Genomic DNA, 1,153,433 nt, shown 5'->3' on the forward strand with positions numbered 1-1,153,433 from the left:
GAAGAAGTTGGTTATCAACGAAGAGCTCACGCCACAACAAAAAGAGGAGCTAGAGAAAACGCTAGTACCTTACGATGATATATTTTCGGATCTACCCGGAAAAACGACGCTGGTGGAACACAGCATCGAGACCCACCCAGGAAAACGGGTAAAACAAAAGCCTTACCGAATACCAGCAGCCCGTAGAGAAGCCATAAAAAAAGAAGTAGACGACATGCTGCGGCTAGGTGTCATCCGGCCTTCCAAAAGCGATTGGGCATCGCCCATTGTAATGGTCCCCAAGCCGGATGGGTCAAGACGGTTCTGTATGGACTTTCGGGCCCTGAACGCTATCTCATCTTTTGACGCCTATCCTATTCCAAGGGTGGACGAGCTGATCGAGAAACTGGGGGAAGCGGTGTATATAACCACATTGGACCTAACAAAGGGGTACTGGCAGGTACCCCTCCGAGAGGAGGACAGGAAGAAAACGGCCTTCATAACGGATGAAGGCCTGTTTGAATTTACTGTGCTGCCTTTCGGACTCCATGGGGCTCCAGCAACATTTCAACGCCTGATGAACACCATACTACAGCCCTACCAACAGTTTAGTTCAGCCTACCTGGATGACATAGTCATCTACAGCAAAACTTGGTCCGATCACTTGACTCACCTGCGTACCATCCTCTCAGCGTTACAACGGGCAGGTTTACATATTAACGCAAAGAAGTCCCGAGCCGCATATCACCGAGTGAATTACTTGGGTTTTGTATTGGGGGACGGGACCATCACTCCTCAAATCAACAAAGTGAGGGCTATTGAGGGAACCCCCTTTCCTATTTCCAAAAGAGATTTAAGGGCATTTCTCGGTCTGATAGGGTACTACCGCAGGTTCATCCCCAGATTCGCCGATTTAGCGGCTCCCCTCACTGACCTTCTACGAAAAGGGTCCAGACCCCGGGAATTACAGACACCCAATCCGGAGGCAGTGAGAGCATTCAACGACCTTAAAACAGTCATCACCACCCATCCGGTACTGGTGTCCCCGGATTTCAATAAACCATTTGTCCTGGCCACAGATGCCTCAGACATAGGTATAGGGGCATTATTGTCACAAGTCGACCAGGGGGGGCTGGAACACCCGGTGTTGTTCATCAGTCGTAAATTGTTTCCTAGGGAATCCAAGTACCCCACGATAGAGAGGGAATGCCTAGCCATAAAATGGGCCATCGAGAAATTGCATTACTATCTGAAGGGCAAACCGTTCATTCTTTTCACAGATCACGCCCCTCTTAGATGGATGTATCAGAACCGGAGCCAGAACCCTAGAATTCTCCGATGGTTCCTCTCCCTCCAGCCTTATGCCTTTTCAGTGATGCACCGGAAGGGGAAGGACAATGGGAATGCGGACTATCTGTCCAGGGTCTTTCCTCTCTCCGAACGGGAGAATCCAGGGGGGGAGGTGTGTGACGGGGAAGAGAGTTACGCCCCGACAGCAGGGTACCCGTGGGACTCATCACCTTCTCTTCCCCTACAGCCACCAGCGGACCACAGCGCTTCAGAGTGGTATTCCTTTCCCACACAGGACTGGACTCTGGAACGGGGACCGGGCTCCTTTAACGCGGCCTTCCACTTGGACGAAACCCCGCCCACCGAGGACGTCATCGTAGAGGGGCGGATAAAGGCTGCGGATACCCGGAAGACGACGGACGGCGTTTCCCAGGAGGAAGAAGGAGAGACCGAGCCAAGGAGTACGAGGAGACAGGAGAGAGATCGAGGAAGCGAAGGACGTGACGACAGGAGCACAGAGCCGAGCAGAGAAGACCGCTGCAAGCCAGGAGGCCACCGACCCCTCGAGTCGCCCCGCCACGTTCCCACGGGAGGAGCGTGGCTTGAGCAGGTACGGGGGAAAGTAGCGGGCTGGGTGGGACGGAAGCCGCCGCCGTTACTGTAAAGTGCCCGTTGAATGCAGTCACAACCCCCTCCCCTCACTCGACACCCTGTCCATTGCACTCGCCGGCCGGTAAAAGCGCACTAGAGCACTCGGTGTCCCTCACTCCCGGTCCCTTAATACGAGCTGAGCAGGACGTTGTCCTAATCCTTGGTTTTCCTTGTTGTTTTGTTTACGGTTGCCGTTATCACTGCTGCGAGGCCACCGGATCCATCCAAGGGGTGCGGATCAAGACCAGGGAAAACAGGAGAAGCGTACCCCTACCAGAAGCCTGGAGGCGTCGGGGGGAAAAAACCATCTGACTCTCCGCTGTCTATAGCTAGCAGAAGGACATTGCGCCAAAAGAGAACTTTGTCAAAAATAAAGCCATCTTTACATCGCCCTAACCTGGTTGTCGACTCTGTCCCTATCACCCCGCCACACACATACATGTCAACATTTGTAAGTGGGAAAGAGGAGGGTTTCAATAATAAAAAAGGGGATTTAATTCCCTTCGTTGACTTGCATTGAAATGGGAGTAATTTCATGCTGGAGAAAGATATAATAAAGCCATTTTTGGCTTTAAAAATCGTGAGTCTCCCGTCTGAGTTGAGTGTGTTGGCATGAATGGGAATATTACAAGGGCATGACATTACTTATTGTGACATCTGTAGAATCGTGGGCCCTAGTCCCACATGAGTGAGGAATAATGACACAGACGTTGGATATATAGTTGCTAAACTGGACATTGACACGTGCACTGGCCCCTTTTATTGGCACGGTCACCAGACTGGTGATGCCTGAGATGGATGGGTGTGGGGTGGGTGTTAGGTCAGCCTCTGGGGAGGAGCTTCTGCATGTCTTGTTTGCTAAAGACATTGTGGAGACTTTCAGAAAGTTGACCTTTGCTTATGGTTGGCTTTGTGGTTTGTAACTCACATTTTCTGGCTTTCTATTTGCTGGCTTTATTTGCTTTAGGCTGTTCAGCCCGAGTTTGTCCCTCTGTTGCCCAAACCTTATTTACTGTATTCTTCCACAAACTCGATTTCCCCTTACATTTGTTCTCATCTTGTTACATTTGCTGTGCATTCAAAGACAAAGGTCAAATGTCAGGCTGTGTCTTCCAGGAAAATTGCTATTTATTTTTCTTTATCTGACACATCACATGTTTGTGGTAATCATGTTGACTGGTGGGGGTTTGCTTGAGGAAGCCTCTAAAATTTGTTTTTTTTCGAGCACACAACAAAATTTAGATCTCTGTAAATTAACTGTGCTGGCGGTCAAATCAGTACATTGGGTGATGACCTTTCCACACATTATCGTTTGTGTGCTGTATACTTTTATCAGTAAAACTGTATGTGAGTGCAAATGTAATTGTCATTTCAATTGAAGGTGTGTTGTCTGTAATGGCAGTACGCTACCATACCATGCATGCTCCACATTACCCCACTCCACTCTGCACCACTGCACTCTACTCTGCACCTGTCAGGTTCCTCCGTTCCGATGTCCCCGGGGCTGTGTTGATGCTCTAGGGGGGCCCACCTCTGGATGACCCCAAGTCCGGCGTGAGTGTACACGGACTTTTGGGGTGATCGAGCGGGGGAAGGAAAGGATGGGGACTGCAGGGAGGGAGATCTGAAAAGCAAAGAACACAAGAAAACTATGAGACCCTGTTCTGGGTCTAATGAAACACTTGCGGTATTTTACACATCAATGTTTTCCAACCTAGATTGCCCCATCACCTGTAAAGTAAAGAAGGTACGTCAAAGACATATAGGGGAGAGCTAGAGGCAGTGACCAGTGGTCTCAGGCAACTAATACAAATACAAAAGGGAGATCAGATATATGAATATCACTGTTGCACCATCACTGAGAACATTACATCTTGGCAGAACCTTCTCTTTACATGTACCCACTTGTGAAGCCTTTTTTCTTATTCTAAGCCACCGGAGTTGTCCCCACCCCGTCTGGACGAGGCTCTCTCGTATGTCTGGATATATATAGAAAAGAAACAATAATGATGACTGGCGGTGGGGGGATTGTCTGATCACCCGTCTTACTTTACCAGCAATACTCTCTATTCACAACCGTACTTCTCTCATTCGTTACAGCACTCTTGAGGACGTACGACTTTCTCTGTACACAAGACCATGAACATACAGGCAGCACCTGGCCCCCATAGTATTGTAGTTCCTTCTGTTCTCTCACGTCGAGAGACTGACTTGCTTGTTGCGTGCGGTTAATGCACGATTGTTAGGCAAATGAGGCGTTACTGCTCCTCTGCATGAGACCTGCTGGTCTCTCCAACAGAGGGGCGGTTCAAACAATGCAAAAGTTCCGGGATAGCTTCCCGTTTACGTTCAAGATTACTGAGACCTCGTCTCACTCTTCCGTTCACGGAAGAGCCGAAAGAAGAAGTCGGCACCCAACACGCCTACCTCGGTAGTGATGACTCCGGGGAACGTCGGCGTACTGCTTCCTCCTCCTCCATTCTGGCAGGCTCAGTCCGTCACCGCTACACAGCGCTTCCTGGTCGCTCTGTGGCTATGCAGAATTATCGGCTCCGAAGGAGTCGACCTTTCCCCTTTTACGTTCTCGACGGGCTTAGCACGAGTCACATGCTGCGTCTCTCGCGACGCCCGTCGGGAGTTGTAGTCTGTCGGTAAAACGCACTCGGCTCTCAGTAAGTCCTGGCCGGCTGTGCGCTGTTCTGTGGATCCTGACAGCACCATTCTACAGAAGGCCACACCACTCCACACTGCGTCACTGCACTCTTCTCTGCACCACTCCATTCTACGCCTCTGTACTCTATACCACTCCTCTCTACTCTATGCCAATGCACTATACCCCACACTACTCAACTATGAACCACTGAACTCTTCGCCACTGCATTCTACACCAGTGCACTCCACAGCACTATACTCAAAACCAATGCACTCTATGCCAGTATACTCTGTACCAAATCACTCTATGCCACTATACTCTACGCCACTATATTCTACTCTGCATCACTGAACTCTATGCCACTCTATTCTACTCTACACTGAAGCCCAATCACCGCCTAACTCAGCTGCGTGATTCTCTTGACGGATTTTCGCCCAAATCGGTTGAGGTACTACATTACCAAACAACATATCGATATCGGCAAGGTTCATAACAGTAGCATCCACTAATTGGGACAACTCCTTATAATAACCTGCAGGATTTTTACGGGGGTCGGGCAAGGTTTGCTTTACCTGCAAAACCTACGATCGCTTCCACGGGATGTGTATCCAAACTCTCTGAAAGTGTGGTAGAATAGCAGGATTAGCAGCAGGATCACCTGGCATCCATACTGGGGGAACTTCCCGCATAGGATACTGACCAGGTTGTGCCATCCGCTCCTCAGTTTCGTCCTTAAACAATGCTCGAGGTTGTACTGTAGATCGAAAAGATAACAGACGCTCTAAAGCACGTCGGACATTACCACCCACAATCATACCAGTCGAAAATTGATTCTGAAGCTCAGTGATCCCGGGCGGTACATTATCTACCTCCTCATTATCCCACTCTTCTCTCAAGAATTTACACATTTCCTCGAACACGAATCTTTGTGTGGGCTCATTAAACTGAGAAAATGTCTCAAAAACTATACGCGAAGCGTACTTCGCAGGATGCCTAATCCATTTACGCGCCATTTTCACCAACGACACGTTCCCTACCATCAGGAATTTGACTGCGCCTCTGAGCAACATCAGAAAGATCTGACCCGAGTACCGGTCCAAAAAACGGAGAATAGAGAGTAGCGACAGCATTAAATATACGACTACGAACAGAAGGGGAAGAAGAAGGAGGCACAGGAGCAACGACATCAGGAGTAAACGTAGAAACAGTAGCGGTAGTCGGGATAACAGGAGTAGTAGTAAGATTGGGCTGATGAGATACTGGCAAAGGAGCAGTAGGAAAAAGAGCGGGTAAAGGAGGATGAACAATTTGCGGCACAAGGGGATTCGGAAGAACAGGAGGAACGACAGGCTGACCAGCAGCCGCCAGAACAGCAGGTTGAGGAACAAGAGGAATCACAGGACCCACAGTATCTGGAGCATAGGGAGGTGGTGATTTCAATCGATAAGACAATATGGGATCTTCTACCACTTCATCTCCCGTCTTATCAGGACTAGACGGTAAAACCGGATAACATTTATCCACCGCCATATGATGAAGTCTAGCACAAACTTCCTGCTCCTTCTCGTCTTTGTCTCGCTGATACTGTTCTGCATTTCGCATCACCGTAATAACACCTTCTCTCTTATTTTTCTTAATCTGTTTGATTTCTTTCTGCTTGGCCTCTTTGCGCCATAACCGAAAGGAATCAAACATGGCCGGCCTAGCCTTCTTTTTAAACAATTTAGCTTCAAGATTATCTAATATTGCAGTTTCGAAACTACCATGTGATGGCCAACTAAGAACACCATCATTTTTAGTGTAACAAATCCAATATTCATTATATACAATAGGACCTACGCCGTGGTGACTATAGAGCTCATAAATTGGAGTTCCAACTGGAGGTATCGGACATGAATCCTCCAGTCGGGAATCCGTGCTGCAACATGGAAGGAAACCAAACAAAGTACTACGGCCAGGCATCGGGCACACTAATCGAGTTTACAAACTTCAAGGGCTATCGAGTTATGATGTCCTCGCAAAAAAATGCAAGACCCTCGGTTTTTGGCAATTGCAATCGTCAAATAAAACCCAACAACTAAGAACCAACAACTAAGAACCACAAATGCAATGGAACCATGCAAACAACCAGGGTTAGCGACCCACAAATACTTAACTGAAAGAGCAATGGCGTCACCAGGAAGGCCCGTCTATCGTCTCGCCGTACAAAGGACTACGCCAGGCACCAAAACAGGTCGACAGTCAGGGCATCAGTCCGTCGCAGCCGTCAGGAGGCGGGAATCTTCGCGGGAAAAGTCTTCGGGCCACTTATTTCAACAACTAGATCGATGAAGCGGGGTGCACCTTCCCTCGGAGATTTCACACGAAGTTCCTCACGATCGTCGGGCTTCGGACCGGTACCACTGATGTCGCCCCACGTTGGGCGCCAACTGAAGGACTGGGCTATTCTAAGGCCTAGCGGTGCCAGGGGACAACACCTGAAACCTTCGTGAGTTACCTGTTCCGGCGTACAAAACACAGAGACACGGGACACTTCCTGCGGCGTCAAAGATCAGCGTTTATTTACTGCAGGGATGCAGAAATCACAAGAAGTACACAACGTGTAGGTTCTGAGAGACTGCTTCGAATTGCAAAAGTGGATCGCTCCTTTTATACACATTTTCGTCATTGCACAACATAACAAACAAAGGTTTACAACTCAGTTCCCACAATAAACTTCAAAAGGGTCGCATTCATGTTTCAGAAGCCCGGAACATAATTACAGCAACATTGCCGGTTCCCAACTGTAAAAGCACATTATCCCCACATTACGCACATTCCATTCTGACTGTAAACGAATTAGGAGAAGGGACAGAAACAGATGCAAAGGAAAAACAAGGATGCACAACAGATTGAAAAAGAGTGTGAAGAGCAATATCGGAAACTTGATTGCAGGATCAAAGGACCCGTGCCTAATGCATGCACGATTGAAACAATAGACTGGCACGGCAAGATGAGCCTTGAGCGGGGCCATCTGCCTTTGCCGTGTCATTTCCCTCATCATAAAGACACCTTCAAAGAAACACGTGTCCTTCGCAAAAGCTTGGGAATCCCAGGGTAACAAAGCGGACAACGTCCGTTCGCTGGCTACTTGAGGGCAAGAAACAAAATGGATGCCGCATTTAAAATGGAACCCGAGGGCTCAGATGGACATACCCAGGAATAAGACGAGCCGTACAAAGTAGCGTAGCGAAAACGCGTACACCCACTAAACTCGTCATTTGCGGTTCGTAGATACCAAACTCGTCCATATTCGAACACACCCAAAAAGTGTCATTACGATTCCCACGGAACCTCAACACCACTGTACTCTATGCCATTGCTCTCTACACCACCACCTCTACACCACTCTATTCTGTGCCATTGCCCTCTACACCAATGCACTCCACACCATTCTACTATACATCACTGAGCTCTCTGCCACTTTACTTTATGCTACTCTACGCCACTGAACTCTATGCAACTGAACTTTACACTACTGACCTCAATGTGACTAAACTCTAAGCCTCTGAACTCTATGCTGTTCCACTCTAAGCCACTCTAATCTACTTTGCACCACCACACTCTGACACTCTACTCTATACCACTGCATCCTGCACCACTTTACTCTACTCTGAAACAATCTATGCTGCAACTGCAATCTATGCTGCTCTATTGTACTCTGCGCCACTCCATACCGTGCCACCTTACACCATGCCACTGCACTCTACGCCACTTTATTCAAAACCAATTCACTCAACGACACTGCACTCTATGCCAATCCACTCTGCACCACTGCACTATATATCACTATATTCTATGCCACTGCACTGTACACCACTCTACTCTACATCCATTGCACTCTATGTAACGTTACTCTGCACTACTGCATGCCACTGCACTCTACACCAATGCACTCTACCCCGCTCTACTCTGCAGCACTGCACTCTCTGCCACTGAACTCTATGCGACTCTACTCTGGGACACTACACTGATCCACTTTACTCTGCCACTGCACTCTACTCTTCTGCACTCTGTGCCAATGAACTCTACGGCACTCTAATCTACTGTGCACCACAGCACTCTACGTCTCCCTACTCAAGTCTGACCCACTCTACTCTATGCCAGTGCACTCTTCCCCACTCTACTATGCACCACTGCGCTCTATGCCACTACTGTATACCACTGTATTCTACCCTGCACCACTCCACTCTATGCGACTTCACTCTACTCTGAAACAGTCTACCCTACGCCACTGCACTCCATGCCACTCTGCGTCACTCCACCCTACGCCACTGCAACAAATGCTCACCACTCTACTAGAAGCCACTCTACGCCATTGTGCTCTACGCCACTACTCTATGCCACTGCACTCTACCCTGCACCACTGTACTCTACCGTGCACCACCACACTCTGAGACAATCTACTCTACACCACTGCACTCTATGCCACTGCACTCTGCACTGCACCACTCTACGCTACTGCACTCTATGCTATGCCACTCTACACCACATTACTCAAAACCAATGCATCCTACACCACTGTATGCCAACTACTTTGCACCACTACACTTTATGCTGCTATACTCTACAACATTCTACTCTAAGCCATTGCACTCTGTCACTGCACGCTATGTCACTTTACAGCATTGCAGTCTATGCCACTGCACTCTTCACCACTCTTTTCTACTCTGCACCATTGTCCTCTATGTAACTGCGCTCTGCACCACTATAAACCACTGCACTCTGACGCTGCAGTCTACGATACTGCACACTACGACACTCTACTCTGCATGACTGCATGCTGCACCACTACACCACTCTACGCCAATGCACTGTACACCACTCTACTCTGCATCACCCCCACTCTTAAACCACTGTGCTCTACACTGCATCCATTGCACTCTACCCTGCACCACTCCACTCTATGCCACTTCACTCTGCGTCACTCTACTCTGCAACACTGCTCTATCCACTACTGAACTCTACGCCAATCTACTCTGCATCACTCCACTCTACACCACTATAGTCTATGCCGATCCACTCTAAACCAGTCAACACTACACTCTACAACACTCTACACCACTGCACTCCAAGCCACTTCACTCTACTCTGAAACAATCTACTCTACACCACTGCAGTCTTGGCCACTCTACACCAATCCACTCTACGCCACGCCACACTACACCACTCAATTTAATACTGCTGCACTCTGTGCCACTGCACTCCACACCAATGCTCACTACACCACTTTACTCAAAACCAATAAACTCAGCGCAACTGCACTCTATACTAATCTACTCTGCACCACTATACTCTGACACTACACTCTACGCCACTCTATACCATTGCACTCTGTCACTTTACTCTGCACCACTCTATGCCACTGCACTCTACACCAAAGCACTCTAAGCCACTCTACTCTGCACTACTCTACTGCACTCTATGCCAATGCACTCCACGCCACTCCACTCTGCAACACTGCACTCTACGCCAATGCACTTTACACCACTACTCTATATCACTCCACTCTACCCAGCACAACTCCACTCTACCCTGCGCCACTCTACACCACTTCACTCTGCTCTGAAACAATCTACTCTACTGCACTCTGACACTGCACTCTATGCCACTCTGCACCACTCAACACCACTGCAATCAATGCTTTGCCACTCTACTCTACACCACTCTATTCTATGATACAGCACTCTACTCTATGCTACCCTGCACCACTATACTCTACCCTGCACCACTCCACTCAACTCTGAAACTACCTACTCTACACCACTGCACTCTACGCCACTCTACTCGAATCTACGCCATTGCAATCTATGTTTTGCCACTGTTCTTTAAACCACTGCACTCTATGCCAATGCACTCTACACCACTTTAGTCAAAATCAATGCACCCTACGCCACTGCACCTACACCAACTACTTTGCACCACTGCACTTTACACCACTATACTCTACAACATTCTACTCTATGCCACTGCACTCTATGCCATTGCACGCTATGTCACTGCACTCTACGCTACTCTATTCTACTCTACACTGCTCTTTGCACCACTCTACTCAGCACCACTCTACTCAGCACCACTCTACTCTGCACCACTCTACTCTGCACTACTCTATGACCCTGTACTCTAACACTCTACTCTGCCACTACACTCTATTCCACGACAATCTGTCACAGCACGCTACTCTACACCACTCAACTCTGCCATTCCACTGCACTCTACTCCACTGCACTCTACTCCACTGCACTCTACGCCACTGCACACTATGCCACTGCACTCTACCCTGAACCCTCCACTCTACACTGTGCTACTGTACTCCACTATGTGCCACTCTACTCCACTTTGCACCACTCTACTCTACTCTATTCTGTGCCACTCCACTCTATTCTGTGCCACTCCACTCTATGCCTTTACACTCAACGCCACTGAAATCTACTCTGCACCACTCGACTCTATGCCACTACACTTTACACTACTCTGCTTCACAGCACTCTACACCACTTTACTCAAAACCAATGCACTCTGCGCCACTGCACTCAACCCCAATCTACTATGCACCATTGTACTTTATGCCACTTCACTCGAGGACATTCAACTCCACTCTACGACACTCCACTACACAATATTCCACTCCTCAATACTCCGCTCTATGATGCTCTACTCCATTAAAACTGCTCCACGACACTCCACAACTCTGTAGGCTACTCCATTTCACTCCTCGTCGCTCAACTCTACTGTACGCCACTCCATAACACTCCATTCTACTCCAATTTACGACACTCAACTCTACGCTACTCGCCTTTACCCAGCTAATTTTTAGCAATGCTGAAAAACAACAATTCTGGGGTAAAACATTGCTAAAATATATTGTCAAAACCAATAGCTCATGCGTAGGCGAGACCTGCTGGCTTTGCCAATGCGTGTTCTTAGGAGTTGTGTCCTGCCTGAAGGCTATATACAATGCTCTACAGCAGACATTTCAATTCTTATGGCTTTTTTATGATTATTTAAACATATGACCAGCAGATTACGATAAAGCTAGATAAGGCTAAGCCATGTTGTACGTGATGTAACGTACCAGTCGGCGGGCAAACCCCGTAGTCCTGTTTCTGCTCGCACGCCGCCTGACGTCACTGGCCAATCCGGTGTCGAGGATGGCTGTGACGTCGGGGGGCGGGGAGAGAGGGCAGAAGAGCGCGAGGACGCGAGCCGGCGGTTTTCTCTCCCGCTGCTCCTCGTGGGCCGTAACTTTGCAGATATATCATAATAAAAGTTCTGAAGCACAGAATCCTGTTTCGCCTCCCTCATTGGTTCCACTACAAATGGCGACGAGGGTAAAACAGAACGTTACGGCCCGCGCATGATTTAATTGCTGCATGATGTTCCGAAAGTGCTGATTCCACACGCTGGTCTCGCCTCGCTGATTCAAGTGCTCAAGATTGCTTCCTGCTGGTTTCTGCTGCCTGCCTTTGCCTCCTGCCTCGAGGCCCTGCTGGTGTGCTGCTGGGTGCAACCTGCTGTCCTGTGGTGCTGTCTCGCCCCGACGACTCCGTGTGCTGCGCTGGTGAGCTGCTGTGGAGGGGGCGTCTTCTCTGCTGATATAGTTGCTTCCATCTCCTGAGGCTGCGTTGATTGCTGCGGCGCCTGACCTCTGCCTCCCTGCGATCGGGGTGTCCTCCCGAGCTTGGTGGGGATTGTCCAGGATCTGCGCCGCTGTTCCACGTGCACCCGCTCTCCTGCCATGGCGCAACCCATCAACATATGTGTGCCGCCCCTCTTTCTGGACTCACCTGGTAAGCCATGTATGAAGAGGAAGGGGTGGCTGCGCGCATTTGAGAATTACATCGTCTCTATTGACGGCGAGGGGTATAGCGCTGCACGCAAGAAGTCGCTTCTGTTCGGACTGTTGGGGAAAGCAGGCCAGGAGGTTTTTGACAGCTTGCCCGTCTATGCGGATCCTCCGGGGGCCCTTGTCCCTCTAGACGTGTACCAGGAGGCGGTTAAGCGGCTCGAACTGCAATACTCTGAGGAGGGTAATATCATGGTGGGGCGCCATAAGTTCGCTTTGCGGAGGCAGGAGGAAGGCGAGACTATCGAGGAGTATATTGCCTGTCTACGTGTGTTGGCACAAGACTGTGAATTCGGGGAGATGACTGATACTTACCTCAGGGACCAGGTGGTGTTCTACTGCCATTCCAAAAAGGTGCAGGAACGGTTGCTTTCTTGCAGGAATCCATCGCTGAAGGATGTGGTGGCCATTGCGAAGGCCGTTGAACGTTCCATGGTGTCCACGAAAGAACTTGCGAGCACGAGCCAAGCTTCTAATGTGTTCTTGGTGCAGGACAAACATAGAGGTGCATCCAGAACCCCAGACAGGGGGGCGAGCGAGAAAGGGGGGGGCAGGAAGCCGCTCGCTTGTTTTAGGTGTGGGTCAAGGGATCACCTGGCGGATAGCAGGACATGCCCAGCGCTGTCCAAAAGTTGTTCTAAGTGCAGGAAAGTGGGCCACTTCGCGGCAGTATGCAAAGCCAGGAAACCTGGTGGGAGCATGAAAGTGAGCTCGGTGAGCGACTGCGATGATGATACTGATGCGGACATTGTATTGTCCATTGATGCTGAAGATGGGAGAGTGGAGGGGCCTATTGGCTCCGTTCTGATTGGTGCAGTTGAGCTGCCATTTACGGCCGATTCTGGTTCCCCCATTACCCTGATTTCTGACACCACGTATGAGTTGAAGTGGCAAGGTGTGAAATTGCATGAGACGGATGTGAACCCGAAGGCTTTTGGGGAGAAAGACATAGAGATGATGGGGTACTTCTGGGACTTCCTCACCTTCAGGGGGCGAACAGTGAGAACGAAGATCTATGTGGCTGAGAAAGGGAGGAGCCTAGTGGGGTGGAAGGATCTGGCCAAGCTGGGGGTGATGCTGGTCCCGGGGGCGGATGATCCCATAGTCCTGAGAGATGATTGGGTCGGCTACGTGCAGCCGGATGATTTACATGAGGGCTTAGCTGAGGTCATCGGCAAATTTGAGTCTGTGTTTGAAAACAAAGTAGGGCGTGTGAGGGGATTCGTGCACGCTATACGATTGAAGGAGGATGCCGTGCCGATAAAACACAAGGTCAGATCTGTTCCCCTCTCTGTCAGGGGGGAGCTAAAGGCTGTTCTAGATAGGTTGAAGTCGGAGGGAGTGATAGAGGAAGCAGGCGCATCAGAGTGGGTGTCCGCAATCGTGGTGTCCAAAAAGAAGAGGACTGGGGACATTCGGCTATGTGTGGACCTGCGATCTTTGAACAGAAACATTCTGGTGAACTGCCACCCTCTACCCAACATCCAAGAGATCCTGTCTTCTACATCTGGGTCGCGATTTTTCACCTTGATAGATCTGAAGTCTGCATACCACCAGGTGTGCCTCACGGAGGAGTCCAAGGCACTTACCACCTTTGTTACCCCGTTCGGAGCCTACAGGTACGTCCGCCTTCCGTTCGGCCTCGCCTCAGCTTCCGGTGTCTTCCAAAGGTTGATGGATTTGCTCTTCGGCGACATGAAGGGGGTTGAAGCCTTCCAGGACGACATTCTAGTCCACACGGCGGGTGAAGAGGAGCACCTGGAGCTGCTGGGAGAAGTGCTGGCGGTACTGCGCGACAAAGGGATGACAGTCTCCAAGGACAAGTGCAAGTTCATGGAGGGCAGGATCGACTACTTGGGGCACGTGCTGACCGCGGAGGGCATTGCGCCTAAAGATGATTTGGTGAGGGCCATACGTGATGCCCCGTGTCCCGGAGACAAAGACGCCCTACGATCGTTCCTGGGGCTCAGCGAATACTACTCCAAATTCATGCAGGGATATGCGACCATCGTGGAGCCCCTAAGGAAGCTACTGAGGAAGAACGAAAAGTTCACGTGGGCGCATGCCCAGCAAGCTGCTTTTGAAGCCGTCAAGCAGGCCATCGTGGCTGCCCCCGTGCTACAGCCATACAACAGGGCATTCCAGAATGTGATCACAGTCGACGCAAGCGCCAAGGGTATCGGTGCGGTGTTTTGCCAGTTCCATGGGAAGACGGAGAACACGGTCGCTTTCATTTCCCGGTCACTGAGTGACGCTGAGAAGCATTACAGCACCATTGAGAGGGAGACGCTTGCATGCGTATGGGCCGTGGAGAAACTGAGGAACTATTTGTGGGGCATGGAGTTCGAACTGGTCACGGACCACAAGCCTTTAATCTACATGATGGACGGCGAAGGCCGCGGCAACGGGAAGGCCAGCTCAAGACTTTTGCGGCTGATGTCCAGGCTGCAGGAGTATCATTTCACCATTAGACACATCAAGGGCGGCCTCAATTGCAGGGCGGATTGCCTGTCGCGCTTGCCGGTCAGCGGCGAGGGGGACGGATCCATGGATGACACGGAGTGCGTAGTGGCGCTGGTGGACGCTACGGCCATCTGCGAAGGATCCATTTCGGAGGAGGAATGGATGGCGGCCCAAGAGAAAGACACGACTATGCGTAGGGTGATGGATCACATAATAGCTCGCTGGCCCCCGATCCGGAACTTGAACGGTGCGCTCAGAAGTTTCCAACAGGTTAGCCCCGAACTCTCCATCGAGGGCGGCTTCGTGAAAAGACATGAGCTGTTTGTGCCGCCGGAAGGGTTGAGAGATAAACTAATTCGGTTAGCTCACAAAGGTCACCCGGGCGCTACCGCCACAAGGAACCTACTCAAACAATACTACTGGTGGCCAGGGATGTGCGGCGATGTCAGCAGTTTTATCGACCGATGCGGACCATGCTTGAGGGCCGACAAGCACTGGAAGACGGCGAAAAGTGCGCTGCAGCTGGTGGACGTTCCTGCTGGTCCATGGATCAAAGTCGCCATTGATTTCGCGGGCCCGTTTACCCTGCTGCCTGACGATTGCAGACATCTCATTGTCCTTACGGATTACTTTTCCAAATGGATCCACTACAAGTTCGTCAGGGAGGTTACCACTGAACGAGTGATCAGGGAGCTGAAGAGGGTCTTCGCTAGTGAAGGACAGCCGAAGATTTTGATGTCCGACAACGGCACACAGCTGGTCTCCAGGCAGATGAAAGACTTCCTGTCCAGATTGGGGATCAAGCAGGAGAAAACCCCGCTCTACAGCCCTAAGAGCAATGGGCAGGTCGAGCGCATGAATAGGTTCCTGAAGGAGGGTGTGCAGCAGGCAATAGCCTCCAATTTGGATGTAAAGGCATTTCTGGCGGACAAGGTACACACATTTCACAACACACCCAATGCTGTCACCGTTCTCCGTTCTACCTGATGAGAGGGAGAAGGTGTATGAGCGAGCTTACTCCCAAACTTGATAGGTGGTATGACGTGAGGGAGGAATCTGAAGATGTATCCGATGAGAGGCTGAGGGTCAAAGAAAGGATTGTGGCCAAACAGGAAAGCAACAAGCGGTACGCTGATGTGGTGAATAGAGCCAAAGTCAAAGAGGTAGCGCAGGGGGATTGGGTGTTGGTAAAGAAGCCAACCAAAGTGTTGAAGGGAGAGTCTGTTTTCCAGACCCCTGCACGAGTGCAAGGAGTGACTAAGGGAGCTGTCTGTTTGGAAGGCGGGGGATGGCGGAGCAAGGACGACATTGTCAGGCTCAAGGCAGGTCAAGAGGAGATTATCATGAGAGGCAGCCAGGGGCATGAGAATGAGGTCGATGATAGTATGTACGAGTGGCAGATGCAAGAAGACATTGATGGGACCACTGAGGACGGTACGAGTGCGTGCCATGGCCTAGCGGATGCTGAAAGCCATAGCGACAGCAGTCCCATGTCAGTGAGGAGTGACAATCGCAATGTGATGAGTGCAAGCCAGGGTGGTACGGGCAACCGCAGCGCGGGGGCCAATATGCAAATCACTCCCCGCAGACCTACAAGGCATATCAGGGCACCAAAAAGGTTCGAAGATTTTGTTATGAGATGATTGTTATGTATAGTTCTCTATTTTGTTAAGAAAGGGAGATGTTGTACGTGATGTAACGTACCAGTCGGCGGGCAAACCCCGTAGTCCTGTTTCTGCTCGCACGCCGCCTGACGTCACTGGTCAATCCGGTGTCGAGGATGGCTGTGACGTCGGGGGGCGGGGAGAGAGGGCAGAAGAGCGCGAGGACGCGAGCCAGCGGTTTTCTCTCCCGCTGCTCCTCGTGGGCCGTAACTTTGCAGATATATCATAATAAAAGTTCTGAAGCACAGAATCCTGTTTCGCCTCCCTCATTGGTTCCACTACAAGCCATTTTCACATTCTTTACGCTTTCTGATACCATTTACAGAAAACAAATGCAAAAAGTTTCCAACTTTCAAGGGCTGAAGTGCATTCATGTGAAATCTGCCTGATTTTAAAAAGCAAAACCAATTCCTCGGGTTCTCTGAAAATACCATGCTTTCTTGAGTTTCTGCCTGGTCAAATACACCATTTCAAGATGGCCATCGAATTAAGCCACACCTCTATATATGTACTAGGCAACATTTGCCGCTATTGAAACAGAAGAGGGGTTCACCCTACATTAAAGTGTGTATTCTGGAAGAGCGGAAATGTGCGATTTAGCTTTGAGTACAATTTAATTTGTAAAAGAGACCACACCACCAAACAGACAAACTGGATGTTTTACCACCAACATGTTACCCTTCGAACTAACAACACAGATACATTCAATATTCTAAATACCAAAATGAAAACTAAAATAGCTGCATGCAACTGTATATTTGCTATCGAGTATATACACTTTTGTATTCTAAAATTATCAAAGATAATCTTTTTTGGTTTTTGTTGTTTTAGAAAGTTACTAACTCACATATTTTATTTGTTTAATACAAGCAAGGGGACAAACTTGCTAGGTTACAATGGCCGACGTTTGTGCGTGACCTTTATTGGGCGTTCACGCTGCATTTCGCTTCCACGCTTCCATTGGCAGCTGCTCGAGCCTGACCCCGCCCCTTTGAGGCCATGGCTGCTCACAGTCAGTTGCTGCTGTTGTGCCTGGCGTGCCTGTCTTGGATGTTAGGGAATGACGCTCAGCAAGGTCAGTGATGCTGCATGGTTAGGGTGGTACACTGTCTTTCCTTTTAAGGGACAAATCCCTTTATTATGGAAATAAAGATCACAATGTTTGCTTTATCCTGCTAAGTCGACAACGCACCACCCTCCCAAAGAGTTCGAGTTTGTATGCTTCGCATATCTTTCGTTAAATGTTTCTTGAAAAGTTGGCTTCTCTAATCATTTTTCTACTAATTAAACTGTTGTTTTTTCTCCTAGTTATACTGTCTGTTTTCAATTGTGTGCGTCAGTACTTGGTTCATACTTGTTCGCTCCTCCAGTATTTTGGGCTGGTGCACCTCGACTAGCAACTTTACATATGGATTATTAAGTAATAGTGTATTTTGTTTGCTAGCCTCTGTAGAAATGGAGTGGCATTAATGTATTTTGCGTATTTGTAAACCACGGCATCTGAAGCCTTGTTTTTGCTTCGACGACCTCCTGTACTGCAATCTTTAACGGTTCATATCACTAAGTTTATCTCCGAGGTTCTCGTGACTTTTAATATATCTATTTTGTTCACAATTGTGTTTCCGTGCGTCACGCTAAAATCACATTTCTTCCAAGTCATTAGTAGTGTCATTAGTTGGAGATTTAAAATGTTGTTGATGTGGGTTTGTTTTAAAATTGTACTAACAAGATGTGATGAACATACAGACAAATCAAGATATTCTGTTGAGAAACTGTTAATTTTAATATTAGGCAATATAGGCCTCAATGTAAAAATGCTTTTTGTGTGCAGTTATCTTTTTCCGCAAGTAGTCTTCCCGGTCCTTTCCTCACCATGCACTCAGCACACAATAGCTATTTTGTAACTGATGTTTTGAAGCATGATGTTTCAGTCTGATGTACAACATAATGGCCTGGTTACTTATGGATAATCCTTGTTACCCCAACTCTTCCTCACCGCAGTTATTACTAGTGAGCATTTCTCCTGCCAACAGAACCCCCAAAAGTCAAAAACACCACACGTTCAAGTTTCCCATTTCTCCAAGATTGCAGACTTCCAACCTACTGATATGAAAAGGAAGTCGACAGCTACCACTTCCTGTTCCACCGAACTCCAATCTAAGACTCAAGCAGTTCAGTTAAAAAATAATGTTTATTTAGACCAATTGGTCTTTAAACCACAGCATTTACAATACCATTTAAAAATGTCCACATTGCTAAATTATGTTCTTAAACATTAAGAGTCATAAAATCCTTAAAAAATCATTCTTAACAATTTTAAAACAGTTTTATAACAGATAATTTCATTTACAATTGGAAGGCACTAGCTACTCTTACGCCTCTAATGGTGCGGGGAGCTTATATATACCTTGCATATATTTCCCAATGGCTATTGCTATATCTAAATTTTCCATATCAGCAAGAAGCTCCCATGCTTGTAAGCGCGTCCTTACACCATATTTTAAGAATATCGGACGGAGGAATAATTTACGTAAATTTAAAAATCTTCGACAATCTAATAAAATGTGTAAAATGTTGCATTTCAATCCTATCTTGCACGTACACTTGCCATCAGGTTGCATTAAAACTGATTTTATTGCGCAATTTATTATGGCTGGGTTAATGCCAATTCTTATCCTAAGTACTTCCATTCTTAACCAACGGTTCGGTAGTAAATCGAGATGGGGAAAGCTGATCTCTTTCTCCCAGCTAGAATGCATGAATTTTACAGAATCTTTCCTAATCAAAAACTCGCTATCTGTTACTCTAGAAAATTCTTTACCCTGCATTTTAAGTACACTCTTTATTACATTTATTTGTAGGGTCAGGGGGTCAATTTTCACATTCAAGTGATCACACATGGTCAAGAGTTTCCTTCTTGTGGCCTTAGCCCACTTTAACTCACTGGACTGGATTTCTTTCATACACCATTGGGACACCTTTGTGACCTCCCCAAGACTCAAACGATTCCAAAATCTAAGAAAACTTAATTGCACCTGAATGTTCCATGCAGTTAGGCCTAAATCCATTCTGATTGCCTGAATCATTGCCGAGCTGGGAAGTGACAATAATGATTTCAGACATTTCCCTTCTTCTTTATCCCAGGAGCTTTTACCATCAATACAAATTACTTCTGAGCCATATTGGAATTGCGGAGGAATCATGGCTTTATAGGCCGTCAAAAGTGGCTTATGGGACATATCGCCATAACTATGATTGAATCTTTTCAGCCCACATACTGCTTGATGAGCTTTTATTTTCTGTGCCTCCAGATGTATGCCCCACTTCAAGGAATTCGTAAACCATATTCCAAGGTATTTGTATTCATTTACAATCTCTAGTTTAGTTTGGCCCAAATACCATTTAAACTTCGTATTCCTCTTCCCAAAGCACAACATTTTTGTTTTGTCCATGTTTACAGTAAGTCGTTTTGACGTACAGTATTCGCTGAATATATTCAGTTTTCTTTGAAGTCCTATCTCAGTTTGATCCAGTATTACTAGATCATCGGCATACAACAAACAGGACAAATGCTTTCCATTTACTTTTGGGCTTGCACCTCTGGCAGAGCCCAAGGTAAGAGGCAAGTCTGCTAAGAATATTGCAAAAAGAAGCGGCGCCAAGACACAACCTTGCCTTAATCCATTGTTTATTGCTATCTCAGGAGTCAGGCCATCAGAAGTGTCTTTAATGACCTGAGCCCAGTTTTGGCTATGTAGCTCCTGGATTACCAACAATAGATCCGCAGGGACCTCATAATTTCTCATGGTTTCCCACAAGCACTCCCTATCCAAGCAGTTACATCTGGGCTGAGAAAACACTGACTGTGGCGAGAAAGACTTTGACTCTGAGTTATTAAACCATTACTTATCCTTTGAACTTCATTGCCCCGATTTGGTCTCCTCATCCCAGTCCTCACTGAATGAGGGTGCTCCACCCACCACGGGAAGCACGTACTCAAGACACATTTCTTTTTCAATGGACACATGGAATAAAACCTCCTCACCCTGTCCCTAAAGACTGTGAGTATTAAGTGTACTATAAAGGAAAAAGGTGCAGAATGAATATTCACTGGGAGGGAGGGGCTCAGACTGGGGTGAGGGGGAGCAACTCTGGGTAATGAAGTTACCTGTATGTCATGAACATATAATGCCTGGGGTGGCACCACTTGGCAGGGTAGACTCGCAGATAGTCCAGTTAAAGGAGGTGGAAGTCTTTTATGTCCATGAGATTGCAGATCAGGAGGCCAGCTAGCTAGTCTTTGGTCCAGTCCCTCTCACCCAGGCAGGAGGGCAGCAGGTCAAGACCGCAACGCAAGAATCTAGTAAAGCAGCAGTCCAGCAGAGTGGCAGTCCTTCAGCAGCACAGCAGTCATTCTTCCTGGCAGAGTATCCTCCGGCCGAGAAGCGTACTTCAGTGGTGGTGGCTGAAGTCCAGTACTTCTACCCAGTGGTGCCTTTGAAGTGGGTGAGACTTCAAAGACAGGTCTCTAATGTACACAGAGGCCCTGTCCTGGCTCCATACTCACTACAGGGGGGTATGCAGCCCTTTATATGGGGACAGGGCACAGCCTATTCAGGTATAAGTGAGGCTGGGTCAAGCTTCTCCCGCCCATCCTACCAGGATGGCCCAACAAATCACACCTAAGTTCCCAATGTGTGTGGGTGTTTAAGGGGGAAATGCACAAAGCCCAGCTGTCACCCACCCCAGGCATGTGATCAGAGACAGGCAGCAGGCACCAAATGACTAAGATAAGAAAATGCAGACCTTCAAAAAATGGTATTTTCAGAATTGCGATTTAAAATCAGAGTTCACTATATGTTTGGACTTTAAATTGTGATTTCAGAGACACCAACCTTGAATCAATTATATCTTCCCATTTGGAAATTACTCATAAAATGTAATAAGGTAATCCCAATGTTATCCAAAGGTGTAGGCCTTGCTATTGTGAAAAATGAATTTAAGAGTTGTTCACTTCCAGGATATGTAAAAGTACATGGCTGCCTGTTAGATACATTGCATCCTTCCCTTTGGGTTGGCTAGGACCTACCTTAGGGGGTGACTTGTATGTATAAAAAGGGAAAGTTTGGGCGCGGCATAGGGTTTATTTTGCCAGGTGAATATGGTAGTGTAAACTGCACACCCAGGCTCTGCAATCGCAGGCCTTATCCATATGTAAAAGGCTACTTAAGTGGGTGGCACAAAAAATGCTGCAGGCCCACTAGTAGCAATTCAATATACAGGCGTGGGGCACATGTAGTGCACTTTACTAGGGCTTATAAGTAAATTAAATATTCCAATTGGGGATAACTCAATGTTAATATTGTTTTAAGCATAGAGGACATGCACTTTAGCACTGGTAAAATGCTCAGCATCCTAAGGCCAGCAAAAAGTGGTGCAGGAATACAAAATGTTTGGGGGTGAACCTATAGAAGGAGCCATTGCCAACGCTAGTTACTCAATCAAATACTGCCATCTTTGACATCCCCAGGATCAGGAGGCATGCCAGTGGCCCCTGAGCGACCCGCTCGTGGTGTGTACCAGCATCTCCCAGCCCGCGAAGGGACAACGCAGCCGCAAGCAGTGCACCAATATCTCAGTTCCTTAGGCAACACGACAAGGATAAAATAAAGTTGCTTGTGACCCGCCAATTGTTAAGGTAACGGTGCAGTCGTGAGCGTAGTAACATAACCAGCTGCTTGAGGTGGCAATATTGAACTACGCCTCCTTGCGGTATGTACAAACTAAACAAAGAAAAGTGAGACTGTGAGCAGATGAAGGGGTAAAAAAAGAAAATAGCCCACATTTTTCGGCACACAGAAGACAGCACAGGCTGAAGGAGGCTTTATTTCATGCGTTCGTAGAAAAAGGAAGGGGACTAGGGTAGGTACTTCCTGTGGTGGGTGGGATGCCTCATTCAGTGAGGACTGTGACATGGTGGACCAATGAGGGGGTAATGTAGATTACTGATAAGTTACCATGGCATTACCTTCTCTGCAATTTTACTCGCCCCAGTCATCACTGATGAGCCGATATCAATGCAGATACAGGCGTCTTCACATTAATATTGAAATACTTGAAGCAGACAAGAATTACCAAACACATTTCTTTAATGACAACTAGTGCTACCTGTAGGAAGGTGGATATCTGACTATGGTTACCCCCAACTTTTTGCCTAGTGTCTAGCTGGTTTTTCGACTTAGTTGGCCTGAGATCCTGCCATTCAGGGTCTCAGGCTGTCTGCTCTCTCTGTAAAATGGACTCCATGTACCCTAGGTACATAACCAATTGGTAAGGATCACCTTATTGGACCCTGTACAGTGTACCCTAGGTACCCAGGGCATAGGTGTACCCTAGGCCTCCCAGGGGCTGCAGCATGTATTATGCCACCCCTGGTCTGGCCTTCCAATCAGACACAACTGGCTGATCACTCAGCTGGGGCAAGGTCGTGTAATCACCCCTTGCTTAGATATAGTATGCCTATATCTGCCCTTATATATAGACACATGTGTACCTATCAGTCACTCCTATGGCAGGCCTTAACAATCCTGGAGGCAGAGTGCTTGGTAACATGTGAGATGGTGCTCTAGCATGAGCTGAGCCTGTCTGCAGCTTTCGGAACCATGTCCTTATAGCTGTTCTATGATATAGCCTACCATATACTCTTAAAGTGCCTTATAATCTTAAACGGTTATGGTAACTATGGTTGGGCTGTATCAAAACATGTCGTGTAAGGTGTCTAACACTTTGGAATAATACCCCCATACCATTTCTGGTGATGAGGATATTATTCCCCCCTTCTAGAGGGAAAGACATGTTAAAATCCTACTTTGCTGTGTAACCTCTGACTAAAGCCTCAGCATCACAAAATGGATGATGCTGCCACAGACACAAGTCTGACCTCCTGCTGCTGGGAGTGATCCCAGCCAGGGAGGCCTGGACAATAGGTTTCCTGCTTGGGGAGGTGCTAGCACCTCCCCAGACAGCCTTTAGTGTATTGGGGCAGGGTGGGCTGAAAGGAATGAGACATGCCTGGGGCACACAAGGTGTTCCTTGCATAGTCCAGTTCAAACCGGCGCTGGGGCACTCCAGCCCCAGCTCTGGCGCGAAACTGGACAAAGGGAAGTGGGTGTAACCACCCCCTCCCAGGTCCCACCCATAAGGCGTGACCTAGCAGGTATCCCAGCCCCCCAGATTAGTATAAGAGTGGGAGTTGGGCCTCAAGACTCTAGATTATCCTGAACCTGCAAAACTGAACAGAAACTCTGGACCTTCGACATTCGACGAAAGAAGAAGACTGAAGAATCTCCCTTGTAGCCAAGGAGTGGCTACCCTGTGCAAACAGGCACCATCAAGTGACTACCCTTTGCTTTGTGAAACGTTCGACGAGGAACCGACTGCAGAGCCCGACCAGAGCCTTGATTTCCAGACTTCTCCGACCCTCATCCACATCTGCAGCAGAGCTGAGATCCGTGGAGGCGACGAGCGACGTGGGACCGGCTACCTGGGAAAAGTGGCTAGTAACTTACAGCGCAGCTTCTGAGGTACCCTCGAAGTTGTGCACCGGGGATTGAGAAGCCCCAACCCCAAGCACCATCTGCACCGAAGACCAGCCCCCCACACTCCACGAGTCCTGCGTGGGGCCCTTCAGCATTTTCCTGCTTGCCGCGTCTGTCCGGTTGCTTGCCCGCTGGCTAGTGGCCTTTGTGACGACGCTCCCTGAAATCTTCTGCGCTGGTTTGGCTCCTCCAGACTGGCTCCCGCTTCTCTGCAAAGAAGAAGCACCCCAGACCTTCCTGGTCTGCACCAGAAGCAAGTCCCTTGTTCTTCGTGGGTTCCGCTTGCCAAGGCTTGGTGAGTCCTAGTCCAACTTCGACGCCGCCGACAGCAAGATCCTTCGTGGGACAGCTCGCCTCCTGGTCCTGGTCGTCCTCGACGCTTCCTGGTCCTCCTGGCTGCAGCGACAAGCTTCACCTTCACCTGCAACGCTTCACGACATCGCCTGGTTCCTTCCTGGTTCCACGTGGTCACTGGCTAGTGACCTTGACTCTGTCCCTTCTGCTTGCAGGTTTCTTCTCTTCTTGATCCCAGGCTTGGGATCCACCGGACACTCTCTCCTGACTGCCTGTCAGCATCTTTCTTCAGGCATCCATAGGAGTCGACGACGAAAACGACGCATCTTCACCCCTATGCACCCGCGGCCTGTGGGCTAGGTAACTTGGGTACTCCGGTGCTCATCAGGATAGTGACTATCCTAGTGTCTAGTTTTCAAGTCTCAACTTCCTAGCTACTCCGGAAGTGTCCTAAATCTATCTATTTCTAAACTGTAACATTGCTATTGACTTTTACGCATTACGCGTGAGTGTTTCCACTCTGCACACGAATCCCGTGGGCCTCCCACTTCCTAACTAACGCTAGTGTAGTGTAGCCCCAGCGATTCCCTAGGCCTAGGCCTATTCTATTTCCGTGACAGTGGTTCTTATACCACTTATTTAGTATATGGTTTGCGTGGCCCCTAGGGCCTAACTGTATTACTTACCTGTGTGACTTACTGTATGCATTAATAAGACTGTGTTGTACTTACCTCTAAACTCATAAAGAGTGCTGAGGGTTTGCTTAGAATAAATACACTTTATTTTATATATATATCTGTTGTGGTGTCCTTTCATTTGGTATTCAAGGGATTATATATGGTATCACAGCTGGCTTCACATGCCATTCAGAGTTTAGCCTAAGACTGCTCTTGTCCATGCTACCACTAGGATAGCTGGTCTATAAGGTTGACTTTACAACCAATCACCATAAGGGTATTTGGACTGATATAAGGTGTACACTATAACTAGTGACATCATACATCAGGCCAACTTCTCACACTACCTATTATTCAATACTTGATATATTAATTCACGTAGTCAACATCTGCTAACACTTTTAATGCCGACAAAGCAAAAGATGCTGAGGAAGGGCCTCCCAACTGGAGGCGGTAGTGGTTTATGAAAGTATTCAGAGTGGCCAAGGTGGCTGCATTACAATATCACGTGATAATCTGTCTTGCACCATGGACTGCAATTCTTGCCCTGGGCTCTTGTATGCTAGAACAATCGCTTGCTTAAGCCATCTACTTTGAGTAGAAGTTGAAGGCCTCAGACCATTACCAACTGGACCAAAGTTCACAAATAGGTTAGCTACCTTCCTGAACCCCTCCATTCTCACCAGATAAATAAGAATTATCCTCTTTACGTCCAAGGGATGTTAAAAAAAAGATTCCTTCTTAGTAGAAGCGTTTGATGCAAACACTGGTAAAACCTCTTCTTTGGTGGAATAAAACTGGGAGGGAATCTTGGGCACAAATTTTGAGTCCAGTATCAAAATCAGTTTATCTGGAAATACCATCTGAAACAGCTCTGATTTCAATAATAAGCATAGTTCCTCCCCTCTCCTTGCTGATAAAACAGTCACTAAATAAATTACCTTGAGAGTAAGAAACTTTAGATCTACACTTTCTAAAGGCTCGAACGGAGAATGACGAAGAGCCTGTAATACCAAAAATGAATCCAAGGAGGGAGAAGGACGGTGAAATCTAGTTCTCTCTAGAGGATTTTAGCAGTCTTACCACCAAAGGTTCCACCTCCTCCATCTGACTGTTCTGGAAAGCCCTTACTGCTGCCCACTGAACTCACAAAGTAGATATTACGAGGCCCAAAAGAAAAGCCTGTCACAGTAAATCCCTAAACCTTGTGGGGTTTTTCAAAGTAGTATCACAGCCCTTCACCCATACCACTTGTGGAAAGACTGCCAATGATGTGAGTACACTTTCAGGTCTGATGTACGTCTAGACTGCTGAATCAGCTCTACTATCTCAGAAGAATTCTCTCTTGCTAAAAGGTTCACCCATTCATGAGCCCTACCAGAAGATGAAGGCGTATCAGCATGCCCAATGGAAGCAGGGCACCAAAAATGGACATGGATCCCATGGAATTGATCATTGTGACTATGCAGCTAGTTGTAACATGAGGAGATACCAGGGCCACCTCTCCCAACCTGGGAAGCCATTAACACCAATGCCTTGTCCTCCCTAATCTACTGTAGTACCCTGGATATCATTTGAATTGGGGGAATAGCATAAAAGAGACCTGATTGCCACTTAAATGACATGGCGTCTGTCTACCATGCCTCAGAAGAAGGAATTCTCAAGCAAAAACACAGACGTTTTCCCTTGAGGCACAGAGATCCACTTTTGAACAGCTAAACCTCATCTGCAACTGCAGGATAACTTGCTCCTTGAAGGACAAAACTCTGCTCAATCTATTCTCTGCCCAATTCTCCATCTCCGATTATCTCACCCCCCCCCCCCCAATGTGGAAATCTCTCAGGGTAAAAGACTGAGATGATGATCCACATAACTAATTACCACCCTGTTGTCTGTTCTGATCTGAGTATGGTGGTCTAACAATTGAGGGGCAAAATCTGACAAATCCAGATGGAGTGCCTTTAGTTTCATCTAGTTTGAGGAATTTGTCGACTGCGGAGCTGGCCAGTTTCCTTGAGTTGTCGTATCCTCCAGAGTGACACTACAACCTAGCATGCTGGCGTCTGAAGGAATAAGAAAAAAACTGGCCCATGTTTAAATACTCTTCCTTCTTCCACCAACCCAAATACTCCTGTATCTGAATCCTCACTGGAGCTCTTTTCGAAATCCTTAAAAATCTACTCCCAGTGATCCAACAAATGGTTTACTAACAGGTACACGTGGAGGCGGGCCCACGGGAGAACTACCAGTGTTGATGCCAATAGGCCTTGTAACCTCAAACACTGTCTCACAGAAGGAGCAGAGCTTGCAAACAAAGACACAATCTCTACTTTGTTTGTGAGTTCCCTGTCCTCAGGAAAGAAGACCGCTACCACTTCTGCCATGAAATGAGCGCTGATGTAATGCAAGTCCTGCGCTGGCATGAGGCAGGATTTCGTGAGGTTTAACAAACATCTGTGATCGGCATGATTCTGCATAAATCCTGAACATGAGACTAGGCCTTAGGAAAAGGAGAACAAGAGGTCAATGTGTCATCCAAATAAAGAAAGAATTGGGTTCCTTTACATTAGAAAAACCTCTACCAACGAAGCCAAAAATGTAGTGAATACCCTTGGAGAAGTTGAGAGACCTAATGCGAATACCTGAAATTGATAATGTTGATCCTGCACACACAAGTGTAGGAACATTTGCAAACTGGGGTGGATCAGAACATAGAGATAGGCGTTTAGAAGATCCATCAACACCAAGAAATCTTTGTTTGATGACCTGAGTGATCTCTTGCAGAGTTGTCATCTTGAATTCGGCATGGGGAATCTACCAGTTCAGTCTTGAGATCCCCGATCGGCCTGAATTCACCTGATGACTTCTGTACCAGGAAGAGAATAGTCAACTCTCTTTCTCCTCTGATGCACTGGTACGATCGCTCTCTTTCTCAACAACTTCAGGATCCCCTCTATCGAAGTGTGTTGTTTTCCTGGATCTGCAGGTAACGGGGTCACACAAAAGAAATCTGGAGACTGAGTGGAGGAAGTGGTCTGGAAAGCTTTTTTTCACAATCTAGTACGCATAGGTTTGACATCGGGCTCTTCCAAACCTCCAGAAAATACTAAATTCGACCTCCTACAGGTAAGGACTGTCTGTTTGGATAGCAGAACCTCTGATGGGACTGTACTGAGGTTCCGGGAAGCTGAGACCAGTACTTCTCTAAGGGGGTGGGGGACTCTCTGGCCATGTCCCCTCCCTCCAGGAGCTGAATTGACTATACCTGTGAAACTGAACTAAATGTCATTCTAGCTCCCAAAAACATTTCTCTGGGTGGTCTGGTGTATGCAAGCAGCTATCTGGCTACAGCAGACTTTTCCACCCCCTCCTCAAGTTGTGAACCAAAAACTTGGAACCTGAGAACTGATTCCTTTTCAAAAGGGCCTTCTGTGAGGCATCCGACTTCCAGGATCAAAACCACACTACCGTCTTACGGCTATAGCTGAACCAGCCAGGGATGCCTCTGATTTTAAAGCGCCATAAGAAGTATCGTACAGATTTGCTCTGTGGTCAATCAGACCTGCCACGGACTGGATAGCATAGGACGGGCAAGTAGCTGTTCTCGCGAAGTTGGCAGCTGCATAGATGCTTTTCACAGCTGTGTTGACCCTCTTGTCCACTGGATCAGCTGGGCTTGCCTTCTCTGATATCGCACACTGTGAGGCCAGGCTTGCCATAAGTGTAGCCACCTTTACCATAGAAGGAAATCCATCCTGGACGTTATATATGGGGTACATCCGAGACAGAAATCCTGGAAAGGAGTTCTTATCAATTGCCCTCCACTCTGTTTCCAGGACTTTCCTATCAATGAGTGCAGAGGAAGATTCTTTGTATCTTTCTTCTGATAGTGAAAAAATAAATTGTCATTTTCTTCCATCTGACTAGTTTCAGGGAAGCCCAGATTCTGTCTTACTTGCTGCATGACCTCCTTTAACTCTGGACTTTGTACTGGTCTACCCTTAACCTTCTTTAAAACAATATCCAACCAAGACTTTTTAGGGCTAAGAGAGCTTTCTCCTCCACTGCATTTTCTGGATTGCAGCTGTATCGTCTTCTCTTAGCCCGACACCATTACTGCAGCTAAAGCAGCCCGTGAGAAGACAGGAAAGCTTTGCATCCCTCTTCTTATAGTTTCTAGGAGAAGGGCCATGACGTGAGCACACTCGCGCACCATTCTCCCAGAAACTATAACAAATGCCAACAATTGCCAGCCCACTTTAAGGTGAGATGTTCAGAGCGTGCACCACGCTAGTACTGAGTTATACCAGTTCAACCCCTAAGGACTTCAACTCATCAGATTAGCCCACTGAAGCAATGCTTCAAAGTTTATAACGATTACTGCCGCACCGGTCTCCAGCCTGCGCACAAAGAGGCAGATGAAGTAGTAAGAATGCACCCTGAGATTTACATAGCCCATAAGTATGCATGGTCAGTTCCTGAATCACCATACAAACTTGCTGAATAAGGGCCTTTGATTATACAATGATCCGCTAAAGCCTGATCTTTTTTATAAATGAGCCTCACATATCCTCTAGAGCAGGACCTTAATGCCTTATATTAAGAGTCCTTTCAGCAGGACGTTCACTATTCAAAATTTACAAAAATTGAAATGGAACTCTCCTTACAGTGCTCCCAGAAGATAAACAAGCATTTGCAATGCAATAGGTCTTGCAATTGCGAGGTTTAACCTATTGGGATTGTAAATGACAATGTCATTTATTTATGCTTTTAAAAAACACCTGCAATAATAAAAGGCATTGTCGTTTATGATACCAATAGGTCAAAGTACCTAAAATGCGAGACCTATTGTATTGCAAATTGCAGGATGGTGGGAGCGAATAACATGGATGGCCAGAGTGTTGTAAAAGTAATATGGCAGTGGGGTCAGCGTTCAGCTGGATGGAAAGCAATATAACAGGGGAGTGGGGGAGGAGAAGGTACGAACAACAGAAAGAGGGTGTGGGTCGGGGGAAGTAACGGAGGACACGGTGGAGGGCAGCAGCAAAGAGCTAGAGAGCAATGTAGAGGCAGAGGGGGAGAAGCACGTTTTTAAAACCCAGTGTCACTAAAAGTATTTTGTAAAAAGAGATAACATGGTTTTAGTGTTAACTCTGTGTGGGTTTTAAATGCTGTTGTTTGTTTTACGATTATATAATAAAGACTGTCATAAAATATTACACAAGGGTTGTTTTATAAACTTTTACTACACTCCATGTAGTACATTATGGTCTATATTTTCTGATGGTTAATTATGTAATTTCTCTTTCTGACATACTTTAGCTGGCTGTTTTCAGTGGAAGCCCCGGAGATTCGTTTTTGCGGCCCTTCTCCTGTTTTCCCCCTAGCATATGCAGTTTCCAGCTTGTCCATAGTTGCTTTGCTGCGGTGGCTGTGCTTTTTAAAGTAAATGGTGCTCTTTAATGAGAAGGAGGGGGATTCTCAAGTGTTTTGGTTATTTTCAACAAACCACACAGCAGTTATCCCTAGTTAGGTGCCCCTTTCCTCACTGGTTGTTCTTTCCTCCTCTTCTTCATGATATCGTTTTGCAGATGTGCTCAAAACGAAGCACACGTAGGACACAAGAGAACAGAACAGTGCACCAACGCCTGGGAGTGAAGTGCTGTTGCGTGGCCAATTAATATTGTGCTAAAAAGTAGCCGCTAAGTTGATACCAGACCAAAACGTCACATGCAAGATATGTTAAACCACCTTCGATAGGGTGACATTTCCAAGGACAATATGCCCACACAAATGTGTTTTATTCAAAGGCTGGGATAACATGAAAGCTCCCAGAAGCGATTTCCATGGATCGCTGCGCTAGACCATGTTTCAGTCCAATTAAAGAGAATAGAAACCGGGAGTTCGGCCATTGTGCGTAAAGGTGGTTAAGGCTGTCTGAAAGAAATATATAATCGGTAACTTCTGCGGACAAGGTGCGAAAGGACCCCCCCCCCTTTCATTCCTGTAATATGTTGTTTCACTACTTGAGTACAGCGCAGGTGAACAGAGCGGAAAAAAGTATTTTCGATCAATAGCGAAGATGGTTATTAAGATAATGCATTAATAGCCAACTGACCCGGAAAAAGAGTAATACGTTTTGCATCTAACTTTGAACTTCTCTCGACTGGTGAAACAAGCACTCTCATGGAGCGCGACAACAATAAAAATTTAAATTAGTTAATAAGAGAGTGCAGTGATGCAAGATGTCCATTTTTTCCATTGCAACATGTATTTTGAATGAGCACCAACCTCACAAGACAGCGGGCGCTACAGAATTGTGCTGTTGGTTAAAGCAGGGTCAGGGGGAGGAGGGTGAAGATGGCGGCCGGGCTGAGGGTGGAGCGAAGTGACCGGGATTTTTTGCAGAAGGCTGCGGGTGTCACAGAGCCCTCTTCACGCAAACTATGTAGAGGTCTTTCCTAGTTCCTGAACCACAGCTGTGGAGGTTTAGAAAACTCTGCCGTTCACTGGCTTCTAATGGGAGGCTTGAAGCGTCCAGTCGGTCCATGTTGGTACAGTGCAAAAAAACAATTGTGCGAGCGGCTCTCACCCTGTGCGCAGCATTAAGCTTCATGGGAGCAGCTCTTGCTCTGCAGGGATGGCTTGGAGAAGAGCTGGCAACCAGAGCCACTGCAACCTGGAAGTCCCCACGTCCTTGGTTACACAGGCAGCACTCTGTGTCACAAGTGCAGTGGGGGCATTGTTTGAGCGTACAAAAGTGAAAGCGCGCAAGGCGCCGTGAGCGTGCACATCTGCTGTCTGGGCGCAAGCTGTGTTTGCCAGAGAAGAGACGCCGTGAGCGTGCACGTGCACATCTGCTATCTGGGCGCAAGCAGAGGAGAGACGCCGTGAGCGTGCACATCTGCTGTCTAGGCGCAAGCTGAGTTCGCCAGAGAAGAGACGCTGTGAGCGTGCACATCGGCTGTCTGGGCAAGTGCACTCCTGTCCCCTTTCGGAAGCAAAAACCACAATAGATCTCGCCTAGGCGAGCAGCGCATGTGCTGCGTCTGCGTCGCTAGGCAAGACCTAAAAAAGGAAGTGATGGGCATTGACTTCCTTTTTATATCAATAGGTTAGGAACAGGAAGTCAGCCATCTTGGAGGGAGTGAGAAACTGAAATATGTGTTTTGGTTTTTTTTGGCTTTGGAGGTTCTGTCAACAGGAGACCAGTTCAATAGTAATGCCTGGGGCAGAGGAGATGGGTAAGGAGATAATGTGATTTCATACTGTACTGCCTTTCTTTAATATGATTGGATGGGATCGTGGGATCTTTGCAAATTTACATCATATGTACGGCTTTCTTTGTGTAATTTCGTGTACCAGAGGGCACATTCTTAGGGTTATTGCTCACTCTCCCCTGATCTTTAAAAGGTGCCCCAATGTTGGTCTGAACTCTAATTTATGACTTATTTTTACTTGAGCGGAACTATATTTTCTGCTTTTTTATTATTTTCATTTTATTCTGAGCTTCATGCTATTTCTTAAATGCCTGATTGACTGACTTATAAGCATGTATTTTACTTTTGGTAAAGAATTACACCTTTTAATAAACCTTCATAATTTGATTATAATGCTTGTCAGTCTTTTTAAGTGTTTTACATTCTGAAAATGTTATTTACTGTTGAATTGGTTTGAATGACTAGATCCAATGAGGAGTAAAAGAATCTTTAGTGTATTAACACCGCTTCCGGTTCAACAGAGACACTTTGAATTGACACACTCTGAAAAATAGCGTCGTCTTGGGCATATTTACATTCTTTATGGTTATGCATGTACTCCCGTAATGGAGATGATGCACATTTGATTCTTGTAACTAAAAGCATTTTTTATGGGGCCATCAAAATAAATTCTAATCATGATACTGTTCCAGTATTTACACAGTCAGCTACAGAACGTGCAGACGGTTTTAAATCTAAGATGGCAAATAAAAATATTGTATGCTACTCCAGTAAACCAATAGGAATAATCATCAAATATGCCAATGAACAGTTCTCTTTCCATGCACCAGACACAATGATAGCTTGCTGCTACATACATGGGCTATTAGAAAGCCCAGAACCGTGGATATGGGCATACTTGTGCTACCAGGCCATAGCATTGGCGAAGAAGCACTATATTTAAAAAACATCTCTACTGATAGCCATGGTATTCTATTGTATTGCAGCATTTACATAGTCCTTATTACCTCTATGTGGGACACTAAAGTGCTTGCCTACATGAGTAGCCTGCTATACTGCGTAGAATGTGTGGTTCGAAGGATGGTATTTTTGTTTCAATCCTACGTGGGAAGTGTTTCCAAGGCATGCGTGATGACCACTGAGGTTTGGTTATTGTGTTATGGGATGCAGCATGTAGCAGTGAGTTGAATGATGAAGTGTGAGAGACAGGCTCGCAGTTTTAGAGTTTTCAGTATGCTGGTAGCTTGTACAGCTCTGCAGATCCCCTAAGGGTATTTCATAGGATAGTCTCCTTATCTGGTTACTGTACTTGGTTGACCACTCTGAGTCTTTGTGTACAGTTGTGATCCTGAGCTGGTATGGTTGAAGGGAGAGAGAGCATTGGAGAGATCTGCTGGTATGGACATTTTTATTATCATCCCATATTTGAGTGTGAGATATAAAGAAGCGGTCAGATAGTATAGATATTTAGGACCTCCAATGAATGGACTATTAAAATACTCCATATTGCCAGTAATGTGTGATAGATCTCTTTAGTTATTCAAAGCCTGTTCATGTGGTGGTGATTGTTTTTTGGCTGTACAGTGCTCGTGATGGACAGCCCTTATAGCAGAGGTCTTATGTGAGTTTAAGAGGGATAGCTTACAATTTGCTGAAGACCGCTGCCTATTAAGGGAGTAGTATTGTTGTGGGGCATAACTGTTATATATGGAAGTACATAACTATATAAGGCCACGGCAAACTATCTGTCATCCTTTTTTTGATAACAAAAGCAGTTTGGTGGTTGAGTTATTTGCAATTTGTGGGTTGTAAGGTGAGTATTGCACTTGAGGGTGCAACAGTTTTATGGGCTCTGTTGCTGGGAGGCGGTTGGTACAGTTATCTAGGAAATAGCCATGTTTTCAACTGTCTTTGAAGGTTTATATGCTCCTGGGTGCTTCTAATGCTGGCTGGTAGTGAGTTCCAGAGCTTTGCAGCTTACACTGAGAAAGCTGTGTCTCCTACAGACTTCTTATTCTAAGATGGTAAGTGGTGCAAGCCTCGAACAGTGTTCAGTTTCGTTTGTATTGCTTGAATTTAATTTCTAGATCTAGTGATACTTTTCCTTGGGCGGACTGTGGACAGTACCTTGAATATTGCCCTTCTAGCTATAGGTTGGAAAGTGAAGGGATTGCAGCCCTGGAGTCATGCGTTCTCTTGGGTAAAGGTGGACAAGAAGCCTTGCGACAGGATTTTGGATTAGGTTTCTATCTTGCATATAATGAATGTGGGTTCACCCAGGTATAGGCTGTTGTCTTAGCAAACTACTGCAAAAGAGGAATTCTCTACCTCAAGGATCCAGTGTTGCATAATTAACAATTGGAAAAAACAGGTGGACCAATTCCCTTCATAGGTATAGATAACATCAATGTTTGTTGCATCAAGGGGTACAGAATATCTTTTGCGATGTGGTGTTGGATGTGGCTCAATTTTATTATGTTTACATTTATTGAAATTCTTCACCTATTTATGAATTGAAAAAATAAAAATATTTTGATATGATCTAATAACCCTACTCTGGTATGTCCCTGTCAGTTGGCCAGAAATTCAGATGTTTGTATAATTGTGACGTTATGCACATTATTAAATATAGGTAGAGAATTACTCTTTTGGAGTAGTTTGCTGATTTCCCCTGTCTTTCTCTACCTTTATCCCTTGTTCGGGGGCCCCCTCTTTTTTGTGCGGTTATAGGCTGTTGTCTTAGTCAAGCTTGGAGAATAGGAGTATGTTAATGGCCTTTAGTTTGTTGGTATGGGAATATCTGACGTAGTGTTTTCGGCATTGTGTACAAGGCACTCTTTGTGATGTTAGCATGCAGTATCAAGGATAGGTGTCAAACCATGGTAGCTTCTGGGTTTTTAACTTCTCTAGATGTTGTTGTCAGAGGGGCTACAACCATGGACCATATGGTGATATGGTGGTAGATTTGCCTTACTCCGCATGTCAATCTGCGTGTTTGCGGTATGGAGATTTAGATGGCTAGTCAACATCTATGCATTTTTGGCATTTAATTGTGAATTGTAGAAGTCTTATGAGCTTTCGATTTTAAAAATGATTTGGGTGTCACCTGCAGGTAGTTTTAACAGGTGAGGGTGTATGATTTATTCAGATTTGCTAAGGGGGTTAAGCCGATGTTGAAAAATAGAGGGGATATTAAGTACCCCTCAGGGGCGCCACAGTGTTGTGTGTGTGTGTAAGGTAACACTTTGCATGTGAGATAAGAAGCAATCCATATTAAGGCATTTTTTATGGATTCCAATATTGTGCAGTCTTTGTAGTGGCATGTGGTGGTGGGCAAATAAAAAAAAAAAAGTGGAAAAGTGAAATGCAGCTGATAAATCCAGAAGTAATATGCAGCTACTCCGTTTTTGTCCACTGTGTTTTATAGATCATCCCATTTCGATATGATGGCTGACTCTGCATCTGCCTGATCTGAAATTGGATTATTGGTCGGAGAGTTAGCCATTAAGTTCTGTAAAGTTTGAGAGTTAAGACTGCTTTCTCAAAAAAAATCCCTGATAATGGTCCATTTAGTATGGGCCTGTAATTTGCTGAATCAGATGGGTCAGGGTTTTTCTTTTTGAGGAGAGGACTGATGTAAGATGTTTTTGACCTCGGGTCGCAATCTAGTTTGTGGGACTTGTTGAGTAGGCTTCTGGCCATCACTCCTGTACCGATTCAGCAAAGGATATCTTTAAGGATCTTAGTGGTGCTTGGTCTGATGGTGATCTGATGGTCTGGTTACAATGATAATAACGAGGACATCTTTTTATGACCCGGCTTTGAAGGTAGTGCATTGATGAATAGATATTGGTGTCTTTCTCTTGCAGTTAGTTCATGTGTTGTTGTAGTGTGTCCGAATTATCCTTCAGGTAATCTGCAATCTTTGTAATTATTTAGATCAATTAATTGGAGATTTTGTCCAGAAAACTTGTGATTGTGGTGTTCCTGTGTTAAGGCACTCTAAATTGAAGAATTCTGCAAGAATTTTATGGAGTTCTTTTATGGGGCATTTTGCTTCAGGTATGTGCATGGAGTAGTGGTTGTTTATGTAGTTCTGTTAGCTCTTTTGTAGGCTCTGTTGAAGTACTGTAGCATGGTTTTGTCTGTTTCATCTCCTTATCTTCTCTGTTTGCGTTTATATGTTGAGCTATGTTTACATTCTTTAGATTTTGTCAAGTTCAAGTTGATTTATTTATGATCTTTGAACTCCAAAGAGGTCCACATAAACTGAAAGACCAACAACATATAAACCCATATAAAAAATTTAGTGCAATATAGTTTCTACAATCATAAGCGAAAGCAGACAGTAAAAAATCTCCAAATACAAAACATCAGAATATTCTATACAATAGGAAGTAATTAAAATATCCTTTATATCCTTAATACTGTATAATATCAGGTTAAAACCAAAGTTAATAATTACTTCCTTCATATAATAAGCCTTAATATAATTTAAAAAAACACTTGAAGTTAAAAATCTTATGACAAAACATTTCATTTGGTGGCTCATAAATAGAATCAATTAGTGCAGAGGCCGAAAGAATAGATAATTGTAGACAAATTATTCTCATCCATTTACGCCGACACAATAATAAAGCGGGGAAAATTAAATAGCACATGATCTAACGTTCTGGATGGAGTTATTACACAAATTACAAATCGGGGAAGAACCATACCATTTAGACAGTACATTAATTAAAGGGAGCATACCCTGCCTCAATAACAGCCAAAAGCGGCGCACTCCATGGGGCAGGTTCCAGGAAATATAGGCCTGTACTTTATTTATCACACAGGAGTCAATGGCCAGGTGGATACCCCTCTTTAGAATGCGAGCTTCCCTAACCCTTGTGAAACTTAATTCCCAAGTGGCCTGTTTCAAAGTGGCCCTTAATTGATATGGCGATAGGGTGAAGAGCAGAGACTCATCCAGTTGCAGCAAGTCAACCGCAACCCTAAAATGTTTAAGAATTAATGACGGCTCTTTTAATTTTTCTAATATTTCTTTCTGAATTAAACATCTTGGTGTGCCAGGATCATCCTTTACCAGGCTTACAACCCATCGCACAATCCCCGTAAGACCCTGTACCCAACTACTTCTTAAACCAAATTCTAACCTTAGAGTAGCCACGGGGCAAGCAGAGTTGACTGAGGCTAGGCTCCTTAAAATGTGGCCTTCTGTTGTATTTAAAAAAAAAAAAACATTTCTCTACATCAAGCAATTCAATACCATACAACAGCGAAGCAGGGATTTTTGCACAAAAAACTTCTAATAAAAGTGCAGTGTCTTTTTCCAGTAGATCTATAGAGGGAGCCCAAGCTTTCCCCCTGCGTGGTAGCTTTACAGATGTTATTTTCTATATGGGCTTTGTCACTTAGGTTGCCACACACTATTTTCCCCAAGAAAACGTAAGATTTTACAAGTTCCAATTTTTGGCCACCCACTGACCATACGAAATATCCATTCTGCAACTTTTTTCTTCCGTGCATGTACATGATTTTACTTTTAGATATATTAATCTTTAAATAATGGGCCTCTGTAAATTTGAATAGTGCTTGCAGACGACTATTTAATCCCCTTGGCGTTAGATCCAATATTATTATGTTGTCTGCATAAACTAAATATGTAATCGGTTTTCCCGCCAGTGATGGGTCAATGCCCTCACTTTGAGCCAAATTGTGAGGAAGATCAGAGATATATAGGGAGAAAAGTAGGGGAGCCAGTAAACATCCTTGTTTTAGACCATTTGCAGTAGGGATGGTTTGGGAGAAACCTCTTTCCCCTCCATTAGGACTCTACACCAAGTGTCCGTATGAAGAGCACAAACTAACTCCAAAAGAGTGGTCGGCATACCCAGTTCTGACAGTTTTCTCCACAGCAGAGGACGATCTACTTTATCGAATGCTGTGGAGAAGTTTATAAAGGCTGCATACACCCTTCTTCCTCTAACTTTACCATATTTTTCATTTATTACCTGTAGTGCAGTTAGGTTACCTATTGTTCCAATCCTTAATTTGGGTCAAGAGGCATTTAGCAAAAACTTCACCCATTGCGTCAAGAAGTAAATTTGACGATAGTTGTGTGGGGCATCTCAATCTCCTTTCTTAAATAGAGGGACTATTATACTCCCCTTCCAAGAGGGGGAACCATTTTGTTTGCATAGCAATACTTGAACACCGGATAAAGAATTTTACTCCACAGTATACTATTTTGTTTTAAAACTGTGATTGGTAATTCATCCGGGCCCATCTCTCCAGAGGAGCGCATCCCCCTGATCGCCACTTCTATTTCTTTTTCAGATGGCGACCCATACGATGAGGGGTCTTCCTTTGGTGCAATATACTTAATTGCCATTGCATTATCTGCATATAAATCCTGAATAAAGCTAACCCATTTATGCTTTTCAATGGCCACAGGGAGTGGTCGAGATTTAGCTCCACATCCCTCCCTGATAAGTGACCAAAAGGTTCTTACCTGTCCTTTAAAGGCTGCGTCTCTCAGTTGAATCCAAGTGTTCTCTTCCCTGTCTTTTCTTAACTTAACCTTTACTCGAGCCCTCCTCCTTTTTAATAATAAAATTCTATAATATCTTTCCGAGGGGTAATTCAAGTACTGTTCCCCAACTAGTTTATTTATTTTGAGGTTTAACGGCAGGAAGGGTCTGGGGACTACATTAGTGCTTTTTCTTTGGTTTGCCTTCTTTGCAATTTCTACCACTTGATTCATAAATGTGTTAAAACTAGTAATTTCTGTACCATTCCAACTAGGCAAGTTCTCTAGAGTGACCTCTAAGACACTGTCAAGGCCCAAGATGGCGTTATCACAATGAAATCTTCCTGTTTTCTTAGCAAAACTAACAGATTCACCATTTAATGCCCATGGATAATGCGAAAACTGTCAAGAATTCCTGTCATACAAGGGAAACACGCCCTTATGTAAACAGGAGAGCTGTTACATAACTCAAGGGAAACACGCCCTTATGTAAACAGGAGAGCTGTTACATAACTCAAGGGAAACACGCCCTTATGTAAACAGGAGAGCTGTTACATAACTCAAGGGAAACACGCCCTTATGTAAACAGGAGAGCTGTTACATAACTCAAGGAAAACACGCCCTATAAAGGGAGGAACCGGGAGGTACAAGGCTGTCGGATATTGTGTTTACACCGACGTACCTGCTTCGTGAAGAGCAGTGTTCCGGAGTGGTGCTCCAGTAAGGCAAGAACGGAGGTAGGTCGAGTCGTTACTCCCTGGGCCGTGTCTTGCCCCATCGTCACCTGTGAAGGACCCGGAAGCTCTACCGGTCAACCATTGAGCTTCGCTTTTTGACTCGGCTGAGTCCAAGCGCAGTGGCACTTTTGCTGGTTGGAGTCGTAACTCCCAGCCCGACCAGAGACACAGGGACTGCCAGCTGTAACGCACACCAGGAGGTGTTTGCCGCGTTACAGACTCGGAAGTCCACAGGATCGATCGAGCGGCTGCTCTCGGTTCAGTCTTCTTGCTTGTGATTGGGGTATCGGTGACGCATCACCAGGAGGTGACTCCGCGTCCCGGTGCAGTCTGAGGAAGAGGTTGAGCGGCTGCTCCCTTCAGGTAGAGACCCCGGCTGGGTGTTTCCCTGACTCCTCGATTCTCCCCAACACTCTTCGTGCCCCTCACAGCCTACCGATTGGCATTGTCGGCCATTTCATTTCTGCCCTCTGTTGGCATACGCCGGGATCGGCGTATATGCAGAGGACGGTTAGGACCATCCGTGCTGTGGGCTGGTAACGTACTTAGCCTGGAGGATTCCAGTGACTATAACTTTTGTTTGTTCTTTGTATTTTATTTGCCTTCATTAAAAGAACTAACCCTTCACAAGTGGTTGCGTCCTCATTGTCGTGTCTGTTAAACGATCCTGAGACGTTCAGGGCGTTACAAAATATCCGACCTTAATAACACTAACTGTCTCCCGGTCGATAACAGACATGGCAACACTTGATGATGTGCTGGCTGCTTTAGCGGCCATGCAAGTTGAAGTGGCTGCCTCTAGGCAAGAAACAGCCGATGTAAAAGCCAGACTGGATGCTATCCAATTGGACCCGCTCACGCCCAGCACCTCCCTCACGAACCAGACCCCTGCGGTAGTAGTGGAAATGCCGGTAGCCATCCCCTTGGCAACACCAGAGAGGTACAGTGGGGATCCTAACACAGTGCAGGTATTCCTCACACAAGTGGCGCTACATTTATCGTGCAAACCAAAGGCGTTCCCCACGAGTCAGGCTCGTGTGGCTTTCCTTATATCCTATTTGGCTGGAAACGCGGCACAATGGGCCGTACCTCTGGTGAGCAGGGACGACCCCCTCTTATGTGATTGGGGTGCTTTTCGCGAGGAATTCCTGAAGGTATTCGACAGAAGGGCTGACTCGTACACGGCGGACCGTGAAATGCTTGAGTTGAGACAGGGATCCAACGACCTGGTGCAGTATCTCAACGCGTTCCGAAGGCTGGTTGCGGAAACCAAGTGGCCTGTTGCTAAACAGACGGCGCTCTTCCATCACGGGCTGTGCGATGAGCTCAAGGACGCCGTGGCTCATATTGACCCTCAACCCAAGACATGTGAGGGCCTTATCAACCTGGTATTACGGCTGGAACATAGGCTCAGTGAAAGAAAGGGGGATCATGGGAGAAAAGGAAAATCCCTTCCATCCTATGTGACGGTGGGAAGTCCTGAAACTTCCACCGCATCCAAGGGAGAACCCATGGACATCAGCGCAATACGAGCGAGCCTCACAGCCACGGAGAAAGAGTCACGCCGTAAACAAGGATTGTGCCTATATTGTGGCAAAAAAGGCCACTACGTACGTGAATGCCCTGCCAAACCGAAGATGTCACGTTATCGGGCCAACCGGTCGGTAACAGCCGTGGTGGACATACCGGCGGAAAACTAGAGGACTCCAAGACCAGAGAAGGGGCATCTCGGAGTCACTCATCCATCCCTTCACTTTCCAACTCGGTCACTAAGGGACAACGACACCTGTTTATCACGGTGCACGTGGGAGTGCATGACCAGTGGATACCCGTTGTGGCCATGGTGGATTCAGGGGCCACTGGCATGTTTATGGACCACAACGAGGCATGCAGGCTAGGGCTAGTGCTTCTTCCCAAAGCAGTACCCGAAGACGTCTATGCGGTAGACGGAAGGCGATTGGTGACGGGGCCCATCGGACAGCACACGGGGGTCCTTCCGATGAGATATGGGAGGAACCATTTGGAACAAATCGATTTTAACATCATCCGAGCGCCCCAATATGGCGTCATATTGGGATTGCCGTGGCTACAGAAACACAACCCCTTTGTGGATTGGCCAACACATCGCATCGAAATGACGTCACCGTATTGCATCCTGCATTGTGGAATAAGAACGGAATCCCTTGACGCAGATGAGAGCGGGAGTCAGACGGTGGCTACAGCGGCAGAAAAAGATGTGGCTCTCCCCCAGGCTTATCACAGTTTTGAGGATGTATTTGATGAGGTGAAGGCGGAAGTGCTACCACCACATAGACAGTTTGACTGCCAGATCGACCTGGTGCCAGGGGCCAGCGTTCCCAGCGGCAGGCTGTATGCCCTGACGGAGCCTGAAAACGTGCATCTCCGGGGGTACCTGGATAAACTCCTCAAGCTAGGATTCATCCGCCCGTCCAAGTCTCCGGCCGCCTCGCCACTCTTCTTCATCCCGAAGGCTAATGGGGAGCTGAGAGCCTGTGTGGACTTTAGGGCATTGAATGCGATAACCATAAAAAATCGGTACCCCTTGCCTCTCATCAGTGTACTTCTGGAACAGGTCAAGAAAGCTCGTATCTACACCAAGTTGGATTTGAAAGGGGCATACCATCTGGTGCGCATGAGGGACGGAGACGAGTGGAAGACCGCCTTTAAGACCAGGTTCGGCCTTTTTGAGTACCTCGTCATGCCGTTCGGTCTGTGCAACGCCCCGGCAGCCTTTCAGTACTTTTTGAATGAGGTATTCAGAGAGGAGTTGGATATCTACGTGGTCGTATATATCGACGACATCCTCATCTATTCGTCCAGTGTGGAGGAGCACGTACACCACGTCAAAGCTGTGCTCCAAAAGCTGAGGGAAAACATGCTGTTTTGTAAACTCAGCAAGTGTGACTTCCACGTCACATCCGTGGAATTCCTCGGAGTGATGCTGAGTCCAGAGGGACAGGAGATGGCAGAACGAAAGATCAAGGCGGTGAAAGAATGGCCGGTGCTCCAAAGCGTGAAGGACGTCCAAAGTTTCATTGGCTTCGCTAACTTTTACAGGCGGTTTATAGATGGATTTTCAGGAGTGGTGGCCCCAATCACACAGCTACTGAGGAAGTCCAAGGAGTTTGTCTGGTCCCCTGAAGCGAACAAAGCCTTTGAGGCCCTGAAAAGCGCCTTTGGTAAGGCGCCGGTGTTGGCTCACCCCGATCCGGATCTCCCCTACGTGGTGGAAGCGGACGCGTCAGATGTGGCGCTGGGGGCTATCTTGTCCCAACGCAACCACGACACAGGGGTGCTTCATCCCGTTGCGTACATGTCCCGCAAACTCAACGACGCCGAACGCAACTACCATATTGCGGAGAAGGAGCTTCTCGCAATCAAGGACGCCTTCACCGAATGGAGGCATTGGTTGATGGGGGCAAGACATGTGGTATCGGTGTACACGGACCATCGGAACCTACAGTTCATGACGGCCACTAGACACCTTTCTCCCAGGCAGCTGCGGTGGATGATCTTCTTTGCGGGGTTCAACTTCCGCATCACATATCGGCCGGGGACGGAAAACCGGAAGGCGGACGCCCTGTCCCGTCAATCTGCAGTTAAGGAACCATTGCCTGCAACCGAGCGTTCCATCATTTCCCCGAGGATGGTATTGGGGGTTATCCAACCGGATACTTTCCTGAGGGGAATAAAGAGAGGGATGAGGTCATTCGCATGGCGGAGGTGGCTCCTCAGTCACAGAGAATGGCAGCTGAAGGACGGGATCCCCCTGAAGGGCAGGTGCCTATTGATACCCACGCCTAGGCTAAGGAAACAAGCATTCATCTGGTGCCATGACTCTCCATGCGCAGGTCATTTGGGCTTTGAAAAAACGGTGGCTAGCATGGGACGGCATTTCTGGTGGCCAACCATGAGAGTGGATGTCAGGAGGTGGGGACAGGAGTGTCCTACGTGTGCTACCATGAAGGCCGACCATGGCCGAACCCAAGGGCTCTTACATCCACTTCCGACCCCGGATAGACCATGGGATAGCATATCACTGGACTTCGTGGTGGGCCTACCGGTAGACCAGGGGATGACGGCAATACTGGTGGTGGTGGATTACTTGACGAAAATGGGGCACTTCATCCCCTGCAAGAGAGTCCCTACGGCCGGGGAATTGGCGTCACTACTCCTAAAGAATGTGGTACGACTGCATGGATTACCTGGGGTGATCGTGTCGGACCGGGGGTCGCAGTTTACTGCGCAATTCTGGAAGACTTGGTGCACTGCGCTGCATGTTAAGACCGCCCTGTCCACCAGCTACCACCCTCAAACGGACGGCCAAACCGAGCGCCTGAACCAAACGCTCAAACAGTATCTGCGATGTTTTGTGGACCAGGGCAGGGAAGAATGGGTCGACTTGCTATGGGTTGCAGAGATAGCCTATAACAACGCCACTCACAGCTCCACACAGTCATCTCCGTTCTATAGCAACTATGGCCAACATCCCAGGTTCTTGCCATTTCTACATCCGTTCAGAGAGGACAGGATTCCCGCCACAGCGGACAGGGTGGCACACATAAAAGACACGTTGATGCGCTCAAGGGCTGTCCTAATAGAGGCCAAGAGAAGATACAAGGCTGCGGCAGATAGGAAGAGAAGGCCCGGGCCACTGTACCGCACTGGAGACTACGTCTGGATATCCACAAGAAACATGAGGTTTCGAAAGAACAGTGTGTTCCATCCCAAGTACATGGGCCCCTATCGAATTACCAAGTGTATGGGTCCCGTGAACGTGAAGGTGTGCTTGCCCCAGTCATTGCGGATACACCCTGTCTTTCATGTATCATTGCTCAAACCAGCACCCTCCAAGCCGTCTGGGACACCTAGGCCGGTATGCGTGGAGTCGGAGGTGGAGTATGAAGTGTCGGGCATACGGGCGTCCAAATGGCGCAGGGGGAAGCTGTGGTACCTGGTTGCATGGAAAGGCTATGGCCCGGAGGAGCATTCATGGGAACCGGCTGAAGGGGTTCATGCTCCGCGCTTGGTCTCCTTGTTCCATCGGCGTTTTCCTGCCAGCGCTGGACCCGTGGGGAGCCGCTGAGAGGGAGGATGTACTGTCAAGAATTCCTGTCATACAAGGGAAACACGCCCTTATGTAAACAGGAGAGCTGTTACATAACTCAAGGGAAACACGCCCTTATGTAAACAGGAGAGCTGTTACATAACTCAAGGGAAACACGCCCTTATGTAAACAGGAGAGCTGTTACATAACTCAAGGGAAACACGCCCTTATGTAAACAGGAGAGCTGTTACATAACTCAAGGAAAACACGCCCTATAAAGGGAGGAACCGGGAGGTACAAGGCTGTCGGATATTGTGTTTACACCGACGTACCTGCTTCGTGAAGAGCAGTGTTCCGGAGTGGTGCTCCAGTAAGGCAAGAACGGAGGTAGGTCGAGTCGTTACTCCCTGGGCCGTGTCTTGCCCCATCGTCACCTGTGAAGGACCCGGAAGCTCTACCGGTCAACCATTGAGCTTCGCTTTTTGACTCGGCTGAGTCCAAGCGCAGTGGCACTTTTGCTGGTTGGAGTCGTAACTCCCAGCCCGACCAGAGACACAGGGACTGCCAGCTGTAACGCACACCAGGAGGTGTTTGCCGCGTTACAGACTCGGAAGTCCACAGGATCGATCGAGCGGCTGCTCTCGGTTCAGTCTTCTTGCTTGTGATTGGGGTATCGGTGACGCATCACCAGGAGGTGACTCCGCGTCCCGGTGCAGTCTGAGGAAGAGGTTGAGCGGCTGCTCCCTTCAGGTAGAGACCCCGGCTGGGTGTTTCCCTGACTCCTCGATTCTCCCCAACACTCTTCGTGCCCCTCACAGCCTACCGATTGGCATTGTCGGCCATTTCATTTCTGCCCTCTGTTGGCATACGCCGGGATCGGCGTATATGCAGAGGACGGTTAGGACCATCCGTGCTGTGGGCTGGTAACGTACTTAGCCTGGAGGATTCCAGTGACTATAACTTTTGTTTGTTCTTTGTATTTTATTTGCCTTCATTAAAAGAACTAACCCTTCACAAGTGGTTGCGTCCTCATTGTCGTGTCTGTTAAACGATCCTGAGACGTTCAGGGCGTTACAAAAACAAGTTTAAATTTACAATAAGAGTTAGTACTTTATGGTCACTACAGGAAGAATTGGAGACCTTTAGGTCTTTTAATAAGAAGGAGGAACTTCCCACTACCACATAGTCTAAGATAGATTCTCCACTATAAGTTTTACAAGTAAAGGTTGCCGGTGTATCCGAAGGAAATCTTCATTTACTATAATGCCATCAACCTTCATTAATTCATCAATAAGTATTTTCCCTCTCTTATTAGTTCTAATATTTTGCGGAAAGAGCGCTTGTGGGATCTGCATAGATTCTTCTTTTTCTTTATTATGGAATCTATCCAAGGTAGAGTTAGAGATTTTACAATTCAGATCCCCTACCAGAACTATATGAGGGAGAAGTTCTACATCGGTAACGTTTTTAATGTAGGAAAAAAACGCCTTTAAGAGAACATTTTGAGAGGCATCTGGCGGAATATAGGCATTCACCAACATTAGTGGTGGACTTTTTGCATTATTATCAAGATTACGCAACATTATTGCCAAATAAGTTTACTAGGATCTTTATAGTAATCGTATTTCCATTTTATCTTATTTGACAGTAGGCAGGCCACCCCCTCCCATTGCATGTCCCCACCTGGACGGGGTTGCTTTACAGTCTATAGTGAAATAATCCATACATAGCAGTTGCTCTGTACACCAGGTCTCCTGAAAACAAATCACGTTTGCATCTAACGCACTTAAATATTGTAACTTCTCCCTACTATTCTTTATTCCTGCAGCATTCCAAGATATTATTTTTAGTTCGTTGCTACATGGATGGCTGTTGTAGATGTTTACTGTTAGAAAGGCCCGATAGTACACCAAGTAACCAATTCCATATTGGACTCTCTTCTTTAGAATTCCATTTAAAGGAAAGGGGGGGAGCATTCTTTAAGTTTCACTTGTCTGCCATTTTTAGTAATACAGATTTTTAATTCCTCTGTTTCATACAAGCAATCTCTATCTGAAAGTGAGTGAGTTGACCGGGACCTATTGTCGAGGGCTCTATTTCGGGGTATCTCAAAGTATCGAATGACCGCAATCCCCCTGCTTTGTAGGCCTTCTGACCATTGTAATATAAGATTTACAATAATTTTGGAATTAAACCTTACCCTTGACTTAAAACCAACTTCTGTATTTAAGATGGAGACTAGACTTATATCACTACTTTGGTGCCGATCACGATCCGGCAAAAAATTCCCCCGTGCGACTCGTATCGGGTCTTTTTACCGTACGAATCGTACAAGTGCCGTACGAACTGTGTACGTGTCGTACCCCCGTGTACCTACACCCCAGTACGTTCGAGCCACACCCCCACCCCAGTACGTGTCATAGCCCCGTCTACCTACACCCCAGTACGTTCCAGTCGTACCCCCACCCCAGTACGTGTCATACCCCCCGTGTACCTACACCCCAGTACGTTCCAGTCGTACCCCCACCCCAGTACGTGTCGTACCACCGTCAATGTACACCCCCCCACCCCTGTACGTGTCGTACCACCGTCAATGTACACCCCCCCACCCCTGTACGTGTCGTACCACCGTCTATGTACACCCCAGTACGTTCGAGCCCCACCCCCACCCCAGTACGTCTCATACCCCCCGTGTACCTACACCCCAGTACGTTCCAGTCGTACCCCCACCCCAGTACGTGTCGTACCCCCCGTGTACCTACACCCCAGTACGTTCGAGCCCCACCCCAGTACGTGTCATACCCCCCGTGTACCTACACCCCAGTACGTTCCAGTCGTATCCCCACCCCTGTACGTGTCGTACCACCGTCAATGTACCCCCCCCACCCCTGTACGTGTCGTACCACCGTCAATGTACCCCCCCCACCCCTGTACGTGTCGTACCACCATCTATGTACACCCCAGTACGTTCGAGCCCCACCCCCACCCCAGTACGTGTCATACCCCCGTGTACCTACACCCCAGTACGTTCCAGTCGTACCCCCACCCCAGTACGTGTCGTACCACCGTCAATGTACACCCCCCCCACCCCTGTACGTGTCGTACCACCGTCAATGTACACCCCAGTAGTTCCTGGCGCACCCCCAACACAACCTCCTAAGTACGGAGCGCACCCCATGCCCCAACATCACAACCGCATGTACGAGTCGTACAAAGCCACACACAAGGACATAATCGTACAACCAAATGGCCCATGTACACACCGTACACACGCTCAAAACGCACGTACACAACCAGGACAAAACAAAACAACACAAGAATAAACCATTCGAAAGGCACACAGCCACTAAACATGGCCAACAACCACTAAAATAACACAATCACTGACCTGCAACTGCCAAAAACAAACAGAGGCCCAATACACCACCACTCCTTATAACACACCCACCCAAAATTCAAACACTGCCACACCCGCCCATGGACCAATAAAAAGGGCCCACACACACAAACCATGAGCCTTTGCAACAGACTCACTGCTGCCAGACACCACAGAACCAGACTACAAGCTACACCACACCTTACACTTGCACACCTTCACACGACCACCCTCACAAACACCCTCTCATCACATTCACACACACACACAACCATCCACACCCCCCCCAACATCCACACACCCCCCCACACCCACACCATCCCCACCCACACCCACACCATCCCCACCCACACCCCTCACCATGCCCACTACCAAGAATCCAAAGTTCAGTCACCGAGAGTTGGAGGTCCTTGTTGATCAAATCCTCAGAGTCGAGCCACAGATCTTTGGAACATTGGTCAGAAGCACCAGCCAGGCAGCCAAAACAGCCCTGTGGCAGACCATCGTCGATGCTGTGAATGCCGTTGCGGACACCAGGAGGACCAAGCAGGATTGCCAGAACAGGTGGTACGATCTGCGGAGGAGGGTCAGAGCCAAGAGGCAGGAGGAACACGACCAGGCCAACGCCACCGGAGGAGGGCCCTCCCGCAGAGCCGTACAGTACCATCCCTGGGAGGAGAGGGTGATGGCCATACTGCCGGTGGAGGCAGTTGAAGGAGTAGAAGGACTCCGAGACCCGGGTGAGTACACAAACAACGCACCTCACATGGGGGGAACTGCAACCACAACCAAAATTACTAACAGGCACGCAACCACCACAAGCCATCGCATGACTCAACCACACTCCATGAGCAGGCACATGCCACTGCTGCCACCATGCCCCATGCACCCAGCTGGACAATGTCAAGTCACAGGCCACAGAAGACAACAACACATGACACGGTAACCCGGATGGCGGGAGGCTGGGCACCAAAAATCACATAGTGCGACTCCAAAGCAGACAACAATGCCCTCTGCCCATATGGCCTAGGTCACAGCCAGACAAACAGTGTGTCCCAACACAGGAATGACTTGCCAGCAAATGGCGGACGCCTTGCATCAACACATGGGGGTGAAGGCACTGTTTTGCACATGACAGCAGCTAATGAACAGCCAACATTGTGAAAGAGTGGCAGCACACACCACCACAGCAGCAGCGCACAGACACACATCACACCAAATGGGTGCCTGGAGATCAGAAACAAACTCACATCAACAGGCCAAGGGCCACTCAAAGATCTGCTAACAGTGTGTGCCCAGGAAGCTGGGCCAAGGTGACAGAGGGTGACACACGGAGGGAGGGAGAGGGGGACACAGAGGGAGGGAGAGGGGGACTGAGAGGGAGGGAGACGGACAGAGGGAGGAGGCTGACACACGGAGGGAGGGAGGAGGCTGACACACAGAGGGAGGGAGAGGGGGACAGAGAGGGAGGGAGAGGGGGACAGAGAGGGAGGGAGACACAGGAAGACGGACAGAGGGAGGAGGCTGACACACAGACGGAGGGAGAGGGGGACAGAGAGGGAGGGAGAGGGGGACAGAGAGGGAGGGAGACACAGGAAGACGGACAGAGGGAGGAGGCTGACACACAGAGGGAGGGAGAGGGGGACAGAGAGGGAGGGAGAGGGGGACAGAGAGGGAGGGAGAGGGGGACAGAGAGGGAGGGAGAGGGGGACAGAGAGGGATGGAGACACAGGAAGACGGACAGAGGGAGGAGGCTGACACACAGAGGGAGGGAGAGGGGGACAGAGAGGGAGGGAGAGGGGGACAGAGAGGGAGGGAGAGGGGGACAGAGAGGGAGGGACAGGGGGACAGAGAAGGAGGGAGACACAGGGAGAGCAAATCAGTCCTTTGGTGTGTGGGAATGTCTGCTCGTCAGCAGGTGGACTGCGTGCATGTAGACAAGGGTGGCCAGTGCCAGAACCCCCCCTCTTCATCATGGCAAAACGCAGGGCCATGTCACAACCTGTACACGAGCACAAGGACAGCCACCTGCATCATATAAGTGTGTGGATCCACTCCATGTGCACATGTACAGTGCTACAAGGAAGGCGCAAATGCATGGCTCGCCACACCTGCACACTCCACTGCTGACTGCAGTCACACTTGACGCAGCAAGTAAGACTGTGCCACACATAGTTAAAGGGGCCAAATTGGTGCCCAAGGGACACACCCATGCACAAGTGCACTGTGAGTGGAATGCAAGACAGATCTTAATTCCAAGAGGAAATGTGCCAACTTTGAAACGGATGAAACATGGATGTTGCATGGACCAAAATTAACATTTTCTCTCTCACACACAGGTCAACGTCGTGCTGCACCCCCCAACACTGGGGGGGAACACTCACAGGACCCGGATCTGCAGGAGATCGATCCCACCGGCAGCGACCACTCTCACCACTCTGCGGACGACCCCGACCGACCTGGCCCCTCTGGTGTCCAACCACCTGCAGCACCTGCGTCAGGTACAACCGTGCCAACCACCACCCCCACTCCTGCCACATCCCAGGAGACACCCAGGATCCCTGCCCCAACACCACAATGCAGCCAGGCTCGCCAGGAGGGACACGGTGTCCCGGGCACCCAGGAGGAGGCAGGCGACAACGCCAATGCCACCCCTCAGGGGTCCCGGAGACCCGATGTGCCCACAAGTGCAGGCCAGACGCAAGTGGGCAGGGGTGGTGGGAGTGGAGGACGGCGGAGGCGCGAGCCTGACCAGTTGGCTGGGGATCCGGTATTTTCCCATGTCCGTAACATCCTGGACTCATACCGGCAGGACACCACGGGCATGGCCCAGGTTGTGTCCGTCCTCGAGGGGATCAAGGTCCAGCAGGCCCAGCAACATGCGGAGCTAATAGCCTGTCTACAGGTACACCAACGGAGGATGGAGGACAGACAGGCTGAGCAAGTGACGGCGTTCCAGGGGATTCACGCTACACTCCGTCGGATGGCCGACACCATGGCCGACCCTCCCTGTGCCAGAAGGCGGAGAACATCACCACCCACAGGGAGGGATCAGGAGGAGGAGGAGGAAACATCCGACGGAGCATCCCAGACGTCGTCACGGCCTGCTTGCTGAGGTTCCCCGCAGGAAGCCGGGTCGTCCACGGAAAGGACCGTGAGGGTGGCTGCTACATCACCATCTCCCAGGACACCTGGCCTGGCACCTGGCCCACTGGAGCAACAGCATCACAGCATCAAGAGACATTCTCTGCCACATGGCCCTGCTGGTCACTGGCTGACCAATGTTGACAAAGACTGTGGCATGGACTCTGAGGATTTCCAATGGCAAGGACACCAACTCCCCTACTGAACTTTGGATTCCCTAATCCCGGAAAGCCCCTCACTTTGTCCCCCCCCCCCCCCCCCAATAATAAATCACACTATTAAGAGTAGATGCCTGCTGGTAGCATTATTACCTAACATGTGTCTTGTACAGTCTAAACATGCCTGAGTCATCTGTTCACTTCAACCATCCACACCCTGGGGCCTGAGTCTGGCACAGGACACATGGGTCACAGTTTATTAGGCAAGACAGACATGGAGCACCATACACACCCGTGATGGGCAGAACCAGCTGAGGGGGTGGCCGAACAACCGTGCTGACAGACACATTGAGTACAGCAACAGTCATGCGCAGAGGTCAGGGATCCTGGCCAGTGTCCTGGGGGGCACCCAGGTATGTGTAGACAGGTGGCAGAACCATGTCCTGCAAGCTTGAGTCCGGTGGATGCAGAGAATGGGGTCATGGACAACTGGGGATGGCACATGTCACAATACCCACACAGTCATGGACATCATGCCCAATACACAGTCTCAGCACACACACACACAGCTTGCATCTTGCCACTCGACACATTGACACATAGCCACAATCAGGGAATACCATGCCAGACATGCAGGATGCACCGTGCCAACACACCAGCATTGACTGAGAAGAGGCACCTTGGAGGCATAGGGACACCTTTATTAGTCAAGTTTTTGGGATTGCAGAGGCAACTTGAAGTACACATGAACACATCATGTGGAGTAACATGTGGGTCCAACACTGGCACCCCCCTTCTGCAGCACAAATGCGTGATAGCCATGGAACTGGCTCACAAGTGTCGGCTAACAGCTAAATACCCACAGCTGCACACGGAGAGCCTGACATACACCATAGATCCGCTGATGTGGAAGTCCCACGCCATGTCAAGACAATGTTAACCGTATGTGTCCGAGGGCAGTGTCACACACATTGATGCCATCATCACAATCCACTATCCCATCACTGATGACTGACAACCAGGCAGCCCATCTATTCAGGTGTACCCAGCTGCATGTCGTGTCCCATGGGGATGCCACATGTCTGCAGAGGAACCAAACCCCGACCGGGGCAGTGTGCACACATCGTGAACAACTGCCACACCCAATACACCCCAGATGCATCCCTTACCCCATGGAGACTTCCAAACGTGTCCGTGCCTGTAACGCTGAGTCAGCCCACGATGTCATGTCCATGAGGAATAGCAGTGCCACAACAATGCAACCAGCAAACGGCATGCGCAGGTACCTGGGGAAGAGAGACACACAAGAAGTCAGCCACAAAAAGCACAGCCACTTGCATGTGCATTTACTCGACACATGTATGGATGACAACATGCTAGGTCACAATTATGACTGGGGAAATACTACCATCACTGCCACCATCACTCCAGTGACACACCCACACACACCTCTGACCCACGTGCCATACATGCAGGTGGAGACACACATCACAACGCATGCCACACGGGGACCAATGCGTGCACACTCAGACCCTGGTACTCACCACTAAGCAAAGAAGTCGCGTATGAGCCGAGTCCGGATGTCCTCTTGCGGCTCCACATCCTCCACATCACTAGCCCCATTGCCAAGCCCTTCGTCCTCCACGGGTGGATGGTCCTCGTCATGTTGATTCAGGATGAGTGGCACAGCTCTTTCAACTGCCATGTTGTGCAGCATGCAGCAGACCATGAAGATCTTGCAGACCTTCGCCGGGGCATAAGGGAGTGCACCGCCGGTCTTGTGGAGGCACCGGAATCGGCTCTTCAGCATGCCAAACGTCCTCTCTATCACTCGCCTTGTCCGGCCATGGGCGGTGTTATAGCGGAGCTGGGCCGGCGTGATGGGGTTGCGGAGAGGTGTCAGCAGCCAAGGCATGTTGGGATAGCCAGCGTCCCCTACATGGGAAGCACATGGACATCGTTAGAACTGGTGAAGCGGTCGTGCTGGTCGGCTATACAGAATACAGGACAGACAGACTGTACCCACCAACAACACATGCCCGTTCGTTGCGCAGCTGCATCATCATATCAGGCCTCCCGCTACGCCTCATGATGTAGGCATCGTGTGCTGATCCTGGGAAACGAGCACAGACGTGTGAAATCACCATATTGGACAGACACACCACAAGGGCATTGATGGAGTGGTAGTGCTTCCGATTGCGGTACGCCACCTCCCGTGCTTGTGGTGGTACCAAACCTACATGTGTCCCATCTATGGACCCAATGACATGGGGCATCCCTCCCAGGGCATAGAATCCACGCTTGACCTCAGTCATCTGTTCAGGGGTTGGGAACTTGATGAAGTCATCCAGGTGAATCAACATGGCCTCCAAGAAATCATGCAGCACACCGCTGAACATGCTCTGGGACATGCCACCAACATGAGCTATGGTATTTTGGAAGGTACCCGTGGCAAGAAAATGTAGGGCAGCCATTACCTTCAGCTGGGGTGTCAGTGCCGTAGGATACCTGTGCTGCGGTTGCAGGTGTGGTGCCAGTCTCGCCGTCAGCTCCAGAATCAACGGTTGGGTGAAGCGGTAGAGCCGGATCCTGTCATTCTCCTGCATGGTAGCCAAGTCTGGAATTCTTCGGGCAAGAGGCGGCGCTCTGCAGTAATTTGGAAGTGACAAGGAAGAGTGAGTGCACTACGAGAACAACTCATGTCTACTGAGCACATGTAAATCTGGCAATACACACATGCTACATAGGGAGTCAGGTATGTGCTACATGCCCAGGACACGTATGGATGCAAGGTGACACTCCTTCCAAGACCCAGCTACACACGGTGATTGAGAACCTCCCCATGCCACGCCATGGAAATAGCTGTGTCCCAGTGCAAGTGCACAGCCCGACGCAAGACAGGAGTGACATACACCCACACATCAGCAGAAGTGGGATGCCGATTGCAGAGACTGGTAGCGGAACACTGGAGCCACAGGTCACATGACATTACACTAGTCCAGCCCACACACCTTGCCATGAAGGTGCACATGTCATGACTCACCACACATTCCTTGTGAGGATGCTGACATGGCCTTGTCACGCTACTCCGTGTCCCATGCATACATGTGCACCTCACATCCGATAACACATGTGGCATGGTGTGCGGAACAGTGTGCAATGACAATCTACACACAGCCACATGTTGGTTGCTGCAACGGCTGCAGCTTTTGAGGGTGCTACAACATCAACCTGATGTAAATCCCGGACACATATGACATAGTCACATTGTGCACTGTGGGTAGTGACAAGTCATGTGTCATGACCCCTGTACCGGGCATCAGGGGACACTTCCGTGTGTTGGTGTCCGTGCCATGCCAGTGACGCTCACCCCAAGTGCGCAGTCCCACATGCACACATGTCAAAGGAGTCAAGGGCATGCCTGGCACACATTGCACCCTCACACAGTACACCTGTACACATCTCATCATACATCTGGTGCCTTCTCCACTCAGGAGGCATGTTCCACATCACAGCCTGTGACACCTGTGCCCCACACATATAGTAATGCACAGACGATGCCTTGATGTCCATTCCTGGACAAGTATGTCCATCCATGGACAAGTATGTCCGCCCTATTCCTACCTGTGTGTCGCCTATCACCACAGTGATGTGTAAAAACCGCCGTACTGCTGCTGAGAGGGCCTGTGCATGTTCCCAAATCACTGTGGGAGTGCTTCCGTATGTGTACCCATCGTGATGGCGAGCGTACAGGCATTAGTACGGTCCGTAGCACTACGAGTACGCATACGCGTGCAGACCCATAGTGATAGGGCCGTACACACGCATGTACGCTCACTATCACTATGGGTCTGCACGCGTATGCGTACCCGTAGTGGTACGGACCGTACACTCGCATGTACGCTCACTATCACTACGAGTACGCATACGCGTGCAGACCCATAGTGATAGTGAGCGTAGATGCGTGTGTACGGTCCGTAACACTACGGGTACGCATACGCGTGCAGACCCATAGTGATACTGAGCGTAGATGCGTGTGTACGGTCCGTACCACTACGGGTACGCATACGCGTGCAGACCCATAGTGATAGTGAGCGTAGATGCGTGTGTACGGTCCGTACCACTACGGGTACGCATACGCGTGCAGACCCATAGTGATAGTGAGCGTAGATGCGTGTGTACGGCCCTATCACTATGGGTCTGCACGCGTATGCGTACCCGTAGTGGTACGGACCGTACACTCGCATGTACGCTCACTATCACTATGGGTCTGCACGCGTATGCGTACTCGTAGTGGTACGGACCGTACACACGCATCTACGCTCACTACCACTATGGGTCTGCACGCGTATGCGTACTCGTAGTGGTACGGACCGTACACACGCATCTACGCTCAGTATCACTATGGGTCTGCACGCGTATGCGTACCCGTAGTGTTACGGACCGTACACACGCATGTACGCTCACTATCACTATGGGTCTGCACGCGTATGCGTACTCGTAGTGGTACGGACCGTACACACGCATCTACGCTCACTATCACTATGGGTCTGCACGCGTATGCGTACTCGCAGTGATAGTGAGCGTACATGCGAGTGTACGGCCTGTACCACTACGAGTACGCATACGCGTGCAGACCCATAGTGATAGTGAACGTAGGCATGCATGTACGGGCCGTTGCCATGCATTTGGGGTGCCCTAGGGCCCCGAAACGCACCGTACCTGTGTGTGATGCTCCAAATTACATAGGGGACAAGTATTAAGGCCTACATGCATGCTGGTTGTCATGGAGACCAAGTTCAAATTTCGAAATTGTTCTGGAAGGTGCACAGCAGAAGTCAGTTTGAATTCTTCTACTTTGTTGCAATGTGTTTGTGGGGCTGACATCATGCAGGAGAATGAAACCGATAGAGAACCCACAGACTGCTAGGTTTGAAGGGATTGGTGGAAACATAGGATGCAAATGTGAGTGACCAATCACTCTGTACTCATGTGCATGAGACTGGGCAGAAGGGCACATATAAGGCAGCCAGGTCCCATGAGGGAGCACTTGCCTGCACATCTTTGCATTCGTCGACCCAGCTGCTGCTACTGATTCCCTGGAACCATGTCAAGGGCTGTGGAGAGGACACAGCCATTCACCCTGGAGGAGAACATGGCTCTGCTGGATGTGATCCTCCCACAGTACTCCATGCTGTATGGGCGACCAGGGTATCAGGTGAGTGCATAGGCCACTGCCACAGACTGTCCCTATGTTGTGACTGTGACTTCTGCCATTGCGTCCAGGTGTAACACACATGCCATGTACTGTCGGGGGGGGTGCCTGATGTCTCCCAGCAGTGCCCTGAGACAGGAGCGGTGGGGGCCTATCACTCACAGCAGTGCCCTGAGACAGGAGGGGTGGGGGCCTATCACTCACAGCAGTGCCCTGAGCCAGGAGGGGTGTGTGCAGAGTCCTCCCAGCAGTGCCCTGAGACAGGAGGGGTGGGGGACTATCACTCACAGCCGTGCCCTGAGACAGGAGGGGTGGGGGCCTATCACTCACAGCAGTGCCCTGAGACAGGAGGGGTGGGTGTGATGCACAGTGTGAGCCTTGATCATTGATTGTGACATTGCCATCATTCCACCTGTGTACCCACTGTGGCACGTACTGCGTTTTCCCTCACCAGGGGATGATGTCCCTATGACAAAGGTGCAATGCGTTGGCTGCATGACATGCCTTGTTGTAACCAGCTAATTTGTACCCATATGTCTCTCTGTGACATGTGGCTGGTGTATTGATGTGGTGTCACTTGTTCCTCCTCACAGGTAGGCGCCACTGCCAAGGAGCAGATCTGGCTGACCGCCGTCAGTGCCGTGAGGGGTGTGGATGGTCGGAGGCGGAGCCTGCCCCAGGTGAGGAAACGCTGGCAGGATATCTGGTGCTGGACGCGGAGGATTGCACGGCTCCTGCTGGGGGACTCGCCTGAGAGCCACAAGAACCGCGGCCGCCGCCGTCTGAGCCACCTCCACAGGCGTGTGCTGCCGGTGGTCTTTCCAGACCTGGAGAGGCGCTTACAGGCGATGCAGCAGCCGGAAGGGGGTAGGTACATGTGTGTTTGTTGTGTGTCACCGGCATTTGTAAGGGCACAGTAGCATGAATTCACTGGCAGGGTTTAAAGGTGCTGTGCAGATCCTGTTTGCCCCAGTATAGCGCTGTGCCCCTGCCACCCTTCCCCTCCTTGCAATGTGTTCCCTGGTCTGTGTGTAGTCACTCCTTCACAAGGTAATGTAGGCTGGCGCTTTGTCCACGAGAACAATGACTGTAGCATCATGTGTGGGGGTGGTGTGTAACAGGTTGTGGGACCTTGCCTGTGCACTGTCAAGTTCACTGCATGTGGGTTCCATGTCAGTTGGCACTGATGCTGACTCCAGACATGGGAGTTGGTCTCATGTGTCATGCCTTACAGCGCGCATGTCCTATGTAGTGGCCTGTGACATGATGTGCATGAGTGTGCGATACACATAGTGCAGGGATGGTGACGTGTGTTGCAGTCATTACCATTCAGTAGCATGTAGTTGCGTGCCCACTACTGTCCCCTGGGGCACCTTTTCCTCAGTGGTGTATGTGTCATCATAAACGTGGCCAATCTCAGTGTCTACAGCGTAGGTTGTGCTCTGTGCCATTGTCCCCTGTCACCATGTATATAGACGTGCTATTTTGTACAGGTGTCCACTGTGCAGCCTGACCTGATTGTCCTTCTTCATACTCACAGTTGCCAGTGCCTGTGTGTCTTGTTATACTCATCTGAGGATGGGCACTGGTACCTCATTATTTGTACAGGCGCACCTTGGCTGTTTGGCGTCCAATCTTGCTTTTTGCCTGCCCCTGTGTGTATCACCCAGACTATGAGATGTTGGTGCCACCTGTGTCTCAACAATTTGCCTCGTGTAGGGTCTTGTTGGGGCGGGCAATGCCTGTGTGTTAAATCCTGATTTCCACTTGCTGGGTCTGGGCAGTGTGTGATGTGTCTGGACACACACGCAATGTGCAGTGACCGAGTCATGTTGGGCATGTTTTCAGCATTACCTATGCAGCATGTGTCTCAAGTTCATGGATATGGTCCCTGGTCATCGGTATTTTCGCCAACGCTGTGTGGTGCAGATGCAGTGCTGGATTGTCCCCAGGGCCTGGGTGCTATGTCAGACTCCGTTTCCTGTGTTTAGCTATTGTCTCATGCTCTCCATGGTATTTCAGTGGCATGGTGGCTCAACCAACTGTGTGTTTCATGCCCTACATCGGTACCCTGTTCAGTAGATGTTAGGGATCTTCCTTTTCAGGCCATGCAATGTTACCTATGTAGATTGGACTCATGTGACAGATGTGTACAGGTGTCTGATTAATTTCTGTCTCTCCACCCTGCCCACAGCATCGTCGGGGGACACAGAGGGAGACATGGACACAGACCAGGCGGAGGGACCGAGCACCAGTGCCAGCCGTGACATCGGGTCTGGCACATCGAGTGGGACAGAGGCGGAGGAGAGTGTGGCCGAGGACCTGTCGACTGGCACATCAGACTACGAAGCTGACAGGTCCGAGGAGGATGTCTCCGAGTGGGCGGAGGCTGCACCAGCAGCTGACAGCGGAACAACACCTCGCACCGCCCCCTCAGTTTCCATCAGCCGCCTCCCACTTGCTCGTGTCCCTTCCCAGCGTGCCCGGTCACAGCATGTCTCCTTCCTGCCAGGCACCGCACCCCCTGCCCCTGTCTCCACTGCTGCCGCCAATGCAGAGTCTGTGGACATCCAGCGGCAACTGCAGGTTGGTCAGGCTGCGATCCTTAATGTCCTCCATGCCCACGGCAAAACCCTCACCAACATCGAGGCTTTCTTGGAGGGCATTCATTCATCGCAGGCTGACCAACGCAACTTGCTGAGGTCCATAGACTCCACACTGACTGCAGCAGTGGGTCTCCTGCAGCGCGACCTCCCCCCACCTACACCTGCCCCATCCACACTTCCCACTCCCATGCCTGTCCCACGTACACCCAGACGTCGGCATGCACCCACATCAACGGACACGGGCACCACACCAGCAGGGAAGGTCCACCGCACTCCTCCTGACACGCACACACAGGGTGAGGTAGGCACACCCACTGGGTCGGGGGGCAAACGTGTGACACGCAGCCATAGTGGGAGTCCGCATTCCACCCAGTCCACTCCCTCCAAATCCCCTCCCCTCAGCTCTCCTGGCCACATCTCCCCCAAGGACTCCTTCATGGCCGCTCTGTCCCTGAGCCCCACAGTTACACCACCACGCAAGCGGTCAAGGAGGTCCCCGGTCAGGGTGGTTGAGTCTCCCCCCCCTGTCTCCACCCTCCCCCGGTGGCGCTGCGACCCATCCCTCTGACCCCCCCCCCCCTCCTTGGGGCCTGAGGTCCCTTCGGGTGCAGGGGACTCCCTGGAGGACCTTGCAAAGGTGTGTAGTGCCATCCTGGCCTCCGCCTTTGGCACTGACCCACCCCCTGTGGTGGAGTCCTCCATCCCTGCACCCACAACGCCGCCCCTTTGCCCTGATGTCCCTGCGGTGCCTGTTGCTTCCCCCCCCCTGATGCCCTCACCAGTGTGGAAGACGATGCCATTTGACTGTGCAGGCAAGGTAGGGGACACGCATCCCACTGTGTCCCCCATCCAGCTGAGAATCATTGACTGCCCTATGGGCTTTGTGAAGATTGAACTGCCTGCGATCCACGGACATTGTGCTCATGCTGAATAAAGCTTAATTTTGTTTTCATTATCACACTACTGCTATGCTGGTATTGGTGTTGGTGGGGCTGCTACATGGTTTTGGGTGGTGTGTAAGGGTTTGGGTGTGTGGGATATGTAGTAGTGAACTGCTCATTGGTGGGACCCTGGGATCTGTGTGCCATCACAAGGTGTTGGCTAACTTTCTTTGTTCATGTAAGCAGTTACTGCATGGTGCACTTGTCCCAGGGTGTATTCCTTCCTCTGTGTACCCAGCTTTCTTCCCTGCAGGGTGTTCCCAATGTTTAGCGCAGAGCTGTGTCTACATGAGCTGTGTGTGTGACGGAGCCCTTCTACTTTGGCCATGCATGCAGGGCCATGTCTCCACCTGCAACAATCGTGGCATCCTTGGTGATCACTGTACTTGTGTGTGGAGTCTGTTGACATGAGTTCATGGGGACATGTTCCCTTGTAGCCAGTATGCATGTGGATAATTCTGGCCTCACACACATGTGTTACACCCCTCCTGTCTCAGGGCACTGCTGTTAGTGATAGGCACCCACCCCTCCTGTCTCAGGGCACTGCTGGGAGGACTCCACACCCACCCCTCCTGTCTCAGGGCACTGCTGGGAGGACTCTGCACACACCCCTCCTGTCTCAGGGCACTGCTGGGAGGACTCTGCACACACCCCTCCTGTCTCAGGGCACTGCTGGGAGTGATAGGCACCCACCCCTCCTGTCTCAGGGCACTGCTGGGAGTGATAGGCACCCACCCCTCCTGTCTCAGGGCACTGCTGGGAGGACTCCACACCCACCCCTCCTGTCTCAGGGCACTGCTGGGAGGACTCCACACCCACCCCTCCTGTCTCAGGGCACTGCTGGGAGGACTCCACACCCACCCCTCCTGTCTCAGGGCACTGCTGGGAGGACTCTGCACACACCCCTCCTGTCTCAGGGCACTGCTGAGAGTGATAGGCACCCACCCCTCCTGTCTCAGGGCACTGCTGGGAGGACTCTGCACACACCCCTCCTGTCTCAGGGCACAGCTGGGAGGACTCTGCACACCCACCCCTCCTGTCTCAGGGCACTGCTGGGAGGACTCTGCACACACCCCTCCTGTCTCAGGGCACTGCTGGGAGTGATAGGCACCCACCCCTCCTGTCTCAGGGCACTGCTGGGAGGACTCTGCACACACCCCTCCTGTCTCAGGGCACTGCTGGGAGGACTCTGCACACCCACCCCTCCTGTCTCAGGGCACTGCTGGGAGGACTCCACACCCACCCCTCCTGTCTCAGGGCACTGCTGGGAGGACTCCACACCCACCCCTCCTGTCTCAGGGCACTGCTGGGAGGACTCCACACCCACCCCTCCTGTCTCAGGGCACTGCTGGGAGGACTCCACACCCACCCCTCCTGTCTCAGGGCACTGCTGGGAGGACTCTGCACACACCCCTCCTGTCTCAGGGCACTGCTGGGAGTGATAGGCACCCACCCCTCCTGTCTCAGGGCACAGCTGGGAGGACTCCACACCCACCCCTCCTGTCTCAGGGCACTGCTGGGAGGACTCTGCACACACCCCTCCTGTCTCAGGGCACAGCTGGGAGGACTCTGCACACACCCCTCCTGTCTCAGGGCACAGCTGGGAGGTCTCTGCACACCCACCCCTCCTGTCTCAGGGCACTGCTGGGAGGACTCTGCACACACCCCTCCTGTCTCAGGGCACTGCTGGGAGTGATAGGCACCCACCCCTCCTGTCTCAGGGCACTGCTGGGAGGACTCTGCACACACCCCTCCTGTCTCAGGGCACTGCTGGGAGGACTCCACACCCACCCCTCCTGTCTCAGGGCACTGCTGGGAGGACTCCACACCCACCCCTCCTGTCTCAGGGCACTGCTGGGAGGACTCCACACCCACCCCTCCTGTCTCAGGGCACTGCTGGGAGGACTCCACACCCACCCCTCCTGTCTCAGGGCACTGCTGGGAGGACTCCACACCCACCCCTCCTGTCTCAGGGCACTGCTGGGAGGACTCCACACCCACCCCTCCTGTCTCAGGGCACTGCTGGGAGGACTCTGCACACACCCCTCCTGTCTCAGGGCACTGCTGGGAGTGATAGGCACCCACCCCTCCTGTCTCAGGGCACAGCTGGGAGGACTCCACACCCACCCCTCCTGTCTCAGGGCACTGCTGGGAGGACTCTGCACACACCCCTCCTGTCTCAGGGCACTGCTGGGAGTGATAGGCACCCACCCCTCCTGTCTCAGGGCACTGCTGGGAGGACTCTGCACACACCCCTCCTGTCTCAGGGCACTGCTGGGAGTGATAGGCACCCACCCCTCCTGTCTCAGGGCACTGCTGGGTGGACTCTGCACACACACCTCCGATTTCAGGATATGTACGCTTGGAACATACACGGTGGGGGTACGCTCAATGCATTCGAGGTGAGGGTACGAGTCTACTTACACTGGTGTGGTGGGGGTACGCTCCATGCATACGCGGGTGAGGGTACGGGTCGAACTTACACTGTTGGGCCGGGGGGTACGCTCCTTGCATACGCGGGTGGGGGTACGGGTCGTACTTACACTGTTGGGGTGGGGGTACGCTCCGTACGTCCGCGGGTGGGGGTACGGGTCGTACTTACACTGTTGGGGTGGGGGGTACGCTCCTTGCATACGCGGGTGAGGGTTCGAGTCGTACTTGCACTGTTGGCATGGGGGTACGCTCCATGCATACGCCGTTGGGGGTACGGGTCGTACTTACACTGTTGGGCTGGGGGGTACGCTCCTTGCATACGCGGGTGGGGGTACGGGTCGTACTTACACTGTTGGGGTGGGGGTACGGTCCGTGAGTCCGCGGATGGGGGTAGGAGTCGTACTTACACTGGTGGGGGTGGGGGTACGCTCCGTACGTCCGCGGGTGGGGGTACGGGTCGTACTTACACTGTTGGCATGGGGGGTACGCTCCATGCATACGCGGGTGGGGGTACGAGTCGTACTTACACTGTTGGGGTGGGGGGTACGCTCCATGCATACGCGGGTGGGGGTTCGAGTCGTACTTACACTGTTGGCATGGGGGGTACGCTCCATGCATACGCGGGTGGGGGTACGGGTCGTACTTACACTGTTGGGCTGGGGGGTACGCTCCATGCATACGCGGGTGGGGGTACGGGTCGTACTTTCACTGTTGGGGTGGGGGGTACGCTCCTTGCATACGGGGTGGGGGTAGGGTCCGTACATATCCGTCCCCACGCTATGTGATGTTTGTGCGGCCCGTACCCAGGCCTTTGCCACGTGGGTGCGATCCGTCCCGCCATTGTTGGGGTGACGTGTGTGGGCGTGGTCCGACTCGTACCCACGCTCTTCAGGCGTGGGTACGGGACGTACCTGTCTGGTTGTGTTGCCGGTTCGCGTGGTGACGGACTTCCGTTGTGGCGGTCGCTGGCTTATCAGGACACGCCCCCACCCCCTCGTGGTGACCAGGGCATGGGAGTCAGGTATGTCCAGGCCATGTGTGGTGTGTGACTTATGTGGTTGTTTTGTGGCCTGCCCTGGTCCTGCCCCCCCACCCCACCCCACTTTCCCCCCTCCCTTAGTTATTCTGACCTTCTGCGGCGTCTGCGTCGTAACCTGTAGAGGAGGTGGACTGCTATGAGGGCAGGGATGACTCGTAGGTTCGGGTCCATGTCTGTCCGTCGCGTACTGGTACTCCTTGCTCGCGTCGTCCTGTCGCGTACGGGTCCTCCTTGATCGCGTCGTCCTGTCGCGTACGGGTCCTCCTTGGTGGCGTCGTCCTGTGTGTCCGTCACGTACTGGTCCTCCTTGTTCGCGTCGTCGTCTGTCCGTCGCGTACTGGTGGTCCTTGTTCGCGTCGTCCTGATTTCCCGGCAGTTTTTGGCTGCCGCAAAATATTCACCGTGCGGGGTGACGTCGGTACGAACCGTGATTCCTGGGTCGTGAATGGCTGGCTGCGAGCGTCCCGACGTCAGGTCGGCGCTTTCCCGGATCGCATTGGTAGGTGTTTTTTTGTTCGGTCGGGCTTTTTTACGATTCGTACGGTAATGGTGTACCCGTGCGAATCGTAATTCCTTGTTTGTAAAAATTGACGACCGGGTACGCGTCGGGCGGAGATTGTGCTCCGTCCGACGGTTCGTACCCGGTTTTTGCCGGATCGTGATCGGCACCTAAGTATAAGTTTCAAACTTTCAATCTCCAAGAGACATTTAAGAAGCGTAGTCCTATTTAATATTAAATCTGTATCAAACAGAGAAATAAAATCTAACTGGTGTGTTTCCATTCTTTCCCAGAGGGGTTCGACACCAATGATCCCTGGTTTACCTCTAATTTTTACGGTGTCAGGGAAGGGGACAGCCAGGGGGTTAATTAGTGATGAGGGAAGGTTAACTGGCCTCGACTGCTCCACTTTTATAGGTAATGGAAGCCCCTCTATTACTGTATTCGCACAATCTCCTATGGAGTATGCAGTATTCGAGGGGGATGCCTCATAGACCATCATCGACACTGTTGCTAAATCTTTATTCTGAGGGTTCACAAAATCAATTTCATCTTCCAGCTTCATATCTCGTGATGTATTTTGTAGGACTGGGAGGAAGTCTCCGTACTAACTGAAACCTCGATGTTTTCTTTAAAACAAATTCTTCTTTGCTCCTTTTTTAGAATCTTCGTGTTGATTTCAACCTTTTCCCTCTGTTCTTTCCCTTTTTTCCATTTCTCCCATTTTTTCTAGGTGCGAGACTCCTAAGACATTGTCTTTATCACTACTTAACTGGGTTTTGAAAATAGGGAAGACTTCCTGGTCTATCCTTCTAGATGAGCCCGCTGAGCGTTACACTTTTTGAGCTGAATCAAAGATAACCTGTATGGGTTCAGAGGTCTTCTTTAACATCACAGCTTTAATTATTATCTTATCAAGTTGGGGGTTGCCATCATGAGCAGTACAGGTTGGTTGACTACTAGCACCATCAAGTATATTTTCTGAAACCTCTTCCACCTTTACTTCCACTTCTACTTGTTCAGTATGTACGCTTGAACTAGTCTCCCTCTCCCGATTACTTTTTAACAATACCTTTAATATTTGAGTTACAGTTTCCAACACAGTCGGAACCTCCTACAAATGTTTCAAGTAGCTTTAGGCTAGAGGATAATAAATGTTCTAAGGATACTAATGAATCCAAGACTATTATATCCTTCCTTAGAGTTTGACTGGGTTGGGTATCACTGATATTTAGATCAGGGGTTAAAGAGAGGTGTGATTGCAGAAGAGAGTAATTTGATTTATTAGAGGGGGTACTACTGAATAATTTTAGTCCTATATGAACTGCTATTTCTGGAGTGTTTGCTAGTTCCGTAATCTAGCTAGTATCATGAGAAATATACCTCCTGCAAAGATCTAAATCCAAATTGGGGAGAGTAACATTTTTATTTTGGACATCCTCTGCTAAATAGGGGCCAAGGGGCTCTTCTATGATTACTTGTGGAGTATGTGGTGTTCTGTGTGAGATTACATTTGCCGTTTTAGGAGATGTTAAAGTAGATCCTAAGGATACCAGAGGAACTGGAGAGCTAATCGGGTCCCCAGGGTACCGTACTGGATGCCTCTGGGATTCTAGAGGCTCTCATGCTCCATGCTTTGGTGCAGATTGGGGTGTACAAATTCTCCCTACTTCCACGGATATAGTAAATTCACAGATACACACACATACGCTCATCATACGCTTGGGCCCATTTCACTAACATACACTCAGATTACTCTATCAGCACTGAACCTGTGGAAAGAAAACCTTCTAAACACCCTGCATCTACACTACGGTCGATAAGACCTAATTGACACTGTCTTGAGTCATGATTTAACCAATAATAATCAACAATAATCAAAATAGAGTACTCAATAATTGACAAGAAATAACCACCAACACAGTATTTCAAATAATGGTAATTTATCTAAAATTAGTTCAAAGAAAAATCAATTCAAAAGCAAAATCATTATTCTCATAATTACCTATTCTAGCTAAATGTCATAAACGAGTCAGGACAGGTCTCTCGATAGAAGTCTCTCAAGTCACCGTCCTCACAGCATCGATCCTCACCAACGCAAGTTCGGAAAGAAGTGGCCTCAGAATCCAAAATGCAATGAATGAACCCTCTCTAAACTAACAATATTTATAATAAATTTAACAAAAGAAGGCAACATAAAATGTTTTAGATATCCGCTGAACCGCTGAGCAGAGCGAGCAGGAAAGGATGTAGCATCGCTACATTTGGAAAAATCTCCGCTCAGAAAAAACCACAAAAATAAAAAGACGGAAGACGGAACTAAATCTTGAAAATGTTTATTTTCATGTTCATATTTCCTCGGAACCAGCATGGTGATCACAATGTCATTGTGGCTCCTTTGTCTTCCAAGGACATTTGGATGTCCGCCCAAAGCTGCTGTCCTCACGGAAAACTTTTAACCAGGCGAAGACTGTGGTCAGATGACTCTCGACCATGTTCAGCAAGGCCTTCTCATCAAAATCTCAGCACTCGAATGTAGGCTTTAAACGGCAGCCATTTTTAACTAGGCCAAAACGTACCATCTTAATTAAAAGAGACAAAAACAACGTTACCACAGCATAGTGATTAAACAGTGTTAACCCCACTAATACCCTTATGTGTATGTAATTATCTAGCCTTTGCAACACAAGAAAAGCATTAGTACACGACATTTAAAAACGTTTTTGTGCTTTAAAATAAACAGCACTCAGCAACATTTATTTAATTAAACATGCACATTATTAGTAAGCAACACGAACGCATCCCTACGTATAGTTTCTATTGTTAATTCGTATTGGTTAATCAGAACATTTACACAAAACAAATAATTAATAATTATGAATTAATAATTTTAATTTCTTTCGACAATAGACAAACCAGAGCTTAAAAAACCCAATAGATTTTCAACAGAAAACTCTGCTCCAGCAATCCCCCCTTTGGTGATATTATCACCAAATAAACAACCCAAAAAAAAAATTTGTAAAATTTAATCCCAATTTTTAGGAGAAACTGGAAATGTCTTTTTCTTTTTCACAACACTAGACACCAGACTCCCTTTCATCATCCCTTTTTGTCTCCAAATAAACACTCTCCCTCAATTCTTCTAATTCTATTTCTTGTGGATCTCTTTTTCTTTTATTTCTCCTTTCAATATTTCTTTTAATTAATTTATTTTTCCCTCCCCTGTTTTTACAACACAAACACACCAATCTTAGTATCAATAAAGCAACAATTATACAAGTCAAAGGAAACAATATCTTACCTATAATAGTACTACCTATTTTTGCAATAAAACTCTTAACAGCAACTATTTTATTAGCTATTTTAGTCCAAATACTCTCAGCTTCCAGTGGTACTAATTCTTCATGCAAATCAGTAATATTTTTGATATAGACCTTCAAGTCTTTGCTTTCGTCTGGAATGTAAGTGCAACAATGTTGAACTTTCAGCATTCCACAGACCCCACCCTCCTTGGCTAATAGAATATCAAGGGCAAGTCGATTTTGCATAGACATGGCACGTACGGCAATCAATTCCGTATTCACCAAAACAAACCCTCCAGCGGTATTTGTCGATAAGCGATCCACCACTGTTGACAGTTTCCGAATTCCATATGCATTCAAAGAAATTCCCACTGCTGGAATTAAAGCTCCAAAAATGTCACCCACTATTTCTGACCAAGTTTCTCTCTTAAAACGTGTTAGAATAGAAGATGTAGAACATATTAATTTACTATCTATATGAAAAATCTTTGGAAAGACCAGGCCCACATAACACGTGCCATACCAATGGTCAGGCAACTTGTAATAAGCCTTGTTCCCACAAACATAATACACTCCTGGGAAAACTGGATCCTCTCCTCCTCTAAAACCCCATCCTGTTGCAATGAAGTATGTATCATGACACTCACTAGCCCCAACAAAGTATGTATCATATTGGGATTTCCTTCTTGTAATACACAGCTTACCCTTCTGTGGTGCATCTAAAGCTAAAGTTGGACTAGCTCCATTTCTCAATTCTTTTCCCATCTCAATGTCCCAAATTGTCTCACTCACTTTGAGCATGCATGAAAAGGCAGGGAAATACAATCTCCTTTCCTCCACCATGTTTAGGAAAGCTTTCTCCTCTTCTTTCGAACTGCAAGTTAAATTATTCTTAAAAATGTAATCTAATGTTAATTCTTCTTTTTCAATGAAAATCTCACCAAAAATGTTAGCTTCTTTAGCTGGATTCAGCTTATAATTCATAGGCAATTGCCCAAAAATACTATCTTTGTTAGACATCTCATAATCTATTTTCCCTAGCAAATAAAAAACACTACTTAACACACTACAAGAAATTCCATACGTAGCTGGTAAATGGTGATAAGTAACACCCTCCGAAACGGATGCAGGTAATTGCATACAAACGTAGCAATCCCTAACTTCCATTGTCTTCACATATTCATACAACAATTTTGAAAAAACATTGCTAGAAAAATCATTAATTGACCTATCTTTATGCATGTAAGTATTACTAATTCTAGTCGGAACTACTTTTTGTGAACTTTTCTGTACATTAGTCTCATTCTCAGTATGTATTTCAAATGTACCTATTGTAACTCTAAATGTAACTAATAAAGCTAAAACACCCCATAGTAGCATTAATAATCCAGTACAGCAACAGCACATTCTACACCATCTTTTCAAGAAGGCACATTTACTTTGATTATTCTCTATGTTAGCCATTTTACTACTTTGACCGTGTCTTTTGACTTAACCTCTACTACTCCACTACTGCTATTCTTTATTTCTGGATTACTTCAGACAACTGAATTTCAGACTTTCTCCTTTTCACTTTTCTCCAAGTGATTTCTTCAGTTCACTCAATTTGGATATTCATCACTTTTCACTTCTTCTTCAGCAACATCAAATTGTATCAGATCATCAACAACATCCTGTGCATCCAACTCTTCTCCAATGTCAGTCAGGATAACTTTTAATATTCCAACAGATTTTTCTTCTTCCTCAACCACTTTTCTCAAGATCCCCTCCGGATTGTCTCGTTTCACTGTTTCTTCTTCTTCTCCTCCTCCTTCAGACAGTGCCACATAAGACCATTCCGGTGATCTGTACTTTTGGTTGGGTCTTCTAATTCTCTTTATCTCCTCGGGTTCTCTTGACTCCTTTTGCTCCTTTCTTTTTACTTCATTTTGACTCGACACCTCATTCACTTGTTCAGCTTTCGATGTATTTGCTCTTATCAGTCTGTATCTCAGCCTCTTTACTCTGTTGTTAGGCCAAAAATCTCCTCTTACAACCTTTTTCGGTCTTGTTTCTGTATTATTTCTTTCTCCAATCCAAGTTCTCTTTCTCAGAACTCGACCATCTAATTTTTCATTCTCACTTTCATCCGATTGTTTCAAATGCCTCTTGTTCTTCAGCAGTTTTCTTTCGCTCCACAGTCTTTTTCACCACTTTTTGAGACTTCCCTACTTCTTTCCCTCCTCGAGTCTCCGACACGCAATCTTCTTGCTGTCTACTTGTCCCTTCACCTAGCTTATCAGGAATGTTCCCTACACCTCCTCGGGGGTCTTCCGCAATCTGTCCCTCTCTATATTCTTCTGACCCTACTTCTTCAGGTATAATCTCAAGTGGTTCTTCAATCTCCTCTTCTGATTCAGGAGTAGTCTCTGTGGAATTACTCTTTTCTCTTCTTTTTCCTCCACTGCTTTTTGGAACTTCAGGCTCTCTTACAGAATCTGATCTCCCTTCTGAGACTCTCAATGCTTCTCTTGAAGTCTTTTCTGCTTCTTTTCCTGAACTTTGATTTTTTCTCACTGGTTCTGGGTCTTCATCATCACTGGAATCTGATTCTTCAAAATACTCCTTGCCAGTCCCATCTTTTGGGTTTGGAACTCTCAGAGTATGACTCGCATGTACCCAGTTTTTCACACCAGCACACTTCACTGCAGTTGTCGTAGTCAAAATAACTTGTCTTGGCCTTCCCCACCTTGGAACCAAGCAATTTCTTCTTCTGTGTACTTTAATCCTCACCCAGTCCCCTGGACTCAGATCATGAGCTTGCTTCTTCTCAAGTGTGGTAGCTTCTTCTCCAACCTGGTGAAACACAGAATGAACTGCGTCAGCCAGGCCTTTACAGTAATCCAAAATCATGTCATCAGTTATTGTCATCAACTTATTGACAGGTACAAATGCATGACGCATTGCACGTCCCATCAAAATCTCGTGCGGACTCAACCCAGTAGTTCTATCTGGAGTAGATCTAATAGTCATTAGCACTAGAGGCAAGACATCAGGCCATTTCATTCCAGTGGCTAAACACATCTTACCAATCCTGTTCTTGATTGTGCCATTTATCTGTTCAACCACACCAGAAGCCTCTGGCCTGTATGCACAATGTAGCTTTTGCTGTATGCCCAATGCTTCACAAATCAAACTCATGAGCTCATTATAGAAGTGTCCACCTCTATCAGACTCAATCGTTAATGGAAACCCGTACCTAGGAATCAACTCTCTTAACAGTAACTTTGCCACTGTTATTCCATCATTTCTCCTAGTCGGATAGGCCTTCACCCATCTTGAGAACAAACAGACTACCACTAGAACATACCTCAGTCTGTTCACTTGGGGCATTTCAATGAAATCTACCTGCATTCTCGTGAAAGGACCACCTTCTCTGCCTATCGTTCCCAGACTCACCACTGTCTTTTTCCCAGTGTTAAATTGCTGGCAAATCAAACATCTTTGACAGATGCTCTCTGCAATTGTCCTGAACTTTGCATTGTACCAAGTCTGTTTAAAAGACCTGATCATCGCATCCCTCCCCAAATGTCCCTGGCCATGATACATCCTTGCCATTGTCGACAGCATTGAGTTGGGCATAACTGGTCTGCCATCTCTATAGACCCAAACATGGTCTGTTTCTCTTGGGGCACAACCTGCCTTGATCCAGTCTTTCTTTTCTTCCTTTCCTGCCTCATCCTGTAACTGTTTCACTTCATCCCACGTTTCTAGGACATTAGTAAACATCACAGAACAAAAAGACATTTCCCCTTCTCGTTCCCTATTAATTGAGTGATTGTTCTTAGCGCAATATTGTGCAATGTCGTTGGCAAATCTGTTTCCAACTGTCACAAAATCATCTCCTTGTCCATGAGCAGCACATTTCACAACTGCTAATTCTTTAGGCAGCTGTATCGCCTCAAGCAATTTCCCAATCACTTCCGCATTCTTTATTGGAGTCTCACTCGACGTCAAGAAACCTCTCTGTAGCCAAAGTTGGCCAAAATCATGCACAACTCCAAATCCATACTGACTATCAGTCATCACAGTCACTCTCAGATCTTTCCCAATCTCACAAGCTTTCGTCAATGCCACCAATTCTGCAACTTGTGCAGATTTCACTCCTTTCAATGGTGATGCTTCCATCACTTCTGAAACCTTGCACACTGCATATGCTGCACTCAGCACACCCTCATCATTCCTCAGACATGATCCATCTACAAACAACACATGATCACTCTCAAGTAAGGGAAAATCCCTTATGTCTGGTCTTGGTTTTGTACAGTAATCCAGCACATCCAAACAATTGTGATCATCTTCTGTCTTCACACCCACATTTTCAATATCTGGCAATAATGTCGCTGGATTCACATTCACACATCTCTCCAGAGTCACATTTGATGCTCCCAGAATGACTTTCTCATATTTAGTCAGCCGACTATGTGACATGTACTGAGTTCTGCTTCTTGTCAAAAGAATTGCCACATTATGAGGTACGAATACCCTTACAGGATATCCCATTATGATTCCCTCACTCTGTTCCAGACTTCTGCATGTTGCAGCCACAGATTTCAGACAACCTGGTAAACCCACAGCTACAGGGTCAAGTGTTGATGAGAGGTACGCAATAGGTCTTCTCAGTAATCCATGCTTCTGGATTAACACTGAAAGTGCACATCCATTTCTCTCACTACAGTACAATTTAAACTCTTTCTCATAGTCTGGCATACCCAAAGCAGGGGCTTCACACATTCTGCTCTTCAGCTCCTCAAATGCTGCCATTTGTTCTCCATCTAGTTCCAATAGATCTGTCATCTCACTTTTTGTCAGCTTAATCAGTGGCTTTGCTATCAGCGAGAAATTAATTATCCACTGACGACGACAACCCACCATTCCCAGGAACATTCTCACTTCCCTCTGGGTCTTTGGGGCTTTCATTTCTCTGATAATTCTGATCCTGTCATCAGTCACTTTTCTCAGACCTTTTTCAATATTGTGTCCAAGATAATGCACCTCTTTCTTGCAAAATTGCAATTTAGCTGGAGATACCTTTAACCCTCCATCTGCCAGATGATTCAGTAAAGCTATGGTATCTACTTCACAAGCTTCACGTGTCTTTGATGCCACAAGCAAATCATTAATATACTGCACTAGTACTGAATTTTCAGGCATAATCAAGCTCTCCAATGATTTTTTCAATAACTGATTGAATATCGAAGGACTCTCCGTATACCCCTGTGGGATACGACACCATGCTAAAATACGCTGGCCAAACCTAAATGCAAAAATCGGCTGGCTGTCATGATGCAATGGAATTGAAAAGAAAGCATGACACAAATCAATCACTGTGTACCACTCAGCATCATGTGGAATCTGATACAAAATCACTGACGGATTTGGCACAATAGGACAACATGCCACCACAATTTGATTAACTTTTCTCAAATCCTGTACAATCCTGAACTTCCCATTAGGTTTCTTTAGCCCCATTATCGGTGAGTTACACGGGCTACTCAATAGTTCTCTTAAAACTCCTTGCTGAATCATTTTCTCAATAATAGGAGTTATTCCCTCAATTATTTCTGGTGTCATTTTGTACTGAGGAATGTTAGGATAAGTAATTCCCTCTTTCACTGAAATTTTCACAGGATCTACATTATTCATCAATCCCACATCCTCTCCAGTAAAATCCCAAACTGTCCTTTTCACTGTGTCTCTCAGCTCTTGAGGCAAATCCTCCGGATCAAACACAGCATATGCACCAATTAACTCACTCTTTCTATTTTCTAGAGTCATTCGGTACAAAACATCCTCATCTGGTGTTTCAAAAGCTATTCCATCCGGTGTACAAAAAATTGTACAGTTCATTTTACAAAGCAGATCCCTGCCTAACAAGTTCACTGGACTAGTGTCACAGACAATAAATCTGTGCATGTCTGAAAATTTCCCTATTTGTACTCTTACTGGTTCAGTAAGACGTGTCTTGATTTGTGTATTGGCTACACCAACTACTTGGATTGCTTCATCCGAGAGAGGAAGATTTCTAATATCTGTTGACCTGACAGTTGATCTTGTCGCACCTGTGTCTACTAAAAAAGTAACACCTTCTTCATTTATTTTCCCATCCACAAATGGTCCTGCCTGGTCTATTTCTAGAGTTGCACTAAGTATGCACTCTTCCTCCTCTCTTCGGCACCGTCAATAATCACCTTCAGACTCACTCCCTTCATTCTTTAACAAGTACTGCTGTACCTGGTTAGAACGCCTTTGTTTGTTTACCTGCTCATCATTGTAGAATCCCGAATCCTGATTGTACTTTTGTGATCCTCTATTCTGCGGCAAGGGCGGTTTTGGCTCTTGACTCTGCTGTTTCACAACAGAAGGTTGTTACTGCTGTCGATTTTTCCCTTCGTTCTGCACCTGTTGATTTAAGGGTTTACTCTCATTATTCGCTAATGGTGGATTGGTACATTCAGATCTCCAATGTCCCAGTTGGCCACAGTTGTGACACGGGAACTTCTTTTTGGCTTCCTCAAGATTCCCCTTTCCTTTCCCTGCATATCTGGGCCTATTCCCTGAATTATTTCCTGCATTATTCGCCTGTTCCACCAACTGTGCTTCCTGTCTTTCCGCAACTTTCACTTGTGCCCACATTGCTTTCTCTTTCAGCTTTCTCTGTTTTGCTTCAATTTCATCACTGAAGTATTTTGCATGTCTCAAAATCTCATCTATTTTCTTACTCTGCCAGTCCACTGTATGCTCACGAATTCTCTCACTAATCTCAGGTCTCAGGCCATATACAAATCTGTATACAAAATGACTCAAATCCTTGTCACCCAGGTGTTCATCCCCACTGAATTGTTTAAAAGCCAGTATCAGCCTCTCATAAAAAGCATGAACCGATTCTTTTGCTTCCTGGTGTGTTCGATCTATTTTAACCCAGTCTGTCTCTTTTGGAGGTACTTTATTTTTCAGGTATACGATCACCTGCTCGTACTTTCTCATTACCTCTGGATCTGGTGCTCCTGTTCTCTGATCTCTTGGATATTCCTCAGTAGGCCAACTTACAACTATTTTACACTCAGCCCACAAGTCTGCTGGAACAATTATATCAAACAGACTATTCAGGTCAATCCACAGCACTTTTGACAATTTCACAAACCTGTCTACCTGCCTATACCACTCGACGGGCTTTTCTCTCAGTCGAGGGAAATCATTCGTAAATGATAAAATATCCTGTCTGGTCCATGGAACATGTACATATCCTCCTCCAGGTATTTCTCTCATAGGATAAGCATCCACTGTTTTCTCTTTTTCTCTCACAGGAAATGCTGAATAAGTCCTATCCCCTGATTCTTCTCTTTTCTTGTACCACCTATCCTTCCACTTCTCAACATCACCCCATTTTCGCAATAAAGCGATCAGCTCTTTAATCTGTCCTGTTCTACCAGCACCATTCAGATTTTCAATGTCTTTGTCTGTGAAATCCATCCTGTAAGACTTCTGCAAAGCTTTCACTTTATCAATGTCAACTCCGTGCTCATTCGCTATTGCTCTTAATCTGTCATGTGTATTTTTAGCTCTCCAGGTGATATTTTTACACATAAATAACAGTTCACCCTCATGATGATTTTTCAGAATTTCCGTAGGAACTGTCCCTGCAACAAGCTCTTCTAATTCTACACGTAACCTAGCCACATCAATTGCCTGTGAATCTTTATCCCTCTTTTGAAGAACTTTCATCCATTCATTCAAATCTTCAGCTGTTATTTCAGTAGATTTTCTCACTGGAACCACTTTCTTCTGCAGTTCTAAAATCGGCATCCCTGAACAACTAGCTTCACTAGCATCCAATCTTGAATTAGACTGTATCTCTAATCCTTCACTACATGTCTCATGTCTGGATTGTCTCAAATCATCATTTTCTGTCCTTTTTCCTGAATCTTCTGAGGGACCAGCCAAACTTGTCAATCTATTCCCAACATATGGAATCACCAAACTATTTTCACCCGTCCTCTGCTTATCAAAAACAGGCATAACCGGACCTATGGTTACAGGCACCGTAACAGCTTCTAGATTCTTTGTCAGCTCTCTAATCTTTTCAGTCAACTCCGATGTAGTTCTGGCTAATTCTCTCGTATTCTCGTTACCACTTCTATTCTCTCTTTCTTTTTCCCTAAAAGGATTACCACTTCTTAACTCAGGTGTCACATTTTCTGTCTCAATGATACGCAATGTATCTTTTATCGGAGAAACAACTGGTGTGCTCTCTTCTGGTTCTGGTCTATATGGAGGTGGTCTTTTGTAAATCATGTCATTCAAGACTTCATCCTCATACTCATTAACTCCATATCTTCTCACTTCTGCCTCAGGAACCCTTTCTGTACCCTTCTCTTCAATTGTTCTCATAGGGTATAATCCCTCTGTCATACTAGCATCTCGCCATCTCTTCATTCGATCATGATGAGTTTCACGATCATGTCTCCTTCCAAACATGTATCTGTAATTTCCCCCAGACCTCTGCTTTTCTCGCTCATGTACTTCCTCTTCCCATTCCACTAAAGCCTCAAACTGTGTCGGCCTTGGTCTTGGGTCAAGACACAACATCTTTTCCCGCAAATTTTTCAACACGGCCAGATTAAATGAACCATGTTCTGGAAATGCTAGAACACCATCTTCTTTAGTATACCTAACCCAATTCTCCAACCATATACAGGTATGATACCCATATCTCGCAGCCATGAAGGATGCAGGCGTTTTCGATGGAGGTAACAATTCACCTTCTCTTGTTTTAACATCTTTATCCTTGTCGAACCAATTTTTAATCTTTCTGAACAAAGATTTTTTCTTTTTCTCTTCTTGGTAATACATTTTAACGTTTACCAAACTTTCTAATCCCTTCCGTAATACAACTGAATAGTACGATGTTTTATCCAATAACAGCGCGACTCACACTAACGCACCAATCCTGGAGCGTCTACGTCACTAGAGTACAAGGTGACTCTTTCCAATCCTTGCGCGGCTCACACCAACGCACCAATCTCAGCGCGAGCACTGTTCTGATCTAATATCCAATCAGAGCGCGGTCTGTTTGACGTCAGCAGTCGCTGCAGTCTCTCCTGCTCCTGTCTCCTGTCAGTCGTCTACCCCTCCTTTACAAAACTTCTCAGTAGACTTCGTGTCAGATTCTACAAAATCTATTAGTTACAACATATAAACATCTCCATTGTCTCCATTATTTATAATAAATGTAACAAAAGAAGGCAACATAAAATGTTTTAGATATCCGCTGAACCGCTGAGCAGAGCGAGCAGGAAAAGATGTAGCATCGCTACATTTGGAAAAATCTCCGCTCAGAAAAAACCACAAAAATAAAAAGACGGAAGACGGAACTAAATCTTGAAAATGTTTCTTTTTCATGTTCATATTTCCTCGGAACCAGCACGGTGATCACAATGTCATTGTGGCTCCTTTGTCTTCCAAGGACATTTGGATGTCCGCCCAAAGCTGCTGTCCTCACGGAAAACTTTTAACCAGGCGAAGACTGTGGTCAGATGACTCTCGACCATGTTCAGCAAGGCCTTCTCATCAAAATCTCAGCACTCGAATGTAGGCTTTAAACGGCAGCCATTTTTAACTAGGCCAAAACGTACCATCTTAATTAAAAGAGACAAAAACAACGTTACCACAGCATAGTGATTAAATAGTGTTAACCCCACTAATACCCTTATGTGTATGTAATTATCTAGCCTTTGCAACACAAGAAAAGCATTAGTACACGACATTTAAAAACGTTTTTGTGCTTTAAAATAAACAGCACTCAGCAACATTTATTTAATTAAACATGCACATTATTAGTAAGCAACACGGACGCATCCCCACGTATAGTTTCTATTGTTAATTCGTATTGGTTAATCAGAACATTTACACAAAACAAATAATTAATAATTATGAATTAATAATTTTAATTTCTTTCGACAATAGACAAACCAGAGCTTAAAAAACCCAATAGATTTTCAACAGAAAACTCTGCTCCAGCAGCTTACTATTAGTAGGATGCGATTCTATGACATCAACCATATCTGCGCCAGTCACAGTATTAACACTATTAACAATTTTAACCATTACACCATCATTTCCAATCACATTATCTCCCCCATTCCAAATGGTTGAGGTATTTGACTCAATTTGAAGATTTATTTCCTTTCTCCATTCCCATAGACTAAATAATTGACTTTTTCCTTTTGACAGCATGCCTGAGATATCCTTGTTGCGCAAGAGATTTGATTTAGTTTTTGCACAGGTCTGACCCACAAGTAATCGCCCTGACCCAAGTTTTCTTGCCGTCATTTTATTCATGGCCTGCACATAAAGTGCACTATGTAGGGAACGAGTTTCTCATCTATATATATATATATATATATATATATATATATATATATATATATATATATATATTCACTAAAAAAAACCATAGGTTTCACACATGTTATAGTTAGCTCGTAAAAAACTCGCGCAACCGCAATCCACTGCTGACGTTACATATTACATCACTGTATTCACTAGGATACTGTTAATAAGTCAGTTATACAATTAATTTTACAAAAAAAAACATCCATTTAGACACTTATTTACCCATTTATTCTTCCATTAACCTTTAGATCTACATATATAAAAAATATTTCTTTTTCAGAAAGACACATATTCACTGGATGATGTCATCAGTGATGTCATTTGAGATGTCATCAGTGATGTCACTAACCATGTCATGAGTGATGTAATATGTGACGTCATCAGCAGTGGATTGCAGTCGCGCGAGTTATATTTAGCTGAACTAACTATAACGGGGGAATTTCAATGGTTTTTTACGAGTGAAATGTCCAGCTAACTAGAACATGTGTGAAACCTATGTTTTTTTTAGTGAATTTGCAAGGTTTTTTAAATGCTAATTCCTAACTATAACGTGTGTGAAACCTATGGTTTTTTAAGTGAATTTGCAAGGTTTTTTAAATGCTAATTTATGTATGCATTATATTTTTTAAATATTTATTTTACAATAAACTACCTATGTATATAGTTATAGATTGATTGTATCCTGTAATATGGAATGGCTCGTTTAAAGTTTTTTTTTTTTTTAAGGGTTTTTCACCGTGCGTGCACCCCGTGATTTTTAAAAAAAAAAATGTTTTTTTCACCCTTCGGGGTCCTTCAGGGACCACCTGACAAAGGCTAGGGGGTCAGGAACTCTCTACCCTGCCCCCTTTTCACGTTCTCCACCTTTCTTTTTCACTGCCACACACAAAATGGCGTCCGACACTTCCTGATTTCGACCGATTCGAATGTTGACTGACATCTGACCACCAATCAGAATTACGCTCGCATATAGATATTTATGTACTTTTAACTGCAATTTTCTCAGGAACTACTGAACAGATTGACACCATATATGCAAAAGGCACATGCCTGACCTGAGGACTACCTCTTTGCCAAATTTCAAGTAATTCTGTTCAGCCGTTCGGGCTGTACCTTCGACTAAAGGTCCTATGGGAAAATGCATGGGGAAAACGCATTTTGGGACCCCCCTTTTTTCTCAGCCCCCGCTTGACGAATCACCCCGAGACTTTCAGGGTAGGAGCTAAGCGGAGCGCCCCATTAGTTTTGAAAATTTCTCGAGGATTCGTCAACCGGCGCCAAAGTTATTCAAAATAGAATTTTCAGATTTCCTATGGGAACTCGGTCCTAACTATAACTATTTACTGGCGACCACCAGTAGATTTTATTTTTATATATATATATATCAATCCGCAATCCCAGCTGACGCTGGCGTTAGCCTCCCCCCTCACTCACTTTTGATGGCGGTCCGTAGCGAGGTGGCAATCCTCAATATATAAACCAGACGCTGTTATTCCTGGATACTCGAACAACAAAGCAGCCACGGACAACTTTTGAGCTTTCAAAACCAGTTTTTTATTTGGACAATAGCCAAACGACTGACTCTACGCGTTTCGGGATGGCAATCCCTTGCTCACGAGTAAAGTGTACAAAAAACCAGGAAGTATAAATCAATCACATGGTTTCCAAAAAATCATAGAAAGTGAAAACATACTTTGCGATGATTCCTTCTCACAGTCTGTTTTTTTCAATAAAAACTTTAAATCGTCTTGCTGACAATTTTATCCTGATGCATATTATGTTCAAATGGTTTGATAATTTGCTCATGAAGATTAATTTAACCATTCATTTTTATATCATAACTATTTTAGCGCCCGGGTGGGCGAAAATGAAGTATAAAGTAATGGCCATAATGACAATCTTCAACAGAATATCTTAATGAGCTAATACTCAAATCAACAATTGGCGCAATTCACCATAAATACAAAATAACCTTCGATTAAGGTGTTAAGATTTCTTGTTGACACAGATAACATCTTGCCCCAGTGGGCGTGAGTCAAAATAAAGGCCAAGACCTTCAAAAATACTAAACAACTTATTTACTCAGTGGGCTAAATTAGATACTTTAGTTTCTTTGCTTTTCTTCATGAATAACCATAATTTCTTCACATCTACAATTGAGAGAAAAACAGAAATTTTAGTGCAAAATTCACTAGGACTAACCACAAAATATGAAAGAACCTGACTAAGTACACTTTTGAATAATTATTTAAAACTTTTTTGCTGGGAAATTTGTAAAAAATGCGAAACAGCTGGTCCTCTGTTGGACTCAATGAACTACATGAAACATTCTAATTCTTGCGTACATCTGATGATCATCCTAAGTGTACAGCTAGTTCTTCATCACAATTATGTCCAATAGGTGCGAGAGTTCTGTACTGAATGAGTTTGGATTCAAGGCGTCTTAGTTCCTGAACTCTGTTACCCCCTCTTTCGTTAGTTTTTACAGAATCAAGAACACAAAAACTTAGCAAGTCACTATTTTGATTGTGATGACTTGTGAAGTGACGTGCTATGGGGTACTGTTTATCGCCGTTTTTAATTGCGCGTAAATGTTCAAGGATTCTAATTTTTGCCTTGTGAATTGTACTTCCTATGTATACCTTTTGGCATGGACAAAATAAAGCATACACTACAAAATCGGTATTACATGTGGTATACTTTAAAATTTTGTAAGGTTTGTCAAATGGTGAGAGTATACATTCTTTACAGTTTTTACTGTGTTTACAAGCTTTGCATTTCCTGCATGTGTAAAATCCCTGTATTCCTAAGGTATTTGCACGTGTGGGCTCAATCGCTTTGCACAGTGTATCTTTTAATGATGTTGCTTTCCTGTATGTAATCTGAGGGAAAGTTTCTACACTGTCTGAAATGTCTTTATCAGTGTGCAACACTGGCCAGAATTTGTTCAGGCTTTTGCGCACGTCATGATTTTGATTGTTGAAGGTAGTGATAAATCTGATTTTATCTACTTCATCATTACTGTTCGTTTTGTCTGAGAGTAATAACTCTCTAGATCTTTTGGCCACTTCTACTTGAGCTTTATTGATCACTGAATTAGAATATCCTCTTTCTTTGAATCTATGGATCATCATTGATTCCTCTTTTTTGAAGCTTTCCAACGAGCTACAATTTCGTTTTGCTCTTAATAATTCACTTAGAGGAATACTGTCTAGCAGTGATTTTGGATGACAACTGCGGGCATGGAGAAGGCTGTTGCCCGCAGTTTTTTTTTCTGAATAGACTACTTTTTAGGCCGTCACTCTCGATGGTAAGGGACAGGTCTAAAAACTCAATGTTGGTTCGTGACCACTGACTCGTAAAATGAAGGTTAAAATCGTTAACATTAAGATCTTCAACAAACGTATTGGCCTCACTTTCAGTGCCATTCCACACGCAGAAAATGTCATCAATGTATCTTATCCATTTGACGACTTTGTTCTTAAATGTCTCATGTTCTCTGACTACTCTCTCCTCCCAGTACCCGTGGCTGCTTTGTTGTTCGAGTATCCAGGAATACCAGCGTCTGGTTTATATATATATATATATATATATATATATATATATATATATATATATATGAGAAACTCGTTCCCTACGTAGTGCACTTTTTTTTTATATATATATATATATATTATGTGAACAAGGCCGACGGTACGGCCGAAACGCGTCATGACCAAGAGCAGTGAGAACCGAAAATAAATTTCGTTTTGCCACCTAAGAGGAGTTCGTGTCATTTCCTGATGGAGTGATTGTTGCAATATATATATATATATATATATATATATATATATATATATATATATAATTTTAATGGGTATTTTTAATACACTTATTCTTATATATTTGTCACAGACTTAATTACAATCTCTTAATTTCAGTACAGAACAAAATAGCTCTCACTGCTGTGGAAATTTAGCTTGCAAACTGAACATTATCTGTGCCATCTTGTCTCTTCCCAGCGCGACACACAGGAAAGCGCACGGCAGCCATTTTAGGCACCCTGGTCTCTCCCTGCTCATTGCCGATCGCCAGCGCGTCCCCCTGGCGCTGCAAGCATCCCCCTGCGCGCCGGCCACCCCCGCTCTCATACACGGGCCATAAACCCTCTCCTTCTGCGCGACCCTGCCATGGAACCACATCCCACGCCTGACCGACATCCCATACATGGTCATGCATCCCTTTGATAACCCCCTTCCTCTGCGCCCCATTGTCCGAACCGATCCCAGGCCATCACCTAGCCCTGCGGATGCAGTTTATTACCCCTACTGTAAGGGAAACCCCCCACATCAAAGGGATTACAGTAGATCAAAGCCCCTACCCCCTGAGACCCGGCCGGTCGCACACACCCCCGGGAATTGGCGGAATGTCCAGCTGTGTGATAGCCATCTCCTACTGTGGATGGGGTGGGGACTTCCACTGTAGATATGTGTGGGAACGAGCTCGAAGTGGGGATTCCGAGGATGTTCTTTCATGTTCCAAGACAATCTCAAGAATGTGCCATGTATGATAACTCTGCAATAAAGTCATAAACCTGTGTATAAGAGGCCAGGCCTCAGAGATGCAGTTAAAGCACCTCGTGACGATACCTTGCTGTCTGATCTGATGTGTTCTGCTCCGACGGAATAAAAACTTTGTTTCCTGCCTTCCAGTCTCCGGCGCCTGCCTCTTTCATTGGTAAATTATCGAATGGTATGAGAGGCGATTACCGCCGGGCAATACTTGAAGGGTTATCGACTGAAACTGCCGCTACCATTTAACAATTGGCGTCCCAAGCGTGGGGCCCATCAGCGACACGTGGATCCAGTGGGAGAGGTCCTGACGACAGAGTGAACGACTGCAACGATTGGGAGAGCTCCTGCCCGATAGACCCTCGTCTGGCAGCCGATCATCCGAACTTCACTGGTTCCGAGCAGACCTCTCGAGTGATCTACGGTCCTGACTGGGAACCATCAGTAGTGCCGCGGCAAATACGGAAAGTAGAGGACGATCGGGCGCTGGAGGCGGAAGACGAGAAACTGTCCACGCGGTCCGGGTAAGGTCGTGAAACACGACAAATTGCGAAATAATTGATTGATTATTTGAAATACTAGTATTGTTCATTGATTGTTCTCTTTGAGATATTCGCTGTCTACAAACGGGGAGGAGTAGAAATACTCTCTCTCTCTCTCTCCCTTTGCAGATAGTGAAGGGTAGGTAACGCAGACTTTTGTCCCCGTTGAAACCCGTCGTGCCTATCTTTATCTCCCCATTGATTGATTGATTGTCCGAACACTAGTTGTTCGATATTGGTTCTTTGGAGGTATTCTCTGCTTACAAATAACGATGAATAGAGATATTCTGTCTAGTCTTTGCAAGCAGTGAAAAGATAGGTAGTGCTGACTTTTGTCCCCATTGAAACCCGTCATGCCTATCTTCTCCCCACTGATTGGTAGTTGGTTCTGCCCGGACCGCTTATTAGAGGTGGACCATCCGGCTCCACTGGAAGGCACCCCTAATAAGGACATGTTCACTAAATATGGACTAGTCGCCGTAGCTTATAGCAAGCTATGGCATAAATATACAAGGAAGGACCCCGAGAGTCAGTGGCCACTGATGGGATCCTTCGACGACCATAAGATAGAAATGCTAGAAATAGCTCTGCGTAGCAATAAAACGACGCCTACTATGCTTGACAGTATCTGCATGTGGCGCAAAGAAGCAACGCAACGGAAAAAGAGGGAAGAGGTAAAAGCAGAAAAGGAATTACGAAAGGCAGCTCACCTTGCCGCTAGAAAGTTAGAGGAAGAGATAAAGGAGAGAAGGGAAACTAAACTAAGACAGGAGCCCGAAACATCAGGCCAGTACGCTGTTAGGACCCCCTCTATGCTCTACCCTGAGTTGTCCTCTAAGCAACGGACGAATGATAAATTACTATTAGGTCCCCCGATCATTTACATGCCCCCTCCATACGCACCCTCCCAATCGGTAGTGCAACACCCACAACCCCCAAACACAAGCGAAAGCAGTACAGGGGCCTCGGTCCTCACGGCCTCCGCGCCGGCCGAGCCTCTTGTACTGAACACAACGTCGGCAATAACGTCGAATGACCCTGAGATGAGAAAGAAAGATTCCACCAGAATGAATCGACTAACAAGGGAGGAACGAGCAGGAATCGATAAGATAGTAGGAACACTGGTGGATCGAAAGGAAAGTGAGGAGTATATAACAGACGTGTATAACTCATATGCCGACAGCCGCAGACGACACTTTGTCGTACGACTTTGTTATCAAGCCCTGAATACATATGAGGATAGGTACCACGATAAAGGTCCCGAAGGCTTAGCGGCCCTATATAGGAAGGTAGACATTGGGGAAGAAGGAGAGGGCGATGTGACGAACCTCTTCACTCGTACACTCGAGGTCTATCGGCACCTTAAAGAACACAGACAGGCCACTAAAGCAGAAACCCCCATAGCGACTAAGCCCCAGGAAGGAAGGACTGATACCATGATGCCCATCAAAGAGGCCGCCCCCTACTGGGTCCCCCCACGAGGTCAGGGAACTCATGACGACATCAACCACCAAGATGCGAAGGGAAGGGTTGTATACAATTGGGTCTACCAGCCATGGGACCGACAAGATATTTTGACCTTTAGAAAAACTCTACCCGACTTAAGGAAGAACCGACTGCCTTCTACACCGAACTAGGTACAGCCTTAGGCTCAACAATAATGACTTTAGCAGATATCGACTTGTTCTTCGGATTATGTCTGCCGGCTGATGTGTGGAAGCAAATCCGGAAAGTTGACCACGCTGAGCCGTTCGGATATACCTGGGTACAACTCGATACCATAGATAAACAGAGAGAACCGGGACAGAAACCCCCGAAAGCCATATTGGAGCTCCCAGACAAGATTGTACAGAAATTGAAGACTCTAATCCCAGAAAGAAAGGTAGACTGGTCGATAGTGACGGCTTGTCGCCAGAAACCCCAGGAGGATGTGTCTGAATACTTCTCTCGATTCAAGACTGTGTTTTCCGATTATAGTGGCCAGGACATGACCACTGCAACCGAACATCACCTCTTTGTCCAGAATTATGTGAAGGGTCTGTCACAAGAAGTCTCCCAGAAGCTACAGACCAGCGAGAGTAGTTGGGCAGCCTCCAAACCCGCAGCAATCCTCCAGATGGCCCAATACTACGACAACCAAAAGAATGAGAACGATAGGGCGTCAGAGAGGAAGAAAAAGGAACTGAAGGAGAGGGTAATGATAGCACAGTTGCAAGGGGTGACCATAGGAAGGGAGCCCCCGAAAGGGAATTACCAACCAACCGCCCCTAGAAAGCTACCCCCTAGAGACCATACACCTGCACCCTACAACGGACGGTGAGACTTAGATGGGAACCAATGTGCGTTCTGTAGAGGGTTCGGACACTGGAAATCCCAGTGCCCGGTCCTTCTGGAATTGAACAAAAATAGGGACCCCAGAGACACAGCATATGACCCCAGAAATAGAGGACAGGGATGAGGGTACACGAACGACGCCATCAACGACAGGCCAGGCAGACCAAACACTTTTGATCGCCCCCGACAAAAACCAGTGTCAGCAGTCCGACTACGAAAGCACCCATGACTTCGCATAGGACCGCCAGGGACAAGGGAGGGATCCAGTCGAACTCCGTGTTGACCAGCAAGGTCCTTACGTCACTGCTAAGGTCTTGGGCACCAAGTCTCCATTCCTGGTAGATACTGGGGCAACACGTAGTGCGTTATCTAAACGACTGATTCCTAGGGCACCCTTGTCTGGCTCACATGTAACCTCAATAGGCTTCGATGGAACGCCCTCCACTAACCCCTTATCAGCACCAATCTCCTTTGACTTAGAAGATAACGCCACTGACACGACCTTTCTACTCTCCTCCAACACCCCCGATGCTATTATGGGACTTGATTTGCTAAAACATTTTCGGGCTACCATCAGATGCTCCCCAGACGGAGTTCGAGTCATCCTGCACGATAACCCAGATCCATTCAGACCTTGTCACACACGGCGTATGCTCTCTATAACCGATGCTGACCTGTCCCTACTCGACACGTTACCTTCACATCTATGGGCTAAAACCGACTCAGATGTAGGGCGCATGGTGATCGACCCAGTACACATAACCGTCCGACCGGACGCAGTCCTCCCAAAGCTCCCACAGTATCGGATATCGCCCGAAGGCGAGAAGGCATTGGTGGAAATCATCAAGTCCCTAGTCGATGCAGGAGTGGTAGAAGAAGTAGTCAGTAATGTTTGCAACAGCCCTATCCTACCCATTGTAAAAAAGCAAGGCGAGGGAGATGAGAAAGCATACCGCTTTATCGTTGACTTACGAGAAGTTAACAAAGTAGTCATACCTCAGTACCCCGTGGTCTCAGACATCACCACCATCCTCACCCTGATTCCGTCCACTGCCACCACTTTTACCGTTATTGATCTCAAGAACGCATTCTTTTCCATCCCCATCCACCCAGACAGCCGCTACCTGTTCGGCTTCACCTTAAAAGCCCGTTCGTACAGATTCTGTAGGGCACCCCAAGGCTACACTGAGAGTCCCAGCATTTATAGCCAAGCCCTCAAGAGGCAACTAGATGCAGTCCAACTACCCGATGGAGTGGTGCTAATACAGTACGACATTCTTTTGGCGGCCGACACCACTCCACTTGCCGTCACAGCCACCATTCACCTCCTCCACTTCCTTGCGGAGAACGGTCACAAGGTCTCCAGGAAGAAATTACAATTCTGCCAACCCCAAGTAACATATCTAGGCCACCTACTATCCAAAGACGGGAGAAAACTTACCCCTGACCGAATTCAGACCATCCTAGAAACCCCTGTTCCCAAAACTCAGAAGCAAGTGAGGTCCCTAGTAGGCCTCACCTCCTTTTGTCACCAATGGTTGCCAAACTTCAGTCTTATCGTAAAACCTCTGCTTTCCCTGCTGGCTAAAGATGTCCCCTTCCCCCTCCCCTGGACACCCGAATGCCAATCCTCCTTCAAAGAATTACGAGACGCCCTCTGCTCGGCCCCAGTCCTAGGAACCCCAGACTACACTAAACCTTTCTCCCTCTACACCCACGAAAGGGAGGGATGTGCGTTGTCTGTTCTAACCCAGTCCATAGGCCCTAAACAACGCCCTTGTGCCTACTTCTCTGCCACTCTTGACCCTGTAGCCAGAGCTTTGCCCGCCTGCCTTCGAGCAGTAGCCGCCGCTGCTGTCTCTATCCGGCAAAGTGAGGGGATCGTGCTCTTGAACCCTCTCACAGTATTGGTACCACATGCGGTTGACACCCTCCTGAACCAAACCAAGACCCAACACCTGACTAGCGCACGACTGACTGGTTACGAACTAACTCTGCTTGCACCCCACATCACATTGAAGCGATGCACCACTCTGAATCCAGCAACTCTACTACCTCTCCCTGACGCTGACCCCAATGCGTCCCCTATACATGACTGCGTGACCCTCACCGACGAACAGACCAAGAGTAGGGTTGACCTCCGGGATACTGCCTTCCCGGACCCTGACGGAGAACTGTGGGTGGATGGCTCATGTATCAAGCTCCCCGATGGCACCACCTCAGCTGCCTATGCAGTCACCACAGCCCGAACAGTTGTTGAGACAGCCCGCATCACACAGCGATCCGCACAGGCGGCGGAACTAATTGCTCTCACACGAGCATGCATCCTGGCAGCAGGGACAACCGCAAACATTTACACAGACAGTCAGTACGCCTTCGGGGTAGTTCACCACTTTGGGCTCTTATGGAAAGAGAGGGGATTCTTGACTTCCCACGGCACACCCATCCTGCATGGAGATCTAGTCTCTGCCCTGACCGAAGCAGTCCTCCTCCCCACACGGCTGGCCGTGATCAAATGCCAGGCGCACAAGAAGGTGACAGACATTATAGGACAGGGAAATGCACTAGCTGACATTACTGCCCGAACCACAGCCGAGAATAGGTCCATGACCCGTATGTACGTGACCAGGTCACAAACTGAGAAATGGAAGGATGCTAGGGAAACGATTAGGGATATCCAACTAGCCAGCACACCACACGAATTAACTGAATGGGCCCGGGTGGGATTGAAGGACGATGACGGTTGCTGGCGAACTAAAGACTCGAACAAATGGTTGCTACCCGACTCATACTTGATCCCCATTCTGACCATGGCACACTCCCCCGCACACATAGGGTCTGCCCCCATGATCGAACTCATCTCCAAAGTCTGGCACAACGACAAAATCCCAGACTCAGCCAAACGTCTGGTCCAACAATGCCTGGTATGCCTCCAACACAACCCTGGGAAAGGAACTGCTGTACCCCGGGGAGGGTTTGGGGTTCCCAATCACCCCTTTGAAGTCCTACAAATGGACTATGTCCAGTTAGAAAGGTGCCAAGGTTTTAAGTACGTACTTGTCGTTGTGTGTGCCTTCAGCAAGTGGGTGGAGGCCTACCCAACCCACGACAACACCGCTATGACTACCGCAAAAGTACTACTGAAAGAATTCTTCCCCCGATACGGCCTTTGTCGAATTTTGTGGAGCGATAATGGCCCCCACTTTGTAGCCGAGGTTATCCAACTCATCTTAAAGGGGCTGGGTGTGAAACAGAAATTCCACGCGGTCTTCCATCCCCAATCTGCAGGCTTGGTTGAGCGACATAATGCCACATTGAAGCTCAAGATAGCAAAAATAGTTGCCACCACAGGACTAAAATGGCCAGACGCTCTCCCGCTAGCATTGCTATCAATGCGTTCCACCCCCACTAAACACCACTTAACCCCCTACGAGGTCGTTTTTGGGCGGCCCATGAACCTTTGGACTGCACCAAAACCAACATCCATCCACGACGTCCCGGACGTCCTCATGTCTGACTATTTGTATAACCGAACTAAAACGTTGTCTGTTATCCATCAGCAGGTGCTGCAAGCCATTCCCGATGTTTCCAGGGGCCCCGGGCACGACATCCAACCCGGCGACTTTGTCTTAGTGCGTAACTTCCAGCGCACCAGCGCACCAAGAGTCTGGAGCCCCGGTGGACGGGCCCCCTGCAAGTCCTAATCACCACCCGAACAGCTCTTCGAGTGGAGGGGAAACGCAATTGGCTGCATGCACACCACTGCAAGAAGGTATCACCGACCCTGACGACCACGGACAACATCACCGCCCAAGAAAAACTTCTGGACAGAGACCGACCATCCCTGAACCGCCGCCCGGATACGGAAACACTTGAGCTAGTGAAATATCCCGATCCCACCGTGCCATCCAAGGAAGGGTATAACTTGCGACGAAAGGAGAGAACTTCGGCTAAGCAGACCACAAACTAAGTGGAAAATCTCAGAGCGGTAGCCTAGTCACCTCAAAGGCCACCAGGAGAGAAACTAAACAAAGTCTGTGGTTCTGCCCGCTACCGAGCCCGACATGAAGATGATGGAAGCAACCGGACGTCCGAAGATCCACTACAAAAACCCAAAGACTGACAGAATGCACAGCTCAAAGACTATTACACTTTTCATTACCCTTCTCTTTTGCCTTCTCCTCATGGTCCCCTTCTGGATCATGGAGGAGAGCACACCCGCTCATAAGACATTGCTGACCACCGTTCAACCTACCACCATGAAAGAACACCATCTGATCTCACTTTCACCCCAAGTCCGAAAAGGCGTAAGGAGTTCTGGAATAACTCTTTTGTACAGCTGCTCCACCAACACAATCTTGCCGCCAACGCCACTAATTGCTGGATCTATGGATTGCTACCACATGCTACTGGACACTCTATCCCTTTCATCCCTTCACCTTTTTCTGTCCATGGTTCCTGCCTCGCCTGGCTAATCCTCCTGCAAGAAAGCTACAAGGACAATGCCACTTCCGGCAGAACCATGTCACACTTCTACCATGGGTTCTGGCTGAACAAAACTGGAAGAACTTCTGCCCCCTTCTGTCCTCTGAGATCAAACACTTCCTTTCACATGGACATCCCTGCCAAAGAACGAGTTGAAATGCAAGTGTTCAACAACCCAGCCAGACCCACCTTCTCTTACCTCCGGAAACGGACGGCCGCCACCCTAACAGTGGCCCTATCCGTCATCAACATCACTGGATTTGTGTGCCTCGAAGGCCTGGGGGCGCAGCTGGTGGGCCACAGCTCCTGCCTCATCACCCGAACATTGGACTCAGTTGATCCACCCTCCTTTGTTGCCTCCCCGAACATGTACTTCGACTGTGGTACTAAGGCCTACACCTGGCTTCCGAAAGGTTGGGGAGGCACCTGCTACATCGCCTTTGTCCTCCCTCCGACATATGTGGCTCCAGCAAACCATCACCGACAGAAACGTGCCAAAGACATTGTGCAAGCCGACTCCACCGGAGCACAGTTCATGGACGCAGTAAAAGGTCTCGTTCCACTCTGGGGTCCAATGGCAAACAGCCGTGCCATCCGCCACTTAACCCAGGCAGTCGAAACGGCGATTAACATTACGGCTGGCGCCCTCGCCAACAACACCGCCGAGCTCCAGGCCGTCCGCCTAGTGGCTCTTCAGACCCGCCTCGTTCTAGATGTGGTTCTGGCTGATCGTGGAGGAGCATGCCGCATCATTGGGTCCAGCTGTTGTACCTACGTACCGGATAACTCACCCTCAGTCTACAAAGCAATTGAACACCTCCACAGACTTTCCGCAGAGGTTCATCAGGAGCAAGAAGAATGGTCACTGGGGAGTTGGTTTTGGGACACTATTAGAAGTTGGGGATGGAGGCTGTTCTCATTTATCCTAATACCAATTGTGATACTATGTGGATGCTGCTTGGGGATTCAGTGTCTGCCACCTTTATGCTCGCTTTTTATGAACTGCATCTGCCCTAAGACTTTGAACTTTGAAGCGGAACGAATGAAAGCTCTGTATGAGATGGAAGTTCGTAGTATTATGGGGATAGATCCAAACTAGACAAGCTGGCGAGACATGTTAAAAGGGAGGACTGTGGAAATTTAGCTTGCAAACTGAACATTATCTGCGCCATCTTGTCTCTCCCCAGCGCGACACACAGGAAAGCGCACGGCAGCCATTTTAGGCACCCTGGTCTCTCCCTGCTCATTGCCGATCGCCAGCGCGTCCCCCTGGCGCTGCAAGCATCCCCCTGCGCGCCGGCCACCCCCGCTCTCATACACGGGCCATAAACCCTCTCCTTCTGCGCGACCCTGCCATGGAACCACATCCCACGCCTGACCGACATCCCATACATGGTCATGCATCCCTTTGATAACCCCCTTCCTCTGCGCCCCATTGTCCGAACCGATCCCAGGCCATCACCTAGCCCTGCGGATGCAGTTTATTACCCCTACTGTAAGGGAAACACCCCACATCAAAGGGATTACAGTAGATCAAAGCCCCTACCCCCTGAGACCCGGCCGGTCGCACACACCCCCGGGAATTGGCGGAATGTCCAGCTGTGTGATAGCCATCTCCTACTGTGGATGGGGTGGGGACTTACACTGTAGATATGTGTGGGAACGAGCTCGAAGTGGGGATTCCGAGGATGTTCTTTCATGTTCCAAGACAATCTCAAGAATGTGCCAGGTATGATAACTCTGCAATAAAGTCATAAACCTGTGTATAAGAGGCCAGGCCTCAGAGATGCAGTTAGAGCACCTCGTGACGATACCTTGCTGTCTGATCTGATGTGTTCTGCTCCGACGGAATAAAAACTTTGTTTCCTGCCTTCCAGTCTCCGGCGCCTGCCTCTTTCATTGGTAAATTATCGAATGGTATGAGAGGCGATTACCGCCGGGCAATACTTGAAGGGTTATCGACTGAAACTGCCGCTACCATTTAACACTGCACCAACTGGAGCCAGATAAAATAAAGGGTCCAAAGACAAAGGACGGAGGGACAAAGGGACAAGAGAATAGAGCATCACACCAGAAGTAAATATGAATAACAGATAAAACAGTTTACAGAGTCCAGAATCACCAAAATCACTGGACAGGAGACCAAAGTCAGAGTGCACTGCGATAACCTGCGTGCAAACAAATTTTATTTTGAATGGTAGCTCCAGGGGTCTCCACAAAGACCACAAGAGTCCGTACAGTGCTAACTGCTACTTACCACTGCTGTTACTGCTACTGACTTTATCTGCCTGGTCACAATTAATGCGAAATAAATATAAGGTGCATAAGATGGAAAAGCATCCAGTGACTAGAGCCTTTGCACCAGTGACACAAATACAGCCCAGGCCCGTTCCACCTTTGAAACTTCCAATATTATGCCGCCTGTGGTCTCAGACTCCGTCTCTGTGAGTATGAATGTTAATGTTAATAGTCCACTAGGCTTAGGCGCTCAAGCGGTCTCCGGGGCCCTCATACACAGGAGATGAAGGTATGGTTGAAGGACAAATGGTGAAGGAAAAGAGAGAGTGCTCTCTGCTCTCTTTGCTCTTCAGAGCAGGCCTTCCTCTAGGCTTCTAAGCTAAGCTCTAGGTGCACTTGCAAAGTCTCAGCACAGTCCTTTAAAAAAGCAACCTGTAATGGCATCGCTAGGGGGGTAGAGGCGAGGTAGGGGCAGGAGCAGGGGGCAAATGCCTGAATTGCTCACTACTCCGCTCCTCTTATGCTCCTCTTATGCAACACTCCACTTGCTCTGCTGCCACTCCCCCTCACCTTGCCAACTGCTCACTTGCTCAAGGTGCCAGCTCGGCTCCCGCGTTGGCCTCACGCCTCGGGCAACCAGGCACCCAGGACCGGCAGACCCAGTAACCCAGTAACTGGCGGCAATCTCGGCGGATCGGCTCACAACCTGCGGCGGTTCCTTACGGCTCAGTTTTTCGCGTTTGAGTCCGCATCTGCAGCATGAGCCTCCGCCTCCTCACAGGTACGCTGCGTCTAGTGCGTAGTGCGTCTCCAATTGATTTTGTCATTAACCCATGTGGTGTTTTTTGTTGTCAATTCAGGATGCGGTTTTTCGTTGGTATCTATTTGCCCAGTGTAGTGGAGATTCTCTTGTAGAAAGTGTATGTGTCTGTCGGCCACATGCTTGTTGGGGTTTTTTCAAGGTGGGTGATGAGTTGCTAGATGTCTGTTTTTTTTCTATTGTCTGTATGAGTTGTTGTTGTTGTGTTCGCAGTGTCATTGATAGGTGTGTGAATCTTGAGATTGATGATGATGTAGTCGCTCCAGCTTACAGGGTAGTTGTCTAACTGTGGCTTGTCCTGATGGTGCAAATACGACATCATACATAAGTCCTGGGCAGTGAGTTGTGCCAAAACGATTTATTGCAGTTTGAAGGCTTCAAGGTTGGTTAGCTGTTGTGGTTAGATTCTTCCTTTCATACCATTTGTACAGGTCTCTTAGAATGTATAGGTTTGGGAGGTCCAGATGGGTATTGGCTTTTGTATCAAGTACAGCATCTTTAAAGTGGACATTGCATAGGAAGAAGGAATAGGTAATAGTTGGAGTGGGATGACCTCTTGTCATACATTCACAACCGTACAAGCTGAGATTTTCATGTGGGTTTTTTTTTTTGCTGTGTTTTTTATGGATGACGGCTAGGCCCAGAACTGGCTTTAATGCTGGTGGCGCCTGGTGCCACAATCTTTTTTTTTTTTTTTTTTTTTGGCGCCCCCTCATGACCTCCTTCATGGATTCCCTTGCTACCACCTGCCCCTCATCTCTCCATAGCCCTTCTCTCACATGCATTTAATTTTTTTCATAGCACTACTCACTCACACCCTTGTAAAGTGTCAGATCACTTTACATCGCACACACACTATACAGAGACAATGAATTATACATGTGTAAATCAGTCTATAGGAAATGTTACATAAGACAATGAGGATTACAAGGTGTAGGAATCACATGTCAGCCACACTAGTTGGCAGTATATTTTAACTCTGGATTTAAAATGTACCATAGTGGTTGGGGTTGGCTTTACTAATAAACTCTTTTTTTTTTTTTTACCAACATTAGGAAATGAAAGACTGTGGAAAAAACATAACATTCTAACTTATATCATGCAGTTTTGTATGCATCTCTTTGACAATTCATAGGTCACTGTGCTATATTAGGTATGTAACTTATGAACTACAAGTAACAAAAGGATCTCTCTGAAAAACCCACTGAGCTATCCATATGAAATACAGTTCTGTGAGTTCTGTAGTACACATTCTTTACAGCAGGCATGTTAACCTTCTGCACTTCTTTGAGAAGCCAAAACTGCCTAGACTAAACTCCGATCTCTCTCCGGCAGAGACCTTGTTCACCAGAATTATCTTAACATTTTTATTATCTGAAACCTGCTGGACACACTAGTAACTCTGCAGCAGGTACTTTTAAACCCATAAGTGATTTCTAAGCACAGCGCCCCCGGAGGTCAGCGCCTTGTGCAGCTGTACCAGTCACACCACCTTAAAGCTGGCCCTGGCGAGGCCTCTACCAATTTTGCCAATTTGATTTTTGTCTACAGTGTGAAAATCGGAAGGGATGTCTTCATGGCATGTGGGTGCAGAATGTTTGCTGAGCTAGGTTTCTGTAATGAAGGTGAGGTCCGGTGTTTCTGAGAGTAGGTCTAATATATTAACTCAATTTTTGTCCATGATGTTGTAACATCTCTCTTGTGTGGGGTATTGTTGTGGGAAGGTATGATTAGGGGACCTTGTGGTCCTATGTTCGCACTTTTCCTTGATGTTTATTTCCCTTCTGTCAAGTGACATTGTGGCCTCACAAAGACACGTACGTGTAGTAAAGTTACAAGTTCAGAGACCGTGTTTGTAACTTTACTACACACAAGTACCTTCGTGAATCAGGCCCTGTGTCTGTAGGTTATTTTGCTTGTGGTTATTTAAGTGTTGTATTGGTTGTGTGGTATTGTGGTTGTTTTGGGTTTGGAAAAGTTAGATAGTTGATGGGGAGACATAATAGTAGTACTATTGCAGACCTCGGTAAGTGATTGTTAGCATAGTCCTATCAGGGCATCAAACATCGCCTTTGAAACCACATAAGGTACAAATGCTCTGTGTGTGCAACCACACTGATTTATCTACTAAGTGATATGCAGATGCAGTGCACACTTTAAAAGGAAAATGTCTGTTGGTCGAGAGTTATGGTCAGATGGACATAAAATAAGAACAACAAAAAAAATCGGGCGAGTACGGCCTAAAGTGAAGGAACATGCGCATTTGTTTATAAACAAGTTTTACGAGATTTTTCTTTTTTGCCTTCAAATTCAGACATCCCGTCATATCAACATAGCTTAATCATTGGCACATTGTCTTAGGACACAGCAGTAAAGACACATTGACAAAGGGAAATGTGAGATTAGTGACATCAGTTTGTCACCGGTGAATGACATCAGTTCAATAAAGTGAATGCTCTGAAAATTCTAAGCCATGGCAAATTAGTGGCGGAAGCAAAAGATGCTAAAACCACAGCAAGCCTAGTAGTATCAATGAGCAGAACAAATGAAGGCAAGTCACATTGGGGTGTGGTGGAGGGTTAGAGATGTTATAATTGTTAGTCTATTCGCCACATGTCAGAGGTGCTCACCTAGAACCAGGGTGTGATATAAGTTTCCCACCATGTTGTTGAATACAGTATTGGTATATAAGGGCACAATTGGTCTATCTATGGTGCTCTAGTGTCATCTTTATGGCGGTCCTTAAAGGAGAAAATCAGCTCATCCCTTGAGGAAACAATGGGATGTTTAAGAAGAAGATTCTGAAGGTTCTTCCACTGCTATGGTTAGTGTTCTTCCACTGATATGTAGCCTATTGCTTAGAAGTGTCTCGTATTAGTTGAGCTTCTATGACCGCATCCTGTAGAAAAATGCTCGATGCTTTCTTAAAAGTGGGATAGTGTTATGCAATTATGATGTGACGTGTTATACTTTTATTTGCTCAATATTTGCTACTTTTGATAATGCCACAATGAAACTGCAGTTTTCTCTCCTTTGTTATGCGAACATGGTGATTTTGAGGGTAAGCCAGAAGACTTTCACGTTCCTCTAGAGATCCTCTCGGATTTCTTTGTTATTCCAATAGTTTAATTTAGAGATTTTCCTGAACTTCTTACAGCTAGGGATGGTGCCTGATGCTTATGATATTGCTTTTTAATTGGACTTAGAATAATTCTTATTTCTCAATCAGGATTAGTAGAGCGTGGCTACATCACCCATGAGGGTTTCAAGGAGCTGGGAGAACATGCAGCATGTTTTCCTATTGGTTGAACATCCTTGAGGCTGATTATGTATTTGGCATTTTGGGCCTTGATGGCGTTTACCATTTATTTTGGGAGATTTTGTAATAAAACCCTTTAAACTTTCTCCGATCGAGCACTCCGTTATTGAGTGGTCCCAGATACTTCATTCCTTCTCTGCCAAACTAATGTTGGAACTGTTGATGGGGAGGGCGCCTATTATCGCGGCAACCACCCCCGAGCGGAATTACCAGAGTTATATTTTGTGTGTTTTGAATTTAAGGGTGTCCTGAATTTTGGGGTATGATGTCCGCTCCCACTCCACCCACAGATTTCTCCTAAAGTTTCTTCTTTGTTGTGACTGTCACAAGACTTAACCTACTGTAACTTTCACCTGCCCAGTCCATAAGTGTGTGAGCGGCAATCCACCGGGCTGAAGCTAGTGTGAAATGTTTACAGACCCTACCCCTCCGCCATCCACTGGCATGGGGCCATTCTATGGTGCAAAAGAGCTGTGTCCTCGGAAGGGCGTTTATACCCTCTATGCACTTACCAATGAGTGTATGTAAGGAAATGAAACCGTAAACCTGGTGGTAAAATGTGTTGACATTGCTGATTGGTCACTTGTGTAAACTACACACTTAACAAGTGAAGGCATTAAGGGTTTGTATGTAAATGAAACTTAGAGCTGTCTGTTCCCATGTACTTCTCATTGGATTATTATTTTTACCCAAAAAATGACTGTGAATTGAAGTAAAATAGCGGCTGTTGGACTTGGCCCTTCTGGCAGGTTCACCCCTGAACTTTTTTGCTTTTTACTGATGACTTGGTGTGGTGATTTTTTGGTTTCTGCGCACTTTCCCTGTGTCCCAGGGTAAAGTGCGTGCGTGCTCTGAGTGCATGTGGTGAGATAGGCCTGCCCTTCCATAGGAATGCATGGGGAATGTATGTGTCCCTAGTAGTTCCTGATGCGTGGGGTGTGCAGGCCCGAGTTTGGTATGTGCGGACTCGTGGGAGTGAATGCTGCGCGATGATGTGTGCGGCGTGTATGTACCTAGTGTGGAAGTGCCACTTCTAGAAGTGGGCACTTCTGTGTGCAGTGTGTCTGTCGCGTGATTGGCTGGTCATGTCATGTGACGGGCTAGGGATTCCCCAGAGTCAGGATGAGTCACCCAGTGGTGAATGGGGAGATCAGCAGCTAGATGGGTGGGAGGAGTACACCTGGGTCCTGAATAGGACAGGGTTTTCCACACACAATGCTGGCCCCGCCCCCTGCGGTGCGACTGACGACCCTAGCCCTGCCAATGAATAGAGTGAGGGGCTGAGCACATCAAGGGTGCTCCCCAACCAGCTGCGACTGGTTTTCCCCCTCACCCTGAACCCAGAACAAAGGGGTTTCCTGTATAAAAATGGGGCTGTGTCCCCACAGAAACTGTTCTCTGCCAGGATCTTACCTGAGGGGGGCTGCTGCTGCTGCTGGACCAGAGGACCGCCACTTGGACTACCTCCCTGCCTGGAGGCCCAGTGAGCTGGCTCTGGGCCTAGCCTTGCCCCCCACCCCTGCCCTGCTGCATGCAGGGAAGGACTTTGCTGGACTTTTGTGGCTACTGGCACCCCTAAGCGCCTGGGAGCGCTTTTATCTTGCAAATAGCGCTAGGAGCGCTTTTTATGGTACCCCCAGCGCTTCCAGAGTGCTTTTCCTTTGGCCGTAGCGCTAGGAGCGCTTTATTTGGGGAAGCCGGTGCCCACCCGGCGTTTGGCCCGTCTTTGCGGATTTTAAAGCCTCCTGGCAGGTGCCCACCCTGCCAGGGACATTGCCACTCGTTGGCGGGTGCCCACCCCGCTTATTTGATCATTTACGTTGCGGGTGCCCACCCCGTTTATTTCCCCTACGTCGCGGGTGCCCACCCCGCGACGTGAAACTGTTGCCGCGATCTAAAAATCACCGCTGCAGCCCGGGCCGGGACAGACAGGAAGTCAGGCGTCCCCTGGGGGCGTGCCGCGGGACGGAAGCCTCGTTCTGGAATCAGGAAGCGGACGGGAGCCTACCCCGCGCTCCTGTGATGTGCTGAAGTGCCCGGGTGAAGCCAGGACGTCGTGGGAGGAAGCGGGCGGGAGCCTACCCCGCGCTTCCCCCAGGAGAGAAGGACGAGACTGCCCCGCCGCGAGAGGAGTGCTGCCGGTCCCGTGGAGCCGACGGCGGGAAGCGGAGGCAACGCAGGAGTCCCCCGAGAGCAGCCCAGTAAGTACAAGAGGGCTGGGGGACTCCGCGCATGTGGTGGGAGTGCGGGGGCAGTAATCTCTCGAGTCCCTGAGAGGGACTCCCCCGTTGGAGGCAGTGTAGTTTCGTCTAAGAGCTCAGGGTAGCTCCAACGAACGGGGGCATTTCTCTTTTGAGCCCATGAGGCTCCAACGATCTCGGGGGCATTTTAGTGTTAAGAGCCCCGTGGCTCCAACGTCGGGGGCCATATTTAAATAGAGCCCTGAGAGGCTCTAGGGGGCATTTTGTGTGATTAGAGAGCCCACGTGCCAGGGGCGCATTTCTTTGTTCAAGAGCCTAGTAGGCTCCTACACCGTTAGGGGGCATTCTCCTCGTAGAGCCTCGGTGGCTCCAGTACTATATATTGGTTGGAGAAGGCACAGTGGGGCCCACGCTCCTTTTCCCAGCTGCCCAGCACTTAGTGGGCAGCTGCAACGTTTAGGCTGTACATTGTGCGCCTGGCTTGCGCAGCCTGCGCAGTCGCGCCCTGGCATTCTTGGATATTGGTCATTTCTACACCCCTGAGAGGCCAGTTGGCCTGGGGACAGTTCTGCTGTGTTGCGCCCTCCCCTAGGGCACCTGGTGATTTTCATATATGTACTTTTGCGCCTGCGCAATGTCTTCATGATATTTTCCTTCCTAAACTGTGTTGATGCATTGGAGATTGTTTTACTAGTGGTAATTATGCTACTGTGTTCATGTTTCCCTGCGCGGGATTTTCCTAAGGTGGTTAGGGTTGCGTAGGAGGTACTTACCTGTTACCAGTGGGTACTGGTTGTGCGCTATATCTTCTAATTGTGTGCGACAGTAATTTTAGATCCTATGTCCTGAAAGTATTATTTCTACCAAGTGCTAATTCCTGACAGTGGTCCATGTGGCCCTGTCCCCTGTATATATAATCCCTTGTAAATTCTGCCCGTGCCTGTTAGCACATTGTAAAGTGTGTGTTTTTATCTAATGTGTTGTGTATAATACAAAGGTTATTTTTATAGAATACCTTGTGTGGAGTTTCCTTTGTGGTGGGCCTTGGGTGTTGTTGCTGGGTGCGCGCGGAAACGCTTTACACATCGCCTCAGGGATAAGCCTGTCTGCTCGTGCCAAGCTACCAAGGGGGTGAGCAGGGGTTATCTTTGGCGTGTAACTTCCTTGCCCTGACTAGAGTGGTGGTTTCTGCCTGACTTTGGCGCAAGCCTTAGCCAACCAGAAATCCCATTTCTAACAGCGGCCACATCACATTTAGAACACAATTCGCCGATGTAAGTCAAACAAAAAAAATTGTTTGGTCTACAAAATCAATGACGTTTGTTCTTGTGGTATATTTGGTCTCCCTTTTCAATGTAATGTATAAAGGAGAAATTGCATGGGTTTCGTTAACGAGTACTCAAATAATGATTGATGGCAACCAATTTGATATTGATTGTTAAATACTGCCCTCTGGTGGTTGTTAACAGACTAGACAACTTTCTATCTTGCTTTTCTGCTCATTGTATAGTTTACCTAAGTCACTGCTACACTTATCACATATTTGGTGTTTAGATGTTTTCAGGTATGAACAGAAAGAGTTAATCTGAACCAATAAAAAGACCTGCTTTACGAAAACTATGGCCTAATGGTTTCTTTATTTCCAAATTCAGTGTGGCCTTTGATTCGGTTTGTCCTTATGTTTTCTCGATGTTACTTCCGCTGGATAGTGTTTTCTTTACAAACCTGAATAGTCATAAGCTGTCCGGTGGAATTATGAAGTGTAAAATGCAGTTCATCTGATATTCTTAGCTTGCCCTTTAATTGGCAAAGTGTCATTATATGTAATTTAAATATTTGAGCAGAACTATCAATGCTGATAAAAACGTTTGAGAAGAAGGGTCATCTGTGTAAAGTTACAGTTTAGAATTATTCATTGACCCACTTATTGTGTTGCATAGTGTTGCTGTGCTTTACCTTGTAACCCACAATGAGAGAGACACAGTGCAAGGAAGATATTTAAACTCCCTCCAGGTTCAAGTGAGGCGAAGATGTGATCAGTTCTTCCTCACCAGGTTCAGCAGTCTTCAAACGGTTGTATTGCTGTAATAATAATCACCTTTTTAAAATGTCTATCTGCTCTGAAAACATCATGGCCTTGTTTATATTACATTTTCACCTGCTGCACGTGGACTTTGCATTGTCAATCCGATTTTCATCCTTTTGCCTGGATTTTCAACTTTATATATATTAAATCGTAAACCTCAGGTCCCTTACAATAGACTGAATTCGAGACCTAAAAAGGTGATATTCAAAAGGCGGAAGTAAAAATAAGGGCCACGCCCTTCCGCTGCCCAGATCAGTCAAGTGTCTATAAAACGGGTTATAGGGTCTGAAAAATGGTATTGTTTATTGGCTTTCATTGGAGCACAGGTGAAAATGAGTTTGAGACTGCCCATTGCCGTTATTTAATTCTTTCTGCAAGATTTGTCCGCCCCTATCACAATAACATAAAAAAGCACAAATTCAAGCTGCCATCAAGTTTAGGGTTTAATATTGCTTGGTTATATGCATGGGTTCAGTATTTAAAAACAGATGGTGCATTTTGGCATTCAGAATTCGTGCAATTAAGATTTATTGTTGATAGGAACTTTGATCACATTTATTTTGATGAATTTGTTGTGGCGAGGCTCCTTGTCTCGAGTTAAATATTCGCCATCAGACTCCGTTGTATCTTACCTCTTTAACTGTGTTCCACAACCCTGCTAGCCATCTACGTTTTTTTATGTTGAGCCAAATTGGTGATTCATTGGTCTATGTGAGAAGGAATGAAAGGCAACTCTCTTCAGGTTTGCAGACCAAGACTATGGAACAGTCTTCTCCTGGAACTACATAAGATCCCATATGTGGGGAGGAGCCAAGATGGCGACCGGGACGGCAGCGTAGATTCCCAGCTCCGTGAACCTCCGTATCCCGCACGGATATCCTGCACGAGATCCTCAGTCTGCGCTATGAGATCGTGTTCGTGAATGAGAGTGGCAACCGATCGTGTGACTCCGAGGTTTCTGGCTGCCGTACCGCCGGAGAAATCTGCAGTTGAACTTTGCGGCCCGTGCAGCCCCGGAGCCGGGACCTCGAGTGGACGCCTTGGCCGGGTGGCAGTTTAACAACAGCGGCCTGTGGTGACTGGGTGGAGTCGGTCCACCGGAGCGGTGCTGCCCTCGGCCTGCATTTTGCCGTAGTCGCTCCCACTGCTAAGCGTAGCGGATCGAGGACATGCCCGGGGGTGCAATTCTCAGATTCTTCGGTGCTTGCCCCTGCCTTTGACGGTGAGCTGCCCGGACGCCGCCCCTAGCTCGCCCTGATCCTTGCGGGCTGCTCCCGGATTTTCGCGGGAGCTGGTCCGTGGCGGGGACGCCTGTTGCCCGTGACCACGCAACGGCTGAATTTGTGCCTGCCCCCGGACCCCTGTCTTCAGCGACGTGGACCTCGAGGCGCTTGTCCCTGGGTCCCGGCCCCAATACGAGTCGGGTCTTCCCGGCGGCCATCTTGTTGCGATGCAGCCTACCATCCTGTCCACTGGGTCGCAGCAGGATTGGGAGTGTGTGACTTTTGGGAGTGTGGCGGAGCGATCGCAGAGAGCTGTGCTGGGGTACGGCGACCTCCTAGAGGCCCTTGGTGCCCTTCATTTCTCCTTGGCTCGTGGCGCCGGGGTCTTGGGGAGTAAGCTCGATGGTGTGGCATCAGCGTTGGGACAGTGGCGGCATGCTGGTCCACAGGTACACAGGGGCTTCCCACACTGCACACAGGAGGATAATGTCGCGGCCACCCCTGCGATTAGTGCACAGCCGGACACTCCGGACAGTATGCTACCGTGTGATCGGCTAACTGAGGGTTTGATCTGTTCCGGAGGTATTGGACCTGAGTGGACGGTGGTGGCCTTGTCCCGTGCACGGCCTCCGGCGACCCAGGGACAATTCCAGCAACGTTTGTCTACTTTGGCTGATTCAGCCTTCCTGGACCTTGTGTGCAGTGCAGATCCTGGGGCAGCACTGGGAAAGACGTCCCTCCATGATGCGGACTGTGTTGGTACTCAGAGACTTCCACCCCACCTGTGAGCGTCGCTTCCCGGTTGTTTTTGGACACTCCTTTACCTTGGAACATCGGACATGGTGCTGGGTCGAGGGGTAGGCATGGGCAGAATTGCAAAGAGTGGTCAAGGATGAGGCTGATCCTTCGGGGGTGGTCATCTAGTAGACGGGCGGACTCATGGTTGCGTACTCTCATGGTTATTAGCATAGTTGGTGCATAATGCTCCCCATCCCCCTTTTTTGATATGGTCGATTTGGTGCTGCTTATTGTTTGCTGTGGGGAGACTTCACCGTGCGGGAGGGAGAAGCCGGGGGTATGTTTTGAAGGCCCTCCTCCAGTTTATTATACTTTCTCCACCCCCCGTCTGGTGGGGTTCTTTCTTACTCCTTTTTCTCTGTTTCTTCTATATTTCGGGTCTAGTTCCAGGGCGACAGGCACACTGCTGGGGGGGGGGGCCATACTCATTTGCAGAGGTGCAGGGTGGGGGGTTCGGGGAGGGGACTCTTTAGTCTTTATCTCCTTTTCCATGGCCTCCTTTTTCTTCTCCGCTTCTTCTTGTTTTTTCTTTTCTGGGATCAGCGCGGTACACCTCCTTTGTTGTGAATCGTCGCCTCTTCACGTGTGCCACAGTTTCCGGGGTGTTCTCTGGGCGTTAGGTACGGGGGCCTGCAGGCGCAACTGTTTTTGATATTCTTCCCCATCCGGAATTTCCCGTGTCTGCGCCATTGATCCAATAGATTGCTGCTTATTGCTTACGTCTATTATTCTTGCCCCTTATCGCTGTTGGGAAATTGTTTGGCACCTGATCCTACTGTCTTGTTTCATTATAAAATGAAAAACCCTTTTTCTCCTGGTGTCCTACCTGCGCGGCTCACTGGCCGGACTATATTGGAATGAAGATTCTGCTCTCCGAGGTGCCGCCTGTGTTTACATTTGCTCTTATTGCTCTGATTGCTTAGCGGCCGGCCCCGGGGGGTTGTAGGCCCATACTTGTTAATGATTGAAATGTCAATAAAGGTTTTTCAAAAAAAAAAAAAAAAAAAAAGATCCCATATGTGTAAATATAAGCTGAACCAATTTTATAAAAATTCAAAATGACTTCATCCTGCTGTAACCATAGTTTTGTATTTTTATTTCCTTTCCCATATTGCTAGTCATTTCGTTAATGATTGTTTTCTATTTTCATTCACTCGAAGCCTGACAATTTTTTGTTGGTTTTGTATGGTTAAAGATTGTTCAATTTACTACTACTAAATACACATCCTAAGCTGAGTCATTGTGCAAATAAATAGTGTCTGTCTTTACCACCAGTTTTAGGGTGTGCAACTCCTTTCTACCCAATATCCAAAGTGTGAGGAATCTGGAAGGGAGTTTTTATGTCGAAGCATACCATACTGTGCAGCGGTCTGGTTGCAAAGACATATTGGGGACATGTTGACCATTGGCTTTGTGTTTGTAACTCACATTTGATTGCTTTCTATTTGCTGCCTTTATTTGTTTGAGGCGTCTCACCATGTCGTTGTCCCTCCTGGAGTGTAACGTGTTTACCACCTCACTGACTAGCTCCTTGTTTTCTTCCACGAGTGCTCACTTTCTCGGAACTATTTCTTTCTTTTTCGTGAGGCAACATGAGAATACATGTGTTTTCAACTGTCTCCCTTGCATGCTAGTTCACAGCAGTAAACGTGCCGTATGTCTTTGAAAAGGTTTCCTGCCTCCTTTCTTTCTACTTGACTGATTCTACTAATCTTGGCCACTACCAGTGCATCAATCTCGTATGCTTGAGAGGACAGTTTTTTGCCGACGAGCTTGTTTGTGGTCAGTGCTCTTTACCAATAGCATCACTTAACAATCCTCTTCCTCATTTTCATGCCCATGCCATAAGCGGTGTAAGTAGGGGAATGGGAGGTGATGAAGAACCCCCCAAAAAAGCATGCTGGAGTTCAAAAGTCAAATAAGCAATATAAGCCAGTCCCATTTTAGTTTTGATCTTGTGTCATTTGGTTTGCATTCAAAGACCGAGGTCAAATGTCAGGCTCTGTCTTTTGACAAATTGCTGTTTAGTCATTTAAAAGAGAGATTGGTGTTTCCTTTCTTTCTCTGACTGCAGAGAGTGAAAGGATTTGCGTGTCAATCTCGCTGGGTACAAGGAGTGTGAAAAGGCTGTAGAACTTTCTTTTTTTCTAGCACACAACAAACATGAAATGCCTGTAAATAAACTGTACACATATTTCAGAATATACCAGAATTAGAAAAGCACAAATGAAGCACATTTTGTTTTGTAATTACGAAGTGTGGTGGAAGCAAAGATTTTAATACCACCCGAAGAAATCAATACACTAGGTGATGCCGATTTCCACACACAATCGTTTGTGCGCTGTATGCCTGTGTAAATGTAATGGTAATTTCAATGGAAAATGTGTCTGTAATGGCAGTGCACTAATTTGTGGCAGTGTGCTCCAAAATGTACCACCAGCTACATACTACATCCTTCCCACTCTTCGGCTGTATACATTGTCTACGCTTGATTTTTGTGTGCAACATGGGTTTTCACAATCCCTTTGATTTCAGTGATGTAACATTAATGGCAGCACCCCACTCTGATAATGATTCCAGCACCACTGGCGCCTGGCAATTTCAAAATGTCAATTCCTGCATGAGCCTTTCTGGTACGCATCTTTTTGACTATCCTGTTTCTACACAGGTCTTGAAGGAAGCGGCGTACTGTAATTTAAATAGCATTTGTTCAAATATCTGGCGAGCAATTCTCAGCTTTCACTTCAGTACTGAGTGTTAACTCGCACTTGGTCAAAAAGATTAGTCTTCATCAATGAAGCATATATACTGTGCTGTTTGTCATTCAGATCTTAGCAAAACATTATGATACATTTTAATAGGATCAGCTGAAAACAGCGCAGGGACACATTCAGAGGACCTTTCACAAGTATAATCCGGAGCAATAACAGACGTTTGTGCATAGACATTACAAGCAACTATTAGAAGAACCACCCAATATGCTCCTTTTTTTCAGCAACACTTTTCGAAAAACAGGGGGTGTCTTTGTCAAAGAGTTTTAATAGCACTTGCTACCTTAGCAGAACCTGTTTCTAAGTATTCTTAATTTCCTAATGTTTACAGATGAGAGACCAAAGGAATACGGGGATTGTGAAGCCTTAATATTCTATTTCATTCAAATTCAATAACCAAATGACTTCTTTGCACACTTTACTTGCTAAAGGTAGTGACAGCAACCAGAGGGGGCCTTTTGGTAGAGCGACAGCAACTCGGATACAGCATAGCAGAGTATTCTCAGATCTGTATCCCTTTTAGAGAATAGACACAATTTAGAGAGCAGTATGGAATGAAACCCTCAAATAACTCCATGACTCTCCCTTTCCACGTCATTCACTCCACCTACCTTACATCGACCTGACCCTTCTCTGCTGACACCAATGCAGCCCTTGGCTGCACCACAAATTATACTTTTTGACCCCCAGTAGAATGTTTTCTAGCACCCATAGTATTTAACCAGTGGCAACGCCAGTAGGTCCCAAAGGAGAGGCATACTGACTCTGCCAATGCTTGCTGTCATTGAGATCCCTGTCTAGTTGGACCCTATGAATGACATCTACAATGACATCCATAAATGCCCCAATTCAAGTCGATGAATTTCTGTGCACAATGCTCTTCTCAGGCAGTCTCTCTCAAGCCCAGGTTTGAGAAAGTTGGTGCATTTGCCTTCATAAAATAGGTGCTTGAAGTAGGTCCTTAAACATGAAATTAATTGCTTTTAACTGAGACATCATATTACTGCCTACACTGCCAGTTGTGTTTGTCTCATCAGTATGGATGGTAGCTTTGAGGCTTGAAGACGCAATCTTGGGTTGCATTCAAAATTAAAAGATTTAGCAAGTTTTCTTAATAGCGGCCATAAGGATATTATAACGGGTAATTTAAACCTATAATTCACCAAACTGAAAGATTTTCAATGATGGACGCTTTTAAACTTATCCTGATGGGGTAGGATCCATATTATAACAAGCATTTACAATGCAATAGGTCTCGCAACTGCGAGTTTTGGAGCTATTGGCATTGTAAATAGCAATGCCTTTTAGCATTGTTAATTACAATTCCAAAAGCAACACCTATTGCTTTGCATAGCGCGGTGTCCGTGAAGACGGCTCGGGACACGTAGCTCTTGGCTTCCTTTTCTTAGCCGATGGCAGCTAAAGAGTTAAAAGATTTTAAAATATAGATATAAGGGCAACACATTTTGACATTTTGTCCAAATGGGTGCCAATAGGATCCAGATGTTAGAAGCTGCCCTCCCAATCCCTGGCTGTTCCTAAATAAAGGAAAGTATTTCTGCAATTGAGCTGCGGCCACCGCTGCCAAGAACAACTCCCAGATAGGGTGGCGAGCAGCAGAGCACCATTGGGAGAGTGTTGGGGAACACGGGGGGCGAATTGCAGAGACCCGTCTGGGAGGGGGAGACAGAGAAAACGAGACAGCGGGCAGAAAGAGAGTGGAGATGGGCAGAGAATCCGGGTTGAGGAGGTGCGGGGGGTTAGGAGTGAGGTTGGAAATTACGTGAGAGAGGTGTGAACCCCTGAAGAAGCGGAAAAACAAAAGAAGGGGCTAGGGTTGCAGGGTGTTCTGGGGTTATCCAGGGATGAGGGGTCCCTAGGGCGTAAAGTTGAAACTGCATAACTGTGTGTGTGCAGGAGGGGGTTGAAGAGAGCAGTATGGAGTAAGAGGGGGGGCGTAAGATCTATGGGATAGTGGAGAAGGGAGCATGAGAAACGGAGGAGAGACCCAAGAGGATAAGGGGTGAGAAGCATTGCTGGTGATAAGTTATGAGAAACACCGGCAGGGGGAGGGAAGGGAACTGCAGGGCCCGAGAGTGCAAGAGGGGTCACATCACATGAGTGTGAGAAACAGAGGAAAGCTAGAGACCAGCCTGTGTGTGTGAGAGGGGCGGGGTGTAGTGACTAGGTTACAGAAGCAGAGGGAGGGAAAAACGAGAGAAGAAGAAGCGAGAACATGAAGCAGATTGGAGAGAAACAGGTGACACAATAAGACGGGTGAGAGACTGGAGGGAAAGATGTTTAACTACCTCGTGTGCGAAGCGAAGTAAAATTGCACTTCTCTAGGTTACGTATAAATAAAAAGGGCATTCGCACAACTCCTGCTGTAAAGTGAACCCATTATCCGCTTGACTTGTGCGTCCTGCCCTTGCTCGGCTGATGTGCACGGTTTATATCATGCACCATTCGAGAGGCCAGCCCAGAAGTTAAAGGAAGGGCCCAGCTCCGCAGCGGTTCGGCGATTACACCTGGGCTGGGTGACCTGAAGCATAGCCCCGAGCTCGGTGCTTTGGTGTCCCTGTGCAGCTGGCGCTTCACTAGGAGGGGGTACAAAACATAACATCCAAGGCCGCAGCATTTTTGCAAATAACCCTTCAACCCAGCAACGGGATTTACCCTCTTACATTGGCAGTTTTCCAAATTACATGTTACCATTCCTTAGTGATCCGTGGTGCTAAAAAAAAAATATTTTCCAGTGTGCGACTCGTTAGTAAACTAGGATATCATTTTTCTTGTTTAGCAGAAGTCTAGTGCCTTGGTATATATCGCATGTGACAAAAAACAATGAAATGCAGGAAAAAAATGAAATGGGTGATCACGGCCATTCAAAAGTTGGGATCTGGGGTGCACCCAGGCGCATATGTGAAGTCTTGGCGCCCTGCTGGGCGTACAGTGTGATACCATGCAGTTAGCACCCGCAGCAGCTTAATGACTCTGAATGGTCCCCACGTTTTTGATGCGCCTCCAGGGTGAAGTAAAACCAAAGGGGATGATGGACGGAGTGTTGAACATTGCAAGCACCCCCCCCCCCCCCCGTCAACTGATCTGGGTTTAATCCATCAACATTCTTTAGCTCACTCCGCCACCCCAGTTCAGACATGGCCATATGCGAATCAGTCTGACCCTGTGCCTCATGGGAACAGTCCAGCCCGAATTACCAAGCCATGTCTTCCCTGGACCGGATACAAGCATCCTGGGACCGTTTTCTGGCTAATCAGCCGTCCTCAGCCAGGCTAGCTTGAATCCAGTGGCAAAGTGAGCAAGGGACATACGTCTGGGCATACCCTGCCAACTTAGGGCGAACAAAGCAAAACCAAAGGGGATGATGGACGGAGTGTTGAACATTGCAAGCACTCACCCCCAGGGGGAAGTGGCAATGGTGCCTCAGAGCAGCAGTCATTCACCACACGTGCACCACATTTCTTGCTGAGGTTACCACAGCTGACAGCAAAGCTGTCAGAGACAGGATGGAGCTCACAAGAGCCTGGTCCAGACGCAGCTGTCGGCGGCCGGGTTGATAGATGGATGCCAGACCCCCCCACTGGGAACATTCTCTGTATTATAGCCTGGGGGGCTGCTTCCAAAGCAGCGCTTGCACAACCCAAGCAGACGCAGCCCCGGGCGCCGCTTTACACTACAGTTACGTCAGGGTGCTCGCATTAACGTAATAGTGAAACATGGCACCTCTGTACTTAAGACTGGGACCTCCCAGTCTGCGAGAGCACCTCTCGGTGTCCCACATCAGTTAGCAGGGAAGCGTGGGGTGCGAGGCGCAGCTCTGCTAAACCACCTCATCCTAAACCAAAGCACACATATCGTGGAGGGTACCATCTGAGCTCTGCACATGCAGTTCGGTTCTAGCCTGCTGAAGCACCGCTGCAGCGCCGGACCCTGGCACCAGACAACCCGCTCGGCCAGTGCACCTCTGCCTGGAGCACCGCTGTGGAGCCGGACCCACGCACCCGACAATCCGCTCTGCCTGGAGCACCACTGTGGAGCCGGACCCACGCACCCGACAATCCGCACGGCCAGTGCACCTCTGCCTGGAGCACCGCTGTGGAGCCGGACCTACACACCTGGCAATCCGCTCCGCCAGTGCACCTCTGCCTGGAGCACTGCTGTGGAGCTGGACCCACGCACCCGACAATCCGCTCTGCCTGGAGCACCGCTGTGGAGACGGACCCATGCACCCGATAATCCGTTCCACTGGAATCCATGATAGAAAAATAAACATGTGGCTGCCTTTGGCATAACGTAAAGCCTAATGAGTGCGTGGGGGAAGCCACGCAGTTAAAGCAATGCACGCGTTGGAAAGACGCCCCAAAATGCGGGAGTCCTACCAAAACAAGCCTGTTAACACAGGAAGAGTGTTTTTAGAGCGCCCAATGACAGAGCCGGACTGGCGTGTGCAAGGCAACGTGACAAAGCTTCTGATAAGAAACTTCGTCACAACAGCCGTAATGCAGGCGTGCCAGTCCAGGTGGGCCGGCACAAAAAGCCAAAGGGAGGCAACACAGATAGCTCATTTCCAATGGCAGGCCACTGTTTAGTGTAAACGGTGATGCCAGCCAATGGAAATGAGGGGTGGGGTTTAAAGCCCTTTTCTAAAAGTACTCCTCTGCAATAAATCTCGCTGAGCGAGCTGCACATGTGTGCAGCAACGCTAGGCGAGACCAAAAAACGAATACGACTTTTTAATTGTTTTTGGAATGATTCCACTTTCTATTCCAAGATCTAGCTCTAAACCAATAACTTCCATGATTTCCCATTTTGTTTGGGGTGGTGCCAGACTTCGTGTAAACGGTTCCAAGTTACATTCCTCATAAGAGAAAGGGTGCCTCTGTCTTCCACATTTGGAATTTTATTGGATTGGTAAACTATTTAAATGCTACCCACTCACAGGAATACACTGTTATGGGTTACGATGGAAGGATCCATCCTTAAATATGATTTTGATATAGCAATTTATTATAACAAAAGATTGAAGTTCACAAATTCCAGTAATCCTATTATTCTTTGCAATTAGCATGGTAGAAATCACATAGGCTTACTTTCATTCATCTTTGTCTCTATTACGAAGCTCCACTATGAGATCATGCTGACATTCTGCATAAGGGATCTGAACTCAATTGGCCTCTCTGGATTAAACCTAAAATACATATAATATCGGATGTATTTCTGCCGTTTGTCAAGTAATCTCCCAGTTTACACCAGGAATTTGATTTGCCTTCATCATACTTTAACAGTTCTCTTCAACTTACCTCAGCCCTTGCTTAGTACGACAAAAAGTCCTGACATAACTTCTCACTCTCCTATTGCATGTTATGATCATAGTTGAAACCATTTCAAAGGTACAGTCTCTAGTATATATAACATTATGATTGATTCCTCATTCTCTGCTGAAACTTCCAGGAATTTTAAAACCATGGTGGTACACATGCCTGAATATAGATTTTGAAGAAGAGGAGTAGAATACTATTCTAGACAGCTGTACCAAAGGATTTGAGAACTCTCGCCTTAATTACAACTACTTCAAAATACTACATCATTGGCACTGGTCCCAGCCTAAATTGCACTTAGCTAAACTGAGCCGTGACTGTTTTTGTTGGCGATGTGGGAGTCTAGACTGTGATATTGTACATATTTTGTGGGAAAGTCCCATCGTTTGTACATTTTGGTTTCAGATTGAAAATTATTTGAAAACACATTCCTGTATTACTATCTCTTTCACGCAGTTTGTCACTTTTACATGATATTTCAGAATTATCTACTATGTCTGCTCATGCCTTTAAATGACTTTTCACCGCCCTTAATTTAGCAGAGATTACCATTCTACATTTTTGGTGGTCCACTGTCATTCCGACTTTTCATTCTTGGCTTGAAGATATGTTTGATGTGGCTAACTTTGAGAAAATTATTTATAAATTGAATTATAATTTAGCTAATTTCAACCATGTATGGGGCCCCTTAATTAACTTGCACTGATTTTGATTTGGTTATTTCATTTGAATATTGATACACTAGGGATTTTAGTCTTGAAAGTTTATATTACTTTATTTCTTTTATTTTGTTTGAATACGCATTTTTATCTTTTGTTGTAGTATTCATTTTTTGTCAATGTCTGAAACCGTGATTATGGTATTGAATCTTCTCTTTTGTTCTTTGGTGTCCTTTTTTTCTTTTTTTCTCTTCTTTCTTTTCTCCATCTTATATTTCATTCTCGTTGTTTTTCTTATTCCTATTGCATATTTTGTGTATGACAACATGCCTCTCTGTTTTAGGACTGATATATGGTAGTTATTCAATGTTTTTGTACTTTTGAGGACAAAAATTTTCATAACGAAATGTGAAGTTAAGATTGTCTTTTTTTCACATTTCTTTTCATTGCCAGGTTTTTCACTTTAAGTATTAGAGTATCCCTTTCTAGTGTGTATTTAGAGTTTTAAGTGGCATTTTCACTGCCCTAATACAAATGTTTTCCGTTTGTACATATATAAATGCACTTGTGTAATAAGTTCATTTCAAAACTTTTCTTATAGCCTCTGAAAATGATGATCTCACGGTGCATCTGCCAGGAGGAAAATTTAAAATGGGAACCGACTCCCCTGATAGCAAAGATGGTGAAGGGCCCATCAGGGAAGTGAAAGTCAAGCCATTTTCCATTGACAAATATCCTGTAACCAACAAGGATTTCAGGTTAGTACAGGAATCATAGTATTTTCTGACGTGCACATCACCAACCTTGGTAAAAAAACTTTCTCGCGTTGCAAGACTGATTGAAAAGCCCACACACAAGCCAGGGTGGACTTTGATGCCTGCATGCATACATGGCTGAAATCCTCACAAAGCCACCATACATTTTCCAAGACAGTTTGCCATGCCAATGCATAAACAAAAGACTTTGTTACTTACACAGCTCTAAACTGTGAAAGAAGGCCTTGTCTGATTTTTGAAAAGGTCTTTTATTTTAATCTTTTTTTTCTTGCGCATAGTTGGCAATTTTACATATTCTTAGGAACAGATATTAGTGTATGAAATGTGTGTCCATTTTGTGTAGGCATTGCAAATGTTCTCTGTTTTTTTTAAGCTGCTGCTTAGACTCTTAAGAATCACATCAGAGGCTTATCGTTAAAGTGTGCAGTCACCTTTAGAGTTTTTACTGCATGGCCAAGGATTGAACTTTAAAAGTTCTATAGCTTAACCTCTTCTTCAAAGTTTAATACATAGATTGATGGCAGTAAAGTGCCACTTGAGTTTGAATATTTTCCATTCTCCATCTTAAACCCTGTCAAGCTCAACTCTCAGCTCTCTGCTCTCTTGGGTATAAATGTATTGAAACCATGCTTTGACTCCCCATTTCCTATAAAGATCTCCGTATAAAATGGCCCTTCTCGATTTACAAACCCAGGTGCGGTGAAATGAACATACAGTGTGAGGGTTGGTCAAGCTATTGCGCATCAAGCATTAACCGTGTGTATTAATCTTGCACAAATGTAAGGTGTGTGTTTTTACTAACCTTTTAAATTGTGGGGTTACAAATAAATTAGAACATACAGTTGTTTTTTCTTGTGTGTTGGAACTAACATACATCCCTTGCAGCATCTCCCCTCCCTTTTGAGCTGACCTGAGAGAAATTATTATTGATTATTGGAGCCAAGGATGCAGAATACTCTCTGAGAATATTCTCAGTGCATGAATACAGATGTAGCTAATCTTTGAAGTTAGCCAGCAGAACTAACCAGCATTTCTCTAGCTATCATTTTCTCCAAAGCAGTGGGGCTAGTTTGGCTAGTAGAGAAGAAAATCACACTTTTCCAAATAAAGAGATGACCTCCATACAGAACAGTGGAGGAAGGTAGGACCAATGCGTAACCCAAAACATCAGAGAAGTTGTTGTGCCAACTTTTTTGCTCTGTTACCTGCACTTACATTCTTTGTAGCCCACAGAAACTAAGGGTCTTGTGCGTGCAGAGGCTATTGCAAAGATATATGGTATACGTTTGAGTGTGAACGTGTGCCTGAATGCGTCACCGTCCTCATGAGTGGGGAACCCTTTTCAAAGCAATTGTCAGAGGTGCAGCCTGGGAAGGTGACGCTCGGACAGGCAAGAAGACTGAACAGGTGAGTGAATCATTTGCAAGGCGAGGGTGTGTTTCAGGAGTTCAGAAATAGAAATTATTTTTAAAGAGCTGCAAAACAATTCATAATTGTTAACAAATGATGCCCTGTTTAATATAAATAGGGAGCAATTAAACCTTGCGTTCCAATAAATGAGTGGGATCACAGAGATACCTTTCACCAGAAGCAGGTGATGGGAATCTGAGGGAAGAGCTAGCTGACTTTCATTTACAGCAGATCGGGAAGTGCACATACTTCACGCATTTCACACTTCTAACCTCTTCCCTATTATAAATAGTTCCCAAATGAAATTGAAAATCAAGCTGCTGCTGCTCAGTGCAAATGACGCATATTTCTGTAACTTTTTTTCGCGAGCCCCGTGTTAACAGATGTGGGTGGGTGAGTGAGTCAGGGGTGGAAAAATATTTTGTTCTTTCAGGTTTTCGCTGACTCGTGTTCAGATATAGACCCGTGGGTTTAAGCGCCCTTGCCCGGATTTACTCTTACAATTGAGGTTAGTTTTTCTTACAACCTCTACGATGTATGCATCTGCGCGCCAAATAGAGAACATAGGTACCGAGAATGCCGCGCCTTAGTCCTCCCATGCTCCTCTCAGTGCAGCTGTTTAAGACACACCGGAAGTGGGTAGCCCAGCTACCAACACATGTGACTCGCTGCTGCAGCTGTGCTGTGTAATAAATAGCCCGGAGTGACTCCATACCATCAGGTGATTCCAAGTATAGAAATGTAAACGTTAACAATGATGAGAGCCTATCGTGATTTTGCATCTATGGTGGATTATCGCTTGGTTTTTAAGGTGTGTTTGAAATCTACACAGCACGAATGATGCTCCATGATAGCAGCAGAGCTCGGAGCATCACCTTTACCTAAGCTGGCTTTTAGAAGCCAAGCAGGTTAGTTACATTAGTTCGAACGTCCACGCCCGAAGCACCTTGTATGAATCACAATTTTAAATAAACTCGCTAAAAGCAGTGAAGTATTCTACAGTGACTGTCAAGGCACGCCCTCATGCAACCCATGACTTCCCTCGCCGGATGAAGTGCGCTGATGCCATAGATGTTGGTGTTAGTCAGTAGGTCGCTCTCTTTTGCCCTTTATCATGGCCTCTGCCTCTTCCAGGTCGCCTGCTGCGCAAGCTGCTAGGAATTCGGCGGCCCCATTGAAGCGAACGGCTCGTGACTTAATATTGAGAACGGGAGGGGGGTGGTAAAGTTAACATGGACAACGAAGGGGGACAGGAAGAAAGTTAAATCGGACAGCGGGAGGTGGGAAGAAAGTTAACGCAAGCAAAGGGAGGGGTGTGGGAAGTAAGTGAATATGGAGAATGGGAGGAGGGTGGGAAGGAATTAAACACAGACAACGGGAGGGGGCGGGATTAAAGGCAACCCAAACTACATCCGTGGGTGGGCGGGAACAAAGTCAACACGGATGGTCTCAATGATGGCACAGGGGCGTGTAATTTAATAAAATATCTACTTGTCCATGGGACAGGTAGCTTCATAAATCTAACTTGTCCTGTACAAAATCCTCTTGTCCCTTTGGGCCATGTAGGGCACCGTCAAATAATGGCAGCGTTCATTATAGAAGAGCTCGGATAATAGCCTCTCTGGTTATGTCAGGCTCCTAGTATAGAAGGATTAGAATAGTAGTGATTTCCTTATTTTGCCTCTTTTGTGAAGATCTTCCTATTCATCCTTTCATTCACCCACTGATATCTAGCATTTCACCTTTACATTGGCTTCCATTCATTCTTTCATCAGCCTTTCACCATTCTGTTTGTCAATCCATCCGCCCATCCATATCCAAATCAACCCATCCAGCCCCAAACATATCCATCCATCCATCTCAGCCATCTGTCCATCCTTTCGCTCACCCATTCTTCCGCTTATCCATTAATTTACCCTTTCACTTATCCTTTCGCTCATCCATCAATTTACCCTTTCACTCATCCATCCTTTCGCTTACCGATCCATCCACCCTGCAACCTATCTATCTTTTCACCCTTTCCTTCATCAACACATCCATCGTCCATCCACCATCCCTGTCGCTCATCCATCCTTTCACTCATTCATCCATCTAGCAAGCCACACTTGCACTCATACACTCGCTCATCTATCCACCCTTTCACCCCCACATCCATCCTTTCACTCACTCACCTTACACATTAATTATGAGCCTTTGTCTGCCGAAATGCAGACAGAAGAGGCTCATCAAGAGCCCCTCCCCCGCTGTAGCTGCTAAAGGGAGTGGTTCACGGCGCCCTGTCCTTCCAGCTCCAAATCTATCATTCAAACTCATCCATCCCTCCTTCCTTCCACTCATTCATCCATCCATTCGCACATCCATCCATCCATCCACTTTCACCCCCTCCATCCACCCTTTCACTCATACCCATCCACTGTTTCACTCAACTATCCACCCATCAATCTATCCATCCATCCATCTATCCATGCTCCACCCAGCCACCACCCAGCTACCCATCCACCCACCCACTCCATCAGCTATTCATCCACTCTTTCCCTCATCCATCAATCCACCCTTTCATTCAACCATCCATCCTTTCACTCATCCATCCACTTTCACCCCATCCATTCATTCACCCTTGCACTCATCCATCCATTCTTTCACTCATACATCCTTACATCTATACTTTACTCATTCATTCATCCATCTACCCTTTCATGTCAATTATGAACCTTTGTCTGGACCTGCAGAAATAAGAGGCCCATTATGAACTCCAGAGCTGCTGTAGCTGCTACAGTGGTGTGTTCAGATGCCCCTGGAGCACGCATAACGTGAGACAGAGGCCCAGTGCAAGGAGAGAAATGAGGGTGCCCCTGATTATTGCATGAATTCCCCATGGGGAAACTAATGAGCTCTAATGTAAGCCCTGGATGGGGTAAGATGTGAGAGGCCAAGGGGAGCGGGTCAGGGCAGTCAGAGGGGACAGCAGAGGGGGTGGGGTGGAGTTAGCAAGTACAGGCACTGGGTGAAACATAAGGTGTACAGGAAGAGTAAAGTGCATGGGCTTTACTGTAGGCCTCCAGAGGCTAGGGTGAGAAGGGACCTTGGGTTCGGTTTGAGGATCAAGGGTGAAGCACAACATAAAAGGCAGGGGGTCACAAGGTTAAAGTAAGAGCAGGAGCCAAGAGGCCCTTAAGGCAGCCTCTTACATTCCAATGATGTGTGTGTTCTGGAGCTGACATGCATGTAGTCGCTGATGAATTATGAAAACTAACCCTTGTGGCATGCGAGAAGCTCCATGTTCGTCTTGTGCTTGGAGAAAATGAAACTGGCTGTGATGAAAAGGGTTGAACAGCTGTGTATCAGATTACCTTTGGAAAAGTTAGAAATTAAAACCTCTTGCCCTTGTAAGACATCTAGATGTCTCGGGCGTCGGGAGATAGGAATTCCCCACCCCTGTAGCAGCAGAGCTCGGAACAGGAAAGCTGAGGCAAAATAAAAAGTAGCGTACGGACACTATAAATTACCTATAGATATAGGTAATTTGTAGTATCCATATAGAAGGGCCTGTTGCCAGGGCAGGAACAAAACAACCACTAAGCATAACAAATGTACTCTATTTACCAACGAAAACTATGAAATGTATAAAGGCTGGCCAAGTAACCAATGAAAAGCCGAGGGCGTTTGATGGTTGTGTTCAAACTCTACAGAGGGATTACAGCATGCCTTGCAGAGCAGTGCATGCGCGCTGCTTCTAGGCTCGACCTAAAAAGGGCAATATCGGGTCATGTCCTTAGTTTGAAGTGAATTATGTCAAACAGAGTTTTTTCATGGGTCAAAGAGATTGATGCATTTCCGACATAAGCAAAAGTCTGAAATCACATCTCTAATCTGATATGCTCAAATGTAATGTGAGTTATTGTAATTGGATTTTAATCAGTAAGACACCCTGAGGTGTGTGCACCATTAATTAGAGTGGACCAGTGTCCTATAGACACCTTTTCCATCTTCAGAAGGTCTGAAACTGCTGCTGAACTGATGCCAAAAGCACAGCTAGACATAAGCCTTCAGCCTCCACTTTCCATATTCCAATTTGCTTGCATGTCCATATCTGGGCCAAGAAATTCAGCAGCACTTCTGAGGAGAATGGTGCTGGCTCTGTTATGGGATTTTACAGATCTGGAATGAGAGATATCTGTGACATACCTGCTTTCATCAATGCAATTACTAATGTATGTGTACATATGTATGTGTCTCTTAGTCTTCTGGCCTTAGTGTGATAGAATTACTACAGGAGGTTAGAGTAGAGTCTAGTGTTTTGGGAATTTATTGTTTTGGGATACAACCAGCTATTGAAATTTGTGACCAATACAATGTCTTTATTTGTATTCTTACTACTCGCTAGATGTTAGCTTGTATTTTTATGATATTTGCTTTCATTCTAATTAATCAAATTGTTACAAATATTACCTAAAAGTCAGATTAAACATCAGTAATAAACATTTGTAAACCTTTATTGGTGTGTGTACTAATTTCCAGATTCACTGTATCTGAAGTTCCTCGCAACTTAAACTGTGAGTCTTTGAGAGTTTTTTTAAAATGTCTTGTTCAAATGGAGCTACTCCAATATAAGTGGAAGCAAGACCGGATATCCACCTGTGTTTGATTATTGTTATGGTAGATGTCATATGACCTGCTAATCTCATTGGCTAAGAAATCTGGCCATGGTGTGCCTTTTCCTGTAATAGGTTCACAGGCTCTAGAACGGGTTAGCCATATCCATCAAGTACATACCTCCCCTTCTTCAAGTTAGAAAAGAGTGAAAGACGCATCTCTTTCAAGAACAGCCACCTCTATTCTCAGGATGGAGAAGCCCACGCCATCTTCTTGTAGTTCCCTGTGCAGTGCTCCTCTGTGTTTCGGCTAAGTTAGCACCGTAGAAGTGCTACGTTCAGACACACGCACAAAGTTGCTGGCATAAGGAAAAGCTTTGTGCTTTGTTTGAGCATTACATGTACTGCTTTCACAGGCAGCTCAAGCTCCCAAGACTCACTACTATATATTCTAACACTCATAATTCCAGTACTGCCTCCAGGACCATTTTAAAAAGTCTGTTCAGCACCAAAAAATTGCCTCTTGATCCTCAGTGAAACAGGTGAGCAAGTCTGTCTAATACTCATTGAGCCCAAATTCGTACCGTAACACTGTTTGTAGATTCATTCTCCATTAACCAACAACAAAACAACCATATTGCATATTGTAGTAGTTCACATTTGTGACACCCATTTTCCCCACAGCAGTGAAGTTTTCAGTGAAAAACAGTGGGCTCTTTTTCATATGTATATATATATATATATATATATATATATATATATATATATATTCACTGAAAAAACCGAATTAGCATTTAAAAAACCTTGCAAATTCACTTAAAAAACCATAGGTTTCACACATGTTATAGTTAGCTGGACATTTCACTCGCAAAAAACCATTGAAATTCCCCCGTTATAGTTAGTGCAGGCAACTATAACTCACGCGACCGCAATCCTCTGCTGATGACGTCAGCATCATCATCATTTTAAGTGAATTTGCAAGGTTTTTTAAATTGCAATTTCGTAACTATAACGTGTGTGAAACCTATGGTTTTTTCAGTGAATTTGTACGGTTTTTTAAATGCTAAGTTATGTCTTTATTAAATTTTTTTTTTCAAGTTTTTCACCGTGCGCGCACCGTGAAATGTTTTTTATTTTTTTTATTTTCGCGCACCCTGCGCGCACGTTGCGATTCGCGCACCGAGCACCCACGGTATGCAGTCGCGATTTAAAAAAAAAAAAAAAAAAAATGTTTTTTTCTCCCTTGGGGGTCCTTCTGTGACCCCCTGACCAAGCCTAGGGGGTCAGGAACTGTCCACTCTGCCCCCTTTTCACGTTCTCCACCTTTTTTTTCACCCCCTCAGACTACGAGAGACAAAATGGCGGCCGACACTTCCTGGTTTTGACCGATTCGAATGTTTACCGACATCTACAACCAATCAGAATTGCGCTCCCCAGGTTTCTTTACGCCCTCCAAAACACACCCTTCTTAGTTCCCCAGACCTACTTCCTTGCCATTGAGGCAGAAGTTAGCCCACTAGACACCAGGGATTTTTTATGGGATATATATTAGGGGTGGGGGCTGCCCAAAACGGGCATGCCGATGCCCCCACCTCCCCGGCCACAAAATTAGGCCCCCAATCTGCCCCCCCACCAGGGATGTTTTTTTGCACCCTTTTTTAGGGTGGGGGCTGCCCGAAATGGGCACTCCAATGCCCCCACCCCCCGCCATCATTACAGCCTTTCTGTCCCCGCGGGGGGCAAATCTGAATTAGGGTGGGGGCTGCCCAAAATGGGCATGCCCATGCCCCCACACCCTCCCCATTTTTGGCAACCCCCACCCTGATTAAAATTTGCTCAAAAAAATCCCTGGCGTCTAGTAGGCTTTCTGCTCCCCCAGAGGGGTTGGGGGGGAGGGATTTTTTTTGGGCAAATTTGAATTAGGGTGTGGGCTGCCCAAAACAGGCATGCCCATGCCCCCACCCCCTCCCCCGCAAAAACTGCAGCCTTCCTGCCCCCCTGGGGGCAAAAAGGTGCCATACCTCCTTGGAATCCACCGGGTGTCTAGTTTTCAGAAATGTGTGGGTTTGGTAGTTTTCCCTAGATGGCCTCCAAGCAAGGGGCCAAAAACCCAGGTGACCCACCCCACCCCCCTTGCAAAACCAGGTTGTTTGATGATGGGCAATTTTGATGTCGCCTCAATACGTTTTGGGCCCTTGCCTGTCGCGGGTACTTGGGCCTCCCACACGAGTGAGGCACAGTTTTTATCGGGACACCCAGGTGAACGCTGTGTAGTAGGAAATTTGTGTTAGCCCGGTGATGCCACAACTTTCCTACACAAAAATGTGTGAAAAAAATGCATTTTCCAGCTAAAATTGAGGTTTGCAGGGGATTCTGGGTAAGGAAACGTTGGTGGATCCACGCTAGTCATACTCCCTGGAATCCCCCGGGTGTCTAGTTTTCAGAAATGTGCGTGTTTGGTAGGTTTCCCGAGGTGCCGGCAGAGCTAGGGTTCAAAAACTACAGCTAGGCACTTTGCCAAAAAAGGATCATTTTTCACTGCGAAATTGAGGTGTGTCCAAGTTGCGTTTTGCGCCGTTTTCTGTCGCGGGTACTAGGCCGACCCACACAAGTGAGGTACCATTTTTCTCGCAAGATTTTGGGGGACGCTGGGTGGGTGGAAATTTGTGGATCCACGCGGATTTCAGAACTTGCCACCACAGAAATGTAGGCAAAATGTGGGTTTTTTGACAATTCTTTAGGTTTGCAAGGGATTCTGGGTAACAGAACCTGGAGGGAGGCAGTCAAGTCACCCCATCCTGGATTCCCCTGGGTGTCTAGTTTTCAAAAATGTATAGGTTTGCTAGGTTTCCCTAGGTGCCGGCAGAGCTAGAGTTAAAATACTACAGCTAGGCAGTTTGCAAAAAAAGGGTAATTTTTCATTGTGAAAATGTGGTGTGTTCATGTTGGGTTTTGAGCCATTTCCTGTCGTGGGCACTGCCTACCCACACAAGTGAGGTACCATTTTTATCGGGAGACTTGGGGTAATTCGGATTTGTAAAGCAACTGTTATTACCTATTGACTTTCAATGCATTTCTGCCTTCCAAATGAAAGACATTGTGTAAAAATGAAGTCATTTTGAAAAATGACCGCTAATTCTCAAGCTAGTATGAGTATTCCCAATTTCGAAAATTTGCAAATATCTACTGTTTCTAAGCTCTATAATTTGTTCCCATTTCAGAAATACATAGGTGTCTTTCATACCGATTTTTCTAGGTATACATTTTCCCACAATAATTGCTATATACCCGGTACATAACAATAAGCCATTGCAAATTGCTGCTCAGTTTTTGACTCTGGGTTCGTTAGGTTCTTGGTGAACCTACAAGTCCTATATATCCCCACAACCAGAAAGGTCCAGCGGATGTAACGGTATATTGCTTTCAAAGGGCTGTCATAATTAGAAGAAGTTATAGGTGAAAACGTTGACACAAAAGGCTGTTTTTTTCAAATAAGTTTCACATTTTCAAACATTTAACTGTTAGTTTCTATAAAGAAACCTTGAAGGATCTACACAAATGACCCCTTGCTGAATTCAGAATTTTGTCTACTTTACTAAAATGTATAGCTTTCCAGGATCCATTATTGCTTTCATACCCATTTCTACCATTAACTAGAAGGAGTTTGAAAGCACAAAAAAATAGCAGAAATAGGCTATGTCCCAGAAAAATGCCAAAACTGTGTAAAAAATGTTGGTTTTCTGACAAGTCTGTCATTCCCTAAAAGCTGGGAAAATGGTGGTTTCAGCCCCACAAACCCTTTTTGATACCATTTGCAGGGAAATACCCAGACGCTTTCATTTGCAGCCCTTTTTCCCATTTTTCCCCCAAAAACCAAAATTTTGCTGTATTTTGGCTAATTTCTGGGACCCCTCCAGGGGAATCCACAAACCCTGGGTACCTTTAGAATACCCATCATGTTGGAAGAAAAGGACGCAAATTTGGCGTGGATAATGAGGTCAAAAAGTTACAGGGGCCTAAGCGCGCACTACCCCAAATAGCCACAAAAAGGCTTAGCACACTGGGGGGAAAAGGCCTAGCAGCGAAGGGGTTAATAGCTCAGGAACTCGAATAACCAAATGTAAATGACACTGAATGTTGAAATGCTGTATATGTAATTGATCAAGTATAAATGTTCTTGTAATATACATAGAAGATAACAAAGGATGTATACTATGTGGACTGTATTCGCTATATTGCTACCTGTAAAGAAATAATGACTGTGCCTTTCACTTTTATATAAATAAAGGTTTAAAAAAAAAATTATTGTTAGGGGTGATAAAGTATGTAACTTACTATTGCTGCTTTGGTATTTAGCGACATGGATCTGGGCGGGGTACAGTGCCTATTGTCACACCCTGAGGGAAAAAAAAAGCATATCGGCAACTATAGTTCTTGTTAAATTTGAAATCGCTACCTCCATTTTTTGGCTTGATCGATGTCAAGACCTCCCCCTGGTCCCACTTCATCAAGGTCAGCCGCCCACGAGGATAACCTATTGTGGCCCATCCACGAGATCCCGGAGATACACCAGTATCTGCATCTGCAGGCTAAATAGCTGGCACTGCTGTGAGCAAAGCGTCTCCACTCATGGGCGCTTGGTGACGTAGGAGGCCTGTGCTCATTAGTCAGAATGAACAGGCCTCCTGTGAGTTGATGTCATGCGTGCCATGTAGGTGAAAGCCCATATGGCAAGCTGAAGATGCATTGTAATTCAGCACAACTATGTATGTTTATTCTATAAAATGTGAGTTAATTGGATGGGGAAATATTAATCTGCATAAAATATTTGCAGATTTTTAGATCTTTAATTCTAATTCATCATTTAGGAACATTGATCTGCACGTGGTATTGGCCCTATCAAATGCCATTACTTGTTTTAGAGTAGAAAAATGTGAAGAGAGATTGAGCGATACTATGAAAAAATGGACCTGGGATCTTTGGGGAGCAAAGATCAACACACTGCCTCGAAAGTATCTGTGGCCATATTGCGTCTTGTATTAATCACATGAAGAAAGACCATGAGTTACTTAGCCCATGTTTAAGACATTCAATTGAATATTGTTGTTTAGTCCATCATTTTGTGTGGACAAACGATAAATACATCTTTGTTCTTGTTTTAAAAAGACGGCTCTGGAGATTGGCTTGCTTGTAATCAAGTTGTTCATGACAACCCAGTTTAAATCATTGGTTGTGTGGCCGCATTGTAAGAAATGGTCAGTCATTCTTGTGGTGTTACTTTTGCATCTTATATTGCTGCGATGTTTGCAGATTCTGACCTTGATCTTTCTGCTGGTTATACGTATGTAGCGTAGCTGACATAGGCAAGTGATCATGTATATAACACTGATAGTTGTACAATTGGTGTGTTTTCTTAGGTTCCATGTCCTTCCTCGTTCAGAGTCTTTGAGGTGATCAGGTGACATACACTACAGTTTCTACAAGGTTAGTGTCCTGTCCTGTTTGGCAGTAGTTTAACACTCTATTTGTTGGGTGTTTGGGGTGTTTTATAAGGTGAGTGAATACTAGGTAGTCTTTTAAACTCCTTGCCTTTTTGAAGGAGAACAAAGGTTTCTCCCATTTCAGTTTTTTTGATTGTAGGATGCACCACTGTTTGTTGATTATTTTGGTCACTTGGTTTGAGATCATGCTATAAGGTGGACATAAGTGAGAGGTACAGTCGCATCTGTCCTGGGTGGTTCTTCTAACAGGGCATCTCTGTTTTGATTGCGCGCTTGTTTCATGGATGTTTTTATGATTTTGTCTGGGTAATCTCTATTCTCAGTTTCTTTGAAAGGGCCTATGCCTGGGCCTGGTAATCTTCCACTTGACTGCAATTTCTTCTGAGTCTAAGGAATTGCCAGTACGGTAATTTTTTTCGTGTGCTAGGGTGAAAGCTGTCAGACTTTAATAGAGTGTTTTTAGCTGTTGGCTTGTAGAACGTCCTGTTTATAAGTTTTCCGTTTTCGGCAGTGATTGTATTCTTATCCACACAGTGAATCACAAGTTCTTGTCGCAATTATTGATCCATTCTAGAAATGGGTTCAGGGAGTGTTCTTGCCCATCCCAGATCATTAAAATATCACCTATGTGGCGTTTCCAGAATTTGTTTCTTCCTTTAAATGGATTGTTAGTATTCAGTATTTGTCTTTTCTCAAATTCGAAAACGTATAGACCCGCTACACTGGGGGCGAAGGTACTCCCCATGGAAGTACCATATGTCTGGAAAAGCAAATCATTTTTTAACTCAAAAAGGTTTTCTTTCAGGGCCAACTCTGCACATTCCAGAACACACTGTCTTGGGGTTCTGTAGTCCTGTATTGCTTCATCTAGGGCACTTTTAATTACCCTGAGGGTTTGTCTTGGGGGAGTCTTTCTATATCCAGGCTTACCAAGAGACTGGTCCTTGGATCAAACGTTATTTCTTTTAGCAAGTTTAAGAGATCTTTTGTGACCTGCAAGTTGGTCGAGGTGTTTTGTACCAAAGGTTTTAAAAAGAAATCGCAGAAGAAAGACAAGGGTTCAAGAAGGGAGGCCCTCTACACCCTAGGTGGGAACCCAATGATGATGCATGCCGCCAACTAGGTTGGTGGGTGAGGGTTCTTTAAAAAAAAAAAAAAAAAAAAAAGTTTTTTTCTCACGGATGATTCTTGATGCAGTATTTCTCAAGCTCATCCTGGTTGTTTATTAAGTTCAAATAAATAAACCGAATGCTGGACTCCTCACCTATCTAGAATGCACAGGAAATTCCTGGAACAGGCTGAGTAGCACTTCAGGTTTTGTATAACCCAGGCAAGGGGGACATTTACGTTAATGAACTGTTCCATTAGGTATTTTCAAATGAAGGACCAAGTGGTATTAAAAAAAAAAAAACACGTTTCTAGAATGAGTGCTGATTATTGTGGAAAGGTGAGAGAGCTATGTATCTATTAGAGGCGAAAGTGCTGCACAACAAAGTAAAGTTGGTGACTGAGCTACTGCTCACTCTTACTGAATATTTGTGTCCTCATTCAGACAAAGGTTTGCCTCCCCCCTCTGTTTTCAGCTATAATACCCACGCTCATGGTTTTCTACATCCTCACAGATATCTATTAAGCCATAGCTGCCAATTGGTCCTGTGTCATCTAAAACATCTTTAGCTATTCCTGGCTTTTTAGCCAACCGTACTTCACTTTGGATGCTGGAACATTTATGCCCAAACTTCCAAAACTTAAATTATGTGTTAGAATGCAACAGCCCACTTATAAGTCAGGACTAGCGGAAAGTGTCATTTATGATATTGGGTTACTTGGCAGCTACTTAGAGATGTGGCACAGAAATACCTGCGTGCTGCCATTAGATGAGCCATGCTGATGTTAGCAGATGGTTAAACATCTTGTAGATGGGATGTGCCCTCATCATCCAGAAACCAGGAATTCGATTTTCCCTAAATAGTACACTTTAAAAAAATTGCTCTATCTGTCCACCACATTCCTTTATCAAAAAAAAGTTCAGAATTTTTTTAAATAAAAGGTAATTCTCTGGTGATTGTATTTTTATTGGCTTGTAAAATGTGAAAGTTACTCAGGATAGCCAATTGCCTCAAAGTGCGTGACTACTTTTGTTTTTATGTTACATTTTGTTTTTTATATATTCAAAGTATATGCATCTTTATTTTTTAGGGAGTTTGTTCGGGCAAAAAAATATAAAACGGAAGCCGAGGCATTTGGATGGAGTTTCGTCTTTGAGGATTTTGTATCAGAAGAGCTGAAAAAGAAAGTAACACAGAAACTGGAGGTGAGGGCAGGGATTTTGGTCTAATTGTTAGTCAGATCCATGCGCAGGTGTTGTAATAGAGTTGGGAAGGGATCGCTCCATCCGACTCTACTCTGTAAGAGATCTAAATAGAGGTGAGACCTCTTTTGCTGTTAGAGGACACTCTGAATTACCTTCTCCTTAGTTCTGAGCAATACCTGGCATTGGTCATTTGTATCAAAATGACATGATCATTCTGCAGTCATTCAGTAACCTTGAACAATAAGTTTGTTGCTAATGACCCTCTTGTCTAACTGAAGGAGACAGCAATATAGTGTCAAAACCAATACCCACTTTTGTGACGTCACCTTGCAAGATAAGTAGTGCCTGGGCGTGTCGCCAGATCATACCTCCATCCCCTAACCTCTTCTCCTTTTCTAGCTCTTATGAGGAGACCCAGTTCACTCTTCCTTAGTCACTGAGGGATGCTTAAGCCAGTGTCTCATCACTACCCGACTGCAAGCCTCAACAGCCCAAACTCGCTCACTTTGCAACAGGGAACTCTGACTGGTGCACCCTACCTCATTCATAGCAGTCCATGTGACAATGCCCTCATTCACCCTCTAGAAATCTACGTCACTCACAGCATTAGGTATGAGGTGGCATCACTCACCCTTCAGAATTCTACAACATTCAGAATGGTGGGTGTAAGTTGGCATCAGCCACTCATGGGAACCCCTCTTGATTCACAGCTGGTGGGAGCAAGGGATGCCTCGGTCACCCTCAGGAACTCTACATCATTAACGGTGGCGGTGTGAGAAGGACCTCGGGCCCCTGCAACAACCCTGCCTCCTCCACAGTGGTGGTATGGGTGCCTTGGTCATCTACTGGAAGCATACTTCAGTTGTGGTGGCAGGTGTGAGGAGGGCTCTTGGCACCAGGGCTTGGATCCAACGGTGGATGCATTGAGGCCCTTGGACACACATAGGAACCCTGCCTCATTAACAATTGGTATCGGGGGGCAAGATGGTTCCATGTAATGGTCATTTCAATTGAAAATGTGTTGTCTGTAATAGCAGTGCTCTACCACATCATGCATACTCTACGCTATGCCACTTCACCCTGCACCCCTACACTTTATGCCACTCTTTGCCTTTCCAAGCCACTCTACAACACTCCTCTCTGTGCCACTCCAATCTAACCACTCCAATCCCCTCTACTCCCCTCCACTCAACTCTGACACAACACCCTACTCTCCTCTTTGATACTCTGCGCCACTCTACTCCACTCTGATACTTTACTTCACTCTGCAGTACACCGCTCAACAACACTTTATTCCACTCTGCAACACGCCACACCACTCAACAACAGTGTGCTCCATTCTACGACCCGTCACGACACTTTACTCTGCTCCACTCTATGCCACTACACGCCATTCCCTGTACACCACTCCATGGCACTTTACTCCACTCTGATCTGTGATACTCTACTCCACTACCCTCTACTCTACTCCACGCAATTGTACTCCACTCTACGACACTCCACTCTATGCTCCACCACTCAACTCCACGCCCCTCCACTCAACTCTACAACATTTAACTCCCATCATGACACTCTACTCTACGCCACTACACTCTGACACTCTCTAATGTGTGGCGATCTATGCCACTCTACGACACTGTACTCCACTGTACAAAACTCCCTCTATGCCACTCCCCATCACTTTACTCCTCTCTATGCCACTCCACTCTACTCTATTACACTCTTCTCTACGACATAAGCGCCACTCTACAATATTCCTCTCCACTCTACGCCTCTCCACTCTATGCCTCTCCACTCTATGCCGCTCAACGGTACTCTGCTCCTCTCCATGGCACTCTGCGATACTCCACACTGCGATACTCCACTTCATGCCACTCTCCTTTACCCCACTAACTTTTAGCCATGTTGAACAGCAGCCATACTGGTGCACAACATGGCTAAAAAACATTGGCAAAGCCAGGAGTTCTTGCATAGGCAAGCCCTTTTAGCTTTGCCAATGCTTGTTTTTTTGGTTAACATCTACAGATTATGCAGTAGATGGATAATGTTTCAGATGTGGCAAATCTATAATTATGCAGGAAACACTGCACCTAAAGTTGCATAATACAGTGACAGTGCCTATAAGTATTCATGTTGATATTTGTACAGTACACATTCTGCCACTGGCATGACTGTAGCGCTGTTGGCATCTGGTGGCCTTCCTTATAGTAATGAGGCTTCCACTGCAGTCTGAATTCTGATTCCGCTTGTAATTAATTGTTTAAGGGTTCGGTTCTAGCAGTGTTCTTTCCTAGGCAGCAAAGTATGTTTCGCTAAGCAATGGGTATACAGTATTGCGTCTGTAGGCCTGAGGTGGTAGGGTTTTGACACTTGTTTACTCGTTTTCTAATTCAGTAAATATACTCATGCCTGGCGGATGGAGATGTGGGCGTGGTGTTCTCATCTGCAGCGTTGCCCACCACAGGAGAGACTGCAGGAACAGTTTGTCTTTGGCACACAGTTCCTGCTAGTCCGAGCCCTGCAGCTGTCCTCAAGCAGGGCTTCCATCATAAACATGTCAGGAGTAGCTAAGTATATAGTTGGATGTACATGAGCCCAAATGACTAGGACTTTCCTACCAACTTGGGGGTCTATTAGCCAGCGGTAGACATCCGTCCACGATCGCAAACCGGAAAACCACCGGTCACATTGGCATGGCGGAGAAATTCCACCTGACACTTTTCCGCCGGTAGCAGTCCGCACGCATGCCTGGCGGGCGGAGTTGGACCGCTAAAATGAGGCCGGTGCAGGGCCAGGCTCCAGTGGCATGATTATGATGGCGGCGGTAGCCAGCCTTTCCTCTGCGGTGGAACCGCCATGGAAAGGCATGCGAAGAATGTCTCCAGGGGCCCATTGCGTGTCCCCAATGTGTTGGGGGGGTGTGGGTGCATTGGGGGGGGTATGGGTACCCCCCTACATGTCCCTTTACCAGGTGGCAGGCAGTGTAATGTGCCTGTCACGCAGTGCAGGGATATGCAGAACCTGCTCCTTTTGACATCGCGGCTGTGCTGCTGGCAGCAGCAACCGCCGCAGTGTTAAAGGCCGCGATCGTACTGCAGAGGTCAGATTTCGACTGCGGAGCATACTAATTGGACCGGTGGTTATGCCGCGATCCTGGCGGGCGGTCTTTTCCCGCTAACATGGTGTTCGGGGTGATTTTCTGTCCGCCATCCTAATAGACCCCTAAGCCTGGAAAATCTATATTTTGTTAAGGCAATGGAAGCTCATTGTTTCTGTGCCATGTAAAACAAATAACGCGAAATTTCACTCTCTGCGATTGAGATAGCTTTGACTCCCGGCCCACCCTAACCCAAAATATGCTTTGAGGTCCTAGTCAGGTGACCGGACTTGGAGCCCGTGTCCTCTACAACATCCATACATAGTAACATCTCCTGCACTTTCTCTGAGGATTGACTTGCTTCCCAGGCCTGCTGACCATAGTGAGCCAAGTAACCCTGCTTACTTTGTGGGCTGGACTGTGGGACAAAGCCTGCCAGGCCAGTTTTCCATAGCTTCGTATTGAGTGTTAATCCCCTTTTTTTTAGGTCTCGTGTCTAGCGTTGCAGTGCACAGCATTGCTCGCGCAGCGAGAGACCTCATGTAGGGGGTTTCCAAATTGACCTAGGAATTAAACACGCTCGTGCGTGTGCTATTTCTTTTCTCCTACGCTATTGGCCTTTGCGTGTGTCTTTTTAACAAAGACAGCACGCAATTGGCCAAAGGCGGGCGCATTGCTCTGCCCATGGCCTATTGGTGTCGGTTACCCGCACGGGCACCATGTGATTTCAATTATCGTGCCCAGACACGGGCGCGATAATTGAAACCACATGTCTCGCTGTGGCGTGCGCACGCGCACCACACGTTTGATTTTATTTTAACATTCTGTTGAGTATGTGAAATCTTAAGTGTTAGTTTTGCCAACGGAAATACTGGCGCCTGATTGCTATGTTAAGCAGGGCTGTGCCTTTCACCCGCACTGCATTTTGACTATGAAGACACTAATGGCTGCAGCGGGGTTTCTTGGTAGCACAGATTGATGGACCAGACTTTAATGTTCTAATAACAGACTTCGAATAATATCTGGGGAAAGTGTATTTTCGAGACTCCCTGCCAGAGCCAAGGGCTCCCGTAATACACTGTCCCAAATACTCTTGTTAACATGCCTGTGTTAGTTCACGCGCGTTCCCTGTGTCCGCGTGCTCGGCGCAGGTTGTGTGGGACTGGATCTGTATGGAAGACCAGTTTGAAATATGGTCTGCCGGTTGGCCAAGTATTTGTGTCTCGATCAATGACGAATGGCAGAATTCTCTGCATGAAAGGAATGTGTCCGTGACTCGTCACCTGAAAGTTATCTCCTCCCCAGGTCATCGCCTCTCTTTTGTGTCTTTCACAACTGTATGTGACGCAAGACCCGCTCCAAGAAGTCCGGCAGTCTGTGTGTTAGCGCAGACCCCAATCGGAACTGGGATGCTGGATTCGGAGGTAGAGGCTGGTGCCTTTTTTTTTTTGATGTGGTATTTTTACATATAGCGTTACTTTGGGGCATAACCCCATAAACAAACACTTACTTTGACCTCATTAACTGCGCCCCTCCATTAATCGTCCAACATTACTTCCTTCATTCCTTTAGCCCCGCCCTATCCTTTCTGTCGTTCTTTCCTTCTTCCCTCCTTTATCCCTCGCCCACATCATTGCTTCCTTTCTTACTTCCCCTTTACCCTCTTTAGTTCCCCGATGCCTCTCCACCGCCTTTCCTCCATTTTTCCGTGCTTTCTTCCTCTTACATCTCTTCCACCCTCCCTCTGCCTCCATCCTGCGATACTCACCACCCTTCATTTCTTCCCCACTCTCTTAACAACCTTCCCTTCTTCCTCCCACAATCCTACCCATAACGCCTTAATTACGTTCCTTAATGGCTCACTGTCATTCCACTTTCTTTTCCTCCTTACATTGCTCTCTCCCTTCTTCCTCCAGCCAAACTAACGTCATGTACACATAAAGCAGGTACGTGAGTCAGAGCTGCGAAGCCCCACAGCTCCTCCTGCAGAGCCTCGACACACAGAAGCAGCACGCGCTCAGAAAATGTGGAACTTAGCAACATTTTGAATGTGATGAAAGGGGTCACGAATCTTTTGTTGGAAAACAGCTGTAGGCTTCTCCAAACATTGTAGTGTAACAGGTCAATGTGGTGCAAGTAGGGCGGGTGTTGCATGACACGAGCTCATTAGAATAGACGTTATGCTGAAGAGGACACCGTACTGCCGCGGACCCGCTTACTTCATAGTCCGTTCTTCTCATGCAAATAACGTGTGCAGGGGCTCGAAGGTTTTGTTAGGAGCTAGTTTCCAGCGCTGCTTCTGGATCCCAGTGCCGTTGAGTACCAAGGGTGCCTATGCCTGGATACACCCCACGCCACTTCCTCCCATTGCCCTCCACTTCCTGCCTATTCCTCTCTCTTGCAGTTGTTTCTCATCCGTTTACTCTCCTTGTCGCTGTTTTCCTAGCTTTCTCTTCTACCTTCTGTGTCCCTTTTTTACATTTTGATCTCCGATCCCCAAAAATGTGTGCCGCTCCCCACTACGTGCAAGGACCGGCACAAATTAAGCACTGAGCGGGCGCATCCTTGGTGCGGGCAGTTCCTTCCCTAAAATCCTAGGGAGGGTGGGTGTTGCTTTCGCAGCCTTGTCCTTACCCAGTAAGAAGCGTCTTCAATGACTCCACAGCAGCAGCCCTGATTTTGAACATCCCTGGCAGTAGAACGATGAGTCGCCTCTATAATTCTCACCTTGTTTCCAGGCACTTTAATTAAAGGGGCCTCCCTAATCCGCCATGCCACCCACACCCGGTCTCGGCACATAATGGCCTCCATGTCATATGTCTCAGACACAAAGTGGCACTAAAAGATGAATGGTGCCGCCCTGCATAGCTCTGCACTGCCAATTCGATCGCCTTAGCGAGGAGCGGCCCTGGCACCGGCAGGGCCCTGGAAAGGACCCTTCACAGACAACTGCCCGATTTTTCTTTCGTTTCTTTCATGCATTGAATTTAATTACATTAAACAGCAGTTGAATTAAAAAGACATCCTGTGCATTTGAAGGCCGCAATCACTGGAGGAACCTTTCAACGCAACCACGGCACAAGTTTTCACGTTTTACAAGTTTTGCTTATTTTTTGTTATTATGCAACAATACTGTATCCTGGCGTCGAGATGGAGAGAGTAACTGAAACATTTTGCGAATATTCGACCTGGCGCCCCGTCACCCTGAGGTTAAGCAATTCCATTGGTTGGCATTGGAGTCTCGAGCTTGTTGCTTTCTATTGAGAGTGATTTTTGTGTTGATGGTTATTTTTGTGTAGCTGGTCTGTTGCCAATAGGCCTCGCATTACTAAAAATTAGAGCTATTGGTGTTGCATTATTATTTGCAACGCCAAAAGCTCAAACTTTTACTAATGCGAGACCTATTGCATTGCAAATGCTTGTTTGCTTTAGGATGCAAAATCATTTTATGAAGTTTCATTTCAGATTTTATTTCAGAGATTTTATTATGTAAGTTTATATCCAAGTCAGCAATGTATTCCGGACGTACTTTATGTATGTCTGGTATCATTACTAACCAGTAACAACAAAAACAGACGCCACAGTGACAGTGTGTGTTTTTTTTTTTTCCACTTTTAAATTGACCCTCACAACACCATTTGCTGCTATAATTGGGTACATTTGGAACGTCAAGGAAATATTTTACGTCTGTTTTAATCACTGACTGCTGTATGTTAATAGTGAAGTCAGTACCTTATATATGATTTGGGTGAGCAATTGACAGTTTCAGTCTCGTAGGGAGTTGCTTAATCCGTATCAACAGTTTCAAAATATGCAAATACTTGTGCAACATTGTAAAAACGGTAAGTGATGAATGTTAATATGTTGTAGACTGAAAAATAATATTGCTACATTAGAAAAAATAAAATTATACCACCAGACGGGCCTGAACCCACCTATTCGGGCAATAGTGGACCTGGCCAAATGATCCGATTGTAGTTGATAAACAGAGCCTTCTTACCTGGCTTTTAACTTTTTCTTTCGAAGTCTTCGGAGAAGAGGGGACGTCTTTCTACTGTGACTAGGGCTGGTTTTACTTCCAACCACTGTCTGGAGTTCAGAATGAGCTGCTGTATGTGAAATGCTGATTATATGTTCGAACAGACTGCAAAGAGAAGAGTACTGATTTTGGCATTGATAATTGTATACCAATGCTTTATTTCAAAATGACAATTCATAATTTTTTTTGTTACATCCTAATATTATGTTTTTTATTGTAGTCTGCTCCGTGGTGGCTTCCTATTGAGAAAGCATTTTGGCGTCAGGTGAGCCCCACAATGGATTGAAGAGGTTTGCATGTCTTGTTTACAAAAACTTAAGGAAGTACATCCCAGTACAATGCTGAATGGAAGTAATGGGAGCCATCCTTATGGACCAGCGAATACTCGAAGCGTAAAGAATCTGGGCACATTCATACTGATGCTTCACTTGGCATTATGTTGGATTTTGCAGGTGGTCTCTACCTTTATATCAGTCATGTTTGGATCATTACTCTAAGATACACGACCACTATCTTGATATTTTACACATGGCTTTTTGTATCCAGTAATCAAAGGTTTTTTTTTCTCGTTTTTTTGCATGAATCAAAAACTGATTATGGCCAAAACAAAAATAGAAAAGGAATTTAAAAAACGAACCATCTTTCTGAAAGCCAGTAGTCTGGTGTCTTATTTTTTTTATTATATATACCATATTCACAGTGTCGCACTAACTGATGCGAGCACTGCCCTTTCTCTTACAAATGAAGAAACTGATAGTACTGGGGTTGTTGGTGTTAGTGGTGGGGATGGTGACTGCACTGCAGGTCATGTGATAGTTGTGGTACTGCTTGTTATGGCAGAGATAGAGTTGGTTGTATTGGTGCTTGTGGTAATGGTTGTATAATCTCTAGTGCTGGTGGCACTACTTTATGAAGACCTCAAAAGGTTATTCATTGGCAATATAACTTTCTTATAAACATTACATGTCGGACAGGCACTCAGTATTAACATTAAATGATCAATCATGCAGCACTGGGGAGGCAGAGGAGGAGACGAGGCGACTGTGAACCAGGGTAACAATGTGATCAGAGCCCTGAATCACTGAGCCGAAATCCAGCACTCCCAAGCAGAGCAGGGTAGAGCAGTAGCTGGGATCGCTGTGAGCAGAAGGCAACAAGCACTCACGAGGCAACGCAAAAGTTCACTGGTTGACACAAACTATTTTGCCCGTCACATGGTTCCCATTATGGATGTGTAAGCAAGTAAACGGTAAGAATCGTTCCCCTTAGAGGACCGGCTGTTGACAGACCACTAGACAAGAAAGCAATTTCTCTTACTCACCGGAAAATTGTTAATAATCAAACGGACCCCCTGGTACGACTCCGGGCAGTCTGGCGGGCAGAGGTGGGGGATTTAGATGACACCGACTGGCAGGACGGGATTATATCGCCCAGAGAGGTTGCGGTCTCCTCTAGGCTGCGTCTGATACAGCTTAAAATACTACATAAGACCTACTACACAAGGGTGACAATGCATAAGATAGGTAGAGCCACCGACCCGCGCTGTATGCGCCAATGTGACGATTTAGGCACATTTTATCACACTCTGTAGGAGTGTCCGCAGATTACACTGTACTGGACAGCAGTGATGGATACTATATCAGAAGTCAGCGAGCACCCAGTCCCGCTTGACCCCAAATGGTGCCTATTGAACATATGGGAGCCAACGGACATCAACCACACGGATTGCAATTGGGCAACAAGGGGGATGATGATAGCTAAGCGGAATATAGCTCAGAAATGGGGGGCGGCACAAGCCCTAACCCTGGCAGAGTGGTGCAGGGATATGATCATGGTGGCTGAGAAGGCTACGTATATTCACAGAGGATGACCAAAGAAATGGGGGAAAGTATGGGGCAAATGGAATGCCTATAGAGCCAATATATATGTACCCCTCCTGTTGTAAATCACGACTCGGATGATGAGGTATAAAAATCGAAACTGAGAGAAATTGTATATCACTGTGTACGATGATGATTTGTGAGACATTGTCAAAGTATCCTCTCCTTCATAAGAAATGTAATTGCAGATCTTGTTATATATATATAATAAAACATTTTTTTTTTTAAACGGTAAGAAGGATTAATACCATCACTCACACTATCTAACATACTAAATGGATGTCATGTGGGCTGATTGACATAACCTTTAAATGAATAGTCAGAGGGCCAAATTTATGAGTGTAAATTACTATTGCCAAAAAGAAACCATAGTAAGTAATTATTTTTAATGCGTAATAAAAAAATATTTTTTACTTTCAGCAAACTCCAGAAAAATTATTTTAATTTGATATTTAAATTAAAAAATTCATTCAAATGTAAGTTTATTGTGCTATAGCATTTTTTTCTTTTGTTCTACATGTAAAATAAATATATAAAATTAATTTACAATAATATTGACCATAAACATGTTTTTGCTAGTTTATCATAAAATATAACATCTTTATATATATATATTTTTTTTAATTTTCTCAATACTTTACCTTAGTGCGAACTCCACCCTGACTGTGGAATCTCCCTATGGTAAAGCATACAGAAAAGTAAAAATGTTTACGTAACTGTAAAAAAAAAAAAAAAAAAAAAAATGTATTCTTTGTAAATGTAGAACCGTATTAAAAATACTACAGCACTGTTGACTTAATTTTGAATCATTTTTTATTTCAATATATTAAATTAAATTAAAATAATTTTAAGAAGTTCAAATTAGAATATAAAGTCACACCTAAAGAAAAACACTTTTTAATTCTGCATTAATAATTAAAAGTTAAAATAATTAAATACATTTTAATATAAATTATCCTGGATCCTACTTCCCCTGACTATAGACCTATATCCAACATCCCACTCTCAAAGAAAGTTCTAGAGAAATGCATACAGCAGCAGCTGAGCCAACACATCACCAACTTCCACCTACTAGATGACTTCCAATCCGGTTTCAGACCTGGTCACAGCTCTGAAGCCACCATCCTACACATCGTGGATGATGCCTTACAAGCCCTTGACCAAGGCAAAACATGTCTCCTAATCCTCCTGGACCTATCCTCGGCTTTCGATACTTTTAACCACGAAACACTCCTCGAACGCCTCAAACTCAGGATGCGACTGGACGGCACCATTCTAGAATGGTTCAGGTCCTTCCTCCAGAATCGTTCACAGAGAATCCTAATCAACGTCACCTTATCCGCACCCACTCTGATCACAGTTGGAGTTCCCCAAGGATCAACCCTGTCCCCAACCCTCTTCAACATTTACCTTGAACCGCTCACAGAGGTGCTTCGTACCGCCAATATCGCCTACCACATGTATGCCGACAACACACAGATTTAAATTAAAATCTCTTCTCCCGAGGAAATTTTCTCCCTGAATGAGGCCTTGAAGCTGACTGTACACTGGCTCACCTCTAACCAGCTCAAACTCAACGCTAAAAAAACTGAATTTCTCCTCATCTCACCAAACAAAAACAACCCAGACATTCAAGAATGGCTCAAGGCTATCACAGCGTTAAACTGCACCCCTATCATTGTAGCCTCTGCCAAATCACTTGGAATAACCCTTGACAGCAGCTTGAATATGAGTGGCCAGATCAATTCGATGGCAAAAACCGCCAGATTTCACCTGAGCTACCTAAGAAACTTGAAACCCTTCCTCGACACTCCCGACCTAAAAATGGCAATCCAGGCGCTAGTCATCTCCAGATTAGAATATGGATGCTCCACCCTCACAGGTCTACCCAAGAGCTCGTTAGCCCCACTGAAAGCTTGCCTCAACGCCGCCACCAGACTCTTAACTGGATCAAAGAAATTCGACCACATCTCTCCCCACTTGAAAGCTCTAAAATGGCTTCCTCTCGAGGCCAGGATCCAACTTAAGCTGGCTTGCATCAACCACAAGGCTCTATACTGCAATTCCCCAGCATATCTGGCCCAGAAACTCGTGATATCTGGAGGAGCCAGAAATTCCCGATCTTCCAGAGACCTTTTGCTCCAACCGGCACGGCTGCGAAAAAAAAAAAAAGTACAATCTGTCTTTCTCCGGGGCTGCTCCCAGAATCTGTAACTCTTTCCCGCCCGCCATCAGAAAACTTCCCTCTCTGGCTCGCTTAAAAAAGAGGCCAAAACTTTCCTCATGGGCAAATTCCTCCCCTAACGCTGCATTACTTGCACCTCAGTGTCCCGGTTCCACCCACTATCTCAGCAGTATCCATGGTCTTCTTGGATGATACTCACCCCCACTGAGACTCTTGTTTTAAATGTTTCCTCCTGTCTTTTGTCCCTCAGGTATCCTGGGATTGAAATTGCCTGCCTCTTTGTACAATGTATCTCCCTGGTTTTATCCTAACTGTATCCTCCCCCCACAAAGTCCCTTGTTTACCTCCTATCTATCCTGTAAAGTGCTCTGATACCCTCACGGGTCTGGTTCCCGGTCTATAAAACTCCAAATAAATAAATAAAAATAAAATAAATTAATGACATTCATTTCTAAATTTCAAATTAAATTTTATAATTTATTTTTACGTTTTGTAACATCAAATTATAATTATATGGTGTTTTATTTTAAGTTCCTACCTCCACTATTTTCTATTATTATTATTATGATTATTATTAAATTGAATTTGTAGGGTGCACAGCTACCCCAAGGGGTTTCCCGGCACCGCTCTGATAAGAAAGAACAGATAATGAACGAAAGAAAGGAATTGGCGATTGAAGAACCGAGTCTTCAAACTTTTGCGGAATACACCATACACTGTTTCCTCGCATAGTGGACAGGTAGAGAATTCCACAAGGTTGGTCCTAAATAGGAAAAGGACGACCACGCATGCCAGAGAGTTTGATTTTTGGGGCAATAAACCTGGTCTGCTGGGCAGAGCGCAGAAGGTGCGAGGGTTGATAGCGCTGAACTAGATCCTGCAGATATGTCGGGGTCACTCCAGTTTTAATTTTAAACATATAGCACAGGGCTTTGCATTTGACTCTGTTCTCCACTGTCAGCCAGTGTAGGTCGCGAAGGAAGCCTGATACCCAGGAAGACTTAGGCACATGACACAGCAGTCTTGCAGCCACATTCTGCACCACTTGAAGTCTTTGGATCATTGCTTTATTTGAGGCCAGATAAAGAACATTGCCGTAGTCTAGCCTAGAGGTAACTAGGACGTGGACTACTGTTCTCTGAGCAGGTAGGGGAATCATCCATAACATTTTCTTTAACCATTTTAAAACAGTAAAACAGGTAGAGGACACCTTGATGACTTGTTGTTTCATCGATAGATGTTCGTCCACAATGAAGCCCAAATTGCAAACATGATGTCCCGGCAAGGGTCAGGCACCAATTTCGGAGGGCCAGTGTTGAGGTCCCCAAAGGTCACGTTTTTTCCTTAAGATCATGACTTCAGTCTTGTCCCCACTTAATTTGAGCAGGTTGTTTTGCAACCAGGACGCAACTTTACCCAGACCTGACTCAAGAACAGAGGATTCCAACCCCCTAGTCCAGGAAAGTGAAAAGATGATCTTGGTGTCATCAGCATAGGAAAAAAGGGACAGACCAGCCTCTTCAGCAACAACCGCCAAAGGACGGACGTGCACATTAAATAGCAGTGGGCTAGCACAGAACCCTGTGGAACTCCATTAGGGGACGGATTAGAGTTGGAGTTAGCCGAGACATAGACGACCGGAAAAGCTTGGTCCGTTAAAAAAGAACTGAGCCACTGCAAGGCTGTACCCTCCAGGCCCAAGGACTGCAAGGCTCTCGGTAAGACAGAATGAGACACCGTGTCAAACGTGGCGTTGAGGTCCAGCAGGAAGAGTGCCGCCATTTCACCCTCATCTAACCGGTGCCTTAACATTTCAGTGACATCTAGGAGAGTTGATTAAGTGGAGAAACCGTCTCTAAACCCTGACTGCAAGGGATGAAGAAAATTCTGAGACTCAACAAAGGGGGTCAACTGACCATTAACATGCTTTCCACAATTTTTGAAAAATCTGGAAGCAGCGAGATGGGACAAAAGTTTGACGGCATAGCAGGGTCAGCACCGGCTTTCTTTAGAAGAGGGAGCACCATAGCATGTTTTCATTCCAGCGGAACTGAACCCTTCTGTAAGGAGGCATTTAAAAGTTCCATAATTATCAAAAGTATAGAGGTGTCAAGCTGTTTAAGCACATGGAGTAAGTCACGGGGGAACCAGATTTAATGTTTTCCAAGAGATGTATGAAGGAGCTAGGTTCCAAGAGGGCCAAGTTTCCAATTTGCAGGAGGATAAAGAAGTATTGTTGGGCCCTGTCAACACAGGATCCTGAGTAGCATTAGTAGTAGTCCTGGTCTTAGATGGAGTATTTTCAGAGTTTTTACTTAGGAGCTCATAGGGTATCTTTTCAACTTTTATCCGTGAAGTAGAGAGTGAGTTGATTATTGTTGCATTACCAGTGGTTGACCATGTGTGGTGCAGGACTTCATCTCTGAGCTGGAGTAATTTACTACTGTTTTCGGTCCCTTTTTGGCTGTAATAACTTTAGAAGTGTATTTTGTGCATAACAATAGGCTTACTCTTTTGTGGATGTGTGAGTGCATATCCTGCCCTAAAACCCTCCTTAACCCTCTCTAAACCCCAGACATTTAGTGATAAGCGTGCTCCTTTTCCAGGCTACTCCCCCTGGTTCTTTCCACATTTATTACCTAGTAGTAAACTTTACTTGTAAGAGGCTCTCCCCATAGAAAAGATAGGAGTGGTGAGATTTACATCCGTAGGTTTGTTAATACCATTTTGTAGTAGTATTTTAGTAGGACTGTTGTAGTACTACTAAAAGCACTACAAAATGCAGTTTGTGAATGGGGCCCTTGGTGTAGCACCATAACATTCCCCCTTGGGGCAGTGGGTGATGAAGTGAGTTTGTGCCACATGTGGGGTGAATCGTTTTTTGTTTGTGCTTCTGCATCATTCAGTAGCTTTCCTATGTTTTCCATTGTATCGGGTTGGCTCGTAGTGGCCTGGAGGGGAATTCCGCCATCTTCTCTGTGCAGACTCTGATCGTCCAGGTGCAACTGCTCTCCCCACTTTTGGTGGGTCTCGGTGTGAAACTTCAGATATTGATTCTGCTCCCACGTGTTTTACCATCATCGAATAATTGGAGAATCCGTTGCTGTGCGTGGGAATACCTGGTTATGCCATTCATTTGTATCATTTGTTGTGAATTGAATGAGGGCACCGTGCCATCAAGGACTGAATGCCACAATATTATTTAACACTCATTCCATCAAAAACTGAATTGCTTCTTGTGACATCTCCAACTTTTCACCTTCTAGTACAACAATGCGAACTTCATTGTCTTCACTCTCAACATTTTCTTAATTGCAATAAAATTGAGATTTACTGTAGACACATACCTAATTGAAAGACACATGCAAGTGCAAGTGTGTCTCACTCTACATGTTTTGACTTACTTTGCTGAAAATAAAAGAGTACATGTATCAGATTTCCCTCCCTCCGTCTAGGGTATTCATGCCATTATGTATCCATTCAGTCCTCCTTCCTGAAGGCGATGTTGCATTTGATTTCTTTCTGGATGACGAGAAACGCAACTCTATCCATTATTACTGCATTACATATAAGGTCGTTTTTAGGGTCAGACAACTTCTCTGGCAGCTGCATTGCAGATTGCTGCTAGTTTTAGGATTGCCATGAAATGCATATTCTGCATTTCAACTTTCCACAATTTAACTAGTCTAAAATGAGTGGCAAGACATTTTTTCTAGCTACTCTTCAGAGTTGTAACTTGGGTCTTCCAGAGATTTAATTTTTGTCCACTTGCAAATTACCAAACAGCTATTTATGCAAAAGGCATTCCGTATAATTGCTTTCTTCAATGACATAGGTGGCTAATCTCGGCCCCTTTCGTGTGTTTTTAATTTTCAGGGTACTTTTTAATGTGCGCCACTCACTATTTTGCTCCAACTTTGAATATTTTGTTTGAGAATTTGTTTTTAAAACCTAAAAGATCCATCTGTGTGGTTCAATATTTCTTTTCCATATCAATTTTTCTTTTTAAAATGTAATTTTCCTAAACTTTTATGATAAACATTAAGAGTAGTGACTGATAGTATAAATGCATGAACCATCGCTACATGTGCATAAACATCAACTTAATATCACATTGTTAATGTTATTGTGTTAATGAGTTCTATATACACTTAAAAATTTCTAAATATGTAAACTATTAATCCACTAAACAATACGATTTAGCGAGTTAAGCACTTGCTGCTTATAAGTATGCAACTGTGTGCATTCATGCATGTGTGTGTAATATGATAGTCATAGGCGTGACTAAGGAGACACATGTAGTTCAAGGGTATGAATCCAGGTAGGACCACCTTATCCTTTGATCTTTCGGTCGAACAGAAAATACAGAGCAGATTCTGTTCTGATGACATAGTTGTCAAGTTTGACCTTTTTAAATTGCAACAAACTCCATTTGTGGTGTCATTTTAGACCTTGTTGTGTTCAGAACTGTGCTCAGGGCAGTATTATTTTTATTAAAAGCATATTGACAAGAGCCGCTTAACCGAGCACATGACGCCTCTGGTGCATAAAATATTTATAAGGTGATCGTATTAACCAGGAAGAGCTGGCATAGGTGATACTGAACTGTCAGCACATATGGATGCAATGAATGATACGAGTGCTTAGAAAGATCAACACAGGCTCTGACCAGAGGCTGCAGTGGGAAGCAACCCTAAATATTTTGGAGGTGCTTCATTTTCATCCTCTAATATGTTTTCTTCTAATATGGTACATGTAAAACACTAATACCTCTTTATTAGCTATTATATGCAAGTGCTCTGCTGCCCTAGAGCTAAGATTATGCAACATAACTACTTCTAATGATAAATAACAATAACGGGGATCCATAGTACCTATTCCCCCAGGTCAACAGGTCAGCATAATCAATGGTGGAGGTTTTGAGATGAAAAATCTTGAATCAGACCTAGGTGGTCATAATGATAGCGGCGAATTCGCCACTGGCAGCCTGCTTGTGGCGGATTCACTGCCATCGTGCGGCCATTCTCAGAAGTTCGTCTGCCACTGGTCTCACTCAGGCGATCGTTCCAATTGCATGTCGGGCCCACCCGCATCCACAAAATGGTGGCGGTGCCTAGCAGGCACCGTCCACCAGATTAGGATGCTGCATCCCCGCCAGCCTGTGTATGGCGGTTCAACCACCATTTGTAAACTGGCAGGGATGTACTTTGGGGGCCTGTTGCGGGCCCCCCTTTTTGCAGGGGCATATTAGTTGTGCACTTGGGGGGCACCCATGGTGCCCCCCAACATTTCCCTGCACCATGTGGGGACATTCACAACATGCATTTTTACCATGGCAGCGGGTGCTGCAGCCAGCAGCACCTGCCGCATTGGTGAACATGCTAAATGCGACTGCCACAGTGGCGGTCGCATTGTAATTGCACTTGCAGGACCTGTAGGCGGCCGGTCCCAATCCCCATGACGATGCCGGATGGACTTAAGTCCATCTGTCATCTTAATGACCCCATTATTGTCTGAATGATTTCTAGAATTTCTACGAGACAGTGAGTATAGGTTTGTTGCTGATGAAGAGCTGTATTAACACCATGAGCCAGTGTGCATGCTGTAGGAGGATGTAGAGAAATCTCTAAAGATGTTAAATAAAGTTCATGGTTAGAACTTTCTGCAGTAGAAGTATATTAGAAAACCTTTGTTGAGGCTGCTAGATTAGTCAAGTCAAATTTGCTTTATGTAGAGATACTTATAAACATGTTGGCTGAATCTTAATTGGGCAGGGATCCTGCTGATACTGAGAGAGAAATGGGTAGAAGTGGACATTATGAAGACAGAGGAGGACATGTTGCGATTGAAGTTTCCATCAAGGCTGTGGATGGAAGGCGAGATATAAGAAATCGCAAATCGTTAAGCTGACTTAAATCTTTGAATGTGTCTTTTGCTCTAAGGATTGAAACACACTATTGCTCTTTTGTTTTAGTTATAATGGAAAAATGGATTTGCTCCAAGGTTAGCAACTGGTTACTATAAAAGTGCAAATGAACTACAAAATAAAGCTATACACTCCCTCCAAGAAGTAAGATGATATACTTCTATAATATGGAAGAATGTAATTTCAACTAAAGGAGTGCAGGTGCTCATACAACAAGATGGGGGCGACGTGGGTGCAGTTTATTTCTGTTCATACACCTTGGCAAGAGTTCTGATTTCATTAGGAGCCCACAGTCACTTAAAGCTCAATACAGAAAAGAGATGTTTTCGTTTTGGGCGATTAAAAAAAAAAAAAAAAAAAAAAAAAAACGTGGTCCCAAAATGTAATGTTCTCTATGATCTCTTACTGTTTCGTTAATTGAGAAGGGTGTCCAGGGTCACACTTCCCTGTTCTTTGCATATCCACAGACAGGGCACCAACTGCCTTCATGCACTTAAGCCTAGACTACACCGAGGACAGCTATTTGAACAGTGAGCTCAACTCATGAATAGATTTCAGCATTGCCACATTATGTCTCCAAAGATCAACTGTGGAGAGCACATCTCACCTGGCTGGCAGGCAGAGAAAGCAAGCTGTCGAAATGTAAAATACTTTTTTTTTTAGGTTGTTTTGTTCAAGAAATTGTTTTCAATTAAATGTTTTCATTGAAATGTGTTTTCTTTGGAAACAGTGACATGAAATCACCATTACCATGTGTATTATCCTACTTCACTTTCTAATATTTTGTTCAGAAAAGTAGTTGGATAAAACTTAGTTGCTGCTTGGTATTTATTTTTAGTTCAGAAGGTGGATTTGGGCGGGCGAGAGATAGTGAATATTATCTCTGTTCTGCACCACGGCTTCCATGAGTCTACCTGTCAGGGCTGGAGATAACTGAAGAATTAGCTTTGTCAATCTGAAGTGTTGTGTGTGTGCCCATACTTTCTGCGCATGAGCCTATGGCATTCCTAAATTCTTTTTTTTGTCTCCCTTTTTAAGTTAATAGCACTCTATAGTGCATGCGGTGTCCTCCTGTTAACTATTGTTTTACAAAAAATAACAATAACCCATGGGAATATCTCTTTACTTTCTGGATAAATTGTTAATCCAGCTCATTTGAAGTGTGTTTACAAGACCACTATTGTTGTCTCCCCTTTTAGCCCACAGGCCCTGGATCCAGCATTAAAGAGAAGTTAGAATATCCTGTACTCCAGGTAAGCTGGAACGACGCACGGGCATACTGCGAATGGAAAGGGAAGAGACTGCCTAGCGAAGAAGAGTGGGAATTTGCAGCAAGAGGAGGTCTCAAGGGTACGTCCGTTTTTCACTTTTGAGACTATAGTCTGTAATCGTTTTATGTCGCTTGTTTTTTGTGATTTAAGTGATCATTAGCAGAATTACTGTGCTTTTCAAGGATGATGGTTGTTGGAGGAATTACATTGTAAATTATATAAATTGATGATTAGAACAACTGCTATGTATAGAAATGTATTCATTTTTATTTATATTGCATTTTTATAAAGCATAACTCAACTGGAGCGTTGTCAGCGTTCAACATTGAGATCTATACAGATAGGTCTACAGTCATCTGTAATGGATAACCGCTTACTTACAACCTTATCTAAGAACAAGGAGTAAAATATATGCTAAGAGAAGGTTAAGGCGAACAAAACAAACACAAGGAGATAATGGACGGAGTGCTGAAACGTTTCAAACACTCACCCCCAGTCACAGATCTGCTTTGAATCCATAATCATTCTTTAGCTCACTTTGCCACCCCAGTTCAGACACAGCTATATGCAAATCAGTCTTGACCCTGTGCCTCATGGGAACAGTCCAGCCCGAACTGCCAATCCATGTCTGGAATGGCATGGTGAGCAAAAAAACGATGGATTTGGGCCCAGATCTCTGTACTGGGGTGAATGTATGACATTGTTCTGCATTCTGTCCATCAATTGTTCTTTTTGCAAGAGAAGGTTAAGAGCAGCTTGGTGGTATAATGAATGCCATAAAGACGAAGAGTATCCTAGAGTCATAACAAGTAAACAGAGGTAAAGGTTGAAAGGGAAAATTGCTCTGGAGGAAGGAGAGATGCAAATAATTGAGTATAGGGACGAAATAATGTGTATAGTGGCAAGCGAATGAGAGAGGTATGTATGCCCAAGGGAAAGGAAAGCGCAGAATGTAAGAGTGGGATAGGACACAAGGTGGAAAGCTGGTTTAGAAGGGATAAATGGAAGAAAGGTAGAGTCAGTTAATAGAGAATTGCATTTATATAATGTCTTACTCCTGGCAAGGCACTGAATTGCATTTAAGGTTCATGGTCTATCTGCAGTTATATACCAGTCAGTATTTGTCATGTCTCTCCTAAAGGTTTGCTTCTATCAGGAAAGCAAATGTATATTTCAGGCAGTGTTTTAGTGTTGAATGTTTATATTTAATGAATAAAAACCTGTTCTCTTTAAAAGACGTCCAAGTATTTCACCTCCGACCCCTCCCACCACCCCCTCCAGAAAAAGTCCTTCACATGGGCATTTGGGGTGCTCTTACGGACAAAAGAAAGTACCAACAAAATTCAGGCCTGTCATTAATATTTTAAGCATGTGTTTTTTACCTTGACTATCCCACAGCCCTAAGTGCCTTTTAGACGCAACCGAGTTTTTGAGTGTCAATCTTCAAAGCTAGAGGGCTCCTTGACTGAATGTCACTCAGTTCCTGTGACACAGGCACAGTCTTAATCTGGTAATGCAGAAGGCCCCTTTTTCAATTCTGAATAAGTAGATTTCAAAATGGAGAGTACTTTGATATCCATATGGTTGTGCCACATGCAAAGTAAGGCAATTATACTTCACCCTGATATATATATATATATTTTCTTATTATGGATCATTTACCGGGTCAAACAGCCAACACAGGGAGTTGGAAAATGTATAGCCCCAAAGATAGTGGTCTTTGTTGTGTAGTTAAGCCAGATGTAGCCCTGGGAGGGTCACGGGGAGTCCCTGGCCTCTTCTCAAGCTTGACCAGGAGTACTTGGCATAGGCAGTGTGGCAAAGGTTGCATAGCACCTTTCGATTGGCTTCTAGAGGAAAAAAGTGGGCAGTCATAATAGTAGTAGTGCTCCCACCACAAGAAAGGGTACTCCGGCACACTATGAACGACAGGTGAGACCCAAGCCTCTGAGATGGTGTGCCAGTCAGTTTTTATCACATTGCACTTGGTACTGCACCACATGGCTTCTGTAATCCTGAAAGATGCAATGAATTGAAATGGGTGCCCCGGCCCATGCACCGGAATGGGTGTCCCTACCCCTATTCAATTTAATCATGGAGACAGCTTTTTGTTGCCCGAGTTCTAACTGTTGGGCCTCATTTACTCAAAAAAAAGACTTCCTTCATAAAATAGTATATACTAGTAGATGGTTTTCTCTTTATATTGCTCCGCTTAACCGCTCATCAACCAACCATTGATCTTTACAGACCTTGTTTTGCCCAAAGCTCAGATAATTAACAAAAGCAGCATAAACAATAATTCTGTGTTCTCTTATGTATACCGCATCATGTGATGTAAATAACCTTTCCCTTCTTTGCCAAAGTTGCCGAAAAGCATGTAGAACGATTAGCTGATGAAGTTTATTGAGGCCCAGGACCTATTACATCAGACCCATTCTGACTTCCTCCCGCATTTCAGCACGCAGAGTACACCACTGTTAGCATCCGAATCCCTGAAACAGATGGCAAATGGGGAAAAAACTGATGGATTGATTGTTGGGTCTAAGTGTAGCCTTCAACACTGTATCCCATGGTCTTTTGTTGGAACGGCTATGGAACTGCACTGTCTGGAGATGGCCCAGCTCTGGCTAGCCTCCTTTCTTCAGTACTGCACTTTTCAGGTAGTTCAACAACCATTCTTGTGAGAGGATGTCTCGCTGCAGCAGGTGGTGCCTCAGGTCTCTGCTCTAAGCCCCACGTTCAGTCTTTATATGCGTTCCCTTGCTAATGTCATCGAGCATCGCGACTTTAACATCGTATCATACTCCAATGGCACGCAACTTATTATCACCCACCCTCTCTCAGGTTGAGAGAGCCTCTGCAGCTCTGAACTCGGCTGAGTTCTTGTCTGGCCGATTTAGCTGAGTGGATGGACCAGAGTTGCCTCAAGCTAAATGCCAGAAAAACTGAGGTTTTCTTAGAAGGGAAACCACCATCTAGCTGGTCCTCTGCTTGGTGGCCGAATGTACTTGTGCCAGTGCTGACCCCCAAGCCAAAAGTGAAGAACCTCAGCATCTGGTTTGATGCTGATCTTTCATTTGACAGCCAGATCTGCGGCCTGGTGGGAAAGTGTTTCTGAATTCTGAAAATTCTGAGTAAAATTCTGGGCTTTCTCACTGAGACGGCCAGGAAATCAATAGTCCAGGCACTGGTTATGTCCAGGCTGGGCTACTGTAAGTTGTTAAACCTAGGAACTTCACAGGGTAGACTGGCAAACCTCTAGAGTGGTCACAATGCAGCATAATAACCTGAGGCAGTCATTAATTGGGTTAGCCCTTGCCAAATTACACAGCCTTCCTGCAAGTAAGACGGTGTTTAAAGCGATTAGTCTTTGCCACAAAGCATGATTAGGGAGGAGTTCACCACTCACAGACCTCATATCATGTACAGAAGAGGGAGGACTCTGAAGACTATCCTCAGTCCCACCGTCCCAACTGACAGAGACCGGAATTGCCTCACCCAACACTCACTAAGTTTCCATAAATGTGGATCATGTGGAGTATGTAGATGGGCGTCAGTGTTTGCTAGACCGGATGGACATGAATTTGTGATCAAACACCGCATCAACTGCACTTCAAAATATGTAGTTTACATTATTGAATGCAAGAAACTATAAGTGGGCAGCACCATTAGCATGTTGAAGGAGCGAATCCGCAAACACGCTAGGGCGCTGAAACAATGTAATGATAGATATCCCATGACAATTCATGCTATGGATTGCAAAGCACAGGGACCTCCTAAAACATTGTCGTTCTATGGGATAGAAATAATTCCGCCGAATTCGAGGGGTGGAAATAGGAAGCTGAAATTACGTCGCACGGAGGCAACCTGGATTATGCGTCTCAGAACAGTGGAATGTGGTTTGAACACGAACCACATGATGCAGTATTTTCTAGGGGACTAAGTTTCCAGATGTTACCACTCCACTGATAACATCTGTATTTTTCTCATCCCTATGTTTTAGATATGCCCAGAACATTGGAAGTGTGGTGACATTTTGGGTTTTTGGCCTGAACTCCTTACATTTGCATGGGGACATATGTTTTGTACTCTAACATATGGTTTCTAATGGTGTTTTACCATTGACACTCAACTCAGACGATGAACATATGTTGACTCAAGAATATACGTTGCGTATTTTCATTTTGTAGTGTAGTCTTATCTCTGTTACAAGTTAGATATAAGCAATAACTGTTCACCGAATATACATGTACGTTATCTTAAATTGTATGTGCTAGATAGGCCATGATTCCGGTAATCTATGTTCTTACTCCATCTATCTCTACTCTTTCACTCCTGCATGCTTACCCTGTCTGCTTCATGCCAACCACATGTATTTCGTTTCATACCATCACAATAGTTTCACTTTGGTACATGCACAAGCTAGACCCTCTATGCGCACTTATGTTCTTGAAATATTTCATATTTTACACTTGCTCATCTTCCGTTTCCACTCCCCTGTATTAATTGCGGATTAGATTGCAACCCTCCCGATTTGAACATCCACAAGATGTATCTGTCCTTACTTCACACATTTTCAGTTTTCAGAGTCTGATCTTCTATTCTGTTTCTCTGTGCCTAAATAGTGTTTCCACTGATACTTATTGTACAACTTAGCACCTTACATAAACTTTTATGATGTGTACAGTTTCTGATTTGAACCATTTACTACTCTCTCCACGTATATGTTAAAATATGAGGACACGTCCGCTTGACGGTATTCGGAGGATTGTTTGCGTAGCGGGCTACTTCCGTTGGACATTAAGGGATACTACCGCTTCCGAGTTAACGGTCTAGTGTGCAGAGATTCTCTGCCTCCAAAGAGACTTCCCCGCTGTCTGGGAACTGCTTCCGGGTTGACTGAGTAACCTCGGAATGGCATGGCCACCATACTTGCTGATCAAAGTAAGTGGATTATGAGACTGGGACGTGTGAGGTGGGCACCTCTGTGGCAGAGTTTCTTAATTTTGGGTTCATACATAGACTATTGTTAATTCTGTTTCAGATACCCGTACACGCCATCTGAAGTTTCATTTATTTCCCATTTGAACACCGCGTACAAGAATACTCACCTAATGAGGTGAGATTCTGGGCATGCCCTGTGGACTTTTTTGATATACATACGATGTATACTCAGTTCAGTTCAAAGACCTTTATTCGAATTTCATAAAATCCATAAAAGTACAACAATAAAAACAATTCATTTTCACAGTAAATCAGAATGCAATCCATAAAAGACAACAATAAGAACAGTTCATTTTCACAGTAAATCAAGATACAACTCTCATCAGACAATTTTCAGGGGTTTTCCATCATTTTACGTACACGTACAATCAATCTCAAAGTGCTAGTACGAAAAATTAATTCATCTGTGTCCAGGGAATATAACATTGAGCAGGACTCCCCCAAAGAAAGGGGTCTTAGTTTTCTAAAATAAGGAGTTAAAAACCAGTTAATATATTTTAGATAAAATTTACAAAAGAATAAGAAATGCAAGTCATTCTGTGTACTAATGCCATCGCACGGGCATGGGTTATATTGTGTTGTGTGATGATAACCCAGAGGGTAAGCCAACAAACATTTTACAGAACCTGCCCTTAGGTGAAATAGCAAGGATCTTTCCCAGTTGGACATGGGGAGGGTGAGGTAGGGTGGGAGTGGTTGCCTACACAGATCATTCCCCATGTATATAACAGTGGGTTTAAGTAATTCCCTGCCCATTCTTTCTGAATTAAAAAGTGCATATAGTGCTTGTTTGACCTCAACCTTATCTTTAGGCTCGATTCTGGATGTGTCAGAGAAAAGATCGCCTTTATCCACTGCACGCAATGTTTTTAAAACTTCCGCAAGCCAAGGTATTAATAAGCCGTGGTCACATTTGAGGCAGTCTTTTATGATATCTTGTGTTAGTGTTGCTGAGTTATTCCTCCAGATCCTAATCCAGAATAGAGCTGGTCTAGTTCTAATAAAGTCACAAACATAGGGGAGGTTTAATTCTTTGTGACAGATAAATTCAGAAGAGGAGATTGGGGTGCCCAGTATTTTCCTACAAAAACGGTTTTCTTCACGCTGAATTCCAGGACTTTTCCCCAATCCCCAGACCTCAGCCCCATATGTGGCTACAGGAATGCACTGTAATCTAAAAAAATTTAAAATGGCTCTAGTGGTGCCTATTTTCTTTGGGCGTGAAAGACTCAATATAAAATTGGTGGCTTTCGAGAACTTGCCCATGGCTTGGGCTGAATGCCCACTCCATGAGCCGTTCGCAGCGAAAAACAACCCTAAATATGGGAATGAGGTTACAGATTCTAATTTGTCTGACCTTATATATATATATATATATATATATATATATATATAGATATATATAGTATTGAGCTTCCGTTTCCCAGGCCCGCATGACATGATAAAAGATTTTTTTAAATTTACGCGCAGATCTAAAGCCTCCATATGTTGAACAAAAGTTTCAACAAGTAAACAAAGGGCATTTGGGGTGCGGCCCATTAGGACCGCATCGTCTGTGTATAATAAAACTGGCAGTAAATGCCCCTGAATAATTGGGACGTCTCTGGTCACTTGTTTCAAAGCTTTGGCAAGGCCATTAATGTAGATGATAAACAGCAGGGGTGCTAAAACGCACCCCTGTCTGACCCCCCTGCCTATTTTTATGGCTCCAGATACTTCACCACCTGTTCCAATCCTGACTTGTGCCTTAAGGTCAGTGTGAAGGTAAGCCAGGAAATTTACGAGGGCCTCATCTAGACCATAGTTAAGAAGCATGGCCCACAGTTTAGATCTATTAACTAGGTCAAAAGCGGATGAAAGGTCCATAAATGCAAGATAAATAGGGGACGATCGCGCAACGTTATACTTATCAATTATCAGCTTTAGGTTCAAACATTGCTCCACCGTACCCACCCCGCTCCTGAATCCCATCTGGCACGAGTCCAATAGATCTGTGTCTTCAGTCCACTCTATCCTCCTATCATAAATAACTCGGCCAAGAATTTTTAAGGTGTTATCCAGGAGCAAGATCGGACGGTAGTTAACTGGATCTGACCTGTCACCCTTTTTAAAAATTGGGACTATGGTCCTGGTAGCCCAGGTTTTAGGCATGGGCACTGTTGGCAGACTATTAAAAACATTGAGAAGAATTGGTGCCCATAGGTCCGGACTGTGCTTAATAACCTCTATGGGGAGTCCATCCGGACCTGGGGCCTTATTACCAAGGCTCTCTCTGATGGCTGCCACTACCTCGTGAAGGTCAATCTGTAGGCCACACAGCTGTCCAGGGGCAGAGATAATTGCTTCCTCGGAAGGGGCGGCATATATTTTGGAGAAAGGGGCCTCCCAGGTACTGCTGGTTATATTACAGCTAATTGTGGATAGATGTTTGCCCATGTCTTGCATTTTCCTGACGGCTAACCAGAAGAGGCCGCTGCTCTTCAGATTAGCACTTTCAACCAGCGATTCCCACTGTTCCGTCAGTAATGCAGCCTTTCTTTCAGCTATTTTTAATTTATAGTACTTCCTAGCTGCCTGTACCTCTGCTATACTCCTTGGGTTAGTAGTTAGTGCCTTTCGCAATTCCCTGTTTGCTGTTGAACAGGCGGAATCAAACCACCTTGGCTCGTTCCCTTCCTTTGGCAGTGGGATTAACAAAATATTTTTTATTACTGAACACAGTTGGCCAAAATCCATGATTATTCTGTGGCTATTCCCATCTAAAAATGAACAGGAATTAATTAATTCAAAATGTTCATTTTTCACACTTTCTAATATGGCCCCACTATCAATTCCCCTCCATTTTAGTCGCAGGCCATCACCAGAGGATGTGATGTCTCTTGCTCCATTTAAATTCACATATACAGGACTGGAGCCTAGATGCAAAATAATTGTGAGGGGATTATGGTCACCAAATGATGTCTCTATCACTTTGGATTCTATTACACGATCTACTAAGTAGGGGGACATAAAAATAAAATCAATAGTTGAACGACAGTCCCTCCCTCTGAACGTAGGGACGCAATCCATGCTAGAGGTTTGACCTGTTTCCATAGCATTACTGAGGATATGCTCACTGAATAGGTTTGCTAATTCAAGACCCCTTCGTTCAGCTTGATCTAAGTAATTATTATCCTCGGGCCAACATTTCTTTGTAAGTTTCGCGTTAAAATCCCCCCCCCAATTAAGATCTCTATCTCCTCCTCTGATTCTAAATTTGCTTCCAATTTTTGTAAAGTCTTAGAGAGTGCTATATAGTTCTTATTGGGTGTAGAATAAAAATCATTATTATAAAAATTAATTATGTAAATCCTGGACTTTCGTTTAAACTCAAGGACCTGAATAGTCCTCCCACTGCACGACCAAAAGTAGGCTTCCGTGTGGTCACACTAAAACAATGGTAGCCCTCTATGTGTAAGTTCCCAACAGCCCATGTCTCTTGAAACATAATTATATCTTTACCATCCAATAGCTGGGCCCATTGGGGGTCTGACAGTCTTGGTTCTAGACCGGCAACATTCCAGCTAAGGATTGACAAGTTAGAATGACTAGAAGGACCAGAGAACTTGTTCCCAACACTCAGCTTAGGTTGGGTTAGTAAGGTAATTGTAACCATGTGTGACTGGGGGTAAGACAATGGCGTCATGCGCTACCATTGTCTGGGTTGTATTTATTTGTTTAAGATGTAAATGTTCCCCAGTAACATTAGATACCTCTTCACATTCTCTTTTCCCCAGTCAATCCTGACATTCCAAGTTGGAAAAAGCGTGTTCAAACCGATTATAAGTTGGAATATTATACATATACCTCAACTCATTCTGAGACGTGTTACTGTTTTGATCGGTTCTCGCGTAGAGCCTCTCCCCGGGACGAACTGGGGGGGAATGAGAGAAGGTAAATGTGACATTGGGTATGCTGGGGGTGCGGTCCAATGGCCTAATGGGGGACCATTCCTAAGGTTAAGGTTTTGATCCTGGTGGGGCAATCCAAGGTTATTCCTAATATTGTGATTTGGGTCCAATTGATATGCTTGAGGATTGGTCCCAGGATTAAGATTAAAATCTATTAAGTGCCTATAAAAGTATCCGAGGGGGAGCAAAGTGGTATTAAATTCCCAAGGTGAGGGCAGTGGAGCTTTTGCAAGTGTAGTTTGCGCCCATTGTGGGGACCTAAAGTTTATAATTATGCAATCCCCCTCAAACTTTTTTCTCAGCGGGCCCACCCACCCTACTCTTTGGGTATGAATAATCTCCCCTGCTCCTTCCATTGGGAAATGACAATTTCCAGATAGCCAATGAAGAGTTCTATTTTTAAGAGTTGTGTGATTTTCCTCTTGGTCCTTCCTCAGTTTTGGCACATTAACTAAGACCAGCACATAAGCCCTGCACTCTGGGGGTAAGCTAATACGAGCCGGGATCTGTCTCATATTAGTTGCTGCAGTTGGAACTGACTTAGCTGTCGGGGGACCTCGGGCATCATTATTGGCTTGTCTAATTGATGCCCTATTGCTTCTAGCAGTGGTTTGGTCCACACCTTGGGCATGTATACTCATCTAGTCATATTAACTTGTAGATTTATAGCACCCCCCTTGTTTCCACTTAGGACTACGTCCACTACCTGGACGACTCTTAAGCAGATTTTGTTTTACTCACCAGCCAGGACGGAAGTAAACTGGCAGAGAGGTGCGAGTTTGGTCTCACCTTCTTATTTGTCAGCCCAGACCGCTATATCTGTGGTCTCCCAATTGACATAATTTCTCTTTTTTTTTTTTTTACCCTTGTCCAACTCAGCTCTTCTGATTTGCGTTTGCCAGAAGGTAGTGTACTCCCTTCTCCATCTTTTTAATGCATGACTCACCCAGGATATTGCCCGTAGATCTTATTCCAATATACGCTCATAGCTACTCAGGAAATTTTCTCACAACTACATTTTTGCATGATCTTGTAATTCCTGCATGTTCAGTTTGCACCAGTTCAGATCACATATTGACTTTCACGGAATATTCTCCCTGCCGTTCCTATGCATGTTCACTCGTATGCATGCATACAACCACCAGGCGTGAGTGACGCTTCCCTCACTCCTTCAATTTACGACATGTGGAGGCTATGTTTGGACCCCTACTTACCCTTCGGTGCAGTTTTTTCCCATATTATTTGCAACTGGAAGTGAGTGTTCTTTCTCCTCTTTGCTTTTCTCCCTTTCTATTTACCGGCTTGATGATTTTATTCGTTTACTCATACCAACTATTAGCGTTCATGGGATTGTATGTATAGTTATTAAAGGGCGTCTTGTGAACTTTCTGCTTACCCCACTATGTTTAGTGTGTTAATAATAATAAAAAGATTATGCTTCTATAAAATCTTGGCACGGTTATGTAGGTGCACAGCTTTCACTAAGGGTTCTCACTTTTCGGAGTACTGTATGTGGCGAACATATCATATTGTGGTGTATTATGATTCTGTGATGTAGTATGTCACATTGTACATCTTTTCAGCCTTGAAGTGGCGGGGTACATCCCCAGATGGAACACGTTTTGGCTGGGCAACTGTTCGGATTAAAGAAGACAACACAATTATGACCACACTGTTTTTTTGATGTCATCTGCATGATGCATCTACTCTTGATTCCTGTAAGGATTGTATACTATGTAACCAGTATTAGATTTTTAGCGTGTGCACAGGCCATAATCATATGTTGACCTTAGGGTCTATTTCTTGGAGGGCTTAGGTGTTCTCCCTCACCTGTTAGTACCGCTTCACTTGCATCTGACAAACTTTACGCACACTTGATTGGCACCATTTCCTACCACACTTAAGAACCCTCCTTCCCCCCTCTCTTGCGTCTGCATGATTAGGGAAGGGCCCCCGATATTTACCATCAGCTGGGAAAGTCTTATTTACCTGGTAGAAGTCTCGGATCTGCCAGGGCCTCGCTTATTGTTATTCCCAGGGTGAAAAAAACTCATAAGAGCGGATATTCTTTGGTATTTTGGCCTTTAAAATGTGGAATACCATGTCTTTAGATCTGAGACAGGAAGGGTCAGTTATCCGCAAGAAACTGAAGACCTGGTTCTTTATACAACCATAGGCTGGTACAGCCTGCTATTTAAGGGTCAGTACTGGAGTAAGCATGATTAGCGCTGGGACACTCCGATTGGAGTAACCATGCGCTTTATAAATCATCTTGTCATTATTTAAAAATAATCTTTTTTATTAACTGTTACCCAATTTATGATACTCCATTAACTTTTAGGAGTCTGTAGGCTTAGCAGACATTTGAACTCTCCAACCCTTTTTCGAAATAATGAAGATTTAATCACAATAGTAACTCACCAAACTGCTCCAGAGGGTTGAGAGGTCTGTTTTAATTTAGTGATTAATGTATACTTTGTGTTTTAATTCAGAAAAATGACTTGTACACAGACTCTGAATATAGGTGCTATTTGTTGCACCTGATGAATAATGTTATCCCTCAGTACATTATCTATTGGTGTGATAATTAGCCCCACTTCTGCCGGTTTGACCTGCTATTATTGAATGAAGGGTGATGGATTTAACACACTTGGTAGTTGCAGGTTGTTTTAAATACCACCAAACTCAGAATTTCGATCCCTACACAAGCATCACAACTTACCCATTGTAAACCCCTTCTCTCTTTACAGACAAAATCTATCCCTGGGGAAGCAAGTTTCAAGCGAACCGCGCGAATCTCTGGCAGGTAATGCTCTTTCCTCTTCGCACCAATCTTCCATTTAAGGAGTGGGTATCTCTTTTGAATTTAAATCTGCGAATGTTGATATATTTCTCTGTGTGAAGATGCCTTTCATAAGAATTTCCCACGAACGTGTCAAAACAGGGAAACGTCCTTTACAACGAAGGTTTAAGAACAAAAAGCCATTTCAACACCAGTTATTACAACAAAAGTGTTATGATAAAGAATGGCATAGCTACCCAAGTCACCACAAAAAAATGTATTCCTCACATGAGCAGACTTGAGGAAACATTGTTGCTGTGGGTCTTGGGTCTCAGAAGTGGAGAAGGGGCAGTTTTAGGGCTAAAGGGTGGTGGGGGGGGGGAGGGTTGCCCGGTTGCAGGACTTAGGGGGAGGATGTAGAAAAAATGGAGCCTGCTCCTACTTGTACCCATGATAGGGGCTGCAGGGGCCTTGGTACTCCTCCCCTCCCCCCACAACTCTCTACTTATTTTAAGGAAGTGGGTACCAACAAAAAAAAGTAGCCTGCTGCCGCCAGAACCCACATTGGGTGCTGGCTGAGAAGGGCAGGTGGGGGCCCTGGGTCTCCCCCTATGGACCCTAACTGAAAATAAAAGGTGTGGGTCCCCCTGGAGGACACAAGGGCATCCACGTAATAGGTAAATGTCCGACTTCGGCCAGGGTACTGGCTGGGGAGCCGTTGGGGGCCTTGGGTTTCCCCCAGCAACCACAAAGTTTGAAAAACAGGGTTTTGGTGCCTCGCGTGGGCACTGGGGCACCCACCTAAAAGGTGAATGGTTGGCTCCCGAATGGTTGCTAGCTGGGGAGCCTGCAGGGGTCCAATTGGCTCCTTCCGCCGCCCCAAGCTGTAAATAAAGTGTGGGTTCCAGGATGGGACTGGGACATCCAAAAAATAAAGAATAATGAATGAGTGGCAGGAGCTGCTTATTTATTATTGACTGCACTCGCTAAGGTGTGCCCAATAATGGCCTGGGCTTTTCAGTTTAATTTTCTTACAAGGGGCAGGGGCACCAACAGCCATTTTTATAATCTTATGTTGTCGAGGACTGCAGACACTGCAGTAGCCCCACAGCAACATTAAAAAGAAAAACACAGTTAGCTTCCTGGCCTTTAAATTAATGACCCGGGGAGGTCTTTCCATATGTTTTTTTTTAAAGCCCTCCTAGCATTGAGTTGTATGCTCTTCAGCTGGAGTGTATCGATCCTTTGTGATATGGCTGCACTTTGTGCATGAAACATGTTAAGACTTTCAAAAACATGTTTCATGTTTTTTAAAATAATGGTTTATTGAAAATATTTTGTGGTTGGCATTATTATTAAATATTGCAATATTGCAATATTTGAATTTATTAAATATGCATTTGATTCTAGGTATTGGTGACTTTTTGACAGAGCCAATAGGTTTGATTTATGTATGTTGAAATGCTGATCCCTGATAAAGCCAATAGGCCCGCTACTTTAAGGTTTTTTGATGTTCTGACCCTTTGACAAAGCCAGTAAATTTGCCTTACTCAAAAGGACACCCTTTATATTGTTACATGCTATAGCCAGCCATGTGTGGTGTTGGAGGGGATGTTGGGTGCATGTGGTGCTTAGGCAAATGGCTATGCGCAGCAGTGGGTGGGTGCTAGTGGGGGGTGGGGCACGGCCACGCATTGTACCCACACCACGGCATGGTGATACTCCTCTTACTTCGCGTTAAAAAAATTTACTCAAATGACCTCGCTGCTGATATCAAGTGAGTGTAAGTGTTTACATATAACTTAAATTTCAGAGTTTTCGGTTTGGAAACTGTAGTGCTTTTTAAGTGAATCTCAAAGGTTTTTTTTAGCTTAAGTTACAGTCTTAATAACTTCCTCTTGTGTAACTTAAACCGTTGTTTTTTTCAGTGAATTATACATGTAGATCACTACAGGCTTACTCTTGTTTGTTCAACAGTTATCTATGTGAACTAGTATTGGGCGTCTACACGTTTGTCAGGAACTGCATGCGATGCTCTGTTTACTCACCTATGCAGAACTACCCATGTGCGGCCATGGATCCAGGAGGAAACTCCTCTTCTCTGAATCACTCTCCAGCAAGCTTAAAACAACTGCTCTACCCATCACCAAAATGTCCACTGGGACGCCGCCACTTTAAAACAGCATCTGAGAATAAATAGAGTTCCACATGGTCTTAGGTCACAAATCACACCCATTTATGATGACCTGGATGAGGATTTGTTCATATGCTGGGAAAAAAAGCTAACAAATAGTTCTGTTAATCTCATGAATACTCTGATTGAAAACACACAAAGAAGAGTTTCTAAACTATTAGAGGAACTTTAGGAGGTTGAACAAGAGATTAAGAAACTGAATTTACCGAAAGAAAAACTACGCAATCTTTGATGGTATTATGCAGAAACACCAGCATGATATTAAACAAAGAAAGGCAAGAAAACTAAAATGAAATGAAATTGATTATACAAGTGTGAGGTATTCACATTTGCTACATGTTTTGACCATCTAGTCAAAAGAGGTAACCAGGCTATGAGAAGTAGAGGTTCCTCAGTGGGTAGTGGAAATTACACCCCCTCTGGTAACCTCTTTAGCAGTGTAAATGAGGAAGCAGGCGAGGGGACCTCCATCCAAAATAGAGACAATACTTTTTAAGGGAGGTGACATGTATATGGATGGGAAACAGGGAGTCCAATTCCAGAACCAGGGTCAAAAAAACAAGACTAGAAGGGGAACCAGAGGAACGGGGTCCAACAAGATGAAAGAAGGTGTATGCAGACCAGATCCTGGAAGAAAAGCAAATGGGGGCTAGACATGAGTGGAGGTCAGGATGTGAATGTGATAAATCGGTCTAATTTTGTTTTGACACCTATAACTTATTCGGTACTAAATGAAAAAAGGCATGCATTTTAGTCCTGTACAACATCGTACTGTTGTAGATACCAAGATTGATGTTTATAAATTTGTACTACAAGTTGAAGCTAAAGTGTTTTGTTTGCATCCACCTAAGAATAAACCAGAGCCACAGACGCCATTGTTGAGTGAATTAATAATTCAGAATATTCATAACCCTACTACACTTCTATCACTGACTGATTGGGAGGAAGACCCCCTAATTATGAATAGACTGTTTACTGGCCTTGAACTCCGTACTAACCTTAGTGTAGACAGTGGACTTGGATTTAAATCAAGATGGACAACCCAACTTGCTTGCGGTAATAACATTGATCTCTTTTACAAAGCTATCAATATAGATCTTGATAAAATACGTTCACTGCATCAAAGAGATTGTAAGCATAATCTTATGAACGTTTGGCCCTACAACAGTTTCAGAGTAAGAGGGATCTGATTATTTGAGAAGCTGACGAGGGAAGGAACATGGCCATAATGAATAAATGAGGTATACTCCCAATTGGGAGTCGTGACATGTTACCTCAAACTTGACAATAAGCCGATACTGTCCTTGACTAAGAAAATCAATGTAAAACTTAAGGAATGGCATGGCCTGGGGCTACTTAGTGCCATTACTTATTAACTGAACACCCCAGATATGTGTTTCTACACTCTCCTCAAAGTCCATACAAACTTAGTTTCCATGTGGATGACTGATCGTTGCTGGCCTTGGGGGACCAACAGAATAGACTGTCCAAATACGTGGATGTGTTTCTACGAATCTTTATGAATCTCATCACACGTCCAAGATGCGAAACCTATCCTTAACATCTTAAGTAAGGTTGTGTGGGAGCCTGGAATGACGTTATTGAGTATGGATGTGGTATACCTCTATACCAATATTTCACTTGTTAACGGTGTTATTACATTGAAACATTTCCTTAATACCGGATCAATTGAGGATATGGAACAAACTGAAATGTTACTGACAATGACTCTATTAATTTTGGAAAATAATGTTTTCCTGTTCAACGGTGTCTGGTACAAACAACTTCGCAGCACTGCGATGGGCTTCAGGTTCGAACCATCTTACGCCAGCCTTTTTTGGGTTGGTTTGAGGCGGAGTAGATCTGGGTTCCAAAGGATGCTGAGTGGAGTAACTACATTCACTGGCTGGACTGGGGACACTCATTTGCTAAATGATTTTTTGTGTTTTTGAATTCTAATGCCAGGAATATGTCCATCACTTTTGAGTACAGTCATGATCGTATTGTTGTGGTAGATGTGGAACTATATATACAAGAGACACGCATAAGTAGTAGGATGTATAGGGAAAAGAAGTCATGTAACTCACCACTACATGCCACGAGTTCTTACCCCAAGACACACATCAATACAATTCAATATGGTGAAATGCTCAGAGCTCGCAGCAATTGATGTGGGGACAGAGAATTCTCAAACATTACAAGACGTAGAACACGGATTCCTTAAAAGGGGTTATGATAAAGATTTGGCCAAGTAAGCCAGCAGAAAAGCATACTACCTAAAAGGTACATCTACGTTAGGTAATAAACAGAGGACTTTTACCCTGAGTCAGGGAAACTGTGAGAACTTTGGCACCTGCTAACCTCTGACAAAGTGTTACAAACTTATATAACACCCAATCCTAGTATCACATTCTGCAGATGTTTGACACTTGCCAACCTGATTAATCCCAGCTATCCCACACCTATGATGCAAAGTTCCTGGCTCTCTGAATGTAATAAAGGCTTCTACAAATGTGGCCATTGCAACATGTGCAGATGGGCAATGAATAAAACATTAAGATTTTATTTTGGCAACACTGGCATCCATGTCATTTTGGGACACTATATGTGGTCTATTTAATAATCTGTCAATGTAAGAAATGTTCTGTTGGGAGCATGATTAGGACATTGCCAGATCGCTTTTCTGAGCATGTTAGAGCTCTCACACAGAATGACAATAAATATCCTATTGCTATGCATGCGTTAGCATGTGGTACTCAAAATACTTATCTGAATTTTAAATTTCATGGGATAGACCATATTATGAACAAGGTACATGGTGGTAACGGTGAGCTCAAACTTACACAGCGAGAAGCAACATCGAGACTTAAAACTGTGGAGCAAGGTTTAAACATTGATAATGAACTATAGTACTTTTTAGGCAACTGATGATCTGTGTGTACTCTTAAGTTACTGTTGTGGTATGCAGTGAATCCTTTTTATGTGGGTTTGCTCCCTGTGCCAGCAACACTAAACGTCTGTTTTTTGAACTAGGGCCTACATGAATGACCATTTGAGTCGGACCTTTGAAGGACTCTGTTTCTACATACTACCTTTGGATTGGGTAGACACAGAGGCTACCTTAAACTCTTCAATTTGATTATTTAGTATTTTTGCATTAACCGGTTTTGTTTCTGTATCGATGAATCGGTGATGAGTGGTATTCGGGCACTGATTTACATCTGTCCTATTTTTCCACTAGTAAATCATTGAATACATTGGGCCATAGATTGGAACAAGCATGCACAGAAGTCATTTGTTTTTAAACAATGTCCACCCTATTTTAGGTGGAATATGTGATCTACTTTTCAGACACATTACCTGTATGATATAGCTTGATACTGGAGGGATGTATGTAATGGAACTTATGCTGTCACGCCAACACTTTTCTTGATATTTGTCTTAGTGATTGGCTATGCAAGATTAGTTCACTTTTATAATGGAGTTTCATATATTGATTTGCCTTTGGACATGTTTTAAGATGGACGCTGATTTACTGTTGAGATGTTTACTGATACAGCACAACTATTGCATGTACTATATTGAAAGGAATTTGGTGATTTCTGAGCCACCACCACTATTTAAATCTAATACTAGTATATATATTGACATTTACATTTAACTAGAGTAGCTGATACAATATATGATTCGTTTTTAATTGAATTGAATACTTTATTCAAGGGGTGCATTTTGAACATAACAAGATGGCCGCCAAACTAACTGGCATATTCTTCTGGTTATTTGTTATTGGAAGTCCTACTATATGCAGAAGGAAAACAATATGCCCATCGCAACGGTTTTATATGTTATAATTTAGCACTGTTGACAATCTAGATAATTATTTTGAGTTTAAATACGATAATGAGTGGAAGGGATATTAAAGACATGGAATGTGGTACATTCATAAATGGCTGCCAGTGTTCGTGTGACATCACATGACTTGTTTGATTATATGCGGTATAAATAGGCTTTCCAATATGGCGTGAGTTATCCACGCCAGAATCCATGTTGAAGGAGTATTCTCCGATCCATAATGAAGATCACAGTAAGTGTTAGTTTTTACTAGCAAGTTTAAATTCTTGTCCCCATGATATATTGGCGATAGAGAGACTGTTAATATTTGATTTCTGTAGAGTTGTTACTACCGCCAATTTTATTATACATGGCTCACTGGTTTACTAACACACGCACTATGTTGTTTGTGGCACTATTGTTAGGCTCAGATATTTAAAGTGCCGCAGGTGCATTCTACTGATGCGCTTGTGCCTCAGTGCGATATTTTTACCCGTACAAAGGAAACTATAGCAAGCACTGCATAACTCCCTGTTGCATTGCTGCAATATATATGTATATAATATATATTGATTTTTGCAGGGTTGTCACTACCACCGCTTTTATTATTATTATACTTGGCTCTCTGGATTACCTACACATGCGTTATGATGTTTGTGGCCTGTTAGACCTGTCAGCCCTTTGGGTGGTCCCTCCTCATCATTATTTATTTTGTCCCACTTTTGCCTCAAACCCTGTTATAATTTTTCCTTTTTGGGAACCACCAGACGTTTTAGTATTGATGCAAGGTCAGGGAGCCATTTTCCCTACCCCTGGAACTTCTGTCTGAGGGCCGGAGACACAAAATGGTGGCCACCCATTGTCACCTGTGACATCACCAGAACCTCCTGGAACATTCTAGAACCCTGTGACAGTGGGAGGCAGTTTAGAATGTTGGGAGGCCATCTCAGAGTGGCAGTTGGCAACTGACTGGAGAAGAGAGAGGACAGAGATAGAAGGAGGTCGGAGTAAGGCAGCAGAGGTGGAAACCAGTGCTTGGAGTGGGGTCCAGAAACCCACCCTTGATGCTAGTCTCTACTGACCAAGCCCAACCTAAAGCCCTGTGTGGGACCAAGACCAGAAGAACCATCTTAAGGAACTGAACATTTGGAACAGGCCTTAAAGAAGAAGAACAGCAAGTTCCTGACCTGTTCAGCAGTGTCCTCCTGGAGTCCTGACGTCGAGAAGCCTGGAGACCTGGGGCCGGAGGTAGAGAAGCGGCGCTGACAGAAAGCAGACGTCGTACCCGGAGCCGCCAGAGGTCGAGTGAGGGCGCCGACGGAGGTCGTGGAGAGGCTCCGGAGGTCTAGTAAGGAGTCACCCGAGGTCGAGTGAGGGCGCCGACGGAAGTCGTGGAGAGGTGCCGGAAGTCGTGGAGAGGCGCCGGAGGTCGAGTCGGGAATCACCCGAGGTCGAGTGAGGGCGCCGACGGAGGTCGTGGAAAGGTGCCGGAGGTCGAGTCGGGAGTCACCTGAGGTCGAGGTGAGGCGTCGACGGGGGAGTGAAGTCCGCCCACCGGAGTCGCCGGAAACGGAGGTGAAGCGTGCCGGAGGTCGGGAGTGGAGATCGCACTCCGGAGACACCCAGAAGCGGGGAGACCGAGTCCCTGCGACGCCGGAAGGCGACATCGAGACAAGGCCGTCCAGCGACATCGAGACAAGGCCGCCCAGCGACATCGAGCCAAGGCCGCCCAGCGACATCGAGCCGAGGCCGCCCAGCGACATCGAGCCGAGGCCGCCCAGCGACATCGAGCCGAGGCCGCCCAGCGACATCGAGCCGAGGCCGCCCAGCGACATCGAGCCGAGGCCGCCCAGCGACATCGAGTCGAGGCCGCCCAGCGACGTCGAGGCCGCCCAGCGACATCGAGTCGAGGCCGCCCAGCGACGTCGAGTCGAGACCGCCCAGCGACGTCGAGTCGAGGCCGCCCAGCGACGTCGAGTCGAGGCCGCCCAGCGACGTCGAGTCGAGGCCGCCCAGCGACGTCGAGTCGAGGCCGCCCAGCGACATCGAGTCGAGGCCGCCCAGCGACATCGAGTCGAGGCCGCCCAGCGACATCGATCCGGAGCCGCCTCACGGCGTCGACACGGTGCAGAGCGGAGCCGATCATCTTGAAAAGGACAGTAAGTGGTAGAGGGGGTGTCTGAGGCCCCGCGGAGCCCTAAAAGACCATTCTTGGGGCTAAAGGGGTGTTAGAACCAGCCTGGGAGTGCCAGGGGTGAACTGAGACTGGTACAGTGACCTCCATAAAGGGTTGTGTGGTTTGGAGGGCCAGATCTTTAGGTTACTCTTGTTCTGCCTCAGCTTAGGCCCCAGCCTTGATCAATCTAGGTGGGACACCCCCATGCCATCCAAGTGTCCTTAAGTTGTGTATGGGCAAAGTAAGACCAAGTGACCTCATGAAAATGATTTGAACTGTAACTGTCATTGATTGATTGTTTTACCTTATTTATTGAGGTGCTTTATTTATTGTCATCCACTAATTTATTCCTGCACTATATTTATTGTCTGACTGTATTTATTTGCCATCTGTATTTATTGCACATCTATTTATTCTTTGCGTAATGATGACCTGAACCTATTTATTGAAATTCCAATGTAGTGTTATTTATTTGTCCTGCTCTTTTGAAGGAAAATCCTAGTGTATTGTATTTCTGTTAGGAAACCTGCAACTAAGAGAAAATAAGATAAAGACATATATATTTTCAACTTGACTTGCATTATTTTTACGGTGTAGTGTCGTTTTTGGAACGGATGAACGCATGGTTATTGTGAGGGTGTGACGTACGCTTAACACGGTGCCTGACCCCCAACCGCTCGAGCCAAGCTACCATTGTGCTGGGAACCTGGTGACTGCTAACCCGGTTGCCCAGTTTCCAACATAAAATTGGTGTTCAGTGGTGGGATAGAGCTGTGCTTGCGTCTACTCGACAAGAACTTTGGGTAGTCCATAGGCCTACACCGGGAGTTTTCTCCAAGCGGACTTCCTAATTTTGAGTTTTGTTTTTTCCAAATTTACTTCTGGTGGTGGGAGGAGGTATTACAAAAGGTACCCCCCTGCATAGCTTCTGTAAGCAACTGTCTTCTATCCTGAGTGGGCAAAATGGAGTTTGTGTTGGAGGATGTGGAAACTTACACTGTGGCCCAACTCAGAGAGTTTTGTCAGCGAGAGGGGGTGTTTTGTCCCCAAGGTGCAAAGAAGGGTGAGCTCCAGACCAGCTTAAGGGCTTGGGGGGAGGCACGACGAGAAAGTAAGGTTGAGAAGTAGGATAGGGATGGAGAGCCTGACAGCGAGGGGGCTGGTTTGTACCAACCTGAGGTGGGGAACCTAGTAGCGGGGCCCGGAACACTTTCAAGGAAGGGCAGCAGTGTCTCTAGCAACGGCTTATTAGAAGCAGAATTCACTGACCGGAGGGAGAAAAGACAGCTCACATGGGAATTGGCGAAGCTGGAGAAAGAAAAGGAGGAACGGAGGATGGCTCACGAGTTGAGGCTCAGGGAGATAGATCTCCAGATCCTACGGGTCGGGGCACACCCTGTTCCTAATGGTGGCAGCGAAGAAAGAGAAATCACCAGGGAACCCAAACCCTATTTGCCGAAAGACATAGTAGCTAGCTATAGTGCGGGAGATGATATCGCCAAGTGGCTAGCGGCCTATGAGATCTCATTAAGAGTCCATGGGGTTCCAGAGAAATATTGGGGAGGGGGATTGTATAAATACATGCCTCCAGCTGGCAGGGATACATTATTGGCCCTGGAGCAGGATGAGCAGACCCACTACCCCACCATGAAAGTGGCGCTCGTGAGGAAGTTTGGACTAACACCCGAGAAGTATAGACAGAAGTTCCGGGGTAGCCACAAACTGGGCTCACAGAATTGGGTGGATTTCCTGGACTATGCAAAGAAGGCATTAGAGGGTTGGATACAAGGCAGCGAGGTGAGGGACTACGAGGGGTTGTTTGATTTGATGTTGAAGGAACACCTGCTCGAAATATGTTTCCCTGAACTGCGTCAACACCTGGTGGATAGCAAGCTGACCAATCCACGGAAGCTTGCTGAGGAGGCGGACATTTGGGCTAGTACCCGGGTGTCCACAAGGGGGACTGGAGGGGACTCTCAAAAGACCGGACAGGGCGCCCCCCAGAAGAAAGAGGGAGGGGAAAAGAAAACGGAGTTCTCTAAAGGCCCCCAAAATAGTTTCCAAGGGAAGGGAACGGGATTCACTCCTAGGGCTAACCCACCCAGAAACCCTAATCCTGGCCAGAGTCAGCAGCCAAGGGTTGTCCATTGCTTCGAGTGCGGTGGTGTCGGACACTATAAGAGAGATGTGAAGTGCCCGAAAAGACCACCCCCTCCTATTGGAGGAAAGGCCCCCGGAGTAGCTAGTGTAGTGCTCGGGGGGGAGATGCCTTTAGATAAGGGAAGGGAGTGGGCGGGTGTCACTTTAGTGTCCCTGGGAGAACTGGAGATGGTTCCTAAGATCCAGGTGCCCGCAAATACCGCAAAGTATGGGCAGTGGGTCACCATCAACGGCCAAAGAGGGGAGGCTCTGAGAGACACAGGAGCCAGTATGACTATGGTACGTAGCCAACTGGTGTCTCCAGAGCAGGTGATTCCCGATGCACTCCACCCTGCCGCGATGGCCGACGGCAGAATGGGCCACTATCCGGTGGCCGAGGTTCCATTTGAATGGGAAGGGGTTGCAGGGTCGCTTCGAGTTGCCGTAAGCCCTGCCGTGCCAGTCGATTGTCTGCTGGGGAATGACATGGAGCATAATGCGTGGAAGGAGGTGGAATACCGGACTCATGCTGAGATGCTGGGTACACCTGACTGGGCCTGTGTCAGCACAAGGTCTGCGACTACCCGGAGGGGGAGTTCGTTTAGGCGGGAGCCTGGAACAAAGGCACCGCCGGCTGCCAATCAAGGGAAGAACCGAAGGCAGGAGGAGCCTGCCTTGGCACCCGCGCCCCGTGTGACGGATAGGCCACCGGAGTTTGTGGACCAGGAGTCCGCGGGGGGGGGGATGTTACCGAACTGGAGAACCTACCCATCCCGGCCGAGTGGCATGTGGAGGGAGGGATGGGTAGGGAGGAATTCTGCAAGGGCCAGAGGGAGTGTCCTACCCTTGAGGGACTGAGGCGACCGGCCGAAGCCCAGGCAGCAGGGAACGTTGAGGGGAACTACAATATTTACTGGGAGGATGGCCTCCTCTACAGTGAACCCAAGGCACCCACGGGATCGTCACGGGCCTTGGTTGTCCCTCAACGTTACCGAGCCTTCCTTCTGGAATTGGCTCATGAGATCCCCTTGGCAGGACACCTGGGGCAAGACAAGACCTTTGCCCGGCTTGTCCCACACTTTTATTGGCCTCAAATGAAAGTGTCGTCCGACACCTACTGCCGGACGTGTGTGTCTTGTCAAGCCAGTGGGAAAACAGGGGTGAAGCTGAAAGCTCCCCTGGAACCACTTCCTGTCGTTAGCACCCCCTTTGAAAGGGTGGGCATCGACATTGTGGGTCCGTTCGATCCGCCTACTACAGCTGGTCACAGGTTTATCCTGGTTCTGGTGGATCATGCCACACGGTACCCAGAGGCCATACCTCTGAGGACCATTACGGCACCTGTTGTGGCTAGGGCCCTGATGGGAATCTTTACCCGAGTGGGTTTTCCCAAGGAAGTTGTGTCCGACAGGGGGACCAACTTCATGTCCGCATACATGCGGGCGATGTGGAAGGAGTGTGGAGTGACCTACCGGTTCACCACTCCTTACCACCCCCAGACCAATGGTCTGGTGGAGAGGTTCAATAAAACCTTGAAAGGCATGATCAGAAGTCTGCCTGAAATCCTGCGGAGGAAATGGGACGTCCTCCTACCCTGTCTATTGTTTTCTTACAGGGAAGTGCCACAGAAGGGAGTGGGCTTCAGCCCCTTCGAGCTTTTGTATGGGCACCCTGTGCGTGGACCTCTCGGCCTGGTGAGAGACGGATGGGAAAGAACTCCCAGAAAGCTTCCCCAGGACGTGGTGAGCTACATGCTGGCCTTCCGGAGCCAAATGGCTAAGTTGTGGAAGCAAGCTTCTGACAACTTGGAAGCCAGCCAAGCAGTGATGAAGGCGTGGTACGACCACAATGCTCACCCAGTGGAGTTGGAGCCTGGCCAGAAGGTGTGGGTGATCGAACCAGGAGAGCTTAGCGCCCTCCAGGATCGCTGGTCAGGACCCTTTGAGGTGTTGGAGAAGAAGGGTAAGGCTACCTACTTGGTGGACCTGAAGACCCCTCATCAGCCCCTACGGGTGCTGCATGCCAACCGCCTCAAACCCCACCATGAGAGGCCCGAAGTCATATTGCTGATGGTGACTGACGGAGCAGAGGACGTGGAAAGCGAGCCTCTCCCCGACTTATTTGCGTCTCAAGAGAAGGATGGGTTGGTGGAGGGAGTGATTCTCTCCCCGTCCCTAACTCCTGAACAGCAGGAGGACTGCCGCCAGGTCCTGGGGCAGTACTCTTCGTTGTTCTCCCTTGTTCCGGGTAGGACTCACCTGTGCGTCCATGACGTGGACACAGGAGACAGCCCACCTGTGAAGTCAAAGATCTACCGGATGACAGACAAGGTGAAGGCCAGCATTCACAGTGAAGTCACTAAGATGCTGGAGCTAGGAGTGATTGAACCTTCCAGCAGCCCCTGGTCCAGTCCGGTGGTATTAGTACCAAAAGCTGCACCACCGGGGGCCCAACCGGAACTGAGGTTCTGTGTGGACTACCGGGGACTGAACTCAGTAACCAAGACTGATGCTCATCCGATTCCAAGGGCGGATGAATTGATTGACCGGCTGGGAGCTGCCCAATATCTGAGTACCTTTGACCTTACTTCCAGGTACTGGCAGATCTCTCTGACTGATGGAGCTAAGGAAAGGTCAGCCTTCTCCACGCCCAAGGGCCACTACCAGTTCTGCGTGATGCCCTTTGGGCTCAAGAACGCCCCTGCCACGTTTCAGCGTCTGGTGAACCAGATCCTCACTGGAATGGAGAGTTTCTCTGCTGCTTATCTGGACGACATTGCCGTCTTCAGTAACAGCTGGGAGGATCACTTGCGGCACCTGCAAACTGTTCTCCAGGCCCTGAAGCAAGCTGGTTTAACGATCAAGGCCAGTAAATGCCAGATCGGGCAAGGGTCGGTAGTGTACCTTGGACACTTGGTGGGTAGGGGAGCGGTGCAACCCCTCCAGGCGAAAATAGAGGCTATCATGGCCTGGGAACCCCCCAAGACTCAGACTGAGGTCCGAGCTTTTCTGGGCCTCACCGGATATTACCGCCGCTTCGTGAAGGGGTACGGAACCATTGTGGCCCCTCTCACGGAGCTTACGTCCAAGAAACAACCTCGACGGGTAGTCTGGACGGAGGCTTGTCAGCAGGCCTTTGTGAAACTGAAGCAAGCCATGTGCGAGGCCCCGGTCTTAAGGGCCCCAGACTTTTCCAAGGAGTTCATTGTCCAGACAGATGCATCGGAACATGGCATTGGGGCAGTGTTATCGCAACTCAATGAAGAGGGTCTGGATCAACCCGTGGTCTTCCTATCCCGGAGACTACTTCCCAGGGAACAGAAGTGGAGTGCAATAGAGCGTGAAGCCTTTGCCGTGGTATGGGCTCTGAAGAAGTTGCGGCCATACCTGTTTGGCTCGCACTTCCTAGTTCAGACCGACCACAGACCCCTTCGGTGGCTGATGCAGATGAAGGGGGAGAATCCCAAGTTGCTAAGGTGGTCTATCTCCCTACAGGGAATGGACTTTCAGGTGGAACATCGGCCTGGAGTGGACCACGCCAATGCAGACCGTCTCTCAAGGTATTTCCGCCTTAGTGATGAGAACTCCCAAGGGGTTGGGTAGCTCTCCCCACTTTCAGCTGGGGGGGACGCGTGTTAGACCTATCAGCCCTTTGGGTGGTCCCTCCTCATCATTATTTATTTTGTCCCACTTTTGCCTCAAACCCTGGTATAATTTTTCCTTTTTGGGAACCACCAGACTTTTTAGTGTTGATGCAGGGTCAGGGAGCCATTTTCCCTACCCCTGGAACTTCTGTCTGAGGGCCTGAGACACAAAATGGTGGCCACCCATTGTCACCTGTGACATCACCAGAACCTCCTGGAACATTCTAGAACCCTGTGACAGTGGGAGGCAGTTTAGAATGTTGGGAGGCCATCTCAGAGTGGCAGTTGGCAACTGACTGGAGAAGAGAGAGGACAGAGATAGGAGGTCGGAGTAAGGCAGCAGAGGTGGAAACCAGTGCTTGGAGTGGGGTCCAGAAACCCACCCTTGATGCTAGTCTCTACTGACCAAGCCCAACCTAAAGCCCTGTGTGGGACCAAGACCAGAAGAACCATCTTAAGGAACTGAACATTTGGAACAGGCCTTAAAGAAGAACAGCAAGTTCCTGACCTGTTCAGCAGTGTCCTCCTGGAGTCCTGACGTCGAGAAGCCTGGAGACCTGGGGCCGGAGGTAGAGAAGCGGCGCTGACAGAAAGCAGACGTCGTACCCGGAGCCGCCAGAGGTCGAGTGAGGGCGCCGACGGAGGTCGTGGAGCGGCACCGGAGGTCGAGTAAGAAGTCACCCGAGGTCGAGTGAGGGCGCCGACGGAAGTCGTGGAGAGGCGCCGGAGGTCGAGTCGGGAATCACCCGAGGTCGAGTGAGGGAGCTGACAGAGGTCGTGGAGAGGTGCCGGAGGTCGAGTCGGGAGTCACCTGAGGTCGAGGTGAGGCGTCGACGGGGGAGTGAAGTCCGCCCACCGGAGTCGCCGGAACGGAGGTGAAGCGCGCCGGAGGTCGGGAGTGGAGATCGCACTCCGGAGACACCCAGAAGCGGGGAGACCGAGTCCCTGCGACGCCGGAAGGCGACATCGAGACAAGGCCGTCCAGCGACATCGAGACAAGGCCGTCCAGCGACATCGAGCCGAGGCCGCCCAGCGACATCGAGCCGAGGCCGCCCAGCGACATCGAGCCGAGGCCGCCCAGCGACATCGAGCCGAGGCCGCCCAGCGACATCGATCCGGAGCCGCCTCACGGCATCGACACGGTGCCGAGCGGAGCCGATCATCTTGAAAAGGACAGTAAGTGGTAGAGGGGGCGTCTGAGGCCCCGCGGAGCCCTAAAAGACCATTCTAGGGGCTAAAGGGGTGTTAGAACCAGCCTGGGAGTGCCAGGGGTGAACTGAGACTGGTACAGTGACCTCCATAAAGGGTTGTGTGGTTTGGAGGGCCAGATCTTTAGGTTACTCTTGTTCTGCCTCCGCTTAGGCCCCAGCCTTGATCAATCTAGGTGGGACACCCCCATGCCATCCAAGTGTCCTTAAGTTGTGTATGGGCAAAGTAAGACCAAGTGACCTCATGAAAATGATTTGAACTGCAACTGTCATTGATTGTTTTACCTTATTTATTGAGGTGCTTTATTTATTGTCATCCACTAATTTATTCCTGCACTATATTTATTGTCTGACTGTATTTATTTGCCATCTGTATTTATTGCACATCTATTTATTCTTTGCGTAATGATGACCTGAACCTATTTATTGAAATTCCAATGTAGTATTATTTATTTGTCCTGCTCTTTTGAAGGAAAATCCTAGTGTATTGTATTTCTGTTAGGAAACCTGCAACTAAGAGAAAATAAGATAAAGACATATATATTTTCAACTTGACTTGCATTATTTTTACGGTGTAGTGTCGTTTTTGGAACGGATGAACGCATGGTTATTGTGAGGGTGTGACGTACGCTTAACACGGTGCCTGACCCCCAACCGCTCGAGCCAAGCTACCATTGTGCTGGGAACCTGGTGACTGCTAACCCGGTTGCCCGGTTTCCAACATGGCCCGATTGTTATACTCAGATATTTAAAGTGCTGTCTGTGCATCCTACATTTATACCTGTGCTAAAGGGAAAAAAATAATCTAAAATGAAACCATCATTGGAGATTCGCCCGGTAAATGCATCATACACAATGGCTTTTTGGAACTGCAGACAATACTCTTAACACTAGTTAACATATTGCAGGAATTGTACGCGCCTGCTGACCTGGAGTTCTGTCTGACATTGCTTGATCATACTTCAATGGATACTTCTAATGCTTCAGAGAAGGAATGTAGAGATGCCATTCAAGCTGCAGCGGAAACAATCACTGCATGGAGCCTAGAAAAAGATCTTGATGTCCTGAGATGCGTGTACAGGAGATGGGCTCACCAGGATGGTCAAGAAGCCACTTCTCACACTAGGGATAGAGAAAACACAAGATCTTTGTTGAAGACTGCACACGCTATTGAAGCTATTTAAGCTCAGGTGCGCCCACCTGCTTGAGCTGATGTATATGTTCTCTAGTTGCTTGTTCTATACCAATTGCTCATGTGCAACTGACCTTATAGTGTGTCCTCCTCAGTGACACAATGCCAGATAGTCTAATTCCTTTATGGGTATTTATACCAATTCCTTTATGGGTATTTATACTACAAAATGGGTATCATCACTCTAGTTAAACATACCACAGTAATATTGTTTCCCCTGTGAGCCTGCTTAGTAGCCTTTTTCAGCTATTATGAACATCTCTAGGGAATAGGTTTGGTGTGTTACATGAGAGGCCTTCCCGATTTGCCCCACTCCCTTGGGACCCTCTTGACTCATCCTATGCTCCTCTGATGCTGTGTGACACCTCTATACTCTGAGCAGCAGTCTCACCGACTGACTATAATGTCACTTTCTTGGTCTACTGAACTGTGTGTTGCTTGTATGACCAGCACTGTTCTTCTATTAGCTTCCCCATATGGGTGGCTCATCCCATTCCCTATTCTCTGACACTGATGCGTACTCCAGCTTGTGTTTTAACCAGATGCCCTATGCCCAAAACTAAATGTTGTCCTGTCTCAGTATCCGGAATGGTGGCCCGAAGTTAGCCCCTGAAAAAAACGAGGGCAGTGTACAGACATATCCATGAATAGTTCGCTAGTTTAAACCGAAGTTGTAGGTCTCCTTAGACAGATCACTTAAACAATGTTACACCACGCCCCAGCAACAAGTACATATAATTGTGGCTAGATTGGTGTTGGTTGCGACCTGTTGCTTTCCATGCAGGTGGACAAATGTACTCTGAACCCTTCTTACCCAAACTTCAGACTCTGTTGACAGATTCAGCCTTTGCCATAGGATCTATGAGATGCACTTCGCTCGGCTTTCCTGACTTTAAAGGACCGCACTACACCCTAAACCACCCACTTCTACTCTTTGGAGATGGCCTGCTGTAAACACCTCCTTGCACTGTTTTCTTATTGATCATGAATGCTGTAGTTTATAAGAACCAACCAAGACATTCTATTATTGTGCTCAATTTTAAAGTTTTTTTTTTTCTTTTAGTGTTTTATATAGCGCGAACTAGACCTGAGACATCTGATATCAGAGCGCAGCACATGAGAACCAGTTTTGTTACAGATGGTCACATTCAATATTTTTTTGTTAGGCACGGGGAGATTAAGTGATTTTCGCAGAATCCGAGGATATGGAGTGTTGCCGAGACTCTAATCCAGTTCCCCAGCTTCGAGGTCAACCGCTCTGATTGTAAGGCTACATCCTCTCCCCATGGATGGGTTAATAGCCTGTCTCATTACATGAATCATGATCAAATACTTTCATACCTCTACACTAAATCTCCGCATTCCACATTTAACTAGTAATTTCACCTCTCTCCAGGAGTCCGATGAGAGACTAGTGAGGGAGTTTTAGAAGTAGCTTTATCACATCTCTTACACCTGGCACAGCAAAATCTTTCTCCTCTGAAGGATACTAGAAATGGTGTATCTTTATTGAAAAAAGTCCCTAGTGGTGCAAGTGTTAGACTTTGGCATACTTCAGGCCGCTATATAGTTACCAATATCTTAATTCCCATGAGGAGTGGGGTCAAGTCTGATTTGCATATGGCTGGATCCAAACTTGGGTGGCATGATGGGCAAAAAAACAATGGCTTGGGTTGCAACCCGAGGGTTTGTCAGCGGCTGAGATTAATTCAAGCATTCCATCCATCACCTTGTTGATTTGCATTTGCCGCCCTAAGTGCACCAGGTATGACCAGACGTGGGTCTCGGGCTCATGTGCTACTGTAAACAAGGCTATGCCTGGCTGAAGAGCCCCAACTAAGGTGAAACCGGTCCGGTTGCCTGTTTTCCTGTGCATGGAGGACCTGTCCTGGCAGTTCGGGCTGGGCTGTGCCCAGGAGTAGCGGGGTCAAGACTGATTTCCATAAAGCTGGGTCTGAACTGAGGGGGTAATACTGGGCAAAAAACGATGGATTGGGATGCAGCCTGAGCGATTGCCAGTGGCTGAGATTAATTCAAGCATTCCATCCGTCACCTTGTTGTTTTTGCAATATCCAAATGCACGCCACACCCTCGTAATAGTGTTCTAACCTTTTGACCCCAATTAAACTATTCGAGGAAAAGGTTATAAAGAACAGAGGTCCCTAAGTGCTAAACAAACGAAATCATACTCTGGGTATACAATTAATGCTCAGGAAGAGTAGTACTCAATCAGTAATTTATTCAAACGGAAGATAAAAACAAGTTTGAGGGGTTACAACCCCCATTTTCGGTGGGTATGGCAACAGGGATATTTTAACACGGGCAACACATTTGTGACAAAAGAGATTACATAATATATCGGTGTCACACTTAATATTCCAGCATCACTACTGCAACCAAGGAACCAATTAAATTTAGTCATGGGGGTCAGAGTGTTTTAGTCGATGACGTTTCGATCCACTATCAATATGGGATCACCATCAGGACAATTAATAGTTTGCTTGAACCCATATTACATATAGATCAAAGTTAAAAATCTCAATGTTACCTGGCAAGAGTTGATACTGTAAGGGGACATGTTAAGCGTTCACCTACCAGGGAAGAGATCTGATAATAAACATTTTGCTTTCAGAGCCCAGAATAGGAACCTGTCTCAAGGGACACTGAGTGCAGACAAGTGTGTGTTGCTTGACTTCTTTCATCTCCAAATTATCTCTCATAATTAAGGAAATTTGCGCAGTTGTCTCAGTCCCTGGGAATTGTTAGCCTTGCAAATACTGGGTTATATACGAATATAGAGCTCATTGAGGAGGGATGTCTCTGGTCAGATATAAAATGTGTGCTTTGTTTGACCACCCTACTGAAGAGCTTCTACAATGCGTACATGTAGACTACTTGGAGGATGAATGGCCCTTTTCCAATAACAAAGGACAGAGGAAAGCCCAAATGAAATGGAGGTATTTTGTAGTAGTATTGATACCCTGCTCACCAATGTTTGTCTGGTCCCAGCCTTTCCTGACCATAGCTGGAGATGTGGTTGCCCTAAATGTGACATTGTCCAAATTTTTTGTCTGGCACTTGATTGTATCACTATGGGGAACATATACAGAATATAACTACAAGCATTTGCTACGGAATAGGTCTTGCATTTATGAGAGTTTCAGCTATTGGCATTGTAAATGACTGTCTTTTATTTATGTGCTGTTTTTAAAATGGATAAATAAAAGGCATTGTCATTTACAATGTCAATAGAGGGGGGAGGTGAGAGCGGATTCACAGTGATAACAGACGCCAATGCAGCTATGAGCGTTGCTGGAGTAAGGACATAGTAATTGGTGTATTGATATCTGCCTGTGCTGTGATGTGTAGTATGCTGTGAAAACCAATAAAATCTGTTTAAAAAAAATAGATACTTCATCCAGGAGTTCCCTGAAACTCAGGTCCATTGGCACTGGAGCAGAGTTCACTGAAAATGAATGGCTTGTTAAAAGCTCTAGCTTTTATGCCCTGTTGAAAGATGCTGAATATCGTGTTATCCTAAAACTATTATTTTTTTGTAATGCAGGGAAAGTTCCCACAGCTGGATACAGTCGAAGATGGCTATCATGGAATTTCTCCTGTGACCGCCTTCCCTTCTCAGAACCACTACGGTACATAATATTGTCTCATGTTTTAATCTTTTCTTTTGCATTGTCCTTACATAGTCATGCTTCTTAACACATAGTTAAGGCAGTGTGCTAGCATTCCAGGCGCTGGTGCCAGATCTTTGTGTTGGCAGTACACAGTAGAGCCAGATCTCATTTTTGTCACGTGTGTTAGCCCTGATCTAGAGTTTAGTGGACAGGTTACTCCTGGTGAAGGAGAATCCATACTCCTTATTGCAAGTGCATTATTATATCCTATGGCACTTGTAATAAGGCGGACAGAGTAACCTTTCATCAAAACTAGATCAGGACCTTAGTCGAATTGTTTCAGTGAGCCTGTTGAAGAGAGCAAGTACCAAATTGTATTGAATTGGTAAATTTGAAATCCATGCTTGGCAATAATACGCCCTACCAATATGGAGCAATTTGACAACCCTACATCCGGGCCTCGCAGCTATGGAAATTTTCGCCTATCAAAATGAGGAAAAATGTCATGTTTTGGGCTGTTCTGTATCGGAGCACGAATTGGTCAGTGATTGATGTGATAGTTTTGCATTATCCTGTGCTCTTTAATACTTAATTTTAAGGCCATACTAAAACAGTGTTAAAAAATTAGCATGGTGCGATAGGACAGTGTAAAACTAACTGCGTTTAATGGGGAAACCTATTTTTCACAATTCTCAAAGTTGTCAGCGTTCTCAAAACTCCACACGTAGGTATGAATAAAAATCACATATAGATGTTGGTGCCAAAATCACAATTTGCTGATTGGTTCATTAGAAGTGCATTGCTGCTTTACTAGTCTTGCAGCTTAAAAACTTCAGCTGATGCCCTATAACTAAAAGGTTTTGAACACAATAAACGTATAATTGTCGCACAATATTTATTTTAGATATTTGCAGTCCATCAAACATATGCACGCAATAGCTACATAAGCAGTAAACTTTTGACCAATTTGCTTAAAATATTATAGACTTATTTAGTTTAGAGCCACCGCCACCAATCCTGTTACTTGCTCATCCTCCAACTGTATTACTTCACAAACTCCTTGCGTGGCCATTCTACATTCCTCTTCCTCTGTTCCAAATGCACACAAAGTTGTGGCGCTTAACACAGGCTTTGGATGTTAGAGCCCGTCTGTGCCCAGGTGAGTCCGTCTGCACCTAGATTGTGCCAAGCACCGGGAACCCTGGTTCTCCTACCCCGCGCAGCCACACTGTCGCAGACCTCCGAGCCCTGGATCCCAGACACATTGACAACAACTGCTGCCGCACATCTCCATGCACCACATGAGGACCGTTCTTTTGTCTACACTGCCACCTAACCTGCAACACCGAAGCAATCCGCAACATTAGAGACACCGCAAACACGCCTGCGCCCACCTCGCCTACCAAAACCGCCATGGCCTGTTGCTTAACAAACGCCCTTGCGAGGCAGGGGCCACTGAACTCCGGGGGCCTCCTCCAGCACTGGCAGGCCCCTGGCCAGAGAGCTTTAGACTGGGTCCAGAGCCTGGCCCTCCTCACCCCCTCCCTCAAGTTCCGTTATGGCACTGGCCACGGCACAACTCCAGTGCATTCTACTCCATGCATGATCACTCGGCAAACGCGTCAATGAGGTCTAAGACATGATCTCATCCCAGACATCTTCCTCACAGGGACCTGGCTGAACCGTGTCTCCGTGTCAGACATTGCCATTTCCACCCCAAAGGCTACAAGATAACACACAAGGACCGAACCAACAAACACGGAGGTGGAATTGCCATCATCTAGAAGGACACCATCTGCTGCACAATCTCCTCAGACGACTCTACCCCAATAATGGGGCATCTCAACTTCCAACTCCACACAGAAGGGAAAAAGCACCATCTGAGGTACCCTTGCCTACAGACCATCAGGGCTACACCCCAGCTTTTGCAACGCCATCCCTGACCTCATCGCTCGGTCGCCATCGACTCCGAGCAGTATATCTTCCTAGGGTGAACTTAAATTCCACCCGACGACCCCAGCTACATCAACAAAACAGACCTCCTGGAAAGCATGAGCAACATCGGCCTTAAGCAACTTGTCACTGGACCCTCCCACATCTCAGGACACACCCTAAACCCCATTTTTATGTCAAGCGACAGTCAAGTAAAACCATGTCTCACAGCTCACCTGGCCCAACAACTACAATGCCCACTTCACCATCTCGGAACCCATCATCGCTGGTACCATGCCCCACAGCTCCACGTGCAGAAAATGAAAAAAGATATCAGAAGACCAGTGGATCATTTCTCTCAACTCCCACTTCCCAGACACAGCATTCAACCCAGACCATGCTGCAAACAACTTCTCCTAGTGGATCACTGAAGCAGCCAACACAATCGAACCTGCCAAGCCAGCCAAATCCAAAGGATCTGCCAGAAGGGTCAGCTGGTTCACCACAGAGCTGAAATCCTTTAAATGCAACTGGCGGCAACTAGAAAAGGAAGTGGTGCTCCTGCAAAGAGACAGGAGACCATACCACCTTCAAGATGCACTCAACCAGTACCACTGCTTCCTGAAAGAAACAAGCAAGAACGCCCTAGTAGACTGCACAGATGACAGCTCAAACTACAGCAAGGACCACTTCGCCATAGTGTAGGAGTTCTTAAACCCCGCAGACGCAGAGAACTACATCCCCCCCCTCCCAAGAACTGTGTAACACCCTGGCAGACTTATTCCATGACATCTCAGTCATCTATGAAAACATCCAAGCACAACCCCCTGCTGACTATGGCATTCGCCTGCTCACACCCACTGACACAAACCCCAAATACCTGCTCACCTATTGGGACTCTCTCACAACTCAATCTCCATCATGAGTTCTGTGCACTCTGGAGCACCAACGACCTCTGTCCCCACCACATCTTCAACCTTGGGAGCAAGATGATTGGCGCTGAGCTCAAGGAAGTCCTAAACACTTCCATCACCTTGGCCTCCTTCCCAGAATGCTGGAAACATGCTTAAGTGAAAGTCTTCCTGAAGAAACCATCTGCCAACCCACTAGAACTGAAAACTACTACCCATTTACATGTTTCCCTTTCCAGTGCATTTTCTTGAGAAGGCAATCAACTCACCGAGCACCTGGAACACAATTTCCTGGACCTCTCAATTTGGAATCAAAGCCAACCACAGCACCGAGACAGCCCTGATCGCACCCACTGACAAAATCAGCGCTGTCCTGGACCACGGAAACACAGCAGCCCTTGTCCTCCTGGACCAGTCTGCCGCCTTCAACATCATCTCCCATCAAATCTTGATCAACAGACTACACTATTTCGTAATCCAGGAAGACACCCTCAAATGGATTGCCTTGTACCACACTGGAAGAACCCAGAAAGTTTGTCTCCCACCGCTCACCTCGGAACCCAAGAAGATAGTCTGCGGTGGCCCCCCAGGATCGTCCCTCAGTCCAACCCTCTTCAACACGTACATTACCCACCTCGATGAGACACCATCCGATCGTACGGACTCAGCATCATCTCCTACGCCTACTACACCCAGCTTACCTTCTCTCTGTCAGAAGACCCCTCCACCGCCAAAGCCATCTTCCACAGGTGTATGATGAACGTTGCCGACTGAATAAAGGACAACTGTCTCGAGCTCAACACGGACAAGATGGAAGTCCTCTAATTGATTTTGAACGGACAGTGGCTTGAAAGGAATTCATTCAGCTGGCCTTCATGTATTTAACTTTGGCCTTTGACCGTGTAAACCGTGGCAAACAGTGGAGGGTTATCCTGAATATGGGGGTTGACCGAGACATAGTTTATATTTTGAGGGATCTCCACACCCATACCATGGCATCGGGTAGATATACTTCTGATTCCCATTGTACAGGTAGCTTTAAAACCGGGCATAGGGTCAGGCAGGAATGTATCTTGGCGCCTTTTCTGTTCACCTTATATATAAACTAACTAACACGGGTTCTCATTGATGTAAGTACAGATTGTCCACAAGTAGAAGGTCGGCCCCTGCAAGTCTGGCTTGATGGGGACGATGCCCTACTTATGGCTAAAACTACTAGGTGTTTTCAGGCCCTCATAAATGATTTTGTGGGCTTTATGGAAGTTAGACCTTAGTATTAACATTAAAAAGTCCCATGTAATGATAATCGACCCTACAAACACAAAAACTCAAGATTTTAAGGTAGGTACAGAGACTCTTAAGAGGGTTAACGCCTTCCCATACTTGGGTGTCATGTTCGATGCCGTTCTTTGCTGGAGCACTTTGCTAACTGGGAAGGTATCTGATTTTACTTGGACAGCTTGGAGGTTTGCCTCCAGACTTGGTAGGAAGCTGATTAGCGCCCTGTTACGTGTTTAACGTTCTAAAGGTTTCTCTAAAATATCATACAGGAGTGACATCTGGCTTTATATAAAGCTTGATTCAATCAATCAATAAATCATAGGCATTTATATAGTGCACTACTCACCCGGAGGGTCTCAAGGCGCTGGGGGGGTGGGGGGGGAATGCTACTGCTCGAACAGCCAGGTCTTGAGTTTCCTCCTGAAGGCGAGATGGTCCTGGGTTGTCCGGAGGTGGATGGGGAGGGAGTTCCATGTCTTGGCTGCCAGGTAGGAGAAGGATCTTCCTCCGGCGGTGGCTCTGCGGATGCGTGGAACGGCGGCGAGGGCGAGGCTGGCGGAGCGGAGCTGGCGGATGGGTTTGTGGAAGCTCAGGCGGTTGTTGAGGAACTCGGGGCCCAGGTCGTGGAGTGCCTTGTGGGTGAGGAGTCTGAACGTGATCCTCTTGCTGACGGGGAGCCAGTGAAGGTCTCTCAGGTGTCCGGAGATGTGGCTATGTCGGGGGATGTCCAGGACGAGTCGTGCAGAGGCGTTCTGGATCCGTTGGAGTTTCTTCTGGAGTTTGGCGGTGGTGCCGGCGTAAAGGGCGTTCCCGTAGTCCAGCCGGCTGGTGATGAGGGCCTGGGTGACCGTCTTCCTGGTTTCGGAGGGGATCCACCGGAAGATCTTGCGAAGCATGCGCAGGGTGTTGAAGCATGAAGACGAGACGGCGTTGACTTGTCTGGTCATCGAGAGGGAGGAGTCCAGGATGAAGCCTAGGTTGCGTGCGTGGTCCGTTGGCTTGGGGGTGGCTCCAAGGGCAGGGGGTCACCAGGAGCCGTCCCAGGCGGTGGGTGCTGATCCTAGGATGAGGACCTCCATCTTGTCTGAGGTTCAGTTTCAGGCGGCTGTCCTTCATCCATTCGGCGACGTCTTTCATCCCTTCGTGTAGGCTGGCTCTGGCGGCGGCCGGGTCGTTGGTGAGGGAGAGGATCAGCTGGGTGTCTTGAGGTTATGTTGGCGTGCGATGGCTGCGAGGGGGCTCATGTAGACGTTGAAGAGGGTGGGGCTGAGCGATGACCCCTGTGGAACGCCGCAGATGACTTCGGTGGCCGCTGACCGGAATGGGGGGAGGCGGACTCTCTGGGTTCTTCCGGCGAGGAATGAGATGATCCACTCCAGGGCCTTCTCCTGGATTCCGGTGTTGTTCAGTCGTTGTACCAGGGTGCGGTGGCAGACCGTGTCAAACGCTGCGGAGAGGTCTAGGAGGATGAGGGCCGCTGTTTCCCCGTTGTCCAGTAGGGATCTGATGTCGTCTGTGGCTGCGATGAGGGCGGTCTCGGTGCTGTGGTTGGCTCGGAAGCCGGACTGCGAATGGTCGAGGGATCCGTTGGTCTCGAGGAAGGCGGCTAGATGACTTTGGCAGGAAACGGGAGTAGCGAGATGGGGCGGAAGTTCTTGAGGTCGGAGGGGTCCGCTGTTGGTTTCTTCAGCAGGGCGCTGATCTCGGCGTGTTGCCAGCACTCCGGGAAGGTGGCGGTGTTGAAGGAGGCGTTGATGATGTCGCGGAGGTGGGGCGCGATGATGTGGTCGGCCGTGTTGAAGATGTGGTGTGGGCAGGGGTCCGTAGGGGATGGGATCCGGAGTGGATGGTGTTCATTGTGCGTGTTGTGTCTTCGGTGCTGACCGGGGTCCAGGTGCGGAGGGTGGCGGTGGGGAGTATCTGTTCGGTGGTGGGATTTGTGGTAGGTGGGCCAAAGCTGTTGTGTATGTTGGCGATCTTGTCGTGGAAGAAGGCTGCGAGGGAGTCGCAGAGGTCTTGCGAGGGAGTGATGTCGTTGTTTCCGGCGTCGGGGTTGGAGAGCTCTTTGACGATGCTGAAGAGCTCTTTACTGTTGTGGGGGGTGTTGTCCAATCGTTCCTTGAAGGCTGTCTTCTTCGTGGCGCGGATCAGTTGGTGATGTTTGCGGGTGGCGTGTTTGAGGGTAGTCATGTGGTCTGGCTGGTGCGCCAGGTGTTCTCCAGGGAGCGGCAGTTCTTCTTGGAGGTGATGAGCTCGTCGGTGAACCAGGGGGCTTTCTTGCTGCCACGTCTGCTGGGGGGTTTCTTCAGTGGTGCGAGGGTGTCTGCACAGTTGGTGATCCACTGTGTGAGGTTGTTGGCGGCTTCATTGGGGTCCGTTGAGCTGGTCTTCTCTTCCAGCAAGTACGTCGCCTTCAGCCACTCCAACCCTCTCCAGTGGTGTTCTTGTGGATGATGGCGATGCCTCCTCCTGTCTGGTTGACGCGGTCATTCCTGATCATTTTGTAGCCGTCCGGATGGCGATGGCGACGTCGGGCGCTGAGGAGGCGTTCATCCAGGTTTCCGTCAGGAAGGCGATGTCAGGTGCTGTTGAGTCGAGGAGGTTCCAGAGTTCGACGGCATGCCTGTGGACGGAGCGGGTGTTGAGCAGGATGCACATCAGGAGTTTGTTGCTGGGACTGGGTTTCGCAGGTGCGGTGCTGGTTCGGAGGCCGGTGAAGCGGCAGGTCAGGCAGGTGAAGGGTCCGTGGGTGCGCCTCGCGGTGGCTCGGTAGCAGGCGGTGGTTCGGCCGGCGTTGAGTACGTGGAGGGATGTCGCGTCGTAGATGAGACGGGTGCGCTGGCACCTGCGAGGGCGAGGACCAGGGGGTGTGGCGCTGGGCGCGGTCCAGGCGCGGACAGGCGCAGACGGGCTGTGTGGTGGGAGCGGGGCGGCGATTGGGCAGCAAGGGGGACGTGTCCGCAGGGGGCAGCGGCGGGAAGCGAGTGGCGGCGATCGGGAGGAGGAGGGCGGCTCAGCGGTGGCTGGGTCGTCCAAGGAGGCAGGAGGTGGTGAGAGCAGCAAGGGATGGGAGCGACCTCGCCTGGGGACAGGCTCAATGGTCGTGATCAGCACACTCCCGCGGTCCCCTTAAGTAAGGAGCCGGGAGGGAGGGTCAGCTGGGTGGCGGGAGCGGGGCGACGAATGGGCAGCAAGGGGGGTGTGTCCGCAGGGGGCAGCGGCGGGAAGCGAGTGGCAGCGATCGGGAGGAGGAGGGCGGCTCAGCGGTGGCTGGGTCGTCCAAGGAGGCAGGAGGCAGGAGGTGGTGAGAGCAGCAAGGGATGGGAGCGACCTCGCCTGGGGACAGGCTCAATGGTCGCGATCAGCACACTCCCGCCGTCCCCTTAAGTAAGGAGCCTGGAGGGAGGGTCAGCTGGGTGGCGGGAGCGGGGCGGCGAATGGGGCAGCAAGGGGGGGCGTGACCGCAGGGGGCAGCGGCGGGAAGCGAGTGGCGGCGATCGGGAGGAGGAGGGCGGCTCAGCGGTGGCTGGGTTGTCCAAGGAGGCAGGAGGTGGTGAGAGCAGCAAGGGATGGGAGCAACCTCGCCTGGGGACAGGCCCAATGGACAGGCTGATTCCCTTCAGGTGGTTGAAAATACATTTTTGAGACACTTACTTTGTGTCCCCCAGAGTACCCCCTCCTACATCATTCACGAAGAACTAGGTGCACATTATCTTACTGATATACCTTTCCACCCCCTTCTATGTTGGGTTGACATTTGGACTAAGGTTGCACATTTAAATAGAGTGGTTTTGAGGATTGTTCATCCCTTGATTTTGCGCTACGAATGCCTCAGTTTAAGTATAGCAAGGCTTTGTTTCAGAACTTTGGAAGGGGGGTGCCTCTTTACATGTCTGGGTAAGATTGTAAAGGCTGACCTTGGTTGGATTAGTGAAAACCTTTTAAGACCAAGGTTTCTGGAGAGGGACTCTGTGCCCCTTCAGAAGGTGCCGAGGCGAGGTTATCTGTTGTTGAAATCTACATTATCCATAGGACCTTTTCTCACAGTTCATCTTTTAGCATGCTTGTTTCCTGTGGATCAGATTTAGATTAAACCTGTTGTTCCGGTTACTAGCATCTCCCAGAGGATGACAAGAGGTACCCTCTATAGTACCCTGCAGTTGCGACCAGATATCTCCGCAGGACACTATTCATTTTACCTTGTAAATTCTTTGAGATTCTGAGAAGGGTCTATCTAGTCTCCCTCTCAAAGGCGCATCATTTTAAGCATGCGCGACCTGCTTTCTTGTTTTTACAAATGCTTTCTGTTGTTATTGTTTTTTATGTTGCTAGTTTCTTAAAAGCTGCTCTGAGATCAAAGAACTCAATGAGGGACTGACTGTAGTCTTGCACAACTGTATGACATATTGATTACTTTTGTATTTCAAATGATATCAACAGTTTGCTTGGTTTTACCATTGTGTGTATTTGCTGTCTGTTATGTTCATCTTCAATAAAGGTGTGTTCTGTGTAAATGTCCATCACATTTCGATATACGACAACCTGAAACATGATCAACCTTTTCACAATAGACGACCGCTCCTATCTGTAATGATGCTGCATAGAATACTAACAGACACACCTTTGCATATGTTTTTCTGATGACATTCGAGTTGGCATATTCTAAAGTGAAATTGTATATCACAGGTCTCTTTGACATGCTGGGCAATGCCTGGGAGTGGACTGCCTCACCATACGTATCCCCGGTACGTGACCGAAAGCAAAATATGTACGTACTCCGGGGAGCATCTTGGATTGACACAGTGGATGGATCTGCCAATCATAAGGCGCGAGTAACAACGAGGTGAGTGACTGGCAAAGTTACAATGTTAACTGATCGGCGCACACCCCTACATTTCTCTACGAGATTTATTTAGTGACGGCGAGAGTACTGGATAAAAATGTATCTAATCTGCGACTATTTCCTAGAAATGTCATTTACATTTAACATTTATATAGGCAGAAACAACCAGATCCTTCAAGAAAAGGCACTTTTGTCCAGGTTTGTTTTTTTAAATTAGTGATGCAGGGATAATATATTTGTCACCTTTTTATTTAAGGTGTCACCTAGAGACAGTGGTAGCTGTTGGCTATCCTTTTATATCCAACAAACAATACATAAATAAATAACAGTAAGATTGTAAAGAGGGGCTTTGGGTCAGCCACTTTTAGCCATTGCTTAGTTTAAATATCATTCACATTTTAAGTCAGCCTACTTTAGCGCACATCCCCGACATGTTCTTAGCAAGTCCACAATGTCTTTTGCAACCAGACAGCTCGTGCCGTTTGTAGGCTCGACCTAACCATGATTGCCTCTCTTCACATGCCCCCTCTCCTGCTCTTTTGCCAAGCATTGTGAATTCTTCTTGGCAAAGTTAACATTGGTAGCTGATAATTACATCATCTGACCCTTAGAGACAAAACAGCACTTTTCTCGGAAATGCGTCATGCTACAGAGCACATGCAGTGCTTATTCCGCTGCTGCTGTCGGTACAGCTGCTGCATTGCAGACCCACTAGCTGCACTAAGCTCCACTAAACCTAGCATTGCTCTCCCTAGCCTTTGAAGGATGCAAAGACATAGCAAGCTTATAACACCATGCATGAAATCTTGTAATCTCTTGTGTAAAATGTCACAAGTTTATTGATTACATGGGTTGGGTTAGCTTAGGATGTTAGCATGAAGTTCACGGAACATGTGACACCCACCCTGAGCAAGCAAGAGCTGGCATCACACCAATAACTCTGAAATTCCTTATAGCTCATTAACTCAGAGTGGGCACCCTTGTGGGCACCCTTTTAACCACCGCCACCGCCACCACCCCAACCTTGCATGCATCGTCAAAGCACAGCAATAAGTTATGCAACATTCCTTAAGAATTTAGCAGAAGAAACAAATATACTTTATATATTCATTTCACAATGAAACCGATAGCGGTTGAAATTAAATGTATAGGCATTTGAGGAAGGTGAACAGAATGAATGATGCTCTTGCCAAGATATATTTTTCCTTGCAGTGAATTATGTTGTGTCAATGGTACGTCATAATTTATGCCGTGGATGTGTGTCCAACCTGTGGACAAATTGTTGTTCCTTATCCAGCAGTTGTTTTTGATCGTAGTTGAGCATCCTGTCACTAGTAATTTGTCTATAACTACTCATTTTAAATCTTGGTCCAAATGGCAAAACATTATGGATGTAACTGAATTGACATTTTTGCTAGGATAATCCAACCAATGTATTTATTGTATTGTAAAAATGCCAGTCAAAGTGGGCTTACCCTTCCTGTGTTTTTCTTCTCTTTCTCTCTCCTGCACCAATATAATGACCTCACAATCTAATGAGGGTGGGTGATATATGGTGAAAGGATTCTCACAGATGGTTTTCCACCAAGAGGGCTTATCCTTTGGCCCAATCACATACTGTTTGAGAATTTGCCAGTTTGTGCTCATAATTGAGACGTTGTATGAGGTCAAGTATCATTATGTATTATTAGGACACCATTGAGATACAATTTTGTTCCCAAACTTTTTTTCAATTTTCTTTATTTCCCTTACATACCTACTGGGGTATTGGCCCTACTGTCTTTAAAACAACACCAGAACCGGGATTCTCAATCCCTTGGTAAAGTTATGTACAAACAGCAAGTCACAGTGGTTACAAAACTTGCTGTTTGCACTGCAGTATGACGCGGACAGGGGGCATTGCGTCTAGATACCTTTGACATGTCATGCGACACCTCTGAGAGCACACCTCTGGGCGGTCTGACATGATACATGCTAGCATTTGAAAGGAACCGACCTGCTCCTCTGGCCACTGTTGCTGGAGGACGGAGGCTTGTAGGTTGCTATATGACTTGTTTTTTTTACGGAGTTTTATATAGCGTGAACTTGACCTGAAGGTATCGTGTATCAGAGCGCTTTACATAGCACCATTGGGTTACATGAGGACACATTCATTTTTGTTAGGCATGGAGAGATTAAGTGATTTGCCCAGAATCACAGGATGTTCAGCGTCATTGCCGAGACTCAAACTCGGTTCCCCAGGTTCGAGGTCGACCACCCTAGCCCTTAGGCCAATTCCTCTCCCCAACATTTACCCTTGACGAAGTAAGTCGATGGGAAATGCAGGCCGCTATTCATATTTAAATGCATATTTTCCTGAAGGTGCTAACTTTGAATGGACGATCATTTTCAGTCTCCACATTGTGAGAAAGTGGCTCTGTATATACTGTTCCCTAATAGGTACAGGGTGTACAGAGTCCACAGTCCCCCAGAGGCTGATAGAGGTCAAAGTCAGGTATGACCTTACTCTCAAAAGTGGTAGCTTGGTCGAGCAGTAAGGCAGTACCAGAGGACAGTGTAAAGCATTTATTGTACACACTCAGTCAGCAAATGGTTTCACACACTCAATAACTGAACTCTAGGCCAATGGTTTATATATATAAAATATATGCTTGTTTTATTTTTAGAACCACAAAGGGGGTCAAAATATACTTTCTCAGAATGAGAGGTTGCATATAAATACTTTTGTCTTAAGCAATAAATTTGTGTAAACAGTCACAGTTGGTTGCAATAAACAATCCTATTTCCTAAACATAACAATGCATTGAGCTTAATGGTAAATTCAGGTTATTTGTAATAAATTACTTTTCAGATTACTTTTGGAATTCCAGGTCTGGCTCCTAGAACCAGCCTTGGGTCAGTATTCAGAATCAAGTGAGGAAAGTCGACTTAATAACTGTAATGATTTTTAAATAATATTTAGCTATTTCAAAAGTTAGCACTTAGAAAATATTTCAAAGAAAACATTCAATGGATCTCTATGGCAAGAAATACAAATTGCAGCTAGAGTACTTTATCGTTACTTTAGTAATCCAGGACTGGGTACCTAGACCCAGGACTGGGGTCCTTATTAAAAACAGGTAAGTAATTTCGTTTGCAGAAATGGTACGATTTTAAAAGAATATTTCAAATTTGCAAAAATAGACACTTAGAAGAAATTTCACAGAAAAGCAGACAATGGTTTCCTATGGGAGAAAAATGAGTTAGAGGTAAGTATAGTTGTGAACACTTTTCAGGGTCAGGGCTGGGCACCAAGATCCAGCACTGGGAGCTCACCTAGGAGCAGGTGAGTAAATTCGTTTTTGTCACTTGGCTGATTTTTGGTGAATTTTTGTAGTTTTGAAACGTTCACACTTAGAAGATTTTTGAAGAAAAAGCCAGTCAATGTTACCCTATGAGGAAAATGAAGTTAGCGGTTTAAGGGTAAGTACTCGACTGGCAGAGTTGAAATTCCGGGCATGGACTCAGGGGTCCCCCAGTGTCAGGTAGGTACAGTTGGTTCACCCTCAGCGGTTTCAGGACGGCCGGGTGCAGAGAGAGTTAGGCCCAATGTTATCCTATGAGGGATAGGGGGCCTTGGTTGGTGGCTGCTGTCTGGCATGCCACGCGGCTGTGGGAGCTGGGCTCCTGGTCACTTACTCAGGGCAAGTGGGGAAGTAGGTTAGTGTAGAGAGGGCACTGCCAGGGCCACTCGGGCGGCTGGGTGCAGGGTGCTTTTGAGCCTTCGGGCGCTCAATGGAAATCAATGGGAATGTTCCGGTTTGGAAAAAGGCTGCAGGCTCGGGGACGAGGATGTTTCAGGTGCCACCACCACTTCGAGAGGTAAGTTGGGTAGTTGTAGGTTAGGTGGGTACCCCGGGATTGGGCACAGGGGGCCGCAGGGCGCCGGGGTGCCTTTTGACGTCGGGAATCTTACCCTCTGGTTGATCGCGGCTGGGGTGGCACTTGGTTCTGAGGCTGCAGGCTTCCTCCGGGATGTCGAGGGGGGTCCTTGGGTGCCGGACTCGGGGTCACAGTCGCCGTGAGTCCCATGAGTAGAGCCTCTACTCATGGGAGTCCCAGGGGCTTAGAGCCAACAGGTAGCCAGGTCCTCCGGGGTTGGTGAGGTTGCTGGCCACGAGAGATGCCGCGCTGGTGCAGGTTCGAGAGTCGACAGGCCGGTAGGGCTGGGGCCAAAGCAGTTGGTGTCTTCTTCTCTTTTTAGCAGCTGCAGGGCAGGTCCTTGTTCTTCTTGCTCTTCTTGTAGTTTTCTATCTGGAATCTGTCGAAGGAAGGTTCAGGGTGCCCCTAAATACTAGATTTAGGGGCGTTACAGGTAGGTGAAGGCCAGGGACCAATGGGTCCTTGTCCTGGGGTGGGTACACCCCCTATCCTGCCTCTCTCCTGTGGGAGGGGGGCAGTAGCCTAATCCTGATAGGGTAGGGCCCCCCATCCTCAAGATGGCGATAGCCCGGAGATGTGCTTCACCTCGCCTCCCCCACCTGAGGGGTGGGGTGGGCAGGCTGGCACATTCCCTGTCCTTGTATGGGGTTTCCGGCCAAGCTTCCCTCCAGAGTGGGGGGTTGCAGAGGCCTGGGGAATCTCCAAGAGGCGGCATGCCTTTGAAGCTTCCCTTGGCTCATCCTGGGGGAGGAGATTTATCACCTCACCCAGGACGTGCATTGTTGCAGGCCCGGGAGAGCAGGGGCTCTCCCACCCAGGGGTCCAGCAACGTGTCTGCTGTGTGGCAGCCTGGGCAGCCTCAGAGCAGACGTGGATTGCAGGTTAGCTGTAAGGGGGCATCTCTAAGATGCCCTCTGGGGTGCTTAGTACATTAAATCCCACACTGGCATCAGTGCTGGTTTAATGTGCTGAGAAGTTTGAGACCAAACTTCCCAGTCTTCAGTGTTGCCATTATGGTGCTGTGGAGCTCGTGTTTGACGAGCTCTCAGCACCGTGTACTTGTAAATGGCAGCACTGTACTTACAGTGCCCAGGAATGGACCTGGGTACTGTAGGGGCACAGGGCTCCTGCTCCTGTGCCCACACCATAGGCATAAGGCACCCAGCCAGAGGGGTGGCTGACATATGCCTTGGCAGTGTAGGTGATGGGCATGGCACCCAGAGATGTGTGCCATGTCGACTCTTTGTTTTGTCCTGTGCCCAGACACTCAGCCTGCAAAGGCAGTGTGTGTGTGTAAGGGTACAGGGCCTCTAAGGGTGGCACAATGAGTGCTGCAGCCCTTAGAGGCCTTCCCTGGTCACAAGGCCCTGGGTACCTAGGGTACCATTTACTAGGGGCTGACATGTGGCCAGGGTTTGTCAATTTGGAGTTTGTATTTTAGGGAAGGAACACAGGCCCTGGGTACCTGATTGGCAGGAGCCCAGGGCACAACAAGGAAAAGTGCATCAGCTATTAGGCAAAAAAAAGGGGGGGGTTACTGCAACAGAAACCCACTTTCTCACACACATTTATTTTATCTGGTGTCCGATTACAAGGAGATTTCTCCTTCTGACGCGCACGAGGCATTTTTTCCCTATTTCTAGGGTGAGTCGGGCTTGTGTTGTCTGTTAACATTGGATTGCATTGTTAATATGCCAATTGCAGTTTAAAACTGGAGTGCAGTGTTGTCTCACACCGTTTGCAGTACAACACATTGGTGATTTATCACATGATTGGGGTTTTTGATCATGAATACCCATTCCATAAGGATTACATTAATTGTGTTTGTTGTGCTACCTTTCTACGTTATTTCTTTATCAGGAAATACCTATGATTTACTTCTCAAACAAGCACGTGTGTGTTTTTATGAATGTTATGTCTTTACATTTCCCCCTATAAGTTCACACCAATCTGATACAGACTTCTAGCCGCAGATTCCTTACCTTAGAATTATCCGCAGGCTGGATCTGAATGTTTTTTCATGTGCAGTAACCTGCGAGCCGGTAGGCGTTAACGGTCGGCTCCACAAAGTGTCATATGCGCCAGAAGTGACATTTGCGGTGCCTCTACAGGCGCCACCCCAGCAAGCTGACGTCAGTTCTTTTCTCTCCATGCCAGTCAGCGCAGATCCAGATAAAGCTACGCCCAGTCATTTTTTGACTGACCTTTTTCAAAGTTTTTTTAGGTCGCGCCTGACCCAGCGCATGCGCTGGTCTGGCGAGACTTATTGAGAGGGCTCCAAAAAGTGCTACCAGGCCAGCCTAGAGCCACAGTGCATGTGCGCGGGCGCCGCGCTTTACCGCGATCACTTTCGCGGCCGCATGGCCGCTTTGCATAGCCAATAGGTCTCGCTTTTGGGACCTTATAAGTATTTAGTTATACAACTGTTGCATGGCTAAACACTTATAAGGTCCCAAAGGCGAGACCTATTGGCTATGCCAATGCTTGTTTAGATTGATCTCCTTATGTGTCAGGAATGTCCAGAGGAAGGCTGGATTCAAGTCCTGCAGCCCTGACAAATGTCTGTGACGGACCCGCCCCTTGTTTGTCTTTGGTGCCTTGAGCTTGACCATGATGCGAAGACCTGCATCGATTGTCACGCCATACACCCCAAGGCCTTCAGGAAACGATCCCTCAAGCTCCTTGCCACTCTACTTGCAACAATATCAATCCCGGTCGAGAGGAAGTTCCCGGGATCGGTTTCTGAGTCATCGACCTTTGTCACAATTGTCCCACTCTGGTAAGTCCACAAGAAGAAGAGTAAGAAGTTGAGGAGGTCTTCGACTTCATCCCATCTGTCAGTCATCCAGTGAGGCAAGGGAGAATTGTCACTCTAGGCCTGGCTCTGCGGTTGAGCATGTGTATGGGCCGTCTCTGCGATTCCCCAAGTTTCCAGGAGCCGTAGCGACCCCCACCAAGCTCTGAGAGTTTTGAGGCCTTGCACCTCATTTGTGGGTGACCCATACCTGCTGGGGCACCTTTGGGCCCGCTGGTTCGGGAGGAGCCTCTGATGGTTTTCACCAGTAAGTCCGCACCCAGCGCCATTCCGGGTCCTTAGATTCACGGATGGATCCGGATGGACAAAAACAAAAATTGAATCATTAGGAACACAAAAACGAAACAGTGTGATGGGAAAACAGTTGTTTTTTTATATATGAATTACATCATTTATCTGTTACCCATGCTTTAAGAAAGGGCTGTCAACAACAAGTGAAAATACAAGGTGAATAGTGTACATATTTTAACCATATTGTACATATGCGCACTCAATTGTATCACTGAGCACTATGTCACTTGATCACTGTTCACCTGTGTAGGAGAGTAGGGTCTGCTTTCTATGTTCACCCCCACTTTTTGCTTTTGCTTTACTGGTTTTCGACTTAGATGTGGCTGTGGGCCTGCCAATCAGACCCACAGCCCTGCTGTTCTCTCTCTAAATTAATACTATGTACTTTAGGTGCATAACCCATTTGGATAGGATCACCTTATTGGCCCCTGTACAGTGTACCCTAGGTACCCAGGGCATAGGTGTACCCTAGGCCTACCAGGGGCTGCAGCATGTATTATGCCACCCCTGGCCTGGCCTTCCATTTTGACACAACTGGCTGATCACTCAGCTGGGGCAAGGTCGTGTACTCACCCCTTGCTTAGGTGTAGTATTCCTATACCTAACTTACATATAGACACATGTGTACCTATCAGTCACTCCTATGGCAGGCCTTGACAATCCTGGAGGCAGAGTGCTTGGTAACATGTGAGATGGTGCTCTAGCATGAGCTGAGCCTGTCTGCAGCTTTCGGAACCTTGTCCTTATAGCTGTTCTATGATATAGCCTACCATATACTCTTAAAGTGCCTTATAATCTTAGACGGTTATGGTAACTATGGTTTGGCTTTATCAAAACATGTCGTGTAAGGTGTCTAACACTAGGGAATAATACCCCCATGCCATTTCTGGACATGAGAATATTATTCCCCCCTTCTAGAGGGAGAGACATGTTAAAATCATACTTCAACTGTTAGCCTCTGACCAAAGCCTCAGCATCACAAAATGGATGCTGCTGCCACGACACAAGTCTGACCTCCTGCAGCTGGGAGTGATCCCAGCCAGGGAGGCCTGGACAATAGGTTTCCTGCTTGGGGAGGTGCTAGCACCTCTCCAGACAGCCTTTAGTGTATTGGGGCAGGGTGGGCTGAAAGGAATGAGACATGCCTGGGGCACACAAGGTGTTCCTTGCATAGTCCAGTTCAAACCGGCGCTGGGGCACTCCAGCCCCAGCTCTGGCGCGAAACTGGACAAAGGGAAGTGGGTGTAACCACCCCCTCCCAGGTCCCACCCATAAGGCGTGACCTAGCAGGTATCCCAGCCCCCCAGATTAGTATAAGAGTGGGAGTTGGGCCTCAAGACTTTAGATTATCCTGAACCTGCAAAACTGAACAGAAACTCTGGACCTTCGACATTCGACGAAAGAAGAAGACTGAAGAATCTCCCTTGTAGCCAAGGAGTGGCTACCCTGTGCAAACAGGCACCATCAAGAGACTACCCTTTGCTTTGCGACCGTTCTACGAGGAACCGACTGCAGAGCCCGACCAGAGCCTTGACTTCCAGACTTCTCCGCCCTCATCCACATCTGCAGCAGAGCTGAGATCCGTGGAGGCGACGAGCGATGTGGGACCGGCTACCTGGGAAAAGTGGCTAGTAACTTACAGCGCAGCTTCTGAGGTACCCTCGAAGTTGTGCACCGGGGATTGAGAAGCCCCAAGCACCATCTGCACCGAAGACCAGCCCCCCACACTCCACGAGTCCTGCGTGGGGCCCTTCAGCATTTTCCTGCTTGCCGCGTCTGTCCGGTTGCTTGCCGGCTGGCTAGTGGCCTTTGTGACAACGCTCCCTGAAATCTTCTGCGCTGGTTTGGCTCCTCCAGACTGGCTCCCGCTTCTCTGCAAAGAAGAAGCACCCCAGACCTTCCTGGTCTGCACCAGAAGCAAGTCCTTTGTTCTTCGTGGGTTCCGCTTACCAAGGCTTGGTGAGTCCTAGTCCAACTTCGACGCCGCCGACAGCAAGAGCCTTCGTGGGGCAGCTCGCCTCCTGGTCCTGGTCGTCCTCGACGCTTCCTGGTCCTCCTGGCTGCAGCGACAAGCTTCACCTTCACCTGCAACTCTTCACGACATCGCCTGGTTCCTTCCTGGTTCCACGTGGTCACTGGCTAGTGACCTTGACTCTGTCCCTTCTGCTTGCAGGTTTCTTCTCTTCTAGATCCCAGCCTTGGGATCCACCGGACACTCTCCCCTGACTGCCTGTCAGCATCTTTCTTCAGGCATCCATAGGAGTCGACGACGAAAACGACGCATCTTCACCCCTATGCACCCGCAGCCTGTGGGCTAGGTAACTTGGGTACTCCGGTGCTCATCAGGATAGTGACTATCCTAGTGTCTAGTTTTCAAGTCTCAACTTCCTAGCTACTCCGGAAGTGTCCTAAATCTACCGTTTTCTAAACTGTAATATTGCTATTGACTTTTACGCATTACGCGTGAGTGTTTCCACTCTGCACACGAATCCCGTGGGCCTCCCACTTCCTAACTAACGCTAGTGTAGTGTAGCCCCAGCGATTCCCTAGGCCTATTCTATTTCCGTGACAGTGGTTCTTATACCACTTATTTAGTATATGGTTTGCGTGGCCCCTAAGGCCTAACTGTATTACTTACCTGTGTGACTTACTGTATGCATTAATAAGACTGTGTTGTACTTACCTCTAATCTCATAAAGAGTGCTGAGGGTTTGCTTAGAATAAATACACTTTATTTTATATATATATATCTGTTGTGGTGTCCTTTCATTTGGTATTCAAGGGATTATATATGGTATCACAGCTGGCTTCACATGCCATTCAGAGTTTAGCCTAAGACTGCTCTTGTCCATGCTACCACTAGGATAGCTGGTCTATAAGGTTGACTTTACAACCAATCACCATAAGGGTATTTGGACTGATATAAGGTGTACACTATAACTAGTGACATCATACATCAGGCCAACTTCTCACAACCTTGTATTTTCCCTTGTTGTTGACAGCCATTTCTTAAAGTATGGGTGACAGATAAATGATGTAATTTATATAAAAAAACAACTGTTTTCCCATCACACTGTTTCGTTTTTGTGTTCCTTATGATTCAATTTTTTTTGTCCTTACGCTTGAAGTTTGCATATAAGAAATGGTGTAATAGATTCTCTGTGAAAAGAAATGAAGCATACGTACCCGACAGAACCATTTCATTTTCTTTAAAAAGGAAAGAGGCCTTCATCCTATACTAGACCTGTGCCCTCTTAATTTCCTCCTAAAAAAGAAGAAATAATAAATGCTCACCCTTGCTCAAGTTATGTCTTTCCTCGACCCAGGAGACTGGTTGGTAGTGTTGGACTTGGGTGGTAGTTCCAGCTCATCTATGGAGATCAGGAATACCAGTCTTCTGCTATCACGACGACTGGCTGTTGAAGACAGACCTGTCCCAGGCAGTCGTTTCCCACCTCCAAACTATGGCAGACCTCTTGCACTCACTGGGTTTTCACTATAAACGTGAGAAAGTCACACCTGACTCTTTCATCTAAGCTGTTCTGGACACGGTGCGTGTTCAGGCTTATCCTCCCAAATGGCTAGGCCCGGATATTCAGGTTGCGATACTGATGTTTCGACCTCAATCCTGGGTTTTGGTGAACCTGACTCTGAGGCTGCTGGGCTGCATGGCCTCGGCATCCTGCGTGTGACACATGGGCTCTGCAGTGGACCTGAAGTTCCAGTGGACTCAGCATCAGAGGAATCTCTCTGACATGGTCCAGATCTCAGACTGAACTGCAAAAGATCTGCAGTGGTGGTAAACAAACTGGTATTGGGTCAGCGATAGACCCCTCTCTGTTCCCCAACCATATCTAACAGTAGTGACAGATGCGTCACTCCTTGGATGGGGCGGCCATCTGGGTGAGGTGGAGATCAGAGAGTCTCTGGTGGAACCGTACTCCATATCAACCTGCTGGAGCTCCAAGCGATCCATCTGGCATTGAAAGTCTTTCTACCCTCCATCAAGGGAAGGCTAGTGCAGTTGTTCATGAACAAAAACACCCCCATGTGGTATTGAAATAAACAGGGTGGGTTGGTATCATGGAGCCTTTTTCAAGGGGCCTTGCGCCTCTAGAAATGGCTTTGAATGACACTGCATATGCCTGGTCCTCCAGAGCAAACAAACTCAATCTAAGTGGCCTAGCAGATCATGAATGGCATGTCCGATTGGAGGTGGTGCGAGGTCTCTTTCAGCAGTGCGGAGAGCATTGGTTAGATTTGTTCTCCACAATCAAGAACGTAAATAGTCAGCAGTTTTGCATGCTGGTGTTTCTAATGAGGCTCTCGCTCAGACGCTATTCGCCGCGAGTTGAGCTCAGGCCTGCTGTATGCCTTTCCTCCCATACCACTCCTGCCCAGAGTTCTCAAGAAGATCAGGAACAACCAGGCCCAAGTCATCCTTGTGGCTCTGCACTGGGCTCAGAGAGTTTGATATCCCGAGCTGTTGTGCATGGCCATCAGTCCTCTGCTCAGGCTGCCCCTTTGGGAGGAGCTTCTGTCACAGCAGCAGGGAAGGGTGCTTCGCCCCAACGCTCCGTCTTCATGCGTGGACATTGAGCTGTGACAGTGACCTTCCGCCAAGGCAAGTCAAGAGGTTGACACGTATACATTTGCCACTGTAAATGCATCTTTTGCAGGACCAATGGAAATGCTCCGAAGTTTAGTAAAATACAGTTCGAGGCATGTGGGCTGCTGAATTCATATCTGTGCATAGATCGCCGCCTAGTGTTGGGTCCGGATGATTGCACATTGTTGTCCTGGAAGAGTCTTCGAAGTATCACGAGATAGGTGGCTCCTCCCCTGGACTACAGTGCGCCTGGGCATCCTCTCCATCCTTAGATTGTTTTTTTCCGCCATTGGGTTCGGATGTGCTTATCTTAGCTCAAGTTAGGAAACTTTAGTTTAAGGCCAAAAGGCCTTTAGATCTCGTCGGTACTGTTCCCGTTCGGTATCGACCAGTTTATTTTGTGTTTTAGCACCTTCTTCACGCTTTTCGGATCCGCTTTGGTCCGAACATCGAACTTCGATCGACGATGGAATCGAGGACTCCCTTCAAGAGATGTCCTTTATGCCACGCGAAATACCCACACATCGACGTCCATCCGGTATGCAACAAATGTCTATCACCGGATCACGATGAGTCGAAATGTATGGCCTGCATCCGGTTCCACTCGAAGAAGACTGTCCGGAATTGATGGGCAGCGACATTGGAGGCACGGCAATCGGTGCCGAGCTCACCGCGACGGGTCCCGGCGCCGAGCCAAAGAAGAAGGCCCTCGGTCCCCACAAGGCGCCTCGGCCTATGGCACCGAAGATTACGGCCCAACCCACCAAGGTCCAGGTGGTCGACCCGTCTGCGTCGACATCGAAGACGGCGGCGCCTGCCAAATAATCGACTCCAACGAGCGTCGATATCTCCCTTCGGATCGACGACCCAAAGACTGGAAATAAGTCGGATGCCGCTTCGACGCCTACCTCCAAGGTGCCGATCAGTTCCAAGGCGCCATCTGCGTTCACCTTGCAACAGGTCTCCGCATCGTTGCAACGCATCAGAGACCGGGCAACCCTCCACTCTACGTCGGGTCCCGAAACGCACAAGGCCGCAAAATCACACTCGGCGCCGGCGCACATCACATTTGGATTGCCGCCACCCACGGCACCGAAAATGTTCGAAATTCGGACACGTGTCCGCCAAACGCAGTCACTATCCACTGGACAAACCGATATCGAGCCATAACAGGCACACTTTATCGACGCCGACACTGGTAGGTTGATGCTCCGCAAGCGGAAAATCACGCCAGAGAAGGGCTTGGACTCATACAAAATTCCTCTGAAACACAAATTGCCGGCAGGTTCCGCACCAGTGCTTCATGAACACTTTCAACCCTTCCTTCAGGATCCGCCGTCCTTTTCTCCTACGCATTCAGAGGCAGACGCAGGAGAGGACTATATAGGGGATGATACCACCTACCCTGGGGATATCGATCCTGATGATCACTTGCAAGACCCAGATCAGGCATGGGATGACCCCACCGACCAGGGTAACGCACCAGATACTCCTGACATGCAGCTTTACAATATAAAGACATCTCCCACAGAGGACACTGCTGCCTTTAATGCCCTCATGGAACGGGCTGCTGCCAATCATGGAGTGGAACTCCATTCTGACACTGTTGAAGAAGATTTCTTAGTGGACACTTTCGCCTCCTCTGAGAAAACAGTCAAAACTCTGCCAATGTTGAAGGGAGTTCTAAAACCTGCAAAAGACATTTTTAAAGAAACAACCAGGGCACGGGTGCTGAACCCCAGAATCGAAAAGAAATACAAGCCTGCACCCGGAGACCCTGTGTACATTAGGGGTCAGTTACCTTTAGACTCCATGGTTGTTGCTAATGCTCGCAAACGAGCCCATTCACAAACAACGGGTGATGCTCCTCCCCCCGACAAGGAGTCCAAAGTGCTGGAGACATCAGGCAAAAGGATAGCAGCGCAAGTGGCAAACATCTGGCGCATTGCCAACACACAGGCACTCCTGGCCCGTTATGATAGGTCCCACTACGACACACTAGAATCACTGCTACAACATTTGCCAGATGAATACAAAGAGGCAGCGGAGCTCCTTATCAGAGAGGGACAACTCCTTACAAATGCGTCCATCAAATGCGCACTGGATGCAGCCGACACTGCAGCAAGGGCGATCAACACAAGCGTCATGTTGAGGAGGCACGCATGGTTGAGAATCTCAGGCTTCAAGCCTGAGATTCAGAACAAGATCTTAAATCAACCGGTCAACCCAGACTATTTATTTGGCCCTGAGGTTGACACTACCCTCGAAAAAATTAAGAAAGACACAAACTGCAAAATCAATGGGGGCTCTGCAGTCGCAGCAGTTTCGTAGTGGCTGCTTTCGTCGCCCCGGGAATAGAGGAGCAGCTAGAGGTCAGGGGTCCCAGCAGCAGTACAATAAAGGGGGCATGCAAGTAACTATGATAAAACCACTAGAGGTGGATATCGTGGATCCAGCACCAAAGGCAGAGGACGTGGGTACGGCAACACCAGGTCCTCCCCCAAAAACAAACAGTGACGCCTTCTCCCTGCCCCCCGACCCCATAACACCTGTCGGGGGGAGACTCCAACAGTTCCTGTCAGTCTGGAAAACCATCACCACAGACAGGTGGGTCAGGGACATTATCCAGTACGGTTACTGTCTAGAATTAACGTCCACCCCACCCAACATACCGCCAAAGCACCGTCCTATGTCCGTAGAGCACTTGGCATTATTGCAGCAGGAAGTACTAAGTATGCTGCAAAAAGGTGCAATAGAAGTCGTGCCCGTCAACCAACAGGGGACAGGGGTGTACTCTCTGTACTTCTTAATCCCAAAAAAGGACGGTTCTCTCAGACCTATACTAGACCTGAGACCCCTCAACCACTACATTCTATCAGAGCATTTCCATATGCTCACCCTACAGCAGGTTCTACCGCTACTCAGTCAGGGAGACTTCCTAGCCACACTGGACTTGAAAGATGTGTATTTCCACATACCCATACACCCATCGCACAGAAAATATCTCAGGTTCACTATTCAGGGGCATCACTATCAGTTCAAAGTTCTCCCCTTCGGAGTAACGACGGCACCCAGGGTCTTTACCAAGTGCCTAGCGACAGTGGCTGCACATCTACGGAGACAGCACATTCACGTCTTCCCTTACCTGGACGACTGGCTTGTTCAGGCAAAGTCAGCCCAGCAATGTGCCAGCCACATGTTCCTCACCATTCACCTTCTTCACAGTCTGGGATTCTCACTAAATTACCCAAAATCACATCTTCAACCCGCACACGTACGACAGTACCTGGGCGCGACCATAAACACTCTGACAGCCACAGCTCAGCCAAATTTAGTGAGGATCAACAGCATGCAACTGCTGATCACAAAGTTCAAACCTCAACACTCCCTTCCAGCGCGAGTGTTCATGCAGTTGATAGGCATGATGGCCTCCTGCATTTTCATAGTCCCGCACGAGAGTCTACATATGCGCCCGCTTCAGGAGTGCTTAGCACGTCAATGGAATCAGGCTCACGGACAATTTAAAAGACCTAGTGTTGGTGAGCGGTCGGGCATACAACTCTCTGCATTGGTGGAATCCACAAAACCTTTGCAAGGGCCGACCGTTCCAAGAGCCTGTTCCGCAAATAATACTGACGGCGGACGCCTCTCTCCAGGGATGGGGAGCTCATGTACTCAATTACACAGTGCAGGGACTATGGACGACACAGCAAAAGAAGATGCACATCAACATTCTGGAACTGATGGCAATCTTCCTAGCCATGAAAGCATTCAAAGTACACTTATGCAACAAAGTCGTGTTGATCCGGACGGACAACATGACTGCCATGTACTACATACAGAAGCAGGGAGGAACACACTCTCCACAGTTGTCTCATCTGGCTCAGAGCATGTGGAAGTGGGCCATTCAGAGGAACATATTCCTCATGGCGGAACACCTCCCGGGCAAGGACAACCAGATGGCGGATCTGCTCAGCAGACACAGCCACCAGATGCACGAGTGGGAGCTACATCCGTCAGTACTCCAGCCGTACTTCCAACAGTGGGGTCATCCAGAGGTAGACCTATTCGCCACAAACGAAAACGCAAAATGCCAAAGCTTTGCCGCCAGGTTCCCGCATCCGCAGTCACAGGGCAATGCGATATGGATGAACTGGTCCGGCAGATTTGCGTACGCTTTTCCCCCAGCGCCATTAATACCGCTAGTGGCACGCAAACTGCGACAACACTTACTGACACTCATCCTAGTCGCTCCAACATGGGCACGCCAACCATGGTACACCACCTTTCTAGAACTTTCCGTCGTGCCGCATCAAAGGCTGCGGATCACACCCGCACTTTTGACGCAGAACCATGGCGAAATTCAGCACCCAGATCCGCAACAGCTGAACCTGGCAATCTGGCTCCTGAAGTCTTAGAGTTTGGCTACCTAAACCTGCCACCTGAATGTATGGATATCATCAAGGAGGCCAGAAGACCCACAACCAGAGCTTGCTATGCGGCTAAATGGAAAAGGTTTGTCATTTACTGCAACAACAATGACATTAACCCGCTGGACGCATCCATTCAAAACATCATCTGTTACCTCTTACACTTATACCAATGCAATCTGGCATACAACTCCATACGTATACATTTAACCGCGATAGCAGCCTATCTTCAAAACAGGCAGCACCTCTCTTTATTCAGAGTGCCTGCCATCAAAGCCTTCTTAGAGGGACTCAAATGAGTAATTCCCCCAAGACACCCACCGGCACCAGTGTGGAACCTCAATGTGGTCCTCACCAGATTAATGGGTCCACCTTTTGAACCTCTCCATTCATGTGAGATTCAATTCCTCACCTGGAAAGTAGCTTTCTTAGTGGCAATCACTTCGTTAAGAAGAATTAGTGAACTCCAGGCACTAACCATTCAAGAGCCATTCATACAGGTTCACGCAAACAGAGTTGTACTACGTACCAACCCCAAATTCATGCCTAAAGTGATATCGCAGTTCCACATGAATCCGACTATTGAACTGCCTGTTTTCTTTCCAAGTCCACAAAATGTCGCAGAGAGAATGCTCCATACACTAGATGTAAAGAGGGCCCTCATGTACTATATAGACAGAACACAGGATTTTAGGAAAACAAAACAACTGTTCGTTGCCTTTTCTCCACAACACAAGGGCAACGCCATTTCCAAAGCAGGGATAGCCAGATGGATCGTTAAATGTATTCAAATTTGCTATCAAAAAGCTAAACGCACATTAACGATTCCCCCACGAGCCCACTCAACACGAAAGTTAGGGGCGTCCATGGCTTTCCTAGGAAACCTTCCTTTACAGGAAATATGCAGAGCAGCCACATGGTCCACTATACATACATTTACCAAACACTACTGTGTAGATGTACACTCAAAACAGCAGGCAGCTGTAGGACAGGCTGTTCTCAAAACTCTTTTTCAGACTGCTGCAGCTGGCACGGGCAGCCGCCCTAATGGAGGGACTGCTATATAATCTATGCACAGATATGAATTCAGCAGCCCACATGCCTCGAACTGAATATGCTACTTACCAGTATGCATCTGTTCTTGGCATGTAGGGCTGCTGACATTCATATCGCCCACCCTCCTTCCCGGCGCCTGTAGCGGCTGCAGCACTCAGAATTACTGTATAGCATAGTCATCACTTACTGTATCTACTCCATCACTGCCACAATGGCGAAAAACAATCTAAGGATGGAGAGGATGCCCATGCGCACTGTAGTCCAGGGGAGGAGCCACCTATCTCATGATACTTCGAAGACTCTTCCAGGACAACAATGTGCAATCATCCGGACCCAACACTAGGCGGCGATCTATGCACAGATATGAATGTCAGCAGCCCTACATGCCAAGAACAGATGCATACTGGTAAGTAGCATATTCATTGCGCACATTCTTGAGATGGGCATAATTGCATACAACCTTAAAGCCATGCTTACAACACCAGCATGAGACAAACCACCTCTTTGTGAGATATCCCTACATTTTGCATTATTGAACAATCTTCAATGCCTCAAAAGCTTTAGTGAAGTGAAGTTCTGGCAGTAAACATGCACATCTTATAGATTTTTTCTATACCACTCTATTACACTGTATTGCAACAATTTAACATAGGACAATGTGTGTAGATATCCACTGGTGGTTAATGTGCTGTCAACAGCTGCTTTTGCCTTTCTCAGATGTTTTAGATCAAGCTTTGGATTTAAGGCACCACCTGATTCCAAACATATCTCTGAAACGCATATCAGGTGCACTCAACCTTTTAGTTGTTTAACATGGAGTACTTCATCCACCTCAAACTGTAGTGATTTGTAAACGGTGCACCATATAACTTTTAGAGTGAGGTTACACTTGTCTCCGGGGCCTATGCTATTTCCATGCTATTGACCCTCAAGCGTACACAGTAACTGTATGCTGAATTTGACTGTGGTGTTATCGCTGACGTCATCAGTTAGTGTGTGTGTGTGTGTGTGTGTGTGTGTGTGTTTATAGTCACTGAAAAAAACCAAAGGTTTCAGGGGCGTTATAGTTAGCTGGACATTTCCCTCGTACAAAACCCTAGAAATTCCCCTGTTATAGTTAGTTCAGCTAACTATAACTCGCGCCCCCGCAATGCACTGCTGATGACGTCACATATTACATCACTCTTGACATGGTCAGTGACATCACTGATGACATCATCCAGTAGGTATGTGTTTCTGTACAGTTTTAATATGTTTAATATATATAGGGAAAGGTCTGTTGAAGAATGAGTGGGTGGACAAGTGTGTGAATGGATGATTTTGTAGGTGCGTAACTGACTCTTTAAGTGAGTCATTAAATGTATCTTACTGCAGACTAGTGACTAAACTGTGCGAATGTCTGTATGTGTCTGTGTGTAGGTGTATAAGTGGCTGCATGGTTTTGTGAATAGCTATATGAGTGTCTATATGGTTTATTGATTGGTTGTCTGAGTATCTGTATGGGTGCCTGAGTGTTTGTGTGGGTAGGGTGTGTGTGACTATGCATAGATGTGTGAGTGGGTGATTCTATGGGTGCATGGTTTTAAGAGTGCATCTGTGATGGACTGTATGGTTGGGTGAGTGTATGTATGGGTGTGTTAGGGATTGAATGTATATCTCAGTGGTACATGTGTGACTAACTACATAAGTGAAAGGCAGTATATATGTGTGTAAGAGTATATAAGTGGGTATATGTGAGTGTGTGTGATTGTAAGAGTGGCTGTATGGATGAGTGTGTGCTTGTATCAATGATTCTGTTAGAGCGTAAGAATGTGGTACTATTTTTATGAGTAAGTGAACTTGAGTGTGTTTAACTGCATAGGTGAGTAAATTGGACTGTTTAATTACATGCACGACTGACTAGGTGTGTCAGTACCTCAATAGATTATTGGCGGTGTGGGAGTGTCTATCTAGGTGTATAAATGCATATGATAGACTTCTACGGAGTGACTGTAAGTATGAGTGACTGTACAGGTGAGTGAGTGGAGGTGTATGTAGACCTAAGAGTTAATGAGTGGGTATGTAGTTATTGGTATTGGAGTATCTATGATTTTCAAAATGGCCGTCTGAAATTTTGAGTCGGTGCATCAAAGGTTATATTAGGGTGTGAGAAGATGCACTCATTTATCACATGGATGATGTCATCAGTGATGTCACTGACCATGTCATGAGTGATGTAATATGTGACGTCATCAGCAGTGCATTGCGGGGGCGCAAGTTATAATTAGCTGAAATAACTATAACGGGGGAATTTCTAGGGTTTTGTATGAGGGAAATGTCCAGCTAACTATAACGCCCCTGAAACCTTTGGTTTTTTCAGTGAATTTCTAAGGTTTTTTAAATGCCAATTCCTAACTATAACGCCCCTGAAACCTATGGTTTTTTCAGTGAATTTCAAAGGTTTTTTAAATGCTAATTCCTATCTATAACTTATCTCTGAAGATATCATGAAAAGCATTCTTTTTTAAAAGTAGGGTGCACATTAGTTTTGTGGAAAAGCATCTTTGTGATTGGTTAAGAAAAAGCAGTTTCAACGTGGAGTACATATCAAAGGATAAAATTTGCTCAGATCAACCACACCAGCTACTTGCATTTGAAAGGCACTGTTCGAACTTAAAACAATCGTCAACTTTTAACCTGCACGTGTCGTTAAATATTCAAGAAAATGTTACAAAAAAATATCGTTAAGTTTTAAAAAATTGATGAACTTTTAACCTGCATGTGTTGTAGAATGTTCTAGAAAGTGTTGATAGAATACGCTGCACTTCGGACTTCTATGTGTTGTTCAATATTTAAAAAACGGTTCATATGGAAAATTAAAAAGAAACCAATAGAGAAGTTTTGAAGCCTAAAAAAATCAAGGAACTATTCTAATTTATTCTTTACATGTATTTATGTGTGCAGCAACAACATTATAGACACAACAGCACTAGGAAGAGGAAGAAGCAGGGAGTGGGGGGAGGGGGGGGGGGAGACGGGCAGAATGGCACTGTGAGAAGTTGGCCTGATGTATGATGTCACTAGTTATAGTGTACACCTTATATCAGTCCAAATACCCTTATGGTGATTGGTTGTAAAGTCAACCTTATAGACCAGCTATCCTAGTGGTAGCATGGACAAGAGCAGTCTTAGGCTAAACTCTGAATGGCATGTGAAGCCAGCTGTGATACCATATATAATCCCTTGAATACCAAATGAAAGGACACCACAACAGATATATATATAAAATAAAGTGTATTTATTCTAAGCAAACCCTCAGCACTCTTTATGAGATTAGAGGTAAGTACAACACAGTCTTATTTATGCATACATTAAGTCACACAGGTAAGTAATACAGTTAGGCCCTAGGGGCCACGCAAACCATATACTAAGTAAGTGGTATAAGAACCACTGTCACGGAAATAGAAAAGGCCTAGGGAATCGCTGGGGCTACACTACACTAGCGTTAGTTAGGAAGTGGGAGGCCCACGGGATTCGTGTGCAGAGTGGAAACACTCGCGCGTAATGCGTAAAAGTCAATAGCAATAGTACAGTTTAGAAAACGGTAGATTTAGGACACTTCCGGAGTAGCTAGGAAGTTGAGACTTGAAAACTAGACACTAGGATAGTCACTATCCTGATGAGCACCGGAGTACCCAAGTTACCTAGCCCACAGGCTGCGGGTGCATAGGGGTGAAGATGCGTCGTTTTCGTCGTCGACTCCTATGGATGCCTGAAGAAAGATGCTGACAGGCAGTCAGTGAAGAGTGTCCGGTGGATCCCAAGGCTGGGATCAAGAAGAAAGGAAACCTGCAAGCAGAAGGGACAGAGTCAAGGTCACTAGCCAGTGACCACGTGGAACCAGGAAGGAACCAGGCGATGTCGTGAAGATTTGCAGGTGAAGGTGAAGCTTGTCGCTGCAGCCAGGAGGACCAGGAAGCGTCGAGGACGACCAGGACCAGGAGGCGAGCTGTCCCACGAAGGCTCTTGCTGTCGGCGGCGTCGAAGTTGGACTAGGACTCACCAAGCCTTGGCAAGCGGAACCCACGAAGAACGAAGGACTTGCTTCTGGTGCAGACCAGGAAGGTCTGGGGTGCTTCTTCTTTGCAGAGAAGCGGGAGCCAGTCTGGAGGAGCCAAACCAGCGCAGAAGATTTCAGGGTGCGTCGTCACAGAGGCCACTAGCCAGCGGGCAAGCAACCGGACAGACGCGGCAAGCAGGAAAATGCTGAAGGGCCCCACGCAGGACTCGTGGAGTGTGGGGGGCTGATCTTCGGTGCAGATGGTGCTTGGGGTTGGGGCTTCTCAATCCCCGGTGCACAACTTCGAGGGTACCTCAGAAGCTGCGCTGTAAGTTACTAGCCACTTTTTCCAGGTAGCCGGTCCCATGTCGCTCGTCGCCTCCACGGATCTCAGCTCTGCTGCAGATGTGGATGAGGGTCGGAGAAGTCTGGAAGTCAAGGCTCTGGTCGGGCTCTGCAGTCGGTTCCTCGTAGAACGGTCGCAAAGCAAAGGGTAGTCTCTTGATGGTGCCTGTTTGCACAGGGTAGCCACTCCTTGGCTACAAGGGAGAATCTTCAGTCTTCTTCTTTCGTCGAATGTCGAAGGTCCAGAGTTTCTGTTCAGTTTTGCAGGTTCAGGATAATCTAAAGTCTTGAGGCCCAACTCCCACTCTTATACTAATCTGGGGGGCTGGGATACCTGCTAGGTCACGCCTTATGGGTGGGACCTGGGAGGGGGTGGTTACACCCACTTCCCTTTGTCCAGTTTCGCGCCAGAGCTGGGGCTGGAGTGCCCCAGCGCCGGTTTGAACTGGACTATGCAAGGAACACCTTGTGTGCCCCAGGCATGTCTCATTACTTTCAGCCCACCCTGCCCCAATACACTAAAGGCTGTCTGGGGAGGTGCTAGCACCTCCCCAAGCAGGAAACCTATTGTCCAGGCCTCCCTGGCTGGGATCACTCCCAGCTGCAGGAGGTCAGACTTGTGTCGTGGCAGCAGCATCGATTTTGTGATGCTGAGGCTTTGGTCAGAGTCTGACAGTTGAAGTATGATTTTAACATGTCTTTCCCTCTAGAAGGGGGGAATAATATTCTCATGTCCAGAAATGGCATGGGGGTATTATTCCACAGTGTTGGACACCTTACACGACATGTTTCGATAAAGCCAAACCATAGTTACCATAACCGTCTAAGATTATAAGGCACTTTAAGAGTATATGGTAGGCTATATCATAGAACAGCTATAAGGACATGGTTCCGAAAGCTGCAGACAGGCTCAGCTCATGCTAGAGCACCATCTCACATGTTACCAAGCACTCTGCCTCCAGGATTGTTAAGGCCTGCCATAGGAGTGACTGATAGGTACACATGTGTCTATATGTAAGTTAGGTATAGGAATACTACACCTAAGCAAGGGGTGATTACACGACCTTGCCCCAGCTGAGTGATCAGCCAGTTGTGTCAAAATGGAAGGCCAGGCCAGGGGTGGCATAATACATGCTGCAGCCCCTGGTAGGCCTAGGGTACACCTATGCCCTGGGTACCTAGGGTACACTGTACAGGGGCCAATAAGGTGATCCTATCCAAATGGGTTATGCACCTAAAGTACATAGTATTAATTTAGAGAGAGAACAGCAGGGCTGTGGGTCTGATTAGCAGGCCCACAGCCACATCTAAGTCGAAAACCAGTAAAGCAAAAGCAAAAAGTGGGGGTGAACATAGAAAGCAGACCCTACTCTCCTACACAACCCCCCCCCCCAAACTTAGGGACATTAAACTAACCTTGACCAGTTGAGTCTTCATGTTCTAAGTGGAAATATCTGGAGAGTCCATCTGCATTGGCATGGTCAGTCCCAGGTCTATGTTCCACTGTGAAGTCCATCCCCTGTAGGGAAATGGACCACCTAAGAAGTTTGGGATTTTCACCCTTCATCTGATTTAGCCACAAGAGGGGCTTATGGTCGGTCTGAATCTTGAAGTGAGTGCCAAACAAGTATGGCCTCAGCTTCTTCAGGGCCCAAACCACAGCAAAGGCCTCCCTCTCAATAGCTGACCAACGTTTCTCTCTAGGGGTCAGCCTTCTACTTATAAAAGCAATGGGCTGGTCTTGACCATCTACATTCAGTTGTGAAAGAACAGCTCCCACACCTAACTCAGAAGCATCTGTCTGGACAATGAACTCTTTGGAGTAGTCTGGACTTTTCAGAATAGGTGCACTGCACATGGCCTGCTTCAGGTCATCAAATGCTTTTTGACAGCTTACTGTCCACTGAACTTTCTTTGGCATCTTCTTGGAGGTCAAGTCATTAAGTGGTGTCACTATGTTATGTTATGTTATGTTATGTTACATACATTTGTAATGCGCACTGCTGCCCCAGCTAAGGGGCGTCCAGGCGCATGGCAGGTAAAAATGCAACACCACAGGAAACACAACAGAAAGGAGGAAAGTGAATTTATTAAAACAAAAAGGTTTTTAAGGCTTTACGAAAGACTAAAAGATCATCTAGCAGTCGCAACTCTACAGGAAGGGAGTTCCAGAGCTCGGCTGCTCTGACCCGGAAAGAACGGCCACCGACCCGACACAGCCTGTATCGGGGAATCACAGTGAGTGCATGACCCATGGATCTCAGGGGCCGAGTAGGCACATACCAAGACAAAAGGTCCGCAAGAATAGGGGGACCTACCCCCCTCAGAATCTTGAACGCCATACACAGCACTTTAAACTGAATTCTGGCCCTGATAGGCAGCCAGTGCAGTGATCTCAATGTGCTGGAGGCAGAACAGGTACGGGGTAGGCCAACAATGGCACTCGCCGCAGCGTTCTGGACACGTTGGAGGCGGGTAACCTCAGCCACATTGGACCCTACCAGAAGAGAGCTGGCATAGTCCAGGCGAGATAACACTGTAGCCTGGACTATCAGCTGCCTGGTGCGATGGTCAAAGAACTTCAAAACAGGGCGAAGCGACCGTAAGATACCAAAGCAACAGGCCGCGATTTTCTTCGTGTGGCCAACGTAGCTGAGGGAGGGATCCATCCATACTCCTAAGTTCTTTAATTCCGTGACCGGAAGGGGGGCCGGCCCCAGCTCCATAGGCCACCACCTGTCCCCCCATAGCTCCGATCTCTTGCCTACGATCATGATCTCTGTTTTCTTGGCGTTGAGCTGGAGACAGTTGTTCTTCATCCAGCTCGCCACCGCCCTAAGTCCACTCTGAAACCTGGGGGCATCCCGGTCCGCATCCCCGCTGATCGTAACCGCTAGCTGAGTGTCGTCAGCATATGAGACCATAGTCATGCCCCATTGCTTGACGACCTCAGCCAGCGGTCTCACGTAGAGATTAAACAACGTGGGGCTCAGCGAGGATCCTTGCGGCACCCCCTGTTTCAAAGGATGGAATTGGGACTGGAACGGTGGGACGGCAACGCTAAAGAAACGATCGTCTAGAAAAGACCGGAACCACTGGAGGGCAGGTCCACCCAGCCCAATCTCCTCCAGGCGATGCAACAGGATAGGATGCGAAACAGTATCAAACGCGGCGCTCAAGTCCAATAAGACGAGCGCTGCTGTCTGTCCCGCATCCATCACCGTGCGAAGGTGTTCAGCCATGGAGAGGAGGGCGGTCTCCGTGCTGTGTCCAGCACGGAACCCATTCTGGGTGGGATCCAAGATGTTAGCATGGATAAGGTGAACAGAAAGAACTTTGTTGACATGGGCCTCCAACACTTTGGTCGGCCACGGAAGTAAGGAGATGGGCCGGTAGTTTTCAGGTTTATCTGGATCCAGGAACGGCTTCTTCAAAATGGGAGAAACCACTGCCCGCTTCCAGCTAGCGGGTACCGTGCTTGATTCCAACGAGATGTTAATCAAGGAGTGAACCACGGCCCGTCCCACAAACGACTGCTCTCTAAAAAGAGTCGCTGTAAGCGGATCAGCGGGGGACCCTGATTTGACCTGCAGAGCCAGGAGGTCAAACCCCTCTGATGTCAGCGGGGGCAGCACGTGCAAGGTGGAAACACCATAGATGTTGATCGGGGGCTCAACCGGAGGCCCTGTACAAGGGAACGTCTGATAGATGTTTTGGACCTTTTCCCAAAAAAACCGAGCGAGAGCCTCACAGTGAGTGGTGGAACCAGTCGTCGTGATACAGGCACGCTTTGCCAAAAGATCCTTCATCACTTTAAAGATGGTTTTAGAGGGGTTGGAGCTGTTGCCGAATTCAGTAGCGTAGTAAGCTGCCCGAGCTTGGCAAACAGCCCGATGGTATACTTTGACGGAGGCGAGATAAATAGCTTTCTTCCCGCTATCGTACGCCTTCCGCCAAGCCCTCTCTGCTCGCCTACAACTACCCTTAAGAGTACGTAAGGCGCCATCGTACCACGGACTGGAGTCCCTGGAGCTGACTTTACAAGCGGTAATTGGGATAAGGGCGTCAAGCGCCTTGGAGATCCAGGAGCAGAACTTCTCGTAACCCGAGTCAACCAGCATCGGAGGTTCTAAAGGCTCCTCGGCGAGGACACGATGTAAGTCCTCCAGCCGTAATTTACTCCATTGCCGCCTTGTAACCAGCTTTGCCGGGGGAACAGTAATCATTCCCGGCAAAGGGGTACAGATGGTAACCAAAGAGTGGTCCGTCCAGCCAAGAGGTGTGACGGCGGAGACAGCAGCGTCTGCCAAATTGGTGAAAAAAGGATCTAAGGTATGGCCGCCTGTATGGGTAGGCTGACGAACCATTTGCACCAGTTGAAGGGCCTCCAGGTCAGCAAGAATACCGCTAACCGAGGGGGAGGTAAGGTTCTCAAAATGTAAGTTGAGGTCTCCCAAAATCGAGAAATTGGAACAGCCTACCACCAAGGAACTAACCACGTCGGGGAAGGCCGCTCTAAACGCCACATCACTCCCAGGGGGGCGATAAACCACCATCCCCGAGAGTGTGAAATGTGGGGTGACCGAGATCTTAAACACCGCACTTTCACATCCCGCAATGGTCAAACCAGACCAACTACCAGTGAGGCCAGGTCGCATGGCCAACGCAATACCCCCTCCCCTAGTAGATCGGTTAAGGGTAAAAACCGAAAAATCAGAGGGAAATGCCAAGTTGATAATGGCCACATCGTCCTCCTTCAACCACGTCTCGGTGATGGCTACGATGTCCGGGGCCTCTTCCTGTATCAGGTCAAACACGGCCTGATAATGCAGCACCAGAGACCTGGCATTCAGGCTGAAGATGCGAAGGGAATGCTCGGCGCGGTTCCTACTGAGGGCAACCGTAGGATTTTCGTGTGAGCTCAGGGTAGGGGGATCCAAAGACCACCTTCCACACGCACAGTGAAAGGGGCCCACTAGTGGGTGTATAGGGGGAAGGGTACAACTCACAATTGAACGACCTATACCCCGCAGAGTGTCGCCAGAGTACACCAGCATGGTAACGAGAGCCGAGACCAACTCTCAAGCACCCCAGGTGCCCGCTGCGCCCTGCGCGTCCTTAGCGCGGACGGGCGCAGACGGGCAGGACTCAGGCACGACTCCGGCTAAGCGACGGCGTCCCACTGCGCGTACCCGCTGCGCGGGAGAGGACGACTTTAAATAGGCGTTCCTTGGAGCCGAGCGAGCGTCAATACGCTCCAAGATGGCGCCCGCAAACAAACAACAAAGCCCAAAGCAAGATGGCGCCTAAAGCTGCAACCCAGGACCACCCACGGAACCCGGACCCGCCAAGTGACGGTGCTTTAGTCAATTTTACGTGCGGTAAGAGGGAGGGGGGGATCTATACCCAGGTCCTGCTAAAAGCAGGGGAACAGTAAAAGCCAAAATGACAAAAAGAACAAAACTGGAGTTTAAAATGCAGAGCGAGCAGAGCGCTCGTACCAGCGCGCTAAGGGTAGAAGCAGTACCTGACCAGAGTCCAAATACCGAGTCCGCCTTAAATAGGCGTTCCTTGGAGCCGAGCGAGCGTCAATACGCTCCAAGATGGCGCCCGCAAACAAACAACAAAGCCCAAAGCAAGATGGCGCCTAAAGCTGCAACCCAGGACCACCCACGGAACCCGGACCCGCCAAGTGACGGTGCTTTAGTCAATTTTACGTGCGGTAAGAGGGAGGGGGGGATCTATACCCAGGTCCTGCTAAAAGCAGGGGAACAGTAAAAGCCAAAATGACAAAAAGAACAAAACTGGAGTTTAAAATGCAGAGCGAGCAGAGCGCTCGTACCAGCGCGCTAAGGGTAGAAGCAGTACCTGACCAGAGTCCAAATACCGAGTCCGCCTTAAATAGGCGTTCCTTGGAGCCGAGCGAGCGTCAATACGCTCCAAGATGGCGCCCGCAAACAAACAACAAAGCCCAAAGCAAGATGGCGCCTAAAGCTGCAACCCAGGACCACCCACGGAACCCGGACCCGCCAAGTGACGGTGCTTTAGTCAATTTTACGTGCGGTAAGAGGGAGGGGGGGATCTATACCCAGGTCCTGCTAAAAGCAGGGGAACAGTAAAAGCCAAAATGACAAAAAGAACAAAACTGGAGTTTAAAATGCAGAGCGAGCAGAGCGCTCGTACCAGCGCGCTAAGGGTAGAAGCAGTACCTGACCCATGGACCCATAGTTCTTAACAAACTTTCTGTAGTACCCAGTCAGGCCCAAGAAAGCTCTGACCTGAGTCTGGGTAGTTGGAGGAGCCCAGTCCTTTATGGTCTGGATCTTGCTCTCCAGTGGTTGAACCTGACCCCCACCAACTAGGTGGCCCAGGTATACAACCTTGCTCTGCCCTATCTGGCACTTAGTGGCCTTGATAGTGAGGCCTGCCTTTTGCAGGGCCTCAAACATTCCTCAGGTGGACCAGGTGATCCTCCCAGGTGGAGCTAAAGACAGCAATATCATCAAGATAAGCTGCACAATAATCATCCAACCCAGTAAGGACTTGATTCACCAACCTTTGGAAAGTGGCAGGTGCATTCTTCAAACCAAAGGGCATTACCACAAATTGATAATGTCCTCCTGGGGTCGAGAAAGCAGTTTTGGCCTTTGCACTCTCAGCTAGTCTGATTTGCCAGTAGCCTGCTGTTAGGTCAAATGTGCTCAAAAACTTAGCAGCTGCCAGTCTGTCAATGAGCTCATCTGCCCTAGGTATTGGGTGGGCATCTGTCCTAGTGACAGCATTGAGACCTCTGTAATCCACGCAAAACCTCATCTCTCTCTTACCATCTTGGGTGTGAGGTTTTGGCACAAGGACTACAGGACTAGCCCAAGGGCTCTCTGAAGGTTCAATGACTCCCAGCTCCAACATCTTTTGTACCTCAACTTTTATGCAGTCCCTGACATGGTCAGGTTGCCTGTAGATTTTACTCTTCACAGGCAGACTGTCACCAGTGTCCACCTCATGGGTGCACCAGTTTGTCTGACTTGGGGTCAGAGAGAACATATGTCTGTAGGATTGCAGAACCTGTCTGCAGTCCTGTTGCTGATGGACAGTGAGGCTGTCAGAAAAGACCACACCATCAACTGAGCCATCATCAGGGTTCTGAGTCAACAGGTCTGGGAGAGGGTCACTCTCTTCCTCCTGCCCCTCATCTGTAGCCATGAGTAGCCCCATGTCTGCCCTGTCAACATATGCCTTCAATCTGTTGACATGAAGCACCCTGTGGGGGCTTCTGGGAGTCCCAAGGTCCACCAAGTAGGTGACTTCTCCCTTTTTCTCAACAATAGTGTGGGGTCCAGACCATTTGTCTTGGAGTGCTGCTGGGGCCACTGGCTCCAACACCCACACTTTCTGTCCTGGCTGGTAAACAGTCAGTACAGCCTTTTGGTCATGCCAAGCTTTTTGGAGTTCTTGGCTTGCCTCAAGGTTTTTAGAAGCCTTCTTCATATACTCTGCCATCCTGGAGCGGAGACCAAGTACATAATCCACTATGTCTAGTTTGGGTTGTCTGAGAGGTCTCTCCCATCCTTCCTTCACCAAACACAGGGGTCCTCTTACAGGATGCCCAAACAAAAGCTCAAAAGGGCTGTAGCCAACCCCCTTTTGTGGGACCTCTCTGTAAGCAAACAGAAGGCAGGGTAAAAGGATGTCCATCTTCGCCTAAGCTTGTCTGGTAATCCTTTTATCATTCCCTTTAGGGTCTTGTTGAATCTCTCAACAAGTCCATTGCACTGTGGGTGATAGGGTGTGGTGAACTTATAGTTAACACCACACTCCTTCCACATTGCAGTCAAGTATCCTGACATAAAGTTGGTACCTCTGTCAGAAATGACCTCCTTTGGAAAGCCCACTCTGGAGAATACTCCAAGCAGGGCCCTTGCCACAACAGGAGCTGTTGTGGTTCTCAGGGGAATTGCTTCTGGGTACCTGGTGGCATGGTCCACTATCACCAGTATGAATCTGTGCCCAGATGCTGTTTGTGGGTCCATTGGTCCTACAATATCTATGCCCACTCTTTCAAAGGGGACCCCCACCACAGGTAGTGGTATGAGGGGGGGCCTTTGTGGTGCCACCTGATTTGCCACTGGCTTGGCAGGTGACACAGGAGCGACAAAACTCCTTTGTATCTTCTGACATATGGGGCCAGTGAAAGTGAGGGACAAGCCTGTCCCAAGTCTTGTTCTGGCCTAAATGTCCTGCAAGGGGAATATCATGGGCCAAGGTTAGAAGGAAGCCTCTGAACTTCAGTGGTATGACCAACCTCCTGGATGCACCAGGCTTGGGGTCTCTAGCCTCTGAATACAGTAGCCCTTCATCCCAATACACTCTATGGGTACCTTGAGCATTCCCTGCAGCCTCAGCAGCAGCCAGCTGTCTGAGGGGTTCAAGAGAGGGGCAGTCTAATTGAGCCTGCCTCAGATCTGCCCTTGAAGGTCCCCCTGTCCCAAGAAACTCAACCTGATCAGGTTCAAGTTCTTCTAGGACAGTTCCTTCAGGGCTCTCAGAATCATCCTCCTGGGAGGGCTGATCCACCACCTGAGGCAGGGGGGGAAGGCACAGCCTTAACCCTACTGCTCTTTCTCTTGGGTTGTGACTGGTCCATAGTTTCAGGATCCAGCACTTGTTCAGTGTTGCACTTTTTGGCCTGTGACCTGGTCACAGCAAGGACATGTGCATCTATCCCCAGCATTTCTGCATGGGTCCTATACTCCACTTCAGACCAATCTGAAGTTTCAAGATCATTGCCCAGTAAACACTCTACAGGAAGGTCTGAACTAACAACAACTTTCTTGAGGCCAGTTACCCCTCCCCAGGAGAAGTTAACAATAGCCACACTATGGGAGGTAGTGGCATTGCTAGCGTTGGTCACTAGGTAATTCTCACCTAGTATGATCTGTCCAGGGTCCACAAAAGCAGGTGTCACCATTGTGACACTAGCTCCAGTGTCCCTGTAGGCCTGAGCCATTCTTTGGTTGATAAAAGGTGTCTGTCTGTACTTGCCCAGGTTACTGGGGCCTACAGTAGAGGACAAAGCTAAGTCCCCATCACAGATCAGAACAGCCTGAGTAGGTACTCTGACTAGGCCAGAATCCTCCTCAGTTCCCAGGGTTAACCCTACTACACCCTTTTGCTGGGAACCACCACTTACAGCTGAACTAGGGGGTACAGTTGCCTTAGGGGCAATGGTGGCTGGGGGCTTATCCTTTTTGGTGCACTCACTAAACCAATGTGAGTTGGACTTACAATAGTTGCACCATGGTTTCTTTTGGCCATCTTTCTTTTTATCCTTTTTGGAACCACCCTCCCCCTGAGCCTTTTGGGGGCCTGGTGAAGACTTCTGGTCTTTTTGTTTCTGCTCATTACCCTTCTGGTCTGCCTTTTTCTGATCACCGCCCTGGTTCTGGTTTTTCTGCTTAACTCTAGTCCTGACCCATCTATCTGCCTTCTTTCCCAATTCTTGGGGAGAAGTCAGATCAGAATCAATCAGGTGTTGATGCAATAGCTGGTTTTGACAGTTGTTAAGTATTTGCTCTCTCATGATCAAATTATACAATCCTGTATAGTCCTTAACCTTACTTCCCATTAGCCAGCCTTCCAGAGCCTTAGTGGCACAATCTACAAAGTCAGTCCAGTCCTGAGTCTGTCTCTTCTGGGTATCCCTGAACAACAACCTGTATTGTTCAGTGGTTAGGCCAAACCCATCAATCAGAGCACTCTTCAGGACAGTGTAATTATCTGCATCCTCATCACTAACTGTGAGGAGCTTGTCTCTTCCTTTCTCAGAGAAGGAGAGCCACAAGATAGCTGCCCACTGACTTTGGGGTACCTGCTGTACTTTGCAAGCTCTCTCCAAAGCAGTTATCCATTTGTGGATGTCATCCCCACACTTGTAGGGAGGGACAATCTTGCTCAGGTTTCTATTATCATAGTGCCTGTCTCTATCTCTAGGAATGTTGCTGCCACCAATGGGTTCTAACCCACTTAACTTTTGTTCTCTAGCCAGAGCAAGCTTCTCTTTGGCAAGGGCAAGTTCTTCCCTCTGAATCCTCAGATTAGCCTCCCTCATTCTGGCTGCATGCTCCTTTCTCTCAGGTGAAGTCATTCCCCTGTGAGAGGAAGCATTAGAGATGTTAGAGACATGGGAGTGGATGGATTCCCTTGAAGGGGATCTGTCCCTCCTGCTTCTCTGTGTAAGCCTACTTGTGGGTCTGTATGGGGGGACCCCATGCAAACTCCCATGTAAACTTAGGTTAGCCTGGCTAAGTCTTCCTACTTGGCCCTGGCTGTCTACCTCTTCATCTGAAGTCTCCTCTGACTCCTCTGTGGTGGGTAGACCCTCCTCTGTGCCTAGGGCACCTGCCTGAGATGCCTTAAGAATGTCATACTCCTCTAGGAGTTTTCTTAACTGAAGGAGGGTAGGGTTTGCACCCTGTTTTATTCCTCTGGAGGTACACAAGTGTCTCATCTCCTGGAATGTTAAGGTATCATATCTAGAGGGGGTCTTTTGCAGACCTGATCCTCCTGAGAGATCATCCACTTGATCTCCTCTCAGAGACATGATCTAGTGAGGGTGTGGTGTGTGCACCTACCTACACTAGTTGTATCTACTAAACCTCTCTAGTAGTTGTAGTCAGGGTGTGTTACTCCCTTCAACCTACAACTACAAAGTCCAGTAGGACTTAAGTATAATAATCTATGTTATATGTACCTAGACAATATCTGTGTGATCTTTCAATTCAGTATCTCAAGATTACAATGGTATTACAACAGCAAGCTCAGATCCCAACCGCTGCTCACCAATGTGAGAAGTTGGCCTGATGTATGATGTCACTAGTTATAGTGTACACCTTATATCAGTCCAAATACCCTTATCGTGATTGGTTGTAAAGTCAACCTTATAGACCAGCTATCCTAGTGGTAGCACGGACAAGAGCAGTCTTAGGCTAAACTCTGAATGGCATGTGAAGCCAGCTGTGATACCATATATAATCCCTTGAATACCAAATGAAAGGACACCACAACAGATATATATATAAAATAAAGTGTATTTATTCTAAGCAAACCCTCAGCACTCTTTATGAGATTAGAGGTAAGTACAACACAGTCTTATTTATGCATACATTAAGTCACACAGGTAAGTAATACAGTTAGGCCCTAGGGGCCACGCAAACCATATACTAAGTAAGTGGTATAAGAACCACTGTCACGGAAATAGAAAAGGCCTAGGCCTAGGGAATCGCTGGGGCTACACTACACTAGCGTTAGTTAGGAAGTGGGAGGCCCACGGGATTCGTGTGCAGAGTGGAAACACTCACGCGTAATGCGTAGAAGTCAATAGCAATAGTACAGTTTAGAAAACGGTAGATTTAGGACACTTCCGGAGTAGCTAGGAAGTTGAGACTTGAAAACTAGACACTAGGATAGTCACTATCCTGATGAGCACCGGAGTACCCAAGTTACCTAGCCCACAGGCTGCGGGTGCATAGGGGTGAAGATGCGTCGTTTTCGTCGTCGACTCCTATGGATGCCTGAAGAAAGATGCTGACAGGCAGTCAGTGAAGAGTGTCCGGTGGATCCCAAGGCTGGGATCAAGAAGAAAGGAAACCTGCAAGCAGAAGGGACAGAGTCAAGGTCACTAGCCAGTGACCACGTGGAACCAGGAAGGAACCAGGCGATGTCGTGAAGATTTGCAGGTGAAGGTGAAGCTTGTCGCTGCAGCCAGGAGGACCAGGAAGCGTCGAGGACGACCAGGACCAGGAGGCGAGCTGTCCCACGAAGGCTCTTGCTGTCGGCGGCGTGGAAGTTGGACTAGGACTCACCAAGCCTTGGCAAGCGGAACCCACGAAGAACGAAGGACTTGCTTCTGGTGCAGACCAGGAAGGTCTGGGGTGCTTCTTCTTTGCAGAGAAGCGGGAGCCAGTCTGGAGGAGCCAAACCAGCGCAGAAGATTTCAGGGTGCGTCGTCACAGAGGCCACTAGCCAGCGGGCAAGCAACCGGACAGACGCGGCAAGCAGGAAAATGCTGAAGGGCCCCACGCAGGACTCGTGGAGTGTGGGGGGCTGATCTTCGGTGCAGATGGTGCTTGGGGTTGGGGCTTCTCAATCCCCGGTGCACAACTTCGAGGGTACCTCAGAAGCTGCGCTGTAAGTTACTAGCCACTTTTTCCAGGTAGCCGGTCCCACGTCGCTCGTCGCCTCCACGGATCTCAGCTCTGCTGCAGATGTGGATGAGGGTCGGAGAAGTCTGGAAGTCAAGGCTCTGGTCGGGCTCTGCAGTCGGTTCCTCGTAGAACGGTCGCAAAGCAAAGGGTAGTCTCTTGATGGTGCCTGTTTGCACAGGGTAGCCACTCCTTGGCTACAAGGGAGATTCTTCAGTCTTCTTCTTTCGTCGAATGTCGAAGGTCCAGAGTTTCTGTTCAGTTTTGCAGGTTCAGGATAATCTAAAGTCTTGAGGCCCAACTCCAACTCTTATACTAATCTGGGGGGCTGGGATACCTGCTAGGTCACGCCTTATGGGTGGGACCTGGGAGGGGGTGGTTACACCCACTTCCCTTTGTCCAGTTTCGCGCCAGAGCTGGGGCTGGAGTGCCCCAGCGCCGGTTTGAACTGGACTATGCAAGGAACACCTTGTGTGCCCCAGGCATGTCTCATTCCTTTCAGCCCACCCTGCCCCAATACACTAAAGGCTGTCTGGGGAGGTGCTAGCACCTCCCCAAGCAGGAAACCTATTGTCCAGGCCTCCCTGGCTGGGATCACTCCCAGCTGCAGGAGGTCAGACTTGTGTCGTGGCAGCAGCATCCATTTTGTAATGCTGAGGCTTTGGTCAGAGGCTGACAGTTGAAGTATGATTTTAACATGTCTTTCCCTCTAGAAGGGGGGAATAATATTCTCATGTCCAGAAATGGCATGGGGGTATTATTCCACAGTGTTGGACACCTTACACGACATGTTTCGATAAAGCCAAACCATAGTTACCATAACCGTCTAAGATTATAAGGCACTTTAAGAGTATATGGTAGGCTATATCATAGAACAGCTATAAGGACATGGTTCCGAAAGCTGCAGACAGGCTCAGCTCATGCTAGAGCACCATCTCACATGTTACCAAGCACTCTGCCTCCAGGATTGTTAAGGCCTGCCATAGGAGTGACTGATAGGTACACATGTGTCTATATGTAAGTTAGGTATAGGAATACTACACCTAAGCAAGGGGTGATTACACGACCTTGCCCCAGCTGAGTGATCAGCCAGTTGTGTCAAAATGGAAGGCCAGGCCAGGGGTGGCATAATACATGCTGCAGCCCCTGGTAGGCCTAGGGTACACCTATGCCCTGGGTACCTAGGGTACACTGTACAGGGGCCAATAAGGTGATCCTATCCAAATGGGTTATGCACCTAAAGTACATAGTATTAATTTAGAGAGAGAACAGCAGGGCTGTGGGTCTGATTAGCAGGCCCACAGCCACATCTAAGTCGAAAACCAGTAAAGCAAAAGCAAAAAGTGGGGGTGAACATAGAAAGCAGACCCTACTCTCCTACAGGCACTCATGCACAATTAAGTACAACACACATATAGACTAACAATGGCCAAAATGAAACACACCAACAAGCAGCACAAGTCACACAACCCGCCAACATTACACCACTGAACGAGCATAGAAGTGAAAACCACGCTGCATTCATACAGGATGTGTACAAAGGCCAGTCGTTGGTGTTGTGGGATGTCTGCGACCGTGGTCATCATGGATGAGATGCCCAGCATGTGGCACATGGTAGAGTTCACTATGTGTTATGTTGCCAAACGGCTGCACCTCCCTCCCACGAGCCCCCACACTTTTGTACGGTGCGCTGTGTCATCTCGTGCACTCGTACAGCACACCATTGTAATGCCTATTTGCGCATGTCCTGCTACATTCCAACTACAACATCACAGTGCCGTTTGGAGGTGGTGCATGCCAGTTTACCACATCAACTGCTGCGGCTCTTGTAGCAGGCCACAACAGAACACAGAGACACACTTACCGTACTTCCTGTACACGGACATGTCCGAGACACCCCGTTATCCAGTATTAGGGGTGTCTTTCATAGATTCACATGCCTGAATCTTTCCCCGTCGTCGAGACGGGAGCCTCCAGTACATAAAAAAGTAATGTCCTATAGACATACATAGAGAAAAATAGGCCTAAGGGCCTCCCCTTAGCCGCCTATCTTAGTCCTTATGTAAAAAGGACCAAACTCTTAGAGTCAGCCAATCAGCTATCACCTCCCTCTAGAACCTTCCTGGCAGGAGCCTCAGTCCCTCAGATTTTCTACCGCACGTTGTGCTAGGGAGTCTCCAGCCTGAGTTCTCCTCAGGATCTCTTTCAAGCCAGATTATTCACGTTTTTTGGTGACTTTCTTCTTCAGGATTTCAACGCTGACTACTTCAGGCCTCTTATTGCTGCAGTGAGTGTTTATTTCATCTACAACTCCTGGCATGTCTGAATCCCAGAAGAAAGCCCTTTTCAGGGCTTGTTCTTCATGTGGGAAGAAGAGGCTGCATGTGGACGACAAGCATGAACTATGCTTGTATTGCCTTTATCCGGACCACGTCCCTAAGGACTGTAAAATATGTAGGTCTTTTCCACATAAGACCTTGAGAGACAGGGAGGGCCGCCTGCTTATCTGGCTGGACAGGCTCAAGGACAAAGACAGTGTGGTGTCCTCAGAGGCGAGCTTTTCCGGAACCTCTGAAGTCTCCCTGAAGAGGCCGAGAGTGACATCTCCTGGCCCCTCAGACGCTCCTCCTAAGAAGACACACAAGACGTCTTCTGAGGCAAGATCTTCGAAATCTTCAGTGTCTGACAAGGTCTCTCTCACTTTCAAGAAGCCTACTCTGTCGGCCACAAAAATTGCGACACCATCCTCTGCGCAAAAAAGGCCATCAGGACAGGTCTCCACAGCAACGACGACCGTGTCCACATCCACAGCGGCGTCGGTCCGCTCGTCGACGACGACGACCCCTTCATCATCGTCTGCAGGGACCCCTATCTCGTCTATTATACTCTTAAAACCGTCGTCTAAATCATCGTCGACGACGAAGATAGTCCCGTCGAGGACCTCGTCGATGAGGAGTCCTCCGTCGACGGAAGAGTCGACGACGAGGATATCAATGACGAGCGCGTCGACGACGAAGGCATCGTCGACGAAGATGTCGACGAAGATGTCGACGACCAAGGCATCGTCGACGACCAAGGCATCGTCGACGAAAGCGTCGACGACGAAAGCGTCGACGACGACTGAATCGTCTACGACGACTGAATCGTCTACGACCGCATCGTCGCCGAAGACTTCGTCGACGAGGAAATTATCGTCGATGGGGACGCCGTTGGTGACAGCCATACCGTCGACGACGGAGCCATCGACGGGAATGTCGTCGTCGTCCGTGGGACGGAAAACCACGGAGGTTTCTGTGCAAGGATCTGCTGGCAAACTTTCCAGACCACAGATTACCCCGGAAACAACATCTCCAAGCAAGGTCCAAACCAATTTACCTCTGGAGATTCTGCAGAGCGAAGAGTCCGAGGAGGAGCTCTTTCAGCAAGCTACTTCCCCTTCCGAGCTGTTTGTCAAATGCCAAAGCACGGACGAGGAGCAGGAAGATTCAAGCGCGCAGGAGCGCCCCGTCCAGGAACAGGTCCGCACGGAGGTCACTCCAATGGTCTGCCTCCCTCTGGCAATAGTTAAGGACCTCAAGTTCCTTATCAGGGATTACAAACAACGTTTCCCAGAACCACCAAGGCTGGATACAGGGGTCCCAGTGCCAACTACAAACCCCCCAACGACAGCCCCAAGGCAATCACGGCCGGTTACGCAGGTCTGCCACGAGCCGCCACCTCAGGTGATAGTCATCGGATGAGGAGGCTGAGGAGATGGAAGAGGGAGAGGTCCAGGGAGACCAATCGGACCAGGATGAGGAGGAGGAGTATGTAGCATCTTCACCACCTTCCCCGCAACCGCGCCAGGCGGATTCACCACCTGTGGATATTGGTGGTTTTCATAAGCTCGTTGAACGGGCTGCAACGCGGTTCCATATGGTCATGGAGTCGGCGGAGACGGAATGCTTCCTCCATGACTTTAAAGAGCAGACGAAGACGACCAAATCAATCCCTATCATCGACTTCCTCTGGGACCAGGGAAAGAAGTTGATGCTGACGCCAGCCTCAGTTCCTGCGGTTGTTCCGCGCCTGGATAAGAAGTATAAGGCACCGTCCACGGCACCAGCTTGCCTGACTGGCCACGAGAAGCCGGATTCTGTCGTGACTCAAGCAGCCCAGAAAAATTCTCGAAATCCCTCCTCGCCTCTGTCAGCACCACCGGACAAGGAGGGCAGAAAATTAGACACAATAGGCAAAAGGTTTTCGACCACTTCGGCAATGACCATCAAGGTGGCCAATTCCATAGCCCTTTTAGGGCGTTATAACCGCCAACTTTGGGAGGATATTGCCCCATATTTAGCAGAACTTCCGAGTGCGGTTCATGATGAGGTGAAGGCACTACTTTCCGAAGGCCAGACTTCTGCGGCCGAGATTATCGACTGCGCCATAGATGTAGCCATGACAGGCTTTCGTCAACTGGCTGGGGCTGCAGTCCTGCGCCGCCAAGGATGGCTCAAGGCGACATCGTTCAGGCAGGAAGTGCAGACGAAGGTGCTAGATATGCCCTTCGACGGACAGCATCTATTTGGAGATAAAATTGACGAGGCGCTACAAGCCATTAAAAAGGACACGGACACGGCTAGAGCGCTTGGAACCCTGCAGGCAAGGAACCAGTCCTTTCGGGGCAACAAATCTAGAGGTCAGTCCTCCTACAGAGGATCCTTCCAGAATAAGTCCTCATATTCTTTCCAGAATAAGACCCAGTACCAGCAAAAGCATCAACAGGGTCGACAGTCATCTTACGGAAGATCTAATTTCAGGGGTAAGAACCAGAAGAGGGGCACCGGCGGACGCCAGTGACCGCTTACTCCAGCCAGTCCAGCTACCATCTTCTTCTTCACAAATTGGAGGAAAATTGACCCATTTCCTAAAAAATTGGCGCATCATCACCTCAGATCGTTGGATGCTCCAACTCCTCAGATTCGGCCATTCCCTAGAATTTACCGCCATCCCGCCTGCAACCCCTCCCCGCAGGTTTCCACACAGACATCTGCGGCTGCTGCTCCGGGAAATATCGGAGATGTTACGCAAGGGAGCAATCGAGCGAGTTCCATCAGCTCAGAGGGAGAAAGGATTCTACTCCCGTTTCTTTCTGATACAAAAGAAAGAAAAGAAGTGGAGGCCCATCTTGGACCTCAGAGCACTCAACTCTTTCCTGAAGAGTCAGTCGTTCAGGATGGTGACGCTCCAAGAAATCCTAGGCATTCTGGAGGAAGGAGATTTCATGACATCCTTGAATCTTCAGGATGCTTACTATCACATCCCGATTCTCAGGGGGCACAGAAAGTTTCTACGTTTCGAAGTGGCAGGACAGCACTACCAGTTCAAGGTCCTTCCGTTCGGCCTCAAATCCGCTCCGCGTATTTTCACCAAGTGCCTTTCTCCTGTGGCAGCTTTCCTACGTCAAATGGGTCACCAAGTTTTCCCCTACCCAGACGACTGGCTGGTCAAGGCGCCCACGGCCGTAGGCGCAACCAAATCCTCCAACGCTTGTACCAATCTTTTCCAACATCTAGGACTGACACTCAATCTTCAGAAATCACATATGTCCCCAACGAGAAGCATCACCTTCCTCGGGGCTACCTTGAATACGGAATGCGCGAGAGCATTTCCTTCAGACGAAAGAAAACACAGGATCATATCGCTGGCCAAGACGGTGGCATCAAGGAAATCCCTGAGGGTTCGCACCTTCAAGTCACTCCTGGGAATGATGTCTTCTTGTATACTACTCATCCCTCACTGCAGGCTGCGGATGCGTCCACTGCAGGAGGCTCTCTCAAACCAGTGGACTCAGAGTACAGGTTCGTTCTTGGACATTATAAGCATAACACCGCAAATATCCAAGAGTCTCGAGTGGTGGAAGGATTCCAGAAACCTCTCGAGAGGACTACCGTTCCTGCTTCCAGCAGCGCCACTGGTGATCACCACAGATGCATCTCTAGCGGGCTGGGGAGCTGTCCTTCAGGACCTCAGAGTAAGTGGCAAATGGTCGGATGGGGAGCAACGCCTCCATATCAATCTGCTGGAGTTGAGGTCTGTGTATCTAGCGCTGCAGGCCTTTTTACCACGCATCCAGAACTCCCAGGTGCTCGTCAGAACGGACAACACCACGACGATGCATTATCTGAACAAGCAGGGAGGAACGCGTTCGCTCACTCTATCGCGCGAATCGCAGAAGATCTGGAACTGGCTTGTTCTCCATGGGATCACCCTCAGGGCGGACTACGTCCCGGGAAAGGACAACACCATTGCGGATGCCCTAAGCAGGCAGAAATCCCTCTCCCACGAATGGGAGCTCAACGAGAGTGCACTAACACACGTATTCTCGGAGTGGGGGGTTCCAGGAATCGACCTGTTCGCCACCAGGGAGAACGCCAAATGCCCAAGCTACGCAAGCTGGCATCCCCAACCGGAGTCGCTCGGAAATGCCTTTTCCATAGGCTGGTTCAGCGTATTTGCGTACGCTTTTCCACCGTTCCCGATGATTCCCAGGGTCCTCAGGAAGATGAAGGCGGAGCCCTGTACCCTAATTCTGATCGCCCCGTACTGGCCGAGGCAGCACTGGTTCTCGGACCTTCATCGCCTCTCCATCAGGACACCGATTCGTCTAACACAGCACCCGAACCTGCTGACAATGTCCAACGGGCAGGTGCAATTCCCGAACCTCCAATCGCTCAGGTTATCGGCCTGGCTCCTGAGCACAGAGAGTTCTGCCATTTGAACATCCCGCAGGAATGCAGGGACGTGCTAGCAACAAAACCTACTCTCTCAAATGGAAACGCTTCTGCGTTTGGTGCTCGGAGAAGGGCCTGAGACCACTTCATATCACGCCCGAACAGATATTGCCATATCTCCTGCTCTTGGCACAGTCCGGATTAGCGCATGCATCCATAAAGGTGCATCTGGCGGCAATTTCACGTTTTACCAGGACTTTCAAAGGCCCGTCTCTCTGGTCCAGTAGACTTGTTAAACAGTTCCTTAAGGGTCTTTTTAGGTCCTTTCCAAGACCTCGACGGGTCCCACCGACATGGCACCTCAACTTGGTCCTTAACCAACTCATGAAGCACCCCTTTGAGCCCATTCACCGAGCTTCCATCAAGTACATCTCATGGAAAACGGCTCTATTACTCGCTCTAACATCTGCCAGGAGAGTCAGCGAGTTGCAAGCTCTCTCCATTCAGGAGCCCTTCATGCAGTTCAAACAGGACAGGGTGGTGCTGAGGACAAATCCCAAGTTCATACCGAAAGTGCCTTCAGACTTTCACCTCAACGAGCCGGTGGTCCTACGCTCCTTCTTTGCAAACCCTACCACGGCAGCAGAAAGGACGCTCCATTCTCTGGATCTCAAACGGTGTCTTAAGTTTTATATAGACAAGACAAAAACCTTCAGAAAGTCTTCGCAGTTATTTGTGGCCTACAGCAGACCAAGGCTGGGTATGCCTCTAACAAAACAGAGCATTTCAAGGTGGATCTCTTCTGCAATAGCGTTCTGCCATGAAGGGGCCGGACGGCCGTTGCGAGACAGGGTGGAAGCACACTCCACCAGAGCGATGTCCACATCAGCAGCGCTGTTCGCTGGAGTGCCGATTTTGGACATCTGTAGAGCGGCGACGTGGAAGTCACCGCATACCTTCTCCAGACACTACTGCCTGGATGCCGAACTTACGAAGGATGCGGCAGTGGGCCAGGCGGTGCTCCGCCATCTGTTCCAGTGAGGTGAGCCTTCCAACAACCCGCCTTCCAGGTATGCACATTCTTTACTGTTTTACTGTTTGTTGTATGCCAATGTTTCAAACTGTTATGGTAATATGTGTATTATCTAAAATAACTATATGGCATGTTACATCAGAAATGTGCATAATGTATTGCTAACTACTCTGCTTCAGGCATGTGAATCTATGAAAGACACCCCTAATACTGGATAAGAAACGCGTTACTTACCTGTAACAGCAGTTATCCAGTATTGGTGTCTTTCATAGATTCAAATGCAACCCTCCCGCCTCCCCTGGAAGGACTCACGTCTCTCTCTAACTGTATTACGCCTACCTAGCTTGGTGCGTACGAAAATCTGAGGGACTGAGGCTCCTGCTAGGAAGGTTCTAGAGGGAGGTGATAGCTGATTGGCTGACTCTAAGAGTTTGGTCCTTTTTACATAAGGACTAAGATAGGCGGCTAAGGGGAGGCCCTTAGGCCTATTTTTCTCTATGTATGTCTATAGGACATTACTTTTTTATGTACCGGAGGCTCCCGTCTCGACGACGGGGAAAGATTCAGGCATGTGAATCTATGAAAGACACCAATACTGGATAACTGCTGTTACAGGTAAGTAACGCGTTTCTTCCCCTTGCCGGATAGGCTCACCCCTGCACTGTCCTGTGAACCCCAGATCAGCACACGCCAGTTGTGCATGCAGGAGGATGCGTGCGTAGCTACACATCCAGGCTCACTGCCAACGCTGAGGTGACAGCACACTGTGATGTTGCAGGGCTCGTGCCTATCATGCTAAGACAATGGCCACAGGGACACACTTACTAAGATGTGGGTTTGGGGGGCATTGGCGGTCCTGGAGTTGTTGAGATGAGTCTTCTGTCCCTCATGGGTATCCCTGTATCATGCTCATTGACTCTATGGTACCTGTGGGTGTTCTGGTGTGGCTCTTGACTGTGTTCCCTTTCATGGTGCAGGTAGTTGTCCTGCTTAACACCAGCAGAAAGCAGGTGTAAAATCCCTGGTGCTAACGTGTCTTCTCGCCAGACTTTGTTTAGCATTACAATTGGTGAGAAAGTTGTGATGGGATTTTTGTCGTGTGCAGAACAATATACGAACTGAGCAGTGTATCTCATCAAGATCCAGCACCTGACGCACTGTTCCCAATCAATATAAATACAATGAGATTTCTTAATAGATTTTGTGTGTACACTGTAACTGCAGCCAATACCTCAGTGCAATTCAATACAGGATTTTAGTATTTAGAATAAATCGGAAAGGTGCACCTCGTGTCTTTTTGCACGGGAACGGCTACTCTCCATTTCATTATCAGCACTTTAACGGAAGTAAAGTTGAGATAAATCTAACACACTATTCAGAAGTTAGTGCAAACTGCAGATATCACTAGTATTCCAGCAATAAGTCCCCCAAAATGTAACACCATGGTGGACTCCATCAAATAACAGTAATAAGAACAAGAAAGAGTCACACAGCAGTTAAGAGAACAACCAAAAACGTTATTAATTTTTTTTCCAAACTTTATTTTTTATAATAATAAATATATAAACTAAAAACTATTTTCAAACTTTATTTTTTTATTAACATATATATGAACAATAAACTAATAAACAAAATGTAACAACAATAACAAAAAACAACAAGGCGGAACACTACTGTGGGGACAATGGATGTCGACGACAGACCTGGAAAATAAGAAAGATTGTTAAAAAAAAAACATGGTATTATCAAAATACCACAAGAAACAAATCCCAGATATATAAAATGCATACAGCTAACAAAATTTTATAAGTTTAACTTACAAAAACTGTATATGTTGCCGCTTTAAAATATTTACTGAATCTGAAGAAAATGTTTTGCAGAAGGTACCACACAAACAACATTTTTCTTCAGTGGTGAGGACATTTTTTACTTTTTCCAAGGAGCAAACAAAGACCAATGCCACCTTCGTCACTCGCAAGATTTGCCAAAGAGTTCTGTTACGAGGAGATCCTAACAAAAAATACTCGTGCGGCACAGCAAGTATGATGAAACACCTAAGGACCCTTCATCCAAACAATCTTGCACGAGAAGAGTGCAAACAGATGAGTAACACTCCTGTTCTGTATCTGTAAAAAAGAATCACAAATAAATGTATATTAATAACTTTCAAATTTATACTATTCCATTACTGTACAAACACATTTTATATAAAAACTGACTATGAAACTATACCCCTGAACCGCAAGTGTGACGATCATTAAAACACTACATGCATAGTGCAAACTACTTTGAAGCAGTTCATGCCCTAAAGCCTACCTCACTAAAACACTACATGCTAACTGACTAAATGATTACAGTAGTATAAGGAGACACACTTGGTGACTCACAGGGTGTTTGCTAGAAGAGTATGAATACTAACTAGGGAATAGAAGGTGTGAAACACAACTGTTTAGGTGATTAGAGGACTGCATCCATACTGCATAGGCATTTAAAGCAGTCCATGTGCGAAGGCCTGGCTCACTGCATGACTACTTGGGTACTGACTGAATGATTATCGTACAGCAAGGAGAGTGCCTAGGTGAATTTATAAGTGCTAGGCTTTTCGCACTGAGAATAGATTAGTACTTGGTACTGAATGGGTCACTAGAGGAGTGCAAAGGCAGTGACAAGTGCTGGACTGTATGGATACTGACTAGGAAATTGAAAGTGTGAAAGACAAGTGTCTAGGTGGTTAGAAGACTGCATGCATAGTGGATATGGGTTTGACGTAGTCCATGTGCTAAGAACTGGCTCAGTGCATGAATACTTAGGCAGTGACTGAATCATTAGAGTACTGGAAAGAGAGTGTCTAGGTGAATTTATAAGTGTTTGAGTTTTGGCACAGTCAATGGATTAGTACATGCTGTTGAATGGGTCTCTAGAGGACTGCTAAGGAAGTGACAGGATGTTTCCTGGAAGTGTATGGATACTGACTAGGGAATTGAAGGTGTAAAAGATAAGTGTATAGTATGTCAGAACACTTTTATTTGAAGCAATCTGTTTGGTACTTAGAAACTGACTAAATAATCAGACTACTTCTAGGACAGTGCTTAGGTAAAACTTTTACATTTTCAGTTCTGCCACAGTGAACAGAATAGTACATGGTACTGCACCTTAGTGTCAAATCCTGACTCATTTTATCAATGCATAAGCAAAGACTAGCTTCTAATGCTACTAAAACTTGACAACATGAGAGGTTTTAAATTAGTTATCTGTCAGCAAATACACAATGTTACCAAATGCTTCTCTCATAGTGGTTCTCAAATGCAGACAGACTCACAGTGTAATTCTAGACAACAACCACTATACCTAGGAGTTTAACAAAAATCATTAACTAGTGTGGAAATGGTAAGTGAACTGCACACAATCTTCATATTTCATGACTGCACTTTTGTGTCAATGCCTGACTCATTTAATCAACACATAAGCAAAGACTGGCTTCTAATGCTACTAAAGCTTGACAATCTGACTGGTTTTAAGTTTAAAACGTTTTTTATTAAGACAAAACAAACCATGGGGGAGGGGGATAGGAGGGCAGGATACATGGAATACAGTCAAAGAAAAAGGGTGCAACTCCAGAGGGTTGGCAATAGGTAGCGCGGTGGGTCAGGGGGAAAAAACACAGTAAATGAAGGCTAGAAATACAAGCTGTGGAATCCCCGCACGCGTATCCGACACCCCAAATCTAAACAATAAAAAACCCCCCCATCAACACCTCAATAGAACACAATCCCCCCCCTCCCATCCCCCATCCTCCCAGTAACGAAACAACAACACTCCCCCCCCCCCCCCCCGTCCTATGGTCCCGCATCAGAGTAATCCTAACCAGGAAGCCCCGCACCCCCCCCCCTCCCCGGGGGGTCCCCGTTTCACATGTAAGCTAGTCCGCCAAGGTCACCGGCGGCGTCAGCCTGAGCAGCCTAAGACACTTCGGGCAGGTGAGCTCCCGGAATTCAGTGGACAGCAGCGCTAGAAAGGGTTGCCACAGCTCTTCAAATTGGTCTATCTCCCCCGCAACCGTAAGCGACAGCTTCTCCATCCCCAGCACATGCCAGAGCCTATGCAACCAACCGGTGATGGAGGGGACGGTGGTTGTGCGCCAGTGGATTAGAATGTTCTGAACCGCAGACCCCAGCGCGATTGCGATCTGCCTACCCCTACGGGACTTCAGTGGGTACATTAGGTCATTGGGGAGGCCCAACAGGACATACGCCGGGAGTCGCGGTAGCTCTATCCCAAAGTGCTTATCCACCTCGTCCAAGACTTCCTTCCAGTAGGCGGTCAGCACTGGGCAATCCCAAAGAATGTGTGTAAGGGTACCTTCCTGCCCGCAGCTCCGCCAGCACCCCCTGTCAGTGTGTTTATGCATTTCATACAGTCTCTCCGGGGTGTAGTACCAGTATGTGGATACCTTAGTAAAGGTCTCCGTAAGGCCCGTGTGGTATGCAGAGTGCCGCGCCCGATACGCAATTTTGTCCCATTCCTTGTGGCTGAGTGTCCTACCCAATTCCCTGTGCCAACGCTCCCTCCCCGGGTTGTAATAGTGAAACGGCGGGGGTTGTAGGTATTTGTACAGATCGGTGATCAGTTTAGCGTCGGAGGTCCGAGTAGCCAACCACCTCTCATACGGTGTAATTGGACGGGCGGCGGTGGCACGCACCTGGGGCTGGAGGGCCCAATGCCGAACTTGCATGTAGCGCAATCTGTCCAGCTCCGTCAGGCCGAACTCCTGGCGGAGTTGCTGAAAAGGAACCACTCCTTCCGGGCCATAGATCTGGAAGAGTGCCCTGCAGCCCGCCCGCACCCAGTGCGAGAAAACCCCCGGCTCCATCCCTGGGGAGAAGTCCGGGTTGCCCGCAATGGGCGTGAGCGGCGAAGGGAAGGTGGTAAGGCCCCGGGCCTCACAGACCGCGTCCCACACCCGCAGGGGGACCCGCGTAACAAAGGAAGCGTAAAGATTAGGGGGGCGATGCGCGCGGCGCAGGAATGGAACCTCTTGTAAGGTGCGGCCCGCCACTGCCTGGTCTTGGAAGAGCCAATGTTTGTCGGACTCCCACCTGCTCCACTCCACCAGATAGCGGAGCTGTGCCGCCTGAAAGTACTTACGGAGGTCCGGAATGCCGAGACCCCCCGCTTCCGGAGCAAGCGTGGAGAGGACCCTCTTCATGCGTGGCCTGCGGCCCTGCCAGACAAAGCGGGAGATGTCAGCCTGCATTTGTCGTATCCAGCCCGCCGGGGGTTGGAGCGGAAGGGCCCGGAAAAGATATAGTATCTGGGGCAACACCGTCATCTTGACCGCCGCGATTCGCCCCAGCCAGGACAGCAGGCCTTTGTTCCAGCGGCCAAGCTCGTCCTTGATCTTCCTGCTGAGGGAGGCATAATTGGCCGTAACCATCCCCGATAATGTAGGCGCCAGCAGAATCCCCAGATACGGCACCGTGGACGAGGACCACTGCATGGGGAAGAGCCGCTGAAGATCCCTCCTGGTTTCCGCAGCCAGGGACACGTCTAATGCCATCGACTTGCTCATATTCATTTTGAAGCCGGACACCCCCGCAAAGGCGTCCAGCTCTCGGAGGCAAGCAGGCAGCGACCTCCTAGGGTCGTCCAAAGTCAGCAGGACATCATCCGCGTAGAGACTGACGGTGTGGACGTACTGGCCCATCCGGACCCCGACGGCATCCGGATTATTACGAATCCTCTGAGCAAACGGCTCCATGTAGAGGGCAAACAAGAGCGGCGAAAGAGGGCAGCCCTGCCGCGTGCCGCGCTCGATGGCAAAGCCACCGGAGCTACACCCGTTGACCCGCACCGACGCTGAAGGATGCTTATAGCAGTTAAAGACCATGGTGCGGAACTTATCGCCGATTCCCAGTTTCTTGAGGACCAGCTCAAGATACGGCCAGTGAACTCTGTCGAAGGCCTTCTCCGCATCCACGGACAGCAACATCCGCTCCCCCGAGATCCTTGAGGCCTTCTCCAGAACATGCGTCACCCTCTTGGTGTTGTCAACCGTCTGTCTGCCTGGCACAAAACCAGCCTGGTCCGCCTCCACCAGGTCGGGGAGGTGTGGACTCAGCCTGGACGCGAGAATCCCCGTGTACAGCTTGAGGTCGACATTTAAAAGCGAGATGGGTCGGTACGAGCCGCAGAGGGCCCGGTCCTTCCCAGGTTTCGGGATTACCGCGACCGTCGCCCTCAGGAGGTCCGGAGGGATGGCTCCGGGTTCGGAGAAAGAGTTAAATAGCCGAGTAAGGACAGGGGCCACGGCCGTGCAAAAAGTCTTGTAAAATAGCGACGTGTACCCGTCCGGGCCCGGGGCCTTGCCATGTTTCAGCCGCGCGATAGCTGAAATCACTTCCTCAACATGGATGTCCCGCTCCAGGTGGTCAGCCTGAGCCGGATTCAGTACCGGGAGGGTCACCGACTCCAAATAGCCGTCGGCATCCCGTGGCGAGGAGGGCTCCTCAGCATACAGCGCCTCGTAGAAGCCGCGGAAAGACTCCGCTACCTCCGCGTCCCCGGAGACAACCCCCCCGTCCGCGCCCACCAATTCTTTCACAACGCTGCGCTGTTGCGCGACCCGGAGCCGGTGTGCTAGGAGCTTGCCACATCTGTCCCCCCCAGTGTAGTAGGCATGTTTCAAGCGTAGGGCGGCATACTCCGCCCTGTCAAGATCCAGAGCCGACAGGAGCTTCCTCGCTGCCTTCAACTGCCTCCACACCCTTGGCGCCCCCGTACGGCGGTGGACCTGCTCAAGCTCCCGGACTTGAGCTGTCAGCTCATCCCTCTTCAGTTGCCGCTCCCTATTCTCAGCTGCAGAGATAGAGATGAATTCCCCCCGGAGGACGGCCTTCAATGCCGCCCACTGTGTCGCCTGCGAGGTGTCAGTGTTGCTATTGTGGGTGAGATAGTCCTGTATGACCTCCCCGATGCGTTGCACCACCGACTTTTTGTGTAGAAGTGTATCCCGGAGGCGCCACACCCCCCGAGAGGGGGAGGCCACTGGAAAACGCCGGTGACTGGGGAGTGGTCAGACAGGGTCAGGACCCCGATGTCCGCCGCCGTGGCAGCGGCACGCATCGGTCCACTCACCAGGAGGTAGTCCAGCCGTGAGTAGGTTCGGTGCGCGTGCGAGAAGTAAGAGTAGTCCCTGTCCGTGGGGTGCATGGAGCGCCAGAGGTCGTGCAGATCCATTTCCGCAATCCGGGCCCTCCCAGCCTGGGACAGTTCCCCCGTCTGCGGGAAGCGCTGCGCCGATCTGTCCATCGCAGAGTCAAAGACAATGTTGAGGTCTCCCCCCAAGATAATGTGGCGGTCGGGGGAAGCAGTGACATCCACCAGCGCGGAATCTAGGAAGCGCTCTTGGTGATCGTTTGGGCTATAAACGGACCCGACCGTAAATGCTATGCCTCCCAGGCGCATGCGATACGCAAGGAGCCTCCCCTGCTGTTCAGCACACTTATGCAACACCTCCCCCCGAAAGGAGCTCGCTAGGAGAATGGCTACCCCCGCCGTCTTGTTCGCTGCCGAGGAAAAGAACTGAGTAGGGAACTTAGCAGAGCGCATCCTATGGCAATCTCGGGGCAATAAGTGTGTCTCCTGCAAAAGGCAAATGTCCGCCTGCGTCCCCTCCAGCAGCGACAGGATCGCTCTGCGCTTCACCGGGTTGTTCAGACCCTGAACATTAAGGGTCACTACCTTTAGGCCCGGCATTCCTCGCGGGGGTCGGGAGCGCCATGCAATGGGCAGGGAATCAGCGGGTGGGGCGCGCGGGGCCACAGCGCAGGACAAGCCAAAACAAAGCGGGCATAGACAACATCGGACGGGACCTTCCCAACCCCAAAACAACCCCCTCCCCCACCCAAAACCCAACCCTGGCAACTAGCCACCCACAAACTCAAACACCCCATAGTCTCAGTCAAGCCCCAAAACGGGCAAGTCCGTAGAAAAGAGCAAAGTGGACGTCCAGCCACTCACCCCCAACCGTTCCCCCCCAACCCCCCCGCCCCGTACCAAGCTTGTCAAGAAGCTAAAGACATCTCCCCCCGGAGTGTGTGTTAGGCCGTCAAGGCCACGCTAGAGGAGCCGGTCGAGTCCCCGGCCGCCACCCTCAGGGCGTCGGCCATGTCCGCTCTGATGGTAGGGGAGTCCGGGCGCCCCACACTGGTCGCTGAGCGCCGCCTCGTTGACCTCCGCCGGTTCCGTCTCTCCGAGGACCTCCACGACGGCGTAGCTCCCTCCTCCTCCGCCGCCGTGAGCCCCAGGACACCACAAATGTCTTGCAAGGAGCGTAGCTGGTGTAGCACTCCATTCCACCGAAAAATCAGGCGGAAGGGGTGACCCCAAGAGTACGGCGTCTCATGCTCGCGCAAAAAGTCAGTGGCAATCCTAAAGGACCTGCGTTTCTGCAGAGTGATGGCGGAGAGGTCCTGGTAAAGCGCCACCGGCCGATCCCGGAAAGTCAGGGGCTGTTTCCTGCGGGCTTCAGCCATGATGCGTTCCTTTAGTGGAAAGTCGGGCAGGAAGGCCAGAATGTCCGGTGGAGGTGCCGATGACTGGCGCTGCCGGCCAAACCTGTGCGCCCTGTCAATGCTGATGGGAAAGTCCGCAGCTTCCCCCAGGATCTCTCGGAACAGGGCCCGCAAGTAGCTCCCCAGATCGGACCCCTCGTCCGCAGTCGGCACGCCACGCACTCGGATGTTGTTCCTCCGAGATCTGTTCTCAAGGTCCTCGGAGTGGGCCTGGAGCTCCACACACTGTTCCCGGAGGCGAAGAACGTCCTGCTGGAGGTGGACTATCTCCTCCGCTCGCTGTTGGCCCTCCGTCTCCGCCGCTTCCACACGCTCGCCAAGGCCCTCCACCTCCCTGCGTACTTCTCGGACCTCGCTGGCCACTTCCTGCTTCAGTGTCTGGAAGTCCTCCCTGAGGGAGCTGAACAGTTCCTCCATAAAGGCCCTCGTGACGGGTGGCTCCCCTCCAGTCACATCCGCCGGAGCCCGGGAGGGCCCCGGCGAGGGCTGCGTCCTGTCCCGCAAGTGCTGGGCCCTGCCAAGCATGTCCGGCAGGGTACGGTCCCCTTTCTTCGGGCCTCCTCTTCCAGACATCGCTAGCTCCGCAGTCGGGCACCGATCCAGGCACTCCAGGGATGCTCAGCCGCCGGCTAGCACCCGACCTGGGTATCCCCCACGAGTGAGGTCGCTGCGTCACAGGTGACAAAATGGCGGCCCAGTCCGGTCACCGTCAGCCGCAAGAGCTTGTGTGAGACAACCAAGGGGGCCGCAGCAGAGGGGTCTCATCAGCACATCCCTCCGGTAATCAGCCCAGCAGCAGCGGGGGTCGCTTGCATCCAGCAGCCAGGACTCCGGCGAAGGCTGCCACCACTGCTCCTTCGGGGACAAAATGGCGGCCGGGCGGAGCAGGCCAAAACGACCAGGCCCGACGACACCACCGGGCCCCCCGAGGCACCCCACAGTAAATAAGTTCCACCACCGGCCCCCGTCTGTCACGCACAGGGGCCTAGATGGTCCAACCCCATCAGGGAGTCCGCTGTACCTCGGCTAGGGGTTAGGGCCTCCGCAGCGCGGGGCGTCGCCGTCACCAGTCTGAGTGCCGGGGCATCCGTCCCAAGCCTTCCACACCGTCGGGTCCCTTCCCGCAAGGCTCCTTCACTCACCGTCGAACGGCGGGCCAGATCCCCTCCAGATCGCAACTTTCAGCACCAGGCCCAGCCGAGGCGCCCGGACAGCTCTCCAATGCGCTCCGCCCCTCGGGCTCGCCGTCTTCGGTCCTCGGTCTCGATCGAACTTTTGGGGGGGTTCCCCCGAGGCGATCCGAACCAAAACAGCACCAATGTGCACCCCTGATGCTCCGCCACGCTCCTCTCCCGCGCTGAGCCTCAGCGGGGGGAGAAAAGCATAAGAAAAGGGCTCTAGCTTGGCCGGGCCGGAGGAGCTACGGGAGGAAGCGTCCGCTCACCCCGCCATCTTGGCCACGCCCCCATCTGACTGGTTTTAAAACACTTATCTGTCAGCAAATACACAATATTACCAAATGCTTCTCTCACAATCCTTACCCAAATGCACAAAGACTCAGTGTGATTTTAGACAAGCAACACTATCCTAGGAGTTTACCAAAACTCATTCACTAGTCTGGAAGAGTTAATTGTACTGCACACAATCTACATATTTAAGTACAGCACATCAGTGTCAAAGCATGACTCATTTAATCAACATATAAGCAAAGACTGGATTCTAATGCTACTAAAGCTTCTCAACATGACATATTTTAAAACAGTTATCTGTCAGCAAATACATGTTACCAAATGATTCTCTCACAGTGATCCCAAATACACACTAACTCACAGTATGATTCTAGACAAGCACCACTATCCCTATGAGCTTACCAAAACTCATTCACTACAGTGCAAGTGGTAAGGGAACTGCACACAATCTACATATTTCACAACTGCAATTTACTGTCAATGCCTGACTCATATAATGAAAGCATAAGCCATAACTGTCTTCTAATGCTACTAAAACTTGACAACATGACAAGTTTTAAAACAATTTTCAGTCAGCAAATACACAATGTTACCAAACGCTTCTTTCACAGTGGTTCCCAAATGCACAAAGACTCAGTGTGATTCTAGACAAGCACCAGAATCCCTATGAGTTTACCAAAACTCATTCACAACACTGGAAGTGATAAGGGAACTGCACACAATCTACATATTTCACGACTGCTCTTTAGTGTCAATGCCTGACTCATTTAATCAACACATAAGCAAAGACTGGCTTCTAATGCTACTAAAACTTGACAACCTGACTGGTTTTAAAACACTTATCTGTCAGCAAATACACAATATTACCAAATGCTTCTCTCACAGTGGTTCCCAAATGCACACAGACTCACTGTGTGATTCTAGACAAACAACACTATCCCTTGCACTATATGAAAACACATTTCTTCATCTAGAAGTAGTACTACATTTTCGTATAGAAACATAACATAACCCATTTCACAAATTCATAAACAATGACTGGTTTCTAATTCTACCAAAATATAAAAACTGCACAGTTATCTCTCTACAAACACATGAAAAACACAAATGCCAATCACAGAATGTTTTCTACATGCACACACATTGTAGAGAAAAAAAGTACTCCCTAAACTTTAGCAGGAAAAATACATTAGTCTGATTAAAATCAAAATAGTCCACATAAATCCCCTCACAATTAAATAACTCATCTTTTAAATTCTTTTGTAGATTAAGGAGTATATCAATCACTCACCATATTTTATTTTACATAATCTCTGCACTGTGCACCTCTCAGCAAAAGCAAAGAATGGAAAAGTTTCCCTTTCATTTTCCACACATATACATGTAAACATCAAATCACAATCCTTCGCACATAAACTCAAAAGCAAACACATTTCTATTGGCTAAACATTTCAACCCTTTCCAACTAAAATACATTTCAACCCTTCCCCCAATCTGCTTTCTGCCTGTTACCATAGAAACAGGTCATGGAACACTGCACTGAGCTCACAGGTCACAAGTTCAGCACACAATGTTCCTACACAAGACAGGAAGTGTGCTTGACTTTTCAACATATCAGCTTATCATATATAATGTTCCTTACAATCTGTTTTTGTTAACCAATAACAATCATACCTTTAAAAAACAAAAATATACACCCTACCTTTCAGTGTAGAAAGTTGTTATACAACCAATGATTTCTTGACGTTTTTCAAAAAACGTTGCCGTGGATCCGCGCACCCACCGCGAGAGAATCCGTGCATCCAACGCGATAGGATGCGCGCACCGTGCGCGCATTTCGCCGCTTTTTTTTTTTTTAAAAAGGGGGGGCCCCAGGGGGTCCTTCTGGGACCTCCTAAGCACCTCTAGAGGGTCAGAGTATCTCCACTCTGCCCCCTTTATATGTTTTACGCACTTATTCCCCTTGCTTCTTCAGCCTCGCTTCTACCGAGGCATAAAATGGCTGCCAACAGTTCCTGGTTTCGAATGTAGAGAGACGCTCGACAGCCAATTAGCATTCAGCGTGCGATCGGGAGGGTGCGCGCTCGGTTCGGGGAGGGTTCGCGTACGGTGCGGGTAGGGTCCGCGGATCCTCGGCGGCCATAGATATCACTAACTTTTTTTACCCTAATTTTCTCAGGAACTACTGAACAGATTCACACCAAATATGCAAAAGGCATGAGTCCGAACTGAGGACTACCTCTTTGCCAAATTTGGTGTCATTCCGTTCAGCGGTTCGGGCTGTAGCTGGGACAACAGATCCTATGGGAAATTGCATGGGTAAAACGCGTTTTGGGACCCCCCTTTTTTCTCGGCCCCCGCTTGACGAATCACCACGAAACTTTCAGGGCAGAAGCGGAGCCAAAAGTTTGGAGAATTTCGCGAAGATTAGTCAATCGGCGCCAAAGAAATTCCCAATAGAATATTGCGGATTTCCTATGGAAAATAGGTCCTAACTATCTACTGGCGACCACCAGTAGATAATATATATAATAAGTTTACGCATGCAGGCACCACGCAGAGAAAAACGTACTCTTCAGTAAGCTGTATTCTGCTGTTCAAGATATCGTGTTTATTTCATAAATAAACAGTGCAATGCGGTCATAATGCGTTTCGGCCAACGCAGTGGCCTTGATCACATGAGCGCCTGACGGGTTAGTGAAAACATTTATGTATGGTCACAGAGTACCATGTGATTCGCTGTCAGTATCTGTGATAGACATAGAGAAAATACTTTCAACACATGAATGTTATGTTATGTTACAGTCACTTCTATAGCGCACAGATGCCCCAGCCAAGGGGCGTCCCAGCGCTTAAAAAAGATCCCAGCACCACAACACTGTATACAGCCAGGGGGACGCAGTCGAAAAGCTAAGCTGCGAGAGGAAACAGATGCGTTTTAATTGCCCTCCTAAACTTAAAAAGTTCATCAATTTCGCGAATGTTAGGCGGGAGTGCGTTCCAAAGTTTAGCAGCTAGAACCCGGAAAGACCAGCCTCCAGCTCTAGAAAGCCTAAACCGTGGGACCACTACAAGGTTTTGACCTGAAGATCTTAAGGAGCGCACAGGCACATAAGGTACCAAAAGGTTAGCAAGAATCTGGGGTGAAGCCCACTTGAGAATCTTGAAGGAAAGACACAGAGTCTTAAAAGAAATCCTCTGTGCTATAGGCAGCCAGTGCAGAGAACGGATGGTACTTTCCGCAGAACAGAACCTCGGTAAACCTATGAGGGCTCTGGCTGCGGCGTTCTGAATACGTTGCATCCGGGCAATTTCAGCCTGATTGGCCCCCAACAGGAGCGAGCTGGCATAATCAAGCCGAGATAAAATGGAAGCCTGTATAACCAGCTGTCTAGTCGGAGCATCAAAAAACCGCAAGATAGGCTTCAACCCACGTAAAATGCCGAAGCAGGTAGCCGCCACTTTTTTTGTGTGAGTACTAAAACGTAAGGCTGGATCCAGCCACATCCCCAAGTTTTTTACCTCTGAAACTGGAATAGGGGTAACACCCAGTTCAGGAGGCCACCACATGTCACCCCAAAGATCCGTTTGCTTACTGACAATCATAACCTCCGTTTTTTTAGCATTTAACTGGAGACAGTTGGCATTCATCCAGTTGGCTACCTCCAACAGACCATCCGGAATCTGGGGGCATCCAGGTCGGCATCTCCATTCAGTACAACCGCCAGCTGCGTGTCGTCAGCATAGGAGACCATAGTTATACCCCATTGTTTGACGACAGCAGCTAGCGGTCTCACATAGAGATTAAATAGTGTGGGACTCAACGCCGAACCCTGAGGAACACCTAGATCCAACGGGTAGGACTTGGACTCGGCGGGATCGAAACCTTAAACGACCGCTCAGTAAGGAAAGAACGGAACCAATCGAGGGCAATGGCCGTAACACCCGCCTCCCCTAGCCGTTGAAGAAGGATCCCATGCGAAACCGTATCAAACGCGGAACTAAGATCAAGTAGTATCAGTGCCGCAGTCTGACCAGAGTCGAGAACGGAGCGGAGGTGTTCCGTCATTGAGAGCAAGGCTGTCTCAGTGCTGTGACCAGCACGGAAACCATTCTGGGAAGAATCCAGAATGCTGGCCTTGGCAAGATGTTCAGTCAACACCCCGTTCACATGGGACTCAACTACTTTTGCGACCCAGGGGAGGAGCTAAATTGGACGATAGCTCTCGAGTTTTAAAGGATCCAGCGTAGACTTTTTCAAGATAGGTGTTACAACGGCTTGTTTCCATTTAGTTGGAACAACACCTGAAACGAGAGAAAGATTTATAAGGTGACACACTGGAGGAAGACAAATAGCAGCAGAATCTCTGAACTGAGCTGGCTTCATAGGATCCATTGGAGAACCAGATTTTATCCTACAGACCAGTTTCAGAAGAGTCTCCATCGACAGACTAGGGAATGAAGCTAAAGACTCACCAACAGCCGATATTGGACCAGAAGGTTCGGCTGCTAACCCTGTTGTAGGAAAGGCACGATAGATAACCTGAACCTTTTCAAGAAAGAAAGAGGCCAAATCTTCACAATGAGCCACTGAACAAATTTCCGCCGCAGTGGCTCTTTTAGCCGTCAGGTCTTTTAGGACCTTAAAAATTAATTTGGACGGATTAAGGCTGGATCTGAATTCCTGTGCGTAAAAAGCCGCACGTGCTCTACACACAGCTCTGTGATAAATTTTAACTTTAGCCAAGTACAGAGATTTCTTCCTAGTCTCGTAAGATTTTCGCCATTCTCTTTCTGCCTGTTTACAGGCTTTTTTTTTAGCAATACCAAAGGGCTGTCGTACCATGGACTAGGTACTCTAGGGCAACATTTCGTCGACACTACAGGAATCAGGACATCCAAGGCCCGAGAAACCCAGTCACAAAAAAAGTCGTACCCGGTCTTAACATTAGAGAAGGAACCTAAAGGATTAACCTCCAGCAAATGGTGAAAGTCCTCCAATTTAAGTTTCTTCCAGTGGCGTTTGGACAGCGCTCTATCCAGGGGTTTAAAAGGGTGTCCGTTAATCAAGCAGGAAGATTTAACTAAAAAGTGGTCAGACCACGCAACTGGACATGGTATAGCCACCTTGATCCCTGTCAGATTAGTAAATACAGGATCAAGAATGTGACCCCCCCCCCCCCACATGAGTGGAGGAAGTCACCAGTTGAGTGAGCTGAAGAGCCTCTAAATCGGCCAAAATGCCACTAATGGCCGGGGTATAATGGCAGTCAAAATGGAGATTAAGATCTCCAAGAATGTTAAAGTTAGCACATCCCAATGCCATAGTACTGACACAGTCCGGGAGAGCCTTTCTAAACGCAATGTCACAAACGGGAGGCCGGTAAATTAAAAGGCCAGAAAAAGAGAACTGATGACGAATAGAGATTCGAAAAAACGCGCTCACATCCTGGAAGAGTGACTACCCTCCATTCACAGGGGTATCGGGACTTTACAGCCATCGCAATGCCACCACCCCTAGAAGGCCGATTGTGCGTAAAAATAGAATAATCTGGGGGAAGTGCAAGATTCACAACTGCCGTGTCCACTTCCTGAAGGCAGGTTTCCGTCATGAAAAGCACTTCCGGTGTCTCATCCCTTAGGATCTCATAGATTTCAAGGTGATGTCTCACAAGGGACCTGACGTTATGATTCCAAAAGGAAACATTTTGTACGACCGAAGGTCGGTTACGAGAAGACTTAACAGGCAGAGGCTCCATCAGGGCTGAAATTGAAGAGGAGGCCTCAAGTGACCACATCCCGCAAGCACAATATACTTGCCACAGAGAGGGCTAACTGGCTCACAAGCACAGAAAGGGACCAACTGTCCAATGTTCAATAAATCATTCCTCGTGTACCTGCGTACCGGAACCATCACGAGTAACGAAGGATTCCCACCCGCGAACAGAGTAGCCCTGAGCCTCGCGCCTCCTTAGCGCTGACGGGCGCAGACGGGCAGGACTCTGGCTTGACTCAGGCGCGACACGGCGCGCCCGCTGCGCGCTTGAGGGACTGGATGAAATAGACTGCCCGCGCGTCTCCAGCACCACTAGACCGCACAATGTGAACTACTAGCGACTTTGCTCTATAATGTCAGCAGGTAAATACAGTGCCAGCTCAAATGCTAAAACCTGGTAAGTTTTTAAATTTTTATGAATACAAGCACTGTGTTGATATTTGTCCAATTGAAATTTAAATGGAACAAATAATTACAAATCTGAAATTTGGGTATAATCAATATCTCCCAAATTGACTTATGGTCTGAAATACACAAATGCACAGACAAATAGTTACAATACTTGTAAAAATTACTACAGAATTTAAAAAACATATGTTAAAAAGATCTGCGAACACCTGGAATAAATAAAATGTAACACCATAATACCAGTACAGATATTTCTTGCGTTTGAGCAGCAAATGTGTGATATCTAAAAATCAAATGCAATTCAATTATACTACACCAATGTAAAACATTACTGTAAGTGTCATTAAAAGAATGCATATAACTGACAGCGTAAAAGTGAAAAGTGCTACGTGCAAAATGGTGCAAATATACTATATATATATATATATATATATATATATATATATATACCTACGGCCCGGTGGACACTTGACTGGAGGGGCGTGGGGGGGGCTGGTTCATAAGCGGGGACCCAAGGAAACACTGGGACTGAACTTATCAGGACTTTTAATCACCGCGTCTTAACCTGCACAGCTCCAGCCTACACAGGCGTTATTCAGTCAGGAGGCCCCATGCAACACCTTCCCAGGAATGAAGTATTCTGGGAGTTGCAGCCTGTCATCGTACTGCTTCTTGGTGTGCGGACACATGACCAGGGGTAGGCAGCACTACCACCAATGGCTGAGTGCAGGACATTTGAAAGGCGTGGCTGCAAAGAGATCCGAAGAGCAGCGGCATCTGATGAAGGCAAGATAACGCCGAAATGCATTATGCCACAACGCTGTCCATTAAAAGTGTTTTTTCAAGGTTTCCCCGTGTGGCCTCTACTTCTACATCCTGGAGGGGTTCTGTGTGATATATATTCACTGAAAAAACCAAAGGTTTCAGGGGCGTTATAGTTAGGAATTGTCATTTAAAAAAACCTTAGAAATTCACTAAAAAAAACATAGGTTTCAGGGGTGTTATAGTTAGCTGGACATTTCCCTCGTACAAAACGCTAGAAATTCCCCTGTTATAGTTAGTTCAGCTAACTATAACTCACGCCCCCGCAATGCACTGCTGATGACGTCACATATTACATCACTCAAGACATGGTCAGTGACATCACTGATGACATCTCAAATGTCATCACTGATGACATCATCCAGTGAATGTGTGTTTTTCTGAAAAGTTTAAATGTTTTATATATTTATAGTGAAAGGCCTATGGAAGAATGAGTGGGTGTATAAGTGTGTGAATGGGTGATTTTCTAGGTGCGTAACTGACTATAAGTGAGTCATTAAATGTATCTTACTGCAGACTAGTGACTAAACTGTGCGAATGTCTGTATGTGTCTGTGTGTTGGTGTATAAGTGGCTGCATGGTTTTGTGAATAGCTATATGAGTGTCTATATGGGTTATTGATTGGTTGTCTGAGTATCTCTATGGGTGCCTGAGTGTTTGTGTGGGTAGGGTGTGTGTGACTCTGTGCATAGATGTGTGAGTGGGTGATTCAGTGGGTGCATGGTTTTAAGAGTGCATGTGTGATGGACTGTATGGTTGGGTGACTATATGTAAGGATGTGTTAGTGATTGAATGTATATCTCAGTTGTACATGTGTCAGTAACTACATATGTAAAACACAGTGTATATGTGTGTAAGAGTATATAACTATTTATATGTGAGCGTGTGTGATTTTGGGAGTGGCTGTATGGATGAGTGTGTGCTTGTATCAGTAATTGTATAAGAGCGTCAGAATTTGTTAGTATTTTTATGAGTAAGTGAACTTGAGTGTATTTAACTGTATAGGTGAGTAAATTGGACTGTAATTAATTATTTGCATGACTGACTAGGTGTGTCAATACCTCAATGGATGATTGGCGGTGTGTGAGTGTCTATATAGGTGTATAAATGCATATGATTGTCCTGTACTGAGTGACTGTAAGTATGAGTGACTGTACAGGTGAGTGAGTGGAGATGTATGTAGACCCAAGAGTCAATGAGTGGGTATCTAGTTATTGGTATTGGAGTATCTATGGTTTTCAAAATGAGCGTCTGAAATTTTGAGTCGGTGTATCAAAGGTTATATTAGGGTGTGAGAAGATGCACTAATTTATCACATGGATGAGGTCATCAGTGATGTCATTTGAGATGTCATCAGTGATGTCATCAGTGATGTCACTGACCATGTCATGAGTGATGTAATATGTGACGTCCTCAGCAGTGCATTGCGGGGACGCGAGTTATAGTTAGCTGAACTAACTATAACAAGGGAATTTCTAGGGTTTTGTGCGGGGAAAAAGTCCAGCTAACTAGAACGCCCTTGAAACCTTTGGTTTTTTCAGTGAATTTCAAAGGTTTTTTAAATGCTAATTCCTATCTACAACTTATCTCTACAGATATTATGTTTAATGATTTTCATTGGATTTCTATATTTTTCAAATTCAGTATCAATTTCATTAATTTTCTTTTTTTTTAATTCTTTATCACAATTTTTTTAATTTATTTTTTAATTCTTTTAAAAATTAAAAAATATGATTTGTTTTTATTGGGTTTTTCAAATATATTTTTTTATATTTTTAAAAATATTTTTTTAACTATATGTTCAAAACTTTATTTTATATATTTTTTTTGCAATGTTTTTGGATCCGCGCACCCTATGCGCATCGTTCTCGATCCCTACACGTTAGCATCCGCGCATGGTATGCGTTGGGTATGTGTTTAGTGGCCGATCGCAATGCGACGGGTACGCGACTCCCAGCCTATACGAGACACGTTCGATGTACGTAACGCGCCGTTTATGCGCTTCCGCGATGCGTCATCTGCGTCTATGACGCGGTAGGTGTGCGGATCCCGCGAAATATTTAACATTTAAAAAAACATATATATGTATTTCATGTGAATATTAATTGAAGACAAACTCTAAACTAGTCTTAAAACTAATATATTTCTACATCTAATGCTATAATTGTTTTTAATTCAATTTCGCGGATGCGCGCTGGTGCGTGCTGCCTATGCGCAGGGTGCGCGGAGCCCATGTGACCTGCAAAAACATTGATTTGATTGGTTCATTACACTTCCTCTTCTAACTATTGAAAGACCTCGCCCAATTTAATCATTCTTCTTTGACCTTCTTTGGGGGAGCATCTCTTTGCAGAGAAGATGATTTTTTTAGACTAAGATTACACTTAGCTCTAACTTTTTTCTTCAGGGCAGCAGGCATCACCTGCATCTCCTCATACATCTGAGGATGAATTTTTGGAGGAGGCACCACGCAAAGAACGTTTTTCTTCAGTGGTGTGGAATTTTTTTTACTTTTCCCGAGGGGCAGAATAAGACCAATGCCACCTTGGTCACATGCAAGATTTGCAAAAGAGTGCTGTCGCGAGGGGATCCCAACAAGAAATACTCGTGCGGCACGGCTAGTATGATAAAGCACCTAAGGACCCTTCATCCAAACAATCTTGCACGAGAAGAATGCCGACGGATGAGAGACACTCCTGCGCCTTCCACCTCATCGCAGCCGAGCACTTCAAGAGTGCATCCATCAGCCCAAAATTTGGACATCCGTCCTCAATTTCAATATTTAAAAGTGCTCTGCACTAAGTGCAATGCGACTTTGTGTTACGGTAAGCAGTCGATCGATCTGCTGCCGGCAAGAAAGTCACATTTGCTAGGTTTTTCTTTTTTTATTGTTCCCTGAAGTTCATTGTTTGGTTCCTCCTGTTTTGTGTTTTGTTTTTTTTGCAGAAAAACCCAAAAAATTGTTCAGAAAACCCCCCAAAAATATAAAAGAAAGAAGAAGAAAAAAATGTTCTTGTAAGAACTAACTTTCCTGGTTTAAAAAAAGAGCTACATTTCTTTTAGTGTGTGAAAGTTTAGATGAATGTATGTGTAGTACGTAATTGACTGAATGAATGCATTAGTAGCGTATGGTGAATGTATAAGTGCAGAACTATGAGGAAGTGCTGCAGCATCACACAGTAACCTCTTTAACTACAGTGTGCTGTAGTACTTCCGAAGCACAGGGATGCAACATATGTACATAAATATGTTGCAAATCTATGCTTCTCTCTGCACGGCTGCTTAAACTGCAGCCATGTGGTGACACAGGCACCCTTGCACCATAGTGCAAGGATATCCGTGTCATGAGCTGTTTGTTTTTGTGCAGGAAGACACACCTTCCTGCATAAAAACAATCAGTAAAGGCATTTTTCTCCTTCAATGTATGCTGAGCATTGTAGCATGCACTGAAGATATAAAAATGTGGAGAAATTAAAACAATTCTCCTTGTTGTGCTTTCCTACACCAATTTTAGAATGGTGCAGCATTCACACACATCGAGATTTATGATTTCTGACAAATCTAGACATGTCTTGTTCTATGAGTATTCAGTGCAATCATGCACAACAACACTTATAGAACACCCTTTCAACGCAAACTGGTGTGCATAATGAGGATGTATTTACATGGAGTATAAAAAGTGCCTTTTCCTCTCTGTAAATATGAAAGTGTCTTGCGCAATAACTATGTTACAAAAAGTGACATATTTCCAGTTTTAAAATTCCTTGCGAATGATAGAAGGTAAGCACAGAGTTTTGTCTGCAAAGATGTTCAAAGAAGAATGATTGCAATGATTGCGGTCCTTCAATAGCTACAATGGGAGATATTATGAACCCCTCAAATCTCTTTTTTTTGCAGGTCACATGATTTCTGATTATGGTCAGATTTCAAAACTACATAGGTATAAACAGTGTTTTTAGAAATGTGTTTCAACTTTGTAGCTTCTTGCAGACCTCCTCATTCTGCATATTGAGACTTAGTTAAACTTACCTTCACAGTAATAGCAATAAAAAATAGTATACATTTTTTTCAGATTTTCATTGCAATCCAAATTCATATAAATTGCTTATTTTTAAATTTGGATCTGTGAAAGAAAAGGGGAAAAAAATTATAACATGTAATAATAAATTTTTTACAACACAGCATAATTTCCACAAAGTAAATTGTTTGCCTTATTTGCTGGTCTCAGAATATATTGAATTTCACTAAAAATAGTGATTTCAATTGTACTCATCACTTAACAGCGGGCAAAAAAAAAAACAATCGGAAAGATTGTTAAAAAAAAACAACATGCAATTCTCAGCAAAATACCACGAGATACAAATCACAGATCTATAAAATGCTTACGGCTAACAAAATAGTTTAACTTACAAAAACTGTAAATGTTGTCGCTTTAAAATATTCACCGAACCTAAGGATGAATTTTTGGAGGAGGCACCACGCCCACAACGTTTTTCTTCAGTGGGTGTGGAAATGTTTTACTTTTCCCGAGGGGCAAACAAAGATCAATGCCACCTTGGTCACGTGCAAGATTTGCAAAAGAGTTCTGTTGCGAGGGGATCCTAACAAGAAATACTCGTACGGCAAGTATGATGACCCTTCATCCAAACAATCTTGCACGAGAAGAGTGCAAACTGATGAGAAACACTCCTGTTCTGTATCTGTAAAAAAGAATCACAAATAAATGTATATTAATAACTTTCAAATTTATACTATTCCATTACTGTACAAACACATTTTATATACAAACTGACTAACAAACTATAGCCCTGAACCACAAGTGTGACAATGGTTAAAACACTACATGCATAGTGCATACTACTTTGAAGCAGTTCATGCCCTAAAGCCTACCTCACTAAAAGACTACATGCTAACTGACTGAATGATTACAGTACTATAAGGAGACACACTGGGTGAGTAACAGGGTGTTTGCTAGAAGTGTATGAATACTGACTGGGGAATTGAAGGTGTGAAAGACAACTGTGTAGGTGGTTAGAGGCCTGCATGCATAGTGAATAGGCATTTGAAGCAGTCTATGTGCTAAGGCCTGGCTCACTGCATGTGTACCTGGGAACTGACGGAATGATTAGAGTACAGCAAAGAGAGTGCCTGGGTGAATTTATAAGTGGTTGGCTTTTGACACAGTGAATGGATTAGTACTTGGTACTGAATGGAGTGCAAAGGGAGTGACAGGATGTTTGCTGGACTGTATGGATACTGACTAGGGAATTGAAGATGTGAAAGACAAGTGTATAGTATGTTAGAAGACTGCATGCATACTGCATAGACATTTGAAGCAGTCTATGTGGTAATGTATGGTTCACAGCATGAGTACTTGGAAACTGACTAAATCATCAGACTACTGCTAGGACAGTGCCTGGGTAAAACTTTTAAATTTTCAGTTCTGGCACAGTGAAGAGAATAGTACATGGTACTGCACTTTAGTGTCAAACCCTGACTCATTTTATCAATGCATAAGCAAAGAATAGCTTCTAAAGCTACTAAAACTTGACAACATGACCGGTTTTAAAACAGTTATCTGTCAGCAAATACACTATGTTACCAAATGCTTCTATCACAATCCTTACCCAAATGTACACAGACTCACAGTGTGATTTTAGACAAGCAACACTATCCTAGGAGTTTACCAAAACTCATTCACTAGTCTAGAAGAGATAAGGGTACTGCACACAATCTACATATTTAAGTACGGCACATTAGTGTCAAAGCATGACTCATTTAATCAACGCATAAGCAAAGACTGGCTTCTAATGCTACTAAAACTTGACAACATGACAGGTTTTAAAAAAGTTATCTGTCAGAAAATACACGATGTTACCAAATGCTTCTCTCACAGTGGTTTCCAAATGCACACATACTCACTGTGTGATTCTAGACATACAACACCGTCCCTTGCACTATACCAAAACACATTTCTTCATCTAGAAGGAGTTCTACATTTTAGTATAGAAACATAAATCATTTCACAAATTCATAAACAATGACTGGTTTCTAATTCTACCAAAATATAAAAACAGCACAGTTATCTGTCTGCAAACACATGAAAAACATAAATGCTTATCACAGAATGGTTTCTACATGCACACACACTGTCAATAAGATTGTAGAGAAAAAAGTACTCCCTACACTTTAGCAGGACAAATACATTAGTATGATTTAAAATCAAAATAGTCTACATACATCCCCACACAATTAAATAACTCACCTTTCAAGTTGTTTTGTAGATTAAGAAGTATATCAGTCACACACCAGATTTTCTTTTACAGAATCTCTGCACTGTGCACCTCTCAGGAAAAACAAAGAATGGAAAAGTTTCTCTTTCATTTTCCAAACATATACATGTAAACATCAAATCACAATCCTTCACACAAATTCAAAAGACACATTTCTGTTGGTTAAACATTTCAACCCTTTCCAAATTAAATACATTTCAACCCTTCCCCCAATCTGCCTCTGCCCGTTACCATAGAAACAGGTCATGGAACACTGCACTGAGCACACAGGTCACAAGTTCATCACACAATGTTGCTAAACAAGACAGCAAGTGTGCTTGACTTTTCAACATATCAGCTTATCATATATAATGTTCCTTACAATCCGTTTTTGTTAACCAATAAGAATCATGCCTTTAAAAAACAGAAATATACACCCTACCTTTCAGTGTAGAAAGTTGTCATACAACCAATGATTTCTTGTCTTTTTTCCCCCAAAAATTTCCGCACACCAATGCAAGAGGATCCGTGCACCAAACGCGATAGGATGCGCGCACCGTGCGCGCATTTCGTCGTTTAAAAAAAAAAGGGGGGGGCCCCAGGGGGTCCTTCTGGGACCCCCTAATCACCTTTAGATGGTCAGAGTATTTCCACTCTGCCCCCTTTATATGTTTTACACACTTATTCCCCTTGCTTCTTCAACCTCGCTTCTACCGAGGCAGAAAATGGCCGCCAACAGTTCCTGGTTTCGAATGTAGACAGACACTCGAAAGCCAATTAGCATTCAGCACCCGATCGGGAGGGTGCGCTTACGGTGCGGGTAGGGTCCGCGGATCCTCCCCGGCCTAATTTTCTCAAGAACTACTTAACAGATTCACACCATTTATGCAAAACGCACGAGTCTGAACTGAGGACTACCTCTTTGCCAAATTTGGTGTCATTCCGTTCAGCGGTTCGGGCTGTAGCTGCGACAACAGATCCTATGGGGAATTGCATGGGGAAAAAGCGTTTTGGGACCCCCCTTTTTTCTCGGCCTCCGCTTGACTGATCACCGCGAAACTTTCAGGGTAGGAGTGGAGCTGGCCAAAAGTTTAGAAAATTTTGCGAGGATTCATCAACCGGTGCCAGACTTATTGGGAATAGAATGTTGCAGATTTCCTATGGAAAATAGGTCCTAACTATAACTATCTACTGGCGACCGCCAGTAGATAATATATATATATATATATATATATATATATATATATATATATATTCACTGAAAAAACCATAGGTTTCACACATGTTATAGTTAGCTGGACATTTTACTGATAAAAAACCAATGAAATTCCCCCGTTATAGTTAGTGCAGGCAACTATAACTCACGCGACCGCAATCCTCTGCTGATGCTAATACTGTATTTAGACACTTATTTGCCCATGTCTTCTTCCATTAAATTTTAGCTATACATATATTACAAATATATTTTTTTCATAAAGACACATATGTCATCAGCAGAGGATTGCGGTCGCGTGAGTTATAGTTGCCTGCACTAACTATAACGGGGGAATTTCATTGTTTTTTTATCAGTAAAATGTCCAGCTAACTGTAACATGTGTGAAACCTATGGTTTTTTCAGTGAATTTGCAAGGTTTTTTAAATGCTAATTCCTAACTATAACGTGTGTGAAACCCATGGTTTTTTCAGTGAATTTGTACGGTTTTTTAAATGCTAAGTTACTTTACGCCATTCGTGGCGTGCGCGCCCACTTAACGCAGTTCGTTCCGTGCGCGCACGGTGAGCACGCGGTGCGCGGCGCCCACTTTACGCAGTTAGTGCCGTGCACGCACGGTGGGCACGCGGTGCGCTACGCGCACCGCGTGCCCACGTTACGCTGGATGGGCCATGTACGCACGATGCGCTTCGCGCACCGTGCGCACATGGCGGACATATTATGCGCTTCGTTGTGCAAGGTAATGTTTGATTTTTACATTCATATGATTCAGGCATGCACAAATAGTGCCCTTCGGGCACTATTTGCACACGGAGTGTGGATAGTGTCGATAATTTTTGTTTTTTAATTTTTTTTTACCGTACGCGTACGGTAAGCGTAATCGGCAATTTTTCGAAAAAGATTAAAATTGAATTTTTTACCTTGGGGGTTCTTAGGGGACACCTTCATCATGGCTAGGTGGTTGGGAGCAGTCTAAAAAGCCCCTTTACATGTTTTTTGCCTTTGTTTTTCCTCCTCCCCCTCAGAGTGCGAGATAGAAAATGGCGGCCGCCGCTTCCTGGTTTCGACCGATTCGAATGTTTACTAAGATGTAACAGCCAATCAGAATCGCGCTCGCGCACGTCACCGTACGCGTACGGTAAGCTTACCGTAAGCGCACGGTAAGCGCACCGTAAGCTGCCACAGATATATATATATAGTGATTTAATGGCTATTTCCTCAGGATCTACTGAACAGATTTACACCAAACCTACAAAAGGCACTTCCTTGACCTGTAGACTACCTCTCTGCCAAATTTCAAGTAACTCTGTTCAGCCGTTCGGTCTGTAGCTGTGTCTAAAGGTCCTATGGAAAAATGCATGGGAAAAACGCGTTTTGGGACCCCCCTTTTTTCTCAGCCCCCGCTTGACGAATCCCCCGAGACTTTCAGGGTAGGAGCGGAGCATAGCGCCCCACCTATTTTGAAAATTTCGCGAGGATTCGTCGACCGACGCCAAAGTTATTCCAAATAGAATGTTGCGGATTTCCTATGGAAACGTGGTCCTAACTATAACTATCTACTGGCGACCGCCAGTAGATAATATATATATATATATATATATATATATATTCACTGAAAAAAACATAGGTTGCAGGGGCGTCCTAGTTAGTTGGACATTTCACTCGTACAAAACCATAGAAATTCGCCCGTTATAGTTAGTTCAGCTAACTATAACTTGCGCGCCTGCAATGCACTGCTGATGACGTCACATATTACATCACTCATGACATGGTCAGTGACATCACTGATGACATCATCGAGTGACTGTGTCTTTCTGTAAAGTTTAAATATGTTTAATATATATAGGGAAAGGCATATTGAAGAATGAGTGGGTGTATAAGTGTCTGAATTGGCGATTCAGTAGGTGCATGACTGACTCTATAAGTGAGTGATTAAACTTCTTTTACTGAATGCATGGGTTAGTGAGTAAACTGTGGGAATGTCTGTATCCGTCTGTCTGTTGGTGTGTAAGCAGTTGCATGGGTTTGCGAATAGCTACAGGAGTGTCTATATGGGTTATTGATTGGTTGTCTGAGTATCTGTATGGGTGCCGGAGTGTTTGTGTGGGTGGGGTGTGTGTGACTCTGTACATGTGAGTGGGTGATTCACTGGGTGCATGGTTTCAAGAGTGAATCTGTGATGGACTGTATAGGTGGGTGAGTGTGTATGGGTGTGTTAGTGAGTGAATGTATATCTCAATTGTATATGTGTGAGTAACTACACATGTGAGAGGCAGTATATATGTGTGTTGGAGGATATAAATGGCTATAAGTGAGTCTGTGCTTTTATCAGTGATTGTATAAGAGCGTAAGTATGTGCTAGTATTTGTATGAGTAAGTGAGCTGGTGTGTGCATAGGTTAGTAAATGGCACTGTGATTAATTATTTGCATGACTGAATAGGTGTCTGAGTACCTCTATGGATGAGTGGCGGTGTGTGAGTTTCTATATAGGTGTATGAGTGCATTTCATAGTCCTGCACTGAGTGACCATAAGTATGAGTGACTGTACGGGTGAGTGAGTGGATGTGTGTGTAAACCTAAGAATCAGTGAGTGGGTATGTAGTTATTGCTGTTGGAGTGTCTATGGTTTTGAGAATGGCAGTCTGTAATTTAGAGTGAGTGTATCAAAGGTTATATTAGGGTGTGAGAAGATGCATCAAATTATCACATGGATGATGTCATCAGTGATGTCATCAGTGATGTAATTTGAGATGTCATCAGTGATGTCACTGACCATGTCATGAGTGATGTAATATGTGACGTCAACAGCAGTGCATTGCGGGCGCGCGAGTTATAGTTAGCTGAACTAACCATAACAGGCGAATTTCTATGGTTTTGCACGAGTGAAATGTCCAACTAACTATAACGCCCCTAAAACCTATGGTTTTTTCAGTGAATTTCTAAGGTTTTTTAAATGCTAATTCCTAAGTATAACATGTCTGAAACCTATGGTTTTTTTCAGGGAATTTCAAAGGTTTTTTAAATGCGAATTCCTAAATTTAACATGTCTGAAACCCCTTTTTTTTTGTTGGTGACTTTCGAAGATTTCTCAAATGACAAGATCTTAAATGTAATATTAGCTCTATTTATTTTTTTGATATTCATTTTCAAAATTTTGAAAATTTATTTTTACTTTTTTAAAAAAAATTATATTAAATATGTTTATGAATTTTTTGCAAAAGAAATGTATTTTATTTTCTTTTTTCAAATTTATTATTTTTTGGAATCGCGCACCCAATGCGTACCTTCCTCGATCACTGCGCAGAACCTAGCCACCATTTTTAGGACTGTTGCGTAGGATCGGCGTCGGATATGCGATGGGTATGTATTTCCATGCACGATTACTATGCGACCGGTACACAACTCCATCCGCATACGCGAGATATACGTATTACTTAACGTGATGCTCCCGTGCTTCCGCGTGACATCATATACGTGTTCGACGTGGTGGGTACGCGAAATCCGCAAAATTTCTTAATGTTTTAAATTATATATATATATGTATTTAACACACATATTAGGGCAAGACATTATCTAAGCTAATCATAAAAATGATATACTTTTGGTTTTAATAAACTTGTATTACTTTTTAATGCGATTTCGCGAAGGACACCTTTGCAGAATTGATGTCACTTTTCTCCCAAACTGCCTTAGTCTATTCTAACATATACCAAAGGCAGGAATGGGGAACTGGTCCAATCAATTTTGTCCACAGATTGAGAAAGCTAGGAAACATGTCAATAAATCTGTTTCTGCTTATCTCAGAGATTATAGAATGGGGTCCATTTACAACAACAATCTGCGTTTTAATATGCAAGGCATCTATAGGAGAGATGGTGTACATTTTACTGATGAGGGTAACAGTCTTCCTCAACAACTTTAGACTCTGTATAGGTACTTACTTATAAGTACCAAAATCTCTCAATGAACACAACGGCTCTTTTTAGAGCAACTCAAGATCGAAACACATAAGCTTGATGTTTATCTCAAAAATATTTCTTTTTTTTTTTTGCTTGGAGTCGCGCACCCGACGCGTGTGGAATCCTGAACCCAACGCGTACACACCAGGGGCTGCAAGCGGAATCGTGCACCCAACGCATGCACACCAGGGGGCCGCGCTGAGCGCCGCGCTGGATGCGTGACTCCTAATTTTACCGTAAAAAAAAAAATAGCACCTATTACTAATTTCTATTCTCCCCGGGACCCCATCCGCCGGGGCCTATATACAACGTTGGAGGCCGCGGGGGGAGCCCCAATGCCGGCATTGCTTTTCCACACGGGGAGCTGTTAACATGCAGCTCCCTGTGTGGAAAAGCAATATGGTTTGCATTTTGAAAGAGACAGCAGGTTTCCTGCTCTCTCTTTCAAAATCCAAACCAAGTTTGGTTTGACTGGGCGGGAGCCTCGGCTCACGCCCTGCCATAGCAAACAGCAGTGTCCTGGGGGTGGGCACCCTGAGACACTGCAGGAGCCGGCCCTGGGGGTGGCGGTCCCCAGGGCCATCGACGGCTCCAGGAGGCGGGCCTCGCGGCCTCCCTCCCACAATATTGAAAGCCCCAGGGGGTGATGGTCCCCGGGGCTTAGGGGGGGCCTTTGAGCTATTTTGTAGCCCCGGGGGGTGGCGTCCCCGGGGCCCCTCCGGGCCCCCCATCAAATTTTACAGTTTTTGCCTCCCCCCCCCCCCTTTCCGGGGCTAATTATTAAAGAAGCGCGGGAGACCGCGCTTGTTTTTTATTTTTCCGGCAGGATCCGCGCACCCAGCGCGCATTTTGCTGTTTTTTTCCCCAAAGCAAATCTAGGGGCTCGGGGTATTTCTACCCTGCCCCCTTTATATGTTTTGCACACTTCATCCACTGATTTCTTAAGCCTTGCTTCTACCGAGGCACAAAATGGCTGCCAACACTTCCTGGTTTGGAGTGTTTACAGTCAGGTAACAGCCAATTAGCATGCAACTCGTGATCGGGAAGGTGCGCGCTGGGTGCGCGGATCCTCAGAGGCCATAGATATATATGTGATTTTGATTTTCTCAGCAACTACTGAACGGATTTACACCATTTAACCAAAAGGCACGAGTGTCAACCAAGATCTACCTTTCTGCCAAATTTGGTATAATTCCGTTCAGCGGTTTAGGCTGTAGCTGCGACTAACGGTCCCTATGGAAAATTGCATGGGGAAAACACGTTTTGGGACCCCCCTCTTTTTTCCACGGCCCCCGCTTGACGAATCACCTCTAGACTTTCAGGATAGGAGTGGACCGGAGCGGGCCACGAGTTTTGAAAATTTCACAAAGATTTGTCAACCGTCGCCAAAGTTATTCTAAATAGAATGTTGCGGATTTCCTATGGATAATAGGTCCTAACTATAACTATCTACTGGCGACCGCCAGTAGGTAACATGTATATATGTGTAAATATAATATATATATATAATATTCATTCACTGGAAAAAACAAAGGTTACAGTATATTGTTAATCTAAGATTTCACTCATACAAAACCAGTGAAATTCGGCAGTTCTAGTTACCTGAGCTGATGATATCTTGCGCCCACGCAATGCACTGCTTATGACCTCACATACTACATGACTTATGACCTGGTTAGTGACATCACTGATGACATCTCAAATGACATCACTGTTGACATCACTGTTGACATCACTGTTGACATCACTGTTGACATCACTGTTGACATCACTGTTGACACCATTCAGTGGCTTTGATTGTTAAACATGTATACTAAGGTAGTAAAAAAGTTAAAGTAGTATACTAGGTGAACTACTAATGAGTGACACTACTTTTAATATATCATGTGAGTGACTGTATGTATCATGGGTGTGTGAGTGACTGTATGGGTGTATAATTGGGTGTGTGAGTGGCTGTATGGGTGGGTACATTTTGGTGTAAGTAAGTTGGTGGGAAAGTGGGTGTGTAGTGACTGTATGGTTGAGTGTGTGTCTGAATGGTTTTATGAGCGAGTGAATGGCTGTATGAGTGATTGAATGGCTGAGTGGGTGTATTATTTAGTGAGTTTGTGTGTGAGTGGCTGTATTGGAGAGTGGGTGTCTGTAAATAGCTGTATGGGGATGTGAGAGTGTTAGCATGGGTGTGTAAATGGGTATGTAAGTGGTTGTGTGTGTGTGTGGGCATGTATGGGTGAGTGTGTCTGTGTTGTGAGGCTGATTGGTTGAGTGAGTGGGTGGGTGAGGTGTGTGAGTGACTTTGTGGGTAAATACGTGGGTGTGTGAGTAGCTATATGGGTGAGTGTGTGGTTATGTGAATGGTTGTATGAGTGGCTGTACAAATGAGTTAGTAGATTTGTGAGTGGCTCTATGGAGGAGTGAGAACTGGTATAGGTCTGTGAATGGGTATGTCAGCTGTTGTGCGGGTCTGTGGGCATACAAGTGGTTGTATGAGATGGTGAGTTGGTGTGTGAGTGGTTCTGTGGATGATGTCATCAGTGATGTGATTAGTGATGTCACTGACCATGTCATGAGTGATGTAGTATGTGAGGTTTTTTCAGTGAATTTCTAAGGTTTTTAAAATTCTTTTTGCAAACTATAAGGGCCCTGTAACCGTAGTTTTTTTTTTTAGTGAATTTCTATATTTTTGTTTTTAACTAGTAGTAGTGTTGGACAATGGGGCCTCCGACCAGCTCTCAGGAATCCTGCGGTGTGGGAGTTACTGGAGGTAACATGAGATCTTGTTAGCCACCAAAGGACCCTCAGCAGCCAAAGGGACTTCATCACCCAACCAGCAGTGTGCCGAGTGGCACGTTTGCAGAGTGGTGTAGAAAGGGGGCGTGTTCTCCGAACACCTCAACAGTTCCACTGTGTGGGACTTACTGGAGGTAGCAGGAGGTCTTGTTGGCCCCCAAGGACCTTCAGCAGACAAAGGGACTTCATCACCTAACCAGCAGCGCACCAGGAGGCACAATTGCTGAGCTGTACAGAAAGGGGGTGGTCATCCAGCGTCATGCTGGTAGCTTTTTCTTCTCTTTTTTAAATTATTATAAGGGAAGGGGGCAGTGTGGGCGCCCTTCCCTGGGCCAATTTTGTCCCTCTCTCTTCCCTGGGCCGATTTTGGCCCTAAGGACCCCATCCCCTGGCGCCCAGCTTTTGCTTTTTTTTTTATATAGATTTTGTTTTTATATAAGGCAAGGGGGGCTGCTTGGCCCCCATTCCCTGGGCCAGTTTTGGCCCTGGGGACCCAAACCCCTCAGGGCCTGGCCTTGTTTTTTTTTTTTTGTTTTTTTTTTAAATATGGGAGGGGGTCCGCGCAGTCCCCTCCTGGGCATATTTTGGCCCCGGGTGTCCCATACCTCGGGGCCTGGCCGCAATGCTGGGTAGCCTGCTCCCACCCAGGTCACCCAGTTATTCATGTTGGAGACTGCGGGGGTAGCCTGAAGGCCTCCGCATCCCCTGCCGACTTCCCACGTCCCCTGCTGACTTCCCGCGTCCCTTCCTAACTTCCCGTGTCCTGTTGGAGCGGGCATTGCTTTTGGACATAGGGAGCTGCTGATAATGCAGCTCCCTTGGTCCAAAAGCAATTCTGCTCTGCTTCGAGAAAGCAAGAGCGTTTTACATGTTTTTGCTTATTCGAAGCACAGAAAGGTTTGCTATGGCTTGGCGTGAGTAGTCATAGGAAACAGCAACGTCCCAGGGGTAGGCACCCTGAAACATTGCAGAAGCCGGAGCCTTGAATAAGCGTGTAAAATGGCTCCAGTAAAGGGAGGGGATTTTCTCATGGCCCCCCTCCATTTCAGGATACAGCCCAGGGGAGGTGGTGGTTGCGAAGGCTGCGCTGCCCCCCCACTATGATTTTTAAGATTTGCCCTGGGGAGTTGGTGGTCCCCAGGGCTGCAGGGGGGGTGCATGCCCCCCGCATTTGTCATGTTTTACCCTGGGAAGGTGGCGGTCCCAGGGCTGTGGGGGGCCTCATGGCCCCCTGCATACATTTCTGAAAATGCCCCGGGAAGGGGCAGTAGGGATCCTGGGAGGCTGGTCCCATGAGGGGACATCTGGTAAAGAACAGAACAACAACGGCGGACACTGTTAACTGCACCTTTCTGTCAAAACTTGGTGCACATCACTTCCAGTATCATCCGTTGTCTGATACCGCTGCCAAGCAGAAGCAAATATGAAATAATAATGTGGAATGATGCTCCGAAATATTGAACAGTCCACAATTTTATATCTTTGTAAAAAAATGTTTTCCCTTATTCACTTACGATATGTTTCATAAGATCAAACAAGACAATTGGGGAATATCTCAGTAAATTTACTCCAAGATCAGACTTGTATGATACTGCTAGTCCAGGAGTCTCCAAACTTTTCATTCATGAGCTACCTCTGATGAAGTAAAAAACATCCTGAAAAATTAAAACCACCCTAGTCTACTGCTTAATATATGGATTAGATAGGGTACATAAAAGGTGAGAGGCATGAAAGAAGTGAGGCAAGAGGTAGGAAGGACAGAAGAAATTGAAAGTGGGGAGAAAGGATGCAAAGAAGTAGAGAGAAAGGAATGGTGGAAGGAAATAACTAAAATGGGAGACAAGGAGAAGGGGAACCGAAAGAAGAGCTGAAGCAGTAAGGAAAAAGAAAGAGGATGCACGTAGAAAAAATAAATGGAAGACAATGACTGAAAAGAAAGAGCAAAGGAAATTAACAACAAAGAAGAAAGAAATGAAGTACACGAGGAGAAAGAAAGGAAAGAAGGAATAAAGCAGAGTTGAAAGGGGAAAGAGTGAAAATAAGAGAACAAATTGAAAGAAGGTGAGTCAAAGGTAAGGAAAGAAATAAACCGAATGAAAGGTGTGGACAGAAAGGATACTCCAAAATGGGAGGAGGGGGTCACTTTTCCTGAAGAAGAAAGGGAAAGGGGGAGCGGTCTAGGGTGTAGATAGAAGAGTCAGCGAGAATCTTACTTGATGTCCTCTCACATCCCAAGGTATGTCATGCTTCATCATAGGGCTGTCGCTCCTCGTCGTGCCGGCGCTGCAATGCCCTACGGGTCCCCTGATGGGTCGCTTTAGTGGAGATCTTTTAAACTTCTCGCAGTATGATGTGTGTGAGGCAGTGCTCATAAAGAAGTGAGTGAATAGAAAATAGACAAGAGGAAATCGATGCTGTGTCAATTTAATAGGTGGATTCCTCTGTAGATTTGAACATAAGTGGAAATATTGTTATATTTATTGGGTCATCATACCGCCTCTAACACCGAAGGATCTGACTCAGGCTCCGATAACCCTGACAATAGTTTGGGCCGTAGGATTAACAGGGTTATGGATGGCAACCATACCAACCACCACTGTTCCTTGCTCCTCCTTTCTATTATGGCCCCCCACATTACCAACCGCAACCATGTACCTACTGGGAGTCAGCCCCTCAACTGGATCAATCAGGATCATCGGTTCCTTTTTTAGGACGAGGAAAAGGGACACAAAGGGGAAGAATGAAGAGAGGACCACAGGTACAATGGTCACACCCGCTGGAGGCAACGAGGATGAACACGAGGAGTATGGGCCTACCGAACAACCCGACAACCAGCAACCATCCAGTTTAGTTGTCCACTTGTCAGGAACTACCCTGTCAACAACACAACTGACTGTTTTGGAAAAAGGATTAGACTTTGTACCCACATCGAATTTTGACAAGTTTCTACTCAGCTGCGAGCTGAATGAGTTTATACGAAAGATCAAGCTGCAAATATTCTTTGAAAACAAAACTACAATGGAAAACCAAAGAGGGGATACTGGTTTCCATCAGAAATCAACCTTCACAACCCCATCAGTTACCCTACCGGTAGAACTCCTTGCTTTTGAGAAGGCAGTTCTGAAGGAAGTAAGCGATATGGATCCTAGAACTATAAAAACATTCCACAACACCACTAGGAAGGAACAAGAAGCGATCAGAGAATTGGCCAACAACACGACTATCACAATAAAACCGGCAGATAAGGGCGGCAGAATCGTCCTACAAACCACAGAGGCATACCAAAAGGAATGCCTTAAACTCCTCATAGATGAAAGGAACTACAAGCGGATCAAGGAAGACCCTACAGAACGCTTACGAATTGGAATAACTAGCATGGTGGAAGAAGCGTTAGCACATGACTGGATTACCAAGAATGAAGGAGAATTCATAGTGAATACCCACCCAGTCATACCCTTTTTTTACACACTCCCAAAAATCCATAAATCACTGGAAATCCCCCCAGGACGCCTAATCGTTTCTGGGATCGGATCGAATGTGGAGCCACTTTCAAAATTTGCAGACGCTTTCTTGCCCCCCCTGATACAAAAAAACAGCACCTACTTGAAGGACACAAAGGGAGTACTCTGCTTCCTTCAAGACCTACAGTTCAACATGCAATGTCCTTATTGGTTTAGATGTGGAGAGCCTGTACACAAGCTTACCCCACAAAGAAACCCTAGATATCACAGAAGAGGTCCTCTATGGAGCGGAATGGACCTACCATTCACCAAAACACCTAGTCCTTGAATGCTGCAAGTGGGCTTTGACGGAAAATTACTTTTGATTTGAGGAACTTCTGTTCCAACAAAAGCACAGGTCCAGCATGGGCAGCACCTTTGCTCCAAGTGTGGCGGGACTATATGTTCACCACCTGGAAGAACACAAAATCTTGTCCGATAACAACCCACACCACCAAAAAATTCTTGAATGGAAAAGGTTCATCGATGATGTCCTCCTAATTTGGAATGTCAATGAATCAGAATCCAATGACTTCATTGAGTGGCTAAATCGACAGGACCCGTACCTGAAATTGACTCACACCATGAGCAGATCATAACGGGTTTTCTTAGACCTAAACATCTACGCTGCAGAAGGGGCACTCAAGACAACAACTGTTTTCTTCTATATGACAGTTTTCACCCGAGACACCTCAAAGAGAACAGTTCCTCGGGCTCAGGAGGAACTGTTCAGAAATGAGGGACTACAAAGCTCAGGCTAAGGACCTATCCCAAAAACTCCAAAAGAGAAAATATCCAATGACCATAATCAACAAAGCCAAGAAAAGAGCAGCAAACAATCAGATACGCACTCCTTGAAACATATGAGAAGGAAGACAAAGAGAAAAACAAGAGACCCATATGTATCACAACCTTTAACATCGCATCAGACACGGTTACCAAGATAGTCAATAAACATTGGCGTATCCTCAACAGTGGCAAATTGAATATCTCAAAACGTATGTTCTCACAAAGGAGAGGGAAAAACCTCAGGGACATCCTGGTACACACCCGTCCAAAACCTCCACTCATAAATGACAACAACCAACGGGTGATTAGTACACTAACAACAGGCCATCAACCATGTGGTAATTGTAGTGTGTGTCACTTAACTACTACCACTAAAAAGGTGACCTTCAACACAGGAATAACGTGGTAATTACGAAAATTCACCACCTGCAACACCGCAGGGGTAGTATACATGATCACGTGCTTTTGCGATCTACATTATGTGGGCATGACCACCAGGAAGGTCAGCACAAGGATATGTGAGCATCGTAGCAACATCAGATGCCACAGAGCCAGTACCAGAATGATAGTACATTTCAGCGATATGAAACACACTCCAAACGACATGCGTTGGGTAGTGTTAGCTCACATAAAACACTGCGATAACCTTGAACAGAGGTTATTAGAAAAGGAGCAAAGATGGGTGTATAAATTGCACACAGACACGGCAGGCCTGAATGACAATATTCCGTGGGGACAGTTCACTAAATGAACCACATTACCCATATACCACACATTCAGCCCCCAACTGTATTATCACCCTGAACAAATGCTTTTAAGAACCATGATAATACATCTATAACACCCTAGATACTGCATCCTTTTCGTTCGTTTTGTTCCACCTCTATCTTTTTCAGACCCATAATCAGAAACTCATGCTACCAGCAAGGGCCAACTGGTCTCATATCCAACATGACCGTTGGGACACAAACACTGAGTGAACACTCGTCTAAACTTAGTATCACTGTGCCCTTTATGAACTTTTCTCCGACAAGTGGACCCCCACGTGGGCCCTTCTGTTTAATTTCTAGATATATATTTTTAATATATCAGCTTTGGCATCACCCTTTTGTACCCAATATAGCCCCACAATGAGCCTCACACAGAGACCAATATTTGGGTTTTGTCGGTCTAACAACCTTTTTTATTTTATTATATGATTATCTTTTTTCTGATTTTTCATTCCAGTATTACGGGCTGACCATAGCATTATCCTCTGTCCTAGACAGCCAGACGTTACTAGGAGGGTACTTATGATTAATGGTTTCACCCCTCCAAGATGGCCCCTTTGTTCGCTAAGAGAAATGGCCAATTTCCAACACACTCGGCCCGGCCATACTTTGGTTTCATGACTGATTATATGTTGCCTCATTTAACTTCCCACGTTATCAATTTGATTTCTTGATAATCTTGACAACCGCACTAGTACCTGCCTCAGTTATACTGCGGGGGCAAGACCGAGGAACACTTTCATATCCTCCCAAGATGGCCTGTGTGTATTGCCAACAGTAGCGGCCATCTTGGTTCTGCTTTGACTTCCACGGTCTAGTCAATCTTGGTACACCAGCATGACTGGGTTTTTTCATTCCTATTTAAACTGCACCAGGAGACAGTCGCGCTAAGATACGGTCCACCAGGGTGCCAGTAGATGTTATTAGACGGAGGTGTGATTTGACGAAGTAAGTTTCTTTTCCTCAACAGGTTCTTCCGGACATTTCAAAGCACTATTTTTCTGTTTCTTTGAGCATCTGCCATCCATGTTATGGGCAGACACCGCTATATGCTTTGCTGGTAGTTCTCTTATTTTCTTCTTTGCTCACAGTTAACAACAATGCTCTGTATCTCTTTAGTGTATGACTAAAAGCCTCTCTACCCCGGCAGACCATGAGGCATAGTATTGCCATAGCATAAGAATGTTCCAGGAATGTTGGGAACATTACGTGTTTATATGATGTATGTCATGTGGTGTCTAGTTTTTTCACTAGTGTTTTTAAAGTTATATTTCTGCATCTAACTATGCTTTCTCACAAAGGAGCCGTCTGATGTGTTTTATTATACCATATTAGATTAAAGCACAGATTAATTATCTCTAAGGGCACCAACTATAGAGGAGTACATTGATCGGATTACCTCATTGGGTATGGACCTGCCCACCAGAGAGGTGGGCAGGCATTATGTGCTAACTTTTCATTCTGTTTTATTCCCTGAACAGATACTACGAGTCAAAGACTAAACCGTATGTATTTTGAATCGGGTGTTCACACATTAGGTGTGCATCCGCACTTTAATATAGGTTTTCACAAGGAGTGGCACGCATGGTGCTGGTCCCCTTGTGGTCCTGAAGCAGAGGTTTAGGGGATACCTCGAAACATGTCGACCGAATATTAGGGACTGTATACACATAATTGTTATATTTTTTCCCTACTATTTAACCCCCTTCTTATCCATACCAACTAGGAGCGAGAATAACATATTAGCTCACTAGCTAGGTATTTTTAACATCACTTTCACCACTCCGAACACTGCACTACACATTTCTTCACAAAAAAGTGCTCCTACCTAGTTCCGCATGTCGCAGCACGCCCCAGGCAGCAGCTGTGTAGGATGGCCCCAATGATGAAGCATGTCACATAGGGCAACCCTGGGTGAGTGAGGGGACTCAAGAAAATAATTTTATTTTCTTTGGACAGGGATCTTGTTTTTTTGCACATTCAGTGGAATCCCCATTCCCTTGGTTAGGTTATTTGGATCTGACATTTACAGATTTTTTTTTCGTGAACTACATGTACATTGGCGGGTGAACTAACCAGAATCTCCATCTCTTACCTCTCCCCCCCCCCCCTCCCCATTTTTTAAGATTGTACCGCCCTTATTGGTTACGGACAGAGATCCTTGCTGCCTCTTCAGGAGTAGAAAAAAGAGTAATATGTGAATGGAAGTGTGTAGGGGCCTCCCGGGGGTGCTACCTATTGGATCCTATCTTGGGTAATCCAACCTAGAACGATAAAGTGAAATAAAAAGGGGAGGCAGGAGAGCAAGGAGAAAATGCACAACAATGCTATAGTGTTTCTGGCGTAGATGTTCCTTAGCAACCAGAAGGTTCCACAGGTGGACCACCATGTCTGCCTGGTGCTGAACGGCCCACCAGACGTTACAGGTAAGTATGGCAAATATATCAAAATTGCCCATTATTGAGATGTAATATACTAGAATTCGCACCACATCAAATCAACACAGTTAAGGTAACAGGCCAACTTTGTGAACAACATGATAAAGTCATAATAATGCGGAGAGAAGATCTTTTTGGTGCACCACAGTAGCATAGACTCCCATTGAATTGATTGTGTGTTGCATACCACAATATACAAACAGAGAAAACAAGGTAGAGTGCCACCATCTCCACATGCCCTGTAAATGATGGTAAACTTGGGTGCTCATCAGCTTACTAACAAAATGATCGAGTGATGCATGGACGCCTACTCTTACCTCATCTGTATAGGGGAAATGCCCCCTGGGTAATGGCGAAAGGGGTACAGGACCGTCACAGACTGGGACAGGAGGTTAAGATCAAATCTGTCCCAGCGTGTCTGGGTTCAGTAGCACATAGGTGTTCGCGCAAAGTGATTACTGAACCCGAACAGTGACCCCTCCCCCCCCCCTGTTCGAGTATACTTTGTGTTGGAGCACGGGCACTGGGCCTTTTTTCGTTCCCAGTCCCCCCTTACATCCACCCACCCCTCTTCTGTTAAGAGGACAGAAAGGAGACCAGTACAGGAAAGTAGTAGTGAAGGCAAGTAAAGAAATGCAAGCAAGAGAGAGACACAAAAGGGGAAAGTGAAAAAGCAAGAACGGAACAAAGAAGATGATGAAAACAAACCAGGAAAGATGAGAGGAAGAAAGAGAAAAAAAGCTAGAAAGCATTAGATAGGAGATAAAGAAAGAAGGAAATAGCCCGCTAGAGAGAGGGAAAGAGAAAAAGGATAAAAAAAGAAAGGAATTTAAGTTTAGAAGCTCAAATAAAGGTAGTACAGAGAACAAGAAACCAATGATACAAATTATTTCATTATAAGAGAAAAAACATATCAAATGAGGGGTTTATGTACAGAAGAAAAGAAAGCTAGTTTACATTTTTAAGGGCATAAGGGAGAGGAAAGAAAGGGGGAAGGAAGGTATACATTCTAAAACTAATAAATTAAGAAATTGCATCTTATATCGGAATAAGAAAGATTAAAAACTAATCAAGCTAATATATATAGAAATTAAAAAAAAACAGTAAGAGGCGAAAATAACCGTTCAAGGAGGTTTGAAATTTTCAGCATTTAAACGAGCGTTATCAGTTAATACTAAATGATCTAAATAAGTGGTAAGGGGTAACCAAAAGAGATCTCTATTAAGCAAAGGTTTACAAGAGGAGGCAAAAGCAATATCAAGTCGATGCATATGACAGAGGCTATTCCACCAGTGTTGAATGGAGAGTTTTGTTAGTGTTTTCCAATTTAGAGTGATGTGTTGGAAAGCCAAAGCGAGCAGGAGGTAAAAAAGACCCTTTTTATCAGGGAGAAGGTTTATGGAATCAGAGAGACTTCCAGGGAAAAGTAGGGGGATAGAATAGGGGATAGAAATATTAAATAGTCGAGAAACATAGGACCAAACTTTCTCCCAAAAAGAGGAGAGTGAAGGGCAGAGGAAAAGAAGGTGAAGACCGGTATTAGGGGAACCCCAGGTCCAACAGTTTGTAGTAGTAGAGTGAGAGAATTTAGCAATAGAGGTGGGAGTGAGATAAAGCCTATGGTATAGAAAGAACATAGATTGAGTAAGAGAAGTGGAACGAGAGATTTTTAGGGAACGGGACCAAAGTTTGTCCCAAAAGGAAATGGACCATTCACATCCCAGGTCAGATTCCCATGCGAGTTCCAACTTGGTTTTCATACGCTCTGGATTAGGAGCTGAGAAATATTGATAAATAAGAGATGCTTTAGGAACTAAGAGAAGAAGTTTAAGAAGAGAATGAGAGGCAGGGGGAAGAGATGAGAATGGGAGAGAATAGAAAATATCAAGAATGACAGTCATTAGAACAGTAAATTTCTGTAGGAAGGAGCGGGGACATTGAACAGCGGTCAGAAACTGGGGAAATAAACACGGAGTTAGACCATCAAAAAGGTCTTTGACCCAGGTTATACCTCTTGATCTCCAAGAGTTCCAAACAATAGTTCTACCATTGATAGTAATGCGGGAGTTATGCCAAATAGGGGAATCTAAAAAGGATTCTTTAGAGATAGGATTGGGATGTAGCAAAGGTTTCAGTAGAGAACAAGTGTGTTTAAAAAAAGGGAGAAAAGTAAGAGGCGTTTTGGCAGAAAAGGCCAGGACTTCCTTTAAAGAGAACGGTAATGATAAGGCTCGCTCAATGGAGAGCCACAAGGGAGTGAAAGGGGAGAAGTCAGAAAGGAGCCATTTGGAGGCTTGTCGAAGACAAAGATTTATGATATAAGCGAAAATTAGGGAAATTTACACCACCATTATATTTGGTCCTACGAAGAGAAGAAAAAGATATCCTTGATTTTTTATTTTGCCAAAGAAATGTAGATAGACTGGAATCGATTTGTTTAAAATAGCAGGCAGGAATGTGAACAGGGAGCATGGAAAGAGTATAAATCAAAATAGGATTAATCATCATCTTGATTGAATCCAACTGACCCCACCATGAAAAAAAGAGGATTCCAAGAGGAAAGTAATTTGTCAATCCGAGACAGGATCGCAGACATATTTAATTTAATGGAAGAAGCGATAGAATTGGAGAACCATATACCTAGATATTTGATTTTAGAACTATTCAATGCAAACCCAGTGGAAGAAAAGGAATGAGGAAGACCAAATTTAGTGAGGAGGAGAATTTCTGTTTTGTCAGAATTAATTCTATAACCAGAAACAAGGGAAAAAGAAGCAAATTCTTGTAATAAGGGAGGAATGGATTTGTCAGGATCGGAAATAGAGTAGGATGTCATCTGCGTAATCAGAGAGTTTTAAATGTTGCTCACCGTATGAAAAACCAGAGATGGAAGCATTGTTGCGGATTGAGGAAAGAAAAGGTTCAAGAGCAAGAACAAAAAGAAGAGGGGATAGAGGACATCCCTGACGGACCCCACGCTGGAGGTGAAAATAAGACGAGATACGACTGTTAACTAATACTGAAGCTCTGGGGGCTGAGTATAACAAAGATATAAGAGAAATAAATTTGGGACCAAAGCCATGCCATTTCAAGGATGCAAATAAAAACATGCACTGGCATAGCCAATAGGTCTCGCCTTTGGGAACTTATAAGTGTTTAGCCATGCAACAGTTGCATAACTAAATACTTATAAGGTCCCAAAAGCGAGACCTATTGGCTATGCCAAGCGGCCGTGAAAGTAAATCGCGGTAAAGCGCGGCGCGCGTGCCCGCGCACATGCACTGTAGCTCTAGGCTGGTCTGGTAGCACTTTTTGGAGCCCTCTCAATAAGTCTCGCCAGACCAGCGCATGCGCTGGGTCAGGCAAGACCTAATGACCAATCCACTCTATCAAATGCTTTTTCAGCGTCAACAGATATGGCCGCTAAAGATGTGGAGAGAGAGGGGACTTTGTTTAAAACATTAAGAAAAAGACAAGAATTATCAGAGGTCAACCTGCTTTTGACAAAACCATATTGCTCTTTACCAACTAAATGAGGTAAAAGAGGATCTAAACATAAAGCAAGTGTCTTGGCAAAAAATTTGTAATCAACATTAACCAGAGAAGTCGGTCTATAATTTTTGCAAAACATAGGATCTCGTCCTTTATGAATCAGGCAAATTGTGGCTTCTTGAAAAGTACCTTCTGTTTTTTCCAGAGAGAAAAAAGGAATGAAAAAGGTTTAACAGCTTAGGAAGGAGTAAGTTAGAAAAATGTAGGTAACATTCAACTGAAAAGCCATCAGGGCCAGGTGTTTCCCTTTCTTTAGAACAGACAAAGCAGAGGAGAGTTCATTAAGGGTGAGGTCAACCTCAAGACCAGAAAGATTAAGATGAGACTTGGATAAGGATGGTAATTTATCAAGATCAGATTGAATGAGAGAACTAGAGGGAGGGGACTCCGGGGTGTACAAATCTTCATAGAACAGTTTAAATTCATTAAGGATGTCCCTTATGAAGAAGAGTGCCATCCGCAGAATAAACAGTCAATTAATGTACGATCTTTACGGGATTTAAGGTAATTTGCTAGAAGTTTTCCAACTTTATTACGACCACCATAATAGCGAGCGCTACTACAGAGAAGTATGGAAGACGCATTGTCAGTCGAAGTTTTGTTGAATGCCAATTTAGCGCGAATCAGGGCTGGAAGAACTGCGTTATCCGATGAGGAATAAAATTTATGCTCTAAAGCTTTGATGTGGGCCAGGGTAGCTTTATGTTGCTGGAGAAAATGTTTCTTCTTTCTTGAGACAAAGTCTATAATGAAATCTCCTGCAGTAGCTTTAAAGGAGTCCCAAATTATGTAAGGGGTGGAAGTAGAAACGTTATTAATGTCAAAAAATTTATTAGCAAAGGTGGTGAAAGAAGAGGAGAAAAGAGGGACGTGGTGGAAGTAGATCAAGGTCAGTTATGATTGGGGAATGGTCAGAAATAACGATAGGTTCAATAGAAGAGGATAATACGTTTTGAGATAAAGATTGAGAAAGAAAGATATAGTCTAAACGAGAGAGAGAATTGTGAGGGGGAGAGAAGAAAGAGAAGTCAAGGGAATCTGGGTGAGTGAGCCTCCAAGAGTCAACAAGCTGTGTTTGGGAGATGGTATCCAAAAATTGTTTGAGATCTATGGGGTGTAAAGCGTGTTTGTGATTGGCGATCAAGAAAGGGGTCAACAACTTGGTTACAGTCACCTCTTAAAATGAAATTTTTATCTCTAAATTGAATACATTTTTGTGAGATCATAGGCCAAAAGGAGCAATCAGGATGAGTGGGACCATAAACATTAAAAAGAGATATTATTAATTAACAGCTTAGCTAACAGCCATCTACCTTCTGTATCATTTTCTTGCGATATAATTTTACAATTTAGTTTCTTATGACATAGAATTATTACACCATTTTTCTTATTAGAAGTGGGAGAGACTAAAACTGATCCTACCCAGCTTCTCTTCAATTTCAAAGCCTCGGTTTCTGTTAGATGGGTCTCTTGCAGAAAAACCAGGTCAGGGTTATAAGAGGCAAGATGTGATAGAATTCTCTGTCTCTTAATAGGGTTAATGAAACCTTTCACATTCCGAGAAATAACTCTGAATGTAAAACCATCAAGAATACATAAACTAAAACAATAAAAACAAAACGTACAATATTAACCCCTTGTGTGCCACGCCCTTTCCCCGCCCTGTGCCGGCCGTTGCATTAGCGGGCGGGGTTTATGACGAGCTGGACTCGTCATGGGCACAACGCAACCGCGGCCCATGACGAGTCCAGCTCGTCATGGGCACAGAAGGGGTTAACAGAGATGCAATAAATACTGTAAACAAACTTACAATCCAAATACAAGTACAACATTAGAGAAAAGGAGGGAAAGGGAAGGAAAAAGTAAGACGGGAAAGAAGGACCAAAAAAGGAGAGGATTGAAAAATGAGACAATAAGAGAAGACAGTACATGACAACCTTTAATGCAATAAAGGAATGTAGATTGAGAAAAATAGAGTGGATGACGACTGTGATACGTACCTTTTAGGGGAAGACAAAAGAAGACGTGCGGGGAGTGGTGACACAAGGAAGATGGCATAACTAACCTGGGAGGTAGAGTCACAGCAGGGAACATATTCGATAAACAAAAAGAAAGGAATTTAAATGTAGTGATTTTCTCAGTTAGGCCTGTTTGCATGAAGTCATTGAATCAGCAGTTGTTCAGAGTAGTTTTTAGAGAGGTGTATAAACCGTGTGTGCAACAGCATGTATTTTTACAGGTCTCTTATTACACAGCATCTGCACACTTGTTTATTTAACGCAACAGTGGGCTGAATGCTCCTCATGCACCGCCAGCCTGGCCTCACAGACCTCGACTGACAGTGTTTTTAAGGGCAGCATAGGCAGGTAGGCTGTTCTAGACATTGCAAAGAACCCCAAAACTGCATCGTGTGTCCTGCATCGTGTGCCTTTGATGAAATAAACAGTAGAGTTCATGATTCTAACATTAGCATAAGATCGAACAAATGTAGTATTTGTGTCGTAATAACTAGGGGAAACTTCTTTTCCCCAAGAAGAACATTGCTGCCTGGCTCAGGTTTGCAAAACAGTATGTAAATGAACCACCAGACTTCTGTAACAGAGTCATCGGGACAGATGAGACAAAGTGGAGTTGTTTGACTGTAATGCAAAACAATGTTTGAAAACCAGACCCTCCATATCTTAATAAGAACTTCACACTGTCAAGCAACATGAGCACAGAAGCATGGAGGCGAAGGAGTGACTGGAGTTTTTCATTTGCAGCTGCACGTCTTGGTTGCCTCAGTCATTGAAGGCACCATGAATTCTGTGGACTATTTGTCCAACAGCTAAAGATAAACTGAAAGTCAATTAAGCAACCGTCATCATTAAGTGTTCAAGAAATATGCGGGTTCAGTAGTAAGCAGGCCCCAGGACAACAGTGGGGAAAGATTCAACTGACAGTTGGAGCCAAGAAACCTCGGTATGTTGACACATATCCTGAGCAGGAACATGTAATTTTGCAAACAATTCATTACTTCAAAGATTAAATCCATGCACTTTATGCAAAATAAAAGGTGCACGTATTCTCTTGTTGACGATTGTGAATAAACAAATATTGTGGAAAGAATTGTGGGGAATTTAGCTTCTGGACAAAAGAATAGTGAGTATAAGAGCCAGCAGGCTCTCCATCTCAGTTGAAGGTAGTAAATAAGCATAACATTTTTGTTTTTCTCAGCCAACTAAATAAATGGCATACTATGTACACAGTGTGTTGAAGACATGGTTGTTATTTTTTGTGATGCTTATACTTGCATGTATGGGAAGGAGCACCAATCCAAGATGTCTGTTTCTTTAATCAGACAATACCATGCAGGTCTTTGTCCCTGCAACCATGGATGGGGTCTTTGTCCCTGCAACCATGGATGGGGATGAGGAAATAAAATAGATTTTTCAGCAGTAAGAGCGGTGAGGTTTTGTTTTGGTGTGCAGTTGCATCTTGCAAGAACTAATATGCTAAGGAGATGGAAGAATTCTAGAAAGTCGGCACCCACATTAAAAGCAACACAAGTAAAGTAAGAAACAAATACGTACTTCAGCTATGTAAATACACTAAAGCAGTGGGTCTTAACTTTTTGGCTTCAGTGGGGTTTGGGTCCACCCCAAACTTCATCATTATTGGAATCCGGTGACACCCACTGAATCTTTATTGGAATTCTGGGAACCACACCAAGTCAGTAGGACTTGAATTACAGAACAAGCATTCATCAAATAGAAATACAAATTATGAAATATTTTGTCTAATTCACAAGTATATAAACAAACTAATAATTAATAGGAATGTCGGAGCATTTCAAATTTCAATTGAGGCCACTCATTGTCCATGCCATATACTGTTTGAGACACTTGCACTATTCCCACAAATCAATCTGGGGATCCTACCTTAATTTTTTGTCTCCGATTTCAAATTCCTTCAATTCACTGAACATTTTTCAATTGTATATGGGCTTCTTTATTTATATATACTTTATTAGTCTGTTAATATTTAATTTTCTAAGCAGTTGTGGACCATCTGAGTAGGATTCGCGGACCCCCAGGGGTCCCCGGACCACATGTTAAAAATCACTGCACAATATTATTCAGCAAGTCTAATTTGTGAATGAAAACATTTGTTGGGTATTTTTATGTAGCCAATTTTTTTTTTCTGATTTCAAATAATTTTCTCAGATTTTTTCATAAGAAAAAACACAGCATTACTACATATTTCGTAGTGTGTACAAAAATGAAACATTTAGCGCAATCCACAGCTGGAAAAAACATTAAGCTTATCAATAGGAAAAACAAGAAAAATTATCTCCATCAACATACCAGAGACGTAAAACAAAGTGCCAGCTGATAACAAATATTGTACACTAATAGGTAAACATCGAATAAACCTCAAAATAAAGAAGAGAAGGAAGAAAAAACCAAATACTAAGAAAGAAGTTACTAGTACTAAAAAAAGAAAAAAAGAAGTTAATGTGGATCAGAGCAATAATAGAATCTGCACATACTTCAGGTATTTATAATATCTAAATACATGTTATTAAAGAAAAAAGTCCTGTAAACCAAAATTTACTAGGTTACTACATCCAGGAGTCCAATCAGAATATTATGCATCTTCGGAAATTGATTATGGTTAGGAGAATATGTAAAAAGAGTCTCATACAGAAAAATAGCGACTATATGTTCATGGTGGTTAATGCGTGGAAAAATAAATATCTAGAGTATCCCACATGTATCTGGTAGACGGTTTCCAGGGAGAGTTTTGAAGAGCAATATTATCTGCGCCCCAGAGGTGAATAGTCCAATTCATCCATCCTTTGTATGCAATTCTTTGCAAAAAAATATTTTCTGAATAATAAGACCTGGCAAGTGTTGGATTTACACACTTTAGATGAAAGTAAGCGTTTGTTTTCTCTTGAAATGTTTTGCTTTTAGATCGGGAAGCCTGTCTTTCACCAAGTTTTCTGTGTTCACCAAGGAAACCCTCCCTATGATATGGAATAAACACACCTATCAGCATGCCTGTGAGACAGAAACTCTCCTTTCAGCTGATCTCAGATAGGATTTACACAGTGTCAAAGCAATTGTCGAAGAGGGCTTACTCATAGAACTAGTGTGTAAAGGGACAGGGCATGCCTAAAGTCTACTCTGTTTTTTTTTCTTTAGTGGATCTGCCTAAAGTTTTAATAGTGCCATTAACTTCTACCCTTTATTGATGCTTATCAATCATTGAGCTGGACATTGTTCCTGAAAGTAGGTCCTTAACAAATTGATTCACTATGACCTCCTACAACATGTTTTTGATCTGATTTCAACTTATGATATGTAACTCCTTATGGGACAAAATATGAGGTTGGGAGTTGTGACTAGATTGAATTTCCTGTTTAGTCTTCTATGTTTTTAAAAAAATCATTTTTTGTGTATTTTTGTGTGTTCTAAAATACCCAAAATAAGGGAGGGGTGTTGTTTGTTTAGACATTTTGTTGAATATTCTGTATGTGTGCATCTTAATACACACGAGGGGCTTGTGTGTATGATACTGTAGTAAGGTTTTGGCCCTATCCATAACCTGTTTTAGCAAAACTGGGATTGAGTGGACAAGACAAATAATCGCCCCCTTTCCATAATTCTATAGTACCCCGTGTGTTTTAAAGGCACTGTTCTAGTATACTGTATAGCCATGTGCAGTCCCCCAACTGGGCACTTCACTAATGTTTGTCGCATGTGTCTACAAATGATGGTTGTACTGCAGTCTTTCTGATTCTCACAGAAAGGCAGAGGGCCTTTCTGATGTACGTCTTTGCTTTCCTTGAGAAGGTGGTTGGACTTGCGATTTCATTAGTATTTTTCTTTTTGTTCCAGAATGGGAAACACACCGGATTCAGCATCTGATAACTTGAGTTTTCGTTGTGCTGTCAGTACCAGCAAGCCGAAGGGTGGATCAAAAACTGATCTATGAGAGAAACTTGTGATCAACTTTTTTGATTAACTACATTAGCTATCTTGCTCATGTTTGTTTCTCCTGTGGAGATAAACAATTGAATGGAAAGTATTTTATTTAGTTACTATTGTCTTAAATTTAGTAAAGTCAATGGGGAACTTTGCTTGTTTATCTATGTGCCATGGTTAGCAATTGTTAAGAAAGGTGCGTGGAATTTTTCAGTGCCACACATTCATTATTCTTCAATGTCTGCTTTACCTTACACTAATCTTTAATTTAACGTTTTATAAAAATTTCCCATTTTGCCTTTCCTATCTCATATTTGACTTTTTAAAACTAAGAAGCATGCAACATTTATTGACAGACCAAATAACTGATCCAATCATAAATATTCATAAAAATATATGGATTGAATGTGCGGATAACATGTCATAAAAACAAACCGTTGTTACAGAAATTAAATATTTTCCATTCCGATTATTGTTTTACTCAATGCATAATTTCCCTATTAAAAAGTATTTGTATCGATCCTGTTTTCACGGGTCTTATTACAAACTCTTTAGTAAGCATGTTTAGTTTGGTTTAGTTAGATTGCACTTCACTTTGGAATTGTCTTTAAACCCCAACACAAAGAAGCAACGTCACAGCAGTGGAGGAGCGCAGTGAAAAGTAGCATTTTTTGTTGGTGAAAAATAAGATGATGATCACCTTAGGCCACATCCTCTCTCCTAAATTGGAACTAACGGCTATAGCGGCCGACTTCAAAGCTGGGAAACCGGGTTCAGGTTTCGGCAGGGACACGCAACATCCTGTGATTCTGGGCAAATCACTTAATCTCCCCGTGCCTACCAACATGAATGTGTCCTTGTGTAATGCAATTGGTGCTCATGTAAAGCGCTCTACTTAGTGCAATATAAAACTGCAAAACGCAATACAAAAAAAACATGTTTTCAGACCGGGACACCAGCCTGTCTCATTCAGATGCAGTTTCCTGTTGCAAAATTAGAACCAATTTTTCCAGATAGAGAACAGATTAAGTAAGAGAAAAAATAAAAACACGAACGATACAGAAAGGTAAAAAAGTAAGAATGGGCAGCGTTTCTGTTCAGTGTGGCAGAATCACCAGGCTCTGCAGAACCGAGGCCCGGAGTATCTTAGCAAGATGTCCCTGACATTGGCAGATGAGAACTGTTGCCCTCTCACAATCTGTTCACCAGTCAAGCAATCTAACATAAAAGGCTAGGGCAGGAATAGCCGCATTCACCCGCAGGCACACTCGTGTCCAACGCAGGTTGAAAGAGAAGTAGGGTTTGGTGAATAACTCCGATGTTGGACTAAGTGAGTAGAGAGGAGGAGGAGAAAACTTCAGTGTGTGTGTCAGTGACATAAGTTGGGACGGACGTCAACTGATGAGGTGATGTCGGTTTGCTGATACGGCCATGTAAGGGTGTTTGGGGCTTACTTCTACCTTTTAAGGCCGATTGTGCTCTGTGATTTCCTCCACTTCTACAAGTGAGTCCAGTAATGGTAGATGTCATGCCATCAGGGCAGATAAATGGTGGGAGCAGCCTGAATTACGCTTCACCTATATATTGGCTGCAGAACACGAAGTCTAAAGATCTAATAGCTCTGGCCATCGAACGCCAAAATATGCAAAGGGAGAGGCCGGCAATGGGGATCAGGCAGGTGACACTGGGTATAATCTGGGCACTTACGATGTATTTCCAATAGTGGTTGGCAGACTTGGATTTCACACATGGAGCATTGTGCAAATGTGTCCACCGTCTATGGAACCAGTTGTGCTGGGCATAGCATGCAGTGTTACATTTGTGTGCGTCTATTCTTCCCACATGTAAGGCATTGAAGTGTGTGTCAAGTCTGCTTTGTGGGAACAATAAACAGTCATAGTGTGCAGGGCTTCGGTGAGGTGTGATATACGTTTACCATTCATTGAATATTGAAGAGTAACCACCTCTACTTTCACGGCTACAGGCTGTACACCTGTTCTTGGGCAACACCAAATATGTTGATCCTCAACTTGAGAATCCTGTTGTGCTTCCGCACTGTAGTGGTGTGTGCCCTGACATTCATCAACACAAGTTTGGGTTTGTCTTCTGCTCAGTGATCAATGTGTAAACATGGCCTCTACTGCTGGTCATTACACTTATTTAAGAGCAACACACATTTCAGTGTCAACATTTTAAGGAAGTATTTTTTCTTCAATGGAAAACGCAGGTGATCAAGCAGTTACTGCAGACACCACATGTCTTTGCTGCCTTAAACTGGCGATAACCCGGTGAAATGGTAAATCTGCATTTACACAAGAACCTTCTGCTACTAAGAGTATACATCTCTGGAAGTAATGTACCATTAACGGTCATTATTCCCAACCTGAGCTCGTTCCTGAAAGATGAAGCCTCAGGGTAAATTCTTTCCACCTGAACGCTTCCGGGGTGCAGATGGACATTTCCAAGGCGTGAGGCATCCATGCCATTCTCTGCACGTCAGGGTATGTGTCTGCACATGTATAGTTCAGAGGTGAGTGTGTGGGGGTGGGTTGTTGTTAACTGGGCACAGGCAAGTATATCCATGGGAGTAATGTGTCCGGGCTGTGTCACCAGGAACACCCACAAAACCAAACCTCCAGAGGCCGATTCACAAAGATCTGTTGTTGAGTAGATGTCACTTACCCTTTTTGTTAAAAAACATCTAAAATATTTGTTGCTAGTTTTTTCAAACTGGATGACAGAGTCCAATATCAGGTACCTCTCCCAGTGGGCTACTAAGTGTGCAGCTGGTCTCTGATTTGTTAAAAAAAGCTTCTAATTATGTTACAAATCCTCAGGCACGAATCCTGACTTTTGACGGATTTAACATTATATGCTCAGGACAGGTCAAGAGAACCACCACAGAGAATCCATCTTATAATGATGGCTGGATCACAAAGGCTCTTTAGAATCAGTTAAAGCAACAGTAGCTATTCCATCTTCCTAACGTCTCGGCAAACGTATGGGAGCAACCTCGGCTGTCCTAAACAACCCTCTGTCAGCATGCAGCAGTCTGTATTGTCCCGCCAGGTATCTAAGCAAAGTAACAGCTGGCTGCCCAATAATCTGGCTGGCTGGAATATATGATGTTACTTAGCAGACCATTACTTCGCAAGTTTTTACTACGATGTTTTTACATCGTAAATACCATTACTACGCAAGATTTAACTGCGCATGCGTTTAGTTTGCAAATACATTTAAAAGTACTAAATATGCATTTACTTCGCAGTATATTACTAAGTATACAACTTCTACGCATTTTTTACTTTTACTCTTACCCTCATACACTACATTACACTACCCAAACACCACTACACTACCCTAAAAGACTGCCCTACACTACACAAACACCACAACCTTAAAACCAAATACACTACTCTACATAAACACAACCCTACAACCTAAAAGACAAGCCCCTGCATGACCACTACCCTAAACCCAAATACACTACTATACACTACATAAATACAACCCTAAAACCTAAAAGACAACCCCCTGCACGACCCCGAAAACTACACTGCCCCACTTACCCCTCTCTCCTCATGGTCCCTCGCTTCACCGTGCTTCCTCTCTTCTCCTGCTTCAGGCGTCGTCAGAGCTGCACGTTGTTTGGAAACGGAAGCGCCTCCTTTTCCAAACAACGAAGTGAATAGTCAGCAAATTGATTGACTTTGCTAAGTAACGGTATGTGCGCAGTAGAAGCATGCGAACTTAAACCAGGCGAAGTAAAAGATTCTGCTAAGTAAAAAAAAATGCGTAGTAATGGTAAGTCGTAGTAGTGGTCCCGAAGTAATGGTAGATTACTGCCTGGCTGCCATCAAAACCTATTTCGGTGGAGGACGACATCCAAGATGCCTAACAACATCAAATGGATGTCAATGTCATTAGTATTGTAAGAATGTCAGGCAGAAAAACTGTGACTTCAATCATACACAAACATTTTGAGCATGGGGCAGCACCATGTAATACGAATAAGAGGTCCTTCTGGCCCACATCCTCTTAAGAACCAGGTTTTCCAAAAGGACTTATGTTAGGGTCATGTTGCAGATGAAAAGTATTATTTGTATCTTTATTTATCTTAATTCTGACCAGATTACCACCTTCTTGAGTTACCAAAGCTCCTCCACACATGCTTCATCCTGCAATAATCTCATGTCAGATTCCCACTAATCCCTGACTTTCTTCAAAGGGTCAAGGGTATTATTATTGGTGTTAAATCATAGATATAGTTTTACTGGAAAGTGATTAGAGTATACCCTAATCTCCAAAGGGCGCTTATCCTGGATGCCCTGATGTTTAGGTACTTGTTTCCACAGGTGTGTTTTAGCTTTAAATATCTAAATATTTGGGAGTCCTCAAGGGACTTGCATTTCAGCGATAATTGTTAAGTTCTGCTACCTGTGTGTAAATGTGAACAGGAAAGTAAATCTAGATAAAGAATGCGTGGTAGAGACTGCGTATACCTGACTGGGCACAGAAATGTTTTCCAGAGGATTTATGTGTGTTCTTGAGCAAAGGTGTGTATATTCTGGTGTTGACTTTCAGGGAGAGGCTGTGTGTGTATCTGGGAAAGTATATTCAGAGGAAGAATATGACGGAGGAGTGTGTGTAGATGTATTCATAGGAGGAATATGATGGAGAGTTTGAAGCATGTATGATATTGCATATGGAGTACATCCAGAGGAAGGATGATTGACAAAGATCATGTCTTTGTAAATGGTGATGGATACCGGTGTCCAGAAGGAATTCAAATGTTACACATGTGTAGGTAGTCATTGGCAGGTGTATTTGGAGGAGGAAAAGGAAAGAAAAAATAATAACAAGTATACTTTAAAGTTTCCGTCACCCACTCAAAATATCTTGGTCGCACACTGTCGGACTACAGCCTACTCCTGTTGACACACTAGCCGACTGAGGAGCGCTCTATAATTCCTACTTGAATGCTGCATCCAGCAGCTCTAGCATATGCTTCCTTCTGGGTCTCCTTAGAGCAGCAAGTAACCCAATACTTTGCCATGAACCCCAGGACGGCATCATGTCAGCAAATGAAGTGGGAAGCCTTTAAAGTGGCGTTTAGGGGACATTGCTGTGGTCAATTGGTGTGCATAATCAAGGACAATAGAGGGAAATCTCGAGTCTGGAAGATGCTCTTCATGAGCAGGATAATGTGCAGTGCCTTGACCCTTTAGCCCTCCCACGGTTTTTAGAGGCCTGGGAACAGAACAATGTGGTACTGGAGCAACTCAGGCGCCAATATTATAAGGCTATGTTAACCATCAAGTATTGATTCGAAGGCTGAAGGAAATGGGTGTCCGTGAAGGGGCGCCCAGTCACCCTCCCCTGTGGAGTTCCCCAGGGGGTTGCACTGTCCCCAACACTCTTTAACATTTACGTGACACCTCTGGTTGAGTTAACGAGAAGACAAGGTTTTTCGTTAGTGTCATATGCCGATGACTCCCAACCGGTCATCTCAATCTCTTACAATGTTGACACTATTGCAGGGAAGTTCCACAGCTGTCTAAAACACATCATGGACTGGATGCACCAGAACCATCTCAAACTTAACACTGGGAAAACTGAAGTGATGGGTCTGGTGCACCACTCTGGAACCAGGGTTGGTGGCTGGCAGAGGCAGGAAATTGTCCTGTACCCGCAGGAAAGGTCAGGAACTTGGGAATTTTAATGGACGGTCAGCTGAGCTTTCAAGGCCAAATTAACCAGCTTACATCAGCATGTCTCTTTCAGGTGAAAGTACTCCGTCAAATCTTCCCTTTTATTCCTCCTGAATTGCGGACATCAGTACTCATTGCCTTGATCCGTTCTAGGATCGACTATTGTAATGCCCTCCTCATTGACATTAATAAGCGGCAACTTTCAAAACTGCAATGTATCCAAAATGCGGCACCCAGAATGCTGTTAAACATTCCCAAGTTCCATATCTGGCCGCATTAAAACCCTCCACTGGTTGCAGGTGCAACAGCGAATTGAGTTTAAAGCTCTGTGCCTGGTACATAAAACCCAGTTTGGGGGTGGAGCGGTGGATCTACAGAAACTGTTTCTACAGTACACTCCTCAGCGTAACCTTAGATCGGCCAGCAAGTCCAGATTCACAGAGCCAGATGGGGGAGAAGGGGTAGGAGCCTGCCATACCGAGCGTTTAAACTAAGGACTCTGCTACCGAACGATATTAGACTCCAACCATCCAGACCTCATTTCAGGACGTTACTGAAGAAGTAAGGTCCCTCACCTGTGCTAAACCTGTGTCCTCCCTCAGCACCAAGACGCCTCAGCATTCTTGCGCTTTATAAGCTTACTTCTTACTTACTTACTTTGTTAATGGGGTGCATGAGGAGGAGGGGAAATCAGGAAGGCTACTGGCCTGGCTGGTATGGCATAAAGCAAAGGGGCCCCTATCACCCGCATGCTAACCTCTGCTGGGGATGCCTTCTTTTCACCACTGGACATCAGTGGGGCCTTTCGAGACTATTATGTTTCCCTCTATCAACCTCTTGAGGCCGGCCTGCTTATGACTTGTGGCCAATTTTTGGACCGCTAGGCTTTTTAGTCTCTCTGCTCAAGTGCTGTCGTGCTGGGTGGCAAGTTCTCCGCTTAGGAAATTAGAAGTGCTTTTAAGGTCAGGGTGATGGGTAAACCCCCAGACCCCAATGGACTCCCCTTGGAGTGCCTCGTGGACTTTGCAGGACTGTTGCTGCCAAAATTGGAGGAGATTTATGCGGAAGCGTATGAGGCGGGCTGCTTACGGCCACAACCGGGAAGGCTTTGGTGGTGCCCTTGCCCCAGATAGGGTCCCCAAACATGACAGTCTCTGCCTTCTGACCCCTTTCTATGCTGAAGACTGATTTTAAAATACTTAGTAAAAAGCTCGCTGTCCGGTTGTTGCCTCATATGCAGGGCATGATCGACACAGATCAAAATGGGTTCATACCAACACGCTATACATCCCTCAATCTAAGTTGACTTTATAGCGTCCTATATAACCAGGATCTGGCTGCCAATTTGCTTGCCATGATAATGTCGGACCATGAGAAGTCCTTCAACATGGTGGGACGTTTTAGAGCTCACCATGCAGCAAATTGGTTGGTTGCTAAATGTGTACGCCTTCTGTACACCCACCCAATGGCACGGGTCTGGATGGGATGAACGAAATCTGAGCCTTATGAAGTGTTTCGAGGTACATGTCAGGCCTGCCTGCTGTCACCCCTGCTGTTTGCCATTACCATCGAGACACTGGAAGAGTGGTTCTGATGCGAGGGTGCTTGGTGTAGCATCACAGTGGAGGACACAGAGCATGTTATCTTCCTCTATGCAGACGATTTGCTCATGTACCTACAGAACGATGAACAGGATATTCCCCAGGTGCTGCCGCTGCTCGAATACTTCATCCTGTATTCGGGCCATTGAGTGAACAGAGGCAAACCCTGCATATTTCCAGTAGTTGAGGGAGCCTCAAGCCCCACCTCCAGCCCACCAGATATACTTTGGGCACCATGTACGTTTAAGTATCTGGGCATACAGTTCTTTCAAACCTTTCAGATTTGTGCGAGGGTAACCTGGAGAGGACATTCGGATCACTAAATTCTTGTCTCTCCTTTTGGCGGAAACCCAAGCTTCCCATCATGGCCTGCATGTCGCTCTCTAAAAAGATTATGCTTTCACGGGTCCTCTATTTCTTTGTGAACCTCTTTGTCAGGGTGCCGTGCCTTGGTTTAAGTGGCTGGAAACTTCGAGGGCTCATCTGGGACGGCGGCCGCCAGAGGGATTCCCTTGACAACCTCCGTAACCCCCGCCTTGAGGGTGGACTGAGGGTGCTAAATTTTTAATTCGGTTTCTGGCGGCACAACTCCAGTGGGTGGCCAGGTGGCTACATGGGGTCAGACAGAGATTGGCCGGATCAGCTCTGAGCCCAACCAGGGGATGTTGTTGGCCAAACTGCTTAGTCCTGCTTTGGAGATTCCTCAGCCGAGCATTGTATTTCTGTCGGCGATGCTTGAAACAGTCAGCGGGGACAACACCTTATGCCCTATAGCTTCCATTGGTGGGGTTACCCTAAAGTGATTCCCTAACTTTCTTCACAGCTAGGAAGCTGAGCCATTAGACAGAAACTGGGATAGTGACTATGAGCGACTGCTTCCATGTCAGCCACCTAATCCCACTTGGGGAACTATCAGAGCAGACCGGCTTGCCCCTGGGACAGTTTCTCACACATGAAGCTAGCACACACATTCCGGGACCTTTTAGTGTGGGTGAGATTGAACCTCAACCTCATGGTGTTGTTCAATTCCTGTTGACAATGGGCTCAGGCAGTCACTTAGTTCTACAGGGTGTTAAACAGCCTGGCTAGGGTACCATTTGATTCCATGCGGGCACGCTGGACAGCGAATCTAGGGTGGGACCTAACTGATACAAATGGGGGAGGACTCTGGCATACCCCTTGAAAGACTCCCGCCTCAAGTACATCCAGTATAATTACACACATAGGACATACTTGACACCACACCGAATCAGGAACATTTATGGCGGTGCTGCTAGGGAATGCCCCCTCTGTGCGGCGCCATACTCTGACTTTGGGCATATGACATGGGGCTACTCGGGGCTCACCGGATTCTGGGATGAGGTCATTCTCGAGCTTAATGGGACACTAAATAGTTGCTCACAAGCACCCTTGACATCCACCTCCTGGGCACCTTCCCTAGGCCGGTACCCAAGAAGGTAGGGAACAGGTTCCTTGACTTAGCACGGGTCCTGCACAGGAGACGCATTGCCATGGCCTGGAAATCAGCGGTGGAGCTTAAAGTGGAAACCTGGGTTACTCTATGGGCCTGTGTCAAAAGAAGAGCATCGAGGTTAAGGAAGCACATGGAGTGTGCCGTAGACCCATCGCCCCCCTGTGGTCGGAGGTGGTAGATGAATGCGAGTCACCCGCAACTGCATACGACCAGTATGATAACGACCCGGAGGAGCGGGGAGTGACAACTTGACGGGGGATGAGCCAACTGGAGCATTCCTTGGGATTAGCCTCTAGTGAGTTGCTGGTTTGTGCTGCCTGCCCCCCCCCCTCCCCACCGGCACATCTCCCCCACCCCCTTACTCCAAAACTGTTTTCCTACAGATGTGACATTCCCCCATGACAATAGTTTGCACATGAACATGGTTTTGTTAATTAGTTCACTTTATCTTTTCTGCTCCTCCCACCCCCACCCCATTAGTAGTACATGGGCACTACAGTCACATCCCTGGCCTCCACAAAGGAGAGCCTGCTTGTGCTACCACAGCTAGGGAACCCCACGATCCCTCACTAACATAATTTCCCGCTCTCAACATTGCTCTGTGATGCCACCTGATCTGGGTCATCCCCCCACCCCCCACTCTGTCTGAAGTCCGCACAAACTAGAGAACATTGTAAGGGGGCACAAGTGAGGCGAGGCCACTGAGAGAACCTTACTTTAATGTTATTTTTAGATTAAGTTAAGAGTTAAAATGTATACGTATTGCTCAGAACAGTGTTCATAACTCTGTTTTTCTACATACGTTATGTCTGTTTCCTTGACAATGAATGTTACAGTGTTTTTCTTTTGCTTGTTACAAAATGCCATTAAAACATATGTTAAAAAAAAAGTATACTTTAAAGACAGGCACCCTGCCAAATTCTGTATGTAATTGGGGATGGGAGATAGTTTGGGGGGTTCATTGGGAGAATGGGTCACAGGAAGGGTGGTGTAAGGTGAGTGTTGAGCATGTCAAGTGATAGTGTAGGCTTTGGGTGGGAGGTGGGCTGTGTTGCATCATGGTGGATGATGGAGCACTCTTCTCAAGCAGTTGGTTACCTGAGATGTTATGAATTGGGTATTGCTTAAAAATAGCATCTTTAGGTGCAGCTTGACCAGTGACCAGAATGCCACTCTGTAAATGACCCACGCATCTCTAAACTGAAACTAACGACAAACCACCGATATATTGAAGAATCCTAATGTCCCAACTATCTTAGAAGACTATGCGACTGTCGGGGACCCAACCCCGGCCACAGGAGCAGTACAACTTGTCTCTCTTGGTCTGTGACATCACAGAATGAATGGTCAGTCTAAGAGCCAGGAGGCCAGCGTGCTGCACAACAGCCTTGTCTTACACAAGCAGGTCGTCTGGAGAGATTGATGGACAACAGAGAACGTGACTGCCCTCTTGACCCCTCCTACAGTTGGATACCACCACCATTCAGTATCAGATGACTGAGGACGGTAAAGAGACCTATTAAGTGGCACAGTGGCTAACAATGCTTAGTATTTAATACTGCTTCACAGACCCTCTACATGGAAATATTGCCCACCAATATAAGTTTCTAGGCATGAAGTGATAGTCGGAGACATCATAAGATATAAAGGATGTTGGAGGGTAGCAGCACTGATTATTATGTATTATATATTAGTATTACGTCCACAATGTTCCTGTGATACCAACAACTGATCACATCCCGACCATGGGGCATTTTTATGGGAAGTGTGGTGCAGAGCAGCAAGTATTGCACCATATGTATCCTATATGGTGCATTCATGGCCTTTCCCCCTGCGCTGGTGCTGTTTTGGCAGCCTAGCGCCAATAGAGGCACCCTTGCCCAGTGGTGCAAGGGTGCCTGTGTTGAAGGTAGGATTGTTTTGTGCGGGAAGGGGCTCCTTTCTGCACAAAAACAATCTATAGAGACGTTTTCCTCTTTCTAGGTGTGCTGCAGATTGCCAAAGGCAATCCAAGAGCAACTCACCAAACATCTGGATCACAACAACCTCCTGAATCCCTCTCAATCCGGATTCCAAGCCAACTACGGTACTGAGACAGCCCTGATCGCAGCCACTGACCACATCAGGGCCCTCCTGGATCATGGCGAAACAGCAGCCCTCATCCTCCTGGACCTGTCAGCCTCCTTCGGCACTGTCTCCCATCACATCATGATCCACAGACTCCACCACATCGGAATCCAAGGTGAAGCCCTCAAATGAATCTCCTCATACCTCGCCAGAAGAACCCAGAGAATCCATCTCCCACCATTCACCTAGGAACCGGAGAAGATCTGCGATGACTCCCAAGGATCGTCCCTCAGCCACACCCTATTCAACACATACATGACCCCCCTGGTCAAAATTCTCAGATCGCACAGACTCAACATCATCTCCTGTACAGATGACACCCAGCTCATCCTCTCGCTGGCAGAAGAGCCCTTCACCGCCAGAGCCAACTTCTACAGATGTATGCTGGACGGCACTGACTGGATGAAGAACAACTGTCTCAAACTCAACACGGACAAGACAGAAGTCCTCATCTTCAGGCACAACACCTCTCCCTGGAGCGACGCTTGCAAGATCTTTAGGTGGCTCCCAGTCAACATCAAAAGGACCGTCAAGCAGGCCTTCGTCACCAGCAGACTATACTACGGTGACACACTTTTACTTAGGAATCACCGCAAGCTTACTGAAGAGACGACAGACAATACAAAACTCAACTGCAAGACACATCCTCGACCTACCCAGACAGACCGACATCACCGCGCACCTCAAGAAGCTACACTGGCTCTCAATACAGAAGAGATGCAAGTTCAAGATGTTGACCGACCCATACAAAGCCCTGCAAAATGAAGGACCAGCATACATCAACCAAGGATTGACCTTCAACCAACTGACCAGACATCTATGATCCACCTCCCTCTTCTTCGCTGACACCCCCCGGATCTGCAGAGGCAACAGCGGAGAACGCTCCTTCTCACACCTGGCGGCCAAAGCGTGGAACGACCTTTCCATGCCCGTAGGACCGCCTCATCACTCTGAGAATTCAATAAAGAACTCTGGACCTGGCTGTTCGAATGAACAGGTCGTCCCGAAGCAGTTAGTAACTCCAGCACCCTGAGACCCTAATGGGTGATTTGTTGTGCTTTTCGAAATCCCTGATTGATTTATTGATGCCCGGATGATATTACAAACAGTTAAGCAGCGCAAAGATCTCTTTCATCGCAATGCTTAGGCAATTTCAAATTCTGCGGACTATTCATCGAATATCAACTTACTACGAAAGAAGTTTCTGATGCTCAGACCACGACTGCAAAAGAGTGATATAAAATTCAGATTACTGAATCCAACAAAGATGATGAACACTGTTGATGGAAAAACTCTAGAATCTTTTCTCCCAATGGCCTGGAAAACTTTCTAGACCACATCTCCATACATACATTACCACCAATTTGAAAAGGTTAGCTTAGACTTACTTCGAGAACTAGGAAACATTAGAGGGACAGTACCAGAAACACACTCAATCCCTAAGAGTGATGGAGACGCCCTGACAATGAAGGCATGGATATTGCTAGACGAAATGAACAGAGAATGGGACAAATCCACTGCAACACTTGTTGACTCCTCGAAGCTAACATCATTTGCTATAGTATATATTGATGAGACATTGACCGTAATGTTCTTAAAATAGGTTTGTGGTTTCTTATCCTTATCACAATTGCCAAGTAAATGTGATATTGCATTCGTGTTGGAAATGTTGCTGACAAAATGTAATATGTTAGAGATTAAGAAATCCCCAGTTATTTACCCCTTTTATCGTGTTCGTGGTTCAGGCATCAGCTTCTAGTTGTAGATGACAGTAAGTTGTAAAGTAGCACATTACGCATTGGCCAAGACACACTATTTGAGTATGATAGATTTGACCATATTCGTAGACTACCTGTGGCGGTCAAAGACCGACCTCACATATAATCCAGCTCAGACATGTTGCATATTTGCACGACCTGTGATTGAGATGGTCTCCTGCACACACTTTGGGGGATATTCTCAAGAACGTGCGATAACCATCTCAAATTTAGCTTAACGCAACTTTGCATATCGCAGTCTATTGCGGGAAAACAACGCCGTGTTAACAGAGTATTCTCTACCTTGCGGCACCATGCGATAGTCACACGATAACACGTCAAATGACCGCGTTAAAATCAGCGCGACGACGTAAAAAATAAAGTTGCGATGAGGCCAACTGCGATACAACAATCAGCGACAGGCCTGCAATTCCCACGCCTCATGCGGGAAAATGCACCATAAAAGCAACAACAACAAAAAAAGGGAGAAAAAAAGAAACTGCGTAGCACCATGGATGCTCCCGGACAGAGTGCAGAGGCCAACGCGAACCCCACAGACCATCACCAAGGAACCTCGTGGTCGGGGAAGGCAAAAGAGAAAAGGAAGAGGCAGACCGGGTGCAATCCACAGGAAAAACAGATCCGCGTCACGGAGGGGACAGAACACCACCATCCACCGAACGTCAATATGACAAACGTGAATGCAGTCAGAGTGTCGAGGAGGTCCATGGAGGAGGACAAGAGGCGCTGGCATGATGTGAAAACCAAGCACAAACCCGCTGCCAACAGGAAGGCAGCAACGGCGACAGGAGGTGGGAGTCCTGCACCACAGGAGGAGCTGGAGGAAATGGACGCCACAGTCATCAGCGTGGAGACTGCGCAAGGAGTTGGGAGTCCGGACACAGCTCGATAGGACCTGACACAACATCAACCGGGTGAGTAACTACTAGGGCCTGGGGGGACGGGGGTAGATGGGTACAATGTCACACATGCAAGACGATGTGTAGGACACTGCACAACCACAATGACCCTGGATCATGTCCCGGATCCCCGTGGCACACTGCAGCACACACACATAGAAATACCAGCACATCCGACGACAATGTGGTACAAAGTGCAACACCGACACTGCAGAACAGAGGACACAACTGTGTCCGCTCATGCGTAGAAACAGGCCAATCACATCCAACTTAGCAGGAAACTGCGAGATGGAAATGTACGTGTACAACCTCACATCTGTCATGTAATCCAAATGTCCACTGTCCCGCATCAAATATTCAGCCTATCTGGATAAGGTAAGGGGTGCCGTTTATCACACAGGAAAAGAGGGTGGATACACAGAGAAGATACATCTTCCTGCGTGGAACGTTAGATGGAGTGCCGGTAATCCTTGGGAACATTTACGCCCCAAATCACGATCAACATAAATACTTTACAGCCTTTTACTCGATTCTGGCAGGATAGAATACTTATCCATGGATAATAGGGGGTGATTGTAATGCGGTTATGGATGTCAATCTGGACAGATCGCACCCCCCCTTCAGAGACACAGGAGCCAGTAAACAAACAGAAGCATTACGCAACCGGGTGGAGGGCTGGTCCCTTAGTGATACATGGAGCCTTAGGAACCCACAACATAAGGAATACTCCTTCTCCCCGGTACATCATCTACATACCAGGATAGACAGGATTTTGTGTTCCAACTCCATAGCAGATCAAGTAACTGACACTACCCACCTAGCGAAGAATTTATCTGACCACAATCCACTGCTGGGGCAGAATACCCACCCCGGTTCCTACATGGAGGTTATGGCCCCAATTGCTAGAAGACACTGTATTTCACAGCACGCTCTCCACAAGACTTCAAAATTATTTTACAGAAAACCGGAACACTGCCTCCACAGTATTAATCGAATGGGATGCGGTGAAGGCGGTTATACGGGGAATGGCAATTAGTGCCACAGTAGGTGCCAGGCAAGAGACACATAGGAACCTGAAGGACATTGAGAATACCATGTCAAAGTTAGAACAGGAAGCAGTGCACGACCCCACGAAGCAGGTCCCACTGCAGGAAGCATGTATTCAACATGCAGAACTGCTTGAAACTCTTAGATTGATAGACTATAGGACATATACTCAAATGCGACATTCGGACGCATATAAAACGGGAACCCTTTTGGCAAAACTAATAAGGAATGACCCTCTCATCACAGTTATTAGCTCTATCAATCTCCCGGGGGGGGGGCACTGCAGACAAGCAATATGACCTTAATGAAGCCTTTAGTATGTATTACGAAAGATTATACAGTGCACCGCTCTGCTTGGAGGGATCCAATATTGATAACTTCCTCACGGACCTACTATACCCACAGATCCCGGGAGGTATGCAGGAGGCCCTGGCGGGACCCATTACTAGGGCGGAGATCAAGGCAGCAATAGGTGGACTCGCGCTTAATAAGTCACCGGGCCCGGATGGGTTGCCGGTAGAATTCTTTGCTACATTTTCAGAAATACTAATACCACAACTGGAGGAGTTAAAAAATAAGTCACTTGAACTAGGACATCTCCCTTGTACCTGTGCTCAAGCACTGGTAATATTGTTGCCCAAGCCAGGTAGGGATTCATCAGATATGTCGGGTTACTGCCCTCTGTCACTTCTATGCACTGAATATAAAATCCTAAGTAAAGTGTTAGCAAATAGAATTCAACCGTATCTCAATAAGCTGATCCATATAGATCAATGTGGATTTATACCAGCTAGGGGCACGTCACTAAATATACGTAGATTACATCAGAATATATCCACAGATCTTACGCAACACCAACGCGCCGGTTGTATATCATTAGACATGAGACAGATATTTGACACACTGTCATGGGAATACATGTATAAAGCTATAGCACACTTTGTTTTACCCCCTTGAATATGTCCAGTGGGTAAGGCTATTTTATGCAGCTCCAACAGCAAGTCAGATCCGGGAAATACATTTCCAGAGAATATTACATTCACAGGGGCACACGACAACGATGTCTTCTGTCCCCAATACTATTTGTCTTGGCACTAGAGCCATTGGCCCTCTGTCTGAGGATGGAGGCTACTCATTGCGGAATATCCGTAGGTGCATCGATGCACCTGGTGTCTGCATATGCAGACGATCTGATTGTATACAGGATGGACATACTGGAGGGACAGGGTCCAATCCCCTGTATTTTCGCTGATTTTGAAAGAGTATCTGGCTTATCCATTAACCAATCCAAATCTAACACTTTTTTTTCTTTCATGACCAAACACACCCGGACAGTATTGCTTTTGGGAGACTCCCAATACCAACAGCCCCACATACCTTTAAATATCTAGGCTTTAACGTCTACCGTTCACAGGCGGATCTGTTAGAGGGTAATCTAAATAAGGCTGTCCGAGGTATACGATCTCAGGTAGCTTTCTGGATCACACTTCCCATATCGGCTAAAGGCCGGGTGGCTTTATCTAAAATGGTGGTACTTCCTCGTCTCTTATATTACTTTACAAACCTGCCATTGCTGGTACCGGCCCCTATTTTTAACACGCTAGATACCATACTGATAGACCTCATCTGGGGTGCGAGCCGTCTCAAAATAAGTCTTAAGAAACTACAAAACGGGACAGGAAGGGGAGGTTTGAGAGCACCTGACTTTAGAGCCTGCTACTATTCATGCCAGCTGCAGTGGTTATCCTACTGGACGGCAGGACGTAACCTGCAGGAGATCGGATACACGACCAGGCACATAGAACAGGGAGTACTCCACGCTCTACTCTTACCACATAACAACCCCCCCCCCCTCCGTACTGCCACCTCTACTACATACCGCACTGCAGAGTTGGAAGAAAGCCCTGAAATACACCTCTAGCGGTGGACTTTACGCTGATAACATCCCACTAGTGGGAATACCACTGGCGAGTGGCAGGCTGACGACACAGGCACTTGGGCCCTGGTTGGAGGCGGGGGTGGAGACTATTAAGGCGCTTTTTGGTGATGGGTCACTTATGGACAATGATACCTTTACACATGACATGGGAGCACCTAACACACTATATGTGACGCAAGTGGCTGTGCTGCACTACGTTAAGAGGCAGTGGTCCCCACAGCGAGAGGAACCCCAAGTGAAGGAGTTTGTTAAAGTTCTTTATTATATGGGACAAGGTAGCCATCTCATTAAATGGTTCTACATTAGTATTCGAGGTCATGCCGGAATCCCTCTAGACACTACTCGGGCGCAATGGACCGAGAACATGGGACGGGAATTAACAGACAGGGAATGGTTGGACATATTGGAATACCCGCGGAAGATACCGCGCAATGCTAAGTTTAAGTTCATACAATGTATGCCTGTACATAGAGCTTATCTGACCCTGCATAGGCTACAGAGAATGTACCCTGCCACTGCCCATCAATGCCCCCGATGTAAACTGCCAGAGGCAGATCTACTTCATATGTTATGGGCGTGCCCACGCCTACGTGGGTTTTGGGAGAGAGTTAAGAAATTGATTGAAGACACTACTCACCTCTCCATGGAAGACTGTTTGTTTACTCCTGAGGCGGAAGCCGGGAGATTGCTTGTTTTAAATATTGGAGTCACTTGCTACTGTGTGTGTTTTTTAACTCACTGCCTATCTCCCTGAGCACCCCCACGCAGTGGACCCTAGCGCTGACGTAGGGAAAATTGCCTAATTGACGACACCTGCTCGAGCACTCAGGCCACGCCCACCTCGCTGACCACGCCTCCCGCATCCAGTACATAAGGCGCGCTGATTACGAACGCGCCCAGAAGACTGTTTGTTTACTCCTGAGGCGGAAGCCGGGAGATTGCTTGTTTTAAATATTGGAGTCACTTGCTACTGTGTGTGTTTTTAACTCACTGCCTATCTCCCTGAGCACCCCCACGCAGCGGACCCTAGCGCTGACGTAGGGAAAATTGCCTAATTGACGACACCTGGTCGAGCACTCAGGCCACGCCCACCTCGCTGACCACGCCCCCCCTCTCTACCAAAATGTGTCTATTCAGGAAGCGCAGCGGACGAGCGCAGCGGGAGCGCCGTCTGCACGCTGAAGGCGCGCCTAAGGCAAGCCCGTCTGCGCCCGTCCGCGCCAGACCGCGCCCAGAGCCCGGACCCCTGGTTCGCCCTCCCCAGGCCACCACTTACTCCAGGGACACCTTGCTGGAACTCCGAATTCCCCCAACCCCCTCCTGCAGCAACTCGATCTCGCTCGCTGAAGGGAACTCTTGCTGTCGTTCATGCTCGTACAGTTTCCATCTAGAGCCAACGTTGAAACCCATCACCCTCAATATGGCCCTGCTTAACTGCAGATCCCTCCCAAAGCATCAAACGGAAATTAATCTGCTCCTGAAAGACTCCGACATCGAAATCCTATTCCTAACGGAAACATGGCTCGCAGCAGGATCAGAGCCAGATATCGTTCAGTCACTCCCACCGGATTACCTGATTAAATTCCACAACAGACCTGTAGGCATCGGCGGAGGAATCGCTGTTATTTACAGAGACTACTTCGCATGTCAATTCAGAGATAGTCCCATACTGGACTGCGAAAACATCCTCTTCTCAGTGAGTCGCCCACCATCGCTCACACTCTCGGGACTATTAGTTTATCGTCCCCCTGGACCAATCCGCCACTTTTGCGAGTCACTCATTGACTCTGTCTCCTCCCTGGCCTGTACTACGCCGAATTTTACGATACTGGGAGATTTAAATCTCCATCTCGACGACCCCTCCAACAAACCGGCGATGGACCTCAAAGCCGACCTAGGTTCACTCAGCCTCGAATTACTCAATAACCTCCCTACTCACATCAAAGGTCACCTGTTGGATCCCGTGTTCTCCAACCTCCCCCGTCTCACAGCTAGGCCCCCTATCCCCACTCCATGGTCAGACCACTTCTTGGTCCCATTCGAGCTACTGCTATCCACCGAACCTCTGGGTAAACCCCCTCCCCAACCCCCGGATCGCCCGTGGAAAAAACTGGACAACAGCGCCTGGGCTCAGGCTCTATCCTCCACCTCCCCCCTCCTGGACGAAGACCCGTCCTTAGCAGAAACTCAGCTCCAGGATTGGATCCATCAATCCCTAGATACCATTCTGCCACCCAAACCAATGCCTAGCAGGAACAAATCGACCAACTCTCCCTGGTACACCCAGGAACTCTGTTCCCTAAAAAAGAGCTGCAAAAAATTAGAACGCGCCTGGAGGAAAAATTGGTCCACAGCCTCCAAAATCGAATACAGAAGCGCTATCAAGCTCTACAAAGCCGCAATTAAATCCACCCAGGCCACCTTCTTTGAAGGAAAGATTGCGGCAGCAGCTAACTCAGCGAAGGAAACATACCGCATAGTTCGGCTCCTCACCAAAATCCAGGACCCTCCCCCCCTCCTGACCCTGAAGGTGTGAGATGCAATCAAATGGCCAACTTCTTCTCCACAAAAATTGAGAAAATACTCACCTCACTCCCCGCACCCTCTGCTTCTCTCCATCCTATTGCATCCCCCCTTCTGCCGGAGGCTCCCTGCCTGCGAGCCTTTGATCAGATCTCCACGGAAGCTTTTTTAGAAACCCTGAAAGCTGTAAAAAGTGGCTCACCAGCAGACCCTGCTCCCATCAGTAAGATGAAACTGGTCGCCCCCACCATTGCCCAACCCTTCACCTATCTAATAAACGCCTCCTTCAGGAGTGGCACCGTGCCAGCCAACTGGAAAAAGGCTACGGTCAAAGCCCTCCTAAAGAAACCCCACCTGGACCCTCTAGACCCCTCCAACTTCAGGCCGATTTCACTCCTCCCAGGGATTAGTAAAGTGGCTGAACGAATAGCTAACAAACAGCTATCCTCCTTTTTGGAGTCCAATCACTTACTACGCGACTCCCAGACTGGCTTTAGACCGGGCCAAGGCACCGACACCGCCTTGCTCGCAGTTGTCGAAGAGGCGAGAGCCATCATAGACGCAGGAGGATCAGTGGCAGTGATCCTCCTCGATCTAAGTGCCGCCTTCGACACGGTGGACCATTCCATCTTGGTCCACCGGCTGAGCCAACTGGGAATCACTGACTCGGCCCTCGCATGGATTAAATCCTTCCTCGAGGGAAGATCATTCCAGGTTTCAGACGGCTTCTCCACGTCCAAACCCCTACCTATGCAGTGTGGGGTCCCTCAGGGCTCCTCCCTTAGCCCCACACTTTTTAATGTCTATATGGCCCCCCTCGAAGACATCATCACTCCCTTCGGTGTCAAGTCAGTGATGTACGCTGACGACACCCAGTTGGTTGTGTCCATTAACCACTCCGACTCTAGCTTACGAAACCTGGCCAGTTGTCTAGAAGGGATCTCACAATGGATGTCAAACTCTAGACTCAAGCTCAACGGCGACAAATCCGAAATCCTCCTACTGGGCAATCAACACAAATTACCCGTAAACCTTTCCTGGCCAGCCTGCATGGGCACCTACCCTACTCCCAAAACAGAAGTCAAAAGTCTAGGCATCTGGCTTGACCAGAACCTTAACTTCAAAACCCAGGCTAGGAAAACATCAGGGACCTGCTTCGGCCTAATCCGTATGGCCCGTAAGATCCTCCACCTGATCCCTTTCCATTCCAGGAAACTACTGATGCAGGGACTGGTCAACTTAAGACTTGATTATGGTAACATCCTATACTTGGGAGCCCCTGCATCAGTCACTCAAAAACTCCAGGTGGCCCAAAACGCCGCAGCTAGAGTCCTCACGGGAACTAAAGCACGGAATTCGGCGAAACCTGCCCTCAAGAGCCTACATTGGCTCCCAGTAAAAGAGCGCATTACGTTCAAAACGCTCTGCATAGCACACAAAATTCTGCAAGATAAAGGCCCCCCAATACTCAGATCCTTGATGAAACCTCACAAAGCTAGCCGTCATCTAAGATCTGATTCACTTGTACTGGCATCCATCCCGAGAATAAAAAAGGCAAGATCGGGCGGCCGCAGGTTCGCCTATAACGCGCCTAAACTATGGAACTCCCTCCCATTACCCATGAGGAGTGAGCAGAATTTACTAGCATTCCGAAAAAAATTAAAAACCTGGCTCTTCCCCTAAACATTTTCCTGCACCGACCCCACTGGGAATAAACTAAGTCCTCTTAGCGCTGGGATGCCCAAGGGTAGCTATGCGCTCTATAAATCCACATCCAAATCCATCCAAATCCAAATGGAGGGAGTAGCACTGGAGTGTTTATTGGGTATCCGGAGACGTTAGAAGACACACAAGGTTCAGCTACGCTTCTTGGACTTGGCGCTCATAGTTGCGAAAAGGGTCATTACCATACGCTGGAAGTCAGCCAGAGCTCCTACATTACACATGTGGCATAGCGAACTGATCAGGTGGGTCGGAGCTGAAAGCGCTGCACTGCATAGGGAGGAGGCACGCGGCCTAAGGAAAAATACAATCTCCCTAGATTGGGACACGATGGTAGAAACCTGTAAAAACACCGTGCCCGATTATGCCTCTGGTGTTCCACATACTCAATAGTAGATGGAAAACTGAGTTTAAGTGTAGCTAAGCACTAATGGTTCTGGACAAAGCAGTATGACAACTGATTCTAATCGAAGAAGCTTGTTTGGAGAGGGACAAATGTTTAGGATATTGTAACACACAGCCAGAGAGCCTGGGAGGTGGGATCCAGAGGGAGTTAATGAGTATCAGTTAAATAATGACATTTAGGACGGTTTGCATTCTGACATACAGAAGGTATACTGTATATGATTTTTTTTCTTGTACGCTTATTTGCGCTTTGCAGGTTATCGAGGCTTATAATGCTCATTGTATGGAAGCATTCTATATAGAAGATGTGTAATCTCATTAGATTATGTATGACATATGTTTATTGTTTGATAACAAGGAAAAGGAACAAAAAAAACAAAGTTTGTTTAAAAAAAAAAAAGTTTGTCGATGAAATGTATTTTTTAACATGTCTACTTTTATGGCATTGAATGGCCGAATAAAGTATCTTTGAACTGATCTAATTTGAATGGTGCCGCAGGTGCAAGGCCACAGGGGCCAAACTCACTGTACAACGATGATTGCTATATTTTAGTACAAGCAGTCACAAGTGCAGTTCCCTTGCAGGCCCTAGGGTCATGGTTTGAATGGTGCAGCAGGTGCAGTGGCACATGGTGGCACATGGTCCAAACGAGCTAGGAAACCCACTGAACACTGAATATTGCTCTTTTTTACTACTAAACAAGTGGTCTATGCAAGATTTTTTGGCTGTCAAATGTTTTTTGAGATATGCGGCTCAGCCGCGCAAGTTGATGTGCAACATGACTGTGAGACCGGCCTCACGGCGTTGCCCTCTCCATCATCCAGCCAACCTGCAACCACCCTCAAGACACGACATCTCCGACTCCGGCCGCCCCAGCCACCCCTGATCCACGGGCCGGCCAGAGGCCTGACAGACTCAACACCCCACCACGCATGCCCAACCGAGGGAGCGGGAACCCTCGAGCCAGACCCAGAGGCGCCAGCCCAGTCACACCTCGGGTCGCCTTCCCCGGGAGGACTCAATCAACCACCAGGCCCCTGGGGAGCAGGCGCCTCCCCTACCGAGCGTCTGGGGTCCCTCCCAGACCCACCTGAAAAGACCAAAGAAGTGAGCGGCAGGAAATCCCGCCGAACCCCCTCCGTCACCCCAGTCCCCCCTCTGCGAGCACTCCGGACTTCAAAGAACCAGCGGAGTATAACAAGGGGTGCCGGAGAAACAAGGACAGAGAAGACCTGGAACCATCTGAGCCTGCTGACGCTGTCGCGGCTCCTGAACGCTGAAGTCACCTGGGCCTGCTGAGTGACTCGCGGCCTCTTGCTATTGAACCATCTGAGCCCTGCTGACGAGGTCGCGGCTCCCGAACACTGAACCACCTAGGCCTGCTGAGTGACTCGCGGCCCCCAGCTATTGAACCATCTGAGCCCTGCTGACGGAATCGCGGCTCCCGAACTCCGACCACCTGTGCCTGCTGAGAGACTCGCGGCGCTCCCCTTGAGGACGACTCGGTAAGAGATCGCCCAGAGATATGACACCCTTCAGCTCGAGGATTGTGAGCTTCCGCAGGGTATTTCGCAGAGACACTATCTTGAAAGACTGTCCCGCTACCCCCATTCCCCACGACTGATTTGTGGTACGTTGTGCCACTGCTGTACTACTTGCCTTTTGGATCATAAAGATCCCTTGAAATCATCGATAAAAGAACCTATCGTCCTACAAAGAATACGTGTGGTGTCACTCTGTTCGTAGTGCATCTCAGGGTGTGCGCGCCTGGTTCGGCTTACTTGGGAGAGGTGGGTCAAAGGGGTGGGCAAGACGTGTGTCGAACCCCCCTCCGGCGAACGCCTTTCCAACATTTGGTGGCAGACGACGGGATCCGAGCCGACACCGAAAGAGAGCGTGCAGTGAACGACTGACGCACTACCAAACAGAGATGGAAGGAGAAACCTCCCTGGGTGCCGCAGGTACCGAAGTAAGCTCACCGTTCCGAGAGGATCAATTGGACTATTACACGCATAGAGAATTAAAACAGTTTTGCAAAGACCTTGGCATCGCTACCACCGGACTAAGCACAAAGGAAGACTTCCAGAAAGTACTGAAAGCCTGGGTCGAGACGGGGGCGCCCCCGACCCAAACGGAAGGGGATTCTACCCATGAACCACCAAGCATCCCGGCAAGAAACAACGGGCCAGAGGGGAACCTGTCCCCCGAGGAACTAGCGGACCGAGAGAGAAGCCGAAACCACGAACTTGAACTGGCAAAACTAAAAATCGAGGGAGAGATAAAACTGTCAGAGAAGAAGTTAGCCGTCGAGCAGTTACGGCTACAAGGGGAACTCGAAGAGAAGAGACTCCAAAGGGAGCACGACGAAAAGAAACTCCAGCTAGAACATGAACGCGGCCTGAAGGAGATTGAGTGGCGGGCTAGAAACGAAAAGTCACAGCCACCCGGGAATCCACCGTCCGCTCCCACCGGGGAAACCAAAGTTCACATCCCCAAGGATGTGGTAAAGGAGTATTATAAGAACGATGATATCCAGCAGTGTTTTAAGGCCTACGAAGTCGCCATGACCTCTCACCGAGTCCCGCAAAAGGATTGGGGGGCTGGCTTATGGGGCCGATTCTTAAGCGAAGGAAGAGACACTCTGCTAGATCTGCCCTCCACGGTCATGAACTGCTACAGCCACATGAAGGAAGCCCTCGTGGGCCGGTACGGACTCACCCCCGAAATGTACCGACAACGGTTCCGAGATTGCAAGAAGATACCGGGCACCACGTGGGTAGAATACGTGAACTTTTACAGCCGAGCCTTGGACGGGTGGATCAAGGGCAGCAAGGTCTCCACCTTCGAAGAACTGTTCGATCTGATTGCCTGGGAACATTTAGCGGCCAATTGCTTTATAGAACTGCGCCAGCATCTCCTGGACAGTAAACTCACCGACCCTCGGAAGCTGGCCGCTGAGGTTGATCGTTGGGTGAACACCCGGGCCACCCGGGGCCCCGTGGGGGACTACGGCCGCCACAGTCAGGGTCCCCCCCGCCAGAGGGGCGGAGGGAACCACGGCCGACCCAGAGACTTCCCCGGGGGGTCCTCAACCAGCCCCCCCCAGCAGCCCACCAGCGGCGGGTTCGGCACAGTCCCCAGCAAGCACCGGAGCCCCAGGACGACCAGGTCCACGAGCTAGGATCACCTGCTTCCGCTGCCAGCAGCCCGGACACTACGCCAATGACCCACAGTGTCCCCAGTATCAGCGAACCACAACGACCAACCCCACGGCCCGGCAGATGGCCTCCGTGGCTCTGGGGGAAGAGATGGAAGACTCCGAGGAGTGGGAACCGGCGGCCATGGCCCTGGTCTCCCTTGGTGATCGAGAAATGGTCCCCGGGACACCCTTGCCCGCCAACACAGAAAAATACCGACAGCGGGTGACCATCAACGGCCACCGAGTCGAGGGCCTTCGCGACACCGGGGCGAGTGTCACCGCGGTCCACCGCAGCCTAATTTCAGAAGACCAGATCCTAACCGGGGCCCTCTGTCCGGTCGTATCCTCCGACAATTCTGAGAGCCTCTGCCAGATGGCGCTGGTGCACTTCGAGTGGGAAGGGGTCTCCGGAGAACTGAAGGTAGCGGTCCGGACATCGCAGCCCGTAGACTGCCTCCTGGGCAACGACCTGGAGAGTTCCCCGTGGGGGCAAGTAGAACGAAGAGCCCACCTGGAGATGATGGGCCTACCAGAATGGGTCTGCGCCACCACGCGCTCCATGACCGCCCGAGTGCCTCCCTCCACGGGCGGTGAAGCCCTCTTACCGAACACTATCCCCGAGAGCCGGGACCCCCTCCCAGAAGCAGACAACCCTCCTTCCGAGGGAGAAGGAGACACTAACCCAGGGGAAGGATCGGAACCTTCCGCCCCAGAGGCCCCGACGGAACTCGAAGAACTGCCCGAGTTGGCCCAGTGGCGCTGCGAAGGGGGGCCCTCCCGCGAAGAGTTCTGCCAGGAACAGACCACCTGCCCCTCCCTCGAGGGACTTAGACAACAAGCCGAAGCCCAGGCCGCCGGTGACCGAACCGGAACCCATTGGGTCTATTGGGACAATGGCCTCCTATACAGCGAGCAAAAGTCCGCCGAGCTAGGCGCAGCACGAGTACTGGTGGTACCCCTGCGGTTCCGGAGCCTCCTCCTGGGCCTGGCCCACGATGTACCCTTGGCAGGACACTTAGGCCAAGACAAGACATACCAGCGATTGGTGACCCACTTCTATTGGCCCAAGATGCGAGCGAATGTAGAAGCACACTGCAAGTCCTGCCTCCCGTGCCAGGGCAGTGGGAAGAGTGGCGGAAAACGCAAAGCTCCCTTACAACCGTTCCCCGTTGTGAGTACCCCATTCGAGCGGGTCGGCATCGACATCGTGGGACCCCTGGATCCGAAGACCGCCCAGGGCCACAGATTCATCCTTGTCCTGGTGGACCATGCCACCCGCTACCCCGAGGCCATCCCCCTCCGCACCGTGACGGCTCCCGTGGTGGGCCGGGCTCTCATGGGGATCTTCTCCCGTGTCGGATTCCCCCGCGAGGTTGTGAGTGATCGCGGCACTAACTTTATATCCCGCTACATGAAGTCCCTGTGGCAGCAGTGCGGAGTCACGTATAAGTTCACGACCCCCTACCACCCCCAGGGCAACGGCCTAGTGGAACGCTTCAACCGAACCCTGAAGGGAATGATCCTGGGCCTCGAAGAGCCCCTGCGCCGGAAATGGGACGTCCTCCTCCCTTGCCTCCTGTTCGCATACCGAGAAGTCCCCCAAAAGTCTCTGGGGTTCAGCCCCTTCGAACTGCTGTACGGACATCCCGTCCGAGGGCCCCTGAGCCTGGTCAAAGAGGGCTGGGAGACGAGCCCCCGGGGGACACCCCCTGATGTGTTCCGCTACATCCTGGCGCTCCGCAACCAGACGAGGAAGTTTAGAGAACTTGCAGAGGCTAACCTCGAGGCCAGCCAAGAAGAAATGAAGCGCTGGTATGACCAGAACGCAACCCTGGTCGAGTTCCAGCCGGGCCAGCAGGTTTGGGTCATGGCTCCGGTGAAACCCTGCGCCCTACAAGACAAATGGACTGGTCCCTTCAAGGTGGTCGAGCGGAAGAGCCAGGTCACGTATCTGGTCGACGTGCAGTCCCCACGGAACCCCCTCCGGGTCCTCCACGTGAACCGTCTCAAGCCCCACTTTGTAAGGACGGAATTAAGTTTGCTACTGGCCACCGATGATGGGGCGGAAGAAAACACCGAACCCCTGCCCGATCTCCTGTGCACGAAAGACCTGGACGGTTCCGTGGAGGGAGTGAAACTGTCGACCACCCTCACTCCCCAGCAGGCCGACGACTGCCGCCAGCTGCTCAGACAATTCGCAGACCTCTTCTCTCTCATTCCAAGGGTTACCGACTGGTGTGTCCATGACGTGGACACCGGCGACAGCCCGCCTGTGAGACACCGAGCCTACCGGGTGCCTGACCGGGTCCGCACCTGCATCAAGACCGAGGTACAGAAGATGCTCACCCTGGGAGTAATCGAACCCTCCGACAGCCCCTGGGCCAGCCCGGTGGTTCTGGTCCCGAAGGCGGCTTCCCCGGGGGTCGCCCCCGAACTAAGATTCTGTGTGGACTATCGGGGGCTCAATGCGGTCACCCGCGCAGACGCTCACCCTATTCCCCGAGCCGACGAGCTCATCGACCGCCTGGGGGCCGCCCGGTTCCTCAGCACTTTCGACCTGACCTGCGGATACTGGCAGATTGCTCTCACGGAAGGAGCGAAAGAGCACTCTGCCTTCTCTAAGCCAGATGGCCACTACCGCTTCAGGGTCATGCCGTTCGGGATGAGAAACGCCCCAGCCACGTTCCAGCGGTTGGTGAACAAGGTCCTGGCCGGACTCGAGGAGTTCAGCGCAGCGTACCTTGACGACATCGCTGTATTCAGCTCTCAATGGCACGAGCATCTCCAGCACCTCCGACAAGTACTAATGGCCCTGCGCCAAGCCGGACTAACCGTGAAGGCCAGCAAATGCCAGCTCGGGCAAGGCTCCGTGGTCTACCTGGGGCATCAGGTGGGCAGCGGCCAGGTCGCCCCTCTCCAGCTGAAGATCGACGCCATCAAGTCCTGGGAGCCCCCCACCACGCAGACAGAGGTTCGGGCCTTCCTGGGCCTTACGGGGTACTACCGGAGGTTCATTAAAAATTATGGTAGTATCGCAGGGCCCCTCACAGAGTGGACCTCCAAAAAGCTTCCGCAGAAGGTGCAGTGGACCACCCCGTGCCAGCAGGCGTTCGACGCCTTGAAAACCGCCATGTGCACCGCTCCCGTACTCAAGGCCCCCGACTACTCCCAAGAGTTTGTGGTCCAGACCGACGCATCCGAACACGGCATCGGGGCCGTGCTCTCGCAGTTCGACGACAAGGGCATTGATCAGCCCATAGCCTTCATCAGCCGAAGGCTACTGCCGAGAGAGCAGCATTGGAGTACTATAGAGCGAGAGACCTTTGCCGTAGTCTGGGCCCTCAAGAAACTGCGGCCCTACTTGTTCGGAACCCATTTTCGAGTACAGACGGACCACCGGCCCTTGCAGTGGCTAATGCGGATGAGGGGGGAGAACCCCAAGCTACTACGATGGTCCATCTCTCTCCAAGGGATGGATTTCACTGTCGAACATCGCCCCGGGACGGATCATGCCAACGCCGACGGCCTGTCCCGGTTCTTCCGCTTCGGCGAGGAGAACCCCCCAGTGGACGGGTAGTTCTCCACGCCTTTCAGCTGGGGGGGGACGCGTGTGAGACCGGCCTCACGGCGTTGCCCTCTCCATCATCCAGCCAACCTGCAACCACCCTCAAGACACGACATCTCCGACTCCGGCCGCCCCAGCCACCCCCGATCCACGGGCCGGCCAGAGGCCTGACAGACTCAACACCCCACCACGCATGCCCAACCGAGGGAGCGGGAACCCTCGAGCCAGACCCAGAGGCGCCAGCCCAGTCACACCTCGGGTCGCCTTCCCCGGGAGGACTCAATCGGCCACCAGGCCCCTGGGGAGCAGGCGCCTCCCCTACCGAGCGTCTGGGGTCCCTCCCAGACCCACCTGAAAAGACCAAAGAAGTGAGCGGCAGGAAATCCCGCCAAACCCCCTCCGTCACCCCAGTCCCCCCTCTGCGAGCACTCCGGACTTCAAAGAACCAGCGGAGTATAACAAGGGGTGCCGGAGAAACAAGGACAGAGAAGACCTGGAACCATCTGAGCCTGCTGACGCTGTCGCGGCTCCTGAACGCTGAAGTCACCTGGGCCTGCTGAGTGACTCGCGGCCTCTTGCTATTGAACCATCTGAGCCCTGCTGACGAGGTCGCGGCTCCCGAACACTGAACCACCTAGGCCTGCTGAGTGACTCGCGGCCCCCCAGCTATTGAACCATCTGAGCCCTGCTGACGAGGTCGCGGCTCCCGAACACTGAACCACCTAGGCCTGCTGAGTGACTCGCGGCCCCCAGCTATTGAACCATCTGAGCCCTGCTGACGGAATCGCGGCTCCCGAACTCCGACCACCTGTGCCTGCTGAGAGACTCGCGGCGCTCCCCTTGAGGACGACTCGGTAAGAGATCGCCCAGAGATACGACACCCTCCAGCTCGAGGATTGTGAGCTTCCGCAGGGTATTTCGCAGAGACACTATCTTGAAAGACTGTCCCGCTACCCCCATTCCCCACGACTGATTTGTGGTACGTTGTGCCACTGCTGTACTACTTGCCTTTTGGATCATAAAGATCCCTTGAAATCATCGATAAAAGAACCTATCGTCCTACAAAGAATACGTGTGGTGTCACTCTGTTCGTAGTGCATCTCAGGGTGTGCGCGCCTGGTTCGGCTTACTTGGGAGAGGTGGGTCAAAGGGGTGGGCAAGACGTGTGTCGAACCCCCCTCCGGCGAACGCCTTTCCAACAATGACAAAGTCAAGAAACAAGAGTCCTATGATGCGCCCAAAGCTGACCGCGTTATAGCGCTTTACTTTCTTTTCAGAATCCTACATAAAAGGTCATAAGCATTAAGTGCGAGCAGGAATGGCCTGTAGTGTGGAAAAAAGGCACAATGTTAACCGTCTGCGAACTGAGCACCATGCAACATGACAGCGTAGTTATGCAACTGAAGAACAGGGAGCCAGAAGCGGGTCAACTAGTTGAACCCGTCAAACACTACAATCAACATTGAAATATTTCTCTTTCACAGACACTTTTGAAAAGGACCATCATCAAACCTCCAACTTAGTACACAACTGGAAAAATTTAAAAACGTTTGACATACCAGTTCCTCAATCAAGTACTCAACATTTAAACAGCACAGAAAGTCAGACAATTAATTTTGGTCCTGCAGTTGTGTAAATTTGATAAATGAGACCGGGCTAACAATACTAATATCTACCAGGAAAGAGCATTTAAGTAGGAAAAAGCCATACTTGTTGCTGTCAATAAAAGGTGCTGCCTCTTGGAAAAATCCTGTATGTAGACAGCATAGTATAAAAGAACCACAAATCAAAACATCTGGTTACGCCGATTTCCAATGACCACACAACCCGGAAAAAAGCCACGATTCAATGATTAAAATGACACAGTCGAACATTTTCGTTTGACGGAACAAGCAGAGCAAGTTATAAACATCAAGCTCTGTCTTTAAAATCAGTATATCTTTTGTTGTACAAGTCAGTTCGTAACCTCATCTGAAACCCTGGGGAGAGGATGAGGCGTAAGGGCCAGAGCTGCCGACTTGGGAACTGTGGAACCAGGTCAGAGTCTCTGCGTCGGTTCCGCATCTTGTGATTCTGTGCAAATCACTGAATCTCCCTGTGCATATAAAAAAAAAAAATGTGTTCTTGTGAAATGTATGTGGTGCTCGTAAAGCGCGCCAAAATGTGTGCGTCGAGTTTGTGCTATATAAACAAAAAAGCATAAAATCTCAGTAAAACCGCACAATTCCATTCAAGTGACTGTCCAGGCATATCTGTGGAGTTGAGGTCACCCGACAGGGCATTTCTCGCCTCCTGCAGTGATCCGGAGTAGACACAGGGCAGCCGTGAGTCAGACTAGTATACGCCAATGCAGCACGGCATAAACCGCCTATGCATAGGCGGTTTATGCCGTGCTGCATTGACATATAAAAGTTAAAATGTATTTAGCCAGAAACTGGATTCAACACAAAATGCAAAACAGAAGCAAACATTTCACAGGATAGGATCTTGAATTTTGGCAAGCTATGTCCCTTCTTGTCATTGTCACACAGCCCGAGACCACAAGAAGCGTTCTGTGTAGTCAATGCTATACATTGTACTGACCGGAGCAGCGCCTTCTGCTGCCGAGCTGAAAGCAGCTCTTCTGGGCGCTTCGGGCGGGGGCTGAGCGGGGAGGGGACGAGGCTTTCGGTTTAAGATTGCCAGTCTGCAGCGGGGGAACCTTGAAGGTCAAATGTGAACGCTTCTCGGATGTAAACCACCAAGACACATCTAACGCGTGCTATCGGTCGTGATGAATGAATGAATGAATGAAAGAGCTACAGCCATATGCCAACCAGGGAAGGATGCAAGAAAAATATCAATACTTTTAAAGACTGTACTCACAACATAATGTGCTAGTTACATCAATACGTTTTAGGTAACTTCTTAAGGCCATATTTTGTGTCGTAATAACGTCTAGACACTACAAAAGGCAATTGTTATATTGCTGCCTTTACTCGGAATGGAACTGGAACGTTGCAGGGCCTGTTGATTCCAACAACGAATTATTTGGAGATCTTTAAATAAGGACAAAAACATACGGACATAATTATATCGCCGGACGCTTGCATTTAAACCCAATATATGCCAAAAATACATTACAATGCTGCCAATAATGTTGTAACTGAGTTTAGCTCAGTGTGCGACTCCTTCCCACCTGGGCAGCAAGCGTCTGTAAAGATCGTCATCTTTCTGCAGTGGTGCATGAGTTGTCTGAGAGCAGCAGTTTCCTTTCTGAAATGGTGGCATGCCAGCCCTCTCAATAGAAGCATACTACAATGAAAGCTTTTGGCTTTGCCAGTGCTGCATTCCTAAGGCTGCTGTGATTTGCCATACCTAACTTTCGAGACTCTGTTATCCCAGTGCCTCGGGAATTAATGCAACTATTAAGGGTGTGCCTGACCCCGCCTCTTGGAAGCCCTCAGTGTCTCGCTGTTTTGCAAATCGATAGCTAATCAAACAAACTAGAGCGTAAAATTAATGATGCAAAAGATTGGTGTTTTCACTGGATCAGCATCGGCTCACACGATTAACGATGCGGCAACCATTCTCTTCCGCCCCCGGTGCGCACACACAGACCCTACTCTTCAAACCGAGTTCGGTGGGACAACATCCTGTGATTCTGCATAAGTCACTAAGCGGCAGATTTACAAGGAACTGATGCATCCGTTTCCTTGCGCCAGTGCCAAATGTCCTTGCGCCAGTGCCAAATGTCCTTGCGCCACCATCGATGCGCTGTATTTACAATACAGTGCATAAAGAAAGAGGCCCCCTACAATTGGGAAGTGGTTCCTTAACGTAGGGAAAATTACAAATATTGTAAAAAATTAAGGCAACCAATGTAATTGCAAGCAATACAATAAAGTGATTAAAGTGCTGTCAAAATGAACCAAAAACAACCAGAGAATTTATAAAAATACAAAAATTAGCTGTTTATTGAATTTATAAACAAAACAGATCCAATGAAGACATTCATTCATCATCTTGCATATCCATCATGTGCACTGTCAAACATACTAACATCAATAAAAAACATGACAAGATTAATATTAACAATTGTAATTAAAATATCACAGGAGATTTAAAAATAGGAGAAACAATCACAGTGGCACAATTGAGTTGACTAGATGGTTCTACGCGCGTTTCGGCACAGCAAGATGCCTTCGTCAGGAAAAAACAAGGCCATGGGAAATAATCTGGACAAAGGAAATGGTTGTCATGTGAGAAAAATCTGTTGTTCAAATTTGGCAGCATTGGTAATTACATCATGTGCATTGAACATAAGTGCAATTAGTACTTTGTGTGTGTTTACAAAGTGGACCTTTATACGCGCTAAGTTTCAGAAGGGTTCAAAGTTTGTATGAAGAGAGCAATTGTAAAAAGATAAAATTTATCGCCGATGTATGGACATCTCGAAGCATGAAGAAACTATCCGAGAGATGTATTACAGATATGTTAACCTGACGGTTGAATAGCTAACTGATAACTGATTGGCTAACTAATAAACTAATGAAAATAAAATGTAATAAAAATTAAATGTAGAAGTTAAGTTCCATAAAGGCTGAGTCATATCGTATTCAGAGTTTTAACTGGATTTACTACCAGCAGATGGATAGCCGGCGAATAAATAGATTAAGATAGATATGTTATTGTGAGGTCTTGACAAGGGACAGTGCGAAATGTGTTGTGTAGAGGTCTTAACCAGGGACAGTGAGAGGTCTTAACAGGGGACAGAGAGGGATATTTTGTGATGAGGTCTTAACAAGGGACAGTGAGAGGTCTTAGCAGGAGACAGTGAGATCAGTATAACTGTACAGAGTGAGGAAATTCGATTTTCGATCTCGCTTGTATTTAGCCACCATTTTGTGTCCCACCGCCATTTTGTGTTGCCCTCACTCAGGCAGCACAATGAACAAAGTTTTTCTGCTGATCTCACTGCGACGTGTCAAAATAACCTCCTGCCTCTGTTTACAAGACTGATGTCAGGGACTGCCTGAGTCCACTAATCCCCGTCTGGTCCGACTGATCCCTGTTTCAACTATCTGTTGGTTTGCACCATTCTTTCCTGACTTTATCTTATCTTCGGGCCTTCGCTATTCTCTACTTGTATTCTCTCATTTCACAACTGTCCTCCAAAGCATACAAATGTGTCCTGCCACCTGCAAGTTGAGTTGTAGACACTACCACTGATTAACTTGTGGGGAGGGGTGACAAAAACAGTTGTAAGAGGTTTATTTGGGTTACTTGATATCTTGTTTTCAAACTCTTCTCATTGGTTATATCTTGTTTTCAAACTCTTCCCATTGGCCAAACATATATGCATTGGGTGTGTTCTTGGTGAATCTATGTGCTATAAAAGATTGTGCGCCATGGAGTAAAGTGGCAGTCTCCTAAGAACATACCGGGTGTACTTCTGGGACAACTGTACTTCGCTGCAGCTAATAAACCTGATCTTCTACGCTCAACAGAGTGTCCTGTGTCTCTGTTCAACAAAGCAGGTGAACTCAGGACATTAAGGCGTACCCTGCGCCGCCAGGCCCATAAGGCCCTGGTTCTTCAATTGGTGCCCTCTGTGAGGCGGCTTCAGAGGTAGCGTTTTTGCCTGAAGGTCGTGAGGAACCCCGCAAGAAAATTGTGGAGGAATCGCGAACCACGTCAAGCGACCCCTGCATGTCTAAGTGGTCCGAAGGTCTTTTTCAGCGCGGTTTCTCCTTCCTGGCGGCTGCTGACGACTGCTGCCCTGACTGCCGCCTTGCTTTGGGCCTTTTTGGTGATGTATGGTATCGCGAGACGGGCCTCTGTTGGCGTAAGAAGACTCTTAGTTAAGTATTGGTGGGTAGCTCCCACTATTTTGTTTGATTTGGGTCTTTGATTCGGCTGTTGCAAAAGCAGAAGCCGAGGGGTGAGTTCATTTGTGCTGTGTTATTTGATTTAACCCCTTGATGTTTGTGAACAGTCCAGTGAAATAACGATGCCTGGTCTGAGTAAGTTTAGAAAGTTTTGTTGTTTTGGTTGTGAAAGGGATTCCCAGCTGGAGGACTCTTGTCCAATTCCTCCGGTTGGAACTCCCACTTATGAGCTTTATTCTAAACATGGTGTTGGCCCCATTGCCTTTAATGAGGCATGGCTCCGATACACGAAGAACGATGGTGTTCTGCAGTGGCCACAGAATGGTAGCTTTGAGCCTAACATATTAGATCATTTGGAAGCAATTTTGTTTAAAAGAAAAGCCCGGCCGGCAATGTTTGACTCTTTCCGCCTTTGGCGCAAGGAAGCCAAACAGAGAGAAATTAAACAGGCAAATCGAGATAAGAAAACACAAAGTAGGACGATTATACAGGCTGCCCAGCAGTTTAAAGATAATGAGATTAATCATGAAATGGGAATTTCTTGATGTTTTCAGTCTGTTAAGCAAAATGTCAGTTAATTAATATTAAGTAGAAATTAAATAAAACTCCAGAAATGAACCATGTGATATGCTAAATAGCTATATGTTGCTATATAATTTATAGAGTAAGCAACTATGCACATGTACAAACTGTTAAATGCTTAAAAAAATAAAATTAAAATTCACATTCACTAGGAATACAATGGCCTCAAAAACGAAATTGTGTGTTTTGTAGAAAAATAAACTTATAGTATTTTTTTACTTACATACATTGTATTAGATATTAACAGGCACACACTTCAGCTGAAGTAAATTTTTGCTGAACTCAAACGCAACATGCATTGATATGTCTTAGTTTGAAAAAGACTGCCACCATGCTCATGTTACAACACTGAGAGACAAGCTTTTATTGTCGCTAAGCAAGCAGCTCTAATAGACAGGAATGTTTACCCAGCCAGGACTTCGCCCTCAGTTGAACACGGGTGAAACTTTGCATTTCAAAATGTTGTTTTAAAAAAAAAGGTTCCAAAACTAAGGTTCATTATTTTGTATTACAGGAAGACATTTCAATTAAGGGTTTCCTCTCTTTAAGCATTTTTATAAGTTGTGTTGTACTGCATAATGAGGACATTTGTATATGGAATTTCACTTGGCGCAGGCTTTAAAAAACTCATTTTTCTAAAGGATTTGCAAGAGATATGTCTAATATCCAATATCTGCAATCTGTAAAGAACATTCTGAGGATGATTAATATGTAGCACAATTATAGGATATTTATTTTGAAGTGCCCCAAATATCAAAGTCGAAATTGGGTTAACAGCATTCTTGCCCTTTACAATAGCTTTAAAATGCCTTAGGCTTCAGTAAATGCATATATTTAGGTATAATACAAATTTGCAGGTTGTTCCCATTTGGGGTTGCTTTTAATGTCTCAGTGAGCCAATGTGCCCAGTGCAGAGGTTTGGGTTTAATATCAAGATTGAAGGTTATAACTCTAGCTAGACCTACTGAGACGTTCATCCTTTTAAGGTTGATGAACTAAGTACCGTTGCATAGGGTAGTAACAAACATTTTTTCTAAAGCTAGTATGTTATGTTATTATGTTATGTGAGTTATTCACAGTAAATATTTTAATAATTTAAGAATAGAAATAAATTGTAGCCCCTAAAAGAAGTAATATATATAACATGTGTTTTTAAAAAGGGTTAATTATTGCAGGTTAGGAAGAGTTAGGAAGGTTTTTTTTTGACAAGCTTCAGGGTGAGGAGAGAGACAGGGCTGAGGAGCACAGAGCGCGAGGCAGATTTTGACCTTGAGGTCAGTAAGGTGGGAGTTAGAAGTGAGTGTAAACAGATGGAGAAACCATTGCTTGGAAAAGCTTCTCTGACAAGAAGACATTAATGCTTGCACACTATAGGAACCTTGAAAAGTGGTGGGGGCCAGGAGTGCTCGCAGTGGCTGGTTCCGCGCTGAGGTGCTATTTTGAGCTTTTCTGATAAGATAGGACAGCCGAGAATTGTTACGGAGCCCTGTCTGTTCCCATATTGTTCAAGACAAAATAAAAAAAAAAGGGGTGCTGAGAAGAAAATGATACATTGGTATTCCTGCTTTTGAAAAATAATGTCCACGTAGTTGCCTTCATTTAACAAATGTGGCATTAGCCTCAGACAAAAAGTAAGATGAAGCTCTTTCTTAGAATTTTGCGGGCTACATGCCTAGGTAAAAACGATCAGCAAATTTTTCACAGGAGGAATTGTGGCGCAAGGGAACACAGAGTGTCTGTGAAAATGTTTTCCTTTTAGACAGTTAAAATTAAGGTGGCTTAACATGCTTACATGTTTTAGTCATTGCAAGTTGACAAGATGGTTACAGTTAAGTACCACTAGGTTTGTATTTTTTTATTTTTTGTGTTTTGTTAATGTGTGTTATGTTTTGTCTCCTGATTAAAAGTTATAGTTGATATCTTTGTGTGTTATGTGAAGTGTTTTTCTTTTGTGTGTTGTGTATTTTTTTTTTTTTTTTGCTTCTGCCCACAGATCATTCATGGATTGTTCTGGGTGGTTCGAGGGCTGACAAGACTACAGTTGGACACGTGAGTTGGTTTGACGAAGATGTCAGTTGTGAAGGAATAATGGTGAAAGGAGCGCCCTGAATGGCTATAGGCAGGAAATCAGGGTGAGAGAAGACTAGAAATGACTGAGAATGTTACAGTAGGTGAAGAGGAGTAGTGAAAAAGCAGGGGTTAACAGCCAACGAAACAGCGATGGTCCATATCATGAGGTGGTGGAACGAGTGTTCCATATGTCCCTGTGGGACCTAATCAATGTGCAAATTGCAAAAAGGAGGGTACTGTCAGCTGTGTGTTGAAACAGATGTGTTTTTGCATAACTTCTTTGGAAAGAAATGTTTGTGTTTATTTTTGTGCATTTTGTCTTTCTCTGAATTGTTCCTGCTGATCCTGTGTGTCAGAAGCGACACAGTCAGTTGTTTTGACAGCCGGTCACCACTTTGGTTACCTGCTGTCAAAAGAAAAGAGTAAGGAAATGGAATATTATTTTTGAGCCTGACAAATTAAGCAGGCCAGAATATTAGTTGTTGAGTTGCAGGTTCATTGTGCATAAAGTGCATGACATAGTGTTGTGCGTCACCGTTCATTTACATATGATATTGAAATTTGTCTATGCTTTCTGTGCTTGGTATACAGCAAGTATACCTGATTGCTTGGCATGTGTGTTTTTATTTTATGCACGTTTTTTCGTTTTTGCGTTGTGTTTACGCTTTTGCTTTTAATACTGTTACAAGCTCCCCTGTGTTGTGAGGGGATGGTCATGACGATGCCCATCGCTACGCAACAGTTGGTTGGACTTGTTCTGGTTACTAAATTTCACAGATATGATATTTCATGCTGTGAATATGACAGACAACACTTCACCAGTGCAATACGGAAGCGGGGATGACCCGGCGTACGGCATGGACAGGTGGCTGCTACCGGGAGGAGACTTTACAAGAGCGCTATACTCTAGACCGGCAAGGTTCGCACTCACTGGGCCAACCAAACACGTGGTGCATTTATGGCACGTGGTTAATCGTGACCTGGGGTGGGCTAACAAATTTACAATGATGACTCCCCTCTGGGACTCCGAGCGATTGGGAACTCTAGGACGTACGAAAGGGTTTGATAAATGGGATCTCATAGGTATCTCACATATAAGGGACCTTTGGGGGCGGAATGGAGTGGAGACGTTCAATACACTACAGCGGACATAAGAGATGGCTGACTCAGAATACTTTCAATACGCACAGGTTAAACATTCCCTACAGGCCAACGTCCCGGCTGGGACGTCGCTGCCTGAGTCATCCCCTCTCGAGGATAGACTCCTTGACGGGCACTTACCAGAGAAATGTATATCCCTAACATACAAAAAACTCATTCACCATACTCCGGATCCTCTCACGACACTTAGGGAGAAATGGGGGAGGGATGGCCTGGAAATAGATGATGAGGAGTGGCAGGAGGCGCTGTCCTCGCCAAAAGAGGTCGCCAAAAATTTTACACAGGGCATACCTCTCGGGGCGACAACTAATGCTCATGGGTAGAAGTGAGGATGGGCTCTGCAAAAGAAATTGCGGGATGGAAGGCACCTTCTTACACATTCTCTGGGAGTGTTCGCTAATTCAGGATTTTTGGCGGAAGGTTCTAGGGTGTATGAGTACGGTCTGGGGGGTGACCTTACGGCCTGAAGCTAAGAGATGACTTTTGAACATCTGGGAGCCAACAGACTTAAATGTGAAGGGGCGGCTCTGGGTTACACTAGGGCAGATGATCGCCAAACGCAACATAGCACGATTATGGGGGGTTGCGGCACCGCCAACAGTGAGGGGATGGAGGGAAGACATGGATTGGTGTATGATGAGAGAAAAAACAGTGTACGTTGCCCGGGGATGCCCCAGGAAATGGATGACAATCTGGACTAAATGGAATGTATACCGGGGAGGTATATGTGAACCTCCTATTATACCCTCCCTTGACGAACACTTGATGAACTGAAACCAATTGCATGTACTGTTGATGTAACTCTTTTAGCGAAATGAAACTCACTAACGCCTGGGCAGATTCTGTTCCCTGTAAATGTGCAAACCGAATATTTGTATCGCATGACCTTTCTTTATTTTTTATGTTTAATAAACAGAATTGATAAAAAAAAAAACACTTCACCAGTGCATGTCTATTTGGCTATAATGGTATTGAAAAACAAAATAAACAAAGATATACAGGATTAAAAGTGTGTCACCTGCCGTTAGTCATGTTACTGCTCCTTCCTTTAAGGGACGAGCAGCCTAGATTGATGTTCCCTGATTAGACCCTAAGGATGAACTATAAATCTGTGGCTCTTGCTAAAGGTGACCTAACTTTCCTTATGATATTGCACTTCTACATGTAGTCATAAGAGACACCAAGAGTTTCTTGTTTGCTGTCCTGAGTAGCAGGATTGTGATTTTAAGTGGGAATAGTGCCCCCTCCGGACAGGTGACTAGGGAAAGGAAAAATTGTAGATCAGACACCAGAGACCTGAGAATTATTAGACTAGGGTGACAGGTATTCTCAGTGATCATGAGGAGATATTGTTTAGCCTGTGTATTGCATGGTGCACTTGCTGCACAATTATTAAAGGGAGGTATCTGCATGCCCCTGATAATTTGTATCATGCGTTTCCCCTTTTGAGGTGTTCTAGATAAGGAATGTAGGAACACACAGATGTAGTAATTTAAGAGATGTTTATCCCATTAGAAAATCATGAAATGAATATTTGTAAATCCATAAGGGACTGTCCTATCTGTAAAACTGGTGCCACTATGAACCACGTCCAGTTTTACTAATGATACCAGAATATTTAATTGATTGGTTATTGAATTTGCCTTTTGGATTCCCCTCCTTTATATCTGTCCTACCTCATGAGCACTTTCTTTTTTCACACTCCCCTTGGAGCAACCTCTTTCTCTATTAGGAGCATTTAATATGGTGATCTGTTCTAAAAGTTGCTTAGTTTTCTCTGGTCTGTATCATACCCTGTTCTCCTCAGGTTTTGAGCTGATCATGCATCTAAACTGACACATTTTCACTCTGACTCCTGCAGTCCCGCATTTTGGTGGGTCAGCACTGATTACAGCTCAGGCTACTGCTGCCATACCTTTTTGATGGTGCACTGTTCACACACATGTGACTGATAAAGGAGAGACTGCAACATGGTCAATCTCCTTGTGGCTTAATTATATTGAGATTGGATACAGACTGTCATGTAGCAGATCCTATAGGCTGGCACACTGTGTGTTTGAGTGTTGGTATGAATTACTGTGATACGTTTGGCTGGCTGTCACTCTTAGGGTCTTGAAATGATCCGTGCTGCCTTCTTTAATAGGCACCTACTCTGAAATTGATTCTGGGCTTAACTTCACCTCAGAGAGCTACTTTGAAGGTACTGGCGAGCTACCAGTGGCTCCTGAGCTACTCGTTGGAGACCCCTGGACTAGAAGTACTGCCTTTGCATCTTATGAGAGTGACAGTGCATTCTAAACCAGAGTTGTCCCATGGCTTCTGGCCACTCCCTTGAAGATTGCAGGCCACCTGCCTGCAGTCCTATTGTTAAATACAATGAACTGTTTTTATACTAAACTGAAGGAAACTAACAACTGTGTCACATTTCCTACGTCACTAGATTCTGCGGGAATTAAGTCATAATAACCTGCAGAACATTGATTTAAGCCTAATTTAATGATCCTCCTTCACCCGTTCCTGATTTGGCAGAATGGCAGGAGGAAAATAAAGGAAAGTCATAGAATAGCCCTCCTGTATGATCTGCAAGACCCACTTGTCCGATTTATAGACCTCCAGTGGGGGAGAGGATGATGGATTCTCCCGCCAACTAGAGTGGTGTGTGGTCTTGCAGAGTCAGACTAGGAGTGCTTGGAGGCTCCGGTTGCCGAGGGCAGGGTGACTGACAACTTCTGGCTTCCAATCCCAGGTCAGAATGAACCGCGTCTATGTCCCCACACTGCTTGGGAAGCCTGCGCAGGACGGTGGCTGGGATAGGGCTGACGCAGCTGAAAACCTCTTTCGTTGCAACGAAAGGGGTGAAAGGTAGACTAGCCATGAGGAGTAAAAGAGCGACTCAAAGACCTGGCCGTAGCGCAAGAGTCCTTGAAAGAGCTGAATCTGCCTTTTCCCCAAAAAGACGGGTTCCATCAAAAGGCATGCCCCTTAAATTTGCCTGGACATCGCCCGAGAAGCCAGTTGTCCTAAGCCATGCGTGGCGCCTTAAAGTCACTGTCGTGGAAATCGATCTGCCCAGCAAATCCGTCCGTTTGGTGAATTTTGCTGCATCTCTCCCGTCCTTAACTGCCTGAAAGAGCACAGCCCGGGCCTCCTCTGGGACGTCTTGCAGCACTTGCGCAACCGTCTCCCAAAGGAAGTGGAAGAAATGACCCAATAAGCGTGCTGTATTCACTGACCGCAATGCCAGGCTGGAGGAAGAAAACATCTTACCAAAAGAATCCAGCCTCTTGGATTCCCTATTCGGAGGGGCGAAAAGGACCGCGCCCTGGGATGTGGAGGCCTGCACTACCAAACGTTCGGGTGGGATGTTGCCTGCGGAACGTCGGGTCGGCAGGAGCTGGGCGATGGCGGCGTGCAATTGTCCTATTTACAGGAGCCTCTGTGCTAGGCTTGGACCACGTGCCTAGAAGGACTTCAGTTAGTGCTTCATTAAAGGGCAAAAGGGGTTGGGAGGTGGAAGCCCCAGTCAGGAGATTAGTCCTGACCTGCACAGAAGGCATCTCTAGTCGGAGGACCTCGGCTGCCCTTTTTACCAAAGTGGGACGGGTATGCCCAGACGTGGGTCCTGTGCTCTCTGTGCCACTGGAGTCAAGCTAGCCTGAATAATGAGGGGTCAAACCGGTCCCAGGATGCTTGTTTACAGTCCAGGGATGACCTGGCCTGGCAGTTCAGGCTGGTCTATTCCCAAGGGGAGTAGGGTAAAGACTAATTTGCATATGGCTCGGATTAAAGTGGAATGGCATGGGGAGCAAAAAACGATGGATTTAGGCTGAAATCTCTATATTGGGTGAATGTTTGACATTGTTAAACATTCTGTCCATCATTTTTTCTTTTGGCAGGCTTACTGATTGCATTTCATTTACAGGCCCTGAGCACATATAGTGTACTTTACTAGGGACTTATAAGTAAATTAAATATACCAATTGGGTATAAGGCAATGTTGCCATGTTTTAAGCAGATAGCTCAAGCACTTTAGCACTGGTTAGCAGTGGTAAAGTGTGCATAGTCCTACGGCCAGCAAAAACAGAAGGTCTGAAGGCACAAAGTTAGAGAGTACCACACCAAGGATGCCAGGTCTAACAGCTACTTTGTGTAACTTTGCATCAAGGGAGCGTTATATTGGTGGGGTATGGACGCTCCTATGCAACCACCCATGGGTTTTGACGCAAATCCTTATCTATAAAGAATTGTAGACTGGGATTTGCACCAAAATACTGCACCTCTTTTTGTCCTTTTGCATGTGTGCTACACCATTCAGCACACATACAAATAGGAATATGCTTAAAGCATAGTTTTAGTACAGGAAGGGACCCATTCTATGGTGCAAGGGTAGATACGCGCGCATGACAGCCAAAGGGACACCAGCACAGGGGGGAGAGAGTAGAACAGTGCCACATCTTAGTACCCGTGGCGCTGTTCTGCCTTTCACTCAATGCAGCCCAGAAACATTACTTGCTGTGCTGCATTGTGTGATGTTTCGTAAATCTGGCCCTTAGTGTCTGGTGTTTTCCGTACTACGCTTCCTGGATTCTAGTCTGGCGATGCTGCAGTAGATCTTGTCAAATCGCCTGGACATTATGAGGTTGGTTACCACACATGGTTTCTGTGCTTTTGTAGATTGCCTCAAATGCTGGAGATGTGGAAGGTGATGTTGGCAACCAGAAGGAGATAGTGATGCTGTTGGTTGGCACTACCTTGATAAGTTTCTAAAGATATTTGATGAGTCAGGCTGCTGCATGATGCACACTAATCAGAGCTACTAAATGGGAATCCCCTGCTTATCCAAAACCTTCCCTGGGAGAGGCCCTATGGTAACCATTTTGAAACCTGAAAAGGACCCTAGGCAATGCGATTCCTTTAGGCCACTCTCCATGATGAACATTGTATAATCCTGGCGCTTCTGATTGCCTTGCGGCTCCTTCCCCTCTTACCGCTGATGGTCTGACTGGACCAGTCAGGCTCTGTGCCGGGTAGGTCAACGGCACATAACCTGCGTACGTTCTTTGCCTCTTCTACATGATTGATCCTAACCTAAGGGCTGCTGCTGCGTGTCTAGATGACACTACGGCATTCTACTCACTCGAATGGCCCTATCTTTTCCATCTCCTAGAGATTCTCGGGTTTGGTAATAGATGTATATATCTGATCCGTTTGCTTTAAGAATCACTGACAGATTATCGACTACAAGAATATCGACGTCAAAAATATCGGAGGCGAAATATCGAGATCCAGAATATCGACATCCTATCTACATTATGGGAAGTACAAAAATATCGGAAAAAAATATCGTTGTTAAAAATATAATTTATTATTTAACTTTTAAAAATAATGTAAAGTAAGTAATACATATAATTAAAATAAACAGTTTAAAATGCTTAAAATTTAGAAATAATATATATATATATAATGGAAAATAAACTAAACATATACATATAATATATATACTTACTAATAATTTATATTGATAATTGTTTTCATAACTTATATTTTTTAAAATATGTATATTATAAATACATATTCGTTCCCACAGAGTTCTCATTTTTGCTTGAATGCGCACTCCACTGCAGGCATAATTTCCCAAACCGGCAAATGATGTTCAGAGCAATTTATTTTCCTTACACGTTTCGAGGCTGCAAGCCTCTTGTTCACAGGTTTTCCATCATCTGCGCAAAACCAACTGTCAGTACCACGTGTCCTATTTAAATTAAGCCCCCAATTGAGCATCTCTGGGACATGTAGTTCCTAACAGCGAAAATATTTCCCCTCTAGTGGGGTCTGCGCAGACTTCATTTTCAATTGAACCCTCCTGTGGGCCTCCAAATCCCCATTGCACGGTAAATGTACATTCTTCTACAGTGCCACAAAAGGTTAATGGAACAGTCCCAACCTTCGGACTCTTTCTTATTTACGAGCGGTGCGTCCTTCTCCGACAGAGGAAGCCGGAATTAGGTGTTCCCACAGAGTTCTCCTTTTTGCTTGAATGCGCACTCCACTGCAGGCATAATTTCCCTTGCAGAAGAATGTACATTTACCGTGCAATGGGGGATTTGAAGGCCCACTGGAGGGTTCAATTGAAAATGAAGTCTGCGCAGACCCCACTAGAGCGGAAATATTTTCGCTGTTAGGAACTACATGTCCCAGAGATGCTCAATTGGGGGCTTAATTTAAATAGGACACGTGGTACTGACAGTTGGTTTTGCGCAGATGGAAAACCTGTGAACAAGAGGCTTGCATCCTCGAAACGCGCAAGGGAAATAAATTACTCTGAACATCATTTGCCGGTTTGGGAAATTATGCCTGCAGTGGAGTGCGCATTCAAGCAAATAGGAGAACCCTGTGGGAAATTATAAATACATATATACACATTGAACAATAATATAAATAAAAATTAATTAAATATATAAGAAATAAAAAAAATTGTTTTACTCTTTTTAATATTAATTATATACTACATTAACAAAAAAAGTATAAAAAATATTAGATAGCAGAGGTAACAAAATTAAGATTCCAACTGAAAACAGTGCAACACTAAGGAAAATGTAGGATAGCGGAAGGATAAAAAGTACTATTCCCACCTCAGTGAGTGCAACATTAGGGAAAGTGTTGATTAGCGTAGGGGTAAAAATGACTATTCCCACTACAGTGAGTGCAACAGTAGGGAAAGTGTTGGATAACGTAGGGGTAACATTTACTATTCACACTCCAGAGAGTGCAACAGTAGGGAAAGTGTTGGATAGCTTGGGGTAAATATTACTATTCCCACCCCAGTGAGTGCAACAGTAGGGAAAGTGTTGGATAGCGTAGGGGGTTAAAATTACTATTCCCACTCCAGTGAGTACAACAGTAGGGAAAGTGTTGGAATTACTAGTCCCACTCCAGGGAGTGGAACAGTAGGGAAAGTGTTGGATAGCGTAGGGGTTAAAATTACTATTCCCACCCCAGTGAGTGCAACATTAGGGAAAGTGTTGGATAGCGTAGGTGTTAAAATTACTATTCCCACTCCAGTGAGTGCAACAGTAAAGAAAGTGTTGGATAGCGTAGGGTAAAAATTACTATTCCCACCCAGTGAGTGCAACAGTAGAGAAAGTGTTGGATAGTGTAAGGGTAAAATATTACTATTCCCACTCCAGGGAGTGCAACAGTAGGGAATGTGTTGGATAGCGTAGAGGTTAAATTAACATACTTATTAATTAAATACTTTTTGTAAAATAAGTAACATATTAAAATTAATTAACTAAGAAATTAATAATAAATACCAATAAAATTAAATTAATAATTACATAAATAAAATTAAATTACTTCCCACCCTATTCCCCCATAAACATACAACCCGCTACACATAAAAGAGAACACAGTTAATTTAATTTGCTACTAATTTATTAATAATTAATTACCAATTAATACATTAACAATTAAAACAAATAAAAATATTAATAAGCTAAAAGTCATTTGATTATCAATTAATCTATTAATAGAAATTAATTAACAATAATTAACAATAAATTAATTAATAATAAACACATTTTTTCTAACTAATAATGATAAATTATTCAATTAATAAAAATTAACTACCAATTAATCATTAACAATACATTATCAATAAAAATACAAAATATTTATTAATTTATAATTAAATTACTTTCCACCTTATTCCCATATAAACCCAAAACCTGCTACACATACAAATTAACATAATTCATTTAATCAATTATTAAAAATGAATTACCATTAACAAATTAATTAACAATAAATAAAATAAAATATTTATAATTAATATAATGATAAATTATTCAATTAATAAAAATTAACTACCAATTGATAACTAATTAACAATAATTTATCAATAACAATAAATTAAAAAATATTTATTAATTCATAATTATTAAATTACTTCCCACCCTGTTCCCCTATAAACCCACAACCCGCTCTGATACTAAAACGCAAAATGTACTTAACATTTTTTACTCATTTCTAAATATTTAATACATATATTTAGAAATAATTAAAATACATTACTAAAAAATTTAAACATACATATAAAATACACTCTAAAATACATAACACTAATATAAATATTGATATTAACAACGAAATTTTTGCTTACAATATTACTTACTTCGATATTACTATCTTCGATATAAAAAGAAAACGATTTTCCTTACCTTAAGGTCAATATTCTGGTAAACTATATTCTTGAAATCAATATTCTGTCCCTACGATATTGTAAACTCGATATAATTATAGGACGATAGTAACATTTTTATATTTTGACTGCTCACCTTGCTTTACACCCTGCCAGTCTCACACCTGCGGATAAATGGAACAATTTGGGCTCCTTTTTCAATAGCTCGTGGCACAAGTCAGGGGTGCCCATTATCACCTATTTTATTTACCATTGCGGTGGACCTACTCGCGGCAACACCATTTGCTCCAAGGTCTTGTGTTCTGTCCCAGGCAGATATTTGTCTCTATGCACATGGATGACATTAGTCTATAGAAACATGTCAGCTAATATAGATCCTCTTCTCTGGGAGTTCATTTGCTTTGGCAGCATGACGGGTATTACGATCAACTGGGCAAAATCAGTCTTATTTTCGCTTATGGCGGCCACACAGAACTTCACCTCCAACTTCCTATTGGCGTAGGCCCGTGAACAGGTCCGATATTTGAGCGTTTGGCTCAGCTGGGATCTAGTGAAACTGTGGTGGGAGAACTACGGCAGACTGGTGACATGGCTCGAACACCGGGTGGTAGCCTGGTCAAAACTACCACTGTTCCTCACTGGGAGATTGGCCATAGTGAAAATGGTCATACTCCCCAAATTTTAATACTTATTTCAATCTACCACTCCCTCTGCCGGCATGCTTTTGACGGACACTCTGCTCCCACCTTCTCTCATTGGCATGAGCCGGCAAACAGGCATGTGAGGCATGGAAGGTACTGGCACTCCCCTTTGAGCGGAGTGGGTTATGCAACGTATATTCCTAACGCATCTAGTCAAGCAACAGGGGATACTATTCCAGGTAGCATTGTCTATTTTTGTTGATGGTTTTTCTACTATTAATCAGGAGAAAGACATACAGGTGCAGCTTTAGTTAGAGCAGCAGAGTTGATAGCGGCTCTTAAGCAAGGAATAGGAAAAGTCATCATAATATATTCATATTTGGCTTATTTGACTACAATTGTATATACCAGCATTATGAGATGGAGCATGAGAGACTTCCTTATTTCAGACGGAAGCCTCGTTATACATAGTAATCCTTTAGAGTTTTTAATAGAGGCACTTGCGTTACCACAGACAGTGGCAGTTGTGAAATGTGCGGCACATACAAATGAACCGGATTGTGTGTCGCAAGGAAAAGCAGTAGCAGATTGGGCAGCTAAAGATACAGCTAGGCACACACCCCCACCTGTACCATCAGGTACACAACATGTCCCTGTTTTGGTGTCCTAGACTGCCTCACTGTCCGAGTTAGATTCTGACACACCCACAGATAATATCACACCTCATTATGCTGAAACAGTGGGTTTACATCTTAGAGAGTTACAGGAATCTGCTCCATTGCATTAGTAACAGTTATGGGAGACTAGAGGGTACTTCCAGTCAGGTGATGACTTCGTTCATAGACAAATATATACAGGTAAACCAGTGATGCCTCAGGCTTTACATATGATAGCTCTTGGTCAATTACATTTACCAACCCACATTTCGAGAGATCATTTTTCTAAGTAAGTACAGCAAGATTGGTTTATTTCCAACTCACATGATATGCTTACCATGTTCCTACATAATTGTACTGTTTGTCAACAATTATCTCTCAATCCCACATTGAAGGTGATCAACTCTATCATTCCTCGACCACAAGGTCCTTTTAAAGCTCTCCATATTGACTGTGTGAACAAGTTAGGTGCACAACTATCGATATCTCGTAGTTTGCTCTTTTTCTCTATGGATTGAAGGAGGACCGTGCGTCCACTGTGATGCTAAGCCAACTAATACTTTTCTGATTAGTGAGGTGTTTCCCCGCTTGGGAATTCCAGAAGGGATCAGATCTGACAACGGCACACACTTTGTTGATGCAATTTTCAAACATCTTACGACAATGTTAGGGATAAAACTTAAAATATCTCCTGTTCAACTTCCCCAAAGCAATGGCATCGGGGAAAACCTAAATGGCCTGCTGAAGAATAAGACCAGCAAGCTATGAGCCACATTGCATAAAAAGTGGTTGTATTGCTTACCATTGCCACTCTTCTCCCTTAGGAACACCCTCAGGTTCTGATCATCACCTGATACCCCATCAGACAGTGACAGCGAGACCTATGAATACGCAAATACCTTCACCTAGGAGTAATATACAGGGAGAAAATACAGCTGAAATCTTGTAAGATGACAGTGCGTGTTTATCTCTCTGAATTAACCAAAGTTGCAAAGTTAATTTCCAAAGAGGTAACCTAGGCAGAGGAGAAAGGCGCCTCCATTGAGGTTCACCTCTCAGTTGTGCACATAGGCGATACAATTTTTGTCAGAGATTTTGTCCGGAAATGGAGAGAGACAAGGTTTGACGGGCCTTTCATGGTGATGATGGCCACCCCCACTGCCCTCAAGGTAGATGGCAGGTAGCCTTTGATTCGTCTATCGGACGTTCGAATAAGCCCATCACGTAAAAAAATCACTAGCAATATAAATGGAACAAGAAGGCGGGAAAAAGATTTTGATCATAAAAATACCCCCCTCCACCTTTGCCTAGGGCAAATTTTTTGAACCAGCGAACCGAAAGGTATGTATTCTTGTTCTCTTTTTCATCTCAATACTATCACATCTACTATTGTTCTTTTGTATTAATGTAGATTTTAGCTCTAACATAATACACCTGTGAAGAGAACTTCCTACTCATGCTAATGTGTCCCATAATATCCATATCAGCACATGTGTTCAGAAAGTACCAGTGGTTCATGTTTTGTTTGCTCTTTAATTCCTCATGCTATAGATAGGCTACACTCAACTAAATAAGTACCCCCAAGCACAGCTCCATATCTTTTGCATCTTTACCTGTGTAGGACTAAGGCCCAAATGCAGCCAACACGTTAGGGTAGTTCAGTTTTTAGTGCCACAAAATATTACTTTTAGCAGAAGTTTTATATATCCTTACAGATAGACAGGACATTAAGGATGAGATAGCATGAATGAAGAAAACAGATTGTCCCCAACACTGTAGAATGGATAAAAATAGTCTTAGGTTTAGGGATTTTAGCAGTTGCATGCACGTCCGCTGAGTGTGATAGTTATTTAGTAAATTCTTTATCACCATATTGTGTTTGTAGGCCAGGATTTAGAGTTACTGGATCAGTTTAAGCCCATGATCAGTGGCATTCTGATACTGAATTTCCTGTAGGGTCATGTCTTTATAGATTGGCACCGATATTAGTCAGGATGTAGTAAAAAGAAAAGAAAAAAAAGCAGGCACGCATAGGAGTTGATAATGTTGCGCTTAACACTTGAATAGATAGTATAGTAAGTCCTTAGACAGTCATGAGATTAACCCTTTCCATGCGCGCGGAATTTCCGCGTAGTGCGTGCGTTTCCATTAGTGGGCGGGGATTCGGACGGCCGGGAGCCGTCGTGCGCACACGCACACCGTGACGCGTGACGGCTCCCGGCTGTCACGAGCATGGAAGAGGTTAACGCCAGTTTCTTTAAGTTCCAGAGCACATAGCACCATTAATGTAAGGCAGGAATATCAACTGCAGTGCCATAATGGATAACGCCGGCATGCAAGGGGGGCACTTAAAGCCTCATGGCCTATTACTGGCACAATACTCCTAGATCCCGAGGCAAATCAGCTGCACCTCACTTGGTCGTCAGTATTCTCCCGGCCACGGACCAGGCTCAGGGCTGACACTTTGTCTCTTGGATCGTCAGCCGCTTAGCCACACCTGTGATCTACAGACCTGAGCTATTTGGCAGTGAGCGCTGGAGTGCTCATTCCAGCCTCCTGGTCCGATGGACCCTCTGAGGGTCCCCACAGCCCCTCACAGCTGTGCTTCTAGTACCTGGACTCCTGTGGATCCATACCACACTCTCTCCTGTGGCGTCCTCACACGGCTCACTCAGCTTCTCCCAGATTCACTCGGAAACCGTAAGGAAGGTCGAAAGGAGAGGGGGCACACACTTTAACACTGGTTAGCAGCAGCAAAAGACAGAGTCCCAAGGCCAACACAAACAAGATCAGCAAGAAAGGGAAAAGTAAGGCAAATGTTGGGGGGGAGGGGCAGACCGTTCTAATACCTATACCCTACCCAGTTATGAATACCATGGAAATATTAGCTTTGGTGAGATCATGAATGTATTTGGGGGAGACTTTTTTTCATTCAACGTTGCTTATATTACCACTACAATGTCTGCATAGATCTTAAAGTTTTATTACATTTTACTTGATTTTTCTAATTTGGTTTGGGATTTTTAGTGTTTTGCATTTTGGCTTTATTCCTGTTTTGGTACTGCACAACTACTTCACACATTGCCTTAACTTACGCCTGTTGGCTCGGTGCCATAGCAAACAGAGGGTACAGCTAAAGGTTAATTTAGTGACTTTGAGGGTCGTCCCTCACAAAGATTGTGATTGTTCCTTCAGGTGGGTAGTCCTCCACCCATACTAAATAATCCAATTTCATACAACCGGGCTATGCTATCCAAAGATTCATGGACTCCCTCCTTTTCTGATCTCTCACAGAGCATGTTAATTTATCTGAATGACATACTGGTGTTCTTCAAAGATCCTTTTGAACACATCAGCCATGTAAAAGAAGTTATTACTTGCCTTCGACAGCAGAACCTACTAGCCATACCAGAGAAATGTTTTTTAATTAAACATCTATAGAATATCTTGGTTATGTCCTGTCTGCCAAGGAAATGCTATGGACTATCGAAAGTTCAAGGCTATTTTGAGTTGCCAGTCCCTACCACTGTAAAGGAAGTTCAAAGTTTCCTTGTGTTAGCCACCTATTACAGGAAGCTCATTCATAATGAATCTTTTATGGTTACTTTTTGTGTTACATAACACGATCTAATAAAGAAGCATCAAACGTTTTCCTAGAACTAACATACTAACATGGCATGTCTTTGTTTAAAAGGAAGGTTTGTGAACACCCTATTTTACAGCAACCTGACTCCACAAGACCTTTCATTATAAATGTCTAATTTCCTACATTCTCAGTAATCAAAATGAGGATGTAGATTGATTTTTTTCTCTGCAGTATCCAGAAAGAAATTTCACTGAAAGATAAAATACTCTCTTCTAAGGCCTTCATCGCAGCATTGACTTCTTTGTTAGATCAAATTTGGAAAAAAAGTTAAACAATATCAATTCAATCAATGTGTTCATTTGTCAAGACTGAAAACATCAAATGGTTTAATTTTCTATGAAGGAAAATTGTTTATACCCCTTAAGAACCTTTTATAAATCATCATTAAGATGTCTCATGATAATCTTGTGATAATCCAGCAGCTAGTCATAAAGAAAGTTATTAAAGATCTCGTAAGAAGGACGTTTTGACAGCCCACCTTGCATAAAGATGTCACAGAGTATGCTACATTATGTAATACCTGTGCACAGCATAAAAGCCACACTCAGGAAAGGTCCAGACTACTTCTAAATCTCTTGGAAATATTATCTACTGATTTTATTGTTTATCTTCTTCCGTCTGAAGATTGCACAACCATCATATACAGAGTTTGCTAATTTTTCAGACCTACTCAAAATTCATTTTGCAACAAAAAGAGCTAGAATTTTTCTCCAGGGTATTTTTCAACTTCATGGACTATCAGTCAGAATAGTTTCTGATCGAGGGAACAATACATTTCAAAATTGTGCAACAAGTTACAAAACAAGAAAGTATTGACTTCTAGGTTCCACCCTCAAACAAATGCAGAAACTTAACATTAGTGGAGTATATCTAATGCTATCCCACTACAGCTCAAGATAACTAGACATCGTTACTCCCTACTGCAGAGATTGACTGTAGTAATTCTGTACATTAACCTACAGCTCTTTCACCATTTTCTTTGTTGCCCTTACTCAATTTCACCCTCTAAATGTTCCAGAAATTCCTGAAACTACTGACACAGTTCCTGCTGTTCAGGAAGTCCTTGAAAAGTTAAGTTAAACCAGAAAAATCCTAGTATACAATCTACAATTGATTTTCCCTTCCTACACATAAATAATCATTTAATAATGACACTTTGCTACTTCTATGTGTGCTTCATTACTTGTGAGTGTTCAACTCTCCCTCAAAATAGGAAGTTCAAAAGAATTCTGCCTGAACTGCCCTGCCGACGCTTGATGGGCGCATTAATGGCTGTCCTACTGAGCATTCTTCTTGTTACCTTTTGCTGCCTACCTTGAGGCAGAATGGTCCTGCGCCCATTGGACTTTTGCGGAGCTTGAGTCCTCATCATTGTTTGTATTCTGCCCCATTGATGCTCCACTCTTATTGTGTCTCAGAGGATATACAGGTGGAGGTTAGGGGAAAGATGGAAAAGATACCCCAGGTGCATTTATTACGTCTCAAAGAGTCTCTCGGGCTGTGTGCAGAGCAAATTCATATTTTCTTTGTTTATGGTTGAACATGTTTGGTATGAGAGGGTGAACGTGCCTTCATACACTTTTGTTTCAGTCTTGCCGGCATGTGGAAGGATGGCTTAATCAAATTAATATTGGCAGGTAAGGCTGCTTAGTGGTTGTGCGTCCTTGAGTTTTGGGAAACATTGTGTATGTTGCAAATACCTTCTCGACTAGCCTGGGGAGCTTCATGCAGGGCTTCGACAGTGGTGGTGGAGTAGACTCGTCATAGATATAAGTGCATGTACTACTTTTTTGGTGTTACAAGGATGGGCAAGCACCCGAACAAGGAATTATGTACATAATTCCTCTTTATCAGATCCTTCACCCCCCCCCTCCCAGGAAAAGCCTTGATAGTGAGGGGGAGGAAGAGAAGATCAGAAGATTTATTTTGGAGACAATCTGTGACTTGAAAAAGGCGAAAATTTGGTGAAGGGGAGCTAAGCAGAATTCACAGACATTTTGTCACATACTCATGAAAAGAAGGATTATTCATCATCTGAGGAGCTAAGAAGCAAAAGGGGAAGTATATTAATAGAGAAATGTTGCCTGAAATGTTAGCTCATGTGAAAGACACTATGGATTTTCAGGAGACTGAACAACCAGAATCCTCTCTGGGTTCAGGCTTAAGGCAATGTCAGTAATAGCCTAAACTGGATTTATTTGTCCATCGGCTAGTCATGATGGTCATCAAAAGAGAGTGGAGAGACCGAATCAACTAATTCTTCTAAGAATTATGGGAAAACTGTACCATTTGGCTGATATGGGTGAAAACCTTCCTGCTGCTATCCTTATTTAGTCATAGGTTGCCAGTCTAGTGGGTAGAACATCCTTAGCAGAAGAAACAATTATAAAGGATCAATGTGACAAGAAGATAGGCTCTGCTGTTACAAAGTATATTTGGGGGGAGGAAGGTGGGGAGCACTTGCCGCTCAGAGCCGGGATACACGAGGCTTTTGTGACAGTGCCTAATTTCTGATTTTAAGCAGCAATTGAAAGCTATAGAAGAGGGCACGGAGTGCTCTGCTCTAATAGAGGGGAAGGAGGGTCAAATTGAGTATATGTCTGATATACCTTTAGATATGGGCAGGTCTGTGGCTAACAGGAAGTTCTTTTACAGCAGCAAGGCGTAACTTAGTTCACAGATTCTGGGGAAGGATTAATGACATTAAGGATGCTGTTTGAGGCAACTCATTTGTTTGGTCAAGAGCAGGTGAGTAAAATGCACAGGCCTTTTAAGGGATAGAAAGATTTTTTCTTCCTATAAACAAAGTCAATATTCTCCAATATGACCTCAAATAATTTGGCGTTTTGCTATGCCAGCCTTGCAGAAGACAGAAGTCATGACAGGCTCACAAGTACAAGCCAAAAGACTTTGGAGATAAGCAACACAAAAAAACAAAGTCACCAAGGCAGCCGCAGGACTTCTGACTGCGCCAGCATTGCCGAGGATGACCAGAACTGGGGAGAATTCGGGGCCTTGCTAAGACTTGCCAAAATAGAATTGAAATGCATGAATTCCACAAATTATGGAAAAGGGTTCGCAGATCAATTTTGTGAGTCCTCCTTCAGATTTCAGAGTAAGACCAACAACATTGCCACGCAGCAAGGACAATAACAGTGTGTTGTCCCTGGCAACAGAGCCAATGTTGGGGAGGAAAGCTATTTCAGTAGTGCTGAAGGAGAAGGAAGACAAGGGCTTCTACTGAATAGTGAGTGGTCTTAGTTCCAAAGATCTTGGGTGGAATCGGAATAGTCTTGGACTTGAAAGCTCTCAACAAATATGTAAAGACAATTCCATTCGAAGTGCAAACCCTGAAAAAGATAATTCCTCCTATTTCCAAGGGAAATATAGGATTGACCCTGTATTTTAATTTACAGGATGTATACTTTCATGTCCCAATAATGACCGATTATCAAATATATCTATGATTTTGCATCCATTGCAGCAAAAGCTGGTATTTTTCATAGTGTTACCTTTCAGTATGCAGTCAGGTGTTCGCAAAGCCAGTAAACAGAGCAGAGACTGTTCACAACTGGACAACCAGACTGTGTCAGCAAGAGACTAGTTTAAAGCTCAGGGTCAAGAGGCAGCATGTTTTTTCGAAAGTGCCATTAGCAATATTTTACCAGAGTCCTACATGTGTCCTATTTGATCACTGGGAACCAAAGTCTCAAAATCTCAAGAAGATGATTAAGGTGGAAGTCTCTTCATTGGTGGATTTGGCCAACAACCTTGAGCAAAGGAGTGCAGTTGCATGCAGATCCTCCAAGGATCTTCACCACAGATGGGTTGGAGGGCTACACTGCATCATAGGCCAATTCAAGTGAAATGGTCATTAGTGTAGAGTTGCTATTTCTTCCACTGTAGGGAAACAACAGCAGTATGGACGTGACAAACCACTTCCGGATGAAGCCTCCACTCGTGGTCGACAGAGAACTGCCGACTGAGACTGTCCACACGTATGTTCAGCACCCCGGCCAGATGATTCGCCATCAAGCAAATCCGATGATCCTGAGCCCAGGACCAGAGCCGTAACGCTTCCCTGCAGAGACGATACGACCCTACTCCTCCCTGCTTGTTGACATACCACATCGCGGTAGTGTTGTCCGTGAGGACTTGAACCGACTGACCACGAAGGGAAGGGAGAAAGGCCTTGAGCGCCAAACGTACAGCCCGCAATTCCAGAAGATTGATATGAGGCAATCTTTCCTCTGGAGACCAAAGACCCTGGATCTCCAGATCCCCCAGATGAGCACCCCACCCTAGGGTGGAGGCATCCGTTATTACTGTGGCCACCGATGGAGGAAGATGAAAGGGCTTTCCTTGAGACAGGTTGCCCTCCACGTTCCACCAAGACGGATCCGCTGCAGCTTCTCTGGAGATCCTGATCGACTCCCTGAGAAAAAGGAGAGTCCAAAATTAGGTCTTTAGATAATTTTCGGGTCAAAATAAAGTTATAACAGCTTAGGGAAAGTAATGGTAGATTGCGTAAGGCTGAAGACAGAAGGTATGGCAAAGAAGGTTAAGGAAAGTAGACCCACACTAAAAACAAAAATTAAAAGCATTTAAATGTTTCAGAAACGCACTTTAGGTCACGTAATGCACTTTAGGCAACACTGCATAATCTATGATTTCTGTATAGGTATCATGAAGTTACAAGCTCGTACAATGCACACAACACGTTTGAGCAAAACTATCTTGATTGTAAAGCACTAGTCACTTAATTCTCTTAAACATATAGGACAGAAGAACAAGTTACTTACCTTCGGTAACGCTTTTTCTGGTGGATACAGTATCTGCCTGTGGATTCCTAACCTTGTGAATATCCCCTGCGCCAGCATTCCACTGAACTTTTTTCCCCAGCTCTCTACGCCGACGTGGACGTCATAATACCTCGGCTTCGCTCGCGACTCCGTATGACGTCACCGGAGCCATAAGAGAGCCACGTCGGCGTGATGACGTCAGTTCCACCCATTTTTTCCGTGCCTCCGAGGCGAACAGGTGGACCGACAACAGATTCAAAGTATACACAGTATACAACATTCAAACAAATATACATAGTACATATATAAAAAGGAAAGCTAAGGAACAAAAGCATTTCCTAAAAGTGTACCACATAAAACATGTCAAACAAGGCATCCTTTAAGGTATACAAAGGTGGACAACGGGGAGGCAGGTGGGCCAGTGAGGAATCCACCAGAAAAAGCATTACTGAAGGTAAGTAACTTGTTCTTCTGATGGATACATCTGCCAGTGGATTCCTCACCTTGTGAATAGATTCCCACAGCAGTCCCACTCCCGGAGGATGGTGTCCACCTTCCCATACCAAAAAGTCTTGCAAGACAGAGCGCGCGAAGTGGCCCTCCCTCCTCATCTCAGAGTCTAAGCAATAATGCTTTGCGAAAGTATGGAGGGAGGCCCAAGTCGCGGCTTTACAAATGTCTGCCACAGGAACACCCCTGGCCAAAGCAGAAGTAGAAGATTTAGCTCTAGTTGAATGAGCTCTAATACCCTCCGGTGGGACCTTACCAGCCAGGGCGTAGCAGATATTGATGGCCAGGATGATCCATCTGGACAGAGTGCGCTTGTGCACAGCTTTGCCTTTAGATTGTCCAACATAGCCCACGAAGAGCTGATCATCCAAACAATAGTCCTTCGTTCTGTCCAAGTAAAAGCTCACAGCTCTTTTTGGGTCCAGTCGGTGAAGCCTTTCTTCCTCCTTGGAAGGATGACAATAAAACACAGGGAGAGTAATCGATTGCCCCAGATGAAAGGGAGTAACTTCCTTGGGTAGGAAAGCAGCCCTGGTCCTAAGAACCATCCCTTCAGCATGTAAGGTTAAAAACTGGGGTTTTGAACTAAGAGCTTGAAGCTCACTCACCCTCCTTGCTGAGATTATGGCTACAAGAAAGACCGTCTTAAAGGACAACAGCCTCAAAGGACAGCTATGAAGGGGCTCAAAAGGGGACCCCATCAAAAAAGTTAAGACAAGGTTAAGGTCCCACTGTGGCATAACAAAAGGAGTATGTGGAAACCTATATGTAAGGCCTTTGATAAATCTTAGTACAATAGGAGATTTAAATAAAGACGGCTGATCTGGAAGACATAGAAAAGCCGATAAAGCAGATAGATAGCCCTTGACCATGGCCACAGCACAGCCCTGCTGAGCCAAGAAAAGAACAAACTGAAGCACATTAGAAAGATGGGCTTTTAAAGGGTCTATGGATCTCTCTCCACACCATTTAACAAACTTAGACCACCAATATGAGTAAATGGACTTGGTGGAGTGTCGCCTGGCCGATAAAATAACATCCACCACATCAGGCGGGAGAGAGAAGGAACTCTCCAAGCATGAAGGTGCAGGCTCTGGAGGTGGGGGTGAAGAACCTGCCCCTCCGATTGCGAGAGGAGGTCTGCCCTAAGAGGGAGACGGAACGGAGGGTGCGATGAGAGGTGAAGTAGATGTGCGTACCACACTCTTCTTGGCCAATCCGGGGCGACCAAAATAACTTGGGCCCGGTCTTGGCGAATCTTCCTTAGAACCCGAGGAATCAAGGGTATGGGAGGAAACGCGTAAAGGAGTTGTAAGCTCCAACTCAACTGAAACGCGTCCCCCAACGCCCCTGCATCGGAAACTGGAGACTGCAGAATGACGGGCAATGCGCGTTCTCGCGGGTGGAAAATAGGTATATCCGAGGAGACCCCCACATCCGAAAGACGTGACGAACCGCCTCCGGATGAAGCCTCCACTCGTGGTCGACGGAGAACTGCCGACTGAGACTGTCCACACGTATGTTCAGCACCCCGGCCAGATGATTCGCCATCAAGCAAATCCGATGATCCTGAGCCCAGGACCAGAGCCGTAACGCTTCCCTGCAGAGACGATACGACCCTACTCCTCCCTGCTTGTTGACATACCACATCGCGGTAGTGTTGTCCGTCAGGACTTGAACCGACTGACCGCAAAGGGAAGGGAGAAAGGGCTTGAGCGCCAAACGTACAGCCCGCAATTCCAGAAGATTGATATGAGACAATCTTTCCTCTGGAGACCAAAGACCCTTGATCTCCAGATCCCCCAGATGAGCACCCCACCCTAGGGTGGAGGCATCCGTTATTACTGTGGCCACCGATGGAGGAAGGTGAAAGGGCTTTCCTTGAGACAGGTTGCCCTCCACGTTCCACCAAGACAGATCCGCTGCAGCTTCTCTGGAGATCCTGATCGACTCCCTGAGATCTCCGTTGTGCTGATACCACTGCCTGGGGAGGTACCACTGGAGTGCCCTCATGTGCCAGCGTGCATGGTTGACCAACAGAATACAGGACGCGAACAGACCGAGCAGGCGAAGGACCTTCAGAACTGGAATAACTGCTCCATTGTGGAATAAAGGGACCATCTCCTGAATGTCGAGAATTCTTTGAGGAGGAGGAAATGCTCGACACACAGTAGTGTCCAGTACCGCCCCTATGCACATGTTGCGCTGAGAGGGCACCAGGTGAGATTTGGGCACATTCATCAAAAAACCCAAGTCGAATAACAGTTGAGATGTTACCTGCAGATGATGTTGCACCATCTCTGGGGACTCTGCTTTCAGAAGCCAGTCGTCCAGGTAGGGGAAGACCAGAATACCCGACCTCCTTAGATGAGCAGCCACCACTGCCATCACCTTTGTAAAGACTCGAGGTGCGGTAGTAAGACCAAACCGGAGAACCGCAAACTGGTAGTGTTGCGACCCAACCGTAAAACGGAGATACTTCCCAAGATTGGGATGTGGAAATATGCATCCTGCAAGTCGATCGACACCATCCAGTCTCCTTGCTGCAACGCTTGAAAAACCTGTGCAAGGGTCAGCATCTTGAATTTCTCCTGTTTCAGGTAAAAATTCAAGACTCTGCGGTCCAGGATTGGACGCAATCTGCCGTCCTTCTTGGGAATCAGGAAATACCGGGAGTAGCACCCCTGACCCCTTTCCTGCTCTAGAACCACCTCTATCGCACCTTTTTGTAGCAATGCAAGAACGTCCTTCTGCAGAAGAAGCAGATGGTCCTCTGAGCAAAAACCTTGGCAAGGAGGGTAAGGGGGAAGAAACTCCCGAAAGGGAAGGGTGTACCCAATCTCCACGAGGTTTAAAACCCAAAGGTCCGTCGTGACGGATTTCCAACCTCGCAAAAAGTGGGACACCCGACCCCCCACAGGTCTCACATGATCTAGGATGGGGAATCTAGGGCTGTTTCCCTGAAGCTTCATTGGGAGCAGAGGAGACAGAAGATGAAGATGGGTTGCGGCCAGAATCTCTCCGGCCCCTTTGCCTTCCTCTATAGGACCTATAGAGAGTATTCTGCTGCTGCTGTTGTTGCTGTTGTTGAGGTTGACGGAAGGTACGAAATGAAGACCTCCCAAATCCACGATATTTTCTGAAGCCAAGTCCCTTAGCAGGAGTCTGTAAACCCAAAGACTTCGCAGTAACCCTGCTATCTTTAAACCTCTGCAAGGCGGAATCGGCCTTCTCCCCAAACAGTTTTTCTCCATCAAAAGGCAAGTCAACTAACGTGGCCTGAACATCCGCAGAGAAGCCAGAAGTACGAAGCCAAGCTTGCCTCCTAGTGGCTATCGAAGACACCATAATTCTAGCCACAGAATCAGCCGTGTGGATAACCTGCCTCGTGGCAGCTTGGGTGTCCGTAACAACCTCCATAAAAGAGGCTTTCTCTTCTTCCGGCAGCTCAGGGGCTAATAGCTTCATCGAGTCCATCAGTGCATGAACATAGCGCCCCAATAAACAAGTGGCATTGGTTGATTTAAGAGCCATGCTTCCAGACGAAAAGACCTTCTAGGTGGTTTGATCGGTCTTCTTAGAATCCCTATCCGCAGGTGTTTGAGGGAAGGCGCCTGACGATTGCTTCGAGCATGAAGCTTGCACCACCAGGCTCTCTGGTGAGGGGTGAAAAGAAAGGAGGCTTGGATCCCCCGGAGCCACACTGTATCTCCTTGCCACTTGATACTGCAGGCGAAGAAAGAGGCTTGCGCCAAATGTCCATCACTGGCTCTAAAATAGCCTCATTAAAAGGCAACAAGGGCTCTACAATTGACGAAGGTGAATGAAGGACTTCGGTCAACAGGTTCGGTCTATATTCAGCAGAAGGCAACTCTAAGTCCAGCAACTCTGCAGCCTTTTTGATGACCGTATGATAAGGGGCCAACTCCTGTGGCGGTGAAGACCTAGCAGAAGAATGCTCCCATTCCGGAGTAGTATCGAGACCACTAGTATCCTGAATGCCTTCAAACTCATCAGAAGATCCACTGACCTCACCTTCCTCCACTTCTTCCCTATAACGCTCCTCCTCCGAAATCCTCTGGGCCTCTCTTCGAGAACGGATCGGGGGAACCGGCATCAGCGGCGCCGTACGCGGAGTCGGCGGAACCAAACGTGGAGTCGGCGGCGCCGGGGGAGTAGGCGGTGCCGGGCGCGGAGCAGATGGAGTCGGGAACGGAGTCGAGGGAGGCTCCGAAGAAGGCAAACGACCCAGACGAAGCCGGGATGGATCTCCAGACGGCGCCGGGAACTGCCATGAAGGAGCCATCAGCAAGAAGGGCATAAAGGGAGCCTGAGCATAATGCTGCGGCACTCCCAAAGTGTATGCCATTGGACCCACGGGACCAGATGATGCGCCGGATGGGAAGGCAGCCCTTTGAAAAACCCCATACATCGCATTGAGGAAATGCATTGGATCCACACCCAGAGTCGGGAAATGCGGGTATGGGTTCGAACCTGAATCCGGTCGAGGAGTTTCAGGAACCAGAGCCGAAGTGTCCTCTACTGGTGCCGCAGGTTCAGCTGGCATTGGAGAAGGCTCTTCCTCCTGACCCGGATTGGCGTCGGAAGCTGGAGTCTCCACTGGCGCCGGAGTCAGCTTCGGTGAAGGAGACCTCTCTGGTGACATACGAGAAGGAGATGGAGAAATAACTTTCTTGCTTCGACGCAGAGGCGACGGCGACCTCGAAGCCTTACTCCTCGACGATCGGCGGCAAGAGCTATGTTTCCTCTTCTTATGATATTTCTTTGACTTCGAAGAGTGTGAAGTCGACGACTCCGGCCTCGACTTCTCCTTTTTCCTACCTCTTCTTTCCTTCTTTGCCTTGGCCATGAAGAGTTTCGCCTCCCTCTCCTTCAGGGCCTTGGGGTTCATTTTTCTGCAGCAGGAGCAGTCATCCACATCATGGTCCGAAGAAAGGCACCACAAACTATCATCGTGGGGGTCAGTAATGGACATGTGGCCCCCACAGTCCCTACAAGGTTTAAAACCTGATTTTCTCGTCGAAGACATAGCTTATCCAGAAACAGTAACCCACTACAAGACAACAAAGTAGCAGGAGAGTGCTGGAAAACCGTTACGCGTCGACGGCGCGGAAAAAAGGGAACTGACGTCATCACGCCGACGCGGCTCTCTTATGGCTCCGGTGACGTCATACGGAGTCGCGAGCGGAGCCGAGGTATTATGACGTCCACGTCAGAGTAGAGAGCTGGGGAAAAAAGTTCAGTGGAATGCTGGCGCGGGGGATATTCACAGGGTGAGGAATCCACTGGCAGATGTATCCATCAGAATGACAGGTTATGAAGCTTTGAAAGTAATATCTTTACACATCAATGGACTTAATAGGTGTAAAACTCAGGCAGTTGAAAGCTGGTTAAGGGGTTACACCCCAGACATTATACTTTTGCAGGAAACCCATTTTAAGAACATGAACAGCCCGAGTAAAATTTTCCAACAGTGGGCCGGGTTCCAATGTTTATCCAACGCTAGCTGTGCACTAAAGGGGAAAAGGGGGTAGGGATATACATAGGTAAGCATATACCATTTCAGAACATGGCCATGCAGACAGACTACAGGGGAAGATGGGCATTTATTAATGGGAGACTGAATGAATCAAACCTAACCATAGCAACAATGTATGCACCAATATCAGATAACCCTCTTCCCCTGCTAAACCTAAAGCAGGCCTTAACTAACACTCCAGGCCAAGTCATTTTGGGTGGCGATTTCAATTTTCTCCAAGACTCCTCCATAGCTCAGAGAGAAAATAACCCACAAATGGCCATAGCTTTAGCCAACTGTAAAAGGGAATTAGATTGGATCAATCCATGGTGTATTCACCACCCTAAGAAACAGGAAGTTTTATGCCGCTCTGCAAAATATAATACTCCTTCCAGAATAGATTATTTTCTAGTTTTACATGGGTTGAAATTGATCAGTCATGAATATAACCAGAACGCTTTTTCAGATCACGCATTGGTTAAAATGGAAGTGGCAGCAATCGGGGTTGAAAGAGCTCATAGACAATTTTTTTTAATAAAGTCTACTTGGAGAATGTAGAATGGTGTGCAGGGGTCTCTGACAGATCAAAAACATCTTTATGCTTCCCCCCGGCAGCGGGACGATGAGGCGCCGGCCACCAAGGCCTTTATGTTGGAGCTCTTCTCTGCCATCAAAGAGGACATCTCTGAGCTCCGCTCCCAGCTCACCTCGGATCTCAGAGAGGTGAGAAGAGAGGTAGATGGCATCGGCGTGCGGGTGGACACGCTGGAGGAGCATGATCTGGGTCTAGCGGGCGACGTGCATCAGCTCCAACAGGATGTGCTTAGACTGACGGAGCAGAACCTGGATCTCCAGGCCCATGCGGAGGACCTAGAAAACCGGTCTCGCCGGAACAACATCCGCATTCGCGCGGTGCCCTGGGATGGAGAGGCGGGAGACCTGCGTGGCTATGTGGAAGCTCTCTTTCTGCAGATCCTTGGCGAAGACGATCTCCACGAGGTTAGGATGGATAGGGTCCATAGAGTGGGTCTGCCGAGAGGTACGGGGGCTCCTCCTCCGGACATCCTGGTCTGCGTACAGGATTTTCAGCTTAAGGAGCGTATACTTTGGAAGGCGAGGGGTATCACCGATTTGCTATTCAGAGATCATCCCCAACTTTTCCAGGATCTGGCGGCGTCAACGCTCCAGAAGAAGCGCGCCTTTAAGCCAGTGACGACATTCCTGCGTGACCATATTGTGGTGTACTCCTGGGGCCATCCCTTTCGCAAAGAACCACAGTTACACCCAGGGTCTGGCCCGGGGAGGGAACTAGAGACGTTAGGGCACTAGAGAACGGTCAGCCTCCAACCAAAGCTATGAACCACAGAAAGGACCGTTCCTAGTTGTGTCTAAGAGATGCCCAATTTAGTGGGGGCAAATCACAAAAATTGACGGACTGGCATCACACACCACCAGGTGTCATGCTTCATCATCTGCCAGTCCTCGCCCTCTAAAAACCGCGTTTGATAGAGGGCGGGCATGCACCTGGAGACAGGGATGCACTTCTAAACTAAGTGGGGGCCCAAACAAAAAAAGGAGTGAGTGAATTTAAAAACCATCATAGTATACCTGAACAATTTTTATTCTATGGGGTTACTATGTGGGATTAAAATATATAAGTGCGATGAGTGGGGACCTTATCATCCCGTCGCCGCTGTGAATCAGTGATTGTTAATAGGGGGTCAACATGTTTCTGCCTGTATTGTCCACTTGGGTACGTGGCATTCGTCAGGACCTTGGATATTGGGCTCCAATCTTACCACTGGGGGCGTAATCCTATACCCAGCTGCCACCTGTTCAGAAAAACATGTAAGAGAGAGGGGGTGAGACAAACATATAATACTCAAAATGGTTGTCATTCGGTAGACCTTGATGTGTCACAGTCACGCTCCATACTTACTGCTCTCTCCTAAAGTGAAAAAGGTGAAAAATGTATATGAGTGTCAGGCATCTGTGTTCACTCTGACATTCATGTGAATAAAATGGAAGTCTTACCCTATTGGAAAAACCTATTTGCCCCATGGGAGGGGTAAGGGGGAAATCCTTGTGGCCACTTCCTGGTGGGAGACGGTAAAGGATGAAGACAAAAGGGTTAAAAACCAGGCTGGTATATCAAAGATACTTAGTTAATTAGCAGAAAAAATCGTCAGGGCGTGCTTGATCTACTATAGTTTCAACCTGTTGGAAGAAGACATCAGAACACCGACTTACAGTTCAAGGTGTACTCCCCGCTAGAAAACCTCGCGCTGCATGCGTCCAGCCTCCTCCCCGGTGACATTAAGTGTAGTGCGCAGCAAGCTTTTATACTATTGGGTGTTGGAATCGTGGCATGCGAAATGGGTTTCAGGTGAGCGTGGCGCACAGTGATGATGCCGCATTTCCTGTGTCCTGAGCGAAGCATGCAGAAGAGACTGCACGTTGCCTGTTTGTTGCCTGACCCTCGTGGGGGTGTGTCAGCACATGGCGCTGCTCCATGACACGCCGCTTCCTGTGTCCCGTCATTACTTCAGATTATTGCCTGGGGTGGGGCGGGTACACCACGTACACCAATTTGAGGAGGACCATATCTTTAAGAAAACCAACCCCTACCTTGATCAAATCAAAATGTGGAAGAGGTACATCGACGACGTTCTGATCGTCTGGAGGGGTACCAATGAAGAAGCACAATCATTCGTGGAATGGGTAAACAGCATTGATTCACATTTGAGATTCACGCATACCATCGACAAAGAAAGATGGTATGGAGCTATTGGTTCTATTGTTTCTTTCTCTTTGGGGTTTGTTTGTTCTCTTATCCTTTGCATTTTGTCCTTCTTTGGGTCCTTGTTGGGGTGGTTTTGGGAGAGGGAAGGGGGGCGTGAGGGGGTTTGGGGGGGCGGGGTGGGGAGGGGTCGGTGGTGGTAGCCAGATGTTGCCTGGGGGTGTTGTGTGTGAGTCGCGACTTGCGGGGGGATTGAGGGGGGGGGGCTGGGGAGGGTGGATGTGGGCTGTCTAGCGGCGCGGGGGGGGGGGGGATTCGTGCCCTGCTCGGAGGGGGCTTCAGTTCTGGGCGAGGTGGAGGGATGAGGGGCTGCTCTTGGGTGGCGAGACGACTGATGTACTTTGTATGGGGGGGCCTGGAGGAGCTGGGGGACGTGCTGTGTGAATAATGCCTGTTACCCTAGGAACTTGGAATGTGCAGGGGCTGAATTCTCCCCAGAAACGCCAAAAGGTCTGGAAGTAAATCCTGGATCACCACCTTGATGTGGTTGGCCTTCAGGAGACCCACCTGGCCCGGAAGGTTGAGTCCCGATTGAAACATAAGTAATTCCCCCTTATTTACAGGTCCTCGGCGGCTTCCAAGCATAGGGGAGTGGCCCTATTGATCCGCTCAACGCTTCACTTTCAGCCTCTGGGGGTCCGGGGCGACAGGGAGGGTAGGTGGCTTATTGTCAAGGGTGTGCTACTCGGTAAGACTTGCTCGTTCCTTGTGTTATATGCCCCCAATGTGGGGCAAAATAGGTTCCTCCTGGAGCTGCTGCGCGCCGTGGAGGACTTTGTGGAGGGGGCACTCTTCGTGATGTGAGATTTCAATTTGGTATGGGATAAGGACTTCGACAGCTCTCACCAGCAGAGAGCAGAGGCCGGTTTCTTCTCCGACGAGACGCGCCGGAGGTTTGACGAACTGGGCTTGTTAGATGGATGGCGCTCTCTGCACCCCCTCTCTCGGGACTACACTTTCTTCTCTCATGTGCACCACTCTTATTCCCGCTTAGATCATATTTTGTATAGTCAATCCCTCCGGGGGTCCCTGAGAGAGGCCAAAATCTTTCCTCTTTCTGTCTCTGACCATAGCCTATTCGCGCTGGGCCTTCAGTGGGCACCAGAGGGGAATGCCCCGCGCAAGTGGTACTTTCCGGCTTCCCTGGTGAGGGACGAGTCCTCATGCAAGGAGCTCCGTAAGGCGATTCGGGAATTCTTCGAGTTCAACCCTGTGCAGGACACCTCGGTTTTCACTACCTGGGACGCCTTCAAGGCGTCTGTGAGGGGTAGCTGCTTGGCCCTTAACGCGGCTCTCAATAGATTGAGGAGGACGGAGCGGGAGGCGTTGGAGAAGGAACTCTCTGCGCTGGAGCAAGCCCATTAGGCCAATCCTTCCAGACAAACGTTGAGGCCGCTGACTGCACTTAGGGGCAAACTCCGGGCTCACTACTACAACAACAGGGCGGAGTTCACTCTCCTGAAGCTCCGCCATCTCTCCAACTCTCAGGGGAACAAGGTGGGGAGGCACTTGGCCCGCCAACTTCGCCATAAACGGGAGAGGGATTACATAGGGGGCGTTCGCGATGCAACTGGCTCGTTGCGGCACTGTGATGCTGCCAAGGCTGAGATCTTCGGGGAGTATTATGCGACGTTGTACTCGGGAGATACCCTGGACTCCGTTGCCCAAAAGGACTATCTGAGCGCGCTCCCGCTCCCTCGTGTTTCTAGCGAATGGAATGAACTGCTCTCTGCCCCCATCTCTAGGGAGGAGGTGCTAGGTGCCATCAGGTCCCTGAAACCCCATAAGGCGCCTGGGGTTCACGGCCCTCTTCTACCAATCCTTTGCCGCTGACATTAGTGGCTTCTTGGTTCAACTGTTCAATGCTACGGCCGACTCGGGGGCTTCCTCGGTCTAAATGGCGGAAGCGGTCATCTCGGTCATCCCCAAGCCTGGTAAGGACCCCTCTGCGTGCTCGTCGTATAGGCCGATAGCCCTGCTTAACATCGACGCCAAACTCTTCCATTCTTGCGACTCGTTTGCAGGACCTGATGCTGGCTCTTATCCACCCTGATCAATCGGGTTTTATCAAGGGGCGTCAAACCCATGATAACACTAGGAGGGTGGTCCACCTCATCGAGAAGGCCAACCGCTTTAACATCCCGGGGGTATTGATCGGTCTAGACGCCGAGAAGGCATTTGATCGGGTGGACTGGCAGTTTCTATTCCGAACCTTGGAAGCATTTGGATTCTCGGACAGATTCTTGACCATGCTCAAGGCCAATTATAGCGACCCCCGTTCTAGAGTCAAGGTCAACGGATATTTATCATCTTTCTTTTCGCACTCGCGGGGCACGCGGCTATTTGCTATTTGCTTTGATTATTGAACCCCTGGAGTTGGCGATACGAGAGCACCCGGACATACGAGGATTGCCCTAAACGGGCGAACAACACAAGATCTCCCTGTTTGCGGACGACGTCTTGCTCTCTCTTGCAGACCCTGCGCACTCCCTCCCCCATGTGCAGACGGCTCTGGCGTGTTTCGAGGCGATAGCAGGTTTCAAGGTGAACTACGACAAGTCTTTCTTAACCTCACGCTTTCAGTGGCAGAGGTGGACCGCCTCCGACCGCTTTCGCCCCTGCCATGGACCCATTCCTCATTACTGTATCTGGGGGTCCGCTTGACCCCCACGGTGGGGAAACTGTATTCGGCCAATTTCCCCCCTCTACTGGCTACAATGCAGGCTGATTTGCATCGCTGGAAGCCGTTATTTATCTCCTGGTTTTGTAGAATCCATGCGATTAAAATGACGCTCCTCCCGAAGCTTTTATATTTATTCCAGGCTCACCCTATTGTCTTGGACAGTGATTTCTTTCGTCGCATAAAGACTCTTATGCTCCGTTTCGTTTGGCAAGGGGGACGGGCTAGATTTTCCTTTGCCGCTCTCCGGCGCCCTCGGGGGGGAGGGTGGAGTGGGCCTTCCGGACCTACACCTCTATTACAAGGCAGCGCAACTGAGGATATTGGTGGAATGGACCAAACCCCTCTCGGAGAAACACTGGCTGCACATGGATAGAAGTGTGGCGGGGCGAACGATATGGGACTTGGTGTGGAAGCCCAAGGGGGATAGGCCCAAGAATGCGCACATCAGCACGCCTACCGGTACCACCCTTAAGGTCTGGGATTCGGTGTCTGGAGATGAGCGGTGGACTACGTTTCCGTCGCCCTTTACTCCCATACACTTCAACCCGGCCTTCCCGCCTGCACTGCGAGAGGGGCCTTTTGATGCCTGGAGAGAGGGGGGCTGCCTCGCTCTCACGCATCTGTTGCATGGCTATGCCCCGCTAACGTTTGCCAATTGTGGGCGGGATTACGGGGTCCCCCAGTCGGAACAGTTCCGCCACACTCAAATGCTGCACTGGGCATTGTCCTCGTCAGTTCGAGAAGCGGCGACTAGGCCGTTCACCCCCTTTGAGGCCTTTCTTTCCCGCACCTCGACCATGCGCGGTGCCATTTCCTTTATTTACAGCCACCTCTTAGCCACTGCTATCTCCCCGAGACCGCGCTACATGGGCCTATGGGAGGACATCCTTGGTCGCGCCATCACAGGTGAAGAGTGGTCCCATTTGTGGAGGGACATGGCCAAGCATAATCACTCAGTGGAACTGCGGGAGGCGCATCTCAAGACCATGATGGACTGGTACCTCTCCCCCGCCAAGTTACACCGCATCTTCCCTAACTCTTCGGACAGGTGTTGGAGGGGCTGTGGTCTACTGGGGGATTTTCGCCATATCTGGTGGGACTGCCCGATCATCCGCCCCTACTGGTAAGAGATCTTGTCCCACATTAAGGAGATCCTGGGGTACCCGATCGTGGACTCCTTGGCTCACGTGTTGTTGGGCCTTCGGGATCCACTCCTCGAACATCAAACGCGAGCGGACAAAAAGATTCTCTGGCTTTGTGTGGGGGCGGCCAAGATAACCCTGGTGGCGGCCTGGAAGAAAAGGGAGGCCCCGGCGATCTCCTTGTGGCATGCGAGATTGTGGAAGTTGTTGAGCATGGAGCGGATGGCGGACATTTTTCTGGGGAACTTTAAGAATTTCATTTTCCGTTGGGGACCCTTGGTTCGCTTTCTTTCCACGGGATTACCGGCAGCGGTGTGTCCACCCTCGGTTCGAGCCCTCCATCTGTTTCAGGTGTGAGTGTTAGCAGAGGATTGTAGTAAGTATGACTGAGAGCTACCACCACTGGGGGGGGAGGGTGGGGTGGTTGGGGGTAGTTGGGGGGTAGGGGGGTTGCCTTTTCGGTTTTTGGTTCATTGTGGCACCCATGGACGGCGAAGGGGGGAGCCTGATTGCGCTAGGTTTGGAGTGACCGGCCCCAGTAGCTCGAACTCTGCTGAGCCTTAACGATGTACGCGTTACAACAAACAATTGATGGACGGAATGCTGACAATGCAGACATTCTCCCCCAGTCAAGAGATCTGGGTTAAATCCATCGTTCTTTTGCCCACTACACCACCCCAGTTTAGACATGGCTATATGCAAATCAGTCTTGACCCTGTGCCTCATGGGAACAGTCCAGCCCGAACTGCCAAGCCATGTCTTCCCTGGACCGGAATCAAGCATCCCAGGACCGGTTTCTGGCTATCAGCCGTCATCAGCCAGGATAGCTTGCCTCCAGTGGCGTAGTGAGCACGGGTCCCACGTCTGGGAATACCCATCCCACTTAGGGCGAAAAGCGTTACAACAAACAATTGATGGACGGAATGCTGACAATGCAGACATTCTCCCCCAGTCAAGAGATCTGGGTTAAATCCATCGTTCTTTTGCCCACTACACCACCCCAGTTTAGACATGGCCATATGCAAATTAGTCTTGACCCTGTGCCTCATGGGAACAGTCCAGCCCGAACTGCCAAGCCATGTCTTCCCTGGACCGGAATCAAGCATCCTAGGACCGGTTTCTGGCTATCAGCCGTCATCAGCCAGGATAGCTTGACTCCAGTGGCGTAGTGAGCACGGGTCCCACGTCTGGGAATACCCATCCCACTTAGGGCGAAAAGCGTTACAACAAACAATTGATGGGCGGAATGCTGACAATGCAGACATTCTCCCCCAGTCAAGAGATCTGGGTTAAATCCATCGTTCTTTTGCCCACTACACCACCCCAGTTTAGACATGGCCATATGCAAATCAGTCTTGACCCTGTGCCTCATGGGAACAGTCCAGCCCGAACTGTCAAGCCATGTCTTCCCTGGACCGGAATCAAGCATCCTAGGACCGGTTTCTGGCTATCAGCCGTCATCAGCCAGGATAGCTTGACTCCAGTGGCGTAGTGAGCACGGGTCCCACGTCTGGGAATACCCATCCCACTTAGGGCGAAAAGCGTTACAACAAACAATTGATGGACGGAATGCTGACAATGCAGACATTCTCCCCCAGTCAAGAGATCTGGGTTAAATCCATCGTTCTTTTGCCCACTACACCACCCCAGTTTAGACATGGCCATATGCAAATCAGTCTTGACCCTGTGCCTCATGGGAACAGTCCAGCCCGAACTGCCAAGCCATGTCTTCCCTGGACCGGAATCAAGCATCCTAGGACCGGTTTCTGGCTATCAGCCGTCATCAGCCAGGATAGCTTGACTCCAGTGGCGTAGTGAGCACGGGTCCCACGTCTGGGAATACCCATCCCACTTAGGGCGAAAAGCGTTACAACAAACAATTGATGGGCGGAATGCTGACAATGCAGACATTCTCCCCCAGTCAAGAGATCTGGGTTAAATCCATCGTTCTTTTGCCCACTACACCACCCCAGTTTAGACATGGCCATATGCAAATCAGTCTTGACCCTGTGCCTCATGGGAACAGTCCAGCCCGAACTGCCAAGCCATGTCTTCCCTGGACCGGAATCAAGCATCCTAGGACCGGTTTCTGGCTATCAGCCGTCATCAGCCAGGATAGCTTGACTCCAGTGGCGTAGTGAGCACGGGTCCCACGTCTGGGAATACCCATCCCACTTAGGGCGAAAAGCGTTACAACAAACAATTGATGGACGGAATGCTGACAATGCAGACATTCTCCCCCAGTCAAGAGATCTGGGTTAAGACTGATTTGCACATGGCTGGGTTCAAACTGGAACGGCATGGTGAGCAAGAAAACGATGGATTTAGGCCCAGATCTCTGTACTGGGGTGAATGTATGACATTGTTCTGCATTCTGTCCATCAATTGTTGTTTTTGCATTTGTCACCCCGAGTGGAAAGGGTATGCCCAGACGTGGGTCCCTTGCTCTCCATGCCACTGGAAATCAAGCAAGCCTGGCTGAAGACAGCTGAAATGCCAGAAACCGGTCCTAGGATGCTTGTTTCCAGTCCAGGGAGGTCCTGGCTTGGCAGTTCGGGCTGGACTGTTCCCATGAGGCACAGGGTCAAGACTGATTTGCACATGGCTGGGTTCAAACTGGAACGGCATGGTGAGCAAAAAAACGATGGATTTAGGCCCAGATCTCTGTACTGGGGTGAATGTATGACATTGTTCTGCATTCTGTCCATCAATTGTTGTTTTTGCATTTGTCACCCCGAGTGGAAAGGGTATGCCCAGACGTGGGTCCCTTGCTCTCCATGCCACTGGAAATCAAGCAAGCCTGGCTGAAGACAGCTGAAATGCCAGAAACCGGTCCTAGGATGCTTGTTTCCAGTCCAGGGAGGACCTGGCTTGGCAGTTCGGGCTGGACTGTTCCCATGAGGCACAGGGTCAAGACTGATTTGCACATGGCTGGGTTCAAACTGGAACGGCATGGTGAGCAAAAAAAGATGGATTTAGGCCCAGATCTCTGTACTGGGGTGAATGTATGACATTGTTCTGCATTCTGTCCATCAATTGTTGTTTTTGCATTTGTCACCCCGAGTGGAAAGGGTATGCCCAGACGTGGGTCCCTTGCTCTCCATGCCACTGGAAATCAAGCAAGCCTGGCTGAAGACAGCTGAAATGCCAGAAACCGGTCCTAGGATGCTTGTTTCCAGTCCAGGGAGGACCTGGCTTGGCAGTTCGGGCTGGACTGTTCCCATGAGGCACAGGGTCAAGACTGATTTGCACATGGCTGGGTTCAAACTGGAACGGCATGGTGAGCAAAAAAACGATGGATTTAGGCCCAGATCTCTGTACTGGGGTGAATGTATGACATTGTTCTGCATTCTGTCCATCAATTGTTGTTTTTGCATTTGTCACCCAGAGTGGAAAGGGTATGCCCAGACGTGGGTCCCTTGCTCTCCATGCCACTGGAAATCAAGCAAGCCTGGCTGAAGACAGCTGAAATGCCAGAAACCGGTCCTAGGATGCTTGTTTCCAGTCCAGGGAGGACCTGGCTTGGCAGTTCGGGCTGGACTGTTCCCATGAGGCACAGGGTCAAGACTGATTTGCACATGGCTGGGTTCAAACTGGAACGGCATGGTGAGCAAAAAAACGATGGATTTAGGCCCAGATCTCTGTACTGGGGTGAATGTATGACATTGTTCTGCATTCTGTCCATCAATTGTTGTTTTTGCATTTGTCACCCCGAGTGGAAAGGGTATGCCCAGACGTGGGTCCCTTGCTCTCCATGCCACTGGAAATCAAGCAAGCCTGGCTGAAGACAGCTGAAATGCCAGAAACCGGTCCTAGGATGCTCGTTTCCAGTCCAGGGAGGACCTGGCTTGGCAGTTCGGGCTGGACTGTTCCCATGAGGCACAGGGTCAAGACTGATTTGCACATGGCTGGGTTCAAACTGGAACGGCATGGTGAGCAAAAAAACGATGGATTTAGGCCCAGATCTCTGTACTGGGGTGAATGTATGACATTGTTCTGCATTCTGTCCATCAATTGTTGTTTTTGCATTTGTCACCCCGAGTGGAAAGGGTATGCCCAGACGTGGGTCCCTTGCTCTCCATGCCACTGGAAATCAAGCAAGCCTGGCTGAAGACAGCTGAAATGCCAGAAACCGGTCCTAGGATGCTTGTTTCCAGTCCAGGGAGGACCTGCCTTGGCAGTTCGGGCTGGACTGTTCCAATGAGGCACAGGGTCAAGACTGATTTGCACATGGCTGGGTTCAAACTGGAACGGCATGGTGAGCAAAAAAACGATGGATTTAGGCCCAGATCTCTGTACTGGGGTGAATGTATGACATTGTTCTGCATTCTGTCCATCAATTGTTGTTTTTGCATGAGCCTTAACGATGAGCGGGAGCTGGGCTCCTCTACTAGCTTTGTATTTATGGCCTGGATTTGGACCCTCTGTATTTGTGTGGCTTGTTGATTGGTAGGGCCGGAGGACTGAACACACTTTTATTATTTGAACTTTATTTCGACATAAAGACATGTCATAAAAGTAATACATAACATCAGTAAAAAAGAGGAAAAAAGAACAGTTTGACAAAACACAGTATAAAAGCCTACAGAATCAACAGTGAAAAATTCTTTTTTTTTTTTTTCTTTTTTTTAAAAACATAAAATAATAACCAAGTTTTAAAAGCCAATACAATCAGAAACACATTACTGTATCAACTGTTTCTTTGCGGTTCTTATCCTCCAAGCCCAGCCCAGAAATTTAGCCATACAGCAGGCAAAGAAAGGACGGGCATCTGAGCGCAATATGCGTAAAGCTTCCAAATATGATCTTGTGCCCAGACTCCTACATAAAGGCTTCAACCATCTCAACCTAGGCACAACATAAGCTTGGCACTCAAACAACAAATGAGCTATGGACTCAACCCTTGAGTCACAAAAGGGGCAATAAGGTATAGTTTGGAATGGAGGTTTCCAGGTAGAAGTTAAAAGTCCTAAGGGAAGAACACCCACCCTAAATTTAAAGTATAATGCTCTGTCACCCGGGTTATGGATTGAGTCTAGGTAAGGTTCTCTAAAAGGGAGCTCCTTAACTAGCAGAAACTGGGCAACAGATTTGCAATGATTAGGATTACACAACCTCTCATTATCCACCCAAAGCCAATAAGCCTTCTTTAGCATTTGTTTTGAAGGTGCTGTTCTATTGACCCAAGCATCTCCTAAACCCAACTCATAGAGAAGTCGCTTAACCTCCCTGAGCCAGGTTACTTTGTACCAGCCAGATAAGGATAAGATTTCACTTAGGGCATCTGCATAGCTACTCAATTCAGGGACATTGCATATCCTGGCCCATAATAAAAGGGGACGTAGCCTAGCTTGCTCGCAAATTGGGCGTGTGCCTGCATCTAGCAAGAGGGGAATTGTAGGGGTACTATGGGGTAACTTCATAAGATCTTTATTTAGAAATTGTTTTCGAGGTGGGTCAAGATGTCAACTCTCTGTGTGCCCCACAATTCCGCACCATACAATGCTGCACTCACCACCCTTGCCCTATAAATGTCTAGTAGTGCCCCAATAGGTTTTAAAAATGAGGCACGTTGTTCTTTGAGCAGGGCCCCTGTGACCCTCTTATGGGTCAGAAACACCTTTTGGTGGTGCGCCTTCCAACTCATATTAACACACAGTCGAATGCCTAGGTAGTCAAATTCATTGACTCTTTCAAGAGGAACAGAGTCTAAGGTAGGAGGAACAACAGTTTTCCTGGGGGGGTTAAGAACAAGGAATTTGGTCTTGCTTATGTTTATGGACAGGCCCTTGATGTCACAAAAGGCCTTAAAGCTAGAAAGCAACTTTTGGATACCTGCTGGTGATTTTGAGATTAGGAGGGCTCCCCACAGACGGACGCTCCCCTCCACCGCTCTGCTGACCTACCTGCCTCCGCTGCCTGACGCCTGACAGCCGCCGCCGCATTTTTTTAATTATTTAATTTTTTCACCTCACTTACCCGACGCCGCTGCCTGCCTCCTGCTCCCAGGTAACGCCTGCTGCCTCCTGGCCGCTCCCCAAGCCGCTGCCTGTACTCCTCTCGCTAGCTGACCCCCGCTGCTCACCTGGTCACTCCTGGTGTCCGCCGCTTCCCGCCGTTTTCCCGCCGCCGCTGCCCCAGGCGCACCCTCCCAGTCCCGCCTCCACCTACAGTCCCGCCCTCCCTCCCTGCCCATTGGCCACCCCGCTCCCGCCTCCCGCTGACCCTCCCTCCCGGCTCCTTATTTAAGGGGACCCTGCGGGCTGGTCAGTGCGACCCCTGTGCCCCCCACAGACGGACGCTCCCCTCCACCGCTCTGCTGACCAACCTGCCTCCGCTGCCTGACGCCTGATTGCCGCATCCTTCACCTACCTGCCTCCGCTGCCTGACGCCTGACTGCCGCCGCCGCATTTTTTAAAATTATTTAATTTTTTCTCCTCACTTACCTGACGCCGCTGCCTGCCTCCTGCTCCCAGGTAACGCCTGCTGCCTCCTGGCCGCTCCCCACGCCGCTGCCTGTACTCCTCTCGCTAGCTGACCCCCGCTGCTCACCTGGTCACTCCTGGTGTCCGCCGCTTCCTGCCGTTTTCCCGCCGCCGCTGCCCCAGGCGGACCCTCCCAGTCCCGCCTCCACCTACAGTCCCGCCCCCCCTCCCTGCCCATTGGCCACCCCGCTCCCGCCTCCCGCTGACCCTCCCTCCCGGCTCCTTATTTAAGGGGACCCTGCGGGCTGGTCAGTGCGACCCCTGTGCCCCCCACAGACGGACGCTCCCCTCCACCGCTCTGCTGACCTACCTGCCTCCGCTGCCTGACGCCTGATTGCCGCATCCTTCACCTACCTGCCTCCGCTGCCTGACGCCTGACTGCCGCCTCCGCATTTTTTAAAATTATTTAATTTTTTCTCCTCACTTACCTGACGCCGCTGCCTGCCTCCTGCTCCCAGGTAACGCCTGCTGCCTCCTGGCCGCTCCCCACGCCGCTGCCTGTACTCCTCTCGCTAGCTGACCCCCGCTGCTCACCTGGTCACTCCTGGTGTCCGCCGCTTCCTGCCGTTTTCCCGCCGCCGCTGCCCCAGGCGCACCCTCCCAGTCCCGCGTCCACCTACAGTCCCGCCCCCCCTCCCTGCCCATTGGCCACCCCGCTCCCGCCTCCCGCTGACCCTCCCTCCCGGCTCCTTATTTATGACGCCCCTTCAGCGACCGCGCAGCGGACGCGCGCAGCGGGAGCGCCGACTGAGCGCCGAAGGTGCGCCAAAGGTAAGCCCGTCTGCGCCCGTCCGCGCCTGGACCGCGCCCAACGCCAGACCCCCTGGTCCCCGCGCCCGCCAGCCCCCCCGCAGGATCTACGACTTCGCTACGCTCATCGCACTCAAAACCGCCCGAGCCCCCGGATGCTACCGAGCGTCCCCGCGACGCACCCACGGACCCTTCGCCTGCCGATTCTGCAACTTCTCTTGCCTCCAAACAAGCACCACGCCCACCAAGACGGACAACAGCAACCACCTCAAGTGCATCCTGCTCAACACCCGCTCCGTCCGCAGACACGCAGTGGAACTCTGGAACCTCCTCGACACCGCATCTCCAGACGTCGCCTTCCTCACGGAAACCTGGATGAACGACTCTTCAGCCCCCGACATCGCCATAGCCATCCCGGACGGCTACAAGATCATCAGGAAGGATCGCGTCAACCAGACCGGAGGAGGCATCGCCATCGTACACAAGAGCACCATTCGCATCTCGACTGACTCCATCGACGTATTCAACGCCGCCGAATGCCTGCACTTCCAGATCCACACCGACCCCAAGACTACCCTCAGAGGCACCCTCATCTACAGACCCCCGGGACTACGCGCACAGTTCTGCGAAGACATCGCCGACTTCATCAGTCCTCACGCCCGCCCCTCCGCCGACTACATCCTCCTCGGGGACCTCAACTTCCACCTGGAGAACAACAATGACCGCAACACCACCGCCCTGCTGGATAACATCGCCAACCTCGGACTTCAGCAACTGGTCAACACCCCCATCCACTTCGCCGGCCACACGCTCGACCCACTCTTCTCGTCCAGCAAGCACGTCACCTTCAGCCACTCCACCGGACTTCACTGGACCGACCACAGCTGCGTCCATTTCAGCTTCAGAAAGAACACGGTCCACCATCACCCGAAGCAGGCTCCCCACAGAAACTGGAGCAAGATCACCGCCGACCAGCTCGCCACCTCCCTCAGCCAGAGCCCACCTGTCAGGACCACGGACCCTAACACAGCTGCCCTCGACCTCACGCAGTGGCTGACCTCCTGTGCCGACGACCTCGCCCCACTGAAGAACCCCCTCACCAGGCCCAGAAGCAAGAAGGCCCCCTGGTTCACCGACGAACTTAAGGACTCCAAGAAGGCCTGCCGCACCCTCGAGAAGGCCTGGCTCCTCAACAAGACCGCCGACAACAGAACAGCACTCAAACTCGCCACTCGCAGACATCACCAGCTCATCCGCACCACCAAGAAGAAATCTCTGCGGGAACGACTGGACAAGAACGCCCATGACAGCAAGGAGCTCTTCAACATCGTCAAGGAGTTCTCCAACCCCAGCACCGGCAACAACGACATCACTCCCTCACAGGACCTCTGCGACTCCCTCGCCTCGTACTTCCACCGCAAGATCGCCGACATCCACAACAGCTTTGACATTTCACCCCCGCACCCATCGGTCTTACCTTCACACCCCGCCGCCACCCTCCAGACATGGACCGAGGTGACCCCCGAAGACACGTCACGCATGATGAACACCATCCACTCCGGATCTCCGACCGACCCGTGCCCCCATCATGTCTTCAACAAGGCAGCCTCTACCATCGCACCCCACCTCCGAGACATCATCAACACCTCCTTCAACACAGCAACCTTCCCGGAGAGCTGGAAGCACGCCGAACTCAGCGCTCTGATGAAGAAACCAACAGCGGACCCGACCGACCTCAAGAACTTCCGCCCCATCTCACTCCTTCCTTTCCCCGCCAAAGTCATCGAGAAGGTCGTCAACAAGCAACTGGCAGCCTTCCTCGAGACGAACGGATCCCTCGACCCATCACAGTCCGGATTCAGAGCCAACCACAGCACCGAGACCGCCCTCATCGCAGCCACCGACGACATCCGAGCCCTGCTCGACAACGGCGAAACAGCGGCACTCATCCTCCTAGACCTCTCCGCAGCATTTGACACTGTCTGCCACCGCACACTAGTCCAACGCCTCAACGACACCGGCATCCAAGGGAAGGCTCTGGAATGGATCATCTCATACCTCTCCGGCAGAACACAGAGTACGCCTCCCTCCGTTCCGCTCCGAGGCCACCGAAGTCATCTGCGGCGTCCCGCAAGGATCGTCGCTCAGCCCCACTCTCTTCAACATCTACATGAAACCCCTCGCTGCCATCGCACGCCAACACAACCTCAACATCATTTCCTACGCCGATGACACCCAGCTAATTCTCTCCCTCTCCAGAGACCCCGACACCGCCAAAGCCAGCCTGCACGAAGGGATGACGGACGTCGCTGAATGGATGAACATCAGCCGCCTGAAACTGAACACGGACAAGACAGAAGTCCTCATCCTGGGACCATCACCCTCCGCATGGGACGACTCCTGGTGGCCCCCGGCACTAGGCACCGCACCTGAACCGACGGACCACGCACGCAACTTGGGCGTCATACTGGACTCCTCCCTATCGATGACCAGACAAGTCAACGCCGTCTCCTCCGCTTGCTTCCACAACCTCCGCATGCTCCGAAAGATCTTCCGATGGATCCCGACCGAGATCAGGAAGACGGTCACCCACGCTCTCGTCACCAGCAGACTAGACTACGGAAACACCCTCTACGCCGGTACTACAGCCAAGCTTCAGAAAAGACTTCAGCGTATCCAGAACGCCTCCGCCCGACTCATCCTGGACGTCCCCCGACGCAGCCACATCTCGTGCCACCTGAGAGACCTGCACTGGCTCCCTGTCAACAAGAGGATCACGTTCAGACTCCTCACCCACGCACACAAGTCCCTCCACGACCTAGGCCCAGGGTACCTCAACAGCCGCCTCACCTTCTACACGCCCACCCGCCGGCTACGTTCCGCTAACCTCGCCCTCGCCGTCGTCCCTCGCATCCAGAGAGCCACCGCTGGAGGAAGGTCATTCTCCTACCTGGCAGCTAAGACTTGGAACTCCCTACCCGTCCACCTGCGGATGACCCAGGACCACCTGGCCTTCAGGAAACAGCTCAAGACCTGGCTGTTCGAGCAGTAGCAGACCCCCTTCCCCAAGCGCCTTGAGACCCTTACGGGTGAGTAGTGCGCGATATAAGTTCCATTAATGATTGATTGATCCGCAAATAGGAGCGTAGGAACTTTCCTACCAGCCAAGGATGGTGCATCTGACGGATGTTGAAGCAGATGCTCCACCACTCCGTTAACGTAAAGAGAAAACAGAGTGGGGGCAAGCACACACCCCTGGCGGACGCCCCTATCTACGGGAATGCGAGATGTTTTTTCCCCCTGGGTACCTCATCTAATCTGAGCAAAGTTGCTTTCATGAAACTTTATGAGCAAGGCCAACAAATAAGAAGGTATACCCAACCTATCGAGGACATTCCACAATTGGACTCGTGGGACCAGGTCGAAGGCAGTTCGCAAGTCTATAAAGATTAAATACAAACTGCCCCCACCCAACACAACCACTTTCCAATATATCATTAAAAGGCGAAACGTCTGCTCGATGGTACCCATCCCTGTCCTAAATCCTGCCTGGAAATCTGACAAAACCCGGTTTTCTTCGACCCACTGCAAGATCCTGCCTAATACCACTTTGCCCGCGACCTTTTGTGTTGAGTCGAGCAGGCTAATAGGGCGATAGTTAGCTGGGTCGTCCCGACATCCTTTTTTAAAAATAGGGACGACCTCAGCGCCCCTCCATGAGTCAGGGAGAGAACCTCCCAGCAAAGCCTCATTCAAGAGTGAGGCAATTAATCTACTCCACAGTGATGAATGTTTCTTCAGCAGGTCGCCCGGAATTCCATCAGGTCCAGCAACCTTATTAGATACAATACAACTGATTGCCCTTTCAACTTCCTCCGTGCTGAAGGGGCAGTCATTAGTGGAAATCTCGGCTGGAAAACTGGATTAAGATGGGATGCCCCACATTGGACGGAGTACAGTTTAGAAAAGTGGGCAAACCAGACATCACCAGGGATATTACAAGTAAACTGAAGATCAAGAGGTTTGTCCCTAGCTCTCAACAGATCCCAGAACCCCTTGGAGTCTTTCCTGGTGCTTGCCTCCACTAGATCCCACCAAAAACTGTATTCATGGGCCTCCTTAGCCTCTGCTACAACTTTTTTATAGAATTTCCTCGCCAATCTAATATTGCCTGAATCCTTGCTTTTCACTGCGGAAATAAGTTCCCCCTTAGCAACCCGACATTTAGAGGAATACCACTTATTTCTTGCCCTAGGAGCACCTTTCGCAGAAACCCTCGCGCTGGTTTGGGGTATAATAAACAAACCGCTTAATACCGCAATGGTTTCTGTGAATATTGGTAAAACAATTTGGCTGGTAGCACGCAGGGCATCAAGGCGCAGCCCCGCCGCTAACATAATAGTCCCTGCCTGAGCCATCCTTTCCTCGTCCGCTGCTACTTTAGCCCACTTTAGGCGCCTGCCACAGGACGAAGGTACAAGTTCATGAGAGGTTTTCCACTTGTGGGGAAACTTGATTGAGTTCCCAACCTGCCAGGGCGGAGTCAAGGTTAAGGAGAGAGGATTGTGGTCGCTATCACAAGACGCTATGACCTCCATATCATAATGGAATGACCACAAATTGTAATTCAACATAACAGTCTATTCTGGAGGTATGTCCCATCCTGTTATAGGTATGCGCACCCATAGGATCCGATTTAGATCGTCCGTTGGTTGATCTTAGGTCGTGTTCCATACAGAGTGCATTGATGTCTACCGCACTCTGGGACCATTTAGGGATCGGGTCTAGGGTCAGGGTGGGAATACCTCTCCTTGTGTCCTCATCCCAAGTGTCCAAAATATCCTCCCTAGCCAAAGGTTCAAAACAGCAATTGAAGTCGCCTGCGAGAAGAACGTAAGAATCAATACTGCAGGCGGCTAGATCACTGTTTAATCCTGTAGAGGATAGAGTTGATGACCCGCCCCTGGCCCCCCTTAAATAGAGATTAAAAACTTCTAGCTTCCTTCCCCCTGGGCATAATATGGTTATCCTCTGAAGATCAGGAGAATGAGTGGACTTTTGACTTACACTTAAACCTAGTGCGATATTGACCCATATAAGAAGGCCACCAGACGGGCGACCTTTACATCCATGTTGTTGGAAAGCTGGGACGAAGTAGGTCGTAAAGCCCACTCTATGCCTGGGTTCAAAGCACCAAGTTTCCTGCAAAAGACAGATGTTATAAGAGGCCAAAAAGGCATTCCATTCAGGAATTTCAAAATTGCGGGCGAGCCCTGCCACATTCCAACTTATAATCTTTAGCAAGGGGTTGTCTGGGGTAATCTGCCTTGGAGGGTTATCTAGTGTAGCTAAATTGGACACAGGTCCTGCCACCCCCGCAGCAATTCTATTTAACCTAAGCAGTGGCTCAGTCTGGTGGTGGTAGGGAGCCATTACTGCATCAGTCAACTTCCTATTTGTTGAAACATTCTGAATTGGAGGCGAGGGAATCATACGAGGTAGATACAGTCGTTCCGTTACGACTTGGGATTCAAAAATACATGACGTATTCAAACCCGCCTCTGTAGATGAAACGAAATGCATTCCCTCTAGGCCTAGAGAACTAACAACAGAAGGTTCAATCAACACAGGAAAAGATTCTGTGAGCCCTATAACCTGTGGTAAAGGAACTTGGAGAGCAGATTGGCATACAAGTCAATCTACCTCCTCAAGACCAGCAAACCTATTCGAGGTTGGGAAGCCATTCCAGTTTAAGGGGGAATCTTGGAATTTTTTGGGTTGACTCCTCCAATTATGATGGTGTACTAGAGACCAGTCCTCTTCCCGTGTAAATCTAGGGCGCGGTGGATAAAAAAAGGACAATGGTCTAGGTATAACAAGAGAACCTTCGCCAATAGGCCAGGAACAGATGTGGTGTGCCGTATGAGGGTCCTCAAAGGTCACCACTATACAGTCCCCGGGACTAGATTTCCTTGTGGGACCCACCCAGGGGATTCTACGTACCATCAAGACTCTACTTCTCCGGCCATTGGGAATTGGTCTATTCACATTGAGCCAATGCATTATTTTATTCTTCAGAGACCAGTGGTTCTCATATTGGCCATTTCCCATCTGGGGGACGCCCGTCAACACAACCACATAATCATTGGCGTCTGGAGGGAGATCAATGTAGCCCCCTCTAAAGTTATTCTTAACAGGAGGGCTCTGAGTTGGATAGTGCGCCACTTCACTGGGAGGGGGTCTATACGGTACGCCTGCATTGGGTTTAACCCCTTCAGTGCCCGCCCCTTTCCCCGCCCAGTGCCGGCCGTTGCATTAGCGGGCGGGGTCTATGACGAGCTGGACTCGTCATGGGCACAGCGCCACCGCGGCCCATGACGAGTCCAGCTCGTCATGGGCACTGAAGGGGTTAACTAATGGTTGAGGGGTGGGGCGCTTGGGAACCTTAAGTTTAGGGGCGGTGGTAATAAGATCCACACCCACAGTCCCCAATGTAGGAACAGATCGTGTAAAAGCTGATACTGGAGGGGGGGATTGCGGGACTTGAGGAATTTGGACATGAGGTGATGGCTCAGCTACAGGAAAGCCCTGATTTTCTAGACTTCTCAGGCCGAGAGTGGCCAGAGCAATAATGCTCTTTTCCATCTCAAGCAAATTATTCTCAATGCGTGAGAGTCTAAGATCAAGGGGGAAAAGAAGTTTAAGAGTTTCCCAAACTAAACCTATAAATTCCCCTTCATTCCTTTCCACACTCTCTGCGTGTAAGCCCTCATCCTCTGCCATAGTGGCGGAAAAGGCAGTGGAGAAAGCAGGAACTGTCCCCTCTTTAACTCCCTCACATTGTGGTTGTTCCCTAGAAACACACCCTCCTGTGGGATTAGAAACCGGAACACTAGACAATTTCAGCTGTTGTGCAACCGCAATTTTAGCCTTCTTACGACAGTAAGCAGACCGGAAGGTGCATTTTCTTTTAGTTTGGTTATCTTTGCTAATGGAGCACCTAGGTGAAAAAATTGCAGGGATGGGAGAATTAAAACTAGCATCCTGCTTGAGAAAAATGGTAGGTAGATTCACTGTACTATCCTGAGTCGATGGCTCTAAAGTAGAGGGGAGTGAAGGAAGAGTCGGGGTATGGTGGACATCAACCTGCGTGGCTACACAATGGGGGAGAGCTGGACGCGCCGGGGTAACCGCGGTAGCTATATGGCCCAGGGAGGATTTTTTTGACATGTTGATTACCTGGGACAGTCTCCTAGCAGATGCCAATTCCAGGGAGACACGAGTCTGAAGTTTGGAAATTTCATGGTCTATAGCTGTGTTGGTACGGGTGATAAAATCGTCCATAGGACCATTAATTGGGAGACCGCCCTTGGCGGCCTTACTCCGTGTTAACCTGGTGCACATAGCTTAACAACAACAACAACAAGGACAACCCCCTGACTTAACAGTGGGGATAAAATAATAAAATGGTTTAACAATTTAGGCTCAAACACAGAAATATTGGACAAAAAACAAAAGAAGGTGGCCCCGACCAGACCTCGCAGACCTCGAACGGCCCGCTCTTTGCCCGGTCTTAGCCCCGCACTGAGACCCGCGTGCATCCCGCTTGCGCGCGGGGGCAGGGGCACGTAGTATAGGCAGGAGGTCGGAAGGGGAGGAGCCGGGAAGAGGAACCGGCTGTGTGCGCCGCCAAGCAGCCTGGTCCTCGCAGTCCCGGTGGGTGTCTGTCCCCGTTGGTATCACCCTCCACGAAACACAGCGTCCTCAGCAGAGCCCACAATGTCCACGCTGGTTGTCACAGGAGCACAGGTCGGGTAAGTTCAAATGCAAGCCTACGAGCGGCACCCTTTACTCTCTATGGCCTCCCCTCATATTTTGCGTACCGCCTGCGAGGGAAGTTGTGCGGGACTGGCGCAGTTTTTTTTTTCTTCTGTTTGATTATCAATAAAAACACACCTATGACAAAAAAACATCTTTTTGATTAATACGGACACCGCTCGCATAGAGATTATCTGGGAGGCCCTTAAGGTCACACTTCGGGGTTATATCACAACCAAAGAGATTTAGCAACAATGGGAGAAAATCCTATAAAGGCATGATTTGGAATCTGGGTTGGAGCAAGCTAGCAGAGCATATCAACAAATTAGAAATACAGCCACCTAGCAAGCGTTCAATCAAGCTAAATTAGATCTGGAAGAATACTACTATACACGGGACAACATTGCCAACACCGCCTATCTCCATAGGGTGTACGAGGAAAGTGAATATACAGGAAGACTACTGGTGTAGCAGGCCAGAGATCGACAGGTTAAAAACAGGATTTCATCCCTGGTAGACACCAAATTAAAGGAGCATATAGCAGACTTCTCAGAAATTGGAAAGGCCTTTTTAAAACATTACGAAAAAATATATGAATCACATCAGCAGAGTGTGGCTGATTGTCTTAGGGCATTTTTAGACAAACTCCCTATACCCTCTCTACCAAATGAACAAATTCAAATGATGATATCCGATTGTTCCCTTGAGGAAATGGAGAGAGCAGTAAATTCATTATCCAATGGTAAATCGGCAGGCGAAGACGGCTTATCAGCAGAATTATATAAGAAATTTGCCCCTATATTAAATTCACAAATATTAAAGATTGCCAATCACATCTTGGAAGGTGGAGAGCCTCCGCCATCTTTTTGTACAGTTGTGGTAGTTAGTTTTTTAAAGAAAGATAAGAATAAGAAAAACATACATTCTTACAGGCCTAGAAGCCTACAAAATCTTTACCAAACTTTTAGCAAACAAAAGTTGAACAAGATCATAGGATCAATTATCCATCCAGATCAATGTGGGTTTCTGACAGGCAGACCGCTTTTTACAAATTTAGCTCTGGACTATATGGCCCAAAATAAAATAACGGCTTGGGTGTTACTTTTAGATGCCTCTTTTTAATTCTCAAGAAATATGGGTTTCCGAAAATGTTTATACAAATAATAACTCTTTTATACAATGATGCTTTGGCACAAATAATTATCAATTCCAGAAACGTTGGTTCCTGCAGAGTAAATAGAGGCACCCGTCAGGGGTGCCCCCTCTCCTATACTCTTTGCCCTGTTTAAGAAACACAGGCAATAGCCATCAGGCAAAAAGCATTAATATCAGCACCACTGTATGGTATGTCTAATATAAAACTATACGCCGACAATATTGTTCTTTTTCTTAAACCTGGGTTTCAAGAATTAGGCGGGTATAAAATTAGCAACGCTAAGATCAAAATTTTACTCTGCAGCTGTTCGCAGGACACCCTAATCCCTGATTTTCAGCTTTTAATTAATACAAGACCAAAGCGCTATTTATAAAAATGTGAATGATCTATATGCTTTAAACTATGTGCTATTAATACAAAAGATTAAGCGATTATTCACAAAATGGAACCAATTACCCATCTCAATAATTGGGCGTGTAGGCCTAATTAGCATAACAATTTTACCCCTCTGTAACTTTTTATTTTCAGCAATTCCTTATGCATTACAAATGTCATTTTTTGAAGAAATAGAAGGGCTATTTCCCTTTTTTTAATAAGGGCTAACTAGCTCTGAGATTAGCACTAGTCACTTTATTTAATTTCCAATTTAAGGGAATATTATCACGCAAACTTTGCACATAATAAACATAGATTTCTAAGCAATCCTGGCCTACTGTGAACAAACAATTTTTTATGATAAATTCTTTAAAAGAATATAAAATCTTGGATTTAATGAGGCTAGTAAAAAATCCTAAAAAAGTACGCTACAAGTTTCTGCAGTGGTGCTTAAAATAAAAAAGCACAAATGTTTAAGTATTATGATATACCTTTGATAAACGGCTCAATGCGCTTGGTAGTTCTATATGTGGGGGAACAGTGATTGTTCAAATCTAATATTCTAATGAAATGGGAAACAAATGGATATTTTATGGTGGCAGCTTTCGTCAATAGCGACGCCAGGAAAAACTGAAATGAGATTGAAAGTGGACTAAGCTTCTTTAAAGACACACTTAAATGGTTTTTCCTTTAAATTAGAAACTTTCTGAAAATATAGATCCCATTTCACTCTCTGCAAAGGTGGACCTCACTAAGGCCCTGTTGGACTAAACCACAAGTAGATCTATCAGAGGCTGGTTATTAAATCTTAAAGAACAAAATGACAATAGAGTGTATGAAAAGGCTTGCGATAAACGGCAAACTAAAGAGGGCCTTCAGATTTCATTGTCAGTTTGGAATAGAATTAATAAATGTAATACAATTTCATTAAGACAAGACAAATGCTTTCGCTGTTTAGGTGGGGTAGCTGGACTCACACTGTGTGGGAATGTCCAAGGATTAAACAATTTTGGGTTGAGATTGGGAAATGCTGTAAATACAATTTAGGGGTGGGGGTAGCTATTGACATAAAGTTTGCAACCTACGGAATATAACTAGCAATTTTCAGGAGGAATGCTTATTTATTTCGACCTTAGTTGCCAGATCATCAATACTTCAGAATTGGCGCAGTGAGAATTTACCCATATTCCACTACTGGCAGACTAAAATGCGTAGAGTCGGGATTTGGAAAAAAGATACGCCTTAAGGTCAACTCGTATGCTAAGTTTAAAGCTCTATGGAAATTCATGTAAAGTATGCCGGGATATAAGGGAGGCTAAGTGCAACAAGGTTATCTCTGAAAACTGTAGGCCGCCTGGGGAAATGTGCAATATTTGTTTTTGAATTGTTAACTGGTAATATTCTTTTATTAATGTATATATAGGATGTATATCCTTTTGTTTGTCTGTGTCCTTTACGTGGTTTCATTTAAAGTTAATCTCGAAATGAATACCCAATATATTAGGCACACTGTAAATGTGTTTATTTCTAAATGAATTCTCCTAAATAAAAAAAACATAAGAAAAATAAAAATATATCATCATCAGAGCAGACACTCGAGGAGGTACAAAAACCAGGGCTCTGAATGTGATTGCAATGCAGATTCTTCGGTATGCAGAATGACATCTTTTGTCTCAGGAGTTGTTTACATAAGAGGGAAGGACAATACGACAGCTCAAGCAGAATGTTGCCATTCTCCCAGAAGTTGACAATCCAAAACAGCATTTCAAAGGGTTTGCATAATGTTTGCAAAGCCTTTCCTGGATCTGTTCGGTTCCCCTCACAATGCCACACTACCTAGGATCTCCATCATGCGTGTAGTAGAAGGAACATGAAGAGTGGATGGTCTTTGGCTTCCTTGACCAAACAAGCTTCTCTATTCATTCCCACCAGTCCGGTTAATTCTGAGGATATTGTCCAGGTTTCAAATGGAGGCCAAAAATGATCATGGCTGTTCTATTGTGGCGCAGGCTAGCATGCTTGCTGATTAAGAAGTCTGTAGCAATAAAGGATTTTCCTCTAGCTTCTGAAACGCCAGCCGTCATCTTAAAACAGAGGTTGCGTCTCTTGGTCTGGAGGTTGAGAGGGAGGGCTTATATAACAAGAGAATACTCAGGCATTTGGCTATTGCTATTGAGGAGTTTAGGAAACCTTAAATCCTTGCAAAAGTAATTGGGACACTTTCAAATTTCCAAAAGTGATGCGCTGATTGCAACATTTCATGATTTGAGTGTAATTTATCTGATGCCTGCAGACTGTTGGATGGGTTTGAGTTGAAGTTATCTATCTCTATTTTTAGGTCTGAGTAAACAGCCATTAGAGCACTTAGTAGGCCCTGGGTGAATCTGAGGGATGAAGAACATTTGGTGTCATGACTCTCGAAACACGTTTTATTGTCCAGACCAATTTCTAGACGGTCATATCCACGATGTGACTTACCTCTAGTTTTTTTTTTTGGTCATCTATGCGATTGTTGAGGTATTGGTAGACAAGATCATCTTATCATAAGAAAATTTCGAATATTAGAAAAACTCTTGTTGTTCCGGTTTTCCGTCTGAGTAGAGACCGCCCTTCGGTGCTATGATGAGATCATGTCTTAAGAACCTCCAAACTCTTTGAAGTGATCAATCCTGGAGCCAACGTGATGATCCCCCCCAAATTTGTTGTATCGCGTAGGGTGTAATCATTGGACATCCCTCCCTACCCTACCTCATGTTCTTATCCCATAATTCCCAATATCTGGTCCTATTATTCTTCCCTCTGGACTTATCCAGATTCCTAAACTTCTCTACAGAAAAAAAACGTTCAGCTACACTAGGAGGGGTTGCAAGTATCCACTTTATGCATTCTCATGTCTGGCCAATAAAATTAACATAAATAATAACTTTTTTTATTTTATTTAATACAGGTGGGGAACCATTACTTTCAAAGATACCAAAAAGAATAATAAATGTGCTTACCTTAATGTTCACTTCTAAGACTTTATCAATAATCTTACCCACTTCTTCCCAGAATGTGTCAAGTTGCGAACACTGATGGAACGTATGAATGTCGTTCGCTTTTGGTTCCCCGCATTTTGGGCAGTTTTTCACCACCTGTTTATTCATTTTGGTTAGTTTTTCTGGTGACCAATAAGACCTGTGTAAAGTAAAAAGATGATTTCTTCTAAGAGGTGCAGAAACTATAATGTGCCATAAAAGAGTGCAGGATACTTGCCATTGATGTTGCAATTCTTGTGCTGTGAAGGTTTTTTTTCCATACATCAGGAATTGTGAATTTGTCATCTCCAGTCTGTATCAAATGCCAGTACCACTTTGATATTTCCTTTCTTATTGGACCCCCTTGTATTTCATTCTCCAATTCCTTGGTATTTTCTGAGATTTTCTCTTGGTCCTTTGCCCAAATCGCCAACTGATAGTATTTAAACCTGGATAATTTCCCATTTGTTCCTTCTAGCAATGAGTCCCAACTTTGCAAGGCTCCCGATTTAAAAAGTTGTCCCCATTTATTATTCTTGCCTCCTTCAAAGGATCTGCTAAAGAGTCTTTTAGACAATCAGGGTTCCAGGTGACTTCCAAATAGGTGCTAGTCGACTATAGTATGGGATCTTCCATGCTCTTCTTAATTCGTACCATAATTTATAAGCTGTGCCTAGTACAATTAATTTGATTTTCTTGAAGCATTTTAGATGTCCATATTTATATAGACAGTGATCTTCGTCTGTGACAGCTTTCCAATAGGAGGAATAGAAGGGGGGAGCTCTAAAAAGAATTCTTATGTTTTTGAATTGAAAAGCTCTATAATAGGAGAGAAAATCTGGACTCGCTATGCCACCTTGAGTCTTCCTCCTGCATAGCTTTTTCTTTTTAATCCACAGAGTTTAAAATTCCAGTGGTATGGCGTTGAATAAGAAAGTAAACTTAGGCAGGATGGACATTTTTATGATGTTGGATCTCCCCAGATTAGAAAGAGATAAACAGCTCCAGGATCCTTTTCCTAATATCCTTTGCCTTTAGATCCAAATTTACTCGAGCAATCTCATCAGTGTTCTTCAGGATCTCTATCCCCAAATATTTGATTCTATTCTTTGTTCCCACTGTTACTGATTTTAAATTCCATTATTTCAGTTTTCTGATGATTTACTTGGTAGCCGGAGATCTTTCCAAAATCAGTTAACAGCTTTGTAATAATGGTGAGGGACTTGTTTAGGTCGCTTGTATACACCATTAGATCGTCGGCGTATAAAGCCACTTTCTTGACCCATCCTTTAAATTTAAAGGGAATAACTTCTTGAGCTCTCCTTATTATATTGGCTAAAGGTTCTATGTATAAGCTAAATAAGTGAGGAGAAAGGGGACAACCCTGTCTCGTCGCTCTCTTGATTTGAATCTCTTTCGATAAGATGCCATTTATGTGTATTTTTGTCACGGGAGCTGCGTATATATTCGTTATTGCTCTTAAAAAACTGTTCTCCTAGGCCATACTGTGATATTACTCTCTGCAAAAACAATCAATTCATTTGAGCAAAAGCTTTTGCAGCGTCAAATGTAAGGACTGCGAGTGGAATATTCTTTTGAGTGGCAATATCAATAGCCTGCGATTAGCTGGTGGGTGAAGTCAAGCAATTGTCTCCCCTTAATAAAGCCTTTCTGACCGGTATGTATGAGTTTATCTGTTATATTCCCCAATCTTGTGGCCAAAATCTCCTTGTAGATTTTATAGTCGTTGTTTAAAAGGGCTATGGGTCTATACGACTCACATTTTAAAGGGTCTTTTCCTGGTTTCAGAATCAGGCTAATGGTGGCATCATTCCACAATTTTGGGAGTGTTTGGCCTTCCAAGAAAATGGAGTTAAAAAGGTCCACTAATCTGGGAGCCAATGTTTCTTTTAAAACCGTGTATAGCTGATTTGGGAGGGCGTCTGTGCCCGCTGCTTTCCCTTTCTTCAATCTTTTTAATGCACTCAACACTTCCTCAATAGTTATTCCTGCGTTTAGCAAGTCACATGACTCAACCTCCAACCTTGGAATCGCTGATTTCCTAAGATAAGAGTCAACTATACAGTTAGGGGGTACTAAATCTTCCTCATATAAGGATTGGAAGAAATCTGTGAAAGCTTACTCTATCCCTATCTTATCCTCTATCTTCCCACACGCAGAGCTCCCTTGTATTGCCATAATTTTGTTTCTGTTAGAGTAAGTCTTGATTTTCCATGTACGGAGTTTCCCACTACCATCCCCATATTCATAATAAGACAGACTACTGGCTTCCCACCTTCTTCTTATTCTTGCCTCCAGATAATTAGACAAATCACACTTCTTTTTGGCGATTTCTTCTTTTGCTCTTTCTTGTTCTGCATTAGAAGCCATTACTTCATAAATCTTATATTGTTCCGAGATGTCTAACTCCATTTGACTTATTGTCTGTCTGATCTCCTTATTTCTTGTTGCTGCTAGGCCAATCAGAGAGCCTCTAGTAACCGCTTTATAAGCGTTCCACACTACTTGGGTAGATATTTCTCCATTGGAGTTAATTTGAAAGTATTCTTCCGTTATAGTTTTCAGATTATCGATAACCTGTTCATCCAAAAGAAGTGTACAGTCTAAAGTTCATCTTACTTCGCAATGAAGGTGGCCCTGACATTTCTATATAGACTAGGGAGTGGTCGGATAAATGTGCGGGACATGTTCTACTTTTATTATCTTTTTACTTAGCATTTTATCTATCAAGAAGAAATCAATTCTTGATGTGTGACCGTATTTGTGTAAATCTATTATTTTGGTTACCTTTACTTTTTCAAATATCAACCAAACCCAAGTCTTCTTTAAATCTATTCAACCGTTCCCTAATCTTAGGAAGGTTTAAAGCTCTTCCTGGGGGGGGGGGGGGGGGGGGGGGGGTCTATCCTTTTTGGGGTATAATAGCAAGTTCAAATCTCCTCCCTGGAAAATTGGGATGGGTACATTGATTAGTTGGGCATATAAAGATTGAAGCGGAGCTGGGTCATCTGTATTTGGGCCGTACTATCCAACAACAAAATAAAGGTTACCCTCTAATTTTAATTTAGCCACTGCCCATCTACCCTTTGGATCTACATACTCCTCTACAATCAACTATTTTTGATGTTTTTTTTTTTTAAACTATTATTGTCACTCCCTTGCTACAACAAGTCTGATTTGTGCAAACGTAACTTTCCATCATTTTTGGTGTTTTATCATTTCAACCCACTCAGATTTGAAAAGGTGCGTTTCCTGTAAAATTGTAACATCACTTTTTATTATTTTTAGATATTCAAGTATTTTTTGACATCTTCTCTTCACTCTAAGCCCATTTAAATTCCATTTATTTCATTTTTGCCCGGAGGTTCAATCCTCTTGTCTGGTTCTTTCTCCCTCGCCCTTTTTTATGATTACAGCGGTCTTGTGAATTTTGTCGGGATCTTGGCTGACCTTATATCTTGCATATTAGACAATTATTTTTGGGGGATTTTTTCCCCAATACTCCCCACCAACATTGGACAATACTAATTGCCCTATTTTGAGCTCCATTATCGTGAGGCTCTATTTTACACTATAAGTGGCCCTTATTTTTGTGTTTTAATTCGTTCTAGTAGATTATCTACTTCTTTTAGTTCCCTGATGTTGTGTGTTTGCTTATTCCACATGATCCTTAATGAGGCTGGGAATTTCATTTGAACTGTTGCTCCTGGTAACCTCAATTCTTGCATATAGTTCCCCGGCACCCACTGTCTGTCTTGTGTGGTTCTAAATCTGTCAGATCGGATTTTAAAGTTGTAGTCACCTTTGGAATAGGTGCCTACTCTTAAAGCATTATTCAGAAATTTTTCTTTCAAGGTATAAGTTTTGAAATTTACAAGTATTCTTCGAGCGTTTTTCCTCAGTTTGTTTAATCTAAAAGGGTTTCTATGCACACTTTGAATGACTTCATCCAGGGTTTTCGCTTCTATTTCTGGGAAAGATTCTTTCAGTAAATTTACTACAATTTGTTTTATATTCTGTCCTTCTAAATCTTCCGGGGTATTTAATATTCATACTAGGCCATCAACCAAACCCCAAGGTTATTTGTGTAAGGTATTGGGCAGATGGGACAGGAGCCTGTTGTTTAGATTTAGGGATGGGAGCGTGGTAAATTTACTTTGTTTCCCCCTAGGTTATTCCCACAACTTAAAAGATTTATACTGTCCATGTAACCAAGGTGGCAAGCAAAATTTGATGCATTTTACATTATTCTGTGGCTTCTATAAAAAATATACTAAATATTTTCTCATCTCTTATTTTAAAACCAATGCATTGACAGATTTTAAAGAGGCCTTTAGAACTTTGCGGACACTAAGCAATGACGATGTAATTTATAGAGTCAGTCATTTTCTCCGAACTGCTGCTGTCCGCTCCAGTGCCTCAATGAACACGATTTGAATTATGTCTATTATTTTAGATTTTTGTACAACGGCTTGTATATTATCGTATGTTGCATTTCTGCATTTTAGGCGTACGACAATATGTGTTGAACACATATCTTAACTTTTTAAATTATTCATTGGGATGTTCTTTTATGGATTTTAAAGATGTATTTATTGAGCTTCTGATGTGAACAAACTGAACCTGGACAGCTAGTCTTAGATGTATCCTTTGCACATCCACACTTTGACTTTGCACTTTGTACAAGAATATATGTAATAATTTTTATGTACTTTTATGGATGTCTTTTATATATCCGAATAAAGATCATTTGATTTGATTTGAATATTCATAGGTTATTTCTTCTTGAATTGTTCTCCAAAATTTAAATTTTTTCTCTAAGCTCTTTTTCGCTTATTCTTAACTTGTCGATTTCTCCCTGACAGGTTTTCACCTCTTCCTTGGTTTGTTCCACCATATTCTCCATCGCGAACACTCGGTCCATTAAGGCACTAACCTTAGACTCCAAAGCCTCACAAGTTGCCTGGATTTTTCCATGATTTTTTTCCTGATTTAGCAAAACTCTGCTTCATTTCTTTCATTAGTGACCCCAACAAGTCCTCCGTGCCACCCTGCAAGGGTGACTCTGTACCTCTTCCCTGGTCACTTGCAGACGTAGTTTGATGATAATTATCTTCTATCTCCAGACTTCCCTGAGCATCTAGAATCCCTTCTTCACAATCTCTCGACATTAGGACTTGAAAATGATTTTGAATCTCCACTTTTTTATCTTTAGGAGGAGATATCGCCTTTTGCATTTCTTGCACCTCTCCATTATCTTTTCCTTCCTTACAGGTTGAGTTTTTAGTTGACAATTTTTCTTGCACTTTGAAGAAGGAGCGGCGGGAGGGCGTTACTTTTAGGTTAGCTCCTTTTCTTGTTTGTTCAATTTTTGCAGCTTTAGTTGATACTACGATTCTGCCCTTTATTTTCTGTGCCTTCTGTTTCTTGTTATTTTTTATTATATCTATGCTTGAGGTATTTACTCGTTCTTCCCCCAAGGGGGTTTGACCTGACTTCTCTACAGGGTGCAATACAAGGTGTCTGTTCCTTAGGGCATAACTTATACCTTGAATTCAGCTCTTGGTAGTGTCTTTATCAGCGATACTTTTTAAATCTATTGCAGTGTTTTTTATGGAGTCTAAAGTTAATGCTGCAGACCGTGCTAGGTCTTCTTGCGGCGAATTGTTTACAATATTCAAAACAGACAATTCCCCTCTCTTTCCCCCTCCTTACCGAATTCATGCACGCCGATTTTTCCAACTCCTCTTTCTCTTTTCTTTCCGTTTCTCCACGACTCTGAGGTATTCAAGATATTACGATATGATTAGCGCAGTATATCTAATGATAGTTTATCTCGTTATGGTGAATTAAACGGCTCGAGATCCCCGATTATGTTTAGTACGACAAAAAGGGCCGAGAAACCGAACCGCCTCCATCTTGGATTACGGCTCTCTCTCTCACTTGGGAGTCACGTGGTCTTTCCGCACACCCTCTGCTTTCCCCTTTCCTTGCATTTAATTAGGAGACAGGCTGAGTTGCTGAGAAGCAAGGTCACATCTGCTAAAAGGGAGTATCAGGCAAATTCCTCTAGGCCTGGGACGAAAAGGGAGTTACCCTCTCAACCTTCTCTGTAAAGAAAGTAACCCTTTGTGTGTGCAACTGAAACTAGAAATGGGCATGAGCTCATTAGGGGCGCCAGGACTAACTGGTACTTTTCCACATATATGGTTTTGTATGCTGTACTGATAATGTATAAAAGTGTGTTACTGCCAAGGAGCCAGCAGTCTTCCTCGGCGCACCTGATGGGTGAGGATCGACGAGGCTCCTCTATATAGAGTTCTGTGATGGCTAATAAACGTTTGAACCTTCCACGTTGCCAACTGCTCCTTCTTACCTAACATTGCGGGCCAATGGTAAGTGTGGCCCTTGGAATAATTATTTTGGACACAACAGTTGGCGACCACGAAGGGACCCCGTGAAAGGGTCTCCCCCCCGTATTCGGGTGGTGGGGTTGGGGGCGTCCTGACCGGTTGGCGGGATAGGAGCCTGAGGATTTCTCCCACCCTGCACGACTTTTCGGTACGTCCCATGCTGCTAGTTACCCTTCACAAGGGTCCTACGGGCTTAACCCAGAAACTGGATCGATTTGGTTGGGAGGAGTTGGCAGCGGAGAACGAACATTCGTATCTGGGTGCACCCGGTGAGTATTGATTTGATTTTGACGCACGCGTTGTAAACGGTGCATTATTGGTTAAGGCACGCGTTGAAGACGGTGTGCTATTTGATTGATTTGAGAGCATTCGTTGAGAACGATGCGTTTTTGATTTTGAACACGGATTGCATTTGTTTGAAGCTCGCGCTGGACAGCGGTGCATTGATTTGAGGACACGCACCGGAGGGTGGTGTCTTGCTTGATCGAGGTTAGCATTACCGTGGTTTGACTCGAAGTACGTACAGGTTGCATTTGATTTGAGTAAAAACGGCGCGCCGAAGGATTACAAACGGATTGCACGTGGAAGGACCCGCGACCTAGACTGGGTAGCCACAGGGCATACTCCTGACGGGGCAAGTCCTCGTTGGGGGCTGGTCTTAGTGGTGAGCCAGGAGGGTGGCCGGAATCCCGCGTGTAGTTTGGTGTTTGGACTGTGAACCAGAGTCGACGGGCTTGGTTCTCTGATACTGATTGTACGTTGTGTATGATTCGTGTTGATTGTTGTTCGTGTATACATGTCTGAAAACTAACCAAAATGTCCTGTTTTAGTAAATTGAATTGTTTTGGCTGCTGCTGTCGAACAAGTGACTCTAGACTAGCGGAGAGCCAACCCGCCCCGCCGGAGGGCAGTCCTAGCCATTTTATGTACGTCAAACATGGGATCTCTCCGTTTTGCACTCTGTGGCATAAGTATACCAAGGGCAATGAGGAGTTACGCTGGCCCAAAACAGGCTCATTTGATGAAAAGAAAATTGCGTTCCTACAGGAACAGCTGTTTTCTAGGCGAAGTAGGCAGGCCATGTTTGACGCCCTCGTTGCATGGCAGAAGGAGGCCAAACAACGGCGAATAAGGGAAGAGAAAGTGGCCAGAGCCAAGGCAGGACAGAATGTTACTCAGAAAGCTATGGCCTATGACCGAGACAGTAGAAAAGGGATTGGATTGCATGAATCGTGAATTTCGACTGAAGGTGGATAAGAGCTATGTGACCCGCCCGAATGCAGAAGATGAGATAGAGGATTTACTGGACACCAGACCACCCCCTTATGTGCCACAGAGGATATATCCGGAGTTATCAGGGGCCTCGGCCCCGGCTCCAGATATGTCCCAGGGGGCCTCGGCTTCGGCTCCCCCGGCCACCACTACCCCTCCCTCCCTGCCGAACCTCTCCCGGTTACCGACATCTGTGTCTGAAGTTATGGCCATACTGCCTAATTTATTGACGGCAGCTGCAGCCGGGACCCCTCAGCTGTCGCTGGGGTCAATGCCTTCCCCTTCTGTTCTGCCCTCCTCCTCCGCCAGTACCACGCCGGTAACAGCTGCAACTACTCCGCTCACTGAGGGTAGGAAGTTGTTCACTCGTTCGGCCTTGGGAACGGAAGAAAGGGAAACTATAGCTACACAAGCATCCCAGTGGATGCGACATCCCATTTATACGCTTGCTGATATTTGGAGTACTATGAGAGACTATGAACCGGTAATGCAACAGCATGCTCTGGAGCATATGGCCAACCGTCTTATTTCTGTGTGGGAACAGGTACATCAGGAAGGGAAGGCTCCGGCTATACTATATGATATTCTTGATCAGGTCCATAAATCTCAGTTGACACCGGAAGAGGTGTATGGGAAAGTACAGACTTTGGTCTCTTATAGAGCTCGTTTGCAGTCTACCACTCCCGCCGGATCCTCCCAGTTCCCTATGCGGGAAGTGCACCCTATCTTTCATCCAGAAGTTGCCGCAGTAGTAGATGCCCACGGCGTCGTTACCCGTCCCGGGGTAGACGCCCGGTTCCAGGAACAATGGTTCTATACCCCCTGGAAGCGGAGTGAGGTACTATCCCTAACAAGCCAGTTGCCAGATCCTAGAAAGAACCCCACCGCATATTACAAGGAACTGACCGAGGCCGCCTCGTCAGCGGTAATGACGTTGGCAGATATTGAATTATTCTTTGCTTTATTAGTACCGGTGGACATTTGGCGCCAGGTACATGACCAGGACCATGTTACGGAATTTGGTGGGACATGGGATCAACTGAGAAACTGGGATAGAGATCGTAAACCAGGGAACAAGCCCCGACCTGAGATACTGGCCTTGCCTGAGAGAATAATAACTTATATGCATTCGCTGAATCCACCCAGGAAAGTAGATTGGGACAAGCTGACGGCCTGTAAGCAAAAGAAGGACGAGAGTGTCTCTGATTTTTTCACGAGGTTTGAGGGAGTGTTCATTGACTTCAGCGGACAGGACTTGGCAACGGAAGGGGGTGTACGTTTATTTGTTAATAGATTTGTGCCAAATTTGCTACCCGAGGTATCGGCTCGGTTACAGGCAGCCGAGAGTACCTGGACGACCACCACGCCCTCCACGATACTGAGCATGGCTCAGTATTATGAGCATCGGGAAAATGAGAGCAAGGATAAGACAGAAAGAAAGTCGAAAGAATTGAAAACGCGAGTGTTACTACAGCAAGTAGAGAGAGGTAGAGGAAGAGGACGAGGGTTGCAGAATTTCGCTCCAAGAGGGGCGGGACCGACGCAAACAGCTGGGCGAACAGATTTGGGCATAAATCAATGTGCTTTCTGTAAAGAGGAGGGGCATTGGAGAGCGCAGTGTCCGTTACTATATGAACAGAATACGGCTTCAAGGGGTTGCGGACGGGGAAGGATGAGTGGGCACCGTGGTGGATACACGAGGCAAGAACAGGCAGCCCGAGGTGAGAACAGTCAGAATTATTTCGACCAAAACCAGGGTAAACAGTACTACAATAATGGACGTGTAACGGACGAAGACGCCGGGTGTACTCCAGTATAGGACAGCCAAGGGCAGAGCAAGGGGCATGTGTCAATCCCGATAGATCAAGCTGGACCTTATGTCCATGCACGATTGTTGGATGCATCAGGTAAGTTTTTGGTTGACACAGGGGCTATGAACAGTTCTGTTTCACGTGCCCTGGTCCCGGGGGCCGCTCTGTCTGGCCAGACTAATGTGTCCGTGGGGTTCTCTGGAACTCCGGTGGTGAGCCCCATTTCAAAACCACTTTCCCTTACTCTGGGACCGGTTACGATAGAATCGCCTTTCCTCCTCACCTCCCAGTGTGGGGAAAATCTCCTGGGTATGGATATATTGAAAAGATTGCATGCCCACATCTATTGCTCCCCCGATGGAGTTTATCTGACCATTCGGAATACCTCTATCCCCTCCGTTCAATGTTTTTCGAAAACAGACTCACTACCTCCTGAGCTTGCACAACTCCCGAAGGATCTTTGGGCCCTGGGGGACACTGACGTAGGATTCCTACAAATTCCCCCGGTGTCCATCACCCTGAAACAGAATGCCAAATTGCCGAGGATCCCACAGTATAAAATAGCCCCCGCAGGGGAACGCGCTTTACTGGCCATTATTTCTGACTTGATTAGAACAGGGGTGGTGGAGGAAACGGCCTCTAATGTTTGTAACAGTCCCATTCTTCCGATTCTTAAACGAGCCCCCGTACCTAAATCTCCTGATTATGCTGATACCTACCGATTTGTGATTGATTTACGAGAAATTAACAAGATTGTGGTACCCCAATATCCGGTGGTACCAGACATTAATTCCATTTTGACCATGATTCCTCCCACTGCCACATTTTTCTCGGTGATTGATTTGAAGAATGCCTTCTTTAGCATTCCCATACATCCGGATAGCAGACATTTGTTCGGTTTCTCATTGGGGGGCCGCAGCTTTAGATTCTGTCGCGCCCCCCAGGGGTATACCGAAAGCCCTAGTATCTACAGCCAAGCCCTAAAAAGAGTATTGGATTCCTTACAATTGCCGCCAGGTAATGTCCTATTGCAGTATGTTGACGACCTCCTTGTGGCCTCTGATACAGAACAGGGTTGCCGCGATGCTACGGTTACCCTGCTACGGCACTTGGCCATTCATGGTAACAAGGTGTCGCTCTCTAAATTTCAATATTGTCGACCGGAGGTGACCTATCTCGGTCATCTCCTGTCGAAGGAGGGAAGACGGTTGACTTCTGAGCGCATCGCAACCATAACTAACATGCCTGTTCCTCGCACGCAACGTGATGTCCGCGCTTTGCTTGGTATAACCTCCTACTGTCGCCAATGGATTGCTAACTATTCTCTCTTGACTAAACCTTTCTTGTATCTAACTACGAAGGATGTGCATGAACCCTTACCTTGGACTGATGAATGCCAGACTGCTTTTTCTGCTCTGAAAACTGCTCTTTGCTCGGCTCCTGTGCTTGGCACCCCTGACTACCGGAAGCCTTTTGTGCTCTATGTGCATGAGGTGGACGGTTGCTCTCTTTCAGTATTGACACAGGACTTTGGTGGTAAGCAAAGGCCTTGTGCATATTTCTCGGCGGTTTTGGATAATGTCGCCAGAGCACTTCCCAGTTGTCTGAGGGCTGCAGCGGCAGTGGCCATAGCAATCAGACAATCGGAAGGGCTAGTCCTGAATACGGATCTGACAGTGATGGTGCCTCATGCTGTGGACGTATTATTAAACAGGACACAGACGCAGCACTTAACTAGTGCGCGTCTTACAGGGTACGAATTGACCCTGTTTGCACCTCATATAACGATCAAACGATGTGTTAACTTGAACCCTGCCACACTGTTGCCCCTCCCTTCAGGGGATGGTGGACAAGACATACATGATTGTATTTTTCGAACTGAAGAAGAAACAAAGGGCCGGATAGATCTAACTGACACCCCACTTTCTGATGCCCAAGGAGAATTGTATGTTGATGGGTCCTGCTTTAGACTACCGGATGGTACGACAGCTGCGGCTTATGCGATCACTACCCTGCAAACGGTAGTCGAGGCAGCCAAGATACCATACCGGTCGGCCCAGGCGGCCGAATTGGTTGCATTATTCAGGGCCTGCGAGTTGGGGAAAGGCTTGAAGCTAAATGTCTACACCGATAGCCAATATGCGTTCGGTGTAGCACATAGCTTCGGGAGGTTATGGGCGGAAAGAGGATTCTTGACATCTCATGGCGAAAAGATAAAGAATGGGCCATTAGTTGACCGATTGCTGGCTGCATTAACGTTGCCTAAAACCCTGGCCATAGTGAAATGTAGCGCACACAAGGTTGTAGTGGATGATGTGGGGAGGGGAAATTCCTTTGCGGATAGGATCGCCAAGGAAACAGCCCAGTCTGACACCACTTCCATGTTTGTAGTGACAAAAATGATAGAGGCAGGGGTTTTTAACAACACCATAGACAGTGTGAAAGAGCTACAAACGGAGGTGACCCCGGAAGAACTGACATACTGGCAAGAACAGGTGGGGAGGCTTGATGAGAATGGATGTTGGACTGATTTGTCGGAGAGGTGTAGATGGTTACTGCCAAACGCATTTGTAAATGCAGTAGTAGCTATGGCACACGGACCTTCACATGTAGGGGTCCAGGGCATCTGTGCCACATTGGATCCTGTCTGGTACAATGTTAATATTCATAAGACAGCTAGGAACCTGGTTCAGCATTGCATGATCTGTCTCCAGCATAATCCTGGGGTTAGCATTCCCGTCTTGGCGGGTAGTTTTGCGCCGCCCATCCTGCCTTTTGAAGTACTCCAAATGGATTACATACAGCTAGAACGAGTTAACAATTTGAAATACGTGCTGGTGGTGATCTGTACTTTTAGTAAATGGGTGGAGGCGTATCCCACAAAGGAAAATACTGCCCTGGCAACCGCGAAAGCTCTGGTAAAGGAGTTTTTCCCTCGATATGGGTTGCCACGGGTGATTTGGAGTGACAACGGGACACATTTTAATGCTGACTTAGTTAGGCATGTATGCAAGGGTCTGTCCATTCAGCAGAAGTTCCACGCAGCCCGACATCCTCAATCAGCGGGCCTAGTTGAGAAATATAATGGGATTCTGAAATTGAAACTGGCTAAACTTCAGGACACGACAGGATTAAAATGGCCTGATCTCCTGCCCCTGGCCCTGTTGTCCGTAAGAACTACTCCCCATTCCCGGAGCGGTATCTCCCCTTATGAGGTAATCTTTGGCAGACCTGCCAACGTGTGGGGAGTACCTCGGCCCAAATCCTTCAGGGACATAGACCATCCTATGCTGACTGATTATTTGTATGCTTTGACTAAAGATCTCCATTCCATTCATCAACAGATATCTGCTGTACTGCAGCCCCTGCCGGAGGGACCCGGACACAGCGTGGAACCTGGACAGTGGGTCTTGGTTCGGAACTATCAACGAAAATCGAGCTTGGATCCGCGCTGGTCCCGACCGTACCAGGTGCTTCTGGCAACGCGAACGGCGGTGAAAGTTGAGGGTAAGCAGCGCTGGATCCATATCTCCCATCTTAAGCGAGTTCCTCTCCCATTGCCAAGGGAGCAGCTTGACCAGGAGGAAGGCCTGCCAAACCAGGGCGAGCCCAGCACTAGGAAACGACTTTCCCTGGACACCCGCAGAGAAGTTGACGGGCGAGGGGAGAGTGCTGTGAGCCGGCAAGACCCTTTTTGCGACCACGCAATTGCTCCGAGTGAGGCGCCTGGTCAAGAGCCCAGCTCCCCGCCTGATCCCATTGTGCCTGCTTTGTTTGTGAATCCTGACACCCCTGGTCGGGATCGATATCACCTGCGGCCCCGGAAATAGGGAATCCTAGGTCTAGCCTTGGCCAGTGAAGTTGGAAGCCTCGGCAAAGACCTGAGGATTGGTAAAACACTGGACTGAACTCGTTGAGAGCATGGAACTTTCAGTAAAGCTCTGTTCAGAACGAAGGTAGAGACATTGATTGGACTGGTGGGGGCCCAGGTGGAGTTTCCTTTCAACAAGGGTTGCGTCAAGTGCGACTCCAACGCGAGAAGTTTTTTCTGTTTTTTCTTTTTCTGAACAATAGGAGTCTGCCTGTGAGGCTCTATACGGACACAGGAAAGAAGCACCCTCCGGCAGGTCGGACTGCTCGTAGCCCTCTTCCCGAGATTATATTGGACTTTTAGTGAGAAAATGTACCCTTTTGCTCGTTTTGTCCCTGAAGAAGGGCGGCCCATAGTACCCCGTACCATTCCCCCGCATTTGCCAATGTTCTCCTCATGGAGTTTGCGTGTTAAAATTGTTTTCATTTCTATATTGATTGTATCCTTTGTGCTATGCTTAGGTCTGTTTATATATCTGGAGTTTCGCCATCCTGTGCACACCTTGATAGTGTCTACCCCTGCTCCCAAGGAACATCATTTCCAGACTTTTGCCCCCCATAAGGAGAGACACCGACAGACATATGTACATAATGCTTTCATTGAGATGCTACACCAGACTCATAGTTCCACAAATGTTACTGATTGTTGGGTCTGTGGTCTTCTCCCGTCAGTGATGCATAAGCAAGATTTGTTCATATCAATGCCCTTGTCTTATTTAGGTAGTTGCGAAGCCTGGTTCAAAATGTTATCCATGCTATATGAACACTACGCTATAGATGAACGTCGATTCTCAGAGAAGGATTACGCCTTGATCTTAGCCTATATAGAGACACACCAAGGTTTTACTCCTAATGCTGAGGGGACGGATGGTACCCTTGATCCTACCGCCTGTATGAACGTATACACTGATCATGAGAATGATACCTGGTTGAGGGATGAAGTGTTGGATTTCATGACCTTTAATTTTACTGAGTACTTCAAGTATTTCCAGGAGCGAAATGTCTCAGATGAGAAAATAATTCCGGTCCCGGTATTGAATACGTCCTCCTCCTTCTGTGTGCAGGGTACCGGACATCTATCCGTAGGTTATAGTAGATGTAATTACACTTATAAACTACAGACTTTCAGTAGTCCCCCAACACTCACCCCTCCCAATGTTTATTTTGTGTGCGGTGAAAATGCATACACTTGGCTACCCAGGGGATGGGCGGGCCGATGTTACTTATCTTTTCTTTACCCACCGGTCTACATAGCTCCTTCCGATTATCACAAATCTCATTCCTTAAATCGGCGGAGCCTAAAAGCTGAAGCCGCCAGTAATGATGCCACTGACCAGACTGACACTCCAGCCCAACACTTCGTTGATATCATAAAAGGGGCGTTGCCCATATGGGGACCCATCCTCAACAGTAAAGAAGTTAGGAGGCTATCTAGAGTAGTGGAAGGGGTGGTCAATACTACTGCAGGAATATTAACTAATATTACAGTGGAGCTCCAGGCGACCCGGCTTGTGACCCTCCAAAATCGTATGTTATCCTAGCTGATCGCGGAGGAGCTTGTAGAGTCATCGGCAGCTCCTGTTGTGTATATATACCTGACTCCGCCCCTTCTGTCCATTTAGCCATTCAGAAACTACATCGGCTAGCTTCAGAAATTCACACCGAGACTGGTACTTGGTCCTTGTCTGGGTGGTTTTGGGATTTGGTGACAACATGGGGATGGAAGTTATTTATGATTCTTTTAGGAATAGTGGGGTTCATTTTCACCTGCTGTCTTTGTCTACAGTGCGGGCCTGCTTGCTGTGCATACTGTGCCGCTCAGGTTCGCCGATCCATCCCTAGGCCCGAGCCCATCCAAACTAGAATAGATACCTAGCGGGCTCAGAAGGAGACGCACGACTTAATGCAGATTGATGAGGGTATTTTCGAAGACTAACCCCGTTATTAGCTATGCTGCGCTAAAAGGGCCGTTCTGAGGTATTCAAGATATTACGATATGATTAGCGCAGTATATCTAATGATAGTTTATCTCGTTATGGTGAATTAAACGGCTCGAGATCCCCGATTAGGTTTAGTACGACAAAAAGGGCCGAGAAACCGGACCGCCTCCATCTTGGATTACGGCTCTCTCTCTCACTTGGGAGTCACGTGGTCTTTCCGCACACCCTCTGCTTTCCCCTTTTCTTGCATTTAATTAGGAGACAGGCTGAGTTGCTGAGAAGCAAGGTCACATCTGCTAAAAGGGAGTATCAGGCAAATTCCTCTAGGCCTGGGACGAAAAGGGAGTTACCCTCTCGACCTTCTCTGTAAAGATAGTAACCCTTTGTGTGTGCAACTGAAACTAGAAATGGGCATGAGCTCATTAGGGGAGCCAGGACTAACTGGTACTTTTCCACATATATGGTTTTGTATGCTGTACTGATCATGTATAAAAGTGTGTTACTGCCAAGGAGCCAGCAGTCTTCCTCGGCGCACCTGATGGGTGAGGATCGACGAGGCTCCTCTATATAGAGAGTTCTGTGATGGCTAATAAACGTTTGAACCTTCCACGTTGCCAACTGCTCCTTCTTACCTAACATTGCGGGCCAATGGTAAGTGTGGCCCTTGGAATAATTATTTTGGACACAACAACTCCCCGACCTCAAAACTCGCACACAGCAATTGCTGGGTGGACCTCTGAAGATCACTCTCTCAGAAACTCTCCGATGCGTTTGCAGCCCAGCCACGGCTTCCACTCACACGCTTCCTTTACTCCTACACACCTTCAGCAGGCAGGGACACAGCTCCCCGCAGACTTCCGCCTCCACTCTGGCACTGTGTTGGAATAGAAGCCGTTTCTGCGGCGCTGGCATTTCTCTCAGAGGGAATTCAGAGGCTCACAATTCGCACACAGGTATAGAGGGATCAATGCCCCCAAATGTTTCCGTCAGTGTTTAAGCCCTTAATCTGACACAATACGACAGAATCCTGACCTCTGAGGGCCGCTACGATCGCATTAGCACGCCTCACTAGACGGAGCTCCCAACCGGACCTCCTACCTGGCCGCCATGTTTTCCTACTTGCCTCTAGTGTTGAGGCAATTTGTAAAATATCCCCTTCAGCCTTTATCAGAGATAGATATTAAATGGGTCTTAAAGGCAATAACTTCAGCAAGAAGGATTTGTAAGACTGTATCCTTTTTGGCTCAAAAGCAATTTTTAATATACTAATTGTTAAAATCCGGGTTCTCTGGTTGGCACAGGTAGGTACTTGTGACAAGCAGGGAACCTTTCCTCTAGTCAGGGTAAGGGGTTAAACTACTAAAACAACCCCTTGCTCACCCTCTAGGTAGCTAGGCGCGAACAGACAAGGCTTATCTCAGAGCGTTATAGGTTAAGCATTTGTGAACACATACAGCAACCAAGTGACAACACTACAAATTGACACCACACAGGTATTTATATTAAAAATAAGGATTCTTTATATAGGATTATCACAAGACCATTAAACGATTAAAAATACACAATACGGTTGCTTAGTTGGTAGAAGATTGCTTAGTTTCTCTTAAATTCTTAAATGCGACACTTTAAGTCAATGTACCTTAGATGCGACACGCAGTGCAATGAAAGTGTTGCAGCGATGCAGATGCGTTGAAGTTCTTGGTGCAAAAGAAATAAAGACGGGATCTTCCAGATGTATTACGCTTCTCCGATGTTGCGAGAAGGCTCGACTCGATGCGTCAGCTACAGCGGCGTCACCTTTGACGAGATGCGACGACAGCAGCCTTGGCAGCGGCACTCTTCTCCGACGTTGCGAGACGCTTCCGCTCGATGCGATGCTGCAGCGGCGACACCCCTTCTGCGAGATGCGATGACAGTGGCTCCGACGGCGGCACGCTTCTCCGTGGATGCGAGGCGCTTTTCTGGATGCTGTGCAATGCGACAACTACGATGGCTGCGATGGCGACACGCTTCCTCCTCGATGCGAGACTCTTCTCTCGATGCGGTGCAATGCAACAGCTATGATGGCTGCGATGGCGACACGCTTCTTCGGCGTTGCGAGACACTTCAGGATGATGCGAGACGCTTCCGCTCGATGCGATGCTGCAGCGGTGACACCCTCTGCGAGATGCGACGACAGCGGCTCCGACGGCGGCACGCTTCTCTTCCTTGCGTTGCGCTTCCAGCTCCTTGCGACACGCAGTCCCTCAGAAGGCCCAACAACAGCAGCAGGCACTTCCAAAAGACTCTGAGGAGCTGGGGGTGAAGTCCACTGGTCCTGGGACTTCGTTCAGGGGGCAAGCTCAGTTCAAGCCCTTGGAGATCTTTTTAAAGCACAAGTTGAAGCAAAGTCTTTAGTAGTCTTTCTCCTCTCCTTCAGCAGCAAGGAAACCACTGCAGGCCAATCCCCCAGGTCAGGGACAGTACTACTCCTACAGCTTTCCCAGTTCCTTCTCCTCTGGCAGAGGTTCTTCTTGTTTCAGCAGGATCTAATTTCTTGGGAGCAGGGTCCCAATACTTATACCCCTAATTCCTTTGTTCCTCTGGGGTTGAGGTGCCTTTGCCCAGTCCAAACCAGTTCTTGAGCACTCTGTTGACATGACTCTGCCTTTCTATTCAGGGTGCAGGGCAGAGACATCAGCCGCTCCACAGGGGATGGAGCCAGCATTGTGGTAGCAGAGCACAACCCTATTCAGAGCCCAGGTGTACTCCTCCCACCCATCTGGCTGCCAATCTTCCTATTCACCACCAGGCTACCTAGCCCTGCCCCTCTGGGTTTCCCCAGCCCTGTCACTCACACAACCAGACAGGCAGATACACATCATAGCAGAGGTGGGCTGAAATGGTCAGGCAAGCTAATACCAACTTTCTAAAAGTGGTATTTGCAAACACAGAATATTAAAATAAACTTTACTAAAAGATGTATTTTATTATTCTGAGTTCAGGCATACTAAACTCAAATTTCTACCATGTTCCCTGGGTCTGTTAGGATCCTAGAATATAACAATTCTAGCAGCCCATTCTGGCCTATGGAGATCAGGTAGCCTTACAATAGTGAAAAACGAAAATGGTTGTAATTCACTATTAGGACATGCCACACACATCAGGGCTTGTCCTACCTTATGCTTACAATGCACCCTGCCCTTGGGCCTACCATAGGGGTGACTAATATGAAGTTAAGGGAAGGGTTGGGGACTGGCAAGTGTGTGCACTTGCCCAGTCAGCATGACAGTACCAGACTGCATGCAGGTTCTGCAATGGCAGACCTTAGATACATTTTACCAGGCCGCTTCTGTGGGTGGCACAACCAGTGCTGCAAGCCCACCAGCAGCATTTGTATTTACAAGCCCTGGCACTCCTGGTGCACTTTACTGGGGTCTGACAGTAAACCAAATAACCCAATCATGGAAATCCAACCAACATATACATTTTAAATAGGGAGCACTTGCACTGTGGCACTGGTTGGCAGTGGCACAGTGCTCTGAGCAGCTAACACCAGCAAAACACATGAGGCACAGAGACAAAAAGTGGAAGGGAGACTCACGCCAAGGTGCCAGGTCTAACACGTGGGGAGAACTACCATACCCCAGGGAGTTCCTCATCACTAAGGCGGAAAAATCTGGACAGACCGTCAGCATTGGCGTGATCTGTACCAGGGCGATGTTCCACCGTGAAATCCATACCCTGTAGGGAAATGGACCACCTCAACAGCTTTGGATTCTCACCCCTCATATGCATCAACCATCTGAGGGGCCTGTGGTCTGTCTGAAACAGGAAGTGAGACCCAAACAGGTATGGTCTTAGCTTCTTCAGTGCCCAGACCACAGCAAATGCCTCACGCTCAATAGCACTCCATCTCTGTTCCCGTGGTAGTAACCTCCTGCTAATAAAGGCTACAGGTTGATCTAGGCCCTCCTCATTAATCAGCGCCATCAACACTTCCCAGAGGTGGTGCAGGTGTTCCTCCCACGTGGAGCTGAACACTGCGATGTCATCCAGGTAGGCTGCACTGAACGAATCCAGCCCAGCCAACACCTGGTTAACCAACCTCTGGAAGGTGGCATGGGCATTCTTCATCCCAAAGGGCATAACCCGGAACTGGTAGTGCCCATCAGGGGTGGAAAAAGCTGACCTCTCTTTGGCCCCATCGGTCAAGGCGATCTGTCAGTACCCAGACGTTAAATCTAACGTGCCGAGGTAGTTGGCAGCCCCTAGCGGATCTATGAGCTCATCAGCTCTGGGGATGGGGTGTGCGTCAGTCCTGGTGACTGAATTGAGTCCTCTGTAGTCCACACAGAACCGGAGTTCGGGTGTGGCACCCGGCGCTGCAGCCTTTGGGACCAAGACCACTGGGCTGGCCCAAGGACTGCTGGAAGACTCAATTACCCCGAGTGCAAACATCTTGGAGACCTCCTCCTTGATGCAGGCCCTCACCCTCTCAGTCACCCTGTAGGCCTTGTGCCTCACAGGTGTACTATCCCCAGTGTTCACATCATGGACACACCAATCAGTGACACTGGGGACCAGGGAAAACAGGTCAGAAAATTGTCCCAGCAGCTGGCAACAATCATTCTGTTGCTCAGGGGTCAGGGCGGAAGAGAGGATGACACCATCCACTGACCCATCTTGCTCCTTGACTGACAGGAGGTCAGGAAGAGGCTCGGTCTCCTCCTCCATCCCAGCATCTGTCGCTAAGAGCATGCCCACTTGGGACCTCTCCAAGTGGGGCTTGAGGCGGTGGACATGAAGGACCCTTAAGGGGTTCCTTGGAGACCGCAAGTCCACCAAGTAGGTAACCGGACTCTTGCGCTCCACCACCTCAAAGGGACCGGTCCCCTTATCCTGGAGCGCACAGGGCTCCACAGGGACCAAGACCCATACCTTCTGTCCAGGCTGAAGCTCTACCAGAATGGCATTCCGGTCGTACCACCGCTTCATCTCCTTCTGGCTGGCTTCCAGGTTTGCCTCAGCAAGTTCCCTGAAACGCCTAGTCTGGTTTCTGAAGGCCAGCATGTAGCTATATACATTCTGGGGAGGTTTCCTGGGAGATTGCTTCCAGTCTTCCTTGACCAGACTTAGAGGTCCTCTCACTGGGTGTCCGTACAGAAGCTCAAAGGGACTGATCCCTAGAGACTTCTGTGGCACCTCTCTGTAAGCAAAGAGAAGGCATGGTAAGAGGACGTCCCACTTACGCCTCATGGGTCCTTCCAGGCCCATTATCATGCCTTTGAGTGTTCGGTTGAATCCCTCAACCAACCCGTTTCCTTGGGGGTGGTAAGGTGTGGTGAACTTATAGGTTACACCACACTCTTGCCAAAGGGATTTCATATATTTAGATATGAAATTGGTACCTCAGTCAGACCCTACCTCTAGAGGGAACCCCACTCGGGAGAAAATTCCCATCAGCGCACGTCCCACCACGGGGGCCGTCACTGTCCTCAGAGGGATGGCTTCCGGGTACCGGGTGGCATGGTCCACCAGGACCAGGATGAACCTATTGCCCATCGCTGTCCTGGGGTCCAGTGGCCCTACAATGTCAATCCCCACTCGCTGGAATGGGGTACCGACCACAGGGAATGGTTGGAGTGGAGCCTTCTGCTTCCTTCCACTCTTCCCACTTGCCTGGCAAGTTTGGCATGTTCTGCAGTGAGTATCTGAACTACTGCGCATTTGGGGCCAAAAGAAGTGGGTGACAAGCCTTTCAAAGGTCTTGTCCTGCCCCAAATGTCCTGCTAAGGGTACATTGTGAGCCAGCCCCAGTAGGAAGGCTCTGAAGCGCTGGGGTACCACCAGCACACGGGCTGACCCAGGCTCAGCAACCTTAGGCTCAGAATACAGGAGGTCGTTCTCCCAGTAAATGAAGTGTGTTCCGGACTGATCACCGTTGGCCTGGTCTGCAGCCTGCTGCCGCATACCCACAAGAGAAGGGCATTCTTTCTGCTCCATGCAGAATTCTTCCCTGGAGGGTCCTCCTTCTTGCTGCCAATGGGTCAGCTCAGGCAGGTCCCCCAGTTCAGCTATCTGTTCCCCTGTAGGTTCCAGGGCATTCCCCCCCAAGGTCTGCTCCCTCCTGGACCGTGGGAACTTCAGGGGCCGGTTTCCCGCGCCCCCTGCTCCTTCTCTTTAAGGCCGGTCCCTGGGCCTCCCTCTCAGGCTCCAGGACCTCTTGAGCACCTCTACTGGCTGCCATGGACCGTGTGGTGACACACGCCCAATCCGGCATACCCAACATCTCCAGGTGAGCACTCCGCTCCACCTTAGCCCACGGTGAGCTCTCCAAGTCATTCCCTAACAGACAGTCTACAGGCATGGCGGGCCTCACAGCTACCTGAAGAGTACCCGAGACCCCCCCCCCCCCCCCCCCCACTGAAAGGGAACCTGAGCCACTGGGCAGTGACTCTGTGTTGTCGGCGGCAACAACCGGATAGAATGCTCCTGGGACAACCTGCTCCTGAGACACCAGGTGGCGCTTGACAGCCGTCACACTGGCTCCTGTGTCTCTGAGAGCTTCAACCCTATGGCCATTTATGGTCACACACTGCCTGTATTTTTTAGTAATCTCAGGCAGCTGGGTTTGGGGGACCACTTCACAGTCTCCTAATGAGACCAGGGACATCTCTGTGGGACCCCACCCACCTTGGACACCCATCTCCTCCCCCAGGGCTACACTAGTCACCTGCCGGGAGGGAGCACCAGTGGGTGCTGGTTTACCAAACAATGGACACTTTACATCAGAGGAAAAATGCCCCATGTTTCCACACTTGTAACATTTGATGGGCCCCTTCTGAACAGGTGTACCTGTCGGGGCCCCGGTCGGTTTCTGTGGTGGGGAGGCTGAGAACCTTTACCTTGGTTCCCTTGGGGATTACTTTGGGGCCTCTTCTGGAACTCCCTCTGTTTACCCTTGTCCCCCCCACTCTTCTGCTGGGGACCCTGCCCACTTTTGGTGGAATCTCCCACTTGACCCTTGTGGACCCTGGTACTGACTCAGCGGTCCGCCTCCTCAGCAAGCTTCCTAGGGTTAGTCAGCCTACTATCAATCAGGTGCTGGCGTAGCTCAGGAAAACAATTACTAGACAAGTCTACCCATGCCTTTAATTCAAAAAGCCATTGAAAATCATTAACTTTGCTACCCTTCACCCAACCATCCAGTGCTCTGCAAAAAAAAGTCACATACTCAACATACGTACTGTTTGGAATCTTGGTGCAACCCCTGAACCTTTGCCTATACAACTCAGGGGTCAACCCATATCTAGACATCAAAGCAGCCTTCATATGGGGATAGGAATTATAATCATCTGAAGGCAAATACAGCAGTGTATCCCGCCCCTCACTAAGGAACCGTCCCCACAACCCCACTCCCCAATCTTTCTCAGGGACCCGGTGGGAAGACATGGCCCCCTCAGCGACCGCGCAGCGGACGCGCGCAGCGGGAGCGCCGACTGAGCGCCGAAGGTGCGCCAAAGGTAAGCCCGTCTGCGCCCGTCCGCGCCTGGACCGCGCCCAGCGCCAGACCCCCTGGTCCCCGCGCCCGCCAGCCCCCCCGCAGGACCTACGACTTCGCTACGCTCATCGCACTCAAAACCGCCCGAGCCCCCGGTTGCTACCGAGCGTCCCCGCGACGCACCCATGGACCCTTCGCCTGCCGATCCTGCAACTTCTCTTGCCTCCAAACAAGCACCACGCCCACCAAGACGGACAACAGCAACCACCTCAAGTGCATCCTGCTCAACACCCGCTCCGTCCACAGACACGCCGTGGAACTCTGGAACCTCCTCGACACTGCATCTCCAGACGTCGCCTTCCTCACGGAAACCTGGATGAACGACTCTTCAGCCCCCGACATCGCCATTGCCATCCCGGATGGCTACAAGATCATCAGGAAGGATCGCGTCAACCAGACCGGAGGAGGCATCGCCATCGTACACAAGAGCACCATTCGCATCTCGACTGACTCCATCGACGTATTCAACGCCGCCGAATACCTGCACTTCCAGATCCACACCGACCCCAAGACTACCCTCAGAGGCACCCTCATCTACAGACCCCCGGGACCACGCGCACAGTTCTGCGAAGACATCGCCGACTTCATCAGCCCTCACGCCCTCCCCTCCGCCGACTACATCCTCCTCGGGGACCTCAACTTCCACCTGGAGAGCAACAATGACCGCAACACCACCGCCCTGCTGGATAACCTCGCCAACCTCGGACTTCAGCAACTGGTCAACACCCCCACCCACTTCGCCGGCCACACGCTCGACCCACTCTTCTCGTCCAGCAAGCACGTCACCTTCAGCCACTCCACCGGACTTCTCTGGACCGACCACAGCTGCGTCCATTTCAGCTTCAGAAAGAACACGGTCCACCATCACCCGAAGCAGGCTCCCCACAGAAACTGGAGCAAGATCACCGCCGACCAGCTCGCCACCTCCCTCAGCCAGAGCCCACCTGTCAGGACCACGGACCCTAACACAGCTGCCCTCGACCTCACGCAGTGGCTGACCTCCTGTGCTGACGACCTCGCGCCACTGAAGAACCCCCTCACCAGGCCCAGAAGCAAGAAGGCCCCCTGGTTCACCGACGAACTTAAGGACTCCAAGAAGGCCTGCCGCACCCTCGAGAAGGCCTGGCTCCTCAACAAGACCGCCGACAACAGAACAGCACTGAAACTCGCCACTCGCAGACATCACCAGCTCATCCGCACCACCAAGAAGAAATCTCTGCGGGAACGACTGGACAAGAACGCCCATGACAGCAAGGAGCTCTTCAACATCGTCAAGGAGTTCTCCAACCCCAGCACCGGCAACAACGACATCACTCCCTCACAGGACCTCTGCGACTCCCTCGCCTCGTACTTCCACCACAAGATCGCCAACATCCACAACAGCTTCGACATTTCACCCCCGCACCCATCGGTCGTACCTTCGCACCCCGCCGCCACCCTCCAGACATGGACCGAGGTGACCCCCCGAAGACACGTCACGCATGATGAACACCATCCACTCCGGATCTCCGACCGACCCGTGCCCCCATCATGTTTTCAACAAGGCAGCCTCTACCATCGCACCCCACCTCCGAGACATCATCAACACCTCCTTCAAGACAGCAACTTTCCCGGAGAGCTGGAAGCACGCCGAACTCAGCGCTCTGCTGAAGAAACCAACAGCGGACCCGACCGACCTCAAGAACTTCCGCCCCATCTCGCTCCTTCCTTTCCCCGCCAAAGTCATCGAGAAGGTCGTCAACAAGCAACTGGCAGCCTTCCTCGAAACGAACGGATCCCTCGACCCATCACAGTCCGGATTCAGAGCCAACCACAGCACCGAGACCGCCCTCATCGCAGCCACCGATGACATCCGAGCCCTGCTCGACAACGGCAAAACAGCGGCACTCATCCTCCTAGACCTCTCCGCAGCATTTGACACTGTCTGCCACCGCACACTAGTCCAACGCCTCAACGACACCGGCATCCAAGGGAAGGCTCTGGAATGGATCATCTCATACCTCTCCGGCAGAACACAGAGAGTACGCCTCCCTCCGTTCCGCTCCGAGGCCACCGAAGTCATCTGCGGCGTCCCGCAAGGATCGTCGCTCAGCCCCACTCTCTTCAACATCTACATGAAACCCCTCGCTGCCATCGCACGCCAACACAACCTCAACATCATTTCCTACGCCGATGACACCCAGCTAATTCTCTCCCTCACCAGAGACCCCGACACCGCCAAAGCCAGCCTGCACGAAGGGATGACAGACGTCGCTGAATGGATGAACATCAGCCGCCTGAAACTGAACACGGACAAGACAGAAGTCCTCATCCTGGGACCATCACCCTCCGCATGGGACGACTCCTGGTGGCCCCCGGCACTAGGCACCGCACCTGAACCGACGGACCACGCACGCAACTTGGGCGTCATACTGGACTCCTCCCTATCGATGACCAGACAAGTCAACGCCGTCTCCTCCGCTTGCTTCCACAACCTCCGCATGCTCCGAAAGATCTTCCGATGGATCCCGACCGAGATCAGGAAGACGGTCACCCACGCTCTCGTCACCAGCAGACTAGACTACGGAAACACCCTCTACGCCGGTACTACGGCCAAGCTTCAGAAAAGACTTCAGCGTATTCAGAACGCCTCCGCCCGACTCATCCTGGACGTCCCCCGACGCAGCCACATCTCGTGCCACCTGAGAGACCTGCACTGGCTCCCGGTCAACAAGAGGATCACGTTCAGACTCCTCACCCACGCACACAAGTCCCTCCACGACCTAGGCCCAGGGTACCTCAACAGCCGCCTCACCTTCTACACGCCCACCCGCCGGCTACGTTCCGCTAACCTCGCCCTCGCCGTCGTCCCTCGCATCCAGAGAGCCACCGCTGGAGGAAGGTCATTCTCCTACCTGGCAGCTAAGACTTGGAACTCCCTACCCGTCCACCTGCGGATGACCCAGGACCACCTGGCCTTCAGGAAACAGCTCAAGACCTGGCTGTTCGAGCAGTAGCAGACCCCCTTCCCCAAGCGCCTTGAGACCCTTACGGGTGAGTAGTGCGCGATATAAGTTCCATGATTGATTGATTGATTGATAGGCCTTAAACCACTGCCCTATGTCATCATTTTTGAAAAATTCTTTTACTACATCTTTGGGTATGTTTACTCTTGATTCCGCCTGCACTGACGGCGTGCTGCCACCAGAGGGAGCCTTTTCTAGACTCTGGGCTTTCAGCTCCAACTCCCTCAAAACCTTTTCATGTTCATATTGTAGCTTCTTTTCTTCTAGGGCCAACTTTCTACTTTGCATTTCAAATTCTAACTGCCCACTTAACTTGAGCTTGGTCAGCTCCAATTCATGCATCCTACACTCTTTTCTATCTGCCAGCTCCTCTGGAGATAGACTGTGGTTAGAAACACTGCTACCAGCAGGGGAAGGGGTTCTCCTTCCACCTGGACCTTCTGGCCCATCTAACTGTTCCTCTGCATTATCATCATCAATGGCATTCCTTGCTTCTAAATACAAAACTAACTGTGAGTCTATAGGGCTAGGTGGACTTCATACAGCTACACCATCATGACTAAACCAAAAATGTGTTCCCACCAAAATATCTCTCTGGATATATGCATGCATTTAAGATCTATGAATGCATCAAAGGTTCCCATCACCCACATAAAGTGGCTTGCCTCATCATTTGGGAAACCAGGGACTTATCTGGAAACCGGATGCCACCAAGTTGTCGTGAGGCAGGGTTCAGAGTACGTCCCGGATGCTCCTATGGCAATGTTGTTCCAATGAGAAGACCACTCTAGGGATTTGTGTGGGGTGATGTGTGCAGTGCAATTGAGTGAGTGTGGTGTACTAAAATTGGGAACAAGGCACAAAAAGTGTTAATTGAAGTGCTGCCTTGGTACCAAATTAAAACAGTGCTTTTAGCAGTTTTAACAAATAACTGTGGTGGAAGTGGTCGACATGTTTCAGCCTTGGGTAGATGTACCCTAGCTTGCGTCAGGACCATATAAGCTACTGCATCTTCAATGTGAAACAAGGTAAATCATACGACCTGCACCTGGAATAGGTGTGGAAGAAATTACCTGTAAAGGTGGAAACAGACATGATAAGAATAGTATATCAGAGGTGAAGCCTAATGGATGATAGAACACACAACACATCAAATTAATGTTCAATTGTGCCAAATACGTATTAGTAGGACAACCCTTTCAAAAAGATCAAGGTACAACAAGTTTAACACTTACCCGAGTAAATCTGGGTATTCGCCTCGCCTCACCTGGCAACTGCTCAGGAAACAGGAGGCCCCGCTCTAAAACAATGAATAAGAGGCATGGTCCATAAGCCGGGGCAAAGCCCTATCTGAGCAGTATATTACTGATGGTAATCTTGTAATTAATAGAGATCATGGCGTTGTAAAATCGTGTGTAGACAAAGAGGAATGATACTGTCTGCACTCGTCTCTAATCTTATATACGGTTTCGTCTATCGAGAACAGGCATGTATATGAGATAACAGAGGGAACCAATAGTATCCGATATCTGGATAGCGGGTGGAGCTAGCTCAAAGCCCCTATAGTGTGGCTACAGCGGCATAACAGATAAAAAAAGTCAATGTACGAGCCATGTGGCGTGCAGACCAGCCCCTGCAGACAGCCCCTGTAGTATCACTTCAGCGGCATGACGAGTAGAAGAAATCATCTGTACGAGTCATGCGTAGCGTGCAGATAATAGTATGTGTGCACTGGTCTTACCTCTCCGTCGGTACCTCGGGCAACTGCTGAGCCAGAGGGGAGGTAAGCGGTCCTAATGCCTTCAGTCTTTTATATAAACCAATACAAAGATGCCGGAATAGCGTCCAAAGAGGACGCCCAAAGATGACGCGGTTGCACGTGATCCGGGCATCATGGGGGTTGTAGTTTGGGCGCCGGGCGATACCGTTAGCCAAGTCAGTAGTAGTTCATCCCAGGAATACAATAATGTGTTAGTACGATGTCATGTCTTATTGTGGAACCAAAGGTCCATTATTGTGATGATTAAAAGTAATCAGAATGAGCCAAATGTAGTGCGCTTTCAATATTTTAAATGATCGTGAAAAGATGCGCGCATAGGTTACAGGAAGTAATGAGACGTTCTCCCAAAAGTGGTGGGGCTAGTGGTCATCAAGAGATGGCATATCAATGCTGTTACAAGACTGATGGAACAACTCAGGTTGTGTGGGGAGAAACTCACGAGGAATCACACTAGCACTCTATACTGCTGGTAGAAGTCTAGTGGAGCAACTCAAGTTGTATGAGGAAACTCAAGAGAAATCACATTAGCACTCTATATTGCAGGTCATCACAGCGATGTCCAAGGTATTTGGTCATTTAAACCCTGGACATCGCTCTTTAGTTTAAACACCCATTTCTGCTCTTTGAGGAAAAGAAATTTCTTAATATCACTGATGTGAGATGGAATAAAAGGCTGTTCCAAAATAATCCATCTCAGATCCTCAGGTTTGTGATTAAGAGCAAGGAAGTGACTAGTCAATCTGGTAGCTTGTTTATTGCGTCTTATGGTGCTCTTGTGTTCACTGATACGGGTTCTGATCTTACGTGTCGTCATACCAATGTATCGAAGTGAACAAGGGCATGTTATCTGGCAAATCACTCTGTCAGAATTACAATTTGTATGTTTGCGTAGAATCCAAGGTTTGGCCAACCCTAGATCGATCGATTTTGCTTGTTATGTCTGAGGACATACAGAGCAGGAGCCACAGGGATAGTGGCCCTGTACTGGTGGAAGGTCCCACAATGTTGACACTCCCAAGGATGGCTTACTTTTGGGTCTTGTATGAACAAGATTATCACGCAAACTGGACCCTCGTTTGAAAGAGAACAGAGGGGGTGGAATTTTGTCATTTCCAACATTTAAGATATGCCAGTGTTTTCGTACCGACTTTTGGACACTGTTGGAAAATGTGCTAAAAGTGGTAACTACCGTCATTCTGGTCAACGGTTCCTTAGGAACTGGAGGTTCAAGTAAGGCATCCCTGTTATTATTGGACACCCGTTTGTAAGATTTTTTCACCAGATGAGATGGATATTGTCTGGCTTTAAGTTGTTTAGAGAGTTGGTCAGCATGAGACAGAAAACTATCCTTCGTGGAACAATTCCTGCGAACTCTTAGGAACTGTCCTACAGGCAGATTCTGTCGGAGTGATTTGGGATGATAACTGTGAAAACTCAGGAGGGAATTCTTCGTCTGAGGTTTTTTATACAATTCACTGCCCAAAGTGCCTAGTGCAGGGTAGATCGTGATGTCCAGAAAGGGAAGTCTGTGCTTATCATATGTGACAGTGAAATTCAGAAATTCATTCTGAGAGTTCAGCCATGAATGGAAGTCCAAAAGGGTAGCGACAGTGCCGTGCCAGATTACCAAGATATCATCTATGTACCTTTTCCAACAGGCAATTTGCCCGCGGAAAGGGTTCTGGTCAGTGAGCACTGTGTCTTGTTCGAAACAGTGAACATAGAGATTGGCCAGACTGGGAGCAAAAATGCTCCCCATTGACGTACCAGAGACTTGGAGAAAGATGGTTTCTTCAAACCTGAAGAAGTTCTCCATCATCGCCAGTCTGGCACATTCCATGATGAAGTGTGTTGGTGTTATGGTATCACAATCTCTAATGTCCAGAAGGCCCCTGATGGCTTCGAGGGTCTTCTCTTGAGGAATGCAGGTGTAAAGGGATTCAACATCGAAACTGACCAGTAGGTCAGTCTCCAAGTTGAAGGCAATTTGTGGCAATAGTCTTAAGACATCCTTGGTGTCTTGTAGGAAGGTAGGCATTTCCCTGACAATGGGTCTGAGAAAGAAGTCGACGAAAGTGGATAGAGGTTCCAAAAGTGATCCTATCCCGGAAATGATGGGACGTCCCGGTGGTGGTCTGATAGTTTTATGTATTTTCAGCAATACATAGAAATAGGGCATGACAGGAAATTTGGTGATGAGAAATTCGGATTCTTGTGAGGTAATCCAGCCTGATTCCCTTGCTTCACTCACCAAATCGTGGATCTCAATAGAAAGTCTAGTAGTAGGATCTTCTGTGAGAACCCGATATGATTTGCTGTCATTAAGTTGTCTGAGGCACTCGTTGCGGTAAGCAACGGTGTCAAGAATGACTATGGCCCCACCTTTATCGGCGGGCTTGATAGTAATACTCACGTCATTCTGGAGTGTTAGTAAAGCCTGTTTTCCAGTGTAGGACAAATTTTGGTAAACTCGGTCCTTCCTAGAATCAAGTGCAGTGATATTGTGTATAACTGCTTGCTCAAACACTTTCACCTGGTCCGGTGTGAGATGGGCAGGAGGATTGAAGTTGGAAGGAGGTTTTAAACCCGTGTTGGGAAGATCCTCAAGTGCTGGTATGTTTTCGTTCAATGTGTCTTTGTTCTTAAAGAAAAAATGTAAACGTATTTTCCTAAAGAACTTCTCAATCTCTTGTCTTAATAGGAAGGGATCACCCACATTGGTGGGAACAAAACCCAGACCCCTGTTAAGGACTTTGAGTTCGGTTGTAGTGAGTGTCCTATGACTGAGGTTGACAACTAAATCGTCGTGTCCGAACTCTGTCCTGCTTGTGGTGTGTTCCTCCTGTTGCGGGCATTCTGTTGGGGTTGATCTGGTTGCCAGTGTACATGTTGCTGTGTCTCTCCTCTCTTTCTGCCTCTGTTTCGTCCTCGGCCCTGTCCTAAAAAAGGTTGGCCGAAGAATGGTGGTTGACATTGGAAGGGAGGCATAGGATGTGCAAAAGGCATTGGCTGATAACCCCATGGAGAAGGTGGCCACCAAGGATTTGGCTGTTCATACTGACTTTGTGTGCCTCGCCTACGATTCGGACGAAAGTCATGTTGGATGGTATTGATGTGTTAGACCCTTCAGAATCTGTTGAGTGGGTGTCTGAACCTGATGAAGAGTAGTTCGACCCGTATTTTCTTCCTTTCTTGTTGAATTCTGGAGGAACATAATTTTCATTGGTGTAAGGGTAAACTTTCTCAAAAGAAAAGCGAGCTAAATCTTTTTTAAATTTATCAATTTTGTTTAGCAAAATTGTATCTTTATGGTCTTTATTAGATTTATTGGTTTCCTCTAGATTTCTTTTGTATAAGGCACTTGTGATTGATGCCTTAATTTGACCTTCTAATGTCTGTATTTCGATCAATATAGTATCGGCAGCTTTCTTTGCGGTGCTAATAATTAGGATTAACCAATCGCGAGTGCATCGCCACGCGATAAGTGACCAGTCCTTTAGAAAGGTTTTATCAGTGAGGAACAACCGGGGGGCATTCGTTACTATTAAGCCCATTGGTGCACAGTTGTTCCTCAAATATTCCGTCATTATAGCACCGTGTATGAAAGTGCGAGAGTGTACTTTTTTCAAATTAAGTAAAGACTGCCAGTCGTCTTGTGTATTGCTGGCAACTGTCGGTAGACTATTCAAGATACTTGGATGGGTACTCAGAATGGACTGAAGTAGCTCCTCATCGAAGGACAAGCCCGTGAGTTCTGCCATGATTCAAGGACAAAGTGTGTCTCAAAAAGAGCGGTATGGAGGGTCTGAAGAAGTGTGGAAATCAGAACCCTTGAGGGAAGAAAAAGACCCGCAGCCGAAAGACTGCTCAAGCAACAATATAAAGAATCTCAAAAAGAGTGGAGGGTCTACGGGATACAAGTTTAAAGACTCAAACAGACAAAATCCCAATCCAAAATCTAAATACAAAACTAACTGTGAGTCTATAGGGCTAGGTGGACTTCATACAGCTACACCATCATGACTAAACCAAAAATGTGTTCCCACCAAAATATCTCTCTGGATATGTGCATGCATTTAAGATCTATGAATGCATCAAAGGTTCCCATCACCCACATAAAGTGGCTTGCCTCATCATTTGGGAAACCAGGGACTTATCTGGAAACCGGATGCCACCAAGTTGTCGTGAGGCAGGGTTCAGAGTACGTCCCGGATGCTCCTATGGCAATGTTGTTCCAATGAGAAGACCACTCTAGGGATTTGTGTGGGGTGATGTGTGCAGTGCAATTGAGTGAGTGTGGTGTACTAAAATTGGGAACAAGGCACAAAAAGTGTTTATTGAAGTGCTGCCTTGAGTGGTCTTCTCATTGGAACAACATTGCCATAGGAGCATCCGGGATATTGTGGTGTGATACCCTGCTCCTATCCGTGGCCGTGGGAAGAGTATTCCCGGGTCGAGTGGCGCGAGGGTAGGTTGATAGCCCATTCCGGCAACAACCTTCAAGACACCAGAATCTTGGTGTCCCGGTGGCGCCACGGCCACGGATAGGAGCAGGGCATCACACCACAATAGGTTCCCTTAGGCATATGGCGAGATCGTTTTCCATATAACAGGTGGCAGGTAACAGTTGTACTTACCACGTTGTGTAGATTATTGACAGTTCAATAGGTCCTGAGGAATTGCCACGGATCAATAGGACCACCGGTCAAGAAACATGTCGACCACCACAGAAGAGCTTAGCCAAGCTGAATCATAATATCAGCCAGCTGCCACTCTGTTTTCATTTTTAATCAGGTGGAGAGCCATCCTTAATAAAATTATATTTCTGGACTCTCCAACTTGTTTTAACCCACACACCTGCACTCACATCTACACCACTAGGTTTCTCTCACACACACTACATCATACGGCCAGGAACTAAAGATCTCCGCCAAAGAGCCCCTTTTTAGGGTGCCCGTCGGGCATTGCAGCGCCGGCCCGACGAGGAGCAGGTCCATATGATGAAGCATGACACCTAGCTTGCTGGGTGTGTGAGGACCCTAGTTCCGAATAGAGGAATTCCTCTTTCTTACGGTCTCTTCTCTGCACCCACACTCCCCCGTCTCGATTAGGAACTGCATACTCTTTCTTTTCAATATGACAATAAATGCAACCAGTGGGATGCACTGTCTGGTAAGCTTGAGCTAACCAACACGTTTAAACAAGCATTGGCAGCGCGGCAGTAAAAGTAACGCTGGGCAGCCATAAAAGCGAAAGTCATCACGATCGCTCTGAAAGCGAAAGTGATCGCGATGACTCGCAAAAGCACGAGTTTTCAAAGTGCTGCTGAAGGCTAGCGGTTCGCGCGTGAACGCAAGCGCTAGGCCAGCCAGCAGCACTTTGAAAACTCACCTCCAAAATGTCTCTCCGAGCCAGCGCATGCGCTGGGCTCAGCGAGACCTAAAAAACCTAACCTACTCACACACCATACCTCCACTGCGCCCAGGGTGCGGTTGGGTGCATGCGGGAAAGTTGGCTGTAGGGCCTGGCCTGCCGGCGAGCATGACGGTCGAAGGCCTTGTATTAACGTACGGTAATTATAGACAACATTCCGCTAAAAAAAAATAGACATTCAATAAAAATAACAAAGGATACAGGGACGTTATAGTTAGGTTCATGTTTTACCCACACAAAACCATAGAAATTTGGCAGTTATAGCTTAGTGGACTAATGCATCCACTGTAAGGACCTGTGTTCGACCTCATGGTCACAGGTGTAATTCCCGGCGTGTCCACTCAGCCTTTCATCCTTCTGGGGTCGATAAAATGAGTAACATTGAGTTGGGTAACAATAAACATCTGTTATTCTGCGCCAAGATGCCCTTGGGTGAACGTGCGCTTTACAAATACACGTTAAGTTAAATGTGCACCTATATGTACATAGCAGCAACAACGAGTTGATTTTTTTTTTCCTGTCAAATTTTCATAGCAGCGAGAGGCTCCCACGAGTCAAGCAGGAGCTTGTGCGTCAGCTGGCTGCGATTTTAAAAATAAAGACTACGCCCCCCCCCTTGCCAAAATGTAAAAAAAAGAAAAAGGAAGGTGGGGGATTCTTAAGGGTGCTTCTTTCGCACACAACTGTGGGAGTAAAGCAAAATATTATTTTTAAGGCAGTGTGCGGTAGGTCAGACCCCGCAGCCAACCTCATGCCATGCATGATTGAGGCTGTGTGCAGCGGACAGGGAATTGGCTGCCTGTGAGGGTTGGCCTAGGCCTGCGGTCAACCCCACGGTTTTGCGCAGCGGGGGATGGTTTATCACAGGAGTTGGATGAAGGCTAGGCGCTGTGGCTAACCCCACATGGCGCATGGTCAAATGCTGTGGGTGTCAGGTGGCTTGGCAGCCCATGACGGCTGAAGGCAGGCCTGTGGCCAACCCCATGCTTCGCACAGCCACAGGGTGAAGGCCGTGCGAAGCATGGCGTTGGCTTTACGTATCATAATAAACTATTACTTTACAACAAAAGAAACTAGAAATTCACTGAAAAAAACAATAGTTAAAGTAACATTAAAGTTTAGAATTGTAATAATATCTTACTTTACATTTTTTTTAAAACCTTAGAAATTCACTGAAAAAGCAAAGGTTAAAGGTGCATTCTAGTCAGGTGAAAATGTCAGTTAAAGCACATAATAATAAACTAAAAAAAATAAAACCCACTTAAGTACACTAATTACAGTTATCTCAAGTAATACCATGCACTGCTAATTACTTCTCATATTACATCCCTCATGACATGTTTTATAACATCACTGATGACAAAACTGTTCATAGCAGGGCCTTGAGTTATAGTTTCTTTACTGCATGAGTTACAGTTACTTGAGATAATTATAACTGGTGTATTTCAGTGTTTTTTTCAGTTTCAAATTGTATGCTTTAACTGACATTTTCACCTTTATTTTTTCAGTGAATATATATACACATATACACACATACATAATACATGTTATATATTGCATACTTTTAATCATGTGGACTGTGTTTTAGCATAATACAAATCATTGCCACAGCACCTGCTGCAGAACTGATAGCTAGTCCCCCCCCCACTCCCTTTAGAGAGAGGCCTTGCAGCCACAATCCTGTGTTGCTAGGCTCAGGGGAGGAAAACCCTCCTTTAGCATAATTTGGATACTGTTTGGGGCATTGGGCCACATCTCTTGCTACTTTATTATTATTTTACACCCTTCAGAAAGGCTTCTTTCCCTCCATGGCCCAGTGCTGTGAGGTGAGTGGAGGAGGCTCCCTCCCTTCGACCATGCAGAACTGGACCATGACTAGGAAGCCAGGGTAGGATGGGCCTTGCAACTGTGCATCAAGGCTGCAAGCCCGATGGAAGAGTGGCTACTGCTGCAGCAATGGCGCCATGGTCCGTGATGCAAGCAAAGTAAATTGCCCCTAGTCAAACAGCTGGACAGTAAAACAGTAATAATTTGGGTGGAATGGGTCCGGAATTTCGCTCAGGCCTTGTGCCACTGCACTATTGATAGCTACACCGCTGAGAGGAACCCCATCTAATGGGCCTCACAGCCAAGGACCAGTGCTGTGAAGCCCATGGGAGTGCACCGCCTCTGTGCCGAACATAGCTGCAAGGCCCATAGAATAGGGGCAAGTAGAATAGTAATGGTACTATGGGCCCTAGTACTAAGTAATAGTGCACCTCAACCTTTCCTCAGGCCGCACAGTAAAATCCAGCTATAATTTGGGTGCATTGGTTGCACTACTGATAGCAATGCCCCTTACGTGAGCCCATGCACATGGCCATGTTACAGCGCTGCGAGGTGGATGGGAGCCTTCTTCCCAGGGCCTTTCATCCATTGTCTAGCACTGTGAGGTCCAAGGAAGTGGGACCCCTTTGCCTGGAGTTCACCATCATGAACCAGAGCTAACAGTTTTTTTGGCGGCGTGGGGGGCGCGGGAGTTGGGAGGGAAACACTTCGTAAGTCTCCTGGTCAGGCCCCTCCTTCCAACCTATCTTTTGCACTGCAAGACCATTTTCCCTAGCCCAAAAAGATGGTCTAGAGCTGCGAGGCCCTAGGGAGTGAGGTCCCACTACCTTAGGAGTTGCAGCCAAGGTCTAGCACTGGAATGCCCAAGGGAGGAGAGCCTCCTTCCTTAGGCATCACAGATAATACCTAGAGCTGGAGGAGTGGGGGAGGGAAAGCCACCTATGCTAGGCCTTGCAGTTATGACGCAGTGCTGTGAGGCCCGGGGAGAGAGAGAGAGACATTGAAAAGATACTGCTAATATTTGCTTATCATTATTGCTATTGGTGGAGATACATTTTCTGACCTACCTTGTGCAGGTGACTGAATATTAAGACAGGTAAATTTGAGGTAGTCAATCACTTGAGCTCTTTCAACATGTATCACTATTATACATGAGCTGGTCAAATTTCATCCTAGAGGATGAATCTTCGTCCATTACTGAGGTTTGCAATAGTTTCCAGTAGGGCTGTCACAAAGTCTATGTTGTGATCTTGACCTGGCGATGGTACAGGGTCTGCAATGTAGAATCTACGATGAGCAAGTGAGAGAGAACTCTATATAGCACCATAAGCTAATGCTCACTGTGTGAAAAGACACACAGATACCTACATAAAAGTAGTGGAATCACAGAGAAGCAGTAAGTACTACTTTTTCTACAAGGGACTGGCAGAGGATGTTGGGTTGGTGGGCAAGGAAGTATTTCTGTAGGGAAACGACAAGCCAGAATACATGCTTACAGCAAAACCATCACCTCAGAATTGAAAATGAAGAGGGTGTGCATGTAGAAAAGGAACATAAAGAGATGGAAAAGCCACAAAGGAATAAAAAGACGACAGCAAGAACACTGTCGACTATGTCTTATGCAGAAGCATTCCATTCTCTTACTGTATACAATGCGGCAATTCATCAGACTGTTTTACTTTCCTTTTTGTGTTGTGAAGAGTTGTGAAATCAGCACATCACATGACAAAAACAGGCCTGAAAGAAGGCTTGTTAACTTTTCAATGGTGAGCACAAAATGTAAATCTCAAAGCCATTACCTAGTCGTCGTCATCCTCGCCACAGTAATCTGATAATGAGCTTTAGCCTCCCACAGAAACTCCAAAAGTTAAAGTCAGCATACCAGCCTCCCATCCCTCCCATATGGTGACTCCGTCATTCACCACTGATATAAAAGGAACGGCCCCCTCACCCAACATCCTTTAACCAAAGCACAAGAAAGATGAAGCCCCACACAAAAACAGGGCCGGAAGGGATGGGGAACTATACTGTGGTGAGGAAGACTAGTACTCAGAGTAATGAAGAATACCGGTAAGTAACCGGGGCATTATTTTCGTTCTTAATACTGTTCACCAAAATCGGTTCCACGACGCACTGATACTTCTAAACATAAATAAACGTCAACCCAGGTGTTCCTTTCTTTTTTTTAATGAAATACCAGAGCGCTTGGTAATTAGCAGCCCAGGTTAACAGTTTGTAGTAACAGTTTGTAGTGACTCCCTGATCTTTGGTAGAAAGAGAACATCTAAGCCGCGCTCCATTTTCTGTAGGTGAGATGGTGTCAGGGTTTGCAGAAAATCATCCATGGCATCAGTAGTGCGCCAAGCTCACTGCCGCTAGGACAGCTGCTGAGTCTGAGAAAAATAACCAGAGAACTGAATAACGCAATGAAGTTAAAAAACAGAACTCCTGTTTGTACAAGTATCTGCCTTTTGGCGAGTGGGCCGTTGGCTATCAACTAACACAAGCCAACAAGCAGGAACACACCTGGCAGTGCCGGATTGTTAACCATTCCTCAGTCCAAAACCACAGGCTGCCAAAGAGGTGCCCTCCTGTTCTGGTGCAACACAGCCGCCAAGTCCTACCAGGATCCTAAACCATGCAGCAAGAATCCTACACCACAAAACAAACATGTCTCTAATGCTACAGTATAATAAAAAGGTCTAAAAATACTGATTAGGTATTTTACAAGTTCAAAACCATTTAGTTTATAATAAATAACGAGCAAAAAAAACTGACGTTTTACTTCGGACCTCAAACTAGGCAGATAATAGTTACGGCCTCCCTGAAAATGTTTTACTCGTTTCTCTGAGTAGTTAATGGAACAAAGTCATGGGCACAGCGTGAGCAGCACTACCAGCGAGGAGTTGCAGTCTGAATGTCTGCTCTGCAGTAGGCATCTTTCTACAGGCACTGGTGACAGAGCAACGTGTTGCAGGATCTTATACAGACTACCAGCAGAACATCTTCAGGACAGTTTGGGCACCATGAAAAAGAAACCCCTTTTGGCTACGGGGGCAGGAGCCAATCTGCTTCTAACTACTTGAGCTGCAACACAGGAGTCGCATGTCTGTCGGCTAAAGATCTGCATCAGTTCCAATGGCCTTCCAGTCAATAGAATGAATACTGGTTCTCCACTGCGCGGGTCCGGTTGCGCGACCCCTCGCTCTCGTGGTAGTCCTCTGTGGTTATGGCTGGGGGTTCCAGCAGGTGCTCAGAACTGCTGCTGCGCACGCTCAGGCTCCCATCGACTCTATGATAGAGTGGCTGTACGGCAGGTGCACTCGCCTCAGAAGGGGATGCAGGTATTGCACTACCTGGGGCAAAACTGGCAAAGTAGTGTTGCGAAGGGAGGTCAGTCCGGCAGCTAGGCAGTGGAGGAGCAGCCATCTGCAAAGGACCCTCATCTGTAAGATAACAAGAAAAAGAATATTTGTGAGCACAAAGTTAGGTACAATAATGAATCCATATAGATGTTGCATGCTTAACTAAGAAATGTGTCTGCATTTTCTTCTCCTCAAGCATATGATACTGAGCAGTTTACTATTTTATCAATAGTAATCAACTAGTATTTGCCTACCTCTATAAATATTGGAAGTCAAACACATTTTGTTCCCAGGTGAAAATATCAAAGGTATAATCCAGAATAATTAGAGAATTGTTCCTTGGCATTCACCAGAAAGGTTATTTCAGCCTCATTACTACCCTATCATCTTGTCAACTACATCACTTCAACTGCCATTATTGAGACATACCAGCACTGCATCATCATTTAAGGTAAATTTAATTCAGATTTAGGGTAAGACTAAAGTTAATTATCTTTACACTTAACTTGCTTCATTTAGGGCACTATCCCATTATTTATTTTGATTTAAATTAAGGTTACAGTTATGGTTAGTATTGTGGTTAGAAAGGGGTGTCTTATTTTTCTAACATTTTCATTTAGCTTTACTGTTAGGTTCGTATTATTTTAACTTAAGTTTACATAATTTGCTTTTATTTTGAGTAACAGGATTAGAATAACATTATATATTTTATTTACGTTCATTTAGTTATATTTTCTTTTTATTCATTTGAAATTAGTTGAGGGATAGCATGCATTCAAATTGCTTTTATTTTATTTATGGTCACAGCTACCAATAAGTGTACTTTTTAAATTTAAATAACAATTTAGGATTAGAGTTTATTATTGTTCGGGTAAGATTAGCTTTTAAATGAAATTTTGTTTAGTGTTAGGATGAAGGTTATAGTTAAGATGTGGGCTGGATGGTGGATAAAGAGGTGAAAGGGCAAAGCTGTGGGTTGACATAGTGGGCATTACCAATTTAAGGATATGAGGTAGTAGTGTAAGTTAACGCAACTGTGTAAAGTAATGAAATGGGGATGTAATGGTTGTCGCTGTAATGCCTTACAACCAATGCAAGCAAAGAGTTCTAATTAGAAATTTGGGAAAGACTACTTACAAAATGCAGGACATAACATATCCCTTACTGTGCAAAGGTAACAATGCCCGAGAATGAGCCCCTTTCAACTTGGGCACACTCGTCATAATTCACAAAACTAGGTACAATGCTGCACACCTTGGAATGATTTTACTGTGGTAATAGGCGTATCACATGCCTTAAAATGTAATAATATAACAAGGGTAACTTTCAGTCACAAATTAGTTTATTAACAAATTTACAGCAAAATCATAAAAAACATCATCATACCATATAATTGACAAGACAAGTATGTATCAAAGCCTTTTCAGAAACAGATTTTAAAGGGGAGTATACAATATATCAAAAGCTTTTGAGAAATATATTTTAACAAGGAGAGTACATTTGATCTGTCATAAATAAATATCTTGACAATTTTTTGAACAATCATTTAAATTGGAAATAACAGACCAAATCATATCATGTCGAGAAACATGTGATATCGTATCATGTATCTTAGACTTGCAATTTTCTCTGTAAAGGCAGAGTTTATCCAAGAGTAAACCAACTGTTTCAATTCTGCCCAATCTCTCTTTTAACACATTTGGTCAAACACATTGGCACGTGAAAAAGGGAGTCTGACTTCATCGTCTCTACAGGATAGGTAGTCCTCAACTAGATTCCAGATAAGGTTAGGGCCATCAGAGACTATATTAGCCTCACCATTTCTACGAGAGTCTTTCTGGCCCTAAAAAACTCTAATTGATGGGATTCTTTCCATATCATCAGCAAGGATGATTAGTCTTCCATCATCTCAAATCTGAAGCCAAGAAATCACTCTTTGGACTGCTTTTTGCTAACATTGTAAAGCACAACCATCACAACTTTGTCTCAATGCATCGGTATAACAAGACTTTTCCCAGACACATTAAAACATTTTAAAATCCTCCTAGCCTTAAAAAGCCCACTCTTGATCAGGGACTATTATCTCAATAATGGGGCAGTACAAGGTATTTCTTGGTTGGAGAATGCTATGGGAATATGTCTAGCAACTCAAATGAACTCCATCACTGCCAGGCAACAGTTTCCGACAGACTACCAATCTCGCTCTGCCGATAATGGAACCACTCTGAAAATCCTGGACAATATCCATCATGTATGGTACGGTGGAAACTCCATCTACTCATTCTTCTGGATCTGTGGGTGACAAACAACATGGTTGAATATATTATTCTTATCCAGACATTAAAATACCATATGGACTTTTATGGTAGGACCCTGAACTTGTGCACCATGAGAAAGTGCAGAAGTGGTTTACTTGGCCCTAGTGGAATTGGCCCTGGTTCCTTCAGGTGGAGCTTTCCCTTGGCTCAGGTGTAGCTGGTCTTAATGCAGATGTGGATCCACTGAGATAGAAGACCTCTTCTGGATAGCTTTACTCTTTTGGGAGGCCAAGGTAGCCAACAAAGAGCTGGTCATCCAACCGGAATCCCTTGGTACGTCCCAGGTAGTAGTTAACCACTCGCCGAGGATCTAACCAATGCAACCATTCCTCGTCTTTCTTAGGCTGAGGTGGACTGAGATAGTCAGAAGAGTGATGGATTGAGCAAAATGGAAAGGAGTGACCGTAGGGTGGAAAGCAGCTGTTTCACAGCTCCAACTTATCTGGAAAGATGGTAGTGAAAAGAGGTCTACAGCTAGAGGCCTACAACTCACAGATCTTTCTAGCATAAGTGATAGCAACCAAAAACACAGTTTTGAGAGTCAACTTCCGAAGAGTGCAACTGTGAAGGAACTCAAACAGAGTCCCCACCAGAAAGGTAAGAACCTGATTTAAGTCCCATTGAGTACCAGAATGAGAGTTGGAGGAAAAAGATTTGTCGGGCCCTTGATAAAACCCATGACAAAAGGGGACTTAAACAAGGATGACTGATGTAGCAGACAGTGGAACACAGACAAATTGGCTAAATAACCCTTCACAGTGCCATTGGCACATCCCATTAGACCAAGAGAAAGTGCAAATTGCAGGACATTAATTTTGCCTGCAAGGGATGATTACCACTGTCTGCATTCTATGCAACAAAATGTTCCCATCTGCCAGAGTAAGCAGACTTAGTAGAGGGGCGACACATGAGGTCTACCACCTCCGGTGGCAGCTGAAAGGAACTCCGTTGTCGCCGCTCAATCTCCAAGCATATAGATGAAGGTCTGAGAGATTGGGTTGCAGAACCAATTCCCCTAACTGGGAGAGAAGGTCCGGTCTGAGGAAGGCGAAGTGGGCGATATGTGGAGAAACGCAGAAAGTCGCGAACCAAACCCTTCTCACCTAATCTGGGGCAATGAGAAGGACTTCGGAAGTCTTGGCAAATATTCCTGAGAACTTGAGGAATCAAGGGTTTGAGGAGAGACGCGTAATGCAGCTGAAAGTTCCACCTCAACTGAAACGCATCCTCCAAGGCTCCCCTCAACAGACACTAGAGGGCACAGAGCTGCTGGAACTGACCATTTTCAGAGGACGCAAGAAGACACCACTTGTGATCTGCAAGGTAACTCTGGCTCAGGCTGTTGGATCTGACATTTGGAGACCCCAATAGGAAATTGGCGGTGAACCAGATCTCTTCAAGATGTGCCCGAAACCACAGTCTCAAATCTTCCAGGCAAAGAGGATTTGATCCTACTGCCTCCTGCTTGTTCATGTACTACATCGCAGTTGTGTGATCAGTCAAGATCTGGATGGACCTAGCCATGATGGAGGGAAAGAAGGCCTTAAGCACCATACAAATCCCCTGCAGTTCTACAAGGTTGTTGTGACCAGAGGCCCCTCATCTTCAGATCCTCCATATGAGCTCGCCAACCTAGGGTGGAGGCATCCCTTACTACCGTAGTCCCGGCCAGAGGGGGGAGTAACAGCCTTTCCACGAGTCATATTCACCTTGTTTCCCCACCAAGACACTTATGCCACAGCTCTGGGGGATATCACGATGGAGCCAGATAGGTCTCTCCTGTAATGGAGCTGCTACTTAGGGAGGTACCAAAAGAAATTTGGGCTTGTTAATCGAAAAGCCCAAATCAAACAGCAGAGATGCTGTTGGCTACAAATGGCATCACACCATGTCCGGTGAGCTGGCTTTGAAGAGCCAGTCATCCAGGTACGGGAAGATGGGGATACCTGACCGTCTGAGATGAACCACTATCACTGCCATCACCTTTGTGAAGACTGGAGGTGCAGATGTCAAACCAAAGAGTAGTATTGCACATTTGTAGTGTCGAGAACCCATCACAAATCGCAAGTACTTCTGATGAGATTGCAGGTTAAGGATATAGACATACACACCCTGCAGATCCATGAACATCTAGTCCCTGAGCTTTAACCTCAGCAGAACTTGAGCTAGGGTAGCAACTTAAGCTTTTCCTTTATGTGGAAGAAGTTTATGCTCCTGCAATCCTGATTAGGACGCAGACCACAATCCTTCTTGGGTAGCAGGATTTTCCATCTCTGACACTAACTCCACCTCCTGATGTACAATGACAAAATGGTCAGGAGGCGGAGAGGAAGGTGGAGGGGGGAGTGTGAGGGGGGCCTGAAGGAAGGGACGGGTGTAGCCCTTTTCTACGATTTGAAGAAGCCACCGGTCTGAAGTAATGGCTTTCCAAGCCAGAAGAAACCAAGACACCTGCCCTCACACAGGCTCTGTGGGTTTGGGGAAGCTAACTAGGCCGGCTTTCCTTGTGGTGCAGGGGAAGAAGAAGAGGATTGCAAGGTGGATCCAAAGCCGTTACCTCTACCATGGCTGACTCGACGATGCAGCGAGCGCAAGGTAAGTGGTTTTATTTTATTTTTTAATCTTACCTACCCCGTCGTCTGTCGACTTCTCCCACCCCACCTTGCCCCACTGCTTTTACCTGTGCTCGCCGCCACTGATTCCAGCACCTCTGCGGCCTTTAACATTACCTTGTGCAAAGACAGAACTTGAAATCCAACCAGGTCCTAATCTAGATCACCACCAAGGAAATATTTCACAGGATCAGAATCTGTACCAAATATTTCATGACAGTGTGCTTTGTAAGCCTCCTCTGCAAGCAACCTCTGGGCCTCTCTGCGGGAGTGAATCTGAGGTTTGACATCAGGCTTCGGCACTGGCAGTGTCGTGTCTGGAGCTGGAGGAGGCATCAGTAAAAAAAATATATATATATTTTTTCCTTTTTGGAAAACATGTCCCCTCTGGACCACTGGCAGCCCACCTGAGGCTACTGCCTGGTTCCTAAAGGGGCCTCTTCACCTCTATGAATCATTTACCACCTCCTTTGAGGAGTTGGTAACTTTTTATGGAGTCAGCTGCCAGTAGATTCCCAAGGGGAATCAGTTACCACTTCCTATGAGGAGTCAGCAACTTTTCAATGGTTTGAAATTAGAATTGTGGTCTCAAATCATTGAAACATACTAAACTGAATCGCAATTTGTAAGGAACGCCTTTCCAAACTGCCATACGGTATGGCCCACAAAACTCATTTTACGAGTCGATATTTGTACATCTGGCCCATAATTCTCAATAGTTTTGATTCCATTTTTTAGACCTGCCATCATCAGGTTACACTTTGCTTCTCAGCCTATCAAAAATTAAAATTTAACTAATTAAATAGATGCTTTCAAAATAGGACACATGAAACGTCATTCAGGAGATGAGCTAAGAGGATACCCTTGACACCGCACTACTTTGGTACGGGCCAGGTAATAATAACCAATAAATATGAGCCTTGGTTCTGTATTAACTGAATAAAAAGAGAAAGACTCTCCCCATAAAAAGAGAAAAAGTATTTGTTCTGTGCTTATTGAGCAACAGCAGTAGCATAACCAAGCGTATGCCTTCTTGTTGGACTGCAACATGTATAGACAAGCTTAGCATATACAATGTTGCAATTTGAGCATCTTTCTGTCATTCCGGATTCTTCATCTGAAAGGCTGGGCAAATGTCAATCAATCAGGGCTTTATAAAACGCACTACTCACCCTTGAGGGTCACAAGGCCCTTGAACTTCACCAGTTCCTTAAATTCCGAAAGTTAAAAGTCAAAAGTAGGAAATGGCCTTCTCAAGATGTTGGCCGGTGGTCTGGTAAAATAATTTGGGCTCAAACTGTTGTGTATGGCAGGGCTCTCCTGGTAATGCATATGTTACATACAAGCCAGGCCTGCTGGCATGCCCACAAAGCACACTAGCTCCTTAAGAGTGTGCTTTGAAAGACTTAGACCTACAAAGCTAACTAAATATTTGAACGGTAATGGTAACAAATGTGTGCCCAGTCATTTTATTCACAACTGTATTTTGATATTAGTCTCATTAACAAACCAAAGGAAAATGGACATTTTTCGCTGTCTGAAATCTGTAGAGCAATGTAGTGATTACAGCCGAGGCCAAAATAGACTTGGAGAAATGGTTATATTAACTTGCTTCCTCTGTACGTCTCCAAAAGGGACAGTGGTCTCAAACAGCAACAAAAGTTCACACTCCAGTGCCTCGCCCTTCTCCACAGGGAAACAAAGGCATAAAAGAAAGTTAGAATTAGGAAGGAGTAGCACACATGGGCTGACTGCTGAGGGGAACTTGATTAGCGATCGATTTCCAACTGGACTAAGCGGCAGCATAAGGTATGCAGGGAAAATGATGTGGCGAGGCAACAGAACGCTAGATATCTATATTAGATGTAGAAAGATTATGCAGATTCAGTATGTTTTAGACTAATAAAGTAGGCATGTTTGGTGCATTTTTAGGGTTTGCCCTAACTTTAGCTGACTGATGACATTTTGTAATAATTATATATTTTCGGATACATATTTTTTTTTTTTTGCAGAGTTTTATATAGCGCGAACTTGACCCGAATCCAATCACGTATCAGAGCACTTTACATAGCACCAGTTACGTTACATGAGGGGACACATTCATTTTTTGTTAGGCACAGGGAGATTAAGTGATGTGCCCAGAATCACAGAATGTTCAGAGTCATTGCAGAGACTCGAACCCAGTTCCCCAGGTCCGAGGTCGAGCGCCCTAGCCGTTAGGCCAACTCCTCTCCCCACATATGATTTGTAGAGGAATTATGCATAATAAATAACTAACCATTGTAAAATGCCAAATATTAAGTGTTATCTGTTTCTTGGAACCAGAGTGAAGCTTCACCTACATTAACCCTTGCAGATGAGATATCTCTGGAGTTTGCCCACCTTGACACCTGCCGGTTCTCCTTTTCACCAAAAAATGGTATGATAATTTTTTGTGGTGGTTGTGGTGGGGGAGTGGGGATCAGTGTGACTTCTTGACTAGAGCAACTTCTGTCATCAATGTCAATGTTCTGTCTAGATCGGCCAACTGATATCATGCAGAATTAGGAATGTGGTCATACAAACCGCCTCATCCACAGAAAGAAGGATGCCACTTATATGTTTGTTTCACAGTACGTTTTCTACCTAAATAGTTCTAAGTTCAAATGCTGAGCAAATACAATAATCAACTGGCTGGAGAGAGAGAGTGTGAGGGGAAGGCAGGTGTTTGTACATTATATATATGGAACATATGTCAGGAGTTTCTTTGAAATATGGTTTCATCATCATAATGACAGCTCCAAAACCACAGAGCTTTCCCATTGCCAGGGCCACTAGGATTATGCAGTAATGGAGTTCTAAATTATGTGTCAGGATTATCTAAGAGCAAGGAAAGTAAAGTATGAGGCATTAGGCATGGGAGCTAAATACAACATTCTCAGTCCGAACACTAATGTAAAACTGTTAGGGGCCATGTTGTATTGATATCTCAAACTGACAATAAGGCGTTTCCAACTTTCAGCTGCCAAGTGTTCTTTGCCTCAGCTGTGAGTGTGAATTTAAGAAAACAAATGCAATATTTACTGGCACGTGGTACAAGTGTTGGTACTTTTATAGGCCATCTGATTTCAGTTTTTCTGGCTACCATAACCTCTACCTCATCTGCTCATTAAAATTGCAAAACGTGTAGATGTAACTAATTCTAGAACCTATTGTAATTGGGTATATATTTGCGTACTGCTTTTTCTCTGGCCTTTCTTCTAGGTGGATACCTGGAGAACACACGCGCCATTTTTCTGTGATTACAGGCTTTTAATAAATGCATTCCGGACTCAGATCAAAGCAGAATTCCAAAGTTTTGCTTCACAACCTTGGAGTATAGACTGAGAGTCGCAGAGACTTGTCTAGGAGTGACAGCTGGGGTTGGACTAGAATAGACCTTCACTGTACAACTTAAGATGCTCCAAAAATAAAAGATGCGCTTTCTTGAGGACTTTGGTGGAGGGCAGCCTGGAGCTCTGCTTGTCAACAAGTTCAGAACATTTTCCACAATTCCAACTGTGAATGAGAGTTAATTTTTATATTGATTGAGTATAATTTTTATTAACTCAAAATATCTGGGCGTGAACACGTCTGAGAGGGTATAAAACAATGGGAAAGGTATAGTAGGAAATGGGGGAGGAGTCCTGGTTAAATAGGAGATATGATGCGAGTGGAACCCAAGGAAAGAGGAAGTATCCGGGGAGGAACATAGGATATGTTCAGATAACCAGTATATGCCCTTTCGAATGAATGCGGGCACTGCTGGAAGCTCGTTCAGCCACCTTGAGAGCTCTACAAACACACTGCTACAATACATCAATATAAGAGATTCACTCGGCGGCTCTGACTGACGTCACGTTGCGGTAGTGCCCAATGGCTACAACCGAGACATCAGCCAAGTCAGGTTGATGTGATACATTTTGACTTTAGGCGTCGTGGGGACATCAAACCAGCTGGAACCGGGCTGCACGTTCTCCCGCACAAGTTCGGATACAATCATAGTGTACTTGTTGCACTTCCTCTCTCTCACCTCTAACTTTTCCCTCACTTTTAGTGTTGCTTTCTTTTACTCTCCCCTTATCCACCTTCCATATTGTCACATTTACTCTCATTCCCCTAACGACTCTGAGTAGACCTCTTGTCACCAAGGAAGGTCAGCCTGCACCGGTGCTGCCCGCTGAGGGCAGGGACCTTGAGCGGGGACTGAGAAAACAAACAGATGTGAGTGGGCACAAGAACAGGACGAAGAGGAGAAGAGATAGGGATGTCACAGACGAGATGGGAATGTCAGCTGAAAGCTTCAATGTGTGAGGAGGCTGATCACACTGTGGTGGGCTATCTTTCTTACCACCTGCATCAGCGGCATCTTCATCTTTTCCAAGGGGGTACTGAAATACTCTTTGTACATCGGCCTCTCCCCCCTAGTCTGGCTGGTCTGTGGGGTCCTCACCATGTTGGGTATGTCTATTTTTGACCCCATGGGTGCAAAATGTATTTCCAGGCCTAGGCTTTCAATGAAGACATCGGGGCTTCCTGGGAGCTGTAGTCTTGTTTTTAGATCGTTGAACCAATTTTGCGTTAAGTAATACTGGCAAGTCTCATCACGAGTACCCTGAAACAGTGAAAAGTACTGGCACTTTTCAGCCCGATTCCAGTTCAATGGAGAGTAGTCTTATCTCTGCATGGGGGGAAAAAAGTGTCACTTAAAAGGACTGGCACTTCTCAGTCTGGGTCCAGTACTATAAATGGATAGTATAGGTATCTGACTGAATCTACTATGATCTGGCAATAGCACCACTGAAGAGAATGAAAACCGCAATTTCTAGAAACCATTATGTTGGTAAATGATCACTGTTTACTGGACTGGGACAAGCATTTTACAACAGCTTATGGAAACTTCATTACCAACAGAACTCATCTGCCCGCTCAAAGGGTTTGAAGGTGGGGTTGGCCAAGTAAGAAACTTTAATAAAGTTGCTGGCATGAGTTCTGTGGAGGACCATGACTGAGGCAGTTCACTTTAAGGGCAAAAGAATATTTCATAAAGCTTAGATAACTTTCAGATTATTAAGTAGAGTTGGTGTCAATCGTCTGTGCAGCAGGAGTACAGAGAGAAGTCTCCGGTTAGTGCCCTTACATTTCTGGTGCTTTGCAGCAGTTTTAAGATCTTCTTCATTTTCTCGTTACACATATGGGTGTAATTTCTGATATTTAGATGATTTTCTCGTCTTTATTGGTTGATTTTCCTTGCGGGAAAGTGTCACTCATAGTTGTTAAAATGTCACTCATGATTACACTGAAATTATGAAAATGTCACACATAGCAACAGATGCAAATGTATAGCTTCTGCCATTCCTGCAGGGCATAAGCTGTCATTAGTTGCCAGACTCCTCAATGCCTCTTTCCTACAGCACTTTCTATCCTGCCCTCTGGGGTATAAATTGTTATCCGTTGGCAGGCAACTTAAACCCTTTTTCGTCATGTGACTGATGGTAAAACATTCCAGTGGGAAGTGGAAAATCCAGTGTCACTAGATCTACTAAAGGGGACCCTAGTCCATTTTATGTACACACATCAAGGCAAAAGAAAGTGCATGTATTTAAGGAATTAGGATACGTGCAATGAGGCACATAGGAATAAGCACTTTGCAGGAGAAGGTAATGTACAGTAAACGAATCTTAACAAATAGAGGGAATCTAAAAGCAAGGTTTCACCAGAGCAATGGAAGGTTTTCTTACATTGGTACAAAAAAGCCACTAAAAGACATAAAAAAAATCCAAGGTTAGGGGATCTTACTCCTAAAGTTGGTTCACCAAGAAAAACTAAAACACATGATCAACAAATAGATCATAAACCTCAAAAACATTTACAAAGCAATCCTTTAAAGATTAAAGTGGTTACTTGCCTAACCAACACTTGTATACACTTGGGTTTATGGCTTGACAACTCATCACCAATTATAATGATGTTCCAACACCAAGTGTGGGGAGAAAATATGCATTTATTATCTTGCCAAGCCATTTAAGCACCAGCTCCTACACCTCCTCCTCTCTGCTAAATATCTCAACTCCAGCATTCTATGTAAGAACGCTGGAATGTTGAGTGAGGACCAACATCCGACAAACAATAGAACATTAGTGCAACACAACACAGTTTAAAGCATTAAATCACTTTTTGAAATGGTTCAGAACACTTCTAATCTAGTCTTGTTCAGTAAGGAGTAACTGCTACAGTTGCACTTCAAACGAATGCATTTTTATGATCAAATCCTCATAATTAAAAATGGAATAATCCTCTCAGGTTTCCCTAACAATCAAAAGCATTAGGTATTTGTACTGTGTGCACAACAGTCATTGTGGATAAGCTATGGTAAACCATATCCCAGCTGAAGTCCATCATCTACTTTGTTGACCAAATACCAGCCCACTGGGTCACAACACAAACGGACAGCAATTGTCCCATGTAAGCTCAACACCATCAATGTCATATATGAAAGGAAACCTCGCAGCAGGTCATTCCTCAAAATGTGTTGACTGAACCCTAGAGCTTATAGCAATTTTTGACTGTTCTACTATGCCAAGACAACCAAGCGTTGCATCTTTATACCATCCCATGAGCTTTGCAACTTTTAACAAACTTGAAAAACAATATCAATCTGCCTTTTGACCAGACTGTATCAGGGGAACTCTTGGCATTGTTCCACATACTAACCACTTTCTACACACAATCACAATATACTAATTAATGAACACCAACCTGGGGATTTGCAGGGTAGGCAAAGTCCAAGATTTGATCACATCATTCATGGAACAAACAGAACTAAATTCAATCAACCTCACAAAGACCTCCACTGTGACAAAGCCGTTCCTCAAGGGCTCCATGATGACTCTGATTCTCTTAAGTGATTACGTGGGACATCTGGTGCCTTACTCTTTTGAACTTGCTTTTTTGAACCTGGGTATTACAGACCAATAATGTCAACTGTACTTTACTAGTCTTGAAGAAGGTAGATGCCGCCTACCAAAGACAATGCTCGATTGCTCTTCCGGATTGAATGCCCTAAACACATCTCCAATCTCAAGCCAGAACAATCAGCATTTCTTTCATTAATAGCGGATCTTTCTGATGCCCCAGTCTAAAACTGGCTATTTTACCTCTTGGCTAAATGACTCTCCACCTTTGTTTTATCCAAATGCGTTATCACTGGGTTTCATATTGGACTCCAAACTGCATCTTGATTTCTATACATGCACACTGTAAAAAGAGCACAATTCCAGCATTCCCTGCTAAAAAAACCTATCACTGCTTATTACTTGTGCAAACCTGTACAAGAACCTCATATAAGGTATCCACTGATATGACCACATCACGTCAAATAGGTTTAAAATTACAGATAGTGGTGGAGGCATGGCGGGACAGTGTTTGTATAATCTGCTAAGTAAACAGTAAGTTAAATTAGAAGTCGTCGTACCAGGCAGAGAGCTTTGAGCCACAACGTAACAGCGAAGGGTAATGTCAGAAGCACCACCAGACTCCAGAGGGATAGGGTGGGTGTGAAAGTGCCTAAGCATGTCGAAGATGGTCTGGAACCATAGGTGCTGCACATGGCACTGGCCGTTGTCATTCAGAGACAATCGCAGGTGCTGTAACAAAAGATGTGAAAAGCACAATTAATGAAAATAAATAATAAAAACAAAACAAAATGAAGACTTGGGAGAACAGCATGAAAGAGGAAGGAGAGAGTGCAGGTATATGTAGAGATTACTCTTGACTTCAGTGTATGCATTATGGCATTAATAACGGAATACACTAGGCTTGAGATATTAAGAGATGGATGTGAAGGGAAGTCGAACAACAGCACATTTACATTGATACAAAATATTGCAAACACTTGCCCCAGCTAAAATCATCAACTTCTGTCACCCAACTGCCTACATGATAGTTAGGATTTTTTGCTACTTATGAAAGGAGGCAGATTGAAAGAGTAACAAGAAGTGAACATTTATGTAAGCTTGTGGCAACATACAGATCTATCTAACACAAAAACTCCTCTTTTCTTGAAGTAACTTTACGGCTTGCTTTAACTTATTCCACTGCTTTATATATCTGCCTCTACCACATGACAGTAGATGTTTATGTACATTAAAATATTGCTATTTGCTGTATGATCAGAGAGTGATCCTGGGCAGGCTGAGGAAAACTTCCAAAACCCACATGGTGAGAGAGGAGCTTGTTCGAACACCAAGAGTCACAACAATGGGCGGTGACTTTTTTTTATTTGTATTTTTTAGTTGAGAGTGTATTTTTCAGTGCTACTCATATTGGCCTCTTGGGACCATGCCGCATGAAAAGGTTTCTTTGGATTTTTATCTATTATATATTAAAGGTATGCAGAGTCATTAGTTAGCAGTGGTCCCCACTACCTTAAAAAAATGTAGACAAAAGAAAGGTGAGGTGATATGTCTACAGAACTAAGGGTCAGCAGAATGGCACCAAGTGCCCAGGAATCAAAAAAGTTAGCTAGAGATACTGCAACCTGCATTAAAGTAGTAAAGTGTGGTTTGATTTTTCCTTACAAAGTTCCAACACGGCCAAAGGTGAAGAGTTCTTGATGAAGATGAGCAAAGGTTCTCGTATCCCAGGTCAGATGGGAGCTGCAGTGTCCAGCAGAGTTGACTAACGCCCCTGTCACCAATAGAGTACATTTCTAGTTCGTGTTAAGCATGTGTAAGGCTACTCATTGGCTGGACTTAAAATAGATACACATTTTGGTTGCTGGTGATAACTGTGCAATGGTAAAGGTCAAAATTAGGCCAAGACATTGTCACCAACCTAAAAGTAGTAAAGGGCAGTTTGATGTTTCATGTAGGGCTCAAAAAGCAGTCTTGAATGAACAATGTGGACAAAGGATCCTTTCTCCAAGGGCAGACTAAGCCCCAGTGTTAATCAATCTCAATCAGCCCACTTTGATGGCTGCAACAGAAAATCTGAGAGGCTGAATCAAACATTGTTTAGAATAGAAAATGACACCTATTTGGCTTCTATTCTAAGGATCGAAAGCATCTTGTTACAGCTGAGATCAAGAGTTGATAGCGAGTGTGAGGCCAGCAAGAGAACATTGCAATAAAGGTAAGCTATAAAGAAATTTGTACAAGCTATTTTCAGCAAGGCTCAAAGGTCAGAGAAGACCTCCGCAAGGATCAAAAGGTAGAGAAGAACTGGGCTGAAATTGAAAAAACATGAGGCCTGCCAAAATCATACCATGCTGTTTTCTTCACTGTATCTCCTTTCACCACTTAGTTCATTTTTTTATACTGATATTTTAGAAAGGCAGGAGGGAGATTCCTCATGTAAACTAGAAAGAGCAATTATCTCTTGGATCTAAGGGGGCCGATTCATTATAGTTCTATTATGGCAGCAACCAACTAAGTGGTTCGTGTGTCACCCTCACATGTGCGAAGTATTGGTCTGTTTAGGGTTTGAGCGATAAGCCGACTAGGGCTCACTGAAGGTCTCATTGGCCTTTAGGGGACTGCAGAAGGTTTCAGGAGCATGAGAGGTGAACCATTGCTGAAATGTATGGCTTCCTTTGGCCTAACCTGAACACATGAAATATGGGCCTTTGAAGTCTGTAGTTCCTGCTCAGGTTGTCAACCTCGATTGCTCTTTCACTTCCTAACTCACTTAAGGAGGCGTATTTGTACATCATTAGCCACTATCTCTGCCTTTAAAAAACTGCATGGCTTCTGGTTATGTTACCAACGTCCATTCAATCTGGCATCCTTATACTTACAGCGAGAGTGTTGTTTCTTCTAATAAGCTTGTATTCTATAATAAACCTATTAAACCACCCTATGAACAGGACAATGGCAAACAATTGTTAAACTGCACCATTTGCTACCAATTAAGAAAAACATTCTTTTTGGAAGCACGCTTTAAGTCCCTGTAGGTTGAGATCAATTCAAATAGCCCAGTGCATTTTGGAATGCACTATCTGCCACCTATTGTTCCGGGTATTCCACATCCCACTTCATCTACTCGGCCAATATTTATTAAAATGTAGGTATCATTATTGATTCTGCTAAAAATCCTTGAAGGAGAACTCTTGAACCCCACTAAAGGATATTAAATTGAGACCAATGTTATTGGCCAAATGTGCTTTTAAAATGCACCAATGGCCACATACTGTCCAGAGAAATACTCCCCACATTATGCAGAACACAACAATAGTGAAGGGAGCACCCAACAATACGTTTTGACATAGGTTCTGAAGATGCCGCTCCCTCCACTGCTTAAAATGTGAGACCCCCACCACTGAAGTTTGAAATTTTTTGGGCCCCTCCCACTACGCAATATACTTATAGTGGTAAATACGTTCCATCAAGGCAACAAACTGAATTGTCTCTAAGAACTTCAATAATCGGTCCTTTCATTACCCGACCTAATGTTACTTACTTGCTTTATCACTCTTGGAAAAATGAAAGGCTTTTTCAGCCCGGGCGAGGTAAAAGAATTAGGCTGTTACTTAGCACCAACGTAGTCTGGGAGCAGCGGGATGCTGTGTGGTGTGCGTGTACACAAAACACAGGGTAATAACAGACCAATCAGTAATCCATAGGGTGATATGTGCAAGGCAGAGATCTTGTCAAATCGGTAAGAGGAAGTTTTTTCTAATCTGGTGCAGATTTAACACAATTGTTTGCCATTGTTCTGTTCATAGTGCATTTGTCCGCACTAAGAAGTTTATGTTCGAATACAAGCTTGTTCGAAGGAACAACCCTCCTGCTATTAATGAGTAAGATGCCTCATGTCCAGGCACTGTAACTTACAAAATCTTGAAACTGTATTAAGCGGTGCTGCATGCTAATCGTGACTGCGAGTTCCCTTCATGTAGTCATTGCTTTTGATACACTGGTCTAGTGCCAGAGCCTGAAATGCAACTCTGCTTTGGAAGGTTTCTGGTGCTAACAGCGCATGAAGCACAGAAATTAAGAGCAAAGGGTCATTATTGAATGTGCCTCTTACCAGAAAAATTAGAGTTAACCAGGGTACTGACTGGTAAACCCTTGCTTTATGCCATTTCCTAAGGCTGGCACGGTCCTTGCTACAGATCATTTTGGGGTTCACCAATATAGTGGCAAGAGCAGAAATTAAACCAAGTTCAAAAGTCCAGTGGTTCACACTCTTTATCCTTCTACTAGACTTTGAGCAGTGAGTGAGGGGCAGTTGAGGAACTCAAGGGGGCTGACTGGGTCAACCGTGTATAGCCATTCGTGGTGAAAGAGTGTGGGATTTCACTTAATCTTTGCTGTCACTGACTTTAAATGACTAAACAACAAAGTACCCAACTATGCATCTCTATTATTATTAGCAGGGGATACTGAATAGTAAGTAATGCTTTTGGGAACTATTTAGCAACAGTGCATTGAGAAACATGTTAAATCTCATATCTAATCAGAATAATTGAGATAAAGAAATAGGACTTCTTGGAGAATGTTCAGTAGAAACTTAACAATGTATTAGTAGCACAATGGTAAAATGGCTTTTAATAGTACTGATGTGTACTGAATCAGAACAACTGAGTAAACAGTTTTGGATTGAGCACTGCTCCTCCTACTAACATAACCCTACAGACAAAAAATACCTAACCTTGATGCGCTCTGTCCTCCTATGATCTCAGGTCTTCCTTCAAAACTCCATCTTCAGCAGTGGGCACACAGTGAAATGTTACTATCAGGAGGAGGCTCATGTGAGGTCAGCCTTCAGATATTGCCAAGCAGCTGAGTAGATTCCTACTGTAATGGGACTCTCTCCGATCTACCTTTGCATCACTTTTCAAAGTTGATTTCAAAGCGGTTATCTCAATCTTTTCGTTGTCACCCCAAAAATCTCCTTCCTCTTCTCATTCCCACTGCCACCCATTGTTTCTCCTTTTCTTCACTGCCTACCTGTTGGAAGATGACTAAGAATGGTTACCTATAAAGCAAAGTTGTCTCTCTGGTGATATAGCAATGACTTGGGCAATACCGGTTTCATTCACAACTCTTCTTTCTCATTATCTCTGCCCTGCCCATGTTTTCTCTCTCGTACTGCCTCTGTGCTTTGAGATTATGTTATGAAGGCTTAAAAAGCTATACACATAAACAACATGATATCTCAAGACAAATAGAGACAAGAACTGAAGTCTGTTTGCATTAAATGTGTAAGTTAAGTTTCTTTGAACCACTAATATGTCTATGTCTCTCTCTCTCTCTCTCTCCCTCTTCGTTTTCCTCGGAGCATCTCTCTTACCATCTTTAAATTTCTCTGAGTCTTGGTCACTTTGTCTGAGGCTCTATTTCTAGGCTTCTTTCAGTCTCTAGGTTTCTCTCTCTGTCATTCTCTATTTCTGTGCCTCTTTCTTCAGATTGCTCTTTTAAGTACTCCAAGTGAGCCTGTGCAGAGCGAAAGTGTGGAAAACAAGAGTCACTGAGGAGACTTTGTACATGAATGTGGAATCTCTGCTGCCCTTCTCTTTATTATCTTCCACCAAACAGTCCTGAAGTATCTGCCACAAAGTGCATCATCCATTTGTCCTACACTAACAGGACCTTCCTCATCCCCTTAGCTTTCTGAGTCCCTCCTCAGTTTGTCATCTTCAAACCAATTAGGACTTCACGGATCTCATTAATCATCCCGCTTAATGACTGACCTACTCATTCTTCCCTCTTCTGATCTATCACAGACCTTAACCTCCTCCCTCTTCAGTTAGCCTTTCTCATCCTTTTGCTCTCCGCAACTTTTATCCTTACACATTTTCCCATCTTCCACCACCGTCTCTTCTACTAGTCTATCTTCTGACTTTCCGCCACCCTTATTCTCGCCCTAAATCATGTTGATCTCTTCATCAATCCCCCATCTGCCTTCTTCCCCAATAGTCCATCACACTGTGCTGCCAGGTCTGCTAGAGGGGGGATCTCTTGGGTCAGTTGCAAGTGCTATTTACAATGAACACATCACCGAAAGTCAGAAACTTGACCTAACAACTGGAGGTAATGCGCGCTGCTAGATGGTCACCATGTTCCTTGCCAGAAGTCCATTTGTACCTGCGTGCCATTATGGCTGAAGAGACTCATGGGCCACAGAGTTTGTCAGTGGCCTGGCTGCCTCCTTGGCAATGCTGCTCCAAACACATACAATTTAGAATGGTTTTAAAGTGGCAATGGGAACACATTTCAATGCTGTGGTCTTCAAGCCTTTTTATGCTGAGCCATGCTGAGCCACACTGGAGTTGAAAATGATTTGGTCCCCCAACCCATGAAGTAACTTGCTAAAATGTTTAATGGTGAATACTGAATTCTGCAGGTGTTTCACATTGGAAATTTAGAGTACTTATTTGGAATAAAATCAAGGACAGCAGAACAAACATTAAAATATCTGGTATATAACTCTTCTCCATCCTCCCAAACATGATATGTTACTTCAAACACAGCACTGTAACCTAGCAATGTACACATATACAAACCTGGCCCAGCAGGGATAGCAAATATGTTTATTTTTCGACCGCACAAAACAGGTACATCATTGTTAGAAATGGGGGTCTCTAACTGGCAGAGGTAGGTACATTTGTCCAAGTAGGGACCCTTCTTCCTAGTCAGGGCAAGGGAGTTACACTCATAAAATAACCCCTGCTCACCCACTTGATAACTTGGCACGATCAGTCAGGCTTATTTCAGAAGCAGTGTGTAAAGCATTTGCACAAAACCATCAGTAATACAGTGAGAACACTACAAAAGGACGCCACACAAGTTAAAAATAATATCCAATATTTTATATATCCAAAACAAGATGAAAACGTTAAGAATCCAACATACAGTACTTAAAAATATATACTTTGCAAGATATCCTTAAAATCGCAGAAATATCTCAAAAAACAAAGTTCGTACGAGTTGGTTGATGAAAACAACAGAATCTAACAGTTCCAGCCGACCGCATCGGTACGGGTCAGCGAACGCGAGGACAGACTCTAACAGTACCTTTCTCGTTGTGGGTGGCACATTAGTGTGAGCCGGTCATGGCAAATGTCACAGTTGCGTTGCAAAATGGAAGCGGTGCAGGGTGCGGTGCCCTCACGAAGGGCTGCAGGCAGCGCCTCGGTGACTATCGTTCAGACGGCATCAGTGAGACAAAGGCTTACGGTGCAGTGAAAGGCGGTGCTCGAAGCGGAGCTGGCAGGTTGCGGTGCAAGTGACAGAGCCGGTTAGCGGAAGCTGGAGTCGGTCGGCCCAGACTGTTGTGTGGGACAAGGTGATGCGTCGTGAAACGTACGAGTGGTGCCTCCAGCCACGATGCGGTCACGGGTGCTTAAGTTAGCAGCAGCAACAGTGTCGGTGAGACCAGGATGGCGAGGCGGTGCAGAGTGCAGTGCTCAACGGTACCCACGGTGGCCGTCGGGGAGACCAGGGTTGTGGTGTGAGATGTGGATGGTGTCTTCTGCGGTGACGTCAGGACACAGAGCCTTTGATGGAGTCGGTTGTATTTCCCTTTTCCGTGGCAAATGAAGAAATAAGTTACTTACCTGTAACTGCAGTTATCCAGTATTGGTATCTTTCATAGATTCACATGCCTGAATCATTCCCCGTCGTCGAAGTGGGAGTCCCACGGTACATATAATAAAGCAGTAAATAATAATTTCCATAGGCTATCATGGAGGTAACCATGTATTCAATAGCTTATCAACCTTCTTTTTAAAAAAAGGAGCAAACTTAGACTATAACCAATCAGCACCCTCTAGAACAGAGGTCTTCAAACTGCGGGTCGCGCCCGCCAATCGGGGGTGTGGAAACATCTCAGGGGGGGCGCGCGCTTCACAGAAAGATTTCCCCACATTCATTCCGACGTGTGAAGCATGTTTACTGCCGTTTATTCTCTTGAATCATGGCCATCGCAAACAGGACTCTCTATTGGAGGCAGCAGTCAGAGCAAATAACTATGTGGAGGCTTCAACTTTGACATTCCTTTAATCCGAGACACAGCAGCATAGGAAATGGCAGCGAATTTCACTTGCATACAAAATGAAACATAAAACATAAAACATGCTGCTTTGCAGTGAGAGCGGTGCTTCTTCCCTGGCCTTAGCTTTTCTTGCTGGTGCCTTTTGGCGTCCTAGCTGCTGCCTTTTACATTGGTTCACTGCACAGCTGTCTAGACATTTGAAGCTACTCGTATGTCAAGTTTAAACATTTTCCTGCAGTATAATTTCCCTATTCCCCCATATTCTGTTTTTTTACCACTGCCAATCTTAAATTGAGTTTTGCCTCACAGCACAGTACTTGTACAACAGGTGTACACACTATCAGACAAGCGAATATTCTTTCACACATAAATACACACACACACGTAGGGCATGCAACCGTTCCATGGACTGTACACGTACTTGAAACAGGGAAAGGTTCACTAAACTTGGGTGGGTTTAAACACCACCAAAAGGGAAAGGAATATTAGTGACTCGGAAAGTAATATCCAGAAACTTTACCACGTGCTGGCTTTCAGATTGCAGACACCGAGTCACTCCAATTCTCCTAATTCTGGGTCGCACCAAACGGTACAATTCTGGAGTCACTTCTGTCAACCTTCTGATGGTCCAGGTGATGCTGTCTTTTCTGGGATTCTTTCTAAAAGGCAGAGGAACACCCCGAAAGCCAGACAAAAAGGAACCATTAGATAAAAATATACTGAAAAAAAAATAGAGTGCTTTGAGGTCTTACACAAGGCATAACTGCGCCGTGCAAATGCTGATGACCTAGCAGCCTTGCACTTTGTTGTCCAGTGGTCTCAGTTGAGAGATCTCTGTGAGTCCTGGCATTTTCGCTAACAGCACTTTGGCCACTGCAAATCTGCTGTGATGCAGGCACTTTCAGAGCTTGGGGCAAAATTACATTTGACCATTTGCCACAGTATTTTCCATAATACGGCATTTTCAGGCCATTTGTTGCAGTTTTGCACCCATTCCTGTTCATTTGTGATAGTGCTGTCAAGAAGCCTCCTGCACAGCCTTAACATGGTTTCAGCCCATTGAACCCCAATACTTGATGTGTATTCCTATCCCTGCTCTAGTCAAGGAGGTCATTTTTGTTGCCTGCACCAGGGCCCAAGGTATCTATACTGCTTTCATATGATAATACAAAATAAACATATATGGCAGTGAGAATTTCAATTGATTGAGATGTATTTTCAGAGCAAAGACCTTGCCCTGAGAATGATGTGGTTGTCAGGTCTGCCATCATTCTGCTTGTTCGCTAGATAAGGCTGCATGGTTTTATATGTGGTCCTGAAAGTTGGGGGTGCATGCACTGACCTTCTGGTGGTTGTCCCCAAAAGAAAGTTTCCCATCAGAGGGCGTTGAATGAGTTCAGTGGTTGTGGGCCAGATTTTCAACTCATAAACCTTAACTTTACAAAACCCTGCTAACATTGTTTTGCTGTTGTGAAAATTGTGTGTCAGCTAACACCTCGGGGATAAAAAGGTTGTAAAAGATGCTAAATCCCAACTTCTAGAAATTTTTGTGATGGGGGGCCCGGCTCCTAAAAAATATTGCCGGGGGGGCTGGACCTAAAAATGTTTGAAGACCTCTGCTCTAGAACCTTCCCAAGAGAGGCTGAATCCCTCAGATTTTCCATCACAAGTGTGGTTAGTAGTACTATAATGCTAGAGGAGCCTCTCCGTGGAGGAGGGTGGGTTGCATGTGAATCGATGAAAGATACCAATACTGGATAACTGCAGTTACAGGTAAGGAACTTATGTCTTATCCAGTATTGGGGTATCTTTCATAGATTCACATGCCTGAATCAGATTAGTATGTGTATATATATATATATATATATATATATATATATATATATATATATATATTGTTATGCTGAGAAAAATGGTCGAATAAACACCTTGCCTGAAGAGTCTTGTGGTCCGTCTCTCCTTCGCCGCTCGGAGGTTGTGGGAGTTCTAACATATCATTATATATATATATATATATATATATATATATATATATATATATATATATATATATATATATATATATATATATATATATATATATATATATATATATATATATATATATATATATATATATATATATATATATATATATATATATATATATATATATATATATATATATATATATATATATATATATATATATATATATATATTCTGCTCCAAAGGTTGTCCACCTGGTGAGTAGCACTCGATCAGCAGCTTTATTTATGATAGGCAGGGACGAGGATCCGCTTGTAGAAGCCGCTCCGTAATGGAATAGCCTGACGCGTTTCGAAGCTCCATATGCTTCTCTTCAGAGGCTTGAACGGAGACGGTGTGTGCAAACGCTGAACCCACTTCGCCATTCTCATATTGCACACCCACCAATGGGAAGCTCGAATGAGACTACGCATTGTGGGAAATGTGGTCCGGATAGCAGACAAATCTTGTCCTGTATGGATCCTGCAAGTGGACTCCTCCTCAATCCTGTTTGCCGCTGCTGGCCCACATTGCCGACATGATCGTTACCATGTCGGGTGCCCCCATAACATTACAGGGTGGTGCACACTCCGCGGCAGGACGGACGCGTATTACATTCTGCTCCAAAGGTTGTCCACCTGGTGAGTAGCACTCGATCAGCAGCTTTATTTATGATAGACAGGGATGAGGATCCGCTTGTAGAAGCCGCTCCGTAATGGAATTGCCTGACGAGTCTCGAAGCTCCATATGCTTCTCTTCAGAGGCTTGAACGGAGATGGTGTGTGCAAACGCTGAACCCACTTCGCCCTTTTCATATTGCACACCCACCAATGGGAAGCTCGAATGAGACTGCATTGTGGGAAATGTGGTCCGGATAGCACACAAATCTTGTCCTGTATGGACCCTGCAAGTGGACTTCTGTTAGAGGAAGGCATGAAACAACTCAACGATGTACAACGGTATAAGAAATCATTTAAGGAATGTTACAAAAGAAACAGCGTACGAAGGGAAGCTTAATGAGTGGAATACCAGGCAATTTTAGAACTTGAGGAATTCCAATTTTTGAAATGTAAATCTCCCAAAATACCGGCACTTTACCTATTACCGAAATTACACAAAGATGCCATGAATCCACCAGGGAGACCATTGTCTATTCCAGGGGAAGCATGTTGGAAAACACGTCTAAGTACGTGGATCATTTCATCCAACCCCTTGTACATGCTCTCCCTTCGTACATAAGGAACACAAGTGATTTTTTGAGATGCATCAATGATTTGGCATGGAAAGAGGGGTACCTTCTCTTAAGTCTAGACGTTAATAGTTTTTATACTTGTATACCCCACCAGTTGGGGATAGATGCGTGTAGGCATTTTTTGAAGAGATCCGTATCCTACATGCTCCACACTAAAATGATCATAGAAATTAATATGATTTGTCTCACAAGCAATTTCTTTTTATTCAATGGTACCATCTTTAGACAGACCAATGGGACGACAATGGGTACCTACGTCGCCCCCAGCTTTGCAGGTCTTTACCTCAACTGGTGGGAGGAGCAGGTAGTCAATAACATTGGTCTTTTTAAATCCCATGCAGTCCTCTGGGTAAGCTACATCAATGATATTTTTTGCGTTTGAAATGGCACTCGGGAGGAAGCTCTTGAGTTTGTTACCATTCTCAACAATAAAACCTTGAACCTCTCTTAGCAGCCACACCAGCAATTAGACCATTGAGTTTCGTGATCTTAAACTCACCGTCCAAAATAATAAACTTACTAGCCATCTGTTCAGAAAACCAACAGCGGGCAACAGTCTACTGCAAGCTGAGAGTTGTCACCTTCACTCCTTGATTGAAAGCATTCCGTATGGCGAACTTATGCGAGCCAGGCGGAATTGTAGCACAAGTGAAGGATTTAACAATGAGGTTCAACGAATGTCACAAAGATTCAGGGAACGAGGCTATAACAAGAAAACTATCCAGAGAGCAGTTGATAAGGTTATGAACCTAAATAGGAACGATCTACTGTGCCCCAAAGTCAAAAAAACTTCTGAACAGAAAATTGGGTTTATTAGCAGGTATAATAATCAAGCCTTGAACCTTAAGAAAAGTCTAAAAAAACATTCAAATGTGTTAAAAATGGATCCTGATCTAGCATCAGCAATTGGCGAGAATCCAGGCATCACTTTTAGAAAGGCTCGTTCTCTACAAGATTCTACAAGATTCTCTATGTCACTCCTTGATACAGACTAACAAACCAAAGAGTACCATAAAAGGTTTTTATACATTCAGTCAGTGCAAGGCGTGCAAGTTTAGTAGCAGTGGTCAGTCAAACGGTCTACTGAAAAACAACCATTTTTGATTGAAAAACACCTGACTTGTAATTCCGAATATTATTTATGCCCTGGTATGTTCGTGTAAATTGGCCTATATTGGCAGCACTATTCACAGAGCTAAAAAGCGCATCTTGGAGCACATGTGGGCCATTCGGAATTATTACCCGGTGGCACGTCAGTTTAAGGCTCATCACTCGCAGAATTGCAATTTACTTAAGTTTGTTGTACTTGATGCCTTACCAACACTTGAGCGAGGGGGTGATCGGATACTTGAACTGAGGAGACTTGAGCCCAAAATTATTATTAAATATAATACCCTGCATCCGAATGGATTGAATATGGATGAGGAGATGGCAGTACATTTGGGGTGAAGCAGTCTTTAACGCATAACCTCTTTTCTCCTGTATAGGCTAATGCCTTTTTAATATAGTGTGTTGTAAATATTTTGATTTTAACTAATGCTTTGTTTTTTGTTTGTTACAGACGAATATGTTTGGAGAAGAAGAAGAGCGGTTATATCTTTAGTTTGTGGCTACGTTTTGGAGACATTGACGATGTTGCCCGTATACATTGAGACACTTTCCTGGTATGCCCACTTGGGCTTTATTGTTTACAACCTTGAAATTGCTGTCTCTTTAAAGGTGTTAGAATGGTGGTTTTTACCCCTTCTTGAACTAGTTCTAGGAAAAGATCACATGGGCAGAATTGATGATTGAAATATAGCATTTGGTTAAGTAATAGTGTTTTACTACACATTTTTCATCTGTCCTGAATTTGCCTTGCCCACTGGGGAAATTGAAAACTTTATTGACAAGCGTTAGAAGCACACAACTGCGTATCGCAATGATGCAATAGTAAATAATGGTTATCTTGTATCATGAAGATGCCAATTCACGATAGTGAACGAAACATTAACTGCATGCAATTGTGGGTACAACACCAGGTTGTGAACACGCTAGAAATGTCTATAAAAATCACTGTAATGTCCTTACTTTGATTATTTTTTAAACGGACTTTAGATCAAATTGTAAATACACAATTTTACAAATGCCAAAACTGTGCAATGTTTAAACGCATACTTTCTGCTTTTTTTTAAATTATATTCATAAAACAATGCAAAGTATTTTCTTTATGTCTGTTGTAACGCACTCTGTCCCTTTAAATATGGTAGGAAGTCAGCATTTGCCTAACCCGTGATCAACGAGTGCGTGAACTCCGAAACGTGTTGGGTTTTACTTTGGTTGCCGTGTGTGGATTAAATATATGCTTTCTGAAATAGTGTTGGCTCTGTACTTATCTTCATGCATTACTGCGTACTGAAGTACTGAATTACTGCGTACTGAAGACTGCTGCAGTTGTGTTGGGGGATATATATATATATATATATATATATATATATAAAAAAGCACTTCTAGTGGCTGGTGGGTAGTTGTATAAACGTCTTGCAATGTATAGATCATCAGTTTGTCTTGTAACAGTGCTGGTGCTGAGACAATTCATATAGCAAAGGCAATGGTCTTTTTATAAATATTTTCCTTAACATGTCATTGAAACATAAGACTTGTAAACACTATAAAACATACATGAACATTCTTTTTATTAAATATAAATCCTCTAATTAAAGAGGCTTACCTTATTGGAACATGTTTTGCAGCACTGCCTGTCCTACGGCTACGTCATCACGCTGCATTTATTCCAGGCTGTAATGCTGCGTAAACGTGTGAGTTGTTCTCCACGTTGCAGCTCTGCAGATCTTCTCTAGCAGCACTCCCGCAAACATGGCAGCTGATTAGGAGACTGCCAGAGTGGAGTGTGCTTTCACTGTTCTTGACAATGACTTGCCAGCTTTGTCATGACAAAATTGGATTGTTTGCTATCCATCTGGCGATAGTAGCTTTAGAAAACGCACCGCCCAGACCGCCTTGCCCATAGGCTACGAATAGTTGGTCTGACTTGCGTACAGCTTTAGTCCTTTGTAAGTAGAACTTAAGACATCTTTTGACGTCTAAAGAGTGAAGTGTTCTCTCTGCAGGAGTAGAAGGGTTCGTGAAGAAAGCTCTTAACATGAGTGGTTCATTCAAGTAGAATTGAGAGGGAACCTTAGGTATGAATTTAGGATTCGTCCTGAGAATGACCATTTCGTCCGTGAAGCGGAGGAAAGGATGCACTATGGTAAAGGCTCTAATTTAACAACCCTTCTCGCTGATGTGAGGGCTAAAAGGAGAGTCAGCTTCCAGATTAAGTATTTTATATCTGCCTTATGGATGGGCTCGAAGGGTTGTTTTAGGAATCGTGATAGAACTACATTTAAATGCCATTCCGAAGGTGGAGCTCGGATAGGTGGGAAAGTTCAAAACAGACCTTTCATAAATTGCTTTATGATTCTTGACGAGCATAAGGATGGGTATTTGGATGAGCGTCTACATCTAGATATAGCAGCGAGGTGAACTTTTACTGAAGAGTACGCCAATCCAGATTTAGCTAATGATAGCAAATAAGGTAATACTTCTTCTGAGGCAGAAAGAAAAGGATGTATTTCATTACGCCAGCACCATGGACAAAATCGCTTCCATTTCAGTCTATAAGACTTGTTGGTGCTGTCAGCTTGGGACTTAGCAATGATATCTTTGCATTCTTGTGAAATGATTAGATCCTTAAATTCGAAGTATTCAGGAGCCACGCATGCAGCTGCAGGGTTGCTGGCTCCGGATGACATATCTGACCCTGGTTCCTGGTCAACAGTGTTGGTAACAGGCGGATGTGCTGAGCTTCTGAGAAGAGAAGAAGCTCCGTGTACCAATGCTGACTGGGCCACCTGGAGGCTATTAGGAGAAGGCAACAGTGTTCCAATTTCAACTTCGTGAGGACTCTGGGTATTAGAGGTATGGGGGAAAAGCGTATGCATAGATCCCTGATCAGCACATCTAAAGAGCATTCCCACAAGAGTTTGGGAGAGGGGAATCTGCTTGCGAAGAATCGGCATATGGAGTTGATTTGGGTCGCAAACAGATCTAGCGCTGGTTTCCCCCAGATTGCAAATATCCTGTCTAATTGGGTCTGTTCCAGTTCCCATTCGTGGCAGCTGTCTTTTGTTTTTGTTCTGCTTAAGGAGTCTGCTAAGGTATTCCGGAGCCCAGGCACATGCTCTGCCGTTAGAGATATCTTGTGAAGGGTTAACCATTTCCAAAGCTGCTGGGCTTCTTGTGAGAGAGAGCGGGATTTGGTTCCTCCTTGCTTGTTGATGTAAAACATGCTTGTGGTGTTGTTCATGCGAATCAACACCAATGAGCCCTGAATCAGAGGCAGGGCCTGAAGGGAGACAAAAATGGCTTTCAATTCTAACCTGTTTATATTAGGAGTGGGCGGAATTTGCGAAAGCGACTTTTGCAAATTATCGCAAAAATGTTAAAAATCTCCGCAAACAAGCGGAAATATCGCGAAGATGCGGAAGTTTTTTTCTCGTCCGTTCGCGATATTTTCTGCATGGTTGCGGGTCGCTAACTTACCCCTGCGGTTGCTCGCGGGCGCGGCCATCTTGTTTTCAGTTGTCTCGCGGTGCATGATCGCGAGAAGAAAGACGTGATCGCGCGACGCATGACGTCACTGTGGACGCGAACTGTCGCGAGACAGCGCAAATGGCTAAAACAATACAACATCTCATGGAGAACGCGACCAGATCGGGAAAACTTGTCGGCGAACGCGGGGATTCAGGTAAGGCGATCGCACGCGCGTGAGAATGTATTATTTTACAGCGCGAGCAAGAACCAAATTATCGCAAAGCTGCGGAATGCGGAAATTGACATTTCCGCGCTCTCCGCGGAACTGCCAAATTATCGCAAATTCCGCGAACGGAACGGAAATTTTGCCCAGGCCTAGTTTATATGCATTTGAGGTTGGGTCGAGGATCATTTTCATTGAATCTGCAGACCCCCCCCCCCCCCCCCAACCTTCCATAGAAGCATCTGTTGTGACTATGTATCTGTTGTGACTATGTATTGTGGAATCACTGGTAGAAAGGAGAGGCCCTGAGACAGATGAAATTCTAGCGTCCACCATTCGAATGCCTCTTTCATGCGTGCGGTGATCGATACCACATTGTCGAATGACCCCGTGGTTTGAACCCATTGACATTGAAGCTCTTCTATATTTTTTTCGGGATATGTTGAGCGCCAATGCTTGTAGCCGTTGTTGCCTTTCCTGGGAGAGGAAGGCTTTGTTCTGAATGGTGTACAAGTTGGCCCCAGGAAAGTCATTGTCTGACTTGGGGAGATTGATGATTTTTGATGGATGATTGAGAGTCCTAATTTGAGGAACAGTTGTAAACAATAGTCTGTGTCAGCCTTTACTAGATGAGCTGAGGGGGCTTTCAGCAGCCAATCGTCTAAGTATGGGAATACTTGATGACCCTTGATCCGTAAGGCTGCTGCCACAGGAGCTAGAAATTTAGTAAAGGTTCGTGGAGCCAATTTGAGGCCAAAGGGAAGGACTCGGAATTGATAGTGGGTACCAGCTACTGTGAAACAGAGGAATTTTCTGTGCTTTGGGTGTATAGGGACATGAAAATACGCATCCTCGAGATCCAACGAGGTCATAAAGTCTCCGTTCTTGAGGTGTCGCAGGATCTCGGAGAGCGTGACCATCCTGAAAGTTTTACTTTTGAGGTATTTGTTTAGATTCCTTAGGTCTAATATAGTTCTCCACTCTCCTGTCTTTTTGCGAATGAGAAAGAAACAGGAGTAAAATCCTTTCCCACTCTGAAGAAATGGGACTCTATCGCTCCTTTCTGGAGCATAATCTTTGCTTCCTTCTTGATTGACTGAAGACGAGGGGGGTGCGATCCTCTAGGTGGAGTGTTTGGAGGCATTCGGGTAAATTCCAAAGTGTGGCCATAAGGTATGAGATCTAGTACCCACTTGTCTGATGTTATATTGCGCCACTGATGGATGTGGCTGGAAATCTTTGCACAGGCTGGGAAGGGGGGGAGGAGTAGCTGGTACCCTGTTGGAATCACTGTTTGCGACAGGAGTCACGGGTTTGCGAAGCTCGTTTTTGCCTGGAGCCTTATCTGGAGAAACCAGCCATTGCTGGTAGGATTGTTGTTGATATCCTTGGCAATATTGTGGCTGATAGGGTTGGTAAGTCTGGGCACGTTGGTAGTTCCCTCTGTATCCAGAGAAACCACGGCCTGAACTCCCTGAAAGGACACTTTACGGTATTGAAGTGTACCTAGCGCCTTGGCAGTGTCCGTATCTTTCTTTGTTGTAAGCGCCTCATCTATGTGGCTGCCGAATAGGCTATCGCCGTCAAATGCCATGTCAAGAATCTTTGACTGCACTTCCGGGCGAAAGGATGTTGCCCTTAGCCAACCATGGCATCTTAGAAATGCTGCGCCAGCTAGCTGGCGAAAACTTGTAGTGGCTATGTCCATTGCACAGTCAATGATCATGGCCGCTGGGCGTTCCCCCTCTGCAAGGATTTTATTAAATACTTCTTTATTATCCTCTGGAAGAAGATCTCTCATTGTCCCCATATCGGACCACATTTAGCGGTCGTAGCGGCCCAGTATGGCCAAAGCATTAAAAGCTGTGATAGATATTGCCGCCATTAAAGAAAATCTTTTTCCAATGGAGTCCAACCGGAGGCCCTCTTTGTCTGGTGGGGAGTAGAAGGTTTTTTTTTATCTCCGTTGTGCTGCTTGTGAGATCACAGAGTCTGGTTTGGGGTGACCTGTAAGAAATGCAGGGGAATCCTCCGGCGCCCTGTATTTCTTGTCCAGTCTTGGTATCACTGGAACCACAGAGGCTGGTGTTTTTTCATCACCTTAACACCCTCTTGCCAAATACAGTCAATTATATGTATTGACCTGACTGTCTTTCTTGACAGTTCTTTAAAATCATAAAAAAGCTATCTGATTGCTTTTTAACCCTAGGAAAGTGGAATCTGGCTGCGGCTCTGTCCATTATATCATGGAAACCTCCATTGTCTTCAGGAGGTGAGTCTGAAGGGCGACGAGGAGGGGGGGGGTGACGGCGTTGGTACTATATAGTCATCCCATTCATCAGCAGGCGGAGGAGGTTAATGAATCTCTCCTTCCTCAGGCTCTTCTTCAGAGGTGGTAGGATAGTCTCTGGGAGGCAGAGGAATAATGAAACGTGGCGTCAGTCCGGGCTTGGACGAAGGAGGTGGTGATGGTGTCGGAGGAGCCACCGGTGGAGGCACTGCAACGCGGTCCTCTCAAGGAGGAAACCTCCTTTTGTAATCCACTAACATTCTCTGTAAATCTCCTAAAAGGACTGGAGACAGTTGAGCAGGTTGTTACCACGGTCGCTGATAGTATCTGAATTGATGATATTGTGTGGGAGGGACTGGATATTGTTGACAATATTGTTCTTTATCGTAATAGACTTCATCCTCTTCCTGACATTTCACATTTATTTTAGAAGGGCTATGAGCTGTCCCAAAAGGACCATCATCATCCTAATCATTCTCAGTGTCCTCTACATCCAATAGATGACTTTGAGGCAGTGGACTTTGGTGTCCGAAATTGATGCTGTGTAGGCTGCAAAAACGTAGTCGACGGGCCCGTAGATGAAACTGGGATCATCGTCGACGATTCTGTCGATGATGATAACGTCGAGGCCGTCGACGGTGGAATTATCGCCGAGGACGGTGGTATGGTCTTAGACGGAGGAGTCGCCGTCGACGATGCAGCTGTCGACGATGATGAAGGGGCCATCGACGATGGTGTCAGTCTATGCTGGAATTTTTGTCGACGACTGAAACTTCGTCGACAGTGGTGTCTTCGTCGGCAGTCCCGTCAACGATGGAATTTTCAGCGACGGTGGTGTCCTCGTCGACAGTGTCTTCAATGATGAAAACTTTGTCTACGGTGGTGTTTTCATCGGCGGAGTCGTCGTCGATAGAGGTAATGAAACTTTTAATACTCGCCGTTGAAGTAGTCAGCTCCGTGGACGGTCTCGACAACGATAGTGTTGTCGTCGTCGGTGATGACGAAGTAGTAGGCGTCGATGGTGAACTTGACGATGAGGACTTATGACTTATTTGTTGGCTGGAATGACTGGAAGATTCCGGTTTTTCCTTAGATGTCCTTGCAGAATGAGGGGAACTTATCTTCAAGGAGACCTTAGGCTGTTTCTCCTTCGATAGAGGTTTTTTTTTTTAATCAGATGAGAGAGTTTTGAATGTTTCCTGCTCTCTTCAGGCTGGCCCTCAGGCGACCTGGGCCTCTTAGAAGTCTTAGAGGATGTGTCGCTCTCATCTGATGAAGCTCCCTGCTTCCTCTTCAGCCACAACAAAAGTCTACTCTCTCTGTCCTTAAGGGTTTTTGTGGAAAAAATGCAGCAAATCTTACACTGTTTTGCCTCATGGTTGGGATAGAGGCAATAGATGCAATCCTTGTGGGCATCATCCACGTGCACGCTCTTTACATCAACTCGCTATAGCCATAGCGGTATGGTTAATCCCTGGTAAATTCTGGAAACAGTGACAATGCACTGTGTAGGTCTGGATGATATTCTGTGCGCGAAGAATCACAGCATCTGTATTCCCAAGCTGCGCGAGTCAGCTTCAAGGACGGTACAATGACCTTTGTATCGTCCTTATCAGGGATTAACCATACTGCTATGGCTATAGCGAGTTGATGTAAAGAGCCGGACGGCCAAACCGTACCCCTGACTGCCAGCCTTTCCTCACACCGAGTCCTCTTGTGAGTAATACCCTTTCACTTCTCACTTGTGTCATCACTAGTTCACAAGGCTGCGCATTAAGCAATCCAGATGTCCCTGCATCACTAGTCCTGAGGAGACCCCGTACTGATAGAGGGTCGAAACGCCGTCGACAAGCTGAAAGAGCGAACCATTGCCCAGCGCGTATTATTATATATTACAGTTGCTGTTTACAAAGAAATTATACAAGAATGGTCGAGTTTTAAGATTTATGGAAACCTTGCTTATAAATATACACCCTGTCACTTACGATTAGGTTCCATTTTTCACTTTGGGACACAGTGCACAAATATCTGTTCTATTGTACATTTAAACAATGTATATAATAAGTCTGTTGTGTTTATAAAACAAGTCATAATTGTACAAATGTGTTGGTGGTTCCTTGCCCTCTGACATTATTCTACCCTCTTTTTATTGCGATTGTGCAAATTAGATTGCTTGAATCATTTTTTATGGGTCCACAGGAACCGTTGTTTCCCCTTATATAACCATTACCCTGGTTCTGTTGGTGAGTAGGGTTCCCCTGTCCTTTCTCTTGGGACGAGGTGCTAAACCTCCTCCCCCAGGATGGGCAGGGTTCACGAAGGGGAAGCTTCAAAGGCTTGCCGCTTTTGTGAGCTTCCCCAGGCCACTTGTCGCTTTCAGCAACTGGTCCCCACTGGTTCTGACCCCCACTTTGGGTGGGAGAACCGGCGGGAAAAACAAGTGAGGAAGAGAGGTGTGCCCACCTCTGCCAACTCCACCCCTCAGGTTGAGGGAGGCGAGGTGAAGCACAAAACTCAGTCCCCACCATCTTGCAGATGGGGGGACTCAGCCAACAAGGGACAGGCTCATGCCCCCCTCCCACTGGAGGGTGGCATAATAGGGGGTGTACCCACCCCAGGGAAGGGACCCATTTGTCACTACCTTTTACCTACCTATAATGCCCCTAAATCTAATATTTAGGGTCTCCCCTGAACCTTGCTTCCTCAGACAAGAAGAAACTACAAGATGAAGGACTAAACAGCCATGCAGAAGCTAACAAGAGGAAGACGCCCACTGACTTGGCCCCAGCCCTACCGGCCTGTTTCCCCCCTCGAACCTGCTCCTGCGAATCCCGGTTTGTCCTGCAGCCGGCAACCTCGAAAACCCCGGAGGACCTGCCTGCCTTCAATCACAAAGACTTGTCTCCCGTGATCACCGGATTTGTTCATCTGCAACCTCTGGCTCCAGCCGGACACCGCAATCCACCCCACTCTGCACCCACCGTCCACGGCCCGAGCTCGAGTGGGCCAACACCACAAGAAGGTCACCCCAGCGATCCTGACTCGAGATCCGGCGACCCCTGACCTGCCTCAAGCCTCCAGGCGACGCCTGCAGCCTAAATCTTGAAGGTCCCCCCGCAACCAGGAGCTGGTAAGAAGATCCGACCCCAAAAGGTACCCCTGCACCCGACACCCCACGGCCTTAGGTGGCCAAACCTACGGTGCCTAACCAACCCCTAACTTCCCAACTTACCTCTCGAAGTGGTTGCCGCACCCAGAAGACCTTCGTCCCTAAGCCTGCAGTGCCTTTGCAAACCGGAGGTTCCCCATTGCAAACAAGACGCCCGATGTCGAAACAGCACCCCGCACCGGGCCACCCTAGTGCTGCTGAGAGTGCACCTTTGGTGCTACTTTGTTTCCCCATTTGCCCTGAGCGAAAGTCCAGGAGCTTTGCTCCCACAACCAAGTGGCCTGCTCGCCAGCAGCCACCAACCGGAGGCCCCCTATGCCCCATTGAATAACATGGAGCATCAGCACTCCGTACCCAGCCGCCCTAGTGCCGCGGAGGTTGTTACTAGACTGCATCCTCGAACCTGGGGGACCCATGAGTCTACCCCTAGAACCTCAACTCCCACTACCAAATACTTACCTCAAAACCGATAACACTATTTTCCTCCCTAGGATAACATTGACTGTTTTTCTTTAAAAAGTTTTAAGTGTGGAGTGTGAAAACCTAAAGAAATTCTTTAAAATCTTACTATTTATACAAAACTGTTTTACTTACCGGTTTTCGGGAAATGTCCCAGAGTAGTATCCAGGTATACTACTCGGAGTAAGAAAAGTAATCTAAAAAGTAACTTCTCGTATTTTACTAAAAAGCCCATTCAAATCTACATACTGTATTTACAAAGAATTGCATTTCTCTGCTACCATTGTGTACGTCAAAACGAAGTGCTTATCCAATTTCAATTAAAATTGTTTACAAACTGCATTACTACTGTAAAGTATTTATTGCTTACCTGTGCCAGGCTTGTTTGTTTCTAGAAAATAAAAATAACAAATAATATTTTTGATACAAAAACAATTGGTCTGAAGTTCAGTCTTTGAGTGTGTGAATTAATTTGCTGAGCGTGTACAACAAATGCTTAACACTGTCCTCTGATACTGCCTTACTGCTCAACCACAAATAGAGAGTGAGGTGCTATCTAACTTTACCTCTGCCTACCTTTGGGGTTCCACTGGATTCTGTGCACACTATACCTCACTTTGGAATAGTATATACAGAGCCAGCTTCCTACAGCTACTTACCTTTAGGGTGTCTACACCCTCTATATAACCACTTCTTGTGGTTAGTGGGCATAACCATGACCTTAGCAGGCTAATTCTGTCCAAAACAAGCTGGAGGAATTTGAAAAGGTGGTGTTCACATCAGCTAGTCTACCTTAGGCGTGGTGCTGGCACACCGCCAAATCTTACTAATGTTTCCACCTGTCTTGCCGCCAAAAAGTGGGGTCAGGACAGGGGGTTGGCATCATCTCCACAATCTTGAGAGGCCTTGGTCGCATAACAAAGCTGGCGAGGCCTTTGAAGCTTCCCGCCATGGTATGCAGTTCCTGCTTGGAGGAGGTTTAAAACATCTTCGCCCACAGCAGGCTTTGTTCCTGACCTCTGAGAGCAAAGGATTTCACCCCAGGGGGTCAGAAATTTGTATATGGTGGTTAGCTGGTTGAGACCAGTCAGTCAACACACTAGTGGTGGGTATGTTTTAAGGGGGCATCTCTAAGGTGCCCTCTGGGTGAATCTTTTAATAATTCCAACACTAGCATCAGTGTAGGTTTAATAAGACGAGATGTTTGGTATCGAGCTTCTGGTGGTACAGTGAAGCCTCATGTAGCTGGGGAACTCTTAATCAAGAGTGTCTAGCCCATGTACTCATCATGGCTTCCCTGTGCACTGGTGATGTCTACGAATTGACTTTGATATCACAGGGACACATCCACACACGCAGATATGCCCACACATGGGGTATAGTGTACCCAGCCTTATGACTTTAAGGCCTGCTGCAGGGGTGTCTTACCTATACCACATGCACTCTGTTGTAGGCAAGGCACAAATGTGTGTGCCATGTCGAGACTACTATTCTCTACACCAAGACATGCAGACTGCAGTGGCAGTTCGCATGAGCTTGGTGAGGGGTCTCTTAGAGTGTCACAATTCATGCTGCAGCCCTTAGGGACCCTTCTTAGGGCCAATGCCCTAGGTACCAGCAGTACCATTTACTAGAGACTTACATGGAGCTTAAAGTTGTGCTAAAAGTGGAACAAATGGTACAGTTTAGGGAGAGAACACTGGTGCTGGAGACCTGGTCAGCAGGAACCCAGCACACTTTTAAAGTTGCATCAAAAACCAGGCAAAAAGTAAATAGTAACCGTGTCAAAAAGGGCACTTTCCTATAGTCAGCCTCTGCTGGCCCTTACAGGACACAAATGACTCTTACCTAACCTCTTCCTGATCTTCCTAATCTCTTTTCAATTCCTTTTTCCCACGGGTGCCTTGTTTTTCTGTTTATCTTCCTCTTCTTTGCTTTCGCTTAAATTTTCACCAAGCTCTTCTTTCTTTTATGCACATATTTATTACTTGAGTTTACTTATGATAGCACTTCCAAAAATAAAAGTGCAATTGGTACATTAACAGTTAATGCTAAAGAACAAGTTACTGACCTTCGGTAACACCTTTTCTGGTAGAGACTATCAGATTTCTCACCTTATGATTTTTACCAGGCACTAAACTGGATCAGGACGCTTTCAAAGCAATTCTTCTGAACATGGGCAGGTGGGATCATGTGATTGTGTTGGATCCATCCCACCACAGATGTGACATCAGGGACCTTTAATCTGCACCACCTCCGTGCACTGAAGTCAGTTTCTTTCATGTCCGTGCCGCCAGATATGGAGCCAATGAAAATCCGAATAGCAGTGTGCATACCTGAGACTTGGGACCTTATTAACGAACAGGATGTTATAGTACTAGATTTATAAAGTGCGTAGCTGCCCCAGCAACTGAACGGCCCAGCGCTGAATCCAGAAATAACATTGCAAAGTGGAGAAAGCGAGAGGCAACCACTAGACCGGGAAGAGTCAGGTTTTTATGGCCCTTCTGAAAGCCGCATGATTCTGGATACTCCTAATGGTCACAGGTAGGGAGTTCCAGAGGGCTGATGCCAGCGCCCTGAAAGAACGTCCCCCCGTACTTCTCTGAACTCGAGGGACGCATGCTAAATGCAAATCCGCGGAATGCAGTGTGCGGTGTATAAGGAAAGAGAAGATCTGATAAAATAGGGGGCGCTGGGTGGATGAAGTTTTGTGGGCAATGCATAGGGTCTCAAAATTAATTCTCTTGTCCACCAGTAGCCAGTGTAATTTGGGGATGAGTTTCAATACTGAGCAAGATTTAGGGAGTGCAAAGAGTGCGCGCTGCCGCATTTTGTACCCTCTGCATAGGCTGTATCCCAGATTTATTTGCGCCTAGATACAAGGAATTGAAATAGTCTAATTTGGACAGGATCGTAGCTTGCATTATGATCTGGCGTATTTGTGGGTTGAAAAACCCTAACAAAGGCTTAAGTTGCATATAAGCCCAAAGCAAACCCCTGCCACCGCTTTTGTTTGGGCTACGAAGGACAAGGCGCAGTCAACCCATACGCCCGGGGAAGTGTTCTTTTAGTTTTGGCCCTCTCAGGCAGAGGTATAGCAGGTACATCTATGTTTTTCATGCATATGGTATAATATGAGTACATCAAGACAAGAAAAGTGTATACACCATGTATGGGATTTTCGAAGTGGCGGATGTAATGCCCCGAGTTCATTTCATTCTTTTTCTTACTGTGTGTGCAGTGGACTCACCTACAAAATACTGCATCTATGGTATTCAGCTGGTCTGTTTGATATTTGCATTGAAATGTCCCAAAAAAAAAAAATAATACGTCCAGGTTTTTTACCGCTTCCTTAGGTGAGGGCGCGGACTCCAGCACTTCTGGCCACCCCTGGTCTGTCCATAATAGCGTGTCTTTTCTCAACCACAAAATTTCTGATTTGCTGGCATCAATCTGTAGAAAATTGGCTGACCTCCATTCTGCTACAGCCAGCATATCATCCTGCAATTTGATTAGATTATTGTTAGATGTGTTGAAGAAGGAGATAACCAGCTGAGTGTCATCAGCATAAGATACTAATGACAGTCCTCTGCTTTTCCCCACCACCACAAGGGGTTGTATGTAGATAATAAAAAGCGTGGGACTCAGCGTCGATCCCTGTGCAACTCCATGATGGACCGTGTATTCCCGAAAGCAGTAAGTGGGTGTAATAACCTGAAATGATCTGCCATCCAAAAATTATGTGATCCAGGCAAGTACAATGCCACCAACACCTATCTCCTGCAGGCATCGCAATAGGCTCTCATTAGATACCGTCTCAAGCACGGAGGTCGAGAAGGATTAAGGCTACGGAATTTCCTTCATCTAAAGAGCTCCGTAGATGTTCTGTGACCACCAACAAGGCGGACTCGGTGCTACAGTGTGATCTAAAACCATTCTGTGAGGAGTCCAATAACTCGTTAAACTCTACAAAGTTCGTCAGGGTGGAATTAACATATGATTCAGTGGCTTTAGCCAGGAACGGGAGTCGAGAGATGGGATGATAATTTTCTGGTTTGGATACGTCCAGAGAAGGTTTCTTTAGCAGTGAAGCGACTTTGGCATGCTTCCATGCGGCAGGTACTGTCGCCGTAGCCAGTGATAGGTTAATCAGTTCACCACAGACCGGTAAGAGACGTTTTTTTAAATTTACAAAGTTGGTCCGGTTTCATAGGGTCAACTGGGGAACCAAATTTAATTTTATAGCAGAGGGTATCTCCCGCTGTCTGGGATTATAAAGGGAAGGCGAACAATGAGGGAGCCAAGGGGCTCATCCCTTCCTTACCGTTCACGTTGCCCCTTCTCCCTTCCTTACCATTCGCATTACTACTCGTTGTTGAAAAGTTTTTATAAATATTTTCTACCTTGTTAATGAAATAAATAGCCAGCTCAACACACTGGGTGTTTGAAGTAATGGAAGGTTCAGCTCCAGCTCCAGAGCTAGGCTTCTTCAAGTCATTAAGAAGGGAGAAGATGGTCTTTGAGGGGTTACTGCTATCTATGATCTAAGAAGCAAAATAATCAGCCCTGGACTTCCGTATTCGCTTATGATCAGCTTTAATGGCTGAGCTGTATCTTTGAATCTGGATCATATGAGTGTCTTTAAGAACATTCAAACTGCTTGCAGTGTTTTCTCGCAAGGGTCAGGGACTAATTAAACCAAGGGTTGGTCTGAGCTTTTTTCCTGTAGGTAAGCTTAGCAGGGATACAGCTAACAAGGGCATGTATAAGCCAGGCTTGAAAGAGATCATTCGCTGCCTCTATGTTGGGGGGTAGCTGGGGCTTTTGTGCTAGCAAAAGGTCTCTTAAGTGCTCCACATCTAGTTTCTGCCAGGGGCGTTTCATAGTAGGATGAGGGCGGAACTGCTGCGGCTGGTCTTGCCAGCGTAATGACATAGAAATAAGGAATTGGTCCAACCAGGCTATAGGGAGAGGGGGGAGGACCTTCAATGAGGGTAAGTTAGAAAATACCGGGTCTAACAAATGCCCTGCTAGATGCGTGGAACTAGGAACGCATTGCAACAGCTGGCATGCTGCCAGATCCATTAAAAAGTTGGTGATCTCCTTATTGTGACAGTCTTCCAAATAAAGGTCAAGGTCCCCCAGGCTGTTAAAATTGGCGGATTTACTAGCCAATAGGACGACCAGGTTAACCAACGCTTCCCTAAAAGCTTAAGATGGACCCGGAGAGCGGTAGATTAACAAGCCGGAGATTGTGAGGTTACCACTTAGGTGATTTTAAAAAGGGCATTTTCCCAATCCGGAGTATTCTCTCTAGTGAAACTGCAGAGGTAAGATTCCTTAAAAATTACTGCAATACCCCCCTGTGTTACTGACTAACTGCTTCATTGCGTAGCCTTGGGGCAGAGCCAGTAATGGCTCGGCTACGGAGTCCAGGGTCAGCCAGGTTTCTGTTAAAAACAGAACTTCCGGGGACTCTTCATGCAACAGGTCAAAGATTTCAGCATGATGCTTGACCATGGACCGACAGTTTAAGCTCAGAAGTTTAAACTTTGAGATGTGACGGGGTGGTGCAGAGGTCAGACCACCCACCCTCAACTTGAATCCACATTGTTTGTAATGAGGAAAACCCGCCAATGGGACCCAAGTGTGTTTGATACATGGGTTAGACTGGGCCTTGATTGAAAAGAGCTCCTTACGAGAATAAGTTATCCTATGACTATTGAAACTAACAGAGTGCCTGGCGACGTCCAGGCACCGACGGGCACAGACGGGCTTGCCTTTAGCGTGCCTTCGGCTGTAGCGTGCATCAAGTAGCCGGGGGCACAACTTACTCCTCCCAGGCTAGCGTCTGATTGGCCAAGACCAACCAATCAGCGCTGTACAACGACCGTAGGCGGAAGAGTGACGCTTCAAGGAGAATTAAAGTGCGAGAGGAAGTTTTAAAAACAAATTAAACGTTTTTGGCAAGATTAAAAAGTTGTGGCAAAATTTCACATCAACTGCAGCCCTCCCGGACCTAAACAACCTCCCAATGACAATGCGCGCTGTTAAAACTGGTAGCGGCGCGTATGCGCTGCGACATGCATAGAGTAGCCACTGGGGGGCACAACTCGCTCCAACCAGACTAGCATCTAATTGGCGCGCTGTTAAAACTGGTAACAGTAAGGGTCTGTTTCTCAGATTGGTCAGGTTAGTGGGTCGGCGAGGAAACTGCGATGAGTCCTCACTACAAAAGGCTGAAGATAAGTAACTTGTTCTTCTTATAGGGACTTCTAATCACAGATTCCTCACCTTATGAATAGATATCAGAGCATTACCTAGCTTGGTGGTGGTGACTCAGACCAGGAAGTCCTGCAGGATAGACTGCGTAAAGTGCCCATCTTGCCAGACGTGGCAGTCCAGGAAGTAATGTTTTGTGAACGTGTGCAGGGACACCCAATGTAAAAACGAAGTGCTACTTTAGAGTCTAGACGGTGGAACCATTTTTCTCCTTGGAGAGACAAGGTGGTGCATAGAAAGTTGGCAAGGTGATGGATCGCCATATGTAGAATGGTGTAAGTACTTTGGGTAAGAATGTTGGTTTTGTCTAACGGGCCAACCTGTCTGGGAAGAAAGAAGTGCATAGCTGCAGTACAGACAATGCCTGGAGTTCGCGCACTTGCCTAGCTGATGTAATGGTAATGAGGAATGCAGTTTTGATGGTCAGTAGGTGGAGGGAACAGCCATGCATGGGAGTGTACATCAGGTAAGTGAAAAAATGCATCATAATGGGTGACTTGGAGAGATGGCTGATCTGGCAACCGTAAGAAGACAAAGGGTAAAAGGAAACCCTTAACAGTTGCCACAGCAAGGCCTTGCTGTGTTAAAGACAGACAAAACAGAAGATAAACAAACAACTGTGCACTCAAGGGTTGGATGTTACACGATGGACACCAAACAAAAAACTTCTCCCAATGTCCTGCGTAAACTGGTTTAGCAGATGGACATCTGGCAGCCAAGATAATACCAACCACCTCCGGAGGAAGGTCAAAGACCGTCCACTGTCACAGTTCAATCTCCACTCACAGAAGTGTTGGTTGTGCAGGCTTAGGTGCAGGACCCAACCCTGCTGTTGCGACTGGTGCTCCTCCCCAAAGGGCAGCCGGTTCAGAGGGAAAAAACTCAAGCTCAGAAGTTCTCGGTACTACACTCTCCTCGCTCAGTCTGGTGCTAATAGGAAGACCTGGGCCCGTTCATTCTTTCTTGATCTCCTTCAGTGCTCTGGGCAGGAGAAGTTGGCGTTGAGAGGCATATAGGAGTCTCGAGTCGTAATGTACATGAGCAGTGTCTTCAAGAGAGAACCACCTTAGAAACTCTAAAAGGCCCAGAAGCCTCCGAGCTACTCTCACTGAGACCCAGGTTAAGGGTGGAAACATTGGGATCATAGGTCTAATGTTCTGGACGTAGAGGCGGAGGAAAGCACCGTATCTGGGATGAAGGGAGCCATTTTGAAAGAGTCAGGTATGACTTCCAGCGGTGTAGCTAGGGGGAGGGGCGGGTGGTCCACCCTAGGTAGCACTATTTTGGGGGTGGCGGCCGCGCGGCACTGTTGGCCCGTTGGGGCGGCCTTTATAATTTATTTGGGGACACTCACTGACACTACTGTCAGTCATTACAGTCGTGCAGTGTCCCCTAATAAATTATAAGGCCTCCGCAACGGGCCACCAGTGCCGCGCGCGCGGCCCCGTTTGAAGTGCCAGCGCACCTGACCTGCTTGTAACTGCTGCCTGCAGTGCACGCACCACTGGTGTGGTGCGCGACCAAGTTCAGAGGGGAAAGACTCCAATGAGATCGGAGCTCAGGGATCCAGCCGACGAGCCCTCTCCTTCGTAGGCGTACATGTGTGCAGCAGTGCAGGCAATCAAACGGAGGCGCGCAAGGGTCTGTATTGTAGTACGTACAGGCTTTGAAATTCTGTTATATTTGCCTCCGCGGTGTACCGCGTTTGTGGTTGCTTGTGGGTCCGTCCCAGGGCCGTGAATCTTGTAGCACGCAAGCGCTACCAATGACGGCCCTGGGCATCATTTTGGCCAGCCCTCGTGCTGAGAACGTAGCAGTGACTCGTCACGCGCTTTACCACTACGTGCTCTCGTGTGGAGTCGATTCTGGAAAGTGCTGGGTGATTTGCTGGTTGCTGCAGCAGTAGTGAACCAACCCCTACCATAGAGACCCTGGCTGCCATCACTGTGGAGTACTGCTGGAGGCTGAGGGAGGTAAGAGCTAAACGATTTTCAGAGGGGATCTTTAGTGAGTGGCAGAGTGGCAGCATAGCTGCCAAGGATTCAGATTGTTATGTGTGACATTTTCACAACTTCAGTGTAATTATGAGTGACATTTCAACGACTATGAGTGATACTTTCTCGCAAGCAAAATCAAGCACTGAAGACAGGGGAAGCATACAAATATCAGAAATGACACCCATTTGAGAAACAAGAAACTCGAAGATGTTCTTAAAACTGCAGAGCATCACAGCGACAGTGTGGACTCCGGGGCCTCTCTGTCCCACGTGGGACCCTGCCCAAACAGTATTTGAGGCCCCACGGGCCAACAACATTCTTTTGTCAGCCTCCTAGTAGTGTTGCAGGGCAGACTGGCAGAAAAACAATCAAATTGATTCCTGGCTTTGCCTACTGGGCCCTGGATCCTCCTAGTGCCAATCAATCAAATCAGGTGCTGCAGAGCATCACTTTGTGGACTCCAGACCACTCTCTGTCCCAAGTGGGACGCAGCCCAGGATGTGAGACCTCAACAGCAGGGATCTCGGTCTTCACAGCTACAGTGCCTAATTAAAATTACAAGTTAGTCAACACAGTCAGCTGACTAGTCGGGACAATGAGCAATGGGCAAGCCTCAGGCTAAGCCATACAGTCATGTCACATAGCTCACAGCCGGCAGCCAGGGCGATGTAGTGCTCTCAAACAAATTATTAACATGAAGTGGTTACGGTCGGTGTGCCACCTTCTGGCTCCAGCCTCTCAGCTCAGCTGCCTAAGTATTAAGTTTTAAGAGTCTAGCTGTCAGCACACAGAGTCAGTACTACCAGCTGACTGACTCAACAGCAGCACAACCGGGCTGCATTGATTGGGCAAGCCTCAGGCTAAGGCACGACAGCGCAGCAAGTGCTGTAATATTTCAAAAAGTAAGTCTTCGCGTGGCTCGTCCCTGAACTACACAGCATGTGACCTGAGTCCAGACAGAATGAGACTCTTGCTGTCTCACTGTGTGACACTGCAGAGAACATCAGTGTATCACAGAAGGGCAGGAGCTGATGCACGGCAAACACGGTGCCCGGGCTTGATTCTAAAGATTCAGGCTCACCACACAGCAGCAGCTGCACACAGTCAGTGCTGTGACTGCTGCTCCAGGCTCCAGCAGCCGCCGTAGTCCTTGGGTTGGCTCCCATCTGTGCGAGAAAAATCATGTGCATTTAAAAAATATACCCGAGGCGGTGCAAGCAGCGTTGCCATTTGCCGCAGTTCCACTCGACTGCCTACACAGCCACCCCTGCTTGCGCCACAGGTGGCAGCAGAACGTAGTGTTATGTACTGCCTTAGTCGGCCGGGTCGTGAGGTCAGGCTGCGATAGTGGCGCCGCAATGGGCGGGAATGCACTACAGCTTTTAAAAATGAATACATTGTAGTAGCCTTACTGCTATGCCCTGTGCTACTGGTAGTGCGCGCCAGGGCTGGCAAGTGACATCTACGGGAGCAGCCCCAGCGCAGGCCAGCCACACAGGCACTCACGCAAGGTAGCAGCCTGGAGTGGCCAGTAGTGTACTGGAATAGCGCCTTGTGTGACAGAAGAGAGAGTGGCATCAAATGCGTGACAATGCATTTCAGTGCGGTGATGCAGAGCGCCACACTGAAATGCGTTAGTCCAACGCCTGATGCGTGATACTTGGCAGGACTGTGGCAGACAGTTCACAAGACCTATAAAAAGAAGTGGGGGAACTAACAAAGTTAAGCAGTCAGCAAATTACATCATGACACGTGCCATCCATAGCTGCCAAGGTTTGATTGCTATGTGTGACATGTTCATAATTTCAGTGTGGTTACGAGTGACATTTCAACCACTATGAGTGACACTTTCTTGCGAGCAAAAATCAAGCAATGAAGATGAGGAAACATAAATATCAGAAATTAGACCCATTTGAGCAACGAGAAACTCTCAGAAGATCTGACACTGCTGCAAACGCCTGCTGCAGCGGACTATAATTAAAATGACAGCTATGGACATCTAGAAAGCAGGTCACATAGCTTCACTAACAATTAACACCAAAAAGAGCAAGGACCTGCGGTTAGGCTGCAGAACCACTGGAGAAGAGCTGTGCAATAAGAGTGACTGACAATACAAGAAAACAGTTTAGTAGAGAACACAGATCTTTACTGAACCCCACCAATGTAGAAGGGGTATTGCTGGGTGCACATGAGGCATTCAGAGTTGTAGTGGCATGAGCATCAAGCCTGCCCTGATGTCCTGGCATAAATATTTCTAGTGTCACACAGCGAGTGACAAGTTACACACCAAGTAGTGCTACTTCTAGTGCTACTCATCCCTATGTAGGGCGTCGGAGAACTTTACATTACACACATATTATGCAGCAACAGTGTTTTGTGCAAGTGTGTTAATGCATCTCACATGAGTGTTGCAAACAATCATGTCACTGGCCTCCTCCAGGCGACAAACTATCTAATCTGCTGCGTGCAGTCTATTTTATACTGTGTGTAATACAATATTTAAATTAATTGCATACATACTCTGCTTTGTGTCACAGGCTTTGCCCTCATAGCACCATAAATACAAGTCACTATTCTGTGTGCCAACAAGGATTTCAAATCAGTGACCCTCCGGCTTAGACATCTGAAGTGATCAAATCAACCAACTGAGTTTTCTGGCAGCACAAAACATTCTCCGTTGAGCTAAGACTAGGAAGCCTTTTAGCCATTTGAAGGTCCTTATTTACATTTCTTTACAGTCTCCTCTCAACAATTCATTGTCTTTCTTTGACCGTCACCTCTTACCTATTGTTCCATTTTCCTTTTCACATAATCCCAAGCCTCTTTTGACTCTGGTTTTATCTTACATTCACCACCCTTTCCCTCACATCTATCTTTTTGAGTATCCTTTCACCCTAAAATCTTCCCCTTTGCACCAGTTTCCCATTACGGTGTGTCCTATACAACACTCTTTCATTCTCTCAGAGAATTTCACTCAGTTACAGCTCAGATGCTCGTCTACCTATCTTCTTCAGTCACCTTCATGCTTCCCAGTGCTCTCCTCCATTCACCATTAAGTCCAACTCTTAATCTCTTCTTGCCTATACCTCAAATGCATCTTTCCGAGTTTAATTTTCTCATTTCTATTTCTTCCAATTTCCTCATGCTATTTAACTTTTATCCTCTTTCTTTCACTTCCATCTCCTTTGGTTTTACCTCTTGAGTGCAACTAGAACTTGCATCCTATCACATTCCTGTTTCCCTCTCGCTTCCACCTTTTATTTTGTTACATTAGTTGTTTTCTAGACGCCCTCTCGTCCCGAATACCCCTTCACTCGTCAGATACTTACAGTTCATGCACTTACATAAAGGGACCTAACAAAGTCAAAAGCATGCCTCTCAACTACCTGTGAAGAGATAACCAGCAGTGTGCTTTTGTTTCCCTCCGTTGTATTTACATTTAAGTGTGAGGTTCCAGGCCACTCGATTAAAAGGAGGCCTAATGGCCCCTTAACTTGGCCTTTATCTTTGGTCCAGCTGGAGATGAATATAAAAAAGCCCCACCGTTGCTGCCTGCAAGTTGCTGCTGGGAATGAAAAGCAGTCAATGTGCAGGTGCTGCTGAACGTGTCTAGGAGTCTGAAAATGACACCTGGACAAGTTCAGCATATTTCTGTGGGGCCAACTTCTTGGCAGGGTGGACGGTGTTCACCCTGTGAAAATAGTGGGTGGCCGCTGTGCACCCCAGAATTGTGCCCTGGTTGGTGTCTTTCAGTGGCTGCATGGTTGTTTCAGTCTGAGTCCTGGCGATTCACAAATAGAAACTTACCTAGACTTTTACTGGCACATCTACTAATGTAACAGACAGGATAAAACCCTAAGTAGTAACCGAATGGCTATCTGTACATCATCCTGAGTAGTAGTTAATGCAAAATTAATTCACACAACCTTTTGGACTATGGAGTGTATTTTTATCCAAGGCGAGGGGTTAGTCGACCAGTGGCTCTGACAATTTCTTTTTGTCATAGAAGGCAAGGTGTATGAAAGAATGACAAGGTCCCAGCTATTTATTTTTTACTTCATATATTGTGACTCTCATGTAGAGATTTTCATTGAGACAAGTCTTTTCTAACCAGTGGCCGAAGTGGGGGGAAAATGTAAGGGAAACGTGGGCAGAGAATGAGAGGGTGGGAATTACCAGAGGTTTGGGTAAGTGGGTGGAGTTAGAGGTGTGGCCAGAAAGAGCAAACCATCACAATTTTTAGTATTTGTTTGGCATTTCACTGGCCAGTTAAAGCTTATTACGTTATTTAATTCAACCAATAGATACACGTTTATTTATGGTTTAATAGGAGTTATTGACTTTAAAATACATTCACAAAGTGGGCTACGTTTCCAAACACCATGAATGATTTCCGTGGCCCTCTGCTGTGGGGGCCCAGCAGGAGCTAAATTATATTTATGCCCGCAAGCACTGCACTTCTCACAAAATGTACCTCGCCGGCGAGTCGCCGCGCTCTGACAGCTGGGACGTGATTTGACGACCCCCCCCCTCCGTATGGTAATCAATGTACAGGATGTGTCAGATAACAAGACAGTGAGGGTTAAAAGGTGTAGGAGTCGCATGCCCTTCTTAGCTCACTATTTTATTGCAATTTAAACAGAGCAGACTACAAGCTAACATTTTAAAATGGATGTATTCATCAGTTATTCTTTTTATTATGAATATCTTTCTTTTTCTTATTCTTTCAAGCTTAGTTAAGATGAAGCTAATAAAAGAAAAAGGTGCAACCTTTAGACAAAAGAAAAAGGCTAGAGAGGAAGAATTCAAAACGTATGAAGGTGCACTACTGAAATGCCTCAGTCGCGAAACAGAAACTACTAGTACTACTACTGTTACTGAAGCAATTTCCGATTCTGAATTCAAACCATCATAAAAGTCAAGTGATCCTTCAACTTCAACAAGTGATAAGGGGTGTAACGGACAACAAATTCCAGCTGTTGACTAAAAGATGTTGGTCTTTGGCCAAGTAAGATTAAAGATGACACGCGTATCTTACTGGTAGGACAAGGGGCGTCTGTGGTTCAACATCTAGATTCTGGTTTTGGTAAAGTGATTCGTGAGGGTGCTTCACTCAAAGGACGAACCAAAAAACTTACACACAAGTGTTTTTTTTTCACACTCTGCCAAATAATGAAAAAATGTTGGGGTCGTGGTTGGTGTACTCTCCTTCCAAGAAAGCTCTTTACGGCTTTTGTTGCAGACTATTTGCAGACAGAAGTCATTCAAATTTTGATTCTGCAGATAGATTCAACACGTGGTGGAAACTCAATCCTAAAATTTTCGATCATGAATCTAGTGTGGCCCATATTCGATGTTTCACACAATGGAAGGAGTTGGAAATTAGAATCCGACGTGGAGCAACAATTGATAAAAAGGCACAAGAACAAGTTGAAAACGAAGTAAAGAAGTGGAGGGAGATACTTTCGAGATTGATGGATATCAGATTCCTAGCTAAACAAAATTTGGCTTTACGGGGTCAGCGAGAAGGAATTCATTGCAAGACTGATGATGAACCTGAATCAACAGGAAATAGAGGACATTTTCTAGAATTAGTTTATTTGTTGGCGAAATACGATCCAGTGATACGTGACCATACTGTAAGAATTAAGCAGCGAAAAAAAGTATGCTAAATCCTATATGTCGCCTACTATTCAGAATGAGTTTATCGAATTTTTGGGACAAAAAGTTAGAAGCCAAGTTATCGAGTGAGTGAAAGAAGAAAAGTATTTTTCAATGATATTCAACAGCACCCCTGATATTTCTCATAAGGATCAGACGAGCCAAGTTTTTCGCTACCTTATGATCAATGGAAATAAAGTGATGGCTGTGGAATCATTTGTCGATTTCATTGAAACAAAAGGTAAAACCGCTGAGAATATTTCAGCTATGATTTTGCAGAATTTAGAAAGCAACAGAATTAATATTCAAAACTGTAGAGGACAAGCATATGACAATGCTGCTGTGATGGCTGGTCAACATACTAGCTTTCAGTTCAGTTCAAAGACTTTTTTCGGTTATAAAACATTGAAAACCATAAAAGTACATAAGACACATTTTAGGCACAATTTACACAATGTAAAAACAGGTGAGGTATGTATAGGTTATTAAAACTCATAGACTCAATACCTTTAAAACATTATCGATTTCCTTGAATAAAAGACGTTTCTAAGAAATACAGAGACATATGCTACCGTGAATATGTCTTCAAGTTTCCGAATTGCCAAAAAGGCAGGGCGGCATTGTCTAAAATTCATATACTTTAAGATTGGCTTGATCCACCTTTCCCTGGGTACTGAATAATATTTACTAAAGAATACTGGCGTTCAAAAACGCATCAGGGAAATTAATGGAAAGCAGAATTTGTCGCATGTACAAATCACTCGCTGAATTTGGCTGGTTTACATGCAGCTTCTGTTGCTGTGAATTCTGTTACCTTTTTGGGAACTGTGGAGCATTTGTTCGTGTTTTGTTCTTCCTCGACCCATCGCTGGGATATTCTGACTTCAGTCACTGGTTAAAGTGTCAAGCGTGTAATAAAAACTCAGTGGAGTGCATGGGGAGATGTTGTGAGTGTTGTAAAAAAGAATTACTCAAAAATCTTAAGTGCTGTAGAAAGTTTAACTGGTGAAGAAGAAAACAGAGTTACCAGGTCAGATGCTGGTGTGCTGCTTGTTGCTTTACAATCTTTCCTTCTTGGCCTGTGGGAATCAGTCCTTGTAGAAATTAATGACACTCGGGTCTTCCTCCAAACCAAAGGATTGGGTATACAACAATGTGACAAAACTCAATACTTTAAAAGCATTTATAACTGAAAATAGGTGTGAATTAGTTAACAATTCAGTAGCTTGCGCCAAAGAAATTTGTGATGATCTTGGGATAGTCTTGGATCGTCTGTGTAGAAAGAAGAAACTAATGGCAGATGCTGAATTGTCATACGAAACTAAGTTGAGGAGAGAAATGTTTTCTTCACTGGACAGAGTGATCTAAGAAATCACCACAAGATTTCAACAACTTCATGTTCTTGCTGAAAAATATGCCTTCCTTACTCCATCAAATGTTTTGAATGATAAATACGAATGTCAACTAAATCATTATCATGATGACATTAATAAGGAAGAGTTCCTCGTTGAGAGAAAAAGACTTCAGAGTTTTATTTCTGTTGCTGCTACGCAACACGAAACAGAGACATGGAAGGACAGTCCCCTTGAACTTTTGCAGTTTATTCTAAAATACAGTCTTGAGAACTCAGTTCCAAATATTGTAATACTACTGCGAATTTTCCTCACAATTGCTGTAAGTGTTGCTGGTTGTGAGAGGAGTTTTTCTAAATTGAAATTGATTAAGAATTACCTAAGGTCTACAATGAGGGCCTTACGTTTAAGAAATCTTGCCATACTGTCTATAGAACGGCAACTGAGTGATGAAGTAGACTTAGACGATGTCATCGATGATTTTGCTAATAGAAAAGCAAGAAAAACAACATTTTAGAATGTTGGATTTAAGTTTTACTTGAAAAATAAACATAGTGTTTATTTACTTTCCTATACATCATCTTTTTTAATTTTTGGTGTGCATTAAGAGGGGCGGCAAACTAAAACAATAGTTTTTTATTATTACAAGACCTAACAATGTCATCAACCTTAGTGTTTTTTTCAGTAAATTTACTATAATGAATTCATGTCCGTCTCCCTCCCCCCCCCTTAACCTTCTTGTGCAGGGGGCCCTCTCACCATGTTTGGGGTACAGATTCTGAGGTGGGCATGCGGGACCCCAGGCTTCTCATCTGGTGGAGCTGGCTGACCCCTTTGTGCTGCGTTTAGTTCTAAGGGCACACAGTGAGTCATTCCCTGTGACTAATTAATTTGCTGTTTTTGAAAGATAAAGAATTACAGGCTTAGACACTGTTAAGTTGGTTTGGGGTCCCCAGAGCACATCACGTTTGTGCACGTACCCACTGCTTTAATGGGGGGACCATGATGTTTGGTCATTTAATGTCAGCTGTGGTTGATGGATTCCTGAACATTGTCATGTATGTGCCTGTTTGCATTGTGCTGAGGGGATTACCAGGTAATCGTTCACTCAGCTCCCTGATGGATGTCACATGCGGTTTTTCTGAATCCCCAGATGGATCATGCAGTCTGTGTGTTCTCTTTTGTACTGCCAGTCACCGGTGTATTCAACTGTGTAGCCTTGGACCGTGTCATGTATGTGCATGTAACTTGCATGATCGAGGTAACTATTAACGGTGATAATACGTGCCTCTCGGACCTCTTTCAAGTGCTCGCCGTCCTTTTTCCCCAGCACCCCAGCACCTCCCAGGGGCAGCAATCTGAGGGATAGCCCGGGCAACACAAGCTCTAGCTACGCCTCTGGTGACTTCAGCACATTCATAGAAATATGGAAAGTTGTCAACAGGCCAGCCATCGTCTGGAGGTGTACTACTTTGTGAGGCAAGCCCGCCTTCAGTAGTCAGTCATTGAGGTATGGAAAGACAGGTATTCCCGACCTCTGGAGATAGGCTGCAAACGCTCACATCACTTTTGTGAACATCCGAGCTGCACTGGTAAGGCCAAAGGGGAACACAGAGAATTGAAAGTAATCTTGGCCTACCTGAAACCACAGGTGATGTCTGTGGGATTGCAGAACGGGGATGTGAAAATAGGCCTCATGCAAATCCAATGCCACCATTCAATCTCCTGGATCAAGGGCAGACAGAACTTGGGGCGGAGTTAGGTTTTTGAACTTATCCTTCTGGAGGAAAAAGTTCAGAGGGCAAAGATCTGGATTGAATGAAGGCCTCTGTCCTTGTTCAGCACCAGAAAATAACAGAAATATTAGCCTTTCCAGATCTCTGATGTCGGAACCCTCTATAATGCTCCCTTTGGCAAGATAAACCTAAATATCTCCACAGAGTATGGACAGTGGTCCTGGGAGGTGGTATTGTGCTGGTGGCTGGCATGTCTGGGGATAGGTCAGGGAGTAACCGTGTTCACTATCCGGAGCACCCATTGGTCGGATGCGAGGCTCCCCCGCCTGGGTAAGGTAAAAGTAAACTGGTCTTCTCACTGGGCGAGAACGTGATTGTAGAGGGGTACATTTAAGTCTGTTTTGTAGCAGCTGCTGGGGATCTGTGGTTTAGGTAGATTGTTGCCCCTTGTGGCGTGGACGCTGGTGACCTGACCCCTGTCCTTGGGGGGTAGGGCGAGTCTGCCAAACCAGCAGGACTAGACCTAGAGAGTGAGCAGTGGCTTTGCTCTTTGAATGTTGCTATGGCTGAGTTGCCTTTACTCCAAACAGCCTAGAACCAAAGGGCATATCCATCAAGGATTGTTGGACATCTGACAAAGCCCGTGGAACAAATCCATGCGTGGTGCTGAACAACATGCGGATACTGACTGCCCCAGCCTGATCGAATGAGAGTAATTCACTGCATCCTGACCACACCCTTGATAAGGCCCTGTAGGGATGGAGAATGTCATCTGGCACAACTAACAAGATAACCGCCACTCTGTCCCAACCGCATGCGAGTACCTGCCCAAGAGGCAAGATGAACTGACAGAGGTTTTATTCCGCAAGTCTTGCCATTAGATCTGTTTGGTGAATGTCTCTATTACCTCTACGTCCCTCGTCCTCGACCCAGTAATTACACATGAGGTGTATTCACTGACAGGAAACGCCTGCTAGCTCCACCCACCCTCCTGCCAGTGGCTATAATACAATAGCCAGCAAAAAGCACTTCCTGTTTTGTTTCCAGTCAGTGACAGGGGGACACGGAGGTAACTGCCGGGCTCTTACCCCTATTGTGTGGTCTCCTGGCTTCTCCTTATGCTGGGCTCTGGGAGTGCCTTGGGACCATCGTGGGAGCGGCTGGAGTCGGGACGCGGTTGGAGGCCTCCGTAAGTTGATCTGCTGCCAGGTACCTGGCTTGCTGGGCTTGGTTGGGTCCCAGTCGCCTTCCTTTTAATTCTCTTGTAGCCATTATCCAAGTCTCTGCAACATCGGCATTATGCCTGCGGCCTCTTTTGGGATGTCTTGCCTACTGAGGAAGGTTCCCGCCAGCACACCTCCCTCGGTTTATTATCTTGGGGTTGGGGGAACTGTGAGTCTTCATGTTTTCGCGAGGGCCGTCTGGCTTTGGTTACTCTCAGCCCTGATCAGCTTGGCAGATTGTTATTGCTTCTTGTGCGGCCTCCCAGTGGGTGAGGAGGCTGCGTTGCCAGTTTCTGTCTGGGCCTGCCTCTGTATATGGGGCAGCTCGAGCCCCTCCCCGTATTGTGTGGCCTACAGCTGCCTACTGAGTCGGCACTTCCATGCGGGCTTGGGCTGGAGCATGATGTCCAGTAACCACGCCATTGGATTCATTTCAGGCCCTGCGGAGTTTGACAGAGAGTTTTGGGTCTTCCTTGTCAGTACGTGCACTGGAGCTGGTTGAATGAGTTTTTTTCTGCATTCTGGTAGGAATGTATTTAGGTGCTTTGCATTAGAGGATGTTCTGTCATTTTGGCTGTGGATCCGTATGGGGAACCATAGTCCGAAGCGCAGACATTGCTCTCCTCTTTCTTCACCCACCTCCTCCGGGGGCAGTGGGGATTCGGCCCCTCCTTTGAAGAAATGTAAAGGGGGTGATTAAGACAGGCTGAAAGGTTAATTTTGGAGACTATTTGCTGCGCAGCCCACTAAAAAGCTGGCTGGTGCTCGCTCTGGTGGGGGCATGACCTCTACTCAGACATTTCAAGCTTGGATTCTTCTGATGGGTCTTCCTTGGGTTCTGTAGACGTTAAGGGGAAGTATACCAATAAGGATATGTTGCCGGACATGCTTTCCCATGAAAGTGACAATATTGGTTTCCCTGAGGAGGTCGCCAGCATATCCAGGGACATAGTTTTGCCCCAGTTTCGGAAGCAGTCTACTAAGGCCTTGCCCATTAATTCTTTCGTGATGGACGTTCTTTTGAAGGAGTGGAAGGATTCCGACCGCATAATGATGCCTTGCTGCATGTCTAAGCTGTACCCCTTTATGGACATGGAGGATACTATTCCTGAGTTGGTTCATGTGGACTATCGTGTCCAGTCTGGTGGGGCATCCGTCTGTGGCTTAGGATAATGTCCTGAAGGATGGTGCGGATAAAAAGATTGACTCATCTTTGAAGAAGGCTTATGCGTGGTCCCATCACGCCATCCGTTCTGGGTTGTATGGTGCATATGTGGCGCAGTCGTTATTGTCAGACTTCAAAACTTGGGTCACTACTATGCAGGACGGTGGGCGATGTCCTGAGTTGTTGGAGTGCATGGAACGTCAGGCTGAGCTCCTCTAGGACATTGCGTTTGACTCTGTTCGTGCTTCTGCTCTATCCTGTGGTGCGTCCATTGCTGCCAGACGTAATTTGCTGCAGAAGGGTTGGAACACAGATGCTGCTCAACGGTCCATAGCTTTGAGATTACCGTTTACTGGTCTTTGCCTTTTTGGTAAAGACTTTGAGAAGTTGCACCGGTTGTTCGAGGAACAGAAGCATTCCTTTTCTTTTCAACATCAGCAGTGGCATAAGGAGGCATTTTTTTCCTCGTCTAAGTCCTTTCGACAGCCTGCTTGATAGCAGAGGAATTCCTTCAGAAACCAGAAGGTCCCAGGGAAACCTTTCCAGGGAAAATTTCAGAAGAAGCCTCCTCCCGATGCGAGACCTGGGAATCAGTGTTGCGGACTAGACCATCATTTCCAGGTGTCATGGTGTCTCACGACAACAGACCAGTGGGTTCTGGATGTCCTAGACATGGGTTACCAGATCGAGTTCCTGTATCCCCGCCAAACCCCTGCGTCTGGCAGGGAGCAGACTCCGATTCCGAAAGAGGTGTCGCGGCGGCGGGCCCTGTTGGACGGTGTTCAGCTATCTCGGAAAAAGGCGATTGTCCCAGTTCCTCTTTTGGAGTGGGGTCAGGGCAATTATTCGATCATCTTTCAAGTGCGTTAGTTCACGGGGAGCTTCCGGATTATGATCAACCTCCGTCCCTTAAACAGGTTTGGCCAGAAGACACCCTTCAAGATGAAGACCTTGCAGCGTGTGATCCCGTTGATTCAGGCCAGCTGGGTGATGTTTACCTTGGATCTTCAGGAAGCGTATCTGCATGTGCCTGTGGCATTGGGATTACAGAGGTTTTTGAGGTTCTGCATGCAGGTTCAACACTGGTAGTTCTGTGTTCTCCCTTTCGGCCTGCATTCCTCGCTCAGAGTCCTTTCCAAGGTGGTGGCTCTCCTTGTGGCTCACTTTCACCTCCTGGGGGGATCTGCGTTTTCCTACCCGGACAAAAACGAGATAAAATGATGCAGAAAACCATAGTGAAACATGCAATTAACTCAATTAACCACTCAGCTATTAATTCAAATGAATCAGATTGAAATAATCAAATGACAAGAAGTGTGCTCCATCTCTCCTCGACAAGGGACAGGTGAGGAGGGAAATCCCAACAGATGAAAATTATCATGAGCGAACACAGTAGTACACCCCCCCGAGGACACGGGAGGGGACTCATCGGAGGGCAGTCCACAGACATCGCGCAAGAATAGGGCTTTGACAGAGGACTTTAGGCACCCAGGCAACTCTTTTTTTACCAGAGTTAAAAGTAGGGATTAGACCCCTTGAGGAGACAGATAGGTCAGATTCCTTGGTACGGAGAATGGCAGAACCAATTGAAGATGCATCTCTGACTCTCCTATATCAAACGATAATGACTCAGAGAGGAAACGCGAGTGGAGAGCCAGAGGACACAAAATGTCTGTCGCAAATTACAAAATTCAGACTGACGTATTGCCAAAACATGCACAGAGTTCACCACAATGATTACTGAAGCAGAAGGACGCATCTCATGTCTTGAGGATGAACTGGCAGCACAAAAAACGGTGTCAGAGACCCTGCGTGCAGGGAAGGACGACATGCTCTGGAAGCTCACCGATTTGGAGAACAGAGCCCGGTTAAATAATTTGAGAGTCTTGCAAATTCCAGAGGGCCTAGAAGGACAGGAGCCACGTAATTTTATAATTGAACTGTTTACCGAGGCGTTCCCCTTTTCTATTCGGGCTCGGTCTGGTCAAACAGCAGCAGTGTCTAAACCGAGGGCCATATTGATTTCGTTCAACAGCTTTTTGGCACAAGAAGCTGTATTTGATTTGGCCCGACCTGATAGAAAAAGAGCTGGGAAGAGGGTCGAGTTCTTTGTCAGACCAGATTACTGCCATCAGACGGTAGAAAAACGCTGGCAACTTCGCCAACTTATTGTACCATTTCAAGCTAAGGGGGCCCAAGCTTTTCTACTGCAACCAGCCAAACTGAAAATTGTGTATAAAGAAAAAATACTAGGGTTTTTATATCTGAGATTTTAGCGAAAGAATTTCTGCAAACTCTCAAAGTAGGATAAGCAGTGAGTTTGGTCAAAGAGGGCATTGGGTTTTATATAGCAATCGTGTCATCTGTTAGAGTCTCTTCGGAGTTTGTGTATAGGCTCTTCATAACTCTCTGTTTATGATGTATTATATCCCCATTAGTATCACTATGTTATATATGTGCAGGGGGCAAGAGAATAAGTAGGGAACGTTGCCTGTTTTTGTGTTTACTTTTAGATCTCTCTCCCTGCTTCCTTTTTTTTCTTTTTTTCGGGTTAATTGGAGTAATTGTAGACTGGCTATTATATGTGGAGTATTTCACGGGTGTGGGAGGCACTTTTGGGTGGTGGGAGCATGTCATCGCTAGGACTAGTAGTCCTTATGCCTCGAGGTAGGGGCTGGGTGGGGGGTGTTCATGGTGGGAAGGGCAGTAGTGCAGGTAAGGGGGATGCTGGTTGGGAAAAAAGAAAAATGATCCATAGCAGCAAAGAAAGGGGTGGAGGTTCGAGAATACTTTTGTATGGTCCTGAAGCAATACTAATGTGGAATATGTGGCGAAATTAGGCCTTCGAATATGTACACTGAATGTGTGTCGGCTAAACAATCATAATAAAAGGCAGAGGGTGGCTAGAGAGTTACGAGTGATCCAGCCTGATGTAGTGTGCCTTCAGGAGACGCATATTCCGTGGACGAAACGCAACACCCTGTCAGAATTAGGCTATACTGTATTGGTAACTTCAAGTCAGTCAAATATGATGAGGGATGGCAATCTTAGCAAGACCATTTATTCAAACAACTCGATGTATACTGGCTGATATGTTTGGACGGTGGGCCATTGTGGAATGTAGGGTAGGGGAGTAACATTTACTCTTTGTACAGTATACGGTTCCAATTTTCGATGAAGCCCAGATACTGGAATATCTTAATGGGGAGCTTGCTACATGGCCCGCTCTGCTTTTATTGTGTGGGGATTTTAATATAAATTTGAGGTATGAAGATTTTAAAAACTGTGGGCGGAATTACAAAGGCAGAAAACCCAGGGTATGCAAGGCCTTATGTCAACTGCTAACTGACCACGGGGTATTGGATGCCTGGAGTAATTTACATAGGCAAGATCCAGGGTATATGTTTTAGTCATACCCGCACAATTGACTTGTTCGTCTTGACTACTGGTTTTTATCCTCATTTGTTACTTAATGGACTTAAAGTTTGTTTGTACCCAAGGGTGAGATCGGATCATGCACCAGTAGTGGTAGAAATTCCGGCACTTGGGCATTTGCTGGATGGTATTTTTATTGAGCATATGAAGGTCTGGATAAAGGAGATTTTTCAGATTAATCGGCACTCTGCGTCCTGGGGGATTATTTGGGATACATTCAAAGGTGGGTTTAGAGGGGAAACACAGAGTTACGGGTTTTATAAACAAAAATTAGCTAAGCAGGCATTTCAGGTATTATATAATGAGCTCAAGACTGCTGAAGAGGAATTGGCTAATGGGCTAACTGCAGGACATAATACTGCAGCATTACAGAATAATTTAGCTAGGTGTAAAGCCAAAATAAACTTAGAATGGAGCAAAGAAATAGCTATAAAATATCAAACTTATAAAAAAAGAGTGTCATGAATACGGGGAGGCCACGGGACGATGTTTAGCCCAGAAATTACGTATAAAGGAGGCTGAACAAAGAATAACTGGGATTAAAAACGCGGCCGGTGTCATGATGTTCGACCCCCAGGAAATTCTCAAAGTTTTCTTTGATTTTTATACAGAATTGTATACAGGACAGAACACTGGGTGCTCTTTGATGGATTTAGGACTTCCAGCCTCATTGTGGGGCCAACTGGATCAGGCGGATGTCGAGATGCTTGATGAGCCTATTACACTGGGGGAATTAGAACAGGCTATAAGTTCTTTTGTAGTAGGGAAAGCTGCAGAACCGGATAAATTGCCGCTGGAAATGTATAAGACCTTCTTTCAAGATATTAAATCTGATATGCTTAAGGTGTTTCAAACGGCACAAAAAGGGGAGATACCACGATCCTGGGCTGAGGCCAGTATCTGTATTTTTAAGAAAAAAGGGAAGCCGTTTGAGGTACCCGGATCTTACCGTTCAATCTCCCTTCTCAACTCCGATGGTAAAATTTATGCAAAAATCTTGGCCACACGGCTGGCAAAAGTTATGACACCAATAGTATCCTTAAAACAACATGGTTTTAAACCTGGAAGAGGACGGTAGATCATGTGATTAGAGTAGTGACTCTACTCACGGACGCGGACTCACGCAGGCAGCTTAGTCCATTTTGAGAAAGCTTCGTTTGGGGGCACATTGTCTTTTAACTTTTTTAAATGTTTGGATGTTTTTAAATAATTTTATTTTGCTGCTTTGCACATCACCAGCTCAATCTTTGTACTTACCCTAATTGCGAGTTATTCTCATTTCCGCCTTGCACCTGGTTCCACCGTGGTCTGTACCGTTTGTTGTGGAGGGTGTTGGCGGCTCCATTGCTCCTTTGCTGGCTGGTGAGGGGCGGAGACAGGTAGGTTAGTGCTCTAGTGCGCGAAACCTATAAAAACAGCATGTCCTGCCTGCCGCGCAGCAGGCACACCACCGGCGTGCCAAAGGCAAGCCCGTCTACGCCAGGCGTCAGGGATGCTGGTTCTTCTCCTCCTGGTTTAAAGGATGGGATAAGGTATTCAAGAGAGGAACTTTTGGAATTGTGCAAGGTTAAGTCTCATTGTAAACATACTTTAAACCCAGAAACCCTTGCTAGAAAAGGGTCTTCCTCTTGTACGTCGTGTGACTTTGGAATCATAGGGGGAGGGAAGAAGAGTTCTGCCATTACCAAAGACATAGTTACTCCCTCGGGCACTGAGAAGCTAGTTCAGGGTTTCCTTATTAACGCTAGATCCCTGATTAAAAACAATGTGGCTATTAAATACTTTGTTCTACTACAAACACCGGACTGGGTGTTCGTAACTGAAACTTGGGCCAATGATTTCCCTGGTCCTTTACCTGTCGCTCTGAACCACTCACCTCACCGCCCGACCAATACCAGGCATTATACTCCATAAATACGCTCCCAACAGAAAGTTTTTCCGGTGTTCTGTTACCGGCAATCGGGCACTAGGGCATCCTTCAGTCAGGAATTTTATAATCTTCTGGAGCCCTACCTAGAGAGAACAAACTTTACACTTCTTGATTACTTTAATTTTCACCTAGATAATAACTTAAGTCACAATACACAAACCCTTTTGGAATGTATGAACTACTGTGGCTTCTCACAACTGGTCAAATCCCCCACACATACAGCGGGCCACACTCTAGACGGGATCTTTTCTAATGATCATCGTATTAGGGTTGGAGAGCCCTTTCCGCTAGCTTGGTCAGACCACTCTGCCATTCCCTTCAAATTAAGGGTATCGGATTTTTGGAATACTCAACCTGAAAATAGGAAAGTGGCTGATAAACGGAATCTTAACCTGATTAGCAATGAGGCCTCCACCAATCTTCTCACAGATTTCCAGCTTCCAGAACATCCATGTGCTAACTTAGCTGCAGATGAGCTATCTAAAAAGTTATTAGCAGTTATGGACACCTTAGCACCCATAAAAGGTCACTATTCAGCAAGAAAAAGGCCTTCCGCACCTTGGTTCTCTGACAGACTTTGTAAGTTGAGACAGGAGTGTAGAAGGAAGTAAAGACTATGGAGCAGTGATCTAGCACCTTCGGGCAGAGAACTGCATAAACAATGCTTGAAAGCATACAAAGCAGCTATTATGGAGGAAAAGGGAAGGTACTACTTAAAAATCTCAGAGTCGCTTAAATCCTCCAAAGAGCTCTTTAACATTGTTAATTCCCTTGTCTCTCCCACGGTTACTGACCCGGTGGAGCCTTCACAGGAGCTCTGATAGACTCTCTACCTTCTTTTGTACTAAGATATCTGACATTTACGTCCAGTTGGAAGCCTTAAATCTGAATAAAGCCCTAGATGTCCAGCCTGTAACTTATCTAATGGAAAGATCCAGCAAGATGGCAACCCCCAGTTTTCCAATTATGTCACCTGAAACTATAGATCACTTATTAGAAGGAGTTAAGTCGGGATCGCCTATGGATCCCTGTCCCTTGAAGGTCCTTAAGAGTGCTAAATCTGCGATTATTCAGCATCTTACCACTGTCCTTAATCTAGCCATCTCGAAGGGACAATATCCCCTGGCTTGGAAGGCGACAGTGGTTAGGCCACTTGTAAAAAAAAGCCCTCACTGCACCCGATGGAACTTACAAATTTTCATCCCATTTCCCTTTTGTCGACCCCAGCGAAGATTTTAGAATCTCACCTGAACTCCCTCTTGAGTGCCTATTTGAGGGACCACCAAATTCTGGATGGTTCTCAACATAGGTTCAGAAGCTGTCACAGCACAGAAACTGCTCTTACTGCAGTTTTTTACAACATTCGGACACAGGTGGATGCAGGTCACACCACCTTGCTAATTTTACTTGATCTCACCGCAGCGTTTGATACCCTATCTCCACTGAGACTTGTGGAGCGTCTCAGGGAGATGGGTGTTGGGGGCTCAGCTTTGGGGCTTCTCGTCTCTTTTCTTAGCGAGCGGACCCAAACAGTAAAATTGGGACATTTTTATTCGGATCCTGCCCCCCTTGTATGCGGGAGTGTCCCAGGGCTCTTCCTTGAGCCCTACGTTGTGTAATATCTATGTGGCCCGGCTTGCAAGGGTGGTAACATCTTTTGGTCTGGATGTGTTGTCGTATGCGGATGACACGCAAATAATAGTGTCTATCACGCACAATATCAGGGACTCCGCTCGCAACTTTAAAAATTGCATGCAAGCAGTCTCTTCATGGATGGTGCAAAACTATCTGAAACTAAATGGCGAGAAGACGGAGGTTCTGATTTTTGGGGACAAGTTGGGCATTTGGTCAGGGGAGTGGTAGCCCGACTCCTTGGGCACTTGCCCAATTCCCGTCTTCCATGGGAAAAACGTAGGAGTTTTGGTCGACAACTCCCTTTTTTTTTTTAATCTGCAGGTCTCCAGGACAGTGGCTACCTGCTTTGGGCTAATTAGGCTCATAAGGAAAATCTCACAGTTCCTTTCATTTGATGCACGCAAACAAGTTATTGTTGAGCTAATACTGTCCAGATTGGATTGCTGTAATGCCCTTAATTTGGGCAGTAACAAAGGACAGCTGCGTCCCCTGCAACTAGCGCAGAAAGCCGCTGCAAGGCTGGTGATGGAGTTGCCTAAACACCACTCAGTCTCGCCTTCTCTTCTTTCTCTGCACTGGCTCCCCATGGACCGCAGAATTATGTTTAAAACCCTCTGCCTTACTCACTATGCCTACTATGGCCTGGGTCCGGAGGGCATTAAAGCTTTATTTCAACTCTATGCTCCCACTAGGAATCTCAGGTCAGCAAGTAAACATCTTATCGTTCCCAGGTTCAAAAGGATGAGATGGGGCGGGAGAGCCTTTTCAATTGCTGCAGCTAAATTGTGGAATTCCCTCTCTGACGAAATTGCGGGACAACGATCACACACACTCTTTCGAAAATTTTTAAAGACCTGGTTGTTCCCTTAGATGTTGGTCTGAGTGGGTCTTCTCCTGCCTGCACATTGCTCTGCTGTTAGCGCCTTGATGCCCTTGGGCTAAGTTAGCGCTCTATAAATGTTATATTCATTCATTCTCTTTGATATTTCACAGGTAGAAGCTAGAGATTTAGGGCTGATTTTGCTTGATGCTGAAAAACTATTTGACCGTGTCTCTTGGAATTTTTTATGGGGGGGAATTACAAATGGGGTTTGGGCAGGGGTATATTCAAGCTTTACATGCCCTATACCATCTCCCCACGTGAAAATATGCTCAATGGGTTGTTTTTCAGATACTATCTCGATTTTTAGAGGCATACGACTAGGATGTCCCTGTTCACCCCTTTTAATTGTGTTGTACATTAACCCCTTTATTATTATGTTAGAACGGAGTAAAAAGATTTTGCCTTTTATTGTATGACAAGAGCAGTTTTGTGTAATGGCATACGCCAATGACATCGCGATCGTTACCTCCAACCCTTGCCTTGCAGTACCCGAAATAGAATTTTTAGCGCAGAAATTCGGTGCGGCATCTGGATATAAATTAAATGCAGCCAAAACCCAAATTGTATGTACGAGTCAAGTAATGGATAGTGATTCTAGGGTGGTTAGGGAAATGACATATGTAGGTATTAAGATACGTACTTCTGTAAAAGAGATTGCAGAGGTCAATTAGGGTGATATTTTTTGGGGGAGTAAAACAGTCACTCGAAAGGTGGGAGAATCTGGATTTATCATTAGTTGGTAGAGCCAATGTATTGAAGATGAATGTTTTGCCCCAGGTTATGTATTTTTTTAGGGCAGTGCCTTTGGAAGTACCAGGCAAACAAATCCAGTACTTACAGTCACTCTGTGCTATATACATGTGGGCCCCTGGGAAACCTCGAAGAGCTGCGTGATATATGACCCTCTCTCGAGAAAGAGGAGGGTGATCTGTACCTGATTTTGCTTTTTATTATTACGCCTGTATTTTGGTTAATGCACGTATTTTGCTGACTGGGGAAGAGGTTAGTAATCCGGCTGAAGTCCCCTCAATCTACCAGATGATTTTGGGCCCTGAGGTGAAGCATTTTTTGTTCAAAAGATTGGATAGCAGCTATTTTAAACGAACCTGTTTTAAGGTGTTAAATGCAGTGTTCAAAGTCTGGAATATAGTTCGGAGAAGCTTTAAGATTCCTGCACTTTCTGCTTATACGCCTACTGATGCCACTGGACTTCTACTTCCGATCTTCTGCGATCAAGTGGCTGCAACTTGGAGAGAGAAGGGCATTATCTGACTTGGCGATATGTATCAGGTTGATGGGAGTTTATATTCATTTTTAGAGATGGCGGAGAAATATCATTTACCCCTAACCCAATTTTTTTACGTTTTTGCAAGTAAGGGATTTTTTGGGAAAACACCCAATTTGTACTATAACTTTTAAAATTGTAGAAAGCATTAGACGACAGGGAAATATCGGGCTAATATATAAAATACTCTTAGAGGGAAGAACAGATGATTTGGAAAAGTATAATAATAAATGGAGAACCTGGCTGAGAAACCCTGAAATCTCACTGGAGAAATCTATCGATCTGTCTGGGAGGATTTTTATGGCAGCTAATTTAAAAAGTCAACATTATAAAATGGTATTTAATTTGTATCACACCCCCGTCAAGATAATGAAGTGGGGGGCCAGAATGAAGGAAAATGCTTTCGCTGTGGAGCGGATAGCGCAGATATTCTACACGTGTTTTATGCCTGTACTGCTCTAAATTCTCTGATTGGATCTATAGAGAGGTTTCTGTCAGAAATTATGGAGGCTCCCGTAAAAATCTCTCAATCTATGAAGCTGTTAGGAATTGGGGATGAACTTCGCCAGGGGAAACTACTGTATAAATATTGTTATTTAATTATTATGGCTATGGCCGTGGCACGGATATCAATAGCATCCTTTTGGCTACAGCATTTTGAAACGTGGCGCACCAAGTTGTTTAATGTTTTTAATATGGAATAGTCTATATGCTGTTAAAGGATATAGAAAAAGTTAATTGGGCCTACAGGTTTGGGGGGCCATGAGAGATTTTATGGCAGGATAATGAGATTTGGCTAAATGTAACTTATGTTTTTAGCCATTTTGATGTAATGGTATATCATGCAGGACCATGGTTTTTCTTTTTCTCCGTTATGATTTGTCATAATTAATGATGGATGTCTTTATGTATTTCGTTGCTATGGATCTCAATTAAAAATTTTTTTTAAAAACAGATGAAAATTGTCAGATGGTACATAGACAAGGTGACATACACAGTCAAAGCATGAAAGTTTCAGATCTCAGAGAAAGCAACAACATAGGAGCTATACCACATAGGCAATAGCAGATGGTAAGTACTATGCAATCAGCATACGTTTCTCACTGTGTGTGAGAACTGGGATATAGATGCTAACCATGTAAAAGGCCGAGTTGTCATGGCATTCCCGAAGCACCTGGCAGACCACGGTACAAACTCCAACAAAATTCATGTAGACTTTTTTTTTCATTTTGACAAGTATATAGTATTGTGTTCTACGTAGCGCTTGCTACAGCAGATTTTGCAAAAAACAAAAACGTGATGGGTGGAATACTCAAACTATATCAGCCACTCGTAATTACTCGGGATCATATTCCAGTCCTTTGTTTTTTCCCTGCTCACTATGCCCCTCCTCAGACAGGAACAAGAAATATGAAAATCAACCTTGGTCCTTCTCAGATTGGAATAGTCCAGCACAAACTGCCAGACCAAGAACCCTATGAATGGGGAACCACAGAAGTACAGGTCTAGGCGTACCAGTCCCTCTTTGGGCGTTGCACTGAAGAAAACAAAAAAGTGATGGGCGGAATGTTTTAATTTATCTCAGCTACTGATAATTGCTTGGAGAGGCATTCCAGTTTATTGGTTTTTTTTGTCCACCATTCGACCTCAGATAGGAACCAATGAAATGCAAATCAGCTTTCGTCCTTCTCCAATACAGCATCACTGTAAATGCCAGGTGTGCTGTACTGAACTTAGTGACATCCATTTTATTGATCTCAGAAAGATGAAAGGTTGTGACACCCCTACTGGAAGTCAACATTTCTGCAGGGTGTGCTTAGATTTCTGCATATGGCACAACCATGATACTTATTACTAATGATATCCAGTTGCCTATAATGTGCATTAAACACAATGGAGCATTTCTTCTTCCTTGCTGTCAAAATGCAACATCTCCTCTCTGTGCTTTATGTTAAAATAGCCATCTACAATATCAATAGCTTAACAGCACCAACAAAACAGAGGACAAATACTATTAAAATGTAGGTTATACTTTAATATTGTGGGCTACATTTTTAGACTTTTTTGGAACTCAAAATTCTCCTGGCACAGCAGTGTCTTAACTACCATGTGATGGGTGCTTACCCTATCTCTCTGGCTGGAGTGAAAGTGTTGCTGGGTAAACCTGCTGTTATTCGCTTTGACCTCTGCCACGGTAGATAGCAGAGTCACAGCTCTTAGCACGAAACTGGCATGTTATGTAATAATAACATGGCTTTGTAGTTGCTGAGACAGGCAGTCAGTTGTTGTAAAAAGCAATAAAGGACACACAGAGGATTGCTAGGGCCGGTCTGTCCTTGCAGGAATAGGTTTGCTGTGGCTGAAGTTCAGGTCAGCCAGCTCAGCCGAGCCTAGGCAACCTGATGGTGGAGGCGACAGGGTGGTGGGGAGGTGGAGCGAGAGAAATGGGGAGGGAGGGCCTAAAGGGCTCTCAGCCAATGGTCGCTGTGCGCCTAGGAGCCAGTGGAATTGTGCAAAAAGACTACGAGAGAAAACACTGTAGTCGCGTGCATTCTACCAGAGGAAGAGCGCCAGAATAAAACATCACTCACCTTTGCCTTCCCTTGAAAGTTAAAAGTCAGCACGTATTCTCCAGGCCGCGTCTCGCTCTGTCGGACGACGAACAGGCCGTGACTGCGCGTGCCGCCGGACAGCACCAGCTGCGCTGCTTTTATACGAGACAGCGTCCCGTGGAACCATGGGAAGTCCGAGAGGTTGAGCTCTGTCCCCGCTTCACTCTCTTCGCCTGGAGATTACAAACCAAGGAAACACGGGATTGTCATTGGAAAGAAGCTGTGCAGAACATGTGCCAAAGCAGGCCGATATCCTGCCGATCATAGTCCGATGACATTCAAATCTGAATAACACTAATGTCATCAAAACAAAGTGATTTATAGCGCAGTTGATGAATAATCAACTTGTATTAAAAACATTATTTGATTGGTTAATTAAAATCAACCAACATACAATCCTAGCAGCAAAGGGGTGAGGAAAAAATACAGAAACTTACAGCAATTCTTAAAATAATTGGAAAAGTAATTATTCATTGTTAAAACGAGTAAAAAATGGGAAAGGTTTCTGATACCCCAGGGTGTGGAAGGTTGGCATGTGGATTTAGAACATTACAATCTACATACTCAGAATTATATAAGTAATGTTTTCCATTTACAGCACGTGTTGTAGATCCCATGCGGCGTGACAAGCGGAAAGCAGCTCCATTTCCCTCTAAAGGAGAGGTGTGCTGAAAGAAGCACTACAGGTCTTTGTAGGAGGCTGGCTTAGTATATGGGGCACACTTATTTACGCGATGAACCTTGCACTTAATCCAGATAACCTATATATTGATTTTAGTGGTCCTAGACAACCATAGAAAGCTTTTTAAGTGGTGGTTGTGGAGAGCAGCCTTCAGGCTTATCCAGAAGGGGTGTTAAGCAGCTTGTTTTACCAGATTCAATCATGCAGTGTAGGTTAAAAGAAAAAGAACCACACGTGTATATGTAAAAATATGTCTATTTATTACACAACACTCACTAACACATTGGTATATCTCCTACCCAGAGATATAAACGCAAATACATAATACTACTTCAATTGTAAACAGGTAAGTGAGCACAAAATACCGTGGTCTAAAGGGGGAGACCAAACCATAAACTAAAAAAGCCCATTGCACTGTAGATAGTATGCTGTGGTAAACTTGTAGTTTACATCACACTCTATCCACATTGCACTTGCATAACTAGACATGAAGTTTGTACCTATGTTTGACAAGACCTCCTTAGGAAACCCCACTCTGGAAAAGACTACCAGAAGGGCCCTAGCCACCACTGGAGCTGTAGTGGTCCTGAGGAGAATAGCTTCTGGATACCTAGTGGCATGGTCCACCACCACTAGTATGTAACTATGTCCAGATGCTGTAGGAGAGTTTAAGGTACCAACTAGGTCTATCCATATTCTCTCAAAGGGAATCCCAACTACCTGAAATTGAATTAAGGGGGCCTTTGTAGTGCCACCCGACTTACCACTGGCTTGGCAAGTGACACTGGAGTGACAAAACTATGTGGTATCTTCAGACATGTGGGACCAGTGAAAGTGAGGGGCAAGCCTGTCCCAAGTCTTGCTTTGCCCAAGATGTTCTGCAAGGGGAACGTCATGTGCATGGGATGAAAGAAAACCTGAATTTCTGAGGTATAACCAGACTTGGGGTCTACACTCGGAAAATAGGAGCCCATCTTCCCAATATATCCTATGGGACCACTGACATTCCCTGGCTCCTCAGCAGCACCTTGCTGTCTGAGCTGTTCAAGAGAGGGGCAGGATTTCTGCTCCAGACTCAAGTCTGCCCTGGAAGGGCCCTCTGCCCCCAATAATTCAGCCGTGTTAGGCCCAACTTACTCTGGGACAATTTCTTCACAGGGGCTAAGGTCATCTCCCTCAGGAGACTTATCCTCAATGGGAGTCTCAGAGGAGGACTATTCCTTACCCTTCCCGCTCCTTCTCTTAGGAGCTAGCTGGTCCATTCTTCCAGGATCCAGACCTCCCTCAGTGCCCAACAGCTTGGTCTGAGCCCTAGCAAAAGCAAATGCACTGGCAGAGATTCCCATCATCTAAGCACATGTCCAGAACTCCACTTCAGACCAGGCTGAAGTTTCTAAATCATTGCCCACCAGACAGTCCACAGGTAGGTCTGGGGAAAGCACAACTCTTTCAGGGCCAGTTACCCCTCCCCAGCTGAAATTTATAATTGCCAAGGAATCATCAGTCCTAACATTGCTTGCATTGGTCACTTGGTAAAGTTGACCAAGTACGATCTGATCAGGAGACACAAGTTTCTCAGTCACCATAATGGCACTGGCCCCTGTGTCCCTGTATGTCACAGCTTCCTGACCATTAATCAGAGGCTGTTGCCGCCTGTATTTGCCCAAGTTAGTGGGACTTACAAGTAAAGTGGCAAGTTCCATGCCACTGTCACAGACATCCTGAGTGGGTGTTCTGACTAGGCCAGAACCCACTTCAGAGCACAAGGTTAATCCTACTAATCCCTTGGGGGTATTACTACTATTTGTATTGGTGGTAGGGGCGCTATTTGCCTTAGGGGAAGTAGTCAGGGTTTCGTTGGTATTAGCTTTAAAGCAATTGGCTCCCTTGCTCTACAGCCTTTCTCCTTAAACAGGTAACACCAAGGTCTCTTGCTAGAGGAAGAGGAGGTTTCGGACCCACCCCCAGAGGAAGATTTTGTGGACCTCGTGAAGACTCCTTTTTGTCTTTACCTTTCTGCCCACCCTTCTCTTGGGCCTTAAAAGAATCCTGCTTCTTCTGGTCATCACCCCCACCAATGTTTTTCTGCTTGAGCCTGGTACAGACCGTTTGGTCTGCCTGCTTTCCCAATTCATGTGGAGAGGTCAGAGTCCACCAGGTTCTTGTGCAGCTGCTGATTTGGACAATTATTAAGGATATGTTCCCTCCTCAATAAATTGTACAATCCCTCATAGTCATTCACTTTACTTCCATTAAGGCAGCCTTCCAGAGCCCTAACAATGTCTACAAAATCAATCAAGCCTTGGGTGTGTGCCTTCTGTGCTTCTCTAAACGTAATCTTGTATTGTTCAGTGGTTAAACCAAACCCATTTATGAGGGCACTCAAGACTGTAGTTGTCAGCATCTTCCTCCTTGACAGTAAAATGTTTGTCTCTACCTTTGCTAGCAAAGGAGAGCCACAGGATAGCTGACCACTGCCCTTGAGGGACCTTCGGTCCTTTACAGTCCCTCTTCCATGCAGTGATCCATTAATGGATATCATCCCTCCTAACTATTTAAGGTTTGAGTATGCGGTATTCCCTTTCTAAGGAGTCCTCCCTCTTGCACGAGATGGAGGTCCCTACAGAAGTGTTAAGGGCATTGGAATGGACAGGGGAGGACCTAGACCTCCCCTGGACTCTTTTTACCCTCCCAGGGGGAATAAAGCGGACCTACCTCTAGGGACTTCCTCTGTACCATCTGTACTATTGCCTGTGGGATCAGACTCCTCCTGGTCATGCTCAAAATTGTGGTCACTGGGGTGAGCCATCCCTGATCCCGCTTCTTGAGCCCCATCCATATCAAAGTCAACCTGCCCTTCTGACCCTTCAGGTTGCAGAATGTCAAACTGCAGGAGCATCTCTAGGAGTTGCTCTTTGTTAGGATTACTACATGTCTTTAGCCTTCTGGATGCAGCTAAGATACTGAGTTTCTGAAACTTCATTCAGACCACTGTACCTAGAGGGCTTGGCCCCAACTGGCCTCACCAACCAAAGACATAGTAACTAGGTGTGGTGTTGCACCTACCTACCCTAGTGAAAACTAAACTTCCAAAGATTGGAGAAAGGGTTGTGCTATACCCTTGACTGTCAAGACAAAAGTTCAGTAGAGCTTACTACTAACAATAAATACTTTATATGTGCCTATGCTAGAGATGGTTTTCATCTAACCATACCTAGATTAGCTTGTAAAATAGTGCAGGCTTAAATCCCAACCACTGCACAACAATGTAGGAGGCTGGCTTAGTATATGGTGCACACCTATTTAAGTGTTGCACTTTGCACTTAATCCAGACAATCATTATGGTGAATTTAATGGTCTAAGACAACCATGGAAAGATTTCCAAGTGGTAGCTGTGGACAGCAGACTTCAGGCTTATTCAGAAGGAGTGTTAAGCAGCTTAGTTTTACCAGATCTAATCATGCTGTATAGGTTAAAAGAAAAAGAACCACACAGTGTATATATAAAAAGGTGTCTATTTATTACACAACACTCACTAACACGTTGGTATATCTCCTACCCAGAGACAAACACAAATACACAATAATACTTCAATTGTAAGTAAGCACAAAATACAGTGGTCTCCAGGGGAAGATAAAAGCATACACTAAAAAAGTGGAATGCGAACTGCGACCGAAGTCGGGACTTTTACCAGGAGACTCAGGAGCTGGGGACACAAGGAACCCCCCAAGGTAAGTACCCAAGAACCCCATGGAGGGTGTGTGCTGAGTGGAAACACAGCCAGCCTTGTGTCCAATAGAAGTCAACGGGAAAGTCGCAGTTGCAGTTTTGGAGACGGACCATTCCCAATGGACTCGGAAGTAACCAGGTGGAAGACAGATGGTTGTAGAGTCACCCCACCCATGGATACCCCAGGAACCAGGGAAGCCGGGTGCACAGGTGCGAAGTGGCGTTAGAGACCACCATAGTCCACAATGAAGGACTTCAAAAAAGATGCTTCTGGAGAAGACTGAGCAAGAGTCTGGTGGAATCCAAGGGTGGATTCTTGAAGTGAAGAGCAGAGGGGACAGAATCTATGCCACTGGGAGGGGACCAGGAGGCATGGAAGAGCAATGCCCTCCGATGTCGTATGGTTCAGGAGAGTGGATGGTGACCTTGTAGCTGCAGCTGTGGGGACCAGGCGACGCGGAGGAAGACCAGGAGCCGTGCACGAGCTGTCCCACGTCGGAAGCCGAGAATCAGGGGGTCGATGTCTGGCCGGAGCACCAACAAGCCTTGGCAGCTGCAACAAGCATGGAAAGCAAAGAAGGATAACGCTGGGACCAGCAAGGTCAAAGGGACTCACCACAAGTAGGAGAATCAGAGCTGGCCCCGAGCAAGCAGGGGAGCCCTCTGGAGCAGGAAAAGACCCTCAAGAGGACCCACAGGCCGAAAGCACAGGAGTTGCAAGAGGACCATGAGCAACTCATCACAGATGAAGGCCCACGGTGCAGAGGATGTGGTGAGGACGCTGATCTTGGCAGTAAGAATTGCTGGAGCTTCTTGAAGCCCGAAGATCTCAGGAGTGCAGAGCCAACAAGCCTTGGCAATGGCAAGTTGGCGCAGTGCATGGAGGTTCAGTCCCAGCGGGACCGACAAGGGATACCAGCCTCAAAATTGCAGAGAGGACCCACCAGTCCGTGAGGGAGTTGCAGATCCACCACCTGTGTTGCTAAACCTTTTGAAGTTAATGGGATGTCAGGCTTGAGTCTTGACCCACAACGATTTTGAGGACCCACCCACAGGTAAGCCTTAAAATATCCTATAGAGGGGGTTAGTATGACTCAGGGGTCCCTCCCAGAAGAGAGGCTGTACAGAGGAGAGGATACTTCCACGTCCCTTGTCCAGTTTCACGCCAGAGCGGGAGCCAAGGGCTCCCTAAACTGGCTCAAACCAGAGTATGCAAGGAGAGCACCAAACGTGCCCTTCAATGCAGTCTGGTGACACTGGCAAGTGACCCCAGCCCAATACACTAAGTCCTGTCTGGGACAGGAAGCCTATTGTTCTACCTTCCCCTGCTTAAGCTCAACTCAGCAGCAAGAGGGCAGAAACGTGTCAGTGGTTAGCAGCAGCACTAGCTGGGAATACTGAGGGCTTCCCGGAGGAGTCACAGTGTATGAAATCATACCTCCAACAGCGATAAAGGTGTTGGGGTATGATTCCAACATGTTTGATACCACACATACCCAGGTTTGGCACAGGCACTACATAGTTAGCCATCCGTAATGATGGATGGCCACTTTATGTATCAAAATGGCTGGCTGCACTTACAAATGCTGGAGAATCGACTCCGGGGTTTGTAGGGGTGTCCTGCTCATGCAGAGGCACCCTCACACTTATAACCCAGCCCCCTGCCTTCAGAAGTGAAAGGCCTGCCTTAGGGATGACTACTTTTATGTATTGTGACCTCAGATATAGGAAAACTTATATCTGTTGTAAGTGGTGCTAGCACCAACTTACACAGGCTGCAATGGCAGGCCTGTAGCCACAGTTTGAATGGTTTCTCATGGATGGCACAATACATGCTGCAGCCCATGGGAGACCCCCGGAGTACCTATGCTCTGGGTACCTCAGTGCAATATACTAGGGACTTGTAATGGTACACCAGTAGCCAATTGTGGAGGTACAGAAGACATTACCATAGTCAATTATGTGAGGAAGCACAGGGGCTGGGGTCTAAATTGGAAGGATCTCAGTCAGAATAGTCCCAAAAAACATACTGACAACAGAAAAAAGTGGGGGTAACCTGTGCATCTATCACAGCTCATATTTCCACATAGTAATATGATATCTATTAAATGTGTGGGCTGACGTTCATGTGGCTGCCCAGCAAATGATAGCGGACTGAATGTTACATATGATCGCCTGTGTAACTTGTTATTTGCGAGTCGAATCCACGTGAGGCGTATGTAGATGCATGTTTTGTGCATATTGTATCTGTATACATCTAAAATCCATCTAGCAATGCCTGCTTTGAAATGATGCAGTGATGCGGTAGTGAGAAAGTGACAAACCGTGGATGTGCAAGAAATACAACCCTGTCCTTATGCTCTTGTAAATAAGATTCGTCCACCCACAAGCTTTGTAACTCACTAACTCACCTAATGAAGTAACTGCTGCCATGAGGCACAGGGTCATGGCTGGGTTCAAACTGGAATGGCATGGTGAGCAAAAAACCGATGGATTTAGGCCCAGATCTCAGTACTGGGGTGAATGTATGACATTGTTCTGCATTCTGTCCATCAATTGTTATTTTTTCATATGTCACCCTGAGTGGGATGTGGGTCCCGTGCTCTTCATGCCACTGGAGTCAAGCTATCCTGGCTGATGAGGGGTGAAACCCAGAAACCGGTCTAGGATGCTTGGTTTCCAGTCCAGGGAGGACCTGGCCAGGCAGTTCGGGCTGGACTGTTCCCATGGGGCACAGGCTCAAGGCTGATTTGCATATGGCTGAGTTCAGACTGGAATGGCATGGTAAGCAAAAAAACGATGGATTTAGGCCCAGATCTCTGTACTGGGTTGAATGTATGACATTGTTCTGCATATCAATTGTTCTTTTTAGATATATGGCCATGTTAAGTAACTGTACTGCTGAGTCTGGCAAAACTGGCATGTTTATTTCTGGTGAGGTGTAGTTGATTGAGATTATTGTCTTTGGCCTCCAATTTGTTTGCATGATGATGACTTTTTGTATAACGTCTGTCGTCGTTGCAACCACTCCACTAACTTTGAGGCAGTGGCTATTTTAATTACTGTGTAACAGACATGAACCATGTGAAGATAACTCTGACTTTATATGATTGCAATTTTCATAAATTCCTGCCGCATTTTTCGCTTCTATATGTAAGACGGGGTGCAAGAAGTACACATTTTTGCAAAATACCCCCTGAATCACAAGACAGTACGGGTAACCCCAATTTCAGAACTGTACAAATAACCTTTATTAATTGATAGGTGTAACAGTATATTACCTTTGTTGTCTTCTATTCCTGGTTTTTGCTACTTATTCTTGTTGTTTTTTTTTTTATTCAACAATTAGTTTCTTTGGGAAAACCATAAGTCATCTACACAAATTAGTGCTTGCTAAATTTGGAATTTTGTACACTTTTTAGAACTGTAGATCTAGGTTCACTAATGGATTTCACACCGGTTTCCACCAAAAACTGCAAGTAGGAAGAAACCACAAAAAACATAGGGAAAAGTGGAAAAACTGCCATAAAATGTTTTTAACAACTCTGTTCCTTCCTAAAAGCCGCTAAAATGGTAATCTTAGCTCAGCAAACCTTTTGTAGATGCCAAAAAATACACTTTCTTGCACAACACTTTTCCCTATGTCTAAAGCAAATTGCTATATTTTGGCTGTTTCTTGGTTTCTTACAATGTAGCTTCAGAATCCCAAATTCTGGGAGAAAAGACGATCATTTGGCCCAAATAGCTTATATAAAAAAAAAATTTAAAAAAAAGCTATGAAGGCTTAAGCGCAAAGTATCCCACACATCAAAAAAAGGTTTTGGCATTGGGGCGGGAAAAGCCTCATCAACTAAGAGGTCATGTTAAGACTGTGCGATCTGTGGCTCACTACTGAACATGCCAGTGGTTCATTTGTTTGTTTGTACACCTCTAAACAGGACTTGGATTTGTATGATACATGATGTTGCTAGCTTTAACGTTTGCTCAATTTTTTAAGTACAACTGGATCTTACAAGAGAAATCTGAGTAAGGTGAGGCCCACGCACAGGGCAGACCTCAGACTCCCTTTGCAACTCCTGCCCTCCAGTACTTTTACGAAATAATTTATTAAGAAGAAGGAAGTCTATTCAAACGTTTTAAGGCATTTGTAAGGAAGTCTGCAGTTTTACGTATTAGGACCCCCAGATCCCCAATGCCGACCAGTCTGCTCATCTTTTGTTTATTGGACTGAGCTGCCTGCTCTGTAATTAATTAGCCCTACATTACTATCTCTGCCAGGAAGGAATACGAAAACAGAGCACTTCCTTGAATTCATGTCTGCTAAATTAGATTTCTGTTCTGACCTGGCCAAATAAAACAAGTGTACATGCACTTGAACTCTGGTCCAGTAGGAATAGCATTACATGATCCTTGGTTTACACAAACTTCCCCAAAATCTTGGCACTCACCAAATAAATAACGGTTCTGAAATGTCTTCAAGATGTAAGATGTTACCATACAGGCGAGACACGGTGAGCTCTGTTGAGTGTAGCATCTGCGCACCACTGTGGGGGAAGCTTGAAGTGGGCCAGCTGAAGAGGTCTATCCCTGCATTTTGGGGATTGGCAATTTGTCTTGCTATGACGTGGCATTTGAGTAGAAAGGCCAGGGGTCCGTGCATGGGCACTTCAGTAGTCATTAGGTGGTACCATTGTGCATAATCACCCTTAATGTAACCTCGAACATAACACTGGCAATGAGGTTGGAGGCTGTAACACCCGGGCACTAGCCACATGTCGGACCTATTTGCTGCCCGCCTGCACCCCAAAGACAAATGTCTGACCGGTGGCTGAAAAGCCTCAGCACATGCGCAGCAGCTGCATTTCCACAATGAGGCACACCCAGAAGCAACATGCCACATAGAGGACAACCCTACCGACATGGTAAACCCTGTATTGTGGGCTTATATTTGTTGGAATATGGAATGTAATCCAGAGCACGAATTGGTGGATGTGGGAGCCGGCCTCATGGCGTGGTCCCGTTTCCCCGCGCTAAGCCGCACGAGGTCCCATGCACCTCGGGGCTCTTCCATTTTGGACTATACGTCACTCCACGTGACCACCTGCGTAACCCCGCTTCACCCGGCCTCTGTCCCAGCGAGGCCCGACATCGAGGCGCCAACCCCTGGCCCGGGGGATACCACGTGAACCCTTCCCACTCCCGGCGGAGGGCAGTATCGATGGGACCCCCAACCGTCCTTCCACACCTAGGTGCCATCGCTCCACAGGTCTCTGGGGCCTGGCGCCTCTCCTGCTGGGCGTCTGGCCGCTCCCTACCCGGCTTCTCCGCCCCTCCGGGCGCAAGGGTCCGGACATCAAAGGGCTCCAGTCCTATATCTGGGGCGACCCAACAACAGGACAGTAGTTGTATCCTGGAGTCAAGAGCCCTGCTGATCGGATCGCGGCTGACCCTACGGAGGAAGACTCTGCCTGAAACTACCTGTTGAGCCCTGCTGACGACGTCGCGGCTCCATCGTACTTACAAGACCTTTATGAACCTTTGGGGCCCTGCTGACGCCGTCGCGGCCCGACCTTGTGAACTTGCCATCAGAGCCCAGCTGACCTCGTCGCGGCTCGACCGAAGCGGACCTACCACCGGAGCCCTGCTGACTGTGTCGCGGCTCGACCCAAGCGGAACTACCACCCGAGCCCTGCTGACGCCGTCGCGGCTCTCCTCGACCAAGCCGCTCTGAGACAGCATCCAAGGTCTGTCACAGAGCCCCCTTCCCCGTACCTGGTTGGTACTGAGACTGTCCCGCTACCCTATTCCCTTCGAGACATTGAGACTTTTACGGGATCCCTCGATCCCACTGTAAATATTGAACGTACTACTTTTTGATAAAGAACCAAGTCAAGCAACCGATATTGAGTCCTGTGTGGTGGTGTTACTGGGCCTAGTACGATCATAGGAGAAGGACCCCCCTGCAGGGGCTTCTCAGCGGCGCTCGGCTATACTTGTGCGGTAGGAAGGTGCCCCGGAATAGTCTCCCCGACTCCCCGGTGGTCCTCCCTCCAACAGTGGATGGGTCAATCCAAATGTCTCCGGATCACAACAAGAGGATCTTATTACATTCATTGGGACCTCCAGTATTAAAGGTGTACAATCAAATGTCAAAGGCACCTGAAACTGGGGAAGCTACTGTTTTGAACTCAATACTAGATCTCAGTAACTATTTTTCATCAAAGGTTTGTATTGGAATTACTAGGTTTAAATCTTTCCACAAGAAGAAATGTAAACATGTACTAGTGGATGAGTATGTGGCGGAACTAAAAAAATTGCCCATGGATTGCAAATCTAGAAATCTACATGATGATTTGAACAGAGATCAAGTGGCCATGCATGCTAGTAATCCGGTTATTCCAGAACACCTTGGGTCAACGGATATTCTTCCTCAGAGGATGTTTTTGCCATGGTGAGTAAGGCAGAATGTTTGGGGAGATGTGCTGTAGCCATTAAACAGGATGTAAAGGACACCGAAGTGGTGGGTGAAGTTTAAATTAGTGTTAATAAAAAAAATGAATACTAAGTTTTACAAAGAGAAACAAAAAGTTGACTGAACAGTCTAGGTGTTACTGCTGTGATAGTAAGGATTATTTAGCATTTAGTAAAGGTTGTCCTGCAGCTAAACAAAAATGCAGTAGTTGTGGGATTTTACGGCATTTCGCACAAGTTTGCAGGAAAAACAATGGATGTGAGAAGTGTGAATGATGACACAGTGGATGATGGTGATAATGATTTGGAGTACAATCCAAATAAAAACAATTTTGTGATATATGTTCATCATAACCTTCTTTTGAACAATAATTACTTTATGTTGAAGAATAAGCCGGAATGCTGGATGACCATCAGTGGTGTGAAGACATTTGCAGACTCTGGTTCACACATTAATGTAGAAATGAGGCAGCCATCCTTTGTGAAGAAAGTGGGAAATACATTGATAGAATCTGATATACAACCTGAAGGTTATTGTACTGAGAGAACTACTATGTTGGGTTTTAGGTGGTTTACATCTAAATTCAAAAACAGGCATGCTAAGGAAAATTATACCAACCAGTGTTGGGGAAGTTTAATCAAAATGAGTTACATATTGTTCTAGATCCCAATAGCATTGAGCAGGTGTTAGTTGTCTGACAAAGGGACAGCTGTTGGTAACAGAATGTTAAAACAATTCCTAACTGTGTTTAGCGACATGTTAGGCAAGATCAAGGGTTTTGAGCACACAATAATGCTTAAAGACTATGCTATTCCCAAAGCACACAAAGTCCATAATATTCCTAACATGTTTAGAGATGAGGTATTATAGGAACCTGACAAATTGGTGGCATGACGCAGCATTAGGAATATCAGGCTGTGTTTTTATTTACCCCACTTAAACAAAAACATAATTGACAGATTGCCTCTGCTGAAGATAAAAGATATGGGCATTTGTCTCAATGTTGCAGACAAAGTACAGAAAATACAAAATATATTCAACGTTCCCAGTAAAAGCAAAGCATTTCATAAAAGACTAAATCAGACTAAACAGCATTAAGAGTCAATATAATTACTAGATGGACCATGTGCAAAAGACATGAACAGAGAGAACACCTGTCAGTCCCTTGTGATATGCGCCAATGTTTACTGAGATTCTATAGATAATTGATAGATGTACCTCAGGGTAACTAAGACAAGGGCAGTTAAGAAAAATGTGTTGGATTACAAAGAGTGGGATTCTTTGAGAGTGACCGATTAGACTAAAAACATGTCTGGCTGTAGAGATTGCTGTCAGTTTTCTCTAGTCGGACAGTTGCAAGGCCCAGAAACATCTGAAATCTAGTCAGAAGCTGTACATCTGTTCCATGCCCGTTAGCTGCGTTAGTGTATACTGTAGTGTATACTGACAAAATTGTGCTAATTTAAAAAAATGCCATGGGCTTATAGCGCCTTGTCGACTCATTTGTTGAGATCATGGATAACTTTAACAATCACTAATGTTAAGAAATGACAGGTTATGGAGCCTAAAAATACAAAGCCTAGGACCTTTATTATTAAGGGTCAGCACTTAAGCAAAGTAAGGTCCTTTTCATATCTTCGCCTCTTGTTTGATGCCTTTTTGAATTAGTCCTAGTCATGAATCAAAAGCTCTTATTATTTTGTAGGGCTGTACATGATGAGTTTTCGTGAAGTGCTTAGGCTAGAAAGCCATAGATGCGTCAATTAAAATATATATTGCTAAGTGCATATCGCTTGACAACTAAGGATGTAACATTTGAGAATGGGTCTCTGTACAGTCACTCCAGAGAGAAGAGAATTAATTAACGAGAAGATTGGTATCCCTAGCCAAGTAGTGTTGCTTCTGAAGTGGACCACGTCGAACGGAGTATGAGCTATGTATAAGATTTGATACAGTTGCGCCCCTTGTTGTGGCTCAAGGCTTAGACTAAACCACATACATCACTGAATCATCTCTTCTTGGGGGATTGTCTTGAGCTCGCTAATGCACATTCAATACCCTGGCTGAAATTCACAATTTGAATTTTGGGGCTTGTGATCAGCCCAAATTATTTAACCAACAAAGTGTGATCACCAAGGCTGATGTGACTTGGACCAAGAAAGCCTTCCTTCAGAGGAAACATATGGAGAGAGAAGTTGGGGATGTTTAAACAGAAAGCCCAACATTCCATTATGATTCAAACCACACTGTCAATTGAACCGTATCTATGTTTTTTCAGTCTAATTTTCATAGATATCTCCTCACTAGTTTCAGGATGAACCTTCTTCACCATTTATTGATAATTCCATCGGCATAGACTAAAGACTCAGACATTTGCCCATGTCGTTGCGATAATGTTTCCACACAGAACGCTTTGCACTTATTTTGTCAACGTACAGCCCCTTAAGGAACCCTTTTATTTGTCCTATTTTGAAGCTGATAACATTTTAATCGGGTAAGGCCAGCACTTTTGTATTTACAGCTCTTACTGGATAAGAAAGTTTGTCATTCAGTTACCTCTTTTCTTTGGGAGACATAAATAGTGTTTGTTTTTATTACCGATGTTATGGACGTTTATGAATTTGTTGATATTTCATGGTTTTATTTTATCGATAAGTGTCTTATATTGATGATCTACTTATATGGTTTTGAAGTAAAAATTTAATGAAGTTGACTTGACATTTAAGTCTTTGAGGAAGATCAAGATGAGCATGATTCTAGATTAATGAAGGTTTTAAGGATTCTAAAGGAGAATGGTCCTTGCAGCAAGGTAGGAGAAGGATCTTCTTCCAGCAGTGGTCCTGCGGAGCCGTGTGATGGTGGCCAGGACCTGATGGGCAGAGCGTTGATGGCTGGTGGGGCTGTAAGGCCGAAGCGGTGGTTGAGGTATGTGGGTCCGGTGTAGTGGAGGGCTTTGTAGGCATGCTCGAGGAGCCTCCAGATGATCCTTTTGTTGAGGGGGAGCCAGTAGAGGTCTCAGGTGTTCGGGGATGTGGCTGCGGCGAGGGATGTTCAGAATGAGTCTGGTGGAGGCGTTTTGGATGTTCTGCAGCTTCTTTTGGATTTTTTTTGTGGTGCCGGAGTACAGTGGGTTGCCATAGTCGAATCTGCTGCTGATGTGTGTGGGTGACTGTTTTCTTTGTCTCGTTGGTAATCCACTTTAAGATCTTTCGGAGCAGGCGGAGCGTGTGGAAGCAGGACGACAAAATGGCGTTGATCTGGTGGTTTATTGAGAGCAAGGAGTCCAGGATGATGCTGAGGTTTTGTGCGTGGTCCATGGGGGTGGGAGGTTCCGAGCGTTGCAAGCCATCAGGAGTCGTCCCATGTGGAAGGGTTGGGGCCCAAGATAAGGACTTCGGTCTTGTCTGAGTTGAGCTTGAGGAAGCAGTCCATCATCCAGGTAGCTACTGGCTTCACTCATACATTTAAAAAAATAAAAATTAAATATCAGATCAGCTGTGGGGAAGGACTGTGAGATAAAGTGCAGTAATTCTTCTTGAGTTGATATATTAAAATTAACCATCAAATGAAAAATAAAAATCTAAGTAATATCACTTACAGCTTGACAAAGATGCAATACATGGAATACATTTTGTGTACCCAAATTGCATAGGTTGCACGTCCCAGACTTCAGTGAATCAACTCTCTAACTAGCTTTACAAAGGGAAGATTACCACTCCGAGTAAGCAGAACTACTCCCTTCACTTTATGGGACATTTGATTAAAAGGTAAGGTTGTGACTACCCAAAACTATTCTTCGTAATATAATCTCCATACCATCTCAAATTGACGCAATGTCTTTATGTCACGAGTAAGACTTAATTTGACACTTTAGACTTTGAGAAAATGACCTAACTGACCAGTGAACCAGCTTTGTATATTTAAAAAAAGCCTTGCTACAATTAAAAATTTCCAGAGCAAATTCAAAATTTCTATAAAATGTCATTACCTTTGCCAGTCCCATGTGAAAATAAGAGGGGAGCGAAGCACTCAATGAGACATCTGGCGCCTGTAATAGTTTGCAACCCCATCGGATTACATTTGTAAGGGCACACACAAAAGGTTTCGGTAGAATAAACGCTAATCTGAGAACTTGAACAGGGATCACTGCACTCAAACTAAAAACATTTATGTAAAAATGTAACTTCATATAAATCTGGAAACGACCAGCAGGATATCGGAATGTATTCTAGTGCATACATAAGAGTTACGGAAATTTTTAATTTATAAATATTTAGCAAGTGGTTACAATGTCTTCTCCCCATGAAACTAGCAATTTTGCAGGGCCTGACAGAGTGGGCCAAGACTTTTTTCCCTAAGTCGGTACAATTAAATATGTAGGAGACCTATTTTTCCCTGACCCACATACCAGTTAAATATTCTCCTTTTAGAACCCCAAAAGGCCACCACCTTTGTTTTCGCAACTTTTATTTTCAAACAATGTTTGCCTGCATAAATCTTAAATTTCCGAAGATTTCTTCACAAGCAGAGTTGGGTCAAATAACACAAGATAATGCTTGTGCATACATAAGAGTATGTAACAGAAAAGTCCCCAATCTAGGAGGAAAATTATTAATATGTCAACATTGTTGGAGGAAATCAGACATATAAATTTAAAATAGCAACGGGCTACAAGCGCCCCTGCTCTAGTCTATTGCAAGTAGTGATCATAGGAGACAGGCCTTTGGTACCGCCTGGCAACGCTTTACACTATGTTGATGAATCAAAGGCAATGATTAAATCGGTGCATGTCAGATGGTAACCCCAAAGACGACAATTTATGCCATAATGTTGGTCTATCCATTGGACTAAATGCCGTTGAGCAGTCAATGGATTTGGTATATACCGCCTGGTGTTTTTTTCTTACATATACGTCAAGCACAGAATGAAGACTGCTATGTTGTCCTTCACCAAGTGATTGGTTCTGAAGCCTGACTGTACCAACAGGATTATGCTCGCCTCCTCCACCCATGTTTCAAGATGTGCCAGTACTCCTGAAGCAAATATCTTCCTTACTGGATCTAAAATGGCAATTTGCCTATAATTCCAGTGTATAGTTTTGCAGCACTTTTTATGTAGCAGCTTATGCTACCGTACAATGATTTTGGAATCTGGCCTGAGGAATACCAATAGTCATATAATAGCTTCAAGATTTCTGACCATACTTCTGGGTTCTGTTTAAAGACAACAAACGGAATCACATCAGGATCGATGATAGTATTTGAGTTCAGGAAAGTACTCAAAACATGGCTTTTCAGATACTAGTTTTCCTATCACAGTTTTGGACACAGTTTTGGAGACCGTGAGCGCCTAGACACCTTCGGGTATTAGTGCGCATAATACATTTTTGTAACATAACATAACATATAAACAGAGGCAAGTGTGCCGGGTTGAGGAAGGAGAGATACCACTTGCTTCATCGACTTAAAGCGGGTATTGGCTAGACTTGTAATCATGATAGGGTGGAAGGCGGCGTTATTCCGGGGGGTCTCACATTGGCAAGCCGCACTGATCAAGTGGGCAGAGGCAGAATCTGGGGCACTGTGGCAAAATAAATCCGCTTTCTATGCAGATATTCCACAGTGGCACTTCAGGCTGACAGTGTCAATGACACCTGACCACCAAAATTGCAGGGGAGGTCCCGGTTATGGTGAATATTGGGCCAGGGTACAGGGCAAAGTTATTTCCCACACGCTAGTCTAACACATCACTCATGAGTGTGGTGCACTTACCCAGGACATCAAAGCACATTCCACATTTCGATTTGCAATAGCCTGCATCAGGGACGAAGACCAGGAGTTTACATCGTTGGTCTTTTTATTTTCTGCTGCTGTTCTTAAAATTATTGTACCATCCTAAGTCTATCCTTTGAAGCAAAACGTAAATACGCTGTATGTAATGTCAATCTTGCATAGCATTGTGTATTCCATGCAAGGTAATACTATAAAACTCAAAAAAGATCGTTTAAAAAAAAAAATCAGGACCTATGGCAGTAGATCAAATCAAACAGCATTTGTAAAGTGTACACTGTCATCCCTAGGGGTTTCTAGGTGTTGTGTCTTTCTCGAAGAACCAGGTCTTGAGTCTCTTTCTGAAATCTGCCACCAAGGAGGCTGTCCGGAGCTGGAGGGGAAGGTTGTTCCAGGACTTGGCGGCAATGTAGGAGAAAGAGCGGTCACCGCTGCAGCAGATGTGGGGTGGGGGTGTACAAGGGCGAGAGAGGAGGAGCACAGGTGTCTAGCGGGTTGATGGAAGTTAAGTCGATGGCTTATGTAGGCAGGTCCTAGGTAATGAAGGGCTCTGTAGGCGTGTGTTAGGATCTTAAACAGGCATCTCTTCTGGATGGGAAGCCAGTGGAGGTTCCTCAGGTGGTGTGGTGGGGAGGGGGAGAGAGAAGTGGGTTTGTTTGGGGAGATCCAGAATGAGTCTGGCTGCGGCATTATGTATGGTCTGGAGTCTTCTGAGGAGCTGGGTGGGGATGCCAGCATTGAGGGTGTTGCTGTAGTTAAGGCGGCTGTTGAGGAGGGCCTGAATGACAGGATTTATGATGTTGGCTGGAATCCATCTGAAATTTCTGCAGACCATACGAAGTGAGAGGAAGAAGGAGGCAACTGCGTTGACTTGTCTTTTCAAGATCAGTTGGCTGTCTAGGATGCTGCCTAGGTTGTGTGCATGGTCAGTCAGTGTGGGGCCAATGCGGAGGTGGTCTTCCCGAATAGCAGTACTTCAGCTTTGTCAGAGTTGATTTGGAGGCAGTTATCTTTCATCCATTTGGCTACGTTGGTCATGGCGTTGCAGAAGTTGGTTTTGGCATTGGTCGGGTCCTCGGTGCGCAAGAGAAACAGTTGACCTTGCTTTACTTATATAGCTGACTACTTGCTCATGGCTGTGACAAATAACCTCTGGAAGATGGAGGAGCAGATAGTTATCAATGTTGGCCTGGCAGAAAACCACAACGGAGGTAGCTATGCTTCTCTCCATGAGTAAAGTCAACCCCTCACAGTACCACCAGAATAGCTCTATGACCCCTTTCTAAGATGAAGGTGATGTGGAAGCAATCCATTTTGGAGGGAGTGGCTGTGATCGTGTGAGAAGGCTGTGACGAGGAGCCCCAGGGCTCTGAGGCAAGTCATCTCTGCCTGGCTGGCAGCCTAAGAGAGCTAGCAAAAATGTGCCATGGAGCTAGACAAATTAGTACTGGAGTAAGAGCTATGCACAGCAAAGAAGATTCCTCTGCAAGGGTGTCCATGTGAGTTGAGGTGGATACGCACACCATGGGGCCATAAACTGAATGCAACCAGGGATGAACAAACAAGATGGAAGTTGCCCTCCTGTAATGAGGCAGGACGACATCGCTGAGGGTAAAACTGGCTATCTCCAGCAAAAGGTAGCCCCTGAGAGAGCCTCCTCCTATACAATCTGTGGGCTCCGCTGAATATCCCGTCCCTATCTTTCCTAGCCAGTCTGAAGTTTTGCTCCCTCTTTTGTGCTTACTCCCTCCTGAACTCTGCTTCGGTGCCCCTTTGATACTGCAAGAGAGGTGAGATAGTTGCCTAAGCAGCCAGGGGGAAAACTAATGTAGAGAAAAGAAGGAAAGAGACAAATTTCCCGTCTGGGCTCATGCATGTTCTGGCCACCTCGCTCATAAGCAGTTGATGCCTGGATAATTTATCTATACAGATTTATTTCTGCCATTTCTGTCCTTGAGGTAGTAGTGTGATGGAGCAAGATCTAACCACTTGCTCCCCAGCCATAAAATAGGCTGGTCAAATACTTGTTTTCATGCACTAATAATCTACCACAATCACAGTAACCAGCTATTTCCAGCTAGTCCAATTAGGACAACAATAGTAAACCTACTATATGTGATGTGTTGGCTGTAGTTCACAACTCTGTGTTCTAGAGTCACACTGAAATGTCACATAAAAGGGCACACTGAAATGTCAGATAAACACAGTTGCAGTTAATCTGACCCTCCTGTGGGTGTACTTCTCCAGGATCTCAAAAATGCCAATGCGTGTTAAGCAAACAACTACTCTAAACTCCATTTAGTTTAAAACCCTTATACACACGGTTACTAAACTGCAATCTATATTCCTCTGAATGGATTTAAGGCTTGAGGACACTCCTGGTGCAATAATGTATGCACAACTGGGGTACATGAGAGGGCTGAAGGACAGAGTGTGGAGCTACTGTACCCAATTGTCAGTGCTCTAAATTCTCAATCAAGAGAGCACACTGGGTGTCTTGGATGGAGTTGCAATCATTGCATTATCAGTGCATATTATTTAAAGCCTACAGAAACCAACTCTGGACAGAACTGGAAAAGAAAAACATCATCTTACCTTTAACTAGGTTTTGCAAGGTTGAAGCTAATCTGGACTCACTGTATTCACATGCATTTTTACGCCATGTAGTGGTTGGGTCAGTTAATTGTCCCTATACTTTATTTTTTTCCTTTGTGTGTCAACCAAAGGAGGAGTCATGCGGACCCCAACATGACAACAAAATTTTCCTATTGTGGCAACATGCTGTATAGGCCTGCTTGTCTTGAGGCTTTACATTTTGATTCACCTCAATCCCCTTAACTGACTTGCAAGTGAATCTAGAGGAGCTTCAAGCTGGAAAACTATTGATACACAGAAGATTATTTTTCCATTTGCATTGTGAATCTCTTCTGGATTCGCATACTGTGCATTGATTATGCAGCAGTATTAGCCAATTGTTTAAGATGGTGTCTCAGAACCTTCTGGCCTAACTGTGTTCCCTGATTTGCATTTGTGTATGTTGCAAATAGGTCTATTTGTGTTTTTTTTATCCATGCATAGAAAATTCCGTTTCCCAGCCCTTGGTCTAGCTCCAATTCGTGAGATTCATTCTTCTCTGCTTCGCCTGTGCCCCTACGTTTTGCTGTCCTGGAAGACGCATTGCTGTGAAGCAGCTATCCAATTGGATTCCCCATCTTCCTTGGCTAGTTTGGATAGACTATGCGATTTTCTCCCCTCATGTCTGTTCAGGTGAAATACTGTTGTGTTGTCTGTTTAAATCTGAACTAACCTGCCTGTGCAATGCTTTCAACGCCAGGAATACTGCCTTTAGTTTGCATTTATGTATTTGGCTGGCTCCTATGGAGGCCACAATCCCACGACTATGCGGTCCCCATGTCTGACAACGATGAATTTGTTGCATCAGTGTATAACTCTTGACTGAAAAGGCTTTAGCCTTGGTCGAGTTTAGTTCTGTCCCTAAGAGCTCTGTCTTCGCCAGATGGGGTAAGAATTTTTACATGTTCACTAACAACCCCAACATGTCCATCCTTTTCATCACCTGATCCATACTGTTTCAGCATCGTTTGACCAATCTTGCCTTTACTAACTGTCTAGGTATGAGTACACATGTATCCCCATGATGATAAATGTTGTGCAGGAATATGTTTTCTCCAATTCTATACAATAATCAAACTCCATGATTTTTTGGACCCATTTGTTGGAGCAGATCTATCATTCCTGGAAAAAGCCTCCTGTTATGCCCCCCACCCAGTGATATGTATGGGGTGGGTCTGAGTAAATCATTTATTAGAGGAGCCGGAGGCCCTTGCAGGCTCGAACTCCTCGCCTGTTTAGGCCAGAAAGGAATGTCTTCCCTTGCCCATCTTGGTCCAAGTATGTACTTGCTCTGTAACTTTCTGAAACTTAAGCAGCCTGGTTCTGCTGCTCTTGTAAGCCAGGTCATCCCATTGGTCTATGGAACAGCTGGTATGACCCTTTCGAAGGAACATCTAAGCTTGCAGTGCCCCCACTGCATCCCATTGTAATTACCCTTTTTTATGTGATGTAAGAGTTCATTCACTGTTGGTTCAAGATTCTCCCCAGTAAAGGGCGCGTTAATATGTGTTGCTTGGATTTTGTGTTTGAGGGCAGCTAACCAGGGTTAAACTTGACTTCTGAGTGTGGTGTCTGTGCATAGCTGCCTGCTAACCGTGTCAGCCCCATGCTGCTGCTCTTTCCACTTTTTGGCCTAGCCTCCAACCTCATGCTTCCCCTGTCTGGCAGTGGTCGAGTGGAAGCATGAGTTAGCCGATTTCTAGCGATGGATACTAACAAGGAGTTCACTACTGCATTCATTTTAATTATGTATATAGGATTCTGCCTTGACTTCTATTTTGGCTCCACTGTTGGTGGAAATGCCTGAAAAAGTTGGCTGTCTAAAGGCTTCTTTTCCCCAGTTTATAATACTAGGGAGAATGGGAAGAAACTGGTTTCTCTTCTGCCATGGAAGAGGAGTTTCAAATAAAAGATATGCTTCATAGAATATCTACAGTTGCTCCTCCTGTGGGTCTTGGGCTGCTGATGGATCTTCTAGGTATATGGGCATGTCTTTACCAGTCCTCTTTTCAGTTGCCTTAAAAGGTATTGTATAGACTTTTAAACTATTGTCACACTTGTTCTTTTGCAGCAATACTGTCATTTTTCCAAATCAAATGACGTAAAAAAAGGGTAATGAGGAAGCTGCAGTTAGATGAAGTATACACTATTACCGAAGAAAAATAACTTTATCTACTGATAGATACCTCTAACTGTAGATTGCTCACCTTATTGATAGATACCGTAGGAGTATCTCCTAAAGGTGGGAGGTCTGGAGTGTGGATTCCAAGTGGGCGAAATGACCATCCCACCAGACGTGACTTGAAATGACGCATAGTAAGATGGTTGTGCAGGGCCTTAGCACCTCTAGATTAGAGTATGTTAATGTCCTTTATTTGGGCATACCGGAGGGATTATTGAGCAGACTGCAGGTCCTGCAGAATTCTGCGGCCATAGCAGTTATGAAGCTGGGAGTCAGAGAACGGATTTCGCCCCACTTGAAGAAATTACACCGGCTCCCGGTTCGCTGTAGGATTCTTTTCAAAGCACTAACCCTTGCTTTCAAAGCTTTGCACGGGTTGGGGGATCATTACCTGCGTAAAAGAGTTCTCTACTATACACCGTGTAGATCTCTTAGATCAGCCCAACAATATTTGATCTCAGTGCCAAGGTTTTGCAGAGCACGCTGTGGAGGACGGTCTTTCCAGGTACAAGTGGCTCGTGCCTGGAATACTCTGCCGCTCCCCCTAAAACAGACTACCTCCCTTTTGGAGTTTAGAAAACAATTAAAAACTTGGATATTCCAACAGCTAATTTAATCCGCTCCCCCACTCTTTGAATAGTTTTGGGTGCATAGCTTTCACCTCGGTTTTATTGTGATAGCGCCGGGACACTCTGTTGAGTAGCTGTGCGCTCTATAAATCCCTGTTTAACATAACATTACAGTAGTGTTTTCTACATACATGCACCTACACCCACATCACAGCCCGTCAGATGTCTAGAACTGGCCTCCCTCGCACCAAAGCCATTGTAGCAACTTTGGCCCTTTTGGAATAAGCCTCTTGGCCCTCAGATGGCTGTCTCTTGTCTTGGCCAGTTCATACTAGATTTTAATACAGAGGACTACCCACATTGACAGGGTCCTCTTTTATACAGCCTTCCCTTTCCTTTCCCTTGAGAAACCAACAGAGCTGATTATCAATGTAATGGCCTTGTGTGCGCTCGATGTAAAAGTTCAGTGCCCTGTTAGGGTCAAGTCTATAGAGCCTCTTCTCCTCTTTCAAAGGGTGATGTGGGGACAAATGATGGCAGAGTAATCTTTCTTGGTGTGGCGAGAGGCTGGCTGGCACCATGCTGAAGAGGACAGAGACCCTCCCACTCTTGGGCCCCATGCCAAGGTTGGTTGGGTACCACCAGTGAATCCTTCCCCTTCCAATGCTCCATAGGATCACTGGATGGTTTTGTATATAGTGTTAATACGATTTATGCTTTTCTATTTTGATCACTTTGAGAAGCAAGACTTTTAGGTCCTGAAGAAAGCTACGAACCATCTGGGCTATAGGCTAAAACAGGTCGACCTTTGTAACACACAAGCGGGTTTAATTATTCCCGCAGTGCCATGCTGTTTTTAATCCTGGCACAGGCTTGCCCGAATAAAGTTTTTTTGCAAAACTTGTAGTTTGTTTAATCACTTTTCTTTACTTGCTCTGTTGCCCTCACTACCCCTAGCTCCACAAATTGGGTATTCAGAATATACCTCTCCTAGCAAAAAAAAATCTGTGAACTTCTCCCTCTCAGTGAGGGGGTTGTAGCCCATTTCATGCCTAGGCATCATGATCCGAGGAGGTTCCCCAAAAATGAAGCATGCCACCTACGATGAGTGAGGGAAACTGCCCTATAAACGTTTCCGGCGAGGCTAAACAGACCCAAGGGTTCCTTTCTGTGTTTTAATATAAGCAGCAGGGGAGCAAATTGCAGGTCTTTAAATCTCTGCTAGCCCTCCGTTATAATAATAAGAGTAATCAATTTCCCAACATCGAAGGGAGTCATAACCTTCAGTAGGAAGGTCACTTTGGTCCTCAGTACCAGTTTCTGCATAAAGAAGGAGGTGCAAGGCACTTGCACTAAAAGAGAGTAGTAAAGAACATCTAAACAGCAGCACGAAGGGCGTGCACATGAGGAATGTCATGACCAAGCACAAGACCTGTTGAGGCAAAACAAACAACCATGAGGGGAAACTCGTACATCAAACCTTTTTAGAAAATGCCACACAACTGGTGACAAACACAGTTGGTAATGTAAACACAGAATGGGCAAAAGGACCAATCAATTCCCTTTTAAAGTGCCCATGGCAAGGCCTTTCTGAAAAAATGAGAGTTACCTAACTCTGGTAATCCTCTCTAGTAGATACTCTAACCGCAGATTCCCCACCTTGTGAACACTCCTAGGAGTCAGACTGAATCTGGAGATTTTTGTCAGATTCCCTCTTATGCCAATAGATGGCATCATGGAGCAGTACATCGAGCCGGCCCCGCCCCGGAAACAACGTTGGGCCACAATATAACTGCCTCCTCTGCAAGGCAATTTCTAACTGATTTCCATGAATGCTGTCTGACATGGAGCCATCATTAATCAGATTGTGACAGCGTGTAAATCTATAACTGCAATCTTTTCAGTATGGACCAAAGGAGTTTGTTCCACAGAAATGGGTCGGAGGGCGGATCTGAGCGGAATCTTCGGTTAGACAGTCTACCAGCAGAAAGAGCCATAACAAAGGTCAGTAACTTAGATTTATACTTCTAACTGCAGATTCCTTACCTTTTGAATGACTCCGAAACAGTAGCCCCCCCCCCCCCCCCCCCCCCCCCCCCCAGAAGGTGGGTCTGCGGTATAGCTTACATCAGAAAATCCTTTAGGACTGAACTGGCAAAGTGCCCCTCTTTCCAGATCTGGCTATCCAGGCAAGAATTTCTCATGAACTTGTGAACTGACGCCCACATCGCAGCCTGACAAAATCAGCCACTCCATGTTGCAGCTTTCACTCTTAAAATGAGCCCACAGAATTTCCAAAGACTTTATTAGCTAGGCTGTATCAGAATTTTATACGAAGGAAAATTCATCTGGAGATGATTTCTTTACACACTGTTTTTCCCTTCTTTGTCCCAATGAACCCCACAAAGAGCGGATCATCCACCAGATGGTCCTTGATACAATGAATGTAAAAGCTCAGAGCTCTCTTTGGGTCCAGGCAATTGAATTGTTGAGGTGGGGTGAAGAACACCAGCAGAGTGATAGACTGCCAAATGTAGAACGGCATTACAACTTTTAGGAGGAACGCTGCCTTAGTCCTTAGCATTTTCTTGTCTGGAAAAAATGTAGTATACATTGGCTGAACAGAAAGTGCTTGCAGTTCACTCATGTGATGAGATCCCATGATCGCTATGAAGAAAAGTGTATTAAAAGTGAGCAACCTCAGAGGGCAGCTGTGCATTGGCTCAAACAGGGTGTACATCAGGAATGGGAGAACAAAATTGAGGTCCCACTGAGGCATCAATGGTTTCTGGTAGCAACATGTGGATCCGCCTTTTTACAAAAAGGTTTCATACCTGGTTATTTAAAGACAGATGGCTGATCAGACAAACATACAAAAGCTGATAAGACCGACAGATGACCATTAACTTTTACCACAGCAAGGCCTTGCTGGACTAGTGATATGAATAAAAAAAAAGTGCATCAGAAAACTGGGAATGCAAGTTTGGATATGCTGAGAAGAACACCAAAACCTCTAACAGAGTCCTGTATCAATGGTCTTAGTAGAAAGACGCCTGGTGTTATACTGCCAAAATGACATTCATTACTTTGAGAGGAAGATCAAATGCCACCATCTGTCGCAACTGAATGTCCAAACTTGGAGGTGAAAGTTGTTCAGACTTGCGTGTAGGAACCTGCACTGGTGTTGCGACACTTGAAGACCCAGCCGGATTCAGAGGACAGATGATGCTGAAAGTCAGAAGTTCTGGGTATTACACGATCCTGGCCCAGTCTGGAGTCACTGAGATGACTAGGGCTCGGGCGTTCCTGATCTGTTTCAGAACTTGGGGCAGCAGTGGTATCAGTGGAAAGGTGTACAATAGTACCAAGCTCCAATCTAACCAAAAGCATCTGAGCGGGAACGGTCTTGGGAACTACAACAGCAAAAAGTTTGGCCACTGAGCATTCTTGACAGTGTTGAAAAAACTCAAGATCCTTTCTCCCGATTGATGGAAGATGCCATGTGCCACCACTGAGTGTAGCTGTCATTCGTGATCCACTCTGCAACGCCAGATACGTTTGTCTGCCCTGGCATTCAAAGATTCTGGCAGGTGTTGCACAACCAGGGAGATGACCTGCTCACTCCGCCAGTTAGGGGCAGAGAGCCACTTGTCAGAGTGCCCACAACTCCACCTCGGCGGTGGAGTTGTCCATTAGAACCTACACCCAATCCCCCTTGATGGATAGGAGGAATTCCTTACAGCCAAGCTGATCGCCTGCAACTCCAACAGACTAATGCAGATGTGGCTTTCCGCCGTAGTGCTCTGATCTCCACTTCTCCCAGATGCCCTCCCCAAACCTGCAATAATGGATCCGTCATGACAGTGAGTTCCGAGTGGGGTTGGAAGAGGGGTCTGCCACTGGTTCAAATGCAATCCAGTTGACACCACTGCAGGTCTTTCACACTCTCCTCCGATATCTGGGTGAAATCTGAGTGATTTCTTGGTGCCGAGTCCACGGAGAGTTCAGATCCCACTGGAGAGCATGTATGTACCTCCTTGCGTGGTCCATTATCAGGGTGCAGGAGGTGAAGAGGTCAATAAACCCCAGAGCCACTCTCATTGAGGTCCAGGCCAAAGGTTGAAGCATAGGGATCATAGCCCAAATGTCCAAATTGTTGAGGCAGAGGGAAGGCTCAGAACAGCACAGTGTTCAGGACGGCTCCAAATAAAGGGAGCCTCTGCAAAGGACTCCCCCGTGTAACTTAGGTACACTGGTCGAGAATCTCCACGATGTCAATAGGTGCCCGTAGTCTAGGTATGGGAAGACTGATCCCCAACCTCTGAAGATGGGAAGCTACCACCATCACCATCATCACTTTCGTGAACACCTGAGGAGCACTGATGAGGTGGAAGGGAAACACTGAGAACTGAAGCTACTTGTGGCCTACTAGAAACCTCAGGTAGTGCCTGTTGGACTGCAGGACAGGGAGGTGGAAATAGGCACACACGCTAATACCTCATTAACAGCCTTTGAGAAATGGCTTTTATTAAAGGATCAAGACGATTATCTGATCTCTGAACTTCATTCCCTCCTTGCTTCGCCCCACCTAAGATCGCTGGCCAGATTCGCTAGGAAATGGAGATAGGGAGATCCATTACACATCAGGAATGGGAAGACATTCTATAGAGCACACCATCTAGCTCACAATACTGCGAGCATCGAGACAGTAGTTACGATTGTGTGATACTGGTGCTGGATGCCTGCTAGAATACAGTAATGGGTGCCAGAGCATAGTAAAGAGTGCTGGAGGGGGAACGGCGACACGGTTACTCTGGTGTACCTGCTATGGGACTGCCCCAAATTAACTTGATTATGTGGAAAGAACCTTGATGATACGGACTGTCTTCAAGACGCAAATTACCCACTTTCCGGCATATGTGCTTTTGGGGTAGCCTAACTCAATAACATATCCTCTAAAATTCATAAGGGACAAACATATGGCTTTAGCAATAGGAACAGCATACGAGACAATCCTCTCTCTCTGGGGTTCCAATAAGATACCAGATTATACAGCATGATTTCATCTAATATGGCACCTCTTAGTCATAGAGCGACTGACGCTAATGGTGGAACACAAGTTGGATGGCTATCAGGAACTGTGGGCTACCGTATTACAATTATTATCACTAGAATTTTAAAAACTGACTTGACCCAAGTACCTAAAACTGCTGCAGCTGTCTTCTCCACCGGCAGGGGGTGGGGTGACTGAGCCGGGAATAGGTCAGACTGCTAATGATATATGTCAACGGGCAAGAATCACACCCATAGTTAGCACTGCAATGGGCATCACACTGGACGTACTATCACAAGTTGGGGAGAAGTTACATTTGAAGGGGGCAGAGCTGTTTGGTTTGTTGTTGAATGGTGATCTCCAGGTTGTAGGCAACATGGCTGTAAGTTTTTCCTTATGTGATCAAACCAATAAAACAGAAGTGATTCATAAAATAGGACAAAGTCTTCCGTTCTTCTCAGCACTAGGAAGCAACGGAAGCAACAGCCAGATACAACCGCCAATGCCTGCACCCCATCTATAGCTGCCGTGTCCAAGAGAGCCTGGACTTCCTTCCAGAGAATGGACAAGCAGTCCTCCGGAAGCTGGTGTGGTGTAGTATGTTTGAAAGAGTGGACAGGAAGGGGACAGCATAACCATCCTATACAATTTGAAACACCCATCTGTCCAATATAATGGTTTGCAACATGTGGAGGTAATAATCTATCTGGCCTCTAACTGTGTGACCACGTGTAGCAAAGGACAAACTAAAGGGGTTCTACAGCAGCGGGGGCGGGGCAGGGGAATGGGTAGTGTGCCTGTAGGCTTGGACGCTGTCGGCGGAATCCCCAATCTCTACAATGAAAGGCTTGGGACGTATGTTGTTGGTGAGATGGGCCTGGCATTTGTGGGGCCTTGCACTGGCCATGCTGGATGTCTCTTCCAAAGCCTTGAAAGAGGTAATATTGCTGGGGACAGGCAGTGTGAGGTCTTGAAAGTTTGTGGTTGCCCTGTTTTCTTTGAAGCGCTCTAGCGCAGTCTATGCCTAGTCTCTGATGAAATGGTAGCCATCTAGTGCTTAATTTGTGAAAACATAAGTGCTGGGCCCAACTCATTATTAGCTCTGCCGAGTTGACATTTGATTCAGCTGCAAGTTCCACCATACACTATCTGCCTCTTTATCTTACTTTTGCAGGATCTTTTCCTTCCTGGTTTTTCCATTTGTCACATTTTCCCATCCTTTACCCCTTTACCGCCTTTCTCTCCCTTTCTTCACCAAACCCCAAAAACAAGTGCTGGTGACCACCACCTACAGCCACCAGCTCAAATTAAGCACTGGAAATGGATGCCCTGGTGTGCTGGCCTTGACTTTGGCTCATCATTACCAGAGCTAGGCTGACATTAGTTATAGAAATGAAGCGCGGTTTTAAAACCTGTTTAGGTAATGCTTTTGGTTATAGCTGTTAAGAGCCACTACTGTGGAATCAATGCGTTTTTTCAGTGTTGACATAACCACCATAAGAATTTCAGAAGCAAAAACAAGGCGCAGCTTCTAGAAGCAAAGGGCAATAAACTTGGTGAAAAGAGCTTACAAATGGACAATGTATTAATGGGGCAGATAGAGTAGCATTCCTTTGTTCTTTTGCCTCAATGAGGCAGAATTTCATCTAATTGTTCTACGTTGTACTCCGGAAGTTGCCGCAGCAGCCCACCTCAGACACTAGTAGGGATGTTGCTGGAATCTATTTACTTAGCTGAAGCCTACCATGTCCTACCAAGGGAAGGGGCGAGATCTCCTGTAACTTAGAAGGAGCAGGAACAGAGGAAAGGACCAAGCCAAGCTGTGCACCATCCATGTTCTGTTACCGTACCTAAGCATCTCTCATTTTTTAACACCAGGACAAAGCATCCTGGGACTTGCAGTTTCACTTTTCCTATTTTACCTATGGGCCTACAAGACCGTGTAATTAATGATGAGTGAAAACTGTTTCTGGCTGAAAGTCACCTTCATACCATCATCTTTGTAAAGTGACAATAATATAAGAGGAACATGGTAGAAGTGAATGTTGCTGCATGTGTCTGGAGGGAAGGAGACACATAAATCGGAAAAGAGATGGTGTTGCAAGCGCTTAAAAGAATGCTGCGGGAATTTAAAGAGGCATTGCTGCAGATTCCTGCAAAGGAGTAAAATAATGTGAATTTGCACGCGTCAGGAGATTTGGAGTGAGCTCTGCAAATCTCAGAGATGATGGCAGTAATGTTACTAAATAAAAGAAACTAGGAGCCTGTAGCCAAGAAAAAAAAAACAGGATTAGGTTAATCAGATGGCTCCATGTCACCGGGACACTACCTTTCCATTCCAGGGCTTTCCGTTTACATATCAGTGGAATCTGGGAGTCGTAGTCTTGGTTTGTTGATTTTTATTAAGCCAATTGGATAGACACACCTGATAGGAATGACATGCAGTAAGCTAAGTCTAGGAATGCAAAAGTGGAGTCCTGGTAACATGAAGCAATCTGGACAGCCCAAACAGGATCCTAGAGTGAGGGAGGAGCTCAACATGTATATATATATCCGACCTTTGTACTCCTGCATGAGCCTTACTGAAATTTCAGTTCTTTTGTTGAAGTCTGGACAGAGGGAGCCTGTAGGTTCTGGAACAGATCAAGTGCTGCAGGAATTTGGAGACAATGAAGTAGTGGTACAGAACTTGCACAAGAATGCTGCTTTTCATAGACTCGACCCTGCATTTAACATCATGCCACAGTTACAAGGTATGTATTGAGTAGACATAAAAGGAGGGTGTGCTGACAGTTCTATTATTCACAACTTTACTTAAATTGTTGAGTCATAATATTTGGATATGTAATGTGTCCAAAATCCATTCAGGGCCAATTAAACAAGTGAAATGAAACTACTCAGTCAATTTCCAGCATACTTTAATCTTATTTTGAATTTATGGCCATTTTCAACCCGAGCAAAAGGTGATGACATTGCAGCCGTAGGAACACATCCAGTAAGCACCATGCACGGCTGAACGAGGCAAGGTAGGGGGGAGGCAGAAATCAAGTCACTCACTGGCACGTACCCCACTGAATTCCACCCAAATGGTCCCGTCCAGAAGAAGCACCCTGCAACAGAGGATCAAGTTTGTTCTAGGCCCGCGCTTTCCAAGTCTGCCTCACCACAGCTCAGCCATGAGCCAGCCCCCAGCTATAAATATCCAATGGGAGGCTCAGGCAGAGCACAGATGTAGTGACAGATGGGCGAGAATAATAGCAGCTCGAAAGATGATTTGGGAAGAATACATCTCCCCAGCAAAATGCATTTATCTTCTGAAAAATGATCTGCACCTGCGCAGCCCGCATAAAAGAAATCTATAGTACTGGCACTGTCAAATAAGTGCCGGTGCTGAGCATCGAAACCAAAAGCACAAATTAAGCCCTGGTGCTCTCAAATGGCATGTTGATTAGTAATACCTGGACATCGCTGAGAAGCTCGCAGAGCATATTCATGCGTGGTGCTGACGCACTACACAGGTACCAACCACCCTACCTAGACAGTTGATAGAGTCCAGGCCTGATTTTATCACATACAGTGCTGCGTCCTGGCCATCCTAAATTATCTGCTGGAGGTTGACGCAAATATCCAGGATGGTGAGTAAAATATTGCTTACTATGTCCCACAATGCGTACAAGTATGGCCCCTGTAGGCAACACGAATTTACGGACCTGAAGGGAAGGCTGGTAGAGGAGAACATTCCCTTCCCGAACACTTCCATGCATTTTGATTGTCATACAGAGTGGTCAAAAATGCATTTGGGTTAAGTATACTCATGGAGGCTTGAACTACTAGTCTCTCTGCCCTTGGGTGCTGAAGGAGGATAGTCGGGTTGCCCTGAGCTGGGCTGCGTCATCTAGCTATCTGTCTGTTAACAGAAAGGATAGATCCAGGATTCGTCCAGGTGCTCACAAGGGTGTCTACAATTGTCTCATTAAATAGTAGAAGAGGTTCTGAAGAAGTCGGCAAAACATCTGTAAGAACCTTTATTTTAATCTCTAAGAGGGTAGCTGGAGATCTTTTGCTGCCCTTCTTAAGACCGTTGCGAATGAGGCAGATTCCACCATGAAGGCCAGTGTCAGGAAAATAGCAAGGCCACTGGCCTCCTGGAGCTCCAGAAGAAGATTGTCATAGACTCTGGGTCTGAAAATCTGTGTGGTGGGGGGGCATGGTCAGAGTTCGAATGAGAATGTGGAAGAGATTGAGGGTTGGCACGACTTCGATCAAGGTCACTGTGGATTTGTTTCCAATTCCAAAAGGACTATGGGCTCTTTCATATGGAACCTGTTTTCACCGTTGTAGGACTACTCAGAGCAGGCGCCGGCCCCGAAGTCGAGGCAGACCCAGGAATGGGGTAGTGAGGCACAGTCAGTGGTGTATCTGCTGGCGGCGTACAAGAGGGCTCTGGAAGTGTACTGAAAATGTGCAATATTGCCTCCTTGAAGACTTGTATGTGCTGAGGTGTTGTGAAGGCCCCAAAAACTCCGGCTGGATCAGGACTAGCGAAGGAATTGGTACTGTGGTGGGTAACTGGGACTGAGATTTAGGTGTACTCTGATTTCTCCCGATGAGGGTGGTGGGAAGAAGGGTAGCCATGTTTTGCCTTCTTGCGTTTTCTTTTCTTGGATTCACCTGTAGATTTTGAGTGGGATGCCCTTTTTCGGAAAAACATGTGACCAAGAATGTGTCCATGTCTCATACAAGGACTGGGCCTTCCAAGTCTTCCTGTGGTGCTCTGTGACGTTGAGTTTGGCCTTGTGGTCCCAAATGCACTTCAGAATCATCCGAGCGCATTCAACACACAACTTTGGATCATGCGAGGAGCCCAGACACCAGACACAGACCATGTGAGGGTCCATCGCTGATATATATGTGTGGTAATCCTTGCGGGGTTTAAAACTCCAGCAAGAGAGGAAGAATTTGAGGATTATTGCCCCTGCTGGTTTCAATAGTTTCTACTAAAAGACTGGGTTGACTGTTGCATAAAGAGGGTGGAAGGTCTGGCTTTGCCTGTAAGCTAACCTGTTGAATGCCTTTAAATGTCTATATTGGTGGGGAAAATGGTTTAGCTGGTGTCAATAGTTCCAGAAAAAATGATGTGGCATGGCTGTCATTGAATTGTTCTAGTGCTGAATCGGCTTTTGCAAATAGGCCACTATCTATCGAATGGTATATCGATTTGGGGTGCGCATGTCTCCAAATAACCTCACCTCCTCCATATGTGCCTTCGGAGCACATAAATGGTAGCAATAGCTCTGCTGATGTAGTCTGAAGAGCTCGTGCCAGCCCAGAAGACATACTTGGTTACATCCTAACCATCATGTATAGTTTGGACTAAAGAAGCCCAGAGGTCCTCCAGGTAAGAGGTCGCTGACCATATCCCATAAAGCATGGGTGTACTTACCCAACAAACAAACTGCTTTGATTGGTCTAGACTAGCTGAATAACAAAAAAATTCTCCAAGAAAACATCAAGCTCTTTCGAATTCCCTAGCCAGATGATTGGTCGGAAAAGAATTAGGTTTGGCTTTACTTGTTGAAGCTCAAACAATCAGGCTGTCAGGTGTAAGATGCTTGGTCATGAAGTCTGGGTCACCGGGAGATCGTTTATGACACCTACCCACAAGAGCTATAAGCAAGACTTGGACCAAGTGGCCAGAAGGGCATCAATAAGGGCTTCATTGAATACCAATAATGACTTATTTGAAGCTAGCCCTAGTTGAAGAATCAACTAGTTGAAGAATCGCATTTAACACATTGGTTTTAGTATCAATATTGAGCAACTGTAATACTTGTGTTTCAGCTGCCCTCTGTACCACCACAGCAAATAAAGGACTTTCCTCCATTCGCAGCCCAACTGTAGTGTCAAACTCTGTTTCAGGAAACGTGTCTAGCCCAGTGGCATTCTTCAAGTCTAGCATCATGTTTATAATGAGAGGGCAGCAATCTGTCCCCTTTCTCTTCATCAGAATTTAATTGGTGGGAAGAAGTTGAGTCTCTATTGGTCTTTTTGTGCTTGTGCCAAGACTTTGACTTTAACTTAGCAGACTTCAAGTGGGAAATGGACTTTTGACAGGAGTGCCCCTGTGACTGAGATCCTAACCAGGCCTACAACCTAGAATGGGAGCAGATCCTTTGCTTCGGTCATGACCTCGTCTTACGTTCAACAACAGAGTTTAGCGACCAGGTCCCCAATCATTGGAGGGTGTATGAGGGCACATTTGTTGAACAACTGAGTCGTAGCCAGAGGCCATGCACCATAGTCAGACCTCATTTAAGTCCATAACCAACATCTGCTTTCTGCAGTTCTGGTATGGCTTGAATCCTGTCATTTTTGGTAAGGACCTCATTCATTAGTAAACTGCAAAGGTTTTTGGGGAGCCATTGGAAAGCTGACAAGATGGGAGCAGACCTCTGGATCCACTTGAAAGGATGAGGGAAGAAAGGAACTGATGTCAGCGCGTAGGGCAGGTGCTCATATCGGGCTCCCCTATGTTACTTCAGTAGTAGTACGGAGTCAGTGTGAAGCCAGCTGCACTGAAACATTGCCGAAAGAATTCTTAGAAACCAGTCTGGTGTTCGGGGCTATTCTAAAGATGGGAAGTTCCTGGACCCAATCACTACAGGGCCTAAAAATGCACACCATGTGAATCCAGACAAAATGCAAAATTCCTTTATCAATGACCTGAGAACACCTCGATCTGGGGGAGGTGGGTGATTCAAAAGAAATGTGGTTCAGGCTGAACTGCTTAGCTACTGCGAATGACTTGTAAATCTATTGCAGCTGACTGAGGGGTGAGAGGAAAAAAAATCTCATTCTATTCACATATGCACAGTTCCTTTTCAAGACCCTTTATCTATTGACCCCACCCCACAGATTCACAACCCCAGTTTTAGAGATAAAGAAATCCTAACCCAGAGTGTTTCTCATCATCCTCCACTCCGGACGCTTCGTAAATTAGATTAACTGTAAGCTAGATACCTGGGAAGTCAAGGACAACAACATGACGCATCTAGCACTTTACACTGATCATTATTTTGAGATAAAAGTGGGCTCTGTGGAGTCAGCTTTGTACCACTTACAAACCCATCACTCTGGTGATTATTGATACCAAAATACTGGGCAAAAGTCTGGCCAATCGATTGTATGGGGTAATGGGTAAATGGAACTATCTGGACCACTCTGGTTTTATGCACACCGCTCAGAATATATGAACCACAGAAGCCTCTACTGCAGACACAATTAAATTGAATGCAATTCTATTAAATGAAGCGGAGAATGCATTAGACTTAGTTGAATGCCCATTTTTGTTCCCAGTCTTTCAAAGTAATGGATGTTGTACCAGTCGCTAAAAACTAAATGGAGGGTTAAGGTAATGGTAATATGGTGTTAGATTACCGCAGTTTCATTTAGGAAGGTGATCAGACAGGAATACCTTCTTTTCCCTCTACTCTTTGCCCTCATTGTAGAACCTCAGTCGGCTTGGATAAGACTTTCTTTCTTTATTCCTTTATTTCAGTTCAATAGAGCAAGTACAATGTAAAACATTTAGAAAGGATATATAATAAAACGTACAAATTCATTAAAAAAAATCCTTAGGTAGTACAAAATCATGTGGGAAATTACAGGCCGACAATACGCATCTCATCATCTTATAAAATTCATACTAAAAAGATTAAAATTTTGTGTAAGATATTAAAACAAGCATTTGCAATGCAACAGGTCTCACATTTGCGAGAGTTTAAGCTATTGGCATTGTAAATGATAATGCCTTTTATTTATGTTTTAAAAACCAACACGTAAATAAAAGGCATTGTCATTTACAATGCCAAGAACTCAAACTGTTGCAAATGCGAGACCTATTGCATTGCAAATGCTTGTTTACTATGACCCCCGTCCCCTCTCCATTTCCAGACCTTCTCCGCTCACGCATTTCTCGACTTCTCTCCCTTTCCAGTCGTCCTACCTCTCTTCCTCGATCACTCTCCCTTCTTTTCTTTTTATCACTTTCCATGCTACACTCACCTCTCACTCTTTTTCCCGGCCCTCTCTCTCCCCCACAGTACTCCTCCCTTTCCCGGCTCCAGCGTGCAGTGAACTAGTGAGGAGCCCTGGCATGTGAACACTTGTGACAGTACAGACATTGATCACATGTGACCTCTGAAGCTTTCTGAAGATCTTGGTAAATGGACATAACACAAACTCCTCTCTCAATATAAGCACCGGCTGTAGAAAGCAGGCTGTACAAAAGGTTTTAAGTGCAGGCACACAAGAAACAAATAGTGGTGTTTAGTGGAGGGAGTGAGTGCTTTAGAAGTCGTATCCGGTGGATGAAGTGCCCTATCAACATCCGTGGTACCACTGACTGCGAGTATTTATCACCTCAGATCTGGTTTGACGCAGTTCAGCAACAGTTCACTCTCAGTCAGGGTGCGCGATAAAATGTGCATTGTTGTGGAATTCGGGAAGATCACAGTTTTGGTGACAATGCGGGTCTTTGCAAACCTCCAGTCGCCACAGGAGAAGACTCCCTTAAGGAGCGTCATTAGGCCCATTATCTGCGCGGTGTAATTTGGGTGTTGACAGAGTATCTGCGGCGCAAGCGTGCAGGTAGTTACCAGGGTGGCGGATTGTAAACAAGGAAACGTTTAGCCGTGCAACGCTGCATCTTGAGCTGTTTTGAATCAACATTGCCTTTAGGGGACACGCACAAACAAAACAAAAGCCCATTAATTTTTAGAGGCAGCATTTGAGTGGCACTCGACGGAGTGAGATTTGACGTGGGTTAATTGCTGCGCATCTCCCCTAATAAGAAATCTTCATGTCCCTTTGCCGCTGTCAGGCTGATGACCTATTGGCGATACTGGGTGAATCGGGACTGCCGTTTGGGCTCACAGGAAGTTTTGTTAGGGTGAGTCGCAGCGGCTGAGCACGTGTGAAAGCTGGTTGGCAACTCAAGAATGTTTTTTTTTTCTCTCTTTTTTGTTTTGTTTCATTACCTGCGACTGTTTTCAAATAAGAAAATACACTTCTTGCAGGAGAAATAAAACTTCTTTTTCGAAATAAAATTCACACAGATAGATGCCTGGTTCTAGTATATTTTTGTCTTATGTGAAAGGGAGAGCACAGGGAAGTATGTGTTTTTCTTTTGTCACGTATCTGTTTGCATACAGACAGAGGTGATTGAGCGTCTCATTCTATCTGTGGCCCAAGGCGCATTTTAAACAAGCTGTCGGCATTGTGAGAAAAATATAGTGCATCCTGGCTACTGAAGGAGACCGTGTAACGATGCAAGTGAAAGATCCAGTCCAGGTGGGCCGTCCCAAAAGAAGACAGGGCGGTAACAAGGAGGGACTAAGAAGCCTCCTTTTCAATCGTGAGCCAGCGTTTAGCATGGAGGATGACGCCAGCAAATCAAAAAGATGGGCAAGGCTTTAAGTCCCCTTCTGAAAGCGTACTGATGACAATAAGCTTCGCAGAGCAAGGAGCGCATGCACGCTCTAGCGCTAGGTCTGCGAGACCTAAAAAGCTTACCAAAGCTACAAATGTTTGCAAATAAGACCAATTCAATCCCTGTTAAAAAATGTGGGTAAGAGATCAATAAAAAGGATTCGAAACCAATCATAAACATTTAAGACAGGATATTAAGTGTGCAAATATATGCTTACTGTTTTAAGTGGGCTTTTGACCTAATGTGCCATATTGCCGACAGGTATCTCGCAATTGAATATGCCACACAGTCTCTAGTACTGGTTTTACATACTGTAAGGGCTGTGTGACGGTCCCTAAAACCAAGGAGTTTACAAAGAGGAATAATCAAGCATAATTGCTGATTAGCATTGGCCTTACAGAAAAACAAGGGATCTATATTTTCAGGTACTCAACAACCCTTCGGACACAGATTCGATGAGTCTCCCTTTTTCGACCAGTAAGATGCCCAATCTAAATTTTACATAACATGCACGTGCAGCAGGGTTACTGACCCTATTCAGGTATTGCTCATATCAGGTACATATTTAAACATCAAGAAGGAGTATACCAGGGAACCAGGGGATGCCGCAGAAAGATTGACTCCTAAAACAAAATTTGAAAAAGGATGTTTTTAGCTTATCCCGAGCAACTTGGGATAATGCAGAAGGCTGCAGCCAAAAATCTTCCAGATCCAACTTGAATAGCCAAATTTTTTTATATAGACAAGCCACGGAACCATCCCGACATGGTGGTCACCTAATACTACTCTAATACATTCCCTGCAAGGACCTAAATCCTCATTGGTCCATAGCCTTATCCAATATTGGATGGGTCTCAACATTGCAATGTCAGAAATTGATCTTAGGTTTAGGTCAAGTCTACTTGGCAGCATGGGCGCACTGATGGGGAGTCTCAAAATACTCTTAATAAAGGCATTTTCAGCTTTTTCAAGGGTGTTGAGGTTACAGTGCCCTTACAAATCTGCCCCGTACATAGTTCCCCACAAGCGTTAATCTTGTATATCTGCAAGGGGGAATGAGATAGCAAACGTGGGTAATCTATTGGTGAATCTTATGATAGACCCTGTTCTTTGTTTTAGAGTCATAACACTTTTCTGAACCTGGGCTACCGTCTATGAGACTCTTCCAATCTTGTGCCCAAATAGTCAAACTCGTGTACCCTATCCAATGCCTCCCACCGAAGACTATCTTACTCCTGGATGATTTCCCCCTGGCGCCGAACACCATGTACTTAGTTTGCTTACTGTTAATTTCCAGGCCATGCTCTAGACAAAAAGTGTTTTATTTATCTAAGAGAATAGATAGACCGCGAGGAGTCTTTGATAATAAAGTATTATCTGCAAAAAGAAGTCACAATATTTTGTTATCCTTTACCTTTGGGGAGTAATTTCCACAATTTAAAAGATAGGGGATACAACCATTTATGTCCAAAAGATGAGTGTAGGGACCAAAATACTCTTGTCTTACTCCTCTCCTGATTGGCATGTCTTCAGTCAATTTCACCTAACCCTTGCAAAGGTTTCTGTATATAAAGCCTGTATTAGGGACAATAGTCCCTGCGGAACCCCGATCTTATGCAAAGCCATCCAAAGTTTTGCCCTTAGGACAAGATCAAATGCAGCTCGCAAATCCACAAAGGCAACATACAGCAACCCCCTATCAATGTCTACTATCTACCACTTGCTAGACAGGAGTCTCACAATCTGATTAATAGTACTAATATTGGATCTTAAACCCGGCTGTAAGTGGGATAACACTTTATTTTTTTTTTTTTATTTTTTTTTTTCAAAAACCTTTATTGTTCCATCGAAGAGTACACCGCTATTCAGCCAACAACCCGGAGGCAGGCAGCTAGTATACGAGGCGGAACTCCGCCCAAGCATTTGAGATCGTACTTTCAAACGGCAATACAGCATCTTACAATGGAACAAACAAAACAGAACTAATAAAGAGCCCGAGTCGAAGGAAAGCAAACAGTAAATGATCGATATGACATAATCATCTTCACGCTGCGCCCACAGCCCGCCCAGACAGAGCAAGCGACAGACAACCCCTCTCAGAGAACGAACCCCATATCCCAGATCACTTATGCCAGGCGGATCACCACTTACAGCACCCCACAGTCAAACTCCAACCTCTCCACGTCATTTAAGCCACGATCAGCCCGCTTGGTCATCTTCCAACGCTGTCGTACTAGCCAACCAGTCTACCAGTGGCTGCCAGATATCTACAGGCCGCGAGCGCTGCGGCAGCTGGTCCCAGTATGAGGTCAGCTGCTCCCTACAGTACACCGCCGATCTTATCCAGGCCTTCACGCTTGGCGGCATTGTCTTCTTCCAGTGTAGCGCTACCTGACGCTTAGCAAGTAATAATAAAATGGCCACAAGCCTACGTGAGGTCTTGGGCACATTTCTAACGAATCCCAATAGGGCCACAAGTGGGTCTGGCCCCAGCACCATCCCCACGATCTGCCCCACGGCATTGAAGACTGCTATCCAGAAGTCGCGTATGGGGCCACACACCCAGACAAGGTGATAGAACGCGGCATCCTGCGCACCGCATCTCCAACAGCACGCATCAGACCGCAGACCCATCCTACACAATTGAATGGGCGTCCGGTAGGTCCGGTGCAGATAGTTGAAGTGTACCAACCGCAGCCTATAATTAGGGGATAGGTTTTCAAGTTGGGAGCAACAGTACTCCCACTGCTTCTCGGTAATAGATATACCCGCTTCGAGTTCCCACGCGGATCTGGAGTCAGTGTGCGCAACCGGAGCCGTGCTTTGAGTAGCTCTATAGATCCGTGTGATCAGTTTGCGCGCGGAGGAGTTCGAGAGTACGTCCTCCAAGGCCGCAATCGTCGGCGGAGCCTCTGGAAACATAGGGTACCTGCCCTTGCAGGCGGACCGCAGTTGATAGTAGAGAAGGAGCTCCGAGGCCGTCGGTTCCGGCGCTGCCGCCATATCCCGCACTGTGAGGAAGGTATCGTCCGGGTACAAGTCTCCCGCCACCTTCAGTCCGCAGGCCCGCGCCCGCCGCGCCACTGCCGCGTCCGTCAATGGCCCCAATAGTGGATTATCCGCGAGGGGCATACTCGGCGCATATAAGTCATCTACGCCTGCACGTTTGGCAATGCTTGACCAGGCCCAGCGTACCATCTCAACAGTGTCAATGTCGTCCCTGGAGCGTCTGTATCTCTGATATGCCGCTGCACGAAGGGGGCAGGGGGCCGCAACATCCATCTCGATGGCCACGTGCGGCTGGTAAGGGATCGGGTGCTGCCAGTAGTGCAGATATTGGGCCTGAGCACTGTACGCATATAGTTCCATGTCCGGGGCCGCGAGTCCCCCCTGACGGAAGGGAAGTGTGAGGAGGTTCCAGGCCACTCTGGGCTGCTTACCCGCCCAGACCAGTTCAATCAAGGCGGAGCGGAGCCGGCGAAAGAACGACTTAGTGAGTGGCACGGGGATGTTTACGAATAAGTATAGAAACTTAGGAACGGCCACCATTTTAGCAATTGCTATGCGGCCCATCAGAGATAGTGGCAGCGCTTTCCAGCGCTTCACTTTGCACTCCAGCCATTCCACGGCCACCCCAAAATTGGCCAGCCATATGTCCTGTATCGATCGGCTAAACCGTATGCCCAGGTATTTAATCTCATCAGTGACCCAGTCGATCGGGAATTCCGTGTGGCATTGACTCGTACCGTCCGTCAGCGGGAACATCGCCGACTTTGACCAGTTGATATCGATACCCGTGAGGCCGCTGTACCTCGTCACCTCACGCATCAGTGGGTCGAAGTTTTCCGATGGATTCATCAAATATATGGTTATGTCGTCGGCGTACATAGAGACCAGCAGGCCACGCGACGTGAAGCCGATACTGCGATGAGTGTGGTGTTGGCGCAAACGAGCCGCCAGCGGCTCCGTCGCAATAGCGAACAGCAGTGGCGACAAGGGGCAGCCCTGCCGAGTGCCTCTTGTTATGGGGATCGGGGAAGACGTCTGACCATTAACCCGTACCCTAGCCGTCGGGTGATTATAGATTATTCCAATACGCCTGGCAAAGGAGGGGCTGAAACCCATGCGAGTGAATAACGCCCGTAGGAATTTCCACTCTAGTGAGTCGAACGCCTTAGTGGCGTCAAGCAATGCGGCCGCGGCTTGTACCTTGGGATCCAAATAATGCAGGAGCCCAAACAGCACTCTAAGATTGTGGGAAGTGGACCGCCCCATCACAAAGCCCGACTGATCGGACAACGCTATCTGAGGCAGCATAAGTTTCAGGCGGTCAGCGAGTAGTTTCGCGTAGATTTTGGCGTCAAGATTAATTAGCGAGAGTGGGCGATATGAGTCCGGGGTAACAGGATTCTTGTCAGGTTTAAGCAGCGTAATGATGAGGGCCTCTCGCATCGAGGCAGGGAGGATGCCAACCTCCATCGCTTCCTCAAAAACATTATGCAAGCGAGGGACCAGTAGGTCTGCGTATTCCTTGTAGAAGGCTGCCGTCAGCCCGTCTGGGCCTGGTGCCTTGCTGAGCGGCATAGCGGCTATAACCGCTCGAATGTCCTCCTGCGTGAAGGGGAGGTCCATATATTGTCGGGCACTATTACTGAACCACGCAAGAGCTATGGTGTCCAGGTAATCACTAATAATGGTGTCGTCAGGGGACACCTTAGAGGTGTACAAGTCCTTATAGTAGTCTGTCATCACCGCCAGTATAGCCGGAGGATCTCGAATTACTGCACCCCCCGACTCCTGTATCTCAAGAATATGCTCCGACCCGCGTGGCGGGCGCAGCAGATTTGCTAGTGTTCGGCCAGCTCTATCACCCTCTCCGTAACGCCTGGCCTGAGAATCTTTGGACAAGAACCTGACCTCCCTCTCAGCCTCCTCTTGATACTCGGTCAGTTTCGTCCTGAAGTCTGCACTCGCACCACCAGACGGGGTTGCCACCATCGCAGCTTCAAGCCGAGCCAGTTCAGACTCCAACCTGCCGAGAGTAGCTCTAATGGAGCGTAGAACCCCAGTTTTTAGCGCCATGCAGTGGCCTCTTGTCACAGCTTTACAGGCCTCCCAGAGCACGCCAGGTGAATCTACTGAGCCCTCGTTTAGTGCGAAGTATTCCTCCAGTTGTTCCCGCAAAGAGTGCTGGAAGACCTGGTCGCGCAGAGCCCGGGACGGGAATCTCCAACTAAACGGCTGAATGTACTGCGGCGGGGTGGATATCGTTAAGCAAACCGGGGCATGATCAGAAAGTGACCGCGACAAGTGAGTCACCTCTAACACCGATGAGTGCAGATCTCTGGACAGCAGCCAGAAATCCAATCTGGACCAGGCCGCACGATGAGCTGTGATACACGTACCGGCGCGGGTCTCAGGGTGCAGTGTCCTCCAGGAGTCCACCAGCCCTGCCTCTTGCATAATATGGCCAAGCGCCTCCGACGCCCTAGGGTGATGTTCCCGAGTGGTGCCCTGCCTATCTGCAGTATCTGACAGTACCACATTATAGTCTCCTCCCCACAGTATCGCAGCAGGTCCACAGTTCCGCACCTTATGCCACAATCCCTCGTAGAAATCTGGATTATCGTCATTCGGGCCATAAACATTCACCAGAATCACTCTCGCGCCGCACAGCGAACCTACCAACAGAACAAACCTGCCCCCCACGTCCCTGATTTCCTCATGCGTCCTCCAGTGAAGCCCTTTTCTGATAAGTATCGCCACCCCTCTAGAGTAGTTAGAGTAGTGAGCGTGAACTACCTCACCCCATCGGTTGTGTCTGAGCAGCTGCGCAGCATTGTCCGTCAGGTGCGTCTCCTGCAGAAGGCAAATGTCCGCACCCTTCCTAATCAGAAAGGCCTGTATCAGTCTCACTTTCCGCCTATCATTCATGCCCCGTACATTCCAGGTAATACACTTTATGCTATTCACCGCACCATACGTGTTAACAGAGTTCGGGCAAGCCTCAAGCATACACCTACCCCCCAGTCACCCGGCCAAGTCACACCAACTCTCGAAGCACGCATTTCCAATCCAGCGGGTCCCAATATATGAGGGCGGCAATGCCACAGCAATCCGCACGCCCGCCAACAGGGCAGGGAACCTCCACCAGGCACCAAGCAGGGAAATAGAACTCGAGCAGGCCACGGACCCGTTCCTCGTTGCATCGATTCCTGCAGCCCGTCCCTGTCAGACAACACATATCCCACCCGGCCAGCTGGGCAGCCTGCCCGGTAAATGCCAGTACACCTCTTGCTAGGTGACTGTCGACATGACAGCGCGCTGCGCACAACGTGTGATTCAATAGCAGTTTTCGCCACCTCCGACCCGGCTCTGAAACTTAAATAAAACACAACAAAAACCCCCAGCCCCAGCCAAACCCCTAACCCTCCCGCTCCAACCCCCCAATCAGGTTGTGCAATGAACTCCCTGGACCCCCTCCCAACTACAACAACTGAAACTACAGTCTCTAAATGTGAACAGTGAATGGGAATCATCCCTTGAGGTACGCAGGTTGGCCACCTACAGGCCCTGTACTTGTGACAGGGCGATCGAGCGCGAGACTAGTGTACCAGCTCAAGGACCATCCCCCCCCAATCCCGCAGCCCTGCTCAGCTCCCTCATAGCATCTGAAATTGGAACTCCAGGGAATTAAACATTCTCAATATGGCCCAGCACAGCGTAGCCAGGCGACACCCAGCGATTTAACAAGAAGCAAACAGGAGTAGTCATTCAACGTCACTTAGCCTGTCCCGCTGGTCCGGGTCAACTGCCGGTGTCTGAGCCTTTTGGTCCTTTAACAGTTGTTTGGCATATTTCATAGCCGCCTTAGCGTCAACAAAAAAGGATGGCTTACCGGGACCTTGGACCCGGAGTTTAGCAGGGTAGATGAGGGAGTATTTGGTGCCCGCCTGTTGAAAAAGTTTCTTCGCCGGCAAAAATTCCCTTCGAGCGGCTTGAACCTGCATCGTATAGTCCGGGTATAGTGCAATGTGGTTGCCCCTGTATTGCAAGTCCGATATGTCCCTTGCCATTCGTAAGATCACGTCCCGGTCCCTATAATTCAAGATTCGTGCAATAATAGGCCGGGGCGGTGCACCGGGTTTAGGCCTGGGCCCCAGTGATCTGTGAGCCCTCTCGACCAGGAACATCGGAGACAATCCCGACCCAAACAGATCCTTACACATTTGTTCGACAAAGAGCTCCATGCTGGTTATGTCCGTCGTTTCCGCCACACCCGTGATGCGGACGTTGTTGCGCCGCGAGCGCGCCTCCAAATCCTCATTTTTCTGCTGAATGAGTGTTAGAATCTTCTCCATGCCCCGAAGTTGGCCGGCAAGGCCGGTCTGATTTTCCTCCGTGTCGGCCACACGTGTTTCGAGCGATTCCACTCTCCCCTCTTGTTTGTCCATGCGGGACGTGATACCGTCCATGCGGGCAGCCAGCGCATCCATTTTGCCATCGATGCCATGTAAGCTTGTTTTCAGTTCCTGAAACATGGCCTTAATGTCCGCCTCCTGAGCACCCCTCTGGTCCGCTCGAGTAGATTCGGCCTCACGGAGGTCTGGGTCTGGGTCCGGCGGCTTCTGCTTGGACTTGTCGAAAGTGATTTTCGGCTGCCGCGTGTCCGGTTTGCCCATGGCCACTCACCAGCCGCCACCCGGCGCCGCGAGTATGCCCTGGCGGCCGCGACCAGTCGCCGCCAGTCGCCGACCCTCAGCGTCTCACCGAGGGCAGCAGGTCGGTTAGTCCCAGTAGGTAGGCTGAATGGCTGGGCCTCCAATAGCGGGGCGCGCACCCTAAGCAGAGCAGGCGGGGAGAGTCACAGCGCAGGCCGCCGGAGCAGGACAACCCTAGTACAGCCGTGCACTTTCCACATAACAGGTCAACGCTCCAACCTCACCACAGTATTGTCGGGGCATGTACGGCAGCCGGCCTCGTCTCTCCGATCGTCTCCCTGGAACCTTCGACCATGGGACTTCTGCTTCAGGCAAAATGGCCGCCACTGCGATCAGCCGCCCGGGCCCGTCGCCGTGCGCCGTCGTGCAATCCAGGGGCGGACGTTCGGCGGTCTTCCACACCAGCCGCCGCCTCCTCAGCTTCACTCCGACAGCCGTAGGGGGTGAGACCTTCGCCGGGGTGCGCTTTTCTTTGGGCGAGCGAACAGCCTCTGCCTCACCCCTCGGATAGGTTTCGGGCACTCCACACGCAAGGCCCCGGCTCTAGCGAATGGTGTAGGCCGCCACGACTCCGCGCCGCCCGCGGGCCGCTCTCCGTCCACAATCCGCCGACGGGGTCAGAAAAGCCAGAGCACAGGGCGGACACCCAGGACTACCGTCTCGGGCGGGGAGGACCGAGCTCGCACCCCAGTTCAGCTAATAATTGAAGGATTTCTGTGCTCGATCGGCGGAGCTGCGGTTTCAGGCAGCCATTCCGCTCGGCAGCCAAGCCACGCCCCCTCAAGTGGGATAACACTTTAGCTTGGGAAATCCAGTCCCTTAGTCTTGATACAATTTGCATACTCTAAACTTTCTGAATATTGTCAATCAGGCTTATGGGTCTATAATTTCCCAGCATTAGACAAGCAATTTATATAGGGTCCCCAGTTCTGAGGTTCATTCTAGAATAAGTCTGCAAGAATTCTATCCCAGCAAGGGGCTTCGTCTAAATTTTGGGCCTGAATTGCATTTTTTTTTTTTGCGTAAATGACTAGAACTCATCTCCACCAGAATCTATAATGCACGGTGGCAAGGTCTCTGGTATCCCATCTCCTTGACTTGCCTCCTCGTAGAGTGTCGAGAAATGGTACGGCCATCACGTGAGACCAACTGCTAAAAACGCTTGTTATCTTTGAGCCTGACCGCCTTTAATAAGTCATCCCAAATGCCTGCCTCCCACTCAGCTTTGCTGTTTTTAATGACCCAAGTATAGTCTCTTCTAGTCTCGGTACTGAGTGTTCCTTGGTTACTTTTTAGTGCATTTACCTGGGCCTATTTGGCGATTTTACATTATTCATTAAACCAATCATTCTCTCTTGGTCTCTGGGGTTCCCTTCCACTTTTGCAATCTTTTACGAATAAATTGCCAATTTTCTAAAATAAATTGGCATAATCTGAATAGGAGATAAAACACATCCCACAAAAATTTGCAATTCGTCGGATACGAACGTATACGTTTCAGTTATGGCCTCTTTGGATCTGGAAAGAGCCTCCCATTTCACCTTACGTTTGTTATAACTAATCACCACAGAACTATGTAATTCAGGTGAGATTGGGTTCTCCCTATTCCTTATCTGCGACTTGTCCCAGACTAATGTGACAGGAAAGTGATCGTTATCATGGCGATCAAGAACTGTCATATCTTTTATTTCATGCCATGCCCGAACATCTAGGAGGATGAAATCAATGTGGCTTTTATATTCTACCCTCATGAATGTTGGCTTAGAGTCAAGGTCTGATGGAAAACGACCATTACATGGCCTCAGATCAAAGGAGATCATTATATCAATAATCTGGAGGGCAGCAGAACTCATTTTTGGTGGTTTCCTATGGACGCAAAGACCAGGTATCCCTTCCGATTCATCTTCTTCCTTAACTAATTCCCAAAAAATTGTTATATGCTTCAAAAGATGCATTAAAATCTCCAGCAATAATCATATAATGGCGAGGGCCAAAGTCCTCCAAAAATGCATTCAAAGTTCTGAGACACTGGGAAGGTTTAGAAAAAGAGATCGACCTATAATAAATATTAATCAACAGATACAGAATCTCCAACTTGGGTATCAAGCTAAGAATTAAAAGGTCACAAGAGTCATTCCTTCTTTCCTTAATGTTGCACTCAAGCGATATTTTGGACGATAATAAAAGCCCCCCAGATGGCCTACATGCTACTGCGGGCACTGCTTCAATGCTATGTGTTAAAAAACCCTGCCTATGTACTTTAGTGAGAGCCCACGACTCCTGGAAAATGCATAAGTAGAATTTATCAATAAACAATCCCCACTCACTGCAGTCAATTTCAGACCGTATCCCAGAAATATTCCAGGAGATAAGATGGAGAGTGGAGGCAGGGTTTACCAGGTCCTGTGGGGACCTCTGAACAATCAACATTGGATGCAGGGAGTTAGTTGTTGGTTCAAGATGTATGGTGGACCCCATGATAACTGGAGCTAGAATGACCTCCTCCTACTAAGGACCCGAGTAAAGGATCTCTCCAGGTAGTCAATCAACTTGGTCCAAAACATCAAATCGATTAAACACAGGAACACTATAAGGCCTAGCCGACCAATGCCGGCCATTAGTGGAAACACTTGGGCAAGTTTGGTCATGTAACAATGGAAGGGTATGAGGAGCCCAACCTAGCCCAGGTGTTGGTTTACATAAATATCCCAAGGGAAGAGGATCAATACTAGTTTGGCCCACTTGTCTGTGCGCCGTATCAGATAACAATTTTTTGACCAAGGCTGGATCTTTAAAATTCATGCTAATACAGTCCCCCAGGCGGTCCTTCCAACTCTTCCCATTTCACGGCACTCTACGAGTCAAAAGTATACTATGGACCAATAATTAAGGGAAATTCTTATTCTTACAGAGCAAGTTCAGACACTTATTAGACTAATTATCTCATAATTCTTAGCCTAATTATCTTATGATTCTTTTTGTCCTACACCCAGTCCAGACTGTCAAAACTACCACATAAGTTTAAGCTGCAGGGGGTAAATTAATAACAGGAAGATTCTTTGTCTCTTGCGGGGGTGCGTCAGCCTGCCTTGCACCCGGTGGTGGCCCCCGTTGGCAGATTTGTGTTAGTCGATGGCTCATCTCTGAGTGATCTCCTGATTTCATTATAGGAGTGCTACTGGATGGCCTTGGGACAATGGCAGTTATTTTCGCATTATCAATGCTCATAGTCTCTTTCTCAGTTTCTACAGTTAATGAAGTTGGTACAAAATCTCCCCTGATATTAGATTAAAGAGAGGGTGTCAATGAATTGGTGGGGTCGTTAAGGGACTGTTCAATCGCTGACAATCGTGCAAGAATGGGTGAAAGTTCCTTTTTAAAAATCCCTTCTAGCTTACCAACTAGATCTTCCACCAAATCAACCACCCAACTTGACTTTGTGCCACGATCTACACCATTTGCGGTACAGTGAAGGTTAGCAGATGCGAGGGTGGAGAATGATGAATTAGCAAGCGTACTATTCTGCGGCTGTTTATTTTGGGCAGATCTCCTCTGTCTTTTGGCAACTTCCCTGGGCTCCTCGTGTAGGATCTTAGGGGGTAATAACTGTTGTGAGTTATCAATGGATTGGTCATCATCCAACACATAAGGCTCAACCTCTGGAGTGCTTCCTGCTGGGGCGGTTACACAAGGGTCAGGCAGTGATTGTACAACATCCCTAGGGCCCATGGAGAGTCTTCTCTCGGTTAGCTCAATTTCAGAGGCTACAACTCCAATCGCCCTTTGAAGCATCAGATCCATGTGGGTTGTTCTGTTGGGTGGGCCTGCTGCTGGATACCCCCCCCCCCCCCAGTGCATTTGCGCTTATGCATGAGGTCTTCTTTATGGGGCCGTCTGAGATGACACAGACCATTGCACAAGAGAGGGTAAAAATAAAGCAAAGCGAGCAATGTGTGCTGGTTTTGTATTATTTAAAAAACAAAAGACCACGCAGCAGTACAGCACGGCTACACAGCCGCAGCAGCAACAGCAGTAGCAATCAACCACTTACCTCCTCTCCTTAACTTTATGAGCTGCCGCCACCACCACCACAGGAATTGCGAGATATAACTGGATGCTTCAGTGGCAGATACCACTTATAACTAGACACTTAAAGCTTGATTAACTGATAGCTGCTTAGATTGATTAGTCAAACCCAATGGCAGCATTCATAGTTCAGGAAAGAGGTACAAGTATCCACAATCCATCAATCCAGAGCTAGTGAAATCCAGTTCTCTTGCATATATTGCAGTGGTACAGGTAACTCAGAGGTCACAAAAATGGCTTGTGCACATAGGGAAAATAGCAGATGGTCACAGCATTACTTCTGGCAGTGTGCCTGCTAGGCAAACACCCCCTGCCGCCATGCCGTACACCTGTACCCGCCCGTCTCCACGAGCGGTCCAGGCTCAGTGACGGTACAGAGGCGAAGGCAGAAGCAGGGCAAAGGAAAATTAAAAGCAGCGGCGTCGGAGTCAGTAGCTATAGCTACTGCGCTGAAAGCGTCCTCCACTTAGCTACAGCTATGACCTGAAATGGTACACGGCAGGATAGACCCCCTTTGCAGCACATACAGCATCAGCCAGTAAACACGTCTGTCTCCGACTCCCTCTGTCCCCTTCTGGTGTGAGGCAAGTGGGCGTGTGGGTGGGCATCATCAGGGGAGGAAGTAATCAGTACAACATCATGCATGGATTAGACAAGGTTGTTTATAACTAGGAATACGATGACACTAAATAGGTTGTTCTAATTTTCTATCATGGATGATCTGCTTCGCTACCTTGCGTATCAGAAACCCTCTACCTGTAGGGTTCTTTGTAATTTTAGGTGTACAGCCTCTATTTGAGCATTTTAAATAAATTGGACAAATCTGATCCAATTCCTTCTCACAAATTGGCATCCACATCAAGGGTTTGATTGCCCATTTCAGATCACCAGACGGAGGTTAAAAAGCCTGGCAATCTACACATCTATTGAGAGGGGGGCTCCCATGAGGGCAATTTTGTTGGGTACTGGGGAAGTTTAAAAATCATGAGACAAATCTGGTCAATCGTTCCTTTCCCCCTACTTCGACAGGCAGAACTTGTACCATTATGTTCATTCCTGAGTAGAAGTCAAGAGGCCGGGGGATATCCTCAACAGAGGGAATATCCTAAGATTACTTCCGTCAATTAGTAGCCTAGTGGATACAAGATATCACAACCTGGAAAAAATTGAATTTAAGGAATTCAAACAACTCTCAGACTATGACGTAACAAAAACAACCTAGGGGGTGTGGCTTGGGCGCACATGGAGTGAGACGTCTTCCATCGAGTCTCCGCTCCAGCGCTTCCCGTTTTCGCCCTTTACTCGGCCTCTGCTGTCGTCCTCCAGCGCTGGTGACCCCTATGATCTTTGGGGCACTCTGCTGCGACTGCTCGCAGCTTTGAACACAACCCGGGGCCTCGCTGTCAGCCGTCCTCAACCTCCGGAGGTCCGGCCAACACTCGCCGCCATTTTCCCCGTTTGCTGTGGGGGAGCCTTGCACGGCGGCGGCCGCCCTCTCCCGGGGCAAAGAAGTGCGGAACTTACTCCCTGGGGGACGCCGGAGACGCTGTGACGCCTGGGCATCGCCTGTAAGTCCGCTGGGGTCCACCTCTGCTGCTGATTGCTACCGAGTGCGGAGGGGGACCGGAGAGCATTCTGAGGCCTGTGGATCCTGTGGGCTGCTCTTGTCGCCAGACCCGATGCGCGGAGCGACTGCTGCTGGGCCGTGTGGAGGCCGGAGGTACTGGGGCGGGGGTCGTGCTGCTGCAGGCGCGAGTGCCACGAGAGACCCCTGGGCTGCCCCCGGGCCCTGCCGCCATTTTGCTTCCCTGTGTGGCCCTTGCACCCCTGACCATGCTGTTGGCGCTCCTGCTTATTGCCCAGCCATGCGGATCGGCCTCCTGGAGCCCCTCCTGTGATGCTCCTCACACTCTCTGGCTGCCCTGACGTCTCGGGTGCCCGGGGACCCGCTGCGAACCTGCGTAGCTGCCTGTAACTGCTGGGGACCCCTGGGACCTCATGAGGGACTGCCTCGGACCCAGCGCTGTTGTGCATCCATCCTCCCAGCTCGCAGGTGCTTCTTGCTTGGCCCGCTGTAGGGGTTGGCCCTGGACTGGTGTTCCTTGGCGGTTGGCCCTTTGCACCGCTGTTGCTCCTGCCTGGACTTCCTGGACTCAAACCTGCATGCTTGGGAGCTGTGGGCCCCGGCTATTGCCCGGCACAGTGGAGCCTGAATTATTTGCATCCCCTCTGACCCGATGGCCCTTACGCGGGGCATTGCCCACGCACTCTTCGCTCCTTTAGTGGGTGCCCCCCTAAGGCTGACTCCGCACCGCCCCTGCATATCGCAGCCATGCCTCCCAAGCATAGAGGGGCTAAGGAACCTGACACTGCGGCCTCCCGGGAAAACCCGGTGGCCTCCCTATGGTCCAAATTGCTCCCCAGCACGCAAGATGACCCTGCCTCTTCCCTGCCGCCGTCTGGGGTGTCGGCCTCTGGAGTGCCTATCACTCAGGCATATATGTCGGCGTTCCTACAAGAGTTTAAGACTGAGATTGGCTCCCTTCGCCAGGACTTCAAGACTGGGCTGCTGGACATACGCAGGGAGGTGTCTGACCTCGGGGATCGGGTGGACGGCCTCAAGCGCACGATGGACACTCGGACAGAAGACATTGATGGCCTATGGAAAAAGGTAGTTGAGCTTGAGGACCAGAATATCGCCCTTCAGCTAAAGCAGGAAGACCTGGAGAACCGCAGTAGGCGGAACAACCTCCGCATCAGAGGTGCGCCATTGGGAACGGAAGGGTCGGATATCCTCTCGTACACTTCAGATCTTCTTCATGCCATCCGAGAGAGAGAGGGCACCTCTCTGCCTATGCTCGACAGGACCTTCCGGTTGCCTGCCCCTCGCAATCGCCCTCACTTGGTACCAAACATCATCACGCAGGTCCATTTCTACACAGACCCCCATCCTTCTCAAAGTGCAGGGAGTGCAAACGTTCACGTACAATGGCCTCTCAGTCCAGATCTTTCAGGACCTCGCACCCTCTACTCTCCGGCACAGGAAGAGCTTCAAACCCGTGACCGGTAAGCTGAGAGATCTCGGAATCAAATACCAATAGGGCCACCCCTTCGCCTTACTGTTTTCTTGGGAGGGCAGATGTCGGAATATCCGCTCCTTGCAGGAGGTGCAGCACCTTCTTCATCAGCCTCTGGACTCTGACGGCGACGACCCTCCACCCCCCCGGTACTCGTCCTGGGGGCTCCCTTCATCCGGAGTGGTCCACTGTTCCACCTCGTTCTCGTCGCCTATCCAGGGAACTTGACTCAACAAAGGCTAAACAGGAGGCCATTAACCAGGTGCGGTCCCTGAGCGCTTCTCCTTCCCTTACAAATGAATCCTCTCTGACGCTGGGATGTTCTTGGCTTTGCCTTTGACCTGGGCCTTTCGAGCGGGGCCCCTTCGCTGGGACTCAGAGACTGATCCTCAGTTTGCCTTCCTCTCAGACCTGCACGGGATGCTGCAGACGGAGGCTCTGTGCCTCATGTGTATTGAGTCAAGTTCCCTGGATATTCCGACATCTGCCCTCCCAAGAAAACAGTAAGGTGAAGGGGTGGCCCCATTGGTATTTGATTCCGAGATCTCTCAGCTTACCGTCACAGGTTTGAAGCTCTTCCTGTGCCGGAGAGTAGAGGGTGTCAGACGGAGGCTCTGTGCCTCATGTGTGTCCAACACCCCCCCTTGTTGGAGTCCCAACAGGGAGTGACTTCTCTAGGATGATCTGCCTTCGGGATTCCGGGTTGCCCTGTCTAGACTCTGCAGTATTGAGGCCAGTTGGCCTGTTTGTTCTCGGTCTTTTTTTTTCTCGTTTTTTTCCCTTTCTTCTCTTTCCTCTGTGTTGTAATTTGCTTGTATTTCTGTGTTCTGAGCTATGTCAGTGGTTGTCCTGGTGACAGAATGTGAGTCTGATGGTTCCATGACAGACTGGCATTCTGCCTGAGGAGACACTGGAGTGCGGACCTGTTGGCAAGTCCTGTCGGTGGTTGAAGTTAATAAAGACTTCCTGTGGACTACAACTTCCTTTGGATTTATTACTGGCGACGAGTTGCTTGATTGGGGACAAGCTGCAACCACCGATTCCCCTGCGAACCTACGCTGGATTGATTAATATTTGGTCTAACCTTGGATTTAACGAATTTAACGAATATTCATTGGCTACTCTTTGGACTTACTGACCTACTCAACTACGATGTAATTTCAGCGAAATTTGGATTATAAATGGATTTTTCTTCGGTCTCGGAAAGTGTTAAGTAAACGTTGCTGTCTTCAAACGTTGCTTACTTTCAAACGTCTCACGAGGCCATCTCTGCGCGCTGCTGACTCCATGGCAACCCCTCTTCGCACGCGTCTCGTCCTTCGTTCTCTGACTCTGTTCTGAGTTCTAACGCTGTGACATTGACGCTCACGTTACGTCGGGTGAAGCGTCATCAAGCGTGGCGGCCATCTTAGATTGGGCTGTTTTTCACATCTCGCGTCAGTGAGCGTAACGGCCATTTTGGATTGGGTAATTCTTCGTAACCTGCGTTTTTTTTTAAACCACTTCACATTTTGGCCTTGTAATTGCGAGGAAACTTTGAGGTGAGACAGTTATCTGGATTTTTGTTATTTTTCTGGTTATTTCATTTAAGTTGGACATTAATTGAAATATGGCCACTTCCACCAGCATGTCCCAACCCCCAGCATTTTTATCTGAAAAGGGTGAACCCCTTCTTCCTTGGAAGAGGTGGCGGAACCTATTTGATTCCTATTTAGTGGCAATTGGGGGTGAAAAGTTCTCTGCTGTACGGAAACAAGCTATATTATTACACAATTTAGGTGTTGAAGGCAGGAACACCTACGACAGCATGGATCCTCTAACTATTGGTAGTGGAGATGGTGAACCATCAGATGTCTATGAAATGTCCATGACAATGTTGGAGACATATTTTGGACCGCGTATAAATGTAGTTTTGGAACGTCATAGATTTTTCACAAGGATTCAGGGTCCTACAGAACGAGTTGGAACTTATATTGCTTCCTTAAAGACATTAGCACGCACCTGTGACTTTGGTGAGTTGTCAGACTCCTTGGTAAGAGATCAACTTGTGCGGTGCACAAATAGTTCAAGGGTACAAGGGAAGTTACTGTCAAAAAATCCCTCTCTGACTGAGGCAATCGCAATAGTGGAAGGTGTTGAAAACACTTCCTCCTGGGTGAAAGAAATTAGAAAAGACAAAGAGGATGGTAACCTAGCTCATAATGACAGTACGAAGAGAGGTCAAGGAAGTGTCCACTCCATGGCAGAGTGTGACGATGAGACTGATTTCCCTGAGGGGATCGCTAAAGTGTCGTTGGGATCGAGGAATAAAAACACTATGAAGAACACGCAGTCACATGTTGCTAGTGGTAAAGACAAAGACATCCAACAAAAAAATGAGCGTGATCCTCGACAACAGCGTGTTTGTGATAGGGAGAAGAATAGCAATGACATTAGGAGGGTACGCTGTTATAGATGTGGAAGTTTTTCACATTCCTCTAGTTTTCCTAACTGTTATGCCAGAGACTCAATATGTTTAAACTGTGGTATCAAGGGGCATTATGCCCGGGTTTGCAAATCATCTAAGAAGAGTCATAATGTAGAAAGTCCTTCTGATATGATTCGTACATTAGTTATATCCAACATTTCAGAAGTAGGAGACAATGTGGATTCGGGTAGGGTCACCATGCCTTTTTGTGACATTTCTGTTGATGACAACAACTTCACGGTCATGGCTGATTCTGGCTCGCCTTTCACACTTATTGGGAACAAAATTTGGGATGAGGTGGTTGGGTTGGATAGCGTGATGTTACAACCTCCGGATATTGCTCCTTTTAGTTATGGTGGTTCCCGTGTGGACATTGTTGGATATGTAACTGCTAAAATTGGATTTAAACAGAGGGTAATAACGGGGAAAGTTTATGTTGCTGTGAGGGGAGACAATCTGCTGGGGTGGAGGCATCAACGTGATTTGGGTATAATTTTAAATCCCAATGCCAGTGACCCGAGAGATCAAGTAATGTTGATGGATGAATTGTGTGAGAGGTTGAGTGGGAGAATTTCAAAGATTGATGATGTGGTGAGTAATGAGAAATATGTCAAAGACTTCCCGGAAGTGTTTTCGGATAATCTTGGTTGTTTGAATGGTTTTGAGCATCGAATTATTTTGAAGAGTTCAGCTAAGCCTTGTGTACATAAGGTACGTAGGGTGCCAAATTTAATGATGGAACCATTGAAGATGGAACTTAAAAGATTGCTGGATTTGAAGGTGATTGAGGAGATTGAGGCGTCAGAGTGGCTGGCCCCAGTGGTTTTGGCACCCAAGGATGGGGGAACAGCGGTGAGAATGTGTGTGGACTTGCGCGGATTAAATGAGTGGATCTGGGTAGATCGACAACCCCTTCCTAACATTTCTGAATGCATCAGTTTGTTAAAGGGGGCCAAGGTTTTTAGCGTGTTGGACTTGTCCTCCGCGTATCATCAAGTTAAACTTCACAAAAGTTCCAGGCATCTAACATCTTTTGTTACTCCTTTGGGGGCTTACCAGTTCTTGAGGATGCCTTTTGGGCTGGCTTCAGCCGCAGCTTGTTTCCAAAGAATTATGAAGATGGTACTTGGAGATCTTTCTAATGTCTTGTTTTTCCAAGACGATATTTTAGCTTATGGGAAGTGTGAGAATGAGCATGAAAGGGTTTTGAGGTCTGTGTTGTGCAAGTTGAAGGAAAGAGGGCTCACTCTTAAAAGAGACAAGTGTCGTATAGGGTTGAAATCTGTGACATATTTGGGACACGTTATTTCTGGAGAGGGTATACAACCCAAACTCAAGTTGGCAGAGAGTATTGTGTTGGCCCCTGCCCCGCAGGATAAGGAGCAGGTAAGGTCTTTTCTGGGCATGGCGGAGTTTTACTCCAAATTTGTGAGAGGGTTTGCCAGTGTGGTTGAACCAATTCGAGTTTTACTGAAGAAAGGGGTACATTTTGTCTGGACACCTGAGTGTGAAAGAGCTTTTGAGTTAGTTAAATCAGAAATTGGAAGGATGCCCACTTTGGGTCATTTTGATGCGAAATTAAGAACCATTCTTACAACAGATGCGAGTCTCAAGGGTCTGGGAGCAGTACTTTCGCAGGTGGAGGATGGTGTAGAGAAGGTTGTGGCTTTTGCCTCCAGGGCTCTCAGAGATGCGGAGGTTAACTATTCTTGTATTGAGAGGGAGGCGTTGAGTGTGTTTTGGGCCATACATCATTTTAAGTTTTATTTATGGGGAATTCCTTTTGAAGTAAAATCTGACCATCGCCCTCTGGTTCAAATTTTCTCGTGTCATCACAGTGACCATTTGACTCCTAGGCTTAAGAGATGGAGTGAAGGTTTGCAGGAATTTAATTTTCGTGTGCACTACATGTCTGGCTTGAGTAACAAGTCAGCTGATTGTTTGTCTAGGTTGCCAGCGAGCGGTGAAGAATTTGATGATGTGTCTGAGAATGTGAATTGGGTGATGGAAGATCCGCTCTCAGAGGAAGAGTGGTTGGCTGGTGCCGTTGAAGATGAGGCATTTGTTTCCCTGAAAGAGTTTGTAGCTAAAGGCTGGCCAAGTTACAAAGATCTTAATTCTGTCGTGGAACCATTTTGGAGTGTAAGGGATGATTTATCTTTTTGTGGAGGCAAATTGATGAGGGGTGATAGATTGGTTCCGCCTGGTGTCCTCAGGGATAAGGTGGTTAATCTGGCCCATGAGGGACATCTTGGGAGAAGTCTCACGAAAGCACGTGTTAGGGAAAGGTACTGGTGGCCAGGAATGGATCGAATGGTGGAATCTGTTGTTAAAGATTGTCATTTATGTGCTATCAATGACAAGTCTCATGTGGCCAATCAGGTTCCCCTTTCACCTGTGGATGTACCAGATGCAGTGTGGACTAAGTTGGGGTTGGACATCATGGGTCCGTTGGAATTAATGCCGTCTCATGAGAGGTTTGTTGTACTTTTGGTAGATTACACATCAAAATGGGTGATTACCAAGTGTATGGCCACGGTCAATTCCAAGTCAATAATTGAGTTTCTTAAGGATGTTTTTATTTCTGAAGGGGTGCCCAGGTTTCTGGTTACAGACAATGGTGTGCAGTTCGTCTCCCAAGAGATGCAAGTTTTTCTTGAAGGTCTTGGGATAGTTCATCAGAAGACTGCATTATATTCTCCACAGGCCAATGGTCTCACGGAGAGGATGAACAGGGTTGTCAAGAGTTGTGTTCAAAGGGCGCTTGATTCCAAGGCTTCTTTGAGTGATGTGTTGAGGGAAACCTGGTGGGCTCATCGAACGGTTCCCAATGCGATTTCTCAGAAATCTCCTTTTGAAGCTTTAAGGGGGAGGTTGGCAGTTTCTAAGTTGAATCCGGTTTGGCTGCCTAAATGGGTGAGCAAGGGTGTATGTGAGGAGGAGAGGAAAACTAGGATTTCTGAGTATCAGGAACGATATAAGGTGCGTTATGATGACAAGAAGTCCGTGAAGAAGAGGGTGTGGAATGTTGGTGACAAAGTTTGGGTGAAGGGGGTGAAACGTTGTCACAAAGGGGTATCTAATCTATCTGGTCCTTTTGTCATCATTACAATTTAAAAAAATGTCGTGACCTTGGACAATGGTTGCACTTGGAGTATGTCTAGATTGGTTAAGTCTGATGGCTCGGTTCCGGGTGCAGCCAGTGTTCATGGTTGTGTTTCAGTAGAGGGAAATGAGGGTTCTGGGAGGTTGCATAGACGAGGGCACATGCCTTCAAAGTTTAAAGATTATGTTTTGTATTAGTGCTATTTTTCTTGTGTTTCTTGAATTTTAGTTGTTTGTGTAAATGCTAGGTATATTGCTTTTCTTTCTTTGTTCATGCATCCTGTTTTCTGGGGGCTTGTTTTCTTTTGGTTGTTGGTAAAGGGGATGTGTTGTAATTTGCTTGTATTGCTGTGTTCTGAGCTATGTCAGTGGTTGTCCTGGTGACAGAATGTGAGTCTGATGGTTCCATGACAGACTGGCATTCTGCCTGAGGAGACACTGGAGTGCGGACCTGTTGGCAAGTCCTGTCGGTGGTTGAAGTTAATAAAGACTTCCTGTGGACTACAACTTCCTTTGGATTTATTACTCTGTCTCTTTCAGATGCCTCGGACTTGCTCTTTGGTTGGCATCATCAGGATTGGTTGGTGGGGGGCGCTGGTTGACTTTTGAGCCGGAACAGTTGGGTCCTTATTCCTTTGCTCGTTCTGTGGGTGCTACCCCTGCTCCTCTTTCACCCTGTCACCTATGCGTGTTTGGCGGGGCGGTTGGCCTTTTTGAGAGGGGGTTCCATCTTTCATCATTTTTCACGCATCCTCCTAGCTGGCTCTCAGAGCTGCCTTTTTCTGTCTGCTAAGGGTCCTGTCACGCGCCCAAGTCTCCCCCTAGTTGGCTCCCAATGCTGCCTCTTCCTGCTTGATGCTGTCTCTCCTGCGCGCTGTGCCCTCTCTCCTACACGATGACCCATACTGTCACTTTCCTTTCCGTTAACGTCAAAGGCCTCAACTCGCCTTCCAAGCGCCGCCAGGTTTGGCGCTATTTATCCCAACACGACCCTGATGTGATTTTTCTTCAGGAGACCCACCTGCTTTCCTCCGACACCCACCTCATGTCTCATCGCAAATATCCTATCCAATATTGGGCAAGTTCTCAAACCAAGACTGGAGGGGTGGCGCTTCTCCCTAAATCTGGCTAGCGTGCGACCTCCTCCCAATGCATTGCTGATGACGAGGAGAGATTTTTAAAGCTTGATATGGTTTGGGGCCGCAGCTCCTGCACTTTCGTTAATATCTATGCCCCCAATAAGAAGCAGGACGCCTACCTACGACAGCAGCTGGGGACGTTATTGCGTGCGGTTTCAACTCCTATTGTTCTGGGAGGCGACTTTAACTTAGTTTGGGACACTGAATGGGATCGTACGGCTCAGGCGCATCAGGTTTTGGGGGCGATGTCGGCGCACCTGAAAAATGCCATTACGGACCACGATTTGGTCGATGCCTGGATACATCTACACCCGGACTCCAGAGATTATTCCTTCTATTCCCACGTCCACCGCTCCTATTCGCGGATTGATCACTTTTTTCTTTCGCTTCCCCTGGTGCGGGATCACTGCACGGCTGTCATCTCAGACATCTCTATCTCTGACCATGCGCATGTCCTGATTACGCGCCAACTCCCTGCACTTCGACACGATACCCTACCGCCTTGGCGTATGCCTCTTCAAGCCCTCCTCGACCCGGTTGATGTGGCGGATATCCGTAAAGAGATTGAATTTTTCTTTGCGACTAATACCCTCGACGATACGCCTGAGGATGTTTGATGGGATGCCTTTAAGGCTACTATTCGTGGGGTCATCACCTTCTATATCTATTGCACGGTCCCGCGAGGCACGTTTGGTTGAGGATACACTCTCTCACGATATTAAAAATCTGGAACGAGTGGACCATGCCTCTCCGTCTCTTGCTAATAAAAAACGTCGTCTAACTGCTCTGCGTGGCCAACTCCGCCTTCAACACACTAACAAGGCTGAACGACTGCTTATCAACCTTAAACAGAAGTTTTACGTCGGAGGTGACAAGGTTTGGGCGTGCCTGGCCCGTCGTTTAAGAGCCCAGACTGCTCGTGCTCACATTCACAGGCCCTGATGGCTCTTCGGCTACCTCGGAGAGAGACAAGGGCAACACCCTCATGGCCTTCTATAAGGAGCTTTACACTCAGGCTCCTTGCTCCTCGGAAGTGGTTGAGAAGTTTCTGAATGCCTGCCCCTGGGACCCGATTGACCCTTATTTTAAGGGGTTACTCGACGAACCTATCTCCCAGGATGAGCTTGCTAAGGCCTTGAAGCAACTCCAGACAGGTAAAACGCCAGGGCCTGACGGCCTTCCGCTTTTTTTATTGAGTTTTCTACTCCATCTTTTTAATGGTTTTACGGATACCAAAGGCCTTACACCTACGATGAATGAAGCTGAGATTGTCCTGGTCCCTAAGACTGGGAAAGACCCGACTCTGGCGGCTTACTTCCGCCCCATAGCTCTGTTAAATACGGATGCAAAAACTTTTACGAAAATCCTAGCAAACAGACTGGAACTCCACCTCCCGGGACTTCTTGACCCCGATCAGGTGGCCTTTATTCGACACCGTCAGGGAGCCGTTAAAACATCCGGCGCATTGCCCACCTAGTGGAAAAAGCGCGCATTAGAGCTATTCCCGCCTGCTTAGTCTCCCTCGATACCGAGAAGGCGTTTGATCGTGTGGACAGGGGCTTCTTGCGGGCGGTTCTTCTGGAGATTGGCAAGGGACTGGGCTTTATATCCAAATTGGCATGGGACTGGGCTTTATATCCAAACTGATGGGTCCCTATGTTAATCCCACCACCCGTATACTCTTTAATGGCTCTACCACTGCCCCTATATCTATTCTCCGGGGCACGCGACAGGGGTGCCCGCTCTCGCGCCTTCTTTTTGCGCTTGTGGTCGAACACTTGGCCATCGCCATCCGTTGCCACCGTGATATCCAGGGCATCCGTATGGGAGGTGCTGCACACAAGGCCTCCCTCTTTGCTGATGACCTGTTGCTATCCTTGTCCTCTCCGTCGCCCTCCTTGCCTGCGGTGGCTAACCTCTTAGCCTCCTTTGAAGCGGCTCGGGCCACCGTATTAACCTAGAGAAATCTCACGCCCTCAATCTTACGCTTCCAGCGCTGGAAGTCCAGCGCCTCCGAATCCTTCTCCCTGTGCAGTGGACTGGAAGGGAGAAGGCCCAAGTATCGTATGGACTCTGAGTCCATACGATACTTGGGCTTAGACTTAACCCCTACACTTTCGTCCTGGACCTCCTCGATTGGTCTCGCTTTCGCAACTCAGTTCTCGACTGGATGCAACGGTGGGAGGGGCTTCCCTTGGCCTGGTTGGGCCGCCTTCATGCAGTTAAGATGTCCCCTCTCCCTAAAATTCTCTGTTTGTTTCAGTCACTCCCCACCTCCATCCCGCGCGTGGATATCCAGGCCTTGCAGCTTGAATTTACCAAATTCATCTGGTGGAAAATCGTGCCCCCGCTTCTCACAAGATACTCCTGCTTCCCAGATCGCGGGGGGACTGGCCTGTCCCAATCTGATGGAATATTATTGGGCCTGCCACCTCCACTTTATTTCTGAATGGATTGTCCCTAAAAGTGAAAAACACTTGTTTCATATGGACCGGGCGGTGGCTTGTAGACCACTCTGAGATCTTGCTTGGCTCCCACGTTCCGCACGCCCACGCAGTGTTTATTTGGCGACACCGACTAGAACGGTCCTGGAGGTGTGGGTCCTGGAGGTGTGGGATGGATTGGCGCTCTATCGTGGTCCCACGACTTTCCCCTCTCCGAATACGCCGTTTACACGCAATCCAGCCTTTCCCCCTGCAATCCAGCCTTTCCCCCTGCGCTCCAGCCTCACTCTTTCGAAGCCTGGACTATAGAGGGTCGCCGAGTCCTCCAGGATTTCTTTCAAGGCTCTACTCTTCTCTCGTTCGACCTGTGTAAACAGTTTCTTCGCCTGTCAGACAAGGAGCGTCTATAGTACTACCAAGTACGTCATTGGCTCTCCACCCTCGAGTACTCCCGGGAAGTGACCCGGCGTCTTACCCCCTTTGAAGTCCTGGTTCGTCAATTTGACGGATCTAAAGGCCTCATCTTTAAGACCTACTCGGTTCTTCAGCATTCTGGGCATTTACCGAGACATGGCTACCAGACTTGCTGGGCCGCTGATTTATCCACTGACGTCTCCCCTGAAGACTGGGATCGCTTATGGAAGGCAATTCCTAAGACATATCATAGTATACCGCAGCATGAATCTGCCTATAAATTGATGCCAGTGGTACTATACTACTATTGCAATTCGTAAAGTGGGTTTGATTCCAAGGTCTGTTAGATCCTATGTCAATCGTCGTGGTATGAGTGGTTTGTGGACAAACGGAGCACCCCCCACATGGGTCCAGTGACTGCAGGTAAATCCCATAGTGTACCCACAGACCTAGTCAAAGGAACCATGGGACGTGTATGAATCAATCTGTCTTTTACATTCCCTGCTCTTTTGAAAGCAAAAAGCAGCGGTGCGATTCTATCATTACAGCTATTTAAAATCCGCCAGTGTTTCTTAATGCTTTTCTTGATGTTATTGGATAGGGTGCGGAATGTATTAAACGTCAACCGGTCAAGAGGTGGCTTAGTTGATGGTGGTTGCAGCAAGGCTTCACGGTTGTTGTTCGAAGCTCTCTTGAGTGACCGTTTGACCAATTTACGTGGGTAATGTCTATCTAACAACTGCTCAGTTAGAAGACTTGTGTGTCTTTTGAACCCCTTAATAGTGGATAGTGGAGCAGTTCCTGGGGACCCGATGGAACTGACCGTAGGACAAATTATCCCTCAGAGCTTTAGGGTGCTGGCTGTCATATCGCAATAGCGAATTTCGTGCCATAGGTTTCTGGTACAGTTCACTCTCGAGACCCTGCGGTGTTACAAAAATAGAGAGATCCAAAAATGCCAAGCAAGTCTTGTCCATCTCTACTGTGAACTTAAGGTAATCATTCCGTGGGCCTCCTTCGTCTGAAACAGGTCCCAGGGTAGGTGAGGTGCAATCCCAGATCACGTTGGGTAAGCAATTCGTATATGCTTTTATGTAATGAACAGGCACATTTAATTGTTGGCCTGTTTTGGAGACAGCACAGGTGATTTTTGATGTTGGAATTTTGTGTGACAATTGTCCTATTTCTCTAGGTGACGTTTGCACCCTGTGATCAAGAGGATTAGTAACTACTGAGGTTGTATTAATTCCAACCTTGATTACTTATCACATTTCTTATATTTGTTTTGTCATGCTTCACTATTGGTAGTGTGATCACTGTTTGCAGTAGCATGCTTTAGATAGACACAGGTCCTGAAGAAAGCCGTGGGTAGTATACCTGTATGGCTGAAACATGTTGACCTACGTATAGCAGTCACTAAGAAGTACTGCTATAATTTCTTTACACTATTTTAATCAAGGTGTGCGGAGTGAATGCAATACCTAGGATTTTTCTCTCTACACAACCTTTTTTAGTTTTCACTGATTTTTTTGCACTGCACTGTATAGGATTATTCATCCTGGATACAAGTACCTCTTGTTCTACTTGTGAGGTCAATATCTACCAGTCTAAATGAGCGACAGAGCTTCTAACCAGTGAGGTAGTCTCTAGTCATTAGATAGATGACCAAATGATATGAATGATCAAGAGAGCCAGTTTGATGCAAATCCATGCTCCATCCTATGAGTAAGATTGATGGAAATCCATGCTCTGCTCTAGGACTGGTTATTATTGATCCTTTGCACATTCTACAATACATCAGTCAGCAAGTTAATTGATTACACCTTTGTAACCCTACCCTTGTTCAGCAAAATCAGAGATTTTCAGATAGGTACACTGGATCAAAGTGATCACCTACCACAAGAAATCACTATGAACATATTTGGCTCAATACCAACCCAGCCAGTGGAGGACTCCAACTCTATTCAACCAGTCAACTGTGAAGAATAAAATGCAACTCGCCAACCAGAAAAACTGTTGGTCCTGGCAAAGTCACTCTTGGACGAACCAGAGGGTGCAGGTACTAACGTACGAACATGCTGGGAACTTTTTACTAAAAAGTTAGGAGCAAATGCATCCAGCAAGCAGAGGTCCTCGTTCACCATTAAGAGAAACTCTTCAAGAACAGATCTCCCTTCAACTGTTAAAAACAGGCCATTCAACCTCCTTCCCATCTTGTAAAACTCCCATTTAAGGGAGCTCAAGAAAGCAAAAAATTTAAAACTACGGAGGCTCTGGCGAACAGGCCCAGACCCTATTATCCAGGAGGAGCTAATGAAACTAAAAATAAACAAGAAAAAGATAATCTGGAAAGCAAAAAGGGAAGCGGAGGACAAGGTTGTGGGCTAAGCTATTATACGACTCCAAGTCCAAGAATAGCGCAAGATTATGGCACATGATAAACAGCTTACAGAGCCGAAGTGCGCAGAGAGTTAATTCACATCTAACGGAAGAAGCCTGGGCAGCTCACCTTGGGCACCACTTCAATACAGAATCTGAAGGAATCATGATTGGGAAGTCTAGTCCTAATTATATATCCTGGGATAAATCGCCTGACCAAACCAAACCACTAACAACCGCTTCATTCTCACTTACTGTCAAACAGATTAAAAACAGGATAGCAAAAGGCAGGCTAGAGAATGCGCCGGGCCCTAACGGGACTCCAGAGATCCTGTTTAAACACGACCCGGATTATTGGTCGAAAAAGCTACTACCACTATTTGAACAGATCTTGAGAGTAGAAACAATACCAGCTTCTTGGAGGGGCCCATTATATCTCCAATATACAAGAGAGGCATTAAGAATGAAGCAAAAAGAGATAGGATGATAGCAGTAATAGAGAACAATTCTAAATATTATGATGGCCTTCTCTTGGACGAAATCACAGATTGGGCAACTGAAAAATCAGTTATTCCCCATAACCAGACGGGTTTCTGCAAGGGTATGGAACTACTACGAACATACTCACCCTCTCCCTCTTAATAGACGCTGCAAAAGCCGCAAACCTACTACTTTATATGTGCTTAATCGACAATATAGACAGGAGAAAGCTATGTGCTAAACTCAATAAAAGAAATATTCCTCCTGTTATCTTGAACCAGTTGATCCTTTTACATAATGACACTTAGGTGCAAGTGAATCTTGGAGCCGGAGACTGTCTGTCCAGAAAAATACCAACTACAAAGGGGCTAAAACAAGGATGCGTGCTGGCCCCGATTTTGTTCAACCTTTTTATGGTACACTTCTATATAAAGTTGGACAATTGCAACTCACACGCCCCAAGGATGGGTGGACTTCTCTTTTCCAACTTACTCTACGCTGATGACCTTGTACTGATCAGCCCATCCCTGATTGGACTTCAACATCTATTAGACACCATACAAAGTTTCTCTGCAAATAACGATCTAAGCATCAACTTAGACAAGTCTAAAGTGATGCGATTAAACCAAAAAAAACAACAAATCTAATTTCTAACTAATAGAAGTAGTCGAGGAATACAAGTACTTGGGGGTCATAATAGACAATAAAGATATTTTTTGCGGCACAAAAAGAGGCCATCAGGAGAAGAGGAAACATAATAGCTGCAGCATTAAAAAACAAACATCAAACATAAAACTGCTGGCCCGAGCCTCATGCCACTGCTCCAAGGGCTCCAAGAAAAACCCATCCCAACCATCACTTATGCGAGTGAGTGTTTGAGGGGAAGAGACGCAGTCACTTTGGATAGTACAGTTTCAAGAGCAGTAAGAATGATATTAAAGCTACCTAAATATATTTCGCCAGCCCAAAGCAGATTGGAATTCGGCCTGCAGATGCAAGAGATTGCCAGCAAAGGTGCCTACGTCCAATGCTGGCATAAAATCAAAAGTGCTGAGGCCGGCTCGTTGACCACACACTTATGGAAGGAAATACAGTCAAAAAAAGAAAGTGCGGCCATGACCTACTTGCTAGCCTTGAAAGATCGCTTGGGCCTAGGGTAACTTCGGGAGGCCTCGAGGACACACAACAGCTTCAAAGACCTTGTTAATAAGACAGTAAAAAGAGTTTCCCTGGTGGAAGATAAGGCAGCGCTTAAAGAGACCATGGATGGTACGTCCTGCAGAGTTACATCAAGCCCTTCCCCAAAACTTATCTATATGCAGGATTCACAAAGATAATAAAGGAAAAATATCTTCACTATCGATTGTGCATTCTTCCAACCCTGCTGCACTTTTCACCCTGGAAACGAATACAGGCATCTACTACCTGCCGCCTATGTGGGAAAGCAAAATACAATGTGCTCCACTCATTGTGCATCTATGCAAAGCTGCAATTTGAACGTCGATTGCTACTAGAACCCATCTTTAAGATCAAGGGGATAAGATATTGCAGGCAGTAAAAGCGTGCTTTGAAGGTGGTGAAGTTCAGTTGATCTTTTTTGTACGATTCATGGACATAGTGGGGAAAAAACTTCAATAACCAGCAGCTAAAGGGTTAACTACTTTTTGCACTGCAACTAGAAGGTTCCCTGCAGGGATGCTGATTGGATAACAACTAAGCGGAACGTTCCACTCAGTCTTATCCAGCTGCATAACCCTTTTTATTTCCTCCATCCCATAGCCGAAACACGGCCTTACTCAGCATCTGGACCCATGAGCCTGTCATTTTCATTCTTATGCTCTGGATCATTACTATGAGCATTACAAAAACTCATCTGGATCTCGAGCTAGAAACTAATAGTACTGCGGACACCAGCTAACATCGCTTCTGCTGTCTACAGAACGACATGTTGCTGGTTCTCTCTTCATCGGACTGTCGACTACTCACTTTTATACTACTACATCTTGGGACCTTCTAATCTTTTTTTATATAAAATTAAGAAATTTCTTTTAACATAAAACTCTTTAACAATTATTTTTTATATAGGGCGTGAATCCAGTACAGTTCTTTTGTATAATAAGTTAAATTGCAATTTCTGGTTTTAATTCTGGGGAAGTTGAGACATTACTTTTATCCCTTCATTGCAATGGTTTTAAGTAATCACACAAATAAAGTTATCTATCTATCTATCTTGACAGGCAGTGTTGCACAAGATAAATGCTCTTCCCAGATTTCCTACAGAACTTTCTATTTAGGATCACTGAGGAATTTGTAAAATAAAAAAATATTGGAGTTGTCATTACTTTTCTATGGAATAGAGGTAATCACAGAACTTTTCTGTTGACACTGTACAGGGGCACTTACGATAGGGGCATCGCCCTTCTACAAATGAGTAAGCATTATTGGGTGCCTTTCTCATCAGACCTCTGTGGCACACAAAGGAATGTTAGCACAATTTTTTGTGCAACGATTTGATTAAATAGTTCTGAGAAGCAATTTATGGTCCCTGAAAATAAAGATAACATGGTCCAGATTAATAAAAGGTAGACAAGCTATGAGCATATGGACCCTGTCAGTGTGGTAAGGCGCAGACCTGGCCTGCATTACAATTAACAAATGCAGAAGAGTTTGTCAGATCACTGAAACACTTCTACATTACATGACAGCACCGGGCAACACAAAAATGTTTAAAGGCTGCTTGCACTCCCAATGAAAGGTTGTTAATCCTACACCAGGTATCATGGATTGGGAATAGGAGGGATCCAGATTCACACATTGCGATGTCCTGAGACTTCACAGGGGTGTGCAAGTCTTGGACAGTGACAAACGCATATGTGCTTACAACAGACGGGAGGGTGCCTTAGGGTGAAACATGCTCTGGACAATGACATAGATTGACCTATGTAAATACCACGGCTTGCAATATGCTACTTCACAAGTGTGTACTCCTGGTACCTGTTAGATGAGAAGTGACAGGTGACTCCAGGGTCTGTAAAAAGTTCTCCAGTGGGACGTGGGTGAGGTGTTCTATTAACGAAGATTCTCTGCTCCTGGGCTGTGGCACTGGAACGGATGGAAGTGGTGGGGGAGGGGAGGTCACCATGGCAGCAGTGGGGGGTTGCACTTCAGGGGTCATGGATGAGACATACTGCTCCGGAGAACGGTGGGAGCCTGCTAAAGAAAGAACACATTACAGCCATACTCTCTACAGTGACATTACACTGCATTGCATTACAAAAGAGTCACCTTGTACATTTCTTGAATCAAACCTTAGTAGCATCACAATGTATCCATATCAGATGCCTTCTACCAGACAGGAATACAGGAACTGCACTACATTTTAGGAAATTATAAAGGGCACATATAAGAGATGTATGTGCTTCAGTCTGAAGGGATAAACAAGCCAAATATTCAAAAGAGAAAGGGGAAAAAATGTAGAAACTAAAACCAAAAAGGACCAACTCACTGTAAGGACTCTACAACCGTCACTGCCCTCTTGGACAGTCCGAAACTGTACAATGGAAACCTTTTCTGTCAGTTGCAGGGTAAGTGAGTCATTAGGAAGGTTCTGCATCTAAATCATGCGCCCTGGGGGTAATCAGTCATTTAAAAATCAAGGCATAGAGGGTAGCCTGCAAGCTCAAGGTTATGCCTCCGGGGTCTCAATAGGTTGGTTAAATATAAAATGTTGTTACAAGTTTGCATATGTCCTGTACACCACACTGGACATCCTAGCAGAAAGATCTTGGGATGCTAGTGGACCACCTGAATGTTGGCAGTAGCTCACAGTCTGATGGAGATCTGAAAGCCTGCAGATTAAACGCCCATACCTTTTGACAGATGATTACCAAGGTCCTGCTATTACTGAATTTACGGTTTCGGTCTTCTAATTAAGAAACAAAGCCTTCAACAGCATTAATATCAGGATACACAATAATGGGCTAGAGAGCTAGATCCATTTCAGAGCTAGATTATAATAAGCCATGGGTGCCTAAATAAACTCTATTTAGATATACGGTACATATGGCCGGCCTGAAAACTGCCATGAATCTGGCCCTCCTGGACTTGTTAAACACTCTTGATAAACTGTAGACACATTGCTAGACAATGAAAAAGGACTCTGAGGAATGGGTGGTTATGTAACTGATGCGGTGTGTATAATTGGACAAGAGGCTTAGTGGTGATAGAGGGATCCCCTGTGCGCGAGAGGAAAAGTTAAAAGTACTAGCTATGAGTGCAAGAGAGGCAGACCTCAAATTTGCACAAGTTGAAAGCTGTTTCACTAGGTTACACTGTGTAAACGGTGGCTTCAAGCCAGGGTCCTTCTGCCATTGTCTTTGGAGAGATCCTGGGCACTGCATGACAACCACAAGAACATACCCAACTACATGACCGTTTAAATGGTGGACAGGTTGATGCTCCAAAAAAGATACATTTGGTGAACTCCACTTAACCATATAGTTCCAGTTCAATATGCATCAGTGATCTATGGATATATGGTACGTCAGTGCGGTTGCAGAGATTGAAAACATATGCTGTGGAATGTACTAAACCCATCATCCCAAAAAAAAAAAAAAAAAATAGATCGTCTTCAGTACTGATCTTTCTGGTGCAAAGATTCCTCACTTTTTGAATATCCCATGTGCTAAATTGGATCCGGAACACATAGCTCATCCAAAGCCATAGAGGGTGTTGGCTCCACACCGGCATAATTAGCAATACCATCATGAAGTCACTGGACCCATAAAAGCGTCCACCACAGATCCCAGACATCAGTTTCCTATCAATATTTTCCATAACAAAGAGATAGTGTAGTGAAGACTGCTATATACATACGTACAATGCTAAGTTAGCACAACCGCGTTGGATGTTAGAAAGCCATCTTGCCGCTTTTGCACACAACACTGTAGTTACATGTTATTAATTGAGAAATGCTTGCTCGCCTTTGCTTCACATGAGAACTGTCTGTTGTTCACATCCCTAACAGTGAGCAGCGACCTTGGTCTGAACATTGTGGAAAGAAACAGTCTGGGTCGCTAGACAGTGCATGTTGTTGGGTTCAGGTTGATCGGCCCACTATTTAGCCATAACACGCACGCAGCTGCAAATACCTGAAAGTCGTACAGCCCCCACTGGCAAGAAAATTATATACTCAGCTGAGACATGGCTCTCTCCCAATTGGGGCGCTTACATCTAGATGGGAAAAATTGATGGAGGGCAATTGTCCAGCTTGCAAAATTTGTAATGAAGATATTGTGCATATTTTGTTTTTTTGTCCAGCATATAATGCCATTCGAAAATGTTGGCTTATTCCTTTGTGCAAAAATTTGGGCCTCAGACAATGTGCACAAGCCTGCAGAGTCCTAACCTATGACACTGATCCTCACATTGTTTATGCAGTTTCTCGCTTTTTATATGGTATGTGGAGGAGAAGGATGAGTTTTATCAATTTATAGTAATGGCTTTTCGAGCTTTTATCTCTTTCCCTTACCAAATATTCATGATAACTCATTGTTTAATAATTCTTAAAAAAAAAAAAAAAGAAAACTATCTCCGTATTTAGGATCTTATTCTTGTACCTGTATATATTTTATTGTATTTTTATGGTCTTGTTACCGAAATAAAGTTATCAAACGAAACCTGAAAGTCGAGTGCTTTTAATATTGCAGGCAGCATGTTTTAGATTCATTCGGAAGAAGAGCTTTCCCAGGAGCAGAGTCTAGCTGATCCTGTGATGTGATTTCACTAAGCTGATCTTTACGGTATGGGGTTCCCCATTCAAGCCTAGAGACCTTTTATTAGTCTAATAATAATATTAGTTTACTAGCGAAAGGAAGGTGGCTGACATCCACTGTCATTTTATTATGATTACTCCTTTCATTTTCTATGGTATTGTAACTATTCGGATGGTTTTGATCTTAATCATTTGTCTGCTTATGTTAGCCAAAGTACTGCATCTTAGGACACGAGGTTTATAAAATAAACTCTTTAAACTTTACCGTGTCTCTGTTTATTCTGTTGTGGACTGATATGAGAATAATTACGAACAGGTATTTCTGATTCCCACCATTCCTGAGAATACCCTAAGTCGCTTATTCTGGGTTGTCTATACATTGGGACCGCCGAGATAAAACTCGGATAACGAATGGGACACTGATGCTGGTCGGATAAGGGGTTCTGGGTTCTGAGGTGAGTTTTTGGTACACCAAAAATTCACTGAGGTCCTGGTTTCCTGTGCATAGTTCTGTGCATAAGCAGAATCCCTGCAACATGGCGCACCTAACGTTTGGTCGATTGATTTGAAACGCCTTAGTAGTGCTTATATTAGTCCACAACACCCTCACTCTGGTTTCCGGTGAACGGGAGTGACGGGTTTAGCCTACCTGTGTTTCGACTAATGGGTTCTTTCAAGCTTGATCATTAAAAAGGTTATTTTTACTGAACCCCAGTGCTACTGTTGATATCGTTGATACTCTTTAGTGTGTCCTTATGGCGATTGATATAGCCGCACATAGTCGTGCACCTCTACACCGTCATTTGACGACGTAGGGGGTGCCGGATGATGGGATGGCTGTTATTTTTGTGGTGAGCGCTGATGCGTCATACCCTTATGAGTTGTTGTACTCATGGGTGACTTTTCCGGCGGTGGATGCAGACGATGATACGTTTCATTCCTATACTCCCACGCACCTACCTGCGATCTATACGCCGTATAGGACACAAGAAATTCCTATTTCTGCCTAGCAGCATACCATTTGGTTTAATGGTGCTCTTCCCCATGCAGTTGCACCAGCTAGAATGGGCCCGTTGTCTATGGCAGGGGCCACATGGCCGGTGCTACACACAGCCCTGATTACAGTTCATAGGGCTTTAGTGCAGTACGTGTCACGCAACGTGCAGGTGGGGGGCACCTGCTGTTGCGGGACAACCAACAGACCACCACGCGGTGGTTATTAGTCCTGTTATGGTTAATTCGGTTATGGGCAAGCGTCCCCAAAGAAAGGATGATTTACCTTAATGGCTTGCTGAGAAATTTGACCAACTGGAGGCGGTTTTTCCGCATACCTCTCCTGTGGAGAAACACAGGATTCTCACCATTAGTTTGCCGAAAGACTTGGTCCCAGATATTGCCGATTGCGCAAACTGGGGCAAGGTCTTTGCCACGACCTACTCGAAGTGCTTCGGCACTCCGTCTATGTCTGTACTACCCTCCGTCATTAAACGTGTTCAAGAGAATCACGGAGCGGAGGCTGCTGTTGAATTGGGAATGAGGCTTGTCGGAGTGTTCGATGTGGTGGCTTCCATGGTAATGGGCAACCTCAAAGGCGATGCCATGCAGTTCCAAGTAGCTAATAAGCTGGACCGCGTGGATGAACTCGACAGACCTAAGGAGTTCGCTAAAATAATTGCGCAAGCCTATAGGACCATAGGCCGTAGAGCCTTAGGTGTTAAACCAACTGTGATAATTCCTGATATAGTACAGCAAACTAAGGTGAGCTCGTCTACTAAAGACAAACACCCAAATTTTCCTAAACAAAATTGGCGAGCAAAGAAACAGGGGAAGCAGCAACAGAAACAGGGGTCTCGTCCTGCCTCACCCGTACAGTCGTCTAGCGAACGCACATATGATCTGCGCGATCGATCTAGTATTAAGTCACCCGATAGATTTCAGGTTTCTGAACAACGCTCTCCTCGTTCTTCACAGGCAACATCGGCTTCACAATCCGGTGGCGGAGACCGTGGGAAAGGAAGGGGTGCCCAAAGTCGTGAGCAACCCCATCAGACTGACAGCAAAGGCAAGCAGGACGAGTCTGCACGTCAACGACCCCCGTTTCAGAAGAAGAAAGTTGCTGCGCTAACAGCGAGGTACGCCACAGATGGTGCGGACGCAGCTTCAGAACCTGACATGGGCGCGAACGCTGCTCGACAGCGCGGCGGAAGTTACAGTAGTGCGACAAGCACTGCGTCCATATCTGGTGGCGACAGCAACTGATACGTTCATAACTGTAGAAACTGCTGACACTAGAGTGGCTCCCCCTGACAGACTGTATACTATAGTCCTTTTAATTGAAGGTGACATACAACGCACGATTCAAGGGATTTTTTGGGATAATTTGACCTCTTCCTATGATATTCTATTGGCAGCGGCTGATTGGCCCCCGGCTTTCATTTTAGATGCTCCTAGAGGGGAGGAGATGATCCTCCCGTCCTTTGCGCACACAGTGCCAAAGGACCAAGCTAAGAAGTTCGCCGAGGAGTGGGCTCTGGTGCTTGCACCTGCTTTGTATCGTAATCAGGTAGGCTGGGATAAATAGTCTCCCAGCCATGAGATTCCGTTGCGGTCCACGCCCCAGCCACAACCCCAATATCCCATGCGTCGCGAAGCAAGACTTCACGTCGCAGCTGACCTTGAACAATTGGAATATCAAGGTGTAATTGAAACATGTGTGTCACCAATGAATAATCCTTTATTCACTGTGACGAAGCCTGATGGGTCGTACCGCCTGGTTTTGGATTACCGGTATTTAAACTCTCATTGCCGGACATGCGCAGTATAAAAAAAACCCCACAGTTCGGCTCTCGTCGATAGTCTTGTGAGAAAACGGTTTAAAACCACACTTGACATTTCCAATGGCTTTTACAGCTATAACCTGTCCTCTCTTAGTAGCGAGTGGATGGCATTTACCTCGGGTGGCAAACAAAAACATTTCAAAAGATTACCGATGGGCTATAAAAACAGCCCTGGTGTCTTCGCCGCTTGTGTAGTCTCTCTATTGGAGAGCATAGACCCTGATGCGTACTCATATGTGGATGATATTTATCTCACAGATGACGAGTTGTGGCCGCATCTGTGTCACGTTGACCGCATTATTGTTTTGTTTGCGGACTTTGGTTACAAATTCAACTTTGCGAAGTCTCACATTGCGGAATATACAGTGTTGTTTTTGGGATACGAACTCAACAATTAAGGTCGAGGATTGGCTCCGCACTTCCTAGAGAAATGCGCGTGCCTACGTGCTCCTACGACACTGAAGAAATTACAATCTCTGCTGGGCTTTCTGAATTTCGGTCAAACGTACATTCCTGATTATGCCCAGCGTATCAAGTCGCTTCATGCCTTGGTACAACCTACTTTTTCCAAATCATGTTGGCTGCCGGAGCATTCAGCTATATTGCAATCGTTGCAAGCTGACCTTCTTGCTTCAAAATACTTACTGACGCGTGATAACCACACTAACCTGGTCATAAGAATTGTGCCGGGCGCAGTGGGTTTCACATACTTAACGTTCAATGAGGGTGACACCGTCCCCATTGCCTACAAATCACACCTGTACACTTCGGCTGAACTGCGATTTTCCGCTGTTGAGAAAGTTCTGACGGCAGTGCAGATGGCGATTCTGAAAGAACGAGCGCTAATGCAAGGTAAACGCATGTTGGTGGTAACACCATATCCTGCCCTTGAGGTGGTGACGAAAGCAAGTGTACCTAAGTCTAAGGCTTTGCATCCACGGTGGATACAATGGGCCACTTCTTTGACATCGCCCGATGTCACATATCTTTGACGCGGCTCTACAGACACAGGAGTCCTGACAGTATGAATTAGTTCATCCAGCTCCTCTGTCCTTGCGCCCGCTCGAGGATTACCATTGTGTCATTTACACTGACGGTTCTGCGCAACCGTCTACTGGATCGAAGCATGCCTACTCAGCGGCCTGCGCAATTGTGGTCGGTACTTTCGTGAATGGTGAATTCCAATCCGATGTCGTGCATACGCAGTCAGAGGGTGATTGTACCGCACAGTTGGCGGAGCTTCGTGCTCTGGTGCTTGCACTGGAGTTTACTGATCCTCGAGTCACTACTCTTATAGTGAGTGACTCGTTTTATTGTGTACAATCTTACAACGACAATCTACATTTTTGGTCTCAAAATGACTGTCGCGATTCCAAAGGTAGCACAATTAAGCATGAAACGCTTTGGGTTCGAGTGGCAGAACTTAAAGAACATCTGCCTCTCGTGAATGTTATTCACACTCTTGGTCACCAACGAGTCGGTGTCCATGCTGTCGGCAACAGCCTAGCTGACGAGGCAGCAAAAACAGCAGTGGGGACATACTTAGTGGCAGCAGTTACAAGATCACAAAGTAAGATCGATGATGACATCTTGGCAGCTATTGCTGCTACAGAGAAGGGAACAAAATATCCAAGAGGTTTCCCTTCTCGGTACCATTATCGCTTAAGTCCTGATAACGTCCCATTAGTGAGGATTAACGACGTTGGTGACAGATTGATTCCCATCGCAGACTGCAGACCATCTTTGATATTAGCGGCTCATGAGGGCATGGCGTCTGCTCATGCCGGCGTTGCAGCTACTGTATCTCTGTTACAACAACGTTACTGGTGGTGCGGTTTATATAAACAAGCTCGCGCTTATGTTCTTAATTGTGACATTTGCCAGCAGATAAAACCTTCGACTGCGGCGCGCCCACCACAAACTCCGTTGTACAAATCTAATAAACCACTGGGTTGTGTTTATTTAGATCATTGCGGTCCATTTACCTCTGATACTGCGTACAAATACATCTTGGTTGCAGTGGATTCGTGCACACGTTTTCTGTGGGTGTGGCCACAAAGGAGTGCTGATGCCCGTACTGTCATCAAGGATTTGCATGTCTTTCTTGGAAGTTTTTCATGTGGTACCTTTCATTCTGATCAGGGCCCTGCGTTCGCCTCTAAGGCGTACAAAGAAGCCATGAGAAATTTGGGGGTCCAAGTCAAATTTTCGTCTCCATACCGACCTGAGGGTAATAGTGTGGTGGAGCGAATGAACCGTGACTTAAAGCAATCTTTGACAGCCAGGGTTTTAGGTACTGGCCGGAACTGGCTAGCCCACTTGTATGACGTGCAACGTGCACTTAATAATCTCCCTAGAAGGTCTCTGGGTGGGCGGACCCCATACATGATGGTCTTTGGCATACGAATGTTTGTCCCGGACCTTGATGGTCTAGACATGGCGGCGTCGGCCGCACCCTTTGACGTAGATGATCACTGTGCTGTATTGCAGAATCTTCAAGAAGCCAGAGACAGTCTAGCGAAGGAACACGTACCCTCCACATCTGATGCTGCGCTTCAGATTCCGGTAGTCGGCTGGCTACCTCGAGTTGGTGATCTGGTCCGTGAGAAGGTGGAGAACAAGAAGGAGTTTGGCCCCTCTTATCGTGCACCAGTTCCGGTGCTTGGAGTACAGGGTACACGTACAGTAATTTTACCTCCACTTCCTGGTCGCAAGGATAACCGGTACATCTCTATTGACAATGTCAAGCTACAGCGAGTGGACGATTCTTCTTAGTATGACACCAGCGGTTTCTTGCCCTTCGATGCTGAGAAATTCTGTTGTGGCCCCAGCTTCTAACACCTTGCCTGATGTTGCCGTCGAGATGCATACGGTTACTGGTCCTTTATTGCCACCGGCACCTGGTGGTCTACCGGAAGATATTGAGTATGCTTATCCTGCGGATGTCCCGTTGCCTGTTTTACAATCCACCACAGTTACCCAGTCGCGTTACTCCTTTGACACTAATTCAATGACTTCCATTGCCCCATCGAAAGTTTCGATTTTTGTTGCCTGGTTCAAAAGGCATTTTTTAATTCCCCCTTGGACTTACATTTGGCTGGTGCTCATATGTATTTTTTTGTTTAATGTCCATTGGCTTTGTGGTAGTGTTTTTTAGACTTATAAATGGATACTACCTGAAAGAAAGATCTACAATTAGACCAATTGATGGAACTTTGGCCCCCCACTCCTCATCACATATTATGAAAAGGGACCAGACTTTTGTGAACATTACTGCCTGGCCTGTACTGGATGGGATCGCTTGGGATGCTGTTAAATTTCAAATTCATGGTCCCACTGAAGTAATCAACGTGCCAAATGTATTTCGTGTTTCTATGGGTGATGTAGTTAAGCAAAACATCCACTCAGACGATTGGGATGTACAAGCAATAGAAGCACTGTTTTCTGATTTGAAATATTATGCTGCATTTGATGCTGAGGATTTGTATTTAGATACTGCTAATTATGATGAGCAATTCTGCTATCAACATTATGGCACGTATTTCCTAAACAAAGCAAATACGTTTAGAAATTTTGTAAATTATAAACAATGGGATCACTGTCCAGCCCCTAGGCTGGGCAGCTCCACCACGTTAGTGGACAAATTCACATATTTTTCTGATTTCAGTGTCTCGAATCCGGCCTCCTTTTATTTTAAGGTTGCGGCTGAGTCTGCTTCTAAAGTTAGACTGACACACACCAAATTGTTGTATTCCAAGTCCTTTATGGACGAGTTGGCAATCGGAGGCTATGATCTGTGGAAAGCTACTATCAATCTTAAATCGGTTTGTGGTTCTAAACCGTGGCAGGTACAGGGAACAGAAGCTTTGCGTCGTGCCTGCCTCATCCCGAACCACCTATTTTTGAATTCGTCAATTTTTCAGACCACCTGTTTTGGATTGGCTACTACTAAAAAAATGTAATTCTCCCTCCACTCCGGGTCTGGGTGCTTATCCTAATTGGGATAATCATACGGATCTGTCCCATGCTATGTTGCAGTCATACTTTTCAAACACATCCTTCAATATTTCTGAATTGAATCCGGAAGGGTGGTTAGTATGGCAAACGAGCTCAGATTCCGGTCAACATCGGATTCTGGATTTGGCACCGGGGTATACACAAGTTCGTGTCGACCCCCGTTTTGAATCTTCTCACACAGTAACTACCTACTCGGTAGGGAAGTTATGCCAATCTTTGCTGCAACATTCCACCTTATCATCTGTTAAACTTCATTTATCACAATTGAACGACAAAATAGATTTGAATGATTTTGTTAAGGGTCCTGCAGTTGGCAGGTCCAAAAGATGGTTCTATGCTGTTTACAACGAAGTTTGGAAGCTATCACAGATTTAAGCTGCATCCAGATTACGAGCTATTGAGCAAGCCAATATGGAGAAGGTATTGGCTGTAATAAATAATAGCATTAACACCCTGTCTTCCAGAATCTATACTTTAGATAATATTGTTTCATCTGTGGTAGACATTGTGCAGGATGATTTGTCTGTTTTGTATCATGGTCAAAATCAATTGCGTTCCATTATGCAGTTTGCATGGACATTGCAAACGTTAAAGGCTGGGAAAGTCCCTTGGGACTACATGAATACTTCATCTTTGTTCCTTCCTTTTAATTTAACTGCGAAACAACAGTTCATGTCCATGAAAGATGCAACATACTCATTGCTGCACATTGAAAAGTTAGAACCTTTACCTTTCTCTGTTGACGAATTAAACTCCGCTGTGTGGCTTATCCACGGGTTGATCACATTACCATTCCCCCTGTTGAAGTTCAGTTCGTGCATGAAACATTATGCCCTTGGCAGATATGAAAAACTGGGTACTGCCTTCCTGCACGAAGTTTGGTCACTCCCATTCACGTACAGATGCGTGAGGGACGGAAAAGAGGTTTACTTAAAAGGTGAAGAGTGCACTTACACTCCGGATCACTCCGTGGTGTGTTGGCACATTCAATTGCATGGTGCATGTAATGTGCACGCTCCTAATTTAGCTTGCGTCCTGAAAGGGATCCCGGGGGCCAGTTATAACACCGTCTTTTACGCTGCTTGCTAACGGTAGTTATTTGCTATTAAATAATAAAGCTTGCTGTGGGAGGTTAGTGGGAATTCCCTACATAGTGACTGTATCACAGAGAGTAGTCTGCTGTAATAACGTCCTTTTCCCACCCCCGCATGGACGGCTCGATGTATCCATCTGGCCTTCCATTGCAACCTTGAAAGCAGAGTTCAACAAGATGAGCAGAATAAGGGCTCTATTGTCTCAAAAAGAAGTCGCGTTGACTTCATCCCGGGAAACATTTGTCCTTCACGTAGCAAACACGCGCACAGAGGTGCAAGCGCTTTTGAATATTGATCTCCCACTTCATTTTGGGGCCCTGATTCAGACTATCTTTAATGCCTCGTCAACAAGTGGCCTGGCGTATTTTTTTTTTAAATTGTGGGCTCCGGCCTCGTGACCTCCTTTCAAACTATTTTTGGTGTGATCCCGGCATTTTTTCATTCTATTTTTTCCAGCGTCTTCGGAGGTCTCCCTTTGATTCTCGCCCTCATAGCTGGGGTGCTTTTGTTGATCTGCGTACTACGCTATGGATGTACAACTTGCGTCACTCGACAGCATGTCCCGGCTGCTCCATCTTCGTAACCGGATGCTTGAATACTATGGCACTTTACCACTGGCAACTTTAAGCATAGCCTATGGATTGTCCTTCCGGTTTCCCTACTTTACTTGTGTGCAGCCTGTCTTTCATTGCCTAGATTGTCTGTTCCAATGGGCTCTGGATTTGTGCTCGTCGAACTCGGTGTCTCCTGCCCCGGATTATGATCGGCTAATGAGCCCCTTAGTGGCTTATGAGTTGGACTGTTCTGGCATCAGGATTATGGCCTGTGGAGCAGCACATGGAGTCCTAGGGAATTGGGACTTCGGAACGGCTGCAGCTGAATTATTAGCGAGAAGTTATCTTGAAGAATACACCAGTTGTCCTCTGATGGTACTAGAGGCTCCGGTTGTCGAGGAACATGTGTGTTCCTTCCCCTTGCTGAACTGGATGGCAGATAATTTTGCGGAACGTTCCAATGATTTCCTCTTGGAAGCTGTTGCAACTTATTGTGCTTATAACTTGATGGATTAACTTGGAGGTGACCCAGAATTCCTGTGGAATGACTTTGTATTTTTTTCTCCCCCTCCATTTAGTTGAACATCTATCGATGAAATTTTTTTCCGCTTTAAATGGTTTTTGTTTCTCTCCTTTTTTTCTTCGAACTTTTCACTTACCTTATATGGACTCACAATTTATGCCCTTGGTTCCGTTATATCAAACTTGAACTCTGCGTTCTTGAAAGTGCGCCCCTACGGGTTAGTGGTCCGATCAAGGGGGGGTGTAGTGAAGACTGCTATATATATACGTACAATGCTAAGTTAGCACAACTGCGTTAGATGTTAGAAAGCCATCTTGCCGCTTTTGCACACAACACTGTAGTTACATGTTATTAATTGAGAAATGCTTGCTCGCCTTTGCTTCACATGAGAACTGTCTGTTGTTCACATCCCTAACAGTGAGCAGCGACCTTGGTCTGAACATTGTGTAAAGAAACAGTCTGGGTCGCTAGACGGTGCATGTTGTTGGGTTCAGGTTGACCGGCCCACTATTTAGCCATAACACGCACGCAGCTGCAAATACCTGAAAGTCGAGTGCTTTTAATATTGCAGGCAGCATGTTTTAGATTCATTCGGAAGAAGAGCTTTCCCAGGAGTAGAGTCTAGCTGATCCTGTGATGCGATTCCACTAAGCTGATCTTTACGGTATGGGGTTCCCCATTCAAGCCTAGAGACCTTTTATTAGTCTAATAATATTAATATTAGTTTACTAGCGAAAGGAAGGTGGCTGACATCCACTGTCATTTTATTATGATTACTCCTTTCATTTTCTAAGGTATTGCAACTATGCTGATGGTTTTGAACTTATTCATTTGTCTGCTTATGTTAGCCAAAGTACTGCATCTTCGGACACAAGGTTTATAAAATAAACTCTTTAAACTTTACTGTGTCTCTGTCTATTCTGTTGTGGACTGATATGAGAATAATTACGAACAGGTATTTCTGATTCCCACCATTCCTGAGAATACCCTAAGTCGCTTGTTCTGGGTTGTCTATACATTGGGACCGCCGAGATAAAACTCGGATAACGAATGGGACACTGATGCTGGTCAGATAAGGGGTTCTGAGGTGAGTTTTTGGTACACCCCAATTCACTGAGGTCCTGGTTTCCTGTGCATAGTTCTGTGCATAAGCAGAATCCCTGCAACAATAGGAGGATGAGAATAACAAATCCTGTAGAAGTGTAATGCATCGAAATGATATGGAACTTTGTTAACATGGTCCATAATAGTCCTGTAAGTCAGGGTGAAGGGTGGAAGTGGAGAGGAATTTACAGGTAGACAGAGTATCCACAAGAAAGATCTTTACCAAAGGCAAGTAACATTTTCTTCTGAAGGATATCTGCAGATTCCTCACCCTTGAAAGAGATTACTGAGCAGTACTCCCCCCCCCCCCCCCCCCCCCCCATGGAGGAGGTACTTGAATCGATAGACTAGGAAGTCCTGAAGGACAGAACTGGCAAAATAGCCATTCTGTTGCACTTCCATACGCAAGCAGTAATTCTCAGTAGAAAGGCCCATGTTGCTGCTCTGAAGATTTCAACCACAGGAACTCCACTTGCTAATACCTGGGCAGAAGACTTGGCCATGGTGGAATGGGTTCTTGTGTCCTCTTGTATTGAGATTAGTTATGCCCTAGCATATAAAGAACCACCTTTAGCAAGACCACTGACTCTTTGTTAGTGAAATTGCTCTCCCACCCTCGCAGCTCCACCATTGAGTGATGCCTTCCCCCAGCCTCTGCACTCTCCAGTGTGAGTGTTCACCTTCTTCTCTAAATCTAGATTTCTGCTTTCTCTGCTTTCTGCACTTTCCTGTGCTCTGCTTGTCTTCTGTTATTCCCCTTTTTTCCCCACTCTCCTCCTTTCCGTTTTTCCCCGCCGCTGCTGCCCCCTCGGCCCCTCCCCCACAGCACGAACAGCATGACAAATCCAACTTCCCTCCCCGAACCCTGCCTTGATGGATCTTGGACAGCGCCAACACCATAGCCCCCCTCAAGAAAAACAACAATACCCGCGCCAAGAAAGCCAGATGGTTTCCCACCGAACTCCGAGAGTCCAGACGCACTTGCCGCCACCTCGAAAAGGCCTGGAGGAACACCAAATCCACAGAATCCCCCAACAACTTCAGAGCCGCCACCAACGCCCACCACCAACTCATCAGAGAGACGAGGAAAAAAACGATTGAAGACAATCTCCACCCACGCGCACAACAGCAAGGAACTCTTCAACATCAACGAGTTCACCCAACCCACCAGCGAATCTACGGATATCCCTCCATCACAAGACCTCTGCGACAAACTCAGCACCTTTTTCCACCACAAAATCAAGAGCATCTACGACAACTTCGACGAAGACAACCAACACACTGAACCCTCACCAAACCACCCCGACACCCTACACCTACCACCTGCAGAGTCCCCCAGGGCTCCTCCCTCAGCCAGATGCTCTTCAACGTCTACATGGCTCCGCTCGCCCCCCTCAACATTGTATCGTACGCAGACGACACCCAACTCATTCTCTCCCTATCCAACGAACCCAACACCGCCAGACACAACTTTCGAGAAGGCATGGAAGCCATCGCCAAATGGATGAAAAACACCTGGTGTCCCCCCGCCCTCGGAAACCCGCCAACCCCCGCGGACCACGCACGCAACCCAGGAATCATCCTGGACTCAGAGCTCAAAATGGACCGCCAGATCAACTCCGTCTCGTCTTCCTGCTTCCACACCCTCCACCTCCTTCGTAAGACCTTCAAATGGATCCCCCTCGAACACAAAAAGACCGTCACTCATGCCCTGGTCACCAGCAGACTCGACTACGGCAACGCACTACGCCAAAATAAACCAAAACCTCACCCGCAAGCTACAGAACATCCAGAACGCCACCGCAAGACTGATCCTCAACCTGCCACACCTCCCAGCACCTGCGCACACTCCACTGGCTCCCCGTCAATGCGAGAATCCCCTTCAAGAAACTCACCTACACACACAAGGCCTTCCACAGCACCGGACCAGCACACGTGAACAGCCCAATGGACCCTACGATCAGCCCAGCTCTCCTACGCCCTGGTCCCCCGCACCAGAAAGACCAGACCAGATCAGGAGGCCGCTCCTTCTCCTTCCTTGCGGCCAAAGCCTGGAACGCCCCTCCGCTCCAACTCAGACAACATCGCTCCTCATCTTCGCAAGAAACCTCAAAACCTGGTTCTTCGCAGACCCCCCCTCCTTAATGGATTGAATCCTGAACTCCACCCCCCCCCCACCCCCAGCGTCTTGAGACCCTCACGGGTGAGTAGTCACGCTTACCAAACCTCTGATTGATTGACCTAAGATGATCTACCTCAATAAGGTTTATTTTTAAAAGCTGGTCCAATCCTGTTGACTGCATACCTAGGAAGAGCTGGTCGTCAATCTAGAAATCCTTGGAGTGATAAATGTAAAAACTAAACACCGTATTTGAATCCAGTTTGTGTAGGCTCTTCTCCTCATTGGTGGGATGTGGAGGAGGTAAAAGGACAGGAGGATAACGGACTGACTCAGATGGAAGTAGATCTTGATTAAGGACCGAATTTTGGTTGAACAAATAAACGGTGTGCATATGCGGAGTGCTTCCACCTCACGAATGAGTCTTGAGGAAGTAATGTTAACTAGAAACAGTTTTGAATGTTAAAAGCCTCAAATGGCAAATCTGAAGTGATTCAAATGGAGAACACCATCACAAAATGTCAAACCCAGATTAAGGTCCTACTGCGGCATGACAGAGCGTAGGGGGTGGACAAATTAGTCAAGCCCTTCCAAAAAAGTAAGAGAATGAGGGATTTAAACAAGAATGGTTTCCCCAGAAAACAGAGGAAAGCCGACAAGGCTGATAGGTATACCTTGACAGTCAATACAGGATAGCTGTGCTAGCAAGATTGCAAACTTCACCTTCTGGAGTACATCGCCTTGGTGAAAGCCTGGCAGGCAGATCGAAAACCCTACCCTGGCAATTGGAACAAACTAATATGTCCCCACTCAATCTAAAGACATGAAGGTGGAGGTTCTGGGAGTTGGGAAGCCCTGGGAGGAAGATGAAGCGGGGAACAGAGAGAAGTGCAGGGGGTCTACAGTCTGCTTACCACACTCTTCTTGACCAGTCCAGGATAATGAGGATGGATTGTGCCCAGTTTTAGCAAACCTTATTCGGAACCCCAAGAATCAAGGATATGAGAGGAATCAAGTAGTGAAGAGGAAAATTCCACTTCAATCGAAACAGGTTCCAAGGGCTCCATGCAACAAATATTGGAGGGCACAAAACTGCATATTGCAGGTCCTTCTGAGGGTTACCCCACTAGCAAAAACCAGATAGTTTAGTATCTGACAAACTTCAAGCTGGTGGGCCCAACACCAGAGGTGCAACACTTCCTGACAGAGAAGTGGAGACCCTAATCCTCACTCCTTCGTGACATACCACATCAAAGCCATACTGTCAGTCAAGATCTGAATTGTAGGACAAAGAAGGGAAAGGAAATACACCCTGAGAACCAACTGATTCACCATCAGTTTGAACAAACTGATGTGCAAAGTTTGCTTGTTGAAGAACATTTTTCTAGTTGTCCATTTATGGGAATACCGGGATTTTCGCCCACCCGAGATGAGCAGCTACTACTACCAATGCGGCAACTCAAGGTGCTGATATCAAGCCAAAGGGTAGAATTGTGATGTGGTAGTGAGTAGACCCTACCACATAACGCAAGATGACTGCTGGAGTAATAAGTGGAAATAAGCGTCCATTAAGACGACGGACACCATCAGTTCTCCTCTTTCCAGCACCAAAAGGCGCTAAGCCAGAAATAGCATTTTGAACTTCTGCTTGCAGAGGAAGAGTTTCAAGATTCTCAAGTCTAGTATTAGACGAAGACCATCTTCATTTTTGTGAACCAAGAAGAACCGCTGGTAAAACTCCAGCCCAATTTCCTGCTTTGGAACAAACTCCACTGCTCCCATCTGCAGTAGGGATGCCACCTCCTGCTGGACATATTTTTCTCTTCAACAGGAACAGGTAGGAGGGATCTGTGAGGGTCCTGCTGGAAGGGTAGGGCATACCCCCTTTCAAAATCTGAAGTGAATACTGGTACAAATGTATGGCGTTCCAGGACGACACCCAGCATCAAACCTTCCTCAAGTGCGCCAACAAGGGTGAACTAGAGCTGCTTCCCTGTTGGGGAAGGGAAGGAGGCGGCCTGTTGGATGGTGCACGTTCAGTCTTTTCCCCTGCCCCTATACTGCCTATGCAGCATGTTCTGGTGTTGCTACTGTGATTGCGGGTGCAGGCAGAAATGTATCTGATTATCTTTCACCTGTGTGATGCAGCCAGAGTTCATTTCATCATGTTATGTGTAGTGTGAAGAAAAGTTAACGACACTTCTAACAAGTGAGACAGTTGCTCTTCCCACGGGGCACCCATTACCAGTGAGTTCGCCGTTTATCACGCAGCTCTGGCTCAGCATGCCCCGTGGGTGGCCAGGGGTGCTATAATTGTGACTAATGCAGGTTAGTGCGTAATGCGGGCACCTGCACAAAAATGCGTTTGTCTTATCCTTGAAGCGTGGCACTTGGCAGGGCTGCTAATAACAGGTCAGAGACCACTAGAGGGCATGAAGCCCATAAACCTGCAGATTTCGCACTTGGAAAATCACTACAGGAAAACTGGATCTAATATTATATGGATAGCAAGTGTGACCCTAGTCTGTCTTTGGGGGAATACACTGGGGAAAAGAAAACTCTGGAAACCAAGGGTATTACGGATGGGCCGCATCATAGGTTCTAAAAATACACTTGATATTTTCTAGGCATCAATCCACCTCCAAGGAAGAAGACTGCATGGGCAACTGGGTAACCTCTACTACCTCATACCATCAAGAAACCATGCATCAGTGCACCATTAAATGAACTAACAGCATTGTCCATAAAGTAGATCAGATCACTCTTGCAACTCAGCTCCATCCTAAAAGAGTTATTGCAACATAAACTATCCAATTTTCAAATGATATTAAGACAATGTTTTATTACACAGTTTAAATTATTACCATGAGTCAGTTTTGAAACAGTCACAGGCCACCTGGCCACCCAGTCATGCATTTGAAGGGCCAACATAATGCTCACCCTGACTTAAAACGAGGTGCATAAAATGAAAATGCACTTTTGTGAAGTAATATCATTAGGTGCCTCTTCTCCCCCAGTTATCAAACATGGATGAGGTGCAACAGGTACCTTAAGGACCTTATTTGACACCCTATAGGGAATTGTATCAGATAAACTCCAATAGGTATGCAGCCCTGGATTCCTCAGAAGGACCCCTGTGCAAGACTGGGAAAGACGATGTGTGTTCAAGTGTATGTGATCTGTATTTTAGAGCAAAATGAGGTGGATTTGTCATCAGTAGGCCAAGTTTGCATGAGTAACTTGAAAGATACTGTGTGAGAGGCCTTGTGAGCTGTTTAAGATTAGGAAACAGGCGTTCATCAAGTGTGATACCCCAGGACAATCTTATGGTTACCTCGAGATCTCCTCAGTATTGGAAGTGTGAACACCTAACACAAGATTCTAGAAGCAGGAAGTCTAGAAGCCATGAGCATGGGCCGGCTATCTATCTATGCCAGCATCATGAACGCATCTATCTGATAGGAAGTCAAATAGGAATATAGAAAAAAAGCCAAGTACCAATCATGCCCTTTGGATCTGGTGGAAAACCTCATTCTAGGCAGGACTATTTTCTCAGACTTGATGCAGCATACAGCCACACTGAGAACTAGCCCTCGAATAAGGCCATGCAGGCACCTAAAGCAAACCCATAATGCAAGGCAACACGGACTCTGCATGCTTTGAGCAAGGCACATGGTCCCCAAATGTAGAAATCTTGTGTAAGGCTATATGGGAGCATAGGGCTTAGGCCTGGTGATACCCCGTACAAGGCTGGCCAGCTTTTGGATGCATACAATAAAGTAAGGCTACATTACTAATCAGAGATAAGCCCACTCAGGAGCTAAGGGCATCTCGGCATGGGCCGAGGTGCCCCTTACTTACCCCTCTGATGTTGGCCTAGAGTGAGAAAATGTGCAGGATGACCACCTAACTCCATGTTATCACAGCTACAAGCATTGCTTCCAGTCCCAGGCTTTTACCCTACAAAGTATTACTACCAAAATGTGTTAGCACCCAGAAGGCATTAGGTAGTCACATGAAAAGCCAGAATTGTAAATGGTCTGTGATGACATGGAGTAAAGTGGTCACCCTAAATGTGTACGCACCTAGAACAAGAGCTTGGAATACTATTGTGTTGGCACCTGGGGCACAGAAGTGTATTAAGACCACAGGGCTCCTTGGGTATAAGCCAACTCTGGTGCAGTGCCACCTGGAGCACAAGTCTCTATTAAAGTAGTGTGTGGTACCTCAAATCACTGTGGTGCAAGGTTATTTAAGGACTTTGGTGCAAGTTCAGTCTAAGGCAGCTTAGATAGCAAACTGGCACAAGGCTTTGTTAGCTCTTCAAGTGTTAGCTCAAAATTAAGTGTTGACCTCGGATTTAAATCTTGTGCAATCATTCGTAGGTGCATCTGTCTTAAGGAAAACCTATGGAGGAATCGCAAGGCTTAGCTCGAAGTAAGGCTGACTGTCATATCTAGGATAGATCTGTGTCAGGTCTTAAAGGTACCACAGGTGAAAGCTTGCTCCAAGGCTGCGAAGGAACTTAACAAAAGAAGCCCATTAGGATGCAATAAAAGCACCAGGGGGAAAATAATCCCCCTACATCATTAAAACAATAAAAAGGACTGTATTCACTTCACCCATGCTCTCTTGCAATGAACTAACAAGCCCTGGGACCTGAGGGGGATAGAGGCAACCTTAAGGATGGCTAAGCACAGAGAAAACAAAAATCCAGAGTCAACTAGAGTCAAGAAGGGCCCTTTGTGTGGGCTCATAATTTGTGTAGTATTCACACAACTACAACTTGAAAAGAACTTTAGATGCATGAGAAATACCATGGACCAAAGAACTAAGCCCAGCACGAAATCTCAGGAATAAGAAAAGGACAGTAAAGATATTCGGGTGGGTGAAAAGAATTCATTAACCAAAGAAAAAAAATGATCTAAGCAAGGTAAGCAGTAGGCATTTGATGGCCAGTGGGTGGGCCAAAGCATGGCCGTGCCAGGCTTGAAAAGCTTGATCAGTTTTATACTGGGCAACAATGGTACCAGTAGCTCACTACTTGAATTGGTCCCGATTTGCTGCCTTTTTTCAGGGGGGGCTTTACTCTACTACCACCATCCCTCCATATTTCCCCTTTGACCACATAAGGCCCAGGTGCCACTTCTGCTTTTCTTGTCCTATAGTTTGAGGTGATATGGGTTGAAGAACGCCCCAGTGCATTCCTGAGCACCTTGCTGTGTGCTGAAAGAATGCCTCTTTCCAACAGATGTGCTTGGATGTCACACAATGTGAAACTGTTGATGGGAATCATGCCTATGGCCTCTGTAGGTTTCTACATTCCTAACAAAGTTTCTACTGTTCCTGCCTTTGATCCCTGCTTAAGCATACACCACACAGTCCATTAGCTGGAGAAAGAGCCATCTCAACGAAGATGCTGCTACTCCGTCTTACCCTTTTCCTCTAGAAATGAGTGTTACTAGGTTAATGATTTGTCACACCACTAGTGACCACACGTTCCTCAAGCTAATACAAACAAATATCTTAACCACATTTTAATTGAAAAAGCATTGTGTTATTGTGCGTAAAATGGATCTAAACACTAACAGCTGAATGATTACCCACTATCAGCCAATAATTATTGAATGCATCTTCTGTCATTCAATGACCTCATTTTACATCCAAGATGTTTTTCCTTTTGTTTCAGGTCCGGGATGGGGGAGAAGAGGCGGGACGGAGCAATGGTCTTTCAAAGGTATTTAGAGATGGGGGATAATGGTATTGGCAATGCACCACTGTTTTTGAGTTACAATGCTAGTACCCACATTTCCAATGACAATTCATCAGGGGGAGAAGAAATGCACGTAATAGCCGCAAAAAAAGGGACATATAGTCTTACCGTCATTCAAAAATTCACAGCTACACGATGGCATAGCGCCTAGCAGACAGGGTCCTCGGTCACAAGAGGAGAGTTCGATGTCATCCCCACTGTCTCTGCAATTGAAAGGAGCAGAAATGTAAAGAGGTTTAAGCATAGGTTACCACAGAGTTTATAGGAGACCATGGCTGTCTGCTCAGTATTAATTTGTGGGTTAAGTGTATCTGCAACACGAGCACGTTGGGTAACAGGGTGGGTCTTCTGTGAAACAGTAGAATTGGAGAGTTCCCTGCCATACTTTAAAGGAGCCCCATAGCCTTACATAGTCACTAGTTGTCTCTTTCTTTCAAAAACGATTGCCTCTGCCACCATTATTTGATCTTGTGATACCTCTATCTGAATGCATAAAAAAGAAAAAGGCTATTAAAGGCTTAAAGCATAATGGAAAAGAAAAAAAGTACTGATAAATGCTGAGGATATATTGTTTTTAATCGCTGCCAAGCCAAGGTGTATCCCAGAAGTACTCAAAGTAAATCGAAAAAAACAAAATTCTCCACTTATTTTCAAATAGATATAACTCAATAAAGAATCAATATCATGAAACCGACATCTTCAAAACATATTTTATTACTTAATACATACTTATTTTTTATTATACATGAACTTAGTTTTTATTTGTCTCGGGCTCCCTATCATATTACACCAAACTAGAAACCATACTCGTACAAAGCAATCAAACACATTCATTCTAGAAAAGATAAATTAGTTTCAAACAATTGTACTCAAAAAGATTATGCTGACGCGCTTTTCGGTGAAGAGAAACTCAGAATTTGTTACGCCACCTTCATCAGGGCGCTGAACATAGTATATGGGTGGTGGCAAAGGCCATCCAAGCGAGAAAAACAGAACATTCGGGTAGCCCGTTTCCAATTTGGATAATGTTATGTTGATAAAAAGGAGTATTAGTAGCAGGTTGCGGAGTATATTGCAGATTCGAATCAATAATACCCATTCAAAGTTGGAACTTTCATTGACAGTCGTCCAGATAGAGGGAATGGGTTTGGGAAATCAGGTAGTTCACAATGTCTATATCGCCAGTGGCAGAGGCAGGTATGGGTGTAAATCTTTCTCCATAGCTAAATAGAATGGAGGTCCTGATGTGATGGGCGAAGAGTCCCGTTTCGATTTCACGAATGGCGGTACCGCCACTACTTTCTAAATAATATTTGTTTTGAAAAGTGAAACGACGTATAGGATAAACATTGATCTTGGGTAAACATGCAAGCATCACTTTTTAGTTCTCGTTCAAAATGAGAGACTGTCTGTTCAAGTGTGACTGGATTTAGGCACCTTTCCCTTCGCTCTCACACTGTTAGCACAATAATGCACACTGGTGTAAAACTAATGATGCTCATTTGCTAAGATCTAGACTAGTGATATAACCCTGTATATTACAACATATGGTGTTATGTTGTGCTTGTTTGTTATGTCATTATGACTGTGAAAATGTATTATACTAAATGATGATTTAAAGTTTGGAAGACTCAACATTTAATTTAAAACACTCTTAAGGTCGCAATTACCTAAGCACTGGGAGAAGACAATTAAAGGAAATATCCTACTTGGTCCTGCGAGTTCCTTCCCAAATTCACTTCAAGTAACATTACCCTTTTCCAACCTTCCTTCACACAAATAACTTGCACTGCCCTCTAACTCCCCTCTATCTGACCCTTTACTTTGCAATTGTCCTCTAGACTGCTTCTCGGGTTTGCTTCCTCCCTATTTTGCTTGTCCCACCTGCTTCATCCTTGCACCACCTACCATCTCCCATAGGTACTCCCCTGTAATGAATCCATTAACTGCTTTCCCCTATCAGATGACTACTTTTTTTTACTACCATCGGTACCACTTTCAATTTTGCCTCTTCCTTAACTCACCTTCTTAGCCTCTTGGGCTAGGAAGAATACTCTTACTACTCCCTTTCTCTTCTTTCTTCCCCTGCTTCAAATCTTCCCATCGACAACCCAGACCTCTCTGCATACATCATCTCAACTGCCTCCCTTCGAGCACCTCAGGACCCCACCAGCCCATCTCTAGTCAAATTCAACAGACCCCCTACCATTCCTCTTAAAAGATCTAACAAATGCAGGCAGCTGCAACAGTTCATCTATAATCGTTAACACCTTCCCCTACCACTGACCATCTTCTCTTTCTCCTCCCTGTACACTCCACCCAACACCCTATGAACTCCACACTTTCTAACGTCCACAGTTTATTCTCAGACTCAAAGCTGGACCATTGTTTATTACCAAAACCTGGTTAGGAGAGGACATATTCCTAGTCCTCCAACGTAGCAATACTAATTCTGCATGAAGCATTACTCCCTGGTTAAGGAATTCAGATGCCAAAACAGCCCAATGAAGAGGAGTTGAAGACTAGCAGATATCTTCAAAAACATCAAGCATACCTAAAGTTTTTGAGATCTCATCACAAACCGAATCTGAATCATTCTCAGTCAATTGTTCACCCTCAACTGCTTTCTACTGCTCATTACTGCGGACTTACATTTTTCTAATGAACAATAGAACATTAGCAGATGTCTTGCTAGAAGTCATCTTTGAGCAGCGTAAACCAGAACAACCACTACAACCCGCTGACGTGATCAGGTTCAATCAAGATTTCTTGTGCATAATCTCAACTTCCTCCAGATCATCTATGGTGCTACATAAAAAGCTCATTACACCCTGGATGTAATCCCCACCTAGACTTATCACAGTACAATGACACCTTCCTATTATCTGACGAGACCACTAACACATCTCCTACCTTATCAATCTCTTCACAAGAACATCCTCTACATTAAGGCCATTTACGGACTGTAGAACAATCTCAATCTTTCGACACGCAAATCAGATCCGTCAGTGATCTCGCCTCTTGTACAAATAACAGAATTTTAACAGCTCCACAACGGTCTTTTCAAAATCTTTAACAGCCTAATTCTCTTTAATAGGTCCAAATCTTTCATCAAAGACCACTTCAACCTCTTCCTTATAAAAATCAGAAATCAATACATTCCAAAAATTATTGAAGAACTTTTAGAACCAACATGACCAAACTCATTTCAGATAGTTCAACAGGATGTACAAATCACCCATCAAGGGGAAACTAAATACCATAAATCCAACCAGATCCCCAGAGCCAAAAGCACCACTTAAAGCAACCATAATATACTCACAGAATTCCACACATCAGAGTGCATCATTACCAAGACCCCCCTGGTCAAGATTGATTTGCATAAGTTTGGGTCTAAACTGGGGTGGCATGGTTAGCAAAAGAACAATGGATTTAACCGAGGTCTATTGACAGTGGGTGAATGTTGATTTGCTCTGCATTCTGTCCACCACCTATGTGTCTTTTGCTTTCTCACTCCAAGTGCGCTGGGTATGCCGAGACGTGGGTCCCGGGCTCACTGTGCCACTGGATTCCAGCTAGCCTGGCTGATGAGGGGTGATGCCTTGAAACTGGTCCCAGGATGCTGGTTTCCGGTCCAGGGAGGACTTGGCTTGGCAGTTCGGCCTGGATTGTTCCCATGAGGCACAGGGTCAAGACTGATTTGCATATGGCTGGGCCTAAACTAGGGTGGCATGGTGAGCAAAAGAACGATGGATTTAACCTGGTTCTGTTGACTGGGCCTGAATGTTTGATTTGCTCTGTATTCTGGCCATTATCTGTGTGCCTTTTACTTTTACAAAGTTGCCATTTTCCTGTCAGACATGTATTGCCTGTAGCTTGTACCTGGGTCATATGACTAGGTATAGCTCACAGATGAGCTTTGTGCATTCATCCTGTACAGCCACATACAATATGGAGCTTAGGTGTGCCTGGATGGGCCATCACTGGCAGAATGGGAGGGAAGAGCTCGGCATAGCCCCACTTACAAATGAATAGGATGTGTCATGCCTCCAACAAAAGGCTGCATACCAACTGTAGTTAGTCTGGACAGGGGAGGCAGGGTGTCTAGGGACATCAAAGAGAAACCTCTAGAAGCTTCTACCCCACTTTAAAGGCGCCACTTGGTATAAATACTGGACGTCAGACACCACCACTTCACTACACTTCGGGACCTGTGGATACTCTACCAGGAAGAACTGCTGTGCTGTTGAAGAACTGCCAATTTGCTGGACTGCCGCCCTACTTTACTACTGCCTTGCTGGATTGCTCCACTGCTGTGCTGACCTGCTGACCACTGGGAGAATTACTGGACCTTCATCTCTTGAACCCAGAACCCCAGAGTGACTCTAGGGACTAGCTGGCTGGCCTCTTGACTTGAGCCTTAGGGACAGAAGGCTCAAACTACCTTGCTCCTGCACCTGTACTCTGAGTCTACACAGCAAAGTGATGCCACCCCAGTCCTGGACCTTTGCAAGTGGGCGAATGGTGCTCTGCCAGCCTTTGTGGATCCAGCGGAATCGACGAATCTCCTCTACTGTGCGGCGCAACCCCAGGCAGAACTGATGCATCGTCGCTGCTGTGTGGATTAGAACTGCTGCAAAGTCCTGCGTTGCAACCTCGGCATAGGCCCTCGCATTTGTCGTCGAGGGCAGCCTCGACGATCCCGGACTCTGCATCGCAGCTCCTTGGAACCAACTAATCGCCACAACTGCGAGTCGCATCCTCGACTCTGGGCTTCGCATCGCAAGACCTCATTGACAGGATCTTTGAAGACGACGCAGCAGGATCTTGCACTGCAACCTCGCCAAATCTTGGAAACAATGCATAGTTTTGGTTGCGCAACGCATCTTTGACACAGATCCTCACAGCACTTCGCAAACCAGGGTTTAAGATACTTTGTTTAGCGAGCCTAACAAGGTCCCTGTGGCCAGCCCACACTTCATTGCAGTCGTCCTGAACTTAGGACTTTGTCCAAGTCTAGGGTGGCCAGATATCCACAAGTTGGTGCTTTAAACCTTTTGATGCTATTTGCACTAAAACCTTAAAACGAAATATCTCTGGTCTTGCTATTCAAATTTGTCTTTTTGTTCTAATTTTATTCATAAAAACGTACTCTATTTTTTCTAATTCTGTTGCAGGCTCCTTTTGTGGTGTGTTTTCACTATGTTACTGTTCGAAGTGTTACGCAAATACTTTACACATTGCCTCAGAGTGCAGTCAGACTGCTCCCTGTCAAGCTACTAGAGAGTTAAGCACATTAATTTAGGGTTTGCTTGCGACTTCATCCCGAGCAGAATTCTGGTAGCTACTCGAGAAGGGTTTCACCCCCTCAACAAGCAACCGCATTTCAGCAATGGGATTTGGACTCATGTTTAAGCAGAGCCTTAAAGTAATTTTGTGTTGGACTACCACCCTACATAAATAATCGAAGACCTTCTCAAGTTTTTTAATTCTCCATGACTGGCTATTTTTCCCCCTCATATCTACTCTTCTTGCTTGCTACCCGACTGTTTGCAGTGTTGAGTTCAAGCTGGCTAACTTGAAAAGTTATACTGTGCATGAGCTCACCCAGTTTTGTCATAAAAGAGCGCTCCTCACCAAGAAGGGTACAAAGACGTTGGTGCTGCAGAAGGCTCTGAAGTACTGGTGGGAGGTACACCAGTCACTGAAACTAAAGAAGACCAACAGGATGATGAGGAATAGCAGAATCACGTTCTGAACATCAGCCTTGAAATCCAGCCTCCCGTGGAGGGGTGGGGGGTGGGGGGTGGGGGGGGGGGGGGGGGGGAGGACCTATCCCCAGCAATGGCACTCCCTGTTAGAGCAGGAAGCAGTGTTTCATCTCATTGTCTGTCCCAAAAGCAGCTGACACGCAAGAAGGCAGAGAGAAAAAGAGTTTCAACTACAGTTGGCCAACATCAGGATGGAGAAGCAACTTGCTTTGGAGGACTTGGCTCATGAAAGGAGTCTTAAAGATCTGGAACGGAGGGCAAAACAAGCAGATTGCAGCAATGGTGTTAACATTACCTCAGTGTCAGAGTATGATAGGAAGGTCCGGATCCCCAAAGACCTAGCACCCATGTATGTGATGGGGGAGGACATTAATAGATGGTTTCCAGCTTATGAGGTGACCAGGAACCAGGATAGTACACAAGACCCCAGAGAAGCACTGGGGGCTTGTCGGTGGAAGCATATGCCACCAGTAGAGAGGGACACTTTTCTGATCCTAGAAATAAAGGACCAAACCAGGTACACCCCCATGAGAGCCATCCCTTTAGATACATTTGGGCTGACACCTGAAAAGGTGTGCCAGAGGTTCAGGGACTACCACAAACACCCCAATCAGTTTTGACTCCCCGATTTCCTTGACTATTCTAATAAGACACTGAAGGGCATGGCAAGGGGCAGCAAGATCAATGACTGTGATTGGCTGTACAACTTGAGTCTCAGGGAACACATGCTCTATATTTGTATTACAGAGCTGTGCCAGCACCCTGTGGACAGCAAGCTGACTAAACCCAGGAAGCTTGCTGAGGTGGCAGACCTCTGGATCAGCACCAGCGTTTCCAAAAAGGCATCTGGGGGGGGGGGGGTGAGAGGGGGGGAAGAGGTGGGCTGGGATCAGAAGAGGGGAGAAAAACTCAAAAGTAAGGAGTTCTCAAAGGGCCCCCAAAATAATTCAGAAGAAATAATTCCCAAGGGAGCAATAGTTAACAGTCCTAGTCTGAACCCAAGAAAAAGATTCTTTGACAGCCAGGGAGATTTGTCCGCCAGTGTCCTGACTGTTACAAATATGGGAAAGGAGGGGAAAGGGGAGTCCACCTACATGGTGGATCTTAAGACCCCTAGAAACCCCGTTAGGGTGCTCCATGTGACCTGCCTCAACCAGGAGAAGTTTAAAGTAAGCATGCTTCTGGTGACAGTTGAAGGAGTGGAAGAGGAGGACAAGCCTCTCCCTGAACTTCTGTCTGCACAAGAGCACGAAGTCAGTGGATGGCATCAACCTCTTGCCTACTCTGACCCCAGAACAGCAAAGTGACGGTCACTAGCTGCTGGGACAGTTTTCCTCTCTGTTCTCCCTCACCCCTGGACTCACACACCAGTGTGTCCATGACATTGGCACTGGAGAGTCCACCTGCTAAAAATATGATTTATAGGTTCTCAGACAAGATGTCGGACAGAATCAAGGAGGAGGTCTCCAAGATGCTGGTGTTGGGGGTGATTGAGCCATCCAACACCCCATGGTCCAGCCCTGTGGAGCTGGTACCCACGGCGGGCCCACGGGCACCACTCCAGTACCCAGGTTCTGTATTGCTGGAAGCAACGCCTTTACCATCTCCAGGATGTGTTTCAGGCCCTGCAGTAGAGGGGCCTGACTAGCAAGGCCATTAAGTGCCAGATAGGGCAGGGTTCTGTGGTGTATCTGAGTCACATGGTAGGCGGAGGTAAGGTGCCGCCTCTTCAGGCCAAGACTAAGACTATCCTGGCCTGGCAATCCCCTAAAAAACAGACTGAAGTGATGGCCTTCCTGGGCCTCACAGGATACTTTTAGACATTTTGTTAAGGGATATGGCACCATTGTTTTTCCTTTAACTGAACTGACTTCAAAGAAGCAGCCCAGAAAGGTGAACAGACAGAGGGCCGCCAGAAAGCCTTTAATACCCTCAAGGAGGCCATATGTTCAGCATTCATACTCAAGGCTCCTGACTTCTCTAAGGAGTTCATAGTGCAGACAGACACTTCAGAGCATTGCAAAGGGGATGTCTAGACCAACCGGTAGCCTTCATTAGCAGGAGGTTACTTCTACGGGAACAGAGGTGAAGTGCGATTGAAATGGAGGCCTTAGCTGTGGTCTGGGCACTGAAGAAGCTGAGGCCATACCTTTTTGGGACTTACTTCCAGGTTCAGACAGACCAGAGGCACCTCAGGTGGCTCATGCAAATGACAGGTGAAACTCCCAAACTGTTCATGTGGTCCATCGCCCTATATGGAATAGACTTTAAGGTGGAACTCCATCCTGGATCAGACTACACCAATGCTGGTGAGCTATGCAGGTTCTTCCAAGGGGTTGGGTAGTTCTTTGCAATGCAGCTCGGTGGGTGGTGTCACGTTAGACTTGCCAGCCTGAAGGTGGTCTTCTCCCAAACCTTTTGCCTTCCTCCTCCATTTTTGCTAATCTCATTTTTGCTGGTCTTTGGACTCTGCACACTTTACCACTGCTAACCAGTTCTAAAGTGCATGTGCTCACTCCTTAAAACATAGTAACATTGGCTTGTACCCAATTGGCATATTTAATTTACTACAAAGTCCCTAGTAAAGTGGCACTACATGTGCTCACGGCCTGTAAATTAAATGCTACTAGTCAGTCTGCAGGACTGATTATGCCACCCACTTAAGTAGCCCTATAAGCATGCTTTAGGCCTGCCTGTGCGTGCAGCTTAAACTGTCATTTCAACCTAGTAAAATAACGTTTTGCCAGGCTAAATCTTCCTTTTTAATACATATGAGTCATTCCTAGGGTAGGCCCTAGACAGCCCAGAAGACAGGGTGCGGTGTATTTAAAAGGTTGGACATGTACTTTTAAGTTTTACATGTCCTGGTAGGGGAAACCTCATGAATTCATTTTGCACTACTGCAAGGTCAACCTCTTCCACAGACTAACATTGGAGTTAGCCTATTACATTTAATAAGATATAATTTCCCAATTGGAGCAGATAACCAGTTCATGTTTGGTGTCTTTGGAATTTTAATGAAAAATCCGAACTTATGGTAAAGTTGGGTTTTAAATTACAATTTTGAATATTACACTTTTAGAAAGTTGGCATTTTCGTACCCAAGCCATTTAGTGCCTGTATCTGGGTCACATGACTGGGTGTAGTTGACAGATGAGCTTTGAGTATTCATCAGAGACAGTCACACACAATAGTGAGCTGAGGTGTGACTGGATGGGCCTTCACTGGCAGGATGGGAGGGGAGAGCTGGGTACAGCCCCACTTACACTTGAATACGCTGTGTCCTGTCTCCACACAAAGGGTTGTATACTCCCTGTAGGTAGTTTGGTGCCAGGCCTGGGGAGGCAGGATACCTGGGGACTTCAAAGGGAAGCCTCTACAACGTTTTTTCCACACTTCAAAGGCACAACTGGGTATAAATACTGGACCTCAGACACCACCACTTCAGACTACTGCCTTGCTGTGCCTCTTGACTGAGGGAGAAGTACTGGACCTGCAGCTCTTGAACTGAGAACCCCAGGGTGACTCCACGGGATATCTGGCTGGCCTCCTGACTTGAGCCTCAGAGGTATAAGTCTCAATAAACCTTGCGCCATCACCTAGACTATGTAATCTGTAATTCTATCCTGCCAAGTGGTGCCACCCCAGTCTTAGACCCTTGGAAGCCGGCCTAAGGGAATAATTACTTACCTTCGGTAACAATATAGCTGGTAGAAACACAGTCTAGCAGCAGATTCCTTAACTTAGAATATCCCCAGGCATCAGACTGGATCCGGAAAATCCTTTTTCCCAGCAATAACTCTGCACGCCGGGAGACGCCGCCGCTCGGCTTCGTCCTGAAGTTGCCCACGGAAGTGACGTCAATGGAGCCATATAAGCCGCCCACGGCGTGCCGACGTCAGTTTTCTACAGGAAACATTTCCGCGCCATAGCGCGGAGCCATGACAAAAAACTACGATAGCATAGGAACAGTGTGTGTTAAAAAGGAGTAAATTATGTATAACAAGGTACAAAATTATTTGAGAAAGCCCCCAGTACCAGAAAGTAGTGGAGTGAGCTCACAGAGCCTGCGCTGTAAGCAATGGCTGAACAAAGCACCAAGCTGTGCCCCTGTGTGGGAGGGCTACGGCCGGTGCACAATCGACAGGACAAGGCAGACAGAGCTCGTTACCATAGGAGGGAGGTCACAAGAATCACAATATGAAAGGAACATGCTGCCAGACAAGTGATTAGAAGTGAACGATTACTTAAAAGTTCACTACCCAGACCTAACGGTGATTGAAGGACTGGAACACCAAGAAAATTCCAATCTAACCGATTACCATTGAAAGAAGCACAGGCATGGGCGGTGTGAGGGAATTAAAAGCAGAAGAACCCCACGCATGAACACCGGAGAAGCAACATGAGTAGGCAGTGGAAAGCGGAGACTTTAACCAGCCAAAAAACAGTGATGGAATGGAGAGCCAAAGGGCTCGAAATCCAAGCAAGACCCCCAGCTATAAAGTAAGGTACGATAACACGCTACCAACTAAACAGGGGAGTCCGAAGGGCCCCAGGCAGAGCAATATACCCTAACCCAGAGTGAAGAGATAAGCACACCTCTAGAAGACCAAGGCCACCCGGAAGAGGGGGCCAGGCGGAAAGACACCATATGAAAAGGTCTTCGCAGAGTGGGGAGGATGGGCGGGCGTTAAAGAATCTGCGTCTAGACTGTGTCTCTACCAGATAAATCGTTACCGAAGGTAAGTAACTCTTCCATCTGAGAGAGACCTCTAGCAGCAGATTCCTTAACTTAGAATAGATACCAAAGCCATACCCTATAGGAGGAGGGTCCGAGAAACAACCACCAAGTTCCAGGAGAACAGATTCGTCAATGGCTGACGAAACACGGTGGGAACCGCAATGCCAGGGCAGCTGATATTAGACCCAGGAAACTCCGTAATGAACATGGACAAGGGACGGCAAAAGCACCACAAGTTGGCGAGGGATGGTGTGAGACCTCTCGGTTTAGACACAGACGAAGGAATGAGGAACTAGAAAGGTCAGTGCCAACGCAATAGAAAATGCTGCAACCCTGGTGAAAGAAGGAGCCCAGCGCAGGTTCTTCTGATCCATGAGGAACAAAGGCCCAAAAGGACCCAAAAACATGGTAACGGTAGAGCATACCGCCTGAACATACACCACATGGGGTGCCAAAAAATGAAAGCAGGGGACAGTCCGAAGAGTGACCGGGGAAGGACAGGAGCCGCAAGAGAAGGCTTGTGTGCGTAATACAAAACACATACCAATGTGTACCCCGTAGGACATGTAACAGAAGAATTCCTGTGGAGCAAGCTCAGGTTTGTAGACATACAGCCAAATGTACCAAAAGGTGACGCTGCGAGTGGATAACTAGCAGGGCCAGGAACACATAGGGGACTGTACCCGAAAGGCGAGAGTGAGCAAGAAGGCCCAATACGACGGCAAAAATAATCTAGAATGAGAGCACCCTTGTGGCGTGTATAACGTACGATATATACACTAAGAGACATTAATTCTGCCACTTAAACGGGAACTGAAGAAACCCTAAAGAGGAGATAAGGCACAGACAGAAGCCCGTCTCCCAAAAGCACACTCCGCTATAGACCGACCGCATTCACCAAGTAAGAGATATTCCTTGAGAATTAAGAAATATGCAGAGGACCGGAACAAATGAACCGGACCCAAGAACCGGAAACCTTGCCAGGGAAGTTCTTAGGCACTAGAAAGACCTAGAGCATAACATGCAAGTATTCACAGAATACAGAAGATACTGTTCCGGCACTGGCCAGAGGAACCTGCCCCCCAGGGGCGCATGTCCACCCGTAAACAAGCAAGATGAGCACAGCGAGGCGTAAGACCACGCCCGGAATGAACAGGTGTATTAAAAACCATGAAGTAACCCTCAGGGAACGGACGTCCCTATGAAGGCGGGGATGTGTCACGGACTCACCGTAGACAACCAACACTTCACCCCTGGAGATAAACAAAGCCCATGGATCTTACCAGAGGTGATATTGTACAGTAGTAGGAAGAGTCAACTTGCGGGAAAATTCCTAGGCAACGAAGAGTAGCAATATAATTGCCAACAAATACCCCACATAGGGTAAGGCACCTCCCTACAAAATAAGGGTCCCTCTTGAGACATGCTCGTAGGCAGAGGCTCAAATGAAAGGCAACACAGTCATACTGCTGTAACAGAAGAAGGAAAGAACACGGCTGAACAGCCACGCAACTGAGAACCTCAGTAAGCCACAAAGGGCAACACAATAGAACGTGTCGGCACCGTCTCGTATTTGAAAACTCTCCAGGAGGATTAAAACCTGGGACGACAATCAGACAGGAGTCGTTGGACCGCCGAGTCAGCATGGGCATCAAAAAGAGTGATCCTATCAAATGGTAGATCCCTAAGCCCCTCATGAACATGCTGTGGGAAAACGCCATCGCGCAACTATGCGTGGCGGCGCAAGACAACCGACCTGGCCATAGCACGACCCACCGAGTCCGTGGTGACCATGGCAGATCGAATTGAAAAATGCGCCACATCATGGCCATCACTGATGGTGCGAACCAGATCGGCATGCGAACTGTCCGGCAAGGAGGGAAGGAGCTGCTCGACAGTGTCCCAAATGGCAAACGTAGCCTGAGCAAACACACACAAAGTGTTCAGAGACCGGAGCGCCAAACTGGCGGATGCAAACACATCACGGCCCCATGACTCCAACCACCGATACTCGCGCGTGGGAGGGTGCAACGGAACAGTAGTGATAGAGAGGGCATAAGTCCTTCAGCCCCAGGACGAAGGATCAAACAGGTGGGGTCAGTGGGAGTAGGCTGATGGCGATGTGCTACAGTACGATCCACGGGGTCCTCCGAAGAGGGTCTAGCCCACGTTCCGAGAAGGATGTCAAATAATGACTCCGCAAACAGCAAAAATGTCTCTATGTTCCCCACGCACTGGTGGAGAAGGTCCTGCAAAGGCTCAGAAGGCCTAGAGACAGAGGGCGGCTGCATGTGTAAAATGGCTACAGCCCTGCAAACAGCCCTGAGAAACGTCCCACTAGCCTCCGTGGTCCCACAAGGTGGGACCAGCAAGTTATCAGTAGGGGACGGACGCAAGTTAATACGGCCGCTCAAGAGAAACTCAGCAAAAAGAGTAGGCCAATGCCCCTTCTGCGTGCGCTTTGGAGAGTGTGGAAATGACTCAGGGGGCGGTGAATCCACAGAGTACATCTTCCACCAATAAAACCGGAGATGGTACGGCGTTGAACGGTGTCGAGGTGACGTCAAGCTGGCGTTGTCGACCTCCGAAAAGGCCTAGACTCCCTGAGTCTAGCTGGCGTTTATGACTTCTGAAAAGACCTTGACTGCCGGAGTCTAGTTGGCATTGGCGACCTCCGAAAAGGCCTTGGCTGCCGGAGTCCAGCCAGAGACCTCCGAAAAGGCCTCGGCTGCTGGAGTCGAGCCGGCGTCGGCAACCTCCGAAAAGGCCACGGCTGCTAGAGTCAAGCTGACAACCTCGGCTTCTGGAGTCGAGCCGGCGTCCTCTGAACAGGCTTTGGCCGTCTGAGACGAGCTGGCGTCGGTGACCTCCAAAAAGGTGTTGACCGCTCGGAGTCGGACCGGCACGACTCTACATCACCTGAGGTGAAACCTGCGGGGAGAGAGTGCGCCGAAGTGGTGATGTGCACCGCGCCGCTGCCACCTCCAGCGAGGTCGCAGGGAGCCCCGGAAGGCTGTGCGCACGCGCTATGGAAGGGCAAGACACTGTGGGATGCCCCGCAGGGGCGTGTCCAGATGTTGCGGCGACTGTGGAGTCAGAGTCACAGCGCTCGGTTGGAGCCGAGGGCGAACCCACCGGCGGGGTCTCAACCTGAGACCCTACCCCACCTGTGGGGCCAGAAGGCGTGCCAGGGAGGGGGGTAATTCCAGAAAGGATTGCAGAGCCCTGCAGTAGTCCTCCATCTGAGGTCGAGTCGCCCCGGCACCCGGAAATTGAGGATATGCGAGGTCCGACCGCTGGGGGCCAGATTGTGGCAAAGACCGTGAGCTACAGGCCCCAACATGATGTCGGCATGAAGCCAGCGACTTCCGTTTGTGCTTACCAGAGGTAGGTGAAGGATGATGGTCCCGGGGCCTGCCCCTAACCGGAGCGTCCTCGTTCGAGCGCCGGCGCAGTGTTGAGGATTCCGCTGGAGAAGGAGACCGGTGTCGTGAAGGGGCAGTTCGGGACATCCGCGCAGATAGCAGCTTCATGTGGCGTTCCCGCAGGGCTTTGGGCCGCAGCTGTTTGCAACCGTCGCACTCCACGGAGTTGTGGTGCTCGCCCAAGCACCACATACAGATTTCGTGTGGGTCCGTCGCCGACATCTGGCGGGAGCAGGACTGGCACGGTTTGAAGCCCGCAGGCATCAAACACACTGTTCCATGATGCAAAAAGGGCATTGAGAAGGCTTGAAAATACAAAAACAGGTTGGAGGTATTACTCTCCCGGATCCGCGTTAGGACGCGGAAAAGAAGAAAACTGACGTCAGCACTCCGTGGGAGGCTTATATGGCTCCACTGACGTCACTTCCGTGGGCGCCGTCAGGACGGAGCCGAAGGGCGCCGCCTCCCGGCGTGCAGAGGTATTGCTGAGAAAAAAGATTTTCCGGATCCAGTCTGACGCCTGGGGATATTCTAAGTTAAGGAATCTGCGGCTAGATGTCTCTATCAGATGTTCTGTGTCAGCTTCTGTGGATCCAGCGGATTCGACACATCTCCTCTGCTGAGCGGCACAATCCCAGGCAGAACCGACGCACCACTGCTGCTGCGTGAATTGCTACAGCCGGAAAGTCCTGCATCTCATTGCAGCTGGTCGCCGCATCGAAACGCAGATGCGCAATGCATCCTCAGTGCAGGCCCTCGCATCCCTCACAGACGACAGCCTCAATGAAGATGCCAGACTCCATATTGAAGCCTCACAGCTCCTCGGAACTGGTGCAGTGTGCTGACTGCACAACGCATCCTTGACTACAAACTTCACATTGCATGCCCTCGTCGACAGGATCTTCGAAGACGTAGCAGGACCTCACACCTCAGCCTCAATGCATCTTGGAACCCATGCATCGCTTCAGCTAGGTGACGCTTTTTCTACGCAGATTCTTGCAACGCTCAGAAAACCAGGATTTAAGGTACTCTGTTCATCAGGCCTGACTTGGTCCCTGTAGGTAACCCGCGCTCCATTGCAACCAGCCTGAATTTGTGACTTCGTCATGGTCCAGCCTGACCAGATATTCACAGTTGCTGCTTTACGCCCTTGGGCTCTATTTTCACTAAAACCTTTCAAATTGAATAGATCAGGATCCACTAATAGGATTTTTGTCATTTTGGTCAGGTTTCATTAAAAATTGCTATTTTTTAGTTCTGCTGCGGGCTCCTTTTGTGATGCGTTTTGATTGTGTTACTGTTTGAACTGTTGCACAAATACTTTACACATTGCCTCACAGTTAAGAGTGACAGTCTGTGCCAACCTACCCGAGGATTGAGCACAGATCGGTTTACTTGTGACTTCACCCTGAGGAGAATTGTGGTTGCTGCTTAAGCAGCGTTTCACCCCCCTCTCAACTAGTAACCCCATTTCTTACAGGCAGCAACAAAGGATCTCCTCTTCTAGCTGTCATCTTGGGCAAGTCTATGTACGTTGCCACAGCTGTGGTTCAGGGACTTCATTTCTGTTTCCGCAGTTAGGCGTCAGGTGTTTTCTTTGGCCTGCCTCTCTTCTGTTTGCCTTGCAGGGTGAAGTGGAGGGCTGTTCTTGTGATAAGGGCTTGTTCCCTTCTGATGTGTCCTATTCATCACCAGCTTTTTCTCATAACTGTGTCCAATCTATATCATGCATTCAAATGGTGAGCAGCTCCTGGTTGAAAACAATGTGAGTCCAGAAATGCATAAGATTCTTCTCAGGTTACTGGTGTGGAATGCTGACAGTTTGGTGATGCCGCTTTTCATCATCTGCCAGCATTTTGATCCATACAAGAGTGTCAACAGAATGCAGCTATGGTAATGCTTTAGCTTGATGCTGTACTGAGATGTCCTCCACACATTGTTAGCCTTAAGGCATTCCTGGCCTTGATCATTCTGCTTTTGATGTCATTACCTGCCCTTCCATCATGTCAAATAGTACCGATTAGGTGGTGAACTCTTCAGTCATGGTTAGGTCTTCGCCATCCATCTTGATTGTTTGGTTTAAGGTTTGGAATGTTAAGTGACATGACTTCTGATTTCTCTTTGCAGTCCTAGTCCTCTGTTTATGAAGGCAGTGGACCAAGACCCGCCTCTCGGTGAGGTGTGTAGTCTTTCTTCTTCCCAACCTAACATCTCCTCTCAGGACATCTAGCCCTTACATCTAATTAAAGTGCAGAGAGGGTAGGAGTGTCTTCATGTGATGTATTCATGTTTGGGCCTTTTAGGGACTGGAATGAGTCTAGGGCAAGAACCCATGCCCTTTGTAGTTGTCTCCTAACCTACATAACCTCCACCTGTCCACCTTTCATTCCACCAAAGTGTCCACCGCTTCCTTTACAGGACTCCTATGTATTTCGCTATTGTCAGTTCTGCGATAGCAACCACTAGTGTGGGTCGTGCCTCAATTACTACTGGGTGGCCTTCACAGACTCACTACTGCCATGTCTGTGTTACTTGGACTACCACACCTATTACCTCTTGGTGGATCGCTACAAGAAGACCCAGATAGATGGCACTGCTGTAGTCCCAGTGAGAAAGGACACAAGACCCTACTATGGAAGCATGAATTGAGGAATTCAGAAAAGGAAGAATCTTTCATAACTGTGTAAGTCCCAGAAAACTCACAGTTAAACACTTCTGCATCTATGCCATGAAAGAGATCCTGGTCAAATCAGACACCTAGATTTTTTGGTTTTAAGAACTGGAAAACGTATAAGTTCAAGAGCCTTATCCATGATGAAAAAGTCGGTCTTGTTTTTCACTGAGTTTAAAGTAGTGGTTTATCAACTAGCCCTGAATGGCACTTAAACAGTCACTCAGCTTGCAAACAAAGTTCAAAGACTGTTGATCGAATCAGAGCAATAGCTGGGCACGGAGGACAATAGACAAAATTTGAAAGTTGTAGGGAAACAATAGTTGCTCAAAGGAGGGACACAAAGGTTAAACAAAATGGGGAGAGGGCAGAACGCCACAGCCTGAGTTTGATTTGACAAGAAGGGAGTAAGATAGCCCAGAGACGTGTCTATCAGTCCCATGGAGCTGAGACAGCCAATCAGTTTATCATGATTAACTATATCAAACATCGCAGAAAGACAAACAACTGCCAAGCTTGCAAACGTTCATCACAATAGCTTGCAAATCACAGTGGAAAAGGGCTTTCAGTTCTTAAGATTAAATAAGTCAATACGAACTTTGAATATCAAAGGGTTAATGACACTTTGTTTGGACAAACGGAGACAGAGTCCAATGCTAAATAAATATACGTTGATCAACCCACAAATGGGCCCATAAATGACAGGCGCAAGGGGTTAAAAAAAATGGCATTGGCTTCTGGGATCCAAATTACATTATATTTATTACTTGGGCTACTGTTGCAGAGTTGGCAATTATATATTTGGTGTCCTCACAGTCAGGACTGTTCTAGAGCAATGGCTGCTGCAGCATAGAGTCTTGAACACTTTTACAGATCTCCATGATTTTACTTGAAATGTAAGCAGAGAATCAATGGGGGGGGTCGGGGGGACTTCTGAAATGGATCATTGCCCTCTATTATTCACAATATCTTTTAACTCCATTCCTACCCAGCACCCTTTTAAACAATCCTTAGTTACTCTCAGGATAAGGAAGATCAACTGGAGAAGAGATGCCATTGGAATTAATGAAGAGATATCACTGGAACAGATTCTATTCTCAATACAATAGGGCAGATAGAAGCAAGCCTGCCTTGCATAAGTAGATTTGGCACTGCCACAACAGATGATGCTATCCAGTAGATACCTTTAAATGGATGCTGCGCCAAAAGAAGTCTGCAAGCAATGCTATCAGATATAAACATATTACAATAGACTCAATCAGTGATGGGCAATTTCCCAGCGACCTCAGCTCTTTAAAGAGCAGAAAATCTTTTATGCTATTTTTTCACTTCCAGAATTTGAAAAAGAGGCTAGAAAAATGTTCGACACACAAAAAAAATTTATTTATAAATACAGAATGCCAGAAGGACCGCTGCAGTCAAAGAACACAATTTTTTGCTAAATGAAACACAAAAACCCAACGTTTTATGGTTAGCTTACGCGGCAAAATTAGGAGGCACGTTTATAGAGGGACGTCTCCAGCTATGGCTGCCTGACGCTGCATGTTTTTCAGTGTCTGCGCTGTGAAGGGAAGACTAACTCCTGCGTGACATTACATTCTTTTAATGCCACAGGACAGTACAATATTCCCCGGTCCTACTATGACATGAAAGCAACCAGTTCCAGTTTGACTCACTGCAGACTAAACACTGTTCATCATTCATTCAATCTTACCCAGGGTCTATGCAGTCCTGTATGTCTGCTACCCAGGAATGCTTCTGAAGAGAGTCAATAGTTTCCAGAATATACTCCGCACTGTTTTCTACCTGTGAAAAGACAATTATCACATTTTTGAAGGAATTAATTAATTGTGCGAATAAGCACATACATAACTAGCAAATGTTTTCACAGTTCTGGAAGGGGTAATCATCTGGATAACAAGTAGCTCAGGCAACAAATGCACTTTACAAATATTACATTGTATTCTTTGCATGGTGAGCAAGTAGGATCTTGAACATCACTTTCTGCACACTCTGGAGTTTGCAACTCTTTACAAAAGTAAATATTATATTTCTTTGTATAAGTTGCTAAAATACCTGTGGGTTCAATGTATCACTGCTTGGATGCATTCATGTCTTTTAGGACTTTATAAGTGACCTAGAATTGTATTGGAGGAACCCTGGGCTATCAGAGGCCTTGGAGTACCTGTCAGGATAAGCTATGTGATAGTCTATTACTTCTATGCCAAGTTTGAAGGCTAGAAATTGTGATTTCTCTGACTGAGTTGACCCCATCTGCAATACCTGAATAAACAAACACATTGGTGCAGTACACAAAGAGAAAGAGCTACAATAACTCATCGAGTTAATAAAATCAATATCAAGAAGAACAGTTTAGAAGCAAAAATAGAAAGGAGTGTTGTCGTAAATGAATAGAGTAACAAAACGTTTGCAGAAAACTATATTTAAGTACCACCTGAAGAACTCTTGCCTATAAATGCGATTGAAAGTGTGTCTGGAAACCAATTCTCATATTAGTACCAGAAGTCTGACTGGCTGACTGCCTAACAGAAAGTAGTGTATGAGTGAATGGCCAAATCTTTGGACCAGAAGAGGAAATTCAGGTCAGGCATGTTGTGAGTACCAGGAGTGCCCGACTGAATATATGAATACATTTGATAACGTCCACTAATCACCCCCTCCGGGGTATCTCGCGCATAGACAGTACAAAATGTTAAAACTGAATCTAAAAGAGAACAACCGTATTTAGTGCTTTCCAAAAGTGTATTATGATCAGGACAGCTTCTGGCATAAAATGACAATTTGTTAAAAAAAGGTAGGGGCCAGATACGAAAAAGATCTTCCACTACATCTGGATAATCGAATACGGGTCACAGACAGTGATTCAGTTCCATGCAGGGTGATTTCGTTTGAGCCTCTGACAGAGATACTCTGGACTCTTGCCAAGACGGGCTTTATAGGTCAAGAAGCACATTTTGAATATTATCTTATCCGTTACTGGCAGCCGGGAAAAGATTTTAGAAGGGGAGCAGAAGCTGTTCTCGGTGGCGGATTACAAATCATGACCTGCAGTTTCGACCAGAGATACTCGTTAGCGGAAGCCAGTAGTGTGTTGCCGTAGCCCAGCCGGCTCACGACAATAGCCTGTACGAAGGTCTTCCTAGCAGATAAGGGAGGAGATGGAAACGCTTTCTTTAGTAGGCGTACCATGTAGAAGCAAGTTTCCGTTGTAGATAGGACTTGGACTTTCCTTTCAAGTTCCTGATCAATTTTGATTCCTAGGTTTTGTTATTGCCTTGCTAGGGATGGGGACCATGCCCCCATGGTCGTTTTCAGAGAGATATTCGAAAGATGCATATTCAAGTAAAAAATGTTTAGTTCCTGCATTGTACTGAAGCAAACTCCCTATCCTACGTATGAATTGTGTCTCCACTTTTCTTCAGGAGAGGATATGAAGTTATCCAAAAGAAGGAAATGTGCTTTCTTTACAGAAAATAAGAACTTGGATCTTGAAAATTAAGCCCCTGTTATGTTTATCGTTCCTTTTTCCTTCTTAAATACGGTGCAGCATTCAATGCGTTTTTCATTCTCAAAGCAGAACCCGCACTGCAGAGGGTGGATGAAGCAAGAAGTGTTTGTGCTCATGTCTGTTTGACAATTTCAACCATGGAGGAGGCACTGAAGGTGTGAGAATTGAGTAGTGAATTAGTTTAAAATATTTTTCGTAAAGATGTACTTCGTTCATACGAGGGGAGAGGATGCAAGTTCAAATTCACCCCCAAAAGCCAAACTATCCAATATAACTCAGTCTCGGCTCCCATATTATTTCACATTTACAGAGAGCTGCCGGGTGTTGTGGTGCCTGGTATCTACCACACTCTACACTGATCACGATCTGTCGATTTACTCAGGAAAGTTTCCTTTAGAACTGATGAAAATCAGTTTTCCATTACAAAAAGAATGATTAAACTAGGTTTGGTTCACCAAGCATAACCAGGCCTCATTACTGAAAATACATGTTTAAATGGTGTGGGCATACGTTTCTTTTCATGTGCTTTTCAAAAAAATCAGCAAACGTTTGCTGCAGCCACAGTGTCTCTGTATGTACAAAAGTATCATTTTAGCTTCCTTAGCTGAGGGAATGTATTTGGACACAGTTTGAAGGTTAAAGAGCTAAACACCCGTTGCTATGTTCGTTGTTATGATTGTGCGGACCAGTCTCCTGTGTCTGTCCAATTAAAATAATTAGCAGGAAAGTGGCAACAGTCTGATTCGTTTGCTGTGCAAACGACATTTCAACACGACCTCGATACCTGCTAACATGCCTTGAAACGGTGCACTCTGTCAAAAACATTAGAACGAACTGCAAACATCATGACGGCATTGTTGCTTTATACGTATTAGACATTTTGCTTTACAGTATTGTACGTTTTAAAAATGCAGTTTTATTATATTAGAGTGGGTTTGCTCACATTATTCCATCCTGCTAGCTCTGTTCTCTTTTATATGGGAGGTCTAGTCAAAAGTGCTCGTTTAGTATTTGGGATTTGCCATCCTCAAGGAGTTATTCCGATGATGATGATTAGCTTTTGCTTTTTTGTAATCCTAACTTTGATATTTGAATAAATGTGCAAAGTTTCAGACCTGGTGTAACCTAGTTGGCATATTTATCTTTAGTGCATAGGGCAATATAACTACAGTGTTTGGTGGCGTTATTCAATGGTCTATGCTAAAGTAATTAGGTATCTGAGTACTGGATTCTGCAGTTCCCATGAACTGGCCATCCTTAATGTGAACTAGGTTGGAGCGTCACTAGTACTACCTCAAAGCCACTGAGTGTATGAGATCACTTCACTTCACTTCTTGAAGGCAAATTCTTTCAATAATTATTTTCTACTATTCACGTTGTGCTTCCATTCCTATAAGCAACAGGCTTTCCTTACTTATATCACCTAGTCTCTTTCTATTAGTTGTGCCAAGAGTGAGATCCTAGGATTCACACCGATTTCAAGTTGGCTTTTTAATAATATTATATATTATATATTGGTGGTCACCACTCTGTAGTTCTACTTAGGACCAGGTTGGTTTCCATTGCAAATTGATTTCTGCTAACAAGTGTAGCGCGGTTTGACGAATCTTCACAAATGGGCCAGAGACTGGGGGCCGCCACATATTAAAAAATTAAAAACTGGAGAGGAGGCATGCGTTGGGCACAACCCCTGAAGTGTCAAGTGACCGTTTGGGCTCCAACTCCCCGCGGGCCACTTCATTACCAAAGGGGTCCCAGGACCTCACTCCTGGGCCCCCGAAGAACATTGATGTAAGAGTTATTGCTGCCCACACATTGAGCTGTGCCCTCCTGATACACTCCCTACCTGATGGAGGGAGCAGAGAGAAGAGAATGAGCCGGGTCCCGTACCAGCACGGAGTAAGCTGGCAGGCGGGGAGCCAGCTTGTTAGTACAGAAGCAGGCCTCCTGCGATGCCAAAAAGATGGATTAGGGTGCCCTGGGAGGGACAATGGCACCAAATATAGAAAATAAAAGGTAAGAGGTGCGGCAGCATAGTGGTAGTCACCTGAGTCACTGTATACACACCAGGAAAGCTTACGATAATTTTTTTTAACAACCCATACTGGAGCTATTGGCTCTTTAGTTGGTGTGCAGGGGCCCCTTTTGGTTGGTCCTATGGCAGCATCTTGTGGCCTGAAGGGTGTAAAAAAAAAAAGACTCCAACATAATTATGATTGTTTTGAATAAAAATGCATTATTTTAAATTATTGTAACAAATATTATTGAGCATCGCTGTGTGTATTAATAAAAAAATACACTGTATTATGGTAATTGATAAATTATTATGCTGACTTTATGACAAAGCCAATAAGGCTGGGTTTTTTTATGGTGATATGCGGACTCATCTCTTTATAAAGCCAATAGGCCTGCCTTCTATATTTTAGTGTTCGGACCCCGTGACAAAGCCAGTTGGTCTGCCCTAGTTACAAAAACAACAACAAGTTCACGTTTAAAAATAATCGCAGAAATTTAGTGAAAAAAAAAAAAAAAGGCTACACTGACATTACAGTTAGATATGGCAATAATATCTTACTTTACATTAAAAAAACAATCAAAAATCCACGTAATTGGTGAAAATCCTAGTTAAAATAGGACATTTTATACTCCTAAAAATCACTGAAAAGCACCTAGTAACAGTTAACTGAAGTAACTATAACTCATTCAGTGACACTCACCACTGAGTAGTTCTAGTAAGGTCAGCCTATTTTTTTGGTTACCCAAATTAAGTTCTCTCTACTTTGTCAAAATGTTGGCAAGAGGGGACTTTGGGCATAACCGCAAATGTGTCATAAATCCAGGTGGTTCCGAAGTTACTTACCTTTGGTAACAATGCTTCTGGTTGATAACATATCCTTTGCAGAATATCCTCTAGGCTCCAGACTGGGTCTGAAAAACTTTCCTCTCAGTAACAGCTCTCCAGCACCACCAGCTAGACCAACAACTTCAATTATGGCTCGGACCACGCAGGAAAGAATGTCCCTTCCCTAAATAGGGCAACACCTTGTATGCTGGTATCAGTTCCTGATATTATGCCCAACCAAGAAGTTCAGAGAGGACGCAAATGGAGCTCAAAGACAGCAGAGACTAAAACAGCAGAATAACACAATCTTAGAACCTTAATATCAACTACACTATTTCAAAAGGGGAGGTAAGAGCGAGCTTATACAGTATCCAACAGAAATATTGTCACAGAAGGAAGTAACTTTATTCTTTTGATGTAGAACTCTTTCCACAGGTTTCTCAGCTCATGAATGAATCTGAGCACTAAAGAAGTAGGGAGTAGTACCAACTAGCCAAAGAAATCCTGTAACACAGCCCTTCTGAAGTATCGATCACTCTGCGTGTTAGCTGCTCGATAGTAATATTTAGAAAGGTATGTGAAGAAGACTACTTATTGAAGCCCAACAAATATCATTGATTAGGATCAATCAATCAGTGTCTCAAGGCGCTGGGGGGGGAGGAAGGGAGGGCGGCTGATCTGTCTGCGCTATGGAGTTTAGTTGAAGAGCCAGGTCTTGAGGTCCTTCCTGAATTGGGTCAGCAACCGGGATTGTCGGAGGTGGGTCAGCAGGGTGTTCAAGGTCTTGGCAGCGAGGTAGGAGAAGGCTCTCTCTCTGGTTCATGTCTTGTGGATCTGAGGGATGGTGGCCAGGCCCAGCTGGGCAGAGAAGGAGGTGACTGGTAGGGACGCAGAATGAGAGGCAGTGGTTCAGGTATGCAGGTATGCTGGTTCTGCGTCGTAGAGGGCTTTGTAGGTGTGCGCGAAGAGCTTGAAGGTCACCCTTTTGTTGACTGGGAGCCAGTGGTGTTCTCCGAGGTGTTCGGAGATGTGGCTGCAACGAGGGATGTCGAGGACCAATCTGGCTGCAGCATTTTGAACGTTCTGAAGTTTTTTTGAGGAGTTTCTGGGTGCCGCCGGTGTAGAGTGCGTTGCCGTTGTCGAGTCTGCTGCTGATGAGTGTGAGGGTGACTGTTTCTCTGGATTCGGTGGGGATCCATCTGAATGTCTTTTGAAGCAGGTGGGGCGTGTGGAAGGACGTTGATCAGATGATTTATTGTAAGCAAGGAGTCCAGTATGTTGCAGAGGTTTTGTGCATGGTCTGTGGGGGTGGGAAGGGTTCCCAGTGTGGATGACCTCAATAAGTAGTTCCAAGTTGAGGGTGAGGGTCCTAGGATGAGGACTTCGGTCTTGTCCGAATTCAGTTTGAGGCAGCTGCTCTTCATCCAGGCGGCGACGGCCTTCATTCCTCTGTGGAAGTTGTTTCTGGCAATTGTTGGTTCATTGGTGAGATAGAGGATCAGCTGGGTATTGTTGGCGTAAAAGACTATGTTGAGTCCGTAGTTCCTGAAGATGGTAGCGAGGAGGGCCATGTAGACGCTGAAGAGTGTGAGGCTCAGGGAGGAACCCTGGGGGACTCCGCAGGTGATCTCTGTGGGTTTAGACAGGAATGGAGGTAGTCTGACTCACTGTGTTCGTCCAGTGAGGAAGGAGTGGATCCAGTCCAGGGCATGGTCACAGATGCCGGTGTCATGAAGTCTCTTGATGAGGGTGAGGTGGGAGGTGGTGTCAAAAGGCGGCTGAGAGGTCCTGGAGGATGAGGGCTGCGGTTTTGCCTCAGTCGAGGAGGGAGCGGGTGCGTCGGTGAGGAGTGCAGGCTCGGTGCTGTGGTTGCCCCTGAAGCCAGATTGAGAGATGTACAGGACGTGGTTTGCTCCAATGAACTCGAAGAGTTAGGCGTTGATGGCCTTCTTGATAATCGTGGCTGGGAAGGGGAGCAGAGAGATGGGTCTGATTTTTTTTTTAGGTCGGTCGGGTCGGCGGATGGTGGTTTCGGGTTTGTTGGGAGGGTCTTGGGTGTCGAAGCGGTCTAATAAGCCTGAGCTTGTGGTGGAAGAAGTCGCGGAGTTTGTCACAGTGGTCTTGGGAGGGTGGTATGTCCATGGTCTTACTGTTGGGCCTGGCGAAAACCTGGAAGATGGCAGAGTTCTTTACTGTTGAGTGTGTTGCGTTTATTCTATCCTGGAGGGCCATTTTCTTACTAGTTTTGAGGAGGAGGAGGTGTGTGGTGATCGCAGCTATGAAGGCTGTGTGAGTTTCCAGGGTTTTGTTGTTTCTCCAGATCTTCTCTAGTTGTCTGCAGGTGTGTCTGGACTCATGGAGGGCGGTCGTGAACCAGATGGCTTTCCAGAAGTATTGCTTGCCGGGTGTCTTCTGGAGAGGTGCCAGCGTGTCGGCGCAGTTGGCAGATCCATCGTGGAGATTGCTTGACGGTATTGGCGTCTGCGTTATGGGTGGTGAGGGAGGTGGTTAGCTATCACTCAGTGACCTTGTTCCAGCTTAGTGCGGATGGGGCGGTGGGTTTGGGGAAGGCAAAGTGTGTGCAATGGTGGCCGAACAAAAGGAGTTCGGTGGTGTGGCTGTAGGTGACTTTTTCACCAGCAGAGAAGACTGGGTCGACCGTGTGTCCTGCTGCGTGGGTTGGAGCAGTGACTAGCTGCTTGAGTCCTACTACGTTGGCAAATTTCACAAGAAGGGATGCGGTGTTCTGGTCATTGGGGTTGTCCAGGTGGAAGTTGAGGTCGCCGAGTAGGATGTAATCAGTGGATGGGAGAGCCTGGGGGTGGGGTGATGAATTCGATGATAGCTTCGGTAAAGGGTGGTCGGGTGCCAGGTTGACTGTAGATGAGGGTGCCACGGAGGGCGATTTTGGGGTTGGTCTGGATCCGGAAGCGAAGGTGTTGCATGGTAGTTGTTGGGTTGCCCGAGTGGGTGGGCCGGCGGAGGGTGTTTTTGTGAATGATGGCGATGCCTCCTACTGGCCGGTTGGCGTGGTCTTTGAGGGTGATCTTGCAACCTTAGAGGTTGACAGTGGCGATGTCTGGGCCGGAGCTGGGGTTCAGCTAGGATTCTGTGAGGACGGCGATGTTGAGAGAGATGGAGTATAGAAGGTCCCAGAGTTCAGTGGCTGTTTGTGGAGAGAGCGCATGTTGAGAAGGATGCAGCTGAGCCGGTTGGGTCCGCTATTGGTTGATCGGGTAGCGGGGGGTTGCTGGAGTCCGGTGGTGGGTCAGGGTGTAGCTGCAGTTGCGGCAGAAGCATCCTAGGGTGTCCTTTGGGTGAATCGAGGTGGCAGGCGACGTGGTGTCCGGCACTAAGGGCGAGGAGGGTGCTGGCGTCGTATCATTGGAAGGTACGAGAACCATGGTCCGTGGTGCTTGGCGCAGTCCAGGCTCCGACAGGAACAGACCTTTGGCATGCATTCGGTGCGCCCGCTGCGCAGCCGTGCAGCGGCTGCCATTAAGTAGTGTGTGGTGGGCTGGACAGCTGGGAGGTGGAATGCAAAAAAATGCCCCCATGGCCCTCGAAGAGTATGTATGAATGTCAGCTTTAAGATCTTTATAGGCCAGGGGCCCCCCCACGCCCCTTTATTCTTCGGATCCTTAACTTCAGGGACAGAGATGCCATTCTGCGGGAGGCTCGGGTGAGTGGCAAACTGGCTTATGACAACCACACCATTATGATTTTCCCAGACTACACCCGGGAGGTCCAGGAGCAGCGCCGTTCATACACGGAGGTGAAGCAGCAGCTGCGCTCCCTGGGCCTTCAGTACCAGCTCCAGTTCCCGGCCCGCCTCCGCCTTGTCTTTCAAGGTAAGACGCTGTTCTTCGATACCCCCAGGGCGGCCTGGACATGGCTTACCGAGGAGCGGCCTCTGCGGCAGCCGGGCGGAGGGCCGTCCGTTGCAGGGCCCGGGTGCCCCGTTGTGGCTGGGTCCCAGCGGCCGCGGCGCGGGAAGCGCACACGCTCCCGGCAGCGGCGAGGTGCCGCGGTCATCAAGGCCCGGTCTGTGAGCGCTTCTGGCAGACCAGTGAGAGACTCCTCCGCCTCTTCTGAAGCCTCCTCCCGGGCGGCCGGGGGATCCCGGCGCCGAGCATCGCCTGGGCCAACCGGGTCTCCGACCCCCCTCAACACGCACATTGACTCATCAGACCTTTCTCGCAGTCCCGCTATATGACTTTCTCTTTGTCTCTTGCAGTCGCGGGGAAGGTAACAGCCTTGCCCGAGGGCGGGGGTGGGGGGCTCCACAATCTTGCGCTCCCCAGTGCCAGCCCAGGTCAGCACATTGTAATCCGTACTTCAGGAGGGGTCCACTACGCTCTTTATACCCGAGCACCTGAGCTTGGGGTCTTGTGACTGTTGGTTCAGTTCGGGCGACAGATGCTTCTGGTTTTGAAGTGTAGGGTGGGGGGTGGGGGGTTGGGGTTCGGGGTTTGTTTGGGGTCTCTCTTTACGAGACTGTTTTGTTTGGGTTTGGGTTGTTATTTACTGAGCCTTTCACACAGCGCTGCGCGGCGCGCGGCGTCGTGTCCCTTCATTCAGCTCCACCTGTGCGCTCTACTGCCGCTCACCTTTCGCCACCGTCCGCTCGCTTCCCCCAGTGGGAGTTCCGTGGTCCCTCCGGGGCCTGCGCGCTCCGTGCCCCCTCCGCTGACACCCGGGTCCAAGGGTGTCCCCCCGGCGCTCCCCGCCTGCCCCCTTCCCGGCGCGCTCCATTCCCACTGCTACAATGGCTGATTTAGCCCCCAAAGCCCAGGTGCGCATCCTGTCCTGGAATGTGAATGGCCTGCTGGACCGGCTTAAGCGCACTGCCGTCCTCAAATACGCCCAGCGCGCGGGTGCGTACGTGCTCCTGCTTCAGGAAACCCACCTCATCGGTGAGAACTGTCCCTTTCTGGCGCGCTTCGGATATGATCGGGTGTGGCACTCCGGGTTCTCGCGCGGGTCGCGGGGGGGGCTGCGGTCCTCCTGCGCCGTTCCTTCCCTTTTGTGTTGGCCCGAGTGGTCCATGACTCCCAGGGGAGGGGGGTTGCGGTTAGCGGCACGCTTGAGGGCCGGCCGCTCAGCCTCTTGTCACTTTATGTGCCGCCCACGGGGCTGTCTTCGGCCTTATCTCTGACCGCGTCCTGGCTAGCGACTTTTCCGCCTGGCACGGTTGTTCTCGGAGGAGACTTTAACGCCGTCTCGGCCCCGCACCTCGACTCTTCGGGTCCGGTCTCGGACTCCCGCGCGGCGCGGGCGAAGCAGCTGGCTGGGTGGGCGGAGGCACAGGGCCTCTGTGACGTGTGGCGGCTCTGGCACCCACACATGCGACAGTATACCCACACCTCGGCCGCCCACCACACTCAGGCACGCATTGACGCGATCTTTGCCCCCCCGGCCGACTGTCTGGGTATCCAGGACGTCCGTATCCTTCCCCGGGGGATATCCGACCATTCTCCGCTTTTGCTGGGTTTGGGCCCCCCGCCTCACGGAGCTCGCCAAATGTGGCGCTTTAATGCATAGTTCCTGCAGGACAAGACGCTCCGTAGGGAAGTGGGGTCCGCGCTGGCACTCTATTTTGGCGACAACGACGGATCGGTCTCCTCGGCGGGCACCCTCTGGGAGGCATATAAGGCCACGGTTAGGGGGGTTGCTAAGGCACAGGTGGTGAAACATCGCCTGGCGCAGCTGCAGCGGCTCACGGCCTGCGAGGCTCAGGCGCTGCGCCTGGAGCAATCCGTCTCCGACTCTGGCGACCCGGCCGAGACCCGGCAGCTGCGGCTCCTACGTGAGGAGATTCGTCAGCGGTCGCTTGACCCGGCTAAGCTTCTTTGGCAATCCTCGGTGGCGCGGGTATACGGCTGGGGCGACAAAAATGGGGCGCTCCTGCACCGGCTGGCCACTTACCCCAGGGCATCGCGCATCATCCCGGCGGTGACCGGCTCGGGTGGCACGCTTCAGTCCTCGTCTGTGGCTATAGCGGACGCTTTCGCTCAGTACTACTCACAACTCTACCGGGCACGGGCATCGGATCTGTCTTTGGCTTCATTGCTCGCCGCTGGTGATTTAAGCCTTCCCCGGCTGAGGCCGAGTGATTGGGAGAGTCTGGAGGCTCCCATCTCTCCTGAGGAGATCGGAGATGCGAAAGGGCGCACGTCCGCCGGGAAGACCCCAGGTCCGGACGGGTTCCCACAGGAGTTTTATGCCACCTACAAGGAGCACTTGGTTCCACGGCTGGGTGCCCTGTACGCGGAGGCGGTTGAGAGAGGCTCCTTCCCCCAGGAGGCCGACATTGCCACGATTGTGGTCCTGCCTAAATCCACTCCGCCGCCCAGTGACAGGTCGGCCTACCGGCTGATCTCTCTGATCAATACCGATATCAAACTGTATGCCGCGGTCCTGGCCCAGCGGCTCCGGCCCTTCCTGTCGTGTCTGGTGCACCCGGATCAGTGCGGCTTCATGCCGGATCGGGGCACTCGCCACTGCCTCCGCCGCCTCCATGTGGCTCTGGCACACCGCCACCGCCTATCTCCTTACCTCACTCTCCTGCTTGCCGACTTCGAGAAAGCCTTCGATTCGGTGGGGTGGCCCTACCTGTTCGACGTCTTGGCTCACGTGGGTTTCGGTCCCAAGTTTGTTGGGATGGTGCGGGTTCTGTACGCGCGCCCTCGCGCTAGTGTTGGTTAACGGGGCGCTGTCAAGAGCGTTCCGGATCGGCCGGGGCACACGGCTGGGGTGCCCGCTCTCACCCCTCCTTTTTGCGCTCGCAATGGAGCCCCTTGCTGCCCTAATCAGAGCGGACCCTCTCATTCGGGGATGGGAGTGGCCGGGCCTCGAGGCGGACAGGATCGCCCTTTATGCGGACGACGTTCTGCTGTACCTTGGTGACCCAGCGCGCTCGGGTCCTCGGGCTCTCCACATCTTGGGCCGCTTTGCCCGCGCCTCTGGCCTCCGCCTCAACTCGCACAAGTCGGTCCTCGTGCCTCTTCACCCCTCCCGAGAATGCTTTGATTGGCAGACCACGATTCCCCTCCGCCGACTGTCTTTCAAATACCTGGGCATCTGGGTCTCCCTCCTCCCGGAATTGAGCTGGGCACTCAACGTGGCCCCTTTAGTCAAGAAAGCCAAAGCGGACCTCACTCCGTGGCACTCGCTCCCGCTGAACCCGCTGGGGAGAGTGGCGCTCTACAAAATGATGATCCTCCCTCGGTTTCTGTATGTATTGCAGAACACTCCGGTGTCCTTTCCGAGGTCGTGGTTTCGCGAGTTGGACGGGATGGCCACCAGGTTCCTCTGGGGTGGTTGGCCTTGCCGATCTGCCGCCTCCCCACCTTTGACGGGGGGCTTGGTATGACCAACCTCTACCTTTATTACCTGGCCACCCGGCTTCTGGTCATTCATGACTGGTTTGGGGGGGGGGGGGGATGGTCCGATCCGGCCTACAGGGTGGAACTGGAGGCCCTGGGTCTCTCCAGTGTTCAGGACCGCATGTACGGTGCCCCTATTCCCACCTCCTGCCACGACATCACCAGGGCGGTTTTCCTGGCTTGGCGGGCAGCGCTCCGCCACACCGGGTGGACCGGGAAGTTGACGCGCGCCACCCCTCTCTGGCATGGGACATGGTTGCGGGAGGTTGCGGGGCTGGAGGGTTTTGAGCCGTGGACTTGCTCGGCATCTCCCAGCTGGAGGATGTATGGTGAGGGGGACGCATGTGCTCATACTCAGAACTGCAGGCGCGCTTTTCTCTTCACTCATCCCAATTCTATAGGTACCTTCAATTGCGACACGCCATACGGGCACACACCCCGCTGCCGGATCATAGGCCCCCCGGAGGCTCAGGTTCTGATGGGTAACCTAGGAAGGGGAGGCATATCCAGAATATATCGTTCCCTTGTTAACAATACCCCTGTGCCCCAGGAGGGTCTGAAGGAGCGATGGGAGGAATGGGTGGGTCCCTTGGACGAGATCGACTGGCGGGACGCCCTTATGGCTCCCAGGCTGGTGACGGCCTCCGCCAAGCTGAGGCTCATTCAAATCTATTATCTGCATACGGCCTACCTTACACCAGCGCGCATGCGCCGTGCGGGTCTTTCCACCGACGCAGCCTGCCCTCGTTGTAGCTTTGACCCGGCCGACTTCATCCATATGGTATGGTCATGCCCGGAACTGGAGGGGTACTGGCGTGGCATTGAAACTGACTTGACGGAGGTCCTGGGGTGGGAGGTACCGCACGACCCCAAACACATCCTATTGGGTGTCACTGATGGCCTGGACGGCACCCGCGCTGAAAAAGTGTTTCTTATGACAGCGTTAATGGTGGCAAAAAGGGACATTGCGGCAGCCTGGAAACGGCCGCAGCCGCCCAGTCTGACCAGGTGGAGCGCAGGAGTAGACTGGTGTGCGGCGCAGGAGCGGACTCTTTACCAAGCTCGGGGCTGCCACAAAAAGTATCGTAGGGTGTGGGGGAAATAGTTAGGAAATGTAATGTGATTTGGTGGGGCGGGGTGGGGGCATGATTCCCAGATGGGACTAATGTATATTGTTGGTCCGAAAGGCTCACTGTTTTTGTTGCACAAGAAAACAATAAAAACTTGTTTATCAAAAAAAGATCTTTATAGGCCAAGGCATAGCAGATCCTAATACACAGGTAACTCATCAGTATGCCTGGCACTGCTGTGCCTTTCTTCACCCCAGCAAATCTTATGACGAATTAGGCATCCACCGTCCCTTACTAACCTCATACAGTCATTATAGAATACTGCTAGCCAAGGGTCTAGCCTCTGTAGCTAATCTTATTCCCTGGAAGGAGGAAGAAGGAAGGAGGAAGAAGGGGGAATAAAAATGAATGGGTGGAAGATGGACTGATGATTAAAACGGACATAACTTTCTATAAGAGGAATGGACAAGTACATAGAACCCCCTTATCTTTGAGGAAGTCAGTAAATGCAGCCAGACTGGTAGGGCCTGCAAATCGCAGACACTGCAGCCAAAATAGCCACCAATAGAAAAACAGTTTAGAAGAATCAAAGACAAATAACAGTGTATTGGTTTAAGCAGTGATGCCATAAGAAATGTCAGAACTATGATTAAGTTCACTGTAAAATACAAAGGGGTCTGGGCATAAAATGATTCAACCAACCATTCTACAACAGGACTTTCAGGTGGTGCTTTCAAGAAAGGTGTCACTGGAGGCGATCTGAATAAAGACTTAAGAATGCAGAGAGAGCAGTCAAATAATTCATGGTAGAGACTACCAAGCTTTGCTGAGCAAGGGAAAGCACAAATTGCAGAACATCAGAAATAAGAGCTTAGAAGGGATTGCACCTATAAAAATAAAAATATAACCAAGCGACCCACTTAGATCACATTGCTATCTGGCTTCTGGGCAGCTAAGATGACAGCCACTACCCCTGGCAGCAGGCAAAAGCTCTTTCATTGAGATAGCTCAATCTCCACACATTTAGACAAATTGCCTAGGGTGGAGGATCCAACCATTCTATTGTGACAGCAGATGCATTCTGTGTGGAACGGGAATATGGGGCCAAATGCGGAGTTTCAACAGATCAGTATACCAATTCTTCCTTGCTCAATGCGTGGCAACGAGAATCAGTTTTGCTCAATCCTCTCGTACTTCCAGCATGACCCTCGAAAGTAGGGGAACTCATACAAAAGGCCCTGCCTTAAGCTGAGCCAGAAGATGCGTTGAGCAGCAGAGGCAATGCGCTGCTTCTGCGATGCGACGAGACTGCGATGTGAGGTCCTGATGCGCTGACGCCAAGAATTCTGTCGACGGGGCTTGCGATGCGAATGCCAGTGTCTAGGATGCGAGGAACAGTGGCAATGATGTCTTTGTACAGATGATCGGTGAAGCTGCGACGCGGAGATTCGTTGTCATGGCTACTGTTGACAGTAGATGCAAGGAGCTTGCGCCAGGAAAAGTGGAAGAAGTGGTGGTTACGAAGGCGATGCGTCAGTCCCAAAATGCGGGAGGCAAAAGGGGGTGTGAGTCTTTTGCGAATGGTCCAATCCATGCAACAGCAGTAATGCGTTGGTTCTGCTCAAAGGTGCGCCACTTAGCCGAGGAGAGGCGTCAGTTCTGCTGGGGTTGCTTCGCTCAGCAGAGGGTGCATCGGTTCTTCTGGAAAAACACCTTAGGCCCACTTTCAAGGGTCCAGGACTGGGATGGCGAGCAGCAGTCCCTTCAGCAGCACAGCAGTCCTTCCTTGCAGTCTTCACAGGTCCAGAAGTGTACTGAAGTGGTGGTGTCAGAGGTCCAGTACTTATACCCAGTTGGACCTTTGAAGTGGGAGAGACTTCAAAGACAGACCTTTGAAGTGCACAGAGGTCCTTCCCTACCTGACCTGGCTCCAGACTCACTGCAGGGGGTTATGCAGCCCTTTGTATGTGATAACAGGACACAGCCTATTCAGGTGTAAGTGAGGCTTGGTCCAAATCTTTGCTCCCATCCTGCAAGGACAGCCCATCAAGACACACCTAAGCTCCCATTGTACGAGGCTCTGTAGGAGGAATACACAAAACCTAACTGTCACCCACCCCAGACATGTGATCAGAGGCAGGCAGCAGGCAGCAAATAGCTAAAGTAAGACAATGCCAACTTTCTAAAAGTGGCATTTTCAGAAAGGTAATTTTAAATCCAATGTCACCATAAGTTAGATTTTTAAAGTAGGATTCCAGAGACCCCAAACTCGATCCTGTAAATCACGCTTATAAAACATAAGGTAATCCGAATTTTAGCCTATGGGAGGTATAGGCCCTGCAGTAGTGAACGACTTCAGGAGTTTCAGTGCCAGGACATATAAAACAAAGTGCATGTGCAGCATTTTAAATACAGTGCACACTGCCGTCTGGGTTGTCCAGGGCCTACCTTAGGGGTGACTCATGTATAAAAAGGGAAGGTATTGGCCTGGCAAACGGTTTATTTTGCCAGATCAACATGGCAGTGTAAACTGCTCGCACAATTTCTACAGTGGGAGGCCTGGGACATGGTTAATGGGCTACTTAAGTGGGGGCACAATCAGTGCTGCAGGTAGCATTCACTTACAGGCCCTGGGCACAGGGCGTACTACTTTACTAAGGGCTTCTAAGTAAATTAAATATGCCATTCAGGAAGAACCAATGTTACAATGATAAGGGGACAGAGTATAAGCACTTTAGCACGATTAGAAGTGGTAAAGTGCATAGAATACGAATACCAGCAAAAACTATGTCAGAAAAGTGGGGGAGGTAGGCAAAGGTTGAGGGGAAAACAACCCGAACGCTGTCAAGTCTAACACATGTGCCCCCAGTTAAAAGTGGGGAGAGCTACCCAATCCCCAGTGAGTTTTCTTCACTAAGGCGGAAAAACCTCAAGAGACCATCAGCATTGGCGTGCTTGACCCTGGACAGATCTCCAACATAAAGACCATTTCCTACAGGGAGATGGACCACCTCAACAGTTAGAGAATTTCACCCCTCATCTGCTTTAGCCATCTGAGGGGTCTGTGGTCCATCTGAAACAGGAAGTGTGTCCCAAACAGGTATGGTCACAACTTATTCAATGCCCAGACCACAGCAATAGCTTCTCTTGATCGCACACCATCTCTGTTACAGAGGAGGTAGCCTTCTACTAATGAAGGATACCGGTTGGTCTAGGACCACTTCATTCAATTGTGCAAAGACTGCCTCTATGCCATACTCTGAAGCGCTAATCTACACTATGACTTGTTTGGAGAAATCAGGTGGCTTGAGTCCTGTTGCTGTACAAATAGCCTCCTTGAGGGTATCAAAGGCTTTCTGGCAATCCTCTATCCAGATCACCAATCCAGGTTGCTTCTTGGTAGTCAGCTCTGTTAAGGGGGCAACAATGGTGCCATACACCTCAACAAATCTTATGCAGTATCCTGTGAGGCCTAGGAAGGCTCTCACATTAAGTTTTAGGTGGTTGCCAGGCCATGATAGCCTCAATCATGGCCTGGTGGGCAGCACCTAGCTCCCACTTACACAAGGTGACCCAGGTACACCACAGATACCTGCCCTATCTGGCACCTCCTGGCCTTGATGGTCAGGGCTGCCCGCTGCAGGGCCTAAAGCACCTCATGGAGGTGTTGCAGGTGTTCCTCCCAGCTGGTACTATAGACAGCCATGTCATCTATGTAGGTGGCACAAAAGGCCTCCTTACCAGCCAGGACCCTGTTAACCAACCTCTGAAAGGTGGCGGGGACATGCTTCAAGCTAAAGGGCATCACACAAAATTGGAGGTGGTCCTCTAAGGTTGAGAAAGCTAACCTCTTTGGCACACTCAGTCAGAGCGATCTGTCAGTACCTTGATGTCAAATCAAACGTACTGAGGAATTAGGTCACACCCATCCTGTCGATGAGCTCATCAGCTTGGAGGATGGGGTGTGCATCAGTCCTGGTGGTGGAATTGAGAACCCGGTAGTCCAGGCCTGGGACAGTGTTAAAGGGCTACTTAAGTGGGTGGCAAATCAATGCTGCAGTCCCACTAGTTAATTTACAGGCCGTTGGTATAGGGAGTACCACTTTACTAGGGAACTTAGGCAAATTAAATATGCCAATTGGGGATGAATCAATGTTACCATGTGTAAGAGTACAAACACTTTAGCACGGATTAGCAGAGGTAAAGTGCACAGAGACCTAATACCAGCAAAAACGAGGTCAGAAAAGTAGAGGAGGAAGGCAAAATGTTGGAGGGAAGATCACCCTATAGCTAGGTACCAAAAAGAAGTAGGAGGATATCAACCCAATAAGTGAAGAATCTTCAGATTTGGACCCTGAAACAATGGAAACATACCCTGAATATCAAAGATCCACTGAGGATTTGGAAAAGCTCTCATGCATGTTGTGTTCAGGATCACTCCAATGAAAGGTGAGACCTTAGCTGTTTGTTGAATAAATTGCTAGATCACATCCCCAAGGGAGTGGGTGCAATGGTTTTCTTACCTCACAGCATTCAGCGTTTTTTCCCCCTACAGGCCCACAAGCTCTTCACATTGCCTGTGACGTGGACATCTTCAAGGAATTGGGGCAAGATCTCTTCTTTCCTTTTATGGTGAGTTTATTTGGGAACTGGAGGTGGACTACGAGAATACCTGCTCCTCAGTAACATCTGCTGAATAGAGGACCATGTGAAATGCAGGGAGTATTACAGGAATTATTACCATTTACTAAGGACTTATCCTATTTTAGAACCATAGAGAAGTAATTCTAGTTTACCATGGACATCATCAGAACGGTCACTATAGAAGGTGGTTTGAAATTTAGTAGCTTGTGTTGCACTACTCACAGTTCCACCTTCGTCACCTTCTATGCCCTTTTGCACCTGAGTCTCATGTTTCTATTCTATTCACAAGTCTTTGTTTGACATCGGTCTGGTTATTTTTGGAATTCATTGTTATTTGGTTTGTTTTTGTTTAGGTGTATATTTTGTCATATGTTTGCAATATTCTACTGTTTGAAAGTTCAGCTTTTTATTCTTTTTCATGACTTTTCCCACTTTTAGGGTGCCCCCTTACTATGAACATCTTAATCCTCTTTCTACAGGGTGTGTGTTTTTTTGGTGTCCTATCCGGTGTCTCCTATCTGTTCATCCAGAAATACTGGAGAACTGCAGTTTGGTGTCTTGACAGGGTCTCCCCGTTACCCTTCCGCTATAAGGAAGGAAAATACCTGAATGCTGAAATGCTGCTGCTATCCCGCAGGTCCATCACCATCAAAAAAGTGTTGTAGCACAGTTCCAGAGTCTAAAGCGGCTGGGAAGGTTAATGCTCCCAGGGAAGTCGTCCACAGCAAAAGCTGCAAATTGACATTACTTTTGGTGGAACTAGTAAACGTGGAGGCTAGTACTACTAAGAGCACTGTAGCACAACTCTTTTTGAAGCACTCCGAGGAGGAGTGACCGTTTAATCAAAAAAGCCTTTTGCTATTGAGGAGCATGGCCTTTAAGGCAGACTGGACACACCCAGAAGAGCTGGGTGAACAAATCCATGCTTGCCTATAGTGGGTAACCGTTGTAGCCATAAAACCGCCAATTTAGTCAGCAGAGTCTAGAGCACATTTAAGAACTCGCTTAGAAGGCTCCAGACCTTCACTCGCTAGTTCAGAAAATGGTTTCTTCACATGAGCTAATCATAATCAGTTTGCCATTGACCAGAAGGTGCAAACGTACCTTCGGAGGAGTCACATGGTGCCCACATTATGTAAAGCCAGGTAAAGACTTTGTGGTCAATTGATTCAAGCCATTTGGACTCACTATCCGTAATGCAGTGGGGAAAGCACTAGAGTTAAGATTTGCAGAAGATGCTTGTACCACCAAGATCTCTTGAGAGTGATGCGGATATCAGAATTTGAGATGAGACTGCACAGGTCTATCATTCCGATGTTCCTGTAAGCTGCAAGGCTGGAAAAGGATTTCTCCCAGCCAGCCAGCACTGTATCCTCTATTGCCTTACTAAATGGCAGAAAAGGGCTTTCCCCCAGTGAAGATGGCTGTTGGATTTGCATAAGGGTGTTGGATTTTTGGTTCAGAGACAGCAATGGCAACTTAAGCACCTCTTGAACTTTGCACACATCATACATAAATGAAACTTCAACAGAAGGAGGGACCAAAGGATAGGTAATATCACTTCTGGAACAGTATCAAGGAAACAAGCATGATAATGGTCCAAGTTGTGTCCAGCACCTGTGTGGCACAAAGGGAGGAGATTGTCAGACTCTGAATTATCTACCTCCATGTCTCTAAAATCCAGGTTAGGCAAAACCATGGTGTTTGAAACCAAGACAAAGAGGTCTTCCTTCTGTGCGAACCTCTAGGCTTAGCGCAGAGGGTCAACAAGAGTCAGTGCCCGGAAGGAAGCTTTTACATCTTCCTTAGTTACTGAATAATTTCTGAAGATTTTAAAGGCTGAGGTGGCTCTTGAAAACAGCTGAGAGCACTCCTGGGATGTCAACAGAGTCAGTGGCAAGAACTATCGGACCAGTGCTCTGAGGCTCCAATGGATTTCCCACCGAGGTTGGAGCCTTTTGAGGGCACTAAGTCCGGTGGCGGGTTTGGAGCGACTGGAATCGCTGAGGTTGCAGGACCTGGTCCACCTTTGGGAGCTAGCCCAGAGGGATGAGTGGGAGTCCTGGAGATATGCAATGTGGTCTGTCAAAAGCCTTGACCTGTTTTTTCTAAGTAGGCAGATGCAGCAAGAAACTCTGGTTTAAGTTTCTTAATAACCGGGAATGGAGTGGAAGAGGACAAAGAAGAGACGGACACTGGCAAAAGGCACCTCCAGGAATGTGAGCAGGAGCAAGACCATTTTCTTAAGTAAGAAGAGGACTTTTTCCTCTGGGGTTTCTTATGCTTTTTGCATTGGGGCATCACTCGAGGGATCACTACAGTTCAAGGAGCTTTCCTGATAGAGTGGAGTGAGGGACTGTTTACAGGTGTTCCCACTCACCAGAGCCAGAAACTGTTTGGGGTTCTGCTCCATGATAGCCTTTGGGTCCACAGAAGTGCAAGAGTCTTAAGTCAAATAATCATGATCAGGACCCAGATATCACACCTGTACATCGTAGAAATCTGACAGACATCTTCCTTTGACACCGACAGCAGGTTTGAACCTCAAGGCCTTAGGAAGTGACATGACTTAATCTGATGTAGAATGAATATATGAGGAATTCAGAAAACTGACAGGAAACTGGTCACATGGTGAATGTATAGGCTGATGTTACATCCTGGGCAGACAGAGCCACAAATGGAATCGCATGGCACTACCTTTCAGCGCTAGAGAGGTTTTATACTGAAGGAAGTTTTCCTGGTCTAGGCACGCACATGTTGGTTATTTTTCCTAGCTGTGTTGAAGAGTTGTGCAACAAATATACTGTACTGTACAGTCTCACTTTGTGACCTTTATTTATTTAATCCATTTCTTCCTGTTGATAGTGGATCGTTGTCTCTACGTCTTTTGTTATGGTGAAACATGACTTCCCTCCAGGATAGGCTTATAAAAGGATTCTATATCAGTGGAATACAACTTTTCCAGTCTTGTTTTTTGGGTCTGTTTGACCAACTAGTTAAAATGAAATGAAATAAAAGTACACACCACAGCTTTGTTATTTGAAATTCAGGAGTGGAAGCAAGGATCCCAGGTGATATTAGATTATCTTGTTAATCTACTTCTGGCCCTAAAAGACCGGACATTTTGCCAATCGTGTTTGCCACTATTTAATTCCAAGGGAGTAAAGGAGAGTGTGAAATGCCCAGTTGTTGTTTAAGTCTGAACTCAAATCTCTGCATTCTATGAAAATTCCTCTTTCCTCGAGGTGCTGATAGATGCTTCATTTCGCACATTACAGCGAATGACAAAACTGGTGATTCTCATCGGTCACATCCTCTGCAGACCTCAACACTGGTGAAAGTAGGTGTGCACACTTTCGTAAAAGAGCTGGGAAACAAGCTACCCAGCGTGATATGCATAGAAAAGCGGGTAGAATGGAGAATGGCAGGAAATGCTGCACAAGGATCCAAGAGTATTAGCATGGATGAGATTTTATTGTGTTGAAATTGGCTACACATCACAGTACTTTTTCACTGGAGTGGAGAGTTCAAACTCCAGAGTTAAAAGGATTAACCAGGCAGTGAGTGTTGGTTTCAGCAAGATGGCTAAATGGAGCTGTTCCAAGATTTTAAACAAGAATGGACATGGAGGTACTACGATTGCAAATTTGAAGTAGTCAGTAGTAACTAACGTTGAGAGACTGATTAAAGAGGAATGCCTTGCAGAAATGACATGTCATGAAAGGGCAAAGGATGTGATGGTTTGAGGGCTGAAAGGGTCAGGGGGTGCACAAGAGGGGTTCTCCTTTTTAATTATGGGGATGAACGCAGCTGGTGATTTTAGTAAAAAGGTAGCTAGTCTGGATGCAGAGTTGAGCAAAGGTGGTAAGCCCTATGCGGTAGCATGAGCAGTTAACAGGTTTTATAGATTATTCTAATTTTTGGGATCTCCAAGTAAAATTAAGTGGGGAAAGTCTAACGAGGAGATGGGAAATAAAGAGGCAAAGTGTAGTGAGAAGATTGTAGACTGTGTAAATGAGTGTTTTCCGCCTCGGAGTGTAGTGGGGTGATCAGTGTTAAGAGTTAAGGTGACTTTGGGATGCTTAGTGGAGTGGTAAACTGATGCATAGTTATTTAGTATGTATCAATGTGTTTGGTGAATTCAGATTTATGCCATTTGAAAATAAGCACATTATTGTTTTTTTCATAGAGTGAATTGTAGGAAAGATCGAAGGGTGAGGAGAGAGGATACTGGATAAAACGTTTGTGTGGAATACTATGAGTTGAGGGTTGTTCTCTGCCTCATTTCAATGACTGAAGGAAATTGAGCGAAGTAGGAGTTCAAGGTTGTTGTGGAGGTGCTCATGGAATGAAGGCAGAACTTTAGAGGGGATTTTGTTTTAGTGATCGGATGTTTTTTAGTGGACCCATGTAAAGGGGTGTTGAGGGCTGTTGTATGTAGATTAGAATTGTCTGAGTAATATGTTAATGCTTAGTGTTGAATGAGAGAGAGAGGGTTAAGGATAAGAATGAAATCATATGGTTTGCCCTTGATGTAAGTAGAAAGTGATGTGTGGTTCAGAAATGAGTGGGTGGAAAGAAACTGCGCAAAAGATTCAGCTTGATTGTCGAGATCCAGTTTAAAGGTGCGAAGCCTGGTGAGAGGGGTATTTGGTCATATGGCTTCTATTAACGTGGGATTCAAACATTAACAGAGCTCCTGACATTATGGACCTTGCTCTGCCCTGGAGACCCAGGACCTCACTACCAAAGGCTGCCATAATAGCCCTGCTTCATCACCCATAGGAACCGATCTCTGAATGCTCTAAAAAGTGGGACCTAGCACTGCAGTGACTGGGTTGCTCTAAATCTGTGTATATTTCGGTCTCTGAATGTGCCCGTGCCTTTAGATACATATATCAGTTATGAGCAAAGCTGTTTGCATAGAAATGGACTAAAGTAAAATTTCACACAATATGGAACAAAAGACATTTTTTAACATTCATGATCAATATACTTATAGGAACAGACCACAATGCACATTAACAATGGAATAAATGGCTATACCTCTTTTGTAATGTCGTCAGTTATCTTTCTCATTAGGACACACTGTTTTGGACAAAGTATCATCAGTGATTTATACAATGCTATTGCAACCTTCTCTTTTCGACTCTGGTTGGACTCTGTATGGACCACTACAATACCAGAGTCTTCACAGTGTTAAACTCTGAGCCACCCTAAGACAGCTTCCAGACCTCGCACCTATGTGATGCCCTGCAGTAGCTTCTTGCCAATATTCTCCTTTCTCTGCAGGTGAATGAATTCTTAGCTGATGGAATCTTACCTTCAATACAAACGTGTTGTCCTTATCTGGCATTTCTAGAGGCATTGTGGTCCTGACCTCGATGATTGCAGAGAGCGGGATGCTTACCTTGGGCTTTGAAGACTGAAATAAAGAGTCACATTTTAGAAATTGTATTTTGTCTTGTAAATACAAACTACAGTAAGTCAAACAGGTTATGAAGATAGCTGTCACTAAATGCTGTAGGAAATAGGTATACAACTCTAAAGTGGATTGGTCATGCTGCTTAAGATGTCTAATAAAAACTGGTGCAGCCACACTGCACCAGTTGATTTTTCTCAATTTGGTAGGGCTTTTGACGTTTACTAATAACTCTATAATGTTCATTATTAAAAGAAATTCATATCAAGTCTTTTTTACTGACAAAGAAGTACAGAAAAAGAAACCAATAGTAGAACTCTTGAGTAAGACTAGTTTGTTACAGAGCAGGCCCGTGTTGCGACTTGACTTCACTATCATAGGCAATCTGAACTAGCCTAAAGTTCCTTAATGTATTTGTCTTTCTTCTTTAAGAAACAGAAAAAAGAAACAACTAGTAACAGATCCCATTGCATATATAGTATGTGTGCAGATGTGTATAGTGTAATGGGCGACTTATTATCATTGTTGAGTAGGGGGGAGGTGCACAGTGCATCATGATGCGCCTTCCCACCCTCTGCAAAGGTAAACTGCACATTATATTTTGCCCATCTGTATATGGCATTTTTCAGTTTTGTTTGTTTTAGGAAAAGATATTTAACCAAAAACAGGATGCTAGGGTTTTCATTTGCAGAGTAAGAACAAAATCACATTGAACAGGCCTTCTAACCAAATTGTGAGGCATCAAACAGTGTTGATATCAGGCTATCTCTACCAAGGTTACAAATTGGAATTTGGCATTTGCACTGTACTAATAGATTTGTAAATGTGAGTTTATTAGTACAGTTGTTCAAAATAAAACGTTATTTGGTCATATTTATTTACACTGTTATGGTGTAAATATAGGTATACAAGCCTGACTATGTGAAGCTTACACAAAAGTGGAGTCACTACAATAACACAATTAATAATCTAGTCCTTAAATATGAGAAATAGGAGTCACCAACAAACTCACTCGCACAGACTAATCACACTCGAGACGTCCTGCAAAGGTCCCACGCTGTTTTATGTCTCCCAAATATACCATAGTGCTGATCACACATCATTACATTATCAAGGTATTCAGATATGAAACAAGTCAGATCAGGAAAGCTGTATATGACCGTGTAGAATACACATACATACATACATACATACATATGGGCCCTCCCTGAACCACAGGTAAAGCTTGAGGGCAGGTAGAACAGGAATGTGGAAGGATGCTCCCTGCCCGTCCAACGCTACCATCCAGTCTTCCGGGTCCAAGGCAGAAAGGAATTGAGGGAGCATGAGCACTTCCAATTTCTCCTTTTTCAGGAAGAAATTGAGAGGGCGTAGGTCTAGGATAGGACGAAGGCCTTCAACCTTTCTGAGCAGAGGAAATAACAACCAAGACCTACTTCTGGCATCGTCACTCTCTCTGTGGCTCTCTCGGCTAAGAGAGCAGCTACTTCCTGGCGGAGCATGGAGAGATGGTCCTCCGTCACCCTGTCGCAAGAGGGTGGCATGGGTGGAGGAGAAGTCACAAAGGGGAAGGAGTAGCCCCTTTGAACAATTTGAAAAATCCAACGGTCGGACGTTATTGATCTCCAGTGGGTAGCAGGTGAGGGCGCATACCGCCTCCCACTGGGTGCCCATGATGGTAGGAGGGCAAACTAAAGGGGTTTGGAGACTGTGGTTGCAGGGGGTGGAGGGAGGTGAACTGGGTTGACCTCTGGATGCCCAAAACATGAGGTTTGTGGGTACTGCGTCCTCGGTCAAGCAGAGGCTGAGAAGCTTGCGCACTGTGGTGGCTGGGTAGGTAAAGACGCACCTGGAAGCCCATTCCATGGCTATGAAAGCATCGAAAGGCGGACTGGGGCTGGCAATGGGCCCGGAAAAGCCTACGGACTAGGCCGTAGCTCTGCTATCCTTGAAGCGCTCCAGCATGGAATCTGCCTCGTCTCCGAAGAGACGTGTGCCATCAAAAAGCATGTCCATAAGCGATGCCTTGACATCCCTAGAAAATCCAGTCGTGGTGGCGTGAGCCCATTGACTAAGAAACTATTCTGCCTATTGAGTCGGTCATGGCCAGCGCACATCGGATTGTGTACTTGGCTGCATCACTCCCATCTGTCATAGCTTGGGAGAGTATAGCCTAGGCAACCTGCGCAACCGGATCACACAGTGCATGGAAGTAACAACCCAACAGGCATGCGGTGTTCATGGACCACAGTGCTAGGTTGGTGAAAGAAAATATTTATTTCTAAAGATATCCAGCCTCTTGGATTCACTAAGCTATGGAGTAGTAGAGAATGCGCCAGGATTTACACAGGAGGTAGAAGCTTGGACCACCAACCACTCCGGGTAAGGGAGTTGTGTGAGGAAACGGAGGTCCAGTAGGGTGGGGCAGTGGATAAACATCTTGTTCACAGGAGTCCCTGTGCAGGGTTTGGACCAAGTCCAGAGCAGGACATCCCTGAGTGCTACATTAAATAGGGTAAGTAGTTCTGAGGGGGTTACTCCCGGCTGAAGCACCTCTGTCAAGGCATTACTGAATGAAGGTAGGCTAAGGACCAAGACCTCGGCCACCCTTCTCACCTCCATAGCTAAAGAGGCTCCATCCTCCATACACACGTTAGGAGAAGAGACCATACCAGTATCTGCAGAGGTGTCCAGTCTGCTAGCATCCACCAATACCTCACACCAGTCCATGTTAGAGTCTACCGGCTGGTATTCTTCAGGGGGCAGCGACCCCTCCCAATCCTCCACTAGTCACAGCCCATAGAAATACGGCTCGGGCTCTGGCCTAGAATGCATGGCTCCAGTCGGCGCTGGAGCTGGAATTTGACAACGTGCCTCGGACTCCATGTTGGAGTCAGGGATGGGGATTGGCACAGCCAGGGGGCGCTGGGAACATCAACATTGGGACCAGTGCGGGGCAAAGTCGAGGTGGTATGACTGGTGCCAGTTCGGATCCATCCGTGGATCCAAGGGGCTCGAGTCAAGCCGGGGATGGAACAACCAGTGTAAAACCAGTGGAGGCCACTCCCAAACCCGTGGGGCCCAAATGACCGCCAGTGGAAACGGGTCACCTAAATAGGAGGTGCGTGACCTCATAGAACTCCAGATGTTGGGCGGGGGTCGCTCTGGCTTCCAGAAACTCAGGGAGGAACGGAGCCGGCCCAGGATCAACCGCGGAGCAAGGCCTTAAATTTCGATGCTCCTTCGTCTTGCCGGATGACTTCCCTTGACGGCACGAAGTCGAAGACCCCTTCAACTTCTTACTTTTCTCTCCCTTGTGGGAGAGGTCTTCGAATGCAATGAGTATCTTGGGTTCCACGACCGATCCCAGGGCCTTCTGCTAGACCGGGATTGAGACCGTTGCGGCGTTGCACGTCAAGCGGCAAGGAGCTTGAGGGCCTTGGGGTGAATGACGTGGCAGTCAATGCATGTGTTCATGTTGTAGTTGTGCTTGTGGCACCAGAGGCAAACAAGGTGCGGATCCGTCACCGATATCTATAGGTGGCAGGCGCCACATGACTTGAAGCCGGCCTTCCTCTGACATCCTGCCACACCAGGAGAAGATCTAAAAAAAAAAACCAGACAAAAAGTAAAAAAATATCCGTAAAAAAAATGACTGTGGGATAGTTCTCTTCGGATCTGCGCTGCCTGGTGCAAAAGAACCGACAACAGTGTGCAGGAGTGGCGCCTACATAGGAACCGCGCAGAGGTACTGCTCACAAAATAATTCGGAATGCAGTCTGACGCTTGGGGATAATTCTAAGGTAAGGAATCTGCGACCAGAAATCTCTCTCCGATATCTCTTGCAAGCGAGAGCGCATGCACTGACACAGATGAGACCCAAAAATGGAGATGAATAAACCCAAGGATAAGAAATGCATTTGCCAATGCTAAAGGTGTGGCAGCAGTAGTCATGTGGAAATGTTTAAGGGATGCCAGACAGTTGATAAGATTTGCAATAGATGCAAGAAAAGGGGCCATTTTGGAAGAGATTGTAAAGGGGATCAGTTGGAAAAGATGAATCTACTAGATGAAAAGAAGAATGGCAAATTGAATCCTCAAATGGTACTTAGTGTGGGAGAATGAAGATTATCAGACAATTTGCCTTCTACTATAATCAGAGTGGATGATAAGTAGAATAGTAGGATGGTGGACTCATGTGCTCCGTATTCAATATGTGGCAACAATAGGGGTTCTGGCTCCAACGCAGTAAGGCTGCGCCAATACAAGAGTCAACAAAAAAATGCCAGTACTGCACTTCAATTCAATAGTTTCTGCTAATTGAGTAACAATCCTCAATTCGGAAAGACCAATCTTTTAGTACGGTTTCTTATGAACATTTCTTTTTATTTTGGATTTAAAGATTTTTTCTATTTTTTGTTGGACCTTCTTTAAACAAAAATTATTTCACAACAAATAGAGACTTGAAAGGTATATACAAAAACATCCAATATATACAAAGACATCAAAAAATGTCACAACTCACATATAATGTATATCACTTTGCATGAAAATAAAAAGAAATGTTCATAAGAAACCGTACTAAAAGATTGGTCTTTCCGAATTGAGGATTGTTACTCAATTAGCAGAAACTATTGAATTGAAGTGCAGTACTGGCATTTTTTTGTTGACTCCCGTATTCAATATGAGCACATGAACTACTGAAGAGACTTAGCCAGAAAAGAAATTGGTTACTATGAATCTTAGCCCTGGAGTTTATACTGGGCATAGAATCAAAATTCTGGGATATGTGAGGGTATACGCTTAGATGTCAAAGGTAAGCAAGCCCGAGGGAAATTACTTATTGCTGAAAAATGTGATTCTTTTTTAGGCTGGCCTCATGAAGAGCACCTACAGATAAGATTAGATCTGAGGGCAGTTCCAAATGTGTATTCACTGTTTGAAAATGAGGCAGAACAGAAAACGGATACATATTTAATTTGTTTGAAGAAGTGTTTTATTAAAGTGTCTGATACTAATCTCTGTTGAATAAATGATTCAAATACAGAATCATACTGAAAGATTATGCCATTCCAATAAAGCAGAGGGCCAGGAATGTTCCCATCAGCTTCAGAAATAAATTGAAAGACATTTTGAAAGGATTTGTGTAATGAAGAAGTCATAGTACCGACATAATCTTTTCCAAGAGGATCTCCAGTAGTGATATTGCTTAAAACTAAAAGATAGCTCTGTCTTTGCATCAATCTGCACAGCTTAAATGAGGCTATATGGGTTGATCAGCATCCATTGCCTAATATCCATGAACTTGTTTCCACTTTGGCTGGTGCTGCTGTATTCTCAAAGTCAGATTTTGCAAGAGTGTATGTAGGAAATTGGACTATTTGGAGCGGGTGAATAATTACCTCAACTAACAATCATAACCCTTGTCAGGGTGAACCCTGCAAGTCCATAAATTATCCTGAGTTTAACATCCTGATAGCTATGGCACACAGCAGACAGGCCTTACTTACGGCAATGTGTAAAACATTTCTGCAGTACCAAAACAGTAATACAGTTGAAATGCAACATAATAAAAAATAAATAAAAAAAAGAATTTGAAAAACGGAGTAAAATGTAATAAACAAAATGACATAAATCCATAACGGGTAACCAGAGATATAAACTTTTAAAGTTTTAAGTAGGAAAAGAAGCATAAAGTATACAAAAAGCTAATGGATGGAATGCTTGATTTAATCTCAGCCACTGGTAATTACCCAGGGCCTCCCTGTAATCCATCGTTTTGCACATCATACCACATCAGTTTGGATACAGCTATACACAAATCATTCTCGACATGCTCCAATAGGAACAGTCCATCCCGAACTGACCGGACAGTTCCTCCTTAAACCGAAACACAAGCAACCCAAGACAGGCTTTCAGTCAATCAGCATTGGAATAGCGCACCACTGTCACTCCTAGGGGCATCAAGGCGCTGAGAGTGCCAGGTCTCCATCGAAAAGCCAGGTCTTTAGTTTCTTTCTGAAGTCCGCCTGGGAGGGTGATGTTTGAAGGTGGAGTGGCAGGTCGTTCTAGGTCTTGCCAGTGATGTAGGATAAGGAGTGCCACCCGCTGCTGCTGCGACGGATGCGGGGTGTGCTCGCGAGGGTGAGAGAGGAGGAGCACTAGTGTCTTGTGGGCAGATGGAAGTTGAGTCGATAGTTGATGCAGGACAGTCCTTGATCAAGTAGAGCTTTGTAGGTGGAGCCAGTGGAGGTTTCAGAGGTGAGGGGGGGGATGTGGGTCAGTTTGGAGAGGTCCAGGATGAGTCTGGCAGCAGTGTTCTGTATGGTCTGGAGTCTTCTGAGGATATGATAGGAAATTCCGGCATAGAGCGATGCCGTAGTTGAGCAAGCCTGTGTGACAGTCTTTCTGGTGTTGATTGGGATCTATCTGAAGATTCTGTGGAGAAAGCGGAGGGTGTGGAAGCAGGAGGAAGCAACTTTCATTTCATGGTCAGTTGGCTGTCGAAGATGATGCCAAGGTTGCGTGAGTGGTCTGTTGGTGCGTGGTCTGTTAGTCAGTTCTGCTGGCCAACAGCTGTGGTCCCAAATGGAGGTATTCTTCCTAAAGATCAGTACATCCGTCTTGGCGGGGTTGAGTTTGAGGCAGTTGTCTCATCCATTTAGCTATTTTGGGGATGACATTGCAGAAATTGGCTTTGGCGGGGTCCTTGGCCTTGCCCTTTTTAGGGCTCATTAGTCGGGTACAGTTTGCTTTCAGTGACACAATGGGTACTGGACACGTCATAGCCCCATCTCTGCCAATTCAGGTCAGCCTATTGTTTGCTCCTGGGAGTTATTTCACACCTGTTTACACCTATTTAAGTGCAGATTACTGGCTGGCAGAAGTGAGAAGACATTTTTTATGGGCAGAAGCGGCCATTCCAGAGGTGTGGTGGAGCTGAGTAATGCATACGAATGTAAGTTAGAGGCCAAAGTGGCTATAAAGCAAAGGTTTGATGCAAGGAGAAAGAAGGGGTTAAAGGACGGTTTCTGGGTTGGTCAATAAATATGTCTGAGACATCAAGTTGATCACTGCAAGGGTACCGGCAATTGGTCTCTACTTGTCCAAGTGGTGCAGGCGTTTTAGAGGACAGCTAAGGTTAAGGTTGGGAAAATGTGTAATCTTGGCAAGGTTGCTCCCTCCTTCATGGGGAGGGGGACATAAGTTATGTCTGCATGGAGGATGATGATGAAGGAAATGATTGTTTGGATGTGGATGAAAATAGGATTGTTGTTGGTAGTACTGATCGTGTGTACTGATGGTGTGGTTTCAAGAAGCTACTCAGAATGTGAGCGCTCGTATTGTTCAAGGTAATTCTCAGATGGGAGGAAATGGTTCCATGGGTGTTGCTCAGATCATAGATGCATACATTGCTATGGTGGTGAAGGAGGAAGTACTTAAGTTTGCTATAATAAGGCGGCGTCTGCCGCTCTCGCCGCTCGGCCGAGCGGCTTTGTTCAAAATGATGTCCCTGCCGCGATTCCTCTACGCCCTCCAGAATACTATGGACTTGGTCCCGGCACGCTATTTCCGTGAGGTGGAGGGCCTCCAGCGGCGCCTGTTCTGGGACGGGAGGCCGTGCATTGCTCTGGCTAAATTGACGCTCCCGTGGTACGATGGGGGGGTCGCCCTCCCGGACATTAAACGGTATTACTGGGCCTCCCAACTAGCTGCAATTAATCATGGCCTTTATGGGCCCGCCTTGAACCCGGCATTTGAGATGGATAAAATGCTCCTACCCGGTGGCGATTACAATTGCGCGCTCTACTCTGGCGCGCCCGACTCCCGTTTGACGGGACCGACGCGTGTTATGGTGCGTGTCTGGCACGCGGCTAATGCAGCTATGGGGTGGAAGAACCGTTTGACCCGGGCGTCACCGCTGTATGCGTCTGAGAGGTTGGGCTCCCTATGGACGTCGAAGGGCTTCGAGAAGTGGGACACGATCGGAATCAGCACGGTGGGAGATCTCTGGACGAGGGGGGGATTCAAAACTTTTGAGACGCTGCAGGCGGAGTTTCAGCTGCAGGGCAGTGAGTACTTTCGGTACCTACAAGTCCGCCATGCGCTGGGCTCCGTCTTCCCGGACGTCGCATCCATTCCGGAGTCTTCCCCCCTGGAGGACAGAGTGCTGGACGGCCATGTACCGGACAGCACGATCTCCCTCATATATAAAAAACTGATCAACGATAGATCGTGCCTGCTGACTAGTCTCCGCGAGGCCTGGGTTGCCGACGGGCTGGAGCTGGACGGCGAGGATTGGATTTCCGCGGTGGCCTCCCCGAAAGAGGTGGCCATCCCGGCTCGCCTTCGTTTCGTCCAGCTCAAGATCCTTCACCGGGTTTACGTGACGGGGCCAAGGCTTCTGCGTATGGGTTTTGCTGGTGACGGACTGTGTAAGCGTGGCTGTGGTGCGCTGGCGACTTTCATGCATATACTGTGGGAGTGCCCGAAGGTGGAGCGATTCTGGCGTGGTGTGCATGAGGTCCTGCGTGTGGTTACGCGTGTCGCGCTGCTGCCTGAAGCGAGGAGATGCTTGCTGAATGTATGGGAACCGAATGACTATTCGGTCCCGCAGACGCGGTGGGTGACTCTGGGATACATGATAGCTAAGCGTGACATTGCTCAATTGTGGGGATCCCAGAGGCCCCCTGCGGTATCGGCCTGGAAAGAGCATATGGATTGGTGTATGTTTCGTGAAAAGGTGGTGTATGTGGCGAGGGGTAAGCCTGGGGCGTGGGTGAAACTCTGGGGCCCCTGGAACGCCTACCGCGGGGGTATTTGTGAGCCACCACTGCTACCGGCTGCCTCACCTGTTCCGTCTCCCTAGACGGCCCCCCTCCCTCGGCCGCGGGCGCGCGGTCCCCCCAGTCCCTGACCTACTCCCATTCCCCTCCTCAGAGTTCTGCTGCTGGTTTGGATCCCCCACTTATGGAGCACGTGCTGTCACTTTGGATCGCGGGTTGCCTTGCGGGTGTGGTTTTTTGGTGTTGTTTTGTTTCAAGAAAAGGGAACCGTACTATGGGCTTGGAGCTGTGTGGCCTGCACCATTGATTACTCCTGTTTCACTGCTCTGCACTGCCGAGAGACTTTTACTGTATGTATGCAATATGCTTTTGTCATTCTAGCGGCCGGCCGGGTGGTTGTAGGCCCATACCTGTAACTTTTACAACCTGCAATAAACGGTTTCAAAAAAAAAAAAAAAAAAAAAAAAAAAAAGTTTGCTATAATAGAACTCGCATGAAATCCATATCAGAGGGCGCAGTTCATTCTTAGTTTTATGGAGAAAGAAGTCAGTTTTGTTACACAGAGAATATGTGGTAACAAGCTAGTACGCTTGAAAAGCAGGATTTGGAGTGTGGGGAGGAAGGATTTGATAAGGTGGTGGTTGGAGCTGGGCAGTGTTATGAATGGTTGACATTTCCCTCTCTTACCTGTAACTTGTGTTCAGTCGAAACTAATCCTGAATGTTCACTATTCCTGAGTTGTGGAGTGACTTTTCATCACAGCCCACAGAGGATACCAACTATTCTAATACCCATTAACCTATTTTGATCATAAATAAAATACATACACAACCTGAAGAAGGGTGGCTGTTTCCCACACCTGCAAATCCAGTCTTGTAGTCAAGGTTGTTTGCCTGAAGAACAAGTTACCTTCGGTAACGCTTTTTCTGGTGGATACAGTATCTGCCTGTGGATTCCTCACCTTTTGAATACCCCCTGCGCCAGCATTCAGCAGAAATTCTTCCCTAGCTCTCCCAAGTCGACGAGGACGTCATAATAGCACGGCTCCGCTCGCGACTCCGTATGACGTCATCGGAGCCATAAGAAGACCTAGTCGGTCTACTGACGTCAGTTTCACCCATTTTTTTCCGTGCCACCGAGGCAAACGGGCGAACCGGCACATTTTCACATGTATACACAGTATACTAAATATATCTACACATATGCATAACCAATATCTACACATATGCGTAACCAATAAAAGCATAGAAAAAGAGCAACATGCCAAGCATTTCCCATGATTAAAACATAAGCATGAAAAAGACATATTAAAACATTCATGTCTAACAGTTAAGGCATTTTTTTTTTTTTTGGTAGACAGTTGGTCAACGGGGAGACGGGTGGGACAGTGAGGAATCCACAGGCAGATACTGTATCCACCAGAAAAAGCATTACCGAAGGTAAGTAACTTGTTCTTCTGATGGATACTTCTGCCTGTGGATTCCTCACCTTTTGAATAGAATCCCAAAGCCGTACCTCTCCTGGAGGAGGGTGTCCACCTGACTAGACCAAAAAATCTTGCAAAACAGAACAAGCAAAATGGCTATCCCTCCTAACCTCCGAATCGAAGCAGTAATGCTTCGCAAAAGTATGGAGGGAGGCCCAAGTTGCTGCTTTACAAATATCACCAGGAACACTGCAAAGCAGAAGAAGATGACTTAGCTCTGGTAGAATGAGCTCTGATACCTTCAGGAGGGTCCTTCTTGGCCAAGGCGCAGCAAATCTTGATGCACAAGATGATCCACCTGGAGAGAGTCCTCTTGTGCACAGCCTTGCCTTTCATTCGCCCAACGTAGCCCACAAAGGGCAGATCGTCCAGTCTCAGATCTCTTGTTCCGTCCAAATAAAAGCGGACAGCTCTCTTAGGGTCCAAACGATGAAGTCTCTCCTCCTCCTTGGAAGGGTGAGGAGCAGGATAGAAGGACAGTAAGGTAACGGACTGTCCCAAATGGGAAGGTGTAACCACCTTAGGAAGGAAAGCAGCCCTGGTCCTTAGAACCAACTTATCTGCGTGAATGGAGAAGAATGGAGGTTTAGAACTAAGATCCTGAAGCTCACTTCCCTCCTAGCTGAGGTAATGGCAATCAAGAAAAAAAATCTTAAAAGAGAGAAGCCTCAACGGGCAACTATGAAGAGGCTTAAAAGGAGAACCCATTAAAAAGGTAAGAACAAGATTTAAATCCCACTGAGGCATAATGAAAGGAGTGGGAGGACACCTATTAGTAAGTCCCTTAATGAGCCTCCTAACAATGGAGGACTTAAATAAAGACGGCTGGTCCGGCAAACATAGAAAAACCGACAAAGCCGACAAATAGCCCTCAACAGTGGCCACAGCACAACCCTGCTGGGCCAAGAAAAACGAAAACTGAAGAACATCTGACAAGTGGGCCTTCAAAGGATCAATGGACCTCTCTCCACACCATTGAACAAATCTAGACCATCTGGAGGAGTAAATAGACTTAGTGGAGTGTCGCCTGGACGATAAAATAACATCCACCACATCCGGCGGGAGAGAGAAGGAACTTCGATTGCCCCGTTCAATCTACAGGCATGAAGGTGCAGGCTCTGGAGGTGGGGGTGTAGGGCCTGCCACTGCGACTGCGAGAGGAGGTCTGACCTGAGAGGGAGACGGAGCGGAGGGTGCGATGAGATGTGAAGAAGATCTGTGTACCATACCCTTCTTGTCTTGGCAACCTTCCTCGGAACCAGAGGAATCAAGGGTATGGGAGGAAACATGTAAAGGAGTTGCGAGCTCCAATCCAATTGAAACGCGTCCCCCAGTGCTCCCTGCATCGGATACTGGAGACTGTAGAACAATGGGCAGTGGGCGTTCGAGAGTGGCAAATAGGTCCAATCGAGGAAACCCCACAGGAAACCCCCACATCTCGAAGATGCGATGGACCACCTCTGGATGAAGCTGCCACTCGTGATCGGCCGAGTAACGCCGACTGAGATGGTCTGCCCGCTTATTCAGTACACCGGCTAGATGATTTGCAAACACACAAATCTGATGGCCTGAGCCCAGGACCAGAGTCGCAGAGCCTCTTGACAGGCGATACAACCCTACCCCTCCCTGTTTGTTGATGTACCACATCGCGGTAGTGTGGTCTGTCAGGACCTGAACTGACTGACCGCGAAGGGAAGGAAAGCTTTCAGTGGTAAACGTATCACCCGCAATTCCAGAAGGTTGATGTGAAGCAACCTTTCCTCTGGAGACCTTTGACCTCCAGATCCCCCAGCTGAGCGCCACACCCTAGAGTGGAGGCATCCGTGATCACTGTGGCCACCGGTGGAGAAGGCTAAAAAGGCTTTCCCTGAGACAGGTTGCCCTGCACACCCCACCAAGTCAGCTCCGCTGCAGCGTCTCGGGAGATTCTGATCTTCTCCCTGAGATCTCCAATGTGTTGATACCACTGGCTGCGGAGGCACCACTGGAGTGCCCTCATGTGCCAGCATGAATGATGACCAACAGAATGCAGGAAGCGAACAGACGAAGAACCTTCAGGACCGGAACAACCGACCCATCATGAAATAAAGGAATCATCTCCTGTATGTCGAGAATCCTCTGCGGAGGCGTGAATGCCTGACACACAGTAGCGTCCAGTATAGCCCCTATAAACGGGCTGCGCTGAGTAGGCACCAGGTGAGATTTGGGTACATTTATCGAGAAACCCAAGTTGAACAACAGTTGTGTTGTCGCTTGCAAGTGGCGTAACACCAACTCCGGAGACTCCGCTTTCAACAGCCAGTCGTCCAGATAGGGGAAGACAGGAACCCCTGACCTTCTGAGATGTGCCGCTACCACCGCCATGACCTGTGTAAAGACCCAAGGTGCGGAAGTCAGACCAAACGGAAGGTCTGCAAACTGGTAGTGTTGCGATCCCACCGTGAACCGAAGATACTTCCGATGCGACTTCAGGATGGGAAGATGAAAATACTCATCCTGCAGAACGATGGACGCCATCCAGTCTCCCTGTTGCAGCGCAAGAAGAACCTGAGTCAAGGTCAACATTTTGAACTTTTCATGCCGGAGGTAAAGATTCAAAATCCTGAGGTCCAAGATCGCCCTCAATCGACCGTCCTTTTTAGGGATCAGGAAATACCGGGAGTAGCACCCCTGACCCCTTTCCTGCTCTGGAACCACCTCTATCGCACCTTTCTGTAACAAGGTAAGAACCTCCTGCTGCAAAAGCAACAAGTGGTCCTCTGAACATCATCCCTGGCGAGGAGAGTAAGGAGGAGGAAACTCTAAACAAGGGAGGGTGTACCCATTCTCTACAAGATTTAAAACCCAACGGTCTGAAGTAATCGATTTCCAATCTTGTAGAAAGTGGGACACCCAAACCCCTACAGGACCAACGTGTTCTAAGATGGGGGATCTCGAACTTCTTTCCTGAGGCACCAACGGTGGGGGAAGGAGAGGAGGAAGACTGTTGCCTAGCGGCTCCTCTAAGACGGCCCCTATTTTTTCCCCTTTACGATTTGTACAAAGGATTCTGCTGCTGGCTCTGTTGAGGTTGCTGGCGGCCACGAAAGGAAGAAGCCCTTCCAAATCTACGATACCGCTTGTAGCCGTATCCTCTAGACTGCGTTTGAAGGCTCAGAGATCTTGCAGTCGCTCTGCTATCCTTAAAGCGTAAGGCAGAGTCCGCTTTAGTGCCAAACAGTCTCGAACCATCAAAGGGCAAATCCAACAGGGTTGCCTGAACATCAGGAGAAAATCTAGATGACCTCAGCCAAGCTTGTCTTCTTGTTGCTACAGAAGACCCCATTACACGAGCCACCGAGTCAGCCGTTTTCAAACCCGACTGTACGACTTGACGGGCCGCAGCCCGAGCATCAGAAAGAGCCTCCAGGAAATTATTCTGATCATCCGCAGGCTGCTTTGGAACTAGCTGTTTGACAGAGTCCATAAGAGCATGGCTATATCTCCCAAGTAAACAGGTAGCATTAGTGGATTTTAATGCCATACTCGCAGAAGAAAATACTTTCTTTGCCGCCTGCTCCATTTTTTTAGAATCCCTATCCCCCGGAATGGTAGGGAAGGAACCAGAAGATTGTTTTAAGCAAGAAGCCTGGACCATCAAGCTTTCAGGTGATGGATGTGATTAAAGAAAAGCAGGATCCCCAGGAGCTGGTCTGTACCTTCTCGCAATAGACCTAGAAACTGCTGGAGCAGTCAACGGTTTTTGCCAGACTTCTAAAATAGGTTCTGTCAAGGCCTCATTAAATGGGAGAAGAGGCTCAGAAACTGCAGAAGATTAAAACCTCAGTTAGAATCTTAGATTTTATCTCAGCCGAAGGTAACTGCAGATCAAGTAACTCAGCTGCTTTCCTTATTACAACATAAGGAGCAACATCCTGCGATACCCCAGTCTTTGGAGAGGAGAGTTCATACTCAGGGGAAGTATCCAATCCACTGGCCTCCTGTAAACCTTCAAACACGTCCATGACTCAACAATTTCTCCTTCCTCCTGTTCCTGTCTATATTCCTCCTCTTCAAGCAGCCTCTGCGCATCCCTTCTAGAGTGCTGCCTCAGAATCGGCATCAGCGGCGCCAGACGTGGCGCCGGCGCCAATGGAGGACCCTCAGTTTCAAACCTTGGCGTAGATCGAATCCGAGGCAGCGCCGACTCGACAGCCGAAGGAGTCCGAGGAACCGGAGTGGAAGACATCGGCGCCGCAGAATGCCAAGCCGGAGTCGTCGGCAAGAATGGCACAAGGGCCCCATGGCATACTGAAGAGGTACACCCAAATTAAAGGCCAATGGATCCACGGGGCCCGAGGGCGCACCAGTTGGATTGGAGGCCCTAGCAAACATGCCAAACATCGCATTTAAAAAATGGATGGGTCTGTTCCAGGACCAGGAAAAGGAGGATATGGATCCGTGCCTTCCTGAGCAGGTATCACCTGAGGCTGATCTGAAACTTGCGGAGCCGGTGAAGACTGCGCCCGCGCAGGTGAATCCACACGAACTGGAGACGACTCCCTGGGCGTCGGAGACTTACTGGGAGCCGGAGAACCTTTAGGTGTCGAAGAGCCCCTTGACGCTGGTGACATCGGAGCCAGTGATTGAATCAGCGTCGCCCGTGGAGAAGGAGTAGAAGATGGAGACACAAAGTCTTTCCTTCGAAGCCGCTTAGATGAAGAAGGTGACCTCGAAGACTTGTTCTTCGACGAACGGCACCGAGAACTATGCTTCTTCTTCGACTTCTTGTGCTTTCTTGATGTGTGAGAAGACGACGACTTTCAACCCCTCTTCTCCTTTTTGGCTTTGGCCATAAAGAGTTCAGCCTCACGTTCTTTAAGAGCCTTCGGATTCATCTTCCTGCAGCTTCGACACCCTTCGACGTTGTGATCATAAGATAAGCACCAAAGGCAATCATCATGGGGATCAGTGATCGACATGTGACCGCCACACTCCTGCAGGGCTTTAATCCGGATTTCTTAGAAGTAGCCATCTGAAATCTTCAAGGAAACTAAGAAAATAGAGAGTCCCTAGAAAAACCGTTACACGTCGACGGCGCGGAAAAAAGGGAACTGACGTCAGCACGCCGACGAGGTCTTCTTATGGCTCTGCTGACGTCATACGAAGTCGCGAGAGGAGCCGTGCTATTATGATGTCCTCATCGACGTGGGAGAGCTAGGAAAGAATTTCCGCGGAATGCTGGCGCAGGGGGTATTCAAAAGGTGACGAATCCACAGGCAGAAGTATCCATCAGAATATCATATACAGAAATAACGTCCAAAAGAAATATGGGCCTAAATATTGTTTACAAAAATATTGTCAGAGTGTAGATTTTCGTTACTCAATACTAACGGACAATATTTTAGTAGGCGATATTTAGGGCACAATATTTATATCAGACAATAATCAAACAAGGGTATTCCAGTACTGCACAGTCGACGGAATGCGTGTAGACCCGACATCACCTACTTGCTTTTAAACCCACTATCTTTGTCAGATAACGGACACAATATGCACACTCCAAACCATGGCAGCCCTCAAGTGTCATCTGAACATAAACAAGTAGCTCACTGTCCTGATAATGGATGGGCTTTGAGGCATGGTACGATAAAGACACAGTAAATGCAGCTGGATTATGGGTTGTCTTTCATAATAGCAAACGTGGTATGATCAAGGACACCGTGCACAAGGCTTGGTATGGTAATTCACATCTCTCAGTATGTTGCCTGCTCTCTGCCTATTCCCTTTCCCTACATGCTAACCAGGAATAACTTGGGCTACACAAAAGGTCTGGGAATAGATACAAAGACAACACACACAAAAATAATCCTACAATACTCCAAATATAAATGAAAACAGACAATACAATCATCTATCCCAATGCAATTATTAACAAGCATTGGAAATGCAATAGGTCTCGCATTTGTTGGAGCTGGAGCTATTGGTATTGTAAATGGCAATGTTTTGTACTTTGAAAAAGGTCTTGTGTTTGTTGGAGCTATTCACATTGTAAATGGCAATGTTTTTTATTTATCCTTAGGGTTCTATATAGCACGAACTTAACAGCCTCTGTTGTGAATTTCGATTCATCAAAGTTTTGTGAGCCCTGAAATTTGCACAAGTAAAGTGCTAACAGTATAAATATGGGCACTGTTTAATAAACGAAGCCACTGCAATACAAGAGCAAAGATGACCGAGTGACTGCTTCTGGGTTTACGGAGTTGCTTGCACTCACTGCCCGTTAAAGCTAGCTAGCCCGCTACTATGAGTTTATCAAACTTAATGCTATGTTTTCTTATGTTATGTTATGTTATGCTATGCTATGTTTTGTGTATGCTATGCTATGTTTTGTGTATGCTATGCTATGCTTTGTTTTGTTATGCTATGCTTTGTTTTGTTATGCTATGCTATGTTTTGTTATGCTAGGTTTTGTTTTGTTATGCTATGTTTTGTTGTGTTTTGCTATGCTATGTTTTGTTAGGCTATGCTATGCTATGTTTTGTTATGCTATGCTATGCTATGCTTTGTTATGCTATGTTATGCTATGTTTTGTTTAGCTATGCTGTTTTGTTATGCTATGCTATGTTTTGTTGTGTTTTGTTATGCTATGTTTTGTTATGCTATGCGTCGTTATGCTATGTTTTGTTATGCTATGCTATGTTTGGTTTTGTTTAGTTATGCTATGTTTTGTTTAGTTATGCTATGCTACGTTTTGTTGTGTTTTGTTATGCTATGCTTTGTTACGCTATGTTTTGTTTTGTTATTTTTTGTTATGCTATGCTAGGTTGTGTTTTGTTATGCTATGCTATGTTTTGTGATGCTATGCTATGTTTTGTTGTGTTTTGTTATGCTATGCTTTGTTTTGTTATACTATGTTTTGTTTTGCTATGCTATGTTTTGTTGTGTTTTGTTATGCTATGCTTTGTTATGCTATGCTGTGATTTGTTGTGTTGTGTTAAGCTATGCTATGTTGTGTTTTGCTATGCTATGTTTTGTTATGCTATGTTTTGTTATGCTATGCTTTGTTTTGTTATACTATGTTTTGTTTTGCTATGCTATGTTTTGTTGTGTTTTGTTATGCTATGCTTTGTTATGCTATGCTGTGATTTGTTGTGTTGTGTTAAGCTATGCTATGTTGTGTTTTGCTATGCTATGTTTTGTTATGCTATGTTTTGTTATGCGATGCTTTTTTATGCTATGTTTTAATATGCTATGCTATTCCATGTTTTTATGCTATGCTATGTTTTGTTTAGTTATGCTATGCTGTTTTGTTGTTTTTTGTTATGCTATGGTTTGTTTTGTTATGCTATGTTTTGTTTTGCTATGCTATGTTTTGTTATGCTATGCTATGTTTTGTTATGCTGTGCTGTGATTTGTTGTGTTGTCTTATGCTATGCTAAGTTTTGTTGTGTTTTGCTATGCTATGTTTTGTTATGCTATACTATGCTTTTTTATGCTATTCTATGTTTTGTTATGCTATGCTTTGTTATGCTATGCTTTGTTATGCTATGCTATGTTTTGTTTTGATATTTTTTGTTATGCTATGCTATTTTTGTTGTGTTTTTTATGCTATACTATTTTTTGTTATGCTATGCTATGCTATGTTTTGTTGTGTTTTGCTATGCTAGGCTTTGTTTTGTTATGCTATGCTATGTTTTGTGATTCTATGCTATGTTTTGTTGTGTTTTGTTATACTATGCTTTGTTTTGTTATACTATGCTTTGTTATGCTATGCTTTGTTATGCTATGTTTTGATATGCTATTCTATGTTTTTTTATGCTATGCTGTGTTTTATTTAGTTATGCTATGCTATGTTTTGTTGTGTTTTGTTGTTTTTTGTTATGCTATGCTTTGTTGTGCTGTGCTATGTTTTGTTATGCCATTTTCTGTTATGCTATGCTGTTTTGTTGTGTTTTGTTATGCTATGCTATTTTGTGTTTAGTTATGCTACGTTTTGTTTTATGTTATGCTATGTTTTTTTATGCTATATTGTTATGCTATGCTATGTTGTGTTTTGTTATGCTATGCTATGTTTTGTTATGCTATTCTGTTTTGTTGTGTTATGCTATGCTTTGTTTTGTTATGCTATTTTTTGGTATGCTATGCTATGTTTTGTGATGCTATACTAGGTTTTGTTATGCTATGTTTTGTTTTGCTATGCTATGCTTTGTTATGCTATGCGTTATGTTGTTTTGTTATGCTATGTTTTATGCTATGCTATGTTTTGTTTAGTTATGCTGTTTTGTTGTAGTTTGTTATGCTATGTTGTGTTTTGTTTTGCTATGCTATGCTTTGTTATGCTATGCTATGTTTTGTTTTGCCATTTTTTGTTATGCAATGCTGTTTTGTTCTGTTATGCTATGCTATTTTGTGTTTAGTTATGCTACGTTTTGTTATGTTATGCTATGTTTTGTTATGCTATATTTTGTTATGCTATGCTATGTTGTGTTTTGTTTTTGTTATGCTATGTTTTGTTATGCTATGCTATGTTTTGTTATGCTATGCTATGCTTGGTTATGCTACGCTACGTTTTGTGTTTTGTTATGCAAAGCTTTGCTTTGCCATGTTTTGTTATGCTATGTGTTGTTTTGCTATGCTATGCTTTGTTATGTTATGTTTTGTTATGCTATGTTTCATGCTATGCTATGTTTTGTTTAGTTATGCTATGCTATGTTTTGTTGTAGTTTGTTATGCTATGTTTTGTTATGCTATGTTATGTTTTGTTTTGTTTTGCTATGCTATGCTTTGTTATGCTATGCTTTGCCATTTTTTGTAATACAATGCTGTTTTGTTCTGTTATGCTATGCTATTTTGTGTTTAGTTATGCTACGTTTTGTTATGTTATATTTTGTTATGCTATGCTATGTTGTGTTTTGTTATGCTATGCTATGTTTTATGCTATGCTGTTTTGTTGTGTTTTGTTATGCTATGCTTTGTTTTGTTATGCTATGTTTTGTTATGCTATGTTTTGTGATGCTATGCTATGTTTTGTTATGCTACGCTACGTTTTGTGTTTTGTTATGCAATGCTTTGCTTTGCTATGTTTTGTTATGCTATGTGTTGTTGAGTTTTGTTATGCTATGCTATTTTTTCTTATGCTATGCTATGTTTTGTTATGCTATGCTATGTTTTGTTATGCTATGCTATGCTTTGTTTTGTTATGCTATGCTTTGTTATGCTATGTTTTGTTGTGTTTTTTTATGCTATACTGTTTTGTTATGCTATGCTATGTTTTGTTGTGTTTTGCTATGCTAGGCTTTGTTTTGTTATGCTATGCTATGTTTTCTATTCTATGCGGAATTTGTTAAGCGCACGGACACCCAGGGGTTTCATGGCGCTGAAGAAAACAGAAGAGAGATGGATAGTGAAGGGTCAGAAGGTATGGTGTTCTAACCGTACGCTTGTTTGAATAGCCAGGTCTTCAATGCTCGCCTGAATTCTGTCAGCTTGGAGCAGCTCCGGATAGACAAGGGCAGAGAGTTCCAGGTTTTTGGGGCGAGGTATGCGAAACTGGATCCGCCGAGTCGTTTCTTTTTAAATGTCGGCACCGTGAGAAGGGATAGATGGGCATACCGAAGCTCGCGAGTCGGGACGTGTTTGTTGATGAGTTGGTTAATGAACCTAGGGCTTTTTCCGTGAAAAGCCTTGAGAATTAAGCAGCCTGTCTTAAAGGTGATCCGATGGGTGATGGGGAGCCAGTGGAGGGAGGCTAGCAAAGGTTTGGCTGACTTCCTGCGATTGCTCTTGAAAATTAATCTGGCTGCTTGATTTTGCACAATCTGCAGGCGTCTAGAGATGGTGAGGGGGAGGCCGAGGTAAATAGAATTAGAGAAATCTAATCGCGAGAGGACTAGTGCGAGTACTGCCTGAGTGAGAGCAGAGTGGGATAGCAAATGAGCAATTTTTTTAATCTTTCTTAGTTGGAAGAAGCAAGAGGAGATCACTGTTCCGACCTGGGTCTTCAGAGAGAGATCGGCGCTAAGAGTGACCCCGAGGCTTTTCGCTGACTGGGAGGGGGATGGGGGTGTGCCCATTGAGGGTGGCCAGAAGTGGGGCCCCCAGCTGAGTGCACTGTCGCTAGGGAGTACTAACTCAGTCTTTCCTGGGTTTAGTTTAAGGTGGTTCCGATCCATCCAGCTCTGGATATGCAGCATGGTCTTTTGGAATTCCTCGATGGAGTCCGGGGAGTTGAGGGGGAATACCAACTGCACATCGTCAGCATAGTTAAAAATAATTACTTTTCTGTTTTTCAGGGAGTGCAGAAGGGGTTTGATATAAAGATTAAAGAGTAGGGGAGACAATGAGGAGCCCTGTGGAACACCGCAAGTGGTTGGGAGGGTGGGAGCTGTGAAGTTCTCCAGCTTTACTGCCTGAGACCTATCTGTCAGAAAGGACTTAATCCAAGAGAGAGCCGCGCCACTGAGGCCGGCTTGTTCGACACGGTGTAATAGTATAGTATGGTCCACCGTGTCGAACGCGGCTGATAAATCGAGTAGTACGAGGGCCTGATGAATACCATTGTCGGCGTTGGTCCTTAGGGTGTTCTGCACGGCGAGGATCACCGCCTCGGTGGAGTGTGCCTGGCGGAATCCCGCTTGGTTGGGTTCGAGATAGTCTGACGTTTCGATAAAGTTGGATAAGTAGCTGGTTACATAGGCTTCCAGTAGTTTTGCACAGTAAGGGAGAAGGGAGATGGGGCGATAGTTAGAGAGGTTGGAGGGATCGGCACCTGGTTTTTTGATAAGAGGAACCAGGGTGGCATTTTTGAAGGAATCGGGTACTATTCCTTGTGAAAGGGAGGTGTTCAGGATAGGGAGTATGCTCTGAGGGAGTATGGTATAGACCTCTTTCAAAATATGCGGGGGGCAGGGGTCGTTGGGTGAGCCTGATTTTACTCGGTTCATTAGTTCCAATAGTTTAGGTGGGTCAATGGGGGGGATGTCTTGCAGGATGTTGGGGTTTCTACAGATGTCCGACTCGTCAGCAGCAGGGTGGTTGGTTTGAATGCTGTTTTTTATGTTGTCGATCTTCTCCTTAAAGAAGTCGTTAAGTTGGTTACACAGCATTTGAGATGCAGGTTTGGAGGGGGCGGTTCTGGCGTCATTGCAAAGATCGTTAATCACTCTGAAGATTTCCCGTGATTTGTTTTTGGCGTTGGAAATTTTATCTGAAAAGAAAGTGGCTTTAGCAGATAAGATGGAGTCCTTGTAATTTTTGCGGGTTATCTTATAGAGTGCTCTGTTTGTGGCGTGGTAGCTATGTCTCCACTTCCTTTCGAGTTGGCGGAGTTCTAGTTTCTGCTCTTTCAATTCAGCGGAGAACCATTTGTGGGCGTCCATGCGACGGGCGCGAGAGAACTTGGTAAGGGGAGCATGTTCATTACATGCAGAGAGGAGCCACTCAGAGTGCGCTTTATCCGTCAGATTGATGTCTGGTCCCTGGGTGGAGATGGAGTTGGTCAGGGTGGAGATGTTATGTTTTGTGATGCTATGCTATGTTTTGTTATGCTATACTATGTTATGTTATGCTATACTATGTTATGTTTTGTTATGCTATGTTATCGTTTGTTATGTTATGTTAGGCGAGGCTATGTTTATTTATGTTATGTTCTGTTTTGTTAAATTATGGTATGCTATGCAATGGTTGTGTTTTGCTATGCTAGGCTTTGTTTTGTTATGCTATGTTTTGTGATGCTATGCTATGTTTTGTTATGTTTTGTTATGCTATGCTTTGTTTTGTTATGCTATACTATGTTATGTTATGCTATACTATGTTATGTTTTGTTATGCTATGTTATGATTTGTTATGTTATGTTAGGCGAGGCTATGTTTTGTTATGTTATGTTATGTTATGTTATGTTAAGTTATGGTATGCAACGCTAGGCTATGTTCTATTATGTTATGTAATGGTATGTTATGTTAGGCTATGTTCTATTAGGTTATGCTGTTATTTTATGTTAGGCTAGGCTATGTTTTGTTATGTTATGCTATGTTATGGTGTATTAAACTACTGTGGATTTTATAACATCCAAAAGCTGATGAATGGAGCGGGCTTGCACGTCTTTGGGCTTGTGCGCGCTCCCCTCCCTCCCCCACCACAGTACTTTGCATTTTGCCCTGTGTCTGTGTTTAGTTATGCTACGTTTTGTTGTGTTTTGTTATGTAATGCTATGTTTTGTTATGCTATATTTTGTTATGCTATGCTATGTTTTATGCTATGCTGTTTTGTTTTGTTATGCTTAGTTTTGTTATGCTATGTTTTGTTATGCTATGTTTTGTTATGCTATGCTATGTTTTGTTATGCTATGCTACGTTTTGTTATGCTATGCTACGTTTTGTTATGCTATGCTACGTTTTGTTGTGTTTTGGTATGCAATGTTTTGCTATGCTATATATTGTTTTGTTATGCTATGCTGTTTTGTTGTGTTTTGTTATGCTATGCTATTTTGTGTTTAGTTATGCTACGTTTTGTTTTGTTATGTTATGCTATGTTTTGTTATGCTATATTTTGTTATGCTATGCTATGTTGTGTTGTGTTATGCTATGCTATATTTTGTTATGCTATGCTGTTTTGTTGTGTTTTGTTATGCTATGCTTTGTTTTGTTATGCTATTTTTTGTGATGCTATGCTATGTTTTGTTGTGTTTTGTTATGCTATGTTTTGTTTTGCTATGCTATGCGTTGTTATGTTTTGTTTTGTTATGCTATGCTATGTTTTGTTTAGTTATGCTATGCTGTTTTGTTGTATTTTGTTATGCTATGTTTTGTTATGCCATGTTATGTTTTGTTTTGGTATGCTATGTTATGCCATTTTTTGTTATGCAATGCTGTTTTGTTATGCTATGCTATTTTGTGTTTAGTTATGCTACGTTTTGTTGTGTTTTGATATGTTATGCTGTTTTGTTATGCTATATTTTGTTATGCTATGCTGTTTTATTGTGTTTTGTTATGCTATGCTTTGCTTTGTTTTGCTACGTTTTGTTATGTTATGCTATGTTTTGTTATGCTATATTTTGTTATGCTATGCTGTGTTTTGTTATGCTATGTTTTGTTATGCTATGCTGCTTTGTTGTGTTTTGTTATGCTATGCTATGTTTTGTTGTGTTTTGTTATGCTATGTTTTGTTTTGCTATGCTATGCTATGTTTTGTTATGCTATGCGTTATGTTATGTTTTGTTATGCTATGTTTTATGCTATGCTATGTTTTGTTTAGTTATGCTATGCTATGCTTTGTTGTATTTTGTTATGCTATGTTTTGTTATGCTATGTTATGTTTTGTTTTGGTATGCTATGCTATGTTATGCCATTTTTTGTTATGCAATGCTGTTTTGTTATGCTATGCTATTTTGTGTTTAGTTATGCTACGTTTTGTTGTGTTTTGTTATGTTATGCTATGTTTTGTTATGCTATATTTTGTTATGCTATGCTAAATTTATGCTATGCTGTTTTGTTGTGTTTTGTTATGCTATGCTTTGTTTTGTTATGCTATGTTTTGTTAGGCTATGTTTTGTTATGCTATGTTTTGTGATGCTATGCTATGTTTTGTTGTGTTTTGTTATGCTATGTTTTGTTTTGCTATGCTATGCTATGTTTTGTTATGCTATGTTTTGTTATGCTATGCTATGTTTTGTTATGCTATGTTTTGTTATGCTATGCTATGCTTTGTTTTGTTATGCTTTGTTATGCTGTGCTATGTTTTGTTTTGATACTTTTGTTATGTTATGCTATTTTTTGTTGTGTTTTTTATGTTATACTGTTTTGTTATGCTATGCTATGTTTTGTTGTGTTTTGCTATGCTTTGTTTTGTTATGCTATGCTATGTTTTGTGATGCTATGCTATGTTTTATGTTTTGTCATGCTATACTATGTTATGCTATACTATGTTATGTTATGCTATACTGTGTTATGTTATGTTTTGTTATGCTATGTTATGATTTGTTATGTTATGTTATGTTAGGCGAGGCTATGTTTTTTATGTTATGTTTTGTTAAGTTATGGTATGCTATGCAATGGTTGTGTTTTGCTATGCTAGGCTTTGTTTTGTTATGCTATGCTATGTTTTGTTATGTTTTGTTATGCTATACTATGTTATGTTATGCTATACTATGTTATGTTATGCTATACTATTTCATGTTTCGTTATGCTATGTTATGATTTGTTATGCTATGTTATGTTAGGCGAGGCTATGTTTTTTTATGTTATGTTTTGTTGAGTTATGGTATGCTATGCAATGGTTGTGTATTGCTATGGTAGGCTTTGTTTTGTTATGCTATGCTATGTTTTGTGATGCTATGCTATGTTTTGTGATGCTATGCTATGTTTTGTTATGCTATGCTTTGTTTTGTTATGCTATACTATGTTATGTTATGCTATACTATGGTATGTTTTGTTATGCTGTGTTATGATTTGTTATGTTATGTTATGTTAGGGGAGGCTTTGTTTTGTTATGTTATGTTTTGTTAAGTTATGGTATGCTATGCAATGGTATGCAACGCTAGGCTATGTATTATAATGTTATGTAATGGTATGTTTTGTTATGTTAGGCTATGTTCTGTTATGTTATGCTGTTATTTTATGTTAGGCTAGGCTATGTTTTGTTATGTTATGCTATGTTATGGTGTATTAAACTACTGTGGATTTTAGAACATCCAAAAGCTGATGTATGGAGCGGGCTTGCACGTCTTTGGGCTTGTGCGCGCTCCCCTCCCTCCCCCACCACAGTACCTTGCATTTTGCCCTGTGTCTGTGTATAGTTATGCTACGCTTTGTTGTGTTTTGTTATGTTATGCTATGTTTTGTTATGCTATATTTTGTTATGCTATGCTATGTTGTTTTATGCTATGCTGTTTTGTTGTGTTTTGTTATGCTATGCTTTGTTTTGTTATGCTATGTTTTGTTATGCTATGTTTTGTGATGCTATGCTATGTTTTGTTTTGCTATGTTTTGTTTTGCTATGCTATGCTATGTTTTGTTATGCTATGTTTTGTTATGCTATGCTACGTTTTGTTTTGGTATGCAATGCTGTGCTTTGTTTTGCTATGTTTTGTTATGCTATGTGTTGTTGAGTTTTGTAATGCTGTGCTATTTTTTCTTATGCTATGCTATGTTTTGTTATGCTATGCTATGTTTTGTTATGCTATGCTTGGTTTTGTTACGCTATGCTTGGTTTTGTTACGCTATGTTTTGATATTTTTTGTTATGCTATGCTATTTTTTGTTGTGTTTTTTATGCTATACTATTTTTTGTTATGCTATGCTTTGTTGTGTTTTGCTATGCTAGGCTTTGTTTTGTTATGCTATGCTATGTTTTGTGATGCTATGCTATGTTTTGTTATGTTTTGTTATGCTATGCTATGTTATGTTATGCTATCAGTGGAAGCAAAGCGTGAAGGCGATACACTGAGGACAAATGTGTGTGTGGCAAAGGAGCAGAGAGTGATGTAAAGTTAACTAAGGACAACATAGGAGGAAGGGAGAGATGGAGAAACATGATGCAAGCGTCGATGTATAGTCATGAGAAAGGAAACATGAAAATCTGCTGCGCGCTGACAAACACACGTGCTGAAGACAAAGTTGAATGGAAGCACAAGTGATTATCCTTACCGTTTGTCTGATCGTGCCTTTACATTTATTTACATGCGTTAGAGGACACGCGCTGTAGATGATATGAAATGAAAGTACAAGCGATAATCCTTCACGCTTGGCTGCATGCTGTTAGTTGAAGATGGGTAAGACTTCCCTTGAAATCACAAGCGCGTATGAATCAAGGCTCAGCAAAATAAAAGGAAATCAAAGGCGGTAAAAGGCTTGAAAAGTTTGTAGCGGCGAAAGTGAAAGTAATCGAGCAGAGCATCAAAGGGCTGGGTGAGAAGGGAGGGGGGAATGCAAGGGTCAAAGCGGCTAAAGTGAAAGAAAGCTATAGAGAAGGGAGGGGGGAGTGGAAAGTTTGTAGCGGCGAAAGTGAAAGTAATCGAGCAGAGCATCAAAGGGCTGGGTGAGAAGGGAGGGGGGAATGCAAGGGTCAAAGCGGCTAAAGTGAAAGAAAGCTATAGAGAAGGGAGGGGGGAGTGAGAGCAGCTGTGCACGTGCATGTGATCGTGCACTCAAGGTTTAGGCCAGCCAAAACTGTGGGTAGCACTTTGAACATCCCACATACAAAATGTCTCTTCGAGCCTTTGGCTCGCGAGACCTAAAAAGCCAGGTTGACAGAAAATATCTGCAAAGGTCTGCAATCTGAAAGAAAGGTGAATTTAAACGTGTATGAAATTAGGATATACATGTTTTTAATCTGTGAAGCCATTCATAATCTGGGACTGTACACAAAAACAAACAATCATGGGCAATGCCAATAGGTTAGGCTTTTCAGATATTTTGTATGGTAATGAGAAGCACTACAAGTAAATAGAATGAGAATGGATATCTATTTGTGTGGAAGCAATGAACTGTAGAATTATATTGGTGTAGGTTAAAAGGTCAAGTGCCAGTTGCACTGACAAGCCAGACTTAAACATCCACAGTTTTTTTTGTTTTTTGTTAAGCGCAAATTCGAACCGAAGGTATCAGAACGTTTTACAAGAGCACCTCTGCCCATCTCTACTCCTGCCTGAGAATACCATAATAAATTATCTAGCTACCCAAGACACTTTAATAGTATTACAATGTCATGTGTGTGCCGCTGAAAGTTCAAACTCAGACAGTTGTATAAATAAACAAAATGATCACAGCTGTGTGGGGGGCAAGCATTTCTTTTAAGGAAGCACACAACTTCTACTCAATAAAAACATGTACTCCTGGCTCCCAATATGTGGGTGGAGCCAAAGCTCATCTATAGTGATGATTACATAATTATCTGGGGACAGCTGCATGGTCAAGCCAGACCATAATGAAGAAATGTGGTATCTTGACATTGGGTTTAAAAACAGAATGTTCCATAGCGAAGGAGTGACCAAGCATCCAACATTGCAGACACTATTCAGAGTACAGCGTTTAATATGATAAAGCAGCCGCAATCTGACAATAATATTCCCATTACCCAGAGGGGAACAAAAACACATCCGAGGTAGGATGGTGGAGAATGTATTTCATGTAATTATTTTTGAGGATACGTAATGTGAAGAGCGGCAAAACTGCCAAATGGAGCAGCGGCTAGCTTCACACTTTAAAGCAAGATTAAAATGGCAGACCCAGATAGATCAGTGGAGTACAAAGGAGTTACAGAGCTAAAGAGATGTGATGAGTGCTTCACCAATAGAGAAAAGCTTTGCAGAGACTTCGACAAAGAGGTGTGAGAGACATGGGCAAAGCAGTGTTAATGCTGCACAATAAGGGGGGGGTGCATAAAAAGGAATCCTATGGCATTTGCTGTGTAAAACAAGACAGAAACCTCCATGCTCGATCGGTCATTTGTTAAGTGCGACTACTCACCCGTAAGGGTCTCAAGGCGCTGGAGGGGGTGGGGTGGTAACATGCTCCAGTCCATCAAGAGGGGGAGGGGGGGGTCTGTCAAAGAGCAAGGTTTTGAGGTTTCTTGCGAAGATGGGAAGTAATGTTGTCTGTCTGAAGTGGAGCGGAAGGGCGTTCCAGGCTCGGGCCGTGAGGAAGGAGAAGGAGCGGCCTCCCGACCTGGTCTTTCTGGTGCCGGGAACCACGGGGTAGGAGAGCTGGCCTGATTAAGGGGTCCTCTGAGGTGCATGGAATTTGAGTCGGCTGTTTAGGTATGCTGGTCCGGTGTCGTGGAGGGCCTTGTGGGTGAGCATCTTGAAGGTGACTCTTGCTTCGATGGGGAGCCAGTGGAGTGTACGCAGGTGCTTGGAGATGTGGCAGTGTCTTGGCAGGTTGAGGACAAGTCTTGCGGTAGCGTTCTGGATGTTCTGTAGCTTGTGGGTGAGGTTTTTGTTTATTCCGGCATAGAGTGCGTTGCCATAGGCGAGTCTGCTGGTGACCAGGGCGTGAGTGACGGTCTTTCTGTGTTCGAGGGGGATCCATTTGAAGGTTAGCTACCAAACGTTAACATTTCACTATTCAGAGCCAACTACAGAAGGGTCTTCATTAGCCGCAGGAAGATCAAGGTTTACAGATGAGCGAGAACAAAGTAGAAGAAGCACTGCCTAGTCTGAGGAGACCACTGCATCAAAGACAAGCAGCTTCAGATGATGTTGAGCTAACCTACTCCACTAACAGGCCACTGAATCAGAAGATAAATGATAGAGGGGTATACATCACCTTTCACCAGACTGCTGAGAATAACCCACTGACGACACACACAGTGATGCAGTGCTAAGCTGTGGATTGAACTACTGCTGGGGGTACATGTTCACATGAACTCCTTCAAGGAACAAATAAAAATCTTCTTGAGGCAACCGGAGCTACAGGTGCATTTTTAATTTCGGAGACCCCCAAAGGCAAATGGCTGAGCACATGACCCTGAGGAGAGAGACCATGAGAGCAAAGCTTGGATTCAAGCCCCTCTCTCCAACCCCCTTAAGACACTATCCCTTGAAGAGCACAGACTGTTTGAAACCACTGAATATCATGTAATTGGTTGTTTAAGTGGAGCCCCAACACTCAGGGCCCCAGATGATGCTTTAGGGAGGCAAGCCACTTTGGCCACAGAGCCAATATTTCACATCTATTCCACTGCTCCATGAAAGTTGCCTAGGCCCTCAAGTACCTCCTCACTTTCTTTAGGACCATCTAGATCCCCATTCGGTTTCATTATATTCTTCTATCCCTAAATCTACCTGCCACTGCTCACTGCCATTTCACATTGTGAAACTGCACTGTAGGGTGGATCCAGGAGCATAAAACACCCTTTAGCAGTGCAAGGGAGGGAGGACCAGCTTCCAAACAGAAGGGCCCCTCCTCAGCTTGTTCATGCCATCACATACTTTGAGCTGGTGAAATGCTATCGGATGCCAGAAGAGAAATAAAAAAAGTTTGTTACGGTCTCTTTCAGACAGTTTGGGTGAATGGCTCTCTCAAGTGTAGATTATCCCCTTCATATTGCAGCAAGAGGGAAACTGAGAGCACTCCGGAACAAACTGAAGAGCAGAGGCGTAACAAACAACCCAGCAGTCGAACGAAGGAGATGCACTACTACCATTATTGTAGTTAGTGCAGCGGCATGGAAGTTGATGAGGTCTAGAAGGACCACTGCAAACACATTCTACCTGCAATTTAATACTCAAACATGTAAGATGAAAAGGCCCATTTTCCTTGCTTGCATTAGGGGCAATGGTACCCTTAGTAACCCATTGGGGAAGTGGGGAGTAACCCCAAAACCTTACTAACCCTTAACGCCATTCTTCCCTGAACTGTAAAACCCTCACTACCCCTTAATTCTACTTTACACTACCCCATAATGCTACCCTTCAATGAACCCTAAGAACTCCTTATTACATCTTAACATAACTTGTCTTTGAACAAGAAAACTGTTACTACCCTCTAAAGTTTACCCTCCCCTGAAACCTAAAAACTCTTTACTGCCCTTTAATGCTGTACTTCTCTAAACCCTAATAAGCCTTACTACCCCCTAATCCTACCCTTCTCTAAAACCTACAAATGCTTTACTACCCCTTAATGCTCACTCACTGCTAAAGAGAGGTGAAGCCTAAGGATAAAATACTGAGATGGGGGGAGAAGGAACAGGAATACTGATTACCCCAGGACCTTCTTTATTTTCTAATCAACTTTGCTCTACTGTGAGTCCACGTCAATTATTATTGGATAAAATAGAAAAAGCTAAGAAAAAACATGTAAGAACTGAGCTACATGCACGCATGTTGACTGAATAATTGAAGGCGGGCATTATTCCCCAGGGGTTGGTCGTCAGGAACGTCCCTGGTATTTTTCGTGACGATCCCAAATTTAAAGGCGGATTCAGCGGCATTTCCACAACTTGCTCGCGCCATTGGATGGTGCTTGGTGTGGAGACGGCACTTGATCACGCCAAAACCGAACTAAAAGAAATTGAGGAATTGGAAAAAGAACTACTGGGTGTTGAAAATATAGAGGAAACTAAAACACTTTTAGATAAGATCAATAAATCAATAGAGGATTTTAATTCCTTTGAAATTAAGAAAAAGGTCGACAAAGTAACCAAAGATATCAAAAGCTTTTCCAAAGAAAGGGCGTATCCTTATCTAAGAGAGGATTATTATAATACATCTGAGATACAGAACAGACAGAACACCTGGGGGAGATTCAGACGTAATCAACCTATTACTTTTTCTGAGTCCTCTGGTGGCTCAAGTGACTCTGACGTACAATCTGGCCCGAGTCGTACAGACAGCCGCCTTGGTCAGCCTTTTTTAGATCGAGGAGGCAAGAGAAGGGGCAGAGGGAGTATATGGCATCAATATGCGGGGGAACGGCAAACCCGGAACAAATATTACCAGTGGGGACCCCAACCGTATTAGATCAAACGAAAAGAGGTACGGAAAGTATTCCCATCTTTAACCTGTCCCAGCACCTCTTATCCTCTTCTGAAGTTTCTCTTCTAAGTAAAGGACTATCTTTTGTGATAACTGAGCGCACAAAGTTTTTCAATCTTAAGACAGAGTTATACCAGTTTTTTCGCAAAATACGACTGAAAGTATTCTTTATGGATAAAGACAACCACATACCAGATTCTGTCACAGGGCTCAGACCACCTTCAACTTTTTATCCAAGTAATGGCATGATGCCACCAGAAGTACTAACTTTTGAGAAGGTAATTCTGGCAGGGATAGATGGCTTGAAAGAGAAGAGACAATTTATCCCACACAATATTAGCTTTGATGAACGCAAAGCTTTGTTGTCACTTAAAAGTGACAATTTAATTGTACTGAAACCCGCGGATAAAGGGGGTGGGATTGTTGTTCAGAACAGAGTAGACTACGATATTGAAATCAAGAAACAAATAAGTGAAGAAAAACATTACAAGAAATTGGTGAACAATCCACTATTTGGAATTAAAGAGGAGATACTGAGGGTAACAAGAGAGGGCCTAGAAGAAGGCTTTCTAAGTAAGAAAGAATTTTATTATCTGAATATTGAGTGTCCAAGAACTCCTGTCCTGTACACTCTCCCTAAAATACATAAGGATATCACTAACCCTCCGGGTCGTCCTATATTGTCAGGATGTGGTTCAATTCTTGAGCCCATCGGTCAGTATATAGACTTCTTTATCAAAGACTATGTCCCTCTACAAGAAACTTATGTTAGAGATTCTATGCATATGATCAATCTCTTGGAGGATAATCCATATGATGTTACAGTGAACAAGTTAGCGACTTTAGATATCACCTCGCTATACACTAATATACCCCAACAAGAGTGTATACAAGTAATCCAGGACCTATTAGAGACAAGACCCAAACCCAATCAGGTCCCCACTTCTTTCATCATTACACTTTTAAGGATTGCATTAACACAACTATTTTGTGTCAGACGGTGAATACTACAGACAGTGCTCCGGTACCAGTATGAGGGCAATTTTTGCTCCAAATTTGGCGAACATTTTTATGGACCACCTGGAACATAAATTTGTCCTCAATGATACCAATATATACCATTCCAAGATCACCAGTTGGAAAAGGTATATAGACGATATTTTTTTGATTTGGTCTGATACTATTCCGGAGTCCAGGGTTAAAGCTCTAAGGACCCCCGGGGCCCCGTGGCGGGATTGTTGACATACCAGGCGGGATCGGTGGCTGTCTGGCAGACGTGACTCCGACCGAAAATGTGTCTCGCCTGCCGGGCGCTGGGATTGTAACTGTCGGGCTCCGTGGTCGTCCATCGTCTGGGTGCACCTGTGCTCTCTGTGGTTTGGCTTCTGAACGTCTTTCTCACTTCATCCCTCAATATTTATGGCAAGGACTGTAAGTGAATGTCGGCTATTTTAGAAGCAGGAGCTCTAGGCTTTCCCGCCGAATCTTTACTGCTTTTGAAGGGGGCGCGAGTCTGGCTTTCTCCCCGACGCCGTGAGGGCAACGGCAGCTACCGGCTGGGCTACGAACGCAGGGACACTTACCTGCTAACAGACCTCCAGGACCGCCGTGAGGGCAACGGCTCGGCTAAAAACTACACCTCCCAGGTCCCCCGGAGCGGCGCAGCAGGTGACGTCAGTGGCAGGCGTCACCTGCCTACATCTTCGCTGCACACCTCCCGCAGCGCGGGACGCAGTTGAAGGGGGCGCGAGTCTGGCTTTCTCCCCGACGCCGTGAGGGCAACGGCAGCTACCGGCTGGGCTACGAATGCAGGGACACTTACCTGCTAACAGACCTCCAGGTCCGCCGTGAGGGCAACGGCTCGGCTAAAAACTACACCTCCCAGGTTCCCCGGAGCGGCGCAGCAGGTGACGTCAGTGGCAGGCGTCACCTGCCTACATCTTCGCTGCACGCCTCCCGCGGGACGCAGTTGAAGGGGGCGCGAGTCTGGCTTTCTCCCCGACGCCGTGAGGGCAACGGCAGCTACCGGCTGGGCTACGAACGCAGGGACACTTACCTGCTAACAGACCTCCAGGTCCGCCGTGAGGGCAACGGCTCGGCTAAAAACGACACCTCCCAGGTCCCCCGGAGCGGCGCAGCAGGTGACGTCAGTGGCAGGCGTCACCTGCCTACATCTTCGCTGCACGCCTCCCGCAGCGCGGGACGCAGTTGAAGGGGGCGCAAGTCTGGCTTTCTCCCCGACGCCGTGAGGGCAACGGCAGCTACCGGCTGGGCTACGAACGCAGGGACACTTACCTGCTAACAGACCTCCAGGTCCGCCGTGAGGGCAACGGCTCGGCTAAAAACTACAACTCCCAGGTCCCCCGGAGCGGCGCAGCAGGTGACGTCAGTGGCAGGCGTCACCTGCCTACATCTTCGCTGCACGCCTCCCACAGCGCGGGACGCGCGCGGGCAGCACCCGGGCGAAGCCCGGGCCAAGGGCGGGCCCGTCCTTGCCCGTCATCGCCAGGAAGAGGCAGGGCTGGGCCGCCCCCCCTGACATTGACTACGTGATTGGGAAGAATAATTACCGAAGCCTGTTCATCTCACTGTGAGTAAGCTGCGAACTGTAAGTACTGTGGTGGCAGAACAGACCCAGCTGTGAGTACCGCAGATTGGAGACTTAATACTGCTTACCTGGGTCAACGTGGTTGCAGTGTGATCCAGTGGCAAGGTGGCTGGACTGATAACACGGACGCATTTAGCCCCTGAGGCCTTAACTGTTTTTCGTGCACTGTGGGAGTGCCCTGGAAGGGTCACAGATACGAAGTAAAGGAGTCGGTGACTATTAGGGGTGTAGAAGGCCTCTATGGGCGGTGCAGGCAATCGGTAGGGAATACTGCTGAGTAAGCGGTGGGTGTACAAGCTGATTGCCTGGTTGTCTAAGCATAAGACAGCGGCAGCATGGCAGGTACAGCAAGAACCCGCTCAACTAAATTAAAATTGAGGCAACCCACTCAGCTAAAACCGCCTCCCACGGAAGAGGGTTTATTGCCAACACAGATTCATCCGACGGCAATTGACCGAATGTTGCAAAAAGCCATAGGGGCGGTTTCTAGCGAAATTGAACGCACGGAGAGACGATTATCCCTCACACCACTACTAGATACATCGACACCCACCCAAGTGATAGTTAGCGATAAATTGGATTCTCCCCCTCTCCTAACCTTAGAGATGAGTGTTTTGGATCTCCCATGTGCCCAGCAGAATTCGGAGAGGGACAGGGGGGTCCACACCATGGGCATACCACCAGAGGCAAGCAGGAAACGCAAAGCCGGCCCAACGAAAGGCAGGCCGAAAAAATTAAAAAGCTGTAATGCCCCGCTTACAACGAAAACCAAAATAGGGACAGGGAGGGAAGATGAGCCTAAACAATACTCAATCCCACCACTTTGGCTGTCTCAAATAGTGGCAGATCTTCAATCTCAATTGGAAACCTTTATAGTTAACCAGATCAAACCACTTGCCAGTAGATTGGACAAGATAATTAATTAAATAAAAAGTAGGGAGAGGGTACATAAGTCAGCTTCAGACACAGTCCCTACCCCTAGCGCAAGTGGCCTCAATTGTGCGTCTGCGAATGAGGGACAATTCAGTAACTTAGAGGTGAACCAAGCACAAGTTACGCAGACTCTAGCACGCGAGATCCATATAATGCTGCAGACCAAGCTTACAAACTCAAAGGGGAAGGTTCAGCAAAAGGAAGTGCCAGGGCAAGCTTCAAACGTGACATTAAGGAACTATCCAAACCCCCTAAGTACAGCTCAAACGAATCATGTCACTCAACAATCAACGAGTGTACCCAGGCCAGCTGTTACAGTTTCCCTTCCAACGCTAAATTTACCGCCAGAGGCATGTCCACTAGTTGTTATTCTGGCAGGGGCTCCAGAACTTAAAGATGATCAGAAGGAGTCCCATCAGGAATTAAAAAACAAGGTTATTCACTGGTTGGGCTGTCATAAACCCTTGCCACATGGGAAAGACGGAGATATTCTTCTAGTGAGAAGGGTGAATTGGCTCGGAAACAGGCATAAAGATATCCCAGGAAACTGCATAATCATTAATTTCAGGGACAGCAGTGTAGTTAAACACATTCTCAGAGAGGATACAGTGGTACACAGTAGGATTATAAAACCGTTACCCTTGGACTACTTCTATCCCCGCCAAAATGCCCCACATACGGGAAGACACCATGAGGGCGGTCAATGGGAGCTAACCCGTATAAACCCTCACGAAATACAGGGATGCCAGGGAGAAAGGCTGAGGCTGCGGGAAGCCGACCTGGCTAGGTGGGAAAATAGGTTCACCCCCCTCATGTCCCTAGAGGATAATGATTGACTAACCCATTCCGCGTGGACAATGTTACACCAATGCAAGGACGTGAAGGTCAATAATCCGGGAGATAAGGCAGACGAACTGACCATTGCACAGGTTGCCCCCTTAGTAGGTAAATGCCAAACGAACAACTTAGATCAGCTAGTATTGCCTCCAGAAACAAGAGAGGCTGAGCCAGCTGATCAGTTAATTGATCCCAGTGGCGACATGTCACACACCAATAGAGTGGAAAGGGAGTTAGATGAAGGCGGGATACCTCAGGGTCTGGAGGGTATAAGAGAGGAGTTAAGGGCGACAGGAGGTTCAGATAGGATACAAGCCACTTTCCAAAAAATGGACCAGGCAAGGAAGCCAGAGGGTGGTTTAAACGTCATCTCCTGGAACACGGCTGGCCTGGCAAGCAAGTTCCATAATCAGGAGTGGAGAGAATACATCACCAAATTTGAGGTAATAGGCCTCCAGGAAACCTGGGTAACTGAAAATAGCCCCTTTCACATACAGGGCTTTAAATGTTTTTTTATCCCAGCCCTAAAACCAAGATTTGGCAGAGCCATGGGGGGTTTATCCATATACGTGGACGTAAGGGTAAAAGGCAAGTGGATAAATATACCAAGCCCATCTCGTAATGTACAGGCCGTAAGGTTTGAGGGGCAGGGACTTGGCCTGATATTATTCAACATATATAATCCGGGTGAAGTCAATGAGGAAGATGATATTGTGGGAACATTAGATGCCTTATTGAGTAAGGACCACTCACATGTAAATGGAGCAATGTATCCACACTACATAATTATGGGTGATTTAAATACCCACTTATGCTCCTTCTTGCTTCCAACAAGCTCAGACTGGTCGCGCTGTCCTTCGGATAAGGGGCCTCATTTTGCCCATACAACAGTAGGCAGAGAACTGAGTAAACTCCTGATTAGTCATAACATGGAACATACTATGGACATGATGGCTATGGAAAGTGACGGCTCTCTTCCCCCGACCTTTAAAGGTAGAGGGTGCTCGTCAATCATCGACTATTTTCTGGTCTCTAGATGCCTTAAGCGCCTGATTATAGTGGTTGGAATAGAGTGGAATCCATTCAGTGATCACAACCCTTTAATAATGAAATTGCAGTATCAGGCATCAGTCAGGATAGGCATAGTGGACGGGGTCTTTGAGAGGGCGACAGACCAAGGAAGGCGGCTCAGGTGGGCCAAGATTGAGGGTGTAGCATTCTATAGAGACCTGATCGAGCAAGGGAAACAATCAATTGAAGAATGCCTTGATTTAGCAACTGAGGGACCTCAACTATTGAGCGCATTTGGGAAGATCACCAGCTTGGTTGATAAGCTTTTGACAACACGATCTGTAAAAAGAATCCCAAATCAACCTAAATGGTTCGATAGTGATTGCTCTCGGGCCCTCAGAGAGCTAAAAAGCGGTTTAAAACAGAAGCCCAGGAACATAGATAGGGTTACCCAGTGTAGAGCAAAATACAAGGCTGTAACCAAAAGAAGGAAATTAGTTCTACAGGGGGAAGTGTGGGCTGACCTAAGGGAAGCGGCTGAAAGTAGGGATGTCTCAAAATTTTGGAGTATAATTAATAAACCCTGCTTTCACGATAGCCATACACCAGAAATCAGTGCAAATATCCTCCCGGAGCAGTGGGTCGCACACTTTAAGAGTTTGTACAATCACGAGAAGACGATCACTGTCATCGAGGAAGATGTCACCTCGCAGAATCAGATGGTCGAGTTCACTCTAGCTGAAATTGCCACAGGAATCGAGGGCCTATCAAAAAATAAGGCACCAGGCCCCGATGGGGTCCCCCCTGACCTGTTTATTAGCAACGTGGAGTTGTGGGCCCCTTTAATGACTAGGGTAATAAATGTAGCAATCCTGTTTGGCCTGCCGCGATCATGGTCAACTGCCACCATTATCACTATTTTTAAGAAGGGTAATAGGGATAACCCCCAGTGCTACCGGCCCATTTCTCTGATCGACGTCTCTGCTAAGATCCTGGGAAGGGTAATCCTTAACAGACTAATTGAATGGACAGAGGACAATAATATCGTCTCGGACATCAAATACGGATTTAGATCTGGGAGGTCAACTAGTGATCAATGTCTTAATTTATACATGCTAGTCGCCAAGTACACCATAACAAGTAACGAATCCATTTATTTAGGATTCATGGACTTGGCGGCTGCCTTTGATCATGTAAATAGGGAGAAATTGTGGCTAATGATGACCCAACTTGGTATTGACCAGGGACTGATTACCATTCTCAGGGAGTTACATAGAGATACTACAGCCAGGGTACGCTACAATAATGAAGGGGGCCTCACTGAAGCTTTTGTGTGCTCTAGTGGGGTAAGACAAGGGTGCATCCTTGCGCCCTTTTTATTTTCCCTTTACATTAACAACTTAGAGCAGACCCTGATTGCTTTAAATACTGATTGCCCGAGAATTGGTACGCGTCAAATCCCAGTTTTACTATATGCTGACGACGCCGTATTGTTAGCCCGTACCCCGAAAAGCTTACAGACTCTAATTGATGGCTTTGTGAAGTTCATGGGAACCCTAGATCTCTCTGTAAACTTGGGTAAATCATTTGTGATGATGGCAGGGAAAAAATCACGGCCCACGTTTACACATCGAATCGGGTCTCACACATTGGAAAGAGTGCAACTCTTCTCCTACCTAGGGATATTGTTTGATGAGAGATTAAAATTCACATCCCTGGTAGAAGAGAGATGCGGGAAATGAATATCCTCAAATGGTGCAGTGATCAGTTATGGGCGTAGACTAGGTAGATGGTCCCCAGAACAAGTATTGCATTTGTATAATTCCATCTGCTGTTCTAAAGTTCTGTATGGAGCTGAAGTCTGGGGTTTTGTAAATATAACACAACTACAGCGGGAGGAAAATAAAATACTCCGGTCCATACTAAAAATCCCGCAGAGTACCCCAGCCATCATCGCTCATAGAGAGCTAGGGAGGCCATACATTGAAGACACGGTTAAGCTCAGACCGATCCTGGCGTGGCTCAATATTTGGTTAAACACAGAAGCCAAGTTAAGTAGACTAATACTGAGCGCTTGTCTAGGAAGAGAGAAATGTATGAAGATACCCTGGTTTAAATATGTTATGGCTACCTTAGAGAAGTTGGGTCACATAGAATTTTTTACCAACCCATCAGTAATTAGAGCCCAGGATAAACCAATGGTAAAAAGCTTGTTCATGGCCCAAAGAAATACAACTAGAATGTTGGAAGAAGGGACTAAAAGGTCAGTGAACTTGCAGTCACATCAAGACCACTGTGGGAATGGAACCCTATCTCTGTTTAATGCATAATGCACAGGATAGATTTTTAATATCTCGTTTTAGGCTCAATCTTTTACCTTATTTATTGGCGGACCCACAAGGTTACATTGTACCGATTGAGCAGAAGGGTGCCTGCGGCTGCGACAATCGGTCTCCGCAGGACACCCTTCATTTTGTATTCTTTTGTTCTTATTATTCCATACCCAGGCGAAGTTTTTTAATTGATATCCTGAAAAGGGCTAATTTGACTCCGGCAAACTCAGCATTATTGTTTCTACAAAGGGCAGCTGACCCACTGACTTTGTGCTGTATTCTAAATTTCATCAAAGTAGCACTGAGACTAAGATCAACCAAAGGTCAGGTTTAAACTGCGTCCGTCAAGAAGTTGTGTACCTGTTAGGTGATACGACTGTTTTTACTCGGTTTTATTCTCATCAAATGTTCTTACTTGATCGATTTAATTGCTTTTTAAAAAAGATTCTGTATTGTGTACATGTGCTTTTATGGTGTTTTTAACATCCGAATAAAGAACTATTGATTGATTGATTGAGTTCAACAATTTTGTTTTATATTTAGACACTGTTCAACCACATTTAAAGTTCACATGCACCATACATGAATCCAGTATTGTCTTTTTAGATTTGAACATATTACATGAAGGTGGAAAACTGTACACTGCATTACACAGAAAATCCACAGAACGTAATACTTTACTTGCTTACAATAGTCACCACTCACGTGCATTAAGAGATGGCCTACCCCATGGACAATTCTTGCGATTACGTCGAAATTGCACTAAAAAAGAAGATTACATGAGAGGCAAATATTCTGAGAGAAAAATTGCTATTGAGGGGGTATCCAAAGAAGTTGGTAAAGAATTCTTTGAAAAGAGCTTGGTTTTGTCCAAGAGAAACATTACTTACTCCAAAAGCCAAATCCTCAGTTAACAAGCTTATTTGTGTCACTACATTTGGTATACACACCAATGCAATTCGCAAGCTAATCACAAAAAAATGGCATATTATCAAAAGTATTGACTCGGAATTGGATGCCCCTATGTTTGCCTTTAAAAGAGGCAAGAACATTAAGGATCAGCTAGTAAGATCATCAATGGAAAATCCAGTACAAACGACGAGGTCACTGGAATCAGTCTGGGGTTTACCCGACTTGAATGGGCATTATAAATGCGGTAACTGTGTGGCTTGCGAATTCACGGTCAATACAAAAAAATTTGAACACGGCAAAGTAGAACAGCAATTAAATTTCTTTTCAAACTGTAATACAAAAAATGTAGTTTATTGTATATTTTGTCCATGTGGACTACCCTACATTGGCCAAACACAACAGACTGTGAAAGCGCGGGTAGGACAGCATCGAAGCAGGATCAGGAATTCGGTCCTTAATGCACCGCTAGTCAATCACTTCATAGAGAAAGGTCATACAGCAAGTGACATTCGCTGGCAAGTGATAGATAAAGTGGTAGCCTCAAGCAGAGGCGGTGATATATCACAGACACTTCAAAGACTGGAATGTCGCTGGATAGAACGGACTAATTCTATCAGACAAGGATTAAATTTGGCTGAAGAATGGCGAGGTTTTATTACAACTTTAACCTAACGTTTTCCTCGTTTTTTGTTCTAGGCTTTTGCAGCTGATCATATAGCTTTCGGTATTAGCACATGATTTGCTAGAATGACCATTAATATTGGGCAAAGAAACAATGGAACAAGCATTTTTGGCTGTAAATGGAAAAATGTACATACATATCAATCAGGATTTTAAATAATACGTTTTTTTCTGTGATGAACTGATATAATGTCCGGAAAGAACTAATGATAGATCTGCTGTACTTAGATTAATATGTAATCATGTAGAATATGCAATGGTCTATTATACAGACAACAGTTGATGTTTTGCTACAGGTTGTATCAAAAAGATCCTGGTATTTGCAGGCAATAACAAGAATCATTCTGTGTAGAATGTTATTTATGTACTATTAGATCTTGTAGAGAATATATAATGTATTTGTGGTTATTCTTCACGAATTTAACACTATTGACAAGGATTTCCTTGTTTAAAATGCAATTGTTGAACCGCTTTCTTATTTGGTCTGTAGCGAACATTGTTGCTCTGTTTTTTCTATATTTGAGTGTGGGTCTCTCTTCTTTTTATTCTTATTTTTACTATTTCTTTGTTTGTCTCCGTAGACCAGGCTATAAAGATTTTGTACCATTGTTTGAAGTGTATTGATAAAGTTCGAATTCAATCGTTCGCGCTCACTCTAGCTGTTTACTGATTCGTCAAGCTCTATCTCATGTCGCTAACGTATACGCGGCATTCCCATTGGTTGTCTCACATCCAATTACCTTTAAATATAGTCTATTCCCCACCAATCGCTGTGATTGTACCATGCAGATTGGAGATTGTTCCCCTGCTGAAGCGTAACGCAGTGAATTTATACACTTACAACAGTCAGAGATAGGTAAGGGTGGATTTTCTAATATTCCCAATATGTGTTTTTAGATGGAAATTATTTTTTGAGACTTTTGCCTTTTAATTTTGAAACAGCTCATTCAAACCCACGAAATTAAATGACAGCTACCATGCAGTCCGTATCGTGAGGCTTCGTTTTTGTCCCGTAAACGAATTGATCACTACGCCGAGTCTGTTGACTAGAACCAGACTAAAATTATTTATCGGCTTCCAGTTGAGTCGTCCCTCATAGGGGTAAGTCACAAAGGTACACACGGATAATATTGTGTACTCTTTCACTCTATGTCCAGTATTAACAATGTCTTTATGTCTACAGCACCCAGCCTGGGCGCCTCGTGAGTTATTTTTTTCACATTGAGCACGGTGACACCATATATTTATATTACTCGAAACGCTTGCCGATCAGGTAGATAGTCTAAACATCATTGCTCCAATACCTTTTTTCAATAAAATAGAGCACTTTATTCTGACAGTAGTATTTTTATTTAACTTTTAGGTGTTCCCACATTAGATTGTCCTGAAGAGACCCTTTATTTCAGACAGGATCGAAACGCCGTTGACGAGACAGGCGAATCAAAAAATATTTCTGACACTTAAAATGATCAAGTGTTATTTATTATTTTATCTTTTCTTTTGATCGCCTTTGTAATGACAGATTGAAACCGTTGTATGTTGTATTTTTTTTATTTTTTTCCTTGTTTTGGTTCATTCACTGGTTTCATTGGGACACTCTTTACAATTGTGTATTAAGATTGTTTTTTGTTTGTGTTATTAAGATTGTTATTAGTTTGTGTATTATGAGATTGTTTTTGTATTTTTTAATGTGCTCTTTCATTGTAAATGCATAAAAAATGTTTTTCTACCTAATGTCCGATGTGTGAGGCTAACTTCTCTTTCTGACGTAATATTTAACCCCTTCGTCTAGTGTGATTTTTTGATGTAAATCATATTGATTATCAACCCACGTGAGCCATTGTTTCCTTTCATAAATTATCACCCAGGCTCCATGTGAGTAGGGTTTCCTTGTTTCCAGGTTAGAATACCCCAGGAATTGGGCATTTCTAAGTGGACCCTCAGTGTTCCACTTATGTTCACTGTTATTTCGATTGCCACCTTCCTCCCCACAGTAATCAATGCCCCCAGAAATGCCTTAGTGGAACAGACCAGTGCGAAGTAGCTTACCTCTTTAAAGAGTTAGTAGAACATTTGTGGGGCATCAATAGAAGCACTTTCAGGAATCGAATGGATTCAGTCTGTTTATGTACAGTAAAATTGTGCTGCATTCCCAATTGGGGGAAATGAATACTGCACTACTAATGGAGCAATTAACAGATAGAAGAGAAGATTTCGTAATAGCGTTACTACAAGCAGTAATCATTAAACCACCGCAAATTTAGAAATAAATATTAACCCCTTCGGTGCTCATGACGGAACGGTTCCGTCATGAGCCACGGTTGAGCTGTGCTCATGACGGAACCGTTCCGTCATGACCACGCCCGCGCAAGATTCCGTCAGCACAGCGGCGGAATCTGCGCAGCATGGAAGGGGTTAAAGCATTGTTTGTTTGTTTTCCTACAACTATCGGTGTAAAATTAGCACCAATTTTTTGCTTATGTTCAGATACTAATAGACATTCTTGCAGAATTGCTGCCTAAATGGAAAAAAATGTTAAACATACTGAAACATACTTTTCACACACCACCAGGCTCTTTACAGCATCCAGCATACTCTAAATGACAATAAAAGTAGCAGTTCTGCAAATAATCAAATACACCAAATATTACTGCATGGCTATTCAAACTTTTTTGTAATAATGGCTAATAAGAGAAACTTCCCTTTTTAAGTATAGCTAGAGAGCACAGCTGCATGGATGACATTTTTAACAATTCCTTAAACTATGTACAGACTGGGCTTTGGCTAGGCTCCACCTAGAGACGTATTACCTTTTTACATCATGTAATCAGTTCCATGAAGTGCTTCCATTAGAATGCATGACAGGCTGTTCTAAATCTGAAACAAACTCATCTAAGCTGTTTGTCACATTCATGTTTTTCTCCAATATGCATTGAACACAGAAAGCAATATATTTGCTACTTTTATCCCAGCATAGGCAAAGCCACTAAGGCAGGCATGTGATGCACAACATTTGTGCATACAATGCATGCAAACAATTTATGAAAGCCTGTATTTACATTTGTTGGAACAATAAAGCCAGACCTATTTGCTTTGCCATTGCTTGTTAATCCCTGGACACTGGTAACAGCCTGTGGCACAGTAAGCGTGTGTTAGTCATTTTAGGGACACCTAATAACAACCTCTGGTATTGTAATATTGAACTGCACATTCCAAGGACATCTCGCATTGGCATGACTTGGTTTTCATGTCTTAGAATATGAAAGTCACACCTATAGGTTTGGCCAATGCATGTTGTATCAAGTCTTGCAGAATGAAGAATGTACAAAAAGCCGTTGTCCCAAGAATGAATGTGGGAAGGGTCAGTGGAAGTGTATTCACCTATAGGGCTTTCTGACTTATTATAGTGTCTCCCATATGTTACAGTTGAAAAGGCAATACTATATATTTTTAGTGAATGTCACCGTGCATGAAACCTATGCAAACAATAGTGAAAAAAGTTAATCAAGGGACGTAACAGTGTAACTTCATATTTGGCATTAAGTGAAAGAGGCAAGAAATATGGTAGTATTCCCAGGTCACAAGTCAGAGCAGAGGTCATTTAGACCCAACAAATTAAGAACAGGTATATGCATGGCACAAGGCAGCCCTTTAATTTTCTCTACATAACAGTGGAAGTAACATCCCTACTGCCTTTCTCACAGTGAGACCAGCTCTATTGCTCCTAAAATAGGAGACACTCTACCCTACATGCTCTAGTGATGCAGACTATGGCAAAGGTGTCTAGATAGAGGCGGTAACAAGGACACACAGAGGACTCATGCATCAACGAGATTTGGGTCAAGTACATTAACCACACTGACGTGGATTGGATACCCACTGTGAGCAGAGCAGAAAAATCCACACTGCTTAGCCTATACTGAAGCTAAGTAGAGGAGTTTGAGCTTTACCCTAAAGGAATATTCGATTTTGACACACTGAAATGCCTTTGCCAGCTGGAAAGAACACTGATCTGGCAGATATGGCTTGGATGACTCTCAATGATTTGAACTCCTATCTTGTACAATTAGAGGATCTCATGAGTAAAAGAAATGGACACATTCTTCCAATCAAAAACTCCACCCCTTGGTGTATGTGACTGGAAGCACTGGTGTTCATAATCTTAAAGCAATACATGAGCAGCCTCCTTTTTTTAGGTTGAGCCTGCGCTAGCCCATAACCGCAAGCTTGCAAGACTTTTGTTCAATAACGGATTTGGAAACCACCCATTGCTTACCATTTGTTGGCTTCAATGTCACTCTTTTCTTCCTTCTAATTGGCCAGCGCATGTAAATAGTCACTTTCGTTCCTTTCTTTGGAGCATGGACAAAGCACAGATTGATTCAATTTAATTAGCGCCTGTCCGCTGCTCTCGATGTGATTGAGGTACTATGTCTTTCACTGGCCCGATTTTTAGTCATCCACAAAAATGGGAGAGATGCTCTGTTCAGAAAGTGACAGGGTCTCAAAGTGAATTCACGAATAGTAACAAGCTCCCTTTCTTTGAAACACAGTCACTGACTCATATCATTAAATAAAACTGCCTAAGAAAATCTTTCACCAATTGGATCATTCAAGACTTTTTTTTTTTTTTAAATGATCCCTGGATTTTGCAAAAATGTCAGATGTATTATACAATTGTCCTTATTACAACTTATAACAGTGTATACACAATAAAAGATTCCACTTGAAGGAAAGGAAGAACTTTAGTCCTTTTATATATTAAAAAATCCCGAGTGGATGGCTAAACATTTTAAAAAATAAAACATTTTATTTCAGTCTAAATCAATTTTTCCTAAACATTAAACTATGGGACAATCACTTTGAACCAGTGTTACATTTTCTTAGGCAGTTCGAATGTTTCAAAGAAAGGGGGCTATTAGTGAATCCTATTTTTAGTCATGCCATTGGTTTTATATGGGCTGTTTTGAAATTTTTAATCAGTAGTGATGATTGAAAGCTGATGGGTTTTGATACTCTTTTAAAATTGTTTTCTATGCAAACACACTTCTAGGTTTTTTTTTTGTTTGTTTTTTAACTACCAAGCCTCACTGTGGACGATGTTTCATCTAGTTTAGGAAGCACGCTGTATCATTTAGCTTTTCTTTGTATGCTCTTGGGTTGCGGTCATATTCAGTATTCAAACCAGCAGGTAGACATGGCTTTGCTTCGAGTGCTCAGCCTGCATGGGTACAGAGAGAAGTAATGCACATTCGGGAGCAGGTGGGGGATGCCTCGCAAGGGGTTGCCGAGCCGAGTTGATCGATGTCCATGCCCCATTGCTTGTATCTGACAATTATTGTATGGTAACATACGCAGCGATATTTGACTAATTCTAATAGGGAGATTTGATAAAAGACGAGGGGATTACATTTCTGTTAACTTACATTCAAATTGGGTGAGTTTTCAGAAAGCCCATTCTAAAATACCACCAAACTCTTCTACCTAAATCCGGAAGTGCTGACATACAACTGCAAGTAGCCTTACAGTTGATGCTGCACCACATTTCATCCAGGAAAGATGGGTTTGTTAATTTGACTTGGCAAAATGATCTATGAAAATGCAGGGTTACGATTTGAACGGAGTAGACTGTTGGAGGAGGTATACACTGCATTGTGTGCAATGTAACTTCATACGTTGTATAGAAAGCTCTCAGGTTTAGGTCCATTCATAAGTAGCCCACCCATTCCAGGTTCATGATTTGCATTCTAGAATTTTGATTTCGAAATGTGATACTTATGCATGGGCCTGGAAAACTTGGGAGCTTTCTGTATATTTCTTGAATTAGATGTCTATTTGTTTGCTTTAACTTCACAGAGGTTCCCCAGAATGACAAATAAGTTTGCACAATTAACCTGCAAAATGTTAAATACCGTAAGCAAGTTTAAATACTTTTATGGGGCTTCAGCGCACACTTTCCTATAAATACAGAAAAGTCTGATTTGCAGTAGGGCTTTTCAACTTCATACACTAGATATATGAAGGTTAAAACAAAGCAAGCCAAACATTTAATGTAAAAACTTTCCAACTGCCATCTTTTGATTTACTTCTTTCTTAGGGTAAATCCTCTGTGTGACGTAAAAAAATTATTGCAATCAAAGGAGACGAAATATGTAAGGGACTCAAGATGTTGTCAGAGAAACGTTGACAATGTTCATATCTGCCTTTTATTTTGTCATATTAAAATACCTTCCAGTCAAATGGTCCCATTTCCTTTCTTACCCATCTAGCCAGTTCCCGCTTTTCGGTGAAAACTACTTTGTAGGCTGGTATATGTGAGCTTATCCTAAAATGCTAAATAAGAAACTAAAAGTAAACAATGTGTTGTTGACTAAAATATGAAGACCGGCTGAAGATGTTTCTAGGGGCCACTAAGCAGCTCTGACTCATTTACCATTTCGAACATTGCTTCTTTGTTCAACTAACCCTTTTACAAGCTGTTAGGAGTTGTCACACTCAGAGTTAACAGTATGAACCTTTTCCAGAATTTAAGTGATAGGGTTCTTTGGAGGTTTCGTTTTCGCATCTACTCCGATGGGCATGACTGACATGAGTTACTGATTGCCCATGACAAAGTGGTAAACCTCTAGTATTTTCTCTCAATAAAATCACTGTGCTGTGTGTGTTTCAGCATGTTTGTCTTTTCTATCGAGGAGCACGTTATAAGTTTTTCTTGGTCACAGCCTGCCACTCCCTTCCTGTCATCAATTTAGGAGCCATCCAACTTGAAAACCTCTGATCTTAGATGTGCATAGTCCTCAACTGATTGAGGCTTAGTGCCCCTCTACTGTATTCCACACCACCAAATGCCACTCCACACAATGCCACTCCACTCAATGCCAATCCACGCCACACAATGACACTCCAAACCATTCCATACCACTTCACTTAAATAAAGCTGATAGATCTCAAATAGACTAGATCTATTAGCATTGCCAATGCTTTCTTTGCCTACGTTCAAGATAAACTTAAGATTCCCCCTAAGCATAGTCAGGAAACAGGGAGGTGTGTTTGTGGAAAGTGTGTGACAAGCGCTGCCCATAGCTCACAAAGATGACATTAACATTAGCCTGATATAAGGAGAGGCCCCTAGACTGATTCTTTTTTTTCCTGTAGGACTCCAAACAATTTTGCCACCTTGTTCATATGGGAAGACAAACGTTTTTGTTTTAAGGAAGTTACTATCAGAACAACACACCTATCTCTCGAGTACTAAGAGACAAAGATGGGTCTGTGATTAGGTGTTAGTTATTTTATATGCAGAGATTTGGAGACTAATGGCTCAATCGGAATGTGTGACTTCATTCAGATAGTTGGGCTTGCTTGAAAATTTGGGGAGACTTTGGAGTAGGAGCTTAGGCTGCCACCAGTACAAAGGTGACCACATTCTCCAGCAGGAGCGCCAAAACCTCTAGAAGGAGAAGCTTCAGGACAGGCTGGGTGGAGATCCTTCTCATCCCCAGTATTAGTCTTAGCATTGATGTCTGTATCAGTCAGTACCATGGACAAGACATGGGAATCAGATCGGCTGGAGACTTTTCTGCCCACTAATTCAATGTATCCATCAACATGGGATACACAAAACCTCATAACTTGTGCTTGGTCAACTTCTGGTTTGTCATTATCTGTCATCTATTTTTTGAAGCATAGGATTTTGAAAATAATTTTTCTGTAGTGGTGCACTGGAATCATTTGCTAGTAGTAAGGAGTGTGATAGAGTGACAGCAAGAGTGCATTTTTTAACCTAAACTGTGTGCACCAGATTAGTCTTCACATTGCTAGTAAACCCACATAAAGTCAGACAAACACCATAAGTGATGAGGACCACAGGAACTCTGAGGATCGGTCATCATAGTGCATTTAGGTACTTCTGAGCGTTTCCGAAAAAACGAATATTTGCAGATAAATTTACTTCTGTCTATTGTATACCTTCCCAGTTTTAGGCGTATGTGTAGTCACAATAGTAAACACTACTTCATTATCGTCAAGGGCCAGGCCCGGGTGTGTATGAACGAGTTTAGGGTGGGTTAGACTGTTTGCAAGTCTCTCTCCCAAGTTAATGAATGGGTGATGCACCAGCATTCTGAGAATAAACACCACTATCACTGGAAATTGGAGTTAGTTTTGGAATTTGAGGTTGAGGCAATAGGTATCCTACTTCAGGTCAGGTTACTCCAAGTTATACTTTAAAAAAAATAAAAAAATTGACATTTTCAAGAAAAGGTCGTTTTACAACACAACAGGCAAGCATAATACCGAATATGTACAGGAGTTTAAATAGTCACAGTCTATACAGTACATAATACATCTGTAGTAATTCACGCCCCACCTGCTCACCTCCAATGAAAAAATACATATTCATCATACATCCAAATAGTTGTAAGAATCAGCAGAAAAAACCCAACAAATCAAAATCACATTGCACAATATCACATAGAGGGTCTAAGACATCTCTGACTCAGTCTATTACAGGGGTGTGGAATTTAATAAAATATCTACTTGTCCATGGGGCAGGTTGATTCATAAATATACTTGTCCTGTGACAAACTCCACTTGTCCCTTTGGTGCCATGTAGTGCAGCAACAAATTATGGCAGCAATCTCATTATATAAGAGCTCTGATATAGCCTCTCTGATTATGCCAGGACTCATACCATAGTAGCGTTTGAATACTTGCAATCCCCTTATGTTGCCATGTTTCCACAGATCTACATACAGGGGCTGAAGGTAGTGGTAAGAAATAGTTGCAGGGTTAGAATGCTGTAAACCTACTAACTTGCATGTTTTAAGGGTTTTCAACAACTCTTCTCTAATCTTTTCCCATACTGAGAAATGTTGGAAATTTACCCCTAACAATTTCAGACATAAACCTCCTTCCAGAGTTGGGAAAAAGTGGTTGGAGGGAAAGTGAACTAGCAAACACATGAGTAAATCTACACATGCAAATTTGTTCATGCTAAAATGCAGTTCACAGATATTTTCTAAGAGTACTATTTCTTGTCCTACTTCTGTAAATTCTTGGGAATACACGAACATCGTATAGCTGCACTTAATGCAAAGATATATACCATGGGTGCACTTTTGAGACTTCCTTTAATAATTGGGCCCCTAATTTGGTCCGACATTGCCCATGACCTTTTGCACTTATTAAAATTGTATCTCTCTCGCTGTATTGGCTGGCTTCACTGTGAGTGACAGCATTCGGCTCTTTCACAAGGAGCATATCGGCACACAAAGTAGTTTTGTTCAGTGCCAGTAACCACTGTGTCAGTGTGCACTCTTGAGACCAAAAACTAATAGAGGATTGCTGTCTCCATGACCACCAGTAGAAGACATAGGCTGGCGCATAGTTTTCCATTGACGCTCTTCCACAAATTGCTAGCAATGGTCAAAACTCATGAGGAAAGCCATAGTTAAATGCTCAAAGTCCCTGCATAAATCAACAATGGACCTGCTTTTGTACAATTTAAATTTAACAAAACCAAAGTGATAGAATAGACAAAAAATGGAATAAAACATAGTTGGTATTGGATAGGTGGCATTTATTGAGTAAATATATTTAATTGCTCAATAGTCATTTTTAGGACTTTGTCAAATTATTTCCGATAATGAAATATAGGCATACGAAGAGTTGAAGAAAAGCAATAGAGATGGTCGCTGAAGTGCACACTAAGTGTTGTAAATAATTAAGGGTCTAACTAAAAGTTTGGCAGATGGGTATCAATGCACTTAAAATAAGGTGGACCGGATATCCATCACATTTGTGAAGGTGTAGCCATCTGCCAAATTCGAAATCGGGCCTTTAGTTATGAAAAGCGATTCTAGTTTTAAAGTACTACAGAAGATGTAAAATTAGTTTCCTCTTGCTACTGATCGCGGTCATATTCTCACTGATCGAATAAAGTCTGTCACCTAGAAACATTTGGTGATAATGAAGTGAATGTCACTGTTATGATTGTTTGTTTTACCAGGATGTGAAACAAAGGTAAGGGTTTCCAAGTGGCTGATGGACTTAGTATAAAGCTGAAAATGGCGGAACCTATGACTCTTTCTTGAAGGCCTCTTCTCAAGGCTAATTTCTGTGGGGGAGCTGTGCACAATCTGATCAATGAGGAGAACAGGCCATCTAAAAGGATCTTGGGTTCACCAGCACAAAGACCGGTTTTGAAAGAATCAATCACTCTTAAGTAATATGAATTTGAAAGTAGTCCCCAAACTCCTGAGGCTGGTTGGCATTGAACAAATTGAGCCTAAAGGAAACCCTCCTAGACCTGCTCATTAGACACTGTTCATGTGTGGGTATTTAGCAACTAAAATTATGTTTTGTACTTTTACACACATTATGCTGTGATGGTTAATTGTAGTGTGGCCGACACTGAATCCTCTTTGATATTTGTAGTTATTGAAAATTAGGAATCCCTCTGAATCCAAGTGCTTACGTAATTATAATAGGCATTGTTGTATGTAGATAAAGTGATATATGTAGACCAGCGAGTATTAATCTACAGATCCACTACAGTACCTGGAAGTAAATGAACTGTGCCTTATATGTAAATATTTGAAGTGACCATAGCACTGCTTTGAGTATTTGCAACAAGCCTAATGACTTTAAGTATAACTGGGAGTAGGGGGGGTGTGGTCTTCCGCACAGCCGAAGGGCCGCTCTGTGAGTGAGCTCCGCCGGCAGGGAACTAATCCTTAGAAAATCCTTACATATGGAGAGTTGTTGAGGCGGTTATTATTGCCTACGGGTGGCGGAACACTTGTGGACCCCGGTGCTGTTGTTCCTGTGCCCTGCGGCTATACTGGGGCTGAGCTGCGTGGAGGTTTGTGGAGCCGCCAACTGCCCGTGACAATCCGGACCTTTGGTCGAGCTGCGGGCGGGCAGCCTGAAAATCGAGCCCACGGCCGCTAGTGGGCTGTAGGCGGCGGTCTTGGGTAGAAGACGAGATTCCCCTGCCTACAGCGTCCCTGAGATTCGAGGTATGTGCGCTGCCTGAGGGTGACCGAGGAACTGCGGAGCGTTTGGCTGCGACCGTCATTACTTGTTGCTGCCCGAAACTGCGTGTGAGGAGGAGTGGACCGACCTATCCCGATCCCTGTGCCGCCATTTTGGGACCGCGCTGCGCTGAGACCGTAATCTGCAGCAGAGTGGAAGGTCGGAAGCTTGGTTGCGCAACTAGGTTCAGTGCTGAGAGGAATTGCGGCTTCAGCGTGGATGTCTGACTTGGCGAGGACCGCTCGAGGATGCAAAGCGCTATAAGCTGAGAGTCTTCCATTTCTAGATCAGGCTGGCTATAACCGTCGAGGACCACCTAGAGGGAGGAATTGTTGTTCAGCAGAGGCCGTGTTGTGTGCCATTGAAGGGACCCGAGTAGGAGACCAGTGAGTGTGTGTGGCCCTGCGCGATTTGACTGGCGCTGAATGCTGCGGAGATCCTCGGGCTGTGGCTGGTGGTGGGTGGTCGCCCAGCTGCCCTTGTAGAAGGCTACAATTGTTGGCATGCAACATCCTGTCTGCGCCCCTGGGGACCCTTGGTGGATTGTGCCCATCTATCACCCATATAGCCGGCTATGACGTGTTAACTCTGTGGCACTAATAGTTGTGGTGTGGTTCTCTGGAGGCAAGCAACATCTGAGGTGAGACCCTATAACGGACCCCTGTGGAAGTACGGAATACCTGCGTAACTACTGGTAGGCCGGAACGGATTGAAGTGTGGCACAAAGCGCTGGGTGACTTAAGAGGCATTTAGGGGAGAGAAGAGTACAGGCAGTTGGAGTTGAGTGACGGGACGTGTTGAGTGCAGGTTGAACTTCCTCATGATCTGCACCCCTTTATTGCCTATGAAAACATGGGTAAACAAGACGCTAAGCAACCAAAACTTACTTTTGAGAACAAACGTGCCACGCGTCATACTGAATCAGAACCGGATGCCCAGGCGGACGGCCAACATGACATGCACTCGGAGGATCAGGGTGAAGACCTGCGTACCCTAAGGTTGGAGATGCGCTCCAGCCTGCGAAACATAGACTCGAAGCTGGATACCCTGATTACACAACTGGACTCGGTCAAGACCCAGGTAAATGTACACGAGACCCGTCTTGATGCCCTAGAAAACCGCCACACCGAATTTCACGAGTTCCAGGTGGAAACTAAGGAACAGCTACTACATATGGAGAAACTACTAGGAATTATCCGGGCTAAGAACGATGATTTGGAGGCGAGGTCGCGTAGAAATAACCTACGTATTACTGGTATCCCGGAAACTACTGCCATATCCAAAATGGAGACTTTCGTAGCAGATGTACATCACAAACTTTTTGATCCCCTGTTTTCGTGGTGGAGAGAGCACACAGATCCTTGAGGCCGAAACCTCCAGTTGGGGCAACGCCTCGACCCATCCTGGCGAAGCTATTGAATTATCAAGATAGGGATCTTATCTTACGAGAAGGGTCAGATATCACAAAGGCAACACCATCTCGTTCTACCCGAACTTCACCCCTGCTGTACAGGTGGCACATCGAGAATTTCTCCCCTGCCAAACGTATCCTCCTGCTGGCACAGATCCCTTATTCCCTGCTATACCCAGCCAAGCTAAAGGTCTCGTATGATGGCACAGCCCACTTCTTCATGCCTGCTTTGATGCTATGGGTTCCGGGTTACACGGTGTGTCTGTCCGATTTAGTATTACTGATATAGACCTGTAACACTCTCCGCAGTACTCCCGGCCACCCTGTGCGAACAAGGAGGTTTGCCGGTGCCGCAGCGCCCACATGGGAAGGTTCCCTGTACCACTCTCTGGCTTTTTGAGTCTTAGTTTGTTAAGAATGGGTATTCTACAACCTGATTGGGGGGTTGGAGTGGGAGGTGGGTGGAGGGTTGGGAATGTTTTATTGTTCGTTGCCAGTATGATTGCATCTTGTGTATCAGAATGCATAGTCTGTAATTGGAAGCTGTCGCGCCTCCACTGCTCCCGCCACGTAAGTCAGGGTACTGCACACGAAATCACGCTACAGCACTAAATTTTCTTACGTGGAACATCAGAGGGTGGAACGACAGCAGGAAATCTAGACTCGTACATGCTTACTTATCCAGACATAATATAGACGTGTATTTATTGCAAGAGACACACTTAAATGTAACACCATCACAGAAGCTACGACATAACAGGTGGGGGAATGTTTACTCTTCTATTTACTCTAACTTCGCCCGCGGAGTGCCTGTGCTGGTCAGAAAGGGAGTGGACTGGCGGGAGGGTGAGGTACATGGAGATCCCGAAGGGAGATGTATCCTCTTACATGGTGTGCTGGGGGGGGGTTCCCCTGGTTATTGTAGCGGTATATGGCCCAAATGGAAACCCCCCCCCCCCCCCAACTTCTTTCAGGATATCTGGACTAAGATCAGAGCGACAGGTTGCAGTACAATACTGTGGGGAGGGAATTTTAATGCTATCCTAGATGATGACATGGATAGGAAGGGTGCGGCTCGCAACCTACACCCAGCTGCCAACGCCGCCTTAAATGCCATAATCTCGTATGGGGAATTACTAGACCTATGGCGAAGGAGACACCCCTTAGTTAGAGAAGGCACATGTATTTCCGATCATCAAAGTGCTTGGTCCCGCTTGGACGTCTGGTTATTTTCCCGCGATTTCGCTACTTGGACCTCTGACATTTTGTATCTGCAGCGCTCCTTGTCGGACCACGCCCCATGCTTATTGAAACTGTTGCTCCCGCTCCCGCTCCCCCGTGCTTTCTCCTGGTGCCTCCCACTGCATGCCCTGCTTTCCTTCAAGGAGGAAATACGGATGGATATCACTAATTATTTCACTCTCAATATGGGCTCGGTAGCTACTCGGTAGCTACTGAGGCCTCACTCTGGGAGGCATTCAAGGGAGTTATCAGGGGGTCAGTGTATTGCCCGGCAGGCCGGAGCGTTAAAGGCTATCCGCGACACGATTGCCTCACTGGAAACTCAGATAAAGGACCTTGAGGATCAATTTTATTCCACAAACGAGCCCCAAACCGTGGCGCTCCTGAAATCCAAATTGTAAGTTCTTGGGGAAATACGCAGAGGTGCGGCGGTATGGGAGGGTGGTAGACCAGGCCGCACATTAGCTGGTATGATCCGACCGTCTCGGTCAACTGCATTCATTCAAGAAATACAAACCTCACAAGGTGCAATTATCAGGGGTCAGGTAGAAATTCTAGATGCGTTCTCCACGTTCTATTCTCACTTGTACACTACTTCCCAGGAGACATGTCCCGAGGGACTGCAAACTTTCCTTAATTCACTGGCACTGCTCTGGTTCAATCAGACCCATAGAGAGTATATGGATCTCCCGTTCGCTGTGGAAGATATAGCCAAGGTTATAAATAGTTTACCGCTAGATAAGGCCCCTGGGCCTGATGGCCTGACCACGTCCTTTTATAAAACCTATGTGGAGGAGCTAGCACCTCAGCTGTTGGCAATATATGAGGAGGCTCTGGAGGATGGAGTGCTACCTCATTCCATGAGGGAAGCGGCGATCATTACTCTTTTAAAACCTGGGAAGCTGGAATCGGCGTTAGATTCATACCAGCCATTATCGATGACAAATGTGGACGTTAAAATCCTAGCTAAGCTGATTGTAAACAGATTGCAGCCCCTGATTCCCATTATTGAACTCCCCGACCAGTCTGGATTCATTCCCGGGAGGTCGACCTCTCACAATGTGCAGACTATATTCTCGGTGCTGCATTATTTACTCCCAGACGTACGAGCTGCGGCTGTATTCTTAGACGCCACCAAGGCGTTCGATACGCTCAAATGGCAGTATCTATTTGCAATTTTAGGCCGCATGGGGTTTAGCCCGCTCTTCATTAACCGCATTAGGTTGCTGTACACCTTACCCAACGCTTGAATTAGGGTGAATGACTTACTATCAGACCCCTTTTTTATTTCTAGTGGCACCAAGCAGGTGTGCCCCTTTGCTCTTTGCGATTGCGATGGAGCCCTTGGCAACATCACACAGCCTGAGGCATAGGGTTCAGCTCCCGGAGCCTACTCATTTCCCTCTATGCAGACGATGTGACTCCTTACATTGTCAATCCAGAGGAGAACTTGGACCCCATTTTGAGGGAATTTATTCGGTTCGGAGGTTTGGTTGGCATCTTCATCAACTGGTCCAAGTTGGTGATATTTCCACTGACAGATGGTACGCCCCCGGTGACATCCGAGTTCCCTCTGAGATGGGAGGCAGAGGCGGTTAAATACTTGGGGGTATGGATAAGTCGGGATACACAGGAGGTGTGGAATCTAAATTACGGGCGGGCTGTCACGTGGTTAGAAGAGCAGGTTAAAATATGGTCTGGGTTACCACTGTCTCTGGCCGGGAAGATAGCATTGGCTAAAATGGTCGTCTTACCGAAGTTTTTATACCTATTTGTTAACATGCCGTTCCCACTCTCACAGCACTTTTTTTAACACCCTGAAGTCGCAGATGATCTCCCTGGTGTGGACGGGTGGACAGGCTAGAACATCCTGGGATTTGTTGACACTCCCATTGAAGCAGGGTGGTCTGGGCGCCCCAGACATGCATCTTTATGCGTTATGTGCCCAGGCTCAATTCTTGCACTACTGGGTGCATCCGACCCCTTCCAACCTCATGTAGCAGTCGAGACTGCCACCATGGCTCCTGTCCCGCTAACGGTGGCGATTTACCAAAAGTCGCGTCGCCCTCGTGGAGATATAGACACCTCTGGGACACTACGTTGGGCATGGAATGAGTTTCGCAAGAGAGCAGATATCCCGGTGTTATATGCCCCCTCCATTGCCCTAGCACAGAATCCAATCCTGCCTTGCATCCAGGATGGTGTCCGTAAAACACTGGAACAAAAGGTGAATCTGCAAAATTTCGCCGACCTGTATCCGGGAGATACGTTCAGGCCCCACCCAGAGGCAGATGAGGGGAAAGCGATGCCATTTGCTGAGCTATTCCTATATCATAAGTTGCGTACGGCTTGCCGCGCCCTCTGGGAGGGTTTCCCGATGGCCCCTCCGCCTTTGCCCGCACTAGAGAACTTGTTGAGATCCCCATCTCCTCGTAAACTCATTACACGACTACACACACATGCAAAACACTGCCCTGTTGGTGACACCTAAATCCCTGCAGAACTGGAACAGCGAACTCCCTCTTCCGTTGACTGAAGCCCTGTGGGATTTCTGCTGTGGGCAGATTACAGAGCTCTCCCCTAATTACAAGCTTTGATTAATTCACTTTAAATATTTGCATAGATTTTATAGAACACCTGTGAGTCTATAACGCATGGAAATCAGGGAAGATGACAGCTGCTGGCGCTATAGATACACTCCCACCTCGTTTTTGCATGTAGTATGGGGCTGCCCCAAAATTGCTGAATTCTGGTCCCTAATTTTCACCTCAATCAAATTCTTGGCACGTCAGTTGTCCCGTCCCCCACCTAAAGGCCCATTAGGCTGTATTAAGGACACACCGCCCAAGCTGCGTAAATTACATGCACTCCTCTTATTTTTCGCCAAACGGCAGGTTGCAGTCCACTGGGGCAGGAGAAGGGTGCCCTCCATTAAGGGGTGGATTACTGATGTTACATATGGTCACACACAGCTAAGCACATGCTGGGAGCTTATGTCCCCTACTTCTAGGCCTCGCAACATCTGGGAACCATTCCTGACCTGGGCTCAGAGACCACAAGAAGCTACTGGAGGGGCATGTGCGAGCGAAACTCAGACTGAGACATTGAGATGATGGAATATGGATTTCCATCTGTTTTTGAGTCTGTTCACCCTCCGAAACTTCAAGATAATGTGGATTTAATAGCAGGGATGTGGAATTCCTATAGCCCAACGCCCAAGACATATTGTTTGGGGTCAAGGGCAACAAGTATTCAAGTGTATTTCGTCCTTGGGACAAGTAGGCCCAACCCCCTGCAGCACAAACCCATTAGCTGTCAGTATGCAGTACCACATTGTGGATCAGGGAAGGGCACTGTCTGTAGTTAGGTAATATTTTTATCCGTATGTTAATGCTGTTCAAAATTGTATTCATGGTTCATTAATTGAAAGACGTTATTATTAGGGTGAGCGCTCTAAGTAAATGTTGTAAGCTCTGACTGCACTGCTGACAGTGGTTCCAGTATAAAAATGTGTACGCACATTTTCAAAGTTTAGCAATATGAGGCTATGTATAATACTCCCAGAATGCTCTCTGATTTGATACAAATATTTGCAGAAGCTTAAAAGCAAGATTGAGGATTCTTTGCTTTCATAATAAAATGTTAAAAAAAAATGTAAAGCAGGAAGAACAAATTGCTACACTGTAAAATTCCAGGTACCATTTCTTTGCAGCATCATTTAGTAACATTTGTGAATGCATGCTAATATTTCCCAAAAAAATTCATAATGGTAAATCAGTGTAACAAGTTTCAATAAGATTATGGAAACAAAAACAAACAAGCATTGGCAAAGCCAATAGGTCTGAAATTGGTGGTCAGCTTTTTAGTTTAATCAATGTGTGAACTGTTATGGCATGGTTTTGTAAAACCTTATTGGTGTGGGAGCTGCTGGGCCCTCATCAATATAACAAATATTGGCAAAAGAAAAAATCGTTCTCACAGTATTAGTACAGTATTAGTTCGAGAGGTTCCATGACTGGTCATGTGACTTTATCCAATATGTTTTAAATTAGTATTTCAAGAATGCTACCTTCCTGGAACATGTTTGGTGCTGCCCTTTGCTATTGTGGGGTAGGGTTGCATGGGCTATAATTGCACAAAGTTTTATCTTTAAACAGATTTGGATATTCGGACAGTGCCCACCGCAAATTAATTTAACATTTTGTTTATTACGTAGTTAACTCAAAGTTTAATGTTTATTTCTATGGATCCAGGTTTCATTGGTTTTTACCCAACAAACAGTATTCAAAACACCAACTCATTTCAAACCTGAATTCCTTTCAGTCCTGAATCATAGTCAGAAACACTACTCAGAAGAGTCCACAAGAGGGAACGAACTGGGAGAGCAGACATACAAAGCGATGAATAAAGCCAAGCAACATTCCATGTCTTGACAAATCAACTTCTGCTGCCTCTTCTTCCAGTAAGGTTCCACACCCAGGTCCAGTCAATGAAAGCTTGCACTCTCCCTTTCACCCCCAAAAGAACCACACCACATAGAGTAGACTGAACCTTTTTGTAGTTAAAATTTCAAACCTCCTTTGTTCACAAGCGATCTAAGAAAGCTCTGGCTACTTATGCCTACAAAAAATGCTTACCCCTGAGAAATTTCCTATTTTAACCAGACAAATGGTGCAACTGCACTTGCCAACCAGGAAACCATTCAGTTCGTTCCTAGGTCCATTCTCCAAAATATCTTTCCATGTCACAGGCTTTGTAGTCCTCTTGCTCCAATATTCCCAGTTTCTACAAACTCTATGTACTACACAGCTGCAGAGATGGGTGATGGAGCAGAGATCTATCAGAAGCCTGTCAGTGTTGTGCCTTTTGGGGTCTTGCTTATTCCACACACAAACAACTCTCCCATCTCAAACACACACCACCAATTCTGTTGCTGTAGGAGCTTATAAGTTCCTACATCTCCAAGCTGTTGTGCTTGGTCTATAGGTCCTTGCATGGAAAGGGTCCGGCTTATTTGACCAACAACCTTGAACGGTATCAGCCTGTACCTCATCTTAGATCCAGTAACCGCAACCTGCTCTGCAGCCGAAGAACTAGGAAGGTTAAAATGGGGGAGAGGGACAGGGGGTGGGGGGGTGGGGGGGGGGAGGGGTTGTGCCTTTTCCTATCTGGCTCCTAAACTCTGGAACGACCTCCCCGACCAAATCCGGGACTGCCCCAATCAGAGACAATTTAAAAAAAATGCTTAAGACCTGGCTCTTTTAAGTCGCACTTTACATGATGCCTTTGTTCTCAGGCGCCGAGAGATCCCCTTGGGGATGATTTGTGCGTGATACAAATGATTTAAAGTAAAGTGACTGTACGCCTGGAATAAAGAAAGTGTTAATCTTATTTTATTTTTTTTAGCAATTTTCCAACTTTAAATAGTTACTGGAAATGCTTTAGCTGAGCTGCAGCCTACAGTTGAGTTCATCTACAAAGAAACCATGATCGCTTTTAAGGTAAGTGCAACAAACACATTTGGAGGATGCCAAGAACAATTTGTGCCTCATCCCAGGGTGCATAGCAAACGTCAATTTGGTCATGTGTCACAGATACCTCATCTCAGTGGAAAGGTGTAATGTGACAGCCCTGGGATCGTTTCACCCATTACTCTTCAGCTCTCAGCAAAACACATAATTTTGCGTATCTCTGGTGTTCTCCTTTGCTGGTGTAACTGTTTAACCTTATAGAACGCCTTTATTTTAACCCTCCAAATAATTAAATTTTTAGAATTCAAAAAAGTGTCCCTTGTAATTCAAAAGGTTAATGATCCAACACTGCTAAACCAATGCTCCATCTCAAATCAGGAGACGCATGTGGTCAGTAACTAAATGAAATTCGTGTATGTAAATACAAAGAAAATTACATTAGAAGTGGGTGTACATAAATGAATATGTCCTGTGGTTGCAAACCAAAGTTTTGAACCTACAGCGACTGTTTCCGATTAATAACTGGATAAACTTCTGATACCTACACCGGACATTAATTACTTACTGCGACCGAAGGTGAAAGTGCAGCAAGCAATAAAGCAAAGCATAATAAAAATATCCAATGTGGAGATGCTGCGGTAGTCAGACACAGAGGAATATAAAAGCAACGACACATTACTGCTTGGAACTCAGCAACAAACTCACTGAAGAGTGCAAATAAAGTATGAAAGAAAATCAAGAACAAACCAAAACATTTCGACCTATACGATACGTCTGCAAATCAGGGTGCAAAGGCGTTCTATCACCTCTTGACTGAACTCAACACAGCAAACATAGTTTTATATTAATACATCTACATTTTCTTAAAATCACAGTTACTGGACCAGCTTTGCACCTAACAACTAAATAATGTACCTCTCCTACGATCTCTAAATCAGAGCAGGTTACATGAAACACTATTTGGGACTGATTTGAATTCATATGTCCCATCAAGAGCAGGAAGCTCCTATACACTCTAAATAAGACCCCACTGTTGTTTCCATGCCTATAAAAAAAAATCTGGCTCCAGTTGTAGCCAATTCACTTTTTTCTGTTAATCTCCCCTCCAGCTTCGTACCAGCCTCCATTAAAGAAGTTCACTGAACCCATTGTTGAAGAATCCTGGCTTGGTCCCTACCCCTCCAAATAAATACTTTCCCATAACACTACTACCCGAAGTATTCATTGTACATAAGCAACATGTTCCGATCAAACTTCGTGACTAGCTCAAAAATAATATAGATAAGGGCCAACTAGCCTTCAGACCTAGAGGAGGAACTGAGATGGCCCGGATAACCGTAACAGACTACTTGCATAGGGTAGCTGATATTGGAAGTCAACACCTCGATATTATGAATTGATCATGCAAACATGTAAATGATTTCTAGGACTATTTAATGGAGCACAGCTGTACAGCACCAACATTCAAGTAGATCCACTCCAAACTGTAACCATGCTTCCCTGAAGTCTCTAGGATTATATCAGCCAAGACATGCAAGTGCTCCAGCAATGACATGGAAAGATTTGTGTGGATTTTTAAAACATTTTATTCTTTCAAGTTTACTTGGAGTTGCTTTGCCTAGAACCAGCCTGTTAATTTCTTGATTCTGCTAAAAAGCCTTTAGAGAAGAGTCCATATTAAAGGACCAATTTTCTTGGTTTTTTTGACTGACCTGAAGTGACAACTTCGAAGGAGAGGCATTAGAAATGGATATGGAATAGGTCTGGAAAAGACACAATTGATGGACGGAATGCAGAACAAATCAAAACATTCACCCCCAGTCAAGAGATCTGGGTTAAATCCATCATTCTTTTGGTCACCATGCCACCCCAGTTTAGACCTGGCCATATGCAAATCAGTCTTGACCCTGTGCCTCATGGGAACAGTCCAGCCCGAACTGCCAAGCCAGTTTATCTGTAATCTTTGTGTGCAATTTTTTTTAATTTAACTTTCATATCCCATTTACCTTTTAGTAATTTAGAAAATATTTGTTTCAGAGTAATACTACGAATTATGGGAGAGGTGTTGTAGTAATACTTGAGTAGAATGTAAGCATGTGATTTCATACATTGAGAGAGAGTTGTGCTGCCTTGAAACGACCCAGAGTGCGTTGGTAGTGCCCCTCCCAAAGTCTAAGGGCGCCAACGCTCCAGTAACAAAGTACCGACCACTTTCAATGTTCAACCTTGATTTCAAGGTTTAGTAAAATACTGGCGTTCAGATTGCTCCCGCATATGCATACCATCATTCATGCAGATCAGACCGGCTTTATCTCCTCCCGCAACACTTCATATATTCTGCGCAGGCTGTATTACGTTTTGTTCCATGAAGAGGCGAGATCCATGTCCTTGGCGGCTGTGCTGTCAGTCGATTTGGAGAAGGCATTTGCTACGGTTGGCTGAGAGTACCTATTTGAGACCATGCTGTGACTGGGCCTTGGGGAGGGGTGGGTGAAGTGGGTCCAACTGTTGTACGCCTCGCCAACCACGCGAATTCGGACCGGGAAATCAGTATCCTCTCAGTATCACATCCAACGGGGAACCCGGCAGGTATGCCCCCTTTCACCCCTATTGTTTGCGCTGGTGATCGAACCACTTGCGGAGATGATGCGGCAGGGTGGAACGAGATAGGGTCTTAGATTGGATGGGCGAACACATATGATTTCACTGTATGCTGATGATCTGTTGGTATACCTGGAGACAGCAGTGTCGGGTACCTCAACTGCGCTTACACTTCTGGAGCGATTTGAGGCGTTGTCGGGCTTGAAGGTTAACAAGAAAAATACCAACGCGTTTCCTTTGGTAGGCCCATTGCCGCGGTCAGCATGTCTCCCACCTGACATCAACTGGGCCCCCCATACAGTCAAATATTTTGGGATACATGTTTTTCACGCCCTGGAGGATCTGAGGAGTGGGAACTTGGATAGGGCACTGCGATCTCTCCAGACATGTGTGCACTTTTGGCGCACCTTGCAGCTACCTATCATGCCGAGAGTCTCTTTGCTAAAGATGGTTATGCTGCTTGAGATTGCTGTACTTTTTTGTAAATCTGACAACCCTGATGCCCCGAGCATGGTTCGGTCTTTTGAATGCCCTGGTGAGACCTGATCTGGGGGGATGACAGACGTCCGGTTTCCCTGCAGATGTTACAACGTCCGATGGAGCTAGGAGGCCTGAGGGTGCCAGATTTCGAACTGTCCATGTTGGCTGCCCAGCTGCAGTGGCTGGCGCAGTGGATGGAAGGTGTGAATGCTGAGGGCACCTGGCTAATGGAACCCGATGGTGAGCCTGCTTTACTGCTGGCTAAGTTATTGCAATCATTGTTACATGCAAGTCAGTGCTGCAGCTTAAAGCCCTATGCACCTGGAAACGCTGCGTGCGTAGGCTGTGTGGAGCCCCATGGTATTCCCCCAAACTACCTTTGGTTGGGCTTCCGCATGGTGAGCCGCTGGCGGTGTTTGCGGCGGAACAGCTGGCAGTATGGACAGAGGCAGTAGACTCAGTGGTTGATTGTTATCAAGGTGGCTCCCTAGTCCCGTTTACGGATTTGATGAATGCCTATGGCCTGGCTCCCAGCCAATTTTTGCAGTATGAAGCCTTGGTTCGCACCTTTGGGCAATTATGGGGGGGGGGGGGGGGATGAGCCTGCGAACCATCCGGTACTACATGCGCTGAATACTTTGGGCACAGCGGGACACCAAGTGAAATGGCATCATGAAGCACTGGTTGCCGCAGCTATCGGCCCTATGACGGATCTCCGGGATAAGTGGGAAAGAGCAATAGGCAGGGAATTTACGGAGAGCGAATGGGGTAGAGTACTGAGATCTCACAAGGGGATTTTGAGAAACACCAGACTTAAATATACACAATTCAACTATATACATATGGTGTACATGACACCCCATAGATTAAATGTTATGTATTGCGGTGAGTTGCGGAAATGTCCAAGGTGTGCTTGTGTGGATGCCGGTTTCATACACATGACGTGGAGTTGCGGCGTGGTATGTGCATACTGGGAAGGAATTCTGGCCCGGATAAAAGATGCATCGGGGAGGGATCTGGCGCTGTCTGTTGAGGTCTGTCTGTTGGGGCTCTTCCCACGTCCCCCTAAACGGAAAGTGGGGAGTCGATTTACAGACCTGGCTTTGGGCTTAGCGAAGAAGCGGATTGCGCTGGAGTGGAAGTCCGCTATGGGACCGCAGGTGACTACTTGGAACAGTGAGGTTATTAGTTAGGTGGGAGCGGAGGCTAGAGCCTTGAGTCCGGAGACGGCTCTGGGAGAGTGGACTGGCGACAATAAGGTTGAGATGCCCTGGGCGGTGGGTGTGGGCCCAGGGCCCCGCAGAATGCCGACTCTTCTCCTTCTCTCTCTCTCCCCTTCCCTCCCCTTCCCCCCTCTAGGTACCACATACGTGGCATGGCGTACATTGCATAACTATTGAGAACCTCGACGGCACCCTCTACAGCAGATGCACCCTTGTTCCCCCCCTTGGCATGCAGTGTGTTCCTTTCTTTATTTTTTCTTTTGCCTTTATTTTCCGTTTTTGGCTTTTTTTAGGTTTATTTCTTTTGTTATTGGATTGTATGTTCAAGTTCAATGGATCAAGTGTATTATAGTGGAGGACATGGCCTGAACCCGTGTAGGGAGCCAGCTTTGGCCACCGAGACAGGGCGAGGAAATAGCGTTAGAAAGGGGTCATAGTGGTCACTTGTTGGGGAGGCGAGTTAGTGTGCATGCCTGGATGAGCAATTACTGAGATCGAACATAAGATGGATGACGATACGTCCCACCCCGTGATTGTACTTGTAACGCATGTTAAACCTGTCTAGTATGATAAATGAGAACTACGTCGAAATTTTGTTGCTGCAAATAGTGTGTAATGCAACTGTGTAAAACCATAAATGTTAATAAAAATTTTTTTGTTTTTTTAAAAGAGAGCTGTGCTGCCTCGTAATGCCAAGTTCCATTGCTGACATTTGAAAAGTATCTCACCTACTCGTTATCGGTGATCTTAATGCTCGACCTATAAAAAAATAAAAAGGTTGCCTCTTAAGTGCTATTTCGTCACTGCAATTGAATAGCTGCTGAGTTTCAATAATAGAAAAACTTTCTCTAAGGCATACCTGCAGCTCTAGACGCTCATGGCCAGTTAATTAGCTGTGTGCCATGGGGCAGGGCGTCTGTGCAGTATCACCTCCTTCACACAACACACCCTGTGCCCCATGGGTAGATATGTGATCAAGCACCTCGGTTTAAGCTCTTCTGGCGACTTGGTGAAGGGTACCACCTGGCAGGGGACTGCTAAGGGTGCAGGGCAGCAGAGGCTACGAAGCCCTATGAGAGATTAAAGCTATTTTCCATGGCCCTGGTACATATTCTTTATCAGTGTGACACAGTCGGAACTGGTTGATGATAAAATATATAATCTTTTTGATAAATAGAGGTTCCCACCACACTTGTGTTTCACTTAAAGGAAATGTATCACATTCACTCAATTTAATAGTATTCAACTGACCTAGAAATGATGAGATATATGTTAGCGCTGTCACCATCCAAAATTATAGGTCAAATCTCAGCAGTTAGTATGTAAATTGCTGAGACTTTACATGCCACATGAAATGTCACAGGAGATTTAGTGGGTAACTGAAATAGCTACAGTCCCAGAGCAAAAACTTCCTCTGTGCATAAGACTAAGTTAGCGAGAGAAAAAGGTTTCTGCCACATCAGCCCGACTATTCCCTCTACGGTCAAGACCTTCTAAGGGCATCCTCTCAACAAATACTTTTCCCCAGTAGTCATAAAATAGTTAGTCCTCACTCAGAAGCAACTACATTAAAACCGACCAGAAATAAAATTGAAAGCTTCGGTTGCGTTTGCAGATAGGCCTTTAGCAAACATTTCTAGAATCCATGTACTTATGTACAATGGATGACTGGCTAAATACTTATTTTAAAATATTTAACTGTTCGCCAATACTTAAAAAGGCTGCACAGTGGATACATGGATGCTTCCCATCTAGAAATGCTCAGATATTATATCTGAAATGGACATAAGGCCGAACTGATCACCCGATTTATGACGCCAAAACGAAGGGCTGTTCATGGGCAGTGGTAGAATCCCAGAACTTTCTCTCGCCACCCTGCCCAACTGTTGCCCTCATGCTTCTGCTCACCCACATCAACTGGAGGCCACTGGTGACCTCCCAATCTCCTCATCCTTAATCCACCTCCTGATCTCTGATGAACATCGCAGAGTTCTGCGCCGCTCTCCCACACTCCCATTAAACCTATGCCAAGGACTGGTGGACCAAACGCTGTGGCCTCTTTGTTCTCCTGTGGCCAGCCACCATCTTTCTTTCCTCATCTCCTGGCCTCTTTCTTCTCTTCTCTAGTCTAATGAATGTAACTTCAATGCATGCCTCTTGGACAGAAGGGTTATATATAGACTACCCTGTTATAGCTTTAAATTTGTAATAACTCATAAAACTCCATTAAAAGGGAAACCGCCCTCAAAGTAAACAAACACTTACAAACACAAGCACAACCACAACCTTGAATGCCACTCAAAGAAAAGAAAGTGAGAGAGAGAATGAGTAATTTGTATTTCTTTCTGAAGGGTCCAACACAATGTAACCTGGTTATACAAGGTAGAAGCAACGAATATTGGTCTAAGATTATTCTGCTTGAGTTCTGCTCATTTAGGAGTGTCACTAAAATATTGTTTCTTCTTCCTTTTGCTTCCTTCACTTTTGTGTGCTTGGATTAAAGGTGCAAAGTTTAAAAGCATGGTTTATGTCTGATCTAATTATTTTATGCACTGTAGAGTATCCTGGGATATTAAAATCATATTTGATCTTTTGGCAGCGTTTAATTCTTTCACCGACTGGCAAAATGTCGGGCTCATAACAATATTGGCCAATATGTACTATCACGTTTACTCACAGACACAGAATGGGTAAAACCCTTTGAAACATCAATCTTTTTTGGTACAAGTTGGTATTGATAGCAGGTCATCTAAAAAACAATCCAGGTTTCAAACATTCAATGCAAAATGTAGTGCCAGATACCTGTGAAAAGAGTGCTGTCACCATGCACATTGCAAAGTGGTGAGAACATGAGAGAAAACGTTTCACATACCAACAAATTTCACAGCAGCAAGGCATCCCATTTTTACGTGTGATACATTCAGCTATTCCTGGCTTTTTATCTAATTGCACTTTACTGTAGGGCTTTTTGAGCCCAACGTGACAATGTTAACAAGTTGCGTCCCAGAATGCAATCTGATGTCTGTTAAAAGGTCAGGGCTGACTTACAGTGAGTCATTTAACATTGGGACACCTGGCAGCTATGAATGTCCATATAACAACAGTACCACCTTAATGCAATCAGGAAAAGAGTGCGGAAAAGTAGCAGCAAACATGCTGAGAACATCAAGATTCGGAGGCCTTAGAATGCAAGACTACAAATTGATGGGTGTAATTGTAAATTTTAAACATTTCGCAAGGTACTGTGCTGTTGGTAGGCCTGGGCTAAATTTCTGTTCAGCGCGCGGAAATTGCGATAATTTGACATTTTCGCGTTCCGCGGAGAGCGCGAAAATGTCAAAATTTCCACATTCCGCAGCTTAGCGATAATTTGGTTCTTGCTCGCGCTGTCAAATAATACATTCTCGCGCGCGATCGCCTTACCTGAATCCCCCACGTTCGCCGACAAGTTTTCCCGATCCGGTCGCGTTCTCCTCAAGAAGTTGGATTGTTGGTAGCCATTTGTGCTGTCTCGCGACAGTTCGCGCCCGCAGTAATGTCATTGGTCGCGCGATCACGTCTTTCTTCTCGCGATCATGCACCGCGAGAAGAGTGAAAACAAGATGGCCGCGCCCGCAAGCAACCGCATGGGTAAGTTGGCGAGCCGCGACCATGCAGAAAATACCGCGAACGGGAGGGAAAAAAACTTCTGCATCTTCGCGATATTTCCGCGTGTTTGCGGAGATTTGTAACATTTTCGCGATAATTTGCGAAAGTCACTTTCGCATATTCCGCCCACCCCTAGCTGTTGGCAGGATTGACCACCGCTACAGTGTCATACTATACAGTAAGGAGTAGGTGAATGACCCCCAACTTTGTTTAAGAATCTGTTTAATAAAACATTTAAATAGTTGTCTAATCCATGCATAGTTCTGTAAAACAGAGTCCAGACAGAGTGAGTGTGAGAGGTAATAAGATGCGAGAGAGGGTAATGAGATGTGAGTGAGTGCGATACTCAGACTTTCTATCCTTAAAACAGTCTAACATACGTCCATTGGACACACTGCCAGTGGGAAGACCTGACTTGCCTAACATTACTTATTTAAATTTATTATGTGCTTTATTATAATTGCTGCAAAAAACACAGCATGTTTTGTAAACACTGGCAAAAACAGTTTTTGTTGATTTGAGGGATTATGTAGCTGAATATAAAGTGATAAGCACTGATTTTAAAATGTTTGCAAAATACTGAGAAAAAACACAATGATATCCATAACAGTAAATCGTGAAAACGGGACAACCTAGTTATTTAGTCTGTGTTGGTTAATTTGTTGCTATTCTGTACTTAGTTCCAAACACCTACACCCAAGGGATTTGTAGAACTGACTCTATTCACCCATGCTGGCGCTTTTTTCTTGCCATGTTCTCTGCTGTGTACAATACAGCTTGATGTTGGCCTCACCAGACACCACATGAATATCAATAAATGTTGTAGACCATATTATAGAAAAGAATAGAAAAGAAGAGCAGAAGGTAAATCTGCCACATAACGATGCGCTTTGTGTGTAGCAATCATGGCTGAGGTTAATCGCAGATAAAATAGGAAACTGATATAGCTGCACTTCTGAAACTACAGTAGTCAAGGGCTGCAGTAAAATTGTAAGTGAGTATTGGAAAGACATCATGCGGAGGTCTGCAGAGCGGCATGATAAGAGTAAAGCAGGGCAAAGAACCATTACAGCACTATTAAGGAGATACTGATAACCTGCAGTGACGAGAGACATTCAGGGTAAGGAGGCATTAGAGCACACTGAAGGGAAACTGGTGAACTTTCGTGACCCGCCACATCATCGATCTCTATAAGAAGTAAAATCACTGCATTTTCCAGCATCCATCTATATATAGGAAGTGACATAACTGGATTATCAACAAAAAGCATCTTTAAAAAGAAGTCAGGCAAGCAGACTTCACTCACTATTATCCACCTCCAACGAAGTGACCACACAGCACTTCCCAGCACACATCTGTACTGGAACTGACATCACTTTTTTCTTTTCCCTAGGACAGTTAACTACTCTGTGTGTCCTGCCCAGGTACACTAGCACAGGACATACACATACAAGGACATTGCCTTTTGGAGTCTGATAGGGCTAAGAAGTGCCTTTGGCTAAAACCCCTGTTACACTGAAACCTACAAGTAAGACATATGTGTAAGAAGCTGGATTGTTGTTTGGGGAAGGTGACTACCCACGTCAAGGAATAATTACAACCCATGTCAGGGTAAACCCTCAAAACCATTAAATTAATCTGTTCTCAACCCCCTGATAGCTAGGACACAGAGGAGATATGCTTAACTTAGGGCAATGTGTAAAGTGTTTATGCAGTACCCAAACAGTAATAAAGTCAAAATCTAAAACAACAAAAATATCCCAAATGAAATAAAATAAAAAATATAGAGTAAAATGTAATAAAACTGAGGCTGACCGATATGGAGCGCAGGTCAGATACATCAACCAGGTTTGTCTTGGTCAAAGAATTTACATTATGACTAAGGGTCTGATTTAGATCTTGGTGGACGGGTTACTCAGTCACAACGGTGACAAATATCCCGTTCTCTGAAATATAAATCCCATTACATTATATGGGATTTATATTTCGGGCAGAAGGGATATCTGTCACCGTTGCGACAGAGTAAGCTGTCCGCCAAGAACTAAATCAGGCCCTTAATCTTCTAAGCCCCACTCCACCACAGCAGTACACTTATAAAGCCCCCTAGGACCGCAAGAGAGGCACTTAAGAGACTTAGAAGGTGTCAGGTAGAGGCTAACAGCAGGGTCCAGTCCAGGTCCGTTTGCACTTTGTCTGCTTGTAGACACAGGAGGTCAGTCAATTGACCCTTGGAATCCACTTCTTTGCCCTGGGTACAAGAGCGATAGCAGGTCCAGTCTCCAAGGCTCTTATCAGGCCTCGCACAGCAAGTTCAGTCCTCTTATGTTCTTCCACAGGTCCAGGAGTGTTCTGAAGTGGGTGCCTGGAGAGGTCACATTTATATCTAGCACAAGCTAGTGGGTGGGAAGGACTCCTGGGCAAGCTCTAACCAATTAGGTAGAAATTGCCAAGACCAACCCTACCCACTCTGGGTATTTTCAAGATGGGGGGTCTTCAATCACACTAAATTTGGGCTCTGAGGGCTGGGGGGGGGGCGAGTGTGGGGAGCGTACTATGCCAATCTGATCCTAGTGTCCTCCTACATCAAACACTAAAAATCAGTTTGAAGTAGGCACTGTACCCACAACAAACCCAAAGAAAGAATTCTGGTAGGAAAAAAGCAGGGTCCTTCAAGACCAGACAGAGGAGCCACAAGAATGGTCATGGCATCCAGTTCTCCCCTTTCAAAATGTGCCCTGGGTGTTAAATTGGGCACAACAGACCTCTCGAGCAGCATTTGACATAATAGTGTCAAGAAGGGTGCCCACTTTGGATGTCAGAGGAGTCATATCTGCCCATTCTTTGTCACCCTATTGTTTGCTCCTGGGTGGCATTGTACACCTCTTACACATGTATTCAAGGCTGAGCTTCGGCTGACGGGTGGAAGAAGATTATGCCGATTAGCCTTCTCACAGTTCATACAGGTAAAGGGTAACTTTCTAAAAGTTACTTTTACTTAATATTTCTTAAAACTTCTGAACCATTGACTTGGATTTTTCATTAAAATTATTATTTCACACTGTTTAATTCTTTTTCTAGCTAGTCCCATTCCAGAGATACAGTATTATTCTCTATAGGACAGATAGGCGGCCACAGTGAAAATAGTTCTTAGGGCTTTCTTACCATAGGGACATGTTAACATTCATATTCTACATGTCCCACTTTTAAATACTATGCACCCTGCCTTATGGGCTACAAGGCCTAAATATTAGTGACTTACTAGCATTTAAAAAGAGGCTTTTACCTGTCAAACGTTTTAGCAGGTCATGCTGCAGGTTCACACTGTGACAGTCAGGCTACACACAGGCCGGACACTGTATTTGCACTGCCACCATAGTGAATGGCAAAACAGGGGCATTTAACTTTCAGAAGCTGAGTGCACTTACTTTTTAAAAAAATTATTTTATAACAATACACCAAAGAACAGACAGTTACAAAGCGGTTGAGTTATCGCTGTCAGTGTCATGACACAGAGTGCAATACAAGTGTCTTACGCCCCATGATCTGCAGGTAAGTTTGAGTTACTAGCGTAGCCACAGCGCTCCTTTGCACATCATGAGCATTAACCCAGGTTTTGGTCACCTCTCAATATCCTCAGCTGAGGTAGCAGATTGCACTGGTTGGCAAAGCATCCCCCTGCTCTCGTGCCACTTTCCCCAGATCCTCGTCCAGTAGTGTGGGCATCCCCTGCTCTCGTAAACTGCTCTCTTCTCTTGCATACACCAATCCATGTCCTTTGCCCAGTCCTCAACGGCTGGGATGGATTTGACCCCCCATTTGCGTGCTACATTTCGCTTAGCTATCATAAAGCCCGGTATGGCCCATAGTTTCTCCACCATTGTTAGGTCAGTTGTACCCCAAACATTCAGTAGGCACTTTTGCTGTGATGCCTGGAGTTCCTTGCCACACCGTTGTTGCATTTGTGCGGCAATCTTATTCCAGTAGTCCTGTATTACGTGGCAGACCCACCATAAGTGCAGAAAGGTGCCGTCTTGGTTGCATTTTTTAGGGCAGAGTGTGAAGTTGCGCCTCTTCATTTGGACTAGTGTAGCACATGTATTTTATGCCCTGTGAAGTAGTTTCAATTGAATCAGTCTAAATCGAGACCGGAGCGCCTCCAGCCAATCTTCGTCATCCAGCCTACCCACGTCATCTTCCCATTTGGACCTCAATTTTGTCAGCGTATCCTGGGAATTGTTTAATATCTTTCGGTAAGTTAGCAAAATTGCTTTCTCTTAAGATAGTCAAGGATTCTGTCCTCCAGAGGGGAGGAGGCCGAAAGCTCTGCGCCCCTTGGGATAGTGTGGTGCAATGCATGACTGACCTGGAGGTATCGGAAGGTTTCTGTGAGTGCTAAATCATAGTCTTTTTGAAGGTCAGCGAAGGGTCTAACCCTCCCCTTCGACCAAAGGTCACCTACCCTGAAAAGGCCGTTGGTGTCCCACTTATCAAAACCAGGGCAGTTCCCCAGTAGACCCAAGTCTTCCGAGTCCCATAATGCTGTAGTTAAGGTCATCTTATCTTTCCAGCCCAACGCCCTTGATGCGGTGTGCCATAGCTGGATCGTGGATGCTGTTGGGGGTAGGATGGCATAACCCGTTTACCACCATAAAGGGCTCTGAGATATCCCCCTGAGCTCATATTGTGTCTGTCCTTGTTCTAGGCTGGGTCGCTGTGGGGAACGTGCATCTATCTATTGACTACAATAGGTTGTGATGCCCAGTAATAGATCTTCAGTGCCAGAAGTGCAATCCCTCCATCGTACCAGCTCTGTCAGCTTGTGAAGTGTGATCCTCGGTGTGCATCCATCCCAGAGAAGTGTTCTCATTTCAGACTCCACCAGTTTAAAATATCCTTGGGTCACTACATGCGGCGTATTTTGTAGGACATAGACAATGCGGGGAAGCACCATTATTTTATAGAGGGCTGCCCCACCCAACAGCGACAGGGGAAGTGACCTCCAGTGGCACACGTCTTCCCGAAGGCGACGAAGCGGGGGGGACCAGGTTACGGTTGTGAAAAACTCCCTGGTCTCCGGTGACAAAATTCCTAAATCTTCGAAGCCCTCGGTCACCACTGGGGCCGAACATTCCCTAGGAAGCCTCGGAATCGCACCACACAGGATGTATATGAGTGACTTATCCCAGTTGATAGTGTAGCCCGAATATTTCTGATATGGGGTGAATATGTGTAACACTATGTAGGGATGAGTAGGGTTTGGCCAAGTAAAGGAGAATATCATCGGCATAGAGGGAGATTCTATCCTCCCAGTCTCCTGTCCATCTAAGACCTCTGATGAGAGGATCTCCCTGTATCCACACAGCCAGGGGTTCCAGCACCAGTGCAAATAACAGTGGGGACAGGGAGCACCTCTGCCTCGTGCCTCTGTAAAGTTGGAATATGGACGACGTACCTCCATTTACTGTCACCTACGCCAGGGGTTCAGAATAGAGAAGTTTGATCCAAGCTACAAAACGGTCTCCAAAGCCCATCCGTAGAGCACGGCCAATAAGAAGGGCAATTCTATCATGTTGAATGCTTTTCTGGTGTCTTGTGATATCACCACTGCCTTTTCCCTAAGGGTGCCCGCCCTCCCCAAGACACCTTGTAATCGCCTATGGTTGAGCGCCGTGTTCCTATCCGGCATGAATCCTGATTGGTCAGGGTGGACCAGTTTCTGCATTATAGGAGCAAGCCTGGTATCCAGGATTTTGGAGGACCTTAGCCTCTGGGTTGAGAAGCAAGAAGGGTCTGTACAATGCAGTCCTCCGGAGGTTTACCCGTCTTATGAATAACAACTATATTGGCCAGCCTCGGAGTCTCAGGCAATTTCCCCACCTGAACACTTTCTTTAAACATTTTCAATAGGTACAGCGTGGTCAAGGAGGCCATCGCCTTGTAGAGCTCGATCGTCAGGCCACCAGGACCCATCGTTTTCCCTGACTTCAGTGCATGGATCGCTTTCACCACCTCAGCATCTGATAGCTCCATTTCTAGATTATCTCTATCCTACTCAACAAGGGAAAGAATATTTAGGGTATCCAAAAGCTCCTTCACCTCCCCGTGGGTAGTCCGAGCAGAGGACATATAGAGCTGCAAAAGTATCAGCAAGTCCCTGCCTATCTCTAATTTGCACTCCCTCTACAGATGCAACCCCGAAAACCTACCTTGAGGCCTGCTCCCGCCTATCTAGCCACACAGTAGCTTACATGCTCTATCTCACACTTCATATAATCGATATGAGGCAGCACGGAAGAGTGCTTAAGCTTGATCTTCGGCTAGGTCTATGTATTCCTTCCGTTTAAGCTGCAGCTTGTGTAGATTTCCGGGGTATCTGCAATTAGCATATCTGACTCCATCTGTGCAAGCTCTTCTTCTATTTCCAGAAGCTGTCTTGCCTTTTCCTTCTTGTGTGCGGAGAACAGGGAGACACCCTGTCCCCTAATAACAGCTTTGAAAGCTTCCCACAGGGTTTGATGGGAATCAACCAAGCCCACATTTTAAAATAGTTAGCCGTTGCTTTCAATAAATCTTCTTTGATGTCTGGGATCTTGCGGTACCATGGGTTAAATGACATGGGATCTACTAGTTGCGGGCGCACCTCCGTAGGCTACTGTGATTGGGGAATGATCGGAGATACCCCTTGGAAGGAGGAGGATCTCCTTAAAATGCGGCAACTGATCTGCCAGCCCGAACACGTAGTCTATTTGAGACATGCGCCCATGCACTTCCGAGTGGGAAGTGTACTGCTGAGTAGATGGATTATATGTTTGCCATACATCTATAAAGGCCAATTGCTGAAAGGAACTCTGCCAGTGCTTTACCTGCACTGTCGCGGTGTCTGGCTGGCCAGATATCCACCTCCCCAAAGAGGGCTGCGTTACAGTCTCCCCCAAACAGCACATCACCCATCGGTAGCTTCACGAGGTGGGCACCTAGGTCAGCCAGTGGAGTGCAATCGCAGAGGGACATAAAGTGAGACAACATGCAACAACCTACCCTCCCAACATCCCGACAATGTTTCAAAACAACCTAATGAGCGGTGTGTCACTTTCTGCACTGTAAACGGTAAAGACTTGCGTTGCCAATGTATGAACCTAGAAGGTGATACATCCAGTCACTTGCGATACGGACTTACTGGGGTCCATGATTACGGACGTTCTGTCACTGTAGTGAGGTGCCTATCACAGCTCTTCAGGATAGCCATGTGTCACTACAAATACGGCTCCTCATTGAATTGTTTGTCACTAACTTTTATAACACAGGCGTGTAATAGTACGTCAGGAGTCATCTAATAATCTGGATTTTGGTCACCACTAATTTGAAATCCTACTTATTCAGGGACAAGATGTTAATTCCATCTTGGAGGTCTCTATGACAATATTTTAAGCGTTTGGGTTCAGGTTACACAAGACTTCCGCGACGTAATTTCAAACCCTCAAAAACTACTATTATCAGCGATTTGGTTCAGGTTAAGCAAGACTTACCCTATGTAATTTGGTACCCTTAATATCTTCTTCAAGGCCTGAGGCATCAAGATGGCGGTCACACTCTAAGAGTGCTCCGGGCCCCCTCCGTCATCCGCCTTGCATCAGCCAGTTGGCAGCTGCCATTGGATCCCTCCACCTGCCCGCAGAGGTTCCCTGCCTCACCAGCACTGCTTCGTTCCCTTTTGCAGGCGGATCGGAGCCTCCGCTGCCTCGGGGTGATCCCCTTCCTCCAGTGGCCTCAAGACCTCAAAATGGCGGCCTCCTTGGCATTCCGTCTCTGGGTCTGATGCCTCTGCCCTCACGGTCAGTTGCCCGAGTCTCCCAGTTGCGGGGTGGTGGCCCTGCCCGGCCGAGGTCCGCCTGCTTTCCCCCACCGCCCGGGACTTACCCTGAGGCTGCACCTCGGTGCCGGAGTCCGCCCTTGACACACTGGTGCCTGAAGCCACGGTGGGGGACTCGCCTCCCGTGCAGACGGAGCTGGAGGGAGATGGGAGGTGAGCACGACCCGGCCGCGCCGGTGCCCTCATCCTGACTCCTGCGTCTGCCTGCAGTCTCCGGAGGGGCTCGGCCTGGGCCTTCCTGGAGAACACCTGCCTGGTGAGTGGGGACTTGCTGAGTTTGTCTGCCGCTGTCAGGCTGCTGCGCGGGGGTAGGGGCCCCCCTCCAACCCTTGCAAACGTAGTCTCCTCAGCCCCGCGACCAGCTGATCCACCCCCTGGGGCTGAAGGATGGGAACTCATCCTGGCCTGCCAGAAGCTACATCCCGACCCCCCAATGCTGCAGCCCGCCAGACCAGGAGGGGAGGCACTGAATTTGGGCCCTTGGGATGGCTCTCGGATCACTGAAGGGCCCCTCTCCCAGGTAACTCCCTGACGCAACCCCGCCGTTGTGCGGCCACTTGGTCTGGCCTGGTCCGGGCCCTCCTGGGTCCACGACAGTGCTGCGGCCTCATCTCTACCTCCCAGAGTGGCTGACCTTTGGGGGAGCTGGGAGCTCCCTCGTGGCCTCCGCAAACAGACCATCGGTGAGTGGGGTCAAGGATTGGGGATCGGCTACTGTGTCGGGTGGCGGTGCGGAGGGGCGATGTTGGTGCTCCTGCACCCCCCCCTCCCTCCCTCATTGACTCACCTCCCCCTTCCTCACGCCACGCATCTCATCTGGGGGTGTCTTCTTGAGATTGTCAGCCTGGGAGTTCGAAGTGGGCCTGTCTGGCTGCCCCTGCCCTGTGCCGGACCCAGTCGGCGGCGAGATTCCCCGCGGCACTAAGCCCTTCCTTGACCTCCTCTATTGGCCCGAACTACCTCCACAGATGTGGGATTGATCCCGGCCGTCACTGTTGGGCGGCGCGTGCCCGGTCATCGGCCTCCCCTTATCACCATCTACCCACTTGGACCCGATACCTTCCTGTGGCCTGGTTCTTGGGGCCCGCTGTCCTTGGCGATGCGGACTTGGGGTGGTGAGCTAGGGTCTCGGCTGACAACGCTGTGGAGTGACAGGCCAACTTCCTGGGCCCCTTTCTCACCAGCCTATTGCCATCCACATTGAGACGGGGAGGTGGCGCCATTCTTTTATCGACCGTCGCATCGGACGGGGACGGGACGGGTGTCTCCGGATTTGTGCCGTTTGACCCCTGCTGCTTGAGGGGACCGGAGAGGATTGGCCTTAATGCTCGGGCCCGAGTATTGACGGTCTGGGTGTTGGCCTCTTCCCTCTCTGGGATTGTTGACTGCCTCCCCCACCCGATCAGCGGTGAGGGCTTCCATCCTTGGTAAAGATGGGCAGGGACCGTGCTCCGAAGACAACTGCCCCACAGACCCAAACCAAAATGGACCAATACACCACCAATGACCGGGACCCCGGAGAGGGGGCGTCAAATACCCCTGCTCCCACTGGGCCTCACCACTATCCTGCAGGCAATTGGAGCATCGCAAGCCTCGGTGGAAAATAAGATTGGCGAGGTGAGGGTGGACATGGCCCTTATTTGTCAGGTCCTACATAATGCCATGGCCCGGATTTCGGAGGCGGAATCGCGCATTTCCACGGCCAAGGATGACATAGGCCCGGCTCCAGACTCAGACCTCGGAACATCACCGCCGGGCCGAAGACGCCGAAAACAGGTCAAGAAGGAATAACCTACGCCTTATAGGATTTCCCGAGGGGGTTGAACATGGTCGAGCGGACATATTCATGGAGACCGGAGTGAGATCCTGGATGCCCAAGGAGTCCTTCTCACCATCACCGGTCAAGCGCGCCCATCGCTTCCTGGCTCCCCGGCCTCCGCCTGGGGCTCCACCCCGGCTCATCATCATGAGGGTCCTCAACTTCCGAGACAGGGACGCTATCCTTAAGGTGGTGAGGACACAGGGTCTGGTGACTTATCCAAACAGCACGATTATGCTTTTCCCGGACGATACCAAAGAGGTTCAGGCCCAACAACGAACTTATGATGACGTCAAACAGAAGCTCCGTGGTCTCGGTCTTCGGTATGGTCTCCTCTTTCCGGCCAGACCCAGAGTCGTTTTTCAAGACAATACCTTTTTCTTTGATCGCCCCCAAGCGGCCTGGACTTGGCTCACAGAGAAGCACCCTCTTCTGACTCGTCCCGCCTCTCCCCCTGCTGGCTGGGAGCCTACGCAACCTCAGGCAACCCTTCCCATGCTGCAGCGACGCCGTACTCGGTCACGCAGGAAGGGTGATCGACGTGGCAGGGCCTCACAATCACAGGAAGCAGTGTCCCAATTGCTCATTACCTCGGTCTTACCTCGGATATCTGGGACTCTCAGCCCGATTGATCTGAGCCGGGTCCCGGACCCCTCCGAGACATTGCGCCCTGCCATATCTGACTCTGACTTGTCTAAGAGCCCTGCACTTCGAGGATCCTAGTAGGACGACGGGGTCTGACTCCCTGAGGCCTAGCGGATTAGGGTCCACAAACTACTTAATTTTTCTTGCAGCTGTTAACATTAACACATCCGTCTATATGGAGGGGTCCATCTCCGCCATGACCATGCTCTGCTAATCGTTTTAGCTTAGCGCTCAGACTGGTTTGGTTGAATTCCTTTTTGGGACGACAGATGCTTCCATTTCAGAAGTGTAGGGTGGGGGGTGTTAGGGGGCAGGGGTGGGGTGGGAGGACCGTTGTCTCCTGACTGTTTGTTGTTCTTGGCCTCGTTCGGGCCAATGTTTTTCGTTCTTCAAGTCAGCTCACTGCGCATGCACGCCACCACCAAGGACATGAGACCTATCATAATACACAAGCTCTATCCCTGCACCCAGGCTATGAGATGCTACCTTCCTTGGGACCGGGGTCTTCTCGCACTGGTCCACACGCACCACTCAGTCATACGATGTCGACTCTTCTAAGACCTCTCCACATTTTGTCATGGAACGTCAATGGCCTTTTAGACCGTATAAAACGAACCACAGTTCTTCGTAGTGCCCAACGCCAAGCGCCCGATATTCTCTTTCTACAAGAAACGCTCCTTCTGGGAACTCACTGCACCTTCCTTGCCCGATATGGGTTTGATAGGGTCTGGCACTCTGGTTTTACACTGGGCTCCCGGGGAGTAGCCATACTGATTTGCAAAGGTCTCCCCTTCACTTTGATACAAGTAGAGATGGACACTCAGGGGCGATATGTGGCCCTAACCGGTAGGATTGAGGTTCATCTTCTTAACCTCCTGTGTGCATACATCCCCCCTGCCACAATGCCCTCTGATGCCTCACACTACTGATCTCGACTTTCCCTCAGGGTCTGACGGTCATTGGGGGCGACTTCAATGCGGTTATGCAGCCTCTTCGCGACACAACAGGTGCTCCCTCTGCGTTCCGCCTTGCCTCTGCTAAGCGCCTCTGACTGGTCCTCTGCCTGAGGTCTCTGAGACGCCTGGAGGGTATGGAACCCCCGCGGAGAACAGTACACTCATACTTCGGCGGTCCACCATACCCACTCTCGTATGGACTTGCTCCTGTTGCCGGCCACCGATTGTCACTTGGTGTCTGGGGTTACTATCCTTCCCCGGGGTATCTCCGATCATACCCCTGTCTCCCTCCATCTCAGGCATCCTCCCGATGGAGTCTGCATGATTTAGTGGATGAACGCTTGGTTCCTGCAAGAAGCGGATTTCGTCAAGACCCTCGGGCAAAACTGAAGCAATACTTTCTGGTCAACAAGGGATCGGTTGCCTCTCCGGGTACTCTGTGGGAGGCTGGCAAGGCTACTATACGGGGCGTGGCTAGAGGCTTGGCCTACGCAAAGCGCACGACCCAGACCGGCCACCTACTGCAGCTCGAGGCCCAAGCAGCACAGCTGGAATCAGCCCAGGCTTCGGCCGACAGCGCTGGCTCCACCAGTCAGCTCGCGCTGCTCCATGAGGAGATCTGTCAGATCTCTCTAGAGTCAGCTAAGATGCTATGGCGTTCCTCGATGGCGCGTGTGTACGGCTGGGGCGACAAAAACAGCAAGTTACTCCACAATCTCATCTCGTATCCCAAAGCCAATCGCATAATCCCAGAGGTCTGTGATGCGGCCGGCGCTCATCATTTCACCTCACATGCCATTGCCCAAGCCTTTGCAGGTTATTATGCCCAACTATGCGGCCCGGCCTCCCGAGCCCTCCCAAGCCGCACTGCTGGCGGAGGCCGCGACTCTGCTGCCCAGTCTTCCCCAGGCAGTCTCGGAGACTCTGGATCTCCCACTTATCCCGGAGGAGATATACGGAGCCATTTCACTCTTGCACTCCGGTAAGACGGCAGGGTCGGATGGATACCCTCAAGAATACTACGCGACCTATCGTGACTTGTCGGTTCCGCACCTGGTAGATCTGTTCCAGCATGTGGTGGACACGGGGTCCTTCTCCCCCACCCCTCCACCCCAAGACCCCTCTCCTGCACGGACTATCGCCCCATTTCCCTCATCAACACCGAGGTGAGAATCTTTGCCACTGCCTTAGCTCAACGCCTCCACCCCCCCTCTTGCATAACTTGGTACATTCAGACCAATGTGGCTTCATGACTGCCTGTGGTACCCGGCATTGCATACACCGTCTTCACCTCACCCTCGCACATCGCCATCAGCTCACTCCGTACTTGGCCTTGCTTTTCATTGATTTTGAAAAAGCATTCGACACAGTTGACTGGAGCCATCTGGAAGATGTACTGGAGGCGATGGGATTTGGCCTCCCATTCAGGCGTTTCATCCGAGTTCTGTACTCTAGTCCTAAAGCTCGGGTCCTAATTAATGGCGTGCTCTCGGAGGCATTTCCCATCCAGAGGGGCACCCGCCAAGGCTGTCCCCTCACGCCGCTTTTATTTGCGCTAGCAATGGAGCCCTTGGCCTCTCTCGTGCGCACTGATCCCCGCATCCAGGGGTGGGCCTGGAACCCCTATCAGGTCGACAAGGTCGCCCTTTACGCTGACGACGTCCTCCTTGTCCTGGTGGATCCAGAGGACGCTTGCCCACGGTGCTTGGAAGTCCTCCTCGCCTTTGAGCGCGTCTCTGGCCTGCGGCTCAACCCGGCAAAATCCACTCTGGTTCCTCTCCACCCATCGCGTGCCTGTTTCGATAGGCAAACCACCATTCCCCTGCGTAGGCAATCCTTTAAATACTTGGGAGCCTGGGTCACCTTACTCCCAGAACTTGAATGGGCCCTCAACCTTACGCTCCTGGTTACCAAGGCCAAAGCAGACCTCAAGCAATGGCAGTCCCTCCCTTAATCCCCTTGGCAGAAGGGCACTTTTTAAAATGATGGTTCTACCCCGCTTTCTATAGATACTTCAAAATACAACCTTTCACCTCCCGGGGAGTTGGTTCCGCGAAATTGATGGTCTCCTCACCTGGTTCTTATGGAGAGGCGGAAGGTCGCATTTGTCCCTGGCTCACTGTCGGATACCTCCTTATGATGGTGGCATGGGTGTGACCAATCTTCACCTCTACTACCTGGCCACGAGGCTTATCGTGGTTCACGACTAGTTCGCCGGCGACTGGTCCGATCCGGCGTACCAGGTTGAGCTCCGGTCTATGGATTTTCCACAGCTCCAAGCCTACTTGTATGGGGCCCCCATACCACAAGTCCTTCTCCCCATCACTAGGAAAGTCCTACTGGCATAGCGCACTGCCCTGCGCCTGTCATGATCCGGCTGGATATCTGCACGAGTGGCGATCCCGCCAGAAACCTGGAAGAACTACAAGTCCCAGGCACCCCGGCAGTCCACGAGTCACGTTGTGGGTGTGCCCCGAGAGTATAAATACACGTCCTCTCCTTCACGTCCTGGCCGATTATTCCCGGACGTATCCTGAAGAGCTACGACAGGAAGAGTTCACGGCGAACCCGTACTGTCACCCGTCTACAGAGATACGACCTCTCGACCCCTGTTGAATCTCCGCCTTTCCCGGCGACCGCCAACGTCCCTCGGAACCGGCCGGGGAAAGGTTTCCTGTTCCAGGCTCCCGTCCCCCCTGAGAGACCGGAGTGGAGGCACCTCCCTACGGTGCCCTTCGTCACCAGTGGAGTACCGGAACAGGTACTTCCGCCTTGGCTCTCCGCGCCTCTCGGCTCCTCCGAGAGAAGAGGCGTAGCGCCAAGAGACCACCACGCCCAAGGATTTCCGGCGAAGCAGCCAAAGAGGTAATTCTTGTTCGCCGACCTGCCCAAGGATTTCCGGGCATTCACGGTCGGTAGGTGTTGCGCTCCTCGGCTCAAGGATTCGGAGCTTGGCAGTAGTAGCGCCTTCACCTACCTTCACATCTCACCGCGCCAATTGGGCGTCGTTCAGTGAGCTGGAAGAAAGGCTCTTGGGAACTACCAGAGGCCTCTTGGTCCAGCTCACCTCACTCACCGAGCACTCATTCCCCCCTGGGGTTTGTCCCTGCTAAGCGGAACTTACCGGACTCCAGTATTGGAGATACTTAGCCTAAGCAAACGCCCAGTCACTTCACCGCCCCGCACCTCAGTAGGTGGGAGGAGACAGCAGGTAAGCGACTCACACTTAGGGGGAAACACGGTAGGGGGAGTTCGAGTCAGTCGACTATCACTCATTGTGTGTTTGTTTCCTTTTAGGTTTCCGTCCCCACCGTTCCTGTCTCACTTCCCTCACTCACCTGCCTCCTCCGTCCGCGTGTGTAACACGTCCTCCGGACGAGGGGCAGATGGGAGGTGGAACCCATATAGCATCAGCGTCATTCCGAGGAGAGGAAACCCGCGGGTACGCGACAGAATAATCGGCCCACGAAAATATCTCCTCCCGATCACGCTGATCATGGCTACGTTAGAAGAAGTGTTAGCCTCGCTAGCCCTGATGCAGGCGGACTTAGCCGCTTCCCGGTCGGAAACGGCCACCTTGCATACACGTATGGATAGATTCCAACGAAACCCCTTCGATGCCGGGGCCCAGTTTCCCTCACAGTCCCCTCAGGTAGTAGTAGAAATGCCCGTCCAGGTCCCGTTGGCCCCCCCTGAAAGGTTTCATGGAGACGTACATAAGGTCCAGGTGTTCATGACTCAAGTAATGCTACACTTCCACTGTAAACCGAAGCGGTTTCTTACCAATCAGGCCCGGGTGGCCTTCTTAATTTCTTACCTGACAGGAGACGCGGCTCAATGGGCCGTTCCCATCGTCCGCAGGGACGAAGCCCTCCTATATGATTGGGACGCTTTCCGCAACGCATTCGAAGACACCTTCTATCGCAGAGCCGACACCTTTGCGGCGGATCGCGACCTGCTAACCCTCCGGCAAAAACCAAATGACTTTCTGGGCTATAGGAACAGCTTTCGTCGGTTGGTGGCAGAAACCGACTGGCCGGAAACCAAGCAGTCGGCTATCTTTTATCAAGGGCTCACCGATGAGCTGAAAGATGTCATTGCCCAGATCGACCCACAACCCCAGACCTGTGTTGCGATGATGGAACTGGCCTCCAGGTTGGAGCATCGTCTCCGTGAACGAAAAGGGGATCACAGAGGAAGAGAGAAGACGCCCGGCTCCTATGACAACACCCGATCTCCTGACCACACGAGTTCCAAATCGGAACCCATGGAAATAGGGACCGTGAGGGCCTCGTTGACCCTAAGTGAACGCGACCATCGCCGCAAACAGGGACTCTGTCTGTACTGCGGCAAGAAAGGGCACTTCCTCCGTGAATGCCCAGTTAGGCCCAAAACGAACAGACCGCGGTCCGGACAAACCGCCCTCGAAGAAAAGGTACCGGGAAACGACAGAGCTTGACGGACCAAGGAGGGAAGCCTTCAAGCCCACACTTCATCCCTTCAATGGAATCCACCCTAGGCCAAGAGCCGGATCACTTCTTCATCTCGCTAACTGCTGTCATCAACCAACGGAACAGATCCATACGAGCTATGATCGACTCCGGAGCCACGGGGTGTTTTATGGATAAAGATGAAGCAGACCGGCTCGGAATCCCGCTTACACGCAAGGAGCCACCGGAGCTAGTATACGCGGTGGATGGAAAAGAACTGGAGTCGGGGCCCATAAGGTATGAGACTCCGTCACTTTGGGTATCCATAGGAAACGACCATGGAGAGTGGCTGCAGTTCAACATCATTCAAGCCCCGCGATGCCGACTCATCCTAGGGTTACCCTGGTTACGGAAACACGAACCAACCCTAGAATGGTCCACCAATACCATATCGTTCAACTCTGCTTTCTGTAACCACCACTGTATCCAAACGGCCCACCCACAACTCGCGGGTCCGTCTCTGGCACAACACATCGCCACCGCCGCAGAGAAGGATGTTACGCTTCCCACCTGGTACACGTCCTATCAAGATGTGTTCAGCGTCCAAAAGGCCGAAGAACTACCCCCTCACCGAGAGTACGACTGCCGCATTGACCTGGTACCTGGTGCGGTGATCCCGTGTGGACGCATCTACGCCCTCACCGGGCCGGAGACCACCCACCTGCGAGAGTATCTGGACACGTACTTGAAGTTGGGGTACATACGTCCCTCACGGTCCCCAGCCGCGTCGCCCCTCTTCTTCGTACCGAAGACTAGTGGCGAACTGCGCTGTTGTATTGACTACCGCGCCCTCAACGCCTTGACGATAAAAAACAGGTACCCGTTGCCCTTGATCCCGGTCTTGTTGGAACAAGTGCGAGAGGCCCGTTTGTATACCAAGTTGGACCTCCGAGGGGCGTACCACCTGGTCAGAATGAAGGAGGGCGACGAGTGGAAGACCGCATTTAGAACCCGGTTTGGGCTTTATGAATACTTGGTGATGCCCTTTGGTCTTTGTAACGCCCCGGCGGCCTTCCAGTTCTTCCTCAATGAGGTTCTACGAGACTTTCTGGATAGGTACGTCGTGGTTTACATCGACGACATCCTGATCTTCTCCAACAACCAAGAAGACCATGTCGTCCATGTGAGGCGAGTGTTACAAGCCTTGCGGAACCACAGACTGTACTGCAAACTCACAAAATGTGAGTTCCATGTGACCACCGTGGAGTTCCTCGGAGTCCATCTAACTCCCACCGGACAGGTGATGTCCACCCGAAAGGTCCAGGCAGTACAACAGTGGCCACCCCCTCGAACCATCAAGGAGATCCAGAGCTTTCTTGGCTTTGCGAACTTTTACCGCCGGTTCATACACCACTTTTCCCAGATGGTGTCACCGCTCACCAGGTTGACACGAAAGAACGTACCGTTCATCTGGACGAACGAAGCCCAAAGGTCCTTCGACCAACTTAAAGATGCCTTCATGTCCGCTCCCATCCTGCGACACGCCAACCCCGACCTTCCCTTCTCAGTGGAAACAGACGCCTCCGACATTGCCGTAGGGGCGGTTCTTTCTCAACGACATCCAGAGACAGGCATTCTTCACCCAGTGGCCTACATGTCCCGGAAGCTGAGCACCGCCGAACAAAACTACGCGGTTTCCGAAAAAGAACTCCTCGCCATACGGGAAGCGTTCCTAGAATGGCGACACTGGCTACTGGGGGCGCAACACCAAGTCACCGTCTTCACCGACCACAGAAATCTCCAGTTTCTGCGATCAGCGAGACACCTTACTCCACGGCAGAGACGATGGATGCTCTTTTTTGCCGAATATCATTTCCTCGTGACCTACCTCCCCGGCTCGCAAAACCTGAAGGCGGACGCCTTGTCACGTCAAGAAGTGCATCGGCTCCCGGCGGTGGAACCCAAGCAAGCGATCCTGTCTCCCGGACAAGTCATAGGACTAACGGTAACTGAGTCCTTCCTACACGACGTCAAACGAGGGATCTCCACGTTTACCTGGGTAGCCTGGATGAAGAGGCACCAGGACTGGCGCCTACAAGGCGGTATCCCCATGCGAGGCACACAGGTTCTGGTCCCCTCTCTCAAGTTGCGACAGCTCGTTTTTCGTTGGTGTCACGAGCTTCCTAGCGCCGGGCACATGGGAGGAACAAAGACCCTCGAGAAAGTTCTTCGACACTTCTGGTGGCCCTCGGTCAGGCCGGACATTTTGCGCTGGGTCAGCCATTGCACCGTGTGCTCCCAGATGAAGGCCGATCATCGCAAACAGCAGGGTCTCTTGCGTCCGCTACCAACCCCCCGTAACCCCTGGGAGAGGATTTCGGTGGATTTCATCGTGGGTTTACCTAAAGACCAGAACTGTACCGCCATCGTGGTAGTGGTCAACTACCTGACCAAGATGGGTCACTTCCTGGCCTGTGAAACAACTCCCAACCGCTGGAGCCCTTGCAAAACTTCTGTTGACCAATGTCGTCCGGCTGCACGGCCTGCCGCTTGGTATCGTGTCGGACAGGGGATCTCAGTTTACGGCACGGTTTTGGAAGGTATGGTGTGCCGAACTGGGAATCCAATCCTCCTTATCCACCAGCTTCCATCCCCAAACCGATGGACAGACCGAGAGGCTCAACCAGACACTTAAACAGTATCTCCGGTGTTATGTGGACCAGGCATCCAACGCTTGGGTAGACTGGTTGTGGGTCGCGGAGGTGGCTTATAACGATTCCATGCATACCTCTACACAACACACCCCGTTTTTTCTTTCTGCGGGGTTCCATCCTAGGTTCACACCCTTCGTGCTCCCACACACCAATCTCAGCGTCCCTGACGTACAAGACAGGCTATCCACTATACGTGCAACTCTCACCCAGGCCCGCAAAACACTTCTGGTAGCCAAAGCCAGATACAAACACCAGGCAGATAAACATCGTAGAGCCAACCCAGTGTACCACAAGGGAGAGAGAGTATGGCTGTCCACGAAACACATCCGCTTCAGACGCCCTAGCGTCTTTAACCCTAAATTCATAGGACCTTACCCTGTTGTCAGGCACGTGAACCCCGTGGCCGTCCAACTAAAGCTCCCGGCGCGTTTGCGCATCCACCCGGTGTTCCACGTCTCCTTGCTCAAACCCTCCCTTGGCCCCAGCCGGAGGCGCCCGGCCCCTGTGTGGGTCCGCCATGAGCGGGAGTACGTGGTTCAACGGGTGTTGGACTCCAAGAAGGTGCGAGGGAAACTCTGGTATCTCCTGGCCTGGAAGGGGTATGGGCCGGAAGAAAATTCCTGGGAGCCCGCGACGGCGCTCCACGCCGACCGTCTGGTGGCGGCCTTCCATCGCCGGTGTCCGGACAAACCTGGCCCACCACTCGTCGCACCCCTTGAGGGGTGAGAGGGGATGTGCTGTCACGATCCGGCTGGATATCTGCACGAGTGGCGATCCCGCCAGAAACCTGGAAGAACTACAAGTCCCAGGCACCCCGGCAGTCCACGAGTCACGTTGTGGGTGTGCCCCGAGAGTATAAATACACGTCCTCTCCTTCACGTCCTGGCCGATTATTCCCGGACGTATCCTGAAGAGCTACGACAGGAAGAGTTCACGGCGAACCCGTACTGTCACCCGTCTACAGAGATACGACCTCTCGACCCCTGTTGAATCTCCGCCTTTCCCGGCGACCGCCAACGTCCCTCGGAACCGGCCGGGGAAAGGTTTCCTGTTCCAGGCTCCCGTCCCCCCTGAGAGACCGGAGTGGAGGCACCTCCCTACGGTGCCCTTCGTCACCAGTGGAGTACCGGAACGGGTACTTCCGCCTTGGCTCTCCGCGCCTCTCGGCTCCTCCGAGAGAAGAGGCGTAGCGCCAAGAGACCACCACGCCCAAGGATTTCCGGCGAAGCAGCCAAAGAGGTAATTCTTGTTCGCCGACCTGCCCAAGGATTTCCGGGCATTCACGGTCGGTAGGTGTTGCGCTCCTCGGCTCAAGGATTCGGAGCTTGGCAGTAGTAGCGCCTTCACCTACCTTCACATCTCACCGCGCCAATTGGGCGTCGTTCAGTGAGCTGGAAGAAAGGCTCTTGGGAACTACCAGAGGCCTCTTGGTCCAGCTCACCTCACTCACCGAGCACTCATTCCCCCCTGGGGTTTGTCCCCGCTAAGCGGAACTTACCGGACTCCAGTATTGGAGATACTTAGCCTAAGCAAACGCCCAGTCACTTCACCGCCCCGCACCTCAGTAGGTGGGAGGAGACAGCAGGTAAGCGACTCACACTTAGGGGGAAACACGGAAGGGGGAGTTCGAGTCAGTCGACTATCACTCATTGTGTGTTTGTTTCCTTTTAGGTTTCCGTCCCCACCGTTCCTGTCTCACTTCCCTCACTCACCTGCCTCCTCCGTCCGCGTGTGTAACACGTCCTCCGGACGAGGGGCAGATGGGAGGTGGAACCCATATAGCATCAGCGTCATTCCGAGGAGAGGAAACCCGCGGGTACGCGACAGCGCCACACTAAATGGGATGGGAAGCTCACCCGACATACACCCCTGTGGCATGGTACTTGGCTGCGTGAAACTACAGCTTTCCGGGACTTTCGTCAATGGGACCGCATTGGGCTCTCGCTTCTCGGGGATGTCTGGGTTGGGGACCACATCAGGGCCTTCGCAGATTTGCAGCAGCGGTATTCCCTCCACGCCTCCCAGTTTTACAAATATCTGCAGCTTCGGCATGCCCTCCATGCACATATTACGTCTCCCACCTCCCTCCCTGAATTCAGTCCCCTCGAGGCACCGGTGATGATGGGGAACCTAGGTAAGGGAGGGGTGTCGCGGATCTACCGTTCACGAGTAAACAATGGCCCCGCGACCCTAGAATCACTGCGTGCCCGCTGGGAGGATTGGCTTGGCCCATTGGAGGACGCGGACTGGCGGGACGCCCTCATGGCTCCCAAGACCTTGACGACCTCCTCCAAATTGCGTCTAATTCAACTCTACTATTTACATATGGCATATTTAACCCCTGCGAGTTTGTATAGAGCCCAACGGAGGCCCTACCAGACCTGCACACGATTCAATCAAGCTCCAGCAGACTTTTACCAGATGGTCTGGCAATGCTCTGTCATTGCATCATTCTAGGTGGGTGTGTAACTGGAACTTACACAGACCTTGGGGTGGGTTGTTCCCCACAACCCATTACATCTAATTTTGGGTGTGTTTGATGGCCTGGATGGCTCTCAGGCGGACAAGAGTGCTTCAATATAACGTTTCGCCACTGCAGTCCCAGCCCCCTACTGTACGGAGGTGGAGACGGGGGGTGGATTGGTGCGGGACCCAAGTGGAACCCCTTTTCGAGGCCCAGGGTTGCCCTGAACTATTCGAAAAGATTTGTGGCAAATGGTTCAATCTATTGTCTTGATTGGTGTGTGTGTTCATATGTACTGTGATAACCTTGCACGGACATTTATTCTGAAGCCTGATAAACAGGTCTCGGTCATCATCTTTATTGTGGTCATTCATCGAGATAATGTGCCTGATTTTGCTGTCAATGTAATTTTGTGGTTTCCTTTAAATATCAATAAATTTGATTATCAAAAAAAATATATCTACTTCAAATCTGAATTCACCTCTCTACTACGAGAAATGATTAGCGATATACCATCATTTCATAGCATAACTATTTTTCCAGAGCCTTGAGAAGTCACAGATGTGGCGAAACACGTGTTGGCTGTTCCCGTGTTACAAAGACTGGATCACGTCATTACAATTTAAGAAATCTATCTTTGTTATCATTTGTCCGAATTCTCAGTGTTTTCAGTCCTGATAAATATTGTTAAAGAATGCTTCTAGCTAAATTTTGTAAGGAATAAATCTATGAAAATTTAGATAAGGAAATCTTTGGTGTTTTCCTGTGTTATAGCAGACTTAAAACCTTGTCATTTTTGACTAAATGTCATATTAAATAATTTATACATTAGGAGTGCCGGGGTATATCTGGTCATATACATCCAGTCATCCGTATGCTGCTCCTGCTGTAACTTGCAGCTCCCTCAGGTTAACACTGGTAATACTCCCACTGAGAATTATTCTTTTTTCTCTTCTCCCCCAGACAAATCCTTTCTGGGCTATCTTATTAATGCAAGATCCCTTATTAAAAATAAAGAGGAATTTTATGACTTTGTATCACTTCGCATGCCTGATTGGGTTTTTATTTCAGAGACCTGGGCCAGGATAGGTCTTACAGCGATCTGATAGGGTAGGGAGAATGGGTGGGGGATTGGGCATTCTGTTCAACGACTCCTACTCCTGCCACACTGAGTCACTTCCGACTCCCTCTGATCCCTATCACACGTTATACTTTTCATTGAAAATACTCCAGACTAAGTTTTGTTGGAATCATGACCTACCGTCCTCTTGGGCCAAGATCCTCGTTTAGTCAGGATTTTACCAATCGCATAGAACCATATCAGGCGAAACCTAACCTGACACTTTTGAATGATTTTAACTTTCATCTGGATAGGGCTCTATGCAAAGAAACTTAAACTTTTCTATTCCCCATGGATGGTTGTGGTTTCCCTTAATTGGTAAAAAGTCCTACCCATAAGGTGGGGCACATATTAGATAGTATTTTCTCAAATGATTCCTGGATCGCGGTAAAGAAACCCATCCAGCTTTCCTGGTCAGATCATTACGCTATCCCTTTCTCACTTTAGATCCCTCTATCACATATAGTTCTTAACATTAGGAACAGAAAGAAGAAAAAGAGGAACTTTAGGCTTATCAGTAAGGAAGCTCTCTTCAACACGCTTAATAATCATCAATGGATCAATCACTCTGATGTCAATTTGGCCTCTACAGAGTTTTCCAATTGGCTACTAACAGCTATTGATTTCTTAGCCCCCTTAAGGAGCACTATATAGGCAGAAAAAAACTCACTGCCCCTATTTCATCAGGGCAGTACCCCATCACCTGGAAGACTGCGGTGGTTAAACCTCTATTAAAAAATGCCTCCCTGGATCCTTCTGAATTAAAACATTATCAGCCCATCTTCTTGTCACCAGTCCCCGCAAAAATCCTGGAGAAAAATCTCAATCTCTATTTTAGCTCCTATTTGGATGAACACCATTTGCTTGATGGCTCTCAGCATGGTTTTAGAAATGGCCACAGCAATGAGACTGCATTAACCTCGGCAAGGAACAACATTTGAACTCCGGTTGATGCTGGGCACACCACTTTGCTGATCCTCTTAGATATAACTGTGGCCTTTGATACCATCTCCCTTCTGAGATTGGTTGGCTGGCTTAAGGAAATTGGGATTACGGGCTATACGCTGAAGCTTCTTGCCTCATTTCTTACTGAGCAGTAATAAATAGTAACAAGCATTTGCAATGCAATAGGTCTCGCATTATCAAATGTTTGAGCTATTGCCGTTGCTAACGAGGTTTTTTTATTTTTGTTAAAAACAAATCCCAGCAGTAGCATAAAGAGATCCCTTTACAACTCCACTGGGACACATAGCAAAAGCCTGTGGTACTGCACCCTTTTCTTGCTTCACAGATTTGATTACTTATGCTACTACTAGGATATTTTTTAACAACAAAAAAAACAAAATCATTTGCAACGGCAATAGCCGAAACTTTCAGTAATGCGAGACCTATTGCACTGCAAATGCTCGTTTCTTCTGACTCTGGGGTTTGTTTCGAGAGTCATTCAGTTTACTTTATGAGCCAGGCAGCTCTGCTCATAAAACAAAATTAACTGTCTATGGTAACAAAGCTCAAAATCCAACCAGCACAATATCCTTGGTGCAACAACATCAACTGTTGCATGGTTAAACACTTATAAGGTCCCAAAGGCAAGACCTATTGGCTATGCCAGTGCTTGTCCTTAAAGAAAACTGGTTGCGTTTAAAAAGGAAAAATGAAAAGCTTTGTTTTCATTTTTTAAGAGCAGGCAATAGTCCTTGGGGCCACTGTCTACCCTGAAAAAACGGTTTCGTTACCATTCCCAAAGGGGAAGAGGTCCCCTGGGGACTCCTTCCCATTTGCAAATGGGTTACCACCCAGTTGAAGTAGGTGGCAAAATGTGAATGTTTTGATACCAGATTTCAGTCGCACAACATTCTTACATACTGCTGCGAATCGGTATTAGGAAGATACGCCCTAAAAACACCCCTTCCTAATACCAAATCTGTATGTATTTGCAATTCCAAATTGCGATTCGGTAACATGTTACTAAATCGCAAATTGGAATTCATACATACCAAAATGCATTTTACCGTTCGCAAACAGCATGATTCTGCTAATCAGGATTTTTTGCGACTGGTAAAATGCAAGATATATGTGGACCTTAATCACCCCGTGTCTAAAAAAAACGTGACCTTGTACAAGGAATTTGGTGCTCATGTGAAGCACTCAACACCTTTGGGTCAAGTCTGCGGGATATAAAACAAAAAAAAAAAGTATATGCAAGATAAGGTCACGCCTGTGATGTGCAGAGGTAAGCATTCTTTTTCGAGAGGACTGGTTAGCTCTCTATCTTAAATATTCACTTTGCTGTGCCTCAACACTTGCAGATTTTGTACCTGCTGTATAACAACCAAGGGCCCCTCTAGTGTGAGGATTTCAAATACCACCTCCACCCAGTCCTCTAATTCTCCTTGGGGGCTTGCTGACCTTCGCTTTAATCTCGACACCCCCTTGCTCCTCCCAAAACCCCGTCTCTGGCAGGTTCCCTCAAGACTCCCGTCTGTCACTTGATTCCTGGTCTCCCTCATATCACTTGAGTCTCCAGTACTCAGAGGAGCATCTCCAGCAAAGTCAAAAGAACCATTAAGGAAAAGGGACTCAAGAAGGGCAGAGAACACCTGCTTGCTCCTTAACACTCTCCCCCACCTGGCATCACCTGAGCAGCCATGCGACCGGAAGCCTCGTTGCCCAGGAGTGGGCAGTGTGGAGCTCTGCCTCGGGGTGGGGATTACTGTCGTGGCCGGATACAGAACTGTGCTGCCAGCACACTACTGGAACCACACGCAACGGACGAGTGTGACATCACACATTCTACGATTTTGTCATAGAAGATCAGTGGCCGTTCTGAAGTTCTCATTGGCCAGAAGAACTGTGCTCACCGCAAGAAGCACCCCTTGGAATGTTCCAGTTCCTTGTTGTTGTTGTAAAACACACGCCTCCTTAACTTCCAGTGAGAGCCCCGGGAAGAGACGAGACCCCACGTAACACTGACAAACATTTTAAATACAATGCATATCCAATACACTTCGTCAGGGCCTCCACGCTCGCTACCTGTTCCTCTTCTGAGTTATTATTATTAGATAACTTTTTTCGATATATAAAAATACCATAAAAGCAACAAATTTTTCCAAAACAGGTTACATGTACAAGCATAAAAAAGTTAATAATCCATCAGTTTAAAAACCATGTAGTACAGTTTCAGTCTAAAGATTAAAAGATTACATTGCACCTATCCCACATCCAACCAATTCATCTACAGTCATGGGGACCATTCTTAAAAATGATAGATAATTATGACAGGGAATCTACAGGTTACCGCTGCCCCTTGTATTCCTTAATCTGAAAGCAGCCTGTAAAAATGATACAAAAAAGTGTAAAAGCATCTAGGGCAAATTTTAAAAATAACAGTGCCACCCGTGACTGTTTGAATCTGGCTTTCTTTAAAATTCCCTTCAGGAAGAGTCTCCTGGGATAAGAGAAGAAAGGGCATAATAGGATGAAATGGAGGGTGTCCTGAGGAGATCTATGATCGCAGCCACAGGGCCCCTTCATCTCTATAGAAGGTGTGGACCCTGCCGGGTCCGCTAAAACGTAATGCAAGAGATTCAACCTTAACCGGGTCAGTAAAAATCTATCATGTGCACGGTTTATGCAAGACAGGTATGGTTCAATGCCTCTGGCAGACCTAACTACTAGGTGTGCCCTCACCGATGGCTTAACTAGCTCTGTGTCTTCCCGGAGCATTGATCCTTATTTAAAGAACCGGTCCTTAACCAGAGCCTTATCTTTCATACCCGTTTTAGAGGAGTTGGCAAATAAGTCTACAAAACCAATTTTCTACAAAGTCTCCTTCACGTATGTGAGCCAGGGAATTTTTAGCCCATGATCGAGGGAAAGGCAGTCTTCTATAGCCTGCCTACTGAAAGCCGCCTGCTCGTTTGCCCAGCTCTTTATCCAACAGACTAAGGGTTTGACTGCCATACTGTCCCTGATATATCGGACACCCAGTTCTTCATGAACAATGTGGGCTGGAGTGCTCTGAGGTACTTTTAGCAGGCGCCAAAGAGATATATTCTCTTCAGTTTGTAACTGTATGGCCTGGATATAACCCCACACCTCAATTCCATTCAGCACTTTGGCACAGCACATAGCATTATATAATCTCAGTATCTGCTCAGGGGACCAACGTCCTAACCTGTGCGCAAAACTCATTATGGACCCTGTACAACTGGTCATAGACCGACGCTTTTCTTCTATCAAGTGTTTAACATGTAATTGATGATCAATTAAAATCTCCAGATATGAAAAGGACTGTACCTTTCCTAGGTGATGCGATCCAATTGTGTACTTATAGGATTTACCCGTTTTTTCCCTACTTCCATTACATATGACTTTGCCAGGTTGGGCGATAAATCCAGATTCTCCATAATGACACGAACCAGTCAATTAAAAGCTGCAAGCCTTTGGGCGTGCGAGCTAAAAGTACCGCATCATCTGCATAAAGCAGAACAGGGATCCCCTGAGTACCTATCCTAGGGGTATCCACCTATAACAAGCTTAATTCGAGGGCCAGACCATTTATATATAGTGTGAACAAAAAGGGAGCTAATCTGCAACCCTGTCTGACCCCACTAGAGCACAGAAAGGGTTCTGTTTTCCCCTCCTGATTGTATCTGACCGCTGCTTTGGTGTGCAAATGCAGGGATTTTAAAATGTTAATGAGCCCTGGGTCCACACCAAGCTCACCCATAATAGCCCACAGTTTCCCTCGATTAACTCTATCAAAGGCCGCAGTCAGGTCCATGAATGCCAAATACATTGTTCCTTGATTGACTATTGTATATTTGGACGAAATAAGGTACAGATTAAGGCATTGGTCGGTGGTATATTTTCCAGGTCTAAAACCAAATTGGAGGTCGGGTATAACCCGATGCTCCTCTGCCCAGTCAATCAACCGGTTTAAAACCACCCGTCCTAACACCTTCGCTGACACATCAATAAGGAAACTTGGGTGGTAACACTGCGGACTATCCCTAATACCTTTTTTAAAAATAGGGACAATCGTGGCAGTGGTCCAAGATACTGGCATTACCGTGCCCACTGCGGCGTTTATGACCCTAGTCAGGATTGGCACCCAAAGATCCACTTTACTGATGAAAAGATCGGGTGGAATCCCATCCGGGCGCGGGGCCTTATTCCTGGTTAGGACTCCAATTCCAATTTTTACCTCTCCCAATGAAAATCTTAATGGGGGTGTGACCTGTTCCCAGTGATCCTCCAGCAACTGGTTCGTGCTTGGGGTATAGTTATAGAGCCTTTGAAAGTGCTCGTGCCATTGCTCTGGCAGGATATTGTTCGTCAATCCCGGTTTGTCAGCCTCTTGAAAAGATGGATTATTTATAATTCTCCAAAAGGTGGTAGAATCCCTTAGTGCCACTGCCTCTGATAGATCTTCGCAGACTTGTGTCTGTAGTTGGCTTTTGCGCCCTTTGACCACCAACTTATAGTTTTTCCGGCACAGGGTCACCCGCTCCCTATCTCTAGGGGACATATTTAAGGCGTTTTTCAATTCTCTTAGGGCACGTGAGCATTGATGGTCAAACCATCTTGGGGTGTCCAAATTTGCCTTATGGACTGGGATTCTCAGCAGGCTATCAATTATTTGGGCAACATCTTTGAAAGCGTCTACTAATTCTACCCCTTCCATTTCAGGGTCTAAACACCTTTGGATAGCATGTTTGCCCTCCTTTAAAAGTGATTTATAAAATGCCTCTCCATCCACTTGTGTCCAATGCAACCTCCTACCTTGATCAGTAGCCCTGGCCAAACCACCCCCTTTCCCCCCCTTTCCAAGGGATATCTGTTCCTGGCATACGTTGGCAAGTGATAAGGCAAGAGGGTTATGGTCACTAAATGCGCTACAATCGATACTAAACAGAGTCACACAATTTTTAAGTAACGCAGAGACAAAAAAAAGTAATCAATAAATGAGGCACAGCCTCTACCTTTGAATGTGGGGTGAACCATTTTGCCCTGCTTAGTAGTAACCAGATCCATTGTGTGTGTTAATGCATGTATATTTAAAAGGCCACTGAGTTCCTTTCCTTCCTTTGTGTGTTTCAGATGTGGACCATCCTGTAGAGTACACGTTGTCCAATCCCCAAGAAATACTCTCAGATTTGGGCACAAGTGACAATTAAAATCGCCTGCTAAAACCAGCCGAAGAGCCATCTGCCCTTAAACTTGTGACTGATTAATTCTTGTATCCAATTTGTGCAGACTTGCAGAGCCCTGTCCATTTGAGTTAACATTATAAAAATGTATAAAAAGTAACCTGTAACATTTATTTAAAAATGTCAACCCCTGCACAACTTCGAGTCCCAAGCCAGATCTAACCATCTTCCCTGCAATGTGAGATCTACGTAAATAACCAGCCCTCCCCTCGCCCTACCTGACGAGGCCTTATGCGCTGGGCAAAAGAAGGTTTTATATCCTTCTAAAAAAAGTTTTAACTGGTTCCCAGGTTTCTTGTAAGCAGATTATCTGACACTCCTGTATATAGAGTAGCCATTGCTGGTCCTTAAATTTAGAAGACCGGCCTGCTATATTCCAGGAGACTATTTTTATATCTTTTCCCAATTAGCCTATCTCTGCTGACAGTTGCCTGGAGGTTTTGAGACCTGTGGGTTGGCTTCCTTATGCCCCTAACCTCGTGGTCGTTTACCATCTGAGGTTCACAGGTGTCTTGGTCTTCAGCTGTCCCCAGGCTGAGCTCTCCGCCCCTCCATCTTTGGTCAGTATTGAGCACCCAGCTGTTAAAAGCGGCGTCTGCTTCCCCCACCCGATTTAGTCAATCGATGTCATCCAGATCTCCAAGTGGTGCAAAGGTGTTACTTATCGGCACTAGATTAGCCTGCCAAAGATCACCCTCCTGTCGGCCCACATATCCGTGAGGCATATTAGGATTGACCGAATGTCTGTAGAAAAAAACCAGGGGAAGTATTTTAATATTTGAGTCCGCAATGGCTAAATAAGGTCCTCTACTCTGGGCAAGGGTCTTGCACACAAGTTTGGGGAACCTAAGTGTCACGATCACACAATCCCCTGGGAACACTTTCCTTGTACCGCCGACCCAGAATACTCTCCTTGCCATCAAGATGTGTCTATGGTCTCTAATACTGAACTCCACGTTTCCACACATCCAATGCGCCACCTTATTGATCAGTTGTGTCGTGGGTTCCTCCTTTTGATTAGTATAAGCTGGGACGCCGGTTAGAATAACTGTATACAGGCTTGAGGCAGGGGGAAGGTCTAGAACAGATAAACCAGGAGTACTCTGTGCCAATTGTGAGACCATCTTTTTTACTTGCTGCGGCACATTATCTCCCCTTCCTGATCTGAAGGTGTCCACTAACTGAATTGGAGGATTACCTGGGGTCACGGTCCTAGAGTCCCTTGACCCCCCATTCACAGAACTTGGGTTTGGTCTTGATGTTTCAAGACACACACGTTGGTTACTATTGGCCCCCCCACATTCCACTAGTACCTGATCATTGACCCCCTTTACCCTCTGCACCATCTCATTAATAAGAGATGGGGCTTGCGCATTAATGACTTCTGCTCCCCCCCAGCAACACATGAACATCCGCATGTCCCTGTATTGGTTACTGCATGATCAGAGTTCTGGAGAAGCTACAGTCTTTTTTCTATTGCCTCTAGTTTACATAAAAGGGGTCCCATAAGAGTAGCCATTATAGTCTCCAATTGTGTCCAAAGCTCGGGATCATCCCTAGCCTCCACTGCCGAGCAATTTTCACCATCTGGAACACAGATCCCGGCCAGTCCATTATTAGGTTCTGGTGTCCGCTTATCGAAAAACCTATTGGTTTGATGTTTAGATCTGGGCTTAGGCTTCTGTTTTTTTTAGGCTCCCCCCCTCGTGCGCTTTGCAGGCGGCTCATCGGAGCTTGCTATCAGAGATTTCGATAGGCTTATCACACCATGCCTAGTGGCCTTTTTTGATCAGGTGATGTCCTCATCACTGACAGATTTAATTTCCATATGGACCCTGAGCGGGCTCGCTATTTCTTCAATCAGTATGGGCGAATGGTCAGAGTTCCCGTCCCCTAGGCGCTTCTGAGCCGGGTTGACAATGTGAATCTGTGCAAATGTAGTCAATTCCGATCCCACTGATGGTAAAACTGCATTCCTGTTAGTGCCCAGGGCCGAGATGACGGTACATAGATTAGCCACAGACTGCGGCACGCCTGTAGGGGACTCGGTCATGACTATGCCTCCCATTGAAGACCGTTTATGGGCTGAAAGGGTGTCAAACGAGAGTCTTTTCTCTGTCAACTGGATCTGGTGGGTCACGAGCGACTCTGCTCTTGTCAAAAAAGCGTCCAGGGTCCCTGCAAACCCCCCCCACCACTGGTGGACCTGTAGCCTCACGTTTGCTCATTGTGTTAGATAGGCAATGACGGGTAAACCCCCACCCCAATACAGTTCGGTACCTTGTTTAGTTGCTGAAGTCCAGCGTGGAGCGTGAGATGTCAAGAGGGTGGCCCAGCCCAGCCTCTTCCTGGCGCAGACGGGCGCAGACGGGCGCGCACTTGGCCTGGGCGCGGCCGTGCGTATCCCACGCTGCATGAAGTGGGCGGGGCTTATATCACGCCTCCAGGCGTGTGTGCAGCGTCACAGCGGTTCCAGGGTTGCTGGAAGATGAAGTTCCACCAGCATGGGCCGTTCCCCTCACGGCACGTGTCACCCAGCGTGGGCCGTTCCCCCCACAGCGTGTGTCAGCGGACAGAGCAGCAGGTAAAATCCGTTCCCCTCACGGCAGCGTTTCTGGCAAAGCCTGGTCTCAGCGCGTCCTCTTCTGAGTTGAAGTGCTTGGGGTACGTGGTCTAGTTTAAGAGAGCAGGAGAGGGAGGGGAAAAACGATAGAGAATCTTTTGAAGTGCGGGTAGCACGCTACTATGTTTTTTTTATGCCACGACTGGGCGGGCGCTCAGTCAGATGTACACGGACTGTAATTTAGAGAGAGACTGAGCGTGTGTGCATGTGCGTGTGTGTCAGCTCCAGGATGTTTCTGCAGGAAGCTACTGCCAGCCCTTTCCTCTGAGAAAGGAAAGTGGGGAAGCTGCCAAAGTATGGATGTTCTCAAGTGTGCGGTTACGCTGGAGCATCTCTTCCCAAGGCTTCCAAATGGCGCTGTGCCAGCCGACATGACGTTTTCCAGCAAAGTTTCTCTTTTTTCAAAGCATTGTTAAACGAGATGCGGGAGCTGCAGGTGTGCGCGCGCGGTTGCGAGCAGCAGCATATGTTTCCAATTATCGCGCCTGTGTCTGGGCACGATAATTGGAAACATATGCTGCTGCTGCACGTAACAGACACCAATAGGCCATGGGCGGAGCAATGCGCCCGCCTTTGGCCAATTGCGTGCTGTCTTTGTAAAAAAGACGCACGCAAAGACCAATAGCGTGGCACAACAGGAAAAGCACACGCACAAGCATGTGCGATTCCTAGGTCAGTTTCCAAACCCCCTACAAGAGGTCTCTCGCTACGCGAGCAGTGCTACGCACTGCAACGCTAAGGGTGAGACCTAAAAATGGATCCATTTTACTCAGACGCCAATCATATGTTCTGCGGGGTCCCTCAGGGCCTCTTCATTGAGTCAGACTGTTTACCATCTACGTTGCCCCTCTAGCCAAGGTCATCAGATCCTTTTGGCTGGAGGCGCTGTCCTATGTTGGTAACACACAAATTGTGGTGTCTATTACCAACAGCATAGAGGCGTCCGCAACAAACTTTAAAAATTGCATTTAGGCTGTGGCCTCCTGGATGGTAGATAACTAAGTTAGACTCAATGCTGATAAAACAGAGGTCTTGCTCTTTGGGAGCCAATAATCTATATGGTCTCACGCCTGGTGGCCTGAAATGCTCTGTTCATGTCCCTGCCCAAGTCCCATAGCATAATTGACAGCTTCCTTTCTTTTGGCCCCTAGATCAATTGAACAGTTCCCACCTGTTTTGGAATCATTAGGGTCTTCAGGAAGATTTCTCAATTTTCCTTCCTTTTCCTCCCGAAAGCAGGACGTTGGCGTCCTGGTGTTGTCCAGACTGGATCACTGTAATGCCCTATATTTGGGCATCAATAAGGGATCCATCCACAAACTGCAGCTTGTGCAGAACGCAGCGGCCAGGATAGTGATGGGTCTTCCTAAATTCCACCCAGCATCCATTTGAGAGCTGCACTGGCTTACTCTAGGCAGGAGAATCTTATTAAAAGCTGTTTGTCTCGCTCATAAAGCGTTATATAACCTAGGCTCCGAAGGCATTAAAAGGCTTTTTCAAAGTTTTGTTCCTACCAAGCAGTTAAGATCTGCCTGTAAAAATTGGCTGGTAGTTCCTAGGTTTAGGAGAGTCAGATGGGGGGAGCTTTCTCTGCTGCTGCTGCTAAGCTCTGGAATACTCTACCTCTGTCAATCTCTGGACAAGAGTCTCACTCCATCTTCCGAAAGGCCTGGAAGACCTGGTTCTTTACCACCTAATTGCTGTGAGCCTTTTTTTTTTTTTTTTTTTTTTTGCTTATAAGGACCAACTCTATCTACAAGTGTCCGGTACATCGATGGGGGCTACATTTGCCCCCAGCTTGGCTTGTATTTATGTGGGCCAATTAGAGTCCAATTATATATTCCACTGCACTAATCCCTTCCAGAGGAACATTGCCATCTGGAAGAGGTACATCGATGATGTCCTGTGTATATGGATTGGTTCCACTGTAGACCTGGATAGGTTTCTCCAGTGGTTGAATGGCCTCGATGAATGTCTAAGATTCACCTGGACCATTAGTAACACCACAGCCACATACCTGGATCTTGACATCACTGCAGTGAACCAGAAGTTGGTCACTAACGTCCATCAAAAACCCACCGACAAGAACTCCCTCCTTCACTACAAATCCTTCCACCCTAGGGCTCTGAGGGACAACCTGCCGGTCGGTCAATTCTTGCGTTACCGCAGGAATTGTTCTAACACCGAGGACTTTGTACAACAAGCAGAAACACTATCATGCAAACTGGAGGCCCGAGCTTATCCTATCAGGGTTATTAAGCAGGCCAAGAAAAGAGCCCTCAATACCCCACGAGCGGCCCTTTTGGAGAGAACACCGAAAACATCAGGAGAATGCATCCCGGTAGTAACCACATTTGGCCCTTTATCAACCCAGATCAGACAAGTAATCAGGAAACATTGGTCTTTACTCCACACTCCGACCATGACTATGCCCCAACCCAGGTTTGCCTTTAAGCGGTCCACTAGTCTACGTGATCGCTTGGTGCATTCACGACCCAAATGTGAGGTCAAAACCACAGGCATTCCACCGGGACATTACCAGTGTGGAGATTGTAATGTCTGCGAACTGACGAGTCAGACTAAGAGCGTCACATTGGCGAATGGCAAGTGCTGGCACTTAAATGCGTTCAGTAACTGTAACACCAACAACGTAATATACAGACTGACATGCCCTTGCGGCCTTCACTACATTGGACTAACCACGCGGAAAGTGAAGGTCCGTATACAAGAGCACTTGAGTACAATCCGAATGGGCAAATTAACTACAAAGCTGGTCCAGCATTTCATGACGGCTAGACATGGCCCCCGTGAATTACGATGGGTGGTACTGGAACGGGTTTGGGGCGATAGCCATAATATGAACACCAGGCTAACAACGAAAGAAGCGCGCTGGATCTATCAGGAGGGAGCAGACAGACAGGGCCTGAATGATTATATAGAATGGAATCAGGTTACAACTTGACATCCTATTCTCAGGGTCTAAATAACAAACAGTGATAGGTGGGAGAAGGCCTTCTGTGTTCTCTGTATGTGGTAATGTGAATACACCTCACAGGATCATCTATTACGTGTCATGCCACGGGATACACAATAGATGAGTTAGCAAGGCGAATATATTAGAGTCATGAATTTATTGATGCAAGAGGGCCGTCAGTATTGGGAATATTATGCCTTAAACGTATCCCAATACAAATATACCAGACCGAGGATACACAAGATGGCCCCCACTGCCTTCATTGCGCGTTTGCGCATGCCTGTGACATCACATATACGTCCTCCAATAGGGAAGTCTGGCCCGGTTTACACAATATGGCCGCGGTAGGTTTCCGATCAGGTCCGTGCCTGTATACAATCAAGATGCGGAGTATTTAAACAGGGAGGGCACACAGGACCCGGGATGGAGGCCGATTTGAACCCTCAACGCGACACTGACGAGGTGAGACCCCGAGCGAGCAATAGGCGGTGCACCGACATACTAAGAAAGGCTCAGATAAGACACATTAAGCCCTTGGGAGATGCAATACACTAGACGAACGGTCCACATATTCGGAAAGGGAGGAGGGTTAATAGCACAGTTTACCCGGAGCATACTTCTCGTATACACCAGGATACAACAGTTAGGTGCACACCGAGTGTTGAGCGGGGTCAGTTTTATGAGTGCAATGGAGAAATGCAGTGATATGTAGTCAGCAGGGGACTAGTCACATACGAGGTCAGGCACTAGGCAAGTAATAACAAATGCAAGGGAGCAAGAAGGGGTACTGACAGAACCCTGTTCAGCCGGTTATTACAACAAAGATGTGAGTCCACATAAATGTATGCTTTGCGTTATATCAACATGTGTTGTGCTAACTTTTCCGCTTTCCTACGCATTTTAGATACATGAATCCGCAGGTCGCGGTTAAGCAATTCAGAAGTATCTGAGATAGCGCAGACCTCTGAAATCCGGGGGGTGAGGTATGCTGTAAGTGAGCAACCCTTACGGTAAATATGCCTGTTAAAAGTTAAGCAGGCACTACGCCCATTGCCTGTTTGAGTGTATGTCTACCCTACTGGTGAACATTCGTGGTGTTTTGCTGAATCTGTATGTGTCTATTTTAGGTTTCCCCTAGGTGCTGACAGATCATACACTGGCCAGCATAAACAAAGCTAAGAGGCTAGTCGACCCTAGCCCTGAAGAAGTTGCCGCCAATCCATACAGGCAACGAAACATGTTGGTTTTTTAAGGGGACAGCCACACAGCCTGAATAAAAAGTTTCATTTAGCTAGTGTGGGCTGCCCAGTTTTAATTGGGAATATTTGGGTCCTGATCGGACTCATTCTCCCTAGTCTTAGGGTCGACACCCACTGTTTTCTTTGCACATACACACAGTTTAGATTATTAGTTTACCCCACAGTAGGTACTAGAGACAACGCTATACCTGTTGTGTCACTTTTGTGTTTTCACCGGGGACGGCAGTAACCGATGATGAGAAAGTGAGGTAACGGACGAGTACCTGTCCGCTTACACCTCGTGGGGGTTACGTCCATGAGGTATTGCCGCCCTCATTTTCTCTACACTATTCCTTTGTGGCGTCGAAACAGACATCAATTTTTGATGGTATGGTGGAATGTGAAATTGCTCTTCTCTTTTCTTTTCCGCCCTTACTCCTTTCTCTGCACACAGGGTAGAGGGGACGGGGCCACATAGGTTTCCAGGGGAATCTTTTGTTAAATTCACTTAGTTCACAGGTATTTGCATAGCTCGAGACCATAGAACTCTGCAGTACATGATTCCCAGCAATAACGGCTAAAAGGTAACGGATTGTACAAATAGCCCACATGTAGAGTATAAAATACTAATTAGTCTCCGTGCTTAAAAATTTAGAAATTTAGTTTGGTGTACGAGGCAGGTCCTTTGTTGTGTATAAGCCTTCTATGTACCTCAACTTCTGGCTCTACCTGCAGTGCCTTGACGCCTTTGGGCAAAGTTCACGCTTTATAAGACTAATATTCATTCATTCACTTCTGAATTACTTCAACATTTTTGTGGGAACTTTGAACATATACCGTCCAAGTAAAAACATGCACATTAACAAGCCAACTAAAAACATGCACATGTAAACCATAACCTTCAGCTCTGGTGCTCTAAGCACACTTGCTTCGACACAGGGCCAGACTCTCAAATCTGCGTTAAAAATTAAAGGGTGAACTGTGACGTTTGTTGTGCCACTTTTTCACATATGGTGTACTTGTGTGTCCTACAAAGTGTGTTAAGCATCTCAATATAATACTGTACACTATTGATAACTATACCTTGACAGGGATATATGAAGTGTGTGACCGTTGGTTTGTGCATCTATACGAAAGCCGAAAATAAAAATATTTATAGAAAAAAAAGGCATCTCTGGAGTAGTTTGCTCACCCCCGTTCACCATTGTCAATGCCTTCCTCACTAAAGACATCTTCCCAGAAGCTTTCAAGACAGGTCACATCCTCCCCGTGATAAAGAAACTTGCAGTTCGGCAATATGTTCTTGTCAATTACTAGCCCATCATTCAACTACCATTCATCCTCAAGATTATTGAATAGGCAATCTACGCTGCGCTCCAGGGTCACATCCTACCAGGTCCTGCATGGCTACCAATCTACAGATCACACTGCAGCATGGGGGTGGGGGCTGTATTACACACTGTAGATGATGCCATTCTGACCAGAATGAAGAAGATCCCTGCCTCCTGATATTGCTGGATCTCTCCTCTTCTACACTGTTTTGTAACACACCCTCATCCACACCCTGAATACAGGCTTCGCTGACAATGTCCTTCACTGGTTCTCCTCCTCCTTTCCAAACACCAGTGTGTTCACCTGGACAACTTCAAGTTCCAAATGATGGCTGTGAATGGTGGGTTTCACATTATCAAACTGAACGTGCAGCCCTCTGTGGTTCTATGCACAGATAACAGAATCAAAATTAATTACTACGCTAACAAAGCAACTCTAAGTGAATGTCTCCTTCGCTCCAGATATGGAAGTCCAGCAACTACCTGCAGGTCAACCCTACCAAGACAGAATTCCTTTTATTTGCCAACAACAACAAGCAAAAGAAATTGTACAAACTTGTCTCAAAGACATGAACTTTGATGGTTTCAGACCCCAACTTTCTCAGTATGCCAATTCACTTAGATTCACTCTGGATCCAACCTTCACCCTCAAGGAACAGATCGTTTGATCAAATACAAAGATTGACTAGTAGCAGCTCTCTTCTAAAGAAAGCAAAGCGCTTTCTTTCAGCCAGGGACTTTGGAACTGCTGTTAAAGGCCTTGTACTCTTGCATCTCTATGATGGTAATCCCCCACTCCAGAGGCTCAGACTTCATACTGGCCTCCACCTAATGGGCATCCTAGATACTGCAGCAGATCTCATTCAGGGCCTGAAGAAATATTATCATATCACTCCCATCCGGATGGAACTCCATTGGCTTTCCTTGTCAGCAGACACCATCGTCAAAACCAGCTGCATCATCTACAAACACATCACACCAGCATCCCTGTTTATCTTGCAGATAAGCTGGACATCTCGGGAGGCTTGGGGCATAACCACAGAAAAGACAACATCAGACTGGAGACTAAGATGTGTAAAAAAGAAAAACACTAAGCAAGCATTTTGCATATACATACAACATCCTTGTATCCATCAGCACCACCAATCTGCTGTTCCAATTTATGAAAGCGTAGATGATGCCCCTCTTTGAAGAATACAACCTCAAAATGAACACTACACTTCTGCTCCCAGAATCCTCCAACCTCTCCTATTACTTGTTGAATGTATGCTTGCCTGTGACACTGTATAGCACTCCACTGCCTTTTGGCTGATATATATACATATACACACACACACACACACACACACACACACACACACACAGTCAGGACAAGGAGCCATTACAACACACTGAAAGGATACCTATGACCTGAAGTGGCCAGAGGCAGTCAGAACAGGTAACGGTTACACTATACTCCACTCAGGAAGCTTTCAGACATGCATTTACCATATCCTGGCAGTGAGTTGAACGATTGCCTCTCAGATATATTGTCATCTGTAGATTCTAAATTAGATGGAAGTTAGACTCAACATTCCACCCTTACAAGGTCGGCAAGGTGAGCACCATTAAATTGGGCAATATTAACACCAGTTATTTACAGTGCTCAGAAAAGGTAAATGTGTGGTATGGTGCACATATAAAACCAAGTCAGTATCACTATAATTATTTGCAATCAGGAAAAGACACTAGCCTAGGCAATCAGTCGAGGTAAAGAGTGTGCAGGTGTTGGAAAACGTTCCTGGGGCGATGCAGTGTATATTTATTATCTTAGCAGCATTAACCCTGAAAAGTGAATTATGATTTGTAATAATATACACACGTTAATAGTGCCTAGACTTTAAAGTGACTTCATTACAGTCTGACTGAAATTAACAGTCTTTCTTGGAGGCCTTCAGACACAGTTTGTATGGAATGGGACGAGTCTGTAATGCGCCTCATTACAGGCAGTTTGAGGTTCAGCTCTAAGTGTACATAAGTGCCACCAGGACCAAATGTGTTGTGTATGTATGTGTGGGAAGGGTAAACCACCATCTGTTGAGAAAATCAACTAACCTTGATTAATGTTCTTCGTGTTTCCTAGATCACTAAAGAGCATGAAGAGACTTCTGTTGGGGACACTCGCACTCCATGAGGCCCTGCTGTTCCTAATTTCTGCTCCACCTGCACAGTGCACTGCAATGCTGAAAACGCACTACATCATCATTAACTCTACAAAACAACTACTGCAACTTCATCACTACAAGACCGACTCTACAGATCGAACACAGGAACACCAACAGTGCAATATCAACACTACAGCACAAACACTACTAAATCTACAGCATCTTCACAGCAATACCTAAAATGTAACATGACAATAACACTTCACAACTGCATTACAAAACAAGGAAGGAAATGTACCGTATCGTAGACAAAAATGATTACTTGAATACCTCTGACTAAAATGCTCTGTGTGTCGAAAGATTATGTACGCTGTTATGGTGCTAGATTACGTACGTTAATGTGTACCTTTGGAGAAAGATTCCCTGTAAAAATATGTTGTATGGAGCCTTATTGAACATGATTCCTGTGAACTTTACAGCTCATGTATTCCCACTGCTTGCAACACTACACGAACACCACCGCTCTACAAAACTACAACACTAACTACAGCAGCATCACTCCACAGCAACTCCACCACCTGCAACTATAAAGCTACTTCACTAACAATACTGCAACAAAGCCAACACTAGTACTGCAACATCACAGCTACAAAACAATACAATAATGCAATCATAGCACAGTAATGCTGCCACACATCAACACTGCAATTACAGCATTACGATCACTTCAACTGAACACTAATGCAACAACAAAATGCTACAAAAATAAAAGGACAAGTACAACACTGCAACCGCATGAATAAAACAGTGATAGAGCTCATGATGGTAACCATTCATTCTTTCCCAACAGACACGATCATATAAATAATTTATTTTTAAAAAATAACACAGAAGCTTGTTTTTTTGGAATACATTACAGCAAAGTTCACCCATAATGTACTCAAGGGCCACCAAATATGTGATCCACTTAGAACTCAGATCCACTGCACTGCCTTGCCCACCTTCAGGAAATGTACGCCAAACGCAAGCCTTTGTTATCTCAATGCAAGTCAAGTGCCTCAAACATACGATTACCAGATGACTCCATGTTACAAATTTAATGTATTCCGGGATTTGTAGTACTCCCGGGATTTGCAGTCCTCGTTCACATCAAATGAATTAATAAACTTGAAATGAAAGCGATTTATAAAAGCAATGCCCGGAACTGCAGTATTGTGTCCCCGTTGACATGCAGTAGTCTGGTAACTTTAAACAGTGGAATCCGTTGTATCACGAAAACCGTTCAACACGATAAGATTACAAGTTAGCTCGTAATGATGCAGTAAATCAGGCAAGTAGGTCACACGTTCTGCTCTGAAATAGATTTTTAAAAGGTGGCCATTTAAAAGTGTTTTTTTGCTTATGAAGGAAGCGTTGCTACCAAAAACGCTGCACGCAATCACTGGCACGTAGTGATTGTAAGGGGTATATAGATCAACTGCAAATGTAACTGGGGCATAAAAGAACAAAAGAGTACATTTTACATGTAAATTTGGTTGCATACGTTTGCCATTTTGTATTCTATATATTGAAATTTCAGGTACAGGTATACAAAGTGAACTTCATACTATCACACAATGTTGTAGTCCGTGCCAAACTCAATTAGAAACCAGATCTCCAGATTCCAAGGTCAGCATCTTAGCCACCATCTCCAATTATAGAACATTATCGGAAACCAACAACATTACAGTGGAAGAAGCAGGGTTTCTCCAACAAATTAGTGATGTAGCCAATTAACATTACCAGCTAAAACAGATGTCTCAAGAGAAGATTACCTAATTTTCCAAACCTATAAACAGAACCCAAGCAAGCACAACAAAATGACCGTTGTGTGCAAAGATGGGGACAATCATTCGCTAAACTCCTTCAGGTCACAGCAATTTGATTCGAATCTCCAAAGTATGTGGGACGTCACGTTCAAATTTCATTACAAGACCAGAGGCTAAATTATGCAATAACTTTTATTGCTGCCCAGACATGCAGCCCTTTAAAGTGTAACAAATACATTATGAGTAAAAACATTCCAAACAGCATAACAAAGCGCCATGGTAACCAACTATCTTCCTCTTTTATTCGTTTATTCGCTGCTCCTGGACAGTTAAGTACAACTTCTTCCTATTTCCTATACTTTGATGTCTTTTGAAGTAATTTGTATGAACTAACCTCGTTTTTTTCCAGTTTCATTGGGAAGGTAGGTAAGCATATCGACGTAGACTACACGACACCGAGCTCTTTCGAGGATGGAGTCAAACCTATGCCTCCTCGGTAATGCAAATGCAAGCCTTACATCCGAAAAGCGAAGAGCCATTCTAATGCGGATGAACCCAAGTTAGGGGACGTGGCCAATAAAGACATGGAAGGAGACCCGAATGGGCTACTCTTCGGCGAGACCTTTATTAAAACAATTTCACCAGGGCCCCTTCACTACAAGGCCTTAAAGAGACTAAAATCTTCAGGCCTGAAGAAAGGTCTTTGGTACTCAGACAACGTTCCCCTGTCTCAGGAGGCTCGAGAGGACCTCCTATGGTGGCGGAACAACCTAAATAGTTGGAATGGGAAAGCAATATTCGGAAATACTTCCGATCACATTCTGGAATCCGATGCATGCAATTTATGGCTGGGGTGCCAGATTAGGAAAGATAGAAACAGGGGGAAATGGTCCCAAGAGGAACTCACTTTACATATAAATTGTTTAGAGATGTTGGCGAGCTTGAACGCCCTAATAAGTTTCAAGTCAACTCTGAAAAACAGTGTAGTTCTAATCAAACTGGACAACTTTACGGCCATCTCCTACATCAACCGCTTGGGAGGAGCAAGGTCAAGGATTCTTGCAGATCTGGTCAAGAAGATTTGGTATTTCTGCTGAAGTCGGAAAATAATTCTGAGAGCAGAATTCATTCTGGGTCATCTAAACACAAGGGCAGATTGAAACTCAAGGTTCCTAAGAGACTTGAGTGATTGGAAACTGAATCCTCTAGTCTTCCAGAGAATTCAAGACCTATGGGGCCCCTTCGAGATAGATCGTTTTGCCAGCAGACGGACCTTCCAGATAGATCAGTATTTCAGTTGGAGACCAGAACCCCTAGCCTCTGCAGTGGACGCTCTTCTCCAACCATGGAACATTCTGAGTTGCTATGCCTTCCCTCCCTTCGCACTAATCCAGAGAGTTCTCTTGAAAATTCGAATGGAGCGTTGCTGCATTGTTCTAATTACTCCCTTTTGGAATTCTCAAATATGGTTTCCAGGTGTGATGGAATTGGCGATAGAAGGACCACGCCTTATCCCAGGGAGTTTAGACCTCCTTCAGGACCTAGAAGGAGAGGTACACCCTCTTCTTTTAGAAGAGAACGTGAACATTCTTGCCTGGAAAATTTCAGGGGTTCAAGAAGATACTCGGGCCTTTCAGGAGAGGCTAAAAGCCTACTGGATGAATCATGGGCTCCGGGAACAAGGAGAAGATACACCGGTGCATGGAAAAAATGGTGTAGTTGGTGCCTGGAACGGGATATGGATCCTGTGGATGCACCTGTAGTAGAAGTAGCAAACTACTTAGCGGACCTTTTTAATTCAGGGCTATGTTATAGAACAGTGAATTGTTACAGATCAGCAATTTCTGCAGGGCATTCCTTGTTAAATGACTTTTTGATTGGTACCGATCCCTTAATACGTAGAGTAATGAAGGGAATAAGAATTAAACGTCCCCCTAAACTGTTATGTCTTCGTTCTTAGTGCCTTCGCTCACTCAGGATTCTGTATGATGTAAGTTTAGAGTTTCATGTTGGAATGTACTAGGTCATGATCGAATGTATCTTTTGTATGTGGGGTCAGTTACTTGCTGTGTTTGGAGCCGTTTGTATGCTGGTTCAGCTCTTCGACTTCAATAAAGGATCTTTCACCTTTTTAACGTTCCTGCATCCTTCATTACATAAACCCAAATATGATTCTTAATGGAACGTAAACCTTATCTTCAACCTTTTTTCGTCATTGCCAGATAACTGTTTCCTTTCGAGGAAACAATTATCCATTAAACTAGCTACACTACTTTGTCTAATATCTTTTAGAAGAGTGTCTGATGTTAAAGAGTTAGGAGATATGTAACAGGGTTTATTCCCCGGATGGAATGTTATTCCAAATATGGAAAAGGACCAAGATCATGTCTGAGAACATTTTCTACCCTTATTTTTTAGATTGTCCCAAACTAAGTGTGGTAAGTTGTATGAAAGTGTATGAACAGAAAATGACTGTTGTTAGACCTAGCAATGAAAGCCAACTACTGATTTCATTTGTTAAACCCTATAAGGCAGTCTCTTCTGCTACAATTTCGAGATGGGTCAGAACAGAGATGTTGGAAGCAGGGATAGATTTATCCAAGCTCGGCGCACACTCTTCCCGTGGCGCTATGACCAGTAAAGTTTTCTGGGGTGGAGGATCCCTTTCAGATATTCTTAAAGCAGCAGATTAGTCAAATGCTTCCACTTTTATTAAATTTTACCTTAAACCTGTAAAACATTTAAGCAGAAAAGCATTGAAAAGCTTTAAACTTGCATAATGTAGCCTCCGGTCTTGTAATGAAATGACGATTCTCCAATTATCATATAGAGAGAATCTTGATTTCATTAAAGGCAATGGAAGCGGACATTATCCCTCCCAGCACTCCCTGGTGGATGGTTTGTTAAAACATTGTTTATTATTTCCATTATACTTTTTTAATGCCATATTGTCTTTAATCTATTTGTCATACATGGAAACATGTATTACTAGCATTCCCTTCTCTCTTTCAGATTCTGCTTCCTTGTAAAAGTTTCTTATTGCAGTTTACTATGGAAGAAGTTGAACCTACAGTTACTTTACCTTTCGCAGCTCTAAGAGGAAGATAAATGGTTACCATGGCGCTTTGTTATTCTGTTTTTACTTATGATGTATTTGTTACACTGTAAGTGGCTGCATGTCTGGGCAGCAATAAAAGTTATTGCATAATGTCAGCCTCCGTTCTCTTTAATGAAATCAAGATTCTCTCTGTATGATAATTGGAGAATTGTCATTTTTTTTATATTAATACAAATATGTTTCCCTTTTTGTGTACTGTAATAAAAATGGAACAAAAAGGGTTATTTTCTTGTTTTTTTTACAGTGGCTAATGGCAGCAATCTAGTTCAACTTGGTGGTTTTGTAGGCCTCCTTTTTGGTGTTGCTTTTCGAATTGGTTCAATGAGAACAATTAAATAGATCAGCGAATTCCCTCTGCAGTGTGGCGTTCTTTTTAGGATTAAGTCAAGTTAACAGAAAAGAAATGAAACAACTGACAAAACTTGATTGCCATCAGTAAATTAGAAAAGAATAGATGACAGATACAGAACCACAGAAAATGTGTCGCTATTAGATTATTTACAGCATAAAACTGAACATGCCTGGATACATTATCCAGCCATGAGAAAAAGCACTAATGTGATTTAAGGAAAATGAAGTTCAAATTTGGCCTGCTTCCAACCAAATTAGTGGGAAAGGCTTGGCTAAAGATTCTTCAGGGATCAGAGCTTTTGTAATTGTAATATGTTGTGGTTACTAAGGGCTCTGAATATTTGCTTCTTACTGGTTCTATATTCATTGATATCAAAAAGGTGGATAGCATGGTTTGGTTTCCAAAAAAGAGGAAAATACTAGAACGACAGCTTTGTTTTTTGAGTTAACACAAGGTGCAGGATGGCGTTGGCTTGTTTTGTCAAAGAAGTTTGCAAAACAGAAAAAAAAAAAAGAGTACTATAAGTTATCCGGGCTGAGAAGCCTGGAAACAAGCTTGAATGTGGATTAAGCTGCTACCTACTATTCTTCACCATTACATATAATTGATATTGGTTCAGATTTGTGTATATAGGATTCTTTATTACAATTCTGCATTTTAAACATTTCAGTAAAAAGTGCCCCTACCTTTGGGGGGACGTAGAACTCCAGCAGGAAGCGCTCTCCCTCCATGCGCCCGGCTTTGCGCAGCAGAAGGCGGCACTTCTGCCACTGTGAGCTGCCCACGCAGTTGGTGTCATCCGCCACCATGTAGCGCACCGTGCCTTCCCGCTGGATATCCAGCAGCTCCACCTTTGCGGACTGGGATTTTGTGAGTCGCAGCTTCCGAGACCACTTCTCGCGAGGCTCCGCGTGCTCCTTGGTGCCAGCTGGCAAGTGTTCTCTGTCAGCGCGCCGAGCCTGGGCCGGCTCGAGGCTCGGCTCCGGGGAGGACCTTCGATGCCACATCTCCTTCATGCCGTCCACCACGCACAGGCTCATGTTCCGCAGGGAGAAGCCCTTCTTGAACTTGGACTTGGAGGCGTCGTGGACGGAGACGTCCTCGGAGCTGCGCGAGTGGCCGTAGGAGGAGACCCGCTGCACGCGCGCCTGCGTCTGGCTGCAGTACCGCTGGGAGCCGACCGCCTGCTCCATGCTGTCCAAGGACTCGCTGGAGGTCTCCTCGCGCCTCTGCACGATGTCCCTCCCGAACGGCACCTGGCAGTTTTGGAGGCCAACGAAAGGGACGATGTTGTACTTGGTGGGGGAGTCCGACACATAGACCCGGCACACCTCGAAGCTGAAGAAATCTAGGAAGTTGGCAGCAAAGTGGTGGGAGAAGGAGGTCTCGGCCCCGGGGGTGTCGTAGTGCGGGTTCTCCTTCAAGAACTGGCAGAACTTTTGAGCGAAGTCAACGGCGGCAGACTGGGCGTGAAGCTCACAGAACTCCTTCCAGTCAGGGAGCTGGGAGGAAGTCTCCTGACTGTCCGCATCACCATTCATGACTGGGCCATTTCAACAGCAGCAAACTGCAAGGCAAGCAGAAACAGCAAGAAAAACATCAGAAAAAGGAACTGCCACGGCTGCACAGGATGCCCTTCAGTGACCTTCCAAGCTACACACCTGTATTCTCCTTTTATCTCTCCCGCAAGCTGCCCTATAATAATCACCTACAATTCCATTCCCTTGGTACAATTTTTAGCAGATCCTCACACTGCACTTCCATCTTCTCAAACTATACTAAAATCTTCTCTCACTGCACTTCACGCTCCCTTGCACAATTAACTTTTATCAAGCAGGCACGTTGTCAGATTGCTTATGTGTGACATTTGCATGGTTTTAGTGAACTTAAGAATTACATTCTGCTGAATAATGTATGACACAGTAAGTGACACGTTCTCACCAGTACACAGGGCTCGAGTTGGGGTACCACGCGGGTGAACGGCATCCCCCCCCACTTATTTTACCGGGAGCTCGATAACTGGAGCAAATGCAGCCACACATTCACTCTTTGGCCTCTCTGGGGCGAGATCGGAGCTCATTCAGAACTCTGCTCACGCGCTGGCTTCTCTGATGCAATCGCATCTAATGGGTGAGCGAGGGGAGGCAATGAGTCTGATGGTGCAAGCCACCTTCGTGACGTTACTTTGTTAAGTCAGCGTCGCCCCACTTCTTTTTTTAGGACTCGTACCCTGCCAGTACAACTAAACAATGAAGTTCATATACAAAGCTGAATATCACAAATTACTACCTTTTGTGCAATGGGATGAACTAGTCTTAACTACATGGTTTAACACCCATCAGAAGTAGTCGAAGCCAGTGCATCCTAAGTCCAATGACAGCACCAGAAACAGCTAGCCCGACCTAGAGAGTTCCAAGACTGCACACTTCCAGGAGGTCTACCCATGCTCAGTGCATTCTGACACTACATCCATCAGAGCCAGTCTGAGTCTACAATTGTTTTGTACTGGATATTCACGTTCACCAGAACAAATGTGGCCCTGCCAACTCCATTCTAGCCCCATTAATCCCAACTGTACCAGCCTGTTCCTGTCTAGTTACATTTCCAAACTGAACAAGCCAGCCCTGTGCAGTGTTCAAACACCATAAATATTCATACAACATAGCCAGTTCAAGCCATTGTAACTGCATGTACATCCACCGGAACTAGCCAAAAGGGTTGCTAACTGGCTGTGTTTGTATTGGCCTGACCAGTATATTAATTTTCCATCATAACATTTTAAAATCACATAAAACTTTTTTTTCCCCTCATATCAGTGCATATTTAAAACTACAAACATAAGAGTAAATCACTTTAACAAGTGTTCAGAGCTGCTTTAATGGGCAGTGGCTGATAAAATAAAGTGAGCAAAGGAAGAAAAGCCGTGTTAAAAATGAATACGGAGTATTTTGTATTTAGTCTGGTTTATCATGTGTGGGCCTTCGCAGAATTGTAAAACATGATTCACTGGGAAAAGTGGCAACACTACTGGCCTATCCCGCTCCATCTTGATCCGTTCACAGCACAACTTACCAGTGACAAGTGCTGCCCCACTAACTTACTCCCAGCGTGAGAGCCAGTGCTTCATCAGGCGGGGCAGACTGAGGACTAGCAGGCAGTACTCCAGTGTCGGCTCTGCTGTTATGGCGGAGGAGTGTCACCCCCCACTGAAAGTCAGCAGAGGCCAGGACAAATAAAATGATAATAAAACGTTTTTAATATTTTATTTTGCGTCCTGCCAGCCAAGCAGAGAAAGAGGCAGGGACAGCCACACTGACGCTGCAACACCAGGGAGGAGGGGACAGTGGTGAGCACTGCTAAATGCACATGATTGTTTGGCCGGCCCTAGGGGGCCGACCAAACCGCCATGCGCACTTAGCCTTTCTCCACCTAAATGTGTTGTACAACTGGGTGGAAAAAACACAGGCCTCCACTCTATGTGTGATCGCCGAGCCGAGGCGCTCAGGCCAATCCCAGCGCTGCTCACATGCTGGGAAAAGCATTCCCAGCATGTGAGCAGAGCTGGGATTGGGAGCCTGCACAGTGTGCACCAGGTTCCTGACATGGGCGCAAGGACTGGGAGGAAGGTGGCGGCCGTCGGAGCAGGTAAGTTCAGTTTTATTTATGTTTTGTGTTGCCCCGGCCTCACCACTTCACAGTATCAGTGGCCGCTCCTGCAGTGCTCTGTAGTGATGGATACTGCAGAGTGTATTACCTGCTTTTCTTCAAGTAGTGCGATCCATTGCTGCTGCAGATTCTGAGCCCTCAGGCTGGCGCACTTTTAAAAGTTTAAGTTTGTACAGTAAGCCTGAACTTTTTTTGTTGTAAAATTCTTTAAGATTTGTAGTACATAAAAATACATGAAGTATTCATTGAAAAGCATGGTTTCAAATCTTCCAAAATTATACATCAATAATCATAAATTCAACTCAAACAATATCAGGTACAGAGTCCGACCTAACATCTACAATAAATATCACAGCAACTGAGAGTTCGACCAACCATTTAGTTTCACAGTTCTCTATGCACTGCAATAAAGTTCTCTATCTGAGCAATATTATTCACCGTATTACAATGTATACAACAGATGGTCATGTCCTACCCATGTCAAATCACAGCCGTCGCGCCGTCAGTCACAGAGCAAGCTTCAAACAGGCTTAATTAATACTATTCATATACGGCATGCATTCCCCTCCCCGTTAGTAGGATCAGTAAGGGAGGGTCCTCCTCCGCATATCACTCGCTCTTAGTTATGTTGCCTGAAATGTATAAGTCGGTATCTAAATGAGAACTTCAGTCCTCATCCAGGGGGTGCGTCTGCAAATAGGTTGTCAGTGGTTGCCATATATCCTGTGGCCGCAAGGTTAGGGGCAGTAGAGTGGCGTATATTTTGTTTGTAGTGTCGCAGTATATACCAGGTCTCTGGCCCAGGCCTTTACTGTTGGGACTTGCGTTCTACCCCAGTGTAAGGAAACCGGTTTCGCTATCAATAGGGCTATGGCGGCAAATCGCCGTACACCCTTCTTTAGGGGCTGTGCATACCCCAGCAACGCCATCAATGGCGTCGGGTGTTTCGTGTGTTCTATCATTACGGATAAATGTCGAAAAATCTCCCCCAATATGCCAGAACATGTCCACAACTCTAAGCCAAGTGGGAAAAATCACCACGGTCGGCAGCACATATAGCACACACATGCGGGGTATTGGGATCAAATTTAGTTAATAGGTATGGTGTAATATATTCACTGTGCTAGTACTTAAAGTGTAGCAATTTATGGCAGTGTTTGTTTGATACATACGTGTTTGCTCGCAGCAGTATAACCACATTTTGTCTGTTAACGGCAGTCCGAGATCTTGTTCCCAGGCTGAGCGCTCCTTTGCACCGACTGCAGGCCTGAAGATTCAGGGATTAATGATATAGCTTCGACACAAGATTTGTCCCGTCCGGTGAAGTTATAATTAATGTAACTAGTAGGGTAAAGTCTGGGGGTTCAGTCGTCACGTCTGGGAGCGCCCCCGTCAAAGAACATCGAACTCTGAGCAGGAGAAATCTGTCTATGTAGGATGCATCACTGCAGAGGGGTAGTTCTCCAGCGGTGCGTAATCATGAGTCACCCAAAAAATCTCCCACAGTGTGTAACCCATGCCTACTAAGAGTCTGTTTAGTAAGGGTCTCCATTGTAGAGGGTATCCAGGGATTATCGACTAGGGGTATAAAACCTCTGTAAGTAGATATCGTCGCAATTTAGACTATGCCCAGCAGGCAGAGGATAGTGTCTGGATTTCAGTGGGGCTGCGAGGTAGACCCTGCGGTAGTATAGTTGATCGCAGATTAGGATATTTCTGATATCCACTGGTTTTAAAAATTGGAGGCGGGCATCCAGATACCAATAGTACGTGAAGTGTACCTGTGCAATGAGGTTATATAGGTAAAAAATCAGGGACGCCAAAACCCCCTCACTCGTATGGCATAACTAGGGTATCCCAGGCTATGCGTGGCTGTTTTGAAGCCCATATGAGCTGGAGCAGCAAGGACCGTAATGTACCGAAATATTTCATGGTGAGTGCAATGGGAATCTTTAAGAGGAGATAGAAAAAACGCGGGAGTACCACCATTTTCATAACAGCGATTCTGTCCGTCATAGAGAGGGGAAGTTTGATCCACCGTTCGATTTGAGTTATAAGTTTATCAATCGCCGGACCGTGGTTGAGGCGAATCACCTCCGGTACACAGCAATGTAAGAAAATACCAAGATATTTCGGACGATCTGTACACCACCTAAGTGGGAATTCAACATCAACTTGGATAGTGCCTGGGGTCAATGCAAAAACCTCTGATTTAGTCCAGTTGATTGTTAGTCCCGAGTATGCTCCGAATCGGACCACCTCCTGTAATAATGGGGAGAAGTGAGTGCCTGGTTCACAGACAAAGAACATTACATCGTCTGCGTAGAATGAGGCTACAATAGGGCCTGTATGAAACTGCAATCCGCAATGGAGATGTCTCTCCTGTATGTGCATTAGCCAGAGGGTCTATGGCTGTAAGAAATATTAGGGGCAACAGCGAACATGTCTGCCTGATGCCACGCGTCAGGCTAAATTTAATTTCAGGCGGGGCGGCGTACAGGAGCTGAATTAGATTAATAAACCCGACCGGGCCCCCAGCTTCTGCAGCACAGCGTAAAGAAAGAGCCACTCTAAGGAGTCAAATGCTTTTTCAGCATCAAGTAGAACCGCCGCGGCTGGTAGAGTGGGTTCCAGCTGGTTAATAACAGCAAATATAGCATGTAGGTTTACTGTTGTAGAGCGGCCAGGGACAAACCCCGCCTGAAAGGGGCATATGATTTTATCTACTAATAGTGGAAGGCGGGTAGCTAGGATTTTGGCTAAGATCTTGTAATCCTGGTTGAGAAGCGATAGTGGTATGTAGGATGTACAGCTTTGAGGAGTTTGAGCAGGAGCGGGACTATAGCCTCCCGCATAGTATGGGCGAGAACTCCCTTCTGTAAGGCCTCATCATACACCTCCAGCAGCCGAGGAGCCAGTATCTGCCGATAGGCTTTATAAAATTCACCCGGCAGTTGGCAAGGGCATAGATTGCTTGTTTGATTTCGTCCTCATCTATTGGTGAGGCCAGAAAGTTGCAAAGGCCTTAGATAGCCATGGTGTGGATAGACAAATTCAAATAATCTATAAGGGCTTGTCCATCAGGGGGCGTACATGTCGTGTACAAGTGCGAATAATAAGACAGAAAAGCCGACGTAATATCACTGCCTCGTGATAATATGACATCATTGTCCGCCTCTAGGTGTGTGATATATGTTGAATGGTACTGAAGGAGAAGTAATCTAGCAAGTGTTCTACCAGGTCTCTCCTTCAACGTATGCCCCAGCCCTCGCGTGTTTGCCCAGATATTTGACCTCACTGTCCGCTAGCTCAGCGAACTGTCAATAATGCCGCTCGATCATGTAATGTCAAGGGGGAAGCGGTCTCCTACGTAGCCACATCAACGTCCTTAAGCTTTTTCTCTAGTGGCTCAAAATCCCCTTGTATAGAATGCAGCACTCCTGAATGTTTGAATATGGACATCCCTCTTATATAGGCCTTAAAGGCATCCCATAGTGTGGATTGCAAATCTACTGTGCCTTCATTTAACTGAAAACACTCCTTAACAGCTTCCCCACTTTGGTACGGAAAACCGGGTCAAGAACGGCTTCAGTGGGGAACCTCCATTGATTATGTGGTCTTGATAGCGTGGACAACTCTACCGAAACACGTGTCGGCTGCCGCTCCATCGCTCTACAGGAAGTTTAACGTATTACACCTTCCATCTTTGTAATACTGTGTCATTGCAACTTATGTGCTTTGAACCAAATGTACTAAGAATATTGCTGAGTTTATGTACCTCATATACATTAAACAGAACTACAATCTGCTTACTGCTTTTTGTCTGAATTGAATAATATAGGATAAAATAACTTATGAATAAATCACTGAACAGGTCAGAGCGCCGAGGTTATCTCTATATGTTGTATGTACACTGGGTTTAGCTAAACCACAGTAAGTAGACACCCGAGGTAGTGGGGTGTTTTGTCTTTATCTCGAGGGGCACCAATACTAAATATCAGTTTCCAACTTACATAAAGAATGATGTGCTACCATTGAAACCACCACTGCCGTTTGTTGATTTTTGTAAAGCGCGTAGAGGTCTTACATAGAACCGCTTTGCAGCGCCTCGGGCAGAAATAGTGAGAATAGTAAAGAGCGGAGGACATGAAAGGTGATTATGTCCCCTAGCGGGGATAGAAGGGTAAGTTAAACAGGGTCGAACTGGAAAAAAAATAGGCCTGGGTAGCAAAATATAACAAGCACTTACAATGCAATGGTCTCGGCATTTTTAAAGTTAGAGCTATTGGCATTGCTCATAACTCCCACCACAAATCTTCAACACAACACTTAACCAGCACTCTTAACCCCCTTTATTCTCCCGATGTAGGCAGCAGTGGAACGAAAGCACCAGCTGGCAGAGTTAGAGGTACATTGCTGAGATACAAAAAAACAAGCATTCAGTGCACTTTGAGCCAGGCGGAAACAAAGCACCAGTGCCTCAGGAGGAGCAGAGTTCCTCTAGGCCCTGCTTGGTGAGCTGTTTTTCGTGGATGGAGAGGCTGGCTGAGCTTGGGGCAGTATGTTTGTGCACTGTCCTCTACAAATACGGTCAGACTGAATAGCACCCTCCAAAGTAATTAGTGAAACAAGTCACCTTTTAGCACCTCGAACCACAAACGGTATCTTGGCACTTACTGTAGGTGGTATTATGAAACTGAAAGCCACCATTTTATAGACCCCGGTGGGTGAAAGGGATCGTCTCTACAGTCCTTCAGACCTACAAATGACAGCTACAATGTGGGAGCTGAACCAGAAATCTAATGACGCGAAGAGACCGATGGCACATTACAATGACGAAGTTCCACAGGGATCTTTATTATGCGCTTGTGCACTAAGCTGGGGAGAAGTTACGCCATCCTTACAGCGAGCCTGCCACCCTCTCAGCAGGGGTGTACACATTCTGCTCCTTCCGACCCCAGGCGAAGCTCACACACGCAGTGACCCAAAGAGCTCCTGGCTAAAGCACGAATGTGCTGGTTATCATTGCCAATGCACTTCAGTCATTACCGTCAGCACCTGCACTGCCCCTTCCATCACGACCCCGCAGCAGAGACCTGTCCGAGGGCACCCTCGACCGCCCATTAGCTAATAGTCGACCCTCCACACCCACCCCCACCTCTGGGACCGTCGCTGGCCTCCACCCGTCTGCACAATGCGCTGCAGGAGGGGTATGCATAACCTGGATGGGTGACAGCGATTGGGAATGCCCTGAAAAATAATGGTTACCTGTTGTCCTTCATACGGCCCTGGGTCCTAGTACCTCCCTCAGGGCTTGTGGCTCGTGCTGGGTGAGTCGGGCTTCCCTCCTCTGTTCTCGGCTGGCAGCAGCAACTCAAGCACGCACCCCGAGCCGCTGCCAATGCTGCTGGAGGAGCCCGGGAGGAGGCGCGGCTTCTCCCCCTCCCATGGAGTCCCGATGGCTGAGCCTGGCCGGGAGGAGGAGGGTCGGCGCGGACTGCTTTGCTAGACTCTCCCCCTTGTCCTCCAATTCGCACTATAATGCGGGCTTTGATTGGTCGCAGTGCCGAAGCTGCCAGCGAACCAGGAACTGGCAGCATCACCCCCACGCGCCCACCGGCGTTAGCATCATCAGAGGAGCGGCGTGAGGGGAGGGGGAGCGGAAGCAGAGTCAGAGTGCCGCGAGGCGCGGTGCAGCGCGCGGGCGCCTGTGTCACGAGTTTATTCCGTCACGGCCCCGCTGTACGAAGTGGCGGTTTGCCCCCGCGCTAGTCCCTAAACCTTGATCCTGTGCTGCTCATCTCACTGCTCATTTCGCAAGCAATTAAGTGCATAGAAGCAAATAAATATCAGAAATTGCACTCTTTTAAGCAAAGTGAACCGCTAATATATCTCGAAAATGCTGCAAAACCCTAGAAATGGACGGTTATCAGTTAATGACATTAAATCCGTGCACTCCATGCTGCAGCCTATCCAGGGCTTTAAGGTGGATAAAAAAACAAGCACACCACTGCCTAAGCACACCACTGCCTTTCTCCGAGGCGAAGCAGAAATGCCTCGGAGAAAGGCAGCGGCCATTTCGGATTCGGGGCCGTGTTCTCCTCTTGCCATTGGCTGGAGGAGATAATTAGACTTCTTGAAAAACCCACGCCCCCCGATCCGAAAAGGACGGGGCCTAATCGGAATGACGGACCTCTTCTCCAATGGCTGGCCAGCATTCAAGAGGCCAGCCAATGGAGAACAGGGGAGAAGAGGGGCGGGTTCAAGCCCCTCTTCTCCAAGTCATTATCTCTCGCAAGCGAGACTGCGCAAGCGCAGCCTTCGCTAGCCGAGACCTAAAAAGGCCCCCATTAGTGAATTAGAAAAGCCAAAAAAAAGGGGTGTGTTGTTGTTGCACATCGGGGCAGTTTTGATTTTTTAAAGACACGATTTATTTGCGAGGTAAGATTGCATGGATATGACCGTGCTGAATGCAATGGTTGTTTTAATATCAGGGAAATTAGCAGTAAAAATAGACACAGCAGATGCACAAACACCCCAAAAAGCCCCAAACACACTGACCTATCAGAGCAGCCCTTCAGACACTGCCCTAACTGCCAACCCGACCCTGAAGGTAGGTCCAGCTTTTTAAAAAAAAAAAAATTTATTCAGCAGTTACTGGAATTTACCCGTTTCTATTATCTAAGTGGCCACCACGCATAGGATATATCTATAGATAGACAGCGTGAGTAGTTATCTGGATTTCTGGCACTACAGATAATAATCTGGCCAATGGATCTCATATTCACCAGTTAGATGGCAAAGGTGAATTTAAAATTAAGCGTGAGGGAGAGGACAACGTTATATAAGGATCTGAGAGGAGAGAAAGGAAACCGGCGGAAGGAGAGTAAAATACAAACAATGGGGGAGAGATGGTGAATGTAGAGAGGGGGCAAAGAGATTGAGCAAGCGATCGAGGGAAATAGAAGAAGAACAGCGAGAGAGGGTGAGCGCCCGCAAGAGAAAAGCAATTAACGAATAAGCAAAGTGTGAGCCATCTTCAAAGGAGCGGCTTCCAGGCTCAGTCCATCTACAGCGTTTACCTTACGGGAGCGAGCAGCAGCAGGCGTGATAATTGCAAACAGATGGCGTCGCTGCTCGCTCCCGTAAGGTAAACGTCGTACATGCACGAGTGCCCATTCGAAACAGTGCAGAACATTTACGAGTTCCCACAAAAGTACGGAGAGATTCCAAAAGGTCACTACAAAGCAGCGCTTGCGCGCTGCGTAGGCGAGACCTAAAAAGTAGCTCCAAAAGAGCTTGCAGAGAAAGAACACAAGTTCTTGGGCCGTGCTCCAGGGAAGGGACATGTCCACAAATAGGAACTGAAGCCAGCACAAGCTGACCAAAGAGAAGCAAGGACATGAAATTAATGATGAAGCCAACCAATTAAATGAATTGAAAATGAAGTGAAATTAAATGAAATACCAGCATTTGTAAAGCGCACAGCTACCTCCGGAGAGGTGTTCCGGCGCTGGGGGCTGTCAGGAAGATTAAGCGAGCTACTGCCCAGAGTAATATGGTGCTGGGTTAACCTGCTGCCGGCACCAGGTATCGAACCGTGAACCCCGTGGTCCAGAGTCAGGCACCCTGGCTGCTGCGCCACACCTCTTCCACAATGGTAAGCAGTGGGACAGCTCTAAGCCCACTGTAAGCTAACAAAAGTCTCCCAAGTGCATGCACTGTCTCAGCCGAGACCTAAAAAGAGTTGATTTGGATTGGAAAAAACTGTTCTGTCCATGTTGCATTTTGGCCCTATACCAGAACCACATGATTATTAAAGCAACACGATTCGTCAAGGCCTGGTCTGAGTTGGATCCAAATTATACCTCAAAATGGACCGACTCTGTGCTCCGTCGTACCACAAGGCTTCTTAAGGCATGGACTTTGAAGCCCTCTTGATACGGGAGTGCATGTAATGCTAAACAAAGTGACAGCTTCATGGATAATAACAGACTTTGGTCTTCATATGTCGGAATGTATGGTCACAGTCAAGAACAGAAAGAAAGGGTGTCTCAATAAAAAAAAGATTACACCAAGTACTACCATGATGTTAGCCAAAGATCAGCCGAGGTCTCTCTGATGAACTGCTCCCACAAAACCACAGTTTCGCCAGGTTCTATAGCACCACAATGTACTCAATCCTAAACAATAAAGATCCTTTGCAGCGAAGGCACGGTATTATACAAACGTACAAGGCACAGAAAAAGAATGCATCAGCTAAGCAACAAAATACAACAGTGAGCACCAAATAAACTCGGTCACACATGCAACCAATAACTCAAAAATACTTTCACCCAACTCGCACATGTCGATGTATAAATTAAAACATACTCGCACGCCCCACTGGTCCACTTTCAAAACATATCTAGCGGTCTACTTTACGAGACCAGTGTTTGGTCTACATGCACTGTACCCACACAAAAACTGCATGCCAGGTCAGAAACATCCAGGCATGAGGACCACTCCCCTACAACCACAAATCCACAATCAAAATCACCAAAGATAAGGAAGCTTATGGGATCATTGGGTCCTGGAAGAAATTCAATGGCATAAAGCCCTCACTCACCATTTGTAAATCTACTAATACTAACTATTAACAATAGTTTAAAGAATGAGAACAGTAACCCCTAATTGGTTGTTTATTTATTGTAGCAGGATTCCTCAAAAACAGCACCCAAAATAAGTACTATTGAGATGAACAGTTAAAGGGGAGAGGGTGTGAAAGGGGGTTTGGAGATCATGAGGATATCATGAGATTTGTGTTGCAGGCCTCCAAGCACTACATACATCACCAGGAATCGATCCGGAGCTCCCTGCACCAAACAAAAGTTAAGCCCCTTTCATACTAGTAACGTCCTTTACAAAGGCAGAGAGTCTGGCGTGTAGACGTCCATGCATTAATTTTCAGAGTCAAGACATCTGACTGCCAGCTATTCAGTCCACATCCAATCCCCACTCTCTTCTCTAGTGCCAGACCTCGGTCTGTCAACAGCGGAGCGGTAGCAAGGGCGGAAGCTGACTCTGCCACGGAAGCCAGAGGTCCGGGACCCTTCGGAAGACAGGGCAGGTCACTCGAGAAGGAGTCAAGCCTTGCAGCCTGGAACTCTCACGCATGGTACGCGAGCCAAAGTGGGACAACGCATCTAGTACACAAAAAATTAGCTAAAATCCCATACGCCATTTACGCTTAAAGACCCTTCTCCCCACCCCCACCATTTGACCCTCAATCCCCACCCCCACTGCCGTAACTGAAAATAAAGTGCACACAAACATGCAGGGGCACCATAGTTCCGGTAACCCCTACAGAAGCCTAGTTTACACGTATGTGGGACAGGGCAGTGGCGCTTCACAGACCGCTTCTCTGCCCGAGTCATCGCATGGCAGCACCTTTCTCTTTCCACAAAGAATTAATGGCTGTGGCACAATTCTGTTCTTCACAGCATTTCTCCGGACAGTGCCACTCAGGTGCTTGCCCCCAGTCTGACTGGTGCCAAATAGCACTGACTGGTGGGTTCAAGCCTCCATTGTTTGCACCCCTTCCTGTTCCCGTGCTTGCCTTCTTGTGGCAGTTCGCTTTTCTTTTGACTCGACGCCACTGTAACATTTAACAAAGTGACTGTTTAAGAGCTGAAGGCAGCCTTCATGTGTCTGAGCGTAGGTTTATTGCCAATAATAGGATTACGCTGTCAGTCAGTCAACAACCAGGAGCTAAGAAAGACCAGGCAGAGCTCAGCCTTGTGATGGTGTCGGACGGATTGGCAACGGTACCCACAGAACCATGACGTCACAGGGCGGCGTCACAACGTGCTAGGTTAGTGCTGCATTAAGTAAGTTGTGCTGCGTAGGAGGCCTCAACATTGGAACTGACACAGTACTGCAGGTCAGGCTTTAGAACTGGACAGAATGACGCAGATGAGGCGCCTGCCCAAAGCAGGGCATACCACATGCGCCCCCTCCTGGTGCCGGCCATTACATATCTGAAATGAGGATCTAAGAGATGTGCCTATTACAAGGGTAGGCACATGACACTGAAAGGAAGAAAATGAATCAGGGAAAGGCAGGTAAGTAATCGGACCACGGCTCCAGACTAGTGGTGTGCAGGATTAATCCCAAGAAAATAAAAACAAATGATTTCCATTTTCATCTTTATGTGAGTATTCATGAGTAACTTCCTATCAGTAGAAGAATTTTTAGTCCTTTTTTCCTGCACAATGTTTACACAGAAATGAAAGGCGGGGCGTTAGGATATTTAGTCCTTTTTTCCTGCACAATGTTTACACAGAAATGCGGGGCGTTAGTGTCCGGTAAATGATTATTGCTTGTAATAAATACGGTTGTCTAGTTTTATAAACCCGTAATAAATCTTCCAGATTAATAATGAAAATGATGGATCTTTGTGGTTAAATGCGCTGCTGCTTGGAAAACACAAGCGCGTGCCTCGCGCTGCAAGTAAAAAACACACAAGTTTGACGATGAGAGGAGGCAGCAGGGGGAGGGGGGAGGGGAGAGAGGAGGGGGCCTGTGCCTGTTTCCCTTGCAGGAGCGAGCAGGAAGAACAAGTTACTTACCTTCGGTAACGATGTATCTGTAAGAAACATTAGTTAGTTAGATTCCTCATCTTAGAATATCCCCAGGCGTCAGACTGGATCCGGAAGATTTTTCGTCAGCAATACCCCTTGCGCGTCGCTAGGCGTCGTCTGCGGCTCCGCGTCCGTCGTCGGCGTCGTGCGCCGGAATGACGGAGTACTTAGACGCCACCCTCACGCGCTGACGTCAGTTCTTGTACATAGCCTTCCGCGCCAGAAACGCAGAGCCATGCAAGATACTGACACTAGTGCCAAAAAATTCTAGGGCCCTGAAAGGGATAGCCTTAACCCTAGATGTCAGTTCGCAGAACGGGGAGGATGGGTGGGTCGGTGAGGAATCTAACTAACTAATGTTTCTTACAGATACATCGTTACCGAAGGTAAGTAACTTGATCATCTGAAAGAAACACGTTAGTTAGATTCCTCACCTTAGAATAGATACCCAAGCAATACCATCCCCGGTGGTGGGTCTGCGAACCAAGATCACACCAGAAAGTCCTGGAGGACAGAACGGCCAAAGAAGCCATCCCTCCGGACTTGGCTGTCAAGGTAATAATGCCTGGCAAACTAGTGTAGCGAAGCCCATGTTGCCGCCTGTCCCAAAGCAGTAGTAGCCGCCGTGGCCCGAGTAGAATGGGCACGCAGCCCAACAGGAGGATCCTTTTTTGCCAAGGAATAACAAATTTTGATGCACAAATCGACCCACCGAGAGATGGTCCGTTTGTGCACAGCTTTCCCCTCCTTAGCACCCACGTATCCAACGAAAAGTTGGTCGTCCACCCGGAACTGCTTTGTGCGGTCCAGATAAAAGGAGAGCACACGTTTTGGGTGCAGACGGTGGAGCCTCTCTTCCTCTTTGGAAGGATGCAGAGGCGGAAAGAAGGTGGGCAAGGTGACAGACTGCCCAAGATGAAAGGGGGTCACCACTTTCGGAAGAAAGGAGGGTACGAGGCCGAAGGACAACCTTGTCCGGATGAACAGAGAGAAAAGGAGGCTTTGATGATAAAGCCTGGAGCTCACTCACCTGTCTAGCCGAGGTGATGGCTACCAGAAAAGCAGTCTTAAGCGTCAGCAGACGAAGAGGACAATTATGAAGAGGCTCAAAGGGAGCGCACATTAGAAATGTGAGAACAAGATTCAAGTCCCACTGAGGCATTACAAAAGGGACAGGAGGGAACGTGTGAGTAATGCCTTTTAGAAAGCGTGTAACTACAGGGGACTTGAAAAGAGAAGGCTGATCAGGAAGCCGCAAGAAGGCAGAGATGGCAGCAAGATAACCTTTCAAGGTGCCCAGGGCAGAGCCCTGCCGGGCCAAAGAAAGAAGAAAGAGGAGGACCTCAGAAAGAGGGGCGGAGAGGGGATCCACAGCCTTTGCTGTGCACCATGCCACAAATTTGTTCCACCGGCAGGCGTATACCGTCTTTGTGGAGGGACGCCTGGCTGCCAGAATGATATCACAGACTTCAGGAGGCAAGTCAAATGGCATCAACTGCCGCCGCTCAATCTCCACGCATGGAGGTGGAGGCTGGACAGGTTCGGGTGTAGGACCGTCCCCTGCTGCTGCGACAGAAGATCCTCCCGTAGGGGCAGACGTATCGGAGGATCGGTCAACATACTGAGTAGCTCGGGATACCAGTACCTTCGTGCCCAATCCGGGGCCACCAAGATGACTTGGGCCCGGTCGTGCCTGATCTTCTTCAGCACTCTGGGCAGAAGTGGTATAGGCGGAAAGGCGAACAACAGACCGCAACTCCACTCGTGACGAAAAGCGTCGCCGAGCGAATGCCGCCTTGGAAATTTCAACGCGCAGAACTGTTGACATTGCGCGTTCTCTTCGGTGGCGAATAGATCTAACCAAGGCTCTTCCCACTGCTGAAAGAGACCTTGCGCCACTTCGGAGTTCAGACGCCATTCGTGATCCATCATGCACCAGCGGCTGAGTTCGTCTGCTCTGGCGTTCAGAGAGCCCGCCAGATGTTGAACCACTAGGGTGACGCCCTGGTGTTCTAGCCACGTCCAGAGGCGCAGAGCCTCCTGACAAAGGGTCCACGACCCCACCCCACCCCGCCCTGTTTGTTGCAATACCACATGGCGGTGGTGTTGTCCGTGAACACCTGCACGACACTTCCCCTGACAGAGGGAAGGAAGGCTTTCAGTGCAAGTCGGATCGCTCTCAACTCTAACAGGTTGACGTGGAGGAGAGACTCCACCGGAGACCAGAGGCCTCTGATCTCCGCCTCTCCCATATGGCCACCCCATCCCAGGAGGGACGCATCCGTCACTACGACATGCTCCGGTTGGGGAAGGGAGAGGCTCTTGCCCGTGACCCAATCGCGGTCCGTGGGCCACCACCGCAACTGCTGTGCAGTGCCCTCCGAGATCAAGACATGGTCGGACAGGTTGCCGTGATGCAGGGCCCACTGAAACTTCAGGTCCCACTGCAGAGCCCGCATGCGCCGCCTGGCATGATGCACTAGTAGGATGCAGGAGGCCATCAGCCCCAGAAGCCGCAACACTAGCCTGACCGAAACCCAGGATAGAGGCCGAACGATGGGAATCAGGGCCTGAATATCCTGGACCCGCTGTTCCGGCGGATAGACCCGGAACTGCGCCGAATCGAGAACCGCTCCGATGAAGAGGAGCTTCTGAGAGGGACTCAGGTGTGACTTCGGCACGTTGATGGAAAACCCCAGCAAATGCAGGAGATCCGCCGTAGTCTGGAGGTGGGAGACGACTGCCTGGGGCGAGCCCGCCTTCAACAACCAGTCGTCGAGATAGGGGAAGACTGGAACCCCTGATCTGCGCAGATGAGCTGCGACCACCGCCATCACTTTCGTGAACACCCGAGGGGCACTGGTAAGGCCGAAGGGGAGCACGGTAAACTGAAAGTGCTCTTGACCCACCGTGAACCGCAGGTAACGCCGGTGGGCCGGCAGGACGGGGATGTGGAAATATGCGTCCTGCAAGTCCAACGCTACCATCCAGTCTCCGGGGTCTAGGGCAGCTAGAACCTGAGCCAAAGTTAACATCTTGAACCTTTCCTTCCGGAGGAAGGCATTGACGTTCCGGAGGTCCAAGATAGGGCGTAGGCCCCCTTTGCCCTTCTTGGGAACCAGAAAGTAGTGGGAATAACAACCACGACCTACTTCTGGGCTCGGAACGCGCTCGACGGCCCCCTTGGCCTAGAGGGCCGAAACTTCCTCGTGGAGAAGATTCAAATGATCCCCCGAGATACGGTGGTGCTGCAGTGGCATGGCTGGAGGGGTCGTCTCGAAGGGGAGGGAGTAGCCCCTTCGGACGATTTGCAGCACCCACCTGTCCGATGTGATGGACCGCCAGTGGAGCAGGTGATGGCGAACTCTGCCGCCCACTGGCGTGGAATGGGCCTGAAAGCTCGGACTAGGAAGGCTTTGAGGCGGATGCTGCCGGGGTGGATGTGGGCTGACCGCATCGTCCTCCAGAACCGCCTCGGCGGAAACCACGTCCGCGACCGCACGCAGGTTGGTTCTGCAGCTGGTGGCTAGGCGGACGTGAGGCGGCACCCCTTCCTTGGCCACGAAAGGGGCGAAAGGCGGAAGTTTGCGACCGCGGGGCCGAGAGGCCCAAGGACTTGGCCGTAGCCCGGGAGTCCTTAAAGCGATTCAGCGCACTGTGCGCTTTCTCACCAAAAAGGCGAGTGCCATCAAAGGGCATGTCCATGAGAGTGCTCTGGACATCTCCCGAAAAGGACGTGGACTGCAACCAGGCGTGACGTCTAAGCGCCACCGTGGTAGAAATCGCCCTACCCAGCGAGTCCGTAGTGTCAAGCCCACATCTGATAGCATGTCGCGCTGCATCCCTCCCATCGGCCAGAGCCTGGGTAAGTCGTGTCTGGACCTCCTCCGGACACAGGGGCAGCACGTCCTCCACCGTATCCCACAGAGAGTGGGAATAACGGTCCAAAAGACAGGCGGTGTTCAAGGACCGCAGGCCCAAACTAAGGGAGGAGAACAGCTTTTTGCCAAACTGTTCCAGTCTCTTGAAATCCCGGTCCTGCGGAGCGGTCGGGAAGGAGGATTGGGAGGTAGAAGCCTGGATAACCAGGCTCTCGGGGGTAGGGTGTTGGGACAGAAAACTGGGGTCGCCCGGAGCAGGGCGGTGGCGCCTGGCGACGTTCCTGTCCACAGGAGGAACTGTGGAGGGCTTGGACCAGGTGCCCTGCAGAACGTCAATGAGGGCCTCATTGAATTGCAGCAGAGGCTCAGTGGAGCTTGCTGCAGACAAGCACCTCAGTGAGGACGTTAGTTCTCACAGCCACGGCAGGTAGCTCGAGCCCAAGGGCTGCGGCCGCCTTGCGCAGCACCACAGAGAAAGCAGCACCCTCCTCCGAAGCCACAGTCGGAGGAGAGATGAATCCAGTGTCTGGTGAGGTATCCAGACCACTGGCCTCCCCCAGTTCATCTGCCCAGTCCTGTGACAGCTGAGCCTGAACGGCCATAGGATCCTCGGACCCCTCCCATTCGCCCCCGTCATCCGATTCCTGGTAAACAGGAGGAAGGATCGGAGCCGGACGATAGACATAATGTGTCTCTAGCGACGCCGTACGCGGCGTCCATCGACGCCGTAACGGCGCCAGGTCCAGAGCGGGACTGAACTGGGGCACGACGCCGAGCGGAGCCGGCGTCTGAGGTGGAACCGGTGTCGACGCCGGCGGAGGAGGCATGACGAGGTCGACCGGCGTCGGCGGGGACGAGTCCCTCGGGCACTTGCGGCGTCGAGGCCGGAGCCGGCGACGGCGCCGGGGCCGGAGCCGCCGGCATGCAAGGTTGCCCAGTCGGGACCGCGGGGCCCGAAGGCGCGCCAGCGGGCGTCGACGGCGGAGCCAGGTTCCTCATGGCCGAGAGGAAGGCACTGACTTCCGCCGGCGTCGCGTCAGTCCCAGGGACCGGCGGGTATGGGGACTTGCGCGGCGCCTGCGGCTCCGCTGGAGCAGCGGGGGTGGATCCACCCTGACCCTCGGCCGATTCGCGCGACCGGCGAGGGGAGTCCGAAGAGCGGTGTCGCCTCTTGGACTTCTTGGAGTGCTTCGACTTACCCGAAGACTTGGAGCCAGACTATCGATGATGACGTCGGCTGCGGCTCCGCGACCGATCCTTGGACCTCCTCCTGGACTGGGATCGAGAGGGGCGCGGAGCCGAGTGGCGAAGCTCGAGAAGCTTACGGGACCGCTCCCGTCTAGCCTTCGAGGTCAGGGCCTTGCAGTCCGAACACGACTCCGCGTCGTGGTCGAGGCCCAAACAGTAAAGGCACCGGCGGTGATGATCCGTAACCGACATCAAGCGGTTGCAGTCAGCAGAGGCTTTAAAACCAGGCATCCTACCGGCACCGGAGTCGAGACAAGATCAAAAAGGATCGAAAAAAGTTAGTCAAAAAGTGACTAAAGGGGTAGCTCTCCCGGATCTGCGCTTACTGGCGCGGAAAAAAGAAGAACTGACGTCAGCGCGCGAGGGCGGCGTCTAAGTACTCCGACGACGTCATTCCGGCGCACGACGCCGACGACGGACGCGGAGCCGCAGACGACGCCTAGCGACGCGCAAGGGGTATTTCTGACGAAAAATCTTCCGGATCCAGTCTGACACCTGGGGCTATTTTTCAAGAATTATTTTAATTATTTTTTAGTTTCTTTCAGTAAACCTTGAGGGGTCTACACAAATTAATTGTTGAATTCAGAATGTTGTCTACTTTTTTCACCCATTTCCACCACAAACTACAAGTGAGTTGAAGCCTCAAAAATGAAGAACAATTGACTACCTCTTACAAAATGTAAAAACTGTGGTGGCAAAATTGTATTTTTTTTAAGATGGTGACCCTACCACAGCAAACTATCTTTTCAAGCAATCTTTAGAGAGAAAAAAAAACATAGTTTATTGCACAGCATTGTTTTCACAGAAAACCAAACATTTGCTATATGATGCCTACTTTCAGGGATCTCTCCAAAGGAATCCATAAATCCTGGGTAATTTTAGAATCTCCAAAGTCCGTGGAAAAAAATATATATACCTTATGTGGAAAAAATGAAAGCTTAATCGCAAAGTGCACAGAATATCAAAAAAACAGGGCTCTGCATTTTAGGGGGACAGAGCTTAGTAGCCAAGTGGTTAAAGCTCTAGGATGCCCTTTGAGCTATCAATGCGGGCTATAAAATAAAATCAACAAATTAAAATATAATTTACAACTAGAATGCTACAGTTTCTTCCTGTTCTTGGTCAACTTAGCAAAATATAAGATAGACTGCTTGACGGGATAATAACTCCGCTGTAAATGAAGTTGTACAGTACCCATCATGTAAAATATACTCCCGTCACCAGATTAAATTGCCAAATTAGAAATGATTACATCACTTATCTGACGTGGTGGTGCAATCTGAGAAATAATGTTTGCCCCGCAACAAAACAGAACCTACTATGTAAACTAGCTCTCTTGCGTCACAAGCGAACACTTTTTGCTTAACGTACAAAGCTAAAAAGGAAGGCTCGTGCACCTAAACTGCTTGGCCACCCCTTTATTTTATATTTTTGCATAATTGCATTTAAAAAACTGTTAAAAGGACTATCCCACCTCATTCCACCTTTGAAAGGGTTGAATGCCGTGAATATGAACTAAGGTGCCTGGCAAATAAGGGTGTACTGCAAGCATTGGTGCTACCAGACATACGCATATTGTAGAGTAATACGCAGGGACTATCACCTCTCCGCATCAGGAGGGGGTGCTGCTCCACTAGAGATTTGAGAAGGTAAAATATTGCTCTTCTTCCTTCAACCTTACTAGGTTGTTCACGTCAAACAAATAATGGCTACAGTTTTTCTTGTCCTATGGAGCAGCGGTCAACTTACCTGACCTTTTACTCATCTGCCCTGTTTTCTGGCTTTTCTCCATCTCCAGTTTGGGCTCCCTCTCTTTTGTCCTCCAGAATGTGACTTTAGTCTAATTGTTCTTCACTGAAAACTTTTTTGCTATATTATTGCGCCCTCTCCACGTCCCTCATATCTATCCCCCCTGACCGCTCTCCTTTGTCCTGTCCTCACTGACGATTACTCTTTGGCCTCTCTGGTCTCCAGTGAGCCTGCTGGCCTCTTTCTGGCCAGTTCTTTCCAGTTAGTCTCCTCCTCAGCATCCCACCTATCCCTCCTTTAACAGGTCATCTAGCATAAGTTACAGGCCTGAACCTTCATTCTCGCCTGGTCGCAGAGGCTGGTTACACTGCCTGCTGGTTCATAGGCCTTTTGTAAAGCTACACTTTCAATCGTCGTAAGTCTGCTTTTTCCTTTTCAGGGAGTAGTTTGGTGGTGCTGAGACTGTCCCCTAGCTGCCACGTCTGGGCCATTACTCGTATATCACAGCGGTCCAAGTCTATGTTACCACCTCTACGGCCTCATTTGTGTACAGGTAGAGTAGGGTATCTGGATATGGTGATTGGGAGTCCCCGGATAGCTATCCCTGCCCTCTCCCTTACACACTCTGCAGGTACCAGAGTACAACATCCTCTACCACTAGCCTACAAAAACTACAGCGGCCCAACACAGAAGATTGCGTCATAGACCCCAAACACAGTGTAAAGGGGAGGACTACATGCTAAAGAGGAAGGCCTTTTTCACATTCCCCATCGATCGATCTGTATGGACTTTTATGGGAAACAGCTGTCAAAAAGCTCTCTTCCGTTCACTGCTTTTAACTCTATTGATTTCCACGGGAGACAGCTGGTGCAAGGCGCATGTCCACTGACTAGGGCTGCAGGGTCGATTTTAATTGAACAACATGGCAATACACGTCCAGACATTTGCTAATCACTGAAAGCATTCAAGCCAAGAGAGGCCACAGTCCGGACATTTAGTGAGTGTGTGACAGCATCTGCCCGCCCTTGGCCACCAGGGAGGTAGGGGGCGTGCTGGTGACCCCTGGCTCCCAATATCTTGGTGCAGGAGCGCGCGAATAAAATCCCTCTTCGGGCAGTTCACACACACTAATTGTATGTGCTCTTAGCTTTCGCTTTAAAGGGTCTAACATGTTTTTGATTCCCTATTACTCCACTACTTTAGATTATAGCACGTTATTTGTCCCACACTATAGTTCCATGGCTTTTTCTTGAGATCAATCAATCAGTAGATTTGTAGAGCGCTTCTTATCACCCCTGCTTTTCAGATGAAAGTGATTTAAACTGGACACTGGTGAGTACCGAAGCGTCTTCCTTGTGACCCCTCGTGCCTCGGCCGAGCTGATGCTGTAACGCATTCACTAAAGGTCCAATGTAAACAGATGCCTTGATGGACAGTGTTGTAATGTATAACCCTGCTCAGTAGCAGGGTGCGGGGAAGGGCCGAGCCGTGCTATTTGGGGCCCCTTTATTTATATATGCGCGCTCACGTCAGTCGACGTGAGCGCAAGTCACGCATTGCTCGTCGCGCTCTAGCCAGAGGCTAGAGCGCTAACTGTAACATCCCTCTATAACTTGGTCCTTGACAACAGTTCAAACATTATTTAGCGGCGTCACTTACTTGGCACGCAAAGTCTCTCAACCGGCTGCTGGGCCTGGGGTTCTCTCTGAGCGCATACCTCGAGGTCCCCCGAGAGGCCGGGGTTTGGGTTGTGGGTGTTGCCCTTTGCCCTGGTTCACCAACCGGGCGCCCGGCATCACTCGGGTCTACCCTGGGGGAGGGGGTGGGCATGCTGGCTGGGAGGGCCCCGGGGTCGTGTTCTTCTTCGACCTCAGTTGTTCCATGGTGGTCAGCGGGGCTCCTCACCACCTTCAACCACGATATGTTTCGGGTGACCAGTTCTCCTCCTCGTCGTGCTGTCACCATGGTTCCTCGCCGGTCGAGCACTCTCCAGTGGCCCTTTTCGTACCTTGTCTTGAATTTTGCCCCGGGTCGTTCTCTAAGAATTACTAGATCTCCTGCTTGGATCTCTGTGGGCGCAGCTCTTCGCGCCTTGCTGACTATGATTTCGCTCTTGGCGCCTCTGGAACACCCTCTCCTCGTCGAAGGGCGGGGCTGTCCATCCTGGGGCGACTGGTAGCCCATATCTGCGAGTTCCATTGAACATCAAGGCCCATGGTGCTTGACAGGTTGAGCAGTGAGGGGTGCTGCGATACTCCCCCAGAAAATCGCTGTAATTCTCGCTCAGGGTCTAATTGTTCGGACACAGCGATGCGCAGTGCTTTATGGAGGGTGCGCATGAGCCGCTCTACCTCTCCATTGGCTTGTGGCCACTGAGGGGTGATGCGCCGATGGCGGATACCGTGTGATTTTAAAAATTCTTCGAATTCGTGTCCTTGGAACGGGGGCCCATTGTCACTCCGCAGTTCCTCTGGGCACCCGAACATTCCAAACACCTTTTCCAGTGCTGGGCCTACGTGTGTGAAGGCAGTGGATGGCAATGTTTTGGCTATCGGGTACTTCGAGTAGATGTCGATAATCACTAACGTGACTCGCCCGTCGGGCAAGCTCCCGAAATCCACACTGATTTTCTTCCACGGGCATCGGCCATGCTCCTCAGTTAGGATGGGAGCTGGTGGCTGGGCTCGGCTGGTTATCTGGCATGGCTGGCAGCTGCGAACTGCGTTCTCTACGTACTCGTCCATGCTCGGAAACCAGACTTTCTCCCTCATTCGAGCTTTCATCTTTTCAGTTCCTTGATGTCCTTTGTGTGCCAGCTGCGTTACTCTTGTCCTGAGGGCGGCCGGAACAACAATTCTGGAGCCTCGTAGGATGATTCCCCCTCTGGTCACACTCAGCTCATGTCGTACCCTCCACATGTGTTGGAGATCATTTCTATCTTCGCTGGTCCATGAGTTGGCTGTTTGTAGGAATTGCTGCCAGGTTCCTTCTAGGATTGTGTCTTTGATCTTGACCATTACTGGGTCTTGTCCGGCTGCCTCCAAGATTTCGTCTAGCGTCAATGCATGGGGACACGCCAGGGCGGCCACCATGTCCAGATGACCTTCGGCCTCTTCTTCTTCGTCCATTGGCGTCTGCTTGCTACCGGTCTCGGGGTGCCGGGATAGGAAGTCCGCTGGGTTTCTGGATCCTGGCCTGTATATCACGCTTAGGTGGTACTGTTGAAGGTTGATGGCCCATCGCTCTATCCGTGGGGGCGGGTGGAGCGCTGTCACCCGGAGGAGTGGTACTAGCGGTTGATGGTCTGTCACTACTGTGACGGCAGCTCCATCGGATCGCCAGGGCTTCACGCTCGATCTGTGAGTAGCGTTTCTCCGTGTCTGTTAGGGCCTTACTGGTGTACGCTAGCGCTGCCCACTGTCCTGGTCCTTGTTCTTGCGTCAGGACCGCCCCTAGCCCTACAGGGCTGGCGTCCACTAGTATCTCGGTTTTCTTACTCGGGTCGAAGTAGACCAGTGTGGTCTGGTCCAAAAGAGCTTCCTTGACCGCTTGAAATGCAGTCTCTTCTGTGACTGTCCACTGCCACATCACGTCTGTCTTGGTGAGGTGCCCGAGAGGTTCAGCGAGGGTAGCCAAATTCGGAATAATTCGTCCACAGGAAGTGGCCATTCCCAGAAGATTGCGGACCTCCGCCACCGATGTTGGGGCTGCGGCTGCTTGGATGGCGTGTGATTTCTGGGTGTCCACTTGGATGCCTTCCTTGGTGAAGACGTAGCCGAAGAACTCGATTGTTTGCTGTTTGCTGAAATAGCTGGCACTTCTCTCGGTGTAGGGTGACACCATGTTCCTGCAGACTTGACAGTGTGGCCCGGACGTGTCTGTAGTGTTCCTCCACCGTCTTGGAATATATTAGGATATCGTCGCTCACGTTTAAAACGCCAGGCAGGCCGAGCAGGATATATTTGATGGTGTTTTGGAAAATCTCTGCTGCTGATGAGATTCCGAAATTCACCCGTTTGTATCGTCTCAGCCCCAGATGCGTACTGAAAGTGGTGATGTACCGGCTCTCTTTTGCTAAGGTGAGCTGGTGGTATCCAGCGTTTAAGTCCAATTTTGAGAACCATCGGGCTCCGTTTAAATCAGATACGATATCATCCATGGTCGGTGTGATATGCCTCTCCCGCTTGATGGCCTTGTTTGGGAGGCGCATATCGATACACAGCCGGATCTTCCCGGGCTGGCGGGGTTTCTCGGCGATCACCATTGGCGATACCCATGGTGTGGGTCCTGTAACCCTTTCAATTACTCCCTGTTCCTCTAGTCTCTGGAGTTCTTCCTCTACTAGCGGGCGTAGGTGGAACGGTATCCGCCTGTGTCGGAGGGCTGTTGGTGTTACTGAGGGAGTCGATGTGGAGGCGTATCGGCGGCCTTTTTATCTTCCCCAGCCCTGAGAATAGGCTTTGGAATGTCTCCAGCAGGTCTTCGACTTGTTTGTCCTGGACTTTCCGGAGGAACGCGATCAGTCCTAGATCCTCCGCAGCGTGTCCGCTGAGTAGTGTGTCTACTTCTTGGTCAATGACATGGAGGTCAATGACAATTTCCAACTTTTCTGACCGCACTGCTACCGTCATCTTGCCTTTGTGGTAGTGGCGTGTCGCTCCCGTAAGCGTAGATTTTGGCCTTGGATTGTCGGAGTTCAGGTCTTGGTCTGAGATGGTTGTATTGCTGTATCCCCATCACCGTTACGGAGGCACCCGTGTCAATCACTGCGTTTACTTCTGACCCAGCTATGAGTATGTCACATCGTGGCTGCGGTCGACTGGTGCTCTTTAGGGCTTTGGTGAATGATATGAGGTACGTTTCCCCCTCACCATCAGAAGAGTCACCAACTTCCTCAGCGGTCTGTCCTGTCTATTCCCGCTGTTCTGCGTCTTCCTCCGGCAGACCGACGCAAAATGGTTTTCAGTGCTACAGTTTGTGCATGTCTTTCCTCTCGCCGGGCATGCGTTGCTTGGGTGATTTTCATACCCGCAGTAGCCACACTGCTTGGCGTGGGCTGGGGGTCGCCGGTCACGGGGTCTCTGTGGTCTTTCCTTTGCTCGCACCGTCTTCTCCGTCTTCACCTCAGCGCACTTGTCCGTCCCTTTCACCAGGGCCTGGTCCATTTCTTCTGCTCTCGCCGCTGATAGGTCATGTGTCCTGGCTAGGACTAGGATGTCATATCGGGATGTTAGGTTGACGGAGTATTAACACTCGTAGTGTCTTGCTCCGGATTCCCAGTATTAGCTGTGCCCTGATTTCTTCCTTGGCCCTGTCCCCTACGAGGTGGGTGTCTGCGAGGGCTCTTAGCCTCGTGTGGAAAGCATCCACCGACTCACCTTCGCGCTGCTTGGCGGAGTTTAAATTGTTCGTAGTCTGGATTGACCTGGGGGTCGAAGTGTGCATTCAGGGCCGCCACCGCCGCAGAGTAGTCATCCGGGTTCCCCGTGTTCGGCAGGTGTTTGAATAGGAGATACACTTCTTCCCCAGCGTAGTGTAGGAGGAGGGACCTTTTCACCGCACCATCCGTCTACCTGGATCCGATAAAGTAATTTTCCAGTCTGCCTAGCCAGGTCTGCCATCGCGGCGCGGCAGTCGTGGGGTCAGCGGCTTCACTGAATGGGGGTAGCACCCCTGACGGGGGTGATGAGGCAGCACCCTCTGTTCCGTGTCGCTCATAGTGGCGCGGAAACCACGTGCCTGCTGCGTCAGCAGAAATAGTCTGTTTCTCACTGGTCCTCAGTGTCTTTTCAGGCTGCTCCGCCCTGACCCACCGCCGGATGACTCACCCTTCAGGGTCTGCTGCACGGTGGCGTGTGCCTCCTTGTCCCTCCAGCCGGTGGACGTGCCGATCAGCTACTTCCTTGCACGAAAATCGGTGCAGGGGCCCACCCTCGTCACCGGTGTTGTAATGTATAACCCTGCTCAGCAGCAGGGTGCGGAGGAGGGCCGAGCCGTGCTATTCGGGGCCCCGTGCGCACAGCACGTAAATAACACACAGACCCGGTACTGCCGTTGGGCGCGAACTACCCCAGTTCGCCCGCCCCTTTATTTATAAATGCGCGCTCACGTCAGTCGGCGTGAGCGCAAGTCGCGCATTGCTGGTCGCGCTCTAGCCAGAGGCTAGAGCGCTAACTGTAACAGACAGCATGCCAAACGGATGTTGTACAGCACTCATCGACTACAAGTCCTGGCACACGCTATGTCAAATAATGTACAGTATGTTAAAAGTGCCGGCACCTCTAATGTTTTTCATGGTGAGTACCGGAACTTCTCCAGGACTGAGGAGAGTCCCAAAACTCACTGGGGCATGTCTGGTTTTCGGTGAAATGGTCATTCCAGAATGGACAGCATCCCTACTACAGTGCACACTTTCATGATCATTTTCCGCGAGGAGCTACTGCATTAAACGTGGCTCACGTGCGTGTTCCTAGACGTTGCAGGAAGGAAGGGAATCTCTTCAAGGGAGCGGTTTCCAATGGCGAACCCTTCCTTCTTTGCCACTGCGGCTTTGAGCACCCAAGCCTCCACAAACGAAGAGGACCACATATATCTAGCTAAGCCCAGCGAGAGAGACAGAAGAGGATCGTCTTTGTACCCTACAGTACCGCAGCCACATAGAGGACCCAGCTAAGAAGGCCATCGTAAGGCAGCCAGCAGCGGGGTCTGCCTCCATTGCCAGCAGCGGGGTCTGCCTCCATTGCCAGCAGCGGGGTCTGCCTCCATTGCCAGCAGCGGGGTCTGCCTCCATTGCCAGCAGCGGGGTCTGCCTCCATTGCCAGCAGCGGGGTCTGCTTCCATTGAGCGCCAGACAGGAACGAGACACAAATACCGGACCTTTGTTAATATTTGAAGATTCTGCAAAGGCCTGCTCATGATGTTCAAAAATAGGACTCTATATAAACTCGCCCTTATTCAGTTTTAAAATGGCTGTTCGGCCTTTTTCCCCGTATTTATCGGTGAAGGATAGCCTACACAGTTCGATCACAACTTTTAACCAGCATTAAAAATGCAACAGGTCTCGCCTTTTATTAAGTTAAAGCCATTTGCTTTGCTATACAATACCATTAGCAAAGCAAATGGCTTAAACTTAATTAAAGGCGAAACCTATTGAATAGGCTTAAAGCTTTCCTGTAGCGGAACACTGCACGCCCAGAGACCAACCACGGTCTCATCATTCTTTCTGCCATTCATCCATCCATCCATCCATCCACCCTTTCACTCCATCCATCCACCATTTCACTTCATTCAACCATCCTTGCAGTCCATCCATCCTCCCTTTCACTCATTCATTCATCTATCCATCCTTTCACTCAGCCATCCAATCATCCTTCCAGCTAACCATTCATCCTTCCAGCTAACCATTCATCCATCCAGCTAACCAATCATCCATCCAGCTAATCACTCATCCATCCAGCTAATCACTCATCCATCCATATACACAGCCAAGGGAAGAAGGTTTAACTCCTACGTATGCAGGACACTTCAAGGACATCTGCAGTCGACACCAAGTAATGCACCTCAAGGATGTTACAAGAAATCTCACTTTCCAACACAGCATAAAAAAACACAGGTCAGAAACTCTTTAAAAAACTGGAAAGGATCTTTCTACTTTGAATAAGGCTCATGAATATATCTGCAAAAGGGGCTGATGTTTCATATATTTCTTTGTGAGGTGTTCAATGTTTTTGTTTGTGCTTCTATTGCTGACACCATTGTGCGTTTCAAATCTGTTTTTTTCTTGATTGTCTCACTGTAATTCAGCCAAAACAGACTAGAACTGCGATACGTGCTGTCAAATGTAAATGGGAGACTGAAAGGGTCGGTGCTGCTGATGAACACTTGGCTACCAAGTAAACTTTAGTTTTTAAGCTAGTTTTGCATAACATAGCAGCTGCAAATTCTACAATGAAAAAGTTGTCCTAGGGCTGAGTAGAGTGATGGCAACAAGTAGAAAAGCCTGTCTGTCCACATGTACCGCTGAAGATCTCACACGGTACAATAGCTACCAACCATTTGACTTCACAGCTCTGTCCAGCTGCAATTTACTCTGCGCATGAAACAGGGGCACAAACTTACCACCACACTACCCACTCCCGAAGGAAAAAAACAGTCACCATCATAGGCAAACATTAAAAATGAAATTGCACACAAAATACGAGATGAAAACATTGAATACAAACAGGCCTGTATTGGTGGATCCTGGTGACCAATATTAATAAAAAGGATGAGGATGTAGTAAATGTCGCAAGAATATAACATTTCAAACGAACATTGCTTCGGTGAACTGTGAGAAAGATTAAACCTGAAAGTATGAAAGCATCCACAGAAAACGGTTCGGTCTCGTGAGGTGTGTCCCTGGAAGAGCTGCAGTGGTAACCTGACTCACTGGTTGACTGACGGGTGTGTGCTGCTGCACAGCTTTGAAAACACTGAACCTTCAAGGAGAATATACAACCCTCAGCAAAGATGGCTGAACCGACCAGTTCACTACATGAAAGCACACAGGCAGTCGGGGTATCCACCTTAAAACATATGGGTGAAAAGCGACAACCTCACATGGGAAAGTAGCCTCATTGAAGCCTTTGGTACCAGGGCCGAAGCTTGGCAGAGTCCCTAGGAAATGAGGAAGTTGCTCGGTTACAAACCAGGCCTGTGTAAGCCTCGTGCTACCCAGACTTCCCCCTACCAACTGCAGCAACCAAGCATCTTTGCACACACTTAATCATCACTAGTATCACGGACTGCAAGGTGGGGGGGTATACTAATACTGCCAAGCAGAGACTTGGGGAATGTGAAGTCCTTGTCGATCTTGGGGAAACAGGTGACCCTAGTAACACAGCCAGGCATGTTTTGGGGAAAGCGAGGGGTAACAACTGACTACATCAACATTACTACAAAAAAAAAAAAAAAAAAATCACAATTGATAAAACAATTTGTCTGCGCTCAACAGTTCACATAACCTAGATTGAAGGTAAAACACATCCTGCCACACAACACTGTTAAGCCTAACTCAATTAACACAACCTTGTTAGAAACCCGAGAAGAACGCAAATTTACTTTTAAAAAAATACTTAAGACAGGTCTGCAACACAGCTCTATACACAAGTACCAACTACCATTTTTGGACAATAAATAGCAAATGATTCCTTCAATAAACACACCGTTACACGGCTTCCAACAACCAGCGGATTTCTAACTCATGCATTCTGCCCCCCCCCACATATTTATAACATGTTTTTGCTTTGACTACGGTGTAATGAGGTGCACACAAAACTCTATAAATAAATAATACATTTGCCCTAAATATATCTGTCTTAGTATAGTTGCACACAGTGTCCTGAATCAGCTTCATTGTGACTTAAGATGACAATGTATTGCTAAACACAAGTTACACACACATATGAAACAACTGTACAGTATTGGACCACATGAGAAAACACACAAGTCTGTATTGTTCTAACTCCATCCTATGCAATGTTTGAGGCCTACTTTGGCCTGCCCTCTGTGCCTATAAGTAGATGATGGTTATGAGCGGTGTTTCCAGTGCGGTGTTTTGCTGGTGTTGGCCTTCAGAGGTGTGTATGGTTTCGCAGTGTAATGTGAACTGCTCATCCGGATCTGTGTTCGCCTATCTCTATCGTCCACAGTGAGGGAGGAGCCGCCAGGAGGAGGAGGAGGGAGGAGGCCTGGTCCGCTGAGCAAGGAGGAAAAAAAAAAAAAAAACTTCTCTCCTCCTCCTCTTTTGCAGCCAATCAAGGATGATGAGATACGGGGAGGTAAAAGATTGCAGTTGTATGTGATGAAAGGGTATAAAGCCTCGTCAGGGGCAATCGCCACCTGCATCCTTCCTGCTCACCGCGTGTGGTGAGAAAACTGGACTAGGTAATAAAAAAGTTTTCTGGAAGCTGATGCACAATGGTCTTAAAATTAATGTATGTTTTTAGATTAAAAATGTGGAGGTTTGGGAATATGGAGGAAAAAAAGTTGATAGGGGAGTAGAATCTTGCACACCCACCTTTTCAGGAAACAACCTTCACCTCACCAGGGCCCTACACCCCCCAAACCGCTCCCCAATGCGCCTCTTCCCCTCGAAACTTAATCCATTACAGGGAAGTACGCACAGGCCCGGCGGCTCCCCATCACACTGCCCGCGCCCCCTCCCCAGCACTTCGCTGCCCGCGGCCGCCTCCTCCTCCCTCTCCTCACCTGTTGCTTCTTGTTATCCACTGGATGCCACCGGAAACGCTGCAAAACCGGGCCCTCTGCAGCAGCGATACCGCCGCTGAGAGCAAACTCCAAGAACGAGAAAAGTTTCAGCAGCCGAGCCCTCCCTCCCCGGAGCACCGCGTAGAGGAAAGAGAAAACTGCTGCGGGAGCAGCGAACTCTTCCCGGGCCGCCTTTTAGCAACCATGAAGGTCGCAGTCTCCTAAGAGACGAGTCCGGGCTGGCCCTGCCGCATCCACACCACCAAGGTGCACAGGAGGAGCGGGGGCCAGAAACTTCGGCACAGCCCCCATCCCCAAAAGCAACCACACCCCGTGCAAAGAGGAGCCGCCCGCTGCTTAATTAAAAGGGGGGGGGCAGAAGTTAATGAAACAGCCCCCTCCCGGACACCAAAACGCACGATGCAGAAACTGATGAAAAGTGGACCGGAGAAGGGAGGGGTGCTCCTGCTCCATGGTCCAGCTCGGCCCACCTTCCCCCTTCCCCTGCCCAGGGCTCGGATGCTGCTGGCAGCAGCCTCTCTCCTCCTTCCTGGACTTGTGACGGTGCCTTCAGCCCTTGTGCTCCTTTCTACGCTCCAACATTTGTGACGCACGAGGGAGGGCAGAAAACCACCACGGCTTCCGAAACTAAACTTTTCATTATCGTCCTAGTTCAACTTTTCGTGGCTTGCAAAAGTTTACAACCACACCACGAAAAAAAGCAAGAAACAAGAAGAAGCGTGTAAAAGTTAACGTCTTCAACACACCATCACCACCTCCCTCCCCACCTCTTCTCACAGAAGTGCAAATGAGGCACCGTCAAGGATGCCGAAGAAAACACGTTCTAAAGGGAAAAGATGGACAGGGGACACACTATGTGCTTTTTTTAAAACTGTCATGCCGTGTAAGCCTGCTGCAACAGATTCACTAAAGACCCATCTCCCAAAAGTATATTATTAAAGTACGCGATTACACTGAAATTGCCTTTTGACATACATGTTAATGGAAGACGACGGGATAGATGTGTCGACACAGAAACGCTCCCTCTTTCTAAGGAGTGTCATTCTGCGTACTGTAGAAGTTTGCAAAAAAAAAATTAATCAAGCGCGAAAGTGAAAAAAGGAACGCGCTTCAGCCGATCTCTTGCCTTTATGGGGCCATGTGTTTTGAAACACATGGCCCCATAAAGATTAGAAAGCTTGTACTTCAGCCGGAAAGCGGACAAGCCTGTCCAAGTGGGCCGGCCGAAAAGTGGAAAAGTCTATCTCACGCAGTGCTCTTTCCCAATGGCTGGCCACCGTTTAGCATAAACGTGACGCTGACCAATGGGAAAGAGGGGCGGGGCTTGAAGCCCTTTACAGAATTCCCTCTAAATCATTAAAACTCGCCAGCAAGACAGCACATGTGCGCAGCCCACGCAGGCGAGACCTAAAAAGCTTTCTTTATTTTCTGTTTTAAGTAAGTCATGGTAAAACGGTAAAATACCGACTTTAAGTGATTTTCAGGTTTGTACTGGCTATGCACTGGCCATGCCAGTGAAAAGCCAGCCAGATGGAACCCTTTATTTACACAGCCTTAAACTTTCCAGTGCGCAAAGGATTCCTCCAAAGCTGGTGTGCCTAGGGCTTTGAGGGGCTTGAAATGGGTGCAATAAGGAGCCCTATATTCATATCCACTGGAGGTGGCTGCCACTCTAAAGGAGGACCAGCTCAGATTGGAGGCGAGAAGTGGGGGATAAAGAGAAAATGGGTAAAATAAGCGACATAGGGAAGGGAACAAAAAGATTTATAGAAGGTCAGAACATAATAAGCAGAGTAGTGAGATGAGAGAATGGTGTGCATCCTCCTGGTGTGATGACATCAGGAGAATTTGGACTTGATAAAGAAAGTGTGAGAGTCTAATTGTGCCTGCCTGTGGGTCACAAAGGTGTTCAGACAACATGCACATCCACTCCTTGGCCTCTCAGCGGAGTGTGCAGAGCAGTAGTTCCATATGTGGCAGTATTAACTATGATTCTGTAGGTAAGTGTGAAGGAGGTATGCAGCAGATTAAATAGTCAAGAGGAAAAGAAAATGTTGCGTTTACAAGTGAGAAGAGAGAGTGAACATGGACATGTTTGTGCAAGTGAGAGGGCAGGGTGAAGAGTAGGTGAAGCAATACTGTCATTAAAATGGAGCGAATGTGAGAGTTAAAAGACTGCCACTAAAGTGGATATAATGCGAGGGATGAAGGATATTAGAGAGGAGAAAAATGGTGCAAGTGTCCCACAATAACATGGCGTACAGTGGAGAATGGGATTAATCGGCAAACACCAAAAAACCACGTTATCCAGATCTTACAATGTCTTATTCACAAACTCATATTTTGAGACTTGAAACATTTTGAATTAATGTAGATCTCATTAAATGTTCGCCACTAGCTCCGTCTCCTAGCCACACCCACTTGCCCCGCCCCCATACATACCAGCAGCCTCATTTGCTGAGTACCTGCACTTTTTTTCTCCCAATTAAGGCACTGATAATGTAAATAAATAAAATAAAGGATGCCGGATAAGAGTGCAGAAGATCTATTCACATCTGACAAATGTTTACAGGCAGTGAATTCACGGGCTGGGCGTTTGGTCGGTTTTATTTATTTCCAGCGAGCACGTCTGTGTTGTGTAAATCAGCACAGGGTTGGTTTGCGCGTACTATCTGCATACATTTCGGCAGCTTGGCGATTCACAAAAGCCCACAGGGTGGGGTAATGACCTGTTCGGATTTACACCTCAAATTACAGAACTCCGTGAATGCACTGCTGTCCTAAACTGCTTTTCTGACACATTTCTTTCCGTAATTTCAGAATTGTATAACAAAGTGGTGGTAGTGGTTCTGGAGAGCATTAATGACACGTGCCTATTTATGTTGTGAGACTGTGGTGGCCTGGGGTTTGTTGGTGTAATTTCCCGGCCATTTACTACCCAGAAAGGTTGCGGCGCCCACCCCCGCCTCCCCCCTGGAAGCTTAGAAACCCGGGCCTAGTCGGCTCTACAGCTGCGGCCGACGCCGGTTCTTTCAGCACCTGCCCCGCAGTGCCTACAGGTGCCCATAGACCCAGAGGCGCAACTAGAGCCAAATTTCGAGGGGGCTAAAAGAACATTTCGGAGGGGTGGTGGGGGTAATTTTTCCAGCAATAGGCAGAGTGGAGATGCAGGGGCTCAAAGAAGGGGTGAAAAAACAACAAAGCCCTATTAACCTCTTCAGCGCTGCGCGGATTCCCGCGCGGTGCTGAAAGTTCTGAGCGCGGGCGGGGCCATGACGGAACGGTTCCGTCATAAGCACAGCCCAACCGACGTGCATGATGGAACCGTTCCGTCATCGGCGTCGAAGAGGCTAACAAGCCAGTTGTATTTTATTGTAATTGCATTTAGATCGTGCTTACTACCCCGGACGAGGCGTCAAAGCGCTTTTCGGCGAGTAGCACGCTACTCTGGGACCCATTAAGGATTAGTGTTGAGTTAGTGTAGTGAAATATGAAAGTAATTAAAGTGGTGGATAGGTTAGTCAGTTATTTGGATTCGTAAGGATAGCGGAAGGATAGAAGAGGAAAAAAGGTTTGTATTTAGATAGCGCTTGTTACCCCGGATGGGGTGTTGAAGCGTCTTTTTTTTTTTTTTTTTTTTAGAGAAGGTTAGCAGAGGGATAGAAGGGGGAGAAAGGTTTGCATTCATGTAGCGCTTGTTACCCCTGAAGGGGTGTTGAAGCGCTCTTCTGGCGAGTAGCACGCTACTCCGGAACCCATAAAGGATTAGTGTTGAAAATTAGTATAGTGAAATATGAAGTAATTTGAGGGGTTGATGGGTTATTCAGTTATTTGGATTGAGAAGGGTAGCGGCAGGATAGAAGCGGGAAAGAGGTTTGTATTTATATAGTGCTTGCTACCCCTGAAGGGGTTTGAAGTGCTTTGTTTGGTGAGTAGCACGCTACTCTAGAACCCATAAGGATTAGTGCTGAATTAGTATAGTGAAATATGAAAGTAATTTGAGTGGTTGATATGTTAGTCATTTATTTGGATTGAGAAGAGTTAGGGAGGGGTGGAAAAGGGAAAAGGTTTGCATTTATATAGCCCTTGTAACCCTGATGGGTTGTTGAAGCCCTTTAATGGCGAGCAGCATGCTACTCTGGGACCCATAAAGGATTAGTGGTGAATTAGTATAATGGAATATAAAATTTGAGAAGTGAAACATGTTAGTCTGTTATTTTGATTGAAAAGGATAGTGGAGGGATAGGAGAGTGAAAGATGTTTTTTAAAAATTTTTTGGGGGAGGTCGAAGCAGTAGGAGGAGGCTTTTGGATGAGTAAAAAGGGGTTGTGGAGGGGAAGAGTCAGAGGGAAGAATTTAACCCCTTCAGTGCCCATGACGAGCTGGACTCGTCATGGGCCGCGGTGGCGCTGTGCCCATGACGAGTCCAGCTCGTCATAGACCCCGCCCGCTAATGCAACGGCCGGCACTGGGCGGGGAAAGGGGCGGGCACTGAAGGGGTTAAAAGGTTTGTTTTGGGGATCAGTATAGTAAAAGAGGTGTCTGATCATGCAAGGAGGAGTAGAGTAGAGTAAGGGAGAGTCTAGAAAGGGTTATTTTGGGGATAATAGTAGTCGTATGGAGTTTAGGATAAATTAGAGTGGGTGTAGAGGATATATTGATAGATGTGTAAGGGATGGGTGAGAAATAGGGTAGTGGATTGAAAAGAGTAGTAGAAAGAGGTTTGAGATGAGTCAGAAAGTTGGGTTAGAAGATATATTGAAAGAAGTATAGGGTGAGAAATAGGGTAGTGCACTGGATATGCTGAATCAGAAGAAAGTGATAAATATATAGATCCATAAGTATGGATCTGCTGTAAATTTCTGTTTGCGTATGGTGCTTATGCAGGGAAGAGCCAATTCTTGAGTAGTTTTCTGAAGATAAGGTGGCTGTCCGTGGATCTTCTGTTTGGGGGTAAAGAGTACCATGGTTTAGCTGCTTGAACAGAGAAGGATGTGCCACCCATGGTTTTTTTCTTGTATCTTGGGATTTTGAGGCGAGGTGCCATTTTAGAGTAGAGGTTCCTTTGTTGAATGTGTTTGGTGATTTATTCCCAATGAAGAGAAGTCCCATTCCATGTATTGCTTTGTGGGTGATACAAAGCAGCTTGAACGTGGATCTTCTGGCAATCAGTAACAAATGCGGGGCTGTCAAGGCAGGTTAGATGTGGTCTCGCGGTTTGATATGCAAGAGTAGTCTGGCAGCTGAGTTCTAAATCCATTGTAGTCTTTTCGTGGTCATTAAAGGTGATCCGTAGTAGAGGCTAACAGTGTATCCAAGTTTTGACAGAACAAGGGAGATGGTAGCTTGGACCTTGTGTGGAAATCCCTAATGAGGGAAAATTAGTTGCAGTGGTTTTATAGTAACAAAGCTTGATCTTGCTAGTTTGTTCACTTGGGCATGCATCGATAGCTCGGAGTCCATGGTCATTCCGGGGTTTCTTACTTCCTTCGATACTTTATGTGGTGATCCCAGTTCATCAGGCCAGGCGGCAAGCGGATCATAATGTTTTCAATCGCCACACGTGAGTATTTCCGTTTTGGAAGCATTCAATTTGAGGTGGCACCAAGTCATCCACTGATCCACGGCTGTGAGACAACTGAAAATTGGGGAGTTTCCAATGTCTTTGGGGCATTCCAGTTGATGGAGTATTTGTGTGTGATCTGCATAGTTATAGCACGTGAGGGGAAATTGATTGATCAGTACCGGTAATGACTTAATGTAGATGTTGAAAAGCATGGGCGAGATGATAGAGCCTTGAGGGACCCCTGCTTTTGTGGATTATGGTTTGGATGAGAAAGGTGAGGTATGGATGACGTTACTTCTGTTTCAAAGGTAGGACACGATCCAGTCTAGAGCAGTCCCCTCTATGCCGGCTTCATAGTGTCTTTGTTTCAGTGTCATGGTCAACCGTGTCAAAGGCAGCCGAGAGGTCCAAGAGGAGAAGCGCAGCAACCCCGTTGCGGTCTACGGTGTTCTTCAGATCATCCCAGACGGCAAGGAGGGTAGATTCTGTGCCTCTTCCCGGACGGAAACCGGTTTAGAAGTCTGAAAGTATTTCATTCTCTTCAATGAATTGTGACATCTGGCCAAACACTGCTCTATCAGTTTGCCCAGGAAAGGTCCATTTGTAATGGGTCTGTAGTTGTCAGGGTTCAGCGGGTCCAAGTTTCTTTTCTTGAAACATACGATCTTTTAAGAAAAATACAAGCCACACCAGTGCTGAGCCTTCCAGACTCAGGGACAACAATCTGTCCGCCAGGATGGAGTGAATAACTATCAAAATCTGCGCTAGGATCTAATAGATTAAGCGCAGCTGTTACAATCTCATCAAGGCGTTGCCTCAGCTGCTCACTTACGCCCAGAAGGGTGGACTCTGTACTGTGTTCTAACCCTAAAGCCCAATTGGAAGGGGTGCAAATATTTTTGAGCCTCCACAAATAATGTGAGCTGTACATTAACGTGTTTCTCCAAAATGTTGGAGACTATGGGTAACCAGGTAATAGGGCAAACATTTGGCAGATATGGTTGGATCCAAGTTAGCATTTTTTTTTTACATTGCGTTTTTCCCCCTCAAAGGAACATAACCACACGTAGGGAGCAATGGAGAAGATCCATTATCATTAACAACAAACTGGTGTCCAGTAACTCAAGCTTGCAAGGAGGTAAAGGATCCATTGGGGATCCTGATTTGATCAACTGTAATATTGTCTAAAAGATAGCAATTTCTAAAGGAGGCCATGTCCCTATTCTAGTAGTGGTTGCAGGATTAACCAGAATATCATCATCAGCTAGTATAGGGTTACACATATCAGCATCTACAGCTTCTGCCATATGTTCTCCAATTGTGCAATCCCTTGCCAGTTGGTCAAAGATATTATTCATTTTGAGGGTGAAGAAGTGAGATAGATCCTCACATTGAGTCTGAGAGAGGGGAAGTGTAAGGGGTAAGTTACTAGAAAAGTTCCTGTACCACCCTAAAAGCATTGTACAACAATTTTGGGTACTTAAGATCTTATCAGAGTAAAACTCTGCACAAGATGAATTGCAGAGTGTATGATATTTTTTTTGTTGCAACTTTGTAATTAGTTTTAGCCTCCTCCATATAAGTCTTTCACCATAGTCTTTTAAAGACTTAACACTGGTTTGTCTCCTGTCTGAGCTGGTCATTGAACCAAGGAGCTGGCAGGTGACACCGGCCAAAGCATTAATCGGCGGCTGGTTTAGTTTTCTCCACGGTCTCCATAAGCCTTTTGTCAGCCAGGTCAGCCGCTCGTTTTAAAATAGGTTGAGTGCTATTAAGATTCTCACAAGGGCTAAAATTTTCAATTTTGACCAGTTCCTGGATCTAGAAAAGAGTATGGGTTGTGTTGTTAAAGGACTGTTTAGGATACTAACCTTAAATGGTACAGCAAAATGGTCAGGACACAATAATGGGAGGGGAGGATCTGTAACCAACTCCGTTATGTTGGAAACAATGGATCTAAAAGATGGCGCTGTATGAGTAGGCGCAGAGTTATGCAGCTAAAACCTGAGGACACGTAAATCCTCTATAAAGGAAGTAATCTGGCTGCACTTGGAGTCTTCCAGGTGTAGGTTAATATCACCAAGTAGCGAAAAGTTGGTTAATTTTAATGAGGGGAGCTATTAAGTCTGGAAAAGAGGTGCACCAGTTTCCAGTAGACCCACGGGGCGCTAGATCAAGACCCCTGATTGTGTTTTGGGATCTTGCATAAATTTACACTAAGATTTCACAGGCAGGAGCAAAGAAATCTTCAACTTTGCATTGAAAATCGTTTTTATAAGTGATGCACGTAGATTGAAGTGCCTGTAGCCTGTCTGCAGTGAATAGCTAAAAAAGAAGAATACAGTGAAGGATATATTATTGTGCCCCAGAAAGAGCCAAGGCCTTCGCTCAGAGACAGACAGACAGACAGACAGACAGACACACACACACACACACACACACACACACACACAATGGTTCACTTATGATGGTTCCAATACCTTCGGGTCGAGTTTGTGCTATATAAATCTACAAGAGTAGAGACAGTCGCAGCCTGTTCTGCAGAAGTCTCTTTCACCCTCCTAACTAACCTGGTAGTTCAACAGCTCGCCCACATCCATGGTTCTGTCCGAAAAAGATTGAGGCTCGGAATATTTCTTTACCCAGTTAAGTGAAGCAGAAGCGTCGGGAATTCAGTTTAAAATGGTCTTTTAAAGACCTGTGAAGAACTCTGGTGCGGCTGTGTGTATGCCTGGGAAGCGGTCTCAGCTCGGGCTGCCACACAAAGAGGGGCGGGGGGGGGGGGGGGGGGGGGGGGGGGGGAGGGGTTTCAGGACACAAGTCCTAAACAAGCATTGGCATAGCCAATAGGTCTCGCCTTTGGGACCTTATAAGTGTTTAACCATGCAACAGTTGCATAACTAAACACTTATAAGGTCGCAAAAGCGAGACCTATTGGCTATGCCAAGCGGCCGTGCGGCCGCAAAACTGAAAGTGATCGTGATCAAACATCAAAGCGGCCGTGTGGCCGCTAAAGTGAAAGTAATCGCGGTAAAAGTGGCGCCCGCACCCATGCACTGTAGCTCTAGGCTGGCCTGGTAGCACTTTTTGGAGCCCTATCAATAAGTCTCGCCAGACCAGCGCATGCGCTGGGTCAGGCGAGACCTAAAAAAGAAGTGGGGGGGACGCAGACTTCACAACAGGAAGTGACGTCACGGAAGGTGGCTTGCACCATCAGACTCATTGCCTCCCCTCGCTCACCCCTTAGATGTGATTGCATCAGAGAAGCCAGTGTGTGAGCAGCGTCCTGATTGGCCTCTCTGGGGCGAGATCGAGGCTCAAAGTGTGAATGTGTGGCTCCATTTGCTCCAGTTATGAGCTCCCAGTAAAATAAGTGGGGGGACGCCGTCCACCCGAATGAGTACCCCGACTCGAGCCCTGGGGGAGGGGGTCTGAAGCCCTTTGAGCCCAATTGGCGTTGCCCCTTGATTTCTGCAGTTCCTTTTGTTCTGGGGCCCTTGATACTCGCTAAACCCTTAAACGGTATCAGTTTCTGTGGTACGATACCAGGGAAACACATCCTTGGAACACATACCAATTTTCAAATGACAGACAAGCATGTCGTGTCTGCAGGGCTCCTGTGTGTCTGGGTATGCCCAGACGTGGGTTCCGTGCTCGCTGTGCCACTGAATTAAACCTAGCCTGGCTGATGAAGGGTGATGCCCCGAAACCAGTCCCAGGATGCTTGTTTCGGGTCCTGGGAGGACAAGGCCTGGCAGTTCGGACTGGACTGTCCCTATGGGAGCAGGGTCAAGACTAATTTGCAAATGGCTGGGTCCAAACTAAAATGGCGCGGCAAGCAAAATAACAATGGATTAGTCCCAGATCTGTCACTGGGGTGAATGTTTCAGCATTCCGTCCATCTTTTTGTGCTGCATCCCCTTTGTGTCTTGTCAGCCCTGTAGTTCACAGACAGTGCAGAAAGCCAAAAAGGCTGATTATCATGGCAGATGTGGAAGCATTGGCTTCATAATGCATCATTGCGCAGGTGATTGAGCAGTGGTGCTTTAAGGATGGCATGGCCCTAAGTTAAGCATGTAAGATGGTTACTCTTGCCCTTAAGTGGGATAGAAAAGTCAGCCATAATTGGGGTGCAGTGGGCCCCTTACACTACTGGGTCCCAGTGCCACTACACCCAGTTCTTAGTTTGTAAAAGAATAATTGTAGGGCACAAAGTGTTGCTCAGAAGTCTGCGGCCAGCCCTACTGACCGTCAGCTTGCCAAATATCAAGGCTGCGTAGTCCTGATTCCACCTCATGCCTCTTTAATTCTATGTCAGGGTGAGAGGCGAGGATTATGCCTTTTTCTTTCTCGCTTTAATGCAACTTCAAACCACAGTAGCCATTAAAACACAACTACATTTTCCATAAACACCAGGGAAAGCAACAGCAAACATTTTTTGAGTCCTTTTTCACTGTCCTTGGCCAGGCTCCCATAACATCCTCTGACTCTTCCTGTTCCTCCTCTTTCTTCGCTGCTCGGCAGCCAGTTAAGTGGACCTTTTGCTTTCTCCCTTAGATTTGTCAGGTGATTGAGTTTTTAGCTGAGAGGGAAGAGCTGTGAGATTGTGCAAGGAGGCGCGGCAGTTCTCTTAACAGATTCCCTGTTAGTCGCGGGACCGCATCTGCGCTCCTTACGCGACGAGATTGTCCAACACGACCCCAGTGCGGTCTGCCGCCCGATAGAGGGCGCTGAGGGGCTACAGTGACATTCTGGCCCGCGGCGTGCGCGCTTCGCATCTGGGAATTTCAAGCATGCTCCGCACAGCCAGATACTGCTCGTGCCTCCCCGGCTGCCCGGTAATCGCCCAGCAAAGAACTGGGTCTCCCGCATTGCTGAAGCAGACGCCTGCTGGGGCAGATAGTGGTGCGGTGCACTGTTACATCGACGCCCTGAGGGGCCAGTATTGTCTGGGCCAGAGTGCCCTAAGTGGGGACAACCCTTCCTGGGCAGCGAGACCCTAAGGATAGTGAGGGAGTTTGGGGTGTCCCAAGGCTTGCGCCTACATAATTGTGTGCCGTCTGGGCCACTCATATTTGTCTGAGGTACTCCCTCAGCTCATAATGCTCACGCCCAGCGTTAGCTGCTCCTCTTTTTGACCTTGGCTTCCCTTATTCAAGTTAGGAGCTACCCTCCTTCCCGTACTATGGAGCATGAGACATACAAGCAGGAGGCCTCCATGGCCTACCTCCAATGGGATGACAACTTTTAGGCCATTGACACCTCCATATACAGAGCAGTAAACAACCTGATGGCCCACTATGGAGCAGAGACTGTCGGAGAAAAAAGCGCAGGATTGTGCAAAGATTGTACAGTTTGATTCTTGTTCTGTCCCTGCCCCCACCCCGATAAGGTCCCTCAGCAGGACACCGGTGAAGGTTCACCACCCCCCAAGAAGTAGTGTGAGGAGGGGAAAGACAAGGACACATTTGTGAGTCTTAAGCAGGCTTTCCTGGCCAAGACTTCACCTCCGGAACCCCTCAGAGCCATGCCACTCCAGAGTCAAATACCCCCACCCCCCAGATTCACTTCAGCCCCAGGATGGGGACTCCTCGGAAGAGTCCGGGGAGGAAGCGGGTTCCTCTAGATCTTGGCGGCCAACGTGCTATCAGGAGGCCCCCCAGGAGGGCATTTCAGATACGCTGAACCCAGATGACATTGTCCATCTGCGGTCAGCTGAGAGGGCACCAGTTGAAAAAGTAGCCAAGTATATGGCAGCCCGTCTCAGGAAGCCACTAAAGAATGAAGCCCGCAGCTGGCTGAGGGTAGAATGTCCACAGTCCAGCTTAGAAGGGAAGTTTGCAATCACACCGGATCCGGATATAGATGCGAAGATGGCCACCTTCCTGACAAAGATAATCAAGGACCCTAAGAAGGGAATTGACAGGGCCTGGCAGGCTTGCCAGGATAAGCTCCTGAATGCTATTGGCCCGATGACCAAGATTTTGGACATGGCCGAGGAAGCCCAGGTGTCCGGTTCCCTTATTGCCCCTTACATACTCTCTGGTTGGGCGCAGCGCGCCATCTGTTTTATGGGGAATGCGAACTGCGCCATATCAGCGGAGCGTCACAGCTCCTAGATGATCAAGGTGGACCCCAAATTGGGGGACCTGGCCACTTCGGAGGCAGGAACGGTTGCGCAAGGGGGATTATTTGGAGACCCATTTGTTAAAGAATTGGGAAAGTTTGTGGTGACGTTTACGTCACTTGACAAATCGCGGACAAATATTAAGAGGGTCTTCAACCCCCAGGTTTTCCAAGGGGTCGGTCGTGGCAGGGGCTGCTCGACTGGCCGCTTCTCTTCATCCCCCCCATGCAAGGGGGAAAAGGCTCCGGGCGCAGGCAGTATCAGGATAAACCACGATTCAACAACTTTTACCCAACAAGAGGGCAGCACTTCAAAGGCCGTGGCAACAACAGCAATTCGAACAGTGAGCGTTAATCCCTCAGCGCAGCTGAAGGTGGGGGAGTGGTTGGCTTTGTTCCTCCCGGTTTGGGCGGCCATTACATCAGACGCATGGGTCATGCAGACAGTCCAGAGATTCCAAATAGAGTTATGGTTCCCTCCATCAATACTCCTGCCCCATTTCCTTTTACGCCCCGACGTAACTATAATAGATGAAGAGGTGTCTGCTCTGCTTCAGAAGGGGGCAGACTGACGAACCGTGGTACAACCAGAGGGTTTTCTCAGCAACCTCTTCTCGGTCGACAAGGCCGATGGGGGACGGAGGCCGGTGATCAACCTCAGGCACTTCAACGAGTGGCTGGTATATCGCCACTAAAGATGGAGGGTATCCATTTTCTCAGGGACGTGATGCTTCCATCCGATTGGATGGTGCGGCTGGACCTGAAGGATGCGTACCGCCATTCCCTCCAATTTCTTTGACGCGGTTATGCCTACAAGTTTCTAACTCTGCCTATCGGCCTCTCGTCAGCCCCTTGGTGCTTCACCCAGGTCCTCAAACTAGCGGTGGAGTTCTTGCGGCCCCAGGAGAATCGGCTTATCTATTTGGACGATATGCTCATCCTAGCGCAGTGCCCCTCGAGGCTGAGGGCACATCTTCAGGAGGCAGTAGACCTGTTGCAAGGCTTAGGGTTCGTGATAAGCGAGCAGAAGTCTCTCCTTACCCTGATGCAAAAGGCGGTCTTTCTGGTTTTCTTCATAGACCCCGCCTCTTCATCCTTGAGTCTTCCCTCTCAGAAGGTCGCGTAGATACATCACGAGATTCGCCAGACTTAGCCAAACAGCGTACTTCACGGAGGCAGATTGCGCCCCTGGTGGGTCTACTCTCCTCCTCGATACAAGCGATCTTTACCGGCCCGCTGCGCTAGCGGGCCTTTCCACACCCGAAAGCGCACCATTAAGGAGGGGCCTCAAGTACTCGCAAATGGTTCCGTTGATGGAGGAGGTAAGAGAGGAGCTGGAGTGGTGGCAAGCTCACATGGAGGCCTTGAACGGGAGAGCTATTTTTGATTCCGATCCCGACTTGGTGATAGAGACAGACGTCAGCAGATCAGGCTGGGGCGCCCGGTGTAGGGATTATTCCACCGGTGGAAAATAGTCTCCTCAAGAGCAGCACCTTCACATAAATTGCCTGGAGCTCTTGACAGGTTTGTTTGTGGTCCGATTCTAGACCAAGGATTGGATGCAGTTCTCCGTGCTGTTAAAGATGGACCACGTCTCAGCAATGAGTTATGTCAATCATCTGGAGGGTACTAAATCCCGCACCCTGGCGAACATGGCCAAGGATTTCTGGAATTTTTGCCTCGACAACCAAGTGTCAGTAATGGCCTCCCCGGCTGGGACAATCAGGTGGCGGACTGGCACTCTCTTCACCTGTGAGATGCCAGCATCTGGAAGCTGGACCCTCAAATTTTCTGACAGGTGGGGTCCTTTTTTGATCGACCTGTTTGCGTGCCGCCTTGAGCACCAGCTGCCACGGTTCTTCAATTGGAGGCTGGTCCCGCTGGTAGAGGCGACGGACGCTTTTCTCCAGGACTGGAGCCGAGAGAGGGGTTACGCCTTTCCCCAAAATTCGCAATGATCAACCGGGAAGCGGCCGTGGTTCGCAGGCAGAGGGTGATTGTGGTGTTGATAACGCCGCTTTGGAGGTCGCAAGTGTGGTTTATGGTTCTACTGGAACTTTCCTGGGCTTCTCCAATCCGACTCCCTCACTTTCCACTTTGCATTTTGATGTATCCGGACATCGAGCCTCACCATTTGGTGGAGGAAGGCTTGTTACACCTCATGGCGTGGCGAATTACAGACAGAGGTGGAGACTCCCTTGTCTTTCAGGCCACGCTGAGTTCCTGTGTTCCAGAGCCTGGCTGACAGCACGTTGAAGCATTATCGATCCTCATGAACAAGATGGGTATTCTGGTGTTTGCGAAGGGAAGTGGATCCTGTGGGATCCAATACAATTCATGTCCACAATTTCCTTGCAAGTCTAGCAGAAGAGGGATTGGCGTACCAGTCAATCGTGGCAACCAAACCAGTTCCTGTCTTGGAAAAATTTCAGCAAAACTGGCAATGCTACTGTGCCTCATCTCAAGCAGAAGGGTTTCAGACGTGTGTGCCTTGGATATCATGGCTAGTTTTCTCCTGATGGAGTAACTTTTACGTTAAGTAGGCGTACCAAGTTTAATACCCGCTCGATCTCATATCCAGCCTTCGCTGTTTCCCCTAAGCTCTGTGTGGTGAAATGACTTGGGGGCCTACGAAGAGATAACGGAGGAAGTGCGCCCGTCAGGCGAACGACAACTCCTGACTGAACTCAGAAAGCCGTTCAAGGCCGTCTCTTCACCCACGATAGCCCACTGGGTTAGGTTGGTAATGCAAGAGGCGGGTATCGACACAAAGGCCTTCAGGGCGCATTCAGCATGGGGAGCAATGGCGTCAAAAGCATTTACTTTGGGTGCACGATTGGAAGACCTCATGAGGGCAGCTGACTGGTCTTCGGACTCACATTTAAGAGGCTTTATTTTAAACCGGTGCTGAATGTAGCGCAAGTGGTGGTAAGTAATCTATGAAGGAGCATACTCCTCGCCTCCGGTCCGGACATAAAATGAAAATTTGCCTAGATCTAGTGAAAGCAAGTTTCAATTCTATTAAGGACACGGAGGTGAGGATTATCCCACCCAGCAACCAGGAGGGATGCAGACCTGCCCGTAAGGGAGTAAGTAGTCTGTTTTTCTTTAATTACATGTACTATGAAATTGTTTGCGATGTTTAATTATTTCAAGGTATCTGAACTGATTGTTGGTAATGCTGTATGACAAGCTGGGTATTTTCTTTCCAATTACTGACGCACGATGTCTTTGAGGGAAACGATGGGTCAAAACAGGACACATGATGGAAAAAAGATGGCATGATTTGCGCAAAGAAAGAGGAGGAACAGGAAGGATCAGTGGATTTTATGGGAGCATAGCCAAGGACATTGAGAAAGGACTCAAACATTTTTTGCTGTAGCTTTCTCTGGTGTTTATGGGAAATGTAGTTGTGTTTTAATGGTTGCTGTATTTTTAAATTACATTAAAGCGAAGAAGGAAAAAAGCATAATCCTCGCCTCTGGGTCATTAATAGAATTGAAACTTACCTTCACTAGGGCCAGGCAAATTTTCATTCACTACCAAACACTCCCTGCCCTTTTATCTCACCCTGCTTTCTCCAGCTGTCACTGCGTTTTCCGTTTTCTACTTCCTCCTTCTTTACCTCTGGTGCGTTTTCACTCTTGCTGAAGGCCAAAGTCTAATGAAGAAAACTAAGGGCAGGTCCCTAAAAATGAGTGCCAGTGGGCTCCACCTTCAACCACTGGCTCAAATTAAGCACTGATTACACCTGCTGCACAAACGATAGCTAGGATATGTGTTAGCCAAACTAGCGTGAATCAGAGAACAAATCTATCACTAATAAAATGCAAATATTACACCCGAAACAATACTTAGAAGCCAAGAATGTATCGGTTGGGGTGGCTGTAGCTAATGTCCAGCCAGCAGGAAAGACAGAAGCAGAATTGATCAAGGGCCGCAAGCTCAACACAGGAGTAACTTTCCAGGGCGGGATGGCCATACAAAATGTTTGTCAATCCCTAAAAGCGCACAGGTTTGAGAGGGTTCACAACATAACTCTAAGCGACCGAACAAATTCCCCTCCTATTACTCCTCTCACTTCCCCTTTGTGGTGAGAGAGCATGCCAACAATCAGCAGAACAGGCGGAATGTAGATCAATCATATCTGGGAGCACAAAAATCTGCCGAGCTAGGGGAATTTCCACAGCATACATAAACAAGCATTTGCAATGCAATAGGTCTCGCATTTACACAAGTTTGAGCTATTCGCATTGTAAATGACAATGCCTTTTATTTACGTTTTGGTTTTTAAAACATAAATAAAAGGCATCGTCATTTCTAATGCCAATAGCTCAAACTCGCGTAACTGCGAGACCTATTGCATTGCAAATGCTTGTTTATTGGGCGATTCTTGGCTTGTGGTAATAAGGCAGTCCTCAACAACATATAGCCAGTGCTCATGTCCCAGTCTTCTGGGTTGTGGCAGGTGAGGGAACTAGGAGTTGAACCATGTTAACTGCAACTAATCGAGCTCTAATGTTAAATGCTGCATGGAGATGAAGTATCCTGTTGCAACTCAGGTGGAAAGGCGATTGTTCTTAGAACAGATGAGCTCTGGTTGCCACACACAGCTTCCTCATTTATCCTAACACGTTTTTATTGTTTTTTGTGTATTAAAGGTAAACATTTTTTTTCTGTGTTGCAGCTTGAGTGTTTTCTGCCAACATTCCAAACCTTCTGCCAAAACCAGAATACACTGATTATATTTTTTCTAAGATTGCATTTTTTATGTAGCATGCTTTTTCCTATTGAGCTTTAGCCTATAGTTCTCCCACGCAGGATGTAAAATAGTTCTTCTATCATCTCTTAAGGTTTCATGCAGGCCATGACAGGCATATTGGATTCAGGTCTTGGATAATCTTAGTTACTCACAAGAGTCTTTCCTAGAGAAAGGTCTAGTGAACAGACAGCCTAGGCCATGCTGCTGACGTGATAGGATATTGGTAGGGTTGGTCCCATAACATCCTTAAGAGTCTCTCTCTATACTGATATCTTCAAACCGGAGCAGTCCCCTGGTTTCCAACTCTTCCTCTGCAACTCTGGGCTGTTCAGTTAAATGGAACAATTAGGATCAGTGAGTAGGAAGGCCGCAGGTCATTCCCTGGAGCCTTCCCGAGCAGAGGTTTGGGAACACATGAACAAGACCTCAAATAAATGGACACCCAGGCAGACGAGGGTAATATGACAAATGGCGGACTACATAACCCTGTTTCAACACTGGCAATAGAAACACAAGGAGGGGGGGGGCGCTTCAATTCCCAGAAATAAAGCTGCATACTTTGAATTATGCCTTCGGCTGTCTATCCTAAATTCGTAGCATAAGATATCTTTCTGGGTATAGGCACTATCCTGATACTCATTTACATTATCTTGTATTCTAATGATCAGGATCTCCGACAGCCTGTCCAGTGTGTCATTTGTTGGGGAATGGTTGGATAGAAGTCCAAATTACATGCCAGGATGTAGTCGGGTGCAGCCCTGTTGGGAAGGATCCTCAGTGGTCCAGAGTATTGGAACCACAGTCGGGACCTCTCAAACCAGATCATGATGAAAATATTTATACCCAACCTCTGCATTGCACAGCCAAAGTGAGAGTTCCTTTGAGAATAAAAGAGAAACTCATACCAGGTCTCCGCGACAGTGCCCTTTAACATAGCACACATCCCTCGTCTCTGCATACTTGCACACTGGCAGTACGTTTTAAGACCCTCTAGAAAAAAGCATTGGCATAGCCAATAGGTCTCGCTTTTGGGACCTTCTAAGTATTTAGTTATGCAGCACAATATTCTTGGTGCAACAACAACTGTTGCATGGCTAAACACTTATAAGGTCCCAAAGGCGAGACCTACTGGCTATGCCAATGCTTATTCATATTTGCAATATATAGGGAATGGCGTCAAACCATAATGTTGCAACATTCCAGTGCCTGCTGCACACGGATTCCACGACTAGTACTATTACGAAGAAAACCTTTCCGACGATTATCGAAAGAGGGGCTTTGAGGCAAATCAGTTATGCAGCAAAAGAATGCAAACCCAGGATGGATCCTTATGCACAAACTGGACCGTCTTGGTTTAGTGGTCATCGCTCATGGGTGAGCCGCTGCGTAAGCGATGAACGAACTGTAGGCATGTATAGAGGGTTCACGGTCGTGCTTTACGTTTCTGCCTTTCTGCCCTCGTCTTTTCTGTATTGTAAAGTGGAGCAATCCTCGCCTCTTCTATCCCGTTAAACAAGTAACAACACACTGGACACGCGGGGCTTTAAGTGGGCCGGGTCGCTCCGGGTCTCAGACCCGGTAGTATTTTAAAATGGACTTTGAAACGAGTCTCTTTCGGGCCCTGTATTCATGTCCTGCACTCTTCATGCAAAACCACTGTTCGCTTTTTGAACAATGGAGGTCACAAACGTGCGAGTCTTTGGTTTTCCAAGATGCTGTGGTACATTTCTTTTCAGGCGACACAGTACTCTTGCTGGTGCATAATTCGAACGGAGTGCCACCCAGGTGTTAACAACAGGGTGCATGCGAGTTCTGGCTGAAGGCAGTGCCAGTTTCTCTCAGGGTCTGTCAAAAAGGTGCTCAGAATGCGTGCTCATCCAATCCAGGGCATCTTAAGAAAGCACACAGAGCAATGATCACATATGCCAGTCGCAGTTGTGAGTCTATGCAAATGTGTGGGTACAGTTGCACGCTATAGGAATGTAAATATATATAGTTAAACTACGTCTTTAATGATAAAGCTCTGCCCGTTTCAAGGACCCCCACTTATTTTTATCGCACTTAAACCACTGGTGACCCGGATTACCCCCGTTTGCACTGGTACCATGTGTCTGAGATGAAGCGGGGCTCTTTAAGGAAGACGGGGCAGGAGAGGTGTGGACTCAGGGGCAGGAGGGGTGTGGACTCGGGGGCAGGAGGGGCGCGTGGACTCTTCAACGGGTCTGTCTACTGCTCAGGAGGTTTAGTGCCGTCGACATATAAGTCAGAAAAACGCCCAACACAAAAGCACGTTGTATTTATATTCTCTACGGTCGCTGCCACACACGCACATACACGCACTTTATAAGGTCACCAGTTTACCTTTGTTTACTCTCTGCCCTCGTCTCCCGGTTCTGTTTCTAGTCAGATTGCCACTTCCCTACCCACGGTTTGTGCCTTGGCTTGTGGCACTCACTGCCCTTCCTTGGGACGCTCCGGGAATAGATACGTGTACTCCCGACCCCCTTCCCCCGCAGAGCTCCCCCACCACACACAGCCAGCACCCGCCAGCAGAGCTCCCGAACTGTCCTGTCTTGGGTAGGCACCCTTCTGCATCACTGAGGAACTCTTGAAAAGCACAACTATAAGTACCACAATGCAAAGCAAAACTAGACCCCAGTGTTGCCCTCCCTGCCCCCCAGCCCCTTTTAAAAATACCCTACCTCTGCCCTAAACCCTAAAAATAGACCTCAGCACAACCTCCACCACCACCACCCCGCCCCCCAGCCATTAAAACAATTATCCAGCCCCTGCCCCGAGCACTGAAACCGGACCCACCCCACGGAAATTAACCCCCCCCCCAAAAAAAAAACTGTCTAAAGCCCTAAACCCATGCCCCCACCCGCCCTAGGCCCAATCCCCCTTACCTGTACAGGAAGACAAGGCAGCTCTTCTGAGGCGAGGCATGGCACAGGTCGTCAAGAGGAGGAGGAAGGATCTCTCTGTTTTCTCTAACAATGCCGATAGCCTTGACCACGCCAGTGCTTTTACCATCGTTACCAGCATATGCCCTTGTCACTAGTGCAACGTATATGCGTTTACCATTCATACCTTTATAACATTAATTTGTTGTAAAGGCATGCACGGTAAAGACATATGCGTTGTAAAAAAATGTAGGGTCATGGCTATGCGTGTTAACAACACCTTTCACGATCTCTCCTTATTGTGATTCAGAATATCATACCAAAAGCCTTTTGGGAATCAGAAATACTTTTCGGACTTGCAAATTCACTAACCCAGAGGTTTTAGGTAAGCTTCACAACTGCAAACTACCACTGCACGAGGCCTCAGGCCTTTAGTTCTACCATTACACAGTCTAAGAGAAGACGTGGGGTTGCCTGAGGTCTGACCTGGGGATCCCACCTTTGCCAACATCCGCCTCCCGGTGGAACTGAAGCGAGCTTCCACTGACCTTTACCGAGAAAGAAATATTAGAGGAAAGCCTTGGGCCGAGATAAAAATTCCGTCTTTGAAGGGAAGCACTGATTACAGGCGTCGTGTGAAGAATGCTGAGTGAAGTTTGTGTGTCCCCCTCGTGAAGGCGGTGTGAACGGTCGGTGGCACCCCTGCTATCTGCTGCAGAGAGGCTAGCGGGACATCACTCAGGAGCACTCTTATTACCTCCAACAAATTTCAGAATCAGGGAGTGAGGCCAGAACGATTGCCTCATCCCAAAGCAATCATCCCTGAACAAGACGCTACACAAGACTCGTGATTAATGGTTTATGCAAATGCATGCAATGCCATGGTATAAACAAGCGCATCCCGAAAACGAAAGAGGATCGCGCCGGAGCTTGTCTTTATGGGGCCACATGTTTGAAACACATGGCCCCATAAAGATAAGAATCCTTTTACGACGCAAGGAAGGCAGACAAGCCCGTCCAAATAGGACGGCTCAAATAGCCAAAACGAAAACGTCACGAACAGCTCTTTTCCAATGGCTGGCCACCGTTTAGCATAAATGGTGACGCCAGCCAATGGAAAAGAGGGGCGAGGCTTAATGCCCTTAACAGAAAATACCCAAAATCATTACATCTCGCCAGCGAGACTGCGCATGTGCGCAGCCCACGCCAAGCGTGACCTAAAAAGTTTTCCGATTGTTGACTACGTGCTTTACTTGTGGTGGTGTATGCAGGTCTAGAGCTCCGGCACTCGTTTTTTGGGACCATGCCTTCTTTTGTTTATTTTTTATTATCAGACATTGGGCAAGATACAGAACGTCAGAAACGGGATAAAGAGAAAGAAAGGGAAGGATGGGAAAACGGTGACATAGAGAGAAAGGAGGGATGAAAAATGACCTGTCGGAGTGAGATAAAGCAGCAGGCAGCGCATGGCGGAGGAAGAAAGAAGCATGAGGTGGAATCAAAAAAGGTGGCATTGGTATTCAGCAACTCTGGCATGCACCAGCCCCGGCGAGCTTCTAAGAAAAACACTTAGCACCCTTGCACTCATCTGTGTTTTTTAACACTTTAAACAGTGTAGGCGTGCTGTACTCTGTCGGGCACTGGAAAAAGGAAACAAGTGGATCTGGAACCTTGTGTGCAGTAGCAGCAACAAGCATGTGAGTAGAGCTGCCACATGGTCCTTTTGGAACACCATTTCTCAGGGGCTCAGTCAAGCTGTGCCTTGGTTAAAAGTTTCACCAATAAACACGTGACATTAAACTGCTTGTTAGCAACACAACAAGATGGACGCAGTGCTGTAACGTTTCAAACACTCCCCCCACTCACAGATCTGGGCTAAATCCATTGTTCTTTTGCTCACTCTACCACCCCAGTTTGGACCCAGCCATATGCAAATCAGTCTTGAACCTGTGCCTCATGGGAACAGTCCAGCCCGAACTGCCAAGCCGGGTCCTCCCTGGACCAGAAACAAGCATCCTGGGACCGGTTTCGAGGTATCATCCCTCATCAGCCAGGCTAGCTAGAATCCAGTGGCACGGTGAGTAAAGGACCCTTTTTTGAAACTCCCTTTTCACAAGGTCCTGCAGTGGGTGTAAGCTCATAATCAGTTCTGAAATCGCAACTAGAAAGTACTCAAAGCAGTAATACACTTTTAGGAAATCAAACTGCAATTTTATGGCTCCATTCTTTGTTTAAGGAAACACAAAGTGGTGATTGATACAAAGTTGATATTTATTTCCAAGATATACGCCTTCATTTTCTACAAGCAGGCCATCCATATCAATAACCATTCTACTCCCATTGATGAGGGGGCGTACATGCCAACCCTAGCGATTTAGGTAGTAGTTCAGCTACTGCTTTTCAAGCAGCTCTACCACCTAATTTTTTCACAGCCTGATCCTACAGATTTTCAGCTATATGCACTTGTATAGTTCAACCAGTGTGTGCGTACCCGTGATCAAGGAGAGTGTTTCCCCGAAACGCGTTGGGTGCTGTGCTGCCAATAAACACCTGTGTTCACCAGCCACCAGTGTGAACAGGTTTTTCTTTGAACTGAAGGATCTAGTGGTTTGAAGAAGACAGACAGCTAGCTAGACCCCGCCCACCACCCTGCAAAAAATATTCAGTATTGCCCAAGGCCAGACCGATTAGCTTTGCAAATGCTTTTTACACAGACATGAGTGAGACTGGAAGATACCCACCATAACATATTCAGAGGAGTATTGTAATAGAAGCGCATTCAAACAGTATATGTATGTATGCTTTTTGTAGCATCAAATGCCAGGTGTACGGGGGAATTACAAGTCTGAAGTGCACAAAGAGGTCTATCCTAAGGGATTACTTTTTTTTTTTTTAAATGCCCTAGAAGCTAGGTTACATCATTGCAAATCTGCGATAATGATTCATAAACAAAGATTTAGATTAAGATTTCTGGAACGGAGGCAAATGAAACTGAGCTAGCTCCGAGATAAAGCATCCCCAATGCACACATTCTGCAGCGAACCAGGCTTTAAAGCTGCTTTAATCAAGGAGCATGCGAGTGCAGAAAGGCAGGGAAACCCTGATCGGAAAGAGAGCGCTGCATTACCGACGTTTTTGAAGTGTCCAGCACCAACTTGTCCCTTTTGGGGATAAATGCAATATTCTATTTTTAAGTTTCGCCTAGCGTCGCAGCACATGAGCTGCTCGCTCTGCGAGATCTATTGTCGTCGGTTTGCTTTTGGAAGTGGGGTGGAAGCTCCACCTCTGCTTTTCATTGGCGTGCGTCAAACTTTATGTTAAACGTGCGCTTTTGATTTGCATTGAGGCTTTTTGGTCCCCTCCCTGTCTCCTTTCCGGCTCACCCACCCGGACTGGAAATTTTGCTCATGCATGGCATCAGTCAGTGCAGGCACGAGCAGTGTCTCTCTCTCTCATTGAACTTGGGGCCCTCTTAGTTTTTGCGCTCCATCTCCGGTTTCGCTAGTCTCCGCTCCTCCTCACGCACCAAAGTTTCTTGCCCACAAATTTCTTTTATTGCGCCTATATCAAAAACTGGAAAGTGCTTCGAGTCTACTATACTGACTCCGACAATTAGATGTTTTATGTCACTGAATAAAGGCAGGATATTTCAACATTAAACTGGCTTCTGAATAGTCTGCCCTCCTTTTCACCTGCTGTTTTGCCGTCTATGTCTTTAACCGTCAGTGGTTATGTCACTGACACCCCGCATGAGCAGAACGCTGCCCTATTCTTCCTGTTTTACGAGAGGAAGCAGAGTCCGAGGATACGGCAAAGCAACGGGATACAGGAGAAAGGTGTCAGTCGGTGAGTGGAGATAGGTGAGTGGCAAAACGGAGGGCATAGAAATGGAGAGTAGGCATGGCTAGCTATGCACCTATCCACCCTATTTAGTTAGCATATTCTCTTTTTTGTAAAAATTAATGATACTGCTGTTTCCACTTTTTTTTTTTTATTACAAATCTGCATATCCGGTTTAACGAAGGGCTTGAACAGACAAATTCAGGTCTAGCTTTTCCTTCTGCATAGCCTCCCTCAGTCTGAAGCTTGATGGGCAATGACTTTTTAAAGTTTGTGCTCAGCGCATCACTTTAGTGCACAGAAATTCTGGGCAGGGATCGGATTTTACGTATGATCCCCAAAATTACTAAAATAATGAGCAATTCAAACGGTCTCGTATTTGCGAGAGTTTAAGCTATTGGCATTGTAAATGGCAGTGCCTTTTATTTGTCTGTTTTCAAAACACAAATAAAAGGCATTTTAATTTACAATGCCTATAGCTCAGACTCTTATAAATGCGAGACCTATTGCATTGCAATGCTTGTTGGTCTTTAAATGGGGAAGGACTGCTCTGCAAAAGTTAGTGGACGGGGCCGTTCATAAAAGATTCACGCAGATCAATATGAAAGTCTGACATTTGCGCTTAGTGCTCTGAAAAACGCCGATTTCAGACAAGCAAGTAAAGAAGTAATTTTCGTAAATCCTGAAGTATTACCGGGAGTGAAATATTGTACCGATGACGGCATTAACCTTACCGGATGGCAGGGCCAACACGTCAACATCAGTGTCACATCCAGTCTCCTCCTGCCAGGTTTCTCTGGTATGGACTGGCATACGTATGGCATGTGCGACTGTGGAAAGAACATTCAGGGTGTTGAGGAAGGTGGCACAACCGGCAGCTTATCTGCTCCATGTACAGCTTCCCTCTGATTTCTCACTCACAGAGGCCCCCCCGCCCCCTAATTATTACACTGGTTAGGGGGGTCACTTGGATGCCCAATCAGTATCTTTGTTATAAGGCGTCCTCAGAATAGCATTATTAGCCAACCAGGGACTCTTGGTCTCGGTTTACAGTGCTGCTGTATGCCAAAAAAGGTCGGGTCCAACTGCAATGGGGAAAACAGCTGCCTGCTGGGGAGAGAATGCTGCCTCTTTAGAGGAGCATTCAGAAGCACCATCTCCAGGGCCTGCAGCTTGCTGTGAGCCAAGGAGTCTTGGTCTGTGTGCAATGCTGGTGTATGCCAAAGCAACTCACGTCCAATGGAGTAGAGCCTCTTGATAGCAAACATTCGCCAGCTGGGGAGAACGCCGCTTCGCTGGGGGAGCATTCAGAAGCACCCTGTCCAGGGCCTGTAGACTGCTGTGAGCCAAGGAGTCTTGGTCTGTGTGCAATGCTGGTGTATGCCAAAGCAAGTCACGTCCAATGGAGTGGAGCCTCTTGATAGCAAACATTCGCCTGCTGGGGAGAACGCCGCTTCGCTAGGGGAGCATTCAGAAGCACCCTGTCCAGGGCCTGTAGCCTGCTGTGAGCCAAGGAGTCTTGGTCTGTGTGCAATGCTGGTGTATGCCAAAGCAGGTCACGTCCAATGGAGTGGAGCCTCTTGATAGCAAACATTCGCCTGCTGGGGAGAACGCCGCTTCGCTAGGAAAGCATCCAGAAGCACCCTGTCCAGGGCCTGTAGACTGCTGTGAGCCAAGGAGTCTTGGTCTGTGTGCAATGCTGGTGTACGCCAAAGCAAGTCACGTCCAATGGAGTGGAGCCTCTTGATAGCAAACATTCGCCTGCTGGGGAGAACGCCGCTTCGCTAGGGGAGCATCCAGAAGCACCCTGTCCAGGGCCTGTAGCCTGCTGTGAGCCAAGGAGTCTTGGTCTGTGTGCAATGCTGGTGTATGCCAAAGCAGGTCACGTCCAATGGAGTGGAGCCTCTTGATAGCAAACATTCGCCAGCTGGGGAGAATGCCGCTTCGCTAGGGGAGCATTCAGAAGCACCCTGTCCAGGGCCTGTAGACTGCTGTGAGCCAAGGAGTCTTGGTCTGTGTGCAATGCTGGTGTATGCCAAAGCAAGTCACGTCCAATGGAGTGGAGCCTCTTGATAGCAAACATTCGCCAGCTGGGGAGAACGCCGCTTCGCTAGGGGAGCATTCAGAAGCACCCTGTCCAGGGCCTGTAGCCTGCTGTGAGCCAAGGAGTCTTGGTCTGTGTGCAATGCTGGTGTATGTCAAAGCAGGTCACGTCCAATGGAGTGGAGCCTCTTGATAGCAAACATTCGCCAGCTGGGGAGAACGCCGCTTCGCTAGGGGAGCATTCAGAAGCACCCTGTCCAGGGCCTGTAGCCTGCTGTGAGCCAAGGAGTCTTGGTCTGTGTGCAATGCTGGTGTATGCCAAAGCAAGTCACGTCCAATGGAGTGGAGCCTCTTGATAGCAAACATTCGCCTGCTGGGGAGAACGCCGCTTCGCTAGGGGAGCATTCAGAAGCACCCTGTCCAGGGCCTGGAGCCCGATATGAGCTGCTGCGGAAAGCACAAAGCCTGCAGCGTAGGAGGCAGTGCCACTTTGGCAAGAAGGTAGAGTACTGACAGCAAATAACCGACTACAACTGGCAAGAGGACAGCTGGAGGAACCGGAAGCGAGGCAGGGGCAATGCTTCAGCTTGCTGGTGGCTAGAGGAGAACTGCTAAAGAGCTTTCACCAGAGTGAACTAGGTGCACCTCACAGATGGTGCTTGTTTGTTGTTACTTCTGTGGGGACCCATGAACAAGAGTGTTGTTCAATGCTGTTATGTCTTCTAATGCCACTAATGGACAACGAGAAGATGATAGCTGGAAAGCTATTAGCCTCTATGGCAGATGGATCTGTGTAACTGCAAAGCTGGACCAGAACTGATCTACTTAACATTACTTTACTCAGTTTGCTCAGGCAAGTGGCTGAATGTGTACATTAGCTGGCTCGATGGCTCAGTGAGCTGAGCGTAGAGCCGCTGAAAACATTCTAGTTTTCTCGAGGTTATGAGTTTAAATCCTGACAGGCAGAGTTGTCATTCCATCCTTCTGAGGTCATTCTATCCATTGTTAATAACTGGGTAAAAGTAACACGATACTTACAGGGGGTATAAGCGGCAGAAATGTAGAGCGAAGCTCTACATTAAAAAAACATCATCACGATTATCATGGAATATTATCCCAAATGAAGCTTCCTTCAAGGTGGTCTGTCGTCATTATTCTAGCTTTCCGTACTGCATTTGTGTAATGCTTTCTTCAGTGACCGTGCCAGGGCTCGCTCATATTTTCAGGTAGAATCTTTATTCCTTAAAATAACTTTATTACACGAGTTCACTTATATATTTAGTACCATAGAAGTATGCAATTTTACAACAGGTAAAACAATCAAGTAACAGGTATACAAGTAGAACATAAGAAGTTTCTCAATAGTTTTAAAGTTTTGACCAAGAATGCTGAACAGATTAATGATTCCAAAGTAAACTGACCAGGCCTACAGAAGGTGGTGGATAAGAAGAGATGGTACAGCGCAGCCAACAAAAGGTCCGCAAAGAGGCAACAAAGATAGCAGAATGAACTCCACACCAGATACAACATTGAACACTCACTCACAAAAGGTTAAGCTATTCTTCCTGGACTTTAATATTCTCCTTGTTTTTATGCGCAAATCCAAGCCTCATGTAATATGAACTCAAAACACTTACAGTAACTAAAGCTCTATTTGAAAACTAGAGGCACACTTCCTGAAAAAAAATAGTTTTCGCTCTCATAAAATAGCCGTTCAAATCAGTTTCATGCGAGCGAATTGAATGCCAGGACGTGTGATCAGTGATTACACCAAACTGCCTGTTTGAATACATTCACTGAAAAAGAAACGGGGATTAAAGGATCAGAGATACAATAAAAGGCTGAGAAGTGTTAGTTAGGTGCAGTTCCACACCACTGAGTAATGCTCACAACTGAGCTGTCAAAATTGTAATCCTTGAGATGCATTTAATTCAAGAAAAATCTATCCTTTTCTAACACATGCTAAAACGGAGCCAATGTTCCAGTGAAAACCACTGCGAGCACAGGAAGTGCGTCAAGCTGCTGCTGCAACAGCAGATGTGCACCCGCAGGACATGTGCTTGAAGCAGCGTCACTGAAAGAGGTCGGGGCGCTTCTCCAGCCGGCTCTGTCCAAGCACCCCCCGTGTTCGGCGTCACAGCGGACCACCTCAGGCTGCTGCGGTGCTGTGTACACATATCCTCCCTGGTAACTAGCGCGGGCAATGCCAACAGTTCTGGCTGATCACGAACTAAACTTGCCTCTTCTGTCACTGGTGAATTTAGACACTCGATGACTCATGATACATGCACGTCTCCGTAGACTTCTGCTTCCATCTATCCACCCACCTATTAACAAGAAAACAAGCACTGTCCATGCCAATCGGTCTGGTTTTAAAGGAATGTTTTATGGTAATGTGAAGCTTTACAAAGAGATAGCATGAGAAGGAATATGTATTCGTGTGGAAGCAAAAAACTGTAGAATAATATTGGTATAGGTCAAAAGGTAAGGTGGCTATTGCATTGTCAAGCCAGACCTAAAAATCCAACTAGTTTAATGACTGATCTCCTTCCATCTGTGATGCTACCAGAGGAAAACACACTATCACAATATATTATTTAGTTATGCAAGACACATTATTAGCATCAACATGTCATATGTACCCCATAAACTTCAAGCTCAGGCAGATGGATAAATAAACAAAATGATCACAGCTGTGTGAAGGGCAAGCAATTTGTTTTTGGAAGCGCACATCTTCTGCCCAATCAAAACATGTACAACATGTGGGACGACCTTAAACCCCGCTACTGGCGATTCTTACATTACTGTCCGGCAACAGCTGTGCTGTCAAGCCAGACCATAAAAAGTACAAACTTATTGAGAAAACGCAGATAAATTAATAGAATATAAGCAGAAAACAGGAATTATGATACAGCCTAAACATGGTGAACATACACTTGTAATAAAGCAAGCAGAAGATAAAACATAGCAGGTAGTGGCCATTGTGGAATGGTACTGTGAATACTGCATCATTTTAAAGTTCCAACATGGTTGCCACACTTAAAAGCAACTGGTCTGTCATCTTGGACCAGTAAAACAACCATACGTTATGCAAAATACAATCCCAAAATGGCCCCTCCATAAATTTCACTGGGGAACCATCTTCAAACGATACAGCACACAATGCATCATGATTGTACCAATCGTAGATGTCAGACATCTTACCTAGAATGGTAACACTATCATACAATACCATTCAAGATGGGTGCTTGGTTTTGAAGCAGTCGATGCATCATACTACATCGTACCACAGGTTACACTGTATTCTAATTGGATTAACATAGTGCTTCTATCCATGGTGACAGACTGAAGCGCTTTACGGTGAGTGCCATGTTACTACAAATCAAGGTCAGAGGTTAATCCAGTGGTTATTGATTACTCTTGGTAATTGGAATCAGTTTTGTGCTCCCGAGGAAATAATTCCATGCATTTGCTACAGCTTCTCAGTGGTCGATTAGATTGATGGGGGTAGGGGTGATTATTACTGAGGACAATGTGATTATTACTGAGGACAATGTGAGTTCTTGCAAATGGTTGAGGGGATAAACTAAGGTAGATGAGGTTAGGAACTATTAGGTTGCATAGATGACGTTTCAAAGAAGGGGAGGTTGTGGTCTATGAAATGAGATGTAGGCAATTTGCAAGAAAAACAACAAAGAAGATTCAGGTAGACCAACATGCTCCTTAGAATAGGTTATACTCAGAGAGTAGGCATGCAAGTGATGGATGTAAGGAAGGGGCCAACCGAAAGCAAAAAACCCCAAAACAAGAAGTAACAATTTATAGTTTGAAGCTAAGGTCAGATTTTCAAGCAGGGTTTTAGCATATAGTCAGAGGAGACTTTTTGAGATTGCAAGCAATCTGAGAATGTAAAACTGTAGAAAATCAAAGAAAACAACATTATTTACATATAAAACACTGCCATATTAAGTATTTTGATGAGCACTAGAATGAGGCGAACAGTGCGTCTGACGCTAAAATTGATTTCTTTGGAGAATGTCTCATGCATGGTATGCCAGCACGTGCCCCTGCCACGAGTGTGGATATAACACTAATCTAGTGCACAGTCCTATGGGTGTCCCTGAGCCCATGACAATGCAAAGTCCAGAGCCTGCCCTTTAACCAGGAAGGGCACGGAGCTTACCAGGAGAGTAACAGAGCTAACCTCAGGAACTAACTGAATGAAAACGAGAGACTGAGGAAGCAGACAATTATCGGGTTCACTTGAACTGAAGTGAATTGGTGAAAGCAAACCGAACTGTTGTGCACAAATAAATACTGGAGTCATTTTTAGTGAACTGCACCTGTGCCTACTCAATACCTAGACTCATTGTAAACATAGCAGGTAGCAGATTCTAGGAAACGTCTGTTGTGGGCGGAGGGTACTGAAGGAGTGTAGCGTCTCCATAAAGATTGCAAACATGATTAAAACCCTGTAACTGACAAGCCCTAATTGGGCTGTGTAATATTTTGTTTTGCTGTGTGTTTAAAGTACTTTCTTTTAACAGAAAAATAAGCACTGGGCTGGACAATGCAATATTTGTCTGTTGGTTGACAGCCGAATTCTGAGCTCTTTGCCCCCACACAACCTCCCTGAAAAAGTTATTGACTGCTCGTTCAAGTAACCCGAGAAAGGGTGTACTTGGCCCAGTTTCCAAAGTCCCAGTGGGACCGACCTCAGGACACGTGGCAAACAACTTCAACCACCACGGCTGGGGTTCAACAGACCCCATCTCCTCTATGACACTCCCCCCAACTCCCCGAATGGGGTCTAACAAGCCAGGCGCTCGCTGGTGTGTGTGAGGTGCTCATACCACACCGCGCCTATTGCTAAATAAATAAATAAAAGATCAGCACTCAAAAACATGGCCATCATTATATGCCCAACTCACAATACTGAGGGAGTGTCATAAAGCAAAGATGGACTCCACCCAAATGAACGTGTTAGTCAGCTTCTGCAAGCATCTAGCTGTAGGTAACAGCTAAGCAAGAAACTCCCCTTTTCCAATGCATGCCAAGACAGTCACAACACACACGGTCTTCCTCACATGGGAGCCAAGATCACAACTCAGAAAAAAAAGCTAGGACCAAATAGCTCTCAGCAAGAACATTTGTAAATGAAGCAGGAAGTAAGAATGTGAGTCTGTCTAAATGCATGCTGGCACAAACACCTATTTTGAAACTGCCTGAATAAAACGCACATAGAAATTAGTAATTGAGTGCGACAGAAATGAATCAATGGATTAAAAAAAATAGCGAGTGTGTATAAATATGCCAAATTCCCCTAACTACAGCGTTACTTTAAACTTTGTTTTTTTCAAAATGTATATATATTTTATTCAAATGTGCAATAGTATATATGCATAGTATTTCTTCTATTTCTTCTTGTTGAATATGGAGCACTATCACTTATAAAATGGCGATCGGATATGCCAGCGTTGTCATGTGATCATGGCCGGTAATGGCCGAAACGCATAATGGAGACAGAAGTGGCGAGGATTTGGATATATTCCACACGATTTTTACTCCATCCGTAAAATTTCGACTTGAGCCCAAATCCATTAAGCGTGAAAATGTATTCAAACATGATAGCAAGCACAACGCCCGACGCGTTTCGTTGCAGCCACACCTTGGTCACGGGTCCCGTGACCAAATTGTGTGGAGTATTGAGAGGTTCGCGACCTCACTCGAGCCAGCCGCCACTAAGTGGCAGAGAGGCCCGCGACTTCAATTGTTGATATATATACTTTACAATAAACTTTGTGTTTTTCAGTGTGCGTGTATATACATATATACACACACACACACACACACACACACACACACACACACACACACACACTGAAAAAAACAAAGTTTAAAGTAACGTTGTAGTAGGTGAATTGATCAGCGACAACATGAAGGTTGTGAACAAAAAAAAAAAAAAACACAGAAATTCACCAGTTAATAGTTAGCAGCGCCAACTATAATTTGCTCCCACGCCATGCACTGCTTATGACGTCACAACTCATGACATGTTCTATGACACGGATGGCATCTCAAATGACACCATTGATGACATTGCTGATGACATCACTGATGACGTCATGAGTGTGTATGTTTTATGGTTTACATAGTGGTGGACAACTACCATATTACTTTTCTACCTTATTTTGTACAACCTGTGTCCAGCTAATAAGTAGAAGTGTTTACAAAACAAAAGTGCTCCCAATGCACCATAGGTGTACAGAGGTATCGAACAGGTTATACATATTTGTTCTGAAGAGTAACGGAGTGTGACGGTGACTGTTGACAGGTGTTCATTGTGTTGCACACACGTTTTTTGGTCCTGAACAAAAGGTTTCCAGCAGGGCAAAGATTTTACATACAATATAATAAGTATTGTACGTAGCCTTGAGTTATTAGGCAGAATCCTCTCAGCATGACAATTTCTACTTAACATAGGATAGTACCTGCAGCACAGTCTTCTATGTACATATGCTTGTTTTGCTTCAGAAGATAGGCTATCTGTAAAGTTTTCACCACAGTATGAAGGCTGTAGGTAGTATGATTGCCATCCGAAAGGTCAATGATGTCATTTGAGATGGCATCAGTGAGGTTATAACTGATGTCATAGAGTATGTCATGAGTGCTGTCATATGTGAGGTAGTATAGCAGGGCGCAAGTTATAGTTAGCGATAATGTATTCACTGACAAATTCACCTAACTATAACGTTAATTTAACCTTTGGCTTTTTCAGTCAATTTCGAAAGTTTTTTTTAAATTAAAAAAAAAAAAAAAAAAAAAAAAAAAAACTCTTTTTATCACACTTAACTATAACATCACTTTAACCTTTGCTTTTTAAGTGGATTTCTAGAGTTGTTTTTTTTTTTTTTAAAGTAAAGTAATATTTAATTACGATACATAAATCCAACCCCGATGTGGGGCTGGCTACAGGGCCTGCCCTAGGGCAAGGTCCAGCGGCCAACCCCCACATGCAAACCCCATGCTGCCCACCGGCTGCACAAGGCCTTTAGCCATGCGCAGTGGGCAACTGGCCGCAGGACCTAGGGACCCTATTGCCTAGGGTCATTTTTTTTTAAAGGGGTGGGGGGGCCCCCATGGCCCTCCTCCCCGAGCTTCATTAGGCCCTTGGGATCCCATCCTCTAGTGCCATTGTTTTAGATTAACGGGGAGGGGCGCGGGGTGTGTGGTCACACCCCTCCAGACCCTTGTTAGGCCCTGGGGACCCTATACCCAGGGCCGCTCTTAAATAAAGGGGAGGGGGACGTGCACAAGACCCCCCCCTTCCCCAGACCAATTTCGGCCCAGGGACCCCATTCCCTGGCATGATTATTAGGGGGAGGTGGATGCCCCCTCCCCTCCCGGGGACAGATCAAAAGTCTACTCCCAGCGGGCAGGAGCATTTTTGAAGCGCTCACCCACTGAGAGCGGACTTTGTGTGTGCTGCCGCTTGGCGGGTGTTTTGAAAATGATCCTGCCAAGAGAGAGTAAACAGGTTTCCCTGCCTGGGCCGCTGCAGGCAGGGAAACTGCTATGTTCTGGGGGTGGGCTCTGTGGAACCTAGCATCTGAGCTATCCCTGAGGGGTAAAGGTGCCCGGAGCCATTAATGGCTCGGGGGGGGGGGGTGGCATGTGGCCAACCTCCCTTAAAGTAATCGACCCCATGGGGAGGGCTCCCCAGGGCCCTCTCCCCATTTTGACTATTTTCGGCCCCTGGGGTGGGTTTCCTGGGGGTTTTTGTGGCTCAAAGAGGGGGGCCACGCAGCCCTCTCCCCATACAAAGTATATTTGGCCCAGGTGGTGGGCTCCCCAGGGAATATCGAGGATCAGTGAGGAGGCCGTATGTCCCCCTCCCCATACAGAATATGTTCCGTCCCAGGGGTAACTGAATGCTCGGGAAGGGTGGCCGCGCATCGCCCCTCCACATATATAATATGTTTAGCACTGGGGTTGGACTTCCCGGGGCCTCTGAAGGCTCAGGTATGGGGGCTGTGCGTCCCCCCTCCTCAAATAATGATTTCAGCCCTGGGGGGTGGGCTCCCTGGTGCCTCTGGAGCTTGGGGAGGGGACCACACGTCCCCCCCCTTATCAATACAGCGGGATCACCGGGCTTATAGTTTATAAATGCGGCACGTTCATCTCTTATTTTTTATTTTTCACCCGATCCGGCGAGATTCTTGCAGGATCACAGCATTTTGTGCCTCCCCCTCTTTTTTTGCCCTATGGGGGCAGTCTGGTTCCCCCATGTGGAGCCTAGGGGGTCAGGGTATTCCTACCCAGTATATCCTAATTTTTGTATAACTCCACGACAGGGCACTAAGTCCCAGAGTCCTGTAATGGCTGCCAGCAACCTTTTTCTCATGTTGCTGGCAGTCAGAGGGCTCACTCTCGCGGGAGTCTGAATCCTGCCATAGCAAGATAGGTTAGGAGGAAATCAAATTCCCTGGGCAATCAAAATGCTCTATTTTTAACCTGGTGCTATTATTTTTTACCCTAATTTTTTCAAAAACTAGTGAACAGATTTCATTACGATGTCGGGCGGAAAACCTCCGTCTGATAGTCGGAATCTTCCCGACCGCGTCGCAGCTCTTCTGACTGACTGATGTACACAGTCGCAACGTAAACCGGCCGGTCATTCCAAATCGGTTCCGACCGACTCGAAATATTCCTGTCGGTCGGAACCGCACCGTAATCCCCTATGGATGCCGTTCCCTCCTTCGGGATTACTATCTCAGTTTCCAACAGCCTTTCCGACACGGAAAGTCTGTCAGAAAGTGACTTTTGGGGCCGTGGGGGTAATAAGGTACCATGGTTTTACACAGACACACACACACCCCATTTCCCCATAGGAGCCTGTGTTACAGCCGGTCCTCGGCCGCAAGTCGGTTGGTCCCAAACCTGAGACTGTGTCGGGTGGAGGCTTTAGTAAGGAGGCCCTAAATTACATAAAGCACAATCTCCGGACCAAGAACTATCTTCCTGCGAATTTCGTGTAATTTTGTTCAGTAGTTTTTGCTGTAACCGGTCTTAACCTCTTGAGTGCCCATGACGAGATGGTCTCGTCATGGGCCGCGGTTGCGCTGTGCCCATGACGAGACTATCTCGTCATGAACCCCGCCCGCTAATGAAAGGGCCGGCACAGGGCGGGGAAAGGGCGGGGCACTCAAGGGGTTAAAGAAGGATATGGAAAATTCATGGTGAGGTTTTGCGTTCTGGGACTCCCATTTTGTCCTCCCCCGATTGACGGATCACCCCAAAACTTTCCAGGGAGAAGCGGAGGTGAACTTTTTAGGGAACGTTTTTTGAAGATTCTTCAAACGGGGCCAAAGTTATTAGCAAACCAAAAAACGCTCTTTCTATGGAAAAGTAGACCCAACTATAACTACCTAGTGGCGACCACCACTAGGTAATTCATATCTTGTAATAAAGCTGCCCTTCTGAGTCTTAGTCTCTCTCACTCAGCCAGCGTTAACTCCCCCAAAGCATGCAGTAAAAAATACAAGACCAAACGAGACTCAGAGCTAAGAGATACCGATTCTTTATTCAAGACGTGTTCTGAGAATTATTTTTTTTATCATATACCATTAGACAAAGGAAATGCCTTTTGGGCCGAACATTCCCTGCCTCCGACCACCATCTTGCTTGTTTTCCAATACTTGAACTTGTTTGACAATATTACATGACAGCAAACAAAGAACTCCAAACATTATTTCAATTTGTGTGTCCATACAGCCTACATTTTGGAGTAGGATTCCCAATATACCTAATATATTACTGAAAGTCAAACACAATTATATTGCACATTAAACTATTCACAAATGCGAGGGTAGCGGAATGGAAATCCGACTTGGATTGGTGTAGACAAGCGGAATACACAATATATTTGAGTAGGGGCTGCCCACAGAAATGGAAGGTCTGGGGAAATTGGCAGGCATGTAGCACACAAGGGCGTAGCTGTTCCTAAAGAAGTGATTTAATAAAGGAGGCCTTCCGGGTAAGCAGGCGAAGCGGTAGGTGACTATACCTAACATCGCATAGAGAAATATTTCATGCCGCAGTCTTGACAGGGGCGTCTGCTCCCACCTAAGGGGCACAGTCCTTACAATAGGAGGGTTGGATTTTTTCAGGAAAATCACCGCAAAAGGTTTATCCCATACTTTTCCTATCATTTTCACTATTACAAGTGTACAGGTCGGTAATCATTTGATACCTGCACCATGATTCTCGCATCCCTTAGTAAGGGTAGGGATAGATGGTCTCTTTTAATAAACCACGCCCTGGTCCTGATGAAACGCCGTGGATCCTTAGTGGACCATTAGGGCGTGAAACATGTTGACCCACACCACTTGCACTTACCACTAAATTGTATTTCCTCATTGTTGGGAATTTAGATATTGCTTTTAACCTTACCAGGGGGACCCAGGAATAAAACTCACCCTCAGGGTACCTCCGTGGTATTTTAACCCACTGACTCACTTGTTCCACACACATACACTCACCATTACAGCATTCTACTAAAAGATCTTCGCCAAATAGAGCTCTCACAGGGCCCATGGCATATTGCAGCGCTGACCCCACGAGGAGCAAAACGCCCAGTGATGAAGCATGACACCTTGACAGGTGTGTGAGGGCACAACTTCCTAATAATGAAGATACTCCCCTCAGAATCAACTCTCGTCCTTTATTATGTCACTTCTTTAGGCACAGCTACCCCCTTGTGTAGGATAGCTTGCTCTTGGGAGCAAGGGTAGTGGACCTACATTTGCTAACCTTCCCTCTCTATATAGTGGTTTTTGTTTGAAATTGGAAGGCCTACAGGGGGCTTTAGGAAGGAATATGGTAATCGAGATGAAAATGTTACCTCACAGACTTTACGATGCAATTAATCCAAATGTAATGTTTGTTTCAACCGGATAACATGGCCTATGCATCAGTACCCAACGTCTTATTGAATGTACTATAGGCTGAGCATGTGGTAATGAATGGAGATAAAAAAAATAATTCACAAAGGTCTTCATTTCGAAAGATTGAGAGAGTCATTAATCAAATAATTGCTTAAATTGAATATCATACCACTCTAGTCCAAGTGGACAATCTATCAATATGAATGGCGTATACTCCAGTGTCACCAAATCCTACACGTAAACATCTCCATGCTACTAATCTTATGATATATTTTCAAAACGCTGTAGTTCGCATAGCACCCCGGCTTCTGTTAATTTGGTTAATTTATTCCTTATATGAAACTAGTTGTAGAAAAAGCCAAAAACACAGTCTTAAGCAAAACTACAATTTAATTGATAAATGGCTTATAAAGTAAAAAATTGACAGCTATCTCAGAGGAAAGACAGTCATTGAGAATAATTATAGAATACAGTAATGAGGCATGATTATTCGAACAGAACAAAGCAAAACCAAAGGGGATCCATTTGGTTTTGCTTTGTTCGCCCTAAGTTGGCAGGGAATGCCCAGACGTGGGTCCCTTGCTCACTTTGCCACTGGAGTCAAGATAGCCTGGCTGATGAGGGTTATGAACCCGAAACCGAATGATGAAGGATTAAACCCAGATCAGTTGACTGGGGGTGAGTGCTTGCGATGTTCAACACTCCGTCCATTATCCCCTTTGGTTTTGCATGATTATTCAGACCCGGACCCGGACCCACCACCACCACCGGACCCACCACCACCACCACCGGACCCACCACCGGACCCACCACCACCACCACCACCACCACCGGACCCACCACCGGACCCACCACCACCAGACCCACCACCGGACCCACCACTGGACCCACCACCACCAGACCCACCACCGGACCCACCACCGGACCCACCACCACCAGACCCACCACCGGACCCACCACCACCAGACCCACCACCACCACCACCAGACCCACCACCACCACCACCAGACCCACCACCACCAGACCAACCACCACCACCACCAGACTCACCACCACCACCAGACCCACCACCACCACCAGACCCCCCACCACCACCAGAACCCCCACCACCACCAGAACCCCCACCACCACCAGACCCACCACTAGACCCACCACCAGACCCCCCACCACCACCAGACCCCCCACCACCACCACCAGACCCACCACCACCACCACCAGACCCACCACCACCACCACCAGACCCACCACCACCACCACCAGACCCACCACCACCACCACCAGACCCACCACCACCACCAGACCCACCACCACCACCACCACCAGACCCACCACCACCACCAGACCCCCCACCACCACCAGACCCCCCACCACCACCAGACCCACCACCACCACCAGACCCACCACTAGACCCACCACCAGACCCCCCACCACCACCAGACCCACCACCACCACCAGACCCACCACCAGACCCACCACCACCAGACCCACCACCACCAGACCCACCACCACCACCAGACCCACCACCACCACCAGACCCACCACCACCACCCCTTTGAACTACTTAGATATGTGGATTTTCCCCACCCCAGCCACAAGATCTATCGAGGCCCAATTTCGGTCATGTTGGCTTTTGGTACCCATGGTTTGTGGCTTTTCCGCTTTTGTTCTAAAAATGCCATTAACAAAACGTTTACTTAGCTTAGGTCACCATCTTCCCAGGTTTCAGGAACAACCACAGTTGTTTTAATTAAAATTAAAAAAAACACGTACTGCCCTTTTTACATTTTTCTATGTGGTAGTCCATTTTTCCTATTTTCGGTGGTTTCAATCTACTTGCAGTTTGTGGTGCAAATAGATGTAATATCCCATGAGTGAACCCGGCAAGGTATGCAGTTTTGAAAACTAGACAAAACTCTAAACTCAGCAAGTGGTCATTTGTGTAGACCGCTCATGGGTTACCCAAAGAAATTAATTGTTGAAATAAAATATTATGAAACAAAAATAGGAAAAAATGTAAGTGGCTGAAACATTTTCATCTGCATATTTTTTTCTAAAGGCGGATTTATAAAAGTAATATACCATCACATCCATCAGATCCTTCTGGTTGAAGGGATCTATAGTATTTGTTGGTTGACAACCAGAACCAACAATTGAGCTGAATCTTATAATGATTCTTTTTAATTGTGAACGGACAGCTTCAGTTCTTATGGCAAAGTCTAAAGAATGAAAGATGGGTATGAAGGAAACCTTTGCATGTTGTAAATGTGCCTAAGATACTGAATTTAGGAATAGCGATTTGAGCAACTCTGAATTTGGGGTGCTACACACTATTATGTGATTCAGAGGTTATTTTGTAAAACTTGTTTTTTGTTGCCCACTGGAAATACAATTGATAACATTCAGCTATTCTGTATTCTCACACTTCTCTCCACTTATGTGGCTGTTGCTCGATCCTGTAACACGAAAGGCCCTGAAAACGCAATGTTGAGGGTCTGCTCCTGGCTGCCATGCAGCAAAACCTGCGAAATCCAGGCGTTTATGAAACCTAGGAACCCAGGGGAGTTTAGAGTGGTGTGACATGCATGGATTCAAATAGGGTTTCTTACCCAGAATGCCCTGCAAACCTCAAACTTTGGCTAAAATCGTTTTCCTCACATTTCTTTGAGGAAAAGCTCCAGAATCTAGTGGCAGTCACAGAATCATACTACCCAATATTCCTGTATTTCTCCCACTAAAAATGTTACCCCACCAGTGTGGCTGGGTCTAGCACCCAGAGCTGCAAAGGGCAAAAACACATCATTTTTTGGCAAGTGTTCACCTGCTACAAAGGGAAACCTACTAAATCTAGTCATTTCTAAAACTACACACTCAGGGGTGTCCAGGATGGAGTGACCTGCATGGATCCCACCAAGTTTCCTTACCCACAATGCCGTGCAAATCTCATCTTTGGCTCCAATCTCTTTTTTGTCACATTTCCGTGATGGAATGTTGGGGAAGCGGCGCTAATCAGCAGAATTCCTATCAATCGGCGTTCCCACACTTCTCCCAATAAAAACAGTACAACACTTGTGACAGGAAAGGATGAAAATTGTGACCATATTAAGTCAATGTGGTCTTCATATGCTCCTGTTGTGAGCGATATGCCGAGCAAAGATGGGGTACCGTTTTTAGGTCTCGCTGAGCCAGAGCATGCGCTGCTCTGCAGACCTTTAATAAGCAGGTTTTCAAAGTGCTACCAGAGAGGCTTTTGCTGGCCTCAAGCTTGCTGGCACGTGCGCGTGAACGTGCACAGGCCATCTGGCTTTTGTAATGGCTCATTAAGCCTTACAATGCTCCTCCACCCCCTCTGTCTCTCTGCTCTCACTACCCCCTCACTTCACCCCCTCCCTTCTCCCCCTCCTTCATTTTCAGGCACCCTTACAGCGCGCGATATTACTTTCACTTTCACGGCCTCAGCTCTACAGGTCAGAGCCGTAAAAAGGAAATTCCAGTGCACCGCTTAAGTTTCATGAGTTCATAAGAATAACACGCTGACGCCCAAATCTATAGTTTGCTCTTCTTCAGGTGGAAGAAAAGCTTTTTCCCCTCGATACACACTTGTTCTGTGGTCTGCTGGTAAAGAACAACAAATTGAGAGATCTGCCTTGGGGCATTCAATTTCGACGTCTGGTCAGGGTTACCAAACGCCACAGAAATACAAATACAAGTCCAGCTAAAAGAACAAGTGAGCGTTTTCCTGGTATTTCCATGTGTGAAAAAAACAGACGTACTCGCCACCTACACACGTTATCGAGTAACAAACATTCTCCCAGGCGAGTTTCGCATTATTAAGAGATTGAGCCATGAATTAGAGTTTCCCCTTCAATTAAAATAAGAGGTTAGAGGTCCCTGGTGTGCCCTTGCTAAGCGCCCGCAGTCCATGTTGCTAGACATTTACAGCCTGGATTACAAACACCTAGAGTTGTAAACACTGCTTTCTCTGACTGCTCAGATTATCCAGTGCAACCGTTCAAAGAGTCTCAACAAGCATTAGCAAAGCATTTTCTGGTCCAGCTTTTTGGCTTGTTTAGGACTTGTGCCCTGGGTGGTAGTATGTTTTCAGGGAGGGACCGGGACTCCACAGGGCCAGAGGGGTGGTGAGCTCGCTAGTATCTTGCCATCTGTTAGTGCAAGAGTGTCTTCTCTCTCACTCCTGGTTCTGTCCCCCTCCGGCCCCCCTGCCCCGTGGATCTCTCCTTCCAAGCGTGTGCCTCTGTCTTGTCTATCCGGTGTCAGCCAAGTGTGCTCTACTGCCTGCGCTTTAACTATTAAGTATAAGCAAAGCTTGCACTACGCTTGCATTTTTAATGTTAAGTGTAAGCAAACTTACTACATCTCCTCATCAGAGTACCCCACACCGACCATAATTGTAGACACTTAGGGGCAATGTACTCTATCCGACCCACTCCATTATTATCTGCAAAAATTTCCTCCCGCGCCGCCTGGTTCCCCCACCTTTCCCTTGTAATTAAACCCTTTGCTGCCCCTCCTTAAGCCACCGAAACGAGGGCCCCCATGCCCCTCCACTCTCACCACTCCCACTCACACCTCCCCCCCCCGCATCCCCTATTGCTTCACCCCCAGGCCAATTACTCTTTATGAGTACTCTCAGACATTAATAATCAGCCCAGGATCACAGCATGTTGGGCCACGCCTAGATCAACAAGCATTTTTTATTTTATTTTGCAGAGGTGGGTTTCGGCGTGTCTGTTAACCTCCATGAATGAAATTAAGGAGTACAGGGAATAGTGAGTGAGTTCCAAGCAGATCACAGGGAAGGATTTTTTTTAGGAAAGGGTGGCGCAGAGGGGGTTCTGGACTACCAAAATTGTATGCTTACGATGCCCAGTGTCTGTCCCAGCGCATGTTGTCACCTCCTGCAAATGGTGATTCATTAAAAGGAATTAGCAAGGGACTGCCCTTTTTATGTGAGAGCAGATTCCCCCTGACCCCAGCAGTCTACTGAGAGCCCCCCTCACTCTTCCCTTAAAAACACAGCTACACCGTGAATGGCAAAATAAATGTGACCTCAGCGGCGAATCCTTGCTTAAGCCAATTAAGCAATTACCAGTTTTGCAAGAACTAAGTTACAAGGGTCTAAGAATGGTGCCTTGAAGAGGACCTCAAGTGGTGCTCTATAAATCTGAGTAATAAGTGACCACAAGCTCTTGCGGTGCTTTTCCAAGAAAGAGCCACAATTTCTAAATGTTTTGTCAGAATCACTTTAAAATTAAGTGTTATGCCCATGTTCACGATTTCTTGTCAGTATTTGTGTATTGCTGTTAAGGGTTTTTGTGTGAAACAAACTGAACTAAGGCTCGGGGAGTTCTAAAATTCGTCTCTGCAGTATACACAATTAAAACATAGGAAATACAAACTATGCAGTTTTGGGCTTCCAGAGAAAACAAACTATAAAGAAAGCGTGTCAAAACAATGGCTTTACATCTCTAGCGCTTGGGGCTGAACAAATCACCTCGATGCGCTATAAGCAAACATACTCAGGTCGGTCCTTGTGTTTCTCGGGCTTGGTGTGGACAGTGACCCCTCCCATCTTTAAGTGTGGCGACAACAGACTGAGCACATACAATGCACACACTTCTCATCTGGGCATACTATGGAAACCTCCCCATGCCTACAAAAATATAAACCGTGCAGGGGACCTAAGTAGCTTGTGTGAACACCCCTTTGCTATGCTATGCTATCCCCCCCACACACACACACCTCATCTCTAATTCTGACAACGTCCCGTGTAGTTACAATAAACTCTCGCAGCGCTCTGGGCTCCATGCTGCAAGAAGCTGCCAGCGCATTTGGCCCATTTAATAGCTTCGCGGCACTTTGAAAACAAGTATTGGCATTTCTATTTCTATTTAGGGAGTTTTGTAAAGCGCTTGGTGACGCACAGCGGCGTGTCCCCGCGCTAAGGAGCGGCTGCTAACTGGAACCTACAGATGTGGATACTTTACTGTTCGAATAGTGCAGTTTTGAGCTTGGCTCTAAAGATTAGTTCAGATGGTTCAAGACGCAGTATTAAGGGTAATGTGTTCCATCTGACGGCTGCAAGGTACCTAAAGGATCTTCCGCCCATCCGTGCTCTAGATACCTTGGGGACAACAAGGCGTCCTGAGCCAGAAGATCTGAGGGAGCGGGACGGTTCATAAGGCGTCAGCACTCCTTTCAAAGGGAGAGGAGACCTCCCGTTGATGATCCGATGGCACATGCAGAGTGCTTTGAAATCAACCCTACTTCTGATCGGGAGCCAGTGCAAGGACCGAAGGGCCACCGAAGATGCGGCTCTTCTGGGTAGTCTAAGTACTAGCCTAGCATCGGCATTCTGTAGGACCTGTAAACGGCTCAAATTCTTTTTCAGAGTCCCTAGATAGAGGAGGTTGCCATAATCCATCTTTGAGGTGACTAATGCATGCACAAGGGTTTGACGGGCCTTTACCGGTAAAAACTTCAGTGCCTTCCTGAGACTTTTGAGGGTCCCAAAGCATGATCCGACCACCCGGTTGATCTGAGGGCCGAAGGTTAGGTCAGAGTCGAACCAAATGCCCAAGTTCTTTGCTTTCAGGCACGGGCTAGGTGTTGGACCTAGGCATGGAGGCCACCATGCCGACGTCCACGCCGAACGGTCTCCCCCTACGACAAGCACCTCGGTCTTATTTCCGTTAAGCTTAAGGCAATTAGCGGACATCCAGGCAGCTAGATCTTGCATACATGCTCTGAAGGTGTCCGCCGAAAGATCGGGTGCGCGACAGGGAGATCACCAGCTGCGTGTCGTCGGCATAGGATACCATTCGGAGGCCGTAGCTCTCTACCAAGGAGGCAATCGGGGCTACATAAAGGTTAAAAAGTGTTGGGCTCAGGGACGAGCCCTGCGGCACCCCCTGGTCCAGAGCGATTCGCTCAGAGTAATAGTCACCCTGCCTCACTTGGAAGCCTCGGCCTACAAGAAATGAATAAATCCATTTCAACGCTGCCCCTCTCACCCCACCTTTGCTCAGACACTGTAGCAAGCATAGCCAATAGGTCTTGTATTTGGGACCTTATAAGTGTTTACCCATGCAACAGGTGAGGTCGTTGAACCAAGGATATTGTGCTGGATAACTGAACACTTATAAGGTCCGAAAGGCGAGACCTATTGGCTATGCCAATGCTTGTTATTGGCAGAAGTGTGGAAATTCATGATGCATAATAAAAAAGACTAGCAGGGTCCATGCATGCCATATCACCTTGCATTGTGTCTGGTTCTCTAGCTTTCAGAAATGCCCATGGTTTGTAGGTTTCCCCTGCTGCCGGCTGAGGATACCCCAAATAGCATGGCATTCACCATGGCAAGTCAGAGGAAATTGGAATTTAGCCTGGTGTTTAGTGGGCTTTCTGCCACAGTCCACCCCCTTGGCAGTACCTCTCCCACAAAGATCGGTGCTCGGAGGTGGGGTGGGTGGGTGGGGGGGGTGGGGGGGGGAAGGGGGAAGGGGGGAAGAGAAGGAGTTATGCCCCGAGAACAAATCAAAGTGAAAGGAGGCAGCAGCTAATGACGCGGTTTGCTTTTCACTTTTTAGGTCTCGTGCCTAGCGGTACACTGCGCAACAGTGCTCGCGAAGCGCAAGACATTTTGTAAGTGAAAAACGGGGAATCTGAGCTGAGCTAGGAATCGCACATGCTCGTGCGTGTGCGTTTCCTTTTCAGCTTCCCCCATTGGCCTTTGTGTGAGTCTTATTCTAAAAGACTGCACGCAATTGGCCCGAGGCGGGCGCATTGTTCCTCCCATGGCCTATTGGTGTCTATTACGCGCTTGGTGCGCATAATAGACACCAATAGGCCATGGCTCGCAGTGGCGCGCGCGCGCACCACACGCGAGCTTCTGTTTTTTTCTTTGGATCCATTTCACGGGAAAGCAACCCGCAGGAGCCGGCTCCCGAGGCAGCCTTCAGCAAGGTGCATCTATCCGTAGCACCCAAACCGCCATCTCCAGGCACTCGCGCATGGCCATGCCCGACCAGCATAGCCCACCCCCAATGCACCCTATTCTGCTCATCCCGAGCGCCCGCAGGCACCGCGGCCGACACCGCACTGCCCCCGATCCCCCTAGCCTCAGATGGACAAAAGGCCGAGGACACGAAAACTGGGCCTCAAACCGCAAACCAAGGGGCTCAATCGGCACCCTGCACAAAGGGCTCAAGCAGCCCCCCCGCTCAACGGTCACCTCCAACCTGTTGCACAAAGACAGCACAAACACATCCAGCACTTTGTTACAAAGGGCTCACACCTTGCACAAAGAGCACATCCGGCACTTTTAATAAAGGACTCAGTCAGCACTTTTGAGCAAATTGTTGCATGCAAAGTCCGTGCGAGGGCACACCGATCACCTCTACACAACGTGTCCACTCAGCACCCTGCACAAAGTTTGCACCCATGGCGGTGCACCGAGGCCACAGCCACACTTTACGAGTGAAGCATGCTTGTAGTTTGCTGAAGGAGGCCTCCTGCACAGTTTGTAGTGCGGAGTCTGACACTTTCCCCACACCCGCTGACTAGCATTTGCCCAAGCCCTGAGCTGCATCCCACGCGTGCCAGCTCCCCACTTTACACTCGCTGCCCTAACCACTTGAAGGCTTCCCCCACCTGCGCCAACAACCCCCGGGCCTCCCCACCTTTGTTACCGCAATTACCCCCTCCTCAGACCGCCCCCCCCTCCCCAATGTGTCCGTAGCCCCCGTAGTAATCGCCATCAACCAACCGGCCTAAAAGGATGAAGGCACCCAGACTGCGTAACTTATGCCCACGTCCCCACCTGCCAGTCCTCCTCCGAAGACATCAAACAATTTGCCCAAGACCACCTGCCCGTTGCCTCCCCCTGGGATACCAATCTTACCCCACTACTGCCTTCTTTAATAACGCATGTGCTCCCAATCCCCCTTTATAACCAGCACCCTCCGAACTCCTGTCTCTACATTAGAGCATTCATGTGTGTACTCAGACGGGGTTAAAGCTACTGGTGTAAAACTGGCTTTCACAGCGAGCTACCAGTTTGTATGCGATATAGTATCGCTTTGTGTACCATGTGTGCCTTTTCTCCTCAATGCCTATCTGATTTGTTATGATAAACTTTTTGTTGCATTTAACAGGGAGGGGTAGAATCAAAAGGGAATCTGATCATCTGTCATTCATTGCTTATGCGTTGCATGTGTCCGATTTTCGCGAGCCGTGTTTTTTTCTATTTTGCTTACTAGGCGCTGAACTGTCACTCGGAGGGGATGAGAGTGTTCTACTGCTCACTATACATTTTGGGGCTGAGGTAGGAGTATTGTGTAGGATGGGGTTGATGTCTGTGCATACTGTGTGTACTACATGGTCGCACATTGTGTGCAGGGTCTAGACCTGTATTTTAATGGCATAGACCGCATGTCTGCAATTCCACACCTATAAGCGTAAGAGACGCCAGACATGTAAAAGGGTTTTGCACTCGTCTTGCATTGTATGGGGTAGAGCGGAGCTTATGGGATCCTGTTATTATGCTTGCCCTTGCAGTGATGTGTAGTGGAGAGCAGTATCCTTCCATACAGAGAGTATGAGGTCGCAGAGCTGGAATTTCTTTATCTGAGTGGCCTGCAACCGCTTTAAAAAGAACGAGTTATGTTTAATGATAATATTGTGATAGTGACCAATCAGACAATATTACTTAGTGGCCACATTACACATCATTGTCAGCAGTGAACACCTCCTGTCCACCGGGCAGTGTTACTTGCAGTAATGTAAAAAATCATTTGGAATGCCTTTACATGGGTAGTACGGAGTTTAACATGAGGTTAGTACATTGTGACTATAGCTGCAAGGCTTCTGACATTAGGTTAATAAAACTAGTAATACGTGTCCCACAATTCTACCGGATTTATCAGTCAAATATTAATTTTGGAAAATTAAACATTTTTCTCCAAGATACAAACATATTAGTCTCAATTACATAATTTTTTATTTTGGTGTCCAATATATTCATTCAGCCAACCAAAGTTTCAAACTTAGGCTGAACTGCACACAGGAGTTACTTGCAGGTAGCGGGAGAGCTACCAGCAGTCATGAGCTACAGTTTGGAGAAGCCTGCTCTACACTGTACGCAGCAAGTTGCTTACAAGCAGTGTATGATGTGTTTTTGGTTTCTTTTATTTTTACATTTTTGCAACAAAACAAAAAATCAAACTAAATGCCACAAGGAGGTGACCATCAACCCATCCATCTTTGTATGCTTCCTCCCAGAGGACAAGTTCCGGTAGTGGCAGCTGCCTACCCAAATCTCATCCCCTCCCGGCCATATATGATCCAGCCACTGACAAGAGGGTGTTGCCTCCACAGATGTCAGGGAACAGGGTCTGCAGTACGGATTCCATCTCTCGCCAGGGAGCTATTCGGTCATCCTCCACTGTCCTATGTCAATCCTGAGTGTTGCCGCCACCTTCACCATATTCGGTCCAAGTTTTGGGGGCAGCCTCTTGCTGCGTAAACCACTCTCCAGGCCTCCATGCAGTGAGTCATTCTCGTTTTCCATATTTCCTGGGTAGGAACCGCAGTCCACAAGTCTTGGCGGCAACTTCACTGCGCGCCCCCCACTTTCGACTTTTCTCCGTAATGAGGGAGGGGCGGGGCTCTGTCAGTTACTCCTCTGCTTCCACCGGTGCCCATTCACAGCCGGCGTTTATCGTTCGTCAACCACCCGCCTTTGTGCTGTCTGGGAACTTTGCTGCCGACGGGGTGTCTCCTTATCAGTTGGGAGTCTAACCTGAATTACTGCAGTTATGGGAGTTTAGGTCATAGCGGTTCAGGTACTTTTATATAGGTTTACGTGTTGCCAGTGTTCGTTATTTCCCCACCCACTCACCACTTCTCCATGCTGCCGACACCCTTCTCCCCACCCTCACCATCATCCGCGCTTATTTACCAGATAGGGTAGGTAGCTTTCCTGGGCCATCGTTTTCCAGTCTTTACAACACCTATCTCCGTGACAAGGAGACAAATGCAAGTCCCTTCAGTGAGCTCTTCTGTACTCCGCCTGTAAATGTGCTGTACTTTTGAACCATACTTTCCTTGTATGGCTGGCTCCTCTGTGGTGCCGCTTGCTCATTTTGTGTGGTTGACGCTTTATAAGGCTTTTTCTTCTTCAATGTAAGGAATGACCCTTTGACATCCACCACACTATAGAGGCACTGTGGTAGATGTCAACCGTTCGTCCACCACATTTAAGAGATTCAAGATAAAAATATCAAAAACCATATGAATTCTTCTACACTGCTTGTTGTCATTTCACGATGACCAAACCTCAAGGCACTCTTCAAATGTCCCCATGCTTCTAAAAGCACGCCTAGGTCAGAGAATCTATATTTGAAGGCTGTATTTCAACGTTATAAGCCACATATCATTATCATTGGCAGTTGTTTTTGTAAAGGGTTAATTTATTTTACGTACTTTTTTGCACACTAGATTATATTTGGAAAAAAAAAGCAGAGAAATGTTTTAGTACACTTACATATTTATTAACATCATACTTCAAGTAAGTGTTTGTTTATGAAACCAGGGGTGTTAGTTTCAGGGGGTAGTATTCTTTTCAATATGAAGTCTTAATTCCATAAACAGTCTCTGCCAAATGCAGCTGCTGCTGAATACAATGCACATCATCATTGCAATGGGATCACCCCGTAGGAGGCAGAATAGTATACCCAATAGTCAATGATAACAATGTGAGAGCCATTGCTAGCCTCTAAACACCCTATATTTCTAGAAAAGTCACCACAAAAGATCTGCAAGAAATTCAACGCGAGCTGTTAGAACAAAAAACAAGCATAGGCAAAGCCAATGTGTTTCTCCTATGCAAAATCTAGTGGCTTTGTCAATTTGTTTTACAGGTTGCACAGCCGCACAAGCTGCCATGAAACATGGCAAAAAAAATGCACGATGACGAGGCCAGCATCGACCGTGTCATAGCACTTTTTGTTATTTTAAGCCATGTCGCACAGCAGAGTGTGCTGCTGTGCAACATGTAATAATAAAACATTTTTTTTTTAAAAAAGCGCCTTGAAGCAACACGAGGGAGGAGGGTGGGAATCATAATGGAGAGCGGTAGGGGGGATGTGTGTAATAGTGGGGTTGGGTTAGAAACAACGGGGAGCGGGAGAAGGGGGGCTTAGAAACAACAGAAAGCGAGAGGGAGGGTAAAACACAACAGGAGAGGACTGGGGTGAAAGAGAGGGGCTGCAGACAAATGCACTCTAAAAGTGCATGTGGAAATCAACAAAAAATACAAGTATTTGCAATGCAATAGGTCTCGCATTTACGCGAGTTTAAGCTATTGGCATTGTAAATGACAATGCTTTCTATTTATGTTTCAGAAACAAAAACATAAATAAAAGGCATTGTCATTTACAATGCCAATAGCTCAAACTTGCGTAAATGCTAGACCTGTTGCATTGCAAATGCTTGTTTTTTGGTAGGCATGGAGAGATTAAGGGATTTGCCCAGACTCACTGGATTTTGAGCCCATACCTAGACTCGAGCCTGGTTCCACAGCTCCAAATGCGGCAACTCTGGCCGTTAGGCCACATCCTGTCCCCCACTGGTAAGAGTGGGGCTAGCATTCCTAGCACCCTGTGTGTAAAGATGCATATGGAAGGCCTGGATTACAAAAAAAAAAAATTGTGAAGGAAAGTCAAGAAAAGGTATGGAGTTCAAGTTATATGTTATGATTAAGAAATGGGTAAGAAGATACATGGGCATAAGAGCTGTCTGATACGGAAGTTTATAGTGATCTTTAACATTACTAAGAGGAGCCAGAATGTTTATAGTCTGTGCCTAATGTAGTTGCCCTTCTTTCTTTCAGAGTCTTAATTTTATGCCTACATTGCAGCTGCATTGTGCGATCTCCCTTTTTAAAAAGTCTTGTAAAATGTCCTGTATGGTTTCTCTACGCAGGCTATGATGAGACCTTGACACGTCTTGCTGCTATCCTTGCCAAGCACTTTGCCGACCCTTGAATCGTTGGCACTGGAAAGTTCATTGCCCATCAGTATGGGAGTCGCGAAATAGTCTGCGCACATAGGGGCACAGTGGATTTATATGTAAAGGCAGGAACATTACTACCTCAGCTGAGAGATGCTTGGTGTTTTGTGTTCTGCCTGGAGGTGGGATAACTGGGCTCTTCGGTAGCATTATAGTTTGCTGCCGAGGGCTCTGAGGCCCTTAAAGGCCCAGAGTTACTGACTTGAGCTGCAGGCAAGCGCCTCCATCTAGGGCACTTTTAAGACTGGCATAGCTGAGACAAAGGGTAATATTACAGGCAATGGGGTAGAATGCGGCAATGTAACAGGAAGGCAAATATTGAAATGATTAAGGAGGCCAATACCAGTCATTATTGACCCTCTACCGCTGTACCTTCTGTGCGGCACCCAACATTCCAATGTGGAAATGTAGGTCTGTGCCTGGCAAAGCAGGCTTGTACATCGCTTTATGGAACGTTGGATAGGAGCACTAGGAACTGTAGACGTCAGTATGTTACTTTAGGGTTTGCTTGAAATTTCCAGTGCCAAATAGAGCCAGATTTGTGAATTAATTAAAAACTGATATACAATCTAGTTGCTTTGCATATTCCCATGAATATTAATCGACTGAAAAAATAAAGTTCACTTCATAAATAGATACTTTCGATTATGTAACTTCTACTTCTTAATGATAGACTGCAGAGATTAATTTGTTTGAATAAAAAATACATCTGCTTAGCTGCTAAGAATGAAATAGCTGACATGAGCTTTCATCCCTTTTCTAATACTTTTATTGTTTTCTTTTTAAACTTTATGTATCGTTTTATACAACAAATACATTCAATGAATCCAGAACTAAAATATAAAACAATAATGCATGTGTGGCACCACAAAAAATTTCGGGGGCGGCTGAATCTTTTAAGCCATAGACAAAGTGGAACTGCAGGGGCTCTTAGAAGGGGTGAAACAACGGCGAGGCCTCATTAACATACACATGGTCTTTGAAAGACCTGTGAAATGCTTGGGCGCGGCTGTGTCTGTGCCCGGGACGCTGTCTCATCCCGGACTGCCACACACGACGGGGGCGGGGGGGGGGGGGCTGAAGCCCTTTGAGTCCAATGGGTGTTGCGCGCCTGTCTGTAACTGAGATTTACGAACACTTCAAAGTGGTTCTCGCTAGGGTCTTAGGCAAGCACACGGGTGAAATAAATTTGACACCACTGCCCTGGTTCCTCCTTCTGGGCTCGGGACAGCGGATAACCTGAAAACGTAATGTTGGCTCTGATGAGAAGGCAGCCCACTAACCCAGGCTTGGGACCCCACCACCCCTCCCCCTAAACTGCATGAGCTGTACACAAACCGGGAGTTTCTTTTAATGTTGTAAGCAGACTGGTGTGCATCCAAGCTCCTTCCCACATCCAACTTTAAGGATTAAGTCATTTATACACATGTAGCGGTCTGATTTAATGCATGATACCTACGCCAAAGTGACACTAAATATTTTCTGTGATTTTTCATATTTTTGGGAGAGATAGACGGCGCTTGAAAGGTGCCGAGCGCTGCGATCTGCCAGACCTATTTTTTGGAGCATGGATAAAGAGTGCTAAAGTGATAATCAGCTCCATTTACATTCTGCCATATAAAATAACCACCTCAGTTCTCGTTCTGCGCTGCTCCGAGTCCGAGCCCAAAACACGCGACAGGGAACAGTTCATCAATTTCCAAACCTATATTCGTGTACACAAAACCAAAACAAGTGGGGTTGTTTGTGGCCTGGTATTATTGGGAGATTCGAGAAATTAGCAGGAGGAGCGGGTCTGCTCTTGCTGCAGCGGGTGATATTTATTGCTTTGCGGCACTCTGTGTGGGTGTGCAGGATTACAGCGCTGATTGCGTTCATCTAAAATAATAGTGCTGAATGTCCATAGCGAATGTTCCACCTTGGAAACAAGAAGGTAAAGGAAAGAAAACAAACAGAAAGAAAGAGGTTAGGCGGGAAGAAATAGGAGAGGGGAATTTAACAAAAGAGGACGGGGTTGAGAGAGATGGAAAGAAAGGGCCTGCGGCGAAAGAAAGAAAGCGAAGAAACGAAAGCGAAAATTTGAGGCAAATAAAAACAAGAAGGGCTGGGCGAGAAGGGAGGGGGGAATGCCAGCAACAGAGGAGCCTGATCAAAGCTGAAGAAAAGGGAGGGGGAGAAGGGAGGAGGGAGTGCGAGCAGCAGCTGTGTTAAACAAGCCGAGGTGCCAAGAAGGGCTGGGCGAGAAGGGAGGGGGGAATGCCAGCAACAGAGGAGCCTGATCAAAGCTGACGAAAAGGGAAGGGGAGAAGGGAGGAGGGAGTGTGAGCAGCAGCTGTGCACGTGCACGCCAACGTGCACTCAAGGTTTAGGCCAGCCAAAACTGTGGGTAGCACTTTGAAAATCCCGCATACAAAATGTCTCTTCGAGCCTTTGGCTCGCGAGACCTAAAAAGGAGTACATGCAGCCAGTGGATAGACACTGTCCACAGGAAGCACGACTCGGTCCATTAACCACTGCATAGGCTAAGATTACGAAGTTCATAATAATGCCGGAGGTCAAGAGAAGGAGCTGACCAATAGGAAGCAAGGTAACAAGTGTAACGTCGGAGCACACCAATGGTGAGTAAAGGTAAGAAATGGGTGGTTCCAAGTGCCTTTAAAGATTTTATTTTTCATTACAAGAGATTTTGTAAGCACAGTGCTAGCGCTGTGCAGGTGATACCCAAACAAGCATTGGCAAAGCTAATAAGTCTCACCTATGCAAGTGCTAATGGCTTTGGTACTGTTCAGCATGGCTAAAAGTTAGTGGCATAGAGGAGAGTGGAATGGCGTAGAGTGGAATGATGTACAGTGTTGTAGAGTGGAGTGTCATGGAGTGACGTACAGTCAAAGGTTGTGGAGTGGCAGAGTGGAGTGTAGGTTTGAGGGACAGAATGGAATGGTGTAGATTGGAGTAGAATGTCGCTTAATGGAGTGGCATAGATCAATCAATCAATCAGGGGATTTGTAAAGCGCGCTACATACCCGTGAGGGTCTCAAGGCGCTGAGGGGGGGGGGGGGGCGCGCCGCTACTGCTCGAAGAGCCAGGTCTTTAGGCGTTTTCTGAAGGCGAGTAGGTCTTCAGTCTGACGTAGGTGGGTAGGTAGGGTGTTCCATGTCTTGGCGGCGAGGTAGGAGAAGGATCTGTCGCCGGAGGTGGTTCGTTGGATGCGGGGGGCGGTGGCGAGTGCGAGGCTGGCAGAGCGGAGCTGGCGGGTGGGGGTGTGGAAGCTGAGTCTGTTGTTCAGGTAGGCTGGTTCGGCGTTGTGGAGTGCTTTGTGTGCGTGGGTGAGGAGTTTGAAGGTGATCCTCTTTTCGACGGGGAGCCAGTGTAGGTCTTGCAGGTGGGGGGTGATGTGGCAGTGGCGGGGTACGTTGACGATCAGTCAGGCGGAGGCATTTTGGATGCGCTGGAGTCGTCCTAGGTGTTTGGCTGGGATTCCGGCGTAGAGTGCGTTGCCGTAGTCTAATCTGCTGCTGACGAGGGCTTGTGTTACCGTTCTTCTTGTTTCGGCTGGGATCCATTTGTTGATTCTGCGAAGTGTGCGGAGGGTGTTGTAGCAGGAGGAGGAGACGGCGTTTACCTGTTTGGACATGGAGAGGGTGGAGTCGAGGATGAATCCTAGGATGCGTACGTGGTCGGTCGGTGTCGATGCTGTCCCCAGAGTGGTCGGCCACCAGGAGGAATCCCAGGCTGAGGGGGTGGGTCCGAGGAGGAGGACCTCCGTCTTGTCAGAGTTCAGTTTCAGGCGGCTGCTCCTCACCCTGTCGGCGATGGCCTTCATTCCGTCGTGGATGTTGGATTTGGTGGTGCGTGGGTCCTTGGTGAGGGAGAGGATGAGTTGAGTGTCGTCGGCGTAGGAGATGATGTTGAGGTTGTGGTGGCGGGCCACTTGTGCGAGGGGGGCCATGTAGATGTTGAATAGCGTCGGGCTGAGGGAGTAGCCCTGGGGGACGCCGCAGATGATGTCGGTGGCTTCGGATCGGTACGGCGGGAGGCGGATGCTCTGGGATCTGCCGGAGAGCAAGGATATGGTCCAGTCGAGGGCCTTCTCTTGGATACCGGCTTCATGGAGGCGAGTCTTTAGTGTGCGGTGGCAGACCGTGTCGAAGACGGCCGATAGGTCCAGGAGGATGAGGGCTGATGTTTCGCCGTTGTCTAATTGGCGCTTGATGTAGTCTGTGGCGGCGATGAGGGCTGTCTCGGTGCTATGGTTTCGTCTGAATCCGGATTGGGCCGGGTCCAGGAGGTTGTTGTCTTCCAGGTGGCGGGTCAGTTGCATGTTGACGATTTTCTCGATGACCTTCGCCGGGAATGGGAGCAGGGAGATGGCCCAGAAGTTCTTGAGGTCCTTGGTGTCTGCCTTGGGCTTCTTGAGGAGGGCGTTGATTTCGACGTGCTTCCAGCTGTCCGTAAAGGTCTCAGTTTCGAAGGAGATGTTGATGACCTTCCGTAGTTGGGGTGCGATAGCTGCGCCTGCCTTGTTGAATATGTGGTGTGGGCACGGGTCTGTCGGCGATCCTGAGTGGATGGAGTTCATGACCTTGCGCGTCTCGTTGTTGCAGACGTTGGACCAGGAGGTCCGGTGGTTGGCGCTGATGGTGTTCGCAGGAGGGGTGGGGTCTGGTGCGGTCGGGTCGGTCGTGGTGTCGAAGCTGTCGTGGATGTCAGCGATCTTGCGGTGGAAGAAGTTGGCGAGGGAGTCGCACAGTTCCTGTGAGGGAGGGATGTCGTTGGGGTTGGAGAGTTCTTTTACGATGCGGAAGAGTTCTTTGCTGTCATGTGCGTTGGTATCCAGGCGGTCTTTGAAGGAGGATCTCTTGGCTAATCTGATGAGGTGGTGGTGTCTGCGGGTGGCGTCCTTGTGGGCTGCGTGGTTTTCCGGTGTGCGGGCGTGGAGCCATATCTTCTCCAATTTCCGGCATGTGCGCTTGGAGGCTAGGAGCTCGTCGGAGAACCAGGAGGCTCTCTTGCTGGTGTGGTTGTTGGAGGGTTTCTTCAGTGGGGCGAGGGTGTTGGCACAGTCGTCGATCCACTGTCTGAGGTTGCGGGCTGCGGCGTCTGGGTTGGTGGGTTCGGTGGGTGGGTTCAGGGAGAGGGTGGTGGTCAGCTGGTCTTCGGTGATTTTGCTCCAGCAGCGGCGGGGTAGCTGTTGGGTGCGGTGGTGCGTAGTAGGTTTCCTGCAGGTGAAGTGAATGCAGCGGTGGTCTGTCCAGTGGGGTTCGGTGGTGTGGTTGAATGAGACGTGGGTACTTGTGGAGAAGACGGAGTCTAGCGTGTGGCCGGTGGCGTGGGTGGGTGCGGTGACGAGTTGTCTGAGGCCGAGGTTGGCGAGGTTGTCGATCAGTGTGGCGGAGTTGGCGTTGTTGTTGTTCGAGGTGGAAGTTCAGATCCCAGAGGAGGATGTAGTCCGTGGAGGCGAGAGCGTGGGTGCTGGCGAGGTCGGCGCGGCGTCTCTGAACTGGGCCCGGGGTCCGGGGGGCCTGTAGACGAGCGTTCCCCAGAGGGTGGTGTTATGGATCTGGAAGTGCAGGTGTTCGGCGGTGAGGAGGTTGTCGTCTGCGTGGGTGGTGACCTCGATGGTGGATCTGTGGACGATGGCTAGTCCTCCTCCGGTGCCTTTGGCGCGGTCCCTGTGGGTGATCTTGTAACCGTCTGGGATGGCGATGTCTGGAGCCGAGGAGTCGTTCCACCACGTCTCGGTCAGGAAGGCTATGTCCGGGGTGGTGGTGTCGAGTAGGTCCCAGAGTTAGATGGCGTGTTTTCGAGCGGAGCGGGTGTTGAGGAGTATGCAGCGGAGGTGGTTGGGTCTGGTCCTTGAAGGTTTGGTGGTTCTGTTGTAGGTGGAGCTGCAGTTGCGGCAGGAGAAGGGTCCGTGGGTGCGTTTGGGGGCTGCCTGGATGCAGTGTTGGTCTCGGCCGGAGTTGAGAGCGTGGAGGGAGTCGGCGTCGTAGCTGAGTCTAGGGCCGGCGCGGTGGGGTGTGCGGGGTCCAGGGGTTCTGGCGCTGGGCACGGACGGGCACAGATGGGCTTGCCTCTGGCGCGCCAGCGGCGCAGCCACGCAGCGGCCTGCATTAAGAAGGGTGGAAGGAAGGAGGAGCAGCTGGGAGGCGGGTGGCGAATGGGAGAGGATGGGGCGGGGCCGCAGGGAAGGCAGCGGCGGGAAAGGAGAGCAGGGGGCGGGCGGGTGGAGAAGGGCACTGAAAAAAAACAACAGCACCGAAACAACAGAGAGTGAGAGGAAAAACAGGCAGGCTAAAGGCAGAAAGGCTTATGAAAAATAAAACGAGCAGAGGCTAAAGGCAGAATACAATTAAGGGCAGCAGACAAGCAGGAGGAGGGAAATCGGGAGAGAGAAAGACGGATATAGGAAGAGGTCAGACTTGACACTTACCGCCCACCACTGGGCCACCAGGGATGAGGCGCAGGTGGGAGCCTGCGGGTGGAGGAGGGCCTCGAACTTACAGCAACAGCAGCAGCGGCGAGGGCAGCAGGCAGAGCACCAGCAGGGAACGCTGGCGCGGTGGGGGAGCGGACCTGGCCTGAGAACAGGTCAAGGTTCGCAATAGATTGCTATAGAATGGGGTGGAAAAGAGTGGCATGGAATGGAGTGTTGGAGATTGTAGCAGTGTAGTAGTGTATCGTGGATTGGAGTGGAGTAAAGAGGCATCGAGTGGAGTACGTTTGAGGACATGAAGTGGAAAAGCGTAGAGTGGAGTAGTGTTGTGCTGTGTCGAAGAGTAGAGTGGAGTGGAGAAGTGTGTTAAGAAGTGGGGTCCACAAAAGTAGTTTAATCCAATAGGTTTATTCGTAAAAAGACACCAACAGAGCAACCACCATCAGTCCTTCTCCCTGGCCAACCGTAACGAGAATACCAGTTACCAGGACGAAGAACTGACAGATGGAACGTGCATTTCCAAAGGTAAACAGAGTGAACATTTCTCGTGCAATGCGCGAGGTACAGAATAACACATTACCATTTAAAGAAACACAACACATCTTCCTCCTTAATCAAAAAATAAAAAATAAGATACAATGCAAGTAAAAATAATTAAAGTATACAAAAATACAAATAATTGCTCAATATCAATTTGATTGATCATCGCATATAAAATCATCCAACCATTTCGGTTTATTACGTGTGCGAGCAAAACGTTTACTGACAACATCAGTACAGTCCTCAGTGGTAACTGCTTTAGAATATTCATCAGCATCACCAATAGAATTCTTAGTAGTGAAAGCTGTCGCACTATTGCTTTCATCAGCAATTATAGATAGATCATTCAAAACTTCTATTGCCTTGTCAAGTTTATCATGTGTACATGTAGTGTCTGCTGAAACACCATCCTCTGATATCGTGCCATGGGCCCCTGGATTAACACTAGTATCAACCATGTTGTCTGCCGCAAAAGAAGTTTTAACAGCAGAGGAGACATCAGTGTCATCAACAGGGCACTCTACAGCAACTTGATCATCAAGAGTGGTATCCCCCAAAACACAGGGATAAGAAATATTAGTACTGCTAGATTCATTGTCAATCAGATCATCATCAATAAAAAAATAGAGACGCTCTTCTTGACAAGGCTGGATACTCAGTACTTTTGTACAATTGAATTTCACTTTTAAGAATGCAATACGCCTTAAATTCCATACCTTCCCAACATGCAATTGCACAGCATTGCAAATTTTTTTTAACAACTTTCATTGGTTCAGAAAATTGGCTCTCCTTTCTTTACTTTCCAAGGTTTCTTGACTTTAACCCATGTACCTACTTTAATATCGCAAGTTTTTACGTTATGTCTGAGATCAAAGACCTCCTTGCTATAAGTGCTTGTTCTCAATTCTAGACCTCATGACTTCCATAGATACACAAGGTTTGAAAGCATCAAACATCCATTCTGGATTACATTTGGTTCGAACAGTCCTTCCTCTCATAACCTCAAAAGGAGACACCCCTAAAACATCATGGGGAGAGGTACGATACATCCAAATGGTTTTGAACAATTGTAATTCCCAGTCATCATTGTTACTGACTGCAGATTATATAGCATTTTTTAATACCCTGTTAAAACGTTCAATCATTCCATTTCCACTTGGATTGTACAACGATGTAGTGCAATGTCTAATTCCTACTTTATCAAAATAGCTTTTAGCTATTTTTGAAGTAAATTGAACACCATTGTCACTAATCAAAAGAGCAGGAAGTCCTTCACCTACAAAGACACAGTCCAGGAAATTTATAACCACTTCAGAGTTAACCCTGTCAACAATTTTCAAAACCGGCCATCTTGAAAATAGATCAATTACGGTCAACACATACTTGTTTTGAAAACCAATAGGTCCCATTATATCCACGGAAACAGTATGCCAAGGTGCTTTTGGAATTATGGGATCAGCCATAGGTGGTCTAAGAGTGACCAGAGTTTTATCAGAATTTGCACACCATACACAATTTCTGATGATCCTCTCAATAGCCAAATCCATGCCTGGCCCCCAATACCATTGCTTAATCCTTTGTTTAGTTCTGACAATACCACCATGTCCTTCATGACACATTTTAATGATATCATCTCTGATCAATGAAGGAGGAATGACTGTCTCCTCGCTTAATGTTCTCATTTGACATTAAAAGTTCATCACGAACCTCCCAGAACTGTTTAAATTCCTCTGACAATCTATTCTTGGATGGCCACCCATTCGTAATAAATTCAGATAATTTTCCTAATACACTGTCCTTTTCATAAAGCCTTCTCCATTCACATTTATCGATGTTAGGTAAACCCTGATCATGGACTAATGCTACTTGAATATTTTCCCATTCATGGTCTCAGCTGTCCAACATGTTCGTGGGCATTCTTGACAAAAAATCTGCCACTACATTTTCCTTACCAGGGACATAAATGATTTTATAAATATAGTCTTGTAATCTCAAGGACATCCTAGCAATTCTAGGAGAAGCGTTGAATAATCCTTCAGTGGTCAAGAGTTTTACCAAGGGTTTGTGGTCTGTGCGAAGGATGCACGATTTACCCCACACAAATGCTCTAAAATGTTCCAGGGACCAAATGCACGCTAAAGTCTCTTTTTCAATTACTGAAAACTTTTCCTCAGTAGGTGAAAGAGCACGGGAAGCATAAGCAATAATGAATTCCTTACCCTCTGAATTAACTTGGGAAAGGACACCCCCCAAACCTTTATTGCTTGCGTCCACAGTAATAAAGTTTTTTTAGATCTGGATCAAAAGTACTTAAAGTTGGAGCATCAGAAATTGATCTCTTGATTCCTTCAAACTCTTTGTCACAATCAATAGACCAATTAAACTTATTCTTGTTTTTTAGTAATTGGGGTATGTTAAAAATCTTACTTGAGAAATTATGTACAAATTTGGAGTAAAATTCCACTAATCCAACAAATGAACATACTTCATCCTTGTTTTTTGGGTGTGGGGCGTTCATTATAGAATCTACCAAAGACGGCTTAGTGGAAATACCCTCACCACTAATTACATGTCCTAGGTAAGTGATGGATTTTACAGCAAATTTACACTTAGTGTGTTCAACAGTTAATCCCTTGTGTTGCAGTGTATTTAATACCTCTGAGCATAGAATCATGTTCCTGCCTGTCTTTTCCAAAGACTAGAATATCATCTTGAAAACACCGTACTCTTGATTTTCCCAAAAAGTTGGTGCATCAATCTTTGAAAAATTGCCGCAGCTGAGGCAAGCCCAAAAGGCAAATGTTTATACTGGAAACATCCTAAAGGGGCAATGAAAGCAGTTAGTGGTTTACTGTCATTAGTGAGGGGAATCTGATGATTTGCGGCAGACAGATCTATTGTGGAAAACCGGATGTATGACGTTACAACGCGAGTCAGTACAACGCGTGCTGTTACATCGCGGTTGTTACAACGACTGCGATGTTACCACGCTATGCCATTACAACGCAAGTCTTTACATCGACTTGCGCTAGATGGCGTGCTAACATTAGAAAAGTGTAATTTACTATTCCAACTCCAGTCCACTTAACAGTAGGGAAGGTGTTGGGATAGTAAACTACACTATTTGTAATGTTAGCACGCCATCTAGCGCAAGTCGATGTAAAGACTTGCGTTGTAAAAGCATGCGTTGTAAGTCCACTTGCGTTGTAAAATTTTCGTTGTGAAGGTTGTTTACCTGGAAAACCAGTTAGCATCCTTAATTAGAGTAAGCATCTCAGAGATTTTTGGCAGAGGAAACTTGTCAACCACTATATTATTGTTCAGATGTCTCAAATCAATACAAAGTCTCAATTTTCCATTACTGCGTCGTGCAACGACAATCGGAGAAATCCATTGCGAGGATTCAATAGGTTCAATAATGTCTGCTTTGACTAATTTTTCAAGATCTAGATCCACTTCTTTCCTTAATAAAATGGGTGTGCTCCTTACTTTATGAATCTTTGGACAAGCATCAGGTTTTAAAACAATTCTATGCTCAAAATCACTAATTTTGCCTATTTCCTTGTTGAACACCTTTGGGAATGAACTTAAAATATCTTTACACAAATCTGTGTTATCATCTAGTGACATTACAGGATCATCACTATTAGGGTTGAGTATAATTCCTAAGTTCCCTTGATCTTTCCAATCAAGTACTGAAGGACCCTTTCTAGAAACATATAATTTCCCAAATGCTTCTCTTCCTTTGAATCTAAATTAAAGGGAACGGTAACCAACCATATCAATCTTTTCACCAGAAAAACCTTCAGGTTGGATATCAGGTGGAAGTAATTCCTTCCCTAATTCGTCTACAAATTTGTTTTGCCAAACTTCCTCATTTACAATGGTATATGGAGAACCCGCATCAGCATATACTTGCACATTTACACCACCAAATGAAATTAAACATAACGGTTTCTTTTTGTTATCTGAATTCTTATCAATAATATTTAGTAGAAATAATTCTCTGCCCTCATAACCACCATTGGACTCCGCGCTTGTGATTATGTGAGAAGACAGTCTTTTGACTAATTGTTCATCATCATCAGAAATATTTACATTATCGTCAACACATTTCACTTTTTGAAATTTTTTCCTGTGGCAAACTTTGGCAAAAGGTCCCATAATGTTGCAATTGGAACATCTATGCTTCAATGCGGGACAAAACTCATACTTTGACTATTTTAAGTTGAATTTCTTATTTTTATCAAAAGACTTTCTCTGATTCTACTGACAGTAACTTCAGTTTTATCATCCAGTTTGGTCTCCTTTTTTAAAGCTTTGGCACTTCTGCTGGATAGTTCAGCCTTTCTTACTAAAGCTAAAATGTCCTTTAATTCTGCATCCCCATTAATCCATAAACGTTCTTGGATTGAAGGATCCTTGGTGTGCATGACCACTTGATCTCTTATGAATTGGTCTTGTAAGTGATCAAATTTGCAGTCATCCGCAATAACTCTAAGGGCAGAAACGTAGTCATCGATGGACTCGTTAGACTCTTGTTTTCTATGAAAAAATTTGTATCTAGTAATACCAATACAGACTTTGGGAGCGAAATGACTGTCAAAATCTTTGAGAATGGTTAGAAATTCATTGTTATCTCCACTCACTGCTCCCTTTTGCATACTGTCATATGCTTTTATTCCACCTGGACCCACAGAATGTAGAAAATAGATTTCTTCCTGTCAGCTGACATCTTGTTATCCTCATCAATAGTTTTAATGAAATTCAGAAAATACTTTTTCCAATCTAACCATTTCATACATGGTTCAATTCCAGCAGGCCATAAAGGTTGAGGAGGCTGAATGGTGTAAGTTTGTGAAGCCATGTTGAAATTACTCTGTTATAAATAATATTAAATAAGAAGGAAAATAAAAAGTACAATACCTAGTACCAGTCGCTTTGTAGAATGAGTTTGCCCAGCGTGTGAAAGAAAAGCTGTTGTTGCATAAAGTATGGTTGTTAACGAGGAAACGTTAAAACGCGCTGCTGTACAAATTTCTTTTAAGGACACCAATGGAACAAGAAGGTGCCCCTAACTCGTGCATGCCAAAATGATTGCACTGACTCGCACAGCGTATGGGAAAATCCCCGATAAGCATGAAGATGCCCCTCACTCGTGCGTGCAAAAATGATTGCAGCGTGTGGGCGGGTCTCCGTTAAGAAGCTCAAGTTTTTTGAAGTGAAACAGGCTCCCTTTAGGACCTCAGCGGAGTAAGTGCAGGCAACCCTGGAGGCTCCGCCCACCCGGCGTGGAGAATGCGTCTGAAACGATGAAGCCGATCAATCCACACCCCACGAAACGAGGATCGGCAATGAATTAGGGCGAAGGAGGAAGAGGAAGGCTCCGCTGCGCTCCACAAAGATTTGGATCTGCGATGTAAATTCAAGTAAGTTACATCAGGTCCGCCAGTTACTTCTACTATTTGCTGCAGCCTTTCGAAAATGAAGAAATTGTGGGTTCTTGAAGTCGGTGTCTTTCAAGCTCGTAGCCAAATTTGTTAAGAAGTGGGGTCCACAAAAGTAGTTTAATCCAATAGGTTTATTCGTAAAAAGACACCGACAGAGCAACCACCATCAGTCCTTCTCCCTGGCCAACCGTAACGAGAATAACGGTTACCAGGACGAAGAACGGACAGATGGAACGTGCATTTCCAAAGGTAAACAGAGTGAACATTTCTCGTGCAATGCGCGAGGTACAGAATAACACATTACCATTTAAAGAAACACAACAGAGTGGTATAGAGCGAGTTGTGTATAGTGGAATGCCATAGTTAGCTGCGTGGGGTAAAGTGTTATACAGTGGAGTGCGACAGAGCGGCGTAGAGTGGAGTGTTGTGGTGTAGAGTGGCATGGAGTGAGTGGTGTGGCGTAGAGTGGAGTGGCATAGAGTGGAGTGGAAAAAAGTGTCACAGAGCGGTGCAAGGCGAGTTGCATACAGTTGAGTAACGTGTAGTGGTGTAGAGGGGTACAGAATGGAGGAGAGTGCCAAAGAATGGAGTGGCATAGAGTGTTGTGGAGTGGCATAATGTGGAGTGGTGTAGAGTGCAAGGGTGTAGAGTGAAGTGGCGTAGAGTGGAATTAAGTGGCGTGGAGCAGTGTAGAGTGGAGTACATTGTCGAAGAAAGGAGTGGCGCAGAATGGAGTGATGTGTCAGACTAGAGCAGTGTAGAGTGGTAGAGTAGAGAGACAGAGTAGTGTAGAGGAGAGTGGCATAGAGTGTTGTGAAGGGAGAGGAGTTGTGTAGCGTGTCGTGAAGAGAGTAGTGTGTCTTGGAGATAGCAGAGTGTCGTAGAGTGCAGTAAAGTAGAGCAGTGTAGAACGAGTTGCATACAGTTGAGTGGACTGTAGTGCCATAGAGTGGAGTGGCACAGAATGGAGTGGCATAGGGTATCATGGAATGGCGTAGAGTACAGTGGATTAGAGTGGGGTAGATTGGAGTGTTGTAGAGTAGAGTGCATGGACTGGCATACAGTGGAGTAGAGTAGAGTTTCGTAGAGTGGAGGAGCGTAGAATAGAGGAGTAGAGGAGTGAGGAGCAGAGGAGAGTAGAGCGGAGGGGCATAGAGCGTAGAAACATGTTACACTATGGTTTGATTTGCCTGAATTAATGATAAAGTTCATTGACTAACACAAATATTTAAAAGGCAGACAGTGGTAGGAATTTGGGATCTGCTCTTTAATTTGAATTGAACGTATTCCAGTGCTGAGTAGGTTAGTAAGGCACGTGCACTGGTGCGACCTTTCAGGTGCATTGGCAGGGCTGAAAGTCAGGAATGTTCTCACGTTCCCGTCATCCGGGAAAACTGCAATGCGAGGACAGACGGAAGAGAGCAGCTGCTTCCACTGTACTGGGAGGAGGACTCACAACAGACATCGAAACCATAAGACATGCAATCCTGAAAAGACAGCCAAGAGAGAGATTCCCAGCAAGCACAATCAGAGAGGAGTCTTTCTATTAGGAGGATTTTTAGGATGTGGTTTTCTGTAGCGTGTCACTGCAACACCCAGGAGAGAAGTTCAATACTTCTAGCAAACTATATATGGAAGGCCCCAAGGTAGAATATTCATTTCTCAATTACCTCCTCGGGCACTACAGGAACTAACGGGTTTCACTTCTACTGACAGAGGCTTAGTCTGGTAAGACCTGGACTGTTTTATGTAATGGACAGTGTGTAATACTTGCCTAGCTGTAATGATGAATGTGTCCACTCTGTCGTCGAGGAATGGTAGTATGTCATAAAGGCAGCAAGGACTGGCATGATTCAGATGACAGAGAGGTTTGGAGAGAAACAAAGGGAAGATCTGTAGCTGTGGCTAGAAGTGGATGGAGCTCTAGTAAGTTTACACTTTGTTTTTTCTACATCATTGCTGTCTAAGGCTCCAGCCGCGGGCCCATGAAGCACTGATTATCTCCTGAAACTCAGCTGAAGCATTATTATTATTAACAGAAACCCTTATATGTTGTGCTTGACAGTTGATGGGGGGAGGTGGGGAGTAAGGGTTCGGGGGAAGGAGCCTTCACTTATCTGCACCTAAACTGTGGAATTCTCTTCTTGCTCATATTCAGTGACCACTTCTCAGACACACCTTCCTTCAAAAAAACTCAATGACAACTCTAGTCTTAAGCTGTGTAATAAACTCTACTTCTGGCAAGCGCAAATAATAATATAGCACAAACAAAGCAAACACCCAGAACTGAGAGTGTAGAATGGGCTCATGATTTCAAAAGCTATTTTCTTCCATTGATCACTGGAACTTCTGTGATGTGTAAGTTGTGGGTTGTTGAGACTTGTCACTCCAGGCACATGTAATACAATTCCTAACTATACCGTCCACATCCTTGTCCAACCTAAGTCACCAAACTTCTGCTCTTATTTTTCTTTTCCATGGACATTGTGCCCATACAACCTCTGTGATCCATGCCCACTATTATGTTCCTCACGCCCACTATAGTCACCTTACTCCTCAGGACATGAACCTGCCTAAACAGCTCTGCCTGTATGTGGTCATACAACTTGCTGGTTTGATGGAGATCCCGCAGGTTAACAGACATTCTCAAGCTCCCTCCCTCTTGGTTGCCAACGCCACTAGGGCTAACCTTTCAGAAGCCTCAAAAGGCTCACAAATCCGTCTCGTGCACAGTCTGGCCAACTCACAGCCCAATTTGGTACTCAAGGACAATGGCACAGGTCTCACATTATGTACTTTGGCGTTTGCGCCCTGGCACAAACTTATATGTTTGAAATCTTAGAGAAGGCCCCACTCTTTTTTAAATACTTCAGGGTCTTTCCCCTTCCAACAATTAAAGGTTTTTGTACTCTTATCACATTTCATACTCAATGCCTCATCAGGATTATTAGGATCTTGCTGCTGTGGCAATCTCAGTAATCATCCTCCATCTTTTGCCACATACTGTTGACTGAATGCTGCAATCCTTAAATTCAACGATGGCATCATATCATCCTGCCAACTCTATTTGTTTCCATCATAGGCCACTAACTTAACATCTGAAGGCACAAGTGTTTCATTCTTACAAACCTTCACAATAACCTACCCTATCAAAATATAGCATGCCCCTGAATTCACCATGGCGGACAGCCTTTCCACCAGTCCTCGCTTCACAAAAAAGAGGCATCATGCAGACCTACAAAATAAAATCATCCTCCTGATCTTCCTCCTCGATATCTTTCCTGTCCCAAACACAAAGTTTATGCTTCTTCCAACAACCCATCCCCTTGCACAGACAAACGTTGTACCCAGTTTGTTTACACCTCCTACATATTTGGTTCACCGCACGTCAACTCTTACCCTCAGCTACATTACTCTTGATTCTACAAAGAACACATATGTAATCATTTTCCAGCTCATTCTTGTTTCGGTTACCCTTGCTTCTGAGCTCTCCTGCGAGTTCACAGATTCTTCTTTACTTAATCCTTCTACTGCACCTCCAACTGTCACATTAGACTCAAGTTGTTGGATGTCATGTGATGGAGCAGGTAAAACAAAAGTTTGTATACCTCCTCTAACTTGCATGAAACTAATTACGTAATCATTCTAAATTTAACTTGCAATAACCGGTTTGCAGTGAAAGTTTAGTAATCAACTTTTGCACCTTGATAAACACGAGATACACGTGGGAGTAAAATGCTAATTGCATGGTAGTATAATTAATTAATTCATTATGGAACGCAAACTAACCTTAGATTGTGGTGAAATAGAAAATTGCATGATTTATGTTGCTTTGTGATGGTTTGTGCTTTCAAAAACTATCAAATGGTGAGTATTATCGCTTTAAATGTTGCTATAGCTAGGGAAATACTAATATACATTGGGATTAGTGTGGGTTTAAACATTAGAATCTCCATTTCTATATTTTAATTACTGTTATGTCTGTTTTTGTTTAAGATGGCATTCGGGCCTACTAGGCCGCAGTACCCAAGTTGGAGTTCTGTGGAGCAGACGCCACCATGTGAGCGCGATGATTTCTGCGCAGAATCAGATGGTCCTGGAGATCTCCAAATGACCTGAATCTATGACACCGTGTTCCCTGTCAAGGATAGGGACTCGTTTGCCTGCCCACTGACGACGGTGTGGGAACAGCGGAAAGGACAATACAGAACCTGTGGAAAGATGACTTCCTTTCCTCAAACTGTTACATTCGCTGCTCTCGCCTGGGAGCTAAATGAACTTTATTGAATTCGTGCTTTCCTATGCCAAGTCTTCATGAAGAGCCAGTTTTGCCCTGGGAAACTTTTAGAACCTTACAGATAACCCCCGAACTGTCCAATCAGAACATTTTCTCTACCCCTAAAACATTGCATGTTAATATGAAGTAAGAGGGAAAAAGGGTATATAAAGCCCTCATCCGCCAAAGGGGTGTGGTCATCGGGTTGATCTTTCAAGACGTTGGGTCTGCATTGAGCTGGTGGCGATTAATGGTTTGCCTTGAGTTTCTTTGGCTTTTGGGAGAGAAGTTTGCTGTGCATCCTATATTTCGTCTGACGGTTTGACCTTTTGCTGTGGGTCAGACAGCTTATCCTGGGAATTGTACCAGAGAATGTGGATAACTCCTTGTTTAATCAGAAAGTCGTCGACACTTGCTAATTGGTAATTAATTAACTGTGTTTTCTAAATTTATGCTTATTTGCCAAATGTCTGATTTATCTTTTAAATAAAACAGAATTTATATTATGAACTGTAGTGCAGAAATACTAACGTAGAAAAATTATTATTAGATAAACAAAGTTGAAATAATAAGAAATGAGTTTTTGGCTCTTTAATTAATTACTGAAAATACAAAATGTTTCCTAGGCTTTAATTGTGTTTTAGCTGGTTCTAATTCACCATCAACCAGTCCAACTAATTGGTCCATCGACCAAGTGGTGGAGTGCCTGGATGTTAAGGTCAGGATTCTGTAGGTGTATATATATATATATATATATATATATATATATATATATATATATATATATATATATATATATATATATATATATAAAATGTATATAATGTAAAGAAAATTAATCCTGATAGGTAATAAGGTACCCACATGTCCAGCGCTTTTCTCCTGTGTTCGGATTCAATTGAGATTTATTGAATGACTAGTGCGTGTTGGGTTTTATGGGCCCCACCAATAAATGAGTGTATGGATGAGTTGTTGTGATTACGAATCTGTGACATAGGTAGAATATGTAAATTTTGCCCCTTGCGCTGCATCAGATTTCTTGGTAGCAGATTGATGGTTTTATTGTATTGGTTTGGTGATTATTGATTTATGGTTAACACTTTATGTTGAGTATTGTTTATGTTAAATGTAGTCGGAAATTTGAAGCTTCCGGGAAGTAGGGAGTGGATTTATGTGGGAAGAGAAGTCACATGGAATTAACAGTGTCTGGTTTCAAGAATTGTGATAACACGGAATTGTGTTATGTTAGGGAAATCTCTGTGTGAATGAGTGTGAGTGGCATGGTAATAGGTTCTCTTGTGAAACTCTGGCCTTAATTCTCAGGAGCATTGTAGTCTCCACATGTGTTTTATCCCCAGAGAAACAGTTTGCCTTTTGCTTGATAGAAGGATAAGGTAGAGGGAAGTTCTACATTATCGGCGTAATGGAAAGTTCTGTGGTAGGGTAGATGTAAGCGCTGCCTACTTGAAAGACAGACTTCTTGTGTAAATGAACAAAGCTATCTCTTTGGTTTAGCGAAACAGGCATTTGAGATGTTTTATGTTGTTACTAACAGATTTTGAATAAAGAAAAGTTTGCGGATAAAATTTTGTAAAGGAGGGGTCAGCAAGAGCAGGAGTAGCGAGAAAGGCTGATGTCAGGAAGACCGCGCTGGGATTGGTCAGCTGTAGAAAGACGAAGCTTTCCCTGATTGGTGCATTAGTGTGAGATGAGCTGGGAGTGGAGAGTGACGTAGAAGCCCAGGATTGGTGCGTTCGTGTGAGTCACGCTGGGATTGGACAGAATACGGAGAAGCCGTGAAGGAAGTGATTTGCAAAGCTTAGTTTATTAAGAACTTTTGAAAATCAAAAACGATGTACATCGATCCACCTGAGAAAGAGAAAAAATCATGGTTTGGAAAAATCAAAGACCTATTTAAAAAGGATAAGCCGATTGTAACTAGGGAAGGACAGATACTTCCTCCACCGAAAACGCCTGCATCTTTTATGGTAGCAAAATATGGTTATCATACATGTATTTGGTTAGAGAATTGGGCAAAGTATACCAAAGATGATGGAGTGCTAGCACTTCCGGATAATGGTTCATTTAGTTTGGCAGTATTACGAAATTTAAGAGATAGGATGATGAGGTTAGAACCGAAACCCAGACCTACCCAATTCGAGGCTTTGACTGAATGGGAAGAAGAGATGTATGAAAGAGAAAGGCATCGGAGTGGGAGAAGGTATAATTATATGTTTGGTAGACATGGTCAATAAAGTCATGATGACAGGATGAGAAGATGGTGAAATGCAAGCATGACTGATGATATGAAACGCTGGAGAGATGAGTGGCAGAAAATGAACAGAAAAGAGAAATAACACAGGGCCAGAAGGTTACAGATATGGAGTGAGTGAATCAGAGGATGAAGTGCTGGAGGAAATGTTTTATAAAAACCCACCTCCATATCAACAGGATTCTGCGTTGGTGACGCTGAGTGCACCGGCAAAGGAGACTGTAATGAATAAAAAATGTTAGCAAATGCCACCTAATTTGGGGAAAAAATAATCCATTTAAAGATTTTGAAATGTCACAGACCGTAAGAACTGAAAACGAAAAATCCGCAGAGTTAGCTAGAACCATGATTTTTGCAAAAGTCTTCAAAGACTGAGAGTGCCCTTTGTAAGCCACTCGTGGTTTTAGATACTATAAGAGTATCGTCGGCAAACATCAATATTGGAGTGGATACTCCAGCCAGCTTGGGAGCGTCGGTGTTGACTCGGAGCATACAGTCGACTACTCCATTGATGTACAGGGAAAAGAGCGTGGGTGCCATGGCGCAACCTTGGCGCACACCTCGTTCAACCAGAAACTCGGGGGTTGTATCCCCAGGGCCTCCCCACTGTATTTTTGCAAAATTAGGCTCGTGGAGCCGCCTAATCAGGGTCAACAATTCCAGGGAAAGCCCAAGTTTTTCAAGTACCCTCCAAAGTTGCTCCCGAGGGACAAGGTCAAAGGCAGCTCTTAGGTCCACAAAAACGACGTAGAGACTGCCTTTGCCTAATGTGACTACCTTCCAGAGCAATTGTACAAAGCGGAACACCTGGTCCACAGTGCTGGTAAATTTTCGAAAACCAGCTTGGAAACTGGAGAGTATCAGTTTGTCTTCGATCCAAGCCAATAGCTCATTCAGTACCATCCTCCCAATGACCTTTTGAATTGTGTCGATTAGGCTGATGGGCCTATAGTTTCCTGGGAGGGTTTTATCTCCCTTTTTGAAGATAGGGATAATGATAGCCGCACCCCCCCCCCCCCACCAAGATTTAGGCACAGGGGCACCTTCAGCCACAGCATTAGCCACTAGGGCAATGTACTTGCTCCAGGAAGGCTTGTTGTTAAGGAAGAGGTCGGATGGGACCCCGTCCAGACCGGGTGCCCGCCCAACAGATACACAAGCCAAAGCTACTAAAACATCCTTAGGGGTAAAGGGACCACGCGAGTAAAAAACATATGGTGTCTGCCCCAAAGATTTGTAAAGAGGGATGCATGCGTATTGGGGTTTAAAGTACCCCTGCCACTCCTTTTGGGAGACATGGTTTGAAGGATTTTCGGGCAAGCCACCTCTGTTCCACTTGATCACGTTCCAGAACGTTCTAGTGTCCCGGGCATGACAAGCCTCCTTCAGGTCAAGCCAATATAATTCGTCCCATCTTTTTTTTGCTTGGGCGAGGCACTTCTTGTAGAAGTGTCTGGCTTGTTGTATGCATGTCTTATTCCCAGTAGAGAGGGCTTGTGTCAAATTTCCTCTGGCTCGTCTACACTCCCCGTTGTACCACCTCATACGCTTACAAGGAGGCTTGCTACCCTTATTTATTGGTTTAAAAAAAAAAAAAAACACGTAGTCCTTCGAAGAAGGACTCATGTAAACTAGTTACTTGGACATTATTTTCTTTGACCCCCAGGACAACCTCCAATCTCGCGGTGGTTTTGGAAAGCTCGATATCAATGCTAGCGATAATCGTAGCCTTGGTCATTACCTGCGACCACTTAATTCTCCGCATATCGTTAGTAGGGACGCAGCCAGTGGTAGCCAATATTGTTACCTCGCTCGCACAACCCCATCTGCGATCCCCCCACCAGCAATGGGTAACGCAGATGGGGTTGTGGTCGCTCTCTATTCTTGGCTCAACCACCATATCGGAAATTTGCTGCCACAACCTCAAGCAGCAAAGAGCATAGTCAATCCTGCTTGTTGAGCGGCCATTATCAAAGGTAGGTGCACCCATCTTATCCCCTGAGGTCCTGCCATTCAGGGCCCTTAAGCCTTTCTCATAGCAAAGTGCATTTACCTGCACTGCTGCCATAGACCACCTCTTGATAGGAGGAAGCGAAAGGGCTGGTATTCCCCATAGACGATCTTCTTCGGGGTCAAGGCCCCATTCTATTTCTGAGTCTAGGAGGGGTTCAAATGTAACATTAAAGTCACCTACGACAATCAGATCCCTGTTGCTAGATTTAGTTTCGATGAGACTAGTCAAAGTATCCAGTTCCCGTGACTTTTTCCCTTTTGTCCCACGAAGATATAAATTATAGATATCCAATGTACCCGTGTGACCATAAGATAGCCTCACCAGTTGGATATCCGGGGAACCCGTGTCAATCATCACAGCTCTTTTAAATAAGTCCTGTCGGGCCCAGATGGTTAAACCGCCCATGGGACGACCTTTCGGGCCTTGGATTGCTGGAACGTGGAAGTTCAGGTAACCCAGTAAAAACTGGGCCTCGCAGGTCCACGTTTCCTGTAGAAGGCAAACATCATATTGGTTAACAAAACTAACCCAATCAGGGGAATCTAATTTGGACATAATGCCAGCTAGGTTCCAAGACAAGAAAGTGCCTGATCTATTACTAGACAATGTATTATAGTGCGCAGCAGGCTGACTTAGTGCACTTGCCCTCATACCCGTCCTATGTTGTCTCGGCAATATGACCCTAGAGGTGGCAGGCACCCCTGAAGAGGCCAAGGAGGCAACGTCATGACCACCAGCAAAACCGCTTTCTGTTGCCCTCACTAGCTTGGGGGGTGTAATACTTAATTTGCTATCAGATTGTCAATTCCGGAAGCCTGAGTTGTAAAAATAGTTTAAATTATGTGCCTCTATCCTTTATCTAGACCCGAAAGGTAAGTATTCAGAGATAAACCTTGGAAGTCGTGTATCTTCGAAATTGACAATGATGCAATCACCCTGGATGTTTTTAGATCGTGAACCTACCCATTGCACTCTTCTAACAAATAAAATCCGCCCATTCAGGTGATTAGGGATAGGCCTGTTCATGTTTAACCAATGACTCACTTTATTTTTTAATTCCTGGAAGGATTCAGTTTTACCAGCAGGTAATTCAGGAACTCCGGTTAAAATTACGACGTAGGGAAGGGATTCAGGGGGTAAATGAATTTGGGTTAGGGGTAAACTGAGTGGGTTACCTGGAGGATCCAAATCAAGAGCTACTCTCACATCCGCAGTTTCCTTGGTGTTTGTGCCCGTGGGTGCGTTGGTAGACCTTCCCTCCCTCCCAGATGGTTGGTGAGTATGAGTGATAGCCCCTCCCTCCCGCCCTGGTAACTGGTGGTTATTTAGCCCTGGTATAGATGGATCAGAGCCTGAGCCTGAGTTGGTTAGTATGGGGAATTTGTCAATTAGGGATGGTGCAGAGGTCGTAGAGCTTCCATCATGCGAACAGTTAGTTTTGCTAATATTCTTAGTGGACAGTTTGACGACATTCTTTAATGAACAAAAATTGTCCAAAATTGTTTGTTCCAGCTTGTCAACTTTTTCTGTGACTATATTAATCCTTTCTAATAATGGTAAGATTAGGGAACGGACAGACTGTTCTAGCTGGGAAATCAAGTCACTGCTACTTAACGAGGGGGGAGGGCGTGTACTAGCGTCATCCATAGATAGGCAAAGCGAAGAACTTGGACTGTCGGTGATTGCCGTGTTTTTAGATATTTTGGATATTTTCGCCTGCCTAGCACCATCCACAGCCCCACCCCTTTTCCTTTTCTGGTTGACGGACCTTGAAGCTTTTGCCCCGGCCCTTGTCTGGGGGCGTGTGACTTTGGGTTTGGCTATGGCCGCTGATTCCACTACTGGTGTAACATCGGTCAAGACTGGGCTCTCTGACAGCCTCTCAAGAGAGGATGACGCATTACACAGCATGTCAGTATCAACAAGGGAACATGTAACCCCCCGTAAATGATCTCTAGATTTTGGGGATTTAGCAAAAGCTAATGGGCCCAGTGAGGAGCGTCTTATAAGTGTGGGGTCTGTAGAGAGTCGTCTTTCGGTGATGGCTATTTCATGTTCCAGAACCGAAACGGCTCTGGTGATGAATTGGTCCATAGTGCCAGACACTGAAGTGGGGACCGTGGCACGCTTCCCCTTCCCAGCCATGTGTCGCAATACAGATAAAATCCCAATAAGCAATAAAAGTGAATGTACAACCCGGTTGTCTGTGTTTAAGACTCAACTCCACTAGCAACTTACTGCGGGCACTCGCAGGAAGAGGGGGTGCCAAGCCAGGCCTTGGTCGGCCCCGGACGGCCACAGACGGCCCGCCCTTAGCCTGGCGCCCACCCGCGCGCGTCCCGCGACGCGGAGGGAGCCTCGGTCTTTTGTGCGCCTCCGGGCGCGTCAGGGACCGCAAAGGAGTCTGGGGGCTGTAGTCTCCCCCATCTCAGCCGCGAGATGTAGAAGCGGCAGCGGGGAAGACACACAGCCAGAAGGAGCCCTGGAGCGGCAACAGCAACGCTGGATAGCAGGGCAGCAAAAGAGTCCCCCAAGCCAGGTAGGCAAAGTTCAAATTTGCAATACAGAAAGTGAGGGTGAGGGAATTGCGGAAGAACCCCGAGGAGGTGTAGGGACACAACACACAGGTAGAAAAAGGGACAGATAGTCAGCAGGAAGATTGCGTGGAAGAAACACGAGGAGGGATATATACAGACAGTGAACCATAAATCTGGAGGATAAAATCCAAAGAAAGTGAAATCCAGACAGATACAGAATCTGAAGAAAGTGAAGAAAGCAAAGGTGGAAGAACTTTGAGGAAAAGAGCTTGGAAAACAGAGCGAGGAGGGAAAGGATCTAAATTGAAAAGGCCTTTGAAAGAAGATATTTGGCCCAACAAAATTAAGAGATTGAGATATCGACTAACCAGAAGAAAATCTGATAATGCTGAACAAGTGAATGAAGTGTCTAGTCAAGAAAAACAAAAGGACACTGATCAAAAACACTTGCAAAGAGGATAAAGAAACCAAACCAGAAGTACAAGTCACCAGAATAGACATATGTGGCCCTTCCTGATACACAAGAGGAAGCCGATAGCCAAGAAAGTCTAAGAGTGACTGTGCAGAAAGTGGACCAAGGAGAAGAAGATTCGGAAATCCTTAGAGTTATCTTGTCTGACACCAGAGAAGAAACGGAAATTCTGAACAAAGACTGTGGGCCCGATTAACAGAACTAACTTAAGACAAAATCCTAAACTGACTACCATTTTCGTATTTACAGAAGGCACTTACTCATTTTGGTATTCACAGAAGACACTTACTCACTTCGGTATTCACAGAAGTTAGTAGTCCTAACTTTAGGACTCCTAAATGCCTTCTGTGAATACCGAAAGTCTTAAAATTAGGATTTTTCTCAGTTTAGGAGTCCTAAAGTTAGGACTCCTAACTTTACTACTACTAAACTGAGAAACATCCTAATTTTAAGGCTTTCGGTATTCACAGAAGGCATTTAGGAGTCCTAAAGTTAGGGCTCCTAACTTCTGTGAATACCGAAATGAGTGAGTGCCTTCTGTGAATACCAAAATGAGTAAGTGCCTTCTGTGAATACCAAAATGGTAGTAAGTTTAGGATTTTGTCTTAAGTTAGTTCTGTGAATCGGTCCCTGTGAACCTAAAGACAAAGACGATTCATACATGGATTGAGTGGCAAAGAAAATCAAAAGGAATTAAAACCCGGACAAGACACGTGACCAGAAAAGAACCAAGTAGGCAACCAAAGTCTTGGGTTTAGACAAAGGTAAATTGTTGAAGAAAGAGGCTAAGTCAAAAGACACTGATCATTACCGAAATGGCAAACAATGAAAATAGAAATCCAACATGTGGATTTCTCAGAAGATGGTGTAAAATGTGTTTGTTGTACAGGATTACTATTGCTTGTCTGGATCATATTAGCAATAACAATTTCATTTAGAGTAACATTTGAAAATATAGATGAACATACAGTAAACTGAACTAATAATGAAAAGGCTGATGAAAGTCATGTTACAAAACTGGTAGATAGAACAGAACTTCACAAAGATAAGTCCATAAACGATTTTTCTAATAATGTTTTTTCAAAATTATTGTATGAATATGTGAAAACAATGGAGGTTAGAGACTGTTATGTCGGAATGCAGTTACCTGCATCTGTATCAGAAGGTGTAACTGATCATCACCTTCCTTTGACATCTGGGATAACTTGTAGTGTCTTAGCTAGTTTGTTTTATAAAACAGGAAAATTAGAATACTATTACACTGATGTAGATAATATTTTCTCACAGATTCCTGTAGTTCCTGAACTAAACAAAGTGATTCCTGGTAGAATACTAGGCACATTTTTCCTGGAAACAAGAGAATTAACTTTAGAAGAAGTGTTTAAGAATAACCTTACTTGTAGTTTAAGAAAAGAAGAGAAAACTCTCCTGAACATGGTAGAGGAGAAGAGAGTTAATGTGGATAACTCCCTGTTTAATCAGAAAGTCGTCGACGCTTGCTAATTGGTAATAATTTAACTGCGTTTTCTAAATTCATGCCCATTTACCAAATGTCCGATTTCTCTTTTAAATAAAACTGAATTTATATTATGAACTGTAGTGCATAAATGCTAACGTAGAAAAATTATTATTAGATAAACAAAGTTGAAATAATAAGAAATTAGTTTGTGGTTCTTTAATTAATTACTGAAAATACAAAATGTTTCCTAGGCTTTGTGTTTTAGCTGGTTCTAATTCACCATCAACCATTCCAACTAATTGGTCCATCGACCAAGTGGTGGAGTGCCTTGATGTCAAGGTCAGGATTCTGTAGGTGTATATGTATAAAATGTATATAATGTAAAGAAAATAAATCCTGATAGGTAATAAGGTACCCACATGTCCAGCGCTTTTCTCCTGTGTACTGATTCGTTTGAGATTTATTGAATGACGAGTGCGTGTTGGTGTTATGGGCCCCACCAATAAATGAGTGTATGGATGAGTTGTTGTGATTACTAATCTGTGACATAGGGAGAATATGTAAATTTTGCCCCTTGCGCTGCATCCCATGCAACATATTAGATTTGTGTGGCCAATTCTATGGTCTTGTCGAATGGAAGCTCCCTTGCTAATAACAGCTTCTCCTGTTTTTTTTTACTGGCAATCATCTGCACAATCTGATCTCATTACATCTCATTGTAGATGGACATATAGTCAAGGCCACTTGAACTATGCAGGACGAAGCACAAAATTATGTGCCAGGTTGACTACATTATGCAGCAAGCGTAGGCAAATTATGCTGCATAAGGCTCCACATTTTGTGATAGTATGGCCTCATTATTTTGTCAGTTTTACATGTTAGCGCTATGCTGTCAAATATTTCACCTCATTAGTATCAGTCTGACACCTAAGTACAGCAATAAGCAACAGAGAGGTGACTAGGCAAAGGGCCTCAACTGCGCAACATTAGTCGTTCAGTTTTGAGTAACTTTTAATCCGTTTAAGCGGAAAACATTTTTTTTTTTTTTTTAATTTGCAGATTACGCAGGAGATAATGGATTATGTAGCAAGTCCATAATTATGTGGAGAACGCCAAGATTGCAAAATTGCATAGTTCCAGTGGCCCTGCCTATCGTTACACTTTGCAAGTAAACACCTCAATGCAGCCAAAAAGTTATCCACACATTCCCCTGTTAACTGCCACTTGGCCAGAAAGTGGGGTCTTTCCACAGCCTCATTTTTATGGTCTGGTGTGATAGCACAGCTGTCGCCAGAAAATTAAGCGAGATTCACCAGCAGAGGAGCTTTGGCTCATTCCATATGTTCAGAGCCAGGAGTAGGTTTTGATCAGGCAGAATGTGTGCGTTTCTACAAAAAAACAGCTGTGATCATTGTGTTTATTGATCAAGCTTCCATAGCTTGATCTTTCAGATAATTGATGGATGGAGACTGCATTGAAGCCAGCGCAAACCACAGAAAAAACTCTTGGCCATCATGGAAGAGTTCAGTAGCCACCGAAAAGGACATGACACCCACTCAAGAACTGTGCGACAACCTTGCCAACTTCAGCCTCAACAACATCTTGGCCATCTATGAAAACTTAGAATGACACCCCCCCCCCCCCCCACCGCCGACAGCATCAACCAGCACACACCCATGAACACCAACCCCGAAAAACTGCTCACCCCTCCTCACCATGCAAGACACTATCTCCATCATGAACTTGGTGCACTCGTGAACCCTGCCCCCACCATGTCTTCGACCTTGGAAGCAAGACAATCGGCGATGAGCTCAGGAATGTCCTGAACACCTCCATCATCGCGGTCTCCTTCCCTGAGGACTGGAAACAGGCTGAAGTGGAGGCCTCTCCTGAAAAAAACATCAGCTGACCCAGCTGAACCAGAGAACTACAGGTCCACATCTCTGATCGCTTTTTCGAGGACTTTTGCTGGATAGGGGAGCAACCAGCAACTCACTCAATACCACAACCTTCTGGACCCCGCCTAATCCGGATTTTATGCTAACCAAAGCACTGAGACAACCCTGATCGCAAGCACCAATGACAGAGTCCTCCTGGACAGTGGGAAAATGTCAATCCTCACCCTCCTGTACCTGTCCACCGCGGTAGACACCGTGTCTCATCACATCAGACTCCACCATATCGGGATCCAAGGAAACGCCCTCAAGTGTATTGCTTCGTACCTCACTGGCAGAACCCAAAGGATCAGTCTCCCGCCAATCACCTCAGGAAGTCCTCAGCCACACCTTTAACACCTACATGACCCCCCCCCACCCCCCGGCTGTCCGATTCCATGGACTCAACCTCATCTCCTACGCCAACAACACCCAGCTCATCCCCTCAATATACACATATCCCTCCACCACCAAAGCCAACTTCCACAGAAGCATGATGAACGTCACGGACTGGATGAACAACAACTGTCTCAAACTCAACAAGGACAAGCCAGAAGTCCTCATCTTTAGAAACAAAACCTCACCATAGAACAATGCATGGTGGTCCATGTAACCGGGCCCACTCTCGCCCCAACAGACCACGCATGCAACCTAGGCATCATCCTGTATAACAAGCTATCCATGAAGAAACAAGTCAACAGTCTAATCCGCCTGCTTCCACACCTTTTGCATGCTTCGCAAGATCTACCGGTGGCTCCAGGTAAGCAACAGAAGAACCGTCACCCAGGCCCTATCACAAACAGACTGGACTACGGAAACACACTAAGTAGGAATTACTGCGTGCCTCCTGAAGAGACCCCAAACAATACAAAACTGAGCGTCAAGACTCCTACTAAACCACCCCAGAAGGAATCCCATCAGAGCTTATCTCAAGAAACTACACTGGCTCCCAATTCAGAAGAGATGCCAGTTCTAGGGGATGACCCACACTTACAAGGCCTTGCACAACGAAGGACCAGCATACATCAACAAACTCCTGACCTTCCACCAACCGAGCAGACATCAATACACTTCCCTCTCCCTAGCAGACACCCCACGGATCCACCGAGCTAACAATGGAGGATGCTTTTTCTTGCACCTGGCAGCCAAGGCTTGGGACAACCTCTCCCTGCACCATCGCACCAGCAATTCAGGAAAGATCTAAAGACATGGATGTTTGAACGATCAAACCTCCACGCAGCAGCCAACATCTCCAGCGTCTCGAGATCCTCACAGGTGATTTGCCCCACTTTATAAATGCTTGACTGATTGATTGGTATTCTCTAGCAGAGTCATAGATTGGAGGAGGGGCGTCATTAACCTACATGCTTGTTTTCATAAGATATTTGTTATCTAATTTCTTTATGGCCATTTCATGCTCATCTAATTCCTCTTCATCCTCACCTACAACAGGAGGCAGATTATATTTCAAGATCTCTCTTCTTTCAGCACCAATAAAATTCTTAATTAAAGCCAGTTTCCTTTTCTCTGGAATTATGTCTCCTTCTATGGCCTCTAAATAGTCCTCAAAGCCTTACTTTAATTTCACCCATTCCTGTATCGACTGTTGAGTTGTTTGCAGAAAAACAAAACGGGCATGCCACACCTATGGCATTCTTGGAGTTAAATCTTGCTGATCTCCGATCTTAATAAACGATGAGAAACGCAAGTTAACAAACGTTAACACCATTTTTTTGTAGGGAAGCTCTAATAGCACAAGTACAGAAGACACGCGGAGCGCAGAGTGGGGATAACTCTGAATACTACGCGAGTGGAGCAGAGTTTATCACCCAGGCCCATTTATGACAGCGCTGTAACGCGCTGATCCTTTGCTGGCTTGCCGCTACCTATGGTTTATCCTCGGATGCGTTGCTCATAACGTGACAAGTAGTGTCATCTCGATTCCTCAAAGAGCACACACAGATGTCTTCAAAGTCAGCACGGTCGCTGAATGCATTAGTTGAAGGCGGAGTGCAGAGTGCAAGCAGTCAGAGGGGGCACAGTATTCTGTAACTTTTGACAAGTCTGCTGGTTGAAATCACCAACCAAAGTCCAACTGAAAGTCTTCCACATTTCGACTAATGTCTCCTTAACACACATATCTCGGTAACTGCACAGCCGCCTTATGTTCCCCCTCCCAGACATGGTCCTCCCGGTCCTCAGTTGTGAAGGCTTAGCTGCCTTAGATTCTTGATCATCAAAGAAATGGTCCCTAGGAAGCACAGTGACATTCCAAATAACTGAACCCACACTGACTCATTACAGGAAGCCGGCCTAAAGACTGATCTAAATCACACAAAAAATACACAAATAAGCATTCAAACAAATAAATACATAAATGATGAAATATTTTTATTTCATTTACAAATATAAAAAAAATCTAAACTTTATTGAAAATGGGAAAGTTTAAGTATTTCTCATCGTCCATACTATATTCTGTTTGATGCTCTTACATTGCACAGACAATTCAGATGCTAATAACTTGTTTGCCTCCAATTTCAAAATTCTTCACATTTACAGAATGCTTAAACTTTTTCATTTTGCCGCTTTATTTATACATACTTTATTAATCTGTTAATAATATTTAATTTTCTAAGCAGTCGTGGACCCCCATGAGTAGGCTTTGTAGACCTCCCAGGGGTCCAAGGACCAGAGATTTAGAAACAAGGCCCAAGGAAGCAAAATCTTTTATCAAAGAGGTCCAGCATGCAACTGACCAGGACCTTGCTTGCTATCTCCCCACATTCTAAAATGTTATTTACGTAAGCAGGTCAGGATCCATCAACAAGTATGATAGAACAAAATGTTCAGATTCAGATTGGAGTGTGGGTTAAAGATAGATAGGGGGAAGGTGAGAAGTACATGAGGTGCTTGTAAGCTTAAATGTGGAATTAACTACGAGTTAGCCGGAGATTCCTCGCCCCCAGGGAGATCTCCCGTAATTGATTCCTCACGTTCACTTAGGAGGGATGTTCTGAAGGTGGGGTTTAGGGGGTCTGTTTTAACTCAACCTAATTGGGGGGTTGGTATGGGCGTGGGAGGGGGGAGAATAGGGTTGGAGTTACAGTGCAGCAATGTTTGTCTCCTTTGTATGGAGTTATATGTAATCACTCGGGCAAGCCGCGTCACTATCGTTGCAACATCCGAATGGAATACGGGCTGGTTGAGCCCTGGCTCAGACCTAGCTCCATTACCACTGTGCTACATTGTATTGCCATAAAGTTCCAGGCCGCATTCAGTTTATGTCTCGTTAATACAGGATGTCGAAGCTAAATTTTCCGATGTGGAATATCAGAGGTCTGAATGACCACAGGAGAGCCAAGCTTATTCATGCTTACTTGATTAGGCAAAAGATTGAAAGCTGCTTTCTGCAGGAAACTCACCTACCCAACGCTTCCAATGCCAAGTTGCGACATAATTACTGGGGGGAGGTGCACTCCACTGGATACTCTAGCTACGCACGTGGGGTGGCCATACTTGTCCGCAAGGGGTTGGTATGGAAAACTACTCATACACACATTGATGTAGAGGGGAGATTCATTATCCTAAAAGGCACTATATATGGAACTGAAGTTGTACTGGCTGCAACATATGGCCCTAACTCGGATGACCCGGTGTTCTTCCATGTGATTTGGGCACACATTGTAAGTTTGGGATGTGACAAGGCCATATGGGGTGGGGATTTCAATGCCCTTTTTTTAACTGGATAGGAAAGGGTCGTAACGTAGTCTTCATCCCCGTACTGGAGATGCTCTGAATGCACTCATTTAAGCTAATGATTTGGTGGCTATATGGAGGCTCCGCCAACCTGATAGTGCAATTGGTACCTGTATCACTTCACATCATAACGCCTGGTCTAGACTGGACTTCTGGGTAGTTTCTTGAGACATAGTCAAATGGGCCTCGGTTGTATCCATTATGCCCAGGACCCTAGCTGATCATGCTCCATGTCTATTGCTGTTGCAGATCCCTACTCCAGCCAGACGTCCCTTCACATGGAGGCTCCCCACCATGGCCCCACTAGATCAAGCTTTCCGCAAGGAAATTCGTGAAGATATAAATGATTATTTTTCCGAAAATAAGGGCTAAGTGCATTCAGCAGTTACGCTATGGGAGGCTTTTAAGGTGGTCATAAAGGGCTGCAATATAGCTAGGCAATCAGGGGTACTGAAGTCGATTAGACAACAGCTCCAGACTCTCGAGGCACAAATCAAAGAAATTTTACGAGTCGGTGAGGGAACACACCTTGCAGCGCTTAGGGATGCACTCTGAATATGGGGAATAAGCCAATCGGGAGATAACGTTCATGGGGAAATACAGCTCTGCTAGGAGATATGGAGAGGGAGACAGGCCTGGAAAAACGCTGTCAAACATGCTTCAACCCTGAGACACTCCAATATAATAGCTGAGCTAGGGATGACAATGGAGACCCCATCAGAGAATCGCAACAAATATTAGATTATATGTCGGACTTCTACGCTAATCTATACACCTCCACCATTCCTAATGAGCAGAACGATTTGTACTCATATCTAGAATCAATTACTGGTTAGACAGAGCGCATGGAGATTATCTTGATGAGCCTTACACAGTAGAGGATATTGTATGGGTGATTCACAGCCTCCCTTATGACAAGGCCCCAGGCCTAGTCTTCTACCTAACTCCTTCTACAAAACTTACAGCGACTTATTGGCCCCACTATTATTAGCAGTCTATCAGGAATCATTAGAAAGGGGATGCCTCCCGCCCTCGATGAGGGAGGCCGCAATACTGACACTATTGAAACCTGATAAAGACCCCACAAGTCGGGATTCTCATCGCCCACTGTGAGAACTTTTCTTTGCCCTGCTCCACTATTTAGATCCCAAGACCCCTGCGGCAGCGGTGCTGCTGGATGCAACAAAACCATTTGATTCTCTTGAGTGGTCCTATCTTTTTAACATACTGGCCCGGATGGGTCTAAGCCTTACATTTATAGCCCAAATTAGACTCCTCTACTCTAGCCCCACAGCGAGGGTGAAAGTGAACGGCATTCTGTCAGGGAGCTTCCCCATTACTAGAGGCACTAGACAGGGATGTCCCCTATCCCCGCTACTCTTCGCCGTAGCAATGGAACCCTTGGCTGCTTGTATCCGACAGCATCATGCTAACAGAGGGGTGGGTTTCTCTAACAGGGGCCTTACGATCTCACTTTACACTGATGACATCACGCTTTACACAAAGAATCCAAAAGATAACATTTCTCCCATGTTACGCGAAATGACCAGGATTGGTGGGCTGTCCGGAATCCAGATAAACTGGTCAAAATCCACGGTCTTTCCTTTGACAGAAAGTGTAACCCCCTTCTCATTGGATTATCCTCTTAAATGGGGGGAGGGTCCGGTAAAATACTTGGGTGTCTTGTTGAGTCGGGACACACAGGAACTGTGGGCGTGCTGTGTGTTGGTAGGAGGGGAAAATTGATACATGGTCATGTCTGCCAATCTCTAACTGGATGCATTGCCATAGCCAAGATGGTTGTGCTGCCCAAGTTCCTATATGTTTGTAAAACTTCCTATGATCCTCACTCACACTTTTCTACAAAAGCTCAGGTCCCTGATGATACAACTGGTGTGGCCTGGGAAGCAGGCGCGCATAGCCTGGGAACTTCTTACCTCTGAATCAGGGAGGATTGGGCGCACCAGACATCCCTATGTATGCATACTGTGCGCAGGCTCATTTTTTACATCATTCAGTCTTTCCTACCCCATTTCAGCCACATATAGCTATTGAATTGGACAGAACTGCGCCTATTCCATTAAATGTAGCAGTTCTTCTCCAAATTCAAAAGGCCTAGAAATGAAATCGATACTACAGAAAAAGCTTAGATGGGCTTGGAATGGGTTGTGCACTAGGGCTAGACACGGTATATTATTGGCACCCTCTATCTCTTTGCGGTACTGGCGCTGGCGGACAGGGAGGAGGTGGTCTGGTCTGAAAGTCTGGGATGGGGGACCTTTGCTGACATATACCCAGAGGATAAGTTTATCCCTCCTTCGGTGGTGCAGGAGGCTGATAGGTCGTACTTCTCTGACCTGCTCTTATATTATACGATCTGGGCCAACTGCCGTAAACTACACAGCTCCTTCCCTGCCCCTCCGCCAACTCTGCCAACACTAGAGCAGGTGCTGGCTAAGTCTTCCCAGCCTAAGCTCATAACGAGATTATACAATGCCACGCAAGTCCCTTTCCCCAATCACCAAACATAAATCGGTTTAGGGATGGAACGAGGAATTACCTTTGCCTTTGTCGGAGAAACAATGGAAATTCTGCTGTGGCCAGCTAGAGATGCTTTCCCTAAACTACAAGCTCCGTTTAATAAATTTTAAATTTCTGCACAGGTATTATAGAATGCCACCTCAGCTTTTCCACATGGGCCTGCACGAAGATGCCAATTGCTGGAGATGCAATTCCCCCCAAGCGCCTTTCCTACAGCTAGCATGGCACTGTCCCAGGATAGCTCAATTTTGGGGTGGGTTTTTTACAGCAGTGAATGTGATATTGGGCACTAGATTGAAACCATCACCCCTCATGGGCATACTTGCTTACACGAAAGATGTTCCTGCAGAGTCTAGACGTTTATTGGCGAGGTTACTTTTACTGGCGAAGAGAAGGGTGGCTGTGGTCTGGGGGAGAGCGGGGAAACTGAAAGTTAAATCTTGGGTTGCTGCTGTTACACACTGCCAGGAGCAACTAGAAATATTTGGGAGCTGAAGCCAGCAACTCCCAGACCTCGTGATATCGGGGGTCCCTTCCAGGAATGGGCTCGGGCTCCATCAAATGTCAACGAAACTGAACCCTAGGGGAAGTCCATGTATTTTAACGTTGTCGACTTGAGCCGAAGACAGCTAGGCCAAAATTGTGGTTGTTGGGCTTGTGACCTTGGGAAGTTAGAATATTGAGCTTTCTATAAATGTACTCCTATTTTGTCACCTGATTGGCAGGAAATGTGTTGCTAGATTTGTCATCTGGCTTGTGATTACTGTTTTTTTCTTTTAGAGCTGCACTGGTTTGCCCCCTAAATTAGTGTTACCTTTCGTAATTTTCTTTGTTTCTTCTCCAGTTCTTTTCTTTTTCCCTTTTGCTGTTTCTCTTCAACTAAGCAACTCCAGAAATACTGCCTTGTCACATGCGTGATTTTATAGGGAGTTTGCGATTGTAACATGTATGTATCAATACACACTGTACTGTTGTCTCTTGTTCTTCACTAAAATTGTTAAAATAAAAAGAAAATGTGGTGTTATCTACAACATTGCCGTTTAAGGTTTCTTGGCTTTCACAAACAATTCTGGTTTCTTTTGCCGATGTAATTCTATTTTTTCACAGTCTTGATAAATTGGCACCAATCCAATTTTCGCTGATAGCACTCATAGTTCAGAAACCAAAATTGTTACTGCTAGAAAATTAAGCTAAATCTTTGCTCTCGCTCATTACCTGTATGTGATTCTGACCCTTTTTACTGGACATGAACAACGGGAGGTGTGATACACTTAAATCAAAGCCCCATTTCCAGCTTGCTGAGCTTTTCTGGAACCATAGTGGATGTAGCCCTGAAGAATATCTGCATGTAAAAAGAGGCTCCGACAGTCACCCAGGGCAGAGGGAAAGTATTTGCCTTCAATGAGCTTTTAGTGACACACGGCTCTACTAATCGTTGATGAAATCATGCGATCCTGTTCGTCCTGATGCTAGCAGAGTCATGCCCATCCAAGAAGAGGCTATGCAAATGAAAGTTGGCAGAGGTCATCTACCCTGGTAATAGTAGATGGGTTTATGTCTCAGAAGATGTACTGGTAAAAAGTCTCAGACATGGCTTCGGGTACAGTACTCTGAGAAGGGGTTTGCCCATCTCGGATGCCAGATTGTTTATGCTTCCCTTGTCAAGGGGTTTTCCTCCAAGAAGAGGCAAAGCCGGTTGCTAATGGCAGAGAGACTGCCAATATTAGCCCATAGTCTAGGATCAGTCTGAAAAGAGGAATTCACCATAGTAGATGGCAAAGTCTCTCCAATGTGGTCTTCTTACAGTGCTCGCCAGCGAAAAAGACTCTGCCAATCACGGATGGAAGTCTTAGACAAGATCTTCATCTGACAAAAGCTCTACTGCCCATTGATGTAAAACATCTTGCTAAATTTGTAGTACAGCTACATGCATTCCTGTGCTCAGGTGCTCCGAACAAAACCAGGTATGTCCCCAGATGTAAAGAAGTGGGAAAAGACAAAGGAGCTAGCTTAGTTGAGCTCCAGATACTGATTGGCGGCATCTATGCCACGAATTAGTTAGGCGCAGTTCTGCGCAGTACACTCCGGAGTACTCTCTCACGACCCCGATGCACCGACGGTGCTGGGGGCATAGGGGTGACTACAAATGTGTTGCAGATCCAATAGCACCTCCCCTCCAGTGCACACCCCTGTTGTGAGATTGGCACAAAGTAGCCGAACCTGAAAGAAAAGCTGGGCGCTCCAAGACCTAAGGCGAGATCGAAATCTAGGAAGCAGGGAGTACTCTTTTTACTCCCCTGTGCACGACTTACACACACGATTAGATACTGTACTGTGCTCAGTAAGACTCACAGTGCAGATTGGGGAAGCAAAGTACCTGGGGAGTACATAGTCTGATCATAATCCTTTATGGGTGGAGCTGGACTGGGCCACATAGCGCCCATAACTACCTAGCGGCCTTACCCTAGCGACCTTTATGAAGCCACCTTTAGGGACTTCCCTGGATAATGTGATTGCAGACCACTTTGCCACCAAGGCGAGTACGGCCTCCCACACAGACTTGGAATGGGACACGTTTAAAACGCTGGAGACAGATGGCCTTCCTGACAAATTTAACCAGACCTATGCTACCCATTTGGGCCCACAACTGGCCGAAATGTATTCTAATGCACTAGACTGCGGACACATCACAGATCCGACCAGGGAGGATCTCGTAGTCTCCAGCCCAAACCGTCAAGTGATGCCCTGAACGCGACAGCCAATTGTCCCTTGTTAATGCTTAATCTGGGTTATGAGATCTGTAGCAAAGTCCTGACGAAGAGGCTCCAGCCTCACCTTGCAGCATTCGTGCAGGAGGACCAAAACAGGTTAATTCTTAAGGTAACACCTCACAACATCCGACGTCTATATTCTTGATGAAATGGATAAGGAACAGTTCCCAAAGGCTTTGGTAATCATCGAAGATATATGGTAAGCCTTTGACTCATTTCAGTGGAACTACCTTCAGGCAGTCATTACCCAGATGGCCATAGGGGAGGGATGGAATATATGGGTAATGCTACTTTATGCAGACGCGCGAACATGTGTATGCAAGGGCAGGTGCATCTCGGACCCATTTGGGGTCCACCGAGGTACGCGTCATGCAGGACAAGTTGATTTAGTCAGGACACACATGTATCCACAATACTCGCCACACTGCAGGGTCTCATCTACTGATGTGTACGAGACTCAGTTTGTATTTAGGGGAAAGCGCCAGCGTCCAGGTGCAGCAGTATTTCCAGCATTTGTCAGTTAGTGTGGGATCTGTCTCCAGCCTTCAACCGCCCCGGAAGTAGTCACAGCGCTCCGTCCCGCATCATGCTGTGTCTGGTAATCAGGGAGGGAAAGGCGTGCATGCAAGGCAGTCAGGCCCGGGGGTTCTCGCGGGAACGTATGGTGTAGCATTTTGTAGGCAGTTTGCAGGTGCTACTACAATAAAGCATTAAGGGGTACGCCCCCCAGGCCAGGTCCGCACCACCTGCTACTCAATGAAGGTACCATCAGAATATGGGTCCCCCATTTTTTTGAGGCCTTGATCGAGCCATCTGCCCGCGAGCTCGGCCCTCTATCTAGGTTGAGGGGTAGCACTGGATTGCGCTTCACCTGTAGTTTAGCCTAATAGAGACAGTCCACCCGTGTTCGTCGTCGCAGCCATTCCCAGACCCACACAGCACAGCAAATTGTCACTACTGCACCTCTGGCACGTCTCGGCAGTGTGTATATAACGGTACTCAGGGGGGAGGGAGGGGGCACGGAGAAGCATTGTCGCTTCCACCGTTGTATGTAGCAGGAACGGTGTGAGATCAACCAGTGGTGCGCTGTTTAGTTCAAAGTCAGGGGTGTAGAGGCTTCCTGCTCAAACGGGAACATCAGCATCTCCCAACCAATCTGTACTGTTTACCGACCCAAATCATTCAGGTCATGTGACCGACTACAGCCAAATAAGGCTCTAGTGAGGGGGGTTGGGAGGTTGGCAAAGAGGTAGAGGAGATTAGAAAGGACCACCATCTTGGCAATGTCTATCCTTCTCGCCAGTGACGGAGGCAGGCCAGTCCACATGGGGACTCTCCTCCAGCTTCTCAACCAAGGTACCATAGTTCTCCCCCCACAGCTGGTCCAAGTTAGTGCTAACCCAAATGACCAGCTATTGGATGGATGCTCCAGCTCACTCAAGGGAACTCCGTCGGAAAGCAAACAGTCGTTCCTGCCAGTCAATAGGAAGATGACAGCTTTGAAAAGATATACATTGTTTTAATGCCTAAAGTGGCCCAGAGTGAAAACGCACCGCCTACCTAGAATTAAAATGAAAACTAGTAAACCAACACTTACCGCCTTAAGATTCTGTGAGATGCGCACACTGGTGCCCCATATATCCCGCCAGCAATCTTTAGGCTAGTAATGTAGAACCCAGAAATAAAGCATTTCTTTTTGTAGCTACAATTGTGTCCATCAACTGGAGGAAGTCTCAATGCCTCAGACCCAGAGGAATAACACAATTGCTTGACTCAATACAAATAGTTGTTTTAGAGCTCTGCAGTTTATCAGGTCTTTGCATGAGGAAAACATCCAACCAAGGCTTTTACTTTGAATTCTACAAATTTTCTTTATTCCAATATGAATTCAGGACTTAAACTGCCAGAATAAAATGTAAATATTGGATTGGACGCACTACCAGGCTTGGGAAAACGCAAGCGCCATGATTTTTTAATAATATAGACTCAGATTTTGACAACGATTGGAGAGCATTTGTGTGACTTGGAAGACCATATATTGCATGCGAGTTTTACCAACTACTGTGAATCAGCAAGGACAAGAAGGACCCCCTATCCTGGGACAGACGAGGAAGCACCCTATTTTCAGGCTGCAAATCTCCTCCTCCAAGCAGTGCAGATTTAGGCTTGGTGTCCAAATCTAATTACCCCACCCTTCCCTGAAGCCCGCAGCTTGTGCTACTCCACACAATCTTCTGTCGTTTTAGTATACGGCTAGGCGTCTTCTCCGTGCTTCTGTAGATGTTGTTAAAACATGGTAAAATATCACTCAGCAAAACCCTTTCTTTGTCTTTAGTATTTCCCTGTTGCACACAATCACACAGCTTTGTGAATTGATCATTGTTGCAAGCGTCAATTGTATACTGCAGAGGAACGTGTCATATCCTTGCACAGCTCAGGTAGTCAGCCATCCTTTAAAGGTCGACTCATTCACTGGCATCAAATCAAGCAGCATTAACTCTTGGTGTAGTGCTTTGAAATGGAAAGCCAGCTTTAGCAAGCTACATTCCAAATATTTGTCCATATAACTCTTAAATATGGAATGCGGATGACAGCTTAAGTGTACTGCCTTTTTATTCTAACTCCCCTCAGCGAGTTGCGGGTAAGGAAAACAAAGGTGGTGGGTGGAAAGGCTGAATTGATCTCAGTTACTGGTAATTACTTAGGCCACATTCCAGTCCATTGTTTTTTCACCCTATGCCACTCTAGATGGAGACCGGTCATACATAACTGACAGGCTAGTTCTGCTCTGAAGGGGAAGCAAGCAACCCCAGGCTGGTTTTGGTCTATTGCTTTTTATATTGCAGCACAACCATCCTCCCCTTGGGCATTACAACACGGCAGCAATCTCTACGGAACAGCTGCACTTCCCAAACCGCATAACTATTTGCCCATGATTGGATCTAATTTTAAAACATTGCATTGCCACTTTAGAGCCAGATCTATATGTGGCTACATAATCCTTCTCTGGGTGGACGGAGTCTAAAATTTGTACTCCCATTCAGTGGGAATCATATCACTATATAATCCTGAAATACAGATTTAAAAACATTAAAAACCTACCTTTTCAACTGGCAGTTAAACAATTGTCCCTGATCCTCTCGAATAGTTAGTTACTGGATCTTTAGAGCCTTTTACTAATCTAGGATCTCTTTGCTTGAAGCTTACCTCACCCACCCTCCTGTTTCTACCTCTGCATCTTTTTCTTTGAGCGTTTACCTGACTGATCTAGTCTCCTTATTGCAACATTCTGCAAACTGACTTTTTTAGTTGCCTACCATCACCATTTACAAAACCACCTGTCTAAGCTACAACCCGACTACACCTATTGTCTGCCTACTCCCTTTTGCTGCTCATTTATTATTGGTTCCCCTACTAATTTCCCCAGGTCTTAATTTGCCTAGCTCGTCCCACCTTCGATCTTTTAAATCTCTTGCTCATCATGGTTTATTGTAGCTTTTCAGAAGTTTCTAGTTCCATATAATATTGAAGATGGATATGCCCAGACATGGGTCCCTTGCTCACTGTGCCACTGGATTCAAGCTAGGCTGGCTGATGAAGGATAATACCCAGAAACCGCCCCCATGATGCTGGTTTCCGTTCCAGGGAGGATCTGGCTTGGCAGTTCGGTCTGGACTGTTCCCATGAGGCTCAGGGTCAAGACTGATTTGCATATGGCTGGGTCTAAACTGGGGTGGCATGGTGAGCAAAAGAACGATGGATTTAAACCAGATCTCTTGACTGGGGGGTGAATGTATGATTTATTCAGCATTCCGTCCATCATTTGTTTGCGTAGCATCAAGTTGATGAGGACTCCGTAAAATCCCTTCCCCAATTGTTTCCAGAATGCCTCATTTTCAGTTTGAGTTTGACATCCCAATTGCCCTCTAATTGTTGCTGTGATTGGATCTATTCAACTTGCTGATGGTCGTCCTTTCCCACTTCTCAAAGTCTTTCAGGGTATTAGATTTTCACATTATGTGTCCAAGGTATGACAGCTTGGAGCTAGCCATCTACTCGGGTTTCATTTAATCAAAGATAATTTTGCTTGTTTTTCTGGCTTTGCCTGGTAGTTTACGAAGTCTCCTCCAACATGACAGTTCAAAGGCACCACAGTCTCTTGTATAGGTCCGACCTTTATCCTAGTAGATACATCAGTGCGGTTAAAAATCTTTTCGAAGTCTTTTATCGCAGCTCTGACCAGTGCTAATTAATCTGCACCGAGTCTGGTATGCTAGGACATTGCACTTATGCAAACACATTCAGAGCACAACACACACCACACAACAGGAAAAGTAACACACAGCTCCAACAGGTGTCACAAAACTATGTATGCATGCGTATCGTATACTCAAGCTGCCTTCTTGCTTTACAGTGAGGCGGTTTGAGGCAGCATATAATCTGCATAAACTGTGAATGGCATATGTGACGTCACACGTCACACGTCACATTAGGTTAATAAAAATTACGGTACGAGGTTCAGCGGTGGTCAATTGTCTGCTTTTCCAATCATAAGACCGCATTAACAGGGGCGGAGCGCGTGAATGCTTGTGAATGTGCTCAGCAGCATGCCACGGGATGAAACCTCCCTGCCACGGTGCCGGACTGGCATATTAGCGAAGGCCCGGCCTGCAGGAGACGGACGCCTCTCCCAGCCCCGCTGCTGCTGTCGGAAGCAGCTGGTGACCTTTACCGCGCGGCGCCGACGGAAGAGGCCACGGACAGAGCGCGCGCAGGCACTTCCAGTCATTAAGTGAGCACGAGCCCTGGCCCGCACAGGAAGCAATACTGCTGGACAACGGCGCTGGCAGGGACCCAGCCCCGGGAGAGCTTTGTGAAGCACACAGCTTGCAGAAGGCTATTTACGGAGCGCAATGATATACAAGCCTCAAGGACGAGGCCAGGTGGAGGAAACCCCCTCCTGGCCGACTAACATCAGCTCCCCATCTGCACCATTAATAAGCTTTATAAATGTAAAGTTCCCATACCAACTTTCTGGTGCTCCCCTTGACCGTCTACATCTTCAACCACCACCTCGGTAAAGTTCACATCTCAGACATCTGCGTCGACGTCGACGTCCACGTCCCTAAACACTTTAATTATCTGTACGCTCTCCACTAACAGCGCATTAATCGGACAGGCAGGAGGCCACATCTCACATTCAGCTTCCCATCCTTCCAAAGGGGGTAAATTAAATACCATAAAGAGATCTAGAGTATCACCGACCTGCAAGCCACAGTGTGTGCGGGTACCATGGAGAGCACGAATTCTCTGGTAAAATAATCACTGACTAGGTAACAGTGCCCTTTGGGTAGATCACCGCCCACCGAACTTGGAACATGATCTGGTTAAAAACATGCAACTTTGGTGGGTGAGGGTCAACGCATCCTGAAAAGATATCCCTGGTGGCCCGCCTGGCCTACTGGCAGAATCTTGCTTTGAGGGACCATTTTATGCACGCAATGTCACAATAAGTCTAAGGTATACATCAGAAAACAGTCTGTAGAGGATCAATCTGCTTCCTCTGGCACCAGGAGATAAATATGGACCAAGGCCTGAGTAAATACATTTTGTGGAAGTGAGGCAAGCAGCCAGAATTACACCCAACACCTCTGACAGCAAATCAAAACCTCTATGGTGGGTCTGCTCAATCTTCATGCATGAGAGTGTAGATTGTGAACGTTTGGGTTTCCTGCTCTGTTCTGTTCTGTTGATGGGACAGCATATCAGGAAGCCACAGCAGCTGTAAGATGCCAAGATTCAGCAGTTCTAAGTACCAGATCCTTCAGGCCCAATCCAGGAACTCCAGAATCGTCTGGACTGTCATGCCTGATTTTTTTTCAGGACCTGCGTGATGAGCAGCATGAATGCTAATGCATATAGGAGGTCGGAATCCCATGAAATGTGTAACATGTCCCCTGGAGATGCTTGAGAGAACTAAAGGAGACACTAGAAGACCAAGCCGTCTCAGAACCATCAATGTCGAGACAGAAGCCCTTATCTAAACATTAGGACAATGATGAGAAAGTCCTGAACTCTAGATACAGTTGCCATGCAGGCGTTCCCACTGCATCAGAGTGGCCCTGATAAAGGGAAGACTTTGATAAGGGCAAAGGCAGCCAATGGGCTTGATGATATAAAATTCCAGAGTACACAGTAATAACACTGTTGACTGTAAGGAATCAGAGATTAGCTTTAGCGAGCCCACCTTCAACAGCCAGCAGCAGAGATACCAGAATAAGTGGATCCTACAACCTGTGAATCACCGGCATGGCTGTAGCACAGAGCTACAGACCATGAAGAAACATCCACAGTCACAACCCACAGATGAGCTGGAGACTTCTTTTGTAGATAAAAGATTCCTTTAATAAATAAAAGGACCCACAACCACACCGACCACCAGAAGGCTCAAGGAAAGGCAGGCAACTGACATTCGCCTGAGCTTCCAGAACCCCCGCAAAGCCCACTAAAGCTACAGTTCCAAATAGGAATGTATCACATGTAAAGACAATATACATTGTCAAAACCAAATATAGCTATTAACGATTACTGTAAATAATATCATGATGTAAATACTACATCACCCAACTTTCCTTACAAAACAAAAGAAAGTTTAAAACATAAAGCAAATGCACAGTTTGAAAGGAAATAAGATCATACCCAAACTAAGTGAGCATAGATAACAAACAATGCCTAGTATCAAATTAAGAATGCATTACAGATTTATATTCCACAAATATTTATACAAACAAATCAGTAAGAAATGGATGCAGTCACGTTCCTGCAAATAGAAGGCAAATTAAAACAAGACATAATCACACAGCTTGGGAGGTCATTTGATTGTACGTAAGATTCGTGTGAACACAGGTTCCAGCAAACTCTCAGCAGAGCTAGAACACGGACCACCATTTTCAACCCCGGTCATTGTACTAGCAGTTTACCTACCATTAACATTACCACTGTTTGTTGAGGCATCGTTTGAAGAAATATTCTCACTGATCTCTAAGGAAGGCAAGTTGGAAGTCTGAGCACTGCAGGACCAAGTATCATTAGTGTCAACGGCAGACAACTCAGAATTCCTAATATCCTTATTAGGAACATCAGACGACAACATAGAACTTCCAGTGTCCTTATTAGAATACATACACTTGAAAACATCTGCTTGTGAATTAGATATAGGAACAATATTGTCTCTATTCCACCACCCAGTCCCTTCCAGCAAGACAGAAGCTTTACTAGACTTAATTACTTTCCCAGATAACGAAAACTTGAACTCTACGTTGTAAACTCTGAATGGTTTTCTAATCAAAACCCAATCATTCACATCAACAATGACATCCTTGACACACTTCCTGTTGTCCTAACAACAGAGCTTGTTGTTTATCTAATACTTTACTCCTCATACAAGTCATTACTTTTAGATGCTTTTCCCCGGTCCATCACAATTTCTGACATCCATTCCGGTGTTCATTTAGGTCTGGGATTCCTACCACATAGTAGTTTCAAAGGAGTTATTCCCTTCGTAGAATTTTGGGTCGAAAGGTACGCCCAAATTGTATCTTGAAGAAATTGAGAAACATAAATGCTAGCTGTTAAGGCGGTTTGAATACCTTCTTTCAAAATACGATTAGCCCTCTCAACCAAACTACTGGATGAATGGCTATATAAGGCCACTGCGTTTCATGTGTGTTTTCATAAAATCAGTCATGAGACTTGACACAAAAGGCACCCATTGTCTGTTACACTAGTACTCGGGGAACCCCATACTCAGAATAGTTTCTACCGAAAAAAAAAATAACTGTGTTCGAAATGGCAACTTCTACAAAAGAGTAATAAATACATTTAAAAAAAAGAATCTACAGCTACTATAAAGGTACCTTTTGTCCCTAGGCAATACGTTGAATGGTCCCAAAAAATCCACAGCTAGTTTCTCCCAAGCTGTCTCTGGAAGAGGAACAGGAAACAAAGGTTTTGTGAGTCTTCCAATGTTTGTCAGAAACAATACACTGACAGCATTTATCAATGAAGTTAGCTACTCGTTTGTCTATATCAGGCCACCAATTTGTTAGCCTCAATTTCTTGCACGTCGCAGAAACACCCATATGTCCTTCGTAGGCAATACCAATAATTCTGGGGCCGATTAGGATGTCGGTCGGAAGCTTTCCGAACCGACATCCTTGGTCTAAACTCCGACCGCCTTTTTACAAAGAAGGCAGTGAGAGTTTAAACCAGCCGGTCATTTCGGTTGGATTCCAATGGGCTAAAGGAGCTAGTCAACCAGACAGAGGCTGCTCATAATCCCTTTAGGACGGCGCTTACGCCATTGATATTATAATGTCGGTTTCAGGCAGATGATTTAATCATATTAAAGCCCACTGGATAAATATCCAGTCCAGATATGGAATATTGCTGGTTAGAAGACATTATTGAATTTACAATCTCAATAAATACATTTAGAGCAATAGTCCATATTGTTTTTACAGAAGATGTGGTTGTGGGGCAGCCCTCCTTGGCTGGGTATGTGCTTAGCTATAAACCAAATATCAATTAGGTGGCCACTTGATTTTGGTGTCAGCACATTTTCTGAAGGATGTTGTAATGTTAGTAGCAACATGTATCTGGTTTGATTCTCATATAAAAATCCCAATTGCGATTTCTGCTTGAGCGTTTATTATAACCCTCAATGAACCATCTTTTAAAAATGAAATGAAGTTTGATTGTGTCTTTATATTTATGATGTTGCTTCAGGCGATTTTAATTAAAAATGTCACTTTGTAATTTGGATGAAGTAAAGAAAGATCAGCAGCTAATGTATGAAATAGCAAACTGAGCGACAGATGAAGGGAATTACTCTGATAGAACCAAACAGGTGTTTGTGAGAAGTTGGCCTGGTATATGCTGTCCACTAGTTAAAGTGGGCACCCTGTACCAGTCCAAACAACCCTTATTGATGATTAGGTTAAAGACAACCTTTATTGAAAGCTATCCTAGTGGTAGCTAGGGAGAGCAGCCTTCAGGCTAAGTCTTGAAGGAATGTAAAGCAGCTTGTTTTACCAGTTTAGAACCTCCCAAATGAAAGAAGAACCACACAAGGAATATATAAAATATATGTATTTATTACTAAACACTCTCTACTAACCTCTTTGTTCTCTAATCTCATAAAGCACACAATATTAAAATCACTAGAACGACAGTAAATAGCACAATACTCAGTGGGCTCCAGGGGGTAGACCAAACCCTATACTAAGAAAGTGGTAGAACAATCACAACTTGACTAGACACAGTGCCTAGAGCACGTAGAATCGCTGGGACCCCAAGGAACCACCCAAGGTAGTGACACAGGAGACCCACAGAGGACGCGTGCAGTGTGTGAACACAGGAGCGAGCTCCGTACAATAATATGGGAAAGTCGCGGTTGGAATTTTAAAGATTAAGGACACTTAGGAGAGGACTTTAAGCAAACCCACTTAAACATAGAAGGTTCTAAGGCCAGCACCCTTGAGAGTACTGAGATACCTGCGTTACCTATCCCAGAGGAACCGGGTGCATAGGGGTCAAGTGAGGTCAGAAACCTTCGTTGTTTTCAATGAGATGATGCGGAAAAGTGCTGCTGCCGTGAAGATGAAAAGTGTACGGTGTGATCCAAGCCTGGATCCGAGGTGAGATGAACCTGAAAGCAGAGGGGATAGAGTCTGGGTCACTTCACAGTGACCAGGGGCATGATAGACTAATACCCACCGATGTCGGGTGTTTCAGGTGAGAAGAGGTGAAGCTGGACTCTATAGCCACGGGGACCAAGAGACGTCGACTACGACCAAAGTCCGGAGGTGAGCTGTCCCACGAAGGACGTCAAGTGCTGGGGGTCAGTGTCCGGATTGAACACCAACAAGCCTTGGCACATGCAACCCACGCGGGCAGAGGAAAGATGCTTCTGTGAGGACCAGCAAGGTCCTGGGGACTCTTCAAGCTATGGAGAGTCAGGGCACGTCTGGAGAAACCAGGAAAGCCCATGGAAAGTCAAAGTTACCTTCACAGGGACCCACAGGCCAACGGACCAGGGATCGCGAAGGGACCTCAAGCTGAATCACGAAATACCAGCCCAAGGAACACTTATGGAGTGTAGGCTGGAAATCTTCGGTGGAATTACTGCTCGGGGTCAGGACTACAAGTAGCCCAAAGCACAGCCTCAGGGATCACGAAAAGCATATGCTGCTGCAAAAGTACACGGTGCATAGAGGTTCGGGTTGCACAGTCCCCTAGAGGGATACGGGCCTCAGAATTGCTGAGAGCACAGATCAACCTCAGAGACCTCGGGAACCCACCTAGTGTGTTGCAGAAATCTTCAGAGTTCTCAGGAGCTTGGGAGATGCAAACCGGCCAGATGCGTTTAGGTGCCTGCCTTGCAGGGGAGTAACTCCTTTACTCCAAGGGAGATTCTTCAGTCATCCAGCGTCGTGCAGATCGAAGTACTTGGTATCTGTAGCAGAGTTTAGTCCAGGTAAAATCTAAAGTCCTTTAGTCAGGGGTTCCTACTTTATACCCAAGGAAGGGGTGGGACAAACTCTGGGGACCCACCTATGGGAGGGTCAGGACAGAGGGGCGGCTACACCCATGTCCTTTGTCCAGTTTCGCGCCAGAGCAGGAGCAAATGGCTCCTGCAACCGGTTTGAGCTGGACTATGCACAGGAACACCAAATTTGCCCCCAGTGCATACATCAAAGCACTCTGAGTGCACCCACCCCCAGCCCCAATACACTAAAGCCTGTCTGGGAGGTGGTCACACCTCCCTGTGACAGGAAGCCTATTGTCAAGCCTTCCCCTGCTCGAGCTTGGCTCAGCAACAGGAGGGCAGACTTGTGTCTGTGGCTGGCAGCATCCATTTTATGATTCCCAGGTCGAGAAGGCTGGTACCGGGTAGCCCGGTATGTCACAGTTGTCCCTCTAGGAGGGTGGAATCATACCTCCCCCGTCAGTTACTGGCGGGGAGGTATGATTCCAAGGTGTTTGACACCAAACACGACATGTTTCTATGCAGCCGTTTTAAAGTTAGCATTTACCGCGAGGTTATAATGCACTTAAGGATATATGGTTGGCTGCATCACAAACAAACCCGGAAAATAGGTTCCGAAGGCTGCAGAGGGGCTCTGCTCATGCAGATGCACCCTCTAACATAAAACCCAGCACCCTGCCTTCAGGATTGATAAGGCCTTAGGGGTGACTGATAGGCTTATATGTGCAGTGATATAGAATAGATATAGTGAACCTATATCTAAGTAAGGGGTGCATGCACCACCTTAACCAGGCTGCTGTAGCAGAACTGTGGTGTCATTTTGAATGGTCTCTCAGGGTGGCACAATACATGCTGCAGCCCCTAGGAGGCCTCTGGGGTACCTATGCCCTGGGTACATAGTATACCATATCCTAGGGACTTATAAGTGTACCCCAGTATCCAAACTTGAGTGTACCTAAAGTACATGCAATCAATTTAGAGGAGAAAGCAGCTGGACTGGGCCCTGGATAGCAGGACCCCAGTCAATCTAAGTCGAAAACAGTGAAACATGATAAAAAAAAATGGGGGGTAAATATAATAATAATAATCCACATTTGTAAAGTGCAAACAATCACCCGTAAGGGTCTCTAGGCGTTGGGGGCCGTCGGGAAGATTAAGCAAGCTATTGCCAAGAGTCACATGGTGCTGGGCTAATCTGCCGCCGGTGCCGGGGATCGAACCGTGATCCCCAGATTCCGGAGTCAGTCACCCTGGCCGCGGCGTCACACCTCTTCACTACAAGAAGCAGCTCCTACTCTCCTACAGTGTTGTTAATCTTAATTCAGAACAATCTAATTAATATTAATTGCTGCTTTATGTGCGACAGTCCAGCTGCACCTATGTTTGGACATAGCAAACAAGTAACCACAATCGTTCACTCATTTGTCCCATTGGATGAGTTCAATTTAATTGAAGATTTCAGCGTGGTTGACCTAAGAGCCAGCGATCATTTTGATATGGTGACAACCTTAATGAGAAAATATTTAAAAAGAGCAAAAGGCAGCACTGCAATTAAACTTGGTTTATAGTCAAGAAATATGTTACAATCTCTGAAAATAATCTTCAAGAATTGTTTAAGATTAACATTGGAAAGCTGCGGATACGCACTTTTGGTTTGTGATGCAGAATGGAATGACCCGCCTATAAACAAAGTTTTGCATTGTTTGAAAGCTGATTTTAATCCTCAGACCACCTCTAATATAACTAAAACTAAGGGGCATATCAACAACAACCGGCGATAATTATCTCTAAGCGCACTTAGCGCTAGGATAATTATCGCCGGATAGCGTGAATTTTTATCTCTGAGATAGCGTGCTATTAGCAACACTTATCTCAAAAGCGATAAAAATCCTCACGCTAACAGGCTAACGTGAGATTATCGCTGGAAACCCAGCGATAGTCTCACGTTACCTTGTTGATAGGGACAGGCAAACTTAGCCATGATATCCTCCTTCCATAGGATATCATGGCTAAGTCCGAAAAATACCAGACGTAAAAAAGAGCGTTAACCGCGGTTAGCGCTGCTTTTTTTGTCTCTAACAGGGTTAGCGACATTCTTGATAATAGGAGAAATGTCGCTTAGCGACATTTCTCCTATTATTTTACTCTGGAACGCCCCCTTTGCATCTCATTAGAGATGCAAGGGGAAGCGTAGAGTAAAAGGGTGCTAACATGCGAATTTGCATGTTAGCACCCTGTTGTTGATAGGGCGCTAGTTTTATCTCTCCTTTTTTGGCTTTTAAAGCCAAAAAAGCAGAGATAAAGCCCTTGTTGATATGCCCCTAAGTTTCCATTGGGGTGGTGCCATCAAGAGTGTTCTACTCTGTGAAAGAAACTAAACAGGGTACAGCGTATACTGTATAAAGACCGAAGTGAACCCTATGAGTGCAATCCGAGTATTCTTAAAAAACAATATCAGAAACGAATGTTCTATGAATATAACTGGTCAATAATGCTAGAAGTAAAAGTGCAAGGACATTCAAAACTATTATGGCATCTGGTAAATATTGAGTTAAAGCTTGGACGCGCCGGTATCTGAAGAACATAGGATCAGATCTATATAAAATGTATCCTATGCAATCCAAAAATGAATTTAATGTTGAACCTTCTGCAGATTCAAATTTAATGTTGCTGCAGGAAGTAGGTATGATAGCCGAGGAAATTAGCAACATGAAATCTTGACTATCAAGTGGACAGAACAGTCTTCCAGCTACACTGCTTAAGGCTGAACCCTTGTGGTGGGCTGGACATACTAAGTCCTTTGGTCAAAAGGGTTACATCCAGTGGGGTGATCACTCAACTTGTCACTTTCTGCTTGGTTTGAGGTTTTTTCACTTGGCGTTTCTTGAGAAACTATCTCACCACTCACCTGATTGCGATTATTTGGTCACACTGTTATGGCTATAAAAATACATTTCAATTTGGTTGAATTGAATGACACAATGAAATAGTGGTTGTTTTCCATCTGTTGTGTGTAGCGTCTAACAGGATGGTTTCTGTCCTAACTGAATTGTTAGGATTTTAATTGGCCCTGTATGGGATCTCCCTGCCCTACTATATTGTGCCTTTTCAAAAATGAGTTCCATGTGAGTGCTTGTTCCAAGTTCAGCACTTCTTGGTAACACAAATATCCCAAGTAGCACCAACAACAAATCACAAGCACTGGGAAAGCAAACACAGGTTTAGACCAGGTAAGACTATTTAAGATGTATGTTTTTTGTTGCAATGGTTGTGCGTGGTGCTCTGTGATACAGTCCCCCCCAGTATGTGAGGTAGCGATGGTTTTGTGTGGCAGTGGTGCCCTGTGGTTGCGCATATGTGGCTTAAAACGATGAGGTTTGTGCAAGTGTATTTGAGTTCATACAAACAGGCACATTTTACACCGCCCTCTCGCAGACTCTCTCACTGCATCCCTTTCTCGGAAGTTGAAGGCTGCCTAATGCTGTGATAAATGAAATGAAGAGGATGCCCTCAGCCATGCACACCCGCTCTGCCTTTAACATGGTTGTATCTAGTCTGACATCCATCAGCTTTCATCATTGTTCCCTAGTGGGCGCAGCTCCGCTTCGGTGTGGTGATCTTCCCTTCTAACCTTTCTGCGATGCATTCAGCGTCCTCAGGATCTGCTTCTATGCTCTCAATGCATCAGAGTGGAAATGGGTGGTCAGCTGCTAGGCGCTCCTGCGGAGGCCAGGAAATCAAGCAAGGGCAAATACAACTCACATTTTGGTGCATCATGCTAAAGCGAATAATCCATAATGGATCCTATCAGAAGGAGAGAAAATGTGGCAACTGTGGGACCTCTGTGTGAAACGGATTAACAACCCTGATCATTTAGTGGGATTGTGTGGTCCTTACACTGCGCTTAATATGGCCTTCAGCTGCAACATGAGACTCAACCGTCACAAACCACGTGTTCTTTCTCCTGGAGGGTTAATATTTCCTGCTACCCTTTAATAAGTAAACATACATTGCTATTCACACACAGCTTCCGGAGAAAAATGATGCATCACTGATGTTGCTTAATACCGAGATGTAACGCTCACTATCTAGTCGTCATGATCAAGACTGGTTGTCTACACTATGAAAAGAACAAACACATTAAAACAACTCCTAATTTAATGAATACACAACAGTCTCCTAAGGTGGTGTCATTACTTAACAAGTGCTCTTTTGGTTCAGGGAAGACTGGCGCTCCGTGCACCGGATTAAAGGAAAAACAAAACTTTCAATCGTAAAAGCAAAGCTCGACTTAATAAAAATTACGCAAAAGCTGCAGCTCCGGCCGTTACCGCCCCAGTACCTCTGAAGCGCCTCCACCGAGGTGCAGAGAGGTCCATTTCTCGCCCCATGGTTTCACCAGTTCTCCATTTCCTCCAGTGGACTCGGGCTGCGCTGCGCTGCGATGTGATGTTAGGTCGTATCCTCTTAGGACTTTCCTCGCCCTTTTACCTCCATCTCTCCTAAAGTATCCGCGGTGCCAGCTGCGATACACCTGCGGGCGCAGGAGAAGATCGAGGGGCCAGCAGCAGCCCCTCTGCCTTCAAACATCTCCAGCCCACCAGGGAAATGACCGATGGAAGAACTGGGCAGTCCGCGCTGCCCACAGCAAGTCATTAACATTTTAAACAAGCCTTTCCACGTGACAGGCATTTCCGTACTTACACTCCGGGGTGGCATCGGTTTACAGATGGGCTTACAGCTGGGCTGACGAGGTCTACTGCCGAGGAGATCAGGATTACTTTAAAAGAGCATTTCTTGGCCTAGACTGACATTTTCCTGCTTGTGTTCCTGGGTGGCATTGGTGTAGGAGGGGGACTGACTGGCTTACAGCGCTGTGGTAACCACACTAAGTAGTACTTTAGCTCTTCCTGGATCACAGTCGGTGGATCTCACATTTGGAACTCAATCGAGTCTCTGGTGTTTGTGGCCAACTTGGCAGGGAGTCTAGCTTGGTAAAATACACTCGTATTGCATTGTAACATGTATACAGTGGCACCACTTTACTCCCCCATGTGTATGGGTAGTGTGCTACACCATGTAGAGCGTAATGGAAGAGTCATCTTTGTTTTGATCTAATGTGGGGAGTGTTCCCATGCAGTGCGTGATGGCCACCAAGGTGCGTTTATCATGTTATGGGAAGCAACCCTTAGTAGCATGATCGATGTGAGTGAAAGGTGTTTTCAGTAAGCTGACAGCAGAACAGCTCTGCAAGTCCTTTCATGATACTTCTTATAATTATCAATCGGGTTTACAGTTAAAACCGATTTTAACCGATAAAACAGCACCAAAATTACTATTTGCTTTTCAGTAGAAACCAGAAAATACTGGATTTTGTTGCATTTTTACTGCTTTGGTGGCCTCCGGTATCAAAGCAGTAGAAGTGCAGGCTCTACCGCTAAGCACCTTTCTGTGATGGATTCTCCCAATATGACTGTTTGGGCTGTGGTAAGCCAATGAATATACCCTTTTGACCATTTGCAAGGTCCCTCAATTCCCTGTACCTACTTGCACACCCACAATTGGAGTATGGCGTGCCAAATATGGATTCAGCTCACTGAACCTTGCTCTATAGGCGAGTAGGTTCACAGCTGAACTAAGAGTATGGTTTCAGTCTAGGGGAAGAGGCACTACAGGACGCCATTATCCTTTACGGAGGGTTGGATGGAGCTTTGCTTTCTGAAAGCTCAAGTATCAAGATTGTGGCAACAATATTCACTGCACATACAATGCCTCTAGAATGAATGCCCTCCCATAAAGCACTCTAACACTTTTTTTATTTAATTTGTAAAGGACTACCTCAAAGGCATCTGGTGTATAAGTGAAAACTATTACACCAAGGGCTTATGGAATGTTCATCAATATTCAAGAACTTGGGGAGGATTTAAAACATATGGAAATAGAAACATTTGTAAAGACTTGCAGAATCTTAGGAGAGAGGGTTCGGCATGAATCACAGGAGGAAGGTTATTCTAAGCAAGTGCCGGTTTTACTGAAACAGATTCCAAGAGTGCATTCATTGACTCTTGCAAACCTACAAGTTGGTGTATAAATTGCAGATAGTGCAGCTTATAAACAGGGCTGTTGATGTCGGTTCATGTTTCTAAGTATATGCTGCAGACTGCGCAATTTCAGCAAACATAGGTACATGGACCAGTTCCAAGCCGACATACTGAAGTAGAACATGTTCATAATATGGCCCCAGGATACCATAGCTCAATTTTCATTCCTTCTGTTACTGTGTCAAAATGAAATGTGGACCAATGGTGCTGACGCCACCCCACCCCCACCTCCCCCAATTGGGGAGCATTAGTCGACTGGTATGGGCCCCAAGTGATGGCCTATAGCGGAGATTAATTCAAGCATTTCACTCATCACCTGTTGTTGGTGATCACTGAAAAAAGCATGTTAGCCAGTCCTGACCTTAGAGAATTTGAGCACATTTGCCAGATCAGAACAGGGCAAGTGCAGAAATCTGGCAAGCCTGTATCTTTTAAAAATAATGTAGATGTATAGTTAGGATGTTATGTAGGGAAGAACAAAAGACCTGAAAAAACGTATTTTCTACACAGGAAGCAGTGAAGGGTGTTAAGATGGACAGCAACATGGTCATATTCATGGATATCCACTAGAAGCCTTGCTGCAACGTTCTGAATTAGCTGCAATCTGTGCATTAAGTAAGCCGGAAGGCCTACATACAGTAGTCTAGCCTACTTATGATCACAGATTGTATCAGTTGACTCACTGGTTTGTGGTATGAAAGGAAGGATTTTCTTTAGCACCTTCATGGGGAAAAAAACCAGATTGCCATAAGTTTCTTGATGTGGGGTCATCTTTGGATCGAATCGTAAACCCAGATTGCAGGCAAATGGTCACTGGGATAAAACCGGTGCATAGCGATGGAGACCAGCAGGAGGCAATTCATGAAATCCAAGACCGTAAGTTTGTCTGAATTAAGTTGGAGGGAGTTAGTATTAATCGAACTAACCACCTCTACCAGACAACATTTAAAGGTCTCCTGCAGAGAATTGAGGTTGCCATCCATGTGCAAAATGATCTGAGCATATAAGAGCTCTTATAATAGCCTCTCTGAGTATTCCAGGGCTCATACTATAGTAAGGTCTGAATACTAGCAATTCCCTCATTTTGCTGTCTTTCCACTGATCTGCATACTGGGACTGGGGGTAATGGTAAGCAATAGTTCCAGGATTGGAATGCCCTTTTGAGTCGATGCTAAACTACTAACTTGTTTTAGGGGTTTTGACCAGTTCTGCTCTAATCTTTTCCCATACTTAGAAAGGTTTGAAGTGTACTCCTTGACAAGGGCAGAGGTAAAGCTTCTTCCAAATTTGTAAAAAATGTGGTTAGAGGGAAAGTAAACTTGTAAATGCTCAAAAGATTTTCGCTTGAGCCAATCTGCACATGCACATTTGCAGCCCGTGCTTAACTGGAGTTCACAAATATTTTCTAGGAGTACAATGTCTTGGCCTACTTCTGTAAATTCTTGTGAAAGCCTTAAATCTGCACTAATCCAAGGGCATGTACCAAGGATGCACTTTTGTGACCTTCGTGAACAGTATTAAATTAGGTCTGGCAATAACCAAGATCTTTTGTTTTTATTAAAATTGTATCTCTTGCTATCGGCTGGCTGTACTGTGAAAGCATTCTGCTCTTTGAAATGGAGCAGATCGGTACACAAAGGTTTGTTCAGGACCGGGAAGTACTGTGGCAATGTGCGCTTTTTACGACCAAAAAATATTTTTGCCAATGTCTGTAATAATGGCAAGGGCCTGGCAGCTCCCACAACAATAAAGTTTCATTAAAACGATTCCAAAACAAGACAAGCATTGACAAAAGCAAAAAGTTGACCACGAATGCCAGACCTATTGGCTTTGTCAATGTTTGCGGATTCCACACCCCAGCTGCTATTTACACAATAAAAAGTGTGGGGCAGGGGGCGGAGCATCCCAAGATCCTAAAAATAAGAGCAAAAGGGCATTAATTGAACAACCTGTGTTTCGGAGATTAAATAAATGATTCATCATTTTGGAAGGGTAGTGTGTGACACAGTGTCAAACACTGCTGACAAATCAACAAGGATGACAGCCAAAGAGCCCTCTGGTTCTAGTATCATAAGCATGTCACTGGCAGAAGCAGAAGCCATGAGCCCTGCCTCTATGCTTAAGGAGAGTCTAAAACCTGATTGGAATCCATTAAAGGGCATTCTTTTCTATATAGCGGGACAGCTGGGAGTGGACACTGCAGTCCAGAATCTTGGTAACATAAGGGACGAGGGAGATAGGACGATAGTCTGCTCAAATACTAGGATCCAAAGAAGCTTTCTTCAAAAGTAGTGTTACAAGGCCCTTTTAAAAAAATGATCGGACTATGCCATTGTCTAGTAGCATATTGCAGACGACTGATGGTGGGGGATAACCGATGTAACAATGAGTTTGTAGAATTTAGCTTGTCAAGGATCCAGAGTTAACAGTCTTCACTTAAGCCGAGGTGATATCCTGTGTCAAATGAGCGATGTTAGACCAGGATAATAAAGGTTTAGTGGCTGGTTCCAGGGAGGCATCTACTGAGGAGATGAGGCTGAATGACGATAGTAGACTAGAACTCTTATTGTGAAAAAAGTTGTTGGATCTAACCATAAATTCGGAGTGGAAAATTTGAAAGCAGACTAGTCACCACTTGCTAAGGATTTGTAGACCGAAGAAAAGTTATTTTGGTGAGTTATTAACCGCCAGAATTTTATTTTGAAAATATTTTGACTGAATGGTCTAAACAGTGCTTTAGAAGCCTTCATTTCAGTTCTGTAGGCCTGTGTCATGGTTCATTAGGAGGCTCCCCTTCCCCTATCACTTGTGTGTCTGGGTGCGCCTGAACCATTGCTCATGCGGAAGAGACTCTCCTCACTTCCGGGTTGCTGGCAGTTAGCGGTTCAGCTTCCTTGCAGAAACCACCGCAACGTCACTAAGCGCTTCCGGGGGAATCCGCATAACATCAGCGGTTTCCCCCGGCTCGGCGCTTCGTATTGATGCCCGTGCCTGGACAGACGCCTTCTTCGCCTGCAGGTCGCTTTCAGGTATTCGGGGCCACGCAGGAGCGCTGCCCATTCATCCTTGTGTTCTGCGTTTGCCTTCATCTTTGCCACGCCACGCTGGAGTGCTTGTGTTAGCCTTTGACTTTGCCACACCGCTCTGGAGCGCTTATTTTGTGTTTACCCATAGCTTAGCCACATCGCGCTGGAGAGCTCATTTTGTGTTAACCTTGAACCTTACCCACACCGCGCTGGAGCGCTTGCTGTTGGGTTTCCTTGCATCGCGCTGGAGCGCTTGTTTTTGGGTTCTCATTTGATTGCGCAGGAGCGCTGGTTACTTTGTTGTACATTGAGCAGGAGCGCTAGTTACTGTGGTGTAAGCTGAACAGGAGCGCTATTTCCCTTATTCTAAAGATGGCTTCAGAACTTATGATGTCCAGATACGAGGTAACCGCCAATTTCCGCATGAGTGTATGTTAGTGACTGGAAGAGGGTTTGTCTGTGCTGATCGTGATAGGTATTCCCTTGTCTCCCGGTTTGGCTGGTGTCCACTGTTATTCCGAACAGAGGGACGTCCTCTACTGGTCTTCCAGACATAGTCCTACCATCTTTAGCTACCTTCCCCACTCCCATCTTTATCCTAGTTTGTTGTCAAATCTAGATCGGGGTAAGGTGGGCACGGGGCGATAGCTCATGTCGTCTCGGCAAGATCTCTCTGCAAGAAACAGGTAAACTTGTGGGGTACAGGACAGCCTGTTTCTCCATGTAGGTTTAGGTGAGCCTCCAAGCTCTTTCACATTTTTTGCACTTTCTTTTGGTCAGGTGAGTACCATGGGGCAGAAGTTGCCAGATGTCTGAAACTAGAATTTTTACGTAGAACCTCATCCAGAGCCCTAGTAATCCAATTGTTAGTGATTTATAGAGAAATTGATATTACTCTCCAAGTGTACATCCGACTGCCTAGTTTCTAAGCACTAATTGAATTTATCAACGTCTAATTTTGACTACGCCCTGTAGGCATGTTTTTTTTTTTTCTTAAATAAAATTTGTTAGTGGTTTTTATGAGCAACAAGGCGAAAAGTGCACCACGGACATATAAAAAACATTTCAGTGGTCACTTGACAGACAAGCCCTGTATTGCTCCTCACCACTTCCCAACAACTTATGCGGATCATCAACCCATCCATTTGCCCCATATGCGTCCTTGTTTGGCTGGACAGCCTCTTGCCTCATGCAGATTTTTCTTGAATGGCACACCAGACCACTCCTTTAAGCCACTTTGTAACAGAGAGAGATGCGGAGTCCTTCCATGCTGCTGCAATGTCTCTTTTGGCTATCAAGATGGCAGTCCCTAGGAACAACTTATCAGTACAGGAGCCATCCATTCCCTCCGTCACCCCCAGGAGAAGGGCAAGAGGACTATGAGGGACCACCCAGCTTAGTAGATCACTCAGTTCAGCCACTATCGACACCCAGAATTTGGAGAGGATGGCGCAGGACCAGACCATGTGATAGAAATCGACTGGTTCCGCTTCACAATGCGGACGTTTTAGAGCCGGGGGGAATCCTGCCTTGTGTAGCCGCACCGGGGTAAGATATGCACAGTGGAGATAATAGATTTGGATGAGGCATATCCTGGCCAATATGGTTAGTTCCCTAGGGGCCATCAATGCATCCCTTCAGTCCTCCTCCTCTAAAGGGCCTATCCTTTATCCCAGCAGGTCCTAAGGGAGTCTATTGTGGACAGGGTATTGTTTATCAAGGATCTGTAGATTTGGGATACTCGCCCCTTCCCCAGGTTCCCCATGAAGAGCTTAGCCTCCAGCTGATTACATTCTGGGATTGCCGTGTGGTGGGGAATGTCGAGTCGTGTGTGCTGCAATTGGAGGTATATGAAAAATTGAGTAGAGTGTAGGGAGTATGTTTGCTGCAATTCCCAGAAGGAGGACAAGTGCTCTCCCCATCACACGTTCCCCAAGCGTGTGATGCCTATCCGGTCTCATTTCTGAAAGCCTGCTAATGTCCCAACTTCTTGCAGCCAAGTACCGTGCCAGAGGGGAGTTTGTAGTGTTGTTTTAGCATCCCATTGAGTGTGTCGCAGCGTGGAGCGCTATTCAAGGAGGGCCGTTTGGGTAACTGCTGGTAAAGTGTGAGGAATTGGAGCCCCATAGAGCATCGCCTGGCCCTGGGGTAACCCAAGGCTCTCCAGTTCCAGTTGGTAAGCCGGATCCTACCATCCGCCGTTGAACCAGTCATCGATCACCAAGAGATGGGAGGCCAAATTGTACAGGAAGGGGTTCGTCATCCCCATTCCCCCCCTCGCATGGGGTCCATTGGCAGGGAGTAAGGGCCAGCCACAATCTCGAGCCAACCCAGAGGAAAGTCGTGATCACCCCATCCAGTTCATGGAACCAACAGAGAGGAAGGTGGAGCAGGAGCTTCTGGAGTACATATAAGAGACAGGGCAAAACCATCATTTTGAACAGGGTAATCCTACCGAGGGGGTTGAGTGGAAGCGATTGACACCAACGAAGGTCTCCTTTTGTACGTTTGAGCATTGGGTTGACACTGAGGGACCAGGTCAGCTCCGGAAGAAGCGCTACGCAGATACAGAGATATCAGAACTAAAGCCTTCGTAGGGGGGATAGTGATTTGCCAGTCCACACATTCTCTTGAAGCATGAAGGGGCACCAAAGTGGATTTAACCTGGTTAAGGCGTAAGCCCGACACTCTCTCAAAGGAGTGGATGATTTGGAGGCAATTCGGTCCTGATTGGGTCAGGTCAGCCAGAAAGAGCAGGAGATCGTCTGCATATAGGGTAATCCGGTCTTCGTGGGAGCCCTGCCAGCGCCACCCCTGTATCCGGTCATCGGTCTGAATGAGACAAGCCAAAAGCTCTATTGCAAGAGCAAATAGGAGAGGGGAGAATGGGCACCCATGTTGGGTTCCCCTCCTGATAGGGAGTGCTTCCGATAGTGCCCCTTTATGAGAACCTTGGCTGATGGGTTAGAGTAAAGGACTTCCATTTTTCTGAAGCCCGCCTTCTCTAGCACACTCCCCAAATAGTGCAAGTCGACCGTGTAGAAGGCCTTTTCAAAGTCGAGTAGCAGTAGAGCTAAGTATGGAGAGAGGAGGTTACAATGCGCAAGGGGCACGTGGAGGCACCTCAAACAGTGCCTTGTACTACGGTGCGGCATGAAGCCACATTGGTGAGGGTGTATGAGAATGTGGAGCACCTGCTTCAGACGGATGGCGAGAATCAGTGCGTAAATTCTGATCTCAGTATTAATCAGTGAGATTGGGTGGTAGTTAGAATAAGAGGCTGGCGGAGGGTCCCCTTTGGGTATGACCACAACAGTGCCTGTGTGTGTCAGGAGGAAAGGTGCCTCCTTCTAGAACCTACTCAAACAGGGTGTGGAGTTGTGCGGTCAAGATTTCCCGAAATACCACATAGTATTCCGCAGGGAAACCATCCGGACCAGGAGTCTTGCGGGTAGCAAGTGATGAGATCGCTTCACCAATTTCCTCAGTCATAATGGGTTCATCCATGGCCTTAACTTCCCTCTTTGGGAGCTGCAGAAGGGGGATACCCTGCAGGAAAAGGGAGCTGGCAAATGGCGTATGTAAGGGATCTCTTGAGTAAAGCGCCGTATAAGAGTTTGCGAAGGTCTGCACGATTTCCATTTTTGTCTCCCGAACCATAAACCCGGACCACTGAGGACCTCAAAATCAGTTTAGCAGACTCAAGAGAGATGTTTTTGATCTCTTCATGTATTAGTTGGAGCTGCCGGTGTTCCGCCAAGGCCACAGCCATTTGCAGGTGGAGGGCCCTGACCTGCAGCTGAGAGAGATGGCGATCTTGGTCCTGCCATCTGCGTTTGAGGAACTCTTTCGTGTACCCATGGATCGTGGCTTTGCCCGCCTCCCATAGCGTATTATGAAGTTGCCCTGTGCCCTCATTGGCGTGGACGTAGTTTTTCAGTTCTCGCTCGATTCCCTGGTTATATTCTTGGTCCTAAAGGAACCAGGCATTTAGTCTCCATATATGCCGTAGAGCTCAGTGGAGCCCACTACCAGTAGGAGGAGTGGGGAGTGGTCTGACAGTCCTCGCGCTAGGATTTGGACCCCAGTAACTGTCCTACAGTCCGGAGCAAGCATGAAGATTAGGTCAATGAGAGAGTGGGTGTGATGTGCGTATATGTGTGTATATCGTAGTGTTCTAGAGTGCAAGGTATGCCAGACGTCGCAGACGCCCAATTTGGAAGCCTATTTTTCGAGACTTTTGGCACCTGGTCTTCTGTGGGAGGATGGTGTACCAGTGGCATTTTTGGCAGGTACTGGGACAGCGTTAAAGTCTCCCCCAATAACTGTCAGACCCTGGGGGAGGGAGGATATTACCTCCACCGCAGCTTGGAGAGTGGACTCTAGGTTTGCCGGGCATGGGGGGTGTATAAAGACATCAGGTTGATAATGGTGTCCCCAAGGGTACCTGTGAGGGTGGCAAATCGGCCCTGAGGATCACGAATTGTGTGGGCTGGTATGAAAGGGAGGGAACGCCGCAAAAGGATCGCCGTTCCTCGAGTCCCTCTACAGAACCCCAAGTGCCACACCATGTCGAATCCCTGACGCGCTAAAAGGGGGCATTGATTTCCCATCAAGTGAGTCTCTTGCAATAGCAGGACATCTGGGCTGATCCTCCGTGCATATTTTAAAATCGCGGTCTGTTTGATCTAAGTAGATGTCCGCCTGATAAGTGGGTGCTTGGACATTTTGGTTTAACTCAAATATTGCGAAAATATTCATCAGATCAGGTAGGTTTGCCTGTTCAGTTGGGGATGGGTGGATTATTGCCGTGGACTGATACACTACTGGGAGATAGATATAACCTTTAGGGGTTCTGTCCTACATGAGTGTAAGAGGGTAAAGCAGTCTGTTTAAACTACTGCTGCCCGACCACGGACTGTTCTGGTATTAGTATTTGTGACGGCCAGGAGGGTTAGATATGAATTGAGGTTACTGTATAATACCCATGACAAACAGGGGTCAGCCTTTCATAACATACCTGGACATAGAAGGTTAAGTGCTGGTTGGGCTGTTGAAATGAAGATGCGATTCTGGGTCCTATCCCAAATTATGGGATGTTGATATTATCTTGGAAATTACCCATGTTTTCACTTCTCTTCTGAAGTGTAAATGCTCCTGAATAATTCAGTTTTGGCTGGCAGCGAGTTCCAAAGCTTGGTAGTTTGTACTGAGAAAGTGGTGCCTCCCATGCATTTTACCTTATTTGATTTCATTGGTAGAGGCTCATGTTCCTGGGCCACATGGTGCCAGGAGCGCCACATCCCATGTGCGCTGCTTCCAGATTTCTGTGTATGTGTGGCACGGTGGACGTGAAGCTCAGCGTGACCCTCACTAACATCGGGACAGGAGGCTCACCCAAGGTGCTTGTGGGCTAGTGGCTGCATAGGGGGAATGGTGTGGTCAGTGATGGGCTCCAGCAAATGTCCCTTCTGCAGGTTTCCTTGGCATTCTGTGGTGGCAGGTGCCATCGTGGAAACCTCGAATATCTCCTAATCCAAGATGGCAGCCCGTCAATGTTGCTTAACCCTGTATTCCCAAAGTATCATGGCGACAGTAAGTTCCTGGGTCTCTCCCTCCCGGGTCTTGTAAGGGTATTTAAGGGTGGGTGATTGGAGGAATGTAGAGTGCCGTGCTCCTAATTAGTTTCCATAATCCAAGGAGGAAATGATGGGCATTGAGGTGTGCATATAGGGATATAAACTCTGTGCTGCAAGTCTGTACTATTTTTGGATATAAATCCTGTCTTATGAGGCTATGTAGACTCATTTAGAGTAAGATGTTATAATACAGATCACAAGCATTAGGTGCTAAGCCCTGCTTGGAACATGGTTAAATGCAAATTTCCACTCTGTACCTCTAGTTTCAGCCCCCACTTTACCTATAACAGTCCTGCATAGTCTTGATTTAACAATACTTGCACCGCTGGATGGATTTTAGATCCCGGTTACCATTCAAGCACATCACTAATGCTTTAAACGTATTGACCAAAGAACTGAACAATTGCCAGTACTGATGCCTATTCACACACAACATGTACCTCAGACCTCTTTCAGTCTAAATGAATCCAAAACCCTACCTTTATTTAAACTATTTCTCACATTTATATACCAAAAAATCTACAATTCTTCAAACCCTTATACATCACACCACAAAAACCCTCTAGTTATTATGGTTAGCATTCTTCACATCCATTCCCCCAACTTCATACCATTCCTAACATACTCATTCCCTGTTGTCACTCGGTCACCACATCATCCAGCATTCACACTACAAACAAAACGACAATATTTTCTCTTAGATTCGTTCAAAAACAAGCCGTAGAAAGAACATTACATCATATGTACAATGAATCGAAACAATTTCAATTGGTTCACAATTCTTATGGCCAAAACAGAAGGTCTACACTTTTCAAACCCCCTCAGTTCTCGGGGTTCTCATCAGGACCTAACGGCTCAACCTTAGTCTAGATAAGCCGATCTAGCAAATTCAAACTGCCATATTGATGCTTGTTGGAAAATTCTACATCCAAATCGTGTCACCAGCAAATTCTTCTTGGGAATCGAGCGATCGTGTCGACTCCACTCGTCCCTGTTTTGTTGACAATTAGGTGGCAGCGCCTCTTAACTGCAGGGACGAGTCCTCAATTACTCCGTGAGCCGCTTCATTTACACCGGCCGTGGGTTGCGATGCGTGTGTTGGCTGAACCGGCAGTCGATCAGCCAACACACGCATCGCAACCCGACACGATTGCACGATTCCCAAGAAGAATTTGCTGGTGACACGATTTGAATGTAGAAGAATTTTCCAACAAGCTTCAATATGGCTTGAATTTGAGAAGATACCGATGAGGAGGCAGGGTCCTCTCGTCCCTGGCGTCCAACGCCTACCACCTCTTCGGCAGCACCGGAGGAAGATGCTTATATGCTCAACCCTGATGATATCATGCATCCCCGGTCTTCGGCTTGGGTTCCGGGTGATAAGGTCGCCCACTTTGTAGCGAATCGCCTCCGCAAGCCTTTCGAGAAGGAGGCGCGGAGTTGTTTAAGGGCGGAGTGCCCGAGACCCTCCCTGGCCGATAAGATTGCTTTCACGCCAGAGTTAGATCTTAAAATGGCCACTTTTATGGCGAAATATGTGAAGGACCCTAGGAAGGGTATAGATAGGTCCTGGCGGTCCTGTCAGGACAAGCTCCTTGACGCTATCGGTCCAATGACGAAAATCTTGGACATGGCGGAGGAGGCTAAAGTGTCAGGTTCAGCCATTTCCCCAGAAGTCCTGTCAAACTGGGCCCAGCGGTCCATCATTTTTATGGGCAACGCGAATTGCGCTCTTTCAACGAGCGTCGCTGCTTGTGGTTGATCAAACTAGATCCCAAACTTGGGGACCTAGCTTCTTTTGTGGCAGGGGCAGTGGCCCAAGGGGGCATGTTTGGTGAACCATTTATTAAAGAACTAGGGAAGTTTGTCTCTACGTTTACTTGGCTGGACAAGGCCCAGTCCAGTATTAAGAGGGTTTTTACCCAACGGGTTTTCTACGGGGCCAGTCGAGGCAGGGGCCGCTCGTCCGGCCGCGGATTCCAACAAAATTCCTCAAAGGGACAAGGCTCTGGTCGCAGACAATATAATTCAACCGCAAACTACACAAACTTCTATCCAACGCGAGGACAACGTTTCAGAGACCGTGGAGGTTTCAAGTCCAACTCTGGCGGCGGAAGTTCCAACGGTAAGTGTCCTGCCCGCAGAACAGATCCGCATAGGGGGGCGGCGAGCGTTCTTTTAAAGCGCTTGGGCAGCGTTAACCTCCGATGCATGGGTTCTTCAAACCGTTCAGGGTTTTCATGTAGATTTTTTCGGCAACCCTCTATAAGAGACGCGGCCTTGGCCGCTAACTTTCAGCCCCCATTGACGAGGAGGTCTCCGAGTTGCTCCGCAAAGGAGCCATTTGTCGCTCAACTTTGCATCCTCACGGTTTTCTCAGCAATATTTTTCTGGTGGACAAAGCAGAAGGGGGTCGTCGGCCGGTTATCAACCTCAAGGAATTCAACGCTTGGTTAGTGTACCGCCATTTCAAGATGGAAGGTATCCATCTGCTGCGCGATGTCCTTCTGCCATCCGATTGGATGGCACGCTTGGACTTGAAAGATGCCTACCTGGTGATTCACATCCACCCGCCCCACCAGCGGTTCCTACAGTTTTGTTGGAAGGGTCTTGTGTATGAGTTCATCGCCCTTCTATTCGGACTTTCCTCGGCTCCGTGGTGTTTCACCAAGGTGCTGCACCCCGCAGTAGAGTTCCTTCGGGCACGAGGCATTCGCCCGATCGTCTATTTAGACCTTCTTCTTATGGCAAAAATGTCCCCAAACCCTGTTGCGGCAGCTTCAACAGACTGTGTCCCATTTGCAGGATCTGGGTTTTATCATCAACGAGGCCAAGTCGATCCTCAAGCCTTCCCAGTCGGTGACTTTTCTTGGGTTTGTGGTGGACTCCGTTCAAGCGACTCCGAGTCTTCCGTCGCGGAAGATGGTGAAAATTCGCCACGAATTACGCCGGACTGTTTCCAGGCCCGTCACCTCTTTGAGACACTTGGCCAGACTTGTGGGCCTTCTGTCGTCCTCGATCCCAGCGATCATTCCAGGGCCCTTGCATTATCGGGCACTTCAGCGCCTTAAGGCGTATCATCTCAGGAGAGGTCGGTCGTACGATCATGTGGTTCCTCTTTCAGCAGAGGCCAGGGAAGAGATTGCATGGTGGTTATCCCATATGGAGGTGTGGAACGGTCACGCAATTTTCGGCTCAGTTCCGGATTTGGTCATCGAATCAGACGCCAGCTGGTCAGCCTGGGGCGCTCTGTGCGGAGATTTTTCCACCGGAGGGGTTTGGTCTCTAGACGAACAGGATCTTCATATCAATTTTTTGGAACTACTAGCGGATTCCTTCGCGGTGCGATGTTGGACCAAAGACAGAGTGCAGTCTTGCGTCCAATTGAAAATGGACAACATCTCCGCAGTTCGGTAGGTCAATCGGTTGGGAGGTCCCCGTTCCCGGGCGTTGGTGAATTTAGCGAAAGACTTTTGGGGTTTCTGACTGGTTCACCATATCTCGGTGACGGCAGAGTACCTTCCGGGCCAGAACAATCAGGTCCGGACTGGCACTCGAGACATCTCTACGATTCCAGCCTTTGGAAGCTGGACCCTCTGATCTTCCTGTGGTTGAACAGTTTTTGGGGACCTTTTGCGGCGGATCTCTTTGCCTCTTGCCTCGACAACCAGGTTCTGAGGTTCTTCAGTTGGAGGCCAGATACGATGGCTCTGGCCACGGATACCTTCCTTCAAGACTGGAGCGCAGAACGGGGCTATGCGTTCCCACCATTTGCAATGAGAACGAGGGCGGCGGCTCAGATCCGCCGGCAGAGTGCGTAGGTAAGCCTGGTAACACCCTTTTGGAGGTCTCAAGTTTGGTTTCCGGTTCTTCTGGAACTTTCCTGGGATTCTCCAATCCTACTCCCCCTGTATCCACAGCTTCTTCTGAACCCGGACAGAGATCCTCACCATCTAGTCACACAGGGGACGCTCCGACTCATGGTGTGGCGGCTTTCAGGCGACGGTGGTCGTTGCCGGGCCTTTCGGGACAGGCTGAGGCCCTACTCTCAAAGGCTTGGGCAGATAGCACCACGAAGCGTTACCGGTCCGCGAGGGCAAGATGGGTTCGTTGGTGTCTTCGACGGAGCCTGGATCACGTGGTCGCAGGAGTTGTTCCCATCTTGAATTTCTTAGCCGACTTAGCGTCGGATGGTTTAGTGTATTGATCCATTAACGCGATCAGATCCGCGATTTCGGCCAGTCACGGTCCGTGGGGCGGGGCCCCAATTGGGGAGCACCCATTGGTTTGCAGACTTCTGTGGGGTATAAGATTGTCGTTGCCCCCGGAACCTCGCTATTCTGTCCTGTGGGACGTCAACACTGTATTGAACCTGTTTCTTTCCTGGCAACCCAATAGATATCGGTCTTTAAAGGAATTATCTTTCAAGCTCGCTATGCTTTTGTGCTTGGTCTCCTGCAGGAGAGTTTCAGATGTTCACGCTTTGGACATCTCGGCGCAGACCTTTTCCCCCGGATGGGGTCGTTTTTACGGTAGGTCGCCGTACTAAATCTCATACCAGATGAGTTTCGTACCCGGCTTTTCGGGACACTCCGAAATAATGTGTGGTGGATGGTCTGAAAGCGTACGAGGACTTAACGCAGGCACTCCGCCCCCGGGTGAGCAGCAACTCTTGAAAGCTCTCAAGAAACCACACAAAGCGGTCTCTTCTCCCACCATAACTAGGTGGGTGCGCTGGGTGATGCGGGAGGCTGGTATTGACACTAAACAGTTTGGTGCCCACTCAGCAAGAGGCGCTATGGCCTCAAAAGCTTTCGTGCTGGGGGCGCGTCTGGAGGATTTAATGCGTGCAGCTGACTGGACTTCGGACTCTACTTTCAAGAGGTTTTATTTTAAACTGGTACTGGATGTGGCACGGTTAATGGTAAGTAAGCTTTAAACTAGCATAATCCGAAGCCTCCGGTCCGGACATAGAATCAGAATGTGCCTAGCATTGTGACGGTAAGTTCCAATTCTATTAAGGACACTGAGGCGAGGATTATCCCTCCCGGGGCCCAATGGTGCGAACCCACCCGTATGATAGTAATCAGTTTTTTTCCTTCCTGGTGGTGATGTGAAGTGTTTTTTACTTGCCTGTAATAAAGTTCTGGTATTATGTTCGCTTGTGTATCGCATTTTTTTTTTACGGTAGTGACAAGAACTTACATCGGTTTTGGTTCTTTTCAGGAAATGATGGATCTAAACAGGACCAGTGATGGAGTGGCGTGACTTGCGAGAAGAAAGAGGCAGGGAGGAGACAGACATAGGACTTTGTATTGTTGATAATGGTATTGTTGATAATGGAAAGAGATGGACTACATAACTGGATGCCTCCCTGGTTGTAGGAGTTTAGTTTTTTGTATTGTATTGTTCATTGATTTCTCTGAGATCTCTCTGGCTGCTGTGAGTTTTGTAATAATAAAGCGAAGAGAGATATAAGCATAATCCTCGCCGCCGAGACCTTAATAGAATTGGAACTTACCGTCACGATGCTAGGTATATTCCAATTCTCAAGGAACTGACAATATTTAAAATGTTTGAAGCTCTGCTGAGTGGTGAAGCATGCCACAACGGAGTGCAGGGTCTTGATCAAGCACACATCAAGATAATGTACCCCAGACGGCCTTCTATAAAATGCAGGGGCCTTTGAATTCCAACCTCACGTCGAGAATGAAACTTTATTAGAGGGCTTTTAATACCAGCTTCACATGGACAAGCATTCTTAGGTTCAAGCACATGTGGGGTTTACCGACTTTGAAACCTTCACGCCCTGTGAATGAGTAGTTTGGGAGCCACATGTATGGTAAGTCAAAGTAGTCTAAGGATGCCACTTTAACTAGTAGTTGGTTAGGACTCCGAGGACTTTTCAAAGAAGAGAAAGTTAAAGACTGACTAATACCTGCTAGGTTTCTTACTTCAGATGCAAACGATGGTGGCGATTTTGAAATCTTGTATCACCCAATACCAAAGTCTCAGCTCTACTCAAACAGAGGGAGTTCCTTTTTACGTAATGGAAATGTGGGACGTGGGTCAGCAGCCTCTTGGCAGTCAGCAGTGACTGAGCTCGGTCTGCATTAACAAGAGCCATTTTTACCCCCGATATCCAGTGGTGAAACACTACCATTGACCCAAAACTGATTATCAAGAACACCCTTCAGCACTTGACCTTCATAGTAGCAGAGTCAAGCAGTCCAAGGTGCACTCGGGAGGTGGTGTTGAGTTATAACTTCTAAGCAGAATAAACCACAAATACAGAACAATAACCAAATTCCCAGCCAGTGCTTGTTCTTTTTAAAAAAAAGATACCATGTCACCCAGAACGCACTATTATATAAAAGGTTTCAAGAGCGACACATTACTAAAGGCTAACCTTGACAACAGAGTTTATTGTGGGAGTGGTATTCACCAACATTGTGGGGGACAACTCTGCCGGGTACGCTTGTACCCCAACACAGTCTCTTGGACTCCCTTTGTCAAGCAAGGGCGCTCATGAAATTGTTCAGGTACGATTGGAATCATGTACCATTTGTCACTTATCAAGAAGGTCGAGTTTCACACTATTTTCCCCCCCCCCCCCCCACCCACCCCCCCAAATGCAGATTCCCTGGTAGTTCCCAGTACCTTCAATGTTGTCCATAAATCAAATGTGAGCCATGCCTGAGCTTCATGTTGTGTTCTGTATTGCTTGCGAGGTGTAGGTTGCACAGCCCCCCGGTGAATATAGAGCAATGGTCCTTCCCTCAGTCAGACCGGGTGGTTCGCTCTAAGATCTGGTTTACGATGCAGAACTAAGGTGAGACACTGCAGTATCAGCCCAGGAAAGGGGGGCACGATTAATAGGTCATGGTTCTAGTGTTTTGATAGCTCTGGAGATTTAGATGTTCTTCCTCAGCTCCAGACACAAACCTACCCCCCAAACGGCTAAGTGCCCACCACAAACAAGCCCTTGCGCTGTTGCCGATGATCACATTGTCACAGTAAGTTGGGGCCACCTGTATCAAAAATCCATTTTACATTCCTTAAATATTGAAGTTTAGGTAATAGCTATTTAAGGAATGCAAAATTGTACTTGAGAAAATAGTGATTATCCAATAGCAATTCCTAAAATGTTGCAATCATGTAAATCGCTATTAGGTAATACTACTCCATTTGTTCTTATGGGCCTAAAGGCCCATACGTGCAAATGGTTTTGCATTACCTAATTTGCTAAGACCCCCTGAAGAATCCCCACCAAAAATGCACATGTAAAGCGTACACATGCCCCTAGGGCATGTGTGCACTACATGGCACTTTGAAAAATGCCTTTTTGTGCATTTTTCAAAATTTACGCATGGTTACCATCGACTTGGAGTCAATGGTAATAGAATTTCCTAAATGCACAGTTTGTATTTAGAAAATGCTTGGCACATGTGCTAAGGGAATCACAAATTAGGATTCCCTATTTGTAGTCCCATTTTAGGTAAACGCAATTTTTGCGATTACCTAAAATTTCTACTACAAAGCCTTTCATACAACTTGAAAGGCTATTTTGCATTCGAAACGGACTAAATTAAAGATTCGCACCATTTGTGAATTCAAAATTGTTTGAAAGATGTGGCCCTTGATTTCTTAGTGATGTCGACTGAAGACAGCGCTCCTACCCATTCTAGGGCATCACAGACTCGTTGCACTCAGGTGCTTCCTTGTAGCACCTGGTGTCTTTGCGATACTGAGCTGATAGGGAATGTGCACAGCAGTATGTTTCTGGACACTCTTCAATTGGGGGTATAGAGGCACCTCAGGGACTCACAGATTTTACTTACATGGACTGGCACAAATCTTGCCCTGGCACTCAGTTGACCTCTCTGGCTTGTACCACCTCGGCTCCTTCAGTCTTACCTTCCTAGAGCAGCACCTCCTTCGTGCAAAGATACCACCCCTCTCTCTCTCAAGCAGTTAGCCAGCTCTCCTTCTCCTCTTCTCTTCTCTCCTGGAAATTCAAAGGGGAGTTGTGGTCCCTAGCCTGGCATGGGAAGGTGTTGATGGATACCCCAACCCTGGATCTCAAAGAATTTATTGATTCCAGTGGTGTGGTGACCTTGAATGCAGAAGATAAATACTGGCACACTATCCGGAAAGTTCTGCCCCAATCTCATGCTCTAATTGAATATAGACTTTCTGTATTCCATCAGTTCAGTTCTGTGTTGGGTTCCCAGCAGTTCTGGAAAAGTCCACCAATTCACATTGGCTTTCCTTCTGCTCATTCATCTTGGGAATCACTTGGATTATATTCTTAGAAAACAGAAGCCAGAGTGGTCATGGCCACATGCAATACACACACACACCGCATTTCATACACCCTTGCAGATAGGTCCACACATGCAACATTACTGTCACACATGGGTGAGCATAGGAACGGACTGTAGGGCACCTGCACACGATTTAAGAACACGAGAGAGAGACGAATAGTCCTCTCTCCCTAACGGGCAACATGTAAAAAGGACTGCCCAGCAAACAATCACTTCACTACTACCACTGCCAGTCCTAAATTTGAGGCGGGCAGGGTGGCTTAGTGGACTAATGCGCCCAATGCAGGGGCCTGTGTTCGACCTTATGGTCACAGGTTCAAATCCCGGTGGGTGCACTCAGCCTTTCATCCTTTGGAGATCGATAAAATTAGTATCGTTGGGTAATAAGCTTCTGTTATTAAGTGCCAAGATATCCTTCTGGGTGGACGTGTGCTTTACAAATACATGTTAAGTTATATAGCCCAATGCAGAGGACAGTAGCCACTCTCTTTGAGATAAAGAGGACAGACCATGTGTGCCTTCCTTTTATTTAGAGTCCAGCTCTCGGGCCAATGCCATATCATATGCGGTAAAACTTCAATACACACACTATCATGTATGTGATGAGGTGGGGATCGAAAACTCTACAGATTGCTGTGTGTCTTGAGGCAGAGACAAATGCTCTATAGAGTCCAACATGGTCTAGCCATGCAGTGATGAATGCCTAAATTAGTCAGCTGTTTTCTAGTTGTAAATGGATTTGGGTATTGTTTGTGTGCTTTTACAGGAAATTACCTAATTACAGGTGCCCTACTTTGTGATCAAATATGCAATAAACACCCTTATACATGTAATAATGTTCTGCTTTTATTAGATACTCACACCATTAGGAATTCTGGAAAGATTCCAGACTTAAAATGGAATATTAGTAAAACCAAGTATAATCTATAAAAAAGAAAAGCCTCAAAGGGTCATAGATAAAGATTGAATAAAACAGTATGGAGGGTCAATTAAATACCTTGGCCTTTAAAATGTACAGGACAGGATCAGAGGCCGCTTCTCCGTAATGATGGTGGAGGAGCGTTGTCGCACTGTCCAGAGCCAGCAGAGGATAAATAAAATTATAATAGCTTTGTGTTATCATTTTATTTATCACTGTCCCGAGCCGTGCAAGAAGTATAGGGTGGGGCTGGGCATGGCAGAGAGGAGGTGGAGTAGTGTGCTCTTATAAGTGCACGTCTGTTTGGCCGGCTGTCTTAGGCCGGCCAAACACACATGCAAACTTTTGTTCCTTCAACCCAGCTGTGTTCCACAGCTGGGTTGGAGAAATAATACAAACTCCTGGGCACTTTCTGAGTGCCAAACTAGGTCGCTCAGAACAATCCTAGCGCTGCTCTCATAGCATGAGTAGCGTCTGAATTGGGTGAGGAGCCTGTGCTTTGAAGCACATCCACTTCCGAGGATCAATGAGGCAGTAGGCAGCATCAGCACTAGCGGAGCGGCAGGTACGTTATTCAATATTTGTATTTTATTACCCAACTCCTCTCCATTTCCCCCACCCCGCCCTACCCCTTTAAACAGGCGGTGGCCACCACTGTCCAGTTTGCATGCATTAATTTAAACTAAGTATCATCTAGAATCAAATACGATTGTGACAGATGGGCAGGAGTTTTAGGCATATGAGAAAGTCAAGGTTCTAAAGGAGTGTTTATTGCTCAGGATTTGGTAAATGTTCTCCTCCTGCTTGCCTTATCAGGTTTACATTGTGTGCATAGAACGTATTATGTGATTTCTCCGAGGTAGTCGGGAAAAGGCCTATGTATTCCTTTCACCCAGTAAGCTTTGGACTACAAACTATTTTAGTTAGAGCTCAAATGGGACTAGTTCAGTTAATTCAAATTATTAATCTGGGTGGTTTGTAAGGTGCTGCATGCTACCATTTAGTAGTCTCAGCAAGACTTGGGGACAGGGTACATGAATGAAGAGAAACATTGTAGTCCTATTGATGGAAGACACAGGTTCTTAGCCCTTCACTGGGAGAGGAACAGCTGCAAAAAACATACGCTCGCGATGATGAAGTAGTGATGTTAAAGCCTTGTGAAAGCCAACAAAGGACTAGCTGCTAGAGTAGAAAATTACGGTTCTTAAGTATTTAGCATATTGAGATTACATTGGATGTACTCAAAAAAAGAAATTTTTTACTACGCACTGTACATACTTCTAGAAGGTGTGTTCAATATTTATCTGCAAGTGGATTTTTTGACAGCCTTACCAAAGAGAAAACAGGATCCAAGTTTGATTATCAACTCATTCGGCCATACTTTGCCTGGAAACTAGAACGTTGGAAGGTGTGCAATTTATTGCGGTGAGCCATATCGAAACACATCTTCAGCCTGCTCTTGCAATAAGTGACATATTGGTACCTCATTTCACAATATCTGAAGTCAGAAGTTCCAGGAGGTAAGATGAGATCTGACAAAAGAAATCCAGCAATGAGAACAAGCTGTAGAAACCACCACTTGCAAGCCCGTCTTCATGTCAAAGTGCTGTACCCGTGAAATTATGAATGGAGGTAGCACTCACGAGTGACACCAGACACACCCTCAGTGCTGTTGCATATCATGATTTGATATGGTGCCACAAGAAACATTTGCACATCCCTGATGGCGTTTATTTGTAAACCCTTCTAGTGTCCCAAAGTGGAGGTCAGTTTTTTGAGATATCAGAATATCTAAATGAACCATATTATAACAAAATCTACACCGGATGAGAGAAGGGATTGGTGATTTATCAGAAATGTAAATATCTTAAGTGAACATGTTAAAGGCTCATTTTTAAATCAGTATGGGAAGGTAGGGGAGGTGTAAGACTAGAAAAATATTTTTTACCAACAGGGCAATGAGTGCATGGAACGGATTTCCAGCTGAACTAGTCGAGTAAAATACAGACAATTTATTTTAAGCTGAGACAGACGCATGGTTATCTATAGTACTAGAAAAACAACGGTAAGTACATTTTTACAAACCATGGCAAAAGCAGGTCGGTAAACTAACAGAATGGACTTGAGTTTGTTTCCATGTTTTCTTCCAGGCTGTAGTATTTTTATTTTTTAAATTTCAACATGTTTTATTACATTTTTTTTTAAACAGGAACACATTAGTAGTTCTGTAACAGGGTTTGCATCGCTACATCGAATTGCTTTTTCCCTATATAATTCTGTGCATTCCCTACCTTCCCCAGAAAGAAAGGAAAATAGAAAGGAGCTTGAGAGCCAAGGGGTGAAAGAAGAGGTAGCGACAGCAGGAAGAGCAATAGATTCCAGGTGCTGTTTAGCACCAAGCATGAGGCAGCATACCAGCTTTGTGACTGAATCACAGTTGTAAAAATACTGGGAGCAGGCAAAAGGATTATGGGCCATAGTATCAATGCGAGATAGGGCACTGAAGGACCGTGCATACAATAGATTTGAAAGCAGGCACATGTACAATTCAATCTGCAATGTCACAGGCACAGTAAGTGCAAGAACCTTATCTGAAATACTACTGCGAGCAGACTGTATGAATACAGACTTAAGAATCCTAGTATGAAGGTGGAACAAACCTAATTGCAGCGTCCTGGCGAAATGCATAAACAAGCATTTGCAATGCAATAGGTCTCGCATTTGTTAAAGTTAGAGCTGTTGGCGTTGAAAATAATGTTTTTTACTTTGATTTTATAATTTGCAGTAGAGTTATTATATTTGCATAGCACTACTGCCAAGGGTATAAAAAAGCAAAAGTAAAAAACATTGTTAATTTCAACACCAGGAGCACTAACTTTAACAAATGCGAGACCTATTGCATTGAAAATGCAATCAGTCTCGCATTTGTTGGAGTTATTGGTATTTTATAAATGCCAATGTTTTTTTACCTAGCCATGTACCAGGTTGCAGTACTAAATGTGGCCAAAAAAGGTCCCATTGGACCTCTGTTGGTCACATAGTACTGCACCCTGAAAGGTTTGAGTTATTGGCATTCTAAATATAAATTTTTTACCTAGCCATGTTGCAGGGTGCAGGACCATATGTGGCCAAAGGAGGTCCCATGGGACCTCTTCTGGTCACATATGGTGCTGCACCCGGAAGAAGATATGGTAAATCCACCCTACCCATAATGCATTGCATGCAAGACAGTACCACAGTACATTCAAATAGTTATATCCATATATACAATTAGTAGCTTTGAAATGTGACAAAAGGATTATAATATTAATTCCGGATTAGGTTGTACTCTGTGTGGAGTTGAAGGAAAATTTACAGAAGGTTTTCATATAAATGAGAGATGTGCTAGTGAGTAAAGTAACCACTGCCAGCCCTGCTTAGGATCAAGCATGTGTCAAGCATGTGTGGCAAGTCCTTTAAGAAAATAGTACTCTGAGGCTGTAATTAAAACCTAGCGAGTAACAAGACAAGTAACAGGGGGTGTCCTCATGGGTGGTTACAAGAGAAGACAAGGCGATATTAAGGAGGGACTACTAAGCCCATTGACTAATAAAAAGCCACCATTTACAAAAGGACAGGAGCCAATTAAAAAGATGGGTGGAAAGTGGGCGGAGCTTTATGCCCATATCCTGAATACACTCACACCCAGTCAACAGATCTGGGATTGATCCATCACCGTTCTTTAGCCCACTCTGCCACCCCAGTTCAGACATGGCCATATGCAAATCAGTCTGACCCTGTGCCTCATGGGAACAGTCCAGCCCGAACTGCCAAGCCATGCCTTCCCTGGACCGGAAACAAGCTTCCTAGGACCGGTTTCTGGCATTTCAGCCGTCTTCAGCCAGGCTTGCTTGAATCCAGTGGCAAAGTGAGCAAGGGACTCACGTCTGACGATACCCTGCCAACTTATGGCGAACAAAGCGGTACAAAAAGGCCTTACCAAATACTCTCCTTCCCAATCTTCCCCACCAGATTCTTCAAGACTGAAAGAGTGTTATGATGCAAGGCTTGGAATAGCATCTCCACTGAAGCACTAGATAATTCATGGTTGGGCTGCAGGTTATGTCACTGTGACACCCCAGGAGCTAGTCCAATGTTCTACTTTGTGAGACCGCGAATGCACCTTGCAATTCTTCCTAGTTTCAAGTCTTAATAACACCTCAGCCCCTCTCCAGTCAGCTCCCACTGCAGAGGGTAACTCACCAGCTCCAAGGGCATTTTCAGTTGTAGCCAAACGTCTTTGTAGAAAGACAAAAAACATTGGGTAAAAAAAATGTATTTGCTTGGTTTAAGCCAATGGTGTCCTTAAAGTGAAAAGGTCTGATATTCAAAGTTCAAACTGAGAAACAACCCCAAATGATCATCCGAAAGCTGTATCTCAATGTGCACCCTGAAAGAACTGCACAGAATCCCACGGTGTGCACCTGCATCAAACCCAGGTTAAAAAGGAATCAAAGAAACACATATGGTCGGATAAGTGTCCCAAGTCTCCTTGTAAAGGGAACTGTTAAAACTGGTTGCTACTGGTGGGCAACTGATGAATCAGGCGACTCGTCCAGACTCTTACTGTGTGGGTCACACTGCCCGGCAACATGTACCTGAAAAAGAATGCATCTTGATGCGTGGTCAGAAAGCAGCATTGTCCTTCATAGAGGTAGGCTTATGGAAATGGTCGATAAAGATTATCACTGCAGACGCCAGTGTCACATCTGAGCTCGTCTGGCCAAGGCCATCTACATTGCCCAGTCTGCATCAGTACTTTAAATATTTATGAGTCCGCGTCCAGCAGTACAGTACATCTAATTCAAGGAACTGATGATGACAGAGCTACCGGCAAAGGCAGGTGGTGACTCTGTGCCCAGCCAGAGGCACCCTTGTAGCCCCATTAGAAGCAGCTGGACAGACTTTGTAACTCTGGAAACTGTTGAGTGGCGTCTAGGCAAACTAAAAAGGTATGTTTTACTGCCCTTGGTTACACAATGTGAATTCATTTTTTTTTTTTTGTTTAGAAATATTCTTGGTGTATCTTCCATTCTCGCTTTTTCTAATTGCATAAAACTCATGCTCAAAAATGCAGTGGTTGAGATAGTTGCACAGTATACATATATGACAGAGAGCAGACGTGAACTTGAACACAGAAGTAGCACTCCTAAAGCACAGAGTTTGGACATAATACAAATACCTCGTTTGATGACAAGTGGAATATCGGGACGTTTCACGGAGAGCATGACCCAATTGCAGGTATCGGGAGTGTTCGGTGTAGGAAGATGGCTCTGTATATACTATACCACAATGAGGTATAGTGTGCACAGAGTCTGGGAGTCCCTAGAGGTATAGCAGAGGCTAAATTAGGTAAGTACTAACAGCTCTCTTTGTGGTAGTATGGGCGAGCAGTTAGGCTTATCCAGAGGGTGTGTTAAGCATTTATTGTATTTACTCAGTCAAAGATACACACACTCAGAAAGAATCCCAACCAATTAGGTAAGTATAAAACAGGAATGCTTATGTTTTATTTTAGAACCAAGCAGGACTTGGCACAGGTAAGTAAATTATACTTTCAAATGCAAGACTGTCCCAAGGAAATGCAGTTGTACTTCAAATTGCAATTGTTACAGGTTTGTATCACTTTTAAAATGCAGTTTGTATTATACAGTAAGTACTTTCAGATTGCTTTTTAGTTACTTTAGGATTACTTGGATCACTGGGGTTGGTATGCCTAGCTACCGCACCTTAGGATAGCTAATGCAAGGTAAGTACGACTTTTTATACTTTGCAATAGAATTCTCTTTTCTACATACAACACTTTCAACACAGACATTTTTAGGCCCAAAATCGCTCAACATAGGTTCTTAAGGGAAAAAGTATTAGTGGTTTCGCAGGTAAGTATACGACTTACGAGGGTGAGTTTTGGGCGTTAGGACCAAGGTTCCCCAAGTCTAGATGGGCACCGAAGTTGCACCACCAGTGCCATTGGGACGGCCAGGTGCAGAATGGAGTTTGACCGGGCCCAAAGTTAGCCTTCGGTTAGGGGACTGCTGATGAACAGTCCACTCGGAAGTGGGAGCAAAGCTCCTGGCGTTAAGGTCAGCACTGCAGGGGCCAACAACCAGCACAGGAGCAGCACCACCAGTGGCACTCTGGCGACCGGGTGCAAAACGAACGTTGGGGACCCTGTGCTGTCCAATGGAGACATTCGGTTTAGAAAAGATGCTGCAGGCTCGGGCAGGGAGGCTTCCTAAAGGTGATCACTGGCTGGAGAGGTAAGTTGGGATCTGGGAGGGATGGGCGTCAGGTGCAGGGGTGTCTTCTGGCGTCAGGTATTCTTACCAGCTCCAGTCGTGGCCGGAAGGACCCTTTGGGTTGAGGCTGGAGGCGTCGTCTGGAGGCTTGAGGAAGGTCGGGGATCACCACATACCAGGTCAGGATCACTGGGGAGACTTCCTTGGGGTGTTGGGTCACTCTAACTCGGGCCATGGACGTCGGGTGTAGAATCGCGGAGTCGCCAGTATGCGGATTCTGGAGGAGAGTCTTTGCTTGAGCAAATCCAGTGCTCAAGGGAGACAAAGTCTGTAGGAAGGTACCAGGGCAGGTCCTCCAAGCTCTAGGGGTTGCTGGCTGCTGGGGTTCTTGCTGAAGGCAGATCGAAGACTGGACTGGCTGGTAAGGCTGGGGCCAAGGCAGTTGGTGTCTTCTCCTTCCTGGGTCAGTAAGGCTCTTCGGTCCTTCTTTCTTCCTCGAATCTGAGGAGGCAAGGTTCAGGGTCACCCTTAAATACTAAATCATGGGGCGTTAAAAGGGTGTGCAGGTCGGGACCAATGGGTCCCTTCCTTGGGGTGGTTACATCCCATATTATGCCACCCTCCAGTGGGAGGGGGAATGAGCTTCTTCCTAATTGGACGAGTCCCCTAATTTTCAAGATGGAAGGGACGAAGATGTGTGCTTCAACTCGCCTCTCCCACCTGAGAGGTGGGGTTTGCAAAGGTGGACACACTTTTCTTCCTAGCTTGGATTTCCCACCGATGGTGGGGGCAGAACCGGTGAGAGCCAGTTGCTGGGGGCAGCAAAAGGCAGGGACAGCGTCAAAAAGGCAGCAATCCTTTGAAGCTTCTCCTTCCGTGGACCCAGCCCATTCTGGGGGAGGAGGCACGACACCTCTGCCCAGGATGGACTTTGTTTCTGGACCCAGATAGCGGAGGCTCTCTACCCAGGGGTCCAGAAACCTGTCTGGTGGTGGCAAATGGCAGGTAGCCATTCAGGAACCACACCAGGGCTGGTAGATTTTCAGGGGGCATCTCTAAGATGCCCTCTGAGTGCATTTTACATTAATTCCAACACTGGCATCAATGTGGGTTTAATGTGCCGAGATGTTTGCTACTAAGCTTCCCAGTTTTTACTAAAGCCATTATGGAGCTGTGGAGTCTGTAATGACCGACTCTCAGACCATATACTCTTTTTGGCTTTACTACACTTACAATGTCTAAGAATGGGCTTAGACACTGTAGGGGTACATGGCTCATGCCAATGTACCATCACCTTTAGCTAGTGCACCCTGCTTGAGGGGTGGCTTACCTAGGCCTTAGGCAGTGGGTAGCAAGCATGGCACATAGAGCTGTGTGGCATGTCGACTCTTCACTATTCTCTGCACCAAAACAAGAAGCCTTAAATGGCAGTGTGGGGATGTTAAGGTAAGGGTGCTGTAGACCTTAAAGGCCTTCCCTGGTCACAGTGCCCTTGGTACCCATGGTACCTTTTACAAGGGACTTACCTGTGGCCAGAGATGTGCCAATTGTGGGTACAAAGGTACAGTTTTGGGAAAGAACACAGGCGCTGGGAACCTAATTGGCAGGGACCCAGGGCACATCAAGTCAGGTTGCATAAGAAAAAGTGGGCGGTAACCATTTAACAAGCATTGAAAATGCAATAGGTCTTGCCTTTGATTAAGTTAGTCGTTTGCTTTGCTAATGGTATAGTATAGCAAAGCAAATGGCTTTAACTTAATGAAAGGCGAGACCGATTGAATTTTTAATGCTCGTTACATTTTCCTGGCTGCAGGCCTCCCCACATTCTCATGAGCAAAGTCGGCTTGCTTGAATCACTTGCTGTGAGAAATTTGGAGCAGCTCCGTATACCTCACCAGTTCCACATTTCAGCAGCTACTACGGCTTGGGAACCTTGGCTGAGACATTACCTGTACGCATTATACAAGGCCCGATACCTTCAAAAGACAGCAAGATGATGCCTTCATAGAAAAGGCTCCAGAGGTGCATCAGAGCCATGGAGAATAGTAGCTTCAGGGTGGGAAGCTTTCTATGGATCCTAATCATGTTAATTTTCACTTTCCACATTTCAGCATGGTTAAATTCTTTATTTGCTATAAAATGTAGTTGTGTAAAATTGTGATACTTTTTGCAGCCTCTAAGTGCTTCATTTATTTGACTGTGCCTGTCCATTATCTTCAGGGAGCAGGTTTACCCTTACCTGCGGCAAGAAGGAGCAAGTGTGCCTGACCGAGGCCCTTAACTTCTCTTCTAGGCAGCTTCACTCAGCCTGATTCAGTGCGGAGGCCTAGACTTGACCAACCATCTTGACATTGGTTCTGCTTCTGCTCTGTCAACTCTGGATCGGTCTTTCGTCTGCAATCTCTGCCCTCAGAGTTCCTTCGTTATGGTCAAGCTGAACACACCACCAGCTTTATAGGAAGAAGTGAGTTAGAGCCGAGCCTTCAAAGGCCAGAGCACGAGACCTGGTTTGCTTGTGGCTTGTCCTTTAGTTGGACCCCAGAGACGAGCCACAGACGAGCCAGAGATGCGCCCTTAGTCCGAGCCAGGCTCGAGCCTGCATTGGCTCACCCACTCCAATACCTCCAATCCAACCACATACATTCTATCCAGTAGAGCACGTTTTCACAAGCAACCAAAAACAATCAATAGTGACTTCTGTGCACTCTGTGACTCCATCTGGGTCTTCCACATAAAAAGTTGCTATTGAGTGGCACTTGCTATGCCCGGCGCCAACGGAAGCATGCAAAAATGTACACTACAAAAATCAAAATTAGGAAAAAGGCTAAAAAAATAACATACAGAGCTATCAACCTACTGAAATTATGATTTGCACTTAATTCCACACTACCAAGCTCTTTAACGTCACAAATATTCAAGTTATAGAGTTAGAATACTCTGGGAAATTCCTTACTCACAGAAACGTATATATGTAGAACTTTTCTTACGGTCTTTGCTTTTACAAGTTACATTCTCATAGTCATCTTTTTTGCATGGTTTTATTTTTAAAATGTATACTTCTTTATTTTTCCTATTCTTTCTTTTTGACATCGTTATTTTTTCCGGCTTTCTTATTTCCAGTCTTTAGTTTTGTTTGCTTTATTTTGCAATCTTTATATTATCCAAATTCGTAGTCTTTCTCGCCTCAGTCCCTAATTTTGAGGCGGAGTCGCCTCACAATTAAAGACAGGGACGGGGAGGAAGGAAACAGGAGGGGTAATTACAAACCATAAAGGTGTACCCGACAAGATATACTGAAATGCATGTAGTAAATAAATCACGCTCATAAACGTAAAAAAAAAGAAACCGCGAAGATATGAAACGTGGGGATGTGACGTAGGTATATTTGCATTTGGAATCATCAGCCGTAGAGCCCAGGGGAGCGATTATGGAGGAACAAAGCAGACACGTAGTGCGGCCCAACAAGCGCATCGGTTTAGTTTTGGGCCGTGCGTCTTGGGAAACATGCCCCCACCAACTTGCTTGCGTCGGTTGAGCAACGAAACCGATTACCGGAAGGCCCGTCGGGACCAGGCCCGACGGACCCAGCCATGGCGGAGCTCGTACATCAAGGGCGGCGTCAATTCCACGGTAATCGCATGGCGTGGCTCCTGAGGAGATGATGGATCGTCTGGGCCTGCGCGATGTTTATATTCATGGGCAGACATATTTAACGGTGATGCATGACTCTGCAGCGAACCGCTTCATCGAGAGGAGACATTTACACTGAGAGGGATTCCATGCTGCGGGACGTGAACGGCTCTTTACAGGGCGGGCTCAGACTGCAATTTGCACGGTATTTGGATGGGCCTTACAAACAAAAAAAAGTGGTTACCGACTTAAACAAGCGTGACCCAGGCGGCCCGCGCTCACAATGACAAAGAAAGAGTGCGTCCCAGCGAATGAAGGAGACCGTGTAACGCCGCAAGTGAGAGATCCAATCCCGGTGGGCGGGGCCAAAAGTGGACAGGGCGGTAACAAGGAGGGAATAATAAGCCTCCTTTTCAATCCTAAGCCAGCGTTTAGCATGGAGGATGAGGCCAGCGAATTAAAAAGATGGACGGGGCTTCAAGTCTGCCTCCAAAAGCTTCGGAATCCGTATTGATTCCAAGAAGCCCTCGCATGGCGAGAACAGCGCATGCGCGCTGCTAACGCCAGCCGAGACCTAAAAAGGGGCACTTTCCTACATCTGGTGTCTGCCATCCCATAGTCTTGGCACAGGAGCTCAAAAGTCACCTTCGCCTGCCCTTCCCAAACATTGTCCAAATGTTTTCTGCCAATCAGTACCCATTTAAAGAAACCGCTAGGGGCCCCAACTTCCCGCAAGAGGGTACCTTCCATTCTCAACAACAGAGTTGCATATATTTCTTAATAATTATCTATTTTAATCACAAAGTTGCATCTCTTTCATCTGAAGTAATTTTGTAAAGCGTAAGTTCACCACGCAAGGCATTTTGCCATCGATACTCAAATCAATGGAATGAGTAAATCACAGCAACAGCAGCAGTTTGCAAGGTTGCCTTTGCGGCTTAGTCAGTGTGAGAAGTTGGCCTGGTATATGCTGGTCACTAGTTAAAGTGGCCACCTTGCACCAGTATAATTTGACTCTTATGGTAGATAGGTTTAAGACAACCTTTTAAAGAAAGCTGTTGTAGCTGTGGAGAGCAGCCTTCAGGCTAAGTCTTTAGAGGAATGTAAAGCAGCTTGTTTTACCTTATATAATCTCTTGAATCACTAAATGAAAGGACACCACACAGGTATATATATATATATAAAATATATATGTATTTATTTCTAACACACTCTACTAATCTCTTTATGAGATTAGAAGTCAAGGACATATGGAAAAATCAACTGCTCACAACAAGTTAAGCACAAATATGGCTGGGGCCCTAGGGGCGTACCAGACCATATACTAAAAAAGTGGTTTAAGAATATCGACTTCAGAAGGGACAAGGCCTAGGGCCTTCAGAAGCGCTGGGGCCTCACTAATCCACCCAAGGCAGGTAAGTAAAGGACCCACGGGAGAAGCAGTGTGAGAACACAGCCGCGGATCCCAATAGACTTCAATGAAGCAAGTCGCGGTTGGAATTTTAAAGTTTTAGGATACTTCGGGAGAGTCTACAAGCAAGTCACTTACAGGGTAAGTAGTTCTAGAGCCAACACCCACAGGAGCACCGTAGTGCTGGAGTTACCTCACCCAGGGAAGCCGGGTGCATAGGTGTCTTTTGGTGTCGGGTTGCGGCGTCGTTTTCAATGGGAGCCAAAGAGGACTTGCTGCTTGTGAAGACAGGAGAAGTGTCCGGTGGAATCTAAAGCTGGATTCAGAAGAAAGAAGATCTGAAAGCAGAAGGGACAGTGTTCAAAGTCACTTGGCAGTGACCCGGGGCAAGGAAGATGGATACCCACAGTCGTCGGGTGATTTCAGGTGACCACAGGTGTCTTGACTCTTCAGCCACGAGGTCCAGGAGGCGTCGACGACGACCAGGTGCTGGATTCGGCGTGTCCCACGAAGTCTGTACCTTACTGAAGTGTCGGCAACCGGATTGGAGCCAACAAACCTTGGCATCAGCAAGTCTCATGGAAAGTGTAAAAAGTCAAAGGGTGCAGACCAGCAAGGTCTGAGTGACTCACCCAGGGAGGGGGTGACTGATAGGTTTATATGTGTATGTTAGGTGAGATATAGGGAACCTATACCTCAGTGAGGAGTGCTAACACTACCTCACCCAGGCTGCAGTAGCAGGCCTGTGGTGTCAGATTTAGTCTGCTTCCCAGGGGTGGCATAATACATGCTTCAGCCCCTGGTTGGCCTGTGAAGTACCTATGCCCTAGGCACCTAAGGTACCATATACTAGGGGCTCATAAGGTACCACAGTATCCAATCACTAGTGCATCTAATATGCACTCCAAGATGTTTAGAGAGAACAGAGAGGCTGGGGCCCCGATTAGCAGGGTCCCCGATTAGCAGGGTCCCAGCCGGACTATAGCCAGAAACCAGTGTAAACATCAGAAAAAAAGAGGGGGCAACATAAGTGCAGATCCTACTCTTCTACAGTCAGCCACGGAATTTCCTGCAACATGTATTCCCACACATTGATGACTCAGGGACACGAGTCTGTGGCAAGGATTCTTTCAGCTTAGCCACCTGTCCACAAAGCGCTTTGTACTTTATTGCAAACCTTGCAATCTCTGAATCCACTCTGGCTCCAGTAGTGTAAACACTCATTGTAAGACTGGACACAATAATTCAAATTGCACACTATAAGTTTGGGGAATTCAGGATCAGTATTAGAGCTTTAGGTTCTGCCAGCTGTGCTGTGCAGTCACCAAGTGACAGCGTGTAGGTTTTCTCAGGGTGGAATTCTCCATCCCGCATGCAACCCTTCACAGCAGCACACGCAACTGAGTATTGGTGCTTTGTCCCTAATGCAGGCTGTGCTGAATTATAAGTATAGATGATGTAATCATACTGATTAAGAGGCATGACTCTATTAGGTAGAGGGTATTCACTTTCACATTGCAGGTAAGCTTGTGTTTGTATTGTAGAGTCAAAACTGTAGTCTACACCTGTTGCAGTGAGAGTTGGCCCACTGTATCCATCGTGGATTTAAAGTCTTAGCGTTAGGAATGCTGGCCTTAGTGACAGCCTCTATGGTCGGTACTTTCCCCTCATCTAATGCTCCTTCTCTCACCACAGCAGTCTGTACCACCGTCAAAATCTTTTCTATTGGTCGAAAACGCATCTCAGCACTGGTGTAGAAGTGCGATTTATATGCAATTGGTACAGTGTCTCCTTCGTTGAATGTTAGATTGGTATATCATGATGCGCCAGCAATGATACGGTTCACCAGGTTTGTGGTATTGACACGTGTGTGTAGGTATTTTGAAGCTAGCATATCAGCTTATACTGAACAAAAACATGTGTGGTCAGTTGACTAATGTATGCTTGCAAAGTCTAGACGAATCAAGTCGTAGAATGGTCTAACCCATTCTGCATAATCTGGAATGTATGTTCTGCCAACATTTAGGAATACCAATATGGACTTTGTTTGGTGGTTAAAAAAAAATCACACACTTCTCAAAGAAGTGTTACAAGGCCCTTACCTTAGTTTCACAGATCGTATCCTAGAAACAGGACATTGAGGTGGGCAATTTTTGAAAGCTAAATTTGTAGCCCATGTGAGCAAATCCCAAAACTATACAATCTACTCTTGTCAAGTGTGTAGAAAGGTCATCATCAGTCAAATAAATGTCATCGCCATAGGACAATGTCTGGTCCAAGTTGTTGTAGAAGTTCTGTAAACCAGGCTGAAAACAACCAAGGGTTGTTCTTATACCCTCGGGATAAACAGAACTGTTTTTGAGAACAGAGAGCACTGAAACTTGTCAAATGCCTGCATTTAGGCACTATATTTTGGCAGAAAAATCCATTCGATATATCTAGTGGTTTTTTTTAACCAATATATTGTTAATTTGGCCTGTGCTGCGAGTATTTTGTACTGCGAATATTAATCTAATACTAGACAATATGAATGATCTGGCTTAATTATTGGAAAAATAAGGATTATTCATAAGAGGTGTAGCTTTCTATTTCACCTTAGTATTCAAGTTGTGTGCGAATCTCTAACTTGTTTTTTAACAACGGTTTTAATGGAGTATTGTCTTTGAGGTTGTGGGGTCGACCTCACTAGTATTACATTAGGAAAAAAGTCATCCCACCCACATGGTTGCAGTATAACACAGGAGATTGAGTGTCTGCCCACTCCTTGGGTTTTTATAAATGTTTAACTGATTCTGGGACTGGGTCAGAAAAAGCATTTCTCCGTTCACGAATTCAGGTATCAACATCCTGATACCTTTCAGGCATTTAAACATTCATTAGTACACTGATTATAGCACTTTTAATTGGCCTCCTGTTGATGAGATCCACCCATGACTTAGTTTTTTCTATTTATCCCACTCCTGAGAAGAATCGGATGCCTGTTTTGAGTTATCCTTTTCCAAATTTCTCTTAATTTGCGTTTTGCAGGTCTGGCTCCCAAATTATCTCTGCCTATAGATGCATAGGATTCTTGGATAATTTTAGGTAGCTCTCGCTCTTGTTCTCGCAGAGTTAAGGTAGTGAGTCGCTGGTGTACCACCAATGCTGCTGCTTTCCCTTTAATGTTACTCAACATAATGGCAGATACTGCTGCAAAATTGCTCATAAGTTTCATCGCCAGATCCAGGGCAAGGACTGACACAAACTCATTTTGCATCCGTTTAAGCACCGCTGGCAAAACAGCTAATGAGGGTGTACCAGTAGTCCTGGTATATACTGCATTGAAGACTGTGTCCCAAGTGACGCAGTCCTTCACAGGGGGTGCCAACCCCATGGGTAAGCATATTGTAGGAATTCTGTGTTTCTCCTGGGGTCTCGTATGGGGAAACACTGCTTCAAGTGGACTTCTGTTGTGGTGGGAATTTTTCCCAAAACAGCATTGATAATCTGTGGACTAATGCCTGGTGTAGTCAACTGTGGTTGTATAGCTTGAGCAGCTCTGACCGGATTTAAGGTCATGGTTCGCATAACGAACTGTGTCAGACTTCCATATATTCTGATTAGGCCAAAATATTGTATGCGGAATTGTTCAGCTGTCATATTAGCCATGTTTGGTGGTATTGTGTAAAAGGCTCAGACTTGCCATGTTGCTCCCTCATTACAAAGGGTACCTAGTCTAACTTCTATAGAGCGTGATAGGGCACCGTCAAACCAATCTTAATGTTCTTGGTGCGTTAATGACAATTGTAAACCTTCGTAAGCTGTATAGCTATTTGGAACGTCCCTTGTAGTGTGAGTGCAAGTGTAAAACAACCTCATGTGGTTGCTTGCTGTTGGGAATGTAGCCCATGAATAGAATACCTCTGTCCTAAATGTTTTGTGTGCCTCAACCACAAAGGTAATGTCCCCACCCGCAAGATCACGTAGTAGCAGCTTTTGAGTAACTACATGCCTAGTTCTCTGGTATATTTAATGTCGCTGGTTCAGCCATAAGAATGTGTTTTAGGGGGCGCGGCTGAGCCAGCGCACAAGATGACTGTGCAGTGTTGAAGCTCCAGGGACCTAGCCTGCAAATTTGTTGCTGCCAGCATCATCCTACCCTCTCAATGCTCCCTGCAGGCATGATCCCACATTTGTAGGTACGGGCTCTGGATCGCCCGGTCTGATGCCGTGCGCTCCCCTGGACCGGCTGCATTTTGCACCGCTGACTGCCATGGCCTGATGCAACTCGGAGACCCGCAGAGATATGGGTCTGCAGGTGACCTGAGGGCGGGCCTGCTGAGAGTGCTTACTGAGTTGGGAGTCCCTGATCCGGATGTAGGCTGGTGTGGCCTGTGGCCTCTATTGCCTTCCGGTGCGCCTGGCGGCATTGTGATGGATGCGGTCTGTGACCTGTGTCTCTTCAGCCGCGTGGACTCCATACTGCGGCTGGGGCAGTTCCAGCTCTCTGGGTGCTTCACACCATGGCCTGGCTGGGGTAGGCCCAGGCCGCCGTAGGGGGCTCGGCCTGGCGCTGGAGGCCTTACCCCTTGTGTCCGAGCTGGAGCTTCATTCCTGGCACCCTGGAAGTCCCTGTTGCTGCCGGGCCATATATGCCTAACTCCACGACGCTAAAATACATCTCCCTAGTATAGGATGACTGACATTCAATTGGTGTGCCAGGAGGGCTCTACTTCTGCACTGCAAACCTCAAGCATTGTATCTCGTACCGGAGACCTACTTCACCCAGCTTTTGTCATTCTACACCTATTGAGCCTGTCAAGCCAGACACCTTCACAATGACAAATCCATCCACCACAGAACCCAGTGACCTCGCCACCCAGAACACCAGTACATAACCAATGACATATATATAGGCTATCCTGTTTAAGGTTTAAACCTATAATTGATAAAACCCAACCGAAAGGGAAATAGCCCTCACCAGAGTAAACATATAAACACTGATAAAACACCTGCGCAACCACAAATGAAATGCCATTCAAATAAAGGAAAATGAAAGTGAAAGTCATTTTTATTTCTTCCTGAAGGGACCAATACAATGTAACCTTGTTATACAAGGAAGCAGCAAGAAAGACTGTGCTAACATTCTTCTTCTTGAGTTTTGTTGCTTAGGGATGTGACTAAAATATTGTTTCTTCTTCCTTTTTTCAATTTTTTGGTCTTTGGTCTAAAGATTCAGGGTTTAGCAGCTTGTATTAGATCTTGTTTGATTAGTTTATATACTGTAGACAATCAGGAAATAAAATCATATTTGATATTTAGGCTGCATTGGATTCTTTGACGGACAGGTAAAATGACTGGTTTCATAGGAATCCTTCCCAATATGTACCATCACATTTACCAACAGAGAATGGGTAAAACCCTTTGATACATCAGCCACTTTTCTATTGAGTCAGTATTGATAGTAGGTGAATTGCCAAACAACCCAGGCTTTAAACATTCAATGCAAGGTGTAGTGACAAGTAAATATATGTTTAAAGAGTGCTGTCACCAAGCATCTGGGATAGTGGTGAAAACATGACACCAGACTTTTGGAAAACATGGAAAGCAGTGTCACTTGGAATGCTGCTGCAAAATGTTCTCACCAAGTTCAACAAAGATTGGAATGATATTGTTTGTATTTTCAGTGATTCAGCTACGTATATGAAAAAGTGGAGTGAAGATGACCTGTCAAAATCTATACATGAGCTGAAGTGCTTCCCTGTAAGAGATCCTTGCCACTTGCTAGATGGTATGCTGAAAGCATCTTTACAATCTTCATAGTTAATGAGAATGCTATTGACCTATTTAGTCCATTCTGGTGCACTGATTTGTTATGCATGGGAACTAAAACGCAAATATGTTTCATTTTGTGCTATGTGTGGCATTACAGAAAGTCATCACAACTGTGTCCATGTAGCTGGTGGTTTTCAGTCCTAGAGTCAGTGGATGCTATATTATCCATGTGGTAACGGTTTACAGAATTCTTGCTGAGATGATGCCAAAGGTAAGAAATTCGAGGATCTTCGGTCGCATAGTGATGCGAAAAAAAGTACACTGCACTTTTAGATTTTTGCAGGAAAACAGGACTGCTGTAGTGGACATAATAAAAAAAAAATCTAGAATCTTAAAATACCCGTGTCTACCAAGTGTTCAGCATAATTGGTGCAGATGTGAAACATCTCCTTGAGAGTAGGATGGGTGACACTTTTAGTGACTTTGCCACTACAACATGTTCCATGTCAGAGTGCTTGCCACTTGGTAAGCAAAGAAATGTTGAGAAGCAGTTCAGGAAATGTTATTTTACAATGTAAGTGAAATGTCTTGCAATGATGCATAGAAATGTTCGTTCACCAACTATTACATTTAAAGTGCCAATGTTGAGGGGGCTTTTTAACAGATAAAAGTTTACATGGGAAGGAAAGAGCGAGCGCACATGACCAAAGACTCACTGAAGAAGTATTGTATGGTGTACTCCAATAAATTTGACTTTGAAATGTATTTGGACCTAATACACTGTACATACACCGTCTAAATACCATGCACTATCAGTGCAGAAAGCAAGCAATAATAAAAGCAAAACGTTCCATAAACACCGGAAAAACACGGTTTTTGTTTTAAATGGCGCAGAAATGTGAAACCACTGATAACCACTGTTTTTGTAAGGTATTGAAATTGCTAGAAAAAACTAAAAAAATAATATTTTTAAAAAAACACACACACCAGAATTTACCAAAAATAGAAACTGAAAACTGGAAAGCCCACATTTATAATTCTACACCATATTCCACTATGGATGAAAAGTACACATTATAACAGGGTCATTTTCTTTGTGCTTTTAATCAGCCTTGTTCCATACGTTTCATTAGAGAAATCAAGAGAGCTCTTCAGAGGGCTGTTTGAGGAAGCTGGCTCCTGAGTATGTTATAAGGCTATTAGGAGAGGGTCAAGATTCAATCCAAAGCAGTTACATCATCGCTTTGTGATTGACAGTGTCAGGGTACTACTACATGCAAGAAGGCATGTAGCCTGATGTGGGCCACAAGCAGTTACCATCTGACGGTGTCAGTTGTGTAGTTGCAGATGTTGCATATAGAGTCTGGTACCAGGCGATGAAAGCGAATGGCACGTAAAATTAGTAGCTGTTCCTGTAGTGATTAATAGACAAGGTATCCGATGTATCTAATGGGTGGGTCATATAGAGATCCACTATCAGAACTAATAGAGGAGTGTTTTCCTTAGGATCCTAGTAGCGAGGGGCCTCTTCCATGAGGGTGCACCATCATGAAGTATTTAGTCACACAGACAGTTAGTCAGCAATATCGTGATATGTGGCGATTTGAGAAGGTTGCTGCTTCCTTTAACTATGTTGCAGAGTACAAGTGGCGGAAATTGACCTGGTAGATTAATCAACAGCACCCACCGTTCAAGCGCTTGTCAGAGGGCTGCCATGTTGACCATGCTCATGAGGCTAGCGAAGCGCAAGAGGATTAAAGATGATGCAGCAAGAATGGGTGCGGAGATTCCGGCTAAAAAGATTAGGGTTAAGGCTGGGTTCCATTCCGTGATGTGCAACAGCACCCACCGTCCGAGCGCCTGGCAGGGAGTCGCCATCTTGACTACACTCATGAAGCTTGCTAAACATGAGTACTATAGCTGACACGGCTTGTATGGCTGCGGAGATTCAGCACCGTATGGTTGTGGGGTATGTTGTGTATGCTGGGATCGCGGAGTTACCGCGATGTGCTGCAGTGCACATATTGGCCTGCTTAGGAAAGGTCAATACTGGCTCCAGTGGATACAGGTGATAGTGGGGGTATGCCATATTGTCTTCCTTTCCCAGGAGTCTCGGTCAGGCCCACTCTCTGCGTTTGGGCAGCCAATGTCGAGGAGAGGGGTGCTATCTTGCGCCACTGGTTACTCACCTTGTCATTAGCATTGCATAGGTAGGAGATGTCAAAGTTGAGATCGGTCCTTGCCGCAGTGGAGCAACAGGGCTAAGGGGCCTGATCTCATGCCACACCCCCCAGATAAATCAGTACCTTTATTTGAATGGAATTCGTCAGTTCAGTCAGCTCCAATATCAGTTACAATGCCAAAGCAGTATCGCATACCAATCAATTGTAAGGAAAAGAGATCATACCCTCAAAGTCTTCTGCTCTACACTCATGAGAGACAGTGTTTCCAAACACAGACCTCTGCTGAAAGAGTGAACTTTCAGTACTGCTCAAATTTGAGTCAGCATTAAACATTTTCCCATAGAATACATTTGCCCCACATATTCAACAAGCATGAATAGGAGAGAAGTGCTGTAAAGAAGACAAAATACCTAGAATTTATTACGACAGCCATTTCTTATCTGGACCCTCTGAGCACTTCCATTTTATTAAAGTCTAGATTAACGGACGTAGAACACAAATGAAGCATATTCTCTGCCTCTCATTTGAGGTAAAAGGTTTTCATCACTTCATATGTTTTTTCTGAGGAAAGCAAAGTCACACCCTCAGTCAAACTAGGAGTTCCCTACCATTAGCAATTGTCAGGACAAAAGTCAGGACCGCAAAAAAGATAATGGTCCTAAAACATATACCCCTTTATGGATACAACCATGATGAACTATACATGGATATCAGTTCAGTGAAGTGCTACAGAGTAGCAAGGTTGCATTATGCACCCGTTGACTTCAATTACATCATAAAGCTCACCAACAGTGTTCCATTTTCTCATGGGGTGGGGGGCGGAAGGAAAAGGAATTTTAAATATGCAAAGTAAACTGTGTTCTTGAATAACCTTGGCTTACGAGTAGCATAGGCAATACCAGGGGAAAGAAGAACAAGCCAAGGGTAGCACCTGCAAACCCTCGTCGTCCCTTATGTAATTTTTGTTGGCATTTCACTTTTTTAGATTGAGGAATGGACATTTTTTCGTAGAATGAATATAGCTACACACTAAGAATTTGTGTGCATATCTGGAAAATGAAGGCTAAAAGCACCCACAGAAAGTTTTCTGCTAAAACGCTCCAAAACCTGCAATCCCAGTACGTATCAAGTACTTTGAACACGCTATCCTATTACTTATTAATGCATTTCCGTAGGCAATCACTACAAGTCCGATGGACTACGATTTACAGTGCATTACATATTGCACTGGGTGAGCTTGACTGACGGCTCACAAGGGCACTCTTACAAACGAGTTAACACAATATACTTGACAAGCACATCTTCAACGCTTCAGATTCCCTAGTCCGATTCTGGCTGTCCACTTTGTGGTTTTCAAACTTGGATACATATACATAGTTAGGATGGCTTGGTACTCCCTTATACTTAAATAACTTCCTTCCGTATACATAAATATTATGCATAGTGTGACTGTTACGCCCAAACAGCAGTTTACTCAAGCAAAATGGCCAAGCAGCCCTGCAGCACCCTGCGGTGGTAACAACGGATCCTTGAAAAGGTCTACAAGGTAGAGGATAAAAGGTCTGCCACCATTCATCAAGTCAATGGAAAGGTGTATGGGACTGAATATTTATGTAATGTGTTCAAACTATACTCTGTGCTATTGCAGACACACTGGGATGTTAATGTGGTGTCCTGTGCTGGTTGAGAAAGCAAAAGACACACAATTGAAAGACGGAATGCAGAACAAATCAAACCATTCACTCCCAGTCAAGAGATCCGAGTTAAATCCATCATTCTCTTGATCACCATGCCACCCAAGTTTAGACCTGGCCATATGCAAATCAGTCTTGACCCTGTGCCTCATGGGAACAGTCTAGCCCGAACTGCCAAGCCAGGTCCTCCCTGGACCGGAAACAAGCATCCTCATCAGCCAGGATAGCTTGATTCCAGCGGCACTGTGAGCCCGGGACACACATCTGGGCATACCCGCCGCATCTTTGTGACTGGGGGTGAATGTTTGCATTGTCCAGCATTCCGTCCATCAACTGTTTCTTTTGCATATGTCGCCCTAAGTGGGAAGGGTATGCCCAGACGTTTGTCCCCATGCTCATACACCAATGGATTCAAGCTAGCCTGGCTGATGAAGAGTGATGCCCAGAAACCGGTCCCATGTTGCTTGTTTCCGGTCTGGGGAGGACCTGGCTTGGCGGTTCGGGCTGAACTGTTCCCACAAGGAACCGGGTCAAGACTGTTTTGCATATGGCTGGTTCCAAACTGTGGTGGTGAGGTGAGCAAAAGAATGATGGATTAAACCCAGATCTTTGTGACTGGGGGTGAATGTTTGCATTGTCCAACATTCAGTCCATCAACTGTTTCTTTTGCATCTGTGCTAGGTTGAAGCCTCTGGATACACCACGCACATCTTAAAATGATGAAGTTATGGGAGCTCGAATGAGCTTTTCAGAAACTGATGGTCAATCTGTAAAATGTTAGTTATCTTCTATGCTGCTTAATTATAATGCAAATATAAAGCATTTCAGACCACTCTGGCATGAGATTTTCGGCCACATACAGTTTTCCAGCTCATATCATACTGACTGCTCGGTAGCTTCTGACAAACTACAATATTGAATTATAAATACCAGAATGTACAGCAGTGTGAAAAAAAACAACAGCCCAGTTATACCTCTGCTTTGCAGGTTTAATTTAAACAAACTTATGTGAATAAACAGCAACTGGAGTCCACTTTCATGTCCCACAGTGGTACTAACAGCATTTGCAAAATAGTGCAACTCCAGAATTCTATGACATTGACCAATGTCACTACTCTAGCAACACATACGCAACAAAATTTGATGAGGGGACAGGGCGTGAAGCTCACTAAAGTGGTCTTGAAGTTGGAAGTGTCCTGCAGAAAAGTAACACTACGTTTCCGATTCATATTGCATTTCATTTTGTAGTATGTAAAGTATAACTACAGAAATACTATTTACTTACTACAAATTGCAATTCATAAAGCTACGAGTGTAAATCTGCACCTTCACTTCTCCTATCTTTTCTATGGGGAGACTCTCATGTAAGTAACATAGTAATAAATGTGCAAGGGACCACAGAGGTGGCTAAGAAAAAGAGGCATACTTACTACAAAATGTGGGGGAGAGGGTCAGGAAGCGTTCTAGTGGGGTTTAGGGAGGGATGGGAACTCACCCACAAACAAATTAAGCACAGTCCTATTCACAAATTGCATATTTAAATTTACTACAGCCAATAAGGCTTAAAACAGTCGTAAATGTACTCCCGCTCAGATTTGCAGTATATCCAGCACCACACATGCTCAAAGACTGGTACTGCAATACCCTACCATCGAAAATAATGGTTGTAGGGAATATAAATATAATCCCAAAGAAAAGACTGTTAAACTAGGTAAAATTATTTGAAGTAATTAAAAATATATATCATTGTAAAGTTAAAATGTTTTAAAAATAAAACATGCATTATCGCATCTTAAAATACTTTAATATGTTTGTTAAAAAAATTATGCACCATTAATCTTTATTAAACAATAGTTAAAGTACTTTAAATTAATTCTAAACATCACTTGTAATAATTTTAATATGTATTGTTAAAAAACAATAGGATCGGTTTACCTTAGGTGGGAATTTTATTTTCAATTTAAACTTTAGAAAATAATTCTAATGTAATATATTCAAGCACTCCATATGATAAAGTAAAGGGAAATTTTCAAGAGTTTATTGAACTTTAAAAAGTGGTAACAATATGTGTGTCAAACATTAACACAAATTAACTTTTTAAATTTTATATATAGAACAAAATAAAATGCTGCAGCACTATTAACTTAAATTTGACATATTTAATTGATTTACATTATCTTTAATTAACTTTTTTTTTAAATATTAAATAAATCGGACATACAGTAAATTGTTTATATTTCTTGATTATTAAAGTGATGTATAGAATTAATTCTTTTTTTAATCAAAGTCATATTTATTTTCAAAGTAATAAAGGCTACGTTGATCATAAAATATTTGTTTAAATATATTTACACACACATATATATATATATATATATATATATATATACACACACACACACACACATATATATATATATATATATATATACACACAATCAAAATAAGTTAATTTAATTTAACATTTGGCTTCAGTAACTGCTTTTTAGGTCTCAGCTAGCGAAGGCTGCGCTTGCGCAGTCTCGGCTAGCGAAGGCTGCGCTTGCGCAGTCTCACTCGCGAGATTTAATGTTTTAGAAGTGGGGCTTTAACCTGCCCCTCTTCTTCCCTCTTCTCCATTGGCTGGCCTCTTAAATGCTGGTCAGCCATTGGAGAAGGGCTTTGTCTCTCTCCAAAGAAGCCCCGTCTTTTTCGGATTCGGGGGCGTGTTTTTACTTTCTTTCTCTCCTCTGGAATGTAAACATTCCAGCCAATGGCAAGAGGAGAGAAAGAAAAACACGCCCCCGAATCTGAAAATGCCACTGCCTTTATCCGAGGAATTTCTGCTTGACCTCGGAGAAAGGCGGCGGTGTTCAGATGTTTCCTCTACTTCTCTACTGCTGTGGAACAGGCCTTGTTACTACTGGTGTAGCGTTACCTTCACTGGATCGACCCCGCCGATGTGCCGCTGGGGCTGCATGTATTGCGGAGGTGAGCTCGATAGTCCGGCTTCGTCTGCCAGCCAGCAGTCTCAATCTGTGCTGATGAGTGCAATCCCTACTCTTGGCAAGAGCCACTCTGTGGCGGGGCTATGCTGGGGCGGGAGCAGATATGCCTTCCCTGCCTTCTGGCACATGTCAGGGAGTGATCCCACCTCGTCGCAATGTCCGATCCAGCCGTAGGCACCCGCAAGACCCCCAAAACTTTATTCAGCACCACATGCAAACGTGGTCCTTCCTCGAGTGGTTATCCCACCTTTATTTCTTACCTCTGGCTGTGCCCAGCGGTCAGCCATGTGTGCATCACGCAGCGGGTGTGTAGGAGCCGGATGGCTCACCTACAGTGGCTAAGTGCAGCCACCGCTCTCCACTCGCACTGATTTAAGCCAGGACTTGACCACACTCAACAGAGGACATGTACAGCTGCTTTTGCTGCCTCTCAGCGAGGACAGCAAGGCACGTGCATGTCTTGGCTGCTTCAGACATTTGACTTTGTATGTGTAGAAAGTCCATTTTAACATGTGGAATTCTTGGGCCTACAGATGAGTGCAGATTTGAACGTGAAGGTGTTTCCTCTCCATACAACTAGTACTTTATTGTAAAAAGATCAAACCGTGCTCCACATGCATAAGCAAATACATACACAGATGCGGGACGTTACCCACTGTCCTATTGCATCTGTTGGAATGGGTAGGCACTCACTTGCACTAACTTCAAATATTTCAATAAAGGGGGGATCTCTAATGCCCGTTTCAAGACTTTGTTACACCAATATTGCGACTTACTTTATCTTACAATAATCTGGCACAACATAGAAATTTTACACATTAGTGCACTGTCAGACTGGCAATGTTACACATAACCAAGCAGAACCCTTGACAGCCATGCAGCACTACCTCAGTGCAAGTGCATTGAGTAAATATTAGCACCTACTTCTTTCTAAGCTTCAAATAGCTCCAATTATGGTAATTTCTGATATGTACCATTACAGATATTTTTTCCAAGGTATTAATAACAATGATTTCACATATAGTGTCGCACATAAAGTATGGATCGCCACACAAACAACGGTAATGTCACACATAACCTGCGAGTATGTGCTGCTCTCATTGCATGTGAATTGTCGTTGATGCAGTGGTGTGTGCAGCGCAAGTCGTCTTTGATGTGTTGGGTACTTGTGCGTGCCATCAGCGTTCTGCGCTGATAAGTGTGCTTTCTGTTGTTCTTGTTGGTGTCGGCTGCGAGTTTCCGCGCGAGTCTGTGCATCTCATTGGCCCTTTTAATGTTTGGCGCCCAAGCCATGTTGTTAGGTTTCGAATGGGAGGGGGAAGATTGGGTGGGAGCTCCCCCGTTGGGGGAACCTTGTGACTGGGTCTGTGTGAGGGCCTGAGTGAGGGAATGGGGGAGGGGCTCGGAAGGGGGAGGGGATGGAAGAGGGCGGGGAAAAGGAGGGAACTGAAGAGTTCTCATTGCCGTAGCGGAGGAACAGAGAAGAGAGCTTTTCGCATCACGCCTCTCGCCACCTAACGGAACACCGGGAACCCAGAACCCTTGCAGCTACCACCTGTACCACCGTCGCCATGGGAGTCGAGGGCTGCACCAAGTGCATTAAATACATGCTGTTTGTCTTCAATTTCATCTTCTGGGTTAGTTTTGTTTATTTTTCTATTTTAGGACGGTGCTTACGGCGTGTGCTTCAGCTGCTAGAACACGTTTATCCCTGTACATTTCTCACACAGTGCAGTCTACGCTCCGTGTGGGGCCCGCGGGCCGCACCCTGATAACCGAAAGCGTTCCTTCAATGTGTTGGCTAAATCTGGAACGCTTAAAGAACACCAAGTGCCCTCCCTCCCCCACCTCAACTTTATTTACTGTAGGGGGCGTTCACTCGTGGTGTGCGCTTGATCACAGAAGAGGGGTGCTGTTCTGTGACAGCCTCACTCCGTCTTTTAAAAGGGGCAGTGCATACTCGCGCCGGTCTGGACGATTAAATCGGGGGTACCGTGGAACCCCAGAACCAATTCTGGCAGCCATGGGGGTGGGGTGAGAATGTCGGTAATTGGCTCCGCAACCTTCATGCAAAGATTGGAACCAGCTGTTGAACCATTAGGCCCTTCTCCGGACCCCAGCACAACCATCACCGTTTTCTGCTGTTAAGAAAATGGCCACAGAGGATCCTGTGGCGTTCCGTCCTCTGCGGGTCTTAACGGGGATTACTAGCCAGCCCCAGTGACCGGGAAATTACGTGATTCTAGTAAACATTCCCCTGAAAAGCGCCCATCGCCTTTTAATAATTTGTTAAAACCTAAACCGCTGCGAGCCTCTCGGAAAAGATTTCCTCTTGGAGTCCCAGGGACCACCCGCATGGCGGTGGCATTAACTCGCAGCCACGGATTCCCTAGTTCCCCCCCCCCCTTCCACTCACGCATACAAGGTTAAACGCACACGCATACAGTGGCACAGAGACAGAGTGGGTCACACACAACAGCACGGTCAGTAACACACACATACAGGCACAGGGAGTGAGATTGACACCATGCAGGCACACACAGTGCAACACACTCCCTCGCAAACAGCGTGACTCACAAGAGCAGTGGTGCATACCCACACACTGGTACATGCATAAAGTAGCACACAGTCTACGATGCAGTGGCACACAGACTATGAAGCGCACACACTTGGACAGACACATAGGCTTGCACACGCCTGATTCAGATTTGGGCGTAGCAGTCTCTGCGTTTTGTAGTCTGAGAAGCATTTGACACACACAACCACCCGCCTTTAGCTCATATACACACAGAAGGCGCCAGCGCGGGGCTCCCTCTATATCTGCCTTGATGCAATCGCATTTGAGAGTGATTAAGCTATTAACATTGTAAATAACAATGCCGTTTCTTTAAATGTTTTAAAAACAAACAAAAATGTCATGAGCAATGGCAATAGCTCTAACTTTAACAATGCAGAGACCATTGCATTGTAAATGCTGGTTATAAATTTGCCTCAACACCCGGTTTCAGATGGTGGAAAACTTAAAGTCTTATTCCTAATTAGATCCAAAAGTACTAAAGTTATTCAAAAGTTTAAGAGCAAACTTACGTGTGTAACTTACTCACAAGTGCAAGTTACATTTGAGAGTAGACCCAATATTTTTATAAACACATTCTGTGGTTTCTCTCAGCCCTATCTATTTATGTTGTTTTGCTTTCTACAGATCTACAGCTATCCAGTCTTGTCTGAGTAGCTACCTCACCGACTGCCGTTTTTTTCTCTGCACACTGGATTCAGAATGAGGAAACCAAAAAAAGAAAACAGAGTAGCGTAAACTAATCACATAACATAGAACTGCAACAAATATCACCATACTAATTTTTCATTTGTCATAAATTTCCTTATGTACATCACTCGAGAAGGTTGCAAAAGTCCCAACAACCAATGTGGTGGTGATGACAAAAAGGAAGGGTGAGGACAAGCACAGAAACAAAACAAGTGTATTTGTAAAGCGTGTGTTCACACTTGGCAGTGTAACAACAAGTGTTCATTGTTACCCAGCTCAATGGTACTCATGTTAGCGACTTCAGGAGGATGACAAGTTGAGTGGAACTCACTGAGATTTGAATCTGCGGCCATGGGGTTAAATGAAGGTTTCTAAAACGGATGCATTAATTCACCGAGCCAGCAGGCGCAGCATTCAGGTAATGGTATTAGTAACCTTGCAAATGTGACATGTTGGCTCTGTATCGGACGTGGGTGGAGAGCACGTCATATTGCAAAACAGGCATAAATCGGCGCTACCTTAACTCATAACAATTAAACGTTTTTTAGAGGTATAAAAGGAGACAACAAAAATTACACTGAGCTATGAAGATCTGCACAGACCCTCTGCACCTCCATAGAAATTGATTAGAGCCAATATACTTTTTAGGTCTAGCTTGACAGTACAGCTGATCCCAGACCTCACGCGAGAAACAGAAATCACATGGCTTGATATATTCAAAGAATCATCTTGTAGTGGGAGTGACTCTTAAAGTGAGCTAGGATTGGTGCATTTCCAGCACCTCAGTCAATCCTACTGCTCTTCACAGAATTAGTAAGTGCTGATTGGCTGTTGAGTCCACATATACACTATTTGGACCATCCTCCGCCAGCTGGTAGCACCTAGTAGTTTAGGGCAGGCTGGGCATGGCTGGCGAAATACCTACGGTAAATAACTGATAGACAAGACAGTAAACTTGAGTAGGACAGTGACAGTCTGTGTGGCCCATGGACCTGGACAGCAAGGAGCAGTGCAGGCCCCAGCACTGACGACCACCAAAAGCAAGGGCTCATCTCTTGGATGTCACCCACTGACAGCTTCCAATCCACCAAATAACTCAGGCTGTAGAGCCTGCATAGTGGTGATGGGGAAATTGGTCAGGGGTACAGCTATGACCGACACACTGACACACACAGACTCTAAAGTGAGCGTTGTCTCAGTTCAGGGGTGAGTGGTATATAAGGGCAAGGTGATCCCTATACCTGTGCGACTGCAGGCTGAGCAGTGTGTTAATGTAGGGTCAGAAGTGTGCCTGTGTGAGTGCAAGGTGAGAGATGTACCTGCGGGAATGCAAGGCAATTGGTCCGTCAAGCCAGGGTGAGCAGCGAAGGGTGCGAGACTGCAGGTGAATAGTGTGAGTGCAGGGTGAGTGGTGCAACTGTAAGGATGCAAAGCAACCACTGTATGTGGATGCATGGTGAGCAGGGAGTGGGTCCAGGGCATGAGCTGGTGAAAATTGTGATGCATATTGAGCGGTATGCCTGTGTGCATGCAGGGCAAGCGGTGCAGGTGCAAGGTGAGTCGTCAGCGAGTAGTGTAACTTCTGGCTGAGTGGTGTGTGAGTGCTGGGAGAACAGAATGTGTATTCAGAGTATCGGTGTGCCCTAAGTGTAGGGTGAGAAGTGTGTGTGTGTGTGTGGGGGGGGGGGGGGGGGGGATTGTGGAGTCAGAGGCATACCTGTGTGACTGCAGGATGAGTGGTGCATGAGTCGATAGTGAGCCATCTGTCTGTCTAACTACAGGATCAGCAGTGTGCGCACATGAGCGCAGAGTGAGCAGTGTGCTCGCATGAGTGCACAGCGAGTGATATGTCCAAGTGAATGCAGAACATGCCTTTGTGCAAGTGTGCAGCACACTGGAGGCAGCAGTAGTGGCATTACAAAGTGGCTGCTAGAGTTCTTAAGAGAAATATAGTATTCCTCTTCGACATGGAAAATTTAGCATCAGGCTGCATTTCATATTAAGGGCAACGAACATGGATGACAGTTGGAGAATACAACTTTTTGAAACAACATCTGATATTAGTATTCAGCTCGAATCTAGGGGGATCTAACACAATGATTACCTTTGAGCTGGGTAACGATAAACTTCAGTTATATGTCAACAGCGTCTCCATACATATTGTTGGGAATTTGCACTCTGTACATAGTATTTGCTACGTTAACTTTAAAACAGATCTACAGATGAAGCTAAAGATGCTTCACACATATACCTTTGGTCTATAAAATTCTACACTTTATATTAAACGTATATTACAAACCATGCAATAAAAGATCAAAAACACGTGCACCTATTGTATACCATTTATTCCACTCTTCATGTGATATATTATACATCTGGAACCACACACATACATTACGTAAATTAAATTCTCAAGTCTTTGAGCCCGATTATGATGTTGGCCGTGCACCATGTGCCATGCACCACATGGTACATGGCACACAATGCACGGATGTGCACAAAGTGGTCATTTATACTGCGGCTTGTTCTGCATCCCTTTACCTGGACATGCAGCACAAGCCGCGGTATAAATGAGCACTTTCCGACAGCCACCACGGGGGTCATATCGTAATTGGGCGGTCGGACCACCAACTGCTTACCAGGCTCCTGACCGCCGCAACAGAAGAAGGCAGTCCTGCCGCCAGATATCAGGCCCTTAGTTTTCAAATTTCATGCGCTCTGCTATTCAAAACGTGCCCGTTTCACAGAGCCAATCTCTCACATTCAGTTTTTGTGTACTTATACATTTGCGAAATACCCCTTTCTTTTCTCCCGGCAGTGCCCTCTTCTGAGGCAGAACTCGCAAAACTCTGAACTTCTAATCAGTTCAACCATTAAACATCATTCATCTTTTATACCTTTCCGTGGCGTTTTCTGTTATGTTAATTATGTTGCAAATGTCCTGTCTCTAATCATTCACTTAGCAGTAACCCATTAATATTTGTGTAACTTTAAAAAAAAAAATTAACTATTAAAATGGCGTGTAAAAATTATTCTGACGAGCATGACAATATTACCTGGAAAGCACTCAAGACTAGGGCCTGTGGCCCAGGTCAGAAGCGATAATAATCAAATTCGATAAAAAAAGTGCACACCGAGGTGATTGGAACTTATTGGGTGCAATAACTATAGCCTATTCTAATTTTTGGGGGAATAACTTGCAGAATTTAGTGGTTATTGCACGACAATCGACACGTCCCGGTAAATACATGTTGCCCTGTTAAATTCCAGCAGGTTTGACATTCTGAATTGCAACTAGTGCGGTAACTTTATTGCACCAGGGAATTTTAAGGTGCAATAAAAATGGCACCATTTATGACTGAAATACCTGTGCAAACAGTTGTTTGCCCGCATCATAATTTAAAGGGTAATCCAACCCTTAGTCGAGAAGTTAAATCATATTATAAATCGACAGAGCATGAAGATGGTGAAAACGGAACTGAAATTCAAGAATTTAGAAAATATGTAACTGAAAAAGATTCGGCACAATTGTAAGACAACAGAAAACAAAAATAATTATGAAATTAATCAATACAATACAGACAGTTAGATAGGTCATTATACCTCCATTCAAACGAAATTATTGTGACGAAGATGCCAGTAAGATTTTAGCATACAATATTGAGAAAAAAAAAAAAAAGAATGTAAAGGTCGAATAACTAGCGAATAGGAAAAGAAGGCTAGTAAACAACTGAAATTGCAACATGCGCAAGGAGCATATACTTGAAATGAACAAGTATTGGCAAAGTCAATAGGTCTTATCTATGCAAGAACTATTGGCTCTTCAATTGTGTTTTAGCCAGGTTATACTTCAGCGTGGCTACTGTGTAGTGGCGTACAGGAGAGTAGCATGGAGTGTTGTAGGATGGAATGGGGGAAGTGGAGTTGAGAGGAGTAGCAGAGAGTGTTGTGTATTGGAGTGGCATAGTGTGGAGTCAGGTAGAGTAGCATATATGGGGGTAACATAGAGCAGAGTGCACTGGCAGAGTGTTGTAGAATGTAGTGGCATAGACAGCAGTGGCATTAAATTCAGTGGCGTACAAATACAGCATCGTAGAACACAGTGGCGTAAATTAGAGCGGTGCATAGTAGAGTGCAGTGGTGCAGAGTAGTGGCGTAGAGTGGTGCAGAAAGGAGTGGCATAGAGGTAGATGCAGAAGGCAATGGAACAGTAGAATTGAGTGGCATAGAGTGCAGTGACGTAAAGTGCAGGGTAGGTGGCATACAGTGCTGTGGTGCAGAGTCAAGTATAGTGCCATAGAGTGGCGCAGAGTGGCAGAGAGTGCAGTGGCAGAGGGTTGCGTAGAGAGCACAGACGTAGAGTACAGTGATGCAGAGTAGAGTGCAGTGGTGTAGAGTTCTTTGATAAGAGTGCAGTGGTTAAGAGTAGAGTGGCATAGAGTGGAGTAGCGTAGAGTGCGGTAGAGTTTCAGTTGCTTAGAGCAAAGTGAAGTGGCATAGAGTGGAGTGAAGCAAGGTAGAGTGCACTTGCGTAGAGTGTAATGATAGAGTTAAGTGGTGTAGAGTTAAGTGGCATAGCGCAGAGTATATTAGAGTGGTGTACAGTGGATTGGCATAGAGGGCAGGAGCATAGAGTTGAGTGTTACAGAGTAAAGTGCATTGGCGTAGAGAGTATTGTCCTAACGTACAGTGTTGCAGAGTCACGTAGAATACAGTGGCGTAGAGTGGAATTGTGCAGAGTAGACAGGTATGCCCTAGACTGGAGTGATATAGAGCACAGTGGAGAAGAGTGCAGTGGTTTAGAGTGGTGAAGAGTGCATTGGCAGAGTAGAGTTGTACAGGGTAGAGTAGAGGCGCAGAGTGCAGTGGCGCAGAAATGTGTAAAGTGGAGTGGCTCAGAGTAGAGTATTGATGGTGTGGTAGCACACTCATTACAGACAACACATGCTCAATTGAAATAACCGTTACATTTGCACAGACATACAGTTTTGCTAATAAAAGAATACTGTGCACAGACGAAAATGCGAGGAAATGGCATAACCTAGTGTAATGATTTGCTTTGATAATATTAAAGCATTTGTTTCGAACACACCAGCAAAAACAAAAAATGTGCTTCATTTGTATAACTTATTCTGATAGATTATGAAATACTTAGTTTGTTTAAATGTTACTGTGTGCTAGGAAAAAACGTTTTCCTACCCCCCAATGTTCAGCAAGATTCTGACATAAATCCTCTCACTTTAAAGTCAGAGGAAGAAAAGTAAAAAAGTGACCTCGCAAGACAGCGTCTGACAGTTGACCTCGGTTTTTGAATGCACAGCAAATGTGACTAGTTAAGAACAAGATTTACAGGCTTCTTTACAGAAAGCAAGTTTGTGGAAGAATATAGTAAACCCGATTTAGGCAACGGGAGTTAAGAATTGAGCCTGGGTAGTTTAAAGCAAATAAAAGGCCAGCAAATAAAAAGTCAGAAAATGTGAGTTACAAACCACAAAGCCAATAGTAATCAACGGTTGTAATGCATTCCAAGGTCAACTTTCTGAAAGTCCCCGGGACGCATTCAGCAAACCAGACAGTGTCTGGGAGGCTGTGCCATAACAAAAATTTTAAAAAGCATTTGCAATGCAATAGGTCTCGCATTTGCGAGAGTTTAAGCTATTAGCATTGCAAATGACAATGCCTATTATCTATGTAAATAAAAGGCAATGACATTTACAATGCCAATAGCTCAAACTTGCGTAAATGCGAGACCTATTGCATTGCAAATGCTTGTTTCCTGACGCTACCCGACTGCTCCTCACACAACAAGCACACAGACTTCTGAGCACAACTTGAAGTGGTGAGGCCCCAAAGAGATCACACGCGACCCCAGCTGTGCTGTCAGGCAGTGAAATCGCCTATGCAAACAACGGGTAATAGAAAAATTGAATTTTGATGACACTGCCACTGAAGGCCTCTTTTTAGACGAGTGTGACTCTGTTCCCTGAATGAACTCAGCTGCCTGCTTGCGAAAGCCTGTAACCTTTCCGTAGTGCCAATAATTGGTTGGTATCTGGATTGAACCAAAGCTTGGTGAGAGTAAGATGGTCAGCATCTCTATTATACGGTAAAATAGAGAGAGTGGCAGTGTTTGCAGTTGCAGATCAGCAGTTTATTAAGGCATGTTTTAATTCTGGGGGTTCTGGCAGATTGGGCAGCTTTTCGGTCATGTTGATGTCTTCAAGATTGCTGTGACTGATTGTTCATAGGCTGATATTGTGAAGTCGGATCCTTCATTTTGCCTGAATGCACTTCACGTAGAGAAACGGGTTTCATTCAGAAGGTGCCATGGTAATTGTATTGTGCCCTTACTTCCCTTGGACTCAGGGTCATGAAGGCAGCAGAAAGAATGTAAAGTAAGCAGAGCTTTCAGAACCAGCTTAATTCTCTTTGTTTTCCACTCCTTGCCCTCTCCCTATTATCTCAGCAACTAGAAAGGGTCTGTAAACCTAAGAGTAGGGATAAAAGGCTAGCACTGTGATGTAATTATGGGTCAAAGGGTGCATGATGTCACTTCCACTACTCCGGCATTTTGAGTATTCCATGGTTAATCCACATGCAAGTTAAACTTTTACCGAGCTGTTCAGAGGAAAAACACACACACACCTAAGAGCTGCAGAGTGCGTGCTGTCGAAGAGGAAAACGAGGGAATCGATAACATGGTGGCTTGTCAACGTCAGCTGGCTTTGTGATCAGAGACTATCCATCCAGCGACTGACGCTTCGCATCTCGTAACTTTCTGATGCTTTGTCAACATATGCATGTCTAATTAAGTTTAAGTTTCGCATAAATATCACGGATGGCGTTTCGGCAATTGGTTTCGGATTCTAAATGTAAGAGAGTAACCTATTTGTAAGATTCTTCCATTTGAGCAGAGCATGCTGGACCGGAAGAGCGCGTAAATCACGGGTATCACATTAAATGAAAGTAGTGACAGTGTTTTTTGGAACACATATTCGAAGGATTAATTGAACATGAAAAGTGATATTTAACCTGGGAAGTAATTATGGGAAAAGCAGTGTGCCTCGTGTGTAGATAGGGAGACTGTACATAGCCACCAGGCCATTCCTGATGGAAAAGGGTAGATTGTTAGTAAACTAAACTAGCTCCTTGTCGTGCAACGTAGGAAAAAGTATATAGCACTGCCCAAATATAACAAATAATGGGGATATAAAATGCCACTGCAGCGCAGGCGAGACCTAAAAAGCAATGCGGGGAAATGAAAGGGAAACCTTTGGGTGCACCATCTGCCAGCGCCACTTAGAGATCTTCCGCGGGTTCTCCTAATTCGTCAGGCTTTGGCAGCCAGAGCCTAATCCCTTCCCATCATTAGAGTCAGGGACCAGAGGAGCCGCTCGCAGAAGTCACGGGTTGCCCCCGCTGCTCTTTAAACCTATAAAGGCAGCGGATGGAGACTTATGAAGTCGCGAACGCCTTTTGACACCCACCATGCGACGATTAGCCAGCCGTGGCTCGCATGACTCCGCGGCTGGCCTCAGAGGCGTCCACTGGACCAGCCCACGAACACTTGCCAAGTGCCGCTCCGCTCTGAAACAGCATGCATTATTCAGCTGCCTTAAGACTGCCGCTGCCCGCGTCCCAAGCAGTGGGACATCAGCAGGGCAGCATTTTAGTGGCCGCCCGTCGGAGCCTTCCCCCTTGCTGCCTCGCGCGCGAGGCCTACGCCCACTAGGGTTATGACCCCCCTATCGTGTGGAGCTGGAGGCGGGCCATTGGGGGCGGGGGGCGCGGCTTGCCCCCCTACTTAGGAGGCCCTCTCGCCCAGTTCCTCCTCTGTCTCCTGCGCGCCGCTCCAGCCTGGACACGCGTTTTCTTCGGTACGCTGATCGCCCCCCCCCCCCCCCCAGCGTCGTCGTGCCTTCCGGGATATCATCTACGCCGGTGAGTCTTGCTAACCTCTCCCACCCCTGTCCCTGGGCATGACCAGGTGGACGGGGCCCTGTGGCCCGGATGGCCATGGGTGTGGGGGGCGCAAGCAGTGGCCCGTGTCCCTGTGGGGCAATGCGGGTGTTGCTGGGGTGGGTTAGGTGTCACGGCGCGATTGCGGGGTGGCAGGGCGAGTGGAGGGCCAGTATGGTACCGGGCGTATGCAGAAGGTTGCGAGTTGTAGCGGCCAGGCCCGGACACGTGGCCCCGGTGTCGTCGTGCGTGTCACACCACCCGGCAACGGTGAGTGTGCTTCCTCCCTCCGCCCCCGGCCCTGCCCCTTGTCATGAGCGGGACAATATGGCGGGAAAGCAAGATTGTATCGCGGCGCGTTTTCGAACGCTCCCAGGTCGCAGGGTGGCCAAGAAGGAGGGATGGGCTCGCAGGAACGGCTTTATAATTACGGCAGCGCTACCAGACTGGCCCTAGATTAGCGTGGGGTGTGAGCGGCAAGGGCCGTATTCGTGGCGCCGCGGCACCGTGCGGCTTCCGGCCTCAGCAATGTGCCCAACTTACCACCCGCGGGGCTGTAGCTCGTTGGTAGAGCGCTTGCCTTAGGCCTCGGGTTCGTCCCCCGGTATTCCTGCTTCGTGCATAGTGCTGCCGACCTCCGAGCGGGGGACCAGGGAGAGAGAGAGAGGTATCGTTTGAGCAGAGTTTAGGCGTCCGTGTGCGACGCGGTTGGCGCCCAGACGTGGCCGAGTCGATGGCCCCGCAACATAGGCGAAATTTCATTATCTAAGAGCATTACCAAAATTCCAGCAGGGTTGGTTCTGGTAGCGTGGACCACTAAGGACAGTTGACTGGGCGCATGTAGTAGCAGGGTTCGAGACCTACCTTCCCAATTTTAAACGTAGTGCGCACCCGGTATACTAACTTGCGAGTTAAGCGAATGTGGGGAGCGGGCGGCTCACTGGCGGAGGCGTGGCAGAATTGTAGGGCCAAACGACGCGGTGGGGAGGTAGGAGGAGAGTAAACGGATCTCGCAGGGCCTCGGTTTCGAGAACGGGACAGGTAACGCGTTCATCCAACTAACAGCACCTGATTGCAGTAGTGCATTATTTCGCCAAAATCGGGTCTTGGCCCCGGGTTCGGCTCTCGCGTCCCCAGTCCTATGCTTCCGGCTTGAAGGTTCGGAGCCACTTAGGCGCAGCGGGCAGAGTGGCTAACGCCAGAGCGCGGGGCTCACGGTTCGATCCCCGGTGCCGGGTCCGCTCAGAAGCATGTGACTCTGGGCAATAGCTCACTTAATCTCCCCGATGGCCCCCAGCGCTTTTGAAACCTATGGGGCAATATTTTGATGTGGACCCGTTCATCTGACACGCGTTGGTATGGACCCAGTCGGCTACTGGGGGCCCCTTGTGGCTCGTGTGGCTCGTAGGGTGCGTAAGTAAAAGCACCAAATCATTTCGCTCATTTGGTAGGCGTGGGGAGGGTGCGTAAACTTCCCAGATTCAAACACCCCATCCTCGGAGCAGGGGAAGCGATAGGTCAGCAAACACTAAAGTGCACGCCTTCAGCATGCGCGGGAACCCGTAGTGCCCGGATGCTGTAGCGGGCCGCCGACGCCCCTGGACACAGCATGTGCGCGTCATAGGTATCTCCACCGACCCCCGCAGCTTTCAAGTTTTCGCCCGTAGAATCCTGAAAGGCAGGGCGGACATAGCCTACATCAGGTAGGAGACATTGCGGGGGAGGGAGGGGCTGCGGGGCCAGGTCTAGGTACTACGATCCGGTCGGCACCCCCCCCTCCCCCAACACTAGCAGTCGCGCCCCCCCGCCCGGCAGCGCCCCGACTGGGGGGGGGCGAGACGCGCGCGAGTAAGGACTGCTGCCTCGCGCTGGCCTGGATGTCGTGCACGGGGGGGGTTCGCTCCATCCAGAGGTCGGTATGGAGCGCCCGGCGCGCACAGCGGGGGAGGGGGTAGCGGCATAACGCATCCCGGCATTTGCAGTGGGGGACGCCAAAAAAAAAAAAAAAAAAAAATCATGGCGTGGTAGCACACTGTCATTAACAAAAGGCGCATTTTCCCGTTACATTGGCACTTAATCTGCACAGCTATACAGGTTTAATGATAAAACTATATAGTGCACCAACAAGGTGTGTACATTGGGTTTCAGTGAATAGTTTGTTCTTGAGGCTCTCATAGGACATGGGTTCGAGTCCCGTGAACGCTGTCGAAGTGTCATAGAGCGGCAATCTTCAACCCCCTTATTGTGTTGTCTGGTCCAAGGCGCTAGGCCTGGGTTCACTCCTCCCTGTCGGAATTGTTTCCTAGTAGGGGGCTGGTCATCTAGTGTCTCATGCGGTGCAGTCCGGTAAGGCAAGCCAACATGTTGGCACTGCAGGTTACAGACTCAGGTGACCCCAGGGGCGGGTTAAGCACATGTAGGACTGTCCCCGCCCTGGAGGTTGCCGCCGGACCTGACGCGGTGGGCGGGTTAGGTACGGATGTTTTTTGGCCAGGTACCCTGCGAGGGGATTTCTAGCGATGCACAGGGCAAGCCGGCGCACTGGGTGCCTGCAAGGGGGTTAGGGTTAACTACTTCATCACTTTCCCAGGGCTGGAGGCCTATTCACTGTAACTGCCAAGCTGCTGTGTGTACGCTAGATGCTTGCCATTGTACTAATCACCGTTCCTTTTCCCAATTGCAGATCGGTGAGGGAGCGCCCGCGAGTATAGGGCTAGGACCGGAGGCGAAGGCGCTAAGGGACGCACATAGCTGTACTGTCGGAGCATCGCCATGGAGAATATCGGGACACCGGGTCCACTGTTCTCCCAAGAAACGTCGGTCGAGGAGACGCAGTCGAGCGCACCACAGGAAGGGGTTTGGGCGGACTTTATGGCGTTCGCCCGAGAGAAGGGCACGGCGTGGGCCCAAGGTTTTCTGGAGGGCCGCAGGGTGGAGGATTCGGGCGTTGTCGTAACTCCCCCCCCCTCCGAGGGCGCCCCTGGCCTATCCGGGTCTGAGCCCTGGAGGTCCACCCGGGTGCGCAAGCCCACATCAAAAGACATGCCGGAGGCCCAGCCGGCCAGGAAACGGCAGGCGACCGCAACACGCTCCGGCCTCCCGGCGGTCGCAACAACACCGGTACACGATTCTGCCACAGGACTAACTGACTTGGCCCAGATGGGTAAAGCCATGGACCAGATGCTTGGCCTCATGTCTGTTTTTCAGAGCCGCCTCGATGCGCTGGCCGCACCACCACAGGTGCCCCCAGCCCCGGCCCCCGCACCTGCCCAGGCGCCCGTCCTACAAGTCTGGGCTGGGCAGAGCACAACCGTTGAACGACGCAATGGTGAGCTGGGGGGAGCGTTGGGGTTGTCAACACCAGGGGAGGCTGGCCCTTCCACAAGCATGGCGGCAAGCACCCCCCCGGCGGGGCTAGGTCCCCGGCGGCGGTAGAGCGGTCCCGTAGGAGGCTTAATAGGTCCATGCAGAAATTCATGGAGCGCAGGGGCATGGGCTTCATCAGACATGCTTTGATCCAAGAGAAGGTTGAAGGGTATTATGAGGCTGACGGGGTGCACCTGTCCAGGGTAGGGATGGACATGTTCCTGCTTGACGTACAAGAGGCGTTGGCTAGCAAGGGACATCAGTAACGCTCGTTAGGAGAGGGGGGCTCTGGCAGCGACGGTAGCCTCCCCAGAGCTGTGGCGGAGTTACAGGGCGATCTGGATGCAGACTGGTACAGTAAGGGTACCTCTGCGACAGGCGGTACAGTAAGGGTACCCCTGTCCGGCACAGTAAGGGTGCCCGAGCCAAGGTCCAGGAGCCGAAGGGGGTTCTGGGAAGACCGCGACGGCGCCCCGTTAGTCCTTCGGGCGGTTGGGGGGCCTGACCAACCGGGGGTGTGCCACAACACGCTCCGCCCCTGTCGGAAGGGGCGGGAGTAGGAGGCAGATCACGTGACCCAGTGGATGATCTGTAAATAATTATGTGCCACACTGCCGGGCATCGACCCACCGTGTGTGCTGGCTCACCAGGCGGGCGGAGCAGCAAGGGGCTGCCTGCCCTGGATCGCCCGTAAGATAACCCAATTTTATTATCATACTGTGTTGTATGAAATAAACCTGCAGCAGTTCTTCACCCACAAATAAAGTGTCAGTGTAATCTTTGGGTGATGTCTGTGTATGCGTGTTGACTGAAGCGGATGACGGTGTGGTCACTATGCATATGCATCTTTCGGTATCGGTGCGGCGCATACGTTTTTTTCTTTGTTATTCTAGGCTTCAAAACGCTAACACTAGGGGGCACCAGAGACCTGGGCTGCAGCAGGGAAATACACCAGTAACCGGTTGCTGCAGAAGTGAACTCATAACTTATGCGAGGGAAAGGCACTCAGAAAAAAACAGCGTGAGGTAGTAACGACGGGTTCAGTGGTAACAAGGACACAAGGAGAAAGAGTATCCACAAGAGTATGTGCTTTTAATCTTATTCGTTCATGGTTTTAAATCACACGCTTTTAACTAGACTGTTTTTAAAGCAGCGTGGAAACACTCTGTTATCACCACGAGTTAGCGCGTTTTAAAGGAACTGTCTTATTTTTATATACGTGTTGAATTCTCTCACTGTTGTTCACCTGCCTTAGCGCTGCTGCTCCGCCCGCCCCAGTCCATCACGGCGTGTGCCGATTGTGTGGAGGGCGCGGCCGGGCAGGCAGACGCATTTCCTGGGAGGGAGGAGGGGAGGAGTTAACCTGACCCCTCTATTTAAATTCATGTGCAGGCGACCACGCAGCGGATGCGCGCAGCGGATGCGCGCAGCGGACGCGCCGCTGGCGCGCCAAAGGCAAGCCTGTCTGCGCCGGTCCGGGCCCAGGGGCCAGGTCCCCTGACCCCAAAACTCCCAGGGATAAGATTATATACACCAGAAGGGAGTTACTCATTATCTAAACCACTGAATTCTACATATAAACATAGGCTAAGTGTAGACACAAACACATTGAAGTGCTGGCACTGCCAAACCAATTTCAGGTCAGAAACCCAGATCAGTAAGAACCAAATGTTGCGTTTGGCTCTGCTCAATTGCAGATCGTTAGCCAAACACAAATATGAAATTAAGGATCTGCTTGATGAACAAATACTAGACGCCCTATTCCTGACAGAAACATGGCTTAATGAGAGTTCCACCCCAGATGTTTTGGATGCCATTAATGAGGATTACAGGATGATGAGGCAGGACCGTCTGGGGCGAACTGGAGGAGGTATAGCCATAATCCATAAAGTCACTATGACATGTGACGTCAAACAAGTTGATATAGATGATTGTGAAGCTTTCTCATAGACTCTATCAACCATAGAGGGCACCACATTAGCCGGATTTCTAATATACAGACCGCCGGGCCCAGCTACTAAATTTATATCAAGTTTGGTGGACACAATAGTGCAACCAGCCCTTAGACACAACTTTATGGTGCTTGGTGACTTAAATATTCATTTTGATAATAAGCAGGACGATGAAATAAATCTCCTATGTAAAGACCTACTGACATTAAATCTAGCCCAAGGGGTCAGAACACATACACATCAAAAGGGGCACATATTAGACCCAATCTTCACTAACTGTGAAGATGTAACGGTTGGACTTCCATGTCCTATTCCGTGGTCAGACCACTACCTAGTTCCTTTCTCCATACCCTTACACAGGAAAATACCGAAACAGCCTAATCAGAAAATAACTACAAGGAACTGGAACAAATTTAATTCCACCTCCTTTTCTCAGGCATCAATACACAGGTAACCCAGATTGGACAATGACACGAATCGTGCAAATGACCAACTAGACTCATGGATCTCCGAGACACTTAATGAAATAGCACCATGGAGCACAAGGATCCCTAAAAGGATGGGTGCTACCGCACCATGGTTTAATAAAGAATTGGCTGTAGCCAAAAAGAAATGTAAAAAGCTGGAACGAATATGGAGGAAGAATTACTGCAATAAGGCTAGAGAAGAGTATAAATACGAACTTAAACAATATAACTCACAAATCACGAAAACCAGAGGTACATACTATACAGAGACAATTAATGGAGCCAAGAATGCTCCTAAAGAATTATTCACAATATTGCAGTCGCTGAAAACACAGAAGGAGCTGGATGAGGATCCTACCTCCAGGGAGAACTGCAACAAAATTGCAGAGTTCTTTGCCACTAAGGTCAAGAACATCTATGACACTTTCCCTATAGAGGCCAGATTAGGTACCAGCACTATTGACTCTGATAAGGAATTCTACGCAGGAGGAACGTTTGACGAATTAACCATACACAGTCTAGCTGTACTCAATGATATAGCTAGAGGAATAAAATCCGGCCCCCCCCTTGATGCTGCTAGACCGGATATAATTATGGAAGGAGCCAACCCTATCATGCCACGTATCTTAGACATTATCTCTCGCTCCTTCCAAGAAGGTCTGGTCCCCGCTAAATGGAAACAGGCTATTGTTAAACCTCTGAAAAAGAATCCCCGTATTAAACATACTGTACTTGAAAACCTACGCCCAATCTCTCTACTGCCTTTTGTAGCAAAGATTGCGGAGAAAATAACTAATAAACAATTAACTGATCATATAAATAAATACGATCTATTACATCCTTCACAATCAGGTTTCAGAAGTGCTCACTCAACTGAGTCAGCATTACTCTACGCCACGGAAACCTTGAGGAAAAATGCCGATGAAGGGGATACTGCTGCACTGAGCCTTCTTGATCTCAGTGCAGCTTTCGACACTGTATCCCATCAGCTGCTCCTACAAAGACTGGAAGCATGCGGTATCAGGAATAAGGCTTTGCGCTGCTTGAAGTCTTTCCTCTCTGATCGTAGTTTTAGAGTGGCTCAGGAACCTTACCTATCAAAGAGCATGTCTCTTGAGCAGGGAGTCCCGCAGGGTTCTATACTAAGCCCTACCCTCTTTAACCTATATGTAAGTCCTTTGGCTGAGCAAGTGGAACAACACAATGTGTCAATTGTCTCATATGCTGACGACACACAGCTAATTGTCCTACTGTCACAAAGGGAGGAACAAGCAGCCACTCGCTTCTGCAATTGCCTATCAGAGGTTGCGAACTGGATGTCAAACCACTGCCTCAAACTAAACGGGATCAAAACGGAGGTAATGGTTGTGGGTAAATCACCAACCATTTGGTCATCCGCTTGGTGACCAGTCTCCTTAGGCCAACTACCCAACCCTAAAACTGAAGTAAAAAATTTAGGAATTCATTTTGACTCCGATTTGAGCTTCATCAACCAGATACATAGGGTTGAGGGCAGATGCTATGGAGCTATTAAAGTCTTGAGGAAAATTCTTAATCTCCTGCCTTCTAGTGCCAGAAAAACCATTGTCCATGCGACAATAACCTCACAACTGGACTATGGCAATGTTCTATATCTTGGAACCACGAAGGGGGGACTAGCCAAACTACAGAGGGTACAGAATGATGCTGCTCGACTAGTACTTGGCCTACCCAGAAGAGCAAACTCAGAGAATGCCCTGAAAAAACTTCACTGGCTGCCAGTAGGAAAGAGGGTCATATTTAAGGCTTTGTGCTATGGACATCGCATCCTCACAAAATCCGGCCCTAAATATCTTCACTCCCTCCTGATGGAATACAAACCTGATCGAACTTTGCAATCCTCGGATAAGGCCTAGGTTAAAATACCCAGGATATACAAAGCCAGACTGGGAGCCCGCTCCTTCAGGTATCAAGCCGCAAAGACCTGGAATACTCTACCAATAACCCTAAGAACGGAGACTTCCAAAATACATTTCCGCAAACAACTAAAAACATGGCTTTACGGCAAAACTGAACTATTATAGATTCATAACTAGCGCTTTTCCCTCTTGCAACTCTCTCTCTCTCCTGTGTCATAGCGCGGGGACACACCGTTTGTGGTGTAACCAAGCGCTTTATAATTGTATTAAACTAAACTAAACCCTGAGAATGGTACCACAAAACACAAGAACTTCTAGAAATGTTCCCCTTTTGTGACACGCGTGCTGCAGAAGGCAAATAAGAGCACAAATGCAGGTTTTTGTATGGGAAATGTTGCAGATGCTTGAGTGGGTGACTGCATGCTCCCAAGGTCGGAGGCTGGTTCATCTGCACATCCCGTTGCTTTGGTCATCGCTTTTTAGGGACTGTGGTGGTCAGAGGGACCCTAAAATTGCGGATGCTTAGAGGCATAGCCGAAGCACGTGAGCATGAATAAAACGAGCCAGCACACGGTTTCCTGGTCTGCGTTGGGGTTTTAATGAAGACAGGAGTTGCCCACCGCCCCCGTCGCTGCATGTCACCGCACTCCATTAGTGCATGCCAGGGGACCCTCTCTGTTCCTCGCCGTTCCACTGCACTATGTAAATGGGGGCATTTCAAGGAAACGCTGGCATGATGAGGCAGCTGACATGTGTTTGCCCACCCTCTCTCATCCTCAAGCAGGAGGCAGAGCCGCCAAGGCCGAGAGCGCTCGGTGCGGGGGATGACGCAGAAGCAGCAGCTCCCCCAAAACGAGTTTCAGGACAAAGATGGCAGCCACCTAGACCCGGACCAGGAGGACTGGCCGTCGGGAGGCAGTATGCAGGGTATTCTGCCTGATGCGTCAAGGCCAAAACACCAGGCTGAACAGGGCGCCTGCGGGCCCTCCACTCAAAGCCTTGTGCGTTCTCTGCCGCTGAGGGGAAAGCAGATGAAAGTGCGGACCACGCGTCTTCGTCAGGAGGGAGGCATGTTGTCACGGGCTATGGGGGCCTGCTGTCTGACCATGCCCGGTTCCAAATCCCTCTCGGTGCTCGTTGGATGGGTTTAACCACTCTGCATCCGCAGCCACCTGTACCCGTCCCCGCCTAAGGTGGGGGTCGGGCGCCAGTAGACCCTGAAAAGCACGAGCAAGTCTAAGCAAAATATCCAGTCAGGGTGGGCGGGGCCTAATGGAGACAAAGCGGACACCAACGAATGCCGAGAATGCTTGCTGAAAAGCCCAAGCAAGTCTAGCAAAATATGCAGTCAGGGTGGGCGGGGGCTAATGGAGACAGGGCAGACACCAACCCCGCTTCCAGAGAAGCTGGGCACAAAAGCAACGACAATAGATCTCGCCAAGGCGAAGCAGCACATGCGAAACCTAATGAATGGACTGGAAACACCCAAGAAAACAAAAGAAACAAAACTGAACAAATGGACAGGGAAAAACAGCAAGGCGAGTCATAAGCGAAGGAGCTACTAACCAACTGCATTAAAAACCACAGATGGCATGCTACCAAATAAAGTACACGCTTTCAGATTTGGAAAGGAGTCACTGATTGATAAAGCCAAATTTATGATGGTTCCTCATTGGCGGGATAACAAATGCAGCGTTGCAGGACATTATACAGGGAACACCCAGACAAAATAAAAAAGTATTACGTTAGTCATTCTGGTTCCAGACGCCAAAAGGTGCTCAATAATTTAATTAGCAGCAGCAGAACAGTATGCAAAGGCCGTGATTTGGGAAGCCTATTTAGAAAAGGCTTGGATCACAGAAAATAGACTAACATCAGAAAAATAAAATATGGAGGAGAAAAACATGAATGTCGCCTCTCTTTGCTACTTTTTAAATTGTTCTCAATGGATTGGCAAAACATCAAAGGCAATCCATATTTCATAGAAATACAAAAGGTCAACGCACATAAGATTCTTTTTGCGGATAATGTGTATATAAGATTCAGAAACTATGTAGAGCAGGCATACATTTTGTGGCTATTCAGTCTACAAAAATTAAAGGGTCAATATCAAATAACAATTTTACACAACTTCACAAAAGGTGCAAACCTCCAAATGAAAATCTGATTTACATAGATGAGTATATAAAATAACGATACTTTACATTTTAGAGAAAACTATTAAAAATACTATATCTGGATTTTACACCAGTGCAAGAATACATACATAAACTATGTTCCAATCGGAATTATGTGGGAAATGTTATTTAAAACGTTTTTATTCAGTGTATATAATAAGTCTCTTAGGTTAAGCAAAAAGGTGTCTATATAATTTGAACATATAATAACATTTGCCTGGACATAAATTAAAGTACAAAGAGGTAACAGAGGACAAATCTTTCTTAAATGTTAAGAGCACTAAAACCATAAAGACCAGATCATTCAATGAGTAAGTGTGGCTAACACCAGGAAAACCACAGTGTCTTAAATGCTAAAACAAGATTTGCTTTCCTCCTGCATGCTGGTGATCTGTGGTAAACCACCTATTTGTGAAACGTTTGAAATGATAATAAAGTATACCAAGTGAAAAGGGGCAAAAACTCATTCAACCATCTAAAATAGTACCGTCTTCCAGACAATTATCGAACTTCATTTAAGGCTAATCCAAGTTACACGCATCAATGCTCCATATATAAAATCATTACGGGCGATTAAGCTGAATGGGGTTTGGGAAATAAGTTCTACTTTCTACAGCTAGCCAAACTGTAACTAATAAATTCCCTGCGGGCCTAGATTTAGAACCTAACACAGAAACTAGTGATTAGAGATTGCGTAATTTAATCCAAGTATATTATAACAAACAGAAATATGCGAGACAAATATGTCTAATCAGTTCGCAGCATGGTTGCCGCTCAGTTCGCTGCAATTACATGCTAACAATAACACCTTGACCTAACAGGCAACAAACACTGTCCAGCAGAACCCCAAACTCGTCATTTCTAACAGCGCCCTTAAGATCGCCCCAACAACCCCCAAATGGCATGTCTATTGTCCCGTGCACACTAACTTCTAGCATAGCCTATTACACATTTCAAGGATTCCCAGCAACCACACTGCAACCACACTGCCCACACACTTCCGTCTAACTCTGTGACCACATTGCCAGCTACTCTCAAAACACCAACATTTCGTGCCCACCCTCCCTGAGCATTCGCAGTACCCACATTTCTCGAATCCTCGTATCTTCTAAGTCCGGAAGCTTGTGCATCTGTTATTCTGGCTGTACGGAAACCTGAGTAACACACACACACTTCCATAATTTCCTTCTCAAACGCTATCCATAAATCCTACACCCACGCTCCCAGCATTTCCATGAGGCTACACTTACTTTCCACAACAGTGCCCCCACTTTTAGAAATATTTATGCTCACTCTTCCAGCCTGTTCTGCAACCATGTCCATGTATCCTTTGTGGCCATACATCCGCTTTCTAATTACTTCGAACAGAACCAACACAACCAGCATCTTTTGCACCCAGGCCAAGCAGTGCTCACCCCAAGCATTCCAAGCCCCACACTCCAGCCCGGCCCGCCCAGCCCCCGCGCTCCACCAACTGCCCTGTTCCCACAAGATCATCTACCTCAAAAGCCCAAAGCGCTTAGGGCCACGCTTCCATCTGTCAGTTTGCTCACAATTCCTGCAGACCCCGCGTTCACATTTACAGCATCATGCAAGTCCGTTATGTACCGATTCTCACTGAATCCTACAAACCATTTTCTTGGAATCCACACTATTCGCAATCCGTGCACCATTCCAGCATGCCTACATCACCATTTTGTGCATCCACTATAATCACACTTTCCAAAGCATCTGTAACCACACCTCATCCACCCTCTATTGATAGTTGCCCCATCTCTCCACACCCATACTTTATGCGTCCTACAGTTTTCTCTTTACCCACACTACTTCACACACTTAAAAATACCTTACTGACCCTATTATAGTTAGACCCTGAACCTGCTTTTAAATGAATGCAGGCATATTCGGAGCAGTCAGATTTTATACAATTGCACTGATTGTATTCCTTCTGTTGAAGTTGCAGTAACGTATAACATTCAACAGCCCTGCACGACTCATTAAATTGCAATGAACATACACTTATAAAAATTAGGCCCTAGTTCCAACAGCGCCCTTTTCGCTTCTCGATGATATTCAGCGGTCTTGATATAAAGCGCCCCTCCCCCAAGTCTAGACAACATGCACTCTCGGTCACTACATTGGCACATCACTAATCTCTTCACGATCCTTTCGCTCTATTCTATACAAAGCATCCTTCCCTAAGTCTGCACATCGTTAAAAATGACCACCTGTCCGCTACTCACGCGGATCGTCCAAGAATTCAGTCTGTTCAGGGTCCGTTATTCATCTTTTGTACGGATGACATTTGTCCGTAATTTCAGTACTTCCGGTTCGCACGGGAGCCAATCCCACGGCTGAACATATTATGGGGGTCGCCTGGTAGAGGGAGGGACTTCTGATGTGTAAGGTTACCCAGGATTGCAGTATTGGGGGCAACTCAGCCAATCCTAGCGCACTACATAGAATTACGAGTTGTTCATTCGCTGTGGAGTCCGCACGTGCCTCTTCAGTGTGTAAACACTGTCCCATCTGTCATCAGGTAGCTGGCGGCCGCCTTGTGGCTTGGAACATTCAGTCAGTCAGACTGTGGGTGGCGAATGACCTGCGGTAAGTCGTTCAGGAACTAGCCAGTGAACTTGGATTGGCCGGGATAGTCTGTATCGGTCTGGGCATTCCCTGCTGATGCCGCTGATTACGAATATCAGGGAAAGTTGAGGCTAAGAGGATGGTGCGGAAATTTGTAGAGTGGCTAACTCGGGATCCAGGACACGCCTTAGTGGCTGCTTCAGTGTTGAACCCATTGATGACAGTCAGCCAGACCAGGTCTGTGACCTGACGCAGTCGAAATCGGCAGCACTGCCGGGTATTTAACATCCAATGAAACTGAGTTTTCCATTTATTACGGGAGAGCCGAGCTAAGTGCCTGCCCTCTGACCTGGCTCTTAAATACCGTACACGAGCCGAGCTCAGAAAATAGTTCTCATGTAAATAATACAAAAAAACATGTATAAATCTGAAAGTATTTCTTTAACATGCAGAGGATTTCTACCTTAGTACACCAGGTTATATCCCAGCATTTAGTACAAGTAATTATTTTTTGATATGAACTTAGAGACCCCTCCCCCACAACAATGCCATTATTGAACGAAGAGGCCACTCAAATGCCATGTGCGCGCGACTTGCGGTTTACTGGAAAAACATTATAGTCTATTAAGTCAAATACGAGAGGTTTTGTACAGTTCACCCGGAACTCTGATATTTTAAGGTGCTCTAATATGTGATATCGAAGATAAAAAGAGGCTCGGTGTAGCAACTTAATCAAACGGTGAAATTAAAATTTGATTCCAGGTGTTCTTGTTTAAAATTATGCATTTGACCCAGTAGATGGTTCTCTCTTTCTTTAGTGAAGCCCCAAATCACGACTTTCACTTGGCTTGGCTTTCAAGCCAGGAGCGTCAGAGAAAAACATTAGTGGGTAATTGACATTCTGCATTAATTCTCAAAGTTATTTGGGTCCATGTTAAGAAAAAAGACATTTATGTATATTTTCATCTAATTCAAGCTCTCAAAATGGCAAACCATGTTGAGATATACCTTAACCATTCAGAAATGGGACACCCAAAATCAGTCAAAAGCTCACGCTGCCCACCATCTGCCACCAAGGCAAGTGTAGTAACTACTCCAAAGCGTTGGGTGCAATAAATTGGTTTATTGAAGTTACAACGAAGTAAAATACAAGGGTGCTGGCCACAACTCTTCCTGTTACATCTGTCCCTCCTACATTCTACATTCCACCATAAATACCCATTCCATATATCGTCATGACACTCTAACCTTCTAAAGTTTTATTAACTTAAAGCAACACTATACTACAGCAAGCTTGAAGAAGCCTTTATAAAGCCATTCTTTTTGAACTTCGATTACATTTTGTTTTATGCCATGATTGGTGTAATGCCCAAATTAATCTCAGCAAATTGTAATTACTTGGGGCTGCATACCAGTCCATTGCTATTTTACCCCCACCCTGTGCCACCTTAAAAGACTAACCAGATGCAAATTTACCTTGGTCCTGTCACAGTAAGGAGAGTCCAGCGCTAACTGCCTCATTAAGCCCCCTCCAGATGGAAATATAAGTAGCGCTAAACTGTTTTTTTTCCTTTTAGACCTCTTCAGTGCAATGCAGTGCAAGTCAAATGGAAGAGTGAACAGGGACCCACATCTGAGCACACCCAGCGCACTTTACAGCATATCACTTAGAAAAGCAAAAGGTGGTGGTTAGAATTCTTGAATTAACCTCAGCTACTGGTAATTACTTATGGCCACAACTCAGTCCATCGCCTTTTGGCTGCTATTCCACTGTAGACAGCGATCATCATAAGCAATCAGCCTTGATCCTGAACCAATGCGATTAGTCCAGCCTGAATTGCTAAGCAGGGTTCCCTCCAAACTGGAAGATAAGATAAGCCCCCATAGACTGGTTATGGAGTTTTGGCTTCACTAGTGATTTGACCAATACAACAAGGGGAACCCCTGCGAAGAAGGTGTAGGTAGAGACTCAGGGGAAAGATACAGAATTAGTTATGAAGGAAAAGTACCTGTTTATTCCAAAAATGTACAGTGTATCATTTAATAAATATGCTGACACTTAAACTAAGCCTAAACATGAAAATTCAAACGCTTTCAATGCATAGCCAAAGGTCAATTCATAAATGTTTTTATTTTTCTCAATAGTCAATTTTTAGAAAAATATATTCAATACATAGGCTTATTCATAATTTTGTGGGAGAAACATCAAATAACAAAGACCCAAAAATTCAAGGGGTCCCAGACGAAACCAGCTGCACACAAACTCATACCGGTATCATAACACACCAAAAAAACAAACTTCATACATACATAAATAACAAAGTCATAGTGACCAAAAATAGGAGGCCCAACCAGCCACGGTAATCAGTATATAAATGAGGTCATGAGAGACATTCAGTACAGTGCTGGATAATACATGTTCAAATTTAAGGAATTGGGGCTTGGGTGGACCTCATGGAAGCGCCGACGAGCGTTTTGGTGAACGCACCGAAATGTGGGTGCCACCTTCCTCTGGGCGAACAGAGAGATATTTTAAGTATTTTGCTGGGACCTAACAAAAAAAGATAACAAATCAAATCACAATCTAAATATAAATCGATAACAGCATCACATGGTTTGTCTAAATAAGTGTGTCATGAGAAGGTCATTAGTTATAAGTGTCAGAGTCAAACATAATAAAGGTAATATATCAAAAATAATTTTTTAGTTAAAATACGAAAACACTAGAACATCCTGTTTAACTACTAAAATAAAACCAAAAACGAAAAATAGTAAAGACTGGAGAGACAGATCTAAACATATGACCTTAACAATAGATAGGTTCCTCTCACAAAGTGAGATGGAATGCGGGAAAGGAAAAAAGGAAAAAAGGGGGGAAAGAAGGAGAAAGGGAGGAAGAAAGGGGGAAAAAGAAAAGAGGGAGGGAAGGAGGGGAAGAGGGGGGGGGTGTGGAGAAAAAGAAAAGGGAGAAAGGAAACATGCGCAGCGCCTAGTGGATCTTCTAAAGTCGCTAGGTAAGTATGTGATAAAAATGTGTTCCTGCTCACCTGTGACGGCTATATGTATAACAATCGAGTCAAAAAATGACGAAAACGGCGGGATCGTTTCGGTCTCGAACTGAAGGTTGGAGTATTAGTTAACTAGAATCTTCTGAGTAAAACAAAAATCCCAGGTCTAAAAATAACAATTCAAAGATTAAGGTTAGAGGCGTGACACCATGGTATCAACGCTGACAGGGTTAATGCAAACGGTGGAAGGAAAGGCGCTTGAGAAATAAAGGATCACTATCACCAAGGGAAGGGCTAACTGATAAATACAAACAGGAGAAAATAGGAGTCATAACCCAAGGGAATTTAAGAAAACACACGTGATATTAAAGCTTGTTTCATATCATATGGCGCTAACAGAGCGCTATAGCTAAGGCAATATAGGGGCACACGAGGGCTCTATGGCAAACGGCTCATTTCATAGAATGCAGCACTTAAGAAATGATAAGGGGGAAAAAAAAGGAAGAAGAAAAAGAAAAACGAATGGGGAAACTTCACCTGTTGCGGATGTTGGAGGCTCGAGGTCTTGATAGGAATTTTCAGGTATGGAGTATCGAAAACAAAAGATGATTAGAGTCCTAGATGGCCAAAAAATAACTAATGAGAAAAGGAACCCGGTGAAGGCAATTCAGTAAGACATGCTAGATTAACAAAATGTAAACGAAAAACTAACCGAGTCTGTAGGGGCGAGATTCAATATAACATTGAGAAAAGCGACACATCGTCGGGAGGTCCGCTGAGATACTCCACGTCGCGGTAGTTGGCCAAGCTGAAAAACATTTAAAAAGGAACGAAATAATAAGAAATATGAATACTATTAACTAAGAAGCACAAGATAAGGTGTGCTGAGTGCTATAGTAGGACTCAACACTATCTAAGCAAAGTACCTGATAAAAAGCGAGCCGAACGAAACGAAAACGCCGTCAACAAAAGGATCTCCAAAAGAGGAGAAATGTCCTCGGGCGGATAGGTGAAAATATTCGTAGCCGGAAGGTCCGAAGAACACACTGACGTGTTCCAGAGCCGTTTAAATAAGCCAGTGACCGATCAGGTCACGGAGCGGAGAGGCGTGTTTAGGCTTAAAGGGCCAGCGAGTCGAATCTGTCCGTAGCTACTAAAAGGAAAGAGTTCTGAAGGTCTCATTGTCATAGTAATGGCAAAAACATATCCAATCAAGAATATTACCATCGGGAAGGCCAGATCTAATGTAAATGCAGTGTGCTAAAAAGCAAGGCTGCAACTTTGTATCCATTTGTAAAAACACGAAGGAGAACCCAATCCGATGCAAAAAAACAACGTTATAGAAAGGAAGTCCGCAGTGGACATTAGGTCTGCAGGGGGCATTCAGCATATCGACTATTTGAGATCTTCAAGTGCCAAGTCTTACTAGACAACGAGAAGAGAAGGTAACAAAAGTAATCGTCATATTGCTTAAAATATGAGGGGGGAAAGAGACATACAGCAAATAACGGGCAACCAGAGGAAAGGTTCCAGCGCTCAGATCGTAACAGGTAATCAAGAAGAACTAGAAAAATGGCAAACTTACAAATATGGAGGTAAGATTTAAAGGAGTTCATAGCTATCAGGGCCGCGAAGACTCAAAAAGCTGGGAGTACAAGGCTGATCAAGTCACAAAGGACTTATAAATACAGGAATTAGAGAATGGCGTTTTCCCATGGAAGGGATTCATTAAGTCCCTTGTCTTTGGATCTAAGAACAAAAATCCAGTATACCTCACGCTTTTTGCGTATGTTGTTACTATCGGATCCTCTTTGTTGGCGAATCTTCTCTAAGATCGTCCAACGAAGGTCAGCTTCCGAATGTCCCATTTCAATCCAATGATCTACTAAGGGGGCTCCATGTTTAGAGCGTCTGATATTTGACTTATGCTCACCTATTCGTATCCTTACTTCTCTGGCGGTTTCGCCTACATAAGGAAGGAGACAGGGGCACTGGATGGCATAGATACAGTTGGATGTCCTGCAGTTGGTCATGTCTTTCATGTTGATGTTATAATCATTGATGCGAATATTGTTACTGACTATGGCATTGGCGCATGCGTGGCACGTGCCACACTTGTGATTGTCAGTAATGGGGGCAGTTCCTTCAATTGACTTTTGCATCCATCCTTTGTGTTCAGATTGTCTAGCTCTGACTATCCAGTTTCTCAGATTTTTATTTCTGCGGAATGCAAACATAGGTTTGGGAATGTGTGCAGTTTCCGACTCTAGATTCAAAAGATGCCATTGTGAGTTAACAATCTGCCTGATTTTGTTATTCATCACAGAATGTTTAGTGACACAGACTAGCTTATCTAGCTGATTGTGTGTTTTTGGTAGAAGCATAGAGTCGCGATTGTAGAAACGGGCTCTCTTGAGAGCATACCTTACCATTCTGCGGGGGTATCCTCTTTGTATGAATTTTTCCTTCATGGTTTCTGCATGAAGGAGAAAATCATTGATAGTCGTGCAATTTCTGCGCAAGCGAAGAAATTGGCTGAAAGGTATTCCATCCTTCTGACTCCTCGGGTGGAAACTATCAAAGTGGAGGAGTGTGTTTCTGGCTGTGGGTTTGGTGTAGAGGGAAAAACAAAGTTTGGATTCCTGGTGTTCGACCCACACATCAAGGAATTCCAGTTTGATAGTGCTCATGTGAGCAGTGAATCTAAGATTAACGTCAGCTGCATTGATCCATTCGATGTATTCATCGAGGGATACTTGGTCACCGGTCCAAATGAAAAAGATATCGTCTATGTACCGTGACCAAAGACGTATATTCTCAAAAAATGGGGCAATTTCGTTATAGATGTTACATTGCTTAAAATGCCCCATGTAAAGGCAGGCAACACTCGGGGCACAGGCTGCCCCCATGCTAACTCCTTGTACTTGTTGGTAATGGTTACCGTCGTATTCAAATACATTTTCTTCCAAAACTATTTCCAAACACCGTACTAGAAACCTGCCATTGAGTAGGGTTTGATCTCTTTCAATAATGTTGGTTACAACCCTGCAGGCTTCTGTTTGGGGAATATTTGAATACAGAGATTCAACATCTAACGTCACTAGAATTTCCTGTTGAGGGTTGTATTGCAGACCTTCTAACTTAGAGATGAAGTGTCCTGTATCCTTCACATAAGAGTGTAAGGATTCCACCATGGGTTGTAAAAATGTATCGATATATTTCGATAATGGTTCCGTAGCGGAGCCGATGGTGGAGACAATGGGTCTCAAAGGAGGATTGGCCTGGTCTTTGTGTGTTTTAGGAATCCCATAAATTATGGGGATACGAGTGTGCGTGGGGGTAAGAAATTGTGCTTCTTGGATGCAAATTTCCTCTCTATCCATTGCTTGTTCTACCTCGGACAGGATCCTACGTTTAACTCTAGGTTCTGGATTGGACATGATTTTACGATAGTGCCTAGGGGATCCAAGAAGATCCAACATTTTCTCTTTGTAATTTTTGCTGTCAAAGATAACAATGCACCTCCCCTTGTCGCAGGGTTTGACTGTAAGATCCTTGTTGGTTCTGAGGGATTTGAAGGCAACATTTTCGTCTTTAGAGATATTATATGAAGGAAAAGGGACAAATTTCGTCGCTTTCTGTACCTTATTCAGGACAGCTTTTTCAAAAAGGCTCACCTCGCTACCAACCATATCAAGTCCTGGGGTAAAGGTAGAAGGTGGTTTAAAGCCTGATTGATTATTAGTATCTGTATTGGGATTCCTAATTGCAAAGTATTTTCTCAACCTGACTTTGCGGAAAAAGGTATGTAAGTCCCTAAACAGTTCGAATTTATTCATTCCAACAGATGGTGCAAAGGATAAACCCTTAGAAAGCAGGGACACAGTGGAACAGTCCATAGATTGAGATGATAGATTGAAGACACTAGTGATTTGACCGATGTCTTGTCATAACCTTTAAACTAACAGCATCTTACTTAGCCAAAAAGGGATGAGTGGAATGGTTGAAATAATCTGCTCCACTAGTAATTACTAAGGGCTGCGTTCCAGTCCTTAATCTTTTTGCAATTTATGCCCCTGGACTGGAAAGCTATACCACACGACTGCCAGTGGCAGAGAATAATTCAAAGTTCCTTCTATCACTTTCATGCCATATTAAATGAATGCATATGCACATAGCACTTGAGATTGCAGCTTTGACTGCCAAATAGCCTCATTCACAAATAAATGTCCATTCACTTCTGGCATTTTCACTGTTACAGAGAAAATCGAAGTACTACAGCACCAATAACGTTCACTATTCCATCTGGTGAAATGTAATTGTTTTTCCTTAATTTTCTGTTTGCACACTTCTGTGGATAAACAGTGACCTACAGGAGAAAAAGAGGTAAAAATATTAGTATAGCGAGAGGGGTGCAGTACAGGGGGAAAGGAGATAAAGGTTGAGATGAGCTAAAGTAGGTGCTCTAGGCAGAGACGTAAGGCAAAGGAAGTAATATGACGTAGACAGAAAGTTACAGAGCGGTACAAACAAATAAATCAAGAAAAAAATGTGGAGAGATAGGTATGGCTTTAGAGTGAGTTAGGAAGAGCTAGATCGAGGTAGGAAGAAGGTTAGGGTACGTGAAGGCTGGAAAGGGAAATGAGGTGTTGAGATGAGGTTGATACAGTGATAGTGAGAGAGTGGTGATATAGAGATATGTATAATGATAGAGACGTAAGGGTGAATTGGCACTGAAAATGATCTAGAGAAATTAGAGAAAGGTAATGATAGACAAAAAGAGGTTGACTTAGTGAAAGAGGTAGCAAGAAGGGACTGAGGTAGTAAGAGGGGCAGGGTAAAGAGAACATATGTAGAAAGTGAGGGAGAGGTGAGGAGGCGAGGTAGTGAATGAATGAGGAGGTAAACTTAGAGGTTAGGAAGTGTGAATGAGATGAAGAAGTGAGAGAAGTGGGATAGACAGAGAAGTAGGGTAGAGAAAAAAATGAGATAGAGAGTGGTGATGTAAAAGAATGAGAGCTGCGCTATAGTAAGATGGAGAGATAGATGAGGTAAAGAGAGATAGAGGATAAATACTGGGAGGTCAGTTGTAAACAGTGAGGTGGAGAGAAGGGTGAGGTAAAGCAAGTTGAAATAGAAATTGGGGTTGAGCCATAGAGATGTAGAGGCCAGCCAAGAAACTAGTAGAGACAAACAATAGTTCTTGAGGGACTGGTTAAAAGAGGTGGGGTATAGAGAGGCGAGGCTGCTGTGGGATAGGTACGTTTTGATATAGAGCTAGACTAAATAGAAGTAATGCAGCAGTTATTGAGACAGAAAGATAGGTGTGGCAGAGACGGAGAGGCATAGAAAAGGTGAGGTGAAGTAAGGAGAGGCATGAGACAGAAAATAAGGTATTGCGGAGGCAGAGAGGTAAAGGGTGGTAGAAAGGAGATAGAGAAGGAAAGTAGAGTAAGGGTAGGAAAGTATTGATTGATAAAGGTAGAGATGAGCTACAAGACAGATGAAGTAGAGAGAGGTGAGGTAGAAAAAGAGGGAGAAGTAAAGAGACTGTATGTTAGAAGGAGGTAAGCTAAAGGCTGGTAGACAGAAATATATAAAGAGGCAAAGATTGGCAAGAAAGGTGCGGAGAGAGGTGATAGAGCGAGGGATTAGTGAGGTAGAGAAAAACATGGTAGAGAGTTGTGAGGTGAGGCTATGAAAGAGAGAGGTAACAGTAGGCAGAGAGAACCTGAGACTTAAAACAAAATAGAGAGTCTTCTGATTGTCTCAGTCACTTTAGCAGGGAGGCCACAGGCACCTGCCCACACTAACCGAGCCTTAAAATGGTTCTGACTACACACCTGTGAGCTTAGATGTTGCTGGTGTTGATAAGACGTTTGCCTGCACTGGTAAATGTTTCCTATTATTCACCCATCTTATCTTTGCAGTTTCTATAATATGATTTTTTCTTTGCATGAAAGAAAATAATTACAGTCGTTTTCTGCCATATTTATTTTCTCGCTAATACGCTTAACCTTAACATTGCTCAACAGTTACAATAAAAGCATTTTAAGCGCTTATTTGTCAAAAATATATCTCCAGTATGAGAAAATTCAATTTTAATCTCTGCCTTGGGGCAAAAGGACGGAATTAATTTTGTTGTGTTCCATGCCTGGGAGCAAAGTTCAACAGATTGTTGGAGGAGTCTTACCTAGTCACTGGAGCAGTTTTCTCAAGGTACAGTGCCATTTTAAGGATATTTGGGGCTCTGGGCAAGGCATATTTTGAGACCCTTTGTTTGAAAGAATTTCGAATTTATAACTGATTTTCTGCCAATCTAAGCCCGTGTGATGCCAAACAAAATGTAGTTATACATCAAACTTTCAGAAACGTACACATAAAAACAGCTAAAACTGACAGCTCATACTGCCAAGTGTCTGCCACCCAATAGTACCAAAATATAGCATCCACAAGTATTGACAAAGACATTTCTTATTGCACATCGATCTAGATTTTTTAAATATTTTAATAACAACAATTTACTTGGAATTCATTTTCTAACCAGCCTGTTAATGCTCCTTCTCGGCCTTATCTCCCCTCTTCACTTTCTGTGTGTACAATTTTATTGCTAGTAAATGACCATCTAACTATAATGAGTAAGACCAACGGCAAGGACGGGGTACGCAAGAAGGAAAGATAGTTAAAGAGTAGATAAAAAGCTGAAGAACATGAACAATTAGTTAGAGAGATAGGTGAGGTAAAGACTGATGTAAAATAGAGCTTGGTTCTCTACAGAATAAAGAAGTTGGTAGAGAAAGAGATAGGTAAAGCTTTACAGTGAGGTAAACAAGCTTGAGCTCTAGAGACGGAGAAGGGGAGAGGAGTGGGGTACACAGATTTAGAGAAACGTAGAGAGAGAAATAGACAAGTGAGATAGAAGACAAGTTGTGAAGTACTGAGAGACAGGAAACTGAAACATTCTTTTTTTTAGGTCTCGCCTGGCGAACGCAGCGCGAAGCGCTGTCGCCAGCGAGATCTATTGTTGCTGACTTGCCTCGGAAGTGGGACAGGAGATGGGCACGTGCAGGCTTTTGGCGGATTTGAGTTGGAGTACGCGCTTACAGCCACGCGGCGTGCACATCTCCTGTCCCCCTTCCCTCGCAAGCCAGCATGCAGTTTCACTTTCGTCCACACCAGCCTCCTATAATTTTTTTTAAAAATGCGCTCGCGCGCTCCAAGCGCGGCGCATCGCGCTTTAAATGTACAACATGCAATTTATCTGAAAGCTTCCATGTCAATTGCAAGCATAACAAAGCCGTGGCTGGTAACACGCTATCCTTTAAACTGCAATTGATTTAATTACAAGTGAGAGAATGACGCACGAAGGGAAAAAAAACACGTGCAAATACTGAAACGCAGCATACTCACTTTATAGTGCACCATACCACCCCCTGAGCTGCCAGACGCCACCTCGGCTACTACCGCTTTCGCCACCGTGCTCGTATGTTCAGTGTTTGTTGCCACTCATCGCCTCAGCTACCGCTTTGCCAGCGTTCGCGCATGCGTAAGCCACTGCCTCACTCACACCTGCGGCTCTAAAGAGAAGGCGGAGGAGTAAATTGACAAACTAGACCACATACTACTAAATAGCCAAACAGGTGTGACGGCCATATTGGATGTAGCTTTACTTGTTTAAGTTTCCAGCTGGAATTTTTTCTGCGCACAAGCCATGAATTCCTCGGCTCCGCGGCGTTTGAAGCTTTGTGCTGAATTAGTAATGTTTTTTTTATAGCTTTTTCAAGAACAAAAATGTGTAGTGTGTAGTGTCGACATTTATCTCTGTGAATTGTCATATGTACAATTACACAAGATGCATACGGGATGCGAGGTCCAGGTTGTGTGTTTGCTCTGGCAGGTATCGGGGATTTATAAATAGAGGGTGGTGAAATTACACAACACGCTGCCTTTTTGCAAACTGAAGAGGCCTTCGAATACTTTAAAATATTCGCCCACTGAGTCAGCCTTTCTCCTCTAAATGTGAAAGTCTCGGGGTTCACTGCAGCCAGTCGAAACTCCACCATTTTAAAATAAATCACACATGGAGATTGGAAACCGTTTTTTTGTCAGCTCAACACACACATACGCACGGACACGCACACAATGGTGCAAACACACGCGCACAGACACATACAGAGAAACACACTTGCACGCATATAGACACACACACATGCACACAATAGCATGCACACTCACATAAACGCAGGCACGTGCGAGCACACACACACAAACATACATGTTTTGCAAAAACACTCCCACAGAAAATGATAAACACCCACAGGCACCCATTCACACGGAAACAGTAACAAACACACACACGCACGCACCCACAGATTCACACAAACACTTCAACAAACATATGTCCCTTCAACATTTTCTAACAAAGACTGACTGAGACACACTGACCTTCCCAGAAGAAATGCACGTGAAAACGGATAGGCACGCACAAGGACACAACACACAGAGACACACTGCCAGGCACATAGGCTCAAGCGCACACACACACACGCACACATGCCCAGCTGCCTCACTCCCGACTCCAGGAACAACTTATCCCTGGCTGTCATGTTTCCGACCCATCCTCTTGTTACTAGGAAGTGCATTTCTATCTACAACACATCCTGAAAGGTCCCTGTGACATGATGCAGCAGGCGTCACTGTTAGCATGTGTGGGTGGGTGTCAATGTCCTACCACTCATGCCTCCAGGGTCACCAGGTCATGTGTATGTTACCCACTTGTGAGCCACTGCTCTTATGTAATTAATGCCCAGCTCTGCTGGTACAAGGCTTCTAGACAATATACACAACCAAACACAAGGCACACACCACACCCCGGCCAGCTCTAGGCCAAACCGTGACATTGTGAACACACAGCTCTAACCCTCTCATTTCAAAGTGCTGCAGAACAGCACCACATATCTCTTTGTAGCGCCAAATGAACGTCCTCCGTTTAGTGAGCTGTTTGATCTGACGTGATTTATATATTTATATGTGTTTGTATTATTACACAGCTGCCCTCTCACCTTGCACCACACTTACAGTGCACGCTCACCTGTCACAGAGAAGAACGTGAAAGACCCTATTAATGAAAGACTGGAAGATAATAGGATGAGCTGGGGGTGAGGGGGGTCTGCAGTTACCTGCTCCCAAAGGAGAGCATAAAAGCCTCCCCCCACTAACAATACAAACCAGGACGCCGCTGGCATAACGGACCTTGGGGGGCCTCCCTGCAAGGCACCTGGGGGGGCTCCGGGCTCAACCAGTAGCCCTGCAGCCAGAGTGCTGTGCTGAGGGGGCCCCCCTGGAGCTTGGGGCCCCCCCGCACCGCGGGGGCTGCGGGGGCCTGTGTTACGCCCCTGCAGGACGCCCCACCACACCCAATCTCGCAGAGTCTGGGTAGAAAGGGTCGCAGCCACTCGTTTAAAGGGGACATCACTTTAGCCCCCCTCGTCCTCAGAGCCATGTTTCTTCTGAGCTTTGAGTCCTTGAAAGTAGGAGAGACTGCAGTCTTCACTTGGATAACAAGTAGTTGCAATGCAATAGGTCTCGCATTTACGCGAGTTTGAGCTATTGACGTTGCAAATAACAATGCCTTTCATTTTTGTTTTCGTTTTTAAAACATAAATAAAACCCATTGTCATTTACAATGCCAAAAGCTTAAACTTGCGTAAATGCGAGACCTATTGCATTGCAAATGCTTGTTTAATTATTTGCCATCAACTGCATGAGAGAGTGAGTGTTATGTTGGGGCAGGACAGGCATGCCGATTAATCTTCTGTGATGCACGTGCCCAGCTATTAAATGTTAAAAAAAGGCGTCTGTTTTTGATAGACACCATTATTGGAACGCATTCCTGCAGTCACAATCTTTTTACGAGAGTCCCTGGGCAATTGCCCACTTTGAACTTACCTTAAAACTGTAGGGCTTAGTGTCTTGTACGACCCACAGATGCCCTGACCTTGAGGTCTACAGGGTAAACAATGGAAAATTACCACACCTCCTGGACTATGCATTACCCCCTTTTTTTTAATTAGCTTTGTATATCACTGACCAACCACGCAAGCTGCCGTCCCTTGAACTCAGCAGTGAAGTGTTATGTTTTAGTACATTTTAATGTTGCTAAGCGTCATGTAGTGTTCCAGGTTGACTGATTGCTTCCACTTCCATATTCTGGCTTGGAGATCCTGGAAGCTGTGGAGCACGCAGTTGACTGGGAGAGGAGTGGCTGGCTGGGTTCAGTTCCTACAATCTTAAGGAGTTGGCCTAACGGCTAGGGCGGTCGACCTCGAATCTGGGGAGCAATGACGCTGAACATCCTGTGATTCTGGGCAAATCATTTAATCTCCCCGTGCCTAAAAAAAATGAATGTGTGTCCTAATGTAACGTAACTGGTGCTATGTAAAGCGCTCTGATAAGCGTTTCAGGTCAAGTTCGCGCAATATAAAACTCTGCAAAAAAAATAAAAAATTAAGAATTAAACTTTAAATTCTGAGTCTCATCTTTTAGGATTGGCGACGAGGATGGGATCGGAGAATTTAAGCCACTAGAAATGGTGTGACCCTGTCGCAAAAAGGAGTGGCGATAACGGGCATCCCTGTCTGGTGCCACGTTGCAATATGAAGGCCCTCGAAACCAACCTTCCCATTCGTATTCTAGCATGAGGGACTGAGTAGAGTAACTGCACCCATTAATGAAATTTTACCCCACATCCCCATTATTCGCAGGACCTCCCAGATATATGCCCAACCAACCGAATCAAACGCATGCTCTATATCTAATGATGCCAGGGTACAATCTTCCTGATCCAACGAGGGAGAGTGCCACACATGGGCGAGCGTCCGTAGATTATGAGTAGTACTACATTTAGGTATAAAGCCCGCTTGGTTTAGAATGAATTAGGTGGTGCATATGCGGTTGAAGCCAGGCCACCAGGATCTCACTCAGAATTTTCATATCTATATTCAAAAGGGAAATTGGTCTAAACGAACCCGGCAACTGGTATCCCTGTCTGTCTTGAGTATCATGACTACCAGCGCTTCTCTCATAGAAGGTGGCAGTGTCTGCCTCTGAAGCGCTTAATTATATACTCCCAAAAGGCGGTCCGCCAGAACGGGTGCAAACCTTTTATAGAACCCGGACAGAAGACCATCACTTCTGCGACTTTTGGATTGCTTTAAAGCTTGTATGGCCCCTACTATTTCTTCTTTGGATATTGGGCCATCCAACAGCGGGCTCGCCTCAATTTCCAATCGAGGTAAGTCCAGGACGGCCATGAACCCAGTCATCCTCTCCAGCTCTAGAGAAAGACGCCCCGCATACACCCCAGGTAAATGATCGCCAAGATGTCCAGGATTTTCCATTGGCTATATACTGTATGCCCCTCACTAGACTGCATCTTCACTATGGGGGAAACCGGCTTCTCGCTCTTAATCAACTTGGCAATCAAGCCCGGATCTGTCCCCCTCCACATGTAAACGCTGTCGGTATGCAGTGTAATGAAACTTTTCACGCCTGTATAATGCTGCCAACAGCTGCTCCCGTGCCGTCCGCCACTCATTCAGAAGATGAGGAGCCATTGGGAGCGACGCCTCTGGCTCTGCTAGTTTCTCTTGCTGGACCTTAATGTCCTTTTCGAGCTGCTGGCGGACACCATAGGTTGTATTAATGCAAATCCCCCGGATCACCACCTTCATAGCTTCACACTTCACTGCTCTAGAGGACCCTGAACCCCAATTTGTTTCAAAATATCTAGGGCCATATGTAGGAAGCCAAATACCGGTCGGTAACGGCCGATTTTCGGTAAATATCCCGTTACCGACCGGTATTTAGGCTTTTGCTATGTAGGGGGCATATTTCAGGATTCGGTAATTTACCGAATCGGTAAAATTACCGATTCGGTAAATACCGAATCCTGCAATTATATGTAGGTGGAGTGTCTCGTCGGTGTGTGGATTCGTTATTTACCACCAACTAAAAGTTGATGGTAAATGACGAATACCTGTAAAAAAGCATTATTGTGCTATTTGAAATGTGCAATGTGGCAGACATACATGCCCTTAGGGCATGTATGTGCGCCACATGTGCACACATGCACGAATCAGGGGTGCAACAGGGTGTCAATGTGACACCCTGCCACCCATGATAATGCCTCCCCTATTACCGATTCTGTATTTACCGAATCGGTAATGGCAACTGGCTTCCCATTCATTCCTATGGGCCTCCAGGCCCATAGGAATGAATGGGAAGCCAGTTGCCATTACCGATTCGGTAAATACCGATTCTTAAATACCGATATTTACCGAATCGGTAATAATTTACCTACATTACATTTACCGATTCATAAATACCGAATCGGTAAAATTCGGTATTTAAGAATCGGTAAATGTAATTTACCTACATATGGCCCCTAGAGAGCTCTTCTCCCACCGCCGCAGCAAAGGGTAGGTCAGTGAGCGCCTCAGTCTGGAGCCTCCATGTCGGGACCGCAGATCTGGTCCTCTCAGTGCCTAAGGATAACATCATGGGGGAATGATCCAAGATGTGTCTCGGAAGGTATTTGTCCCACCTTAGAGACCAGAGCCACAGATACAAAGAATTGGTCTAGCCTGCTAAATGTATTTGTTCCGGGGGTATGACAAGAGAAGACCCTACTGTCTGAATGTCTCATCCCCCACATGTCCATTAGTCTCAACCCCCTCATGGCGTCCGCCAGAGCCTCGGTCATGCCCGGGTTAGTGTTTGCCCCTGAGAGTGTCCCAGTCCAGTGTCCCATCCAACACACAGTTGACATCCCCTAGCATAATTACGTCCCCCCTCCAGGTATGGAGTCGCTGCAGCACCACCTCAGGAAAAAAGCCTGAAGTATCTGAATTAGGAGCATATACATTAATAAAGCTTATCTCCTAGCCGTCAAGCCTGCCCTACAATATCACATACCATCCCTCTGGGTCAATCACATGGTGCAAGTGCTGGAAAGGGCTCCCCGGTGCCACCCAAATTAGAACCCCCAGGCAAATCCCTAATATGAAGTGGCGTACAGCTATCCTCCCCATCTACGTCATATATAAGGTAGTGTATCACCCCAAATATGTGTCTCCTGGACGCCAGCTACAGAGATTCTGTATAGTCTTAGGTAGGCATACACCCTTCTCCGCTTTTCAAGCATTGCCATACCACGTACATTCCAGTTAAGCCATTTCATCATGGGGGGAGCCATGGTAGATCGTGGCCGGCATTGCCCTTGGGTTCCCACCCTTCCACCTCGCATCAAGATTGGGCACACAGCAATAGATAACAACCCAGACATGGATCCCTTAAACCCACCCTAAACCATTGAATACCAATCCACTGCAACGTGGACCACTGTTGTATTATATTTATTCCTAAATCCGACAATACGCAGTAACCAAGACCCGCTAAAGAAGTGCATTGCAGTTGGCCAGGCACTCAACAGGGTGCGAGGGCAAAGCATCTAGCTCCCCGAACAGGCACCAGCCTCTACTTAGGGGCGTGGTGATCTCTGGTCGCAGGGTATACAGAAATGACTATTTCCCACAAAAGAGAAAAGAAAAACAAACATTTAAAGTGGGTCCCCTTTTCCACTTATCTGATTGTTCTGGACAGGGAACCTGCATCTCTTCCACAGAGCGTGAGCTCAGGACACATTAGTATCTGGCACAATGTCCTGCCACCTGCAAAGTGTCATCTGCACACACCCTGACCCTCCCAGAACCGCCAGTGTCCTTTTGCAGTTTCCCTCCAGACAGTCGCCGTTGTCTCGCAGCAGGATTCGTTGAGTCTGTTACTTTCCTCGGGTTAAGTTTTGAGTTCCTCCGGTCCCCATGTTCCCCTCTAGTGTCCATCCATTCAGAGGCCTCCACCGCCGAGAAGAACAACAGAGCCTAAACCTTATGTTCAGAGGGCGTGGCCAAGATGGCGCAGTGAACGGACGACTTCCCCGCGGGCTCCCGGATCCCTAAGCCCCTAGGCCGGGTTTATCTGCAGAATCTCCCCCTGTTCTGCGGGGAAATTGGCGAAGGAAGCGGCGAAGTGCAGGCGGGTGTTGTTGGGGAGCCTGGAATCCCAGGGTAGCACCGACGGCGCCCAGAAGTTCAAAAGCGAGACGGAGCGGGAGGAGGCGGAGCAGCGGGCCGGGCCCAGCAGAGGCGGCTCCGGATTGACAGCTACGCGAGTGCCCGAGCACAGAGGTGCGGCCTACCGCTCCGCAACAGCGCGGCCTGAGGCGGGCTGTGGAGAACTACGGAGGGACCTGCGGGGTGCGAAACATTCCGGAGACGATCGGAAGGGACATCAAGCCCAGGGGCATGCATTGCTCCCCTGCGCATGGCCGGAGACGACGCAGATAAGGGAGGCGACAGGGTCCACGAATGACGCCCGGGTGGCTGCCGAGACGAGCTGAAACACCGGCAGTGGAGCGGCGCCAGGCGCAGTACTCAGTGGGAGGTGCACGGGGAATGCAGTGACGGTCAGCACCTCTGGTAAGCACGGAGACTCCCCCGGCGGGCAGAAGGCGTGGCGGATGCCTGACGGTGCAGCGGTCCTGGGTGCATCTCCAGACATTCTGGAGCGGGGCAACTGAGGACGGGAGGAAGCAACAACGGAGGCGGCGGGGCTCTGGCTCACGGCCTGGGGGTAGGACGACCCACGGGCAGAAGGAGCAGTGGTGGCGGGACCCGCTGGGGGTCCACGCGAGCGCGGCCGGGTCTCTGGGGCCTGCGGCACGACCCTGGAGAGGGGCTATTGAGGAGGGCGGCCTAGCGGATAACGGAGGAAGCGGGGGTGAGGGACCCCCCCCCCGATGGCTGTCTCCCTGACAGACGGGCGCCGGAGAGAGAGCAGTGGCGTGGATGGGGGCCCGAGGCTCATGACAAAGAGGGGCCTGGAGCACGTGGAGAGCACTGAGGCCTAGACCTGCCCCGGTGACTGAGCCCGGACGCCGGCGGGTGAAGATACAGTGGCACCGCCCATGGGGGGGCCCAGAGCCGGCCGCGGACAGGCCTGAGCAGAGTGTAGGACCTTTGCTGCAGCGGCGGGCGAGCGGACGCTGGTCCGGGAGGCCGGGGCCTGGCGAGAATCCTGTTGTATGGCGCACGGAGCCGCTGGGGAACGGAGGAGGGAGCCGCAGAGAGACGCGAACGTGGAGGCTGCCTGAGGGGACTGGAGGCGGCAGAAGTGGACAGAGGATCTTGCAGGGTGCTGGTGGTGCTGACGGCTCGGGCGGCCTTACGTCCCCATAGAAATGGCAGGCAACAAAGGAGGAAAGAAGGGGGAACGCACTCTCCCCGAGCTCCTGGGCAGGCACCAACAGAAAGTGGATAGGGGGCAGCCGTCGCCCTGCTCCCCCGGGGGTTCGCAGGAAGCTGGCGGAGGGGAGCCTCCGGTCACCAGGTCCTTTATGGAGTGCCTCTTTGGTTCCCTCAGGGAAGATTTCCAAACCTTGAAAAAAGAGGTGGCTAGTGAAGTGCGGGAGATGCGGCGGGAGGTGGGAGGCCTGGGAGAGCGTGTGGCTACAGTGGAAGATGCCGGCCAGCGGAGAGATGAAGAGTTCGAACAATTGCAGCAGGAGGTGCTGCGCCTCCGGGACCAGCAGATAGACCTCCAGGCGCATGCTGAGGACCTCGAAAATAGATCTCGGCGAAATAACGTTCGAGTTCGGGGAATTCCGTCCAAAGAAGAGGGGACAGATGCGGCGAGCTATCTACGGGACCTGTTTCGGGAGATCTTGGGAGAACCGGAGGACTTCCCCATCCGGATCGACAGAGCGCACAGAGTGGGGCCGCAGCGAAGGGCGTCGGATATTCTGGCCTTTCTCCCAGACTTTCCACTCAAAGAACACATCCTAGCAGAAGTGCGGAGGCGGCAGCCCTTGACCTTCCGAGGACACCCGGTTGCCCTTTATCAGGACTTATCTGCCATCACGCTTCAGAAACGTAAAGCATTCAAAATCGCTACTGACTTTCTGAGAGAACATGGAACGCCCTACGCCTGGGGTCACCCTTTTCGACTTATATTTCGGTGGAATGGCGCCATGCACCAACTACGCTCCCTGCAGGAAACATGCGGGGTCCTGGGCATCACAGCGACGGAGGACGACGCACCCACGCAGCGACGAGGGCGTTCTGGGAGGGATGGCTGGCAGCGGGTGTCCAGGAGACGGCCCCACGAGAGCTCCATGAGGCTGGACTCCCCCACCATCAGGGCCAGCATGGAAGACGCGGTGCTGGAAGTGGCCGGGAACACCGGCTCCGGCGACGTGGCACTGACAGCGTAAGAACACTCCGGGGGAAGATCACCACAGCCAACTTTATATTGCAGGTTTGGGGGCTTGGGAGGGGTGGGGGTTGGCGGGGTGGGGATGGTGGCTGGAAGTCCACTTGAGTACTCTACCGAAGACTTGTTCCCTTGGGGACTTGCCTTGGACTATGATGAACCAGGGTTTGGGGCTGGGGAGGGGAGGGCTGGAGAGGGGGGACCCAGAGTTGTTGGCACGTTGCCGGTGGGTGGGGTGGCGGGTAGTTCGGGGATTCTTTCAGGGGTGTTGGGGGGGAAGGGGAAGTGAGGGAGGCCTAGGGGTGGGGTGGGAGAGCGGGGGGGTACCAGGGAGGGAGGAGGAGTCGTCGAGTGCATGCTCGGGATTCCGGCCGCGGTCACATCCGTCCTTCCACATGATGCCCACAACCCTTAAAATTGTGACGCTTAATGTCAGGGGCCTCAACAACCCGGTTAAGCGGCGCGCTGTACTGTCCCTGTTAGAAAGCACCCAGGCGGATATCTGTCTCCTTCAAGAGACGCACCTTTTACCCCGGGACTGCCTTAGATTACTCTCACACACATTCCCGACACAATTCTTCTCGTCTAGCAACACTAAAACAGCGGGGGTGGCGATCCTGGTGGCCCGGCACTTTCGTGGGGAGGTCCTCCGCAAACAGGCGGAACGGAAGGGCAGGCTTTTGGTCTACAGGTTCAGAGTTGCGGGTCTCTCCTTCACGGTGGGGTCCCTTTACAGCCCGAACGACGGGCAGGAACGCTTTCTTTGCTCGGCGTTGGGGGAGGTCACGGCTACACAGGACAGGCACATTATTATTGGAGGCGATTTCAATATGGTCTTTGACTCAGCTCTCCATAGATCCGCACATCGCTCACCGCAGACCGGGGAGTTCTTGGCGGGGTGCAGGGCACAGCTGGTAGATATGGACGTACATGACCTCTGGCGACGCCTGCACACTACTGACAGGGACTATTCTTATTACTCCCACGCACACAAAACTTTACGCGCGGCTGGACCACTTTTTGGTCTCAGGGCCGGTGTGCACCCTGGCCACGGCGGCGGAGATAGGGGTGGTTTCACTGTCGGATCACGCCCCAGTCACGGCTGCGCTTTGCTTGCCGCCGATTTCTTGCCCTCCTCGGGTCTGGCGTCTTCGGGACACCTTACTACACAGCCGGGAAGTGGTCACACATGTCACGAATGCGGTACAGGAATACCTGTCCCACAACGAGGACTCAGAAACATCCTGGGCGACCCAATGGGCTGCTTTGAAAGCTGTGCTCCGGGGGGGAATTTATCGCTATTTTCTTCAGCGGACAATAAAGAAAGACGGCATAAGCGAGAGGAACTCACGCAGAGGGTCCGTGAATTGGAGCAAATGCACTGCAGGACAGGGGCTCCCCGGATCTGGCGGCAGCTCAAGGATGCGAGAAAGCTCCTGGCTTTGGACATGGATCGCGCGGAATATGCAATGTTGCGCCTAAGACATGCCTATTACACGGGGGGGACAGGTGCGGCCGACTGCTGGCGAGTAAGCTACGGGTGGCGCGACGGAAACAGATTCCGGATCTCCGCAAGTACTTTCAAGCGGCGCAGTTGCGCTATCTCGTGGAATGGAGCAGGTGGGAGTCCGACAAGCACTGGCTCTTCCAAGACCAGGCGGTAGCGGGTAGGCCTCTACAGGAGGTGCCGTTCCTACGCAGGACCCACCGCCCCGCAAATCTATACGCCTCCTTTATCACCAGAGTGCCTCTGCGGGTCTGGGACGCCACAAACGCTGCGCACGGCCTGACGACATTTCCTTCGCCGCTGACGCCCCTGGTGGATAATCCTGACTTCACCCCAGGACTAGAAGGGGGTGCATTTGATCACTGGCGCACGGCGAGGTGTAGGGCTTTGTGCCATATGTACGATTCGGAAGGGGTCATTCCCCTCACGTGCTTCGGACAAGAATATACACTCCTGGAGACTGAGAGGTTGCGTTACATGGAAGTTCGCCACTGGGCAATGCACCCTCAGGTGCGAGAGACGGCTGATAGAAGCCAGCGTTCATAAGGGAGAAGTCTTCTATCGCGCAAGTCTGACGCTAAGCTCATAAGTGACCTTTATCAGTTTCTCCAAACGCCCTCTTCGCACTTCTATAATCCAGGGAGGGAGCTCTGGGAGAGGGAATTGGGTAGGTCCCTGAGCCATACAGAATGGGAACAGGTAGCCTACAGAGCCACTCGGCATATCACACGGGCCTCACCGAAACCTTCACTAAGGTCTCTACATATTGGTACTACACCCCGAAACGAGTACACAACATGGACCATAGTAAAGAGGCCACCTGTTGGAGGGGATGCGAGCGGGTTGGTACACTGACGCATGTCTTATGGGACTGTCCCCTCCTCGACACCTACTGGAAAGAGGTGATAGACAATGTAGATTCCAATTTTGATACGGAACTCCCGCGCCTCCCAGCCTACATCTAATTAGGACTCCCGAACAGACTGATGTATCCATTAAAATCCCGCAGGGGTAGGCAGATAGCCATCTCGCTGGGGTCGGCCATACAGAATATTCTGGTACACTGGCGTTCCCCTACACTCCCCACGGTCACGGGCTGGCTCCACAGATTGTGGCATGTGCTAGGGATGGAGAAAATGTCGTTGACAGTAGCAGGGGACGCGGAGCAGTTCCTCGACATATGGCAGCCATTCCAGTCCTTACTCGTCACAGAATTCAGAGAACTGACCTGCCCGAGATATCTTCGACTCTTGCGGCTCACCACACCGGAGGCCTTGGCCTCTTAAATGAGCTTGAGACGGGGATACATGGGAGAGGACAACGGGGACCAGTGGGGTTGATCGGAGGTACGCACTGGACGAGGGGAGGGTTAGGGGAAGGGTGGGGTCGGGAGTTGGGGTTCTGGGAGGGGGTTTCTGGGGAAGGAATCTGTTTTTTCTTTCTGAGTATCAAGGCTTGCAGATCGAATAGACGGTTTATAGTTGCGGAGCCTCCCGCCCAGCACGGAACTTTGGCCGCCCAGTAGTGGCACACTTCGCTGGCTTGTACCCTATGGGTTTGCTTTTACATGGTATATTTGAAGAATGTGTTGAACCTAGTGGATGGCTTTCCAGCATCAACCTCCAGTAGACAGGGGGTTTTCCCGTCCTTTCCAGTTTGAGACGCGGCCGGCCCCGAGGGGTTGTAGGCGGCATGCTGTGTTTAAGGATGATCTGTCCGCAATGATCTCGATGGGGCGTTTGACATGCTGGAAATACATGTGCAGTAACCCGCCTGTCAGGCCGAGCATCCGGTAGTCACTGACTGCCCTGATTCGGATAAAACTACAATTCCCATGAGGCGCAGCGCGCGACGCGTCTAAACGTGACGCGTATGCTGTGCGCCGAATCCCTTATCTGTGAGCCGGAAGAGCAAACAGACGCTGGTTATTTTTCCTCGGCGTCCAGTCCAGGTGAACCGTTGACACGCTCCGACCCGATGACCAGCTTCAGCGCTTCTCGATGCGGGACGTGAGTAGCAGACGCAGAGCAGCCCTTGTTCCAACCCGGCACCTTCCTTGTTCGCTCCTCTGTTGGAGAGACTCCTTGGCGGAGCCTCGTGCAGAGGAGCGCTAAAGCCTCTTGTGGTGCTGTTTGTCGGCACCTTCCTTGTTCGCTCCTCTGTTGGAGAGACTCCTTGGCGGAGCCTCGTGCAGAGGAGCGCTAAAGCCTCTTGTGGTGCTGTTTGTCGGCACCTTCCTTGTTTGCTCCTCTGTTGGAGAGACTCCTTGGCGGAGCCTCGTGCAGAGGAGCGCTAAAGCCTCTTGTGGTGCTGTTTGTCGGCACCTTCCTTGTTCGCTCCTCTGTTGGAGAGACTCCTTGGCGGAGCCTCGTGCAGAGGAGCGCTAAAGCCTCTTGTGGTGCTGTTTGTTGGCATCTTCCTTGTTCGCTCCTCTGTTGGAGAGACTCCTTGGCGGAGCCTCGTGCAGAGGAGCGCTAAAGCCTCTTGTGGTGCTGTTTGTAGGCACCTTCCTTGTTCGTTCCTCTGGTGGAGAGACTCCTTGGCGGAGCCTCGTGCAGAGGAGCGCTAAAGCCTCTGGGGGTGCTGGTTGAAGGCATCTCGATACCGTGGCAGTGTTCCCCACGACAGATACACCGGCAAGGCCATACTACCGGCACCTCAGTACTACGAAACCGTAAGACTCCTTGACGGGAGACATTGTTTCAATACTTCACGCCAAGTTTTTTACGCTTTGTTTGTAGTATTTGGCATAATCGGACTCACCACTGTGACCGGTAACAGTGCACACTGTTTAGTTTATTCTCCTTTAGTTCTTCTCAGAAGAGGGTCCCAGCGAGGGGGTCGAAGAGCTCTGAGTAACCCTACCAGTTACAGTTCCTTAGAATTTTGGGCGGTACCAGCATCCCCCCTTGTTTCCTCTCTCCTGATAAACCTGCGTTGTTTTCTCGTTTCAGATCTCCTTCCCTGCTGTCCCTACCCTTCCTTCCCTCGCTCGACCACCTCACCAGTCTGTGTTATTCAATATCCTGGACTTGGGGAGGTCGAGAGGTGGACCCCATTCAGCATCAGTACAACTCCGAGGAGCACCGGAAGACGGAGCCTGACACCGCCGGCCCGCAGGGTTGTAGGCGATAGGTGCTGATGCCGTTGATGATACTCTGTTAATAATAAAAAAGATTTAAACATAAACCTTATGTTCAATCCGGAGTTTGGCCGGGAAAACCAGGCTGTACTTCATCCCGGCATCCCTCATTCACCTTTTTGCCATCAAGAAGGTGCGCCGCAGTCCTGCACCCCCTGAGTATAATCCGGGAAGATTACAATAGGGTGGCCCTCGAATTGCATGGCATCTTTAGTGCGAGTAGCCTGCAGGCTCAAGTCCCGGTCACGATAGTTAAAGAACTGGGCTATGATGGCCCTTGGCTGAGCCCCAGGCCGTGGCAGCGGGACCAGTGCCCTGTGGGCTCGTTCCACGTTGAAGTACTTGGATGTTCTTCTGGGTGCGAGTACCTTCGTGATCGATTCTCCAAAAACAACTCCACCAAGGGTCCCTCCGCCCGCTCCGGGAATCCCACAAACCGCAGGTTATTTCTCCTCGAGCGCCCTTCCTTGTCTTCGGCTCGTTCATCAAGCTTAATAGTCTTCCTTTGTAGCTCCATGACCGTTTCCCTGAGTGACTTAGCTTCCGTCTGAAATGTTTCCACATGCTGTCAGGTCGTGGTGACTCTTTCGGAGACTTTGCCCAGGTCATATTGGAGAAGATTGACATTAATCGCCACTGCATCAATCCTGGTCACCATGTCATCCTAGTATTCTGAATAGTAGCCAGGATATCATTTATTGAAAGGTCCCGCTGGCCTCCCACCAGTGCCCCCTGCGCAGCATCGTCCTCTCATAATTCCTGTTGGTTTGGTCCTTGGGGTTGGGCCTGTGCATAGTTACTGGTTTTGTTGGACTGGACCCAGTTAGTTTTTTCCTTAACCATAGTGGCTCGTTTCTCCTAGAGGACCCCAGGGCCCAATCGGCAGGAATAGCACCCTGAGTCTCTATCGGTTCCATCCTCTTTCAATTATCTTCCCACGTGTGAAATTATCCCCTTAAGCCCCTCAACTCCCGCGTATCCTGCCCCCCTTGACAGGGTCTCTTAATTAGAAAAGGAGCTCCAGCAGGGTCAGCCAGAGCAGGTACCCTACGGCTTCAGTGTCATCCCGCTCCTCATTCCGGGTGGCCTAAGATCAGCAACTGTTTCTGAACAGGGCAGGGGGATCAGAGAGCACCAGTGAGCCTCCGATCACAGGTGGAGTTCCCCCCTGTTGAGACACACGTTGTTAATGTCCAGGCTCAGCCCTCCTCGCACCGGCACTTAGACTGGTAAACTTTTCAAGTCCTGGACGGTGGACCTCGCATCCCCGCCGCCCTGTGCACAGGTAGGCCAAGTACCAATCAGGCGAGTCCGGCCTCAGATCTCCCACAGGCCTCCAAAAGCTCGCGGTCCGCCTCGAAGCGATGATCAAAATCACAGGCAGGCCCCCATCTACGCCCGCGCCTCTGTCACAGATTTCTGGCTTCATGCGGTGGGGGGCCCTCTCCAGTAGCGACTCACCTCCCTTTGTCGTAGGCGGGCCCCGTCACCTCAAGCGCTGCAACCAGGTCCGCCCAATACCCCCCACGGCTCCACAGAGCTGCACTGTCACCAACGTTGAATATGGGTCAGCCGTCGTCCCAGGACATACGCTCCCACGCCGGCAGCAAGCACAATCGCCACACAGTTCCGCAACACCCCAGTCACAGATGAAGACCCCAGCCGCAGACATTCCGCCCTCGATCTCGGCCGCGAAGCCACCCGTGGCAACTCAAAATGGCTGCTCCGTCCCTCCTTCGTCAGGCCCTCGATTTCCGCTCCGCCACTTCACTGGTACCGAATTAGCATATTCTGTGCCAGGTGGTGTCTCCTGGCCGGGCCGATGTTTGTGGGGTCCGTGCTAGTGTCGCACCGCAGGATTATGCCGGATTCCTCTACGTTCCAGCGGGAGCACCGCAAAGACACGTCTTATGCGGCTATCTTGCCGGCCAAGCCCCCAGGGGTAAGACAGCTATGAAGAGAAGAGCCCGTTTGGACTTTTGATGGCCGGGGATGGATAAGCAGGTAGAAAGATGTGTACGTGATTGCATTCCCTGCGTTTGTAGCGATAAGTCACACAAGGTCCAAGAAACGACAATAAGTCCTATATCCCTACCCAATCGTCCATTCGAAAGGTTATCAATGAACATTTGTGGCCCTTTTGATGGTTTGGGAGCAATTGAGAAATATGCTATTGTAATGATGGATTATTTCTCAAAGTGGCCCAAGGTGGGGTTAGCGAAGGAGGTAAACACAAAAAATGTGATAGCATTTTGTGAGGACATTTTTCGTCGCGAGGGGTGTCCTGCGGAGTTGTTGACTGACAATGGACCGCAGTTTGTATCAGAAGAGTTCAGTAATTTTCTTTAAAAATGAGGAATCACACATTGCAAGTCTCCTGTGTACTATCCTGGGGTAATGGTATGATCGAGCGTTTCAACATGGTGTTGGGGGAGAGTATTCAGTTAGCTATAAACAGCAACCTTTGTTGGAAGAATCAAGTGAAAGAAATGTTATGGAATTATCGTGTCACGGCGCATTCAGCAACGGGAGTGACACCGTTTTGTCTGTTAAAGGGAAGGGTGCCTTGTACTGTGGCACTGCCCGCCTGAATGGCCAGATCTAGTTTATATCGGGTGGATTATAGAGAATTGCGAAAGAAGGTCGATGATTGTCAAGCCAGGTACAGACAAAGACACAATGAAAGGATAAGAAAAGGGAAGAGAGAATATGGCAAAGGAATGTTGGCTAGAGTGCACACTTATTATCCCAATAGAAAAGGGTGCTCAAAGTTATCATCACCTAAAGAGATAGTTGAAGTGAGAGGGAATACTATCAAGTTGGCTGATGGTAAATGGTGGAATACTATGAGAGTTGCTATGTGCAATGAGGTGGAAGGAAGAGAAGGAGTGGAGATGACGGTGAAAAGATGATGGGGTAAAAAAAGAACCTAGCGTGCGATACAAAACCCGGCCCAATATTTTGAGTCCTATGTTTGAATATTCATATAATTATTTCATAAATTTAGAAATGTAACATAGGACTGGGCTATAATATATTTAAGTCTTTTGCCTGTAATTAGGTTATTCTGCATTTAGTCATATATTTAAAAAAAAGTTAGTAATGTATTAGATTGCATCTTTTCCAATTAAGGAAGGGAGATGTGTTATGTTTTAGTACATGTTAACCGATTGCTTCCAAAATCTGGAAGCTGTGAAGCAGGCAGTTGACTGGGAGAGGAGTGGCTGACTTAGGGCAGGTCCTACAATCCTAATAAAGAATTCAACTTTACATTCTGAGTCGCATCTTTCAAGAGGAGCAACCCCTGAAAATATAGTCAGGGGTTAACACAGAGAGTGTGCATCGATATCATAAGTCGAAGAAAGAGATCTCACAACTTTATTGTTTGCCTCACTTTAATGGCAGTGGATCATTTGTCCAGTGGCAACTGCAGTACAAACTTTGCTATATTTAAACGGAAATGTAGCATATATGGCATACATTATTCACAACTCATTCATGTCTAGACACCTATTTGTCTGTTACTAAAAAGCAGGATTGAATATTTAATATACCAATTGTCTACATTAAAAAAATTCACGCATTTAAGAGTATTCAATCATTCATGCAATGCAGTAAAACAGGCATTAAGGGATGTGTAGAAATAAGAGTGGACTTTTCCATCCAGGGATCTCAGAAGTTAGTGATTGTGTTCTGTTTTTATTAGTGCTCTGAGCTGCCTCCTTCCTGCCTTCTGTGAGCGCTATGGAAAACAACTAACAAATAACTTCTTAAAAATGTACCTACTGTAAATCCACATGCATTTTCCCTCACGTATTAATAGAGTTGAGCTTGGATGTAACAACAAGCATTGGCATAGCCAATAGGTCTCGCCTTTGGGACCTTATAAGTGTTTAGTTATCCAGCAGAATATCCTTGGTGCAACAACATCGTGTTGCATGGCTAAACACTTATAAGGTCCCAAAGGCGAGACCTATTGGCTATGCCAATGCTTGTTTTCTTAATGTTAATGGTGAGTCGAGTAAACAGCAGCCCAGTGCTGCTGTTGCCAAGGGGGCTGCCGCATGCATAGGTCTTGAGTGCGTGGGTGGTGGTTGGGAGAAAGGACATCGACTAAAAGGGTTAGTGAGAGGATAAACCTTCAAGTACAATGGGGTTCCTAAGAAAGAAGTGGAGTCAATTCAGTGCAATAAAACTCTATTCGGATGCATTCTAGCATCCATAAAAGTATACACAATAAAGCAACACAAAAGCACCGTAACATATATAAAGAGAATGCACATGATATTAAACACAACAGGGAGTGCGTTACGTGCATGACATTCACCCAAGGCATGTCAACAGCCAGTCTGCCACGGGCGGCATGATGGGGTGCGAAAAAACATCTAAAATATGTAAAATAAAAAAAGCTGAGTATTCCGGGTAGATATGCATACTCAGTTAGTACATATAGATAGATATGTGTACTGTTTGCACTTTTTCTAATGTAGAGTTGTATGTTTTGAATCCGATACTCAAAGGCATATTAGAGTATGTACAAGAGGGCTCCTGCAGCACTCCCTTCCACACTCATTCATTTTGTAAGTGTTAATATGTTAGCATAAGAGACTACACACAACACTGAGAACCTGCTTGGTGGACATGCACTGGCAATTTGCCCAAAAGGCCTGTGTTGTGGAAAACATCCAATGGGCTTGAAGGTCAAACTATCAAATACAGAAATATCGTCTCACATAAATAAAGTGTCCTAAACATTGTTTACAAAAATATCAGCCAATTGGCTCTGTATTTTTCTAATAATAGCTCCAAAGTGGTGACATGTTTGCGAATAACTAAATATTTATGACAGACAGTAGTATTCTGGCAATGGTATTCTGGTACCAGACCTCTTTGGATTGTGTGTCAGAACAGTGTACACAGAAATATTGTGTGACATAACTAATAAAAATAACGTCCCATTGGGTATACATTTTCAATGAATAACGCCAAAGGCCGATATGATTGAAAACGATTTGATATTTGTGCAAGACAGTAGTCTGAAGCTAGTATTGTACCAGACCTTAAAGGCTGATACTTTTATGCGACAAGTAGATCACACACAGATGCATAAGACACTGTCCACTAGATAATTTAATTAATCAAATCTTTACATATAAAGAGGGGCTGAAGGCATGCAGGGCAGGGTTGGTGAGCACGAGAGCGGCTGTACCCCTACCCTTGCACATTACACCAAAGTCCCTTATCAGTGGAGGGCAGATGTGAGGCCTGCTTATCTGACAAATGCTGTGACACAGATCTCAGACTTCAAGGAAACCGGGCTCACTCTCTGAAAAAGGGCTTCACATGTAAAAGCGGGCAATATCTTTGAAATGTATAAATACTCCCCAAGGCTTCCTTGCATTTTACAAAAACATACCAGAGATGCTACTAAATCTTCTTTTAGCCCACAGTGCCCATTAAAATACACTTTAGAGTGGAAGTGTCACGGTTATGTTCTCTTATGCACTAATGTGTTTTTTGCAGGTGTGTTTAAAATTGCTCCAATTTACAGATCTGGTTAACTTGCATAAGATAAAAAAAATACTTTCGCTGGGGCACACAAGCCAATTACCCACAGTGACATCAAGAGCTGACTCGCCATGTGCAATTATAGAGATTTTATTGATTTATTTATTATTTTATTTATGCGGGTTTACATCGCGCATTCATTACCCAAACATGTTAGAGAACTTCACACAATTTTTTTTTATTACATAAGGCATATACCATTACTCAAGATGCTGGGACATTTATAATAGACAAAGAACATTAAAGTAAGGTATAAATCACATAAGCCATAAATAAAGGATGTGGACTAATGCCAGGTACTGAAAGGCGTCCAATGAAGTTGAGGTAGGGAGTTAAGCCTGAATGCTCTCATCAGTGCAGAAATCAAACCAACGAAGTGTAGAATTTAGAAGGGAGATTAACCTAAATGACTTCCAAAAAGTAGAAGAACTCTCATATCAGATTTAAAAATGTCCTGCATAGGCTTGAAGGTAAGGAGTTTCCTATTCCTGAAAAGGATTGCGCTGTAAATTGTTCCTTTTTAAAGGCCAGGGGTTCTATCAGCAGGGCTTCAGCATTCCTGTGATGGTCTGACATCATCAGATAACTTAAGCTTGACAGCTGGGTAATGTGTACTTGATGTGTGTAGGGCCTTTTGAGCAATGCTTGCCATTTTTTATATAACCCAGCTTCAATGGAAAGCCAGTGAAGTGTTACCAGAAGTGAAAGTCAATTTGTAATAATTACATGTTGGTTCTTTACAAAAATCGCAAAACAACCAAATATATATATTGTCAAAGTTACTCCGTGACCCGGAAGTGGCTTTCTTTTTATTAAAAGGAAAATGCGGGTCAAAGAATAAACATAGACAAGTAAAATGAAACCCACCTAGACATGCACACATAAACGCAGCCATGTAATCAAAAAGGCACACATGATTTAGGGAATGAATTTAGCATGTAAACAAAAACTGGTAAGACTCGAATGCCGATTGGCATGCTGTAATTCAAATTTGTAACAAATGAGCTAGTGCTGCCATAAAGCATGTGATCCCTTAGGTGAAAGACACATAAGATAAGCTGTACTAATGTGGGTTAGCTAAACGCATGATAATGGAAGGGAGAGTGAAAAGCCAACACTGCCATGGCATGCAGGTTACTGCGAGAGAGCACTAATGCTACTAAACTTTTATTGAACGATATAATAATGTTGAGAGTCATAATGAAAACATCAAAGTGTTTAAAAGCTGCGCACTCTTACCCTCATGATATCCAATGCAACAAAAGTAACTGAGGTCTTTGAACAATGACCTCAACAGTCTGCAGCTCATTATGAAGGCCGGTATCAAGTCACATGTGTATCGCGTGTTAAGTAGAACAAGCATTGGCCGCACGGCCGTGAAAGTGACGTGGCCTTGAAAGTGATCGCGATGGACAGAGAGAAAAGCCAGATGGCGCCGTACGGCTGTGAAAGTGATCGCGATGGACAGACAGGAAAGCCAGATGGCGCCGTGCGTGCCCGCGCACGTAACCGCAAGCTTTAGGCCACAGGCAAAAGCGTGTGGTAGAATTTTTTAAACCCACTTACTAAATGTCTCGCCAGAGCAGCGATGGCTCAGGCGAGACCTAAAAAGGACTCGATTAAGAGTATCTCGGAGGTGGCTGACACATTTACTAGACCTATTAAATAGTGGCACACCTGGGTGAGGTATTTACTGGGTATGGAATGTACCTCCTATTCAGAGATTCCTCAAGAAAAATCAGGAATTATACAGGGAAATGGGCTTTTTGCACCAAAGTTTAGATGGATATGAATTTACTGGCAATTATCCTCTGGTACATTTAGGCAGGATCAGAAAGGCTAGGGAAAATTGTGGGGATTTAGTATTGACTGTAGCACTCAATTCCAAAATGTGCGGGAACAGCTGTTATCTCACATATTGGAGTGTATACAGGTACATCAAATAGAGATCATAGTGACTACTTTTTAAATTAACCGAGAGGTAAGGCTGGTTCGTACACTGAATCACTGATTGACAAAGTCAGTAGTTCTGGCTTGTATTTTCAGATATTAGACAGACCTTTTGGCTTTGCCTTGAGCCAATTGGGCATCATTTGCCACTGGTGCTCCGGCGGATCAGCAAGGGAGCTTCGGGCATACTGTCTGTGGAAAAGTAGAAGGTGCTGAGACATTGAGCACTGAAAGAGCACAACTAGTTTCTGTCCCGTTCATTTAGTGCTCAATGTCCCACCAGCCGCTGGTTTTCCCGGCAGGGGGTGACAGAGCTGGCTTCCCTAATAAATGCACCCTGCATTTTGAGTATGGGCAACAGTAGTAGCTCTGACCTAGCACACACCAATATTTCTGTACCGACACCATAAGTGCAAACTTTCCTCATGCTAACGCTCAAATAGACACAGACCATGCAGCAGTAATAGAAATTGCACTCACACGTAAAAACTGAAATGCATAAGTGACAGTGCATGGAGAGCTACTGGGCTGGCTTTTACATCACAAGAGCAGCCAGCAAGTGGACTGTGATCAGCATTCCAAAGGCAAGATCACAAGCGCTGCATCAGCTGCTGTAGCATCACAAGAACTGCTGGGCATGATAAATGTGAGCAGCAGCGTGGCAGTAGCAGCTCAATAACCTGGGTGTGCTGAATTTGAGCAATTATCTAGCAGGTTTTATCACTGCCCCGGCAGCAACATCACAAGCGACAGGTAATATCAGCAAAGAGCAGCTGGGCATGCTGCACTGTGTGAGTAGCAGCCGAGCAGAAAAATCACCGGATATGTTGTACATCGTATCACCTCTTGTAAGATGGCCTTTGTGGGCATCTTAAAAAATACATGCCTCAAAGGTATTCTTTCCCATAGTCACCAATGGTTAGTAAAGCAAAGGTAAACCTCCACAAAATGCCGTGGGCTGTGATAGACAACCCATACAACTGGTGCTTGAAATGGGAACCCGCAAACATGCCAATAGCTGACAGTGGCTGATCCAAAGACTACTCGTTCTCTGTATTACTCTCTGTTCTTTTCTAAAGCACTAATGTGATGAGGTCTTTCAAAAGCAGTCTGTAGCTATATCTCAGAAAGGTCTCATTACAATGAGTAAAACAAACCGTTTTAGCCTATTTTTGTGTAGTGATGGTGTTTTGCTGTGTAAGTGCTCTGATAAGTGTGGGTGCTATTTCTGTTCTCCCAAATTCTATTGACACTAAATTATTACTTCCTAAGCGCTCATTTTGGGAATTAGGGACCTATGTGAGTTCCATAGGATGATGTTCCTGGACTAGAGATAAACCAAATCAAATCACTTACACCAGGCAAATTTCAGAATCAAAATCATGAAGATTTATTTAAAATTCAAGCATCATTACAGATGGCAAAAACAGTCTATTCAAATAAAACTGCAAATACTTCTCAAAATGCAAATACATGGGAATTAGCATAGGGTAATAGAGACTGAGCCCTGTTCTAGTTAATGGCCAGAACCAAATATAGTCAAGCCCAAGGCAAATAATAAGTCAAAGAGCATAATATAAGGACTGCTCATTTTCAACGGCAAGGTAAAATCTGTAAAATCTCTAAGTACTGAGAAAAAAGGAAAGCTTCTGGGAAATATTCCAAAATCCGCATGCAATACAGGTTTTTGAACACAGGAATGACACAGTCACTATGGTGTGAAAGAAATGATACATCACAATAGCCAGTGGTTAAACAGAAAATACATCACTTGACAAATGACTTTTGCTCTAATACTAATTACTAATCCTGTATTATACTAAACAAGAGAAAACAAAAGCACATTTAAAATTACATGCACAACCTGTTGCTAGCCAGAGCAAATGCATTGTAAGGATATATTTGAGCTCTGCTTCTTTCACCAGGAACATTAGAAACACAAAGAAGAATGCATTTTAAGATACAGTGTAAAACACAGCTGTAAAACTACATGAATTAAGAGTATTTTACAGAATACCTAAGGACATATCTTGAACTCGAGCTTGCATAGAGAGGAAAACTGCAAATGAATCTGAGGCCTAATCATTTCCATTTCCACTTTCAAAGTATTAATATGTCAAATACACCTCAATTCCAATATTTGTGGCCCATTCATTGTAATTAAACACTATTTATTAATTCTAAATTCTCTCACTGTCCCTCTCTCTGATTATATAAATCATCAAACCACACTACCTAAAACACTTTATTATTCATTTTCTGCTTCTTTAGTGTTGAATGATCAAATACTCTTAACTCGTCAAAAACCCTAGCTTTAAAGTTGTCAATTTCAGTCTCTACCTTTTTCTGGTTGTTGTCATCTCTTCTTTCTTACACTCATAATTTAACCTATTTCTGAAACATATTATTTCTTAGAGCTTAAATATAAATATCAGACCAATTATACACAATAAAATAATAAGTGTAGGTGTAGTATTTTATGCATCATTCCTCCACCCACATCACCATAGTAGTCACCAACCTTTGTAATTCAATTTTCAGTTGCATTAAACCATATTTAGATTGTTCTGCTTTTTACTATTTGGCAGTGACACTGTGCCTCATGAACTCTCATAGATCTATGCCCTATTACTGCATTGTGTTTTTTCTCTAATCTTCTTTGTATAGAAGGAATTAGAAAATGGCATTATAAAGCATTTCTGGCCTCACTCGGTTAGACAGATCTGAGCTCGGAGATCACATTAGAATCAAAAGTTTGGAAGTTGTCCCCCGACTACTTTTTTGAAACAGAGTTAAGTGATTGTAATATTATTCATGTTGACACTTATTCACTGATCAAAAGACATTCGATTTTTAGAGATACTGTAACCACTTATAGGATTTATGGTTCAAAGTATCTCTCCAAATGACAGAAGACAGTAGTGCATATTGAACACTTTTTTCTGAATAACTGGGTAAATTTACTAGATTTTTTAAAATAAATCTTTTTATTGAACAGTTACTCAGTGTGCATTAAAGTATACATTTACAGGCAATAAAATGACATTCCAAGATAGAGAGAAATCCACCATATCAGTTTCAGGCAGTAGCGAAATCAACCGACAAGTCATTTGGATATAGATGTACATGTGATAAAACATGAATGACTTCAATTCTTATTCAATCCACTCGCGACAACACCACTATGGGACAGCGACCAGCACGCGAAGTCGGGAACCTGTAAGGTTTCCTTAAATGGGGACTGATAGGGATTCATCGACTCGGCGAAGTTTAGGGGAGTGCATTACTGTCATTTGCAGACCTCCAGATGGAAGGCCATGGAACAGTTTAATTATCTACAATTGAAACATGCACTGTGGTGCCATGTGCCCGGAGGGGGATCACATTCCTTAGTCTTTTCCTCTGGAGGACCGATTGTTACAGGATCCTATGCCAGTCAAGGCGATCTCCCTAGTATACAAAGAAATAATGAATAACTCCCCATATCTGTTACGTTTACTACAGGTGGCATGGTAGAAAGACTTAGGATTAATTGAGGATGATAACTGGGTGGAGGCCCTACAAAGCCCTAGAGAAAAAGCTATACAAGCTTGTTTCAGCTTTATACAGTTCCGAATACTACATAGATCCTATAATTCCAGATTCGTATTACACCGATTGGGTGGCTGTGATTCAGCCCACTGCGCTAGTAGTTGTGGCATATGTACTAGATTTTAAACATCATTTATGCGAATGATCCAAATTTATTTCCGAGGGAGCTGTGCAAATTTAAGCAGACCCATTTGAAAAGTGGTAACTGATGAGTTTTTTTATCTTCCCTGTGAATAGTGGCTAGTGATGCCGTTGTTCGCACAGTAGTTATTGTGAGATTAAATCCACCAGGTGACTATACTATATGTATTCACTATTTGTCTTCTGCAAGTACATGTTTTCACCAGGGGCACCATTTCCTGTTGGGCACATCATTCTATTTCCAGCACTTAACAAGAATGCTCTGAGGTGCCTTAATTGACCCTAAAATACTGAATATATTTACGAGCTTACTCCATATAAGACCCATTGCTTGTTGCACTCCCAGATGACTCCAGAAGTGTACACATCTCTTACAATTTCATTGTATTTATGCATTTGGGATAAAATGCCCTTGTTATTTTGAACCAATACTTTAGTTCTGTAACACTCATATGCGTAAAGCACTCCTCGCCCTTCTATAATATTAGTACTCAGAACTGCCTCAATCTGAAATTGAAAGATCCTATGATACTTCTGACTCTTCGGCACACAGGAAGTATGCCACCCATTCCACCCCAAATACTTTTTAAAATTATTTTCAATGGTGCTCACAACACATAATTTGTTTCTCTTCAGTGTAAATGATAAATGTGCAAAGAAATGTAAAAGAGAGCAGATTTTTCAAGTCACTCATCCCATATAATGCAGGTTTGCGTGTTGCAGAGACCAATCTTGGATACAGAAGGTCTGAAGAATTCAGATAAGGTTTTAAGAGGAAAGAACCAGGGGAAAAAACGAATTCAAGGGTGCTTTTAAATGAGCTAATTTACTCAATTGAAATTGCTAAAGGCTGGTATGGAGACCTGCATTTATCGAGACATAAATCTGTCATATTCCCATCTCCCACCAGAGTATTAAATGCACGAAAATCCCTTAAAATAGATTACACTCAGTGGTTATGATTTACCCAATGACCACCTGTTTTTTTTAAATTATATCTATAAGAGCTGATCACGCTAGAATTAGAACATTAACACGTGCACTCAGGACTGCCGTAAATTATTGATTTATTAAAGTGAATAACACCCAGCTCATGGTACACGTTTAGGCGTGCCGGCTTTGCTCACGCAGTGTTACAGCAAACAAATGATGGATGGAATGCTGACAATGCAAACTTTCTCCCCCAGTCAAAAGATCTGGGTTAAATCCATCGGTCTTTTGCCCACTACGCCACCGCAGTTTGGACCCAGCCATATGCATGATGTGTAAGCAAGGCTGGCAAGCCGAAACACTTTGAATGAGCTGGCGTTATTTACTTTCAAAATCAATCATTTATAGCAGTGCTGAGTGTGCGTGTTTTTGTCCTAATTGGAATGTGACCATCTCTGATAGTGGACTTGGTTGAGTACCATGCCCATCACCACGCGACACCCCGCAGGGCAGTGCAGGAAAAGTGAACTTGTGGCTAATATATATATAAGTATGTATATATATTTTAGACCGCCTTTTATTTTCACTGATGGCACTGCAGTCTACCTTAAGTAATCGATATGGCACTTGTCAATATATTCATGTATCGATCATAAATTATGTGTAATGTTGAGTTACTATTTTTAGGGGGGAATCAAACAGTCTGTATCTTGAGGTTGTACATGTATCACACTGGATGTCAATAATACTTATAATTGTTTCAGGTATAAAAAGTGATAAAAGGCAACTGTAAATCCTTGCTGTATAAAATGAGTGACAAGAACATAGTAGAAGCAGTATCAGCTATGCATACAAATACTCCTGATAGCCACCAACAACGTCTTGATGTCATAATTAAAAACATTAACAACATTTCATCTGATTTGAAAAAGCTGGAAGAGGAAGCACAGTTACTTCTTTGTGAACTCATTCTGAAGTTGCATCAGCCAGAAAAGACAAATATATTAAGGGAGAATGAAGAAACTGCAAAATTGCAATATTAAGTATTTCATGAATCAATTTATTGTTGACATTATGAGATTAGACTCTTAAGCTACCTTTGCTTTTATACTACTTACTAACAAATAATATTGCATCATTTGTAGTGTTTTTTTTCTATGTTGTATATCACATCTGAAGTTAAACTTTGAAAAGTAAGCTTACCTATCTATTTTTATTTCATGTTTTTGTAATATTAAGCGTAACTACCAGGCAATATGGATAACAATGTATAGTTTAACACTAGTCATATATTTTGTAATTCTGCACTCTGCATATTTTTGCAATAGGTCATGGTATAACATCATCAGAAATCTACTACCCACATCCAACAGTGCCTGTGTCTGGTATCAGGCTTTTTAAAATAGTTTTACAAATTGCTTTGGATTTCATGTGCCATTCGGGAAATCGACTTTGGGAGTAAAACCTGTAAAAGTTAACAACAGCTGGAAAGAACAAGCAGTTACTCCTTTGTATCTTCATTCTAAAAATGTTCAAGCCAAATCAATACATGCCCATCTATTTAGACGTATTTGTAATGATAATAAAAATAATGATAAACTAGAAGTATTTGTTAAGGAATAATGTTTTCAATGTGCATGCCACTTTGGAAATAAAACCTAGTTCTTACCTTCTCAAAAAAGTCTCTGCATTCCTTAATTTCTGTTGCAATGAATCTGTGCTCCTGATCATTATCTTAAGCTGATTCGGTAAATGTCTGTTTACAAATGGAAATATTACTTTTAAACATAAGCACATGTTGATTAAACAGCGCCTTGCAGTCACAGTCAAGCAGATAGACTTAAGTATATGATTTATAGATGAATACCTACCTTGTGTATTCATATTTTCATGCTATATAATATTAATTACATTTCAAATATAGAGTTGTGTAGAACATGATTCTGTTTTACAGAGTAATTATACACGGGTTGCTTTTGACCTTCTCAACAGCTGGCATGTGTCATGGTGGCATCAATATGTTTCAAGAAGTAAACGCAATATCATGTGAAACCTTTGGATATATCATCAAGGCAATGCATAATGGTGGTTGAGATGTTTTTACTTCCTTGTACATAGAAAAGTACAACTTTGGGGCAGATTGAAAAGAGAAATAGAGTGTTTATCTAATGACAACATTATCCATTTGCAACAAAAAAGTACAATAAATAGCTATATTTATTAAAATAGTCCAGATGAATTAGTGATATGTGATGTTGGTGTTCCAGCAGAAAATTATTCCCCAAATGTGGAACTCATCTCATTATAAAACTTTAGTCTGCAGTAAAATTTACTAACGACCATGCACTTAAACCTGGCCATATGTGCCTTATTGGGATTAACCTGGTTAGTAAAATTTCGCAGACATAATTGGAGTGAAAGACTATTCTTTAGATGCGAATTGGGTGTTCAGCCAGAAATATTTGGGACTTCAATTACAAATGGTTAATGTCAAAGCACATGAATCAACCCTTCCTGAAGAGTAATAAGGGTTCATTTGAAATTTTATTTGAGACCACTTTGAGGAGTAATTAAAACATTTTAATTAAAAATAATGTATTCAATAAGATTGTTTAATAGTTGTGCTGCTAATAATATGCTGTAAATATAGTGTGGTTTGAAGGGGCTTTATTCTGTACTGAGGAGAGCCCTTTAAATACCTGGCCAGTACTTATTTGTTAAACACTACCTTATACATTCTATATTTCCATATCACTGTAGCAGATCATGACTTTATAGCATACTGTCCTCACCTGTACACTATACACCATGTAATAGCTTTCATATATGAACTCTCTTTTCTACAAAAAAAAAAAGTAGAAAAAACAAATACTTCATACAAAGTACATCACACTACGAACATGGAATCCTCATATATAGAGAGTGTAGAACCATACACATTTGTAGCATAAGATCCTTTAAAAGTACCAGCAGTCCATTCGCACTACTTTGCCTCAAATACTCACTAAGATTCCTTGAACCCAATGTACTGTGATAACTCAGTGATCACATTACTACAGTGTTCACACACACTCTTCTCTGAAGTCACCTGACTTCTACTGCTAGAAACACTACAATAATTGCCCAAGCGATCTGCCAACAAATTAATACCATTACCAACCAGATTTACACTACCCCTAGCCCCCAGAGTCTGTACATGTCCTCTGTCAGATGTTCCTTTCTTTTCATATTGTAGCAAATTTGTATTTTCTTCATGGTTGCTCCTGATTTTTCACAATTTCTTGGGCCCCTTTTTTCTGGTATTAGGAAACTGTGAACTATAATACTTCTATTCAACTGTCTACTTTCTTGTACCCAGTAATATTTATTTAGTATTTTGAGGTTACTTCTCATAGCATGAGTCTATTGTAATAAAAAATATATCTGCTCTGGATTGATCTATAAATCCATAATAGCAGTTTTAAAGTTAGTATTTGCAACAATCTAATTGGTGGCATTTATTTCGTTTCCTCTACCTTTTTTGTTCCACGCTCCTAATAATTGTTTCTCCCATTACCTACCTTGTGCCCCTACTTCTCCTCTTTCACATCTCTCCTCGTGATTAACTCCAGGTGCCTTTCCCTGTTGTGAGGAACCAATGTCTATCCCTACTGTCTTGAACGCTATCTAATTTTCTTGGAAAATGGGGAACAAATGTTCAGCTACAATTATCTCCCCAGTAGGGACATCATTAATTGCCATGTGTCAAATCATCCTTGTAAATAACAAATATTTTTTTTTTAACTGTTAATTACGTTTTACAGTTATTAACATTTGTCTTTTATCATTTGGATACATCATTATAACTACATCTAGCAAGTTCTTACATCTCCTCATTACAAGCCCATCTCAATCAGGGGTGATTTCCACCCTCTGAGGTTCCTCAGCGAGCTGCAGTTAAAGTCGCTACAGGGATAGAGGGGGTCGGTGGCATCTTCTTCTAACTCTTATTTGTTCATTAGGCATTGTGTGACGAAGAACACATGTATAAGCTGATGCAACAGTATAAACAGTTTCTCCAATAAAACCATAACAGAAAAAAAGCTGGTAAACAAACGGTGCCCTTGTGTTTGTCTAAGTACACATCATGTCGCCAGCCACTGCCTGGTGCTCCCGTTTAGCATGTCACTTGTAGAGGTTGTGGAATATGGGCGCCCACATCTGTGCCAGATGCGTGTTCTGATGCACTTTTACTTGGGGGTCTGTTCTGGGTGTGCACAGGTCATGAGTCGCTCATTCCAGCATTCAGCAATAGGGTGGCACCTAAGTCCTTGCCTCTCCTCTCATACTAGTGTGTGGTGTTCGCTAGTGGCCTACTTGCATACATCTCTATTCCACTTCAAAGTAGATAGAACTTCTGATGCCTTCCAGTGCATCACGATGCACCATTTAGCAATCTTTGAGGGCTAAGTCTGTGAATTTAGTGTGTGGTCTATTTGATGCTGATCTCAGAAATAATCCCAGTAAGCACATTTCGGGAGGACCGTTATCACCTATTCCTGGTAAGGGTGCAATATTGAACACCCCCATACCATATGCATAAATTCTGCGTCTACCTCCTGACAACTTGCATTCATTTTTTCCCTTATCATGAAATTTAATCACCAAGGTGTCAAGTAAGTGGAGTGCAAATAGTTAAACTGTGTATATTTCAATCTCACATTTCTAGAGATGTTCTGCATATAGTTTGTGACCTTTTCCCATTCTCTGCCAGTAAGGTTCCTGCCCATGTATTGTTCCCACCAATCCCCGGTATCATGCGGACGCGCTTGAGGCAACCAAAGGGTAACTGACCAAGTAATTAGTACGCTCGGTACAGCAGCACTGGGAGCGCCTGGGAAAGGACTCCTTGAATTAGAAATATTAGCGCTTGCAGCTTTCTTTTAATAACTCTCACACATTTTAAAATTGTCTTTGTTCTCTCTGGGAGCGCCTGGGAAAGGGCTCCTTGAATCAGAAATGCAAGCGCTAGCTCGCTTTAATCCTGCTCTGCTTTAAAACTGTACCATATTTAAAATTTGCTTTGCTCACTCACTCTCCTCTCGCTCACCTGTTTTTCGTGGGGTGCCTCCCTGGTCCATCACGGATTGTTCCGGGTTGAATGGAGGGAGCTGACACCACCCGGAAGTGACACAAAACACCCTCGCCAGATTCCCGACCTCAGGTCAGCAGTTCAGCTGCCTGAAACTATAAAAACAGATGCCCGGCCTGACGCGCTCAGCGGGCGCGCCCCTGGCGCACCTAAGGCAAGCCCGTCTGCGCCCGTCCACGCCTGGCCGTCACCAGGAGCCAGAACTCCTGCCGGTTTGTTTACAGATCCGGCCAGTAACATGAGAGCCCGTTACAGTTATTCCAGCCTTGACTTGGTGAAAATCAGAGACAGCCAATGTCTGGTCAATTTGCCTACCACAAATACATGTATTATAGCGATAGAGGCAGAAAACCTTTTGCTCGCAGAACCTGTGGATACCAGTGCACGATATCCACACTACCCAGAAACAGCGCTATAGCAGATGACCTAGGAACTAGCTGTCCTCAATGCTCTGACAATCAAAAACGTGCCTCACATACCACCCATAAATACGGAAGATGGAATTGTTTTCTTGCAAATGTCAGATCACTCCCCAAACACGCTGTTAATATTTGGGACATGCTCTCCCACTCCCTCCCCCACATCGGATTTTTAACGGAAACCTGGACTAAACCATCCTCCAATCCAGCCATTGCACTAGCCCTACCAGACGGCTATCGCATCCAAAAATAGGACAGACCATGTAGGACGGAAGGAGGGGTAACTATAATTTATAAAGACCCCATTAAAGTCTCCATACTAGACCAATCAAGCAATGACAAATTAGAAATTCTGGTGTTTAGAATGGATTTGCATGCACAACTTAGCTGGAAAGGAGCACTTGTGTACCTCCCCCCGGGACCACTCCTTAATTCCGCCTCCCAACTCATGGACTTTATTTCCCCCCATGTCATTGCGATGAATAACTTTTTGCTTCTCGGTGATTTCAATGTGCACAGCGAAAATCCCGACAATCCTGACTCCTCCTCACTCTGGACAGACCTGTCTACGCTTGAGCTGACCAAAATTACCGACGAACCCTCTCACGTGGCAGGGCATATGTTAGATCTAGTTCTCACTAATTCACCCAACATTGTCTTTGGAACAACCCACCCTCTCACATGGTCAGACCACCGGCCCTAAGGAACACTTAGCCCTTAGAACTAACACCATTAGGAGGTACAGACAGTGGCATAAATTAACGCCCACTCTCTTTCAAGACACTTTTGTCCCACCTCAGGACTCGGATTCCGACTCTGTGGAGGAATGTTTGATCGACTTTAAGATAAGCCTGCAATCCACAATAGATATTCTGGCTCCCTTGAAAACTTCGCCCCTGATCCCAAAACGCCCACAGACACCTTGGTACACACCTAATCTCCGGTCTGAAAAGAGCCATTGTAAAAACTGGAACGACGCTAGCGCCATTCACATGACCCTCTTAATAAAGAAAGGTTTAAATCGGCTCTGTCCAAATACCTGTAGTCCCGCGATCGCGATCGGGACATCCAAGATGGCCGCCGCGGTGCCTCAGAAGGGCGAGACGGTCACCGTTCCAACAGCGCGACATGCGGATCACGTGAGCGCTGCTGCAGTCAAAGCAGGAAGAGCACGAAACGAGAGGCGAGACGCGCTTGTGAGGGAAGAGCTGTTGCTGGGGGAAGACGCGCGGAGAGAGGAGCCCAGGAGAGAGGAGCCCAGAAGAGAGGAGCCTAGGAGAGAAAAGCCCAAGAGAGAGGTGGCAGTTGTGAAGCACCGCCAGAGCACTGCATGCCCTGAAGTACCCCTAGAGCACACAATCACGTGGGTGTTCGGTGGAGGTCCATATTTGAACCCCTCAGCCCTCTCCTAATACTATTTTTTTTGTGTTTTCTCTTTTTTCGGCTGTCACTGAGGAAGACGCCAAGCATATTACCAAGCCCCGCAAACAGCCCACTGGGAGGAAGGGAGAAGGAGGCAAGCCCAATTGCACCTAAAGGAAAGAAGTGTACAGAGAAAGACTGCTTCCCTTGTCTGCGGACTGTTCTACAACTCTTTTTTTCCTATATTTCTTTTGCTTCCCTTCTGTCAGACAGTACAGTCCTTAATAAAGAAAGCACTATGAAGGATGAAGCCCTCCCTGTCTCTCCTTACTAGACCTTTGCATGACCACTACAGAATTACAGTGGTGTCAGAAGTGGGATATTAGGTCAGTGCTTCATTATGACCTAACCCGTCACCATGGAAGCCATCATTACTCAGTTGGCTGAGGGTCAACGACATCTCCAATTGGTCATGGAACAACAAAGCCAAACAGCGCAAAAAGAAAGGGAGGCATTCCAGACGGCCCTAATAGAACAAGCGGCGCTAATGGCCTCAAGAAACGCAGAACTCAGCCATACTACTTCTCACAGACGCTATTTCGGCTGCCAGGGTACACCCAAACGTCCCTAGTTCAGTCTTGCAGAAATTTCAGGAGGGAGACGACCCCGACTATTTTTTGGTGAATTTCGAGAGGGTGGCGACGACGGCGGGGTGGCCCCAGGAGAGGTGGGGCCAGTATATGGCAGCCCTATTGTCTGGAGAGTTACAGGCGGCCTATCAGGCTGCCAACCCCGATGGCACTACGCCCTATCCTGACATCAAGAAGGCAATTCTTGAGAGACTTGGCCACGACCAGGAATATTACCGGACTAGGTTCCTGTTGTGTAGTGTCCTTTTATTAGTATTATGCTTGTTGGAATTCCCTGATGTCAGTACTCTGATGTAGGTACATTCTGTGTTGCTTAGTTGCCAATAGGAATGTTTGGAGACACTTTTGATTCATCTATTCTTTGCAACACACTTCTTTATATTGTCCTAAAGCTAATGGTCAAGTGGAGAGGGCTAACAGATTCGTTAAAGATGGTATTCAGTGTGCTTTGGAGAGTAGGAAGAATGTTTTTGATTTTCTAAATGAGAAGCTTTGGGCATATCATACCATGCCGCATTCAGTGACTGGAGTCTCTCCCTTTTATTTGATGAGAGGAAGAGGGTGTTGTACACTGGTGTCACCGTCTTTTGAGTTGATGGTTCATAAGGATTTTGAGAAAACATTAGATAAAGGGGGGGGGGGACACTTTCTCTTCGGCAGCAATTAACCAAGCGGAACCTGATCCTACCTGGGTACAATCCATGGGGCGGCAACGCTGTAAGTCTCCCCTGCCGCCGAACGACATCGCCGGCCGCAGCGGGGGGAGACTACAGCTCCCGAGAAGCTTAGCGGCACCAGTCCACTTCCGCCCACCAGCGCGCCCGGAGGCGCTTTAAAAGCAGAGGCTCCCTCGGTGGAGCGGGGGACACTTTCTCTTCGGCAGCAATTAACCAAGCAGAACCTGATCCTACCTGGGTACAATCCACAGGGCGGCAACGCTGTAAGTCTCCCCTGCCGCCGAACGACATCGCCGGCCGCAGCGGGGGGAGACTACAGCTCCCGAGAAGCTTAGCGGCACCAGTCCACTTCCGCCCACCAGCGCGCCCGGAGGCGCTTTAAAAGCAGAGGCTCCCACCGCCTCGCGGGACGCACGCGGGCGGCGCCGGGCTAAGCCCGGGCAAAGGGCGGGCCGTCTGTGGCCGTCCGGGGCTGGAAGAGGCTGGGCTGGGCCATCCCCCTTGTCGCGAGGTAAGGCTAGGGAAGAGCCATTGACTGACGGAAGTTATATACCCGCTCATTGCCTGTGCCGAACATTTCATTCTAGGACTAAGGCATATATTATTGACATAGCCCCCTTTTTTTGTGCTGTGATCTGTGTAGTCTTGGTGGCCAGCTTCTGGGGGGGTGACGCTGACGGCTTTTCTGTTGCTTTTTGTTTTTTTCTTTTTGTTTCTCATCGTGTGACCGAGCCAATGGCTCCCTGAAAGCATTGTGGGCTCTCTATTTCTTTACTTCGAATGCATTTGGAGGTCCTTTTTGGGTTGAGTCGCTCACCTTATGCCCAGGTGAAAGGAGAAGGGCGGGGCTGCTTGTCGCCTGTTTTGCCAGTTTGCCTGTATGGCTACCCCCTGACTGTTGTGTCACTTAAGCACGCTTGGTCGCAGCAATAACATTGTTTTTGTATTTCGAGATTAATGTTTGGGTGATTACTTAACAAGTACTTGTAAAGCTTGAACAGTGCTGGTAGCATTTACTCGAGGTGTTTTGTTATATAGCCTTGATAGTTAAAAAGTGTACCATAAGCACACCAATGGCTAAAAACAAATCAACCATGGATAACTACCTAGTTAAGGTGGTGAGTAAGATCAACAATGATAGAAGAAAATAATTTGGCCGGGAGAGTTTCTCCGAATTAACATCTCCGACCATTGACGTTAACAGTAGCCCAAATGTTATTGCACCTCTTGTCACTGACTGCTTATTAGTGGAGCCTCCTGCACTAATGGTTATAGACCAGGATGCATTAGACCTGAATCTATCAGATGAGTCCAGGGTCGCTCCAATAGTACGCTCTCCTGTAAAGAGCGGTACAAAAGGGGGTGGTGCTCCGTCCATCACCACCCCCTTTTGTACCGCTTTGTTCGCCATAAGTTGGCAGGGTATGCTCAGACGTGAGTCCCTTGCTCACTTTGCCACTGGATTCAAACAAGCCTGGCTGAAGACGGCTGAAATGCCAGAAACCGGTCCTAGGAAGCTTGTTTCCGGTCCAGGGAAAGCATGGCTTGGCAATTCGGGCTGGACTGTTCCCATGAGGCACAGGGTCAGACTGATTTGCATATGGCCATGTCTGAACTGGGGTGGCAGAGTGGGCTAAAGAACGGTGATGGATCAAACCCAGATCTGTTGACTGGGTGTGAGTGTTTGATTGGTTCTGATGCTCCGTCCATCACCACCCCCTTTTGTACCGCTTTGTTCGCCATAAGTTGGCAGGGTATGCTCAGACGTGAGTCCCTTGCTCACTTTGCCACTGGATTCAAGCAAGCCTGGCTGAAGACGGCTGAAATGCCAGAAACCGGTCCTAGGAAGCTTGTTTCCGGTCCAGGGAAAGCATGGCTTGGCAGTTCGGGCTGGACTGTTCCCATGAGGCACAGGGTCAGACTGATTTGCATATGGCCATGTCTGAACTGGGGTGGCAGAGTGGGCTAAAGAACGGTGATGGATCAAACCCAGATCTGTTGACTGGGTGTGAGTGTTTGATTGGTTCTGATGCTCCGTCCATCACCACCCCCTTTTGTACCGCTCCAGTAAAGAGAGCGGTAAGGAAGTGTAGGAAAACGCAATTTAAGCGGGGGGGGGTGCACAGCCCAAGCTATTATCCGAACCAGTACAGAGAAGTACTATTGGTCATAAGGAGACTATGACCAACAATTGTGGCACTAATATAGATATGAGTTCAGAAATTTTGGCTCATATAGCCAAGGTACTTGAAGCGAAACTGGAAGTTGTCGTTAAGCCACTTGTTGAAAAGATAGATTCACTAACGGCTGAAGTGACCAGATTGGGTGGTCTCCTATCTAAAATATCCAATGTCCAGAGTAATTTACAGAGGGAGACAGTGGAACAACATGGAAAAGTTGTACAGCCACCGTTGATAGAGAGTGTTTGCATACCTAATCCCAGGGTGATAAGCCGGACGGTCGATAATACTACTCCGACTAAAATGGCTTCAACTAGCACAGCATGGACTTCAGTCCCAGTAAGAAAAATACGCTCCATTAATTTACCTCCAGAGTGTGAGCCTGTGGACGTGGGTGAAGGGACGACCGTGACACCAACCGTAGGGTTTAAGGAAGGTTTTATTTTTATGGTTCTGACAGGCTTTTTATCCAACGTCTTTCGAGTCCTGAAAGTTAGTCTCTCCCGGGCAAAGGTGCTGGAGTCCGTGGCGCTGTTCGTCTACAGGCGATTTCCCCAGGAAGTGGTGCTCTTCTTAGGGCGTCGGGAATCTCTCCACATGTAAGGAAGAAGACCAACAGGACGGAAAGCCGTTAGGTCACAGTCCTCTACAGGGTTTGCACCAAGGGGGCCCAGGGAGTGTGTGGTTTACACCCGGTGTGACTAATCGTATCTTCAGTGCTCAGTGCAAGAGGGGTACGGTAAGAAAAGGTAGGAGGAGGGTAAGGGGGGGGGGATGGAGTGGAAGGTTGTGTAGGAAGGAATTATATACAGCTGCGCATTACACGCTATCGTTACGCTTTCTTAGCCAAGCCGCCAAACGCCGCCGTACCTGTGTCAGCCACACTCCTCCCTCGGGAGTGTGGCACGGCGGTCCGCAGGGTCGTTGGCCTCCTGGCTCGCCTTGTGGTTCAGCTTCTCCTCCAGTTCCTCTGGAGGCTCCTTCTTCGATCCTTCCGGCTTCTACTTCCAACGTGCTCCGCTTCTCCGTCTCCTCGGGTTCCGCCTCCCTCCTCGCGGTGTTTCCACCCACTGTGTACAGGACTTCCCCTGTTTTAACCAATCCCGAGCCAGGGACGTCACAGAGGGTCGGGGCTTCACCCTCGTATGCCGACGCCCACTTAAAGGGCCCGCTGTCTTCGAAGTCGCTAGCAGTCTCGTTTCCGTGTACCCACTCGTGATCCTGTGGAGAAGCCGGAAATGACAGATCAGAAGAGGTCGGACTCCACCATTCCCGCCGGGTAAGGTCGCCAGTGTTACATTCCTCCCCCCCTGGATTCTCCCGATCGGGGAGAATGGGCATTCTGGAGAGAAAGTCAGCGTTCCCATTGTCGACTCCCTTCCGATGCACAACCTCGAAGGCAAACGGTTGCAGGAAGAGAAACCAGCGAAGTATTCTAGCGTTCTGGGACCTGTTTCGGTGCATCCACTGGAGGGGAGCGTGATCTGAATACAAGGTAAAAGATCTACCCTCCAGGTAATACCTCAGTTTGTCAACGGCCCACCTGATGGCGAGGCACTCCTTTTCCACCGTGGGGTACGTCTGTTCCCTTGGATGGAGCTTTCTGCTGACATAGAGCACAGGATGTTCGATGCCGTCATCCCCTTCCTGTGAAAGCACAGCTCCTATGCCGGTGTCAGAGGCATCAGTCGCCAGTGAAAAGGGCTTCTCAAAGTTAGGCGGGATGAGCACCGGACTGGTGGTAAGGGCCTTTTTCAGTGTTTGGAACGCCCTGATGGCACCGTCTGATGGTGGGCTTGGCAGTACGTTTTTAATATGTTTCTGCAAAAGGTCTGTTAGGGGACTAGAAAGATCAGCGAAGTTCTTTATAAACCTTCTATAGTACCCTATAAGACCTAAAAAGGCTCGTAACTGTTTCTTTGTAGTCGGGAACGGAGTTCCCGTTATGGCTTTGATCTTTTCCACCTGGGGTGCTATGACTCCTTCCCCTAACATGAAACCCAGGTATTTCACCTTTGGGTATGCCGCTCTTGATTTTTTTGCATTCACATGGAGTCCGGCTGCCTGTAGTGCGGTTAATATATTGGACACATGTATCAGATGTTCTTTCCAGGATGAACTAAAGATTACGATATCATCCAGATACACCGAACTGTATGAGGTGTGTTTTGCCAGCACTCTGTTCATTAACCGCTGAAAGGTAGCAGGGGCTCCATGGAGTCCAAATGGCAAGACAGTAAACTCAAAGAGCCCATCTTCTGTTGCAAAAGCCGTTTTGTGGCAATCCTCCTCCCTGAGTGGTACCTGCCAATAGCCCTTGGTCAAGTCTAGAGTGGTAATGTAACGGGCATCCCCGATCCTCTCTATTAGTTCGTCCACACGGGGTATTGGAAATGCATCAAAAGAGGACACGGCATTAAGGGCTCTGAAGTCCATGCAAAAACGGGTAGACCCGTCTGGTTTAGGGACCATAACTATAGGTGAGGACCAATTACTTTTAGAGGGTCTGATCACCCCTAGGCGAAGCATGTCCTGTACCTCTTTTCGTACATCAGCCCTTTTTGCAGCTGGAATGCGATAAGGCCTTTGCTTTACTATTTGACCCTCTTTTGTTCTTATCTGATGCTCTGTCAAATGGGTGCACCCCGGTGTGTCCGAGAAAATAGGGGAGAAGGGCAGGAGAGTCGACCTTAGCTCTTCTTTCTCTACTTCTGTTAACTCGGGGTTCACTGGTAACTGACTCAAGGTGGACCCACTCTTTTCTTCCGGTAGAGTGAAGTTGGCCTGACGTGGACACGGTCCAATCCACTTTTTTAGCAGGTTGATATGGAAAGTTTGTCTCCTATTCTGGGACATTTGTAAACTGTATGTCGTACGACCATACGTTTCCATAACTCTATAAGGACCTTTCCACTCACTTCGAAATTTTTGGGTTGAGGAAGGAAGCAGTACGAGAGCCCAGTCCCCTTTTTCTAGGGTCCTCCACTTCTTTCCTTTGTCGTAGCATTGTTTTTGAGCAACTTGAGCTTTCTCTAAGTTTGAATATGCCAGGTCTCTCAATTTACCTAACCGAGATCTCAATTGCTGGGTATAGTCTAACAAACTTTTCTGCTCTGCAGCCCCTTCTGTTTCCCATGCTTCCCTTGTGATTTCCAACAAAGACCGGGGTTGGCGGCCATAGAGCAATTCGAAGGGTGAAAATCCCAAACTACTCTGTACCTGAGCTCTTATGACATACAACGCTAGAGGTAAGACTCTGTCCCAATCCTTATTTTCGGAAGTCAGTAGTTTTTTTAAGGTGGTTTTTAGGGTTCTATTGTACCTCTCCACTAGGCCGTCCGTTTGCGGATGATATGCGGACGTTCGGATGTGATGGAGATCGAGCGTTTTACACACTTCTTTCATCATCCGTGAAACAAAGGGTGTTCCCTGGTCCGTTAGAATTTCACGTGGGAACCCTACTCTTGAAAACAGCTCTACCAACTTGTCCGCTACGTTCTTAGTAGTCGGGGTACTGAGCGCAAAGGCTTCTGGGAACCTAGTGTTGTAATCCACCACAACAAGAGCGTATGTGTGGCCACGGGATGTACGAGGTAGTGGACCAATCAGGTCCATCCCTACTCTATCCCAGGGATTGCCTATAATGGGCATAGGCTGTAGAGGTACTGCTGGTGGACGTGTTAGATTCTTTTTTTGGCACACCTCGCACTGTTTGCAATATGCGTCGGTTTCCTTATATATTCCTGGCCAATAAAAGAGACGTAATATATTCTGTGTAGTTTTGTCACTACCGCTATGCCCAGCAGTAAGGTGGGTGTGAGCATAGAAGAGAATCTGATCCCTGAACTCCTGGGGAACTACCAGTTGGGTAGGTTCTCCCTCCTTACTTTCTCTGTAAAGCAGATCATTTTCTATTCTGAACCTTGGGTAGTTCTTGTTGGTGTTGGTCTGTGCTACGTGTGCTGCTTCCCAGGCGTTTAACAGAGAGGGATCATTGACTTGTGCGAATTTAAACCCTTTATCTAACACCCATGGGTCTGCTGACAGGTAGGCTTCTACAGAGTTTTCTTTCAACTCTCTTTTAAACAAGGATAAGAAGTCTGGGTTATCTACTCCAAGTATTAACTCTTCGGGCAAAGACCTCACGACCCCCACCTTTACTGAACAGGGATCTCTTCCTATAGGGTGTAGGGTAATTCTGGCCATGGGGTAGGGTTTGACATCCCCATGGACGCACCTAATTAGTACAGTCCCTTCCTGGCCTATCTGTTCGGGATGTAAGAGTCGCTCCTGAATTACTGATTGTCGACAACCCGAGTCTAGTAAGGCTTTCACTAACTTCTGATTGACTCGTACCCTTACGTAAAAGGAGGGGCCCATTTCTGAAGAGTACATGACCGCCCTTGGGATGTATCCGACCTCCATGGGTTCTTCTGATGGTTTCCTTTGGGGGCACATCCGGGCTATGTGACCCCACTCCCCACACTCAAAACACTGCGGTCCTCTCGTAGGGGGGCCGTCATACTTGAACTGCCGTGGTTTAACAGGTTCAGGCATAGTCTTTTTTTTTTCTGGTTTGGTTGTCGATGTTATAGCTTTGGTACTTTTCTCACTCTCCCAGGGGAAAGACCGGGGTGCTGCTCGAGTATAGTTGGCTGCCATTTCTATGGCCTGGGCTGCCGTTAGTCCGGGGTGTTGTCTTAGCCATCTCTGTGTCCCATATGGTAAGACCTCCATGAACTGCTCCAGTATAATACTGGTCATGACCTCTTCCATACTCCGGATATCTGGCCGGAGCCATTTCTCGGCCGCCATTTTTACTCGTAGATACATGGTCTTTGGGTTCTCACCCGGTATTCCCTTCTCCTTTCGAAACCGCAAACAGTATGCTTCCGCATCCATGCCAAGGTGATCTAAAATCACCGCTTTTATCTCGGCATACGATGATGTTCCTGAATGATTTGCCACTTGATAGGCAGTTTGTGCCTCTCCCGAGAGTAAAGGCGCCAAGAAGAAAGGCCATTTGTCTTCTGGCCACCCACATGCCCTGGCAGCCCGTTCAAAGTTTAACAGAAACGCGTCCGGGTCTTCCCCATTCACATATTTTTGTAAGGCTACCCCTGACGGGTGTGGCCCTAATGGTCGCCGGTCTGTGGCGGTTGTCGAGAGGGGAGTTTGTACAACTTTTTGGATGGCGTCCAGCTGTTGGGTCATAGACATTTTAAATAAGTCCCGGTCAGCGTCAGCTGTAGTTATCTGTTGGCCTATTGCCCATTCTTATTTTTGTTGTCCGTTAATAAGCGACTGTATCACTTGTTCCATTGCCATGGTCGTTTGGGAAGGAGAGAATCCCACTTCTGACACCAGTGTGGACGTGGGTGAAGGGACGACCGTGACACCAACCGTAGGGTTTAAGGAAGGTTTTATTTTTATGGTTCTGACAGGCTTTTTATCCAACGTCTTTCGAGTCCTGAAAGTTAGTCTCTCCCGGGCAAAGGTGCTGGAGTCCGTGGCGCTGTTCGTCTACAGGCGATTTCCCCAGGAAGTGGTGCTCTTCTTAGGGCGTCGGGAATCTCTCCACATGTAAGGAAGAAGACCAACAGGACGGAAAGCCGTTAGGTCACAGTCCTCTACAGGGTTTGCACCAAGGGGGCCCAGGGAGTGTGTGGTTTACACCCGGTGTGACTAATCGTATCTTCAGTGCTCAGTGCAAGAGGGGTACGGTAAGAAAAGGTAGGAGGAGGGTAAGGGGGGGGGGATGGAGTGGAAGGTTGTGTAGGAAGGAATTATATACAGCTGCGCATTACACGCTATCGTTACGCTTTCTTAGCCAAGCCGCCAAACGCCGCCGTACCTGTGTCAGCCACACTCCTCCCTCGGGAGTGTGGCACGGCGGTCCGCAGGGTCGTTGGCCTCCTGGCTCGCCTTGTGGTTCAGCTTCTCCTCCAGTTCCTCTGGAGGCTCCTTCTTCGATCCTTCCGGCTTCTACTTCCAACGTGCTCCGCTTCTCCGTCTCCTCGGGTTCCGCCTCCCTCCTCGCGGTGTTTCCACCCACTGTGTACAGGACTTCCCCTGTTTTAACCAATCCCGAGCCAGGGACGTCACAGAGGGTCGGGGCTTCACCCTCGTATGCCGACGCCCACTTAAAGGGCCCGCTGTCTTCGAAGTCGCTAGCAGTCTCGTTTCCGTGTACCCACTCGTGATCCTGTGGAGAAGCCGGAAATGACAGATCAGAAGAGGTCGGACTCCACCATTCCCGCCGGGTAAGGTCGCCAGTGTTACAGAGCCATATGTTGTTGTTCTCTCAAATGTTCCACCTCTAGACTCCTCACAACCTAGTACACAAGATGAATCGCATGACTCTCTTAAACGGAAAACAATGTCTTGGTTGAATAAAAACTGTGGGTTCCCTACAAATTATTCGGATCAGATATTATCGACTAGACGGGTTTCTTGGATTGGTAATGCTAGGAAAACCTGCAGAGGCGAATGTATAATTATAAATTGTAAACATCCCCAACATGTTGCGACTGTGTTACTCAGAGCGGCATCACTGGTACTGGGAGAGAATAGTGTGGGTGTGCACCCCTTGGGATATTTCTATAGTCATTTAGCTAGGGCTCCCCAGGCTAATATTATAAGTAGGTTCCAGAATTCCAACAGATGCCCAACTTTCCAGATCCCTACAAATAACAGATATCTGGCATTAAGTACTCTGGATCAGAATGATTGACTTTTGTCGGCCGGCAACTTTGATTTAGAGGCTCCTGCAGTTACTCAGGCGGGGGATAAGAATCAGAGTATTGTAGAGTTTGAACAAATAAAGATGGAGGCTCCCACATTATCTTATGATGTTAGAGCTAGACCTGTCTCGACTCTTAAAGTTGTGGTAACTGATGAGCTCCCAAACAATATAGGAGCTAGCAATGCTAGTCTGGGTGAGGCTGGACAGTGTTGCATTAGGAGTACTGAGATAGAGGGGATTAATATTGTAAAACCCCCAGTTGAGGGAACTAATACCTCAACCAGCCCTGTAGATGGTGCAGCAAGGCATGATAGATTGGTGAATGTATTTTCACCTTGCCCAAACGAAAATTTACCTGTTAGATTAACATCATGGAATATAGCAGGGATAGCTAGGAACCTACGGGATGTAGCCTGGTGCTCCTATACTGAGGAGTATGATATCATTCTCCTTCAGGAGACTTGGGCCATAGAAATGCCGCATAGACTAGGGTACAAAACATTCTGTTGTGGCGCAATTCCGTCAGTAAGAGGGAGAGCGTCAGGGGGATTGGTGATTTGGGTAAGGGTTACCCTGGAAATAGATATCACCCAACTGTCGATTTCTTCACCCGATTTACTGGGATTAAAAATGGTGACTAGGGGAAAAGGAATTGTATATCTACTAAATATTTATAATAGACCACACTCTTCTAATAAGGAATCGAAGGTGGTAGAGCTATTGGATTCTTTTTTAGATACACTAGGACCAAACGTACAGGTAGTAGTTGGAGGGGATTTTAATTGTAAATATGAACCAGTGTCGGTCCTGGACACTTTATTTGATGAACAGGATATTGCAAACAATGTCCTGTCCTTGGATTCCACTGGTTCAGCTAAAAACTCTATAGCTGCTATGCAGATTTTACAATTGACCGTGGCCCATGATTTGAGGGCATGTAATGGCCGTTTCCAGTCCGATAGACCATCGGCTCCAACATTTTGTAAAGGCAACTGTAGGTCACATATAGACTTTATATTGGTCTCCCTGAGCCTATGGTATTTAATAATTGATTTTAAAATAGATCATAGGACAGAGAGTGACCATTTTCCTCTTCAACTATGGTTAGACTCCGAGCCTTTTATATCTAACATAGCTGAAGAAGTTATGTTAAGTAGCTCCCCTGGGGAACTCCAGGTAACAAATAATAGGCGTGCTATAAGATGGCCCTATATCCTGGCTAAAGAAGAGACGATGCTAAATATTTACAATACCTTTGCTGACACCATTGAAGTATGCCAGATGCCCTTATTGGGCACCCAGGGTGTTTTAGATCTGCATTATAAATTGGTAGATGCGCTAACTCCTCACTTGAGTAAAATTTACAAAAAGGACAAGAATCGGAAAGAAAACCATTTAGAGGTAGTAAACCAATGGTATAATAAGGATTGTCGTGTAGCTAAGTCCAAATTGATCCAGGCTGTCAGACTAAAGAACCCTCAGGGTATACGTGATAGTAGACAGGCTTATAATAAAACACTGACCCAAGCAAACAAAGCTTGGGATGATGCCCTATGGGATGCCTTTCTAAATGCGGCTAAACTAAGAGACCAGGGTGCTTTTTGGAATTTAATTTCAAAAGGAAATAAAAAGGGCAGATCACCTAGGGATATTTATTTAGACGAAAAAATATGGTGTGACCATTTTTCTAAACTATATCTTCATGACAATGAGGGGTTGACCATAGGGGACCAAGAGAATAATCTAGCATCGGGTAATTCTCCCTTGCGATTTGGTCTAGAGGAGACTATCGAGGCATTACAGGCCGTCAAAATGGGCAAAGCCCCTGGTCCTGATAAAATCCCTGGTGATTTATTAAAGTACGATGTGGAAGTTTGGGGGCCCTATATTAATTTCCTATGTAATTCTATAGTGGCCGGAACGCCAGTTCCCGAAACCTGGAAAGCGGCTGAAATTGTAACAATTTTTAAGAAAGGTGATCGTTATGATCCGGCCAATTACCGTCCTATAAGTTTAATAGATCTTTTACAAAAGGTTTTTGCCAGACATATTTTAAATAGACTTTTAGCATGGATATAGGGGACTCAGATATTAACTAAATACCAGGCAGGGTTCAGGTTAAAAACCAGCACGGTTGATCAAGTATTTAGGTTCACGTGCATCTGCTGGAAATACATTAACATAAGGAAGGGCAGTTTGTACGTGGCATTTATTGACTTGAGGGCCGCCTTTGACCTCGTTCCACGTAAATTGTTGTGGGCTACTTTTAAGAATATGGCGGTACCTAGTGAGTTACTTAAAGAACTCATTAGATTACATACAGGGAACTATGCCAAAGTCAGATGGGGGAAGGGCGGTGAAACCTCAAAAGCCATACCAGTAGGACGGGGTGTGCGTCAAGGCTGTGTGCTGGCGCCCACACTGTTCTCATTATATGTTAATGATATACCTATCTACCTAAGAGATTGTGACCATGACTCCCCGAAACTAGGAGATGAGGCGATCACGGCATTACTTTTTGCCGATGATACGATTCTCATCTCACAGACTCCAAAGGGGTTGCAAAACTTAGGGAATTCCTTTAATAACTACTGTGTGGGGAAGGGGTTAGAAATAAATTGATCTAAAACAAAATATATGTCCACAAATCCCCAGAATGCTTTTAGGAAGAATTTGGCCTTAAACAATCAAAAACTGGAGTATGTGGAGAGTTTCAATTATCTAGGAATTATGCTGGATAGCACGCTTTCTTGGAAGGGGTAGTTGGAAAAAAGTAAACTAACCTTAAAACAAAATTCGATGCCTATACTAAAGGTGCACGGCAGTAGTCATTCTAAAGCTATTACGCCGGCACTTGAATTATTTAAGGCGAAGGCCCAATCAGCGGCACTCTATGGTGCTGAGGTATGGGGGCATTCTTGTAAAAGCAACTTTGAGAAGGAAGAAAATTATTTTAAACGTAGGTTGCTTAAAATACCAATTAGAACCCCACTAGTCCCAGTGTTCCTGGATATTAATCTTAAAAGGACAGACTACCAAGCCATACTAAGGCCATTATTGTACTGGGTTAGGTTATGGACAACCCCGGAGTTGAGTGATTACAAGAGTGGATTGATAGAAATAATCCGGATCAATGGTTATAAGAAGATTGCATGGCTAATGCACATTTTTCAGTGGTTTAACAGGTTAGGGTTCTCTCACTTTTGGGAAGAACCTCAGAATATGACGCCGCCCCTCAAAAAGCTTGTAAAGTCTACTTTCTGGACATATATCAATGGTGAACTATTTCATAGTTCAACATTTGGTACATTGACCCAGAGATTTTTGACTATAAAGGACATTCCTGAATTTGAACAATTCATGGATGAGATAGGACCACCTTTAGCAAAAACATTATTTTTGCAATTTAGATATGGGGTCTTACAGACTTCTGCAAATACTTGTAGGTGGGGGGGTAAGGAGGCCAGTGGGTTGTGTACCCTTTGCTTTCAAAAAGTAAAAGAAGATGATGTCCATTTATTGTTCTTCTGCCCAGCCTATAAAAAATCAAGGGATAGTTGGATCAAACCCTTATGTAAAAACATGGGGGTTAGGTCTTATAAAGAGGCAGAACGTATACTCAAGTCAAATACCTCGCAATTAGTAGTGTTGTGTATAAGTAGGTTTTTATTTAATGTGTACCTTACAAGGAAACAGATAGGTTACAAGTTGTAATGTACCGATGCGGTTTGCACCCTTTCTTAGCCCAGCTAGTTATTATGAAATGCACTGATTCCTTCTTTTTAACGTGTTTTTAGAAAAAAGTTTTAAAACTCTGGCTTTTTAAACTAAATTATAATGCATGTTTTTAATTTTAAAGCTGTAAGTTGCACAACCGATGAGGTGATTAATTGTTGTTTGGCCCTCTGTATGTATTAGCTTGACTATTTGGTCTGTGTATTTGTATTCATTTGTTGGAAATGTCTTTTTATGTATTCTTGCTTTTATGGCTATATCAGCCGAAATAAAGCTTAAAGAAAGAAAGAAAGATAAAGTGAAAGACAATTTAGATGGAGCTGCCTTAAAAAATAAGGTATATCATGATTACATACATAGAACCAAATACAAAAACATTTGTGTAGGCAATTGGGTGCGCATCATTAATCCAGGTTTGCCACGCAAAGGTCTTTCTAGATTTTCTGCTCCGGTGCAAGTTGTTAAAGTTTCTGAAACTGCGGTTCTTTTACACAAAAGAGGTTGGTGGAATAAAAGTTCCATAATTCATCTTAAACCTGGGCAAGAAAAGTTGTTTAATGCGTTTGATGCAAATGATTCCTTTTTGGATGTAGAATCTTCCAACGGAAAAAGTGTATGTGGTTTCAATCTTAGTCATTCTATTGAAGATACATATATGGCTAGTTCCTCATCTGATGATAATTCTAAGTTTCGTTCTGATTCGTCTGTTTCTATTACTGATTCTCACAATGGCTCTTCCTCTGAGCAGACTATTTCTGGGAATGCCTCTTCTGAGGTGCCTGTGAAGAGAATGGTGAAATTACCCAAGAAATTTGTTGATTTTGTTTTAAAATGATTTGGTTTTTTTATTGGTCTAGTTCTTAAGTGTTATATGTATATATATATATTTATATATATTTAAAAAAAAAAAGGGGGGGGGACATGTTGTGTAGTGTCCTTTTATTAGTATTATGCTTGTTGGAATTCCCTGATGTCAGTACTCTGATGTAGGTACATTCTGTGTTGCTTAGTTGCCAATAGGAATGTTTGGAGACACTTTTGATTCTGTGCTGACCGGTGCTGGAGGGTCTCTGTCATCGGCACTGGTGGGTTTATTTATACACGGATTTCTAATAAACATCTTGATCTGATTTACGTCTGTGACCCGTCTTTACAGTTCCGTAGGGAACGATGGGTAGCAGGGGATAACCCCAGAGCTCTCTACTATAGGATTAGGGACCTTGGAAATAGGTGGTTACAGCCTGACAACGCAACGATAGGAGAGGTCACCGAAAAAATATATCTTGAACAATATCTAGATGCTCTTCCACCAAACACTAGGGCATGGGTAAAACAACATCCCCATCTGTCAGTTCAAACTGCTGTGGAGCTGGCATGCGCCTACCACAGGTCCCCAGAGTTCAAAGCCCAACCGACCAAGAACTCTTTTTCTCCCCAAAAGCCTACAACCAGAACAGGAGGAGATAGTAAGACCTCTGGATTAGCTAAACCCTTACCCAGAGCCCCGGCACTAGCCCTTCCTCCCCAGGCGGGTCACCAATGTTTCCGCTGCGCGGAATGGGGCCACATTGCCCGAAACTGCCCCCTAAAAACAGAAGGAGCAGAGCCTATGGACATAGGGGTGTCACAAAGCCGAGTATCCGCCAGGCGGATCGCAACGCCGGTACAACATGACCATTCGTCTGAATGGGAAACCAGTGGAGGCTCTATTGGATACAGGGTGTCATCACAGCATCGTCTGTAGAGAGTTGGTTCCACTGAGACAAATATCAAATGAAGAAGAAATACAGGTCTCGTGTATTCATGGGGACGTACGTTCCTATCCCTTAGCAGAGGTCGTCTTAGAAATTGACGGAGAACCACAGGTCAAGAAAGTAGGAGTAGTACCGGTATTGGTGGAGAAAGTCCTGTTAGGTTAAAGCAAAAGACCTATTATTATAAAACAGCCAAGGCTAGGTGCTTGAACGTAGGGGACAAGGTATTAATCCTCCTACCATCATGTGAAAAAAAGCTATTAGCGACTTGGCAAGGGCCCTGCACAGTAAAGGAAAAAGTGACCCCTGTCACCTATAGGGTAGATGTTCCCCACAAAGAAAAAGAGGACCAAATCTATCACATTAACCTACTAAAACAAGCATTTGCAATGCAATAGGTCTCGCATTTATAAGAGTTTGAGCTATTGGCATTGTAAAATTACAATGCCTTTTATTTATGTTTTGGTTTTAAAACAAATAAAAGGCATTGTCATTTACAATGTCAGTAGCATAAACTCGCATAAAAGCAGTGTGTGGAGTGCAGCAGTGTGTGGAGTGCAGCAGTGTGCGGCGTGCAGCAGTGTGTGGCGTGCAGCAGTGTGAGGCGTGCAGCAGTGTGAGGCGTGCAGCAGTGTGCGGCGTGCAGCAGTGTGCGGCATGCAGCAGTGTGTGGCGTGCAGCAGTGTGGCGTGCAGCAGTGTGCGGCGTGCAGCAGTGTGTGGCTTGCAGCAGTGTTTTGTGTAGCAGTGTGAGGCATGCAGCACTGTGTGGCGTGCAGCAGTGTGCGGTGTGCAGCAGTGTGCGGCGTGCAGCAGTGTGCGGCATGCAGCAGTGTGCGGCGTGCAGCAGTGTGCTGCGTGCAGCAGTGTCGTGCAGCATGCAGCAGTGAGTAATTCAGCAGTATGCAGCAGTGTGTGGTGTGCAGCAGTGTGCGGCGTGCAGCAGTGTGTGGCGTGCAGCAGTGTGTGGCGTGCAGCAGTGTTTCGTGTAGCAGTGTGCGGCGTGCAGCAGTGTGCGGTGTGCGGCAGTGTGCTGCGTGCAGCAGTGTGGCGTGCAGCAGTGTGTGGCGTGCAGCAGTGTGTGGCTTGCAGCGGCATGCAGCAGTGTGTGGCGTGCAGCAGTGTGTTGCGTGCAGCAGTGTGTGGCGTGTAGCAGTGTGTGGCGTGCAGCAGTGTGTGGCGTGCAGCAGTGTGTGGCGTGCAGCAGTGTGCTGCGTGCAGCAGTGTGGCGTGCAGCAGTGTGTGGCATGCAGCAGTGTGTGGCGTGCAGCAGTGTGAGGCGTGCAGCAGTGTTTCGTGTAGCAGTGTGAAGCGTGCAGCAGTGTGCGGCGTGCAGCAGTGTGAGGCGTGCAGCAGTGTGCGGCGTGCAGCAGTGTGAGGCATGCAGCAGTGTGAGGCGTGCAGCAGTGTGTGGCGTGCAGCAGTGTGTGGCGTGCAGCAGTGTGTGGCGTGCAGCAGTGTGTGGCGTGCAGCAGTGTGTGGCGTGCAGCAGTGTGCGGCGTGCAGCAGTGTGAGGCATGCAGCAGTGTGAGGCGTGCAGCAGTGTGTGGCGTGCAGCAGTGTGTGGCGTGCAGCAGTGTGTGGCGTGCAGCAGTGTGAGGCGTGCAGCAGTGTGAGGCGTGCAGCAGTGCTTCATGTAGCAGTGTGAGGCGTGCAGCAGTGTGTGGCGTGCAGCAGTGTGAGGCGTGCAGCAGTGTGTGGCATGCAGCAGTGTGTGGCGTGCAGCAGTGTGTGGCGTGCAGCAGTGTGTGGCGTGCAGCAGTGTTTCATGTAGCAGTGTGTGGCGTGCAGCAGTGTGAGGCGTGCGGCAGTGTTTCGTGTAGCAGTGTGAGGCGTGCAGCAGTGTGCGGCGTGCAGCAGTGTGAGGCGTGCAGCAGTGTGCGGCATGGAGCAGTGTGAGGCGTGCAGCAGTGTGAGGCGTGCAGCAGTGTGTGGCGTGCAGCAGTGTGTGGTGTGCAGCAGTGTGAGGCGTGCAGCAGTGTGAGGCGTGCAGCAGTGTGCGGCGTGCAGCAGTGTGAGGCGTGCAGCAGTGTGAGGCGTGCAGCAGTGTGGCATGCAGCAGTGTGTGGCGTGCAGCAGTGTGAGGCGTGCAGCAGTGTGAGGCGTGCAGCAGTGTGCGGCGTGCAGCAGTGTGAGGCGTGCAGCAGTGTGAGGCGTGCAGCAGTGTGGCGTGCAGCAGTGTGTGGCGTGCAGCAGTGTGAGGCGTGCAGCAGTGTGAGGCGTGCAGCAGTGTGAGGCGTGCAGCAGTGTGCGGCGTGCAGCAGTGTGAGGCGTGCAGCAGTGTGTGGCGTGCAGCAGTGTGTGGCGTGCAGCAGTGTGTGGCGTGCAGCAGTGTGTGGCGTGCAGCAGTGTGTGGCGTGCAGCAGTGTGTGGCGTGCAGCAGTGTGAGGTGTGCAGCAGTGTGAGGCGTGCAGCAGTGTTTCGTGTAGCAGTGTGAGGCGTGCAGCAGTGTGCGGCGTGCAGAAGTGTGCGGCGTGCAGCAGTGTGCGGCGAGCAGCAGTGTGAGGCGTGCAGCAGTGTGAGGCGTGCAGCAGTGTGAGGCGTGCAGCAGTGTGAGGCATTCAGCAGTGTGCGGCGTGCAGCAGGGTGAGGCGTGCAGCAGGGTGAGGCGTGCAGCAGTGTGTGGTGTGCAGCAGTGTGTGGCGTGCAGCAGTGTGTGGCGTGCAGCAGTGTGTGGCGTGCAGCAGTGTGTGGCGTGCAGCAGTGTTTCATGCAGCAGTGTGTGGCGTGCAGCAGTGTGAGGCGTGCGGCAGTGTTTCGTGTAGCAGTGTGAGGCGTGAAGCAGTGTGCGGCGTGCAGCAGTGTGCGGCGTGCAGCAGTGTGCGGCATGGAGCAGTGTGAGGTGTGCAGCAGTGTGAGGCGTGCAGCAGTGTGTGGCGTGCAGCAGTGTGTGGCGTGCAGCAGTGTGAGGCGTGAGGCGTGCAGCAGTGTGAGGCGTGCAGCAGTGTGCGGCGTGCAGCAGTGTGAGGCGTGCAGCAGTGTGGCGTGCAGCAGTGTGTGGCGTGCAGCAGTGTGTGGCGTGCAGCAGTGTGTGGCGTGCAGCAGTGTGAGGTGTGCAGCAGTGTGAGGCATGCAGCAGTGTTTCGTGTAGCAGTGTGAGGCGTGCACCAGTGTGCGGCGTGCAGCAGTGTGCGGCGTGCAGCAGTGTGCGGCGTGCAGCAGTGTGAGGCGTGAAGCAGTGTGAGGCGTGCAGCAGTGTGAGGCATGCAGCAGTGTGCGGCGTGCAGCAGGGTGAGGCGTGCAGCAGGGTGAGGCGTGCAGCAGTGTGTGGTGTGCAGCAGTGTGTGGCGTGCAGCAGTGTGTGGCATGCAGCAGTGTGTGGCATGCAGCAGTGTGTGGCGTAAAGCAGTGTGAGGCGTGCAGCAGTGTGTGGCGTGCAGCAGTGTGGCGTGCAGCAGTGTGTGGCGTGCAGCAGTGTGTGGCGTGCAGCAGTGTGTGGCGTGCAGCAGTGTGTGGCGTGCAACAGTGTGTGGCGTGCAGCAGTGTGAGGCGTGCAGCAGTGTGTGGCGTGCAGCAGTGTGAGGCGTGCAGCAGTGTTTCGTGTAGCAGTGTGAGGCGTGCAGCAGTGTGTGGCGTGCAGCAGTGTGAGGCGTGCAGCAGTGTGTGGCGTGCAGCAGTGTGTGGCGTGTAGCAGTGTGGCATGCAGCAGTGTGAGGCGTGCAGCAGTGTGTGGCGTGCAGCAGTGTGTGGCGTGCAGCAGTGTGAGGCGTGCAGCAGTGTGAGGCGTGCAGCAGTGTTTCGTGTAGCAGTGTGAGGCGTGCAGCAGTGTGCGGCATACAACAGTGTGAGGCGTGCAGCAGTGTGTGGCGTGCAGCAGTGTGAGGCGTGCAGCAGTGTGAGGCGTGCAGCAGTGTTTCGTGTAGCAGTTTGCAGCGTGCAGCAGTGTGCGGCGTGCAGCAGTGTGAGGTGTGCAGCAGTGTGCGGCGTGCAGCAGTGTGAGGCGTGCAGCAGTGTGAGGCGTGCAGCTGTGTGAGGCATGCAGCAGTGTGAGGCGTGCAGCAGTGTGAGGCGTGCAGCAGTGTGTGGCGTGCAGCAGTGTGTGGCATGCAGCAGTGTGAGGCGTGCAGCAGTGTTTCGTGTAGCAGTGTGAGGCGTGCAGCAGTGTGTGGCGTGCAGCAGTGTGCGGCGTGCAGCAGTGTGCAGCGTGCAGCAGTGTGAGGCGTGCAGCAGTGTGTGGCGTGCAGCAGTGTGTGGCGTGCAGCAGTGTGAGGCGTGCAGCAGTGTGAGGCGTGCAGCAGTGTGAGGCATGCAGCAGTGTTTCGTGTAGCAGTGTGAGGCGTGCAGCAGTGTGCGGCGTGCAGCAGTGTGCGGCATGCAGCAGTGTGAGGCATGCAGCAGTGTGAGGCGTGCAGCAGTGTGAGGCGTGCAGCAGTGTGAGGCATGCAGCAGTGTGTGGCATGCAGCAGTGTGTGGCGTGCTGCAATGTGAGGCATGCAGCAGTGTTTCGTGTAGCAGTGTGAGGCGTGCAGCAGTGTGCGGCATGCAGCAGTGTGAGGCGTGCAGCAGTGTGTGGCGTGCAGCAGTGTGTGGCGTGCAGCAGTGTGAGGCGTGCAGCAGTGTTTCGTGTAGCAGTGTGAGGCTTGCAGCAGTGTGCGGCGTGCAGCAGTGTGTAATGCAGCAGTGTGTAATGCAGCAGTGTGAGGCGTGCAGCAGTGTGTGGCGTGCAGCAGTGTGCGGCGTGCAGCAGTGTTTCATGTAGCAGTGTGTGGCGTGCAGCTGTGTACGGCATGCAGCAGTGTGAGGCGTGCAGCAGTGTGCTGCATGCAGCAGTGTGAGGCATGCAGCAGTGTGAGGCATGCAGCAGTGTGTGGCATGCAGCAGTGTGTGGCGTGCAGCAGTGTGTGGCATGCAGCAGTGTGTGGCGTGCAGCAGTGTGAGGCATGCAGCAGTGTTTCGTGTAGCAGTGTGAGGCGTGCAGCAGTGTGCGGCATGCAGCAGTGTGCGGCGTGCAGCAGTGTGCGGCGTGCAGCAGTGTGAGGCGTGCAGCAGTGTGAGGCGTGCAGCAGTGTGAGGCGTGCAGCAGTGTGAGGCGTGCAGCAGTGTGTGGCGTGCAGCAGTGTGAGGCGTGCAGCAGTATGAGGCGTGCAGCAGTGTTTCGTGTAGCAGTGTGAGGCGTGCAGCAGTGTGCGGCGTGCAGCAGTGTGCGGCGTGCAGCAGTGTGTAATGCAGCAGTGTGTAATGCAGCAGTGTGCGCAGCAGTGTGTGGCGTGCAGCAGTGTGTGGCGTGCAGCAGTGTGTGGCATGCAGCAGTGTGTGGCGTGGTTTGTAAACAACAAGAAAAGCGGAGATCAAAGGAAGGGTGGGAGGGAACGAGCATATGGGTGTGAGTTATAATGAAAGTTAATTGTTGTAAGAGGGGATGCAGGAAGTGAAGCCGAGCGCGCGCTGGCGAAAGCAGTCTGCTGCTTTCAAGTCCGATGCCAGATGCCAGCTTTGCGCTTTAATGCCTCACATGCACTGGCCATAAACCGCATTCCTAAGGTCTTGTGCCCCTTACTAAATCTCTCTGAATGCGTGAGGCGGCGCACGCGCAGGAAGTAGCTGGTGGCAAATGGAATGCGCGTGGTTGTGCGCGTAACCGCCACCCGATCCGCCTGGGAAGCCTTTGGGAGCATTTTCTGAAGCCCCTACATAAGTCTCGCTGTGCGATCGCTTACGCGATAGCCAGGCGAGACCTAAAACTGGGAAGACTCTACACCTTTGACTGGGGTTGCGGTCAAACACGTCACCCTCACAAGGCCTCTAGAAATCACTTTCCCAACGTCCCCGGAGACCACACCGGAGCGACCCAACATTGGGGACAACCTAACGTCCCTCCAACAACAGCAGCTGTATGAGCTCTTGGACCGCTATCCAGGGCTGTGCTCTAGTATGCCTGGCCGGACATCCCTAGTGCAACACGATATCAAAACAGAAGGTGGGAAGGTAATAAAACTCAAACCCTATAGGATTCCTGCAGCCTGACGATCGGCAGTACAGCAGGAGGTGGAAACCATGCTGCAAACAGGTGTTATTGAGCCCTCTCAAAGTGAGTGGTGTTCCCCGGTGGTCCTTGTACCCAAACCCGACGGTAGCCTTCGCTTTTGTGTAGACTTTCGTCAACTAAATGCCCACTCCAAGTTAGGCAGTTATCCCATGCCCCGTGTAGATGAGTTGGTGGAACGCCGGGAGGGGCAACGGTGATGTCCACTATTGATTTAACCAAGGGGTACTGGCAGATACCTCTCAGCCCCGAGGCCAAAGAAAAACCAGCCGTCTCAACACCTTCCGGGTTGTATCATTTTAATGTTATGCCCTTTGGTCTTCACGGTGCCCCCGCCACCTTCCAAAGATTAATGGACGTCCTCTTGAAACACCACCAACCATACGCTATGGCGTACCTCGATGACATAGTTGTCCACAGCCCAGACTGGAATACCCATATGTCGCACTTAAACGAAGTTTTCTCCGCCTTGTACCTGGCAGGTGTTGGACAGGCCACATGAAGGGCTTGCTCCCTCCCCGCATGACAGGGCCCGAGCCCCGGCCCCCCAGGTGTTACCCACAGAAACAACCCGCACCCCGTGTCATACGGGACTCCTGCCCCCGGACATCTCTGTATCATGGGGCCGAACCACTACCGGCTTCCTCGCCCGGCCCGGCCGCCATCTTTGACACTGCACCACGAGGCCGCGTGGCCTCAGCTCGACCCTAACCCTGGGCCTGGCCAGGCCCCGACATCCCGGCACCACCATCCACCCAGGAGGTGAACGGACCACTTGGCAGGTCGATGGGAGAAAGAAGTGTCGATGGCTCTCCCCCGCCAGGTGCCGATCGCCCCCCCAGCTCCCCCGGGCGCTGGCTCCACCCCCTTGCTGGGTGTCTGGACTCGCTCACCCCGGACCTCCCGGCCTCCAAGTGCGAGGGGCCGAACATCAAAGGGCGCCAGACCTATAACTGGGGCAGCTCCAGAGCAGGAAGGCAGTTGTATCCTGGAGTCGAGAGACACCGAGAAGAACTCATCCTTGATGGACTACCGGCGCTGCCGTAGCCCTGCCTTGTGAACTATCACTCTGCCTGCTGGCGCTGCCGCGGCCTTCTGCATCCTCCATCCTCGTCGGGACCTGCTGGCGCTGCCGCGGACCGTTGTACCTACCACCTTCATTGGGACCTGCTGGCGCTGCCGCGGACCGTTGTAACTACCACCTTCGTTGGGACCTGCTGGCGCTGCCGCGGCCCGTTGTAACCTCCACCTTCATCGGGACCTGCTGGCGCTGCCGCGGACCGTGTAACGACCACCTTCACCGGGACCTGCTGGCGCTGCCGCGGCCCGTCCAACTAGAACACCGAGCTCGAGGATTGTGAGCTATCCATCATTTCATCGCATCTACCAGATTGGTAACAAGACTGTCCCGCTACCCCCTTTCCCAACCAAGAGACTAGAATCGAGGGGACCCCTGAGTCCTGACCTCCTTGTACCATTCTATCGTACCTAAAGATTGCTTATAAATAACGTTAAAACCTATCTTTGTGTAGTGTACATCTGTGGGGGGGAAGTTACTCGTCTGTACGATCGCTGGAGACGGCTCTCCCCGGAGACCTCTCCCCTTGTCCTCGGCCGACCCTCCCGGTCCGTCTAACATTGGTGGCCAGCGGCGCGATCCGAATCAACGCGTAATCGTACAGAGAGTAGCTCACCCCACGACAAAACCACAATGTCAACCAAAGAGAGCGGATCCACCGAGAAATTCCAGATGGAGAAATTGGAAGAGTACAGCCATCGTGAATTGAAACAATTCTGCATTGAACTAGGCATTGCTACCACCGGCCTGAGTACCAAAGACGATTTCAAGCACGCCATTGAGTCGTGGGCAGAAACCGGGGCCGCCAGATCCCCGGACCAAAACATTACAGCATCAGAGAGGAACACCACGGCTCCCGAAGAGCGAAGAACGGGCCTCTCGCAGGAAGAGATCCAAGAGAGAGAAAAAAACAGACTACATGAGTTAGAAATGGCACGGCTCAAAATGAACGGTGAACTAAAATTAGCCGAACAAAAACTGAACCTAGAGCATCTGCGGCTCCGAGAAGAACGGGAAGAAAAACAGAGGCAGAGAGAGCTCGAAGAAAAGAGATTAGCATACGAACACGAGCGCAAACTGGCAGAGATAGACCTACGGAAGCAGAACAAAGAACTGGAGGTGCCCGAGCGACCACGCACCCCGGGAGCGACAGAAAAGAAAGTCCACATCCCCAAGGATGTCGTTCGAGAGTATGTCCGAGAAGACGACATACAACAGTGGTTCAAGGCCTATGAGATCGCCATGACCTCCCACCGGATCGATCGAAGTGACTGGGGAGCCGGTCTATGGGGGAGGTTCGTCAATGAAGGCCGCGATGCCCTGTTACAGCTCCCAGACCACCTGATGTCATCCTATGACCACATGAAGGCTGCCCTCCTCACCCGATATGGGCTCACACCCGAAATGTACCGACAGAGGTTCCGAGACTGCACCCGGATCCCGGGTACAACTTGGGTGGAATATGTCAACTATTTCAGCCGAGCCTTCGAGGGTTGGATCAAGGGAAGCCACGTAACGACCTACGAGCAACTTTTTAATCTCATGGTGTGGGAGCACCTCTCTAACAACTGCTTCGACGAGCTCAGGCAGCACCTCCTCGACAGTAAATTGACTGACCCACGGCAACTCGCCGCCGAAGCTGACCGTTGGGAAAGCACCCGAGTGGGCCGGAGAGGGCCGCACGAACAGAACCGGAACAACCAAGGTCAGCACCGTCCCCGAGGAGGAGGAGGAGGCCAGGGACGAGGAAGAGACACCGTCCCGGCCGCTCCTGCTGCCAGCACCCTGCCCCCGGCCAGCCGGGGCAACCCCCCGACGCGCGCGGGGCTCCGAGCCAATGTCACGTGCCACCGATGCCAGCGAGTCGGCCACTACGCCAATGACCCGAACTGTCCACAGAACCAAACCCCGAGACCCCGCCAGGTAGCTGCCGCCGCCCTGGGGGGAGAACAAATCTCCGAAGAACAGGAAGAATACGAGCAGGGTCAACAAGAGTGGGAACCGGCCGCCATGGTTCTAGCGTGCCTAGGGGGAAGAGACATGGTCCCGCGGGCTCCCCTACCCGCCAACACCAGGAAATATAGTCAGTGGGTGAACATTAATGGACACGGGGGCCAGTGTGACGGCCGTCCGCTGTCACCTGGTAAAACCAGATCAGATCCTGCCGAACATTCTCTGCCCCGTCCGTTCAGCCGACAATTCGGAGAGTCTATGTCGGATGGCCTGCGTCCCCTTCGAATGGGGAGGAGTCTCCGGCATGTTGAAGGTGACGGTCCGAGATGATGCCCCCGTGGACTGTCTCCTGGGGAATGATCTTGAGAGTTCCCCGTGGGCCGCCGTAGAAAGAAGAGAGCACCTGGGGATGTTGGGCCTCCCGGACTGGGCGTGCGTAACCACCCGGTCCATGGCCGCCCGTGCCATCCCCCGACCAGAAGAACCAGAATGGCCAGCACCTCCTCCCCCGATCGCTCCAGTAGAGGACCCCGACCATACCGACCCCCCAGAGCAAACCCCCGAAGGGCTCGCTCAGCCCCAGGACCTTCCCAACCTGGCTCAGTGGCGTCAAGAAGGGGGGCCCACCCAGGAACAGTTCCGTCAAGAACAGAAGACCTGTCCCTCCCTCGAGGGACTCCGCCAGCAAGCCCTCGCCCAGAGCGCAGGGGACACCACCGGAGCCCATTGGATCTATTGGGACAACGAACTATTGTACAGTGAACAGAGAATCGCGGAGTTAGGGGCCAGTCGAGTGCTGGTGGTGCCCTTCCGTTTTAGAGACTTCCTGTTAAATTTGGCCCACGATGTCCCTCTGGCTGGACACCTGGGCCAGGACAAAACCTACAGTCGCCTGGTGACCCACTTTTTCTGGCCAAAGATGAGAAACGACGTCCTCAACCACTGCCGGTCCTGCCCCACGTGCCAGGCCAGCGGGAAGAGCGGCCGCAAACTCAAAGCACCTCTGCAGCCCTTCCCAGTTGTCACCACCCCATTCGAGAGGGTGGGGATAGACATTGTGGGGCCCCTGGACCCCCGTACAGCACAAGGACATCGGTTCATCCTGGTACTGGTGGACCACGCCACCCGCTACCCCGAGGCTGTACCCCTGCGAACTGTAACAGCCCCGGTGGTCGGCCGGGCCTTAATGGGGATCTTCTCCCGGGTGGGCTTCCCCCGAGAAGTCGACAGCGACAGAGGCACAAACTTTATTTCGAAGTACATGAAGTCCCTCTGGCAACAGTGCGGGGTCACCTACCGATTCACGACCCCCTATCACCCTCAAGGAAACGGACTAGTCGAGCGGTTCAACCGCACGCTCAAGGGAATGATTGGGGGGTTGGAAGAACCCCTCCGTCGCCAGTGGGATGTACTACTTCCGTGCCTCCTCTTCGCCTATCGAGAAGTTCCCCAGAAGTCCCTCGGCTTTAGCCCTTTCGAACTCTTGTACGGGCACCCGGTGCGAGGGCCCCTCAGCCTAGTCAAAGAAGGTTGGGAGATGGCCCCCCTAAAGACCCCTCCAGACGTCTTCAAGTACCTTCTGACCCTACGCAATCAGACCAGGCGATTCCGAGAGATGGCGAAAGCGAACCTTGAGGCCAGTCAGGAGGACATGAAAAAATGGTACGATCAAAATGCCTCCTCCATCGAATTCGAACCTGGCCAACAAGTGTGGGTGATGTCCCCCACCGAACCATGTGCCTTGCAGGACAAGTGGACGGGGCCCTTCAAAGTGGTCGAACGCAAGAGCCCCGTCACCTATCTCATCGATATGGAATCTCCACGGAACCCCCTCCGGGTCCTCCACACCAACAGACTCAAACCCCACTTTGTGCGCTCGGAGCTCAGCCTCCTGATGGCTACAGACAGTGGAGCGGAAGAAGACTCCGAGCCTCTCCCTGATCTCCTGAAGACTCGTGAAAAAGATGGTTCCGTGGACGGGGTCCGGCTCTCCGATGCCCTCACCCCGGAACAGCGCCAAGGCTGCCGGGACCTCCTGCTGCAGTTTGCTACCTTGTTTTCCCTCACCCCAGGGGTCACCCCCTGGTGCTTGCACGACGTGGACACTGGGGACAGTCCCCCTATCAGACACCGGGCGTACCGTGTACCAGATCGGGTACGGGCCTGCATCCAAGAGGAGGTATCAAAGATGCTCACGCTCGGGGTCATCGAGCCCTCGGACAGCCCCTGGGCCAGCCCGGTCGTGCTGGTCCCCAAAGCTGCTGCCCCCGGCACCACTCCTGAGCTCCGATTCTGCTTCGACTATCGGGGCGTGAATGCTGTTACCAGAACCGACGCTCATCCCATCCCCCGAGCGGATGAACTAATCGACCGCATGGGGGCTGCCCGCTACCTCAGCATCTTCGACCTGACAGCGGGCTACTGGCAGATCGGTCTCACACCCCGGGCCCAAGAACGATCCGCATTTTCTACCCCCGATGGCCACTACCACTTCAAAGTTATGCCCTTCGGCATGAAGAATGCCCCAGCTACTTTTCAGCGACTAGTGAACCAGGTCTTGGCGGGGCTCGAGGAGTTCAGCGCCGCCTACCTGGACGATATCGCTGTGTACAGCCGCCACTGGTCCGACCACCTCCACCACCTCCGAGAGGTCCTGCAGGCCCTCCAACGAGCCGGCCTCACAATCAAGGCCAGCAAGTGCCAAATTGGTCAGGGGTCCGTGACCTATCTCAGACACCAGGTGGGAAGTGGTCTGGTGGCCCCTCTGCAACTCAAAATCGCTGCCATCCAGTCCTGGCAGCCCCCAGTCACGCAGACCGAGGTCCGAGCCTTCTTGGGGCTCACCGGCTACTACCGGCGGTTCGTGAGGGACTATGGCAGCATTGTGGGGCCCCTCACGGGACTCACATCCAAAAACCACCCGAAGAAGATCAGCTGGACCCCCGACTGTCAAGCGGCCTTCGAGAAGCTGAAAGCCGCCATGTGCACTGCCCCGGTGCTCCAGGCCCCCGACTACAGTCGGGAATTCATCGTACAGACAGATGCCTCCGACCATGGCATCGGGGCGGTCCTCTCCCAGCTGAACTCCGAGGGACTTGACCAACCGGTGGCCTTCATCAGCAGACGCCTCCTGGCCCGAGAACAGCGATGGAGCACCATCGAGAGGGAGGCCTTCGCAGTGGTGTGGGCCCTCAAAAAGCTCCGGCCCTATCTCTTCGGTACCCACTTCCGGGTGCAAACAGATCATCGACCCCTGCAGTGGCTAATGCAGATGCGGGGGGAAAACCCCAAACTATTGCGTTGGTCCATCTCCCTGCAGGGGATGGACTTCACTGTGGAACATCGCCCGGGGCAAGACCACGCCAACGCAGATGGCCTGTCACGCTTTTTCCGCCTCGACGAGGAGAGTCCCCAAGAGGATGGGTGACTCTCCCCGCCTTCAGCTGGGGGGGGACGCATGTTGGACAGGCCACATGAAGGGCTTGCTCCCTCCCCGCATGGCAGGGCCCGAGCCCCGGCCCCCCAGGTGTTACCCACAGAAACAACCCGCACCCCGTGTCATACGGGACTCCTGCCCCCGGACATCTCTGTATCATGGGGCCGAACCACTACCGGCTTCCTCGCCCGGCCCGGCCGCCATCTTTGACACTGCACCACGAGGCCGCGTGGCCTCAGCTCGACCCTAACCCTGGGCCTGGCCAGGCCCCGACATCCCGGCACCACCATCCACCCAGGAGGTGAACGGACCACTTGGCAGGTCGATGGGAGAAAGAAGTGTCGATGGCTCTCCCCCGCCAGGTGCCGATCGCCCCCCCAGCTCCCCCGGGCGCTGGCTCCACCCCCCTGCTGGGTGTCTGGACTCCCTCACCCCGGACCTCCCGGCCTCCAAGTGCGAGGGGCCGAACATCAAAGGGCGCCAGACCTATAACTGGGGCAGCTCCAGAGCAGGAAGGCAGTTGTATCCTGGAGTCGAGAGACACCGAGAAGAACTCATCCTTGACGGACTACCGGCGCTGCCGTAGCCCTGCCTTGTGAACTATCACTCTGCCTGCTGGCGCTGCCGCGGCCTTCTGCATCCTCCATCCTCGTCGGGACCTGCTGGCGCTGCCGCGGACCGTTGTACCTACCACCTTCATTGGGACCTGCTGGCGCTGCCGCGGACCGTTGTAACTACCACCTTCGTTGGGACCTGCTGGCGCTGCCGCGGCCCGTTGTAACCTCCACCTTCATCGGGACCTGCTGGCGCTGCCGCGGACCGTGTAATGACCACCTTCACCGGGACCTGCTGGCGCTGCCGCGGCCCGTCCAACTAGAACACCGAGCTCGAGGATTGTGAGCTATCCATCATTTCATCGCATCTACCGGATTGGTAACAAGACTGTCCCGCAACCCCCTTTCCCAACCAAGAGACTAGAATCGAGGGGACCCCTGAGTCCTGACCTCCTTGTACCATTCTATCGTACCTAAAGATTGCTTATAAATAACGTTAAAACCTATCTTTGTGTGGTGTACATCTGTGGGGGGGAAGTTACTCGTCTGTGCGATCGCTGGAGACGGCTCTCCCCGGAGACCTCTCCCCTTGTCCTCGGCCGACCCTCCCGGTCCGTCTAACAGCAGGACTTACACTAAATCCCAAGAAAACCACGTTAGCAACCAATCAAATAGAATATCTGGGTTATAACATCTGAGCCGGCACAATACGCCCACAGCATAACAAGTTAGAAGCAGTACAGAACATACCACGCCCTAGTACCAAGAAGGAAATAAGGGCATTCCTTGGGTTGGTGGGGTATTACCGACGATTTATACCACGATTCGCAGACATAGCTAGCCCTCTTACTGATTTGTTGGCCCAACGACACCCCGACAATAAGCTAGAGTGGACAGAAGCACAAGAGAACAGTTTCCATACCCTGAAATCCCTTTTGTGTACCGCGCCGGTGTTAATCTGTCCAGACTTTGAAAAGCCTTTTGTCTTGCAGATAGATGCCTCAAACAGTGGAATCGGGGCAGTTTTGTCCCAGCCAGACACCCAAGGGTATCTCAAATCTGTGTTATATCTTAGCAGAAAGCTGTTTCCCAGGGAACAACATTATGCCACTATAGAGAAAGAATGCCTAGCTATCAAATGGACCATGGAAGCACTCCAGTATTATCTATTAGGTCGCACGTTCTTTTTGATGACAGATCATGCCCCCTTAACCTGGTTGGCCTCTCATAAAGACACCAATCCAAAAATGCTTCGATGGTTTTTGTCCCTTCAACCCTTCTTTTTTCAGACCCTGCATCTACCTGGCAAGCAACAAAAGAATGTGGATTTCCTATCCAGATGTCCGGTCTCAATATGGCCCGAACGTTCATACTCAACGGAGGGGCAGTGTAGTCCCGCGATCGGGACATCCAAGATGGCCGCCGCGGTGCCTCAGAAGGGCGAGCCGGTCACCGTTGCAGCAACGCGACACGCGGATCACGTGAGCGCTGCTGCAGTCAAAGCAGGAAGAGCGCGAAACGAGGGGCGAGACGCGCTTGTGAGGGAAGAGCTGTTGCTGGGGGAAGACGCGCCGAGAGAGGAGCCCAGGAGAGAGGAGCCCAGGAGAGAGGAGCCCAGGAGAGAGGAGCCCAGAAGAGAGGAGCCCAGAAGAGAGGAGCCTAGGAGAGAAGAGCCCAAGAGAGGAGCCCAGTGACAACGCTGATCAGTCCATCCGTCCAGGGAATGAGAAGGACGTCTGGACTCCTTCTGCCACGACCCAGGAGGGCCGTGGCCAGAGGCAAGTACCACTTTTTCGATTATTCGCAGTTGGGAAGTGGTGGGAGTTGTGAAGCACCGCCAGAGCACTGCATGCCCTGAAGTACCCCTAGAGCACACAATCACGTGGAGGTCCATATTGGAACCCCTCAGCCCTCTCCTAATACTATTTTTTTATGTGTTTTCTCTTTTATCGGCTGTCACTGAGGAAGACGCCAAGCATATTACCAAGCCCCGTAAACAGCCCACTGGGAGGAAGGGAGAAGGAGGCAAGCCCAATTGCACCTAAAGGAAAGTAGTGTACAGAGAAAGACTGCTTCCCTTGTCTGCGGACTGTTCTATGACTCTTTTTTTCGATATTTCTTTTGCTTCCCTTCTGTCAGACAGTACAGTCCTTAATAAAGAAAGCACTATGAAGGACGAAGCCCTCCCTGTCCCTCATTATTAGACCTTTGCATGACCACTACAGAATTACAATACGATAGTGACCTGAAAACTGCCGAAAAGTACATAATGCTCTTCAACTCGAACAGGGTAATAACCCCCCCAAAGCACTATTCCAGGTCCTAAAATCTTTTACCAACCCCAAGGTGTGCAATACGGAAGACACCCCATCCCAGATCCTTTGTGACAATATCGCAGAACATCTAACACTAAAAATAGATAAGATATATAATAAGATCACTGCAGCTAAGGGCTCCCGATTAAGTCACATATCTGAACCCCCTCCTCCCACCCCCGGCACTTCCAAGCTAGAGGAATTTCCAGTGCTCCTCTTAGAGGAGACTGAATCATTATTAAAAACGGCTAAGTCAGGCTCCCCTTTAGACCTGATTCCAGCCATGACCACCGGCTTACTCGCCAAACAACTTGCAGCGCCTATCTGCTCCATTCTGAACAGCTCCTTGAAGGAAGGCAAGCTCCCTAAGAATTGGAAAGCAGCACAGATTCTTCCCATTATGAAAAATCCCTAAATCCCTGCAGAAGATGTCTCCAACAACCGCCCTATTTCTTTGCTCCCCTTATTTAGTAAACTTCTAGAGAAGCACGTAAATAAGCACCTGTCGGAATTTATTGAATCCTCCTACTGCCTTGACCCCTCACAGTCAGGATTCCGACCCAAACATAGCACTGAGTCAGCATTGGTGTCAGTCACAGATAACATCCGAATGCTAGCGGACAAGGGTAAGGCAGTGCTCCTACTACTGCTTGACCCTTCTGCAGCATTCAACACCATCTCACACCAGACCCTGCTTAGGAGACTCAGAGACATAGGAGTTCAGGGGAACACGCTGAAATGGATGACTGATTTTCTGGCAGAGAGAACCCAGACCATTAACCTGGGCACTTTCAGATCCCAGACCACTAGTGTAACCAAGGGCTTACCACAGGGCTCATTTTTTAGCCCCACCCTATTCAACATATAAGTCACCCCATTAGCTGGTTTACTTACGATCTCCTACGCCGATGATACCCAACTGCTTCTCTCCATTGATAAAAAATAACACTAACATTCAAACCACCTTTTCGGAAGGCATAAAAGCCATCACAAATTGGATGAGCAACAACTTCCTGCAGTTGAATGCGGGTAAAACCGAAATTATGTTATTCAGAGAAGCAGAAGTGAGGTGGTCTCCCAACTGGTGGCCAGAGGAACTGGGCCCGGCCCCCACCCCAAAACAGGTGGTAAAGATCCTAGGTGTTCGGATTGAACAAAAGCTCACCCTAGAGGAGCATGCCACCACAACAGCTGTGGCCTGCTTCCATTCACTCAGCCTCCTACGCAGAGTTTCCCCCCTTCTACCACTCTCCACGAGGAAAACCCAGATGAAAGCATTGGTCCTAAGCCGTCTGGACTACTGCAATGCTTTGCTGATTTCAGCCAAGGAATCTTCCTTGAACAAATTGCAGGTAGTCCAGAATACGGCGGCCTGGTTAGTGACCAATTCACCCCCCAGAACAGACTCCCTCCCCTTACTCAAAAAACGTCACTGGCTCCCTATCCGCAAATGGATCAAATTCAAGATCTGTTGCATGGTCTATAAATCCCTAAACAACTTGGGACCACGATATCTGACAGCTAAGCTGGTCAGATACACACCAACCAGGACCCTTCATTCTGGGTCCAAGGAGCTCCTCCACATGCCCTGCATACAACAAACTCGGTTGGGAGGGAAAGCTTTCTCCTATCTGGCTCCACTTTACTGGAAACAGCTGCCCATCCACCTACGGCTTTGTTCCAACTATTTAGTCTTCAGAAAGCTGCTAAAAACCACACTGTTTTAATGCTCTCTTCCCTGGTTGGCAAAGGCAGTCACAGCGCGGAGATACCTCAGTTGGGGTGATTTGGGCGCTCTACAAATGATATAAATAAAATAAATAAATAAATGCAGCATGGGCTGCGTCTTATAGATCAGAAATTTCTAAAACCAGGAGATCCATGTAGTCTTGTCTGCCATCTAAACAGGAGTTGTAACATTTTGTGGGTTGTTGACTTCAGGTCATCTACACCCCATGCTTCTCTGACAACCGTTCGCAGCGCACCATATGTCAAGAACTGCATTTGTGGCAGTTGTATTTCAGTCTCCAGCTCCTCCAAAATTAGGAATTTCCCATCCCTATAACAGTCCCCTATGGTGAGAATGTCGGCTTCCTCCGAAAGGCTCAGACAGGACACTCACTCCTGCAACCTGCATCATAACAAAGCTGTGGGGGGGATTGTCAGACACTGATTTAGTTTTGTATGCACATCTATTCCAACATTTAAGAGCCACATTCACAAATGTGGGTAATTGCTGGTTTCTCTCTGTCTTATGCAGGGTGTAGGCTACCAGTGTGTGAACCATCTCATTGCTTTCCATTTGCGGCAGTTCACCGCTCTGTCTCCCTTCCAGCAATTTAGCTAACCACTATAGCTGGAAAGCCAGATAGATGTCTGTGGAGTCATAAATAAGGCCTCTGATAAAAATGCTGGTGGGCTTCAACCTTGCGTGGACACAATGGGGCTCAGCGGGTAACGTGGCCTGAAGGGTGCATGATCACTGCGTGTACTGTGTGTACTGTGTCCTGATTGGCTGTGTGTTCCTAACTTCGTCTGGCTTCTGACTTTATGATGTTTTGGTAATGCGCGCCTCCCTCCGGCGGCCGTGAGTGCGTTATTGGGGCCAATCTCCCTGCACCATTGTGGTGCTTATCTGGGGGATTGACCTGAGTTTCCTGTTCGCGAGTTTGCCTGCCAGCAACATGCCACCCCACCTGTGACCTGTCAATCAGTAACCTCAGGCCTAGGTCACAGAGCCTGCCTGACCACCTATTTCTGAGTCGGGGTTGATGGAGAGTTCATGACGGCTGACTTTGTTAATAGTGATGCTGTTTCTCTTATATATGCAAGTGTATCATTATAAACATTGGCATTGATGTCATCAATATTAACATTCCACATTAACACATTATTGGGGACATGTTGTTCTTCAGTTTTGACTGTTACTACTTTCCTAGTTATTTGCACGCTTGAATTCTACCCATTTTATGGACTGCATTTTTACAACAAGAAACTCCCAATTGCAGGAAACCAAACTAGAAGAATAAAAATATCAAAACGGGCTACAGTGATGTGCACAGTCCAGTCAGCCAGCCAGCAAAACCAGTTCATGTACCATTCCTCACACATGTCTCTTTGTAAACGTTGCAATGCTTGGATGGCAACAGTTAAAGTCCAGTTGTCTAGAGCATTGCCTAGGATAAACGTGCTGCAGGTCGCTCTGATCTTGGCACACACCCCTCCCTCCATTTTGGTTATTAAGTTCTACACATATCGAAGTTGCATCACCATAAGGCGGATGGCTCTTAGTTCTTCCTTGATTGCATTAAGGCCGAGCTCAATGCTTTTCATCATCTTGAGCAATTCCCACCTGGTTATTTGTAACCAGCGGGCGTTCGCTTTCGTCTGTACTGTGAACAAGGGTATGGACCCTCCTGTGTGTCTGAAAATTGTCTGAATTCTTCTGGTATGTCCTTGTACTGAGCTCAGCCAAAATACTCAGCAGTTCTTTTAGTCAAGCCTGATGCAACAGAGTCATCTTTTTCTTTAGCGGATGTTGGTGCAATTCTGACAGATCTTCTCCTGGAATGACCAGGGCTGGGGTGTTTATGGGGATGAGGGAGCAGAGGCCACGCCATCAGAGAACAAGCTGAGGGTAGGCAAAATCGCCTCATTACCAGAAGGTATCCATCAGCGTGGAGGTACCCCATAGCATGTACGGAATTTGCAGTACTCTGCCACAGTTTTCATTTGTTCCTAGTGGAATGGTTCCTTTACCTCTGAAACATAAGAAACACAGTGTACGTTTCCATTCAATCAGGGGTTGCCACTTCTATTCTAATCACATATCTATTCACCTCAGTATCACAGATTTCCTGACATGGGGTCTATGCTGAGTTCCAACCCTCCCCTACGAAACTCGTTTCCCTTTGTATCATTGAGGTAGATTGCCCTACATTGGAACTCCATGTCTGGGGTCCATTTGTTATTAAACAGTACAGCCCTATATATGCTAAGGGGCACCCTGGGACCACAGATGGAAGTGGGAGCGGACGTGTTCATGCATTGATGTAGTGGTTTTGCTACCTCCAAGAATCTCTTTTCTGGACCGTCTCGGGCCATACATTATACTCTCCTATGGTGCCTCTACTGCACATCCTATCTAGCTCGGTCTGAATGTCGCTAGGCTTTGTGAAAAGGTACAATGCCGTAGGATTGGTCTCGTATAGGATCAGATTCCCTACTATATGAGGTTCTACTCTGTTGGGTTGTATCTTGGCCCTAATCCTACATAGGTATAGGTGGAGAAGGCATTTTGCCTTTCAGGGGGCTACCTCTTGGGGCAAGTAAAGCCTGTCTGCGTCTACTGCAAGTGGTATCAGCGAATATACGTAACTTGACCTGGCAGTTGTCTTGGAGCCCACAGCGGTCATGTGCTGATACCACATGTTGAGTAAGAGGGCGCTGTGTAGTGCGTATGGTATACTAGTGTTGGGTTTGGTGTAATTATAAGTGATGTGGGAGAGGTCCCTACGCAAGTGCTGTGATAGCTTCGGGGTGAACACCATCTGACTTGGCAGTGCTTTGGTGATGAATGGATGCAGAAACACCCATAGTAAACAGAGGGTAGATAGAAGTGCAACAATACACAACTTATTGAAAATTGCAGGTCTTGGGAAATGATCCACTGTAGATGTCTGTAATCCTCTGGTAGTTGGGAGTGTCTTTAGTCAACAAAGTTAGAGGTAAAAATGTCACTGTACAATTCATCTTTCTTAATTCTCACACTGTAGATCCTGTCAAGGTGCTGATGTGGCTACTGAAAAGGTGGTGCCTTAGATGTTCGATTGCCAACCAGTTGAATAGGAGCGACGTTCATTTAGTTATTTATAAAATATAGTGCAGTATTGCATGTCCTGTCATTTTCCTATAGGTTTCCTGGACTTTCCTTTTAAGGATACGCTCTCCACACTCTATTCACGCAATTTTAGTGAGGGACCGGCGGATGGCCCCAGTGGGGGTATCTATTTTGAAATGTGCGTTATGGTTCATGGTATGCATTCATTTTTATGGGTCGTTGGGCTTCTCCCTCTCCATACCTAGCTGGGAGTTTAGACCGGTGCAAGATTTTTTACGGGGTAATCTGGTGAATATGGGATGGTATTAATTTTAGCAAGGGTTCCATGTGCATCGCTAGCCCCTCTCTCCAAGGTGTACATGGGGGGTGTTTTCAGTGGGTGTGGTTCTTTTGACCTAAATTTGCATGGGACGATGTATAAAGAGGGGCGTGTCGCAATTACATGTGGTTGGCTCTACCTCGTTGGCTCCCAAGAGATTCACAGCGCGTGCAGTGCGCTCAAGGTGCTAAAGGATAAAAAAAGTACAACTAGATATTTATAAATATATTATGGAAGATGTAAAAGGAAAATAACAGGATACATACAACGACGCAGCAGAGTATATTAAAGGAAAACGGTGACAGGAACACCAGTTCTGCCCTGTTACAGTCTCCATGAGCCTTTAGGACTCTATACAGTCATTGCTTATTATAACACGGTGACAGGCACACCACTGCTAGTCCATTGCAGTCTCTAGGAATGGTATTTAGACAAAATATTGAGTTGGGAGCCAACGAGGCAGAATGAGGGGTAGGTTCCCAGCACCTGTTTTCCAGGAAAACTCATGACGTTAACTTTTGTAACGATCGTTGCTCTGCCTAACTATTGATGAGGCGTGACTTGAAGCCAAATTGGGTTGGTCCCATGATTTGTATTATTAAGGTACCTCATTGAAAGGTCATCAGAGTGATTGGTTTATTTTCCATAACCAACCACCCTTGTAGATAGTGCATCAAGATAGGTCCTGAAGAAGTGCCGAGTGATTTACACACATAGGGCAAGAAACATGTTGACCAAGACTACACACATATAGACACCTCCTACCATTATAATCAGTGGTATTCCTATTCTGGTTTTAATTGTGCCGAGTGGGCTCGCAGATTAAAATTCATTTTGGAGCACCACCTCACCTCATGTTTTTTCTCCTCACATCACCTCACATCTACACCACTAGGCCCCTCACACGCACCTCACCTATACAGCTTGGGAAAAAGATCTCCGACAAAGAGCCCCTCATAGGGTGCCCGTCAGGCATTGCAGCACCGGCCTGATGAGGAGCAAGACCTATGATGAAGCATGACACCCACATGGGTGTGTGAGGGCCCCACTTCCCAAATTGGGAGACACCCACACTCCCCTACTGAGTAAGGGTGTTGACCAACCTAGCCTCCTTTTCCCCACCCTAGAGGAACTACATACTCCTTCGGTGCTTCAATGCGTGCAGCCTGCAGCCAGTACTTTTACTGCAGTCTCACATCAAACTGAGATGGGCCGGTTGCTGCCTTGTATTGTAGGGCGGTAGAGGTTTTTCTCTGCACGCGACCGTGCGTCCTGATCCCACTGCTTCGCACATCTCTTTTTCCCATCCCCGCCAGCCCCTGCTGATATTCTGCATATTCGCCATCTACCAGTACGGAGGATTTTGATACCCCTTCACAGACGTTTCCAGTATTCAATGATATCGCAAAGGTAATTTTTTTCTTGTCGCGCTGTACTCAAAACTCAATGCACTTCACCACAGTGTGAGTTCTGTCTGTCCAAGGTAACCGTGGTCTGCTCGTTGCCACATATAATAAGTGGCAATGCAAGCTGTAGAAAGAAACTACTTCATTAATAAAACAAATGCCATAGATCACCCTGAACCGCTCCAGGCAAGACGCAGCTCCCAACTTGACACAACTCCCAATATTCTCAGGAACCTGGTGAAGATTACATTCTAGAACACAGAATACATAGCCCCACATTTGCATTTTGCCAACAGATTTGAGCAGAAAAATATATGAATATACTACAGTCTATTTTGCCACCATTAGGTCCCTAAAAAAGATGCTCCATCTTATACCGTAAGACTTTTGCAAAACGATTGTTCATGCCTTGGTTACATTAAAATTGGATTATGTCAATAGGTAACATAACTAATTATACGCTTGCAAACAATACAGAACTCCGACGCTCGTTTAATCTTGAAGAGTCCGCCACAGGTCCCATTGTCTTCATACCTATGCCAAATTCATTGACTTCTGATTACCAAGAGGATTTAATTTAAGGCACTAACTTTTGCCTTTAGGGCATTTGAACAAAAAGGCCCCCTCTGTCTAAGGAGGAGATTTAAGCCTTATCGTCAAGCCTGATCCCTGAGATCCAACAACCTCAAACTTTTCCAACTGCCTCAGATTCATAAGGCTAGGAGAGGCGGTAGATCTTTTGTTTTTCTTGCTTCAAAGCTGTGGAAAGAAACAATGAACAGGAGTAAGCCCGTTTTCCCAGCAGAGACCGGGCAATGGTTTTTAACAAAACAACAACGTCTCAACTGGATATCATTTAGAAAATAGCAAGTTTCAACGCAGTGATATAGATCACAAAGGGAAGGGGAAAGAAGGAAGGGAGACCACAAGAAAATTAGAAAAAGGGTATATATTGTAGGTAGTTAACAGCACTACAGGACAATAAAAGTACAAATGACCAAAAAACACACAAGTGAGCACTGGGCGTGCTGGTGATAGTGAACGGCGCAGTGACACAATGGGTGAAAACAGCATGAACGGCGAAAAACAATTATGATGACAATGTGGTCAAGGGAAATGATTATATACAGTCTGATATGAACAAATTTTGGGTGACCACAGAAAAGCCAAAGTTCTTTGCTGAGGATTGTCGACGGCGTTTCAGCCTGATATAATTTCAGGCCATCATCAGGACAATGGTCATAGTTTAACGTGTGCTGGGCGTAATACAGGTAAGTGCAGGGAATCCAATAGAGGTGGAATATACGCGGGCATAAATCAGCACATGATCAAGGATTTAAGCAGTCAGTAGTCAGCGTCAGATTGTGCTGTGGCCGGGAACAATGGATATCCGGGGGCCAGGCATAGGAGTCAAATCTCGGGAAGAATTTGAAGCAAGTGGGTCCAAAGGTGATTGATGGACGGGAGCAAATCCTGAAAGGTGAAAGGCGGGCGAATAAAGCGTCCGTGCTTAGGCACAGGGTCAAGACTGATTTGCATATGGCTGGGTTCAAACTGGAACGGCATGGTGAGCAAAAAAACGATGGATTTAGGCCCAGATCTCTGTACTGGGGTGAATGTATGACATTGTTCTGCATTCTTTCCATCAATTGTTGTTTTTGCATTTGTCACCCCGAGTGGGAAATATATGCCCAGACGTGGGTCCCTTGCTCTCCATGCCACTGGAATCAAGCCATCCTGGCTGCAAGCCTCACCCGCCGCAAGGTAAAAAATGCATGCAAATGCTAGGGGGTACCATAGGTACCCCCCATGTGCACCTCCAACCCCCTGGGGGCCCGCAACGGGCCTCCAAATGCAGACACCGCATGCCTTTCCATGGCAGATCTCCACAATCATTGTAAAATGGATGGCGGTGTCTTGCAGACACTGCCACCATATTAAACACTTTTTCCGCCCGGTCGACGAGTCCACCGGCGGAAAACCGGCGACCGGTCTTTCCGTCCGCCGGGGTCCCCCCTCGCCATCGTAATGTGGCAGTGGAGAAATGGTAGGCAGGCAGTGGGATTTGGCAGGTGGATCGCCACCGCCAACATAATCGACCCCTTAGATGTGACTACTATCATGCATTCCAAATAGCGATTTCCTAATTGCGAGACGCTATTTGTCGCAATTAGGAAATCGCTAAACAGATGCTTCATAAATCTGGCCCAATATTTATGGAACCCTCTCATGCAAAGCTAAAGCCCTCTGGAAACTTGCAAAACTAATAAAACCTCCATCAGTACCCATGTTGCAGCAGCCCCAAAGAAAAACGTAATATATTTCGGGCCCCATGATACACAGGGACCTGAAACCACTCAAAAGGTCAAGATAAATCAAAAAGCCACTAGGATGAAATGTAACTTTGACAGAAAACAGCTAAACAGATCTCTATACTCCCTATTTAGTATTTTTAGCTTATACAGATGCTACAAGGCAATGGCTCCCCTTACATGTTCCATCAAAAACCTGGTTACGACAGCAATGCCATTTGGTGCCGAAAAGCCAGGATCCCCAGCCCTAGAGCTATCAGATTTGGCGACCAACAAAAACACCAAAACTGTAAATGAAAATGAGCAAACAGTCTAAGCAGACTTAAATAGTATGGTGGTAACGAAACAGCCCCAGTCACTTAAGCAGACCACAGGGCCAATTGCTTATCAAATAACAGGCGAAGATCTGCTTGAATCAAGTGCATTATATTTTTTTACAAACCTCAGAGGAAATCATCTCCTCAGAAGAGGACCAAATTCAAAATAACTCAATCAATTGGTGAAAACATTTTAGCTGCATTGAACGTAATGATCCCAGCTCTTTTTGGATAACCACACATCCTTGAAAATCAGTTAACTGTTGTATTAAAGGCAGAACGTTCCTTGGCAATGACCGATATTAAACTGCAAAATCTCAACTTCTTAATAATTGTGGCGCAAGATCAGGGTGACCAGTGCCCACAGACATGTCCCTTCTGCTTCCCAATAATTAATTAATGTTAGCTGCTATTTACCCAGCCTCCAGGTAAATAGTGATTTTTCTTCTGCTATTTCCAAGCCACTGGCTAAATAGTACAAATGATTTAATATTTTGCTGGCGGCCTTGAAAACAGCAAAGAAAATTCACTATTTACCTGGCTGCTGGCTAAATAATAGAGTCTGACTGTTTGGCAGACGGCTGTACAAAAAGCAGAGAAACTTCACCATTTTTCTGGCCGCATGCTAAACAGTTGAGATCCTAAACTGTTTGGCTCACAGCCATGCAAAGAGCAGCAGAAATTCGCAATTTACCCGGCAACTGCTTTAATAGTAGAGACTTTGCTTTCATCATCATATATAACTTCATTTCGATCACAGAGATTTAAAAAAATACACAGCACAAAGTATAAAAACATTTTGTTTTTGTGGTTTTTTATTTTAGAAAGACATTGGTACCATAAAATAGTTTAATAAACAGGAAGAATAAAAACAAGTAGAAAATACAGTACTTCATGCAGTAGAGACTTTGCACTATCTTTCTGGTGGCCGTACAGATAGCAGGAAAACCTAAATATTTACCTGACTGTTAACTAAATTGTAGAGATTTTGTGCTGTCCAGCTGGCACCATGCAATTAGCAGAAAAATATCACTATTTACTCACCTGCTGGCTAACAATAGAGATTCTGCACTGTGTAGCTGGCTGCCTTGCACATAGCAGAAAACTTCACTATTTACCCGGCCACTGTTTAAATAGCAGAGATTTTGTACTGGGCATCTGGCAGCTGTGCAAATAGCAGTAAAACGTAAATTTACCTGACTGCTGGCTGAAGAGTGGAGATTCTGCGCTGTTCAGCTGGCAGCTGGCAAAATAGCAGAAAAGCTGCACTATTTACTCAGCCACTGGCTAAACAGTAGCTATTCTGCACTGTTTGTCCAGCAGTTATGCAAATAGCAGAAAAGCTTCAATATTTGTCTGCTCGCTGTCTAAATAGTAGCGATACTGCACTATTTGGCCTGCAGATTTTGGAAAACTTCTCCCTCCCTGAGGCTGCCAGCATGTTCTCTAAGGCAGTCAGGCCCAGGGGTTCTTGCGGGAACATTGGATGTAGCATTTTGCAAGTAGTGCACAGGTGATACTACAAAAAAGCACTGAGGGGTGCGCCCCCGGGCCAGGTCCGCACCACCTGCTCCTCAATTAAGGTTCTGTCACGATATGGGTCCCCCATTCCTTTGAGGCCCCTTCTTGGAGTCTCCCTCCGGTGCTCCTTTGTAAACCCGGGTTCTCACCAACTCATCAGCTGTCTCTCCTAGTTCCCTGGCACTAGACTGCTTTGAGTCCTCTAGATACTGGTGTAACTGAGTCAGGATGCGCTTCTTAATAATTAAGTGATACAACCCCTCATAAGCAGTTACTTGATTAACATTAATCCAGCCCTCTAGTGCCTTTACCGAGGTGTCCACAAAATCCACCCAGCATTAGATGCTGGCTTTCTGGGTGTCCCCAAACTTCACCATGTATACTGCTCTGAGGTCAGACCAAATTTAATGACTAAACATTTTCACATGTGTGGGTAGAATACTACCTCATCCCCTGTAGGGTCAGGAGCCTATCCCTCCCATCTTCTGTAATCAATCTCCACAGGAGTGAACCACAATACTTAGATGGAAAACTAAGGCCCCTTTCAAATGCAGTCAGCCATTTGTCTATGGGAAGCCTGGGATCAAATTCACCTCCCTTTCACATCTCAGTATCTTCTTCATTGTCGCTGCCACCATTTCTGCTAGCTTCCTCCCCTGCCTACTTTTTCTTAGCTAGTTCTACCTTCTCTTTCTGCACAGCTATGTATGTCAACTGAGCCTCAAGCCCCTGTATTCTGAGGACCCTATCTGGGTCCTCTGTGGGGAACCCCCTCTCCCTCCATTAGCTGGGAGTGTGAACCTGGCACTAGAAGAAATGGAAAGATTGTCATCATCCTCTTCCTGAGGGTCGTTGGAGGGGTCATCCTCCCCATCATTCTCTGGAGCTGTCTGTGCCCAGGCCTTAAGGGATCTAATCAACTCTGCCTTCCTAATCTTATTGGGAGCAGGTATCCCTCAAGACCTACACTGAATCCCAAGCTTAGCCACTGTGAGTGTGGCCAGGATAGCCAGATCTAGCTCCATGGTATCTCTAGTTTGGGATCACAAAAACTTTACAAATCATAAATAGAACACATTTAGAAAAATCCCAAAATATGTATTAAAAATCAGTTTATCAATTCAGAGGATTTTTAGAGAGCTTAACTTAATTTACTGTATGGTGTCATTTAAACACAAGTACATATCCTCACCGCTGAACACCAAATGTTGGAAAGTGGTTATTAGTAGTGATAAGAAGGGACCTACTACTAGTAATAAGGCCATAGTCACTATAAAAGGTCCAGCCAAGGTCTTGATAAATTATTCCCTTGCTCAACCCTCGGGAGCTGGCAACAAGCAGGTAAGCTTAACTTAGGAGACAGCTGTGTAAAGCATTTAAAAACACCAATACATTAAATAAGTAAGACACAACACACAATAAAAATTCAGCACCAGTTTATAAATATAGGGTATATATTTATGAACAAACAGACACCAAATGATGCAAATCCAATGCAGGGAAACAGAGATATGAATTTTTTAAGATTTAAAGTAAAACTAGCGCTTAGAAGCAAATAGCCCTCAAAGGGTTAAAAAAGGTTGCGATGGAATGGGACAAAGTATAGAGTTTAGGCCACCACAATGTAACACTTTTATTCTAACTTCAAGAAGTGTTTCTTGATTCAGGAAAGTGGCCCACAGCACCAGCCAAGGGTTCAGATGCTGTCACGGTCTGCGATAACAAAGAGTGCCACTAACCTGGAAGCCGGGTACAGCGGGAACGATGCTAGGTTAGCCCTACCCCCTAAAAGGTAACCCCTGTGCATGGAGATATAGCACGAGATATGTCGCTGCGATAATATTCCTCCCAATGCGTAATAGGAGGCATCTGTCTCAAGCATAAATGGGATCGATGTATCGGGGTGTCTGAGGATTGGAGCTGTGGTGAAGCACTTCTTGAGGTTACAGAAAGCCTCCTCGGCGTCTGTTGTCCATTGGAATTTAGCACCTTTCTTCAAAAGGTAGGTTAATGGATGAATGAGTGTCGAGAAGTTTTTGATAAATCTTCTATAAAAGTTGGCAAAGCCTATGAAAATCTGCAGAGCCTTAATGCTTGATGGCGTTTTCCATTCTTGGATGGCCTGTGTTTTCTTGGTGTCCATACACACCCCTTCTGGACCAATGACGTATCCTAAGAATTCTACCTCGCTCGTGTGAAAAAAGCATTTTTCGAGCTTGGCATAGAGGGCGTAGCGCTGAAGCCGCTCCAAGACTTCAGTCACATGGAGTATGTGTTCTTTCAAGGAGACAGAGTACACCAAGATGTCGTCGATGTATACGATCCAGGAGACGTCCAGCAGGCCCCTCAATACCTCATCCATGAAGTATTGGAAGGCGGCGGGGGCATTACAAAGGCCAAAAGGCATGACTTGGTATTCATATAGACCAAACTTGGTTCTAAAAGCCGTCTTCCATTCATCCCCCCGCCGCACTCGTACCAGATGATAGGCTCCACGGAGATCCAATTTCGTGAAGACTTTGGCTCCCTTCAATTGGTCTAATAGCACTGGAATAAGTGGAAGAGGATACCGATTCTTTTTGGTAATGCGGTTCAGGGCTCTGTAGTCAATGCAAGCCCTCAAGCCTCCCTCACGTTTCAGTATAAAAAATAGAGGAGACGACGCAGGAGAGGATGAATGCCTTATAAAACCGTTTGCCAAGAGAGAGCTGAGGTATTGCTGTAAGTATGTCGTCTCTGCTTCGGTGAGGGCATATATGCGACTGCAGGGAACACTCGCTCCGGGTTCCAAGTCGATAACACAATCATATGCCCTATGCGGAGGTAATTTATTTGCTTCCTGCTCATTGAAAACATCACAATATTGTTGATATTCCAGGGGCAACGTGGAGGTACACCCAACGGACGTGAGGCCGCCTCCTTTAGCTAGGAATCCTGCCGGAGTATCCGTCCTGACTCGTGCAGCCGTTTGGTTACGAGTACAGTTCTGAACAATACGAAGAATTTAAAGTAACGGTTCTGGCTGCCCACTGTATCTGAGGATCGTGTAGTGTCAACCAGGGCATTCCCAGTATCAGGGTGAATTGAGGGGCGTCAATGAGATCAAACTGGATGGATTCACAATGGTTTTCCCCCACCGTCATCTGTACAAGTTGCGTGTGATATGCCACCGGCCCGACGTTAATTCAGTGCCGTCCACTGCCTTCACCATCTCTTGAACGGTCTTTTTGACCCACTGAATGCCTATTTCTTTGGAATACTTACGATCCATGAAATTGCCGGTCGCACCGCAATCTAGTAGCGCGTGAACTGACACTAGTCCAAGGTTAGCTACTTCTAAGCTGACACATACATTGATATGTGCTACCGCGCTTTGTAGTGTATTGATGATAGATGGACAGACCTCTTTCTCCAGAAGCCGCAAACAAGGGGCCTGTTCCTTGTATGGGCGCTCTAGTTTTCCGACGCCTCAGACAGGTACTCCGTAGCGTTCACCTTCTGTGCTTCTTTACCTTCTCGATACGGGGCCTTGGTTCTAGCCTTGCATTCTCTGATGAAATGCCCAGATTTCCCGCAGTACATACACAATTTTTGTTTTCGTCTCCGTTCTCGTTCTTCCTGATTTAAGGGGCCTCGAATTCTGCTGATTTGCATTGGTTCAACCCCTTCACTTACAGGCGTTGGTACTGTATTCACAGGACGCACGCGTGGAGTTGTGTATCGGTTTTCTATCCTCGTTTTGTCTCCTCTTCTTTCTTGAAGGCGGTGGTCCAATTGGACCGTGAGGTTAATAAGTTTGTCACAGGAGGTTGGGAGATGCACCACCTGTGCAAGGACATCCTTTAGCTCGCTTCTCAGACCTTGGTAGTACAAGGAAGTACGTTTTTCTGTGGGCCAATCTGTTTCGGACACCAACCGATTGAACGAGGTGATGTACGTTAATAGCTCTTGATCTCTCTGTTTTAAGGTGATGAGTTCACGATCTAAGGATAGTACGTGGGCTTTTCTATCGAATAGTTTGCGCATTTCTTCGCAAAAGGAGTCAAAGTCCTGTAATGCCGGGTCATTTCTTTCAATGAGGGGAAAGGAGCAGCTTGCCGCATCACCTCCCAGATAGGACATCACGAAGGCAGTTTTCGTTTGGTCGTCGGGAAACACAGCGGGTTTGCACATGAAGTGTAATTTACACTGCCCAAGGAAGTTACCAAACTTCTTCGGATCCCCGAAGAATCTCTCTGGCGGGGCCAAAGGCAAGTTAGCAGGTTGGATGACTTGTATGGTAGATGGGCCTATACTGCCTCCTCCCCCCTGTGTAGATTGCCCTGTACTCGAGCTACTAGTGTTTGGTGGAGGTAGTGTCCATTGCCTAATATATTGTGCTCCTCTTTGTTCACTAGCACTAGGACGTGATAGCCCCGCTACTTCACGCCGCATCGTACTTATGGTGTTACGTAACTCCAGATTATCTCCCCGGACAGCTTCCACTTCCATACGTAAGGCGGTCAGGGTTTCTAACACCGATGTCAAGACGGTGTTTGTGTCCATCGTTCAGGCTGTATATACCCGTGGGCTTGTCACTCTGTCACGGTCTGCGATAACAAAGAGTGCCACTAACCTGGAAGCCGGGTACAGCGGGAACGATGCTAGGTTAGCCCTACCCCCTAAGAGGTAACCCCTGTGCATGGAGATATAGCACGCCACAGGAGACACCCCTACCGGGGATGGGTAAAAAGGGACAAAGGAAACAAAAACAGGATTGCCTCCAGACAAATGAAAGACTGGCGTGAGTGGTGAAAACTCGTCTCTTCTACTCTCAACACTCCCAGACCCTGTAAAAGGAGAGACAACAAACATACATCAATATAGTAGGGAACGTACCTCCCAACCCCCTTCGTATGCTAATTGTCTAGATACACTTACATGTAAGAGAGCCTTGCAAGCGTGTAGTAATAGAGGCAGTCCGTACATTTAAAAATGAAGGATGAGAATACAGCAGGGTTAGGCAGTCGGGAATAAATTAAGTAAATGTACTTATCGTTTTGTTGGAACTTCTGAGCGTTCCCTTGGTTCTTGGAGGCGTGCAAAAGAAATATTTCCAGGTCACTTACTCCTGGCTTCAGAAGCTCCGAATCACGAGGAGTAGTGCAGGTTACTGCGGGCAAAGTGCTAGGGAACGTGCTTAGCGCGGAAAAAGCGCCCTTTGTTTCAGTCCGTACTTCACGAACTGTTCGCTGGCATCCGTTGCTCCGAACAAGCTTCCAGCTCGCTCTAGGAGACCGCATTGGAGTCTCGATTCCCACTTCCGGGTATGGCCGTCTCCGCTGGTTTGCCGAGTTCTCTGACATAGAAGGATTGAGATCACTTGAAGGCCCCCCCGAGCCGCCCCATATGGCGAGACGCGCTCGGTAACTGATAGGATACTTTTGTTTCTTAGGTAGGGGAAGTCTCTTCAAAGGTAGTGACGTGAGGGCAAGTCCGGCGCAGTGCGTGAAATGAAGACACGCCGAGAATGAGCTGCCCATGGAATGCCGGTCCCGTCGGTTACAGTCTCTGGTTTCGCAGAAGTTCGTACAGCATGTACATTTCCAGGAAGGCTCGCAACAAGGGGTATTAAGTGAAGTAAACTCGAGTGACAAGCCCCGTTTAGAACAAGAGGCGGGGCTTATATACCTCGTGTTCTGGCCCACTGCTTTATGGGCAATGTAGTGTATCAGCCTGCAGACGCCCTATACCACTATAGTTGTGCTCGTTGGAGCCCTCTACGGTGGGACATGACAGATACGTTGGTTTGCCTCTTGGGGTCTGGGACTACAACTCTCACATGGCACCTGGTCAACTTATGGAGCTTTTTACAAACGTTGCTCTAAACCTCTGGATCTTCTTCCAGAAGGTCTCCATGAAGGTTCAAAGTGTTCACAACACCAATCTAGGGGTCTAGAAGCTCTGAGATGGTCCTTGGGATTACTTTGGCATCCTTGGGATGTTGGTATGACAATTCCCACAATGCACCTGGCCAAATCCTTAAAAGTTCATTTGATGCACCCCAGGCAGGGGCCGTCTTGGTGGAGAGGATGCAAGTGGGTTCAGTTAACCTGTAGCTTGAAGGAAGGCAACGTCCTTAGAGTGCAGACCTTTGTAGTTTCTTCTCCTTGTAGATTCAGGCAGCAGATCGGAGTTGCCATGCAACTCTTCCATATTTATGCAGTCTTCCTGGGTGTCAAGCAGGTAGGGGACCTTTAACAATGGGACGCAGGGTGCCACTCAGGTGTATGACTACTTACTCCAAAGTGTGGCATATTCTTGTCTCAGAAAAAACTAGTCTTCCGAAATCCAAAATGAAGAAAGTCTCTCCTTGGAGGTTAGATCAGGCTAAGCCAACCCACTAGTGTGGCTAAGATTCCTCAACACTCCCCTTCCATCCCCTTCCCTAATCTAATTACAGGGGCACCTATGTGGCAGGTGTTGCAGGATGTGGGTAGTGAGCCTGTGCTGACCTAAAGTGTCATTCTCCCTTTGTAAAACCAGTCTGGCTACTCCACCCCGATCCTGCCTTTTGCTTCTGTGCTGCAGTTCTCCGTTCACAGGAAATCCTTTGTTTGTCTAGCAGGCCACGTCAAACCTCATTAAGACAGCTTGGCTCAGCCTGGGAAAGGCAAACCAATCAGGAGAGGGCAGCTGAAAGGCCGGATTTTGGCTTACCAAAAAGAAAGTTTAGTAACTTATTTTCTGTGATAGCTATTATAAATCTAACAGAGGTTAGTGGATTATCATGGCTGTCTTTTTAAGGTCCTAAATGACATTTTAAGCTCCTTCCTATCAATATTTATGCTTAAATAAAATATTCCAATGTTAGCCTATTGAGCAAGTTATCTACAATGGGGAAAAACGAATTTAACAGTTTTTCTCTCACCCGGACTTCTAAAACATCTTTTATAATGCCCCTGCTTATAGTTATATGGCACCCTACCCCTATGGCACCTAGCCCTAAGGGGTGACATATATGTAAAAATAAGGTAGATTACTACTTTGGAAGTACCTTTAATTCCAAAGCGAAGTTGCATATTATTTACTTTTAAAGACAGTCTGCAAAGCAGGGCTGCTTTAAAATGACAGCAGGCAACATAGCAGTGCACACTCCCATGCGGGAAATCTACTGGGCCTCTAAGCCTCCCTGCCCTATTATATACTATGGGCTTATAGGTAGTTTGTCTCCCCCTTGCTTTAATATATACTAGGGACTCATTGCCAATTGTAATTATACGTAATTACCATTACTTTTAATCATCAGAGCACAGGCCCTGTGTCTGGTTAGCACAGCCCAGGGTGCAGTCTGAGTTAGAAAATCTGTATCTAGTAGTCAAAATAGGGGCAAAAAGTGGGAGGACACTGCAAACAGGTCCTGATTTCTCACAGTGCACAATTATGTGCGTATTTGCCCCCAAGAGAATGCCTCCTTATGATTAGGAAAGTGCTTTATTTGCGGAATTTAACTCCGTGGACTTCAGCAGAGTTACATAAAACGGAAATAGACAAGTCGCACTGCTCGCGCTGTGGTTTAGCGCCGGTAGCGAGTTCCACGCTGAAAAATCAGCGTGAATGGCACCATGAGGGTGCATCTACTCGAGCTAATTTTGCTGCCACTTGGGTAGATTTTCTAATCACACGGCAGCCTTCTGACAGCAAACGGTTCCTACCGCCTATATTGGAAAAATCTCACTGGGTATCCTCCAAGTGACATTAAATCGCACTAGGGGGAAGCCAAATCTCACTCACACTCTATAGGAACTCTGAAGAAGCGCAAGAGTAACACGGAGTCATCATAATTCCACCAATTCCAGAATATTTCGCCCACACCTACTTATAATCATACTGGTTCATATTTTGTGCCTGTGTGATCCATATTACTCAAGAACCTTAGCAAGTGTCTATGGCCCTTTCCATATTACAAAGTGCCCCTGGCAGCTCAAACAACCAGCGAACATGCAGTTGCCTCCTAGGCACTTTCTGTAATATGAAACATGGAGGCTGAGCTTATTCTCACAGTATGCGTCACAGGTGCCAATGTGACACAAAGCATGAGAATGAAGCATTCAAAACATCTTAGCTTTAGTGACTCAAGTCCAGGGTGGAGTGTAAAAATTACACTCCTGTTTAAAGGCTCTGAGGTTGAATAATCTGCCTGTGAGCCTGTCTGTATCTCATTTAAAACTGTAAAGGTCCAGGGGTCCCTCTGTCCCTGGGGCTGCATCCTTCCTACAGAGCAGCTCTCAGAGCAGCATAGCACAGCATTAGTGCCCAGCGCCTCTGAAATATATGATGCTCCTGACCTGTAGCCTCTGCTTATAGGAGCCATATCTAATAGCACCAGCATTATCAATCAAGTGCTTTGGCAATGGCTTAAAGGGAGTACATGAGGCCTCTCACAGCTCTGAGTAAAGGCCATTGATGGTTGGGGGCCTGTCTGTTGGTAGCAGGCATGCTACAGAGCTCTAATGAGTGTTCATAAACTGAAGGACGGTGCACCAGGAAGAAGTCAGTGGGCTCCAAATATATCCAAATAATATCCTTTATTGTAGCAATAGTATAAAATTGGACATCAGTCAATGCGTTTCGTTCCGAATGAAACTTCGTCAGGGCTCAAATATCTTAATCTCGGTCCAATTACTTTGTGTGCGTGGGTCAATATTTCCCAAAGCTCAATCAAGGTAGATAGAGGCCTAAGTTCGCAAGAAACAAAGACTGTTGAACTAATCAGTCCCAGTGTACCACAATCGTCCAAAATGGATGGCCCAAAGTGTTAGCTCAATTCCTTCATATCCACAGAAAAGCTAAGTTGCAAAGGGTAATTATTTCCAGTATTTCAGAATCCCGAGGGCCAGTGTCGCGGCCAGTCGTCCTGGTCAATGTAGACTCCCACAGGATCGGTCCCTCATCCGGGCATTCAAAACGTTCAACAGTCTTTGTTTCTTGTGAACCTAGGCCTCTATCTACCTTGATTGAGCTTTGGGAAATATTGACCCACGCACACAAAGTAATTGGACCGAGATTAGGATATTTGAGCCCCATGCGAAGTTCCATTCGTAACAAAACGCGTTGGCTGATGTCCAATTTTATACTATTGCTACAATAAAGGATATTATTTGGATATATTTATTCTAGTCAGTTGAGTGTTGATTCCACCATACAGTGCATTGCTGTAGTACAGCTTGCAGGTGATGAGGGCTTGAGTGACAGTTCTTTGATTGTTGGTAGGGAGCCATTTGAAGATTTTCTTCACCATTTTTGAGTGTGTGAAATCTGGAGATGGAATGGCATTCACTTGGCCGGTCACTGTGACTTGGTTGTCGATTATCATTCCCGAGATTCTTTGCATGGATTGCCGGGAGGGGAGTCCATCGAAGTTCATCAGGCCAGCAGGTGGAGTCCCAGAGTGAGGTATCTTTGCAGAAAATTACTATTTTCTGCCAACTGGACATTAATATTCCTGCACATGCAGAGTCCCAATGTCATATATTCAATAATACTGCACAGGTAGAACCCAGCTGACTCCTATCACTTAACATTCCTGCAGTAGTGAATCATGCTACCATGTGTTCATTCATATTCAAGCATGTGTAGAGCCCTGCTGCTCCCTATCCATTCATATTACTGCATGCAAAAGCCCTGCTGCTACCTATCCATTCACATTGCTTTATGTAACATATCCATTCATATTTAAGAATGTGAGATCCTGCTGCCCCTATAAGTCATATTCAAGCATGTGAGAGCTCTGCTACTACCTATCCATTCACATTGCTGCATGCGCAAGCCAGGCTGCGACCTTTCATTCATATTCAAGCATGTGAGATCCTGCTGCCCCTATAATTCATATTCAAGCATGTTAGAGCCCTGCTGCTACCTATCCATTCACATTGCTGCATGCGCGAGCCATGCTGCGACCTTTCATTCATATTCAAGCATGTGAGACCCTGCTGCTACTTATCATTCATATTCAAGCATGTGAGACCCTGCTGCTACCTTTCATTCATATTCAAGCATGTGAGAGCCCTGCTTCTATCTATCCATTCACATTGCTGCATGCACGAGCCATGCTGCTACCTTTCATTCATATTCAAGCATTTGAGAGCCCTGCTTCTACCTATCCATTCACATTGCTGCATGCGCAAGCCATGCTGCTACCTTTCATTCATATTCAAGCATGTGAGAGCCCTTCTGCTACCTATCCATTCACATTGCTGCATGCGCGAGCCATGCTGCTACCTTTCATTCATATTCAAGCATGTGAGAGCCCTGCTTCTACCTATCCATTCACATTGCTGCATGCGCGAGCCATGCTGCCACCTTTCATTCATATTCAAGGATGTGAGAGCCCTTCTGCTACCTATCCATTCACATTGCTGCATGCGCGAGCCATGCTGCTACCTTTCATTCATATTCAAGCATGTGAGAGCCCTGCTACTACATATCCATTCACATTGCTGCATGTGCGAGCCATGCTGCTACCTTTCATTCATATTCAAGCATGTGAGAGCCCTTCTGCTACCTATCCATTCACATTACTGAATGCGCGAGCAATGCTGCTACCTTTCATTCATTTTCAAGCATGTGAGACCCTGCTGCCGCCTATCCATTAATTTGCAGCAGGTGAGATGCTGCTGGTACCTATCCAAGCACATTCCTGTATGCAAGAGCCCTGCTGCCACATATCCATTCACATTACCACACATAGAACTGTGCAACTAAATATTCTGTCATATTCCTGCATGTAAGATGCCGTGCTGCCACCTGTACATTCATATTCAAATATATGAGAACCTGCTGCTACCTATCTATGCATATTACTGCATGCGACGGCCCTATTGCCACCTATCCGTTCATATTTAGGCATGTGAGACCCTGCTGCTACCTATCCATTCATTTGCAAGCATGTGAGATGCTGCTGCTCCCTATCCCTACCTAGGGAGGAGGTGTGGCGCCGCGGCCAGGGCGACTGACTCCGGAATCTGGGGATCACAGTTCGATCCCCAGAGCCGGTGGCTGATTAGCCCAGCACCATGTGACTCTGGGCAATAGCTTGCTTAATCTTCCCGACGGCCCCCAGCGCCTAGAGACCCTTACGGGTGATTGTTCGCACTTTACAAATGTGGATTATTATTATCCATGCATAGTTAAGCATGTGAGACCCTGCTGTTGCCTCTCCATGCCTATTCCTGCATGCAAAAGCCCTGCTGCCTCCTATTCATTCATATTTCTGCATGTAAGATGCCCTGCTACCACCTATACATTCATATTCAAATATATGAAACCCTGCTGCTACCTGTCCATGCATATTCCTGCATGCGACAGCCCTACATTGCCATGATAATATTTCAAGAACCGTGCTCACAGCACAAACAAAGGAACCTGAAACCAGGCCTGCCCTTGCCTTTGTTCCCCTAGACAGGTTGAAGCCAGAACCAGGGGAAGAACTGAGCAGAACCAGTTTTGGGGATAGGCCAGGGAGTTCCCACACAAAGACTGGCACCAGCTATTAAAAAGGGACCTTCAGAAGCACTCATGAGAACACTCCTGGACCTGTGAAAAGTCAAAGGAAGGACTACTCTTCTGCCAGAATGACTGCCATGCTACTTTAAGGTCTGCCTTGCTGTCTGAAAAAGGAAGACTGGACCTGCTCGCCTTAATTCCAGGCTACCTAGAGCTCCATAGGTCGATTGGCTGACCTCCTTTATAGGATGCAGGGTGACAAAAAATCTTCCAGAGGCCTCCTTGCAGCTGCCCAGCTGCAATTGTACCTGGTTGGACAGGCTTGAGCCTTCCTGCTGGCCTCTGATGGAGTGGCTCCTGATCCTTAAGATGTGCCCTCAGCATTAGGGAGACCTCCTCTTGAAGTAAAAGGTGAGAAAACTAATGCTTTGGCTTGTCCCGACCGCAAACTGGCCAACTCACGACAAGACTCTCCCACTGTGCCGATCACCAACTCGAAGCTCCGGCGATACCTGATCTTGCACTAACTATTAGGTACATACTAAATTGCTAATGTGGATGGGATTATTAAAATTTTGTTAAAAAATTATATTTATAAATTAAAATAATATACTGTAATTATTAATCATTCAATGAAGGTTTAATTTGATTACTTAATCTGCTGTAACATTTTACTGTATTACTTATATTTTAATAATTAGTATTTAAATGTAATTTACATTTTTGTTATTCATTGAAATAGTTTAATATTTTTTCAATAAATAATAAAGTTCATTATTTTTCGCTATACTTTACAATAGGGAAATCTCCACTCTTGTGGTGGAGATCTCTAAAAGTGAAAAGTTACTATCAGTAACTTTATACTTGTAATTTCAGCCTTATATGTCTCCATTCCCTAGTTTCAGGGGTGCAGGCATGTGGGTCTACACTTCGGCGTAAATCTACACTCGGAAATGGTGAATAGCAAAACAGTGTAGATTTACATTTAGAATTGTGAGTAAATCTGCACATGTAAATGTAACTTTTTGATCAGGACTCATCATCATTTACATTTTCAGTTTCTTAGTCATGTAAAAGAATATTGTATATTTTACCTCTGCATATGTATCAAAGCACTGCACAGAATAACCAACTCTACTATGAAAAGTAAGCTAATTTGCAATGAGATAACAAAGACAAAATGTAGTTATCTTCCAGGAAATTCTTCAGCGAGGACATGATTTTTTAGAATAGAGTGAAAAGAGGGTAACTTTGGAGGTACAAATGAGCAACAGTTAGAAAGATCAAAACATCAGTACTTATCAAGAAGAATGATTGAAAGAGAAACTGGGCAAACATAGGAGGAAGTACAACTGGTCAAAACTGCAAGACTGGTCAGAGAACTCAGGAGGGGATGTCGAGAGAAAGAAGGTTTATGATGGGGTGAATGGTACAACCAGTAGAAACAAAAATGGTAGGTGAGTGAGAACAAAATGGAGGCTGAGTGAGGTGAAGGAAGTAGTTTATGAAGCAAACAAAAGCGAAATATTGTTACAAATCTGATAAAAGATATAGTAGAAAACCAAGGAAAGAGAAAGAGTTTAGAAGAACTGGATCAGCATGTGGCTAATTGTTGCAAAGAATTTCAAGAACTGGGTGGATTTTTTGATTGTGAGATCACCTTAGGAGAAGTTTGCTCAATAGCAGTGACAGCTGGCATCTATGGGGTGGGTGCGCGCACAAAATAAAATTTAAATAAATAAAGCTTACCGAATGCGTCGGCCTCCGCTCCGGTCCTCTTCTTTCCACAGAAACTGGATGCAGCAACTCCCTTGACCAATCCTGGCACTGCTCTCATGCAACATAAGAGCAGCACCATGATTGAAGGGAGCGGCCTCACTCTGCGTGCCAGAGCACTCTAGAGGCCTGCACTTGTTCTAACCCAGCAGTCTTAACAGCTGGGTGAGAGATGTTTAAAGTGTGCATGTGTGGTTGGCCATCCCAAGAAGGGCGGCCAAGAAGATATGCATATTTTAAACAGTGCATAGACTGCCTACCCTCCTCCCTGCTTCTGTCACTCAGCAGCGGACCCGCCCCCGTCTTGACGTTCTGTGCGGGAGGCGGGATGAAAAATAAATTGGGAATAAATTAAGACTTTATTTTTCATCTCTGGGGTTTTGTGGGGATTTCAAGTGGGGCGACGCTCCTCCACTCCAATGGAGGACCTGTCTTTGGGCAGGTCGCTACCCCCACGCCGCACAGCTCCACCAGTGCGCCCGTGTGCCCCCGCTGCCTGTCACCGCTGCTGCCGCAGGTTCGAGGCCCCTCTGCCTCGGTAGTCCGGTGGTAAGGTAACGTTGCTTCTGCTCACTACTTTGTCTTGTTTTGCCTGTAATTATATTGTATTGAACCCTCGTCCTCCTTTTTCACTGTACCCCCTGTATTGCCTTCTGTATCCCTGCTTCACCAGTTTCTTCCCACCGCTGTGTCCCCGCGGCCCCGACCACCACTTGCCCGTTCGCCGCCCCGCTGTCGCCTTCCAGCTGCTCCTCCCTCCCAGCTCCCCTTATATGGCGGCCGCTGCATGGTGAGGAGAGCGACCCCTGACCCTGTCTTCGGGAAGGTCGCTCCACCCATGCCGCACAGCTCCACCAGTGCCCCCGCTGCCTGTCACCGCCGCTGCCGCAGGTTCGAGGCCCCTCTGCCTCGGTAGTCCGGTAGTAAGGTACCGCTGCTTCTGCTCACTGCTTTGTCTTGTTTTGCCTGTAATTATATTGTATTGTACCCTCGTTCCCCTTTTTCACTGTATTGCCTTCTGTATCCCTGCTTTGCCAGTTTCTTCCTGCCGCTGCGTCCCCGTGGCCCCGCCTCTCTGCTTGCCCGTTCGCCGCCCCACTCCCGTCTCCCAGCTACAGCCACGCGCTGCGGGCGCGCCGAAGGCATGCCTATGGCAAGGCCGTCTGCGCCGTCCGCGCCTGGACCGCGCCCAGCGCCAGGACCCCTGGTCCCCGTGAACGCCCGACACCGCTACGATGCCAGCACCCTCCAGGCACTCAACACCGGACGATCACACACCTGCTTCCTGGTGCCCGAAGCGCACACAAGGACCCTTCTCCTGCCAGAACTGCTGCTTCACCAGCATCCGTCCTGCCAAGCCACCCACCGTGAAAGAACACAACCACCTCAGATGCATCCTTCTCAACACCCGCTCTGCCCGCAAACACGCCGTTGAACTCTGGGACCTACTCGACTCCCCCCTCCCCAGGCATTGCCTTTCTGATGGAGACCTGGATGAACCCCTCCCCGGCGCCCGACATCGCCATAGCCATCCTGGATGGCTACAAGATCACCCGCAGGGACCGCACCAACGGAACAGGAGGAGGAATCGCCATCGCCCACAGGGACACCCTCAGAGTCTCGACCAACACCGACGACACCCTCAGCACCGCCGAACACCTGCACTTCCAGATCCACACCGATCCCAATACCACCCTCAGAGGAACCCTCGTCTACAGACCCCCCCGGATTCCAGCCACACTTCAGCGACTTCATCGCTGACTTCGTCAGCACGCACGCCCTCGCCTCCACAGACTACATCCTCCTCAGGGACCTGAACTTCCACCTCGAGAACAACAACGACACCAACTTCACCACCTTGATCGACAACCTCGCCAACCTCGGACTCAGACAGCTTGTCACAACACCCACCCACTCTGCCGGACTCATCTTCTCCGCAAACGCCGGGATCCGAGACCAGGATCTGGACAGGACCACCTCCTTCCTCTCCGGCAGAACCCAGAGCGTCCGCCTCCCCCCTTTCTGCTCCCAAGCCACCGAGATCATCTGCGGCGTACCCCAGGGCTCATCCCTCAGCCCGAAATTGTTCAACATCTACATGGCACCACTCGCCCACATCGCCTGACTACATGACCTCAACATCATCTCCTACGCCGATGACACCCAGCTGATCTTATCCCTCACCAAGGACCCCCTCACTGCCAAAACCAACCTCCACGAAGGAATGAAAGCCGTCGCCGAATGGATGAAGAACAGCCGTCTGAAGCTGAACTCGGACAAGACAGAAGTTCTCATCCTCGGCTCCACCCCCTCGGCCTGAGACGACTCCTGGTGGCCGACCGCACCTGGAACAGCACCAACACCCACCGACCATGCACGCAACCTGAGCTTCATCCTCGACTCTACTCTCTCCATCACAAAGCAGGTCAACACCGTCTCTCCCTCATGCTTCAACACCCTTCGCATGGTGGATCCCCACCGAAACAAGAACGGTCACCCAGGCACTCGTCAGCAGCAGGCTGGAGTACGGAAACACCCTCTACGCAGGAACCTCGGGCAAACTCCTGAAACGACTACAATGCATTCAGAACGCCTCTGCGCGCCTGATCCTCGACATCCCTCGCCGCAGCCACATCCCACCCCACCTGAGAGACCTACACTGGCTCCCCGTCAACAGGAGGATCACCTTCAAGCTCCTCACCCACGCACACAAGGCACTCCACAACACCGGACCAGCATACCTCAACAGACGACTCACCTTCTACACCCCCAACCGCCAGCTCCACTCCGCCGACCTCGCCCCCGTCCCTCGCGTCCAAAGAGCGACCTCCAGCGGCAGATCATTCTCCCACCTCACCGCCAAGACCTGGAACACCCTCCCCATCCTCATACGGCAGACCCAGGACCTGCTAACCTTCAGAAGACTACTCAAGACATGGCTATTCGAGCAGTAGCAGCACCCTCCCCCCCCAGCGCCTTGGGACCCGACGGGTGAGTAGTGCGCTTTACAAATGTTCTGATTGATTGATTGATCCCTGCTCAACAGAAGAAATGCAAAAAGAAAATGGCGGTGAAGGTCACAAATGAAAACACTGTTATCTGCCGTATTGGGCAACATGAGGAAAGAAGTGGGAAAGAAAGAGCCAGTCAAGAGAAGGACCATATTTACTCTTTCTTTCATGGCTCTACCCACGCCTTATTGGTGGCCATGTCTACTTTTGAGCAGACAATAGCTGTAATGGTGAGGTGGACCAACTCCCACATGTGGCATGGTTGAAGTTATTGGTCAAAGGCAGGCTGCTGTTTTCATGCCTGTGCCCCAGGTATTGTACAGAGAGAAGAAGAAAGTGGGGAAACCCACTTGGTACCTCGCACTGTTCACTGAGTGGGAAGAAATCCCGTACACATTATCACAGAACAATTTTTAAATGGTTAATTCTTAATTGCAAGCAAAATAAATGTGTTGGTAACTTTCAATCAATTTTAACAACAAATGAAAAACAGAAGGATTTAATCATCACGTAAATATTGTTCATTTCACAATATGTTAAGCAGTACGTGAATGCATCATATTCAAGTTACAAAAGTGTCCAATAAGTTGAAAATTCTAATATAATGGAGAAAAAATCAAGATGTTTTTGTCTTCATTGATGTGGAAGCCCAATGCATTTCGGGATTTGTAGAATCCCTTTGTCAGGGGCAGTCTAAAACATAAGCAGAAATCAAGACATATGTCTATACAATGAACTTTTAGGATTCAAACAGAATTCAAACTGATGCCTTAACGGTGGAGACACAAGAGTGTGTAACCTTAGTGTTGGTTACCAATGTAAAACATTTGTGTGTACATATTCTAAGAAGGTGAAATTATTCAGCAAGTTTATTTGAGAAAGAAACCCGTGTGCAAAGAGCCCTGGTAGAGGGGAAGACAGCAGAGTACTGTACAAGAAGCTGATGTATCTGGTAAAAAACGTGAGAGAATCTGAACGTGCAAGATTCCCTCCAGTGCTGTAAATAAAATGGACGGAAAGGCGCTCACCTCAATGTGACAACAATGAAAAACAATGGAAAAATAATGAAGAAACGTACAGCCAGTGGTTTACTGGGAGAAAACTCTTCGAGTTCTGCAGAGTGGGAAGAAAATGAAGCAACGCTGTGATAGGTTTGAGGGTGGAAATAAACTGCACTGTCCCAAATGTGCGTTAGAGAGTAAACTGTTACCTGGAGTCTTAACGAGACTGGTGAAGCTGAGTATCCGTGTAGAGCTCGTGGGATGAGACGTTACGCGGCAACAAGTGTTGGAGAAGAAATACCTCTGAAGGTAAACGAGGAATCTGCAAGCATGAAAACAATTAGCCTGCTGGACAATAGAATGCCAGGCGGTGGTTCGTGGAGAGAACAGGGTGGTAAACTCAGGTGTACCTGGAAGCCGCAAGTTAACGAAGCGTTCTGTCGTTAGAAGGAAAAACCGGAACTCGTCTCAGGGAAAACGCAATGATGCATGAATGGATGACGGCAGGGTTAAGTGGACGTGCAGGAATGGAGATAGAAATGAGACTGGAGGTGAACCAAAACGGCAAGATAGACGATAATGAGAAGCGTACTAGGAAAATACCAACCATGTAAACAATGGGCTCGGAGTTAAAGAATGCAGAAAGCGTCTGCAAATCAGACGGGATGTCAATGCAAATGATCCTGAGAACGTGGCACTGCTAGCAGTAAATGACGGAATAAGAATGCTGAGTGTGGAAAACAATAAAGTTTTGTGGAGAGAAAAAAGAGTGTTCAGTAAAAAAGAAAAGAACCAGGAGAACCATAAGATACCTGAATGCAGAGGGGGTCTGATAGTTACATATGGTGAATGCTTGATAGAGACTGGTGTAAGCATAATAAAAAAGGTATAAACATATTTCATATGTACTATATACACAGCGAACACTGTTACAAAAGGCAATCATAAGGTGATAATCAAGATGAGAGAATGCATGTGTGCAACTGTACAGAAAGAACAATAATACTGGAGGCAGTACATAGTTGAATGATGAATACATGATAAATGACGGTATGAGAGTGTGAGTTCAGTGTTATTAGATAGATTACACAAGGAAAAAACATGATAGTGGTGTCTACATTGTTTATCTCAGAGGGGAACAAAACCTTAGAGGTAACAACTCATATCAATACGATCATTTAATCCATATGGAATCAAGGTATTTAAAAATTTGATCCAGTGGATTTCTCTTTGGAGAAGCTTTTGGGTACTGTCTGCTCCCGGTTTGGGTTTCACAACTTCAATTATCTGAAATCTGAGCTGTGAGATGGTATGCTTAGTTTCATGCCAGTGATTTGATAATGGCGAAGTAGTACTGGTGTTCCTGATTTTACTCTTGTGTTCGGTGATTCTTACTTTGATCTTTCTTTCCGTTTTTCCGACATAGGCTTATCCGCAGGGGCATTTGATGCAGTAAATAACATTAGTGGTATTGCAATTGCTTGTATGTTTGAGTTTCATAGATTTGCCAGAGGTAGGATGTGTTAACACATTGCCACAGATGACATTGTTGCAATGAATGCAATTGTTGCTTTGCGTTGCTTCATTTTCTTCCCACTCTGCAGAACTCGAAGAGTTTTCTCCCAGTAAACCACTGGCTGAACGTTTCTTCATTATTTTTCCATTGTTTTTCATTGTTGTCACATTGAGGTGAGCGCCTTTCCATCCATTTTATTTACAGCACTGGCGGTAATCTTGCACGTTCAGATTCTCTCACGTTTTTTACCAGATACATCAGCTTCTTGCACAGTACTCCGCTGTCTTCCCCTCTACCAGGGCTCTTTGCACACAGGTTTCTTTCTCAACTAAACTTGCTGAATAATTTCACCTTCTTAGAATATGTACACACAAATGTTTTACATTGGTAACCAACACTAAGGTTACACACTCTTGTGTCTCCACCGTTAAGGCATCAGTTTGAATTCTGTTTGAATCCTAAAAGTTCATTGTTTAGACATATGTCTTGTTTTCTGCTTATGTTTTAGACTGCCCCTGACGAAGGGATTCTACAAATCCCGAAATGCATTGGGCTTCCACATCAATGAAGACAAAAACATCTTGATTTTTTCTCCATTATATTAGAATTTTCAACTTATTGGACACTTTTGTAACTTGAATATGATGCATTCAGGTACTGCTTAACATATTGTGAAATGAACAATATTTACGTGATGATTAAATCCTTCTGTTTTTCATTTGTTGTTAAAATTGATTGAAAGTTACCAACACATTTATTTTGCTTGCAATTAAGAATTAACCATTTAAAAATTGTTCTGTGGAGGAGCCTAGCCTGCAGCCGAGATGGCCGCCTAGCTCTTCGGCTCCGCCGACCCTTTCGCCCTTCGTCGATATCCTGGCAAGAATCCTGCGCCTCCGAGCCCTACGCGTACCTGCGCCACGTTCCTGACCACGATACTTTGCCTCCGGTCGAAAACGGAGCTGCCCCGGCGGAGTTGGGCCCCGGTTTCCATTCCGGCCTTCCAAGCGGTCGCAGCCGGGCCATTGTTTAGTGGGGACGGCCGGCGGCGACAACGATAGCAGCGGCCGCTGTGGAGAGGGAGGAGCCGGTGCACCGGACCTGGAGCGCGGCGCTGGGATTCTCACAGCAGCCTTTTCCATGCTCGGCTGCCCAGCGCGCCCCGCTCGCAACATTGTATCCAGCTCCCGTATACTGTATCCCGGCCCAGCTGGGAGAGGGCCGGGATCGCTTCTTTGTTGCAGCCTACAGCAGCGGACGCCATCTTCCGCATCGGAAGCCCTGGTCTCGCCGGTGGGTTTCCCTGCACCACAGATTCCCCTGTCCTTGAAGCCTTTCCACGACCGGCTGCCTCCACGTTTCCTGCACCACCGGGGCCCCGCAGAGAGCTTATCACCTTCCAGATACCGATGGCCGGTGAAGGGGGCTTGCTTCCCGGGGCGCTCGATGGTTGCTTGCCTAAGATGGCGGACGCAACAGCACCCTCCATCCTTGATCCACCGCTGGGGCTTCGCGACATCCTGGCAGCACTGGAGGACCTGTGGTTGGCCTTCCGCGACTCTGCCACTGGTTTGGAGGACCGGTTTGATCGGACTTTTTCAGCTGGCCATGATGATTCTCCAGTGCGGCATGTTAAGCCACATCTTCAGTCGACTGTCGGTGGATCACCCGAGTTGAGGTATGTGGCAGTGACGGGGGGACGTGTCCCAGTGCCCGCTGCGGTACTCCTCGGCTCTGCCCTGGAGGAGTCTGACAATCCTGCTCCCTTGGTATGGCCGGAGCTTGTGCCTCAGCCGCCGTTTTGCCCATCTCCTTTGTCCTTTGGTGCCACGTTTCTGAGCGTCCTCCTGGACTTGCTTCCTGTACATCGGCCGGCCGCTACTCTGGGATTTATGCATCGTCCTGCTCCCTGTTGTACTAGCCACCGCATAGCAGTGGCGCATTCTGTGGTCCTTTACTATCGAGCTTCGCTCCAGTTTGACTTGTCTCTTACCCCTCGATTGCTGCAACGGACTCCATGGTGGCCCATCCCGTCCAGGTTGGCTGTACTGCAATTGGATTCTGTTGGACTGCAGATTCGAAGGGGCCAAGGCTGAGGAAGGGGGTTTTTCTTGTTGCACATTGATACGTATATGGCTGGGACTGGGACTTGTGACTGTTGGAGGTACATGTAGCAGGGTGTTAGGTCGGGGCCTGGGGTTGGGTGACCGCGGGTAACGATTTTGCTTGTATTGAATAGATCCTTGGCCCTCCTCCGATCAACCGTGACATTCTTTTTCTTTTTCTTCTCTTTCTCTTCTCCTACATTTCGGGTACTCTTTTGGGGCGACAGACACACTGCTAGGGGGGGTAGGCCGTAGCCTCTGCATGCGTGTAGGGTGGGGGGTATATTTCCTTGTTGGTTTTTTTCTATGGGCCTCCTTTTTCTTTCTTTCTTTTCTCTCTTTCTCTTCTCCCTTTCTACTCTTTACCTTTCTCGTTTGCTCTTTCCTTTCTTATTTCTTGGGTCGAGGGGAGGATTGGGAACTTGTGGGTAGTGCTTGGGGATCGTCATGTGATATGCTTCTTTTCTATCCTGATTTCATTGAGTGCGATTGATTACCTTACGGATAATGCTTGCTGACTCTTCTGATGATCGTTGCCCACTATAGTCCTAACTGCATTGCTCTGATTCGGATCCTTCCAGACCTGTTGCTATGGACTTATTTCAAAACTTTATAAAACTTAAACCTCATCATCCTGGCGCTCGGCGGCACAATTGTGTATAACGTAATCTGGTCTATTCGTGCTTGTACTGATATGCTGCTGAATCGTATAATTGCTTGCTGATGTGCCCTTTTTTGTCGAGGCCGGCCTGAGGGTTGTAGGCCCGTATCTGTCTGCGCATACTGTTAAATAAAGGTTTTCCACAAAAAAAAAAAAAAAAAAAAAAAAAAATTGTTCTGTGATAATGTGTACGGGATTTCTTCCCACTCAGTGAACAGTGCGAGGTACCAAGTGGGTTTCCCTACTTTCTTCTTCTCTCATTAATCCCACATCCGTGGTGACAACGGATGTAGTACCTCAGCACCCTTATTGAAACTTTTTCACCTTTACAAGTCAAAAAATTACTTCCAGTACTGCCTACAAATTGGTGTGCTCCTTACAACCCATTCTCCAGGTATTGTACAACCATTAGGAAAATGATAGGTATGAGTCCTTTCCTATTTCTGAACTGTAATTGACAGAAACCCATTCCAACAAGCCTGTTGCACATTGCGAAGTTAGGAAACCCAGACTTCTGCATAAATTCCCCTCTATCAAAGTCCTCCTAGTAATGGTTCTCTTATGGCTGGTGTTCCTCATCCCACTGGCACTGGTCCTCGAAGTTCCCACGATGCGGGTCACCTAAGTTCATGTATTACTTGTCAGGTTGGTTTAGGATTCTGACCCTCATGGACCTTCTGATCCTGTTCTGGAGCTAGACTTCCTGGTTCCAATCTAGGGTCTCTGGGTCCTCCTAGCCCAGGTCCTTTATGGTTGTGGTCCTCCTAGGATTGTTCCATTCGCTTCTGGCCCCTTGGTCCTCCTTGATCTGATCTCTGTGGTATTGACCCTCCTTTCGCTGGTCCTTCTTTCCATTGTCTTCTGGTACTGGTCCTCTTTGGTCTGTCTACCTGGGTCTGCTACTCATCAATCCGGTCATCCTCGTTCCTCTAGTCTTGGTTGGTGCTGTCAGTCCCTCCTCATTATTATTGCCTAGGACATTCTGTTCCTTCTACCCCTGGTGCTTCTGTTCCTTTGCGCCCTTGTTCACTGGGTAGCGATCCCTGAGTTTCAAATCCTCTTGGCCCTCTTGATCCTTCTCACCTTGGCCCTGATACCGCTAGTCCTGTTTTTCCTTGTCCTATTCCTTATCAACTTTAGTCTAGTATTGGTAACACTGGTCCTGGTTTTTCTTGTTCTTGTGGCTCTGGTCGTCCTAGCCGTGCTGGTGGTCCAGCTGCTGGTCCATATTCTCCTCTCATACTTGTCATCACCCTCCTACTGGTCCTACTCCTTCTTTCCCTACACCCCCTCCACAATGAAGGTATAGAGGTATAGCCTCCCATCATGTCACACAGATTTATTATGTTTGGCTTAAAGATTTCTTTTGCTGAGACAGCACTGTCAATGATAGAAATTAGGGCCCAGTAGAGACAGGACCTTGCCCACTTAAACACTGCTTAGCATATTAAAAATCAAAACTACCATCCATAATGTTGTGCAGGTGGCTACAATGTCTGTGTGGCTGAAGGGGCAACTCATTACAGGATGAATAAGCATCTATGCCTACAACCCACTCTGCTAGGTGAATACTATGAACACGTGTGTTTATTCACCGGCAGCCGAGTGAACTCCTCCAGTGAATTCTCCAGATGCATTACTTACCTGTCTCCTGCTTTCACTTTCCCATTTACAGATACCTCATTACTGTGCCTTACTCAACGCTTCCTATTATTCTTTGCAGGCAGCCAAACAGTCCTAGACTGCAGTGAAAACATATATATGCATATCCTGAAGTTCCTTAAATAGATGCTTAATTCCTACATTTCTTATTTGAATATTATAATAACATAAATGTTTTTATTCAAAATTGATTTTGCTGTTTTTCCTTCTGCAAACAGCTTAGCTTAATTCATGCACTTACCTTTGTAAAAACTGTTGTGTATTTGTATATGCACTTTCATTCCAATGTGCCACACATATTGCATCCCCATTACAAGATGGCCACCACCCTACCATTGATTGTTGTCCCTATTTTCTTCGCAGCTAGCTAAAAAAAAAGACTCCCTTCACACTATTTATCCGGCCACCAGTTAAAGTGTTTATCATCTCTAATGTTTAGCCTGTGCCTGGTTAAACGGCAGAGATTCTGCACTATTTTGCCAGCTGTCCTGTAAATAGCAGAAATTGTGTACTATTTAGCTGGTTGCAAGGTAAATAGCCACTTCCCGAAAATATATGTACTTTGGATATAGGCATCTTCATTACATGTTGACGCTCTTGAAGGTCCCTCAGAGCTCTGCTATATAAGGTTTTCTTTCCACTTGGTACACACAGTCCTGGTATTATAATTTTAAAAAATAGGACTACAAGAACCAGAATGAAAAGCTAAAGGCTGGAATGGATGAGTTACTTATGCATGAAACTAAGAAAATGTAGAGTTCTGGGTTCAATCAGTGCCTGATATCTAGCTGAACTGCCCATTACAACAATTTATTGTATATTACCTTAAATATTCCTAGCAATATGCAAACATGGACTGATGGGGAATCTTTGCAGTGTGTTTGAAAAGTTTTCCTGATGACCACAAGCACTTAGAAATGGAATCCATGTGTGACTGCTACGACTGCAACAGGTGAGTTTGAGAGGAAACCAGTTGCCTAGAATTGCATAATGATTGTGCTTTATTGTGGGCTATTACCCGGGCCTCACAGGGCATACCACTTAAACACTGACACACATTTCCTCTCCTGCATTCCCAGAACATATAAGTTCCCTGTTGGAGTCCCAAATCTTGAAATCAATGTGCCATTGGATTAAAAAGGCAGGCTAACTGAGACTTAAATCATGACAGGCTGCCTAGCTGACTGCTCTACCCAAGATACTGTAATTATTGCCGCACTCCTCCCAGGTGATAGACCAGTGTTTAACATGTGCAGTTTGGGAATACTACATCCATGTTGAATTATAAGGAATTGTGAACCTGTATGTGTCCTGGAGTCAAGTCTAGATAGGCACTCATTGAACTTATTGTGGAAACAATGGAGTACAAATATTTATGGTTGAAACATGGATTACTTATTGAATAAACTGGACTAAGATTGGAAGACATTGTTTGAGCGTAATTGAATTGTTCATATATATTTGGTAGCTGTTTATCCTGGATTGGAGAACCTGATGAGGCTCCAGCTTCTATAATGATATATTCACTCATACAGACGGAGCACGTTCCAGGGTGGCACACCCAATATACTTTCTTGAGCATTGCGAAACCTTTTGAAGAGCATTACATTTTGGTGTGCATTCTACCTCTTTAGATATGTAAGCACATGTTGGGCACTAGAACTTATTTGTGATCTTTTCCATGATCAGTGTTTGACCCAGTGAAAGGCTTAAAAAGGGAGAACTAAGAAGGAAAAGTAAGACAGGAATGCAGCAACAAAGGAAAAAAGCAAGGACAAAACAGAACCTACAAGAGTGTGATAAGAGGAAGTGTAGGGTGTTGGAGGAGAGAGGTATGAGGTGAATGCAAGACTAGGTAGCAGTGAACTCCCACAAAAAACTTTGTATGCTTGCACTTATTCTTTTGCTGGTTAAAATGTGTTTGGAAGGGAGTACATGATCAGCAACTGTTTTCCAGAGCTGCACCAACACCTAATTGATAGCAGACTCTTTGACCCCAGGAAGCTTGCTAAGAAGGTAGACTAGCGGCTCAGCACTGGGGTCCATAAGAAGGTACCTGGGAGTGACCTCAAGAAAAGGGATTCAGGTTCCGCCGCTGAGTGAGAGGTAGCTTAATGAAGACACAGAAAAGTCTCAGGTGAGGCAAAGGGTTCCCATGCTTTTTCTGAGAAACAGGGGGGAGGTTCTGGTGGGCGGTGACCCAGTACATCCTAGTTCCAACCCTGATGCTTTGAGTGTTGCCAATTAGGACACAAGCAAGGGGCTCAGTCTACCCTAAGGAACCACCCACTTGTGGGCCCTCTACAGGGGTGGCCAATGTGGCCTCAGGGGTAAGTGTCCCCAGGGGAGTTAGAATATGCCCTAATCTCCCTTAGTTGGGAGATAGACTCAGAGGGTGAGCTAGTGATGCCTAAGGTTTGGAGTCAACATTTCCTCTAGGTGAAAGTGAATGAGATCCCTGTCACTGCTCTGAGGGACACTGGGGCCAGCCAGGCCATGGTAGTGGAAAGACTGGTTCCACAGAGCAGTACATCAGACAGGTGTGTAGGATAAGCCAGGCCCAGGGCATTATCTGCCCCATGGCTCTGATATCCCTGGAGTGTGGTGGGGAGGTGACCTAAAGGAGGGTCATAGTTAGTCCCCAGATGCCCATTGACTGCATGTTGGGAAATGATTTACCACCGGTGTCATGTGAGCTGGGAGGGGGGATCACCCAGGGCACCCTGGCAGTTCATTTTTCTTGAGGTACCACTCCCAAGCAGATGGTGCATAATCCCAGATGGAGGGGCAGGGGCAGAAAAGGATCATTCCTTACTCGTGCTCAGCCTCAGGGTACAGACCTTGGGCTGAGTGGCCAGTACCAGGCTACCACTCCGGAACTGGTGGGAAGGAGAGTGGAAGAAAAGTGCCCAGCACCTGTGGCTGTTGCCTCCCACTCTGATAAACTTCAGAAGTCAGAGAACCCTGGCTGGCCTGTACCCTAGCTTTTGACACTGACGGTCATAGTGGCCTCTGTTAGTTGCTGTCTTTATGGGCATAATTGTCCTTGTTTGTGGAGAGAAGTCTGATTTAAGGGGTGGAATGAGCCACATCACAGTTTTGGCCATGGTGGTACTGTCTGCCTACTGGGATGGATCTGTGAGCAAGATAGGGTAATGTGCTTCACAGATGGGGTCCACAGATGAGGCAAAGGGTCCCCCATGGGTCAGTCCAGAGGCTGTGGCTCAGGAGAGTGTAGACAGAGGGGTCCAACTGAATTAAAAAGGGCATAGAACTGGCCAGGACCTCTTCAATAGAGGGCCATTGTCTATGTTCTAGCGCCTAAATAGGGAAGCCCATTAAGGTCTCCCCTGGATTTTTTCTGGAACTTGGTTGTTTTATACTTCTCTAGGGTCCTTAGAGGTCCTCTAGGTCCTCTTTGCAGGGTCACACCCAAACATTTTGCTTCACCCTCCTATTTTTCAAAATTAGAACTCTGTGCACCTTACCACTGTCAACCAGTGTTAAAGGGCTCGTGCTCCCTCCCTAGAACCGTGTCAAATTTGCTTACACCTAATTGGCATATTTAACTTACTTATAAGTCCCTAGTAAAGTGGGACCATATACCTAGGGCCTGTAAATTCAATGCGACTTGTGGGCCTGCAGCACTAATTGTGCCACCCACTCAAGCAGCCCTGTAATTAATGTCTAGGCTAGCCTTTGCAGCCTGCTGGCTGTTTGAAACTGCCAATTCGACTTGCCAAAATACCTCCTCTGCCAAGCCTAAAAATCCCCAGAGGCAGGCATTGCAATTAGAAGTTGGACATATACTTTTAAGTTTTAAATTTCCTGGTAATGAAAAAGTCCTAAATTCCTTTTTCACTACTGTAATGCCAACCTCTTCCATAGGATAACATTAGGTTACCATATGATTTTTAGTAGATGCTAACATTTGATTGGGAGCAGGTAGGGAAGTCATGTTTGGTGTTTGAGGAAGTGTAATTTAAAATCCTCCTTAATGGGAAAGTGGGATTTTTTTAAACATTCTTTTTATTAAACAATTGCTTGGTAAACTATTGCAATAATGCAGAGACAGGGTGCCATCTGGCAGTAGTGAGCAGGAAGAAATTATACTGGACTCACAATATCTTATTCCTGCATCACAGATTTCCAATCCCTTTCCATTCCAACACCTCCTCGGTCCCACACAGTTAATTTCTATACTCCTCCCATGGGGTCCAGATCTTTTCCCATTTTGTGAGGCATCCTCTACACTGGTAAACCACTTACTATGGCTGTTGGCACCAATATAGGTTGGATTCTCAGTCTCTAATCTTTGGGAGGGTGGCAATCCCCCACATTCGTGCAATGTTTCTCTTTGCCACCCCCGATGCAAGCATGAGCCTGGTTCTAGTGTACTAGGCCAGTTTACCTCCCCTGTCACTCCCAGTAGGTGCCACTGTGCTTCTACTGGAACCTGAAGTTGCAGCTTCATTGGTCATGACCCGGGCCACCCCTGTCCAATAGCGTTGAATTTTGGGAGAGGCCCAGATAACATGAAAGGAGGAGCCCACTTCCCCACAACCCCTAGCGCATTGGTCAGAGTTGCATCGACCCAATCAATGTTTAAGTGTCCTGGGGGCATACGACCTGTGTAAGATCCGGAGTTGGATCAATCTAAACTGTGCTCGTGTAGCAATCTCCCTGGGGCTCTGGATGGCCTCCCTCTATTCCTTATCATGAAGGAGCCCCAAGTCTGTCGCTCATGCCTCACTCAAGGGACCCAGGGGCTCTGGGGAATTATTAATGAGCTTGCGGTAGATGAGGGAGAGAGCCTTATCCACCATCTGATCAAGTAGTAGTAATTCCTCCAGCGGGGAGTATTCAGGTAGTACTTCCCCCTTCGGTATATAACAACTCAGGGCATGCCTTAACTGTAGATAGCAGAATCGCTCCTTATCAGTGTGGAGTTGTCAGAACCTCCTACTAGGAATGGAATTCAGAACCATGTTGGTGGGTGGAATGTTGCTCTTTGAATCTGAAGGGAGGTTGATGCTCAGAAGCTGGGAGAGCAATCTGGAGGTACCCGTGAATATATCTTGGACCAATAAAGATTATATTCTTTTCTACAAAGCGTTTGGAGCGGATCTGTACAATCAGCCATATGATTTTCTGTTTGTAGATCCTCAAATTTGATCATGGCTCCATTTTGCCAGATGTCTCCAAGGAGATCTGTTCCAATGAGGTTCCATCTACAAAAGCCCTGTAAGTGTCCCACTCAACTCAACAGGTCACATTCCCAGAGCGGGGTTTGTTTGGTCAATTTAGCCTCCCACCCAAGTAGTTTCTTGGACGCCCACCATGCCCGTACTACCATTCGCGTGTGTGTTGGAAGAGATTTCTCGTGGCTCCTGCGATATGGTGCGGCTGGGTAGCCACCGTTACCCATGACATAGCAGTCTACCCGATATTCTGGCTCGGTGTGGGATGTAAAGACCCATTCATTAATAGTAATGAGCTGGGATACCAGATAGTAAGTCCTGACGTCAGGAACTGACAGTCCACCCTCATAGACCCCTCGTTACAATTTGCGCAGCGCTATGGGTGGGTTACCTCCCTCCCACAGTAAGGTGTGCAGCTCTCCCTCAATCGCCTGAAAAACCACATTCAGGACCTGTGACATGGTGTTTTGTAGCACATACAACAGGCGAGGGAGGGCCATCATCTTGAATAGGACAGCCCGACTCATTAGCGAGATTGCAAGCTGCCGTCAGTGCACCACGTCTTCACACAATCTCACCAGTTGTAAGTGTAATTAAAGGCCATGATATCCTCCTCTGACATGGTGACTTGAATACCAATGCCACACAAGCGAACATGAGGGGTGGGATCACACCGGTCAAAAGAAACACCAGAGACTTGTCCAAATGTGTATGGTAGCCTGGATAACTGCCCAAAAGTTGTGAATGAGTCTGTAAAATGTCAGGCAGGGCTTGTGAGCATAGAGCAAAACATGCTCAGCGTACAGAGAGCTACTCTCCTCCCAGTCGCCCCCAACATCGATGTCACCTTGTCATGTACCCCTATGACATGTAGTAGGAATTACCTGGATACTAACCCATTCACACGGACTCTTGCCAGCGAGATGCAGTACAGGAGACCGGCCTAGGCACGAAACTTCAGTACGAGGCCCATCCTGGATAGAACCGCAAACAGCTATGGCCATTCGATACTATCAAATGCCATACGGGCATCCAATGAGAGCTCCGCCGCAGCTTCCGATGGTCGGGCAGCCGTCACATGCATAACTTCATGTAGACATCAGAGATTCAGCCTGGTACTTCTATGTGGAATAAACCCCGTCTGGTCGGGGGAATTACTGTGGAGAGTATCGGACGTAACCATTTTGCCAATACCTGCACCAGGATCTTGGTTTCAAAATTAAGTAGGGAGATGGGTCTGTAGGAACTGCAGAGCTCCGGGGGTTTGCCCTGTTTAGGAATGACAACTATGGTGGCCAATTATAAGTCTTCTGTCAATCACCCGTCACTCAACACTGTGTGAAACATATTTAGCATTGGTTGAGCCACTTTGTCTACGATCCATTTATAGAGTTCAGCAGGCAACACATTTGGGCCTATCGCCTTTCCAGACTATAAATCACCAATGGCCCCCATTATTTCCTCTGCTGTCAGGTCTCGCTCTATTTCTTCCCTATCTTCCATTGAGAGTTCCATCAAGGGGAGGTTCTTAAGCAGTTCAAATGTGTGTGTGTGGGTGTACTTGTAAAGCGCACTGTGACTCCATGGAGTATCCTGGCGCTGAAGACCGCTGGGGAACCCGTCCTGGTTTTCCCTGTGAGATGGTCCCTTTCTGGGTATCTCCAAGGTGAAACCAGGCATCCCCGGCGTCTGTGGGGGGCCGTTGTAGAGATGAGGCAAGCTTAATGCCCAGAGTTGCCGAGTGTGTTCCTGGTTAGAGTAGGTACCGAGGCGAGAATTATCGAGTCCGTTTTGGCCCTGGTCCATGACCCTGCCGCGTCGGGAATTGAATCCTGGTCCCTGGCCGATTCTCTGCTTACGGGTCAGCCGCCTCTAACCAGTGAGCCACACCTCTCCTCACCTGCTTGTTGAGCCATCTGGCTCCCACAGTTCTAGGACCACGTTCCGGTCTCTAGCCATGCTATTAGTTTGTTGGCCTTATCGCCCACGTCATAGAGACTCCTCTGCATGGCTATCGCATGGGAGCAGCCCGCATTTTCCTCCAATTCCCTGAGCTCCCTCTGTCGGAGCTGCAGCTTATGTCCCCAGGGTGGGGTCAGATGTCCCATCTCGCCCTACCTGCTCCTCAATAGTTGTAATTTTCTGTTCTAGTTCTTCGTATTGAGTGCATCGTTCCCTCCTCTTGCCCCCAGCCAATGCCTGGATTAGACCCCTGGCCACCACTTTATACACCTCCCACATGGTACAATAGGAACTGACCAGCTTGAGTTTTCGTCAAAGTACTGTTCTGTCCATTCCCCGAACTTGTCCTTTGACACACTGTCCTTAAAGTGCTAGGGATCCATGCGTGGTGGGTGAGTATGATCCCGGGCGGGGCCCCGGAGTAATACCTCCACTGGTGAATGGTCCGATATGCCGTTTGCTCTATGCCGCGCCTTGCGGAAAGTCCCGCATGTATACATTGTGTGAAAATATAGTCTAGGTGAAATATGCACCACCGAAATGTGTGTATACTGCCTAGCAGTCGGATTGTGTACCCTCCACAGGTCTGTTAGCTCTCCGGTCCGGTGGCTCTAAGAGAAATAGTAGCTCTATCTACGTCTGGGGACATTATGGCATTCATGTCCCCACCCAGAATTAAAACTCCTGGAGGCATATCAAGTAGTATTTTACTAAGCTCGGGAAGGGTCTCCGCATGCAACTTCGGCAGTACATAAATATTATATAATTCTGTGATGGTCCACCAGGGTGGCTTGTAGAACAGGGCAGACTGGTTTAAGGACAGTCACAAATCCTGCCATCTCAAACATCTCTCTGTATCTGAGCTTGCCTGGCTGCTGCTCTCATTCCTTGTTAATTGGGTGGACATCAGTGCAAGCAGCTGTTCGGGGTCTCAAGAATAATGACTGAACCCGCCTTGTAGAATGTGACCTGGGTGGCAGGTGCGCAAACAAAACACAATCACTTCAGTGTGCACGTTGGGCCAAACCATAGCCCTGACATCTTAGGATGGGTTCGTCCAACCCCTCTCCGCCTGACGGCACACGAATGTGAGAGGTCTCCCAAGTCTATACTCCTCCTGTACTTTAACCAAAATTAAAGTTCAAATCAAAACCTTTTTCCCCAATAGGGATAGCAAAGAAAAAAACACACAGGAAAACTAATATATATCACTTCATACTTCAGACGTGAAGGCGTAGCGAAGATGAAAAACATAGGAAAACACATCAAATATATTACACGTCTCACATCGTGCTTTAGACAGGCAGGTATCACACAGTTCACCATCTGGCTGTTCTCGACTGTCCTTTCCTAAGGACCAAAACACCTCCTGCCCACTCATTCCGGTAAAGACTCTTTGTACTTTTGTGATGGCGCTGGGTTGATTCTCTTATGGTATCCCTGGGACCCTCCCCTTTGCACTAGAGGTGTGACAGTCTCTGACTCCATCGTATCACAGTGACTGTGGTCCTCTCGGGGTGGTGGACTTGCAAATCTATCATCATCGTCTTCTTTTTCTGAATACACTTCCTCGCTCCCCTCGTTCAAGCTTATGCCACGCCCTTCCTTTGAAACGCCTTCTCTTCCTTGTTGAGTGGTCACCCTGGCTCCCTTTACTTTAGTTACTGTCCACGGTTGGGGCTCGACAGGCAGGCGGAATTTTCTCCCAGGGTGTTGGTATTTGATGAGGGCTTTGTCCCCCTGGCTCAAATGTTCTGTTCCAGGGTCGCAGTCTTCTACTGCCACAGTCATTATGGCATTGCCTCTGGCTGAATAACTGTTGCTGTGGCTTGTGACTCTCAATCTACTGAGGATGATGGGGAATAGTGTCTGTGACAGTTCACCCCTTGCAGAGTCAGCTTGGGAAAACCCTGGAGTTGGAGTGTGGTGTAGTTTGGTACTCTCGCAGAAAAATGTATATTGTATTCTCTATGCCTTCCTTTCTGCTTCTGCTATACAGATCACTTTCTTTAGGGTCCTCACAAACCGTTCTCCCTCCACATTGGCTTGGTGCAACTGTAGCATGATGCGTCGGTGTCCAGTGTTCCTCGACCGGAAGTACTCTACCCATTCAGTGCTGTTGAATGGGGGTCCATTATCAGTCCGGATTTTGCCTATTAGTACATGCGGCTACATGATCTTCACCGTTTTTGGAATAATATCTGATGTGGAAGGTATCAGTTTGACTTCCAGATATTTACCATTAGGGTGGCTGCTGCAGTCGGCACTGGCTTTTTACCACTTACACCTTCCTCAGTGAGCACCTGGGCTAGTGGGTCTGGTTGCTTGGCACCTAGTACCCTTCTGTACAGTTTTCTTGACAGGAAGTCGGACAGGTGGCGTGCACCCAGGCTGTACTCAATATTAAAATTATACTCTTGGAGATGCAGGATCCGGGAAACATCCTAAACAACGAAATTGGAACAATGACTTACCTTAACAACGAAGTCAGTACAACGAAGAATCTCGAACAACGAAGACCTGAACCACAACTTTCAAAAAGAACGAAGAGCCAAAACCGCGACTTTGAAGAACGAACGAAGATGTATTGCAACGAGGACTACGGCACTTTGTTGTTCAAAAGGCATGTAGGTAATCTATTAATTAATTAATTATTAATGATTGACACATCAATATTTTTTACGGAACAGACTCTTCTTCGTGAAGGAAATGGCAAGGATGGCGGGCAAGGAGGATTTCTCAACAAAATAAACCACTCGGATTCGGAAGTGTCGCCTACTTACTGGCTGGCGGACTATAGGGAGTGTGGGGAAGCAGTCTGATGTTATCATGCTATCGTCGTGGGAACAGCGTATTAGGGAATGGTGTGTCATTGAAAGGTAGGAAGGAATACATTAAAAAACACGATATATTTACAATTTTGAAAAGAAAAGGAAAATTTATTTGGGGGAAAAAAGAAAAAAAAACATTTCTGCTTTAAAAAAATATTTATTAATAATGTGTAATATCTTTAATAAAAAGGACAAGGAAAAAATGTTATATTGAAATATGTGGTGTAGCGGTCTAGTGTTGTGCGCGCCCGTCCCGTAACGTCACAGGATGTCCGGTGGCGGCCATTTTGGCGGTTGAGTACGAGCGCTGGATTCAAACGGTACGGAGCTCCGAGCCGGCGCTCCTGTGAAGGGAAAAAAGTACCTGACACCACAACCACGTGTACGTGTGGTAATTGGCACGAGTGGCAGCAGGGCACTACATTACAATGGCGACGAGCTGGTGATCAAAGGGGGGATATCACAAGTCACCCCGAGTCTGAACCCCTCAGCAACTGTAACCCATTGGCAGCCATCTCACGACCCACAGGAGCGCGGCAGCGCAACGGAGTCAGCGTACGCCGGCACCAGCGCAGAAGGACCCCAGGGGGCGCCAACCGCAGGAAAACCTCGCAAGGGAGAGGCCTAACAGGCAGTGACACGGTGCATGTACCGCCCACGCCGTGAAGAGTGCGGAGAACACCCTGGAGGGAGCAAGCAGCAGCCCCGTGAACGGGAGTAGTCCTAGCACGGAGGACAACGGTGGAAGCGGCGCCAGCGGAGAGGAAGAGACAGTGAGCACACCCACAACCGGAGGAGGTAGAGCTAGCAGCAGGAGGAAGATGGCCTCCCAGATGTGCTCCCTAACGAACCCGGTACCGTTCATAGCCAAGCCAGGAGCACCTGAGATGCCGTGGGAAGACTGGAGGATGTATTTTGTCAACTATCTGGAGGCACTTGAGGAGGAGAGTGACACACCATACACAAGTTCACGGCGGAAGAAGATCCTCCTACACAACCTGGGCCCGGCAGGACAACGGGTATACCAGGACTTGGTGAAAGCAGATAGACCGGCAGCTGATGACGACGTGTTTCGACACGCGTTAGAGGATCTGGACGCTCACTATCGGCCAGTGGTGTGTACGGCGATCGACAGATACAACTTCTACCATCGGAAACAAGGCAAGAGCGAAACAGTCGACGAATACGTAGCAGCTTTACAAAAACTGGCTCTAACATGCAAGTTCGGTAACCTCCAGGAAGATCTGATAAGGGACCAGATCATAATGCACACCGTGAACACGAGTATCCAAGAGAAACTATGGACCAATGGTGACGCGCCACTGAGAACGGTGGTGGCACTAGTAAAGAAGGCAGAACTTTCCAGAAGGTGCGGGGAGGCGGCCAAGCGCGACGGCCCCCCAGGACAGACCGTGTGCAAGGTAGAAGACCGGAGGACGACAGACAACAAACAGCCGGTGGGGTGACAGGGCACACGATCGAACAGAAGATTCAACCCTAGGACGCAAAGAATGCAAGGACAAAGACAGAGTAACAAGACGGCCTGCTACAGGTGTGGCAGCGACAACCACGCAGCCAGCTACAAAAGATGCTCAGCGTTTGGCGCCAAATGCCTGTATTGCGGACTCATTGGGCAATACGAAAAGGTGTGCAGGAGGAAATCCCAAAGGCAAGAAGTGAAGTTCGTAGCCCAGGGGACGCAGGAAGAAGAAGACGACGAAGAAGGAGCGGAAGAGGATGAAATCCTGATCATAGAAGAACAGGTGCTGGGCATAGAGGCCGTAACGGACAGAAAACCCCGGTGCGACATGAGGATTGAAGGAATACAAACCACCATGGTGGCCGACTCAGGGTCGCCCTACACCATAGTGCAAAGAAAGATATGGGAGGAAGACTTCGCACCGAAAACGACCTATTACTTGAGGCCCACGGACATCCATCCCGTGACCTTCACGGGAGAACCGATACCCATGCTAGGGTACTGTCCGCTCACCTTCGAATTCCGAGGACGCACATGCGAAGGAAAACTGTATGTGGCGGAGAAAGGGCCGTCAGTGTTGGGCTGGAGAGATCAAGGAGCGTTGGGCATAAAGTTGAACCCAGGTGGACACATGCAGGTCCTCATGACGGACGACGGCCCAGACACGGAAGGAAGGCGTTGGAAAGAGGAGTTCCCGGAAGTATTCAAAGACACCATCGGCCGCATGGCGACGTTTACGCACAAAATCCAACTGAAAGCAGGAGCAGTACCAGTGTCCCACAAGGTGCGCAACATACCTTTCCGCGTGCGAAGTGCGGTACAGGAAGAACTACAGAGGTTAGAGGATAATGGCGTAATCGAGGCGATAGACAATGCAGAATGGCTGGCTCCCTTAGTCGTGGCGCAGAAGCCCAACGGGAAGGTGAGACTGTGTGTCGACCTTAGAGAGCAGAATAAGAACATAGTCGTCGACAAGTTCCCCTTGCCTAGGATCAACAAGATGCTGGCAAAGACCCACGGAGCACAGTGGTTCTCCACGGTGGACCTTCCATCCGCCTACCACCAGATCGCCTTGCATAAGTCATGCAACCATCTAACGTCATTCATAACACCGTTTGGGAGCCTAAAAAGTTCCTGAGGATGCCGTTCGGACTTGCGTCCGCGGCAGCGGTCTTCCAGAAGCTGATGCACAAGCTATTCCACAGAAAGACAGGCATCCAATACTTTCAAGATGATATCTTGGTGATGGGAGCCACCCGAGAAGAACACGACGGGAGACTGGCAGAAGTCCTAGCGGTGTTGCAGCAGAATGGGCTTACCGCCCAATGGGACAAATGCAAGTTCAGCGTGAACACCGTCACCTACCTGGGCCATGAAATAAGCAGGCACGGTATAGAACCCAAGTCATCAAATGTCGCCGCTATCAGGGATGCGCCTACACCATCAAGCAAAGAGGACGTACGGACCTTCCTGGGCATGGCGGAGTTTTATAGCAAGTTCGTAACCCACTTCGCCTCCAAAACGCATCTCATGAGGTCACTCCTCAAGAACAAGTCCACCTTCGTATGGACGGGAGAGCATCAGCGGGAGTTCGAGGAGATGAAAAAGAACATCAGCGAGGCAGTGCCGATCCACGGATATGATCCGGAAGCCCCCACCATACTGACGACAGATGCCAGCGATCGAGGGCTGGGGGCAGTCCTCATGCAAAAGACAGCAGAGGGGAGCGTAACTACGATCAGTTTCGCATCGCGGGCGCTAGCGCCGAACGAAAGCAAGTTCAACGTCATCGAAAAGGAGATGCTAGCAGCTGTGTGGGCGATGGAGAGGTTCCGGCAATTCCTATGGGGAGGACGGTTCTTGCTGCGAACGGATCACAAGCCGCTAGTGAAGGTCCTCACGTCAGGGGGGCACGAGCACGCTACACCGCGGATCGCGAAAATGACGCTCAGGCTATTAGACTATGTCTACGACGTGGAATACCTACCAGGCCACCGCAACAGAGTGGCGGACTTTCTGAGCAGGGCAGCGGCCAAGGAGACCGTGGAAACTCAAGAGGAAGGTGGCTGGGAAGACTATGCGGTAGCTTTCACAGGCGACCATGAAAGAGCAATAAGCGCCCAAGAATGGGAAGAGGAGTACGGCAATGACGAGCAGTTGAATGCAATCAAAGCATACGTGACTAAAGGATGGCCAGAGAAGAGATTGTTGAGCGAGGAGCTAAAACAGTTTTGGGAGGTGAAGGAAGAACTGTCCCTAGGAGACAACCCAGGGTTCTTGCTGCGCGGCAACAAAGTGGTTCCTCCCAACTCATTGAGACAACGCATACTATCTCTCACCCATGAAGGACATTTGGGCATCGTAAAGACCAAAGGAAGAGCCAAGGAGGACTACTGGTGGCCGGGGATCGATCTAGCAGTAGAACGGCATGTACGATGGCGCGAACACTGCAGCAACGCAGACAAAACACAAAAGATGCTAAGACCGCCACTGGGCAAATTTGCGTGTCCGGATAACCCGTGGGAGGAGATCTCCATCGACGTCCTGGGACCCATCACGGATGCGAACGAGATCCAGAAGTACATCACCGTAGTGGTAGACCGGTATTCCAAGTGGCCGGAAGTCCACGTGCAGACAACGCGGATACGGAGACGATTCTGGAATTCCTGACAGATATCTTCATAAGGGAAGGGATACCCAAAGGGATTCTAAGCGACAACGGCCCGCAATTCACCTCCAGCAAATGGGGAACATTCATGGACCGAAACGGAATTTCCATCCGGCACACCCCCATCTACCACCCAGCCGGGAACGGCGCGGCGGAGAGGTTCAACCGAGTGATCATGGGTTCTGTCCAAGCCGCCATAAGCCAAGGGAAGGACTGGGAAAAAGAGTTGAAAAGGCTGATGTGGGTGTATCGTATCACCCCCACGTCGACGGGGTACAGTCCCTTCCGGGTGCTTAGGGGGCGAGAACCCTTCACGAAAGACAATGTGGCCTGGAAGCGACTCACCGTGCAGAGCCATTGGTCCCCAGCGGTGGTGCGGAAAAATTGGGAGAAGGCACAAGCAGTGTACACAGAACACTACGACAGGGCACACAACACGAAGGAGGTGGCCCTGGGAAAAGGGGAGTGGGTGAGAGTCAGGCTACCCACCATGCAAAAGAAGGGGGACAGTAAGTTCACGCCGCCGTTCCAGGTGCTGGAACCATACACACGATCGGCGCTTCTCAGTGACGGGAAGATATGGTCACAAGACCGCATGGCGAGGTGCTTACCCGCAGGAGAGAAAACAGTGGCTGAGGCGACACCTGCAGAGACACCTTGCAAGGCGATGAGTCCCGCAGAAGAGGGGGAGAGCCCTCCAAGAGACATGGGACGAAGTCCCCAGGCAGAGAGGAGACACAGTGTCGGTGAGGAGAAGGAGCCGGCGCTCCTGTGAAGGGAATAAAGTACCTGACACCACAACCACGTGTACGTGTGGTAATTGGCGCGAGTGGCAGCAGGGCACTACATTACAAAATAATATTACTGTTGTAACATTTACACACACCTTTGATATAAATTTGAACTGAAATCTTTGACCGTCTTCTATTTTTGACGAATCTGCTGATGTAGGCGCAAGATAGTTTTAAAATGTTTTACGGACTGTAGTGCCTTACGGAGAAGATGAGAAGACAGAGGATTCGCAGACAGGTAAGATTTAGAAACTTTATTATAAAGTAAAAAAAATGGTGGATACCCCTAATGTAAAGAAAAATCTGAGGGAAGAGTTTAGATTTGAAATGGGGAAAGTATTAGTGTTATGCACAGTTTTGAAGATTTTAAGAAACCAATGCATGCTAATGTTTGCATTTCGTCAATGCGAATGGCTAATAAAAATAAAAGGAAAAAAAAGTAATGTAAAGAATTTTCGTGCTTAAGGGAGTCGATGTTTAGAAAGTAGTGGTTTAGAAATGCTCGTTGTTTAGCGTTCGTGGTTAAGGCGGTCGTGGTTTTGGTAGGGGTTGTTTAGTCGTACAATCGCAGGATCCATTTCTTGATTACGGTGGGGATTTAGATGCAGGTTCTTTAAAGATTGGAATCAGTTGCTTATCGCCAGTTTAGACCTTAAAAGTGTGCCCATGCAAGTACAAATGGAAATGGCAGCATTCCCAGTGCACCACAAGGGCCTCTGTCTTGATCAGTGAGTACCTTTGTTCAGTTAGAGTCGGAATTGCCACTTGAGTATGCAAATGGAGCCCATTCTCCTCCGTCTTGACTTGTGACAGCACAGCTTCTAACCCTGCGGCGCTGGCATCTACCGCCAGTTCTGATGCTCTCTGGGTGTCAAAGTTTGCAAACACACTTGCTGTCCAAGTAGTAGGGAATAGCAATCCTTTTATCAATCCTTAAGGCCAAAGAAGTACAAGCAGGCTGGGGCTGTCTGGTGAAAGAGACACTGGCACGCCTTGTACTTCAGACAGAAGGTGTCTTCTTAGTTTCTGTAGCTTTCCATTAGAGATTTCTTGTTTCAGTAAAACCTTTTTAAAACACGCGTAGTTTCGTTTCAAGAATCGTTGCCAAAAATCTATAGTAACTGACTCCAGGTAGCCGTGATATATTTGAGATAGATTTATTGAGTTCAATTACAGGTAGTTGAGTGGTGGAGATACAGCTCCACCAGGAGCAGTCTGCCTGCTGCTCAGCCCATACTCCAACTGTCACACTCCAGCATCGAGGCTCCCAAACATTCCACTCAAGACTCTCCCACCAACATTCCATGCATCACATTCACACTGGCTGAGCAGCTAGGGAGAAAGCAACCAGATAAATACAAAACAGGTTACTACATCATGCTTTTTGCAGACATCGCTGCTTTGGTTTTCTGGAACACCATCTCTTGAGATTTACCCCAGACTCCGGGGTCGAGCCCTTGGTGAACTCTCTGAACAGTGTTGTGAGGTCAGCGAGGTTCTGTATGAAATGGTCACAAAAAGTGACCATCCCTAGAAAGCTTTGGACTCCGAACACTGATGTGGGGGCTGATGCTTCTCATATATCTTGTACTTTTTCTAGGTCAGTGGCAACTCGTTTTTCAAAAAGTGTTAGCCAAAGAAATGATGTCTTCCTGGAAAAATTCCCACTTCTCCTTTTGGAGGGTGAGACCATGATCTCATAACCGGAGGAAGACCAACCGCAGCCCCGTCAAATGGTTCTCAATAGTAGGGGCATGCACCAGGATAATGTTGCTAACATTCAGCACACCAGGAAGCCTTGAGTGTATTTCTTTTATGATAGTATGAAAAGTCTCAGCGGTGCTGGAGATACCAAAACTCCATCTCTTGTACTGCCATAACCCCACGTGCATAGAATAGAATAGAATAGAATAGAAGGGATTTTTATATAGCGCATGGCTACCCGGGAGCATCCCAGCACTGTATGATCACTAGGGTCGGAGCTGCCTTTTAAGGAAAGAGCCTGGTTTTGAGTTGTTTACGAAAAACAAGATGATTTGGTTGTTTCCGCAGCTGCAACAGAAGGCTGTTCCACAGCTTGGAGGCGTTATAGGAGAAGCGACGGTCTCCACTTCTGGACTTCCTTATCCTAGGTACCACTGCGAGGTGCATCTCATCCGTGCGGAGGCTTCTAGGGGCCTTGTAAGGGCGGATCAAGGATTCGATAATAGGAGGCCCATTACCCCCTAGGGACTTATGGACGACACACAAGGCCTTGCAGTGGATTCTTTCTTGTACTGGTAACCAATGGAGCATGTGTAGTGCCGGTTTTGCAGTGTTTCGTTTTTGGGTTCCCGTTAGCAGCCTTGCCGCAGAGTTCTGCACCGTCTGTAGTTTTGAAATTACATAAAGGTAGAGGGCATTACTATAATCTATCCTTGATAGGATAAGCGCTTGGACCAATATTTTTTTGGCTTGCTCTGGTAGTAAAGGCAGAACTTTACGAATCATTCTTAGTAAGCCAAAACAGAGTGCAGTGGTTTTTCTGGCTTGGACTTTGAAGGAGAGATCTTGATCCAGCCAAACACCCAGACTTTTTATTTCTGTTTTCGGTGTGGGTGCTGGGCCCATGCAGGCTGGCCACATGGTGTTATCTTTAAAAATAAGCTGGCTACCAAGTTCAGACTTATCGCCGTTAAGTTTTAATTGGGAAAGACTCATCCAATTAGTAACTTCCTTCAGGCAGTGGTGGACATTCAGGGATGTATGGTTGGTCTGAGTCAGGGCTACCACCAACTGGGTGTCGTCGGTGTATGTAACTATATGGATCCCAAAGGGGGTGACCGTCTCCGCCAATGGGTGAATATAAACGTTAGAAAGGGTAGGGCTCAAAGATGAGCCTGTGGGACTCCACATTTGTGGGGAACTGATTTAGACAAAGTGTCACCTGAGAACACCTGAAAACACCTATCCTCCAGAAAGGAATTGAGCCAAGATAGCACCTTGCCGGACACGCCTAGTTTCCTTAGACGGTGAGTCAGAATCTGATGGTTCACCGTGTCGAAGGCAGCACTTAGGTCGAGGAGTATGATGGCAGCTGTACCTCCTGAATCAACAATCTTCCTAGCTTCCTCCACCACCCCCAATAAGGCGGTCTCAGTGCCCTGGTGTGGGCGAAAACCCGTTTGTGAGGGGTGGAGCAGGTGATTGGATTCCAAGAATGTGGAAACGGTATGGTTGACTATTTTCTCTGCGATTTTGACAATTGCCAGGAGTAACGAGATAGGTCGATAGTTGCCCAAATCTGCAGGGTCCTAATTTTGTTTTTTAGAGCAGAGCTTTTACCATGGCTTTCTTCCAGTCAAGGGGGACAACCCCTAGTGAAAGGGACGAGTTGATCAGACAGGTCATACTGGGAGCCACCGTGCATCGACAAAGTAGTTATGTGTTGTGGGTTGGGGTGCAGGGGTATGTGGTGGTACCCCATCCGCAGGTCCATCCTATAGAGCCATTTTTAACGAGCTAGTTCCTTGATGAGATCATCGATTGTGGGGTCAAATGTCTCTCTTGTTTGGTTGCCAGGCTGGGTATCTTCATTTTGACGCATATTCTTACAGCCTCAGGTTGTTTTATTTTTTTTAGCAACCATATGGGGGAGAATCAGGGGGTTAGTCTGTGACTTTCTCAATAATTCCTGCCGCTTCAAGTTGTTCTAACTCCTGTTGAACTTTGGGCACAGTTGGAATGCTACCCTTCGGTGGCGGAGGGCGATGGGCTGGATAAATTTGTCTATGTGAAGGCACACTGGTTTGTTCTTTAGGTACCCAAACTTTTTAAACAGCAAGGAGAAATCTTGCAGCAACATGTCTATCTCAGCTGCATGGATGGAGAAGGGAAAATGGAAATGACTGAGATCCTGACCAATTTGGCAGCCAAGCAGGAAACATGTCCCTTCTTGTGAGACGTACACCTTAGATCTTGTGTTCGAATCACAATGGCTGAGGTTAGCATAGAACACTCCTGATATTCACAGAGGTATTGCGTTTCTAAATGCGTGGACCCTTATTCTCATGGGCTGGAGAGCTGGTGGTGTTGGCAGTGATTCCTAATTTTCTGTGGGCCATTACTGGGACACACTGAGGGCAGAGGTGGCAGCTGAATGTGGCACTGGGGGTGCTTGGAGCCTGGTGTGACTGCATGAATAGCGTGCACTGTTCCTTGGTCATCATCATTCATATCACTGTCTTCTGAGACTTCTGTTGCTGCGTTGACTGCTTGCACCTGCTTCTATTGAGGTTTCACTGACTTCTGGCTTGAGCGGCACACATCCATAAAATGATAGCTTGCCATATGCCATTCATCTCTTTCCAGCTGCTGGGCTTTTCCCCAGGTGCAGTTATGGACCTTCACACCACCGACATGAGTGTGCGGTCGCGGGTGTCTTGCTGGGGCTGTGCTTGGGTTTTTGGGGCATCTTTATGGATTGTATTGACTGACCCCGTTTTCACAGACTATTGTAAGACCATTTCCATGTGTGATGTCCTGGTCTTGAATAGTATAATCCATCATTGGCATGCTGGGTGTTTGAAGGATCTGCTCTATGAACTTTGACGAATCACAACCCCATGTGAATTGAGCCCAGATCTCATTGTCTTCATCAGGCAGGTTGCATGTCTTGAACAATTCTTTGATGTGGGCGAAGAAAACATCGACAGACTTCTAAGGACGTTGGCATGCCTGATGAAGGAGCCATCTGTTCGTAGCCATGGTTGGCGAATGGTTCGAAGTAGGCTGTGATGGAGCCCTTGAGGGTGCCATATGTATGGGGTGGCCCTGCCTCTGCGACACCGTTTGCGATCTTGTGGAGGCCCGTTATAGCCAAATGTAAATATAGAGATCTTTTCCGCTCATCGGAGATGTCATGGTCAGCAAATCATTTGTCCAGCTGTTCGACCCATTTTTTCCATTGGGCCGCTTGCATTGGCGGAGGTCCAGTGACTGCAAAATGATCCAATCCCAGGATAGACGCCGTTTGGGCTGTGTGGCCGATGAGCCCACGGAAAGTGGTGGTGGGGTTGATAGCGCAGTCGCGTAGTGCCCCTAGGCATGGATGCCCATGCAGGCGGGCGTCTTTGCTTGGTGGTACCGCCTGTGCTGGAATTCTGGCAAGGCCACATGGTCATGTGGTGGCTGTAGCCTGGGTGTAGTAGCACAGGTGCCCTTGCAGGCAGATGAGGCTGCAGTTACTCTGCATGCCTGGACAGGAACTAGCAAATGCCCCCCCCCTTCAGGCCTAATTGCACTCATCTGAATGTGGGGGCTGGTGGGAGGTGAGCTTTGACAAGCAGCCATGTTGAAGGAGAGGCCTCTGAAATGCTTGCAGCAATCTCTTTGTCGTATAGTATTGCTGGGGCATTGTTTCATCATAGTGTGATGAGGCCATGTGGACGGGTTGAGGCTAGGCCACATGAGAGCGAGTGCGGGAGCCAGCACTAATTCGAGATGAGGTGCATGCTGGCTGCCGGGCGACAGGGTGTCAGCCGGCTGGAACGATCCGTCAACTCCGGATTCGCAGCCACGTCAGCACCAATACGGCCGCTGGTGAACCGTGGCGAGGGCGAATAGTGTCAAGCACAGGAGGTGAGTGGCCAGCCTCCTTGCCACCAGTGTAGAATGTGGCCTGGATGGCTGGTGCGCAAACGAAACACAATCAGCCCGTGTGCTGTTTTAACTTGCCCCACTTTGGGCCTGGGGACTTTTTATCAACATCTTCAGTTAGCACGTCTGGCCAAACCATAGCCCTGACATTTTAGGGTGGGGTTATCCAATCCCCCTGCTAATGGCACACAAAAGGGTGGGGCAGCTCATGTATCCCAATTCTACACACCTGTCTATAATAGAATGTGTCAAGCTGTAAGATGAAAGTCTCTGTGGTTCTGTGGTCTGGCCATGCATTTGGTCCGCTGTCTAACTATGCTTCCGTCTAGGGCCTGGTTATAGACAGGACTCCATTCTAGACTACATGCTGTTTTGGTGGCAGTTTGGAGTCATGCGGCCCAGCATGCATATATATGATATGTGTGTCCTAAACAGTGCTGAGAAGTTCTTGACTGCACCCTGTGGCGCTTACAGTAAAAACAATCCCTCTAGACTTCATGGACACTGCAAATCAATTCTAAGGGGCAGGAAGAAGATAGGTTTATGTGGGTATCCCAGACAAAAATTTCTGGTGGTTGCTTTTGTCCTCTACCCACCCCGCTAACCTCCACTCACCTTTAACCAAACAACCATAGGCCACGGATGTCACACCTTCACAGGAACTCTGCAACAAGCTCAGCTCCTACTTCCATCGGAAGATCAAGGCCCTCTATGACCACTTCAGCGACCAGACGCTGCTCACCACCCTTTCCCCCTCCGCCGACCTCCAGCCAACCATCACCACCTGGACTCCCGCCACAGTGGAACTCATCACCACGACCATGATGAAAACCCGGTCTGGAGCCCCCACGGACCCCTGCCTACCACACATCTACCAGAGGGCTGCCATCGCCCCCTAACTAGGATGGACCATAAATGCCTCCCTCCAATCCGGCATCTTCCCTGATGACTGGAAGCGGGTGGACGTCAAGCCCCTCCTTAAGAAGCCCATGGCCGACCCTATGGTCCTGAAGAACTACCGGCCCATCTCTCTGCTCCATTTCACCGCCAAAGTCACAGAAGGACTCGTAAATGCCCAGCTGACCGCATTCATCGAAGAGAACTCTATCCTAGATTAGCCCAGCACCATGTGACTCTGGGATTATTATTATTAGATGCCTCCCAGTCCGGATTCCGCGGCAACCACAGCACCAAGACCGCCCTCCTCGCCGCCTTTGACGACATCCGCATGCTACTCAACCAGGGACACACGGCAGCCCTCATCCTACTAGACATCTCCGTGGCCTTCGACACCGTCTCACACCACACCCTCACAGCCAGACTGCACGACGGCGGGATACAAGGAACCCAGAGGATCAGACTCCCCCCTTTTCATCTCCGTACCCACAGAGATCAACTGCGGAATACCACAGGGATCATCGCTCAGCCCCACGCTCTTCATCATCTACATGGCCCCCCTCGCCGCTATCGTCACACAGCATGGGCTCAACATAGTATCTTACGTTGATGACACCCAGTTCATCCTCTCCCTCATGAAGGATCCCGAAGACACCATGCTCAGCTTTCAGGAAGGAATGAAGGATGTCGCGGCCTGAATGAAGGACAGCTGCCTGAAGTTCAACACAGAGAAAACAGAGTTCCTCATCCTGGGACCTTCGACCTCCGCCTGGGATGACACATGGTGGCCCGCCGCCCTCGGGAGTCCCCCCACCCCGACAGACCATGCTCGGAACCTCAGCATCATCCTCGACTCCTCCCTCACCATGACCCGCCAGATCAACGCTGTCGCCTCCACCAGCTTCAACTGCCTCCGCATCCTCCGAAAGACCTTCCAATGGATCCCCCCCAACCACAGGAAAACCGTCACCCACGTACTCATAACCAGCAGACTGGACTACCGAAACGCCCTCTACGCCGGTGTCAACAGGACCATTCTACGCAAGCTCCAAACCATCCAGAATGCCGCAGCCAGACTCGTCCTCGGGACCCCTCGGCACAAACACATGACTCAACACCTTCGAGACCTACACTGGCTCCCCGTCGAGAAGAGAATAACCTACAAGCTTCTCACTAACACCTACAAATCCCTCCACAACATCGGACCCAAATACCTCAACGAGAGAGTCTGCTTCCACGCACCCACAAGAAATCTCTGATCCGCCGATCTTGCCCTAGCAGAGACCCCTCGCATCTGCAGAAGCAGAGCAGGAGGAAGGGCCTTCTCCTACATCGCAGCCAATACCTGGAACGAGCTCCAGTCAGCATCAGACGCTCCCCGAACCTGCACGCCTTTAGGAAGGACCAACACCTTGCTCTTCGACTGAGCTGGAGCTGCTCCACCCCCCCCCCCCCCCCCCCCTCCCCCCTCCCCCCAGCGCCTTGCAACCCTCACGGGTGAGTAGCGCGCTCTATAAAACCCCTGATTGATTGATTGATAGAACCCTATCCCTGGCTAAGGAAAAAACTGTTCAGTAAAACTAAATTGGCTTGGGTTGTAGAATACTTATTACACTATCTCATTTATTCTACAGAATCACTGTTGCCACACCTGAATGTCTCTTAATTTTCTTAAGATACAAGTAAATTTGCTAACACTGACTGATGGTTTGGTGTATTCCCCACTTTCGCTCTTCCGTACTGTTAATTGCACAACACCATCACAACGTAATACCAATGGCAAACAAATGTTTTGTATCGGGTCCTTAAGAAGTTTCTTTTTCTTCTTCCACTGCATTCTAGAAAAGCAGTGGTTCATGCACTCTAGGTTTGACCAGGGCAATGCTCTTTACCATGGGCTTCCGGAGGGCTTCATCAGCAGGCTACAAGTGGTCCTGAATATCGCAGTCATTTGTAGGCTTCAGTTTCTGGTTATCCTACATCATTCCACTGGCTCTCAATTAAGAAGATGATTCTTTTTAAGTCTTTGGCTCTGGTTCATCTGGCCTTTTTTCTTCTGGCATGTGCAATCTCTATGCAAGATTTGAGTTGTATCGCTCTGTCGGAACACTTTAGTCATTCGCGGCTGCCCTGGCAGTAGTGCCATGGGCTAGGTGGTCAAGGAAGCAGACCGCTCTATCTCCTATTTTTGGCAACTAAGGCTTGGAATCAGCTACCTCTGGAACTTCTGTCCCTTGGGTCCGAATTGTTATTACAGAAATAGCTCAAGACAAGGCTTTTCTCACTGTGATAAATCTGTGGCAGAGGATGTTTGAACTTCATATTCTTTAGCATGGGCCTCTCTTTGGAGTAGCTGTGTGCTCTACAAAACACCTAAGTACCATATAAAATCATATACTCATAAAAGTAGGTCTCTGAAAGTTCGACTACAAATTCCAGCTCTGAATTTCACGAAGCAAAGGATTCAGGTGTCCTCTGTGAGGTTTGGGAGTGCCCCATGTAAGTTTTAATAACATGGTGCCAAACAGGATAATTTACACCACTATTTTCACATAAATCTCACAAAAATCCATTGGTTTTGAAAGGGCAGTCATGAAATAATTCATTACTTTCATGGACTGCCAAACAAGCCGGACCATGATGATTCACAGTCCCAAGGAATTTGTGGAAAAATGGTGACAATAATAGAAGGTAAAAACTGTTTAACAATCTGATATTTGTACTTCTTAAAAGAAAAATGCAATGTTATTACATTGGTAGTAAAAGCTTCATAAACATGGAGGGATCTACGGGTCTCAAGTTCAAATTTCAGCAAAATCAGCTCAGTTTTCCATCCTTTTGAGGTTGGTAAACAAAGTACCATTACATTGGGTTACTGAAACACCTGTTAATTTGGTGCTTAGAAGCTACAGATTGTGGTGTGACACACTATATTTAAAAGCAAGTTTAAAAAAAATAAAGTTTGATCTACCATCTTCTGGAATGATTAGTGTAGAAGCTGAAATTGCCTCAATGTGGATTTATACACTTTTCTTGGATTTTCTATATTTCGATCTAATTGCTTCTAAGTGCACAATCTTGACGCAGATATGTGAACTGAGAAAAATGCAGAATATAATTTGTCCTAGATCACAATATTTGTCCAGATTTGAGCCTAGGTCTTCTTGTTCCAAAGGTTACAATGTAGAAGGTTGATGTGATGTCCATCCCACCACCATCCGAAGATATACCATCCTTGACCCCTACATGCTGAATATTTTGGGAAGACACAAAAAGAGCTGCAATAAGTGAATTTTATTTTTTTATGTGCTTTCCTCTTCATATCAAAGTTTTGTAATTCACAACAATTGTAAAATATGATGTTTCAACACTGCCTCTATGTTCTTGAAGCTAACAGTAGCTATAATGTATTCTGAGGGTTTCTTGGCTTTTAAGGTCTGTATGAGAGAGAGAGGGAAGAGACAGAGAGAGGGAGGCAGAGAGAGAGAGATAGAGAAAGAGTGTGTGTGTGTGTAGTTTTAGTTTTTTCATTTTTATAACCAAACTCAGCAGTGGAAGAGCATCAGGCCAGTCTGCCAATCTCTTACTACTCTTTCCTCCCTCGAGGACTGCTGAGACTCTGCCTGAAAGGCCCAGGCACGCCTTCACAACAATGGGCACAGACATGATGAAGAGAAAGTCAAGTGACTCAACCCAAGAGGGCCAGACCATCGATTGGAGAAGATCAAACTGAAGCCACATTTAATTGCATCAAGTCAAAGCAAAGGACCGTGGTGTCTGAGTCAGCTGGGGGCGGAGCCTGTGGGCTGGAGACCTCCAAGTCCTGCTATCACGTGTAACTCTTGCTGGGCAAAGTTATGCTCTGGAGAGGCTCAGGCCAAGAAATGACCCTGGTGGAGAGGGGACGAGACCAACCAACCCGCTTTCTGGTTTGTGACTAAATTAAAAGGTTGACCGCTGTACCTGTTTGACTGAACCCAGCAACGACGAGGCCAAAGCCTTTCCACAAATAAGTTCATTAAGCTATGGAACACCCTCGTGCTTGTAATTAAACACTCATTATTATGAATTTTATCAAAGTCGCATTGAGATTAAGAGCAACTAGAGGACAGGCGTAAATTGTGATTGTTATGAATTTATGTACCTCTCTTGTGAATATGTATTCTTTTTTTTATCAGAGTTCTTATGATGTTGATTTAATTGTTTTTTTTAAAAGAAAAAGTATTGTGTATATATATCCTTTTATGGTGTTTTTAACAACCGAATAAAGAACTACTGAAACACTCATTATATTCACTTTAGCATAAAATTGACAAAATATGCCTGGGCTTTCAAATGTCAAGTGCTACGAATGAAACATCAACTGAAGAACCTGCCAAAAATTGGCAAACACAGAAGGATAAAATCGAAAGCGCTAAGAGACAGAAGAAGGAAACACGATCATGTTGGAACACTGCCTCAAAAGAATAGGACATCTTTAATTAAGATTTTCATTTTATATTGAAAGGACAAACATCATTTAGACCTGGAAACACAGTCAGCTTTGGCTGGCTACAATCATATCAACAAAATACAAAAAGACCACAAATCCAATTATCCCTAATCTCTCTTTCAGCCCTCATTATCCCAATCGCCCCCAGCCCCCACCACCGCCGTGCCTGCCCCCACCCTGCCCACATGCTGCAGATCTTGAGGTAAACCATACTCCCTCGGTACTCACAGTAATGCAATGTGCACTCAGCCTGCAGAACCAGGGCTCCTTTGTGCAGGGAGGTGACCCCGTGATAACAAGGTGCTCAAAGGACGCAATGAGATTCATGATCTCATTTCATGGAGAATACTCGCATAATTCAAAGCCGGCATGGGCGATTTAAAAGCAGAGGACAGAGCTGTATAGCTTACAGTTACAGTAGAGATTTGCAACTTTATATTGTAAGAGACAAGTGCTCAGAGAAAAAGGCTATTTAATCAAGATAATTGAAATTAGCATGACCGATTCAGAGGTGGCCAGGTGGGAGATAAGGGGAAATACTCTGATTTCTGGAGCAAGAGAAAGCGCTTCTCCTTTACCAGCATCCCCTTGGTCGGGCTGTCCGCGCGCCTGCAGAGTGAGGGAGCTGTTCAGTGTGTGGTGGGTGGTCCACAAATCTTCGCACGCGACCCTCACTCCCTCCCACCTGGCAGCAGCTGCTCGCTAGACATAGAGATCCCGCCCTACCTGGTGGGTACCGGGCGTAATGCAAAAGGATGGATCCTTCTTGCAGAATGTGATGAGGGGCCCTCGAGTCACCAGGTCTCACAGATCCCCATGGATCTCGGGCTGAATAAGCTTCCTTAAAGAGAGGGGAGGACCACCCCCCCCCCCAACCTTCTTAGCAAGTATCATTTTAGTGAAAGTGCTTTTGAATGCATCGCAGCACTTTAATCAAAACTGGAGTACTGGCCGGCCACCGTGTCACGACAGCCTGCCTCCATTTCTTTTCCTTTATTGCAAAAGCAGTTGTAAAAAGTTGGTGTTTTAAAAAAAAAGATTTCTGAGCATGGTGTTTTTCTCAAAGGGTTGTGACATCTAATTCCGATGCATGTGCTGTCACTAAAGGCACTAGACTGAAGTCTAGTTGGAGGAGTCAATGACACAACACTACATTCTCCGCATAGGCAAGCAGGGCAGGGAGCTGGATCTGGCCAGGGGTGTCTTTCAACCTAGAAAACGCCCCAATCCATCAATCAATCAGTAGATTTGTAGAGCGCTACTCGTCACCCACAAGGGTGTCCGGGTGCAGTCCCCAATATGGAACAGTCACGTTTTTGGAGATAGTATCTCAAAAACTGACATGCTGGGTGGACACCCCAGGGATCATCGGGGTTATTTTATTTGCCTACTAGATATCAGTACTGATCGATCACATCCTCCATCGCCGGGGACACCTGCAGTTCTCAACCCCAAGGGGCTGGCACTAGGCCTGAATAGCTGGAGCCTGAGAGCGGTGTGCAGCAGCAACCATAGAGGCCTCTGTGATTATTGTTCAACAAATGAGATGGGCTCCTTAAAACCCAAAGAGGTAGAGCACCCAATAGACTAAAGTCAGAGAAAATGTCCTCTTTGGCCAAATCAAACGCATCAATTACAAACACCTAACATATCCATTCTGCATCATCAGAGCATAAACGTTCCAATTTCAAAAATGTAGAGTAAATAGTTTATTTTTGGATAAAAATACAATATAAAAACACAGTTAAAAAAACATAGATTTTAAACACCTAGAAATTTCATATACAAATCAGCACAGTATCACTGTTCATACCATCAAAACCAATAAAATGTGTAACAAACAAATATACAGGTACACAATAATGGTACACAAAAAACAGGAGAGAGAAAAATAAAGACATACAAAGATGTTTATATCATTGTATATGACCACCCGTAACTGTTGAATTATCTACCAAGTTAGAATACTTTGTATAATTTCATAAACTTGCAGATACCCTAGTAATCAAGTGTCTATACATTAGAAGCATTGACGCGTTTCAGTGGGTTGCAGTTTGATAAATACCACCTTCCTCAGGATTATTGATGACTCCTGGAACAAAATTGTAAACTCTTTCTAGGTTGTGTTCCTGGCAATGCCAGTCTTTAGAGCATTCTCAATCTACTGTAGGGCTGTCGAGAACGTCGGCTGAGAAATCTCTGGTCCAGTGTCCCGACATCATAATTAAAATCTGAATATTTAAGGTAAAATCAAAAGGCCTCCAGGGATATATGGCCGAATAACTCTGGTGCAAAGTCCCCAAAGATATATTAAAATCTGTCTCAAGCAGGAACAGAAACCCAATAGTGATAAAAAATAATAATAATATTTGGGCATCAATAATGATTCCTTAAATAAACAAAGACTGTAGACTGAAATTCATCCACTGTTCTACAGGCAAAGGCGGTACTTGCTTTTCAACACCAAACCACTTCTCGTGTTTGATATTAATAGGGGTTCTTTCCGTCCCTCGATACGTCGACTGCGACCGCATATCTTTGGGGACTTTGGATCACAGAGGCATTCGGCCATATATCCCTGGAGGCCTTTGGTTTTTACCTTAAATATTCAGATTTTAATTACGGTGTCGGGACACTGGACCAGAGATTTCTCGGCCGACGTTCTCGACATCCCTAGAGTAGATTGAGAATGCGCTAAAGACTGGCATTGCCGGGAACACAACCTAGAAAGAATTTACAATTTTGTTCCGGGAGTCATCAATAATCCTGAGGAAGGAGGTATTTATCAAACTGCAACCCACCGAAATGCGTCAATGCTTCTAATGTATAGATACTTGATTACTAGGGTATCTGCAAATTTATGAAATTATACAAAGTATTCTAATTTGGCAGATAATTCAACAGTTACGGGTGGTCATACACAATGATATGAACATCTTTGTATGTTTTTTTTTTCTCTCTCCCGTTTTTTGTGTACCATTATTGTGTATCTGTATATTTGTTTGTTACAAATTTTATTGTTTTTTATGTTATGAACTGTGATACTGTGCTGATTCGTATTGAAATTTCTAGGTGTTTCTTAGAAATGTTCTTTTTTTTAAAATATATGTTTTTTTAACTGTGTTTTTATATTGTATTTTTATCCCAAAATAAACGATTTACTCTAAATTTTTTAGATTGGAACGTTTATGCTCTGATGATGCAGTATGGATATGTGTGGGGTTTGTAATTGATGTGTTTGATTTGGCCAAAGAGGACATTTTCTCTGACTTTTGACCTCTGTGAATAGATTGGTCCGGAGGGTACCATCGGAGATACTCCAGCCAGACATTTACCAAACAACGTATCTGAGTAACCTGCTCTCTGACCATAACACATGAGAACTGGAAATCTAGTGCGAAGGTATACCCACACCAACACCCAGGCGGAAACTTCAACCGGCCCGGCTGGAAGATCAAGAGATGATGGAGGAACTCAGGCAAGAAATCCATGAGCACTTCAAGAAAACAAGGCTACAACTTCCTCCTATATAACAGAGCGGTAAGCTTTTAACGTGGTGCTACAAGGGGCATGTATACGTACCACAAAAGGGTGAGGTGTGCCCCAATTACAAGCCTAAAACTAGCAGAACTCAGGGAGCTGGAGAAGGCAGAGGTGAGATGCTGAGCAGGGACATAGGCCACCATGCAGACCTCCATCTGCAGATCCCAGACTGCATCCAACAAACAATACATAATGAAGGGATTAAAGCATGTAAACTATTAGAAAGGACTCCACCCAGGAGCAGTCCACTCCCAGCAATACGCACCAGACAAGCTGCTGTACAATGGAGGAGGTCTAGCATTAATGGAGCCTTCCGAGACTACTATGAGCATCTATATGCGGACAATGGCATCAACAACGTAAAGGCCCAAGAAAACGTCTTAAGGGATATCCAGGTTTCCCAAGTGCGCTAAGAACATGGATGCAGTGGAACATGGAAACATTGGAACATGGAAGCACTGGAACATGGAAGCACTGAAACATTGAAGAATTAGGAGCCCCCATAACAGGGCAGGAGATTAAGCAGGCGATCTGTGCCTTAGCCAGGGTGAAGACACCTGGGATTGATGGGCTGCAAATATGGGATGCTATGTTACATCCGAGTCACTGATAGTGCCACAACTCCTGAAACTCTATGAAACTGCTAGAGAAGGGGGTTGTCTCCCGGCCACAACCAGGGAGGCTATAATCACCTCAGTATTGAAGTGATATAGCTGTGGATCTGTTGTCTTATAGGCCACTGTCCCTCTTAAATATAGACTGTAAAATTATAAGTAAAATTGTAGCCGAGAGACTCCTTCCACTGATGCCAGAGTTAATCCACTCACACCAGAATGGATTTATCCCCCACAGAAACACCTCTTAATCTCTGCTGCCTGTATCGCATTCAGGAGAACACCAGAGATCAGTGGCCCAAACAGGCATGACTGGCAATAGATATAGTACAGGCATTTGACACTCTCAAGTGGGAACACATGTACCGAATACCTTCCCACTTTAAAATTGGTGCACTAATGATATCCTAGATAAAGCTCTTATAAACAGCTCCCACTGCTAGAGTAAGAACAGGGTGACGTGTCTCAAGCACATACACAATATCCAGGCGCTGCCCCCTATCCTGTTTGCCCTAGCCATGAAACCTCTGGCATGCAAAATGGGACAGCAGGGCCCGAGTGGGGGATACAACTGCGAAATAGGTCCCATATGATATCATTAAGTGCTGGCAATGTGTTGCTCTACAACCATTATGCAGGGGTAGACTTGACACTTCTAGCAAATATCCTAAAGGACTTTGCAGACCTGTCAGGATCACAGGTCATGTGTGTTTACCCTGCAACACTCACTGATGCCAAGTCAAGTAACACTAAGAGGGAGAATGCCGCAATGGGTACCCAATACATTTACATCCACATATACCACACAGAGACGGACTACCTAGAGGGCAGCTTATGCCGTGCTTTGAGATCCTTTCGATTGCAAGTGGCATTCTAGACAACATTGCCGCAATCAGTTGAGGGGCGCATAGCAGATGCTAAAATGGGAATGCTTCCGCATCTGCTCTATTATTTTGCCAACTTACCATTTGTGTTCCCAAGAGGGATATTTGTGCAGCATGACGCGTACCTCGAAACATATATTTGGGGGTAGGAAGGCGAAGAGTAGCCTTAACTAAATTAAAACTGCCATGGAGAAAGGAGGCATGGGTTCACCAGATATTAGTGGATATTATCCAGTGTCACAACTGAAATGGATACGAGGTGCCTAGGACACCACATACATGATACTGGCTTTACTAACATACAGATATGGGAAGAGACACTTCAGTCGCTCATGCTCCAACTTGGTAAGACTAAGAAGGTTCTCCTTCTGATATTCAGAACAGTAATGGACTGCTTAAAGAGGAGCTTCACTGTCACAAAACAGACAATACCACATGCTCCCAAGGGCAGGCAGCAGCTTATCTCCCAGGATTTGTACCACTTGGCAGAGCTGGAATTGATAACATTGCACATCAATCCCAAGAAGGAATATTTGATGGATTTCCAGAGACTGATATAGGATTGGAGCTGCCTAGGGGCCAGTTCCTTCTCTATAACACAGAGGTGCACGCTCTCAGGCAAAAATGGAATATTACTGCACAAGAGCCCCACCCAACACATGCTGTATTGCAAACAATATACATGATGGGTCGCGTGCGCAAAATTATAATCTAGCGATATAAATCCTTACTTTAACACACAGGCACTTCCCTACAGGCCCTTAGGGATAAATGGGAGGAGCTAGTGGGTCACGAGTTCCATGACAAGGAAGGAATGGCACAGCGTGCTGGAATACCCGAAAAAGGTTGCGCGCAACGCACAATTTAGATATATTCAGTTCAAAGTACTGCATAAAGCATATCTTAACTTTATAGGATAAGCAAGATCTGCCCTACCATAACGGCCACCGCAGGACTGGCCAACATGGATTCCAGTCGAAATCCGACAGGCAGTCTCCATATGGCTTTGGCAGTGTGGCAGCGGGATAATGGCGTGGTGGCCCGCTGCCACACCGCCAAATTCATAATAAGGGCCTAAGCGTTGCTATTGGCCAAGCAAGCAATCATGGTGAGATGGAAAGCACAGCGGCCTTCTGCAGTGGTGTAATGGTCACACAATGTAATATATTGGGTGTAGGCAGAAGGTGGAGCACTTAAGCGAGAGGAAAGTAGGGGACTGTGGAAAACTGGACGAACAGCCTTGAGTCAGTATCAGTCAAGAAGACATCCATGCACCATCATTACACAAGCGACAATGTGGACTCCAGAGGCGGGAAAGCTGAAGGGAGGGGGAAGTATAAGTTACAAGATATACTTGGAATGAAACATAGACTTTGATACAGCCTGGGGAACAGATGAGTGACTGTGAAATAACAGTCAATGATGTCTTGTAATATAAAGTTGATTGTGAAAAAGAAACATGTTCCTTTCAATATAGATCATTTATGCAATGTTCAGTGTTACCGTATTGTGAAATAATTCAAAATACCAATAAAAAGTTATTTAAAAAATAGAGTGCATGTGTTGTCCAGGAGCAGGCAGTCAGACACATGGCACAATATCCAGAAGACAAGGTAGACAATATTGATGCATCGGTGCACGGTGAACAAATATCTTGTGGTATCAACGTGTATAATGGTGTCTGCAGAGCTACCTAATAATTGCTTGTTTTTCAGTTATTTACTTTAAATGAGAGTTACAGGGCTGACATAAAAGCCTATTATTTTTTTCTTTTTAGATTTGATGGCGGTGGGCATGTTCGTGATAGTCATGGCGCTAGAGAATCAGAGGAAATGTACTTTGAGGAGGCATTCATAAGTAGTTTTGTCAGTAAGGCATCTATGGCTTGATTACGTTGTAGTAAGCTTAATGGACAAGCTACTTATCTGCAGTAATGCCTTTTCTGGTGGATACTTTAACTGCAGATTCCTCATCTTTAGAATAGTCCCAGGTGCCAGACTGGATCCAGAAAGCTTTAAACAGCATTTTACTTGTGTACAAGTATGTGGGCTCCTCAGAGACTTTGTTCCACCCCAGAGGTGACGAACTGAGCCGCAAATAGGTGACACCCCTGCACGTCAATATCAGTTTCTTTCTGGACTCTATCCGCGCCCTCAGAAGCAAATCCCCAACAACAATTTCAGTTACCAGTGTGCAGATCTCTGATTTGAGACCTTTTTAGGTAAGAAAAGAGACAATTTTACGGAATAGGAAGGTGGAAGGTCAGTGAGGAATCTGCAGTCAGATTATCCACAAGAAAGAGCGTTAACGAAGGTAAGCAACTTTTCTTATTATGGATACTTCTAACTGCAAATTCCTCACCTATAGAATCAGGCCTTGAAAAATCATTAAAATGTTACTAGACATGCAGGTCTAGTAACTTGAATAATCTTCTCGACCTAACTTTTATGTACTTGACCCGTAAACTGGTCTCAAATTGTGTGATCCTAGGAAAATTTAGAATTTTATGAGCCGCCTTTTTCTTCATTATCACATAATAGAGCACCTTCAAATAGGAGAGTTCAGCAGTTCTGCTGTAAAAAAAAAACAACCTTTTTTATTGAATAGACTAAACGTTTGCTCAATGTATAATAAGAATAGCGCCCACAAATAGTGTACACAAGGCCCCTGACTTGCCTCTTAGTTTACTAATAGCATTGTCATCAAGAGGGGGCAGGAATATTTCTCAGTTTATGTACAAAAACTCACTTTTAATAAATCTATTACTAAAGCAGGATGTGGTAGTGCACTGTCATTTACCGACAGCACATTTTCCATTGAAATGGCCAGAAACGTTCACACTAATATGCAGTTTTACTGCTAAAACCTATAGCGTACAAACAATGTTTGGAAATTAGGTTTAAGCTAAAATATTTCTCATTTGCACATCACCTAGTAAAGTATCCTGATTTGTTTTCATCCTACCAAAACTTTTTTTTCACCACGCAGAAATGCAAAAATGTGCCTTCAGAACTACTGAAATATATTTTGAAATGTTTGTACAGTTCACTTATTAGCTATGACATTTTACAAACTTTCATTTCACACACTTTGCACAGCACGATTGTCACACAGTGCACGTTACAAAATCTTCTAACTTCACAGTCCAAGAAAGGAAAGGAAATGTAGGAAGACAAACTGACTTTTGACCTCGGTCTCTGCGACAAGATAAAAACAAGATTTAAATGTATCTTTATTGCTCATTCACTTTGTGAGTGAACAGAACAACTGTTATTTGTCAGCTCGCCAGAACGGGCCAGTAGGCCCTAAAAATAGCTCGCCCTGATGAAATCTGACTCTCCATACTGAGTGGGCGAATAGATTTCTCGAGGCCTGAGAACAGATACCAAAGCAGTATCTTCCAAGATGGAGGGTCAAGTAATGGACTCAGACCAAAAAGACCAGCATGACCGAACAGGCAAAATGTCCTTCCCATCTGTCCTTCCCATCTGCCATCAAGGCAATAGTGCTTTACGAACATATCAGTCAGAGTTTTGTAAAGTGCACTACTCACCCGTGAGGGTCTCAAGGCTCTGAGGAGGGGCATGAGTATCTCCTTTGGGTCATTCGAAGAGCCAGGTCTTGAGGTCCTTTCTGAATTGGTGCAGCGTTGGGCTTCGTCAGAGGTGAAGGGGGAGTTTGTTCCAGGTCTTGGCTGGAGGTCGCGGAGGTGTTGAATGATGTGGTCTTGGGATGTCGAGGAAAAGTCTGGTTGCGGCGTTCTGGACGGTCTGGAGTTTGCAGAGGAGTTTTTTTTTTTAAATTCTTTTTTATTAAACATAACTGTGAAGTAGTAGTACGGGAGGGTGACCGAAACTTACCCTTTTCCACTCCCGTCAGTCTGGACACCGTAGGAGAAAACAAAGAGTTAACTGCAACACCTCCCTCCACTCTACAGGTAACAATAACGGAGGAGGGAGAGACTGACGAATGGATGCGCAGGAGAGCACCGGAAGAGGCGGGACAACCGGCATTTAGGAGGTTGACGCAGGAGGAAGGGGCGGACTGGAGAAGGAACCCGGAAGACGCCGAGCCCCACGCGAACCCGCCGGATCATCGAAGTGAAGAGGAATCACCAGAAAGAAAGGAGACCGAAGACGCAGCTTGGAATGGCGAAGACAGCGGGTAGGACGTCGACAGTTGGACTGAAGACTGGTGGACGCCCTCGGAGGACGCTGGAAAGCCACTGCAACTCTGGAGAGTTGCGGCAGACGCAATAAGTGATACGGCAGGGGAGGGGGGGGGGAGAAGGGTGGGCACACTACTACTTAGCCCGAGCACAACCTTTCGTAGTTACCACACCCTCCCACTAATATACTGGATACCTTGTTTTCTTCATTGTAACCCGGACCCGAAGAGGGCATGAGCACTGTGTTGCTGCTGAGGTGTTGAACGCCGATTCCAATCCTTGTTTTTCCTCCCTAAATTTGGTGACCATAAAAACAACATCTCTTAGTTATTTTACTACTGGCTCTAATGACTGGATTGAAAAGGGGGCTGAGGGCCCCAAACCTAGGTCGACTCTAAAAGACAAGAGAGCCTATTTTTCTTTTTGGATATCCTGTGAGAGGAGGAGGGTTTCACTTTACCCTTACTCTTTATTTTTGTTCTCACTTTGGATGTGGTGACGGTAAACATATTGGAGACAGAATAGTCTACTGACCGCTCTTTTCTTCTCTTGGAGACACTACGGGATGGCAACCCACAGACCCTGAACTCAGATGACCAGGAGAAGACGGGAAAGAAGCCAGAAGACACCCTAAAGATCAAATCACTTGACCATCTCGACCACAGATAACTGGAAAACCGCTATTTCCATTTGTCAACCTTAAATAAAAATCTCATCATTCAACCACCACTCATGCCTCCTAGTTTCTATTTCCGCCCATCCCTCCGACAATAACTTATTAGCAATATAGCATGAATCAGATTGACAGTATATACATATGTGGAAATGACAGTTATTTACATTGTTAAACATAATCCGGGTGGAGCCGAGGTGTAGTGATACCTGAAATATTACAATTAAGGCGACGTCGGGTCTGCAATAGAAGAACCTCGAGGTGGGCTACAAATCTCTCCCCGGTAAGTATTCCAGGCCCCCCCTATATCTATGACCATTTTCTCGGGCAGCCCCTTGCTAGGTATACTGTCTTTTCACAAAACATGCACCAGTCCATGTGCTTTTTCCAGTCCGTCACCGTTGGCGGTGCCGTGGCCCCCCACAGGTCAGCTATGTTCCGCTTTGCCACCATGAGACCCAAGGTGACCCAAACCCTACCCATCCTATTTAGATCTGAGGGCTCCAATACATTCAGGAGGCACCTCTTCGCCTCAAGCCTGATATCAAGTTCCAGCATCTCACTCATGACAGCATGCACTCCTCGCCAATATGCCTGGATGAATTCCCATTCCATATGATGTGCATAAATGTGCCTTCTCCTCCACATTGTTGCCTGCACTCCCCTCCCTGCACCCTCCCCATGCGAACTTGGCACGGCCCAGTGACATATATCAATATAGTATTTTCAGCTGAACAAGTCTCAGTCTGACCGAAATCGCTACCTCCCGCCGGGAAGCGAGCACCTCCTGCCACTCCTCATCATCCAGTTCGATGCCATCCTTCTCCCACCTCTCCCGCACTGTTTGAAGGGGAGTCCCTGTCTTATTTATAAGTTTCTTGTACGTGAGTGAGATCGTTTTCACCGGTAGATAACCGTCGAGTAGTCTATCCTCGAGGGGTGTGTTTTGTTGGGGAGTGGATCCCTTGGGAAAGCAAGACTGCAGGGCATGTCGGACCTGGAGATACCGTAATAACTCTGTCTGCGTGATCGCGTGTTGTTGTTGCAAGGTGGTAAATGGAATTACGTCTCCCTTTGCCAAAGGCCTCCTACATTCGAGATTCCGATTAGATCCCACTTGTCAAAACCCTTCTTTTTCCAAAGATCCCCAAGTGCCTCCGAGTCCCAAAGTGGTGTTGCCAACGTCAGTTTTCGTTCCCATCCCAGACTTTTTGTTACCGTGTGCCAAACCTGCACGGAGTGTTTAGTGGGTCCGGTAAGTGGAAAACACCTCGGCTTAGAGTAAAGGGCTCTATTGTAGGTTCCTCCTGGGAGGAGCCAGCGTTCCATGGCATAGCGAGAATCATCTATAGGGTGGTAGGTGCCGTGGTTAATGGCCGCCAGATGAGAAGCCCAGTAGTATTTTTAAGGTCTGGGAGACCGATACCCCCATCATACCAGGTGAGGGTAAGTTTGGTCAACGCGATTAGGGGCTTTCCCACCCACAACAAATCTCTCTGTAACCCCGCTATTTCCCTAAAATAACTGGAAGGTATTGGATTGGGGTAATTCTGCAGTGCGCAGAGGAAGCGGGGTAAGGACATAATTTTAAATAACACCGCTCTACCTAACAGGGAGAGTGGAAGCGCCTTCCAGGCCAGGATATCGTGCTTCAGTCTTTGTAGGGGCGGTCGTAGGTTATGGGTGTATCCGAGATGCAAGTTTGATGTCACGAAGACCCCCAGGTACTTAAAGCCTGTCGTGGTGATTTGTATAGGGCAGCCCTTGGGCACTATTGGTGAGTCACCATGGAGTGCATACAGAAGGAACTTACTCCAGTTTATGGAATACCCCGAGAATCTACCAAAACTTGCAAATATGTCAAACGCTGCTATCAATGATTTTCGGGGGGAGGTAAGAAATAGAAGGATATCAGCGTATAGCGAAATTCGGTCCTCCCATGATTCCGCCCAGCGCAGCCCACGTATGACTGGGTCCCTTCGGATCCACGCCGCAAGCGGCTCTAATGCGAGATTGAACAGGAGGGGGGGACAGTGGACAACACTGGCAGGTTCCTCGACCCAGCTCAAACACTTCCGATTTCTTGTTGTTCACGACGACCTGTGCAAGACGCTCGGAGTACAAAAGCCTAACCCAACCAATAAATTCAGGTCCAAAGCCCAATTTTACCAGTACTGCGAAAAGATATGGCCATTCAATAGTGTCAAAAGCCATTGACGCATCTAGGGAGACGATGACCACCGGTTCTTGTATTGTTGCCAATCTCCCCATTACCCTGTGCACCCTCCGGAGATTCAATGCTGTGTTTCGTTGAGGCATAAAGCCTGATTGGTCAGGGTGTACAACGCTACTGATCACTTTGACTAGGCGGTTGGCATGGAGCTTAGCAAGAATCTTGGGTTCTGCATTTAGCAAGGAGATAGGCCCATATGAGGCGCAGCTTGTCTTGGGCTTACCTGCCTTATGAATGGTGACTAGTATGGCTATTATTTGGTTCCGAGGAAGCCATCCCTGCATTTTACTGTCTGTGTACATGGTTCGCAGGTAGGGAGCCAGCCTGTCTGGGGCCAGTTTATAGAGCTCGATGGGCAGGCCGTTAGGGCCGAGCGCCTTACTCGACCTGAGACTTCTAACTGCCAATGCGATTTCATCATTTGTAAAGCCGCTTTCCAAAAAGTCTCTGTCCAGGTCTGACAGGACTGGAAGAGCGACATCTCTAAGCAGGGATTGTGAATCTGCTTCAGTATAGAAAGAGTATGTGCGATAGATGTCACTAGAGTAGGCGGCAAATGTATCAACTATAGCCTGGGGGTCTGTTATGGATTGCCCGTCGTCATCTATCAGTTCTGGCACTAGTAAGGACTCCAATTCCCTCCTGGCCAACCACACTATGAGTTTCCCTGCCTTATCCCCCAAGTCGTACACTCTACCCGCCGTTTCTCTCCCCATGGATTTAGCCCTATATGTTGCAATGGCCTTGTATTCGTCTCTTTTGAGTTGCAAAGTGTGGATTTTTTCTTGCGTGACACCCTCATCCAGTTCCCTTTCCAATTTGGAAACTGCCTCTTCAATCTCTACCAGGTCTTTAATTTTCTCCTTTTGGGTGCCAGCTATCAAGGATAGTGCCTGTCCCCGTATGCCGAATTTGAATGGCTCCCACAACGCCAGGGGGGAGTCCCCTGTACCCTTGTTTTCTTGAAAGTAGTGGTTTATAGCCTGGAGCAAGGCCTTGTGTGTTTTCGAGTCACGAGGTGCCATGGGTTAATGGGGGCCACTCCCCCCCCCCCCCACCCCGTCCTATTGCTAAGTGAGCCCAGAGCGGGGAATGATCCGAGATCCCTCTCGCCAGGTGTCTAACCTCTTGAATAAGTGTGACTTGGGGGCAGGGACGATTAAGTAATCAATCCGGGAAAGGCTATTGTGTGCCCCAGAATAAAACGTGTGTTGAATAGAGTCCGGGTGGTATGTCCTCCATGTATCTGCGAGGCCCAGAGCCTCCAGGAAGTCAGACGTCCATCTGTTCGACATGCCTATGTCTCGGGGGGGGGATGTCGGTCTTGCATGCCGGAGACCACTGCATTAAAGTCCCCCCCTTTCATCAGTATTCCTTCGGGGAGAGACAGCAGCACCCCCAAAGATCCGGTAATGTGTGGCTTTGCAGACCTGGTGGCACATAGACAAACATAAGATTTAGCACTCGTCCCTCCCACTGCCCTATCACGCCGATATACCTCCCCAGGTCATCCGACTACTTAGAATGGACTATAAAGGGAACGGAGTTCCGCAGCATGATCCCACTCCACGCGAACCAGTGGTGAAACCTGCATGTGCAACCAGTTTGTACCCCACCTATTCAGCGCCTTACAGGAATTTCCAATCAAGTGTGTTTCTTGGAGGAGGACTACATCTGGAGCATGACGTCTGATATACTGCAAAACTGCACAACGTTTAACTTTGCCCCCCAGACCGTTAGCGTTCAAGCTCAATAATTTAATGTTGTTACCTCTGTGCTCCCCCATGACTGATTAAGTGTGACAGCAGTTCCTCCCATGCTACTATGTCTTTGTGTGCTGATTCACCTAAAACTAACCTAACCTGCAGAACCTCGTCCCAACCACCCCCTCCCTGCTCCCCTGCACCCTGGGCAGTGAACAGCCCATAAACACAGCCATGCAGAGTGCCTGTCGTCCCAACGTGAACTAAAAGAAGAATTACGGGGTTAAGATAGGTGTCCCACCCTCCCCTCCCCCACATACAGCTAATCATGTATAGTCCCTTACGTAAGTACCATGGTCTAGGCGCTATGTCCGCAACAGTCTATTGGCAGCCCAGCCAGGCAGTAGCCAAACACAACTCTGGTACCTGCAAAGTCTCGAGGTTCAGCAAACGGGTCCCACCGCGTCCCGGTAGGGCCCCACTGTGTCCCACCGCGTCCCACCGCCAGAGCCCATCAGTGCAGAGGAGATTTTGTTGATTCCGGCATAGAGGGCATTGCCGTAGTCCAATTTGCTGGTGATGAGTGCGTGGGTGATGGTTTTCTTGAGTCGGGGGAATCCAATTGAATGTCTTGAAAAGTAAGCAGAGGGTGTTGATGCATGCAGAGGTTATAGCAATGATCTGGCGATTCAAGGTGAGTGAAGAGTTGTGTATGATGCCAAGGTTGCGTGCATGGTCCGTTGGGGTGGGTGGATTTCCGAGGGCAGTGGGCCACCAGGTGTCATCCCATGCAGACGGGTAGAGCCGAGGATGAGGACTTCTATTTTCTCAGAGTTGAGCTACAGGCAGCTATTGCTCATTCAGGTCGTGACGGCTTTCATCCCTTCTTGGAAGTTGCGCCTGGTGATGTCGGGTTCCTTGGTGAGGGAGAGGATCAGCTGGGTGTTATTGGCGTAGGAGACGATTTTGAGCCCGTGGTTTCTGACAATGGTTGTGAGGGTGCTATGTAAATTTTGGAAGAGTGTGGGGCTGAGGGAGGATCCTTGAGGTACTCCGCATCTGATAGAGTCGGTTCTGAGAGGAAGGGCGGTAGTCTTATTCTCTGTGTTTTGCCTTAGAGGAAAGATCGTATCCAGTCTAGGGCTTTTCTTTGGATGCCGGCGTCATGGAGTCTGGTAGCTAGTGTGCGGTGGGAGGCGGTGTCGAAGGCTGCTGATAGGTCTAGGAGGATGAGGGTTGCCGTGTTGCCTTGGACGCGGAGGGCACAGATGTCGTCAGTGGCGGCGAGGAGGCCAGTCTCTGTGCTGTTGTTTCTGCTGAATCTGGATTGAGAGGTGTCTAGGATGCTGTTGGTTTCTATGAAGTGTGCTATCTGGGTGTTGACGGCTTTTTCGATGATTTTGGAGGCAAAAGGAAGCAGTCAAATGGGCCTGAAATTCTTGAGGTCCGTTGGGTCTGCGGAGGGCTTCGTTAGGAGGAGGTTGACTGTGGCGCGCTTCAAGTTGTTGGGGAATTTGGTGGTATCGAAGGAGCAGTTTATAGTTCAGCGTAACTCGGGTGCGATGGCAGTGGCGGCCCTGTAGAAGATGTGCTCCGGAGTGGATGCTCTTCATTGTCTTTAAGGGGTCTTCTGTGTTGAGAGGGGTCCAGGTGAGAAGGGTCTGTTGGGTGGCGTCATTGGGGGTGGAAGTTGAGGCGATTCAGTGGTCTTGGTCATCTAAGTTGTCTTAGAGCGTCTTGATCTTGAGGTGAAAAAAGGAGCTGAGTTTGTTGCAGGGGTCTTGGGAGGGAGGGACATCAGTTGTTTCGCTGTTCGGTTTGGCAAATTCCTGTATGATGGCGAAGAGTTCCTTGGAGTTGTGGGCGTGGAGGGGATTCTGTCTTGGATGAAGTTTTTCTTTGTTGATTTGATAAGTTGGTTGTGTGCTTTGATGGCTGTTTTTTAGGCGGAGCATGCTTCCAGGGTTTTGCTGTTTCACCATGTCATCTCCAGTCGTCGGCAGGAGTACTTGGATTCTCAGAGATCCGTGGTAAACCAGTTGGCCTTATTGTTGAGTTGTATTGTGGTGTTCTGGATGGGGTTGAGAGTGTTGACGCAGTTTGCGATCCATTGGTGGGTTTCGTAAAGGAGAAATGGATGCAGTGGTGGTCTGTCCAGAGCAGTTCTGTGGTGTGGCTGAAGTGAATGTTGTTTCCTCCAGCGAAGATAGGGTTGAGTGTGTGTCCTGCTGTGTGAGTGGGGGTGGAGACAAGTTGCTTCTATCCTATGTTGGTGAGGTTCTCCAGGAGGGCGGTGGTGTTGGGATCACTGTGGTTGTCCAGGTGGAAGTTCAGGTCTCCGAGTAGTATGTTGTCCATAGAGGCGAGGGTATGGGGTGCAGTGTGGTCGGCGATGACGTTGGTGAAGGGGTTGCGGGGCCCAGAAGGTCTGTAGGCGAGTCTACCGCAGAGTGTCGTTCTGGGGTTGGGCTGGATCTTGAAGTGGATGTGTTCCATTGGGGGGGCGAGGCGTCATCCGAGTTGGTGGTTGTCAATCAGACGGAGCTTTTGCAGACAATGGCGAAGCCTCCTCCTGGTCGGTTGGGGTGGTCTTTTCTCAGGATCTTGTATCCATCGGGGATGGCGGCTGCGATGTCAGGTGTGAGCTGACGTTGGTCCAGGTCTCTGTGAGGAAGGGGACGTCAAGCGTGTGAGTGTTGAGGAGGTCCCAGATTTCTATGGAGTACTTTGAGGAGGATGCAGCTCAGATCTTGTGTGCGGTGGCGTCCGGCGGGTTGGGGGTAGCTGCCTAGGTTCAGAGGTGGGTGAAGGTGTGGTGGCAGTGTGGGCAGGTGAACGGGCCCTGGGTGTTGCTCGGCATCGAGAGTAGGCAGTTGTTGTTGCGTCCGGGGTTGAGTGCATGGAGAGTGCAGGGGTTGTAGCAGCGGGGAGTAGGGGGACCAGGGTTCCTGGCGTTGGTCGCTGTCGGGTCACAGACGGGCGCAGACGGGCATGCCTTTGGAGCACACGCACAGCGGCCACCAATAAGTAGGTGTCCGTGGGAGGGCAACCAGCTGGGAGGCAGGAGCGATACACTGGGGGGGAGGGGCTGCAGGGTCAGCAGAGGCGTGGAGCGCGGAAGAAGGAGCAAGGAGGCGTGGAGAAGAGAAGCAGAAAATGCAAATAGAAAGGCAATTAGAAAACAGAGGCAAAATAGAAAAATAAAAAAGAGGACAAATAAGAAGAGATAAACAAGAGGCAAAAAGACAAAAAAAAATTAAAAAATCAAAGAGACAAGAGTCACAGAAGAGTGGAAAAGCAGAAGAGCAGGGTGCTCTTCCACTAGACCACCAGGGATGAAGCGCAGGAAAGAGTCTGTGGGTAGAGGAAGGCCTTGAACACCTACCAGGCAAGAAGCTCAAGCCGGCGCTATGGGAAGAGCCTTAATGGTGGAGCTGCGTGGGGGGAGTGCAGTGAATCTGACCAGGTCAGAGGTCTTGCATGTGCACTGATGCCCACGACATGGCCTGATAAATGCCTAGAACAGGCACTCCCTATGCCAACACAGTGATGGCAGCCATGGCCCTGGTGGAATGAACCCTCAGTCCAGGCAAGGGCTGCTTGTTGGCTATTGCTTGTCTCAATGCAGAGGACTAACCACCTTAATAAAGTCCTTTTCTGCAGCACCTTACCCTTCTTTGCCAAAGAGAACCCTAAAAGAAGCTGGTCATTCACCAGATGGTCTTTGGCGTGATCGATGTAAAAGCTCAAGACTCTTGGGAGCCAGCCAATTGAGTCTACTCTTTCGAGGGGCAAGATAGAGCAAGAAACCTTGGAAGAACGATGGTTTATCCAACGTGATTTTTGGAAAAAAGTTCACAAGATGAAGTGATTGCAACAAGTAACACAGTCTTCAGAGTAAGAAGTGCATTGGCTCACAGAGAGAGTACACTTGAGAAAAGTGAGATTCCCACTAGGCATCATAAAGATTTGGGGGAAACGTGTTAAACTTTTTAAAAACCTCATTACAACAGAGGCTTTTAAACAAGGACTGGTGGTTTGGCAAAAGCAAGAAGGTTGAAAGTACTTACAACCTTAATGGTGCCCACTGCAAAGGCTTGCTGGACCAAAGACTTAAACAAATAATAAGGCATTGGACAGTTTAGCTTGTAACAGGTCTGAATTTTGGACACCACTCCAGGTCCTAGATTTGCCCCAATGCTCGGCATAGATAAACTTTATGGAAGGATGCCCAGCAGAAAGTATGACATCTGTAATGTCTGGTTGTAGATCAACTACCACCACTAAATCTCCACGTATGGAGATGTAGATTGCGCAGGCCCTGGTGCAGAACTTTGCTGAGCTGCTGTGACAGAAGATCCACCCGAAGCAGTACCGTGAACCGAAGACAGTTGCTCATGCCCAGATGTTCTGCATACCACACTCTCCAAGTCCAGTCCGCTGCCACTAGGATGACTTGTGCCCACTCGTTCCTGATCTTCTACAGAACTCTGGATAGGAGATGCAGTACCACATGGTGGTGGTGGTGTCCGTGAAAATCAGCACCAGCCTCCCCTTGATGGATGGTAGGAAGGCCTTCAAAGCCAGGCAAATGGCCCGCAACTCCAACTGATTGATATGAAGTTATCTGCCAGAGTCCACAGTCTCCTGATCTCCACCTCACCCCAATATTTCTCCAAACCAGCATGAATGCATCGGTCACCACTGTCCTGTCAAGCTTGGATGGATAGAACCTGGACCGCTGTGCCCTTCTGCAGAAAGGTGGTGATCTGAAATAGGAAAACGGCCTCCGTCCTTTTTTAGCACCAGGAAATAGCAGAAGTAACAACCAGTCTCTACTTCCAATCCCAGAACCCATTTCTATTGCCTCTTTGGCCAGGAGAGTCTATGCTTCTTGCAGCAAGATGGACAAGTGCTCCCTTGAAAGCCATTCTGATACTGGCGTAAGATGTGGTGGCTCGGAAATTAATTGTAGTTCATAGCCCTTTGAACGATCAGAAGAACACTTTTCTTGGATATTATATTTTACCACTCTTGGAGGTAATGTCTCATCCTGTCTCCCACAAGGTGGTCATGCACAAATAATGGCAAAATATAGCAGTTTTGAGTCTTATGCTACAGGGGTACAGAAGTTGGAAGGTGACTGCCCGAGATAGCCTATAGGCTATACGTTGTCTGCTTGATCCTTGTCATTGATACTAAAATGACTAGGATTCCTACTGTGGGGTGGAGAGGCCCTGGCATTGCCTATTTCTATTTCTATTTAGGGGGTTTTATAAAGCGCTTGGTGACGCCCAGCGGCGTGTCCCCGCGCTGAAGAGCAGATACTTACTGGAACCTACCAGAGTGGAATACCCTACTGTTCAAATAGTGCAGTTTTAAGCTTGGCTCTGAAGATAGGTTCTGATGGTTCTAGTCGCAATGCTGTGGGTAGAGTGTTCCATCTAGAGGCTGCAAGATACCTGAAGGATCTTCCGCCCATCCGTGCTCTAGATACCTTGGGGATAACCAGGAGTCCTGAGCCGGACGATCTCAGAGAGCGGACCGGCTCATAAGGCGTCAGCAGTCCTTTCAAAGGGAGAGGAGACCTCCCGTTGATGATCCGATGGCATATGCATAATGCTTTAAATTCTACCCTGCTTCTAATCGGGAGCCAATGCAAAGACCGGAGGGCCACTGAGGATGCGGCTCTCCTAGATAATCTAAGCACTAGTCGGGCAGCGGCGTTCTGTAGGACCTGTAGGCGGCTCAAGTTCTTCTCCAAAGTCCCCAAATAGAGAAGATTGCCATAGTCCATCTTTGATGTGACTAGTGCATGCACCAGGGTTTGACGAGCGCTTACAGGTAAAAACTTCAGTGTCTTCCTAAGACTTTTAAGGGTCCCGAATCATGAACCGACCACCCGATTAATCTGGGGGCCAAAGGTCAGGTCAGTGTCGAACCAGATGCCCAGGTTCTTTGCTTTCTGGCACGGGATAGGTGTTGGACCTAGGCATGTTGGCCACCATGCCGACGTCCACGCAGATCGGTCTCCCCCCACAACCAGCACCTCGGTCTTGCCTCCATTAAGCTTGAGGCAATTGGCGGACATCCAGGCAGCTAGATCTTGCATGCAAGCTCTGAAGATGTCTGCCGAAAGATCGGGTGCGCGCGACAGGGAGATCACCAACTGCGTGTCGTCGGCATAAGACACCATTTGAAGGCCGTGACTCTCTACTAGGGAGGCAATCGGGGCAACATAGAGGTTAAAAAGTGTTGGACTCAGGGACGAGCCCTGTGGCACCCCCTGGTCCAAAGCAATTCGGTCAGAGTAATGATCACCTTGCCTCACTTGGAAGCCTCGGCCTGTAAGAAATGAATAAATCCACTTCAGCGCTGCCCCTCTCACTCCACCTTTGTTCAGACACTGCAGCAAGATGGAATGTGCTACAGTGTCGAACGCCGCGCTGAGGTCTAAGAGGATCAGAGCCATGGTTTGTCCCTCGTCAGCACCTTGCCTGAGGGTTTCGGTAGCCCTAAGAAGGGCAGACTCCGTAGAATGACGGGGCCGGAACCCAAATTGGGTAGGGTGAAGAAGGTTGCTTTCCTCCACATATTTCATTAGCTGCTTATTTACCACCTTCTCCGCTACCTTAGAAAAATAAGGCAGCAGAGAAATGGGGCGTAGATTGTCTAGCTTCTCGGAGCCAATGTTGGGCTTCTTGCGGAGGGGGAGCACCACAGCCTGTTTCCAATCCTCAGGTATAGAACTGGATCGAAAGGAGACATCTAGCAAATGTCTGATGTAGGGTTCAAGTGTCTCCAGACTGTCACTCAGCCTTTTTGGGGATGCAGGATCTCGAGGGGAGCCAGATTTGACAGAGCTGCAAATTTTAACTAAGTCCTCCGATAAGGGAGTAATAAAAAGGAGTAGCAGATTTTGATCTGCTTCCTCTCCTGCTGAGTCTGCAGGCTCTTCCACTACAGGTGGTATGTCGGGAAAAGCAGAGTAGATCTTAGACACTTTATCTCCAAAGTAGTTGGCAATGCGATTGCATGCCGCTACTGAGTAGTCTTCATCTTGAATAAGGGTTTTTGGAGTAGACAGGGACTTATATATGCTGAACAATTCCCTAGCGGAGTTTTCTGCCCCATGTATTCTGTCTGCATAGTATGTAGCTTTCTCTATCCGGATTTTATTATGATAGATTCGTCTCTTTATGAGATAGGCCTCTTTCATCCGGTCCTCGTATGCCACTCTCCATTGTCTTTCTGCTCGTTTGCAGTCCTTTTTAGCGCAGCGCAACACCTCACTGAACCAGGGAGCAGTTCTTTGTCTGAGGGCACCTTTAGTTGACCGGCCCAATGGGGCTGTGCTGTCCAGGGCAGCCGTGATGCAGTCATTGAGCAATTTATTTGCCATTACCACGTCATTGCCTCCTGGGGGACCTTCTGCGGTAAGGGCCTTATTAAACTCTCGCAAGGAGAATCTTGCCCACCTGCGACGAGGATAGTTGAGAGGGGTGGGAGCACTAGCTTTCTGTTTGGGCAAATGAATACAAAATGGAACAAAAAAATGATCAGTGGGAGGAGGAGCCTAGCGCGCAACCAAGATGGCCGCGTAGGTGCGAGGCTCCCGAGGACCTCCGCGACCTCCTGAATTAATCCTGGCGATATCCTGTCCTTGTTGAGGGGACTGTGTCGGTGAACCCGAGCTGAGGCGCCACCCGTTTTTTGGGCTCGAATCGGACCCCGAACATCGGTGGGAGCATCGATTGAAGGTTGCGGCCTTCTCCTCGCCGGCCCCCCGGATTGGAGTAGTGGGGCGATCCGGGGACGAAGTGAATAACAGCGGCGAGCGGGGCTGGGCGACTCGCGTACCCCGCACTTTCACTTTCGCTTTTGCGCCCTCCTTGCCTCAGGCGGGGTCGGGCTGCGGAGCGGGGTGCGGTGGTGTTGCCTTGTCCAGGCGCCCGGCTGGCCCGCCGGCGGTGGGTTGACCCGCGGCCCGGTGGTCGCCCCCGCCCCCCCCCCTGACACCCGTGATTTGGTGTGGCGGCCCGTTTGGAGATCTTGGCACGACGGTGGAAGGGCCAGCATGTCCACCAAACAAGATGGCGACCGGGCGAAGATGAAGACAACCCGCCGTGGCACGGCGCACCAGGCCAATAGTATGGATCGCTATACGCTCCAGAAGGGTTCTCCGGAGACATCGCGGTCATCCCTGGTGGGCCCGACGGAGGCGCCTGCCCAACCGGTGGATCTGACCCTCCGGGACGTCATGGGCGCCATCGCAGAGATGAAGGCCTCAGTGGACCAGCGTTTCGATACCTTGGCGCAAAAAATTGACTCGGTCCTGGTGGATGTGGGCCTTGTGAGGGCAGACTTGTCAAAAACGAACGACCGAGTTGACTCCCTGGCCCACACCACAACGAGCCTCACTACGGACGTGGTGGCCCTCCAGAAGGAGGTGCGCCGGCTTGGCCAGGCGAGCGCCCTGATGGACCGGCGACTGGAGGATTCCGAGGGTTGGGCCCGGAGGAACAATGTTCGCATTATTGGTGTGCCGGAGGGCCGAGAGGCGGAGGCGGCAGATCTCTTCGTGGAAGAACTGATCCTGACCCATCTCCAGCCCCGGGGGCTGAGTAAGCTTTTTGCGGTGGAGCGTGCCCACCGGGTCCCTGGGGGCCGCCCTAAGACCGGTGCCCCGCCGCGGCCTATTATTGCCCGGATTTTTAATTTCCGGGACAGAGATGCCATCCTCCAGACCTCCAGGCAACAGGGACCGGTCAGGCTGGACAACATGGATGTACACTTCTACCCAGACTTTACTCCGGCGGTCCAGAAGCAGCGACAGAGCTTTCTTGGTATTAAACGTCGCCTAAGGGACCTAAACCTCAAGTACTCAATGCTCTTTCCGGCTAAGCTGAGGGTGGAGGTGGATGGCCGTACGCACTTCTTCGACCGGCCCGAGGTGGCTGGGGACTGGTTAGATACTTTGCCTGGAGATCGGGGTGGGGGGGGCGCGGCTGGCGGGGAGGGCCCGCCGGATCAGAATTGAGGGGTGACTGTATAGGCCTTGCTCTGGATATTGTTCCTTTACCATATATTGCTTTCGTATGTTCCCCTCCCATGGAGGTCGGGTGGGGTCTGCTGGGGGCTTCCCTCCTCCTCGGGGGGACTAGTTAGTACTTAGCTATGGGGCGACAGGCACACTGCACTTTGGGGGGGCTGTCTGGGCTCATGCAGGGGTGCAGGGAGGGGGGAGTTCTGTTGGGACCGGGGGGTGGGGGGGGTGTGTTGTTTGTTAGCACCGCAAGGCAAACCCGCAACTGTTTTGTTGTTTTTAAGATGCTCGGTGGGGGGCGACCGACTGTTTTGACTTATGATGGGGGGTAGGGATTTGATTGTGTTGTCATGGAATGTTAACGGCCTGGGGGATAGGATTAAGCGTGGTGTGGTCCTGCAGTATTTAAAACGTATTTCTCCAGATGTTGTCTTCCTGCAGGAGACACACCTTATAGGTAACACCTTTCATGCAATGAATCGGCGGGGATATCGTTTGGCGGCCCACTCCGGCTTCACTTCGGGCTCGCGGGGGGTGGGTATTATGGTCAAGAACTCGCTCCCGTTGGAGATTGACGAGGTGCGCCATGATGAGAGGGGACGTTACACTGTTCTGGTGGGACGAATGGAGGGTAGAGTGTTTATCTTTATATCAGTGTACGTCCCGCCTGGGTTACAAGCCACTACATTTGCGGACCTGGGGCGCCTCCTTCTGGACCTTCCGGGTGGCCTGTTGGTGGTTGGAGGGGACTTTAACGCGGTTGCCTCTGGGTCTATGGATCGCCATCCCCCCAGGGACCTCCCCCGGGCACAGGCGTGGCTACCCGGCCTTTTAGACACGCTGGGCCTGGTGGATTGCTGGCGCTTAAAGCATCCCGTATTGCAACAGTACACCTTCCACTCGGGGGCCCATGGTAGCCTCTCGCGGCTTGATTACATCCTTGTCCCGGCGGCCCAGGCAGGGAGGGTGGGGGAGGTGCGCCATTTGGCACGGGGTATCTCAGACCACTCCCCATTGTTGTTGCATTTCGATGTCTTCCCGAGGGGGGATGGCAGAGTGGCCCCGATCAATGCATGGTATTTGCGCGACCCCACCATTCGTGCCGACTTGATCAAATCCTTACAGCGCTATTTCGATGAGAATGTGGGGTCGGTCCCGTCTGCCATCTCCCTGTGGGAGGCTTTCAAGGTGGTTCTTAGAGGGGAGGCCCTCTCCTTTATTTCCAATGCCCGGCGGCGCGAGCGGGAGGAGGTGACCCGGGTTGAGGCCGAGATTGCAGAACTGGAGGGTGACCTGGGGAGCGGGGTAACAGACGCCAAGTTGCATGTTTTGCACTTAAAGCAGGCGGCCTATCGGGCCCTCGTCACGGAGGGCCAGGGGCCTCAGTAGAGAGCAGCAGGGGCGATTGTATGATGTGGGTGACAAGGCTGGCAAATTGATTGCGTGGTTGGACAAGAGGGAAAGAGCGAGCCGCGTGGTGCCTTTGATTGAGAGCGTGGATGGTGTGTGCGTCACTGAGCCGGAAGCCATTGTCTCCTGCTTCGCGGATTATTTCCGCGAAGTCTACTCCCCGGTTTCTCCCTGCTCGGAGGAAGATTCCCATGCCTTGCTTCGGGACATCGCACTGCCCTCCCTTACGGTGGAGGACAGGGATTCGCTGGATGCCCCGCCCACCTCGGACGAAATTGCCTCGGCTATTCGCTCGGTTGCATCCGGCAAGGCCATGGGCCCCAATGGTATTCCCATTGAGCTATACAAGCTACGCCCGGATGTGCTGGCGCCCCACCTGCGCGCGATGTTCCTTGCGGCCCACTCGCAGGGCTCCCTCCCGCCGGACCAGCGTCTGGCTACAATTGTGGTGATCCATAAGGAGGGGAAGCCCCGTGAGCGGGTCACATCCTATAGGCCGATTTCGCTTCTGAACGCGGAGCCCAAAATCCTCGCCAAGGTGTTGGCCAACCGGTTGGTTGGCGTGGTGGGCGATTTGGTCCACCAAGACCAATCGGGCTTTATACCACACCGCAACACGGCGCTTAATCTGCGGCGCTTACACGGGGTGCTCGCGCGTGTCCCATTTGTGCGGGAGCCGGCCATCTTGGCGTCCTTGGACGCCACCATGGCGTTTGATACGCTCGAATGGCCATATATTTGGGCGATGCTGGCGAAGTTTGGGTTCGGCCCGGGTTTCGTCAGCTGGGTCAAATTGCTATATTCGGGCCCGTTGGCGCAGGTGGTGGTGAATGGGCGAGTATCTGCCCCATTCGCGCTGGGGCGGGGCACGCGACAGGGTTGTCCCCTGTCACCTCTCCTGTTCGCCCTGGCCATGGAGCCCCTGGCGGAGTGGTTGCGGTGGCACCCTTCTATCCGTGGTCTCCGCTGGACCCCCGAGCATGAGGACCGCGTGTCCCTCTATGCTGACGATATCCTTTTGTATCTCGCCTCCCCGCGCAAGTCACTGATCTTCCTGGTTGATGTTTTGCGCTCCTTCGGTCGCAACTCAGGCCTGGTCATCAACTGGGCGAAATCCTGTGTCTATGTGCTCTCCGGGGAGGCCCCGGTCTTGCCACGGGACTGTCCGATCCAGATTGCCTCCCAGGGTTTCCGGTACCTGGATATATATATCACTCTTGACCCGGAGGCCCGCTATGAGCGGAACTTGCTGCCCCCCCTCCAGCGTCTGAGGGAGGACGTGGTGCGCTGGCGGCGTCTGCCGCTCTCGCCGCTCGGCCGAGCGGCCTTATTTAAAATGATGTCCCTGCCGCGCTTCCTCTACGCCCTCCAGAATACCATGGACCTGGTCCCGGCACGCTACTTTCGCGAGGTGGAGGGCCTCCAGCGGCGCCTGTTCTGGGACGGGAGGCCGCGTATTGCTCTGGCTAAATTGACGCTCCCGTGGTACGATGGAGGGGTCGCCCTCCCGGACATCAAACGGTATTACTGGGCCTCCCAACTAGCTGCAATTAATCATGGCCTTTACGGGCCCGCCTTGAACCCGGCATTTGAGATGGACAGGACGCTTCTGCCCGGTGGCGATTATAATCGAGCGCTCTACTCTGGCGCGCCCGACTCCCGTTTGACGGGACCGACGCGTGTCATGGTGCGTGTCTGGCACGCGGCTAATGCAGCTATGGGGTGGAAGGACCGTTTGACCCGAGCGTCTCCGCTGTATGCATCTGAGAGGTTGGGCTCCCTGTGGACGTCGAAGGGCTTCGAGAAGTGGGACACGATCGGAATCAGCACGGTGGGAGATCTCTGGACGAGGGGGGGATTCAAAACGTTTGAGACGCTGCAGGCGGAGTTTCAGCTGCAGGGCAGTGAGTACTTTCGGTACCTGCAGGTCCGCCATGCGCTGGGCTCCGTCTTCCCGGATGTTGCATCCATTCCGGAGTCTTCCCCCCTGGAGGACAGAGTGCTAGATGGCCATGTCCCGGACAGCACGATCTCCCTCATATACAAAAAATTGATTAACGATAGATCGTGTCTGCTGACTAGTCTCCGCGAGGCTTGGGTTGCCGACGGGCTGGAGCTGGACGACGAGGATTGGATCTCCGCGGTGGCCTCTCCGAAAGAGGTGGCCATCCCGGCCCGCCTTCGTTTCGTCCAGCTCAAGATCCTTCACCGGGTCTACGTGACGGGGCCAAGGCTTTTACGTATGGGTTTTGCCGGCGATGGAATGTGTAAGCGTGGCTGTGGTGCGTTGGCGACTTTCATGCATATACTGTGGGAGTGCCCGAAGGTGGAGCGATTCTGGCGTGGTGTGCATGAGGTTCTACGAATGGTTACGCGTGTCGCGCTGCTGCCTGAAGCGAGGAGATGCTTGCTGAATGTCTGGGAACCAAATGACTACTCGGTCCCGCAGGCGCGGTGGGTGACTCTGGGATACATGATAGCCAAGCGTGATATTGCCCAATTGTGGGGATCCCAGAGGCCCCCTGCGGTGTCGGCCTGGAAAGAGCATATGGATTGGTGTATGTTTCGTGAAAAGGTGGTGTATGTGGCGAGGGGTAAGCCTGGGGCGTGGATGAAACTCTGGGGCCCCTGGAACGCCTACCGCGGGGGTATTTGTGAGCCGCCGCTGCTACCGGCGGCCTCGCCGGCTCCGTCTCCCTAGCTGGCGCCCCTCCCTTGGCCGCGGGCGCGCGGTCCCCCAGTCCCTGATCTACTCCCGTCCCCCTCTTCAGAATTTTGCTGCTGGTTTGGATCCCCCACTTATGGAGCACGTGTTGTCACTTTGGATCGAGGGTTGCCTTGCGGTTGTGGTTTGTTTACGTTGTTTTGCTTTAAGAAAATGGAACCGTACTGTGGGCATGGAGCTGTGAGGCCTGCACCATTGATCACTCCTGTCTTCCTACTGTGCACCGCTGAGAAGGTTTTTTTTGCTGTATGTATGTAATATGCTTTTGATGCTCTAGCGGCCGGCCGTGTGGTTGTAGGCCCATACCTGTAACTTCTATAAACTGCAATAAACGGTTTCAAAAAAAAAAAAAAAAAAAATGATCAGTCCAGGGCAGAGGCACTGGGGGAGCGACTGAGACGTCCTCCCAATTGGCAAATATAGGGTCTAGCAATTGCCCACGATTATGTGTTGGATGCTGCCCCTTTAGCTCTAGTTGTAGGGTGTGAAGTTCTTCCCGGAACTCCACCGCTCCTTTATCTAGTGAGTCTTGCAGGTGTATATTTAAATCTCCCAGCAACAGAAACTTGTCCCTTCTTATCACTGTTTCTGTGACCCACTCTAAAAGATTGTCTTTAAATCTGGCCATGGGTCCTGGTGGGCGATAAACTAACAGGCCCTTTACAGTCGTGCTCCTATCGATTATTATGGTGAAAACACCCGCCTCGCATCCTGCCAAATTAACCAATTCTAGTTTACAAGCCCATTGTTGTTTAAAAGCGATCGCAATTCCGCCTCCTCTGCCTATCGGTCTGTCCAGGCGCACCATCTGATAGTCATCTGGTAAGGCCTGAATGATATCAGGGTCAGAGTTGGCATCGAGCCACGTTTCAGTAATGAACAACAGATCAAGATGTTTGTCGATGAGGAGGTCATATACATCGTGTTTATGACAGCTAAGCGACCTAACATTAATGAGGCCGCATGACAGCAAGGAATTGTTGGCCCTTGTGTCAGTTAGCGCTGTGCTAAAGCGGAATTGACAATGACTACATCCTCCATTCTCCCCTACCCTTACGCTGTGGCGACCGGGAGAGCACGCATTTGAGGAAAAACTTACTAGTTCACTCCTGCACCAGGTAACTCTACAATCCGGGCCAGGGGTTGGGGCTCTGGGCCGTGTCCGGTCGCGGACGGGCGCAGACGGGCTTGGCTTAGGCGCGGCTTCGGCGCGCATCCGGCGCGCCCGCTGCGCCAGCCCGCTGCGCCGTCTGGTTGGAATACACATAATATAGGGCGTGAGGAGGGTGGGAGGGCGGCGCGACTAGAACGCACCCCCAGCCCTACCTAAAATGGCGCCCACCGCAGCCAACAGCAAAACACACAAGACGGCTGGGCGAGGCAGAGAAAAGTAGAATAAGCGTGTTGAGGAGGTGTCAGTGTGCCTCAATAAATTCCCCAATTAAAAATTCAATTTAAAAGCCCCCAGGTAAAATTCCTAAAAACGATCTCAAATACAGTTTTTGGACACAGTTTCAACAGTAAATATGCCAACAAGTAGGTTCCAAAATAAAAAACGCTCGCAGCCCTAGTATCTCTCGCTAGGGAGAGCTCTGAATAGGCAGCGAGGGCTTCGAAGAACAGCTCTAAATAGCCTGGGAGGGCGGGAGGGCGGCGCGACTAGAACGCACCCCCAGCCCTACCTAAAATGGCGCCCACCGCAGCCAACAGCAAAACACACAAGACGGCTGGGCGAGGCAGAGAAAAGTAGAATAAGCGTGTTGAGGAGGTGTCAGTGTGCCTCAATAAATTCCCCAATTAAAAAATCAATTTAAAAGCCCCCAGGTAAAATTCCTAAAAACGATCTCAAATGCAGTTTTTGGACACAGTTTCAACAGTAAATATGCCAACAAGTAGGTTCCAAAATAAAAAACGCTCGCAGCCCTAGTATCTCTCGCTAGGGAGAGCTCTGAATAGGCAGCGAGGGCTTCGAAGAACAGCTCTAAATAGCCTGGGAGGGCGGGAGGGCGGCGCGACTAGAGCGCACCCCCAGCCCTACCTAAAATGGCGCCCACCGCAGCCAACAGCAAAACACACAAGACGGCTGGGCGAGGCAGACAAAAGTAGAATAAGCGTGTTGAGGAGGTGTCAGTGTGCCTCAATAAATTCCCCAATTAAAAATTCCATTTAAAAGCCCCCAGGTAAAATTCCTAAAAACGATCTCAAATGCAGTTTTTGGACACAGTTTCAACAGTAAATATGCCAACAAGTAGGTTCCAAAATAAAAAACGCTCGCAGCCCTAGTATCTCTCGCTAGGGAGAGCTCTGAAAAGGCCTGTAAGTCAAAGCTTTGGAATACACCTTAAGGGTAAAAACTGCTGGGGAAACTGTCTAGCATGAGTTAAGAGGCCCAAGGATTGCGCCGTGGCCCAGCGCTCTTTGAAGCTTTCCAGGACAGCATCAGCTTTTTCACCAAATAGGCGAGATGCATAAAGAGGCATATCCTTAAGGAATGCCTCCATGGCCCCGAAAATCCAGTGCATTTCATCCACGTATGGTGACGAATCACCACACTAGTGCCAACCACTCGGCCCAGGCAATCGGTGGTATCCAGGCCAAATCAAAACACATATTTCGCTGCATCTTGAAGATCTTTGGCTGGTTTGGGCCAGAGAGGCCCGAAATTCCCCATGGAATACTGACAAGATCTCACTTACCATGTTGCAAAGAGCGTGTGAATATTGCTCAAGCAGGCAGCTGGCACTGACCAACCTCGGGGCTAGTCTGGTCGATAAAAACATCAGTTTCCTGAATGTCTTAATTCTTTTTGACTCTCTGTGTCATAGGGAATTCATTGGGGTTCACTTTGCTGGGAGAATCTTGTATCACCAGACTTCCTAACATAGGCTTCTATGTAAAAAAATAAGGGTCACCTGGTGTCGGCCTGTGGTGTTTGGCTACCTGCCAGGTGGGCAAGAAAAAGTTCTTAGACCAGGTGTCCTTTAATCTGTCGGTTAGGGCCTAAAATGGTAGTAAATGTTTAGAGGAAGCTTGTCCAGGCTGCAAAAACTCCATAAGCACACTTGTCTTAACTTCCACAGAAGGATGTTTTAAGTCCAATGCATCTGCTGCACGTATTTGCACTATAGTAAAAGGAGTCTCTTCCCTTTATGGTTCGAGGGAAGAACACCCAATATAAGGGGAAGTGTCCAATCCACTGGGCTCTTGTAAATCCATATATAGATTGTCACCATCATAATGTGAGGGTAAGGCAGCTCCGTCATCTCTATGTTCATCTTCAAAGACTGGCTAACTCTGATCAGAGTTAGAGCTGAAATGGTGGCGGAGCACAGAAGGGCGTCCCTGTGGTAGAGCCAGTGTCATGTCTGAATCTGATTGTAAGGGACAGGATGCTTTGGAGTGAAGTCTGGATGCAACCACGGTTGAAGTCAGGATGATTTTGGCTCAAAGACAGATCTGTAACAAGTTCTACTCCAGAACTGGAAGCGTTCGGACCAGTGTCGATATCAAAGGAACCGGTGTGGATTTTAGAGCTAGAGTGGAAGTCACCTCTGAAGCCAGTGCAGACAGTCTGGTTTGAGAAGCACAGATGTCGCTGAGGACCACCTCATGATTTCTCCAACGGAGAGTCGGGGGGATGAGGGGAGTCCCACTTGGAATGAATTCTTGAGCTTCTACTTCGACTGGGACTTACCTTAACACTTCAACAGGAAAAGGATCTATCACATGGACAGCCTTGAGAGTGGAACTGGGTCTGCGCCCTCAACTTCAAACAGAAACAGGACTTGCGCAGTTTCTCCTGCTGATGTTCGGCAATGTACAGCTTTGCTTCATGATCCCGGATCACCTTTGGGTTCATGAGGGCACGTTCCTAACACGATTCGGAGTTGTGTTTGAACCCAAACACCAGAGACAAACCTTGTGTGGGTCTGTAACAGACATTTGTTTGCAACAGTCCTAACAAGTTTTAAACCCTGTATTCATTGGAAGGGACATAGTTCCCTTGCATACTGGTAGTAGAAAAAAGTTTGCAGAAAAATACTACTTAGAAGATGGTGCGAGCAGAGCCCCAGATCCATGTATGATGGTGCAGAGATAAAGGACCTTGACATTGACATGCAGAGTTGACACTTATATGTGGCTCCGTTCTTCTCATTTGGGGTAGAATGAAGTTGGTGTGGTACCACAAGATGCTTCTGCCAGTACACAGGAGCATTGCTCTTTAAAACTTCCACAACTGGCACCTGGGGATACTCTAAAGGTGAGGAATCTGCGGTTAGAAGTATCCATCTGAAACATGTGAACTAGAATCCTATGCTTGAAGAACTCACTCATCCTTGCTGGAGAAAGAAAAACCAAAATCAGCTTGCAAGATGATACTCATTTTCCAGGATACATGGCACTTTATCCTGGACCGTAAGCAAAAAAACATTTGATAAAGTAAACTCAAAAGGAAGCAGAACCCTGCTGTTTGCTATCCAACCCTTGCTGAGACAGAAGGTTTCCCAAATTATCTGCATCACTAGCACTAACTTTTTCTTCCCCCACATGGGATAATTCTCAGATACCCAAATTTAGAACAAATTGCAAAAGCAGAAGATAGATGCTGAAATGAAAGGGTTCCTGTATGATTTGAGAATGGTCATGATAATTACAACCTACAGCGTACCAGCTGCAAAATGTACAGATGTGTTTCAATGTAGCTGCCCGACCGATCTGCTGAAGACCTGCTGTAAGTTAAAGCTTCCTGTTAGTGCTTCAGTCCCATTTAATCCTTTTAAAAGAATTAACTGTCCCCATAAAGAAATATTGTCTGTTGGAAGCAAGCCTTGCTAGATAAAGGCACAATTCACCATGAACAATGTTGCCCAGAAATGGTTTGTACTATGCATTACATGAAGCAAAGCATTGGCTTGAGACAGTGGTCTAGAAACTTTTTAATACTGTGCTCCCCCGTGTAAACAATATTCAACGGGCCTCCTAGAAGGACAAACATTTTTTTCATATTTATTCCATAAGCTTTGCAGCTCTATAACAATACAAACATTACACTTCTGTTGAATTTTCCCTTTTAGAAATGCTAACATGCTATGGGCAGCATGGTCTCCCTGAAGTGTAAAAGTATCCACAGTGTGATTCTTTATCACAAATGGGCACTTTGAGGGTTACTTGGAGCTCCTGCTCCCTTTGACATCTGCCGCCCCGCCAGTAATAATGAATGACCAAGTAGGTTACTGATGGCTGAATAATGAGTGGCTTTTATAGCCTCTCAATTCAGGTCCCCTGCCTTAAGATCATGATTTATTGAATCCTATCAAGTTTTTCGAGTCAGGTGAGAGACATCTAGTAGTTGGTAGTGCTCATGGCACAGCTGGCATAGGGTTCTGTCATAAGACCCATGGCTTTGAGTTGCTTAGGTGGACAATTCAGCAAGGGGAATGCATGGGCCTGCACACAGCAATATGCTTGCTGTCCAAAACAACAGGAAAATGTACACAGCACTACAAGTCCTATGATTCTTAGTATGGACGTCATTTTCTGGCTCCCACCTGAAATACAGAAAAACCCCACCTACCCCCTCGCTGTCTGATTTCACTGCTCTATTTTCTAGAGCAGCAGCAGGTGTTCCTGCACTTATTGTGGACTAGAAACATCTGTACTGCGTCTGATTCACTCCTATTGAACCATGAACATTTGAATGTCTTGTGGTTTCTGGACAGCTGAACATATTTATCCATTCTGTATTTGCTGTTGAAAGGGCCTGGCTTATTAGTTCTAGACCTTTTCTGGAGAGACACTCCGATGGTTCTTTTTCGCAGCATGAAAGTGTGAAGGGGAGGAAAACGTTAATACTCGATTAATTTGTCAATAGTTCTCCTTGATACATTATGACCCACAGACAACTATATATGATTGGTTAATTTATTACAAAGCCAAAAATAGCAGGAAATAGAGACACCTCAACACGAGGGTAAATAGAGATACAAAGGAATTAGTAGTAAGCCAAATCTGTGCATCAAATTTAAATGGTGCAACATAAACAAAACTATTAATTCAAGAAGTAGGATACAGAAAATCAGAAAGCATGAGTCCAAATCTCCCTGCATCAAGGGTTGGTGAGTGAAAAGCACTAAATCCATCCCTACTCTAGCGTTAAGATAACATGCCTGCATAGGCATTTTCAGTGGAAAGGAAAAGGTGTCAGTACATGGAGACTTCCTAAGAAGTCTCTCCACCATCAATGGGTCAAGTAGCATAAAGCCACTATTGCAAAGAAAGAGCTCATTTTAAGATGCTCTCTCTATGAAGGCAAGAAAGAAGTGGGGCTCTTTCTCTAATTCCAACAATCAGTCATCTATACAGGTAGCTTTCCCATAATGCACAACATGAGCATAATCTACAATGGGTACAGTCATGCGAGTACTTTTCCATGATCTTCTCCATGTACGTCCCTTGTAACAATTCGTCCTTGGTTGCCATGCCTTCTACAGTGTGAATCCGTCTCAGTCTTATCACTTCCAAGCCATGTAACTGTTACTTCTTCTCTCCTTGCCTAACTACTAAAACACAGATATTACTTTTCCCTAATGAATGCTTCTCCACCTGCAATACAAACGTGAGAAAGAACAGTTTCCACAGTGCGCATGAAATGTAAACTATTAATTCTAAGGCGAGAGTTGTCAGGGACTTGCATTTCAGGCCCGCGATTTAGCTAACATAAGAACATCTCATTTAATCATTACAGATTGGCATAACTCTAAAGCATTTTTACGAACACATTTGCCAAATTATGAAATATCAGGGTTAAACACATTCAGTATATGAGTGGCTTTAACTCCACAACACGAGTTCTTCATGTTAACGATTTCTGCAAGTTACATTCATTTCCTATGTTAATTGTCTGTACTACTGGTCAATAACCTAAAACATGTCATGTAGTTACATTATTGCATTCCACAATCCTAACACCTTACTTTAATATAATTGCATGAATATATGCAAGCTCACTCTACACATGATAATGATGCACCCCTACAAATGAAATGAGATTACCGCTCCATCACTGTTGAATATCTGAGCCACAAACATTAAAACATTCTTGTGGTTTCTGGAGAGATGACGATTGTTATTGTTTCTGGATGTACTGTATCATTACAAGCAATTGCTAAGTACACAGGTAAAGCCTAATAACCTCTTGTTGGGTCATGAACACTGTGCGACGTGTTGTGCTTTGAACTTTCTCAACACAACAGTTATCGTTTTCCAAACCCATATTGTACCAATGACAATAGATCAGAAATGTATAACTACAGCTAAGAGTATTTGGTGTCAAAAATGGACACATTATAGCAGATAACAAGATTATGTACATTTCTGTTGTCTTCATTTTGCAATCTTTTCTGCCGTTTCCCCTCATTGTGTTAATCCTTCAAGTGTTGTGAATCCTTCACGTGTTGTGAATCCTTCAAGGGTTGCTGGAACTAACAAAGATACAAACAGGTGTGAATTATGAATCTTTACCAGAGCTTGTTGTTAACCCAAGAAATGACAAGTCTCTTCATGTTTTCCCAGCAGTCTATCCCAGCAGACACTCCCTGACCCCCCTCTCCTCTGCTATGTCTGTGCTGCTGGAAGGTGGGCTTTTGAGAATGGGTTGCTCATGATTCCATGATGATTTCAAAATTAGTGGATCTCATGTCAAAGTCAAGGCTCTGCAGACATAACTGAGTTGGAATAAAACAGTATCTACAAGAAAACAGAAAGATTAATTCGCTAACCAGCTTCAAAATCTGGATACACATTGAGTAGAAAATTGTTGTGCTTTTCGCAAGCTACATGTTGAGGTTATGGTGACGAAGAAAGCTAGTTGTTTAAGAAAGAAATATATACTTCATATTCCAGCATAGTGTCCTAAACTACCCATATTCCTAGGGAACATTTACTGCTCAAACTGGTGCATAGTGTGTAACTGGCAGCATGGGTTTGAAATTCCAATTACCTGGCGCTCAGGAAGTATTGTTTGGTGTCAAAGACAAGGGGTGTGCATGTTTACTTTGTCCAATGGAGAAGGAGACACATCCCCTGCAGCACAAGTGTTTGGCAGGCACTTTTCAGAGCCACACTATCGATCTGTGACAGAGGATGACCTCCAACTAAGGTAAAATTAGCTTTCATGTGTATAAGTTGCTTGAACTTGTATATCAGAGTCAGTAATTCAAAAGTCGTTACTATTAGGGTGAGTGATTTAAGGAAATGCAGTGAGCTGTAAGCTCAGTTTGCATTATTAACAGCAGCTCCAGTATTAAAAAGTACACGTTGCAACATTTAGCAATTTGAGGCTGCTTATAATGCTCCCAAAGTATATGCAAATACATGCAGAAGCATGAAAGTAAGGTTGGTGATTATTTGCATTCAAAATAAAGTGTATACGAAAATCCACAACTTGGAAACAAAAGCTTTGCTAAATTATTATGCATCTTTAAATACGACTCCACTACAGCATCATGTAGTAAAACATGTTTGATAAATGCCCATATTTCCAAAAAAAGATTAATAGTAGAGAATGTGGTAAAAACATTACAGACGTTATTATGGGCAACTTGAAAAGAAAATAGGGGCCACATTCTTAAAGAAAGTAGCAAAAGTGCACTCACATATTTGTCCTTGCTTTCGTGGAGATTTACAGCATTTAGGAATTCACAAGGTATTACGTCAGTCGCGCTTGCGCTGCTGTCTGTTTTAACTCTCCTGTTTTTGTATTTGCTTTATTTATATTTTTCATTACCCCTGATTTTAGTCTGGGACTAGGTAGCGGTTTCCCCTCCCTCTCACCGCACTTAAAATATTCCAAGCACCACCGTTTGGCGGGTCCGGGTCACGGGTGGGTCCCTAGCTGTATTTCGGGCGCCATCTTTGGTTGGGTTGGTGTTGGTGTTGTTCTATCCCGGCGGGCGCCATTGCGAGCGGTCACGCGGCTGGACAAACCTCGCGGGACACCTACTTAAGGCGGTCCTTCCTTTTGGCTACCAGACAAGGTATTACGTCCGTCGCGCTTGCGCTGCTGTCTGTTTTAACTCTCCTGTTTTTGTATTTGCTTTATTTATATTTTTCATTACCCCTGATTTTAGTCTGGGACTAGGTAGCGGTTTCCCCTCCCTCTCACCGCACTTAAAATATTCCAAGCACCGCCGTTTGGCGGGTCCCGGTCACGGGTGGGTCCCTAGCTGTATTTCGGGCGCCATCTTTGGTTGGGTTGGTGTTGGTGTTGTTCTATCCCGGCGGGCGCCATTGCGAGCGGTCACGCGGCTGGACAAACCTCGCGGGACACCTACTTAAGGCGGTCCTTCCTTTTGGCTACCAGACAAGGAATTACGTCAGTCGCGCTTGCGCTGCTGTCTGTTTTAACTCTCCTGTTTTTGTATTTGCTTTATTTATATTTTTCATTACCCCTGATTTTAGTCTGGGACTAGGTAGCGGTTTCCCCTCCCTCTCACCGCACTTAAAATATTCCAAGCACCGCCGTTTGGCGGGTCCGGGTCACGGGTGGGTCCCTAGCTGTATTTCGGGCGCCATCTTTGGTTGGGTTGGTGTTGGTGTTGTTCTATCCCGGCGGGCGCCATTGCGAGCGGTCACGCGGCTGGACAAACCTCGCGGGACACCTACTTAAAGTCGCCTTTCCCGCGCAGCGGGATCGCGCAGTGGGACGCCGTCGCTTAGCCGGAGTCGTGCCTTAGTCCTGCCCGTCTGCTCCCGTCCGCGCTGAGGACGCCTAGAGCGCTAGGGGTTTGTCTCGGGCACCCGGGTGGTGAGCGTCGGAATGATTACCTATACGAGCATCGCCTTACGGTCTATTGGATATTCTCTTCCGAAGTGCGATCAGGCACGGATACATCCGCTTAGCGGCCCTTTTCGGTGTGCCTGTAAGAGATGGGCTCTTGGTTCCCCTGTTCGCAGCTGTAAGGGGACACCCCCCTCAGCCTCACGAGGTTGTGGTTCAACGTCGTGTCTTCGTTTATTGAACCTAAATGTCAGGTCTTTGGTCCAACATCACCTAGCCTTTTTTGACCTAATTCAGGAGGAGTCTCCTGATATAGTTGTGATCACGGAAACGTGGCTGTAGGAACACGATACTGCCATCATTAACTTGGCTTTCCCCTCTGAATATTCTGTTTTCAACCTTAATCGGTTATCTAGAGGAGGAGGTATTGCCCTTGCGGTCAAATCAAGTCTACCTTGCAGTTGGAAGGTCTTAAACATCGTTGGATGTGAGAGTGCTTCTTTCAATATCTCGATCAGCCCCCAGTTTTCTATATCGGGGATGGTGGTCTACCGGCCCCCAGGCAGTGACGTGGCATTCAGGGAAGCTTTCCCTGATGCCGTCAGTTCCTTGTCTATGGGTTGTGCGAATTTTTCCATCTTGGGAGACCTCAATCTCCACTTTGAGAACAGGAGTTCGCCGGCTGTTAATAATATCTTAGCTGACCTCGAGGCCCTCCAACTGGTTCAAAAGGTAGCTCAACCCACGCATGTGGGAGGGCATATACTCGACCCTTTTTTCACTAACCTCCCGGAAGCCACCATCTCTTCCATAACACCTGTGGGGTGGTCGGATCATTTTTTAGTGGCTATTCGAGTTCCGTTGCCTGCTACTCCCTTTACCCCCCCTCCGAGACCTATTCTCAAAAGACATTGGAATAAACTTAGACTAGAGGACCTCCATGAGGTCTTGGCGGTAGATCCACTGGGACCCTTCGACAGTATGGAACTGGGTTATGACCGGTTCTGTAAGTGGATCACTGGGGCGCTCGATCTCTTGATCCCTATTAGGGCAAGTAGGTCTCGTTTTAGAGAATCGAGCCCTTGGTATGATAATGCCCTGCGGGCGTTAAAGGCCACTTGTAGGCGGGCTGAGAGAGAGTGGCGGAGACACTATGATGCGGCCAAGAAATCGCTGTATCTGTCCTCCGTCAAGGCGTACCATCGAGCCATTTGTAGAACTCGTGCGGCGTTCTACTCAGAAGAATTCCGTAACAGCCCTAATCCATCAAAATCAATATTCAAGGCCCTTAAAGATCTCCTGGCCAAAAGAACTTCTTCTCCGGTATTAGCCTCCACTACACATTGCGAGGCTTTGGCATCCTTCTTTTTGGAGAAGGTGCAAGACATTTACCGGTCGTTTTCTGCTCTGAGTCCTCCTTTGGGGCCTCTGGTGATGATACCGGGTCGTCCTACAATGGAGTCGCTACCTTTGCTTTCCTCTGAGGAATTTGATAGGGTGACCCAAAAAATTAAGTCTGGTTCACCTTTGGACCCATTGAAGCCTGTCGTCTTCAGAGATCAGTGCTTTGTAGGACGCCCTCTTTTGCGATCCTTCATTAACACTTCACTGATGACGGGCATGGTTCCAGTCAAATGGAAGCAGGCGGTGGTTTCTCCTATTTTGAAGAAACCTTCATTGGATTCCTCGAGGCCGGAGAATTACCGGCCTATTTCGTTACTTCCCTGGCCGGCAAAAGTTATGGAGGCCCATGTTAACCAGGCTCTCTCTGATTATATTACCCGAGCTAACATCTTGGATGACACCCAGCAGGGATTTCGTGCTGGGCACAGTACGGAGACAGCTCTTCTGGTTATGGTGGACCATCTTCGTGGGCTGGTGGTAATTTTACTAGACCTAAGCGCCGCCTTTGATACTGTCTCACATCCTATCCTTTTGCGTCGCCTGGAGGAGATGGGCATTGGTGGCGTCGCCTTACAGTGGTTCCGCTCCTTCCTTGAGGACCGTTCCTTCTGCGTTGCCATACCTCCTCATCAGTCCAATTTCTATCCCCTGGGCCTGGGGGTACCTCAGGGATCCTCGCTGAGTCCCACGTTGTTCAATCTTTACGTGAGGCCGCTGGCTGATGTCGTCAGACAGTGGGGCATGACGATGGTCTCGTATGCTGACGACACTCAGCTAGCGATCACTATCAGCGGGGACGCTGAGTGCGATGCCCCTAGGTTCCAGAGTGGACTGAGAGCGGTGGCGAGCTGGATGAATGCCAACTGTCTCCAGCTCAACGCAAAGAAGACTGAGGTTATGGTTGTCGGGAAGGGACGTGACCTGTGGGGAGATAGATGGTGGCCACCGGAGCTCGGGCCAGTTCCAACTCCAGTTACGGAGCTGAGAAACCTGGGAGTATGGCTGGAACCCGCTCTCAGTTTCGTGGGGCACTCCAAAAAAACTGCGGCCTGTTGTTTCGGAGTTCTTCGAGGCTTAAGATCTATCTTGAAGTTTTTTGATTCCTCCACGAGGCAGTTGGTTGTTCAGGCAACCATAATCTCTCGATTAGATTACGCCAGCTCACTCCTGGTAGGGGCTAACTTGGCGGAAATTAACCGCCTTCAACGGGTCCAAAATGCAGCAGCTAGGGCCATAGTGGGCCTGCCGAGGTCCTGCTCTGTGTCCAGCACTCTCCGATCTCTTCACTGGCTCCCGGTGAAAGCTAGAATTCACTTTAAAGTGCTTTGTCTGGCATTCAAGATCCTGAAGGGTCTAGCCCCTCCGATCCTCTTTAACCTTCTGTCTTTTTATGTACCGTCTCGCCCTTTGAGATCGTTGGGCCAAGCGTTGGCAGTGGTCCCGAGATTCAAGTTGAGTCGTATGGGAGGTCGATCCTTTCGGGTGAAAGCAGCTATCTTGTGGAATTCTCTCCCGTTGTAGATTCGCCTTTTGGACGATCTCTTTCTATTCGGTAAAGCTGTAAAGACTGTGCTATTTTAACCATCTTATATCCTGTGCTGTCTGTGTGTTATTCCCTCTGTTCTGTTAGGTGCGGCTAAATTTATCTTGTCATGCGCCAGGACGCCCCTTGGCTGGGGCAGCTGTGCGCAATACAAATGCCCCTAACATAACATAACATAACAAGAGTTTGCAGAATAAAGCTAGGAAACTGTACTTCACTTCTAAGTTCTAGCAAACTTTTGTAATTACCACTTTCGCCTAGGCAAATATAACTCGTATAGTTGCTTATGTGAAACTTAGCTAAGCAAGTGCAAATTTACTCTCCCTATGTTCCCTTTATTCTCACCTGGTTTTCTCCTGCTGCTGTCAGGAGTAAATTTCCAACTTTTTCCCACGTGGGAAGCAATTGGAGAGGTTTTGGTGTATAACCTTAAACATGCAAGTCTGTGAGTGTGCGGAGACTAACAAGGTATTTCACTCTAAAACCACCACTTCCTGTATTTTGAATTGTAAAAAGTGTCAAGCTCAAAGCCTTGCTAGAATCCATACCCTGATATAATATAACCCTTTGCATAACCACAGAGGCCAGGATATTAAATCATGTTACAATATCATACTAAGGCACAAGGAGGGATCGCCCTTACCCCCATCCATAGTGGATAGACCCCCTGCCCCCCATGAAGTCAATGTAAAAAACAATTAAAATGAGTTATGGGTTCTATTGATTATGTTTGGGATTTGCGGAACCACAACACCTAAAATGGCATCCACGGTCTGTGACACCGAGACAGTTACCACAGTCCTTGGCCAACGTACGAGGTGAATTTGATCCCTAGGTCTGTAGTAAGTGTCGTGAGCCAATACCATGCTTCACACACCAATGCCTTGCCTATTGAGAATTGATAGATATGCATTTGGAACCGTGAACCCAGCAAATGCCCCACATTGATGGGAGCAGCTTATGCTGGGTTCGTGGTACCCGGAAATGAACCTTGTCCTAGATGTTCAATAGCAATGTAGGTTTTGCAATTCCAAGAAAATTAAAGTTAAAAAAATCTGTGGCCAGTGGGCAAGCTGTATGATCCAAGCACTATGCGTACCGGGTTATCCACCTGTAGCTGGCTGGATATCTGTCCAAAATCCTAAGGCAAATCCCTGCTGCACATAGTTAGAGGCGGGGTCCTACAGACAGTGTTGGCACATGCGGTGTCTTGCAGTACGCAGTGGGTGTTGACCCCTAGGGGGCTTGAGTGCAGGACCTAGCCAGAGGCCTATCTCAGTCGCATATATCTGCTATTCACTGGTTAAAGGTCATGTGCAGCAGTGGTTAGCGCATGCAGATGCTTGATGGCGGGGTTTGACCGATGGCCAGGCCCTGTGGCCAAACCCTACTGCACATGGCTGAGGGCCGGACGTAGCAGGGGTTGCTGGGCCCGGATGGTAGGGCGCCCTTCATATATTTATATATATATATATAATGTGTATATTTTTTATACCGGTAAAGTTGGTTGTGAGAGAAGCCTTTTTTATTGAAATATTTTTTGTGTTTTTTGTTTTTTTTAAACAGAAATAGTACTTCAAATCCAACAAAAAATGGAAATCAAAATCTGGACAACTGAAAAAAAAAATGTTGTGCAAGTCGTTTGGGGTCCCTTAATTTGCTTCCTAAAGTAGATGACTGTGCTACACAGTAAACAATGCAATGCCACAGACTAATAACACGTATCAACGGCTTCTTTGTCTTCCTGTAAAATTTCTTACGACATTTGATCTCCAGCAGGGACGATATACAGCCCGATTGCAGAAAATGTACTTGTCCTTTCAGTGTCACTTTTCTTGTTAAGTTTTTCTTCAGCTAACAATGCTGTTCATGCCGAGCATCTAAGATGCTGGTGTGTGGGTGAGGTGCCAAAGCTGTGTTGTCTTCAGCTAACCCTGCTGAGCTTCTGATCACACAAACTGTGCATTACATATATTGCTGGCAATTTCAGGCCCTCCAATGGTGTACATTTCCATACAGTGGATTCGGAGGGTGAACTTGAATGCTCTGTTGGAATATTTTCCCCTTCTTCACTTCTTTCATCTTCTTCTTGTTCTGGATTTCTCCTCTTGTTCTTGCCCAGAAGTTACTTCTGAAGAAGAAAAAGTTGCTTCCTCAAAACTAAAGTTCAGCAAATCAGTCTCCTTTCCTGCAGAGCCCTCCTAAGGTAAGGAGTTCAATGATCTGTGCAAGAAAATCATGAACTATTTGAATGTGGAGCAATACATTCTCATAAACCAAGCAAACCTCTGCAGTAGTCCACAAGGATCTGCGGTTCCTCGGTGATAGCCATGGATGGATCCGGCATGGCCGTGACTCTTGGGTTCGGTTCACGGCACTGCAGATCCTCATAAGCTCAAAATGTGGACTCATTGAAATGTGCCACTACATTTGTTTTGATCAGCTTTTGAAAAATGTACTGGGTGCAATGTGCTTGTTTTTTAATTAAATAAAATCAGAAAGGATGTCCTGCCTCTGCGATCACACAAGAGAACTTGACCTGGAAGACGACTTACGTTAAAGTTGTATTGTTTCTATTGCATCAATTGTGGAGCATCTTCAAATTCGTAAACACACACAAAAAAATGAAGTTAGGAGGCATTTGATTCGTTAGACTCAACACTTGAAAGAAAACAAGTCCATAACCTCTAGAAAAAAGAAGCCCGCTTTTTGAATGCACCATTTTGAATCCAACTTTGCTGAGAGAAGGAGAGTCAAAGCAGTGAAGCTCTGTATTTCGAAATAAAAGTATGTCCCAGGATCAGGGGCAGCAGAGGCAAGACACTCTCTCTAATAGGTTCTCTTGCAGACCATTCATCCAGACTGGGCGTACAGTCGGATCTACATAGGTTCTTGTGCACCTTCCACCACTTGGTAATCTTGGGGGTGTAAGGCCTTAGAAATGATTTAATGCCCATCCCCTGGTCTTTGCATTTGCACGCCTTGGTCCTGGAGCTCATCAAAAGCTCTGCGGTTCAGTGTCTGCTCTGCCCCAGCAGATTGAAGGACAGTGACTTCACAACTGATCCTGAAATCATTTCAATGACTACTCTAAATGTATGCTTCAGCGCCATAAAATGAACAAGCCACTTTTTCTGTTCCAAAATGTTCCTGTTTTAGCTTGAGACATTCAGGCGGCGTGAGGCAATCGAGCGGAAGGCTATTTTGAGGAAACGCAAAAGGAAAAGGGGATGTTGGTCAACAGAATAAATCTCAGTATTTTTAGGCGTTGAATCTGTATGATCCAATAAGGGACTAAAACATACACTTCCTCTCTCGGTTTTGAAACAGGAAGTCTCAAATCTGAAATAACAAATGCACAGCAGAATGATTCCCACAACAAAGCTCATTTTAGACACGCAGTTGGGCAAGATCGGGACATGCCACCCCTCATGAAATCAGATGTTTAGACCCAACTACGTAGTTCGTGTGAAACAAAAAATAATAAAAATGACTTGCCCACTTCCCCATTACCATGTCCTGTTCCAGGATATGTTGTGGTGCAACATACGAAAGAAAGAAATACCAGGTACACAGGTGGATTTTCCTCCGATCAATTTAGGTGGCTGGTCGGGTGGAGTTATCCTTCGCAAATCTAGACACCCCCAAAAAGGCGCCTAACTTGCGTGAACTGTAGCACTCTGGTTTGTTATTTGAACGTTTATCTCAAATGGATGAACTGATTTGTCAGTTTAAAAGTAAATCTACTTTCAGTTCAGCTTCTTGCCGACTATTTAGTATTTCTATTGGAAGGTTAGGAGGGGAAGCAAGGATCAGCCATCCAAATCACGAGCGAGTGAACATTTCCACTTGTTGAAATCACCTGAAAATTCACTCAAGTCCTTAAAATCATTGCAGCGCCACCAACAAGAACGAAAACGAAGTAAAACTACACTTGAAACAAACCCTGCAGTATCTTTCCTAACTCTTTTTTGTTGTGACCATGAAAAATGCATTTCAATATTACATTCCTGCAGTATCAGATCTTCAATAATAATAATAATTATATTTGATTCAGACCTCAACTGAGGTCAACAAATACAAATACATAAATATGGAACATATTAGATTGTATTTGCTTTAAAAAAGATTCCAAAAACTCTTTATAAGTTTAAACAATTTATAGCAGTTTATGGTCCGCAAGTACATAATACATACGTTAAAAAGTGTTACATTTGTGCACTTTTTAAAATAGTTTAAAAAAACTCTTAAAAAACGTACCCAAGGTGCGGCAAAAAAATTCATTAGGCGAAGACTTACACACCATATCTGATCTTCAAAGACAACGCAGTGCAAGAGTGCTCAGAGTGACGTCCAACATTTCAAGGGTCTCTTTGCTGCTAAGATCACTCAATGTGTTGTCACTCCCAGGTACTTATCGACTATGGGTGGACTAGGTCCAACTGCTTTGCCTCGGGACCTCTCCCACAATTAATGCCCCAACAGTTTGTGGATACTACAGCTATTAACATCCAGCACCCCAATCAGACCCATATCAGGTACACACACATGCCCACCATCCCTCCCTGTTCAAGTTCCCTTTTCACACATGCTGAACTTAGAATAGTGGTCAACGACAATAGTCGCCAAAGAGCTGGCTTCTAAGAGTACCACATTGCATGCCGCCATGTTGCTCACTAGACAGATACGTCAATCTTCTCCCTAGTGGCACATTGCGCCTTTACATCCCATATATAGAGGGTCCTGCTTTTAAAGAGTACACCAGTGGGGCTGACCTGTGTAATGAAGTTAAGTTCGACATCAGAATGTTTGTGAGAGTTGGAACGCAGTGATTCAAGAGTAGACGGCATTTGATTAAGACTGCTGATGGATGAAGTCTTACTACGTTACAACCTGCACCGTGCCAAGTGTGCCCCATTGGATGTCCGGACTGCAGAGACCTGGTAGTGATAGGGACCTGTGGGAAGTCACCATGCTTGGTGCCATGCCCATGCTGCCAAGCCGGCTTGGCTAGGGTGTGGGTGTGAAGGTTGGAGCCAGTGACACTGCCAGGACCTGGAGTGACGTGAGGCACCCTTGTACAGAAGCGAGAGCTCAGGAGCTGGCTGGGATTGGCTGCTCCCTGGACGGTCTCTGTTTAATTGATGCCTGGGGCATGGCTGGATTGGTTTACACAAGAAAGGCCTACCATTATATTGCTCTCACTACTCATGCTTGCTGCATGGATCCTCCTCAGTTGCCTGCCGCATGCCATGCACATGGCAGAGAGAGGGATTGAGTGAGCACACTGGAAACCTTTCACTCCCCTTTCTTGGTGCTTGCTGCCTGGCTTATGAGCTGGGCAGTAGGGAGACGTCTGCATTGTTTGGAAGGACTCCGCAGGGAGTGCAGCATTCAAGTTGCAGTATAACAGCAACCTCCCTTGGGCCCTTTGTGGTGGCCTTCAGAGGTGTGAGTGCAGTTTTCGGTGCAGCCTTCAGCATTGGGCTGCTAAGGCTGGACATCCACAGCCACAGGTAAGAGGCGAGGGAAGGGTGGCTCTGAGCAGAGGTCAGCCTTTTAAAAAAATAAAATAAAAAAAATAAACTTAACTCAATAAACTTTGCCTTTCACAAAGCTTGAACAGTTTAGAAACATTACTTTACACCCCTCTGCTCTAAATCTCATCTAATTAATAGGATTTCAAGTTGGAATGTGTAAAGTTGATTGGGTGTGCTTTACTATCTACCTTTAAACAGTCCACATATTCCTTCACATAGAGTGCACCCTGAATATCAATGGAACAGAATATAAAATAAAAAATATCAACAGGTTACTACTACTAGTTTTTTTGTTTTACTCCACATATATGTACCTACTCAAAATATATATTTTTATATATTTTCCCCCCTTTAAAATATATATGGCCTTAGGGGATGAGGTCCCTAGGGCCATAATAGATTTGGGGTTTGGTGTTTTTTGTACCCCAGTCCCAGGAGATGGGGTTCCCAGGGCTGCTCAGAGGATCATGGAGGGGGTCAGGCTCCCCCTCCCAAAAATATAAAGTTAACATTGACTCCCGGGCCTGCCCCACCCGGGGTTATATTTTTCAAATTTGTGGTAAACTAAAAAAGAAAAAAACATTTCTCCATGCAATTTCCATAGGGATTTTAGACACGACTACAACCCGAACCGCTGGACAGGTTTACACCAAATTTGGCAGAAAGGTATATCTTGGTCCAGAAAGAACGCTTTTTGTGATTTGATGTAAATCTGTTCAGGAGTTTTGGAGCTATTAAAGAAAAAAGATGTATATCTAGATGTGTCAATCCTCCGCAGATCCTACAGACCTCAAAATGAGGTCTGACTGGCTGCCAGTACTTCAACCAGGAAGTGTTGGCAGCCATCTTAGGACTCTGACTCGGCTGAGTCCCAAGAATTATTTTTAAAAACACAACGGGGAATGGTAGGAATACCCTGACCCCCAGGGCCTGGTAGTGAGGTCCCACTTGGACCCTGCTGGAGGTCAAAAAGTTTTTTGGTTTTTTTACATTTCAGGAAAAACCACAAAGGATCCCTGTGAAAATGTTTTAGAAAAGCAAGCACGGTTACCTTCTCTTGCATGTGGCCCTTTTTCCCAGGCCAAAATTGGCCCCAGAGACTCCAGGGCCCGGCCGATATGGAAAATGAGGAGGCACATCCCCCCTTCCTGGTACAATTTCATATTATGACTACGGTGGTCGAACCACGATAGGACCGCCGTAACCGACAGGAATCCGTGTTCCCTGGCAGCAGCGCAGAGGTCTGAGTCCGCAGTATGCTTGGCAGTGCTGCTGCCGCACCGCCAAGCATTTTATGAGTTTTCTCACCGCCAGCAGTATCATGACAGGGCTCACAGCATGAGAAAACTAAGGGGGCCCTCTAGAGCCCCCTGTTGCCTCTGGGTCTAGGGATACATGCAGGGAGCACATGGTGCGCCCTTCTGTGTGTATGCACCCTAGTTCCAGCATGGCATGGTCTGCAAAGTCTATGCTGTGCAGGAACTTGTTTTGGTGCTCCTTTGTTGCTGCCGTTCCAAGGCACCTATATGAGCCTTTGAACTGCACCACCGCAGGACCACCGAGCCACCCACCCAACCACGAAATGACTCATAATGAGGCGGAGGCAACAGTCGACTTTGCCGGTGGGTGTGGGAACAGGGCGCTGTCATGGCGGCCTGCTCTCACACCGCCAAAGTTGTAACCAGGCCCTAAGTCCACTCTCATCGGGTGGAAGCATGAAAAATGCTCCTGCCTGCTGGAAGCTGACTTTCCATCTGTTTCCCTGCCTGCACTGAAGCAGGCAGGAAACAGGTGAAAAAACAGCATTTTTAGCTGCTGGAGGCAGGAAGACAGCAGGGGATGTGGGGGCATTGGGACTCTCCTTGCGTCCCTAAACAAAGATGCAGTGGGTGCCCTGGGTGGGCTCAAGGGCTCCCACACTTTATTGGCTGAGCCCCAGGGGATAGGGTCTCTGGGGCTGAATTCGGCCAGGGAAGGGGGCTGTGTGCCCCCTTCTCTTCCGGTTACCGCTGTAGTGCCGCCATTTTGGTTGACGGTCTAGTGGCTCAACCAACGCAGCCGATCCTCTATTTAGGAGGGGCCATGCAAGCGCGCAGTCCTAAGATTGCTTTTTAACCTAAAACTTGTATTGTGCTTTGTAATGGACTGCTGTGAGTGATTGAGAGCGCGTTTCTATGCTACCTGCTCTGTGTGTGCGGCTTGTATTGAGGTGGGGGAGACGTCAGAATTATTCGCATTGGAAGCGAGTTAGTCTGGTGCATTGCAACAAAATTTTAAATTCACTCAGTTTTTAAAAATTTCACTTACCCGCACGTAAAACTTTGATTGATTCACTCTCGCGTGTTAAATGGTAGCGGGACCTTCAGTCGATAACCTTCAAGTATTGCCCGGCGGTAATCGCCTCTTATACCATTCGATAATTAACCAACAAAAGAGGCAGGCGCCGGAGACTGGAAGGCAGGAAACAAAGTTTTATTCCGTCGGAGCAGAACACGTCAGATCGGACAGCAAGGTATCGTCTCGAGGTGCTCTAACCACATCTCTGAGGCCTGGCCTCTTATACACAGGTTTATTGCTTTATTACACGTGATACATTCTTGTTGAGACTTTGATGTACGGAAAGACATCCTTGGAATCCCCACTTCAAGCTTGTTCCCACACATATCTACAGTAGAAGTCCCCACCCCATCCACAGTAGGAGATGGCTATCACACAGCTGGACATTCCGCCAATTCCCGGGGGTGTGTGCGACTGGTCGGGTCTCAGGGGGTGGGGGCCTTGATCTACTGTAATCCCTTTGATGTGAGGTGTTTCCCTTACAGTAGGGGCAATAAACTGCATCCGCAGGGCTAGGTGATGGCCTGGGATCGATTCGGACAATTGGGCGCAGAGGAAGGGGGTTATCAAAAGGGTGTATGACCATGTATGGGATGAAAGGAGGTGTTGGTCAGGCGCGGGATGTGGTTCCATGGCAGGGTCGCGTAGAAGGAGAGGGTTTATGGCCCATGTATGAGAGAGCAGGGGGTGGCCGGCGCGCGGGGGACGTTTGCAGCGCCTGAGGGGCACGCTGGCGAACGGCAATGAGACCATGGTGCCTAAAATGGCCGTCGCGCGTTTTCTGCGTGTGGCGCTTGGGGAGAGACAAGATGGCGCAGATAATGTTCAGATACAAACTAAATTTCCACACGCGCTTGCGAGGGATAGACTCTCTCTTCTCTTCCGGTTCTCTTCCGGTTACCGCTGTAGTGCCGCCATTTTGGTTGACGGTCTAGTGGCTCAACCAACGCAGCCGATCCTCTATTTAGGAGGGGCCATGCAAGCGCGCAGTCCTAAGATTGCTTTTTAACCTAAAACTTGTATTGTGCTTTGTAATGGACTGCTGTGAGTGATTGAGAGCGCGTTTCTATGCTACCTGCTCTGTGTGTGGGGCTTGTATTGAGGTGGGGGAGACGTCAGAATTATTCGCATTGGAAGCGAGTTAGTCTGGTGCATTGCAACAAAATTTTAAATTCACTCAGTTTTTAAAAATTTCACTTACCCGCACGTAAAACTTTGATTGATTCACTCTCGCGCTTGCGAGGGATAGACTCTCTCTTCTCTTCCGGTTCTGTTCCGGTTACCGCTGTAGTGCCGCCATTTTGGTTGACGGTCTAGTGGCTCAACCAACGCAGCCGATCCTCTATTTAGGAGGGGCCATGAAAGCGCGCAGCGGGCGCGCCGATGGCGCGCCGGAGGCGCGCCAGAGGCAAGCCCGTCTGCGCCCGTCCGCGCCTCGGACGCACCTAGCACCGGCCTTGCTGCTAGAACTAATGTAAGACTAGTGAAATACTCTAGGGAACAACTACTAGATATAAGGAATAAGGTTAGTGGGGGGGAAAAGATATTGCGGCGCCAAAGCCCAGCCTGGTCCTTGAGTGTGGCCTGATTAATTATCGATCTCTGACAAAACACTATCAGGAAGTTTTTAATCTGGTGGAAGACCTGCATTTAGATGTGCTATTCCTCACGGAGACATGGTGTAGTGATGACTCTCTGGTGGAATTAGGGCTTGCTTGCCCAGAGGGATATAAGATCTTCCATAAGCCCAGAGCAACTGGACGGGGTGGAGGGGTCGGGGTGATGTTTAAGGACACCTGGGACTTCGCCCCATTTAAGGTTGACGAAGTGGCGGGCATTGAGCTATTAGGATTCTCCCTACAAGAACAGAGAGGGAGGCTCCTTACAGGGATGGTCAGTTATAGACCCCCAAGCTCTACTACTCAGGTCCAGGCGCTTCTGGATGTTGTTGCGGCCCAGTCATTGACCCACTCCAGAATGCTGCTCTTGGGTGACTTCAATATGTGGGAGAATGGTGCTCATGATAGCCACTTAAGAGACTTGCTGGAAACTTGTGAGAGTCTTAACCTGCATCAGTTGGTCCAGCAACCTACCCATCAAGGGGGGCACATCCTGGACCTTCTGTTTGCTGACTCTAAAGAAACTGAGGTGGTTAACATTCTACCTCAGACTTGGACAGATCACTCGCTGATCCAGTTCCGGATTTGTATACCTGGTGGCAAAACAAGCAGACGGCCTCCGGCTATACATTGTATGGGGAGAGATTGGGCAAAACTCATGAGGAGCAGGGGTGAGTCACCTTTTCAAAATCTGCCTCCTTTTGATCCTCATGAGTCAGTGGACCTAAACTATCGTCTGTACCAGAACTACATTGTTGAGGTATTAGATCAGCTCATACCTCTGAAACGCATGAAGGACAGAACAAAACACTCTGCGCCGTGGTTTACTGAAGAGCTAAGTATCATACGTAAAGCCTCTCGGCAGGCAGAGAGGAACTGGCGCAGGCATTATGCTGAGCATGATAAAGTGGCCTTTAAAAAAGTACAAGCTCAGTATAAAGAATTGCTGGCTAAGGCCAAAGTGGACTTCTTCCTCAATTCTATTTTATCAGCACCAAATAGCGCTAGAGCTCTTTTTAAGATCATCAGAGACCTCTCTAATCCCACTAGTGTGGGAAATAAGGTGGTAGCATCACAGATGCTATGCGATAAAATCGCCTCCCATTTTGAGGAAAAAATCGCTAAGATTGTAGGGGGGCACAGGAGGAGCCAAGATGGCGGACGAACAGGACGTCTGAGCTCCCGGCTCCGCAGCCCGTCTGCTGTTTACATGACATCCTGATCTTTAATCCTGCCTACGGCGCGAGCAAATGTAACCACGAATGCGCAGATACTTTCCGCATTCCTCCGATGTTCCCGCCGGCTTTTTTGGTCGAGGATTCATAGAGTTTGCCGACTTTGGACTTTTGCCCACGCATTCTGGCCCGACCACCACCGCCGGGCACCGCTTATCACGTACGGTGAGACGACCTGGGGCTGGACCGGCGCCGGGGGAAATGTGACCGGGCGTGGAGTGGGCGGCCTGGCGGAGCCTTCTTCGCGACGGAGAGAATTCCTGTACGATTGGGTCCGGGCTGGCGAATCTTCCTTTGTCCTCCTACCAGCGGTCAGAGCGGTGACCGTTTGAGAGCGCCCACCACCCGCATTGCAATACAGCCGAGGGCTCTCCCATCGTGTGAGCCCCGTATAGCGAGCAGCAACTCCTCTTGCCCTCACTACTGTTCCTCCGTCCTATGGAGTCGCCCTCACCCCTCCGAGGTGGGCTGGCGGCGGAAATGGTGTCGGTGCCGGTCTGCTTCGCCGGAGAGGCGGGGGCCGCCATGTCCCTGACGCAGGCTTCACTGCCTGCTGTCGAGCTGGAGGGTGTCCTGGTGGCGCCTTTACCTACTGTCGGCATGCTGCAGCAGGGAGCAGACCTGACCTATGGTGATATCCTTCTAGCCCTGGGGGACTTGCGGGCGACATGGTGCCAACGCACTCGAGAACTGGAGTGGAAGATCGATGCTGCTATGCCATCCAGGGAACTACTGCGGTTGTCTGACCCCCCACTGCCTCTCATTCCCTTCGAGGCGGACACAAATTGGCGACAGGGGGACACTGTGGATCGTCCTCTCCTTGGTTACAGTGTCGAGGGTTTTTCTAATGATCAAGTTGCAGATACAAAGCTCCCTTCCACTTTACAAGCTGAGACTCTGCCTCTGCGGGTGTTGCCGTGTCTGCCTCAACATCGCCGGAGTGTGTGCCGTTCGGTGGGGAAAACTGTGTTTGTCACTATCGATGTGGTGATGGTCTATGACTGGGAACTCTCGCTTCTTCTCCCTCTCCGTCTTCTTTGCCGTGAGCGGCCATCTTGCTCCTTTGTTCTGCCTGAGGTACACTCCCGGCGGCGGCCATGTTTGGTGGGGTCTCCGCGTTCAGGCCAGGGTTGATGTTGCCTCCCTTGATGATCCTGCTTGACCGCCTGGCATGACCCGGACTAGAATATTTGCTTATGTATCGGTTGTGCCGCATGTGTGTAAATTGCTACTGTTTACCGGGGGTGGATCTGTGGGGCCGCTCAAGATCGGGCCGGGGCTGGGCGATTTTCTTTAGTTTGCTGTACGTATTGGCGGGCGGGGACTAGGATGAGGCTGCTAATTATCTGCTTTGCTCGCACATTTGGAATGGAGTCTCCCCACCTGCCGCTTTGCTTGCTTCTTCAGTTGTGCTGATGATTTTCAGGGTGGGGGATGCTTAATGGGCTGTGGTGACCGGGAGTATGTAACATTTCCTCCTCCTGCCTTCTCTGGGAGTCGGAGACTGGGAGGTTATTTCCCACTCTCCGGACTCTCTTTCCTACTTGGGGTTCATTTGGGGCGACAGGCATGCCTATTGGGGGGGGGTGGGCCATGGCCTTCCGCTGGTATGCAGGGTGGGGGGATGGGATGTGTTCTATGTCTTCTTCGTCTCTATGGCCCTCTCTCTCTTTCTTTCTCCCTTCCTCTTTGGTTTCTTTTTCTTTTAGGTTTCTTTGTTTCTTCGGGGTCGGGGTTCAGTGTTAGTAAGGAGCTTATTGTGTTTTATCATTCTGTGGTATAGTGTATGCTCTTAGTCCCTGGATGGTGGCCACCTGTCTCCTTACCAATGCCTTCCTATATAACGCTTCCTTCTGGGTGCTCCGTGAACGGTGATGTCTCTCCTGGTCAGTGATTAGCTTCGACTCTTTTCGAAGTACACTACGTTGTACTCGACAAAACCACAAAATTAAACCTTTTCTTATCCTGACATTCTTGTTCTATGTTCTCCAATGTCATAGCGGCCGGCCCCGAGGGGTTGTAGGCAGACGCTGTGTATTGTGCATCTACCGAAATAAAGGTTTTTAAAAAAAAAAAAAAAAAAAAAAAAGATTGTAGGGGGGCTTACTATGTGCGACACCTCCCCACCAAATGTTTTTGGACAGTCGCCCCTGGAAGAGCTAGGGGAGTAACCTCACTGGAGCACTTTACACCACTCACTAATGAGTTGTTTAATACATGTGCACAGAATGTGAGGTCAGGGTCTCCATTAGACCCCATGCCTAATAGGATCTGGAAAGATCATGCTTCGGCTTTACTCCCTCGGCTATGGCAGATATGCTGCCAATCCTTGGAGGAAGGGATGGTGCCCGAAACATGGAAGCTGGCGGTGGTTACTCCACTATTAAAAAAAACATCTCTGGATCCGGGAGATCCAACTAGCTTTAGGCCCATCTCCTTGCTACCTTTTCCAATAAAAATTCTTGAAAAGGTAGTGAGTAGTTCCCTCTCTGGGTATCTGGAGGAGTTCCATCTCCTGGATAAGAGCCAGTTTGGCTTTAGGCCAAGTCACGGAACGGAGACAGCTCTGGTCACGGTGCTGGACAACCTTCGGATGCGGGCTGACAGAGGCCTTTCTTCGGTAATGGTCCTCTTAGACATGTCAGCCGCATTTGATACGGTAAACCACCGAATCCTGTTGAACAGACTGGAGCATTTGGGAGTAAAGGGATGTGCCTTGAGATGGATACGATCTTATCTCACAGGGAGACAACAACTGGTTTCCTTGCCCCCTTTTACCTCCAGTAAAACCTTGGTGGAACATGGGGTCCCTCAGGGATCCGCTATCAGCCCCATTCTTTTTAATATCTATCTGCAGCCATTAATTCCTATCATCAAGGTGCACGGGGTTGATATTGTCAACTACGCGGATGATACCCAATTGGTGTTCTCACTAGAGGGAAGGGATGCCATTACTATGGATGAATTCCAGAAATGTATGAGTCAGACTGCGGACTGGCTCAGGGCTAACTTCCTGCAATTTAACGGAGGCAAGACTGAGGTGATTTACTGCTCCCCAGCGAAAGTAAGGGATATGCCTTTTGACCTACGTCTGGCCCCTGAAATGGATCCCATTGTCCCTGTGACTACGGTGCGGAATCTGGGGGTCATGTTCGATAATGATCTGCAAATGGCTTCACAAGTAAAAAAACCGTGGGGGTGTGTCTTGCCCTATGAAAGCTCTACGGCAGATCCTACCTTTCCTGCCGGTGGAGAAAAGACCTTTGGTAGTTCGCAGTATCATCTTGAGCAGGCTGGACTACTGCAATTCTCTGTATTTAGGAGCTCCTCTTTACATCTTTCAGAGACTGCAGAGGGTCCAGTCTATGGCTGCCAAATTGGCGCTGACTAGGAATCGTGGCTCCTCTACCACGTTGGCGCTCCAAGAGCTTCACTGGCTTCCTATGAGGTAAAGGGTTAAATTTAAGTCCCTGTGCATTGTCTATAAAGCAGCACACGGCACTGGCCCAATTACCCTACAGGAAAAGATCTCCTGGTATAAACCTCAAAGGACTCTTCGTTCCTCGAACGCCTCTCTGTTAAACACTGGCAGAATCAAGAAGGCCAGAATGGGAGGTAGGGCCTTTAGTACTGCGGCCCCACGATACTGGAATGAACTCCCTCTGAATATCAGACAGGCAAACTCTTTGATGGAGTTCAGGCGAAATCTGAAAACCTGGCTCTTTCCTAGGGAGGGGCTTATGGCCTCTTAACTTCCCTATTTCTTGCCTGGCGTCCACTCATTTATCTCTCACCTCCTATCTGTCTCTGTTGATGCACTTTCTTGTTGGTTTAAAAAGTATTGTTCCATCATAGCCCAAGCGCCAAGATACCCGTAGGGTGATAGTTGCGCGGTATAAAAACTAAATACAAATACAAATACAAATAATATGGTTGGACTATCAAAGATGGGGTCCCCTGAGCCAGAATTCAGCCCCTGGAGGGGGCTGCGTGCCCCCCACTCATTTACAATATGTCAAGACCCCGGGAAATGGGGTCCCCAGGACCAAAATCGGCCTGGAGAGGAGGGCTGCATGTACCTCCCCCGTAAATTAAGCGGTGGGCCCCAGGGGATGGGGTTCCGGGGGCCAACTACAGCTCAGGGAAGGGGGCCACATATCCCCCTCCACTATAAATGTGGCAGGCCATAGGAGATGTGGTCCCTGGGGCAGAAATCAACCTGGGGAAGGGTGCTGCATGCCCCCCTCCTGGGTTGGCTGCCTTTGGGGGTTGGACACAAGGCCCGGCCGCCGGCCAGGCTGTGCGCAGCGTGGGGTTGGCTGCATGTAGGGGGTTGGCCACAGGGCCTGGCCTATGGCCAGCCCTGCGGCCAATGCAACGCCATGCATGGCCATAGGCCATGCGCAGCTGCTGTTGGATTAACGTATGGTAATTAAATATTTTATGTTAAAAAATCCCTAGAAATTGACTGAAATACCATTAAAAGAACCATAGAAATTCACTAAAAAAACTCAAAGCTTGTAGGGATATTATAGTTAGGAAATAGAATTTAAAAAAACATAGAAATTCAACTTGTGATCTAAAATGACTATAACTCGCGCCCTCACCATGCACTGCTAATCATCCCACATCAGTCATGACATCTTCTATGACAACATTAATAACATCACTGTAACATTTCCAATACAATTATTGATGAGAAAACTGTGCATGGCAAGGGTGTGGGTTATAGTTACCTTAGGTCACGAGTTATAGTTTCTTGAGATAAGTATAACTATAACTGTTAGATTTCTGTGGTTTTGTGTGTGTAAAATTTAAACCATAATGCCCCTTTAATCTATGTTTTTTTAGTGAATTTCTATGTTTTTTAAAATTCTATTTCCTTACTGTCAATCTGCTCCCACCCGCTGGGAGAGGGGTTTTTATCTGTTTCCCTGCCTGCTGTCAAGATGGCAGGGAAACAGAATAAAGATTGCTCCTGCATGCAGAGAGTTGCAAATTTAGCAGCTCCCTATGGGTGGGATCAATGCCGACTCCCACTGGAGGCGGGGAGCCGGCAGGGACATCAGGGGCATTTAGGATCCCCCTGCGGTCCCCATCATAGTACACTGGGTGCCCTGGGGGGGGGGGGTGGGCTCCAGGCCACCCAGGAGCAAGTGGCTAGGCCCATGGGGATGAGCTACCAGGGGCCAAAAGTGGTCCAGGCAGGGGGGGCCCGCAGCCCCCCCATTAAGTTATGACAGGGCCATTCTGGCCCTGATGCTCAGAAATTAAACCTCAAAGGGAAGCACTTACAAATATAAACATAGCAGGTGTCCCAGTTAAAGCTCCACTTCTGTAAAGGACAAATGATCCTAACTCCTGGGCTTGGCAAAGGCTAAACAATTGTTATTTCTTGGCAATTCCATATTGAAAGACAATCTGAAATGCTTCAGGAAGGTGAATGCGTTGTTGATCTACTGCAGTGCAATCTGTAGTGTCCGTGAAGAGTGAGTTCCTTCTTGTCCTTACCTGGTGAAAGCAGAGTCCGTGGTTCTTCCTTTAAATTACTATGAGTATTCACACGTGCAAATTACTTGGAAGCTTTGCCTGTTTGGACCCACCCACCTTAGTAGTATGCAAAAATCTTCCTGCCTTTTGCCAGGATGATGGACAGCTTAACAAAATGCCCCACAGCGCATTTTCTGCCGATTTTGGTGAGGCGTTCTTGATGCCGAGGACATCTCCACCAAACAAAGAAGCACTTACTTCACATAGTTAAGAAGAAAGACCCTTGTTTGGTGGAGATTTACCTATTTATAGTCTTGTTCTCTTCTCTATAGGAGGATTCATGTTATCACAGATTTCTGGATAAAGATGCCCCAGGAACAATCACATTGTCAAAACACATACAAGGTCACTGGTGACATTTCCTCATGCTCATCACGCAGTTGTAGTGAAGAATACAAACTGGACATTTACCCAAGGAGGTAGCACTTAGTAATTAACCAGTAGAAGGTACTCCACTTGGGTAGATATTTTGTGCAAAACTTTGGACTCTTATTGGATACACGGGCAGGTGCAGCTCTGTTGTGGCCCAGTCACTCACATATCTACTGACACACTCACATACTCAGGCACTCACACACCCACTCAGAGACTCATGCACCTGCTCATAGATTCATTCAGACACTCATGCACTCACTCAGACTGACGCACACACTCATGGAGACACTTGCAAACCCACTCAGACACACTCACTCACAGACCCACTCAGACACTTATGCACCCACTCAGACATCCATTCAGACACTCACAGACCAACTCAGATACTCACACACCTACTCACAGACCCATACAGCAACTCAAAGACCCACTCACCGAGCTATACAGCCACTCACACACACTTTCAAAGGTTACAGGTTACAGTTTTTTTAACTTCGAAATTCACAAAAAAAAAACAAAGGTTACAGGGACGTTATAGTTCAGAATTAACATTAACAAACCTTAGAAATCACTGAAAAAGCCAAAGGTGTCATCAGTGATGTCACTGACTATGTCATGAGTGATGCAATATGTGATGTGAAATCTGAGCCTAACTATAATATCCCTGTAACCTTTGTTTTTTTTAGTGAATTTCTAAAAAAATGTATTGCAAGCTAATTTTGGTTTAAATTAAGACATTGAATTTTTGTTTTTAAAATTTTATATTTTGGGATTTTTGATACAGTTGTTAAAATATGTTATTTGTTTTTAGTGAAGTACTCTCTCTGTACTGTTTCAGTGAATGTAGTGGGAATAGTAAATTTGACCCCTTATGAGTCTAACGCTTTCTCTACTGTTGCACCGACTGGTGTGGAAATAGTAAATTTAACCTCTCCTGAGTCCAACACATTCCGTACTGTTGCACCTACTGGAGTGGGAATATTAAATTTAACCCCTTCTGAGTCCAACATTTTCCCTACTGTTGCACACACTGAAGTGGGAGTAGTAAATTGTACCGCTGCTGAGTTCAACGCTTTCTTTACTGTTGCACACAGTGGAGTGGGAATAGTACATTTTACCACTCCTGGGTCCAATGCTTACCCTACTGTTGCATCGACTGGTGTGGGAATAGTAAATCTTACCCCGTTCGGTGACCGCTTTTGCCTACTGTTGCAGTGACTAGAGTGGGAATATTACCCTTGCTGAGTCCAACACTTTCCCTACTGTGAGTCCAACACTTTCCCTACTGTTGCACAGACTGAAGTGGGAATAGTAAATGTAACCCCTCCTGAATCCAATACTTTCCCTACTGTTGCACACACTGGAGTGGGAATAGTACATTTCACCTCTCCAAAGTCCAGCGCTTTTCTTACTGTTGCACACAGTGGAGTGGAAACAGCAAATGTTACCCCTCCTGAGTCCTATGCTTTCCCTACTGTTGAACCTACTATCGTGGGAATAGTATAATTTACCCCTTCTTAGTCCAATGCTTTCCTTACTGCTGCACAGAGTGGAGTGGGAATAGTAAATTTTACCCATTCAGTGTCGAACGCTTTCCCTACTGTTGCACATACTGGAGTGGGAATAGTATATTATTCTTACATATTTATTATGCGTTTATGTATTTAATTTTATAGTTTAATAAATATAAATGTATGTACTTTCCTAATATATTTTTAGTAAAATATATTTTTATATATTGTTTACTGTTTAATGTATAATTAAATTAGAAATATTTTTTTTAAAATTGCAGTTTATTTGTTACATTTCTTAATTATTTTATATGTGTATGTAAAACTATATATATATATATATAGTTATTATATCGGTATAATTAAAAAACAAAAAATTTAAATATTGATTATAATTTATTTTAAATAATGTTATATTATATATGTGTATATAATTATACACTCTCAAATAATATGTGTGTGTTTAAATAAGGTAAGAATGTCTATATACTTAATATATGATGAGTGCGCTCTGTTTTTGGACACCTGTGGACCTTCTTGTATAACGGCAGTCCAGCCGTTGGAGCCGCACCTCCGCCCTGAATGTATGGCGGGTCCCTAGCTTCGTAACAGCGAGGCACTGGGGAACATTGGGAGATGTTTATATGCAGGGAAAGCTGGTGATGTAACTGTTGGCCTATTTTAGGCAAGATTGCAATTATTTGAAGTGGCATGATATTATGAGTGTTATGATTGGACTACCAGTCCCATGGTGCAATTTCTTGAACTTTCAACTCACCTGTGGGGAATTAAAATGTGAAAATAAGGCTGACGAACAAACCCGCACTCTTCATTTCTGCTGCCGCTTGCCCGTGACCAAGGGCTATTACAGCTTGAAACGCGTTGGGCATTATATTTGAGATTACCGACAGCATGCACCAAACTTACCTGCCATCATATTTAACTTTGGTTACCCGATGATGAGTGCGCTCTGTTTTTGGACACCTGTGGACCTTTATATATATATATATATATATATATATATATATATATATATATATATATATATATATATATATATATATATATAATTCACTTAAAAAACCATAGGTTTCACACATGTTATAGTTAGCTGGTCATTTTCCTCATGAAAAACCAATGAAATTCCCCCGTTATAGTTAGGGCAGGCAACTATAACTCATGCGACCGTAATCCGCTGCTGATGACGTCAGATATTACATCACTGTATTTACACATTTATATACCCATGTCTTCTTCCTTTTTTTTTTAGCTATACATATATTTATTTTATTTTTTTCAGAAAGACACATATGTCATCAGTGATGTAATATCTGACGTCATCAGCAGCGGATTAAGGTCGCATGAGTTATAGTTGCCTGCACTAACTATAACGGGGGAATTTCATTGGTTTTTCATGAGGAAAATGCCCAGCTAACTATAACATGTGTGAAACCTATGGTTTTTTAAGTGAATTTGCAAGGTTTTTTAAATGCTAATTCCTAACTATAACGTGTGTGAAACCTATGGTTTTTTCAGTGAATTTGTACGGTTTTTTAAATGCTAAGTTACTTTACGCCGTTCGTGCCGTGCGCGCACGGTGCGCTTCGCGCACGGTGCGTGCACGGTGGTCACGCGCTGCGCTTTGCGCACCGCGCGCCCACTTCATGCAGTTCGTTCCGTGCGCGCACGGTGAGCACGCGGTGCGCTTTGCGCACCTCGCGCCCACTTTACGTAGTTAGTGCCGTGCACGCACGGTGCACTTTGCGCACCGTGCACGCACGGTGGGCACGCAGTGCGCTACGCACACCGCGCGCCCACGTTACGCTTAATGGGCAATGTACGCACGGTGCACTTCGCGCACCGTCCGCACAAGGAGGACACATGATACGCTTTGTTGTAAAGGGTTTTGGTATAAATTGTTACTTGGCTAATAAGCCATGCTCACACGCTGCCCTGCGCGCAGCATGTGCACACGGGGGGATTGAGATTGCAATTTTATTTTAAAGCGTTTATACCGTGCGCACACGCTGCGCGAACCTCGCGGAATTTTTTTCGTTTATATAGTGCGCGCACGCTTCGCGCACTCGGCGATTTGCCGAAAAAAAATTAATTTTTTTAATTGCCCTTGGGGGACCTCCTGGGACCCCTTGACCCCTGCTAGGGGGTCAGGAACTGTCCAGCGTGCCCCCTTTACATGTTTTTCTCCTTTGTGTTTCACCCCCCTCTCAGTGCGAGAGACAAAATGGCGGCCGACACTTCCTGGTTTCGACCGATTCGAATGTTTACTAAGATGTAACAACCAATCAGAAGTGCGCTCGCGGACGGCCGAGTGCGTGCACCGTGCGCGCACGCTGCGCGCGTATAGATATATATATTGATTTAAATGCTATTTTCTCAGAAAATACTGAACAGATTTACACCAAACCTGCAAAAGGCACCAAACGGACCTTATGGCTACCTCTCTGCCAAATTTCACGTAATTCTGTTCAGCCGTTCGGGCTGTAGCTGCGACTAAAGTCCCTATGGAAAAATCCATGGGGAAAACGTGTTTTGGGTCCCCCCCTTTTTCTCGGCCCCCACTTGACGAATCACCCCGAGCATTTCAGGGTAGGAGCGGAGCGGAGCGCCCCATTAGTTTTGAAAATTTCGCGAAGATTCGTCAATCGGCGCCAAAGTTATTCAAAATAGAATTTTGAGATTTCCTATGGAAACTCGGTCCTAACTATAACTATCTACTGGCGACCGCCAGTAGATAATATATATATATATATATATATATATATATATATATATATATATACGATATTGTATTTATTTTTTCGATATTAGTGTAACACAATATTTCTTTCCAATACTTTTGTACTTACCATTATGTGTATTTTTGACACAATATTTTTGTATCACAATATTTCTGGCTTCGATATTGTGTCAGTTATTTTTGACTCATTTCAATTGCCAGTGCTTTGCGAAGCTGAGGCATCAATTGCTACCCTTTCACTTGTCCTGCAACTTGACAGTGAGCTCGTGGACAAGGAGGAGTGATAAACGAGTTACTTACCTTCGGTAAGCCGCAGATTCCTTAACTTAGAATATCCCCAGTCGTCAGACTGGATTCTGAAAACTTTTTCCCCAGCAGTACCTCTGCATGACGGTGGGCGGCATCGCCAGGCTCTGTCCTGACGTCGTCCACGGAAGTGACGTCAATGGAGCCATATAAGACCCCCCCCCCCCGGCGTGCTGATGTCAGTTTTCTACAGTGAAACACGCCACAACACAGAGCCATGACAAAAACTGCGAGAGTATAGGAACAGTGTGTCAAAAAAGAGCAAAACCTTTGAAAACAAGAATGATAAAAAATCAAAGATTTTGAGAAACAACACCATGCTGAAAGAGTACTCAAGACATGTAGGGACTGAAGTGGGCGAACAGAGCACTCGTCCCATCAAAAGTCCCATCAAAGCAAAGAGCCGTGTCCCCCCCTAAGAGGCAACGGCAGTGGAAACGAATGGCATGACGAAGGACAGTTTGCAACCACAGGATGGAGCTGTATGAAAAACAGACTGTAACCACAGGATGGAATTGTAAAGGACCACAAGACTGGAACAACATGACTCACGACAAGTGACCAGAAGTGAACAACCACAGAGAGTGTTCACTACACCCCCCACAGTGACCTATGAACTGTAGCATAGTCAAATAGAATCTCAACCCAATCGATTGCAGCATAGGCAAGGAGACCCCAAAGAAATGGGGAGAAACAGACGAGTTCACAGGGTGAGTAGGAAAACATGAGAATCTCCACGCTGGAGAAACCCAGATGGAGCAGCATTGAAAAGCAGAGAACCTAGCCACCCAAAAACGAGAATGGGTGGAGGGCCAATGTGCCCAAAACAGAATGGTTAGGTGATGAAAGCACCCGTCAGGAAGACCAAGGCTACCTGTAAGGAGGCCAGGTGGTAGAACCCCACCTGGAAAGGTCCTCATTGAGTGGGGAGGATGGGTGGGCATTAAGGAATCTGCGGCTAGACTGTGTCTCTACCAGATACATCGTTACCGAAGGTAAGTAACTTTTTCATCTGATAGAGACATCTAGCCGCAGATTCCTTATCTTAGAATAGACACCAAAGCCATACCCCATTGGAGGAGGGTTTGCGACTGAGACCCACCAAGTTCCAGGAGAACCTATCTGTCAATAACATTGATTAAGCACGGTGGGAACAGCCGTGCCAGCGGGGCTGACACCAGACCTATGAAGCCCTGTAAGGGAGCATGAACAAGGGGAGGCAAAGGCATCACAATCCGTCAGAGGACATTACGGTACCTCCCTTGTCCAGACAGGGGCGAAAGGAGACACGGAACCAGAAAGGGCAGTGCAAAATGGAAGAAAGTTCAGAAACTTCGGCAAAAGACAGTAAACTGAGCACCGGATCCCATGGATCCGCCAGAGACAGAGTCCCAGAAAAAGGGACAAAATAGTATGCCATCGTCAGAGAATACCCACTGAACATACACCACGAAGGATGTCAAAAAAGTGAAATGTGAGGGGACAGATGTCACCCTGCAGTGATATACAGAGTCATGACTACCAGGAGACACAGGTATGTGGATGATAGGATACACACAAGGAGACAGAGTGTACTGTGAAAACCACACCACAGCTAAACAAAAGCCCAAGGAATGCGATTACCAACAGCACGCATGCGGCGGCAAAGAGAGGCCTGCGCATCACCGGGTAGTCAACCAGCCAACCGAACCCGGAGGTACAACGGCGAAGGGAAACCGGCAAAGCCGAGGACACACAGAGTGCTCTTTTCTGTAGGAGAGTAGGGTCTGCTATCCTATGGTCACCCCAAATTTTTGCTTTTTGCTTCACTGGTTTTTGACATATTGAGGCTGTGGGCCTGCCAATCAGACCCCCAGCCTGCTGTTCTCTCTACTAAATTACAACTATGCACCCTAGGTGCATAACCAATTGGAAGTGGATCACCCTGTCAGCCCCTGTACCAGTGTACACTAGGTACCCAGGGCATTGGTGTACCCAAGGCCTGCCAAGGGCTGCAGCATGTATTATGCCACCCCAGGCTTGGCCTAACAATCTGACACAACTGGCTGATCACTCAGCTGGGGTAAGTTGGTGTAATCACCTCTTGCTTAGGTGTAGTATACCTATACCTAACCTTAAATGGGACACCTGGTAACCTATAAGTCACTCCTATGGCAGGCCTTAACAATCCTGAAGGCAGAGTGCTTGGTTCCATGTGAGATGGTGCTCTGGCATGAGCTGAGCCTGTCTGCAGTGGTCGGAACAACTTCCCTCTACTGTTTCCAGATATCGTCATACCATATACTCTTAAGTGCATTATGAACCTCGCGGTTAAATGCTATCTTTGGTTTGGCTTTATCAAAACATGTCGAGTAAGGTGTCATACGAATTGGAATACTAACCCCTCGCCAATTCTGGCGACGGGGTTAGCATTCCACCCTTCTAGAGGGACACGACATGTACAGTACCTGAAACCCGGGTAAAATCAGACATAGCCTCAGCTCCACAAAATGGATGCTGCCACCACAGACACAAGTCTGCCCTCCTGCTGCTGGGAGTCCTTCCAGCTTGGGAGGTGTGGACAAAGGGTTTCCTGCCAGGGGAGGTGCGTGCACCACCCCAGACAGGATTTTGTGTATTGGTCAGGTAGGGCTTGAAAGAAACCAGACATGCCTGTGGCTCACAAGGAGCCTCGGTGCATATGCCAGTTCAAACCGGTCCTGGGGCACACCAGTCCCGGGCCTGGGGCGAGCTGGACAAAGGATTGGGGGTGTAACCACCCCCCTTCCTGGTCCCACCCATAGGGAGGGACCTAGCAGGTAGTCCGGCCCCTAGAATCCGCTTAAAGGTAGGAGCTGTGTCCTAAGACTTCAGACATCCTGGAATCAACTTGAAACTAAGAAGACGGGAACTTCGACATTCTGCTGCACAGAAGACTGAAGAAAATCTCCCCTGTGGTCAGGGAGTGACCACCTTGCTAACGCAAGCACCATCCAGCGAATCAACGTCCGCTTTGCCGCCGCCTCCCGCCGGAGCCCGAGCCCAGAGACTGACAAGACCTGGACCTCCAGACCTCTCACCGCCCGATCCACAGTCCCTGAAAAGAGGAGACCCGTGGAGGCACCGAGACACGTGGAGCCAGCCATCTTGGAACGACTACGACAAGCTGACAAGTGCAACAACAGAGGCTCCCTCCAAGTTGTGCTTTGGGTCCTGAGAAGCCCAACCCTCGAGCAGCATCTGCACCAAAGGTGAGCCCTCCAGCATCTCCACGATCTGCGTGGGGCCCTTCTGCATTTTGCCACTCGACGCGCCTAACCGGTTGCTGGCCCGCTGGCTAGTGGCCATCTTGGCGACGAAATCTACGACAAACACCGCTGGTCTGGTTGCTCCAGACTGGCCCTTGCTCCCCTCCAAAGGAGCAATCCCTCTGACCTTGCTGGTCAGAACCAACAGCTGGTTTCCGAATCCTCCTACAATTGCTTTTGCCAAGGCTTGTTTGCTTCGATCAAGTCGCCGACACCGCCGACAGCGAGAGCCTGCGTGGGACAGCTCGTGAGCCGACTCCTGGACGTCGTCGACCTTCAGGGACCACGTGGCTGCGGAGACAAGCTACCCCTCATCACCTGTTTGCACCCGACATCGCCTGGTACCCACCTGGTGCCACGCTGGTCACTGGCTAGTGACTGTGAACACTGTCCCCTCTGCTTACAGGTCTTCAATATCTCCGATCCACTCTTGGATCCACTGCATCCCTCCCGGACCGACCGCCTGCAGCATCTTTGTCTTCAAGCTCCACGGAACAGATAGAAGAAACCCGACGCACTTTGAGGCCTATGCACCCGCTTCCTGTGGGTGAGGTAAAGCTGGTACTCCGGTGCCCATGTGTAGTAATACATCTCTAGTGCCTGTGTTCCCAATCTTAAGTTCCTAGTCAACCCGGAAGATCTCCTTTGCAGTAACTTTGTACTTTTTACGCACCCATTGAAACCTATGGGAGCACGCGTGTGACTATTTGCTCTGCACACGCCACCCGTGGACCTCCTGGTCACTAACTGACGTTAGCTCCTTGTAGGCCCAGCGATTCTAGAGGCCCTAGGCCTTTTCCCTTTTCTGTTCGTGGTACTTATACCACTATTTTAGTATATGGTTTGAGTGGCCACCAGGGCCTATCCATATAACGTGCAACTTCTGTATATTCTGTGATAATCTTGTTTGACGATTTGTGCTCCTGTGCTCATAAAGAGACTAGGGGTTACTTTGAGAAATAAATACATATATATTTTGAATATATATCTGTGTGGTGTCCTTTCATTGGTATAAAAGGGGGGTTACATTTGGTAAAACAGCTTGCTTAACACGCTTCACGAGTTTAGCCTCAAAGACTGCTTAGCCTACGCTACCACTAGGGCAGCTAGTCCGAAAAGGTTGACTTACAACCACACCATAAGGGTTGCTTGGCATGGTACAAGGTGATCACTTTAACTAGTGAGCATCATATACCAGGCCAACTTCTCACATTTTCCATATAAGGGAAAGAGAGAGAGAAAGATAGAGACCGGGGCTAACCCCCCCATACTAGGGCAAGGAAAACCTAGAATGTATACCCTCTCACTGTGTGTATAAATCATGATATATATACCTAAGACAAATGTGTATATATATACACATAACAAATGAAGGAAAAAAGAAAAACAATGGGGAACTCGAAGAGCACGCCCTAGACAATGGGAAGTCGCACAATAGGTACCAACGGTGCCGGTGTGAAGCAGAGCAGGACATAACAGTGTCAAAAACACTGAAAAGCAACAACATCCCCCTGATGGGGACGGAACCGTGGCTCCCCGCGAGACAGGCGAGGACACTGACTAGTACACTCAAGAGGAAGGAGTGAGAAATACACAGATAGAGGTCTGTCAGAAAAGGGGGTAGATACAGTCCTATACAGACACTGTATAATGACAACGAGTATCCTGAAGAATACTTGCACCGTAATATACACAAAAGAAAGCAACAGTGCTGTTAGTTATGAGTGGTAACTCACAACCAGTGAAACACCTGGTGCGGAACACAGAACCATAGAATAAGAGTGACAGTCCTGAACAATTAGGCCACAGTGAATCAGAAAACATCCGCAGAGGCCAGGAGCGGTAGGACCTGAACCCCTGTGTGTAATAAGCAAAGGGGCCGAAGTCCCTGGTAGGGAAGTGCGGAAGGAAATAGGTTACAAGAAACCCGCAGCAGAAACGTAGCTGGTGAAAACTCCGCTGCCCATAGGCAAAAGCCCCACAGGGCCTGAGCCATGAGGGAAGAAGGAAGCACTTCCCCACACCAAGAATTGAGAGTAGAACGCAGTCATAACTGGGGCGGAATGAACACTGCCAGAGCCCTGCGACAGCGAACATATCCCGTGTGTACACACATAGTGTGTCGCCACAGAGACAGGAAAGAACTACGGACCAACTGAAGGCCACAACACAAAACCCCTAGGAGAGAACCGCACCAACCCCGCAGGCCTCACTAGAGGGGATGTCCTACAACAGCAGGAAGAGCGTTGACAAAAAAGAAGTAGCTGAAGAAGACTCCACAGGAGCCATTGAAACTTCCTGTGCCAGGAAGAGCAGCTACACAATAGCCAACAAGTACCCCACATAGGGTATGGCACATCTCTATAAAAGCAAGGGACACCTCTTTGAGCCGAGCTCTTAGACAAGGGGCTAAAACGAAATGCAGAAACAGCTGGCCAGCTGCAACAAAAGAAGGAGAAAATGGCAAAAAGCCCCAGTCTGTCTGGGAAAATAACATCTTGAACCCTGAGACGGAGCACGAGAAAAAAGCAGTGACAATACTGCAACTAAAAGCCAAAGTCCACAACAAGGACTACAAACCATGGAACTCATGGAAACCCAGATATGAAGACGCTTGTGTCACTGAAAGCTTCTCAGTAAGTAATTCTCACCAACGGAGCATTTTGTTAGATCACGATGTATCCCTGAGCTGCATGTTATACCGCCATTTTCCGTTTTTTTTTTAATGATAACAGTGAATTCTTCTATACGTGTGCGTATTTTCACCTACGTAAATTTATTAAGTACTCCCTACCCCCCATTCGCCTTACGGAACACGGCTTACTATATAGACAATCGTTATATATTTTTTACTATCGGCTCTCTCTATAGGCACCAGTAATTTTCCTATCTTGTATCGAGATAAACGCAAGTTTTTAACCACCAACGTTTAACGCACTTAAGGGCATATGCATCAACCAAACTAATACCGATTCCTTAATAGCGAAAAATAAGGAATCGCCATTAAGGAATCGGTAATTGGCATGCATCAACAGATTCGGTGAAATTTAGCGATTCCTTAAAAATCGCTAAATTTACCGATTCCTTAATAGCGGGGCACGCAAACGGCCTCACTAGCAAATAGCGAGTTCGGTAATACCGATTTGGCTAATAGCGAGTTCGGTAATACCGAATTAGCTATTACCGAATCGGTAATAGCGAAATCGCAAATTGCCGCGTCGCTCCGGGAACAGGCTGATGACATCACCAACCAGGAAATACTGCTGCCCCACCCACATAGCCTTGACAGAGGAGCAGACAGGAGCTGGAAAGAAGGACAGGCTGTGCAGAGTGAGGCCACACAGATTCTGCCATTCACATCACACATCCATCATGTCGCAGGAAGTGCCATCCAGCGCAGAATCTGCACGCAAGCGCAAGAAGAAGTTTTCGGACAGGGAGCTGGAGTACCTCATCGAGGGAGTGTCCAGCAAACACGACCGCTTCTTTGGCAAGCTGTCCCTCAAGGTGCCTGAGACCGAGAAGCGGCGCATCTGGCAGCGCATCCGTGAGAGGGTCAATGCGGTTGGCGTCACTAGCCGCAGCATCGACGACCTTAAAAAACGGTGGTATGACCTGCGGAAGCGCGCAAAAGAGAGGATTGCTGAGAGGCTCCGGGAGGCAAGAAGGACTGGAGGCGGAACAACCACTGCACCATCCAACACAGCCCTGGAGGACCTTGTGGAAGGGACGATAGAGCGGGAAGCCGTCGTGGGGGTGATCCAGATGGACACGTCCGGCGCAGCCACAAGTGCCCAAGGTAAGATGCATGCCTGTGCCACACCCAGCATAGCGTAAATCCATACCCATGCCCCCAGCCCAATCTCACTGTGTCTGCAGCTCTGGCACAGACAGCTCCACACATGACACTACTGCATCTTGGGAGTTGTAGTCTAGTCAGCCCAGAGTGCAGGTACAGGCGTAAATCCTCTGAGCACACACCACATATTTTGTACATGGCTGTAGACTGTTCATTTGTTGGACCACAGAGGGACATTAATGGGTACAACACTATGTAGGTGTAATCATCCCACTAATCATGCACTGTTTCACACACAGATGCATCACCTGGGGACTCTGACGACAGCGACCAGCTGATCATTTCTGAGACACCCGTGGAGTCAGACCAGGAGACTGCGCAGGATGCGCACGCACCGCCAACACCTGCCACCCCACCAGCACCACCTCCACCAGCGCCACAATCAACGGCACCAGCACCAGTGCCACAAGCCAAGGCACCAGCACCTGCGCCACAAGCCAAGGCACCAGCACCTGCGCCACAAGCAACGGCACCAGCAAGACAGCCTGCAGCTAGTACAGCCACAATACCGCAGAGGCACAGGCACCAAGTTGCGCCCTTGCAGGAGATGGCAACCCCCCGCCCGCAATTGGCACCCACGCAGCGCACATCCACACCACCTGCTGCACCACCTGGAGGCTCAAGACACGCACGGCGTCACAGGGCCCGTCGCAGTTCCGTCTCCTCAGCAGACCAGGATGTCCCAACAACCTCTGCAATCGAGGAGAGGATGCTGCGTACACAGAACCTGCAGGGAAGACATGTGGCTAGCATCAGCTGCAATATCGTGCGCCTAGCGAGGGAGATGCGCGCCATGACTGCAGCAGTCACCGACATGGGCTCCGCGGTCAGGGACATGGGCACGGCGGTCAGGGACCAGACCACTGCGGTTGCTGATGGCAATGCTCAGCTCAGGGAGGAGGTACGTGAGCTCACCCGTGCCATCAGGGAGGGCCATGAGTCCCAGAGGAGGAGTAACCGGCAGCTAATGTTGCGTTCTGCCGCCGCTACCAAGGCCATACAACGGCACAGCAACTGCACCGCTGTGTTGGCACGCCGCACAGTCTCCCTGCAGGTGGACCTTGGGCACTTCTGCGGTGATGTGGCCAAGTCACTGGGACACATCACCACTGCTGTGGAACAACTTCAGAGCAGCACATGCAGTGCTGCAGCATTGGGAGGGGATGACACCAGTGAGGCTGCCTCCAGTGTCAGCAGCGTGTCACTGGCAGAGGCCAGCACCAGGCGCCGAAGTTCGCGTGCCTCCACGGGGACAGGCCGTGGTGAGGCTTTGGATGCACCTGAGCGGAGGCTTGGTGTACGTGGCAAGCGCCACTAGAAATTTGGACATGCTGCAGGTCCATGGTGGAGCAACCATGGCCATCCAATTATTGTGTTTGCACAGGCCTGACTTTAAGGAACCTTTTATTTACATTTATGCAATCGGAGCATGATTCACAATGCTAGTTCTGTTGCACAATCCTCAGTGCTACTGTGCATTAAACAGTTGCACCCAACACCAACTTGTAATGTCTCATTTTACCCAGGGTCAAAAATGATTTTGCATTATGTCTGTCCGCCTCCTATGGCCCTCTGCTGTGTTTGGGATGTGTGCCGGTCGTCGTTGGGCGGGTGGTTGGTCAGCCTGGGGGTCGTCATCCCTGTCCACCTCCATGGGTATCCCCCTTCTGGTGGCAATGTTGTGCAACATTGCACATACAGCAATTATTCGACAGCATGTGTCTGGTTGGTATAGCATGGCGCCGCCAGTCTTGTGGAGGATACGGAAGCGGCTCTTGAGAATCCCAAAAGGCCGCTCTATCACATTCCTCGTGCTGATGTGTGCAGCGTTGTAGCGATGTTCCTGCGGGGTTGCTGGATTTAGGTATGGGGTGAGTATGTATTCCCGCAGGGCGTAAGCACTGTCACCTAGAAGATAGAAGCATAGACTTAGCATTGGTGATGTACATACATGTGTGGTGTTGGTGTGGGGAAGCGTAGTTCTACGTACCTAACAGGAGTCCCTCTCCAAATTCTCCATTGAGTAGTCGCCTGTGCATTCCACTGTTGCGGAAGATGTATGAGTCGTGTGTGCTCCCTGGGAATCACTAGGTCCGTTATGATGTTGTTGGCATCGCACACAACCTGCACGTTGATCGAGTGGTATGACTTGCGGTTCCTGAAAAGGTACTCATTTGCTGACGGAGGACATATGGGGATATGCGTGCAGTCGATGCATCCAATCACATGTGGAAATTGTGCCACCTGGTAGAATGCCTGTTTGGTGCGGTCCAACTGCTGTGGGGTTGTGGGGAAGCTGATGTGTGTGTGGAGCATTGTCAGCATGGCATCTAGGAATTTCTTGAAGAAGCGTGACAGTGCGCTTTGCGAAACACCTCCGGCAACCGCAATTACCCCCTGGAAACTCCCTGAGGCCAGTAGGTGCAGGCTGCATAGGACCTGAACGTGCGCAGGGATAGCATTTGTCCTGTGTGTCTGGTGCTGCAGTAATGGTTCCAGGTCTGCAATCAGGCGCATGATCATAGCGCGATTGAGGCGATACTTCTGGTACACCTCGTCCTCATTCTGGCCGAGCAAGGTTATGCGCAGTCTGAACACTCGCTCCTGGACCCTTCTCCTGCGCTGTCCTGCTGCATTGATCCGCATCCTCCTTGCAAGCACGTAGAGGGCAGCCATTTTGTGGGAGCCAACAGGGTCTCCTGGGCCACATTTAAGGGTTTAGTGATTGCCTCAATCATTTGCACACGTAGGAAGATTATTATTTTTTTTTTTTTTTTTTTTTTTTGTAACTTTACCTCCAGGTTTTGATTCCCCTTATTTAGCTCTGGCAAAATAGCGATTTTTGGGATTTTCGTTATTAGCGAGTTTTGTTGCATTGGGGTGCGATTCGTTATTTGCTATTGGCAATTTCCGGGAGCTAATAGTGATTTCGGTAATTGCGAATTCGGTATATAGCGATTCGGTAAATTAGCATTTTGGGTATTAGCGATTCGGTATGTTCGAGGTTATTTATTTAGCGATTCGTTATTTGCTCGGGTTTTGGGTTGATGCATTGGGATTGGGTATTTTTCACACAATACCGGGAGCTATTAACGAATCGGTATTTTACCGACTGGATTTTGGCTTGATGCATAAGGGTGTTAGATCTTATCTTTCATCACGTCACTTTTTAACATCGACCAGATCGCGACTCTTTCTAATTACACACCGCACTGAAAGCATGTCACCCACTTTACGGTTCACATAGTACCGTTGACGGCTAAATCATGTACACAATCAAACACCTTCCGTCACTTCTTGATCGGCAACACGCGGTCACCGCCTATTTTTCCAGATTCACAAATGTGCTTGCACCACGAATATCTCTCGTCGACATTTTATCTGACTGCATCACATGTATTAGTACACCAGGTGCTTACACCTCACGCACGTTTGTATTAACCTGTCTATCACCATGTTAACAGTACTCTATTCTTCATGAAGCTTAAGCTATGTATTCTACGCTGATACCCTGTTTTCCTTACATTTATAGTACATTATCCCCTGATGAAGGGCTCACATGCCTGAAATGCATTGGGCACTTTGAATGAATTGGACACTTTGAATGAATTCTAATTCAAAGCACTTATAAACGTTTCAAAGGTAAAGATTGGTTATTGATTAACCCAAAGATGAAAATAAAAGAACAGTCGAACTAATACGACCTGAATAATTATTTACTGTAAGATGAACTATTGAAACTAATTTTTGAGTGCAAGAGGGAGACACTCTCTTAGCTTAAATTAACATACCAAACATCAAACACACATTCAGTTAGTCATACAATAGCACTGTTTCCTACAAAATTGGTAATGACAACACATCCGCCTAAAAATTTAAATGACCATGGGGCGAGAAACAAAATGCACCTTAATAACGTTGGAAGGGGCATGGCCTCTTCCAAGAAGAGACATGGAACAATGCGATATAGGCACATCTGAGGCGCAGATGTTTACACCTAGGCATACAAAAAAATCCCTATAACAGATGAGAGAGACAAACTGAAGAAATGTGGGAGGGGGTGGAGTGGTGTTGCCACCTGTGCCATATTAACTACTAAACTTTGATGTATGGATCAGGCCATAGGTCCCATACATGTTCACAGCCCATACAGGCAATCAAGAAGGAAGTTACAACCGGCTCAGAGGTACATTAGATGGGGTACAGCTAGATTTAGTGGATTTATAGGTCCTCAGCGCCATGCCCATATGCTTTCCGCACACAATGTGGGCCAAAATCTAAACAGACGCTTATATCGTGATAATCAAAAATGGACAGAAATGTAAATGGCCTATGCTCCAGAAATCCACCTTGGGTGTTGTGGAGTTAGGAAGAATGGTTATCGATCTTAAATGCTTGGAATGCACTGTAAATAACCACCATTAGAGATATGTTTCCCTTGGATTATTGAGGACGTTTGTAGAGGTGGAATATGAATTACTGGTGGAGCAATTTATCTCGTATAAAATAATCACCCATGAATTGAGGTTGCTGTTGGGGGTAATGAATTAGGAACCTCAAACAGATAAGGCACTGCAATGATTGCTTACACTAGGTTAAGGCTAAAAAGGGGTGAATCAACTGGGTGGGGCGCTTAGACTGAAAGCAGTAACTGATAACGGGAGTGCCCGGCTGAAATGGAGATGATAGGTAGATCAATAACTGATGAGGAGTGGTATGGGATCAAAGGTGATCTCAGGAATGCAAGGCTTAAATACATACAACTACCTCCACCAGACATATCTTCCCCCAATTAGGCTGCAATGATTTAACCCAGAGATAGCTACAAGTTGCCCCAGTTGGAGTGAGATGGAAGTGACCTACTATCATATGGTATGGTCATGTGCTGCAAAGGGAGGCTTTTAGAGAGCTGTTACAACACCGCTGGTTGAGGTGACGGCAGACCAGATTCAACCACTCCACGGTGTCTATTGGCTGAAATGCCTAGGACCAAAGAGGCCAAGATTGAATGCAAGTTCATAGATTCGACATTCTTAGCTAAACAGTGATCCAGAATGTGAGAAGAAGTCTCTGCCCTGTTAAGGAAGGTAGGGATGGGTAGGGGAAGCAAGGCCATTGGTACCACGCTTAAAAACAGACGTTGATATCTGGGACCAGCCATGGGATGAGCTGTTACCACAGTTTCCCAAAGGTGGTTGCACCCACTTCAAATTGCACAGAACGGCACATCATCACAGTTTATAGAGAGAGCTCTAACCACGAAAAGCATGGGCACGGATGGGGAGCGTTGGGATGAACGGGTCATTATGCACAGTAGACATAGAAACCTCCTGGTGGGTGACGGGACCTGGGCTCTATGGGGGGGATAGTACCTGGCTAAACTGTGAGGGAGGTAGAGTGTACTGAAGACCATTGATATGCTGAAGGGGAAGTGATTACACCGTGGAGCAGCTCTAATTGTTATATTTGTTTTTCTTGGAATGTCTTTCATATCCAAAGTGAAACGTAATGAAGCAAGAAGTAATACAGTCTGGTTTAATGTGTCAATAAAGATATTTAATTAAACATGAAAAACCACAGACATTCGCCAGTTATGAGTAAATGTGAAGTCCGAAAGTTAGCTCGGTGTCATTCTGGTCAAGTTGTCTCTCTGTGATGACAATAAATTGGAGGGCCATTGCGAGCCAGAGAAGAAAGTTATGCAGGTAGTTTAAATGTAGATATATCCGGAGTTGAGTTGCAATAGCAGCACGGAATGAGCAGGCAGGCACAGCTGTTGTGCTGGAATGTCACAGTTGGATGGAGTCAAGTTGGGGTGACCTCAGTGTGGGGGGGGGATGTGTGTGAAGAGTGAAAGGAGTAAGAAATGTGCTGATGATGGGTGGGGAATAGAGAAGGTGTGGGGAATCAGGACAGAGCTGTTAGTCAAGAACCCTGATGATGCATATGTTATGCACCTAGAGTAGAGCAGAGGTGTGGTGGGGAGCCGGACAGCAGAGATGCAATGAGTGTCTTTTGGGGCGCTGCCTGGTGCTGAAGGATGGAAACAAAAAATAGCAATAGGACACAGTGGGGTATTATGGCTACTATCAGATATATGAGGGATAGTCAAGTACGTTCATCACTTACGGAGCTGGGGACACCAACCGCTCAAAACAGGCAGAGTGGGCACATCCCTAAAAGGGCTGTGAGCACCTGTAGCTCAAATTAATAAAGGGCAGAGAGGGCACATCATGCAGGACGCTCTGGGCATCGATCACTCAAGGGTTGTGTTGAGCATAACGGGTGCATCACATTGTCCGATTTGGGTACAAACCTACACACTGGATTTATACGCCTGAGGACGGAGGGCAGGGTAGCGAGGGTGTTTGCACAACAATAACACATCCTACATTTTCCATCCATCATACTTTAGAGTTTCAGTTTCAATTTTCACCAACTACAAATGTGTCCCCAGTATTGGTAAACCTCTGGTTGCACAACATAGGAAGCAATGACAAGATTATGAGCCAGCCAGTTAATCTCTTGCATTTTATTTTATATCTTTATTTTGGAGGGTTTATAGTGCTCAGCGTGTAACCTTGAGTCACTTGAGAAAGCAAAGAGAGTAGAAGTAATGCCAATCTGAAGATTAGGAGTTCTAGGCCGAGAATAAGTCCAGTCATGTACGGTGCATGCCCACAGCTGATGTCCTGCGGTTTCGGCCCCTATAAGGCCAGAAAGCGAGTCTGAATCCTACCGCTTTCAGGAGTTTTCTGAGCGCAGGTGATTGGTTCACTCTCACGGAGGGCATTCCACGCTCTTGGGTCTTGTACCCGCGGGGACCGCCAGCATTATTTTGTCCACTGGACCAGCTGTAACTTGATAAAGTTATTGTATTATGTTTTGAGAGAATTCTCAGCCTTTCCCAATGTGGCTGGTAGAAAGAACTTCGAATTGACCCTGGCTTCGCCGGGTAGTCACTGGGTGGCTTCACCTGGTAGTCACTGGGTGGCTTCGCCTGGTAGTCACTGGGTGGCTTCGCCTGGTAGTCACTGGGTGGCTTCGCCTGGTAGTCACTGGGTGGCTTCGCCTGGTAGTCACTGGGTGGCTTCGCCTGGTAGTCACTGGGTGGCTTCCCCTGGTAGTCACTGGGTGGCTTCGCCTGGTAGTCACTGGGTGGCTTCACCTGGTAGTCACTGGGTGGCTTCGTCTGGTAGTCACTGGGTGGCTTCACCTGGTAGTCACTAGGTGGCTTCACCTGGTAGTCACTGGGTGGCTTCGCCTGGTAGTCACTAGGTGGCTTCGCCTGGTAGTCACTGGGTGGCTTCGCCTGGTAGTCACTGGGTGGCTTCACCTGGTAGTCACTGGGTGGCTTCACCTGGTAGTCACTGGGTGGCTTCACCTGGTAGTCACTGGGTGGCTTCACCTGGTAGTCACTGGGTGGCTTCGCCTGGTAGTCACTAGGTGGCTTCGCCTGGTAGTCACTGGGTGGCTTCACCTGGTAGTCACTGGGTGGCTTCAGGGCTGGTTTGATGTCGTTCTACTTGCATTCCTTATGACACGTTTTAAAGTAGGCTGAATTCAATGCCAAGCTCTCCGAAAACCGGGGAGTGAATGCCTGGATAACCATCACCTTTATTTATTTAATTGCTGCCCAAACTGGGTACGTGGTTCAGAGTAATTAACAGTGAATACAGTGATATGCTCCTTCTAAGAGCACAGCGGGAGAGGTACAGAAAAAGGAATTTAAACAGTATTCTTTACAATTAGATCTAGACGATATTCTTGCTAACATTGGCAAGGTGGAAGGATGGATTAAAATGTGTTGAGCGTGGATTAGAAGATGGAGAAAGAATAGTTTTGTTGCCTGTGGAGCGAATTCTAGACATGAGACCCAAGTGAATTCAGACTTCTTAACCTTCCACACTGAGTCAACTTGTTCTTCCTTGTGAATAAATGGTTATGTTCTGTTCAAATGATAGCTAATTATTTTATTTTGTAAATGAACGGGTGCTAAATCTTAATAATGCCTGATGAACAGGTACATCGATATATATTTGAATTTGGCTTTTAAAAGAAGTCATTAAAGATCTCGCCTAGCCTCTTCGGAATGGTTGTGTCTGCCCAGTCCTGAGCGGTCAGCGAACCTTCACGCTTTGGGTGCACTCAACAGCAATTTTCTTGAAATTGCGACAGAACGTGGGACCATAAGCCAGCCAAGGGTTGGCCGTCACAACAATATGGCAGTCTTTAAATTAGCTTACCGTGCATATATGACCTTCTTGAAACAAGATGAAACATTATATTGTTGAGTGTCAGTCCATCACATAGACAGTGTCTTTTGACATATTTGATACTGTAGTTTCTTGTCTGAAGATTCTTTGTAAAGTCCTACGAACAGTCTGTTAATAAGAATATCTGTGTATTGTCATTCTTTCTGAGCAAACCTTGACTCATGTAAGATTCCACCTCTTTAAAAAATAAAAGTAGCCGCATGGTCAAATATGGCAAGTCATGCATTTCTCACATCTCTCAAAACATTACTACAAGAGGATGGGACTAGTGCCACTAGAAAACTAAAATAAATTATACAATCTATGCAGAAAGATTAAAATACAATAAAAAGAGTTTCTTTTCTAAGAGTCTATGTTTGATGAGCTTTCAAATTCTGTATTGGATTTGACTGAGCTGTTTAGATCTGTAAAACAATCTGCTCTGTAAACTAATGACATAAATTAATCGAGTTAAAACATAAATATATTTCTGATTAATGTGAAAATACCACAGAAATGAGCATGTGCTTTTGAGCCATTGAAAATGTGTCTCTACGTGCAGCATTTAGTGATGATGAACAAGTTATTTACCTTCAGTCACACACTTTCTGGTGGATCCTACATTTATCCTCAGGTTTCTCACCTTTGGAATATCCCAGGCACCAAACTGGATCCAGAAGATTTTTCATTACAGCCCCCGCGAACCAGTAGATGACGTGGTGCAGCTCTGTGCTGATCCTTTTCAGCCCAAGAAGTGATAACTGGAGCTGCATATAAGCACCACCCAGGCGTGTTCACATCAGTCTCTTCCTTGACACCTTTGCATCCTCAGAAGTGAAGCCCAAAAACCAATGATCTGTGCCAGTGTGCAGATCTCTAATTTGGCACCTTTTGAGTAGAGAGGCCATTCCACAGAATGGGGAGGGGGAAGGATGGTGTGGAATCTGTGGTTGGATTCACCAGAAACAGCATTATCGAGGGTAACTTGTTTTTCTAATGGATACTTCTAACCGCAGATTCCTGACATGTAGAAAAGATACCAAAGCAATACCTCTGCAGTGGTGGGTCTGTGGAATAACTCAGACCAAAAAGTCCTGCAGGACCCAACTGCCAAAATGCCTTTCCTGATAGACCTGGCTGTCAAGGCATTTTTGCTTTGTGAACCTTTGCACCACATTTTAGCCAGACAAATACCCAGGAAAGGCATTCAGAAGCAGAATGGGCCATCATTTATTCCGGAAGCTGCTTTTTCGCCAACACATAACTGACCTTAATGCAAAGGACCATCCACCTGGGCAAAGTCCTTTTCTGCACTGTCTTGCATTTATTTGCCCCAGAGAACCCCATAAAGAGCTAATTGTTCACCTGATCGTCTTGGTACGATCGCTGAAAAAGCTCAGCAGTATTTTAGGTTGCAAACGATAGAGTGACTCCTCCTCTTTCGAGGGGTGAGTTGGAGCAAAGCCTGTTAGAAGAGGGATGGACTGTCCTGAGTGAAAGGGAGTCCAAACATTTGGTAGAAAGGCTGCTCTTGTCTTCAACACCTGTTTGTCCTGAAATAATATGATGTAGGGTGTCTAGACTCAAACAGTTTGAAGCTAACTTATACGAAGAGCTGAAGTTATTGAGATGAGAAAGACAGTCTTCAGGGCCAGGAGATATGGAGGACAACAATAGCTCAAAATGGTTGCACATAAGAAAGGTTAGGACAAAATTAAGGTCCCACTGTGGCACTACAAAGGATTAAAGAGGAATCATGGATTAACTCTTTGAGAAATCACATCACAACAGGTGATTTGAGCAGGGGTGGTTGGTCTGGAAACACAAAACAAACGGCCTTTAACAGTACCCAGTGCAACTCCTCGCTGGGCCAAAGGCAGAATAAACAATAATAAACCAACTTTTTGATCTCAAAAGAGTCTTTATTAAATTTGATACTTGTATAGCGCACTACTCACCCGCAGGGGTCTCAAGGCGCTTGTACGAATACCGCTGTGGAACCCATCCTGGCTTTCCCTGTGAGGCGTCCACTCCTGGGCACCCCCAAGGTGAAAGCCAGGCATCCTTAGCGTTGTGGGGGCCGTTGTGGAGATTAAGCAAGCTATTGCCCAGAGTTGCAGAGTGGGACTCCATGATTGGAATAGGCACCGAGGTGAGAATTATCAGGTCCGTGGAATTTTTGAGCCCAAGACCCGCTGAGGCGGGGAATTGAACCCTGGTCCCGGGCTAGACCTCTGCATCAGAGTCTGCCGCTCTAATCATTGAGCCACACTTCTCCACTTCTCTTTATTACGGGTGCCACACCAATCCATAAACCTGTCCCAGCATCAGGCGTAAACAGACTTTGTAGAAGGATGCCTGACTGCAGTGATGAAATCCACTACTTTGGGACGGGGATCGAATTCAGCTATCTGCTGCTGTGGCAGAAGATCTTTCTGATGGAGCAATCTGATCGGAGTCGTTTTGTTCATGCCCGGAGGTTTAGGGTACCGCACTCTCCTGACCCAGTCCTGAGCTACTAGGATGACTTGGGCCCAGTTGTTCGTCTCTTCTTCAGGACTCAGGGCAGAAGAGGTAGCAGCAGGATGGCATTGAGGGGTGTTGTGCTCCACTCTATGTGTCCCTGAGAGAAAGTCTTCTTGGGAAATCCAAAAGTGTTAACATTGCTTGTTCTTTGTGGTGGCAAAGAGATCGAGCCAGGATTCTACGAACTGCTGGAAGACACCCTACACCAACTCCGGGTGTATCTGCCATTCATGATCCACTTGGCATCACCAGCTGAATTCCTCTGCCCTGGAATTTAAAGATCCTGCCAGGTGTATTATAATCAGGGAAATGCTCTGAGAAGTCAGCCAAATCCAGAGATGTAAAGCCACCTGGAACAGGTCCCAGGACCCAGGCACTGCCTGCTTGTCGCAATACCAAATGGAGGTAGTTTTGCCAATGAGGACTTGAAACAGCCTCGCCTTAATGAACGGCAGGAAGGCTTTGAAAGCCAAGTCAATAGCCCGTAACCCCAACAGGCGGATGTAGAGATGGGTCTCTGGCAGAGTCCTTTGATCTCCAGCTCTCCCAAACCCACCGGTGATGCATCTATCGCCACCATCAGCTCTGGGTGGAGTAAGAAGAGCTGTCTGTAGCTGGTCCAGTTGCAGCCGAGCAGCCACCACTACAGGTCGTTTGCAGTCTTTTCAAAAATCTGGATTGAATCTGTTGGGTATGTGGGTTAGAGTGTATGGGGGATAGGTAGAATGGAATGTTGGGCGGTGGAGTTCTTGGAAGGGGGAGTTCTATGACTGGCAGTTGCTGGTCGAGGTGCTGTGGATGCGATGTGGTGGTGGATTGTACAATGGACCGAAAATAACAAGAGTACAGACCATGTTATTGGAGGTTCCTCTTCTTTTCACTGGCGACGAGAGGGAGTCTGCCACCTTTGCCTTGTTCCAGAGTTTGCTGTGCTTTCTGGTCTTTGCCTTTGCCCAAATCAAGTCAAGTCTTCCAAAATGAGTGTGGATTTCATGGGAGACCACCTTTAATCACCCTTGCTACAGACTGTCCACGCAGTTTCGGTGAGTTGTGTTGCTCACTGGGTGGCGAATGCAGTTCAGAGGATCACTAGCTTTCTGACTCCTGTCGGTTTGTTACGCCTGCAATTCCCAACATGACTCTTGTCAATTTCCCCGGGGGTGGGGGATACTCGCCTGCTTTCCTGATGCTGTTGTCCTGACGCCGTCTTGTTGAGTTTCGATCGCATTGTGCATGTGTTGTCCCAGGGGTGGAGTGTTGTGCGGAGGGCATTTTTATTTGAAGCCTTTTTTCTTTCCTGCCTGTTGCCCGGTGACATCAGTGCAGCTGCCATTTTAGGGTCAGGCGCTGAACTGTTCCTTCGTAGTGATAAAGAACCGAGCTCAGAGAAGAAAAAAAAAGCCAAAGGAGTTTGTGATTAGTGTAGCACATTGTAAACATGTGGACTTTGGAAAGCCCAGCAGCCTTCTTGGAAAAACTTCTACTCTATGTGCCTTATGGATGTGCATTGATTACGATGTTTTCCACAAATACACACCCAAAATGTTTTTTTTTTTTAGCTTTCATTTTTATTTGCTTAATCAATAGTATGGAAAGTGTGTGTACACCTCCAGTATTTTTGTCTGCGCCTGGTACTCCTCCTTTGTGTTGGATACAGTGGAAAGAAGCTTTTGAAGCGTATTAAGATGCACTTGATAGTGGGGACATGTTTATCAACAAAAAGAAGAAAGCTTTACTCATCCCCAATTTAGGTCTGGAGGGCAGGTCTATTTTAAAAACACTACCGTTACTGGAGGTAAAGGTGCAAATACAGCAAGAAGTAGCTTCTGGGGAACTGGCTGCAATTGATGTAGTGGATGAGGATTACCCCTCTGTAATAAAAACTCTAGACAAAAGATTTTCACCATCTAGGAATGTTGTGGCACAAATTCTTACAAAGAGCGCAACGTCAGGATAAATCAATAGATGACTTTGTGTCAGCGTTGCGTCAGTTGGACATTACCTGCAATTACAAGAGATTTCAAGGATGAAATCATCCATGATCGGTTTATTGAGAAAACTAATAAGAGGATTCAGGAAAGATTGTTGTCCACAGGTGATCCGTGTTTGGAAACAGCTATCACCATTGCCAGAGCTGTGACAATTCTGATGCATACATCAAAGAACTGGCAGACCATAGGGATTCTGTTTTTTCTAAAGGGGTTAACGTTGTGTCAGGGAGGGAATGGAAGGACGTGAAACATTATGTTCTGGAGAAAAAGAAGGAAAGAAATTAGAGGGCAAGTGGAACAAAAATGACACTATTGTCTGTTTCAGGGGTGGGAGTCTCAACCATATGGCTTCTGTCAAGAATTGTCCTGGGTTATCTGTTACATGTTTTAAATGCAAATGAAAGGGACATTTTGCGAGAATGTGAAGGAGCACATGCAAACCAGTGGTATCTCAGATTGACGAGTCTGCTATTGAGAGCTATGAGGATGTTGTTTTAACTATCGTACCAGATAATAATAACGTATGTGTCACGGATGAGTGTTTTGGGTGGTGTGGATGACTCCATGGTTGGAAAGTTGAATCTGGTTCGCAGAAAATCCCCTTTTTGCAATGTACGGATAAATGGAATCAGTTTATGTCTCATGGCCGATTCGGGTTCACCGTTCACTTTAATTGTTCCTGAAGTTTTTGCGATGTTTAAACCTTTTGAACTTCAACCATCCAAAGTGAAAATGTGTGCATATAGGGGCAAGATGATTGAGGTTGAAGGTCAATTTGATGGTCTTCTTGAGTTTGAAGGGAAGACTATGCATGGGATCGTGTTTGAGGCAAAGGAAAGTTCACATTTATTGGGGTGGCATGATCAAGGTGAATTAGATATAATTCTGGATCCCTATCACCCTAGTTACGTGAGGTCTAGGTCGGATTTGGTACCGACGTGTTTGAATGTGTCTGCTTCCTGCGAGTGGGTAATGAAGTTTCCCAAAGATTTTACCAAAAAGCTTGGGAAATTATCAGGGTTGAAGCATAAGATAATATTGAGAACTGGGTCTATTCCAGTCAAACACAAAGTACACAAGGTACCTTTGTTGTTAAGAGATGACCTGCGTAGGGAACTCTACAAATTGAGCAGCCTCAATGTGATTGAGTCCATTGAAAGTTCAGAATGGTCTGCTCCTGTAGTTTTAGCACGCAAATGTCATAATTCCTTGCGTTGATGTGTTGATCTGCATGACCTGAATCGTAGCATTTGGGTAGATTGAGATGCTAAGTACTTTGGAGAAGGCGTCGGTGTTTACCACTTTGGACATGTCTGCTGCATACCACCAAGTAGTTTTGTGTGAGGAATCCAGGCATTTAACTTCTTTTATCACACCGGAAGGTTTCTTTTAGATTTAAGCGCATGCCATTTGGGTTGGCATCTGCCTCCTCAGTATTTCAGAGGTTAATGAAGCAGATTTTGAAAAGCTGTGAGGGCGTTCGTTATTTTCAGGATGATATCTTAATTTCAGGTCAAAATTTGTAACACAATGGGCGTTTGAACAAGGTTTTAAGTATATTGCAGGAAAATGGAAGTGACTCTGTGGGAAGACAAGTGTACAATTGAACAACCTGGAGTTGACAATTTAGGCAACTATATTTCTAAGGATGGCATTAGTCCCAAGATGAAGTTGATAAAAGCCATGGAGAAGGCCCCTATCCCTGGTAACAAAGACCAGTTGAGATCTTTATTAGGCTTAGCTGAATACTATTCAAAGTTTGTGCCCCATTTTGCTGAAAAAACTAACGCGATAAGGAACTTGTTGAAAAAGGAGGCCGTGTATGAGTGGGATGATGAGTGTAAAAAATCTTTTGACTAAGTACGTTCAGACATTGTGTCAGCATGTCCTCTTAAGTTGTTTGCCACAGGGATAGTAGCATCATAGTCACATATGCAAGCAGTTTCGGGCTTGGTGCAATACTCATGCAGAGGAGGGGTAACGGCAAGGAGGATGTAATAGCCTTTTGCCTCTTGAGCCCTCAGAGGAGCAGAGCACACGTATTCTACCATTGAGAAGGAGGCCTTAGCATTGTTGTGGGGAACTCAGCATTTTCGCACATATGTATGGGGTGTTCCTTTCTTGTTAAGGACTGATCACAAACCATTGGTAGAGCTGCTCAACACAAAAAAGGGTGATAAAGCTACTCCTGGGATTGCTAAGTGAAAACATCGGTTACCAGAATTCATTTATGACATTGGATATGTTCCTAGTAATATGAATATCGTTGCGGCTTTCTTAATTACATATGCCATTAGATGATTTGAGTAAGTGTGCGGAAGGGACCACAGAGGTAGATGATGAAGTGGTGTGTTTCGCTGATTCCATTAATATGGTGTTGCAAGTAACATTGGATGAGAATGAGTGGAGGTCAGAGTTGGGCAAGGATCCCGTGTTATGCAAGGTCATGAGTTAGGTTGCGCAAAGTTGGCCGAATTTGAAGTCTTTGGATGAAAGTGTTTTACCGTACGGGCAGGATGCGTGTGAACTGTCATGTGAAGATGGATTTTTTTTTTTTTTAAAAGATCTCTTTTTATTTTCTGCGAACAAAGTAGAACAGAGGTCCAAATTGACACAGCGTTAAGCCTACAACCAATTTAGGGCCGGCCGCATTTCACCCAAAGCTCTCCAAGAATATATAAAGGCATTAAGAGACAATTGAAAACACAGCTTGTCGCCTACAAACCCATTTTTTTCCAGTACAGTGCTATAAGTTGTTTAGCCTCCCCAAGCATATGAAGTGCTACAGTCCAATCGCTGTGGGTAAGTGCCTTTAAGTTAGTGGGTTTAAGGCCCAAAAGGATCGTGGTTGCAGACTCAGGCAGGGGAAGGCCCAATACCTCTTTGATATGGCTAAGGACTTCCTTCTAGAGCAGGGTCAAGAGCGGACAAGCCCACCAAATGTGAATGAAATCCCCAGAAGCATTCGAACACCTCCAGCACAAGGGGGACACGGCAGGGAACATTTTGTGCAGTCGAGTAGGCGTATAATACCATTGCGTCATAATTTTATATGCATTTTCCCTTTGCGTTATGCTGCGATAGATCCTAGGAATATCCCGCCAAAGGCGATTCCATTGTGACGGTGTGATTTCCGTGGTTGGCGCTGATACGAGTGTGCAGTAAGCATTGGAGGATGCTGTAGAATCTGGTACATCTGAGAAATAAGGCATTTCGATTCATCGAAGGAGCAGACCAGCCGTTCAAAGGGGTATCGACATTTTCACGGCGTTAAGCCTATCCAACCAAGATAGAGTTAGGGATTTCCATCCCCGTGAGTATTCCAGAACGGTTCTCCTGCATTCTCGCCAATTTACCTGGGTCCATGTGCCCAAAGTGGGAGTCAATTGTAGCCCTAAGTACCTGATATGCTCCGTGGCCCATTGATAAGGGCCGAGCGTTTTCAAGACTGGTATCTTCTCCTTCGGGATCGTAAGGTTCAAAGCCCAAGACTTGTTATGATAAATTTTGAGGCCTGAAGCCTGCTCAAGGGACTGTAACAAATTGTGAAGCGCCGGGAGGGATGTATGTGGACACGATATGGTGAGAATAAGATCATCCGCGAAGAGCGCTACCTTGTTCTGCCTGCCTCCAAGAGAAATACCATGTATGTTCATATTCTGCCTGATCATCTCTGCTAGGGGCTCTACCACCAGGGCTAACAACAAAGGTGACAAGGGGCAACCTTGCCGCGTACCTCGATGTATGGTGAAAGGGTCTATGAGTTGTCCATTAACCCGAACCCTAGCTTGCGGGGATATACAAGGGGCCATGATCATAGAGATCATGTTGCGGCCCAGTCCGATCTTGTGTAGCACCTCATGAAGAAAGCCCCAGTCCACCCGATCAAACGCCTTCTCCGCGTCAAGCGAGAGAAGGCAGGCTGTGAAGATGGACTTTTGAAGTGACTCTGTCACTAAGTAGTTCATGTGAGTTTGAGGGGAAAGGTTTTGGAATTACCCCATGAGGCCCACTGCGGAATAAGGGCTATAAAACGTAGGGTAAGAGAAGACTTCAGGTGGCCTGGTGTTGATAAAGTGGTGGAATCCCACGTGCGTGACTGTGGTCCTTGTGTTGTGAGTGATAAGTCGCAGGGTACTAATCCTTCCCCCATTGATCTAATCAGTTCTCCTTTGGTTCCATGGTGAAGGTGGTATTGGATATTGCCGGTCCCATTAAATTATTAGGTGACAAGTCCTTGCCATTGTTCTCATCGACTATATGTCAAAGTGGTCAGAAGTTGGTTTTGTAAACAATGTTACCTCGGATGCCATTAAGCAATTTTTACACGAGGTCTTCAGAAGGGAGGGCTATCCGGCAGAAATTGTAACTGATAATGGTACAAAATTGGTGTCCAGTAAAATGGCATCAGAGGGAACCCAGCACATAAAGACATCCCTGTACCATCTTAGGAGCAATAGTCTAGTTGAACGCTTCAATCGCGCACTGAAGGACCATTTGCAAGTAGCTTGGGTAAACAATTTAGATTGGAAGTCAGTTGTGGGTGATGTGCTGTGGGCATACAAGACAACTCCAAATTGTTCCACTGGAGTTTCTCCTTTTGTTCTTCTCAGAGGTAGAGTTCCTAGTTCCAAGTTGAAACGTGAATGGATGAACCGGAATGTCGATGACGCTAAATTAACAGGTGTGGGGGATGTGAGAAAGAAGGTACAAATCAAGTATGAGAGTTTTAATACTGGACATGTTTCCAGTGATTTGGGTGTGGGAACTTGGATGAGAATCAAGAAACTGGGACATATTCCCAAGGGCGTTTCACAATTTTTCGCTCCCAAATTGGTCTCTCAGAGCTCTGTTCATACCAGTGAACAGAAAGTGTGGAATAAGGACAGGATCTCGATTGTTCCTGAAGGCAAAATTGATCTGGTGCGATCTCATTTTTAGAATATGTTGGGAAGCAGGAGGTCTAGTGATCCGCCCGTGACCAGAGCTGGTAGCGAGCGGCCAATCCATTTGGTTGGGAGGTGTTCCTGCCAGGTGTGATGTTCACTATTTTCTTTTCAGATGTTTTAGCGATATTTTTTGTTAGTCTATTTTCTTCATTTTTTTTCTTTCATTTATCAGGGGGGAGGATGTTTTGGGTATGTGGGTTAGACTGTATTGGGGATAGGTAGAATGGAATGTTGGGTGGTGGAGTTCTTGGACAGGGGAGTTCTATGACTGGCAGTTGCTGGTCGAGGTGCTGTGGATGCGATGTGCTGGTGGATTGTACAACAGACCGAATAAACAAAAGTACATACCACGTTGTTGGAGGTTCCGCTTCTTTTTAGAATCTGACAGGTTCCTTTGGTGATGGGCCCACTGAGACTCCAGATCCCACTGCAAAGCCTGCATATCCACCTGGCATAATCAATGAGCAGGATACAGGAGGGCAAGAGTCCAAGAAGTCTCAGAACCACCCTCATTGAGACCCAAGACAAAGGCTGAAACATCAGCATCATAGGCCAAATGTCCTGAACTCTCTGATTCAGAGAGAAGGACCGATAACCCACTGTATCCAGGATGGGTCTGATGAAAGGAAGCATCTGCAAAGAAGTCTGATATGACTACAGCATGTTGATGTTGACAGGAGGTTTGCTGTCTGGAGGTGATCCGTGACTTACTTTGTTGACCTCGCTTTGAACAGCTAGTCGTCGAGGTAGGGGAAGACTGGTTCACCTGATCTCTGAAGATATGCTGCGACCTCTGCTATCATCTTTGAAGGCAACTGGTGTTGCCGAAAGGGAGCACTGCAAGCTAGCTCTGGATCTGCGTAAAAAAGTCACAGAAAGAAGGAACGGACATCAACGCGCTTAGGTGGTGCTTATTTGCAGCTCCAGCCATCACTTCCTGGATGGAACTGGTTCAAAGGGGAGTCACAGAATGCCACCTACAGAGGTGTAGAAGCTATGCTGAAAAATCTGGATCCAGACTGGCGCCGGGAGCTATTCTAAAGGTGAGGAATCTACAGTTATAAGTACCCATCAGAAAATGTATTATATATATGTTAGACCTGGCATTCTTGGTGAGATTTCCTCTGAACTTTTGCCCAATGGCGACTTGTTTTGCTGACTTCATTTTTTGCTGGCTTTAGGACTCTGGGCATTTTACCACTGCTGATAAGTGCTAAGGTGCATTTGCTCTTTTTCTAAAACATGGTAACATTTGGCTCATCCACAACTGGCATATTTAATTTACTTAGAAGTCCCTAGAAAAGTGCACTACAAGCGCCCAGGGCCTGTAAATTAAGTGCTACTATTGGGTCTGCAGCACTGATTGTGCCACCCACTTCAGTAACCCGTTAAACATGTCTCAGGCCTGCCACTGCAGAGCCTGTATATGCAGTTTTAAACTCTTGCCAGGCCCAAACCTTCCTAGGGGCAGAATGCAGTGTATTTAAAAAGTTGGATATGTAGTTTTAAGTGTACATGTCCTGGTAGTGAAAAACGATTACATTAATTTTCACTAACGCAAGGTCTATCTCTCCCATAGGTTAACTATGGGATTAACTTATTACAAATGGGAAAAGATATGTCAAGTTTAGTGTATCTGGAATCACAATTTAAAATCACAACTTCTGGTAAAGTTGGATTTTAAGCTGCAAGTTTGAAAGTGCCACTTTTAGAAAGTTGGCATTTTCTTGTTTTAACGATTCTGTACCTCTGCCTGTCTCTGAATACACATCTGGGGTGGCTGACAACTGGGTTTTGTGTATTCCCTCTTGACAGCCACACAAAAAGGGAGCTTAGATGTGCATGATGGGCCCCCCACATCCTAGAGGGCCATTAACGTCCTGATGGGTCCTCCGGGATAGGATGGGAGGGAGGAGATAACACTTGCACCTGAGTGGGCTATGCCTATCCCTACACAAAGAGCTGCATACCCCCCTGTAGTGAGTCTGGAGCCAAGACAGAAAAGGCTGGACTTTGTGCACTGCAAAGGCCTTTCTTTAAAGTTTCCCTCAATTCAAAGGCACAACTGAGTAGAAGTACCGGACCTCAGACACCACCACTTCAGTACCTTTCTGGACCCGAGGACATTCTGCCAGGAATAAGGAACACTGTGCTGCTGAAAGGACTGTCACTCTGTTGGACTTCTGCTTTTCTGTGCCTGCTCTGCTGCCATCCTTGCCTGGGAGTGAGAAAGACTGGACATGCATCTCTACATCCCCAAAACCAAAGTGACTCCAAGGCCTTGCTGGCTTGCCTCCTGTTCTGAAGTCTCAGTGACACCCAAGACTTAAACAACCCTGTTACAGCCTCTGGAGTCTGCCAACTGAGAGTATTGCTCTGCCAAGTGCTGCCAATCAAGTCCTGGGCCCTTGGAAGTGGATTTTTATGGCTGTCTTCTGATAAAATCCACGCATCACTGTCATTGCGCCAGTTGGAACTGATGAATCTCACCTTGACGCCGATGCATCGCCGCTGCCGCAGAGGACTTCACATTGCCGGGTGCGTGGCTCAACGATGACTCATTGCTTTCATCGAGGAGGGTACGGCGACGACACATCTCTGACTGCGTCGATCGGAACTGATTCATCGCCTGCATACTTTGGGATCAACACCGACACATCGCCTCCTCTGCTCCGTGCAATCGGGACATCGACGCATTCCTCCATCCAAGTTACTTTTTCAGCGACGCAATGTTGGTCCCTGTATCCGACCTGTGCTCCACCGCGGTCAGCCTGAACTTTCATATTTGACCTGGTCAAGCGCAACCAGATAGTCCTGGTTGGCGCTTTATGTTTCAAAGCACTTTATTTTAAGATATTATTTAAACATTCATAACTCTGGTTCTACGAATTGGATTTTTGTCGTTTTGGATTACGCTCTACTTTTCAAACCTGGTGTGGATTCTTTTTGTGTGGTGTTTTTCACAGTTTTAAGTATTGCACAAATACTTTACACATTGCCTCTTAAGTTAAGCCTGACTGCTTTGTGCCAAGCTACCAGAGAGTGAGCACAGGTTAATTTAGGGTATGTATATGACTTACCCTGACTAGGATTGTGGTCCTTACGTGGAAGGGTGTATTCCTCTGCCAACTAGAGACCCAACTTTAAACAATATAAATAAAGGAGAGAGAGTATACAATTCAGAACGGCAACCTTAGCTAGTGGGAGAAAAAAAACATTTAGTATAATTAATTTTGCCTGAAAGACTGAAACAGATGCATTGTAACAATTTCAATAAAGTGGAGGAACAAAGTGAGTTTCGAAGCCTTGGGTTGCTTCCACCAGGCAATTGTGGGATGGCCTTTGCCTTATTTGCTTTACAGGTTCCAAATTGCAGACACAATCTATTCTTCATTGTGGGTGAACAAGCAGTGATGCCACTCATTCACTGAGCAGGTTTAGGAGCCTGGTAAACATCTATTACTGATCATGTTGCGGACTCAGAGGGTAGCTAAGTGTCCATATGGTGTAGGGATTCCAATCGCTGCACTTACAAAGGGTTTACAGCTCCAAGATTCACTTCTTGATCAACACAGCCAGAAACCTCATCATGCAGTAATCTCCCACCCTTTATTTAGTTTGCAGTGTTGTGAGATGCAAGTCCCTCAACATCAATGTTGGATTTTGGGAAACTGTACTCTCTTCTTACTTCATGCTTGAACTCCTTGTTATACTGATTAAGATTGTTATTTAATTTCCTAGTTTTCTGACAATTTGCATCACAGTGGGATTAGTTGTGGTTCGGATTCAGGCAGTTGTGGTTCGGATTCAGGCAGTTGTGGTCTGCTTGGGTTTATCCTCAATAAGGAAGGTCTAGGAACGAGAAAGTGAATGAGGAGGGAATGTTCTGGTTACTGATCAACAGTCTTGTTGCTCCAATTCTCCTTTTCTTGATAGCACAAACACGAACCGCATTCTCAACCTCAAAAAGCTGGTTCGATCTTATACCTTGAAAGATATCAAGGAAAAGGAAGTGACGTGTTCCACCTTATTTATTTATTTAAGCAATTTGTAGCGCGCACAAATACCCTTGAGTGCCTCGGCGCTGCAGACTGTGTGGAAGATCTATTGATTAAAAAGCCATGTTTTTACCAGTTTCCTGAAGGCAAGTAGGGTTGGGCAGGATTTAATATGCAGTGGGAGGGTGTTCCATAATTTGGCAGTGGCGACAATAAATCTTGTCACCCCAGGAAACTTTTTTAGTGCGAGGGACCTTCAAAAGGTTGGCCGTTGAAGAGCGCAAGGGTCTATTGGGAATATAGACACACAAAGCTTTCTTCAGGAAATCAGGTCCAGTTTTGTGGATGGCCTTGAAGGCAATGCAGAGAGCTTTGAATTTGATTCAGCTTATTATAGGTAGCCAATGAGGTTTTCAAACTACCGTTGAAGCACAGGTTACTACTTGTGTAATGATATATCTGTAAGAGACATTAGTTAGTGATAGATTCCTTACCTTAGAATATCCCAGGCGTCAGACTGGATCCGGAAAGTTTTGCAAGCAGTACCCCTGCGCGTCAGTAGGTGGCGTCGTGTGGCTCCGCGTCCGTTGCTGGCGTCGTAAGCGCCGAAATGACATCACGGAGACTACTTAGGTGCCACCCATCCACGCTGACGTCTGTTCTATACACGACTTTCCACGCCAGGAACGCAGAGCCATGCAAGAAACTGACCACTGGTGCCAATAAACTAGGGCCCTTAACCCTAGAAATCAGTTCGCAGAACGGGGAGGATGGGTGGGGTGGTAAGGAATCTATTACTAACTAATGTCTCTTACAGATAGATCGTTACACAAGTAGTAACTTGTGCATCTGAAAGAGACACGTTCGTGATAGATTCCTTACCTTAGAATAGATACCCCAGCAATACCAACCCCGGTGGTGGGTCTGCAAATAGATTACACCAGAAAGTCACGGAGAACAGAACGGCCAAAGAAGCCGTCTCTCCAGACCTGACTGTCAAGGCAGTAATGCTTGGTAAACATGTGCAGCGAGGCCCACATAGCCACCTGACAAATGTCCTGTAAGGGGACGCCGTGTCCCAAGGCAGTAGTGGCAGCGGTCTCCCTGATAGAAAGGGCACGCAGCCCCACAGGAGGCTCCTTCTTAGTCAATGAGTAACAGGCCTTGATGCAGAGAATGACCCACTGAGAGATGGTCTGCTTGTGCACAGCCCGACCTCTTTTGGCGCCCACGTAGCCAACAGAGCTGCTCATCCACCCGGAGCTGTCGTGTGCGCTGCAGGTTGAACGAGAGCGCATGTTTTGGGTCCAGACGGTGGAGCTTCTCTTCCTCTTTCGAAGGATGCGGAAAGAAGGTGGGAAAAGTGATGGTCTGCCCGATGTGGAAGGGCGTGACAACCTTTGGTAAAAAAGGACGGGTACTTAAAACCACCTGGTCCGGATGAACAGAAAGCAAAGGAGGTTTGGAAGAAAGAGCCTGGAGCTCACTCACTCTTCTGGCAGAGGTGATAGCTACCAGGAAACCCGTCTTTAGAGTGAGAAGACGTAAAGGACAGTTATGAAGGGGCTCAAAAGGAGCACACATCAGATAGGTCAAGACAAGATTCAAGTCCCATTGAGGCATTATGAACAGCACAGGAGGAAACGTGTGCGTAATGCCTTTCAGGAAATGGTTAACAACAGGGGACTTAAAGAGAGAAGGCAGATCTGGAAGCCTTAGAAAGGTGGAGATGGCTGAAAGATGACCTTTCATAGAGCCCAGAGCAGAGCCCTGCTGGGCCAAGGATAGTAGGAACAGAAGGACCTCAGAAAGAGGTGCAGAAAGGGGATCCACAGACTTTGCTGTGCACCATGCCACAAACTTGTTCCACCAGCAGGCGTATACCATCTTAGTGGAGGGACGCCTGGCTGCCAGAATGATATCACAGACTTCGGGAGGAAGATCGAAAGCTGTCAACTGTCGCCGCTCAATCTCCCCGCATGGAGGTGGAGGCTGGACAGGTTTGGGTGGAGGACTGTCCCCTGCTGCTGCGACAGAAGATCCTCCCGAAGAGGCAGTCGGATAGGGGGGGGGGTCGATCGCCATGCTGAGTAGCTCGGGATACCAGTATCTTCGTGCCCAATCCGGAGACACAAGGATGACTTGGGCCCGGTCGCGCCGAATCTTCTTCAGCACTCTGGGAAGAAGTGGTATAGGCGGAAAGACGTACAACAGACTGCAACTCCACTCGTGACAAAAAGTGTTGCCGAGCGAGTGCCGCCTTGGAAATTACAACGCGCAGAACTGATGACTTTGCGCGTTCTCTTCGGTGGTGAATAGATCTAACCAAGGCTCTCCCCACTGCTGAAAGAGACCTTGCACCACGTCAGAGTGCAGACGCCATTCGTGATCCATCAAGCACCGACAGCTGAGTTCGTCCGCCCTGGTGTTCAGAGAACCTGCCAGGTCTTGAACCACCAAGATGATTCCTTGATGTTCCAGCCATGTCCAGAGGCGCAGAGCCTCCTGACATAGGGTCCAGGACCCTACCACCCTACCACGCCCTATTTGTTGCAATACCACATGGTGGTGGTGCTGGCCATGAAAACCTGCACCATACTTCCCCGGACAGAGGGAAGGAATGCCTTCAGTGCAAGTCGGATTGCCCGAAGCTCCAAAAGATTGATATGGAGCTGGGACTCAGCCAGAGACCAGAGGCCTCTGATCTCCGCCTCTCCCAAGTGGCCACCCCATCCTAGGAGGGACGCATCCATCACCACTGTGTGTTCCAGTTGGGGAAGGGAGAGGGATCTGCCATTGACCCAATCGCGATTCGTGAGCACCACTGCAATTGTCGTGCAGTGCCCTCCTAGATCTGGACATGATGGGAAAGGTTGCCCTGATGCTGTGCCCACTGGAACTTCAGGTCCCACTGCAGAGCCCGCATATGCCATCTGGCATGTTGCACGAGCAGGATGCAGGAGGCCATCAGGCTCAGGAACCGGAGGGTCATCCTGACTGAAACCCGGACTAGAGGCTGAAAGATCGGAATCATAGCCTGAATATCCCGGACTCGCTGCTCGGGAGGATAAACCCCAAACCGCGTTGAATTCAGAACCGCTCTGATGAAGGGGAGCTTCTGAGAGGGACTCAGGTGCAACTTCGGCACGTTGATGGAGAACCCCAGCAAATGCAGGAGGTCGGCCGTAGTCTGAAGATGGGAGACGAATGCCTGGGGCGAGCCCGCCTTCAACAACCAGTCATCGAGGTAGGGGAAGACTGACACCCCTGACCTGCGCAGATGAGCTGCGACCACCGCCATCACATTCGTGAACACCCGAGGGGTGCTGGTAAGGCCGAAGGGGAGCACGGCAAACTGAAAATGCTCCGGGCCTACCTCGAACGGCAGGTAACGCTGGTGGGCCGGCAGGACGGGGATGCGAAAATATGCGTCCTGCAAGTCCAACGCTACCATCCAGTCTCCAGGGTCGAGGGCAGCCAAGACCTGAGCCAGAGTCAGCATTTTGAACTTCTCCTTCCGGAGGAAGCGATTGACATTCCGGAGGTCCAAGATGGGGCGCAGGCCCCCTTTGCCCTTCTTGGGGACCAGAAAGTAGTGGGTATAACAACCACTCCCCACTTCCGGCCCAGGAACGCACTCGATGGCACCCTTGGCCATGACTTCCTGCTGGAGAACTACCAAGTGTTCCCCCGACATGCGGTGGCACCGAGCTGGCCTTGCGGATGATCTGCAACATCCACTTGTCCGATGTGATATCGTGCCAGTGGTGGAAGTGGTGGCGGATCCTGCTCCACAAAGCACAGATTAGGGAGGTTTGGAGGTAGAATCAGCGGGGGCGGAGATGGACTGACCCCCATACTGATTCCCTGACCCGCCCCTGCGGAAGTCCCGTCCGCGGCCGCGCTGAGGCTGGTTCTGCACAGGCTTGCTGAAGGAACGTGCCTGGGTGCCTCTGTCGTGGCCACGAAAGGAACGAAAACCAGGAGTGGCCGGGCTTTTTGCGGAAAGACCCAAGGACTTGGCCGTGGCCCACAAGTCCTTAAAACGCTCCAGTGCACTGTCGGCCTTATCGCCAAACAGGCGTGTGCCATCAAAGGGCATGTCCATGAACCCGGTAGATCTCAACCAGGTGTGGTGACGAAGCGCCACAGTCGTAGAAATCGCCCTACTTAATGAGTCCGCGGTGTCCAAACCACACCGAATGGCGAACTTAGCCACATCCTTACCCTCGGCAACAGCTTGGGACAGCACAGCGTGGGTCTCTTCAGGACACTGAGGCAACACCTGTGCAACTGTATCCCACACCGCGTGGGAATAGCGGCCCAATAGGCAGGTGGTGTTCACCGACCGCAGCCCCAAGCTGGCCGAAGAGAACAACCGCTTACCCAACTGTTCCAGCTTCTTAGAGTCCTTATCCAGCGGAAGCGTGAGAAAGGCACTCTGTGACGTTGAGGCTTGGATAACCAGGCTCTCAGGCGTAGGATGAGAGGTCGGAAAAGCGGGGTCACCAGGCGCCGGCGGTGATGCCTGGCGACATTCTTATCCACAGGGGCCCCTGTGGCTGGCCGCGACCAAGTGCCCAACAAGACGTCAGTGAGGGCGTCGATAAATGGGAGCAGGGGCTCCGACGAAGTGTACGCCGTCTGGAGCACCTCAGTGAGGAGATCAAGGTTGAGGACCTCAACTTCCCGACGGAGCACCATCGCGTAGGAGGCACCCTCCTCCATGGTAGGCAGGGGAGAGGCAAACCCAGGGTCAGAGGAGACGTCGAGGTCGCAGGCATGCTCCAAGTTGTCCACCCAGTCCTGCTCGGAGTCACACTGACGGGCAAGAGGGTCCTCGGACCCCTCCCAGTCGTCCTCCACCTCTGCCGCACGGTGAACAGACCGCGGCGGCAGAGCTGGAGCAGGAACAAACGGCGTCGGAAACGGTGCCGGCCGAGCCGGCACCGCGTACCAATGCGGATCCCATGTAAGAACATAATGGTCCTGGAACCTGGGCAAGGGCGGGACAGCTGGCACCCACTGCAGCGCCGGAGGCAGAGACGAGGGTGGCGCTGGGGCCGGAGCCGGCAGTGCTGGACCTTGTGGCGCCAGGGCCAGAGCCAACGGCACAGGATCCTGCGGCGCCCCACAAAAGAAACTGCTCACTGCAGTTCAGGCAACAGGAATGTAAGCAGACGAATTGACAGCTTTCACACAATTCGTCTGTTTACATTTCCGGTCCGGCCTGTGCTTCATGGAGTTAAAGTGCGCATGTCAGCGCACAGGGCACGCAGGCGAGAGCTAGAGTCCAAGATGGTCTGACTGCGCATGTGAGCGAGGAGCGTTGGTCCTCACTCACATTCACACACCATTAGGAATGCTGTGCATGCCTAGTGTAGTGCAGCCGTTTGAACATAGGCTCCTGCTTGGGCGGTGATGCGTTTTTCGCAAAGTTGCCCCATGCCCTATCAGATGCCAGGATACACAGTAAATAAGGGCCAGCCGCCCGGCCCCGTTCGCATCCAGTCTTTTGATTTGGCAGTATTTCCTGTTGAGCGGCAAAAGAAAAGAGCGGGGAGAAGTTAGTTCCACGGTGCAGAGCAGACGTGATTTGACGTGGGACCGCAGGAGAATACTGGTAAGTGTTAGTCATTAAATTAACCCCCCACACCCTCATGCCGGCCGTGACTGCTGTGACGACACTTGAAGCACTAGTGCGGGCATTAATACTCTGACGACACTTGAAGCGCACCAGAGCGGAGAGCGCGGGCATTAATACTCTGACTGCGCTGACTTGAAGCACACCAGAGCGGGCATGAATAGTCCGCAAGCAGCACCTTCAAGCTGGACTCTTAAAGGATGGTGCACTTTTAAACACAGCAAACAAATCGGTACACGTAGACCTGAGGCCGTTGTGTGCGGGAAGCTGTCAGGAGTCTGTTAAAAAAAATGCCATGTCCTCGCTTGATCACACGGTGTGATCCTGGGCCAGGCCTCCGTGCACTGATCAATCAGCAACAGCTGGGAGTGCTTAGGTCCAAGCACAATGCTACTGGTGTGCAGCGCTATTTATTTCACACTTAGCTAATCCCTATTCTGCAATGCACCACTGTTCTCGTGCCTTGTACAGGGCGTGTGGTGTGCACTGATCCCACACTTCATGCCCACATGCGGTGTACCTGCACGCAAGGTATGTTACTCAGTCTGGCCAGCTGCAGGCTTGTTTTGATATTCATTTTGCTAATGCTGTAGGTCATTAACAGAGAGGCATAGAGGAGAACGTGGTTAATGATTGTATCAGTCGTTCACTGCAGGAGTCCTGCCATTCCGGGTTCAAAGCCACTTATGGGCGTTAGCGAGTCAGCGGCTCGCGAGACTTATGCGGAGGATTTTCTCTGAATATTGAGCAGTAGAGAAGTGGATTATCCAACAGCAATAAAGCTGCTTGAAACAGGGGGTGGGCGCCACCCAGTCAAAATGTGCATCACTGAATCCGTTACTGTGCTAGTAACAGCAGAGCTGGGGTTATGCCTGACTAGCTTGGCTTTTGGGTGCACAAAAGAGGGTAGGCAGGGGCCGTCATCACCTGTTTGCATTTTCTGACATCATGCTCCTTTTAATGAAACTTTTGACGTCGTTCTTTTAAATTAAATGTAGATCACTGAAAACAAAATGTTGAAGCGGTTGTAAGTGTACCCGCAGAAACCATAAGCACTTGAAAACACTTTCTGTACTGTACAGTAATCATTCTGTAGCCTTCGAGTGATAATGTTTTTTTATTCAGCTAACATGTCTAAGAAAGCCCACTTCCAATGCCGGACGTAACAGAGTCAGCTCGAGTTACCTATTCAGTATTTTATTTTTGACACTGTAATCTTTATAAGTTTGTGAAACCTCACAAGGTAGGGGGACGGCAGGGGGCGGGGGGTGTATTGGGCAGGCGTTGTTGTACAGCATGCAGCGACACGCCTGTACGGTGACAGCCGAGTTCCTTATCGCCGTTTTTGCTTCACTTCTGTCAGTGAAAGTATGCAAGTTCATCTTTTTGTTATTAATTTTGAACTTTGCTGCAAAGTATATTCTAGTCAGATTTTGCAAAGATCTTTATTTACTTCATTGAGCTGATAAGCTCCGACTCTCGCATAGTGGCAGCCTCATTCACTGTGACCAGGAGGGCTATTTGTACATACAGGAGCGACAACTGCTCCTCACCTGCCCTCAATAAACACCATTTTGAGACAGAAACTGTAAATACTGGACTTTAGATAACAGCTGATCCGAATAACCTCTGCTAGCACCGTCATCGATTCAACACGTTAAAGAGGTAGACAAGATAGAAAGGACGTTCTAACGGACATGACAAGTGGAGACAAGTATCCCACTCTTTAACGTGTGTGTCACCGATGATGGTGATAGGGCCCCCTGGTCACAGTGAAAGAGGTTGCTACTGTGGGGGGGGGGCTTAACTGGAGCTGTGTTTGAGGGTGGGACCCACCGGCACTCTTTCGGGGGACCGGGACTTATTTTTAATCATCAGACTTTATCCGAGAGCAAGAGTGAGTGAGAAAAGCATCAATATGTAAAAGCAGGAGGAAGTCAAAGACAGCAAAATAGTGGAAAATGGAGAATGCAGGGATGAATAGTACATATACAAGGATGGCAGGGTCAGAAAGAATACATTGGTGGATGAAAAGCCGCATGAGGTGAAAAAAGTATAGACAGCCTTAGTATTCAGCACCTTGGCTGTCAGTGTGTGGGTCACAGAATGCAGGTGAGGGTTAGTTAGTGCACTTCTGAAGCACACCCGCCATTAGTGCAGGTTATTAGGCCGTGTACTGACCTCACTGTGGCAGCTCACACCATGACAATGTGTCTTTGTGGTGAGCTCCCTGGCTGATAGTGTGTACGCCTCTGTACCACTCTCTGCTTCAAAAACATAACAATAGAAATGTTTCTGTCGCTAGGCCTTGCTGGCACACAGCGTGTATATTGCTCAGAGGTGCATGGCACTGGCAGGGCCTAGCTTCATAAAGATTTCTATCTACATGTTGTTATATTACATCCCTTTATTAATGTAATAAACGCACTTTCACAATTGCTTTATTAACCTTCCTGCTTCTCAAATTGGTTTGAAAATGCACCATTTACCCTCCTTAAGATGTTTGGTCTCGCTCGCTGCGCTCGCTCGCCGCGGTGCACTCTGACAGAAAGTTTGCGCCTCACCACTTTCAAATCTCACCAGCCGCCACTGCATGGCCCGACAGTCCCGGGAGTCGTAGTCGGTCTCCAGGCAGTAGAGGCAGACATCGTGGGGGTCCGCCACCGACATATTGCGACGGCAGGACCCACAAGAATTAGATCCAGGCATCCCTACATGCACCAAGGAGTACAGGAGACAAAAGTCTCAAAAAGGGTAGTCAAAAAGTGACTAAGGTACGCGCTCTAACCAGATCCGCGCTTTCTGGCGGGGAAAAAGAAAGAACTGATGTCAGCGTGCACGGGTGGCACTTAAGTAGTCTCCGTGACGTCATCTCGGCGCTACGTCGCCAGCGACGATCGATCAATGTAGTGATCGACCGTGTCAAAGGCTGCTGATAAATCTAGCAGTACTAACACAGCCGCACCACCTTGGTCTAAGACTGTTCTAATTTCGTCTGCTGCTTTAATGAGGGCAGTTTCTGTACCATGGCCTTTCCTAAAGCCGAATTGCGTCTCGTCCAGAAGGTTATTATCTTCAATATAGTGGGCCAGTTGCGAGTTCATTATTTTCTCAAATATTTTTGCTGGGAAAGAAAGGCTTGTGATAGGTTTGTAATTTCTTGTGTCTAAAGGATCAAGGTGCTGCTTCTTTAGCAGCGGCTTGATAATAGCCTTTTTCCATGTAGCAGGGTAAGTACCTGTGTTAAACATGGCATTGCAGATGTTTGTTAGATTTGGGTCTAGTATATCAGGAATCAGTTTTAAAACAGCAGAAGGGCAAGGGTCGGTGGGGGAGCCTGACTTAATGGTTACAATTAGGTACTTGATCTATTTTGGTGAGACTTGGCTAAAATTCGAAAAAGAAGGGGTATTTTCTTCCTTGTCAAGGGTAGCCGTCGGATTGTCAGTTTTAGGTTGGGCGGCGAAGTTGACGTATATATTGCCGACTTTGTCTAGGAAGGAACTGGCCAGTGCATTCCAAAGGTCTTGGGTGGGAGCTATTGGAGGGTTTGTCACAGACCCTGATAGTTTAGTGACTACCTGAAAAAGCTGCTTGGTGAAATCTTGGGCCGATTCTATCTGATTGAGGTAATATTTGCTTTTCTCCAAGATAATGTGATGCTTATACTTGGAGATTGCTTCTTTATAAAGGGTTTTGTCAGTGATATTATAGTCTCTGCGCCAGCGTCTCTCGAGGATCCTGCAACATTGTTTTTCAAGTCTGAGAGACTCGGAAAACCAGGGGGCCGATGGGGCAGTTCTGTTTTTTGAGATATTTTTCAGTGGTACTAAGAAGTTGAAGGCATTATTAAGCCATTTGAAATAATTGGATGAGGCAAGTACAGGGTCTGGTGTAGAGTCATAGTTAGTGGATGACCGATGTGTTTTAAGGAGCTGCTGATCCAGGCAACTCCAAGCTTTAAATTGTGTAGGTGGGGTAGGGATAGTACGCGGAAGACTGTTTTTTAAAATCTGAATATCGAACAGGACAGCCCAATGGTCAGTCCATGCCAGGGGTATGGTTTTTATCAGCGATATTTGCGTGTTGCTGGTGAAGAGCCCGTCAAGCGTATGACCGGCTGAGTGAGTGGGGCTAGTCACCAACTGGAGGAGGTCCACTGCCTCCAGTTCTGCAATGAGGGTTGAAGTATCATTATCGTCGAGGGTTTTCAAATGATAATTTAAATCACCCAAGATGGTAAAATCAGATTCCCCTGCTAAAGGTTCCAATAAGCTACCTAAAGCAGAGAGGAATTCAGCTCGAGGGTCTGGGGGATGATAAAGAAGGGTTACTTGGAAGGTTTGTGAATGATTGAGCGTTACAGTGAACGTCACGGCTTCACAAATCGTGGTGGGGATTGTCTCCGTCCTCACTAAGTATTTGTCGCGATATATAATTGCTAGTCCTCCTCCTTTTTTTATGATTCTGTGATGTCTAAATACGCAGTACCCTTCAGGGGTTGCGATGCAAAAATCTGTTCCAGATGATGGGTCACCCCAAGTTTCTGTGATGAATAATATGTCTAAATTTTGGTCTTTTAAAAAGTCCGCTATTTCATATTTATGTTTGGGGAGTGAACGGGAGTTATAAGCGCTAGGTGCATATGATTCTGATTCGTATACAAAGGGAGGGTCAAAGAAGGTCCTGATTTGTTGTAAGTGTTCAGCTTGAATGAGCAATTGGAGCAACTGAAAAAAGAATTAGTAGCTAGTGTATGAGGGCAAGGACAAGTGTGTATTTTGGTAGTGAGTGAATTTTTTTAGCTGTATACTGGAGTATGTTTCATTGTGTCAGGCATTGCTGGTGTAAATGAGCCATGGTTCGTGGCCCTGGGCCCGATCCAGGCGCGGACGGGCGCAGACAGGCTTGCCTTAGGCGCACCTTTGGTGCACCAGCGGCGCGCCCGCTGCACGCGTCTGCTGCGCGTCGAGGCAGGCATCCGAATGTATGCAGCCAGTTAAGCAACTAGACTGCTAACCGCCACTATGCCTTGTATCAGCAAATTAACACTTCCGGCCTGCGTCGTAGTTCCCTCCACACAATCGGAAGAATCCGTGGTGGACTGGGGAAGACGCTGGAAGCCCTTTACCTTAATGGGTCCTTCTAGTCAAAGGGAATTAAGGGTAAAAGTTACAGAATAATACATTTTTGCACCAGTAGGGGGACAATTTTCTGGACGGTGACAATACAAGTCGCATTCTAAATAGGGACTTATAAGAAAGAGAGAGTCGTAGTAAAGTGACTGGTGAGTAATTCATACATTATTACATGACGTACCAGTAAAAATAAAAAGAAGACACTCCACAATAAAAAAACACGTTTGTTGAACACCCGTTTTATTTTATATTGTTTACCAAAATGTTCAAATATCATCTTTTTCATCCCACACAAATCAAGCTGTAGAGGTAACAGATCATTGGTGGAGCTCTTGTCTTGCCACCTTCGATTTTTTTAATTATATGTCATCTAACATTTATATAACACGCCTTTATCCCTAAATACCCTTCAATGTAATGCATTGATTTTTTAATTCTTACATTATAAGTTTCATCCAAAATAAAACAAATTTATTATTTAACAATAGATTTCATAAAATTTTAAATCATAAAAAGTGGAAAAATCGGCTTACAGATAGACGAAAAATCAAATATTACTTGAGTCTCAGTAGGTGGTCCACCCGAGGAAACTTACATGTATGGAATTTAGAGTAAAAATTCTATCAGAGCCCGCACACCTGTTTTGCTTGGTAAGAGGCCTTTGCTGGGGCGTGCGCTGCTACTTGAATGGACATGGTCATGTGGAATTATGTCCAAGTCACTGCTAGTGGCAGAAGCCATGAAAAGCTACTGTTGACGTCAAATGGCAAAAAGGCATTAAGGCTGCTGCTATGGTCAGCTAGTAGGGGAAATTGTTGTCAAGAGGAACTAGAAGAAAGTTTTCAAAAATAAGGCCTTTGTCATTTGAAGGCAACTTTTCGATTGGGGCAGCTACGAATTCAATAACATTTTTCTTGTTATTTGGGAGGGAAAAGCTTATTTCACTAGCAGCTGGCAGGAGGCTCCTGTGAGCACGGTGGTGGCAAAATGGTAAAATGTCTTCAAGTGTTGCTGGTTGTCAGCTGGTGGGAGGTGCTCATGGTTGGTTTCCAGAGCATCTGATCACAAGACGATCGGTCTGTGTGGCTGATACAGTGGAACACTCAATGCCACTTGTATCTGAAGCTTACATTAGAAACCCACTACTGCTTATTGGCTTCTTTTGGAAGGCGCACCAAACATTTATCAGCGGTGATTGTAAGAAATAGCTGAAGCTACAGCTTGGCGAGAAGATCTTCCAGTTGCTCTTCAGGTGCTAAAGACTGTCCTTGTGGGCTGCTGGAAGAAAGTCTTAAAGCATCACTCGATACCAGCTAGTAAGACATACTTTCCAGTGTCTAGCTGATAACTGGCTATTCTTTTCGTTGTGCTGAAAAAGGACACTCTTAATGCTGTTTTTCCACCAGACTAAATGAGGTGCTTGATTACCAGATTTTCCTGTAAGTGGTATCCAAAGCTGTGGCTTGGAGGGAAGCCTCTACGGCTGCTGGTTATGGAAAGTGACAGAGTGTGCTCAAGACTGTGCTTAGGGAAATGTGAAGTGTGTTTCAGTGGGATGCTGGTAAAACATGCTCATGGGTGCACTGCGTCAGGTGGCACTCACTGCCAGCTGCAAGGTGAGGCTCGGTCTTTCATGCAGAGCGACGTAGAACCCTAGTACAGGAATACCATGCAAATCCAATGTGCCTCCTCCACAAAGGAAGAAAGTGGCAGACTTCTTTGATGTTCTCATTCTGATAAAGGAATAAAAACTCAACAACTGTGAATGAAATCCCGTCATAAAATGTATGCCAGGGCACGATCCAGAGGACTTTATTCTTGATATTATAGACTCGACTTTTGTGACCCTATGGGATAGCGCTGTAGCTCATTGTTGTACGCTACTCCATGGTTCACTGATGCGTTTAGTGTCCAAGATTATAGGAGACTGGAGATCCTCCAGCAGAAGGATAAGTATTACCGGGGAGAGGTAGACGCATGTTGGTGGTGCAGTCGCCCCTGCTGTCCAGTAACAGCACTGGATTAGCCAAAGCTCCTGAGGTCGCCTGGCTCCGTCTCAGATAGTCTCACTGAAGCACTGGTATCCAGTATGAGCCGAAGGGAAACAAACTACTAGATTTGGAAACAAAGCTGGTTGAAAAAAATAGGCTGCCATGAAGGCAGGAAATGTGGGCTTTTAGCTGCTATTAAGCTAAGAGCAAGAAGGGTTGGATGCAGAAAACCAGGCACACAGTGAGTATCTGCTACCTACCGGGCTAGCTCTAATTCTAAAGCCCAAGTTAAGTTATGCCCACGTGACACACCTGTAGATTGTTACAGAAACCATTGATACATGTCAAAACTAGATCTTATGTAGTAAACCAAAATTCATGGTAAGTATGCAAGAGCAGGTGTTAATATGTGGACGGTTGTTAAGAGCCTGTTTTTTTCTCCCAACCTGATATGAGGCACACTGAATTGTGTTATCGTTTCAGGATGAAACACATGTATGCTTGAATCAACATCTTCCAGTGTAAATATGTTTCTATGAGTGGTTTAGTATGACTAATAGAGAAGGGAGCTATGGGACCATACAATTATAAACCTGCTGAAGCAGCTGAGGGAAATGCCACATGACGGCCAACCACCAGTGAAGCCATACCAAGCGCTGTTAAAATCAACCCTTGCAGTCTGTGTGGAATAACTGCAGCTATTCTCACCCAGCAAGTCAATAAACTGATCTCATAAGATCTTCAAGAGAAAAAGCATTCTTCTGGCTTCCGCTAATCTACAAGAAACTGACTTAGGAATGATGTGCCTACTGGGAGGAGAAGACAGGTCTTTAACAAACCCGGAATCATCTCCACGGACAATGTGCGAGGCCGGAGTTAGAAAATCACCTGTGGAATGCAGTCGGTCTCAAGATGTGGCTGCCATTAAGAAAACAAGATATTTATATGACCTCAGTAAAGAAGCAATCACAGGTTTGCTTACATTATGGAAATCAGCCCAGATGTTTAGTGTGTAGACATTCGACCAGGATCACGTCAGCTTCTAGATGTAATTTGGTACCCTGTCCAAATCTGACCAGACGGGGGCTGTTGGTGTTCAAGAGACACCAGCTGTGTTTGAAGCACTGCTGAAAGTGCTCGCCAGTAGGAGGAAATCATGAGGTCCTCTTGTGCACATTTAACAAGCTCAGTACACGCTCTCCCTCCTTCTGACAATCCTTAATGCCTACATTTTCATCTGATTCTGACCAGAACAGCCTGCTTTTAAAGGGTTACCCACTCCATTTAGCATGTAGCTCACAGTGGACTGTACAGACCAGACTGCTCTTCAGCTGTATCCCAGATGTGAGAAAATCTACTATGAATGGTTTGTCAGTAATTCTTGTGCAACCGCAACCACTTCCTGAATCTAGTTCCACTCACAATCTGCAAACTGTAAAAAGAATAAGCACAAGTAATTATATGGAGCAATGGACCAGAAGAAAATTACATTTTTAGTTGTCATAAGACTAAATTTACGTGGGTAAATCAACATCTCTTTATACCAGATAGAGCATTCTTGAGAGGCTGCTAGTCGAGCGCTCAGTGCTTATTTTAGCTGCATTTGATTTTTCCCTTGTGTCCGATCCCCCCCTGCACCTGAACCACATTTTTAGAATCATTTTAGGAATCTTCAAAAAAACGGAATTATTTTAAAATCATCTTTAGAATTATCCTACTGAACGCTCCTACCCTCGTTTGGGCTGTGAATTCATTTCTCTTGGTCCCTGATCCCTGGGTGCTTGTTTAGACCAGGTCCAGGGCTCGATCCCATTTTGGCGGCCATCTTAGGTGGGGTCACATTGGACGACCGGTCTAGTTGCCCTATAAAAGGAGGGCTTAGCTACCAGACCGGAGATAGAGCATTCTTGAGAGGCTGCTAGTCGAGCGCTCAGTGCTTATTTTAGCTGCATTTGATTTTTCCCTTGTGTCCGATCCCCCCCTGCACCTGAACCACATTTTTAGAATCATTTTAGGAATCTTCAAAAAAACGGAATTATTTTAAAATCATCTTTAGAATTATCCTACTGAACGCTCCTACCCTCGTTTGGGCTGTGAATTCATTTCTCTTGGTCCCTGATCCCTGGGTGCTTGTTTAGACCAGGTCCAGGGCTCGATCCCATTTTGGCGGCCATCTTAGGTGGGGTCACATTGGACGACCGGTCTAGTTGCCCTATAAAAGGAGGGCTTAGCTACCAGACCGGAGATAGAGCATTCTTGAGAGGCTGCTAGTCGAGCGCTCAGTGCTTATTTTAGCTGCATTTGATTTTTCCCTTGTGTCCGATCCCCCCCTGCACCTGAACCACATTTTTAGAATCATTTTAGGAATCTTCAAAAAAACGGAATTATTTTAAAATCATCTTTAGAATTATCCTACTGAACGCTCCTACCCTCGTTTGGGCTGTGAATTCATTTCTCTTGGTCCCTGATCCCTGGGTGCTTGTTTAGACCAGGTCCAGGGCTCGATCCCATTTTGGCGGCCATCTTAGGTGGGGTCACATTGGACGACCGGTCTAGTTGCCCTATAAAAATAGCCCGTTATGGCTCCGCGCAGCGGACGCGCGCAGGGGGCGCGCCGGACTTGCGCCGGAGTTTCGCCAGAGTCAAGCCCGTCTGTGCCCGTCCGGGCCCAGACGGGACCAGGGCCATTGGTTATGCCCGACTCGAGCCCCCATCTAGCCTCTTCGGTCAGATACACGAAGGAAGAGCTTTTATCTTATAGAACACCAAAGCATGTCACATGCTGCTATACCGCTAAAGGGGGAAAACGTTTCAGGGGATGCAGAGTCTGCCAACCGGATTTAGGAGTAACTATCCCCACTACCCTGCGTCGTCTTGCCCTGCTGAATTGCAGATCCCTTCCCTGCCACGCTACGGAGATTAATTCCCTTCTCCTGGACCACAAGGTTGAAGCCTTGTTTCTCACTGAGACTTGGCTATCTGACGCCTCGGGTCCGGATGTGGTTACAGCGCTAGCGCCGGGATATTTGATCTACCATCTTGACAGAGGCGCAGGGAGGGGGGGAGGCTTGGCCATTATCTATAGGGAATCACTGGGCTGCAAAGCATGGGAGGCAGGGGTGAAAGATTGTGAGAGCTGCCAATTTTCCCTTAAATTCTCCCCTACCTGCACGTTGACAGGCCTCCTAGTTTATCGTCCACCTGGGAGTGTGGGGGAGTTTACATCTTCGCTTATGGAAACTACCACTCTCCTGGCCTCAGCTTCGTCCAACTTTATTCTGTTGGGAGATCTCAACTGCCATTTTGATGAGGCAACTGACCCAATGGCAACTAATTTAATGAGCGAGCTGACCGCCCTGGAGATGAATTTGATAAACACCGGGCCCACACATGTTAAAGGGCACCTTTTGGACCCCTTTTTTACGAACATGAGGGGTTTATTAGCTATGCCCCCTCTCGTTCTTCCCTGGTCTGACCATTCACTGATCATGGCAAACTGGGAGGTAAAGGAAGATGATACCCTCCCGTCCAGGAAATTTAGAATAGACAGGGCATGGTCAAGGCTCCCGGTAGAGGCCTGGAATGCCCGGTTGGAGGGCTCCCAGCCTGAGAAAGGTCAGGATCCAGTGACTGCAGACGCTATGATGAGGAACTGGCTGACCAACGCAGTGGACCATGTGCTTCCACTCAAGAAGATGCTTATTAGGGATAAGAGAGTGGGGTCTGCCCCATGGTACTCCCCAGAGCTTAGAACCCTGAGAAAGAACTGTAAACGGGTGGAGAGACTATGGAGGAAGAACCCAGAGACAGAGAGCAGGGAAAAATACCGTAGGGAATTAAGGACGTATAAACTTGCTATACGCGCAGCAAAGGCCTCCTTTTTTGGGGAGAGAGTGAGTCATGCTGCGTCCTCATCCAGGGAAGCCTTTCTAGTGATGAAGGAGCTTCTTAAACCACAGGATCCCATTCTTGTCCACGACAGACCACAGGAAAAATGTCTGGAATTGGCCACTTACTTCAAAAATAAAATTGACACCATTATTAGTTCTCTCCCTCCGGTGATGGGAACCCCGACTTCGTCTGAAGACTTAAGCATGTCGGAAAATTTATTGACGTCTTTTGGCCCCGTAACCTCAGGCGAAGTACTGAAGGTCCTCGGGAGCTTGAAGAGTGGCTCGCCTCAAGACCCAGTCCCAATGCGGTATTTAAAGCAGGCTGCCCCATCGATAGGAGAGCCTTTGACCGATTTGGTCAATCTCTCCTTCGCTCATGGCACGGTACCGCCAGACTGGAAGAGCGCAGTCGTTAAAGCGCTTCTGAAGAAGTCTGGCTTAGATCCACAGAACTTAGCCAATTTCAGGCCCATCTCCTTGCTACCAGGGATTAGTAAGGTTGCCGAGAAACTGGTTAACCGCCAACTGTCCAACTTTCTCGAGGAGAATGGTCGGTTGAGAGACTCCCAGACGGGATTCCGACCGGGTCATGGAACCGACACGGCCCTGCTAGCAGTTGTAGAGGAGGCCAGAAGCACTTTGGATACAGGGGGGTCAGTGGCAGTGATCCTCCTGGACCTAAGTGCGGCCTTCGATACTGTCAACCATGGAGTGTTGACACAACGCCTAGCAGAGACAGGAGTCACAGGAGCGGCCCTGGAATGGCTGGCCTCTTTTCTGGAGGGGCGTACCTTCGAGGTTTGGGAAGGCAACGCAAAATCTCCTCCCTTTCCACTTCACTGTGGGGTGCCTCAGGGCTCATCCCTAAGCCCCACGTTATTTAACGTGTATATGGCACCCCTTGAGGGTGTGGTGTCTCCGTTTGGCTTTAAGACCATAAGCTATGCGGATGACACTCAGCTAGTGGTGGGTCTGACACAGCTGGAGAAGCAGCCTGAAACGCTCCATTCATGCTTAAGAGAGGTGTTTGACTGGATGACCAGGTCATCGCTCAAATTGAACGGCTCAAAAACTGAGCTGATGATCTTGGGCCACTCAAACTTCGCCCTCTCGCCGAGCAGCTGGCCCAACTGTATGGGCACTCCGCCTGACCCAAAGAAGGAAATTAAGAGCCTGGGGGTCTGGCTGGAGCCTGATCTGTCCTTTAGGACACACGCCAAGAAGATCGCTGGCGTGTGTTATGGACTGCTCCGCTCGGCCCGTAAGGTTCTCCCCCTCTTACCGGAACTCTCCCGGAAGCTGTTAGTCCAAGGTCTAATCATCTCACGCCTGGACTACAGTAATGCACTCTTTCTCGGAGCACCGGAATCAACGTTCAAAATCCTGCAACAAGTGCAGAACGCGGCAGCCAGGCTGCTGCGGAACGTTCCGGCCAGGCAATCAGCCAGGCCCGCTCTAAAGGCACTCCATTGGCTCCCGGTCAAAGAGAGAGTGACCTTCAAAGCCCTCTGTATTGCTCACAAGAGCATTCAGGGGAAAGGACCTGCTATTCTGAAGGACATGATTCGGCCCTATAAGCCCACCAGAGCCTTACGCTCCGATAATAAACACCTCCTTCAGATAAAGAGAATTAGGAGAGCCCGTTCAGGTGGCAGGAGCTTTTCCATCCATACTGCACACGCCTGGAACTCCCTCCCACTCTCACTACGCTCTGAACCAAACCTGCTCAGGTTCAGGAAACATTTGAAAACTTATCTATTTCCAGAATAATTCTAAATCTGTTCTGCTTCACACAGGCAGCTTGCTCTGATTCTCTATAAGCGCTGGGATGCCTCTGGGTAACCGTGCGCGGTACAAAATTCGTTAATAATAATAATAATAATACCTTCTTATCAGTCCCAATTAAGCAAACACCCCTAAAGATTCACTCCATCGTGAAAGAAACAAATAGTTAATTCTCCAGGAGGCTGGAGCGAGACAATACAAATGACTCTCTCAAAGACTTATGGAATCATTTATGTCAAGGGTGTAGCAACAACATACAAAGGGGTTCCACGCGGAAAGGATCTGAGCAAAAATACACAAATGCACTAAGGCGGTTCAGGCTTCTATCATTTAAGGACAGCGCCCTGTCGATGTAGTATTCGGTCTTCACTGCCACATGGCTCCGTTTTCCCCATTCTCATGAAATTTGTGCAGGTGATCAGAATATCTGAAAGAGAAAAAAAAATGGATGGAGAAAATATAACATTCGTTTTGGAGACTACTGCAATCAAACTGTACAATTTCCTTTGGGCGTTTGTGGCTGGAACACTTCTGCCTGGATTTACTAGACTCATTCTGGACAGGATGGCAGCGGTTCACAGGGGGTGGACCAATACCCTACCCGGCGCGTTGGTGATTGTTTGAATTGAGGCCACAGTCACCCACAATGATTGATGTAGATAGAAATAGTAAACCCACGAGGTTATCAAAGAAGGAGCTCATTTTTCCCAAAACTATTGGCCTTCCAAGGACACGGTATGAACATAGAAGGAGGAGGTGATCGTCAGCCGAGTTGCTAAACAGCTCAGGTGGGCTTGGTGCCCTGAGAAGGAAGAGTGTCATGCACTGGATTTACCCGGGATAGGAGAGGTGTAATACTGCAACCAGCCAGAAACGAGTCAGCCACAGGGGCAGCAACAATTGCCTCCTACCCTCTCCCTTCCAAGCTTGCATTCTCAACCCAATGCCTCGTCTTCTGTGCAGTCATCCAAGCTGAGTCTGGCGCTGATGCTTTTATTCAGTTTGTCTTGGAATGAATGTGCGTCCCATTGATCCCCGCTGGGCGGGTTCACTTGTAAACTGACCCAGCATTCTCTATTGAAGGGGCTGCTCTACGTTTTCTGTAAAGTGTACAAATACCGTTTTGGTGCAGTAGCGCTATAGTTGTTTAAACATTTTTAGGGTTTAAGAAGAATACCCTTCCCATACTGGGCTCATTGGTTCGAATGTCCTATTTTGCAACAGAATAGATACGAGAAGAGGATTTAAGACTCAGATATGGTGACCTCGTGAATTACAGATCTGGATTACAGTACTTTAAAATCCCTAAATCTACACAATGCAGGCAAAGAGAAAGTAAGTAGGGCTGTGCTAACCCTCGCACACGCTACCACTCCCCAGTATTCATGCGTGCAGGCTCGGTTTCTCCATTTACCCGCACATAGTTGTGGCAGAGAGACGGGGTGATGGATCGGGGAGCAGCTGCTGAGGGGTGAGGGGCAAAGGCACTCGCCCCTAGTGCATGGAAGCGTCCCATAGAGCATGCAAGCACTGTGGGAGTAGTGGCCCAGATCCGGAGGGGCAGGCCTAATGCGTGGTGGCGTTTGGTCCTAGAAGCTTTTTGGGCTGAGGGCTGCAAACAATGTGTGAATCCCCTTCACTCTGCACCTCCCTGATGGAACTGACGATCATAGAATCCACACACATGTAATCAGTGTCCCAGCAGTAAGGCGGGAACACTTGCAAGACTGTGAGTCCTGCCACTTTCCTCTGCCTCGGGCTACTTCTCTTTCAATGCATGAGACACTCGTTCATGTTCCTGCCGTGTCCTCCTGCACCGTGACTCTGGCCGAGGGACCTAATATTCACCCGATACCTGAATTCATGCATTTGCTACTGCTGGAGGCAAAATGTCGGGAAGTTACCAGTGGTTCAGGATTATTTCAGTTTTACTATTCCAAACCCCAGACGCTATTATTTGAAATTGCTGCTGAGGAGCAGGGATCTTTTATTTTGGAGAAGAAGACTAATACTCACTCGTACCAGGATAAGAGGTCAATGTATGGATTAGTCTCTTTCTCTCTTTTCAGCTCCGTGTGTGTGATTGCGGTTTCTTTACCACTCTAGTGGACGTCTCACTCTCTACTTTGCTTTAACGGTGAGCGGTGTCCTTTCCAGGTCCACTCGAGTGTGCATCTGTTCTCAAGCTACCACAGTTAGACAAGTAGACCATTCATTACTCAAATGAAAACACAGCGTGCCTTACTCCCACACACACCGGTGCTTTCCCTCCGCAGAGGGTGTCCCCATCTGTTAGATGACTTACCTGCATTTATGAGCTCGAGCCACACGGGAGGGCGCATAAGGAAGTGACTGGTAATTAAATGTGGTTTAAAACAGTTGTCCATGGGAAATTGGACAATTAGGACCCATCCACGTACACTCCAGCTCTCCTGGAAAAGAAACATCCCAGCTGGCTAGATTACCTCCATGGCTCTGCCGCAGGACGCAAACAGCATAGTGCCAGCATCTGAAGCATTCTCATCGACTGAGGCAAATTCAGCATTTCACAGACGGTAGTCCCGAGCAAATTGTTTATTATGCTTGTAAAATGTGTTACATTAAATTTGTAAATTCTATGCTGCAAATTTTACAGAATTCTCAAACGTAAGTGACTGGTTGGGGCAAAAAAATTATTTTGTTCATTTGTCCTCAAAACTTCTCTACCTTGCGACATTCTCATGTAACACCCGCTCTTGCATCTCTCTATTGGCTCCCTTTGCAGGAAGTGTCCACAAGACAATAAATAACCATGTCCTAAATTGCATCTCCAGTCTTTTTGTCCCCTATCAACTTCCCTGCGGCGTGATTACACATAGGGTACGCTTTTCCTGTTTGCACCTTGGCGCACCTTTAAATAGGTGTGCCATATGCAAACAGTGATAGTGTGCCCTATTACAGTGTATGCACACCTCACAGGGCAACCACATTCAACAGAAATACGGAGCGGCTGCTTCAAAACTGCTCCATGTTTCACGGTGCGGGTGGCAATCCGCCTGCACCTTAAGACAGATTAGAGATATGCTTGCAGGCGGGTGCAGTGCGTGACTGCACCCACTTGCAAGAGGATATCTTGGGGTCCATAAGATCCCCTTTCCCTCATCCAGAGGGCTGCCATCAGGGGCGCACTGAATGTGTGCCACCTTTTTCTGGCGCACTTTCAGTGCACTTTCTGACAGCTTATTTGCCTATGCGCCCGTGTCCTTAATAGAGCATGGGTGCAGAGGTAAAGAGATTTCCTCATTTGCATTGGCCATGCCTCAATGCAAATGAGGGAACACCCTCTTGCGATAGCGCTGGTGCTACACTTGCACCAGTGCTATCTTTATTACAGAAGGGGCCACACAGGCATCTGTGGGCCATCCTGTAATATGAAAATGCCCCGGTGAGGGGCACAAAGTGGGCCACATGCCTGTTGCTCCCCGGGGAACTTTATGTGATATGGCCCCTGGAGTCTCAGGTCTGCCAACAAATGCCTTTCGATACCTCTTCATTTCACCCTGCTCTATCTTGCTACCTCCCTTTGGGCTCCTTGTCTAACCACCTCAAACTGGAACTGGATCACTCCTAATTAAGAAACTCTTCAAAGACCCCTCTTTTCATAATGGCATTTGGATAACAACTTCCTCCCCGGGACTGTATTTATGACCTGCTCCACAGCCTATCAATCAGACACCTAAGACCGGTCCTTCCCTGCATCTTGCTTAGGTACCTTACAAGGATTTTCCATCTTCACTTCATTTTGGGGACCTAATGACACGTGGTTTGAATGCCCCTCTAGCTACTCTGGGCCTTCCTGGTGGTATCTAGTTCCACTCCTAATGCGCTCTAAGGCTTTCATGTTGGTGGGTAGTAGCAGGTTATAAATACTGTAAATAAATAAATAAACTTTTGGTATAAACAAGTCATGTCCCTAGAGCTCAATTTTTATGTGGTGTGCCGTGCCACAAAATTTAGTTTTGTAATGTTTTGCCTTCTTTGCACAAAATGAAATTTCACACAGACCTTATATATGTGCCACGCTAAGGGCTGGACACAGTGGCATGGGCACTGTCTTAGCTCCCGGGCCTCTTCTCACCTCCTCTTTATGTGAGGCATGAGCGGAATGCTTTTGCCAGATAGAATGAAATATATTTTTGTATTGAAAGACTGCGACAATTCATACTGGATTTCCAGGAAATCTACCATGGACTAACGTTTGCTTGATAAGAAGTCTGCTAATTTTGGTGGGCCACCCTGAAACTGAATCCAGCACAGTGGTGGGGTGTCATTTCGACCGAATAATCTCAGATTGCCACATCACCTTTTTACAACAGCAGATGATTTAGGATTTAGCAACCTACATTACTGATCGTTGATTTACACAGACTGGGACTCAGATAATGGTTGAGTCTTCCCAGTTTGTACAGCTGCAGTCTTGTTCATTGGTAGCAGAGATGGATCGAAAGGAATGGCCTGGGCTTGTTGCATCAAGAGAAGCACATGTCTCCTCTGCTTCGCTGCAACGAGAGGGAGAGAGGGAGAGAGGAAGGAAGGAAGAGTGAGAGAGAGAGAGAGGAAGGAAGAGAGAGAGAGAGAGGAAGGAAGAGAGAGAGAGAGAGGAAGGAAGAAAGATAGAGAGAGAGAGAGAGAGAGAGGAAGGAAGAGAGAGAGAGAGAGGAAGGAAGAGAGAGAGAGAGGAAGGAAGAGAGAGAGAGAGAGGAAGGAAGAGAGAGAGAGAGAGAGAGAGGAAGGAAGAGAGAGAGAGAGAGGAAGGGAGAGAGAGGAAGGAAGAGAGAGAGAGAGAGAGGAAGGAAGAGAGAGAGAGAGAGGAAGGAAGAGAGAGAGAGTGAGAGGAAGGGAGAGAGAGAGGAAGGAAGAGAGAGAGAGAGGAAGGAAGAGAGAGAGAGAGGAAGGAAGAGAGAGAGAGAGAGGAAGGAAGAGAGAGAGAGAGAGGAAGGAAGAGAGAGAGAGAGAGAGGAAGGAAGAGAGAGAGAGTGAGAGGAAGGGAGAGAGAGAGAGGAAGGAAGAGAGAGAGTGAGAGGAAGGGAGAGAGAGAGAGAGGAAGGAAGAGAGAGAGTGAGAGAGAGCGCGCGCCAGGGGTTACAACCTTGGAACGCGATTGTTTCCTCATCCTGATGTCTTCGGATCCTACCGGTCACTTTTCTTACCCTCAAAAATGCATTCAGCTTCAAATATGTTCCCAAGTTACCGGACTTTTATTTAAAAAACTGTTTTTATGGGAAATGAGAGCTCTGTGTAAATGTGAAGCCTCACTCCCCTAACCCTAAGAGGAACAGCTATTGAAAGTAAGCCTGACTGATGAATTAAGAACATCTATTGTTTGAAAACATCTTGTGGTGACATGCAGCCACGTGCAATGAACGTACTGCCTTGCAAAGCACTTAAGTGCAAGGCAGTGAAACCAACTGGTTTAAAAAATCATCTACCATACTCAATGAGAAAGAGAACTTATTTCTCTACAGGGAAATGTCAACCTGAAACAGCTTCTATAACAATCACCGCTATTCCCATTGGGAATGCTGTTGGCTTAATCAGACTCTGATGCTAGAACTAATGTCAGCAGGAAGCCCTGTCAGCAGGACCAGGGTATCCGCA

At 46.8% G+C, this 1,153,433-nt stretch overlaps 2 protein-coding genes across 7 annotated transcripts; one reads left to right on the forward strand and one right to left on the reverse strand.

The window, feature by feature from the left end:
* Nucleotides 1-17,537: 17,537 nt before the first annotated feature.
* Nucleotides 17,538-275,208, forward strand: SUMF2 (sulfatase modifying factor 2). 2 transcript variants are annotated; one of them, XM_085649835.1, is made up of 10 exons: nucleotides 17,576-17,660; nucleotides 82,550-82,932; nucleotides 111,825-111,981; nucleotides 125,702-125,816; nucleotides 133,173-133,217; nucleotides 144,143-144,293; nucleotides 155,919-155,974; nucleotides 175,899-175,983; nucleotides 184,776-184,932; nucleotides 274,602-275,208. In XM_085649835.1, the coding sequence occupies exons 3-10, from the start codon at nucleotides 111,875-111,877 to the stop codon at nucleotides 274,696-274,698; spliced, it is 813 nt and encodes a 270-aa protein (XP_085505961.1). In that variant the 5' UTR covers nucleotides 17,576-17,660; nucleotides 82,550-82,932; nucleotides 111,825-111,874; the 3' UTR covers nucleotides 274,699-275,208. The 2 variants fall into 2 exon arrangements, with proteins under 2 accessions (XP_085505960.1, XP_085505961.1); XM_085649834.1 differs by lacking the exon at nucleotides 82,550-82,932 and having other exon boundaries at nucleotides 17,538-17,660.
* Nucleotides 275,209-399,674: 124,466 nt separating this feature from the next.
* SH2B2 (SH2B adaptor protein 2) lies at nucleotides 399,675-905,316 on the reverse strand. 5 transcript variants are annotated; one of them, XM_085649837.1, is made up of 10 exons: nucleotides 905,156-905,269; nucleotides 831,247-831,313; nucleotides 706,849-707,729; nucleotides 595,092-595,193; nucleotides 572,010-572,101; nucleotides 553,796-553,890; nucleotides 532,888-533,106; nucleotides 465,961-466,154; nucleotides 413,285-413,456; nucleotides 399,675-400,943 (listed from the first exon to the last, which is right to left on the reverse strand). In XM_085649837.1, the coding sequence occupies exons 3-10, from the start codon at nucleotides 707,701-707,703 to the stop codon at nucleotides 400,648-400,650; spliced, it is 2,025 nt and encodes a 674-aa protein (XP_085505963.1). In that variant the 5' UTR covers nucleotides 707,704-707,729; nucleotides 831,247-831,313; nucleotides 905,156-905,269; the 3' UTR covers nucleotides 399,675-400,647. The 5 variants fall into 5 exon arrangements, with proteins under 5 accessions (XP_085505963.1, XP_085505964.1, XP_085505962.1 ...); XM_085649838.1 differs by lacking the exon at nucleotides 831,247-831,313 and having other exon boundaries at nucleotides 532,888-533,103; nucleotides 905,156-905,310; XM_085649836.1 differs by lacking the exon at nucleotides 831,247-831,313 and having other exon boundaries at nucleotides 905,156-905,310.
* Between the last annotated feature and the right edge of the window lie 248,117 nt (nucleotides 905,317-1,153,433).

Source organism: Triturus cristatus, chromosome 3_2, assembly GCF_964204655.1.
Source record: "Triturus cristatus chromosome 3_2, aTriCri1.1, whole genome shotgun sequence".
Classification (NCBI taxonomy): domain Eukaryota; kingdom Metazoa; phylum Chordata; class Amphibia; order Caudata; family Salamandridae; genus Triturus; species Triturus cristatus.

Coding starts and splice junctions, on each gene's coding strand:
- SUMF2 (XM_085649834.1), top strand. CDS start 17,585: ATGGCTGCTCACAGTCAGTTGCTGCTGTTGTGCCTGGCGTGCCTGTCT. Junction 125,817..133,172: donor AAGTAACACAGAAACTGGAG/GTGAGGGCAGGG, acceptor TTTTTATTGTAG/TCTGCTCCGTGGTGGCTTCC. Junction 155,975..175,898: donor ACCGCGCGAATCTCTGGCAG/GTAATGCTCTTT, acceptor TTTGTAATGCAG/GGAAAGTTCCCACAGCTGGA.
- SH2B2 (XM_085649836.1), bottom strand. CDS start 707,703: ATGAATGGTGATGCGGACAGTCAGGAGACTTCCTCCCAGCTCCCTGAC. Junction 572,102..595,091: donor ACAACACGTTTGTATTGAAG/GTAAGATTCCAT, acceptor GTCTTTTCACAG/GTAGAAAACAGTGCGGAGTA. Junction 553,891..572,009: donor CAGGACTGCATAGACCCTGG/GTAAGATTGAAT, acceptor TTTCAATTGCAG/AGACAGTGGGGATGACATCG.